The sequence below is a fragment of the Leptopilina boulardi genome, unplaced genomic scaffold (assembly GCF_019393585.1).
Source record: "Leptopilina boulardi isolate dan_hultmark-lab unplaced genomic scaffold, ZJU_Lbou_2.1 LbouV2_372, whole genome shotgun sequence".
In the NCBI taxonomy this organism is placed as follows: domain Eukaryota; kingdom Metazoa; phylum Arthropoda; class Insecta; order Hymenoptera; family Figitidae; genus Leptopilina; species Leptopilina boulardi.
In genome coordinates, this window is record NW_026137943.1 from 933,744 (window position 1) to 2,042,225 (window position 1,108,482).

The 1,108,482-nt window shown below is 28.5% G+C and overlaps 45 protein-coding genes, 5 long non-coding RNA genes and 6 other non-coding genes across 84 annotated transcripts in view; 31 read left to right on the forward strand and 25 right to left on the reverse strand.

Annotated features, from left to right (window-relative positions):
• LOC127287744 (furin-like protease 1) overlaps positions 1–2,655 on the reverse strand; it is a 6,122-nt gene extending 3,467 nt beyond the window's left edge. The window contains exons 1-2 of one of the 2 annotated variants that reach the window (XM_051314839.1): positions 2,529–2,655; positions 753–856 (exon numbers count right to left, since the gene is read on the reverse strand). The gene's annotated coding sequence lies outside the window, so the exon portion shown is untranslated. Of the gene's footprint in view, positions 1–752; positions 857–2,377; positions 2,506–2,528 lie in introns of those variants that run through there. The other variant, XM_051314840.1, reaches the window with a different exon arrangement.
• Positions 2,656–4,565: 1,910 nt separating this feature from the next.
• On the reverse strand, positions 4,566–6,401 carry LOC127287750 (uncharacterized). Of its 2 annotated transcripts, XR_007843920.1 has the most exons (4): positions 6,139–6,401; positions 5,977–6,057; positions 5,338–5,624; positions 4,566–5,030 (listed from the first exon to the last, which is right to left on the reverse strand). It is a non-coding gene; the product is annotated as an uncharacterized LOC127287750 (long non-coding RNA). The 2 variants fall into 2 exon arrangements; XR_007843919.1 differs by lacking the exon at positions 4,566–5,030 and having other exon boundaries at positions 5,039–5,624.
• Positions 6,402–6,490: 89 nt separating this feature from the next.
• On the reverse strand, positions 6,491–13,730 carry LOC127287748 (uncharacterized). Of its 2 annotated transcripts, none has more exons than XM_051314845.1 (4): positions 13,070–13,730; positions 8,323–8,416; positions 8,078–8,226; positions 6,491–6,624 (listed from the first exon to the last, which is right to left on the reverse strand). In XM_051314845.1, the coding sequence occupies exons 2-4, from the start codon at positions 8,393–8,395 to the stop codon at positions 6,517–6,519; spliced, it is 330 nt and encodes a 109-aa protein (XP_051170802.1). In that variant the 5' UTR covers positions 8,396–8,416; positions 13,070–13,730; the 3' UTR covers positions 6,491–6,516. The 2 variants fall into 2 exon arrangements, with proteins under 2 accessions (XP_051170802.1, XP_051170800.1); XM_051314843.1 differs by having other exon boundaries at positions 8,078–8,250.
• On the forward strand, positions 8,683–12,586 carry LOC127287639 (uncharacterized). Its single transcript, XM_051314677.1, has 4 exons — positions 8,683–9,484; positions 9,544–10,274; positions 10,754–11,528; positions 11,609–12,586. The coding sequence occupies exons 1-4, from the start codon at positions 8,704–8,706 to the stop codon at positions 12,343–12,345; spliced, it is 3,024 nt and encodes a 1,007-aa protein (XP_051170634.1). The 5' UTR covers positions 8,683–8,703; the 3' UTR covers positions 12,346–12,586.
• Positions 13,731–21,936: 8,206 nt separating the features above from the next.
• On the forward strand, positions 21,937–31,869 carry LOC127287749 (uncharacterized). Its single transcript, XR_007843918.1, has 3 exons — positions 21,937–21,981; positions 28,911–29,084; positions 29,222–31,869. It is a non-coding gene; the product is annotated as an uncharacterized LOC127287749 (long non-coding RNA).
• Positions 31,870–40,987: 9,118 nt separating this feature from the next.
• LOC127287754 (uncharacterized) lies at positions 40,988–135,403 on the forward strand. The gene is made up of 28 exons (XM_051314848.1): positions 40,988–41,380; positions 70,810–70,961; positions 71,870–71,943; positions 73,113–73,178; positions 82,024–82,110; positions 82,806–88,103; positions 95,162–95,209; positions 98,833–99,035; positions 99,331–99,520; positions 100,269–100,367; positions 100,647–100,786; positions 101,066–101,138; positions 101,383–101,418; positions 102,459–102,600; positions 102,772–102,877; positions 104,420–104,452; positions 105,130–105,228; positions 107,092–107,138; positions 107,217–107,395; positions 108,309–112,916; positions 113,261–113,323; positions 128,248–128,452; positions 130,485–130,743; positions 130,878–130,989; positions 131,132–131,254; positions 131,362–131,516; positions 132,820–132,899; positions 132,980–135,403. The coding sequence occupies exons 1-28, from the start codon at positions 41,285–41,287 to the stop codon at positions 133,146–133,148; spliced, it is 12,942 nt and encodes a 4,313-aa protein (XP_051170805.1). The 5' UTR covers positions 40,988–41,284; the 3' UTR covers positions 133,149–135,403.
• LOC127287753 (uncharacterized) lies at positions 49,402–50,178 on the reverse strand. Its single transcript, XM_051314847.1, has 2 exons — positions 49,904–50,178; positions 49,402–49,814 (listed from the first exon to the last, which is right to left on the reverse strand). Exons 1-2 carry the CDS (start codon positions 50,036–50,038, stop codon positions 49,437–49,439), a joined length of 513 nt encoding a protein of 170 aa, XP_051170804.1. The 5' UTR covers positions 50,039–50,178; the 3' UTR covers positions 49,402–49,436.
• Trnac-gca (transfer RNA cysteine (anticodon GCA)) lies at positions 50,421–50,492 on the forward strand. The gene has a single exon. It is a non-coding gene; the product is annotated as a tRNA-Cys (tRNA).
• Positions 50,743–50,814, forward strand: Trnac-gca (transfer RNA cysteine (anticodon GCA)). The gene has a single exon. It is a non-coding gene; the product is annotated as a tRNA-Cys (tRNA).
• LOC127287752 (A disintegrin and metalloproteinase with thrombospondin motifs 3-like) lies at positions 135,066–141,243 on the reverse strand. The gene is made up of 15 exons (XM_051314846.1): positions 140,410–141,243; positions 140,158–140,345; positions 139,907–140,031; positions 139,743–139,835; positions 139,420–139,655; positions 139,135–139,287; positions 137,941–138,057; positions 137,735–137,867; positions 137,510–137,673; positions 137,114–137,414; positions 136,879–137,011; positions 136,524–136,789; positions 136,152–136,414; positions 135,831–136,086; positions 135,066–135,749 (listed from the first exon to the last, which is right to left on the reverse strand). The coding sequence occupies exons 1-15, from the start codon at positions 140,958–140,960 to the stop codon at positions 135,489–135,491; spliced, it is 3,240 nt and encodes a 1,079-aa protein (XP_051170803.1). The 5' UTR covers positions 140,961–141,243; the 3' UTR covers positions 135,066–135,488.
• A 504-nt stretch (positions 141,244–141,747) lies between these two features.
• Positions 141,748–145,542, reverse strand: LOC127287640 (uncharacterized). Its single transcript, XM_051314678.1, has 3 exons — positions 145,484–145,542; positions 144,276–144,732; positions 141,748–142,947 (listed from the first exon to the last, which is right to left on the reverse strand). The coding sequence occupies exons 1-3, from the start codon at positions 145,540–145,542 to the stop codon at positions 141,748–141,750; spliced, it is 1,716 nt and encodes a 571-aa protein (XP_051170635.1).
• A 52-nt stretch (positions 145,543–145,594) lies between these two features.
• Positions 145,595–147,540, forward strand: LOC127287755 (cytochrome P450 9e2-like). The gene has a single exon (XM_051314849.1). The coding sequence runs from the start codon at positions 145,728–145,730 to the stop codon at positions 147,276–147,278; it is 1,551 nt and encodes a 516-aa protein (XP_051170806.1). The 5' UTR covers positions 145,595–145,727; the 3' UTR covers positions 147,279–147,540.
• Positions 147,541–147,682: 142 nt separating this feature from the next.
• On the forward strand, positions 147,683–149,554 carry LOC127287756 (cytochrome P450 9e2-like). Its single transcript, XM_051314850.1, has one exon. The coding sequence runs from the start codon at positions 147,960–147,962 to the stop codon at positions 149,475–149,477; it is 1,518 nt and encodes a 505-aa protein (XP_051170807.1). The 5' UTR covers positions 147,683–147,959; the 3' UTR covers positions 149,478–149,554.
• A 903-nt stretch (positions 149,555–150,457) lies between these two features.
• Positions 150,458–152,167, forward strand: LOC127287689 (cytochrome P450 9e2-like). The gene has a single exon (XM_051314752.1). The coding sequence runs from the start codon at positions 150,560–150,562 to the stop codon at positions 152,084–152,086; it is 1,527 nt and encodes a 508-aa protein (XP_051170709.1). The 5' UTR covers positions 150,458–150,559; the 3' UTR covers positions 152,087–152,167.
• A 1,445-nt stretch (positions 152,168–153,612) lies between these two features.
• Positions 153,613–155,385, forward strand: LOC127287707 (cytochrome P450 9e2-like). Its single transcript, XM_051314784.1, has one exon. The coding sequence runs from the start codon at positions 153,664–153,666 to the stop codon at positions 155,182–155,184; it is 1,521 nt and encodes a 506-aa protein (XP_051170741.1). The 5' UTR covers positions 153,613–153,663; the 3' UTR covers positions 155,185–155,385.
• Positions 155,386–155,444: 59 nt separating this feature from the next.
• On the reverse strand, positions 155,445–159,923 carry LOC127287708 (odorant receptor 47a-like). The gene is made up of 9 exons (XM_051314785.1): positions 159,541–159,923; positions 157,226–157,345; positions 156,967–157,087; positions 156,569–156,836; positions 156,372–156,485; positions 156,172–156,262; positions 155,936–156,072; positions 155,711–155,843; positions 155,445–155,573 (listed from the first exon to the last, which is right to left on the reverse strand). Exons 1-9 carry the CDS (start codon positions 159,685–159,687, stop codon positions 155,520–155,522), a joined length of 1,185 nt encoding a protein of 394 aa, XP_051170742.1. The 5' UTR covers positions 159,688–159,923; the 3' UTR covers positions 155,445–155,519.
• Positions 159,924–160,439: 516 nt separating this feature from the next.
• LOC127287710 (cytochrome P450 9e2-like) lies at positions 160,440–162,415 on the forward strand. The gene has a single exon (XM_051314793.1). It carries the CDS (start codon positions 160,846–160,848, stop codon positions 162,382–162,384), a length of 1,539 nt encoding a protein of 512 aa, XP_051170750.1. The 5' UTR covers positions 160,440–160,845; the 3' UTR covers positions 162,385–162,415.
• A 443-nt stretch (positions 162,416–162,858) lies between these two features.
• On the forward strand, positions 162,859–350,127 carry LOC127287709 (mannosyl-oligosaccharide alpha-1,2-mannosidase IA). 7 transcript variants are annotated; one of them, XM_051314787.1, is made up of 11 exons: positions 291,849–292,006; positions 293,655–294,143; positions 318,132–318,297; positions 318,876–319,318; positions 329,211–329,426; positions 340,600–340,779; positions 343,638–343,851; positions 346,280–346,504; positions 346,591–346,805; positions 347,081–347,275; positions 347,603–350,127. In XM_051314787.1, the coding sequence occupies exons 4-11, from the start codon at positions 318,944–318,946 to the stop codon at positions 347,723–347,725; spliced, it is 1,743 nt and encodes a 580-aa protein (XP_051170744.1). In that variant the 5' UTR covers positions 291,849–292,006; positions 293,655–294,143; positions 318,132–318,297; positions 318,876–318,943; the 3' UTR covers positions 347,726–350,127. The 7 variants fall into 7 exon arrangements, with proteins under 7 accessions (XP_051170743.1, XP_051170744.1, XP_051170746.1 ...); XM_051314789.1 differs by having other exon boundaries at positions 291,851–292,048; positions 293,799–294,143; XM_051314788.1 differs by having other exon boundaries at positions 291,851–292,006; positions 293,799–294,143.
• On the reverse strand, positions 213,164–213,830 carry LOC127287712 (uncharacterized). The gene is made up of 2 exons (XR_007843911.1): positions 213,537–213,830; positions 213,164–213,353 (listed from the first exon to the last, which is right to left on the reverse strand). It is a non-coding gene; the product is annotated as an uncharacterized LOC127287712 (long non-coding RNA).
• LOC127287711 (uncharacterized) lies at positions 220,484–221,398 on the forward strand. Its single transcript, XM_051314794.1, has 2 exons — positions 220,484–221,142; positions 221,210–221,398. The coding sequence occupies exons 1-2, from the start codon at positions 220,714–220,716 to the stop codon at positions 221,255–221,257; spliced, it is 477 nt and encodes a 158-aa protein (XP_051170751.1). The 5' UTR covers positions 220,484–220,713; the 3' UTR covers positions 221,258–221,398.
• Positions 350,128–350,770: 643 nt separating the features above from the next.
• LOC127287716 (xaa-Pro aminopeptidase 1-like) lies at positions 350,771–382,463 on the forward strand. The gene is made up of 12 exons (XM_051314798.1): positions 350,771–351,357; positions 373,484–373,701; positions 374,660–374,839; positions 375,543–375,657; positions 375,948–376,326; positions 376,630–376,750; positions 378,990–379,350; positions 379,434–379,667; positions 379,752–379,918; positions 379,983–380,078; positions 381,721–381,949; positions 382,149–382,463. The coding sequence occupies exons 1-12, from the start codon at positions 351,312–351,314 to the stop codon at positions 382,172–382,174; spliced, it is 2,172 nt and encodes a 723-aa protein (XP_051170755.1). The 5' UTR covers positions 350,771–351,311; the 3' UTR covers positions 382,175–382,463.
• LOC127287721 (uncharacterized) lies at positions 365,408–643,183 on the forward strand. 2 transcript variants are annotated; one of them, XM_051314806.1, is made up of 6 exons: positions 365,408–365,689; positions 365,863–366,356; positions 366,581–366,776; positions 366,849–367,023; positions 367,139–367,319; positions 643,170–643,183. In XM_051314806.1, the coding sequence occupies exons 2-5, from the start codon at positions 365,890–365,892 to the stop codon at positions 367,303–367,305; spliced, it is 1,005 nt and encodes a 334-aa protein (XP_051170763.1). In that variant the 5' UTR covers positions 365,408–365,689; positions 365,863–365,889; the 3' UTR covers positions 367,306–367,319; positions 643,170–643,183. The 2 variants fall into 2 exon arrangements, with proteins under 2 accessions (XP_051170763.1, XP_051170762.1); XM_051314805.1 differs by lacking the exon at positions 643,170–643,183 and having other exon boundaries at positions 367,139–367,403.
• Positions 367,138–371,051, reverse strand: LOC127287718 (juvenile hormone esterase-like). The gene is made up of 10 exons (XM_051314802.1): positions 370,825–371,051; positions 370,007–370,295; positions 369,759–369,944; positions 369,468–369,667; positions 369,101–369,269; positions 368,539–368,705; positions 368,310–368,454; positions 368,100–368,235; positions 367,838–368,022; positions 367,138–367,295 (listed from the first exon to the last, which is right to left on the reverse strand). Exons 1-9 carry the CDS (start codon positions 371,017–371,019, stop codon positions 367,839–367,841), a joined length of 1,671 nt encoding a protein of 556 aa, XP_051170759.1. The 5' UTR covers positions 371,020–371,051; the 3' UTR covers positions 367,138–367,295; position 367,838.
• On the forward strand, positions 373,337–373,409 carry Trnaa-agc (transfer RNA alanine (anticodon AGC)). The gene has a single exon. It is a non-coding gene; the product is annotated as a tRNA-Ala (tRNA).
• On the forward strand, positions 375,178–375,397 carry LOC127287805 (small nucleolar RNA U3). The gene has a single exon (XR_007843936.1). It is a non-coding gene; the product is annotated as a small nucleolar RNA U3 (small nucleolar RNA).
• On the forward strand, positions 396,715–523,724 carry LOC127287715 (protein O-mannosyl-transferase TMTC2). Its single transcript, XM_051314797.1, has 10 exons — positions 396,715–397,936; positions 444,929–445,169; positions 447,382–447,678; positions 453,555–454,461; positions 462,493–462,607; positions 486,001–486,086; positions 497,193–497,437; positions 511,828–511,968; positions 514,283–514,367; positions 523,104–523,724. The coding sequence occupies exons 1-10, from the start codon at positions 397,851–397,853 to the stop codon at positions 523,433–523,435; spliced, it is 2,535 nt and encodes an 844-aa protein (XP_051170754.1). The 5' UTR covers positions 396,715–397,850; the 3' UTR covers positions 523,436–523,724.
• On the reverse strand, positions 555,239–597,019 carry LOC127287719 (UDP-glycosyltransferase UGT5-like). The gene is made up of 3 exons (XM_051314803.1): positions 595,435–597,019; positions 573,823–574,042; positions 555,239–555,992 (listed from the first exon to the last, which is right to left on the reverse strand). Exons 1-3 carry the CDS (start codon positions 596,540–596,542, stop codon positions 555,668–555,670), a joined length of 1,653 nt encoding a protein of 550 aa, XP_051170760.1. The 5' UTR covers positions 596,543–597,019; the 3' UTR covers positions 555,239–555,667.
• LOC127287720 (uncharacterized) lies at positions 608,804–611,658 on the reverse strand. Its single transcript, XM_051314804.1, has 3 exons — positions 611,362–611,658; positions 609,801–610,659; positions 608,804–609,392 (listed from the first exon to the last, which is right to left on the reverse strand). The coding sequence occupies exons 1-3, from the start codon at positions 611,567–611,569 to the stop codon at positions 609,338–609,340; spliced, it is 1,122 nt and encodes a 373-aa protein (XP_051170761.1). The 5' UTR covers positions 611,570–611,658; the 3' UTR covers positions 608,804–609,337.
• LOC127287717 (phosphatidylinositol-3-phosphatase SAC1) lies at positions 620,048–623,444 on the reverse strand. Of its 2 annotated transcripts, XM_051314801.1 has the most exons (9): positions 623,384–623,402; positions 623,074–623,116; positions 622,704–622,795; positions 622,295–622,635; positions 622,104–622,215; positions 621,282–621,625; positions 620,830–621,207; positions 620,572–620,739; positions 620,048–620,492 (listed from the first exon to the last, which is right to left on the reverse strand). In XM_051314801.1, exons 2-9 carry the CDS (start codon positions 623,109–623,111, stop codon positions 620,214–620,216), a joined length of 1,752 nt encoding a protein of 583 aa, XP_051170758.1. In that variant the 5' UTR covers positions 623,112–623,116; positions 623,384–623,402; the 3' UTR covers positions 620,048–620,213. The 2 variants fall into 2 exon arrangements, with proteins under 2 accessions (XP_051170758.1, XP_051170756.1); XM_051314799.1 differs by having other exon boundaries at positions 623,074–623,444.
• On the reverse strand, positions 624,282–724,734 carry LOC127287713 (zinc finger protein 423 homolog). Of its 2 annotated transcripts, XM_051314795.1 has the most exons (9): positions 724,314–724,734; positions 714,263–714,340; positions 713,232–713,297; positions 665,828–665,899; positions 632,752–632,990; positions 631,490–631,632; positions 626,141–628,841; positions 625,849–626,073; positions 624,282–625,765 (listed from the first exon to the last, which is right to left on the reverse strand). In XM_051314795.1, the coding sequence occupies exons 1-9, from the start codon at positions 724,351–724,353 to the stop codon at positions 625,415–625,417; spliced, it is 3,915 nt and encodes a 1,304-aa protein (XP_051170752.1). In that variant the 5' UTR covers positions 724,354–724,734; the 3' UTR covers positions 624,282–625,414. The 2 variants fall into 2 exon arrangements, with proteins under 2 accessions (XP_051170752.1, XP_051170753.1); XM_051314796.1 differs by lacking the exons at positions 665,828–665,899; positions 713,232–713,297; positions 714,263–714,340; positions 724,314–724,734 and adding an exon at positions 637,194–637,691.
• Positions 665,477–665,548, reverse strand: Trnad-guc (transfer RNA aspartic acid (anticodon GUC)). The gene has a single exon. It is a non-coding gene; the product is annotated as a tRNA-Asp (tRNA).
• On the forward strand, positions 674,059–688,003 carry LOC127287722 (uncharacterized). 3 transcript variants are annotated; one of them, XR_007843913.1, is made up of 4 exons: positions 674,059–674,436; positions 682,239–682,391; positions 686,369–686,521; positions 687,744–688,003. It is a non-coding gene; the product is annotated as an uncharacterized LOC127287722 (long non-coding RNA). The 3 variants fall into 3 exon arrangements; XR_007843914.1 differs by lacking the exon at positions 686,369–686,521; XR_007843912.1 differs by lacking the exon at positions 687,744–688,003 and having other exon boundaries at positions 686,369–686,628.
• A 980-nt stretch (positions 724,735–725,714) lies between the features above and the next one.
• LOC127287681 (YEATS domain-containing protein 2) lies at positions 725,715–730,184 on the forward strand. The gene is made up of 10 exons (XM_051314741.1): positions 725,715–725,867; positions 726,658–726,772; positions 726,850–727,564; positions 727,629–727,774; positions 727,850–728,687; positions 728,780–728,957; positions 729,048–729,354; positions 729,442–729,623; positions 729,702–729,778; positions 729,895–730,184. The coding sequence occupies exons 2-10, from the start codon at positions 726,673–726,675 to the stop codon at positions 730,004–730,006; spliced, it is 2,655 nt and encodes an 884-aa protein (XP_051170698.1). The 5' UTR covers positions 725,715–725,867; positions 726,658–726,672; the 3' UTR covers positions 730,007–730,184.
• A 135-nt stretch (positions 730,185–730,319) lies between these two features.
• On the reverse strand, positions 730,320–733,298 carry LOC127287682 (angiotensin-converting enzyme-like). Its single transcript, XM_051314742.1, has 11 exons — positions 732,995–733,298; positions 732,540–732,810; positions 732,304–732,423; positions 732,103–732,215; positions 731,821–732,009; positions 731,494–731,752; positions 731,309–731,417; positions 731,128–731,242; positions 730,819–731,056; positions 730,571–730,717; positions 730,320–730,495 (listed from the first exon to the last, which is right to left on the reverse strand). Exons 1-11 carry the CDS (start codon positions 733,083–733,085, stop codon positions 730,330–730,332), a joined length of 1,818 nt encoding a protein of 605 aa, XP_051170699.1. The 5' UTR covers positions 733,086–733,298; the 3' UTR covers positions 730,320–730,329.
• Positions 733,299–734,622: 1,324 nt separating this feature from the next.
• On the forward strand, positions 734,623–744,957 carry LOC127287641 (uncharacterized). The gene is made up of 8 exons (XM_051314679.1): positions 734,623–734,874; positions 735,055–735,245; positions 735,346–735,533; positions 735,615–736,732; positions 739,793–742,489; positions 742,572–744,168; positions 744,257–744,608; positions 744,937–744,957. Exons 1-8 carry the CDS (start codon positions 734,718–734,720, stop codon positions 744,955–744,957), a joined length of 6,321 nt encoding a protein of 2,106 aa, XP_051170636.1. The 5' UTR covers positions 734,623–734,717.
• A 1,420-nt stretch (positions 744,958–746,377) lies between these two features.
• On the forward strand, positions 746,378–747,536 carry LOC127287706 (uncharacterized; the record flags this gene model as incomplete). Its single annotated transcript, XM_051314783.1, has 2 exons — positions 746,378–747,264; positions 747,403–747,536. Coding segments are annotated over exons 1-2 (819 nt in total), but the record flags the coding sequence as incomplete, so codon positions are not given.
• A 113-nt stretch (positions 747,537–747,649) lies between these two features.
• LOC127287800 (uncharacterized) lies at positions 747,650–751,603 on the forward strand. The gene is made up of 11 exons (XM_051314932.1): positions 747,650–748,125; positions 748,302–748,436; positions 748,521–748,658; positions 748,754–748,929; positions 749,016–749,166; positions 749,261–749,434; positions 749,675–749,814; positions 750,009–750,155; positions 750,367–750,453; positions 750,545–750,656; positions 750,923–751,603. Exons 1-11 carry the CDS (start codon positions 747,789–747,791, stop codon positions 750,982–750,984), a joined length of 1,659 nt encoding a protein of 552 aa, XP_051170889.1. The 5' UTR covers positions 747,650–747,788; the 3' UTR covers positions 750,985–751,603.
• Positions 751,604–752,178: 575 nt separating this feature from the next.
• Positions 752,179–753,049, reverse strand: LOC127287801 (cytochrome c oxidase subunit 7C, mitochondrial-like). The gene is made up of 3 exons (XM_051314933.1): positions 752,855–753,049; positions 752,418–752,542; positions 752,179–752,323 (listed from the first exon to the last, which is right to left on the reverse strand). Exons 1-2 carry the CDS (start codon positions 752,942–752,944, stop codon positions 752,426–752,428), a joined length of 207 nt encoding a protein of 68 aa, XP_051170890.1. The 5' UTR covers positions 752,945–753,049; the 3' UTR covers positions 752,179–752,323; positions 752,418–752,425.
• A 6,813-nt stretch (positions 753,050–759,862) lies between these two features.
• LOC127287680 (uncharacterized) lies at positions 759,863–830,938 on the reverse strand. Its single transcript, XR_007843905.1, has 3 exons — positions 830,456–830,938; positions 769,757–769,794; positions 759,863–760,232 (listed from the first exon to the last, which is right to left on the reverse strand). It is a non-coding gene; the product is annotated as an uncharacterized LOC127287680 (long non-coding RNA).
• A 12,677-nt stretch (positions 830,939–843,615) lies between these two features.
• Positions 843,616–912,995, reverse strand: LOC127287683 (collagen alpha-1(I) chain-like). 2 transcript variants are annotated; one of them, XM_051314744.1, is made up of 4 exons: positions 912,921–912,995; positions 873,235–873,273; positions 850,063–850,103; positions 843,616–846,017 (listed from the first exon to the last, which is right to left on the reverse strand). In XM_051314744.1, the coding sequence occupies exons 1-4, from the start codon at positions 912,954–912,956 to the stop codon at positions 844,826–844,828; spliced, it is 1,308 nt and encodes a 435-aa protein (XP_051170701.1). In that variant the 5' UTR covers positions 912,957–912,995; the 3' UTR covers positions 843,616–844,825. The 2 variants fall into 2 exon arrangements, with proteins under 2 accessions (XP_051170701.1, XP_051170700.1); XM_051314743.1 differs by lacking the exons at positions 873,235–873,273; positions 912,921–912,995 and adding an exon at positions 851,104–851,273 and having other exon boundaries at positions 843,619–846,017.
• On the forward strand, positions 896,310–901,681 carry LOC127287685 (uncharacterized). 2 transcript variants are annotated; one of them, XM_051314745.1, is made up of 5 exons: positions 896,310–896,643; positions 898,450–898,573; positions 899,088–899,238; positions 899,803–900,019; positions 900,984–901,681. In XM_051314745.1, the coding sequence occupies exons 1-5, from the start codon at positions 896,405–896,407 to the stop codon at positions 901,108–901,110; spliced, it is 858 nt and encodes a 285-aa protein (XP_051170702.1). In that variant the 5' UTR covers positions 896,310–896,404; the 3' UTR covers positions 901,111–901,681. The 2 variants fall into 2 exon arrangements, with proteins under 2 accessions (XP_051170702.1, XP_051170703.1); XM_051314746.1 differs by lacking the exon at positions 896,310–896,643 and adding an exon at positions 896,860–897,077.
• Positions 912,996–921,007: 8,012 nt separating the features above from the next.
• On the forward strand, positions 921,008–922,115 carry LOC127287696 (uncharacterized). Of its 2 annotated transcripts, none has more exons than XM_051314758.1 (5): positions 921,008–921,148; positions 921,292–921,452; positions 921,594–921,612; positions 921,708–921,862; positions 921,946–922,115. In XM_051314758.1, the coding sequence occupies exons 1-5, from the start codon at positions 921,091–921,093 to the stop codon at positions 921,952–921,954; spliced, it is 402 nt and encodes a 133-aa protein (XP_051170715.1). In that variant the 5' UTR covers positions 921,008–921,090; the 3' UTR covers positions 921,955–922,115. The 2 variants fall into 2 exon arrangements, with proteins under 2 accessions (XP_051170715.1, XP_051170718.1); XM_051314761.1 differs by having other exon boundaries at positions 921,711–921,862.
• Positions 922,116–968,847: 46,732 nt separating this feature from the next.
• On the forward strand, positions 968,848–970,903 carry LOC127287671 (probable transcriptional regulatory protein Gura_1416). Its single transcript, XM_051314729.1, has 4 exons — positions 968,848–969,126; positions 969,775–970,021; positions 970,271–970,430; positions 970,608–970,903. The coding sequence occupies exons 1-4, from the start codon at positions 968,949–968,951 to the stop codon at positions 970,806–970,808; spliced, it is 786 nt and encodes a 261-aa protein (XP_051170686.1). The 5' UTR covers positions 968,848–968,948; the 3' UTR covers positions 970,809–970,903.
• Positions 970,904–971,066: 163 nt separating this feature from the next.
• On the reverse strand, positions 971,067–975,676 carry LOC127287657 (putative histone-lysine N-methyltransferase 1). The gene is made up of 4 exons (XM_051314712.1): positions 975,399–975,676; positions 974,500–974,622; positions 973,467–973,653; positions 971,067–973,106 (listed from the first exon to the last, which is right to left on the reverse strand). Exons 1-4 carry the CDS (start codon positions 975,469–975,471, stop codon positions 971,300–971,302), a joined length of 2,190 nt encoding a protein of 729 aa, XP_051170669.1. The 5' UTR covers positions 975,472–975,676; the 3' UTR covers positions 971,067–971,299.
• Positions 975,677–976,223: 547 nt separating this feature from the next.
• On the forward strand, positions 976,224–978,796 carry LOC127287668 (spermidine synthase). Of its 4 annotated transcripts, XM_051314725.1 has the most exons (7): positions 976,224–976,396; positions 976,886–977,044; positions 977,196–977,354; positions 977,445–977,586; positions 977,799–978,045; positions 978,187–978,416; positions 978,558–978,796. In XM_051314725.1, the coding sequence occupies exons 3-7, from the start codon at positions 977,224–977,226 to the stop codon at positions 978,738–978,740; spliced, it is 933 nt and encodes a 310-aa protein (XP_051170682.1). In that variant the 5' UTR covers positions 976,224–976,396; positions 976,886–977,044; positions 977,196–977,223; the 3' UTR covers positions 978,741–978,796. The 4 variants fall into 4 exon arrangements, with proteins under 4 accessions (XP_051170682.1, XP_051170681.1, XP_051170684.1 ...); XM_051314724.1 differs by lacking the exon at positions 976,886–977,044 and having other exon boundaries at positions 976,228–976,396; XM_051314726.1 differs by lacking the exon at positions 976,886–977,044 and having other exon boundaries at positions 976,242–976,396; positions 977,466–977,586.
• Positions 978,321–1,022,699, reverse strand: LOC127287650 (talin-1). 5 transcript variants are annotated; one of them, XM_051314693.1, is made up of 16 exons: positions 1,022,551–1,022,699; positions 1,012,095–1,012,200; positions 997,173–997,362; positions 996,677–997,078; positions 996,232–996,502; positions 995,645–996,148; positions 994,867–994,964; positions 992,777–992,865; positions 991,263–991,721; positions 991,153–991,188; positions 987,046–990,768; positions 985,996–986,742; positions 983,024–983,662; positions 982,124–982,776; positions 981,038–982,054; positions 978,321–978,455 (listed from the first exon to the last, which is right to left on the reverse strand). In XM_051314693.1, exons 3-16 carry the CDS (start codon positions 997,309–997,311, stop codon positions 978,452–978,454), a joined length of 8,781 nt encoding a protein of 2,926 aa, XP_051170650.1. In that variant the 5' UTR covers positions 997,312–997,362; positions 1,012,095–1,012,200; positions 1,022,551–1,022,699; the 3' UTR covers positions 978,321–978,451. The 5 variants fall into 5 exon arrangements, with proteins under 5 accessions (XP_051170650.1, XP_051170649.1, XP_051170651.1 ...); XM_051314692.1 differs by lacking the exon at positions 978,321–978,455 and having other exon boundaries at positions 978,943–982,054; XM_051314694.1 differs by lacking the exons at positions 978,321–978,455; positions 991,153–991,188 and having other exon boundaries at positions 978,943–982,054.
• A 4,042-nt stretch (positions 1,022,700–1,026,741) lies between these two features.
• LOC127287663 (uncharacterized) lies at positions 1,026,742–1,029,328 on the reverse strand. The gene is made up of 2 exons (XM_051314720.1): positions 1,029,214–1,029,328; positions 1,026,742–1,029,009 (listed from the first exon to the last, which is right to left on the reverse strand). The coding sequence occupies exon 2, from the start codon at positions 1,029,001–1,029,003 to the stop codon at positions 1,027,534–1,027,536; it is 1,470 nt and encodes a 489-aa protein (XP_051170677.1). The 5' UTR covers positions 1,029,004–1,029,009; positions 1,029,214–1,029,328; the 3' UTR covers positions 1,026,742–1,027,533.
• Positions 1,029,329–1,029,551: 223 nt separating this feature from the next.
• On the reverse strand, positions 1,029,552–1,031,414 carry LOC127287662 (putative leucine-rich repeat-containing protein DDB_G0290503). The gene is made up of 2 exons (XM_051314719.1): positions 1,031,290–1,031,414; positions 1,029,552–1,031,195 (listed from the first exon to the last, which is right to left on the reverse strand). The coding sequence occupies exon 2, from the start codon at positions 1,031,124–1,031,126 to the stop codon at positions 1,029,645–1,029,647; it is 1,482 nt and encodes a 493-aa protein (XP_051170676.1). The 5' UTR covers positions 1,031,127–1,031,195; positions 1,031,290–1,031,414; the 3' UTR covers positions 1,029,552–1,029,644.
• A 352-nt stretch (positions 1,031,415–1,031,766) lies between these two features.
• On the forward strand, positions 1,031,767–1,033,672 carry LOC127287660 (uncharacterized). The gene is made up of 2 exons (XM_051314716.1): positions 1,031,767–1,031,940; positions 1,032,001–1,033,672. Exon 2 carries the CDS (start codon positions 1,032,023–1,032,025, stop codon positions 1,033,553–1,033,555), a length of 1,533 nt encoding a protein of 510 aa, XP_051170673.1. The 5' UTR covers positions 1,031,767–1,031,940; positions 1,032,001–1,032,022; the 3' UTR covers positions 1,033,556–1,033,672.
• A 12,197-nt stretch (positions 1,033,673–1,045,869) lies between these two features.
• Trnad-guc (transfer RNA aspartic acid (anticodon GUC)) lies at positions 1,045,870–1,045,941 on the forward strand. Its single transcript has one exon. It is a non-coding gene; the product is annotated as a tRNA-Asp (tRNA).
• An 8,923-nt stretch (positions 1,045,942–1,054,864) lies between these two features.
• LOC127287661 (protein ERGIC-53) lies at positions 1,054,865–1,059,408 on the reverse strand. 2 transcript variants are annotated; one of them, XR_007843901.1, is made up of 11 exons: positions 1,059,202–1,059,408; positions 1,058,253–1,058,309; positions 1,057,872–1,058,142; positions 1,057,675–1,057,774; positions 1,057,489–1,057,600; positions 1,057,241–1,057,412; positions 1,056,988–1,057,178; positions 1,056,288–1,056,493; positions 1,056,021–1,056,214; positions 1,055,848–1,055,937; positions 1,054,865–1,055,704 (listed from the first exon to the last, which is right to left on the reverse strand). XR_007843901.1 is itself a non-coding variant. In XM_051314717.1 (10 exons), exons 1-10 carry the CDS (start codon positions 1,059,368–1,059,370, stop codon positions 1,055,901–1,055,903), a joined length of 1,509 nt encoding a protein of 502 aa, XP_051170674.1. In that variant the 5' UTR covers positions 1,059,371–1,059,408; the 3' UTR covers positions 1,054,865–1,055,900. The 2 variants fall into 2 exon arrangements, 1 of the variants encoding a protein (XP_051170674.1); XM_051314717.1 differs by having other exon boundaries at positions 1,054,865–1,055,937.
• A 532-nt stretch (positions 1,059,409–1,059,940) lies between these two features.
• On the forward strand, positions 1,059,941–1,062,458 carry LOC127287672 (vesicle transport through interaction with t-SNAREs homolog 1A). Its single transcript, XM_051314731.1, has 4 exons — positions 1,059,941–1,060,399; positions 1,060,537–1,060,595; positions 1,060,879–1,061,226; positions 1,061,334–1,062,458. Exons 1-4 carry the CDS (start codon positions 1,060,306–1,060,308, stop codon positions 1,061,484–1,061,486), a joined length of 654 nt encoding a protein of 217 aa, XP_051170688.1. The 5' UTR covers positions 1,059,941–1,060,305; the 3' UTR covers positions 1,061,487–1,062,458.
• LOC127287658 (long-chain-fatty-acid--CoA ligase 5) lies at positions 1,061,982–1,075,609 on the reverse strand. Of its 3 annotated transcripts, none has more exons than XM_051314714.1 (9): positions 1,075,401–1,075,609; positions 1,073,448–1,073,596; positions 1,070,000–1,070,123; positions 1,067,929–1,068,265; positions 1,067,317–1,067,785; positions 1,065,882–1,066,172; positions 1,063,435–1,063,656; positions 1,062,832–1,063,149; positions 1,061,982–1,062,761 (listed from the first exon to the last, which is right to left on the reverse strand). In XM_051314714.1, coding segments are annotated over exons 1-9 (2,049 nt in total). In that variant the 5' UTR covers positions 1,075,402–1,075,609; the 3' UTR covers positions 1,061,982–1,062,623. The 3 variants fall into 3 exon arrangements, with proteins under 3 accessions (XP_051170671.1, XP_051170670.1, XP_051170672.1); XM_051314713.1 differs by having other exon boundaries at positions 1,075,265–1,075,609; XM_051314715.1 differs by lacking the exons at positions 1,073,448–1,073,596; positions 1,075,401–1,075,609 and adding an exon at positions 1,070,916–1,071,224.
• A 1,806-nt stretch (positions 1,075,610–1,077,415) lies between these two features.
• LOC127287667 (bone morphogenetic protein 10-like) lies at positions 1,077,416–1,079,535 on the forward strand. Its single transcript, XM_051314723.1, has one exon. The coding sequence runs from the start codon at positions 1,078,391–1,078,393 to the stop codon at positions 1,079,462–1,079,464; it is 1,074 nt and encodes a 357-aa protein (XP_051170680.1). The 5' UTR covers positions 1,077,416–1,078,390; the 3' UTR covers positions 1,079,465–1,079,535.
• A 373-nt stretch (positions 1,079,536–1,079,908) lies between these two features.
• On the reverse strand, positions 1,079,909–1,085,737 carry LOC127287655 (microsomal triacylglycerol transfer protein). Its single transcript, XM_051314708.1, has 5 exons — positions 1,085,559–1,085,737; positions 1,084,778–1,084,801; positions 1,083,226–1,083,419; positions 1,081,904–1,082,554; positions 1,079,909–1,081,775 (listed from the first exon to the last, which is right to left on the reverse strand). Exons 1-5 carry the CDS (start codon positions 1,085,623–1,085,625, stop codon positions 1,080,033–1,080,035), a joined length of 2,679 nt encoding a protein of 892 aa, XP_051170665.1. The 5' UTR covers positions 1,085,626–1,085,737; the 3' UTR covers positions 1,079,909–1,080,032.
• A 1,677-nt stretch (positions 1,085,738–1,087,414) lies between these two features.
• Positions 1,087,415–1,101,689, forward strand: LOC127287653 (chromosome transmission fidelity protein 18 homolog). 2 transcript variants are annotated; one of them, XM_051314703.1, is made up of 11 exons: positions 1,087,417–1,087,635; positions 1,088,017–1,088,415; positions 1,088,498–1,088,633; positions 1,088,709–1,088,904; positions 1,088,967–1,089,397; positions 1,089,478–1,089,720; positions 1,089,839–1,090,179; positions 1,090,262–1,090,503; positions 1,095,734–1,095,996; positions 1,096,463–1,096,736; positions 1,101,256–1,101,689. In XM_051314703.1, the coding sequence occupies exons 1-11, from the start codon at positions 1,087,548–1,087,550 to the stop codon at positions 1,101,454–1,101,456; spliced, it is 2,814 nt and encodes a 937-aa protein (XP_051170660.1). In that variant the 5' UTR covers positions 1,087,417–1,087,547; the 3' UTR covers positions 1,101,457–1,101,689. The 2 variants fall into 2 exon arrangements, with proteins under 2 accessions (XP_051170661.1, XP_051170660.1); XM_051314704.1 differs by lacking the exon at positions 1,101,256–1,101,689 and having other exon boundaries at positions 1,087,415–1,087,635; positions 1,096,476–1,096,662.
• The last annotated feature ends 6,793 nt before the right edge of the window (positions 1,101,690–1,108,482 follow it).

Here is a 1,108,482-nt window from a genome sequence, read left to right on the forward strand (position 1 = left end):
TTTCATTATTGTTTATCATGTAAATTAAATTTTTTGTTTAATGTCGAAAATTGTCGGTACATGTAGCGCGAGTACTAATTTCTAATCAATAATTTTTTACTAAAAATTTAAAAAAATTTCTATTCCGTTAATAGATATCAGTAATTTTTAGCAATATTTTTAACTTAAGACATTGTCCAGAAATATTGAAGGAAAGATCTAAAATTTATGGCACGTTATAAGTAGAATTAGAGCTTAAATTTAAAACCAAAAATATTAAAAAATATTAAAGGGTTTCTAAGATATTAATAAAAATGTTCAAGCATCTTTCATTTCAAAATCATCACAAAAAGACGCTTGGACATTTTTAGTAATATCTCAGACACCCTTTATTTTTTTTTTTTTAACTTTTTTGGTCTCAAATTAAAGCTCTAATTCTACTGAAAAAGTGCGATAAATTTTAAATTTTTCCTTCAATATTTCTGTACAATATCTTAACTTAAGAATATAACATAAAAATTCAGTTAATTAATTACTTTTACAAACTTATAATAATCTTTTTAAAGAGTTAAAACACACATTCATTAATATGTCTTTAGATGTGAAATTTACAATGATTATCGTTTAAGCTCTATATCTTATCTTTTAATTTATTTATCATGATTCAAAGACATGTTGTTGTTTTTTTAGCCGACAATTTCCGGATGTGATGTACAAAAATATGATACTTAAATTATATGTTGTAAAACAATATTAAAAAATTGTTTAGTTACCTATTTGTATGATGAGCAACAAAAAAAAAAAAGAATTTTTGTCACAATTTTTTATGGATCATTGGATGAGAAATGTTGATTGCCAAATTTAGAATGTAGAGAATCTGCAAAAATAAAAAAAAAAATAAGAGAAATTTTTTTTTAGATTTGTTGCAAAATATTGTACAAAACTTATTTAATTTTGAGCCAACTATTAGTTTAAGACAACTAACGACATCTACAAATGGTGCCTACAATTATAGAAAGGAATAATTTTTTTTCAATTCTAGTGGCGCTGCATGTCATGGACCAACAGTAATTTAAGTTTTTTCATTTTATATATAAATTTTTCAAATATTGCTATGCCATTTTGCGAATATAAAATGAGAAAAATTATCTAAAAAGACTGGAGAATATCGATTACAAAAAAAAAGATATTAATCTTAAAAACGACGTGTATTAATAAATGAAAATATGAGGATCATTACGGCACCCCTATTTTTTTTTTTTGCACCCTAGGGGAAACGCCCAACTTGCATCCCCTAAAATTCTGTAATCAATTGACTATCTTCCTTTCTTTCCTTACATTGCATTTCGCTACACAAAAAGAAAAAATATTCTAAATATCAACTTCTTTGTCCCATTGTTTAAGATCAAAATTGTATTTTTTTTTTGAAACATTTTTAAAATAAACATGAATTATAATTTTAAATCAAAATCAAAACTAAGTTCTCAAAAAATTTGTTTTAACTTTTAAAATATTTTAAAATCAGAATTAAAAAAAAAATTTCAATCAAATAGATTTTTAGCAAAATGGGACACGTGTTTTTTATTAATCAGAAAAAAAATTAAATCAATAACAAAATGCGTGTTATTTTTAAGGTTGGCGATATTCGTCGATTCAATATTTACTCAGGTGCAAAGTACCACAAAAGAAATTCGTTCACATACGTCAATGAATTTATCGTGATACGTGTCAATGTTTTTCAATTAAAAAAAAAGAGTAGAAAAAAAATTTTAATTAATTATCGACATTTTATGATTTCTAAATTTTGAGTTTTAAATAAATTTAAGAAAATGAAAATTATGTTTTTTTTCTAATAAATAGAAAAAATACAATTTTTTTTCTTTGCTATTATTTTTTTTACGTCATCTCCTTTGTAAAGTAGGGGGGGTCCAGTTTGAGCGTCCTTCATGTTATTGCATGCTTCCCTTCAATTTATCGCAAGTTATTAAATTTTATTACAATACACATAAATTGACGTATATAATTTAAAAAAAAATTATATATATTTTTTTTTTCATAATAAAAAAATAAACAAAAAATTGTTTTATATTTTTACATATAAAAAAATGGAAAAAATAAGAAAAAAAAGATTAATTATTTCAAATATGACCTCACTTTCCCGCGTATCTAAATTACAGTGTAACATTATCACTTTAGTGTGTAATTCCATCACACCATGTTAAATATTTTATTAACATTGTTGTAAAATTTTTTTTAGAAATTTAAAAAAAGAATTATTTTTTTGTATTATAAACTTAAGGTTGTGTATAATAAGAATTACTGTTTTTTTTTTTTGAAAAAGAAATTCTGAATCATTTCTAAATCTGTCAAATCTTAATGTATAGTCAATACCTACTACCTTTGTGAAGTTTTAAAGAAAATAATAAGTTTTTGGTTTTATCCTCTTTTTTTAAAAAAAAATACACATATACACACACACATAACGCTGTATTGGTAGCACAATTATAAAAAAAAAAATTTTTTAAACTTTTTTTCACTAGTTTATTTACCGTTATTTGTTATAAATGATAATGCGTTGCCTTGGTATATAGTCACACGGTGGCTATCCGTGGACACGACGCCGAGACGATGAGACTAAAGCCACGAGATTGTGTTTAACCTATACATATCTGTATATATATATATATATACATACTATTCTGTTGTCAGAATCTTTTGTCGGGAAGTACGTACAGAGAGAAAGAGCTACAACGACTTCACGAGGAATGGCGCTAGTGAGTCACAAGAAAAAAAAAATTGGTAACAAGAATAAAAAATTGTATTTTTTATTTTTTAAAAAAACAAAACTCTTGGGATTATAAAACAGAAAAATTAATTTCATGGAATAAAGAAAATACTGAAAATAGTTAAATTTATATTATGTATAAATATTTTATATTTATATATTATATTACTAAACTTAGAAAGCAATATTGGCAACATTGTAACAATATTTGCAAAAATGACAACATTGAGCCAATGTTATTGACAACATTGCCTTAATGTTGCCTCTATTTTCTTTACAATAATGTTTCTTGCTGCAAATTCAGGTTGTAACCAGTAACTCATGGTCGATAAAGAAGAGAGGGACAATATCGCTTATGATAATAAAATATCCACTAAAAAAAGTATCACTTACACAAAAAAAATATCACTTTTACAAAAAAAAGCAAAAATTTACATTTACACGAAGTAAATCCCATGAATTTGTCATTCTACATGTTATCTCTCTTTTGTGCTTCGTTGGACTTATCCATTTAATTAAACATTTTATATCTTTCCTAGCAGAAAAGAGATATTTCTAACACCAAAAATAAACGAAAGATTTTAATTTAAACTTTTAATTACTTAATTATTATTAACAGTTAATAAACATTTAACCAAAAAAAGTATTCAAAAATGCAAATGTTTGCGGATATCATTTGTGATGGTGTGTATTTGGATCAAAATGAAAAAAAAAAAAGAAATATAATCCAACATTTTATACATAAAGGATACTATATTATCCTATAGAGATTCTCAGACAACCATTTATATAGCTTATAGGTCCGAAATGCAGGTTGGTTGCTGAAAGGAAAGTCAACCAATAATCCTCTGTGACTTATGACTCTCCATTATGGACATGGTAGAATTCTGTCTCCCAGTTTCGTGATATACGATCCAATAGCAAAAGAGGAGCTCTTTGCATTTTTTTTTTTTCACTTGCTGCCTTTTTTGACATTCTATCAACGGTCTTTCATTACTCCTTATATATGTTACAATTTTCAAAAAAAAAAAGTATCATACCAATAATTATTGATCTGATTACAGATTGAGGGACAAGTGAAATAATAGATTAAAAATTTTCCTTTGAAATAAAATTAGCGATGATAAAATGAAAGGGAATGAATCTCAATATATTATATTATTCCATAATACTATGGAGCTTGTTATTATATAATTCTATTATAATACTGTAATCAGAAGAGAGGACAAATGTTTATGACTGAAATTCAAAATGGCAATAGAATTCAATATTCCAGAGACCGCATATGACAATTCATTTTCCTGCAATTAGATCTATTATATTAGTTAACGGTAAATATGAACAGCAAATACGTAATTTTAATTATCGCACAGCCTAATAGCAAATGAAAATTCATTCGTTCTCGAATTATTTCATTTTATTTCTATTTTTCAGTAACAATTTCAATTTTCCTTTTTAACGTTAACCTAAATTTTGAGGTTATGTTCATGATAACGTACTTCTGTTACCGATGTGAAGTTGGCAGCACCATAACGATCCTACTTAGAATTTGTGACCGTACCCTAAGAAAAATTAATTGTGCTGCTAACTTCACATTGATGCTGCTTCTTCTTCCATATTGGCATTGAGTATATGTAAAATTAATATTGAAGAACACTTCTCGCAATTAAGATTTTTTAATCTCCCAGATGGAGCTGCAAAATTGTAAACTTTGAATTATTTTTATTCAAAACAAATTTAAAATTTAAAAATTCTAAATCCCTTTTCGAAAAAATTTTTCTTTATGAATTTTAATATTGGCACTTTATTATTTTAAAATTTTATATAAAAAAAAAAAGAAAAGAAAAATAATTTAATCCAAGTTGATATTATACAGTGAAATAATGCATATATAAAAATGCAAATTGGTCTTGTTTCATTTTGAGCGCTTCAGAAAATCCTTTTATCCTGTTTTATATACATATAGTTTCTATTTCGTTGATTACTCGACAAATTAAACTTCGTTACTAATTAAAACCCAGTGGGGCAAATTTATAAGTTTCTTCGGGACATTAGCATCGACCAGAGAAAATAAACCCACGTCGATGAATATTAAACCTCCTGAGAAATACATTTATATATTCCACCGACTATATTGCCTCTGATTTCTTTCACCAATTTTATTCACTGTCTCGCAGAATACATATTGCATTGATAATTGCCTTAATAATTAATTCAAGAAATTTCCTTCATTATTATCATTCATATATACTAATTGAGTCATATTCTGCAAATTGAATAAATATATATATATAAAATATGAATAGCCCCTAATGAGAGGACGTCATTTTCATTACTGTTATTTATGATAAACAATTTCACATATATGCATAATACTAATAATTAAAATAAATTGACAAATTATTAATATTTTCAAAAAATTTTGCAAAATTAACAATAGTCCTTTGTTTTCATTGAATTTAAATTTTTAAGTATAGAAAAATGATGCAAAAAGAAAAAAAATGTTTTCGATCAGTCTTTGAATGGAATGCGATGATATTCGTTTAGGAGAGTGTGAAATTGGCACTATATACGGTAAATTAATGAGAGTATCAATCAATGTCAAAAGCAGCAGACGAGTTTGGTCCTTCTGTGTCCTAAAGGTTTTGTTCCAAGGCGCCGTATGCTCGCGAGTAATTAGGAATAATTCCCATTGCCCATATATATATTGTTTTGTTATATATAAATCTCAAATACTTTTTTTTTATTCAAATCAATCATTTGAATCGAACACTTATTGATTTTTTTTTACTTCTTCTTTCTTCAGCGTCATCATTTTTTGTTTTTCTTTTTATTTGCCATGTAAAAATATTCATATTTTCTATATATTTATAAAAAATTAGTAATTTTATTATTGTCAAAAAATTGTTAATAAAATTAAATATAAAAATGTAATAGCAAAATTGTTTTTTTTTTTGGAAAAAAATTGTTTTTTTTTCAAATTATTTGAACAGTGCTGCCTCTTACGATATGTAGTACGAAACATTGGTAACTTTTTTCACAACTGAGTCGGTAAAATATTTTTCCTCTTTTCTAATTACAATCTTTTTTCAAAAAAATTTTCAATTCATTCGCAATACATTTTTATAATTAATTCTATTTTTTATGTGTAATATTTATTATTTTGAACTTTGTTTATTATTTTACATTAAAATATTTAGAAATATTAATACCTGTCAATAAATATTTTTTCAAACAAAATTTTTCAATTTTTTTTTTTTTAAATTAACTTTCCGACGTTTTTGATCCTTCGCCTATATGTATATTAAAATAAATGAAATTATAATCAAATAGAATTATGAAAAGACAATTTTTTTTTTTTTTTTTTGTCAAACCTTGGCCAATTTGAATAATTTTGTCTTGATCAATAACCTCGGACAATTTGAATATTTCGTTATCGTGAGAAATTTCTATTAATTGATGTGTTACTGGTAGACGAATAAAAATGAAGAAAATGACATTTGCCATTAAATAAAATACGGCAAGACTGGCAAAGTGTAAAAAATTCATAATTTTTTGTCTAATTTTAAACTTGAATAATTTATTTAAAAAGTAGCCATTATAATAAATAAAGCTTTTTTTTATTTATTTACATTTTTTTTTTCAATTATGAAGTTGTCTACTTTATAATTCGGATCTTTTTTCTTTTTTTTTCAATTAAAAATTATTAAAAATTTGAAAATAATAAATTTTTTATTTAAAAAATACAATTATTAAATAATTTCTAATTCATTAATTTTCTTATATAATTCAATTAAATTTTTAACTGACTGTTGAAGTGGTTTTTTGGTGATGTGAAATAAAATATTTCCCACGGTGTACTGGAAATAAAAGGGTATAAATATTTAAAAAAATTAATTATTTATTTAAATATATATTTAATATTATCATTCTGTTATGAAAATATTTTTTAAAAAAATTGTTAATTTATGTTTTGATATATTTTACTAAAATGAATGATTGGAAAATAAATTTCTTTTCTAATATATAATTGCTGAAGAAAAAAGGAAAAGATTATAAAATTATAAACGATGGCGCAAGTATAAAATGACGTGTGGCACGCGACAAAAGATTCGTTCACAAAACAGATATCAGAAGACAGCTGTCCTTATAAAGCTTGCATTGAATTTTAACGGGACAAGGGATCTTTGTCGGGGTCATTGGAGCTAGAAAAAAGTTACAGTAATCAATGAATTTGACAATTCTTCAGTTGGCTTAGGAGGGAAAAAGGTAAGACGAGAGAAAGAAAAAAAAGAAGGCAAAGAAAAAGACAATGCTTCTTTCTTTTAAGAATAAGAGTTTAAAAGAAAAGAAGAGTTGATATTTAACTTTTCATTACAAAAATGTCACGTGAGATTAATTTTCACTTCACTTTCACTATAATTTCACTTCATTTTCTCTTCATTTTCACTTCATTTTTACTATACTTTCACTAGAACTGGAAGTGAAAGAATCAGTGAAGTGAAGGTGAAGTGAAGGTGAAGTGAAGGTGAAGTGAAGGTGAAGTGAAGGTGAAGTGAAGGTGAAGTGAAGGTATAGAATAGCACTCCAGGTGATTAATAAATAAAAATTAATTATGTTTCTTTTTTAAATTTTAAGGTTAATTAATTATACAAAATATACAATTAACTATATGTGAAAAAATTTTTTTTATAAATGTTTAATAAATATTTTATAAATACTAAAAAAAAAAAGTTTTTTAAAAAAATTCTTTGTCCTCTGAATGATTTGCATTGAAGTGATATTTTCCCGCCAAAAAAAATGAACCAGGTGAGACTTGTCTGAAGACCCAAATCATCTTGGGGTATTACGCAAGAAGGATTTTCCATGGGGCTTGCGAACATCTTTTGTTAAATCAGCGAAGGGCACGTGCGACTATAAGAATGGATTCTGATCCTCCTTTTCTGGTATAAGCTCAGAGTTGTAAAGATCTGAAAGTTGTGAGAGGGGTCCCCAGAGTTAAGGGAAATAGTTGAGATAATAGGATATACTTCTTCTACTTCTACGTCTACCCCTCAGAAAAAGACTGTTGAGAAGGAGGGGGGGGGGGTGAATAGGACTTTCCCAGTCTTCGCGAATTGCAAGTAAAAGATCGTGAAGCAAATATCTATCTCCTCTCACGAGGGAGTAGTAACTCAGAATGCTCATCTAGTGATCTGTCTTGGTTCAATGAACCTGAATTTCAGCTGCTCTAATAATTTCTCACCTTTTTTTTCAATTTTCGAAAAATTTTAAATAACTTTTTTTTTTAATAAACTTTTAAAAAATACTCACTTGAAATAGAGCAGTGGTTTTATTACAAAAGATACTTGTTTCAAAAATAAGATGATTTTCTTCTTTCTTCAAACGAATCTCTATTCGATATTTAAGAAAATTATCTGTCGATTCAATTGCAAAATACTTTGGTGGTTTATAATTTGTCACTGTAAAAAAAATTCTCTTTTCACCTAAACAATGTAAAAATAAATTATTATTTTAAAAAATGCTAGTTGCACTTCAAAATGAACCAAAATTCGAACCTAAAATTGGTATTCTTATCAAAGCAGTGAAAAATTTTCCAGGCGATAAAATTCTGGCATCTGCCTCGTTCATTCTCCATAACCAAGGACACAACTGAAATAATATATAATTATAATTAGAATTTGTTTTTCCATTGCATTACTTTTTGATAATCTTTTGTAATTTTTTGATTTTATATAAATGAACATTATAAAATAGGATAACATTAGTATATTATTTCCATTTCTCAATTTGCATTCACTTGTTTATGAATGAAGAATCTTATATACCATTATTTCATTTGGTAAATAAGATATACGATATCGCTTTCTTTATTTCTTTGACAATAAACGTAAAGTTGTTTACAAATATCTTCAGTTTGCATTATACATTTATTGAGAATGGAATATATATTCACATTAATTGTTCTATTATTATTTTTATTATTTTTTATTTCATTATATATTTTTCTAACATGGAATTTGAATTTTTGGCGAAAACAAAAAATACCAACAGCCACAGGACAAATACCACTATTTGGACATATGTGGTCGGTTTTTTTATTGAAACAAAGTTTTCCAAGTCTCTGTGAGAATTTATATAAAACACATATGAATTCAAGTATTGTTGGATTTTTTCAATTTCAAACACCATCATTAATTGTACGTGAACCAGAACTTGTGAAAGATATTCTTGTTGGTAATTTTGCAAATTTTCATGATAATTTAATTAAACTTGATGAAAAATTAGATCCATCAATGTGTGAATCACCATTTTTTGCTAAAGGCAATGTTTGGAAACGTAAACGAACAATTATGACAAATGGTTTTTCAAATCGAAAATTAAAATTACTTTTTACATTAGCTAAACAAGTGGCATATAAACTTAATGTTTATTTGAATAATATGCTCGGCGAAAAGAATTTTGTGGAAATTGAATTATTACATTTTTGGACAAAATATACTGGTGAATTTGTGACAAATGTTGGTTTTGGTGTTGAGGGTCATTGTTTTGATGATAATTTAATAAATTTTCAAAACACCGTTGAATCAATGTTTGATTTTTCCAAATTTGGCAGAGAACGTGAAATGATTCTTTTCTTTATGCCTCGATTGGCGAGAATTTTAGGAATTTCACGTGTACCAAAAAAAGTGGAGGATTTCCTACAAAAACTTGTGGAAGGTAAAATTTTATTTTTGCAAAAATTTATTGATATAAAAATTTTTGATTTATATTTTCAGATGTGATTAAAAGCAGAGAACATGAGAATATAATTCGCAATGATTTCCTACAAATGATGATAGACTATCAAAAAAGTCATAATCCGAATAATTTAGATGAGAAATCCTTGTTGGTGATAATGGAAAGTTTCTTTCTTGATGCCTATGAATCAGCAAGTATTGCATTGAGTTTTATTTGCTTTCAATTGGCAAATCATCCTGAAATTCAAGAGAAAGTTCGTCAAGAAGTTAATACAATTGTTAGAAAGTACAATGGACAATTAGATTATGATGCTCTTAAGGAATTAATTTACATGGAACAAGTATTTTATGAAACATTTAGAATTGATCCAGTTATACCGGTATTCACGAAAATTTGTACCAAACGTTGTCAATTACGTGGAAGTGATGGTCTCGTTTGTCAAGTTGAAACCGGAAATATTGCAGTAATTTCTTCATATGGATTAAATACAGATCCAAAATATTGGCAAAATCCGGAAAAATTTGATCCCGAACGTTTTAATGTGGAACAAATATCAGAACGTTCAAAATATATATTTTTGCCATTTGGTGAAGGACCGAGAATTTGTGTTGGTAGAAAAATGGCAATGATTGAATTGAAAGTAGCAATGGTTCAAATTTTAATGAATTATTCTTTACAATTATCGAAAAAAAATATTCTTCCCATTAAAAGAGACACTAGTTTTAGTACCTATCCCAAAAGTGGTTTGTGGATTAAAGTGAAATTATTATGACATTAAATACATTTATTTTTTTACCAATTAAAAGTATTCTAAATAATCGAATATTTTTAAAAAATTATTTTCTTTAGAAAAAAATAATTCATGGTGGCAGCGGTGGGATTTTTTTTTCTAACAATGCATTGTAATATTAAAAAATCTCCTTTTCTTGAAAATCAAAATTTGTATTTTTAAAATATAATAAATGTCATCAACTTTTGTCGCTTTGTTTATTAACTGAAATGAGTGTAAAACAATTTTAAAAGTTGCAATTTGATTATTGAATCTTCATATCTATTTTTAAATATAAATAAGAAAAGATAAAAACTGATTTACAATATTAAGGAAAGTAGTCTGACTATAATTGCCTTTGATAATTCAATCCAAATAAAGTTCAATGTTTTTTAAATGATAACGTAATCAGAGATTGTTAAAAGCAACAAGCATATTTTTTTAGTGTTCATTCGAACTTTCAGCAAAGTATATAAATATATAATATGGCAATAATTTACATTCTCCTCTGTTTAACGGTTTTTTTAATTTATTTATATTTTCATTTAATATGGATATATGACTATTGGAGAATAAAGAAAATACCATGTGTCCCGGGAATAATTCCAGGATTGGGTCACATGTGGTCTGTATTGACATTGAGAGAAAGTTTTCCTACATTATGCGAGAGAATCTATCAGAGCTATCATAATTACAGTATGATTGGATTTTATCAATTTAAAACACCGACATTACTTCTTCGCGATCCTGAACTCGCAAAATCTGTACTTGTCACTAATTTTTCTAGTTTTGGTGAAAATCAAATTTTACTTGATTCTAATTTAGATCCATCAATGAGTCAAAATCCATTTTTTGCGACTAAGGAGAATTGGAAGAAAGTACGATCAGTTTTGACAACAGGATTTTCAAGTAGTAAATTAAAATGTCTATTTTTGTCAACACGTGAAGTTTCTTATAAATTGAAAAATTATTTACAAACTATTTTTGTTGATGATAAAAATAGGGATGTTGAATTAGTGGAATTTTGGAATAGATACACGGGAGAATTTGTTGCACATGTTGGTTTTGGAATGGAGGGACATTGTTTTGATAGTGATGATAATTTTGAAAGTGTAATATCAAATATGTTTGGTTCTTCAATTTTATCAAGAACTAAAGAAATGTTATCATTCTACTCGCCGAGTTTGGCGAAATTATTGAGAATTCGCCGTGTACCAAAACATTTGGAATTATTTTTCCGTAATAGCATAAATGGTATTGAATTTTAATATTTTTTTTTTTTATTATCATCAAAAAAAAATTTTATTTCTATTTCTATATAATATTTCTTTCAGATGTCATAAAGGCGAGAGAAACCACCAACGAGTACTACAACGACTTTTTGCAAATGATGATAGATTATCAAAAAACCCACAGCAATAAATCATTAGACGAAAAAAATTTATTGATCTACATGGAGAGCTTTTTATTAGATGCTTACGAGTCAGCAAGTATTAGTTTGAGTTATATGTGTCTTCAATTAGCCGTTTATCCTGAAATTCAAGAAAAAGTGCGTCAGGAAATACGAAAAGCTCTTGAAAAATTTAACGGTGAATTATGTTACGAAGTCCTTGGGGAATTGAATTACTTGGAAAAGGTTTTGTACGAGTCGATAAGAATAAACGCTACAATACCATTGTTGTCGAAAGCTTGTACAAAAGAATGTGAACTTATTGGAAAAGATGGATTGTCTTGTAAAATTAATCCCGGTGTTATAACATTGATATCACTTTATGGATTACATATGGATTCCAAATATTGGACAAATCCAGAAAAATTTGATCCCGAACGATTTAATGAGAATGAAAAAGAGAAGAGATCAAAATTTGTATTTTTACCATTTGGTGAAGGTCCACGAATGTGTGTTGGAAGGAGAATGGCAATGATTGAAATAAAATTAGCATTGATTCAATTATTGATTAATTGTAATTTGGAAATTTCGTCAAAAACTGAACTTCCGATAAAACGAGACTTGCATTTTTCGACTACTCCTAAATGTGGACTTTGGGTTCGTTTAAAATCTCTACCCTGATTATAATTATATTCCTATTATTGCAATTGTTATACTAATTTTATTAATTACTATCAGGGAATGTAAATTATATATTCAAAGTGATTTTTACCTTTTCTAAAATGTGAACGTGACGGAAAAAATTAAAAAATTGTTTCACTTCAGCATTTGCCTCTATTTTTTGACTGACAATAAATTTTCGTGGATCAACTTCAATTCTTTGTAGAAAATATACCAGATAATAGATCAAAACAAAAGATATTATCAGGGCTCTTATTAACATTTATCCTACAACAATTAATTGTTTAATAAAAATCGGAAGTTATAATATATTTTTATAATTTATAATTATATTAATTATTTAATATAGTTCTACTATATTCTAAAGTTGTAAATAATGTGTTATGTTACGATAACGATTATGGTAAATGTATATTACCGATGATACAACGAAATTACAATATTACAAACAATCTCTCCATCACCCTGGGGAAATAAAGTGAGGCAAACCACGTTTCTTCGATCAGCTCTCGTGTTTGAACAAAACTAAATCTCAACATCAGTATTCTCTAGACCGTGAACCAATAAAAACAATTCACCAGAACTAATGTGATCCTACGAATGTGGATTACAAATTCTTAATAACATCCTTTTTGAACATCCAAACATTTATAGCGTTAATTTTCATTACAACAATATAGAATTAAATTTTCCCGTGAATATAATAAATAAAAACCAAGTTTACCCGTTTAGAGGCACGAGAATTGGAATACTGCGGAGAATCGATACATTTGAATCCATAAAAGTGTTCATTGAGTAAATTACAGTATTAACGTTATTAGCGAAAATAATACAGTTTGTAAATTTAAAAAAAATAAGTTTCGTTTAAATTCTTGATATTTATACCAGTAGCAAAAAAAAAGTTATTTTTGGAAAATATTTAATTCCCTTAATAGAAGTTAATGGGTGGTTGTTATAACGATAAAACGTGTGCAACATTATGGGGGTGGTTATGAAGCGAATCCGCGATAGGGGCATGAGAAATATACGGAAGTAACAGTTTACCGCGATTGGTCATTGGAGCGGTCACGAGGGCAGCATATGTTTTGCATGGGGGTTCATTTTGTCCTCATTAGCATCTGTTGGTCACGTGTCGAATCATTGCAACCTTTTATAGACCCCCCCTGGGTTTGTCGATCTGGGAAATGATTTTTCCACTCTTAATATTTAAAAGTCACCCCCCTGCGGGTATCTTTACACATCCCTTAAATATATATACGTGTGAACACACATTTTTATACACTTAAATACACGACAGCCCCTATGTAAGCCTATATATATATATATATGTTTAATAAGGTAATTATAATTTTAAATACTTTTCTTAGAGACCGATAACATTTACTGATTTTAATATTTAAAAGAGTTTTTTAATAGCAATGTTGGATATTAATTAATAAATAATTGCAAAAAAATGTATAGGGAGACTTATCAAAAGGGTCAAATATATCTGAAAACCTAATTATTGTTTTTGTATTATTCATCATTAATATTAAACAAACCTTTCTTATGAAAATCGTTTCACTTTTTCTTATATCATCTTTCGTTTTAATAACAAAGTGACCGAAATTACGTTTTCGTTGATATTTATTATTCATCATTAATATAAAACAAACCTTTTTTGAAAGCAGCTTCACTTTTTTATCCAATCGTGCCCAAAGTCATCTGAAACAAAAAGATATATTTTTAGTTACTAGCTTTAATTTCAGTACATAAATAATTATTTTGTATATACTAATAAAGGGGTACTACAGTTATTTTTATACCCCTTTCCTTTTGATTATGTCAAATCTCTGACGTAATATTCATAAATCTACGTATAATCGAAAGTAATGTCAGTCAACATCACCAGGGGAATTCCATGTCATGGGAAAACCCGGGTATAGAATCCAGAGAGGAAGCATAAACCGGATATGACTGTGTTATGTCATGAATAATGCAACAAATTTCAAATTCGCCTTTTGTATTCGTGTCATTTATATTCACAAACTGATAACATTCGAAGGAAGGATTTAAAAAAAATAATAATCCAAATTATATAACCGATTCATTTTTACCTTTGGGAGAACTTCACACTTCTTCATTTTACATGAAGCAAACAAAAAAATATTTTTTCTTTCACTTCAATTACTTAAAGTTTAGAAAAATTATTTCTTTGATAGTATATATAGAAAGATAGAAAAAATAATAAAGGGATATTTTTAGACAAAGAGGATGAATTGGGTCTTGGTACACTAATGGAAAAGGGTGGAATCAGAGCTCTCACCTGGCTTTAAACTTGGATCGAATTTAATGCGATCTGCCAAGTAAGGAGATCAAGTTAAAAACCGTTAATATATAATTTTATGTTTACTTCATTTTCATAACAAAATACTTTCTCATATAGTATGAGAATGTTAAATTATACAATTCTTCAAGAAAAATGTATACAATTTATTTTTTATTAAATTAAATCATAATCCACTGTTCTGAACCGTTATATTGTCAAAGTCAAATTAGACTCGCAGACACGTAAAGGTCCTTCGACAATATACCTAAGATCGGTCTCTAAGGCCACTTCCACATTGGATTGATCTGTTTACATTAATACTAAACTAACACGTCATTGACAAATATTTGCATAAGAAGACTATAGTATCCTGAATTATTTGATTTTAATAAAATTAATAAATGAAAATTTAATTTTTTAACCCTAAATTGAAAAACTACTTTTTAGAATACAATATAATAGGTGCATCAATCAAGAAACATTGTTACAGATTGTGCGCCCCGGCAGAAAATTTTTTTCCTAAAGTTAGAAAATAGGGTATATATATATGTATTTTGAAAAAAAATAATAAAAGAAATCCTAGAAAAATAGGGTTAGTGACGATGAAAATGATAGATAGAATTTCAGGTTACGAGGCGGTTAGCTCATTCTTTAAGCAGGGTAAACCTCACCCTTTGTTATGTGCTGCTATTTAAAGGATGGGGAGGGGGAGAGAGAGCGAGGAGTGGCAGGTACCTGACATCCCGATGGAGAATTATTATGGTGCTCTCAGGGGTGATGAGGGGAGGAAACAAGGCAAATGAAACAGACAAAGAGGGTCGATGCACTTGTTCGTCGGAACACTAATTTCCTATGCTTTCAGAGGTTCTCATGAATTAAGATAAAAAAAAGTGTTCTTATTTTAACAAAATAATCATGAGTTTATAGAAATCAAATTCTAGTGAAAGTTAAAAAATTTTATTTATTCAAAAAATCCCGATAAAAATCAAAATTTTGTCATTTGCATAATAAATTAATTTCACTGAAAATTGTTTTTTTTCGTGGGAAAAGGGAAAAAAGACTATGTAAGGGAGAGGGATGTAATAGTTTTTTAAAAATATTTTTTGTATATTTTTTTTTCTTTTAAATAAATGATTTATGGAGAATGAGAATTTTTTTGTCACCCCAACAGGTTTATAAAAAAAGAGTTTGAGAACCATTATTATTTGTAACGTTAAATATATCATAAAAGTAGGATAGCCCTCCAAGATTTTAAACTTCCTTTTCCTTTTTTTTACCTTTCTTGTGATGCCCACATGCAATTAAAGAGAAAAATACACAGCACAGTTTACCGGAGGGAAAACAAATGCTTGTAATCTACTTTTATGTGGTTTCTGAACTATTTTTGTACACCTGCATATACATACGATGTTCAGTATAATTAATGTAGTTTTATTCTCTCTGTTCTCGTTGCTTAAATTTTTTCATACAACTTTTCCTTTCTAATGAATTGAAATTAAAAAAAAAATTATTAAATATTTTTTAAAAGCATTTTTTTAATGTGACCTAATTATTGTTTTGTATTATTCATTATTAATGTTAAACAAACTTTTCTTTTGAATATCGTTTCACTTTTTCTTATATCCACTTTCGTTTCAAGTGGACAAAATTAGTTTTTTGTTGATATTTATTATTCATCGTTAATATAAAACAAACCTTTATTGGAAGCAGCTTCACTTTTTTATTCTCCTTCGTGTCCAAAATCATCTGAAACAAAAAGATACTATTATTATTGTTTACCAATATTTTTTTCAGTAATAAATTTTAATAAATGCATGGAAAATAAATTGATTTTATTATTATTATTATTAAACGTGCACGAGAAATATAATAATTCATTGCTGAAATTCTTGTGAAAATTGTGAATGACTTTGACGTATTATTTTTGAGTACGCTAGAGTAAATTTATAACTAACTATTAATCATAAACATATATAAAGCAGTTGATGGAGCTTTATAAAGCATTAAATAACATGATATGACAACTTTGTAATAAATCTAATTGTAAATTTACAGTTAACAAACATAATTAACAGACATGTAACATTGACTAATTGCTTACTTTTCAGGAAAATTTAAACTAATTTTAACTGTATGTCGCTGGTTTGGTTGGTAATAATTTTCGAAATATGTAAAAAGTGGTTTTAATTGATATCTATAGGAATAATTTTTTTCGGAGTTAAATAATTTTTACTCTTTTCTTTTCCTTAATTAAAATTTCATTGGATTTAAAACATAAATAAAATAGACTTCTCGTTTTAAGGTTATAAAACGAGATAGTAACAGCGCCATCACCATGAACTAAAATAATAGCGCCAAAATTTAAAAAAAAATTATTCTGACTAATAATAATAAACAAGCATTTTTTGTAAAATAAACTTTTGTATAGTCTTCATACATAATACATGATTTGTGAAATTTTTGCACAATTTTGAACACAGGTAACGAGATTTTGTACGCCGGGTGTAAAAAACCAGCGCGTGAGAACGCGGGCAGATGCGTTTTCTACGTATGAAAATCTACGTAAGTCAAACGTGCGCAAGAGGGTGTGTGCAAGTTGAATAAAAGCAGAGTACAGGGCCAAGGGTCGAATCAAGGGTGAGGGCCGGTGCGGTGGGTCCCCAACTTAACGATCGTCGGACCCCTCCTTCACCTATAAGAAAATTGCATCACGAGTATAAGTATAAGTCGATGCCAAACAAAGAACGAAACATGAGCTCTTTCAGGGACTTTCTATGTATGTATATATATATATATTTGTACACCCCAAGTACGAATCTTTGCAAAAACATTTTTTTTACCTATATACTATACGAAATAAAAAATCATTGAAAACTCCTCGAAATGCTATTTTATTTTAAAGGAAGTTTCACAATGGGAACTTTTAGGTTATGTTGACACGTTGGTGAAATAGTACTTCGTGAGCAACAAGTATTTTTTGAAAACTTGAAAAGACAATTATTATTAATGTAAAATTTTTGAAATATTATCTAATACAATGTTAGCTTATATGTTTCCATAATTATTTGAAGAGGACAATATAAGAAAAAAAGTATATATATACAATTTTTCGGTTTGTTTATCAAAAACTAAATTGGGTATAAAAGATTTATGGAAAAATTAAGTTAAGAAATTATGATATCGTAAAAATGAAAAGGGGGTTTTGATTTTGGGATTTATAGAAAATGGGAACAGTTGCAGGTGGGATATAAAGCTTTTCATTCGATGCGTGGGAAACAGAGAGCTAGAAATTCCGACACGTTACGCTCTTCCCTTACTCTCCCTTTTCATCCCCCTTTTACCCTCAAAATAGAGTCAACCCGGAACTCTATAGTATACATTAAGTTTTGCATAAACACAGAGTAGTTTATACATGCTTAGAGTCTCTTTACTTAAGTACACATTACGTCTAAAATACGACAAAATTTTCACAAGGACATATATTATCTTATGATGTAAAATTCAGCTTCTAAGACCTATTTACAAACTATAGTTAATAATTTTAATAAAAAACTAATTTTTATAAAATAAATTTAGAAATTGCTTTTATTTTAATTATTTTCGCACACAATTCTTGGATTATATAAATAATTATCATTCGCTTTATTTTCAAACTCCACCCGCATGATGGTCCCTGAGCTCTAAGTTTCTATACTTATCCAGTCGTTATTTTGTTTTGAGTGATTCATACCAATTCATAGCCTATCAAAAAATCAATTAAGTACATTAAAACGCCACGTGACGCCATCATCACTAATTTTTATCGTAAATTATCTACCCTTATTTTTTTTTTGATGCATTTTTATAAATTGTGTAGAAAAAAAAATTTTCTATTCTTAAATTTGCAAACGGTTTCTATTTCTTAGTACAAATGTGCTTTAATCCTGTTTCAGCTGCGAAGTAAAACAGTTGCTGAGAAGCGAGAGAAAAAGGCCAAGCAAAACTACGTCTTTATGCAACTATATAGAACTGGTTTTGTTTGCCAATATGATGCAACCCTCGAAATCGAACGTTAAAACCATATATAGACGTGAATCTTCTTTTTGATGTAAAGTGAAATAAATTTTTATTTCAGTATATTTTCTTACTAGTGAGAAAATAAATTTTTTTTTTAGTTGACAAAAAAATTTGCCAAAGCTTTTTTTAAAGAAAGTTAAACGCATTTTAAAAAGAGACAAATTGGTGACAGCGGTGGGATTTCATTATTTTTATAAATACAAATAATTTTAATTTACTTTTTAATTAAATATTATCACACAAAAAAATGGCCATTATGCATCTCTTTTTAAAGTTTTCTATAACTCGTAAACAATCGTAAATTATTCTGTTTATAAATATTAAATTTTCAAAGTTTCTATTATATGGGATAGTAAATATACATACCTGTTAAGGAGAAGCATTAATTTTTACGATTATAAGAAAGTGTATTACACTCTCGTTTGAACTCAAAAGGTGAGATTTTTCATTTTTATCACCATTAAATGTCTTACCACAAGAACAGGACATTTTTATGAAGGGCAATAAAAGAAGAATACGCATATACATATATATATATAATATGCACCCTACTGTAAATCTTTTCTTTTGTGTGTTCTAAGATTTAAGCTAAGGCGTAACCGTACATCAAAACCGTTAGTATCAATGGTTCCTTAAAACTTCTATAAAGATGGGTGAAAAGAATTTGATTTTTATTAGTTAAACTCCACTAAAGATTCACTAAACCATTGGATGAAAATTTTTCCAAATTTCTGTTTTCCAGCAACAGGTGGATTGTATTTAAAATTTGTAATCTTTAGTAAAATTAAATTTTTTTAAAAAATTGTTTCTTTTTTTTCTAAATCATTTTGGTTTATTTACGTCAGCTGTCAAGATTCAGCAAAAGATTTTTCAAACCTTCTAAAGAAATGATATGACAGAATAATGCACTTTTGTTCTAACAAAGGATACAATTCTTGAGCCATATAGGGTCACTATATATATATATTCCCGGATGCTTTTCTGTAAATACATGCGTATATTCCAGCAGCCCTTGGATTTTTCCAAAGCACCTTTCAAATCCTCTGACAATGTACAAGGATTTCAAGTGTCAACGATTTCAGGGGTGAAAAATTCCAAAAGTAGAGCAGATTTTTGCCAATGAAATGTCACAAATAGTGGAGATAAATTGCAAAACGTTTATTAACGGTTTTCAATAGAATTTCTTTTTTATAACTACTTTCAAATATGTTTTTCATATTTATATGAAAAATTTTATAATTTTTTTTTTTTTTTGACAAGGAAAATTAGTTACAAAATTTTATTAAAGTAATGAAAAATAAAACGAATGGAATATTTCTTTTTTGATCATGCAAGCAAATAAAAATTAAAAAAAGGGGAAATAAAGTGGAACTAACGGTAAGAATGAAACTGGTCCCTTCGATGCAGATTTCAAGGACGAGATGATTCGGTTAGTGAGCACGTGTCTTGAGATGGGTGACGTAAACACAAAGATTGCATGAGGTTTCAAATATATCTATATATATCAACACGGGAACAAACAAAAAATGGTCCATGAGAAATGCTTAACGGCTGCTGGAGTGAGTCTTGCGAAACAGGATCTGACCACTGAAGGGTATGGAGAATATATTCCAAATAGAATAATAAAACAAAACAAAAAAAAGCAATAGGCCCCACGGCATGTTTCTACGTCGTTAAAATGGAAATTTTCGCAGCAGTTTTGTTATTATATTGAGAACCAGAATTTCAATTTTATTAAAGAACGTTAAAATTAAACATCTATTTGATATTATTCAACAATCTTTAATTATTCAATTTTTAAGTTTTTCTGATCTTTCAAAGATCTAATTATTGTTTTGTATTATTCATCATTAATATTAAACAAACCTTTCTTATGAAAATCGTTTCAATTTTTCTTATATTCTCTTTCGTTTCAATAACAAAGTGAACGAAATTAGTTTTTCGTTGATATTTATTATTCATCATTAATATAAAACAAACCTTTTTTTGGAGGCAGCTTCACTTTTTTATCCTCAATCGTGTCCAAAGTCATCTGAAACAAAAAGATACTATTATTATTGTTCACCAATATTTTTTTCAATAATTAATTAATTTATTCCAAAATCAACGCTTGAAAATTTTTAAAAAATTTAAATTTGTTACTTCACAGAAGAGCAGAATTAATTTTAAAAGCTCAAGATAAAAAATGATTAAAATCGGTATCATCAGAAGTTTGATTTCTCACTTAATAATAGACGTACTTAAAATATTAAAAACTGTCATTTTAATCGAAGAGTCAATTGTTGATGAAAATTGATGAAGCCATAAAAAATTTCGATCTATCGTATATATATATGTAAGAAAAGGGAAAAAAAGCGCGTGTCCTCACAGCATGTGTGCGCAATATATCTGCCCTCTTATAAGGAACCTTATATAATAATAATAATATCCTTTTACAGTCTACAAGGACACGTGCTTTCAAGTGTATATAACTACATACAGAAGAGTCCTCAGCCACGCGCAAATGGTTTCCGAAGATCGTAACGACTGTCGTTCTGCATAAAATATCAATATAAATAAAAAAAAAATTTTTTTTTGATCAACGAGAATGAAAAGGAAGAAAAGGACGGCACCTGGATAAAATTCCCATGGATGATACCAGGGGATGAAAAATCCGTTTCGAGTTGTACTATCACATAACAATAGACAATCATATATAGATATAGAAAAGACAGGAAGATATGAACCAACAGGTAAAGGGGGAGAGGGAAAGACGCAAAAATTGGACAAAATCTTTTGCCCTATTTTGCACCCCCCCCCCTTCCCTTAAACTAAAACAGGATTCTATTTTTTCATTGGTAGAGGAGAATCCTCCCTTTAGCACATAACGTACCTTCAATCTCGTTCTTCACCATCTTCTATTGTAAATAATATTTTCCCAGGGCCTCCTGTTGCTCAAGGGGTCCTAAAATTATGTTAGGGTCCCCCCTTCTCAGTATATAAGGGCTTCACCCTTTGCACTCCGGCACAGTTCACTCCTCGATCGTCGTCGAACGAACATCCATACAACAGGCGATCCAGGCCGGCTGGTCCGGCCTGGTGGATCTGTTGTTTACCATCTGAGGAAAATAAAAACAACAAAGTTCTATTTTTCGCCGACAATTTTTCAATTTATCATCAAAAAAAAATTTTTTCGCGACATTTCAAGTAGTGTTTATCTAATCGGAAGTGCTCCAATTCTTTTCTGTCGCAGATCGAGGCAATCCAAATCATCATCATACAATGAGAAACCGGTGAGTTCAATTTCGGCTTTTTTCTTGGAAACAAAAAAAAAAAATAAATTCCCGGTTTTGGTGCTTCGATAGACTACTCAAAAGAAAAAAAAATACGTTTCAATATTTCTTTTTTGCGGCGATAACACCTTTAACCGCGAAATTTTGTCTCGAGTGTCTCAATCCGATCCTGCAATTCACATTTTTTGAAACTCAGAATTTCCAATTTTTTTGTGCATACAATTTAAAAAAAAAATTTATACAATAACAAATTCATTTTCGAGTCATAAAAAAAACAACAAATTCCGTTTTTAAAGAGGAAAATCAAAAAAAAATTGTTCTTCAAATACAAAATTACTCATTGAAATAGAAATTCATTTTCCAAACTCAAAAAAAATAATATTCCATAAATAAAAAATATTCAAAATCGAAAATAAATTTTCAGAATGAAATTACAAATTCACCTGAGTCTCAAACTGAAAATATAAAATTATTTTTTCAAAAAATAAAAAAAATTATTCCAACATTCAAAAATGTAAGAAAAAAAAATTAATATAGCAAAAATTGTCGAATAAAAAGGATTTTCTGTTTCGAATAATATTCTGGGTCCGATTTTTGAATCACGAATTTTGGCAGTTCCGTGTAAAAATATTTCGATCTTTACATTTTCTCTTCGGAAATCAAATAAAAAAGAACAAAAAAAAAATGATTTTTGAGCCGATTTTGTAATGGTCCTTTTTAAAAATCTAAATTCGTGTATAAAAAATAATTCTTCTATACTTTTCAATAACAATAATTATTTATTGACAGATTATTGCGAAAAGTATGATTGTTATTATTGACAGAAATTTATATTGTTATTGACAGTTATCAAAGTATTTGACGCAATGTTATTGACAGATAAAAAAAAAAATAAAAAATTGAATATTTTTGAAATACGAATTTTCTTGGCATTAAAAATTTTTTATTCAAAATATAAAAAAGGAATAAAAAAAAAATTCTCGTATTTACCTTCAAGGGGTTTAAAAACGATTTGATATGCAGATTTTTGAAATGAATCATTTTAAAAAAATCGGTCTGGCATCTGACACAAAAAAAAAATTCAAGATCGAAATTTTCATCAAAACACGAAAATAATTAAAGTTAGCTCAAAGCAAAAAATCTGAATCTGTCATTTTTGTTGAAAAAAAGAAAAAATAAAATAAATATCACTTGAGGCAAAAAGTCGTAGTCGAAGACGCTAAACATGGAAACAAATTTATAATCTCTAGGCACTACTCTATCCAGGCACTAAGACCCATTCGAAATTCTAAAAAAAATAATCAAAATTTTTTTTTTGGAAATTTCATTATCATTCTGTTCTATTAGAACTAAATTTGAACATTAACTAATTAATTAGTTTAAAATTCTTAACTAATTAATTAATTTTGTTGGAAAAAAAAAATTCGATTCTATTAGAACCAAATTTTAATTTCAAAATTAAATTTTCTTTTTACAAAAAAAAAAACTTTTCTTACAAACTCAAATATATCTGTAAAATAATTTCGTTACAAATTGAAGTGCTTTTTTTAAAACAAATGTCAAAATTATATTTCGATATAGATTCAAAATTAAATTTCGAAATAAATCAAAATTATGGTTCGAAATTTAATCCGGAAAAAATTTAATTATTAATTACACTCAAATATTGAAAATTTTATTTTGAACTAAAAACAAAATTATATATTTTGAACTAATTTTGAAAAATTAAGATTTAAAATAAAATATTACATTTCCTAGAAGGAAATCAAAATTTATAGTTTCAAATTGAAATCAAAATTAAGTTTCAATATTAAAAACAAAATTTTGTAGTTTCAAATTAAAATCAAAAATCCACTTTTTAATCGAAATAGCAAAATTAATGCTTCAAATTGCAACGAAAAAAATTATTGATTACAAAAATAAATGCCAACAAATTTAATTGTAGATAGAATTAAAATTGTGTTTGAAATTAATTTTACAAAGTAGTTACAAATTGCAATGAAAAATGTAGTTACAAAATAGAAACCAAAAATGTAGTTACAAAATAGAAATAAAACTGTGTAGTTACAAATCGATACCAAAATTGTAGTTACAATTATTTGAAATCAAAATGTAGTTACAAAATAGAAACAAAAATGTAGTTATACAAATATAATTAAATACTGTAGTTACCAGTCATGTGACAAAACGAGTGAAAAATATGTAGTTACAAATTGAGTAAAATATTAGTTACACTGAGTTACACCTTGCACAAAAAGAAATTATTTATTAACCAAAAAAAAAAAAATGTTTTTTGTGAATGCACTGCATCTTTTATTTTGTTGTGTTACAAAATTCCCAAAAATGAAATTCAATTTATAGCAAAAATCAAAATTTCTTTCCATACATTATTTTTCGAAAAAAGAAATCTTATTTTGAAATGGAATAAAAAAAAATCTTACAATTAAATAATTAAATTAAACAAAAAATTTATTAACATCAAAATTTGAAATTTAATCAACAATTTTTGATACTATGTGAATTTCTTTTTTGTGGCAAATATATATTTTTTCCGATGCATTGAATGTTCTCAGAATTTTTTCTTCGATTCACATAAAATTAAACAAGACTGATTGAAGTACAAATCAAAAGTTATGAAATAAAAAAAATATATATATATAATTATTTGAAACTGATATATTTAGTAATAATAATTCTTAGATTAGTATCTGTGTTGATATTTTCATATTACACAAAAAAAAGACAAAATTATATATAGAAATGCATAAGAACTGATCATAGCACAATTCATTTTTTTACAAAAAAAAATACTGTAGCACTGAAAATTCAAAATTTCCACAAAAAAAACACTGACTTTGAATTTTTATTCCAAGTAAAAATTTACAAGTCAAAAAGAGCCGTTTGCAATGAAAAAAATAACAACACTGAAAAATTCAAAATTTTTGATCAATTCTGCATGTTTGTTTGAGACTGAAAATTAGTTGTTAGTGAAAGAATTCCAAAAAAAAAACGTGGAAAAAAAAGTTTTTATAAATAAAAAATCACCAACTAAATACATTAATAATTATTATTATGTATAACAAAAATAAAAATATATATTTTTTAAAAATTCCAAATTATTGACAATATATTTCCGATCAAGAGAAAAAAAAATTTCATCTTTGGAATTCTTTCAATTTAAAGTTTGGCTCTTTTTTTAATTTCCTTTTCTACATTTTTTAGTTATTTTTTCTATCATTTTTGCTACACTTGTTCGAGAAAAAAAAAAAAGATGAGAACATATTGGTTTTACGTCAACCACACCAGAGTTTGTCCTTTAACCCCCCACCCCGGAAATAAAATATTGCCATATCTGCCAATCAAATATTTCCAATTGTCAGATTTCATCCGAAAATTATACCGAAAGCTTATTCTCAAAGCAATTTCACAATTTGAAGATTTACATTTACAGTAAAAAATTTTTATTAAATACTGTCAAAAAAAAAACAGAAGTAATTTTCATTCAAATTGTAAAATTTTTTTTAATTTTCATAGATATGATTTTTGTTATGATGAAAAAAAAAACGAAAATTATAAATTCTACCGGAAATCCTGAAATTAATTTTCAGCTTTAGGAAGAGCAGATATATTTAATGGTTTTTAATTTTTTTTTTTTGAAATCACGATGGAATTAAAAGGTTCTAGTCACTTCCGCTTTTATCAAGAGTATAACAAGTGCATTTTCAATGAGGAACCGCTTATACCGGAAGTACCCAAACCCCTCAATTTTTATTCACATGAAAACTGGGTGGCAATTTATGCACCCCTCGTTGACTCTCACCCCCCTCCCCCTCTCCAAACATACAACACCAACCTGTCAAATTTCACGAAGCAACAAGTCTGAAAATTGCATTCAGGATATACCACAAATTTTTTTATTCATAAATTTTCTTTAAAAAAAGAAACACAAAATTTTTTAACTCGAAATTTTAAAATTTATTTTATCGATTTTCTTTTTTATCAAAAATATTTTACTTAATTTTCTGTAAAAATTGGATTATATTTTTTTTTCGTTACAAAATTGAGAAAAAATTTAAGAAAATAGAATTTTTTTGTGAGAAAATTATATGAATTAGAAAATTTGTATTAAAAAATACAAAATTTATAATATAAAAAAGTGAAAATAAATATTTAAAAAAAAACTAATAATTTACAAAAGGGAAATATACATTTTAAAATCAGACAAAGAAACATTGAAAAAATATATAAATAAAATATTTCAAAAAAAAGGAGATTTAAAAATTTGTGGTTTTTGAAATTATATATCAAAATTTGAACATTTTCCTGACAAAATTCAAAACTTTATTTCCAAAAATAAAAATTGCAATATATATTTTTTTCTGACATATTTATAACAATATTCATAAAAGAAATATGATCTGGTTACAAAATTTCATCTTGGATATACTTTATTATTATAATGTAGGATTCAAAGATTAAAAATGCAAAACCATTAATTTCGAAGAATTTAAAAATTAATAGAAAAATTTCATTTTGGTATTTTAAACACACAAACAAAAGTTTTGCATAAAAATTTAATATTTTCAAATCTGTATTAATCATAGAAAAAATTATTCTTCGAATTCTACATTTTTTAAAAATTTGCATTAGAGTCAATATTTTTCTTTTTTTATCAAAAAACTAAACATGCAACAAAATATTGAAATTGTAACAAAATTAAAAATTATTTTCAAAAAAGACAAGGAAATATTTTCAACAGTTTTTACTCAAAAATTTTAAAAATAGTGCAAAAAAATATTGTTTCGCAAAAATTGATATCAAATTATTTTTTTTTGTTACAGGACAGTAAATTTTTATTAAAACCACAATTTTTTATTTATTCAGTAACTTCATCATAACATTCAAAAACATAAAAAACAAAAAAAAATAGAAAAAATCACAAAAAAATAGTAAAAATTTTTTATTTTCTGGTAACAAAAAAAATTCTTTTCGAATTGAATTTTAGGAATTTTTCAAAAACAATAATTTACAGTACATTACAGAATAATACCGAGCGATGCAATAGCAATAATTTTTTAAAATATCTGAAAAATTTTTTCCAAAATTTTAAAATATCAGTAAAAATTAGACAAATTATAAAAACCGAAATTTCAAATCAATAGAGAAAAAATTTCAAATGAAATAAGATATTTAAAATTTTGTATTTATAAAAAATAAAGTTTTCAAAAATGAAATTTAAAACAAACTGTAATGAACAAAATTGCCAATGAGAAATAAATTCAAATCTAAATTCCAAAATAAACAAAAGGGTAAAACCAGTTTTCTTTCTAAAAATTCGTCAAAACTTCTGCAACAATTATTATGAAATAATAAAAATCCAAGTTTCCAAAAAGCCCCAAAATTCAAAAATTAAAAACAATTGGGAAATTATAATTGGTAAAGCAAAATATAAAATACAATTAATAATCACGGAATACAATAGATTGATAAAAATTTATTTCAACAATTATAAAATTCAAAAACCTTAAAATTCAAAATTCCATTCATTGCTAATAATGAGCAAATAAAAGATTAATTTTTAAAAGAAAAAAAAAATTACATAACACACTTACACACACAAAGATATCCTCCGCAAAGAATTTCATCCTTGACCATTTATTTGAACCGTATAATTCCATGTTCAAAATTCCTAAAATTTTGAGAATCAGTTTTTATCTTCTGGAAAATTTTACTTCAGCTATTTTTACGGTCAAAATTGGGTTTAAAATTTTTTAAATACATACACGAACATACATATCGTTATCTAAAGATCTTTTCTCTACTCGTATACCTGCTCTCGAAACCAGTCAAAAGGCTTTCACTGGTACACCTTACTAGATCTAACCTGCAGATTCAAAAAAAAAAAAAAAATAGAACCTGCATAAATAGACGACAACCACAAAAGAATCACGAAAACTGCAAATAGAAGCAAAAATTCACAATAAAAACAAAATTAAGAAGATGCAAAAATCCTTTAGACCTTTTGTAATAGAAAATACATAGAAGAAAAAAAATTAATAATTTCCATAAATTTCTTCATCAAAAGAAAATTTTCAAATTAATGCTTCAAATTGTAACACAAGTTGTCATATATCAGATCATAAAATTCCAACCAGTTCCAAAGAAGTCCAAATATTTAATTATCTTTTATTTTTTTCAAATTCTAAAATCGTCTCTGAGAACATAAAATCATCATTTAAATGAATTCTAAGATAAAGTTCTCTCTTACTTTTTCCATATTCAAAATTAAAAAAAAAAAAAAACCAAAAATAAATCCTTCAATCGCAATCCAACTGAAAATCGTTTATTAATAGAATGAAATTACATTAAAATATATTCAGAGAAACCCACTTGAATTAAATTGAAATTGCATATATGCAAAGTCAGCAAAAAGCTATAACGATCAAAAGGACCGGAAGTACAAAGCCACGCCACAAAAAGAACCTGACTCTCATTGTAACAAAGGCCCACGAGAAGGTATATAACCGGGTGACCATTTGAGACCTCGGAAATTTGAAGAAACGACAAAGAAACCCTCACCCCTGCGGGAGTCTTTTTCTTAGAGTTTCGACCCCTCATGATTTCCCCCCCCCCTTTTTTTCTTTTCTTTCATGTGCAGAGCCAAGTAATTCAATGATTCATAAGCACCCTAGTTGCACAACACAATACCAGTTTTATAAACCGTATGACGTTCGCTCATGTTGTTTCTCTTATGTTCTTTCTCTTTTCTCTAAATTTTTTTTCTCTTCAAGATTTTTTTTCAAAACTATATATATATAGAAAAGTTAGTTTCTCACACCTTCATGTATGCACTTCCGTTAGAATTATTCTTCCCCCCCTACTTTATTCTGTGTTAGTATGCTTCGTAGCTGACGCTCACACCCTTCTAGGTTCTTGGCATTTGGACAACCCACATCCTCAGACTCCAATGGACCATGGAAAGGAGCGTCGAATTAGGGGGGAGTCATCATCCAAATGAAGAAACATCAGTCAAACAATAAACTGGAACCAACGAGTGCAGCAGCTGACTTGCAGATCTCAAATATCACAAGATTTCTAAAATCGTAAGCATCAAAATTCAAAACTTATTTTTGCCAAAATTCTAATCCATTAAAAACAAAAAACTATATTTTTATTTTCCCAATCACAATCAGCAAAAATGGAATCAGCATCTTTTCAAAATATGTAATTCTTTTAACAGAAAACGAAATAGAAAACCTCAAGGAAGGCGTCTTCTCTTCTGGCAGTACGAAACAATTGAAGATTTTTCTCAACCAGAACATTTCAACTCACGAAGAAGAAAGCATCCCCATACAGATATATATTAATGACACAAGGAGGCAGACCATAAATCCAGTACCCATTCAAAAAGAAAAAATCATCGTCAACGACAAAAGAAGACAATGCCAAATCAACGGAGGAAGAAAAATCTTTGCCAATTTCAAGAATACTCTCTTCATGGACACAAAAAGAAAATGTTTACTCAACAATCATTAATCTCTGCACTCGTGACCAAACAAAAAAAAAAAAAAATAGAAAAATCCATTCTGGCAGGACCAAAAAATAATTTTATTAAAAAGAGGACTTTAAATTCAAAAAACAAAAACGGCTCAGTTTCAAAAACCAATTCTCCACCAGTTCATCGTTCCTTGGCAAAAATACAAATAATTTTAATTACCATCCTCGAAAGAATCCGCAAGGAATCAGCAAAATCCAAATCAATTTTCCAAATGGTAAATTATTTTTCCAAATACATTTTCCAAAAGCAGCTTCACAACAAAAAAAAGTAAAGGGGATCGATCACTTAGCCTTGCAGAATGTCTTCGCTTTCGGAACGCCAGGTTAACGCAGAAACGATTCGTCGTGAAAAGCGAATCTTCGAAGCAGCACAAAGTGAAGAAAAAAAAAAAAAAAACGCAGCTTTTCTTAATTTACAGTCGAAAGCCTCTTTTCGTTTCCTAAGCCACATCATCAGTACAGAAATATTTTTTGCTACGAGTGACAAAACTCTGTTCAAGCAAAGTTGGTCTGCCAGCCAATCTCCTGCGAGTCAGAAACAATTTTCTCTTGTCATCGTTTAAAAAAGAAAAAAAGGGAAAATCAAAAACAAAACCAAAAGTCAACGAAGAGTCCCTGGCACGTCGAATTGTTCCCCAAAAAATAGAAAATAGAATCTCAATCAAGAAGAATCAAAACAAATTTCCGAGTTTCTTCAATCATTACCAGCTTCGTTCAAACATTCCCATCCGATTTTAAATCCAACGATCAAAGTGAAATAGAAGCTTTCAGAATAAGGAAACTTTCAACTCGGAAACTCAAAAAATCCATTGACCCAGAAGATTTATTTTTTTTTGCAGCGAATTATCAGTCTTTTTTTTCCAAAAAATTTGAATCACATCACCAGCGTCCGAAAGCGAACACGATTCCAAATTTCCTACACTTCGATCCAAGTCTGACAAGCCAATGAAGCAACGAAAACAGAAATCAACAAAGACATCAACTCAATAAATACAATAAACCTCAAAGGAGAATTCATTCAGTTTTACATTCTGGTCTCACATCAATATTTTGATTTGCAGTATTTACTTTCGAAGAGAATTTATATACAAAATCAAATATACATCACAGCCGTTGTCATTATTGCAAAATCAATTTCTCATCGTCTAACAAATTTTTTTTGGAAAATGGAAACCTGAGATTTAATTGTCAATACAGATGCAGCATCATTCTTGAAAATAGAAATCAAAATCAAATCTTGGAAATATAAAGCAAACACAATTATGGAAATATAAAGCAACCTCAAAATTGGATGCACAAAACAATTTTACAAATCAGTAACAAATCTCGTTACCACTAATTCATTTTAATTTACAAATCAAATTTTGATTTACAAGTATATTGACATCTTCAGTTTATAAATTATCATTTTTTGATACACAAATACAATTATCGTCTTCTGTTTATCAATTAATTGACCGCATCTTCGGTTGACATCATCAGTTATCATCTTTGGTTCATCAAATCAGTCTTTGGTTCAACAAATCAAGTTTTTAGTTCAGCAAACAAAATCCGTGTTTAGTTCATCAATCAAAATCAAGTCTTTGGTTCAACAAATTAAAATCAGTTTTTGGTTCAACAAATCAAGTCTTTAGTTCAGCAGACAAAATCCATTATCAGTTCACCCATCAAAATCCGTCTTTAGTTCATCAATCAAAATCCGTCTTTAGTTCATCAATCAAAATCCGTCTTCAGTTCACCAAATCAAAATCCGTCTTTAGTTCATCAAATCAAAATCCGCCTTTGGTTCACCAAATCAAAATCCGTCTTTCGTTCACCAATTCAAATCCGTCTTTGGTTCATCAATCAAAATCCGCTTTTGGTTCACTAATCAAAAATCATCTTCAATTCAGCAAATTGATCTTCGATTAATATACTGTATTCAGTATTTCATCATGAATTCAAAAGGCAATAAATCTGGTTCTTGTGGAATTCAACAGAATTAAACTAAAACTTGAATCTTTAGATACACTTTGAGCACAAGAAAAAAGAAAAATCCGAGGAACGGATTCTGGCAACAATAAAAAAATATAAAAAAAACAAAAAAAAAAATATATCGGCACCTGATGTCGACCACGTGGGCATTCTTATGTTTATTCATCAAGGGACCTTTCTCTCATCGAGGACAGCCGCCGTCGTGGGATTACACCGTCGCCACACATCAAAAAACAAAAAAAAGTAATATTTTCTGTTTCACTTATTCATTTATTATTTTTTTTTCAATCATTACACAGCCAATTGAATATTTCATCCAATCATTTCAATTTTTATTTGGCATTATTGTCAAATTCACTCAGCTTGGAACTAAAATAGATATATTTTTTAAAAAAAATTAAAAATTTGTTACATTTTTATCAAAATTTCTATTTTGAAACAAATTTTTATAATTTGAAAATTATTGTTCGTATTTGAAATATATTGTTTTTGTCAAAATATTGTTTATATTTGTAAAAATATTTTTCAAAAAAACTATTTTTACAAATCTAAATTGTTATATTTAATGAAAAAACAAAAAAAAAAAAAGAGTACAAAATTCGAAAAATTATTAATAAAAATTTATAAACATTTTTAAAATTATAAATAATTATGTTTAGTTATAATTATAAATATTATACATTATTATTTTTTTTTTGTATACATTTTAATTTTAATTACACTTAAAAATATTTTAATTTAAAATAAAAATGTTTATAAATTTGAAAAGAAGAAAAAACAAATTTCTATTTTTGTTCCTTGCTGTACAATAGAGGACTTGTAACGAGAAAGCCGTATATAAACTTGTCACTAATTTTTTTTTTTTTTTTTCAATTCTACGGTTTTTTAGTGAATAATTTCATTTTCACAAAAGACAATAGTAATAATTTTTCTTTTCCTTTCACTTGTAATCTCAAAATTTTCGACGATACGGCAGTCACGATCAAGGCCCTCGTTTTTTTTTTTTAATTTTGAAAATTTTAAGAACAGCAAAAAAAAAATATATATATACGGCTGTTTAGAATTAACGTTATTTTTAAGTAAGTTTATTTAATTTTCGTTACTTTTTTCTTTTTCGTTTTTTTTTTACATTTATTTCCCGAGAGAAGTAAATTATGCAAAAAATCAAAAGAAAATTTTTCTTAAAAAAAAAAGAATAGCTTTCAAAATAAAATTTTGTATAATTTGATTCTCTCGATATTTATTCGACAAAAATTATGCAGTTATTGACACATGAAAAATCAAAATGACAGAAATATTTTCCTTTTCGTGAATAATATAAAGTTATCGTGAAATAAATATAGACCATTGCAAATATTGATTTTGACGTGAAAAGAAATTTAAAAAAAAAAAAAAAATAAAAGCTTACTGTCAATAACTGTAGAAATTTAACTCGATATTATATTTTCTTTTTATTTTCAAAGAAACATTGTCGATCACTTTTGATAAAAATCATTAACGTATTTCCACCCTTTTGATCTGCAAAAAAGAACCGCAACATTAAAAAAAAGAAAATTAAAAAATAATTCCGCTTTGTCTTATATATATATTTTTTTTTTCAAAATAAATTGCAAACAGTGAATTTTAATATTTCGAATACAAAACAAAAGTACGTTCAATAATTTCAATATGTGATTGACAATGTTTTTAATTTTATTTTTTTCTTTCGGTTATTTGAGTTTTTATAATTTATTTTTTTTACCCCATAACAATTTGAAAAAAAAATTACAAAAAAAAAGAGAAATTAGAAACAAAAATGAAAAAGAATTCTGAATTAAAAAAAAAATTCTGAATTTTTTTGTAGAATAAAAATTCTACAAAAGTACGTAACAAAAAAAAAAAAAAGAAGAAAACAAAAATTTTTCTCCATTGAAAAATTACTAACAAACTGTTACGAAATTTAATTGTTAATGTTTTTTTTGGAACTTATTTTAAAAGAAATCATTGTTATATAGTTGTATAGAAAAAATATTTGTGCGCGCGGCTTTCAAAAAAAAAAGAATCGGATCAAATAGATTTCTTAAAATTGTGAATTAAAATCAAAAAAAAAATTTGTTTACAATTTTAAGAAATGCTCCGTTTTTTGAAAATCGTGCGCTTTCTGGAACTTTTTGAACGATATTCACACACATCTGCTTCAAAAATTCCTCGATCGCAATCAGGTCGTTTATTTCTTATTTTTTTTCAATTATTTTTTTTTTTTTACTTTTTGAGTTTTAAATATTTTATTTATTTATTTTCCGAAATCCATATACGCGTCGTCGCAGTTGTAAAATGGCTTGTTTTTCCCCCCTCCTCATTTTTCGAGAATCATATAACAATTGAGACGCAAAAATTTTTCTTATTGAAAAATTTGTTGAAAAATTTTGCAAAAAAGCAACTTTAACATTTTTTTTTTAATATTTTCGAAATTGAAAATTTTATAATTTAAAAAAAAAATTCAGAAATGATTTTAAATTAAAAGAACTTTTTTTTTCAAGAAAATTTTCAGAACAAAAAGAATTTGAATTTTTCCTTCACAGTCTAAAAATCAATTCTGAATGAGAATTAATTTGCTGCGGGCAGCGAATTTCTTTTTTTTTCAACAAAAGTTGATTTTCAATAAGAAAAATAAAAAAAAATTTGTCGAACTTGATTGAAAATTATTGTCGCTATTCAATTGAATTACGAAGAACAAACGACTTCGTTAAGATGCTTCTCGTTTTACTTTTATAAATTTTATATCGGTTTAAGTTGTTTTTTTTTTAATTTTTTTTTTTTTATTTATTTATTTTTATCTGATGCTGTCGTTGAGACAATAAGTGCGGATGAACATTACCCCGGTGAAATAAAAAAAAAAAAAAATAGAACTTAGGCTCGTTCCAAATGGTCGAGGAGACATTGGACAAAAAAAAAAGTAAATTAGATTAGTTAAGTAATAAGGTTTTTTTCTCGCGTTTTTCTGTCGCTTTTTACCAGTAGAATTAGATTTTCATCTATAAAAAAAAATACAATTATAGGATTAGGGTTTTTTTTTTGTATTCCTCGTTTTTCTCGTAACTTTTGTGTGTGTGTTAGTTTTAGAATTAGTGTAGGCTGAGAAACATTTTTTTTCGATTTTATTCAGTTTTCAATTCGTTTCAATTTCGAATCTTTTGTATTCGAATAAAAATCCATTGTTTTCCAATTTCAATATTTGCATTTTTATTTTTTTTTTTATATATTTGTCGTTTAGATTCGTTTAGAATTCAGAGATTAGGTTTAATTCGTGTTTTCCCCTATGTAGAATTTTGGAATAAGATTATTAATTAGAGAAATTACATATATAGTTAGATTAGGGATATAGGTTTAGAGCAATTGTGGAAAGTATTCGTGTTTGCAAAAAGTTTAAATTTCTTTTTAAACTTTTATTCATTTTTTTTTGTTTTTTAATAAAATACAATAAAATTACAAAAAAAGAATAATAATTTAAGTTTTAGTTTTGAAATCTTCTTTCCAAAATTGAAGTTTATGTTTTTTTTTGTTTGAATTCGATTTTTTTTTTTATTTACTTTTTTTAGTTCCTAATTTTTTTTTTAGTTCTATTCTTAGTTGTTTTACTTTTTATTTAATTGGTTTATTTTTTTTTAATTTTCTCGAATTGGTTTAAAATTCAAAATTTTTTATCAATTTTTCTTTTTGATATTAGTTTCGATAAATTATGTCAGTTTTTTTGATTGTTTCGAATTTTTTTTTTGTTTTTTATTTCTGTTCGTGTAAAATTTGTTTTCCACTTGTGTTAAAGTTTTGTTCAGGTTTTTAAAAATACCTTCCGTTTATTTTTCAATTGTTCAGATTTTTCAATGTTCCTGTTGGTGTTTTAGATTTTTTTTTTAAATATTTGTTCGTTAAAATTTCGTTCAGGTTTCATTTTTCTTTGATTTTTCAAAATATGTTTTCCGTTTTTTTTCCCCCACTGTTTTAGTATAATTGTTTTTTGATTCCAGTTTTTAGAAAATTTGTTCACATTCAAAAATCTAAATGTTCGAAAATTTAGAATAAAATTTTTCAAATATTTAGATCTTTGAATTTTCCATTTCTTTGAGTTTTTTTTTAAATTTTTTCTGTTTTGTTCAATTTTTGGTGAATTTGTTATCAATTTGTTGAAAGTTTGTTCAGGTTTTTTTTTTCAAAAATTCTTTTTGTTTTTTAATTACATTCCTTTTCGTTCTTTTCTTTTTATAATTTCGTTTAGGTTTTTTTTTTTGCTTACATTTCAGTTAAATATTTTGAAAACTGACATTTTTTAATTGTTTTTTTTTTTTTTGCCTGAAATGTTAAAATTCGTTTTTTTTAATGGGATCAGTTTTTTTTTTGTTACAGTTGTTAAGTTTTTTAGTTTTGTGGTTGTTGTAACAATTTATTGACGTTCAGTTACCGAAATTTTTTGTTTGTTTCCAAATATTTTTTCATTCGTTTTTTCAGGTGCTTGCGTTTTTCTATTCGGTTTGGCGTTCTTTGTTTAACTGAATTGTTATCTTTTAAGTTTTTTTCTTCTTCAAAAAAAAGCCCTAAATTTTTGGGCGTTAAATTACGCTTACTGTTTTTCTCTACAGTTTTATTTTGTGTTATTCGTTAGACAATTTTGAAAAAAAAAAATTATAATATTGTTTAGTGTTTTCTTTTTTATCGTTCCTATTTTTGTTAACTCGTTCCTGGCAGTGTTGAGTTATTTTTTGTTTTGCACTGCAAATTTAAAAACAGTTCACGTTAAGCATTGTTATTGTTAACCACACAGTTACGTTTGCATCTGATTCACTTAAAAAAAAGAAAAAATTAAAAAAAAAATAGTTGAAGTTATTCGTTAAAACGAATTTTACCCCTATTACATTTTTTTTGATTTTGGACATTACTTTTTGAAATCTATTACGTTTTATTACGTTTTATTGCGTTCTATTACGTTTTAGAATCATTTATTAAAGTTATATATTTGGAAAATAAATGCAATAACACTTGTTCAATACATATTTTGCCAAAAATGTTAAATATTTTTTCTATTTGTTATAAATTGGGTTAAAAAAAAAAATTTTGGTATAAAATGTGCAGGCATTTGAAGAAGTGTTATTTGCTTTATAATACAGAAAGTTAGTTGACCTATTAACACGAATCTCATGTTATTGTTTGGATTCACTTTAGAATTAAATTTAAACTGTTTCTCAAACTTTGATATTATTGTAATTCTACGTTTATTTTTATTATTATTATTATTATTATCAGAAGTTACATTGTTAAGTGCGAAATTAAGTTTACAAAACTGTTATTAAAAAAAAAAAACAAAAGTTGTTAAAAAATTTGTTAAAATAATGCTTGAGCAAATCATATCAAAAAAAAAAGAAAAAAAAAAGAAAGAATAATAATATGGTGCTATTTTGTTTATCATTTTCAAGAAATGATACAAGTACTGTTATTCTTTTTGTTTTTAAAAAATTGCATGTTACCGCTTAAACCCCCCATTCCTTTTTTCCACTTCTGATCCATAATTCTCTTAAATTGTTATAGCAACGACTGTTTTTTGTTTAGTTGCTTCCTTACCATTCTTACCTCGTGAACCCAAAAAGTTTGTTAAATATTTTTTTTATCAACGATCCCAACATTTTTTATTATTTAATTTTTGTACAATATTTCTTTACTATTTCTTTTTATTTTTTTTTAACAAAACTTAATTTGTAAATTGTTATTCTTTTATTGTATTTGTATAATTTAACTGAAAATTTATTTTCCACATAAAAGTTGAAATTTAATTCTGAAATAATTTTTTATGCCCAATTAAGTTGTATTTTTTTAAATTCTCGATAAAGTTATTTTAACTATTTCTTTTTATGTATGAAAATAAAATTTCAGATAGATGTAATTATAGCATTAGAAACTTGGATTAATTTTTTTTTAAGCTTCATTTATTTATATAATAATTATCAATAATAGTTTATCATTTTTTTTTATGAAATTTGGTTTCACCAATTGTGCCTTAGAAATAAAATATGTGATTTACGATATACTTTCCACAATGGCAGTAAAATAGGCCTAAAGTAGATTTTTTAGAATGTATAAGGATATATATCGACAATAAAATGTTCGAAAAAACATGCTATTTTACAAGTGTCACGTGTGCGTAGTTTTGTATGCTTTTTGAAATAAAAAAAAAAGTAAACAAATTGATGTTTTATTGACAAATTCCTTTCCTATATTTATATTTTAAAAAATTGCAAAAATTTCTTATAAATTTTTGAAAAATCAAGAATGTCTTAAAAGTTTACAATTAGATGAGAATTTGATATTTCTGGAACTTTGCCAAAATAAATTAGAATCTACATAAAAATTATATTGTTCACTAAAAAAGGTATTACAAAGAAAGGGATTAATATTTGTTATCATCGAATGGTAAGTTAGATATGAAAATTGTAATAAATGAATTTAATTGACAGTCGGTAAATGAAAACCAACAGTTGATAAATGATTTATCGACTGTTGGTAAATTGATTTTTTTTTGTTACCAACAGTCGATAAGTAATCTATGTATCAACTGACAATAAAATAGTAAAATTTTCAACAAATTACTGCTAGATGCCAATATCTGTTTATTTACAAACGCATGCGCCGGTATTGAGTGTTATAACACATCTTGATAGAGAGCAAAACAAGCTTCCAAGTGGTATAAGAAGACGCTAACACCTTTTTGTTCTTTTGTGTTATTTTAAATGACAATAAATTAGTGCCTAAAGTTACGTAATCAATAAAAATTAATTATCATTATGATCGCTTAAATTAATGACAATTCTTTAGCTAATTCTACACATGTTTTTTTACACGTGTTAAATATCGAATTTTTTTTTTTCAAAACCGCAATGGAGGACACTTGGGAAGCAAATTACGAAATTTCTATGGAAACGCCAGGTCAGTTTCAAAAATTCAATTTGAATATTGAAACTGCACGTTGGATGCTCTGTAAAATGAAAATTGCTGTATTTTTTTATATTATATAAAAGGAATTAGTATTTTGTTTTATTTCTTGTAGTTGCCAAATTTTCTCTAAATTTTATATTTTGAATTATTATTTAAGTAATTAAAAATTGCCTTTAATTTTTTTTTTTACTAGTAGACTATAATGAAAATTTCAGAAAGATTCAATTTGAATTGAAAATTGTCTCTCTAACAAGGCTGTCGATTCATTATATTCTCTTGCATTCAAAAGGTGAGCACGGTGTTCTCTATGCTTATCAAATCCACCCTCGAAGGGTTCGATGAACACCGCATGACTACCAAATCCATTTCATTATCCTGAGCTGCACTCCACAGATAATTCTCAATGCGATACTTACTGCTTCACTAGAGCCATTGTTTTTGATATGCGGCTTTGAATAAGTAACATTTGGATCTATATAGACATCAGAAATAATAGTCATTGGCAATATTAGGTTACTGCTAATTAGGATTTGTATTATTTGTAAAGCTAGAAGATCAAAATCTTTTGAAAAGACTTGTTTGCATCAATGAGTTTTGTTGAAGTCTAATTTTGTACTGAATTATAATTTTTCGGTTCGTTTTTTTTAACAAATTAAAAAGTTTAGGATCCAAGGAGATCAATTTTGATATTGTATTTTTAATCCTTATGTTCTGCAATGACAAACGGTGATGATAAAGTAGTTTACATTAATGATCCCGATTAGTTCGCAATCATTCAGAATAAAATTATAAATCGGTGATCAGTACGAAATTATCATTCGATTAAAAAACTTAATGTGATTCCAAAATGATTCGGAATTTGTATACGAATAGGTAATCTGCAAACAGTACTAAATCTTAGATTTCAGCTTATTGTTGACAATCATTTTTGGATTGTTATTTTGTACAACAATCTGGATCCAATTGGTTCAAAAATCCAAAACAGAAATGAGTCTGATATACTAAATTTTGTAAATCCAGAATCCGCAATTGTTCCACATTAACGGAACTGTGGTTTTGGAACTAATTCCGTATTTCTTTTGGATATAACTGCGGTGTAATTCCAGATTCACTTTACTAAAATTAGGATTATTGCTAATCATTTTTGGATTGTTCTTTTGTACAACAATCTGAACCCAATTGGTTCAAAAATTTAAAACAGAAATGAGTCTTGAATATTAAATTTTGTAAATCCAGAATCCGCAATTGTTCCACATTAACGGAACTGTGGTTTTGGAACTAATTCCGGATTCACTAAAATCGGATTTCTTTTGGATATAACTGTGGTGTAATTCGAGATTCACTTTACTAAAATTAGGATTATTGCTAATCATTTTTGGATTGTTCTTTTGTACAACAAACTGGACCCAATTGGTTCAAAAATCCAAAACAGAAATGAGTCTTGAATATTAAATTTTGTAAATCCAGAATCCGCAATTGTTCCACATTAACGGAACTGTGGTTTTGGAACTAATTCCGGATTTCTGTTGGATATAACTGCGGTGTAATTCCAGATTCACTTTACTAAAATTAGGATTATTGCTAATCATTTTTGGATTGTTATTTTGTACAACAATCTGGATCCAATTGGTTCAAAAATCCAAAACAGAAATGAGTCTGAAATACTAAATTTTGTAAATCCAGAATCCGCAATTGTTCCACATTAACGGAACTATGATTTTGGAACTAATTCCGAATTCACTAAAATCGGATTTCTTTTGGACGTAACTGGTCTAATTCCGAATTTACTATACTCAAATCCGGATTATTGCGAATCATTTTTGTATTTTTCTTTTGTACAACAATCTGGTTCCAATTGGTTGAAAAATCCGAATCAAAAATGATAGTATGGAATACTAATTATTGTAAATCCAGAATCCTCATTTGTTCCACATCATCCGAACTGCAGATTTGAAACTAATTCCTGCTTTATTTTGAACAAAACTGCTCTAATTCCAGATTTACTTAAATCAGATTTATTTTGAACTAATTCCGAATTCACTTTACTAAAATGCAGATTTACTTCGGATATAATTGGACTAATTTTGAATGCTAAAAAACCTGACCATAAACCAGATTGTTTTGGACCAATTAATTTAATGATGATATCAATTATAATTATCATTCTTCTAAAAATTCTTCTAAAAAAATGTAATCAAAAAAATAATCTGAGGTAAATATTAGAATCTTTGGAATGTAAAAAATTGTTACAACGTCATCAACCATTCAATGTGCTTACTACAATACTACTACTACTACTACTACTACTACTCACAACCTTCTTATTCTTTCAGGAGGTGCGGAAGTGAATGCAACGTAAAGCAGGAGACGTATCGTATTTGTGTTCAGCGAGTGTTGAGTTCACGAGACTTGCGTATATAATATCAGCTGATCACATTGCTGGGGGTTGCCGGTGTCGATGGATCGAAGGGGGTTGGTGAGGGGGGAAGCTTATATTGATGCGGGGTGTAGGGGGGGAGGCGTGACAGACTATCGCTGCGGGGGCGGCGGGGGATTTTTGAAGTCTAGTGTGGCGCGAGCCGCTGCAGTGTTCGGTCCTTGTGTTGTGATCATCGTTTAATGGTGCGGTGACGCATTTTCTTCATCTTCATTATCATCATTATCATCTTCTTTCTTTTTTTATTTTTAATCACTACACTGTGTTTCAGTCATAATATTAGAAATATATAGGGCTTGTGACGAATTTGTGTGGCAGTGTGCTAAGTGTAAAAAAAAAGAAAAAAGAAGAAGGGGTTTGGAGATCAAGGGCCAGAGAATGAGCGCCAGAGAAGTTACCCTACTCGGCGGCTCCCCTTGGGGCTTCCGCATGCATGGCGGTCATGACCTGCATCAACCCCTTCGTATCTCCAGGGTGAGTGGATGCTTCATATTCTTTTTTCCTCTCTTTTATTTTTTTACTCTTCTATATGAATTTCTTTCTGACAAATTTATTTTTAGATGAAAAATTGTTCTCTCTCTTTATCTACATGTTTTAAATTTTGTTTACCATTTAATGAAATATTAATAAATCTGTTAAGATTTTTTTTTACCTGTTTTGTTTAGTATTAAATAAAAGTAGTGCGAATTTTGATTAGAGACATTTAAAATTCCCGCCACTATTTGATTGGTGGCATATACCGCGCATGCGTAGTTGGAGAGAATTTTTGGCGCTCGAATACATAACCTTAAATTCTTTCCTTAAATAAAGTATGAATATATTTATTTTCTAAAAAAAGAAATGCTACTATACTTTCCCATGAATTAAGGTTAACTTCTGTTTTCATTTTTTTTTTATTCCAATTGAAACAATTAGATAATTGAATTAAATGAATTCAGTACAAATGGGGCGAGTCTGATTGAATTAAGTGTGCTCTTTAGATATTAGTGTGTAAAATTCGTAGAACTGTTAATGAATTAGAAAAATGAAGATAAAATTTTTTTTGTATTCAATAAAAATCGACTATTTTTAGGAAATCGAGCATTAAATTCAAGAATATATAGAGTGTTGTATATAACGGGTTGAACAAAACGTGACTGGCTTTTAAGTTTTCGAATAAGATTATAAAACGGTGCGCAAGTGTGATAAAACGTCATTGCAGCCTTGGGGGACTTGAAAACTACGATAATCCAAACGTATTATTTATTATCGTATATATATAGCATCCTAAAATATGTGGCTTTTCCCCCCTCTTTTGCTATATGTTGAAGTTTAATTTGCATAACGAGTATACATGCAATCTTCTTCAAGAGGAAAAACAAAACAATCCGCAAATTAACAGCCTCCAGACTATAATGTTATTTATTTATAAATATTACAATAATAAAAACATTCTTCTGAGGTTTGAAAAAAACAATATATTTAAAAAATAAGAATTTATTGAAAAAAGTCTAAAAGGATATATTCTAGATTTTAGAATACTATTAAAGAATAAATATCGTATTGAGAAGTTAGAATTTTGCAGAATTTTTTTTTTTTTTTTTTTTTTACTGCTCAGACAGTCTGACCTATGTCGTTTATCATTTCTGATTCTCTCTCAGCCTTCTAACTGAAATAAACAAAATTCCGCATGTCTATTTTGATGGTGAAAAGCATAAATATAATGTTGTGCAATAGCGGGCCAAAAATTTGCATATTTTTATTTTTTTGCTTTGAAATCTGTTGAAACATGTTTATTGTGACATCTCTATTGCATATATATATAATAATAATGAAATAATTATGTTAATTCTGCAAAAATTTATTTTTTACTGCACTTGCATTTTATAACAATGAAAAAAAACCTTTCTTCTTTTGAAATTATATATTTGTTCTATTTGAAAATGCGCGCGGTTTGCAAATTACTCTCATTGGCTTATAAGAGTGAGTGTTCTGCGCAAACGCAGAAAAGAAACAAAGTTGTCTGCTAATTTGTCATTTCTTCAGTGTTATTGGATTCCTTTAATTCCATTAATTCATTAAATTAACTATAAATGAATATTATTATCCCAACATAATTATATTTCTATGAATTGTTTTTTGTCATAATGAAAGCACAATCCTTTTCTTTCATATATAAAAATGTGAAGACTTTTTTTCGCACTTCGTTTCTCTTTTTGAGAATTGCAAAGACCTTTTTCTTCAGTATAAATATATATATATGTTCTCGATGGAAAGTGCACTTTCCTGCTTACTGAAGTACAGTGGTGGCATTCAAATGATAAACTGTGAAAGAGCATCATTGTACCTTAATAAAACTTAGCAAAAAAAGAAAAGAAAACATAAAAATAAGAGCGGAAAAACATTTTATAATATCAATATTTAAAATCTATTATTTCAGTGAAGAAATATATATATATATTTTTGTAATTTAAAATTCATACATGTTTTTAGAGATAAATCGTATGTTAAAATTTGTCGTCTTGATTACTTAAAACTCGTGGGAGTTTATATAAAAAAAAATATCGTTGAAAAACTCAGTTAAACTGAAAATCGGAGATTTTTCGTTTAGAAATGTATTTTACGATTGGAAATAAAAGCAGAATTGAAATCGATCAATATATATATATATATAAGGTCTTATACGTTTCTGAGAGTCTGCATTTACTGGCAGCTGCAGAAAAGAGCCTCTCATTTCACGTTTTGAACTAAAGAAGAAGTAGTCTAAAAAGAGTTCACTCGCAGCTTTTTTTTTGAAAAAGAAAACGAAGATATTTGTCGGTGCAAAAAAAAGTGTTTCCAATTTACTTGCGGCTTTTCTTTTGAATTATAAATTTTACTTATAAAAAACAACATTTTGATTATTTTTGACCATGAGAATATTTATATTTTCATAAACTGATAATAATATTTCCTATACATAAAAAAAAGAAGATACTTGTTTGCTCTACTAAACCGAACTTGATAGTTTAATTTAAGTGTAAAGAGTGATAATTTTCTTATAATATATATATATTTTTTCTTATCACATTGAAATATATCAGCAAAGAAATTATTTAATACGTTTGATTGGATGTAAAATTGAAGATATTGAGTAATTACTTATATTAGTTTATTGATAACTATGTTTTATCTATTTTATATTTTTATTTTCTTTCAACAATACTATTTTCATAAAAAATTTATCTTATTTATTGCTTTAGTTGATATCAAATGTAAATGAAAAAACTACTTTGGAAAAAAAAAAATTATAAATTTTTTTGTGGACTTATAACGCGAGATAATTTTATTTATAAAAATTATTTTATGAAACAAAGAGATACAATAAAAGTACCTATAAATAATTCTCCCTTGTAGCGATAAATTACGATATGTTAAAAAAAGAAGTTTAAATTATAATTAATAATTATTATTATTATTACTTTTATTATTTTTTCATCGAATTATCTGAATTTTTCTCAATTTACATTTTGACGTAATTATAAGCTTTTCAGGTTATACTGTTCTTACATTATCGCTTTATTGATAATATATAATTAATTATGAATAATTAACATCAAACGATTTTTATACATATATTGACATTTTATATTTTAATGAATGTTTCAATATTTCATCGACTAGCAATGACATATTATTAAGTTATTAATGTTTTTTGCTTTTAAAATACATTATATCTAATTAAAATTTATTTAATACTCAGCGCGAGTTCGACAGATGAATTTTTTAATAGTGAAATTGACTATATTTTTAACAAATTTACAGAATATTTGGAAAATTTATATGTTTATTTTATTACAAATGAAATATTCAATAACCAAATTTTATGCAATTCTTTTATAAAAATGTTTAAATTAATTTGATGATAATAATAACAAAATAATTATATAATTTAAACTTCTTTTTTTAATATATCGTAATTTATCACCACAGGGGAGAATTATTTACAGGTACTTTTATTGTATCTCTGTTTCATAAAATAATTTTTATAAATAAAATTATCTCGCGTTATAAGTCCACAAGAAAATTTATAATTTTTTTTTTTTTTTTTGATTAATAAATTAGATGTAAAAAGGTTTTTAGAATAATGAAGAAATTTTTAAAAAATAGTCTCAATAAATGTTAGTGAAACACTGAAATTATATACAGTTAAAAATCTGATATTTAAAAGTAATGCAGTTCATATTTCCGTAATTTGATAAATGTCTTGAGTAATAAATTAACTCGCCCTCTAAAAGCGGAAATTAAATGGTTAATTAACTCTTATTTGTTAAAAAAAAACCGAAAGAACATAATGGATTTTAAATTAATTTTACAGTTTTTTTTTTCTAAAAAAAATAAATTGTAAATTATAAAATTGAATAGAATTATTTAAAAAATTATTAAAAATTATTAAAAATTATTAAAAATTACTAAAAATAAAAAAGTTATTAAAAATTATTATTTAAATTTATTATAATAAAAAATTAATTTAATCAGTTTTTACGTAATATATTGAAAAAAAATTTAGCGATTCTATTCAATTCAAAACCTGTTTTAAATTTTTTTTAAAAAAAAAACGAAAATGCGCTTTAAAGATATATTAATTCAGATCTTGATGAGCAATTATAACGAGTAGGTCACGTTGATTAGTGAACTTGAACTAAACGAACGAGTTTTAATAATACACAACATCTGTTATACTGCGAGAGCGAAAGTTTCAATTATTCCATGAATAATATTTTGAATATTGTAATGTTTTTTCTTTTTTTTTTTTAAATAATAAATTTAAAACACAATTTCTTTTTGGAAATGTTTTTTTTTTAAATATTTACAAAATTCATGATGATATTGGAATTATATTATTTTTTGCAAGTGAAATAAAATTAATAATTAAATATTTATATTGAAATAAAATGAATTTTAGTTTATTTTAGATTATTAATTTTAGTAGTCAAACAATGTCAACAAATAACTATGTATTCCATTGACATAACCGCGTGCTATGCTGTGAGAATCATGATACAGTTCGGAATTTGCGAGATTTGGACCTTTCGATGTGTCTGCGAAGCAAATATGCAATCTATGTCTGCTGGCAAATACGACGAATATATATATATAACTCACCGACCAGTAGCTTCAATTACAGTTTAGAATTTATAAACCTACTGAATATTATTATAACAAATAATATTTTTAAAAATTATTTTACGATTACAATTAAATGTGACGATGACAATATTAAATGCAGAACAGAATGCTTCAATTTATAAAGAAAAAGTAAATTTTACTCTCTAGGGATAAAAAAATCATTTTTCTTCCTAGGGTTATAAACAGTTATTTTATTCCTTCGGGTTAAAAGTTGTCATTTTACTCCCTAGGTTTAAAAACAACTCACATTACGCCCTTGGATTAAATGGGGCCATTTTACATACTAGTAGTATAAGAAATGGTTATTTCAAATATATATTCGAAATGAAGTAAATTTTAGTCTTTTATAAAATAAAAAAAATTCATCGTTTTATCTACTTCGATGTTTTAAAGTTATAGTATATGAAATAATTCGCTGATTTTAATATCTGATAATGAAAAATAAGCAAGTAAACAAGTTTCAAGACTTCCTTTAAAATTACATAATCTGCGATTTTAATGAACGTTACCGCGCTAAAAGTCACGTGGCATTTATTCATATATATATATAAATAAGGTGCTCACGCGTAAGATGCACCTGTTAAGTCACTTAAAATACGAATATAAATATTATGAGTTTTTACACGTTATACGTTTACTTATGTATAATTGAAATAAACATTTAGTTCTACCTGTGAGAAAATGCATACACATATATGAAAGAACAATATTCTTCTGACATTGACTTTACATATATATTTCAAGGTCACGTATGTACTTAAAGAATAAAATTATTCTTTTGCATCGCATGTGATGTCATTAAACAATTAACTCCTCATATGGATCTTTTTCTATTTTATTATTAAATTATTTTTTTTTAAATAATTGTAAAATTTATTTATTTATTTAAAATAATAATAATAATAATTTTAGAAAAAAATGCTGAAGGATTTTTTTTTATGTTGTCTTAAAATGAATATTTGGAATTCGATCTATTCTTCTCTTGGATTCTTTTCTTTGAAATACAGTTATTTTCTAAAAAGAAATCCTCGAAAGGTGATTTTTATTTACCTGCTTTTTTTATGGCTTTTGAAAGAAATTTGTGATTTATTCATTTAATAGAAATTTGAAAAAATAACTAATTTAATTTGTTATTATTATTATAAACAACTTCTTTATTGAGAATAGATTTTTTTTTTTTTTAAGAAAACACACTTATTGTACTTGAAATAGAAACTTTAATTTATTAAAATTAAATTCTATTGCATATATTGATATTTAATTTAATTTTAAATATCGTATTAAAAAAGAATTTATAAAAAAAATATTTATAATAAATTTTACAATAAATATATAAAAATTAATATAAAAAAGAACCTTAACTGTGAGAAAAGTAACCTGCGCCACCTAGGAACAATTAATCGAAGTCGAAACAAATTGCGCAGTCGTTTATGCGCACAACGCGGTAATATTTAAAAATTACAAATGAAAAAATATCTTATTAAAAAAAAACAAATAATTTTGAATTTAAATTCTCCGCGCACAACATACTAATAGAAATATAGAAAAGATCACCTGACAATTGATAACAATGTAAAATTAATTTCATGGTCATTCGAGTGACTGAAAAAAAACACAATTATTGTAACGTATTTCTCATATAGTGAGAAAAAAAAATTAAATTCGAATGTAAAATTTTCTTTAGCTTATTTGACCCCAATCACCTCGTATTTTAAACAGCTGCTACATCTATGTCTAGCGATGATGACGATGTATGTAATATGAAAATCCACGAAAATAGACACGTGTTTTCACTGCAATTTAACATAGAAAATTTAGTTTAATTTAATAAATAATTTATTGTAATAATTATTTTTCAATGAAAATATGAAAGTAAATATAACTTTTTTTTTTTAAAGTGAAACAATTTTTGTTTATAAATTATGAAAACTTATTAAATAGTAATACATTTTTCTGCAGATGACACAGTACATTGGCTGACAGCCGAGTGTCAAACCTAAAATTACTGTCGTATGCATTATTTCTCTCTTTCTCTCTTGTCAGTAATTACTTGTTTTGACAAGTTAAACACATGGATTCTTACTCATAAAGTGAGTTTCTAAATGAATACATATTTGAAATGCAGAAAATATATTTTTTCAAAAAATTATTTTTGAAACTAAAGAATAATATTTCAAAATGATACATATTTATTAAAACATTATTTTAAAATGATGAAAAAAATAACTATTTCATTTTAATTGCAAAAGTAGATAAAGCAAAAAAAAAGAATCATGCCTGTGAGAAAAGAAACTTGCGCCACCTAGGAACAGTCAATCGAAGTCGAAACACACTGCGCAGAATTTTATGCGCACAGCGCGGTAATATTTAAAAATTACAAATAAAAAAAATCAGTGCATCTCTCTTTAATAATTCCAACAATAGAAATTTGATTCATTAAAAGTTTATAATTCTTTTTTCCTCCTCTTCTTTGAAACATACCTTAAAACTTTCATTCTATGATTTAATTAATTAAAAAAATCTTCATTATCGAAGATTCTTCTCGACGCTATTAAAAAAATTTCTTCGATAATAAAATTCAACTGATAACTTTATTATCCAATTTAATTAAAACTATTCCCTTGAATTTAATTATAATTGACTCTCCTCATTTAAATGGTACTTGATTCGCGGAAATTGGAAAGGAAATTACAATCTAGACTTAATTTGATTTTGAAAAGAAAATGAGGAATTATAATATATTCATGAACATTATTAATTTTAACAAATCAATTATTATTATTATAAAAGCGTTTATTAGTTTTTAATATTAAATAATTTAAAATTAGTAAAATCATTACCATTGTAATTAAAATTAAAAAAATTAAGGTTTTGTAAATGTTTGTTTAGATTTCATATAAAAATTATTGTTCAGATAATTTTTTCCAAAGAAGAATAATTTCATTAACAATGAAACGAAGCTAACAAGTGATGAAATTAAAAAAAGAATGTCGAAGTAATAAAATTCTCATTTGTGTTGTGTCATGAATCTACATTTGTTAGTCAAAATTTCTAGATCATGAATTAGCATAATTTACACTTGAATTGCGATTTATGATAATTTGAATATATTTTGATATGTGTTATAGTCTATTCACTCTTATTACAACAATTTTCATCAAAAAAAAAAAAAAAAAAATTATTTTTTTTTATCACAGAAAGAAAAATTAATTTCTATATTCACTAATTAGTACATAATTTATTGAAATTATTATATAACATAATTAATTCTCATGTTCTAAACTCATAGGTATATATTTAAAAAAAAAAAACAAAATTATAATTTAAATAGACAAATTTTTTTTTTTTAATCGAAGACAAAATAATTACAAAAAAAATTTATTTATAATTGTAAATTTTTAGCATTACATAAAGATGTTTCACGTGAAATTGGATACATTAATGAAAATTGTGAGTCTTTATAATCCGGATTTTGATACAAATCACAAAGTGAATATGATTTTGAAAATGATTGAGATTTTTCTTTATTATCAATTTGAAATAGATTTTTTTTCAAATTACAACATTCAGATTTTGAATGTGAATTTTTGGGAATTTTAAATTTTAAAACATTTGCTTTTAATGAAAGTGGTATTTCAGAATTTGTTTTTAAATCTTCAATTTTCAATTCTTGTGCTTTCTCGAAACATGATAAAAAATAATGTCCACGTTTTTGTTTCATTATTCCAAATTCAACACATCTTTTAAGTGCATCAACTATCTTAATAATAGATATAATTACAAAAATTAATTAATTAAAAATTTCAGTTATTGCATTCAAAAACTTTTAATTACTATAAAAATATTTACCATTTTTTTCGTTGTTTTTTGAGGACTAGATTTTGTAATGAAAGCAAATATTTTTCTTAATGTAGGTTTATCAGTTTTTTGTAAAATTTTCAACGCTGTCATAACGAGAATTACAACATTTATCCGACGATTCATTTTGTAAATATTATTTTTTTATTACATATTTTTGTGAATAATTCTTTAATTTTTTTTCATTCTAATAAGATTTCACTGACATTTCTAATTAAAGAGAGGAGAGAAAAAAAATGAACAATCGATAATTATCGATTTTGACGTGTGAACATAACTACAGAATTATTTAATGTCATAAAAATATAAATAATTTAATAAAATCGATAACGAATAATAAAAAAAATTAACAGACTTTTAAAATCATTTAGTAACTTCAAGTGTTGATGATAAGAAGAAACACATGTTCACCGCATTTAATGTCATAAGAATCGTTATCAATTTCCGGAGTTAATTATATTGTTAAAAAGAATATTTTTCATTTGTAAAATGTAATAGAATTACATGTGGGGATATAGCTCAGTGGTAGAGCATTCGACTGCAGATCGAGAGGTCCCTGGTTCAAACCCGGGTGTCCCCTAAATTTTTTCTTTTTTACTCTAAACACTAAATTTTTTGTTTAAAAATTTTGCTAGAGAATACTGCAAAAATAATTTCTAACTACAAAAGATCGTAAAATTTGCATTTGTTTGAAATTTCCTTAATTGTAATCATTAAATTTTTTCCTTGTATCTTTCCTTATCAGTACATTATGTTTATCTTCATTTTTTCAGGTAATTATTAACATTTTTTGATCGTTTTAAAAAATAAAATATCTTTTCTCAACATGTGGGGATATAGCTCAGTGGTAGAGCATTCGACTGCAGATCGAGAGGTCCCTGGTTCAAACCCGGGTGTCCCCTAACATTTTTTTTCATATGAATATTTTTTTTTTCATTATTTAAAACGGGTATTTTTAAATAAAATTCAAAATAATGAAAATGATTATTTAAAAAATAACTTTAAAAAATGTTTCATTTGTGCTACATTTTGTTGCCCAAGGCACTATAAGAAGGATATTAAATTATGTTAATTTGATACTGAGTGCACATTTATTACTTTTTTACGACGCATAGTTTTGCCAGAAAAAGCGCCAAGGTAATAATAGTTACTTTTTTTTATCTCATTCCTCGATTGTGCGTCACGTAAATGTTTTTTTTTTTTATTATTTCTCTGTGGATTCGCAAGTTACTAACAATATTAATTAATTAATAGTTATTAATAATTAGTTAATTCTATTGTTCATTGACTGGAAAACTTGAATATTTTCAAGATTTTAAATCTAATCCTTCCAGTTGGTTAAACGTCAAGAACCAACTATTTTCATTAACATTTACTGTGGTATCCTTGTAATCGTGAAATTGTGCGGTTTTAGACGAAACTTGACGTTACTTCGTGTGCAAAATGCCATTGTTAGCAAAACTCTATATTATTGATCCGAATTATATATGTATAAATATTCGTCATAGAGAGATGAGAAAATTTAATTATTTTAATATTTATTTATTTATTAATAATATAAAAAAAATTAAAAATCAAAAAATCAAGTTCAAAAAATTTCGGTATTTTAATATTAATCTTATTTTATTTATTTTTATACACTTAAGTCCGAAACCAATTGCAGAAAATTTGCTAAACTGCAACACATAATTTTTTATAATTAACGAGGATATTTCTAAAAAAACATTATCAATTTTGATAATAATCTTGTTATTTTACTTAGTTTCATTCACGTAAGTCCGAAACCAATTGCAGAAAATTTGCAAAACTGCCACCCATAATTCTTTTTATCGAAAGTATCTCAAAAAAGGAAAATCAATTTTAATATTAATCTTGTTATTTTATTTATTTTTACTCACTTAAGTCCGAAACCAATTGCAGAAAATTTGCCAAACTACAACATATAATTTTTTTATTTAACGAGGATTTTTCTAAAAATAGATAATCAATTTTGATAATAATCTTGTTATTTTATTTAGTTTCATTCACGTAAGTCCGAAACCAATTGCAGAAAATTTGCAAATCTGCCACACATAATTTTTTTATTTAAAGAGAATTTTTTTAAATATAGATAATCTATTTTAATATTAATCTTGTAACTTTATTAATTTTTATTCACTTAAGTCCGAAACCAATTGCAGAAAATTTGCAAAATTGCCACCTATAATTCTTTTTAACAAAAGTTTCTCAAAAAATGATAATCAATTATAATATTAATCTTGTTATTTTATTTAGTTTCATTCACGTAAGTCCGAAACCAATTGCAGAAAATTTGCAAAACAGTCATACATAATTTTTTTTATTTAACAAACCTTTTTCTTAATATAGATACAATTGTTTGTTTATAAATTTTCTTGTGTATCATTTTTCAATTTTCTCTTTATTTGCATTTCGTTTGTAACAGTGGTTCTCTTTTTTTTCAATTATTTTTACATCTCTGAAACTATTCGTCGTCTACTGCCTTTCATTGCAGAAATCAATCGCTGTAAGCCACATCAATATTTGCTTTGAAACTTGAATCGTTGAATCTCTCGCAAGCTCTCTGAAGGCGATTGAAAAAATATTTTTCTTTTTCGCCTTTCTTCTCTTACTCAAGAGTTTATTATTTATATATAAATACATGTACAAGAAAATAAGCAATAAAAAAATTCCTCTTTTTTCTCAGTTCGTTTCAAAATATACTCGCTTACATTTTATATATTTTAGTGAGATGAGTGGTGATATAAAAATATTGAAAAAGTAAATAAAAAGAAATTATTAAATATTCGCATAATATTGAAAAGATATTAAATTTAATTAATTATTAAATTTTTTTAACGATTTCAAAAAGTTATTAGTAAATTTTACGCCTGTAAAAGGACGACACTCTCAACAATACTGTACAGCAGGTCCACTATAGCCAGGCATCGTTGGCAATTGTCCAACTTGAGCGTAGCGAAAAAAAAAGAGTAACATATAAACAAACAATAAATTGTAGAAAATTCATAAAAGTTTTTGTGGTTTTAAACTAGACGATAAATTGCTATATATATAAGATGTATATTATTATTTTCAAAATGTGCCATATTTCTTATATAATATTTCCAATAAAAATTTTTATAACAAAAAAAATTTGTTCATTGTACTAAAAATTTTATTTTAATAACATTTTTTTAAAATTTATTGTAGAAACTATTAATATAATTATGATTTAATTTTATTGTTCATTATCAAAACCATTTTAAAAAAGTTAAAAATCATTTTTCCAATAAATGTAAAATTATCGCGTTAAATCGATAAGATCAAGATTAGCGCGAATCTGACAAATCTTCTAATCAAAAATATCTTTTTGTATAACAAAGTCAAAGTAAATGTAAAAATCATGTTTCTTTAAAATATATCTCAATAAAGAATATCATTTTTTTATAAATCATTACAGATAATTATATAGAATTATAGTTCATAAATTTATTTCAATAACATTTATTTTATTTACTTTATTTATTTTATTTATTTTATTTATTTTTTTATTATTGAAAATTTCTATAGATCTTTTATATTATGCTAAAAACTTGTTGTGTTAAATTGAAAAGAAGCTATATTTATGTTAATTGAAGAAGAATCTCTATAATATTTTACGCGCATTCATGTCTCCAAAGCGAGTCATTGGTCATTTAGTAAAGTGACTTAGTCATTGGGAGGCTGCATTCCCCTTTGCATTAGCCCCTTACCACATATACGCCCGCATAACATAGAGCATATGTTGCCTTTCTTATCCATGCGTTACTTGTATTTACTTAAAACGACCGCCCATCATGACTGTCTCCTTAATTCACAGTGCCCTTTGCATAAAAAAATATTTTTAAAATATTTAAATCAAAAGAAAAATTATTAAACAAGTAAAAATTTGTAAAACACGATAATTTTGTTTCCAAATGCTTAAAATATTATTAATACCACAGTTGATAAGTAGAAAAGATACATTACCGACTGATGGCCCAGTAGATTTCTAATGTACCGTCAGTCGGTAATTGTTCCTTAATGGTAAATTTATCCCATGGTTTGGAACGCATTACTACTTTATTGACCAAAGACAAAACTTTATTGACTACTTTACCGACAAGTGGTCGGTAATAAAGATTTGTACAACACCATCGGTCGATAATTTATGATAAATTACCGACCAATGATGTGGTACAAATCTTCATATTGAGTATTACTGCTTTATTGTACTATTACTACTTTCTACTTGTCATAAATTACCGACAGTGGCAATTTTATTCACAGTTGGTAATAGAGATTTCTCTCATACCATCAGTAGATAATTTTCAAATTTTTTTTTTGTATATATTTTCAAGAAAATGATAATTTCTTCATTAGGAATAAAAAATTTTATACTTATTAAAGTGTAAATTGTATATTCGCTATGTTTGCAATTAATTTTTTATCGTAAATGAAATTAAAGTACTTTTATCTAAAACATCTAAATTGTGACAAATTGCCCTTGACTCAGAATTGCTATCAGTGACAAGACGGACCACTCTCTATTTTCATGATACTGTATAGCGAAAGAGAAAGAGAAAGAGAAAGAAAGAAAGAGAGAGAGAGAGGGGTTAGAGAATAGATTGTATAGAACTTATTCCAACCTCACCTCCATACGCTCCTGAGGGTCCCATATGCCTTACCGTCGTCGTTTGCTTGGGCCAGTGGTAATGTTTTCCTCATTCGATACGAGTCTTTCAAACTTTTCGATTCAATCTCCGCGCGCAATTCTTTATTGATTTTTCTCACATAAAATTACATAAATTTCTCAATAATTGAATGTGAGACAAGTGTTTATCAATAAAACATTATTATTAATATTCTGTGACGGTTAAAACTGTGTGTGTGTGTTTTTTTTTAAATAAATTATTTGCAAGTAGTGACAATCGTTCTGTCAATGTGACATTTAGTTTGATTTTCTATTATCTAAGAGACAATGATATTTTCTCATTGGATAATTGCAACATTGTTAAATCATTATTTATTTGATCTTAATTTTTCCCGGCAAAAATTTTATTAGAAAATTTTTTTTATAATTTTTTTTTTTAATATATGTTTTTGATAATTTTAGAACAATGGGTCAATTTTGGCTTGATATACTATAAGGGGTAATATTGTCCTAATATTAGGAAACAAAACCAAATATTATGAGGGAATATTAAGACATTGCCCTAATATTGCTTGAATAAACTGTGGTGCAATTTTTTTCCAAAAAATTGTCCTGGGGTAAATATTGTCCAAATATTATTTAATTCAATATAATTTCAAATAGTGCAAGTGAAAAACAAATTTAACTAATATAAAAGTCATTGAGAAAAATTAAGTTGCTATTGGAGAGAAGAAAAAGGATTTTTTTTTTTTTGATCTGTAAAGTTGATATTGACTTTGTTGAAGCGGCTTTAATCAAGAAGTCTATCCTTCAGTGGCAGCATCCGTCTCGAAGATGGTTCACATGAGTTACGCTCAGTGGGCGTGCTTGCCCAGCACGTATCGCAACAAGGTTTGTTATATATATATATAGTATATATCCACGACTTTGACATAACTTCCGGTATAATCGCGTGTTTTGTCGGCACGGCAACTTTAAGATCTTCTCGTTTCATCCAATAACCACTTATAAAATTTTGTTTTTATTACACTATTTTTCAAAATTGTTCTATACAATGCTCCATGTTAGAAATGTTGAGAAAATGCTTCCAGACATTGTCTGAATAAAAATTCTCATTTTCGAATGCAAAATCAAAATCGCTCATATCATTGCTGTATATATTCCTGCAATTTTTGAAATTAATTCCTAATCAAATTATACCTAATTATAAAATTTTTCGCCAAATGTTGGTTTTTTTTAAAAAAAAATCTCTTGTATTTTAAAATTTTTTTCAAACTAAAATATTCCAAACTAAGGTAAATGGCTGTAAATACTTTAATGACTTTATTCTTGGAAGCGAGGAAAGCAAACTGGCTCAGGTGTTTTCCTATATTATATATATATATAATACGCAACAACTTCCTGAAGATTCTCTTCCTGCTGTGAATTTCTTGTGGTCTGAGATTTTTTTTCACAATCTACCTACATTTTTTAAAAATCTTATTTTTTGTTTAAAATCACCTTTCTTTTACTATTTTAACTTTGAATCAGTTTGTTTTATTACGACATTGAAAATAAAGATTGAAAAAAAGGAGATGTTTCAAATTCATATTTTTCAGTGTCATTTTACAAGGATAGAGATATATATTACTAAGATATGAGTTTCGTTTTACGAATTGATCGAGATTGTTATTTGAGATATTAATGTATATTATTCCCTGCGTAAAAATGAAAGTATGACATATGGCAAAGTATATAACAATAAAAATTTTGTCTCAGCTTTTTTCAAAAGTGTATATAAAATTTTTTTTGCATATTATTATAATTCACAGTTGGAATTAACGATCCTATTTTGAAAACACAGTTAAAAGCACCCCTGTAAACTTACACTTCGAGACGCACTGTTTTCTATTCTATGGCACTTCACTTTCATGTGTATATGTGCAATGTATATATATATAGTTGAATACAAGGCATTTCCATTACACAATTTGTTGAGGCGTCATAAATGAAGCAGACCACGGCACACAAGGTTTCAAGTGAACGTGGTCTGTACAGGTCGAGAGAGTTCAAGTCAGAGTGTTCAGAAGACTTCCACTTCAAGTGTATTAGATATATACAAAGAACCTTTTTGCTGAATTAAACTGTCTGCTTGTTCAACAAGAATAGTCTTCTTACTTCAAATATACTCTAAATACCATATAACACTAATCTAAATGAAAAATGAGTCAAGGTTGGATAATTAAGTCAGTTTATGTTTACAGAATAATTCGGCAGAACAATCTTTACAGATGGGGCAGCAATTAAGAGGTTATGTTTAACCCTTGGCATTTGCCTTAAATAATTTAAAATCCTAATCTGTATTTGAAAAGTAGAATTTTAAGATTATTTTTGACCTACTTAATTATACTTTTTTTTTTTTACTTTTTATCTTAAATCTTTTTGATGCAGCAGCAAGGGGAGAACTGAAACTGTTCTAACTGTCTGCCCTAAGCCCTTAAAATTTCTTATAATGCGCGGTCCATATCGAAAATCTTAAAGCCGATTTGTTGTACAATGTAATATCGATCTGATAAATCTAGACCGCTCCTATATATATAGTGGCTTTAAAACCGCGCCCACATTGAATTATTATGAATTAAGCACTGCACTGCACTCCTCACGCTTGACCCATTATATGAACTTCACATGAAATGCACGACTTCGAGGAATTCTTTCCCTGTTATAAATTTAATTGAAAATCCTCCTATTTAAGGATTAAAAATAGTTTTTTTTTAAAATTTAACTTATATCACTCACCAAAAAAAAAAAAACTTTAAAATATTTTGTTTATATTATATATTTTCTTGCTATTATTTAATGTTCACAAAATACTATTATTATCAAACATTATGCAAATCTTTCCCCCTTAACGATTTTTCTTGTCTACTTTTTTTTTTTTATCGCAAAATCGCTTATATTTTTCATTTCAACAACTCGCGCATTAAAAATTCCTCACTTAATGCAATAATGACCGATAGCAAAAGGGAAAGCAATGTGTTTCAATGGTGGAAACATTTTTCCGTTCTTTGGCATTATTATCGGAGCTCGTAAATTCTCAAAAGAGATCATAAGCGTCTCGATATTACCCGCGCAACGGGTAAATACCTTTCTCACACTCTTGTGTGTTAATAACGTTGGTATTTTATTAGCTCTATATGTACGATTCTATTTCATAAGTTTCCTATATACCGTGATATATATATATACATACAAGACAGTATTATCACAAGCATGATATTTTTGCGAGCCACAAACAAGAGAAGAAAATCCGGATTAAGAATTTCTTATAACAATTTTTTTTCTTTCCTATTCAACGATAAAATTCTGTTATAAAAGATGAAATTAGTTTTGTTTTATTTTGTCATAGGAAATAAATTCTTTTGACTCTTATATTGTAGAAAATTATATAACAAAAAAATGTGTGACACAATAGGAAAATTATAGTCATTTCTGTGCATGCTATAGGTATAAAAATAAATTTGATAAAAATTTCAGTTAAAGAATATGTTTGAAAAATTGATTTTTAATTATTTATACAGAATTAACATAACATAAAATAATAATTGTTCCAGATTCCCGGGTTAAGACTTTGGTGGTATTCCAGAGCGATAATCCCGAAAATTTAATTTTTCGAAAATTTTTCCAAAATATATTCGTGTGCAGCTCAGCATCCGCTGGACCAATCAAAAAGTGCGCTGTACATTTCTTGTTCGAGACTTTTTGCTCAATTTTTTGGTGGTATTCCGGAGCGATTATATCACGAATTTAATTGTTCGAAAATTTTTCCAAAATATTTTTTGAGTGTAGCTCAGCATCCGCTGGACCAATCAAAAAGTGCGCCATACATTTTTTGTTCGAAACTTTTTGACTATTTTTTTGGTGGTATTCCCGAACAATTATCTCGCAAATTTAAATTTTCGAAAATTTTTCCAAAATATTTTTCAGTGTAGATCAGCATCCGCTGGACCAATCAAAAAGTGCGCCATATATTTTTTGTTCGGAACTTTTTGACTATTTTTTTGGCGGTATTCTTGAACAATTATCTCGCAAATTTAAATTTTCGAAAATTATTCCAAATTTGTTTTCTAGTGTAGCGCAGCATCCGCTGGACCAATCAAAAAGTGCGCCATACATTTTTTGTTCAGAACTTTCTTCTAATCACTATGGTGGTATTCCGGAACGATTATCTCGAAAATTTAATTTTTCGAAAATTTTTCATAAATTTATTTGAATGTAGCTCAGCATCCGCTGGACCAATCAAAAAGTGCGCCATACATTTTTTGTTCGAAACTTTTTCCCTATTTTATTGGCGGTATTCCGGAACGATTATCTCGCAAATATAATTTTTCTAAATTTTTTCCAAATTTGTTTTTTAGTATAGCTCAGCATCCGATGGACCAATCAAAAAGTGCGCCATACATTTTTTGTTCGCTACTTTTTGCTAAAGATTTTGTCGGTATTCCCGAACGATTATCTCGAAAATTTAATTTTTCGAAAATTTTTCATAAATTTATTTGAATGTTGCTCAGCATCCGCTGGACCAATCAAAAAGTGCGCCATACATTTTTTGTTCGAGACTCCCGGGTTAAGACTTTGGCGGTATTCCCGATCAATTTTCTCGCAAATTTAATTTTTCGAATTTTTTTAAAAAATATATCTGAGTGTAGCTCAGCATCCGCTGGACCAATCAAAAAGTGCGCCATACATTTTTTGTTCGAGACTCCCGGGTTAAGACTTTGGCGGTATTCCCGACCAATTATCTCGCAAATTTAATTTTTCGACATTTTTTAAAAAATTTATCTGAGTGTAGCTCAGCATCCGCTAAACCAATCAAAAAGTGCGCCATACATTTTTTGTTCGAAACTTTTTGACTATTTTTTTGGTGGTATTCCCGAACAATTATCTCGCAAATTTAAATTTTCGAAAATTTTTCCAAAATATTTTTCAGTGTAGATCAGCATCCGCTAGACCAATCAAAAAGTGCGCCATACATTTTTTGTTCGAAACTTTTTAACTATTTTTTTGGCGGTATTCTTGAACAATTATCTCGCAAATTTAAATTTTCGAAAATTATTCCAAATTTGTTTTCTAGTGTAGCTCAGCATCCGCTGGACCAATCAAAAAGTGCGCTATACATTTTTTGTTCAGAACTTTTTGACTATTTTTTTGGTGGTATTCCGGAGCGATTATCTCACGAATTTAATATTTTGAAAATTTTTTCCCAGTTTTAGTGAGTGTAGCTCAGCATCCGCTGGACCAATCAAAAAGTGCGCCATACATTTTTTGTTCGAGACTTTTTGCTCAATTTTTTGGCATTATTCCCGAGTCATTATCTGGCAAATTTTTTTTTTCAAAAATTTTTTCCCAGTTTTAGTGAGTGTAGCTCAGCATCCGCTGGACCAATCAAAAAGTGCGCCATACATTTTTTGTTCGAGACTTTTTGCTCAATTTTTTGGCATTATTCCCGAGTCATTATATGGCAAATTTTTTTTTTTCGAAAATTTTTTCCCAGTTTTAGTGAGTGTAGCTCAGCATCCGCTGGACCAATCAAAAAGTACGCCATACATTTTTTGTTCGAAACTTTTTGCTCAATTTTTTGGCATTATTCCCGAGTCCTTATCTGGCAAATTTTTTTTTTCAAAAATTTTTTCCCAGTTTTAGTGAGTGTAGCTCAGCATCCGCTGGACCAATCAAAAAGTGCGCCATACATTTTTTGTTCGAGACTTTTTGCTCAATTTTTTGGCATTATTCCCGAGTCATTATCTGGCAAATTTTTTTTTTCGAAAATTTTTTCCCAGTTTTAGTGAGTGTAGCTCAGCATCCGCTGGACCAATCAAAAAGTGCGCTATACATTTTTTGTTCGGAACTTTTTGACTATTTTTTTGGTGGTATTCCGGAGCGATTATCTCACGAATTTAATATTTTGAAAATTTTTTCCCAGTTTTAGTGAGTGTAGCTCAGCATCCGCTGGACCAATCAAAAAGTGCGCTATACATTTTTTGTTCGAGACTTTTTGCTCAATTTTTTCGTGGTATTCCGGAGCGATTATCTCGCAAATTTTTTTTTTCGAAAATTTTTTCCCAGTTTTAGTGAGTGTAGCTCAGCATCCGCTGGACCAATCAAAAAGTGCGCCATACATTTTTTATTCGAGACTTTTTGCTCAATTTTTTGGCATTATTCCCGAGTCGTTATCTGGCAAATTTTTTTTTTTGAAAATTTTTTCCCAGTTTTAGTGAGTGTAGCTCAGCATCCGCTGGACCAATCAAAAAGTGCGCCATACATTTTTTGTTCGAGACTTTTTGATCAATTTTTTCGTGGTATTCCGGAGCGATTATCTCGCAAATTTTTTTTTTCGAAAATTTTTTCCCAGTTTTAGTGAGTGTAGCTCAGCATCCGCTGGACCAATCAAAAAGTGCGCTATACATTTTTTGTTCGGAACTTTTTGACTATTTTTTTGGTGGTATTCCGGAGCGATTATCTCACGAATTTAATATTTTGAAATTTTTTTCCCAGTTTTAGTGAGTGTAGCTCAGCATCCGCTGGACTAATCAAAAAGTTTGTGTTTGTTTGTATCTTTGTGGCTTAGTATATTTGTCTATTTTATTTTTTTTAAATAAATAGAAGAATTATTTTATTCATAGTCTGTTATATATAAGTGATGACTAGAAATTGTGGGTCAAGATCTAATTACGTGTAATGCTACTGTAGAGGGCCTGTGTAGAATACATTAACATAAAATGCATGAACAACGGAATTTGTATTCCACTGGTTGAATGAATGATGAGACTGCCAAAGAATGTCGGTATTGGAGAATGAACAATAAAAAATAAAAAGCGTATAATACGTCTTCTTGTAAAAGGAGTCTTGCGAGTTGTCAATGTATCTATTCTATCAATACATGTAATGCCTGTAAGGTTCTCTGTCACGAGTGGTACGTTTGGAATTAGAATGGCGATAATGTAACGTAACGGTCTCTTTAAAGGAGTTTACTCTCTGACCAGCACGTCTCGTTTTAGAAAGCATTGAACCATGACCGTCTCTCTCTCTTTTTCTCTCATATACAAAACAACCTCTTATGTTTAAATAAATTTTCTTTGTAACTAAAGAAGCTTTTTATCTCTTTTTTGTAGAAAGAATAAGAATGGAACGTTTTTTCATACTTAAGTCCAGTGTTTAAAAAATTTTAAATACAGTTTCAATTTAGTTTCAAAAATTTTTTCGGCATATTAGAACCAGCATTTTGAATTTTATAATTCTCATCATATTTGGATTTAGTGATTTTAAATGCCTCTGGATTATAGTTAATTTCAATATAATAAAACTAATTTCCTTTATTCCTTTTAAAATTATTCTAAGTAATGAAAATTTCTAGTGTAAACAATATTTCAAAAGATCTTTTTGAAAGCTTCAAGAGATTGTTATATAGATATGAAACATTTTACAAAGTCAACGAAGGGAAGATGATGTTGAATATTCTGACTATTCATACTTGGAATCCCTTTCATTCAGTGCGGAAAGATTTTCCTAAATGGAAAACGCGCGTACATATATACAATTCATCAAAAAAAAAGAAAAAAAAATTTTTTCATGAAACAAACGTGAATCTGCTGAGAGATGTTTTGCACATTTTCAAGTTAGACAGACATACAAACACACATATATATTCGTGATTCTAATATTGTCCTAGGCTTCCTGCAATGGCTTCGCGGCAAAGAGAAGTTTAAATCGTCTCCCAGTGAACCGGCTGTCTCGGTGCCAACGACAGCGTAAAATTCTTCACGGTTCCTCCATCTCTCGAATTTTCCTTGATCTATGTTCTATGCCCAAATCTCATTTGACGTGAAAATATAACGTGGTTGGAATATTGAACGAAGGAAATTGCCACTTTCCTGTCTCTCTTCTTTCACACAAAAAAAAAAAAAATTTCCCGGTGATTTTCCAGATTACAAACGTGTGCGACATGGACAACCTCATCTCCTGTAAAAATGTCTTCTAGACAAGATTAATCGACGCACTTCCGGTGAGTTGAAGTTGCGGCTTTCAATCTTTTTTTTTTCTCCTTTATTTTTTCATTTCTCCATTATTTGACATTTTCATTATGTAAATGCAGAATATTTGCAAAATTATAATTTTAAAAAATTTGCAAAAAAAAAAAATTTTTTTTTTTGGAACAAATAGATGGCAAATGGCAATTTAGAAATGTGAGACGTAATGGACTGAGGAGAGAAGCGACAAGATTGGCTAAAGGCGATGTGTTATTTTTAAATACGTATAGAAGAAGACTCGTCTTTTGCGTACGCGCGCGTTCTCTCAACATTTTGCGAAGTTCACGGCGATTGAAAAGAAATCTCTAACGTAAAAATATATAATACAAAATTTTACATATCAAAAGAATCTATTCTTTAACAAATTATATAGAAAATATTTTCTTTTTTCTGTGAGGAAAAAAAAGATATAATATTTTTGAATTTTTTTAAAAAGACCGCCATTTTGAATCCGCCATTTTGAATTTTGAAAAATTGACAAAGAATTCGTGGTGGACGGAAAAAAAAAGATCTTAGATTTTGAAATTTATATAGTAAGAGAGATGGAGTTCTTTAAAAATTGATTGAATTGGAGAAATAAAATTGAAATAAACAATGTCATGAATAATTTTTCGAGATTGGTCGTAACGCACGTGCGTATGCAATGGGGGTGTTGCATAGTGGCCTTTTACTGACAAATAAATCACTACTGTCTTCCTGCAATGGAAATGATAAGAGTGGAGCATTAGAAGACTATAGAGAAACGTTCAAAACAGGTTTTCAGTTACAAAGTTATTTACTTCCAGTTTTGTTATAATAAAGAGAAAAAAAAGAGAGAGAGAGAATCTATATAAGTTTTTAAAAATACAACAAATATTTAAAAATAATGAATTCAATTTGCAAAAGAAGAAAAATTAAAAATATTTAATTTTACACTCCTTTCTTGCAAGGAAAATAGTTTCACTTCTTTGTCATTATTTTTTACAAATATTTATACCCACAAAAATTTTTAATTAATAATATATAATTTGAATAAACATAATTTTAAAAATAAAAAAAAAAATTAAATTATTAATAATTATTTTTAGCGAAAGTTTTAAAAATTTTATTACGGGCAGTGATTTAGTAAATATAAAAATTTATGTAAAAAAGGTGCGCCAGAAATTAAACGTTTTTTTCATCTATTTCGGTAAAAAATAAACTTAAAATTTTTTTTCCAATTATCCACATTCCATATACCAAATTACTATGACTGTCTGCTTTTTTCTATAACTTTTTTTTTTCTTTATTTATTTAGTTTAAAAAAAAAAAATTCCTTATATAGAGAAAGTGCGTCTAATAATAATTATTTTATAGTTATGCCAGCAAGATATTTGTGAAAGATTACAATAAATAGAAAGTCTATATATAGAGGTAGTATACATCATTTTTTGTGTAAAAAAAAAAATGAATGTACGTTACTTTTACGACAGCTGTGTATAATTATAAAATAACAATATATATTTTTTTTTATTATTTATATAACATATATACAATATATAATTAACTTCCTCGTATCTTTTGAGTAATTTATGAAAATATTAAAAATATTAAAAACTTTTTATAAAGTCGTTTTTTTTTTGAAAAACAATCATTTAATCAAAATTTATTTACATATTATTTTATTGCAAGCTTTGAAATATACGTGTCATATTAGAAATTTGATATTCTCTTTTAATTTTTAATCTAAAATTTGATAAATTAGTGGGCGTATTTGCATTAAGTATATCGAACATTCGTTTTATTTTCAAAGTAATCCGTGAAATGTTGAACAGTGAACAGTGTAAAAAGTTTCCGTCTACTAAAAAAAATTTAAATAATTTCATTCACATTTAAAAATAATAATTTTATATGTGCTATTAATATTGATGATTTTCTTTAATTTACAATTTCGTTTTTTTTTTTAAATAATTTTTCGAAAAAATAAAATAAATTTTACAAATCGCGAGGGAAAAACTGTCAAAAAAAGTTATATCAAGTAAATTAATTTTGTTATAGTCCATAATTAATTACATATATAAAAAAAAACTTTGAATAAATTTTTATCCAAAGTCAAAAATGGATAAAATTTTATTAATTTTCTGACTAAATATCACGTAATTTTTTTTTTAAATTAATGTGTTGAGAGATTATAGCGCAATACAATTTGTGTTTATGGCCTTAGTTTGTCTCCTATTCTGGTCCACTTGGCTCTTCATTGTTGAATGCCATTGTTAAAGTGAAATAACACTGCAGTTTCTCTCCTCTCTTCTCTCATTCACTTCCAGACATGACTTAAATCCTCTGGAACTTTGCCAAAAAATAAAATGAAACCAATTTGCAAATTGAAAAAAATATTCTTCACAAATCGAAATCATCGATTTTCTATTTGTGACTGAAAAAAAAAAATTTTCGTATTTTTTTAAGTCCCAATAAATATAATTAGAAATTTATACACAGTTGCATTTGGTGAGAAAAACGAAATTGTTTAACTGTGGCTTTTTCTGGTTCTAATTTTCGCCACGGCGCTAGTAGTAGCAGTGATTTAATAAATTTTGAGCATACCTTTTTTTCTAATTGTCATTAAAGTAAAAGAAAAATATAAATTTATTTATACAATGTTTTGAAGTTAAGAAAAATGTTTTTCCATTCTTTGATAATATCAGTATCTCGATTAAGCCCAATGATTTACATGTGACCTTTGGCAAACAACGATAAAATTTATCCATTACAATTTAGATTCAGTACTTTAATTAAACTTAAATTGCTTAATACTAAACTAATCAATAAAGCTATTCATTTAATTGTAGCTATAAACTTTAAGATTCTTTTTTTTATAATAAATAAATTCAGTGTTTATAATTAATTAATTCTATTTTTATAATTTCTATTTTATAATTTCATTTTTTACCAGTTAAAATGTATGCATTAGGTAAATTAAACATTTTTCCTATACTTTTAGTTAAAAAAAAAGAAACTTGATTGTTTTACTCGAAGTCTGTTAATTACAGGTGCCTTACGTTGACAAACCTAAGTTAAAAGGAACAAGTGAATTTTGTATGCATAATGCATTGCACGTGATGAACCTTCCATCCTTTTACCACCCTTTTCCATTTTACAGTCTTTCTTGGAAATACCTTCTCAGTTTCCTGTCACTCGCAAGAATTCTCTTTAGGAATATGAAAATTAAATTTTTTGTTTTTTGATTCTCATATTATTTTTATTTTTTGTATAAGATAATTTTTGAAATTTTATTTTATTCTAATAGTTAAATGAAAATTAGAGAATAAAAAGAAAAAAGGGGTGAGATTCTTCTCACGTAGTTTGGACCCAGCCGGATACGAGGAGAATGCTTCATTGTATGTGTATAAAAAGAAAAAAAAATCTCTACATGACCTGAATTATAAAAAATAGTCGAAAACTTTCTGTTTCTAGTCAATAAAATTGTTTTAAAATTTCCTTTCAAGTTTTCGTATAACTCGAGAGAAATTGTTTGAGTCAACTTAAGGAGAAAAATAAACAACAGTCTTTTCTTCTTTTTTTTTGCATAATACAAGTTTTTAAGTATTTACACCTGGAAAACATTGTTTCAATAATTGAGAATAATGCCAAGATAAAAATTTAAAAGGAATTTTCTTTTTTTATTCTCTTTAAAAAAAAAATCAAAACTTTATTAAAATTATTATTTAATTTCATTTGTGAAAATCATAAATTTCCTCTCCTCTTTTAATCATTATTTATTAAATTATTGATCGAGTTGTAATTTAAAATTCCTGTTTGAATTATTGTGATATTTTATTTACCTCAAAATTTTAAAAGGTTTAAATTTCCCTTTTATCTGATTGAAAAAAAAAAATTCTGCAAATATTTGTCAAATAGAGAGGAAAATATTTCCCAGGATAACAATTTTTTTCAATAAATGTCTATTTTTCATTTATTTCAACTCTGGTTAAAATACGGATTTATTATTCAATAAAATTTGAAATTGTTTTGATTTTTATCGTTAGTGAAATTTTCTTTTAAATTAAAAAGCGTCAATATTAAAAAGCATCAATGTAGATTTAAATATCTCATCGGTATTTTTTTATGATTCTAAAAAAAATTGAATTAAAAATATTTTTTAAACAAGAGATTTTTTCTAAATAAAGAATTAATATTTTCATCCTTTTATCCTGTTTGTTAAATATTTCACGGATGAATAAATTTTAATTTTCCGTTATGTATATATGTATACATATATATATAAATATATATGTTAACTGTTATATCTGGAAGTGTAAAAAATGCGATTTTTCTACACACGAGTAATTTCCTCAAACGTTTTTTCTGTTCAAAGAAGCATTTTAAAAAAAGTAATATAACATGGCATATTTAAAAGTTTTCTCTTTATTCGATAATGTCTTCTTTTATTTTGTTAATGTATTGTAAAAAAAGTAGTTACATTTTTTTTTCATATATAGTTTCTAAGGATATGGGAGTGTCATTATCCTCTGGCTATTTACAGATTTTTTTTATTTATACACACACATGAATTACTGTGATCTATCTCTGTAATTTCTCAGCTTTAATTTCAAAGACTAAAAAAAAAATCTGAAAATTTTGATGAACGAGAAAAGAAACTAAAAATTTGAGGTTGCAAAAAACTTTACTTTATAATACACTAAAGTTAAAATACTTTCATATTGCGAAGTTTTTGTTTTCCAGAACTCGCTATTTTTTATTAGTATACTAAAAGTTTTTATGAGTTTTTATAAATTTTAAAAGTCCATTACAAATAAAATCAGAAATACATTTTTTTACTATATTTATTACTCTATATTTTACTTAAGCCAGAAATCGATTGCAGAAAATTTGCAAAACTGCCACACATAATTTTTTTTATTTAACGAAATGTTTTTAAAAATGTTCCTCAATTTTAATATTAATCTTGTTATTTGATTTATTTTTATTCACTTAAGTCCGAAACCAATTGCAGAAAATTTGCAAAACTGCCACACATCATTTTTTTTATTTAAAGAACATTTTTCTAAATATATATCATCAATTCTAATATTAATCTTGTTATTTTATTTAGTTTTATTCACATAAGTCCGAAACCAATTCCAGAAAATTTGCAAAACTGGCACACATAATTTTTTTTATTTAAAGAACATTTTTCTAAATATATATAATCAATTCTAATATTAATTTTGTTATTTCATTTAGTTTTATTCACATAAGTCCGAAACCAATTCCAGAAAATTTTCAAAACTCCCACCCATAATTCTTTTTATTTAAAGAACATTTTTCTAAATATAGATAACCAATTCTAATATTAATCTTGTTATTTTAACTATTTTTATTCACTTAAGTCCGAAACTAATTCCAGAAAATTTGCAAAACTGCCACACATAATTTTTTCTATTTAACGAAAAACTTTTTCAACAAAGATAATCAATTTTAATATTAATCTAGTTAGTTTATTTATTTTTATTCACTTAAGTCCGAAACCAATTGCAGAAAGTTTGCAAAACTGCCATACATAATTTTTTTTATTTAAAGAACATTTAACTAAAGATGAGGATCAATTTTAATATTAATCTGGTTAGTTTAATTATTTTTATTCACTTAAGTCCGAAACAAATTCCAGAAAATTTTTAAAACTGACACACATAATGTTTTCTATTTAACACAAATATTTTTAAAAATGTTCATCAATTTTAATATTAATCTTGTTATTGTATTTATTTTTTTATTACAATTTCTCTATCATCTATAATTGAGTACTTATTTTATACCTGGTTATTCTGTAAAATAAATTTTAAAAAAAGTATTTTAAATTTAGAAACACTAAAAAACCGTGACATTTTTCGCTATTTAGAGTCTTTATTTATAGATGTATCAATGTCAATAAATAAGGGAGAATGCACCCCGTGGGTTTTTTTTTGTAGGTTGCAAGAAAAATGAATAACAGGTCGCTGAAGAAGGTCAGGCCAAAAAGACTTGCGTGTTTTATCCGTGGTATATAAGCGCCATATAGTGATGTGGTTGCACACCCCACAGTCTCGTGTCATCCAAGAAACAGAAAACCGCCAGTTTTCGTTTTCCTCTTCTACATTGAACAACGTCGTCTAAATTTTTTTTTCGTTTCGCCTCATGAAAGCGTGTAATTAAAATTCAACTTACGTCTGATAACGTTGACCTTACCTAAGTTTTGAGTGACTTTTTTTCAAAATAAAAAACTTATTATTTTATCGACATTCCTTTACTGGAGTTAAAATTATTTATCCAACAGAATGGATTAGGTTTGATGATGAGGATTTAGGATTATGAATGACGATCAGAATTGATGATCAGGATTGTGGATTTAGAATTAGGATTGAGGATTAGGATTCTGAATTTGAATTAGGATTGACAATCAGGATTGCTTATTAGGATTTAAAATAAAGATTAAGGCTTATGTTTTTAAAGTGAGGATTTAAGATCAAGTGTTTTTAAAATTGTGCCAATATAAAAAAAATTCGTTAATTTTTAAACTCTATTTTTTAAATCTCTTTTTTCAGTATTGTTATCATTTATTTGACGTTTACATTTTACTTCCTATAAAAAGACCAATATCAAAAACATTATTTGAATTCAGTAAAATTTCATGTAAAATAAAACTAAATTCTTTATTTTAAATCACTGACATTGTTGGCATTTTAATTCATTTCAATCATTGGAAAATTTAAATAAATCAAACTAATGTAAAATTGTGTTACACAATTACAAAGCAAGTGAAATTCAAAATAAATTGGAATTCTTTATTAATTATTTATTTGGTTAAATATTTAAATTTTTTAAATTTATTTCGTCATGCAAAAAAGTGAAGAAAAAAAATTTATCTTGAATATATATTTTTTTCTTTTATCAAATAAATTCTATTTTTGTGTTGAAACACTATTAGTAAGGTATATAAATTTTAAAGCAGAAAATTGTCGAGAGAGACATTTAGCGGTCTTTTGAAAATAGAATATTGGCTATCTATGAAATATCGACTCTATTCTCTATCCTTGACCATTCTGCATTTTTAAAAATTTAATGCTTTTCAAATATTCAATAATTCTATAGGAAAAAAAAATCATTTTCCATTAGACGTCAGATAAATATTTAATTAAATTATTAATTTAAATTTTACAGAATCAATTACTTTTTACTTATAGTAATTGGATAGTTTTCATAAAAAGAAAGAAATCAGAATTATCGAAATTTGAGGATAATTTCAAAGATGATGAAATTTTAAAAATAGACAATTTATTAGAAAAAAGAAAAAGTATTTAAAAAATATTTTAAGAGTTTCGCAATTATATATATATACTTATATATATGTAACATTAATTCAGAACAAAAGAGCATTGAAGAAGAAGAAGAAAAAGCGGCACGTCGTTTGTTCTCTCTCTTTCTTTTTTTTCCGCGAGTACTCTTTCAATTCTACGAACGGGAAAGAGCGCATCTGCATAGGACAGAGACTTTTTTTTGCGAGCGTGATCAGTATGCTGAAATTCTGCTCTCCCGCTCAACGAAGGCGCAATGCCATGGTGAGAATTTAAGCGTCGAATTAGTGGTTGGTTCACAGCGCTTCTCGTCTAGAAAAGAGCTTTCACTGTGAACCCGAGGCTCGAAAAGTTCGACGAGCCGCGCTAAACTGTGATAAATTTCCTGCAGGCAGGCCACCCGCTCTACACTGTCGTATACCGGTTCAACATTTCGTCCAACTAGAATTGTTTTTTTTTTTTTTTTTTTTTGTTTTACAATGCAATAAGTAGATAAAATATTTATTACCATAAAATTAATGTAGAACAATTCAAATATGAATTTTTAAATTAGAAAAAAAATCCTAGCATATTTAATCTTGAAACTAATAAAAAATTACCCTTAGTGCTTTTTTCGGTCTGTTAGACCGTTCTGAATTTAAATTATGTAATGACAACTCTCGTATTTATATTTTTTTTACTATTATTTTATTTATAAATAATTAATAAATTAATTAATACTTAATTTACATTTACTTAATTTTAAATCCTATTGAAAGTCCCCCTGGGATAATTGCCCTAAACTAAAAGCAGTCTTATATTATATATTTGTGAGGATTTTTTCCACTTTTTGTATAATGGGCTTAATGGAACGGTAAATATTTGTGATTACAGGTGAATCCAGGAAGTAAAGCTGCTCAACAAGGTGTGAGAGAGGGTGATTTGATTAGCAGTATCAACGGAAAAAATACACGTGAACTCACAAATAGTGAATCTCACGCTCTTTTACGAAATGCTGGCGATCATTTAAAACTTGGATTAAATCAGTAAGTTAAAAAGTATAATTATTTTTCTTCATAAATAAATATATTTATTTATGTGACGAGCAGTGAAGAAAGGTGTCAAAAAATTTTCAAAATTTAAATCTTGTCGATTAGCTGGCAAACAGCTTAATTTCTCTATTCTCTAATTTGCAATAAAAAATCGGTATTTGTAAAAAAAAGAATGATTTTATACTTAGGCGATCCTTTTTCGTGTGGGATAAAATACGATTGTTTTGGTGAAATACTTTAAGATTGTAAAAAATACTTTTTTGAAAAAAAAAACTAGTCAGGCAATTTTGTTCCGTGTAGCTCGGGCGCTCACTGTTTGCATTCGATTGCACATAAATCTCAAAACCATACAGTGGAAGCGATTGGAATTTCTTTCTGGAGAGAATCGATGGACTACGGAAATAAATATGTATATCGGTGTATATTTTAGAGAGGAGTAAATTTTACAATTTGTGAGATTAACAAGGCATTATTTAAATACACTCTCTCTATATATATATATTTAAACGCAATGGTTAACATAATAGTGATAATATACAATGAAACTTTAGCACCCACCGTTGCGCTAATTGTCACCGGAAATACGATTGTGACGTCACGTGAGAGAGGGTGCGCCTCACATACCTGTATATTCGTTATTCGTATTTTCCGGAGCAGATCAATTGTCCTTGGTTTTTTTTTCTTTTTTTTTTTTGAACGAAAGTCTATATACACTCACATGTATACGTATATAACTATTCGTAACGGTTCAGTAGACTTCATCGGTTTTAGATGTCCGTAACAAATTGTATGTGCATGCAGCAATATATTGTTTTCACTTCTAAAAGAATTAATTTTTTTTTAATATAAATAAAAAATGTTACTTTTTTAATATTTGAAAATGATTTTTTTAATTGTTTCAGGGAAAACGGTTCACCGAAAAGAAGAATTTATAAAAGTAGTCTTCAGGAAAGCAGTTCTAATGAAACTTTAAAAAGTAAATACAATTTTATTTAAATCTGATGTTTAAATTATTAAATTAGTATTAAAACGTTACTATAATTTGAAAATTTTATAATTACTTTATATTACTATTGAAAGTATTAATGAATTTATTAAATTCTTTATCTATAAATCTAATTAAAAATATTTCATTTTTTTTAGAAACCACAAAACAATCAATTTAATCACTTAAGTCCGAAACCAATTCCAGAAAATTTGCAAAACTTCCACCCATAATTCTTTTTATTTAAAGAACATTTTTCTAAATATAGATAACCAATTCTAATATTAATCTTGTTATTTGATTTATTTTTATTCACTTAAGTCCGAAACCAATTCCAGAAAATTTGCGAAACTGCCACCCATAATTTCTTTTAAAGAATGTTTTTCAAAAAAAGTAATCATTTTTAATATTAATCTTGTTATTTGATTTATTTTTATTCACTTAAGTCCGAAACCAATTCCAGAAAATTTGCGAAACTGCCACCCATAATTTCTTTTAAAGAATGTTTTTCAAAAAAAGTAATCATTTTGAATATTAATCTTGTTATTTGATTTATTTTTATTCACTTAAGTCCGAAACCAATTCCAGAAAATTTGCGAAACTGCCACCCATAATTTCTTTTAAAGAATGTTTTTCAAAAAAAAATAATCATTTTTAATATTAATCTTGTTATTTGATTTATTTTTATTCACTGAAGTCCGAAACCAATTCCAGAAAATTTGCATAACTGCCACACATTTTTTTTTATTTAACGAGGATTTTTCTAAAAACAGATAATCAATTTTGATAATAATCTTGTTATTTTATTTAGTTTCATTCACGTAAGTCCGAAACCAATTGCAGAAAATTTGCAAAACTGCCACCCATAATTCTTTTTAACGAAAGTTTCTCAAAAAAAAAATCAATTTTAATATTAATTTTGTTATTTTATTTATTTTTATTCACTTAAGTCCGAAACCAATTCCAGAAAATTTGAAAAACTGCCATATAATTTTTTTTACAATTTTATTTAAATCTGATGTTTAAATTATTAATTTAGTATTAAAACGTTACTATAATTTAAAATTTTCATAATTACTTTATAACACTATTGAAAGTATTTATGAATTTATTAAATTCTTTATCTATAAATCTAATTAAAAATATTTCATTTTTTTTAGAAACCACAAAAACAATCAAATTAAACACGCGTATAATCACAGACGAACCGACAAAAAACGGAGTTGGTGAGTTGTTTAATATATTTATTTAAAATTTATATAATGGATTTAGAATAGAAACTGAAATGTTGGTCTGGAATTTAGAACTAGAATTTAGGATTGAGGATTTAGATCGAGATTGAGGATTAGTATTGGGACTGATGATCAAGATTGACGATCAAAATTAAGGAATTAGGATTAAGGATATAGGATATAGAATTAAGGATATAGGATTTAGGATATAGTACTAAGGATTAAGGATACTGGATTAGGATTGACGATCAAAATTAAGGATATTAATAATGATGTAGGATTAAGGATATAGGATTGGCGATTAGGATTGATGATTATTAACTTGAGGATTAGGATTTCTGATTTAATATCTCAAGTGTTCTTAAAACACATTGTTTTAAGCACCTATATATAAATAGGCGCTTAAAAATTTTCAAGTGAAGAAAAAAAAACGATTGTTGTTTTAATTGGATAGATATATAATGTCTAAATGGCTATTCAATTAAACATGGAATTAAGCTTTCACTTGATTTTGATAAAAGACCCTATATATACGTCGTTTAACTCGACTGTCAAACTCACCCACGCTTGAAATCACAAAGTGCACATAGTGCTGTACAGTAGTGGTTATCTCACTAATCTCTTTCTCCCTCTCGCACATTATTTTTCCTTCCTTCCCCCTTTTTTTTCTTATACCAAATACTTTTATACCACCACTCTCTTGAAGTTCTTGATCCATGCATATCAAAATAGTCCCATTTTATACCAATCAAGGGCTAATATTTGTCGAAGACAAACCCAACTAAAATTTAATTTCCTCTCCTTCATGAAATTGCCTTGACTTCATGCCTTGCTGATTATGCACTTAACGAACACTGTCTTTATTTAATGACATCTCTCTATCTTGTACAATATATTATATTTTATGTATATATATATATATATAAAGTTCATCAACAAGATTACATTCAAGTAGACTGCTTTGACGTTTAGTTGACAAAGGCTATAATCTTTTAGTTCCCAAATCCATGTCACGTATGTATTAATCCCTCAGACATAATCTGAGTTGGTTATATGCGTAATCTCAAAATCAAAACGAAAAATCTCTCTATGCACAAAGGAATTTCATTAACAATAAAAGTTACTATGATATAGAAAAAAAGGGAAATCTCAAATTTATTGCCTTGTTTGTTGGAACAAATTTGATTGCATTCACTGTAATTGAAGAGATAAAAATATAATTCTCCAAAAAGGGATATATAATTTAGGATGAGGAATAATTATTTAAGATTAATGAATATGATTTTATAACTAGGAATTAGAATTTTTAGGATGTAAAATTCAGGATTCTAGATTACAATTCGAATGTAACATAATTTAGTAATTTGGTTTATAATTTAGTATTTTGAATTCAGATTGCAGAAATTAGGATTTAGCCATGGATTAAAAATTAAAAATTAGGAATTAAAATTCACTATTTTGGAATATAAAATTAAGATTATGTATTACATTTTAGATGCAGTATACAATTCTGAATAGTTACTAAATTTAAAATCTAAAAAATTAGCTTTAAAATCTTTTTTAAAAAAAAACGTAATTTCTCTTCAGTAACAATGTAAAGTGTGAATTGGCGACAATGATGAAAATGAATTTCACTTCCTATTATACTTTATATACAGCCTCTATTGTTGACTTTCAAGTTCGAATATATTATGTAGTAATATTTTTTTCAAAAATTTTAATTCAACAAGGCCAAGATTTATCCCCTCCTTAATTTTTTTTTTAAACAAAGAAGCAAACCATAGCAATGTCCCTCGTACTTTCACGCATACATGCACCTGCTGATTACACCCACGTGTTTGCTCGAGACGGGCGCACCCTCCACTTAAGCGCCCTACGCGCCTACCAACGACAAGAACCGATTCACGTCTTCCTCTTTTTCTATTGTCGAAGCAATATTCAACTTTAGTTGTCAGTGTTCACTTTCTCGAGCGTCATCGCGTATATAAACGAGTCATCAGAAAAATTTTTCAATATGTATTTATACTTATTATATTCCTCGCGAAACAAATTATCTCCAAGGCATATGACACCTACTTTTTCTTCTTCCTCTTCATCTTCGTTATCATGATGATGACGATCATCTTCTTCTTCTTCGCTCCGGAGAACATTACATATAATAGACCTTGATCAAATTCATTCATCCGAATCTTTTATTAATTGACGCAAAAAGAATGACTCAAAAAAGTTCAAAAATTCTTATCAGTGTCAAAGTTTGTTTACTAAAAAAAATTTCACAACTTTGTGCTCATATAATGTGAAAAATTTTTAAATTCATCAAAAAAAAAATACTGCCACTGGAAAAAAAATGAAATTTCTCAATTGTTCACGTTGTTTTACTTCAATTGACGAGGCTAGTTCAACGTCACGTCGTCATCATCAACCTGAAATGTTTAATCCACTGATAATGACAAAACGACCTTTGGTAAAAATTGAAAATCCATCGAAAACATCGTCGTCACGTTTTCCAACAATTTTAAAAGTTCTCAGCTCACCATGGCGACGACAAAAGAAATTAAGACCAAAAATTCGTCACGAGACACGGCATAGAATGAAAAAACGTGATTTAATTAAGGAACAAAGAACAATTATTGATGATGATGATGATAATGATGATAGAAATATTAATTCATTAAATTATTTACAAATAAATAAGAGAACATTGAATTCCAACGATGAGGAGAATTTCAAGAATTTACATAAAGTGAAGCATGTTGATTTGGAAAAGGAATATAATGAACAATTTGAGGCATTGAAATTCCTAATTGATCCACCGGATTGTTTCAAGAATCCCGAGAGTCGTCAGAATTTTGAAAATAAATTAAATACACTTGATTTTAGACGAATGAATACAGTGGCAATTGCGTCTGATGATGATAATGATAATTGTCATAAAAAAATGATTTACTATTTTACAAAAAAGAAAATTGAAGAGGAAAATTATTCATCAAAATTGAATAAATATGTTCACGATCATTTGCAAATTGAACAAACAATGATTAATATTTTAAATCGTGAACCAATTTTAAAGAAGGATAAAGGAAATTACAGTAGAGATGGTTCACCTGCTAGTAGAAAGACTGTTAGATTCAAAGATGATGATAATGAGGAATTAGACGAGAATAATATCAAAGAGAATTGGGAGAAAAAAAAAATTTTTGAAAGGAATGATAAAAAATGTGATTTAGAATTAGTGGAAAATTTTGAATTTAATGGTGAATGTTTAATAGAGACGATAGTAAAAAATGGTGATAATGCAAAAGTGTTTATAGAAGAGGAATTAAAAAATCAACAGGAAAATATTTTGAAAATTGAGCCAATTTATGATGAGTCATTAGTACATGATTTTAATGTACTTTTGGAAATCATCGAGGTGACGGATTCAAATTTTCCTCTCGATAATAATGATTTACTAGAGAAAATCGATCTCGAGGAGGAATTTGGAGAGATTTCGGATGTCAATAAAATTGATGGTATATATATTATAGATTTTATTTTACTTTTTTAGAGAATTAAAGGTTAAAGATTAAATTAGCATAAAATGCAATGTTATGTTAAATTAATGTTGAAGGTCAGTTTAGGCGTAAAGGTTAAAGTTATATTTTCGCCAAAATGGATAAGGGCGGTTCTGAAGGTGAATCTAAAATTCTAAAGTTTGTCCTACAACCTTTGAATTCTACAACCTTAAAGTTTGTTTTACGTTTCTAATGTTTATATTCTAACTTTAACGTTTCTTTTATAATCTTAAAATCACACACGTTTTTTTTTTTTGAGGATGATGGAAGTAAACGCTTAACGTGAAATTGAACTTCCGTTTATAGACTTGTCAATTTTACATAACCAGCATCCTCTATAAGGAATAATTTTACTCCGGAAATAAGAATCCTCTACCCCACAAGCCAAGCGGCTTGACCGGAAATTATTCCTTTATCGGTTGAGCTGTCCCGTTCTCGTATATAGAAAGTCCTGAGAGATATCATTGTCTTCATATTATATCAGACCAAAAAAATTTATTTCAGACTATAAAAATTATGGAAATTCAATATTTTTAATCGACGAATTCCTGGATATACATTAAAAGCTCTCATCCTTCTATTCACATTTATAAATGTGATTTATTTTTATGAAAATTTTAATGCACATATATATATTGTTCGAAAATTTTCGAGAATTATCAATTTTATCGTGTTCATGTATATATATATATGTCCGCGAGAGCATCAAGTGATACCGGGCATTGTCGTGTTTTGTTGAATTAATGTCACATTAACGGCAACGTTTACTAGTGCGTTTGTATATATATATATATATATATATATATATATATATATATATATATATGCAATGGGTCACGTTGATGTATATATGTATAGATAGCATCGATTTCAAATCAGTTGGTTAGACCGGCATCAAATCCTGCAAATGTGTTGGAAACATCAACATAAGCATGTACATGACACATGTTAATGTATTGCATGGGCGCGGTGTCATGGGCCGTTGGGGGCCGTGCCCATGTTTCCGCAAGTCTCATCTTCTATCCTTCATGTTTTACATTTATATCCTTCACCTCACACGACCTCCATTTCATAAGCCCATCCCGAATTTCAACGATTGTAACCTCTCCCTTCCCAACCCCTTTAATTCCTTCTCGATTTTAACTCCGTTTATAAATGTAAATGTTTCACTACAAATATATAAATTTTAATTCGTTACATTTCTTTGACTCTAATTCATTGAAAATATCCTTCATATTTAGAATTAAAAAAATTTAGAATTTTCATGAAGTTGGATTTGAATTAGAATTTATGATTCAGAACCCGAATTCTGGATTTGGAATTTTAATATGCAATTAGGATTTATGATTCAGAACTATAATTCATGAATTGGAATTTTAATACATTATTAGGATTTATGATTCAGAACCCAAATTTTAAATTTGGAATTTTAATACGGAATTAGGATTTATGATTCAGAACCAGAATTCAGGATTTGGAATTTTAATTTAGTATTACAATTAGGATTTATGATTCAGAACTATAATTCATGGATTGGAATTTTAATACAATATTAGGATTTATGATTCAGAACCCGAATTCTGGATTTGCAATTTTAATACGGAATTAGGATTTATGATTCAGAACCAGAATTCAGGATTTGGAATTTTAATGTAGTATTAGAATTAGGATTTGTGATTCAGAACCCGAATTCAGGATTTGGAATTTTAATACAGTATTAGAATTAAGATTTATAATTCTGTAACAGAATTTACGATTTGAAATTTTAATACAGTATTAGAATTAGGATTTGTGATTTAGAACCAGAATTCAAGATTTGAAATTTTAATACATTATTAGGATTTATGATTCAGAACCCGAATTCAGGATTTGGAATTTTAATTCATGATTTAGAATTTTAATACGGATTTACGATTTATAATTCAAAACCAAAATTCAAGATCTGAAATTTACACTTACATTTGAGAATTATAATTCAGGATATTTATTTTAGTGTTTGGAATTAGCGTTTAGAATTAAAATTCAGAATAATAATTTTGAATAAGGATTTTGTTGTTACGCTCAAGATTAAGAATTAGAAATAAGGATTTTGTTTTTAAGACTAGAATTATGGATTTTAGAATGATTTTTAGGATTTAAGAGTAGAATTTACGATTTAAAATAAAGAATTTAGTAATTTGAATTTAGGATTCAGGATTTATGATTTAACTTTAGATTTAGGATTAAAAATTCACGAATAAGATTTAAGTTAAAGGATTATAATTAAAAATAAGAATTAAGAATAATTAATACAGAATTTTTATTGACGATTTATAATTAGGATTTAGTTTTATGATCGAGGATTAAAATTTCTGAATTAGTATTAGGATTCAGGATTAGAATTAGGATTACAATTCTAATTAGAAATTTAATTTCTAATTAATTTAATAATAATAATAGAATTTACGGTTTAAAATATAGAATTTAGGATATAGAATTTATGATTTACGTTCAGGATTAAATATTTTGTATCTTTATTATTATTTTTTTTTTTTTTCATATAAAATTTAGATTTTATTTGTGTAAAATTTAGCTTTAGTCATATAATTCAGCTCAATAAACGAAATTTATAGTCCTATTTTCAATCTTTCAATGTGTTGCTGTAGATATTACGCAAGTTTTTATTAGTTTTTCCCGGAAAGTTTATATCGTCAGTTAAAAGCCTCTTAAATACGTCACTTTCTTCCCATAGTGCTCACAATCAGTAAAGTTGTATCTTTTCAGGCTTGCACCCCTTGCATGGTCTCGAGTGTGCAGAACCTAATTAAAGAGACACTCACCCTGAAAGTGTACTTTCTACATTCTTGAAAATAATCTCACTTTGAAAACCTATTTTATGTGATATGACAAAATTTATTATTTTTTCGACTTGAAAGTTTTCGATTCATTATTATTATTATTATTATTATTATTATTATTATTAATATTATTATTATTATTATTATTATTATTATTATACATTGAAGCATTATTATTTGTTACACACGTGATACATGCGATTACAAATCGTGACATAATAAAAAAAAATATTTAAGTAGCTATAATACATTTGTATAGATGCCAGATAGGGTATATAGTCAGAATTAAGTTATACTGTCATTTTATATGTGTTTTCGGAAGGAAGTTCACCTCGGAAGTGGTTCTATGCATGAATCCCAAATAAGAGGGGAATGAATATTTTCATTTATTTTAAAAATATATTGTACAAGGTTACTAAAATGTATACATAAGTTAATGTACATAAATTAAGGAAAGGAAAATACATATTTAATTAAAAATGCAATAGAATTTAGAATTACAATTAAGAATTAGGATTTTTCATTATTTGATTTAAGATTTAATACTAGAGTTCAGGATTACTGATTAGGATTAAGAATTAGAACATTGGATTAGGATTTAGGATTAGGAAATTGGATTAAGATTTAGAATAAGAACAAAAATTTATAATTCTTCATTAGGATTTAGTATTAAAATTTTGGTTCAAGAATTAGGATTATTATTTAGGATTAATGATTTGGATTTAGGATTACAACATTGGATTAAACTTTTGGTTTAGAAAAAGAATTTAGGATTAAGTGTTCAAATTTTGGTTTAAGATTTAGGACTAATATTCAGGATTACTGATTAGAAGTAAGGATTAGAACATTGGATTAGGATTTAGGATTAGGAAATTAGATTAAGATTTAGGTTAAGAACAAAAATTTATGATTCTTCATTAGGATTTAGTATTAAAATTTTGGTTCAAGAATTAGAATTATTATTTAGGATTAATGATTTGGATTTAGGATTACAACATTGGATTAAACTTTTGGTTTAGAAAAAGAATTTAGGATTAAGTGTTCAAATTTTGGTTTAAGATTTAGGACTAATATTCAGGATTACTGATTAGAAGTAAGGATTAGAACATTGGATTAGGATTTAGGATTAGATTAAGATTTAGATTAAGAACAAAAATTTATGATTCTTCATTAGGATTCAGTATTAAAATTTTGGTTCAAGAATTAGGATTATTATTTAGGATTAATGATTTGGATTTAGGATTACAACATTGGATTAAACTTTTGGTTTAGAAAAAGAATTTAGGATTAAGTGTTAAAATTTTGGTTTAAGATTTAGGACTAATATTCAGGATCACTGATTAGAATTAAGGATTAGAACATTGGATTAAGATTAAAATTAAATAGAATTTAGGATTAAATAATTTTTATTGTTTTTCATTGAGTTCATATACAGGGAAATATATATTGATAAACATAAAAATAAACTTTAATAGACTATGCATATGTAGAAGAACTTTTTCACACATGAAAGCTTGTATGCATAATAGCATTCATGTTACACATATTGTCGTAATAAAAAAAAACAACAACACATGCAGGTAGACAGGGAATAAATTGTGTGCTTGTATTTTTCATGTGGGTGGGGTACGATCGTACATTGGGTGTCTAAGTTTGATCACATATTCAGTGAGTACTGACGATTCAAGCATCCTGCATGCATGCCATGTTGACACTAACCGGCTCTTGTTTTTGGCTTCGTGTGCCAAAAAGTGTTCGAACTCTCAATTTTATCTCGTGTTGTTTTTTATTTTCAAAATAAGTCTCAAGTTTCTTTTTTTTTTATCAAATCATTAAAATTTTTACAATAAATTTTGTGAAAGTGAAATTTTTTATTTTTTTCAAATTGATAACAGATTAAACAGACGATAATTGTGAAAATACACATAGAGATTAATTGTTAAATCTGAGGATATTCAAAATTAAATGGTATTTCCGTTGAATATATTTATAAATATATTTCATTTTTCGTTTTAAATAAAATTTTTAAATTCTATTTATATGGAATTTTCTTTTTAAAAATTAAAATAAATTTATTTAATTCTTCATGCAAAAAAAAATTTATATTATCTATTTTTGATTTTTATTAATTTTCTTTTTTTAAAATAATAATTATTTCATGTGAAAAAGAAAAATTAATAAATGTAAAATTGTAAAGTACTATACTTATTCCTTCAATATCCGGTTTTTATAATTCAGTGATTATACTTGTTAAAATAAAAATATATCATTTTAATGATAATATTATTTCCACTGCGGATAGAATATTAAAAATCCGTTAATTAATTCCGTAAAAATAAAATAGTTCTTTTTTTTAATTAAATACTGTAATAGATTTTTATAGTTATAATTGAAATTTATTTAAAATTGAAAGAGGTATTATAAATTTTTTTTTTATTATTGTTTTAGATGACACAAATATCGATAAAAATCACGTTAATCAAAACGGAGGATTAAAATCTTCGTCACCTGATCAGCCAAGTAATACTCCAAAAAGTGAGTAGTTGAATTTTAATTAATATGTCACAGCCCAATTTCCTGGAATGCTAAATTGGAACACGCTTCTTGCATGATTAGATTATTATTATTATATTATTATTATTATTATTATTATTATTAATATTAGTTTCATTAATTATTATTAATTATATATAATTATTAGTATTAATTTCATCATATTTCTATTTTCATTTTTTTTCTTCTCGGATTAATTATTTTTGATAATTATAATTGCAAATTTTTTATACTAGTTTGTAAAATTTTAGCGTTCGGAAATGTAAATTTTTTTTTTTTCTTTACCGACACAGTTGTTTTGTGACTATCTCGAGGTGCAATATTGAAAAGCACGAGGGAGCTATTAGTATTAGAATAGTTAAGTCAGTTTCTTTGAGATTAGTATAAACATCGTCCATCGAGTCAGAGAAGCTCTTGAAATGCACGAAAATTAAATACAAAAGTCGTGCTGTGTAAATTTCATTCTTATAAATACAATTCTCAAAAAAAAAAAGAATCGTTCTTATTAAAGTGAATTTTACATATTTTTCTTCCATTTTTATTTCATTCCTTTTTTTCGTGTGGGATTTTCTAAAAATAGTGTCTTTTTTAAATTAAATAACAGCAAAAAAAAATAAAATAAAAGAATTATAGTTTCGTAAATAAATGTATTTAAGAATTTATTCATCTTTTTCAAGAGTCATCGATAATAATAATTGGAAATCAAAATTTGGATTATTTCACCGATACTGAAGTTAATAATAATAATAATAATTTGAGAATGCCTTGCGGCTCGCGCAACAGAAGGAACCGTCGAAATCGAAATCGGAAACGATTTCAACGACCCCTGTCACCGCCGGAAGAATGTTCAACAAGAGAGGACAACAATGATCATTCATCCATAACGGAAGAATCAAACGATGAAAATAATGAAACAACTGATAATTTGGATTTAGCTGAGGCAAATATTAATGGAAATGCAATTAAAGTAACAACTGAGAATCTCAATGGACTTCCATGTCAGGATAATATGTCAATAACAAGATGGAGACCAAGAAGAAATAGATTTAAACTTGAAAAGAAAATTCTTGATACTGAAACAAAAATATGTGAAATAACAACAATCACTAATTTACCAATGGAAGCAAAATTAGATCATATACCCGGTGTGGGAATATTGGAATTGGGAAAAAATGATGATTTAACAACAATGATGACTGTATCAGAGCCATTAGAACAAATGAAACCACTTTCGAATAGTGTGACGAACAAGGTCGAGACCCTTGGCGAACGACAATTTGATCTTGCAATTTTGGCAGACAAGAAGAACAGCCTCGAAATCCAAGAGGTAAGCGACAGTGACATCGAAATTGATAATAGTAGACATGCCATTGTTGTTGAAGCTGAATCTGATGTTGAGCGAGATCTTCTTTCTGAACGCTCAACATCCGAGGAGTCCAGTTTTGAGAAACGTGAAAACGAAGAAGAAATTGAAGCCAACATGTCGAGGGAAGATGAGAAAAAATTGAGGAATTTCCTCGAGGGACTGCAATTACCTTCTTCTTCTTCTTCTTCTATGCAAAATTTAATCAAAGATGACAAATGGGATGTGGGAACGCAAAAGAAGGTTAAAAAAAGACCTGCTTTGGAATCTTATCCTTCACAAACTCAGGAAATGAATAAACTTTTTATTATTCAAGAAGAAGGGGAAAAATTATCTGATGACGAACAAAGTATCCGAGACTTTATTAATGAGGAAATTGGCAAGTACCGACGAAATGATCAAACAAAAAGGCGAAAATTGGAGGAAGAGATCTATTCCGAAGATGCCAAGGCTTCTAAAAATTGTTTACAAATTTCTTCTGATAGTTTAGAAGATTTAGATAATTGTAAAAATGATGTTTCAAGAGGTGCTGAAAATCCTAATGAAAACGCTTTAGAAGATTTAGCAGACGTCAAAGAAGAAGATCCTATTGATGCTGTTCCAGAAGAATTAATAAATTCCAATAAAAATATTCCAAAAGAAGCAGATATCGCTAAAGATGCAGAAAACTATGAAGAAGATACAAACAATTCTATACCTGCTGTAATTTCTAAAGAGAATTCAAAAATTTTTAAAACAGATGAAGAAGATTCTAAAGAACATGATTACAAACAAGCTGCAGAAACTTCCATACCTGATGGTATGGAAGAAGGAACATCAATTTCTAAAGAAAGTGATAAAAACATTAAATCAGAGGAACAAATTCCAAAACAAGAAACAATTGACAATAATTTTCATAGAGAAAAATATTTTCTAAATTTATCGAAAGAAAATAATTTTCCTCATTGGCAATGGAGACAGCAAAATATTAACGATCCAAAATATCATCGACCTGTGCAAATTTTTACATCCCTAATTCAAGACAACATTGTTAATGATATGTATGGATCAAAACGTCCTCCAACACCTCCAAAACGTACCGTAAGTTTTGGCTCCGAACCAGAAAGACCACCAACACCATCAGAAATTGATTATCCTTTTAATATAACAGAAATTCCTTCATTTAGACATTGTAAATTCAAATCATCATCTCCAATTCAAAGAAAACAAAATTTCTCCCATCAATTTTCTCCTGAATCATATGATTTTTATGAATTTCACTATCCCGATCTTATTAGTTATCTAGATTTAATTAATTCTTCAACAAATAGAGAAAATTTTCACGCTAAACAATGTTATTTGGAAGAAAATAATATTTCAAAACCAAAGGAAAAATCAAATTTGTATTTTTTATCACAACAAGAATCATTAATTGATCATCATGAACGTGTTCTTGATGCTTATAAATCAACAAATTTTTCCGAACAAAAAACATTGGATTTTGTTAGAACACTATTAACTGTCTTATCAAATCATGAGACATCAAGACAAGACGTGCAGGAAGTACTTTTGAATTTTGATTTAAAACAACTTCCATCCAACATTCGCGAAATTGTTGACGATTTAATGGCGCCAAGTCTTAGTGATTCTATCGAAAGTGATAGTGTCATGGATTTATGTAACGATGGTAAATTTGGCAGTGATTCGAGCCTTGAAATAGCTCACGATGTGACGACGCTTGAAAAATTCTCCGAATTATCCAAATGGACCACGCCCTGTCCTAACAACGTCAATGTAAAATCAAGTGAGCCAGAACATACTTCTTCCATTAAGAAAGACAGTGAAGATTGTGACGTTAAAAGTTATTCTTTGCATGAGGATCAGTGCCAAACTCTGGATCTTAACGAAAAGTCAGTTTTACACGAGATAGAAGGAGCCATTGATTCGTCGAGTAAAATTTTCGAACGTTCCGTAACGTTCAATGATAAATTGACTGAGAATTCTAATAGCAGTCTCGAGGTCACAATTCAAGAGGAACAGATCAAAGAAATTTGCAATACAGAAGTGCCAGACATTCATTCCGGAAGTTTGAGTCCTGATCAAGATTCTACAAGTAGTTCTGCCACACCAAGTACTGCAAAATATAATCCAAAAAGATCATCTCTTGATATTGATGACATTGAAGCTGAAGAAGAAAAGAAGGAAGAAAAAAAATCACCTCAACCAAAGAGGAAGCTTACACTTTTAAAAACATCGGCAGAAATTATTGAATCTGAATCACCACAACCAATTCCTTATTCACCAATTGAGGATTTGTATTTTGTGCCTATAAATGAAAAATATGATGCATATCGACCAGATTTACTCAAAAATTTATGTATCAAAAAAATTTTATCAATGCCCTATGGTTTGCAAATCATAAATGAAATTACACTTCCTAAGTTTAATATTTTTAAAAATCTAAATAACATTCACGAACATCTTGAGGAGTTAAATTTGCAAAATAAAATTGAAATTACAAAAATGCAAAAGCCAATGACATGGATGGGAGTTCCAACGAGTGAAAATCCAAATGTGTTAATTTGTCTTTCACCATCACAACAAGAATCAGAAATTCGTAAAGATGCTGACAAATTATTGGATCTTCATACCAAATTTATTAACAGACGAAGTTATTGGGACTGTCAACCACAAAAATTGACACCTATGAATTACAAAATAGATCTAACACCAAGAAAATTAGAGTCATCAATTAATTGTAAAATTCATGAAGATTCAGGTGCAAATAGATTATTAAATATTATTAAAGAAAATCCAGTATCCCGACCTAAGTTATCAAATTCTCAAGATCGTTTGAGGGTTACACGATTGAGTGATTGGTTGAACCTTGCGAGGCGTGATGCTGCTCATATCTCTCAATGGACGCCAACATGTGCGTCTGGTGTACTATTAATAGAAAACACAACGTCTACAACCAGTCAACACAATTCTGATAAGATGTTTAATACGATGCCATCGATCAGTTGCAGTACGCAAAACAAAGTGGGCGGATCATTGAAAATTAATTTAAATAATGAAAAAATTGATAAACAATCAAACATAACATTAAATGATACTAATATTGAAAATGATATTGGTAAACGATTATGCGAAACTAGCCATTACGTTAATAGTGCTCTAATAATAAAATCACCTGAGACATCATCTCGTAGTGTAACACCACTACCCAAAAGTCCAATATCAATGAATAGTGCAATAATTGATAAATCATCGAATCTAAAACATGATACTAAAAGAACTAATAATTCTAAAATAAATTACAATTGTGATGAGTCTCAAAAAATTAAAAATCCAATTACTGTTGATAGATCTTGTATAGATACAACTAGCATTTTTGATAAATCACCACCAAGAGGACATTTAGAGTGTAGAAAATATCAAAATTTAGAAAATGTAAAAATAATCTCCGCTACGGAAATAATGGAAAATTTAAAACAATTACAAGCGAGTATGAAGGAACAGCTACAGGGTCGTAAGAGATATTCTCTTCCTCAGGAATATTTTGACAAACAATTGAGATATATTGAATTATTGGAAAGTGAACTTTGTAATGTGCTTTTGAGTGAGGAGGAGGACACAAATGTTGAGAAAGTTAATAATGATGGTTGTGATAAAATTTTTGATAGTGAAAATAATGAACATTATCAAAATGATAAAGATGATAGAAACTTTGTACAGAAAACTACAAACCTTGTTGTTGTGGAAAAAAATACAAACCAAACAGACATGGATAAGAGCAATATAAACGACAAAATTCCTGAGGATGGTAACGATCTACCTGATGATTCTACCATTAAAATCAATCAAAATCAAACTATCAATAACGAAGAAAATAAAATAAGTGATGGTATAACTGACAAGGAATCTTGGCACACAAATCATTCAAATGAATCGAAGGCAGTAGTAAATGAATCATTAAGCAAAATGTCAAACGAAGATCATAAGGAAACTATAATTGTGGAGCATACAATGTCAACTGATAAAACAATTATTGAACAAGTGGAAACTAATGAAACTATAATGAAAAATATTCAAATTAATACTAAATCAAATAATGAAAATCATCAAATTGTTTCAAATAATATTGAAGAAGAAATTTGCAATGAAAATATTGAGATACAAAAATACAAAGAACAATTAAAATCAATAGCATCTGCAGTACCAACAAATGGTGAGGTTTTTCGTAAACAAATGTATGACGAATATTTACATAAAGTCCTTGAGAGAGAAGAGAGAAAACATCATAAAGTTATAAAGATAAGCTCCCATCAAGATATTGAGACAATAGATAAGAATGAAGAGGGGAACAATATGAGTTTAGTTGAAAAAGAATTTATAGCAAAAGCAAAGAATAGAATGAATAAATTTGGAATTAATCTTGATGATAGTGATTCAGATGAATTTTGTAGTGGTGATGGTGATAATTTTAGTGAAAGGGAGGAAGATTTAATGAAGGCCAAATGTCTCGTTGATGGAAGGGAGGTCAAGGACGCCAAAAGTCTTCCAAAACATTTACAGGAGTTCCTGCAGCTGTCCAGCAAAATTTCTGAGGAGAAGGAAAAGGAAGACGACGGTGAGTCGTGTAAAAGGATTGATGTGTCGTTTTCAATTTGTTGGCATTAAAACCTCCTGTCCAATTTTTCACCTGGCCTTTTTAAAAAAAAAAAAAAAAAAAACGCTGATTAATGAGATGAACGCTTAGTGATGACGTTTTTACTTTTGGATTACTGTTTCTAACAGTGTTACTAACAAAGCAACATTTTTCCACTTTTTTATGATATTTAAGAGAATAATTTTTTTTTAACAAAAAATTTAGATTTTGAGAAAAATGGAAAGATAAATAAAATCTTTTTGTTTTTGATGGGCGATGTTTTCTCATTAGTTTTAAGAAATTGCCAATTTTTATCAGGTTTTTAAAATTGAAATGCAAATTTGGGTCTTAGGATGTTAGTTTCTAAAAAATAGAAGACAAACAATTATTTGATTTCATCAATCTCGTTTTTTTTGTAGTGCAATTAAAGTTAAATGGATTTAGTGCGATAGAAATTAATTTATAATCTGTAATTCCGTGTTGTGATCTAATTTAATGTAATTAAAATGATAAAAAAGAATTTGTATGGTTTTTTTATTGTGGATGTTTTTTTTTTCTCTCTGTCTTTTTTGCCTTTGATACATATAAATTCATTTATATAAATAATTAGGGAGCATTCAGAAAATTTAATGAAACGTGACTCTCGTGGCTTGTTTTCTATGGACATGTTCCATTTGTAAAAGAAATGGAGAGCGACGTACCATAATAATAAATTATGTCATGTTACGTCACTTGTCCGTCAAACACACCTCGATCCACTAGTCCCGCTCTTGAATTACAGGGAGAATCGTACACATATTATAATAGATAGAAAAAACATTGTTTTCTCATCAACCATTTTCTTTTCTCTCACTTTTTTTTCAATTTCATCCCTTTTTTTTTAATTAATAAAATTAAAACAATTTTTATTTCAATTTTGACAAAAAATTATATTAATGGAAATAAGATTTCAAAAATCAGAATTTTTTTTGAACTAGTTTAAAATTTATTCTAAATTGTAATATGTAAAATATAAGTCGACATAATGGAAATATTGGTCGAAAAGGAAAAAATTTTTATAAACTCTATTTTTGACTTCGTTTTTTTATTTAAACTTCAAGGAGAAATATTGAACACATACAGAGTGTTGTTTCAAGAATTTAGAGTAGAACATTTGCATGAAATTAGGATAAAGGAAATATTACATATTCTATATGTAGAGATGAATTATATATTTTCCATATATATATATAATTGAAAAATATTTTTTTTTTATATTAATTTAAAATTTAGAATTAAAAATTTTAAATATATTTAATAAATAAAGCGTACTGTCTAGAATTTTGAATTTCGAAATGACAATTTAAGCTCCTAAGTGAAATGTTAATGGGTTATAATAGTGGTCATTAAAAACTAAATATACACATAATGTTGAAAGGTATCGTTGAAATTACCGAGAAATTGAAAATAGATGAAAATATGAGGAATATTAATTTTTTTTTCTTCCTCTTTTGAAAAATAATTTTAAAATGCTGAGAAAAATTAAAAGGATTGTTTTTTTTTTTGCGAATTACATTTTAAAAAATAGTCATTTTATTTTTTTGTGGAAAATTTTCCTGATGAGTCAGGGATTTGTTATTATTATTATTATTATTTCAAACTGGACGATACGATGCATAGCGAGAGTGTGAGTTTCAAGCGCGCGTATAGTTTATGAGCTTGCGCCTAAAATCACGAAGTGCGCGACCCAAGTCGAATAGCTCTGTGTGTGATTCACGAACAGTACAAAAACTATATTTAGGTCTCTTTGGGGAAAAATAGGCCACACTAGCTTAACGTCATCGAATCCCAGTTTATACTGCAGGAACCATCTATTTCAGCTATTTCCGACCATTGCAAAAGTTTAAAGTCGTAATCGTTCAACAAATTGACTGAATTTAAAATTTATGATATCGATTCATATTTTACTAATATATATATATATAGTCCTGATTTCTATATTCTTTTTGAATGATTTTTTTTAAATATAAAAAATTTGCAATTTTCAAAATTTTTATTTAAATAAAAGTAATTTTTTTTTTTTATTTGCACTTTGGCATGCTTTTTTTAGTTAAAGGAATTGACATTCGTCGAGGACGGAAACATAAATCAAACGATCTCCTGAGCGAGATTGATTCTGCTTTAAATATTGGAAAAGGATTTTTGCTTGGTGAAGGTGCGTTTTAGTTTACACAATTAGCTTCATTCAATCACTATTTATCTATATCGTATTGGACACTTTAAAATTAGTTTGATTTCATTTCCTGGTGTTCACTAGAGCTTGATAATATATATATATATATAGAAAGATAATTACCAGAGGTTTAACAGGTTTGTATTTTTATGCACGACAATCGTGAATGTTAATCTATATATTATTTATATAACTATTTTCTTTAATTCTATATCTGTACAAATATTGTACTATTTTAATATGAAAAAAAGTAAAATTTTAAAATTAGTTAGGAAAAAATTGATTTCAAAAAACCTTATTGCAGTTGAAAATGAGTCACATTGAAAGTGGCGCCACCTACGAGGCACAATTTTGTTGCACTTCAAAATGAGTAGCGTATACGTTATTCATTTTGAACTGAGGTATATATTATTGTATTTCTCTTTTTTCATTTAATGGACTTTCATCTCTGAATATTTTTAATGTGGAACGTAATCCTCTTTATTTGAAAGGATTTTACACTTCAAATGAGTTTTTTTTTTTTTAAAAAAGGGAGAATTTTCGGTAAAAATAAATCTGTAAATTATTTTTAGAAATGTTTAATAATTGAAAGTTAGATTTTTAGATAGTTTTTGGATAATATAAAGGGATGTTAAAACAATTGAAGTAGATTATCGGGTATTTAAGAGGTGACCAGATATATGTGTATGTATGTTCAATGGAGAACATGGCGCGTTGTAACCCTAACGTTACTTGGACTATAAACAACGGTTGTAAACTGGCGCCACGTAACCTCTGCCTCTGATAACGTTCTACGACTCGGAAGCATATTATCTCTCATGCACAGGCACTACAGAATGTTTTACAATGCATAACTTAATGTTAACACGAATCCCTTGCGCACGTCAAACTTGTTTACAATTGTGAGAATATAGATGAGAAAAATTATTTAAATTATTTTTAATTTTTACTCGTACGAATTCTAATTTTTCACTATATAGAATAAAATTATAAAATTTTTTAGAAATTTTTTTTCCCCATTTTCTTTTGGTATAAAATACACAAAGTTCGTTTTTGTATAATTTGTCTAAAACATTTATTTCATCAAATCATATTTTAGGGATCTTTCTTTCTCCCATCAATCATGAGAGTCTTCGTTTTATTTTTAAATAAGACTAAATATAATAAAGAAATTTCCCCCGACGAAATTTTTTTTTTTTTTTTACAATAATAGTCGTTCTTAATTTTGTGTCCTTCATGCTCTGATTATTTAAATTGCCACGGGAAGAAGTTTAAAGTATCATATTTCGATTTATATATATAGTAAAATATAGTGTACATATTGAGTCTTCCTCGATGTTAACGTAGGTGTGTCGTTACATGAATTATTTCAAGGTTAAGGTTCTCATTTACTATGCGGACGTGATTTAACGACATTGTTTTGTTACGAGCGAAAATTATTATATTTTATTTGTTAATTTTCTATTTAAGAATTAGATAATAAGTTTTAAGGCATAGAATTTTTTAATTTTATAATAAAAAGACAAGAAGAAGTGTAGAGTGAATTTATTTTCGTAAATATTTTTTTATTTTTAAGATGGTAAATTAATTTTTAGAGTTTAAAAATTATGTATATATACATTGAAAAATAAATTTGAAAAACGAAAGTAAAGTATATTCCATTTTTAGTCAATTTAAGTTCTCTCGTGAATTGATTCAATTTTGGTTTGAAGAAAAATCTCGTTTAAAAATCTACTCGTCCAGCGAAGTGCGAATTCAATAACGGACTCGATTTCTCAACTTTGTATATATATATATATACTCTAACTCTGTCCAGTTTCTCTCTCTATAGTTGTAGTAACACCTGTAACTTCTCACGCTGATTTTTTTACCATTATTTCTTTTTATCCGCTTCCAAAGTAATTTTTTTGCAAATATACAAGAGTCTCACCAAGTGTTTTTCTGTAAAAAGAATTTAAAAATTACTTTAATCCATATTAGTTTATCTAGAACTTGTTTCTTTTGAAAATTAATGATGAAAAAGTAAAAAAAAAATTAAATTGATATCTGTTTTTCAACAACACGTGGTTTTGCGTCTATAATTTTTGAACTAGGAAGCTAAAATTTGGTATAGTTATGTATTTTCAACAGAAAATAGGATAAAAAATATTTCGAACAATATTGGAATTGATATCAATAGTGTTTTTAGTCAAAAACAGAAAATTTTTGAGAAAAATCAGTTTTGCGTTCATATTTTTTGACTTAAGAAGTTAAAATTTAGTATGGTGATGTATTTTAATTAGAAAATAAAATAAAAAATATTTCAAACAATATTAAAATAGATTTCAATAGTCTTTTTAGTCAAAAATGTAAAAATTTTTTACTAAAATTAGTTTTACATTCACAATTTCTGTCCTAGAACGCTAAAATTTGGTACAGTAATGTATTTTTACCAGTAAAAAAATTTTAAAATATTTCATACCAAATTGGAATCGAATTCAATTGTATTTTTGATCAATATCGGCAAATTTTTTACTAAAATTAGTTTTACTTTTAAAGTTCTAAACCTAGGATGTTAAAAATTAATATAGTGATGTATTTTGATCAGAAAATATGATAAAAAATATTTCAAACAATATTGAAATTGATTTCAATAGTGTTTTTAGTCAAAAACAGAAAATTTTTGACAAAAATCAGTTTTGCGTTCACATTTTTTGACTTAAAAAGTTGAAATTTAGTATGGTGATGTATTTTAATCAGAAAATAAAATAAAAAATATTTCAAACAATATTGAAATAGATTTCAATAGTCTTTTTAGTCAAAAACACAAAATATTTGAGAAAAATCAGTTTTGCGTCCACATTTTTTGACTTTAATAGTTAAAATTTGGTACAGTATTGTATTTTCTCCAATAAATAAGTTGCAAAATATAACAAACAATTTTGGAATTAATTTGAATAATATTTTTAATAAAAAACTCAAAATTTTTCACTAAAATTAATTTCACGTCTACAGTTTATAACCTAAGAAGCTAAAATTTGCTACAATTATGTATTTTCACAAGAAAATAAGATAAAAATTATTTCAAACAATATTGCAATTAATTTTAATAGTGTTGTTATTCAAAAACACAAAATTTTTAGACAAAAAATAGTTTTCACGTCTCTATAATTTTTTATCTAGAATGTATTTTCTCAAACAAAAATATATATTTTTTTTTTTATGAATATAGTAATCATAAAATTTCGTTAATTTGTCAAAAAGGTTATTATTTCTTATTTGTTTTATTTGAGAGAAAGTGAGAAAATAAATCTTCTTTGAATCCCTCTCATTTTGAAATAAACAGAAGATGACATAGTCCATTTATGAGTTGTGTTTGTGTCGCGCGCGTACTATTCCTGCCGGCATAGAATAAAGTTGACGTTGCCCTGGTCTTCTCTCCCTTTACGTCGACGTAAACGCAAACGGAGACGGCGTCTTGCTGCTTTTTGGCGTCGCGACGCCTCAGTTCAACACCGTCGTTCGTTGCGTATATATTGCTCGAAACTGTTTTGATGTTCTAATTTTAAGTTTTTTTTTTTGATAGCAAACAAAAAAGAAAAGAAAATTTGAAAACTAAAAAATTATCAAATTTATAAAAAAGAAACAATAACATATAAAATAGAGTGAAAGTTATGGTGGAAAAAAGTGAGTGTGATTTCCAGGGATTATTTTCTGATTATCTCTCAATGAGATTGAAAACTCCTTCGTCCAACAGGTTGCGCAAAGAAAATCTTTTGTTGACGAAGAAGTGACACTTGTTTTTATTTATTTTTTTTAAATATCTTTTGTTGATTTTTTCTAAATTTAAGAAGAATTTAAAAAAAAATTGAATTTAAATTAAAAATTTTCCAAATTAAAAAAAAGGGCACGTTTTGTCAAAAGCTGAGGAAATTGATTAGAATTGTTTTTCTATTACGTAAGCGGTTCATATTACCGTTTCGTAAACCACGAAACGACTGTTGAATTCACAGCAGGAAGTATCGCATTTGCTATTTTCGTGAACACCTTCACATTTTCCGTATCTGATTGCGAAATATTTTTTATTTCCTAAATTCTATTTACTATTAATTCCTAATTGGTGATTAATTATTTTATGTCTTTGGAAAATATAATGGTTTCATTCATTTTTCAAATAATGATGATTTAAGTTAAAAAATCTTTTCTTTGAACGAATGAAGAAAGACATAATAATCACTACATACATTTGTTTTTAAAAAAAAAGCGAAAAAAAAATGAAAAACGTTATCAAAATAATTTATTGTAGACGACGGAGTGTTTGTCTTCTAACCTTCGTCTACTTGTCTTTCTTATTTTTTCGCTCTCGTCTTATTATTTTCCTTGTCACCCCAAGAGTCTCTAGACTCTCATCACTCGTGCTTCTATATTAATGAACCGCAAAGACTGTCTCCTTCAATGTAGAAATTCTTTGAGACTTGTTTCCAGTTGCTGTCGTTAAAAGTCCATAAACTTCTTCGTTCATCACGATACTCATTTCAACGCTCTAAGAAGATCTAATTCACCAGAAAAAAAATTCACAAAACTTTTTCACGAGTAACTGACAATTTTTTTTTTTATTAAAATTTTAATAACAAAAAATTCCTTTTTTTTGGTATAATTTAAAATAATTATTATTCAATAAATTTATTATATTTACGGGATAAAAAATTTTTTTTTTCTCTCATTATAATTGAGATTCAATTTAAGACAATATTTTTTGTTAGAGGAAAAAATAAAAAATTTTTATAGGATTCTTTTTTTACTTATGAGAATTAAAAGGTTTTTTTGTTTTTGTTTGATGCTTTTTCAGAAAGTGTCATGTTTGCACCGACGTTCAAAGCTTCATCTGCGAAGCCAGGTAAATCGTGTGTGAAGATTCATTGCTTCTTTTTTTTTCTTGTTTGTGTCGCTTTTACGAAAAAAAAAAAAATCAGTTCACGTCGAATGAAAAATATCGTCAGAATGAGAGAAATATTTTGCTACTTTTTTTTCAAACAATTAAATTAAATATAAAACAATTTTTTTTTAATTTCTAATTTCTTTGGAAAATTAATACAAACATTAAAAATAATTTAAATATTAAAAATTTTATTTCAAAAAAATTATTGGATTAAAGGGAAAATTTTTATAGTTGTCACAGAAGTAGACGGAAAGTAATTAAAAAATTATAGATTTAAATACATTCAGATAGTGTATCTGAAAATAATGTCTGGACAAAAAAATCATTCCTGTTAATTGAATTATTTCTCTCATTAAAATATATATATATATATATCTTTGAGAAAGTGTGTAATACTAATCAAAAATTTAAATCAAAAAGTGCTCAGCATGACTGTCAGGAAGATTGAGCTTTCTGTGAACTAATTTTATCGTTCAAACATTGAATTGGATTTATTTTTTTTTTTTGCTGCAACATTAGAAATTGATTAATTATTTTTTTTTAAACTTTTTTTTTAAACTGCTAAAAAAAATACTGTTAAATATTTTATAAGAATCTAATTAGTTTTTTTTTCACGATTCTCTAAATTATTTATATAGTAAAACTCCTATTGTCTAAGGTCATTTTGAGACTAAACGAATTGCAATTATATGCAAAATATTCTAAATTTACACGTATCTTGAAACGGGACACTCTTGATTTCCTGTTGTCGCTAGGGACACGTGTAGCGGATACTATAAATCCGACTACAAACTAATCTCAAAAGACAAGATAATTTACGCGAAACTGTATATATATATATTTACTTATTTTACGTTTTTGTAGTAAAAAAAAAAAAATTGCATTTTATGTACAAAACTTCTTTTTTCACTCTCGACATCATATTTCATCAAAAAAAAAACATTGTAAAAAAAAAAAAATATTTACATCAAAAAATTGAGATATTTGTACATAAAATTGTATCAAAAGTTTTTAGACAATTAATTTAGTTCTAATAAAATGTGAAGGTTTTATTCAAAAATTTATTATCTTAAATGAAGTTCAGTTTATTTATTTAGCTCGTCCTCGTTTCTTTATGGTCGACTTTTAATGCGTTATAATCATTTGAAGAAACATTTTTAAATTTTTTCAAATACTCTCGCCCCCTTAAAAAAAGCAATTAATAACTTTTCTCATTTCTATTTGAATTGTGACATTCTAAGGTTGAAATTTGTTTTCTCGTGTCTAAATTTTTTTTTTTTTTTTTTTAAAGAAACAAAAATATAATAAAAAAGTTGATTTGATTTCGATATTACATTTTTGACATTAATTTCCGAATTGATCTATTTTTAAAACTCCTATTGAAACAAAAATTTAGTAGTAAAATACAAAATTCGAATTATTTTTTTTTGTACAAAAAATAAATTATAATTACTGCTAAACTTTTAAAGGATCTCGGAAGTGAGATCAGTGTGTCAACATATCGTGAAATTTATATAGATATGACAAATCGGGTGGATTTGAAATGGTCGAGGGAATGAAGAAGAAGTAGAAGAAGAAGAAGAGTTCTTTATGTAATATACGCCTTCGCATAATCCAAGATTAGCAACGCCCTCTCATTTGAAATGGATGTTTTGGCCCTCGCTTTATAAATTCACGTCTTCCTTGTGTCTGCTTTTATCATAACAGTGCAAAGACCCTAATTATATTACTATATTGCCATCGTTAAAAGGAACTATTTCGTGTTGTTTCAACACCCTTGCCAAGTGTCCAAAAATTTCGTAATATACTAATTTATGTCGATTTTTTTTTATATTTTGTTACAGTTACTTAATTAAATGTTTAAACAATGTTTTTTTGTTTTTATTGCATGTTGCATCACAATTTTTTGTAAGATAAAAATAAACAATTTCACAATCAACAATATCATCTATATTGTCTGTACAGCTAGTGCGAGTATTGTTGAAAAAAAAAACCCAAAACTGTCTTTAAAGTGAAATAATTTAGTCAAATTAGAAAATTGAAATTTAAAATATAAACCATTAGAAAGTTTATAAAATTTTGCATCTAATAGAAATTTAATTATCCTTAGCAACGGTTGCCATGAAAACGGTTGCTATGGAAACGATTGTCATGGAAACGGTTGCTATGGTCACGGTTGTTGTGGTCACGGTTGCTATGGAAATGGTTGCTATGGTCACGGTTGCTATGGTTACAGTTGCTATGGTTACGGTTACTATGGAAACGGTTGCTATGGAAATGGTTGCTATGGTTACAGTTGCTATGGTTACGGTTACTATGGAAACGCTTGGTATGGAAACGGTTGCTATGGTCACGGTTGTTATGGTCACGGTTGCTATGGAAATGGTTGCTATGGTTACGGTTACTATGGAAACGGTTGCTATGGTCACGGTTGTTGTGGTCACGGTTGCTATGGTTACAGTTGCTATGGTTACGGTTACTATGGAAACGGTTGCTATGGAAATGGTTGCTATGGAAATGGTTGCTATGGTTACGGTTACTATGGAAACGGTTGCTATGGTCACGGTTGCTATGGTTACAGTTGCTATGGTTACGGTTACTATGGAAACGGTTGCTATGGTCACGGTTGCTATGGAAATGGTTGCTATGGAAATGGTTACTATGGAAACGGTTGCTATGGTCACGGTTGCTATGGTTACGGTTACTATGGAAACGGTTGCTATGGTCACGGTTGTTGTGGTCACGGTTGCTATGGTTACAGTTGCTATGGTTACGGTTACTATGGAAACGGTTGCTATGGAAATGGTTGCTATGGAAATGGTTGCTATGGTTACGGTTACTATGGAAACGGTTGCTATGGTCACGGTTGCTATGGTTACAGTTGCTATGGTTACGGTTACTATGGAAACGGTTGCTATGGTCACGGTTGCTATGGAAATGGTTGCTATGGAAACGGTTGCTATGGAAATGGTTACTATGGAAACGGTTGCTATGGTCACGGTTGCTATGGTTACGGTTACTATGGAAACGGTTGCTATGGTCACGGTTGCTATGGAAATGGTTGCTATGGTTACGGTTACTATGGAAACGGTTGCTATGGAAATGGTTACTATGGAAACGGTTGCAATGGTCACGGTTGTTGTGGTCACGGTTGCTATGGTTACGGTTACTATGGAAATGGTTGCTATGGTCACGGTTGCTATGGTTACAGTTGCTATGGTTACGGTTACTATGGAAACGGTTGCTATGGTAACTGTTTTCATGGAAACCGTACGAGTGTACGATGGACGGACGGACGGACTGACGGACTGACGTCAAAGCGAAATTAACTAAACTTTCTAATGTTTATTTTTAATTATTTTCCAACTAAATTATCATGATTTAAAAACAGATTTTACTTTTTAGTAGTGCTCGCATTAACTGCATCACTTATCGATGATTGTATAAAAAATATTAATATATATAGCAATATATAATATTTTTTATATAAAGAAAAATTCATCCTGTTGTATAAACTGTTGTTAATTTTACAAAAAAAAAAAAATAATAATAATAATAATGTTCTGTAATTTAATTAAAAGGTGTTTGGTCGCCGGGAAGTGAACCTCCACCGCCGCCAAAACAACCAAGTCCAGATCGAAATAAAGACGAAAAGGACTCATCAATATCAGTTGTTTGGACACCATCAAGTGCTGGACCAAGTCCTGTTCCTGAACGAAAGGAATTCCGTTCAGTTCCATTCGAAAGTCCTGTTTTGGGGAGAAAAAATCAATCCATAAAACAGGTAGAAATAAAATTTGAATAGAAAATTTATTATAATTATCTTTTTTTTACAATTAAAAATCATTAAAATTAATTTTTTTATAATTAAAAATGATATAATTTTTAATATAAATACGAAAATAAATTTATATGACAATATATATATTTTGGTAAATATTTTCCTTTTAGAAACATAAATATTTATAAGCAAAATAAGTAAAAAAAATAGAAAGTTATTTCTTAAAATTTACGTATTTTGTTATAAGGAAATATACTTGTTATATATATATATATAAATAATATTATGAATATGACAGGAAGAAACGCCTCCACCTTGGGAAAGTGAGGCACAAAGAAAAGAAGCATCAAACGCTCTTTCACAAAATATCACATCTCGTATCGTCAACTCTCACTCAGCTCCATCTCAAGGGTTGAACACACTTGCCGGTGCACCTCGTTTACCTCGGGCGCAAAATCCTACAATCACGCTTCTACAGAAAGCCAGAGGTTTGTATTTAAATTTTAAAATAGCTTAAATCTCTCACTGTCGAGCTTTAACGTAAAATTTTCTTTGGGAAAAATTTAAAAAAAAACCCCTCTTTTAACATTTTAGATGATGTGAAAAATGTGAATAAAAAAATAATTTTTTTCAAATCAGTTAACCATTTTAATAAATTTTAATTAATAGAAAACAAAATAAACAGAAAATCAACTAATCAATAATTTACAGAATAATTAAAATCCTTTGCTGAATTTAAAATGAAAAATTTATAATCTTTTTCCTCTATTCCATTACTTTTAATTACCAAATAATTGTAATAATCGTTTTGTTATGATTATTTCAATCCAATATTATTATTGTATATTATTATTTATCATTTTTTGATAAATTTAAAAATTGATTCTGACAAAAAAGTTTGTAAAATTTATAATTTAATATTTCTTTAAAATTTTTATTTGCAAATTCCGTCAAATTTACATGATTAATAATTTGTAATGTTACATTACAAATTTTTAACAATTTTTTTATTAAACTTTTTTGGGAAATTTCTACTAATTCATTTCATCAAGTTTGCTTTGACATTTTCAGCAAATTCATAATAAAAGTTTACTGCAACTTTATCCAGACAGTTTACAGTAAATTTAATGTTAAAGTTTTCAGCAAGTTTACCATATAAATTTTGCAGTAAAATTACTATGCAAATTTTCAGTAATTTTGGTTAAATTTTACATTAATAATTTATATAACTTGTAGAGGGACAGTTGCCAAAAGGAGCTGCGTATCTAGACGAGTGCCAGACATTACCACGAATCAAGAACGAGGAAGAGCCACTAATTAGTCCCAGTGAAATCAGTAAGTATTAATAATTACAAAATTTAAAATTAATTTTTTTTAAAATTAATTTCTATTTTTAATGTAATTAAAGCATTATTATATAACTTTTTTTTTTTTTGCTCGACAAATTTAACTCATATTTAAACCTACCATCGTTATATTTAAAATATAAAAAAAAAATCGGCTCTTGCACTAACGGAGCAAAATCATCGAAATTCGCGAGTGTTATTTTTTTTTTTTTTTTTTGCTTTACAAAAATTGCAAAGACATTGTCGCAACTTATCAGCATTTGCACAGTTTATACATTAAAGAAAGAGTACGACAGCGAACCGGAAATGAATGTTAATACAAGAAAGAAGATGGCCGATTCGAGTCCTCGAAAATTCGACGGTATTGGTCCAACTACAAGAGAAGGAGTTCCTCTTGTTTTGAGATCCGTAAGATATATATTTTTTCTTTTAATTATTAACCATTAGAATTTTATCAAAAATTAGATTTTAAATAAACTTCAAATAATTTTAATATTATTAAAATTTTTTTAAATAATTACAATTCGAATTTATAACAAATTGAAACCGGATCATAAGTCCAAATAGTTTTGCTTTTCGCCGTAGCGCTAGTAGTCACAACTGAATCCCTTAAATCAAGATTATTGTTATTTATTAATTAATTTGAAAATTAAAATATTTTTTTTTATAAATTAATTTTTCTTTCAGGAAGTTAAAGAAGACAATCAAGCAAAATGGTACAAAAGAATGTACGATTCCTTGCATCGTGCCGAGAAAGATGGTCAGTCATTCTTTATAAGCCGGGAATATATATTTTTTTTTTATTAAATTCTTCTTTAAGAATGTTAATTTTAAAAAAATTATTTTTTAAAATTTTTTAATTCATTTTTGAAATTTATTAAATTTTACAGACAATTTATATATAAAAAAAAATGAAAATAATTAAATGTAAAAAATCGAATTATATTAAAATAATAATTAAGTTAAATAATCCGTAAAAAAGAATGAAAAATTTTCACTTTCAGACGACTACGTAACGATTCGCTACAAACCACGACGAGGTGAATATCTTCTTCAAGCCAGTGCAGCTTAATAAAATTCATTAAAAAAAATATATATATACTATACGCGGCTCATTAATGTACTTAACCGGCTAAATTATTGCTGAGCTCTCAACTCTCATTTTGTAACGGGCATATCTAATAATTGCCTCTTTCGACTTGATTATTTATTTATTCATTAATATATATATTTATTGATTCGCCTAATTCGTGATTACACACGATTGTAGCCTCTAAGCTGTTTAATAAATCGCTGCTGTTCACGTTAAAAAAAAAAAAATTCTGCTCTATCAATTCATATTGCCTACATTCAAAAAAATGTTTTCTTTAACTTAAAACAAAAAAAAAAAAATTCCAATTTTTTCTTTTGAAAAAAAAAATAATAAAATTTCAGAAATTTATTATTAAAAATTATTTATTTTTTTAAAAATATGTGAATAAAATTAATTCACTAATCTTTTGGGAAAAATAATTTAATTTAAAGAAAAATATTTTTCTGAATGAATTTTGGTTTGAATTTTCTGTTCTTTTTTTTTTAGACGTATATATGTATAATTATTTTGTATAACAAATAAATTGTGTGTGCAAATAACAAATAAATGATGTTCTAAATAATAATTGTGTTTGTTGTGTGATTTTAATTTTTGCATTTGCTAAACACTAATAATAAATATTTTTAAAAAAATTTCCACAAACGGTTTTTGGATAACCAATTCAAATTTAATGTTTAAAAAAAACTTGCTAACATTTTATCATAAAAAATCATTAATTTGTTTGAATTTATTATTAAAATTTTTAAAGTTTAATGCAATATTATTTTTTTATTTGAAATATTTTTTTCAAATTTTCTAATAAATTATTTACTCACGGTACTATTAATTAATAATTAATAAATATAATAATTTTCTATTAAAGTTAAAAAAAAAAAATACCTTTTAGTATGAAAATGAATTTATCGAAAAATTGTGTAATATTTTCTTGTTTAAAAAAAATTTTTCATTAAAAAAAAAAATGTAATTAAAAATATTTTTTTTTTCCAGGTACAAGATACGGTGGTAGCTCAAGTGGTTATTTGAGTGAACCTGAACCACGTGGCTATTCCGAAAGATCTTCCACATATGATAATCGTCGACGAGTGCGCAATAAGGAAAATGAATTCACCACCTCAACAATGCCAAAAAAGTTAGTCAAAATATAAATTTATTATATCCTTAAAAAAGAAAAGAAAAATATTTAAAACTGAACAAATTTTCGTTAATAAAAATATTTTTTTTTTCAAATTTAAGATTCTTTTTTAATTAAAAATTTTAACTAAAGAAATAAATGTATTTGAAATGTGGTTTATTTAACTAGGAGCGCAGCTCTAAAGTGCGAAACAGACATTTATAAAAATCAGCCTGGTCGCATTGAGGATTACGTACCTGGAAAATCATCAATTGCAGAAAAGGAAACTAAAGAGGTAATTTTTGTCAGAAACAAAAAACTAATAACAAAAAAAAAATAAACCCTAAATCTATAAATCTAAATGAAAATTAATTGAAAATTCTTAAAATACACTGGAACCTCTATTATGTAGACAGTCAGTAGTAAGACATAGTCTGACCCTCTCATTTTATCATAAGAACTTCACAGAGTCCAATAATTGAGGTTCCAGTGTAATAATAATAAGTAGTAATTGAATTACACTGGAACCTCTGTTATGTAGACAGTCACTAGTAAGACATAGACTGACCCTCTCATTTTATCATTAGAACTTCACAGAGTCCAATAATCGGGGTTCTAGTGTAATAATAATAATAAGTAGTAATTGAATTACACTGAAACCTCTATTATGTAGACAGTCAGTAGTAAGACGTAGACTGACCCTCTCATTTTATCATTAGAACTTCACAGAGTCCAATAATTGAGGTTCCAGTGTAATAATAATAAGTAGTAATTGTCAAAAAAAAAAAAAAAAAATTGATAAAATCTTAAAATGAAGAAAAAAATCAATCTAAATTCTCTGAACTGGAAATAATTAAGAAAAATTGTAGCAAGAATATATTTCCTATATCGAAGAATTCATCGAAAATATTCACTAGAATTTGCTAATATTACTAATCGGATTAGAGACTCTATGCTTCGTATATCTATATATATTTCCTGAAAATTTGCACAATTATGAACGTAACGCGAATAAGGCGCTAATTAACGCATCGCTCGCATTTGTAATAATGCTCGTAATGTTCAAACTTTGAATCCCTAATGGTATAAAAGCCACATACGAGAATGATATCAGAATCGAACATGATCGTTTGAAATGGCTTTGCTTTTAGCCAACGATATTTACTTGGACAAAAAGGAAGGTAACAATGCAATGACACCTCTTCAAATATATATATATCTAATAAAAAAAAAATTCACTGTTGGGCCCCTTCAGTTTATGTGGCGAATTATTATTTTTTTTTTATATATTTCCTTCGACTGTAAAAATGGAAAAAATGAATAATAATAATAACAAAAAAAATATTTTTGATTAAATAAATATAAAAAATTTTAATTTCAATTTTTACAGTCGACTTAACAGTAGAAAAAAATTGAATGTTGAGAAATAATTTTTTTTTTTGCTTTCATAAAGAAAAGAATTTTTAAATTTTTCCACAAATTATATTTTTATAAATCTCCATCGCTCACGTAATTCGATGTATTTTATATATATATATATATATCAAAAGCTTCATATAAGAAATGTCTCACCTGTTATTATTATTTTTTTATATTTATTTAATTAAGCTTTCGTAGAAATGCTTGTAGATTTTTTTTCTATTCTATCACAAGTACGTCACTTTTTTAAATGTTTTATTAAAAATTTTTTAAAATAATTATATTTTCATATTTAAAAAGGTGGCGTTTGTAGTCAATTTAATAACCATCTAATTTCTTAATTTTTGATGTACACGTATACAAAAGTCCTCAGTTTAACCGCCTAGTATAATGCAGTGTTTAATTCTATTTTTTCTAGTGGTGGGACGAGGTCATGGACATATTTGACGGGGTAGGCCATTTTTTATGAATAATTAAAAAAAAAAAAAAATTAGATAAGACACCTCTTCTCAGTACACTTTTTTTCTAACTTTTTAACTTTGTGATGCACCAAAAATATTTATTCTTTGTAACTTTTTATTTTAAAATTATTTATTTAGAAATGCCTATAAAACAGGTGTTGAGACAATTGGGGGTTTAACAATTAACATTTTCAATTGTCAATAATTGAATGCATTTCTGTGGACAAAAAGTTGAGAACACTGCGCGCGCAGCATTCCCCCTCTCCTTGCACAGGGTTCTCAACTTCATGGTTAAAGGTCGTTCATTCACAAAACTTTTACTTTCAATTATTGAAAATCAATATTCTACTAATTTCTCCTACTAATTGGCTTATAAAAATCTTCGCTATTGTCTAAATAATGAGCACCATCACAATTTTCTGAATACTTTTCTTCATCGTCTGTGGTAAATAAAAAATTGTTGTAACCTCCTATTATTTTTTTTTCTTATTCAGCAGCGTGTTTTTTTTTTTTAATTTCCCATACAATATTGTTCAATATAAGTAGTAAATGTAATCAAAATATTGAATTTTTGATCCAATGTTGATCGATGTGTGTCTTGGTTATTTGTGTCTTGTGTCTGCACTACTTCCTGATGATTACAACGATATATGATGCTGGAGAACAGTGGTTGGATGAGAATGGACTTCCAAATGGTCAACAACAATTGGAGAAAACTGCAACACGATCATTGAGTCTGTCTTATCGTTCGGCGGACAATTATAATGTAAGACTACCAAATATCAACTCGTGCACAAAAACAACTGAAATCGGTCACGGATTTCGTGCTCGTGAATTAAAACGCGAAAATGGATTTCGTCCTCGTTTTAATGATTTTGATAATCTTGATCCACATCCAAAATTTGATAAAATCAAGTCAAATATTGCTCGTATTCAGACTAAGACAATATTTTCGGATCAAAAAATGTTTGGCTCACTTGGTAGTTTGGGACTTGAAATTGGTAACAAATTTAACACACGAAACGAGACATTAAAGGCATTAAAGACTAATGATGTTGATAAATGTAAAAGAAATATTGTAAATAGTGTCGATGACTGTTCTGATCGTATAATACGACCATTGGATCAACCAGAGTCAAAGCACGTGGGCATAATGGAGTCAAAGTCTAAGAGCTTTGTACTTCCGGATCGTTTTACCCCAAGATCGGTATCGCAAAACGGAAGTTTATCAAGGGTCGAGGATCGGTCACTGAAATTGACGAGTCCTCGCCATCATCATCATCATCATCACCAACGCACTTCACCTTGTACTTCTTCTTCCAGCACCAATCATAACACGCTATTTACACCATCACCACCTTCTTCAACTTCTCTGATGTCACCTTTACGGGTTAGAACCTGGCACCTCCAAATTGTAGATTGCACGGTCTCGTTGTTGTTACTTTTTCATCATCTACACAAATATTTGTTTCCAACAACAACTTACAAAATAATTTTACATTTAATTAAAAATTGTATTTTGCTATTTTCAATTTTTTGGATTTTGTTTTATCTATTAAATTGGACGATTAGTGGCGCTAAAAAAAAATTCCCAAATGGAATTACAACTTTAAGACACTTTTTTCCAAACACTTTTATAAAATACTTTTTTTGTTTCGAAGAATCATAATCGATTCAAATAATTTTTAGTTCCTCCTCTACGATATAAACTTCTACTCTATCAGAAGTCTAAAATCGCTTCGTGGTTACGTCACGTGTCTTTCTCCTAACCTAACCTGAATCACTTGCGCGCATGCGCTTTAGCCTCTGCTGTCGATAGGCGCGAAATTTGATTTCACATTCGCAATGATTAATAAAATGGTACAAAATCCAACTAATTGAATAGTTTAAAATATTTTTTCAACGTATTAAATGACACATTTTGTGTTAATCACTGTAGCAAAATTTTTTTTACATGTAACAATTAGCGAAAATGAAAACATTTAATTCTTTACAATACACATTTTTTTTATAGAGTAGGAGTAATATTTTTTTTATCATTAATATTTTACTCTATTAATTCTAAAGCAAAGTGTTATTACATTTAGAGATGTTTTTTAAGCTGTTGTATTAATTGAATTATATGTAAAAATAAAAATATACACTTTGTTTTATAGATTATCCTAATTAATTTTATTATAATTACAGTAAAAAAAAATTTTTTTTTTAAATCTTTATTAGTGCTCATTATTAATTTCCTATTTCAATATTGAATATTTCAAAAACCATTTTGGCCAAATTCCACAATAAATTTGCTCGCTACATTAATCAAATTCTCAGCTTATCTTCTTCAGTGCACAGCATGCTGTTCACATAACACGTCAATCGCTTTTCGAATCCTAAATGAATCCTCTTCTATATTAATACGCTAAAATTTTCGAATTCGCTTTTCGAATAAGGAAAAAGTGTTTAAAATAATTATATATTATATGAAAATAAAGAATATTTAGCCATTTTCGTTTACACAAGTGCATAATAAACGCCCCTTGTAAGCATGTCTTATTTGTAAAAATAGTTCTTTAAAAAAAAATCTCTATATATAAAAAATTCTTTTACTCCCACAAGCTTAATATTCTATTTCATTTTTCAGCCATTCGATCAACGAAATTGCCAATCGTCAAGACCGTACATGTCCCAGTAAGTAAAAATTAAATTTTTTTAAAGTTAAAAAGAAATTTGCAAAAAGAAAAAAAATGTTTCTTCCTTTTTTTTCAGCGCATTAAAAGAATCTGGTTACGAAAGTGACTCAACGTTAATATTTCGTCGAAGAGAGGACGTTAATTCTTTGAGTCCTTTGAGTCCCTTGGAACAAAGGTTAGCGTACAAAACAGTACAAAAAGGTGGAGACGTGCCTCTTCATGGTTTTCGAAAACCTGCACCGGAACGCCCTAAAGGTAAGCCTCAAATTAAATTTTCAACTAAATGCTTTTTTATTTGGGTACACTTTGAAATTTTATTTTTCAAATATTTAATATTCTTTTATTTTTATCACAAATCACAAGAAGAATTTTTTTTTTTGGTACAATTATTTCTGCGGAATAATTTTACTAATCAGGCATGTTCGAAATTGATTAATAAAATAAAAGGGAAAGATATTTATAGCTGCGACCTGACTAGCATGTAAAAATATATTTATTTCACGAAAAAAATTAGATAGAAAGCTTTTTAAGCATTTTTGACGGTATTGCAGAAATTACAATTTAAATTGTAAATTTCTTTATTTTATTTAGACAAAATTAGAAATTAGTCTAATTGTGCATGTTATTTTCAGTATTGCATCAAATATTATTGCTTTGGAATATTTTATAAAAAAAAATCATAAAAATCTTCATCTGGTTTATGAACATTTCAGAAGAAAAAGCATAAACTAAATATTTATCCACTAAAATTAATTTTAGTAGTTAACGCTGAAATATTGTTTTTCTAATTATTTATTAATTATTGCAATTTAAAAAATTTACTATCATTTATTTACTGCACAAAAGCTTTTTTGGTTCATTGTAAAATAAAGAATTTTTTTGGGAACGCCTTAACATAATTACACTCGTCACTGTCTTCAAAACGTCTGTCGATATTGGTACGCAAATTTTCAATTTTTCTTTGCCGATTTTTTCTCTTTTTTCTCACACACCTCGTGCACAATGAAGAGGATCTTACCAAAAAAAAAAAAAAAAAAAGAAAAAAAAAATAATAATGGCACGCTGAATTTTCAAAGTGATCTCTCACGGCTTGAAATTTGGTAAAAGGGAAATTTTCCAAGAAATTCATCGCGATTAATAGCCAAACATCATAAACCTCTGTCCACAGACGACTCTGAGATCGAGTATTTCCCTATTTCGCCAACTTTGACGCGGATTCGAGTTCATCGAAAAAATCCCACATTCCTGCTTTCAAAATCGTCTATGACATTTGCTCGATACAAAAGGACAACTCCTTCTATGGCGACTAACTCTATAAAAAAATCTATTTCTGAAATTCATTTTTCGGATAGAAAACAACCAATAAGATTATCCTCACTACAGGGAAAGCCTGCCTCAAGAGTGACATCTCCAATTCGACCTCCATCACCGCCAAGAAGACAGTCCTCAAAAAATAATCAAACACTTCAATTTTATTCAAAATTCACCACATCTCAAACATCAAAACGACACGAGCAGTGCTTTGCCGGCGATAAAGTTTCCAGCATCAGAGTTTTACGCGAGAGACTCAATTCCAATTTGGAGAACCATAGAAAAGATCGTGAAGAGGCACATAAAATTCGTTCAATTAGAGCCACTTCTGCCAGTCCTTGTTCACGTGCAAGAATCACTTCTCCTGATTCACAAAAAAAATCCGAAACTTCCTTCTCACGAAGTCTTGATAGACTACGTCCTCGTGAGCCACAGGAGAGAATTTTTCTACCCAGAAAAATTTGTCAAAATTCAAAGAATTCTAAGACTACAATTTGTCATCATAACGGTACAAAAAATTTAAGCCCCGTGAAAAAGGACATTCGACGAACTAAAAAAGAGCAAGACGAATCCTGTAAAAGACTCAGTAGATCAACTGCCGATTTATCTGAATTCAAAAAACCCCTAATGAAAAAAGATTGTTTCAAAGATAGTTCAACAGAAATACAAAGAAGCCAAAGAATTTCCCGGGGACGAGATTTTGCAATACAGAAATATTGCTCCCAAGACGGGAAAAGAGATATTTCACGAGATTCAAAAGAAATTCCAAAACAAAGTCAAATTAATTCAAAGTATCAATCCATTAAGAACAGATGCAAACATTTGAAGGATAATTCCAAAGATATCAAAGAAAGTCGCAAACCTGGAATTATATCCAAAACAACAGTGACAAATTCTACTAAACCAAAATCCAAAGTCTCCATTTCATCAAAAATTTTACAAAAGTCCCAAGAAAGTCTCCAAATAACGCCAGCATCATCTCCCCTAGCAATTCGTAGAACCCTATCAGAATCACCAAAACTAAAATTGACAAGAGATTCTTCTCCATCCTCGTCAATTTCAAAAATCACATCCAGTGATAATTTGCGAAGGAAAAAATTTCGCGATAAAACTCAAACAATCCAAAACTCATCAAAACCCCTCACTTTGCTTATAAATCCCGAGGAATCAAAAACAATGAAACAGCAAAAGACATCAAAGAAGGAATTACTAAAATCAAGAACTAAAAAATCAAGAAAAAGCAGTTCAGATGAGGAAATTCCCACCTTAACTGTTGATCAGATAAAAAAGCATCAGGAGGCAACAAGATCTGATACATTCTTCCAAAGTCTTTTTCTTCGCGATTTATCGCCAACTCCATCGCAAACAAGTACCTTGAGACGAACAGCCGTACAGGAAAAGGCGCGTATCTTCCAAGAACTTCAAACAGAAAATTTCAAATCCGAACCCTCACTCAGATCATTAAATATTTACTTGTCCAATAAACGACCAGTCTCCAATTCAAGATTCAAAAATTGGGAACGCGAAAGTCTATCATCCAGATGTTCGAGTCCCCGTGGTGGTGTTTTTTGGTCTGGTCGTTCCATTTTCCAAAAAGTCAGCAAATTCGACAGTTTATTAGGTTCAGAGGAATTTGGATCTTCAGCCTCCTTACGTGGTAGAAGTCCCGATTTAATGCGAGACACAAAGGAGAGAAGTTTGAGTGAACCGCCTTTGAGAACATTACCAGAACACATTTCCCATTCCCGTTCGCCTTCACCATCTCCATCGCCCTCTTCTCGAAGAATTCGAAATTTAAAACAAGATTCTGAAATTTCTAAAAAAATTAGAACCCGAAGTGCAAGTGATGTAGAAGAATGTCATCATAAGAAAACTGTATTTGGTTCAAATTTCTCATTGACTAGAAGTAGCAGTTCTCTAAACACACTTCCAACTGATCGTGAAGATTATCAGCAATACATTCTTGAGATGCTGCACTGTAGAAAAAAATCTAGTCGCTATAAGGATTTACACGATTTTTACTCCAGTTTAGAGAAAATGGGAGAATTAGAGAAAACAACATCAACTGGTGATCTTAGACCTAGAATGAAGAACGAAGAGATAATTGATTACGATCGATGGAAGGAGGTGCGTTCCAAAGAGAAAGCACATCAGGAATTAAAGGTACTTTACAAAAAATTGTGTAACGTACAAAAGGAAAAAGATTTCCTCTACAGTACTAAAGATGTCGATAGATACAAATGGAGAGGTGACTCAGGTCTCCGATTAAAGGAAAGATCAGTCGAAAATATTCGTGAACAATTTAAAAAATTGGCTAATGAAGAAAGTGAACTGGAAGCATCCAGACAGAGGGAGATTGCGTCCAAGAAAGATGTTTACAAACCCCTTTGGCGAGGAAATTCTGTCGTGAATGTAGCAAATACAATGGTGAAAAAAGCTACCGATAAAGTAGATACCGACAAGTCTAATGTCTCTTGTACCCTACAGAAAAGTCTCGGTGGAAGTAAAAAATTTTGGAGTAGCCTTTCAGTCGAACAAGTTAATACCCTAAAGAATCAATTGAATGAAATTTATGGCAGTGATAATCCTAAAAGTAAATCCCAAATCAAGAGTACTACTCCTAAGGAGAAATTAAATCCAATGGAACAAAATTACGAAATTGTTGTTCCTCCCGAGGAAGTGGAACAAAAAGATAAAAAGCTTCATGTAAGATGTCATTCGATGATTGTCGATAAGGAAGAGGCAACTTTTCCAAAAAAAAGAAGCGACTCCATAAGTCGTGTTCGAAGTCTCGAAAGATCTCAGTCAGATCGTGTTACGCCTTCCTCATTAACTGAGATTGAGAAAAAGAAACTTTCCCTCACCTTAAGTAAAGAGGTATTAAATAAGGTTCAAAAAAGATCAATCAGTCCAAAAGAGACCCGAGGAGCAATAGCAGTAGCTCAGTTAAAAAAATCCCAACCAAAGGAAAATTATCTCCTTGTTTTGACACCTAATAATACAAATTCCGATAGTATTCAAAGAGTGGAAAACGTCATTGATGAATGGTCCAAAAAACCACCAATACTTGCAATGTCATTGTCTGATTCTTTGAAAGTACTTCCATCGGCTAGTGAATTTGACAGTGCAACTGAAAGTTCCGCGTCATCAGTAAGAACAGTTGTTCAAAAAATTGAATCCGAACATGTGCCAAGAAAAGTAGAATTTTTTGAGAATATCAAACCAAAACTTTCATCATCGCAAAGTTTTGCCGATTTAAAAGAACTCTTTGGCGAAGTTGAATCTGCCAGATATAAAACTCATATCGATGAAATACAATCACGGTCAACATCACCACGACATGGGGTGATCACTATCAAAGGAAGAAGTCCATCCGCTTCGCCGGACAGTAGCACGCGACAATTGCACGCTTGTTTAAGAGACCGTGAATACGAAAGACCACGCAGTGTCAGTCCATATCGTGCTGGCACATCAACCACATCATCGTGCAGTATCGAGAGTCTTTGGTATAGAAGCACATCACCTGATCCAGAGAAATATTGGCGTACCTATTTAAAACTCGTGCGAAACGGTTCAGTGCGTAGGCTTCGTGATAAATTTGAAAGTCTTGAGGATCTACGTGAGGGTCGTGCCAAATTAATATTCACAAAACGCTATCAAAGTGATCCTGAATTAGCACGCAATCTATTGAAAAAAGTCACTATTAAACCACAAGAAATTCCTGATGTTGCTTGGCTAAGACGAAAATATGAATTACCAATTAGAGGAAGAGTTAGACGACGTGGATATTCACCACCAATTCCACGTGTTCCACTAAGACTCGAGGATTTATCAATGCCTCACATTAATGTTATCAGTAAAATGGCCGAACTAAAGGATTCGTCAAACATTGTCACTAGTAATTCCATTGCTCGTAAGGAGGAGACAAGGGAATTAAAGGCAAAACGTCCCGTTGGTAGGGTAAGGGAAAAATTTGAAAAATTTGATAAGACCTCATTGTTAGGTGAGATGTTCACTTCAACGCCCAGTGTTCATGAATTAAGAGACATTGCACCCTATTTAGCCGGTAGGTGGGTGGCTCACAAGTATCCCAGTCGACGGGATAATGCAAGATCATTGTCATCGCCTCCTGATCTTGAATCTAATGAACGATCTCATTCAACTAAGGAAGTTGGAGCATTGTCAGACGCAAGTTCCATTACACCACCAAGAAGAAGGAGAAGAATTGAAAAACCAAGAGCCACTTCCTCATCACCAGTGAGACCAAGAACGCCTGTTTCAATTTTAAAACATCCTCCTCACGATGATATTTTTGCTAATCAACCATTTGATCCAAGTAAACATAGACCAAGGTACAGATATCAGCCACCACCACCGCCACCATCGCCAACATTTCGACGTGATTCACGACCATGGTGGCCACCATTACCAACATATACTGCAAGACCTACAGTTACATTTGAAGGTCCGGCTTTTTTGTAAAGTAGACGCTTATTTTTTTTCATTTTGTTTATAATAATCATGATTAAATAAAAAAAAATTTTTGTGGAGAGTGTGTCAGGAAGATTGGGGGTAATTGTATAATATAGAAAATGATGTTTAAAAGAGATTGTTTTAATTGAAAATGAAAAAAAAAAATGATTCGAATTTAAAAAAATATATCTATATATAAAAAGCAACGCCAATATCGATAGAAGGTATGAAGAGTTGCGCCACGGAAGGAAGTTGGATTCAAGTTTAAAGCTTCGATTCCAGCGATTTGTGCTAGAAAAGCTACTTATTATTTTCGTTTTTTTCGCTCATCCATAGAGTACTCGATCGCACCACCACCACCACCGCCTAAAGCCCAGCACTACAGAAGCGATTTTCAAGGTAATATCATTTTATTTCAAAAAATTTTGTTTTATTTATTCGGTGTTCATTGTTGTTTTCATTATTTTTATGCTCATGATAATTGTTCCCGTCCAAAAATTATAACCAAGCACTGGCAGGGCTCATATCGGGGAGCCACAAAGTTAAATAAAATCAAAATGCTATCGTCACATAAATTAAACATTAAAATTGTGTATGCCAAAATTTTCTGAATGCTATTTTAATTTTGATTATGTCTATATGTTTTGCTATAAGAATAGCGCATGTTAGAATATTTTATGTATGTAAATACTATTTTACTTAAATTTGGATTACTACTTACGACACAGGAATTACGACTGAGGAATTCCAACTTACGACTTAGGAATTTCAACTTACGACTTAGGAATTACGGCATAAGACTTACGACTGTGGAATTCCAAATTACGACTTAGGAATTACGACTTGCGACATAGGAATAATGACTTACGACATAGGAATTACGACATAGGAATTACGACATAAGAATTACGACTGAGGAATTCCAAATTACGACTTAGGAATTATGACTTACGACATAGGAATTACGACTGAGGAATTTCAACTTACGACTTAGGAATTACGGCATAAGAATTACGACTGAGGAATTCCAAATTACGACTTGCGACATAGGAATAATAACTTACGACATAATAATTCCAACTTAAGACTTAGGAATGGCAACATAAGAATTACGACTGAGGAATTCCAAATTACGACTCAGGAACTACAACTGAGGAATAGGAATAAAGACTTACGACTTTGGAATTACGACATAAAAATTCCAACTTAAGACTTAGGAATGGCAACATAAGATTTACGACTGAGGAATTCCAAATTACGACTTAGGATTTTTGACTTACGACAATAGAAATTCCAATTTACGACTCAGGAATTATGACATAAGAATTCCAACTTGACTTAGGAATAGCAACATAAGAATTATGCCTGAGGAATTCCAAATTACGACTTACGACATAGGAATAATGACTTACGACTGAGAAATTTTAACTTACGACTTAGGAATTACGACTTACGCCTCAGGATTTACGACATAATAATTACGACATAGGAATGACAACTCACGACTAAGAAATGTCATCTTACGACTGAGGAATTATGCCTTAGTTAGGAATAAGGAACAAGATTTTCTATTTACCATAGAAATAAGTTGCATCAGTGAAAATTAACCATTTTTTTTTTGAAACTCCTCGTTTCGTGCCTTGTGCAATTTATAAAACGATCATCCACTTCATGTCTTGTATAATAACATATATTCAATTGCAAAAAAGGGGAATCATATTTTTTTTTCTTTTGTATGTTTGTATGATAATAATAGACCTCCAAGCAGTATACTTGAGCTATAATCGTCATCTCCGGCATGTTTCTGTGCACGTAAATGTATTATAAAAAAAAAGTAATACTTTATTAACAAATAAAAAGGTCAAGCAGCTTCTTTCCATCAATCAATTTTTATCAGAATGATTTTTTCTGATTCATTGAATCGATAAATAATTCACTGAATCATTGCCCAAATGTCAAAGAGAGTGATGAGCGAGGTTAATCGATAAAATTTAATTTATAAACTATCATTTTTGAAAAGTTAATTTTTTAACTTTATTTTCTGTTTTATTTTATTATATTTTTTTTAACTGAAAAATTATTTTTTGAAAATTATTTTTCATTATTATGAGGAAATTTTTATATTTACATTAATTTATAAAAAATGACACAAATCGTGAGTCATTTGGAAGAAATAAATGTGATCTCACCTTAAATAAATTGAAGGAAGAAGAGATAAATCAAAAAGATAACCAATTAAAGAACATTAAAGTCTCTGTTATTTCAAATGCTATATTATGTATTATCCATAATATAATTTTATTTTTTAATTATTTACAAATGTTTCTATTTGTATTAAATTATAATTACATTTTAAATATAAATATATTAATAATACATTAATTTAAAAGAAAATTTTTTTTCTTTATATTTAAGTTTTTAATTGTTTTACGCAATATTTCCGTCATAAACAAAATGAAATTAATGACAATAATAGAGTCTTATATATTTGAGACCCTTTTCGTCTCACCGGAAGTTAGAACAAGGCGATCATTCAAGGCTGAAGATTAAACCGCTGCTTAACATAATTAACCTCTGTTTAAATCGACGTGACCTTTTATAAATGGTCCTTCTACATGAAAAAAAAATTTATATAGAATTGCGATTATCTTCGATAAAAAATCTACTCGCAAAATAAATATATATTTTATTTCTTTTTTTTTTTTTTTTTCTTTAAATATGTCAAGATTTTTCGCAATTTAAATCGGAATGCATTCTCATATAGAATGACGAAATCTGATCGTTTTTAGTTTCAATGATTACGATTAAAAAATATCTGAAACAGCACAAAAAAAAAGTTTTAAGAAACATAAAAATAACTTATAATTTAGAGAAATATTTTATTTTACAGGAATTTTTATTAATTTATTTTTTTCATCTCTTTTGAAAATAAAGTGTTAAATAGAATAAAAATTAATAGTAAAGAAAACACAATTTTTAAAATCTAGGTTTTGTTTAAAAAAAAAGAAAGTTTCGCTATTTACGAAATCACTCGCGCTATCTAATCAAAAATGATAAGGTGTTTGATGTCAATATAGAGTGGAATTTAAACAAACAGATCTTTAGAAAATTGTCTTTAGTCAAATAAACGAAGAACCTTGACAAAAAAAATAGATACCAGATGTTTTAAAATTAATTTTACGTAATTACGATTTGAGTGATTTTTTATCTAAAATTAAAATTAAATCAAAAATTTTTTTATTTGTAACGTAATAGCATTCATTTATTGTTCACTGTTTTCAAGGGTAAAGGAATATTTTGAAGTATTTTTTAGTACTCTGATGTTCTCTGATGTTCTCTTATGTACTCTTATGTACTCTCAAGTACTCTGGAGTTTTCTAATGTACTCTGATGTACTTTTATGTATTCTAATGTACTCCGATGTATTTTATTGTTTTCTGACGTATTATAAAGTATTCTGATGTTTTCTGATGTACTCTAAAGTACTCTTATGTACTCTTATGTACTCTTATGTACTCTTATGTACTCTTATGTACTCTGATGTATTCTGAAGTACTCTGATGTACTCCTATGTACTCCTATGTACTCCTATGTACTTTTATGTATTCTAATATACTCTGATGTATTCTACTGTTTTCGGACGTATTATAAAGTATTCTGATGTTTTCTGATGTACACTGAAGTACTCTAAAGTACTCTGAGGTACTCCTTTGTATTCTAATGTACCCTGATGTACTCTAATGTTTTCTGGCGTATTATGAAGTACTCTGATGTTTTCTGACGTTCTCTGATGTACTATGACATAATGTGTTGTTTTCTATGATGTTCGCTGATGTACCCTGATGTATTATAAAATACTCGGATGTTTTCTGATGTTCCCTGAAGTACTTCAATATTATCTCATGTTCTCTGATGTACTCTAATGTACTCTGAAGTACTCTGATGTACTCTATTGTACTGTAAAGTACTCTGATGTTCTCTAATGTTTTATGATGTACTCTATTGTACTCTAAAGTACTCTGATGTTCTCTAATGTTTTATGATGTACTATGAAGTACTCTGGTGTTTTATGATATTCTCTGAAGTACTTCAATATTATCTCATGTTCTCTGATGTACTCTAATGTACTCTGATGTACTCTGAAGTACTCTGATGTACTCTATTGTACTCTAAAGTACTCTGATGTACTCTATTGTACTCTAATGTTATCTGAAGTTTTCTGATGTTCTCTAATATATTTTTAAGTATTCTAAATATTTTTATTACGATTTTTAAATATTTTTAAAGTACCTTAATGCGCTTTTATTATTCGATAAATAATAAAGATATTTAAAGAATTCTATAGACAAAAAAAAATTGAAGTTTAATTAATACCTATTGCCCCCATTTAAAAAGCGATAAGCGTTATACTTTGTCAAAGATATAGTATGAGTCTCACTTGTTTTACTGGTGTTTGTATATATATATAGTTTATTATATTGAGTGGTTTCTTTTAAGCACGTGATGGTACTTGGTTAGGGAATTATTACCACTGCAATAAAACGAAGTCGATTGGAGGAAGTCTACACTCTAGACAGTTAACAATCATATGCGGACAATCTCTTTCTCTCTTTCTCTTTCTTGGTCGTGCATCGCCGAATAAATTCGAACCGGTGGGAAAATAAGCGCGCTCCTCCTTCAAAACGTAAAGTGCATTTAAAACTGCAGTAATGCAGACGAGTCTTGCGTTGTAACTTCAAACTGTCAGACGCCACCGTCGCGCCACATTTCAATGTCTCAAACGCACCTTCTATTTCTACTTGTCAATTCAAGTCCTTGAAGATTTTCTTTTATATTTTTGTTTTATTTTTTTAAATTAAATTTTTTTTATTATTTTCAATATTTTTCCTTCTATTTAAATTTTTTTTTTTTTATTTTTTTTAATGAAACAACAATATTGAAGAACACAAGGATTAAGTGAAGTTTTATGTGACATCCGGTATCGTTTTGAAATTGTGATAATAATTTCATTGAGGATTCGAAAAAAATTAAAGTGAAAATTATAAGTGATTTAGTAAGTTACTTGGTGTTAATTGAAAAATTCCAAGTACCTGAGAAATTTGGTGGTTTTTTTGTTTCAAAATTAAAAGAAAATATTTCGATGGAATGAAAAAAAAAAAAAAAATTATGTGATGACGAGGTATTAGGGGCAAAATCGTTGGATCTTATCACGAGTGATGTCATGAGCACGTGATGAAAAAAAAAACCTCGCAGTTCAATCATATTGTTCTTAATACCATTAATTCAATGATTTATTCATAAACATTTCAATGTAAAATTGAATATAGGATTTTCCAATTCATATGCCAATTTCCATTAGAAAAAAAATGACAATTTTTATTATTAACAATAAATTTAGTAATTTATCAAATTAGTTTGGAATTAAAAAAAAAATATATTACTTTCATTTACCTTAGAATTTATTTATATTAATATAATATTTAATTTCTCAAGGATAATGATAATTTCTATAGAAATTTTTTTTTTCACGAGAGATATGAAACTTGAATGAAAGAGAGTGCATTATGAATAATTTTCGCTGGCAAACGGGATTGTTAATTAATTAGAATATTTTTTATTCGGTCAATAGTGAAATCTACTTTCGTTGAAAAATCGAGCCGTTACTTTTGCACTGCGGGTATTGTAGAAATTTACGCTCCACATTGCTCGGGAGACACTAATTAGAATAGAATTACGCACTTGACAGGTGTGAGAGTGCAAGTAACATAATTCACACAAAAAAAAAAAAAAAAAAAACATTTGCAAGTCTATAATCGCGTATTACCTTAAAAACAATAATAACAAAATTAATATTCCGCTAATTACAAAGTTGATACGCCATAAAACAACAAGAATCATAATAAATTATAGTAATAATAAATGTCAAATTATTGCGATAACTCTTAAAAAAAAAAAAATTCTATTAATTATTAATAATACTTTTTTTTTAATAATAATTTTTGAAACTAATTAGAAAGATTATTATTAATGTATTTTATTTAATTAAAAAATATTTCTCACCAAGCGTGAAAAACTTAACGTAATATATAGAAACTTTCATAAATGTAAAAGTATAATCAGAAAAGAATAAAAAAGTAAAAAAATACAATTAAAAGACAATATTAATAATAATAATAATAATAATAATAATAATAATAATAATAATAATAATAATAATAATAATAATAATAAATAATTAGGTAATAATTATGAAATAGATGAGTATTTAAAAAATAGTTATAAATGAAAAAGAAATATTTTTTTATTTTTACTGATAAATTAAATTGATTTAATTTGAGGATAATTTTCAAGGAATTTTTTGATGTCGTTGGTTTGCCATGAAAATTGCATACTTTGATCGAAGGACGTAAGCTCATCCGTTTCCTTGCCAAATAGTTTCGACCTCGGCCTACCTCTACAAAATCTCAACATATATTCACGCAATAATGTTTTAAATTTGTTCAAACTTATTATAGTTTTGAAATTAGGTACATGCTAGTGTTATAACCACAAATTTGAGAGATTTTGAAGAGAAAAAAAAGACGATGAAAAGTTACAAATTCAATTTTTATAATGAACTTCCAAAAAATATCCCAAAAATAAATATTACTGTATTTCATAAAAACTATATTTTTTTATATATATTATTCTATCGTACTGTAGAGAAATCTCATGTAGTCTGGTGTACTCGGATGTACTCTGAAGTACTTTGATGTATTTTGATGTACTCTGATGTATCCTGATGTACTATGAAGTACTCTGGTATACTTTGAAGTATTCTGATGTATTCGGATGTTCTCCATTGTATTTTGAAGTACTCTGGTATTTTCTGATATAGTATAAGGTATTCTTATGTATTCTGATGTTGTCTGATGTACCCTGATGTACTATGAAGTACTCTGATGTTTACTAATGTAATCTAATGTTTTCTGATGTACTATGAAGTAATCTGATGTTTATTAATGTACTTTAATGTTTTCTGATGTACTTTGAAGTACTCTAATATATTCTGAAGTTCTCTATTGTACTATGAAGTACTCTGATGTATTCTGATGTTGTCTGATGTACCCTGATGTACTATGAAGTACTCTGATGTTTATTAATGTACTTTAATGTTTTCTGATGTACTATGAAGTACTCTGGTGTTTTCTGATGTTCTTCATTGTTCCCTAAAGTATTATGTTGTACTTTTATGTATATTCTAATATACTCTGACGTATTATAATGTTTTCTGATGTACTTTGAAGTACTCTAATGTATTCTGAAGTTCTCTATTGTACTATGAAGTACTCTCATATATATGCTGATGTTGTCTGATGTACCCTGATGTACTATGAAGTACTCTGATGCTTACTAATGTTCTCTAATGTTTTCTGATGTACTATGAAGTACTCTGATGTTTACTAATGTACTTTAATGTTTTCTGATGTACTATGAAGTACTCTGGTGTTTTCTGATGTTCTTCATTGTTCCCTAAAGTATTATGTTGTACTTTTATGTATATTCTAATATACTCTGACGTATTATAATGTTTTCTGATGTACTTTGAAGTACTCTAATGTATTCTGAAGTTCTCTATTGTACTATGAAGTACTCTCATATATATGCTGATGTTGTCTGATGTACCCTGATGTACTATGAAGTACTCTGATGCTTACTAATGTTCTCTAATGTTTTCTGATGTACTATGAAGTACTCTGATGTTTACTAATGTACTATAATGTTTTCTAATGTACTATGAAGTACTCTGATGTTTACTAATGTACTATAATGTTTTCTAATGTACTATGAAGTACTCTGGTGCTTTCTGATGTTCTCCATTGAACCCTAAAGTATTATGTTGTACTTTTATGTATATTCTAATATACTCTGACGTATTATAATGTTTTCTGATGTACTTTGAAGTACTCTAATGTATTCTGAAGTTCTCTATTGTACTATGAAGTACTCTCATATATATGCTGATGTTGTCTGATGTACCCTGATGTACTATGAAGTACTCTGATGCTTACTAATGTTCTCTAATGTTTTCTGATGTACTATGAAGTACTCTGATGTTTACTAATGTACTATAATGTTTTCTAATGTACTATGAAGTACTCTGATGTTTACTAATGTACTATAATGTTTTCTAATGTACTATGAAGTACTCTGGTGCTTTCTGATGTTCTCCATTGAACCCTAAAGTATTATATTGTACTTTTATGTATATTCTAATATACTCTGACGTATTGTAATGTTTTCTGATGTACCACGAAGTACTCCGATGTTTTATAATGATATCTGATGTACTAGGATATGATCTGAATACTTTTAAATGTGTTTGAAAATATTTTAAATACTTTTCAGGATTTATGAGTATTTAATAATACTTTAAATACTTAGAAATACTTACTTTAAAGTATTTTAAAGTACTTCAATAATAATAATAATAATAATAATAATAATAATAATAATAAAAATAATAATAATAGGAATAATAATAGGTAATAAATAGTATGCAAGAAATATATGAAATAAAGCAAAAGAGATTTAAAAATCAAAGAAATAATAATGGTAGGCAATGATAAGGTAGTAAATAATGAGTAGATAAATATTGAACATGGAAAAATCCTATTATATAGGATAGGGTCGTGAACGCAATTAAATTGGAAATTCGCGAGACTTGTTGCTCTCTTCCGGCAGGTCTGTCTCTCTCTCTCTCTCTCTCGCACTATATATATGTATATATTTTATATATATCGGAATCTCGAGATTAAGGGATCTGACAAGGCTGGTGAGCGTGACTTGGATGAGAACCTCGATTCCCTGTTGAATGAGTTGGCGAAGCAATTCCGACCGTAAGGTAAACTAGCGTGGCGATCTTCTTGGGGGCAGGGGCATTGTCTCTGGCCCGAGGCCCTGGGCCTCTCCACGATCCCAAGAAACTTATACCAGTGTTGTTTCAACTACCGAATAGAGACGATCTCTTTGCTGAAATCGTTTATTTTAAACCACAACAAAAAGAAATTAAATCTAACCGCGATTCAAAAACCACGAAAATTATTTTTTTTTTTTTTAAACCTCATCAATGTTTACATCTCTCAAATTAACTTTCCTTCTATAATTTTTTTTAAAAAAACTAAATTGTCCTTAAAATTAATTATCGGAATTAAATAAAAAAAACAAAGTTATTTTCTAATTAAATTAAATCAAATAGAATATCAAAATTTAAAAAAAAAAGTGAAACTTAGTGAAAAATGGAAATTGTCATACGAATGTTTATAGGATCTATTATTATTTTGACGTCGAATGTGATGAAAGTGGAAATAGAAAATAAAATTGAAGTGAAGTGAATTTTGCCATGAGAAGTGTTTTGGTATCACCGTCGCGTATGCCGGAAAGACTATTTCCGTTGGTTGAAGACTTGGAACATAGTGTTCAGTGGAATGATCTCACGAAAAATATTGATCATTTAGAGCAAAATAATCATCAACGTCGAGTTAAAAAAAATCGCGAATACGATAATCTTGAAAGGCATACAGTTCGTCGACGATCAATGCCCGAAGTACAAAAAGCAAATCTCGTTTATGTTCATCGTCCTCAAAAATTGGAGGATATTGCAATGACAAAATCATCAACTGACTCAATGAATTCCCTAACAAATGTCAATCGATTCACCTGGAAACCAAGAACAGAATTTGAGAGATCATATTTTGGTGATGAGGTCCTAGAAGAATCATCTTGTCAAAATCGTTATTCTTATGAAAATTCAAATTCTTCTAATTATCGATCCAATGATCAATTTTACGCCAAAGAAATTTGTCTTAAAGATAATTGTCAATTTTGTTTAACCAGTGATTGTCCAATTTGTTTGGAAAAAAATTGTCAAATTTGCCTCCAAGGAAGTTCACAATTTAATCCAAGAAAAAATGATAAAAGTCATTCAAATGATCATTATCAATTTAAAAATATTGACAATAGTTATTTAAATGATTATCAGAATAATGAAAAAAATCAATTTCCCTTGATAAGTGGTCAGGAGTTTTATTTAAAAGATGATGATAATTTTTTGAGAGATCATCAATTTTGTCCTAAAGAAAATCATCAATTTAATTCAAAAGAAAATCATTTACAAGACAAGTTTCATTTAAAAGAAAATAAACAAAATTATCCAAAAAATCATCAATTTGAATCAAATGAGTGTTATCAAATTTATACACAACAATCTTTAAAAAATCATCAATTTTCTAAAGAAAATCATCAATTTCCCAATGAAAATGAAGAATTTTATTCCAAGGATCTTTATTTAAATGATCAAAATCATCAACAAAAAAATGAACCAAACTATCAAAATTTTCCCATCAATAATTTGAAGGATCATAAAAATGATGACAATCCAAATCAAAGAAAATTCAAATCACAAAATCAATTAAAATCAAATTTTCAAAATGACATAAAATCCGATTACAAAATTAAATCCAGTGAAATGAAAGCTGAATTGAAAAATCATGAAATGATTGAATCGGAAAATCAAAATCCAGCCATAGTACAAAGTCAAAATAATGAAATTGCACAGGAAAAACAGTTGGAATCGAAAAAAAAGACATCATCATCTTTTCTTAGAACAACGGAACGTTTTCAAAATTTAAAAAATGACAAGTCCAATTTAAGCGGTAGTCGTGAAAGATTACAAGAGATATTTGAATACAATCGATATTTACGACGACAATTTTTCGCCGATACACCCGTGAGTAATTTGAGCCAAAGAAGAAATACCATTTCGGAGAAATTTATCAGTCCCATAAGATCGAAACATTTGGGAATGGGATTTGGCAGCACTGAAACACTCACAAGTCAAAGTAATCAATCAGCTGACAGCAGTATAAATGGCCGAAAATCACGTGCCGATTTTAGTAATACTCCAGAATCTGTTGATGATGAAAACATTAGCATTCTCAGGGAAAATGAAATTCAATTCAAAAGTTATAAAACTGAAAAAATTGATGACGAAATCAAAGGAAGAATTGGTATCAGCAGTGAAGAAAGAAGTGGTACCAAAGTAATAGGAAGTGGTACCAGTAGTGAAGAAATAAGTGGTACCAAAGTAGTAGGAAGTGGTACCAGTAGTGAAGAAAGAAGTGGTACGAAAGTAGTAGGATGTGGTACCAGTACTGAAGAAAGAAGTGGTACCGAAGTACGAGAAAAAGGTTCAGGAATCGAAGAAAAAAGTGGCACCAAAGTAGTAGGAAGTGGTACCAGTAGTGAAGAAATAAGTGGTACCAAATTTGAATCGGAAAATTGTACCAGAACAGAAAGAAAAAGTGGTACCAGAACTGAAGAAAGAAGTGGTACCGAAGTACGAGAAAGAGGATCAGGAATTGAAGAAAAAAGTGGTACCAAAGTAGTAGGAAGTGGTACCAGAATGGAAGAAATAACTGGTACCAAATTTGAATCAGGAAATTGTACCAGAACGAAAAGAAGAAGTGGTACCAGAACTGAAGAAATAAGTGGTACCAGAATGGAAGAAATAAGTGGTACCAAACATGAATCAGAAAATGGTACCAGAACGGAAAGAAGAAGTGGTACCAGAACTGAAGAAAGAAATGGTACCAAAATTAAAGAAAAAAATGGTACTAAAATAAAAACAGAAAATAGTACCAAAATGGAAGAGAATCCTTCTATTATAAATGATACTGAAATAAAGAGATCCTTGCCAAAAATTTATTTCGGAATGGAAAAAATAAGAGATAAATTTTCTGAATGTTCACCAATTGAGAGAAGTGAATCATTTGATATTCTTTTTGATTATCAAAATCGAGAGAAAAAATTAAATTCCCTAACACCAATTATCTCCAATTATCGTGATGATAAATTGAAAAATGAAAAAACATCCTCCAATTGTTTATCCACTAAATTTCATCAATCACTTCCAAATCTTCCGGTTCTACAACAATTGAATTCAATAGCACGAGTTTCAGTGAATGGCTCCACTTATAATGTTACGACAAAAAATGAATCCTCCAATTTCATGGTGAATAGAAATAATAATTTTTCCACAAACGCTTATACATACAAACCACTACCATGCAATGAAGATAATGTCGATGATTCAAAATTTTTTGCCACCTATGTCAATATTTCTGATTCGTCTGATAAAGAATCAAAATGTTCAACGCCATCGTCAATTAGAAAACGAAAAAAAAATGTTCCACCACCACTTGATTTGTCGAAAGTCAATGAACGTTACGATCAACAAAATTTTGTGCCAACTTACACTGTTGATGTGACAAGAGTTTCTCATGGTGTACTAAAAAATGTTACCAATGAAAAAACGAAATCAAATGAAAGTGAAAATCAAAAATTTACAATTTCCAATATAAATAAAAATGAGAATTTCAATCAAGATGAAAGTAGAAAGAATAATTTAGAGATGAAAAATTTGTTGGAGAGTAGTAGAACATCTTTTGTGAATAGAAAAAATGATATTCCTTTAAATTGTTCAAGATCGTCGTCATTTTTGTCAAATTGTGAGAATATCAATAAGAATACAACATATGAAGGGAGAAATTTAAATAAATCGTGTTGTGATTTAACAAATACAAATGATCTTTTATCACCACAATTGGTGAATAATTTTAAAAATTCCCTAGCCGATTTATCGCGTTGTGCTACATTGCCAAGTGTTTTTCATCAAAATCAAAAATATGAAAAAAATGATACTAATAGTGATAGTTTACATCAATGGGATAAGATTAATAAACATTCATCAACAAGTGGAAATGTACATACATCCCTTTATGGACCAATTCCATACAGTCAATACTGTGATAAAATGAAAATGAGTAATTTATCATAATTTTTCTTTATCTTATTATGCTTTTTTTAACCGGGGTAAGTTGGCGCATTAAAATTTTTTTTTCTAATTTTGTTAATGAATTTTGATTTTATTAGAAAAAAAACACACATTTTATAATGAATATTAATTTTCAAAAATTGTATTTATGAGAGAATTTCATTTTACTATTTTAAAAAATTTCAAAAAAAAAAAATGCGCCAACTTACCCCGAAATATACAGTTTTTTTAAAAATTAAAATAACGATACATGTAAAAAAAAATTTAATAGGAAGCACGTGTCTTTTTCATCTCGTGTAGTGAATGCATTGTCATCACGTGAGAGTCAATGACATGAATCTTATTGTTTATATACTGTGAGTGCATATAGAGAGAATCGGGATGAGTACAATTCGTGTCATGAAAGTCACTGAGCATGCGCATTAAACACAGACTTTCAACTCATAATGTTGGTCAAACCTGCATGTTATGTCGCATTGTAATATCATATCAGTTGCAAAATCTCGCCGGTTAATGACACATGTGTTTTTCAATTTATTTACAAAAAAAAAAATTATTTTTTGTATTTTTTGAAATTTAATTTCAAAATTACTTTGTTGTTTTAGTTTTATATTAAAAGTTAACATTTATCAATTATATTTAAAGAATAGAAAAATTAATTTTAAAACTATAAAATATAGACGAATATAGTCGGTATTAAATGGATTAGAATGAGAACCACTGCTCTTGATCCGCTTCATCCTAATATCGCGCGATAATTAAAAAAAAAAAAAAAAAATTCGTTGATACGTGATTTTATCTGACAACTTTTGTTCTTCCTGATTGGAATATTGTGAGTTAAAATATATTTATTATTTTTTAATACCGAGTTTTTAATTTTTTTTGAATATTTTATAATTTAGAAAAAATAGGATAGAAAAGGAAAAAATAATTTTTTTCAAGAAAAATATGATTTTAAGAAAACGATAAAAAATATTAATTATGAGATTTTTATAAATAATTTTACATGTAAGCTGCCTCATTCATTATGCAATATTCATTTGAGTCACGACTTGTACAATTTCATCGCCTTCATAGTGTTACAGAGAAAGATGATGCATTACGGAAATTATGAATTAAAATATCCAGACAGTGCTTAGACACAACTTTTGTTTCATTCAAGTTGAGAAACAGGTCAAAATTATATAAAAATTGTAATATTCAACAAATTTTATAAAATTATTATTTATATTTTATTTAATTAAAATTATTTTCATATTATTTTGAACTTAATTCTTTTGTTAAATTAATGGAATACAAAATCAATAAATTTAATGCAATGTTTCAGTCTCAAGCCTTAGAAGTAAACTGAACTAGTATTATGTGGGTCATTTTAAGTCTACATCCTGCTTCCATTTAAATTGTTCTTTTTTAAAAAATTTATTATTGGAAATCAAAAATTGATTCAATATTTTGTTAATATTTTTAAAAAAAATTTTTACATAATATATACAATTTATAAAATTAGTTAATGAAACTTCATATATTTAATTCCTCAAAAAAATTTCAATATTAACGTAAATATAGTGTCACTTTCATTCATTGAAATTTGCCAATTGTTCTTAATTAGAGTTCATAATTGCAATAGAAATGTTAAATATAAACGAGGGACCAGGAGATAAAGTATGTGAAATTCTCGTTGCTTTCATTCTCTTCATTTGTATAATTTTCCCGACAATTCTGTTTCTTGAATCAAAAATCGCGTGATTTTTTTTCCCGCACTCGAGAAACTGACGATTTAATAGAATTTATAATTACGATAACTGAAGCGAAAGTTTTTGAATAGAAAAACATTGTTTTGAATTTGAAACAATAGAAAATTAAAAACATTAAATAAACAAATAAAATTTAAATTTTTTAAAAATATCTTTATAATTAAATATGGAAAAGTTGTATTGATAATCATATAATTTCCACCAGTCAAATGAGACGCCAGGGCGGAACTTGGGAGCAAAGAAACAACTGCAGTAGTTAACATACTTTATGTCGAGCACCGGAAGTTGAGCCAGGCATGATTGAACGCTTCGATAGTCTCGTTTTTTTTTTCTTTTAGAAACCCGACATATTTCGACATTCGCATATATACTTCCGTTCTCTGGGACTTCTTTTTTAATATGAGAGAATATTATCAGTTCAGATTTCACAAAATTAATAAACGGAAATAAATTCCCTCTACTAGGAAAGAGAAAAATTATTTCCCTTTGTTTTCGGATATATAGTAGTAGGAAATTGTTAATTCTCATTCCGACAATATTAGCCCAGTATTGAACCAAAACTTTCCAAAAATAGTTGAATATTTCTTTTTTTTCTAATTTAAATATTAAAAAATTAATTAAAACATTAATTAAATTACACATAAATTATTTTCATTGCAAATAAAAATTATAATTTGTTATTTTTTTAACCACAGAATCACCGAGGAGATATGTGGAAGGAGAGGTGACAATTCACTATCGATCTCCAGTTCGTACAGAAACTAAAGAGATCCTGAGCGAGGAGGAGCTGGCTCGTAGAAGTGCGGAAAATATGCGCCGAGTGTATCAGGAGGAAAGACGTCGGAAATATCTTCAGGAACTTCACGACATTGATTCACGTCGTCATACAGACAATTTTATGTAAGAAATCATTTTTTTCAATTCAAAAAAGATAGCTTTCAAATATCATAAAAAGTAATGGACAAAATTGAATAATTTTGATAAAATATTGTCAGCCAAGATTCACCAAATATTGAACTAAACTAATTCTAATCTTGTTATTTTATTGTTTTTATTCACTTAAGTCCGAAACCAATTGCAGAAAATTTGCAAATGCGCCACAAAAAATTTTTTTTATTTAACCAAAATTTTTCTAAAAAAGATAATCAATTTTCATATTAATCTTCTTTTTTTATTTATTTTTATTCACATAAGTCCGAAACCAATTACAGAAAATTTGCCAAACTGCCACACATAATTTTTTTTATTTAATGAAAATTTGTCTAAAAAACGCTAATCAATTTTCCTATTAATCTTGTTATTTTATTTATTTTTATTTACTTAAGTCCGAAACCAATTGCAGAAAATATGCAACATGCCACACATAACTATTTTATTTAACGAAAATTTTTCTAAAAAAAGATAATCAAATTTCATATTAATCTTGTTATTTTATTTATTTTTATTCACTTAAGTCCGAAACCAATTGCAGAAAATTTGCAAATGTGCCACACAAAATTTTTTTTATTTAACGAAAATTTTTCTAAAAAAAGATATTCAGTTTTAATATTAATCTTGTTATTTTATTTATTTTTATTCCCTTAAGTCCGAAACCAATTGCAGAAAATTTGCAACATGCCACACAATTATTTTATTTAACGAAAATTTTTCTAAAAAAAGATAATCAATTTTGATATTAATCTTCTTTTTTTATTTATTTTTATTCACATAAGTCCGAAACCACTTGCAGAAAATTTGCAAATGTGCCACACAAAATTTTTTTTATTTAACGAAAATTTTTCTAAAAAAAAGATATTCAGTTTTAATATTAATCTTGTTATTTTATTTATTTTTATTCCCTTAAGTCCGAAACCAATTGCAGAAAATTTGCAACATGCCACACAATTATTTTATTTAACGAAAATTTTTCTAAAAAAAGATAATCAATTTTCATATTAATCTTCTTTTTTTATTTATTTTTATTCACATAAGTCCGAAACCAATTACAGAAAATTTGCCAATCTGCCACACATAATTTTTTTTATTTAACGTAAATTTGTCTAAAAAACGATAATCAAATTTCATATTAATCTTGTTATTTTATTTATTTTTATTCACTTAAGTCCAAAACCAATTGCAGAAAATTTGCAACATGCCACACGTAACTATTTTATTTAACGAAAATTTTTCTAAAAAAAGATAATCAATTTTAATATTTATCTTGTTATTTGATTTATTTTTTCACACGTTGAAAAAATTAATTTATTGAAAATAAACTTCACACGATTGAAAATTAAATATTACAAAGTTAATAATATACGTTCTACTCGAATGCAACGGAATTCACGCATACTGCTAAATATAAAAAAGAATAGCTATAATTCAGGGTCACGCAAAGTTTCTTGTTACGCGCGATACACATCGACAAATTTTAAATAATGAAAGGAACGCTAAGTCTAGTCCCGTTTAAAATGGTAAAATAAAGAACAATGTTAACCATCCATAATAAGAAGTATAACTTTAAAAAAAATATAGTCTTTTTAACTTCAGTGTCATTAAATTTTTAAAAGTGTTTCTATTTCATTTTAATTATGGTTTATTTAAGTTATATTTTTTTGTATACCGAAAATAATAAATTTCCTGATTTGAAGAATCAATAGTTACAATTTATTTATGTTCAATGAAAAGAAAAGTTAAATTGTTTTTCTATTTATTAATTTGATAATTAGTATTTTTAATTTAAAAATTTATACTTTAGTACAGATTTGTAAAATAATTTTTTTTTTTGAAATCATTATAATTTGATAATTTATGATTTGATTTTCCTTTACAGTGTCGGGTTTTGTTTGAAGTTTTCTTTGTGGTTTTTTTATGACGATCCTGTAAAGTTGGCAATTATTTTTTCTGTAATATAAATTTTATGGCGTTACATTTTTTTTGTTGAAAATTTCAGACCTTCTCAGAAGTCCCCGATATCACTGAACAGATACGATGATTTTCTTGACGACCTTAGCTACAGAAGCAGATCCCAGGAGCAAACACCGGAACCACGATTGGTGGCAAGGGCTCTTTACAATTTTATTGGCCAATCTCCACGAGAGTTGACTTTCCGTAGAGGAGATCTTATTTTTGTCAGACGTCAAGTAGATAAAAATTGGTATGAGGGAGAGCACAATGCAATGCTCGGACTTTTTCCATTCAATTACGTTGAGGTAATAAAAAAGACAGACATTCTAAAAATTATAATTTAACGAAAATAATATTTCTTTACAAAAGTTTTTTTTTGAAAAAATTGATTCTAAATTAAAACAAATTAATTATCAAATAAATTACATTTTAATTGTAGATCCTTCCATTTGATGGAATTAGGACAACGCCAAAGAAACCCTACGAAGGACAGGCACGAGCCAAATTCAATTTTATCGCTCAGACTAATCTGGAATTATCGTTGGCAAAAGGTGCAGCAATTAATAAATTCATTATATGATCAAATTTAATTTAAATTCCAATATTATATGAAAATTTAATAGTTAGACCTTTTTTTATTTACTCTATAATTTTAATATCAAGAATATGAAAATAAAATCGTATAATTTACAGGAGAATTAGTGGTTTTAACGAGAAGAGTTGATGAAAATTGGTACGAAGGACGTATTGGAAATAGAAAAGGAATTTTTCCTATTTCTTATGTTGATGTTATCATCGAGCCAGGACACAGGCCAGGTAAAATTAATTTTTCGTAAAATATCTTATAAAATTTATTGAATTTTAGAAAAATATTTTGCACTGTATTCTAAAAACGTTTCAGCATATTTTTTTCTAAATTACAGAAACACCTGTTCAAAGTAAACCTATTGCATCGCCAGCAGCTCATAGTTTATTATCGAATGGTACATCGAGCGGAAAAATGAGCATGGGTCCTCATCATTATACACCTTCAATACCAATTAATACCAATTCTTCCCAACCACATTATAATTCACTTGTAAGTTTTTTAATTTCTAATAGATTAATTCAACATTAAGTATTGAATAACATAAAAACAAATGTTGACTAAAGCAACAAAACAAAAAAAAGGAAACTGGGCTACAATATTGTTGATTTTAAGACCTACTCCTCTGCTACCTTCGTTATGGCTATTTTTCGCCTTATCACTATATACTTTTCTCTACATAAGAAGCAGCTTAGGCTTCTACTGCAGTTTGCAAACTTAAGATCGACTTCACCACATTTAAAGCATAAAGTCGATTTGTCTGTTACCTGAAAAACTTTTCCTATGTGGCCGTATGCCAAGCAGCGGTGGCATCGAACGAGCATCATCCAGGTTGCGGATCTCCAGTGAGACCTGTCGATCCTCCTTCCCCATTAGTCCTCTCCGGACTTGTTATTTTATTTATTTTTATTCACTTAAGTCCGAAACCAATTGCAGAAAATTTGCAAAACTGCGACACAAAATTTTCATTTTTGACGAAAATTTTTCTAAACAAAGATAATCAATTTTCATAATAATCTTGTTATTTTATTTATTTTTATTCACTTAAGTCCGATACCAATTGCAGAAAATTTGCCAAACTGACACACATAATTTTTTTTATTTAACGAAAATTTGTCTAAAAAACGATAATCAATTTTAATATTAATCTTGTTATTTTAGTTATTTTTATTTACTTAAGTCCGAAACTAATTGCAGAAAATTTGCAAAACTGCCCCTCCGCATAGCATGTAGTGCCACCAAGGTTGCTATCTCCATTATCCGCTGTGGCGTGCTTTGTCTTCGCCTCACTGACAAGATCCTGAAGAGTCGTAAGTCCGTACTTAATGGTCATGTTGATATTCTTCTGGACTTTACAAACTTTACCATTTTAGCGATCTCCTCTTCGATCCTCTGAAGACATTTAGCTTTTTCCTACCTTAGCTTTAAATACTTCTTGCGTTCTTCTTAAATTGTCTCCTTGTATAGGTTAGATAGAATCTAACTGCTTCCTCTACTGACACTAAAAACGCTGAAAGCTCTACCTTTTCTAATTCCAAGTCTTTCCAAACGGACTTGGAGAACCTTAAGAAACTGAGTGGCTCCATGGTCCTAATTATGAAGTTAGAAATGAAAAGTTTTTTACTGTTCCTCTTTTTTACACATTATCATGACAGGACTTGTTTTAGTCTCTCTTTGCATAGCTGATCCAATTTCTTTGAACTTACAATTTATGTAACCTTGTTGCGGAAGGATAGAATAAAGGCCTTTTTTAATTTATTTATCGTTTCGATTTATCAGTAATATTTTTTTTCAGCCACGATTGGGTGGAGGTAAATTACATGTTGCGCCTGTCAATGAAACATTACACATCGACACTCATTCAGAACCAATGGCGTAAGTTCAAAATTTCATCAGAAAAAACTAGCAACATTTTTTTCACTCCCTCGAGTTTACATTAAATTTTTTCATTTCAGATACCGAGCGTTATACAACTATAGACCGCAAAATGAAGATGAATTGGAACTAAAAGAAGGAGATACTGTTTATGTGATGGAAAAATGTGACGATGGCTGGTACGTGGGTTCTAGTCAGCGTACCGGATACTTTGGAACATTTCCCGGAAACTACGTGGAGAGATTGTGAGGACGGCTAAAATCTCGAGATCTCGAACGAGCCAAAAGATCGTAAGGAAGAGCTCGCTAAAACGTCGAACTATCTTTCTCAAAATGTATCTAATTGAAAAATAACAAATCCAAGAATTTTTTTTAAATACATTTAAAAAAAAGACACTTTTTTGAAACGTTTTTAAAAAAAATGTTTTTAAGAAAGTTTTTTTTTGAAAGAATAAAGATTAAGACATCTTTTGAAATCTTTTTTTTATAGCTATATGGAGAAGCTATTTGCATATTTTTTAAAAATACACCAGTCTTCCTGCGATCATTGTCACGTCAATCGCGACCAGATCAATTCGTTAAATTGACAAATGTTTTTTGTCTTTCTGACGTATCATCTACCAAATATAAATTTTAAGGTAACATGTAAGTAGTGTACATTAACGTTTATTAATTTATTATTGTTATATCAATTTTGCAATTGTACATCCACAATATATACTACTTTCCTCGCAAAAAGGGCCTACCAAAAAAAAAAAAAAATTAATAATAATTCCAGAGCGCATTAATAAACTATTTATCCAATTTTTTATTTATTTTTTATTTAATCTGAGAAATTTTTATGACTTCCATTCAAGAGAATTTTTTTGTCACCTGTAACGTGTACAAATTACACGCTTTTTAAAATTTTTTAAAAATGATTTCAAGATTAAACTTCTTGTGGTATGTTGCTTAATAAATAGCATATTTCGTTGAAGTGAAATCTTAATTATATAGTTACCGAAATAATTTTAGAAATAAATAAAATAATGCACCATCAATTTTATTATTGAGCCTTCTGAAATTCATATTTTTGTAAACATTATTTATACCTAGTATTTAAAAAAAAATTACGAACGATTTAAGACCTAAGGTCTGCGAATTATATACATATTACAATAACTAATTTAATATTTATACATAAAAAATCTTATTAATTATATTAAAAAAAATCGGATTAACTATATAATATAAAACATTTATTATATATAAAAAGAAAGCAATTATATAGAAAACATTTATTATAAAAATAAATATTATTTAAAACATCTATTACATATATAAAAAAAAAACATTTATTATAAAAACTATTATATAAAATACATTTAATATACAGAAAACATTTATTATATATAAAACAATTTATTATGTATAAAAAAATATTATTATTATTATGTAAAAATAATTATTGTGTATAAAAATTGATTGCATAGTTTAAATGAAATGTAACCACATTTTTTTATGACGAAAAAAAAACCACTATTTCTTGAGATATTTTATTTTATTATTAAAATACTTTCTCAAGATAATAATTTAAAATTCAGATCGATTTTTTGATTTTAATCTACAAACAATTATTTAATTAAATAAATGCAAAGATTTAGTGCTGTTAAAAATTTAAATAATTTTAAAAATAATTTCAAATTCACCGTGTTTTAAAATAATGGCGTCAATATGGACGCAGTTCAAAAATGAGACAATACTAAAAATAAATGCTAGATATTTATCGTTAAAACTGTTATTGCAGCTAGAATAAAAATTGTTAGTCAAATGGCTATTCTTAAAATGAAGGGCATTAAAATCTCTATAATGAAACCAGCACATCTTTTAAGAATTTTTTAAATTCACATTTTTTCTAGTCAGCAATTCTTCTGACTGGCTTTACACTATTTATATCCACTTTTTCCAACAACGTATATGTATATTGAAAATAAAACATAATGCCATTATAAATCCACATATCCATCCTGATATCAATAAAAATATTTCCTGGTAAAAAAGAAGAAAAAAAAACAATAAAATAAAAATTTTTTTCTCTTTTGTCAGGTTTAACTAAGCGCTCTGTTAAAAAAGAAATAATTGCGTGTGGCCTATTAATCATATGGCGAGGAAGAAACGAATGATAAAAATTCTATTATAACTATAAGCGACTGTTTTTAGATTATAAGAAACGAAAAAAAATCGCTGGCAAGTTAAATTTTTGTGAATAATCGTCGCCTTGTTCGGCCAATTTGTTTTTCTTTTTATGCTATTTTTTTAAACGTAGGAAAACTTGTATGATCGAATGGCCATAGATTTACAGTCTGAAAGTTTTGGTTTTTATTTTCTATTGTCCTGAATCTTTGTGTTGCATTAGTTTTGCATAAATATTGTTTTTTTTCTGTTTCTTTATTTTAGCACTAACGATGTCAGTATGCATTGTACACTTCGAGTAAAAATAAAACCTATAGTCTACTATGTTCTCAATATGTTTTTTTTTTTTTAAATTAACCATAACTCTATTTTTTTATTTTTCTCTTATAATTTTTGGTATAGAAATTTTCAGGATTTTTTAATTCTTTTTACAAGAGTGACAGCATTTTCGTCGAAAAACTGGAATTTGGCAGTAACGTTTAAGATTTTTTAGAGTACAATATTGACTCTTGTCTTTCTGACAATAATTTGCACAATTTGGATTTCTTTTACTTGCTCCTCTGCACAATCGCATTTTGTCAGGTAAATATGTACCATTGCAAGAGGCAAACGATTCACCTTCAAGTGGAACACAACGTGCAATTTGCGATTGTATTCCAATTCCGCAACTTTGTGAACACTGCAGATAAAAAAAAAAAAAATTTCCCAGTAAAACTGAAAGTTTAAAACATTTTTTTAATTTCAAAAATTATTTTCCTACCGAAGACCATTCTGAGTATACCCATTGTCCTGCACAAGGAATTCTATTACATTCTCTTTCTGTAATTGGCTCCTTTTGCATTTGGCATTTATCAGGAGAGACCATAGTTTTATAAACGAGACGCTCATTGTCCATCGTCATGTGACTATCTGTAAATGAAGAATGTACACAAAATAATTGTCTCTGTTGATAACCGTTGTTTCCACAAGTTTTTGTACAACCTTCCCAAGAGCCTTCCAACCATTTAAATTCACAACTGTAAATTAAAAATATAATTATAAAAATGCCTAGTGCTTGTGAATTTAGTTATTAAATTCCCACCTAAATGAATTGCATTTCTCAACGTCTGCCAATGGTTTCAAAGTAAGATGACATTTTTTTTTATGAACAATTTTTCCTGTTTCCATATCCTTACATGCTAATGTTTTATGACGATATCCACCACCGCAAGTAACAGAACAAGAACTCCAACCTCCTAATAACCAATTATATTTATTTTCTTTTCTCTGATTCCGATTCACGACATAGCGAAACAATGCGAATATAAATACTCCTTTTCTTACATCCAAATCTGATAGAGATAACTGTTGTAATTTTTTTTTTTTTTTTCAAAAGAAGATAACAAAAAATTATGATTCATTTTCAGTTCAGTCGAATTAATATAATAATTTTAAGTTAAATTAATTCACTTACGGATACAACAATATCTTTAAGAAGAGGACCTCTAGCCCACATTGTGTAAGTTTCATTAATTCTTTGAGGACGAAATGCTGCTCCTTCTACAATGACAATTTTACCCTTGCCTTGTGAATCGAAATATTTGATATCATTTTTTTGCTTTCGTCCATCTTTAATTGTTATAATTACACTATTATTTTGAATGTACATTAATCCCGAAATACTAACATCGACTCTGATATTGTATGATGATGATGGAATGACGCCTAATCGTACAGAAGCTAAATGTAACAAACAATAAAAATTTTCATCTAATTTTGCGACCTAGTTTCACGAATTCGTAATCTAAGTGAATTTTTAATCTACTTACGTCTACGCAATTTTCGCTGAAATTTTTTGACAACATTCTCGCATGTTGAATTGTCCCCATCGCAAACCCCACACGAGTCTTTTATTTTTTCAGAATTTAAAACTTTGTCACATCCCATTGGGTAACACTTCCCCTAAAATTTAATATAAGTATTAATTTGTTAATACAGTATTATATTTTTCATTTATATTTATTGCAAATGAAAATATTTCTTACTAAATTGAAAAAAACTTACTTTAACACAAATATCACTATTTTCATATGAGCATGGAGTTCCATCCTTAAGATTCTTGTTGCTAATATATAAATTTCCACTTTCTTTACTTCTGCAAATCAATTGACATTTTAATTCCTCTTTTTCGGATACATAAGGAAGCCATGTATTGTAGAGAATTAATAAACTTTTCTCCATGTCAATTAGACTTGAAAGTTGAGAACACTGTTGTGATCTTAAATCAACCATTGTTGGACAATCATTCTGTTGACAAATTCTAAATTCTTGACTTTTCTCTTTGCAATTATTCTCCATGGATGTTCTAAATTTTACAGATAAAACTTATTGTTGTTAATTTACTTTGATAAGAAAACTTTTTTTCCAACTTTTTCAAACTTAATTAATTTAGTAACTTACTTATATTCGCTACATTTTCTTGTTCTTATTTGTATTCCAATTCCACAGGTTGTTGAACATTTATCCCAATTGCTCCAATTATTTAAAGATTCATTTTTTTCATGTTCTAGTGGACTTAAATTAAATTTCATATCAATAGACTCACAAAATCCATTTATACACCACTGAAAAGGTAGTTTAATTACTAATTCTTAAATCTTAAATATTGGTTATATAAAATTTTACCTTATTTTCACCACACTCTGTTCCATCTAAAGGTGGTCCCTTTTTAGTTTTACAAATTTTTGATATATTCGGTTTGCCGCACCACAAATAGGAACAGGGTTCTAGTAAATCAATGCTGCGACATAATTGATAACTGTAAGAATTTTTTTTTTTGGTAATTCACAATTAAGAGATGAGTATGTAAATAATTTATGTCTTTAGATTACCCTTCACCAAATTCCATTCTACACTGTTCATCCATTGTAAAAGTAAATAAGGTAGTTTCTTTAATTTGTGTTGTACTTTCTCCTTCTGTGGGTTGATTCAACAGGCACGACCATTGTCTAGAATAGTTTTTTATTTACGAATTTTTTAATACTAAATAAATAAAATTTCCCCGCCGATAGATGTTTACCAACAAGAATCATGTAAATTCTTGGTAGAACTTGTCGTGGTGGTGGGACTTTTCACTAAAGGACATCCAAAAAACAAAATGTAATATAAGGAGATATGGAAAGCAAACGTTTAAGTAAAGACATTTACGGTGCAGGGGAGGGATACCCTAGTGTCGACGCTGCTAGAAGTGAGCAAGTTTGCTTCCCAGCGGAAGAAGAAATTTCCTTCCGTCTAATCCAAGCAACGAGACAATCGAAGAAGAACGCAAGTGTTTTAAGGCAGGAGGAAGCTGAATGTCTTCAGAGGATCAAAGAGGAGATCGCTAAGATGGTAAAGTTAGCAAAGTCCAGAAGAATGTCAACATGACTATTACGTACGGACTTACGACTCTTCAGGATCTTGTCATTGAGGCGAAGACAAAGCCCGCCGCAGCTGATAATGGAGATATCAACCTTGGCGCTGCTACAGGCTATGAGGAGGGGCAGATTTGCAAATTTTCTGCAATTGGTTTCGGACTTAAGTGAATAAAAAAACAACATTAATATGAAAAATGATTATCTTTTTTCGAAAAATTTTAGTTAAATAAATAAATTTTGTGTGGCACATTTGCAAATTTTCTGCAATTGGTTTCGGACTTAAGTGAATAAAAAAATATAACAAGATTAATATTAAATTTGATTATCTTTTTTTAGAAAAATTTTCGTTAAAGAAAGAAATCATTTGTGGCAGTTTTGCAAATTTTCTTCAATTGGTTTCGGAATTAAGTTAAAAACAAATAAATAAAAAAAGAAGATTAATATTAAATTTGATTATCTTTATTCAGAAAAATGTTCGTTAATTAAAAAAAATTATGTGTGGCAGTTTGGCAAATTTTCTGCAATTGGTTTCGGACTTAAGTGAATAACCAACCCAGAAGAGGCGGACAAGCCGGAGAAATTGACACGCATAATAAATGTGAGAGAAAATAAATATCACAATTTATAGCATTATTTCTATGTAAGTTTAGAATTGATATTGATACTTACTGAGCCTTTCGATGAAATTCGTTTCTTGAACATGATGACCAGTGAAATCGACGAAATGTTGCTGCTACCATTGGTGCCATGACACTACCATAAATTGCCTCTTCTCCACAAGTATTTCCAGAATCAATATCACCATCATGTGATAATCCAAGACTTATGACAAGAGAAAAAAGAAATACAAAAGTTGGTGCAATACATTTTTACAAACTTTTATCAAATCTCTGTCTGCAGAAAGTCTGATGGTTCAATAATAATATGTGATTTTCATAATTGTTTTAAACTTACATATGAGCAATTTCGTGTGCAATTATAAAAGCACTACTTAAGCCCTCATCACGATTAAGAGCACATGATCTAGAAGGATCACAAACTCCAGAAACTGGAGCATATCCAGATGGTCCTCCAATATCTAATCTCGTCAGCCATACAGCAACATCGTGTGATTCTTCAGTAGTGGATAACAATTTTTGATGCCACTTGTTGACATTTTCTAATGATTTTCTAGCATTTCCTGGAGAAATCTTGAAAATTTTATACAAAAATGTTTCTCATCAATTTAAAAATTCAATTTTGTGTTTTTCATTTGTAATTAAAAATAAAATTCATACCATATTGTCATTTTTACTCGTATATAGCATTACTTTTGCAATAACGAGTTTCATATTTGAGTTTAATGATGGATCACTGTAAATTGCACTGACCTATTCGAGTTTAAATTATTATTAATAAAATTAACAAAAAATAAATGACAAAAATTATTATCATTACTTACAATATTTACAAGTGCAAGAATATAATGTTGCATTCGAGTACCATGAAACTCAACTACTGAATGATCTGCAGCGATTCCAATTTCCAACCATCGTGGATAGACGTTATCATAAACAATTTTTCTTTCTAAACAAATTATTTAAATAACAATCCATAATTTGTTTTTTGTCATTTTACTATATGGGGAAAATAAGGAAACATAATTGGATTTTTGAGAAAAAAAGATTTAATTAAATGTTTTAAATAACCTACTTGGAAGTTTAGCCCATTTCCAAGTTTTATCGAAAAAATATGCAACTTCCTGTAAATTTGGCTCTTTTTCCAAGGTTTCCTGATTTTCAGCATCAATCAAAACTTTTCCACTTTCTATTTCAAAAGTATCACCAGTTAAATTGTAAAATTTTTCTAAATTTTCTTTTCTCTCATCCCTCTTTATTCTCCTAATTAAAAAAATAAAAGTTTTTGTAATTTTTATTTTATTAATTGAATAATAAATATTCATACCTAAATTCTTTCTTTTTATTTGTTTGTAATAATAAATTATTATCATTCTTTATCGATTTCCAATTAATATTTTTATCCTCAAAAAGAAGATGTTTTCCATTTTTTATTGGTTGTAGAAAAAAATAACGATTTTCAATTATCATTAAACCATAAAATTCTTTTTGACATATTGTCAATATAACTAGAGAATTATTTTCTTCATTATCAATGATTCCACGAACCGCTTGACAATTCAATGGAAATTTGGATTTTTCATTTTTAATCTCCTCTAAATGAATCCAATCAATATCAAAATATGATGGAATAATTAATGCACTGTTTAATTTTGTTTTTAATGTCCAATTACTTAGTGATATAAATATTGAATTCTCATCAATATCAAATAGAGATCTTCTTCTACGAATTTCTTCTCGCGATATTACAGTGGGATAAACAATTTCTTGAAAATTTGACTCTAAGAAATCTGATTGACTTCCTGTGTTTAGTATCAAGAATATCATAATCAAAAAGAAATTAATCATTTTTGTTGATTCCTCTATAAAAAAAAACATTTAAAAGCAAGTATTTTACTTTTTTTTGTTGTAAATAATGAAATTACATTTTCAAGTTTAAAAAATTGTAAATTTCATTAAAACACTTTTGAGAATCACTTGTGACACTAAAGTTAAATTATGAAACATTTTTTTGTAATTAAGATTTATTTTTGATAAAGATAATAATTTTTTTTTGTAAAATTCTTATGGTATTTGAAAAATTTACACTGTCGCGTGTATAAATGAACAAAATTAACAATTATCATTCAATTAGAGTGAAACTGCAGTCGACTGAATGTCCTCGCCGCAACTGGCAGCCACATGGAGAAATTATTTCGTTCGTAGAATATAATACGTGAGCTTCATATAATGTTTGAAATATATATATATATATATGTATATCTTTATACAAACGAATGTGAGTGAGTGGAAGATGGAATTATGTCCTCTTGGCACGCACGAGATTCTAATAATGACCGCTTTATGCCATCAGACTTGTGGATACTTGAAGGCGCTTTACTGTTCTGTATTTTCCACAAAAGGGTCATCTGGACAAGCTTACACATATATATCTGCTGGGGTCTTTCTTTATCTTAAAATAAATTTATAGCATACCAATATGCCATAATCAAAATTTCTACTGTATTTATTTTCTTTTTCATAAAAGCAAGACAAAAAAAATATATATTAAAATTTACAGTCTAGTAATTTTTATTTTGATAATTAATTTTATAACAAAATCTGAAAAATTTTTTATTGTTTAGTTATTTCTCTATTTTTCACACACGTAACAATTAAATGACAATTAATTACATATCAATTGTTTACGTGAACATTTATTAACAATAATTTCACCTAAAAATGCAATCAATGAAATAATCCATCCAGGTATCATAATAATATACAATAATTTATATTTAATTTCATATTTTTTCTTTTTTTTAAATGGTCCCTTATATGTTGCAAAACGTTCAACAAAAAAATTTAATATTCCACTTTCGGCAAATTTTCTATATACTTTAGCCATTTCAAATATATAATCATTACCCTCACGAACTTTTGCAAATTGATTAAGACTTATTTGATCTTTTTCAATGACATTAACATATTGATGAATATTTGGATGTGATAACAATACAAATTTATTTATTTCAACAGCTGAATTATTTAATAAACCAGTTGTAAATAAATTTGGAAAAAATTCATTATAAAGATATTCATCGCTTATATTTGTACAATAATTACACAATTTTCTATGTGCATTTTTATATTCTGGACATGCATAATCTCTTATTTCTTTGTCACATAAAATTTTTAAATCAGATTTCATTAAATCATCAATTGTAAATATTTCTTGAAATGTTCCTGGTGTTGATAAATTTTCTGTTATTGATGCAAGATATGCTTGAAAAAAAACAAACGATGGCAATAGAAAGAAAAATAAAAAACATTTTAACCATCTTATATCTAAAAATTCACCAACCGTTACACCTAAAAATATACCATAGATATCGAAAATAATTTTCATTGATTCCGATTGACGTACAGTAAAACAAATAATTCCAATAAATAGAAAAATAACAAATATAAAAATCCAAGTTGTTCGATCAATTGGATTGAGAAGTTCATTTAAATGAAAAACATTATCACCACGTGGAATGATAAATACTTTTTGTACGAGTCCAATGGAAAATATATATTTATCATAAGACGGTGGTACACGTGGAACTAAATTTAAAACAACATTTAAATTATGTCTTTCAAAATGTTCACTAATCTCGGCACCATTTACTTTCCAAACATATATTGGCTTAAAATTCATTATTCTTCCTAATTCCTTGAGAAGATTGCCAGCTACACCACCAGGATTAGGTCCTTTATTTTCGACGTATGGTAAAAAATGTGGCTGTATCATAAATGTGATATTACATCCGCCAAAATTTTTTATCGGTGGATATAAAGAAGGCTGATAAAGAATTACTGTTCCATTTTCACATCTTCCCCACTGAAAAATAATAAAAATAATAATCAGATCACGAATTGATGAAAAAAGGTCATAAATCTAGGTCACGAAATCAAGGAAATAGGTCATTAATCTAGATCAGGAATTCTCAGAGTTAGGTCGCGAATCTAGATCACTATTTCGAGAAAATAGGTTGCGAAATTAAATCACGAATTGATCATGAATCTAGGTCACGAATTGGTGAAAATAGATCATGATTGTAGATCACGAATTCTAGGAAATGGTCATGTATCTAGATCACGAATTAATGATAGTGGGTCATGGATGTAGGTCACGAATTCTCAGAATTAGGTCGCGAATCCAGATCACTATTTCAAGAAAATAGGTTGCTAAATTAAATCACGAATTGATGATAATAGGTCATGAAAATAGATCACGAATTCTTAGAATTAGGTCGCGAATCTAGATCACTAATTCTCGGAAATAGGCCATGATTCTTGATCACGAATTCTCGGAATTAGCCGGCAAATCTAGGTCACTAATTCGCGAAACTAGGTTGCGAAATTAGATCACGAATTCGTAAAATAGGTCATTAATCAAGAACACGAATTCACTAAACTAGGTCTCGAATCTATATCACTATTTCGCTAATCTAGGACATGAATATAGGTCACGAATTCTCAGAATTAAGTCATGAATCTAAGTCACGAATTCTCAGAATTAGGTCACGAATTTAAATCACGAATTGATCAAAAAGGCCATGAATCTAGATCACGAATTCTTGGAATTAGGGCGCTAATCTAGGTCACTAATACGCGAAATTAGATCACAAATTCGCGAAAACAGATAATGAATCTAGATCACGAATTCTCTGAAATAGGTCATTAATCAAGAACACGAATTCACTAAACTAGGTCTCGAATCTATATCACTATTTCGCTAAACTAGGACATGAATATAGGTCACGAATTCTCAGAATTGGGTCACGAATCTAAATCACGAATTGATCAAAAAGGCCATGAATCTAGATCACGAATTCTCGGAATTAGGGCGCTAATCTAGGTCACTAATTCGCGAAAACAGATAATGAATCTAGATCACGAATTGATGATAATAGGTCATGAATCTAGGTCACGAATTCTCTGAAATAGGTCATGAATCTAGATCATGAATTCGCTAAACTAGGTCACAAATCCAGATCACGAATTCTTGGAAATAGGCCATGAATCTTGATCACGAATTCTTGGAAATAGATCATGATTGTAGATCACGAATTCTCGGAAACTAAGAAGCAAATCTAGATCAGAAATTCGTGAAAATAGATTATATTAATAAATAGTGATAAAACACAAAATAATTGAAAAATATACCTCAATTAATTTACCAATTGTACATGTGCCAGGCGAAACATAAGGTGACGCTCCAAGAACAATTGTCCTATTAAGTTTCTCCATAAAAACGATAAATCGAACATTCATTGAATAGCCTCTCGTCCAAACTTTATCAACAACACCTTGAAGAATTCTCGCTCCATCAGTGTGAAAGAATACATTAATAACACATTTATGATAATGAACACGATTATATAAAAAATACAATGATGATTGTAATTCCTTTTTATTTGCAACTTCGACAAGGCAAAAATTTTCAAATGGAAAATGATCATGTTTCATATCAGTGATTCGTGACAATAATGATGGTACACGTCCTTGAATTGGTACTTTAGAATTTTTAAATGGATATTCCGCGGAATCATCAAAGTCACTTGAATAAATTTGTGTTCGTCGATTTTTATGGGGATATTTGCCAATTATTTTTGTCGAGCAACTGCGAATTTCATTTTCAATTAAATGTTTTGATCTAACATGTTCAATGAATGTTTGTAAATGTGCATTTGCAGAAAAAATTTTTATAAAAATCAATAAAAGAAACAGGAGATTTATCATGATTTTCATAGTTGTAAATGTTCTTTTAGACTGCTAAAAAAAAAAAAATTTGTTTTTCTGAAGACGATAATATTGATTAATCTTTTCTTGAATGTAAATGACAAGCAACATTTTCTTTTTAATAATTCAATCTAAGAAATTGAAGAGGACTTTCCACTTTCTTTGATGAATTAGAAGAAATTGAATTTAAATATTTGGTCATTTATTTTAGGAAATAATTTTATTTCAATTGATTGAAAATAATTGGTAAACATGATTGATGTGAAAAAAAAATTAATCAATGAGAAAGGAAAAAAAAAATTGTAATAAATTATTTATTCATCAGATTATCATAAAAAAAAATGATGACATTGATTAAACTTCACAGATAATTTAAATAATTACTATTTTATATCTATTGCTTTTCAAATTTTTTTCTTTAAAAAAAAAAATTAATAAACTCAGCGAAAATGAAGTGAAGTGGAAGAAAAATGTAGTTGTGTTATCGAATAAAAAGTAAACAATTACTAGCCAATTAATTAAGTAATGTTCATAAATAAATTTTCCCTCTTTTTTTTTAATTTCTGTTAAGTTGAGAACGGAGTCAATTTTTTTTTCATAAATCCGTGTGTATATTACTTAATTGCCTATACCTTTTTTCCATATTTATTTTTACAAATCGACATTGATTGATTACTAATCTTTCTTGCATCTTATATAAGAAAATGATAAAATTTATTCTTCACGTATAAGAATTATGCTAGTCATGCAAAGTGTGAGTAAACTATGGCAATCACGTAATGTACTTGTGTGTCTCAGTCGCAGTAAAGCTATCCGGTTGTTCTCATACATGCGCTTAACAGAAAAAATTATCTTCTAAATAAGAAAAAAAAAAAAATGTTTATCACATCGTGGACATATGTTTTGGCAACAATAATCGGTGCATTTGCAATTTATTTTCTACAAATATTAAAAAGACATAAATATTTTGAAAATCATGGAATTCCATATAAATCACCAGTGCCAATATTTGGTAATATGTTGCCAATAATATTTCGTCAAAAAAATATGGGTACAGTAATTCGTGAATTATATAATAAATATCCAAATAAAAAATATTTTGGATTTTATGATTTTATGAATCCTGTGATTGTATTACGTGATATGGAATTAATAAAATCAGTGGCTGTAAAGAATTTTGATAGTTTTCCTGATCATCGAACATTTGTTAAAGAAACATGGGATCCATTATTTGGTAGAAATTTATTTTCATTAAAAGGTGAAAAATGGCATGATGTACGTTCATTATTGAGTCCTGCATTTACATCAAGTAAAATGAAAATAATGTTTAAACTTATTTCACAATGTGCATCGGATTTTACTGAAATTCTTGCTAACGATATTGAGGGTAATAAAATGAGAGAAATGAAAGAGGCATTTACAAGATATACAAATGATGTGATTGCAACGTGTGCATTTGGTATTAGCGTTAATACAATGAAGGATCCAAATAATGATTTTTATGTATTAGGTAAAGAAGCAACAAATTTGGAGAAATTAACGATAAAATTTTTTTTCATGAGAGAATTCCCTTATATTATGAGATTACTTAATATTAAATTGGTGGCACCACGTATTGAGAAATTTTTCACAAATATTATTAAATCAACAATTAATATACGCGATACAAAGGGAATAACACGACCCGATATGTTGCAATTAATGATGGATGCAAGAGGAAAAGGAAATAAAGTTGATCTCACAGCTGAAGAAATGACTGCTCAAGCTTTTATTTTCTTCTTTGGTGGATTTGATTCAACATCAACAAATATGTCATTTGCAGCGCATGAAATTGCAATTAATTCTGATGTTCAAAAAAAATTACAAAATGAAATTGATTGTGTTTTACGTGATACAAATGGTGATCCAACATATGATGCAATTAATGGAATGGAATATTTAGATGCTGTTGTTAATGAAACACTTAGGAAATATCCACTTGTTCCATCATTGGATAGAGTTTGTTCGCGAAAATTTGAACTTCCACCAAATGAAATTGGTGGTAAGCCATTTATCATTGAACCAGGAATGACAGTTTGGATACCAGCTGTTGCTTATCATTATGATTCACAATATTATGAGGAGCCAGAGAAATTTAATCCTAATCGATTTTTGGGTAATGATGCTGCAGCAAGTATCAAATCAACGACATTTTTATCATTTGGCTTAGGTCCAAGACAATGTATTGGAAATAGATTTGCTTTATTGGAAACGAAGACAATGTTGTTTCATCTTTTAGCGAGATGTAATTTGAAGATATGTCCTAAAACCAACGTTCCTATGAAATTAAGCAAAAAAACCTTTGGTTTTAGTGCTGACGGTGGTTATTGGATGCAACTCGAAAAAAGGGATAATAAATTCTTGAGCAATGGAATTGGGAAAAATTAGAATTTCTGATTTTAATTTATGAACTGAACTGTAAAAAAAAAGGATAGTAATTTTTAATTATTATGATAAAAGAAATTTTCGTTAATAAGAAATTTTTAATCTGTAACTTTGAGCATTTTTGATATCGATATTTAGAAATAAGTTTTATAAATAATAACAAATAATAATCATTGATAATGAGTATAAAAAATGTTTTATATTTTTTTCCTTAAGTTTGCATCGTTTTTTAAAATAAAAAAAAATATCTTTATCTTCAAACTGACATGTTTTGTAATAATTATTATCTGTTACACAACCCATTATAATCAGTTTTATTTTACTCTAATAACTTATAAACAAACATGCAAATATTTTTGCAGAAATTTTTTTTTTTTTTAGTTCTGAAAATGCAAATAAAAAAAGAAAAATACATAATTATATAGAGTTACCAAGCAGACAATTATAAATAGATCAGATGAGAAAATAATAACTGAACTTCATATTCAAAGTCATGCTTACGTGTGCAAAAATATATGGTTGACACTTTCTTCCTTATGTGTGGCCATTAAAATGTTTTCTTTACCTATGACCATGACCATGCTCTTCTAAATCAAATTTCAGTCTTAGAAAATCACTTCACAAGTGCGGTCCTTGATATATTGCGAAACACGCACTCTACGCGATTTTAATAAAAAAACAATCATGATTTTCAATATTTTGATGATAATTATCATCATATGTTTATTAATTATTCTTGGAATAAAATTTTTGAAAATTGTCAAATGTCATAAATTTTTTAAATTACATGGAATTCCCCATCAATCACCGTTACCAATTTTTGGCAATATATTACCAGTTTTATTACGTCAAATAAATGTAAGCGATTTAATTAAAAATTTATACAACAAATATCCAAATACAAAATACTTTGGACTTTATGATTTTGCTAATCCAGGAATTGTAATTCGTGATATTGAATTAATAAAATCAATTGGTATCAAGAATTTTGAAAATTTCACCGATCACGGTATGTTTGGTGAGGAGCCATGTGATCCATTATTTGGTAGAAATTTATTTTTATTAAAAGGCAAAAAATGGCATGATATTAGATGTTTATTGAGTCCTGCATTTACATCAAATAAATTGAAATTAATGTTTAAATTAATTTCACAATGTGCAATTAATTTTACTGAAATTTTAACAAATGAAACAAATGAATTAAAAGAAATGAAAGAGACATTTGATAAATATACAAATGATGTTATTCTTAATTGTGCATTTGGAATTAATATCAATACAATGAAAGATCCAAATAATGATTTTTATTTATTGGGTAAAAAAGCAACAAATATGGAAAAATTGACAATTAAAATATTTTTAATGAGAGAATTTCCATATCTTATGAATTTATTTAATATCAATTTAGTTGATCCTTGTGTTTATAAATTTTTTAAAAATATCATTATGTCAACAATTAAAAAAAGAGAAATTATGGGTATAATAAAAAATGATATGTTACAATTAATAATGAATGATAGAGGAAAATTAAATTTAACAGAGGATGAAAAAATTGCACAAGGATTTGTATTTTATTTTGGTGGTTTTGATGCAACATCAACAATTATTTCATGTGCTTCTCATGAACTTGCAGTTAATGTGAATATTCAAAGGAAATTACAAGAAAAAATTGATTTAATTTTATGTGAATTTAATGGTGATCCAACGTATGATGCAATTAGTGAATTTGAATATTTGGATGCTATTGTTAATGAAACATTAAGGAAATATCCAATTCTCCCTGTTTTGGATAGGGTTTGTACTAAGGAATTTGAATTTCCACCAACAACATCAGATGCTAAACCATTTTTGGTACAACCTGGTATGACAATATGGATTCCAGTTATTGGCTATCATTATGATCCAATTTATTATGAGGAGCCAGAAAAATTTAATCCTGAACGATTTTTAAAAAATGGAACAGCAAATATTAAATCAATGACATTTTTGTCATTTGGTATTGGACCAAGACAATGTATTGGCAGTAGATTTGCATTGTTAAAAATTAAAATTATGTTATTTCATTTATTGTCAAAATATAATTTGAAAGTATGTTCAAAAACAAATGTTCCTTTAAAGTCAAGTAAAAAAACATTGGGATTTTTTGCTGATAATGGTTATTGGATGGAGTTGGAAAGAAGAAAAAAAAAATTTCTTCTGTAATTGAATTTATAAATAAAGCTATGTTTTTTTTTTGAGACTGAAATTTGTGTATTATAAATAAACAATAATTGAACTTATTTACATGATTTTTTCCTTTTTCTATTTCCTTAACTCTTTATCCCATTTGATTAATAAAAATCATTTTTTAATTTTTTACTCATGTATATAGGATTTGTCTATTTATTTGATCTGAGAATTTTCAGTTAAATCCTCATTTATCATTATAAATCCTTTTATAAAATGTCGACAATGACAAGGAAAAATTGTAATTTTCTAAATTGTTAAAGAAATTAGATTCGTCACATCAAAATGTATTTTTTTTTCTTCAACTGACATTTCAGCGAAAGTTGTAATAAATTTTACTCTCCAATTATGATGAAAAAAAATAATAATAGCAAAAATAGATAGAGAAAATAAGTAAAGTAAATCGTAATGAATTTTAATTATCAATAATTTAGCATAATAATTCTGTAATTTAAAAATTATACACAGAATAGCCAACGTTATATCTGAATTATTGTTTATCTTTTTATATATATTATGAGAATGTGTTATTATATTTCTTATGAGAGAATTTTAAGTGATCAATTAAATATTAATAAATAGAAAAAAACTATCGTTTTATTAAAAGATTGCTTTACTAATATGATCCATACTCTGTTGTTGATAAAAATTTAGAATAATTTTTCCAAGATAAATTAATTTTTTCTTTCGTTAGATTACTTTTCTTTGGCCTTGAATATCGCAGTTAAAAATAGTTAAAAGAAATAAAATTAAAAATCCTTGTTCAAACTATTTTTCACAATGATGTGAAAAAAAATGTACGCAACAAAAATCTTTAATATTAAATCTACAATATTCGATTTAAAATTCATTGAAGTGCGTTGGAATATATATATATATATTACTAATACCAACTGAACATTGAGAGAATGTATTCACACATTTATAAGCGTCAGAATAATTACTCATCACTTAAACTTTATTTATTGCATTCAGAACAAAATCTCTCGTCAGTGTTGCAAAATTGTGGTTACTATCAAGTACTTTTATCATCACTCCTCTAAGAAACCAAGAACATAATGATTTCGAATGTTATTTTAATTCTTTTGTCAATAATAATAGTGAAATTAGTGAGTGATATTTTTAAAATAATCAAAAAACAAACTTATTTTAAAACAAATGGTATACCACACGATGCGGCAATACCTATTTTTGGTAATATGTTATCAGTAATAACACGTAAAAAGAATATTGGTGATATTGTTAAAAAATTATATAACACACATAAAAATGCAAAATACTTTGGATTTTATGATTTTACAAATCCAGTTATTGTAATACGTGATATTGAATTAGTGAAATCAATAGCTGTTAAAAATTTTGAAAGTTTTCCCGATCATGGATTACTTGGACCCGAACCACGTGATCAATTATTTGCAAGAAATTTATTTAATTTAAAAGGTGAACGATGGCACGATGTTAGAACATTATTAAGTCCTGCATTTACATCAAGTAAAATGAAAATACTATATAAACTTATTTCCGATAGTACTATTAATTTTGTTGAATGTTTATTACAAGATGAGAAAGGTAATAAAATGAGAGAAATGAAAGAGGTATTTACACGATGTACTAATGATGTAATAGCAACATGTGCTTTTGGAATAAATATTAATACAATGGAGAATCCTAAAAATGATTTTTATCTATTAGGTAAAGAAGCAACAAATTTTGAATCAATGACATTGAAAATTTTTCTAATGCGTGAATTTCCATTGATTGCAAAAATTTTTAATGCTAAATTATTAAGAACTGAGGTTAATAATTTTTTTAATGAAACCATTAGAACAACAATTAAAATGCGTGATACAATGGGAACAACACGACCTGATATGTTACAACTTTTAATGGATACTAGAGGTAAAGATAAAAAAGTTGATCTTACACCTGAAGAAATAACAGCACAAGCTTTTGTATTTTATTTTGCTGGTTTTGATACAATATCAACAACCATGTCATTTGTTGCATATGAACTTGCAATTAATCCTGATGTACAATTACGATTACAAGATGAAATTGATACAGTTTTACGTGATTCAAATGGTGAACCATCATTTGAGACAATTAAAGGAATGGAATATTTAGATGCAGTACTTAATGAAACAATGAGAAAATATCCAGTTTTTGCCGCATTGGATAGAGTATGCTCGAGGGAATTTAATTTACCGCCAGCTGTACCGGATGCTAAATCAATTGTCGTGAAACCTGGTATGGTGATTTGGATTCCCGTTATTGGTTATCATTATGATCCATTATATTATGAGGAGCCGGAGAAATTTAATCCTGATCGTTTTTTAAAAAATGGCACCGCCAGCAATAAGGCAACAACATTTATGTCATTTGGTATTGGTCCAAGACAATGTATTGGAAATAGATTTGCATTAATGGAAATAAAGACAGTATTCTTTCATTTATTGGCTAGATGTAACATTAGAGTTTGTTCAAAAACAAATGTACCATTGGAATTAAGTAAAAAATCAATTGGATTTGCTGCTAAAGATGGTTATTGGGTGAAATTAGAGAAAAGGGATAAAAATTTTTTGTAATAACAAATAAATTTCTTTAACGTTATTGATGATGTAACTTTTAGAAAATACGAATTATAAATAAATTATTCTGAATAGTAATTATCTTAATTTGAACGTAATTCTTTCCTTTAATATAAAAGGACATTTTAAATACGCACGAGTGTAAAATAAATATTAATGAGCTTCATATAAACTTGTAATTCTGGTTTTTAAATTTTTTGTCGAGTTTTTTTTTGCAGATGAAAATCTGTGTAACCTTTCGTTTGAAAAGTTAATTTTTGTCAATTTGATAAAAATTCATAATAAAAAAATTAATATTATAATTATAAGTTAAAAATATTTATAATAATTTTAATTCAATTATATTCGAGCTTATATTATCTAAATTTTACTAGAAAATTTTTCTAAATTAGAGGAATTATTACTATAATTGTTCTCTCAATTAACGATTATTATCTTAATTCTCTTTATCTTATTTTAAAAGATAATTATTTTTTTTGAAAAAACAATAAAATTATTTTCATTGTTTATGATAGTAAATGATAAATAATAAATTAATCAATAATTCAGATTTTCACATTCGTTGTTCATAGATTATCTCAACCCATATATATGTTTAAAAAAATATATATATATTTTTTTACAGCATGTCAGTACACTCAATGATTATGTAACATTTAATCAAACATCATATCATTCAAGTCACATCTCTCTCTATTTCAACAGTACAAATTTTAAATAAAGAACTTACCATCATGCTCTTAAATATTATTTCATTTTTTTTTGTCATTATAATTTTGAATTATATTCTAACCCTCATAACAAAAGGATATCCCTAGGATATCCATAGGATATCCATATCAATGGTCGATATCCATAGGATATCCCTAGGATATCTGTGGGATATTATCAATATATCCCAAGATATCTTGTGTTATTAGGGAAAATTAATAAAAAGACAAACATTTTTATTGGATGAAATTGAAAATGAGAAAAACAACATTTTCTTTAAAGAAATAATTTTTAATCATAAAAAAAAAATTACATATTTCACAAAGAAAATTAATTTTCAGATTATATTTTTTATTGTATCATATTATTTGCAATAATGCAAATTGACAATAATCATTCAATATTAATGCTTATAGAGTGCAAATATTTATTGTAGCTTTAAAAAATTTTCCGTTCCTTTTTTATTCTGCGTTTATCTGCAAGTAAAATTTTTTAACAGTGTGATTTTGTTCTTCAATTATATATAAATATTGGTAATTACCAATTCACACAATTTAGCTGCACTAATTTCTCATCCTACGGATATTATCGATTCAATTTATTCAATTCAACTCCTACATTCTCCCACGTGCAAAAATAAACATATATATTTATATTGTTGATGATAGTGTAAGAAATTTTAGATCTCTGGATGACTATCAAGTAAAGTGAATCAATTTTGATAAATTAACGACGCAGTAGCAAAGTTAATAAAATTCTTCTATATGATGCACTCGAAAGCAGTCAAGGTTAAACAGTTTAAATAAAACAGGTATTCTACATCAGGTAATAATCAGTCACTAATGAAACGTTGATACTTCAACATGTTTTTAAACTTATGGACATTAATTTTCACCACTTTTGCTGGTGTTTTGGCATTATATTTTTATTATTCATTGAAAAAGTTAAATATTTTTCAAAATCATGGAATACCATATAAATCGCCGATGCCAATTTTTGGTAATCAAACACCGGTTATATTTCGAAAAATTTATATGGGTCATTTAATTGAAAAATTATACAATGAAAATTCAAAGGCAAAATATTTTGGATTATTTGATTTTATGAATCCAGTGATTGTGCTTCGTGATATGGAATTAATAAAAACTGTGACAGTGAAGAATTTTGAAAATTTTCCAAATCATAAAATATTTTTCGATGAATCATGGGAACCATTGTTTAGTAAAAATTTATTTGCCCTACAAAATGAGAAATGGCATAATGTTAGAACATTATTGAGTCCCGCATTTACATCAAGTAAAATGAAAATAATGTATAAATTAATTTCCGAATGTGCTATTAATTTTGCCGAATTTTTATCAAATGATAAAAAAGCAAGGGAAATGATTGAAATGAAAAGTGCATTTACACGTTATACTAATGATGTTATTGCAACATGCGCATTTGGAATAAGTGTTGATTCAATGAAAAATCCAAATAATGAATTTTATTTAATGGGTAAAGAAGCAACGGATCCAGTTAAAGTTGCATTAAAATTTTTTTTCTTACGTAGCTTTCCGATTATAATGAAATTCTTTAATATCCGATTAATAAGTAACGCAATTGATCGTTTCTTTACGGAAATTATTAGATCGACAATTAAAACAAGAGATAATAATGGTATAACACGACCTGATATGTTGCAATTAATGATGGATTCAAGGGGTAAAGAAGGAAATAAAATTGATCTTACACCAGAGGAAATGACTGCTCAGGCATTTATTTTCTTTTTTGCTGGTTTTGATCCAGTTTCAACAAATATGTCATTTGCTGCTCATGAACTTGCAGTTAATCCTAATATTCAATCTCGATTACAAGAGGAAATTGATTCAGTTTTACGTGCAACAAACGGTGAACCAACATATGAGGCAATTAATGGAATGGAATATTTGGATGCTGTTTTAAATGAAACATTAAGAAAACATCCAATTGTACCATTTCTTGATAGAGTTTGTAATAAACGTTTTGAATTACCAGCAACATTACCTGATGCCAAACCAATAACAATGGAACCTGGTATGACTATTTGGATTCCAGTTAGTGCAATTCATTCAAATCCAGATTATTACGATGAACCGGAAAAATTTAATCCCGATAGATTTTTATCAAATGGCACTGCCAACAATAAATCAATGACATTTTTAACTTTTGGTATTGGTCCACGACAATGTATTGGAAATAGATTTGCAATTTTAGAAACAAAAGTAGTCTTATTTCATTTATTGGCGAAATGTAATTTCAAAGTTTGTTCAAAAACAAATGAACCATTAATATTAAGTAAAAAAACATTCGCTCGTAATTCCGAGGGTGGTTTTTGGATGAAAATAGAGAAAAGAAATAAATAAATTTTATTATTATCGTAGAAAGGGGTTATTTCGCACATTGCGGGTAAATTTACTCATCAAATTGTCTGCTTTAAATTATCTTTAAACTAAATTTTGATACTATTATTTTTAAATTAAAATTATTTTTATGAAAATCATATATATATATGTAATAAAAGAAAATATATAGCATCTGAATAAATCTTTGGAGTATTTAATAAAGTTGATTTTAATTTTTTATTAAGATAATAAGGATACAGTGTAATTTGTGAGGAGTAAAGGGCAAATGTATATTTTCAATGGTGACGACATCAATATTTCCCATCTGTTCTATATTTTTCCAAAAATTATTTCAATTAATATTGACGAGAATTTAGAACATTTAAATAAGAAAACATTGTTTTCATCATCTGAAATCAAGGAAGAAAAAAAATTTTTTAAATTTAATTTTTCACTATTTTTTGTATAAATTACATAAGTCACTATAAAGGAAATATTATTGCAATAATTTGCGTATATACTTTTTATAATAAATAATATCACTTACCGAAGCATAAAAATCAAATGATAAGACAAAAGTTTTACCAATATTTATATTAGATTCTTTCATTGCTCCCATCATCATAACAAAAATCATTTTTTTTACTTTTAATGACTCACTATACCAATCCGTTTCATACCTCAAATAATAATTCATAGCATATTTAATAATCTCTTCTTTTATTTTGATTATTAATATTCTAAATTATATATGATTTTTGTTTTGTCTTACATATAATTTATTAAAGAAGAACTTTGACTTTTTACTACTTGTCCACAATAGCAGTTAAAAAACATATGTGTAAGTTGACCAATTATTGTCAGTCCCCCTCTAATTAAAATCACTTTGTTTGACTTATTAAGGATAATCTGCAAATGATTTTTATCAAGTTATTTAAAAATGTATTAACAAGTAAGATCATTTAAAAAAAAAAAAAATGAAAAAAATTAGTAGATACAAATCTTTACCAAGGAGCCAAACAATGTTATCAGTGCTCCTAAAATTAAATATGTAACAAATAAAAATGATGAAAAACAATTATTAATGTTACCGATGAATCTATAAAGGTAAGAAGAAAAATTTGATTAATTTCCAAGATAAATGAAAATTTAAATAAATAATTTATTAAAATGAATCATTTTTAAAATTCAAAATAACAAATACAAACATAAGTATTCGATGATATTTTTTTACACAACGAGAAACATTTTTTAACACTTCTACTTCACTCTTTACACGTTCGCCAGTTTTTTGATTGACAGTAAAGTGTTTTAAATCAAATCTGAAATATGTAAAAAAAAAAAAAACATTATTTGACATAAAAAACTTAAATTTTTTAAACATTTGCTTTTAAACATATTTTACCTCAAAATCTTAATCATTGCACAAGCATGTGTAGCTGCAATGTAAATTATCACATCAACACATATAACAGGCTCAATACTAAAATAACCACCAATAGTTATATGTGCCGATGTTAATACATAATGTTCAGTACTATTAAAAAAATAATAATCAAAATCAATTGAATATCTATTTGGTCCAGATTTATGTGATGGCATTATAGCTTTAAATAACAATTTTTGAAACCATGCTTCACTCATGTAAATTATCAAAATAGATGTTGTATAGACTGTAAATAATTAAATGATCCAGCGAAATTTCATAATTAGATAAAACTATTATATCTATTGAAATTAAATTCATACAAATAAAATCTCTCTCTTTAAATTGTTAATAAAGTTAATATAATTTTTACTTACTTAGATAACAAGTAGTTACTATTCTTAATATTTTTCCATATTTCATCAAGATTTCTTTGTGATTCGTATTTTTCTTTGCATTTTCATAATCTTCGAATATAATTAAATAAAGCCCTTCTAACTGATATTAAAATAAATTTACATAAAATTATTATGAATACTATATCCTTAGTTTGCAAATTTTATAATTTTCATTTGTCAGTGAAGTATATGGAATTTAGGCTTCCGTTGTACAACTTTTTTTATTATATATATTTACCTGTTTCATATGTACACTTTGATTTACATATGTTGCCCATATTAAAAGAGTAAGAGCAAAAAAGGCAAGATTTTCAATAGCAACATTAAAATCATCCAAATTTCTAAAAAAGTTTAATACCTGTTGTGTAATATAAACAAAATATTTATCATTAATTTTTCAAAAATATATATCAAATATATATATATATTTTTTTTAATTTACTTGCAGAGTATAATCTATTAAAAATTTTTAATTTGATTTTCATACAGTATTTGTTGCTAGATGTTATATGGTTATAAAGACTCAAATCATGGCGCATGACACGCAAACTTCTCAGGTATGTGAAAAGCACAATTTTGAATATTTTTTAAAAAAACCTTTTGGAAAATGTTCAGAATAACATAGACTCTGTCTGTTATGTGCGGAAAATTCAAAATTTTTTTCGTTTAAAACGTTTTTCAAACAATGTTAAGGTCACAAATCATGGCGCATGACACGCAAACTTCTCAGGTATGTGAAAAACACAATTTTGAATATTTTTTAAAAAAACCTTTTGGAAAATGTTCAGAGAAACATAGACTATGTCTGTTATGTGCGAAAAATTCAAAATTTTGCGTTTTAAACGTTTTTTAAACAATGCCTACATATAAGCAATTCGTGTATTTTTCCTTACTTGTGACAACCAACTTAAACATTGTTTAAAAAACGTTTTAAACGCAAAATTTTGAATTTTTCGCACATAACAGACAGAGTCTGTGTTATTCTGAATATTTTCCAAAAGGTTTTTTTAAAAAATATTCAAAATTGTGCTTTTCACATACCTGAGAAGTTTGCGTGTCATGCGCCATAATTTGTGACCTTAACATTGTTTAAAAAACGTTTTAAACGCAAAATTTTGAATTTTCCGCACATAACAGACAGAGTCTATGTTATTCTGAACATTTTCCAAAAGGTTTTTTTAAAAAATATTCAAAATTGTGCTTTTCACATACCTGAGAAGTTTGCGTGTCATGCGCCATGATTTGTGACGTCACGAAGGTTCAAATGCTCTTAATTAAAAATATCATTGTAATGTAATTTACTAGTAAAAATTGTGTACACTTGACTACAACTACAAATATTATCATTATTACCTTAGTATTACACATTTTACAAGCATTACATACTACTACCAAAATATTACTGTATTACAAAAGTATTACACATATATTACTGAGTATTAACCTTTATTACAAAAAATATTACACGTCAATTATAGCATTTTCTTATACGTAGAACTTTTCAATAAAATTAAAATAAGAAATAGAGAAATAAATAATTAAATATTCTTAAATATTAGGGTAAGTGCATCAATTACGGCGCGTTCATAAAAAATAACTATTATTACTATTACATTTAATATAACTGTTGCAAAATGATTTTAATATTTTTTTTTGATACAATTACTAATGAAGATGAACATTTAAACAATTATTAATTAAATTATTTGAGATCAAATTTTTTCCCTCGCCGTAATTGAAACATTTTTAATATTTCCATTAAAATTTAAATTCCATCCTCTAATTTCGGCGGGCAAATTATCTTCAAAATACACGTAATTTTTGTCATCGAAACTGATACAAACACGCCGCAATAAAAAATTACAGTATTAAATTTAATTTCTCATATTTGTTTAAAACTTTTACTTATATTAAAATTTTTTGGTTTGATTTTCTTTAAATTTTTTCAGATATTACAACATAATACCACAATATTACAAGTATTATACAGTATTACATGATATTACACAATAATACTTATTATTACAAGACATTACAAAATATTACAGGTATTACCGAGTATTTTTTTTTTTTTAGTCTCATTTTTTTTCTCAACGGTTTCTTACACAAAATTGTGTGGGGAATTCAGAAAATTTAATTTTCCTTAGGACGTCAAGAATACTATTTTTTAATAACATTTTATAAATAAATAATATAAAAATCTATTAAATATGAAATTTTTTCAAAATAAAAATTATATTTAGAAACTACATTTTAAGACGAGAAAAACCCTTTTTGGTTTTTAATTGGTGAACAGGAACTCGAGAAAAAATTTTTTTAAAATAAGACTGCAAAAAATTTCAATTGTTTATAACTTTAACAAAAAATTTTTTTTTGACCTAAAAATTTCAGGGACTTATTTTTATCATGTAAGGAGTCAAAAGAAATGATTTTTGATTAAAAAAAAAAATTTCTGAATTTTAGGTGATCCGTTTGAGAAATTCTGACCCATATATAAAACTTTTTTGTTAAAATTTATTTAAGTATAGTTTCTTCTTCTTTATTTCTACATACAATAGGCGTTGTCCAACAAAAATGAGAGATGCCCAAAACGATTAAATGAATTTTTAATATTCTGTTTGGTACAAATGGCCAAAATCCACATGATATAAGTATATATTTCATTAACTTAATATAAGATAGATATAATTTAGAATACATTATATTAACAAAAATTAAAAAGAAATCTCTTTCTTAACAAGAGAAAATATAATTACTGCACACTGAGAATATGTGAATAAATTTATTTCATGAAATTAATAAATATTTTTCTTGTAAACCAATATATTTATTAAACACAAAAAAAGTTGATAGTTTTAAAAGTTTATATTGATAAATAAATTTTTCATACGGAACAATAAATTGTAATTTACATAATTTACCTATGTGAATTCTACATGTGCAACTGAAAAAAAAATATATTAAACTTCAATTTTTTAATATGCTATATCTCATAAAAAGTTTTATTTAATTTTCTATTCTAATATAATATTCCCTTGGACATGATATAACAACTATTTCCCTATCATTACTTCTATATTAACTTTTACAATTCTATGAATATAATACCAAAAAAAAAAAAAATATGGCAAATATCTGGAATATAATTTTAATATTGAAAATGATTTTTATTCAAGAATATATTTTCTGAATAATAAATAATAAAAGTGTAATTGTAAATCAATATAATTTAAATATAACAGATTGAGGGTAACTCTCCGTTTTTCACATTTTTGTCAATAAAATATAAAAGAAGTATTACAGTGACGTTGTGTTTGTGTGTTTAATTCTAATGATTCTTTTAACATTTTAAAAGTGAAATCAAGGAAAATAAATCATTAATATCTCAGTTATCTTTATATCAATATTTTCTTTTTTTTTTCATTAATTGATTAAAGAGCATCATTATTGAACAATAAAAATTGATAACAAATTTAAATACATTTATAAAAAAATTAATTATAATTGCACAATAAGACGCAATTAGAGGAAATACTTTATTATATATATTAAACAAAAGAAGAAAAAAAATGTAATATCAAAATTTCTTGTAGAATTTCCTAAATGAAAATCAAATTGCACAACTTGGGTAAAAATTGATAAACAGCTTGGAGTTTCTTACAAAAATTAGTAATGAATGTATTGTTTCTTTTTTTTTTTTAATAATGATTGCATCAGTAGGAGATATAAATACATGTATTTAAACTCAAAAAGATTCAGTTTAATGTCAACAGTTGTCATATTTAAAGCTATATTTTTTAAAAAATATATATTTAAAATTTTTTATTTTCGAGAAACAAGAATAAACATTTTAAAACAATGATTATCAACATTCTAACTGTGATTTTAACAATTTTCATTGGATGTTTTGTCATTTATATTTTCTTCAATTATAAAAAATTAAATTACCTTAAAATTCATGGAATTCCACATGTCACACCATTACCAATTTTGGGTAATTTAGCATCAATTGTATTTCGTCAAAAGCACACTGGTGAATTTCAATTAAAATTATATAATAAATTTTCAAATTCAAAATATTTTGGATATTATGATTTTCAAACGCCAGTAATTGTATTACGTGACATTGAATTAATAAAATCAATTGGAGTGAAAAATTTTGAAAGTTTTCAAGATCATCGTTTATTTTTTGATGATTCATCCGATCCAATGTTTAGTAGAAATTTATTTGCTCTAAAAGGACAAAAGTGGCATGACGTGAGAATTTTATTGAGTCCAGCATTTACATCAAATAAAATGAAAATAATGTTTAAACTTATATCTGAATGTGCAATAAATTTTGCCGAATTTCTTTCAAATGATGAAAAAAAAAATAATAAAATACGTGATATTAAAGATTGTTTTACACGTTATACTAATGATGTTATTGCAACATGTGCATTTGGAATTAATGTTGATTCAATGAAAAATCCAAAAAATGAATTTTATTTAATGGGCATTGATGTAACGGATCCAGTGAAAATGTCTATAAAATTTATTTTTTTACGAATGTTCCCAAAGTTATTGAAATTTTTTAATATTAGATTTATTAGTATGAAAATTGAAAAATTCTTCACTAATGTTATTAGTACAACAATTAATATGCGTGATAAGAATGAAATAAGTCGACCCGATATGTTACAACTTATGATGGATTCAAGAGGTGAGAGTAATAAAATACAACTTACATCTGTGGAAATGACTGCACAAGCATTTGTATTTTTTTTCGGTGGTTTTGATACAATATCAACACATGTTTCATTTGTTGCTTATGAACTTGCATTAAATTCAAAAATTCAAATGAAATTACAAGAGGAAATTAATTTTGTTTTACAAATAACAAATAATAATCCTTCATATGAGGCAATTAATGGAATGGAGTATTTAGATGCAGTGATAAGTGAATGTTTGAGAAAATATCCAATTGTACCATTTGTTGATAGAGTTTGTAATAAACAATTTGAACTTCCACCAAATCAACCGGATTCAAAACCATTTATAATTGAACCAGGAATGTCTATTATGATTCCAATTTATGCAATTCAACATGATTTGTCTTATTATGAGGAACCGGAGAAATTTAATCCTGATAGATTTTTAAATACTGGCAACGCTAGTAATAAATCAGCAACATTTTTGGCATTTGGTCTTGGACCAAGACAATGTATTGGAAATAGATTTGCTGTTTTGGAAACAAAAATTGTGTTATTTCATTTATTGGCTAGATGTAATTTAAAAGTTTGTAAAAAGACCAATGTACCATTAAAATTGAGTAAAAAAACATTTACACTAACAGCCGTTGGTGGTTATTGGTTGGAAATTGAAAAACGAAATGTAAAATGTAATTCAAGAAAATAAAAAAATACATTATGGAAATTATTATTATAAATATTTTCATTATTTATTTATTATCCTCCTATCAATTTAGTTTTTATTTTAAATCTAATATTATAAATGCTTTTAGAGCTCTCTGTATACATTCTCTTTGGATTTTTTATTCTATATGATGATTCTGTCTGATTTTGTGCTAAGGTTGACTGAGGTCATGTGGCGCGTCTTAAATTGCGTTCCCCTCTTAACGATTTTAGCGCGATCTATGAAGAAAATGTTGTACCGTCATCAATTCAATGCTTCTAACTGAAGATAAAGAAGAAATTGAAAGTCGCTGCTAGGTTACAATCTCCCAACAGTGATGACTACTGATGAATTAGTTGATTTCAACTTTCTACTATATTCACTGTTCATTTCTCTTTTAGGTTTTCAATAAACTCCAGATTTGGCGCTAACTGTTTTTTTGTCATATTTTTCAATTAGTCTAGTAGGTGTCGCTTCAGTGTCACAGATTTTTGTAATGGCGTGTATCGGCTCGTGAAAGAAGAGAAACAACATTGTTGTTTTTCAAAATAAAAAAAAACAAACAAACAAACAAAACAAAATCTTGTTGCATGTCAATAGATTGTACAAGTTTTTTAATGTATTAAAAATAATGACGATTACGACAACGGGAATTTTACCATCGTATCAACGTATTGTGAATGGTGTTCCAGGACAGCTGTTTTTGCGACGATCCTTTCGTCCTCGGGAAAAATATTTAATACTTCTTGTATTTTTGACGTTTGGTGTCGTTTGTTTTGGTGCATTTTTCTTTCTTCCTGATTTTCGAAATGGCACTGGCGGTGCAGCTGTCAATAGTGTTTATCGCGTTTATCAACATATGCAAAAAGCGGGTCCAGAACTTTTAATACCGGCTCCTCCTCATTCAAAAGATTCCCATGTCCCAGGTTATGGTGGACATCGTAATGATTTAGATAATTATCATGATTTTAAAGGACAGGACATTCATATTATTGAAGATAAACAAAAATTACAAGTATGTTGAAATATCATTATTGATCTGAATTTATTTAATTTAGCTGACATATACATATATAGTGTCAAATATTTTTGTTTTGAATTTGACTAAATCCATGATGGATTCCTTTATCTTTTCTTGAATCCTTTTTTTTATTAGTTTGTCCTAATTTAAGTTCTTTTATGTTTAAATCTTAAAATTAATGTATGAAAAAAGAATATCAAATGTTGTTTTCTAGTATTTACTAGAAATACACATTTAGTGTATGGAATTTGCTCGAGATTTTGCTAAGACGTAACGGAACATAGCTTTCTCCTTTCGTCTTTCACTTTTTCTATATATATGTATATATACAAAGTTAACTTGCATTTGTCGATAGAAAAAAAAAATGTAGAATTTCTTTAAAAAATTTCAATTAGAATGAAAAATTGTTTTCTATTGTTTTAGGCAAAAATTGACGAAGAAAATCAACAACAGAAAACGTTGGAGAAACCCGATGTTGGTATAGATTTACTAGTGCATACAGGTAGTGCGGTTACGAATTTTTTTAATCAAGTGAATGAGGATAACATTGAAACTGTGCCTCCAGCACCAGCTGAAAAATATCCTGTTGTCGTTGGAGGTGAGGATAAGGATCCTGTCGCAAGGGAGAGAAGAAACAAAGTTAAAGAGGTACTTTAAACTATTTTTTACGTCTTAAAAACCTTTATTTATCCAAAAGATGTACTTTCACTATTTCTAAAATAGATAATTTGAATATCCATTTTTTAGAATCCTTTAGGATTTTTTTCCTTATAAAAAATAGCTGACAATGTTTTATTACAAAAGCGATATATATATATATATATATATACATTTAGGACGTTCACCTTTACGTAAAGATGTGGGATAATACTTATTTCTTTGCCCTTTCAACATCCTTTTGAAGTGGGGATAAAGAAAAGTTCATCAGCAGTAAATGTGAAACAATTATGAGAATTTGTTTAACCGTTCTTTCAATTAAATTAATTTTCTTTTTATTAATTAGTTTCGACAAATTTTTAAAGCAAAAATTTGCCGAAACTGAAACATTTACAAAATATAAAGTATATTCAAAATTCAAATATTAATTAATAATCGTTCAATAATTTTTGAAAATTTATTTGAAAATTATAATTCTATTGATGCAGTTATTTTGATTAGCAAACTGAAAGTGGGTTTATTGTCAAAATTTGTCCATTCGAATGTACATTTCGGGATTTAAATGGATTTGCAGTCTATGATAATCTTTTGTATCTAAACTGTGAAATCAGAAATTTGGAAATTCATTGCTGATGCCCATATATATATATAGAATCATAACACCACATTTTCATCATTTCGTTCATGTAGAATAATTCCTATTTGAGAATGGCTTTATATATAGAACTGATAACGACAATCAAACAGTACGAACATTTCAATTCTATATATATATATATATAGAATTACACAATAAAGGTTCAGAATTATTAAAATTAGCAAACTGAAATGTTACCACAAATTTATTTGAAGTACAATTAGGAAAAACTTATTTAAATATATTTATTTATTAAGAGTTAAATTTACATTTTGCCTGAATGTAAATTGTTACTCTTCTTTTATGAAAGTACAAAAGCGCCTTTCATGATAAATAATCAAGTATATGTATATGCGTGCATGTGAGTAGTTATACTATTAGAATGCTATTTAGTATTAGCATAAGATCCAGTTGCAATTAAAGTACATGTACGTTATATATCTTCGTTTGAAATACTGCCAAGAGAATAGTTCCAGTATAACGGAACTTTTGAAAATTTTACCATAACCTATTTTAACAGCAATTTTACAAAGTTTAAAATTAAAAAAAAGCACAGACTTCATCAAAATTTGAGAATACTTCCTACTATGATATGAAATTTTAACTCCCTGTTAACTTATTCCCACTCTATAGCGTCAATGAACGTAATTCCCATAGTTCTCACTAGGCTTACAAATTGACGCTTTTTGATTACAATCACTATATAGTTAAATCAAAAATTTTTATAAAATATTTCGATTTTTTATTGTAATAGTAAAAAAAATAATCTATAGAATTTCATTCAAATAAAATTATTGTAATTTATGAATATTTACATAAATCACATACAATGATTAATTTTAATTGTTGAGAAGACACGGGTGAAAATTGGAATCGTTAAATGCAAATGCAATGGGTTTCTGGTGGCCAGGTGGATTTAAATATTTTGGTAGTGTTCGTGTTTTCTACATAGATACATGTATATATATATGTGAAGAGCAATTTTCATATTAATTTAAAGTAGCCATTGAGAAAAACATTTTTTATAATGATATATAGTGATGACATGGTACTCTAAAAAAAACCTCTCGTTTCAACACGAAATCTTCACTCTTTTCCAAAATTATATATTTTTTTTTATAATAACATCTCTTTAATCCATATTTAATTTGTTAAATTTCAATATTTTTGAAAAAAATGTTACAAAAATTTGAAAAATAACGAATCACTGCACCTATTTTAAGGAATATTTCAAGGGAATTTAATTTACATTTTAGTTATATTAGATCTTATGCATAATGCAGAGTTCTTTTATATAGATATATAAATTGCGTGGGTAACACGAACGAGAATTGCTCGGAAGGTAAGAAATTTTATTTTATTTTTTTTTTGCTATTTCGAGCTATAAATTCTTTATTTTACTAGAATACATTCTCGAGTCGAATAAGAATCGGCCTATGAATAGGTGATAAATCGTATACCTATTCATGAATCAAAGTTTCGTGAGCGAGGTTTCTTACTTTTCCCTGAATTGCCGCCTTACCGACTGATGGCTAAAAACTCACTGAAATCACGTAGTAGTGCAGTAACTGTAATCTAGAATTCTCGTGAAGTCGACTCCAGTGGGAATCGAGATATTTCAGATCTCACGTTTCCTTTTATTTAACGTCAATAAAATAAAAGTGTATCAAGAAAATATAATTTACATTGTAATAATAGATAATATTCGTAAAATTAATTATTCAATGACAAATTTTTCAAGTTTTAGAATTATCATGGATAAGAAAGAGAATATTGATTTTTATTGATAAGGTTACAAGTTTATTTAGATAAATATTTAGAGTTATAAAATTGATCTTTGAGAGAGTGTATCATGAAGCAACCAGTCTTGAAAATAAAGGAAGTCAGCATTCCACTGCAACAAGGAAGGTAAAAGTTACTACAACTTTTACAATAAATACTTTTGTGATTTACCCTCAGTAAATTTGATATTTTTTTGGTAATTCAATTTAAAATAAATGGAAATAAAAATTTTAGTTTTTTTTTAAGAATCAATAAAAACAGTTTGATTTTTAATACGATCGAGTGTTGTTCAAGGAAAAAGTTAATTTTCACAAGATTTATATAATTATTAATTATTCTCTTATAATTTTAATTGAAAAAAATAATATTTTTATTTACACAATCGAATTATGTCCTTAAATATGGGAAGGAATGGCTGGTACCAGATATTGCTTATGAGCTCGCAGGAAGGTTGACGGGCTTTGATGATGACCACAGGTTCGGAGATCAATTGACCGTGACAAAAACCCAAACAATATAATTCTTCCAAAAAAGGAAGAATTGATAATTTCCAAATATTATGTCATAATCAAAGCCTTAAATACTTTGATGAGTATTCTTCTTGATGTAGAAACTTTTAACATTTGGCACAGAGATTCTTCTAAGTTCAACTTGAGTATAAAATTAGTCAAACTAACAGTACTTTTACAAAATTTCGTATATGAAGTTGACGTGCTGGTACCAAAATCTGAACTGAACTCTCCTGGCATATGTGGTCCTTTTTACACAACGATTTTAATAAATGTACAAAAAACGGTCTGACAGATTTTATTTTTTGAATTTGAAGAAAAATTTGTTACAAAATTAGACTATACTGTCGTGACTGTATTATTGATTTTAAATAAAACAAAGTTAAGAAAAAATAGAGCTTTGTTACAAAAAATGTAGTTGCGAGATTTAACAAGAATTACGGTGACGTAACATTATTTTCTTCATCTTAAATTAGCAAATTTAGTGTTTTGCCCAAAATGAGTTTTCTTTCTTCTATTCTCTTTTATACGTGAAACGAAATACCTTTTCTATAATCGAAAAGTCGTTTGATCCTATTATTCAAGAATTGATTAAGTAGAAATTCGTGACTAGAACCTATAAACAGAAATTGTTGAGAATTTTTTCATTTCATCAATTTTGCGCCAATTTTCGTATATTTTATAATAATAATAGTTCTTGTTAGAAATTCGTATTTTAATATTCATTATTACTTCGTTCAGAAATATGAAGGGTAGAAACTGCACTGATTTTTAGCCGTTTTGTGGAAATTTTTTTTTCAAAGGGATAAAATTATTTAAATGAAATACAATAATGATATTATGTTGTACATATTTTTAGCTGTCTCTTATAATTTTTTTTGAAGCATTTTTATTAAAATTATTCCAAATTAGCAGCTATTAATCTTAGAGCTACGCTGTTTATGATTGATTAATATTATTATATTATATATATATATTTTATTTATATTATCTGAGTTTATGATTGCTGTGCAGTGTGGAGTCCACAAAGATTATTTCTTGTATAAAGAAGAAAAACTATATAGGAACAACTTTTTTTTTCTTAGAAAAGAATATTGTACTGAGTTTGGAATATATTCTCCAAGAAAGGGGATCAAATTAAAAATGTGTGTGTGTGTGTATTTAGTTGATCTTTTCGGTAGCGAAATACCAATGATACGTTTTGAGCAAAAGTCGTTCTTCAACGTCGTCGAGAGAACGTGAAATCACTCTTGAATCACAGGAATATAAGAAATTACAAGATGCTTAACTCGTGGTAAAGGCTAATGGCAGATATTCGGCATCAGCCATAAAGAGTGAAAGAGAGATAGAGTGGACTAAGTGCTGCTCTGAATCACACACTACTGCGACTGGATCGATTGACGAACGAGAATGGACCAACAACAACAGGCTAATACACAAGCAAACTACTGGACATTCCTACACGATTCGATTTCTACCTTCTCCCAGAACCGCGTTTTGCTCATAAGGACTCCTAAAAGCCATGAAACAATTTTTATCGCTTAATCTTTCTTTCGTTATTTATTATACTTGTATCGAAAAAAAACATATAATTGTAAAGAGGCAAACTTTTCTGGTTGGTTGAAATATATAAATTGATTTTTTTTTATTTCAAAATTCTTTCTAGAAATTCCAAAAATTCTGCATACAAAATTAAGAATTATGACAAAACAAGTCTTTTGGTTGTTATTCTTCTGTCATGTAGTATTTTCCCAATGAATTTGTCAAGAATTTTTTTTTTTCAAGTATTTGTTCCGAAGAATTGATGAATACATTTGTTATATATCACTTCTCGTGACAGTGTTTACCATATATACATAGTTGATTTAACGTTGACTATGAATAGAAGTGTTTGCAAATGTCATTATGACAAATGATCGTTCAGAAATATTGTACAACGTTTGTCTAAAAATCCACCATATAACTTTCCAAACGAAGAGTCGTCAGGTTTCTTCATCATCACTTTGCTTGTATATTCTCTCCTGGGAGTTTGGCAGCAGGCAATAAATAATTTTTCTTTTCAATTAACCAATTTTTATATTTCTATTATATAACTATTTCAAAATTTTAATTTACAAAAAAAGGAATTTTTTTTCACACAGTATTTGATGGAAAAAATATTCATCATATATAATAACGATAAAAGTATACTACAAAAGTGGGGAAAAAAAATTCAAACGAATGAAAGAGGAGAAACATTTTCTTTGAGCGCGTTCAGTATATACTCTTTTGCCCTTTTCTTTCTGCTCTTGAGGTTCGTTCCCTTGAGCTGTTCTGAGGATCCTTCTTGTTGAAAGATCCTTTTGTTTTCTCCCAAGCGGATTTTGTGGCAAAACAAGGATTATTATGCTCTTGTTGCTATAATTACCAGTTACTTGGCCACCGCTTTTTCAAACCATTCTTGTCCCGGTACTATATATAGAATGAAAAAAGTACCCTGTACTCTTTTGCGCAGACGTTAATGATCTGGAAAGACGGAAGAGAATTTAATTTCACATTAGAAGACTAATGATGATCTAATTTTGAATTTCTATTTAATTTAAATACTACCAATAATATTCTGCTAGAGTAATTAAATTTTTATTTAATTATCAACCAAATACACTTGTTGATTTGAAATTCATGCTTGGAATTTGCAGAGGTTTCGAGTGCTTGAGAGAGAGAGAGAGAGAGAGAGAGAGAGTAATGAGAGGCTTGTTTTGACATTTAAGTAAAATCAGTTGACGAGTCAAAGACCTCCATGCGGGTTGTTCCTTTGGGTCTGAATGTATATACCATGCGTGAAGAGAGCACAAGGAACTTGTTAACTCAAGAACTTGTCCTTGTTGTCGAGAGTATGTACCAAGAGTCTTGACGCATTCTAGAGGTAGCTACGAATCTTAGAGACATTCATTATCATCTATATCTAACCATCTTTGCATCATCTACTCAACCAAGAATTAGATTAGTTACCCTTTACGTGTTAATCGTTAAAAACAATTCATTACATTTAGTACTTGAGTGATACTTGTTGCTCTAGATGCCTGTGTACCCTAACGAATCTAACATTCACTGATACAAGCATTAATGATTTGAATTTATTAAGTTGTTATACATGCCATGAATAAATGAATAGACAAAAATTAATTTTTTTCTGAGTTCAACAAAATTGTCATCCACTCATGAAGAAAAATGATTTAGCTGTAGCGGCAAATATGCATTAGCTGGTTGTGCGTCTAAAGGCATGAACATTTAAGCGTGGCATAGTTTTGTTAAAGGCAGTGATATATTATAATAAGTAAATATTAATTATTATTCAAAAATGTTGAATGAAGAACTAGTGCAGCTTCTCCGAAAATGTATTCATATTATTTCTTGAAATATCTATAAATTAACGAAGGAATATAAAAAGTGATCGATTTTATTGGAGAAATTGCTATTGGATTTTTTTGTTTTGATAAACTATCAATATCGTTAATTAGCTTTCCTCGAGTTGTGGTTTCGAGTTAACGATCCATCTGCTATGGTTTCAGCTCGCGGTTATACATACTATTGATAAATACTTAGTGAAGGGTGTTGGTTTGTCGATGAATGTGGTTGTGGAGATGATAGAGAGAAAGAGAGAAGAGGTGAACGAAAGAGATAGAATTGTAGCGCCAGTATTGGATGAGTGAACACTGAGAGACAATGAAGGGATGCCACATTAATATTCGAGGCATGTGATTTTTGACTCCTCTCTTTTTACCGTTCGTCAAACTGTTTCTCTCTTTCTTTTCTATTCTTTACCTTTTGTCTTTTTCTTTCTTTCCAATGTGATATCCATCCTTGTTCAACTGTCATTGACACACCATATTGCTCTCTTGCTTTTACTTCTATATAGGGGTTTTGTGGTGCTCGCGGCGGCGTCGTGTGCCAGATTGCGATCGCAACAGCTCCGTTAATTACTAAAAACCTCACCACACCACCCTATTCTCTTAATGCCACCATCTTCCTTGACTTCTTGTTGGTTTACTTCGCGCTGTGTTCCTTCTGGACGTGTTCCATGTCAAGGACCGTCCTCGGCCATTCAGTAATCGTCTTCGACCTCGAATTTTTCTTTGTCGAAAATACTCTTTTTTTTCTTGAAAAGAGACGTAAATTGAATTGGGATGTATTGTAGTGGTAAATTGCTTTTCAAGGATTTATATTTTCAAAATAATATTATGTAATTTTAATGCAATAATAAAAAAATTAGATGCGCAGATAAAAATTAGGTACTTATGATTTTAATTATCTTTTACTAGTTAATTTTTTTTATCACCTCATTTGGGTTTCTTTCCATCTAATTTGGATTTTTGATAAAGCAGCGGTATTTCGTTGAATAATAGAACATTCCAAGTAGTGTGCGCAGGGCATATAATATAAGTTCTCTGTCGGTAGGAAGGTATCCGACAAATGTAACGCCTGCCAAAAAACATAGTTTAACGTTTTTACAATAGGGCTAACTTGCGAGTACAGCTGTGCTTGGGATTCTTGCGTGCCATTCTGTTTGAGTAGCCTCCACCCACTGATAGTCATTTTACCACATCGACATCGCGCGGAAGGCAGGTGAAGGAAGGATCTTTTTAAAGAAAAGAAGCTGATAAAACAGAAAGCAGAAAAGTGCGACGGGATGTGCAAGAAGTGCAACAATGCGAAAGAACAAGGCTTGGGCCTCGGTTTCTCGAGCCCGACACAGTATACAGATAATTATCTTAGTTCCAAGTTTAATAGACGCCCGGTATTTCGGATTGGTCCCTAATGACGGCGTTTACTGAATTTATATCATTCGAGAGGCCGGCGAAGAAGCCTCAAATTGCCTCCATGTGGAATTATCTACGCCTGTCCTCTACCCTTACCTGGATTCGTTTCGCCGTTTGTCTGGACCCTTGATGTATGTTCAATTATCGGTGCAAGGACACGTGTGTGTGCTTGATGCCTTTTGCTCCTGATACACCAAGAGAGAAAGAGAGAGAGAAAGAGAGATGAAGAAAGAAAGAGAAGAAGACGAGATCTATCGGATCCAGTGCGTGTGTGACAATGTTGCAGCGACGAGATGAGAACCAGAAAGAGACATTTGTTACTTTCAAACTGTTCGCGAAAAAGACACTCAACTTGGATAAGACTCCAGTTAATATATTGAGTGGATATCCCTCGGTATGGGAGTTTCAACTTCACGTGTGAGAACAAGATCAATCTGAAAAAACACATCCTTTTAAATTAGTCCTATTTATTTTAAAAAAGGTTATTTTTATTTACACAATCGAATTATGTTCTTAAATCCAAAAAAGGAAGAATTGATAATTTCTAAATATTATGTCAAAGTCAAACCCTTGAATACTTTGATGAGTTCTTCTTGATGTAGAAACTTTTAACACTTGACACAGAGATTCTTCTAAGTTCAACTTGAGTATAAAATTGGACATAGTAACAGAACTTCTAAAAAATTTCGTATATGAAGTTAACGTGCTGTTACCTAAATCTGAACTGAACTCTCTTGGCATATGTGGTCCTTTTATACAGAATTTTCACAAAGTGAAAAAATACATGATATGACAGATACCCACATAACAATACGTGCAGAATTCAATTTTTGTCATTTAATTGAACTGTTTTTATAAAAACATGAATCAATATTTAAAACTGAAAGAAAGATCGATGGTTTATAGATAACCGTTGTCATCTAAAGTTGAAGAGTTAAATTTCTCAGTCAGCAATCCGATACAACCGCTGCACATTGCTTGTGGAAAGGAGAATAGCTAAGGAATGCAAAACAGATATTTGAAATTCCACTGCTGCACCTACCCTATACTTGATATGATACCGAGAAAATATAAAAGGCTACAAGTAAATGTCAAATTATTGTTTAGAAAGACAAAACATTAATATAATCCAATATTTCTTTTTACATTTCATCTATCCACAAATAATGCAATTTGTCTTCTGCAATGTTTAATTCTTAGGAAAAGCTCCCTTATTATTTTTTCTAGTGGGTAAAAATATTTTTATTCATTTCTTTATGCTTTCATTTATACAAAAGTTTAGTACACGTTAAAATGTTGATACATACTATCAACGGATAGAGGAGATTAAAAATTGTAAATTTCATTCCAAAGAGAGCAGGAAATAAGTATTATATACATTGTGCGACAATAATTCATGACAATTGCAAGTGAACGTGGTGAGAATTCAGTGAACAGATAATCGACGGTGCTAAATGTCGGTCCATAAAAGAAGGAAATAAATACCTGTTTCGTTTGAATTGCCTTCTCGAGTTTCTTTAAAAAATCATATTCTCATTTTTTTCAAATTAAATCCCTTGTAATGGATAATTAGACTGGGCGTCAAATTTAGAAAATAATGGAAAACAAATGAAAACCAGAGTAAATTTTACATGGAACTGTTTACTGCAACTGTACAATTTAAAAAATATAAAATTCTATTCAAGCACTTTATTTTTTGTGGAAAAAATAATTGTTTCTAAGAAATCGAAAGGTAAACAATGATGCAAAAAAAGTAGCCTGAGGTAAAGCAATTTCAATTATCTTCTCGACAGACTTTCAAGCTAGAATCTTCAGCGTGGATTTTTGCAAACGTCTCGAGTCTGGGTTTGTTGGATGTTTGCAAATAGAGTTTCTAACAGAAAGGTTTCTTTGGCAAATGGCTACTACCCTTTCGCTGTCCAGACTCTGCGGTATTACCTGTAAAAACGTATATACGTTTACGAGTATCTACCCACAAGTAGACGTGCAGTATAAATGTCGAAGCCAACCACCCTGGAGATGTTCCTTTCGACGAATCCTTTCAACAACCGCAAATATGGCTTTGAGGTTTATGCTAGAACCATCAAAATCTTACAAATAATTCAAACGAGTAACATACAAGAGACCTTAATATAGAGATCGAAAACTAGAAATGTTTTATGAATGAATTCTAAATTTTAGAAAAGTAAAACAAAAATCCCAATTGTTATATCACTTTTGCTGATAAAAAAAACTTCATTTTGTCCTTCTTTCGCTTCTCAAAGGATTTTTATAATTGATTCTGTTTCTCTTGTAGTGTTGTTATTTCGTGGGACTTTTTTTTCATTGTCAGAATTTAACCCTAACGTATGTAGTTTTGCAGCTTTAGTTGTTTAATAGTTTTTTTTCTTGTCAATTCCACTTTATATCCTCAGTTGGAAATTTTTACGTTCAATACTTGTCATTCGAATTTCAGTCACGTTCGGTGAACCAGTTTCACGCGTTGACTATAATCGAATCCAAAGGACGCTGAACTTCACTGGGTATTGTCCTTGGTGCTCGCTTATTGGACAAGAACAAATAGCGGAAAACTCATCATCTCTAACCATTCGCGTGCGCAATAAAAGAAACCAAACAAAATAAACAATATCATCTTTTCCCATTCACAATGTCTTATTTTCTTATATATTTGCTATTCTCTCTCTCTATGACTTTCTATTTTTCATATTCTTCTGCATTTGACTTTTGTCAGGCATCAAAAACACATGCAAAAGCTAAAGGAACAACAATAAGTTACAATTCGGGATTCAATTTGTTTAAACGTGTTCATTTATCGTCGTATATGTAACAAGATTTTTAAAATACTGTTTCGAAAATTGCTAAAAAATAAATTCAAATTAATTCTTAATTAAATTTATTATCTAAATTCATTTTTTCAGGTGAGAATGTAATTATTAATTATACGTTGATTGTGATTGAAGATTAATTTAATATTCTCATTTTACTATTTTATAATTAACTTGCTATTAAATTTATGTTAAATTAATTGTTATAAAATATTCATATATCACATTGAGTCAATTAACATAAATCTTTTATGAAAGTTAATTAATTATGAAAAGATAATAAAATTTTTTTATGATACTTTGACAGCACCGATAATTGAATAGTTATTAAGTTGAAGTTCTGTTTATATTTTTCGTAAAATCAGGTTAATGAAAATTTAATTCATTCAAATAAAAGATTATTTTCTTTTCTAAAAAGGAAATTAATTTTAAATAAAGTACGTGTTTTTATGTTTTCTGTAATATAATTGTATCGGGGTTTTAAAATTTCTAGTATCCCAGAAGCAGTTGTATGAATGTCTCTACTTAAGAAGTGCTTCCTGCATCATAAAGAGTCTCGTTCTAACTCTGAAAGGAACTTATAATGAAAGACAGTTCTCCTTTGTCTAGCTTGTCTTTTTATTTCAGAATAATTTTAGATAATGAAACTTGCTGCAATCAACATGTTATCCCTACTTCTCCATTAAGTTTAATTGCCCTTAATTATTCACCGGATGATCATTATTTTTATATACAATCCTTCATGTCATGTTCTATTTACAATTTGCACATTCCTTAACAATTGTAGTATTCAAATTTTAGTTAATTAGGAAATTGAACGTCTTTAAATTTAATTCCAGATGATATTATGATTATCTAATATATATTAAGACTTTGCATCTTTGATTAATTATTTGCAATTCGGGATTCAACCTGTTTAAACGTGTTCATTTGTTGTCAAAGAAAAAAATTATTTCAAAAATTGAAATCTGTTTAAAAAACAATTTTAGAAATTCAATGTAATTTCTAATTATTGTCTGGTTCTTTTGTCTTGGCGAAAAAGGAATTGGAAATTTCGATTTCTAACAGAGAGTCTATTTACATAAGAAAACACTGATTAATTCTTGATTGTGCAAGCTTCACTTTGCACATTTCAATTTTCGGTGAGAATCACCATAGAACACACGTCTACTTATCACAAGTGAGGAAAGCATCAAAGGGGGTTACTAACCCTATTCAAGTTTATAGTGCGCGACCAAGTTTGTACAGTTATCGATCACTTGGAAGTTAACTGCCTTGGCACTTAGACTAACGATTGACCGGAAGTGGAGAAAGGAAAGGGTCCATAACTCTGTATATATGAAGGTCTGACAATAAACATGCAAATGGAAAATTTCAAGCTGATTTCATGGAACACAAGATATAAATTATATGTATGATCGCGGAATAGGTATGCTGTAGCTCAGTACCGATTTAATATCAGAGAACCTTCTGCATCTAATGTTTTCCCATTCGAATGAAATGATCGTCAGTAACGATTTTCTTTATTGAAATTCATTTCTGTTGCCAAAGTTTTCTGGATTTTAAATTCCATTTGTCATTATACTCTTATTCGTTTTATTATTTACTGTCTGGATTTTTAATATTTCTTTTCAAAAATTGAAAATTATATTCTTCTATACATTTCAATTCTCCTGATAGCATCCGATGATTTATCATCTATTCGATGTGTATTCCCTTTGCGTCTTCAAATGTGTCTTCTGTCGTTTTTCAACATTTGCATCATTCCTGCTTCCATAAGTTTTCAGGTAAATTATGATAAATCTATTGACCAAAAGCGCCTTGTACCGATATGTCTTACAATAATTGAAGAGAAAATAGAAAATATTAAGAGATGGAGAAATAACATTTTCTCTATTCTTCATTCTGTTAATTATGGAATTATGTATTTTGAAATTTAATTCCAGTTGAAATTACAATTATATAATATATGTTTTAACACATTTATTATAGATTGATTATTTGAAATTCGAGATTCAACTTGTTTAAACGTGTTCAGTTGGTGTGAAAAAAATTGATTATAATTATACACATTTATTATAAATTCATCATTTGTAATTCAGGATTCGATCTGTTTAAACGTGTTAATTTGTATAAAAACAATTTTTCTACATTATTTTCAAATGAAAATAATAATAAGATAGCATTAAAAACTTATTGTTTTACATAAAAATTAGTAATTGCAAAATGCTAAATAAAAACTGTAAATTACCTTTTATCTTTTACGTGCTCTGCGGTTTTTCACTAAAAGCTGTTTAAGCGCACTTGAACGTAAATCAGAGTCGCAAAAAAGTGTATATTTTATTTTAAAATTCAAATTACGTTTTCAGCCTTACAAATTTTTACGGACGTTAACCTGTTTTTTTTAATTACATTCACTTAAAATTTTAAGTAAATTCCTTGCGCTTAATTATTCTTCATTATCAAGTGGCTCTTTTATATTTTACAAAAAATAAAAGCAATGCTAAAGTTTGTTCGCTCTCTATTTTTGTTTTGTTAATTTTTATTATTCCTATATATACAATAAAATGAATTTCCTGTCGAGGAAAATTCAGTTGAAATGTGTAAAAAAAAATTGGTAGGCTCAATAATTTGAACAAAGCAGTGTTAATTCTTTTTTTTCTCGACAATACGATGAAACGATCGACAAAAGCTTTACTCGGTGATAAAAATGGTGTTTCATGTGGCGGGTGGAAATGAAAATTTATGACAAAATCGTGTAACAGTTGCGTCGCCAAAGGCTCACACTGAGCTTATACCATTGTTTACCTTTTTTGCCACAGAACCTTGTTAAGCCCATTAAAGTTACGCAAGCCTTTTCCCAGTACAAATGCAGCAAGTCCATGAATTAATCAAATCCCTGTCATTGCATTGTGGTCGGCTTTGAAGGTTTTGATATTATTGTGTGATACAATTTTCACACATACATTACATGTAGGAGTATAGAAATTTGATTTTAATTAATTTATTTTTTTCTTTCTTTGATGTTTAATTATTATATTTGAAAAATAGTTTTATGATTTAGGTGAAAAAAGAATTTACATCCAATAAACATTTCTAGTAGGAATAAATTTAAATAGTTCGTTGCTTATTTGAAAGATAAAAATAAATATGTTTTTTTTTAAATATTATCATTGAGGTAGTATTCAGAAACATTGTGCTTAATTGGCTCATGTGAGGAGATTGCGCTTTTTTATGTATAGGTATAGTTTTCCTGTGAACTCGAATGAACTCGATCGATTCGCAAAGTCTGCATCGATAAGTCTATTTGCCATTGACGTTAAAGCGCTCATCGTTAACTCCTAGTCTCTGTCCCTCGTTAACGTGTGCCAACGCTTTGGTGCTTAGTTACGTAATTAAGCAAGTAGCTTTTCATTCTGATATGTAGCTTTAAGTATAGCTAATCTTTAATCTTCCGCGGATTTTGATTATTTTATTTTGTGAATTAACACACTTGTGATTACTTTCTAAATAAAGGAAAACAATGATGATAAACAAAACAAAATCTTTATTTATACGAGAAACATTTATTCAGTCTTTGCATGATAAAATTCACCTTCCAAATTGCTGAATTGATAATTTTTTAAACAGCAAGTAAATTAATAAATGGCTTAAGGATTTTCTCAAAAAATAACCTGGCGTAATTAACGAATGTAAATAGATAAAAAAAATCTCAAAAAAGTTTTATAGCTGATTTTTTCTATCAATTAACTTTAAATAAATACCGAGAAATAAATATGGTATTTTATTTTCTTGTCAATGATTTGATTCCATAGCATTCTGTCATAACTTGTATACATGTTGTAATTAGACTAACAATAGAGGGTCTTCCCTTCGTTGTATTACAAACTCTGCTTTTGGTCAGTTATGCAATTATTATAACTCAAGGGAGTGGAAAGCTTTACTATGATTGAATCTCGGTTCACTTCGTCACACTCTATACATCATACATGGTCAACTCCTCTAATTCTTTCCCAGTAGACTTGTTTGTTATTTTACAAGAGTTTGTCAACGAATAAATTACTACTAATTCTTTAGAAATATGATAAATTTAGATAGATGAACTTAATCAATCCTTCATTTTCTTCTCGATCACTTCTTTCTTTTCTAAATCAAAAATGTAAAATCTATTTTATTAAAAATGAACTATCAATTTTTGTTAAAATAAAACGGTTAGGAGATACTGCAGCTTAAAGGATGAAACATGTTCCCGTCAATTTAGAAACTTGCAAAATCGGTCTACTTTCTCAGACGTCATTTATATTAAGCTTCTTTAATGAATTGAAAGTCTAATGACTATAACGCCCTAATGCTAAAGTGAATAAAAATAAAAAATAAAGAAAATATCAGCTCCACTTTTTTAATGCTCAATTGAACATTTTCATAAATTGCATTCTTTTGTAAAAAGCAGTTTTCTATTATTAAGTGCCTTCGAAGTTATATGTTCAATCAACATCTCTTTTTAAATCGTCTATTAATGATTCAGCACTTCATCATTTGATTTGAATCCAATGAAATTAAACGTCGTCGAGAGTTTTATTTGTAATGCATAAAGGAAAGATATTTTCATTTTCCACCTGTTTCCGTTCTCATAAAAAAGTTCTCATAAAAAAAAATTGCTGAACCGCATAATTGTCTTCGTTCGCGCCAACTTCCGAGCTTTTATTCCACTGTGGAAAATTTAGCATGAAGGGACCATTTTTCGTGTCAGTCCCTCGACACTTTTCCGGTTTAACTAGTACCTATTTCGACAACTCTGCGCCGATTCGAGCACACGGGAATATATTTTTTTTACTCTACCATACACATCCAAATATACATTTTATACCTTTGTATCGAAGTGAAAAACATAGCTTGTATTTTCACAATTTTTTATGCAATAAACTATTTGTGTGGATTATTTTAGTATACAGAGAACGTAACTCAATTTTTCTTTTTTTTTTAAATGTCACCGGCGAATACAATTTGAATTGAACATTTTTTTTGTATATTTTGATTGAATACTACTTTTATTGGTGGTAAAATAAAATTCGATTGTTTTGTAATTTTTTAAAAAAAATTTTAGTGTCGTGAATTATTTTTGTAATTTTCTATTTGATTGAAATGAATGTTTTACGAATTACATAGAGTGAATATGATTAATATTTTGGATAGATTTCTAATGCGCAGGTTTGTCGCGCATGAAATTGAACATCCAATAATAAGTAGGCATCCCTTCCACTGTGGAGATCTATACTTAAGGAGCTTCATTCGATGGAGCTGAGCATTTTCATTTAAGTCGCGTAGAAATAAGTTTAATATTTTTTAAACATTAAATTTTACATTAATTTTTTTTCTACATATATAAAAAAAATTTCTTTCTATAGAAAATAAATTCTTTCTTTGCTGTTCGTTGGTGGTTAGGGAGATATATTTTTGACGAATATATCATTGGCAAAACTTGAAAAAGATAAGTGTGAAAGGAGGAGATATGCGAGTGATGGTGGGTGGTATGAGGAAAAAGAGCGTTGAATAAAAGAGTCTATCGCCCTCAGGATTATCCTGAGATTTCATAGGATTACAGACGGGTGTAAGATCAGCTATTGAGTCATACGCTCGTTTAGTTCTTTCACGGCAGTCTTACCTTATCCATAACCTTAAAGAGAGGTAGATAATACTTCTTTTACAGAGTGCTTGTATAAGCTTCTGAATACGTTACTCGCCTCATCATTCGTACGTTCTTACATACAAAGAAAGATATCACGTATGAAATAACCTTATATTTCATTTCTCTTTTAGACTTTTTTTTAAATCGAGCAATATCTTAACGATACTCATACCACCCTCAGAAACTCACTGGTATACACTTACAAAGAATTCTCAGCTCTTTATTGCTTCTTTCTGCATTAAATACAAAAAATACTGACAGTTGAAAAAATCTTCCTTGAATTCTTTTATAATTAGAAAAAGAAACTCTTGTTAATAATAAATAATAATTGAAAAGGGTTTTCTCAAAAAATAACCTGGCGTAATCAAACATCATTAAATAATTATAATTGATATACAAATTACATTCTGTGAAATAATTATTAATAAGACAATAGATATGATCACTTAGGTAAATTCTTGTTAATAAATAATAATACCTAATTGAATAGGGTTTTGTCATAAAACAACCTGGCGTAATCAAGCATAATTAAATTATTATACTAATTATTACAAATAAAATTCTATGCAATAACTATTAGAAAATAGATGTGATCACTTAGGTAAACTATTCTTAATAATTAATAATAATTGAATAAGGTTTTATCAAAAAATAACCTGGCGTAATCATTAAAATTATCAAAGAACATATCGATTATCAAATGTTCTGTGCAGTAATTATCAATCAGGATGAATATAAAATTAATTTTAGATAAAATTTCAACTAAAAGTAAAAAAGATCGAAATTCTTAACACTTATATGAATTATTATATCGAAGAAACTTGGTTTTAAAACTTTTCCAATTGTAGCTTGAGAAGAATCGCTTCTCATCCCCTTTATACTCGCGAAAGAGATTCGATGATCATCCTCGCATCTTGAAATGTCTTGAGGGTGTGGGTTTTCGTACATTTCCTCAGAATTTAATATCGCTTCTCTCTCACTGAGGAAACTTTTGGATTTGCGGTGGTTATAAGAGAGCTCGCAATTTGCGACACGAGGATAGATAAATACGCGCAGCCTCCGCACGATGCAATTGCAATTATCTTTTGTATCTTTGTGTTTGTATATATATATATATATCAATGATATTGTTAATATCGCAATATGTATATAGTTGAAACAAAAGAAAATGAAAAGAAAACAAAATAATATTTGAAAGAAATATTGCATTTCTCTGTACATAATTTTTTATATACAATAAAGAGAAAATAATATTTATCTGTACGTTTATAGATATATGTTTCTCAAGATCGTAAATTTAATAGAATCTCAATCTCTTTTGCCAACCGCAGACCACACTAAACATTATTGGATCTTAAGAAATATTGAGTATTATTTAAAATATTAGTGAAATTACTTTTTTGTAGAATATTACAATAAATAAATTTATTAAATGAAATAGAAAAAAAAATTTTTTTTTGTTTAAAAGATAAATTTTCCCAGTGTATTCTTTTAGATCATTGTCACCCTTCTGGTTTTAGTCATGGCTTTGGATAAAAGATGCTTCGCACTTTCATTTTATAGGACACTTAATTTCCACTTGGGAAGTCAACTCTCATTACTTGTCGTTACTTCATCGACTTAAGAACAAAATTAATATTAATGCCTTTCAGGGCTCATTAATTCGAGAACAGAAGTTCAATCTTTGAAGTCTTTGATATTGGAAAATTTTTTTTGTCGATAATATTGTAGATTTTTAAAAATGTGTTAAGAAACAAAAAATAAATTGTCTCTCTTTTGATATTTGCAAAACTAAATTAACTACATGAAGGCAAATGTTTTCCTATGCGTACAATAATATTTTTAAATCAATAATTGATGCAATAAAAAAAAGGAATGAAATTGTAAATTTTTTTACAACCAAATAAAAAAATTGAGAGAGTAGTAAAAATAAAATTGAAGAAATGAAATGTGCAAATATTTCGTTTAATAAATTGAGAGAAAAAAAATAGTAAAAAATATGATACTGTTTGGGAAACACATACAATCATTGGACATTAATAATAATATAAAACGATAGTTTTTTCATGGATGTCTATGTGAAAAGTGCGACCATCGTTTCCGATGACGTAGCAAGTGTGAACGGGGCAGGTAATCATAATAAACATGTCTGCTTCTCGAACGACAATAATAAATTCAACGTCTGTAAATGCAAACGTGAACGGACTGCTCGCTCTAAATCACAGAAACGATGCATCACTCGACTGGCACACGGCGTCTCTATCGGCGTCTCTTGCAAACTATATAAATGCAATTTTCCAAGCAAATGGGATGCCTCTGTGTTTATTTGTTGACGGAAACGTATTTTCAATTTTGATATTTTGTTTACTCACAAAAAAATTTTTTTTTTTCATCTGTACATGAAATTTAAAGTTTTTTAAACTGTAACATAATATTCAGAAAGAAGAGAAACTTCAGAGTGTTTTAAATGAACATTAAGAGAATATGACAGAGTAGAAATAAAAAAAAATACAAGTATTACAAAAGGTTTTCAGGTATCTTTATTCATCTTTCATTTTAAACGCAGTGGGCATATTCTATACGATCAGTGAGATTTGCATGACGCTGCTCCAAAATCAGGAGATGAAACATCTGCCAACGAATTTAACATTTCACATGCTGACACTAAATGATATTTCTTGTCTCTCACTTTTATGTTTCACGTGTTACAACATATATGTGATTTTGGTTTTCAGTGTCATATTATTTATAATCTTGACAAGTATTTAAATAATCTGTGAAAAAAAAATATTCCCTTATCATTGGGGAGAATTTTTTTTTGGTGTATTTCGAAATAGAATTAAAAGCAAAAAGAGCTTTTGTCCAAATCAAGAGTCGATGAACTTAATATTAAATAATAAAAAAGGGTTTTCTTAAAAAATAACCTGGCGTAATCATTGAATAATTATTATAGAACATCAAATGTTCTGCGAAGTAATTATTATTAAAAATTAATTGAAAGAGAAAAATTGAATATATTTTGAGATGACTATTTTCACGTTGTGTGATAGATGTGACTGTCAGACAAAATACGTGACCACCAAGGTGGCCAAAGTGAAGGAACAACAACTTTGCTGGCCCTCTCGTGATGTGGCTTTGACATAGAGGTGCAGTCACGTAGCTTGACCCACCGCTTCATGTATATCATTCTGATGCGAATTTATGCTAATTAATTACCATGGTCCCCTCGTTATTTTAAAAATGGCGACTAATCTTATTACATCCCTTTTTCTACCACCATCAAAATCTTAACTTTAAAAGATTTTGTCATCTACTTGATGTCTTACATATATATATTAAAAGCGGATTAAAGATTCTTTTATTTTAAAGCTAAAACAAGATTACTTCATTTTTAAATGAAGTTCACCTAAAGAATTAATTTTTTAAGAAGAAGACGAAAGATTGATTATTTATTAACGACAATTTCAAAATGTGGAGAATGCCTCTTGAATCATTTGCGGATATATTGTAGATTATATTCTCGCATATATCCTTCAAAATGTATACATGTGACATATTCCCATATATATGTATCTTGCATGATAAATAAATGTTAGTATAAGTGTCAGTCTGTTTGCTTATAGTCGACATACAGAATAGTATAGGGACTTGAGCAGAGATTCCCTCCAGGTCGAGAGCTTCCCTTTAGATGGATTCTGGAGTCGAATCAGCGGCAACTTTGCTTGCATAGAGCAACTCAGAATCTCATCATTCTGTGGTAGTTTTCCTTCCGAGATGGTATATGACTCAAGTACCATCTTAATAAAATATATATTCCAAATTCATTTTCAGAAATGTAATACCATACATCTGTCAAATATATTTATACTAAATTCATATAGTGCTATTATTAATGTATATTTCTTTAAAAAATATACTAAAAATTCAACAAAATTAGGACATTGTTATATTAATATTAAAATTAGATATAACAAAAATTAAATACTAAATCACGTGTATCTAATCTTAATATGTGTAGACAATATAAATTATAAACACGATGAAAGGTTACTAAAGCTAATGTAAGAAAGTCACTTTACATGCATCACATTAAGTCTGATAACTATCAACGTTATCTGAACGTGATCTGTTACAGTCGTATACGCTGTTGAATAATTTAAAATACATTATTTATTTTTAAATTTAATTTCAAGAATTTAACAACATTTTAATTAATAATTGAAAAGGGTTTTCTCAAAAAATAACCTGGCGTAATCAAGCATCATAGAATAATTATTAAAAATTACATTCTTAGAAATAATTATTAAAAAAACAATAGATTTGATCACTTAGGTAAATTTATAAAAAAAAATAATACCTAATTGAATAGGGTTTTCTCATAAAACAACCTGGCGTAATCAAGCATCATTGAATAATTATACTAATTATTACAAATAACATTCTGTGCAATAACTATTAGAAAATAGATGTGATCACTTAGGTAAACTATTCTTAATAATTAATAATAATTGAATAAGGTTTTATCAAAAAATAACCTGGCGTAATTAAGCATAATAAATTTGAATAAAAATTATTAAACAGAGAATCAGATATCTTTTGGCAAATATTAAATATTCCGTTGAGTAATTTAAAATAGAACAAAAAAAACATTTTTCTTGCAACAAATTAGCCCTTTAAAAATGTTATAAGTTTAATTGAAATTTAATTTAAAACTTTTCCTAATAACAAAAGTGAGAGAGAGAGACTGATTTCAATTAAAGTTTTCTGTTAGCACAAGTTTTGAAGAAACTCTCGAATGTTTAACGGAAGTCGCATTTATATTAAACGTTATTCATCGCAGGTGGGTGCCAAGCACAGCGGGACATTTTTTTTTCGCGTGAACGATAAATTAAAAAGGAATACAAGGTAGCCAAATTCGATTTATAGTTAGCAATAAATATTACCCGGGAGACTCATTTCAATTACTCGACACGATGAATGTCGCTTTGGGGGCAAACTGACCCTTTGTTTGCAACCCACGAGTGTCATAATTTCATATTAATAAATGCATAACCATATTAATGATCAATTAATGTAAAAAGAAATTTTTTCACAATTTAATTTAATTTTTTTCTTTATTGAAATAAATATATTTATTTTACATACGGGAAATTTATCTAAAATTATTTTAATGATAAAAAATAAATTATAACATTAAATTTTAATTTATATTATTTTTTTGACTTAATAAATCAAAATAAGTTTTCTTGCAAATTAATATTTTTTCGTTAGATAAATTTCAAATGAACAACAAAAAAAACTTGTAAAAAAATGTAATAGAATATTTTTGAATGAAGCAGAATATTGTCTTTTAAAGCTCTTTATATCCTCGATAGCACCGGTTCGGATGCTATGAAATGTAAATATATCCTCTGAGCAATTTCACGTGTAGAAATTCAAAAGGGAGTCTGAATTGTCACAGATTTTCTATGGACCACTGGGAAAAGTCGTGCTCGAAAAACGTGTTTTATTTTCGCGAACTGATGAATTGTGAAAATTATACACATATATATATTTTTTGATTTACTGTCTCATTGATTTCGTTTTTTTTTTACTATTTTACATTTTGAAAATTTATTTTCCTATTTTTAAATCTAAATATAATTAAGACTATTATAAATTATGGTAAAAAATATTAATTTACGTTTTATTTTATTTGCTAAATGTCTTTTTCTGATTGGATTGCTATTACATGTTTAGATTTAAACTCTACAAAGTAATCATTACATCATAATAAGTAATTAACATGGCTTCAAATGGTCGAGTTAATTAATTTAGCACTAATTTCATATTGTATTTTGATCTTTTGTTTTCGATTCAATCAATAGAAACCATGGCGATAATAAATTATAAACTAGTTAATTGTTATTTTTCTGTATTTCCATTTTAGGATTTTAATAAATTTTATATTACCATATGCGTATAATAAAGCTAATGAGAAAATTATCTAAATTTTCAATTAAATGACGATGAGTGTTCAGGGCAATCATAAATTTCATTATTACCATGTGATCCGCGTATGACGTACGATATTACACCCAAGAACGAATTAAGCTTCACACGCGGTTAGAATTTTGAATCATGAATCTCACCTCCCATGTGACTGGATTATGGATAATTTTCAATTTCCCATGATATTGAATTGCAATAAAAGATGATGAAATTTCATTATTATTTCTTTTTATATTTTAATAATAAATTTAATTTTTCATCGAAATATTCATATGCAAAAATTTTGGGTTTTGGTGTAATAATAAGAAAATAAGATTAATGTTCACGAAATCAAATTAAAAGTATCCTTCATCACAAAATGGACCGGGCAATTATCCTCGACAGTGAATACATCACTTTTCGAAGTTTCTTTGTAACTTTAGAATTTTTTTTTTTATTTTGCCCAACCACGTATTCGTTGAACGATTTACGAGATCTGGATTCGTCGGGAGTATCTCGTTTTGAGAGAACTCGTGGGTATAGAAAGTTCCCCTCTCCTTTCTTGAGAGGGCGATAGTGAGCGACTGTGGGGTGAAAGAAAAAGAGAGTCGGGGTAAAGAGGTAGAGAGAGAGAGAAGGGGGTTGAATAGGAGAGAAATCCGCGATTCGATATAGGGTTCAATTATTCCGGTTCCTTTCTCTCGGGTCCAAGAGCGAGCGAAATAACAATGCAACGTAAGATAAACACACGATAAACGTTCCCATTGGAACGAAATGAAACTGCAGCAGCACTGGCCGGCTTCGCACAAAGCTCGTCGGTATCCGTTTAATATCAATCGAAACTCTCTCTTTCTCTTCACCCTCTTCATTCCTTCTTTTACCCCTCTCTTTCCAAACAACAATCTTCCTCTCAGTGGCGTATCTATCGCCAAAGTCCCGATGCCGTAGTTTTCATTAGTTGGCTCTCTCATTCTGACTCTGGACCAGGGCCAGATTTTGAACAAGAGATATAGACAATGTATTTCAGACTTTATAGAAGAAGTCATGCTAGAGGGTTAAAATTTTATCGCCATCCATGCCGTTTGTCCCTTTTGTACAAAGTCATCGCTTGTTTTTGTCGATTATGATTGATAGCAATTGATGCAGCCAAGCTGCCAGTTGTCTCTTAGATATACAAAGTTGTCACTTGTCTTTATCCTTAAGTTGACAGAAAAACGATGGTCTCTAAACATTGTATATGAAGGACAACTGAAGTACTTAGTTCATAATTAACTTAGTTAATAAAAAATAATACCTAATTGAAAAGGGTTTTCTCATAAAACAACCTGGCGTAATCAAGCATCATTGAATAATTATACTATAATTATTACAAATAACATTCTGTGCAATAACTATCAGAAAATAGATGTGATCACTTAGGTAAACTATTCTTAATAATTAATAATAATTGAATAAGGTTTTCTCAAAAAATAACCTGGCGTAATAAATTTGAATACAAATTATTAAACAGAAGTTCAGATATCCTTTGGTAAATATTAAATATTCGGTTCAGTAATTTAAAATAGTACCAATTTATACTATTACTATAATCAGATGATAATAAAAATAATGAAATTAGACTAAAGTTCTGGAATCTTATGTTACTCTAAAGGGAATTTATTTTGTTTCTATATGTGGCATGTACAATCAAAGTTTAACTATTCATTGTTACATTGATTGAATAACGATATTTCAACAATTTGAGGTAACAAACACATCAAAGGCTGATAGACTAGATGTGCTGTTCAGTTTGTTTCATTACTAAAATTTCTCTTTGTCAGCTTTTGTATATATGGTTTCTAGATAAATTGCTTCCTTTCTGTGGGGTATAAAAGCTTATTTATTCATTGGAAATAAAGTATTTCTTTAAAAAAAAACATTTTGTAAATTATTTTATTAAATCATTCGATATTCTTATAATATTGCTTTTGTAAATTACTGTCACAGGTTGTTTTTAATATTTAACTATTTTCAGAAAAAGTTTTCTTATTCTTAAATGTCATCCATATGACAGACAACTCTATGAGAATACGAAGATTTTCCATATAAATAGAATTCTATCTACATTTCTCAGATACTTCGACAAATGCCAATTCGGCACTCAACTTTGGACCAAAAGCAAAATGCGGTGGAAGCTTTTAAACTGTTAGAAGAAACAATAGACGACTTCCCCGGAGAGTTTCCCAAAACTACTTCAGTGAATAAGACGAAACTTGTTTCAAAGATTTTTAACTTACTTTCCATTCATTCTTTGATTTTTTTTAGTGGTAAAATGTGTACCATATTTGGAAGAAGTAAAAATATATTTCTTTATAAATCCCTTGAGAAATACAGGACAATTTTTAGATTGCTTGAAAAAATATAAAACAGAATCACTATATTTTTATATACAGTACTTGTATACCTATAGGTCACAATCACTTTTTTTTATTGAACTCAATATTTTATTCCAATTTTTTTTATTTATCTGATGTACTTTTTTTTACAACTGGATTATTATTGTGCGCTTTTTTAGTTATTTTAAGAGACAATAACATTTTCATACACATATTAGGAGTGACAATTTGGTGATTCAGTGATTATAAAAGAGAGTTGTTTGATTTTTATATTTAATCGAAATGAAAGGAAGTAGAAAAATTTGCTCAGACCAAGGAAATTAGGAATATCCATCTTCTTTTGGACATTGGACGAAGGCGATATAGATTTTTCGCGCCCCGTTTCTCCTCTTCTTCCAATCTTACTTCTATCTTCCATGCATTAGCTCGAAGTGAAGGTTACTATCAATCTTAGTCTACAAAGTATTCTAAGGTAAATCGAACTAGGACCATTTCCAATAGTTCCTCATTCTGCCAAAAAAAATTGCAAAAATTTAAATCCAATTCTTTGTAATATTTGAAGAGAAAAAAAAATTATTCACACCTTAGTGGATTATTGTTCAATAGAGGTCATGCCTTTCACTAAATCATGCGTGTTTTTTTATGTAATTTATTCCTTTATGAAGGGAATCCTCAATTGATTGTTCATTGAGTTATGAAGTGGAGGTTTGCAATTTCTGATTTAATGAGGAGTGAGTAGATGAAATAATTCAATTATGCACAAAATTCACTTAATTTTCACACTTTATTTTGAAACACAAATGTAGTATACAATGAACAAAAATGGCGTGACCACGCTGTGGTCAAGCACAACAGTTTAATTGTTTTGAGAGTTGCCAAAAAGTTATTTTAATAAAATTGAGAACACCGAAAAGGAGAAGAATGAGCTAGTAATGAGATGTACCGTGATAAATGTTTGAGTTTATTGTTTTTGAGATTAATGCTAGTTTACTGCAAAATGCCGGTGAGAACGACTTTTCCGGTTGATTGCTATGAGAATACTAAAGTGCGTGCACTATTATTGGTGTTGAGATTAACGCGGCATTTTCTAGACAATTTCTATTTACATTCATAATATTTTCACAAAATTTACAAGTAGTATTTTTTTTATTTACTTTTAAAACATAAAGTTCTGGTTAATAAAATTTTTATAGCCAAACTATATTGAGGATATATATTTTTATTGATTGTATAAAAGTTAGATGGTTTTGAATAGATGAGTATAATACACACACATTCGCAGATAGGTAAACATATTTGCATTTGAGCGAGGATAGAAACGTGTCAGCAGTCGTTAAAAGGAAAGAGGATAGCCATAGTGTTACCTGGAAAGTGATGTATAGCGCTTTCGTCCACTCGAGCATGCTCACGCCTGTCTCTCCAATGTCAGATTATAACAACATTCAGAGACTTCTTCCTCTACTTCTTTACATCTGCTTTCTTTCTATTGCTCTCTTCATTTCGTTTTCTTACCTCTTTTTTTAACCTCTTCAAAATCGTATTTACTTTTGCCATGCAAAACGAGTTATTCGTTCATACAATCGTAAAATACATTACACATATCTACAGATTGTCTTTAAATAAAAAAAAAGTAATAAAAAAAAACATTTGCCACATCACCGTGACCAAATAATTATTATTAAAAATGAAAATATTACAATTTGATGTTACATTTTTTTAAAATTGATTTTGAAAAATTAGAATAGAAGAATATTTTCTAGCTGACATAAAAGAATGTTGATATGTAATCCCATAATAACTTTTCAAGAGTTGAAGTATTTTTTTTTGAGAATTGTACAAACTGAAGTTATGACAGATCTTTTGTAAGAATCCTTTTATAGATAAAACTGTCGTCGCGGTAAAACTCCAAAGAGTATTTGAGGAAGCTCAAAATTTATGTCGCTAGAGATCTTATAAAGATATGTAGGCAAAGAAAAACTTTATTTTGTTTTTAAAAAAGGAAAAAAAAAATATTATTTTTATTGCACTCCATGATTGTGTTAGCTACTTTATTTGATCGTATAAAGAGTTACAATTTCGATTAGGGATTCAACAATAATGATCATCAGAAATAGAAGATGGAATTAATTTTTTTTTCTTTTAAATTATGTTTGTTTCAAATTTTTTGATATTCTTAGATAACAATTAGTGTTCAAGAGGCGATGTGCAAGATTAGAAAAGCACATTTAAACTTTAATCGTTTCGTTCCATTAAACATATTGCATTCTGGTTCAACAAAAGCTTCTAACTATATAAGATAATGCAACAGCTACTGCCGAGAGTAGCTTTTAAATTAAAATTCTTATTTCTTATCACATTCATATAAAAATAAAAAAAAATATTTTTTATTGTGATTGCTGGAGAAAGAAGTTATGCCAATAAAAACATCTATACTGTTATAATTAATATAGTTAAAAAATTAGTTAATACAAAAAAAGAATGTACTATTATATTTTTGTTAATTTAATTTTTATCACTTTAAATAAGAATCGTTTAACAATGTGACTTTTCTTTTTGTTTCAGGTTAGTATTTGAAAATAAGTCCCTGATACACGTGAGTTTATTGCAAGTTCTTATCTTAATTAATTGGAACCAATGGAAAATTTATTTATTTTCCCTGTGTATATATACAAGTTCTTATATATAATTATGCAATGCTCATCATAATTTTAAAGAGGCAGGATATCTTCTATGAAGTAAAGCAAAGTTCTCCTCGTTAGAAAGGTCGAGTTTGTTCGTTATATGAAATGCTCGTAAAATCGCAAAAAAAAAGACTTATGATTCTCCCGAGGATATTCGTGCAACCTAATTATAGTCTCGTGTTTGTTGCACATATATGTACACTTTTCTCACATTACTTATATCATTTTTTTTCATTCTTAATAGTATACAATTTTTTTTTAATTATTTCTTTGATTATAATTCATTAACAATAATATTATTACCACAATGTATGAATATTGTAAAGAATGTTTTATTTTTGTATTTTCAATTTTACAATATGTGAAAAAATATTAGATGAGATTTTAAGGTATATAAAAGAGCTAGGCAAAATACCATGAATATAGAGTGCAATCCGTGGAGACCTTGTGTTTTAGAATAAAATATGAATTAATCTGTGAGAGCCAAGAAAGTATTCGTTGGGAATGCCAGGCATGAAGAAATACTCTGATTAACTTCCGGTGTGCTTTATATAAACAGAGTGTAGGAGTCTCTTTTGGAATTTTACAAAAATACTACACTATTTTAAAAAAATATAAGTTAAATAATTTTTTTGACAGTATTAAAAGATAAAAATTTGACATCAACTTTTTCAGGCAAATCATTTTAGTAGCTTGAACTTAGCTTCTGATTAAAATTGAGTTGAAAGAGAGCGGGAATTGTGTTTGAATGTAGAAGATCTTTATCGAAAAAGAGGTTAGATGGGGTCCGTTGTACCTGGCCTATCGACTTACCAACGGTATGACTCCTATGGACAATAATTCTCGTTCAACTTATTTCTTTTCTTCAGAAATTTGCAAATTGATTCGTGACTCTCACTGTATATCGTCGTTCAAACATTCGTTCAACATAGTCATCGTACTACAACACTAACTCTAACTTTAAGTTAAAGTGTTCGATTTCCGTTGGTCAAAATAGGAGACCACGGACCCTCGACTTATGACAGAACCTTTCCAATCCCTAGGGACTATGCAGGTTCCTGCCAAAGTTGTTATGCCGCAAGTCACACGTCGACAGTTTTAAAGAAATCTGATCACTTTTGGATTAGCTTCTTTTCCAATGTCTTGCTCTAAGCGATGTGAGCTTTTAACCACTGCTACGAGTCCAACATTCAATTACAATTTACTCAAAGACTATAAACAATCTGTAAAAAGTGATAAGGACTTTTTGCCTCGTTTTTTTTTGTTGAGAAGAATAACTTGGTTTGATTTAAATCAGAATACCCTGTATATTAAGAGAAAGATTCAAGCAAAGAGTTTATGGGGAGCGTTACATTTCTCTATTAGAGTCGACGGGTGCGACCAGAACTTAGATCCTCAAGAGACAAACTGCAGGAATTAAGATTAACACAGGCCATGGGGAGGACCTCCTTCATCATTGTCGGCATTAGGGAAGAAAGATCGTTCCTTGAAAATCCCAGCGAATCGCACTTTAAAGAAAATCATCACTTAAATCGTCCACTCATTCTCTTCTCAATGATTAAGAAAAATCACGTCTATTCTCTTTTCTTTTACTCCCTCTCTTGAGCCAGAATCGGACGCTTATCCTTTTCATCTAAATCTCATGACATTAGTTTGACTTTTATCATTTTAAATTCTTTCAAATATAGTTCAAATTTTTTTTTCTTTTTCCACGAAGTGGAGTTTAGAAAAAAAGAAATTATCTTCAATTATTGGTTAGCCTAATTGAAAAAATAAAAACTTATTTTTTTCTCAACAACTGATAATTAGATATAACCACGAGTTTTTTTTTCTGTTCTCCCCAACAAGCACGCAATACTTCTTTCTGAAACCAATTGGCAAACTGGAGGGCGTGAGTTTAAAGAATTTATTGGAACTTGGTTAAAATCGTTTTATTGTATCCAAGAATTGAGTTTCCCTTCTTCAGAAACTTATTGTATTCTTGGATTTCGTATAATATGTATATATATATATAAACTCATATCTTTCAAATAATCATTGATCAGTAAAGGGAAAATATTTTTTTAATATAAAAAAGAAATCCATAAAGTACAAAAAATAAATTGAAAATTCATTAAATTAAAAAGTGGAATGAAAAGTGAATTTTTTAATAAGTTGTGAGACTTTCATTTCTGCTATCGTGAAATATTACTTTTTCCACTTTTTACGACAACTGTGACAGTTTGATTTAAAATATAAAGTTGAAAGTTAAGTTTGTCTGAAATGTCATTCCTTTCCAACGTGAATTAATAAATTGACATTTTAGAAAAAAAATCTTATGACAGATTTTCTTGTGAAAATATTAAATTCCATGTCAATTTTAATTAATTAATTTAGTAATTTGTGATTCTATTTCAGTAAAAAAAATTTTTATTTTTTTATTTGTATGTTTTTAACCAATTTTTTTAAAACTAAATTTATTTTTTTTTCTTTACTAGAAATTTCAATAAATGATTAACTTTGACGATGAAAAGTCGTGTGCATGGTTTCTGAAATGAGTGGAATCGGGTCTCTCTGTAGCTCAATTGGTAAATCATCGTACTGGCAATAAGAAGGTTCTTGGATCATAATCTGTACGAGTTTCGTACATGGAATTTCAATGTAATATTTTTAAAATATTTTTATTTTTCAATATTTTTATATAGGACAACAATTTACCAAAGTATCAAACCAATCCTAGAATTTCTAATTTTTAACAACAACGTTTGAGGAATAATCCCCCATATACAAGGGGCCTTTATCGACGTCAACAAAATATCCGGGAGGTCGATATATACTATATGTTGTACTGTTCGTGAAAGCCTCTGTCAATTGATTAATTACATCTCGAGACAATTAATTAATTTTCAATAAGCTCTAGCGAATTCTATTCACAATGAACTATGTCTAGGGGTGAAAATAATGATAACGCTCTGTTATTATCTTTTACAAATCCATAAATTACTTCATCATCCATTTCATATTTTTTTAAACAAAATTTGTCAATTTTTATAATTTATTATCTATTTTTACAAATTCTTTATCTTTTTTAAAAAAAAACGATTTGGTTTTTTTAAAATTAATCTTCCACTTTGTAAGAATTTAAAAAAAAATTTCCAGCTATTATAAAAAGCAGCGTTATTTTTCTCTCTGAGTGAATTACATTTTTTTCTGTAACACATTTGTTATATACATTACTGATGTCAAGAATGTTACATTTTTACGACAAAATTGCATTTTTAGTGAAAATTAATGTTCGTCTTTCAACGTAAAAGTAGTTTTAGTAATATTTGATAAAATTTTAATGTCTTAAATTTTTAAATGAATTATTTAACTATCAATTTCGATATAACAAATAAAAAAATTAATTACTGTAAAATATAAATTAATATCGTTTTATTAAAATGTATACAACACGAATGGGTTTTAATATTTATAATGGTATAAAACTTCAAATGGAAAATGTTTTACGTCCAAAAGGACTCTTCATAATATTAGAATATGTTATTTTTGAATCTTGTGAAATAATTTCAAAATAATATCATGACAACGAACTGCAATATCGATAATGAAAACTAAAGATCCATCAAATTATGTTGTTTTTATATAAACAAGAAAATGTAATTAATTTCTAAACTGTAATCTAAATTTTATTTTCTTTCTTGTTTTAAATTTTATAATAAAGTTACAATTATGCAAGAAATGACATTACGTGATTTGGAAGGAACATTAAAAAAATATGCATATTTTGTAATATAAAAGAAGGAAAATTCAAGGGATTCGTTTTCTTCGCCATAAGGCAAACATTCTTTGAGATTTTATGAAATATACACAGACTTGTGGGAAGTCGGATTATCTAGCATTAATAATGCAATGTTTTGATGTATCCCGACTCTCTCAATGTTTGCTCAGTCAACTTTTTCGTCTTCTTCTTCTTCTTCTGTAACATTATTTATTCTCTTCTTTTTCTGCAAGGCTTTTCACCTTTTCATTGTTCAACTTTTTTTTTTTAGAGTACATATTTTATTATTTTTAAAAAATGTATTTTTAATTCACAAATAAACTTTTCTAGTTCCTTATGAAGAAAAACAAAAAAATATTCTCACAAAAGAATTTTGATAAATATATTTTTAGAAAAAAATTTGTTAGTAATAATGTTTCTTGCATTTTTTAAAAAGTGAACAAATGTAGTTTGTGGATATTTTTAGAGTCTAATATAATTTTGATTACGCCAGGTTATTTTTTGACAAAACCCTTAAATTATTTATTATTGACTCTCTGACTGTGATGAATATTCTTTCTATAATTTAAATTTGACTAAGAGGACTAACTCAAAATGGAGTACATGTTTTATTCTTTTAAAAAAATGTATTTGTAATTCACAAATAAATTTTTCTAGTTCTTTATGAAGAAAAACAAAAAAAAATTCTCATGAAAGAATTTTGTTAAATATATTTTTAGAAAAAAATTTGTTTTAGAGTAGAATATAATTTTGATTACGCCAGGTTATTTTTTGAGAAAACCCTTAAATTATTTTTTGTTGACAAGAATCTATTGACTCTCTGACTGTGGTGAATATTCTTTCTATAATTTAAATTTGACTAAGAGGAACACCACCAAATGAAGATGTTAATAGGTCAGAAGACAAGCAATGAATGAGAATGATTGGTCACAGCTCGCACTGTTTATACTGTAGCGATAGGGCGGCGTCTACCCCCTCTCTCCTCTAGCATTAGCCAATAAGCGCACGTCTCGAGAACTCTTATACCCCCACCTAATATTCCCAAGCGTAAATATTGTTAAATTGAATAAAGTTTCAAACTAATATAAGTTATTATGAAATTTATTTTCTCCTTCTATTAAAAAAAATATAAAGTGTCAAAATAAATCTCTTTACATAACGTTATCTATTTTCATGTTTGGAATAAATTATAAACATTTCGACATTAAAGTATCGTTCTGTTAATAATCGGTCAATTTTATATGTCGATCATGGCACAAAGGTTGTTAAGATGACTTTAATAGGTGTAGGATAATATATTAGAGACTAAAGTCTATATGGTCACATGACCTTTTACGAGTTTCTGCTTAGTTTCGAGCGCCAAACGTGAAAGTCATTACTACTCTATGTAACCAAAGTGCCATAGAACAATTTCTCTTGAGAAAATTACACACTCCCGGTCCACACACCTCTTGTATTTAACGAAAATTACTTTCAGGGTCACGACACTGACAATTAACTATATTATAACTGTGAAACTCTAGATTCCGATCCTCGTACATATTTCACCTTGATCATCTAGTTGCCTTTGACCCTCCCTTTCATTGCATACAAAAAAGGCAAAATTAAGTATAAATTATATAAAAGAATAAAAAATTATTTTTACATGAAATTTCCATTTGTTTTCTGGTCTATAAAATGAAAAACATTCTTTTTTTGGGGGGAGAAAAATATATAATTCGGTTTACGATGTGTCATGACAGATGTTTACGATTTTCATTGATGTTCACTGGGGACTATAAAATAATTAAGGTTAGAAACAGTCACGCGAGATATATTTTTTTTCCCTCTCATTTGGTCACATTTACGAGACTTTTACGAGTATTCTCTGAAAATGCGCTACCGCGATGCAAGAATTGAGCTTCGTGTCTGTAATTGTCAATCAACTTTCCAAGACGTGTAATGCAGTGTAAGAGTTCAGTAACTGAGGTTAATCGTAAGCAATTACTTTGATGCCTTTCAACTAACTTGGCTCATTACTTACACGTTAATTTAACTAAAATGGATCAATGAAAAGGCGAGAATATTAGAACTCGACAAATAAAAATATATAATTTTTGAAAAATAAATTTTATCTACTAGATTTAAAAACCAAACTAATTTCTAACATTTTTAATAATTATTTTTTATTTAAATAGTTAATTAGATTGTGTCCCTTTAAAAGTATTTAATTTTTTTTTAAATTCTTTGATTTAAAAAATCATTTCGGTGACTATATAATAAAGTGTACGGAAGAAAAGTAAATAACTAAAGAGAAATATATAAATGAAGCTTTACATATGCTAACTCACTTATAATACATACAAATATTCTTTTATATGTGTGACAAGCTTCCCCATGTCGTTTTACATGATGCAATTCATGATGCAAAAATAAAGCTGATAAAGAAACAAAACATATATGTATAATAACATAAGAAATGTGCAATAACATTTGGAATTAAACCGCGACTTAATATCTTGTTTTTAAAAATATCTCTTTTTTCCATTTCTTCTATTATTTACATGAGCTTATCATGAAGTTGAAAAAAAATTAAATAATCCTTTTTTCAATAATAATTATTGACAAAAAATAGTGTAATTATTTTTAAAGTTATACAATAAATATTTATTTATCAAAAAAAAATCGTGACAAAATTTAAAAAAGATACTAAATTTTTTTCATGGTATGCCAAATTATTCGTTCTGCATCACGTACTTGTACTGTCACAAAAACGTCTCACTATAAAGCAATGGTAAAGTTCTGCACCTGGAATGGTATAGGGTTATTCAATTTGAACTACGTTTCACGAGGCAGGAAACGAGAAGTCACGTGACATTACGACTAAGTAGATAAATTTTTCTTTCTTTTTTTCACACTAAAAAAAATCACGTCCATTTTTCGTTTTTTTTTCTCTGTTAATTTAAACTTATTCGAAATTTATATTTTTCTCAGTAAATTATTAACAGATGAAAAATAAATTGGTGATATGACCGTAAAGGTTAATACGCTACTCATTTTTAAGTGCAAGAAAAATGTGCCTCGTAGATGGCGCCACGTTCAATGTCGTTTAGTATTGGCTCATTTTGAACTGGTAAAAAAAATGAGTCCAAATTTTCACAATGAAGTATTTTGAAAAATTTTTAATGTACAAATATTTAATGTACAGTCTTTATTAGATATATATATATGAAGACTTACCGAATATTCTGAGTTATAATTTTTATTTTTCACATTATACATTATCGATGAGATCAACGCCCCGCTTCGTTCGCGGTCTACCTTGATATCAGATAAACTCTCTCAGACATTCAACTCGAAATTTCTTTCCTCGAATTCTTTGGATACGCAAAGGGTGGCTGATCTTTAAAATGTTGCCAATAAAAAATTACTTTTATTTAAAAAAAAAAACAAATACATAATATCATTTATCACTCGCTGTTGTGCGATTTCTCTCATTCTTAATATTGGAATTTTGTTTTAAATTCGAGCAAGGAAATTAATATGATAAAATAAAAATAATGCCATATGCAGTAAAATAATAATATTTCAATTATTATTAATTCTAATATTGACAAAATTTATGTTAACAATAAATTATTATTGAAATGAAATTAAAAATTAATTTTAATAAAGTTTAAATTTTTTAATTCACTCTAGTGATATGGAATAATTTGGGAAAATGCAAAACTTTCCCTTTATGTATTCCTTCGAATAAGGGGAAAATAGGTTAAGCTGGATCAGAGTTTTAATTGAACCCTCAATTTGAATAGTATTTCGGCCTCTACATATAACAAGTAATCCGACTTAGCAGGCTTTCATTTGTTTCTGTGATTCGTGATCTTTCTCCCATTTTCATTCATTTATTTTCATAAATTTCTTATTAAATTTTCACGTTAGAAGAATATATTTGAAAAAAAGTGTTAATTATAATTTTTTTTCATTGATTCCTTTTAATTTTGGATTTTATTTATTTAATTCCATAAAATAATTTTTTTTAACTTTGCTAATTTAAGTTTTAATTCAAATTATTTAATTTTAGCAAAAGTTGATACGAGTGAAATTTTACTGATTTAAATTTAAACTGAAGACAGTTTAAAAGATTTTTTTTTTTTTTTATTTTTTTCTTTTAGATGTGGTAAAGAAGATAGAAACCCATTTCCCCCCAGTCACTCAATCTTAAACTTATCTAAAGTAAGTTTAGAATCGGGAAACTGTATCTTGCAGTTTAAAAAAAAGTATGCAGAAGAAAAAAAAAATTCCTCTCTACAAAAGAGAGTCAATGACGGAATTTTAAATGAATTCTTATTATAAAATGTAGTTATTAGTTTTTCTCTATTTAATATTTTTTTAAAAATTTATCAAAGTATGACTATTATTGTTTTTCACTATTTTATAACTGTCATGTATTATTCATGATCGATAAAGTGATAGATCATAATTTTCACATTTTCTTACTGTCATTCAAACAACTCTTTTCGTTATTATCTAGTTTAGGAAGCAGAAACTTGTAAAACAAGTTTGTAAGGTTAATCGCATTCGATAAACTTCGACAGAATCTTTTATATATAGCTCTATATAAGAACAAACTTTGTTAAAGTTAAACCGCAATCTTGAAAATATCACTCGTTTTTTTTTCTCTTTCTCTCTCAATTATTTATCAACAGAAAATATTTTTTACCCGCAAATAAAAAATTTTTTTTTAAAATTAGGTATGCAAATAATTATTTTCTATTAATAATAATAAAATTAGTTTAGTTTTCTTGAAAAAAAAATAAATATCAAAAGAAAAGTTAAAATCTTTTTACTTTTTAATTATTTTTCAACTTTTAAATCGTTGTAAAATTTTAATTAACTAAATATGAGTTTTTTTTATTTTTGTATGGCTGCTTTCGAATAATTTATAAAAAAAAGAGTAAGATAGCTTTATGAAGACCGGATGATGATAAAAGCACTTAATTGCTGAGAATTTTTGTAAAAGAAAAGAAAGTATATTTAATTTGAAACCTTGTTCAGAAAAAAATATCTCTATTCATCGATCATATATAAAAGACGATGCAATCAGACCATGAGGTATATTACTTTCCTGATCCCCATGCTCTTTTCTCAAACCATAGGTAAATTTTTTATTTTTTTTTTTTATTTTCCGATCATGTACACATACACAAAAGTATAAGCTTCACTAAAATTTTGTAAAAAAGAAGAAAAAAAACTGAATATTTGAGAGATGCATTAAATCCCATATGTATATCTATATAGAGGCTCATAATATACACCATAATGACGATAATGTTATGCGAGCTAATTGGCGGGTTTTGTTACCAAATTTCATTAAAAATAAAACAAAAAATTTTTATTTTCACCCAAACTCAAGTATTTTTGAAAGTGTTTTATCGAAGGAATTTTATTATTATTATTATTGTAAATAATTATTTATATTTAAAATTTTTTCTTTTTAATATTTTTATTATTTACTAGGAATTAAACTGAGGTAAAGAAGAAATTTTGTTTTTGGAATTTTTAAAAGTATGTAGACAACTAAACTTTTGAATTCTTATATTTTGAGTTTCGATATAAATAACGATTTAATGTTTACCGCATTTGAGAATTTCCTATACTTGACACAAGTCCAGTTGAAATATTGGCGCTCCATTTTTAAGGAATTTTGCATTAATTTAGTTTAAGTTAGTTTTAAGTTGGCAGGCTTTGTCGAATTTCCGGTATGACAGGTTCCAATATTCAAGTATCGCGGATTTGATATTGGAAAAGTCACTTAAGTACTATTAGTAATTCAGAATTCTGGGAGAAGTAAGGTAGGGAAATCTTTTTGATTGGTTTAAATTAAAAAAAATCGTTGTGTCATCTAGTGTCAATTTTAGTGTTAATTAAGAATTTAGTTTTTAAACTCACTCTCTTGCCATCCAACTCTCATCGAGTCAACATGTTTAGTTTTCAATAGTTTTTCGATCATGTGTTTCGAGTACAATTTTGTGGTTACAGTCATACTAATAAAATATAAATTATTTCTAATTAAATATTATTAAATTTAACAACAATAAGTTCGGTTTATTTCAAATTAATTGCAACAACTCGTTTTTTCACCATGGGTCCAATCATCAATTCAGAGCATAACTGTAAGTCATTTTTTTTATAATTGTTTGTAAGAATCTTTTCATCATTATTGTTAATAGAATAATGTTAATAATGTCAAAAGAAAGATTAAAGATGTCATAAAGAAAATTATTAATGTCAATAGTCGCACAGTAACGTTTTGCTTATTTTGTTATTTGATTTTTCTAAGATTTAAAGTAACATAAATTAAGTTTCAGAATCGAGTCACTTTGCATTAAAGTTTGAATCCAATTTCGTCCAAGTTTAGTAATTTTGATAATTAGAATTATTTGTCGTTTGTTATAATAAAATTTAGAAATCAAGTTTAAGAGTAATTTTAAGAGTCAAAAAAATACGTTACAATATATATATATATATATAAATTCGTAGAATGAGAAATATCAACATGGAAAGGGGAAATTGTATAAATACATTAGAGGTGAAAATAATGTATGCTCTCGCATTGTTTGTTGTCGCCTTGGCGTGACGCCGAAGGCTATTACACGTACCAAACATCAAATACTACCTACGGTTGTGTAAGTGAATACAAACACACATAGAAAATTGTGACAATTGGACCCACAATTCGCAAATGGGACGGGAAAAAAAATTATTTTTTTGTACTTGCACATAAAACCTGAACTAGAAACTATTTTTATTTATTATTTATTACAAAAACACAATAAAAAAATAACGTTATTTAGACTGAAAATCACTCATAATTAAAAAAAATAAACAACATGTTGGCTGACAAACGTCAACACTTTAAGGCGTTGTCCGCCATCTTGAAACGCAATCACCTGTTTTCTTTCTACTCATGCGCAGGACACATCCGAAGTGGGACATTTAAATTTCTATCCCATGGGATATTAAAAAAAAAGAATTCTCCGCTATTTTGATTTTTGTATATCTGTCTAGATTATGTATTTATAATCCATCACTTAGTTTAAGGAACATTTTATCAAAAGCACACTGAATATATACATAATGTGATTTAAAGTTGATAAAAAAGCTCAACTCTTTCCTTGAAAGTCACTCATACACAGTTTCCTGCTCTCATGCTAAAGTACCATGGCAATTTATCTCTTCCGTTCTATAATGCGAGGATGCGTGCACACATATCTTGAGTCCGATATCGTTATAGCTTTTACCTTATTGCATAGTCGGGCCAAGTTATGCCCATCAAGAATTCTCATGTAATCGTAATTCTTAGCCACCTTACCGGTAGCCTTATTATTTATAACACTTTGAATCTTGTCTGCGAAACATGACAATATCTATATAAAATGGTGGTTGGATTTCTTAACGTTATTTAATGTTTTCTGTGTTTATAATATATATAAACTGGTTTTATATTGCTCTTTTTTTTTTTTTTTGTTCATTCAATATGAAATCAATTTTATTTTTCGATCAACTTTTAATTCAATATTACTGCAAAAAAATACATTTGACTGAAATTAGTAACACATCGGAGACAAAAAAATATTTTTTTTTGTTGCGAATAATACAAATTTTTAAAACACTAAATTTTGGAAAAAACTTATTTTTATTTTTACATGTTTATTTCCATGCTACATGGTTGCCAGTAAATCGTTTTATCCAAACGTTGTGAATTTATTTAAGTTCTCCCTCCTCTGTATAACAAGTGAGTTTCTGTTGGGGGACCCATTTTTCTGAAACTATTCCAACTGCAACCCATTAAGAACACACAAAAGACGTTAAGATACGATGCAATGCAACTTTTGTCTTTTATAGAAGACACAAGTCTCTTAAATTTTAAGTCCACAATTTTAATTCGTTTACTTTTTTTTTTTAATTTAATACTATTTTTTTTAAATTATCATTTCCACAAAATGACAACAAAGATAAATAATTAAATGTCAATTCAAAAATGATTTTAATGAATATTAAATTAGAAAAAAGAAGCGAATGTTTTCAAATTAGACGTTACTTAAAAAAAAAAAAAAATTAGAAGGTAATGACAAAGCGGAAGAAAAATTATGTGCATTTTTAATCATTTGAATAACAATGCGAGCAGTTTGTCTGTCAAAGGATTGCAAATCAGAGTCTTTAATAGTGTCAGCGACGACAAGGCGACGAAAGAGGTCATTATATGTTACACTTGTGCATGCATCAATCTCAAATATTCATTCTTTATAAAATAGAAAATATCAACCTCTAATTTTTTTTTCTGATAAAAGTTTATAAAATTCTTATAAAGATCCTCTTTAGAGAAAAAAAAGTTCTAAAATAAAATTCAAAATAATATAAATATAGAAATCGCTCTAGAGATAATTAAAATAATCCTTTAGAGCAAAATTGTGTAGATTTTTTTTGAAATAAAAAAAAACATATTTTAAATAAGCGCGCCTTTGCCTACCAATGAGAATGTTACAGTAGAGCAAGCGCAGTTGCGTCTGGTAATGGTCATTGGCTCGAGAACCATCCCCTCTCCAATTGCTGCGCTGTGATTGGTTACTTTCAATTACAATTTACTATAAACAATCAGTAAAAAGTGATAAGGACTTTTTTTCTTATTTTTTGAGAATAAATATGTATATATATATATTTATGTTAAAGAATTTGCTTTTATGTTACTTGTCCAAAAGTCTCAATGCATATTCATATAGTGTTTGAAAACTTTTTGATTCAAATCGAATTTGTTGAAAATTTCAACGTGGTAGGTTTTGTGTATACATATATATATGTATGGTGTCATCATATATAGACTATATGCTACACTTCGATGTTAATGGTGCGGATATGGTAATGTATAGCTATCGTTATTGTTACTTTATTGCTCGTAAATCTTGTCTGTTGTGCAACATCTGAGCATGCGAATACGATCAAAATACACGTTTCTCTTGCTAAAGATGAGACTATACCATTTCATTTCACACACGTCGAAGGCGTCTTCTCTCAAAAGGATGTTTGGTCCTTTAAAAAAAAACCATGGGAAAATTATTTATATCTTTATGCAATATTGACTTCGGTGCTGTAAATTTACAACAAAATATATTCATGGAAATAGTTTTTGAATAAGTCAACTTTAATAGAGATGCTTTTATAAATTTTTTTGACCTGATTTACCCTTTTCTCAATTCAATAAAAATTAAATAAAATTGTCTTCAACACAATTTTAAAATATTTAATTTTTTGAAAATTATAACTATTCTTTTGTAAGTTAATTGAAATGATTGTGAAATTATATTTATACCTGCGCTTTGTTTACATTGAAGTACAAAGGGTAATTTGTAAGACGGAAGAGTCAATAAACATTGGCGCCTTAAAAATCACAGACATAATTCAAACAGTTGCAATTCGTGTATTGACCTGTTAAGACGTGCTTAGTGCCTATATTTCTAATTTTCAAAAATACTTCGCGAGTGACTTATTTAATTCTTGAACGAAAAATTATTTAGAAATTATTAAACTTATTTTTATCGTTTAATTTTTTTCGGTAGTGTTCAAAAATTTTTAAATCGCGGTAAAGTATTTTTTGTTTTTAATTCTAAAATTTCGGAAGTGTTCAAAATTTAAATCGTGTGTGTTTACAGCAAATTTTATCGTCCGAAATGAAGCATCATCATTTATCTAAAGGTTAGAGATATTTATATTTTTTTTTTTGTAAATAATAATATATTTAGAAAAAAAATTTTTTTTTTTGATAAAAGTAAACTACATTATGGAAAATAAAATTTTTTTTTATCTTCCCAAAGAGAGAATCAAATTGAGCAATAAACTTACAATTCTATTGAAATTGTTTCACATTCAAGACAATTTCGTGTTTCAATTTCTTGTTATTCGAGTTACGATTTTCTCAAGTGTAAAATCAGATAGAAATGAATTGATTTTAAAGTTACTTTAAAACTTTTATTTATATTTTAATTAAAATGTTTTTTTTTCTGAAATATTTATATATATTTTTTTTTTTTGACTAAATTCTATATTTTATTTAATAAAATTTTTGTAAGTGAATCAAATTTCAGAAGTAAATTAAAATATACGTGAATTTGATTTTATTATATATTTTTTTTTATCCCGCATTTTATAATTTTCATAAAACTACACTCACAAGTTTTAAAAGTAATTATCTGGTTTTAATTTAAAAACTTCTCGTCTAACTTGAAACTTCAATTTACCTCACAGAAAGATATTTTATTTCAATCCTTCTTGAGAGAAATAAACTGACTTCTAGGTTAATTTTCAGAATGAATCCACCTTCTCGTCTCTCCTGTGCAATATTCAAGCAAACGAATATCTGCTGCTCGAATATTTCATCCTTCTCTCTCTCTCCCTCTTTCGAAAAGTTTAAATAAACAGTCACTATTAAACGTGGACTTCAACCTCATCTTTTTCATATTCATTTTTCATGAAAGAATTTTTCTTTTTACATATAAATTAAAACTTTTTTTTATCCATTCCATTGATTTTTTGTTTTAAATTAAATATTGACAAAAAGTTGTAATATTGAAAAACTAATGATGATAAATATTGCTGTATTAGTGTGGGTGAGTTTAAAATATACGGTACAAATTGTCAAGTCTTGTAAATAAAAAAAAAAAAACAAATCTTGTAATGTAAATGCAATACAAATTGGACCTTACTTCTTATTATTCATTGAAGAGAGACATTTGTTAGTTTATCTGACGTTGTGGTCTCTCTTTTCTTTTCTCTCTCTTTTCTTTCTCTCATTCCTTCTTCTTTCAATAATATTTTCTTCTTCCTTTTGTTGATTTCATCAGCCTGCCAAGTGCATCCTTACCAGAAGCGTGTACGTGATCCGTAAGAAAATAAAAACAGAAATAATAGTCCAAACTTAATAGCACGTCAATCTTTAGCTCTATAACGTTGGTCAACACCTTTTGCCATAGGCGAAAAAAAAACAAAAATTCAGTTTATTTTTTTATTACTTCTACTTCTAATGAAAAATAGTTATTGATTTAAAAAGAAAAAAATAACTAAAAGAAATTGATTATTATTTTACTCTCCATATAGAAAATATTTCATATTTTTAATAATTTAAAAGAATTCATTAATTTTTACAAGACCATTAATTAAATGAATAAATTCGCATTTATCGACTAAGAATATTGCATTTTTTTTCAAAGAAATATAATTTAATTAAGCGCTATATATTGAGTGTTGAAATATTTTTTTAAATAGAAATTTTAAAAGCGTAAAATGGCACTGCATGTGTGTAAAGGATTGAATGAATTTTTAAATAAAAAAAAAAATTCATTCGTTTGATTTCCGTTTTATGAAAGAAACAGAAAATCCATCGTATAGCGTATATAACAATAGATTCTTAATTAAACTTTGCAAGCTCGATTTTTCATTTGTTTCAATTTTCTTTTGTTTTGTTAACCAAAATTTACAAATTCTTATTTTACACAATTTAGTTTTTCTTCTAAGAAAAAATTGTTTATGTTAGAAATTTATTGATTTTTATTTAACATTACATAAATACTCTATTAAATATTAATTTCAATTAAAAGAAAAAGGAGACAATATGGGGGAAGTTTTTTTTTTATTTAGCTAATTGAAACCTAAATTTTTTTGAATGTTTTCCTTGTGGAAAAAATGATATTTCACTTGTTCCGCTTGAAGTGTTAAAATATAATGAGGGAAAAGGGTAAAAAAAACTGTTGAAGCGGTAAAAATTGTAACTTTCTGCGTCAGACATTTTAAGACATTCGTTTACTACTGTCATCAGTCTTATCGCTCGTTAGAGATATCAAAAATCTTTTTTCTCTATATATGTGTATATGTACTAAACGTTTTTTTTTCTTTTTTTGTTCTTTTTATCATGAAATGTAAAAATGAATCTGTCATATTATATTTCACCTTTATTTTAACGTTATACCTTTTAAAGGAGCCATTAAAGAATATCTTATCGCACATATACATCGTTTTATTGACGTCGTTTCAAAAAAAAAAAAAAAAAGTATTTTTCAACTATATATGATTTTTTGCAATATTTTTTTTTTCACCTTAAAATACTTACAAAAGAGAGAATCAAAATTGTAGATCGATAAAAATTTTGTATAGTATAGTAAACGATATTTTCTTGTAACAATATGAACTCTTTTTATATTTTTGATGTAAACGAATGAGTCGAAACATTAATCAAGCAGTGATTAACGACTCTCGCTATCTTTTGAAAAGCGAATGGGACGAATTCTTAAGAGAGTAAAAGGTCCAATTAAGTGATTCTCATGATCAACTCCTTCCTACCCCATAGAATCTCTTTTCATTTCGAATACTGTTTTTTAAAAATACTCTTTTAAGTTAACGATATTCTTCGATGTGGGTCCAATCACGAATATTTTATCTCAATAATTTTCACATTTAAATTTGAGAGCGAATCTTCAAAACAAAACATAAAATTGAAGAAAAGTGACTGTGAAGTTACACCGAAAAAACGGTATTCTAGTTTTAAGATTATTATTTTCTTAAAAAAATATTCTTAAAAATATTCTTAAAATATTCTAGTTTTAAGAATGTTATATTCTTACATAAATATTCTTAAGCAGATTCTAACTTTAAGAATATTTTCTATGTACTAAATCTTCTTCTTCTTAAAACAAGAATATGCGCTAGAATTGACGTGCTGCTAGCTTGTTCGCGTCGCCATTGACTAACGAGTCGTCGTGCGCGTCAGATTGTTTTTTTTTTTTTGACAATCATAGTGAAAAAAAATATTATTGCGTTTCTTAATCTTATCTACGTAATTTAAGTTTTTGTGATCCCAAATTGAAAAAAAATGTTCGACATTGTCTTTAAGTATTAAAATTGTGTTCTTTTTTGAAAACTTTAATAAAAGTAATATTTTTAAAATAAAAATGCTGTACTTTTTCTTTATTTGAAATTATGTATATTTTGGTTTAAAATTAAGTATTTACTATTCTTAAATTAAGTTTATAGTATTCTTAAAACTGCTAAAAGTATATTTCTTGATACAAGAAGAAAATATACTTATTTTAAGATTATATTCTAAAAAAGTGATTCTAAGAAAATATTCTTAATATAAGATTTTATTCTTAATTTAAGAATATATTCGTGGCGCCTATTTAAGTCTCGCATATTCTTAAAATAAGTTGAAAATTCTTAAAATTAGAATATCGTTATAATTTTGTGATTGTGATTGTGAAGGAAAATAATTCAAATTGAAAATGAAGAAAAAAGACTATGAAGATAAATAGTTACGAAGTATGAAGAAAAGTACAAATTCTTCGAATATGAACTTTGATGAAAGTGATGTGAAAATGAAAACATTTTATCACATCTTCGTCACATATTGACTCGCGTCTTGGTAGGCCTTTTGGTGTAGTAAGCGGCCACCAGAAGCAATATTAAAGAGCAAAACCAGAGGGAGAGGTTTATATTTATTGCCATTTAACGACGTCATTAGCCAGTTGAAAAACCAAATGGACACTTTTACTCAGAATTCGTCCCCTCCCTCTTTCTTCTTCTTCTTCTTCTTTTCCTCCTTCTCAACGAGTCTAGAAAAAAATTGCAATATTGATTGTGTGTATAGTCCTTTGCAATTGCTTCAGGCTCCTTTTGAATTGATGTTACAAGGAATATAAAGAAGACTCTCAAATAAAATTCTCTTCTTTATCAAAGTTAAATCTGTTGAAACGTCATCAGTTTTAAGGTGCTCGTTAAAAAGTTTTGATAATGAAAAAAATAATCAATTTTTAACATATTGTCTCTCACATCACTATGACTAATGAATAATTATTATTCATAATAAATATTTTATATAATTCTTAAATCATTTTCAGTATAGTTAATTTTATAATTTCTTAATTAAAATTTGTGTACAAATTGGTTTCTCAATTTTTGGTTTTTTTTTCATATTTTCGTTATAAAATTTGTTTTTTTTTTTATGCGATTTTGACACCTTGGCAAGTGTCTTGTGACATGAAACATTATAAAACTCTTGCCGCCGTGATATTGTGGCATTTTTCACTATATAGTAACATAAAAATGAAGATTTACAGCGTTGGTTCTTATGGGGTGGGAAAGGGAGGGAGATTCAGTGCGTGTATGTTTTTCGCGTGCGCTGAGAACGAAGAGGGAAATATTTTTGCCGAAAAAGAAAGTATTAAAAAAAGAAAAAGAGAAATACAAAAAATGTCCCACAAGTTCATGAGAAAGATTGACCATAAAATTGAAACCAACGTTGGCAATGATTCGCGACCTTTCGGCAAACGCGCCTCTTTGCAAAGTGTGTGTGTGTTCTGTCGTTACTTAGAATCTCATTTTTCTTCACGACGTGTAATCAAATGGCCATGACAAAAAAAAAAACATAAAAGACAAAGAACAAAAAATTTGTTACTTTATGCAAAATTACTTTTCGTTTTCGCACTTCAAGTATTTTCTGTTTTTTAAATTTATTGATATTCTCTTTTCACATGAAATACAAAATTAAATTTTTACACACACTTTATTTCAATTAATTATTATCATAAATATTTTATTTAAACGTCGCACTTTAATTATTAAATTAAATTTTTTTTTCCACACTCTATTAATTATACACTATATCAAATTTTTTCGTATATATATATATATAATTTCAAAAAAAATAATATAATTATTTTACTGTGTTAAAAGTAAATACTTTTAAAATTACAGTACTATTTACTTTTTACCATAATTAACATTTACTGATCCAGATAAGTCAACTTTAGGTATCATATTGGCAATAATTTTTGGAAAACCTTTTTCATCCACTTTCAATGCACCTTGTATTCCATAGTTTACTAAAAAATAGAATAATTATTTTTATGAAAAAAATAATTATCTAAATTGTTTACAATATACGCCAGTTATATATTTTCATAAAATTTTAATTAAATACAATTTTTATAAAATTTAAAAAAAAAAATATAAAAATAAAAAAAAATTCTAAATTATATATATATATATATTACCATCAGCGTAAACGTTGAAGAAAAGAAAAATGACAAATCCAAAAAATATCAAAACAATTTTCATGTTGTTTTCCATACTGAGAACTTATTTCAACTGACTTAAAATATGAAAAACAAAACGATTTATATTTTTATTTTCAATTACAATTGTTACTAAATTGACAGGAAAATTATATATATACAGAAATGAATATAGAACGTCTAAATCACAATTTATATAACTTAACTATTTCCTTTCTTTTGATTTTTCTTATACAACAGAATAAGTTTCAAGGAGATGATAAAAAAAAAGTAGGAAAAAAAAAAAAAATAAAGTTGTTCACCTAAACAAAAGAAAATATATGACTGACTTTCAGAAGCCAATAAAAATGAACGCGAATTTCTTGAGGGTTAAAATTGAAAGACAAGATTTTATGGTCTATAACTTGTTTCGCAATAAGAAACAAAGTTTAGATTTTATAATAAATATTTTATAAACTCTTAATCTTCATTTTATTGTCTAACTTTTTATAGTTTGGAATTTTTTTTTTTTCTAAAGAAAAAGAAAAATAATATTTTTTATTAATAATAAAAATATTTTTTATATAATTTAAAATAAAATAAATCTTAATTAATCAGATTTAATATTATTGTAAAAAAAAAAATTTTTGGTTAATTAAGCAAATTTTTGATAAAATCATTAGAAGAGATTTTTGGTATTACCTTTATATATATACTATATTTTTAGAGTCTTTTATATAGAGCTTTTGAAATTGACGACAATTTGAAAAGAAATTAGAAGTCATCAGACTGAAAGTCTGCCTAGTTAGCAGAAATAGTTTCCGGTGAAAAAGGGTAATTGAGTATTTATAAAGCCATCCCATTTGTCAGCCTCGGCGACTTTGGAAATATTACTTTTATAAAAGCTTTCGGATACGATGAACCGAATGAATGAATTCGCGGCACACTTTCCTTGCTTTTATCTTTATAACCTTTTCCTTCAACCTATTTCTCTCTCTCTCTCTCTCTCTCTCTCTCTCTCTCTCTCTCTCTCTCTCTCTTTTATTATAATAAAAGTTCTTCCTTATCATTGAAAGCTGTATTTTTATTCAAATTAATATTCAACTATAAAATGACAAATTTAATAAGAGATCTAATATTTTATTATTTAATTAATATTCATTAAAATTCTTCTGTAATTAATTTATATTATTATATATTCTTTTTAAAGTAATTTCTATTAAATTAATTATAAAATTAGTCATAAAATTAATTATATCTTATTTCTCCTAGAAAAAAATCTAGACTTATTCTTGTAGTTCAAAATGAACCAAACGACATAGAATGTGGCGCCATCTACGAGGCACATTTTTCTTTCACTTCAAAAAAAATAGCGTTACTTATTTTGATCTCAGATTTTTTTTTCTGTGTAAATAATTTAAAAACGGAAGTTAACAATTAAAAATTTTTATTTTTCAAAACTATTTTTTTACTCAAAAATACAGTGTATAGAAATAAAATTCAATTTTCATATAGGAGAAACGAAAAAAAAAAAAAAACGCAAAAGTCAAGAACGTCTGTAGACATAAATCTTAGCTTACTATATACCTATATAGCCAATGACGTTCTTGGATATTGGAGAATCGCTCGTAAAAGCGAATTGCAATCAGTATAGGCGATAAAAAAAGTAAATAAAAAAAAATGTATCTTTTTTTCATTATTTTTAAAGTAAACAATCAATATTTCTTTTTTTTATAGAAATAATTTTATAACAAAAAAAAAATGATTCTTCAAAAAATTAGCTTTCATATCATGTGAATGTTGAGAAATAAAATTCAAAAATGTAACTTTGTACAGAAAGTCGTCAAAAAATATTTTTTTATGACTTGGATGCGCGCACAGTAACTTATGTCTTTCTTCTTTTATAAATTTTTTTTCTTTTTCCTCGTGCCTCTGACGTTTACAACACACGTGTCACGTATATATATATATATATATATATATATATATATATATATATATATATATATATAAATATGAGAAGGAAAATATTGGTTATGAATTTTTTACATTTTTTTTTTTTAAATGTTCTATTTCCAGTTGTCACGTGCAATATCCGTATACGATGAAACAATGTTCAATCAAAGCATTCCATATATTTTTTTTTCCACGATATTCGTTATCTTTCGTCTACCGCAAATCGACAAAAATTTCATATCAAAATAATATTTAGATATATATATATACATATATCTGTTAGAAATAAATCAGAAAAAAAAATTATCAACATATGTTGGTTGGAATTGGTAAATTTATATTTAATTCAAAAATATAATTTCTTAAACTGTCTTTTAATTTCGAGTTTTGTAAATAAAAAATTTTTTGTAAGATTTTTTTTCTTGTTTTAAAATTTTTTTTTTCGTACAGCACCCCGTCGTGTTGACACACAAGTTTTGGTCCTGCTTTTTTGGCCCACAGTGCGGCTATATGAGATTCACTATAGGTCCCAAATCGACGCGTAAAATATTATTACCAATAAAAACCTTCATTATTATTTATGACCATTGGGAAATGCGCGCGAGCATATATATGTATATATATAATATATGAAATATGTAATATCGTATGCCTTTGAATATCGCGATCCTGCACTTAATATTATCGTCTCTGTGCGATCACGCTCGACTCTCAGAATGTCGCATTAATTATTTCCTTCATTTGTAGTTGGTATCTACAAACTATTCTGAAAAATGTGATACCTCTTACGTGCTCCAAAAAAAAAAATGATACAATTTTTTATATTTAAATTAATGAAAAAAAAATTTTTAAATAATATTTGCTCAGTTATTAAATTAATGAGTAAATCGTTTCTCTTTGAAAAATATATATATATATTTTTTTTAATATTTCCAATTTTATTTATAAACGAATTTTATTTTCATTCAAAAAATAATTTAATAATATTTTTTAACGAATTTGAAAATTTATAACGAAAACGATAGACAATGTAATAAAACTTGTGTAAAATGAGATTTAAATGATATTTATTTCAGTTTCCATTTGTTAATTAATTACTTTTACATTTTTAGTATTAATTATTTTTTACCAAGGCCGACGTTTGCTCCCCCCTGTAAATTAACTGTAGGTATTATTTTGGAGAGAAGTTTAGGTAAACCATTACCATCAACATGTAGTCCACCCTGAATGCCACCCCCTACTGAAAATAACATATATTATTATTATTATCATAATTTTGTCAAAAAAAACTTTTAAATATTCAGACAGTAAATTTTTTAAATCAATAAAAAAAAACGGAATTTAATAAAAATTGGAAAAAAAAAGTTTTATTAAATTTTTCATTTGAAACAGAAAATTTGTGAAATTTATTAGTTTTAATTACCATTAGCGTAAACACTAATCACAAGAAAAGTAAATAAAAAATACACCAAAAATATCTTCATTATGTTGAACTTTAAATGACGATGATTTTTTTTCAACTGACTTGAAAAAAATACAACGATTTAGATATTTATTTTATTTTATTTGAAAAAACACGTACAATTTGTTGATTGGTCGTTGCGCTATTTTACCAGAAAATTATTGTATACGATTAGAAAATGTCCCAACTCAGAATATTTTTATCATTCCCCTTCTTTTAATATTGATTTTTCCTACGACGTAATAAGTTTCATATATATATATATATATATATATATATGAGAGATGATAAAGAACAAAAAATAAAATTCTTCAACTAAACAAAAGAAAATATTTATGACTTAAAATTAAAAGCCAATAAAATGAACGTTAATTTTCTAGAAGGCTATAAAATTGAAAAACCATATAACATGATAAAAAAAAAGGAAAAACTTATTTTGCTTAAAAAATATTTTTTATAATAATAAAATAATATAAAAAATAACATATAGTTAATTAATTTAAAAAAGTCAAAATTATTTAAATTCTCCACGTTTACTATATCGATAAATTAATTAATTTTCCTAGTACTATATGACTATTAACCGCATAGACAACAAAATCAAGCAACAAAGGACTGACCAAATAATATATATACATATATATATTATAAAACAAATCGATCTGATTGTTAGTGAAGTTATAATACATGTTGGTTTCCTTGTGAAATATTTCGAATCCAATCATTCAGACTACTGATGAACCAACGTGTAATTAAAATTTTTTAAAAATTGCCTTGTAACCATGATTTGTATTTTTTTATTTTTTATACATATGTATTAACATTTTGCCTCTTCATGTGAAAATTAGTATTTTCGACCAAAAAAAAAAATTTTTAATAATAATTAAAAATTTTTTTTTAAATTTAAACAACGTTACCATAGCAACAGGTTCCATGACAACAGGTACCATAGAAACCGTTTCCATGACAACAGTTACCTTAGCAACTGTTTCCATGACAACAGTTATCGTAGCAACCGTTTCCATGACAACAGTTATCATAGAAACCGTTTCCATGACAACAGTTACCTTAGCAACCGTTTCCATGACAACCCTTACCTTAGCAACCGTTTCCATGACAACAGTTTCCATCACAACAGTTTCCATAGCAACCGTTTCCTTGACAACATTTTTCATAGTAACCGTTTCCTTGACAACAGTTTCCATATCAACCGTTTCCATGACAACAGTTTCCATGACAACAGTTATCTTAGCAACCGTTTCCATGACAACAGTTACCATAGAAACCGTTTCCATGACAACAGGTACCATAGAAACCGTTTCCATGACAACAGTTACCTTAGCAACTGTTTCCATGACAACAGTTATCGTAGCAACCGTTTCCATGACAACAGTTATCATAGAAACCGTTTCCATGACAACAGTTACCTTAGCAACCGTTTCCATGACAACCCTTACCTTAGCAACCGTTTCCATGACAACAGTTTCCATCACAACAGTTTCCATAGCAACCGTTTCCTTGACAACATTTTTCATAGTAACCGTTTCCTTGACAACAGTTTCCATAGCAACCGTTTCCATGACAACAGTTTCCATGACAACAGTTATCTTAGCAACCGTTTCCATGACAACAGTTACCATAGAAACCGTTTCCATGACAACAGGTACCATAGAAACCGTTTCCATGACAACAGTTACCTTAGCAACCGTTTCCATTACAACAGTTTTCATAGTAACCGTTTCCATAGCAACCGTTACTAAATCAACCGTTTCCTTGAGAACAGTTTTCATAGTAACCGTTTCCATGACTACCGTTTTCATAACAACAGTTACCATAGCAACCGTTACTATAATCGTTTTTTCCTTAGCAACGGTAATATTAATATTTGTCACGAAACCCTGCGATGGAGGCGCCATGCGCCTGCTTCTCTCATATTTTTTACTTTTACCATTTATATTTTTTTTCTAAAGGTCAAAAATTACATAATAACAAAACTACAAAAAAATACAATCGAAAAATCGTATTTTTTTTTTTGAATTCTTTTGAAATTATTAAGAGCATTTGAACCTTCGTGACGTCACAAATCATGGCGCATGACATGCAAACTTCTCAGGTATGTGAAAAGCACAATTTTGAATATTTTTTAAAAAAACCTTTTGGAAAATGTTCAGAATAACATAGACTCTGTCTGTTATGTGCGGAAAATTCAAAATTTTGCGTTTAAAACGTTTTTTAAACAATGTTAAGGTCACAAATCATGGCGCATGACACGCAAACTTCTCAGGTATGTGAAAAACACAATTTTGAATATTTTTTAAAAAAACCTTTTGGAAAATGTTTAGAGAAACATAGACTATGTCTGTTATGTGCGAAAAATTCAAAATTTTGCGTATAAAACGTTTTTTAAACAATGTTTAAGTTGGTTGTCACAAGTAAGGAAAAATACACGAACTGCTTATATGTAGGCATTGTTTAAAAAACGTTTTAAACGCAAAATTTTGAATTTTTCGCACATAACAGACATAGTCTATGTTTCTCTAAACATTTTCCAAAAGGTTTTTTTAAAAAATATTCAAAATTGTGTTTTTCACATACCTGAGAAGTTTGCGTGTCATGCGCCATGATTTGTGACCTTAACATTGTTTAAAAAACGTTTTAAACGCAAAATTTTGAATTTTCCGCACATAACAGACAGAGTCTATGTTATTCTGAACATTTTCCAAAAGGTTTTTTTAAAAAATATTCAAAATTGTGCTTTTCACATACCTGAGAAGTTTGCATGTCATGCGCCATGATTTGTGACGTCACGAAGGTTCAAATGCTCTTAAAAAAAAAAAAATTGCAACATAAAAATTTACAATCATTTATTTAGTTTTATATACGATTGTTGTGGTTGTAAGCTGATGCGAATGTTGGTTTACCGCGAGATTTAAGCAGGAAACCATCACTGAGTCCAAAGTTTAGACCTTTATTATATATACATACAAACTGAAAAGCTAAATTTATTGACTGGTGAGACCGATAAATTGTTTCATGGTCGATGGCAGGGTGCAGTGGCAGACGTTATTGAGCCATTAAATTGTGATTACCCGCTCCGTTATTGGGTGCAGTGACACGCAGATTGTTCATATTATATATATATATAGATATGTCCTTCTACTTTTCTCAATATTCTTCTATTTCTTTTATATTTCGTTTAATATCGAAGAATTGAAAATAAAATTTTATTTCTATATTAAAAATTGAAAATATTTTACGATTATGTTTTTCTTTCAATTGGAATTTTGTCCGAATTCGGACAAAATTAGCAGTCTATCAAATACTTCTGTCTTGTGGAATTTTTGTAAAAAAATATTTTATTGGATAAATTTCTGTTGAATTTCTACCAGTTAAGACTGGTAATTGCAGACTAAATATATATATATATATAATATGTTGAATGTATTACGGACTCTGTTTCATATTCAACGATTAAGTGTGATGTACGAGTTTTGAATGTCGTAGCATATCAAATAGGCAAATTTGTATGGGATCGTCGATAAATTTCGAATAATTAACTAACTGAGCACACGCGAGACGAAGGGTATCGTGTGTACGTGAATCATTTAATGCTTTTGGAATATAAATCGTTTATTTCACTATATGTGTGTATACATTTCAATTGTACATTACAAATACACATATTGCACCGGGGGAAAATTGATACACTCGTATATTATTTTGGAAATAACATTTCATCATCTTTTTCAATAGCAAACAATTTATTTTATCATCATATCAAATCTAGAATATTTTTACTGTATTCTCCTTTTTTTTTTTTTTTTTGTAAATTATAGATTCTTGTGTTAATTATGGGAAATTTTTTTTTTTATTTTTTTTTTGAAATGTAAAGTTCTTTTCTTGTAGAAAAATTTGAAAATGTAATGAGAGAAGTTTAGTATAAGGTTATTGTAATCAATCATTTGGAGTGATATTTTTTCCTTAATAAGTTGGTTAGTTGAAAGGGTTATCTTGAATGACTGGTTCTGAGAATGTATTCCTCTCTTGAAATAGTGGAATGAAGGAAGGCAGTTGCCACCCAAGTTGCAGAATTCTTCACAGATTGTTTCTTTTAGCCCTCCTTGCTCAAATATCAAGAGACTCAACCCCCTTTTATAAACAACTACTTCTTAAACTGTCCGCGATGCAAGACACACAGCAAATTACTACAAACTGAGAAGGACATGATTTCTTTTTAATTATACAGATATAAACTTTATCAAATTTTTTTTTTCCCAATTTTTGTAAAAATTAGTTATTTTATACTGATGATTTTTCTAGTTTTATTTTTATTTACATTTATATTTACCAAAAAAAAAAAAAAAATTAAAACTACTACTTTTTTTTTGTTTTCAGGTAAGTTGTCCTCAGATGGAATTTTCAAATGTTCTATACAAATCTCCATGGTGAAGAAAGGTAAAATTTTTCATTTTATATTGTAAATGGCAATTGAATTTAATTAAAAATAATTTATATTTTAATTAATAATTAATTTTGAAGTCTAGAATACAGTATTTTAAGAATGAAACTAATACCCCGGTGTCAGCCATTTTATTTCATGGTTTCATACAGTTCGTATTCCGAACAGCGGAACGGCGCGCGAAAATTTGAAATTCGAAACTGCGAAAAGTTTACCATATCTTAGTTTTTTTTTTTTTTACCAAAAAAGTGTTTCATTTTTAAACCGAAGAAACATTATTTTAAAAAATGTGCAATTTAGTTTAATAAAAAAAAAAAAATCGCACTTGTATATGAAACTACGTTCAAAAATAAGAGGTATAAGAGAAAAAAGTTAAAAGACCTTCCGGTTTGGTATGTTTGCTGTACATCAAAGTGAATGTAGTAATGGGATTAGGAAGTTTACCGGAGAACCTGTTTACTCAGTTGATTCCCTGATTTTTATTGACTTGTCAATTGCAGAAATAAGAATTTCATGAATTTTCTTTTAACCATTTTTCTTGTCTATATATCAGAATATTGTTGAAAATTGATAAAACCTTTTTTATGTATTGAAATCTATATCTTCATTTTCAATATATATGGTGAATATTTTTCTCTCTCTTTTTGAAGTTAGTACTTTTTTTTTCTTAATTTATTATTGAGAAGAATAATTCTTGAATGCATTCAGTATTGTTTCTTTGAAATATAAATATTTTTTTTTGTTTTTTTTTTTTTTTTTTTTGAAAGCAGGTTGAGCAAGTTAGTAATTGCGTAATTATCGAAAGGTAGTTTTCAAGTAATTATCGCTTCTTTAATTACACCTCGTTCATAAAAAAAAACCCTGTAGATCAGCGCTTAAGTTAATTCTAAAAAGTTTGGAGTTTCTGTTTCAGTATTTTTGTTTTATCATTTGTAAACAATTATTTTATTATCGGGTTAATTTTTTCTATACACTTTTTTTTTCTCTTACAATTTAAAAAAAGAAATTTATTTTTATCTTGCTCTCTTAGAGAATTCAGATTTTTTTTTTTTGCTGAAATTCAAAAAATTCTTTATTTCGAAATTATTTTTGTATTTTTTTTTTCCTTCTGTTTAGTCTAGTATAATTGTGTTTATTTTTGTTTTATTATGCATAGATAGGTAGGTAAACAAGGTTTTTTGATTAAGTATTTTTAAAACTTTATCATTGCAAACATTGCCAAGTTGACAAAATCAATCACTCGAGACATTGTTGAACGTTATTCAAACGAAATTTATAACGTTAAGTAACTTGATAAATTACAAAGTAAAATTAAAAATGCAAATTAACTTTTTAATTAAACTAATTATTCACCAATGTAATATAATAATTTGTAACTGTTTTATTTTTTTTTCTAATATTATAAATTTTTTGTCTCTTCGTAGTTGTATAATTTTTATTAACTGTTTACGTAACATCAAATTAATTGAGTAAATTAAATAAAAAGATTTATTTATACACACAATCGAAACTTTTCCAAGAAACTGTTTACAATTTCCCAGAAAGTAAACAATTTACTTTATAAACATTTAAAAAAAATAAAATAAAAAAGAATAAAAGTGGAAAAGTTTACTATTTACTAAAATTATTTTCAATGTCTATATATATATTCATTTTTAAATTATTATTTTATGGACAAGTTTTTTTTTCTCTTTTATGTGTAAATAATTCAGTAGATTAGTTTTCTATTAAAAAAAATTGTTGAAGCATTTTTATTTTCAATTATATTGAATGATGCACCTTTTCATTTTTTAAATAAAAAAAAAAAATTGTATTCTAAATTATCGTGCACAGTGTATTTTTTCTCATTTTTAACGTAAAAATTTTTTTTTATCCCATTTACATACAACTGAATACATATATATTATTATGCAATGGAACATTAACTAATTGTCGGTCTTTTTCCTGACCATATATTTTTTTATAGATATGCAAAGCAGTAGTAGTAAACTTCTACCGGCAATTACATCTGCATAAAAAAAAAACTCTTTAAAGAAAATAGCTGATTTTCGAAATTTTTTCATTTCTAATTTATTTTCCATTAATAATTTAAAAATAGTATTTTTCGGGAAAAATATTTTAAATATTTTTTTTTTTAAATAAAATTTCAAAATAAAGTGTAAAATAATTTTTGTCTACAAAAAAAGTTACATATTTAGAAAATGTATTTATAAATAAATTAAAGTTCAATGTTATTTGCACTGTGAAATAGTACGAGAACCTGTTTTTTCAATATGACTAACACGTTACTGGTGGAATTACGTCAATGATAATAAATGTCTCGAGAGATACTGATGAAGCATCAACAGAAGCTTTGGGAGTATTTAGATTGAAATATTGTTTAACGATCTGGCAGAGCGTGAGCTTTTTGTTTCCTCATGATGATGATAATAATACTTAAGTTATCGCATAAGCCTTCGTTTGCTCAGTTGAACTTCAGTTGTCTGTCGATTGTGAATCATTGACCATCATTTTTTTTTTTTTTTTTATTTTTTACTCCACAAAAAGTGTTTATTAATTAAATTATGAATCAATTGTTTTACAAATCAAATAAATGTCAAATTTTTTTCAAAAAGTGATAATGAAAAACTTTTCAATAAAATATTTGAGAAAAATAGAAAATATCCAATAAACGAAATAATGAGGAATAGTAGTGAAAAAGAAATAGTTGAAAATGTTTCTGCAATGCAGGAAATTGATCAGCTTATGGGAGGTGAAGTGAATTTAATTACATCGAAGGAGGAATTTAAATATGAATTGAGACAATGGATTACGGCATTTGGTGCAATTGTTGGAGCAATTTTAGCAGGTGTAACAGGAGGATTTAGTGCAATTTTAATACCACAACTTGAATTTAATTCAAGTTTTACAGATACAAATTTTTTTAGAGAAAATTTTAATGATATTAAAATTGAAACAATAAGTCAAAAATCATGGCTAGGTTTCTCAGGTGCACTTCTATTGGCACCTGGTTGTTGGTTATCAGGATTAATGTTGGAGAAATTAGGTCGTAGAATGACCCATTTGGTGATAACACCATTTTATTTTCTCTCCTGGCTAACAATAACTGTGAGTTCGAGTTTTGAAATTTTAATAATTGGTCGTTTATGCAGTGGTTTATTTATGGGATTTTTAGCGCCTGCATGTCCAGTTTATATTGCCGAGACAACAAATCCACGATTAAGAGGAATTCTTTTAGGATGTATTAGTGTTGCAGCATCAATTGGTAATTTATTGGCACACGCTACAGGAACATGGTTACATTGGAGGATTGCAAGTTTATTGTGTGGTTCACTTAATATAATTTGTTTTATCATTTGTTTTCTATCGCCTGAAAGTCCCACATGGTTTTTAAAGAGAGGACAAATTGAAAATGGATTAATTGCTTGGAAATATTTACGTGGATTAAATTGTTTTAAAGAATTTGAATCATTAAAAATTGCTCATAAACCAAAAATAATGAGAAATAAATTTAATTGGCGGGAAATTATAATTTCAAAATCATTTTTAAAACCATTTATTATTGTTTGTTTGGTATTTTTTACAGCACAGTGCAGTGGTGTTAATGCAATTACATTTTATAGTGTTGATATATTTAAACAAGTGGCTGATCCAAAGGGTGCTTTTATGTGGACATTGTTGATAGATGTTGTGAAAATTTTAATATCATGTTTAACATGTTGGCTAATTAAAAGAGTTTCTAATAGAGGATTAGCATTAGTTTCAGGTTCAGGAACGGCATTTGTACTTTTTTTACTTGTTATTGTACAATATTATGATTATGGTAATCCATGGACATCAGTGATTTTATTGATTTTTTATAATATTACATCATTTATTGGTTTGATACCATTGTCATGGATGTTGTGTGGAGAATTATTTCCCATGGCCTATAGAGGTTTGGCTTCGGGTTTAACTACTGGATTTGGATTTTTGTGTTTATTTATTGTTGTATTGTTAGCGCCATACATGTTTGAGTATTTGTTGTCATATGGAACTTTCTTTATTTACGGTTGTATTGCAGCTATTGGAACGTCAATGTTGTTTTTTTATTTGCCTGAGACTAGAGGAAAAACACTTTTGGAAATTGAGCTCACGTTTGACAAAACCAAGAGTTTAAAAAATGGTTACAAATCAAATTCTGTAGTTTAATGAATTTTTTGTAATTTTACTTGTAATTCATTCTGTGATAAAGAAACTAGAATCAGTTTGTTACGGATAATAAAATCCAAAGTAGTTAAAAAAATTATGATAAAAATGATTACTTATTGTCCAGTATTTGCGTATATGCACTGATTAGAATAGATTAATTATTAAGAAATAAAATGTAATTTTTATTTTAAATTAAAAATTCATCTTTATTAATTGGCTGTAATTTTTTTTGTACGTTATTTTAGAAACCACATTTAATTGTATAAAGAATTTGACAGTTTTTTTAAATGAATAATGATAAAAATGTAAATTAAATGGTTCGAGACATTTCTTATTTAAATATTACATTTGTACTGAAATGATGAAAGTATTTGTATGTAAATGAGCAACTTGTAGAATATTAATATCAATTGACATTAACATTGATACAACTTTAACAAAGCTGAATATTTTATATATTCAATTTTAGGAGTGATAAATAAGAAAACTAAAAGAAAATTCATATATAATTTTTTAAAGAAAAAAATAAATGGAATTTTGTAATGTGAAATGTCAACATGTCGATGTTAATTTGATAGGACATATCGATAGTATAATTTACAGTGATGATAAGAGAAGAGTCGCAGTCCAATTTCCCGAGGAGAAACGTGCTTGAACTGCATATAATCTTCATGAATGCATAATGATCCGTATGAACTGTAGCATTGGGATCTCTCTATCTCTATTCCCTTTCTTATCGCACTATCGTCAAATGATTTTAAAGGTCCTATGGGAATATCGAATGGAATAAAAAAAAAAATACTATTCTTCACACGGGGTGCTATTTTATCCTTCACCTCTTCTATTTGATCTTTTGCCATTAATGTTAACGGCTTAATGTGCAACCGAGCGGGAACACGATTGAACTTCCATTCGACTGTTTCCAGTCATCGGACACACGGCTAAAGAAGCCATTCAGTACAGCTCGAAAATCCGCAATCGTTCAATTCCATCGAAGATGAAAAAAAATAATTTCACTATTGCAATTATCTTTTAATACTAATTAGAATCGTTGAAATTGTTTGCATTTATGTTTTTGTCAAAATTTATTTAAATATTCAAATTATATAATTTGATTAAAGATCAATTGATTACTAATTGCAAATTAAAAAAGAAGAACGATAAATAAAATATCCTTAAAAAGGATGTTAAGATGTTTAGCTATAAGGATTTAGACTGGATTCAAAGACACTTTGTGTATAAGAATATAGCTGTAGCTTTAGGTGTTTTCTCACGATATTTTACGAGTGACCCTCTATCATTGCTATTGCAGTTTACTTTTACCTCTTCTTTTTTTCTACACTTTCCCCTCACTTAAACACTTGAGAAAAGAAACAAATTTCTATTTTTTTTTATTACTGCACTTATTGTCATTAAATTAACCCTTAACGTTTTTTTGAAAAAAGCAGCAGCTATGATTTCTTTTTCCTTTAAAAATTCTATAATTTTTATCAAAAGAGAAAATTGCTTTTTGTCTTTTGATGCGTATTTTATTTTCACGTTCTAAATTCCAGGATGAAAATAGAGATTGGAATAGGTTTGCGAATCTAGATGGGTTAAAATGTAGAAGGAGAATAGAATTTTCCTTGTCTAGAGTGGGAGATGAATAAGGATGCGTGCAAGGGATGAGGTGATGTCGGATACTTATGCCCGGGAACGGGAAATTACCGTGGCGTGCTTCTAGTTGAATATCAATGCTCCCGGAAGTGTAGGAGAGTAGTTCTCTCTCTCTCTCTCTCTCTAGGAATAGTAGTAATCCCTTGGGGTAATCGGCCTTCCAATTGCCCCAAGGACTACCTTGAAGCTTCACAAACAACCCTTCCTTCGGTTAGTCTCACAAATCCTTTACTTACTCATCACCTCATCTTGTGTCTTAACTTGAACGAAGAAAATCTCCGTTAAAACCTCTTTGCCATCAATTAAACGACAAATTTCAAAGGGAAACCAAAGATTAACATTTCTTTACATTAGAAAATAGTTGTTTTAAATTTTTAGACTCCTCTTTTTTCTGCTAAGAAGAAAATTTCTTTCAACAAAAGAAAATATTATGATACCAAACAAAAAAGTTAATTTTTCCTAGAATGAATTAATGAGAAGTATACAAAAATGAAAAGACGCTGGAGTTATTAAAAAAAGTGTTCTAGATTAAAAGTAGTAAAAGCTGCAAAAAAAAGACGTGATAACATATTCGAACGATAAAAAAAATAATAAATTCCATTTGTTTATCTTGTGTAAATAATCTTATTCTGTTTATAATGCAAAGTCACGTTGAATGCAGATTGAAGCCGTCTATTATTTTTGATTATTCAAGGGCATTGGACCGTACAAGAGAAAGAGAGAACACGAGTTTGGTCGCTATCTTGATGACTGATAATCAGATTTTAACGAAGTCGACCTCAAATGGAAGTAAAATAGATACGCGTGCCGCTGAACTATCCTACTGTATATAGTCAATGGGTGTAAAGTCCATTGGTGCACGTACACAATACGCGGGAGCTTGTCGCGCGACGAGAAGGAACTCTCTGAACTTACGGTAGCTAACCGGCACGTAGAGCACAACTTGACTCCTTGTGTTCGTGTATATTCGTTTTCCGACTACCAATAAGGATTGGTATCACAATAATTCTTTAGATGTATCTTCGTATTGTCACGTCACCGTAACGATTTATTATATTTTACTTGATCAATACTACATTTTCAAAAAAAAAAAAAAAAAACGCTGTCACTAAAAACAATTTTTAACTTCGTTAATATTAATAATATAATAAAACAAAAGTAAGGACAGGACAATCCCACCGCTGTCACCAAAAACAATTTTTATTCCTTTAATACTAATAATATAATAGAAGAAAAGTAAAAAAAAAGAGCAATCCCACCGCTGCCACCAAAAGCAAATTTTTTCTCCGTTGATGCTAATAATATTATAAAAGAAAGGTAAAAAATGATAAATCACACCGCTGTCGCCAAAAGCAACTTTTTTCTCCTTTAATATTAATAATACAATAGGACAGAACTAAAAATACGTACCAATTGCAGAAAATTTGCAAAACTGCTACACATATTTAAAAAAATTTATTTTTATTCACTTAAGTCCGAAACCAATTGCAGAAACTTTGCAAACCTGCCACACATAATAAAAAAAAATTTATTTTTATTCACTTAAGTCCGAAACCAATTGCAGAAAATTTTCAAAACTGCTACATATAATTTTTTTTATTTAACAAAAATTTTTCTAAAAAATGATAATCAATTCATCTATTTTGAAACGTTATTTAATTGATTCTATAATTGCTATCTCCATTCGTAAATTGAATTCTTTCTCTATTAATATTTAGTAATATTTAAATAAATTAATCGTTTTTGATCATTCAATTTTCTTTGATTCTACAGTATGTAATATAAATTATCTTATCTGAAGTTAATAACCCAGCCTCCTACCATTGTAGTCAGTTATAAATCCAATCAATATTTGACGATAAGTAAACATATACGCGATAGAGGCATTTTTCTCTCTCAAGACTGAATTTACACGTACGATGCTGATTTTGCGAAATGAAGATCGCGATAAAGCACAGCGAAAAGTTCTCAGGACCCTTTTTTCTCGAAACATATAGGAACGCATCATGTATATATGTGTGTATACTACGACGAGAGTAAGAGATAAGCTTTCCTTTTTTCTGATATACTACGCTTGATATGAACTTCAATATTTAATCTCTGCACATGTTTCGCTCGTAAACTAAAATGTTGGAAGAAAAAGATCCAATCGCCTCAAGCCTGATGCCTGTCTGCAAATTGGGATTGAAATCCGTAATAGGGAAGTTCCCTTACTCCCATCGCCTCTTTCTCCTTTGAATTGTAGAACTATATGTTAAAGGGGGGAAATATTAAATTTTTTTCGTGGAAAAGAATTTTTTTTTACAATTAATTATATGTGAGAAAGTTTTTGTAATATTTTACTCTAATAGGGTAAATTAAGTTTTATCTTAATTTTCTTATAGTTATTAGATTGTAGTCATTAGAACAAACAAACAGTTGTAATCCCCTTGGCCGGAGGATATGTACAATAAATGGTAAGTTGGATTTCATGTTCATATAGAATACATGAAATGTATAGTGTTTCTTGGTCCATGAGGTACGTACGACAGTTTATGTGACTTTAGTATAGACCAGGAGATAATCTAAATATTGTTCATGTAGTAAAGGAGACAAAGAGAATAGGTAAATTAACTGTATAATTTTAGTAATTCCAGAATTAGAGGATAAATGTCGAATACAAGAAAGAGGAAATTTTTTCAATTTGAAAAAAGGTTCTAAAATTGATGATAAAATTTAAAAAATAATTAAAATTGCAAAAACCCAAAAAAAAAACAAAATCCTGGAACTCGAATTATTTGATCTCGCACGTTATCACGTCTCAACTACCACGGGGTTATAAGGTCCTATCGTTTTATTGGCATTCCATGAATTTCAGAAGCACAAGACCTCTTGTGCATTTGATTATAACTGGCATCTCTCGGCATTATTTTTAAATAAAAAATTCCAAAAATGCTGATTTAAACATTTTTCTTTTTTTTTCAACCAACAGAGAACGATAGTGAATAGAGAGAAAGATGTCTAATAAGGAAAAAGATTCTGAAACACCAAACTGACCATTAGGAGCCATTGCGAGTCGATTCTTGTTTCACGCCTGAATTATCTTCACCTGCAATCAACATGATGATGAGCACTTCTTATCTAATAATTGAATACCAAGCTCATACTTTCTTATTATTATAAAAAAAAACATCAAAGTATATTGGCACCTCCATTTCAGAAATTTTTCAACCAATTTTATTTTATCATATATGAAAAGTATTTTTATTTTCTCAACAAAAAAAAATCAAAGAATATTAATTGATTTAGAATATAAATCGATAAAAAAAAAACTTTTTAACCCTAAAAAAAGAATATTTAAAACTAAAATAAAATGATGGTAATAAAGATAAAGCTAAATACAGTAGAAGGAATTATTATGCGCAAACTTTCTAGATGAATCAAAATGAAAATAAAATTCTCCCACCCCACCAAAAAAAGTGTTGCAAAAATGCATACAGAATGTTCAAAGTAAAATAAATAGAGTTGATCGGGACCGTCAAAAGAACAACTCGATTTTTTAGATTACACCACCACTACCATCCTCCCTCCTCCTCCTCATCCTACCGCACTTCTCGTCGTCCCTTCATCTTATCCACCTTCTCAACACTGGTGGAATGAACCACGAAAAAGTGCCCGAAGCAGGCAACGATGCGCAATTAGATGCTGCAATGAGATAGCCCTGCCATTAATAGCCACCGCGTCGCCGCAAAATTATAGTAATCGTTCGGAGTAGAGTCATAACCGAGCCGTTGTGGCTTACAGCATGGCTGCTGCAGTAATGTATCCTACGCGAAGCTTACATTGTTTCCGTAGGGCGCTGTAAACTGGATAAACCACCTCTACAACTCACAGCTCGATCTAAAATTCTTCGATTGATGAGGATAATCAATATTATGTTTTTTTTTGCAAATTCAAGGGACATTTTCTGAGGACATAAATTAATAAATTCACATATATGTTTTCATTTTATAAAGGAAGACAAATCTATGGACTTAGAGCAGGTCAATTGAATTATGAAACAATATTTTATCATCAGTGAATAAGCATCAAATTAAAGATTCTTAATTTCTGACACTGGAACTTTAATTCTTGACTAAGGCATTAGTTCTTACTCTATAAGTAAGCTAAAGAGACATTAAAAGCTAAATACTGCCCTCGTAGTCGTTTACTAGGCCCTAAACCATTAGCTAAAATCCCTAAAGCCTAATTCCTTAATCCCCAAAAGACTCCTAATCCTTAATCATTAACTACTTCCCAATTAATAAGTTTCTAATCTCTAAATAAGGTCTGAGTCTTTGATCCACAGCACTACTTTCGTAGCCTTTAATATCTAGACACTAGACTATTAATTAATATCCCTAAACCCTAATTCTTTAATCCCCAAAAGACTCCTAATCCTTAATATTTAACCAAACTTCGATTCCTAAGTTCTTCTTCCGATTTTAATGTCTAAATAAGTCTTGAATCTTTGATCTAGAGTACTACTTTCCTAGTCCTCAATATCTAGGCACTAAACCATTAATTAAAATCCCTAATTTTAAGTCCTTAATCCCTAAAAGACTTCTAATCCTTAATCATTAACTAAACTCCGATTAATAAGTCTATCTTATTTATCTTATTATCTAAACTCCGACTGAATAAAGTCTGAGCCTTTGATCCAGAGCACTACCTTCGTAGTCTTCAATATCTGGTCACTAAAAATTTATTTAAAATCCCTAAACCTTAATTCCAAAAGTACTCCTAATTCGTAATCTTTAACTAAACTTCGATTACTTAGTTCTTAATCTTTAAATAAGTCCTGAGGCTTGAATCGTTGATCCAGAGCACTATTTTCCTAGTCCTTAATATATATTTAAGCATTAAATCCATAGTTCTAAAGATGTAAACACCAATTAATTAATTCCCAACTAATTCCTTAGACTGATTTATCGGATTGTTGTCTGCAGTATTAACTAGAGTTTTTTTTCAACTTTTGAAATCTGTTGTTTGCTACAAATATTTCTTAGCCAATTTATTTCACTTGACTGTAGTTTTATAGACCAGTTATTTCCAGTGAGACTTTGAAATTTGAATTTTACATTTGTAATTCAAAAAAAATACAACTAGAGTGTAATCGTGCACGAAAGGAAAGAGGCTGAATGTTGGAAGACAGGAATATTGCGCTCAGATCTCCTGCCTACGCCATACATAATTCACACGTAAACTAGAGTTTAATCCAGCTTTGGTATATATATATAAGAGAGGAGAAGAGAGGCACTGACCAGCTGAAGTTATGAGTCTCTGTTCGTTCGCCGATGTGCATTGCGGGTAACTTGCGCGAGTCGCAGATTAGTTACTTCTCTTTGAATAGATCCCTGGTTAGTCTCCCTGAAAAGCGAATGTATATAAAAGGGGAAAAGGCAAAATTACACTCTCTGTCTCTTCATATAGTGACCGAATTTTTATCTACAAACGCTGGGCAAAACTTGACATTTGTTTGTGAATTCCTGTTTTTTTTCTACAAATAAAGTATACAATTTTGATAATGAAAAATTAGAATTGTAATGTATATAATTTTCTTTGTTTTCTTTCTGATCTATTTTAAGCGGTATTATTTTATATACTTTTAATATAGAATTCATGTGTTTCACTAGAGAATAACTTTATTGAAAACATCGATAAAATCTGTGGTTCTGGTTGTGTTTTCCAATTTCCGTTTTCTGGAAAACAAACGATAGAACAATTTTTTTTTTACTGTAAAATATTCGATATCGTTTTAACATAATTATGTAAATTTAGTTAATAAAAACCACTTGTTTGAACTCATTTGTTTCTCAGAATCGAATTTATAAAATAAAAATAAATACCGGAATATATAATTAATCCCCGGTCTGAGAGCTTATAAATGCGCTTTTTAGAACGCTTGAAATGCGCAATGTATTTGCATTCCGTCATGAAATTGGTTTATATATGGGGAAAAGTAGAAATTTCGATATCCATTTCGTTTCCATTTGAAAGAATGAGTTTTAGAAAAAAAATGAGTCGCTACCTCACGAGTAAGCAAGTCGTCTATAGATGAAACGATGTTATTTTTTTTTTTTTTTTTTTGTGGAATACATGCAAAAGTCAGAGAAAAGAATTCAAATCTCGAAGTTGTGTCTCATTCCAATGAATCGACGGATAGAGAAAGACGTAAGATTAGAGGGAGGTTCTAAGCCAACTGTTTTCGAAACAGTATAGAAATAGTGGGTCGTGCTCTATAATCGAATGTAAATGTTACGTAAAGCCAAAGCACCTTACCACGACAAAACCGTAAGTTACCGTCTCGCTAAGGATTTTCTGATCTTCAAATTTATGAGGCTGCTGCGCTCTCTTTCAAGTTTTTTTCCTATATTCACTCGCTTGCACATATATTGCTTAAATAAAACTATTTGATTGAGGGAAATCACTCGCTGACAAAAAAAAAAGATCCGAAGTCATTCAATTATTTAAAAAAAAACTTTAAATATTCCAATTCTGAGATAATTAGAATTTTAAAATTATCCCTTTTCCATAATCTTGTTTATCAAAATTCTCTATGTTAGTAAAAGTAAAGCCGATGCTCAAACGACGACGACGACGCCTCATCCGAAAAGGCGGAAAATAAACATTGAAAATTTCTTTGGTCTTTACAAATATTTACCAAACATGTGAAAGGAGTACTTGTATGAATATGTGTTACAATTTTATCTTACAGAAATAGAACGAAGCAGATGTAAATTTTTAAAGTAAAAATATAAGGAAATTGACCAAACATCTTTGGAACAATTTTTCCAACTGCGAATTTAAAAAATAAATTGGAATAAGAAATATAAAATAAAAAAAAAAAAACTTTTCTTTACTTTTGTCTTTAGGACAAATATAGTTAATGTGTTCCTTAAAGCACAGCAGAACTGTTGTCTTACTTAACTCGAAGTAAAGTTTGCACCTGTGTTATCCAAGTGCGAGCACAACTTAAACAAAACTATAGATACGCATATAATTTCCGCCAGGAGAGTATATCCATATCATAAAAGTGAATAGTTATATTCGCAGACGGAATTTTCCTTCTACCGTTTTCTCAAGGGACAAACCAGTTTCTAAATAATTTTACCCGTTTTCTGAAAGTTAATCTAAAATAACTTTTTATTTATATAAGAGAATTGGAGTTACCTGTTCGAAGATGCATTTTTCTACGTTGACATTAATAATATAATAGTACAAAAGTGAAAAAAGAGCAATCCCACCGCTGTCACCAAAAGCAAATTTTATCACCGTTTATACTAATAACATATTAGAATAAAAGTAAGAATATAATAATCCCAACGCTGTCACCAAAAGAAAATTTTTTCTTCGTTGATATTACACGTTTTCTAAAAGTTCATCTAAAATAACTCTTTATTTATAGAGTTTACCTGTTCAAAGATGAATTTTGAATCGACAAGAAATAGAACGAGACTGATTGTAAAAAATATCCCAAGAGGGTTGGATATATGAAAACTTATTTCCAAAGATCTTGGAAAAAAAAGGAAGGGATGATAGTTCCGGTAAGATTGGAAACGATTTTAAGATACATGGTAGTTCATGCATCTACATAGGTAATCTTGCAATAACTGATGATATGTCCTCTGTACACGGAAGTTGGTCCTATATCAGCAGGTAATATAGTCAAAAGCGATAAATCTTGATTTATGATAAGTTTCATTGCAATGAAATAGAAGCGTGGATCCACCTTCTCAAGTTCGCATATGTTTTAAACTAACTTTATGTACACACCATGAAGATAAGAAAAGAAGGAATGCGGCAGATTTTACAATATACGAAAGAGGACATCCTTAGTTTATTCAATTTCTCCCCCCAGTTTTTTTTTTTTATTAAATATTTCTTATCCATTACTGCAAAACGCTTTCTGTTGAAAGCTTTTTTCCATTTTTTAAACATAGTGGCGAAAAATGGTACTACTGAACGCTTTCTCCACTTGAAGATTTCAAGTTTTTGTAATTTGGAAACAATTATCTAGAACGATAGGAAGAAATAATTTCCGAATATTGGAAGAGTGAACTAAAACGAAAATGTGTGTGAAAATGAAAGAAACGCATTTTGGCAAAATTGGAAACACATTAAAAATTTGAGGTTAGGAGAACAAAATAAAATTCGAAGCTTTTTGTGATACATTAATATGTAAAATGCCATCGATAATTGGATGAACTTTGAAAATGAAAAAATATTTTTGTATTGTTTATCGCGGGGATTCATTAACATGGTTATATATATGTAGTTGCAAAAAAGTCTGTTCACGTACAGGTCACGACTAAGATCAGTCGTGCGCTTCCTGTGGTAGGTATTTTTATCCACCGCTATATATATATATATATATACATATACGCCTTCTTTAGCCGCGTAAGAGTGTGTGTCCTTCGTGAAAGATCCTTGTCCCTTGATATTGAGAGGGTCCGCGACCCGGGCGCCTATTTGTTATTGTAATCCGCATCACTATGGATGAGACACGGATAATATGGAATCTCAGGATTTACCAGGCGAAATACTCAAGGAGGTAAAAACAAACCGCTCATTCAAACTTTTGTATAAATTTTTTTTTTCATTTGCTAGCGTCTCACACGAAGAAGAATTTTTTTTTTCTTATCAAAATTTAAAAATATTGGTGCCAAATGCAAGTAACACTAGTCAAAAGAAGAAAAATAGCGTTTGATCAAGACAAGTTTTCTCTCTAGTTTTTTAAAAGTCGTACCTTTCAAAGAAAGTATAAAACCTTTGAACATATCCAATTAAAGGTTCTCTTTTTAATGTATATAGTATATGCATCTGGTTTTGAATTTTGCCATTTATATATATATAAATTTTACATTACCTTTTGAATGAAACATGCGAACATAAATGCTTTTGGCAAGGCAACCAGAAACTTTTAATTGATATAGCACAAAAATCATTAATATAGAAAACACTTCAAACAGTTTGACAATCTTTTATTTTTTTTGGCAAAATAAAGCAGAAAAAAAGAATTCTAATTAAAATTAACATACATTGAAAAAAAAGAAAGTTTTCTTCTTTTTAATGAAAATGTTTCATTTTCGTATTTAATCTTTTTCCTACTGACTCTCTTACTTTATGAATATATATCATATCTCTTGGTTTATGTCAGCTTTCATCTCCTTATCATTCTCCTTCTTGAAATGGAGTACACTTTAGATTAGGTATAATAACGAATTCATGCAAAGACGTCATAAGTTTCAACGAACTCGTCACGCAGAGAAGATTTACCTTACTACCGTCACGACCACCACGTTTGTCAAAAGATAAACTTTTTTCTTTTTGCAAAAAGATTCCTCCCTTTTTTTCAAAAATAAATAAAAAAAAATATAAACTTTAAATATAAAAAAAAATTAATTTCGACTTTTTATTACAGTTAAAAATGTGTTGGTACTGCTGGGAAAAGTGAAATTGATTTTACAAACTTTTGATTTATGCAAGACGATCGTTTTGAGAAAAAATTATGTGCCCATAAAGGTAGTGATGCTCAGCAGCAAGTGCAAACGTTATCATATGTAACTGGTATCAGAGTATCGTTGTTTATGTTATATCCTAGTAGATTTTACCCACTAGCTTCCAATATATACATGAAGTAAGCCTATAAGTATCGGATATCGAAACTCAAGTCAACGACACAGCCTCCAATCTCAAGGGAGACGTTGTTTACCATCAAGAATTGAAACATGTATATCCAATTGCTTCTACACTTTTAATATTTATATATCCCACGAAGAAAATAATCCTCCGATTTCAATTTAAAAAAATATTTTTATGACCTCATTTTTCTAAAATGATTGCTCTTTGAAAAGAATTATAAAAGTTTTTCACAATTTTGTATTAAAAAAAAAGAAAAGAAAAAAAATCTTCATGAAAGTATTAGACTACGTTTAGTTGAAAATTACTGAAATCAAATTTAATTTACAACATCTATCTCGAGAAAGGTTAGTGGACGACATAATTTCATATTCACCAAAGCAAATTTTGCATCACACAATAATTTCATCTCTCACGCAAAAGATTACCGGAACAGAGACGTTAATGGCTCGTACAGCAAATCCAATTGTGTGCAAGCTTAATAATCGAGGACAAGTCTCCCATGCTAAAGGAAAAAGGGATAGGTGAAATGCGAAGCGAGAATCGTGAGATTTTCATCCTCTGTATAATATATGAGTATATATAGATGACACGTTGAATATAAAAGGGATTTTCTTTTTTAACAAAAAATGAAGAACGAAGTAATTTAAAGCTTTTGAAAATTGTAAAATTTTTATCGTATTTTGAAATGTTCTTCAACAATGTAAAAATGCAGTCCTGTCCTTCTCACCCCCCCCCATTCCCAACTCACCCCTAAGGAAAGTCTACCAAGTTAACCGCTACTTCACTCAGGATAATATTATTACTCGCTCTTTTATTTTCGCCGGATTAATTAACGTTGGAAACACCGCGTCGCTAGCGTAATTTAATTCTCTATTTTAATTACACTGATGATGATGATAATAATAATGATGATGAGAAAAATTTAGACAAAATTTTTGTTTACTGAAAGATTTTTTTATTATTTTATTTATTTTTATTCACTTAAGTCCGAAACCAATTGCAGTAACTTTGCAAAACTGCCACACATAATAAAAAAAATTAATTTTATTTCTTTTAAGTCCGAAACCAATTGCAGGAAATTTTCAAATCTGCAACAAATAATTTTTTTTATTAAACGAAAATTTTTCTAAATGAAAATAATCAATTTTAATATTAACCTTGTTATTTTATTTATTTTTATTCACTTAAGTCCGAAACCAATTGCAGAAAATTTGCAAAACTGCCACACATAATAAAAAAAAATTATTATTTTTCACTTAAGTCCGAAACCAATTGCAGAAAATTTGCAAAACTGCCACACATAATAAAAAAATTATTTTTATTTCTTTTAAGTCCGAAACCAATTGCAGGAAATTTTCAAATCTGCAACACATAATTTTTTTTATTTAACGAAAATTTTTCTAAATGAAGATAATCAATTTTAATATTAATCTTGTTATTTTATTTATTTTTATTCACTTAAGTCCGAAACCAATTGCAGAAAATTTGCAAAACTGACACACATAATAAAAAAATTTATTTTTATTCACTTAAGTCCGAAACCAATTGCAGAAAATTTGGAAAACTGCAAAACATCCTTAAAAAACAATTTTTTTTTAAATTTCAATTTCACTTGTAGAAAGAGGTGAAACTTCTCTAAATGAACAGGTACGATTTTCGGGTTAAGTTTTCTCGTTTCAGGGGGTGCTAAGGAACCACCGGGTAACAATGATTTTTCTTGGCATCGTAGGCGAACTTTTTTTCCCTTCCAGACACCTGTGTACAAAAATCCCACCGCTGCCACCAATGAGAAATTTTTCTTCTTTGATATTAATAATATAATAGAACAAACTTAAAAAAAAGAGAAATCCCACCGTTGCCATCAACAAATGGTTACATTAGTGACCAATAGAGCATGTTTAGTCTCGAGTCGTTTGTTATTATTATCGTGTTCAATCTGCTAATTGATTTATTCCATTAAACGAGGATAATGACCAACCGCAAGATTTACAGTCCAATGACTTTATCGTTCATTTATCGAGCTTTCCGTAGCATGCGCCTATATTCATTGGGAGAAAATCTTCCCAAATATCTCATTTGAATCAGGATATATGAATGTTTCAAGTTATTTGATGAGAAATTCTTGTCTAATGAAAATAAAATAAACTTATTAAAATAATATCTACTTTCACTATACTAAAAGAAAAACAAAAAAATCATTATTATGACAATGAGAATTTTTCTTCAATATTCATACAATGATTGGAAAAATTTTAACTTTATGAAAATAAAATTCAATAATTTATTCATATTTAATGAGTTCAATTTTGTTAGTAAATGTAAATTTAAAATTTTATTCTATCTTTTTCTTATGGGTATTTTTTCTTTACGTCGCTTAGCGATGATGAAGAAGAGAAAACTTTTTAAAAAATTCCATTATTACCTCCAACATGACAATTTCATATAATTATAGAGTAGATAGTAATAATATTATAAGATAATAATAATAATAATAATATTATCTTATAGTATATTATATGATAATTAAATTATTTTCCAGTGATGGTACATTATTTTTTTTAAACTGAGAAATTTTTTTTTTTTTTTTAAGGGAATATTCTGACAAATAGTGGCAAGAGAGAAAGAGAGAGGACAAATTATGAGAGGCGGTATTACAAAAAGAACTGTTTGATTGTGCATCTTTGATATAAGAAGATAGGTGGAGTAAACCTTGCGGCTCTTAATAAGCCTCCCTATTAATAGCGCAAAGTTCTTGTCGCACCCACTCACTTTTGTAAGATACTCCAACCCTCTTCTTTTTTCCACTTCATCAAGACTGGGTCGTTGAAGAAAGAAAAAAAATAATTTTTTTTTCTTATTCATCTTATATGGTTTATCTCTCTTCTCACTCTCTCTAGCCTTGCAGCAATAAAGAGGACTTTAACTTTTGAAATCATCGTCGTTGTGATTCTTGAGCAATAATGTATATCTTCCCCCCCCCTCTCTCTCTTTCCTTCTCATGGGTATAATATAATGTATGTTATTCTCTGCAATTGAATCTTAATAGCAATTGTGTCAAAGTTATTACTTGAAAAGTGAATTTCCCTAAGGTGAGCTTCCTTTCTGCCAAGATCTCGGGTTCATTGAAAAGTTTTTGAAATAATTTCTAAAGTAAACTAAGCAACGTTTTAAACTACCTTTAATACACTCTTTTGAAAATTTTAGAGAGTAAAAAAAATTGTCCCAAAAAAAAAATATGTTCTATAAATATTAAAAGTCTGTAAGTCTATAAATTGAAATTTTTATTTTAAATGAAATTAAAAAAAAAAAATTTAATCATAAAATTCTCCTTATGAAATAAATATGATTTATTAATGTAACACGCTGAAATAGTCACAGAATCTCATGCCATTAAATCAAACATTACAAACAGAATAATTAATTCAATTGGTGATTCTAATAATGATGATATGACGTCAATATAACGAATCATTGGAACATGACTGACGTATTAAAGTCATACGTGACATTTCAAACATATTAATTGACAGAAAAAAAGAAACGTTTTCTTTACTAAGATGGACTTTATATTCTATTCAAAAAAAATTATAATTCCAGAAATTTTGAAATTAACTTAGCATTTTTAATTTAAAAAAAAAATCTCTTTTGATATAAATAATTTGGAGAATTAATTTTGCAGTTATTTTCGGTTTCTTTTTTTTTGTGGACACATTTTCTTTTTTGAAACTGTTTTATTAAATAGAAAAAAAGGAATAATTTTTTTTTTTGCGTTTCCTTTGGAAAAGAAACCGACACCGGAATAGTAACCCAATGAAAGGAGGAAGAATAGTTGGTCCAAGAGAGAGACAAAACAGGGAAATAATTCATAGTCCGGATCAGGAGAACTTCTAGTTGAGCAGAGAGAGAGAGAGAGAGACTCCTAACTGTGCATACAATTTAAATTATTATCACTCCCGACTGCTTTTATTCAGACTGTAAAAACTGTCTTTTCGTTTTTGAGATAAAGAAAATGGCACGTTTCTCATTGTTTAAAATTTTCATCACTTATTTTCCAAAATAGTCCGCAGACCGTTACCATAGCAACCGTTACCATGTCAACCGTTTCCATAGCAACCGTTTTCATAGAAACCATTTCTATAGCAACCATTTCCAGAGAAATCGTTACCATAAAATCCGTTACCCTGGTTGTAAACGTAACATACCGAAACATATGGAAGTTAAAACTTAACTAAAGAAATAATTTCTTTTAATTCTAATAAAAAAAAAAAAAAAATCTCCATCAAATCACTAATAATTATATTGATAATATAAAATTTAATTTTTACTTGAACTTTGATGTTCAATCTTCCTACGTGCCGTATAAGATAAGATAAGATATGATCATCCTACTCAAACATAACCGAAGCAGTTAGCAACTGCATAAACACGATACGACCTATCCTAATGTGTATTTACTATTCCCAGTAGAGTCAACTTCATAGTGAAGGTTAAAACACATTCCTCATGCACAACACTCATGAACGCATATTATATATATTATATTATAACCACTCAGAGTACGACACGAGAAATGGTCGAATTAACAACCGATATAAATGTAATATGACTCGAGTGTAAATGTAATCGCAGTTGGTAAATACGTCATCTGCCAGATTTAAATAACCCCCGCACAGTACAAAATTATGACGACAAAATCCCATGAGACATTCACTCGTGCTGTAATCTTGAAATTTGCCTTTATGATGAAAATGAATTTTTCATTATTCAAATCATATTTATAAAAGAAAAAAATATATTCAAAATTACAAATTTTATTTCCACAAAGTAAATACTAAAAAAATAAATTCAAAAAAAAAAATTGTAAATTAACAATAAATACCTAATTATAAAAGTAGGAATTATAAAATAATAATAAAAATAATAATAATCCCCCCATAGCACGTAAGCTTGCAGCAAGCTCGCCGCGCAATATTGCCAACCTTGCACGGCAAACTTGCCGCAAGCTTACTGCAAGCTTCAAATGTCCCACCTGACCCAAGCTTGCATGGTAAGCTTACTGAAAGATTGCACAATAAGATTATTGCAAGATTGCTCAGTAAGCTTGCAGGGTAAGCTTGTAGCAAGGTTGGTGCAATGTTGCCAAATAACCTTGCTTGGAACCTAAAAAATTTTTTTAAAAAAATATTTTTTAAGGTTTAATTCAAGGTTATTTGGCAAACTTGCACCAACCTTGCCACAAGCTTACCCTGCAAGCTTACTGAGAAATCTTGCGATAATCTTCTTGTACAATCTTGCAGCAATCTTACACTGCAATCTTTCGGTAAGCGTACCATGCAAATTTGGGTCAGGAGGAACATTTGAAGCTTGCGGCAAGTTTGCCGTGCAAGGTTGGCAATATTGCACGGCAAGCTTGCTGCAAGGTTACGTGCCATCTGGGTAATTATAATAATTATTATTATTATATAAATAATTAATTATAATTGCAGTGAAATATAATTTTTAATTCACAATTTTTTTTATTTAAAAATATGTTTATTGTCCTTTCGATTTTTTTTTTTTTTTTTTTTTTTTTATTTAGAAAAAATAATTTCATAGATAAAAAAAAAGTTGGTTCATTGATTTTAAGGTCGCGCGAGCAACGAATATATCCAAAATATTTAAAACTCGTTTTCACTGATATTTTTCGATAAATATTTCAATAGAAATTTCTGTCAGTGAACGATTCGAGGCGAATGAAACGAGAACGTCAATCAACGTATAACGTGGATTATCCAATTCGTTATTGATAAACTCGAGTGATTTCTCTTTCTAGTTGTTATGTTTTTTTTTTTGGCCAAAGAAAAAAGTTTCGTTTTATTTTTGCGGTTATATTATATAATATATGTTATTTTTATATGTATTATATTATTATTTTTGAATAAATTATTTATATTGTATTAATATAATAAAATTATATTCTATTTGTTGCCATAATTATATTTTTTAAAACAATTTTTTTCTTTTTGAAGAATATTTATTTTCTTAATTGTTTGTTAATGTTAATTCTTTTATTTTTTTTTCTTAATTTATGAAAATAATTCACTGTTATACTTGTTTCAAAGAGGGGAATTTCAATTTACACCATGTGACTAGAGCCACTGTAGTTTGGATAATTTTCCTAATGGGAACATTACTCTGACAACGTTCATTACTTCGATAATGAACATTTGGTAACGTTGACTTTGCGTATACGCACGATTGCTTTGTCATGCCCTTAATAAATGTATGTGTGACATATTATAGAAAGTGCTTTTAATTTAGATATATATATATATGTTAAAATACTTATTTTAAGAGGAAAAAATTTCTATTCATTTCTTTAGTTTATAAAAAATATTTTCCTCTGAAAAATAAGAATATTTTTTAAGTAATTTTAATAAAAAATAAATTTAATGAAAAATTTCAAAAAACAATAGCATAAAATTATTATAAATTAAAAAAAAGAAAATTACGTTCTCGACATTGAATACATTTTATTCACATGAAAATAGGATTTGGGTTGAAATAGGTGGGGGAAAAAAAAATCGATTTACCTTTAACTTTATAAACTGGATACCGCACAAAGGAGGGGAAAAAAAATTCGTTGAGAAATGCATCAGCAGGGTTAAAGTTAGAGGAGAAATGCGAGAAAAGAGTAAGAAATTCGCACACAATCGGATCGTTCATACATATTTATGAAGATTTATCGTATGCACGTGAAGTCCATCCTTGCTTTTTTTTTCTCTCTGGCGTTTTGCCATACCATCACCTGTTCCACCCCATCGAATTTTTTTTTCTCTCTCTCTCTTTCACCATTGCCAGAGACCATAAATACATAAATGGTAACGTTTCAAGTTTCGTTACGAAGAAAAAAAAAAATGAAAAAGTTATTGAAAGTGAAAGTGGAAGTGGAATTGTGAAATTGGAATGATGGAAATGAAAATGAAATTATATAATCGACCCCCAGAAAGTAAAAAATATTTATAAAAATGTTTTTTTTTTTGTATTTACAAAATTCTCGCTTTATTCTTTATATATTTATTCTGCCTTTGGGCATTTTATATTTATATATTTTTTTATATATTTGTATTTACAAAAAAAAAACGTTTATGCGTGCATCTCTCTCTCTCTCTCTCTTCCTCTCTCAAGTCACGCGATTCACCGCGGCTCTTTAAGATAAACAAACTCAAACATTCGTCCTCAATCGCGTGACTTTCAGTTACTCAAAAAAAAAAAAAAAAGAAAATACACCTGACGTGTTACAAGTATAATTTTCGATGGCGATGATTTTAAATGAATTTTACTCTACAATTTTCGTTAGTAAATGAGGCACTTTAGATAATGATTATATGAGTTTATAAGTTGGCATTAAATTTCGAGTTTTGTCCATTTTGGCAAAATTATTGTGCAAATAACTTTTTCGGGGCAATTAAATACAAAGAAAGAGTTATAATTTTTCATTTATATACGAAAACGAAAATTCTCGTAAGAATATTAAAATACAAAAGGTAAAGTAGTAAAAATATTGCCTGACTAAAATGGTACTTTTCTACTAATACCAAAAATAAGACTTTGACTAAAATTAGTTTTTACTACTAATACAAAAAAAATTTAGGCGTTTGTCTGACTAAAATAATTTTTTACTACTAATACAAAAAAAATTAGGAGTTTGTCTGACTAAACCAATCTTTTACTACTAATACAAAAAAATATTAGTTTGTCTGACTAAAACAATCTTTTACTACTAATACAAAAAAAATTAGGAGTTTGTCTGACTAAACCAATCTTTTACTACTAATACAAAAAAAATTAGTTTGGCTGACTAAAACAATCTTTTACTACTAATACAAAAAAATTATTAGTTTGTCTGACTAAAACAATCTTTTACTACTAATACCAAAAAAATTATTAGTTTGTCTGACTAAAACAATCTTTTACTACTAATACCAAAAAAATTATTAGTTTGTCTGACTAAAACAATCTTTTACTACTAATACAAAAAATTATTAGTTTGGCTGACTAAAATAATCTTTTACTACTAATACAAAAAAAATTAGTTTGGCTGACTAAAATAATCTTTTACTACTAATACAAAAAATTTAGTAGTTTGTCTGACTAAAAACTGACTTTACTACTAGTAAAAAAACAGTTTTCTTTTTTTTTTAATACTATTTACCAAGTTACTAAAAATCGATGATCAAAGTTTGCTTCTTTCTCTCTCTTTTTCTCATTCTCATGAAATCGATGTCGCGTGACTCAACAACTGGAACGAAGTGGCAGTTAGATGACCGTAACGAAATTGCATCTGAAGGTTGATGTTTCTTTTGCAAGAAGGTGTTGAATACATCTCCAAATCAATTACCCTCCAAAAAAAACATCTCCCTTCTTTTTTACTTTTTTTATTTCTTTTTCCCTCCTTATTGAAGATAAACGAAAAAAAAGAAAATCATTTTTTGTTGGTGACAGCTTTTATAAAACTAAAAAATATTTAGAAATAAAAAAAATTTGTTTTTTAAAATTATTTTATCATTAACATTTATTGATAGATCAATGGCAGTTTTGATTTTAGATTACTAAAAATCCCTTGGCAATCGACTTAATTAAGTTTAATATATATATATATATATACTATATGTATACTATTTCGCGTCGACTACGAATGCTTCATATAATGCTTTCCAGTGTCTCCCATAATTAATTCATTCGCGTATATGTCAAAGTCTGTTATGAGAATCCCGTGTGACCACGACATGAACAGAATTCGATCAAAATTTCCCTGTTGGTTGACAAACGCCGTTAGACGAGGAAGTACGCGAAGTTAACCAGCATTATTTCCTGTGACCTGTGTATTTAGTTTCCGCCACTTCCGGTTCACCTTGCATATATATATTCTAAATTGAATTACAAACAAAAAAAAAAATTTAATTTTGAAAAAAAAAATTTATACATGGAAAAAAAAATAGAAAATTAGATTATTTTTCTAAAATTATATTTTAAAATAAATGTTTATGTAGAAAGAGGAAGGAAAAAAGTTTTTTTTTTTTTTTTTTACAATGAAAAGCTACTTTATTATGTAAATAAAGTCAATAAAAAGCTTTTTTTTTTAACTGTGACACTTAAATACTGTAACTTAGTGCATAAATTGTCATCTCGTGGATATTGGACCATATTTATTCATGCATTAACTTTTGCGTGTCTTTGTCTTGGATTTTATTCATATACTTTTCCCAATCATGAATTCGCGTCAAGGAATCTCTTTCTACTGGTGGTGGGACTTTTTTTTTTTTTTTTGCCTTCTACAATTTTTACGCTTCTTGGCACTTCATTTGAATTAAGATCCGGCTCAGTGTCAGCGATACGAACGTTCAAGTTTCTTTTCTTCTCGCAGACTTTCGATATATATATATATATATATATATTCCCTTCTTTCTTATTATTATCATTCTTTATTTAAAGACCTAAATGAGAAAGTAAGAGACTTTTCTAATATATATATGCTCATTGAGAAAAAAAATCCTGAATTGCTTTTGTTGTATTTTTCTCTCTCAAAAGATAACACTTTTTTTTATTATTAACTTAAAAAAAAATTTGCAAAAAAAACTTAAATTTTAATGATTTTCAAAAGAAAAAAGTAAATGACATTTTTTTTTGTTAATTGTAAACACCTTTTTCGAGGGATAATTGAAGAAAATTAATAATAATGAGATTTTTTTTATAAAGTTTTCTAGTTTTTTCCAAAACAGTGGAAAATTAAAACGTTAATTTCACGCGCTCTCACTGAGAAAATTGGTTTTTTTTTTTATACGCCTTCATCTAATTCCAGATAATCGGGGGAGGTTTTTTTTTTTTAAAGCTGTGCCATAGAGATGAATAGCGAAAAAATTTCTGAGTTTCAGAGAGAATGAATGGTGAATATATAAAAAATGTGAATGTTGAAAATTTTCGGCGTAGCGGAAAAGCAGAAAAAAAAGGAATATATATGTTGGATAAAACGCTGAGAAAGTAAATTTTCAACACTAAGTGCCATCGAGGTTAAGGGCTTTTTTTTTTTGCCTGGCCATTTTTTATTTGAAAACAAAATAATTTATCAAGTATAGACTAAAAAATGAGGGGAAAAAAAAAAATAATTTTTTTTTCACTTATAATTTAAAAAAAAATCTCATATGTCTGATCGAAAATAACTGTTTCTACTTATTCTGAAAAAAATAACAAAAAAATTCCAAGTCTGACTAAAACTGCCTTTTACTACTAATAGTTGAAAACTTTTCTTCTTCTAAATTAATTTATATTTAGCCTATTAAACATGGCTTAGAAATTTAGTGTGTGTGTGTGTTATCGTGTCAAAACGCACATTCTAAAGAGACTTATGACAATGTATGACAAGGCTAAGCAATTTAATCGCACCTGGAAACAGGCTTTTGTTAATATATATCAACCCATCAAAATGTCAAATCCATAAAATTTTGATGAGCCTTAATAAAGGATTATACTATCAAATCAGTATTTATCAATAAAAAATTTTTAAATATTTTTCTTTAAATTTTTTTTTCTGTTACATTTGAAATGTGTAAAAAAATTGAAGCGATCATTAAAATTAATTTCGTTTATAAAAATATTCTAAAAATTCGTATTTCTACACAGTTTTTTTTTTTAATTTTTGTAATTTCATCTCTCGAAGAATTTCAATTAAATATTATTTTCAATTAGGTATTTCAAAAATAAATTCAGAGAATTCTTTTTTAGTCTTTTTAACAGTGATAAATTTCTTTATTATATTTTTGCTTCAACAATAGTGTGATATTATTCAATTTTTTGAAATAATAATAATAATATTAGAGATGGGATATAACACCTGAAGATTTACAGTGTTTTGAATCTTTTAAAATTGACACGAGACTGACGTTGAAATGACCTTTTTGGCCAAAAGAAGAAGAAGAAGAAGAAGATATACCTCTTTGGAATATAAATCAGACTTGGAAATCCGAGATGGAGCATCGAGAGCAATAATGTAACCGTGTCGTTATTTCTGAGCTGAAGTTCACTACTCCAGCTCTCGAGGTTCAACTAAGTTGAAGCGTGTCCTAGAGTTCGTGAATGGCGGTGAAATACCCCGCGGGAGATTATCTCGCGATCCGAGTCTCTATTATGATTCAACTGACAAGCTATTTGTAGTTACTAGTTACCCAAAGGAAGAAGGAAAAGAGGTGGAAAATAAGAAAAATAAAAAAAAAACTGAAAAATAATTTGAAAATTCTATGTCTGACTAAAAATTACATGGACTACTGATAGAAACCATAAAAATGTTATGTCTGACTAAAAATGACTTTGACTACTGATATCTAAAGCAAAGTTTTACTACTAAAAAATAAATTTAAAAAACCCAAAATACCATGTCTGACTATACCTTATTTTTATCACTTATAAAAATTACAAAACCCAGAAAAAAATTATTTGTCTGACCAAAGCTGCTTTTTATCACTAAAAAAATTACAAAAAACATGGAAAACTTATTGAAAACTATTGAAAAAAAAACAATAAAAATATATTTTTTTCTTTATAGAAATAACTTTTTCAACCAATATCAAAATTGACAAAAAACATTTATATAAATTTAAGACTAGTTATGAAAAATATGCCATTTGAAAAAAAAAAAAATTCTTTAAATCATATACCATTCCACAATCAATCAATGTCACTTCAGTGTTCGATCAACATATAGGTGGCTTTGACGTGAAACTTGTCGCGTGAAAGTGAGTCATAAATATCAAATGATCTAGTCCATCTCTTATATCCAATATATATTTACAATCTTTCTTCATCTTCCAATCTCACATATATTGCAAATTAATTAAAATTTCTTTCACAAGAAAATAACTACATTTATTTTTTCATTTTTTTTTTAAATAAAAAAAGATATTGTGACATTTCTTTTTCTTTTTCTTTAGCGTTCTAATTCCTTTTTGGGGACTTGATTTTCCCCTTTTTGCAAAAATACATTTAACACAGAGGACCACTAATTTGCTCCCGACATTTTTATTTAAATACTTTTGTTTTTATTTTTCATTTTTTTTTTTTTTTTTTTTTTTTTTTTTTGGTACGCCTGTTTAATGCCAGAAAGGATTTGTGACCATCGCGTGATATATCACGATATTCACCTTCGGTCCAAGTGTGTCGCCTGCTGAGCACACGAGAAAAGGACCCGGCGCTGAACTTTGAAGGTTAACGGTGCCCTTACAATATGACCGATGAGATTGGTCCGGTTCTTGATATTTCCCGCCGCCACCACCGCCCAACCCCCTCCTCCCTCTAATTTTTATTCCTCTTTTTCTTTGGACCTCCCAAATTCTTTTTCTTTAAGATACTTGTTTCATTTTTTACCTATTCTTATTATTAGGTAAAACAAAAATTTTACCTTTTTCTCAATTCTTTTTTTTTTGCTGCAAAAAAAAGTATCTTTTTTTTATTATTATATTAATTTAATTATTATAATAATAAATAGAAACTAGAGTGAAAAAAAATAAATTTAAAAAAAGTATACAAGTTTAGCATTTTGATTTATTCAAATGACCTTGAATGCCCTTGAAATGACCTTGGTTTGACATAGAATGTCCTTCAAATGACCTTGATTTGACCTTCCTTGACCTTCATTGTCATTTAAAAAAAATTGACTTGACCTTAAATGCCCTTGAAATTACCTCGATTTGACCTTGAATACCCTTTAAATTACCTTCAATGTCCTTGGTGACCTTCTTTGTCCTCCATTCTCCTTTAACTAAAATTGACTTGACCTTAAATGCCCTTGAAATTACCTCGGTTTGACCTTTAATACCCTTTAAATTACCTTCAATGTCCTTGGTGACCTTCCTTGTCCTTTACATGACCTTGACTTGACCTTGAATACCCTTTAAATTGCCTTGAATGTCCTTGGTGACCTTCCTTGTCCTCCATTCTCCTTTAAATAAAATTGACTTGACCTTAAATGCCCTTGAAATTACCTCGGTTTGACCTTTAATACCCTTTAAATTACCTTCAATGTCCTTGGTGACCTTCCTTGTCCTTTACATGACCTTGACTTGACCTTGAATACCCTTTAAATTGCCTTGAATGTCCTTGGTGACCTTCCTTGACCTTCATTGTCCTATAAATGACCTTGACTTGACCTTGAATACCCTTTAAATTGCCTTATATGTCCTTGGTGACCTTTCTTGACCTTCATTGTCCTTTAAATGACCTTGACTTGACCTTGAATACCCTTTAAATTATCTTGAATGTCCTTGGTGACCTACCTTGTCCTTTAAATGACCTTGACTTGACCTTGAATACCCTTTAAATTGTCTTGAATGTCCTTGGTGACCTTCCTTGACCTTCATTGTCCTATAAATGACCTTGACTTGACCTTGAATATCCTTTAAATTGCCTTGAATGTCCTTGGTGACCTTCCTTGACCTTCATTGTCCTATAAATGACCTTGACTTGACCTTGAATATCCTTTAAATTGCCTTGAATGTCCTTGGTGACCTTTCTTGACCTTCATTGTCCTTTAAATGACCTTGACTTGACCTTGAATACTCTTTAAATTGCCTTGATTGTCCTTGGTGACCTTCCTTGACCTTCATTGTCCTTTAAATGACATTGACTTGACCTTGAATACCCTTTAAATTATCTTGAATGTCCTTGGTTTGACCTAAAATTACCTTGATTTCACCTCAAATTCCCTTGAAATGACCTTGAAGTGACCTTGAAAGTCCAATACTCGACTTAAGCAATCTATTCGTCAAACTTACATAATAAATTACATTTTAAGTCAGACTTAACATTTTTAAGAATTTTTTTATTTTTAAATAGAGGGAAATAAATTTTTTTTTTTTTTTGAAATTGGAAAACCTTTTTTTGCAGTGTAGGGGTGGGGACAATATTAGTATTTTATCAATGAATATAAAGTATACTTTTTGTGTGTGATAAAAGATTTTCTTTTGAAAAGCGTCATTTCTTATATATATATAAGAAAGAATCGACCCTCGATAAGACAATATAAAAATGCTTTTCAGAAATTTTCGCAACCTACGCCGATGAAGAGAATCTGTCGTTTCTGTTGAGTGACTGACAAGATGGTCCCTTCTTTTCCTTCTTCACAGCAAGTTTTCGTATCTTCTGTCCTCCTCAGTCTCTTTCTCTCTGGTCACGGAGAACTTATATATATATAGTCTTAAAGAGCGCGGTGTACCCGCGCAACGACTTGTTCTTTTTTTTTTTGTGGAACTTGTCTTCATCCTTTCTTCAGTTTGCCACTCAATATGCTGGCTGACTTACTTATTTAGGGCCGACTATAAAAGAACAATGATGTCGTACTTTGTCAGTGACTGGGGTCACTTAATTGAGTCGAATTTCAGAACAGACATGAATCTGTCTTGCTTTTATATTGTAAATACATAAATACTAGTGGCTTATTTCACCTAAATTTTGAGGTTATGTTTGTTTCATTGTTAAGAAAATTTAAGATTTTTGTTTGTCGGGCATAGTCATGCGGTAAATATCAAATCACAGTAAGCTAGTTTCTCAAAATTATTACAAAGACTTTCTGTTGTGGTTCTTCATTTTCTTTCATTACTTTGAGAAAATTACAAAGCTTTTTTGTGTAAAAACAATTTTCTCCATTTACTTTGTTAGATTTAATAAGCAAAATAATAATTATTCAAAAGGCATAAATATTTTTTTTTGGTAAAAAAAGAAGTTATTATACAAATTTTTATTTTTATTTATTATTTAATATCATAATGTTACTATTTAAAATCTAAATTAGTCACTTTTGACTAATTTTCCTAATTGAATTACTTATTTTTAATAGTTACAGTCAATTTTATTTAGACATAGTATTAATTTCTTGCAAATTTAATGTCAGTAGTAATAGTTATGTATAGTCAGACGAAACACACATTCGAGTTGACCTTTATTTGACATTGAAATGACCTTGTCTTGACCTTTATTTGACCTTGAATGTCTTTAAACTGACCTTGAAATGACCTAATTTGACCTTGAAGTGACCTTAAATTGACCTTGAAATGACCTAATTTGACCTTGAATTGACCTTAAATTGACCTTTATTTGACCTTCATTGTCCTTGAAATAAACTTGACTTGACCTTGAATGTTCTTGAAATGACCTTGACTTGACCTTTATATGACCCTGAATGTCTTTAAATTGACCTTAAATTGACTTTAAAATAACCTTGATTTGACCTTCATTGTCCTTAAAATAACCTTGACTTGACCTTGAATGTTCTTGAAATGACCTTGGTAATGATGACCTTGAATGTCATTGACTTAACTTGAGCAAACTTTTTTCTGAAATAACATAAGTAAATTTTTATATTTTGCAGTTTTATTATTATTATTTATTTTATATTTAGTAGTGATAGTCAATTTTAGTCAAACATAGTACTAATCTGTTTATAATTTTGAATTAAGTAGTAAAAGTCTCTTTTAGTCAGACATAATAATTTAGTTAGTGAATAAATTGGTACTTTGCTACTAACAATTAGTCAGCCCCAATTTTTTTTAAATTAATTTATTAAATATTAATATTAAAATATTAATAAATATTTCCAAACAAAAATTTTTAATTTAAAAAAAGAAAAATTATTCAAGCAAATGGTTTTTTGGGTAAATTTTTTTCCCTTTTAAAAAAAGGAAATTAAATTTTATCTTGAATTTTATAAGCCAAAAAAGAGGAGTAGTTAATATATGTTGCAACTGTGAAAAGTCGAGGATTTTCATTTTTTTTTTTTTTTTTTTTTGTGGGGGGAAAGTAGTCAGGGAATCAAAGTTGAAGTGTTTGCACTAAGACTTATATAGTATGCTCGCGTGAATGACTCTCGCCTTCTTCCTTTTTTTTTCTTTTCATCTTCCATCAGCATTTTTTTTTTTTTTTCTTCATCCGCCTGAAATGTCGCGACGAGCCATTGACATTAAAATTCTATATTACTTGCATTTCTCTCATTTCACTGATAATCGCACATATATCGTGAATATATTGCAAATATTTACACCAGTTTTCTTTTTAACGAGAAATAAATGAAAAAAATATTTTTAAGGCGCTTAATTAAACGAAGATTTTTAAAAACATTTATGTGGACAAAAAGTACTGTTTTTACTGATATATATATATATATAAAAATTAAGGAATAAGAAATTTTCCTGTCTGACCAAAAATTACTTTTTCTACTAATACAAAGAAATTACATAAAAAAAAATTATAAAACATGAAAACTTTGACTGTATAGAAAATTAGAAATAAAAAGAGTGACATGAGATAAAAATTTAGTTTATTAGAATTGCAGTAAAATTTTATTAGAATAAAAGAAGAAGAGGCTTAAAATTTTTTTTTTGATAGATAAATATAGAATTAGAAAATTAATCAGGCATCGTGATTTTGAATGCAAAATGAGCAAATGCTGAAATGAGCTATAACGGAACAAAAGGTTGCAACTGAATTTCCTGGTAAACAGTAATAAGAGGTTACACTGTGTTTATGTGTGTGAGAGAGAGGGAGATGAGTCGTGGCTCCTGTCGTATATCCGTGACAATACCCATAGTGGCTATTTAATTACCTGATCGTGTACAAACAATATCTACCCTCTCAAAATTCATCAATCTCACGTCGTCGATTGTTAATGAAAATTTTCAATTATTATTTATAATATAATATTCAATTGATTTTATATCTAATATGTATTAAATAAATAAAATAAATCTTCAAATTTTTTTTAATTTTTTTGTATTGATAGTAAGTTTATTTGTATTTGTATTTAGTTTTGTCAGACTTGAAAGTTTTTATAAATTTTTTTTAAGTAGTAATAGTTGTTTTTTGTCAGACATGATATATTTAAGAAATGTTTTATTTCTTTATAAGTAGCACAAATCATTTGAGACTTAAATTATTTTTTATTTAACATCAGTAGTAAATGTCATTTATAATCAGACAATTTAAAAAAAAATTTAATTTTTGCATAAGTAGAAAATGATATTTTTTGTCAGACATGACAGTTTTAAGATTTTTTTTATTTCAGTATCAGTAGAAAAAGTATTTATTGGTGAGACACGCTATTGACAATTTATAGCATATTTTATACAGATTTCGAAAAATTTTATATATTTAGAAGAAATAACATGCACATGAATAAAATTAAGTATATATATATATATATATATATATATATATACATATGTTTCTATGCAAAATGAACAATGAATTCATGAAGGCATAGTACAACTATACACTACACGACAAAACAAACCACAATAGAATATCAAATTCAATGGCTTCTCTCGTTTCCTCTTGTTCGTTGGGTCGTCTCGTCGTCGTCGTCGTCGTCGTCCTCGGATTTGGTAGTTCTATGCATCCCTTCGAACTTTGAAATTGAGAATTGTAAAAATCTTCATCCGTACATATAAAAAATTTTCAAGAATTATTGTTAAAATTTTTCTTTCCTTCATTAAAAAGAAGTATTAAAAAGCATTGAAAATTTTGATATTTATTTTGATACTTTAATAATACAAAGTATAATTTTTTTTTTATATATAAATTATGAATTTCATTCTCATCAATAAAGTTATAGATTCAAGAACTTACAAGCTTATGGAACGTATATAGAAAATAAAAAGAACTCTAGCAACGTGCTCTCAGCTTCCTGTACCGGATTTTGTTGAGATTCTTGTCTAATGGCATGAGTATAGAAAAGAAGCTCTTTGCCTTCTTTTTATTCAATTCTCTCCTTCTCTCTCTCTCTCTCTCTCTCTCTCTCTCTCTCTCTGCGAATCACGAAATATTTTAACGATATTTCTCTCTCGACCAGCATATATCATGTATTAATACAGATCTCTTGTGTTTGCACTGATCTAGGCATTAAATATTAATTTACTTTTTTCTCCATTTGTAATTTTCTGTTATTGAAAATCAATTAAAAATTTTCAATTCATTAAAAAAAAAAAAAAAAAAAAAAAAAAAAAAAAAAAAAAAAAAAAATTATAGGGATGACAAAACTATAATGATGTTTAGTCTGACTATACATTATTATTACTACTGACATAAAATTTGTAAGAATTCGGAAGTCTGACTAAAACTTACCTTTAACTACTGATTGCAAAAATTTCATTCATTCATTTTGAAAGTATGACTGTAAGCTGACTTTTACTACTGACTTTGTGTCAAAGTAAGGTAATTTCATGCAAGGTCAATGTCATTCAAGGTTATTTGAAGGTCAAGTCAAGGGCATTCAAGGTCATTTAAAGGTCAAGTCAAGGTCATTCATGGTCATTTGAAGGTCAGGTCAAGGACATTCAAGGTCATTTGAAGGTCAAGTCAAGGGCATTCAAGGTCATTTGTAGGTCAAGTCAAGGACAGTCAAGGTCATTTAATGTTAAGTGAAGGTCAAGATGGTTACTGATGTCAAAAACCTTAAGGAAAATGTCTGACTCAAACTTAGTTTTTCTACTGTTACTAAAAAAAAAAAAAATTACAAAATCCTTAAAAATTAATTTAGAAAAATTCAAATTTTTTTTGTATTTGCAATTTTCTTTATTATTCAAACAATTTGAATTCAATAAAAACAAAGAAAAAAAGATTCTTTCTACCTTTCTACAAAGTTTTGAATGTTAAACAATTATATTTTTATAATTATCATTAAATGATATAAAAAAAACAAAGATTTGGAAAAACAAAATTGAAAACAAATTCATTGTTAAATTTTTGTATATTGTGGTTAATTTTTTTTATTCACAAAAGGGGGTTATATTAAGAGAGATAGATAGAGGGAAAAAAAGAAAGTTAGAGAGAGAGAGAGAGATAGAGAAAGAAAGAGAGATGAAGCAAATCTGTTGGCTTTAATATTGTCATGCAAATTTTTTGGTATGTTTCAATGAGGACAGGCGCGCATAAGAAAGAAACGCTCACATTTCTCTCTTGATATTCATTTTAATGCTAATATAACGTTACGAATTCTATTCATTTGAATATATATATATACTCCTCCTTCTTTTCTTTTTTTAAATATTGTTTTTATAATAAAAATTTCCATAAATAATAGAATAGCTGTTTTCTTTTTTGTTACCTGTAATTTTTGTCGAAAATTTGTTTTTTTTTGTAGCGAAGTTGAAAGAATGTTTTTTTTTTTTTTAAATTATACTACATATTAGAATTAGAAAAAAATATTACAAGGATAGTGGAATTTCCCCTTTTTTTGTATGAAGATTTCGCAAAAAAAAATGGAGTAAAAAACAAAATTTTTCAATAAACACGCGTGTAATATATAAAGACTTTAGAATTCTTTTTAAAAACGAGTTTTAACAATGTTTTAAGACATTAAATTTTTTTTTTCTTTCTCTCTCTTGGGCAAAGAATGTATGATAGCAAAAAAAAAACAAATCATTCTTTTTTTTTTCCTTCTCAATGAACCTTGAAGAGATTAAGCGTTGTTTGCTTTTAATGTGGGCTTTAAATCCAAATGCTGGTCAGAAGTCGTAATTTAATGAAATAGAGTTTGGCGCCGACTATCGCCTCCAATGGGTGACATCGAGAATCCTGTCCCAAGCCGTCTCTGTATCGTGTTCGTTGTGTGTTTCACATTTCTTGTCTTGTGTCACGAACCGGTTGCCAACAGTCAACCTGGTGAACTAAGAAGGATGGGGGGGGCAAAGAGAGAGAGGGGGGGGAGAATGAGGGAAACTTAGAGAAAGGACCAAAGTAACATTGGTTGGTCCTGATGACTGTCAGATCGCCATGCAAATTCTTTGATCATGCTCGAAAGAAATTGCGGTACCTCAAAGGATGAACAGCAACGGAGTGAGAGAGAAAGAGAGAGAGAGTAATCCGGTTTCAATCATGATCCAAAGTCGAAGCTTGAAAACGATTCACATGGACTACTGTGACGAGTCACAAAGATAATTCTTTGACGTTCTTTCTCCAATTGGGACAGAGAGAGAGAGAGAGAGAGAGAGAGAGAGAGAGAAAGAGAGGGGGGGCAAAGGGGGAAAGGGACACTATAACCCAGGATCGAATTACCCCTTATTAGAGTCGCTCCCGTTCTTCAAATGAGGACTTTGATCAAACTTCGGATATAGATTGTTTGTCTAGAAAACACCGCCTTTTGAATGAAATAGCTAGATAAATTATTGCATTAAATTACCATTTCTTTTTTGCTGTCATTTTCAATTCTATGTTTATGTCACATCAAGTATAATTATTTAAATCAAAAGAATCGATAAATGTTTATCATAAAAAAAAATCACCAGCCATGAAAAATACTACCGGTTACATATATAAAAACGATATATGTAATTTTTATTTTTATCACTTTTCTCTTTTCTCATTTTATTTTTTGATCAACGGCTTATATAATGTGTGCAATCTTTCACAAAAATTTATTACAATTTTTTGCTTTATTTTAACATAATTTTACACTGTAAACTAAATTGTTGTGATACATTTTTTTTTCGTCAAATAATAATAATTTCAAAAAGGTAAGTTAAATTTTGTCAGTAGTAAAAGTCGATTACAGTCAGACATCAATTTAACATCTTGTATTTTTTGTATCAGTAGTAAAAGACAGTTCTAGTCATACCATGTATCTTGTATTTTTTTAATTAGTAGTAAATGTCACTTCAAAAATAATGAAAAATTGAATATTAGTAGTAAAAATAATGTTTAGTCAGACATATAATTTTTAAGATTTTCCTTATTTTTATATCAGTAGTATAAGTTAGCTATTAGAATTGACTTTTAATTTTGTGAATATTTTGTCTCAGTAGTAAAAATAATTTATAGTCAGACCATAACAATTTTTGATTGGTCCAGCGGATGCTGAGCTACACTAGAAAACAAATTTGGAAAAAATTGACAAAAATTAAATTTGTAAGATAAGCGTTCCAGAATACCGCCAATAAAATAGGGAAAAAGTTTCGAACAAAAAATGTAAGGCGCACTTTTAGATTGGTCCAGCGGATGCTGAGCTAAACTCAAAAATATTTTGGAAAAATTTTCGAAAAATTAAATTCACGACATAATTGTTCGGGAATATCGCCAAAGTAGTTAGAAGAAAGTTCTGAACAAAAAATGTATGGCGCACTTTTTGATTGGTCCAGCGGATGCTGAGCTAAACTCAAAAATATTTTGGAAAAATTTTCGAAAAATGAAATTTGCGAGATAATCGATCGGGAATACCGCCAAAGTCTTTAGCAAAAAGTAGCGAACAAAAAATGTATGGCGCACTTTTTGATTGGTCCAGCGGATGCTGAGCTACACTAAAAAACAAATTTGGAAAAAATTGACAAAAATTAAATTTGTAAGATAAGCGTTCTAGAATACCGCCAATAAAATAGGGAAAAAGTTTCGAACAAAAAATATATGGCGCACTTTTAGATTGGTCCAGCGGATGCTGAGCTAAACTCAAAAATATTTTGGTAAAATTTTCGAAAAATTAAATTCACGACATAATTGTTCGGGAATACCGCCAAAGTAGTTAGAAGAAAGTTCTGAACCAAAAATGTATGGCGCACTTTTTGATTGGTCCAGCGGATGCTGAGCTAAACTCAAAAATATTTTGGTAAAATTTTCGAAAAATGAAATTTGCGAGATAATCGATCGGGAATACCGCCAAAGTCTTTAGCAAAAAGTAGCGAACAAAAAATGTATGGCGCACTTTTTGATTGGTCCAGCGGATGCTGAGCTACACTAAAAAACAAATTTGGAAAAATTGACAAAAATTAAATTTGTAAGATAAGCGTTCTAGAATACCGCCAATAAAATAGGGAAAAAGTTTCGAACAAAAAATGTATGGCGCACTTTTAGATTGGTCCAGCGGATGCTGAGCTAAACTCAAAAATATTTTGGAAAAATTTTCGAAAAATGAAATTTGCGAGATAATCGATCGGGAATACCGCCAAAGTCTTTAGCAAAAAGTAGCGAACAAAAAATGTATGGCGCACTTTTTGATTGGTCCAGCGGATGCTGAGCTACACTAAAAAACAAATTTGGAAAAAATCGACAAAAATTAAATTTGTAAGATAAGCGTTCCAGAATACCGCCAATAAAATAGGGAAAAAGTTTCGAACAAAAAATGTATGGCGCACTTTTAGATTGGTCCAGCGGATGCTGAGCTAAACTCAAAAATATTTTGGGAAAATTTTCGAAAAATTAAATTCACGACATAATTGTTCGGGAATACCGCCAAAGTAGTTAGAAGAAAGTTCTGAACCAAAAATGTATGGCGCACTTTTTGATTGGTCCAGCGGATGCTGAGCTAAACTCAAAAATATTTTGGTAAAATTTTCGAAAAATTAAATTCACGACATAATTGTTCGGGAATACCGCCAAAGTAGTTAGAAGAAAGTTCTGAACCAAAAATGTATGGCGCACTTTTTGATTGGTCCAGCGGATGCTGAGCTAAACTCAAAAATATTTTGGGAAAATTTTCGAAAAATTAAATTCACGACATAATTGTTCGGGAATACCGCCAAAGTAGTTAGAAGAAAGTTCTGAACCAAAAATGTATGGCGCACTTTTTGATTGGTCCAGCGGATGCTGAGCTAAACTCAAAAATATTTTGGAAAAATTTTCGAAAAATGAAATTTGCGAGATAATCGATCGAGAATACCGCCAAAGTCTTTAGAAGAAAGTTCTGATCAAAAAATGTATGGCGCACTTTTTGATTGGTCCAGCGGATGCTGAGCTAAACTCAAAAATATTTTGGGAAAATTTTCGAAAAATTAAATTCACGACATAATTGTTTGGGAATACCGCCAAAGTAGTTAGAAGAAAGTTCTGAACACAAAATGTATGGCGCACTTTTAGATTGGTCCAGCGGATGCTGAGCTAAACTCAAAAATATTTTGGAAAAATTTTCGAAAAATTAAATTCACGACATAATTTTTCGGGAATACCGCCAAAGTAGTTAGAAGAAAGTTCTGAACAAAAAATGTATGGCGCACTTTTTGATTGGTCCAGCGGATGCTGAGCTAAACTCAAAAATATTTTCGAAAAATTTTCGAAAAATGAAATTTGCGAGATAATCGATCGGGAATACCGCCAAAGTCTTTAGCAAAAAGTAGCGAACAAAAAATGTATGGCGCACTTTTTGATTGGTCCAGCGGATGCTGATTTAAACTAGAAAACAAATTTGGAAAAAATTGACAAAACTTAAATTTGCAAGATAAGCGTTCCAGAATACCGCCAATAAAATAGGGAAAAAGTTTCGAACAAAAAATGTATGGCGCACTTTTTAATTGGTCCAGCGGATGCTGAGCTACACTCAAATAAATTTATGAAAAATTTTCGAAAAATTAAATTTTTGAGAGTCTTGTATTTTTCTAATTAGTAGTAAATGCCACTTCAAAAATAATGAAAAATTGAATATTAGTAGTAACAATAATGTTTAGTCAGACATATAATTTATAAGATTTTCTTTTTTTATATCGGTAGCATAAGTTAGCTATTAGAACTGACTTTAAATTTCGTGTGTATTTTGTCTCAGTAGTAAAACTGTTTTGTAATTTCTATATTCAGTAGTGTAGGTAAATTTTAGTCAAACTTTTATATTTTTCTAGTAAGTATTACTAATTTCTAAGTAGTAATAGTAAGTTATTGTCAGACAAACATAAATTGAAAGTTTTATAACTACTATAATCAGTAGTAAAAGACAGTTGTAGTCAGACGTATTTTTTTCCAATTGTAACATAAGTAGAAGAAGACATTTTTAAATAGACTTTAGAATTCTTGCGTTATAAGTAGTACAAGTCAGTTTTAGTCAGACATGACATTTTTAATGATTTTCTAAATTTTTATTAGTGATTGAAGACATTTTTAGTCAGACAGAACATTTTCACAGTTTTTTGTTAATGTATTGATGTAATCTCTCTCTCTCTCACTCTCTCTCTCTCTGTACATATATATATATAAATCTTATATCTTATATGGAGTCGCTTGTTCATTAAAAACGGGCACAGGAATGCAATTGGTGAGTCGACACCACGAAAGAAGTCACCAGGTGGCTTACTAACTGTTGATCATCACGAATCTCAATCCAATTAAGCTGCCATGAACGTGTGTCATATTGCCATCATCGTGAAATAAAATCAAATAAAATCGCTTAACATTTTGCGATGAAACAATTTCGACATCTCGTTCACTGATAAATCATGTAATGATTAAATGTAAGATTTAGAATATTTCAAAAATTTCATCATTTTAAACCAAAATTAAAATAACCAATACAAATAGAAATTAAAAAATACAAATAAAATAAAATTATTTTAATTTTTATCATATTTTGTTTTTAATGAAGAATTGTATTTTATTTCGAAAATTAATAATGTGTGAAACATTTTGGTATATATATATATATATATATATATATATATATATATATATATAGTTAAGGTAAATATAAACACAAGCAGAGGGAAAATCATTGATGAGATTGCAACATTAAGACATTTATGATGTATATATATATATATATGTAGGTGTGTGTGTTCTACTCTGACGGGAATGCCTTCAGGTTGATATGTTCCAAAACCTTCAGGAATATATATATATATATATATATATATATATATATATATATATATATACGTGTATATTCGCTGAGAATTTACGTCCTGCATGACCTGTGATGCGTGAACTTGCCAGCTTTTGCTTGTTTGCCTTAGATCTATTAAAGAGGAACTACTCTAAACTGGTTAAAGATCATCAATAACGTGTAACATTCTTAAAGTCAGATTACAATTTACCTAAACTACTGATTATAGAAATTACTAAACTAAAATGTTGTGTAGTCTAACTATAAATTTCTATTACTACTGCTACAGGAAAAACAAAATATTATTTTAACACCAGGAATGGTGTTAAAATAACACGCAACAAATTTTACCCTAAATCTGGTTTAAATCTTATGGGTTTTAACATTGGAGAAAAATTACCCGCAATAAAAATAACACTAGCTTTTTTTCTGTGTGAAAGAATAATTACAAAGGGTTAAAATAGTTTGACTATAACTGACCTCTACTACTGATTATAGGAAATACAAAATTTTAACTTTATATCTGTCTGACAATAAATTACTATTACTACTTAAGGAAATATTACGAAAAATATAAAAGTCTGACTAAAATTTACCTACACTACTAAATATATATAAAATACAAAACTATATTTGGTATTTAGTCTGACTATACAGGACTATTACTACTGACATTAAATTTGCAAAAATTCGAAAGTCCGACTAAAACTCACCTTTACTACTGATTGAAAAATTCCATACGGCGACAAAAAATTGTCATGGTCTGACTATAAATTATTTTTACTACTGAGACAAAATATTCACAAAATTAAAAGTCAATTCTAATAGCTAACTTATACTACTGATATAAAAAAAAGGAAAATCTTAAAAATTATATGTCTGACTAAACTTAATTTTTACTACTAATATTCAATTTTTCATTATTTTTGAAGCGGCATTTACTACTAATTAGAAAAATACAAGACACATGGTATGACTAGAACTGTCTTTTACTACTGATACAAAAAATACAAGATGTTAAATTGATGTCTGACTGTAATCGACTTTTACTACTGACAAAATTTAACATACCTTTTTGAAATTATTATTATTTGACCAAAAAAAAAATGTATCACAACAATTTAGTTTACAGTGTAAAATTATGTTAAAATAAAGCAAAAAATTGTAAATAAATTTTTGTGAAAGATTGCACACATTATAAGCCGTTGATCAAAAAAATAAAAAGAGAAAAGAGATAAAAATAAAAATTACATATATCGTTTTTATATATGTAACCGGTAGTAATATCGGAAGATGTATTGTCACATTAGATACGCTACTTCGAGCGATTACAACAACGATAAACACATAGTATGTTCCATGGTTGGTGATAACTCACCGCGACGATTTAACGTGAAGATAAATTCCAATGGACACGCATCGTCACCATCAAAAGCACAGGTTAATAGAGATTGTTCGAACAATGGATATACTTTTGTAGAATAAGAAAAAATTTCTATATATATTGTAAAGATGAAGAAAAATCTTACGTTTTTGTATTTTTCTTTCGAGAAAGAGAGAGAGAGAGAGAGAGTGTTCCGGATACAGGATATTCTACTTTGTTTCACGTAGTTGTTGAACCTTAATGGGTTTTTTTTTCAAGAATGATTTGCTTTTTTCCCTTTCAAAAAAATAGACAAAAAATTGTAATAGAAAAAAATTTTTTCTCTTAACAATAATTAAAGAATAAGTTTGTTTCTTTTGTTAATTAAACGAGAGGAAAAAAGTAAAAAAATAAATAAATTTATTTATCATGTCTGACCAAACGTTGACTATTCTACTGTGAAAAAATACAATCACAGCGCAAAGTTTACTGTGAAAAAAAAAATTCGCTGCTACAGTAAACTATATATGTTCGAAAAAAAAAATAATTCAGATTTTGTAAAATGTACAAAATCTTTTTTTTTTATCATTGTAGATTAATTGCAAATAAATTATGCAACTTTCATAAAATCGGCATAATTAACATTTATAATAAATAAATAATTTCGTACAAAGTTTCGATGGATCGATATTCTCGGAATTGGTGCCATTTGCTGTATAGTGAGCAAATATATATATATATATATATATATAGTTTCAGAATCTTACTTCATGTGATATATATATATATATATAACCATACAACATTGCGAGGCATGAGAGGCACTCAACATACTGTCAGCTAAATGGAATGGTAAGCTTCATCTTTGCACCACAAAGGGGATGAAACGCCACAGGAGAGCGCAGGAGATATTTGAGAAGGGATGATGATAGTAGTAGGAAGGAAAAGGGGGGGGGGAGATGGAGAGAAATAGGGGGATGACCTTTACTTGATCGTCTCAGCAGAATTGTCTTCCTGTATACATATATATATAGTACTCTGGTGAACCGAGTCAATTAAACTCATTCATAAAACATTATCCACTCGATAACGTATTCCCAGTATTGATATCTTTAATAAATTAAATTAACAATAAAAATCATAAATATTTACAATAAAAATTTTAATAAAAATAATGTTCAATCATTTATTATAATCACCCATTTAACTTACAAATTTTCTTTACAACCTTAAAAAGTTTATTTTACAACCTTAAAAAATAGTTTACAACTTTTAAGAAAGGTTTACAACCTTAACGAAAGGTTTACAATTTTCAAGAAAGATTTACTACCTTAAAAAATAGTTTACAACCTTAAAAAATAGTTTACAACCTTAAAAAATAGTTTACAACCTTAAAAAATAGTTTACAACCTTAAAGAATTGTTTGCAATTTAAAGGTTACTCTAAAATTAAAAATATGTCTTACAACCTTGAAGGTTATTTGAAACCATGTAGTTTATTTTACAACCTTAAAAAATAGTTTACAACTTTTAAGAAAGGTTTACAACCTTAACGAAAGGTTTACAATTTTCAAGATAGATTTACTACCTTAAAAAATAGTTTACAACCTTAAAAAATAGTTTACAACCTTAAAGAATTGTTTGCAATTTAAAGGTTACTCTAAAATTAAAAATATGTCTTACAACCTTGAAGGTTATTTGAAACCATGTAGTTTATTTTACAACCTTAAAAAATAGTTTACAACTTTTAAGAAAGGTTTACAACCTTAACGAAAGGTTTATAATTTTCAAGAAAGATTTACTACCTTAAAAAATAGAGTACAACCTTAAAGAATTGTTTGCAATTTAAAGGTTATATTCTAAAATTAAAAATTTGTCTTACAACCTTGAAGGTTATTTGAAACCATGTAGTTTATTTTACAACCTTAAAAAATAGTTTACAACTTTTAAGAAAGGTTTACAACCTTAACAAAAGGTTAACAATTTTCAAAAATTATTTACTACCTTAAAAAATAGTTTACAACCTTAAAGAATTGTTTGCAATTTGAAGGTTATATTCTAAAATTAAAAATTTGTCTTACAACCTTGAAGGTTATTTAAAACTACGTAGTTTATTTTACAATTTTAAAAAATAGTTTACAACCTAATGGTTATTCTAAAAGTTTGAATTTTTTCTTACAACCTTGAAATTTATTTTGCAAATCATATTTTATTTTGCATCTTCAAGGTTTTTTCTTTCTATAATCTTAATGTTTGTTTTACATTTCTAAAGTTTTGTTTATAACCTTTTTTGGTTTACAACCTTAAAGGATTATTTTTTTTAATCAATATTTTTGTAATTAGTTTTTTCATTTTTGTTTCAGGTAAGAGTGAAGTTCGTTTAAAATTACACCAATATGGTAAGAATTTTGTAATTTTATATACATTTAATAATCGATGATTAAATTTCTTTTTAGTTTTGAATGTAAATTATTTTCCTCCATAAATAATTTTGTTTTACTTCAAATGTTTTAAATAACATTCTTTAGCTGAAAATTTCTTATATTGATTTTCTTTTATTTCTAAAAATATTTTCCAACACTCAACTCTTATTTAGAAGACACAAATTGTTATAAAACTCCTAGTATGATCAATAAATGGTATAACGAATAGACGACATAAAGAACGTAATTTCTTGCTCACACCCACATTCTAATAATTCAAAAGGGAATAAAAAAAAGTATCATTCAATGGAAATTATTTTATTTCTCATTATAATTTTGGGGGGGAAAAAATTTATTATTTCTATAATAAAAAAAATTATAAAAACATATTTTGTCTATATAGTTTCTTAAAAAAAAGAAAAAATTTTTAAAAATTACCAAGGATTTATTTTTACATTCATAAATGTATACAATTTGCGTATCTGTCAGATATATATTTTCTTGAATCATAAAAGTTTCCATTTTTTTTTTTTTTTTTAGAGAAAAATAATTTTCTCCAAAGGCTCTATTATACGGGATAAAATGCTTGTGGCATAGTTGCACATATGAATTACCCTTATTTTATGAGGGATCGTAGGTGAACATGATTTTAAATTTACATCATTTACAAGAAAATATGAACGCTTTATGAAACTGTCACTGTCGACTTATTTATTCAGTTCATAAATAATAAAATTGGATTATATCAATGACGCCAGGGCTTCTGATATATACTTTGTTTTCGCCTCTGACATTTATGATGATATTTATTATTCGAAATTCGATCATTATGAAAATTTATAGGTCACGCATATATTTATCACTCACGTAATTTTTTTAACTTTTTTCTTTTTTATAACAAGACAGTAGATTCAAAAGTAAAAATATTAATATATATAAAAAAATATACTTGTATGAAAAAATATTATATAATTTTAATTCAATATGTTGTAGTAGATTTTTTATTAAATTTGCAATTTGTCACATAATTATTAATAAAATTAATTGGGTAATAATATAGTCGATCAAGTTTCATCTAAAAAGTAGATGTAAATTTCGAAACGCTAATTACTCAGAAGCAGAGAGTAGATGAATTAGTAGGTATATACTGAGAGAAGTAGAGGGCAAAAGAAATTTCTAAAGGATCAACTAGTACGAGAGCTATTTTACGAATCGCGTGTGATCAAGCTTTTACGCTAATTAGTGTCTAACTCAAAGGGAAAACATAAAGTGAATAATTTAAAAATGCGTTAGGAATATAAGTATAACAAAATATTTTTGTATGAAACATATTTTTGGTGATTTGGTTCTGTAAATTCACTTTCACTTTGTATTAATTTTACATCACTTTCCTTATTTTTCTTCATATATGAAATATAATATTATAATTAATTATACCAAAAGTATGACCAATATTATTTTTCAAGTAAAATATATTTTATGTGTATATTGAACCCGGAACTTTAGTGATGGATTCCTTTTCCTTTTACTCTTTTTTTTTTGAAAGAAAGATACTTAACAACACAATAGACTCCTTTGTCCGGACTAATAACTCACAACATATATCGATATGTCTGCACGTTATTGAAAGTTATAAATTTTAAAACCCATCAAATGAAAAATAGAGGATATAAAAATAGCACAAAACAAATTTAATTGTTATGTAATCGAAAAATTAAAAATTGGATAATAAGAAATTAATAATATAAAAATAATCATAATAATAGTAATAATAATAAGAATAATAATAATAATAATAATAATAATAAATCGTATCTCTATGGTACCATTCATACAAAAATTCAATAAAAAAAAATGATCGATCTCACTGTTGCGAAAATAAAGTTACCTTGAAATGAAAGAAGTGAAGTAAAATACCAATATATATATATATATATATATATATATAATATATAAGGTAGACTCTTTCTCAAGCGGAATTTTCCGTTTTGGCCTTAGCAATTTTTACTGGCTCGTCGGTTTTCAAGATTAATTCGTCAATTACGAATGAATCGAAGTTGAAGAAGAAAAAAAAATGGATGGTTAAACGTCGAAAGTGCGATCGATCGCTGAAGACGAATGTACCTCTCCCATTGTCTGCTACATATATATACATATATATATATAGTCATTCATCGTGAGTGTATTTTTCACATGTTTTTCTTTGACCGCACAAAATGCCCTTCTATATCTTCTTAATTCATTCTCCAAAATCATTCAATATATTCCTTGTCGATTTTAATGTACAACGATGAGAGTACAAATCTGGTTCTCCACCTTTGATATCTGAATTATTCATGATGAAATAAACATATACTCACTTTTCAAAACAAAAAAAAAAAAAAGAAACGTGAAAATAAATTTTTATTATCTCCATTAAAATAATTACTTTTGCTAATATTTAATTATTCAAATGTATTTGTTTTTTTTTATAAAATAAGAATCTAATTATTTTTTTTTCTTTTTTTGAAAGTTTCATGATTTTTATGATAGAAAATATTTTTTAGTTTTGTATTAAAGCTATTGTTGTGAAAACTATTGGAAAACTCGTTAAGGATTTGCTTCTTGGAAAATAACAATAGTTTATGTGCTTTATAACCTTAGAAGTTTCGTTGTGCAATGATCTATAAGTTTCTTTTTTTCTCCGTACATCTATACACAGAGTATATACATATAATCCGTTAAGCATCATCATCATTTTTTTTTATAATCAGACTAGAGGGGTTCTTTATGAAAGTATTACGAGCATCAGTTTTATGAAGCTCTTAGCTTCGACTGCCATTAATGTCTCTCTTTCCTTAATGTACATTGTGTAACAAAGTGCGCACACTTTCAAACACCTTGCCTATATACTTCAGTGGCTTATTATATTCACCTGAATATTGATATTTGAAATTTATTTTCTTTCACAATTTCGTTGTAAAAATACTTTATTCAGAAGAAATTAGTGAAAATTTTTCTAATCTAATGTAGGATCAAATTAGGTTCAATGTAGGGTCAAGGCAGGTTCAATGTTGGGTCAGAATAGGCCCAATGTACACAATATACATTTTTCTAAAAAAAGATAATCAATTTTAATATTAATCTTGTTATTTTATATATTTATTCAATTAAGTCCGAAACCAATTGCAGAAACTTTGCAAAACTGCCATCCATATTTTTTTTTAAAAAATAATGAATTTTAATATTAATCTTGTTATTTGATTTATTTTTATTCGCTTAAGTCCGAAACCAATTCCAGAAAATTTGCAAATCTGCCACCCATATTTTTTTTTATTTAACGAACATTTTTCCAAAAAAAATAATTATTTTTATATTAAACTTTTTATTTTATTTAGTTTTATTTACTTAAGTCCGAAACCAATTTCAGAAAATTTGTAAAACTGACACATAATATTTTTTATTTAACGAAAATTTTTCTAAAAATGATTATCAATTTTAATATTAATCTTGTTATTTGATTTACTTTTATTCGCTTAAGTCCGAAACCAATTTCAGAAACTTTGCATAACTGCTAGAAGGGAGGGGTTAAATTTTTGGAAAAATTTAAACAGTGAATTTTTATTTTTTTTGGAAAGTTAAAAATGTGTATTTTCACTACAAAAAATATTGAGATGTCCTTTTCTGTTATTTTCGAGATATTAATTAATAAATTATTAAATGTTGATAATTTAATATTTATGTATTGAATATTTATTAATAAAATTTTTTTATTATTATTTTTTTATGTTTTTTCTTATTTGTATTTTTTATTTTAATTATCATGTATTTGAACTACACAATAGTACCATTAATGAAATCAATTTTGTTGTATAGCGCATAATTATTAGGATTATTAATTTTCGTGTTGAAAAGTACATTAATAGTATTGCTTGTTAATTATAATGAGAGAACCTGTTTAATGGTTATTAATTTATGTTATATAATATATAATAATTTTCAAATTTTAAGCATAGCCTCAGAAATAAATTGTATTTAAAACATTAACAAGAATTACCAATAAATTATATATTGTAAATATTGATAATTTTAAAATATATAAATAAATAATATTTCACACTTTGCATTAAAAAAAGTTAAAAAGGAAATAGATTTTTATTAATTTAAAAAAAGATACTTTGGAATTATGTAGTGTTGCATAATTTATGCTAACATAATAATTGAGTAATATTATTTCTCTAATTAACATCGTAAATTTACACGTCAGACTTTAAACCATATAAGCTTCGATACATATCAGAAGAATACTGGCTGCCAACATTGTAGTAGATGAAATAAAGTGGAGAATAAGCGAATAGAGATAAGAAAAAGAGATTGCGAATGATATTAAAGGAGAAAGAAATATATGTGAAAGAGAGGGTAAAATTTTCACATGTAGTTTCTCCTTCTCTCTTTCTTAACATTTATTTATGTTTCCTCTCCAGCCCACCAACGAATAGAAATGAGAATATGCGCTTATCTTTTATTATATGTTTAATAGATTGATCACGTATTTATAGTAGATCTAGTTTATTAAACACAGATGTCTTTCAGATTAGAATATTTTACAGTGTTACAACCTAGATTACTTAATATTTTTCGAAAGTTTAACAAAGAAGAAAAATTCATCTTGCATTAATAATGACTACAATAAAAATATAAAAATCATCAAAAGAAACGTTAGATAATAAAATTGGAATCAAAAATAAGAGAAAGAAAAAAGAAATGCCATTTACCAATTCTTCCCTTGGGGTTTATAAACGCCCAACTCTACTTACGGTGATAAGAAGCTGCTGCAAAGAGTAACGCCTCCTTCGAGGAATCTCGTATTGCTTGAAGCTTATTATGAACCAGTTGTCGAATGCGATATATATGTAAAGGACAATGCTGTTGAGAAAAATATCAAAAACTGCATTTATGACAATTCAATTCACTGAAATTTTGTACATCGAAAAAGAAAAAAAAATTTTCAAACGATTTTTCCTCTCAACGTTAAATTATACCATTTTCCTTTTTGGTAATACAATACGTTTCTGGAAATATTTACGAGAAAAATATTGAAGTAAAGCTTGACAAGGAAATCGAAGATATAACCTAATAACGGCGATATAATAACAAAATGATTCGAAAGATAAAATACATATATATATATATATAAAGTTAGCTACCGGGTAATTTCATTGGATCTCATTTATCAAGACTAAACCAATCATTTTGTTTGATGTGTTTAGTGATATACACTCTTGTAAATATATATTGTGCCATTTTATCTCTATCTAATGTTTAAATACGTTTTGAGATATTATCATAAATGATACGTCTATATGTTACCTCGAGTGAAGTAAAAGAATTTCCTCTCCATTTGAGATGATTGATATATTAGTGAGAACTTTAAAAAAAACTTTTTCCTCTCAATATATGAGTTTTTTTTTATTATTTTATTGATATTTTTTTTATAAAAGTTTCTAATTTAAAAAAATTGAATTTTCAACTTGTGCAAAATTATGTTTGATACAGACAATGAATTATTTATTTTAATATATATATATATATATACATATTATTTTATAACTATTACAAATACCTATTATTTATTTACTTTATCAATTTTAATATTAATCTTGTTATTTGATTTATTTTTATTCACTTAAGTCCGAAACCAATTGCAGAAAATTTGCAAAACTGCCACCAATAATTCTTTTTAACGAAAATTTCTCAAAAAGAAATCAATTTTAATATTAATCTTGTTATTTGATTTAATTTTATTCACTTAAGTCCGAAACCAATTGCAGAAAATTTGCAAAACTGCCACACATAATTTTTTAACGAATGTTTCTCAAAAAAATAATTAATTTTAATTTTAATCTTGTCATTTGATTTATTTTTATTCACTTAAGTCCGAAACCAATTGCAGAAAATTTGCAAACGCCACTTATTTTGAATTCAGATTTTTTTCTATGATGTTACAAAACGCATTTGAAAATGAATATGTTGAAAAAAAAGTTGAAAAGGCATGTTTTTTTATTTTTATGTTTTGATGCCATTTAATGTCGGGTTCCTTTTTTTCACAGTTTTTAATGAATAATGCCCTTTGCATATAACGTTTGACGTTTGCGTTTCATCCCAGACGTAGTGGTAATTTATTTGGTGGAGTAAAACCGGAAGCCTGAACTCACTGACTGGGCTTGCTCGACTAGATGAGTGAGGCATGCGAAATTGGTGTGCAAAACGGAATAAATCATGCTTACGTCCATGGCAGCTGCGCGAATTTGTTCGTCACTCTATATATACAAATCCATCGTGTGGGAGTCATGATTTTTCTTTTCTGTTTTTTTTTCTTCACAAACAAACGTCTCATTATCTGACTACGATAAAGGTTGTCTTTTTTAGAAATTATTAAAAAATATATATATGAGAGAAGCATAACCGTTGCTAAGGAAAATAAATCCTTAGCGGACGGACAGGCGCTTTTTGTTTGCTGCTAGATTTATTTTTTTGCTATAGGTTACAGAGGTAATATATGTTTAAAAATTTTTTTTTTAATTTGCCAATAGTTGGAGAAATTGGAAAAATTTGATATTATACCTTTTTAAAAGTGGAAACAAACGAGGTGAGATGCAAGAATCGTGATGGTATTAATCTTTTTCTCCAATATCAATATGTTATCGAAACCTCTCAGGGATCGCTGAGAACGAACGTACTGCCCACATATATATAGTATTATCGGATATCGCTTCGAGATTAGTTTGCGGTCATCGAACAAACTAGCACCATGTTCAGAAATACGACATCAATTTGTAAATATTATAGCCTCACATTTTAGCTATATGCTTTCAATAAAAACCGATAATATTCATGCAAAATTATTCACCTTATTTGTATCATATTTTTTTTCTAACATAAAAAAAATATCTAATTTACATATAAAATTTTTTATTTTATTTACAAAATAATTTAATTGGTTTTTTTTTGTGTAAAAATTTTTTTTTCTAAATAGTTGTAAACTAAAAATTGACAATATTTTTGTATGAGGAAAAAAAGCAATTACTAAAATTGAACAGAACATTGCACAGTGGAAAATAAAATTGATGACGATTTTCCGTTGCAAAGCACTCAATAGGTATATATATATATATCTGAACTTTCGTTCTCTCTTGGTCCATTTAACCTCTTCGACATATGTTCACAGTTTTCTCATCTTTTATCCCCTTGAGGCTAAAGCCATACACTATCTTGTTCCTGAATTGCTATCCTGGCTATATTCTTCTTCTCTTTTTTTCATTTAGTTTTTTGACATCACATAAAATGTATTGAAACTCTCTCTCATATATATGAAAATGTCAATTTCACCAAAAGTTTGCAAAAATTAAAAAAAAATTCTATTTCTGTATGAAGACAAATGAAATTTTATTAATTCACAAAAATTGTTTTCCAAAAATTGTTATTGTAAATTTTTAAATGTATTTATTTGAATTTTTTGTGAATAAATTTGTATTATAATAAGCAAAAGATGTTTCTCGATAGCGAGAGAGAAACGTTCGCCACCTATGAGTCGGCGGTCGAAGTTAAATATGACGCGCAGATGTCTATGCGCACAGCGCGGCAATATTTGAAAATGATTTCATTTCAAACTCACCTAGAATTAATTGAATAATTAATAATTGAATAATTAAATAATTACGGATTTTAATAATAAATAATAAACAAAATTCGCGTAGAAAATATTGATGACAACTAAAAAAATCAACGAATTTTAATTATAAAACGAGAATATGGATAAGTATTTAAAAATTTATTAATTGATAAGAAAAGATTCCTCTTTTTTTCTGGAGTAAATTAAATTTTAATTGAGTTTAAAAATGAACATGACATGGATACACAGATAGAGAGACATTTCCTGAAAGTTGTATTTTCTGCTTTTAATATCTAAAAATAAAAAAAATGATTTTTTCTCTGAAATATATTTTAAATATAAATTTAACATGACTTATACAAAGATAGCAAGACACCTTTGTGGATTACCTTTGCTTTTAACATCTTCACATATAAAACGGGTTAATTTCTCGGAAGGGTTTTCTTTTTTATGTCGACACGCGATCTCTTTTTCCTCACCTTAGTCAAAAAAAAAAGTTGAATTTGCATAATACAAAGTCTTTACACCCTTTAATTATCTACATTATCTTTCAAGCAATACTATTTTTTTCTTAATTTAACTTCACATAGTTGAAAAATTAAAAAAAATTTTAAATTAATTAATTTTAGTTTCATATATATTTTATGTATTGTTGATAAATCGATAATGTCATTGATTTTGTATTGTCTTTCAAATAACTTGAATTGGTTTTTAATTCCATGTCTTTTATTAATTGCTGTTATTTGATATAAATTATTGTTGGAAATTTTTTTTTTCTACTTTTTAACGCGGATAAAATTAGTTGGGGTTCCAAAAAAATTTCAAAAAAGCAAATATCGATTTTGGATTTAAAAAAGTAAATAACCATTTGATGTCTTAAGACGCAAGGACCACCATTGGATGTGAAGATACTCAAAGTCCCCTGACACCCATAGAAAGCACTCTCTGGCTCTATATGGCCTATTTGTGAGATGGCATCGAGGTAACCAACGTCGGAGAATTTATTCCCCATTGCTTCTTTTCTTTCTCACCACACATATATACACTTTTTCTATACTTTCATCGAATTTCCACTTTTCTTTTTTTTTTAAACCATGAAAAATTCCTTGAAATCAATATATTTTTTTTTTCAACTGAAAAAACAGGGAAAATTCATTTTTATTTTTTCTCAAAAATAGTTTTTAGTATAAAATTGATTTTGAATTTTAGATATCTGATTTTTTTTGCTGAAAATGAATTTCTTAGTTTGCTATTGTAAAATTTACAAAATTAATTTTTTAAAAGCAAAAAATGTCTTTTTTCTGTATATATTATCTTATCTTCTCTCTCCCTTTCTGCTTTATGTTACAAAAAAACGTATAATTAAAATAACAAGTAATTGTGAATGCAATGAAAAAAAATGAAATTCGTCCTCTTATCAGCGTTCTATACTGTTCGGATGAAACGAACTCTGTGCTCACTGCTACTCGAGGCAAATATAGAGTTACGTATTGCAAAATCCTGTCACCTGGATAACTAATGTTTTCAAGAAGACAACCCTGTTATCTTTTGAGTTATGTTGAATAATTTTTTAAAAATCGAAAAAAAATTCTGTTTTTTTTTTAATTCTCTTATCTTATGTATTTCATTGATTCTTATTATTTTCTTTTGGGAGAAATTCAAGTTTTTTTTGTAAATTGATTTTAAACTTTGTAACAGAATTTTTTTTACGTGTGAACCTTTTAGGTTAAAGAAAAAAATTGACAAGATGTAACCCCAAAGTTACTTGAACTAGAAATTGACTTTCGAAAGTCGTGACTTTTTAGAAAACAAGGTTTAAAGTGTCAATCTTATTTGCATTCAGTACTTCACTTTTATCTCGTGTAAAATTTAGAATAAAATATCTGTAGTATTTTTATTTCTCTCGCTTCACTTTATACTCACCTAAAAATCAAACTGCTTTTCTTGAAATACACGTCAGTTTGGCATTTGAAACAATGTTGGATTATTATTTTGAAAAAAATTTCCAATATTCAGCAACGTTATCAGTTGTCTTTTTTTGTTGTTGAAGTTATCAGTTATTTTTATGCTTTTGCTATAGAACACTGTTCAAATCTTCGATTTGAATTGTTTTTTTTGTCAAGATGTAGGAAAGTTGTCAGTTGTCATTTTCGTAAAAAAAACAGTTATCAGTTGTCATTTTTGTCTTTTCTGTACTTTATCCTTTGTCATCAAAAAATATACCCATTGCGTTTGTAATAATGCAGAATAGTTATCAGTTGTAATTTTCGTAAAAACTGCTTCTCAAAAGAAATAAAGACGACATTTTTTTTTTTTTTTTTTTTGATGGCATTAAATACAAATCATTTGCGAATTCTAAAGTCGTTGTTGGGTCAGTCGTGGAATGCAAGAAACTATTAGAGAAGTGAAATACCATATATAGGGAGGATGAAAGGAAGGAAGTGAGAGTGAAAGATGAAAAGGGAGAGGAACATATATAGAAATGGAAGGAACAGCTCGCCTGGTATTCGAAGCGTGTCTGATTGTCTCCTTTCCACACAGCCTCCCTTTGCCAAGGCCAGTTCTCACGGCAAAGATTATACAAGCTGAAGAGAAGGTCGTCTTACAAACAATCAACAACCTACAAAACTACATTCACAAACCAACATCACTTCAGTCTTTATAGACTCCCAGACATTAACCAGACTTCTCTTTTCTAATTATAAAACTAAATCCTCTTTATTTTATCCTAATGAGAGGGGGAGGGGGGCAAAAAAATTGTCTACACGAAGTTAAAAAAATATTAAGATTTTTCTTATAAAACAAATTTTTTTTTTAAAAAAAAAGTTAGATTTTTCTATTTGATCGAAATCAATATTGAATGTTATTTTTTTTCTTCTCTTCAGTACAAAATTTATTAATGCCCCTTTTATAAATTACAACTTTATATAACTTTAAAAGCTTTTTTTTTGAACAAAAATTACTTCCACAATCTACATTTTTCAGTATATATATCATATTAAAATGCTTTTAAAGAGAATGAGTACATTCCAAGATAAAAAAAAAATTATTTTTTTTTATCTCTATAAATTTTTATCTCGCATTAAAAGAGCAATTTAGCAGCACATATATTATATTTTTGCGAACGTTTTAAAGAGATGCTTTTGTCATCTTTATACGATTTTTTGGCGGTATATAAATACTTTATCGACGCAATAAAGCAAAAATCCTTGAAGATTCTTTCTCTCTCTCTCTCTCTCTCTCTCTTGTTTATTATTAATTACCACGCAAAGTGGTAAGAGAGTCGTGAGCGGGTACAGTATGGCAAAAAGAGAAAAAAAAATAAAGAAAAAGAAAGATAAAGTCAATGTCTTTCTGGCTTGCATAATTAGTTGGGTAAAGGGTTACGAAGAGAGTTAACGTTTCGATGGAGTGGAGAAGGGGTGAGGTGGGACAGTAGGGGGGTTTTGTTGAAGGAGAACCAAGATCATTAAGGATTTATTTACAACTCTTACAATGCATCGACGATCTCGCTTGCGATACTGGTCGGTCTTTTATTGTCGCACTTCTCCTTTGTCTCACTTCCTTCTACTTGTGATACTTTTTAAAACATTAATTAGCCATTCGAAGAACAAATACAATTCGTTATCTTTTCATGTCCTCAAAAACTTTTTGATCCTTGACCCTCTTCTGTTTTATTCAATTTTATTTTCTTCATTTGTCTTTGCAAATAATTAAAGGAAGCAAAAAAAAAAATTTACTTATTACCCAACACAAAGAAAGGATATTTATATTTTCCGTCCCTTTGGATAAGAAGGGACATCTCTGGAATATGCAAATTTCAGTCCCATTGAATAAGTTTCTGTCCCGTTGATTATCTTCCAAAGCATCTTAATTTCCGTCCCTTGAAATATTAAAGATATTATAGTTACCGTCAAATTTTATGTCCCGTGTGATATTCCAATTTTCCGTCCCTGTGATATCATGGAACATCTTTGGAGTATGAAAATTTCAGTCCCATGGGATATCACTGGAATATCCAAATATCCTATCTGTGGGATATTCCAAGTTTCCGTCCGGTGGAATATTTTACTGACATCTCTTGGATATCCCATTTTCCGTCCCGTGGAATATCCACAAATTATCCCACGCTGCTTGGATTGGGATTAAGAAAATTATTATTATTATCATTATTATTAGTATTATTATTATTATAATTGAATTTTTTTTTCGATTAGTATAAAAGGGAGAGATGGGATAATTTTAAGTAAAAGTAGACGTAAATATATAAAAGGAAGGTTGAAAGGCTGATATATGCAATATGTTTATCCAGCTAACATACCCTTTTTAAGTGAACAGGTGGCAAATATGGGTCAGGTGTGTGTGTGTATGTGGGGTGCTTTAAGAAACAGGGACTGAGTGTCAGAAAATAGTTTATAACCTCGATAAAATATTTATGATAAAATTGTTGCTGGAGTAAAATGTCACCATGTTGCCATATTTTAATATTAAATATTTTTTTAAAAAATTTTTGCACAATTTGAAATTTTTCAAATGTTTCAAATCCAAATATTGAATTATATATATTCAATTATATACATTTACAAATTTTAATAAAAATTATATGTAAAAATAAAGATTTAATTTTTTATATTGAAAAAAAGTAGAGTTTTTTTTTCTTTATTTGAAAAAAAAAAAAAATGTTAAAAAATATTTGGAAAAAATTTAAATTGGAATATTTTTCAGTGAACTGACAATTTTCTCACACTTTTGAAAAAATTCTTTGTGTGTTATATTCTAACGTTGGCTGTTACTTCGCGACTATATATGTATATATATATGAAACATCACATTCTTCATACATAAGATGCTTTAATACAAAATTCTCGAGACTGCATTCATCTTTGCTATATTCACATACACTTACACAAGTTTTTTTTTTTAACTTGAAAATGTAAAGTCCAAAATGAACTTTCTTATTCAATTTTTGCAAAGCTGTCAACGTGAAAAAAAGGATATTTATTTCTTTTTTATGTGACTATCATAAATGTCTGAAAGTGTTTTTTTTTTTTAACTTTCTTTTATCCAACTTTTGTTTGAGAAAAAATTATTTAAAAAAAAATTTATTTCAATTTTGCGAAATTCAAGAAGAAAATTAATTGAAGGCAAATTATTAATGGAGAAATATAACTATAGCTACTAGAGAATATATATGTTTGGGTATATATATATATATATATATATATATAGAAGTAGAGAAAAGATTAAAATTTATGACATATATATAAATGACAATTATATTTATACAATTTGACTGTAATCCTGAAATAGTGGATCAAATTTCTGAATACAATCCTTGTATAACATTTTCTTAACTTCCTTATGTACATATAATCCTTATATATTGCATTTGTATATTGAATTAAGAACTCCAAAGTCCACATCCTGGTGATAGAACATTAATTTAACGTTTGAAAATCGGAACTGAATAGTAAATTTTGTATAGAGCGTGCGATGACGTCGAAGCTAAACTTTCTAATGTCAAAAAAGGAAACTTTAAAATTGAATATTGGTTACATTAAACACAGGAAAGTTATCAGTTGTCTCTTTTGTACAAAGTCATCACTTGTTTTTACGCTCAAAAAAAAAAAAAAATATTTATTTTATTTAAAACATGCAGGAAAGTTGTCAGTTGTCATTTTTTTTTTGCAACGTTATCAATTGTCTTTTTGTACAATATTATTAGTTGTCTTTATGCTTATACCTTATTGGTGTGTTATCTTATACCTTATTTTTGTGCTTTGCGATAAAAATATGTTTGTTTCTAAAATGTTTTTTGTATAAATAATTGTGGAAAATTGTTTAGTACCACTTAATTGTGATGTGTTTAATTACTTAAGTTTGCCAGGTGTATATATATACTAAATTTTGCTATATATACGTTGTACAAGAAGTAGCTTAAATGAATTATCATGATTCAAAACCATTATATTACTCGCTCTTATCCAACCTCCACTCGATTTCTCATTTCCTCTGACCATTTTGCGCGTAAACTATTTGCTTGGCCCTCAAAATTACTACATAAGCATTATACTTGCACACATCACATATTACACACATTTATGGTTCAACTGACTTAAACTTGAAAGTACTACCTTGCTTTGCAAATTGCCATAGTAAGTGCGGCTATTCCTAAAATAATCCTCCTAACCGAATATAAATATATAAATTCATTTGTATTAAAAAAAAAAAGAAAATCATTTCTTAAAAGATATTTCAATAATTAGTTTCTTCCCTTTGTGTAAATTTTTGAAATAATAATTTTTAATTATTTAGAATTTTTGAATTGTATATTTTTGAAGCAAGAGGAAAAATTTGTTTGGAACATAATTACAATTATAATGAAATCAGACGACATTTATAATTACTTTTAATTTGCGCGCTTAAAAAAAATAAATAAATCGTTTTTACATTTTATATATATATATATATATATAGCATTTAACAAAAATTTAATTAAATTCTGTTCTACTTTTAAAACTTTTAATTTAAACGATCCTCGATAGCAAGTGTGCTAATTATAAGTTTCATTTAAAAGCTTTTATTTTTGAAGGTTCATTATTTTTTTGTCTCTTTTTTTTTTAAATTTTTTGTAAATACACGAGAATTTTATTTTCAACACAAAAGATTTGGAAATAAATTTAGATAAACAGTTTTTTTTTAACTTTAAAATAATTTAAAAACTATTTTAAAATAGTTTTAAAATAAAATATCGAAATAATAATTCCTATATGAAAATGTAAAAACGGGAATTATATAGTTATATATAATTTATATTATATATAGTTTTGATTGGAATGAGAAATATGCCTATACATATCCATCGGTTTTTCATCTAATAAATACCTTATTCCAACATCAGTTGATCAATTAATTTCCATATTACTCTTCTGTATACATAGCTTCAAATTTACGTTAAAGTGTATAAATTATTCACGTTCATCCAATTAATGACGTGTTTACCTGTCAAAATTCCATATTTAAAATACAAATTACTATTAAAAATTAAATTTTATTTTAATTAAATATAGAATTTTTTAAATAAAGTAAAAAAAATATTTTCTCTATTTAAAAAAGAAAAGATTCTTAATTAATTCTTAATTTAAAAAATGAACATAATTCTGTGAATTTAATTATAAAATTTAATTATTGTTCTTGAATGAAAATAGAAAAAAAAATAGTTGATTGAGATTGAACAGTAAATTTGTGACTTATGGGGATTTCTCTCCCCGGCCATTTTGACCTTTAATGAAGCAATATATGAGCAGTACGTGTGAATCAAGCATAAGTTAAGAGATATCTACCGTGTTCGTTATTGGAATTGCAATCAAACACATCCTCTAAATCTGTTTCATATTCTGAGGATCAAGGAACTAAATCGCAATGATGCAAAATAGTTCAACCAAATATATATACATATATATGTAATATATATCCAATTTATCTGCTTTATGAATATAAAATAATTTCCAGATTGTTGGAAAATAAATATAAAATTTATTTTAATTTCAAAATTAAATTTTAAATTAATTCGAAATAAACAAAATTAATTACAAGTACAAATAAAAACCTTTAAAAAAAATTATGTCATGACAAAAATAAAATAATGACAATATAGAAGTAGAAAAAAAGAAAAAATTTTTCCGAATCATTAACTAAATTGGAATGACTATTATAATTAATACACTGGGTGAGCGTAAGAAAAACATTTTTTTTTTTTTTGCGAGAAAAATATACCACTCGTAATTGGATGTTGTGTCGTGGTGATAAAAAATAGCAGTTTCGTTTTACAGGCAATTAATTTGATCTCGGATGAAATGCATTTTACTATCAATGCAGAGCATTGTTTAAAAAGTAAATTTAATACTATAAACGTTGTACGCTTAAAATGCGTCAAAAATTATTTTAACATCATTCTTTTTTTTCCTCGATAATTTAGTTAATAAAATTTATCTTTTATTAATTTTTTATTACTTTTTTTTAATTTTAAAAATTAATTTCAATTCTTTTTTAATAAGAATCAAAATTGCAAAATAATTTCATTAATAATAATAATAATAATAAGAAATTGAAAAATTGCCTTCATTAAATAATTAAATTTGTTTTTTTGTCGTATTATTCAAAAAAAAAAAAAATTTCTTTTCTATACTTACTCTTACTACTCCTACTTACGATTTAGTTTTCAAAAAAACACCCTTTTCTATACTTACTTTTATTACTCCTACTTACGATTTAGTTTTCAAAAAAACACCCTTTTCTAATACTTACTTTTATTACTCCTACTTACGATTTAGTTTTCAAAAAAACACCCTTTTCTAATACTTACTTTTATTACTCCTACTTACGATTTAGTTTTCAAAAAAACACCCTTTTCTAATACTTACTTTTATTACTCCTACTTACGATTTAGTTTTCAAAAAAACACCCTTTTCTAATACTTACTTTTATTACTCCTACTTACGATTTAGTTTTCAAAAAAACACTCTTTTCTAATACTTACTTTTATTACTCCTACTTACGATTTAGTTTTCAAAAAAACACCCTTTTCTAATACTTACTTTTATTACTCCTACTTACGATTTAGTTTTCAAAAAAACACCCTTTTCTAATACTTACTTTTATTACTTCTACTTACGATTTAGTTTTCAAAAAAAAAAAAACCCTTTTCTATACTTACTTTTACTACTGCTACTTACGATTTAGTTTTCAAAAAAACACCCTTTGCTTTACTCCTACTTACGATTTAGTTTTCTAATAACTAATTTATTAATCTTTTGCCTGCTGCATCTGAAAAAGAAAAATATTTAAAATTAGTTTTACTTTAACATTATTAAAACCTACCTTAAAACGTTGACTCTTCTGCTGCATCCAGTTAAAAATAGATTAATAATTTGAACACTTTTACGATTTAGTTTTCTAATAACTAATTTATTATTAATAATAATAATAGTAATAATAATAATAATAATAATAAGAAATTAAACTAATTATAAAAATTTATAAGACAAGTGCAATTTCAATGCCTGAGAAGATGTAATATAATCATTCTGTTGTCAATAAGAATAAGTAAGTTATGTATATACTAAGATCGTTAAGGGTTTCTTTAAATATATTGCAAGGCAACGCATCTGAAAATAAAGGGTAAACAATATTTATGACCACGAACTTCGATTTCAGTTATGTCATTAATTTATTACAGTTGTATTCCTCTCGTGAAGCTTTACGTTAAATAAAAATACTCTTTTTCTCATTTTGAATTTGATTCTCAAGCATTGAGAATATTGTATAGAATATTGTATAGATCTATTTATGATCCATTTCAAATTTTATGAGAAATTTGTTTTATTGGATGAGATGAACTTTTATATTTCTATTTAAGAAAAAAAAACTCCAAACTATATAAAAACGTTGAAATAGAAATTTTTCACTTTAAAATTAATTATATTTTTTATTTTATTCTTATAAATTAATAAATGTCAGTTGAATTTTAATTTAATTAAAAAAAAAATTGCGGTCATTTTTTTCGTACATTTCGAATTTTATTGTAAATATTAATATTTAAGAATTTCTAAATACGGAATAAATAATGTATTGAAAAGGTTGAAATGTATTTTTAAATTATTGAGTGTACATGATTTTTTAATTTTTTAGAGAGATATATGTTATAAAAAATGACCTCGTGGAAAATTAATCACTATTTGACATTACTATTTATCGACAGCTTGACTGATTTTCTTGATATTGAATTGCGTTCATAAATCGTCACAAACTATAAAAGGATTGCACTCAAAATTAATGGAATAGTAGGCTTGTGTGTTATACGAGGAGAGAATCTGATGCGCGGACATGCAAATTGCATTAATGCCTGCGTAAACATCCGTTAAATTGCTTTACCATCAATATTGGACAAGCACTATCTCTATATATATAAACTTGTAAATTCAAAAATTGACTGAAAATAATTTATTTTCTCAATTTTGAATAAAAGAAAAAAAATGTTTTTTTTAATCACAAAAAAAGGGGAAAGAAAATGTGATACCAAAAGAAACAAGAGAAGGACTCTCGTCGAAGTGACGATTTTTCTTTTTTACTTTTGACTTGTAGGTTAGGTATCACTCGCAGACGACAATTTGGTTCAGGGAAGTATCAAAGCGATAAAGGGCCCGGAGTTACCAAATATAATAAAACTTTATCTAATTAATTAAAATAACGATGATTCTTCTTGTCTTATCTCTATTAAAGACGTATTATTGGTGAATTTATCCGGAACATTAATTGTGGGTCTTGATTAACGATTTATAGTTCAAATTGTCGTTTAGAATAGCAGACGACAAAAGGCGGGAAAATTTAAATCTCGTAATTTGAAATTTTCAGTATTTTTCTCGGCAAAATTTTTATGTTATCTCAACAAGTTCAAAAATTCGAAAGAATTTTTGAAAATAAAATTTTGGTATAATAGAAGACGCCCACATGTAAGAAGAGAGTGAAAAAGAGAATTGTCATGTGATCGTTAAATCTTCTTGGTACAGGATCCAGACTCTTCTCGCCTGTTTTGGGATCGCCGGCCTCTGTTGATCTCCGATTATCACATTCCTTTATATACATATATATATATATATATATACATTCATACATACATACAAACACATTTATATATATGTACCCTTCATTCGAAAACCGTTACAAGAGGAACTCGCTGATAATCGTCGATATAAGAAACAAATGGAACCAGCTTTAAAAAATATCACCATCATTAAATTTTGCAATGTTCATATTCTGATTCGTTTTCACTTAAAATTTAAATGCCCGAATATTTTTAATTTGTTCTATTCCTTTACAAAAAAAAAGTGGAAGGAAAAACTCTTAATTGATGATAGCTTTAAATTAAATATTTGATATTTGAAAAAAAAAACGATTGTAAAGAGTGATAATTTAAATTTGCAAAAAAATTGCCTCTGACTTAGTAAATTACACGGAGGGTGTGAAAAAAGCCCCAAGGGAAAAAATGGAACAGAAAAAAATACCACGTATAAAATGAACGAGGGATGAAAAGAAATGAAGAGTAAAAAGTGGAATTGTTATATATATATATAGAGAGAGAGAGAGAATGGGAAGTTGATATAGGTATAGATTACAGAATTGAGTGAGATGAAGTGAAAACTGAGAATAGAGAAGAGATTCAAAAGAGAAGGATGGTAAAACGAAGAGCAGCAACAAGTGGGTGGCAGTTGGTTCTAGTTTCTCGTTGCAGCAGCCACTGAGAAAACGTTCGAAGGAAGTAAAGAGAGAGAGAGAGTAGGTTGCAGGATCTTTGAACTCCTCGACGGAAGTGACTACTAACGGTAAATCCCATCGTTCACTCTGACGACTCTTGGGTCACGTAAAGTCCGAACTTTAAACCCAATTTTTTTCCAAATTGTATTCAATTTTGTTTCCATCGAGTTATTTTATCCATACTTCATTCTTTATCTTAATTTTCATTTAATTATTTTTAATTTACTTATTTTGGCCACTTTAAATTATTTTCAATAACAAAAATTGCAAAGAACTATAATTACAATGTATATAAAAGTTGGAAGATGACAAAAGTTTTTTTTAATATTAAAAAAAAGAGAGAGAGAAAAGAAACTCGTCTTTTCGGAATGTCTTCGTTAAACCGCACCTCGTATCCGGAGCTTATCCGTTGAAATGATCTGCCTCTCTGGATTCTGGTCGAATGCCGAAATGTAACAGAAGAAAGAAAGAAGGCAGATGTCCCGCTCGTTTCAAACTCGCGGTACCCTAATTGCGGTTCTCATGATACTCCGAACTGCGTATTGCAGAGTCATTGAATTCCTTTGCCAAAGGGACACACGATCGTTGTCGGATATTACTTGCCAACAAATATATATATATTATATATACATTTTCAAAATGATTTCTGCGAGAATGATTTTCGATTGTAATAAATGATAAAATTTCTTAATAACGTTTAAAAATTAACATGACGAATCAGTTTCTTATCGTATTTATGATAATTGATTTTTGGGATATCCAACTTTCCGTCTCTAGAACATATTTTCCGTCCCTTCGGATATTAAAATTTCCTCCCCTTGGTATATTGAAGGAATATTTCCAGGATATTAAAATTTCCGTCCCGTGAAATATTCCAAGGATATACTCACGGTAATTTGAAGCTAAGGGTCGTTGCTTTTGTATAAAAGTTGAGAAATTATCGAGTTTTCATCATCATCCTCGAGTTATTGCAGTTCAGTTTTTTTTTTATTTTGTCGATAATAGGTCCAGATTTAGTGAAGGTAGTGTGGGTTATAAATCGACGGGAAGTTCCAAAGAACGATTAAAGGCTTGAAAAAGTTAAAGGAGTGTAGGTAAAATTGAACTGCGCGAAGTTTGAGAGGAGGCTCTTCACACTATTTATCGGCAAGCAGCTCTATTTCTCGGTGTATATTGGACTCGAACAATATATATATAGATGAAGTTAGTTGACCGGTTAATCTCAAAGTTCTAATTGAATTAGGAACTGCTGAATGCTCGACCGCAATTCAACCTCAGTATCCGCGGTATTATATATCTACTCATCGTGATTATATTGTTTTTCTCCATTTCTCTCATATTGACAAAATTTACACGTCAATAATTAAACAAAATGTACATTATATGTGCAATTCAGTAGATTGAAAGAATTTAATATACATAACAAAAAGAATGAGATATGTTTTTAAGGAGAGAATAAAAGACATAATATATATTTGTCCCAATTTTATTTCCTAAAGTGACTTTTATCTATAACAATATTTACCAACAGATAATTTATGAAATTTTTCTATCTTGTAAACAAGAAATTTATAAAGAGAAGTTAAGAATAATAAAATAGAAAACTTTTCCTTTGAAGTGAATAAGAGATCAGTCTTTATGGAAAGATAAAAACTTCTTTTGATGCTGCATCTCTCTAGTTGGGATGGGAATTTATTCTCGTTTGCATTAGAAATTACTTTGCTTTTCAGAGAAAACTACAAGTGTTTCTTGGTGCAAAAGGACTGCACCTGGTGCACGACTGCCTTTAATTACTCAATTAACCCATTCAGTTGCGCTTAACGTCCCAAGTAAAGGAGTGGTCTTTATCAATTCAAGTGTAATTATACTAGAGCAGAGGTGAGAATAGCAAATGCAAATTTAACACAAAACGCCTCCCTCTGTTTACCAAAACTATTTAGAAAATTGCAATTTATTAAAATTTTACAAAAAAAAAAACAACTATTTTATATTCAACAACTTTAAAATGTTATTTGCTTCTGTAAATAGAAAGAATTCGATTATATTTCCAATATAAATAAATCCAATATTAATAGAAAATAAATTTAATTAAGTTTCATAAATCAAAGTAAATATTAACGCGGAAAAATATATATCTGAGGAAAAAAAACAAAACCTGTCACGGATGATTGAAGCGATATAATTAAAATTAAATTAAAAAACAGAAAAGCTTGTATGCAAGAAAATATCAATGTTATCACGATACCGATAAATTATAAATCCGTATATATATATAAATTTTGTTGTGGTTTTGCGCGCAGACATTATGAGAAATTTGTTGCATGAATACACAAAGGAGTCTACTGCTGTTACCCTAGAATTCATGATTACACGATATTGGGAATGTTCCTTCGAAACGTTTCTCCAGAGCATCCCATTTCGAGAAATGCATCGTGGCACAGGGAGAGAGAGAGAGAATCTCATTAAACCTTCATATGACTTTGAACCCCTTGCCTCCCCCCCTCATCTCTTCCGTCCGCTTTTCCTATCTTGTTTCCATCCAGATCCTTTTATCCCTCAACCTTCTGCAAACAGTTCTATACGATTCTAGTTGCCATTCCAGACAATAGATTCTGACCATTGTGATATCGTTATACTAGGAATTCGGCGAAAAACATTTCTCAGCAAAAACAAACGTGAAAAAAAGTTTAAAAAAAATAGAATTTAAATATTTGTTTATTATTATAAATGCTTTAAATATTGTTCCACAAATATTTGCTTTCTAATTGAAGGCCATGACGATCCTTATGGAATTAATGAATATTTTACGTGTCTAAAATTTGGTTTCCTGAAACCGCTTAGTTATTAATAATTAAAAATTTCCTAACGGAATTGATTAATAATTTTCATATCGGAATTCTTTTTAAAATTACCGCTTTTAAAAAAATGAAATGAAATAAAACGTAAATGCATATGCGATTATAAGGATAATATTGTAGTTGTCAGGCATAGAATGAGCATCAATAATCTCTCTAGAGTCAAGAATAACAAGAGGAGAATATAACGCGGTAAATTTTAGTATAGTCGAAGAGAAACACAAAAGAGGCCCGGCTGACAATTGTCACATTCTTCTTTCGAGTTCGACCACGGTGGTTCGGTAAGGATTGCTACCACGAATAACATTCGAATGCCCTTATTGTCGCATATATATATATATATATATATATATATAGCAGCCAAGAGAATTCCTTCCCTCTAGCTTCTTCAAGACCATCTTTCCCCTCTGCATGTCCATTGTGATTCGCCTTGGGGACCATTGTAGTTTTTTCGCGAAACTTCACCTTCACAGTAGCATAGCTTTGTAAAACAAGTTACATGTATTAAAAACACCTTTAGAACATTTCAAAAGCACTCATATAAGCCTATTCATAAATTATATAAATATATTCATAATTTCTAACCGATATTTACATTCCCTGTAAATGAGATTCATTTCCAAAACATACAATACATTATATGAATAATATATTACTTTGATTCTCTTTTCAGTAGTTTTCTTCCTTTTTCTTCGAGGGAATAATTAAATTCATGTATTGTATTTTCATTACATAAATTAAAAAAAAATGTACTAGCTACTTTAAATAAATTTACAATTCTACATATAAAATATTGTTACATTTTAAAATAAAATATTTCTATATTTGAAATTTGATAAAACAGTAATATGACAGGGAATATTGTCCGGAGATTAATTGCAGTACATCATTCGAGTGTCATATAAAGTTATTGAATTGGAGGAAATAATTGGCTGTAAGTGACGATTTGAGTCACCTTCCAATGTTGCAATCAATTTTCTCGGATCCTGTGGGAAATCGAGAGGAAGCGATTCATATAAGAGAGGACCGTTGAGTAACGGTCCATCGAATATTGGTATAGAGATCCTTCTCTCTCTCTCTCTCTGTGTGTGTGCTCTAGTTTATAGCTAAAATCCCGAAAGGCGGACAATGAGGTTCATCAATCAATGAAACTCTCGGAGAGAGGAAGATTTGCCAATTCGCTAATTATTGATATAATCCGGACTTTGATCATCATTCTCGAGATTATAAATTATACCAATTTGGCAATTGAAAAAATTGCGTTCATTACAATAATTAAATTAGTTTTTTTTTGTATTACTCAAAAAAAAAATCCTTTTCTATACTTACTCTTACTACTCCTACTTACGATTTAGTTTTCAAAAAAACACCCTTTTCTATACTTACTTTTATTACTCCTACTTACGATTTAGTTTTCAAAAAAACAACCCTTTTCTATACTTACTTTTATTACTCCTACTTACGATTTAGTTTTTAAAAAAATAACCCATACTTACTTTTACTACTCCTACTTACGATTTAGTTTTCAAAAAAAACAACCCTTTTCTATACTTACTTTTATTACTCCTACTTACGATTTAGTTTTCAAAAAAACACCCTTTTCTATACTTACTTTTATTACTCCTACTTACGATTTAGTTTTCAAAAAAAACAACCCTTTTCTATATTTACTTTTATTACTCCTACTTACGATTTAGTTTTCAAAAAAAAACAACCCTTTTCTATACTTACTTTTACTACTCCTACTTACGATTTAGTTTTCAAAAAAACAACCCTTTACTATACTTACTCTTACAACTCCTACTTACGATTTAGTTTTCTAATACCTAATTTATTAATCTTTTGCCTGCTGCATCTGAAAAAGAAAAATATTTAAAATTAGTTTTACTTTAACATTATTAAAACCTACCTTACATCGATGATTTTTCTGCTGCATCCTGTTAAAAATAGACCAAGAATTTGAACACGTTTACGATTTAGTTTTCTAATAAACAATTTATTTGATCGCTGATTCTTCTGCTGCATCAGAAAAAGAAAAATATTTAAAAATAGTTTTATACTTATTAGCATTATTGAAAGCAACCTACCTTGACTCTTCTGCAGCATACGAAACAAAGGCAATTCATTAGAAATACGTTTACGATTTAGTTAAAAAAAAAACAATTTTACTCTGTTAATTTCTCCTCAGCTGCATCTGAAACAAAAAGGAAATATTAAAGATTATACAATTTCACTCTGTTATATTATTACAAACCTGTCTTAAATCGTCGATTATTCTGCTGCATCCAATTAAAAATAGTCTAAAAATTAAAACACTTTTACGATTTAGTTTTCTAATAACCAATTTATTGATCGCTGATTCTCCTACTGCATCTGAAACAGAAAAAAAGTTGTGTAGTTTCTGTTGATGACAATTTACAATTGATATGTGTTTCATATTTTTCTATACTTTTCACTTCTCCTATATAATTGTAATTTTTGCAAAAAAAAAAACTTTAAAATTTTTTTACCTTAGTATTACAAATTTAAAGCTAATTGTCTTTTCCTGACTTCTCCTTTCTCTTATGTATATAGAAATCGAAATCTGCGAAGCGGAAATCGTCTATTATAAGAAGCTGGGGATTAGTGGTTTTGTCGGCTTCTTTAAAAGATCTCCGATTCTAAGTTTACTTTTGAGAGCTTTCGTCATTCATTACGTCTCCGCCGTTCATTCGGAAGTTAATCTTCGGTGTAAACAATTTCACATCAAAGATCGACCTTAACTTTACGGGACACTGCTAATTCAAACTGCGACGAACCAAAAAAAAAGAAAAAAAAAATACACAGCAGTTGGAATTAATGAAAGGAAGGATGAGAAGTGAAGTAGAGGAAAAGAGGAACTTTACAATTTTGCGATTGGTAGTTCTAGCCACTTCGATCGAGTTCTATAGTGTTCCTTTCGTGGTGTGCTAATTTCCGGTCTTGCCATCGTATCGTTTTTTATACTCTAGAGACGACACTCTCAAGAATGTACAATAAAAAAAAAAAAATCTCAATTTTCCTGTTACTAATAAAACCTTCTTGAAAATGAGACTATTTTTCAAATAGAAAATATGTCTATAAATTTTAAATAAGAAAAAGATTATTTTTCTATATTTCTCAAGTCATGGAATATTTTATTTATTACAGTATATTGATTATAGTTTTATCGTTAATCTTTAGCAAACCAAAAAAAAAGATGTTATCATAAACTAAAAATAGTTTGCTCATCAAGCGAGCAGTGTCAATCGTGTATTCGTTAATTTTGCCTTATCCGTTTTTAATGATTAATTTACTAGAAATTCACATTATAAAAATACACATTGGATGTCGATTATCTTGTAAATAGATACTTGTATACTTTCTGAATTGACTTTTAATATTTAAATTTTCTCATGATGTTATTTTGAGTATATGTAAAAAAAAAAGAATATCATTGTAAAATGTCATTTAATTATTATGGGTATTTTTCATTCTTAAGGATGATTTATGAGGTGGACTTTATGTTTTGAAAAAAAAATTCGTCATTAGGGAATGAAGTTGGACTGCTGAGTTCGGCAAACTGTAATTCAGTAGCGTGATGTCATGACTCAGCAATGGTCTCAGCATTCACTGTATTCGTATATCCATGTCCTGAGTTAACATTGATACACGCAATATTCTATAATATCTTTTAAAATCGATCTTATATCACATTCTCAGATTGGTTGATTTTGTACACTTAAAAAAAAAATTTTTTGGAAATTATTTCACGCGGATATTTAAAAAAAAAAATTGTAATGTAACTTATAGGTTATGTTTCCATTTGAAATTACAATCTTTGGGTAGTTAATAAATAAATAATCATAATAATGACAATTTGTTTCTAAATAAAATGTTAATTAGAAATTTTGCTTTATGTTACAGGTAAGAATCAATGGCTTGGTAAAAATGGATCTTTACACAAATAATAAGTATTATGTAAAATATTCTTACTTTTTATAATATAAGACTGAATAATATTTCAGTAGTGACTGAAACTAGTTAACATAGAATCACATTTCAGTGATAAAATCCAACGACACTAGCGCTGCAAAGTGAAACTAATTGAACTTAAAAAATAATTGCGCGCGATTTTTAAATTTTCAATTTTCTGATAAAAAAAAAAACGTTGATTATTTCTTTTCAAAAATTATTGCAATGAAAAATCGAAAATAAATTTTATCGTAAAATTATAAAATGACGTAAAATATTTTGTCAACATTTGTAAAATAATTATTTTCCTTGATGTTATCAAATGTTAAAGGGTCATCATACAATGAAAAAACAATTTTTATTATTGTTTATTAAAATTTATATTTATAATTCCTTTAATTTATTTCTTGTTATAATTGTTTTAAAATGACTTTTTGAATATTTAACAAATTCTCCAATATCATGGAACAATTTCTATATATTATATTGTTTTACGAGAAAGGAGATCAGTTATCGTTTGACACCAATCGATAAATAGAGTTAATCATTTGCAAAGTCCTTGTAGGAATTTTAACGAGAAGATAATTTAATGGACGAGTTAGGAAACTTAACCTAAAGTGGGACATATCTATACTGTATATTAAAACGTCGATAACTTTCAAAGTTATATCTATATCGGAAGTATAAAAGTATATGTATATATATATATACTTGAAAAGCACGTGTAAACACTTGTCGTTCTTTTTTTATAGTTGTATCATGAACTATATTTACACGTTTTGGTAAATAACCCCTTTGACCTAGAAGAACGTGACGTGAATAATTTTTTATTCTACAGCCACATTAAAATCAAAATTACTGAATTGTATTAAATATAATTTTTTATTTACAATTCGAAAAATTAATTAGAAGATAAGAAAAAGTATTTTTTTAATTAAAATTTTGTTTATTTTATTATGATATTCAAATTTTCTAAAATTGGGTTTCAATTGCATTAAGATTTTCCATATAAAATTGAAGTTGCTGAAAAGGGTGATTTTGGAGTTTCCCAGTCGCTGTAGAAATGGAGCAAAAAGAGGATGAGACAGGTGCAACATTGAGTAGAAAATACGCCCACTTGCATCTGCTCTCAGGTCTCTCTTGTCATGAGACGCTGTACATATATACATTTATACTTAGCAAGGATTGCAAATTAAAGCTCCGTTCATAGAATCGTAAGGAATAAGACGAGGAAAGCTTGTTGGTTTCGAGATTTAATTTTTCAATTTTCGCTATACGAGCTTCCTTCTTCGTATCGTATATATATATGTGTTAAAATTGCCAAACGATATAGAATTTGTAACTTCTATTCATGACTTCTTTCGAATTTCATCTTGTGAAAATAGGAAAAGAAAATTTCTTTAAACTTTTAAAAAATTTTATTTTTTATTTAAAATATAATTTTGTAATTTTATGAAATTATTCTCCTAGGTTACTTGAATTTCGAAATAAATAGTTACCAAAATTGTTGTGAGACACAAATAATCAACGCGCATCATTAGAGCGCAACTGATCCTTGCGCTTAGCCAATAGAAAGCGGACATCCCCACTTCTAGCTAGTCGCAAGTATTTAAGCAGCTTCACTGAACTCCTCGTGTCATTCGAAGTGGTGGCATCACGCCAAAAAAAAGTTCCCTTTATATTTAATTACAGAAATCATTCTCTCTTTAAGTTTACTAACAGGCAATGTAAAAAAATAATTTCAATTCGTATTAAAAATGTCTATTAATTAAATATTGAATGAAATTTTATATTAAAAAAGATATATAAAAAAAAATTTTTTAAAGAAAAAAATCAGAGTCATTTTTTTTTGCCTTTTTTTGGAGTCTGCTCTTCGATGAAGATATAATCCCGATCGCGTGCTGGTAGTTATCAGATTAAAGTTCGGCAGGGCAAATTGTAGTTAACTAGATTCTGATGAACCTCATACGGAGTGAGACGTGTACGTTGAACCGAAGTTTGCTGTGCTATTAGGAACCTATACTCGACTAAATTCGATATAGACCCAACAGGTTTTGGCTCACTATAGTTTACAGCATGAAGCCAGCAGGTGTTTTAAACTCACCAATTGTTCAATAATTGCCCCCCCCCCTTCCTTCCAAAAAACAGAAAACCAAATGCATCGTAAAGAAAATTTTTTTTAGAATTAATTATCCTACAAAAAAAATTCATGAAAATAATTACAACAAGGGAAAAAACTAATTCCACTAAGTTTATGTATATTATGAAATCTAATTTGAAAATTAGTAATTTTTCGTTAATTTATTATTGAAAAATTATTATATAACAGAAATTGAAAGTCTCACAGGATTGCTGGGGAGAAATTTGTGATTGGATTATTTGTAATTGAGTCTTGTCAAGTATTGATGGAAAAGCTCATTTCCGCTAGTTGTATAATATTGTACACTGTAATTATATATATATATATATATATATATATGGAAGACAGAAAGATTGGACATGTTTGTCCACATTGCTAATGCTCTCCCCCAGCTTCGATTCGCAATATACAAAAGCATGAATACAAATGCAAATTTGATCATCTATCCAAACAAAACATTACATCAGTTTGGCTGCAATTAAACTCGTATTCTTGTTTCAACTAAGCCGATAAAAATATCGATTCGACACTTCAATTGCAGGACCTATTGGGCAGTGAGAGTAATTTAATTGAAGGGAAATAGAAAATACAACGAATGTCTTTCAGTAACATGAAAATACACATTTAATTGATCTGTGTAATATTTTATTTACAAATGATATAATTATCAATTTATCTTTTGAATATTTATACATATATATTTCGCCTTGACAATGAAGATTGTATATTACTTAATAAAGATGTTGTTTCTAAAGAATATATATAAGAGAGATAATCAGCATCTAACATATAGTTGAAGGCCTTGACTTTGTCTTTTTTCTCTCTGGTATTTTGATTTCAAGTTATGATGCAGAGAGAAACACGTAACAATCGTATATACGCAACGCAAAGACTAATTAGATGAATATAATTATATATATTATTTTGATAATATGTTGTTTTAAAATTAGTTGTGAATATTTCTAATTATATATTATTAAATTCAAAGGAAACTTGCATGATTTTATTCTCTGTTTTTAGAATGTTTATTTTTCTCAATGTTCTTATATGACCTTATTGAGTTTCAAGGCTTTCGGATTGTAATTTAAAATATAATGTAAAAAAAAATCTATGTTCTTGAATTTTGAGGTTATGTTGGAAACTATTCTCACGCCGTGAAAAGACGTGACTTTAGCCAAATGTCTATTTTCACGCCGTGACTTTAGACGATTATCTATTTTCACGCCGTAAACAGACGTGAATTTAACAAAATGTCCTTTTTTGCGCCGTGACTTTAGACGATTGTCTATTTTCACGAAAATATACCTTTTTTTTTGTTTTTTAAAGTTTCTCCTTATTTTTTTCACGAGAAAAAGAAAATAAATTTCACCCATCGAAAAATAAATTCATCAGTTTACTAATTTCTCTCTCACTTTTCATAGTCCCCTCAATTTATATAAATGAGCATAAATTACAAAATTCATTTTGAATAGCACGAGTGTAAAACTGTTTTGCATTGATAATTTCGCAATGATTCGGTTTATTCGGTTCAATAGATGTTGATTATCGTCCTTCATTTTCAAAAGGCTGTGTGTGTGTTGTATAATAATACAACCACAAGCTGTCAATTAGATGATTCAATTTTGTATTTCGTTATAATGCAAAATGACGATAAATTAACTGACATTTATAATTATTTTTCATTTAACTGATTTGTAAATACTATAGTCATATTTTATAATCTAATGTAGAGAAAAATTTCTACAAATTCTGTTAAAAAATTATTTATTGTAGAAAATTATATCAAAAAAAATTTTTTTTTTTTTTTTCTTTCCTCATGTTAAGAAAATAATTTCATCCGCCTCGATCAAAAGTCGAGGACCGAATGACGTAGAGCGCAGCTTCACGTGGCATTAAAGCTAAACTTCGTTGGTAGTCGGAATTGTTCGGCTCGAGTCGAACTCTTAAAACGAGTGAGCTCCATACAGACAACTCCGATGACGAAAATATTCACCCGTCTCCAGTAGTGTAGTGTTCGGTTGTTCGCCAGAGAGGAAGGTTTGTGTTTTTCACAGTTTTTTTTTTAAATTTCAAAAAAAAGAAAGAAAAAAAAGAAAAACCGACCTCTCAATGTGACCGATTAAAATAAAAAAATTTTTTTCTATTAATTTTCTGTGTGAAGTGAGTTTGTGTGCAAAATTTCAAAAAAATCTTATTTTAAGTGTTAGTGTAATATTCCCCTTCTGTAAATGAGGGTTAGGGGTTTCCGTGTTTTTAAAAATCTCAACTCTCTCTCTCTCTCTTTCTAATAAGAAAATTAACAATTTTTTTCTATACTACTAATTACATAGGTTTAAAAAGTTCATTCAATAAAAAACGATTTATTAAAATTGAGATTAAAAATAGAATTAATTGTGCAACGCAATTTTTTCATAAAAAATTTCTGAATATAAAGATGAAAAAAAAATTTTTTAATGTAGAAATTATTTCACTATCTCGAAAAATTCTTCAGATAAAATATTTACAAAGAATGAAATAAAGAAGATAAAATAGATAACTAAAATTACTCATTAAACATTTGATTTTTAAATAATTTAAATTTATTTTGAGAAAAAAAAATTAGAAATAGAAAAGTGAAAGCAAAAAAAAATCTTTGAAACTGAGTTTATTGAAAAAGTCCTTTGAAAAGGAAGGTATAATTCAAAATAAGGTTGAAAAAGAGAAGGAGAGTGAGCAGGTATATATCGGAACACGTGTCCCTATGCCACCACTAATAGACCGAGTGGCATCTTATCAAACAAGTGCATTTTGCACGTACGAGACGAAAGATCGGACGTTGCTTGTTTAGCTCTCTTCTTTTAAAAACGAATAAAAAAAAAAAAAATACTTATTCAGGAAGAGAATCACGTGCAGTCCGCGTCATTTCGTTGGAATTCCTTGACTAGTCAACTTGGAAATAAAAAGAAAAAAAAAATTGAGCCACGTACATCTGGAACCTCTTTTTCCGTTGATTTTAGGATAAAAACCGGTTTCTCAATGCGCCAACAAAAATAGGCTTTGTACTTTAAAAAAAAGAATTAGAATTATATGTCTAAAAAAATTCTTATTTGATTAAACATTTAAATACAAATGTGTAATTCAAAAGTATTTTTAAAGATAAATTTTTACGAAAGATTTTTTTTTTAAATCCTATTTCAATAATAACGTTATTAGAAACATTATTAGTAACTCACGCGCTCTAAAGAAAGGGACCTTAAAAGCAAATGAATTTTAGAGGTTAGGTTAAAAATTCCATAACCTATAATTTTTTGCTTCTAAGTTACCTTTCTTCAGTGCGCGTCACTTAAATATGTAATTAATAAATTAAAGTAGTTAATAAAATAATATTCATTCATAAAAGTTTTTACCATTAGGGTATTTTTTTTCCAACACCTTATGGTGATATTTGTGTTTAAAGTCCTATATAAACTTTAACATAAAACGGACATTCCTGCCACAAAGTTCGATTCTTAAAATCTTTTTTTCACATTCACGTTTTGCTTCACGTGAAAAGAAATGAGAGTCGTAAAAACTTTTTTTTTTTTACTAAAAAGAAGTAAGAAAAGAACTTGTAACGAATTAATGGAAATGGAAGTTACTTTATATTTATTTTGAAGAAAAAATATTTCTACAAATTTAGGAAATTTTTTAAAAAAGAGTGATTTTTAAGCAAATAGAAACAAAAAGGAAATAGAAAAAAGAAAAAATGTAAATCAGGCACACAAATTTTAGAAACGTGTGGCAGGGGTGTTCGTAAATTGCAAAGGCTACAATTAAATGTCTACTTTAGTATCCTGAAGGCGTAGGGGTGTCGCAAAGACGTTCGGGACTAAATAAGAAAGAGAGAGAGAGAGAGAGAGAGAGAGAGAGAGAGAGAGAGAGAGAGAGAGAGAAAAAAGAAGGTACAGAAAAATAAAATAAATAAAAACTAAAGAGAAAATACAAGAGATCCGACACCAAACTCGTTGGGGCAAAAGCGACCAGGACTCTCGAGACACAGGTATTCCAGTGTCGCCTGTATACATGCATACATTATTATTGTTATAAGTCCCGGCAGCAGGTGCAACGTGGAAACCTCATACCCTCTTTTCAAAAGTTGAACCAATTTTGACTTGCCCACCCGCATAGTTAGTCGATATATATATATATATATATACATACTTTAATGTGCTGTGATAAAAATTCTGTGATATTGTGCGTGCAATAATTTTTTATTTTCCCAGGCCTAAAAAAAAATAAAGGACATTGTTTCTCTTTCTCTCTACAAGACAACAAAAAGGTATGTACAAATTCTTTAATCTTTAAAAAAAACAAAACCAGTGGAAGTTATAATTATAAAAAAATTTTATCAAATAATCCAAAAAAATTTTATATTTTGAAAACATAAATATAAAAAGAAATAAAATGTACAAATTTTTTGTCAATGAAAATTTTTCTTGATCGTAAAAATTTCTTTTTTGATGTATTTCCCCACGTCAAGTTGACTGTGTCAGAATACCCAGACATTCAAAAAAAAAAAAAAAATAAAATAAAAGAAAAGTTTTACGTCGACGTTATCATTCGAACCCAGAATGTGCAAGTTTTGCAGAAAAACGGAAGCAGAAAGCGGTAATAATTCTTTTTCAATTTTTGCGCATGTGTGGAACCTTCTTCTAAACCGCCAGTATATATAGATATTTCTTATCATATTATATGACCTGTCGTTATTTGTTACATCTAGGTGAATTCTCACTCTGTATCAGTTTTGACTTCCTAATGCGATTTTGTATATGCACATTATACATATAGAAACGTCAAAGTTATATAGAAGCTTGTTAACAAGTTACTTCCAACTAGCTCTTCACAAAATACTTTACTATACTATTACACTATATACATATATATATAAAGTTCAAACTTCACTTGTAACAGTAACGTGTAATTATATACCAAGAACTTTGGAAAATTTTTTAAATAAAATTTTAAGAATTAAATTTTTTTTGAAAATTTAATATGAAAAAAAAAAACAAAAATTATTGGTTTAAATACAGAAATTATTAGTTCAAATACAAAAATTATTGGTTGAAATAGAGAAACTATTTGTTCAAATACAAAAGTTATTAGTTCAAAAAACAGAATTTATTGGTTTAAATACAAAAAAATTGGTTGACATACAAAATTTATTAGTCCGAATACAGAAATTATTTATTCAAATACAAAAGTTATTGGTACAAATACAGAATTTATTGATTTAAATACAGAAATTATTGATTTAACTACAGAAATTATTGGTACCAATACCAAAAAATATTGGTTGATTGAAAATGTTGGTTCAAATACAGAAATTATTGGTTTAAATACAAAAAAATTGATTGAAATACAGAAACTATTGGTTTAAATACAAAACCTATTCTTTCAAATATAGAAGTTGTTAGTTTAAATACAGAAATTATAGGTTTAAATACAGAAGTTATTAGTTCAAATACAACAAAATTGGTTGAAATACAGAATTTATTGGTCCGAATACAGAAATTATGGATTCAACTACAGAAGTTATTGGTCCGAATACAAAAATTATTGATTCAAATACAAAAGTTATTGGTAGAAATACAGAATTTATTATTTTAAATACAGAAATTATTGGTATCAATACAAAAAAAAATTTGGTTGATTGAAAATGTTGGTTCAAATACAGAAATTATTGGTTTAAATACAAAAAAATTGATTGAAATACAGAAACTATTGATTCAAATACAGTACCTATTTTTTCAAATACAGAAGTTATTAGTTCAAATACAGAAATTGTTGGTTCAGATACAGAAACCATTTGTTCAAATACAGAAATTGTTGGTTCAAATACAGAAACCATTTGTTTAAATACAGAAGTTATTGGTTTAAATACAAAAAAATTGGTTGAAAGACAGAATTTATTAGTCCGAATACAGAAATTATTGCTTCAAATACAAAAGTTATTGGTACAAATACAAAATTTATTGGTTTAAATACAGAAACTATTGGTTCAAATACAAAAAATATTGGTTCAAATACAGAACCTATTCTTTCAAATACAGAACCTAATCTTTCAAATACAGAAGTTATTGGTTCAAATACAGAAACCATTTGTTTAAATACAGAAGTTATTGGTTTAAATACAAAAAAATTGGTTGAAATACAGAATTTATTAGTCCGAATACAGAAATTATTGCTTCAAATGCAAAAGTTATTGGTACAACTACAGAATTTATTGGTTTAAATACAGAAACTATTGGTTCAAATACAAAAAATATTGGTTCAAATACAGAACCTATTCTTTCAAATACAGAACCTAATCTTTCAAATACAGAAGTTATTGGTTCAAATATAGAATTTATTGGTCCGATTACAAAAATTTTTTTTGATTCAAATACAAAAAGTATTTGTTCAATTTGAGATGTTATTGGTTTAAATACAGAATTTATTTGAGCTAAGTAAATATTTATTTCATAATAGTCAAGTAACCAATTATTTGAATCAAATAAACTTTTTTATTTTTACAGTTCTTTAGACAGGGTTATTAGTTTTTTTTTATTAGAAGCACTTGATCTGTTTTCTGTCTTCATAAATATTCTAATTTTCTTAATAAATTCCTCTTACCTTTAAGTATTCATTTTAAAAATTGAAGAAATTTTATTACAAAAATCTAAATCTTAAAAACTATTTGAGTCATAAAATTGGTTCTTGTGGTACATTCTCTAATGTCTATTTTATATTTTTACAAATGCTCGTAATAATGAAAAAGGTTAAGAGTTTACATTATACGAAAGCTTTTAAAAGTATGCGTACATTGAAAAAGTTATCCAAGTCTGATAGACGGACATACAGTGAGAGAAAGAGAGATAGAGAAAGATTATACAAAAGAGAGATAAAAATAGAAAGTAAAAGAATGGAAAAGGTAAAAAAAAAAAAAAGTAAAGAGAAGACTCCCCAAAAATTCAAATGTGCTCGTTCATGTTATTGCAAAGTCTGTTTTATTCCACATTCACGTGTAAGTCCAGATGCATGCATAATTTAGAAACAATAAAAATTTCTCCAATCGTGAAAGCCCAGAGAATCTTGGTACCAGATGTTTCATGAATTTTATGAGTTTTTTTTTTTTTTTTTATTAAGACAGTAACACTCTCTCTATAGTTAAACACTTTTGGTCAGATTTCATTTCAAGGATTTTTTTCTCAAAAGTTAGTTTTTCTCTTTACGTTTAATTTTTTTTTCCAAAAAATAAAGATATTATTTTTAGGAAGCTGTTTTTGGACTAATGGGATTTTTAGAGTGTTAATAAAAAAACGAAAGAGTGTAATTGTCATATATTGACGAAAAAAAATGGTATTCCATCATAAAAATATAGATGCGGTGAAATTCATATCTCGGGTTTCATGAACATATACGTGATGTACTTAAATTCCATAGTGAGAGGAGGCGAATCGCCATTCATGACATGTAGATGTACGTGTATAGTGTCCAAGAGGTGCAAAGGTGGATCGTAAATAGATAAAGCTTTTACTTGACCGCACTTTATTGTTCTCTTAATAGTCAATCTTTCTATAATATTGACATTTACTGACATTTCACTTATTCGTTGGGTTTTTGTTTTCTTTCTCCTTCGAACGAATATGAAAAATATTGAATTCAGCTTTAGTTTTGTAATTTTTTCTATTTATATTCGTGTTATTGAATTTTCAATCTGGAAAAACTATCCAAGGCATGAGCCTTGGAGAGGGGTTCTCCAATCAGAGCGCATGCCTCCCTTCCCTGGTGGGACTCCGCCAACCACTGCGCTTCTCTCTTCTCCCCTCCCTTTCTTTCACAATCGTATATAAGGCGTCGGTGTCCCCGAGCGCAACGCAGTTCACTGTCAAGCGTCACACTGTCAACATTGTCGTAGCGGAAAAAAATTTTCTCTTCAAAATCCCATTGTTTTTATATTTCTACCAATAGCTATTTAAAGAAAGCTTTCATCAGCGTTATTTCTATTTTTTTTTTACAAAACTTTCTTTATAACTTTTTTTTAAGAACAGAATAAAGTTTGAAACCTAAGATACATAAATTGGCTACTTAGATATCTGGTAGGCTATAAAAGGAAAATGGTTAGAATGAGGGTGGGAGAAGAAATCGTGGTTTTTTTCAAGGTAGAAAAAGTCTGAGCTACCTGAGAACTTTTCCAATCATACCATCACTGAACTCTCTTTCGTTGGAAACTGTAAGAACGTAATGAAAGATCAGGAAAGAAACTCTAGACACGAAAGTTTTCTCAGGTTGCAGTGAAATCTTTTTTTTTCAACTTCCTTTTTTTCTCACCCGCCCCCCCCCCCACCCCTTTCCTGCCCAACTGAAAATCTCTGGACAGCGAGGGAAGTTTATTCAATTTATGTAATTGGACGAACAAGACAAAAATCTGACGGTACTACCTTTTGGTCAAGTTAAAATGAATTAGTACGAACTGCTTTCTTATGTAAGACAAAAGAGAAAACTGTCTTATTTAATTAGACATCTTCTTTCTTAGGTAAAATTTATTCTTTTTGTTTAAGAATTGGAATTTTAATTTAATTTTGATATTAGAAGTAAATGAATTTTTTTAAATTTATTTTCGAATATAAGGGCATAAATATCTATATGTAGTACAATCTGTCCTCTAGTTTGTACGGTTGAAATGGACGGGAAGTTGTATGTTGTGTGTATTCTAGCGAACTGCATTTGCAAGTTGCAACTAACCCGTCAACCAGCTCAGTTCAAGTTCATTGTTGCGAGTACTGATTAGAGCAGAGCTTTATTGTTCATCGTGTTACAAGCAGGTGACTCGTTCTCCTTCCATCTCTCTCACTCTCATTGTTATCTTTGAGTCAAGAGGATAAATCTACGTTTCGCTTCGGATTCCCTCTTACATATTATTGCTAAGAAAATAATCTTCCAAATATCACAAGTTTTCCTTTTAAGTGTTAATTGCAACAAAAATTATTTTTTACGATCACCTAAAATTTTCCCAACATTATAATTTAATGTCATACAATAAATAACATAGAAAATATTAAAAATACAACTTCCACTGGGTTTTGAAAAAAAAACAATTAAATGTAAGATATATTATTTCATCTCCTTCATCTATTGTCATTATTGATATCGCAATTATAATATAAAACAATTATTAATTTTTGTATTTGTAAAAATTGTTCACTTTCTTACAGCGGAAATAATTCTTAATTCTTAATATATAAATTAATTCTAATTCAAAACTCTTTTTGAATTAAATTCAAAATTATTCAATTGAAAATACTTTTTTTTTAAATTAACTTTTTTTTTTAATTTATAACAGATATCTCTTTTTTTTGGTCTCTTTTTATTTATTTGAAATAAAACTGTACAACGGGACTTAAATTTTTTAGAGCGTAAAATACTAAAGCGGATGTTTTTATTCTTATTATTTTAATGGAAATTATACTGGATTTCCGGGAGAAGTTCAAAAATATTTTAATATTTTCTACTTTAGATGTAACTTTTAATGAAAATTTACAATATTAATATATAAATTATATATTATAAATTCTTTCCCAATTATAATTAAATTATCACTAAATTTTAATTTCATTCAAGATTCAAATTTTATTAAATTTTGATAAGAAAATAAAAATTAAATTTTTTTTTTTTTTATAATTTCTCTATTATTTTGACAATTTTATTGTGTGAAATAATAAACAATGAGGAATGTCAAAATTATTCAAGTGTGAAATGCTAAGCGGATGTTTTTAAATCTTAACGATTTCAACGGGAATTCTCTGTCAGTGTCAGAGTTCATGCGAAATAGTATCAGATACGTCACGACAAAGAGAGAGAGAGAACATTTAAAGCTAATCTAATTCGGTCATTGTCGCGGTTGAGAAACTTGTCTCGTTTCAAATGAACCTAACGGAAACTTTTAACTTTTCTGTCCCACACTTTCAGACTATTTAAATATTCAGAGGAATTTATATAATGTGTCCTTAATTTCTTTAATTTTCAGTCAGTGACTCAACTAATTAATTAATAAATATTCATATTAGAAATAAACTTTACTTAAGTCATGAAAACATTTTTTTTTTAAATATTTAAAAATTAAACTACTATTTTTTTTTAACTGTTAAAAATTAGGAAGTGAATATTTGAAAAATTTATTACTATAGAAATGATTAATTTATAGTATGAATTTTTTTTTTCACACATAATCTTAAAATTGTCCAAAATTTTATGTCAGAATATTAAATCAAGAGAAATTTGTTGAAATAATGTTGGAGTTTATTTTTTATGGGCATTTTTAGAGATAAATGTCATCTTATCTGCGTATAGAACGAAGCTTGATGGAATTTGCAGAAGATATGCGAAGGATCGTAAAATCCTATGGTATAAAGCTCGCTCTTTGTGTGATAAATTAAGTTCTCACTTTATCTAAGACAAATGTAACGTTCACACTAACATTTTTCTTCGTTCTTCGAACTTTTTCTTCTTCCTTTTTTTTATGAACCTTTCAATTGTACGTTTAGTGGAATTATGTTGGACAGTCGTTTTTTTTAAAATTAGGATAAACAATACAAGATAGTAAAAAAAAATTGATTATAAAATGTGAATTCAGAATCAAAGTGGAATTATATTTTGGTTATCTTTTGACATGAGGAGGTTGAGAACACTGCGCGCGCAGCACGGGAGTAGTGGGGATAACGCGCGAACACCAATTACACTGCGTGAATTCTTCCCCACTCCTCGTGAGCTCAGTGTTCTCAACTTCATCATCAAAACACTTCAAAATATCTTAACTAATGAATAAAAACATGGAATTTTTTTTTATTTAAATAAATTTTATTTTAATAGTATTTAAATATTTTATTTAATTTAATATTAATTAAAATAAGATTTTTAAAATAAGATTTAAAAAAAAAAATTTTTTTTAAATTAATTTAAAAATTGCATATACTGGAAAATATCTTAAATAAAAGTAAGACATTATAAAATTAAATGAGTGATAAATTACTATTTATCGATAAGTAAAATAATTTATGAGTTGTTTAAATTTATTTTAACGATATGTTAAATAGAAAAACTCGAATAAGGAAGAAGATGGAAGTGTGACGTTTTGTTAGAGATTATATACGAATTGTTTTGTTTGCATGTAGATTTATGCTAATAAAGAAGCCGGGTCTCTCTTTCTCTTGAGAAGTATATGTACGAAATTAATAGACGCATCGCGCCCAGCTGAGGCTTAAAATGACGTTAATGGACGCTTTTGCTCGTAAAATTGTGGTCTACTGGCTAATGCTGATATTCTAAGGCCAAGTCGTTTGTAACTTTAAAGTAAAACATAAACGTAACCCGTTTACTGCCAACACAATTTCAATCATTCATATTTAATATTCACCAAAAAAATTTTTCATTTAAAAATATTTTTTTTTATTTCTCTAATAGAATTAGATTTTTTTTTTTTGCCACAAAGAGATTATTTGATTTTAATGTTTTATAGTTGAAGAAAAGTAAAGAAGAATAAAATTCGAGAATAAAGAAGCAAAAAAAAAGAGTAAAGCTCTCGAAAATGATAAAGTTTGTAGGTGAGGGTGGGAAAAGGGTAGATTGCAAGTAATGGTTTGGTAGAGAGTAGCAAAGGCGTTTGGTATTATGAATATACATGCCTTGAAACGCGAAAGGTGTCTACCTCCCTATAGCACGTTATGTACTTTTACTCTCAGGAAGTAGCAGCCATAAGGGTATTAGCATTTTACTGGCAAACTGTTTCAACGTTAAAGGATCCAACCAAGTTTCATAGGGGAGGGAGGGAGAGTGTTAAAAAGAAACTGTTTCTCTTTATAAAAGTTGTGTTTGATTCCACTATCATCAAACAAAAATTTTATTTCTAACAAAAATTAATTCGTTAATAATATTCTTCTCGTATTAATTTTTTATTATAATGCAATTTTATCAGAATATATATATTTCCGTTTAATAAATAGTTGTTAACTGTAAGAGCTTCCAAATGGAAATGATTTCTGTGCGTAGCGTTCTGTATTTATAGGTACATCAACAGTCGGAGGCGATTGGCTCAACTCGACGAAGGGTGGGGAGAATTGCTCCCACCTAGCGCTGAGCCAATCACGCACGACTCGTTCAGTCGTATAAATATACGGTGCACGAAATTAGGGGACGGCATATCGATTGGAGAACTCTTACTGTTAAGATGTACTTTAAAATATTTAAATAACAAGACTTATTAAATTCTAAAACAATTTTTGAAATTATCAGCAATATTTTTTTAAATTATCATTCTGAATTAATTGATTGAAAATTACGTTTATTGAGGTAACGAGAAAAATATTATTCAAAGATTTAGCTTTGATGAAATATTTGGATGAGAGCATCTGATTCTGTATTTGTATTTTAAACGCAAGCCAGGTCGTTTGGATCCAGTTTTCTAGATCGCTATTTTGGTATACGAATTGGTTCTCTTTGTTCAACTGTTCTACCACATGTGTGTATATAAATTCTATTATTATTATTATATTATTGCGTAATGACGCGTTACTTGTTCCAATTAATGGTATTCTGGGAAATTTTCTTTCTTCATATATTACAATGTTACCATACCTATTAATATCTTCAGCTTAATTTCATAGACTTTATTTGCGTCAATTATCTTGTGATATTTTCATGTTCTAACAATTACGGAACAAAAATTCAATAAATAATTTGACTTTTATTAATTTATCGATAATTACTTTATTTGTAAGACTTTCTTGAATGACTATAAAGTTTGTTATATAGAAATTTATTTCCATCGAATTAAGGTGTTTTAGATTTTGAGTTTATTAATTGACATTAAAAACTTTTAATTTGAAATTAAAATTATTATGAACAATTAAAAATTAATTAAAATATATCATTGTTAAGGGAATTTAAATTGAGAATTTTCCAAAAAAAGTAAAATTTTGTTTTTATTTATTGGCATTGCAATTTATTTACTTAAATTTCCTATCTAGAAAAGAGAGAAAGATTCTGTTCTAATTTCATGGCTCGCGACTATCGAGGTTGATAAGCCAAAGGAGAAGGGTATATTCGGTTTTCCTAATCTGTCGTTGACATCGATTGGCTTTACCAAGATAGTCAATGCGCGAGAAAACTCCTCTTGACTGTTGCGGTTCCAAGAGAGTTCCAAACAATCAATATTTAAAATATAAAAAAATATATAATCGAATAATTTACACAAATAGTTTTGTTCTTTAAATTTTTTCTGCATATCAAAATTGATAAAAAAAAAAAAAAAAAATTAATAAACTTTATAGTGATCATTATTATTCGTTTTATTAAAGTCTGAATATATAAATTTTCTCCTTCTTTTCAGTAAAGCAATTTCGTTCGGCTTATAACAGAAACAGTATCATAATTTTCCTTCTTTCTTTTTTCACAAAGGAAGAGAAAAGAGGAAAAAGAAAAAAAAATTAAATCACTCGCGGTGGTTTGAAGCAAAAGTAAAACTCATTCAGGAAATAAATTAATTTAGCTTCTTGCTCGCGAAACCGATTTACAAACGTTTATTAAAAATTAACTTATATATATATATGTTCTTTGAGATATTTCACTATAACGTCGTTTTAAAATATAATTTTGTTCTTATTGTTTCTTTTTTAAACTTGATTGTTTCTTCTTCTTCTTCTTCTTTTTTTTTGTCTTTTCTTTGAATTTCTCTCCTTATATAAAATATTCATTTAAATTAATATTAAAAATTGTAATTCTCGTGAAAAAAAAAAAAAATTGTTTCAGAAAAAGTTGAACGATTTTTAAATCCATAATTTTCTTATAATTTATTTCCTTGACTAAATTCAAGTTCAATATTCGTCCTTCGCTTCCTCCCCACATTGTGTCTAGTCTTTGAATTTCTTGCCAACCTTCTAGGTCAAGATCCTCAGGTATTATTTCTCATTTGGTGTCCTTTCACTCTCCAGCAGCTGATTGTGGCCGCACAGAAAGAACTTGGTATTTAAAAAAAAAAAAACCGGTTTCTTGGTACCGTCGCAACTAATAATTTCTGAGGCGACAAACTTTTCTTATTCTTTGTTTCGTCGGACTAAAAAATTACTAATAATTATCGTTAAATAAATTTCACCTATGATTCCGTAGAATTTTGAAACTCATCATTTAGTAAAATATCCTTTTTTAAAAACAGTGAAGAAAGAAGTAAGAATAAAAAAAAAAGAAGTAAAACACATTTTAATTTTGTTTTCGAAAGATCCCATACACTAATTGCCCGGATTTAAAGTATCGTTAATTAATTTAAAACTCTGTCCTTATAATCAAACACAACATTCACGACTGATTTAATTTTAAGAACAACCGGAACTCCATAAATGAAAAATAAATTCAAAGACTCGTATAAATGTTGAAAAGAGATTTTTGTTTTTACTCTTTCTTCTTTGAGAGGTTAAAAAAAAAATTTACAATTTCTCACTTCTTTACTTTCATGAGTTTGCTACTGCGGTTTTTCTTCTTTTTGGGTCTTTAATTTTCTTCCTTTTTTTGAAAGAGTACTTTTCCTTTTGTATTTTCAATGATTTCTATATATTCATTTGCGGCTTTTAACACTTTCTCACGGAAATATATATATATATATATATATCTCCCTTTAAATTTAATATGTATATAATATATTTAAAAGAATTCAGAATGAAATTCTCCTCTCTAAATGGAGTTCATTGAAGCAACAACTTTCATGGTTTTATTTATCCCAAGAGTTCCGTTATCGTCTGATTTAAAAGAAGTGATGAATATTCCAAAAGCCACGCTGACACAGTAGAAATGGTCTTTGAAAAAAATTAATTTAAAAAGTAAAATAGTGACTCTCTGATGCTTTTTTGCAAATTGAATATTTATAAAGTTGTGTTTTATTGGATTTTAATTGTTATTTTGTTAGAATTCGAAATTTCCATCAGCCAAGGATTTCTAGTTGAAAAAAGAAATATTGTCTGATATATATATATATTTGTAGAATTAGGTGCTTGGTTGGTTAAAATCACGTGCAGCCTGAATATATACTCAAGCTTTGTGTTTCATTACACCTCCTGTTAAGGATTCTCGTTAGTGCTCTCACCTCAATGTATGCTGCCTCTAAGCTTAGTCTCTCTCTCTCTCTCTCTCTCTCTCTCTCTCTCTCTCTCTCTCTCTCTCTCTCTCTCTCTCTCTCTCTCTCTCTCTCTCACTCTCTCCAGCCTCACTCTATGGAAGCTTATATCTAAATTAAATCAAATTTACTCAGATTCTCAAACATTTCTCCAATTGTTACGAGAGATTTCAATTATGATCTTCAATTAATTTTATATTTTATTCAAAATTGCTATTGAAAATCTCGTATCTCTTTCTCTTTCTCTTATTATGATATAAAATTAATTTTTTTCTGTATTAATTATTCAGATTCAAAAAGGAATATATAAATAACTTTTTTAAAAAAAAATATTACAACGTTCCTGAAGGTATATTTAAAAATTCAATTTTGAATTATAAATATCAACAACAAATTGTATCTCAAAGGAGATCTTTCGTAGAAAATATATTCATTTTTCTTTTTTATATTTGTTAAAAAATTTCATATTCTTGAAAAATTATATAAAAATTTCTTCTCGATCGGGAATAGATTTATTTTGCGCACTTTTTAACTTTTTACGAGCATTTGTTTCGAAGAAAAATTCAATGATCCAAGTGGGAGTTGGTATTTTTTTCAAACTGCAATTTTTTTTTTTTTTTTTTTTTCCCTCTCATTCGAATGTTCCAACATATATCACACGAGAAATTATATAGAGTATATACTATTTTTTGTCGTAAAAAAAAAAAATTACATATATCTTGAAAGAAAATTATTGGTATAAAAAAAGTATATAATATTATTGCTCTTACGATAACGAAAAATCGGTATCCTCACTATAAATCAATGTCAGTAATGGAAAATTTTTATCGCAACTAAATTTTTAATGATTCTTATAAAAAAAAGCAACTACCAAAAATGGCATTAAAAAAAAAAATATCGTTTTTACGTGAAAAACAGTTACTTTTTATTACTTAAACAACAGAAAATCCTATTTCAACTTTGTGATAAAATAATAATAATAATAATACAGCAAATAAAATTTCCAATAATATTTAAATTGGTAATAAAAAAAATTATTTTTCTGAACATTTTAAAAAATAAAGTATATCATTAAAAAAAAAAAAAGTGTTCTATTATTTTTTTGAAAAATAATAATTTACAACGTTTCAGAAATATAATTAGTCGTCACGATAAAATTGAATGTCAGGATATTGAAAGTGTTCTTTGTGGTCTCAATATACACAAAAGAGTTCTCTTCGCGTTCGCGTTATTTGCTCTTTCGATTCATTTCCAATGTCTACCCAATTTCCACGGGGTATTGGATATCTCGTTTGAATGCCTCTCTGGGTCGAGAGGCTGTGCTTTATTTTCAACAGTAAAAAGCAAAATGGAAATATATCCCCCAAATATAGTAGTTTCATATACGCGGAGCAAAACTTTAGATTCAACTTTGATTATCTTCATTGGTCCATAATGCATATCTGAATTTTTTCCTTTTACTCGAATTTTAAATAAAAAAAAAATTTATATATTATGAATTATAAAAAGAAATCCACAAATATAATTATATTGTTGGAAATGGAGAGGGAAAGTCAGATAGTGGGAAATGTAAGAGGGAAGTTGTTTTTCGAACCATTGCAGCAGGTGTGAGGGTTGATTGGCAGCGGGTAGGATAAGTGAAGTTTGTTGAAAGTTCAGCGACGCGGTAGAAACTCTCATATTTCGTGACATACCCCTAGGGAACGAAACGACCGTTCCACCATAGGTTATAGTAACTTTTCTCGGAAAACTGAGAGCTTTTAAAGGCGCGCGCGGACCAAAGTTGGTAGCTTACCTCGTTTTTAAGTTGGCTTCCTCTCTTGTTACCTTCAATGGGTGGCAAATTTAGCGAGTTAAGCCAATAATTTTTTTTTTTTTTCTTCAAATTCTTGCTTCTTATTAGCTTTCTTTGTTTGTTGCTTTAGTAGAGTAATAAATATGATAAATTGTGGTCTTTTATATAGCGAATGAATGAAAATTTTCAAAGTTAGTAAATAATATATGAGATTCTGAAAAAAATTGCCTCAGAACTGAACGAGTTACCGTCATAGAAATCTACCTTACCGACTGATGGTAAAACAGTTTTATATAAAAAATTACCGACGCAGAAATCTACTTTACTGACTGATGGTAAAACAGTTTTGAAAAAGTTGATAAAATTACCAAAAAATCTTTACCATCAGTCGGTAAGGTAGATTTTAAGAATTAAAACTTAATGTAATACAATGAAACCCACGTATATCGAACCCGCATAATTCGTAATAGTTATTCGAGAATGCATATTCTCTTGTTCAAGATCGAATTTCTCTATTCTATAATCCAAGTTTTCTCCGCTCTCTTGAGAGATAAGAGAAGTCCATGATAACGAGAATCTGATCCTTTGCCAATCACTGCGCTAAAGTTTCTAACTGACTCGTAATTAGTGATCATCAAGGTTTATGCAATCGTTAATAAAATTGTTTTCTTTTGATATATTTTTATATTTTGAGGAAAAAAAAAATTCAAAAATTTATTATTAGGAAATCATTAGCATTTTATTTAAAAAGATTATTATTTTATTATTTTTTTATTATTTTATTTTATTATTTTTTTTTATTATTTTTTATTTACAGATTATTATTTTTTTGTTTATAAATTTGAAAAATATATTACTTTAATTGTACTTCGTTTTAAGTTACAAAAAAAAAAAATTTAGCTCGTATATAAAACAGACTTTAAAACAGTATTTTTGTTTTTTTATTGTATAAAATACAGATACACGTGATTGAATTTAAATATTATACAGAAATAACAAAAAAATATAAGCAAAAACGTTTGACGGATATAAAATTTATGATATAGATCTAATTTAAAAGGTTTGAGTGATGAATATGGACCAAGTACTAATGGAAACGACTCATCTCCAATTCATGTTGAATGTTTTAAACATCTCACAAATTTTAACTGGAAATTGCTTTAAATTAAATTTACCTTTAACGATAAAAAAAGTATTGTTTAATTTTTCTTTATAGTTAACAATTTTTTGTTTGCTACTTTATTAGATAAGATAAGATTACAAATTTATAATATAAAGTTGACAATATTTTTACAAAGAAAAAAAAAAAATTTTTTTTCCTGTACATAAGAATTTCAGACAGTAATAAAAAGTATGGAATCGGTCTTTATAAAAATGCAATCGATCATACTTGTTTTTGATGCTTCCGGCCATTATCAAGATTTTGGTGCATATTAACGTCAAAATGCAGTGATTGATGTTTGGCAATAATAATTTTTTTGGTAAAATAAAGAGGAACAAAAAAAAACTAAATCAATAGGCCTTAAGGGTATATAGATTATGACGTCATTTACTGATCGTGCCGTTAAAAAATTTTCAGAAATTTGTTTAATAAGAAATAATTTTTGCCTTTTTAAAATTATATATTTTTTTCTTTGTTTTGAAATTAAAATTCGTGGTAAATTATATTCCACATGTTCTTTATCTTATGATTATTTAAGTTAATCATGTTTATACAATTGAACATTTTATGTATAAATTATTTCTGTACGTTAAATTAATTATTATTATTATTAAATAATAAAATACAATTTTTTAAATAAATGGAATTTTAGAAACAAAATATATTTATATATATATATAGTTTCTTTTCTATCTATTTGAGAAGCCACAAAGTTGAACTTATTGATCTTTGTGGAACATAAAGAAAAACTTTTTCCTGATTTATGAGAAAGCTCTTACAATAACTCCTGTGGGTGGATCACGTCTGTTTGCAACACGCGTTTGGTTATATGTACACGAGGTCGCTCTCTAAAAATATTCCAAGAGAAGAGCGCAAAGCTCATACAAAAAAAAAAGAGAACAAGAGAGATTATAGGCTTTACGAACATATACATATATGTGTGTGTGTGCAATAAGTTAATAAGTAATACTAGAAAATTGCTGTCCTTGAATGTACTGTCATTTTAATCAAACAGAAACAGTTTGCCACTTTTATAGACTCCCTTCTACATTTAACTAAATGGGATTATCAAATGCTTACAACTGATTATTTCCTATCGCGTGACATACTTTTAATATTCAGCTGATAATTTTAATAGTATATTATTGTGTAACGATATGAACAATTTTTCTGTTTACATAATTTTTAGAATTCTATTTACATTTTTTTTTTTTTAAATAAATTTTTGAATATTTGTTTCTAAACTTTTTTTTTTTTACTTAATCGAATTATTTATTTTACAATAGCTGTGTAATGAAAAAGTGATAGAATTATTTGAAAATGTTTTACGTCTGATTAGCAGTGTCAATTTAGACTGTCTCCTCGTTAGTATACTTAACTGACTGCAACAAGGATTCTCATTAGTTGTGAGTGGTATCATTAATCTTCATTCTCAATGTCCAGCTGTAAACCTGATTCTTTTTTTTTTAAAGCTATAATTTTTTGAATTATATAATTTTAACGACAAAGCTTTAAAAAGAAAAGTAATAATTTAATTTCAAACTTGATTAAATAGATTTTTAGAAGATAAAATTTTTTTTTTTACAAAATTGTAGTCTTTTCAATAGGTAGTTTTTATCTTGAGTTAAAATCGCATATCCATTGTTTTGTGTGTAATAATTCAAAAGAAGGCTTTCTTGAACTTTGTTCGAGTCATGTATGTATAAGAAAGAAGCTGTGCGCGCGCGAGCAAGAGAGAGTAAATTGATGGACGAGCGAGTCTTACATTGACGAGATAAAACTAGGTAGAGTTACGAGCGTCGCCATGTCGTAAATTCATACGATTTTTCTCATACCTCCCTCCCCCGTCTACATGTTCTGTAACGACGAATGGACATTTTCTCTTTGACGTGACTTGACCCGACCTAGGTCAGTTCGAGCATCATGGGGTTTTAGATACCGTGAGGAAATCGTGATGTTACCAAGTTTTACGAACTCACTTTTTCTCTTCTTTTTTTGCTGGAAAAAAAAATTTAGAATTTTTAAATTATATACAAATAAAATTACTAATTTTAAGGCTTTTTTTTTAAAAAAAAAAAAAAAAAAAGTAGATATACAGTTAAATGATGTTAGTCCGATGAGCGAAAGCAGTGAACTGATCACTGAGCGTCAGGGTGATTCTTTATATACTCCGGGTAACTTAGAGTGGGGGCGTTCTGCGCTCCAATTGGTCGGTTACGTTTCTTGGCAGCGTGCGCAGCGCGTCAGTGGGAGCAGAGTGGGGATAGAGGCCCCACTTCTAGGAAACCTACTTTTTCAACTCGGAAGCAGTCGCTTAATTCTTTTTATTTCCAATTAATTTTTTTGTTTTCTGTTTTTCCAAAAGTACAAAGATTGTTACAATAATTTTATTATCTTAAGAAAAGGCGGAATTTAAAAAAAAGAAAGTTAATTGCGCCTTGTTTGACTTGATTAGGTGACCTACCTATCTTGAGTCCATAGGGTAAATGTCAGATCCTCGTTAATAAATTAAATTACGAAATTAAGGATGCACTCACTCTCTCTCTCTCCTTGGAAGCTGTATGCTGACACAAGAATATTGATTTAATCCGGTACTGATTTCCACACCTCTTCCTTGCTGTTTAACGGCGCCTACACACCTATATTGAATGAACAAATTGAGTTAGTGTCCCACCTGATTAAGCCTTCGGTGTAACTGATTGAATTTCAGTATCGCAAGTGCGCTATACTCTCATTTCCAAATTGATTTCAAGACGTATTCATTGCACCTGGCAAAAAAAAAAAAATCATTCAAGTATATGGGGAATTTTTTTTAGTAAATATTTTATACGTATTGATAGGATTTATTAGGATTTCAATAATAATTTAGATGAGAGAGAGGTCATAAAACTATGTAAACCAACAGGTTGGATGACCTCTTTAATTTATACACGTACGTATATAAACTCTAGGTTGAATGGGAACTGTGCCAAATCTAAATTAGTCGAGTAGTCTTCCGAATTTAGTTAGTATCACATTTTGAAAATCACTTTAGGAAAATTGAAAAGATTTCTATATTTTTCTAAACTGTAATTTATTAAAAGATTTTTAAAAAAATTTAATTCTATTTAAAAATAGAATTTCTGCATGTGAATTTTGCATCTTTTTTTTTTCCTCTTTTTATCAAATAAAAATAGTGACCCGCTTTTAATGAAGATTTGCCTTTTCCTATCGAGAGAAACCGTACCTAAGACATATGGAAGAAGCCATCTAAGCATTTTTCTAGAAAAGAAAAGCTCGAGGCATTGCCTGCAAATGACTCGACATGACTTGTCCACCACTACTTTTCTTTTCTTATAATGAAAAAAAAAATCCTTTAAAATATCATTTATAATTCAGATATAATTTTTGTAAAAAGATAATTATACTAAAAATTAATAATGAAACTTAATTTCCTTGATGATAGTCATTTGTAACTGTTTTCAATTTTTTTTTTATGTAAAAATTCTGAAAACAAACGTTTCTTTTTTGTACTAATTATATCAGTATTCTGTAATTAATTGATGGTACTTTTGCATTTAATTTAACGATATCTTTTTGAACAGTTATTTATTCTTTCCCCCCCTTAAAGACACATATATAATGATTCACATTGTACGCATGTAATTAATATTACACAATTGAACTACATGGATTTAAATAATTATATACATGTATGTGCGCGCATACATTTTAATTACACGCCATTAGTAATATTTATTCCGATCGTTTATGATTATGTAAAGACTAATAAAGAACCTGTTTTATAATTTACATTCCTTAACAATGAAAAATTAATTACAATTTCTAAACGGTATTTACAAAAAGAAAGAATTATTATTGTCAATTAATAATTTTGAATGAAACAGTAAGAAATATTTTTACCTTCATTTGCAAATATAGAGAATTTACACTTTTCGATACACTTTTTTGAAAAAAAATTAACAAGTTTGAAAAATAGAATTTTTTGTTTTTGAAATACTATTCAACTTTTTTTTTTTACGGTTTTGTTGGAAAATAACAATTGAAGTTAAATGTAGCTTTGGGAAATGACTTGGGATTTATATATATAGAAATAACTGTAAATTTTGAGTTTCGTTCTCTTAATTATAGCCAAAGGAAACATTGTGAAATGAAAGTAAATTTGGTTGTCGTTGTAAAGGACCTCAAAACGTATATATATATATTGTAAGTTCAACTTTTTGTGAGTTTGGTTTCTGTGTATAGTCAAGGAAGTCTCTCTGAAAACTTTGAGCATTAGTTTTCCCGCTGACTCTCACATTTCACTCGTTTTTTTTTTTTTTTCTCTACACGTAGAACAACTTCCTTCTGGTTTTGAATTCTACGACTAATTTGCCAACTCATTACCTCCTGATGTATTTGATTCAAAATTATTTCAACAAAAACAATATTGTATAATTTTTTTTTTCCATAATTAGGAAAAAATTGCAACATAATATTTAGGAAGGTTTTTTTTTGAGAATTAAAAGTGAATCAGCTTTTTAGATAATTAGTCTGAAAATGAGAATTATTTTAATAAAAAATGAAAAAGAAAGAAAGAAAAAATGGGATTGGGCAAAAAAAAATAAAACCCTAAGGAAGATTCTAGAGACAATGTTAATCCCATGGTATCTAGTATTTATCACAAGCTGTCCAAAATAAAGTCGTAGTTTTATATATCCATAGCACTCGTTTCTCTTTCTTGAAAGCAGGAGTAATGCATAACACCTGGGATTTAAGATTCGTATAACTTTTCTTCAAACAACGCAATGTACTTAAAATCAAAGTCAATTTCCAAAGTTCTCAAAAGTTGAGAACAAAAGTCAATTTTAAAATTGAATTCTTTCCTAATGCAATAAGAGATATATAATTAATTGCCAATTATTGTTGACAATTTGAAAAAAAGAAAAATAAAGTATATCAGTTGCCGATCGTGAAGTTGATTTCAAGTATCAATAAAAGTAACGAGTTGTCGTTTAAAAGAAAAAAAAAAAAAAAAAAAAAAACTAAGACCCTCGTTTTCCTGAGATTTTGTTATTTGTTTCCTCCTCTACTCATCGTGACGCACTATATATATATACAGTAAAATTATTGGAAGAGTGACGCGCACCCGGGATCATCGAATCAAGAAATGTTGAGTGGATGGACATATCAATTATTTGCCGTCCTGCAAGACTGCCCCTCACCTCCATATTTGACTCGAGTTGAGAGTTCTCGAAATAAAAAGAGTGAATTTTGTTCCCTCATTCATTTTTTTTTTTTTTTTATTATTATTCAAAAGCTTGTAATTCAATAATAAAACAAATAACGACAGAGACATGTTCAAATGAATAAGGAATGAAGACACTGCAAAAAAAAAAAAACTTCCCGTCCAATCACATCAATGCCAAATTAGTCCAATATTTAATTTACGTTCAAAAAATAGTTTTTAATTACATAAAAATCATAAATAAAATTTTATATCTCTATTGAAAATTATATAAAATCCTTAAAATATTTTTGATTTATTCTGATAGTGATTACATTTTGCAATTTGATACTTGATGTTTTGACAATATAATCGTTATCTATATTAGAGATAGTGTGGTCAATCTAGTTATTTATGAGGATTACATCGAAATCTTTAGGGGGGGAGGGGGTTTGCTAACTGCCACTTGAATTGGACCATGAGACTTCACACTAAGTCCATTGGATATTCCACGATTGTGCAATCAGTGTGAAATCTAGTGGGGCGTCAACATAGACATCCTAATAGGATTTCACTTGAGGCGTAACACAACAGATCCATCTGTGTACAATCCACAATGGGTTACGGCTGTTATATATATATATATATATACATACACACATGCATTTTAGTTGAAACTCCAGAGAATAATTAACCATAGTGTCTTCTAGATTTCTGATTCCCTCTATTAGTAAAGATCATTCCCAAAAGCATACACATGCTGTGATGTTTCAATTTTTAGATTTGATTTGTTAAATTCTGAATAAGAGAGAAAGAGAGATCCTTGATGAACAGTCCTTGTAATAGATTTATTTAATTCTCAGAAAAAGTGGATTATTGTACGAATGGATTTATTTTTTCGTTCAGAAAATTGAGTAGTGGGGAAGAGATAATGTCGAGTGGCTGAAGGTAAAGTGGAGGGGATGCCTGAGCGCCTAGTGGGGTAGAGCTAACGTTGAGTGGCTGTTGGTAGAGTGGAGGGGATGCTTGAGCGCCTAGTGGGGTAGAGCTAACGTTGAGTGGCTGTTGGTAGAGTGGAGGGGATGCCTGGGCACCTAGTGGGGTAGAGCTAGCGTTGAGTGGCTGTTGGTAGAGTGGAGGGGATGCCTGAGCGCCTAGTGGGGCAGAGCTAACGTTGAGTGGCTGTTGGTAGAGTGGAGGGGATGCCTGGGCACCTAGTGGGGTAGAGTTAACGTTGAGTGGCTGTTGGTAGAGTGGAGGGGATGCCTGAGCGCCTAGTGGGGTAGAGCTAACGTTGAGTGGCTGTTGGTAGAGTGGAGGGGATGCCTGAGCGCCTAGTGGGGTAGAGCTAGCGTTCAGTGGCTGTTGGTAGAGTGGAGGGGATGCCTGAGCGCCTAGTGGGGTAGAGCTGGCGTTCAGTGGCTGTTGGTAGAGTGGAGGGGATGCCTGAGCGCCTAGTGGGGTAGAGCTAACGTTGAGTGGCTGTTGGTAGAGTGGAGGGGATGCCTGAGCGCCTAGTAGAGGAAGGCTGACGTTGAATGGCTGAAGTTAGAGTGGAGGGGATACAGCGCGGCATCGCCGAATAGGAGCGAAGTTAACTGGAAAGGGATAAGCGCCCACTGGCTACCAGTAAAGTGGAGGGGATGTAGCGTCACACAGTGGCAAAAAAAACTAACACAATAGAAAATAAAATACAAAAAAAAAATGTCAATATTACAGCTTTTAGCGACACAGCTAATAACTAAAAACTTTCCCTTCTCTCCCACCGACCTTTTTATACTGTTTCTTTAAAATATCACCGCCTCTTTGAAATTCAACATTGAGATTCGTTGACCTTTAAAGATCAATGTTCCCAAAGAAGCGGTTTGGAAGTTATTTTTACCATCTTCTACTCCTCGAAAGAAATATTCAACAATTCTAATTTCAAATAGCTATATAATTTTGAAGATTCATGATTGTAGGAGGGGAGAAATTAAAGAAGTCAAAACAAGGTCTTTAGTAATCCGAGACATTCTTAAAGGTCAGACTATTATTTACTGCCGATATTAAATCGGTATCAGATTTTCTTTTGTCATAAATGTCATTTAAAAAAAAGAAACATTTCTAATTAATAGTATATTTTTAATTAACAATGTTTTTATTTTTTTGGGGGGGGAGAGGGGGTTTCTGTGGGGTTAAACATCATCTCGCCTGAGGCTGAAGCGTGACGTGTTTATGCAGCGGTCCACTCGTAAACTTTTGCAATATTTTCTTTCTCGTTCTTTTTTTTTTTTTTTTTTTTACTCTCCGCCTCCTGGACGAGTTCATGCATCTCGCCCCCGTTCACGAGCTTCTTCGTCGGCACGAAAGGATCCTGGACCGCCCGTTGGTCTGATGTTCCTCTTTCCCGCGAGCGGCTTCTCGTCTCCTTCATCTTCTTTTGACTTTTGCGTCCTTCCTGACTCCCTTTCTACCTTGTTCTCTAGGGCGCGTCGAACTCAACCGATTCGCCGCCAGATATGATTTTACAATCGACTCATGCCAGTCGAAACTGTAGAGAGGGGGGGGGGCAACCAAGAGAGATGACGAAGGAGTCGACGATATCTTTTTCTTTTTTTTACCTCTGTACCTTCTTGCTCGATTTCTAATCTTGAAGGCTTGTTGGAGAACCGGAAGTTCACAAAGGTCAAACTCACGTTTTATCCCTTTTTTTTAAAAAACTATTTTTATAATAAAAATTCTCGGATGCTTTCTTTAAAAATTTATTTTTTCATATATTTAATTTCTTTAGGAAACCTCCTCGTTATGAAGGAGAAAAAAAAATTAATGAAGATGTATATTCAGATTTTTTTTAATTACAAGAAACTTTTCTAATATATAAAGTAAAGATGTCTTAACAACAAATTTTAACGAGATCATCAAAAAAAAAAAATTTTCTTTTTTCTTATTCACACTTTTCAAAAGATTTTTTTTCATAACGAACCCTTTTGTTAGTTGATATATTCATGAATGTTAATGTCAATTTCATTCGATTCTTTTTGATATAAAAAATAAATTCAAAATTGCTCTCTAGAGAAGTTCATAAATGTTTTTCTTAATTATCTGTCACTCCAATGACTGAATAGAATATATGTGTCGTAAAAATTGTTTTGATTGGAGAATATGTATCGTTACTGTTTTTAATTAAACTCTTCTCTTGTTTTTATCCTCGTATTTTTTTTTTTTTAATTATTGACTTTTATTATTATATTCCTCTTTTCTGTTTTGTTTCGATTATAAAAAGAATCGTCAATTTCTAATGAGATTCTCAATTGGAGTTTGAATTGTCAAAGGAAAAATATTTATGAAATGGGAAATATTAAATTTTGAAAAAAAGTATAAATATAATAAATATATTCGTACAATATTTAATAAATTATACGCAAATAATGAAGGTAAAAATTCTTTTATTTCTATACTAGAAAAAGAAGAATATTTTTTTATTGTTTCTAACAGGTATGATGGAAAACTGTAAATTAGCTGAGGTATTTTACCGGAACGTAAACATATGCAGCGTATGCAGATTTTTGAATTATATTTCTCAAGTTTTATAAGGATGAGCTGAGTTTTAGTCACAGTATATATACATTCTCAAGGATTTTTGCAGGTGTAACGCCTTTGGCAAATTAAATATAAAATTGATATAATTCGACACGAGTGGTTAAAATACAAGCAAAAAAAAATTAATCTTTTTGTCCGAAAGGTATTTTGAAATATTTTTGTTTTTTTAAATAATATAGAAACAAAATAGTTTGAGAATTATAGTAAATATAAAGTGGAGGGGATAAATCGAGGTCACGTGTAAAGAGTAGAGGGAGTACAGAAGCGATGATTGGCTATCGGTAATGTGGAGGGGGTTATCGTAGCGCTTATTGGCTGACGGTAACCATGGAGAGGGATACAATGACGCTGAATAGGATATCGACTAACATTAAGGGAAAAATCAAATCAATTTTTAAAATTATAGCAAAAATTAATAGAAATAAATATTTTTAATAATTTTTGTTTGGTTTTTAAACGAGCAAAAAAAAATTTACAAGAACAAGTTTATCTTCTTTCCCCCTCTTCCAATATCGAACAATTGGGAGACAAGTTAAAGAGCTTGTCCTTGCGATTTAGAGTCTCTTTCTCTCTACTCGAATCATTGATTACGAGAGTAAGAGCCCGATGAACCGGAAGTCGTTGAACTCAGAGAAATGGCGATGCTGTGTGGCGGTATGTCGTTAATTCCTGCACTCGTTCTCTTGTAATTGAACGCGCTCCGAATCGCGTTCCTTTTTTTTTTCTCTCTCTCTCTCTTTCTCTCTCTCTCTCTCTCGACTGAAACTTGATTCCACATCCTTGGTCACGAAGAACGATTTGCACGCGCATATCGTCCATTAGTTAACTCCCGTCTTTAATCGACGCAGATAGCGGGCTTCAAATAAGAGAAGAAGGTAAAGAAAGAGAGAGAAATCGATTCATTAAACGTTGGTGGCTTCAAGTTCTTGCAGCAATTGCATAAATTAATTTTAACGAATTATTCCCACATTTTGTGGGGATTTTTTTCTTTATATAAAATATATCTTTAGAATTGAGTCAAAATTTTAAACAAAATATAAACCATTTTAATTTAAAATAAATTTTTATTAATATGAATTAAATACAATTAAATTTTTATTATAAATAGAATTTTTTTTATATAAAAAACGATGTGAGTCATTTTTTTTTGATAGATTCTAAGTACCCACACTAAAAATTTACATAGTCCTTGAGAATAATTTATAGATGGTTATATAAATAATCCGTTATTGATGGATTATTCAACAATGAAAAAATCATAACCGTATAGAATTTATTTCTTGGAGAAAATTTTTTACAAAAAAATTGCGATATCATACAAAAGATGAAGGAGACTGCATATTTAAAAAAATTGAAGTTTATTAATAATTTACTTTTTTTAATTTACAGAAAAAAAAATTTTCTAACAAAGAAGAATAGTGAAATATAATTCTGTATGAAGAAAAAAGGCAAAAGTAACTTGAGGACTATTGTCAGGTGTTGTTGAATCATTTTGGATTTAATATCTCTACATCTCATATCATTCTGGCCTGGAATAACAACAGGTGGTTGACAAGTAAGTTACTTCTGGGGATTATTTTTACTTAAATTGTCTTGGGACTCTGCATAAAATTTTAAAATAATTCATATCTAACTTTCAAATTGTCGAAAGTTATGCAAAAAATTATATTTGAGAATTTTTTAATTTCTTTTTGAAAGAAAAAAAAAGTTGAACAAAAAAAAAGAATTTTATACATGTTTTGGATGTAAATTAAAATATTTGTCTTTTATTTGTATTATATTAAATAAATTTTTTTTTAAATTATTCAGTCCCAGGATTTTTAGGCAATCCCTATGATAAGTATTCGAGATGTCTTTTTTGACTAAATCCAGTCGATGATGAATTTAAAATAGTCTCAAGTTTTGTCAGACTTTTAGCGGACTAATTTTTGCAAAAAAAGTAGTTCCCTAAAATTCTGCAGATTCTATAGAAAAAAATCTCTTAATTTTTTTAAATGATCGATTTAAAATTTTCATTTCCCTCTGAATTAAGTCAAAATTTACCTCGACGATCGTTTATTACGATCACAATATCCATAGAGAGTGACTACGATGAAGAGACACAATACCAAATGGTTTATTGCTTTAATATAGCGGCGTCAATACGAGCGGAACATCAGAGAATCTCGACTTCCGACAGTGGAGCAAATACCTGACCAAGAATGAGATTGTTGCAGAGAGTGGCCATCACTGGTCTATTGTCAGTGATGCTGATCCTTCTCTTGACGGGTGCATTCATTTCTCGTTATGATCTAAGTGGTATTGTTGATCGTGGCATTGGTCCTCAGGAGCATGCTGAACAATTAAATTCTGCATGGCTTCAGGAAAATGTCATTTCAGATCAATATAATGAAAGAGGCGATGGCAAAGGATATAATTTAAATCCAAATGTTGTCGTTAATGTAAGACACAGACATCATGTAGAACCATCGGCGGTTGGTCCACCACCAATTACACATCCAGGAAAATATCCAATTCGTCCACCAAATCCTCCATTAGACGATGTTACATATCAACGAAGAGAAAAAGTTAAAGAGGTAAGTTAATGTTTGAAAATTATTTAAGTTCAGTATAGTTTATTTTATAGGTTAATTGAAAACACGAAAATAAGTGACTAGGGTGAAGAAAGGTAAAAAAAAAAAAGTGAAGAAAGATGCGACAGTTGCGAGGAGATCAATGAATGGCTGAAGGTAAAGTAGTGGGGACAATTCCGAGAAAGGTGGAGGGGATTCTGCATAAAAATAAACTGGAGGGAGATGCTTTGGTAACTTGGAGGGGATACGACGCAGATAAATGGTTAATAGAAACTTGGAGGGGAGACGGAATCAATGAGTGGTCAGAAACAACGTAGCGGGGAGATTAGTCCTCGGAATTATGATTAAAGAATATCGAATAAAAAAAAACAAATAATAAATCATTAGAGATTTGTAATTAAATCCATAATTTTTTTTTATAAATATTACACTATAAATCAAACAAAATTGTGTTTATAAAATAAATTCCCCCCCCCTTTTTTTAGTATTGAATTGAAAAAAAGTTTAGAAATAAAATTTGACTTAATTTTCACTAGTGCCTAAATATCAATAGCATTCGATATAGAGTAAACGGAAATGAAAGAGAGTCGTAAGGGGAAATCGATAAATCCCTTTGTCCGCCGAGACCCCGGTAGTCGATATTCGCACTCGGATTGGCGGCTTTTGAGCGGAAAGGGCATTTAGAAAGAGCGAGGGAGAAAAAAAAATGATCCAATAAAATCGGAATAATTTAAAAGATATGGGAGAAAGTGAAAAAAAAATAATTAAACTAAAATTCAATTTGAAAATTGTATTTTGATTTTCTATTGAAATTTTTAAAGGAAATTTCTTTTTTTAAATAAAAAAATAATAATCCATCAATAAGTATATCGTTGCAATTGAATTTTCACTATAGTAAAGGTGAAATTAATCCTATTTTTCACTGGAAAACAAGCAAATAAAATATGAACTGAAATGCAAATATCTCTTGGCTATATACATATATAAAGTGGAAACTAAACGAAGAACGAATTTGTATAGGTTTTAAAAAAGACATGTTTGATTGAAAATTCGTTTTTTAAAAATTTAATTCACATTAAACAAGATAAAATTTCATTTTACTATTTATGAATATTTCTCCACATTTGTAGATTAATTCTATTTAAAAAAAAACATAAATTTTTTTGATTCGCAAATATATTTTTTTTTTTCACCGACAAATCTTATCTAACGTTTGTATCTATGTCTAACAACTGCTTTTATACACTTTTAAATTGTAGTCTGCTTTTAAGATGGAGTACTCAAAGAGAGAGAAAGAGAGCTTATCTTAATGGCAGTGGTCATTTACACGCAACTAAAGAACATCCACACATTTACTGATTTAAAATGCAGTTTTTCTGAAAAAATTTATCTTCTCTCTGCACAATTTTTACATTTAAAAATATTTTCTTATTGATTGCCAAAAAAAAAAAGTAGAGGAAAAATTATTAAGAAGTTGTTAAAAAAAAATAGATATTATTTTTTAATCTCAAATTAAATATATTTGATTTTCACATTTGATCGTTCAAAGAAAGCTCACTTGGAATTAAGTAAATGTTCAAGATGAAATGAGAACGTTGCAAGATATACTTCCATTTCCAAAGACGTTAATGTAATTGACTCGTTATCGCTGAAATCTTTTTACGTATCAGCACAACCCACTTTTTTTTTTTTAGGGAGTTTTAATGCTCTTCTCTTACTTCTAAATTGATTATCAATCACGAAATGCAGTCTATATACGAAAGAGAACATTTTTTTTCCTCTCTCTCTCTCTCTACCTTATAGGATCATCCAATCAAAAAGCATTACCTTTAATTATTCTAAAGTGGGCAACATTTTTTTATAACATAAATAAATCCCTCTCAAGATAATTATTATAACACACGGAAAGAAGAAAGAATTTTTATCCCTTAATCGGTATAAAAATTAACTGTAACAAATTTTATCAATGGCGCCACTGTCTATGTGAATTAGCATTGGTGGCGCCATCTACGAGGCACAATTTTGTTGCACTTCAAAAAAAAGAAGCGTATTACTTTTTCTTTAAATTAAAATGGAAAATTAATTTTATAAAATTAGGTTCCCCATTGGCTGAAATGTGTGTGTGTGAATTGAGGGTGACTGAATAATAATATTCTAAGGGGGAGGGGGGAAAGTGCAGAGGGTTCATCCTGCTTTTCATCGTTGTATATTATGTACAAGAAGTGAGGAGGGAAGGGGGGGGGGTGTCGACTGTCGGTGGCTCCACTTAGCGAAGATTAATTCACACTATTAGCTCTCAAGTTGAGTACAATACGACGGGTTTCTGCCTCACAATAATAAACAAAGCCGTAATTATGGCGAGACTCCGCCTGTAAAGCAGCCGGATGACGTGTGGATGGACTGCAATGGATTGTGTTTGGCGGCTTCTGCTTTACCATTTAAACCTAGTATATAGCACCATACGGTACCTATATATATATATATATTTGTGCAAGTGCTCGTTGCAGGTGTGTGACTCTCAGGCCTCTCAAGACGGTACGGAACGTTGGTCCGGATGTTGTACCACTCTTAAGCGTCTTCTACTCACTCCACATTGTTGTTCATTTGTTCCCAGGGTGTTATCGTTCTCACGCTCGCGCGTGTCACTAAATTCGCTAGAACTCACTTTTTCTCTCTCTATCTCTCCCTCTTTTGTGAAAGTGTATTTACTCATATTGTTTAAACAATTGAACGATTTTGTCATTTCACTTGTTCCATTTATAAGATTTATTTCGAAATATAAAAAAAAAGTGATTCGATATCCATTTTATACAGTTTTTAAACTTCCTAAAACCAAAAATGTAGATAAAAAAGAAATGACAACTTTCTGTGAGAAGGAGAAGTTTTAATTTTTTTTTTCCAATGTCAAATTCCATTTTGTTTTGGTCTAGTTGGTTTCGATTTTTTTTTAATCTACTTTCCATTTTGTGGTATTTCAGAGGTAGGAAATGTAATTTTGCTTTCTATGAGTAGGTGGTGTTTGAATCCTTTTTTTTTTGTTTGTTAAATTATATCTTCTATTTATATTTGTCTTGATCTAGTTGGTTTTGATTTTTATTCAATTTATTATCAATATTTTTGTATTTTGCGGTTATAAATAAAAACGTTGTATTCTGTGAGTAGGTAGAGTTTCAATTTTTCATCATTTGTTTAATTTTATTTTCCAAATTTGGTCTTGGTTTAGTCGGTTTTGATATATTTTCAATCTATTATTAATATTTTTGTATTTCGCGGTTACAATATGAAACATTGCTTTCTGTGAGTAGGTAGAGTTTCAATTTTTCATCATTTGTTTAATTTTATTTTCCAAATTTAGTCTTGGTTTAGTCGCTTTTGATATATTTTCAATCTAGTATTAATATTTTTGTATTTCGTGGTTACAATTTGAAACATTGCTTTCTGTGAATAGATGAAGTTTCAATTTTTAATCATTTGTTTAATTTTATTTTCCAAATTTGGTCTTGGTTTAGTCGGTTTTGATATATTTTCAATCTATTATTAATATTTTTGTGTTTTGCGGTTAAAATTTGAAACATTGCTTTCTGTGAATAGGTGGAGTTTCAATTTTTAATCATTTGTTTAATTTTATTTTCCAAATTTGGTCTTGGTTTAGTCGGTTTTGATATATTTTCAATCTATTATTAATATTTTTGTATTTCGCGGTTACAATTTGAAAAAATTGCTTTCTGTGAATAGGTGGAGTTTCAATTTTTTTCTTCAGTTGCTAAATTTTATCCTCTATTTTGTCTTTATCTAATCGGTTTTGATTTATTTTCAATCTACTCGACATTTTATTCTGTATTTCAGGGTTAAAAATCAAAACAATGCCTTCTGTAAGTAGGTAGAGTTTCAATCTTTCATTATTTATTTAATTTTTTTCGTCTGTTTCGTCTTGGTCAAGTTCATTTTGATTTAGTTTAAATTTACTTTCAATATTGTTGTCTTTCAGAGCTACAAATGAAAACAATGCTTTCTGTGAGAAGGTGCAGTTTCAGTAATTCATTATTTGTCAAATTTAACCTCCACCTTGTCATAATTAAATTAGTTAATTATTTTTCCAATCTTCTCGACATTTTCTTTATATTTTAGGCCTACGAATTGAAACTTTGCTTTCTGTGAGTGGGAGAAGTTTAAAGCTTTCTTTATTTATTAAATATAATCTCTATTTTCTCTTCATCTAGTCGGTTTTGATTTATTTAAATCTACTCTCATTTTTTTTTTGTATTTCAGAGCTAGGAATCAAAACTTTGCCTTCTGTATGTGAGAAGGAGATGTTTGAATTTTTCATTTATTTGATAAATTTAATCTTCATTTGTATAAAAAAGAAATCGAATCTAGCTAAACTAGGTTAAATACGAGAAAATTAAAGAATGATTTAAACTCCACCTTCTCACCGAGAACAAGGTTTTGAATTATTTAATCGACAGGAGAAAAATTGAATAATTTTAATTTTTTATTTTATTTTCCATAGATATATATCTCAATGATTTCTTAAACTTTTTTTTTTTTTGGAGTGCATCATTTATTATTTTATGATTTTACGTTTTTCCACGTACCTTTAAACTACATTATCCTGTCTTTTTCATTCAATATTTCATAATCTACGACTTTTATCTTTTTTCCCCTCCTGGATTCTATATATGCTTGGTTCTTTACAAAAATCCCCTTTTCCCCATATATATATATATACATACTAGGTCATTAATTTTACACTTCTTTTTCTTTTCTGTATATATATATTACTACTTCATATGGTACTTTTTTGCTATTCTATTTTTTCATCAATAAATTTTCTTTTTATTTACATAAAATTCAATACTTTTAAAATAATTGATTTTAATAGTATTTTTTTCAAAATTGTAAGTAAATAATAATTAATGATGAAAAAGAAATGTACTTATATAATTACAAGAATAAGTAATGGTGTGTGTAAAAAATAATACACGAGCATTCGCGTAATGAAAAAGTAAAAATGGGGAGAGAAAAAAATTGAGTTAAACCTGTATTGTATATATATATAGTTGGCTAATGGTTTAATCCTAACATGATTTTTAATGAAATTAGTATAGCAATGTGTGTGGATCAGAGGTTGCTTTTGTCGGTAGTTCTTCGAATTAACTGCAATTACAAAGATAATGGTGAAGGGGTTGGATCGTCATGCGACAGCTGCTGACTCTGAAAAACCCCTTGCACTTTTCTTAACCACACTCTTTCAGGGTCTACTTTTTTTTTTATTTTTAATCGAAAATCCTTAGACTCCAATTATTGGAAAGACGTGATAGAATTTTAGTTTCTCCTTTTTCACCTTCTTCTAAAATACAATTAAATTTCTAAGAATTTTTTCCCTTAGCAACCGTTGCTAAGGATTTTTTTTTCCTTAGCAACGGTTGCTAAGAATTTCTTTTCCTCAGCAACCGTTGCTAAGGGTTTTTATTCCTTAGCAATGGTTGCTGAGGATTTTTGTTTTTTTTTTTTTGATTGTCAAAAGACTTTTAGCGGAGTACCGAATATGAAGATGCAAATGTTGGAATATGACTTTATTTTTTTTTTATAGAGAGTTTTTATTTTTTTTTACGAGAATAAAGAGCGATACATTGAGGGGACAAAAGGTCGGTCTTCTTCACTTCCTTCGACTCATGGTGCCACCGACAGTATTATATTGCCCCTAAATTATGCCAGCGTAAAAAAACAAAATGAAAAAAAAAAAAAAAAATGATGAAGCGACATAGTAGTTTGTGCAGCAGCAAATGGCTCGAAAAATCAAAAAAAAAAAAAAAAAAGAACGGATATGTCTCCGTCTACTATAGAGAAGATATAACTTTTTCTCGGAAAGACTTTTTTTTATCTCTTGGGGAATAAACAAAAAACAAAATTTACATAACAAATTTACTTTTTCTCTAAATTAAATTTTTATTTACTAAAAAATATATAAAATATTTATTTCTAAAAAATTTAAATTATAAATATTTATTTTTTAATTGATATTTATATGAGGGGCTGATAGTAAAAATGGTTTAAAATAACATTGGGAGCAAAAGTGGGATAAGTGACTTGGGAGCAAAAACGGGTTAAAATGATTCGTGTAATTTATTGATAAATTCATTATATTAACGATTAAAAAATATTAACAATAGGAAAAAATGCATATTTTATTATAATTAATATTTTTTAATCGATAATATAATGAATTTATCAATAAATTACACGAATCATTTTAACCCGTTTTTGCTCCCAAGTCACTTATCCCACTTTTGCTCCCAATGTTTTTTTAAACCATTTTTACTATCAGCCCCTCATATATATATTAGAAAATAAATGTTTATAATTAAAATTTTTTATATATAAAAAAATCCAAATACTTATAATTATTTGGTATATCAGTGAAAGAAAAAAAAATTTTTTTTAAATTTGTTGGAAAGATCAAAAGAAATTTTTAGAATCAAATGAATACTCAAGAGTGCATAAGAGCGTTAATCTCATTATTCCCAAGCGAATGGCGAAAAGGCCTGCAAGAAGGGGCAACAATTTTACTGTCAATTTTTCTTGGCCACTAGGCGGAAAATTACATTTAGTCTTTTTTTTTCATGAAAAAAAAAAAAAGAAAAAACTTGATTATATATATAGATATAGTATGTGATCCTAGATTCAAAACGAGTCTAAAGAGTCCTTCAGTGGACGCCCTCCTGAGATCAGCAATAGAGCATTCAGGCAAAAGGATGTCCTTATTTCAGCCAGAGGCTCAATTACAGTATATCCACTCGTTAACTATACGATCTCATTAAATCCTCAAGTCCTTTTCTTATCTTATTCCAAAAAAAAAAAAAAAAAAAAAAATATTCCCTCTCTCAAAAAGAAAAAAAAAATACATTATCATTTTTTTTTTCACTTTTTTTATTTGTCAAGTATATTTTTAATGTTTAATAAAATAAAAAATGTTGAAAAATGTATATATTGCAAGGATGGAAAATATTTTTATCACAATTTTTTTTTCATATGTAAAAAAATATGTTTCGATACAAATTAAATTTTTATAAATTAAATTCAGAGATAAAATTAAATATCTGATTGAGCGAAGAAATAAAATATTGAAGTATTTAGAGAGAAATGCTAAAATTATTTTTTAATATATTTGAAATAAAATACGATAAAATTAAATTTTACTATAAAAATAAACTAAAGAATTTTTTGATCAAATTAATTTTTAAATTGAAAATACGGAAATTGAATTTAAGTTATATAGAAGTATAAAACTGATTCTCTCAAATAGGCGTTAAAAAAAAGTGTGAAATAAAAACAATAAAGATAATAAAAAATTTGAAATTATTGATAGAATTTTTTTTTCACTTATTTTTCACATCACGGAAAGTTAGTTTACGTCTCACGTGAAAGGGCAATTATCGTAAACCCTTCGTAGAACGAAGGGACGATTATCCGATCTGCAGAGGATCATACTTCACAAGCGACATTGTGCAACATCCAACATGAAATTAAATGAAATGATACTTTATGTGGCTTATAGAGAAAGAGAGAGAGAGAGAAAGAAAGAGTGACTTTGATGTGAAAAAGCTCGACCCCCGGCTAACAACCGGCTGATGTGACTTTATAGTTTATATGGCAAGCAAGAGGAAGAAACGCGCGCGACGATTTCAATGTGGTTTTCTTTTTCATTTATGTTTCCTTCTTCTTCTTCTTTTTCTTCTTTTTTTTTTCTTCATTTTCTTTTTCATTGCCGTATGTCAAAGACATGTATGTGTGATGCGGTGGTTCTTGAGTTTGTTGAAAAGTGCCGGGTAAGAAAATGATGCGAGAGAGAGAGAGAGAGAGAGAGGAGACGATTCAAGTACATAACTGACTCGATTTTTTGCCACATTCCAAACCCCCCTACTTGGGAAAACTCGTTGCACTGGAGCCACCAAGCTACCAAGTCTTTCCTTTCATTACTCTCGAAACCTGTCGAGAGGCAAAAAAATAAAGTTACAGGTGCAAAACGATTTTTTTTTCACTCCATTTCCAATGACTTTAAGTAGTACCTTCACATTCCGATTAGTTCTTCAAATTGATTGGCTTACAGTAAAAATGACAATTAACTTTTTAAATACAATTTTTAATATACAAATAATTAATCTCAGAAATATTTACGTTGTTCCAGGAATGAAAATATGTCCCTAAAAATAAAATCCATAAGTAATATCTCAGAAATATCTACGTTATCCCAGAAATGTCAGTTTGTTCCTAAAAAAAATCCATAAGTAATATCTCAGAAATATCTACGTTGTCCCAGAAATGCAAATTTGTCCCTAAAAAATCCATCGTAAGATAAATAATATCTCAGAAATATCTACATTATCCCAGGAATGTCAGTTTGTTCCTAAAAAAATCCATAAGTAATATCTCAGAAATATCTACGTTATCCCAGGAATGTCAGTTTGTTCTTAAAAAATCCATAAGTAATATCTCAGAAATATCTACGTTGTCCCAGAAGTGCAAATTTGTCCCTAAAAAAATCCATAAGTAATATCTCAGAAATATCTACGTTATCCCAGGAATGTCAGTTTGTTCCTAAAAAACCCATAAGTAATATCTCAGAAATATCTACGTTGTCCCAGAGATGCAAATTTGTCCCTAAAATATCCATCGTAGGATAAATAATATCTCAGAAATATCTACGTTATCCCAACAATTTCTGTTTGTCCCTAAAAAATTCATCGTAGGATAAATAATACCCTAGGAATATTTACGTTGTCCCAGGAATATCCCGGTTGTCCCATAGATGTATTTTGAAATTTTTCCAGAATGTCATTTTGTCCCAAAGATATTACACAATGATGTCTAGGAATTATTATGCGGAATGCGATGTTAATTCAATGACATTAAATGAAGATCTATAATATTAAAGGAACATTCACGTTGTCCCATAGATATTCCGCGAATATGTTGAAGAAGTGGAGGATGTATTTGTTGTCCAAGGAATATCTAAAAACAAATTTTTTTAAGTATCCCAAGTTGCCTTAAGGGAATTACATGAAGATGTAGAATATCTAAGGAATATTCTGTTTTTGTTGTAGAGATGCCGGAAAATATCTCAGGAATATCTGAGGAATATTCGTCTTGTCCCAGGTATGCCAAAAAGCTTCTCTGGAATATCAGATTGTCCGAAGGATATTACGTGAAAATGAATAATACCTGCTTTGTTATGGCAGGTTGTCCCAAGGATATTCCATGAATATGTAGAATAATTTAGAAATATCCAGGTTGTCCCACATTCCCCATTGAATTTAGATATCTAAATAATATTCCATGAATGTCTATGATATTTCAGGAATATTTTAACTATCTGAAAAAATTATATAAATATCTAAAAAAAAATTAAGTACGATATAAACTTGTCTCAGAGACGTTGAAGATATTCCAGTGTTGTATCTGCTGTCCCAGAAATATCTCACCATTTCTTAATAGTATCTTTTTGTTATCCACTTGAAATTATTTATTAATTATATTATATCATCGAATAATTTTTATTGTTTCGATTTTGAAAAAAAAAATTAACAATTTATTTATTATAAAAAATAATAATGTTTCGACTCGAAAAGAGTTATGACGCATTTTTTTTTTATCAGAAGAGTTTGTACACATCCAGTTAGCATAATTTACTTACTGCACTGGGTGGGTGTTTTTTTTACATTGTCTATCTAAAATATATATATACATTTGTGTTTTGAATCGAATGCGCGTGGAGATTTATGTTTGGACCGCTTGTAAGCTCTGCAGGTGTCAAACACGTTTATTTGTAGCAAAATGTTCGATCTACTAATGTTTTGCTTATTTTCTACATGTGTTTTTTTTTTATTGTCCACAGATGATGAAATATGGTTGGGATAACTACAAAAGGTATGCCTGGGGCAAAAATGAACTCAGTCCAGTCACCAAGAAGGGACATAGTCCAAGCATTTTTTCAAAAGCATCAATGGGTGCAACAATTGTCGATGGTTTGGATACACTTTACATTATGGGACTTCATGAAGAGTATAAAGAAGGACATAATTGGATTCGTGATCATTTGAATTTCGATGTTGTGAGTATTTTATTTTTATTAATATACTTTGTGAAATTGTATTGAAAAATTATAAAACGAAAAAAACCGTTTTTTGAAAAATATTGTGATATAATTTGAGAGTTACTGGAATTTTTTTTTGTTTATTGTTAATTTATATATTTTTTTGCATATTTGATTGCTATAGTATAAAGGTATAAAGAAGTATTTTTAGTTTGGTTTCTTCTCAATTGCGTATTCAATGTTACACGACTTAATATAGAATCCTTACAAAAATTCATTCTCTCGAATCCCCCTTTCGTCGTCATTGTAAGTTATCCTTTAGATTTCTAAATATCAAAGGCACCTTCTCGCTTCGCCTGCTGGCGAACTAAAATATTTTTCATCTATCCTTTCATTCCCCCCCCCCTCCTATTATATATATATATATGCTTGAAATAAAACCATTTCTGAAAGATAAAAGAGATCCACAAGAGGATGAAAGTACTAAATCGTGAGATACTTGTCAAAATGTAGTCTTTCATTTTTAACAACGTTTTCCACCTTGAAGAAAGAAATTTTAGAATTTATTACAAAAGTAGAAAACTTTTTTTTGTTTTTCATTGCGCGCAGTATTCAACAAAACATGAATACAACAATATTAGATTATTTTCCAAAAAAAAAAAAACAGTTTTTTTATATACTTTCAAAATTGAATTAAGAAGACATGGTCAATGTGCTTTGAAAGCTTTTCAAAAGCTTCTTTGGTACATTTACGAGAAAATTATTTTCCCTCGTGTTAAGAAAACACTCACGTCACCACTAAATTTATCTTTGGGCGTGTCTTTTCCCTTTGAGCATCAAGATTTCTTTTCATCTCTCAATATTTTCCAACAAAACATCATAAACATACATAACAAAATTGTTATTTCCTTCAAGTGATATTTTAACTGCCCATACAGTATATATAAAAGTTGATGTTTCGTTTTCCATTAAAAAAAAAAAAAACTCGCTTTTTATATTAACTGCAAGAAAAATATTCTCACGATTTAATGTAGTTTCGTTTATATATACGTTTTCTTCTCCTTTAAAAAGAAAACAGTTTTCTTTTACCTCTTTTAAAGAAGCTATACACACGGAGAAAAAAAAGTTAGCTGATATAGCTAACACTATTATAATGAATTTATTATTATTATTATCATTTAGTTTCTCATTTTGGGGAAAAATGATGATATAAAAAATTATCGACATAGAAATCTACATTATCGACTGATGATAAAACAGGAAAAATGAAAATATAAAAAATTACTGATATAGAAATCTACATTACGGACTGATGGTAGAACAAATTTCAAAATTAAAAAATTCTTTCTCTTTACCATCAGTCGGTAATGTAGATTTCTATGTTGGTAATTTTTATATTTTCATTTTCCTATTTATTCATTACTCTTGTTGCTTTTGAGACGTACTTTTTTAGTCCACCAGGTTTTTCGGAGAAGCTGCACTAGTTCTTCATTCAATATTTTTAAATAATAATTAATATTTACTGGCGTCACGCCACCTAATTTTTCTCCATAAAGAAAAAAAACCTAATACATAAGATGGAAAAAATTATTAAATATTAAAATTCACCAAATTAGATTTGTCAATTACTGACCAATTTATCATTTAAAGTGATATAAATGGAATTTATTCCATGAGAATGGAAAATAGGGAATTAATTCTTTAATTAAGTTAATAATTTAATTATTCACATGGGATATAGGATTTGTATGTAAATTGTGTTTATGGAAAGGTTCGCATAGTGAAAATTGTAATATTTCTTGGAATGTGTGAGTAATAATGGTGGTCCTCTTTCTGTGTCCTCGGTTAGTATATAGCAGTAGTGCAGTTTGGAGAGCACTGAGATGAAACTTGGTTGGTTTATCCCAACTTGGTAACACTTCAGTACCTATGGCATTAAGGCGGATTTCTAAGTGGATAACTTCGCGTATTAGCCTTGTACGGTGGTAATAGTGGCCGCCCTCTTGTGTCTCACTTGCGACCTGCTTTCTCTTGCGGTCTTATATTATTCATTCGAGAAATATTGAGAGAATAACAATGAGAGAGTGAGCGAGAGAGAGAGACCAAAACCCTTCAGCTACATTAATTAAGTCTCTTCGATAATTTTGCATATTAATCAAATTTTACAGAAATTTTCATTTTTAAAAATAGATTAATTATATTAATTACCAAATAATTATATTTTATAATTATAATGATCATAATTTTTATTTTTTACAAGAATTTGATTATGAGAGAGAAATATGAATTCAAATTTCGCGCTTTTTAGCAGACGATAAAGCGCCTGCGCGCAAGAGTTTCAAGTTAGGTTAGAAGACGCGACGCGACGCCATTTAACCTCATTTTTGAATTAAGCAAATTATTTAGTAACACTAATTAAATATTCTTGTTCATTAGGAGAAAAATTAACTTTTCTTTTGTCACTGAACTTTTTGGTTGTGATTTAAATATTGTAAATCAGTTCCGATTATTGCGTTGGATCGATTTTGATACGCCTACTTGAAGCGCGATTTATTGGAGCGATCGGAACAGGTTGAAGTCAAAAGTTAAGGTTGGGATGCAAAGTTAGGGATGGGGCTGGCTTTTCAGAGGATCGGTGGGGAAAGACGAAAGGAAAAGGGAGTTCCGAGATGTACGAAGCAATCAGTTATGCCATGCAGAGCCTCGCCTAACAATCTACACCGCGATAGCTCAGTCCGAAGAGTCGCATATATCACGATCCTGATCTCCATACAGAAGCAGCATATATACACCACTCCAAACTCACACACAACGACGCAATTTCACATCCGCAACCTCTGAACCCAAAACTTACTATCACTATACTAATCTATAAATGAATCCCTTCAAATGTATGTTTTTCTATTTTCTTTTTTTGAATCATTTTTCCTCCTTTCTTTTATATTTTTCAGTGAAACGAAATTACATCAATTTTTAAATTCTACCGAAACTCATTTTTTTTGTGATTGGCTCATTTTGAACTGCCACAAAAATGAATTCAGGTTTTTAGCTGTAAAAAAATATTAGGTTATGTTTAGTGATAGTTTTGTACATATTTCTATTATTCATAAATCTTTTGTTTCATAAAATATATTTCAAATCTTTTTTTGTTTGGGGCATATATATATATTTTTTTTCAAAATATGCCAAGTTATTGTTCACTGGTAAAATAATCATTCAGGAAATTTGAGTGGGAATTTGTGATATTGAGACAGATTATATATATATGGGGGGGAGAATTGCTTTTGCGGAAATGTTCTCCAAGTATTTACTGATAATAAGCTCATCACCCTAATATAATCATGAAACTTTGTAGTGACCATGAAACAGTTGGTTGTGTGATATTGATCTACCTATTATATTGGATTATACTCAATATATACATATAGACGATGAATTTCAATAGAATTTGATTTCGATGATTAATTTGTTTATCGATTTGCTTAATATTAAATTGAGTAGGCAAATAATCGAATTAGATGTATAAATAATAATATCGTATTACATTATCCACAAAGTTCTGAATTTCAACTTTATTGACACAATTCTTGAGGAGCAGGTGGTGCAATGAAAATTTCAATTTTCAATTCTTTCTATTGTTGTTTGCAATAAAAAATTTATTATTTCGACAATATTCTTGTATTATTTTTAAATTAGATGAAAAATTTTTGAAATTTTTCTTGATTTGTTACATGGTTTTAGGATGTTATGAGATTTTTATCCAAGTAGCCACTTCAGCATTGTGTTGTCTCTGCGCTTATCTGAAGCACACAAAAGGTAATGTCTCTATTTCTAGCATTCGCATGCCTGAAACTGGAAACATTATCGTATACATATAGTTTCACAGGTGTCTATTCAACGCCGTTGAATGTTGATTTTATCAGATTAAAATCTGTGGGAACCTGACGTCGTCGTAATATCAGATTAAAGCATTTCTTTTTTATAATCTTGAATTACTTTATTTAAATACACTAGAACTCTACTTTATCGAAAAAATTTTTTAATGTATACATAATATTTTGTAATTCTGTTAAAAAAAAAAATGTTTTAAAGGAAAAATTTATTAATGTATTAAATGATAAAATATTCATCATCACCATATATAGAGAATTTTAAAAATTCCTTTCTAGAAGTGGAATAACAAAATGTTTAAAATTGACTTGGATGTTGTTGGCTATAAAATTGATTAGATTTCCTTTCCGGTCACTTGTTTTTCATCTTTAATCTTAAAAAGGCAATATATATAACGGTGATGGCAAATTTTTTTTCAGACAAGTTTCTTTCTGAGAAGATTTTCTGATGTCTATAACAATTTCAGTTAACGACATCGATAAAGGAGAAATAAAAATACCTCTATCACAGAGGCTGTTAATTATTATTTTCTTCTTTTTGTTTAATTACACAATTGAGTTGAATAACTTAATTATATATACATATATATAATTTGCATAATAATTCATTTGTATATTGAAAATTTTATATTTTATAAAATTAGAATTGAATTATTTTTGAATATCAATATTGGCTAAAATTAAAATTAGAAACTGAAATAACTTTAATGAATAGTGAATATAAATTCTTTATCGTATTTTATAGTTTCAAATTTCTTAGCTCATTTTCCAAGTACCTGTGACCGTATCTCATGAGTAGCATTAAACTTAAAGTAAACTGTAATAACTTAGTTAGGATAGCATTTCTCGGATCCTACAGTACGTACCTTCTTTAACTTTTTTATTATGACTTTTCTTCTTTTAAACAAAAAAAAAGAAATTCCAATTTACGTTACTTTTATCAGTGAAATTATCATACTCTTTCCCATAAAATTTAGTTTCAGTTTCAATAATTAGTTAAAATTTCAATAGCAAGAAATTTGCAAAACTGCCATACATAATTTTTTTTATTTAACGAAAATTTTTCTAAAAAAAGATAATCAATTTTAATATTAATCTTGTTAATTTATTTATTTTTATTCACTTAAGTCCGAAACCAATTGCAGAAAATTTGCAAAACTGCCACACATAATTTTTTTTATTTAACAAAATTTTTTCTAATAACACAATCAATTTTAATATTAATCTCGTTATTTTATTAATTTTTATTTACTTAAGTCCGAAACCAATTTCAGTAAAATTGAAAAACTGCCACACAATTTATTTTATTTAATGAACATTTTTCTGAAAACATAATCAAATTTAATATTAATCTTGTTATTTTATTCATTTTTGTTCATTTAAGTCCGAAACCAATTGCAGAAAATTTGCAAAACTGCCATACATAATTTTTTTTATTTTACGAAAATTTTTCTAAACATAGATACTCAATTTTAATATTAACCTTGTTATTTTATTAATTTTTATTCACTTAAGTCCGAAACCAATTCCAGAAAATTTGCAAAACTGCCACCCATAATTTTTTTAACGAAGGTTTTTTAAAAAAGTAATAATCAATTTTAATATTAATCTTGTTAATTTATTTATTTTTATTCACTCAAGTCCGAAACCAATTTCAGAAAATTTGCTAAACTGCCACACATAATTTTTTTTATTTAACAAAAATTTTTCTAATAACACAATCAATTTTAATATTAACCTCGTTATTTTATTAATTTTTATTTACTTAAGTCCGAAACCAATTTCAGTAAAATTGAAAAACTGCCACACAATTTATTTTATTTAATGAACATTTTTCTGAAAAAATAATCAAATTTAATATTAATCTTGTTATTTTATTCATTTTTGTTCATTTAAGTCCGAAACCAATTGCAGAAAATTTGCAAAACTGCCATACATAATTTTTTTTATTTTACGAAAATTTTTCTAAACATAGATACTCAATTTTAATATTAACCTTGTTATTTTATTAATTTTTATTCACTTAAGTCCGAAACCAATTCCAGAAAATTTACAAAACTGCCACCCATAATTTTTTTAACGAAGGTTTTTTAAAAAAGTAATAATCAATTTTAATATTAATCTTGTTAATTTATTTATTTTTATTCACTTAAGTCCGAAACCAATTTCAGAAAATTTGCTAAACTGCCACACATAATTTATTTTATTTAATGAACATTTTTCTGAAAAAATAATCGAATTTAATATTAATCTTGTTATTTTATTTATTTTTGTTCGTTTAAGTCCGAAACCAATTACAGAAAATTTGCAAAACTGACATACATAATTTTTTTTATTTTACGAAAATTTTTCTAAACATAGATACTCAATTTTAATATTAATCTTGTTATTTTATTAATTTTTATTCACTTAAGTCCGAAACCAATTCCAGAAAATTTGCAGAACTGCCACCCATAATTTTTTTTATTTACCGAAAAGTTTTCTAAAAAACGATAATCAATTTTAATATTAATCTTGTTTTTTCTTGTCAAATATTAAAAATAGAATTCGCGAGGAAACGGAATTTTAAATTTTTGTACTTCCATCTTAAGGCGTATAAATATCAAGCCACAAATTGAGAGAATACGAGTTGTACAATTTTAGGAATTAGGTCGTCTATTTTTGGGTTTCGATTTGATACGTCAAATATCACTTCAGTGTACAATGTGAATATTATACACTTTATACCATGCCAAACGCACTTTTATCCTTCATGCCAAATATTCTTAATCAATGAAGAAAGAAGGTGCCTTTTTGAAATTTGGGAAAATTTTTTAAAAAATTAATTGATGATGAAAAACATTCATCAATAAGACTAGATGGTTTTCGTTCATCTCTCAATAGATATATAATTCGTAAAAGAAAAAGTGATAATTTCAAAGATAGGAAAAGGCGTGAAGGGGAAAAAAGGGAAATGATACGAATTCTCAGTTATTGCAACTCATTCCTATCTTCTCTAAGGGTCTTCGAATAGTTGCTCTCTCATTCCACATTTCTCTTCGTTTACAGCACGCCATTATTGCACCCTTGTTATTACCTTTTGATGTAATTTCACCCTCTTGAATTCTGTTCCTTGTAATCTGTACTAGTATGGTTCACCTTTAAACCCAACGATAGAAACTATTTTCAAGCACTTCTATTTACGAATCTGCTATATTTCTAATAGCTATCCCATCGTTTAGATCCATCTTCTTCTCACCAAAATCTATTTGGATTTCTTCAATTTTTGTTGTGTTGACCCATTTTTTTAAAAATAGAAATGCAATTAAATTTCTTTTATAATTTTTAATTAAATTATAATAAAAATTTTCGAAACGTTTATTAAAAGATGAAAATCATAATGTAATTTTCAATATAGAAAATAGCGGGTTAAACTTGTATGGATTATTCGTCACATAACGGAAGTAGAAAAAGTATGAGAATAAAAATAAAAAAAAAAGTATATTTATGATCCCTTAAACATCAATGTGTCTAGCAGGTGTTGGAACTTGACAGAAATTAACGACCGCATAAAATAGAGATTGACCCTTCTAAAATATGACTAACTCCATTTAGGTTAATTCTTTTACTCGTGGGTTCCAACTTTGTCCTGGCACCCTGATGTTGTCAGAAAATAAACTCGTAAAGCGCCAAACGGTTTATGGCCTTTATGTAACTTCTGATAAATAATCGCTTCAGCAACTGTCCGATATTTAACACAGACATACACCTGTTTTTTCAAACCATTGTCGGTAAAACTAATTACAAAAAAGAGTACTTTTAAATTATATTTATTTTTTATAAATACGTCACAGTGAGGTGAAAATGATTTAATAATGAAAATTGTTTAAATAATTTTTAAAGGAAGACAAGACAAAAAAAAACAACGAAACCAAGAAGCGGAAGAGATGTAGAATTCGGTTGAAATTATCTTCACTACCGTTATACCGGATGTGAAACACAACCGGATATGTCGAGGTGGAAGAAGTTTTCATGAGAATAGCATGCATTAATTATAACCACTATTTAGAAAATCAAAATTTATAACAAAGGTTTATTATTTTTTGTTAGAACATTTTTTATAACGTTTTAATAAAACTGGGGACCAACCTTTAAGTTTAGTGTCTCTCTCCCAACTTAATCTGAATCTTACACGCGCAAGCGTTTTATCGTCTGCTAAAAAGCGTCAAATTTGAATTCATATTTCGATAATTTAATTTTATTACGATAATGAAAACTAAGTGTCTAATGTCACAAATTGTTTTAAATATATTGTTACTTATTTTAGATAAAACTTTGAGGCATATTTGAAAGAAAAAAATGGGATTATTATTAAAAATATAATTAAGACTAGAAAGCAAGGAATCGATGATGAGGGTGAACATTGTTAGTGAACATGTCAATTTGTCTGCTCGTTGTCGTCAGATGACGGAAGTCGTTTGCTTAAGATGCTTTTATCAGCGTACATATATAGATATATATGAATGTAGAATGTGGAGATGAGCTTTTGTTCAGGTAACAATCTTCCGCAACTTGTTTTAACTCCCAAGACAACCCTTTCAACAACAGCCATGGTTGTGCAGAGAGATGCCTCTGGGAATTTCTCATGGTGTTCCTATCGCTGTATCCATCGTAAACGTCAATTAGCTGAACAATACTCTGTCATTAGTACCATGTATAAGCGTGATATTAACACTATATGCTACTCAGCACTGCTCCATTACACCGATTACCCTGACTGATATGCCTGACCAACTCAATTAGCCTTCTATTAAGAAAAGATTTTCTCTTTTCATAAATATTCAATTTCTATTAATTTCTTTGCGTTAATTAAATTTAAAAAATTTCGATTTCTTTTTAATAGAAATTTCATTACTATTAGTATTTTTTTTGTATTATTTTTTTAAATTTAATTTATAAATTAAAATGAATTAAAAATTTTTTTAAATAATTTTGAATTACCGATTTTTTTTAAAAAGGTAACAAATATTAAATTTTTTTTTACATATAGAACAGAACTAGAAATGATGTAACGATTTTGATAACCGGAGTTAATTAAGTTCTTCCGGATAAATAAATTGAGAGGCGGAACTGTGACTGAGAGATTGCAATTAAATTTTTCTTGCATTAAGGTATTTTAATTAAGCATTTTTCTTGTGGCAATTTTTCAATGGATATTTACAGAAAAGAAGGAAATGTTAATAAAAATGTGAAATGTATTTTTTTAATAACTATGGAGGAAAGAAAAAAATTACCACCTTTTTTTGTAACAAAAATTGAAAACGAATTTTAAATATATATTTAAAAAAATATATATATTTGCAGAAGAGAAAATAGAGGGACAATTTTTTCATTATAACCTCAAAAATTTCAATTTTGCCAAAAAAAATATCTAACATCAGCAATAGTTCTCAAAAATAATAATTTGTTTTCATTAACCATGATATTTTTCTCAATAACGCAAAAATAAAGAAAATAAATTTTTATTATTATTATTATTACTATCGACAAATATTAATATAATATTATATTAATATCATATTTTATTAATATTTGTCGATAGTAATAATAATAATAATAATAATAATAATAATAATAATAATAACGTTTAAAAGACGAAAGGCATATGAACTATGAATAATAAAAATAAATTTTTGATTGTAAATTATTAATTAAATTTTACTATTAATTTTATCACTGACGCTATCATCGTTTTCTATATAATTCACAGTCTCGATACTCCACGACATCGTAAAAGTTAAATTTAAATAAGATTATAAATAATCCAAATAATGTAATTAAGAATATTCTTCACTATATATAATTTTATTTCAATATAAATCGAGTTTAAAACAACTTTTCGCCAGTCGCAAAGAAAGTAAAGACACCGGTGATAACGAGGGAAACTTGCCTAACCTGACCTTTATTGCGCGCGGGCGAACAAAATCGACGGTAGCGCTACGGCGCGAAAACTGTTTGAATTTGAATAATTAAACGATAAAAAAAATAAAAACTCACTCTAAATAAATCTTTCTTTATCGCTTTACTTTTTTTAAAATATTTTTTCTACTTAATTTAAAATCCGTGTGATTTGTAAAAATGTCACGTCACACAGTGAACTTTAATAATTTTACAATTTACTAAAAAAAAAAGAGAAATACTTTTTTTTCTCCTGAAATTACAAGAACGAATGTAATTAAGTAAAAAGTCAAGTGAGAGGACATAAAAGCGTGATTCTCACATTCTTAGTGGAGGGGCTGGAAAATAAAGCAAGTGAACGTGCCTAAAGAGGTAGAGATAAACATCGGCGGAATGCAAAAGAGGAAATAACGTAAAGACAAGGACAGCAAGAGCAAAAAAAGAAAAGAGCGATGAAAAAAAGAAGCACCGAATGTTTGCACGGTTGTAATTACTATGAGCTTATATACTTTTACGCAAAGTGCAAAGCCATTATATAGCGTTAACAGCAACTTTACTGTGTCACCTCGTAGGAATTTTTTTTTTTTTTTTTTTTTTTAATTGACCTCAAGTGAAAGGATTAGAGGTACCTAAGGTCTAATATTAAAACCATTTTTTTTTCTCTCTCACTTTAATCTCATTTGTAAATTAACGGATAATGAAAATTCTATTTTTGCAATAGCAATTCTAGTGAATATGAGGGAATTTACATTTTTTAATTGAAAATTTTAATTATTTACTATTGAAATGAAATTTTTTTTTTTAAATTGTATTTGAAACTGTTACTATAAAAAAAAGGGAAATTTAATATTTTTATTAAATAATAAAGAAATTTGTTCTAATTTCTATATTTTGAAATAAAAATTTTTAATTTAAAATTTCTTTTCTTTATTGTATCAATTTAAAAAAAATGTTTTGAATGGGAATTTCAGGACACTTTTATATACCTTTATTTCCTCATATTTGTCAGTGGGGACACCCCTGTGTTTCTCACACAGTGGAATCCGTGTTACTCCACGGGGAGTCTCATATTTTCGAAGGACCAGTTCATAGTTTATCGTCGTTGTAACATTAAATTTTATCCTTTTCTTACTATATCACCGATAAATTTTTTGTGCTGAGAAAAAAAAAAGAAGAGAATCTAAATATACTCCTTTAAATACCTTAAATCAAAAGAAAATTAAAAAATAATGTCTATATCAACGAACAAATTTTTTAAAAAAATGTTTTTTTTTCTTGACATAAAATTCTTTTTCGGGACCTAAAAAAAAATTAATGGTGTAAATTATATTACAATTATGAATTTTATGATTTTTTTATTCCAGGATTCGGAGGTTTCGCTGTTTGAGACAAATATTCGTTTCATGGGAAGTCTCTTGACGTGCTATGCACTTACAGGAGATCCAATGTTTCGAAATAAATCACTTGAGCTTGGAATTCGAATGTTACCTGCTTTCAACACGGAAACAGGAATTCCTTATTCTCTCATAAACCTTCGTACAGGGGTAAGTTTAAAAGTTTTACGCAGCTTTTTCAAAAAAAAAAAAAAAAAAAAAATGATGATGATGATGAAAGTGAGAAAATCTTATCCACTCGTGAAACAAGAACCATAAACCATTTCTTTATATATATATATATATTTACGAAAAAAAGTGATAAACTTACTCTTGTCACATTTTCTCATTTCGCACAAATCTCTTTTGTCTCTTCTTTTGAAAGAAAAAGCTTCATTTTGTAACTGTTTTGCATAAGAATTGGTTCTGCTTCTTTTGAAATTTTATACACTCCATTTCCTTATCGTTCGACACAACTTTTTCTTTATAACAAAAAAAAAGGCTAATATAATGAGATCATTTTTCGTCATTACAGAAAGTGTCTCAAATAACTTTTTTTTAGAAAAATTTACCTTGAGTAAAAGCATAAATTTTTTGAGAAAATTGGTAATTTTTCTAGTAGAGAGATTGACAAAATTACAAAAGTTGAAAAAATACATTTGAAGGTAGAATTCTAAAATTGTCTTTTCTAGATTTTAATCAACCGCAGGACTAACCACCACTCGTGGTGGTAGTATTTTTAGTTATTTGCTCTATTCTATTTTTTTTTTTACTTTTCGTCTCTTCCGCTTTGGCCACTAGTTTTAACGAACACAACGATTTCGTGTACGAAAACCTCTTTTACTCAATTTCTGTGTTCTCTTTCTGCGTGGAATACACTACATATATATAGAAAGAGGACAAAAAATTTTTTTTTTTTTTTTTTTTGACGACAGGGAAACGCTTGTACAACTCCCAGGGTCGTTCGACGAAAATTAAAGCCATTTCGTTTAGTCACGTTTTCAAAGAGAAATTACTCGTCATGATTAATATGCAAATTCTTAATTGAGGAAATAATAAGGCTTCAAAGAAATGAATGTGCACATAAAAAATTTGCATTAAAAAATTTTTTGTTTCTTTTTTATTATTATTATTTTACAAAATTTCAATTTAGGGGATTTAATAAAGGGAGTGAGATTTAATATATTAATTTTTAATTTATGTATTTTGAAAAATTATATTATGAAAATGTTGTCTGACTATAAGTGACTTGTACTACTGCTAACAGAAATTAAATAAAATAACAAGATTAATATTAAAATAGATTATCTATTTTTAGAAAAATTTTGGTTAAATAAACAAAATTATTTGTAGCAGTTTTGCAAATTTTCTGAAATTGGTTTCGGACTTAAGTGAACAAAAATAAATAAAATAACAAGATTAATATTAAAATTCATTACTTTTTTTTAGAAAAATGTTCGTTAAATAAAAAAAATGTGGGTGGCAAATTTGCAAATTTCCTGGAATTGGTTTCGGACTTAAGTGAATAAAAATAAATCAAATAACAAGATTATTATTAAAATTGATTATTACTTTTTTTTAAAAAACTTTCTTTAAAAAAAATTATGGGTGGCAGTTTTGCAAATTTTCTGGAACTGGTTTCGGACTTAAATGAACAAAAATAAATAAAATAACAAGATTAATATTAAAATTCATTACTTTTTTTTAGAAAAATGTTCGTTAAATAAAAAAAATGTGGGTGGCAAATTTGCAAATTTCCTGGAATTGGTTTCGGACTTAAGTGAATAAAAATAAATCAATTAACAAGATTATTATTAAAATTGATTATTATTTTTTTTTAAAAACTTTCTTTAAAAAAAATTATGGGTGTCAGTTTTGCAAATTTTCTGGAACTGGTTTCGAACTTAAATGAACAAAAATAAATAAAATAACAAGATTAATATTAAAATTCATTATTTTTTTTTAGAAAAATGTTCGTTAAATAAAAAAAATGTGGGTGGCAAATTTGCAAATTTCCTGGAATTGGTTTCGGACTTAAGCGAATAAAAATTTATAAAATAACAAGATTAAAAGAATTTCACAAGTTTGTCTGACTAAATCCAACTTTTACTACTTATGTTAAATTTAAAAAAAATCGAACTCGCTTGTGATTCTAAATTTCAAAAATGTATCTGTCTGACTATAACTGACTTGTACTACTTCTCAGTAAGCTTTTAATAAAAAATAGTTGCCACTATTATTTAAATCATAATGCAAAAAATTTTACAAATGCAAAAAAAACAATAGACAGAGCAGAAAATTTGTTAAAAGCACAATGTTTTTTTTTATTCCATACTAAATTAAAATATTTACGTTAATTACAATTATTTGAAAATATTTTACCTCTTTTAATATTTTTATAATGGAATATTAAGCGCAAAATGTTATAATAGAAGTACTTTTAAATCTTGAGTTCTTTTTTTTTATAGATTTGTAAATAAATAAAAAAACAAGAAATGTCGGGTAAAATGCAGCATATATAATATATATAAAGCAGCTTTTGTTAGATAGAAATTTCCTCGTAAAGTAAAGGAAAGAGCAATGGAGCATAATTTTGAAAACATACCACGTATTTGCACCTGTGTACCTTACTTTAGTGCTCTTAATGTTGTAGTGAGCTTTTAAAGCCCAACGAAAAGCTTTATTATAATCGTATATTACGAATTGTCGTTTTGAGAGAGAGAGAGAGAGGGGGGGGAGAGAGAGAGAGAGAGAGAGAGAGAGAGAGAGAAGTGCCTTAATTAAAGGACTACATATACCTCAGTCTTTTTATTCTTATTTTAAGATTACTTTGTCTTATCTAAAGTCAGAAAATAGAAATTTTTTTGTCATCTTTAGTGAATTTTTTTTTTTTAGACAAATTTTAATAAAAATTTAAAAAATTTTCTATAATAAGAGTGAAAAAAGGAATAAAAAAAAGATTTTTCATTGAAATCGCTATTTTTTAAAATATAATTTTCAAAATTAACAATTATATTTTTATTTTGCAGGCCAGCAAAAACTATGCATGGGCCAGCAGTGGTTGTAGTATTTTATCCGAAATCGGAACAATGCATCTTGAATTTTCCTATCTCAGTGATATCACTGGAAATTCAACATTCAGAGATAAGGTGCAAAAAGTGAGAACCGTTTTAAAAAATATGGAAAAGCCCAAAGGTCTCTATCCCAACTATATTCATCCTAAAACTGGAAAATGGGGTCAACGTAAGTATCAACAAAAATATAAATTTTTTTTTTTCCAACAAAAATCTCATTAACAGATATATTTTTTCAAATTTTTTTTTCTATTATTCTCTTGTCAACAGAGATTTATGTCTAAAATATTTTACACGAAATTAAAATTTTTAAATTATTCTAATTTCTCATTTTCTGGAGAAGAAAATTTTTTTTTTGTGCTATAATTATTTAAAAAGTCACAATAAATCAATCAACATGTTTGAGGGGGGAAAAAAAAATCACTACCGGGTGGTCTTTAAATTGAAAAACTCGAGAAATGAGAGAAAAAAAAGAAATTATACAATTTTGCTTGAAAAGTTTTTTGGCCTTGGCAAAGCAATAACGGATGGCGTTGAATTATAGTAATAAGGGTTTTGTGACCGGAAAAAGGCGAGGTGTAACGCAAGAAGCGCTCTCGGCTATATTCCACAACTTTGAAAAAAAAAAAATAAATAATTTTCCATGTATAAAATATTCTGCGTAATTTTATTAAATTTATTAATTATCAATAAGGCAATTTTTAAAAACAAATAAAATTTATTTTTATTATTTTTTAATATTTAAAAATTTTTTTTTTTTTAATTTCATCAAAATAGACAAATTCTATCATAGTAAAAAGTAAATGGCGTATAAATTTTTCGGTAAACAAAAGAAAAAATAAAAAGATAAGAAAAAATATCTGTGAAATATAATAATATTGATAGTGATATTTTTTTTATATTGTAAAAGTTCTAAAAGGAAAAATTCTTTTCAATCTGAAGGTGATTTCTTGAACTCTAGATGTTTTTTTTTGTGCAAAGAGTAAAAAAAGAGAGTGAACGATATTATATTGAAAGAAATTCTGTACAGTAAATAAAGGTTACATTTTTCTGAAACCGCAATATTTATCCATCATCCGCTGACAAAGTTTTTAATAAAGTTTTCAACTTTACGTGATATTGGTACTTGAGTCGACATGAAATTGAATATATATATATATATATATATATCTTCCTCTTTCTTTCTGCATCTTACCTGGCAAACTTCCAATTTCACCAGCATTTTTCGCGTCTGAACAATGGAATTTAATTTAAATTCTTCGCGTTGTACACATTTTGTTAAAATATTCAGCGAGTAATATTGAAAACGCAGTTTTTTGCGTTTGCGGAGGATAATAAATACGTCAACTTCAAAAGGAGAAAGCCCTTCATATATAATTTTGAAAATTTAATATTCACAAAAAAGAGACAATTTTTTATTTATTACACAGAAGATTTTTTAAATAAATTAATAAATAAATAAAATTTTATAGAAATTTTAAATAAATTTTAAAAATTATTTTAAAAAATCCATATTTTTTGATGAAAAATTTTTCAGTAAATAAAATAAAATTTAAATAAAATTATCTGTAATTTATCATTTTATTCGTGATTTATGAATAAGCTAAAATTATAATTTTATAATTAGTATGGAGAGACTATTGCTGATTGCAATTCAGTTAATCATGGAATTCATTAATATTGCCAATAATTGCATGAAAATATTGTACACACATGTACTCTCTGTATAAAGTAAATGGGGGGTTTTTTTTTTTTTTATTTAGTGATAAAATTTAAGCTCTAAATAAAAATGTGGGAAGCAATTATATAATTTGTGATAATTTTAGGGGTTACTTTAATATTATATAATTAATTACACTAAACATGAATGAATTAAATAAATATTGATAGTATATTATTTTTAGTTTTGATTTTTTTTATCAGTTATTCCTAATCCATTTTTTTTATTGATGATTTTCTGACTGTTACTGATGTTGATGAAAAAAATTTACAAGTGTTACGATTTAGTTTTCATTAAAAAACCTTTTTTTGGCGTCAAAATTGTAGTTTTGATTATGGATATCCAAAAGATGGCGCACCTATTACCAATAATCAATAAATACTGTTTGGTCTTCAAAATACTAATTTTCCCAATGATCCTTCTGCTGTATCTGAAAAATAAAAGAAAAAGATTATGCATATCTTTTCGGATATCTGTAAAAAAATAGAAAAAGAATTTCATGAGTACAAGTGAAAATTATACAATTTTTGATTCATTTGTGATAATTTAGGTCAAATGAAGTTAAAAAAGGGGGGAAAAAAGTATTCAAAGGAATACAAAAGAGTAAGAATCTTGTTATATATGTATATAAAGGAACCACGACGTTCTTATTTATTCGGTAGCTGAATAAATTAGCAGTAACAGTTCGCCTCTGTAATCGCTCTGAAATTTATCGTTGAGTCAGGTCACGGTAGTGGAAGGTCAATTTTTTTTTCTTCCCTTTTCAGACCCATAATTTACTCACTCCTATATGTCACTTCAATTCTGTTTTCTTTTATTTACACTTTGATATTGATTTTTTTTTTTAAATAGATTTATAATTAAATTTTTTTTTCAGAACACATGTCATTGGGAGCCTTAGGAGACAGTTTTTATGAATATCTTCTAAAAGCATACATTCAATCGGGAAAAACCGATGTTGAAGCTAAAGAAATGTATGAAAAAGCAATGGATGCAATTGAAGAGCACATGGTTCTTAAATCCCCAGGTGGATTGACTTATGTTTCTGATATGAAATTCGATCGAGTGGATAGAAAAATGGGTCATCTTGCTTGTTTTGCTGGTAATTAGAAAAAAAAATTCCTTTTTTTTTATACCAATATAGAATAAAAAAATATCAAAATTAATGGAAATAAAAATTAATTTCAGGTGGAATGTTTGCATTGGGTGCAAAAACACAGGATCAATTTACAAAAAGTAAGAGAATAAGACATATGGAAATTGCCGAAGGATTGACGCATACATGTCATGAATCGTATGATCGTACACCGACAAAATTAGGTCCTGAAACTTTTCATTTTATCGAAGGCAATGAAGCAAGAAGTTTGAAGAGTGGAGAAAAATATTATATTTTACGACCCGAGGTAAATTTAAAAAAAGAAACTAAAAAAACAATTATAAACCTGTTGCATCTAATTAATAATAAAAAAAGAAACCATCTTTTAATTGCAAAATTACTTTGTCACCTTTTCTTCACCCATTCAGTCTATTATTAGTTTTTTTTATCATCTTTAGCTTCAAACTTTAATTAGTTCGTTTTAAAGTAAAAAAAAAAATTCTTAACTTCAAGTGCAATTAATGTACGAAGATTATTAATTTTCTTTTTTAATGAGTATTTTTTTGATCTCTTTCTTTATAGACGTTTGAATCGTACTTTATACTGTGGCGTTTGACAAAGGATCAGAAATATAGAGAATGGGGATGGGAAGCTGTTCAAGCACTGGAAAAACATTGTCGTGTCCCTGGAGGATTCACGGGACTTCAAAACGTTTACACGGTGGATTCACCGAAGGACGACGTCCAGCAAAGTTATTTTTTTGCAGAAACCCTCAAGGTATATTGGAAAATAATAAATTAGAAAGAAAAACCTTTTTAATAAAACATAAAATTTTTTTAAAATTAAATTTTTTTTAAATTTTTTTTAATTACCACCAGTTATTATAAAAGTAAATAATCGCCGCTAGGTGAAAAATTATTCGATAACTAAACTGAAATTAAGGTTAGAGTACCGCCATAACAGTTACGGAACCAGGGCCGTAGTTTGAATTTTCTCTGGGGTACTTTTGTACCCCTGTCTAGAATTTGAATTAAATAATTATTTACAATTAGTAAATTAATTTACAATTTCATTATAATATTCCTCTTTATTTTTTGTTTGCAGTACCTCTATTTACTCTTCAGCGATGATTCCTTAATAAGTCTGGACGATTGGGTTTTTAATTCTGAAGCTCACATTATTCCCATCAAAGGAAATCCTTATTATCGTGCGCATTCTTCTTTATAAATAAAAAAAAAAATAGATGCATCACAATAGTAACAATTGCAATTTTGATATGAACTAATGAAAAAAAAAAAAAAAATGAAAATCTTCAGAATTATTCTTTGACTTTTATTCCATCAATTCAAAGATGGAATTATGCAAAAGAAAACACTCATTTATCTCAAATTAGATAAACGAGTTCTTGACTGGAGTTATTAGTCAATCAAGAGAAACGACCTATAATAGACAAACAAATGCCAGATGTTATAATTTCTCTTGTAGAATAATTATACAAAAAAAAAAAAAAAAAAAGTAACTACTTTATTAAAGTAGCAAAAAAAGGTCGATATTTAAGTCTGCATTGTAAATAGCGAGAAAGTGAAAAAAAAATATTGTAAGTGTGTGAGTGTTTTATTGTTCCCAAAATTCCATTTTGTCATTAATGAATTTATTTGTAAAAATTTGTTTTATGTGTAGATGTTTGTTTTTGTATTTTTTCGTTAATGTTTTTTTCGTGACTATAAATTGACGAGCTATCATTCTATAAATAGTTATTTAGGTAGTCGATGATAATTACTGCATTTGTTAACAAAAAAAAAAATAATCATCGTCTTCCTTCATTATTTTATTCTTTAGAATTAAGTTTTAACTATTATTTTACACATGCACATTTCATAAATATATTTTTCTTCCAAAAAATAAAATTAAAGCTACAAACGACTGCCTAGAAGCTAATAATATTTAGTCAATTCCTATGATCGCTTCGTCTATATTAAAATAAAACATTTTGTTTAAAGTTTTGTCATCTAGTGTAATATGTAAAAATGCGAGTTTTTCTTGTATAACAAAACTGTGAGTCATTTTCTTTTTTTTTTGTTGTTGTAATAATGTAGCACATAATAATCAGTGAAAAGTATGTCATGCGAATAGAATTGTATATATATATTGAAAGATTTAAAGAAAGTCATATTCTATATGCGATTTAGCGAAAAAAAAAAAAATGTAAGCCTGACATATATTTCAGGCAAAAGGAAAAAAATAAAACCCAATTGAGAAATGCGTCAAGTTGAAATGACATTATATATCAAATTTCTTCGCTGTTGCATAAAATTTTTCAATTTCTTTTTTCTTCGTACAAAATATTATACATTTGAAATTTTGTAATTTTACACTTTTAAAACAAAATTTGAAATTTCCAGCAATGTTTGGAATTATTTTTTCATTTTTAATTTCCATTTAACGCATTTCTCTTCCAGTTAATGAAAAAAAAATTTTTTTTTTTCTCTTTCTAAGACTGGAAGATGAGAGAAGTGAGAGATATATAATTAAATTGCACATAATTTGTTTATTTTTACGCACGTGTACTATTTCAAAGAAATGTTATCAGATAATTTTGATAACCAATCATATAATAGTAACGGAAAAAAAAACAAATTAACAGCGACTTAGGGCCTGTGAATTACTTAATATATAATTACGAATTTTGTTATGAGTGTTGAAAAAAAAATATATGCCAAGGAGAATATTTACAAAAATTGAAACACTTTTTTTTTAATCATCAAATTATTGGTATTTGTTGTTCTTTGCAAAAATATTTACAAGTAGAATTTTTTTCAAAAATTTATAATGCACTCGAGAATTATGCAAAACGACTGGTTCATTAATTAACGCATCACTTTTGAGCATAAAGTAAATGTAAGATTTTTTTTTTTTAGTCATATTCCCAGAAAAAAAACCGGAGTAAATTAACAATTTTTGTAAACTGTTAAATATAACTTATGAATACAATTACTATACCATTTAGATTGTGTCTATGCGATAATATAATGAAAGCGACAGGAAAAAAAAAAGTAACGATAACATTTATGAATGAGGTGATGATTATTTTAATTTTTTTTTCTAGACAACTTATACATACTCCTGTGAATAGATATTTAATAATTTATTGTTAACTAAAGTATTTTATTTTTCACAATTATAAGTAAAACGGGATTATGGGTATGAACGTAATACGTAAATTTCACGCGTTTCTTTCTATTAAAAAAAAAAAAAAATAAATTGAATGAAAATGTACAATAAACAACTTGAATAAACATTAAATATATAATTTTTCAATTAAAATAGCAATATATATATGTATGATTAATGAAAAATTTAAAAGCGATGTTTATTCAAGTTTGTTTTTTTAACAATCACATTTTATACACGTTTTTGATTTGAGAAAAAAAAAAGGTTTGGAATAAAAAATTTTATTAAAAGAAAAAATAAATTTGACTCTAAAAATTATACCATAAAATAAATTGTGCGACGAATAATTTCAATATTGTAAATATGAATATATGCGGTAGCAATAATTGGGTTACTTTAATATTATGTGATTAATTACACTATCATGAATGAATTAAATAAATATTGATAATATATTATCTTTAGTTGCATTTTTTTTATCAGTTATTCCTAATCCATTTTTTTTAAGATTTTCTGACTGTTACTGATGTTGATGAAAAAAATTTACAAGTGTTACGATTTAGTTTTCATTAAAAAACGTTTTTTTGACATCAAAATTGTAATTTTGATTATGGATATCCAAAAGATGGCGCACCTATAGTTGCCAATAATCCGTAAATACTGATTGGTCTTCAAAATACTAATTTTCCCAATGATCCTTCTGCTGCATCTGAAAAATAAAAGAAGAAGATTATACATTGTTTGAATATCTGTAAAAAAAATAGGAAAAAAATTTTATGTGTAGAAGTGAAAATTATGCAATTCTTGATCCTCTCTTGACTTTTCGTGTATATGATTCTTTCATATGTGAAAGATATTTATGCGGTTAGTGGATGTTCAAAAATATCATACATTTGACTTTATAGAAGGGGAAGAATATATATTCTTCGCCCAATGTGGAGGTGGAGATGAACCCCAGTTAAAAGAGTAAGTGTCTGTGAAGATGAGACTCGTGGGACACATATATATATATCTATGTAGAGAATTGAAGAGGGACGACGCCTGAATTTGTGACTGTGGTGAACGCAGAAAGTTGTGAATGTCTATATACTTTAATACAAGAGTGTCAGACACTAGGCCAATAGACCAGATATGTCCGATCTCGCGAAGCGCTCATAACGCTCTTCTTCTTTACCTCGCGTACACTTTTCTTCAATGATTGTGATAACTGAAAAAGAAAAAAATTAATTTAAAAAAATTTTTTTGAACCTTTTTTTTTTTAGAGTTTTCAAACTTTTTAATCGAAAATTTTAATATTAAAACAAATTTTAAAAAAATAATGGAAATTAAATGAAATTTTATTTATAAAAAATTATTGAAAATGATTCATGAAATTTTAAATTGAAATCTTCCTGTTCTTCAATTCTTGGTAGATTGTGTATATAAGTGAAAAGTGATCGTCTAAAAATATAAGGGTGATTCGTGTTTATGAAAGTTTGATTTTTTAGAAAAAAAAAAAAAAAAAAAATTTGTGCTCCCTTCCATGGATGTGAAAAGTTAAACTGATATTTGTGGATGTCAATTTTAACCTTCATCTCTTTTTCCTTATTTTTTAATTTCTGTATTTTAACAAGTGCAAGAAATCAAGGACAAACGAAAAAATATGAAGGGAACTGCAATTCAATTAATTATAGCAATTTGTCTAATTGGTGAGTGTGACCAAAACAAAAAAAAAAATGTTTTAAACCATTAAATTTAATTATACAAAGGTTCTTTGGGATTAATTTTTTTCATAAAAAATTTCCTTTATTTTTCTTATTCGAGAAATTAATCTTGAGTGTTGATAAAAAAATTTTTAAATGATTTTTTTTATTTAATTTTATAAAAAGAGTGGGAAAATTTTTTTTTTTTTTTATTTAAACGAGATGTGAATAATAGTTATTACCTTGTTAAGTTCAATGTCACATCCTTCGCTATATGTCATGGACAATCTCCCCTTTTTATTATTTTTATTGTAGTCATAAAAACAACGTCATTAATATTTCCACAATTAATAACGTTCTCATTCTTTTAAATATATAGAAAAGAAACACTAATTTAAATTCACAAAAATTATTTATCTCGCAAACAATTTTTATAATAAAATAAAAGAATTTCTATTTCCATATGTAGTAAAGAATTTTAAATATTAAAATTCGTTTTTGAAAAAAAAATTTGGTATTGATTCTCGATTGTTTTTACTTTTTTTTTTCTTTTCTTTATATATGTGCTCTGGAATTTTTAGAAGATTAATTATATACAACATACATCAAAATCTGTCAGAAGTATGTGATTAACTTTTGGAAAATGTTAATTACAATTTTTTTTTGTAGAGAAATTTTTTTTAAAGTTTTCTTAAAATAGTTTCAATATTTTACATATCTGCTAAGACAGAGGTTAATTATTTCTTTTGGAATAATGGAACAAAAAATAAATACTAAATTTTCATTAGTATTTATAATTTTTTTTTTATACTAATAGCTTTATAATAAGGAAAACTTTCGTTTTGTTAAATTTTTTGATGAGGGTTTACAACATTTTGATTGGTAGGAAGGAAGTTGTGTTGAAATCAGTTTATTTACACATCGCGCTTTAACGCATAGTTCATTCACTTGTCAGATGTGTATTGGTTTTTGTTTTTTTAATTTCCACATTACTACAAACATTAGTCAAATAAATTTTCAACATTCTTAATGCATTTTTATTATCTCTTTTAATCTTTACTCGAATTTTAATAGTCATTAATAAATTAAAATAATTTTATTATTAAAATTTCTAAAACTATATATAATATATATGTATATATATAAGTCAAAAAGTGTCAGGAAATATCTTTGTTGACGATACATTTTGTTCCACATACAATTACTCGCGGTTTCTAAATTTACCCCAACCTTCGAAAGAACGCGTTATACTTTCTCCAAAATAAAAAATTCCTCATTTTATTGAAATATTTATTATAAACAGCATTTTTTAACTCAGAATAAAAAATTTTTTATAAGAGAATTTTTTTAAATATAATATTTCTATGTTTTTTTGATTTTTCAATTGTTAATTCTAGTAAGTGGGAGTATATAGATAAAATTATTGTTACGATTTAGTTTTCTAATATAATACTTTGCCTTTTTTCCTAAAGGACATTAAATCGGTGATTTTTCTGCTACTGCATCTGAAAAAAGAGAAAAAAAACTATTTTATTAAAAAATTAAAACAATTTCCCAAAATTGTAACTAAAAAAAAATCAAAAAGTGTGTTATTTTTTTTTTAAAATACAGTATAATCTATTCTCGGAAATATATTTCTAGTGTCCACTTGTTTATTTAAATCTTGTAAAGTTCCAAGAGAACTGGTCACAAAATATTTCAGATTCGTCTCACATATGTCCACTAGAAATCGAGTGAATCGACTATACAATTATTTTCAGCCTACACTTTAAAATTATATAGTCTAATTTAATTTTGGAAAAAAAATATAGTATTATAATTGATACAAAAATTTTTATTAGATATATTATATTCTTTAGAATAAAATAAGTTCTATTATAAATCAATAAAGGTCTTAAAATGTTAATTTTTATTAATCCATTAGAAACAAGAACACACATTAAAAAAGTAAATGGAATTTTATACATTAATTTCTTTCTTTTATAAAAAAAGCATTTATTTTTCAAATATGTAAATAATGAAAGAATTTCACAATTACGAATCATTTATCTTAAAAAAAGAAGAAAAAAAAACAGGTTTGTCTTCTGGTATTAAACTCGGAAGATGGAATTAATTATATATATTAGAAACGAGAATTTTTATTTAAATTATCCTCCAGAAAACCAGTTAATGAATTGTCTTGTCATTGAAATAAGTTGGTACACTTTTTTTTTTAATCTAGATTACGAAATAAAACACTTTTTCTGCGCCTGTTGCATATAGAGAGTAAATCGCGAAATCAAAAATAAAAAACTATTTTGTTAAACTTATAATAAAATATAATAAAAAAATTATTTCTTTGAAAATAATAAATTTTAAAATTAACCTTGAAATTGAAACTATTTATATCCATGTTTATACAAAAGTAGAAAAAAAAATTTTAGTCACAAATATACTACATGAGATATATATTATTACACCGGAGCATCGACCGCAGCTTTGCTTAAACTGAACTTCCTGGTTTCTAAATGGAACGACGACATTCAGTGAAACAAGCTCAATAAATTAAATAGTTACATTTTCGAACATCCATAAGATGAATCATTAATGCATTACAATGAAATTTTGAATAATAATTTTATGTTTATATTTACGACTGTAATATAATTGAAATGTGTCGTGCATTAAATTAAATTTCTAGTCGATTTCTCACCCATCAGTTTAATAAAAGTTGATACAATTTTATTATATATACTTTTTATTTTTTGAGGTTATGTTACGATTTGATTTTCTAGTTTATAACCCCCTGGTTGTATCATTCAACGTTGATAAAAATATAACAAACAACAACATACTTTTCTACTTTATATATATATCTAAACATAGATCTTTCTGTCATGGAAAAAGAGATAATAAATATTTCTAAGTGCATTTACGATTTGGTTTTCTAATAAATTATTTTCTCATGTTGCATCCAAGTTAAAAATAACACAGAGATATGTATTTTGTCTACAATTTTTTTCGAAAATTAAATTATATTTTTTTAAATAATTTACATAACCTCACTTTTCTGTGATTATTTTTTTTTCAAAACAAAATTATTAAAAATAAAAAAAATTAGTTTGCAAATTAGTCTTTTTCTCTTGTAGAAATAATTCTTACATTCGTCAAACGTGACTGTATAGATTAAATGTATAAAATATCAACAAAAATATATGTTTTCCTAATTAAATATAACATTCATATTATATATACCTCCCATGTGAACAGAGAAGTTTCAATGCTAAGTGTTGGTATATACACATATGGAATAACCACCTGTTGAGTTAGTATGAAACTGTTTTCCTATGCTCCTCAACTATTCTGTTATCTTGTGAGAAAGGGGCGCCGAGAAACCAAACGAAACAAGTGTAGGCTGAGTTATAATGACTCTCTCTCTTTCTTCAAAACAAAAACCAATCGTCAACGTGATGGAATAATTTTTATTTCTTTTTTAATTATTTAAACTTTCTACAAATTTTTTGTTTCTCTTTCTCTCCCTCTCTCTCTCTCCCTCTGTATTTTTATTTTTAATAAATATTAATAACTATTAAATAACAAATATAAATGTAAAATTTATTATCATATAAAAACAGTTCCGTCAACAATTTTTATTAAAAGATTTTAAATTATTTTTACAGAATTTTTCTATTAACAATTGACATCTTTTTCAAATTGACAATCAAAATAATTTGATGATTGTATATCAATGAAGAGATTTTTTTTTGATGAAAATTAATTAGGAACAATTAGAAAAGTATTTGTAATTCTTGAAAAAAAAATACTTGTGATGGAAATAAAGAAATTGTGATAGATCAGTTTCAAATGTATGGATTTTGTATATATATATATAGCTCTTCTATGCGGAGTGTACATGGTCAATACATTCTCATTCAGTAGACAGGTTGGCATACCTACGGAGGCTGAACAGGTATGTTTAGAGCTTAGTTCAAGCGAATATACCTCTTCGTATCTTCTGTTCTCCGGCTATTTCTAAACTTAAGTTTACCAACAAACGACGGATAACTAAAGATGGTTCTAGGTCTATTTTCCTCTAATCCGTTACCTAATCTCTAGCTTAGTTGTATTTGGTGTATATATGTTCAGGACCTGATGCCATTCCCTCCATTATTTCACCCTAACTATATACATATATATATATATATGTATATATATTGTATTTGTGTGTTGGTATAGAAAATGTTGTCTGTGATGCTTGCGGGATCTTCATCCACACTCTCTTCCTATATACCTTGTACTCTTCATTGTGAAGTTGCAGCACAGTAAAGGCTTCTTTTTTTTCTATATGCCATTTTTATTTATAAAAAAATATCACTTGTATAATTATTATTTTCACAGAAAAAAAAATTTCACACAATTTATTATTTAATACAGTAAACTGTATAGGAAGATTTTTATCCTCATTTTATTAATATAAAAATAAATCAAATAGAAAATGAAAACAAATGATTAATGTCATCTTTCAAATTTCATATAGATATATATAACTAGATTTAAAATTATCATAATAAAGAAACTGAAAATAGATTTTCAAATTGAGAAATTGAAAATATAAATTGATGCTTCTAATTCATTGCAGATATTTTATAAAGGGGTTTAACATTCAAAATTAGTTTGGCAGTTGCTATAAAATAAATTTCATATTTAAACCATTTGGAGTATAATTTATTCAATAAGTATTATATATACATAGCTATGGTTAAATTATAATAAAACTAAAGTTCTATAGTACTATGAGAACTTTCTGAAATCCTGGTTCCTCTCTTGATTCAGGTTCTCATCACCATTGTCTCGAAGCGGTCAAGCGTCCGCAATTCTCGGACATAGAGAATAAAGGGTTTTAAGTTAAATTGAAAATAATTTTTTCCTAATTAAATAATTACAAATACATACTAAAATAGTAGTTCTAAATAGAGCATGATTTTAAGACTTTTTTTTTTCCTAAAACGGAAGATTCGGATTTGTTAATTCAGAAAGGAATTGTTTTTTATTTAGAAAAAGTGTATCGAAATATTTCCTTTCCTGTACACCTGAATAAAAAATTACTATCTAAATTAAATAATATGATAAATATCTCAGACGTAAATCTGAAAATCTGTAAATTATCCCTATTAAAGAAACATATTTTGCAATTTCATTTTTTTTAAAAAGAGAAAGAAGAGTATATCTGAGTACATAAGCACTCTAGAATGAACAAAGAACATTTCACGCTCATCTTGATAGTACATGCTTTATTAGGGTTGCATGACATGCATCACTTCTGTACGAGAGTTGATTCTCGTACTATCCTTTTTCGAACTATCGGTTATCTCTTTTAAAATTGGTATTCCTTCTCTCTCTCTCTATATATATATATACAGAGATAGCAAGCGAGAACGTTTGCGAGTGAAAGCGATAATGGGTGTTAAATTCTGAAACATTGAACAAAGAAAAAACGTGCAAGACATCAGGAAAGAATGAACAACAAGGGGTGGCACATTTAGCCAACTGTATAGGCATGGATCGTTCATTGTTGATTCACACAATATTCTTGAATAAATTTCATTAGCACTTTATTCATTATTTCCCTCCTTCATTTTTTGGGAGAAAAAAAAATTATATTTAATTACAAATAATAATTCAAATAATTGCAAAAATAGTCATTTTCAGATATAAAAAAGTATTTTCAGTTTCTCTAATTAAAATACCGAAAGTAAATCTTATTAAACAAAAAAACCATCAGATGTTAGACAAGATTTCACATTAAAAAAAAAGAATATTTTATTTTAGATTGTGTTTTAATTTTCGATGTTAAATTTTAAATATTCTATTCAGAAAATGGGACTTGCCCAAAATGGAGTTAAAGGAAAGAGACATATTTGAAGAACATGTTACCCCGATAATCTTCGTCAGTTTAGCAGTGCGTGAGGCAACATAGGCCTATCCCCTCTCAATGCATGTATTTCTACCACATATCTATATATGGTGACTGTATATACATATATATATATAGTGAATACAACACACCATTTCGTGGTGCATTCATCCTCGCTGCAAGTGCATCACAGGTGAACTCCTCCACTTATGCACCCAGTGTTCTCGGGCCCTTAGTTCACCACCTGCGGGGGCTGCTTCCTTGATAAAACCACGCACTGCCCCTTAGGCCCTTTGTCCTCGAGGTCGAGGTCAAGGGTTCAATCAACTCAATTATTTAACATCTCAAAAAATTTCAAACGAAAGGAACAAAAAAAAATCACCCCATTTTTAAACCAAAAATAAATATTCAGTTTTTTAATCTAATTTTTCCCTTTTATTAAAATCATTTTATAAAACAAATCCTAAAGTGAAAATTTAGAAAAAAAAAATTGTTTTAATAATTAAATATAAGAAAATTGACTTAAAATGAAAATAAAAAATAAGAGAAAATTGATTAAAGATATTGGCATGTACAAGTAACTCCCACGCCTCGACCTCCTGAGTTGAATGTGACCCTGATAATAATTCTCGTTCTCTATTGTTCACCCCAATTAGAATCCTTAACCATATAAGTCCCCCTCTTTTTCTCGCATAAGGCCCTGATACGCAATTCTGTCACTTATCCAATATAAACAAAAAAAAAAATTTTTTTTCTACTTACCCCCTAGACTGTTAATTTTTTTTTCCCTCAACTTTAAAAACCCTTAATAATAATGGAACTATAAACAGAAAATATAAAAATCAAACACAATATTAAGAATTTAATTCTCATTTTGTTTTTGAAAATTTTATAAACAAATTCTTTAAAAAAAAGTAAAATTAAAGAAAAAAAAAATTTTCAAATGAGAAAATATTTAAATATTATTTAAAAGTATAAGAGAATTTAGCTAGTTTCGATTAGACAATGTTATTGGACTCGTCTTTTTTTTTAAACTTGTCGCGCCAGGTATCAGGTAAACATATTGCAACTGGATTTAGTTACAGGCAAGTGTAAAGCAATATTTCTAACATTTCTGTTTTCCTGAATAATACGCTCGAACTCCTGTTGACGTCTTTCGTCATCTACAATATTGGAATTGCAAGCCGTTATTTACGCCCCCCTTTTATTTATATATTTACAATTTTACATTTTTTTCCAAATTAGATAGTGTAATTAATCATAAAACTGAATTAAAAATATATAATCGTTAAAAAAGTAAAAAAAAAAACCAACATTAGTTTTTTTCCTAATTTGAGTATACATTTATTCATATTTTTTTTTAATAGATAAAAATATCAATTTTAAATTTATATTTGCCAAACAATTAAAATAATTATAATTAGATAATGATCGATCTAAAATAATTATATGTTACTTAATGGATTAGATGAATAAAAAAAAAAAATGTTGAAAGTTTATAAATGATAAACTTAAGTTGATTTATATCCAACGTTAGATTTCTGTACTCCTAATAGATTTGTGCCTAGTATGTTCTAACCCTTCCTGTCTTATGACAAAGTAATCATCAATTACGTAATTTGATGTAGAAAAAGAGACACCTGCAAAGTTGATGTTACTCTAATATCAAGCAAATCTATTTCAGCGACCTCCTTACTACTGTATTTACTGCCTTTATCACAGATAACACATTCTCGTTTCAATTTACAGCTATATGCGCATATTTTCTTTAGCATATATATATGCTATTATGCTGCTCATAGCGTGAAAATCGTGGTAGTATAGTGTAACATTTCAGAAAGTTTCACCATTTTAGAGGTAGATATAAAAAATAAAAAAAAGATTCTACATAAAAATTGTACGGTTGTAACATTATTATATACGATTGAGTTTTCTACAAGAACTGCATTGAAACGCCTCACCCGATATGGACCAAACCTGAGAAGCGTTGAAATTTACCTTCATATCTTGTGGCCTAGATCGGATAAGGCGTTTTATGCCAATTTTAGGGATGACAAATTTACCCGCAATTTGAGCCATAGCAAAACTTATGATTCTAATGATGTATAAGTGGGAGTAGATCAAATTATTGTTACGATTTGGTTTTCATTAAAAAAACTTGCCTTTTTTCCTAAAGGACATTGAATCGGTGATTTTTCTACTACTGCATCTGAAAAAAAACGTGTATTAAAAAATTAAAAACCGTGTATATTTCAATAAAAAAAAAACGATACCGTGTACCATATTCTGGTATATAGAACTTTTCTACATTCACTACCCGCGCATAGGGTGGTCCGCAACGGTCGATGACTATATCATACTATAGTGTTTCGTATATATGTCAGAGGGGGGTGAGATGTACACGAGATTGTGCCACCTCGGTGACTACCCCCCTTAACACACCAGAGGGGTTGAAAACAAACGCCAGCGTTATCGTGTTTTCCTGGTACCAAACCGCCCTTGTTTTCCAATAAATACAAAGTGTTCGCAATTTCATTGGTCGAATCAGTACAAAGAGAAAGCTGACACATTTTGAGATATTTGGATCTAAGAGCGCACCCGCAGTCTTCGATATCTACCTTCATAGAATCGGAAGTTGAATATATATATTGAATATTGATTCGACCTTCTGCTTCCCGATGTATCCCTACTTCATTTCCGGTCGAGTTTCCACTCATCGAATTATTTATCTTCCTCGTTTATCATTTATATTTCTTTAAGAATTTTTAAAATAGATTTTAATATTTCTATTATAAATAAAGATAAAAAGAAGTTTAAAATCCATTATTTCTAGATAACATTCAAAATTGGGGTTTAATTTTTTGTAAAACTGTATAAAAAATATATTTTAGTTACTTCTATATATATATTTCTGGAAAATATTTTTTTTTATGCTCTGGTATTCCTCCAGGGTTTGTTGAATATTCACTGGGAGTGAAACCTCTAGCAGCGTATGACGCCCGGCTCCAAGAACCAATCGGGAATTCCTATTCTCGATTGTCGAAGTATTACCATTTATTGGTTATCGAGAGTCAATATATTTTTTATTATATCCCCTTTTTAAACTCAACCCATATTTCTGAAAAGAATATTTATACATATATACCAGTTCACTTCTGCGGAAGCTGTAAAAAGTCTGAAATTTCAAATTATATATAGATAAAGCAAAGATAAATTTTGTCTAGAAAAAAAAAATATTGTTAATTTTTTAATGATTATAGACACTTGGAGACTATAAAAGAATATTTTATTAAAATTTCTTTAAAAATTAATGATCCTATTAGGATAATTGAAGATTATATAATAATTTTTTCTCAGTGAAGAAAAGAAATATTTGGCAAAAAAAAAAAAAAATTATTAATACATTTCAAGTTAATTACCTTAGTTGTAATTCTGGGTTCCTAATCAGGAGGTTGAACGATGAAGACCTCCTTGTTTCCAATAATTTTCTCCAACCCCCAATAACTGCCGTTGTTGACGTAGTGTGTGTGTGTGTGTGTATGCGGTATAGAAAATCCATTTCTGCCATCATCCCTCCTACTATTTCGCTCATCGATCCTCGTATTCGAAGGGTGTTTAGAGGGTTGGTGGTGGTGGTGGTGTTTTATCATTGAAAAAGCTCCACGAACCGATGAATTCCTATCACGATGGCGGGCATCCGCGACGCTTCGGTACTCGGAAGAAGTCGAAAAAAACATCGTTGGCATCTTTTTCCGGGTAGGACTTTCCGACTCGTTTCGCCTGGAGACAAGGTAGTTGCACTTGGAACACCCCGCCACAAGGCCACTTAAGCAGGCGCGCGTCTCACTCTGAACAGGGTCGCATGGTGATAGAGAGGGTGCAAAAAGCAAAAGCCGGTCGCACACAACTCATACCACACAACCAAAGGGGTTGGCATTTATATTTCTCTTTTTTTTTATTGGATTTTTATATATTTTTTTTTCTTCTATTTGAATTGCCAACCCCAATGTATATATGTGTGGTTCGATATGCAATGTGTGTCCCGAGGGGTTATATTTGTATTTGTTATGTTGGTGTAGTCCGCATGTTTGAGAATCCCTCGGGACAATATATATACATATAAAAGCGATATCGATTTGTAGGCAAATTGGAATTATATTTAAAAAAATATTTATTTTTGTATAAATATTTTTTAATGGAAGAATAATCTATTGGAATTTTTAGATTATAATCTACATTATTATATATATATGCAAATATCACTGATTCTTAATTATAAATTGTTAGGTTGGGAAGACAAAATTAGCACTACTTAATTTGAGGTTAGGTTTGCGAGTTATAATATCGATTAATCGATTTATCAGCTATTGGAATTCTTATTGGGCAAGCGCAATAAGATTATATTTTAAAAGAATTTTTTTTATGCTATAATACAGAAATTTATTAACTATTTATAAAAATGAATAAATTTTCTATTAATTATAAAATATTAAATTTAATTATATTAAAATTTTGAAGAAGCCTTAAAGAATAAAGTTTCAAAAACACATTCAACTACCCTTGTTTTACCCTCTTGTTTTCGTGCTCTCCGGTTGTTTCACCCTGGTTGCCAATATCCATTCCGCAACCATCGTTCTCATTCACTGATGGCGCGTTATTCAAATAAATATATATTTATATTTATATATCAATTTTAATATTAATCTTGTTATTTTATTTATTATTTTTATTTACTGAAGTCCGAAACCAATTGCAGAAAATTTGCAAAACTTCCATCCATGATTCTTTTTAAAGAAAGTTTTTCAAAAAAAAGTAATAATCAATTTTAATATTAATCTTGTTATTTGATTTATTTCTATTCACTGAAGTCCGAAACCAATTCCAGAAAATTTGCAAAACTGCCACCCATAATTTTTGTTGACGAAAGTTTCTCAAAAAAAAATAATCAATTTTAGGTAATATTAATCTTGTTATTTTATTTATTTTTTTCACTTAAATCCGAAACCAATTGCAGAAAATTTGCAAACTGACACACATAATTGTTTTTTTTAACGAACGTTTTTTGAATAAAGATAATCAATTTTAATATTTATCTTGTTTTTTTATTTTCATTCATCTAAGTCCGAAACCAATTGCAGAAAACTTGCAAATCTGATACATAATTTTTTTTATTTAACGAAAATTTTTTTAAAAAATGATCATTAATTTTAATTTTAATCTTGTTATTTGATTTATTTTTATTCACTTAAGTCCGAAACCAATTTCAGATAAATTGCAAAACTGCCACACAATTTATTTTATTTAATGAACATTTTTCTGAAAAGATAATCAAATTTAACATTCATCTTATTATTTTATTTATGTTTATTCACTTAAGTCCGAAACCAATTGCAGAAAATTTGCAAAACTGCCACTCATAATTTTTTTTAACGAAAGTTTCTCAAAAAAAAATCAATTTTAATATTAATCTTATTATTTGATTTATTTTTATTCACTGAAGTCCGAAACCAATTCCAGAAAATAGATTTAAAAGTGTATAAATACATATTTCAAAAAAAGCAAGTTGTATAGTATAGAAACCACCCTGTTTTGCTTTTAAAATTATGTTCTCCTGTTGAGAAAAACCTCGAACCAACCCAAATCAAGGCTGCACCAATGCCAAAAAATATCCTTGCTTTAATCGATCAAAATTTCGAATGTCATATTTTTTTCCCCTACATATAAAGAATATTTATATACATTTATATGCATTTTTACAATTATGTCATATACATAATAACATTATATTATTAACATACATAACTTTCATTTATATCATTATCCTATATTATTTATCTTTTATAAATTTTTTTTTGATCGCTATTTAATATATTATATTGTAATTAAATGAATTTTATTTTAGACATACATATTAACTTTGTACATATTAAAACAAAGTGTAATATTTTTCGTTAAGAGACGATTTTCTCAAAGATAAGTACAATTTATATAAATTCTTTATATTGTAATCTTTTTTTATAATAATTATTGTTAATTTATCACATCACAAAGTCAGGTAAACTATGGACCATATTCTATATACTATATATAGATATATATATATAAATATATATATATATAAAACAAGGGACCAACTTCTTCGGTATGAAGCCCTGATAACAAGATGCTGAAATCATCTCTTAGTTAGTGAGATGGCCAGAAAATGATACTAATGATTGACAAATATTTAAATATAAATCATGTATAAAAAGCGTATGTTATCTATTTTTTATCCATTTTATCTTCTTATCACTTTTTCTCCATCTTGAAGATCTTTTAACTATCGACTCTTATATTCATATATATAAATATAAATATATATATATATATATATATATATTTATATAGATATAGATATATATATACATATGACATATATATATTTGTATATATATATAAAATATTTCTCTGCAAGAATTAGGAGAGTATGTATTAATATATATATACTGGCTGAATCGTAATATATATATATATATATATATATATATATATATAAATACAAATAATATAAATACAAGTGCTAGAGAGGTAAAAATCAACTTTGAAATATAATAAATAATATGAAATAATATAGTATTATACAATATAATTTAATAAAATATAATTTAATATAATAATGTTAAAAAAACAAACGCTGTATTGAATAATATTTGTAGCATCTGCCAACTAATGATTTGAAATGTTCCTCTCGCTTAGAACGACTACCTCTTAATTTATATGATTCTCTGTTCTTCTTGAGACGTAAAAGTGACTGACGAAGTGAGCGTAACAAGAATAATAGATACCTATATACATATATATATATATATATATATACGAATGTCGTTACAGTTTTATTATTTTTTTTTTTGTAATCTTTATTAATTATAAAATTACTTTTTATAAATTCAGAAATTGATATTTTTTTACAATTTAAAAAAAAATTAGTCTTAATAAAGGGAGTTATAATTTTTTTTTTGGGAATATTTATCAAAGTATGATCAACAATTGACCATTTTCACTATAAATCTTCATTTACACTATGATAAAGTTACTAGTTTCACTCTTTGTTATTCTGGAATCCTGTTCATCTCGGGACTATAAAGCAAGTGGTGAACCAATATTTGGACGCAGCAAATGGCGAACGAGGAAGGAGTGTGTGAGAGAAAGCGAAAGTGAATAACACATATGTACGTCTCTCTAAAAATATCATTATATACTTACAATATAATATTTTCTAATTACAATAAATAAACAAATTTTTTTAAGAAACGGTTGATTTTTTCAAAATTTTCGTTTTTTAAATATTCATTTATTTGACATTGTTTAAATAAACAATATTTAATGAAAATAATCATTTTTAAATTGAAAGTATTTAAAAAATAATCTGTAAAAAAAAAATCAATTTCTGTCTATATAATATATGTAATTTTAATAAATTCTGAATATTGAAAATGTATAACTAATTATATTGCTATATAGTATAAATCTTTTTGAATTTTCTAGGTCAATATTTCTGTCTCGGGGAATTTGGACCATTGCCAAATTTCTCTGGTCTACCCGCGAGGAGTGAAGTAGCGATTTACTTTCTAGACTTTTATGACTGTCATAAAAGACAAAATCTTGACAATTTGCTTTTTAACTGTATAAAATACTTAAATAGTGTAATTCTATTTCTAAATGTAATGATCATTGACAATGTTTAAATAATCATTTTAAGATTTATAAAGAAATTATAAAAAAAAACCTTTTTTAGAAAAGTAAAGAATATAATTTTAAATCCGTTTTGTAATAAATAAAAAAAATTACTAAATTATATTAATAATTATTATTTTATAATTATTGGTAACATTTTTTAAAACTAGAACTTCGATTGGTTCAATAGCTGTTTTATCTGTAGTTGACGGTTACGTTCTTCATATAACTGCCACCAGAGGTTGCCACCTCATGGTAAAGCTATGTCCAACTGACGCTAAATGCACATTACAATTTTACCATCTCGTTTTCTTTCTCGAGATTTTAATATTTCTAATAAATTACATGATTGTTAATTACATTTAAACATTGAAACATACATAATTATTAATTTCGAATTACATTTCATTGATAAAAAATTAGATAATAAGACTCTGTAGAGACATATAATATCTAACTACCCAACCCTGCTAGCACCTGGTAATACCAGATGAACAACAAGTAATAACTTTCCCCGCTTTTTTCATGTATTTTCAACATTTTATTTTAAACAAATTTTTCATTTTCAACAAATTGACAATTTTGAATCTATACACACTCGATATCGACGGATAAATTTGTTTTCATTTTGTAATGAAGTGTGTGTGACATAAATTTCTTTGTGGCGGTAAATAATCGTGAATTTAAGGTTAGGTTCGTCAACAAATTTATTACGTTGCATTTCACTTTTTGGTAAGTAAAACAAATTTTCTATTAATTTATTATTATTTTTTTTTTGTATCATTTTTGAAATTTTATTATACCACTATTTTTATATTATACTTATAATGTATATATTATATTAGTATCAACGATAATTAAAATTTGCGTACAAAGAAACTATTTAATAATAATTAATTTTCTAGAATTATTATTTTAAAAAATAAAGCAAAATGAGAAATCACAAAACAGAGCGAATAGCACGTAAACCAATTCATTGTTTATCAATGCGACAAAGACGAAGAATACGACAGGAAGTGAAACTGATTCAAGAATCTGCTACTGTTGAAAATAAAAGAAATCAAAGTGGAAATTCAATTACACAAGGAGAAAATAATATTTCTGTAAATTCACCAAATATCATTTATGTTCAAAGTGAACAACGTGTACCTCAATTTGTACAACAATCAACAAATTCATTTTCAACAATTCAAGATAATGTTGATCCTCTACTAACAGTGTCAACAATTTCTGATAATTTGGTATTACCAATTACTTTTCTTCCTGGTCCTTCTGGTTATGAAGCATCCAATGAAAATGGATTGTCTTCCACACTTAAAATAGAACCATTCACAGAAAATAATCAACAAACTTCATTTAATCATCAAGATAATAATTCTGATATTCTATTAGAATTAAGGTAATAATAGTTTACCTTTTTTTTTTCTTTGATCAAATTTATTTCTTTATACTTATAATAACACAGAAAATTAAAAGGCATTAAAATAAGCTTATTATTTTCATCCAATTTTGCTTATTTTAATCCATTTTGATATTAAAATAAGCAAAAATTGGATTAAAATAATAAGCGTTGCAGCTTATTTTAATGACTTTTAATTTTCTGTGAATTAATCAATTGTTTAGGAAATTGAATGCAAAATTGGACACCTATAATAATAATTTTCGTGAAATTAATTCTCGCCTTGAAACAATTGAAATGCATTTGAAACAAGAAAAAAATAAAGGACAAGCACCACCAAAACCAAGTATTATTCCCATGCAAACAGTTAAGGAAGTTATAGAATTTGACAAAGCAAGCGATGATGTTTACAATGGATTAGTAAGTTTAAAAAATGGAATTGTATTTCTTTAGACAAAAAATATAAATTTAATGTTTAAATATAAATTCTAGGTCCGTTATTTAAAATACATTGGAGGTTTTACGCTACGAGAAGCATTAAATCTTTGCATGAAGGAAGTTTTAACAAATGATGTTGCCAATAATTTTACATGGCATGGAAAAGATACTGGTCATGCACAAGTTGGAGTTGCATTATACAGTAGACAAATAACAAATGCATTTTATGGTAAATTGAATGTTAATCATTTTTTCATTTAAAATAATTTAAAAATACAAAGTAAAGAAATATATTAAATATAAAAATTGTTTTGCTAAATGTTTGAAAATTTTAATTATTGTAGAAGCAGTTTCACAGAGTCAGCATTTTGAACAACCCACGAGAGCAATGTTCGCATCACAAATGCGAGAAGTTCTTCGTATCGCAAAACAGCGACTCCGAAATTCCCTTCGCAAACAACAAGTACAACAAAACTTCGATGGTGATAGAGATGACGATCCCTGGGAATAAGAAATCTTTATAAAAAAAAAGAACACTTGTAAAATATTTGTAAATATTTTATGATAAAAGAAACAAGAAATTTAAGTTTATATTTATAAAAAAAGAAATGTTAAGTAATATTTGAAACAGTTTTTTGTAACAAATTGTTTAAATTTCAATTTTTGACAATAACCGTTAAAATAATTCACTTTTTTTCGATATTTTTAAAAACCAAAGATATATATATTTATTTAGACTTCGAACAAATATTTTCATTTCATTAAGATAATTTCTTTCTCTCCTTTTTCTCTTTATTAATATTAAAAAAAAAAATACGATATTCATTTTGTAAAATGGCGCTTATAAATAAGTATTATAAATAACGTTTATAATAAATTTTTGACTTTATTTTTCATCTATACGATATTATGTGAATAAATATCTTTTTTTTCAAAAAAAACTAATGGCATTTATTAAATTAAAAACAAAAGATAATAATTAATTTTATTTGTTCATAAAAATAAATATCAATATTTAGTGAAATTTTAATAAAATAATCTACTTTATTGAAATAGCTTTGCATGTTCTCCTAATATGTCTCTGTAAATATTGACCCAAAAACTCAGACGGTCTTTGTAAAGACCTTTCTCCATTTTCAGAGGCAAATTGATATTCATGTAATTTCCTTCGGGACCTGTGGGCTCCCATTTTACTATAATATCATCGTCCAATTTGTTTGTAGGATTTCTAAACAAGAAATAATAATTAATGTGAATTTTAAATGAATTTTTTTAATTTGAATTTTTTTAAACAAAATATTTTACCTATTTTTAGCAAAATTTGTCCAAAGTTTAGTGAATGTTTTTGTCATTTTCTCAGCAGGTGAATTTGGTTCTGGTTTATTATTAAAATATTTTGAATGAAATTCAAAAGCTAATTCGTCACCATGTGAGACACCAGCTGGAAATAAAATTATTTTCTTAAATAGAAAAATTATCAGTAATTTAATTAAAAATTTTTTTTTTAACTCTTACGTTCTTCTATTTTAAATAAATTTTTAACAAAACCAGCTGATGTATTATATGTAAATAAATATTCATAAATTGGTTGCTTATTTTTTGTTCCCATCATTTTTATCGTAAATCCAATTCCATAGGTGAAATAAATATCACTTGTTAACTAAAATTGTTTATAACAAATTTAGATCGCAACTTGTTTAAAAAATTAATTTTGTTACATTAAATTTTTTCTCTCTATATATACCTTAACAAATTCCGCAACACTGCTTGAAGTAAAGGCTTTTCCATCAAAATAAAATTTTCTTATTGCTTCTGAAATTTCTTTAAGTTTTCCATCGTCTGTTATATTAAGACTATCTGGTACAAATAATTCCAAATGTTTGTTAATTTCATTTGCTTTTGGTAGCATTTCTAAATTGAAAGAAAATATTTTTATTGTATTATTATAATTACAATTTTTTATAAATTCCAAGTAACCTGAATATGGCTTTAGTAGCTCTTCAAAATCAGGTCAAAAAAAGCATCGGATTCAGTTGAAATATGTTATTTCTGGCTTCTTTAGGGTCTTCATATTGCTTCCGCCATTTTGAATTTTGAAAAATCGACAACAAATTCGTAATCAGTGACTCCAAAAAACCCAAGTTTCAACAAAACCCAATAATGTTCTTTGATTATATGGTAAAATTGTGTTTTTTGATAGCAATGTAAAAATAGTTTACAGTTTATTAAAAAAAAAAAAAAAAAAAAAAATTTCCCAATATTATTATATAATTGTGAAAAAAAAAGTAAATTGCCGATTTTAAGACCTTTTGTCATAAAAAGCATTTCATCTGAAGTCATTCCAATAATTAAGGGTACATCAGCAAAGCTACCGGATTTCATCATCTCCCATGGATCGTTTGGCAAAAATATTTCCTGGCCCGCTTGTGGCTCGACTACAGGCACAAATGCACTCATTCGACCATTCAATAAATTCTGAAAATTCAATAAAAGTGATTGTCAATTCACTGACATGTAAATATATATATAGAAAATAAATCAATAAAGCAGAATGTGAGAAAAAATGTCGAAAAAATGAATTAAAATAATTCTCCATTTTTTTCCAAAAAAAAAAAAAAGTTATAATATTCGAAAAAATTAATAAGGGGAGAATTCATTAAAAATTTTTTTAACCATCTTTTTATTTATTTCCGTTGTTGCATCGACAATTTGTTGTGCTGAAAATTCCGTTAATTTTTTAACAAGCTCCGCTGAATCATTCGTCTTTATTCCCAAATATTCGCCCAATTTAAAAGACATTTCCATTCCATTGTGACTAATTGCATAATCACCTAATGCTGTTCCACTTTGCATAATTGCATTCTTAAATAATCCTAGAAAGTAATAAAATTTTGTAATTTTTTCATACACTTTTTTGTCAATAAATATAAAATTTTTTTTAAATATTATTCTTTAATTTTAAACCTTTAGACATTGGAGAAAGAAGATGATAATGAACTGATGATGATCCAACACTAATACCAGCAATTGTAACTCTATTTGGACAACCACCAAAATTTTTAATATTCTCTTTAACCCATCGAAGTGCCATAACTTGATCCTTTAAACCAACATTTCCAGGAGCGTTCACGTCATTTGTACTCAAAAAACCTAAATATTTTTTATTTATTTTTTTTATTATTATATATATATATTTTTTTTTCAATATTTACCAAGTGCACCAAGTCTGTAGTTCATTGTGACAAGAATGACATCGTCATCAATGAGAAAATCTGGACCAAAGAGATCATCATCTCCTGAGCCAGAATTGAATGCACCACGATGAAAAAATACAATAACGGCTCTTCGTGCATTTTTATCAATAGTCGGTGTATAGACATTGAGAAAAAGGCAATCCTCATCACCAAATAATCCCTCTCGAATATGACAATAAAAGACACATGTCGAACCATGTTTCGTTGCATCTAAAACTCCTTGCCAAGGTTCCGGTGGCTCAGGTGCCTATAATAATAACTTATTTTATCTAAATAAAAATTTTTGCTATCAATTTTTTTACATAGCGCAAAAAATTGCAGTAGATAGTAAAATTTTATTTTAATTTTTTTTATTATTATATATTTTATAATTTTTTATTTTTATATTTGAGCAAATTTATTTTACATATCAATGTTTAAATTAGTTATATTATTATATATTATTATATTATTATCATTAAAAATTATATTAACAATATTTTTTTTAAATAAATGGTTTAAGAAAATCATGAGCAGAATATTGCACAGCCTATTTATAGCTTCATTCCTGGTATATATAGTCACTTTTCCGCATTAAATGTTAATGACACTTTCTCTTTCCGTTCTTGTATTGACACCAACTGCTGGAACCCTGTTACAATCTATTCTTGAAAAAAATTCTACTTCCAAGTTTCTGTATTATATATAGTAACAAAAATATAGTAACAAACTTATTTTTTAATTTCAAAAAATTTTTTTTTTTATTTTAGAAATAAAATTAAATATTTTAAACTCACTCTAAATTTATTGGATCCAACATTGGGTTGTGCATATGGAATTCCTTTAAAACTAAAATAAGGTTTACCATTTGTTATTGTTGTTGCTTTTAATCCTTTCAATTTACCTTGACGAATATCAAGAGTAATTTCATCATCGGCACTTGTTGAAATAATTAAATATAAGCAGAAAACAAAAAATTTGTAAATCCACATTTTTTAGAAAAAAAAAAAATGCGATTACAAAATTGAGCGCAAGCTTTTATATATAGTCTTCGGGATTCATTAAGTGTTGGTTGATAATCAAATTTTACAGTTGTACACATTATGTAACAACACTATATTAGTATTTATCATGCAATCCTTTGATTTTTCAATATTTTGCAATTTTCTTTTTGTCAATTTGAAATTTACTGGAAAATATAACTAAAAGTAAAATTTACTTTTCTATTCTAAAAAATGTTTCCTTGAATCAAAAAAGTATTTCCTTGAATTAAAGAAGTATTTCCTTGATATATATATATATATCAAAGAAATACTTGTTTGATTCAAAGAAACGTTTTTCTGACATTGGGATATAATAGATTTTATTAGAGGCAAAAAATTCGAAATTTTATTTTCAATCTTAGCTTAATTGCACTTTTCCTTCTCTGCATATATTTGCAAATTGTTTCACAAACATTTTAAATAATGGAGATTTAATATCCGCGCTAAGTTTCTAAAGTTAAGTCACGTTTCCTGATATTATCTATGCAATATTTTGTCGGATTTACGTTTTATAGTCATTCCCTTGCTACTTTAGTGAAATGAGAATAAGTATATATATATAATATTCATTATTTTAGAAAATGGGCATTTATATTTAAGCGTTAAGAACATAAAAATTATTTCAATAATTATTATTTATTACTGAAATAATTTATTTTTAGATATATAATATTGTTATATATAAAAAAATCTAATTGTCCGAAACCAATGCCAGAAAATTTGCAAAACTACCACCCATAATTATTTTTAACGTAAGTTTTTAAAAAAAAAATAATCAATTTTAATATTGATCTTATTATTTGATTTAATTTTATTCACTGAAGTCCGAAACCAATTCCAGAAAATATGCAAAACTGCCACCCATAATTTTTGTTGACGAAAGTTTCTCAAAAAAAAATAATCAATTTTAATATTAATCTTGTTATTTTATTTATTTTTATTCACTGAAGTCCGAAACCAATTCCAGAAAATTTGCAAACTGACACACATAATTGTTTTTTTTAACGAACATTTTTTGAATAAAGATAATCAATTTTAATATTTATCTTGTTTTTTTATTTTCATTCACGTAAGTCCGAAACCAATTGCAGAAAATTTGCAAAACTGCCACCCATAATTGATTTTTAACGAAAGTTTTTCAAAAAAAAAATCAATTTTAATATTAATCTTGTTGTTTGGTTTATTTTTATTCACTTAAGTCCGAAACCAATTCCAGAAAATTTGCAAAACTACCACCCATAATTATTTTTAACGAAAGTTTTTTTAAAAAAAAATTACTGAAATAATTTATTTTTAGATATATAATATTGTCATATATATAAAAAAGTCTAATTGCAGAAAATGATATGTACGTTCATATTTTGATTAGCTTCAATTTTTATTTTCATTGTTAACATATTTTGTATATAGAGAACATCAATCATTAATTTTCGTTACATACAAATAATTCTTTTGTTCCATGTAATTATAGAGTATAGGAAGTCGTGGCTCATTCATAACTGATGTTTCATAACATTTTAAAAAGGTCACTAATGTATTAGACATCAATAAAAATGTTTATAAAAATATTTTTCAATTTTTTTTTTACATTCAATTTATTTATAGTATTTTTATTCATTAAAAAAAATTTTGAATGAAAACAATTTTATTTAAAAATACGGTTATAATTGAGGATATTGAGGATATATTTCCTTTCTACCTTATCGACAGAGAGAATAATTAAGTATAATATAAAGCTACTGCGAGACATGTTCACCTGATCCATTCTTATTCAGGGAAATACGCGGGACCGATATTATTTATTGTCTGGAATTGTCTCGATCAATTTTGAACACGACTTTTACTTTTAAAATGAACTTGGTTTATAAAAGTGGCATATATAACTTCCACTTGAAATATAGTAACCTGTTACACGAGCACCACTCAGAACACCCTTTGCTTTCCCTTGGGACATTGTCGGGACCATTTTTAAGAACCAATAATAGTTCTTTTATAAAAATACTATTTTTTCTTTTTCATTTTTTGTCTGCTTTTCTTTATAAAAATCTCCAATTTTCTTTCATTTACCCTATAATTAATCTTTATTTTAAAAAATTAAATCACGTTCCTCAAAAAAAAGTATATTTGCAAGAAGACAAATAGCAAAAAAAAAGAAATGATAATTATATCTTAAAATAATGTAATTTAAAGAAAAAATTAAATAAAAAAAAAAATAGAAAATATTTGATCGAAAAAAATAGGTTATTTAATGAAGGTTAAGAAACAGGGGGGCGTAGCTCAGATGGTAGAGCGCTCGCTTAGCATGCGAGAGGTACCGGGATCGATACCCGGCGCCTCCAAAATTTATTTTTTTTTTAATTATTTAATAATTTCAGAAGTAAGGTTTACAATTATTTGATGTTTTTTTTTGCAGATTTAACAATTGGCCAAGGTGTACAAAATACTCACATTAATTATAAAGGCTTTGTTAGATTATTTTGCCCGGCTGACAAATATTTGGAGGAACAACCAAAAAATCGTGTTGACACATCAATGAGATTAACTCTTTTAAGAGCTGAAATGAGTCGAATAACAACCATTGAGGGTCCTCCTCTTGATGCCTATATAGTGACTTCTGATGATGAACATCAGGTATTTTGAATTTTTAAATGTAAAAAAAAAAATAATACAAAAATGCGATATTAGTACCGTATCTCTTAATTTTTATAAAATTATTTTTTATAAGCTATATTGAATTTAAAATCTATTCTCAATTTTCAGAGTGGAAGATATATAGCGAATTTTAGAGAAACTATTATAGAAAAAATACAGGTATTATCAAAAAAAATAAGAAGTGGAATATTTAATAAATAATAGTAAATTTTTTAATTTGTTTGGATAAATTTTATGATTTAAGTAAATAGTAATTTTTATTAATGCATATTTCTAAAATCAGTTTTGCATTTTTTGTGCAATTTTTCCATTTATGAGCGCATTTCTTTTTAAAATGTGAATATGTATACAACTACAAAATACATACATTAACTTGTGTGATTAAACATGTTTGCATGTTGTGTTTTTGAACCTATAAAATTGTTAAATTACAACCATGATACCACAAAACATTACCAGTTTCCAGAATTATAAGCGAATGTGTTATGCGGTGAAATGTTCCCTAAAATTTGCATATTAACGTGTTTTAGGAATATTTATTACACTTCTAACATCAGCAACTGTTATCATTAGAAATATTCAACTACTTTTCAGTAAACTTTCAAATAATAATTTAATTTTACTGCACGATAAAAAATTAAATTTTCAATTATTATTATCGTTAAATTATTTTTTATATTTATTTAAATTATATTAAACACAAGATTATAAATAAAAAATTAAATTTCACATTATATAAAACATTTCATGAAATAATTTATCTGTTTTTATATTAATATTATAAATTTAATTCATGCAGAACATTATCTTTGATTAACTGATGTGTAAAATAATTTATTCATAGAATTAAATGCATTCATAGAATGATTATATATATATATATATATAATACAGAGAGAGATAATTAATTCAACACAAATTAATTTCTGTTTAATAGAGTGAAACTGTTCACGAACACGACAGAAGGAGAGAATACATCACAGGATTTCAGGGAAGTTCAGGAGATGCACTCGTTACGATGAATAAGGCAATTCTTTGGACTGATGGAAGATATCATCTTCAGGCAGATGAACAACTCGATTGTAAATGGACAATAATGAAAGAAGGACGCGAGGATGTATGTTTTATTTGTTAAATTAAATTATTTTTTATAATTTTCTATAAAATTTTATTCATATTCAATTATTTCAAAATGGAAATGTAGATCTCTAATGTATCAATTGAAAAGTTACTCTAGAGTTAGTAGTAAGTATTGTATCCACTTAGCGCCTGAACGTCTTGTGTCATTTTCTCAATTTCACTCCATCCTTTTTCTCCTGACTTAACCGACAGTCAATCGGATTTGTATGGAGAAGAAGCTTCAAGTGCCAACCGCCAGGGGGACTAATGAAATTTCTCCCCCAAGCGAGTTGACATATGAAATATTTATAAGGCGTGACGAGACACGGTAAAGACAAGATCATACTTCACAGGATCATTTCTGTAGTATATCTTCACGTCCTCTCTACCCAAAAGTGGAGTCGATGCAGCCACGATGATGAGCAGTAGCTCTTCTCTCTGAGCGTGAGAGGCTGCTGGCAAGATCGATTTTTTTTCGATCTTTCCAGTACTCGAGGATCGTTCGCCATTTGCAGTTTGTGCAAATGGTAATGGGAGTTTGGGCGTTCTGAGTGGTCTCTTATATTTAACAAAAAAAAAAAAAAATTCTCCATTTAATTTAAATTTTAATATTAATAATCTATTATGTTTTGCACTAATGGAAAAAACATTTTCGATCAACATAAATTAAGGATATAATTAAAATAATAAATTTGTTGTAGGTTCCTACAATAACTCAATGGTTAATAAATGAATTTAATGGTCGCAGAGCGAGGGTTGGAGCTGATCCAAAACTTATACCCGCGTTCAGGTGGAAACTTTGGGAAAAACAATTTGGTAATAAAAGTTTTCTACTATATACCACGCAAACGAAAACACTTCTTTTCTTTAGATTTATTTGAGACTACAACGAAGCAATTTTCTTCTATTTTCTCCTCAACTAATTTTCTCTATAAAATTGCTCATGTGGGAAAATGTTTTTTTTTTTTTTTTGGAAAAATAGGAAAGAAATTACCAAAATACAATAGCAAAACTTTTCTATCTAGTTGAAATCCTTTTTTTCATTTCATTATTCAATAGGTCACAACTATTATTAAATTATTTAAAAAGAATTTTATTTTAAATAGTGAACACATCAATGAGTTTGGTGCCAGTTCGTGAGAATTTAATTGACAATATTTGGAAAGTTGGGAGAAAATCCTATAGTGATTTGGCGGCATTTGTTCTTGATGATAAATATTCGGGTAAACCATGGCAGGAGAAAATAAAACAAGTGAGATTAGAAATGGAATTATCATCAGCCGATGCATTAATAATTACAGCCTTAGATGAAATTGCATGGCTTTTTAATATTCGTGGTTATGATTTGCCATATACACCTGTCCTTAGGGCATATACAATTATTACCTATGGGGCAATTCATCTTTATACACCGCGCAACAAGCTGAAACGAAGTACAGAAACTCATCTCAAAATGGATGCATGTTACCATGCAGACTGCGTCAAGTAAGTGTAATTATTACTGACGTGAAACAATTGTTATATTAAATTATAAACATGTCCTATATATATATACATGACAAGTGTCGCATCGTATATGACTCAAATTATTTCTCATGTCTTTTGGGACAGTGTGTCGAATATAATCAATATTCAAGACGGAGAATTATTAGTTCATTAAAATAAAAATAGAGTATAGATAGAAATTTTCTCTTTTATTACAAAATATATACGAAAAAAGTTCCATTTATACAAATTTATAAATTTTTTTCACAAGATATAATTTTCATTATTAAAAATTAAATTCAGATGGCATAATTACACATCATTCTGGTATGATATTTCAACAATGTCTCAAGCCTGGAATATTGTTTGGCTTCCCGCTCCTTGTGGATTTGTTCAAGGGACTTCTGCAGAAATTTTATTTTCCGTAAGTAGATAGTAAATAACAATTAAAAAAAATAATCTCTTATTATATTAAAATATTTAATTTGTCGTCCTCGAGACGTCACTTGGTTATTTTATTTATTTTTATTCACTTAAGTCCGAAACCAATTCCAGAAAATTTGCAAAACTGCCACCTATAATTTTGTTTAACGAAAGTTTTTCAAAAAAAAATAATCAATTTTAATATTAATCTTGTTATTTGATTTATTTTTATTTACTTAAGTCCGAAACCAATTCCAGAAAATTTGCAAAACTGCCACCTATAATTTTGTTTAACGAAAGTTTTTCAAAAAAAAATAATCAATTTTAATATTAATCTTGTTATTTGATTTATTTTTATTCACTTAAGTCCGAAAACAATTGCAGAAAATTTGCAAAACTGCCATCCATAATTCTTTTTAACGAAATTTATTCAAAAAAAAAATCAATTTTCAATTTCAATTTCATTTATTAACGGGACATGCCCTTTCGTACAATTTTAATATTAATCTTGTTGTTTGGTTTATTTTTATTCACTTAAGTCCGAAACCAATTCCAGAAAATTTGCCAGACTGCCACCCATAATTATTTTTAACGAAAGTTTAAAAAAAAAATAATCAATTTTCATATTAATCTTGTTATTTGATTTAATTTTATTCACTGAAGTCCGAAACCAATTCCAGAAAATTTGCAAAACTGCCACCCATAATTTCTTTTAACAAAAGTTTCTCAAAAAAATAATCAATTTTAATATTAATCTTGTTATTTTATTTATTTTTATTCACTTAAGTCCGAAACCAATTCCAGAAAATTTGCAAAACTGCCACCCATAATTTCTTTTAACGAAAGTTTTAAAAAAAAAATAATCAATTTTAATATTAATCTTGTTATTTGATTTATTTTTATTTACTTAAGTCCGAAACCAATTGCAGAAAATTTGCTAAACTGCCACCCATAATTCTTTTTAACGAAAGTTTTTCAAAAAAAAAAAAATCAATTTTAATATTAATCTTGTTGTTTGGTTTGTTTTTATTCATTTAAGTCAGAAACCAATTGCAGAAAATTTGCAAAACTGCTACGCATTGAAAATAAAATTATTTTTACATTGTTGAATTTTATGTAATTTGTTATATCAGTTGAAGAACTTGCTGTATAAAATAAAATTAATTAATGAAAATGATAAATAAATTATATTTACAATTATATATAGTTAGATAAATGTATATGTTTGTTATACCTATTGTATAGTTTGTTGATTCTCAAATAGGAGTAAATTTCTAATACAAATACAAGATGAAATTTGCTAAGTGCATTAATCTAAAGTTTCTATAAGCTTGTATTTATTTACGGTGTAATTTACACACTTGCTCTATTCCTGTGAAATGCAATCTCAGACAGGATGCTTTCTTAGACATGTTTACTATATTCTAACCCAGGATTCCGTCTGCTATGTCGGTAACTTTGATATGCAGTGATTCTTAATTTCATTCTCATATTTTTTTTCTAAATTTTAAATATTAAAATAGTCTTATTAAAAAGAAAATCCATTTTTAAAATTAAAAATATTTTTACAGTAAAAAAAGTTGATTTTCTAAGAGAAAAAAAAAAAGATTAAAAGATCAGATATATACTATGTGTATGCGATAATCCTAGGTTTTAGTTGCACCCTCGTTGAGATGTTTGCCTGTCCCTTAGGAGCTCGATGAGACCGCGTGACGAGCTGACACGCCCCAATCGACATGAAGAGAGCAATGATAACCCTTTCTAATGTCAATTTTTCTTCACCCCATAAGCTCACGATCAATATATAAGTTTAATGAATTTCAAGAGCAGACGCTGAAAAATAATTGTCCCCCAAGACAAGAATACTGCATCTTGTATATATTGCCAAGTCGTAAAATACCTCTAGACTTTCATATTTTCCGTAGCCTGGGGACGCCTTGGCGCCCGCGGCATCAAGTGAATATAAACTTTTTTTTTTGCTTGCTTTTAAATATCATGGAAACAAATTGATATTAATTTTATTTTTGTTCTTAAAAACTTTTGACGCTCAAGGGCTGAGAATTTTTATTTTGGTAACGGTTGTCATGGAAACGGTTGCTATAGTAACTGTTACCATGGCAACCATACGAGTGTACGAAGGAAGGACAGACGGACGCCAAAGCAAAAATATAAGTCTTTTTTGCCTGAGCCTAAAAATTAGATTTTGAAAATAATTGTCTATTGTTTTTTTTTGTTCAAAGATTCCAAAGGAGAAACACATGATAAAACCATCGCCAGTGATTCATCTTCGAGCAGAAAAAAATGAAATTGAAGCAATTGGTATGAGAAATTCTCATATTCGCGATGCAATTGCAATGTGTGATTTTATGTCGTACATTGAAGAACAAATGGATTACGACACAGATGGATGGGATGAGAAACAAGTTGTTAGGGCAATTGATGAATTTCGTCTTGAACAAAATTTAAGTCGTGGTTTGTCATTTCCCACAATTGTTGGATATGGACCAAATGGTGCATTACCACATTATGAACCATCAAATATATGTCGTAAAATTGGTACTGATTCAACACTTGTTATTGATTCTGGTGGACAATATGATGGTAAAAAATATCATTTTCTTTCCCTAAATTTTGTATTCATGAAAAATAATTATTTTTTTTTTAAATTATATTGTTTCGATTAGATGGAACGACTGATGTAACACGAACAATGCATTTTGGAATTCCATCTTCTGAACAAAAAGATGCATACACAAGAGTTTTAATTGGAAATATACAATTATCGTCATTAATATTTCCCGATGATCTTCGAACAGATCAAATTGATGTTCTTGCGCGTGAAGCACTTTGGAAAAAAGGAGAAGATTATATGCATGGCAGTAGTCATGGAATAGGACATTTTCTCTCGGTTCATGAATGTAAGGAATTAAATTTTAAAAATAAATTTCTTTGTAAATAAAATTATTGTTGATATATATATATGTAGAAAATAATTTTTACAGCTCCAATTAGTATATCATATCTAGGAGGAAGTGCAAATCCATCAGAATGTAATAATATTCGTTTAAAACCAGGATATTTTTTATCAATTGAACCTGGTTATTATAAAGATTTTGATTTTGGTGTTCGATTGGAAAATATTGTTGAAGTTGTTTTAGCTGATAAACCAGTAAGTATTGTTTATAAAATATTTTTGAATAGAAAATATTTCATTAATTTAAATATAATTTCAGAAACAATGGGGTAAAAATTTCTTTAAATTCCGAGAAGTTACTCTCGTTCCATATGAACCGAAATTAATAAACGTTGAAATGTTGACTTTAGCTCATGTAAGTTATATGTAAAGTAGTGTAATACGTTTAGTAAATACAGTTTCAATTAGCGTCCGATAGAGGGCTAGTGAAATCTCTCTCACAGTTGACAAATAAAAAGTATATATAAAGCGTTTTGAGTATAGTCTTTATATTTATTAACCTTCGCTTGACAAGATGCCCACCCAGGGTGGGCCAGACAAATTGAAATTGCCATATCTTCTAAAGTTTTGCCTTAATTGAATCGCAATTTTAAGTCACTGAACAAAATCTTAAGAACTTTCAAAAAATGTAAAAACAAATTTTAAAAAAAAATTTCTTCTTGATTATTTATAACTTTTATCAATGTATGTACGGATATAACCGGGATGATTCAGATATTTTTTTAATTCTATTTTACAAAAAGACTTGAAATCATGCAGACTTTTCACTATGAGTGTTTTATGATGTCAAATAATAGATATAAAAAATATTATATTGCATTTTTCATTTGTTTAAACAATTTATTGTTATTATTTATTAACTTTCTTTGTTCTGTACCTAGAAAGATGCAGTTTTTTTCTAATTTTGCAATTTATCAAGCGGAATATAATAAAAGATAGATTTGATGTAAAATTATTAATTCAACAATTGTTTAAACAATTATTGTTATTATTTACTAACTTTTTTTGTTCTGCTCCTAGAAAGATGCAGTTTTTTTCTAATTTTGCAATTTATCAAGCCGAATATAATAAAAGATAGATTAGAAGTAAAATTATTAATTCAACAATTGTTTAAACAAATAAAGTTAATAAATAACAACAATAAATTGTTTAAACAATCGTTTGAATACTAAATTCATATAAAATCTTCATGTTTATTATGTTGAGCTTGTTAAGTTGCAAAATTAGAAAAAAATTGCAACTTTCTTGGAACATTATAAAGAAAGTTAATAAATAGCAACAATTATTTGTTTAAACAATTGGTTAAATAGTAAATTCATATAAAATCTTTGTGTTATTATGTTGTGCTTGTTAAGTTGCAAAATTAGAAAAAAATTGCAATTTTCTAGCAATATTATGAAGAATGTTAATAAATAGCAACAATTATTTGTTTAAACAATTTATAATAATAGTTGTTGCAGATTGAATTATATATTTTATTTTATTTATAACCTTTGAATTAATAACTACGAAGAAAAGGTAACAAATTTATAAAATTCTTCTACTGTCATATGTATATTTGAAAAAGTTATAAATTATTAATAATAAATTGTTTAAACAAATAAAAAATCAACAAAACATTAATAAAATATATTATTTGGTAACATATAACAATTTTGGAAAAAAACTGAATGATTCTAAGTTTTTATTGCAATATACAAAGAAGAAAACATTTGGCCCACCCTGGGTGGGATCTTGTCAACCGTGTATATAAAAAGTATCCAGTCCGGCGAAGGTTAAAATACAAAAACATTTTTTAATTATATCCTTTTTTTTAAGTATATAATTTAAATTCTAAATTTTTTAAAAGTATTTTTTGTATAATTTATATAGTATATAATTTTTTTTTTTTTAATTAAGAAAATTTCTATAATTATTATTTATATTTTAAAGTAGATAATAAGATTCTTTTTTTTATATTTTAAAATACGCGTAATTGAAGAAATATTTTTTTTAAGCGTCGGTGGTTGAATCAGTACAATCGACGAATTCGAGAGGAAATTGGACGTGAATTGAAGCTTCATTTGAAAGTGAGAGCCTTTAATTGGCTGGAAAAAAAAACTCGAGTCATTCCAGAACGAGGTCCTGTCAATATGGATTTTTTCCTTGCGTCCCATTCTAACTCATTAATTCGTGAAAACACATATCAAATACTCTTTAGTATTTTTATACTTCATTATTTATTTAGTAAGTGTATTAATTTATATTATTACTAATGTTTTTTATTACATATATTTATTATTATTATTATTGATATTATTATTATTATTATTATTATTATTATTATTATTATTATTATTATTATTATTATTATTATTATTATTATTATTATTATTATTATTATTATTACTATTAATTATAATTAACACATGTTTTACTCTTGTAGGATCAATATTTTTCAACAGCAGATAACAATTATCTATATTTTAGTTGATAATTTTTCAAAAAGAAAATTATAATTATTTATATATATATGTAGTAGAAAATTCTTTCGGCTGTTGTAGTTATTAAAAACAAATAGTCGCTTAAGAATTGTCACGTCGGCTTTTTTAATTTTTATAATTTGTAGTATTATATATATATATATAGTTTGTAAAAATATTTAAAAAACAATTTATTATTCTATTTAAGATTTATTTAAGTTTATTATAAATAATTTGTTTTTTTTATCTAAGAGGTAAAAAAAATAGACTGCGCAAGAATTTTGAATTATAATTGTTTATTATTTAAGACAAATTGTGGGTAAAAATGTGTTAATTTTAAGTAGGAAATTTATAAAAAAAAAAAAAAAAATTAATAAATTTACATTTATTTTGAATTTAATTCCGAATATTTTTTTTTTATTAACATTACTTTCATTCTTTTTTAAATAAAAAAAAAATTTAATTTTCTTTTTAAATATTTTTTGCACGTTTTTTTTTTTATTTCCAATTTTTATGTCGTGTAAAACATTTTCTCTCTAAAAATAAATAAAAATAAAAAACAATTTCGCTTGTGGTTTTAATTGAACATTCCATTAATTTTGAATTTGCAAAAAAAAAAAAAAAAAACATCTTTATTGTCAAACCAGTGATTAAAATGGGCAGAGACCATGCTTTTAGAAAAGGCATTAAAAAAACTCTCTTGTTTATCAATCAATATTACGAGCGTATTGGAAAAAATATGTAATAAAATTTTTTTGTTGAAAATAATACAAAATACCTGTAACTAGAATTTCAAAAAAAAGAAGTAAAATGAAAAAAAAAAGTTTATAAAAAATTAAAGTTTGTCATTTAAAATTTTTTATTAGTTTAACAATAAAAAATAGAGAAAGAAAAAAAATGCTTTTACGCATACATGATGTTTTGAAATGTATTTTTGAATTTTCAGTGGCGTCAACTTTTTTTTGATGTGTTGTATATGTAGGATATAAAAATTGTGAATAATAAATAAAAATTGACTATAGAAATGAAATTTTTTTTTTTTTTTTTTGATATTAAGAATATAATTCATGACAGAGTGTGAGTTCGCTTTTGAAATTGTTTGAAGCGCCAAGGGATTTGTGGGTTTGGGTAATGTGGTTTTCACTTCGACCACTATCTACTGGCGCTTTTGTGAGGAATAAGTGAAGCGATTTATGTGTACCCGGTCGGTAAGCGGTTTATTGATTAAATTCAAATTCCATTAATTTCTTGGACCGAAACCATTAACGTGCAATTTCTGTTTACTAATTATTTTCCCTGACTAATTGGCTTCCTAATTAAATTACCGATCAAGTGGATTCTTAATTCACTCAATTCTAATTATTATTTATAAATCGATGAATCTTTGCTTTTAAATATTATATATATATAACATAATTATTACAAATACTAAAAAATATTTCATTTTTATTCCCCCCTTATTACTATTTTTATTTAAAAAAAAAATATAAAAATTTATTTTATTCAAAATGTGTTTTTCTTTAAGAAAAAAATCACAATATCTGGTGTTCAAATTTACAAGTATTATTTTTCTGATAAATTTTTTTTTTGTTTTCTATAAAAGAAAAAGTATATCGGATTCACTTTATACTTTAATATAGTCCATATTCCATAAAAGTGTGTATATATATATATAGCATCGTATCGTTCTCATGCTCTACCTTTCAGTGCCATAGAAGGCTTTTTTCAAAAACACATTGTTTTCCTGTGTACGAACCTTATCTTTCGTCGTTTTCGAACCAACCGAGATCCATATACAATGCATTGTTGAAACGCCTAGATAGATTGGAAATTCAGGGCTGGCTCCACATTTTTTTTTATAAAGTTTAATTTTTTTTTTTTTGGACTCGCAAAACACTTTATTTTTTGTTTTTAAATACGTAATATTCATTTTTCACTGTTTTATAATAATAATTATTTTTCATTTATATATATGTTCTATTCAAATGAAAATAAAATATTAAATGTTTTACTTGAATTTTAAAAATCGCGCCAAATGTAGAGAGAGAGGTTGAGAGAGTCTACAAGCGGATGAAAATAGGAACTAAAGAACATCAGTATAGCGTCGAGCGCCTTCAAGCGGATGAAAATATGAACTAAGCTGTAGCAGTATATTTCTATGTGAGTATTTTAATTATAAATAAAATATTAATTGTAAAAGCATGTATCAATATTTTTTATTAATGTATTTGTTTTATTAAACAACTAATTTTTCATTATAACCTCAAAAGCAGTAAAGTAAATTTAAAATTTCACCGAATTTTTGAAATTCACTTTGTAATTAACCTAAAAAATTCACAACGATTATTTTATTTCAATAAAATGAATTGTTTTTTTTTTTTGTCGAGAAAAGTAAATACGTCCCTGTGTGAAAAGCGTCTTGCATCCCAATGAAGAAAGATTTGTGCCATCGATAGTCTCTGGTAAACGAGGGTATAGCTGTATAAAATCGTCTTTATCTCACCACGTTGGCAGGGGAGTATAATATACATTTTTCTTCGGTTTACAGTGATTGTCACATTAACGAGAAAGTGAAGAAAGCAGTAACTGCACATATGGGGGGTCGGTTATAAAAAAAAAAAAACCTCTTTTATGGAAAAATGGTCCTATCTTCGTTATCTCGACTCGTCGAAGCGCTTATGTATTCATATTTCAAAACTCACGAGACATGGACCATTGTGCTATGGGTTATATATATATATATATATTATATGCAGAATGCTTCGTCTCTCGTCGAACGGTTGTGCGGCACGACCACCACCTTCTGAATTAGTAATAGCTCGGTGAGTGCGTACCAACAGAAATGTAATTTGCTACATGTATAGGCTTTTCGTTCTGATAATAGATTAGCTGTTCATAGTACCCCAAATCATGACCAAATACGTTTCGATTGGTGCCATTCAGCCATTGGTCTAACCATTTATGTGGTTACTCACTAAATTGAATTGATTGTCATTGGGAGATTTAATCATTCGCCACAACAATGAATTATCCTTTACAATGAATATTAATAAAAAAAAAAATAGTAATTTTTTTTTTTTATAGCTGGAAGAAAAATATAAATTTCTATTTAATAGATCAATTTAATAGTATCAAATACTGATATTAAAGGTGTCAGATAAGTTACACACAGTTTCCGTATGAGGGCAAGTGGTTGAAAGTTCCGGTAGACGTGTATAAGCTGCTTCCGTTTTGGTCAAAATAGTATAACGACGATCGTTGATATATATATATATATACGTGATTGCAACGGCTGGGAAATATTTCACGGGCCAATGGCTACGAATCTCTTATACGCGCGGGTACGCTTGATTCCAGTGTGGGCAAAACGTAAAATTATTCCATCGCCTTGCCAAATAGGCGATCTAAATGCGCTCAACCGACCAGAAGTGGTAATACGTTACCGGTTATTGCCAGTGGCAGCATCTTGGCGCGCGTCTTGATATCCGCCAAACGATCCTGAGGGTTTGTCGAAATAATTGCCCTACGTAATATAATGTGCAGAGCGTGTTAGATCAATTGTGACGATATAAATTGTAACGTCAGTAAAACGCGACCATTAACTGAACTAAGACAAGACGAGACACAAGGAACATTAAACACAATATAACATTTTGCGTCTACATTTTCTATTATCTATGCCCGTCACGTGAGAGTCGATCGTGCATCGAGAGACTTAACCCTTTCCATATACTCATGTGTATGTATATGCAAAATCCATGATCTACTTATAACGTTATATCTTTGTAAATATTACATATACTCTGGTACTTTGCCTTGTAGAATTTCCCCTTAAGAGCATACATTACTCTTTGATGTATATGAATACATTTCACCATTTCCATTTCTAAAATGATAATCGCAATGAAATTTTCATTATTAATATACTTCTCTATTTTGATAAATATGTAGTTTCTTTTTTCACAAGTTGTTTAAAATAAAAAAATTTTTTTTACAAATAATTTTTAAATATTCTTCTTTTTTTCAGATGCAGTTGGTTGTTTTTTAAGAAAACTAAATCGTAAGCACGAGAAAAATTATCAAACCCTAAATTATAGTTAGAATGACAAAGTCCAGCAATTTTTTTTTTCGATTTATTTAGAAGCAAAATAAAAGTAAACTATATATGTCCAACCCAATCAGAAGAGAAGAGTACTTGCTCGTTGATTGAGTAGTTGATCAATGGCATTTGTGAACGCACTAGTTGAGCTTCTAACGGGACATTGGTCTTGTGACGCTCGACATCAGTCCCGACCCATTCCCACTCAATATATATATATATATATATTGAGGATGAAATTCCAGTAGTCCAGCTCAGTCCTTAGTCATGACCTCTTCCTAGATTGAGCATTCCACAATTGGGAGAATTATTGAAGTTGAGGTCGGTATTTTATCTGGGATAGGAAAGATGAATATATATGCTAAGGTTCTGGTCGCCAGTATTTCGAGATACATGGGGACATTTCGAAGAGACACGTTACGATTTATCCCCTTCAGTATAAAATATTCAGTTTGACTTGCATTTCACAAATAAATTCGATTTACGAATTTTTCAATTGCCAAAAGAGACTCATGATTACAAAATCAGCAAATAAAAATATATCTCATTCTATTGCAATAGTGCAGCCCCCCACCTCTTTTTCCATTTTTCTAAATTTTATTTTCATTGAAAAATTATTTTTCATTTATTGATTATACAGGGATCATTATATTCTAAATTTATATAGGAGAATAAACCTTTTGTGCAGATCAGGTTTCAATTAGCAGTATATGTGTAAAACAAAATAATTAGAATTTATATACCCCTTTTTGTCGACATTTATTATACGCTAATTTTTCGATCATTAACTAATTGAATTAAATATTATTTTTAAGAATTCATTGGAAATTTCACATTTGTAATTTAATATCTCATCTGCTGTTTGAAATTCCTCTTTTTTTTGTGTTGGTTGAAAAAAACGACGTACATTGTAGAATTAGGTCCCCAGTCATAAAATGGCTCAATTACTTCGAGGTACTTATTCTTTAAAAGAAGAAATAGATGTTATTTCAATCCACTATTAGATTACAAGTTTTATTTGTAAAGGATGGTTATCTTTCTCCTCTTCAAGCAGAATTACCAGTATAAAAGTCAGTCGCAGTAAACATATCTCTTCCTTCTTATACATATGACATTCATTGTTGCAAACATTGACTTATTATAAAAACTACGAAAAAAATTCAATTTACATTTCTTTTCATGAAAAATTTGCAACCAATTTTAAACTACAATGAAATAATAAATATAGTATCTCTTTCTTAGTTTAAAATACAAAAAATTTTTTTAGCAATTTTAAAAAATAATTTTTAATAAATACAAATTGTCTGTCAAAAATTTTTTTTTTCTGCTTATTCTTTAATTTAAGGGGAATACTTTCGTGGCAAAGTTTGAAACTTTAAATGACTTAATACAAGTATCGATAAACTTGCAGTCGTAATACTTGCAATATCCAACGGCAGCTGGAAAACAGTAATTACCGTTTCCTTCTCTCTCTCTTTTTTTTTTTGTTTCTTTTTCCTTACACGGAAGACTAATATACCGGCAAAACTTGAACTCCCGAACTTCTCAACTCGTACTTGAAAACCTCCTGTGTAAGTAAGAAATTATATTTCGTTCACTCTCGGGTTTCTGTTTGTTTTACTTGCCTAACTTAGACTGTTCTCTTTTTTTTTTTTTTTAATCATTTTTCTTTTGGATAATTGACAGAAAGTATACGATAATGTTACGACGGGGAATATAATTCGATTCATAATGAAAAAAAAAAATAATATAAAAATAAAAAAAAAGGTACAAAAAATATAATTGATGAAAGCGATACCATGATAATATAACACTTTTTTATATCTGTACATTTTTAGATTAAAAAAAAAAGTTCTTTGAAAAACATAACTTTTTGGTTCTGCTTTTGTAAATTTACTTTTTATACAAACGGATAAGATAAAATAGAGTGAGTGAGATAAAATATTTCTGAAATGTAATATTTAATGTGAATATATAAAATTTTTGATGTTCTTTGATATATAAAATCTTCACTGAGCAATATTTATTATTTAAAACATATATACAATTTTTATTTCTCTATAAAAATACATTATTAATTAAAAACTTGTAGAATAATAAAATTATATTTCCTCGATACAAATTTTAATTGATGATTTAATTCATTATATTTTATAATAATAATCGAAAATGATAAGAGGCACTTGATGTTTCAGAGGGAGATTATGAGAAATATATGCGATTATTGATAATAATTTGCAATGTACAAGTGAAAATTAATTTATTAATAATTCTCAATATAATTTATTGTTATAAGTTTTTGGTTTAAAGTGTGAAAAACAATGATGTCTATAACATACCCTTAAATCAAATTGTCACGTTTTTCTGGTGCAATAAATTTTTTTTTCTCCTCTACTGTCATATATATATATATAAAATGGAAGTGTCACTACAGACTCATAGGTAATCGAACAATAATTTCATCAAGTGGTAGGTGTGACGTAAGAAACGATTTCAGAGACGGAGAAATTTTTCGCTTCAGCTGCGCTTTATGGCGCAAAAGACAAGAGGAAAGTAAAGAGAGTAAACGTGACGCTAGGTGACGCCTCTTGGTAACGTAGTTGGGTGATCGAGAGGGTCGAATAAGGGATAGAAAATCTAACGTACGCTACACACGTAGATTGTACGTGACGAGTCCTCAATCGAGCAGTTTGCACCCTTCCTTCCTCCCTCACCGAGAGCAAAGCAACGCGACGTCGACGACTCTACGCTCACACTGGAAATATACCTTTTTCCCCCACCACCTATTCTGTGAGGCAGTCATTTTCCCCTTTCTTCTTCTTCTTCTTCTTCTTCTTCTTCTTCTATATTTGTTTCACACAACCTTGGAAAATATACCAAGTTTGATATTACACCTTTCCTCTATACACGAAACAAGAGCTAGCCGCACATCTGCGACTAAGTATATTCAAAAAGTTAACAGTGTAGAATGCTAGTTTCTTATTTCTGTTCAAGGAGCCACGCTACCGAAAAGCTCTTATCTTACCCGCTTTTATATTCCACTCGCATTGTCTTTTCACTGGTGCCTTCACAACGTGAAATTAGGTCTGAAATTACGGAAAACTTTATATATATATATATATACTGTCTTATCGAATTCACATTGGCGCAATTGTGAGCTAAAAAGAATTTCTAACACTTTCAAGTTTGCTTTCAAAACCTTCCGAGAAATTTTTTTTTAACTTAAAGTCTGAGTATAGTAATTTTGTTAAGCACTTTTTCTTTAATCCAACAAAAAAAAATTTTATTTAACTGATTGAACACAAATTTTTTGCTTTAGAAGAATTTTATTATCGATGAGGAACATCATCAAAATCTTAACAGAGCAAGAATTATCATTACAATCAGGAGTTGAAATATGAACAGTTCCTGCCCATAATTAGGGACACAGCAGTGATCCTTTTTCATACATCTTACTTCTAAATTTTAAAGAAAAGTCATAAATACTTTTTATCCAAAATCTTTTTACAAAAATCGTCTTTACATTTCTTGTTGCAGTGGAATGCTGACATTCTTTATTATCAAGACTTGCTTCAGGATACTCTCTTTCAAAGATCAATTTTATAACTCTAAATATTTACCTAAATAAACTTGTAAATCAAAAATCTTCCAAAGAAAGTTCATTTTTACAGAACTTTATGCAGAATCGGTTTAAGTAAAAACAGTGAAGAAATAAATTTTGCAAAAAGCAAACTTACGATACTTTGGTTAAAAGAACAAAAATTATTATTGTCTCTTACAAAAAGTAAATTAATCGACGAATATAAGATAAGAACCAATACCAGTATTTAAAAATCTTTTTTCCAAACCATAAAATTAAATCTCTATAATAAAAAATTTCTATTTACTAATATAATAAACCTGTTAACTATCCTCATTATTAGAATTATATATTTTTTTTTAAATGCAGTAATAATCTTAATATTTTATTAAAAGCAGTATATAGTAGAAGCAGCAGAAGCAAAAGAGAGAAAATTAGAAAGCTTTTTCTTGTGTTTTTTTTTTAAAATAAAATAGCAGTAACGAAATTATTATTATTTTTTCTTTTTTTTTTTTGTTGAGAAGCAGACTCTCCCTAGTAAATTAGCTATTAAGTGTGGGAAGCAGACTGTGTTGGGTGGGGAAAAAGGGGGTTTTTGAGGGAGTTCAACAAGTCAAGGATCGCCCTCCAGGTATAAAATGTGCGTTCTCTTTTCTCGATGTTCACTATATATATATATATATACCATCAGTTTTCCTTCAACACACTTATGGCTCTTCGAAGTCCTTCAAAGATTAAAGGCATACTCATAAAGTCGTTGAGAAACTCAAAAATCTTCTATTCATGCAAAAATTGCATACAATGCACTTCTCGACCCCAACTTTTTTTTTTTCTACCGAAAAAAAAGTCGAAACACATTCGCCTTTTAATTTAGTGTATTTTTCCAAACCCTTAGAAAGAACAAAAGAAAAAAACCGTTTACTGTTGAATTGTATCTCTTAAATTATTATTAATGTACATAAAATAACAATCCCCTTTTATTTGATTAATCACGTCTATCATGATTGGTTCATTGCACACAAGAGGAAAAAAAAAAAAACATTATTTGCGAATAAATTTTTTCTCGCAATTGGTTCCAGCCATCATGGAGTGGGGGGTGTATGTTGAAGCAAAGGTGAATTTTAATTTTTGTGGGAATTTTTTTTTTTTTTTCAAATTTTCACATGTGAAATGACTGACAATGAGAATAGATTTCATTTGAACAAAAATGAACATTTCCTCACGTCTTCAAATATCTTTTTCAATACGACGTTCAAATCACGTACTATCATAAAAGAACCGAGAATCGTTTAGATATTTGAATGGATTAAATAGTGCGTTACTGGATTTTTTTTTCTTTTTTTTTTTTTTTTTGAAAATGGACCAATTGGCAAAGGAAATAATGCCTGCTGGTTCCCAAAAACTACATGATTTACACTTTAAGGAGAGCGTGTATTTAAATTTTTTTTATGAATTCTCAATATTTGCAATACTGCAGTAGAGAAGAGAGATTAAATTTATTTTGAATGCAGTAAAACGACATTTAGAAGAGAAATATATATTTATATATATATATAAAATAATGGTATTCTCATAGAAGGTTAACAAGAGGTGGAAAGGGTGGTGGGAGGGGGGGGGGGGTGGAAAACCACAGAACCTCTGTGCAAACCACCATTACTACCACTTTGACTCGATTAGGTTTTCCCTTCAGCAATCTATATACAAAATGAAAGCCAATGTTCTGCACCAATTGTGAAATTATCATTTTTCTAATATAAAAAACAATATAATATCGAAATTAAATTTTCTACTATCATTCATATTTGATTTTTGCATTTGAAATCGAATTTCAATTTCGTTTATATTCAATATCAATAAATTACTGTTTACTGTGAAATTTTTTTGGAAACTTTTTAGTTTTGTAGTTTTTTTCACCTTTTAAACATGAAAAAAAAAATTTGAAGGTCAAATCAAGGTCATTCAAGGTCAAATCAAGGACATTCAAGGTCAAGCAAGGTCATTCAAGGTTATTTGAAGGTCAAATCAAGGACAATCAAGGTCATTTTAAGGTCAAGTTAAGGTAAATCAAGGTTATTTAAAGGTCAAGGTCATTAATAAGTCAACTCAAGGACATTCAAGGTCATTTTAAGGTCATTTTAAGATCAAGTCAAGGTAAATCAAGGTTATTTGAAGGTCAAGGTCATTAATAAGTAAACTCAAGGACATTCAAGGTTATTTGAAGGTCAAATCAAGGACAATCAAGGTCATTTTAAGGTCAAGTTAAGGTAAATCAAGGTTATTTAAAGGTCAAGGTCATTAATAAGTCAACTCAAGGACATTCAAGGTCATTTTAAGGTCATTTTAAGATCAATTCAAGGTAAATCAAGGTTATTTGAAGGTCAAGGTCATTAATAAGTAAACTCAAGGACAATCAAGGTTATTTGAAGGTCAAATCAAGGACAATCAAGGTCATTTTAAGGTCAAGTTAAGGTAAATCAAGGTTATTCGAAGGTCAAGGTCATTAATAAGTCAACTCAAGGACATTCAAGGTCATTTTAAGGTCATTTTAAAATCAAGTCAAGGTAAATCAAGGTTATTTGAAGGTCAAGGTCATTAATAAGTAAACTCAAGGACAATCAAGGTTATTTAAAGGTCAAATCAAGGACAATCAAGGTCATTTTAAGGTCAAGTTAAGGTAAATCAAGGTTATTCGAAGGTCAAGGTCATTAATAAGTCAACTCAAGGACATTCAAGGTCATTTTAAGGTCATTTTAAAATCAAGTCAAGGTAAATCAAGGTTATTTGAAGGTCAAGGTCATTAATAAGTAAACTCAAGGACATTCAAGGTCATTTTAAGGTCAAGTCAAGGACATTCAAGGTTATTTAAATGTCAAGTCAAGGACAATCAAGGTGATTAGAAAGTCAAATCAAGCTTATTCAAGGTCATTATAAGGTCAGGTGAATGTCATTCTAGGTTATTTGAAGGTCAAGGTCATTTATATGTTAACTCAAGGACATTCAAGGTCATTTTAAGGGCACATCAAGGACACTTGTTTTTTCAAGCGGATAAATGTTCACTGGAAGCATATTTTTTTTATTTCTAGTCCTGAAATACAAAAAAAATGAAGAGTGGATAGAGAAAAAGAAAATCAAATCTGATTAGGCCAGGACATGTTGAAGGTTAAAATTTTTTTTAGTTTTGTTATTTTTTGCTCGAAAATTGATTACTATTATTTATGTATGTTGTATATATATATATATACAAAAGAGAAATTTATATATCATTAACAAAATGGTATTAGGTGTTATTAACTTCTAATTAAAAAAAGCCTTTTAATGACCATCTCTCTAGGGGAAGATAAAGTTGAGGTTCATGGCGCAATTCCAATGAACTAGGGGTACCAAGGGTGATAAGAGTGTAGTATGATAGTTTCTGATGCTCGTTTAATAATAATGATATATAGCCGAGGCCTCGGTTAAGAGAGAAGCGAAGCTTGTGTATAGTCCTAACAGTTTCTCAAGGGAAATCTTCAAGAAAATTAGTGGCCAAGTGGGACGTAGTTTGGAAAGAAATGAAAGCAACCATATATATATATATATATGTGTGTGTATGTGCCGAGAGATAAGAAAAGAATTATCTAATTATTAATAATACGTAAGAAAAGTACACGTATAAGACTTCGATAGATGAAATTTTTTTTTCAAAGAAGATTATTTTATAAAAATCCATAAAAGAATTAGGTTACATGTTACTCACGATAAAAAGCCTTTAAAAGTATATAAAATATTCAGTATTAAGAAGAAAAAAAAATTATTTTTTTTTTCACAATATTAAATGTAAATTTTTAAATATATTACATAATATTCTTTTTTTATAATCCTTTTTTTAATATTATTAAATTAAATTTATATTTATGTTAATTTTATAAAAATGTTTTTTTTTTATATTAAACTTGATTATTATTATTTTTTTTTTAAATTTTCATATCATATTATGAATTATATGAATGTTTTATCATAATAGTGGAGAAAATTTATCATTATTAATTATTAAAATTTAATTATATAATTAGACTTAATATGTACATTATATATCTATTATTCATTTAGTTTATTACGTGTATTTAATTACTTTAATTCAATCTAACAATATATATATATATGTATATGATTTAATTCTTGCGGACAATGAATTATATGCCGAGTATGATGTATTCGTAATATTAATTATTTAGAGGATTATTTTTAAATTATTAAATGGATAATAATGTAATAAGCTTATTCAAAATTTTTTCGATTTATTACATATCAAATTAAGACAATCTTGTTTTTAAATTTCTTTCATACTAAATATTGGAGATATTTTATTATTTATACGTTACATTCATATCTGATTTTGTCAATATTTATAAAAATTTTTTATTTCAGTAGTGAAAGTCAATATAAGTTAGAAATGTTTTCTATTTCTAGTAGTATGAGTCAATTTTGGTCAGGCTGTACTTTTTTACTTTTTTCTTTCTGAAATCAGTGGTATAGGGCGGTTTAAGTCAAACGAAACAGTTAAAAATTTGTCTAATGTTTAAAATAAGTAGTAAAAGTGTATTTTAGTCAGAAGTTTGAAAAATTTGTATCTATTACAAGTAGTATGAGGCAATTTTAGTCAGACTGAGTTTTATTTAAAATTGTGTAATTTTAGTATTAGTAGTTAATGTCGTTTTTAGTCAGACAAAATTTTCAGTTTTAGTAGATAAAGACTGATTTAGTCAGACAGAAGAGTAAAATTTTTCAGTAGTATAAGTCTGTTTCAGTCAGACGATATTTATTCTAAATTATTTTCTGTTTCAGTAGTATAAGACAAGTTTACTCAGACAAAACATTGTTGAATTCGTGCATATTTTGGTTTAGTAGTAAAAGACAGTTTTATTCAGACCAAGCATGGTTCAATTAATACATTTATTAGTATAAGTAGTTAAATACGGATATGGTCAGACAAAAGAGTTGACATTCGTTCAAGTAGCATAAGTTTATTGCAGTTAGACAAGATTTAATTTTTTTACCCTATAAGTAGTATAAGTTAATTTTAGTCAGACCAAAAAATGTTAAATTACAATTTTTTGGTATCAGTAGCAAAAAACAGTTTCAGTCAGACAAAACTATTGAATTCATCTACTTTTTGTATCAGTAGTAAAATACGGTTTTAGTCAGACAAAACTTTATTGAATTGATCTACTTTTTGTGTCAGTAGTAAAATACGGTTTTAGTCAGACAACACTACGATAAATTTTTTTAATTTCTCCTCTAGTAGTAAAAGTCAGTTTCTGTCAGACACAATTTGTTGAATTTGTCTATTTTTAGTGTCAGTAGTAAAGTACCGTTTTAGTCAGACAAAAATACTCCTACTTCATTTTATTTCTGCTTCAGTAGTTAAAGACATTTTTAGTCAGACCAAACATAAGTTTTGTTTATTTTTAAGCGTCAGTAGTACACGACAGTTACAGTCAGACAAAACTTTGTTGAGTTCTTCTAATTCGGATTCAGTAGTAAAAGTTTGCTTTTAGTCAGACAAAAATAATGAAAAATTTCTATATTTTAACAAATAGTATAAATCATTTTTAGTCAAAGATTTTGTTATTGTTTAGTTTTTCGTTGTTGACATTACTAAAAGATAAATCACGTAAGTAAAAAAAAAGTTATCTTAATTCTGAAAAATATCATTATTATAGAAAAAAGGTTACATTTTTGATGACGATGGTTAAATAAAGGAGAAATTGAAAAAAAATATAATTCTTTACATAAGGATTTCATTATATAGTAGAGGTTCTCAAACAATGGAGTGTTTACCAGCGGCTTTGATCCGTCGGACGGTTTACTCTACAAATAAAGTCATTGCGATCAAAAAAAAAAAAATTAACTTTTCAATTTATTTAATTTTCTTATTCAATATAATGTATCTGATTTGGTTATTTTTTATTCTTTTTCGCAAATTTTTCAAAGTCAGATTTTTAAATTTGAATTTTTTTTTTTAAAATTTAATTATATTTGAAAAAAATTATTGGAATTGATAATATAATTTATTGAAATTTAAAAAAAATGAAGTTTCAATAACAATTTTTTTTTGTTTATTTTGCAGGAATATATTTACAATGTTAAAAAGTGGATTTACATTTTTTTTTTTTGGAATATAGTTGCTGTAAAAGATGAAAATTAGAATTTTTTTTTTTTGACCCATGAAAATGTAAAATATATTGGATTATATATCATGTCCCTACTATTTTCAACCACAGGGCTTTCAAGGCAAGCTTTTAATATCGCTTAAATCCAGTGGTACAGTGTATAGCTGAAGGCGTTGTTTGACATGGTCGGCAAAGCAGAAAACCGCAAAAGATCCACGAGCCTCAGGGCAATGCTTCTCTATTTTATTAAGAGCCCTGCAGACAGAAAGAGAGAGAGAGAGAGAGAGAGAGAGAGACATTTTTCTTGCCTGAATTCTCAGGGGTTCACCAATCGAGTATCATCTACTTCTATAAACGAAAAACGAAAAAGAGAAAAAAAAGAGAGAGAGAGAGAGAGAGAGAGTACTCTCGTGACAGTGGTCGCGGTCGTGGTCGCGGTCGCGAAACGGGCAACCCTTTTTTTTAACTATATAGTCTCGTTCAGAGAGTAGAAACTTGACTGCGCGTTAGGAAAAAAAAAGTAGTGGGGAGAAATGGAACTATGGTGACATAGGAAAAGAAAAGTGGGGAGAGCTATATTTGAGAGTGGGGAGGAAGAGAGAGATTCCGAGAAGGAATACAGGAGAGAGCTTTTACGCATGCGCTTCACCGATCGATGTCCGTTTTCACTGGTGTTGTATGTATAAAGCTCTCTCCACTCATCGTTCCAACGTTAGTTTAGCGAATGCATCTGGAAGATGCACCGTGTTGCGATAGGCACATTTTTTGCGCCTATCGTCTATTATTCGTCGTTGACCGGCGTCAACATTTCTTCAGATTCTCGTTTCTCGCGCCATAGGCGCCGCTTCCAACACTTATTTGCACTTTTTCTTTTTTCCTCACAAATCGCCTTACACATGATTAAAGCACCCGATAGGAACTAATTTTTACAATAAAAAAAATTATCCATGGAAATTTATTTTTCTTTTATCCGTGTTTAGTGAGTGCAACTGGATTTGATAATATACAATCAATTTTTCTTGTAGTTTATAGTGTGAACAATTTGTTTGTTTTTTTTTTTGAAATAAACATTTTTTCATGATTCGATATAAACGCAATAGAAAGAGAAGATAGAGGAAGATTTGCAAAAAAATTTCAAATATCTTTTTTAAATAACAAATTGAAAAATAATTTTTTGAAAAAATATTTTTTCAAATAAAAACACCATATCTTTAAAATTTTCAAAAAAAATTAAAAATTTTTTTTTTTTGTAATTATTTTGATTCTCATAAATTATCTATGATATTCGCAAAAAAATTTATCATGATTTTAAGAATCTAAAAGGAAAATAATCTTGATGGGAAAAGGCCATAAAAAGTGATTAAGAGACTATTAGGATATGGTCACAATACATATAGGGAGTTATATATGATAAATATCAAACGAGGGGTTCTCTAAATCCAAATCAACAAAAAAAAAAAAATTTGTGATTTACGAACATAGAGAAAATAAAAACGTGATTAAAATTTTGGAAATTTTTTTTTGTGTAGATAATATAAAAATAATATTATAAAAAATTAAATTCATATTCATCGGTAATTTATTATTAATCAAAGGGGATAAAATTGGGAAATTAAAACTGGAAGGCCAATATCAAAAACATTTTAAAATAAATGATGAAAAAATTTTCTTATTCCCAGTGGAGAAATTAAGTGATTTTTGTATTTTTTTGAAAGTGGTGATTAGCAAAATCGCAAAACCGTGTTGGTGTCGTAACCGAACGAGAAAGCCCGTAAGATCCGCGAAGGTTGTGCAACAAGTTAGGAGAGGGTTGCCTCCACCATCGCGATGTGATATGGATATCCTAGCAGTAGCCTGCGCTCTTGTAGCGACGGCCCTGTACTTCAACACCCTCTACGCAGGATTCGTTTACGACGATCGGTGAGTATCTCTTTCTCACACACACACACACACACTCATTTATGAAATAGACGATGATGACTCTCACTCACTTGAATATAAAAAAAAAAAAGAAAAAAAAAACCACCTCTCAAAATACTACTCACTCATTCTCAAGTACTACTAAACATTGAAATATATAAGCTTTTTCCAGAGATAGATAGAGAGAGAGAAAAGAGAGAGAGAGATAAAGTAAAGCTTGATATTTTATTACCGCTGGCATTTGCAGTTCATAAATTTTACCGAAAAGAGAGAGAAAGAGAGCGAGAGAGGTGAAAATTACATTCGACTTTACCATTGTCAAAAATATAAAAAAAGATTTTTAATCGTATAAAACAAGATTAAAATTAACAAACAGCAAATTAGTAGTAAAAGTCTATTTTAGTCAGACTTAACAAATATTGAAATTAAAAGTTTTTAACTAAATTCAACATTGTGTATCAAAATTACATTGCACTTTTGAAAGTCTTTTTCTTTCTCTATCAGTAGTATAAGCCAATTTTAGTCAGACCGAACTTTATTCAAATTGTGTAATATTTAGTATTAGTAGTTAATGTAGTTTTTAGTCAGACAAATTTTTTTAGTTTCAGTAGATAAAGACTGATTTAGTCAAACAGAAGAGTAAATTTTCTTTTCAGTAGTATAAGTCTGTTGCAGTCAGACAGTATTTTTTCATTCTTTTAAGTTTCAGTAGTAGAAGACAATTTTACTAAGACCAAACATTGTTAAATTCGTGCATATATAGGTTCAGTAGTAGAAAACAGTTTTAGTCCAAGAATTGTTCAATTCATTTATTTTTTAGTCTAAGTAGTTTAAAACGTATTTGGCCAGCCAAAAGAGATAAAATTATTTTAAGTAGTAGAAGCATGTTCCAGTCAGACAATATTATTATTTCTTTCTCTATCAGTAGTATAAGCCAATTTTTGTCAGACCGAACTTTATTCAAATTGTGAAATATTTAGTATTAGTAGTTAATGTCGTTTTTAGTCAGACAAAATTTTTAGTTTCATTATATATACTGAAACAGACAGAAGAGTAAAAATTCTTTTCAGTAGTATAAGCCTGTTGCAGTCAGACAGTATTTTTTCATTCTTTTCAGTTTCAGTAGTAGAAGACAATTTTACTAAGACCAAACATTGTTAAATTCGTGCATATATAGTTTCAGTAGTAGAAGAAAGTTTTAGTCAGACCAAGAATAGTTCAATTCATTCATTTTTTAGTCTAAGTAATTTAAAACGGATTTGATAAGACAAAAGAGATAAAATTGTTTTAAGTAGTAGAAGCATGTTCCAGTCAGACAATATTATTTTTCCTTTCTGTATCAGTGGAAGAATGCAATTTTATTAAGACGAAATTGAATTCGTGTTATTTTAGTGTCAGTAGTTAAATACGATTATAGTCAGACAAAATAGCTTAACATTTAAGTAGTAGAAAAAGTATTTTAAGGAAAATTATTTTTTAAATTGCTTATCTTGTATTAGTATTAGTATATATATATATATATATATATATATATATATATATATATATATATATATATATAATCAAGACTGGCTTCTGCTATTGATTGATGTGTTTGTGACAATGCTACTAGGATCATTAGCGATATCTCAATTTCCATAATTATCTTGTATTCGCTCTAATGATGCAATAATCGTAATATTATAGTCATTACAAAAGCCAATACAAGAATCATTGTAATCGTGTAATTGCACTTTAAACTTTATATATAATTTACAAATTATATTATAATAAAACTAGTCATTTTAATGATAGCTAAACTATTTTAATGATACCACAACAAATGTAATATGTTACTAAAACATCATTTTAATGATACCAGAGCAAATGTAATGATACAAGAATATCATTTTAATGATTCCATAAGAATGGTAATGATAATTTTCCCTTGAATATCATTGTAATGATTCGATAATCATTGTAATGATTCCATAATCATTGTAATGATACAAATCATTGGAAATAATACCAGAATCATAACACCAAAATCATTGAAAATGATACCGCACAATATTGTAATGAATTCTAAATAATATTCCACAATGACAGTATATAATCGTAATGATACATATATCACATATATATTGTAGACTGTAATAATACACCGCAACACTAGGAATGACAAAAAAAAATTTATTATAATGATACCACAATTATTAGTATCTAGCGCATGATAATGACACCACAGAAATTGTAATATCACTACAACTATCCTTTGTGCGTGATACCACATTTATGATGCCTACTAAAACTGTTGCAAATGATACCATGCATATTTTAATATGATACCAAAATATTATTATAATCTAATTTTAATAACATCATTTTACATTTTTAATTGCATACAATTAATTTCACTGAATTTTTGATATAACAATTATTATAGAGGGGGAAAAAAAAGAGTAAATGATGGTAAATTTATAATTAGTAATAACATCGATTTGAGTTAGATGAAAAAATTTTTATTTCTATATTTTGATAAGTAGAAGTCATTTTTAGTCAGACAATACTTTGTGAATACTCCCTTTTTGCATTAGTAGTATAAGTCATTTTTACTCAGACAATACTTTGTTAATTTTTTTTGCATTAGTAGAATAAATCATTTTTAGTCAGACAATACTTTGTGAATTATCCCTTTTTGCATTAGTAGTATAAGTAATTTTAAGTCAGACAATACATTTTTCCTTCTGCATTAGTAGTATAAGTCATTTTTAGTCTGACACAACACTTTTATAATTGTTTTCCTATATATTTAAGTAGTAAAAATCGTTATTAGTCAGACAATACTTTGTGAATTCTCCCTTTTTGCATTAGTAGTATAAGTCATTTTTACTCAGACAATACTTTGTTAATTTTTTTTTGCATTAGTAGTATAAATCATTTTTAGTCTGACAACAATTTGTGAATTCTTCTTTTTTGCATTAGTAGTATAAGTAATTTTAAGTCAGACAATACATTTTTCTATCTGCATTAGTAGTATAAGTAATTTTAAATCAGACAATACATTTTTCCTTCTGCATTAGTAGTATAAGTCACTTTTAGTCTGACACAACACTTTTATAATTCTTTTTCCCTTCTATTTAAATAGTAAAAATCGTTATTAGTCAGACAAAACTTAATTATCGTCTAATTTTAGTTTCAATAGTGAAAAAAAATAAAATTACAAAACAGTTTTTTTTTGGCAATTTTTTTTTAAATAAGTAGTAAAAGAATGTTTCAGTCAGACGTTTGAAAGTAAAATCAATCTCTCTGTATGTATATTATCGTATATTTACGGTAATTCCTCGGTTTTCCAATGAAGATTTCCATTAATTTTGATGATCCAAAGTTCTCGAAATCGTAGATTTAATTAGCTTCTAAGATTGTGGTTTGAAGCTTGTATATATATCGTGAGAGATGCTTTATCACTATAGTATATAACTAACTTAATCTGGAATGAGATACTAGTGAAACCATTATATCAAATTGATACTTGAATAGATCAGAAATCCACTTGTTAGTGAATGTTATTGATCCGACACATTCTGTAAGCGGCTAATCAGAAATTGAACGTGTGTCTGTGTCCATTCATTACAGAGTATATATATATATATATACAATATATAAATCGTTTAGACAATTATTTGGTAATATTGATAATTTTTAGTTAAATATAAATTTAAAAAAATTATATCTAAATTACAATGTAAGTAGAAAAAGTCACTTTTATTCAGACAAAACAGTGAAAATTTTGTTTAAGTAGTAATAGTATATAAATCGTTTAGACAATTATTTGGTAATATTGATAATTTTTAGTTAAATATAAATTAAAGAAATTTATATCTAAATTACAATGTAAGTAGAAAAAGTCACTTTTATTCAGACAAAACAGTGAAAATTTTGTTTAAGTAGTAGAAGTGTGTTGCAGTAAGACAAGACTCATTTTTCTTTCCTTATCAGTAGAATAGGAAAATTTTAGTCAGACAATACTTTTTATATTCTTTTTCCAATTAGTAGTGTAGTCCAATTTTAGTCAGACAAACTATTTTTATTGCCAGTAGAAAAATATATTTTTAGTCAGACCAAACATTGTTGAATTTGTGCATTCATAGATTCAGTAGTGAAAGACAGTTTTAGTCAGACAAAATTTTATTAAATTCAGCTCGTTTTTGTTGTCAGTAGTAAAATACGGTTTTAGTCAGACAAAAAAATTTTTTTTTTCCTTTTTATTACAATATAAGTAGTAAAACAAAGTTCCAGACATCCAAAACAAAAAAAAAATAGTATAAATTTCATAAAAAATTAATCGTTTTATAATAATTTTCAATTAATTTTCAACTTGACAAACTTTTTTCAAATAAATTTGGTTTTGCAGTAGCGTAAAAAATAAATTACCTTTTTCTCCGTGTTATATTTTTTGAAAAAAAAACATTTTTCGTATTTCCTTCCTATATATATATATATATATATATATATATATGCAATGCAGTATTGAATTGGTGGCATGTAATCGAGATAACCTTATATACCTGGGGATCCTTTCCTTGCAGGATGTGTTCGTGATAAGCACTCTTGATCCAGGGGCTCTTGAATTCTATGATCCTGAATCCTATAATTGAGAATTCCGTAATCTCTCGTGCCTATGTCGTTCAAATTTCAGTCCCGTTTCATGCAACACGTGACCCTGAGTGTGAAGCGAGTATAACTAAAGTAAAATCGATTCAATGTACTCGATATTATTAAACCTAGGGTAAAAGCTCGTTAAGTACAACTTCTAAGCATCCAATAGCTGACTCACTTTAACAGCAGGAAATTAAAGTGTGCAATATGGTGGAAATAATCATTAGCAAAATTTAGCGGTTAACATTCAATTAAAAATTATCGTTTATATTTCCGTTATTTCAAGAATGAATTAGACAAAAAAATTTAATATTTATAGAAAAAAAAATAAATTAAAAACATAAAAAAATATTTCTATTAATTAAAATTAATAAAAAAAATTTATTGAAATTTATTTTTAATGAATAATAAATAATAATTATCATAAAAAAATATTACAATTCAATAATAATAATTATAAATAATATATAATATAGTTAATAAATCATCAAAATTTTCATATATATATATATACATGTTCATATAATATAAAGTTTTGTCGCAAATCAGAGAATTGTAAAACTTTTCCAACCTCTGAATTCAGTGGAAATTTTGTCGCAATTATATAATTCACATTGGAAATTACATCATGTGAACTTTGGCTGTTGGTTGTGTCAAACAGAAAATTCAGCTGGTAATCATAAATCGTCTGGGGGCAAGGGGTTGATTAAATGTGTTGAAAAAAAAACAATTCAGTTGGGGAGGGGGAAATGGCGAATAATGACAAAGTGGCTGCTTTTCATATATTTCACGTTTAACGAACTGTGCTCGTAATCCCTCATCTCAACTTTCTTTTTTTTTTTACCCCAACTATATGAGAATGCTTATTTAACCTGTTTTTTGAAGCGCCAGAGAACGCCATATGGCACGCCAAGAAAACATCTTGCCAGTAAACTTATTACTTTAAAAAAAAAAGTCTTTTTATTTTATATCGATTATCTTTCATATTTTGAAAAATATTTCTTCAATTAGTTGGATAAAAACAAAAATTTCTTCCTTTTTTTTAATCAAATTTTTTAATAGCAATAGTTTATTATTATATTATTATTTATTTTCACAATTTTTAGCAAATTAAAATCTACATTAAAAAACGATAAAAGAAAAAGAAAAAAAAAAATTAAAAATAAAAATCGTTTCAATTTCACTTTTTTCTGCAAAAAAAAAAAGAAAATTTTAGCATCGCAAAATTTTTATACCATTAAGTCATAGTTAGGAGTTGTGTGTGAGATAATCTTAACTTGAATGGAAAAGTACGTGCCTTCCATTTTCCCGGAATTTTCGCTATATCATGGTGTTTATAATCCATTTATTTCGTGACAAGCTTGAACGTTCCATCGCCCACTCACTCTTAATGAAGACGTCTTTCTATTTCCTTGTCTCTTTTTTGTGTCTTGAAAAACATACACTTCTTTTTTTTTTTTTTGTCACAATTTTTCCCTCATTCTCTCTGTTCTTGCATCAAAAAAAAAAAAAACAAAAAATTTTTTTTCCTTTTTTGTCTCACAATTTATCATCCAAAACTTTCGTCGCGCGTTTCATCGAGAATGACCTTTTCTCTCTTGACCCTTTGCATGGGTAGAGCTTCTACCACTATGCAAATGTTTGTCGAGCGTTAGAGGATAAAAATAATAAGGTTGCTTCCTGCCTCCACCTCCTTCTCTCTTTCGTTCCTCTTTTCCTCTGTTTGTCATCCTCCTCTTTATCTCTCATTTTCTCTTTTCCTCTCGCCTATGAATTTATCGTTATGATGCAAAGAGGTGGGAATTTTTGCTATACGCCATTTTCTCATTGCGTGTTTTTATGGTAAATATACAAAAAATTTTATATATATATATATATATATATACTAGAGGGGCTATTATAATTTGATCTCAATTTTGAGGTTATGTTCGTTTCTTGATTAAGGAGAAGAATTTGAAGTTATATTTGTCGGACATAGCCTCAAACCCAAAAGTCCGTTGACCTATATCCTTAAATTTTGAGGTTATGTTTGACCTATGATCTTGAATTTTGAGGTTATGTTTGAACTAAGGCCTTGAATCATGGAAACCTATGGCGTAGAATTTTGAGGTTATGTACGTTTTAACCTATGATTTTGACATAAGACCTTGATTTTTAAGGTTATGTTCGTTTTAACGTACATTTTTGACATAAGACCTTGATTTTTAAGGTTATGTTCGTTTTAACGTACATTTTTGACATAAGACCTTGATTTTTAAGGTTATGTTCGTTTTAACGTACATTTTTGCCATAAGACCTTGATTTTTAAGGTTATGTTCGTTTTAACCTGTTTTTGACATAGTTATTACAATCCTGGAGACAGCGGCGAAATCTTTTTATATAATATATAGGTATATAATATATATACATATATTAAAATACTTTCGAACCTATTTCTCTCTCTCTCTCTCCCTCTCTCTCGTTTTGACTGATATTTTGTAGAAATGAGTTTTCCTTTTTTTTCCCCGTGACGAAATTGGAAAGCAAGATTTTCAGTCATGGTGTAAATCTAAGAAAATTTTTTCCACCTTTCCCTTGCACGTCACTGAAAATTTACATTTGAATAGTGTCGCAAAATCAAAGGATTGAAGCGGCTACAATCAGAAAAATATGTTGAAAATTCAAAAGTCTAATGATATGAAATTTACATGTAACGTGAAAAGACTTCATATATACATATATATATATATAGAAAACAATTTTTAAGTAATTTTTTACACATGTAAAAAAAATTTATTAAATTCAAATAAATGTATTTACTTGTATTAAATATAAATATTTACTTGGATCAAATAATTTTTAATTTAAATTAAATATACTCTAATTGAACCAATAATTACCGTTTTTTTTTTGTTTCTTTTTAATTCCAAGTATAAAGTATATATAAAGAAAAAAAAATTGAACTCAATAAGTTTTTATTATACAATCATTATTGAACGCATAAATTAAGCTATATTTATAGAAAAAAAAATTTTGCCATGGAAAGAACAAAAATTTAAGAAAATTATATATATATATTAGTGAATAATCAATATCGAGTTAGAGAAATAAGGACAAAAGAAATACTATTTTTTTTCTTAAATCCTAATTTATCTTATATGAAGATCCCTCTTACCAGAAGTTAAGAAGTTTTGTTATAATAGATTTTGTAACTCTTCTGGAAAGGCTGGTGGTTTTCATCATCAATATCCCTTTTGCCTTTACGTGATTTCAAGCAGCGAAGCTTTCAAGCTGGCATTTGACATGAGTTTCAGAGCAATGGACATATATATATATATATAGTATATAAAATATATATATATAGGTATAGGGTGGAAATTGATGTGAAGTGAGAGAGAGATCGAAAGGGAGAGTGATTTGGTAAAGGAAGCGAACGGATAGGGGGAATTCTCTGCTCGATGACGAAGACCAGACTATATATATATATATATAGATATATATATGAGGTGGTGTGGGAATCGTTAATAACGACCGGAACCAATTAAGGCCAGCACGACAGGCTTGTGCAGCCTTACATTATCAACTACAGACGTTCACGGACACTAACCCATAATACATCTATAAATGCCTGAAAACATACTTGACGAAACATGATGAGAATTATTTCATTCTCGTGCTTCTAATTTGCACGGAATGACTCTCTCTCTCTCTCTCTAATTCTCTTTACACTTATCCTTCAACAACCCTTACATTAAATTGATTTCAAACAAAAATGACTTTTAAATTCTTCTCTGTTTCGATTTTTTAATATTTCGCTTTTTTTAAAAATAATTTCCCAAAAAAATTGTTTTCTTTCTCAATTTTTATTTAGAATACAATGAAAATACAATAAACGGTATTTTAAAACATGGCAAGTAGTAAAGAAAAGTTATAGTCAGACGAAACTTTTCAAAATCGTGTTTCTTAGCCAATTGTTTTAGACAGACGAAAGTGTTCTTTTTTCATTTTGAGTAGTATAAGACAGTTTTAGCCAGACAAAATTATTCTCAATTTTCTTACTAGTAGTAAAAAATAGTTAATGTCAGACAAAGGTTAATTTTTTAAAAATTATTTTATCAGTAGTAAATGGTAGTTTTAGTCAGACAAAAGTGTTCTTTTTTCATTTTGAGTAGCATAAGACAGTTTTAGTCAGACAAAATTATTCTCAATTTTCTTACTAGTAGTAAGAGATAGTTAATGTCAAAGGTATTTTTTTAAAAATTATTTTATCAGTAGTAAATGGTAGTTTTAGTCGGACCAAAGTGTTCATTTTTTCATTTTGAGTAGTATAAGACAGTTTTAGTCAGACAAAATTATTCTCAATTTTCTTACTAGTAGTAAAAAATAGTTAATGTCAGACAAAGGTATTTTGTTAAAAAATTATTTTATCAGTAGTAAATGGTAGTTTTAGTCAGACAAAAGAGTTCTTTTTTTCATTTTGAGTAGTATAAGACAGTTTTAGTCAGACAAAATTATTCTCAATTTTCTTACTAGTAGTAAAAGATAGTTAATGTCAGACAAAAGTATTTTGTTAAAAAATTATTTTATCAGTAGTAAATGGTAGTTTTAGTCAGACAAAAGTGTTCTTTTTTCATTTTGAGTAGTATAAGACAGTTTTAGTCAGACAAAACTATTCTCAATTTTCTTACTAGTAGTAAAAGATAGTTAATGTCAAAGGTATTTTTTTAAAAATTATTTTATCAGTAGTAAATGGTAGTTTTAGTCAGACAAAAGTTCTTTTTTCATTTTGAGTAGTATAAGACAGTTTTAGTCAGACAAAACTATTCTCAATTTTCTTACTAGTAGTAAAAGATAGTTAATGTCAAAGGTATTTTTAAAAAAATTACTTTATCAGTAGTAAATAGTAGTTTTAGTCCGACAAAAGTATATTTAATTTTTCATCAGTAGTAAAAGGTAGTTTTAGTCAGACAAGACTATTCTTTTTAAAAGTCGTAAAAAGTAATTTAAGTCAAACAGAATTACATAGTAAGAGGTAGTTTTAAATAAATACAGTAAAAAGTATAAATTTTTTTTTTCGTTAATTTCCCCCAAAAAAATAGTGTAACAAAATTGTTTCAATGTAAATAATATATATATATTAGACAGGAATTGTTGAGTGAATGGAAACTATACAAATTCTCTGATCAGTTTAGAAGGACAGGGTTTTGCATTATTCTCAATAGAGATGTAGATATTCGTTACACAGAGAGATGTATAATGCACGTAGATCTTCCTTCTCTTCGTGATCGTTTGAAACAGTTCTCTCTCTCTCTCTCTCTCTCTCTCTCCATTTTCGCTTATTCCACTCTCGAATAGGATCGAATGTCGGCAAAGCACCACCACCACCACGTGAATATATTCACTAGTTAATGGAATGCAAATGCCACGAGGTTCGAGAATTTGGGTCTCGTTCGAATTGCACATATCGATCAATTTTGATACTCTATACTTCAAGTTCACCCTTTGCATAGTATCAACACTTTTTGATCGAAAGCGAGGAAATTGGAACGCCTTAAAGGAGAACTATCTATATACACTTGTGTGTGTATACATATATATATATATATATGTCTATCAAGCAAATCCCTGTCAGAAATTCAAACATCCATTTCATATATTTAGATTTTAGTTTTCAATATTTTAAAATTACTTTTATCAAAATAATTTTTTTTTTCCTCGCAAAAATTAATGAATAAATATTATGAAATTTTTACAATAAAATAAAAATCAAGTAGAAAATTACATTTTTAGTCAGACTAAATTAAAATTTAAAAATAGATGTAAACATATGTTAAAATTTAAAAAAAAAATTTTTACAAATACATTTATATATACATTTATTTTGCAAAAAACTTTTTAGAAAAAAAAACATCTTTTTTAATGAATATTTAAATTTTCCACTAAAAAAAAATAAAGTAAATAATAATCCTCTGTAGATTTTACACATAGGGTGAGAATATTTATGTATAGTTCAAGATCCAATTTACGTTTTAGAATTTTTTGCACTTTATTCAGAAAATGCAAATCATTCTAAGTATTTTCATGAAAATGTCAAAAACACTGACATTCAGTAATTATAAATATCCAAAGAGATATATATATATAAAATTCTAAGCAAATTTTTTTTTGCCAACTATTGAAATATTTTTTATCTAACAAATAATATTGTATCGATTTTTTCTTTCTTTTTAAAATGTAATCTGGATCCTATTTTTCTAGTCGTTAAAAAAAATTCAATTCGTTTAAGAGATTCATTTTCCAACACCCAGGTTATGACAGCCGAGAAAATTGCATGTTTTCTTCTCTTTTATTTGAATCTCTATTATAAAAACGCTTGGAAAAATATTTAACACAAGTGACACGATTCTATTAAATGTTAATTTTTTTCCACTTTTTTTTTTTTTTTAATGGTTTATTTCCAAAACCTGTATGAAAATAAAATCTCTCATATTCAGTTATTTTTTAATCAATGACAGATTTTTTAATCAATTTTATAGGAGGAAAAAATATTTTTCTTTTGAACGACAATTTTTTTGGTTCAAATTCAGAAAATTAATTAAAAAATTTCTATTTGTCAATACAGTGGCGGTTAGAAAAACTTTATTTAATCAAAAACGAGATTTTTTTTCGATAATAAAAATATGGTATTTGAAATTTTATTTTCTTTAGTTTAAATGACATATTTATTTTAAAAAAAAATATATATAAAAAAAAGTTGAGGATGCAGGAGAGAAGCGACAACAAAAAAAAAAAAAAAAAAAATTTTTGAACTTTACGCTCAGCACGTTTTCATCGGTTAGAGAGGCGTCAGGTCGAAATATTTGCAATTTAGATGATCTGACTTTACAAACAGAATGCTTCCTCGTTGCCACACCGGATATCGCTTTAATTTGCCCCTGTCATTGTAGTGGCCAACTTTAACTTTTACCGGATATGCAACTAATTCTTCAGTTGACAAGAAAATAAGACTCTTCAATTATTATCAGATATATTCTAAAAGAAAAGGAAAAAAAAAAAAATTTCAAACTTTGTTAATAAACCAGACAAGACTTTTAAATTACATACACTTCGAGGGGCAAAAAAAAAAAAAATAATAAAAGAAGCATCAAAATATGCAGTGGATAAAATTTCTTTTTACATGGAAATGAAACTAAATTTACAATTCCAAGTTTCTTTACAAGTATATTCTTATTTTCATATTTCAATATTCAAAAAGAAAAAAAATTATTTCCTATTTTTAAAAAATAAATTGTATTTTTTTTTATCATTTCTATAATATTAATCTAATTTTTTTTTTTAATTTAACCATAATTTTTTAAATTTTATTTTCGATTTTTTTTTTTCAATTTCATATTTGCTTAGTAGATGTCATGTTATATTAACATTTTTCTGTCATTTGTATATATCTTGCAAATAAAACATCCATTTGTGTGTGTATAAATCTGAAGAATATTTGAACTTGAAGATTGCCTTCCGTGGAAAACGATTTTCTTGACATCAGTGAAAAATGTAACTTTCAGATATAGCAAAGAATCCATCAGTATAGTGAAGAAGATATCGAGCTGGGCAAAAATAAATGTTTAACATTAAGGTGTAAAAATTGATGTGAATGTTAGAATAATTTTTTTTTATCACTAGTGTAAAGAATTTTAATCTGCTATGAAAAAATTACAAATTTTTTAATTTATAGCAAATTAGAGACAATTTTTACTTTCACTTCATTTACACGACAAATCACTTTATTTTCACATCACTTTCACCTCAGTTTCACATCACTTTCTCACGATTTTCATTTTCAAAAAAAATTGATGTAAAAACAATGTAAAAATGAAGTGAAAGTGATGTGAAAGTGAAAATGAAGTATATAAATGAATTACAAATTATGTGAAAATGAAGTGAAAGTGATTTTAAAGTAAAGGAAAGTGAATATGAAGTGAAAATGAAGTGAAAGTAATTGAAACGAAGTGAGAATGTAGTGAAAATAAAGTGAAACTGAAATGAAGCGAAAATGAAGTGAAAGTGATGTGAAAGTGATGTGAAAGTGAAATGAAGTGAAAATGAAGTGAAAATAAAGGGAAAATGAATTGAAAATGAAGTGAAAGGGATGTGAAAATGATGTGAAAGTGAAATGAAGTGAAAATGAAGGGAAAATGAATTGAAAATGAAGTAAAAGTGATATGAAAATGAAGTGAAAGTGATATGAAAATGATGTGAAAGTGAAATGAAGTATATATGAATTACAAATTATGTGAAAATGAAGTGAAAGTGATTTTAAAGTCAAGGAAAGTGAATATAAAGTGAAAATGAAGTGAAAGTGGTGTGAAAGTAATTGAAACGAAGTGAGAATGTAGTGAAAGTAATGTGAAAGTGAAATGAAGCGAAAATGAAGTGAAAATGTATTGAAAATGAAGTGAAAGTGATGTGAAAATGATGTGAAAATGATGTGAAAGTGAAATGAAGTGAAAATGAAGTGAAAGTGATGTGAAAATTAATTGAAAATGAAGTGAAAGTGATGTGAAAATGATGTGAAAGTGAAATGAAGTGAAAATGAAGTGAAAGTGATGTGAAAATTATTTGAAAATGAAGTGAAAGTGATGTGAAAATGATGTGAAAGTGAAATGAAGTGAAAATGAAGGGAAAGTGACGCGAACCTACAGAATTAAACCACTGAATAAATTTAGAACCTCAAATATAAAAAATTCAACTTTCTATAAAATCTGATAAGAATTCATTTAACACTGATAAAATTGTCTATTGTATTTTCATATATGGTACATTAATTATGACTTCAATTTGGTTTGGCGCAATTTTCGCTGGTTCTGTTAAGGTCGTAAGGTTGTAATCGAAAGGAAGAGATGTGGCAAGGAAACCAGACACGAATTAGACGACTAATAGGTGGAATCGCGCGTAACACCCTCTCGCCAAGATATTGCTGAGAAGATGGTGAGATTATACGTTATCGTAGAAACTTTACTCAGGGTCTGAGATTTACACGAGAATAAGACCTCGAGATGTTATGTCTTATGTCCTCCCTCTCTCTTTCTCTCTCTCCCTCCAAAAAGGTAGGTAGGAAATTCATGATTTAAATTAGAAACGATATTTTCACCTAATAGGAACATTTTCTCTCTCTCTCTCTCTCTCTCTCTCTCTCTTTGATATTATTCTTCACGAGCAAAATGGTCTCGTTAAATATATACCTAACGAAGTTAATATTTGAATTTTTTCTCACATTTTAATATATATTTAAAATTCATAATTGCCAAAGACTAGTAATTATATACATATTAGAGACCATTTTTAATTATAAATAAATGAAATAATTTTAATAAAATTTAAATTTATTGTCAAATCATAAAATATAATCTCTAGGGGGTTTATATTCAAAAGATGAAAATTTGAACGTTAACTAGAAATTTCATTAAGCGAAATTCTTGTTTGAATCCTTCATATGTTTCCGTTTCTCGTACAACCGGAAAATGTATTGCAGTATATCAGATAATTCCATTGCCGAGCACCATATATATAGTATATTCTCTGAATGTAAAATTTACTTAATATCCTGATTAATGTCAGTATACACGTTTCCAATAAAACGAAATCCATTTCACGTATAACAATTTTATAATTAAAAAAAAAAAAAAAAAAAAAAAAAATCAGGTGACTTGAAAACACGAACGTGCATTTTAATGAATGACTTTTAATTAAAAGCATTTTGGCTAAATGAATATGTGCTCTTCAAGTTATTAACGCTCAAATGGACTACAATTTTGTTTGATTTCTTCGCCAAATTGAAATGCTTTTTCATTGTGTATTTATTTATTCATTCATATATTATTATTTAATCGTTAATATTTCTTGTGTAATGTTTCATATTGTATATATGAAATTATTTACACATTATATCTTTTCATTGAGAAAAAGAAAATAATTAAAAAAATTATTTAGAAAAAAAAATTTTTTTTTTTCTTGCTGTAAAATATAATTTTATTTTAAAAAAATAAAAAGAATTTTCTTTTTGAATATATGGAGGGAACACAATGGGCTAATATTGAAGTAAATTTTCGAACTCTAAAATTTTGCATATATACACTATGGTAATTTATAAGTACTACTTGAAAATATCGTTGAAATGAAATTAGTTTGAACAAAGTACAATTCTCCAATATTCGCCTCACCAAAAAGTTTTAATCTAGATGTACCCAGTGAATTTTGGAGTTCTACTTTCGCGGTTTGGGACCGTATAAGGACGACACTCGTCCAACGTTTCAGGTAAAGCCAATTAGCGTCTCGTTAGAGTTGCAAATAACTACGAGGCGGTAACTCTCCCCTTCGCCCCCACCTTCCCCCTCCCCCTCTTCACCTCAGTCTTGTAATGCAACGGTGTGTGCTCCCGGCGAGAGTACCAACGCTGCTCGCCTATATAACTGACTGGGGCACGCGAGGCATATTTCACCCTCTAATGGTCGACTTAGCATAATGTATGCCCTGGGCAAATCCTCCGGCCCCTGTTTCTCCAACCTACTCCCAAAACCCGTATAACTTATATCTATACCCCCTAACCTCTTTTTTTTTTTTTTTACTACACCTAACTTAAATTAATACTCACTTGGAAAGATTCCACGGTAAGTGCCCCCTGGAGGTTCTATCGGAATTTCGCCGGAACTTCGAAAGTAATTCCGTCGGAATTCCATCGGAGTTCCAAAGGATTTCCGATGAGATTCCGACGGAATTAGTACTCTAAAAATTTTGACAAAAAATTAATCGGAATTCAGGCGGAATTCTATAGGAAATTCTTTGGATGTCCAATGGAATTCCGACGGAATTACGTTGGAGGTTCCGGCGGAATCCCATCGGAAATTCTTTGGAACTCCAATGGAATTCCGACGGAATTACGTTGGAGGTTCCGGCAGAATCCCATCGGAAATTCTTTGGAAATCTGATGGAATTCCGACGGAATTACGTTGGAGGTTCCGGCGGAATCCCATCGGAAATTCTTTGGAATTCCGACGGAATAACGTTGGAAGTTCCGGCGGAATTCTGATCCATGGCCATTTTAAAAAATCCACAATGGCGGACTTGTACGTCCATTCACGAGCAAAAAAAATATTGTATTTATTTGCTAAATAAATGTGAAATTGATAACAAAAAAAAAACTTTAGTATGGCAGAAAACATTCTTTTTGATGCGTGTTCTATATAGTCTTAAATGATATAGTCTTAAATGATATTTAAAAAAAATTTTAAATATCAAAATGTCGGACATTTTTTAAAATTCATTGAATTCGCCTCAAAACTTGTTACTCGGGGGTTTTCGAGGTTACTGATTATGAATTTGGAGTCAGTTTAAAAAATTTTTAATGTCCGATCCAATATGGCAGAAATTTTTAGCAAAATTTATCATTTCTTTTAAATAAATTTGTTAACAATTTTAGTATTTTTTCGAAAAATATCATTTTCTACGTCTTTTGTTTTCCACCAGACACTATTTTAGAGATAGAAATCACCCTTGAAATTTTTTATTAGTGATTTTATTTACTTTTTAATTTATTTTTGTTTTATTGTGACAATATTGAAAAAAAACGAAAGTAAAAGATTAGCATTTTTTTCTGTAATAAAATATTTATAATGAAACTTTTCAAGTATGAAAACTTATTCTACAATGTTTAAAGAATATTAAAAACTTTTTTATGTCGATCTAATGAGACTTTACTATATATAATTTTGTTCCAATATAAATTGAGTTTAACAATAATACTTTTTCGGTAGTCGCAAAAAAAGTAAAGAAAGCTGACGACAACGAGGGAAACTGGCCTAACCTGACTTTCCTTGCGCGCGGGCGAACAAAATCGACGCTAGCGCTACGGCGGGAAAACTGTTTAAATTTGAATAATTACACAAACTCATTCTAAATATATCTTTCTTTGTAGAATTATTTTTTAATATTTTCTCTACTTAATTTTAAATCGTTGGGACTTGTCAAATTATATTATATTTAATAATAATAATTCTTTCTCTTTGTAATTTTTTAAAATTATCTTTCTATTAATTTTCAATTTATAAACATATGTGTGATGCAAAAAAATATTACATTTATTTTTTTTTTATTTTCCCTTTTATTTATTTTATTATTTTTTTTTTTTGAAAAAAAAAGAGCACAAAGTAAAATTCGTGTTAATAACTGTGTGTGAATTCCATCTAACAAAATGCCATTCCCTTCTCTATTTCAGATTTGTCGAGTTTTGAAAATTAAAAAATACATGAAACAAGAGTGGATTTTTTTTTCCATTAATGGCATCTGTATGACTGTTCATAGCTCGTTTTTAACGCAGTGTGTATCCAATGGAAAAATATACTTCCTGTGATATTTTCAAAGCATATAACTAAAAACTAGAAATGTTCGCGTTCCTTTTTTTTCCACAAGTCTCGAGATAAATTGATTTGAAAGGGATTTTTTTTGTCACTTTTTTTTCGCTAGCAAAAAAAAAAAAAAAAATTTATAATTTTATTCTTTTTAATTCCTCTTTATTTTTTTTTTAAAACTAAAATTTTCAAAAAATTGTCCTATTTTTAAAGTTTTTTTTGTAGAATTATTAAAGAGAAAAATTCTATTCTGCTTTAATATTAATATATTTTTTCTAATTGTTAATATGTTTCTGAATTTGTTTTTGTAAAATAGTTTCATAATTTAATTTTATTTGTAGCATATAATTAAGGAATATTAAAATAAATATAATTATACATATATACTTCAAAGTTACTTTATGTGCTATTTAAATTTATTTAATAATTTTTCATATTCTACTGCTATAATGATAATAATAATAATAATAATTATATCAGATAAATTAAATCCTTTTAAACGAAAATTGAAGCAATAAAATTTTGATTAATTCCTAAACTATGTCACACAAAAATAAAGTTATAATTATTATTTTTAAATTTCATGAATAAAATCAACATTATAATTTAATATTCGAATTATAAAAATTTTACTAGACAATTTCAAAGTTAAAGAAAACTTCTTTTTATATCATTCATCATTTCACGAAGTTTTAAACTTTTTTTTTTAGTTTTATTACTTTTTTTTAAATATAGTAAAATTATATTAATTGAAATAATTTTTCTTATATTTGTTTTGATAAAAAAAAAAATTTATAAAAGCATTGAATTTAAAAAAAAATTATAAATTTATTTTTTCTCCCCTGGTATAAACAGAAGCTTTTTTTTTTTTTGGTAAACAGCATCAATTGGAAATCCGCACGAATTGTGAAAATGTCAAATGGAATTTGATATGTTAGTTGAAAATTTTCCGCGGCGTGATTACGGCCTTCACGCTTGAAAAAATTAACGTTTTACCCATGGACATACATATACATATATATATATATATATATTACGATAGATACGCAGAAAGTGGAAAAATGTGTTTTACCCGGAAATAACTGCTGTTACCGAATTGTAACTGAAGTGACAATTTTTTTTTTATTTTTTCAACTGTCATGTGTTTGATAATAATTTCACAAAGTTGTCATTTTGTATTATATATGTTACTTTTTTTTCGAGATCCGATTCTCGAATTGATATTTGTTAATGAAATTACCTATTATAGAGAGAGAGAGAGGGGGGGGAGGTGTTTAATCATAATTAACAGGGGATAAATATTCATTAATGTCTCCTATCTCCCAGTTTCATTTACTGATATCTCGTAAATTGAAGTTAACGATTTCAAAAAAATAAAATATATATTTTCACGATAATTGAAATACATTGTTTTGACAATTTTTGTTTTTTTTTTTGACACATTTTTTTTCCATTTTTGACAAAAATATCTAATAAAACATTATAAATATCGATAATAATTTTTGTTTTATAAAATGAAAATTTATAAATATGGGAGAAAAAAAAATGTAGAACATTTTAACTAATAATTGTCAAAAAAAATTTTTTAAGTGGTTTCACTTACTGTTCAATATTTCTATTTTTATTATAATTATTTTCATAAAATAATTTCATAATTTTCATAAAATAATTTCATAATTTTCACATATATGTGTTATAAAAATAAAGTGAATTTGTTAATTAAAAGTATTTCATTTATTTTAAAATTCCTATTGCAGAAAAAAAACATCAAAGGAAAAAATGATTAGCATTTTTTGTTTTAATTTTTTATTCAAATCAATAAATACTTTTTTTTTAAAAAAAAGAAAAAGGTATTTCAAAAAAGAGTGTTTATTGAATAAAAATTTATTGAAATTTTTTTTATAATGAAAAAAATATTAAAGGTCTTAATTAGTAGAATTATTTTTTCATTTCTTTGAAAAATGTTATATTAATGCTCTTGAAGTGTTTATGTAAAATTGAGGTCGAAATGAAAGATACGGGGGGTTTTTTTTTTTAGAAAAGTATTTATCGGTTTCAAATCTTCCCTTTTTTTTGTAATTGGTCTTGTGTTCGTGACATTTACCATCTGATTAAGTTTCAGTTTTATATATATATATATATTTGATCACACATACATATAATGATCACTATCTCCCCTCGACAAAAATTTGAAGTCACAATTGGCAGTACTTTTTTATTTGATATTTATGAAAATGACTGATAATTAACATTTGTAAATACATATACCAATATGGATAAAAATTCTCCAAAACAGAAATATTTTAACGATATTATCTTTTAAAAATTATAATTTCTGTTATAATTTAAAAAAATAAACAAGGATTACAATCTCTTGTTATAGTTATTATTTTACTAGAAACAAATTTTAAAATTATTTCCTTTTTTTTGGTGTAATGTTAAAAAGAAAAATTTTCTGACATATTAAAACAAAAAAAAAACAAAAAAAAAAGTGTAAATGTGCGAAAAAGTTGAAAATTCTCATAAAATTTCCAATTTGAATATTGAACAGTTTGAAAAATGGTTCGAGGTTCAATTTTTTCCCCCAATTTTCTATCATACATCTTTATATTCCAACGATTCGCCCCCGTTTTCTCATCACAATTCCAACCAGTAACTTGAAAAATTGATATCGCACGCCGCACATGCAGCGGTCGCATTGACGAAAAACAATTTTCACTGGACTTGTGTTTCCGCCTTTTCGTCGCCGTTTGGTAGAAAGGAAAAAAAAAATAATAAAAAAAAAAAAACAAAAAAAAGAAAATCTGTTCAGAACGATGCGAATACCGTGAATCCTGAAGTCCGTTTCATTTCGTTGAGAACAATATGCCATGAAAGAGAGATAGACACACAGAGAGAGAGAGAGAGAGAGAGAGAAACGACATTCGATGCATCGATCAGTGCGACAATGGAATGTCCATGTAAAGCGTAAATGTTCGCACAGTGGAATGGGGGAAAACAGCAGTATATGTCTGTTGGTACAAACATTCAACTAGGATCGATTGAAACGTCGACTTACTCGAGATACCCTTCCGTATCACTGATTCAATGTAGACACAACGACTAGGACTGCTACTGCTGCTGGACTCTCCCTTACTGATCTTTCAACAGATCAAGTCAACCTGAATCAGTTTACTTCTAACCCTTTGAACCAACATTTTTCTCTCAACTAGTTTCAACAATTTTGTTTTTTTTTTTGAAAAAAATATTTCAATAAAGAAAAAAATTCTTTTCATACAATTTTGTAATTTTTTTTTCTTTGAATTCATCTATTCATTTGTTTTTGTCAAATAAAAATATGGAAAAAGAATTTATGCAAAGTTCTGTCTGACTGTAAATGTTTTATACTACTTAGATTTGAAAAAAAAAAATTTGTCTGACTAAAAATGGTTTTTACTACTTGTTATTGATGGAAAAATAATGTTCTGTCTGACTGTAACTGTTTTATACTACTTAGATTTGAAAAAAAAATTTGTCTGACTAAAAATGGGGTTTACTACTTGTTATTGATGGAAAAATAATGTTCTGTCTGACTGTAACTGTTTTATACTACTTAGATTTGAAAAAAAAGTTGTCTGACTAAAAATGGGTTTTACTACTTGTTATTGATGGAAAAATAATGTTCTGTCTGACTGTAACTGTTTTATACTACTTAGATTTGAAAAAAAAATTGTCTGACTAAAAATGGGGTTTACTACTTGTTATTGATAGAAAAATAATGTATAGAACGTTCTGTCTGACTGTAACTGTTTAATACTACTAAAATCCTTTATGTCTGACTTTAATGGACGTTTAATACTAATTATAAACCTATAAATACAAGTTAAGTCAGACTAAAATATATTTTTACTACTTAATCAATGATTAGATCGAAATTCATTTTTTTTTGTCTGACTAAATTTTTCCTCTACTACTGATGAAGAAAGAAGCATTTAGTCTGACTAAAACATATTTTTACTACTTGGCCAGTGATTAGATTGAAATTCAATTTTATTTGTCCGACTAAAATTTTTCCTCTACTACTGATGAAGAAAGAAGCATTTATAAATCCCACTTGGAATGATTCCCCGGAAAGTGCCCTCTGGAGGTTCTATCAGAATTCCGCCGGAACTTTCAACGGAATTCCATCGGAATTCCATCGGAGTTCCAAAGAATTTCCGATGGAATTCGAAAGGGAGTTCCGACGGAATTCTGACGGAATTAGGACTCTAAAAATTTTTGAAAAAAAAATTAATCGGAATTCCGTCAGAATTTCTTCGGAATTCTATCGGAAAATCTTTGGAACTTGGATGGAATCCCGACGGAATTACGTTGGATGTTCCGCCGGAATTCTGATAGAACCTCCAAGGGGCACTTTCCGGGGAATCTTTCCAAGTGGGATAGTTTTTGTCTAACTCAGATTGTCTTTTACTACTAATTTTTTACTAACAACTATACCTGTTTTTTAACTACTAATTTTTAAAATGTAAAAAAATTAAGTGTCTCTCAAAATAACTTTCACTGAATTCAAATTAAAATTTAAAAATTATTATTATCATTTTATAATTTTTATTATTATTATTATTATTATTATTATTATTATTATTATTATTATTATTATTATTATTATTATTATTCTCATTATTCTCATTTGGTAAGCATTACAATATCCATTCATTTTTGTTAATAATAACTTTTTTTTTTTTAATTTTTCTTGGTAGGTGAAGAAAAAAGAATTTCCTTTTTTTTAGGTTGTATCGTTGTATGTAGTGCTTACTTAGAAAGTTTGTATTTCAATAGTATATACATATATACGTATAGAGAGTACTCGTATATACCCGTTTTTCTCGTTGGCCCAGATTAAAGGTAGTTTTATGCGAGGGGCGGTGTAGCGTTATTAATCTTCGGAAAAGCCATCCGAAGGAGTCACGAGGGAAAAGGAGAGAGAGAGAGAGAGAGAGAGACGTATGCGTGAAAAACAAGAGAGAAAGAAGGTGGAAAACTAGTATAGAGAGTGAAAAAGAGGCAAATATATATATATGTATATATAGTGAGAAATAACAGTAGTGGCGAAAAGAGACCGACGAGAGCAACTCCCGTTGTCACGTCGTCGCTCCAATTTTTCTGTTTACGGATGCTGCGCAAAATAATGAATCCCGTCGTATACGCTTCGATAAATTCTGTAAGAACTCCATCCAACTAGTTTTACCTCTTGTCTCACGAATAGGTGCATCAATGTACAAAATATAGTGTAATTTTTTTTTTTTTTTTTTTGAAACCATAGATAAATGCGATCCCACCAGACGAATGTCTTTATTTACGATTGGGGAGCCGTAAATTCCTCCCCTCCATCTTGGGAAGATAAATATATATATATATATGCGCCCTCACTTGAGAATCAAGAAAAACGTCCGACTTTTTTTTTCCCCTCCACTATTGTGCTCTTCATTTTGTATTATTACAAGTTTTTCCTTATCTCTCCTTTTTTTTTTCATTTTCAAGCAAGAAATAAAATTTTCTTGTCTTCCTGTTTATTGTTCTGACTCTTGGAGACTTAAAAGATCTCAAAAAAAAAAAAAAAAATTATAACAAAAGAGCAAATTGCAATTTAAAAAAAGGTTGTCTTTAAAACTGTCATTTTTTTTATACTTGTATATTAAAAAATATACTGTATTTATAATTTTATGTTACAGTTTTGTATTCTTCAATTTGAAAAATTTCTGAAAAAAAAAATTATTATCCTGACTCTACGCTTTTATGTTCATCAATCAAGCTCTTAGTTTTTCTGCTGGCTAAGGGGGAAAAAAAAGCGTTCTCTTTCTATTAAACGAGTTTACCATGTGTTTCAATATAATAGCGGTTTATCTTTAGACGAAGATTTTTCTCGAGAGAGGGAATGAAAAAAAAAAAAAAATTCGTGCCAGTACTAATAGATTGTCGTACGTTCAATTTATTTTGAACACACTTTACTATTTTACGGAGTTTGCGCATTAGTGCGCGTTCTAAATCAGCCAATCAGAGTACATTATAAAGCGCGCGCTTTTTTAAACATCAATTTTCATTCAATCAACAAACAAAATAAAATTGAAATTTTCGTGTTTACTTTTAGAAATAATTTATTTTTCTTTCTTATTTAATTATAACAGTGTAATATTAATTTTTAAGAAAAAATAATGCACACCATTCGATGCAGTATTCCAATGAGTGAAAAAAAAAGTAGAACCAAAATAATAGGTGGCTGGGAAAAGAGAATGATAAAATTTTATACACCTTCCCTAGTGATTCAGCGGGAGTATTATTGTCCTTCCAGGCAGAACACCATTTCTCAGAGACAAAAGTATATATAACCATGTATATTTTTAACTAATGTCTTTCTTTTGAACCCAAAAGTGCCGTATACAAAAGCCGGTCTCTATGGTTTTAACGCTGGTCTTTTTTTTTTTTTTTTTTTTTTTCTTTTTTGAGGCATAACCTCTTTCTATGTTGTATAACGCATCACGAGATACAGTCTATGCATATATTCAACTCTATTGCGGTTGATATACGTGCGGTTCTGTACAACGAAATAGTGTCGCTAGCGCAGCTGCTTTTGCCGTTTGTGAGAAAAAAAAAAAAAAGGAAAAATGGCGCATTTTCCTGACGTGTCCGCATGGTACGAGATTCCGGCTAGTCAAGCCGATGACGAATTTTCTCCCTTTCGTTTCCTTTTTCTTGTGTAGAAGATTTCCATACGATTTTTGTAAAACGTGAAGCGCTCAACGCCAAGAGAGAAAAAGAAAGAGAGAGAAAGGCAGCTTACGAAGCACTAGAAACTTTTAAATCTCCCTTGAACGGGGATCGTACTTCACTTCGCTTAATCCTTTCACCGCGAACGTTTAAAAGTTTCCTTCATTTTTTTTTTTTTTTATTTATTTATTTTTCATACTGCAATAGTAATCCCCCTGCAATCTGATGCATTCCACGCTTGTTACTATACTATACAACACTTTCAGAAACAATTGGAATTTAATCTGTCATTTCCGTTTTCAAATATTCTAATTTAGTTATTTTCTTTATTTTCATTACAATGTTTAAAAAAAAAATGTTCTTCAATAAATTGCATTCACAAGAGGTAAAATTGTCTCAAATGTGATGCATTATACAGTTGGAAATAGTGTGAGGAAGACTTTTCCTCTCAAAGTGTGTATAGATATATATCCTCTTTGTTCAAAATGAATTGCTATACTTCCGTAACTTTAGTCTCTCTAAACAGTAGCAAAGAGATCTTTAAGGTTTCAAACTTACTCTCGAAAAGCATCTCAATGTTTTTGAAAGAATGTACGAATGACACCTTTGGGAGTCATTGAGTTTCTCAAAGAAAGAAACTCACGTATATCGATTGGTCTTGCGAAATACTTGAACTATTTTAGTTGCTCACAGTTCAATGTTCATTTGCTACATTTTCTTATACGTAAGAAAATCATTTATATTATTTAATTTAATAAAACATTTAATAATTATTTGCTTTAATTTTAGAAGGTTTAAAACGTTTCTATGAATTGCAGTTCTAAAAAAAATAAAAAAATTTCACATTTAACCCACGCTGCTGGGCATTATTTTAAGAAATAAAAATTGTTACTATTTTTTTTGTTACTTATTGTCAACTAAAGTTGATAAATATCGTATTCCGATCGTTTCCTACCACCCTACATTTTTTTCTACAATCGATTTACTAAAAAAAACACAAAAATTTCACATTTACCCCCACGCTGCTGGGCATTAATTTTTGCAATAAAAATTGTTACTATTTTTTTTGTTACTCATTGTCAACTAAAGTTAATATATATCGTATTCCGATCGTTTCCTACCACCCTACATTTTTTTCTACACTCGATTTTCTAAAAAAAAGCAAAAAATTTCACATTTACCCCACGCTGCTGGGCATTAATTTTTGCAATAAAAATTGTCACTATTTTTTTTGTTACTTATTGTCAACTAAAGTTGATAAATATCGTATTCCGATCGTTTCCTACCCCCCTAAATTTTTTTCTACACTCGATTTTCTAAAAAAAACACAAAAATTTCACATTTACCCCACGCTGCTGGGCATTAATTTTTGCAATAAAAATTGTTACTATTTTTTTTGTTACTTATTGTCAACTAAAGTTGATAAATATCGTATTCTGATCGTTTCCTACCACCCTAATTTTTTTTCTACACTCGATTTTCTAAAAAAAGCAAAAAATTTCACATTTACCCCACGCTGCTGGGCATTATTTTAAGCAATAAAAATTGTTACTATTTTTTTTGTTACTTATTGTCAACCAAAGTTGATAAATATCGTATTCCGATCGTTTCCTACCCCCCTACATTTTTTTCTACACTCGATTTTCTAAAAAAAATCAAAAATTTCACATTTACCCCACGCTGCTGGGCATTAATTTTTGCAATAAAAATTGTTACTATTTTTTTTGTTACTTGTTGTCAACTAAAGTTGATAAATATCGTATTCCGATCGTTTCCTACCACCCTAATTTTTTTGCTACATTCGATTTTCTAAAAAAAAGCAAAAAAGTTCACATTTACCCCACGCTGCTGGGCATTATTTTAAACAATAAAAATTGTTACTATTTTTTTTGTTACTTATTGTCAACTAAAGTTGATAAATATCGTATTCTGATCGTTTCCTACCACCCTAATTTTTTTTCTACACTCGATTTTCTAAAAAAAAAGCAAAAAATTTCACATTTACCCCACGCTGCTGGGCATTATTTTAAGCAATAAAAATTGTTAATTGCCTTTAGGACACCTTTTTACGTGTTTTTTTTTCGAAGTTTTATAGACGTCTTTGAAACGTATTCTTAAATGACTTGTAGAATTTTTTAGATATGTCTTTTATGTGATTTCTAGAAGTTTTTAGGACGTCCACGTTCATATCTTCTGGATGTCTTTTTGGACTTCTGTTTAGATGTATTGAAAAGTCTTCTAGTGGTCCTTTTAAAAGTGTTTTGATCGTCATTTTAAATGACTTCTTGAAAGTATTTAAGAGGATGATTTTCGGTGATTCTTAGAATTCTTTAGGACTTTTTTCAAGTTCCTAATTAAAAAAAAATGATTACCTACATTAAAATTTTGATTGTGGCCCTCTCAATAGTTTCTGTTTATAAAACATTTTAAAATAGATCATCTTTATTTTATTTTCTCTATTTTAAAGTCAGTTTTTCATCTTCTCTTTATAGAAATTATCTGTCTTTGCAGTTTTTCTTCAATTTCGATTTATGTTTGACATTTGAAATTACAAGGATATTTGAGTGTCTCCGCATTGAGCGTTTCTCTCTTTAGTCTTTATGGAATGGTGGGTGACATTTGGGTTGAAGTTTCGTTTGCAAAAGGCGAATACCTCTATTTCCTTCGAATTTGCTCGAGGCAGAAAAAGAAAATGGTGGAAAAGAAATCGTTCTATCGTGATCGTAAGTCGAGAGTAGAGAAAGAGAGTGAGGTCGATGCAAACTGGGACAGATTGGTGGTGAAAGAGTCAGAACTCTTGACAGTGGTGCAGTGACGATATATACATATATATATATATATGTCTCTACTATTTTTCGATTTGGTTCTATACTATTTTTCTCTGCTTTTACTCTTTTCTATATACAGAGTTGTCGTCGTCTCTTCCTTTTCAGACGTTCGCAAAAATCTTTAAGGTATAATACCAGAAGGAAACGAGATCTGATTTTAGATCTTTATCTTAAGCGACCAAAGGAAATATTTCTCTCTCTCTCTTTCTTCTTTCCTCGGGGGTTTTTACACACACACATATATATATATATATATATAGTATTTTTCAATCTTTTAAAAAAACCTATGACAGAAACTAATAAGATCTACGTATGTTTAAAGGCAATGGTATAAACATGATAACGTCAAAGCGACGTTTGGTACAAATAAGTATTCGACATATTCTCTTTTTTTAAAAAAAAATATTATCAAAAGATGTTTTCGAATTGCATTTTTATTTTTAAAAATATTTTTCAAGTACACGTAAAAACAGTTTTTTTTTTCTTTTTAATCTCCAAGCTTTTCGTATCGTACTCGAAACTGTTTTATAAAAAATATAAAATAAAAATTACAAAATAATGTAAAAGATATATTGGAAATGAAAAATAAAAAAATATTCTTGATGTTGTAAAACTTTTATAGTAAAATTTTTACTTATTAAATTATTAGGAAAATTCTACTTTTCATGATTGTGGTTATTGTTTTTAATATAGAGAAGAGAAATTTTTTTTGTTCATCTGTTTTTTTTTTTTTTTAATTACGAGTCACATTCTGTTTTCACATCACTAAAAGTCGGAAATAATGAAGTCAATTTAATTAATTTCATTGCACAAATCCCACGATTATAAACTGCTTTCTCTGATGTACTAACTTTTGTCGTAATAATGAATTTAAATGTTAAAATATTACACAATTTTCCATGATAAATAAATTTGAAGTAAATTATTATTTTTAATAATATTATATAAAATTGCGTTCATTTTGTTATAAAAGTTTGTTTTTGTTTTTCATTTTCAAAGAAATAAATCTAATTCACATTATATTATATAAAATTATTTAACATATGTAATTAATTAATATCTTTTAATTATTTATAATTTTCTTGTTATTAGATTTTCTAATTAAAATATTTGTGAAAAAATCGTTGCCTTTTTGTTTTTTTTGTTTTCCTAAAACAAATTTTGCATTTGTTGTGTTTATTTCTGTCAACATTACTTTTCAATAGAGAAACGACGACTCTGACCACCACTACTGTGTTAATTAAAATAGAGTAAACAAAAAAAGGATTGTATTGTTTCTTTTTGTCTACAATTCGTCAGCTAAAATGTATTCCATTGAAAAAAATATTTTTCAAACATAAAAAACAAAAAAATGAAGAAAATCAATTAAAGCTATGTTTATGTGTTTATTAAAGTTGATAATATTCTCTAATATTTTTTTGTACTTTAATCTAAAAATAACTATTCTTAATAAATATAAAATTCCCAATGGATTAATAGTTCAATTCATACAAATAAAGAAATTTATATATGTAATTTACATATATAGATATTTGAAAAAAAAAAAAAAAATTTCGTTTGTTGAATTATTTCACACGGTAATATTGAGATTGAATTTTTATCTCCTGGCAAATTGTGACAGGGCTTTTAAAAAGAAATAATTACTTTACTGCTATTCGAAGAAAGAAAAAGTTTCCATTATAGAATTCTTATTCTAGAATTGAATATTTTTCATCGTTGAAGAAGATTGTTTGCCTCAACTACTTTAAATTGAACCAAGTTTTCCTCGTAACTTTCTCAAGGGCCTAAGTTCGAGTAGCTCAAATGCTTAAATCTAGAAAACTGATAAATTGGAAAGTTAACAAATTGAAGATTTTTCACAATTTCCCCCTTCCCCCAACGTTTTAATGCGATCGACTTTTACAAAAAAAAAAAAATGTTATTTTAATTTAAATTTTTATAATTATTTTTGAATTTATAAGTAATTTTTGTTTTCAAATTTTGCATGACCTGGGACAAGCAAATAGATGATAAATTATTAATATCGATATTAGTGTATAGAATATATATATATATATATATATATAGTTGTATAAAATTGATAAATCATAAACAATGATTCATGTGTCAAAGTGATAACTAAAGAAAAGAAGATAGTGTACAAACTTTTAGGCGACTTGGTTCATATATAGTATATGGACGCTAATATTGGTATTCGATAAGAAAACGTCGCCGTTATACACTCACTTTTTCATAGTTACGCAAAATACCGATAAGCCGGTAAAAGTTTGAACGTAAATTTCCGTAGATTAAATCGAGCGCGTCTCTGGTTACGCGCTTAAATACATGCTTTTATTCTCTAGAACTGAATATAGTTGTTTAGATTAAAAAAAAATAAAAAATCTTCATAATAAATTAAATTTAGTTTACATTATAATTTTATTCTAGCAAAACTTTTTCACTTATTGTAAAAATTATTATTTTTCAGAAACATCAATTCATAAATTTTTTTTAATCTATTTATATTTTACTTGACATGATTTAAATTTACAAAAAAACTAATATTTATAAAAACAAAATTTCTTGTGAATTTACTAATTTTACCAAAAAAACCGTTTGCTTTTATTTATTATGTTGGTAATTGTATTTTATTATTTTCTGATTAAATTGATAAAGAGGATGAATTTAAATTAATTTCCCGCGTTTGAGTAAGTAGTGTAGTGAGTCCACCATTAGATCGTCGCAAATATTGTGAATAAACCTTTATTGTAAATGCGCCATGATGATTTTCCCGCGCAGCTGACGCGCCTGCGCAATAGTTTCGAATTAGGTTAGGAGAGACGCGACTAGCTTCTTGTGCTATAATAAATCAACAAACTGTTTTTGTTTTTTATAATGCATTGTCATCAATTCTATAAAGATTATAAATTTTATAGAAATTATAAATCTGACATTTTATAAGAGAAAAATAGTATAAGAAAGCAAATTTTCAGGTTATGTACATAAAAGTTGACAAAAATGAAAATTGTTTTTAAAGTACTGGTTCTACAAAAAAAAAAAAATTTGCCACAAAGTTTTAAATTTCTTTCTTCCATGACTATGTATATTTACTTTTGTAGAGAAATTATAACTTTTTCGAAAAGTGTCGACTGATATTTGCCTCCAATCATGATGATTCAGTAACAAAAAAATAGTGGGAAAAGTGCTAGGTTGACGTCGTTTTTTTGCGGGAGGGGGTAAACACAGTAGGTGGTACATATATATATATAGTGGCAAGGAAGAATGGTGTGCGCCAGAGACGTTGGAGCACTGATACCCGTGAATCGAGGGAGCAGAAAAAAGGGGAGAGTTACGCGGGAAGAGGAGCTTTGGTATCGATTACGTAGAGTTTCCACGCGGGAGAAGAGAGAGAGAGAGAGAGAGAGAGAGGGACGTAAAGTACGGTTTACAATTGAGAGCTACGCGAAGTGCTCGGGGTGAAAATAACACCCCATAACAGCATAATGGACTTAGCGTTTCTCTAACCTAACCCAAACCTAAACTAACCTTCTGAACCACCAGTGGCGTTAACAGTGTGAATAGAATTGGACTATGGGGAAATCCTCAATGCGGTGTAGAATAGGCTGCAGTAGCCCTCATGCTGCAGTTTCCCTGTTTGCCCCAATGCCTCGCTCTGCTGTTATATGTTGATTGTAAAGCATACTTAACTCGAAAACGCAACTGCGGACAACGATTTCGCATTTAGCTCGACAGTCCCTTGGGGCATTATCCATAATAACACAGAGAGACAGAGAGAGAGAGAGAGAAATCATTACTTTTCGATAAATTGATGAAAATTTCAAAATTTCCAATTCTAAATTAGATAACGACACTGATAGTACAATAAATCTACTGATACTAATAAACTGTTCATTCAAATAGTTATTGGTACAGAAGTTTTGTGGTGTTGGACACTCAATAGAAAAACACAATTATTATATTTAAGTAATTATTTAAACTTTATTTTAATAAACGAATTATATTATAAATGAAAACCGGCGTAGCGATTTGAAAAAGATCACAGAAGTAATAGTAGTAAGATCACAGCGACGTATATGTATAATCAAAACAGTGCCGCCTAGTGGCGCTCTAATTGAACTAACTACAAATAAAGGCGGGCGTATATCTAATTTCTAACACAATCCATTATTTTATTATCAAATAAATATTTAATTCTATTTATATTCAAATTTGTCAAAGTAGTTCTTCAACACAGTTCATCAAATATCAATTCCACTTATTAGTTGAAAAAAAAAAAAAAAATGTCAAAACTTTGTACGGATAATACATACGTGACGGATTATACGTGGATTAAAGGAGGAAAAAAAAACGGCTAAAAGCTAAACTTAAAGAACTCTGACAGCTTTGCGTCCCATATCAACTTCAGGTGAAAGAAGCTAGAGAAAAGTTAATCGTCTTAGAAAGAGCAAAAATAAATCTCTTCGCGTATGTCTTAATGGATAGATTCAAAACTTTGTGAAAATCTTTACAAAAATAATTTTACATTTATATTTTTTACACTAGAAAAAAAATTATAAAAATTAAAAATTATAAAAAATTATAAATAATAATTGAAAATATATTTTAATTTCTCTATAGAAATTTTTTTTGAAACAGTCTAAAAATATACAAAAAAATGAAATAACTGACAAATTTCTATTTAATTTTTTTTTTGAATGTCACGTGTATTAAATTTCATTGGGGGAGGGTTTGATTTGAAATACTAATGAGGATTCAACCCTTCTAATTTATCGTTACCCTTCTACGATACCATTTAAATCCTTTTCATAAATATGCCCTTCATCGATTTTACTTCATTCTCGTTGACTCATTTAATTTCAATGTAGCTTAATTTTAAAAGAAAATTTTTAAATTAAAAATTTTAATATAATTTAAATATCATTTTTAAAATGATTTTTTAAAATTATTTTTAAAATTATCTTTTCCTTAATTGTTGACAATTGTATAAACTTCAATAATAAATATCAATGAATTATATGAGAGTCGACTCCTTAACTACGTTAGCGCGTCGAAGCGCATTCTGTTGCCAATTTACTTAACAAGTTTACCTTTGAGTAATGCAGCACTCGGTCCAATCGAAGGCAAAGGCATACCGGAACTTGAGGTGCATTCGCTCAGTGTTAATTCCGCAATGTTAGTGGGGAAAGTACCACGAGAATTGAGAGTGTTAATTAAGTCGGTGAAAGCTTCTGATTCTGTTTGTTCATGTTCTTTTGATACTTGCAAAAGAGAGAGAGAGAGAGAGAGAGAGAGAGGGATAGCAGAGAATGAATTTGAGTCGTGCATGTAATATTCAACAAGTTGTAATTCCACAAATTATACACGAGACTCTTCTTAATTATAAAACTTTTTTTTTTTCTTCATCATTTTTCTTTTTACTTGATTTAAAATTTATATATTACACCTTTGATACGTTTCAAAAATATTTATTTATTATAATTTCTTATTTTTGAAAGTAAATTTATTAATATCATTGAAAGTATGAATTTGAATTTAAATTAATTTCCCGCCTTTGAGTAGCAGACGATGAAGCGCCTGCGCGATAGTTTCGGATTAGGTTGGGTTCAGTCACAAATGGTTATCAGAGTAGCAATCATCCATTGTCAGTTGAAACGTGAAAGAGTAAAGAAGTCAATTCATAGTAAACGATTAAAACCAGTGACCTGTGGTAAATCAACACAGGTGCACCAAAAACACTTGGTATATTGTGTTCACGGAGAGTAATCCAGTTTGAAGATCGAAAATTAGGAAATATAACAACATTGAATCTTCGAAATATATACACTGAGAAAAGAAAAGCACGGAATCTGAAATGGAGAAGTTCAGCATCTGTACACCAAGTTCAGAGCAGCAGCAGCGTCACTGTGTGATGGATGCCGTACTAAAATGTGAAACGGATGTTGTGCTTGGCTTGAGTACAGATACTGTACTTCACCGAGGACGAATGCTTAATTAAATTAATCGTTCAATAGACTCAAGCATATAGTCAATATAATTAATTATTAATATTATTATTCCATTATATTATTATTATTATTATTCTTTCATTGTTATTATTATTATATTTTTTTTATTCTATTGTCATTATTATTTTTTTTATTTATTACTGCATTAGTTTTGAGGTTATGATTTTTATAAATAATATGTATATTTTTTATTTACTTTATTCATACATTTTAAAATTTCTTATAAAAAATTGAACCTATATTTTTGAAAAATAAATAATTAATAATAATAATCTTTACGATAATGACAGTTTAATTCAAAAAAAATTTTTCTTTTTAATAATAATTAAAACCGTTTAATTTTATAATTTATTTATTTTTATTCATTGAATTATTTTTATTATTAACTTTTTATTGATTATTATTTATTATTGCATTCTTTTAGATTAGGAAAATGCTTAACTCGTCAAAAAAAGTTTGAAAGCAATGAAAATATCTCTGGTTTGAGAAAACTCTAGGAAGGTTAGAAGCTATTTGATAAGAAATAGTGGAAATTCAGAAGCCCTCAACTTGTGAAAAATGGAGAAAGGGATAGCACTTGAAGGCAACACAGCCAAGTCGAAAGTTGATCCTTAGGAGTGAGAACCGCATCACAGACGACGGGGGTTTCGAATAAATACTCTGCGAAATCGTCCGGAAAACTCGTTCCATTCCCCTCCTCTAGAACGAATTCGTTTTACTCGAGTCGAATCTCACTCGCGAATCACTTTTACTTTGAGCTTGGCTTACCGATCCACCGTTTTTCTCGTCCCCTTTTTCTAACACGCTTCCCAGTTCTTTTCACCACCCTCGACTCTTTTTTTTTTCTTTTTTATTTTATTGTCTCGAAAAACGAGTCACTGCCATAGGGGAACGATGAAATTGTCCACAACTCGAGATAACGAGAACCAAATTACACGAAAATCTCATTTTGTTTCTGCGTTGAATGGAAAATGGATTATGAAATGTATAAACGAACAAGCATATTTATGAAATTATCATAAATTGAAGTTTTTTCAAACATTTTTTTTTTAAAGAAAAAATACGAATTTTATTGTAAAAACTTTTCATTAGCTTTTGAAAAAAAGAACAATTGTAAATTTTTAATTCACCTTAGTGAAATATTTTTTTTTTTTTTTTTTGTTGGAAAAAATAAATATTTTGTTCAGATTGCAGTTTTTTTTTTTTTTTATTATATTTCACGAAATTGAATTTTTATGTTTATATACTGGCTTAAAAAAAAACTTATTATTACGATCTGTGTGTGATGATGAGAAAGAATTTTATGAGCTTTTTTAGTTGAGAAGAAAAGCAGGTCGAAAAAGTAAAATCCCCCAAAGGGTCTATGATAAAAAAAAAAAAAAAAAAGAAAAAACGCTAGGAAATTGGAAAAGAAAACAGTAGAAATAAAATACAGGATTCGAGAGAGGGATTCTGGATAGAAAAAAAAAATGCTTACTGAAGCAACAAAGTGTTAATGCACTCAAAACATCTAAAGAAACCGGAGAAAAAGATTCCAAGTTAAAAAAACTTTCCTCTATTTTTGCACCTTTAGAGAAACTGATACTTGCAAAATTAATTAACGACATTTACATTTTATAATTATATACTCTCTTTTCTTTTTTTATTTTCAGATTTTTTACTTGAGGTTTTTTACTGTCAACAAATTTTAATAAAAATAAAAATTTAAATATATGTTTATAAAATTTTTCTGTATTTCAATTTCATTTCATTATGTAAATATTAAGTGTGTATTTATGTTTTTTTGAAATATAACAATAAAAATAAATTTCAATATAAAATATATACTTTTTCATTTTATTGAAGTGATGATGAATATTCTGAAATTTATTTTCCATCACAATTTTATGTATCAAAGTAAAGCAAACGATAAAAACAATTTTATTCAATCTAATATTGATAATCAATCAAAAATATTTTCACATTTAAATTGATTTTATTTTTTGTAGATAAAGAGGACAGATCTTTTAAAATTTATTCTAAATTGTCATTGTATTTTTATTTAACAACAAAAATAAAAAAAAAATTACTTTTTTATCAAACATTACTTTCACTTTTATTTTCACTTTTACATTCGCTTTCACGTCACTTTCACTTTCATTGAATGTAAAGTGAAATTACATTTACAGAATAGCAATTTTGCTCAACTTAAAATATTTATTTAATATTGTACTTTGCTTGTTGACCGTAAAAATTTTAACAAATTCTACTTGTTCCCAATGTACAAGAGATAAAATAGAATAACTTTTTAATTGCAAATTACAAAATTTAAACATCTCATTTACTAGGGAAATTGTATCTGTTTCAAAATTTTCAAGTTTTAGATAAAAATTAAACATCTCCTATAAAAAATAAAATTATTTTCTATTTTTCAAATTAGTGTTTAAAAGTCTGTTTTTTTAAAAGTTTCCTTATTCTCAACACTGGAATAAATTACAATTATTATAAAAATTATATTATTCAAAAACTGTTATAAAATTTTTTTTAAATAACATAGAGACAAACTTTATCTCATACATAATTATAAACTTTGTTATATTAAAAAAAAAAAAAAAGAAAAAAAAAACCCCCGAGCACTAAAATTATCTCCGCACGAGGTAATAATTTATCGAAAGTGATAGGAGCCAATTACCACATCGATTAACACCTCATAATCACGTTTCTGCTAAAAGTCTCAATTTCCCATATTAAATGAAGTTTGCCGATGAAACTTGGCTCTTGAGAGTTGGGAAATTTCGAGAAAAGTTTTCTCGCCCCCCCCCACCCACCCCCACTCTTCTTATAGCTAGAGAAAAGTTTGATGGCACATGTTTTGAGTGGTTGGTTCGTGAAGTAATTTTTTTTTTCTCCCCGAGGCAATAACAGTAAACCCTTAAAATAAAGCTTTTCACGACACACCTTTGAGCATGATAAACTGAGCTACACTTCCATTGAGAATTTATATATATATATATAGTCAAAGACAATTTATCTTTTTTTTTTTCCTGAAGGCAGTCAAGTATATCGACACGAGTATCGGTTTCTACGTTTTTATGGTCACGTTTGTGCTTTAAGGAAATATAAAAAAATATATACAGAAAAAGGATTGTATATATATGTGTGTGTGTGTACAAATGGGAAGGAGACATCGAGAGGAAGTGATTTTCGTTCCATTTCCCGTTGACATGCTCGCTCAAGTGTTTCTCTAGCTTCGATACATCAGCCATTTAAAGATGAGATATGACAAAGTATATATATATATATTTTTTTTGAAGGGTTCGCGTCGAGAGAGTCGACGATATTCAACACATCAACGATGACGATTATATCGATGTACACACAGCAACAAGGGCCTGGATGTGCTCTTTGCTTTATATTACTTTGAGAAAATTTCTCTCGGGTCTCTGGTTTGATCGTTAAAAAGCGGAAGCAGCAAGCGTCCTCTCGCTCTAACTTTTAACGAGACCGCGCGCGCTCACTGGAATTTCTTTCCTTCGATATGGTTCCCGTTGAAAATCAACTCTTTCTCTCTCTCTCTCTCTCCCTCTCTCTCTCTATATATATATATATTTATATATATAAGCGTTGGATAAAAAAAAACAAACTTTGTAATGAACAAGAGAAGTCCTATTTGATGTGTATCTAACCGATAAAATGTGAGAATTTTTTTTTTTCTGTTTTATCAGAAAATAAAATCGAAAATAAAATCGTTACCATAACAACCGTTACAATGACAATTATTACTATATAGTAACCGTTTCCATGACAATCAATTTCATTTTTGTCTTTCAGTAGAAAAAAAAAATCCTTTTTAATCAGACAAAGAAATTGTTTTAAATTCTGATTTTGGTAACAGTATAGTAAAAGATAATTATAATCGGACAACATAGGCAAACACAAAGCAAACGAATATTATATTATTAATTTGTAACAGAATGTTTTAATCAAAATTTTTTTTCTCCCGCAAAATTTTTAATTCTGTATTAATATAACAATTTTAATTAAAAATTGATTAAATATTTTACTCTCTACTGTGAAGAAAAAAAAAGTTAATTCACGCTTAAAATTTTTAAAACAAATAATTTAAAATATTATGAATTTATTTAACATAATTAAATAAATTTTAAAAATAATTTGAAAAAAATTTTTTCATTCTTTTCCTAATTAAGTAAATATAAATATTCAAAATACATTTTTCTATTTATAAAAAAAAAATACTACAATTGCAAAGAAAAAAAATTGTTTGCAATTGTCATTTTGACGAAACCACAATAATAATAATAATAAAAGAGCGTGCAGTGACGATAGTGCTTTTCTGTTTGTGGCTATGAATAAAGGATGCTTTTGAATCGAAACGCATCAGTAGTTTCTACTTTCGAGCAGTCAATGCATTGATTACTTTTATCATGTGGTTTTGAACGTGAGTGTTATTTAGGAAAGGCGACAAATACAGTGCGTCATACCCGCGACAATGTTGAAACAAATCATCCCATACCATTTTCGAGAAAGAGAGAGAGAGAAAGAGAGAGAGAGAGGGGTTCAATGATTGATTTTAACGAGAATATTTGACAATGGTGCAGTGCGGATTTTGTACAGCCAGGAAATAATGATCGTCCATTGGAACAAATAAGGACAAAGGGGGCAGAGAAAAACGTGATCTGTCCAACGTTTATATATATATATATATATACATGTGTTTAAATATTACTCGATTTATTTAGTAGCTACAACCAAATATCGACATTTTCTTCCTTGTTATTTTAAATTTTATTCCAATATATCGATTATAAACGAGAATGTGAATAAACGAATGTACGCACATTTTTGTGTTAACGATTTAAAACTGTACATAAAATTGAAATAAACTCTTGTAAATACAAAAAAAAAACAAGTTTTATGAGGAAGATGGGAAAATTTCTCTGCATTTGTTAAATTTTAGCTGAGTTTCACTTCACTTCACTTCACTTCACTTCACTTCACTTCACTTCACTTCACTTCACTTCACTTCACTTCACTTCACTTCACTTCACTTCACTTCACTTCAGCGTCACTTCAGCGTCACTTCAGCGTCACTTCACTTTACTTTTGCGTCACTTTAGCGTAACTTCAATTCACTTCACTTTTGCATCACTTTATCGTCACTTCACTTCACTTTACTTTAGCGTCACTTTAGCGTCACTTTCGCGACACTTCACTTCACTTCACTTTAGAGTCACTTCACTTCACTTTAGCGTCACTTCACTTTACTTTTGCGTCACTTTAGAGTCAATTCACTTCACTTTAGCGTAACTTCAATTCACTTCACTTTTGCGTCACTTTAGCTTCACTTTAGCGTAACTTCAATTCACTTCACTTTTGCGTCACTTCACTTCACTTTAGCTTCACTTTAGCGTAACTTCAATTCACTTCACTTTTGCGTCACTTTAGCGTCACTTTAGCGTCACTTCACTTCACTTCACTTTCGCGACACTAAAAGTTGACATTTAAAAATGAAAAAAAAATTAATTTTCAATTTTAAATAATTCTTTTACGAAAAATCCTCATTTATTTTGAAAGCTAAACTTTCATTAAGGGGATAACAATTAGTAATTCGTCAAGTATCACAAATAATTTCAAATGAAAGCTTTTAAAAAATGGAACGTTGTTGTTAACGAAACCACAATCGGGAATTCTGATTATTATCATTCATTATGTCCCTATCTGCTCTCAAAATGTGGTTTAGTCAAATCGTACCTCATTTTCATTGAATGCCGCTTGGGGCAAAATCGGTTGCAATGTGTGACGTGAAATAATGGATATTCCATTGTTCAAAACGAACTGGAAACTAGTAAAGCTAACTCTTGGCTTTTATTATATATAAGCAAAATCCCGCATTTATAAGCCACTTAGTCTCTTCAAACTATGCTGTCCATGCTTTATAAAAGCATATTATATACAAGAAAACTCTTTTTTCATTTCTCTTTATATTTAAGAAAAAAAAAAAAAAGAAAATTCCTTTCAAGTTCGAATCAAAGAATAAATATTACTCTTACTGTTTGAAAGTTAAGATCGATTGTATATTCTTGATTTGATTTAAATTTTTTATCAAGTTCGTTCAAAAGAAATTCTTTAGAAAAGTTTCACGGGAAATTAATTTAGAAATTATTGAAGCGAATTGTCTTTTTCCTTATTATAGAAGAATATTGACTTTAAATTTAATATATATATGAATTATAATTTTTAAAAAATCTTACTTTTGGAAAATTATTGTAGAAAATATTTTTCATAATTTAATTAACATCTTTAGTTAACATTTTGATAATAATATTTTCAAAAGAAAAAAAAATGGCTTCATATATATTTCAATTCGAGAGGAATAACAAATCATGTTTCCAAAGTAAATAAGTATTTTTCGGGGAAAAAGGTAATTTTTCACGTAACTCTACGTATTTCCAATTAATTTTACGAGAAACATGTTCCTTTTAATCAAACAAATCTTTGTTTTCCCATAGGGTCAGAATTACATTCCTTCCATTCATATGATTTTTTTTTTTTTTTTTTTTTGATTAACTTTTATTCTCACTGGAAGTAAACATACGTTTAATTGACTTAGCCTTTTGTCATTAAATTTGAGGGTTTTAGTTTAAAAACCTTTGTTTTTTTTTTTTTTGAATTTTATTCACAATTTTTCCAAGTGTAAATTATTTCACACTTGCATAATTTTTTTTTTTTTGTATTTTAAACAAAAATAAATATTTATTTGACTCTTTTATAACAAATATATTTTTTTCCTACGTGTTATAAATTTTTTTTTTTTATTATAACTTGAAATTTGCGTTAAATAAAAAAAAAATGTTCATTTTATTAAATATATAAATTCGGTGGTAAATTGGATTTTTGTTTTAATTTTTATTTTATTGAAAAATATAGTACGTTTTAAATTAAAGTCATGTAAATCGAATTCGTTTACCTTTTTTTCTTTTTTCATTTATCACAGCAATTTTATAAAATCAAATTGGTTTTAGCACTTAACCTTTGTGCGTATTTGTATTTTACTCATGTATACATTTTTTTTGTTTTTTTATCTAAAAAAAATAAAACCAATCACAATGAAATCATGTATAATACTTTGTTGCACATGAACTTTACATTTAAAATTTAAACTCATTCCATTTTACTTGTAGATTTTTTAAATGTTTATATTTATATGAAAATAAATTTTTTTTATTTTTGTTAAATCTATAGAATTAAATTCAAAACAAATGTGTTTATAAAAAAAAAATATTTGTTTTTTCTTTTCAACATAAATTTGTTATAATAGAATAAAAATAAAAATATTTAAAAATTAATTAATTATTAACTATATTGTATTTTATTTATATAATGATATATAAATTTATTATAAAAATGTATTATTTATTATATATAACGTACATTATAATACCATAATGTACAAAGTGCGGTAGCTCGAAAGGAACCCAACTACTAAAGTGAATCCCTTGTGTTTTTCGCTTCAGGACATTTGACATTATTGCCAGCGACAGCGAAAATCACTTACTTTATCTTGCCATAGGTTATATACTAACTTTTTAAGAGCAACGATTGTGAAGTGTGTGTTAAAAATCAATAAATTTTTAGTAGCCTCAGAAATGGCAAAATACAAAATATTTGTTGTTTATAAAAAAAAAAAATTCAATTATTTATGCCATAAATATAAAAAAAAATATATTTCCTTTTTTAAATGAAAACGTGATTTTTTTTAAATATCTGTTTAAACGAACACAAATTACTTTTATTTATAACTTTTTTTCTAATTTAACATAAAAAAAGTACCAATTGACGATTATTTACAAAAAAAAAATGTTTATAATAATGCTATAAAAAAAAGAAGAAAAAAAATTGATAAAGAAATTTTTAATGTTTGACGAGCAACAAAAAGCTTAAATTACACATAAAATATAAGTACCACTTAGTTGTTCAATAGAAAATTTTATTACCATTGGAATTTTAGAATTATTACTTTTTTTTACGTTTATTTCCAATAACAGTTTTGAATAAAAAAAAACAAGCAATAACAAAAAAAAAAAATGAATTAAAATTTATTTTTTTGTATCTCTAGTGGAATTTTATTTTTCTCTGAAAAAAGGGTTTGGAAATTTTTTTTTATTATTTTTAATAAATAAATCATATTTCAAAAATTAATAATTTTTTTTTTGGAATATATTCCTTTTTTTGAGGGAGAGAAAAAAATTAGCGTTGGCGTGGAAATGACATAAAGGAAGGTACTAGAGGATGGTACTAGTGATGGAACTCGATCTCGTCTATCCATCTCGAAACTCGGCTTCCCAAAACGCAATCACACGATCGGGTAACTTCCCAATCTCGAGTTAACGGCGAGTGCCTCTCAACCTTCTGCCTTCTTTACTATAGAAGAACTCCTTTTACCTCACCTTCTAACCTTCTCTCTACCTATATCATCCACCTTCCAATTTTCCCTTTGCCCTTCTACCACACGAACTTGGAAACTCTTGGAGAACCTCTACTGGTCGAATTTCACATTTCAGTCGAATCTGGTTACACACGAACACAGGTATAGCCAGCAGCACTTTGATTCTTCGCTAGATCGCATTTAAATAATGGCTAAGTTGGTCAAAGTTGGCCAAGTTTAGCGGGAGAGAGAGAGAGAGAGCAGCCTCTAGCAATCCCAAGGCACTACTCAAAGTGCTTGCAACTTCTTGTGGACAGAGGGTGTATTCGGAATTCGAAATATTAGAATGTCTGCTTTAAAAAAAAATTTTTTTACTGACAGAAAGGAAAGAAATGTAAAAAGAAGTTTAAAAAAAATCATATTTACCATATATAGAAAAAATATTCCATTTCTATGTGAAATTGCAAATTATATGAGAATTAATAAAGAAATATTGTGTAAATAGAATAAGCCGTAGCGTATCTATGGGACGCTGTAGGAGAGAAAAGGATAGTGTCTAACTCCTCCGCCTGTCCTTTTCTAACTGCACCACTGCGCAAGCGTCTAATTTCACAAACAAAAATTGCGCGCGCTTTTTAAATTCCACGGTGCGCCAGAAGGAGGTTTAAATAAAAATGAATTGGCACTTAAAAATTCTTTTTGATTATGGTTCTAAGATGAATAAAAAACATTTTTCAATAGGTTTTAAAATCAGCTTACGTGCCCAATTTAAAACAAATTGAGTTTTAAACATTTAAAACTAGTATTTTATGAGGAACCAGAATTTATTTAATGTATACTTATATGCGTATAGATAATAGATGTTTTAGATTTGGGTTCATATAAATTTATTAACAATGAAGTTATTTTCTTGTTTCGTTTTTATATTTATGCATTAAGAGTGTCGAACGATATCTAAAATTTTTTGGCAAGAAGAGAGCTTTAATTATTGCTCTGAATGTGAAATAGTATTGATTTTAAAATACTTTTTTCTCGAAACACGAACACTTTTAACAAAATCAGCCAAAATGCTCATCTTATAAATTTCCTAAATCCAAAAGACTGTACGAATCCATAGAAAAACATGATTGCAAAACAAAAAGTAGAAAAGTAATCTAATAACAGCTGCGACTTTGTGCGCCCTGCATGCTGCTGCCATCTGACGGCGGCAGGAGGTAATGTACCTGTCATTATATTACTTTTCGTTTTGCAATCGTGTTTTTGTATGGATTCGTATAGAACATTTAAAATTATTTATTTCCAATAATTATTTGATTTATTAGCTCTTGATTATTAATTTTTTAAAATTCTTCTACTTATTTAAATTGATGGTTTTATAAAAAAAAAAAAAACCGGTTTTTTGAAAATTCGACTGCATTTCGAATAATTATGGAGCAAATTAATCATCTATGGAGCTTAATATCTGGTAGAGTTGTAATTCGTTGATTTGTTCGGAAAGAAACGCGGCTGCTAGTTCTCGGAAGTTGCTGAGAAATGAAAAAGGACGAAAGTTACCAAAGAAGGAGAGGGGGTAGAAAGGGAAATACGTTTATTAAGGTCGCAGGATTTGAGGGTGGTATGGTACAACCGGTTAGAGGAAACGGAGTTAGTGGAGTGGTGATGGTAGTAGAGACAGAAAGAAATATGTTTATCGTCTCGGGTTAAAGAAATGCCATGAAGAAAGGTACAGTAAGGTGTATATATATATATATGCGAAAAGGAAAAACGCAAAAAAAAGTAACCAGGGTCGTAAAAACGATAAACGTTTGCCACACGTGAATTGAGAAAGTTGTGCAACAACTGACTATGTTGATGTTTATGAAAAGATATAATAATAAGTTTAAATCAATGGCAAAAAATATTTTTCTCTCCTGTTAATATTTAAATACATTTATAAAGAACAATAAGAAAAATTCATAAATATACAATAATTAAAGAAAAAAAATTAAAATAATTTTTGAAAATAATTTAAATTACATTTTAATTTTCAAATTTTCATTTTTAAACAATTTATAATTCTTCATTTAACTTTTCTCATTATATTAATCATTGATAATTTTATTAACAATTGAAAACAATTATATATACATTTATTAGGAAAATAAATCAAGTAAAAGTTTTGAATACATTTCGAACTTTCCAATAGAGAATTGTCTGAAGTTGTTCAATAATCGGAAATTTGTTCTAAAATGGAATATAATATATCTAGAATTGTGAATTGTTCTATAAATTTTGTAGAAATTATAAAATAATTTTTTGTTATTTAAAAATAAATAAAGAAAAATTTTTTTATTGCATAATTTTGGAAAATTTTGTTGAAAAATCTAATTTTATTTTTAACAAGGAAAATATAAAGTTTTGTTTTTAATGAATCGATAAAGTTACTTAATTTCATAAATGTTAAATATTTTACTAAAATATGATAATATTAAATTAAATGTAAACTTTGGTTTGCAATAGTAAACAAGTGAATTAATGTTTATTTTGTACAACTAACCAAAATGTAAATTTTATTCATGTTTAAAATATTACTGAAAGCAATCAGTATAGACATTATAATTAAATGAATTTGTACTTAATATTTGATTATATTCATATTTCATTAGTTTATTAAATTATTAATATTAATTTTTTAAATTTTATACATAATTTTAAATTAAAATTTTACTTCATATGCAATAGTTTATAATAATTTATGATTATTTGAAAATTTACTGAGAAATAATAATAAAAAAAAATTGTAGGTTATTTAAAAATGATCCGTTTTCTGAAAATAAATTTCAATTTCGAGGTAAAGCAGTAAAATTTCATACTGATATCAATATTATATGCAAGTAGTGAAATAAAATCTCATGCAGAAAAAGCAATAACTTTTTTTTTTTTTTTTTCTTTTTTTTTTAATTTCACCATCCATGGTATATAATTTTTTTACAACTCTAACTTTGATATCTGAGCTTTGAAGTGTCTAATAAAAAAAATTACGATTCTTCTGTTTAAGGTTTTTTTTTTTTCGCATATAGGGCTATACACACTGCCAAGAAGTTTTATATCCAAAACATCATTTGCTTTCAGAGCCTATGTTTCAACGATAAAAACCGCGCTTTATTATTCAGCTCGACTATATAACGTCTAGCTTGTGACTATTCATCAAGTCTTGAATTGCTGCCCATTTATCTAGATAAAATAAAATGAGCTTGAAATTGACCTTCCAGATCAATATAATCTGTCTCTATCGTTATTTTAGGGAAAAAATATTTTATACTTAGAGGGGTGAACACGTAATTTCTAAATATCAGATCGCATTTAGTATTATTTTTTTTTTATTTCCTTCATTACATTTACATCCATCATAAAATTTAGATTTTATATATATATTTTTTTTTTTTCAATCTATGACCTGAATAAAAAGTAATTTATGTTATTTTTTAATCTTTAATCATTGACTATTATTTATTTTAAGTCAAAAATACTTTTCTCAAATCATACTAACTGGAAATTAACCGGAAAATATGTGAAAAATATTTTTTTTTTGATAGAATGTTTTCCTGGAAGAGGAAAAAATTTAAAAAAAACTAATTTCAACCCTAATAACACAAAATATCTTGGGATATATTGATAATATCCCACAGATATCCTAGGGATGTCCTATGGATATCAAAAGGATCTCTTAAGGATATCCAAAAAATCGTCGGTTTGGATATCTTTTGGATATTCCATGGATATCTGAGGATATCCACAGGATATCTTCTGGATATCTCTATAGACTCTCTATAGACATAGATATCGTCAGGATATCCCACAGATATCATCAGGATATCCCATAGATATCGTCAGGATATCCCACAGATATTTTCCGGATATTCTCAGTATATCTTCTGGATGTCAAGAATATATTCTCAGGATACTGTTTTTAAAGTCATTATGAGATTAATACGAGTGAGAATATTCTGTGAATTAAATTTTATATAAATAAAATAAAATGCAACTTGTTTTTTGAGAAAGTTGTTTAATTTGACAAATTATTAACTAATTTTTTTCTCATTCGTGATTCATTCCTGTATTCATATGCTTAATATTGTCAGAAAATAAATTGTCTTTAAACAATATAAATTCTTCCCCGCAAATAACGAATAACTATTAATATTAATTATACATTAAGTGCATGAGTTTATTTAAAAACTTTGAAAAATGCGTTTCAAATCTTCATTTAAAATAAATTAGAAGCTCATAAGATTTTTGTTTTTATTATATTAATTTATTATTCATTATATTAGCTTAACAATTTTAACCTTTAAAAATATATGTTGAGATATTAAATATTCCGTGAATATCCTAAGAATATCCCACAGACATCCTGAGGATATCCTGAGGTTATCCCATGGAAATCCTGCGATATAATATCCAATAGATATTTTGTGGATGTCTTAGGTATATCCTGTGGATATCCTATGGATGTCCTGTTGATGTCCCACAGACCGGCGGTTTGGATATCCTAGGGATATCCTATGAATATCCCAAGATATCCTGGGGACCATTCTAGGATATCGACCATTGATATGGATATCCTATGGATATCCTAGGGATATCCTTTTGTTATGAGGGAATAATTTCTTTCTCATTTATTTTATTGCCTACAATTTTTTTAAAGTAGAAAATACTTTTCCAAAATCATACTAACAGGAAAATAAGTGAAAAATAATTTTTTTTTGTATAGAACGTTTTCCTGGAAGAGGAAAAAAAAATTAAAAAATTAACTTTAAATAGAATATCTATCAATTTATTCAATAATTTGAAATTTGAAATATTTTAAAAATATGAGAAATCATGTATTGAATGAAATTTTCATTAAAAAGTTTATTATTATTATTAATATCTCGGAAGATATAATCTCCCAAGGAGAAGCTTCACTCTTATTGATATTGCTATAAACCTAAGATAAAATTAAATGACTTTGAGTTTCAGTGCGTGGGATTAGCGCTTTTCTTAAACCCACTTCTATCCTTTGACACTAAAGGAGTTTCATAACATTTATATTACTAATCTTCATATATAAAGTAAAGTATCTTTTTTCATATATATATATATATATAATCCCAGCAACACAATTTCCGTCAAATGTCTTTGCCTTCTTTTTTATATATTATACCGAAACATGACTTTAGTTGAATCATAAAAAATTTTTTTATACATTTTCATTTCTCAAATATTACTCAATTTAAAAATAATAACCAATAATACTTTTTTTATATATATTCGATATATAAAACAAAAAGTTCTTTAATTAAGATATTTAATTTAATAATCTTATTAAAAAAATGCGATGCTAGAAAATTTGTAACCTATTTTAAAAGTATTTATAACATTTATTGAAGCACAGTTGACATATTCAATAGCTATCTATAATTGAAGATAATTTTTTTTTTATGAATAAATTCTCGTAAAAGCAAGGTTTATTATGCGGTGAAGGTTTTTTTTTTTTTTTTATTGATTATCAATTAGCTGTCATTTATTAGTGAATATATCTTGTCAGGTGCATATGGATGAGATAGAGATACTTGATTGAGTTTGATATGAGGTCAAAAGCTCTTGATTTTATGTTGGAATATCAAGCTCAGATCACATTTTGTGCTTTACTGTAAAGTTTTGTGAAATACTATATCAGAACGTGACGTATAACATGATATTGCAAGTAGATAGGGGGAAAAGCTTTGGTCAGCCAACCGCTTGAAGCGATACGCTTGATGCTCAAATTCTGGATGAATATGGTTTTGTGATCACCCTACATAGCGTTTTAATCAAAATGAAACGACACTAATTTCATTCTGATAATATGCAAAAAAAAATAATAAATAATCCATAAATACTTTATTAACAATAAAAAATAAATAAATAAACAAAAAATATTAACAAAAAAATTTTTTTTTTTCTTGTTTCAGGAGAGCCATTTTGACAAATCCAGATCTAAAACCAACGACAGAATGGTATAAACTATTGGAGAATGATTTTTGGGGGACTCCTCTTAATGAAAAGGGTTCACATGGTAGCTATAGACCATTTTGTGTTGCTACATTCAGAATCAATTATCTTCTCGGTGGCCTTGAACCCCAAGGTTATCATCTCGTGAATATTATTCTTCATGCAGTTTGTACAGCTCTCGTTGTTCGAATAGCAAGAAAGGTATAAATCATTAATTCTTTTTATCGTTGAATAAAAAAAAAAAAATTATTATCCCACAATCAATATTCAAGTGATACATGAAATATTCTCTGTTAAATCAGTTTAACAAAAGTTATTTAAAAAAAAAGAATTATTAATTTTTTTATGATTGAAATACGAAAAATAAAATTTAATTTTCACTTTTAAAAGTTTGTTAAAAAAAAATCTCCGTTTCTCCTATTAATTATTACAAAAGTTAATTATAATATTTATTTTGTTTTGTGGCTAATAAGCCAATACAAAGAGGTTATCGCAGTATTAGTATTAAATTTAAATAACAAAATTATATAGTTACATATGTAGTTAAGCTATTTTTTTTTCTAGAACGGTTTTCATGAATAAGTACAATTTTTCGACAGAGTTGATTTTTGGAAATTCCAATGTGTTTAAAAAGTCTGTTTTTAAATTAAAAATTCATTAAAAAAGTGAATTATTTAATGTTCATTCATAAATGTATTGCATTTAAATATAAAATTTAATAAATAATTCATTGTCTCATTATTTTATTTCTTTTTTGAAATTCTTTTTTGCAAAAATTCAATTTAATTATCGAACGTGCGGTAAGAAGAAAAGTAATTAATTTTCCTTTCGATCATTATGATTGTGAATTGCTTTCACAGCAATTGTTTGCCCCACATTGATCTTTAGCAACTATGCATTATTCACCAGTGTTCCAATATTAGAGAAAATTTAAAAGAAATAAATATTTTTCGAAGCATTCGAATAAAAATAGAGGAGAAAAATGAAAATACAAAGAATGATAATATAAATCATATATCCAGGAATTGAAAAAGAAATAAAAATATATAAAAGATTTCAATATATATATATATATATATACATACAACTAAGGAAAAAAGCCCTTATAAATTTTAAAGCTATACAAGTAAAATCCCCTAATGTTTTTTATATTGGCTGAAAATATTTTCACATTTGTGATGAATGAAATGGCACTTTTGAATTTTTCTTTTGTTGACATTTGCAAGAATGTGTGAGGGTCAAGAAATATTCAATATCACTTGCCTTTTTCTTCCCTTTGTGAGGGGTTTTTTCTTTTTTTTTTCATCTCTATGTCAGAGATAAAGTTTCTTGAAATAAAAATGATTTTTTTTCCCGTTATATAATATACATGACGTCTATGTGAAATCTAAACACAATAATCTTTGTTCAAATACTTTATCTTAACGTAAAAGATCGATGTTGAATGTAAAAGTCGTTTTATATACATCGTTAATCAAAATAGCACTACTATGGAAGCGATGAAATTGAAAGTATAACTTATGGGCAACAGACCTTGTAAATTCTCACCACTGATGTGTCTTTTTTTTCTTGGGGAATAAAAAATTATCCAAACCCCACCAGGGTTTTCCAAAGGGAAAGTTATGAAATTAATTTTTTGCCACCATGTGCTTCCCGTTACGTGCAAACAGTTCTGAGAGATGATGTTTATAAGGCGAAAGGGAGTTTTTATTCGAGCGTCACATATGGCGACATTCCTTGTTCTACAAAAGGGTATTGGATACTTTATGGTCAAGATATTACAAATTTCCCTTTCTGATAATATTTATTCCAAGATTCACCAATGAATGATTTTTTCCATAAATGGATTTGTAACTTTTTTTTGGAATTGAAATTCTTTTTTATATTCCTGTTCTGTTTCATAAAAAAAAATAAAATAAACGCTATCGAAGTAGTGATGTAATAAAAGTATGCAAAAAAAAAAATTTTGTACATCTATATTTTATTTAAATTCTCTAAATGGCTTTCGTCACAAAACTTCTGTAGGATTTTTTTTTTTTTATGAAGAGATTACAACACTGCGCGAATCGTTTTATCAGGCAACGCATGCTGGGTATATAACTTTGTTCGATCCTTTTAGTGATTACTATTCTAGCGCCCTAGGGTGCAATCTGGCTTCACAAAGTAGAAATTTACTGCTTTCGATTGCAAGTAAATGGAATTTTCCTTTAAAGTACACGTCGAATATGTAGATCAATTTACATGTAAACACCTTTGACGGACCTAAAAATATTATCCTATAAATGTTTCTTTTTGTCAAAGTGTTCCGTTAGGGAAATTTTGTTTTTAAATTCAAAATGTATATTAATAAAAAAAAAAATTCTTTTAACCTCTAAGATTAAATTTGTTAATTATCACCCACTAATATTTACAGATACTACCGGGGCATACATTGGCTCAAGCAATAGCTGGTTTACTTTTTGCTGTACATCCAATACACACTGAAGCTGTTGCCGGTATTGTTGGTCGAGCTGATCTTTTGGCCTGTCTCTTTACTCAGACTGCATTTCTTGCATACACAGCGCATTGCGATCAAACACGATCGCTTTTACCACTGTTGTTCACCTTGATCTCAGCAGTCTTAGCTACTTTGGCTAAAGAAACAGGAATATCATCATTGGCTCTCTGTCTCCTGTGGGAATTCTGTCACAGCGAACCAAATATTCGCAAGGTAAGATGTGATTAAATCCAAGGGACTAAACACACGTATACATATAATTTAATTAAACTCTAAAATCGCCAAATGCTTAATGTTTAGAATTATAATGGAAAAGAAATAAATTTGAAAAATAATTAAAATATTAACAAACTTAATTATTTATTGTGATATTTCTCAAAACTGATACAATCAGAGTTAAATTAGGTTAATTTGAATTTATCGCGCTAAATGTAACCTATCGCGGAAGATGTGTCTGTTCCGGAGGTTACCTTGATTCTGTTAAAAAATAGACATCGTAGGTACATTGTAGTTCGTGAAAATTTGGCAACATTGTATTTAAATTATTTAAGAAATCTGGCAACTATGGATTTTTAGAAAAGAGGAAGATTAGGTAAATTTGTTTTCATTAGGTTTGGTAATGGAAATAATGCAGGCAAAAGGATCGAAGCTTGACGTCATAAAGTAATAAACTTGGGACGGTAGGATTAGGCACATCTGCTAAATCATAAAATCTTCAAAAAACGTGACAAAATGCAAGTATATAGAAGTACCAAAAACCTGAAAATATTTGACAAAATTGTCGAGACCAAAAAATACTATCTGGTTTTAACATCTCTACATCGATACCTAGTCGTAAAATATTTTATTTACAAAAGAATTTCAATATTTCTCAAATTTTTGTCACCGAAAAAAATCAAATAAATTTCAAGCAGATTTCTCTTTTACATTGAAATTTTTTGTTACTCCATAACACTTAATTCCTCAAATGCTACATCATTAAGGAAACTATTCATGAAAAAAAATATTATATTACGAAATTAATAAGAATTTTTATTACTTCAATAGTAAAGACGCATTATTTATTCAATAATTTTGTAATTATTAAATAAATTACCATGTGAAAATAATTTTAAACACCTGAATCAAAACTAAAAATTTTGAAATTGGATTTAGCTAATTAAATCCCTTAAGCACTTGATGTATAAAAACTTATTCAATCAAAATTAAATTATAACAATTATTTTGAATTTTAAGATAAAATTATTTTATAATTTTAGAAAATCCTTTAATATTAAATATAATGAATTTTAAAATTATATTAAACCTCTAAATATTATATAGTTTGTCAATTCTATTCACTGTTCTTTACCCACTACAAAGGGTCATCTATCATCTCCCTATAATATATCATTCTGCATAGAGACCACAACAAGGACAATAGTTCCTAAAGTGATCTCTATATTCCATCTAAACTACCGTTTCCAAACAGCTACTAAATCTACTATAACAAATTGTATTTAATTAAACTAAAAACTGACAACAGAATTACAAATAGTTTACTTTACAAATTATAGAACTGTCAAATGCAAATCACAAAAAAATTCTGTAAAATAAAATAACTACTGACTCTTGATATAAACAAAAGTTGTTACAAAAAGTGGTAAAATGGCTTTTCATTTTTTTTTTGAAAAACAGTTAAAATACACGAATAAAAGTAAATTCTTTTGGCAAATAAATTATTATTTTCAAATAAAAAGGAGGAAACCACAAAATATTTAAGCTAATTAATGTATTAACCTGAACAAAGCTCTCTTAGTGACAAATGTGAACAAAGTTTGCCTGTAAAGGGTCTTAGATTGCTTTGACAGATTTCAAATCCATTGAAATTCGCAATTCATGAAGCATGACATCCTTTCGCAAGAGCATCAAAGGAAGATTTAATAGCATTAACGTATTAAGGCTATATATGCAAATGATCATGTGATTAATTATTCCTAGTAAAATTACTCAATAGTAATAATCACTGTCAATAAGGTACATATGAATTTATCAGTCATAAAATGGTAATAGTGTAATTATGTATAGTAATTTAATGTTTAGGTTGAAATCTTTAAACTTCTTTAATTTTAGATATTTCATTTGCTGTTGATAAATCTTCCTTTATCTTCAAACTACAAATGTTAAATTCCAAAAACTTTCTTTTTTTTGAAGCACTAGATCTATTTTGGTTTTTGACTTCAATTTTTTTTGGTAATAAAATAAAAGTGGCTCACGGTTGGTTGCTCATTGCCATTATCTTTCTCGCTCCTCTCTACCCAACGATTTGTTCCACCTTATTAGATAGACACGCGAGTTATAAATTCAACGGTCTGAGATTCGAAAATTTCTCTCAAGCCAAATGTATGACTCTACTTAGATGTGATGGTGACGTTGGAAATAAGGCATGGGTAACAGCAAAAAGAAAATAGATGAAGAAGTTTTGAGTAAGACTGAGGATAACTAACTCACTACTGCGCACGGTTGGGATCTTTCGAGAAGGTGTTGGGAAATGCGAACGACCCTTGGCATCCCTCCAACCCACGGCAAGGAGGCGACATGCATCACGCGAAGCGTCTGCTGCAACCAGCGCATCCGGATGCAAGCAGCACACGATGTGTGAGGATGAGAGAGGCAAAGAGAACTTGGTATGAGGTTAAGGAGTTAGGGGAATCCAGCAGTGTATCAGCTCCCTGTCTCTACCAGCACGTTACTAGGGCTGCACGTGGCGCAGAAACGGCGTCGTCTTATCAGCAAACCCAAAAGAGGCCTCCGCCTCTCATTCCCTCTACTCTTTAGATTTATCTCTCTTTTCTTTTCCGGGAAAAAATTCTTTACGATTTTTCCTTTCTTGATAGTGTTTTATTGTACGTCGAGAGGATATTCTCCATTTCTGTTTTTTCAATTTTCCAAATACATACATGTCCAATGCTACAAGGATCCGAATTGACAAAAAAAATGTATCGCGATAAACGGTCAGAAGTATTTATGTTTGTGGGCAATATTTCAGAAACAATTGTCATAGAAAGTTGCCAGTTGTCCCTTTCGCAGAAAGTCATCAGTTGTCTTTAATTATTATTGTCAGCAATTATTAACTGCATCAGAGTTGTCACTTGTCTTTTATACATTGAGAGTTGTCATTTGTCTCTTACATTCAAAATTGTCACTTGTCCATTACATTGAGAGTTGTCAGTTGTTCTTCGTATTCAGAGTTGTCATTTTTCCTTTATATTGAGAGTTGTCACTTGTCCGTTACATTGAGAATTGTTACTTGACCTTCATATCCAGAGTTATCAACAAGTGTTTTTCTGATAAAGTTTATAAAAAATAATGACTTTGCAAGAAAAAGACGAGTGACAACTTTCGGACAGTCGAATTGTTTGGAAATATTACCCATAAAGATCAGTGCTTATGGCTATTTATCGCGATACACTTTTTTTGTCGATTCGGATCCTTGTAAGCACAGCATTGTCACGGGTTTGTATCTAAGATCAAATGGCCCTTATGTGACAAAACTCTTTTTTTTTAATTTTCCAAACACATGCACGTCAATTCTTTAAAATTTGGTTTCAATCATTTAGACTGAATCCAAAGAAAGTTTCCAAAAGTTAAAAATTAAAAACTATATTTAAAAACTATCAATTCCAACGTTGTTAATGCAGCAGACGTCTGGACAGATTTCCAAAAGAAATGGAATTTTTATAAGTAATTTAACTAAATGTCAGTAATTCCCAAAGCATATAATTCCATGAACAAGATTGTTAGAAAGTAATAAAAATATATTGAATGTGTACATTACAGAAACGAAAAAGCATTGTTAAAATGAAAAGATCATCGTAAAGATAAAGGTAGTGATATAAAGAAAAAGCATCTAAAACATTTATACGAAGAAAACGAGGGAGTAAATCTAATGGAAGACGAAATGAGAAAAGGGAATTCAATTTTGAGGTTAAAATTGTGATAGAACATTGAAAGATCTATAAAAGAATAGGGCAGTTGCAATAGACTTAATAGAAAACGAAGATAAAATCAAATTATATACAAAGAATCAGCAGATATTAGTCAATTTTAACTCTATCAAATACGTTCATCAAATAGTTAGAAAAGAAAATCTCTTATTTTAATAATTGATAACATTTACAAATTTAATTATTATTACTTTTATTATTTTCAACAATCTATAGAAATGAATTATACAAACTTCAAAGAGTATAAAGTATAAAGCGACCATCATATAAAAATGAATAAAGATAAAGCTAAAGTTATGGTGTGTATGAAAGAAGAGCAGAAAAGAGGCGCTTATGTATTAAAGATAAGTAACGGAAAAGATAAAAGTTAATGTTTATTGCCATCATATTAAAATAACAAAAGATGACCGTTCAAAAGTAGACATTTGAAGAATGTGCATGCAAAAAAAAAGAAAGCTTTTGTTTCTGAATGCATAGAAATTAACTTTGAACATAAATTTTCAAATGGAAAAGAATCTGCTAAAAACTTATGTATGTATAGAACGTTGTATTTTATACGGATGTGAGACAAAAACAATGCGACTAAAAAGAGAATAAAAGACAAATAATTATGCACTTTAAAAAGAAAAAAAAATTCAAAAACAAACAAAAGTAAAAAAAACAAAAGCTTTTATATTATAATTAACTAAATAATAACTATTTTTATGAATTAAAAAATACAATAGTAATAGAAATAATTCTTATTTTCTAATTATAAAATTATTATAATCTCCATTTTTATAATTAATTAAATTTTTTACAATCATTTAGAAAGAAGTGTTTATATTATGCTTGGGTCACATTGAGAGCCATTGTCTGGTCTACGTGCACATGATAGATGATAGAAAGATGATGGATGACCCTTTGTTGTAAGCGAAGAACAGAATTTACAAGAAAGTAGAACAAAAGTAAATCTTTATAATTAAATTTAAATATTTTTTAAACAAAACTGCTTTTTAGTCAAAAAAAAAAAGAACTTTTACAGAATATTATCACTTTCACAATTCTGTTTACTGTAATATTTAATAGAACAAACTTGAAAGCGTTCTAAGTCAGGCATATACCACAGAAAGAATTTGAAAGTAGAAATTTTGAACGAGAAGAAAATTCAGAATAAAAAGTATTAATTTAAATAATTTAATACTGTCATTGACATTAAAAATACAGTTTTTTTTTGTTAAAGAAATTTTTTGTAAATTTTAGACATATAAATGGCCACAAGGGAATGTATTGATTTTCACTGTATCTACATAGCTATGGCAAAGGCCAAATAACTAAAGTCATTTAGCAAACTATTCAAGTCCAAAAGCTAAGCACTTAATTGCTCTAAACAACAAATTATTGTTAGCCAACTCCCAAGTTATATTCATAACTTTTATAGGAGTTTGAATTTATTTTCTTTTAAAACAAAACATAAGAGCTTTTGATAATTTATAAAAATTTGAATAAACGAAAACAAAGATTAAACTTTTTTTTTTTTTTTACTTTCTGAAGGAAAAATATTATTCAACACCTCTTCTACTTTGTCAAGTAATTTCATTAAACTCCCAAGAATTAGCGCAGCAAACTATAAACGTTGAATGATAGTGTAACGTTCTAAGGAAGTCGACTCATCAAAATGAAGTTTGAAGTAGGTTGTAAACTGAGTTTTCAGCAAACCAGTGATTTTGAGAAGCAACCTTCCTGAATGTTCACCGGATACGATAAGAGAGTAACCAGGAAAATCTAATCCAGCTTAGTATGTTTTGAGAAAATTCACTTTAAACTTTATAGTATATGTAACGTTCAGTTTACTGCGTATAACTGCATTGTCAAGTAAACTTACATGGAGCCACGAATTTGCATAGTCATGCATGTGTCCAAAACAATAGATTTCTATTACAATAGGTTTATTTTAGTGATATCCATTCTGATATTAATAAGGTTTAGGGAATATAAATATAAGGTGAAAGAATAAATAAAGAAAAACAAATTTGAAAGATTTAGTTATGATGATAATTTTTAATATAAATGTAATTGTTGTGTATCCTAACTAACGAGATACTATTTTTGTAAAATTTTCAGATTTCAACAAATGGCTATGGAAAATGGAGAAGTTCGACAATCCTCGCAGGAAGTCTGGCAATGCTGACCCTTGGCAGGCTTAGGATCAGTGGTGGTAGAGTTCCTGAATTTGCAAGTGCTGACAATCCAGTAGCTCGACATCCCTCGAGATTAACACGAGGTCTCACATTTCTCTATCTACCAGCAGCAAGTGTTAGAATGCTTCTCTGTCCCAGTACGCTAAGTTTCGATTGGTCCATGGATGCTGTGCCAAGAATAACCAACTTCAAAGATTCACGAAATCTTGAATCTGTATGCCTTTATGCTGCCCTAGGCACTGCAACATTATGGGCTGTTCGTCGTGTTCGTTTGTCCAGAGGAAGAGCCAGATCAAGGTCACGAACAACATTCGAATTGTCTTCCTATTCAATGTCTACCTCGTCTTGGCCAACAACACCAAAATGTCCTGTTTGTGCTGGCAGAAAAACAGGAGCTTGTCACACAGATGGATGTAGAGCCGCTAATAATAATAATGGTCCAGTTAACGATTGCTATTGTCCTAAAAAGAAATCATCATTATCATCATCATCATCATCAGGGTGTACATATTCATCTCTACTTGTTATCCTCGGTTTTCTAGTGCTTCCTTTTCTCCCAGCTAGTAATCTCTTCTTTTATGTGGGATTTGTGATAGCTGAGAGAATTCTTTATCTTCCGAGTATTGGGGCATGTTTGACAATTGGAGCTGCAATTTCTGGAACTTATGGTGTAGCAAAAAAATCGGGTTGTAAAAAGGTGGCCAAAGGAATTTTAGTGTTGACAATGTTATTATTAGGCCTAATGTCAGCAAGAACAATTCTTCGAAATACTGATTGGTATGATGAGGAGAGTCTTTATAGATCTGCATTGCGTGTCAATCCACCAAAAGGTAAGAAAAATTTATTTTAGAACAAAAAAAAATCGCATTTAATTAATAAAACAGTTTACTTTAATTTTTTTAATATTTTTTAATACATTTTGCTTTTTAATGTTATGATGATGGTACACTTTATTTAATAGCAATTTCTTTTCTTGACTTTTAATCCTATTTATTGTTACTCTCCAATTGCGCTTTCATGTTGTTTTATTTTTCCTTCCCGTTGTCCACACAAACAACTTGACCCTTATCTTATTTCACCATCATCCTCCTCTTTTGTTCTCCTTTTATTTCATCCCCATTGCATTCTTTTGATTTTATTGGGTTTTTTTTATCCCTAAACATACTTTGTTTCTTATTATTATTGTTTCGTTTTGATATTATTTTTCCTGATCATTTAAAATTTTTTTCTTCCTTCTTATCAAATTTTCTAGATTTTTAAAAATTTAACAAATTTTCCGTATCTTTTCCTTACAAATGCAGTATCTCAATTGAAAATTATTTTTCATTTTAATTTGTACAAGAAACGTCTGCTCAGAATGGTTCTGCATTTTCTCTAAGTGTAACCCTTCTTGTTTACTCCTGTACAAGAAATCTCGTTTAATTACGAGAAAATGAATTATGTATGATTCGACCCTAAGATGATTTGCATAGTATTGAAAACAACACTCGGTCACCAGAGTGTTAGCTAAATTGCTCGAATAACGAATACATTTAGTCGACATCGCTCTTGTGTTTGAAGGGAGTATAAATCTTTTTTTTACCTAAAACATATTCTTCTCGCTAATTAAAATAGATTAATTTTCTTTCTTCTTGAGTGTATTTAACTTATGTAATTAATTATTTCTTTTTAAAGTCTAGTATATAATTCATCCTTTTTATTTAATATACATTTTTTTCGATTAATGGAAAAAGTTACTGTAGTGTGTTAAAAAAAATATACCTACAGCTACAACCTTCATGCAGAAGATTCCGATTATGCCATATTTTACGAGCCATGCTGTGTAAATTTTTATTTTACGACTCAATAGGTGTGCGTTTTTTATGACCACATAATTTACTAAATAAAGAAAAAGTATTAAAATTAATGCCCTATTATTGAAGGACAACCATAAAGTTTTTCTCATAAAAAGAGTCAGTTAGACGTGCTAATATGAATTTCCGTGAAAAGCAGATAATATATATATATATATAATGTGCAATTGCCGCTTGTATTTATTGATCGCATATAGGATGATTTCAATTTTTTATAATGTCACAATTATTTTGATATGTGGATTAAATTTTATTATTATTTTTGATATGTTTACTAAAATTACAAAAGTTACTTATTTATTAAGACCAAGCTTTGTTTTTGTTAAACATAAATTATTATATTATTCATTTTTATAATAGATTATTTATACTGATGATAGAATGAAATAAAAAATAATTTAAAAACTTTATTCTTCTGATTAAATGTTCTTCAACGGTAAGCCTATTATTTCGTCTCACTGATTGAGAGGATAAAAAGATCACGTTTTTGTTTCTTTTGCTTTATGCAAAGATTGACCGAAACGAATGGTCTTCTTCTATTTCCAAAGTCAATATATAGTCACTGTTAGCACACTGATATTTATTTTAGCGTAACCTTATTCCCGACCTGTTCGTTGAAAATTTAGATCCTTTCATGCAGAAGTCATAGAATCAAAAAAAAGAAAAAAAAAGTTTGAAAAAAATATGAATACAAAAACAAATGAATAGAAGGAAATTAGAATGAAATTTATAAACTTATAACTAAATTAACTTTTATTAAATTATATTAACTTGGAAAAATTTCTCTTAATGGAAGTTGAATATACAATTGAAAGTTAAAATTTAATTAGATGTCAATGAGTTTCTGAAAGTTGTTTAAAATTCCAAAGCAGCGTTTTATAAGTAAGGATAAATTCTAATGATACTGAGGATAATTCATGCTGTATTTAAGAACGACATAATTTTCGTAAAAGTAATCAGATCTCTTTAATAATTCTTAAAAAAAACATTAAGTAGAAGAGAGTTGTCACATAAGGGCCATTTGGTCTTAGACACCGACCCGTGACAATGCTGTGCTTACAAGGATCCGAATCGACAAAAAAAGTGTATCGCGATAACTGGTCAAAAGCGTTGACCTTTATGGACAATGTTTCCAAACAATTCGTCTGTCTGAAAGTTGTCACTTTTTCTTAAAGTCATCATTTATTTCTATTTATTATTGTCAACAATGATAAACTGCATCACAGTTGTTAATTGTCCTTTGGATACAAAGTTGTCACTTGTCTCTCTGCTTTAACAGAAAAATACTTGTTGACAACTCTCAATATGGTAGACAAATGACAACTCTCAATATAAAGGTCAAATGACGTTTTAGTGCGCATTGCTTTTCTACGATAATTGAACATTATCACTTGTCATTTAATTGTGTGTAGACTTTTCTGTACGTAGTGCTTTTATTTACCAGAGTTGTCACTTGTGTTTTGGAAGTGTTCATATTTTCAAAGTTCCTAGTGAACAAAATCGAATTTTCATGAGTTGTCAGTTGTCTTTTGGAGATGAATAAAACTTGTTCAAGACTTTTTAGTGCGCACTGCTTTTTTTCGATAATTGAACATTATCACTTGTCATTTAATTGTGTGTAGACTTTTTGGTGCGCAGTGCTTTCATTTACTTACCAGAGTTGTCACTTGTCTTTTGGAAGTGTATGTATTTTCAAAGCTTATTGTGAATAAACTCAAATTTTTATAAATTGTCTGTTGTCTTTTGGAGGTGAAGAAAACTTGTCAAAGACTTTTTAGTGCGCATTGCTTTTCTTCGATTACTGAACGTCAGCACTTGTCATTTACTTGCCTGCAGACTTTTCTGTGCGTACTGTTTTTAGTTACCAGAGTTGTCACTTATCTTTTAAAATGGGTTCGTATTTTCAAAGTTCATAGTGAATAAAATTGTAATATGATAGACAAGTAACAACTCTTAATATAAAGGACAAGTGACAACTTTCTATTAGTCGATTTTTTTGGAAACATTGTCCATAAAGATCAATGCTTTTGACCAGTTATCGCGATACACTTTTTTTGTCGATTCGGATCCTTGTAAGCACAGCATTGTCACGGGTCGGTGTCTAAGAGCAAATGGCCCTTATGTGACAACTATCTTCTACTTAATTGAATTAATTAATGACTGTATTCAAAAATGTCTAATGTATGATAAACAGTCGTTATTTAGATAACTATTATTAATTGTCATTCCCTTAATTTTTTGTTCTTGATAGAAAGTACTTAATTAAGAAATTCCGACATAAGAACGTCTCAAGTGATTTTGTTCTCAAGTTTTTATCGGAGTGTGCGTGCAGACTTTCAATCAGGCACATGCAATCGCCTCTAGTAAAATGTCCAATAATGCTTTTTCTTCTGACAAGTGAACTAGCACACACAGAATGAAAAAGAAAGGAACTCGTATTTTTTCCCTGAAGGTGTGCTTCCATGTGTAAGAAATGACGTGAAACGTGAATTCATTTCCAGAATGATGAAGGAGCTGATTGTAATGAAATGACACACGCGATTTCAGTTGGCTCACATGTTTAAAATAGTGACGACAAACGCGACATATAGACTGCGGTTTTTTTTTTGCCTTTGCTTCTATCGCGTGACCACCTCATCTCACCCTACTCTTGCAGTGGATTCTCATATCGCGAGAAGAAGATTAAAAACCGAGTGAAATCGACCTCCAACAGTGCTGGCGGCGAAGTACGTTGTACTTTTTCATTCGTTGGATGATATCTCGAGATTATTCGGTAGTCCAAAGGCGACCTCAAAAGTACATAGCGATACGTTTTTCCCAACGGGCTTTTTCAGTCTACTGTACGCTATTCGATTATTAAAGAATCGTTGATCACATATTCCATTGTTGGCACTGTTCATCAAAAAAAAAAAAAAAGAAAATTACTCCAGCCATATCAAAATTATATGAGGGTTGAAAAAGAAGAGAATGAATATCCTTGATATTCAGAGACGGTTTCATCAAACATTTCCCTCGAAATTACGTTTCCTTTTCTCCATGGCAAACATTTTCTGTAAAACAGTTTTATTTTCTTTTCAAATGGAAAATTTGTTCACTTTCTTCAATGTCGTTTCCAATTAATTGAACTGAATTTGTCATAAAAGTAGCAACGACACTAAAAAACGCGAAGCACGTTTTCTAGAAGACCCTTTAAGTGGAATTAAAAAAAAGTAATGTGCAATAGCTTGGGTGTAATAAATTATTCTTAAACACCAATTTCATGTGTTTTGTTCCCTCAGTCACGTATGAGATTAATGAAATCATTACTTTCATTTCAAAGAATTAAGGAAAATGGCTGCAGTTATTTTTAACGATTGATCATTCGTGTTTTTTTTTGAATTCATAAAACATTAAATTAACTTCAAAACATTTATGTAAAAAAAATACAATGTTCTATTAATGGAAATTAATTATTTAGTAGGAAATTTTCTAAATATAACACTATATATTATTATTCTCAATGACACGTAATATTATCCGTTGGAATCGTTTTAAACGGTTTGCAAATCGCATGCTAGATGGGATTATAGTGAACGAAGGTAGGGGATTTGTTCGATGGAGTTTCATGTGAAAATCTCCCAAGCAGATGGGGGGGATAGTGTGTGAGTGTGTATGTGTTGGTCGATAAAATATTGTCTGTTATATGGCAATGCGAGATTTCCCATAGAGTCCATGGCTCATACCATATGATAGCTGGATTTGGAATGGTCAGTGTTCCCAAAGGGGGAGGAGGGGGGGGGGTTTGTCGTATTTACGAGCGATAAACGCTTTCCTGCTTCGCGTTCGCGGTAGATCCGTTCTGATACGATTGGATTGGTTCAGCCGCCATAACGGAAACGGAACTCAGTTCGGGAGGATCCTGCGAGGATTCATACTACCTCCCTCTTCATCTCTTCCACCTCCCATTTCCCTGACTAACTGCCAAGTTTGATTATAAACGATCAATCACACATTATTACATTTCCTATTCAATTTATCCCTCTTTTCAATATATAAGTTAGATACCTTTTCCTCTTGCCAAAAGATCCATTATTAATTAAAATTGAAGTCGTACATTTTATTTTTACAAACGGAAATCCAAAGGAAACTAATGTCTACTGGGAAATATGTGCTCAATTTTTAAAATTGTGGATATAATTTATTGACAGAAAAAATTAAATAATATCACAATTTTAAAACAAAGAAAAAAAAATTTTTTTTTTCTATTTTAAAGTTAACAGCTCTTTTTGTTTGGCAAATGGGAGGAATCGTAAAAAAAATGATTTATGTGAGTGGCCGATTTTGGTAAGGGAAGATTTTCAAATTTCGAGCGCAGTTTGAAAATAAAATTTTAGTATCTATAAAAATGTCAACGTCTTGAGGACAAGGAAAGCTTTCAAGATGCAATTCTTTTAACTCAAAAATCATTTAAAGTTTCCTCTTCAAAACTTGGGTGCTTTGGAATAAAAGCTTTCAAACTTGGATCTTTCTAATACTTTGAAAACTTCATTTTGCAGAAATGTACAATCTTGAATTCGAAATCCTATAAATTTCTCTCTAATGAAAAGAATTTTTTTTTTTTTGTCTTTTATATGTAAAATTTAATAAACTATAATAGAATGTAACATTTCAAAAGTAATATTAAACAAAAGCTGTAATAAAACGAAAAAAAAAGTGAATTAAAAAATTTTATATCTTTATATAAACGTTAAATGTGATTAAAGTAAAATATTTTATGTATTTTCTTTTTATGAATGGATTTTGATATCATATATGAAATGTATGGAGCATATAAAATATTTTTTTTGGGAAGATTGTTAAATTTTAATCAGATAAAAATTCATTGAAAAGGAAGCGTTTAACTTTTATTATTTAAAAAAATATATATATATAATTCGATTTAGAAAAACTCTTTCGATAAAAAAGTCTGTCGGCCGTGTGTGTATTTTTGAGATACGATAGAAAAGTTGGTTTTGTACGACACGCCGGACTTGTATTACTTTATATCGACTGGAAAACGGATTGAAAGGTAGTAACCACCCTTTCGCAATTTATTTGATAATTTCACTCTCGAACGAGTAACATCTGAGCAGGGAAATATTAGGTTGGAGAAAATGTTTTTCTTTGTTCAAATATATATATATATCTATAAAGAAAGAAAGAGGAAAAAACTGTTTTTTTTTAACCACTGGAACCTCATTTAAGTTTACTGATTTTCTTTTGCCTCTCTATTACACATTTTTATTCGATTAACTTCTTTAATTTCGATTTCATCCGCTTTTCCCTTTTTGTTTTTTTTTATCGTTTAAAATTTCATTCAATTTAACTTTAGGTATTATACTCATTAAAATGTAATTTTTGATAAAAATTCTTTCATTATTGATATATGTTTTAATTAATGATTTTTTATTAAATTATTATTGAAACAAATTAAATTAACAAATTAACAAAGTTTATAGTCAATTTAATTATAGAACATTAGAAAATGCTTTTCCTTGTTGAGAATAATTAAAACTTTTTGTATCAACTTTGCATCTATTTTCGGCAAATTACAACTTGGAACTACTTTTCTAAGTTAGAAATGGAAACTAAGTAGTTAAGAACTTTAAACATTATTAATGACACATACATTCATGTATACGTTTATTAATCAAAATTTTTTTTTTTTATACCACAAAATTTATGATAGATGTCATATATATATATATAACTTTGCTGAATTCAATGTTGAAAAGCGAAAAACAATCACAGAGGGAATTGCAAATAAATCTGAAAAATTTATTAATTAAAAAGAGAAAAGCAGTTCGTCTCTTTATAAAAAAAAATGCGTCTAGGCTACTATTTAATTTGCATTTTCCAATATTATTTGCCAGGCTGCTTGTCACGAGGTTCTGTTATCCTTAATTGGAATGCTATTTTGAGCTCTTACTTTGAATAAAGTAAATTCCATTTTAAAGAGGAATTTTTGTTTTTTAATTCACGAATAATTAACCGTCAAAGGAAGAATCCTTTTTTGTACATTATTCATAATTATTCAAAACTATTCATAATTATTGAAGCGATAAATGAGCTTTTAATTAGTCGAGCGTTCTTAATTATGTGGACCTCTGAATTGCATATATATATATATATATATATATATATTTTTAGGTTTCGAAAAAAAATCCGCAACAATTTTTGCATATTTTTTAATAAAACATTTTACAAAAAAAGAAATTATAGTTTTTAATAAAAGAATTTTATTTTCCTTTAAATTGAGTTTCATAACTAATTTCTGACTGACGTTCTATATGCCAATATTTTTTTAATAGTAAATTTAATAAAAATTATTGGAATTTGATATATAAATTTATATAAATATTGGTTTGCATTGTTCAATTCTCTTCTTCTAAAGGTTTTTTTTTTTTCATTTTAACACTCAATGAATCGATATTTTAGTTATGAAACAATGTTTATTCTTTTTATTTTACTTTTAAATAAATAGAATAATTTTCAAATAAAATTCATGGTTTTTTAAAATACCTGCCATTTATTTAGCTAAGGTAAAAAAAGAAAATGAGTCGATGAAAAATTTTTTTATTTCAAAAAAAGAACATTGCGCTCCTTGTGACTATTTAGGAATTTTGTACTCGTACCACGTAGCATGAATTTCAAGAATAGTTGGGCCTGTACCAATCCTTTTATATACGCGTATAATTGGTTTCGTTGAATGTGATCAATTTTTTCTAAAGAAAATTTTTTTGCTTTTCAAAAAACAGTTCGAAAAAATTTATTTTTGAATATTTTAAAAAAATGAAGATTTTTTTTTTTATTAAAAAGAGCAACAGAGTTAAAAATTAAGAAAGGAGGAAGAGAAAATTAAAGTGAAATTAATTCTTTAGATATGAAAAACGGCCTTGTGATTCATAATTTTTAATAGTTAGTTTCAATTAGTTTTAATTAGTCATAAAGTGAAGTGAGAAATGAAAAATTATTTCTTTTCTTTTTCAGCTTATGGAAATTTAGGAAGTGTCCTCAGTGCACAAGGACGAGTTGCAGAAGCTGAAGAAGCTTTTGTGCAAGCTCTTCGACATCGACCAAATATGGCGGATGTTCACTATAATCTGTAAGTAACAGTTTCCCTTTTTTTTTTACTTAAGGCACTACTTTATCCGCCATATGGCGAAGCTTTCCGTTGGAGAGTATCGACTTGAAATTCCAAATGATGGCACTTAGAAATCGAACTTTTCAACTTTTCATGTAATTGAATTTTCATGAGGGTTCACAGATTCCAATAAAAAATCTTTATCATATCAAGAAATCGTTTCCGCTTATAAAGCATCATTTTTGAAATTCAATATATATAGTATATAGGATTTTATGATGAAGAAAATCAAAAATATTTTAAAATTTAATTTTTTTTGGGTTTTTTTAATATTTTAATTATAATTTATATCAAAAGAATATTCTTATCCTTTTAATTTTCACTACAGATTTATTTTTATACTATGAAAATTAAAAATGTTTATAAACAAGAAATTTAAATTTATAAGATGTAAATTTATGAAAGTACACCTAGAATTTTATCGCACAGATGAAATATTGAATAAAGTTACAGCATGTAAGGTAGTGTGTTTAAGCTTTTGCAGTGTGCACATGGGTTCTTGTAAAGTATGATACTCATGGCTTATGAGACTCGTGACATTTACGACTTGCGTGTCTCTTGATGAAGCCTATAAACCGTATCTAGGCTTCCTATGAAGAAGCTTAAACGTAATCCAGTCTCTTTGAGCTTCAGCTGGATATATACAATAAAACGAAAACATTGTCTTAGCTGAACAAAGTCACTATTAACCTCTTGCTTTGTCAAAAAAAAAAAAACTTAAGAATAAAAATAAAAGCAACTCAATTTTTTCAGTAATATTTTACAATCATTATCTCTTTTAAATTTCAAAATTTTTTGCAACTAAAACTATTTTTAAAAATAAATTTAATCACCCAAAAAAAGAAACTGTTTACTTTAAGTCTTTCAAGAATTTGCTTTATTTGACCCCCAAAAAAAAAGAAAATAAATAACGCAGCATATAATAAATTAGGTCATATTTGCTGACTGTTGCATAAACTTCCCATCAAAACCAGACGATTCATGTTAAATTTGAGGCAAATCGCCGACAGCAATTTACGTCCCCTGTAGTGGACACAAGAATCCTCAAACCCATGACGTATCTTTTGGTTGGTCATAAACGAGCTTGCGGCCGCAAGCTTGGCTATAAAGCGCATTTCACAAAGTGACAGCTGTGTGAAAATTAGTTTCCACCACGATAGCTGGGACACAAGAAGGGTGTAAAATACTAAAACAAATAGAGAATGAAAAAAGATAAATAGAATGACAAGAATTGTAAAACAAATGCCATACTAGGTAATCATACTATAGGTATGATATGGTAACCTTTTTTTTTTGCAGGCATAAGAATATTGCCTATATTGTATAAACAATGTACGCTTGAATGTGAAATGAGAAAGGAAAAAAAAACGATCTCACCAATGGCAAATAGCCACTTTTTCCTTTGAAACAATTGAAAAAAAAACTAGGGCAATTTACTGTGAAATAATTATTACAAATTTCTTACTCATTTTCTCAGAATTATTGTAATTTTCTGGAAATTTATCAGTTTACGTATTTTTTTTCTAGAGTTAAAAAGCCACTGGCTATGGTTTTATTTTAAATTCTTGTACTTTATTAAAATCAATATATGTATATTTTAAAAAATAGTTGCCAAAAAGAATATAAATTTTTTTAAAAAAGACCTAAAAGTTTAAAATTATAGAGTACTGCTAAAGTGAACCTATTTTTTTTTTAATTAGAGTAATTATAACACTTTCCTACTTGAAAATAAAAGGCAATTAAAATAAACATAAAGATAGCATGCTCGTAATAATTAAATAACACATTCAAAAAGTAAATATTCTTAACACTATTAACCTATTATTTACCAGTGGAAAAATGTTCTTCAACTTTTGGCTTATATAAGTCAATTTCATAGTTCTTAAAAAGTTCTACAACTGTGGCACGCGATAGACTCATTTTCGAAAGTTGTGTACTATAAGTGTATATATGTATATGTGTGTGTGTCTGTCTGTCTATTTGTATCAGTAACAAAGCGTGAGAACAATTCTCGTTCCTATGCTATTGCATCTCACTTTTACACAAGGAACATTGTAGTTAGGAAAAAAGAAAAAAAAGCTTTATAACTTCCTCATTTCTTTATGCTTTCTTATTACTCACAATTTCTTTTTATTCTTGACTTCTTTAAAGTTTATCGTTTAAAAAATTTATTCTCTACTAAAAAAAAATTTATGCTATTTACTCTGTAAATATTTATAAAAATAATAATAATAATAATTTAACAAATATGTTACTTTTTTTAATTTAGTTACAGAGACGTGATACTGTATAGTGTTTAATTAAAAAAATCCGATGATTTATTTCAAAGCCGTTTTTTTATGTGACTTGATTTTAGAGGACATTTGCGACGTAAATATTGATACAGTTCTTGCAGGTGATATTTTTCATAGACACATAAAATTCACAATTACAGTAAACATTCGTTTTATATCTTCCTGGAGTTCAATATTCTATCAATATTTAATTCGTTCACACTTTTTTTCTTCTTTTACTGAGAAATTTTTGTTTTAAAATAAATATATCTATCTAGATTAAAAGAAAAATAAATATTACATTACTTAAAGTAATTAATCATTTGAATGGGTTTAATATAAATATAAACAATATATGGTTTTATATATTCAACGATAGACTTTGAAAGAAACGTCTGTTAAAATGTTTACATTAATAGGAATCGTAATAAAAATCATAATGAAATTATATATATTCAAACGCCCAAGGCGCGTGTCACATAAGGGCCATTTGGTCTTTGACACCAACCCGTGACAATGCTGTGCTTACAAGGATCCGAATCGACAAAAAAAGTGTATCGCGATAAATGGTCAAAAGCATTGATCTTTGTGGACAATGTTTCCAAAGAATTTGTCTGATGGAAAGTTGTCACTTTTACGTTACATTGAGAGTTGTTTATCATTTTACAATTTTATTCACTATAAACTTCGAAAATATGAATACTTCCAAAAGACAAGTGACAACTCTGGTAAGTAAATGAAAGCACTACGCACAGAAAAGTCTAAGACCAAATGGCCCTTATGTGACAACTCTCAATATAAAAGACAAGTGACAACTCTCAATGTAAAAGACAAGTAACAACTCTCAATGTAACGGACAAGTGACAACTCACAATGTGAAGGACAAATGGCAACTCTACAAGCGATGATTTTGTACGAAAGAGTTAGGTGACCACTTTCTATAACCGACGAAGTTTTAGTCAATATTTTTTTTTAGTCAATAGTTTTTTTATGAGTTGTCAGTTGTCTTTTAGAGGTGAATAAAAATTGTCAAAGACTTTTTAGTGCGCATTGCTTTCCTTCGATAATTGAACGTTATGACTTGTCATTTAATTGTGTGTAGAACTTCCCAAAATCCTCCGAGCGTAATGCTTTTATTTACATACCAAAGTTGTCAGTTGTCTTCTTAGAAGTGACAGTAAGTTCTTCCAAATTCTTAGTGTATTACACTATCAATTCTTGTCTCTACAGATAAAAAAAATTTTGCATAATGCTTTAATTATATTATCACTTTAGTCTACTATATATATATTAATAATTAATCAAATTATTTTATAGTCTATGTCTTGTTCTTGTTAAGTTGACAAGAGATAGTGTAGTAAACAACATAGGACTATTCTAAGCTTGTTAGACGCCTAACTAGATAAACGATCCCTGACGCATTCCTCTAAAACTCTGCGAGCAACTGAAAGTTATGGGGTGAAGGTAACTTCCTTGTATTATGCAATTACAGTATTGAACTTAATTGATTAGAAACATTTAAACAGTGTTTGAAGAAAATTGAAAATTACTGAAATTAATTATCTATGATGATAATTATAATTTATAAATTAATTAATTTTGATATTGTCTTATATAAACTACTATGATTTTAAGTTCTGGAAATAATGAACTTAAATGATGCATACTATAATAAAATAATATGCAACATTTTATAAATGATTTATATGAATTTTATTAAATGCCAAAAAGCAAATCCTATATAAAGATATGCTTCAATAGCGAGAGAAAATCCATAAATCAATTGAAAGAAACAGTTTATCTCATAAGATATGAGAGGACAATAAATTTTTCCTTTCAGACAATAAATCTGTAAATATATATATATATATATATATTTTTTACTCAAGTGAGGGGGGAACGAAATCCATCATTTATAAAATTATGTTATTACACATTTGGAGATGTAATTTTTAAAACGAATGAATAAATCATATTTTTATTCTTAAACATTTTATAATTTTAATTCAAAAAAAAAAAAATTATTTCAAAAAATTTTGGATTCACATTTTGTTGGAATTAAGGGACAAATGAAAATATACACTTGTTTGAATTTCTTTTTAATAAAACCTGAAAACGGTTCTGCTCTAAATCGCACTTTTGAAAAAGATCCCTTTTATATATGAAAAGTAAAAAAAAAGTTTAAAAAATCGAAATCCCATCTACTATTCTTCCTATCTTCATCTCCATCCACTTTTTTTTTACCACCTCCAACCTACTCGACCTGGAAGTTAATACCACCGTCAGATAAAAAAGTCCACTCACTAACAAAAACCGCGACCGCAGTTATCTCTAAACGGATTGTCACGTCGGGAAGTTTATTGGAATTTATGAGGGGAATTTTTGTGCCTTGCATGCGATACAGCAATGAATCAACCTAATCCTTGCCCTGGATGCAGAGAAGGCAATTTTGTCATGCTGTTGGAAAGCCTGCTCCACTCTCTCCCCTTGCTTCGAAATGTCGGGTTGCTTTTCAAAAACCCTATCGAGAAAAGAAAAATGAATTCGTCTCAATTTCAAAAAAAAAAAAAAATTCAATATATATATATACATTACGTCCCCTTCAATCTGTCACAAGTTATGGAAATTTTCAATTCAATCCAGCTTGGTAAATATTTACAAGAATACAATCTAATTGTATGTTTTGGATATCAAGAGGGTGATTTTCTAACTTTTTAATTATATTATATAAAAATGTTACGAATCTAGTGGATTCCATTGGCTCCTATTGGAGTCATCAAATAAATCTTTCTTTGTAGATATTTTTAAAAATCTCAAATTATAGTCAAAGAGAAAGTAAACTTCATAATATAAAGGTATAATCTACTTTTAGTCAGATTAATCAACATTTTGTGGAAGATTCAAAACTTGTCTAAACTTAATTCCAAAACTTCCTAAGGAAGACAGTCAACATTTATTACGTAACATGATATAGTAGTTGAGATCTAAAGGCGCAGTTTAACCAAAGACTAAGTTGGTCAAAACCCTGCAGGACTTATGACAGGGAAACCTGATGGTGAAACTAGAAGACGACAGGTTCCCATAACCGATATGATAGGGGAAGATGAAAACCAATAGGAAAGTGGATGAGAGAGGACTGAGGGGAGGATTGACTAGGTCCTCTCTCTCTCCTTCTCTCTTTGCCCTCAAGGGAGTCTACGCCAGCATCCAACGGTTGAAGCCGCGAAGTCGATAAGCCGACCGTGCTGGGAACCTGCGATAAGCCTTCTCCCTTCACTCCCCACATCGTCCTGCCATCTCCATCCCTCTTCTCACTGGATGTACGCAGCCACTATCTACATGGCCACTCGTGGGTCGAGGAGTCCTGTGTACTGTCCCGGAAGTGAAACGAGGTCGACTCTTGGCAGTACTCGTCCTCCCAAGCCGATTGCAAAATTAAATTAAATTAAGCAGAGGGACCAAGGAGATTCTTCCTATCTGTGACCTACCGTCTTAATCTCCGTTTATTTCTTTCATGTGCGCCTTCACGAAGAGGGAAAGCAAAAAAAAGAACCCCTGTCAAGCTTGGTAAACAGCATTACCCTTGGTTAAACAACTTTCCTTCTTTAACGCTGGATTTAGAAATCATTGTTTTAGTAAAAAAGTTATGAACAGTAGATTGTTAATGATCAAAATTTTTGGAAGCGAAGTTTTCCTTATCCCAATTTCTGTCGTCACTTTTTACTTATTAATCCAAGGACGCATATTCGATTAATAATAACAAAATTTTAAATTAATACAATTTAATCTAATTACTACCATCGATATCCATCACCAATGGGAAAAATCAACCGAAATCAACAGAATAACAAATACAAATATTTAACACTGTAGGGCAAAATAAGATCAATACAAAACAATCTAAATATCAAACACTGAAGGGCAGAATCACACCACAATGTGACAAATTGAAATATTTGAAGGACAGAATGTGGTAAATATTTAAATAAAGTCCGTTACTTACAAAGTGTCCACATGGTCGAACTGCAACTGAACTAAAAATGAATAAAAATTGAAATTGAATCAAAAAGTACAATATTGAAAACTTGCATTTTATGCCCTCAGGTACAAAAACGTACAAACAGCCAATAAAAGAATGAACAATGGCAAATTATAGACAAGAAAAATACTTTGCAAAACACAAACAAAAAATCTAAAACCTCCATTTTTATATTAATTTTGAAAAAAAAAATATTTAGTATTTGTTTTTGAATCAAATATATAATCAAGCTATTCTTGAACTCCTAAAGCTTAATATGCGGCATGGCTTGAAATGTCAGGAATTTCGTAAAGGTCCTAGAACAACATAAACCCTTGTCAGTTAGACGTACACATATTATACTGTCTAATGAGTAAAGTTTTCATGTGGTTGGTGTTCACTTGAACCTGATTTAAATGTTTTCTTAAAATTTATTTATTCTAATAAAGTGGATTATAATTTTTCTAAAAATCACTAAAAAAAAAGGATTTGAAATAATAAGTTTCAAAAATTGTAGAATATTGCTGATATATTGAAAAATTAGTAGTAAACGGTTCATAGCTACTAAATCTTTGGGGACAAATATATATATACATTTACTCTCAATGTAAAAGACAATTGACAACTCTCAATGTAAAGGACAAATGCCAACTCTACAAGCGATGATTTTGTACAAAAGAGTTAGGTGACTACTTTCTATAACCAACGAAGTTTTCGTCAATATTGTCCACAAAGATCAATGCTTTTGACCAGTTATCGCGATACACTTTTTTTGTCGATTCGGATCCTTGTAAGCACAGCATTGTCACGGGTCGGTGTCTAAGACTAAATGGCCCTTATGTGACAATTCAATAAATTAATTAACGACTGATTTCGTGCGCAGTGCTTTCATTTATATTGCAGAGTTACCTCTTGTCTTTTAAAGAATTGTTTTTTTTAATGAGTTGTCAGTTGTCTTTTAGAGGTGAATAAAATTTGCCAAAGACTTTTTAGTGCGCATTGCTTTTCTTCGATAATTGAACGTTATGACTTGTCATTTAATCCTTCCAAATTCTTAGTGTATTACACTATCAATGTGGTTGGTGTTCACTTGAACCTGATTTAAATGATTTTTTTTTTCTTAAAATTTATTTATTCTCATAAAGTGGATTATAATTTTCCTAAAAATCACTAAAAAAAAAGCATTTGAAATAATAAGTTTCAAAAATTGTAGAATACTGCTGATATATTGAAAAATTGGTAGTAAACGGTTCATAGCTACTAAATCTTTGGGGACAAATATATATATTTATTTTTCTGACGCTAGAGTATCCTTCTTTTTTTTCTCTCATAAAAATCTTCGAAAAAGTGTTAGGGCTTGACAAATATTGCATTTATAGGGGTATAAAAATTTTGATCTTGCAATTAGATTTTTATAACATTATACCTAATACGTGAGAGACTTTTACATTTAATTTCAACAATTTATGTTTAACATATACTTATATAATTATTAAAGAAGCTTATAATAACCTAGTTTTCTATTTATTTTAAATTTTTAAAATAATTTCAAAGGATTCAATGAATGATATAAATTTTAATGTAGAGAATCTTTCTTTATGTCTAAGATTTTTTCATATATGGTATTGAAGTGAAAAAAAATCTTTTTTTCTCTTTGAGTGCTTGAAATTTGAAAGCATCCTTTTCAAATTTTACATTCATACATTTCGTCTTGTTTCATATATATATGATTCGAAATTATATTTCAGGAAAATGTCATATGTAAATATTAATTCACTTATGCGTTATAATTTGTAAACAATTTTCCTATATTATTAAAAAAAAGAATCAAAATAATTCAAATAAATTGCAGCAATTTCAAACAGATTAATATAAAATTACATTTTCGTGTGTGGAAGAAATAGGTTACAGAGTTGTTCTACTTTTGATCGACTGTCGATTATCGACCAAATTCAAAGTTAGTTACTATTATACAACCATTGCATCTATTATTATCCATCTATATATTTGGCCCAATTGTAAAGTCATTTTACTTTTAATGACAAGTTGATTCAGACATGTTGAATAAATTTTGAATAAAAAGCATGGAATTAAGAATTTATGAGATATTAAAAAATTTTAAGTTCTCAACTAATTTTGGAATATTTATAATGAATTATTAAATGAATTATATAAAATATTCGTAAGTTGAACTTATTTAATTAAAGAAGAATACAATTCTAAAAATGGTATATCAGACAGAAAGATCATATTGTTAAAAAATATTTAGAAATTAATTAATATTATTATTCTTTATTAATCTTCTTCTTTCGAGAAAGTGTTAATAATGGAAATATATAGCTTTCACGTCGTGAAAAATATGTTTAGATATGAAATTTTGGTATTTTTATTTAAAGAATATTTTATGTTATTCTTACTTTAAACCAACTTGACAGAAATTCACCTCATAAGTAAATATGTCTTGCACATCTTTGTCGGATCGTATGTTTGCAAAACGTGAGTGCTTTAAGGATATTCCGAGGTACTATGTCGGTCATAATCCCTTGATATGGTCTTGCTTATAGCTTGAATTCACATACCAACATGCATGTACATTACTATATATATGTGACAGGCGAACCGGACTACGTACATGAATGCGTTAGAACAGATTGTATACACGCGAGGACATCGAATTCCCAGACCTATATGTGACTATGTAATGTTCATACTAGCACATGTGCTGAACCATCCAAGGTGGACAGGAGGATTTATCTCTTACAACAATCGTGCTTCCAGCAATTCCAAATGTTTTCGTTTGCGCAGAACTTGTTTTAACTATAGTGTCTGTGAGCTCGTTTCTATTTTCCTTTTCATTCACCGCAGGGTTTAAATATTTTTTTAACGAGAAACTTCCGAGACTAATTAGCAAGCCACGAATACATACATATATATATAGGTGAATTGAAAGAACAGCAAAGCCGGAAACCAATGTTTTATTTCAGAGACTGTCCATTTTAATCATACTTTTACGGATAAATTTACTTTCAAAGCAAAAACAAAAAAAGCTCGAATTTTTGAAATAATAGTCACAATAACATATAGCCTCGTTTTTATATTTACCTTACATTTTTGAATAATGACAAAATTTTTTCTAAAAAAAAAAAGAACTCCATCCTCTATTTTCATTTATTCTTATTGTCGGTTTTAATCGTTTTTCTTCCTTCCCTTTTCTTTTGTTAACTTTTTTTTTTCTAACTTGTGCAAGTTTGAAAATTAAAGTAGCTTAATTTAAGATCTTAAGAGGAAACGTATATTACGATATAAAAGTTCATAAAAGGAAACTTTATTTCATAGTAACCAGCTTTTTTGCACAACTTGGTACTAAAGCAATATTGAGTTTCTTTGCATAATAGATTAAAGAGAATATTTTATTATCATGAAAATGTATTTTCAAATTTTCATTTTTAAATAAACGATTTAAATAAAAATATTGCTGGCTATTATTTCACACTATTTATTAAATTTTGAATATTAGGAGCATGTATATCTTGAATTGGACTTTATTTAAAAAAAAAAAATTAGTAATATTACAACCATCATAGTATAATAATAAAGGCAATTTGAAATTGTGGAACGATAAAATTTTTTCATTCCAATTCCCAAGAGTAAGGAAGGTGTGTCTTAATGACTAGAAACGCCTCCCAATATCGTGTAATCCACTTTTGTCGGATGCTTCCTGCACTAAATTAGAGGACGAGAGGCCTCGGTGAAAATTTCATCACTCCATCCGCCTTTCATCAACACCAGAACATCGAGACGGCTAGTTTATACCTCTAAAGGAATTGAAAATCAAATCTTTTTTTTTTTTCCTCGAACCTTAATGAAGTAATTCTATAACTACCAAGGCATGTAATATCCTAGACGTAGAAGTAAGAAAAATCGTTTTTAATCATGAAATTAGATGATCGTTGAAAGATGTATTCATTTTGTACGTTATGACAAATTCTCCTCAACTTTCTTTCAAGTACATTTTCTGTTTGCCAAAACCATGTCCTTGTTCTATTCCCTTTTTCAGAATCAACTATCCGAAACTGAGTAAAGATTTATATTCCAGAACAGTCTCTTGGCAATGTTATTTTTTTTTCCCTACTCGAGATTTTGGTTTATGTCGCATGACCAAGATGGATACGAAGAGAAATGGATTCTACTCAAAAGAACGGTTTGCTTATAAAAAAAAAAAAAAAACTTTCCTTTTTGGCTTTGAAGTAACCAGCATCATAGAAATACCATTTGGATTTTCTTGTGTGTATCTTCTTACACTTTCGGAAACCGCGACAGTGACCCTCTTAAAATGGCCGCACCCCGTACAATATAATGCTTTCAGCATCAAATTGTGTTGGTCCATTTTCCTTCTGTGTGTGTACACGAGATGGGAGGACAGTAAACCCAGCACAGACTCGTTGTCGAATCGAATACGAGGAACACATTTCGCTTTCGCTTCTTGTAAATTTGCGAGGAGAGATGCCAAAAGGGCACCCTTTGGCATCCGCTTAACGTTCGCCGCCCAAACTTTTGGCTTTCAGAGTCGACAAACGCGACCGCCCACCCGTTTCATCGAGCTCGTCTCTCTCTCTCTCTCTCTCTTTCTCTGAACGTTTTGCAAAGGGAGTATAAGGTAAGTCTTCTGGCGTTCCAGTCGGCTTCCGTTTTCGCCTCTAGAGAGTGTAGTCAACTCTGGATAAAGAGGATAGAGGAAGGGGTGCACAAAAGTCCTTTAGAGTCTTCTTCTCCATGCCCTTTCGTCCTCATCTCTCTCTCTAAGCTTTGCTTCGTTAGAGCGAATCCGCATAATCGAGTAGCTTCCACCGTTCAAGTAGCTTATCCTCAATCAGGTTCGTGTGACTAGCATAATTAGAATTTTAATCCTCTCCTATGGAAAAGGTAACAAGCCCTCACTATTCAGTGAACAATTGAAGGCTTTGGAAATTAAAACTTTCGATTGCATTTCAAGGATTTTGCATGAAAAGAAATCTTATCTTGAAATTTTTGCAAAAGAAATTACTATAAAGCAATTACTCTTTAATCAAATCTAAATAAAAAAATTCCCCAAGAAGAAAATTATGATGCCGAAAAATTCTATTTCAAAATTTTGTTTGCTCCTTCATTTATTTATTTTTTTTTGTTTCTAATTAAATTCAAAAGGCTTTTGTAACAGTTTCAAAGTAAACTTTTTCAAGATTAAAAGCGCTCTCAAGTATGAAAAGCACTAACAGGGTCAAAAAGCAGCTCGTTCTTTTTATTTTTTAGGACCAATTGCAAACCGCTTTTAAGAAAACTGAAACCCTTTTTCGCTCGGTTAAGAGATTGTTCTTGGTGAGAATTTCGATTAGTAAGCTTAACTTCAACTTTCAAGAAGGTGGTTAACCACATGGAAAAAATGTTGATGTCGCCGACATTACTTCCGCTTGTAACTGCAAACTTCTGCTTGTAACAGTCTTTGAGTTTCCCCTGGGCTTTCGAAAACTTCTTGTTAAGACAGTTCGAGTATAACAAACGCACGATATTTTGTGTGAGTGACTTCTCCTATATACCATTTTGCTTTTAGATTGCTCTGTTTTCATTCAAAACTTGTTTTTGTGGTTCCAATCTTTCTCTCTTAAATCAAATTATAAAAGAAAACTTTTTTTTTTTATCATAAAACAATTATCTAATATTGTTAATTAAAAATCAGAAATTATTCCTTTTTTATTTGTTATTTCAAAATCATCAAGAATTTTCAGAAAAACTAAACTGTAAATTTAATAGCTTTTATTCGAGCTATGTAATAAACTATTTATTATTTTGTTGTTCTATTTATGTGAATGCAATTCTCATTGATTTTACTGAATATGCACAACCACAGTGTTCATTAAACCAGAATAGTTTAGATGCGTCATGAAACAAACGTACCCTTATGTTTGATGAACCGTTTTTAATTACCCATAAACAAACAATTTCGGTTTAAATCCATTTTAATACTATAACAGAGATTTGCAACAATGGATGATAATGATGATAATTTATATGATTAATAAATCCTGCAAATAGAATATAGGTCAACGTAGTAAAAATTTTTATTTCTGATAATTTAAATTGCAATGATAAAATAATTTTTTTTTTTTTTCCAATTTTTGCAAACGAAACAACGAGACACTTTTAAATCCCTTTTCGAAGAGAATGAAATCCTTTCAAACGTCATACGCCAGAGTGAATCAATCTCCCAGCATTTGAGACGATTTCTTCTGTTGATTCGCTTTTTGAGCTTTACAACATATATACGTTATCCAGATTTGGATGAAAAGTCTAGCAGTCCCTGACTAAAAATCTAGGTTCTATATCCTTTTTCTCTCGGAGTCGACTATTCCTCGTCTTGAAAAATTCGAGTGTAACAAATAGGAAAGTTCCGCATTACGAGAGGTACAAATGTGGATAGAGAGAAAGAGAGAGAGAGAGAGAGAAAGGCACGTGCACAATATGTCGTAGAGAAAACGAGATTCGATGTGCGTGTGCATACTATGTATGAGATTCCACCATGTCTACATATAGTACCGTTGATTCTATGTGGACCTAGAGAGTTAGAGCACTACCGTCGCCTTTTCCTGCCCAGGAATGGCCTCTGGTGCAAGAGTGGCTTCACGTTTGCCAACTAATTAATTCATGGAGTCGGTTTACCGAGACGCTTGAGATCCCTTTCAAGATAAGGGAGATAACCCCTGGCGCCTACACGAAATTTCAATCCCTCACTCTCTCTCTCTCTCTTACTCTCTCTCCAGTGTGAAGTCATTTCGTCCGGTCATTCCGCCTCGGGTATATCCGCCCTCTTTCCCAACCCTTTATAGGCGCACTCAATCTTCTACCCCCGGGGCCTGGCTCCGGGTTTCGCTTTGAATGCCCTGGAAATTTGTCCAAGTAATAACTTCTTCGTTCTTGCCTTTTTCAAACCAAGAAAAAGAAGAAACACTCGAAAGCTTTCTTTCAAAAGAAAAAGTGAAATACATTTTAAAGAACTATAGACAGCCTTCAAAAAGTTTAGATTTCTTTCCTGGTGAAGCAAAAACTATATATATATTTTCTCTTATTTGCTATCCAAGAAACTCTCCTATCAAAAATAAAACATCGATTTCGTTACTAATTTATTAAAAACTTTTTGACAGATCAGACAAGTAAAGTTTTTTTATTTTTCAAAACTTTAATCTTTTTTTCAACAGCAGGAGAAATTATCAAATTAATGATTAAAAGAACCGTTAATTTGAATTAAGACATTTTTCGTATTGTAGCTATTTTATTATAATAATTCTTAAATCGTGAATTTTTTTTTTTTATTTTTCTTAACGCTAAAAACGATCAGTTACATGAATTCAAAAACTTCTCTCGTAAATTACAAATTACGGCTCGTTTCATTTTTTTTTTTTTGCAAACTTATAGAAAAGTTTTGCATTATATGGCGAAAAACTAATGAAAGTGAAAATTCCCAAACTCTTTAATTGCTTTAAAAGAACAAAGTTCACAGAAAAGTTAGTGAGCGACAGTCAACCTAGAAGTTTAATTACAAAGTCGTACAAGTTTTTTAATTACGAAATTGTATGTTAAACACGTCGATTTATTTCACAGTAACCACTTTTAAATTCAAAATAAATTATCAAAAATAAATGAAATTATAATGTTTAAATTATATAAATGTTAATTTTCCAAAAATTCAACATAAATTTATTATTTTACAATTTCTAGCCATAAAGGAATATTAAAGAGAATTATGTCGACTTACCGGACTTTGCAATTTGTTGTCGTAATACTACTCTACGAATTCTCCTCTTACCTTGGAAATACGGTTTGTTCTTGAAAAAAAAAAAATATCATCTCGACGACACAATTTGTAGTTGTCGCTAAAGCTACGATAAAACTTGTACTTTTGTAAGACCAAAATTACTTTGCCTCGTGATCACAATTCTAACCTTACCAAAATTCCTCGCGCGCATGCGTTTCATCGTCTGCTAGTCAAAGGCGCGAAATTAATTTTAATTTAAATTCACATTCTTTACAATATTAAATAAACTTAAAGTCAATAATTTAAAATTGACAAAAAGAATTATATTTTTGAAACTCGTCAGTAATAATTTCAAATATATTAGTAAATTTTTAACTCTGCGTTATTTTAGAATTTACTCTAGATAATTTTTTTTTTTTTTTTAATCTTTTTACAAATCCACTCCATCAGAAGCGAATCATTCTCTTCTCTCTCTCTCCATTTATTCCATTTCAACCATAAAGCTATAAAATATTAAAAACCTCTTTTAAAAAAATATTCAATATTCTCTTCCTGGGAAAATGTTTATCCACAAAAGTCGTTATCGAATCACATGAGTGACTGGCTTTACCACAAAGTGGAAAAAGCGTAAACGTGACTTTTTTCGTGAAACGCGAGCACGCGCTTCTGATCGTGCCGGATCAATTGGTAAGACCAATTCGGTGACCGTGTTCCGGTAACATCTGATTCGTTGAAGCAAACTTACGAAAGTCTGTATAGTCTAAAAGCTGCCAGTAGTAATGTCGCATGCAGGTCATGCTCTTCCAGCATTCTCGAAGGGATCCTATGTCCCATTCTTAACCACCCCTCCCACACCTCAAACCCCTTATCCATAAACTCACTTTCTCATACCATTTCCTAGACATTGTGGGACGCCCACTCCTTCTACCATATAGTTTCAACTAAATTCACACACGTTGCCAGTGTCGGTGTTACCACAACCGCTACTGTTGTATATTCTATATAGAAGGTGCGGGAGATCTTGAGAGTGAGAAAGAGGTACTCTATTACGTAACTTGAATGTTCGAATAAGTTTTTTTTTTAATCTTAAAAATTAATCACAAAGAAATTATTTAGAAAATAAAAAATTGGTATTTAATAACCTGGCGCAATTAAACTCTTTTGTAAAATTTATAATTATGTGTGTCATTTATTTTGTCGTGCAAGCAAAAGTCAACTTTAAAAGAAGAAAATGCTTAAAATCATTTTTCTTTCTGAAAGTAAAAATGAGTACACTAAGAGTGTAAGTGAGTTGCATTTTTATGTTTTTGAATTATTTAAATAAAAATACAACTATTTTTTCCCAACTGTAGATGGTTCTAGTGTAAAGAAACGATTACACGGTATTAGAATTTAAATTCACAAATCTTGATAATAAAATTATACTTTAGGAAAAAGAGAAATATAATTAGTGATTAATATTATTGCCACATGAAAGAAAAGAGAGGGAAAGCAAAAAAAAAAGGCAAGGTGAGAGAATGAGCCATATGCAGATGAAACGGGGTAGTGTTATGAGAGAGAGACAGAGAAAGAAAAGCTCTATCGCATGCATTATTGAGCGGCTGTGCTTCTAGCGCATAGACAGGGGAACCAAAGATACATGCCGTGCACACACGATTTAGAGGACAAAAGGGAATTATAATCGTATTTCAGCTTAAGTCACGTGGTTGTATCAACCGACATACTAGACCAGCGCATCAATCAGATGAGTCTCCCCCGCGGCAAAGTGCTACTCGTCCAATCAGCAGTAAGTGTCATTAATGTAGCTTCAGTCACATCATTGGAACAGCTATTATCAAATATTTATTTTCCCAACCCACTTTGAAAGATTACTCTGGAAGAATTCCCTAGAGATTCCAGTCGGAATTCCGATAATTTTAGTTAGAATTCCTTTTTGCTAAATTATTAGCCTCAAAAAACAATTCCTATACGCATGTTATCATTATGAAAGAAAGTATACTGGAAAAATTTGCTCTTAAAAAGTAGTCTCTTAGGCTTTCTTTTTGCTGGCACATACTATTTTTTCTCGAGTTGTTATTTTTTTCCTGGTTTCATTCATCCACTTCTCTTAATTTTTCACTCTCATTGCTCATGGTCGACGTCTGCAGTAGCTTCCGAGACGCGTCGCTCTGTATCAGCTATTTCCTTTTCGCTCTCTCTCTCTCTCTCTCTCTCTCTCTCGCCTCGAGTTTTAACTCATTGGGATGAGAGACGAGACATTCGTGAGGTGAATAATCCCATTGGTCTCTGGCAAGAAGTACTTGAAGCCTTTTCAGTTGATGCATTTTCAAAAGAGATAACAATGAATGGAGGCTCATCGTCTCCAATGAAACTTTTACTAACTGAATATAATACTGACTGTCGTTTGAATATATTCTGAAAAGAAAACTCTAATATGAGCTATACACTTTGCTTAACACGCTTTCATCATTTAGTTTTCTGAAAAAAAGGCCTTCATTTAATTATAAATTCATGCTCTTTTCTGCAAAAGGCTTATTCATGCAAAAGTCTATTAAGAAAAATGGTACAACTTGATCATTATTTTATTAGTCTTTTTCTTTTAGGATATTATAGTTAATTATTTTCCAAGTTTTCTAACATTTGAGAAAAATTAAAATTCCTTTAAATTTTTAATAAAAAAATATTAAAATTTTTGTCTAATATACTTTTTTGTATATTACAAAAAAAAAATATCAAAATATTACTTTAAGAATTATAAATGATGTTTTCTTAATATTCATTAAAACTTGATAAAAACGTAACTCTTCAAACTTGAAGAATTGTTTTGAAATTCTTGTATTCTAGGAGAATACAGAAGAAGTTTATTATTTCTACATATATACTATACTTTATCCTGTAGATATTCAAATAATCGAATCTCGGCGAACATTCCAGGAAAATTCCATGGATAATATTAACTTCATTATATTACAAAAGGTCCAACAAAATATTATCTATATATATACATAAATTCCGTTAAAAAAAAAATGAATTCCAATTTTTAATTTTCTTTTTTTATTCAAGAAAAAACTTTAATCATATAAAAGAAATATAATATTTTTCTTTCATGGATAAGATTTCTTTATTATCACGTTGTCAGAATATGAAGAATGACACTGTAACTGCATATAATCTATCATCAATCATAAAGGACGGTTAATTTAAGAAATTTAACTAACCCGCGTAAAAATAATAAATGTTAGTTATGTTTACAACTTTTTACATTTGTCTTAACTAAACTTAAATGAAAAAATTTAATATATTAATTCATTTTGATAAAAACAAATAGATCAGAAAGCATTCTGATAGAAAAATAATGTTAGTAAAAGGAGGTTAATGATCGTTTCCATTTATTCGTAAATGGACCTTTGGATAACGAATATCTGTCCATTAGTAGCATTTTGTTCGCTTTTTCTATCTTTTTTTTTTAATTAAAGACATCGATTGGAAATACTGCATGATTTTTCAATAATTGTTGATTTCATTTCATTAATTAAATTTAAGCATAGACGTCAATGATTTACTGATGCAATCTTCCAGAAAGTGATTTGCTTTATCAATACCTGTCCAGACAAAATAATTACTAATTGCAGTCGATCGACATTAACTTCCCATTTTCTTTTCAAAAAGAAAAGAAATAAAAAAAAAATTGGTATTTAATAACCTGGCGCAATCAAGCTCTTTCATAAAATTTCTAACATATCTAAAGTGTCATTAATTCTGATGTTGTGTGTAATTTTATAAAATCAAAATTTAAAAGAAAAATAAAGGGCTAAAATTATTGTTTAATCCAAGAAATAAATTTCAACTGGAACGTGAACAGATTTCCAACATTATTTTTCCCTTTCCCAAGTCTTTTTAGCATCCCCCTTTAATAAATTCACTGCTGTTTTTCAATTACTCCTAACTGCGTAAAATCGTTCCAGTTAAAAGTTTTGGAATATACCGTGAGCTGTTTTTCTCGTTTATCAAGGCCACAACAAAGGAAAAATGTTTGAAATATTAAGACACTTGAGGAGCAGTAGGAGGAGATGAAAAAGAAGAAGAAAAGGGTTCGAGTGTAAGGTAATCGAGAAAACGGCAAGGGAAAGTCTGCAAATGACCTCCTCTAAAGAAAAGTAGAAGAAAAGCGTCGCAAAGTACGTTGAAGTAATATAAAAGTTTTATATTTAATTCACTTTTTTGGGGGCGACCACTCTTTTCTTGGTGCCGGAGGTGAAAAAAGCGATACAGGAATAAATCAGAGAAAGAAAGAAAGAGAGAGAAAGAGAGAGAGCTTTTCTTCCCTCCGAATGAGAAAATCTCCCAGAGGACGATTTACTTTGTAAACGACGACCCGCTAAACTCGAAGGCGCCCCCAATACGACTTGATGTCTGAAAACTTGGCCGCCGCGCCATAAACGACGAAAACAAGTCAAGAGAGGACGAATCTCAATAGTATAAATGTAAGCAATGATGTTAACTGTTTGAAAACAAGTGATGTTGCTAGCTTCATTCGATTGACGGAAATCGGATGTGTGACCGCTCTAGTGACGAAGCGTCAAATCGCATGTTGCTCCGTTTCGCAACAGTGGGCAGACGTAATTGATCGACTCAATCGCTATAGCAAATTAAATTAATGGGAAATTCTCATTGTGAATTGGTTTACTAATTGAAAATTCATTTCAGAGATTAGATAAATTATTTGCACAAACCATTAAAATTATAATTGTTTCATCATTTTGAATTATTGAGGATAAAAAAAAAACAATTATTCCTCCCAAATATTGATTTTTAATTTAGTCATGAAAAATTAGAAAATATTTTTCGTTATCAAAAAGAAAAATATCGAATATGATATTCTTTTTAAAAACAAAAACAGCCCTTTTTTTGATAGTTTACTATTTTTTTCTTCTCATTAAAATTTTTTTTGTATGTGTAAAAAAAATCAAAGATATTTGATAGTGTTTTTTTCGTTATATTTTTTCTCATTCAATTTCGAATGAAGCATGAGATAATAATTTCCAAAATACATGTAACATATTTGAAAATTTATTTTGAACCTTTTTTCGAAAAAAAAAAATTTTAGAATTGTGTATTATTTGCTGTGAGAATAATCAATATTTCTTCTTCAACCTCTAATGAAGATATTAAAAAGTCTTTAAGGCTTAATTGAGGATATTGTGTTGCATGTGCGCAGTATGTAATTTTCATGCAAATCCACGTAATAGAGTTTGTTGAGTTTGAAAATAATAGTAAAATATAATGTCTAATTAGAATTGAAGTAATTAACGTTGATTGTTTCATAAATCAAAAAGAAACTAATATTAAATTTCAATTTATTATACCAAAGAGTGATTCACTGTTATTTTTTTTTAACCATGATACTATTTTTGAAACACATAATTTTCAAATGTAAAGAATTTTATTAAACAAAAAAAATAACACTCTTTTTTTGGGGGGAGAATAACAGATGAATGAAGTAGCACATTAAAATAAATCCATAGCCCTCTGAAATAAATCTCTTTTTTTTTGGTTGTAAGGGCTCGAGCGTGAGACCTAATACAAAATGTTCTAAGCTTTCATTCTCATAAAACTTACAGTTCAATTTATGTACGTATAAGAATATTTATGGCCATGCACTTCAAAAATTGAGTTTAACATACGAAAATGCAAATTTAAAAAGTCATTCAAATCAAATATCAACTAGTTCTTCATTCGACATTTTTGAATAATAATTAATATTTACTTACTAATATATCACTGTAAAACTCTTCTACGATTAACTGTCCATCTCATTTTGGATATAAATAATTTTTGTAATATTAATAATTTATAATAATTTGAAAAACAATTTTTTTTCTTTGGTCTATTGCATATATTGAGAAAGAGAATATTAAAAATCTTTTAAATTTAAGCAAGTGCCTTGTGAACATTCTTTTAAAACGATTTCGTGACTTAACTCTCAGTTCTCTTGTTCCTAGCATATTTCAAAATTATCTTGAAGAATGCAAGCTATTCTGGGAAAACTAGTCTGGTTTAGAAAGCCTTTATCGATTCTCCAATATTGCGGTGCAGATATGCTATCGCCAATAGTCAGTATTGGTACGAATCTGGCTTCATAACGGACTTTTTGAGTGTAACAGACTGTTACGCAACAGTTCATTCGGTTCGGTTCAATATATATATATAGATTGCAATTATATAAAATCTCCAAAAAAATACGACCGTGGATAAAATTTAATATCCACAACAGTAGAGTTCAAAAAAAAACTTTTATTCATAAACTAGTAGTTAAAACCTTTTTTTTTGAACAGTTGTCATTCGTTTGCACTTTTAATTCAATTTCAGTTATAATTAAGGTTCAATAAAAATATTTTTTAAAAAATCCCAATAAAATTGTTTCTTACAAGGAAGAGAAAATTTTTTTATTTTATTTGAAATGTAGATTGGATTTTACTTTTTAACATTAACAGAAAGCTGTATTATGCAAAGTTGGAACAACTTCGATTCTAAATAGAAGCCCTTTTAGTTGGGTTTATTCAGGGAAATAGGAAACAGGGCACAATTGGTATTTATCTGCGCTTATCGGCTGCAGCAATGCTAACAGCATTTGCTAGTAGTGGGTGGGAGGAACCATGAAGTAGAGAGCCATATGGGATTTGGTCAAGAGTTGGAGTGAGGCTTCATTAATCCTCCCCTTTAGTGACTCTCCTCTATTTTGAGATACAGATGGACATACATTAATTGATTGATCGTACGATTAATTCCAATTGACATAACCTGTCATCCTTGCGTTTTAATCATCGCGTAATATCATAATTTGCTTTCTATGGATATTAGGTGATTTTACTCTCAGGAAATTCTCATTTAATTCTATATATACAATTGTGTAACAATTTATTAGTAATAAAATTCTTTTTTGAAATAAAAAAATATTTTTTCACAACATTTTTTGAGACGAACGTTTACTTCGATATTCCTATTTTATATGTTTGTAGTTTGGTAAAGCGATAAATTTTTCTTCGGTGGCTCTTAAAATATTTGTTTGATTTCGCGCGAATCAAAATTCGTAGGGAATTGAATGGATATTTGAAATTTATGAATTGGAAAAACGCATTTGTTACGCATTGGTTTTGTCCCTTGTTTACAACAACAACAACCAATCTCAAGTTTCAACTTTATGTCTCTCTCTCTTTCTCAAATTCAATTCACTTCCCTTAAAAGTCTTACATAACGTGATAAACTACCATCTTATGCGAAGTGAGATTATGTACTCCGTTTTTCGAAATATATATAACCAGCATGCATATATTTAGGTTTTGCCATGCTTTTATGCGCGTAAAATATATTACATTTATAAGCACTGTGTATATGAGCTTCGCTAGACTTAACCTAACCGCACACCTGTGCTGATCCCATGAGAACGCCACTAAGCCCTGCGCACCTTTTGCTATACCAGTTTCTGAATTAATTTTCGGCCCTGGACAAAACTCATTTTTCTCCCTTAGAAATTTCACGCCGCTTTTCATAAACAGGAACATTTATAATCTTTTCAAATTATACTATACATTTTTTCTTTTTATATTTTTGTGAAACATGTATAAAATTAAAAAATTTTTCTCTGTCTGCATTTGCATTTATTTAATTGTACTAATGAATATTAATTAATAAAATGAATTAGTTTACTCACTTCTCACCAGTGGCGCTGTAATCGTCATGCTCTAGAGTTTTTTAACTATCTGCGCAGGGTCATGTCACTCTTGGTTTAATGGTGGTTCTGTCACAATATACATCCTAAAATAAAAAAAACAGGGTTTTGTCAAAAAATAACCTGGCGTAATAAAAAATAGTTAATATAAAATAAAAATCACGACTAATCTGTCTGATAAAAAACAGGGTTTTGTCAAAAAATAACCTGGCGTAATCACTAATAATCTGTCTGATAAAAAAACAAGGTTTTATCAAAAAATAACCTGGCGTAATATGAAATTATTAATATAAAATAAAAATCAGACTAATTAAATCTATCCTAATTTTGTATTATTAAAATTATCCTAATAACATATTTTATCAGAGAAGGTAAAATCTCTTGTGCTTTGCTTTTGATCATTGAACCCAAAATTCTTGCATCACTTAATTCAGAATTCCACCCTCAAAGTTATTGCAATAATCCTCGTTTTCATATAAATCCGAGTATATATCCCTAAATTGATCAATTTTCTAAATTTTATTCAACTCGGTCATAAAAATGAGTTACATTTCTTGATTACTTGCCTAATAAAGATTAATATGACTTCATTCGAGACAGACTGACGTTGTTTGATTGATGAAAGTAATCCATTGATTAAAGTACACAATATTTTTAAGCATCGTTTTCTCCCTTTTTTTGTTGTTTTTGCCATTTTTTTTTTACTATTGACACCTTCTCGCTTAGTATAATTCATGACGAACTTTTTTTGCACAGCGGAGTTCTAATATTACACCTTCTGGCAAAAGAACTCTGCAAAAAAGTTTTAAAAAAATCGAGTTTGCAATCAGCCCTCTCTCTCTCTCTCTCCTTTTACCATATTCACCAAGCTAGACATTATGTCGATAACAGCTCCGTTGCACCTCGAGTGTCGATAACTTTACCTTTCTGCTTGGCTGGATCATACTATTTAAAAAACACTTGATCTTGAGTTAAAATTACCTTTACATATATGTTCGAGATTTGTAAAAATAAATTTTCAAACAACTTTCTACAAAAGCAAGGAGTTTATAAATTAATTAAATAAAGTTATCAACATCTGCAAGATTAATATTTTTAATGAAGAAATTTAATATTGCAGAATAAATAAAAATTTACAATTAATAATAGAAGATATCTTCAGATTATAATAAAATTGCTTTTAAAATAGTATCTCAAAGTAATGATTTAGTCCTTATTAATTTCATTAAGAGATTTGAATTTCTCCCTAAAAAAAAAAATGGGGAATAATAAATAGAGATTTATTTTCATAAGTCAATAATATCCATAAGCTCATAATATTCTCTCGGAAATATTTTAGATTCATAATTTAAATTATGAATTTAATTATATTCACGGGTTTAGTGCGGTAACAAAAGGATCTTGATCTTTTTACAAGTGAAAAATTCCAGTTCAATTTGCCGTGAAAATTTGCTTCAGGGTTTTAAAATAAAGACTCGTAGATTAATTTCCTGACTGCATTTCCCGGAGGAAATTAATTTCATTATTTTCTTTTTGTTCTTGTTTCAGGGGGATATTACAACAAGGCAGACGGAACTACGAAGAGGCCATTCTCAGCTACCAGAGAGCGATTCACTTTCGGCCTTCTTTAGCCCGTAAGTAACTACCTGCTGCGACGTAGACGATAGGTACAAATCACTGGGGTTTAGAACCTTATGGCGGAGAGTTAAAAAATGAAAAATCGACTGACAAACTTCTAGAATTTTTACTAGATGAATATTCGTAAACAAAATGTGAATAAAAAAAATTATTCAAGAAATAACAAAAATTTTATTTACATTAATTATTTTTAAAAATGATAATAATTAGAGAAACTTTTTTTTAATTTCACATTATTATAAAATAGTTGAAAATAATTTGAAGATGTTTTTTTTTCTTTTGATATAGAAAATATAAAAATAACAACTCTTTTGTATGTGGAAAAATACATTTTAAATGATGGAGGTTTACCTATCGTAGAATAAAAAGGCGCAAAGTCAAGTAATTCGAGAATCAGCGATTTTTTCAAATACTCAGTTCCATTTCGATTCTGCTGAATAGTCATTTTCAACCACTCTTTGATCAGAAAAAAAAAATTCTTCAATATGTGCAGCATTTAAAGCTGTAAAATCTGTAGATAATTAGATTTTTGAATCAATTAATTATTTATAATCAATTAATGTAAATTTCTCTTTGAATTGACATGATTTTTCGATGAATAGGAATAAAAAAAACTTTTATCACTTACTAAACCGTTATCAACAATTGTTTGTTCAGCAATTTTTGTAAAATCTTTAGTCTCAGAAAAAAGGGAATGTAAACAAAAATTTTTGACGTTCTATTTTGCGTCCATGTACTGTAGAAAATTGTCAATTTTCCTTTTGTAGTTCAAAGGATAAAAATCTACTTTTTACTACTTTCCTTTGAAACGTCAAACAACAAAATCCACTTTTCAGTGACTCTTTTCACCTGATTCTCTTTAAGTGTCTCGCCTAAGCTTTTTGCAATATGATCGATCAGTGAATAGTGTTTGGTTCAGTGAACACTTTTAAAAGGGCAGCTTCCCTTGAAGGCGATATCGTTGATAATAAAAGGAGCCTTGGCACCCAGCTAGCTGATCGATGTGACTTTCAATAGGTAGGAAAAGGTATTAGGGGAAAATTAGGAAAGACGAAGATAGAATGGTTTGTGGAGCTGCTCTAGATGAAGAGAGTGTTTGGAGGATGAAGAGAAGGGAGAGAAAGGGTGGCGCAGTTCAAGCTTGACACAGCATGTACGTTATTGCTGACGAGCTCAAGTTAAAGGGGGGCCTTCGCCTTGAGCATCCTACAACCGGAAAGGGATGTGAACAGAAACTCACGGAGTTACATTTCTGTGGGTAGATGTTTGATGGAGGCATCACTGAGTTCCGTAACTAAATATGTCGCATTCCTTTGTGAAATGTTATTCCATCCTACAGTATAGTGAACAATTGGTAAAGCACTCAACATCACGCTAAACACTACATTCATTCAAAGTGACATTTATTCGATCTATTCTATACAAATTACGAAAATACTTTGCAATCCAATTTATATATTTTACGTTCTTAATTATCACTCACCTTCAAATGTCACAATTTTTTTTCTTTCTTTGCAAAAAAGGGGATAATTCTTCTGCTATTCACGAAAGTTTAACTCAAAAATTTTGGTCCCCTCGAAGCTCGGATGCTGTTGGTCCTATCAAAAAGTTCCTCATACGTTATTTAAAAACACTATTTTAAATTAAAATTTTTCTCTATTAATTATTAATATTAATAGAATAAAGTTTATAACCAGACGAATGATATTTTAGCAGTCTAGGCGAGGAAACAAATTTATAGTTTGATGTTACTTATCTGATCTGCTAATTGAAACATCAAATTTACAGACGAATGCATAGACGCTACTCGAACTCGACTGTAACACATCTCATAATTTAATACGGCTCCATTCATATTCCACTCGAGATATCCTCCCATGTTTCGATCAAATTGCATTTTGATATGTTTAACAAGATAGAAATTCTCTTAATCTAATTATCTGTTTGCGTACCTACAGTTTCAATAATTTGCATTTACTATTAACTATAAATTATCAGTCAATTATTTATGTCACATTAAAAACTTTGACTTTCAGCATTTAGCACATTTTTCAAATAATTAATCACTTAATTATTATTATTCATTATTATTTTTCTTTTAATCATTTTAGACTTTTAAGTAAAACGTTCTTTTGTATATAATAAGGTGGTACCTGGGGTAATAAAAAATTATTATTATAAAATAAAAATCACGACTAATTTGTCTGATATTAAAACAAGGTTTTGTCAAAAAATAACCTGGCGTAATAAAAAATTCTTAATAGAAGATAAAAATCACGACTAATTTGTCTGATAATAAAACAGGGTTTTGTCAAAAAATAACCTGGGGTAATAAAAAATTATTATTATAAAATAAAAATCACGACTAATTTGTCTGATATTAAAACAAGGTTTTTTCAAAAAATAACCTGGCGTAATAAAAAATTCTTAATAGAAAATAAAAATCACGACTAATCTGTCTGATGAAAAAACAGGGTTTTTCCATCTCCCATGTTTCGTTCAAATTGCATTTTGATATGTTTAACAAGATAGAAATTCTCTTAATCTAATTATCTGTTTGCGTATCTACAGTTTCAACTACATTTACATGTCAACAAAGTAATTTTATTCATTACTTTAATTTTAATTTTAAAATTCAATATTATTTTTCTTTAAATCATTTGAGACTTTTAAGTAAAACGTTCTTTTGTATATAATAAGATGGTAAAGTGTTTATACGAATTTTTAAATTAATTTCATTTTGAAATTGTATTAAGCACTAAAGTATAAATACTTTTCCTTCAAAACTTTGTATAATAAAGATTTAAATTTTTAGTATTGCTTAAAGAATTTTATAGGATAAAAATGAATGGAACATCTAGGAGATTTTACACTTTTATTGCAAAGTACGTTTTAATCTTCGCGTGAACCAGCTCACGATAAGCACAGCATTTCCCTTCGCCCCACAAACCTTTTCTCTCTTTTTGCTCCCTTTCTAAATCCAGCTTTCTCAGCGTGACTTTGAGAAAAGACAAATAAAAGGAAACAAGACGTCATAAGCTCTGCCAGGATTAAACAAAATTCAAACTTTATGAAAATGTAATATTACAATAAAAAAAATTTAATTACAAGAAAATTTTTAATTTAAAATTGATATTTTTAGTCATACTTATTTTATGTGTTTTCTATTTATTTTAGAGTATCATTTTAAAGATAATTCTATTTTTGGGCGTGTCTTCTTTTCACAACACCTACTTTTGGGCGTTTCTTATTTTAGACACACCTACTTTAAGACATGCTTTGTTTTTAGCAACGCCTATTTTGAGATGTTTCTTCTCTCAGTAATACATACTTTAGGGCGTGTCTTTTTAGCAACACCTACTTCGGTGTATTTTGTTTTTAGCCACGCCTCTTTTAGGGCGTTTCTTCTCAGCCACACCTCAGGGCGTGTTTTATTTTTAGCAACGCCTGTTTTGGGGTGTTTCTTTCTCAGACATACCTACTTTAAGGCGTGGCTTTTTAATAATACCTACTTTGAGGTGTTCCTTTTCTTAGCCACGCCTATTTTAGGGCGTATTTTGTTTTTGGGAACGCCTATTTTGGAATGCTTCTTCTCTCAGCTACACCTACTTAGGACGTGACTTATTTTTCCCATTACTACTTTACAGTGTCTTCTTAGTGATGCTCCCATTTTAAAGCTTTTACTTATTAATGTCTTTAAGTAATTTCCAATAAATTTTCAATAAAAGAAGTTTAAAAACAAACATATATATTTTTGATTAAAAAAAAATTCTATTTTTATTAAATAATAATTCTCATTTTTATATTTATTTAGTCATAACATAATATCTCTAATTTAGTGACATTACTTCAACCCTATAGCCATATTAATAACAATGTACATTGCTTTAAAATCTAAAATCGATATTGAAGTTATTTTTTTACTTTTTAGCCTCTCTGTTAGTGACCGATACGTTAAAATTCAAGCGTCTCTTTTCCTCTCTCAACATGTACACACACATACCATTCTCTATACAACAAATATCAGGACTATCACCTCCAATCGATGTGACTCGTTCCTCGCGCCTATATCCCAACATGTATCCGGATTTTTCGAAAGCTACAGGGTGACCAAAAAATATAAATTAAAAAAAAAAGAAGAGGCTACGACAGTGAAATCCAGGAATTCGCTTGGGTAGCGAACGTGATCTCATTTTAAAACACAAGTCGCCCCCTTTAATCTAGTTTTATTGCTGGGTTGTAAAAAAGTTTCCTCTCCTACAAAGCAAGTAAAGAGTTTTGTGCATGATGGTTTCTAGAGTGAAATAGGAAAAAAGTTTCGTTCAAGAATGGCAAGGGATTGAATTGAAATTAGGGTGATCTCCTGCGTATCGATATTCGATGCTCCCCTCCCTTTCCCAACTATCTGCTTTCGAAACTGCTGCAATTCTGGTTTTCCAACTCTCCCGGTTGGAATATCTTGTGCAATGAGAAGAAGCTGATGGAATTTTTATGGAAATTTTTCTTCTTGAAAATTCATTTTAAAAAATTATTACACGTCCTTTTTATCACTTTCAGTGTTGATTGAATGTCGAGTTTTTGACTCGATTTATTTTACTATGCTGATATTTTAATCAACTTCTTTTATTTTTTTCTCTTAAAAAAATTATTCACATATGTTCTTTTCAAAAAAAAATAATATTTGTAAATTAAAGTTGAATATTAACAATGAAATTATTAAAAAAAAACATGTGATTTTTTTATGGAACACCGTGTGTGACTCGCTTTGGATAGATATATTCTAAAAAATATAGTACTGGCGGGAACGATTTGGCGCGAATGTGGTGCCTGGCGACCATCCGCAAATTGATGGCCGATCGAGCCACTAATTACTCGAACTGGGCATCTTTTAAAAGCTGGACGCGCTAATTTACGAAAACGCGAGAGAGCGGAAGAGCCAACCACCGTAAAACACACTGATAAACAGTTTTATTACCTATACGTACGCGATACTCGTTTAGGTGCATAAGATAGACATTTTAGATTTATTGCTCTTTCAGTAATGAAGGCCAAACAAAGTAATCCAATGTGTATACAATTTTTTTTTAAAAAAAATTAAACAACTTTAGAATGAAAAATATCATTTTTATTTAGATTTGTGGTGTGAGCAAATTTTTTGCCAACTCAGAAACACTCAGAAAAGAAATTACTATAGTTTATTTTGAATGCGCCAGGTTATTAAATACCAAATTTTTTAAACAAATTATTAATTATTATTACTAGCTAAAAATTTATCCAAGTGTGAAAAAAAAATTGCTTATTGCTACATTTTTACTTTCATTTTAAAATATTAAAGAAATGGAAATTTAAAAATAAAATTATCTCAATATTAATATTAAAATAAAAATTTGACAAGTAATCTAATATTTTCGAATGTGTCTAAAAAGTTTGAAATATATTTTTCAAAGGATAGAATAAATAATGAGCATATATGTCAATAAAAATTTTTCCAGCGCTCTTTTCATGTTTGAATATTATCATAAATTCCACTTCACCAGAGATAGAACGCGCTCAGGTATATCTTTAATATTGTTTATTCTCAGTAGGAAGAGAGCAATCCAAAGAGTTTCACAGAGGTAATGTGCATTTTACAAAGTACATAAACAGAGGAAACATGTGATATTGCGATCCATCACTGGGGAAATACTATAGGGTGCTTTCTATTCTACACAGAGTAGGAACACCTTCAACCATATTCAACTTGTTTTATACTTTCTCACCCCCCTTCCCCCTTCACTCCCACCGCCCATCCCTCCCTCACCAACTCTTGAAAAGAACTGATTCAGAATGCACATTGTGAAGTTATAAATTTTTAGTACTAAAAACACTGGAATATAAAAGTGTTTCTAAAAATGCAATATACATCATAGACCACTTAGAAAATATTACCATTTTATGCCCTTGAATTTAACAATTTCTTCTTAAATTTGTATTTTCATTTTAAGCATTTTATCTTCAAAGAAAAATATTTTTCATTGTTATGAACTTTTCATAAAAATTTAAGGAGCTTTTTTTAGATGTTTGTAAATTTTTATAATTAATTGTACTCTTTTTTCGTATATACAAAGGGGTTTTTTCTTTTATTTTTTATAATTACTTTGGTATAAATGTCATCTTTTTTACTAAAGAGAGAATTGTTTTAATTTCATGTACTTTTGTTTTAACATTTATGCTTTTTTGTGCACAACATAATTATAAGATCCATATACTTAAAGGTAAATATTGAACCGAGAACTTTTATTCACGAAAGGAAGATTAAGTTAGTAGGTCAAGTATTCAGCTCTTTTGCATTCCATTGTAAATGAACCTACATTTGTGTGTGGATAATAGGGTAGTTTTGCACAAAATTCAAATTATTATTTACACTAATCAAAAATAAATTACAAGGATATAATTGTTGCTTGATGAACTTTTGGATGGTTGTTTCTTTAGCGAGGGATCAACGTCCCTTAGAGAGAAAAAGAGAGGGAGAGAGAGAGAGAAAGATTTAATGCTCTGAAATGGATGCTGAACTAAAATAAAACTAACCTTAATGTGCTCTGGCTTAGTTTCGAGGAGACTTGACTCAAATGCAGGCCAAATATAATTAAAGTGCGATTCTCCATTTTGCATAAAGTTGCACTTCGTTGGCCCCAATGAGGTGCGCGAATATTCTCTACAAAATTCACTTACAGAGGCTAAAATAACGCAGAAGTTAAATTGGCGCATCCATATTTACACGAAATTAAAATATTTAGATAAACGAAAATTAATTTGTTTAAAACATTTTAAATGGGAGATAAAAATTATGAAACAGTATTTATTTTGAATCAATTAGAAAATTCTTGAGTGTGAAAAATTGGAATGTCAATGTTGGCAAATAAGAATTTTTATTACCATTATAGAATATTAAAGAATTGTGAATTTAAAAATGAAAATTATCTCAATAAAATATTAAGATAATAAATTCACAAGTTCTCGAATATTTTCGAATCATTAAAGTTTATTTCAAATGCGCCAGGTTATTAAATACCAATTTTTTAAAACAATTCATTAATTATTGTTAGTAGATAAAAATGTTTTCAAGTGTAAAAACAAAAAAAAATTTTCGTTGCTCTTTTATTACCATTATAGAATATTAAAGAATTGTGAATTTAAAAATAAACTTATCTCAATAAAATATTAAGATAATAAATTCACAAGTTCTCGAATATTTTCGAATCATTAAAGTTTATTTCAAATGCGCCAGGTTATTAAATACCAATTTTTTAAAACAATTAATTAATTATTGTTAGTAGATAAAAATGTTTTCAAGTGTAAAAACAAAAAAAAATTTTCGTTGCTCTTTTACCATTCTAGAATGTTAAAGAATTGTGAATTTAAAAATAAAATTATCTCAATAAATATTATGATAAAAAATTGACAAGTTCTCGAATATTTTCGAATCATTGAAGTTTATTTCAAATGCGCCAGGTTATTAAATACCAATTTTTTATAACGGTTTATTCATTAATATTACTAGATAAAAATTTATTTAAGTGTAAAAACAAAACAATTTCTGTTACTTACAAAATGTCCAAAACGTACCCCAGCATGGTCCAACTAGAACTAAATAAAAAACGAATTATAATTGAAAACATACTAAAATATTATTGTCTAAAAAAAGAAATATTATTAAATAGTAAAATATGCAAGATTAGTGAGAGCATTTTCAATTTCTTTTTCATTTTTATGAATTCCACATCTTTACATTGAATAGTCCTCGAAAACCATCATTTCACAAAAGAGAACTTTATGAACCTTTCCACCCAAAACTCGTCATTTGCTACTGCCATTGAAAACTTTCCTAGCTATTCACGCAGGCACTCCTCTGGTTTCATCATCCTCGTATTAAAGCTGAATTCTATATATATATATATATATATATAAAGAGAGAAAGAACATGCGTCGATATATTTCAAAGTATTCATCTATATATACGTATATATAAATTCAACACCAAAAACACTCTCTTCATATACCATCGTTCTCTCCTTTTATATTTTATCCGTAAATAAAGGCGGATCTTTCCATAATCCTTTCGATTCTTGGCTTCGATCCCCTCAAGAACACTTGTAAAAACCCAAAACCCCTCTCACTTCCCTCCAATTCAAGTCTTTGCGTCTGACATTGAAATATATTGTCGTTCTTAACGCCTCGCATTATTTGAGTCGAGTAAAAGAGAGAAAGAGTCAGGTGGTCCTATTTATACCAAATGCGGAAGAAAGATGAGTAGCTGGAAACTGCTGTTTCATCTCTGACTTCGCCAACTTGGCAAGACCACGATTCTGTTTGCTTCCTAATTACGAAACTGCGAGAGGAAAAGGAGAGAGTGGGTGAGGGTGGTTTTAAAGAAGAAAGAGGAAAGACGGGCGTGGAAAACAAAAGGCAAAATTCAAGAAGTAAAGAGAAGAAAGAGAGACAAGGTAGGAGTAAAGGTAGAAGAAGAAGAAGAAGAAAATTTTGGAGTAAAAGTCGTGGAGGAACACTAAAAGGATAGGAAAACAGAGTGAGCCTCAGAAAATTAAGATTCCATTCTGAAGCCCGGTTGTGTGATTTGCAATTTTCTGGTTAACCTGACCCCCCATGCGCTGAAACCCCTTGCCAAGTATACAGTAAAGAGCAACGTCATTTCTCTCCCTAACTCTGACTAACAAAGTTAGAAAATCTCCTTTCCATATTAATTCCAAATTCTCGTTACCATTTTACAGTTTTTAAAAACCAATAATTTTGTCACTACAGTTTCACATTAGGTTATACTTCCATTATTTATAATAAGTCATAACAGAAGTTGCATACAAAAGATCGCATAACAAAAAAATGATTTTACAAATTTTTAAATTAATTTAGAGTATAATATTTAATAATTAACAACTTGGAAGTACATGGGACAGTTTAGATAAAGTTTTTACATAAATTTTTAACGTTGATACTTATATACCTTCACCTATTTTATTTTAATACTTTGACGTTGTACACGCTCAAACGTTTTAAAACGTAAAGCAACTCTTTGTGAATGACAAAAAAGAAATTATAAAAAACAGCTTTGTAAATGAGAAAATAAATTCAAAAACAATTTCACAATTTACAGGTCAGTAGAGTATTGCAAATTTTATATTGGACAACAAAAAAAGGGATAAATTAACTAATTTTTCGCTTCGAGAAAATTAACGATTTCAGATAATGAATTAATTTTACTAAAGGTTTATTATAAAATTAATATTAATAATCCAAGTAACACAGTTGTTGGAAAATACTTGATTGTCTTTTATACTATAAACAATATTATCTGCAATTTCTAGCTATAAAGAAATATTTCCAATCATCTTGGGTATTGTGATTAAAAATTTTACATTAGAGTTGAATTATATATCGACTTACCGGACTTTGTATTGCGCATCTACGAATTCTTCTCACGTCTCGAAAAAAAAGAATGTCATCTTGATGATACAATTTGTAGTTTCACGTTGCCATTAGCAAGTCGGTTACGTCGCGTCTCTCTTCTAATATCTTTGTGCGCAGGCGCTGCATCGTCTGCAACTATAAGGCGCGAAATTAATTTAAATTTGAATTTATATTCCCAACGATATTATAATAAAGCAAATTTAATTTGTAAGTATTTTTTTTTATAGTTAATAGTAACTATAACAAATAATCCGATATAAGCTTCTTACTCTTCCTATACCCAATTGCAAGCACGATCATATTATATTTAGACACTAATTGGATTTTGTATTAAAAATCGTTTTACATTGTAAATAAGCTTATTATTGTTAATATCATATTAATTAGCTTTGTTAGTTAGTTACTTATAATTTCTGTTTCAATTTGCCTTTCCAGCAAATAAAATGAGGTTGTGCTACTAATGGATTTTGTTCGCGTTTGATCAATTGTTGAACCTCTAAATAAGCTTTAACTGCTTAAATGAAATTAATATACTCTATTGTATTATTTAATTCAATCAATAATATTTTTTAATCAGAGTGAATATTTATAATAATTCAAAAAAAAAAAGATTAAATCGAAATAATTCTCCCTTGACTGATTGTTATTTCAAAGTTTTTCACATGAAAATCATATAAGTTATAGGAATATCGAATTCTCAACATATATACATAGACAAATCACAACAAATGATTATTTAGCATTGATGGAATTTTTGTGACGCGTTTCTGAATCCAGTTATAGATTGAGAGAAATGGTCGAGTTACTTTTTGATCGATGGTCACGTTTCATTTTTATACCCCCCCCACCCTTTCCCCTTCCTCATCCGCTTTGCTTTCTGACTGAATAGCGAACAATAAATTATTGTGAATGTCAGACTCGAGCACAAGCAATATCCATGATGAAACGTAGTGCTACTTTACTGACTTGGAAAAATATTTATAAAAGATGATCGCCATGTCACTTGATGGCTTTTCCTGTGCAAAAACGATTTATAAACAAGTTTTCTGTAAAGAAAATCTTTAAAGAAAAATGTTTTATATATTTTCATATATATATAAGCATTGAATTTTTTATATAATATAAAGGGAAAGAAATAAAATTTTTCATTCAATTATAGTTACAAAATAAAAAGTTGGAATTTGTATTCATCAACATTTCATTGCTGTGTGAAATATAGTCTAAAATATATATATATATAGCTACTCTCTCGGACTAAATTCGCGTTCTCGAATGAATGCAGGAAATTTGAGAAACTTCCAACCAGTAGTATGAATGTTCATTACATTTAGTGGTCCAAGTGGATATTTTAATTTGACTAATAGAAACATTTTAATAATTATTTATTTGAAATATGGTTTTATTGATGTTTCATAAATTTTATATTAGTGAGAAAATATAATTGAGAAAATTGTATTTAAATTATTAACAAGAGTGAAAGAGAAAAATAATTTTTGAATAAATATAACATTTTGGGGAAAATAATATTATGAGGTTTATAAATATTTTTGCTCTATATATATAACTGTTTTGTATTTACTTTGATGTATTTCCTTGAAAATGGGTATAAAAAATTAATCTTTGACCTTTAACATTTTCAGAGGCTTATGTGAATCTTGGAGCAGCTTTAGCTTCAGTTGGTCGTGGAACGGAAGCAGCTGCGGTTTTGCGCGCTGGCGCTTCTTTGGACGGATCCGGTCTAAAAGACAGAAGGGCTCACGAAGCTGCCAGAGTACAAGCATTGTTGCAACTTGGAGCCCTCTATGCGGATCAAGGGAGATTACAGAGAGCCTTATCTGCATACAGAGAAGCACTACATGCACTTCCGGATCATTATCCTCCTCAGGTGAGAAAAATAGACCGTATTTTACACTACAGTCATATACAACAAACTGTTGTCTTTTTTTAAAATTATTTTTATACATTTGCTATAATCAAATTTCTCCATATAAATATTTGTCATATTTTAATATATTAAGAATTAAATTTGAAAAATTTCCTATGTCAACAACTTTATTAACTATCAGATAAAATTCATTTTAATGATCATGGCATAAAAATAAAGACATATAAATATTTTATTAATATGAATTTGAATATTCTTTTCAAACCGCACATATATATATATTTGATGTGCCCTTGTTGGAATTATGATTATTAGAAAAGACATTGTTTTCCATTGGAATTACATGCGTAAGATACATTTTTCAGTTGAAATTTATAACCTAAGTTATATTCTTGAGCATTTCGAATTTTATTCCACGAATAATAGTTCGGGTTATTCGTTTCAAGATGATAATAAAGTTTGATTTTAATATCAGACACTCGTGGCATTTCTGGAGCAAAGCCATATCCCACAAGAGATAGCAGAGAAGAGGTGCTGGGGATTCTAAATTAATTTTATTCACACGAAGCGATATTACTATAAATTATTATGAAGAGAATGGCAAAATGACTCTCTAAATAAATGATTTCCTAACAATATATCAATTTTTACATTAAGAATTTATTATTCAAATTATTTCACACTTTGGAATAAAAATTACCATATATGTGGTTTTTTTTTTTAAAGAAAAGAAGAATTTGGAAAATTTGTTTTTAGTTTTAAAACAAGAAATGAAAATAAATAAGGAATTTTTTTTTCCTCAAAATACCAAATTATTTGAAAAGCTGGGTTGTCAGTTGTCTCCTTTGGAACCGAGTAGTCACTTGTCCTGTATATTACAAAATTATTACTTTTTGTATTTTGCAAGTATAAATATTCAAGTCATTGTTGCCATAGAAAGTTTTCCACAAAATTATAGAAAGTTGTCACATAAGGGCCATTTGGTCTTAGACACCGACCCGTGACAATGCTGTGCTTACAAGGATCCGAATCGACAAAAAAAGTGTATCGCGACAACTGGTCATAAGCATTGATCATTATGGGCAATATCTCCAAAGAATTCCTCTGTCAGAGAAAGTTGTTATTTGTCTTGTACAAAGTCATCACTTGTCTTTATGTATTTATATTAATAATAGAGCAAGAGTTGTCACTTGTCCTTCATATTTAGAGTTGTCACTTGTCTTTATGTATTCAGATAATGAATTTCCTAACAATATATCAATGTTATACTAAGAATTTATTATTTAAATTATTTTGCAGTTCAGTATAAAAATAACCGTGTGCAGTTTTTTTTTTTTTTTTTAAGAGGAATCAGAAAAATTATTTTCAGTTTTAAAACGAGAAATGAAAATAAATAGAGAAGATTTTTTTTCCAGATTAGTAACTTAAGCTTTAATGAAAGAAAAATTATTCTTGAGAAGGAGAAACAAATTAGAAATGGAATTAAAAGATTGAAAATTCTTTTTTATTTTTCTTGTATAGGGTTGTATATCATCTCTTTGAATGTGAAATGCTATAAAATTATCGTGTCTTGTTGCATTTAGTAATTTATTCAATTTGTCTGGTTCATTAAGAAACGCTGATGTTAAATCAACGTTGATGTCAAGCTTTCTTCAGCTGTTTCAATTTGGTCCTTGATGAAACATGAACTCTGTCATCGTAATTATTATATAAGAATTTAGGCAACTTTGTCCATTTTTTTTAAAAATACTAAAAAGATTTCTAATTAATTTAATTGAATTTTCAGGTAATGATCAAGTTTATCTTAAATGTAAATTTTTTTTTTCTTTATATTGAAAGTATTTTCGTCTTTTATATTAAACATCTCTACTTCGTTAATCATGATGTCAATCGATGACACAAATAAAGAAAATAGCAGTGGCTATGAATCATTAATGACTTATCGGTCTAGTTATTTCTAAATAATTCTTGAATGAAATCGTTTATGTTTTATCAACTTCAAATGCTTCTACTGTAAAGTTGTGAAAAAAGGCCACAAGATAATTTAAATCGATTTTCATTCGGGTCGATTTGTTTTCTATTTTTAAGCAGTTTTTTTTTTCTTGGTGTATAAAAGATTGGAAGATGGTCTTGAAGAGGCAAAATGTGGGTGGAGAGTTTTCATTCGTTTTTCTTTTGTTCCATTTTTCTTGAAACAAGTTTGCGACAAGCGCCCAACTACAACGCGTACATAACTGCTGTATAAGGTTTCGAGAGAACGCGTTCCTATAGAAGGGAAAAGTTTGCATTTTTACGAGGTTTTCCCTCTTCTAGTCGTCGTGTGCCTCTCTCGTTTTCCTTCGCGTCCGCCGTCTCCCTCGAATTCCTGCGTGACAATTTATACGAAAAGTGTTTTTTTTTTATTCTTTTTTCATTCCCTTGATCAATTTTACTCCAACTTCGGTTTCTGTAATTTTTTTCTAGATTCTCTTTTTTTTAAAACCACAACTTCCTTAAATATTTTAGTCATTTATATCTTTTTTTTTAAACTATTAATATGAAATTTTTATTTTCAAGAGGTTTAATCCTCGTGAAATTTCTTTTTGCAGTTATTTTATATTTCTCTTCTTTATTATTTTTTTTTTTCCAAGGCACTATTTTTATTCTTCCATTTTAAAGCTTTATATTCACAAAACTGTATTATGCAAGTCTCCACACATAAAAACTAATACAAATTTTACGAACCCACTAGAAATTCCATTAAATTTAAATTTTCTGAACGATTTCAAGTGTGATGGATTTCTCTGTAGTAAAAGTGCATCGTATACGAAAATACAACCGAGCTGTGGAGACATCAAAGGCTATAAGAAGTAAAATCTAAATTTTACTGAGGAAGCAGAAAACGTTATATCGTTTCCTGAATTCTTCTTTGAGTGCACTTGAAGATTGAAATATTGTGGAGAGGGAAACGAGAAATTGCTGAGAGAGAAAGGGTACACAAAAATTTAATTCCTATTTTATAGGATATCTTTCTTAATCCCTTCCATTCTACCCTCTCATTTCTTTCTTTTCTTCTTCTCTTTGCAACATTCCAATTCATTGTAAAGGAAGAAACCTTATTTTCATTTTGAAAAAATTGGTTTCATACTTTTGTTTTAGAAAAATATACTTTAAGTAAAATTAGCGGAGAATATGTAAATAATAATCATTTTAAGAATGATAAAGTTAAGAAAAATAGTTAAAGACTTTTTATATTAAAAATGAAAAAGAAATTTAATTATTTATTTTATAATTTAGTTATAAAATACTCTGTATAAGTATTTTCTTTGAACAGCTTTTTGATTACGTATTCAATTAACGAAGATAACATTTCTTCATTAACATCAACAGCGAAACAAATTCTTGATTTAATTCTCATCTTAGTTTGCAGTCGATTGACTTGGGTGAGATTGAGTTTCAATTTCCCGAGGCAGTTTCTCTCGATGTGGATTTTTCAGGGCAGGTCAAAACTTAGGTAATCCTAGCAGGAAGGGCAACACTAATAGGTATAGTTGTTGAGAGAGATTGGGTTAAGGAAAGTTGCAAGGGATTTAATCCAAGTAGATTTATACTCAGGTCACATCGCGAATAAATCTTAACATTTCGCTTACAATAATACGAAGGGGAGTTGTCCATATTAAAAGCGTTGTACTATATACTCTTTTGTGAAGAGAGAAAGAGAAGGAACCCCCTATCACAAGACGACATAGTCTAGAGAGAGAGAGAGAGAGAGAGAGAGAGAGAGGGAACATGGAATCGTAACTTTAAATTGGCTATCGAACGCTACATACCTACTTCCTCGTGGTCTACGTATAGAGAGTATCGAGGAAAATGACCCCCGAGTGCTATCCTTTCTCCAGGAGTTATTACTCCTTCGGAGACTACGGGAATTTCGCAAACTTCGCCTGCATTGTTGTAACGAGCTATAATATCTGTTCGAACTTTACCCCGCTCAACTATCGAATGTTAAGTTTTCGATCTTAGATCTAGTTTAGACCTATTCCATATCAATTCAAAATGTTCTTCGAGTATTGGTGCTCATTAATTTAAAGTACCAATTTTCCTTCCCAACTTATAATATGTTACACATCAATTTACATAGAGCACCCAAACTTTTTTTCATCAAATTAATATCTAATATTTAGCTAAGTCTCCAAAATTATCAATCACATACTCTCTAATTAGTAAACTAGGGTATGTAATAATTTGTTTGAATAAGTAATATATAGGAACTGATATTTGCAAACACTAATTGGCCGAACTTGAGTAATTTCTCTAAAAAACTTTGTCCCCTAATACTTCCATAATTTATACTAATATCTACAGCTTCCTATTAACTTTCCTCTAAACTATCTATTTACATAAGTACCAAACTGTTTAAACGACAACATGATAGGAATTTATTATTAAAATTAATTTGATTGTTGAAAATTTTTGAAAAATCCGTCATAAGTAGAAATTTTTTTTTAAAGTACCCTTTAATTTGTAATACAATATTCTAATTTTGTATCTACATCCCAACACTTCCTGTTTTCAAACCCTCTCAATTAGAGTTTAAGTTTAAACGCTTTGAAATTGCAAGTGTCAAATTTCGATAGCCTTCAAATTACATCTGTCTAAGTTTGATTGCTTTTCAACTTCAAACTATCGAATGTATCAAGCTTTTATCTGAATGTATTTAATTCACATATATTTATGAAAATCACCTTAGTTATAATTGCAACATTAAATCTTTTAAAATATAAACATTTTCAAAATATTCTATTATCAATTCAAGTTTGTTTATTAGATTTTCTCGATATATAGGGATATAAAATTTTTATTGATATATGCACCTTTAAAAAGTTTATATAGGAAAAGTATAATGAAGAGAAGAGAGAAAACTCAAAAATGAAGTTCTAAAGAGTGCAAAGAGCAAAGACCTTTAGAAATCTTCGATGATTTAAAAAAAAAAACTTAGAAGATTAGATGAACTTTATAAGATTCCACAAAGTCCGAGAAGATTCCATGAAATCCAAACGATTTTAGGTAACCGACCCTATACCCATTATACGTAACTCAACCCGTCCCAAAAGTTTTGTCTGCTTACATACTGTTACCTTCAACACGGACTCTAACTGCGGTACTAAAACCACCTTCACATCTTTCTCTTTTATCCACTACTCAGACAATTTTCCAAAACTTTATTCTTTCACTGAGACATGTGTAGTAGGCCTTATGCTGCCATTCAAAACTTAAGAAAAGAACTTTTTTTAAATTCGCCAAAGTTTTTATGGTCGATGAAAATATTCATTTTCTTGTTTTTTAACTGAAAAAACTTTGTTATTTTTTTATATATTGCCTACTAAACATAAATATCATTAAAATGATGCATTCTTAGGTATTTAAATCCAGATACATATAAAGCCAAAATTATTTCAGAGCAGAGTTGTCAGTTGTCTCCTTTGGAACTGAGTTGTCACTTGTCCTGTATATTACAAAATTATTACTTTTTGTATTTTGCAAGAATAAACATTCAAGTCATTGTTGCAACAGAAAGTTTTCCACAAAATTATAGAAAGTTGTCACATAAGGGCCATTTGGTCTTAGACACCGACCCGTGACAATGCTGTGCTTACAAGGATCCGAATCGACCAAAAAAGTGTATCGCGACAACTGGTCATAAGCATTGATCATTATGGACAATATCTCCAAATAATTCCTCTGTCACAGAAAGTTGTCATTTGTTTTTATGTATTTTTATTAATTAGAGTTGTCACTTGTCCTTCATATTCAGAGTTGTCACTTGTCTTTCATATTGAGAGTTATCAGTTGTCCTTCTTATTGAGAATTGTCATTTTTCCTTTACATTGAAAGTTGTCACTTGTCTTTCATATTGAGAGTTGTCATTTGTCCTTTACATTGAGAGTTGTCACTTGTCTCTTAAATTGAGAGTTGTCACTTGTCTTTCATAATGAGAGTTGTCAACAAGTGTTTTTCTAGTAAAGTATAAAGACGAAAAAAAACTTTGTTTCCAAAGCACAAGTGACAACTTTCTCTGACAGAGGAATTCTTTGGAGATATTGCCCATAATGATCAATGCTTATGACCAGTTATCGCGATACACTTTTTTTGTCGATTCGGATCCTTGTAAGCACAGCATTGTCACGGGTCTTAGACCAAATGGCCCTTATGTGACTTGTCTTTTTCGTACAAAATTATCACTTGTCTTTAAGAATCATGATAAAAAAAATATCTAAATACAAAGACCGCAACAATGTTTGCAGGAAAAAAATATTATCAAATTTGTAATGAAATATTTTTTCAAGCAGCTCGCTCAAAAGTGAAAAAGGAACATTTTTCTTATTCCTTCCATGGTCTGTCGCTTCGACTCACTTCGGGGGGTTAAAGAGCCGGACGTGACGCCGGTGCTACTTACCACCGATTGTTCTCGTTTAATTACTCCTTACCTTTCCCTTAAACTTCTTTTCTCGTGCCAACATCAGTTGGCCAAATGCCAACAACAAAAAAGACCTGGATCATAATAGTTTGCTCTCGTTCAATAAGAACATAACGAGATGACAATTTATAATTACAATGCGTTGTGCAAAAATAATAAAAGATACGAGGCAATAAAAGAAAAACAATAATATAAATATATAAAATTTTAGTATAACTAACTTTATATGATAAGTAGAAATGCGCCTCGAATATAATCCATTAGTTTATAACACCTATCCTTTTTATTAAAGTTATAGCTAGATCGTTTAGGGCTATAAAGTCAACAACAATATTTTACGACATAATATTAAAATGAAAATACATAGCTATTTAACTATTTTATCATTCTGATATATAGTCACGATATTTTACTTGACAATCAAAATTCTCCTCTATGTTAGCATTATTTTTTTAATTATCTAAATTATCTGTAATTAAAAATTTTGTATTCTCTCACATTTTTTTTTCTACAAATCATATCCACATGAAAAAGTTTAAAACTATAATCCGCTTGAAATGGTTGTTTTACATGAATGGATTAAAAAAATATATTTTCGGCATTTAATGAAAAAATGTCGATACAGAATTTTAAATACTCTGGCTATTGTTAAAGCTGAATAATACAAGTTTTTCATTCTACTATTATTTTTCAAGCTGAAATAAAATTGTTGACAAAAGAATTTTTATTTATTTCAGATTAATAATTCAATGTTTGTGATATTTTGTAACATTTTCATGTAAATTATCAAAAACATTTCTGCCATAAAATTTACAAACATATAAAAAAAAAATAATGATACAATTTTTGTTTATGTATTGTGCTATCATTTTTCAAAAAAGCAATATTTTAAAGTAAAAAGAAATTAGTCTCTTTTTAATCAAGATAATACAAAGATAAAGCAATAAAGATAGGAAGACTTTTGACCCTAAATGTCTAATAAAAAATACTACTTTTATCTGTAGTTGAAGATATTCTAACAAGATTAAAACTTTTATCCCAAAAACCTGAATATTTATTCATTCATAAAACGTATTGCAATAAATTTTAGACAAATTTTTCCAAAAACATTAAACTACATACATTAAAATCTTTAATTTATAAATAATATTTCCTATATAATATTATTCAAATATTTACTTCATTTGGAAATTGATATTCGTAAAAATTTATAAAAAAAAAAAGTTACTTTAAATGGTAACTACGAGAAATTTAGTCAATATTTAATAATCGATTTAGAACTGGAACAAACATAAAATGTAAGTTTTAAATAGAATCTATTTTTAAGTTATGAAATTTGAATCTTTATTGAAATAGGATGTGTCAATTTTTATTAAACTTTTATTTTTAAGTAATTATTGTTTAATAATAAAATTAAAAATATTTTTGATTTATTTTTAATGAATTGGTAAGCATATTAATTTTTTTTTTAAATGTGTATTAAATTAGGAAATATAGAACCATTTTTGTCATAAAGTGGACAGCGAAAATACTGGTTATAACTATTTTTGTTCGTTTATTTTACAAAAAAAAAAAACTAAATACTATTTTGTACATTGCCGCCGGAAATTGTCTGTCCTCTTACACCGTGAGCTATTAAAAATCATACTCGTATTTAAATTGAGAGAGCTCTGTAAAAACTGAAAATAGAGGCTTTATTTTCATTGCATTGGTAAAGCTTATTATAAAATTATAACTCAAGGGATATATATATTTTTTTTATTCAGAAATTCCTCAAATAGAAATAAGGATGATTAATTAGTGATTATATACTAATTTTTTTTGAGAGAAAATATTTATTAAAGGAGATTTTTTTTTAGATATGTGTTGTTCAAATTGATATTTTTTATTTAATGTTTTTGTACTCGACATTTTACAAAATCTAGAAAAATTATAGTGTTTTTTCAAGCGTTTGATAATTCAAGTCTTCGGAAAGGGCAAATAACGAGGCTTCAACCTCAATATAGATTGCAGCTGGTAAATGAACAGATAAGGCAGTAAACCAAAACTGATGGTTGACTGGCCACATTGCAAGTTATTGATGTAGGTCCGGAGTCTGAATGCCTTGATGAAAATACAAAGTTTCGAAACTTTGTCTAATAATGTAAATCCCATGATGATTAATACTCCAAAGGCAGAGGCGATGAGTAGAAAGTGTATCTTCAAATTTTAATGAAGAATGATTAAAGATAAAATTAGAGATTTAGACTTGAAAGTAAGGCAATTATTTTTTCAAAATTTTATGATATATGTAGCTTATTAAAAATAATGTGATAAATTTTTCAAAAATCATGAATCAATGAAAAAATAACAAATATCCAATTTTGTATCGTATTTGGTAGACAGATGAACCGCACATTTTCTAACGTTTCATTTTCTGTTATCGTAATTGCCTGAGCCCCTTCTTTTTTTTCTCCCTTCGTTTTGCACACAAGAGTAACGAGATGTCTCCACTGTTCGATGGAAAAGCAGGAAAATTGTGTTCTCGCGCGACGAGGGTCTAATCGCCACGACGATATCTTTCGTGAGTTTACGAGGCGCTCCATCGAATCGAGAAACTCTCTGCTGGTTGGGGTAAAACATCGCCGCCAAGATTAGAACCGAGTTTCCAATGTTTTATCACGATGGTCACTGCCTGCGGGGCAACAGCTAGTGCGAGAAATATATATAGATATCTACATATACAAGTATATAGCCTTCTATAAAAGTAAATCACAAAAATATGAACCCTCGGGATACCTACTTAAACTACCAAGTCATATATAAGAAAAAACTCCTGATGACATTTGCGAAAAAAAAAACTAACGACAAGTTAGTTATTACAAATAAATTCTCATTGGAATTAACTTTTTAGGAGTCAAAAAAAAAAAAAATTCCTTCACTGAAAATTTATTTTTCCAAAAAGAGGAAAATCCTTTCTCGCTTTCTGAATTTAGATCGCTATCCAATTTCAATCCACTTTGGTTGGCAATCGAATACGAGTAATTATTTAAATAACTGTCTCGCTTCTTCTCTTCAATAGAATTCCTCCTCTTCATGATATTGAACGAAAATCAAAATCACCAAAACTACACGTATATATTCTTTAAAAAAAAAAAAAAAAACTCCCATCTACTTTAAGGATCTTTTAAGCAGATTTATTCAAAGGGGGATTCTTGATTTCATTCCAGATACAGATCCATTTGGAAGATTGCTTTCCAATATATATATGTGTCCCATCTTCTCTCATAGAGAGTTGCATCTTTCTCTGAATTCGAAAATGCGTTTTGTGGTAAATGTTCCACTATCCAGTATAGTATGGCTTAAAGTGGAAGATAATTGGAGAACCATGCGGCACATTCTAGGACAGACGATCGCTTCTCTCTGTTCCGTGGTCACTATACTCTCCAACTCTCAAGTTTCTCAGGAAAGAGGTTTTTAGGGAGGAGGAAATAGAAGAGAGAGAGAGAGAGGGGGAGGGGGCATTGAACAAGAGAATCAGTGACAGAGAAAGACAGAGATGATAGAGAACTGAAGGGGTTGGAATCAAGTGATGGGTTGCATGAGTACAGGAGGAGAAAGAGGTTTTGAAGCAGGGAAACAGAAGGAGATTCGAGAATCTATCGATCCTAAGCCACAGGCTCCGTTGGTTGCCAGTGAGCTTATACTCTGGCGACTTATTGCAACGACTAGTTGCCGAGTCGTGTAACACTCTCGAAAACTAGTTCGAGTGAATAATGGTCCGGAACAATGCGAAACCTCTGAAAATCGCGAGCCTAAGCTTCATGAAAAGCCGTCTTTGATAGTTTCCAGAATTCTCCTTGAGACTTCTTTTCCCTTCTTCTTTTTTTTTTTTTTTACTCTTTGGTGCGGTTCCCATTGAGAATCAAGAAATCCTACAATGCCCACCAAAAATGACTCTTCAATTATGATATTCAAAATGGAATATTCTATTTTATTGCACAGAAAATAGAAATCCCACTTGTAAAAATTTTCTTTCCCTAGAAATTCCCTCTTTTGGAAGTTAATATTATAGAATTTTTTCCTGTAATAAATAACAAATTAGCCTTTCCGTAAACCACAAAAATTCCAATAATAATTTTTGAAATTCAACGGAAATTATTTTTTTATATATTGAAAATATTTAAACGAACTAAAAGTCGAATGGAATTTAATGAATTTTTTTTTATTATATATTCCAAAGAACGTATAATTAAAGTTTTTACAAAATTTTCTTGTTTTTAATTAAATGTTTATTAAATTTTTCAAACTGTATATAATATCGCAAACTTTAGAATAATTTTTTAAAAATTAGGTCTCCATAATTATATTAGAATTTAAAAAAGTAACTTTACAACTTTTAAAAAATGTTATAATTAAACGAAAAATTTTTATTATAATTGTTGGAAATATAAAGTGAGTGAATTTCTTCTTTTGTTCGAATCTTTTAAGAATATTATTCCAAAGATTACTAGGTCAGTACTAATGACTCTATTAAGTTGAACTGTTGTAGAAAGACCACTTCTGGACCTGATGGATAAATTTTTTTCGCAGTTTTTTTTTTTTTTTTTTTGTTCTTATATATTTACCACAAATGTCAAAGCCAGCAATTCTGTTGAGTATAGTTGGATGGGATGTGAATCCAAGAAGCTACAGAAAGAACCAAACTTAACGGGAAACAAGATAGAAACTTGTACTTTTTTTTTTTTTTTTTTTTCGTTTTCCGGAAATTGACTCATCTATCATTCATTGTTTATAAAGCTTTCTCCTCCATGTAACTTGTAGTTCTGAGATTCTATTTTCAATATTTTATGAAAGCTTCGAATTCAATTTCCAACTTTCTTGTATATAGTTTAAAATTTATATGTACTTTGTACATTGTTACGTAATTTTCGTATCGTTATATTTCTTTTAGCTGTCAAAGTCATTTCAAAACTTTATACGTATATATATATTTTTTAAATATTTATATTGATGTAAAATTTAAAAAAAAAATTTCTAAACTGAAATTTAAATGACTAAACTCATCAGCGGTACGTGACGTAGATTTAAATCTACCGCTTTTGCATAGATGTCACTAACGTCAGAGCTTCTTCAGATGAAAGTGGAGCCCATTTTCCTTGGAAAACTAGATCTCAGCTGGAATTATTCATTCTTGAAGATTAAGCAAATCCAATATAAAGGCATATTACACTTTGAATTTATCAACCTAACCGCATTTTCCCCTTTTTTTAACTCATGGAACTTTAGAAGGGAGATCCATTCTAGGAATTTTTAAATTTCAATGACATTTTAAGGTCTTAGGATTTTTCATAAAGTAACGCATTTTCCACCATTCGAAGTTCTTCACTAGTAATGCGTATGCAAACTTTTTTTTTTTTTTTTTTTTTGCAAAAAGTGTTTCACTGCGAAATGTCTACTGCACCATTAGAAAAAAATCTCCATGCTTTCGGAGCCTCTTGACAAACACTTCTCATCGACATCCGTTCTCATCACTCTCTTTTCTAGCTCCTTTAGAAAAACCCCTTGCCCATCATGCAGAGTCTCTTGTGAATAAATGCTTTTCCAATTCTTTTCTATTCTCTTTCTTCTTGGATGCATTCATTTTTTTTCTGTATCTTCTTCTCTCTCATCTTGTCGTACTCACGTTCTTCTTTCTCAAATATATATATATATATATTTTTTTTTTCGTGTGCATCCTTTTTCATTCCCTCATCGGTTTTGCTTTGCGACTTTCCCCCTCCCCCATTTTCGCTGTCGTCAAGACTGAACAGAATCGTAAAACTTTCAGGTTACTGTTCACACTGTTTCTGTACGAAGTTGGTCGTTACTAAACTTGCCGCGTGACGAGATGAGAATTTCTTTTCGATGGCCTCGAGCTTTTCCTTTATACGAGGTTTCCTAGTTGAGATTTCCGGTGGCCATTAGCGCTCTAAGAGAGGTTGCGAAATTAGAAAAGTCTCTAACTTCATTTTCTTTAGTACACTGTTAAAAAGAGCTACAAACTTTCTTTTTTTTCTAGTGCTTGACAATTTTTCAATTTGAATTCCCCACGAGTCGTCTACACAAAACAATATATATAAATTTTAGGTAACATTTTGAAATGGTATTGCCTTCTAAACATAAATATCTTTAAAATGATCCATTCTTAGGTATTTAAATCCAGATACATATAAAGCCAAAATTATTTGAGAGCCGAGTTGTCAGTTGTCTCCGTTGGAACTGAGTTGTCACTTGTCCTGTATATTACAAAATTATTACTTTTTGTATTTTGCAAGAATAAACAATCAAGTCATTGTTGCAACAGAAAGTTTTCCACAAAATTATAGAAAGTTGTCACAATAAGGGCCATTTGGTCTTAGACACCGACCCGTGACAATGCTGTGCTTACAAGGATCCGAATCGACAAAAAAAGTGTATCGCGACAACTGGTCATAAGCATTTATCATTATGGGCAATATCTAAGAGAGGTTGCGAAATTAGAAAAGTCTCTAACTTCATTTTCTTTAGTACACTGTTAAAAAGAGCTACAAACTTTCTTTTTTTTCTAGTGTTTGACAATTTTTCAATTTGAATTCCCCACGAGTCGTCTACACAAAACAATATATATAAATTTTAGGTAACACTTTGAAATGGTATTTCAATCAGTAATATAAAAATTTCATTAATTTCAAACAGATTTAAAACAAGGAACATAGGGAAAAAATTTATAGTTTGACATAAGAGTGCAAAAAAAAATGGTAAAACTGAATTTTCTTCGGGGACATTTCCTCAAATAGACCCCATATAGTTCCTCTCCTGAGAGAATCCAGGAACCAATTATATCTTCTCGGGCTTTGAGTGTACATACTCGTTGGATGTCTAAATTGCGGTTGACTTGAGATTGTATGCAACGAACGTTTCACTCTAACGTATAATTGTGGAATACCACCGAATTTTCCCTAATGTAAAAGTGGACTATAGGAACAAATGTGAGAGTATAAGTAAAATGTAACGAGAAAAAAAAAAGTATGAGAGAAAGTTGAGGGCAAATCTCTTTTTTTCGTTATTCAAATTCAAATAGTCATACTCAACGGACGCATCAGTAAAGTGTTGAAATGTTTTTCTTTATAGTTCAAAAATGACAATAGCTCCAATTATCTCTAAATTATTCATCTGTATATTAAAAAGCCGGGAATTTATATCAAAAAAAAATTCTTATCAGAATATTGTAATTTAACATTAAATATAATTTTCCCTTACCTTAAGAAAATTAAATTAAAGATTTAATTTTAATACATCTCTTTCACTTTTTGTATTATAAATATTTTTAATTAAATTGCATTTTAAATATTTAAATTCCACATATTCATATAAACTCTTATGTCTGACTATAACATTACATTTTCAGTTCAGTGGGGAAATTTCACTTAAAACATAATTGGACTAATTTCCTTCCTGTACAATTCCACAATTATTATTCTCGCAGGAGAGAATACATATATATTTCAGAATATGAATATTGATCTTATTCTCCATGCAATTTTATTTTAATTATATTTTTATGTAATCCCGTGTAATAGTTAATTTTCCTTTTTTTTTTTTTTATTTAATTCATAACTAATTAATGAATCATTCAAAAATATTCTAAATTACTTTTGTGCTTTCTGAAATCAAATAACAATGTGGCGAATAAAATGCAGTAATTATTACTTACAAAATGTTATATTAACTAGAATAAAAAAAAAAAATTTCAAATTTTGTATTTTTTAGTAATTCCTGTTTTTGCAATTAGATGAACGGATTTTAATTAAATAATCCCTTAATGAATAATTATCTATATATGTTTCTTGTAAAGCCGCAAATGCATTTGTTTAGCTTGTTAACACGTTTGAAATACATTAACTTAAAAGCAACAACTGAATTTATGTTTTAGAGCGTTTACAATTTACTAGGAGAGACGTTATCTCGACTACAACAGTACGCAGAGGCTGAGAAGTGGTTTCAGGCAAGTTTAGCCAGTCAACCAGACCACGTGCCTGCCCACATCACTTATGGGAAATTGTTAGCGCGAAACGTAAGTTTGACCAGACGTATATATATATATAAATGCATGAGACCCCTTTTATACGTCATTGTTGAAACGTATTTTTTTTTTACCCTTCTTTATTTTAACCTTTCTTCTTTCCCTCTATCTTTCTTCTTATCGACAATTCACTCTTCTACTTGAAAAATCCCCCTTTCCTTTTTTTTTCTCCCTCCCCCGTAGTCTTATCTCTTTTTCAACCCCCATTCCTTGAACGTGGTCTTCGACAACTTTGCAGCTCTCTCTCAGGTAGGAAATGAAATTTCTTTAGAGCTCCTTTCTTTTCAAGGCACACGATGAAAGTAGAGAAAAATGTACTTCCTCATGGCGAGATTATTTTTAGAATTAAAGTCAATTCTTGTCTCGCAATTTAATTCTAAATAAAAAAGAAAAAAAAAATGGGAGAGAGAAGGGGGAATTCAAGCTTCTGAGAAAACATTCTGACGTGACTCACTCAAAGGTTAGGGTGCTTTGTAACAATAACGAGTTACGATTTGTACAATGGTACTTGTGCAGAAAATGGAATTACTTCTTTTTATTAACTCTGCATTCTTTTCGGTTTAACAAAAGAAATCTAATTTCATAATAAAAAACACAAATTGCTTTTGCAAAAATTTTCAATTGTTTGCCTATTGCATTATTCCATTTGTGTTTTATTTTCAGTATCTAAAATTCAATAAAAATAATTGAAACTAAAAATAATATGTAATGATGAAATAATAACTATAAAAATTTTAATTAAATATAAACACCTTTGACACGTCTCACAAATATTTATTTATTTTTCATTAAATTTTATTAATATCATTGAGAGTATGAATTTGAATTTAAATTAATTTCCCGCCATTGAGTAGCAGACGATGAAGCGCCTGCGCGATAGTTTTTTAAATTTTCTGTCGCACTCACTCTCATGCGTTGCCATGGTAACCTGCAGGCAGCCAAAAAGGTGTGAGAGTGCCTTTAGTCACAAATGGTTATCAAGTAGCAATCAGCCAGCGACAGTTGAAACGTGAAAGAGTAAAGAAGTCAATTCATAGTAAAGGTGCTTATATACCTCAAATTTCGATCAGATGAACTTTATTTCTGGACCGTGAAAATGCGTGAAAATTCATTTTCACGGTGGGTATTTTTGAATTGTTTTAAACAAAAAATGTTTTTTTAAGAAATATAATATTAAATAATTGTTTTAATATGTAAGAACACTTTAAAATAGTGATAGAAAGATGATTTGATTGAAAAATTTAGCAAATTTTGTTTTAAAACGTTTCTGCTACAAGAAAGTGTAAAATGACGATGTTTGTGAAATGGTTTGTACAGTGTACATGTGTACATGTTTCTTTCAGTTATTCGAAACAATTAGTAGAATTTAAATTTATTTGATAAACATTTCAACTTACCGATTTATTTTCAGCACTCATTATTTATTACAAGTTAAAAAGAACCGACATAACATAAACAAAACTCTGAGAGACACTCACAAGGAAGAAGCACTGTACAAACCATTTCACAAACATCGTCATTTTACACTTTCTTGTAGCAGAAAACGTTTTAAAGCAAAATTTGCTAAATTTTTTAATAAAATCATCTCTCTATCACTATTTTATAGTGTTCTTACATATTAAAACAATTATTTAATATTATATTTCTTAAAAAAAACATTTTTTGTATAAAACAATTCAAAAATACCCACCGTGAAAATGACTTTTCACGCATTTTCACGGTCCAGAAATAATGTTCATCCGATCGAAATTTGAGGTATAAAAGCACCTTAAACGATTAAAACTGTCATTTAATAATAAAGAATATTTGACACAAAGTAACGACCAATCTATTAAAAACTTTTGAGTAATTTTATAGGGTAATTTAATAATTATTAATTTAGTTTTAGGTACATTTAGATTGGGAAAAATTAATAAAAATAAATGTGTGTTTAACAGATCAGAAATTCACATTATCATGGTTTGATAAAAAAATTATTTTATCTCTATAGCGGGAATTTTTCTTTTTTGAAAAAATGTAATTAATATTTACAATGCAATATTAATTTACAATATCAATAGTATATTTTCATAATTTGCAATTATATTATTATATTAATCTTCTTTATTTAAAAAAAAAAAAAACAGTTTCTTTGTTATAAACCCTCTCTGTCTCTCTATCTATAAATTCAACATTTCCCAATCCATTAGGAACAATAGCCTTCAAGGATTGTTTGTGATTTTATGTAAATCTGTTCTGACTAAGCTCACACTGTTAACAATTGGCTTGTTCAACGATCTAATCACGCTTGATGTTTGCTTTACAGTCCAGTCGTGTTTTGGAAGCTGAGAGGTGGTTTCTGCGCGCCAGGAGATTAGCTCCCGAAGACCCAAGCGTACATTATCATTATGGTAAGAACAACAGTTGCACATCAACAACATATGCCATGTTAGGAAATTAATTAACTTTCATCACTATACAAATTAATATTTTGTTTCTTAATCAAATTATAATTTACATTGTAAATTTTTATTTTTAAATTCTACTTATTTTTTTATTAACCTATTATTTCTATACATGAGGATATTAGATCCATTTGTGAAACATTTATATTATAACATTAAATTTTCACTTATTTCCACATCAATGGTTATTTTTAGTTCAATTAAAATTCAATTAATTAATCTCTTTATTTATTAAGCTATTTTCCATACAATTTTGCAATCGGAAAAATAATTATGTCTGGATATATTAAAATTGGCCTAAAGCAATTTCATATAATTGATCCATAAATTTCGGTTCAATTACTTTTTTCGATGTTTGCGAGTTGCTGCGATAATAGGAACTTTGAACATTAGAAATATTGTAGTTGCCGTGAATCATTTCTCCATTTTTTTTATTCAATTATTAATTTTAAATTGTGATGTAACTGACATTGTAAAAAAATGAGACTGTTTACTAATTAGTATATTGAAATTTTATGTGCACATATAAGTTAAATGTTTCCATACGATTCAAAATCGATTAAATATAATTCAACTTCGTTAAACAGTAAATAGTATTAATGAAATATTAGTCCATAAACAATAAAATATGTCCTTTTTCGCTTATTTGTTTAAATAATTACATAATTTTGAAAAATTAATTTTGTGTATTTTCGTTGAAACATTTTATTTGATATTCGAAACTGGCAATGAGTTCTAATAGAGCTTTAATCTGTGAAATTTATTACATAAAATATAAATTAATGTGTATGCATTTCGAAAACTGAATAACAACAATATTTGCCAAATGTTAATTAACAATTTTATTCTTCAAAAGAAAATGATCATAAATATTATCAATGATGATAATTTTCCGGATAATTATTATTTTGTTATTTTATTTTATAATTATGAAATATAGAATGATATTAATATTGATTTTTAACACATAGAGAATTCTATTACCAAGGGAAAACTAAATATATTTTTAAATAATGCGAGAGATATTTAAATTTTTTTGTAACCAATGTGAATATCCAATTTAAAGATATTTGTCTCTAGAGACACTTTGGGCAAAATAGGAACAAAATATTACAATATAAATTAAAATTCTTTTTTATTATTTTTCTAAATCTTTTTATAATTTAGATATAATATTTTTAATTAAATTCTCGTATTAAATTAAATTCGTTTTACATAAAATATATTTCAAAATGTTTATTTTAACGAGGATATTATGTGACAAAATGCGATTACTAATAAACATTGAGTCTTCAATACTGATGGCACTCTGTTGTCTCTCATGGGACGAATCAATTAATATGAGCTTATACAGTAATGAATTTTAGGCACTAATGGCTATATACCTATTAATATAATAGGGTACAGATACCAATTGGCTATATCATGGGATTAACCTAATGGTATTCTTAGCAAAATTGTACATTATCAAAATGATGCTCCCTTGAGATTCGATCAAAATTTTGTAAATTCTTTTCCGTCAATTTGACTTTTTTTTATCCCCCCCTAGCAGATTGCATGAACACAAGGTTAAGATTGAAATTTGGTCTCAAACATATAAAAAATGATCAAATATATAATTAAATGATTAAAACAATAAGATTTATATTTTCTTTATTATATTATTCTTCGACATAATCATTCCAGCATAGCACAAAAGTCTTAACTCGGAAGTTGTTTACAAAAAATATATAACGCACTTTTTGATAGGTCCAACGGATGCTGAGCTGCACTCAAAAACATTTTAGAAAAATTTTTGCAAAATTAAAATTGCGACATAATCGATCCGAAATACCACAAAAAAAACAGTCCAAAAGTTTCGAACAAAAAATGTATGGCGCACTTTTTGATTAATCCAGCGGATGCTGAGCTACACTCACTAAAACTGGGAAAAAATTTTTGAAAAAAAAAATTTGCCAGATAATGACTTGGGAATAATGCCAAAAAATTAAGCAAAAAGTCTCGAACAAAAAATGTATGGCGCACTTTTTGATTGGTCCAGCGGATGCTGAGCTACACTCACTAAAACTGAGAAAAAATTTTCGAAAAAAAAATTTGCCAGATAATGACTCGGGAATAATGCCAAAAAATTGAGCAAAAAGTCTCGAACAAAAAATGTATGGCGCACTTTTTGATTGGTCCAGCGGATGCTGAGCTACACTCACTAAAACTGGGAAAAAATTTTCAAAAAAAAAAATTTGCCAGATAATGACTCGGGAATAATGCCAAAAAATTGAGCAAAAAGTCTCGAACAAAAAATGTATGGCGCACTTTTTGATTGGTCCAGCGGATGCTGAGCTACACTCACTAAAACTGGGAAAAAATTTTCGAAAAAAAAAATTTGCCAGATAATGACTTGGGAATACCACCAATAAAATAGGGAAAAAGTTTCGAACCAAAAATGTATGTCGCACTTTTTGATTGGTCCAGCGGATGCTGAGCTACAGTAAAAAACAAATTGGGAAAATTTTCGAAAAATTAAATTCACGACATAATTGTTCGGGAATACCGCCAAAGTAGTTAGAAGAAAGTTCTGAACAAAAAATGTATGGCGCACTTTTTGAGTGGTCCAGCGGATGCTGAGCTACACTAGAAAACAAATTTGGAAAAAATTTAGAAAAATTAAATTTGCGAGATAATCGCTCCGGAATACCACCAATAAAATAGGGAAAAAGTTTCGAACAAAAAATGTATGGCGCACTTTTTGATTGGTCCAGCGGATGCTGAGCTACACTGAAAAATATTTTGGAAAAATTTTCGAAAAATTAAATTCACGACATAATTGTTCGGGAATACCGCCAAAGTAGTTAGAAGAAAGTTCTGAACAAAAAATGTATGGCGCACTTTTTGAGTGGTCCAGCGGATGCTGAGCTACACTCAAAAATATTTTGGAAAAATTTTCGAAAAATTAAATTTGCGAGATAATCGATCGGGAATACCGCCAAAGTCTTTAGCAAAAAGTAGCGAACAAAAAATGTATGGCGCACTTTTTGATTGGTCCAACGGATGCTGAGCTGCACTCAAAAACATTTTAGAAAAATTTTTGCAAAATTAAAATTGCGACATAATCGATCCGAAATACCACAAAAAAAACAGTCCAAAAGTTTCGAACAAAAAATGTATGGCGCACTTTTTGATTGGTCCAGCGGATGCTGAGCTACACTCACTAAAACTGGGAAAAAATTTTCGAAAAAAAAAATTTGCCAGATAATGACTTGGGAATAATGCCAAAAAATTAAGCAAAAAGTCTCGAACAAAAAATGTATGGCGCACTTTTTGATTGGTCCAGCGGATGCTGAGCTACACTCACTAAAACTGGGAAAAAATTTTCGAAAAAAAAAATTTGCCAGATAATGACTTGGGAATACCACCAATAAAATAGGGAAAAAGTTTCGAACCAAAAATGTATGGCGCACTTTTTGATTGGTCCAGCGGATGCTGAGCTACAGTAAAAAACAAATTGGGAAAATTTTCGAAAAATTTAATTCACGACATAATTGTTCGGGAATACCGCCAAAGTAGTTAGAAGAAAGTTCTGAACAAAAAATGTATGGCGTACTTTTTGAGTGGTCCAGCGGATGCTGAGCTACACTAGAAAAGAAATTTGGAAAAAATTTAGAAAAATTAAATTTGCGAGATAATCGCTCCGGAATACCACCAATAAAATAGGGAAAAAGTTTCGAACAAAAAATGTATGGCGCACTTTTTGATTGGTCCAGCGGATGCTGAGCTACACTGAAAAATATTTTGGAAAAATTTTCGAAAAATTAAATTCACGACATAATTGTTCGGGAATACCGCCAAAGTAGTTAGAAGAAAGTTCTGAACAAAAAATGTATGGCGCACTTTTTGAGTGGTCCAGCGGATGCTGAGCTACACTCAAAAATATTTTGGAAAAATTTTCGAAAAATTAAATTTGCGAGATAATCGATCGGGAATACCGCCAAAGTCTTTAGCAAAAAGTAGCGAACAAAAAATGTATGGCGCACTTTTTGATTGGTCCAGCGGATGCTGAGCTACACTAGAAAACAAATTTGGAAAAAATTTAGAAAAATTAAATTTGCGAGATAATCGCTCCGGAATACCACCAATAAAATAGGGAAAAAGTTTCGAACCAAAAATGTATGGCGCACTTTTTGATTGGTCCAGCGGATGCTGAGCTACAGTGAAAAACAAATTTGGAAAAAATTACAAAAAATTAAATTTGCCAGATTATCGGTCAGGAATAATGCCAAAAAATTGAGCAAAAAGTCTCGAACAAAAAATGTATGGCGCACTTTTTGATAGGTCCAGCGGATGCTGAGCTACACTCACTAAAACTGGGAAAAAATTTTCGAAAAAAAAAATTTGCCAGATAATGACTTGGGAATAATGCCAAAAAATTAAGCAAAAAGTCTCGAACAAAAAATGTATGGCGCACTTTTTGATTGGTCCAGCGGATGCTGAGCTACACTCACTAAAACTGAGAAAAAATTTTCGAAAAAAAAATTTGCCAGATAATGACTCGGGAATAATGCCAAAAAATTGAGCAAAAAGTCTCGAACAAAAAATGTATGGCGCACTTTTTGATTGGTCCAGCGGATGCTGAGCTACACTCACTAAAACAGGGAAAAAATTTTCGAAAAAAAAAATTTGCCAGATAATGACTCGGGAATAATGCCAAAAAATTGAGCAAAAAGTCTCGAACAAAAAATGTATGGCGCACTTTTTGATTGGTCCAGCGGATGCTTAGCTACACTCACTAAAACTGGGAAAAAATTTTCGAAAAAAAAAATTTGCCAGATAATGACTCGGGAATAATGCCAAAAAATTGAGCAAAAAGTCTCGAACAAAAAATGTATGGCGCACTTTTTGATTGGTCCAGCGGATGCTGAGCTACACTCACTAAAACTAGGAAAAAATTTTCGAAAAAAAAAATTTGCGAGATAATCGCTCCCGAATACCGCCAATGTCTTTAGCAAAAAGTAGCGAACAAAAAATGTATGGCGCACTTTTTGATTGGTCCAGCGGATGCTGAGCTACACTAGAAAACAAATTTGGAAAAAATTTAGAAAAATTAAATTTGCGAGATAATCGCTCCGGAATACAACCAATAAAATAGGGAAAAAGTTTCGAACAAAAAATGTATGGCGCACTTTTTGATTGGTCCAGCGGATGCTGAGCTACACTGAAAAATATTTTGGAAAAATTTTCGAAAAATTAAATTCACGACATAAATGTTCGGGAATACCGCCAAAGTAGTTAGAAGAAAGTTCTGAACAAAAAATGTATGGCGCACTTTTTGATTGGTCCAGCGGATGCTGAGCTACACTCACTAAAACAGGGAAAAAATTTTCGAAAAAAAAAATTTGCCAGATAATGACTCGGGAATAATGCCAAAAAATTGAGCAAAAAGTCTCGAACAAAAAATGTATGGCGCACTTTTTGATTGGTCCAGCGGATGCTGAGCTACACTCACTAAAACTGGGAAAAAATTTTCGAAAAAAAAAATTTGCCAGATAATGACTTGGGAATACCACCAATAAAATAGGGAAAAAGTTTCGAACAAAAAATGTATGGCGCACTTTTTGATTGGTCCAGCGGATGCTGAGCTACAGTAAAAAACAAATTGGGAAAATTTTCGAAAAATTAAATTCACGACATAATTGTTCGGGAATACCGCCAAAGTAGTTAGAAGAAAGTTCTGAACAAAAAATGTATGGCGCACTTTTTGAGTGGTCCAGCGGATGCTGAGCTACACTAGAAAAGAAATTTGGAAAAAATTTAGAAAAATTAAATTTGCGAGATAATCGCTCCGGAATACCACCAATAAAATAGGGAAAAAGTTTCGAACAAAAAATGTATGGCGCACTTTTTGATTGGTCCAGCGGATGCTGAGCTACACTCACTAAAACTAGGAAAAAATTTTCGAAAAAAAAAATTTGCGAGATAATCGCTCCCGAATACCGCCAATGTCTTTAGCAAAAAGTAGCGAACAAAAAATGTATGGCGCACTTTTTGATTGGTCCAGCGGATGCTGAGCTACACTAGAAAACAAATTTGGAAAAAATTTAGAAAAATTAAATTTGCGAGATAATCGCTCCGGAATACAACCAATAAAATAGGGAAAAAGTTTCGAACAAAAAATGTATGGCGCACTTTTTGATTGGTCCAGCGGATGCTGAGCTACACTGAAAAATATTTTGGAAAAATTTTCGAAAAATTAAATTCACGACATAATTGTTCGGGAATACCGCCAAAGTAGTTAGAAGAAAGTTCTGAACAAAAAATGTATGGCGCACTTTTTGAGTGGTCCAGCGAATGCTGAGCTACACTCAAAAATATTTTGGAAAAATTTTCGAAAAATTAAATTTGCGAGATAATCGATCGGGAATACCGCCAAAGTCTTTAGCAAAAAGTAGCGAACAAAAAATGTATGGCGCACTTTTTGATTGGTCCAGCGGATGCTGAGCTACACTAGAAAACAAATTTGGAAAAAATTTAGAAAAATTAAATTTGCGAGATAATCGCTCCGGAATACCACCAATAAAATAGGGAAAAAGTTTCGAACCAAAAATGTATGGCGCACTTTTTGATTGGTCCAGCGGATGCTGAGCTACAGTGAAAAACAAATTTGGAAAAAATTACAAAAAATTAAATTTGCCAGATTATCGGTCAGGAATAATGCCAAAAAATTGAGCAAAAAGTCTCGAACAAAAAATGTATGGCGCACTTTTTGATTGGTCCAGCGGATGCTGAGCTACACTCACTAAAACTGGGAAAAAATTTTCGAAAAAAAAAATTTGCCAGATAATGACTTGGGAATAATGCCAAAAAATTGAGCAAAAAGTCTCGAACAAAAAATGTATGGCGCACTTTTTGATTGGTCCAGCGGATGCTGAGCTACACTCACTAAAACTGGGGAAAAATTTTCGAAAAAAAAAATTTGCGAGATAATCGCTCCGGAATACCACTAATGAAATAGGGAAAAAGTTTCGAACAAAAAATGTATGGCGCACTTTTTGAGTGGTCCAGCGAATGCTGAGCTACACTCAAAAATATTTTGGAAAAATTTTCGAAAAATTAAATTTGCGAGATAATCGATCGGGAATACCGCCAAAGTCTTTAGCAAAAAGTAGCGAACAAAAAATGTATGGCGCACTTTTTGATTGGTCCAGCGGATGCTGAGCTACACTAGAAAACAAATTTGGAAAAAATTTAGAAAAATTAAATTTGCGAGATAATCGCTCCGGAATACCACCAATAAAATAGGGAAAAAGTTTCGAACCAAAAATGTATGGCGCACTTTTTGATTGGTCCAGCGGATGCTGAGCTACAGTGAAAAACAAATTTGGAAAAAATTACAAAAAATTAAATTTGCCAGATTATCGGTCAGGAATAATGCCAAAAAATTGAGCAAAAAGTCTCGAACAAAAAATGTATGGCGCACTTTTTGATTGGTCCAGCGGATGCTGAGCTACACTCACTAAAACTGGGAAAAAATTTTCGAAAAAAAAAATTTGCCAGATAATGACTTGGGAATAATGCCAAAAAATTGAGCAAAAAGTCTCGAACAAAAAATGTATGGCGCACTTTTTGATTGGTCCAGCGGATGCTGAGCTACACTCACTAAAACTGGGGAAAAATTTTCGAAAAAAAAAATTTGCGAGATAATCGCTCCGGAATACCACTAATGAAATAGGGAAAAAGTTTCGAACAAAAAATGTATGGCGCACTTTTTGATTGGTCCAGCGGATGCTGAGCTACACTCAAAAATATTTTGGAAAAATTTTCGAAAAATTAAATTCACGACATAATTGTTCGGGAATACCGCCAAAGTAGTTAGAAGAAAGTTCTGAACAAAAAATGTATGGCGCACTTTTTGAGTGGTCCAGCGGATGCTGAGCTACACTCAAAAATATTTTGAAAAAATTTTCGAAAAATTAAATTTGCGAGATAATCGATCGGGAATACCGCCAAAGTCTTTAGCAAAAAGTAGCGAACAAAAAATGTATGGCGCACTTTTTGATTGGTCCAGCGGATGTTGAGCTACACTAGAAAACAAATTTGGAAAAAATTTAGAAAAATTAAATTTGCGAGATAATCGCCCCGGAATACCACCAAAAAATTCAGCAAAAAGTCTCGAACATGAATGTATGCCGCACTTTTTGATAAAAAATAGTGGTGAAAATAAATAATATTTTGTTTTATTCAATATTTTTGATTGAATTATTAATTTTTCGATAAAATATTAGATTTTTTGTTTAATATTTCAGTTTAGCAATTAAAAGATTTTCTTTGATAAAAACATTACTGGAAAAATATAAGGAAAGAATAAAAAGCGTGCTGTTACCTACCTCCTTAAAAACGCGACTATATTGATTTTATCGACAAATGTTTTTAATAAACTGTTATAGATTGAAATTAATAAAAACATTAAATTTTAGTAATTATTTAACAATAATCATCATAAAAAAGATGAATTTTATTGTTTTAATCATTGTACTATATATTTCATCATTTTTTTTATATATTTGAGACAAAATTTGAGACTCAACCTTGTGTTCCAGGAATGCTCCGCCTATTTCGTATATCATTAGCATAATACAATCCGTTATGTGCCATAAGTGTTTGTTTCTTCTGATATCTTTTTTTCTTTTAAAGGTATTTTCCTAACGTCACAAGGACGTTTGGCGGAAGCTGCAGAGGAACAATTAAGAGCTGCCATGTTATCAAAATCAGATTACGATATGGCAGTTGCGGCAGCGTCGGCACTACGTCGTGTTGATCGTCGTGAGGAGGCGGAAATTTGGTATAGACACGCAATGGGTCTTAGGCCAAATGAAGCGCGAAGTCATACAAATCTTGGTGCCATGTTACATTTAAATGGCAAATATAAACAAGCCGAAGCAGCATATAGAGAGGCCTTAAGATTACAACCAGGCGACGCAACGACAATGACCAATCTTCACAAATTAGCAACACTACTTGCGTGACCCAAAAATAGTCGAAAATTTCGACATTCTCAACGTTCACCTCGACTCGACGTTCGACCTCCTTTATTTCACTTTGAGATGAACAAAGATGACATGGAGATTCGATGACAATGAAATAATGCTTTTCATTTCTTCATCAGGGATCGATAATCGTTTGTCTTCTGATAAACAAAAAACCAAAATGGAAAATTCATTCGCGGGAATGGCTCAACGTCAATGATCGATGAACGCCATCCGTTGTATGAAAAATGTAAAGAATAAAGCTTCATTTATTTTTCTCTAAATAAAATCTGATTTTCTTATTTACAAATCTATCCTATTTCCTTTACTAAACAGGTAAATAAACATTCAATGAAGAGGATATTAATTTCTTTTTTATTTTCACAAATTTAAATTGAAAGAAAAAAAATTTTATTTAAAAAAATTAAATGATAAAAAAAAATTAATTTAAAATTGTTTTTCATGATATGTAACAACGTTGAAATACAAAATACTGACACGTGTTAATTATAAAAATTTTCATTTTACAAGTACGCTCCTTTGATGATGCTTAATCTCGTTTCAAAGGATTTTCCACGCCAAGTACTAATTAAAATCCTTTATTATATTTTTGGTTCTTCATTTCTCCATCAGTGAAAATATTTTTTTAAAGTTGGTAATTCATTATGATTTTCGAGGAGAACTCGAGCTTTGAATGCAAACACTGACAATTTAAAAAAAAAAAGATGAATCTAATTGAAGGCGTGAAAAATTGGTAATGAATATGCATAGGCTGAGGTGGAAATCATCTTAATTGGATTGATTCGCTTGAGATTATCTCGAAGCACGATTCGCAGTATCAGCGTTGATACTCAACGCCACACCATCTATACATATAACTTGCTACTCGACCGTTCTATCCAACACGAAGAGCTGCTCCATTAATATCGAATCTATTTGCACGAAGGTACCGACTGGAATATTTAAGTTTGCACTTTAAATCACGCTTTCTCTCTCTCTCTCTCTCTCCGTGGGAGAGAACCCCATTCGCGGACCACCTGTCGCTCGCGACACTCTCTGGGCAAACACTCTCTGGCTTTAACCTTTGTTCCCTAAGTTACTCACCTTTATACACCATTCATTATATGTATAAATCCTTTGAGCGAAAGATTTTACGATACAGAGTCTTTCTATTTCAAATGAAAAAAGAAGAAGAAGAGAAGTCAGAAAAATCCAGAGGTGTCGTAATGCAATTAGTGAGGAAAAGAAATTCATTTACGAGGAAGCAGGATTTAAAATTAACAAATTGAAAAGAGTTTTTTTTTATCAAAGAGAACTATATAATAAGGAAAGAGAGCAAAAAAAAGGTGGAATTGTAGAGATTACGGTTTTTGTACAAGTTTATATAGATAAAGATTGAAAAAAAATCTCCTTTTCCAAGTACGAAAACTTTTTTTTCCAAGTTCGAGGAGTTTTTTTTCTTATTGTTGTAAAGCGAGAGAGAATAAAAAAAAAGTTGAACCAGTATGAAACAATTCTAACAATTTAGTTTAGAAGTTACATTCTGAAATATTCTAAATAAATTATTTATTTAATGTGAGAAGTGGAAAATCTGCATAAACCTTGGTTATGGCTCTTGATCTGGCAAACCTACTAAAAACCACATCTTTTGGTTGAACAAATTCTGATCTTAGAAAAATGCCATCAGCCATTAAACCTCGTCCCTAGAATCTCGCATATCTTTAACAATATTTTTTATTAAATGTAGCTGATGACTCAGATTACTTTTACGATAATTAAAAAAATTAGTTAGGAAAAACATCAATAATAAAATATTTTATTAAATTTAGCTGATGACTCGAATTATTTTTGCGAGAATTCAGATAATCAGTTAGGAAAAACATCAATAATAAATATTTTCAATGACTCGGATTACTTTTCTGAGAATTCAGATAATTAGTTTGGAAAAACATCAATAATAAATATTTTTGATGACTCGGATTACTTTTCTGAGAATTCCGATAATCAGTTAGGAAAAACACCAATAATAAATATTTTTGATTACTCGGATTACTTTTCCGAGAATTCAGATAATCAGTTAGGAAAAACACCAATAATAAATATTTTTAATGACTCGGATTACTTTTACGATAATTCGGATAATTAGGAAAAACATCAATAATAAATATTTTTTACAAAATGCATCTGATGACTCGGATTACTTTTCCGATAATTAATATTATGAGTTAGGAAAAACATCAATAATAATATTTTTTATTAAATGTAGCGAACTTACTCAGACAATAACAGTTGCAAGTATAAACACATGCCATCGTCCTTTACCATTACCATTTGGAAGATCACAGTTGAACCGATCGGCTTTTGGGAAGCATTCTCAATTTTCCGGTTAGGGCGGAAGTTCAACATTTGACCAGCAGGAGCGCCATTCTGGACTATCGGAGCTTCTTCCTAATTTCTACAGCCTGTCCGCTTCATCTAGGTCGATGACTACAACTGCGTTTATTATACCTCTTAAATCTTATTTTAAACCAAACTTTATTTTTTATTTTACAAATTTTATTTTGTAAAAGAAAAGGAATTTTGATATAAAAAATTCTATCTCAAACGCGAGAGTATCTAATTTAGATTCTTCTTGTAAACTTAAAGTAAATCATTTTACTCTCTAAAAAGTGCTCATCTTATTCGAATAAAAATAACATGCAGATAGGTATGTTTAAATTCCAAGGAAATTTGCAAAAAAAAGAAACCTTAAAAAAGAGAGAGAAACTTGAAAATTCTATATAAAATACCTCAAACTCCCTTGAGATTTCAAAAGGTACTTTAAGAGACCCATAAAGTCACTGAAATTGTTTCCAAGACTTCTTGGTTAACCAAATTCGCCAGTGATCTCATTCAACTTTTTTTTTGGAGTTTTATCAAGTTCTTCTAAAGTCACAAGATCTGTTATTTTTAACAATTATGTAATAAAAAAATCGTTATTATGATTTAATTTTTCTTATTTAAATTAAATTAATTTTTGTATATCCTATATTTTATTATCATATCAATCACGACATATTTTAATTTATAAGAACCTTATTGTATTTAATTTATTACAATTAAATATTTCTTTAATTATTGTCGCGTATCTTGATTCTAGTCTTGATTCTACCCTACCATTAAAAATGAAATGTCCAAGAGACTGCGTCAAATCAAAAGGAAATTAACTCTTGCTACGATAATTACAAATAAAGTGCTCAGAGTCGTTATAACGAAAAGACAAAAGTTAATTATACGAACGTCAGCTTCTTCCGACTGGCGCGACTCTTAAATCTGTAGGAAAAAGAGAAAGAGATAGCGGTAACAATTTCGTTCAAAGGACGTCGTTCTACCACGATTTCCTATCTTGATGAAGAAGAACTCCATATTCTATTACAAAAACCTCAAGACTAAAGAAATGTTCCAAAAGAGGGAGAAAATAAAATAATAAAAAAAAAGCAAAGTTGAGTGGATTTTAGAGTTGGGGAGATGGTTTAAAATAAAAAAAAGAAAAAGACCTTAGATGGAGAATTTGCAGAAAGTAGCAAACTCCAACCACGCGTTGAAATTTCACCGTTGACGGGATGATAATTAAACTGGGTTCGCTAATTAAAACGCCTGAGCAAACCGGGTGGTGAGAAGCGCCTTTTCGTCATAAATTATGTCGGCGGCGGATATCCGCACGCGCGCAAAACGAATCGACTACGCGGCCTTGTACAAACATGAATCACTTTATTGCCTCTGAATCGTATAACGACTGGTTCGTACAAGCAAAATACAGTAGAGGCGGGGGGAAAAACACTAGATGAAAGCACCTGGCCGGCTATCATTGTATATAAATCTTTCGCGTGAAATTTAGCGCCGTTGCGACATTTTAATCGGTGTCTTTCAACTTGACGTGTTGAATTAAATTTTGTGAGCTGTAAATTCTCGTCAAAGGATTCCTAAAATGCTTCAGGGATAGAGCTTTTCACAAAAAAAAAAAAAAAAAAAAAAACAAGAAATCTGTCAGGGGTGATTTATCATTCTAATGAATCTCATCAATTTTTGTTTGGTTTAATATCTCGCTCAGTATATATTGGATCCTGGAATTTCGCCTGATAAATGAATCTTTGCAGTTCCAAATTTTTCACTTGAAAAATATTTTATTATTTACTCTAAAAGAATGATTAATTAGTTTTTTTTTATTATTATATACATTTTTTATTCATTCCCACACAACAAAAACAAATATCCCTGGGAGAACTTTAGTCTGAAAAAAAATTTAATTTTTTTTTCGTATTTAATATAATAGGGAAAAAAAAATCCTTCATCCGTTTTTGCAAAGTACGAAGCAAAATACAAAACTAACAGAGCTTTTGAATATTTAAATCAGTCTTTAGATCTCAAGTGAAACTTTTCAGAAACTGACGCCCACATAATAGTATGCAGGTTGCCGGAATTTAGTGTTCTCTGAATACTTCCTTCGAAATCTGAAAAGGAATGATAGTAGAATACAATGGATTCGAGACAATAGTAGAATAGAATATAATAGGCACTGATAGAAATTCTATCGGTTATTACATCCAACTTTACTAGTAGCTGCAATTTCTGAGGTTTAAAATAGGAGCAAGTCGTATTATACACATTTTGGCCCGAGTACAGATTACATTTCGTTGGGATTTTATGCCGTTGGTAGGTGGTGCCAAAATTACCTTTACAACCAACTAGAACATTATACACAATCTCCATTGGTCGATTCATATCTTCTAACATTAATAAATATATTTATAAAAACATTTATTATTTTACAATAAAGAAACGCCATTGAATTTAATTATTAGTTAATTAATTTTCCAAAAAGCAGATTTTACTGAAATAATAAATATACAATGATCTTTTTTGATAATTCAGATAATCTGTTAGGAAAAACATCAATAATAACATTTTTTTATAAATGGTCTGCCCAAAAAAGATTGAAACAATTTCTTGAAGTTATTTATTCTTGGATAATTGTGAAGGTATAAATTTCTCTGCATTTCATTTGTTTTAATATATTCTATGAATTAGTCGCTGTTTATACCCTTGAGAACTCAAGTTATATAATAGCACAAAAACAAAAACAGTCGTACGTTTTGTATTCTAATTATTTTAGCACCAGGTATGAACTTTCTTGTAGCTTTATTGCTACATTGCAGTAAATATAACACTCGGTTCATTTCGCTCTTGTGCTTCGATAAAAAACAATTTAACATTGGTCAATTATTAAAAAAAAATTTTGGAATAAAAATAAAAATTTTAATTTATATACTTTTGTATATATTGTAATTAAACTTTCTATCAGTTACTCGGCTCAATAGCCATGGCCAATTGTTATTTACGCGTAATTTCACTTCCCTCGAATTAACTCGTAATAGTACATTTAGTTTGATTCGTGAAATCGTTGTAATTATTGTTACTATCGATCCAATGGTTCTTTCTTCAAAATTCGTGTAATTACCTATATAATTAAACTTCCACGCATTAAATTTGAATATACCATTTTGTTTATTAAAATCATTTTCAAATAAATGTACGTCATCAATTTATAATTAAATCTTCTCTCCATTCGCATTACACAGCTTGGAAATTAAAATTTAATTAATATAATTTAATTTTAGAAACATTAATATTCTAGACGCGCAATATTATAAATAGTAAAAAAAATCTCTTGAATAAAATATAGGAACAGTAACTTTATTTTGTGAATATTATAATTTATGCTAAAATTCATGTCAATTAAAATGATCAATGGTATAAAATTTTCTCACGTAAAGCCATAAATCCAAATATTCCATTGATGAAAATGACCTACAGAGGGGTCGACTCCCCTAACGAATAAATGCTTTCACGCATACAATGAAGACACCCAAAGTTTCGCCTCCCTTATTGATAAAAATTTCACAATCATTTAATGCTTCCTGATTCCATTCTATCTATTGAGATAAATATTTTTCTCTCTTGTCATTCTTGATTAAAAAATTATAATTTAAAATTAGAAAATAGTGTTAATTTTTAGTTTTTTTTTTTAATATTCAAAACCTAATATTAAATATCGAATACGAGGAGAAGGAGGGATAACGACAATATGTCACAGTTTCTGATTTCCCGTTGGAGTTCCAAAGGGAAAACATAATGACGTCCCTTTATACGTTTATCATCATTACCAAGTTGCTCGCTAAAATGTGGCTCATGAAAATAAATCGAGATCTGTCCTCGCGTTGAGCAAGCTCCACCTCGTGGGATACAGGGGCTCCGGATGCAAAGTCGTTACGCTCGTTCTCGGTGACCGTCCTCGGTGTTATTAACGCGAAATTACAAAGTTGCAGCATGACGACATTCAACCCTTTCCCCTTACATTTCACCCTTCTCCCTATGCCACTGGTTACCACCACCCACTTATCCCACCTCTCACTGAGCTCGAATGTTGCTTGTACCGCGGTCGATATACCTTCTCGAAATTCCTGTCACGCACAGGTTACCCCCCTTTCTCTCTCTCTCTCTCTCTCTCACCCTACAAGTCCACGGGAAGTCGATTTCACTGCGATCATTTTCACAGTAGTCAGCTTCAGGAGTTGATCTAACAATAACTATATATTATGAAGAGATAAAAATAAGAAATGTATTTTGTATTTATAAGTAGGTGTGGGGTCATTGATGTAATTAAATTTCATTAATACTGTCACGTTCTCGTAAGGAATAATTTAATTAATGTTTACTAGAAATATAATCAATTAAATTTTTATAATTAATGTTAATAGCTGATGACTCGGATTACTTTTCTGCTAATTCATATAATCAGTTAGGAAAAACACCAATAATAAATATTTTTGATGACTGGGATTACTCTTCCAAGAATTCAGATAATCAGTTAGGAAGAACAGCAATAATAAATATTTTTGATGACTCGGATTACTTTTCCGAGAATTCATATAATCAGTTAGGAAAAACACCAATAATAAATATTTTTGATTACTCGGATTACTTTTCCGAGAATTCAGATAATCAGTTAGGAAAAACACCAATAATAAATATTTTTGATGACTCGGATTACCTTTCCGTTAATTCAGATAATCAGTTAGGAAAAACATCAATAATAAATATTTTTTACAAAATGCATCTGATGACTTGGATTACTTTTCCAATAATTAAGATTATGATTTAGGAAAAACATCAATAATAAATATTTTTTACATAATGCATCTGATGACTTGGATTACTTTTCCGATAATTTAGATTATGAGTTAGGAAGAACATCAATAATAATATATTTTATTAAATATAGCTGATGACTCGGATTACTTTTTCGATAATTTAGATAATTAATTAGGAAAAACATCAATAATAAATATTTTTTACAAAATGCATCTGATGACTGGGATTACTTTTCCGATAATTCAGATATAATCAGTTTTCTACAGATATCAGAAGAAGTCCTTTAGCCTTGCTCATATATCATCACGAAGCTGTTCTTCTCATCATTACTGGTTGAAATTCATAAAAATACCTGACATAAGTAATTAATTAATGTTCTCTGTCCAAAGCCTTCAGTTTTTTTTAAAAATAAATCAATGATTTAATTATAAAAATAATTTAAATTTGTCTCCCAACTGGATGTAGCAATAAATTGAAAAAGAAATTAAGGTCGACAAAGGCCGAGGACACATTAAATAATCGTAGAACCACTTTTGTGATTTAATTATATAATTACATTTTAAAGAGATAATGAGAACCACAGGTGTAAGCTTTCAAGGCATCTGAATAGTGGAATATACAAAAAGCACTCATTATTTACATAAAAGTAGATTTACAAGGCTTTCAAATTAAATATATAATTAAATTCGATTTTTTAAGTTCTACATACAAAGATAATGTATATCTTTAAAAAAAAATACTAAATTTTTCAAGCATTTATATTTTTTACAACTTCTTTAAAAATCCCCCTTTAATAATTTTGTAAAAATTTATTTGGAATTCTAAAAGCAAAACGTACTGACGAAAGCACATTTTCAGGCTTTTAACAGTTTGTATAAGTTACAATTTACTGTTTTCTCAATATAGCTAGAATATAGCCCCGAGATCCACGAAACAGAACGAGTCTTAAACTTAAGGAGCAGACTCTAGTGCTCCTACCTTTTATAGCCTTATACTTTGCTAAGTGAATCGTAACTGTATTGGTCTTTATAAAAAAAATCCACGTTCCTGAACATAACAATGTCTTTCATTTATAGTCACAATCAAGATATAAATGTAAAATTTAACATTCGATAGACTGGTCAATTCATTTAATGTAAAGCGATAAAGAATTCTATTAGAATTTTTTTGAATTAATATTTTTCAAAAACAATATTAACAGAGCTACTAACAACGAAGAATATTCCAAAAAATTTTAGTTCTCGGACAAAAAACAATTTTAATTTATTTCTATAATATGATAATTATTTTTAAAAATTTTAGTAAAGATTGACAAAAAAAGAATACATAACATTCAAAATGAATGATATATCACACCATTGAATAGAAAAGTATAATTCAAAATACTTTTTTTTTTTGCTGAAATTTAACCAACGTGAAATTGACAAGCTGCATGTAATGCGAATCCTGAAACTGATTCGGCAGACGATGATAGGACAGATAATAATTGGTTTGGCGCCGGATGAAGCGAGAATCACTCAAACGTCATATACTAGAACCCGAAACATCGACTTCCGTCAAGTTTCACATCTCGCTTCCCTCGTTTTATCAAATTTAATTGCAATGATGACGTCACTACGTACCCATTCACTATTTCAAAAAAAAAACTCTTCTAAATTATTTTTTTTCTTATACAAAATTTAGGTATTCCTATTTTTTTTATTTAATTTTAATAAGTTTAGAAAAAATTTTAACTACATTAAAGAAGAAGTGAATAAACGTAATTTTGTTTTTGAAAAAAAAAATTTAATTTAACTAATTCAACTTTCTAAATTTTTTACATGAGTTGTGCTTTCTTTATAAACTTTACTTTTCAGTTTGAATATATAGTTTGGAGTGTATTTCAATAGGCCGATGAAAATTTTCTTTGACTATTCATCCAATATAATTTCTTCGTTTTTTTTTCCGTCGCGTGTTTCGAAAAGCAGCAAAAGTCTCGATGAACTTTTACTTATTTATGGGTGGGCGAGATGTGAAAGTTCGTGGATTAAATATTAACCAGAAAAGACTTCCATGGTTAGGAGAGAAACAAATTGCAGATAGAAACGTGCTTGGCAGACAAGTCAAGAAATTTAATAATGCACACTACAAGTCTCGTATTTTTTCTTATTTAGTTTTATAATTCTCTTCCCTTTAAAGGATAATTTTTTTTGCTAAATTACACATAGAGGGAAAAAAATGGTAAATTAAAGATATTTTAACCTTCGCCGGACTGGATACTTTTTATATACACGGTTGACAAGATCCCACCCAGGGTGGGCCAAATCTTTTTTTCTTTGTATATTGCAATAAAAACTTAGAATCATTCAGTTTTTTTCCAAAATTGTTATATGTTACCAAATAATATATTTTATTAATGTTTTGTTGATTTTTTATTTGTTTAAACAATTTATTATTAATAATTTATAACTTTTTCAAATATACATACGACAGTAGAAGAATTTTATAAATTTGTTACCTTTTCTTCGTAGTTATTAATTCAAAGGTTATAAATAAAATAAAATATATAATTCAATTTGCAACAACTATTATTATAAATTGTTTAAACAAATAATTGTTGCTATTTATTAACATTCATCATAATATTCCTAGAAAATTGCAATTTTTTTCTAATTTTGCAACTTATCAAGCACAACATAATAAACATGAAGATTTTATATGAATTTACTATTTAACCAATTGTTTAAACAAATAATTGTTGCTATTTATTAACTTCCTTTATAATGTTCCAATAAAGTTGCAATTTTTTTCTAATTTTGCAACTTAACAAGTTCAATATAATAAACATGAAGATTTTATATGAATTTAGTATTCAAACGATTGTTTAAACAATTTATTGTTGTTATTTATTAACTTTCTTGTAGTGTACCTAGAAAGATGCAGTTTTTTCCTAATTTTGCAATTTATCAAACCGAATATAATATAGCCAGACAGATTTGACAAAAATTTACTAATTTAACAATTGTTTAAACAATTGTTGAATTTACAATTTTACATCAAATCTATCTTTTATCATATTCGGCTTGATGAGTTGCAAAACTAGAAAAAAACGGCAACTTTCCAGGTGCCGTACAAAAAAAGTTAGTAAATAACAACAATAAATTGTTTAAACAATTGTTGAGTTAATAATTTTACATCAAATCTATCTTTTAGTATATTCCGCTTGATAAATTGCAAAATTAGAAAAAAACTGCATCTTTCTAGGTGCAGAACAAAAAAAGTTAATAAATAACAACAATAAATTGTTTAAACAATTGTTGAATTAATAATTTTACATCAAATCTATCTTTTATTATATTCCGTTTGATAAATTGCAAAATTAGAAAAAAACTGCATCTTTCTAGATGCAGAACAAAGAAAGTTAATAAATAATAACAATAAATTGTTTAAACAAATGAAAAATGCAATATAATATTTTTTATATCTATTATTTGACATCATAAAACACTCACAGTGAAAAGTCTGCATGATTTCAAGTTTTTTTGTAAAATAGAATTAAAAAAATATCTGAATCATCCCGGTTATCTCCGTACATACATTGATAAAAGTTATAAATAATCAAGAAGAAATTTTTTTAAAAAATTTTTTTTTACATTTTTTGAAAGTTCTTAAGATTTTGTTCAGTGACTTAAAATCGCGATTCAATTAAGGCAAAACTTTAGAAGATATGGCAATTTCAATTTGTCTGGCCCACCCTGGGTGGGCATCTTGTCAAGCGAAGGTTAACTGAAAAATTAGATTATTTCAACAAGAAAGAGAATTTTTTAAATTGAAAATCATATAAATTATTTTATGGTTACTTAATTAAAAAAGATTTTTTTTTTATCTCTTTGAGTACCTTTCTTTTAGATTCCTATAGTTTTACGTAACAATTTAAACCAAAACCAGTCAAACAGAAAGAATGATTATGATTATCCCGTAACCAGCTTGAAACTCAGGAAAGAAGAAGAAAAATTTCTTGGGATGATCATATTGTTGAATCTTAGGTCATCCGAAGGTGTCCACATTTTAAAGGGATGAAAAATGCTGATCTAAACAATCTTCACTTCTCCGCTAATTCAGATAATCAGTTAGGAAAAACAACAATAATAAATATTTTTTATTAAATATATCTGATGACTCGGATTACTTTTCAGATTAATTCATATAATCAATTAGGAAAAACATCAATAATAAAATCTTTTTTATTAAATATATCTGATGACTCCGATTACCTTTCCGCTAATTAAGATAAACAGTTAGGAAAAACATCAATAATAATAATTTTTATTAAATATAGCTATGGTGACTCTGCTTTAGGTATAAATAATCTGATCATAAGTTTGCAGACTGTAAGAAAAAAATATATTTTTTTTTCACACAATATCTTTTAATTAATTCAAATATTCATTATTTTTACCTTTCGTCATTATATATTTATTTTATTATAAAATAAAAAGCAAATTGTTTATTTGTCAAATAAATTTTTTTTCTTTCAAAAATAAAATTAATAGAGAGCGTTCTACAGAAATTTAATAATGAATTTTAATATATCAAGTTCATAGGTCTCTTTTATGAACTCTAAAGGCAGAAATATATTTGTCTTTGGCAGAATGAAGAGAATGAGACTCAAGTGTCAAAGGGACTTGTAATGCGGCTTTTTATGATCTATTACCTCACGAATTCTAATTAGAATTATATTGCAAACTTTATGAAGCGCAAATATTGAAATAAATATTTCCAAGAGTTCGCGTTATTCAAAAATAAATAAAGTTAACTTATTTTTCATAAGTTAATAAATTATTTAATATAAAAATTCATGCACTTCGATCAATAATGAATAATTAAATTGTAATTTAAAAATTAATTTTAAATAATAAATTGTACAGTTCAATTAATTATTTTATAACATTGTTCCTTGTGTTAATTGAATTAAGTAATAATAGATGTTATTAATATAAAACAAAGAAGAAAAAGTTATAAACCTCTCTCTCTTTCTCTTGCGGAAAACTATTTAATGAAATGAATTTTACATCAGAAAGAGTCGATTAGTTTCATTAAACTCGAACCAGATGGTAATAAATTAAAGAAAAATCGATAAGCTAAATTTTTTTCCTTTTGTATTTCAGTCTGCTATTAGAAATTTATCGGAGTTCCATTTTAAATTTCGTTCTCCGCAAAAACCTTGCATTAAACACTTTTCTCTTGGGGGGAATTTTATTAAAATCTCCATTTGCAAAATTGATTCATCTAGTATAATTATATTAAATAGCTTTTAATATATCTCTTGATATTTTACAGGCATCGAACATATATATTTTAGGCTTGAGGAATTTTCGCAAATTGAGGTCGAGTAATTCGACACATTCGTGGCTCGTAGGCGTCTGACGAGCTTGAGAAATTATTGGATCTTAGTATCGCGTTCCAAGGATGTTAATTATTTTCTGTGAACGTTAATCGGTGCCACGAGGTTACTGAAGGTTTGGATCAAGTCGTACATAGCAATATCATCCGCAATGGTCTCGTGGGACAATTCTCTCTCTCTATATATATATATATGTGTGAGAGAAGGCAAGTGTCGGGCAAAAAGGAAGGAAGACGTGCGGGATTCTGTGGATAGCATCGGTTAATTCGAAGAGGAGCTCGACTATTTTCTTGAAACGTGACCACACACTGCTCCATCGCATTTCTGCCTCTAACGAGCCGGCAACCCGTTTTACTCACCATTTTCAACTCTCTCCCTCGAAACATGGTTAGTTCCCGGTGAATTTCTTCCTCTATTCCTAAAAACACCGGCAAAGAAGACAAGTATAGAAATATTTCTTCGTGAAAAATATCGAGATTTGATAAAAAAATAAAATCGAAATAAGGGAAATGTAAAACCTCTTGAAATATTTATATATTACCAAAACAAAAACAGAATGGAAATTCAAAAGAATGAGATTTTATTTCAAAGGTACAAAAAAAATAGAAGAACAATGAAAGGGAACGAGAAAGAGAGAGAGAGACAAGAAGAGAGAAAAATTAAAGATACAAACGAGAATAAAAAAAGAGGGAAATTCAGTAAGGGAGGAAGAAAAAAGCAGGAAACTAGAGGCTCTTTTGGTCTTGGAGTTCGGATGGTAACTCGATTTGTCGCCCGTCTTGAGCCAGATGGATCGGAAGTAGAAACGTACGCTAACCGCATTTCAAGTAGTTTCCCTTAGTCCAAGCAACATGAATGTAACAGCGAATCACATGTGTTGCTACTCGACTGAGCCTATGAACATTGGAAGAACTACAAATGAGCTTTCTAATACAGATAGACACAGAATTGAGAAACAGTAAAGACCAATGTCTTCTCTCTCTCTCGATATTTTCAATTGAAAATTTTTCTTTGATAGAAAATCCTCCTTTTTTCGAGTATAAAAATCAACAAATTATGTTGGCGTCTTAATGTTGTCGAAGAGAGACTTGATAAATCTGAGGCAAATGGTTCTACAAATATTGATTCTAATTCAGTAACTAATGTCTGTATAAATGAACTTGTTGATCGAAATGAAAGAAAGAACAATCTTGTTTTATTTAATCTTCCAGAATTTGACACTTCGTCAAATAATAGTTGTTCTTTGAAATCTGTGGTTACGACTAAATTAAAAAAATTCATTCAAACAGATGATCTTGAAAATATTCGCACATTTAGAATTGGTTCTAATGCGCAGGTTTCTCGTAAGCCTCGCCCTGTTAAGATTGTATGTGAGACGGAAGAGAAGGCACAAGTAATTCTAAAAAAATTTGTAAGTGTCAAAAGAGACTCAACACGTTCAAGGGAGTTGGAAGATCTTTGGATGTCGAATGACAGGACGGTTATGCAGAGGGAGGAGATTAAGAGAGTGAGGGAGGAACTAGAGACCCGTCGATTAGACGGAGAAATGAATGTGTCAATGGTCTACCGGCGTGGAATCCCTACCATAATTAAAATCCCACCTAGAAATCGCACATCCACTCTTACTGTTCAAATAGATGCGTGTAAGGAGAATCTGTAGTGATTTCCCCACTTGGTGCCCAAGGTTGTGTCCGTTCCTAGAGAAACTTATTTTATTTCTATCTATGAAAGTGATTTAAGGAAATACATACAGAACTAAATGTAGACATTGTGATTTAGAGAAAATCAGTATTATTGAAAAATAACAATTATTTTTGAAATTAATTGATATAATGGTAAAGCAGATTGAATTTATCAAAAATTAATCTTCTTCTTTGATAATAATGTAATTTCATTTATGTTATTCTTTACTGTATAAACTTATACTGAACTTTAACCATTATAGCGCCTACCTAGATTTAGTTAATATTTTATATTGTTACTTACGTAACTATTAGAATTTAGGAGTACTTTTGTACGAAAGGGCATGTCCCGTTAATAAATGAAATTGAAACAATATAATGTAACGTTTAACATTTATTGAAACAGATTTGAAAAAAAAATAAAAACCTTTGAATACATATCACATAGAAAACACTGTTAGATCATTCGACACTAGATATCAGTGATATGTCGAATTTCAACGCTTTTTAGTATCCTTTTAGCTAAAAGGTGCTTTACGATAGATCAAATCTCAAATGTAAACTCTGATACTCTTTTAAATGACAACAAATTGTTTAGCTTAAAAAACTGTTCCATTTTCTTTGTTACATTGATACCGAATAATTTGTTTGAAGAATCAGGTTTTGTACCAGATACTCTTGCTTGTCGTGAATTAGGAATTTTTTCGGGGAAATATCTTAAACTATGGGGTCAAGAATACATTACATTGCTCTACCTGTATTCAATGATAAACTCCTCAACTGAATACAGAAGTGAAACCTAATAATTATGATACTTTAGATGATTTAAAGTCTGCACAGTATGTTAAAAAAAACAATTAGCAAAGTCAGCTGATACACAATTTAAATGTTGAAAAATATTCCTATTGTAAATGACTTTTTTTTTATTACAAAATAATACAGTTAGAAAAAGTTTTTAAAAAAAGAGTGTTATAAATCATGTTACTTTACACTTGGAAAGCTTAACATACTCCTCCCATTTGAAATATATCTTCGAGCATCATCTGGGACCTGATTCCTTTTTACCCTTCAGATATTCTCTCACCTCATCCCGCGATATCTCATCTTTCTTTCTACACTTCGTAACCACATTCCATCCTTTTTTTTAAACTTTTTCTCTTTCCCTACTAAAGCTACCTTTGGTCTCATGTTTCTATCCTTACAGGGGTTTACTTGAGAGATTGGAATAAACTTGAAATAATGAAGACACATTATATCATATTCTCAGTTTCTGTTCGTAGTACGAGTAAAAGATATTATTACTTCTAATCAAAAATATAAAATGATTTGTGTGATATTAAAAAAGAATATTTAAAAAAAAAGAAATTATTTTTTTTAATAAATTATTGCATGATCCTTTTTTTAAAGTGTGAAGTAACAAACAAAAATTGACTAGTTTTACATGCGTGAACAGTAAATAGTTCATCAAGGTTTTACAAAAAAAAATAAATTGCTGCATACCCGCACAAAGCATATTCAATTAAAATTGCTTATTTATGGATCAACCGTAACTGAGCTTCCTACGTGCGGGTTGCAAGCGCGAATAATAAATTACACCTATCCGTTTATGATTATAATAACCGAGCATGTGACGCCACATAAATATCCATAAGATCATAATTATAAATTTATTTTTAATTGAAAATTTTGTAAAGAAAAAAAAATATAATACACACTAATGAGTCTAATATTTTGTTTTTAAAAATTTAGATAAATTATAAGGCCTACCAATGCCATGAAAGAAACATCGAATCTTTTATCGATAGTCGGTAATGTCAAATTCCACAATTTTTATCAAAAAAAAACCTATTTGATACAAAAATATAAATTTTAGATATAAAAAAATTATTTTAAATTTTCCTCTTATAACAAAAATATCTTTTCAAGAAAATGTAATCTCATTATATTATCACAAAACTGCTTGGCTAACAAAAGAATATATCTTCTTAGAAAATTTTTTACTTTCTCTATTATATTTAACAAAGAAAACCTTTGGGAAAAAAAAAACTGCCAGTTATGACTGCAAAGACACCATTAAGACCATCTCAATCCGCATAGGACTTGTTTATGGGATTTACATGAATACACGTAGATATTTCTAGTAACGTTGAGAGGGGTGAATTCAAGAGGGACAATAGAAGGGATCTGGGAAGGATTCAATGTTGAATCCTCTTAAACCCGAGCTTTCTTTCTCGTACCGAGTCATTGTATCCGGGGAAATTTTCATATCATCTTTCCCTTACAATCTACATTGGGTGACCACTAAGAGGATCGAGCTACAGGCATCATTATGCATTATACAATCTTCCTTTGCGTATACTCTATCCTTGTTGCAAGTTTCGAATAGCTGATTTCGTTGGTATCCAATTATACAGTCAGGATGGTATAGAGTTGCCATGTTGGATTGGGTGCAGGTCGTGCGGGGTGATATCGCAACAGAGAGAGAGAGAGAGTGTCAGAGGTACCATTAGCGGGTTGTGTTTTGCGCCCAGGTTACGATCAACGGCGAGGCTTGTGGGTTGTACCGCCTCCCTATTGTTACGCGGCATGCATATTTAACACCACGCTTCCCATCCCCATCTATTGCCCTTCAATTCCCACCTTTCAATCCTAGGGATGCTGATGCCATGAGAGTAGGGAAAAAGAGGAATTCTCGACTGCCTGGATCAAAAAAAAAAAGGTACAACAAAAAAATACTGTCAAGAGGACAGAGATAAATGCAATCAAAAAAAGGAAATTAAAAAGATCAGATGGTTTGATATAAAAATAAATATCACTTTTTATTATTTTGGAAAAAAGATTTTAATCTAGGAAGCATCAAGTTGATGAATTAAACAGACTGTAAAGTAAACAATTTTCAAGTTTGGATCTTAAAAAAATTCGGAAATCCGCCTTTCCCTGTTAATTCCCATGATTGGGGACATCAGCAATATGACATGATGAGTGACTGTAAAAAAAGAAAGTACCTGCAGGATAATTCCAACGTTAAATTCATTTCTGGTTCCGATCGTCAAGCTTGAAGGAAATGGCCTGAAGGAAAACACCGCTTTGAACGTACCATCGATTATTGTGAACGAAGTTAAAGAATCTTTGAACCACAGATTTTGGGAACGGTAGAACTTAGGTCCAGAAAATATAGAACTCTTGTAAAGTTCAAAAGAACAAAATGGAATTGTTTCCTTGTACTAAAAAAAATTTCCTATCTTCTATTTTACACACATATATATAATTGAATTAGTGAATACATAATTTCAGTGTTAAGAGGCAGAAATGCGGAAGGTAACAATGAAGTGAGGAATCTTGAATGAAGATATCACAATTCCTGAGCCAACGCATTTGATGTAGGTTTTGATGAAAATGAGTAAAGTAACTAAAACATAGACGGTGAGGAAGAACAGAGACTGGGAAAATACACATAGGTATACATATCACAGTGGAGTGTCATCAACATAACTCTTTGGAGATGAGGTGCATGATGTTGTCGGTTGATGGGGTTGGATCGTGTATGATGAAAAGGAAGGAGGATAGTGGGTAGTAAATTCACCTACTCCATAGCAACTGCACTAATACTAGGTATGCAACGTTGAAAATGCTGTGCTAGCTGGGCGATCTAAGTGCGATAGGCTAGATAGCTATGGCGGAAAGAGGATAGATATAGAGGAGATGAAGTAAGATTATCTCTTGCGTCGCGCGCGAGCAAATATTGGTTCTCATTCGTGAAGATTATACAGTGATTGCGTACCAACGTGTTTCACTGCAATGTGGGAATATCAAGAAATCTGATATCATTCCGGTAACTTAACGTTATATTATAATCAGGTAGTTTCATCCTCTCTCTTTCTTCTCCTCAAAACCCCCTTTATTCTCATTATTCACAAATCAGTACAGAAAGTGTGATCACTTCTATATCCTTCATCGTTATCGACACTGCCATCTTATCCGCGTGATAACTCCCATCTAATACCCAGACGCTATGTAGTCGCACGAAATCTACATCGAGGAATATTAAGATCTTCGATTTTGCCACTGGCAAAGATTGGAAATGTGAGAACTTGCAACTTTGTTGCAAAAAGGAACGAGATTTATATATCGGTTTTACGCGAATATGAAAAGAAAATATATGAGGAAATTTTTTTTTTTTCAAATTTTCAAGATTTGAATGAAAATTATTATGGAATTATTGAATTCAATGAAATTAAAGCCTTTTTCTGTTGGTGACTACACCGAAAACTTGTAATTGAAAATAATGATAATTAAAAATAATCAAACTAGATGTTTATAAAGAAATACACAAATGTTTAGTGAGAGAATGAATGTAAATTTCAAGAGAATTGTAAATTCAAAGAGAAGTGTAAATTTAAATAAACGTCGAAAGAAGAGGAGAGAGAGAGAAAAAGAGAAGGGGTAATGTATCTTTGGGGCTCTAGTTCGAAACGCGACACAAGGTTCGAAACGTTATTCCAAGTATCTATATGCGTCCTATAAATTCCTCTCCACACGATATTGGTTTCCGTAATACGTGTCCTGGATGGTGTGCATACCATATACCCTCTACCACCCTCTCATCCCAACCTCTTGCTCTAAATTTCCTTTCGTGAGTATCTTTTCTCTTTTCTTTCTTCTCTTTCTTCTACAGTATCGACTGGGTTACATCCACTTACCGACCCGTCTCTCGGACCACGAATCTGGATCAGCACGTTCTTGTCTTTCCTGATTTCGATCGCATTTTCTCTCAACGCCCACGAACAGATTGCATTTCTCCCACTGGCACGACCACGCTGTTTCCTTTATTTGTTTTTTCTTGTTTCTTCTTTTTTCGATAAACCTTCAACAAAATTGATAAAGAACTCCTTTGATTTAGATCAAAAAATACAAAAAATCCCGAAAAACAAAAAAAAAAGTTGAATTAACATAATTTCTCCACAATTTTAATTAAACAATTCCCAATTGTTAATGTCTAAAAATGTAATTTTCACTGCATCATTATAGCTTAATTAGTAAAATTAATTGTAAACTGTTAAAAAAATAAATATTTTTAAACACTGAAGATCTAATAATTGTTCATTCCAATTATTTTAATTTATAATTATTTATTTTAAAGTAAAAGTATGATTACCTTCAGTTCTGTAAAATCTCCAGTGTAACATTAAAAAAAAAGAAATAGGCAGGGGCTGCTTTTACTCTGCAGTAAAATGTTGCGCGTTATCATAATCGTTAAATTCACGTACGCCATTACGCAATGTCAGTAGAAGAAAAATTTTCCATTATAAATTAAACAGAAAAGTAAAATTAATTAAAAATTCATGAAAAAAAATTTGGACCAGTCATTGCAAATGTAAATCAGAATCACAAATTTTCAGGAATTAATAAAAATTGTTTTATTCGTAAATAGGAGGACCAGTTGGGAAAAACATCAATAATAAATATTTTTTATTTAATGTATCTGATGATTCGGATTACTTTTCTGCTAATTCAGATAATCACATAGGAAAAACATCAATAATAAATATTTCTGATGACTCGGATTACTTTTCTGCTAATTCAGATAATCAGTTAGGAAAAACATCAATAATAAAATATTTTTTATTAAATGCAGCTGATGACTCGGATTACTATTCCGTTAATTCAGATAATCAGTTAGGAAAAACATCAATAATAATATATTTTATTAAATGTATCTGATGACTCGGATTACTTTTCTGCTAATTCAGATAATCAGTTAGGAAAAACATCAATAATAATATATTTTATTAAATGTATCTGATGACCTGGATTGTTTTTCCGATAATGCAGATAACTAGTTAGGAAAAACATCAATAATAATATATTTTATTAAATGTAGCTGATGACTCGGATTAATTTTCCGATAATTTAGATAATCAGTTAGGAAAAACATCAATAATAAATATTTTTTACAAAATGCATCTAATGACTCGGATTACTATTCCGTTAATTCAGATAATCAGTTAGGAAAAACATCAATAATAATATATTTTATTAAATGTATCTGATGACTCGGATTACTTTTCTGCTAATTCAGCTAACCAGTTAGGAAAAACATCAATAATAATATATTTTATTAAATGTATCTGATGACCTGGATTGTTTTTCCGATAATGCAGATAACTAGTTAGGAAAAACATCAATAATAAATATTTTTTTAAATATATCTAATCTCGGATTACTTTTCCAATAATGCAGATAATCAGAATCACAATTTCTCAGGAATAAATAAAAATTGTTCTGTTCGTAAATACAAGGAATTTTTTTTTATTATTTCTAAGGATGCTCTTCTTTTATATACAGAAAAGGCTTCGTTTTGAAATATATTACAAGAATGATTTTTTTCGGTTCTCTGGTTGTGAGAAAACTTTAGAATGCTCAGATTAAGCTTCTTGTGTTAATTAGGGCATCTCCTTTTGAATTCGTCGGGCTGCTATCAACATATATATATATGCGAAAATCAAATACTCCTTTGGGAACGTCACAAGAGACCGTCTTTTGTTCTTGCGCGATATGTAATTAAACTTTAGAATAAAGACAAAGTCATTGTTCGGACGAGGTATACCATTTCTGTGTTTAAAACCAAGTTATATGAAAAAGAATTATTCTTAATAAAGCTCATGAAATCGCGACTCTTTTAAAAAGCATGAAATACAATTTTTTTTCCATTATAATTTATAATTGAAATTTGAATACTGTTTAATAAATTATAAAATAATTTTAAAAAGATAGAATCATTTTATTTGAAAATCTATTGTAATTAATTTCATTGCTTTAAAAATTTTATACGCAACTGATATTAAAATTATAGGTTATTAAACAAAAAAATTATATAATTGCAAATAAAAAGAGAGTGAAAGAGAAAATGAAAAATCACGTTTTCTTATCTTTCTTTAACTTAAACAACAAAGCAATTTTCTCTCATATTTTCTTTTTTTTTTTTTTGCTAATCGCTCGCTGATGAAAGTTTCCATTATCTTCGTGAGTTGATCAAGAAACAACAACGTCTGTGGGCTAAAGCTTATTAGTTCGTCGAGCGTCGACGATCCCGGCATCAGATTACCCTTGATTCATTTCATTCTTCTCTTGTTTTCGCATTCCATTGTTCTTGGCCAACGTTCGTTTTTGGAACGTGAATTGCTCATACGGTTCGGCTGAAATTTGTTATCCACAGATTGTGCTACGACCCTTTAAGGACAAAATAATTGAGCACTAGGTCGATGGATTTGTAAAAAAAAAAAATGAGTCTCTCATGTAAACAAACTACAAATAAAACCTTTTACTCTTTTCAATGTATATACAGTTGAAAAAATATTTAACAATAGATGTTTTTTTTCTCAAAATAAAATCATTTCACCGAACGATTTAAATTTGCTAAATAAATTGAAGAGACAAACAAAAGAACAGATTTTAATTTAATTTTCAATTACTTAAACTTGAATTTCTGATTCTAGTTTCAATGTAACCAGTGCTATTGGATGTTCTGAAACTTTCACGAAAATGAAGCTTCAGTAACTCATTTACTTCCGAAATCAGACGTGTGTTATCTCAGCTTTGTGTATTGCAAACTCGTCACCATTTCTATTTGAACAATCAAACGATGTTTCTCTTGATTAATCAATTGATTTATCCAATAAGAAATGAAAGTCTAATTCTAAAATCATTCAATTCTATTGTAATTATCCTTCTAATTTATAATGATTTTATGTTTAGAAAATAACCTTGACTTGACCTCCAAATGACTTTGAATGTCCTTGACTTGATCTTCAAATGACCTTGAACGTCCTTGACTTGAGCTTGAATATCCTTGACTAAACTTGGCTAAAGATTTGGTTCATATTATACTAGATTTTGCCCATAGTTTCTTTTTCACGCTGTAATTAGAATTAGTTTTGAAATGATTATAACTAATTTAACAATTGTTTACAAGTAAAAGTAATTTTTTTAAATTTTAGCAAAAGAACAACAAACTAAGATAGAAGTTACAAAAAAGAATTTAAATATTGAAAAGATAAGCATGTTTAAGGTATCACGTGTACCATAATTATGCCAAACCATTGGATCAAGATTAAGCTTTGTAGTGTTAATATATTCCACGTACTTTTGTCTTCATGCATACCAAGTGCAGTTTTCATTCATTAAGTTGTTTTAGGGTCTTTCCAAAACTAGAGAGTGTGTGATGTTAAGTAGGTTTCGGACTGAACAACTAGACGACTTTTAAAAGAATAATAAGGAAAAAAAATAGTTAATTTTTTTTACATTAAACAATTTTAGAAATATCAAAATTTTTAATTAATTGCAATCATTAATTACTTGAGATTGATAATTAGTTGTTTATTCATCGAAATTGTCGGATCCGTCAAGTAGTCTGTAAATACTTTAGAACTAATTAGCACCATAGGTAACTAAAGTAAATCAAATAGAGGGAGAGCCGTACTTTCTCTATCGCAATTATATTTTTCCGATTAGATTAAAAAAAAGACGAAATATAAAATAAAGTTTAGTATTAAAAAAAAACAATCTTTAAATTATCTTGTAATTTTACAATAAACTATACATTTTTCATAGAAAATACATCGCAAACTATTCGAGGTTCTTATTTCGCAATCAGCGATTCATTAGCAAGAGCGCTCGTACATTTGGACGGGTTGTGCCTCAAAGCATCGCTAACGAGCTAATTATCGCTATGCCATCTCTCTCTCTCTCTCTTCTCTCCTCTTTGCCGTCTTCACTCATCCCCTCCTCTGTCTTTCTCACCCACAACCCAACAATTTTAACTGAGGTTTCTCTTTGTATTCAACACCTGTTTAAAAATTGTATTGCAAACTTTATTTGACTGTTATTTCAATAAAAAAAGTGTATATTCTCTTTTTTCCTACAAGCAATCTTAAAAAAATAGATGATAACTAATTAATAAAAGTCTAATTTTTATGAAAAATTAACTGTTATTATTTTTTTAATCATTAACGAACTTGGCAAATAATTTTTGTTGATAATCAGAAAATACACCAACAATAATAACTAGGCTAGCCGATAACCTCTCCGATAGTTTAGATAATCAATTAGGAGAAACAATAATAATAATTTTCATGAAATAAGTTTTCTTTTCGATAATTTTTTAAAATAATTAGTTAGGAAAAACACCAATAATAAAATTTTTTTTTTGTTTTTTACGTCGATAATTCACTCTTGGCAGTCGATAACAATTTGTATTGTTTCCGCTCGAGGCGCTTCCTTCACAAAACTAGTCAACTTTGGTTTCATTCTCTAAAATAATAATTAATTCTGGAAATAAATAAAGAAGTCTACAGAGTATTCCAAGTAGTTGGACTACATTTTCTAAAATTTTTGACTAATTGTTTAGAATTTAACAAATTTTTTTTAAATATTTGGCTAATACCAAGCTCTGGTGTATTGAGCACAACTGTAATGGCTGAACTCAAACTTGGCTGAGAATATACGTGCAATAAGAGAATCTTGTCCCATGAACGTCGTTTTCCCGTCTTTTCGTCTATCTCAGTTTGATTCTCTTTCTCACTTTCTCGGAGTTCTTGTATCTCTGCTATGCACCAACTCTCACTTCTATTCTCTCTCTCTCTCTCTCTTGCTCTCTTTCTCTCAGTTTCTCTGCACTCCTAACCAAACTTGAATCCAATTTTCCACATCACATCCCGCAAAAGTTACTTCACTGAGCTTCCCGGGGTCCAGGGGGTGAAAAGCGCCAGAAGCTTCAAGATCCAAGAAGGTTGAAGCATTTTTATCTTCATCCCACACCGGGTAAAACAATTTTGAAACATATTGCAGAGAAAACTGACATCACGTCCTTTTTCTTATAGAATGTAGAATAACACATTCGCACTCTTCTTTTTTTTCACCCAAAAAAGAGAAAGAAAGAAAATCTCAATTGAACATTTTTATGAAATTTTCAAAAACAAAAGTTTTTTTTTAATTTCACAGTAGTAGTAAAAAGAAATACCATCTAATTTATTATTAATTTTTTTGAATTAAAATTTTTTAAATGAAATTTACTGAATAATAAAAATCTTGCATTTAGTATAAAAATGAACAATTTTTTTTCTAATTTTTAATTAAGAAAAATATGTTGAATAAATTAGCTCTTATGGTTTAGAATAATTTATGGTTTTCCCATTCTTTGAGAGGAAAAAAAATTCCAGTGAACATGGAAATGCACTATGTAGGTTTTTTTTTCTCTCCTTTATTGTGGGGTGTTTCTCGAATTATCTTTATATGTAAAAACATTGCCTCCTTTAATTAAGAAGCATTGTCATAAGAAAATTATGTTTTATGCGCGTAAAAAAAGTTGTTAATAGTCATTGTGTAAAAATTTTGTTAAGCCATTCTTTAGCAGTAAAATTTTTTTTATGCTATTCAGTTGATGAAAAAAATTATGTTTATTAAATAATTAATTTATAATATTGTTTTATTTAAATTAAAGAAAATTCAAAGTTTCAGGAACATTTCAACAATTTCATTGAGATGTATATAATAAAGTACATGTTTGGGAATGGAACGATCTTCTGAGAAATTGGGGAAGTTATTAGTATAACACACGAGGGATGCATTAGGGCAGGCCTCATTGACCCTTGTTGTACGCATGGGTAACCTAACAATTTCCCTCTGATCGTTCATTTTGTCATTCTTGAGAGATAACCCAGTGAATGGTGTGAGGGTGCTAAATAAAGAAGTGATGATCAAGAGAAAGATACGGAAATGGAAAACAATTTGTTTTAATGACTTAAAATTTAAAAAAGCATTATTTTTTTACTTAAATGTAATGAATATTAATGACAAATATTAAAAATTTATATTTAAATATAATCAGTAAGGAAAAACATCAATAATAAATATTTTTTATTAAATGTATCGATGACTCGGATTACTTTTCAGATAATAATCAATTAGGAAAAACATCAATAATAAATATTTTTGATGACTCGGATTACTTTTCCGCTAATTCAGATTATGATTTAGGAAAAACATCAATAATAAAATATTTTTTATTAAATGTAGCTGATGACTCGGATTACTTTTTTGCTAATTTAGATAATCAGTTAGGAAAAACATCAATAATAAATATTTTTTACAAAATGCATCTGATGACTCGGATTACTTTTCCGATAATTCAGATTATGAGTTAGGAAAAACATCAATAATAAAATATTTTTTATTAAATGCAGCTGCTTAGAGATGCACGATGACCCTCTGTACATTATATTTCTACACAAATATATATGTATATAATTTTAAAATCTCACATATTTTGCGCATTTACCATCAAAGTCCCGGCAGAGCAATTATTATAAAGAGGACGATTTCAGTCTGACAATATGAACATAAAACACTAGGATCCCATTATAACGAAAAAAGAATTTAAGGGTAAAGAGAAATAAAATTGACTGTTTCAGTTAAGCAATGCGTGAGAAAGAGACATAAATAAAAAAGAAATGAAATCACAGCAAGAGATTTACTTCCATTTAGTCAAAATTATTACCAGTTGATTCACTTTTAGTTGAAAATCCGATGGACGAGAGAATTAAGGGTGAAGCAAAAAAAAAAAAAATACTTTGGGTACATTTTTTTGATGTTCATAAAAAAAATTGTTTTATAAAAAACTCTTTTTCATTGAAAAAAAATTAATAGCATACTTATGAATTTATATCCTTTTATATGGGGATAAAACTTTTATCTCGAAAATAAAAAAAATTGTAATTTATTTGCATATAAAAGAAAATCAAAATTAACAAGTTCTTGCAGAACGTAATTATTCTTTAATCTTTAAACTCGAGTTAAAAAAAAAATTTTGTTCGTAATAACGCTAATGTCTAAGAAGATAATAAATAGATTCAAATAACAGAATAGACTTTTCTTTACTGTTAACTGAAAATAGAGAGAAACAAAAGCCTTCTCTCTTCTTCTCCTTTTTGACCCCTGAGGCAATATCGGAATGGCAAATATTTAAAGAGTTATTTCAACTCTTGGTTACTTGATGCGCTGGGTAGTCAGAATTGTCAAATGGTTGAACGACAAATATATAAAGAAGAAGAATAACAAATAAAAAGAGACATAAAACTTTCTTTAAATATTCAATAATTAATACTTTAAAGTTCATTTTACATTTTAGTATAATTAAGTGGCTTGAAATGAAATTAATTGAAAATGAAATTTACGAAAAATAAAATTCCATCTTCTAAACGAAAGTTTAATAGCATGATACATGCTCTTTAAGATTGCCTCAAGCGCTGCTTTCAAGTCTCTGAGTAATGACACTTCTTTTATAAACAACAAGAAAATTGGGTAACAAATTGTTTTTAGTGGAAAATTGTCACGTTGCTTTAAAACACTGTCAATATTTTTATTAGCCTTTATCACAACACTATTTATGTCAATCAAATGTAATTTTTTTTTTTTTAATAATTCAAAAATTGTTTTTAATATTATTTTTTGAATATTAAAAATATAAAAAGAAAATAAAAAGTAAGTAGAAAAGAATTTTATTATGTCGACAGTGTATAACTTTATGAAGGAAAGAAGACAATTTTCTTGAAAGTCACTTGAAAGAAGATAACTTTCATTTTCTCTTACTTTTTTTTTCTTTCTTTCTCTTTTTCACGAAATAAATTTGAATAGACATAAAATTTGATTTGGATCAAGGATATGGAGCGATAGAAGGTTTTTGAAAAGAGTCCTTTTGAAGAGTGAAGTAAAAGAGATGAGATGAGAGAGAAAGAGAGAGAGAGAGAGAGTGAGTGAGAAAGAAAGAGAAGGTTTTTCCAATAAGGCTCTCGTAAATAACAAGAGCTTTTTATGGGGGTTGTCATCCTCGATTTCGAAGCGAGACGTCCAGTGATCCGAATCCAACGATCCTTTACCTCCGGAATCACCTGTTGCCCTTTCGCTAATCCTCTTTTCCCTCGACCTTTCACTTCACCTCCTTCACACAAAATACGTTAATATTCTATGTTAAATAATCCTGTCGATATTAATTATATGGTCACACCAGAGAAATGGATAAAGAGACAAAGAGGAAGATAAAGCGAGAACCAAATTCATTTTGAATTCAGTTTGTAACCTCCATATACCACTAACCAGCACCTGTTGCCCTAAATAAGAGCAAGTACGTTGCATTTGCTTCAAATGCTTCTACTTATTTTAATATTAAATGCATATTCCACTTTTAAACATAAAATTATACTTACACCATGCATTTTGTATTTCAATTGTCATTTATATAGTTTAAAATTCTATTTTCATACGAGATTCATGTGAATATGCAAATTGAATTCAATTTTTTTTTTCACACATATCGATTGTGTGAAATTTGAAAAATTTATATTTATTGCAAAAGAAATTGTTTTCTAATGCTACAATTGAGGAAAAACATTCGAGAAGTGAGGTTAACAAATCATCTCCCCACTTTTCAATATTGCGCGCGCAGCGTACAGTGATTGGCCGCCCCACTTCTTTATGCTGCGCGCGCAATTCCACTCAAAACTTTAGAATCGTTTTTTTCATTATTAAACTAATAATAATAATAATCGAAACCAATAATATTTTTTGTATTTAAAAAGTATATTTACAGGACAATTTTAAAACGATACAAAACATAAAAGAATTTCAAAAGACAATAAAGTTATAAATAATCGAATTTCATAAGTGTTCTTATTGCATGCCAACAAGATAAAACTGATTTCCGAATGATGGATAAAGCCAGGCGCATTTGCGATTCAATCAATGAAATCAAAGCGAACGGGAAATGATGCAGGCCATTGCTAAAACCTCTATTCTCGTTTTCCTCTGCTATCCTACAACCATCGAGTTTCCAACCCCTAAAGGCCATCTCTTTTCGTGGACATTGTGCCAATATGTATAGATATGTGTATATATATATATATATACATATACACACATAGAAAATGGACACATACCTATTGAAGAGCGCATACTCGATTCCCTCGTACATTTAGGCAGATTGTCAGTGAATCGCCTTGCATGTAATCCCTTTGAGTATTTCACGCGTTCGAAGCTCACATCGTTAGCTGGATATGTACCGAAAATGTAACAAAATAGTTTTTCATTGAAAATGCCAAAAAAAAATACTTTACTATTGTCTAAAATAACAGACAAATTCAAAGAGATTTTCAAATTTTTTTTTTTTTTCATATCTGAACAATAATACAATTTTTTCTCTTTTCGACTAATTGACTGACTTTTATTGTATATTTTATTGATACGAAAAAAAGGTGTTTATACAAAAAAAATAGTTGAGTCAACTTTTGCATATTAATTTTAAATTATAATCTTTTCGGTAATCACTTATGAAAAATAGTAGATATGAGATGAGCAAAGTAAAATCTTATCTATGAATAATTTTTAATTCTATAAGTTGAGAACATTGCATGCGATTGATGTTCAGGAGAGGGGGATGACCAATTAGGCGTCGAGTCTCACTTTAAAAATGCGCGCGCATGTGGGAAAAAAAAGTAGGGCAACCAATCATTGGCCATCTACATTTATCGTCAACAACAAAACAGTGTTTCTCAATCTTTATTTTTACTCATTTCGTTTAATGTAATAATATAATTTGAAAAATAAATAAATCTTAAAATTATAATAATATTTCAAGAAATTTTTCAGTGATTTCTTTTCAAACAAGTAAATTATTCATTTGCAATTTAAAAAAAAAAAAAAAAAAGTAAAACGATAAATGGAAATGAAACACGAAATGGAGAATAACCAGTTGAAACGTATAAAGATTTCTTTTGATCTAAAGAGTGTTCCTTATTACAATTGCACAAGTAACTTAATAACTGGGAAATCTTTGAATTCATTTTTCATCAAAGCGAAACTGCCCCCTTCAACTTTACTAGTAATTATTTTTCAGGTAAATAAATTGCACTTTATATAAATGAAATGCAAATGGAACTTCCAAAGGATGAGATAAACCAAGCTTTTTTTTCCTTTTTTTTTTGCATCATTTATAAAAGAAACTGCAAAAAAAAAAAAAAATTATAAAGATGCTATTTTTTGAACAAAATTTGAACCTCATCTATTTTTATCTACTAATTTGATTCAGTCGAATTTTCACCGTTGGCGCATTTTGCATTACTGTGTTATCTAACTTTGTTGGTACGGGGTGACCTCCTTTTCTCTTCTGCGCGTCAGGATAAGATAATGTTACCCCTCTTTCTCGCAGGAAGTTCAGACGAAGCGCGCGAAATTCAATTTCATCAAAGCCCTGGGTCCGAGAACTTCCTGATTATCCTGCACACTCGTTATCATCAAAGAGTTTTCCCAATTTTTCTCAATTTCCTCGTCCTAATCCACGAATTACTATATATATATATATAACTGATCCTTTTTTCTACGATTTCACTTTTTTTTTCCAACGCCCTTTATTCTTGTGCGATATCTTTTATTCCTATGGAGGAAAAGTTCAAAAAACCAAAATCGTATTAGTTCTACTTAAAATTTAAATGAAAGTTGAAGCTTCCTTTTTTTCATCCAAGTGGAACGATTCTTTGCCGCTTAAAACGTGAGGGTAAAATTTTAAATTGTACAATTTACATGAATGTCCCTTTTTCAGGAGAATTCGACGAAGATGAGTAGAAAAAAAAGGAAAAAAAAATTTAATGCACTGGAAAACGAGAAAAGATTCGCTGTAAATTACAGTTAATATATTGCGAAATCTAAAAATGATTTTTAATGAGAAAATTATAATAAAAAAACTTCACTTTTCTTTAATTTTCTTTTGATTTCACTTTCACTTCACTTCACTTCACTTCACTTCACTTCACTTCACTTCACTTCACTTCACTTCACTTCACTTCACTTCACTTCACTTCACTTCACTTCACTTCACTTCACTTCACTTCACTTCACTTCACTTCACTTCACTTCAATTCACTTCACTTCACTTCACGAGAAGTGAATATCAAAAAAATTGAAAGTGGAAATGAAAGTGAAAGTGAAAGTGAAAATGAAAGTGAAAATGAAAGTGAAAATGAAAGTGTAAATGAAAGTGTAAGTTAATTTAACTATGAAATAATAATAAAGAAATTACATTAAAAAATCTAAAATTTTAACAAGCATTAAAAGTAATATGCTTCACGATTGAAAACATTCGCAAGTAATTTTCGTCACATCGACTTTATCCAGTGCTACACGTTCTTTGGAGAAGTTTAACCCATTAAAGTCCATAATACCAAGAGAGTAAAACTTTTCAATCAATATCCAGAAGAGCACTTACCTAATAGCAGTCGGAGAAACATATACTTTTCCTTAATCACATAGATTATCTACTTGTTCAGTTGTATATATATATATAAAGATAAAAGACAGCTTTGACGGATTAAATAAACACTTCACTACAATTTTTTGAATTGTTGTCGCACAAATATTTTAATTTGCCTTTTATTTTTCAAATTAGTAAATTTTTATTATCTTCATAAACAATTAATATTATTATTTCTCTTTTAATTATAAATTTTAACTACGCTTAATGAAAAAAAAAAATATCAATAAACTTTTTAAAAACATTAAATATAATTTGTATCCAATTAAAAAAATTTATATTACTAATGTATATATCTGATATAAATGAATTACACTTTCCAATGAGTTTATAACAAGTTTTATTTAATTAGAGATTAAAATTATTTATTTATATAGAAGAATTAAATTTTTAATTTTTCCTTTATTTTTCCATTATCGTTTATGTACATTTATGATATAAATTTAAATTTCTATTTCTGTAAATGAATATTTTAATAATTTCTCAAATCTGACAGTAAATCAATATAATAATAAAAAACTAATTATATATTTATTATAAAATTTCATTATATGTAAATATTTTTTTATATTATTAATTTTTATTTATTATTATTTCTATTTTTTTATTCTTATTCGAGAAATTAAAAAAAAAAAAAAAACTTTATAAAAAGCACGTTGATAGATCTAAAAAAAAAAATTTGAAATATTTTTTCAGTGGGTAAAAAATTTAAGTAAAATGTAACAAAGTTATTTTAATAAAAAAAAAAAAAAAAGATAAAAATGTGCGCACAGCATATATAGTGAAATATAACATTTTTTTTAAAGCACATATATCTCTCTGCGTAGACGTTACAATAAATCGACAAAATTTCATTACTTTATCTACAAAACATTCTCCAGATATTGTATATATATATATATAGTTAGAAACAAGAAAAACACATGGTACCCACATCTGGACAAAAATGCGCTCAACATTTTATTTTTCGTATGCTATCTTAAAGAATTTATTTTTGTTTTTTTTTTTTTGTTTTCAAAATTACAGTAAGAAAAATGTGTAAACCACATTGTGTTGTCTTTTCTTTTTTAATTGATTTTTAAAGAAAATTGTAACCAATTTGAAAATAAATTTCAACGAAATATACTTTTTTCAATAAAAATTCCATACCTTTTCAATTTCACTATAGAAATTTTGTTAATAATAATAATAAAAATAATAATAATAATAATAATAATAATAATAATAGTGAGAATAATAATAATAATAGATAATTGAACTCTATTGCTATACCAAATGTGAAATATTGATCAAACCTAGGTCATTAGTATTGAGTCAATATTATTGAAAGCTTGGCTTGTCATCTCCAAAGCAATAATCAACCTGCCAATATTGGCCCAATATATAGCTATAGAATTGGTATTTATTATCTAAACATTTTGAACGGATTTCCACTCTTAACATTTGCTTTATAACTTATTTATTTGTAGAAAAAAAAAAATTTATTTTTAACCAAATATATTTAATAAATACAATTTACTTAACTCTGTAATTAATAATAATTAATAATCAAATATTTGGAAAAAAAAGTAATAATGAAAAAAAAAATTATTTACTTCTTTTGAAGGAAAAGGGGGACAATTTTATTCATTCTTTCTTTTTTCCTTTTGTTTTCCATTGGTGTGGATGGGGTGAATCGTTTTGCTGGATTTTCGGGAACAGCACAAAAACAAGAGGAATTTCATTAAACGATAAGTGACATAGAAAGCGGTCAAGAGAACGACAGCGAGGAACAGAAAAACGTCGAGAAGGTAATATTGGTACCATGGTAAATCCGCCCCTTCACTTCGAAGATAACGACGTCCGTTTCCCCTAGCGATGAATTCCGACCACCAGACTGCTGTTTCCAAGGGACTTGCTGGTCTGTCTCTGTAAGCCCTGGACAGTGCCCGGGCATTCTCTTGATAACTGTAATAAAAGTCAAATCGATAATTTCATGTTGTTGTCTTTTTTTTTTCTATTTTTATTTACGATCTTTCGAGACATGTTATCCCATTCACTTTTCTAATACAATAAATTTTTCATCTATAACTTAGAAGAAAAAGAAAAGAAAAGTAGACGAAAGAAACATTTTTTAAATTCAATGATAGTTTTAAAAAGAGGTCAAATAAAATTATTATAAATTAAAATATTAATTAATTAAACTTATTGTAAAATATGTAATGATAGTTAGAAATCTGCTGTTAAATATTTATACTAAATATTATCGTGCGTCGATAAACATGTTACCGACCGCGGAGCGTACGAACGTAGTACCCGATTTCGCCGCGCGAGGCGCATCGCTGAGCTCTCTCGCATACGCTCAGCCCACCGATCGGCTATATAAGCTGCCCTTCCACTAAAGACCGTCACTCTCGTGCTACACGGAGTCGAGGTGGGTCTTACCCCAAGGAGCCTTCCTTCAGGAGTTTTACTTCGAACAAGTATCGTAGAGAGTTTTACCAACAGTAAATCGGTTTTTGTAATATAGTATAAAATAACGTAACGTAAAGTAAATAAAATGTATAGTAACGTAACGAAAATGTACAGTAACGCAATATTGTAATCTCCGTTAATTTCAACTATTGTAAATAAATAATTTTTTTTTTGTAATTAACCCTGTTAATATTTTTTATATTTTAAATCAAACGAACCCTGGTTCAGCGAGCTAAATATTGATTCCTTAATTACAAACATTACAAATAAAAGAAATAAATTCAGTGGCCTTGTGTTTTGTAATACAAATTTTTTTTTTCTGACTAAAGTATAAGAACTTGTTAAATAAACTTTCGACTAATACATTTTAAAGATTTATCAGTATATAGGTGTGTAAAGTTCAAAGGTTAATTCTATTTCAAGAAAATAAGTTCAGTTAGAGCTTTTTCCTTTTGAAGGAAAAAGAATTCTCGTGCCTTTTCGTCTGGCCTTTTCTTTGCTTTTAACGGAATACGAATTTAATGTTCCTTTCTACAAGTTGAACAAGAAAGAATCAGGAAGTCGATAGCTTTTTAAGAGAAGTGTACATTGGTAGTCAACGAATATAAAAAAGTTTATCTCAATAAAAAAAAAAAAGAATCCTAATATGATTTACATTTTAATAAAATTATAAAAATTCCCTTTCTCCTCTATTTTCAATATTTGACTTCGACGAAAGTGGAAATGGAAGTGAATGTGAAATAGTCAAAAGAGAAATTACATAATCGAGAATCTTTAATTGAAATTATTTCTCGTTAAATTTTCCAACTCTAATAATCACGTACAATTCGTGACAATCATTGAAATGTCCCTTGATCAAAAGCAGTTGAATTTAAACGGAATCATAAAGACCCTACAACTTGTCTATTATCCTGCACAATTAGATCCTCTTTGACAATCGGATCGCACGAATTTCTAAAGGAAATTGTTCGTCCACAGCAATAGCATTGAGGCGTAAGCCGCTTTTTCTCTTCAAGATACATAAAAGAAGAAACGAAAACGAAGAAAAAAGTATCTTCTTCTTTTCTGAATTTCTCAAGATGGAAACGAATACCTTGGCAACGTCCAACGATGCATAAAAATCTGCTACGTTGTCCGCAGCGCCAACTCTAAATTATCACGATAGCAAAAGAGGAAAGCGAAGAGAGTATAAGAGAGGACAGAAAAATAGTTCGATAAATAGGATAGATAAGAGAGGGAAGCGAACAAGAGCAAGAAAAAGAAAGAGAGAGAGAGAGAGAGATAGGTAAATTGGTTTTTTACATTCAGAGCTGGGTTACATAAGAACGATAAATTACAAATGCATGACGCTTCCCCTGACGAGAAAAGTTAATATTCAGACTGAAGATTACTTTGCGATCCAATGAAAATGCGCAGATGGCTATTTGAAAATCTCGCGAGGGTCTTGACAAGTTTTTTCTTGCTTTTATGGTTTAATTTGTAATTTGCTACTTATGAACGTCGCTAAGAAAGTAATGATCCAAATAAACTTTCCCATTTTCTTTTCGTCAAAAAAAAAAGAAGTAAAAATTAATATTGATTACAAAGCATTAAAAAAATGAATCAATTTTGATGAAAATGTTCAAATCATTTTAAATAAGCGCGCTTTTTCTCGCCAATGAGAAAATTATCGTGACGCAAGCGCAGTTGCGTTTAGGCAATTTTGATTGCGTGCGCAACACATAAGAAGAGGGGATGAACCAATCAGAATGCGTTACCCTAACTTTCCACTGTGCACACAAAAAGAGTGCGTTTCATAGAACACATTCTAAAATAAACGAAAATATTTCAATATTTACCAATTGTAAATTTTTATTTTTAAGGTCGATTTACGTTAAAGAGATCAGCTTGAGAATAAAATGTCTATATTTCAGTAAATTGAAATGTCGCAAACAATATAGTTGAACATGTCGTTTACATATTTCACATTTATATATATATAACACAAGTGTGATATTCTCGCAGTAGAATAAATCTGGTCTAGTCAGGCGAGGTGATAGGAATACAGAAAAACAATATCACATCGTTCGAACGTATTTTCTTTGGCTACACAAAACTCGTTCTACTTCCTGCTGTGAAATCCCCTTTTCTGAATGCTCGTTCTTGTTGCATTTACACCCAATGTTCAAAAATTTATCCAAAAAGTAAAGTTTTTGGTAAAAAATTATTATTATTAAATATTGCATGAAATTCTCATATATGTGAGAAAATATAACAATTATCCGATTGTCATTTCAATTATCATGTGGTTCAATTTTTAAATTAATATTCTTTTGTTTAAAACGCGTAGAAAATGTAGAGAGAGAGAATTCAAACAGTGCTTAGCGCGCTTGAACGGTGAAACTTTGAAAAGTGGTTCATAATCCCATTACGCATGCATGGTTGGTTACTGTCGCCTTGTCATTTCCCAAAGGTCGTCGACGATGTAATTTCCTTTTCCCTTTGTGTGCAATTTATAGAAGTGTCTCTTACAATCTTGTTAACGTTCTTTTATCCAGACCTATTATAATCACAACCTGGATTGATTTTTAATGCAACTGTTGGAGTACCACTTTTGCAGAAGCTGTCAACAGACACTGCAGGAGATTTTAGTTTTATAAAAAAAAAAAAAAATTACAAAGAAAACTAATTACATTAAAGAGTTAACATTCAAAGCATTACCTTTTAAATCTTCTTTCTCGATTCTCAAAAATAAAAGTAATTCAGTGTTGAGACACAGAAAAGATTTAGCAAATCTTTTTCTCACGAATCGAAAAAAAAAAAAATTCGAAAGGCACGTGCGCAATATCGATATCCTGCGAGTCATTTTCGAATTGTATTTGGTGAAAGTGGGAGGAGGAAGAAGCTTTGCTTGGGGCTATTGCGAATTGCAATTCCATCGATAAGCAGTAATCGTCAAATCGAAATGGTATGCGCGCCAAACCCCGGGCGCGTTTATTGACGTTGCCAGGCTATTTAATGTCACGTAATTTGACGCTTTATGTGGAGTAATAGAGAAAAATAAGAGAAGTTCTATTTGTATACTAAAAAAAATGTTGAGGAAGGAAATTGAGTACTTATTGTATTTGCAAATAGGAGAAATACAGAAAAGAGAGAGAGTGAGAGAGAGAACGTTGTAAATGTGAGAAATACGGAATCCCAGTATCGATTAAGGGGTACGTCAAATGGATTATCGCCTTAACACTTGCACGAAAGTGATTTGTTGCAAAGGATTAAGTTCACTTCGAATTGCGAACGAGTTGCTCGTTCCCTAGTTATATAATCACTTTTTACTAATTTAACGCCTAGAGTCTCTTTGCACTCAATTCAAGTTATTATCGAGATATATTTTATTAGTGCAAAGAGTTTATTCTTCTTCTACTAATCTAAATATTATTTTAGTGTCACTACCCTGAAAATGTAAATTAATTCTCAAAGATTTAAAAAAAATGAAGATTTGTTACACTCTGTATTCAATTTTTTAAATCTTTTTTTGCGCCAGGTATTTTATAAAATTTCTGTTTAATTTTATGTACTGATTGTGTGACGGCAACCAGTTTTCTGATACAGTCGCACCTGTGTCGTATTTCCCCCACTCCAAACAACAGTAAAAATTATTTTAATTTTATGATTCAAATTTTTTAAACCTTTTTTTGCGCCAGGTATTTTATAAAATTTCTTTTTAATTTTATGTACTGCCTGTGTGACGGCAGTCAGCTTTCTGAGAGAGAAAATGTAAATCTAAATTAATTCTCAAAGATTTCAAAAAAAAAAAAAAATGAAGATTTGTTACACTCTGTCAGGGTCAGCGAAAATTTAACCATTTTTGGTAGTCTCGCGCACTATGCAAACACATTCGTAGCATTATGCATATAGCATTTAACGAGAGAGCATTTGTCTTCGTTGGACAATGTAGGTACGAAACAACCTCGCGCCACTCACCGACAAACCCGAAGTACACAATTTACCAATTGGTACTCTCCATTATTCGTGTTTACAGGTGCTGCCCGCGAATCAACATACTCGCCGTTATTTGCTCCGGTCAAATTCGCTCGAAACCCGCAGTAACTTTAAATTATATATATATATATATATATATATATATATATCGATTTTACTCGTTCGATCCCACTCAATACTGATGTATATCAAGTAAATTCAAAACCAGATCAAACAATTACCGTGTAACCAATTTTTTTTTATGTTTCACACACATCATTTTCCATTCATTCATAAATTTTATCCTTTCATTCTATAATTCACATATATTTGTTTTGTTTCGAATATAGTTTATGATATAACAAATTTGATATACTTATATATCCATGGAATTGAAAAATTTATCAAGTTTATATTTCGATGTAAAAAAAATTTTTTTTTTTTTAGCAAAATTGTGAAATGCAATTGTCAAGAGAGGATAGAAATGTTGAGATGAGGAGGAGGTGGAAATTGCAAATTTATGAAGTTTTCGGTAGAAGATGAGAATGCCTTCTAGAAAGGATATCTCGCATGAGCTTCTGCCTCGAAAGTCTAATTGCGGACATTTAGATTCCCATGAGACTTTGGCGGGAATCCCTACCCAAAACTTAGTGGCGAATCTGTGGTTTGTTCCAAAATGTTTCTCAGATTTGTCTCCTTCTCTCTCTCTCTCTCTCATTCCTTCGTAACTTTAACTTTTGAGTTTAAATGAGTTTTGATGTAACATTGATGGAGAAATTCAATTTAAAAACTCTTGAAACAAACTTTCAAAGTATTTTAACATTTAAAGAAAAAATTAAAAACCCGAATATATAAAATATTACAATTATTCGATAAAAAAATATTTTCTATTTGTATATTAATATCGACAATTAAAATTATTATCAATATTTTATAATGTTCATTTCAATCAGAAAATAATGTTTTTTATTTAAATGAATATAATCTGTTAATTGATTTGGTTTTATATAGGAGAGAAAGAGAGTGATCAATGAAAAACGATTTGAAATTATCAAGAGTGAGAGGAGAAATGATTGAGAAAAAAAGAAGAGAGAGAGAGAACATGTTGAAAAGAAAGAACAGAGGAATAATTTCTATGAACGTTAAAGTGATCTCGTTTTCTTCGGTTTTCATTCTATCTCGCGCGCGCGTTTTCTGTGAGAATACCGCAGCGTCGATGGCAAGGAAAATCCAATTGCTTTTCAAACGATATACGTCATTGTAACTCGATAAGTTGCTGCCAGTAATAGCAAAAATAAAAAAAAAAAAGTTATAAGAGAATATCAATACACATCTCAAAATCCTTATCACGAAAATGTTGGGTCATAAGATCAAAAGCTTGACCAAACATGCAATAGAATTTTTCTCTTCAAATAATATAGTGTAACCCTTTACTATAAATTTTTATATCGAACATAAAAGAAATATTTCCTTTCATTTAATAATATATTATACGCATGTGGTGATTTTTTTTAAAAAACACTTTTTTGAAGAGAAAAAAAATGCAATATAATATAATTAACTCAAAAAACAATTGTTATTAAAATTAATTTTAAAATTGTTTTAATTTTATGATTCAAATTTTTTAAACCTTTTTTTGCGACAGGTATTTTAAAAAATTTCTTTTTTTAATCTGCTTTCCGCTAATATTATTTTTAAATATTCAATTTTTTAAATCTTCTTTTGCGCCATGTATTTTATAAAATTTCTGTTTAATTTTATGTACCGCATGTGTGACGGCATCCAGTTTTCTGATACATGCGCACCTGTGTCGTATTTTCCCCACTCCAAACAACAGTAAAAATTAGTTTAAAATTTTTTTAATTTTATGATTCAAAGTTTTCTAGTGTAGCTCAGCATCCGCTGGACAATCAAAAAGTGCGCCATACATTTTTTGTTCGAGACTTTTTGCTCAATTTTTTGGCATTATTCCCGAGTCATTATCTGGCAAATTTTTTTTTTCGAAAATTTTTTCCCAGTTTTAGTGAGTGTAGCTCAGCATCCGCTGGACCAATCAAAAAGTGCGCCATACATTTTTTGTTCGAGACTTTTTGCTCAATTTTTTGGCATTATTCCCGAGTCATTATCTGACAAATTTTTTTTTTCGAAAATTTTTTCCCAGTTTTAGTGAGTGCGTAGCTCAGCATCCGCTGGACCAAACAAAAAGTGCGCCGTACATTTTTTGTTCAAAACTTTTTCCTTATTTTATTGGCTGTATTCCCGAACGATTATCTCGCAAATTTAAATTTTCGAAAATTTTTCCAAAATATTTTTGAGTGTAGCTCAGCATCCGCTGGACCAATTAAAAAGTGCGCCATACATTTTTTGTTCGAAACTTTTTCCCTATTTTTATGGTGGTATTCCGGAACAGTTATCTCGCAAATTAAATTTTTCGAAAATTTTTCCAAAATGTTTTTTAGTGTAGCTCAGTATCCGCTGGACCAATCAAAAAGTGCGCCAGACATTTTTTGTTCAAGACTCCCGGGTTAAGAATTTGGCGGTATTCCCGATCAATTATCTCGCAAATTTAATTTTTCAAAATTTTTTAAGAAATTTATCAGAGTGTAGCTCAGCATCCGCTGGACCAATCAAAAAGTGCGCCATACATTTTTTGTTCGAGACTCCCGGGTTAAGACTTTGGCGGTATTCCCGATCAATTATCTCGCAAATTTAATTTTTCGAAATTTTTTAAAAAATATATCTGAGTGTAGCTCAGCATCCGCTGGACCAATCAAAAAGTGCGCCATACATTTTTTGTTCGAGACTCCCGGGTTAAGACTTTGGCGGTATTCCCGATCAATTATCTCGCAAATTTAATTTTTCGAAATTTTTTAAAAAATTTATCTGAGTGTAGCTCAGCATCCGCTGGACCAATCAAAAAGTGCGCCATACATTTTTTGTTCGAGACTCCCGGGTTAAGACTTTGGCGGTATTCCCGATCAATTATCTCGCAAATTTAATTTTTCGAAATTTTTTAAAAAATTCATCTGAGTGTAGCTCAGCATCCGCTGGACCAATCAAAAAGTGCGCCATACATTTTTTGTTCGAGACTCCCGGGTTAAGACTTTGGCGGTATTCCCGATCAATTATCTCGCAAATTTAATTTTTCAAAATTTTTTAAGAAATTTATCAGAGTGTAGCTCAGCATCCGCTGGACCAACCAAAAAGTGCGCCATACCTTTTTTTTTCGAAACTTTTTCCCTATTTTGATAGTGGTATTCCGGAACGATTATCTCGCAAATTTAATTTTTCTAAATTTTTTCCAAATTTGTTTTCTAGTGTAGCTCAGCATCCGCTGGACCAATCAAAAAGTGCGCCATACATTTTTTGTTCGCTACTATTTGCTAAAGACTTTGTCGGTATTCCCGAACGATTATCTCGCAAATTTTAATTTTCGACCATTTTTCCAAAATATTTTTGAGTGTAGCTCAGCATCCGCTGGACCAATCTAAAAGTGCGCCATACATTTTTTGTTCGGAACTTTTTGACTATTTTTTTGGCGGTATTCCCGAACGATTATCTGTAAAATTTAATTTTTCGAAAATTTTTCCAAATTTGTTTTCTAGTGTAGCTCAGCATCCGGTGGACCAATCAAAAAGTGCGCCATACATTTTTTGTTCTAGACTCCCGGGTTAAGAATTTGGCGGTATTCTTGATCAATTATCTCGCAAATTTAATTTTTCAAAATTTTTTAAGAAATTTATCAGAGTGTAGCTCAGCATCCGCTGGACCAATCAAAAAGTGCGCCATACATTTTTTGTTCGAGACTCCCGGGTTAAGACTTTGGCGGTATTCCCGATCAATTATCTCGCAAATTTAATTTTTCGAAATTTTTTAAAAAATTTATCTGAGTGTAGCTCAGCATCCGCTGGACCAAACAAAAAGTGCTCCATACATTTTTTGTTCGAAACTTTTTCCCTATTTTGATAGTGGTATTCCTGAAAGATTATCTCGCAAATTTAATTTTTCTAAATTTTTTCCAAATTTGTTTTCTAGTGTAGCTCAGCATCCGCTGGACCAATCAAAAAGTGCGCCATACATTTTTTGTTCGCTACTATTTGCTAAAGACTTTGTCGGTATTCCCGAACGATTATCTCGCAAATTTTAATTTTCGAACATTTTTCCAAAATATTTTTGAGTGTAGCTCAGCATCCGCTGGACCAATCTAAAAGTGCGCCATACATTTTTTGTTCGCTACTATTTGCTAAAGGCTTTGCCGGTATTCCCGAACGATTATCTCGCAAATTTAAATTTTCGAAAATTTTTCCAAAATATTTTTGAGTGTAGCTCAGCATCCGCTGGACCAATTAAAAAGTGCGCCATACATTTTTTGTTCGCTACTATTTGCTAAAGACTTTGCCGGTATTCCCGAACGATTATCTCGCAAATTTAAATTTTTGAAAATTTTTCCAAAATATTTTTGAGTGTAGCTCAGCATCCGCTGGACCAATTAAAAAGTGCGCCATACATTTTTTGTTTGAAACCTTTTCTCTATTTTTATGGTGGTATTCCGGAACAGTTATCTCGCAAATTTACTTTTTCGAAAATTTTTCCAAAATGTTATTTATTGTAGCTCAGCATCCGCTTGACCAATCTAAAAGTGCGCCATACATTTTTTGTTCGAAACTTTTTCTCTATTTTTATGGTGGTATTCCGGAACAGTTATCTCGCAAATTTAATTTTTCGAAAATTTTTCCAAAATGTTTTTTAGTGTAGCTCAGCATCCGCTGGACCAATCTAAAAGTGCGCCATACATTTTTTGTTCGGAACTTTTTGACTATTTTTTTGGCGGTATTCCCGAACGATTATCTGTAAAATTTAATTTTTCGAAAATTTTTCCAAATTTGTTTTCTAGTGTAGCTCAGCATCCGGTGGACCAATCAAAAAGTGCGCCATACATTTTTTGTTCTAGACTCCCGGGTTAAGAATTTGGCGGTATTCTTGATCAATTATCTCGCAAATTTAATTTTTCAAAATTTTTTAAGAAATTTATCAGAGTGTAGCTCAGCATCCGCTGGACCAATCAAAAAGTGCGCCATACATTTTTTGTTCGAGACTCCCGGGTTAAGACTTTGGCGGTATTCCCGATCAATTATCTCGCAAATTTAATTTTTCGAAATTTTTTAAAAAATTTATCTGAGTGTAGCTCAGCATCCGCTGGACCAAACAAAAAGTGCTCCATACATTTTTTGTTCGAAACTTTTTCCCTATTTTGATAGTGGTATTCCGGAACGATTATCTCGCAAATTTAATTTTTCTAAATTTTTTCCAAATTTGTTTTCTAGTGTAGCTCAGCATCCGCTGGACCAATCAAAAAGTGCGCCATACATTTTTTGTTCGCTACTATTTGCTAAAGACTTTGGCGGTATTCCCGATCAATTATCTCGCAAATTTAATTTTTCGAAATTTTTTAAAAAATTTATCTGAGTGTAGCTCAGCATCCGCTGGACCAAACAAAAAGTGCTCCATACATTTTTTGTTCGAAACTTTTTCCCTATTTTGATAGTGGTATTCCGGAACGATTATCTCGCAAATTTAATTTTTCTAAATTTTTTCCAAATTTGTTTTCTAGTGTAGCTCAGCATCCGCTGGACCAATCAAAAAGTGCGCCATACATTTTTTGTTCGCTACTATTTGCTAAAGACTTTGTCGGTATTCCCGAACGATTATCTCGCAAATTTTAATTTTCGAACATTTTTCCAAAATATTTTTGAGTGTAGCTCAGCATCCGCTGGACCAATCTAAAAGTGTGCCATACATTTTTTGTTCGGAACTTTTTGACTATTTTTTTGGCGGTATTCCCGAACGATTATCTGGAAAATTTAATTTTTTGATAATTTTTCCAAATTTGTTTTCTAGTGTAGCTCAGCATCCGCTGGACCAATCAAAAAGTGCGCCATACATTTTTTGTTCGCTACTATTTGCTAAAGACTTTGCCGGTATTCCCAAACGATTATCTCGCAAATTTAAATTTTCGAAAATTTGTCCAAAATATTTTTGAGTGTAGCTCAGCATCCGCTGGACCAATTAAAAAGTGCGCCATACATTTTTTGTTCGAAACTTTTTCTCTATTTTTATGGTGGTATTCCGGAACAGTTATCTCGCAAATTTAATTTTTCGAAAATTTTTTCAAAATGTTATTTATTGTAGCTCAGCATCCGCTGGACCAATCTAAAAGTGCGCCATACATTTTTTTTTCGAAACTTTTTCCCTATTTTTATGGTGGTATTCCGGAACAGTTATCTCGCAAATTTAATTTTTCGAAAATTTTTCCAAAATGTTTTTTAGTGTAGCTCAGCATCCGCTGGACCAATCTAAAAGTGCGCCATACATTTTTTGTTCGGAACTTTTTGACTATTTTTTTGGCGGTATTCCCGAACGATTATCTGTAAAATTTAATTTTTCGAAAATTTTTCCAAATTTGTTTTCTAGTGTAGCTCAGCATCCGCTGGACCAATCAAAAAGTGCGCCATACATTTTTTGTTCGCTACTTGTTTCTTATTTTATTGGCGGTATTCCAGAACGATTATCTCGCAAATTTAAATTTTTGAAAATTTTTCCAAATTTTACCTTTTTTTTGCGCCAGGTGTTTTATAAAATTTCTGTTTTTTAATGTGCTTTCCTCTATTATTATTTTTAAATATTCAATTTTTTAAACCTTTTTTTGCGCTAGGTATTTTATAAAATTTCTTTTTAATTTTATGTACTGCTTGTGTGACGGCAGTTAGTTTTCTGAGAGTTGCGCCTGCGTCGTATTTTCCCCTACTCCATGTCTAGTGAGTATATATAAGAACTCTTGCAAGTAAGTCGAGCAGTTTGCCACTGAACTTCTTCTCACACAGAAAAAACTGGGTGTTGTTTTGACATTAAATTCGGTGTTAAAAATGTATGCAACAAATTTTATCCTGTTGGTATCATTTTGACACCAAAATTGGAGAAATTTCAATTTTACCTACTCTAAATGAAAAAATTTTCGCTTATTTAAGAGAAAATCAAATGTTTAATCTGAATTCAGGTTGCAATAATTTTATGGTTAGAACTGTTGTTGAATGCAATTAAATATCTAAAAAAGCGTTTATTTTACAACATTTATGTTTTTTTAATAAATTATTTTCAATATTCAGCATAATATCATAATACTGATATAGAATTATATAAAAAAAACATTCCTGGAAAACTTTAAAAATTTTAATTGAAAATCTAATTTCTAATAACTGTCAAAATAAATGTACGTAATTACTTCAAGATAAATTTTTACGAAAATTGGTGAGAACTTTAAAAATTCTGCAGTATGTAAGTTTAATGATTTTATTTACAATAAGAAACTATTAATCGTTTCTTTAAAATTGTTTTTAATTTTTTTCTTTGAGATATGTACATTTGAGGGGCTGATAGTAAAAATGGTTTAAAATAACATTGGGAGCAAAAGTGGGATAAGTGACTTGGGAGCAAAAACGGGTTAAAATGATTCGTGTAATTTATTGATAAATTCATTATATTATCGATTAAAAAATATTAACAATAGGAAAAAATGCATATTTTATTATAATTAATATTTTTTAATCGATAATATAATGAATTTATCAATAAATTACACGAATCATTTTAACCCGTTTTTGCTCCCAAGTCACTTATCCCACTTTTGCTCCCAATGTTATTTTAAACCATTTTTACTATCAGCCCCTCATTTATATATAAGATATTTGTACCAGAACAAATCCTCGTTATGTAAAAATTTTACATATGAATATATTATATTGTAATAATATATTTTAATAATACTTAGGTATGTATTATATATTCAAATTTTTACAAGAGTTATAAATAATTTTAATATTAAACATTATTTGTTTATAAAAATTCAAAAATAATTAATCACTAAACAATTTTCATAAGGTTATAAAAAATATCAAATTCAATTAAATAGAAGAGTAAGCAGAAAAAATTTTGTTTATTACTTAAATATTTATTATAAATATTGTTTACAAATATAAATATTGGTGAATATTTTAAATATTATTTTTAAACTTTCGTCGATATATCGAAAAATATTTTTGCATTTAAACGAAAACGTCGATATATAGAAAATTATTTTTGCATTTAAATTTTTTATTACGAAACTTTTATATAATTTTTAAATTTTTGTGGTTGGAAAGGTTAATGTTTGAAGTTGACGTTTTATATAAAAATTTGTAATGTTTGTTTATGTCAATTATAATTATACCAAACAAAGGTAAAATACAAAATTTACCCTTATATAAATTACCCTCCAAAAAAATTAGCTGCAACAAAAATAACACCATGTTTTCTCTGTGCAGTACTGAATTGACAAATTAAAATATTTCCCTTAACTTTCTTGGCTCAAGTAAAATTATTATTTATACTGCACTATTATATTCTAACAAATGAAATAAATTCAATTAATTATTATCTCTTAGTTAATTAAAAAAAAATTATCAATTTTTTTTTCTAAATGAAAAATAAATTATCAAATATAGCATTTGCTGTAAAACTTTGTAAATTCAACCACTGTTTACTTGGAAAGTTAAATTTCGATTTAATTACTTATTTTAATTTGATATATACAAAGTTCAACAAACACTTCTCTCTATCTCGACATGTGCAATTCCCCCCCTAGACTTTACCATGCCAAAGTTTTAAACACAAATGGAATTTCCAATTAGTGTAATTAGCCTAATTTAATTATTAAGCAGTCATGTTATAAAAAATGCGTCAAAGGGTTAATTCTAACTTGTGATTCGAAGAAGAAGAAGAAGTGTGCCAAGGGATGAGGGAAAGTTTGCAAATCGAAACTTGGCGAAGACTATTCGAGAAGAGCAAACTTGGCTTCTAGTATATACCTTTTGTCTTGAAATTCATTCTCCTGTATGTATATATATATATATATATATATATATTATATATATAGCGTGGTTGTAGGTTACTTTTCAAACAAATAGGAAAAAATAAAAAAAAAAGAAAGGATGAAGTAGGTGAAGAAAAAAAGACATTAAGAACGAAAGAGGGTTGAAGTGCAGGGTTATCGCGTTTGACCACGATGGACCTAACCCAAGCGATTTCAAGACATTAGTCGACTGAACCTTTTCTCCAAACTACCCCTTACTTGCTTCGCTCTAGTGACCTCTGAATCCCTCCCCTTTTCTTCCCTTCTATTCTGCCATTCCCTTAACTTTACTTCTCATTTCTCTTTCTTCGATCGTCGAGAATCGTAATTCCATCCCTCTTTTCACCTCCCTCCCCCCTTGATCCTTTAGTTTTGTACGTGAGAGCAGGTGCTCTAAAGTACAAGGCGGAAAAAAAACCAAAAACAAAAAAAAAAGTGGTCCTAGTCAGAATAGGGACTATAAGGGAAAAAAAGCACAAAAAAAAGAAATGGACTGCCACGGGTGCGAAGCCGCCTTCGAGTCGACGGCGGAACGAGAGTTTCGCGGAACACATTTTGCCTCTCGAATAAATTGGAGAGAAACGTGAAAGGGGGTAACGGGGAGGGGGGGGGGTTAAAAAGGAGAAAGGGGTTTTTTTTTGCAAGGCGTAAGGACGAGAACAACAGAGCAATAAAGAAAAGGGGTGTCGGGTAACCCCACGACGAGAGGCACTACGTTATTCCTAGCCCGTAACCAAAGAACCTTGTTTCGCTCACGCTTGTATTGTACGAGCTCTTTTTCATGTAAAATGTCAAGTACGAGAATTTTTAAGGTGTAGAATAATAAAATCTTCTTTAATAAGAAATCTCTCTCTCTTTCTCCTTGAAAAGACTTAAGATCTTACAGGATTATTCTAAATCTTAAGAAAGAAGGAAATGTTGCAATATTTTTTTTTACTACTAAAATTCAAAATAAAATTTTCTTTTAGCAAATTATGTTATAAATTTTTAAAGTAATTTAATTTCATTATTTAATAAAGTTAAAGTGCATTAAATAAAATTAGTGAGAATTAATACTAAATCCTTGAATTGAAAATAAATTTTTTGTTAATAAATCTTTCTATACATCATTATTTTAATTAAAACCAGTCTTTATTGTGTCGACTAGAAGGAAAAATTTATAAAACATTTCTCATCACAAAAGTTTTTACAAGCACACAAGGAATTTTTTAAAAAAAAGATAAATTTCATAAATTCTTTAACATTTCATTTAAACTATAAAAACAATTTTTCATATTTTAAATAGAGGTATTAGAAATTTGTTTTAATGTTACTAAAAGTGTTTTAAATAACATTGGCCAATTTCATTTTTTTTATTCAACAATTAAATGAAAAAAAAAAAATAAGGACAATTTAAAATAAAATAAAATTACACATAAAAAAACAAAAGAAATTTACCGGATTCCTAGAAATTAGAGGACGTTATGTGAGATTTTATGGAAGTGAACATTTAAAAGTTTACAACTGATCATAAAGGTTACAAATGATTCCAACACATTGCAAAGGATTGTAAACGTTATATTAAAAGAGTTTCAGAGAATAACGATTATTTGCTAGGCGGAGAGAAAAAAATCATCTCAATAATTATATAAATTATTAACAAATATATAAATATTCTTATAAAAATGATAATTTGGAACAATTATTTTACCTAAGTTTTTTTTTTTTATTAAAAAAATATATATTTATTTTAAGGTAAATTTTCACATTTTAGTTAATTTCTTTTTTTTTTTTGTTTTAATTTAGATAAAAAGTTAAAAAGCGGAGAAACATGAGTGGATTACACGGATAACTAAGTTCATTTTCGAGGAAACTAATCCGGTTAATTAAAAATATTTTCTATCCAAGGACTTTCATAAAAGTTTCAAACAATAACTAGTACAATTAATTTTCATAATTTTAAATTAATAAACAAAATGAATATAAATGAAAGTTTTTTAAAAGACAACTTTTATTAATAAATACGAAGACTATAAAAATTGTAAAAAGTACAAGTATGATTTAAATATTCGTATTATAAAAATATAAAAAAAATTTGTCTGACTAAAACCTTATTTTACTACTAAAACTTCGAAATTAAATTCCCTAATTGTCTTCTGTCTGACTTAAACTGATTTTGACTACTGATTCTCATGGAAGATTTGTCTGACTAAACTTTCTTTTACTACTGACACTAAGGAATTAAACTATTGTGTTATGTCTGACTTTTAACTTCTATCACTAAAAACATTCTAAGAATTCGATATGTCTGACTTTAATTGACTTTTACTACTTACAATTAAGAAATTGGTTAATAAAAATAATATTCATCAATTATTGAAAAACTAAAATTATAAAAATTAAAGATATTGTTATTTTTTTTAAGAATATATATATATATAAAAAAATAAATGAATTCTATACGACTTTTCACATTATTCTCACAGTATATGGTGTGTAAATGATAAACGGTGATAACCGTTACTTCGCCAAGTAATTGGCATTCAGTTGGCAATAAATAATTGTCATTGAAGCGAAGCGCATCAAACTCCGAGTGAAACTTTGAAACCTGGTGCCATCGTGAAATTTCCCAGGTGGCCATCTCGTGGCATGAGAATACCAAAACCCGTTCCCTCCCCCTCAACCATTCCCCCTCTCTTTTACCTCAGAAAACCAGAACTGAAGATCGAAAGGGTGATATGATACGAACACGTACGTGTACATTGCGTTTACGCCATCCCATGTGCCCAAAGCGTGCTTCGAATTCACATAATGCATAAAAAAAAAGGTGAACCCTCCATTTGAAAGAAGATACGAGCGTAAAAGAAAAAAAAAATAAAAAAAGATAAAAGTATCAAGAGCTTGATGTTACTACTGAATCAAAAGGGAAACCTATAAAATATGCACTAAGAAAAAAAGTTTATCAAAACACAAAAAAAAAATGCATTTCTTTGCCAAGAAAAATTTTTTCCTCTTACATTATCTTAATTATATCACAATTTACAGAATCAATAATTTTAATTAAAATTACATTAAATTAAAATCTTAATTAAAATTTTCTTATTCAATTTTTAAAAATTTTTTCATTTTTATTACTATTATTTTTAGATACATATTGTCTCGTAATTTCCAGAGAGAGAGAGGGATATAAGAAGAAAAGTATTTTTTTCGATCATTAATCATTTCAATTACACTAGTTTTCTTAGGAAAGAGAGATAGGAGGAATTTGTGACAGTTATATGCAAAAGTGGATTGAACCAACTAATATAAATCTAAATAAAATTAGAATACAAATGAAATTGTGAGAGGAAACGAGATGTGCGAGATTTAGAAAATGAATGTGCACGGCAAGAATAAATAATACAAGGAAAAATTCTCTATACACGAGATGAGACTACACTGGTGGGAATGAGAGATTTCTAAAATATGAAAAATAAAGTGACAAAGGCTAAATTAAATTGAAATATGCAAAAAAATATTACATGTTTATATACATATAGGTATATAAATTTCTAGCACAAATCTTCTCTTATAACCTTATATATAATTCATATATTAAATTTAATAAAAAAAAAACAAAAATTCTACTCTGAAAAGTTTTTTTAAAAAAATTTTTTTCACAAATTCCCAGAAGGATAAGAAAATTGTCTAAAAGTCATGTTATAAAACAAAATGTAAATTATTAATTAGATGAGTGAGAAATAAGAGAGAAGAAAAAAGGAAATATAAATATAAATAATAGAAGAAAAAAATTGTAATAAACTTTTTTTTTTAATTGTAATTAAATTATTTCGCTATTTTTATTTTTAAGTATTCCATTTTTTAAACCTTTTTTGCGCCAGGTATTTTATAAAATTTCTTTTTTTTTTAATCTGCTATTATTATTTTTAAATATTCAATTTTTTAAACCTTTTTTTGCGCCAGGTATTTTATAAAATTTCCGTTAATTTTATGTACTGCCTCTGTGACGGCAGTCAGCTTTCTGAGAGTCGCGCCTGCGTCGTATCCCCACTCTTCCGTATTTCCCCCACCCTTCGACTAGCAAGTATATATAGACACGCTTACCACTAAATCAAGCAGTTTGACATTAAACTTTTTCTCACTACTGAGTTATCTAATTGAAAATTTCGCTGAACTTTTTTTGTTCATGTCAAATTATTATTTAAAAAAATTAAATAAATTATTATTATTAAAAAAATTAAATAAATAATAGGAGAGAAAATCTTTAATCAACATTTTTTTTTAATTGTAATTAATTTTTTTTTTAATTTAAATTAATTAATTGTAATATAGAGAGTATTGGGTTATATATATGTGATCATTATGTATAACATTTTGCTGAGAATTTCTGAGAATATGATGGAATGAACCCCCTTAGTATCATGTATATGAAAGTGGAATTACCTAGTATCGTTGAACACTTTATCAAGAGCACTCTTGAGGGTTATCTCGTCAAGCTCATCGTATCTCACGATAACTGCAGCACCCCTTGCAGCAGCCACTGCTGCATTATGAAACTGATCTCCATACATTGGAACTATAACCATTGGTAAACCAACATAAACACCTTCCGTTAAACCCAAAAGTCCTCCATGACTCAGATATGCCTTCACGTTTGGATGATCTGAAACAAAAATAAAAACAAGATGAAAATACATCATAATTAATTAAAATTTGCAAACTCTCATTTTAATTGGATGCCAAAAGTAATTAAAGTCAGATTCTCTTCACTCGAGTAATTAAGAACTGTTTCTAATATACTATATATATATATATAAATATAATTATTTTTATTATTACCAATTTTAAAAAATTATAAACAAGATTTTTAATGTCACAGCGGAATTAACAGCACACCGGAAGAAAAAAAATATTTAAATAAGTCAAAAAAGAAAATAAATGTCAAAAGATAAAATTGTAAAAAAAACAAGCACAAAATAAATAATTGAAAATAAATTAAGAATGTTTTGTCGGTCTTCAGCTAATTGGAAATTTTTACGCATTTGAAAAATAGTCTTGTTACTTAAACTTTAATACTTTCATTAATTGTCATGGCTTATCCCGCAAAGCGAGATAGAATTTCTCATTAGTAATCATGATTCATTTGAAAGAACTCAAGAGCAAATAAATTAATCTCTGTCATTATGCATCATTTAATAAAAAAAAAAAATAATCTTTATACAATTATAATCTATTAATTTTTCAAAAAAAAATTTCTTTAACATTTTTCGAATTTGCAAAAAAAAAAATAAAACCCAATTCGTAGAGAATTTTTTCTAGCCAACGATTACCATTTTACCTTAACGAGCCCGAGAGGTACTTTTATACGTTAGCTTAATCCTTTAAGAGGGACGAAAGAAAATCCCGTATCTTTAAAAGCCCCCATAATCCATTTACAGAATTTAACAGTGTGAATAGTCATATCGACTTGAATTTTTATATTTTCATAAAAATGGGTATAATAATTTTAGAAATATTTACTATTTTCAAATTTTACATCCGTATATTTTTCCCGCTTTTATTTTCTCTTAAGATTAAATGCAACCCTCTTTTTCATGCCTATGAGAAATTTTCTTCCTTTCCAAAATTTTTCACCGCTTTCAAGAAATTTTTCCCACAAAATTACAACTCAAAATTGTAGTGAAATCTTTACTAAATCTATTAAAATTTTTCATAATTCCCAATTTCGATGAATACTGCCGTTTATAGCTGGCGCTTATTCTTCAATTGTATAATCTTTAATTTCCAATTAAATTTTACCTACGATTCTTAAATTTGTTAATGTCGCTTTATTTAGTTGTAACTAACAAATTTTATTCCTGAAATTGTATATTTTCCTTAATTTTTCACATTTTCTTACAATTTAATAGAAATAATAACCAAATTAATCCCGAGCTATTGGATGAGAATCCAGGCTCAAAATTGATTCATTAAATTTTAATAATAATAATAATAATGGAAATTTTTCAAAAATTTCTAATTATTAATATTATTTATAATTTATTTATGTTACATTACGTAACATAAAAGTAATTTTGTGAATGAAAAAAAAGAAGAAAAAAGTAATAAAGAGAAAATAAATAAAATATCTTTTTTATTTGATAATTTTATGTGTGATAATAAAATTACTTTTCAAAATCCTGACGTGCGTTTTCTCCCCCAATCAAAATGAACACATGAGGAGATATAATAAAATTTAAGCTTTATATATTATTATATATAGGAGATAGAGAGATGAAGCCAAATTTTGCGTCAGTGTTCAACCCCTAAGGAGTGGATATACATTGATGAAGGATGAAACTAACGAAATCATGCAACCACGTTTTCACTTCATCACCCTTACCCAGTCCCGTAACTTCTCTCGAAACCACCAGCCCCTATTCTAATGTCAAATTCCATTATCGAGCAGACACAATCACCTCATTGCTGATCTCCGGCCACTGTATTTCTCTGTTATCTATTCCCTCCCCAAAAAAAAAACGAATTTTGCATAAATCAAATAAAAAAATTTCCAAATTTCCGGGTTTTTATTTTATGAATACATAAATTTTTTTTTTCCACTTTTCAAACTTTAAAACTGATTTATACTACCGACAACAAAAAATTTTTAATCTACAGTTAAAGAAATTTAATAAATACACAAATGGAAAAATTCACTAACAAAAGAACAAAATTTCAAAAAATACGAAAACTTCATTTATCGCGTAATATTCATGTCGTGCCTCTTTTTCCCCAAGTACAAAGAATAAGTATATGAATAAAAAGAAGAAGAAGAAGAAGAACACTAGAAGAAAAAGGGGCATCGACTTTTCCTCTAAAAAGCGAATCTTTTCTCAACTTCCTTATATTCTGAAAAAAAAAGTTTCCCAATGTCATCCATTCGATGATGAAAAAAAAAATTCTACAAAATTTTCACCAACTATAATCAATAATAATTGACTAAAATCACATTCCAAGTCAGGGAAATATTTTTTCCTAAAACACAATACAAACTAAATTAAATAGATTTTAAAAATGATATAGAAATACATTTCTCGCAAAAAAAATAAATCATTATTTCATTGTAAATTGGATCCTCGAATATCCACAATTCTACAAAATTTATTGAGAAAGTAATTTCGTGTTGACAAGATTGAACATGAACAAGCTGGTAATTGGCCAATTCTATCAAAGCATTCTATCTCGAAGTATTCTCGAACACAATTGGCCAATTACCTGTCTGTGACATCCTTGAAACGGTTACGCTGCTCTCGACAGCATTGACTTCACAAGAAAGATCCGTAATTGACAGATAAATTAACAAAAAAAAATAATAATAATAATAATTTTAATTCAACCCTATTATTATTTATGATCAATTATTCATTTGTTCTAAACTAAACCTAATTTATCAACAATTAACTAAATCATTTTAATTTTTAGGTTATAAATACAATACCAACCTTGTAACATAAAACTATTAGATAATGGCGGTAAATTTAAATCATATTTTAAACTCTGGTAAAAAAAAAGGGGATCCTGTTTTTTTTTTAAATTTTAATCTGTATTCTTACAATAATATAGCAAATTAGTCTTGAATTGAATGTGAAATAACAAACATGATTAAATGGCTAAATTCTCAAATGCATTATATTATTTCAAGTTAGAATTTCCAGTGAAGCTTACAATGCTTTCCTTCTTCCTGTAAGACATTGACTTGAAACTGCCAACTTCTCTTTAGAGTTGCTAACTCCTGTTTAAGCTTACAACAATTATTTCCATATTGTAAAGAGAGGTTCTATGGAACCAGCAACTTAAACACGCTGTTGAACAAGTAACCAATTGCTGTTTTTTAAGTTTACTTATATATATATATATATATTTATATTTTCTTATGAAAGAAAAGAAAAAAAAAGTTTCTCTCCTTTCTTTGTTACTTTACTTATTTATTTTATCCTACTATTTTTTATAATAATATTTTCTAACAGACTAAAACTAACTCAGAAGATGAAAGTTTTTTTTTTTTGAAACGAAATTTTTCTTCTCATGCACTGAAAAAATTTCTTTTTATTTCTTCAATATCAAATATATTTATGCATAAAGTTTATTCTATCTACTAAGAAGCAATCTCATGTAAATTAATTTAATTAATTATGTCCACATCAATCAACTTACAAAATTGAAATCTAATTACATTAGAGAAGATATAGCGTTTGTTGGAAAATTGAATTAATGTCTAAATTGTAATTATCATTATTACCACGGTTTGTAAATTATTAATCATATAAAAGACCGATTGCGAGAGAGTGTTTACTTTCATTGCTCCTTAATAAAAAAAAATTAATTTTTTATAAATATTAAATCAAAATCGGTCCACAAAAATAGTTTGTTTATTCCATGTGATTGTGACTTTTGAGAGGAAAAAGTTTAATAAAACATTTGATCAAAACTTTTCTTTGAGAATGTGTGTTACAATTTCTAATTATCCATCTGCGTATACAGCCCATTTTAAAAGAAACCAAAGGAATGGCTTTCTCTGAAAACTTCTTCAAGCAGCAAGTAATTATCATATTTTTCCAACTGCCGTTAAAAACACCTGGTTTTCTCAAGTAAACTTTGCACTTAAATGAAAACGTTCAAAAAAAAACCCCCGAAAAAGAAATGTCGTAAACGTATATAATTTGACCACTTGATATATATTCCAAGAAGATAAAAGTGGATTTTTCCCTTTTTTTTCAAGGATTCTTTATTTCATCATGAAGGTTTCCAAAGAGAGAGAGAGAAAGAGGACATTTGAAAATTTCTCGAGAAGCTCTTGCATCTTAGAAGTTGTGCATAATGACGCCCGAAAGCGACAACCAGCTGGTGGAGCTATAGTAATAAGTGAGAGAGAGAGAGAGACTGGTTCTTGAGGAGCTGGGCGATGCGATGCAATAAGTTGAGCTTCACAGCAGGGTCGTAGGGAAGTAAGATAATAAAATTAAAACGATCGATCTTAGCTCCCGGCTATACCTGAAGGAGCTAGACGTTGCAGGTACTAGAGTATCCAAAGTGCAAAACTAGGATGAGACATTATCGCTTTGCAGCACTTTAGTCGCGCGACGACGCACGTAACCCACTATACTGTGTGATGCCGTGCTCGAGTGATAACTACAGTTCACTGATGATGGAACGTGCTTTCGAGCTGGATTGTAAGTATTACGATTCTAAGACTCACTTCATACAACAAACAAACTTTAATAAATTCTACATGACGTTGATTTAAAAATGTTATTTTAAATTTGTATCTCCAATTACAGAATTGCGCTTATCGTCGTGCTCAAGACCGACTGGGATGCCTGGGTCCTTAAGGACTATAACTCCCGATCTTAAAATAAGCATATCTACCGCCTAACGAAAGAACTACCGACATGTTGAAACGGCGACGATTTGGCAAGCCGCCTTGCTACCGATATCTCCAACTACAATTTTTTAATATTCCAATACTAATTAGTATTTTTCTAGTTACATATTCAGGTGCTTCAGTTCGAATGGAATGAACGACTGCACCTAGCGCCGCTTCTTATATATCATGTGAGCGTCGCCATGGTGGGGGAAGATTGTCCACGATTGGCCGTACGAGACAGCATGCGCAGTTCAATGCGCAACTAACCAATTTTTGCCTAATAAAATTTGATCTAACCTTTATATAGTTTCATCATAAAAGTAATTCGAAATATACCGTAAACTAAAAATTATTCATTAAAATAAAATTTCTCTTCCTCTTCATTCTCATCATTTTTTTTTTTTCCACCGAATATTTTCAATACAAATATAACAGAAACAATCGGGAACTTTTCATCCATTTGAAAATTTAGAACTTCAAATGGCCTGTAAAATTGACTAAAAATCTAATCAAGGAATATTGATTTTCAGTAAATTTAAGCTAAAATAACTGCCTTGCACGGTAACAAATTTGTAACTCAATCAGCTATAAATTCTACACAGCATTTTACCAAAAAGTAATATTCCACTATATATATATATATTTATATAAAAAAAATTGAAATTATTCACTCGAAATAATGTAATAAAAAATGAAATAATATTAATTTCTAAATATATTATTTGAATTGATAAATCCAATTTAATTAGAATTTAGTTTGTTTAAATATATAATTTCTCGTTTAATTTTCATTATAAGAAAATTAAGATTGCGTGCATGTTGAGTTCATTTTAATTAGTTTAAGGTTGAATTTGATTTTCTTTAAAAGATCATTAATTGATTAAATTTAAACTATCTTTTGTTTTACAGTTCTGTCGAGCGTTTGCAACTCGTGATATTGATTTTGTTTTAAATAAAACAAATCAATTTTCTTGCATTTTTAAATAATAAAATTAACTTTTCTTTTATAAATACATAAATGTTTCTTTGTAATTTTTACGACCTATTTTAATATTTTTCTATTTTCTGGTTTTCGACTATTATACAAAGAATGAATCAAAATCCAACGATTCAAATCATAGAGATGAGTCTGCAAAGTATAGTTTCAAGAAACTATGTGTTTCATCAATCGATTTATATATATATATATATATATATATATATATATAGGGAAATGATGACAATACCAGCAATCTTTATTCTGAATCGACGAAGCGCTTGGTCATGGTTCAAGAAATCTTTTATTCGTCGAAAAAAATTGTAATACGCCTTGTTCATGGATTTGGAAGACTATACATATTATAGATACATTCAACTCATATTCAAAATCCTCTTTTATTCATAAACAACTTACAGCAAAAAAAAAAAAAAACTTATTTCTCTATAATACATTTTATTGTAAAACACCAACACATATAGATTCATTCTTCCTACATGTAAAATATTTGAAATATATGTATTTTTCTTCAACTAAGAAGATTACAAGCTAGAATGGATGTTGCCATTTATGTATATGTACATATATAGAGCTTTTTCGATATATCTTACTTTATGAATAAGACTCCCAAGAAATATGGAAATAAGTCTCTTTAAGTTGATATTTCCATTCGATAACATTCCATAAAAATTTCGTTATGATTTGTGTATTTCAATTTTCTTTTTAGAAAAAAAGAAGAAAAAATCTTTTGCAATTCAATTAAAATAGAATTTTCGTGCTCCTTTCACAACTTATTTTAAACCCTTACGCTTACGCTTTCCCTCTAAAATACAATATAGAGCAATATTCTTAAGTAACGTAAATGAACAAAAATCACGTACTGCAATAAAATCCGGTTTTATCCGAATTTAACGATTTCCATTTTGATTTTAATAAATCTATTTAAAAAAAAGCAAATTGTAATTTTTGAAATGTGTAAAAATTCGATAAAAAATTACTTATTTTTTTTATATATTGACGGGGGGGTTTTTTTTTTTTAAGAACAAATGCGCAAAAAAGAAATATTATCGAAATGACAAATCTACAGAAAGTATGATGTAAAAAGGCAATTCGTGAAAATCAAGAGCTAAAGCACCAGTTGAAAACCTGAGTCAAAGTTTAAAAGTTTCCTATGGGCCATAAAGTTTGCGTCATAAGTCTTAACAACCCTACACACATTGGACACATCGGGTTAAGTTCACATTAAACAAGACTGAAGAGAAAAGAGGCGAGCACTAATGGGGTTGAAAATAGCGAGACCAAACTTGTATATATTAAACGAATATGTTTACATTAAAGAAAGAGAGCAGTTTAATTTTTTTTTCTTTTAACATATGCAACTAATTAGAGTTTGCGTTTAATATTCTTCATTATCAACATTTATATGTGAGAAATAGAATACATTTTTTATAATTATTAAAAAATATTTATTTTTTATTATCTATTTCCCATTTATTAATTTTAAATTAATTTTCCAATCTTTTAAAAAATTCGCGCGTTTTTTAAATTACTCTCATTGGCTGATGAGAGAGAATTTACTGCGCAAACGCAGCTGTAAAAATTTTCTGCTATGTCACTTCTAATTTTTTGATTGTGTATTTTTTTGTAACACATTATTATATTTCGTGGGTTTCTATTAGCATTGTATTATATATATATATGTATAAATTTTATCATGTTACACCTAATTAATTAAGCCAGCTTACATTCAATTTTCTATATGAACTAATAACTAATGCCTCCCGTTTATACAATAGTGTTACATCAAATCTAGTTTCAAATTAATTATTCTTGGCTTTGGACCAAAACAATTTTGGATGATATACATATATATATATATAAAGGTATATAATACAGTTCTGGTATTAACTATGCGCGTTCGTTAGTGATACCTTGTTGGAATAATCATCATTCTATCAAATTAGTTAGTGGTTTTCTCCCTTGTTTGTTATTTCATGTTTAAATAACAGTTTTTGATTTTTTCAAACCAATGTTTTTTTTTGGTACTTGTATTTTTTCGATTTTGTAACTGGAAAATTGTCTATATGGACAAGATGAATGTGAAAAAAAAAAAATAATGTTACATCTTACGAAAAGGATATTTTTTTTTAATAAGAAATCCGAAAATAGAATGTAAATGTTAAAAAGCATTTTTTTTTTTCAATTACCAAATTTTTTTTTTCTTTTTTTTAATTAAATCCAAATATTGGCAAAATTAGAATGAAATTTTTCCTTCTAATTTTATTCATAGTATGAAAAAATTTTAATTTTAACGCAAAGTTTAAACCGTGTGTGTGTCAAAGTTTCAGTGAAATTCCATTGAAATGGCACACATTTTTGGAATACAGTTGAAACTTCAAAAGAAATTCTTTTGAGAGATTTAGAAAATTTTTATAAAAATTTGCAAAGTAGAGGAATAAAATTGGAAAAAACTATAAAACGAAAATAATTTCCATTTTTTTATTTATATTTAGAAGAAAAAAAATTTTTTTTTTTAAATATTTATTTCGCATCAATATTCTTTAAAATAATTTTAATTTTACAAAAAAAAAAATAAATCCAAATATTAAAGATGAATTTTTTTTTACTATGCCTTTAGTATGATTTTATAATTAACCCAGTGAGAGTGACGGGCTTTTTTTTTATTAATCGGTAAGGCACTCTCGATAATTACACTGCGAGCGTCTCATTTATTTTTATCTCCCTTTCCCATTATCAAAACGTCTACCGTGCAGCGTGCACATAATTTCAGCATATAGATACCTATTCTGCGGAAAACAGATGTTCAGAGATACGCGAAGCAGACTAATTTTTCCGGGACATACCAACTCTTTTCGTTTTACCTAATGAAACGGCAGGATCAATATTTCCCGTCTTTTTTTTTTATTGCGAATCTCGTTACAAAAAAAAATATAAAAAAAAATACCTCGCATATAGTCACGCACAATTGAGCTCTGATTTTTTTTTAATTTAAAAATAAAATATAATCATCTAATGTATTATGCAATAAAAATGTTAATTTAAATTTACAAAAAAAAAAATTAATTTCATAAAAATTTTATTATATTTAATCAAAATTAATTGCACAAGATTAGAATTTTAGATAATTTTATGTGATATTTAGGGTTGTTTTTTCTGCTGTTTTGCACGCTAACTTTCCTGTGTTTTGCATTGTGATTACAAAATGAAAACAGTGCAAAGTGATTTTAAAAATTACTGTTAAATAATAATAACATGATTACAGAATCATGAAATTATAAAATGACTGTATAAACAAAATTTGTAAAATTACACTTATTTATAAAATAGTAAAAATAGAATGGAATTTTATAAGAAAACCTGGCGCATAAAAAGGTTTAATTATACTTATCTGGAAAAATATTATCATTTATTAATATTTCAAAAATTGTTTTTTTTTCATATATTAGTAATTAATTTTTTGTTCTAAAAAGTAGTAATTAAAATATAACAAAAATAGAGAGTTTTCACTTGGTTTAATTGAAATTATTAAAATCGAAATATTGAAATTTGATTTGTGTTTTTTTGTGTTCACTTTTTACATTTTTGATTACAAATTTTCAAAAATCAAATTGGAAGCATGCTTTCGTATTTTAAACAACAATCTAATCTAATATTCTATTATCAACTCGCGATTTGTTACCGCGGCATGTATATACAATAACGTATGACGGTTTGCCTACGCACATATAGGTAGTTGGGGGAACCCCCTGTAGCGTGCGACGACCCCTACTGTGCAAAAGCCCAGGCAACCCGTCATACTGTCACGTCTATCGCCTGCAATCTGCTTCGGGTATTTTCATGCTTTTGTATTATTTTCCACATGTACACAATTTACTTAATCCTATTGTAATTGCCACGATGATTTTCATTTGAATTTTCCCCCAGTTTCTATATTTATGTGTCTCAAATTAAAATTATTATAATCAAATTAAGGGACATTTCGTATTAAATAAATTTTTATACTTTTAAATTGAATTTACAAAAATTATTATTTATTTAAATAAAAATTATTTTTAACTTTATTAATTTTCAATATGGTCTAATTTTCATCAAAAAAAAATATTTCAAATTAATGATAAATGAAAAAAAAAATTCTATTTTATAAATTAGAAACAATTTTTTGTTGTAGGGAATTTTTAATTTTGAAAAAAAAAGAAATTAAATTCAAAATTATTTTCAAAATGAGTTTAAAAAAATAGAAGATGAAAAAAAAATTAATGGGATCGTAAATGAAGGAGTGAAAAAAATAAGAAATAAGTAACTGAAAAAAAGAGAAAAAAAAAATACTTGAAGAAGAAAAAGGAAGTGAGGGGAAACGGTCACTCAGATCGCAATTGCAGGTGCAGAGAACTGGGGAACCTAGCGGTCGATAACGAGGGCAGCTGATAACGCGACGACGCGACAATCTACGACAGAGATGCTGCCTGCCCAGCGAACAACATAAATCGCTTTAGCTAAAGGGATATAGTCACACAATCACTTTAAACTCAAATCCAACTTTTTTTTTTTGTTTTTTTTTTCTATCTGTAAATCAGTTAAAACTTTTTTTTTTCCATCTTTTGATAAAAGTACATTTTATTATTCTTCTTTTTTTATTAACAATATAATTTTTTTTTTTCCTTAAAAAAAATGTTAATAAATTTTTTCACATTTTTGGACAAAATATTCTTAATGAATATTTCTCGAGAAAATTGTAATTAAATATTTTAATATTCACTAAATTGTGAAAGAAAAAAAAAACTCGAAAGTAATTGTCTCTCGCAAATGGTATTTAATTTTAATAAAAAATGTGACAATTATTTCAAATTGATTTTTATAAATGAAAAAAAAATTAATTAAAAATTTAAACGCAACATGAATTGCTATAGAGTGAAAAATCATATGTATATATTGAAAAGTGGAAATAAACTCTCTAGTTATTAAATTTTGATGACTGATGAAATATGTGTGACATTTGAGAGATTTCTTTTTCATTACTATATTATCGTTATTATATTAACTTTCATTTAAAAAAAAAAAGTGGAAATATTAATTTAAAAGTGTTTTATTATGCAGAGTAAAAAGTGTTTGATTAACTATTTAATATTTTTAAATATTACAAAATTTTTTATTAAAAAAAAATTTTTCTATTTAGAATTTAAAAAAAAAAAAGTATTAATAAAAAATTATTTCTTATGTAAAATTAAATAATTTTTCTTTTTTGTAAATTATAAACAACTTTTTGTTAAAAATGTAATTGCATTGTAATTTTTTAAACAGAGAATTTCAAATTTGAGGACAAGTAATAAGTAATTATTTCAATGACATGCACAGACTATAATGACACTTGACGATGACAGTATGGTTTACCGCCTCTGACATTCGTGCTGGGTTGGCTACTATAACACGGACCCTTTCTGATGAACTTTGACCATATAAACTCACGTGATCTCGAGTGTAAGAGACGCTCATGCGTCATCTATTTAATTCCTTGATACTAACAGGTAAAGTGTATATATATATATATATATATATATATATATATATATATATATAAAAAAATTTTATCCCCGATTTGTCAATAACCCGTTGAGTTTCACTCCTCTATATACGAACGTTTCATAAAATATAATTTATCATCATTGGATATTTGATCCTTGAAGAGAAAATACAAAATCCATATGGTTTGTTTTCCTTCTATTTTTTTATACTCTTTTTTTCATATAAAAAATTATGTTACAGTTTTCAATTTAAAATAAATAGACGAAATTTATTTCGATTTAAAAATTTTGAGAATAGAGTGAAAAAAAATGTATTTTATTCAAATAATCGGTTAATTGAAAAATTGAATCACAAAACCGTATGAAAGTCATTAAATTAAATATTCCATTTCTTAAATCTTTTTTGCGCCAGGTATTTTATAAAATTTCTTTTTTTTAAATCTGCTATTATTATTTTTAAATATTCAATTTTTTAAACCATTTCTTGCGCCAGGTATTTTAAAAAATTTCTATTTAATTTTATGTACTGCCTGTGTGACGGCAACCAGCTTTCTGAGAGTCGCGCCTGCGTCGTATTCCCTCTCTCCCAACTCTTCCGTATTTCCCCCACTCTTCAACTGGCAAGTATATATAGGGACGCTTGCCAGTGAATCGAGCAGTTTGCCACTAAACTTCTTCTCACTATTGAGTTATCTAATTCAAAATCTCGCTTAACTTTTTTTGTTCATGTAAAATTATTATTTAAAAAAATTAAATAAATTATTATTATTAAAAAAAATTAAATCAATTATTATTTATATAAAAATAAATAATAGAAGAGAAAAATTTTAATCAACATTTTTTTTTTAATTGTAATTTAAAATTTATTTCAATTTAAAAATTTGGAGATTACAGTGAAAAAAAAATTTATTTGATTCAAATAATCGGTTAATTGTAAAATTGAATCACAAAACCGCATGAAAATCATTGAATTGTAAACAAGAATTTATATTACTGATTTAAATTAGAAAAAAGTTAATTAAAATAAAAAAAAATATCAAAAAATAAAAAAGGAATTTTTTAAGAAAACCTGGCGCACAAAAAGGTTAAATAAATTGAATCACAAAATCGTATATGAAAATTATTTTTAAAAAAATAAAAACAATTTTTTACTACTGTTTTAAAATTTGAAAAAAAATTTAATTACAATTAAAAAAAAGATTGTAATTTGGTTTTTTTTAAAACAAAGGTAAGAATAATGTTTAACAAATTTCTACGTGACAATTTAGTCCCATTGGCATTTACCACAAAATACTGTGAGACGATAGCTTGTTACTGTTTTATTGCTCAAATTTATATATGTATAAACAACTGGTTATCGTATACATTTGAAAGTTTTGTTAAACGTATAAACAACTAATTGTGCCTCATTGGCACATATAATAGTAAAACAGAAATGTCAGTAATTAGCATCGTTTTAGCAATTCAAGTTTCATTTAAACAAGTACTAAAACATATATATATATATACATATATTTGCGTTTGTATAGACGCGCTCGAGCACATATATAAAACCGGGACACGTGAAGCTTCCTCAAAATGCACCAAGAGCTATACTCTCTGATTTATGATTCTGTAGAAGTGGTGAGAGATTTTATATTTTACCCAGGCATCTTTTTTTGTGGCTCTCAACATATGTTTCATATATATATATATATATATATGTATATTGTACAATAGAATTGTATTTTATTTCTAAAAATATTTATGTTTTTATATGTATATGTTTGAAACAAAAAATATTGAACTTTTACATAGCGTTGTTTTAATAAAGTTCCTAGATTTTTTTTAAGAACCGTTATTTTTTATGTTTATTGCCGTTTCAAAGGATGATATTTATATATATTTTTTTTTTATAAAAAATACGCATTTGGTTGGAACGCAAATTATACTATATGAATCGATATATATCGATCGTGCAGAAAATCGAATAACATAACCTCTAAATTTTCTCTACTTGAACATATACTTTAAAAACAGAAATAAATCTTTTTTTTTACTACTTTTTTCTCTATTGGCAATATGTTATCATTATGCAATCTAAATTTTTTATAAATTGTTTCTATTATTAAATGTATATGAAATTATTTAAATTCAAGTAGATTATATATTTTTCATATATATTTGTACTATAAAGAAATAAATGAGAGAATTTTTTTTAAATCGATTAAATTCTTATTTTTTTAAAATCTTTTTCTCTCTTTTTAACTTTTTAAGTAAATTGCAAAAATCCCTTACATTTAATTTTTCCTGCTTGAAATCAACTTTTCAATTTATCCTATATATTCGTAACATGAATATCGACGAATCGTAATTTTCTTCTTAAAGAGAAAAGGACAATTTTGTTAATAATTCATGAATTCGCCTAGCTCGTTAGCAAGTTTATTGAATTAATTAATACAATGTCCATCCAACTCAGATGAAATTCAACAGTTTTGGGAAATTGTCATTTGTTTCTGACCATTTGCAACACTTCTCTTTATATGTATAATTATATGTATATATATACATATATATATACAGAGAGAGAGAGAGAAGACGAGGAGAAATAGTTGAAATTATTTGTTTGTTAGAAAACTGGCACAATCGAATCGATTCTGAGATATAGTCTATATAATGAACGAGAGAAAGTTACAACTAACATCATGCAAACAACCTTTTGCACGATCCAATGTTAGACACGAAAGCAATGAATGCCATAGATAGGAATAATGATTCCCTTTTATTCACATCGATATGATGGAGAGAGAGAGAGAGAGAAAAAAAAGAGAGAGTTTTAAAAGAAATTTATTTATTTAAACAATTAATTGTTTTCTCAAGACAATGATAATTATCTTTTAAATGCTAAATACTTAATACATACAGAATTTTTTTAATAATATTAAGTTTCGTGGCTGTTATATTAACTTTAATTGCAAACCGTTACCAAAGAATCCGTTGCCATAGTAACTATTGCTATGGAAACCGTTTCCATGGTAACTGTAGCTATGGAAACCGTTGCTATAGTAACCGTTGCTAGGGAAACCGTTGCCATAGTAACTGTTGCTATGGAAACCGTTGCTATAGTAACCGTTGCTATGGAAACCGTTTCCATGGTAACTGTTGCTATGGAAACCGTTGCTATAGTAACCGTCGCTAGGGAAACCGTTGCCATAGTAACTGCTGCTATGGAAACAGTTGCCATGGAAACCGTTGCTATGGAAACCGTTGCCATGGTAACTGTTGCTATGGAAACCGTTGCTATAGTAACCGTTGCTAGGGAAACCGTTGCCATAGTAACTGTTGCTATGGAAACCGTTGCTATAGTAACCGTTGCTATGGAAACCGTTTCCATGGTAACTGTTGCTATGGAAACCGTTGCTATAGTAACCGTTGCTAGGGAAACCGTTGCCATAGTAACTGTTGCTATGGAAACCGTTGCTATAGTAACCGTTGCTATGGAAACCGTTTCCATGGTAACTGTTGCTATGGAAACCGTTGCTATAGTAACCGTCGCTAGGGAAACCGTTGCTATAGTAACCGTCGCTAGGGAAACCGTTGCCATAGTAACTGCTGCTATGGAAACAGTTGCCATGGAAACCGTTGCTATGGAAACCGTTGCCATGGTAACAGAAAGATCAGTGTAGAAAAAAAAAATTCTAAATATATAAAATCCTCATTTCATAGTTTTGAGAAAAAAATTAGGTACTGGTAAAGTGAATTCGAAAACAAAAGAATATTACGTGAGTCACTTAATCTACATATATGTATATATATATATATATATATATATATACACATATGGAAAAGTAACAAACTATATATATATATATATATATACGTCGTGAAATCTTAGATGGAAGTGTGCTTTTTCATAATTTAGTATCTAGACTAAAGCACCTAATTCCACTGACAATTTAAGCTTACTTTCTCTAAAGCTACTGTTCTAATTTTGTAAATGCATCTCCCTTCGGGCAAAATATATTCTCTCTATATACAGTGAACAATTTGTAATTAATCAATTTAATATCCACAAAGAAAAAGCTTTCATTTTACTATATAACAATAATTACAAAATTATAATTCAATGCCACTAATGGAGCTTGTATCACTAATTAAACAATGACTTTACAATTTTTAAATAAAGAGAAAAAATTTTTTTTTTTTAATTAATAAATAATTTGTAATTTAAAAAAAAAATTGTAAAAATAAAATTTACATTCTCTTTAAATAAAAATTTTATTTGTGAGAAATTTTTTATTTGAAATAAAAGAAATTATTTTTGCTTCAATAAAATAACATTAATGTATTTTAATTTAAAATTATAATTGATTAGAATAAAAAATTTCTCTTGCTACAAATATATATATATATAATTAATTCTAAAATAATATTATTCACTGTGTATAAATATAATATTATTTATATTATTCATACATGCTTGATAATAATTAGAAACATAAACTGGATTTTAATTATTGTTAGAGCTCTCAGTTGAAAACTGTACATAAAACATTTATTGAATTAGTGTCTTTATGCACGAAAGTTTAAATCTGCTTTTTGAAAAAAAAGTTTTTAAATTCTAATTAGTTCAACAAAAAAAAAATGCATGTAAATTAAATATAAAATAAGATAAAAGGAATTTATTAAATCTTTTTGTCAAATTTAATCAATGAAAATTGATATTTTTTTTTTTGTAATAAAAATAAAAATTTTAATAAATGAATAAAATAATTAAAGCATTAAGGCAAAGTTAATAGAATAGAAAATAGGATATAAATAAATTTAATTTAGTATAATAAAATTATAAACAGTTTTTAAAAACATAATTTCTATTGCCTTAGGTTTATTTTGCAAAGTTTGGTTTTTGCTTTATTCTCTCTCACACTCTTTTTCTCTTTTGTTGAGAGGGAAAAACGATATACAAGGAAAAAGAAAATTATCTACTTTGGAAAAGTTTTATTCGATACTGAAATTAGTAAAATTGATTCTAAAGTTACGCTTCTTGAGCCAAGTTCGTTGCATTCTTGAATAGAATTAGTCTCGAAGTTTTCATAATCTGCTTATATTAAGAGGACTTAAAGTGCGGCTTTTTCTCTCTGACTGCTTTACAATTCCAGACATGGACAGTTGAAAGTAATTAAGATCAAAGACTATATATATACTTATAAGGCAAGAGTTTAACTTAATTAAGAAATAAATATAATAATCGAGTACAATAAAAAAAAAAACTTTAAAATTTTTCTACAGAAAAAAATTACTTCTTTTTATTATCATCTGTTGTAAAAACTTTTCCTCAATGTTAGGTTAAGAAGCATAAGTGAGGAAGTGCGCGCGCAACATCAATAATGCTCTGTCCACAATGTAAAGCAGACGCCATATTAATTGATTTATTAAATGTGAAAAGGAAAAAAACAAAATTGTTTCAAAAAATTGAATTTACAAAATCAGAATCAATATATAATTAATTAAAATTATATGATTTTGAAACAGAGGATTATCCTCTTGAATTACATTGATTATAACTGCGAAAGCAAATAATGAATAGCAAACTATGCAAATTTGAACGCAATCTTTGCGCGTTTATTTTATAAATAGACGAAATGCATACTATAGAGGAATTTAAACCAATATTGTGATTGCGACAAGTCAGTCATGCTTTACATTTATAAACACGTGAACCACGTAAATTTATGCTTCATATACATGTATGACAAGCATATAAAGTGTCAATGTTAAGCTAATAAAACAAGCGGAGGCCTATTAAGAACGAAATCGTTATGTTTATGAGAATCATTTATACAACAGGAGGTTTAAAAATATTTTTGAAAATTCAAAAATTTTGAAACTTTTATCTAATAATTGAACCTACATCTACATTTGAAACTTCTTTGATCTTACATGTACTCTAAAGTCTCATTATGTGTTCCAATTTAATACAAGAATTTTTTGTTTTTTTTATTCTTCTCTGTTAATTTATGACAAAATGTGTTCAATATTTCAAAATTTTTTTTATTCCAAGAATTAAAATATTAGACAAAAAAATTTTATGAGAACACATTTTTGTCCTTGTTTGCTTTTTTTGTTATATTGTATATTCTAGATCTGACACAATGATATATGATGCAATATTAAATTTGAATAATTATTTTAAATTAGGTCTTTAAAAAATTTTTTTTTTTATATATAAATTTCTTCATCATATAATATATCATTCTGTCTAGTGTAATCATCTAAAAATTTGAAAATATTTAATACTTTTTTTGTCTAATTACCATGACATTTATTAAATTTCTGTTCATCTTTACGATATATTTTGTATTTTTCTCATTCAGTGTTGCCGAAATGAAATTATATACAAAGCAATCGGAGGCCAGTGGTAATTTGAAAATTTAATAAAATTATAATTTTTTTTTCTTGTAGTTATTAATTATTTTCTTTATTTTCATATTTTTAATTATTATTCAAATATGTTTATTCTATAGTTATAATAAGAAATCTTTTAAAAATGTGTAAAGTGAGAAAAATATTATTAATTTTTTTGAACTATTTGCAGAATTTTGTGATAATGGATATAAAATTTATAACGAAGATTTTTGTATAGAAAAAATATTTCAACAAATGCATATACCTGAAGAATGTTTCTTTCAATGTATCTAAGTATATTGTTTATTTGATAATAAAAACTAATATTTTTTAGTTCTATTTGAAATGTTAAAATTTTTTTTTGTGATTTCAATTTAATTATTAAAAATTAGATTTTTAAATTAATTTTCCTAATAAAATATATATTTGAATTATTTTATAAATACTCACTGAATACATCAAATTGTGGAAGCCATTTTTTAATCATTACATTCGTAGGCAACTCGGGATGTTCATTACCTTCCCATTTCCAAAGAATTTTCCTTGGTATTCCACTAAAAACTTTGATTAAAGCTTTCAACTTTTTTTCCGGTAATGTCGAAGTCTTAATCATTGATCCCCAACTAAAAATAAGAACACCCTCTGTGGCGTTATCTAAAAAGTTTTTTAAATCCTCCGGCAATGGTTTAACATCTTTAATATGTATTCCACCAACTTCAATGACATTTGGATTATATGGTCTTGCACCAAAAAGTGTATAATGTGTATTAACTAACATTGCCGATGTTTTTTTAGCAATATCAGTTAATTGTGGTGTATCATCACCAAATGTTTCTTTAACCATTTTATATGTATCTTTTCGTGATATTAAATTATAATTAAATTTTGCAAACATTAAAAATAATGTATTATATGTTCTTTGAAAAAATGTCATACGCTGAGAATAAAACATAAATGATGTTGGTATAAAACTTGGATTATCAGGATTTCCAAAACGTTCATTTGACCATGGTACAATTTCATGTGAAGTTAATGCCATAAATGGGGCTTTAAATTTGTGCACAAATCCAAGAAAGCAATCAGTATTAAATAATTCTGTAATAATTAAATCAAATTTTGAATTTGATTGAATTAACTGTTGCACAGCGGGTACCTTTAGTGCAATTTGACAATGATGTAGTGCCCAATCATGAAGCCGAATTACATCATTCACTTCACTCAAGATGGAATAATCAATTTCTGAGAGGTCAATCACTTCTGTCCATACTTGACCAGAAAGATCAATATCATTGTAATTTTTAAATGGAATATTTTTTGGAAAATATGACACAACTGTTATATTATGTCCTCTATTTGCAAGTTCATCTAAAAGTGGTGAAAATACTTGAAAATGACTTCTTCCCGGATGATGAAATACAGCAAGTATTTGAAGTTTTTCTTTAGAATTTGTTGTAAATTTATTTGTATTTTCACTAATTTTTTCCAATTTTTTTATTGCTTTTACAAATAGAAAAATATTAATTACTAATATTAATTCAATTAAAATCAAAGTGAATTTAATTTTACCCATTCTTGAACTAAAAAAGAAAGTGAAGTAAAGGAGAAATTTTGTTTCACTTTTATTACAATACTCTCGCCTTATTATAGATTGTAATTCATGGAAATAATGATAATTTAAGTTGAAAAAAAAAAGTTTTGTTTTATCTATGTTTTCATTATTCGTATCTGATACTTAAAATTCTTTATCTGTGTAAACAAGTATCAAACGATTAACCAAATGTGTCAAAAACAAATTTTTGAATAATTGTGGATCTTTATTTCATTTTTTATTCCAAAATTAGAACACTTTTTTATTATAAAATACAAACACTTATTAACAGAATGTTATAAATTAATATAAAAATAAACAGAAGTTTGCTAATATAGAATGTGTTTAAAAAAGTAGAATTTTATCTTTTAATTATAGCGGTTTTTTTTTGCTAATTACATATAGATATACATTTTTTTTTCACTTTATATAAAATGTTGGAAAAAAAATTACAATAAAATACTCGCTACTTAACTATTGTTCAAATAAATATTTCTTTCTAGCAAATACCATTTAATTAACTTAAATAACAATTATTTGGTTCAAGGAAAATATTTATCTGATAATAGTCAATTTATATTTAAATGAAATAAATTTTTTTTTTTCCTTCTGTAAAATCAACATTTCGTTTTTTAATTTAAATCAGTAATATAAAATTGTTTTCATTTCATACGGTTTTGTGATTCAATTTTTTTTAAACCCTTTTTTTGCGCCAGGTTTTCTTAAAAAATTCCATTTTATTTTTAAGGTCAAATTAATAATAGTAAATTAACATATTTGAAGTAAATAAATTTTTTTCATTGCAATTTATTTCTAATCATTTAGGCCTGCTGATATAAAACAAAGGGTTGGATTACAACCCAGTTGATGCATTCCTTCTATTCTCAGCACGCGAGTACGAATCAAATTCTCTTCCTGTCTTTCTCTATCCCTCTCTCTCTCTCACACACACACCTTGAAATAAGACACATTCCGAGTTACATAACTTGAACTCTAGCCAACTCTGTGGTCTCTGGTCTAGTTTACACCGTGCACTTGCATCGTGGACTAAATTGATCATGAACTAAATTGGTTTGGAATATTTGATATAGTTCCAGTTTACATTATCTCAAGTGTTTTGGTTTATAACGCGTGAAATTGATTTATGTTTAAAGTTTTTGGAAATTCATATCCAACATAATTCATAATTGATGTTCCGAATAAAATAGAGCTGACCAGTAGGTACATACACACACAGAGAGAGTTAATAACGCAGCATAAATTGAAAGATAATAAAGTTTTAATTAAAAAATTTTAAATATCAATTTTTGAATTTGGTCAAACAAAAAAAAATGTATATATATATTTTTTTTAAATTAACTAAATTAGTGGACGTTTGCTAAGAAACAATAAAGATAAGAATTATCGGCATGTAAATAGAAAAACTCGATCAAGATAACGACCTCCTTGTCAAATTTATAGATAAAAATTTAAAATGACAAATATTATTTTCTCATTTATAATTTGAAAAACAATTTTCTAGAAGTATACAATACAAAAACTGATTTTTCCATAATGACTCGACACAAAAGTCATAAAATTAAAAAATAATATTGCAATTTATAAACAGATTTTTTTTTCCCCCTGTAATTAATTCAAAAATTTTTTAAATGTAATCGAAAAAAAGTGAAATAAAACATTGATAGTTTAAATTAAAAATAATTCATTTTTAAATTTACATTATTTATAAATGGTAATTATGTTAATATAATTGGTAACAAATATATATATATATATATATATATATTGAAATTGAAATGAAACTAGAGGTGAATTGTAGAGATAGCATCTTCATTATCTCAATTATTGATTAATGCAAACATAAAGTGTACGTGCTTCATGCATTATATAATTAAATGAATATTTTATCAGTAGGCTAATTGAAGAGTCAACTGATGATAATGAAATTATCTCCTTTTAGTGAGTGAAGAAATAATTTTTTTTTTTGTTTCCAATTTGCAGATAACAACTATTAACTCCACTTAATTGATCATGTGTTATATTTTATCAGCATTATTATTAATTAATTTAAAATACAAAAGTCACTAAATAAATAATTAAAAAACAAAATTAAAAATTACTTGTCTAATTTTTTTGTAAATAATAATAATATCAAATTACTCACTCATGACGTCATATTGAGGCAACCACTTTGTAATCATAACATTCTTCGGTTTCTCAGGAAGTTGATCAGTTTCCCATTTCCAGATCACTTTCCTCGGTATATTGCTAAGCACCTGAAGAATTGCCATTAGTTTCTCTTTTGGTAATGTAGATGCCCTGACCATTGATCCCCAACTAAACAAAAGTGCACCTTCATTTGCATCGTCGAGAAATCTTTTGATATCCTCAGGCAATGATTTTGCTTTTCCAATATGAATACCGCCAATTTCCACAACATTTGGAGCAGTGGGTTTTGATCCATGTAGAGAATAATGTGTATTATGTAAATAGCCTGACGTCTGCCTGGCAATTTCATTCAATGACGGAATATTAACACCAAATGCATCGTTAACAATTTTTTGCGTTGACCATTGATATGCAGTGTTGTAAATTAATTTTGCAACATTTGTAAAAATAGTATTAATAACACGTTCTTGAAAATTCATTTTCGATGATAAACCCAAAAATGTACTTGATATATAACTTGGATTATCGGGACTACCCATTCGATCATAACCCCATGGCATTATTTGATGTGATGTTAATGCAATAAATGGCGTTGAAAATTTATAAACAAATCCTAAAAAGCAATCACTATTAAAGTTTTCCGTTAAAATTAAATCAAATTTTTCATTATTTGAATGAATTAATTTTTGTACATCAGGTAAATTAAGTGTTGCTTCACAATGTTGTAAACCCCATTCACGAAGTTTAAATAATTCCAAAAAATGATTTAAAAATGAATAATTAATCATATTTAAATCGACAACATTTAACCAAACATTCACTGAACCAATTAAACTTATATCCTTATAATTTGACAAATATTCAACACTTGTATCATTAATATTTCGTGGAAAAAATGATACCACTGTTATATCGTGACCTCTTTTTGCCAATTCTTCCAATAATGGTTTAAATACATCAAAATGACTTTTACCTGGATGATGAAAAACACCCAAAATTCGTAATTTTTTCTTACTAAATGATTTAAAATTTTCTGACGATTTTGTACAACTAATGAAAATCACTAGTATCACGAGAAACATCCATATATGCTTTGTGATCATTTTTAATAAAAAAATTTTGACAAAAGAAAACAAATTTTTAATATACTTTTAAATTCACAGCACTGACACTGAATTTTTTATAACACTGAAGTTTTTTTTAGCTACCTCAATATCCTCTTAATTAATACACAATTGAACATAATGCAACACTGAGAGTAGACTAAATAGTAATGGGAAAAAATTTTTATAAATTGATATTAGAGCTAGTGATGATTTGCTTCTATGACGTGTGAGTCTTAGAACATAATGACTGTCCAGTTTTTAAAAATTCTTTATCTAGATGATATATAGAAAAGACTGGGAAGTCAATATAACTTTCGTAATACATCTACTCCCCACACACACGTTAGAGACACTTGAACTAACAAATGGCTGTTGAGGTTGGAAGTTTAAAATCAGATTGTCATTGTATTGAATAAGAGCCCATTGGACGCAAATACTTAGTTGAGGGTATATATGCACCGTTCGACCCAATTTTATTTATTATTTCACTTCCGCAATGAGACCTTCTCAAATAACGTACACACAGTCGTCTCACATATTCTCTGAGATCAAGTTTTATAAAAGGCGAATTATTGTAATTATGCGAGCACTCTGTAATATAAGATTTGTGCACAGCTTTGAGGTTTTAATAAGTTTCTTATTTCAAATATATATATATATATATATATATATATATATATTTTTAGAAATAAAATACAATGTTAAAATAATGACAATTATTTCCGAAGAAATGTGAGAAAAATTATAAAAATAGAAAAGTTGGAATCATTTCAAATTTCAGGAATCTGCGATGTTATTTCTGTATGACCGTGTTACTTGACCCTGCGAGATACAAAGTCAAGTTGATAAATTCTTTTTTTTTGCAGTAGATTGAGATAAAGATAATATTTATATCGAAATAGTTTTAATTTCAGAGAAATAATAAAATTTAATAACATATGAAAAGATAATTAATTTTTGAAAAATTATATATAGTATATATTACAGTGAAATTTTGCTTAAGCTTAATTTTTGCTTAATTAATTTCAAAAATTGTGATAATTATCATCCAGGGAAATTTATGAAGATTTATAATAATTTAAATAAGGAAGAAAGAGAGGAAATGACCAAGCGCAGTTACAAAATACTTAGATACACACACTTTCTCAATTAACAATGATTGTACTTGCTTTAGAATTAAACGCTGTTCTAAAATTTATTACAAATCTGATATAAACCAAAACAATTAAGATATTAAAGTCAATAGTAATAATTCAAAAAAATTATTTTCTGAATTAATTTAATTATTATTGGATTTAATACAGTGGTTTTGAATTAAAATAATTATTAAATTACCAATTAATTATTATTGAATTAAGTCAAAGACTTTGTTCGAAAGGGACAAGTAACAACTTTCTATTACAATAGCAAACTATTAGAGACATAATCATTATTCCGACAAGTATAAACACAAGTAACAACTATCAATGTAAAGGACAAGTGACAACTTTCAATGTTAAGGACAAGTAACAACTCTCAATGTAAAGAACAAGTGACAATTATCTGGTACTTGAGATTAATAATTGCAATTACATTAATTCGATGATTTCATGAAATTAATTCGATTGTGTAATTATAATTCGACAATGTAATTAAATTAACTCGTTAATGTGATAATGAAATAACATAATTTCCAAAAGAAAGTTAAATTAACATTTCTGTAATTAAATAAAACTGTTTATGTAATTAAATAAAATCGTTAAAGTAATTAATTTAATTTGTTAAAGGAGTTCTATATTACGTTAGAATTTATTAAATTAATCCATTCATGCAATTAATTTAATTCGTTCCGGAAGTATATAATTAAATGAATTGATTATAATAATTAAACAATTAATTAGTGCAGGAAATTAATTTAATTTGTTTAAGAAGGTAAATTAATTTGTTTGTGTAATGAAATTAATTCGTCCACGCAATTAATTGAATTTGTTCTCGAAGATACATTAGTTTGTTTTGTATAAATAAATTAATTTAGCAATTTAATTAAATAATTTCGATTATGCTATTAAATTAGTTCGATTAGTTCATGAAATTAATTCGATTCTCTAATTATATTTCGACAATTAAATGAATTCGTTAAAATAATTGAACAATTAATTAGTTCAAGTAATTAAATTAATTAATTTAAGAAGTTGAATTAATTCGTTTATATAAGGAAATTAATTCGTTCATGCAATTAATTAAATTTGTTCCTGAAGTTACATTAGTTTGTTTGTATAATTGAATTAATTTGGTAATTTAATTAAATCAATTCAATTATGTAATTAAATTATTAGGTATAGGTATATGAATTAATTAGGCTATGTAATTAAATGAATTCATTAAAATGTTCACGCAAATTAATTCGATTCTGTAATTATATTTCGACAATTAAATAAATTTGTTAAAATAATTTAACAATTAATTAGTTCAAGTAATTAATTTAATTTAATTAATAAATTAAATTAATTCGTTTATATAATGAAATTAATTCGTTCATGCAATTAATTAAATTTGTTCCCGAAGTTACATTAGTTTGTTTTGTGTAATTAAATTAATTGTATACACTTTAATTATATCAATTCGATTATGTAATTCAATTATTTCGTTTATGAATATAAATTAGTATGCTTTTGTAATTAAATGAATACAGTAAAATAGTTAAATAATTAATTCTTTCAAATAATTAATTTAATTTGTTTAATAAGTTAATTTAATTTGTTAGTGTAATTAAATTAATTAATTTGTCAAATGTTAATAATTACTTACATAATTAAATTAATTTGTTAATATTGATAGTCACAATTGTTTTATGAAATTCCACCTAATTAGAATTCATTTATTAAAAATAATTGAATATTTAATTAAAAATTATTAAAAATTTTTTCATTTGAAAGCAAAATTTTTTTTCAAGAACAAGTATAACTATTAGAAAGAAATAAAGAACTGCTTTTCTTTAAATACTGAATACCGAAAACTTTTACGTCATAAATTTCCAAATTGCATCCCATGGAAGAAAGTTGAGAGCACTGCGACCAGGTTGCGCCCTCGTTATTTAAAATTTAAGTGGAATTTAAATTTCCACTTAGGCAAGGTCTGTGGTTTACGATTGGTCAATTTTAAATTTATGGTTCATTTGACTTTTCAGTCTCTCTCTCTCTCTCTCCCTCTCTTTATTTCCCCCTTATTCTTTATCTTTTTCGTTTCAAAATTAGTCCATCGAAGAAGAAACTTTATACGTACTCCTCAAAATAATGTTCTCCTGATATTGGAAAGTCAATCTTTTTTACTTAGAAAATAATGATTACGATATTGTCATTTTTCAATAGCTAAATAAATAATTTAAATATTCTATTTATTAATTCACAAACATAATGAATAATTTTATTATTTCAATTAATTAAATTCAATGATATGATTTAAAAATTTATCATCAAGTATTTTTTTTTTAAATTTATTTGCATAAAATTCTTTTAAGAAAGTATATTTTCTATACTTAAAATAAATGACGTGCACAAAATAAATAATATGTGAAAATCCCAATCATTTTTTACTCGTACGCTATATCATCTATCTTTCTATCTATTTTTTTTTTACATCCACAGTCTATATAGATAACCTCTGGATCACTAGCGCATCAATAAAATTACATCTGTCAAATATACGAGAAAAAAGGGTTGATTTTTCAATTTCTCATGCAGAATGAAAATTTCCTTCTCTATATAAATGTATTAAATGAGAAATGGTGTTAGAAAATAACTTTTCTTTCAACATTCACTATGGATACGAATATGGTGACTTCAGATGCGGGAATGATGAAGAAACCGTCTTTTAGTTTTCTTGCTATACATATATATATATATATATATTCTATATGTATGTACAGGGGGATAGAGAAAATGAAAAAAGTCAAGGAGGATAGTCTTTTCTACAAGGGAAAAATGGGACTTGGACGTAAAACGTTGAGAGGCAGAAATGAGGGAAAAGTCCTGCAATTTCCCAAGGATCAACAGACTCCGGCTTATTTATTTTTATGAGGGAAAAGATGTCTAGTAAAAAAAAAAATTTTTTTTGCTAGATGTTGAAACCAACAGTGCCTTCTGTGGAAATAATACTTTAGCCCTTATTCCATAGGAGGGCGAGAAGAACTTCAGAGAACGACAATCGTCAGTAGTAGGTGATCCTGGAGAATCGAAACCACCCACCCCTCAAATGTTATTAGCCATCTCAACTACTCCCTCCATTTTACCACCAAGTCTCCCTCATCCCATTTCCAACATTTTTATGGTCTTTTTTTCTTCTTTTTTTTTTTTTTGTTGATCCTTTCTACCTTTATTCTGTCCACTAACCTCTCATCCCTGTCAGTAATTTGTGGACGATCTTCTTCACCTGCAATCTCATGAATTAAAGAATACACTCTTTATCTATATATATAAATCCCCCTTTCATTCCCTTCCTTTTTCTCTCAGTTTATTGAGAACACAATTACTTTTGATTCGATTATTCGTGCTCTGAATATAATTCACAAAAAAAAAAAAATCTAAATGGAAATTTATTTCATTTATTAAAAGAGTATCTAATTTAGTTTTAATCAGTGCGGGATAAATAAATCAAAATTCAAGGAAATATTGGAAAATTAATTTAATTTTCTTACTTACAAAGTTAATTTTTAAATATATTTAATAACTATTCTTATATTTAATTTTTCTATAGTTTTATGAAAATGAAAGAGTTTATTAAACTCTGGAGGATAAATAGAAGTTTTGTTATTTTTTCAAAAAGTGTAAATTAATTGTTTCTTTTTGAAAACTTTTTTTTTTCTACTTTTTATAGGATTATATACATATTGAAAGTAAAATCATTGTGGTTTTAACTTCTTTTTTCCTTCTACACAATTACCAACGACAATAATTAATGAGCATATGTCAAGCTTACGTGACTATAACCATACTAGCCTCGATACATATCTAATTACATATAGGTTGACATTACAAAGTGAACTCAGAGTGAACCTATCGTTGAATATTTTTGTATTTATTTCGTTGTCGTTATTTTTCCCAACCGAATATATTACTGTTTTATGAACCGTCGAGATTAGAAAACTACTTGTTATAATGCATCATACATATATTTTTTTTTTCTCATTTGCATGTCCGATAATGCAATTCATTGTACAAGAAATTGGTAGCAAAAGTTATGTATAAATTTTTTTTATATTATATATATATATATATATATATATATATATATATATATATATATATATGTATTCTAAATGAAAGAGTTTTAATTAGAGATTTCCTGATTAAAAAAGCTTTGTCAAGATAAAAATATGACACTATGAGAATTGACCGTTAACTGAAACGCGAGCAAATTTGAAGCGGCTTGGAAAAATTGTCTTGCTAACTGAACGAAAGCATTAATTAGAATTATCTTATTTATACTATAATTATATTTATAATTTATATCTATATTTATAAATTGTATTATATAATATTTATGTTTTCTTGAGATTTAATCAAATTTTATTTGATTATTATTATTTAATACAAGTATTAACTTTGAATGTAAAGGACAAGTTACAACATTGAACATTAGTTTCTTTTGTATAATTAAATTAATTTGGCAATTTAATTAAATCATTTCGATTATGTAATTAAATTAGTTCGATTATTTCTTGAAATTAATTAGATTCTGTAATTATATTTCGACAATTAAATTAATTCGTTAATATAATTAAACAATTAATTAGTTCAAGAAATTATTTTAATTTAATTTAATTAAGAAGTTCAATTAATTTGTTTATGTAATGAAATTAATTTGTTCATGCAATTAACTAACTTATTAAATTAATCAATTCATTCAATTTAAGTACTTTCCGAAGTGACATTAGTTTGTTAAATTATCGTTTCTGTAATTAAATAAAATTGTTTATTTAATTAAATAAAATCGTTAAAGTAATTAATTTAATTTGTTAAAGGAGTTCTATATCACGTTAGAATTTGTTAAATTAATCCATTCATGCAATTAATTTAATTCGTACCGGAAGTATATAATTAAATGAATTGATTATAATAATTGAACAATTAATTAGTGCAGGAAATTAATTTAATTTGTTTAAGAAGGTAAATTAATTTGTTTGTGTAATGAAATTAATTCGTCCACGCAATTAATTAAATTTGTTCTCGAAGATACATTAGTTTGTTTTGTATAAATAAATTAATTTAGCAATTTAATTAAATAATTTCGATTATGCAATTAAATTAGTTCGATTAGTTCATGAAATTAATTCGATTCTCTAATTATATTTCGACAATTAAATGAATTCGTTAAAATAATTGAACAAATAATTAGTTCAAGTAATTAAATTAATTAATTTAAGAAGTTGAATTAATTCGTTTATATAAGGAAATTAATTCGTTCATGCAATTAATTAATATTGTTCCCGAAGTTACATTAGTTTGTTTGTATAAGTTAATTAATTTGGTAATTTAATGAAATTAATTCAATTATGTAATTAAATTATTAGGTATAGGTATATAAATTAATTAGGCTACGTAATTAAATGAATTGATTAAAATAATTGAACAATTAATTAGTTCAGGAAATTAATTTAATTTGATTAAGAAGGTAAATTAATTTGTTTATGTAATGAAATTAATTCGTCCACGCAATTAATTAAATTTGTTCTCGAAGATACATTAGTTTGTTTTGTATAATTAAATTAATTTATCAATTTAATTAAATAATTTCGATTATGCAATTAAATTAGTTCGATTAGTTCATGAAATTAATTCAATTCTCTAATTATAATTCGACAATTAAATGAATTTGTTAAAATAATTGAATAATTAATTAATTCAAGTAATAAATTTAATTAAGAAATTAAATTAATTCTTTTATGTAAGAAATTAATTTGTTTATGCAATTAACTTATTAAATTAATTTATTCATACAATTAATTTAATTCCTTTCCGAAGTGATAGTAATTTGTTTGTAAAATTGAATTAATTTGTTAATTTAATTAAATCAATTCAATAAATTATATTATATATAATATTTTCTTGGGAATTAATCAAATTTTTCTCATACTGGGAAAAACATATTACCGTTGGGAAATTATATTTGTAATTGTGAAAAAAGTCTAAATGACCTAGTATGTCAATTCTTGGAATTATTTTTAAAAAAATTGATAGAAGAGGAAATTAAAAATTGTTTCTAAAAAATACCTTTGATATTTTCTAATTTAAAAAATAATTATAAATTGACGAAAGATGGTATATAAAGCATCCACTTTTCTACCACTTGAAAATATGTTTGACCTTTTAAAAAAAGGCAACAACAACAACAATACAAGAGCATCGAAATCCATCTGTGCGGAGACAATTCCCCTCCAGTTACATTAATAAAAAAACATGCCATAAAACACGGACACATAAGCTTTTTATACCGAACCATAAAAATCCAACAGACTCGCCGCATTTTCTGCTTTTATACTTCACAAGCCCATAAAAGTTGCAACCTCTCTCTCTCTCCCTCTCTCTCTTTTGAATGCGAATAATGTCAGATTATACCGCAAAACCACTTTTTTTTTTTGCAAAACTTAAAATCGTTGCATTGAAGATTTAAAAATTTTTGAAATTGTTAAAGTGACAAAAAAATGTACACATTTTCCACTCTCGATAGAATTTTCATAATATTCTGACAGAGAAAAAAAAATACACGAAAATTTTGATATACGATAACAAAAATCTGTATCGATATAGTGGATTGTTTTGAAAATTGTTTAGAAATAATTTAATAAATTGTGTATAGAAAATTTATGATAGTTTTCAAAGTTTTTCCCATCGAAAAGAACGTGAACTTTAAAGGCAAACTACTTGAAAAATATAAAAATCAGTGAAAAGCAAAGGTAAAAATATAGATTTGTGGACATCACAAAAGGTTCATTCATGAGTAGTGGGTTCGTTGGTATGATGTAAGAGGGTTTTTGGGGGAGAGGTTTGCAAAGCAGAGAAGCATGAGAGAGAGAGAGAGAGAGATGTATGACTCTCAGGGGAAATTTAGGTGCGATCTCCATGTATCACCAAACCTTCCGTAAGTAGGTATATACCTTCTTGCGGATACATACGAATTTTTTTTTCTTTTTTGAATAAAAAGACCTGTTCTCTATCAGATTCCAGTGGTTTGCTTTTCACAGTCCTCACTATTCTCACCTTTCTCAAATTTGTATACACAGATCCTCCAACAGAGAGAGAGAGAGAGAGAGAGAAGGAGAAATACCATTCACAATATATAAGCGTAGAATTTTATTCTTGTAAAGAATGAGAAATGAGTTGCCCCAGTGAAGGAAAACCAATACATGTGTATATACTAAAAATCAAAGTACAAAATGCATATGCAATTTATGAACATTTCAAATCAGATATGAACTTTCAAGTAGTAAATTTTAGGAAAATAAAACAGAAAAAGGCAAAAAAAAAAAAATTATTTAAAAAACTTCAAGTGTCTGACTAAAACCGATATTTACTACTGTATATATAAGGAAATAAGAATTTAAAAAACTTTGACTAAATCTTCATAGTTTACTATACTAATTTAAAAAATTGCATAAAAAAATTACAAATTAATAAACTTAATATAATTTTTTCTTCAGAAAAAAATTACTGAAATTAATTGATTCTTTTTATTCTGAGCATATACTAATTTTTTAATAAAAAAAAAAAATCCCTTTTAAAATTTTTTTTTTCCCCTCTAAAACGAAAACGTTTAACGAGAAGCAATTTAAAAATTGTATTAAAACATGATTGGCAGTTTGTATTAAAATCGATTAAATCACTCTAACGATGTATATATATATATATATATAGTTTGTGTCAGTATGTAATTTGCGATTAATTACAAAGTTCACTGTAAAATTATATTCATCCTTAATAACGCTATGCATGTGTAATATATAAAATAGAAAATTTTAATATTCCATAATTTCAATTAAAAAAATATTAGCAAAATTAAACCAATTTTGAAAATTGAAAGCAATTTAAAAAAAAAAAAACAATATTTCCAACAAAAATGTGAATATATTTCTTTCTGTATACGTCAATCAAAAAAAGCAATTTTTATTTTTCAATTGGATTACATATTGCATGATACTGATAAATTGAATTTAATTTTACAGGCCAATAACAAGACGTTTGGCATATATATATATATATATATATATATAGAAAATTAGTTTTGAAGCTTAGAAACATTAATGTCATATACTGTCAGAGTGCACAATTGTGTGTCAAGTTTACGTGTGATAGTTAAACTATACAAAAGAGTGAGGCAAGTTATTACTTGTCAACCATAAAGTAATATACCTCAGAAGCCAAGGAATATTACATGTCGGAAATTCGGAATGAGAATGAGGGTTCGTATATATGCAAGTTAGAACGAGGGTTGATCCAAAGGCGATGGACAGCTCAATTTATCTTCCTAATACCACGGGATAAAAAAATATTAAGCATCGCAGGTCTCAGTAAACATGACTTTCAAAATGATGATATTTTACTGAAAAAAAAAAAAATGAAGGAAAAGGGAAAAATATTGTCAGACATTTTTTTACAATACTATAAAAAAAAAATTGTTAACTATTTTTAAGAATATTTATTAGGCATTATGTCTTAAATTGTCTTACTGAAATAGAAATTAGAAGAATTCTGTTATGTCTGACTGTTATTGATTTTTACTACTAGTAACTAATTGCAAAGTTTATGTCTAACTGAAACTATATTTTACTACTTATAATCAAAATTTTCAGCTTTCTGTCTGACTAATACTACTTTTTACTACTTATAATCAAAATTTTCAGCTTTCCGTCTGACTAAATCCGATTCTTACTACTGATAACTTTATCAAACTGGAAAATTGTCTGACAAAAAATTACTTTTATAATTAGGCAAGGTAGGTAATAATTAGGTACTGTACAAAATTTAGTCTGACTAAACTGAGGTATGACTACTTAAAAAAATTTATAAAACTGGAAAAATGTTTTGTCTGACTATAATTGTGTTTTACTACTGAGAATTAAAAAATTATAACAATTCAAAGCATCGTGCCTGACCAAAACTGACTTTTACTACTGATATTTGCAAATTATAACAATTCAAAGCTTTCTGTCTGACCAAAACTGATTTTAACTACTAATAAAATATTTAACATTACTCTACATTATTTTTTTTATTACTATCCACCAAGGAGTATGTACTAAAAAAAAAAACTCCAAATAAATTAATATGTTTTTTTTTCTTTGAGGATTAATACATGCACAGTAATAAAAATTTATATAGTTACACTTTTTTCTTTTTTTTTTTTACAAAAGCAATAACAATATTGGTTCTGGTTCACAAGCTATTTTTGAAATTAATGAAGCTATAAACTGATCAGATATTAACAAAAGAGTTTGCTCATGCAAGCGAAGTAATTACTTTTTTTTCCATCTAGAGGTGTGTTGGAAGAAGAAGAAGAAGCGAAAAAAAATGAAAAAAAAAAAAAAAAAAAGGAAAATAGGAAAAGATTCCATGGCTGGCTTGAAACCGTAATAAAATCGATGCCCCGGATTTGCTCCGGTTTGTAATTGAATCAAATTAATCACGACCCCCTCCCCCCCTCCATCGTCTCCCCCCCTACAATTTTCGCTACCATCTCCTATTAATGGCAGAAACCCGCTGTTCCGGGTTTCGTTGAAACTTTATATATATATATATATATATATATATATATGCTGCAATTACGTTTAGCCGTTTATCAAAGAGTCAAATGCTGAAGAAAACGTTATTTCCGTTTAGCAAGCAGCTATATTAACACCTTTTTTAAAAAAAAATATATGTATATATATACATATATATATTTTTTTTATTCTTTTTTATTTTTATTTTTTATAAATTATTTTACTATTATTGTTCAATAATTATTGTTGATATAATAAAATTTTGTGATTAATTTTTTTTAATAATATTAAAAAAAAAATTTTAAATAAATAAGGAAACAATTTTTATTATTGTGGTGTATATAAACATTTTTTTTCTTTTTGTATATTTGGAAACAGTCGGGTTTAATCTTTTATAGCGACTTTATCTTGTACTTACTATTATTCCTTGACTGAACGTTGGAAAAGAGGAAGTAGCAGGTGGTTCCATTTCGTAACTAAAATGTTCACAGTCGATCACCTGCGGCCTTTTTTTTCGGTGGTGAAGGGGGATATGTAATTTTTTTAAAAGCTTCTTTCGAAACTCATTCTTCTCAATGGCAAATTTCTTTTCTAATATTTGAATTTTTTTTTCTTTTTCGTATAATAGTAGAGAAGAAAAAAATAGTATATATATACACATTTCATGGAATGATTATTCTTATTTTAATTTTATTTGTACTATAATTAATTTTATATCAATTTTGAAAAAAAAAAAAATCTGAATTCATTTTTGTTGCAGTTCAAAATCAAATCGACATAGAAAGTGGCGCCACCTACGAGGCACAATTTTTTATGTACTTTAAAATGAGTCAAATAACATAGAATATGTGGCGCCACCTATGAGGCAAAATTTTTTATGTACTTTAAAATGAGTCAAGTAACATAGAATATGTGGCGCCACCTACGAGGCACAATTTTTAATGCGTTTCAATTTGTGTTTAATTAAGAAATATTTTCAATAAATATTGAGAAAAAATAAATAAATTAAAAAGAAAATAGAAATAAATTGAAATAAAAATATAATGTGATTGAGAAATTTTAATTAATTGCAGATAATTTTGTTAAATGTTTTCGAAAGTAAATTATATTAACTTTGATTATATATATATATATATATAAGTTTTCCTTTGCGCACAACTGCGAGTAAATTAATTCTATGTATACGAGAAAGGTGACCGTCTAAAGTTGCAAGCACGTACACAAGGTTCATTTAATTTCAGAGTGAAGAAGACGACAGCATTTGCTCGACAGTTACGATGTTGATACGGTTAAGAGTAAACGACGTATGCAAATTGGAAGTCTTAAATAACAATTCAAAAATTTCGAAAGTCACTCAAAAAAAAAAAAAAATGCATTTTAATAACAAAAAATTAATTTCTTAAAAAAAAATAATTTTTAAATATTTTCCCAAAAAAAATTTAATTAATTTTTTGAAAAATTATTCCTTACTGGAAATAAAAAAAATTGTATTTTTGAAAATAATGAAAAATTCGAAAAAACTCTTCAATTTAAGTGAAGTATATTTATATTATACGAACAAGTCATATTTTATTTCATCCATTAAAATTTTGCAGTAAATGCAAGGTCCATTTTCAATTTCCGAAATATATCCGGTAGAATTACGATCCATTTTGAGAGTAATGTTCAATCAAAGCCACCGAATTGGCATCGCAATCATTGCCATAATTGCTTATACTCCAAAAGGACTGTGAAACTGGGAGAATATCACTCGAATGCTGTTGGCTGCTTTTATTATTATCATCCACATTCATCATTTATATCTGAGTAACTTCTTTTTTCTTTTTCTTCTTCTTCTTCTTCTTTTTCAAAAGTCCAAAATAGTTCTTCTATTATTCTATGTGAGTTGAATGAAGACGGGGAAAATCTTGAGAAAGTTTCACTCTTCCATGAAACATGAATATAACAAAAGTGATAATCCTTTTTTTTTTTTTTTTTTTTCTTCTTCGTACTCTTGAAAATCTTCTCCCGAGGCGTAATATGCATTTCATCAACTCTCGCGCAACATTCTTTAACTTTTCTTATCTTGTCGTGTTGCACGTGTTCGCCAACATTGTAAAATAAGTCTTCAATTGCCTGTAAATTGGTTTTTTTCAAGAATTTTAGACAAAAGTTAGAAAAAGTCAACAAATTTTTATACAGTGAAACCCATGTATATCGAATTTCAAGGAACATGATCATTAGGGTAAAAATTTTTAAAAACTAAAAATATAAAAAAATACCGACATAGAAATCTATCTTACCGACTGATGGTAAAACAGATTGAAAATATAAAAAATTACCGACACAGAAATCTACTTTACCGACTGATGGGTCCGATATACGTGGGTTTCACTGTATTTAAAGAAGGTAAACATAATCTCAAAACTGAGAAATTGTTAGAAAAAAATAATTTCTCAGTTTTTAGATTATGTTATAGAAAAATAAATTTTTTAGTATTTTCTAATAAATTTTTTAAATTATAATTTTTCGCTAATAATTTACCTTTTATTGTTAATGAGTAACTCGATAAAAAATACAATAATTGAAATTGTAAATCCCACAGCTAGAATGATAATTAATGAAAGTTCTAAAACATTTTCTTCATTTCCAAAAGAATTGCCAATAATTTCTCTCCTTCCAAGTGTAACATTTAAATAGTCATTCAACCATTTATAATATAAACCACTTTGTATTATTTTTCCCATATGACGTTCAAATTCAAAAATATATGGTGAATTTAATTCACAAATTATAAATCCAGTATCTTGTGCAATAACTTCATCAATTATTTTCACTGTTGGTAAACCATTTTTATCTAAATCTTTCCATAATTGTAATTGTGCATTTGTATCGAGCATTAAACATGCAATATTTTTATTTTTTCTTAATTCCAATATACAATCAATTTCACTTGTATAATTTTTTGATCTATCAATTAATTTTTTCATTATTTCATTGTCAGTATTATTTGAATAATAATCAATACCAGGAAATACATATGGTATTAAAGTTGATTCTTTTAAATCTTTAAGTGTATTTATTAAATCATCATTCTCTTTATTAACACTTGTCGATGTTAATATTGAATGCAATGATGATGAAAATTGCCAAAAACCAAACAATATTGTTATTAAAATTATTCTATCTGTTAATTTATTCACATCATATGGTACAGAAATTCCCAATAATAATTCTAAATAATGTAAAAATTGTAAAAATCTTTTGTCAAATTTTAAAAACCAAAGTATCAGCCAAATAAAAATGACAAATCCACAACTTAAAATTACCATGAAAATTGATGTTTGAAATGTTATTTCAAGGGATTCTTCTTTTTTTAAAATTGGTACAACAAATTTATAACCTGAAAGTAACATTGTATTTGCATTATTTGTAAAATAAAATGTTTCACCTGAATAGAAATATATAAAAATTTCACATTCATTAAAGGCAAGACATTCCATAAGAATTTTATTTGACAATTTTAATAATTTAAAATTCATTAAAGTTGAAAATGTTTCAAGTGTACGTAAATGATGATTAATTGCATTATTTTCATTAATAAAAACATTTTCTTGATAATTATCAATGTCAGTTCCATTAAACGATCCAGAAACTGCTTTCATTTCATAACCATTTAAATCTTTTAATTTTAATGGAAAAATTTTCTCTCCTTTTGTATAATTATTAAATGTATATATCCCAGTGAATTTATTGTAATAATTTATTAATATATTTCGTTGATAATTGTCAATTGATAATAATCCTTTTGATTTATTTAATTTTTGAAATTGTAAAATTGTTAAATCAAACAATAACATTTCCCATGCTCTTTTAAGTAAAAATTTACGTTCATCAATATAATTACTTAATAAAATCATAAGACATCTAGGATAGGTATAACTTAAAGTTATTTGTTTTATATAATTAAATATGTTATCCGTATCATATTTATTGGTAAATTCAAAGATAATGATAAAAAGTGTAGTTTGATAAAGACTTCTTGAAGTAATTGTTGATTGAAATAATTTCTTTTTAGAATCTATTATATAGTTAATCACTTTACTTGGTGTGTCCTTTAAGGCAATTGGCGTTATTTCATTTAGAATTTCAATACTCTTTTCTTTTCCATCATGCATTATTATTGTCTGATATGGTTCAAATTCATTTTCCCTTATTTGTTTAATAATATCATCTAATAACACTGATTCTTGTGAAGATATTTGAAAAAATAGAAAAATAAAAAGATGAATTGTTGATAATTCTACTATCATTTTAGTACAATTTTTTTTTTAGTTATTTACAATTTATTTAATTGTTAGAAATTAACATTTTTTTTACCACTAGAACAACATCACGTACCAAGCACAGTTAAAAAGTGACTGATTCTTTATACTAATTCGATAAAATCTAGTTGAGTCATTTCCCCATTCTAGAAATTATTTCATAAACGTTGAACAGAACCCTTACAAGTTCATAAGGTTAATGCAATTATATTAAAATAATGGTCTTTTTTTAATACTCATTAAAATAGTTTCAATCAATTGATTTTCTTGTAATTTTCATAAAAATTGTTTTTTTGAATTATTCATTATAGAGAAAATTACTTATCAATAAATTATTAACTAACTAGGAAAATTAAACACGCGCAAGCGCGCGAACTTAACCGTTCCTTTGTTTGTTGTTGTTACTAATTAAACCTAAATTGCAATAGAATAAGAAAAATCAATTTTATTCGATTTTTTTTGATAGAATGTTTTCCTGGAAAATGAAAAAATTCGAAAAAAATTCAAATAAAATTAATCAGCATGTCTCTATTTTTTTTTACCTTAACACAACACGTAATAACCTTCAAAAAAACCTACCAATTGAACCTAAATTGCAGTAGACTAAGAATAATCAATTTTATTCCATTTTTTTGAATAGAATGTTTTCCTGGAAAATGAAAAAATTCGAAAAAAATTCGAATAAAATTAATCAGCATGTCTCTATTTTTTTTACCTTAACACAACACGTAATAACCTTCAAAAAAACCTACCAATTGAACCTAAATTGCAGTAGACTAAGAATAATCAATTTTATTCCATTTTTTGAAATAGAATGTTTTCCTGGAAAATGCAAAAATTCGAAAAAAATTCAAATAAAATTAATCAGCATGTCTCTATTTTTTTTTACCTTAACACAACACGTAATAACCTTTAGAAAAACCTACCAATTGAACCTAAATTGCAGTAGACTAAGAATAATCAATTTTATTCCATTTTTTTGAGTAGAATGTTTTCCTGGAAAATGAAAAAATTCGAAAAAAATTCAAATAAAATTAATCAGCATGTCTCTATATTTTTTTTTACCTTAAAACAACACGTAATAACCTTCAATAAAACCTACCAATTGAACCTAAATTGCAGTAGACTAAGAATAATCAATTTTATTCCATTTTTTGAAATAGAATGCTTTCCTGGAAAATGAAAAAATTCGAAAAAAATTCAAATAAAATTAATCAGCATGTCTCTATTTTTTTTTACCTTAACACAACACGTAATAACCTTCAAAAAAACCTACCAATTGAACCTAAATTGCAGTAGACTAAGAATAATCAATTTTATTCCATTTTTTTGAATAGAATGTTTTCCTGGAAAATGAAAAAATTCGAAAAAAATTCGAATAAAATTAATCAGCATGTCTCTATTTTTTTTACCTTAACACAACACGTAATAACCTTCAAAAAAACCTACCAATTGAACCTAAATTGCAGTAGACTAAGAATAATCAATTTTATTCCATTTTTTGAAATAGAATGTTTTCCTGGAAAATGCAAAAATTCGAAAAAAATTCAAATAAAATTAATCAGCATGTCTCTATTTTTTTTTACCTTAACACAACACGTAATAACCTTTAGAAAAACCTACCAATTGAACCTAAATTGCAGTAGACTAAGAATAATCAATTTTATTCCATTTTTTTGAGTAGAATGTTTTCCTGGAAAATGAAAAAATTCGAAAAAAATTCAAATAAAATTAATCAGCATGTCTCTATATTTTTTTTTACCTTAAAACAACACGTAATAACCTTCAATAAAACCTACCAATTGAACCTAAATTGCAGTAGACTAAGAATAATCAATTTTATTCCATTTTTTGAAATAGAATGCTTTCCTGGAAAATGAAAAAATTCGAAAAAAATTCAAATAAAATTAATCAGCATGTCTCTATTTTTTTTTACCTTAACACAACACGTAATAACCTTCAAAAAAACCTACCAATTGAACCTAAATTGCAGTAGACTAAGAATAATCAATTTTATTCCATTTTTTTGAATAGAATGTTTTCCTGGAAAATGAAAAAATTCGAAAAAAATTCGAATAAAATTAATCAGCATGTCTCTATTTTTTTTACCTTAACACAACACGTAATAACCTTCAAAAAAACCTACCAATTGAACCTAAATTGCAGTAGACTAAGAATAATCAATTTTATTCCATTTTTTGAAATAGAATGTTTTCCTGGAAAATGCAAAAATTCGAAAAAAATTCAAATAAAATTAATCAGCATGTCTCTATTTTTTTTTACCTTAACACAACACGTAATAACCTTTAGAAAAACCTACCAATTGAACCTAAATTGCAGTAGACTAAGAATAATCAATTTTATTCCATTTTTTTGAGTAGAATGTTTTCCTGGAAAATGAAAAAATTCGAAAAAAATTCAAATAAAATTAATCAGCATGTCTCTATATTTTTTTTTACCTTAAAACAACACGTAATAACCTTCAATAAAACCTACCAATTGAACCTAAATTGCAGTAGACTAAGAATAATCAATTTTATTCCATTTTTTGAAATAGAATGCTTTCCTGGAAAATGAAAAAATTCGAAAAAAATTCAAATAAAATTAATCAGCATGTCTCTATTTTTTTTTACCTTAACACAACACGTAATAACCTTCAAAAAAACCTACCAATTAAACCTAAATTGCAGTAGACTAAGAATAATCAATTTTATTTCATTTTTTTGAATAGAATGTTTTCCTGGAAAATGAAAAAATTCCATACATATTCAAATAAAATTAATCAGCATGACTCTATTTTTTTTTTACCTTAACACAACACGTAATAACCTTCAAAAAAAAACATACCAATTGAACCTAAATTGCAGTAGACTAAGAATAATCAATTTTATTCCATTTTTTGAAATAGAATGTTTTCCTGGAAAATGAAAAAATTCAAAAAAAAAATCAAATAAAATTAAACAGCATGTCTCTATTTTTTTTTACCTTAAAACAACACGTAATAACCTTCAAAAAAACCTACCAATTGAACCTAAATTGCAGTAGACTAAGAATAATCAATTTTATTTCATTTTTTTGAATAGAATGTTTTCCTGGAAAATGAAAAAATTCCATACATATTCAAAAATAATTAATCAGCATGTCTCTATTATTTTTTTACCTTATAACAACACGTAATAACCTTCAAAAAAACCTACCAATTGAACCTAAATTGCAGTAGACTAAGAATAATCAATTTTATTTCATTTTTTTGAATAGAATGTTTTCCTGGAAAATGAAAAAATTCCATACATATTCAAAAATAATTAATCAGCATGTCTCTATTATTTTTTTACCTTATAACAACACGTAATAACCTTCAAAAAAACCTACCAATTGAACCTAAATTGCAGTAGACTAAGAATAATCAATTTTATTTCATTTTTTTGAATAGAATGTTTTCCTGGAAAATGAAAAAATTCCATACATATTCAAAAATAATTAATCAGCATGTCTCTATTATTTTTTTACCTTATAACAACACGTAATAACCTTCAAAAAAACCTACCAATTGAACCTAAATTGCAGTAGACTAAGAATAATCAATTTTATTTCATTTTTTTGAATAGAATGTTTTCCTGGAAAATGAAAAAATTCCATACATATTCAAAAATAATTAATCAGCATGTCTCTATTATTTTTTTACCTTATAACAACACGTAATAACCTTCAAAAAAACCTACCAATTGAACCTAAATTGCAGTAGACTAAGAATAATCAATTTTATTTCATTTTTTTGAATAGAATGTTTTCCTGGAAAATGAAAAAATTCGAAAAAAATTCAAATAAAGTTAATCAGCATGTCTCTATTATTTTTTTACCTTAAAAAAACACATAATAACCTTCAAAAAAACCTACCAATTGAACCTAAATTGCAGTAGACTAAGAATAATCAATTTTATTTCATTTTTTTGAATAGAATGTTTTCCTGGAAAATGAAAAAATTCTATACATATTCAAAAAAAATTAATCAGCATGTCTCTATTATTTTTTTACCTTAAAACAACACGTAATAACCTTCAAAAAAACCTAATAATTGAACCTAAATTGCAGTAGACTAAGAATAATCAATTTTATTCCATTTTTTTGAATACAATGTTTTCCTGGAAAATGAAAAAATTCGAAAAAAATTCAAATAAAATTAATCAGCATGTCTCTATTATTTTTTTACTTTAAAACAACACGTAATAACCTTCAAAAAAAACCTACCAATTGAACCTAAATTGCAGTAGACTAAGAATAATCAATTTTATTCCATTTTTTTGAGTAGAATGTTTTCCTGGAAAATGAAAAAATTCTATACATATTCAAAAAAAATTAATCAGCATGTCTCTTTTTTTTTTTACCTTAAAACAACACGTAATAACCTTCAAAAAAACCTAACAATTGAACCTAAATTGCAGTAAACTAAGAATAATCAATTTTATTCCATTTTTTTGTATAGAATGTTTTCCTGGAAAATGAAAAAAATCCTTACAAATTCAAAAAAAATTAATCAGCATGTCTCTATTTTTTTTTACCTTAACACAACACGTAATAACCTTCAAAAAAACCTACCAATTAAACCTAAATTGCAGTAGACTAAGAATAATCAATTTTATTTCATTTTTTTGAATAGAATGTTTTTCTGGAAAATGAAAAAATTCCATACATATTCAAATAAAATTAATCAGCATGTCTCTATTTTTTTTTACCTTAACACAACACGTAATAACCTTCAAAAAAAACATACCAATTGAACCTAAATTGCAGTAGACTAAGAATAATCAATTTTATTCCATTTTTTGAAATAGAATGTTTTCCTGGAAAATGAAAAAATTCAAAAAAAAAATCAAATAAAATTAAACAGCATGTCTCTATTTTTTTTTACCTTAAAACAACACGTAATAACCTTCAAAAAAACCTACCAATTGAACCTAAATTGCAGTAGACTAAGAATAATCAATTTTATTTCATTTTTTTGAATAGAATGTTTTCCTGGAAAATGAAAAAATTCCATACATATTCAAAAATAATTAATCAGCATGTCTCTATTATTTTTTTACCTTATAACAACACGTAATAACCTTCAAAAAAACCTACCAATTGAACCTAAATTGCAGTAGACTAAGAATAATCAATTTTATTTCATTTTTTTGAATAGAATGTTTTCCTGGAAAATGAAAAAATTCGAAAAAAATTCAAATAAAATTAATCAGCATGTCTCTATTATTTTTTTACTTTAAAACAACACGTAATAACCTTCAAAAAAAACCTACCAATTGAACCTAAATTGCAGTAGACTAAGAATAATCAATTTTATTCCATTTTTTTGAGTAGAATGTTTTCCTGGAAAATGAAAAAATTCTATACATATTCAAAAAAAATTAATCAGCATGTCTCTTTTTTTTTTTTACCTTAAAACAACACGTAATAACCTTCAAAAAAACCTAACAATTGAACCTAAATTGCAGTAAACTAAGAATAATCAATTTTATTCCATTTTTTTGTATAGAATGTTTTCCTGGAAAATGAAAAAAATCCTTACAAATTCAAAAAAAATTAATCAGCATGTCTCTATTTTTTTTACCTTAACACAACACGTAATAACCTTCAAAAAAACCTACCAATTGAACCTAAATTGCAGTAGACTAAGAATAATCAATTTTATTTCATTTTTTTGAATAGAATGTTTTCCTGGAAAATGAAAAAATTCTATACATATTCAAAAAAAATTAATCAGCATGTCTCTATTATTTTTTTACCTTAAAACAACACGTAATAACCTTCAAAAAAACCTAATAATTGAACCTAAATTGCAGTAGACTAAGAATAATCAATTTTATTCCATTTTTTTGAATAGAATGTTTTCCTGGAAAATGAAAAAATTCGAAAAAAATTAAAATAAAATTAATCAGCATGTCTCTTTTAGTTTTTTACCTTAAAACAACACGTAATAACCTTCAAAAAAACCTACCAATTGAACCTAAATTGCAGTAGACTAAGAATAATCAATTTTATTCCATTTTTTTGAATAGAATGTTTTCCTGGAAAATGAAAAAATTCGAAAAAAATTAAAATAAAATTAATCAGCATGTCTCTTTTAGTTTTTTACCTTAAAACAACACGTAATAACCTTCAAAAAAACCTACCAATTGAACCTAAATTGCAGTAGACTAAGAATAATCAATTTTATTTCATTTTTTTGAATAGAATGTTTTCCTGGAAAATGAAAAAATTCTATACATATTCAAAAAAAATTAATCAGCATGTCTCTATTATTTTTTTACCTTAAAACAACACGTAATAACCTTTAAAAAAACCTAATAATTGAACCTAAATTGCAGTAGACTAAGAATAATCAATTTTATTCCATTTTTTTGTATAGAATTTTTTCCTGGAAAATGAAAAAAATCCTTACAAATTCAAAAAAAATTAATCAGCATGTCTCTATTATTTTTTTACCTTAAAACAAAACGTAATAACCTTCAAAAAAACCTACCAATTGAACCTAAATTGCAGTAGACTAAGAATAATCAATTTTATTCCATTTTTTTGAATAGAATGTTTTCCTGGAAAATGAAAAAATTCGAAAAAAATTAAAATAAAATTAATCAGCATGTCTCTTTTAGTTTTTTACTTTAAAACAACACGTAATAACCTTCAAAAAAACCTACCAATTGAACCTAAATTGCAGTAGACTAAGAATAATCAATTTTATTTCATTTTTTTGAATAGAATGTTTTCCTGGAAAATGAAAAAATTCTATACATATTCAAAAAAAATTAATCAGCATGTCTCTATTATTTTTTTACCTTAAAACAACACGTAATAACCTTTAAAAAAACCTAATAATTGAACCTAAATTGCAGTAGACTAAGAATAATCAATTTTATTCCATTTTTTTGTATAGAATTTTTTCCTGGAAAATGAAAAAAATCCTTACAAATTCAAAAAAAATTAATCAGCATGTCTCTATTATTTTTTTACCTTAAAACAAAACGTAATAACCTTCAAAAAAACCTACCAATTGAACCTAAATTGCAGTAGACTAAGAATAATCAATTTTATTTCATTTTTTTGAATAGAATGTTTTCCTGGAAAATGAAAAAATTCTATACATATTCAAAAAAAATTAATCAGCATGTCTCTATTATTTTTTTACCTTAAAACAACACGTAATAACCTTTAAAAAAACCTAATAATTGAACCTAAATTGCAGTAGACTAAGAATAATCAATTTTATTCCATTTTTTTGTATAGAATTTTTTCCTGGAAAATGAAAAAAATCCTTACAAATTCAAAAAAAATTAATCAGCATGTCTCTATTATTTTTTTACCTTAAAACAAAACGTAATAACCTTCAAAAAAACCTACCAATTGAACCTAAATTGCAGTAGACTAAGAATAATCAATTTTATTCCATTTTTTTGAATAGAATGTTTTCCTGGAAAATGAAAAAATTCGAAAAAAATTAAAATAAAATTAATCAGCATGTCTCTTTTAGTTTTTTACTTTAAAACAACACGTAATAACCTTCAAAAAAACCTACCAATTGAACCTAAATTGCAGTAGACTAAGAATAATCAATTTTATTTCATTTTTTTGAATAGAATGTTTTCCTGGAAAATGAAAAAATTCTATACATATTCAAAAAAAATTAATCAGCATGTCTCTATTATTTTTTTACCTTAAAACAACACGTAATAACCTTTAAAAAAACCTAATAATTGAACCTAAATTGCAGTAGACTAAGAATAATCAATTTTATTCCATTTTTTTGTATAGAATTTTTTCCTGGAAAATGAAAAAAATCCTTACAAATTCAAAAAAAATTAATCAGCATGTCTCTATTATTTTTTTACCTTAAAACAAAACGTAATAACCTTCAAAAAAACCTACCAATTGAACCTAAATTGCAGTAGACTAAGAATAATCAATTTTATTTCATTTTTTTGAATAGAATGTTTTCCTGGAAAATGAAAAAATTCTATACATATTCAAAAAAAATTAATCAGCATGTCTCTATTATTTTTTTACCTTTTGTACCTTTAAAATACCTTCAAAAAAACCTACCAATTGAACCTAAATTGCAGTAGACTAAGAATAATCAATTTTATTTCATTTTTTTGAATAGAATGTTTTCCTGGAAAATGAAAAAAATCCTTACAAATTCAAAAAAAATTAATCAGCATGTCTAATTATAAATTTTTGAAAATTTAAAAGCAAAATATAAAAAATTCAAGGACAAAAATTAAAATTCTAGGACTTTTAAGGACATTTTTTCAAATTCCAGGTCATTTCCACGACTTCCAGGACTAGTAGACAGCCTGTACACAATCTAATGGTTAGTAATAAAATATTTCATCATTTTTTTTTGTATTTATTTATTACATTTTCCTCCATTAAATAAATTAGATAATTGAAAAAAATATTCCAATAATAAAATTTCTTAATATATTTAACCTATTTATTTATATTTTTTTTGTTTTTAATTAAAAAAAAAGAGAAAAAGTACAATTTCATGACACATAAATTACAACATACCATATTTATATATACTTTTCCATTAACAATTTGAACGTAACGGAAATTTTTTTCTCCAAACAAAATACTAAATAAGTCTTGGCTTATCGACATATTGTTTGCCATGATGAACAATTGTTGCAAATGTTCCAGCGACCATACCACCCCAAAATAACATATAAAGTAAAACTTCAGTTGTATATCTTGATGGTAGAATAATATGTGCAACTAACATTGCCGACGCCACTAATAATACAAGTGGGAATGTTGCGTAACGCCAATTTCTTTCAGATTCAAGTGGACATTTTCTCGATGAACATTCATCGTCCTGAATTACATAACGTCCCAAAAAGAGTTCAATCGAATCCTTAAAAGAATGTGAAATATTTTAATTTTTGTTCTCCTTTTTTTAAAATTTTAATAAATTCATTAATTTTATCACCTACTTGTCGATAACCATCAGCAAAATTATTTTTATAATATCTTGTCATTGAATTTATACCATCTTTAATTGCCCCAAGTTTTGTACGTTTTCCCGTACGTGTAAAATCTGTTTTCAATGCACTTGTACCAGAATATTCTATACTTATTATATCCGCATTATCGGCCCATACCTGAAATTAATAAGATTTGTTTATTTTTTTCCCCCACTTTAACAAAAGTGGAATTGTTCTGGCAACTATTTAATAATTATAAAATTATACTTGTTTAAACATATTTTCCAATTGTGGATGTTCCTCAACGCTTCTCAGGACTTTTAATTTACATAATGCATCTGAAAGTACTCTTTTTGCCAACATACTTTGAACAACATTTGTACGATCCAAACAATCAATGCAATTTGTACGAAAAACGCCATCCTGCACTGAGAGTAATGCACTATTTCTTGTTAATAAAAAATAACCAATTTGTTCACGATCATGAGCCAAACGATCCATTAATATTGTCAATCGATCCCAACGCATTTTTCTACATTCCGCATGAAAATCAAATGATTCAAGTCGTACATTTTGATTTCCTATTCGATTAACAATATCACGATATGCCCTCTCTAATTCACCCTCTGCTCCATTGTGATCGATCTGTTCAAAAAAAAAAGAAAATTATCATTTCCAAATTATTCGACTTGGTAAATGAAAAAGAAAAAAAAAATTACCAAATTAACTAAAATCTGTTTTCCATAATGAAATATCTGTGCTTCAAAATGTCTTGTACATGCTGTTTGATGATCTTCATGTGGAATTAATTGTGGTTTTGGTTTGTACTTGAGATTTGGTGCTTGTTGCCAAAATAATGGAATTGATCCACGAGTTTGTACAAAGGAACTTCGATCACCGTTCACTTCAATTAATTGCTCTGTTTCAACGTAATTTGAAACATTACCATTTCCATCTATACCACGTGAAAATAATCTCGTACCAGCACGTTGAATACTCCGTCGTGAAACAATTCCCCAATTAAATGCAATGCCATTTATCACAATTGTGTTCAATGAAACAACTGTTTTTTTTTCATGTTAAGGTTTTCTTTCCGTTTTTTCAAAAAAAAATAGTCAAAATAAACAAAGAATTCTCCCATCAGTCCTTAATTTGTAATGTCTGTACACACATTTTACTAACCAAAACGCATGTTTCTTATTTTTTTTGATGATCAGATGTAATATAAAAAAATTATTTTTATTAATATTTAAATAGTTTTTTTCGAAATTTAAAGTCGACGCTCAAGAAGTTAAATTATTTTTTATTGAAAAGAATTTGATTCAACTATTTCAAAGAATTAAAAACTGGGGACAAAATCTGTTTTACTATTCGTCGGTAATGTAGATTTCACGTTTTTCGAGGCAAGATAAAGCAATATTTTTCACAAATTGAAAACTATTTCACGAATAGTTAATATTTCCCTCCGAGAGTTAAATATATACAATTTTTTCCGTAAAGAAATTAAAATGACAATTTTTTTTTTTTTCATTAAAGGATACAGCCATGAATAATTGGCAAGCAAAATTTATGCTGCTCTGGCCTCGATGTTAATTCTTGTAACATATATGCATTCCACACAAATCGAGGATCAGCTCTATCGTAAAGTGGCATCTAAAATAAAGAAAAAAAAAGAAAAATATTAATAATTAATTTAATTAATTTTGTTAATTGTAGAAAAAGAAAAATTTACTTGTAAAAATTCTGGATTCGTATTATGTAATCTTTGCATTGTATGACTGAGATCATATGTATAACTAAAATAAAAATGTGGTGTATTTAATACATTTCTAATCATTTCTAAATATGTGGCATTATTTTGCTTTTGTCGTTCATTTAAATGAAGTAACGATCTTGCATAGGGTATAATTTCAGTTGAAATTATTTTGAAAATTTGTTGTCCCGCTATTGTACCAATAGTTTCTGCGCTTGTTATTACAATTAAATAACGTGATGCTAATAGCCTTATTGTACCCACGATACCCCATATTTTTCGTCTACTCGCCGTTTGGGGAATTTGACTCGCAGTACCAGCTGAAAATTAAAAATTTTTTTTTAATTAATTTTTTTTTAAAAACTTAAATTTTTTTAATGATATTTACCCTGTGTGTAAATTTGTTGACTAACTCTATCAACTACAAGTAATACTTTTGTTCCTACTGGTTCTATGTAAAATTTTTCAGGAGTCGCGTACCTAGAAATAAAAAAAAAAAAACAAAAAATTTCTAAAATTAGAATATAAAAATTAATACAAGAAATTAATTAATTATTAATTATATCTTTTTTAGAAGTAATTAACAAATGAATAGATTCATTGATAATTCTAACACAATTAATAATTATTCCATTTATTAAAAATAAAAAACAATGATTCAATTATAATATTTTTCAAATAAAAAAAAATTAATTTAAAATTAAACATGACATTCAAAAAATTTGCATATAGAAATTATATATAAAATATATACTTACAAGTACAAATCATCGTAAACATCAGTATTTATCGTCATTTTTGCTGATTGTAATGTTAAAGTTGAAATTATTAATTACAGAGATATTTATTAAAAGATTGAAGAACAATTTTACGTAGGTAGCACAGATAAAAATTTTATAGATTAATTTACATATATATATATATAGAAAATCTAACACTTTTTTGATAACTAAATTATAATAAAAAAAAAAAAAAATTGTCAACTGGTGTAAATTGCCATTGTAAAATTATTATTAAATTTTAAAAAAATTGAAAATTTATATAAAAGAAATTAAATAATATACACACACAGACAGCATTTAAAATCAACTGACGATGAAAACTGTCATACGTGAATCTGACATTTTGATGACGTAATATTAATGTTAGGTTAGAACGCGAGTAACGACATCTGTAATAGAAAAATCACTAGAGAAACATTTATTTTTAGGAATAGTATTTATTAATTAGAATTTTTTAATATTATTTTATAGTAGCTTTTCAATTATTTATCACGAATTTTTTTTTTTACTTATTGAATAAATATAGTTTAAAATATTTTCAATTATCATTGAAATAACAAGGTAAAAGAACCGTTGGGGATAATGTATCAACTGACATGAATTTAACTTCAGTTGGTAACGTTCTCGTATCAAGCTAGAAGTGTATCTATCGGTATAGTAGTTTTGTTTTGACTTTAACTGTCATTTAATACTTTTATTCCACAGTGCGAAGGTTGACGAAGGTAAGCAATAATTATATCATATTATTACTTATTATTGTCATGAAATAGTATATTTTCAAGGAAGATAGAAAATAAAAATGTATATAATTTAATTCTTTTGATTTCAGGTGCAATGGAAAGATTATTTTTATCTACGCCAATTAAGTAACTTGAATTTAGAAAACCAAATCGTAATATTATCAAAAAGTATTCATTTTCCTTTCTATCATATGAAAATCCGCATCAACTTATTTAAGGCCTAAGCAGAATAGATTCTTGAACGGGAACGCAATCGTAAACGGAAACGTAAGAATGAGTAAGAGAAGGATAGTGAATATTTTTATTCTTCTCTCACCCATTTTTACGTTTCCGTTCACGATTGCGTTCCCCAGTTCAAGAATCTATTCTGCTTAGGCCTTTACTGGTATTGGGAATATCAAAAATGAAATATGATTCTTACTTGAAACAATAAATATAGACATGTAATTTAAAACAATAATTTATTATATTTCGTAAATAACTATCTTATAACGATGTATAATTTTAATTATAATGGACAGGTTATTGCATCTTTATTTAAATACCGCGTTACAGTTTTTTTTTAACATTTTTATCTATAGCTTAATATCAACATTGTTGAGCGATATACTAAATAATACAGTTTTGACTCTGGATGAGCATTTTTTTTTTTTCACTAATTGAAACTTTTTATAAAAGATTTCCTTCCTTTTTTTGACAAAAATAGAAATTTTACTTTTTTTTTGAAAAATAATTGACGCTAAAAATCGCTAAGATGTATATAAATCGTTAAACTTAACGCTGATTAAAAAAATGTTAAAGATAGTTTACAAAATATATGTCAAGTTAATTAGAATTAAATAAACCGTAATTTTTAAACTAAAAAATTAACCAAAAATAACTGTAATATAAAAATAAGAATAATTATAATAATTACAATAATAATTGTATTAATTGTTAATAGTAATAGTATAAAATAATAGTAATAGTAATAGTAATAATCATTAAAATTAATAATAATGATGATAATTATTATTGTATAGAAATTTAATAATAAACATTATAAATATTATAAACCATAACCTTCTATTGAACAATTGCATAATACTTTCATAAAACAAAGCCTTAAATTTACGTTGAATTAACTTTTTTTTTAATTTAAAATTTAAAAAACAGTATATGTACAAAAAAACATTGATCATTTCGATCAGAGATAAAAATTTCATTTTAAAAAAATTTTACAATACATTTTACATAAATACAAAATGTTAATTATTGGTAAAAGTTGCATTAAAAACATTTTTTTTTTTTTATGAAACTTTCCAAATGTTTGAGCTCAATTTTTTATATATGAAAATTTGTAATTATTGATTACAATTTTTCATATATATTGATATTTTTTATATTTGTTTATAGGAAGACAGAATATGTACAATTGAATTATTTTTACAAATTCTCATCTGAACTTGACAAATCAAAATTAATTTTTTTTTTTTTTTTAAATTATAGGGATTATTTTCTTATTAAAATTTGCTAAAATTATATGTTATATATACAAATAATTAGGAATATTAAATTAAATTTAGGAAAAAAAATTTTTACGACTCAGAATCATTGATCTGTTCAGTATAAACTTTGTCAGAATGAATATTTTCCATATTAATAGTATTTGTTTCTTGATTTTCATATTTTTCATTAACATCAACAGTGATTTCATCATTTTCATTGATTTGATGAATTTCCTCTTTTACTGTTATTTTCTCGTGAATTTCTTTATCGTGTTCTTGAATACCATTCTCAATTTTTTTTACATCTTTTGGTGATGGAACACGCGCAGAATGAAAAACACCCACATGCTGATCAAGTTCGGCTCGAAAGAAAAATTTTAATTCACAATTGTTACAGTCGTATGGACGAGCTCCCAATCCATGTTGTTGGAGCATATGATTCTGTAAAGAAGATAATTCAATTAGAAGAATTGGAATTAGAATTTTTAGGTATAGAATTTAGTTTATTTTAATTTTGAAATTACCTGAAGTCCAATGGGTGCTGTAAATAATGACTGACAAATATAGCAACTTAATGCAGTACATCCGGCAAAAGTATGCTCTATTAGATGACTTTGCAATTGTAGTGGACTATTGGCATCAAATAAACAAAGATGACAACGTAATGCTTCCAATGATTCTTTTCCCGATGATTCGAGATGTTCTTTCTTTACATGTTCCTGAATTTTAGCTTCCGTTGGAAAAGACACCTGTAATTATTTCGTATTTGTAATGTCGTTAAATTGTAAATTAATTATATAGATTAGTAATAAATACCTGGCATTGTATACACGTGTATGTACCCAAGGGTTTATGTTCTTCAATTCGATGTTTTTCAGCTTCATCTGAATCTTCAAATTTGATATTACATTCTTCACATCTCATTACATCGTTTGTACCAACATCAGATGTTTTTTCTTCAATTTTGTAATTTCCATTCCATTTTTCCCTAGAAGCATTTTCCCATTGTGTCTCCTTTAACCATAATTCGCTTTTTGATCTTGGATGTCCGTAGTTTAATATTGGAAGACCTTGTGAATGCCTCATGTAACATGCTTTACAAACAAATAGAAGAGAATTAGCTGAATTAGTTGAATGATTTGATGGTAAACTAACAAATTCCTCGGCATTAAATTCCCTGAGACAAAGACAACAATTGTGAGTTGATGATTTATTGTGTTTTGGACTTGGACTTTCGGAATTTTGGGATCCTGAATTTGATCTTAAATGATGCCTGGCGTGTAGTCTCACTTCAAGATCACTAATTAATGTTTGTCTACATACAACGCAAGGTGCCGGCAAATGTGGAAGTGTACTATCCAATCTCTGTTGTGGATCAACATTCTCCAAACTGTGTCTTTGAACATGTTCAAAAAATTGTGATTCCGAATGTAATGTACCACGACAAACAATGCAGATATCACTTAATTGTATTTTACAATGTTTCTGAAGTTTATGTTCAGCGAGTGTTGCACCTGATGGACAGACTTCATCACAAATATTACATTTATGACGACCACCATGCTCATTGGTTGCATGCTGTATTCTAGTATGTGATTCTAATTCACTACGCGAACGACAAACTTCACCGCAATAGGCACAAGTCATACTTAATGATGACATTGATTTTCCCTGAACTTTAGATGGTGTATGAGCTAATTTTTTGTGTGCTTGAAGTTCGGCATCATTTGTAAATTCACCACGTTCACAAAGTTCACATTGTTGAACAGTTCCATAATTTGGTCTCTTATTGTTGTCACGTTGATTTAGTGAATTATTATTACTCGACGCTGGTGAACGACCACGTTTTGTTCTTTGTTCTCTATTTGTCTCGGAATTAACATCCTCCTGTGATCTCGATGGACGATGAATTCGACCATTTTCCCTTGTATGATTGGAATGATGAACCTGTGCAATATGACGATCGAGAAGAAATTCAACGGCAAAACCCTCACGACATATAGGACATCTGTATAAATTTGTCGAATGACTTGCCATATGAAGTTGAAGATCTAAATCTGAATTACAACAAATTCCACAAAAAACACATCTATTTGTGATACCTGGAGTTGAGGCAGGACTTCGTGGTAATGGACTTTCATTAACATGGGACGGAGGTGCGTGTACTGTTCTTACATGATTTGCCATTTCGGCTTCACTTCTGAAGAAATTCATATTTTCCACTGGTGCATTGCCAGGGGAATTTTCGTTGTTTATTGAACAAACATTACAGCGATAGATACGACACTCTTGACTATGTTTAACGGCAAAATGAACTTGTATAGCTACACGAGAATCAAAAGTATCTCTACAAAGTGCACAACGATATAAATGATGTGCGTGTGAATCGAGTAAATGCCGTTGAAGAAGATCAGGATGGGGGTATAATTTTTTACAAGCATTACAAGCATATTCCTTAGTGACTTGTCCTAAAAAGTGTTTTGTCAAATGCACCATCATTTCTTCTCTATCTGAAAAATTGGCCTCACATTTTGGACATTGATTACGTGGTGTTTCATTTTTTTGATCTGCTTTAAGATGTCTCGCTAAATGTTCTCTAAATGATTCAAAATCTTTTAATGCTGCTCCACATTGTCCACATAAAAGTGTTCCGGCTGAATAATTTTCATTCGGTTTCAAATTTTTATTTGTTAAATCGGCGGGTTCAAAATCTTTGGCAATTTTTGCTCTTGTTTGTTTGATATCGTAAGATCCATTTAATTTTGGATCACCATATTCACGTGCCTCAGATAATCTTCTATCTTCACAATGATGAAGTACATAGTGCTCAGCGTATGCTGCTGCTGATGAACATGGAATTCCACATAGTGGACAAATCATCAATGATCCTAATCCATCGACACGATGAATTGATATTAAATGTTCTCGTAATAAATTAGGTGATGCGAATTTCATTGTACATTGACCGCAAGTGAGTGATGATTCATATAAATCTTTCTCCTGTAGGGAATTTCTATCATCGGGAAATTTTTTTGCATAAAATATAACTTCTCTATTTCTGTCAATTTTTTGATGATTTGATAATTCGGCAGTTTGACCTGGTGATGGCATTAGATTTTCTCCACTTAAAATTGCTTGATGCATTGTATGAACATGAAGTTGAAGTTGTTGCATACTGGTGAAGGAATCACGTGTACAATACATGCATGTTAATTTCAAAGGTGATAAAATTGGTGTTGTTGAGGCACTTGCCTGTGATTTTATTGATTTATGATTAAGTGTTAAATTTAAATTCGGTGATGGTGAATTTGGAATTGGAGGTGATGCTGTACTATGGGATGATACACTTCGACGACCAAAATCCATTTCTAATTTTGATCCTTGGGTATTTTGATGTCTTTTATGTGATTGCATGTGAGATGTTAGAGCAGCTGCTGTATTATATCCTCGGGAACATGATGTACATTGAAATGGCTTCTGTGTGTCATGGGTTTTCATGTGAATTTTCAAATGATCACTGAAACAAGAGAATTTTTTTTTTTAATATTTCATAGTTTTTTTTTTGTATAATATTTAATAAATTCTAAGACACAGTAGAATATATTTAATGGAATGAATGTCTGAGTGATCGATAAATATTTTAACGATTCAGTGCAAAAATAAAGTCCGTAAGACGAAGACCAGTATAAATAAATCACTGAAATGAAGATGGACAGATATTTTTGCCTTGCACTTTTTATTTGAATAATTCAATTTATTCGGCGAGCATTACTGGACTGAGGAGATTTAAAGCTTTAATGGATTTGGGTTATTTTAGTTGGTTTATTTAAATTCCAATCAATAAAGTGTTTTGTAATATTTTCAGTTTAGTAGTTAAAAATTTTTTTTTTGTTAGAATTCTAGTCTTTAGATAGAAAAACTGATCTTTCTCATGCTTTAAATATCATTAACGTCACGTTTTTGACCTATGGTTCGATGCTGAGATCGTTCGTTCTTTTTTTTAAGAAAACGACGCCATTGGAAAAAAGTATACTGGACGAAAAATGGACCCAGAAATAAAGGGATGGAGAGAAAAAGAGAGTGCTTCATTGCGCGTGGGAGGGTTCGAAACAAAAGCCCTAGATGGAAGGGTGGTACGTCGTGGGAAACGAATTCGTTCCCTTTTCAACATATCAACACTGGGTGGAGTTACAACTTCCTATTTGCTTGCTCCAATTTCCTCTTCTTCCTCCGTTAAAAAAAATATATTTATATCTTTAGTGAAGAAAAAAGAATAGTTTTGATGATTTTTATTTTATTCTCCATTTTTTTTAAAATCAAGTTTTGATGAAAAAATAAATACAGTTCGACGAGGAAAGATTTACTTCGAGATTTAAAGATGTGCGTGAGCTGAAGAAAATTTATTTCCTCCATTAGTGTACTTAGGGGAAACAAGAGGAAATAGAGGGGAAAAAAAAGTAAAATGGTAGCCAATTTTGATTCAATGGTTTTTTCTAGAATTATATTTCAAGTGCAAAAAGATTGAAATTAGTTTACCATTGAAATAATTTAAAGATGTATAATGGATAGAGGGTGACAGAGGAGGTTTAAGATGCACGTTATTCGTTCATCGATCTTCCAACATTCTTGACGTGCCACACGTCTTTTGTGTATGTAGGTGAGTGACCTGAACCAATCAGAGAAAAAGGGGGTACCAAAAAGAAAGAAAGATAAAAAAAAAGTTGAACAAGAAGAGAAGCTAAAGAAGATTTCTTCTTCTTCTTCTTCTTTTGTTGGGTCACCCAAGCCGACTTCCATTGGTGGAATAGACGTGGCGTAAAGATCACAAGATATGCGATTTGTAATAGTGGATGACAGGTGGAGCGCATCTCTTTCTCGTTTGGTCAAGATTAAAGACCTTATCCGATAATCAGTTGTTATTTCAATGTGAATTGCACCAGATATCTCCAATGAATCAACCAATGTCATTTATATTTCAATATGAAGGAGGATTCGAATAATTTCAATGAAGAAATCAACTCTACAGGTCATTGATGCCGTTAATTATTGCTGATCAATCTAAATCTTGATTTATATATAAGATATCACTGAATCAGAATTCTTGGGGAAACTAAGAGTTTTGTCAAAAAATAACCTGGCGTGTAAATGTAAAATTAAAAAAAATAACAAGATCAAAGTATTAGAATTCTTGGGGAATCTAAAGGTTTTCTCAAAAAATAACCTGGCGTAATTGTAAATAAAAAAATTTTTAAAAATAACAAAATCAAGCATCAGAATGCTTGGGAAATCTAAAGGTTTTGTCAAAAAATAACCTGGCGTAATTGTAAATAAAAAAATTATTTAAAAAAAAATATAAATGCAGTACTATCAAATATTCTGTATTAAGTAATTATATTGAGTTTCAATGCTATTTGAAAATTTCAAAACTAAAGAATTGTTTTCAGTATAAAGAAATAAAGGATTTCCTTTATATGATCAGAGTGATTAATACATCACAGGTTGTGTTTCAGAATCAGTTGCGACTTTCAAGGCTCGTGCGTATGGACTTGGAACTGAATGATTCTAAGGCCCATGGGGTTGACAAATGACTAATGATCACAAGGCGACTGTGGGACTCTGGACATTAGTCAAGCTTACTCATATATATACATATAAGAACCAATGGTTTCTTCTATATCTCCCTTTCATCCTGTGTCTCAATTCTAGATTCTACAACATATATATATATTCATATGCGTGGTGTCGAGTAAACTCGTTTTTTTCAAGCATGAGGTATTGAAATGCTAAGCTGAGAAGGCGTTGGGTGCATTTTATAACTACAGTTATAAGTGTTATACCTTCGAAAAAGTAAATAGGTTACAAATTAAACATTAGTCAAATGTCTCTCGCTGCTCTTCATCTTTTTTTACGGTTCCGTTCACGCAGAGAACCGAAACGGAACCCTTATATTTAAATTCAAATAATCGTAAACGGAACCCTAGGTAAGCGAGTGTAACTCGTACTTAACCAATTTTTTTTATTTATTGATTAAATTCTATTAATTTACTTTTTGAATTTAATGATTCGAAGATTTTGGTCCTTTTTACAAATTGTAAAGGGTTTTGTCAAAAAATAACCTGGCGTAATAAATGAAGGAAAAAAATAAGAAAATTCTTATGCTCTTACCTTCTGGAAAATGCGGCCTCACAGTGCGAGCATCGATATCTCCTGTCGCCAGTGTGCAATTTAACATGACGATCACGACTTCGTTTGTGTTTAAATAATCTTGCGCACCAACTGCATCTGTATGGCATCTGATCACCATGACTCTGCAAAAAAAAAAAGAATTCCCAAAAATTTAATAATTAAGGATAATTTCTATTTCATTGAAATCCCACATTGACGCATTTAAAATGATCATTATATATATATGTGTCTGGAAATGTCGGACTTTTAAGTGATTACGCGACTACTATAAAGTAACATATATTTAATGACTTGGTTATTACTACACGACGATAAATCTTCTTCAAAATGTATAACACATTCGAAATTATACATAATTATACCACTTTATGATACATATTAGTGATGCTTCATAATTTTGTATAAACAAAGACATATTAGGCAAAATGATTTCTTGCTGTTTAGATGAATGTATTTAAAAATTCGAAATGAAATATAGTTATTTAAAAAATCAACAAAAGCTAACTTAAAAATATTGTGCGGCTTTTCAGTGTCACCCATCCAGATTGCTGATATGATATGGACCCATATGGTCGGAGCCTTTGTCCTCGACCACCGTGAGGACGTAAAACAGAAGTGGAGTTCAAAGTCAAGACGACAAAGTTACACCGAAGCACGTAGATCGGTAAGAAAGACATATACACTTGACCAGCAGCGGCTCTCTTTGTGAATAAGGATTATGGAATATGAAAACTTTTTTTTTTTTTTTTTGCAATACATGGAAATAGTCGAAAAAATATTTTACATTAAAATTCATTTGATGGAAATTCGTTTCGTTGGGAAATAATCATCGGAATTGAATAATAAAGTAAAATGTAGAAATTAAAAATTTCTAGTTAGACCTCGCATTGTTTTTAATTGTCCAGTTCTTGGTTTTTGAAAACAGGAATTTCTTGATACTTTGAGGGCAGCGCGTGGCCCCGAAAGAATTTTTTTTCCCCTACTCTGTTTTGCATGCTAAAAGGATTAGTTGCGCTTCCGCGTCGAGTTTAGGTCATCATTGGGTCAAAATCTGTAGCATCCTATATATATATATATGTATCGCATAACAGGTTGTGTCGCAACAACTTGTCCACCAGTTTTCTCCAGGTGCGTTAGATTTAACCTCACTCGTTGCGAGTGGAAAATAATATGATCATCAGAATATATAATTTACAAAAAAAGGGAAATTTTTTTTTTTTTCTAAAAAATAGAAAATTTACCTGTTCGTGTTTCTTGAGATAACTCAATCGTGGAAACATTCGATCACAAAATTGACAAGGATATGGTGCAGCTGGATTATTACCATCGACAGTTTGACTAATATCAGCTTCGACTTCCGGTTCAGAGGGGAAACTCGTGGAAGTTGGTGTCGCGCAAGAAGATGGCGTTTCTTCTCCTTTACGTGATGTTGGCCTTCCTTCTTCACTATGCCAAGACGAACTTCCAGTTCCAAGGGCCTCTGAAAAAAAATAAGTTTCCAAAATGTAAAAAAGAAAAAAAATTCTTATTTTTCTCTTAATATAAAATTTATTTTTTCCTAGTGTTGTTGGATTCTTATTTCAAAGAAGTTTTGATACATAAAAAGTATTAGTATCAATGAGATCAAGGTATTAAAATTCTTGGGGAATCTAAAGGTTTTTTCAAAAAATAATCTGGCGTAATTTTAAATAAATAATTATTAAAAAACAGATAATAAGATCAAGTATCAGAATGCTTGGGGAAACTAAGGGTTTTGTCAAAAAATAACCTGGCGTATAAATGAAAAATTAAAAAAAATAACAAGATCAACGTATTAGAATTCTTGAGGTATCTAAAGGTTTTGTTAAAAAATAACCTGGCGTATAAATAAAATATTTTAAAAAAATAACAAGATCAAGGTATTAGAATTCTTAGAGAATCTAAAGGTTTTGTCAAAAAATAACCTGGCGTAATTATGTAAATAAAAAAATTCATTATAAATATATATTTATTTTTTCATCGTTGTAGGATTCTTCTTTCAAATAATAATAAGTTTTGATACATAAAAAATATCAGTTAATTTTTTGCATGAAAAAAAAGGACATATTTATGTTACATAAGATTTGCAATTTTAAGATAATAAATTTAGAATATTTTATGCCTTAAGGTTAAATAGATTTTTGAAACAAGTTTATAAAAAAAAACTGACGCAAGAGAAATCCAGTTTTTCTTCAAAGTATAATTGACCTTATGAACTCAAAAAGAGAATACATATATGTATATATAGTTACTATAGCCTACCTCACCTTGCCCGTTATATCTTTATTGTTTTTGTAACGAGTGCATGGTGAAACTTGTACCATTAAACCAAGGATTTGTCATATGTAAGATGCTATATAGTATATATACTCTCGTCAAAAATAATTTTACAAAATATTATTCATTATTCATGATATATTTGACATTATAAAATCATAAACATTTTGGATTTTTAATAAAAAATATAATATTAAGATAATAAAAAATTCAAATCATCAATAATATATTAGTAATAATAACAATAATAATAGTAATAATAATAATAATAATAATAATAATAATAATAATAATAATAATGATAATAATTCATCGCTGATTAAGGAGACGAATTGCGCTTGAAATTACAATACTCGGAGCAGGAAGTTCTCGTTAGAATTAAATGTTCCATTATCAAAGAATTTTTAAGATCTAATGACATCTCTCAAGTGAAGATGTTATATATGTATAGCGTTCTGGGAAATACCGGATGTGAAACACACGTGGTTATATTGTACTTGAGGGCGAGTGAAATAGAATATATCGTTGCGCATCTCTTTCAAACATCAGTGGAAATGATTCGGCTAGTTGGTTATTTCCTCATTTGTTATAGCAACGAGTAAAAGACACCCACGAGTCAATTTAAGAGATTTTACGGAATCTTGTTCATATATATATATATACTAATATATATAAACGCATTTCACGACCACATATATCCGTTTATAAGCCACCCAAACCCGCAACGCAATGATCTACGACGAGGATCTTCAATGGGTCGCATCCTCCACCCACATTCATGTTTCACATTGTAAAAAATTAAATTTTTATATGTTTAATGTAATTTATTGTAAATTTTGTATTATAAACAAAAAGCAAACAGTTTGATTTCACTGTTTAGTATAGAATTTGTTCAATTTTTTGAATTTTTTAGCTTTAACCTGTATAATATTGGATTAACTTTAAAAGGATAAAATAAATATTAACTTTGCAACTATATATTAGACCTAGGTTATAACTATTTTGATTCTGAGTTAAACATTCATTGAAATTATTGCATTGAACACATTTTAAATCAATTTAAATTATTTTTAACCTACTTTGAACCTGCTTTGAACCTTCATTTAACATACGTTAAACCTACTTTGAACCTTTATTTAACATACGTTAAACCTACTTTGAACCTTCATTTAACATACGCGTTAAACCTACTTTGAACCTTCATTGAACATCAATTGAACCTACTTTGAACATACTTTGAACCTTCATTGAAACTTCATTGAACCTACATTTATACTACTTAGAACATACATTTGACCTGCTTTGAACCTACATTGAACCTAAATTAAACCTTCATTGGAGCTAAATTTTTACTGCTTTGAACCTACATTGAACCTAGATCAAACCTTCATTGGGCCAACATTTATACTACTTTGAACCTGCTTTGAATCTACTTTGAACCTTCTTTGGACCTACATTGAACCTACTTTGGGTATACATTTGGTGTACATTTAAGCTACTTTGAATCTACTTTTGGTCTACATTAAATCTACATTAAGCTTAGATAAAACTTTTTAAATTTTTTTTTTTACTTAATATGCATGTCAATTTATTTATTTTATCGAATAAAATAAATATTATATTGTATATATATATATACAAAAATGTTAGCTAATGAGCTGATTGGAAATTCTAACATTTGTTCACCCGTTTCGAATGCCACTGAATGAATCATTTCAAGTGGACCAAATTCGAAGAAGGGAGTCTCCGCGACCTATAATAAATATAAATACAGCTGTGGGCTATACGTGAAATTTAATTCCCTTCATTTAATTAAATACAAAATTAAATTTTCAAAATTGAAATTTAATAATTCTTTAATGCCTAATAAAAATTCGGCTTAATAGCAATTCTACTAAGTGAAAAATTATGCATGCGATTGGTACATATTTTTTTCTAAATGAAAGTTTTTGCTAGAGAAAAATTATCATTAATTAAAAATTCAGCTTAATAGAAATTCTGCTCAATGACAAAATATGCCTAGTAATAATTTTGCTCAATTAAAATTCAGCTTAATAGAAATTCTGCTCAATGACAAAATATGCCTAGTAATAATTTTGCTCAATTAAAATTCTGCTTAATAGGAATTCTATACTCAATGAAAATTATGCCTAATAAAAATTTAGCTCAATGAAAATTCGACTTAATGGGAAATTGGCCTAATATGAATTCTATACTCAATGAAAATTATGCCTAGTAAAAATTTATCTCAATGAAAATTCGGCTTAATAGCAAAATGGGTCAATGAAAAATTATGCCTAGTAAAAATTCTGCTCAATAAAAAATTGGCTTAATAGGAATTTTTGTTAAGTAAAATTCGGCCTAATAAGAATTCTATTAATAAAAATTCCTCTTAATAAGAATTCAGTAAAATGAAAATTCTGCTAAATGAAAACTCAACTTCATAAAAAAAATTTCTAAAAGAAAATTCGGCTTAATATGAATTCTATCAATGAAAATTCTTCTAAATAAAAATCCAACTTAATAAGAATTCTGTTAAATGAAAATACTATATATGCTAAATAAAAAGTTTTTCTATAGATAAAAATATAGTCTCATAAAAATTTGATTGCTTTGGAATTAAATGTATATATGTATATATGCAAAAAAAGGAATATTTGGAGCTATTGTAGAAAAAAAAGAATAGGAAAAAAGTATAAATAATGGAAGAAAGAGAGAAAGAGAGAGAGAGAGAAAGAAGCAAAAGAGAGATTGATGAGGCATGAAGAAGGAGTGCAAAGATCAGTATTCTCATTGTGGTTCGGATTTATTTAGCAACTGATTCTATCCAATCAAGGGGGAGATGTGTCATCGTGGCGAGAATAGGCGCACTTAACACACACTCTATGGCAATGCGCTTTTCTCGCGACCTGCCGATGCAAAGTCGCGACAAGAGATTGTGTTGTCACCTCATCCAATCTGCTATTTATAGTATATATATAATATACTTTTGAAATGCTTATTAATAGGGTTGATTTAACAACTTTGTTAATTGCGTTATACTTAAATCATAATAAAGCGAATTTTTTTAATTGATTACAATAATTAAATAATAATAATAATAATAAATAGCAGCTTACTGTTTTTTTTCAAATCTTTCAATAATTTTAATTTCAATGAAAAAATAAATTTTGAAATTTAAATATAAATGAAAATTAATTTGACTAATTTATTATTTTATCAATTTTTTCAGAATTAGGAAAATTGATATATATGCTATTAAAAATTGACTACTGGTCAATTACTGGTAAGTGCAGAGGGCACCTTTTGACAATTTTTGATAGTGTATATTTTTAAATTAATTTTGTATTTAGTAATTAAATTTCCTGTTTTTTTTTTGGAAACAAACCTTTTTCTTTAATGTTGCACTTATCGTCTCTAGATGGTGATTGTGGATCTTTGTGTGCTTGAATTTTTCCAATTAAAAGTTCCAATCTTGAACTATTTCCTTTGAATAGCATTTTAACACTAATTTCTCTTTTTTTTTGTTATCACAAAAATTAATTTCAATGTTTGTTTTTAATCGCACTCACTTTGTATTTTCTTTTCTTATCAGTTACAAATGATAATTGTCGAAAAAATAATTGTCAACATTATTTATGAATGTTTAAATATATATATTTGAATTTAAGGTGTAAATTAAAATTCACTAATTATTAAATTTTTTTTTAAATGATATATTGTTTAACACAAATGATAGAAAAATTTTAATTTAAATAGAAAAATATTTTTAAAAAATTGATTTAAAAAAAAAAAAAAAATCAGAAATGAAGTTTTGATGATGTGTTACGGAATGAAACGTGGGATGAACTGAGTAAGTTTTGTGGAGATACACACTCTAAAGCGTGCTGGTCTATAGGATAAACTAAAAGGGGGCCCCAAGTATAACCTATTATTGCAGTTGGTGAGTCCTCAAGAGTTGAGGTTCTTACATGCTAAAAGAGAAGGGACCTTTTGTGGAAAGGAAAAAGATAGGGAGTCCCTTGAGAAACAAGGCACCTCATTGGATGGTAGGCGTTTCTTGAATACACCCACTTTCTACACTCTTGCACCTATTAAACAATTCATCTACCTATGTATATGTATATATCTAATTCCTAGCTCTTGTGCTTGTTATCCTTATCCTTTTAGTATATACAATTTGACTCAACTGTACTGCTTCTTTCATTTTTTTTTTTTTTTATTCTTTTTCTTGGTTCCGTTCCCGGAAACAGTCTCTCTTCTTTCTCAAGGTCAACGACCACAAAACACGGAAGTTTCTAAGTGTCTTAATATTCCAAATGTGGATCGCGAAATTAAGGAAAATTGTAAAAGAAAAATTAATTTGAAAATCTACTATCTTTTTTGAATCAATGAGATTTTACTGAAAAAATACTTGGAATTTAGGAACTAAATATTACTTGAGTAAAATTTCCCCTGTGATATTTCACTGAAAAAATTTAATTCTTTCATTGAACCTGCAAATCTGTTTTACCAATTAATGATAATGTAGATTTGACTGTTTTACCAATTAATGATAATGTAGATTTGACTGTTTTACCAATTAATGATAATGCAGATTTGACTGTTTTACCGATTAATGATAATGCAGATTTGACTATTTAAATCAGTAATAATTCCTCTGATTTTCAGTGAAATGTAACTGAATTTCAGTGGTAATTTTTTTTACTAAATTTTGTTAATTTCATCAGTGAAATCTCACTGATTCAAATTTTAGAGATTCCCTTTCTTTTTTCTATAATTCTAAAAACTCTTGACATTATTTAGAATTTTGGTAAAAGTTTCTTATTATGATGAAATTTAAATAGGAATTTTTTCACCTAATGGATTTTTGAAGAAAATATATATGTATATATACATAATTTATATAAAGTTACCTTATTGAAAGATATATATTATATACCATTATGTTTTTTCTATGAATTTTGAAAATTACATCAGTCATTAAATTTCAAAAATTAACAAATTGTTAAATGGTCATTAGTTATCTATTAATCAATTCGAAAGTTGTCTGAAGACACAAAAACAATAAATATCCCCCCAAAAAAGTAATTAAATTTTTATTGAAAATTATATTACTTTAAATTACAGCAATTATAGTTCAAAAAAAAAAATGAATTTAGCTAAAAGGAATAAAAAATTTTTTTATAAAATGTTACAAAAAATAAAAATTATATATATATATAGTTATAAAATAATAATTATCAAATAAATTTTAATTTTGCACATTAAAAAAATATGTGACATTTCACCCCAATTTTTTTCTTTTTTACCTATGTGAAGTCGAGTGGAATGGATTCTCACACACGGTTGGAGCTCAGTGGCACCTTAAAGGGGGTCAGGCGGGGGGACCTTGACGCCTTTTAATGCGACTTGCACCCCCTGCAGCCTATTTGCCCCCCCATATGGGTATATATTTTTAAAAAAATCTCTTCAAACCATTTATGTATATATAAATACACCGAGAAAGCCCACCCATTGATATTTATGTCTCATTAGGATATATGTAAAAAAAAAAAAAAATTTTAAGTGACATAAATATAATAAAATTTTACTTCGAAAATGAAAAATAATTATATAATAAAAAAAAATTAAAAATTATATATAACAAATTTAAATCACTAGAATAATTTTAAGGATTTTGATTTTTTAAACAGAAATAGATTGTTGGTCTTTTAGGGTTCGTTAAGGTGGTGGGCAAGATATATATATATAACAATCCAGTAAACCAAAAGGGTGCACCACTCTAAGTGGTTTGCCGGACTTCCGGTCTGGACATTTCCCGTTGTTCTCAAGCAAGTTCCGTTCTTAAGGAAAATTTATGTTTTCTTAGACGGAAGTTCCCTTGGTCTTAAAACACAAATAGAATTTTCAATTGAAATTCAAATTTCCCGCCATTTTGAAATTTTGTTAACGCTATTACTCAAATAATAATATACACGTTAGTTTAAATTATATAAAACAGAAACTAAAATTTGTTCGGAACTAAGGTCCCTTTAATCATGGAGCGTCACATAAATAAATATAGTAACAAATAAAATGAAAAATTTAATTAATTTTTTCCAAACTGTAATTTAGAAAACGTTCTTCCATAATAAAGAAATTTATATAATTTCTTTTTCTTTTCTCCAAAATCTTAAAAAATGACTGTTAGAATTATAAAGTTGCGTTCCAAATAGTGTAAGGAAGAAAAAAAAATACCACTCTCTTTGTATCAATAAACTACTTTTTTGTGAATTTATAATTTTTTTTCTTCACGGGGCAAAATATATACATATTTATATATATATATATATAGCTCACTCTTTATCGAATCAATTGCTCGTAAAGCAACGAGGCATGATACGCTAAAGAAACTTGCTCTCTTCAGTTCTGCTACTACTTCAGATACACAATACTACCGCACCATCAGAAGCGATCGAGGGATCATTGCGAACAATAGAAAACCGAAATTTGTTCCGCGCCTTCTTTTCAAGAACAAATTGCTGTGGGTCTTGATGAGAGCGTCTCAATCTAATAAATTTATCCAACAACTTCATTATAATTATATAAACTACTTTTATTATTTACTTTTATTATTTACTTTTTCTAAATTATTCATTTAGAAATTAATTTATTATTATAATTTTTTTTTTATTATTTCGTATTAATTTTCTTTTTCTATTCTTTTATTATTTAACTATTTACTATTTAAATATTTAACTATTTACTATTTAAATATTTAAATTTTTACTATTTTTAAAAAATTTTCTACTAAAAAGTTAACAGAAAATAAATTTTTTTTCAATAAAATTTATTTAAAAAGTCGTTCAAAAAAAAAACCATCGAAAATTCTTTGATTTTTTTTACTCATTTTAGAATGACGTGGCATTTTTTTTTTTTTCAAAGAAAAATTGGTAGCGTGGCTAATATACTATAATTCACACTAAAAAGGAGAGCATTGAGTATAATATATATATATATATATATATATTGTTTAAGAACTGAATTGACTTTCTTTCGAGTCGGTATAAACGCAAAGATTTTGATCTCTTACAGTAGCTGCCTTGGGATAAAAGGAGGTTTCAATGGATCTTTATTTATATATATATATATATAGATAGTATATTGGTTCCCAATACACTGACCATAAAGACACCTGCCCCGCAAATCAAGGTCCCTCTCTTTCTTTCTATTTCATCGATTTTTCAATTTCCTGTTTTTACACCCGCGATTTAAATTATCGCGTGAAAAGGTATCTTTATATAGATCAATGAAAATTATTATTTGTTCATTGTTATAAAGCTTCAAATATAATATAATTAAATATATAAATTCACCCAAAAAAAAAAAAAAAAATTTTTTCTCTTTTATTGTATTCATTTTCACGCATATAAAAATCTATATTCTACTGTCATTGTTTTTTTTTTTTTTAATTATTGAAAATTCGTGACTGTTCTTTATATATATATATATATATATAGATATACAAAAAGGGAGGAAATTTTAGAAAAATTAAGAAAATTAGAAAGTTATTGAGAATTAAGGGATTTTTTTTATATTCGTGATGTGTGGTCAAAATTTATCTTTTCTTTATAAGTGGGATTATTTAAATTAATTAAATGGTATTTGCTTCAAATACAAAAAATTATTGATCGAAATAAAATTTAATTAATTCAAATCAAAATTATTTGTCTCAAGTAAATATTTATTTGACAACAATCAAGTAATCGATTATTTAAATTAAATAAATTTTTTTCAGTTTAATAATTATTAATATAACACTAATAATAACAATAATAACAATAATAACAATAATAACGATAATAACAATAATCACGATACTAACAAAAATAACAAAAGTAACAATAATAACAATAACAATAATAACAAAAATAACAAAAATAACAAAAATAACAAAAATAACAAAAATAACAAAAATAACAATAATAACAAAAATAACAATAATAACAATAATAACAATAATCACGATAATAACAAAAATAACAATAATAACAAAAATAACAAAAATAACAAAAGTAACAATAATAACGATAATAACGATAATAACAATAACAATAATAACGATAATAACAAAAATAACAAAAATAACAAAAATAACAAAAATAACAATAATAACAATAATAACAATAATAATAATAATAATAATAATAATAATAATAATAATAACAATAATAACAATAATAACAATAATAACAATAATAACAATAATAACGATAATAACAATAATAATAACAATAACGATAATAACGATAATAATAATAATAATAATACATAAATGCATATTAACATAATTGCCATTTAGGTGACTTAAGTAGCTTCTAATCATTTTAGATGTTTTTAAGCGACAACATTGTTTTACAATCGACTTTTAAACTTTAGCACCTAATGAAATTTTAACCGCTCTGTCATTTCAATGCAAAAGAGATGAAATTATCTGATAAAAATGTCTGTTCGGATTTTTATCAAGAATCAATTATATATATATATATCTTTATACTTTCGTTGGATTATTATTATTATTGTACATTTAGTCTTTAGCAGTTGTAATATATAGTATTGAAATATAAATAAATATTACAACGAAAAAATAAAAAAATAAACCAGATTTTTTTTACGGGAAAAAAAAATAATCGGTATAAACGTATTAGGATGAAAAAAAAATTATATAATTCAGAGGATATGAAATTGAGACTAAATAATCTATATATATGGCAAATTTACAAGTGATTTAAAATTAAAGACTTTTGTTTTATTTTTATTTTCCTGTACGACGTGATTTTTGTGATTACGGTACTTTATCGATGGACAGGTTAATTTATTTTTTGTGTGTTTCTTTTTCTTTTTTTTGGTTTAAAAAGCGCGCGGCACCCTCTCTCTTTTTGGACGAGGGAAAAATATATCGGCCCTTTTGCTGCTGTTTAGGTTTTTTGTTGATAAACCAGAGAAAGAGCCGAGTGGCTTCAGAATTTGCGGTAGCTGTGTTTGGACCAACCGCACAGGTCAGACAGGTGAACCTTAATTCGTTGAGAGGGTATATCAAAGTAGCCCGACTACACACCTCTGATCATCCAGTTTTCTCAATATTGAACCTCCCCCATCTCCTCTTTGTTAAAATCAATCCCATTTGTTTCGGATCCATTTATATATATATATATATATATATATATACATATAGTTGTTAAATTTCAGACATTTTAAAATGCTTCGCTTAACACCTTCAAAAAAATTATTTTCATCCTTTATAATGATTTCTGATTATTATCTGTCTGCAAATCATGTGAATTAAAAAAAAACCCCCCGTTTTTATAACCGCAACTAGAATAGCCAAAAAAAAAGGCTCAAAAATTACTCAAGTTTTTGTATATATATGAATTAAATAAAAATTATTAGAAAAATTTTTCTGATTAAAATTTCTAGAAATTGGAAAAAATTTATTTGCTGTTTAATTAATTAGTTTACTACCATGGTAACGATTGCTATACGGTAACTGTTACCATGGTTACCATAACGACGGATGGACGGACGGATATCAAAACGAATTTTTGCTTAAAAAAAAAATTTTTAATCTTAAAAATTTCGATATAACTTAGATATATTTTAAGAAATTTTTTTAAGGACTTTTTCTATCTCTTTTTTTAAGTATTTTTTTTCCTTCACAATGTGTTTCTTTAAAATTAAATTGTTAAAAAGATTTAGTTTTTCGTTAGAATTTTTTTTTCTGTTTTTTTTTGTCCAACATTAATTGCGTCTACTATAATATCATCTTCTGAACGATTGTGAAATTTCATTTTGTAACATTTGATTTTAATTTAAAGAAACTTTATATATATATACAAAGGGGTTGAGACAGTGTTTGGCACGTGCCTTTCCGTTACGCTTGGTTTCAAGATCTGAGAAAACAGCGCACCTGTCTTTATATTATATATATACACAATATCATCCAGTCCTTTTTTTTTAAAAAAAAATCCTTTCGATTCTATACTGGTGTTGGAAAATTAATTTTTTTTTCCTCCGAATAAATTTTCTATTTACTTTCATGTAAAAAAAAATTGATAATTTTACTTTTATTTATTTATATAATATTTTTTTGATAAAATTAACTTTTTTAATATCAACAGAAAATACAAATTATACTTGTTCGCTTAAGATGCACCTGTTGATCTTATTATTTGAAGCAGTTGAAGCAAAACGAGTGGAAATGATTTCAAATTAAAAGAACCGCAAAGTTTACAGAAAAATTCAGTTGATTTATTTAAAAAAGAAAATCAAAATTAGTAAATAGGGTTCGGATTTGACTTCTATATTTTCTTTCTCTCTTCTTTTTTTAATAAATATTTTTATGTATGTTTTTGAAAAAAATATAATTTTTTTTTGTAATACCAAAAATAGAATATATTTTACTATTCAAAAATGAATATAGAAAGAAAATATTATATTTCCGTATATATAGCAGTTCGTATCTCTCCCCTTATTTGAAAATTAAGTTTCAAGGTGTCACAAGAAAGTGTATTTAGAACCTTATACTAAATACTGTAATTAAAAGAACATTAGCTTGGGTGCGGTTAGAATTAACTTAAAAAGAACATACAATATATAACGTTAAGTTAATGGTACTTTTACGGTGTAGATTTTATGTCCCAGAAAATATAACCTAGTCATTCTTCAGACACACAGCAAATATATATATAGTAATTATTACAAAATTTCGAATATTTTTCAGATCTAATCTCAGAACCCCTTTTGGCTTTCTCGATTAGCAAATTAAAATTGACAAACATACATTTTATTAATTACGTTCAAAATTATTATTTTTTTTTCTTAATTTTAAATAAATTAGAAAAATTTTCAATAATAAAGAAAAGAGTTATTGTCAAATAACTAGGGAGGAAAAAAATATTTTTCTGAAATACATAAAAAAAACCTGAGCGAAAACTACTTATTTTAAAGTGCAACAAAAATGTGTCAAGTAGGTGGCGCCACGTCGTTTAAAACTGCAAATAAAAATATGCCTCGTAGATGGCGCCACGTTCTATTCCGTTTAGCATTGGCTCATTTTCAACTGTAACAAAAAATGAGTTTTTTCCCCATTTTTTTGTAGTTAAAAAAAATTAAATTGAATATTATATATATATATAATTCAAAACATATATGTGAATTCGATTATTATAAATGCGCGCTTTTTATAGAAATTATAAAAAAAAATAAAAGGGGGAAAAAAAATTATCAAGGTGATCAGGGTCAAAAATTAAATACATGATCGGGTTTTGTTTGCGATAGGTGCCTATATACACAATGAAGAAATAAAGGTATGCAGTGGGTGCATGACACATGGGTTGTACCTAAATCTCAGATTACGATCTCCCTTTGGGAATCGTGCCAAGATTAAAGAGGCAAGTCCCCCTTGGCTCGAGGCAAAAGATTGAGATGTCACATATGTATAACGACCACTTCAAAAAAAAAAAATATATATATATATATAAATACTGTTTTTTTAACTTCTCAATAATATTTTACGTTATTTTACAATAATAATGTTAATTAAATAAAATTTTATAATAAGGTCTAATTTTTTTTTTTTATATAGATACTTATGCTCCAATTTTTGTGGAATAAAATGGAAGAGCGTGACTGATATGATTATGTTCAGAGCTAGGAGAAATGGTATTGATGATGATGTTCGATGATGGTTGATCAATGATGAACCGTGAGATTTGCAGGTGCCAATGTAACGGACTATATATATATATATAGTTTGTGTTCCTTCAACGAAGTTTATAATTCTCGTGTCCGGGAACCAAACGAATGAAATAGGCCTGAACGAGTAGAATCTCATCATCACGTTTTCCTTGGGAGCAAAGCGAATTCTTTCAACGATGAGTCAAGCGAACCAAGTGACAAAACAAAAGATGCAAGAAAACCGCTATAAAGAATAACACGCAAATCGACTGTGGGAAAATGTTTCACTGTCTAATTTTGCATTTAGATCAATGATCCGATTCAATTTTTTTTTTGCTATTTCGTCTCTACGTTTGTTTGTTATGGAAAAAAATATAATTAATTAATTTTATTCAATTCAATATTCAATTTGTTATTGGTTTCGACATTTTGTTACATTGTACCCAATGTCCTGATTCCAATGTCATAATTCCAATGTTTCATTAAGCTGTCCTTATTCCATTGTCCTAATTCCATTGTCTCAATTCCAATGTTCTAATTCTAGTATTTCTTATTCCAATGTCCTAGTTCTAATGTCCATATTGATATTCCAATGCCTTAATTCCTATGTCCTTATTCCAATGACCAATTCTAGTGTCCTAATTTCAATTTTTTAATGTCAGTGTTCTCATTCCATTGTCCTTATTCCAATGTGTTAATTTCAATATTATAATTCTAGTATCTTTATTTCAATGTCCTTAATCCAATGTCCTAATTCTAATGTTCTAATTCAAGTGTCCTTATTCCAATGCCCATATAATACTGTCCTAATTCTAGTGTCCTTATTCCAATGTTTTACTTTAGTGTCCTTATTCCAATGTTCTAATTCTAATGTCCTAATTCTACTGTCTTAACTCTATAGTTCCCTTATTCCAATGTCCCATTTCTAGTATTCTTATTCCAATGGCCATATTGATATTCCAATGCCTTAATTCCAATGTCCTCATTTCAATATCCAAATTCTAGTGTCCTTATTCCAATGATTTGATTTAGTGTCCTTATTCCAATGTTCTAATTCCAATATCCTAATTCTTACTGCCTTAACTCTAGTGCACTTATTCTAATTTTTTAATTTAGTGTCCTTATCCCAATGTCCTGATTCTAATGTCTTAGTTCTAGTGTCCTAATTTAAATTTTTTAATGTCAGTGTTCTCATTCCATCGTCCATATTCCAATGTCTTGATTTCAATATCATAATTCTAGTGTCCTTATTCCAATGCCTTTATTCCAATGTGCTTATTCTATTGTCCTAATTCTAGTGTCCTTATTCCAAAGCCTTTATTCCAATGTGCTTATTCTATTGTCCTAATTCTAGTGTCCTTATTCCAAAGCCTTTATTCCAATGTCCTAATTCTACTGCCTTAACTCTAGTGCCGTTATTCCAATGTCTCATTCTAGTGTCTTTATTCCAATATCCTAATTCTAGTATCGTTATTCCAATGTTTTAATTTTGTGTCCTTATTCTAGTGTCCTAATTCTAGAGTCCTTATTCCAATGTTCTAATTCCAATGTCCTAATTCTACTGCCTTAATTCTAGTGCCGTTATTCCAATGTCTTATTCTAGTGTCCTTATTCCAATGTTCTAATTCTACTGCCTTAATTCTATAGTTCCCTTATTCCAATGTCCCATTTCTAGTATTCTTATTCCAATGTCCATATTGATGTTCCAATACCTTTATTCCAATATCCTAATTCTAGTGTCCTTATTCCAATGTTTTAATTTAGTGTCCTTATTCTAGTGTCCTAATTCCAGTGTCCTAATTCTACTGCCTTAAGACTAGTGCCCTTATTCCGATGTTTTAATTTAGTGTCCTAATTCTTCTGCCTTAACACTAGTGTCCTTATTCCTATGTTTTAATTTAGTGTCCTTATTCCAATGTTCTAATTCCAATGTCCTAATTCTACAGCCTTAACACTAGTGCCCTTATTCCTTTTTTTTTAATTTAGTGTCCTTATTCCAATGTCCTAATTCTACTGCCTTAACACTAGTGTCCTTATTGCAATATTTTAATTTCACTTGTTTATTTTTAGTGTCCTTATTCCAATGTTTTAAATTAGTGTCCTTCTTCTAATATTCTAATTCGAATGCCTTAATTCCAATTGTCCTAATTTTCATTCCAAAAGGCATTCCCCAATTTTTATCTCCAAGTTGATATGAAAAAAATTTCATTTAAAAATTACAAAAAACAAGAACTTGAAAACTATAGGTAATTATAAAATTTGAAAACTATTATTTCTTTTTCTGAAAATAAAAGATATAATTATTCTTGTTTCTTTAATGTTGATATTGCGCCAGTGATTTTTGATATTATATATATACGAAAGACAGGGGACATATTTGAGGTTTATCGCAATTCCCATTCGTCGTCGTTGTCGTAGTCATCATCAATGAATCGGATCTTGAGTTGAATTTAACCAAAGAGAGGGTCGTCATAGGTCGTCGTCGTCGTCGTCGTCGTCGTCACCGGAGGGTATGAGATTGGAAGGTGTACGAGATGCGCCTGAAGCGACGCATATCATCTTAAAGTTTAATTGAGTCTTGGTCTCCTGAGATTCAGCTTGGAGCCAATATCTTACTCGTAGGATCCGCCCTATTGGTGCGGACCCCAAGGGAATCGTATTGGAGCGGGGCCTCCTTCTGGACTCTCTTCCTCTTTTCCTTACCTTGTCATCACTCCTCTCTTTCTCTCTCTCAACATATATCGACCATCACATTTTCTTTGCCATTGGAAACTAGCCGACAACTCTTCTCTCAAGAGCATTCAACTATGACTGCGAGAATTTCCACTCGAGTGTTCTATAATTTTGCAAAATTATATTAATATCAAATCAAATGCTGTTGTTTTAGGGGGGAAAAAAAAATTTATTTTTAAATATAATAATTCCATTTTTTTTTTTTAATATAACGAGAAAAAGACAGGTATTTTTTTTTTTTTTAGGGAAAAAAAAATTAAGTTATATAGCAATGACGATTGTTGGACACGTTTTTGGTCCCATACTTTGTTTTATGCCCTCCAACGATATCGAGTTTCGTGCGCACCACCTATATATGATTTATAAAAGGAGAGACAGAGAGGGACCTCATGGGTCGACCAGGATATTCATTCTATATATATTAAATACGTGTCTAAAGGGTTTTTCTTTCATCAATTTTTAAAATCCTTTCTTTTTTCCATTTGAGAAAGAGAAAACCAAATTTTTGTAATCAATCGTTTTTATATAAATTCTAAATTTTTTTCTTTTCAATTGATAAAAATTCCTAAACTATAATCAGAAATATATTTTTTAATAAGAAAAAACTTGGACTCATTTTTGTTTCACTTGCGATAAATGAATAACGACATAGAAAGTGGCGCCACCTACGAGGCACACGCATTTTTGTTGCACTTCAAAATGTATACTAATTTTTCATTTTGAGTATAAATAAAATATTTTTTTAAATATACAAATATTTTTAAAAATATAAAATTTGTTATATTATTTTTAAAAAAACTGTTTGTGTTAAAGACAAACAAAAGATGAAGTCCTGTAATAAAATAAGAGATCCGGATACGTTATATATATATATATATACGTTTATTGAAGGGAGAAAGAGAGATTCCACCAACACACGCGTTTAGGGTACGAAGAAAGGGCGGATTCTGATTTTTGTCTTCAAGCACCAGGGTCCATTGTACACCTAAAAGACATTCGATATGTCCCTCGTAAACAACTGACGTTTCAAACGGAGACGAAATGGAGCGTTACGCGATAAGGACGATTGGCAGCATTGAGGCCACATTATTATATGATCCTTAACCACCCTTCATTTAGAAACTTTAGAACATCCGCCGGAATCATCGATTTCTCGCGACTTTCATTTATACCATACTTTAATTATTATTATTTTTTGTTACTACTATTATTATTATTATTATTATTATTATTATTATTATTTTAATAATAAAAATAGATTTTATGAAAAATTACATTCCAGTTGAAAATATAATCTAACGGTGAAGAATTCGAGACCAGACGGAATTAACAAATATATATATACAACAAGAAGAGAAATGAGGATTGAGGGTGGTTCCGGTCTCAGGGGATAAACTTGTAATTCATCGCAAAAGGCTCTTCGAACGTTTGCTCCTCTCATCAAGCCTTTTCTCAAAATTCTCTTTTAGTATAAAACAAGATAAGATTCACTCTAAGGGTCTTGGGTCTTTTGACCTTGAATCATTTTTAAAGTTAGAAATTTAATATTTTATTTTTTTAATTAAATATACACCTGATTAAATAATTTTCTTAGTGAAAAAAAATTCCCAACTTTTACAAGGAATCGAACCCTTAGTTGGGAATTAGCAATCATGAACGCTAACCACTAGACAACAAACAAATATGGAATATTTGTTCGTTTTTTCCCCATCAGCGCAAAAAATCATTATCATTAAGTAATTCTTTTTAAATAAATATAATTGCAAAAAAAAAAACTGCAATAACAAGAACAATAAAAGTTTAAATTACTGCGGTTAAGATATATTAATTTATCTTTCTATATTCAGATATCATGGCGCAAGTACCGCGAAAGAAGAGTCGAATTCGTGTGCATTTGCTTTCAGTATATTTTAGTCCCTTATATAAAAATTTATTATTTGTATAGAGAAGGTGAACTCACAAAGTCCTACGGGGGCGGTTTATTGTAGGGACACCCATTGTATTCAATTCAATAACCCTTGACAAGATGATTGGAATATCTGGTTACACGCGTTTTGCAGGTGAATTCTTTACGAAGGGTTAAAATGTCGAAAAAACATCTTTTATAGATCAACTAAGCGCGGGAGTTGAAATTCAATGATCAATTTTTTGTTCATATAATATTCCCTCTTCTTTGGATATAAAAAAAATCTCATTGAATTTATTTATTTCTTCTTGCTAATTTGATTATTTCTAATCATTAGAATAAATATGAAAAAAAGAATTACAATAAATATGAATATAATAAAAGCTAAAAAAATTTTTTTTTTTTTAGCAATTGTTTAGAATGAATTTTTCTCAAAATGAAAGATGATTTACAAGCCATCGTGCGAGAAAGGAAATAAATGCAAACGTAGGAACTTTAGCATTAAGAAGAAAATATATATATATATATATAAAGTCGCAAAGATAAACATATACCGAGGGAATTTGTGAAGTCTTTCGAGTTTGCAATGTTCGCGGAAAAGGTGCTTACGATGAGAAAACACAAGCCACGAGTATACATATGTGTGTATATATATATATTCAAAAAACTATAATCCCAAGGGTGGTACTTGTCCCCTGATAAATCCTCTGATAGAACACAAACAAATTTACATTTTTGTAAAATACTATTCCTTTTTGAAAACTTACATTTCTATTATTAGGAAATTTACTCGAATTGTAAAATATATTTTTCTAGATCGGATTTTTATTTACTTCACTTTATTAACTTTATTCTCGTATTATTTTATTTATTATTTATTATTTAATAATAATTTTCTTCTTTAAATACTTGTTTTATTTTAATTTTTTTTTTAAATTTACCGCCATTATTAACAGTTTTTCTTGTTACATGGTTGGTAACTGTGCTTGTCCATTTTTATGTTTCCTAACCTAAAAATTCTATTTTCATTTTAGCTATAAACTAATTTTTTATTTTTATTTTTTGGAATAATTTTTTCCTAATAAAATGGAATATGCAATTTTTTTTTTTTTTTATCAAGAACACGTGCTTTCATGTCGATTATTGACGTGCGACGTGTCATTTTGCTTTTGGATTTGTTAGATATAGTTTTGAATGCGTTGGTACACCATCAGTGAAGGGGGTATAATGCATTGAATTAGACGCAAATGCACCCTGGACACCAATTATTGGACCAGTTTCCTATGCTCTTGCTCCATCTGTCCCTCGAGAACAGCACCGACTCCCGGATATCCTGGATACGGGAATGCTGCCCAGATCCCCGGACCACATAGCATCAACCTACACTGTTCTCTTAAAAAAAAAAAAGAAAAAAAAATTGCATTACACACATTCTACAGCATCAAAAATTGTGACAAAAATATAACATAACCTAAAAATTTATCAATACCAAAAGTCCTTAATTTTTCCTCACGATTGCAAAAATATATCAAAAAAGGCTAGTAAATCATTTCCCCCCCAAAAAAAACTGTCAAAATGATATAAAGTCATTTTAAATTGTAAATATTTGACCTGATTTTAATCTACTGACTTTTCAAGGATTTCTGTCAACTTGTTGCAATTATTTAAATATATTCTAAAGAAGAAGATCAAGATATAAAAAATTTATGTATACAAAATAAAAGAACATTTTGTTTTGATTTTGGTTATTATGTTGCTGTCTATTCAAAAATTTATTTAACAATTTAACCTATACTTTAATCCTAAATTGAACCAAATTTAAATCTATATTGAACCTTTATTGAACCTATTTGAACCTACATTGATCCTCCATTGAACCAAGTTTGAACTTATATTCGCCATTCATTAAACCTACATTGAGCCAACTTGAATCCAGTTTGAGCTCACATTAAACCTTCGTTACACCCAACATAAATCTACTTTGCGCCTGCAGTAAACCTGATTTGATCCTAAATTAAACCTATGTTAAACCTAATTTCAACCTTCGTTGAACACACCATGAAATTATTTTGAACCTACGATTACCCTATTTTGATTTTAAGTTGAACCTTTATTAAACCTTTATTGAACCTATATTCAACCTACTTAAAACCTTTGTTGAATCCACTGTGAATCTGTTTTGAGCCTAAAATAAACCTACTATGATCCTAAATTGAAACAAATTTGTACTTATACTAAACCTATATTGAGCCTACTTTAAGCCTACTTTAAGCCTACTTTAAACCTTCATTGAACCGGCCGCCATAACTCTACTTTTATTCTACAATAAACCTTCTTTGATCCTAAATTGAATATGAACTTATATTGAACCTTCGTTTAGAACAATAACCCTACTTTAATCCTAAATTGAACCCTTATTAAACCTGTATTAAAACTATATTGAACCTAAATTGAACCTATATTAAAACTATATTGAACCTAATAAAAATCTTCGTTGAACAGCTTCATCATCATATTCTTTACTCCACCATGAATTTATTTTGAGCCTACAGTAAACCTACTTTGATCCTAAATTAAACCTAATTTCAACCTTCGTTCAACACACCATGAAACTATTTTGAACCTACAATAACCCTATTTTGATTTTAAGTTGAACCTTTATTAAACCTTTATTGAACCTATATTCAACCTACTTAAAACCTTTGTTGAATGCACTGTGAATCTGTTTTGAGCCTAAAATAAACCTACTATGATCCTAAATTGAAACAAATTTGAACTTTTACTAAACCTATATTGAACCTACTTTAAGCCTACTTTAAACCTTCATTGAACCGGCCGCCATAACTCTACTTTCATTCTACAATAAACCTTCTTTGATCCTAAATTGAATATGAACTTATATTGAACCTGCTCTAAACCTTCGTTGAACCTACTATAAATCTTTTTTGAACCTACAATAACCCTACTTTGATCCTAAATTGAACCCTTATTAAACCCATATTAAACCTATATTAAACCTTTATTGAACCTAAATTGAACCTACTTAAAATCTTCGTTGAACAGCTTCTTCATCATCTTCTTCATTCCACCATATGAATTTATTTTGAGCCTACAGTAAACCTACTTTGATCCTGAATTGAATCAAATTTGAACCTAAATTGAACCTGCATTAAACCTATATTGAACCTATATTTAACCCATATTTAACCTAAATTGAACACAATTTTGGACCTACAATGAACCTACTTTGAACTTTTATTTTACCTATTCTGACTCTGCTGCGGTGTATCACAGACGGACTGACAGACGTAAATGTAAAAAATAATTAAAATTTTCAAAAAGGTAACACCTCTTAATTCACTACAATATATAACCAAAAAGTTATATATATATATTTATATGTGATTTTGTCGGTGTGTTTAAAGGTTTTGCAATAGAGTATCGTAAAGTAGAAGCAGTGTGGTGGAATTCAAGGACCACATTCTCTCCCGCAATATAGCGAGAAGCGATATGAGTCCCAAGAGAATGGTCGCGGTTGGAAATTTCGCACGCGCGAAACTCTGCCTTTAATTTAAATCGGTTCCCATAGATCTTTCCTTGCCATTATCGTTGGTATGCGTGTTTTCGAGTATATATACAATTCTATACATCACTTTTAGTGTACTTAGGTAGCGGTATATGGATTTTTAGATTCGATATATATGAGAGTGAGAGAGAGAGAGAAAGAATATACAATACACGTGTGTATATGTGAGAGAATGTTTTTTTTTTTCCTCGTTTTATACTGGAAAGGGCCACACTCGGAGAAGCGCTGCAGGAGCAGTTAACAGCTGAGTTTTTCCAACATGGACCCCATGGGTGAACGCCATGGCACCCTGAGGTCTCGTTTCGGCCTATGCTTTATATGTAACCGACCACCCCTATTGCCTTTTGCCTTCGTCTACAATTTCTACAATACTATCAAGCAGAATATAGCCGCGTGTTGAGAAACTTTATAACAAATCGCACCACATATAGACAAATATATGTTTCTCAAAATATTATAATTGAAAAAAAAAATTATATCATTTATTTATGTTTTATTGATAGTAAAACAAATTTTAAGGTTGTAAACTATCTTTCAATGAGGTTGTAAAACGAACTTGAAAGTTTTAGAATAAACTTCAATCATGAGAAACAAATAATTAATGTTGTAGAATAACGTAAAACTTACTTTAAGGTTGTAGAATAACATTGAAGGATGTAAAACATATTTAAAGATTGTAAAAAAAAACTTTGAAAGATGTAAAAACAACTTTAAGGTTGTAAAATAAATTTCCATAAGGTTGCATTACTAAACTGAAAGTTGTAGAACAAACTTTTAACATGTAAAACAAACTTTAAGGTTATATAATATTTTTAAAAGAAGTAAAACAAATGTTAAGGTGGTAAAATTACTTTCAAATTGATTATAAATCAACATTATACATAATTGAATAAATATGAATAAATATGTAAAATAACATTGGTAATGGTAAAACAAATTTTAAGGTTGTAGAATAACCTTGAAAGATGTAAAACCAACTTTAAGGTTGTAGAATAACATTGAAGGATGTAAAACATACTTTAAGTTTGTAAAATAACTTTCCATAAGGTGGTTAAATCAACTTGAAAGTTCTAGAACAAACTTTTACCATGTAAAACAAACTTTAAGGTTGTAAAATATTTTTGAAAGAAGTAAAACATATTTGTAGGTTGTAAAATATTTGTTAAATAATTAAAAAAAATTTCAAGGTTGTAAAATAACGTTAGTGAAGGTAAAACAAACTTTAAGTTTATAAAATAACTTTTCATAAAGTTGTAAAATCAAAAAAAAAATGTTTTAAAAGCAAACTTTTACCATGTAAAACAAACTTTAAGGTTGTAGAATAACCTTGAAAGATGTAAAACCACCTTTAAGGTTGTAGAATAACATTGAAGGATGTAAAACATACTTTAAGTTTGTAAAATAACTTTCCATAAGGTGGTAAAACCAACTTAAAAGTTCTAGAACAAACTTTTACCATGTAAAACATACTTTAAGGTTGTAAAATATTTTTGAAAGAAGTAAAACATATTTTTAGGTTGTAAAATAACTTTGATAGTAGTTTTATCAAATTTTAATGTTGTAAAGCAAATTTTTGAATAGCATTGAGAAAATTTTTTTAAAGTTGTAAAACCAATCTAAAGGTTTTAGAACAAATTTTTGTAATGTAAACCTTTAATTAGACTAACATTTCAATGTCATAATATTTATTTTACAAAATGCTGCTCCTATCTATAAATTGTAGAAATTTAATAATTACCACAATATCAGGTATACATAATGAATAATAATAAAAATCTAAGTCCGGAAATAATTACATCACCCACGCGGAAATAGTAAAATGGTTTTACAAGATCGTTGGTATATTTTTATATCTTCCCACGCATCATACAAATTTGATAATATTTCAAGGTTAATTTAAAAATATTTGCAGAAAAAAAATTTTTTTTTTTTTGAATCACAATACAAATTCCTCTTTAGAAATTTTGGAATTTTCTATTTATAGAAAAGAAAATATATAAATGTTAAAAACTATGACTGGTAAATGTCAAAAATTAAAAAAAAAAACAAAGGGAAGAAGGAACTCTATTTTGTGGATGGCAAAAAGCCAAGGGGAGTAACAATTGGAAAACCACGCGCTCTCTTGTGAGAGAAGCATTGACGGGGTTAGTGGAGGGTTGAGGAGGAGGAGGAAGCGGAGGGTTTGGGTTAAAAGAGACGCGAAAGTGCTGTTCGAGGATTCCTATTTCCCATGATCCCCCGACTGCCATACGAGCCACACAATACTCCGTCTTTCTCTCTGCACTGCGGTAATCATAATTACACCTACGGGTGTCTTCTTATCACAGAACCGATCCCACGACGTTACACCAATACCATATATATATATATATACTTTTGAGAAAGTCTTCGATATCATGGTATAGAGTGACCTCTTGCATTGTCATTAAAACTTTTTCACCTTTGTATAATGAAAAGTGCAAAAAATAAAAATGATTCCTCTTTATTCGATTTTAAAAAGAGAAATTAATTTTTTCCATTTGCTAAAAAATTACTTTATTATTATTTTTTCATTGAGAAATGTTGATTACTATTTTGAATACTCTTTTGAAATATATTTTAGAAAATTCAAGAATTTTCTGTGATATATTGAAAGATTCTGGAATTTAATTCTCTAAATTCTAAATTTTCTGAAATGGTAAAAAAAGTTTATTTTTTCTAAATTTTTTACGAATTATTCAAATTTTTGAAGTTTGAATACCAAAATGGATTAAAATAAGCAAAATTGGATTAAAATAATAAGCGTTGCAGCTTATTTTAATGACTTTTAATTTTCTGTGATATATTGAAAGATTCTGAAATTTAATTCTCTAAATTCTAAATTTTCTAAAATGGAAAAAAAAGTTTTAAATTTTTAAAGTTTAAATAAAATTGATAAAGGGTGAATTCTTCAATATATGTATATATATATACTTTAAATAGGTATGTTTGGCGAATGTGTGAAACACGTGAATGGCAATAATACACCACAACACGTGGCGTGTGCTCTCCCACGTGGTCGGCAACAGCCGCAGGCAAATCTGGTTACTTCGGTTTTTGTTTCTCTCTCTCTCTCTCTCTTTCTCCCTTTTCTTCTCTATACTATATAGAAGACACTGGGGGCCTTTCAACTATATTATATGAGGGCCTCTTTCCTTTTGCAACTTCGTTTCTTCATCTCTACTCCTTATTTCAAATTGCCTTCACCCTTTAATTTTTTTTTACCACTTTTCTCTCTTTCGTTTTTTTCTTATTTAATTTCAATCATTGTTTTTTTCAACGCTTATCCATCATTTTCGCTCTCGATTACAATCCAGAACGTTGAGCTTCGATTATAATTAAAAAAAGAAAAAAAAAATTAAGCCTTTCTATAATTATTTCTATGCCATATATACATTTATTGTAAATTGAAAAAATTGTACATATATTTTTCTTAATATAATTAATTTCGAGAATTATTATTAAAAAAGAATTGTTTTCTTGAACTCGTTTTTTATTCCCCATAATTCTGTATTTGTGCTTTACGAGCGAATAATTACGTTGAGCTATATATATATATATATTATGGTAATTTTACCACCCTAGTTACATTTTATATATCTCATTATTTTACTTAGTCAACGCATTAAAAAAAAGTAGAAAAAATTATCATATAATTTTAATTATTATTATTTAAATTAAATAATAACTTTTAAATAATTTATTATTATTAAATATATTTCTTTTTTTCATTTATTTTTATAATTATATTATAAATAGTTGAAAAAATTACGAATATAAAAAAAAAATGTCATCGACACTTTTTGAATGTGCACGAATTCAATTAAACGTTAAGAGTCTTCCTGTGGTTGACGCGTGGGTGATACAGCAATATAAGTGGTAATTGTACTTATAGATATTATTGTTATGTCGACTTGTCTCATATGTTGTGCAAGAACAAGTTACATAGAAATTTTGAGGTTTCAATTTTTTTCGGTGGCAGATTACCACGGTCGCATCTTATTGCACTCGAAACCGCAAATAGAGAGAATTCTGTAATTAAATGCGTGAGAGAGATATATATGCTTAAAAATATATTTCTCTTTTACAAAAGATATATACATTAAGTTTCCTATATGTAAATTAATTTACAGCATTTCTAATTCATTAATATTCAACGTTATTATTATACATTTTAAAATATAATAAAAATATAATATATATTATAATAGAGTCCGTTTTCACCGTGTGGATAAAAATCATAAGATTAGACATTCTGCGCAGACGCAGTATTTATCTACTGGTTTTATGCGCAGAAGCAAACATTCTGCGCAGACGCATATGGCATTAACCTCTCGGAAGATTAAATTTATCCCGCATGGTTAAAACGAACTTATAATTTTAATAAAATTTCTTCTTGATATGATATATAAATTTTTTTTTATTTAATCGAATTGAGAAAATTTTACAGGTACGTTATATAATACAATTTAAATGTTTTGTAAAGCAATGAAAAAAAAAAACTTCCATTATATAGCGAATTACCATGAAACATTTTAAAGTACTTTTTTTTTTTTTTGCTTTCTGGTAACGTTTCGTGAGGATTTGTCGAGAGTTTTTCATAAGTAGAATCCAAAACGAGAGAGAGAGAACGGCGGCATCGCGAAAGGATTTTGCTTTTTTGAAAGAAGGTGTAGGTCGGCAGATTTTATCACATAGAACATTCCTACGTGCGTTTACGTCTGCCTCTTTTAGATTCTCCCTCCTTATAAAACTCATTGTATTTATATATATAGTTCAAGTTTTACTTATATATATATATACAATTTTATACATTACAAATTTTATTTACTTAAAATACATTTTTGGAATCATAATTTGTAACCTGTATCAATAAACAATATAGAACACCCTTTTTTTATAAATTACGGTTTTTCAAAAATTACAAAAATAAATTACGTTTTATATTTCTTCACTGTTTTATTTTTTTCGAAGAATTGAGTAATTTTGAAAATATATAAAGTTGAGAGAGAGAGAGGATCGAAAAGAGAGCTAAGGGCATAATGCGACTTCCCATAAACGTAAATAGACGATCACGTGTGGCCTGGCGAACTATAACAGACACCCAAGTGTGTCGGAAAACGTAATAATCCGGTTGGGTCAGTATAATGATGATTACCGAGCTCTCAGCTTCACTAGGATTAATTTAATGGGTCTCTTTCTCTCTCATCCTATGTACGTTGCCTGCTTACAGAGTATATATATATATATTTGTGACCGCATAGTTATCTGGAGGCCTAAATTAAGTACACACGAAATTGAGTAAATCGTGGCGCTCGGTTTAAACGGCTTAAATATGAGCGCCATGCTTTCACTCATCGAAGATAGTGTATTATATAATTACTTTATATAGAACATCGTTTTAAAGCCCATTCTCTGTACCAATAATTATAATAGTCTCCTTCCTCCTAATACTCCCCTTCCTTCGTCCCTCTATACTACTAATATTATTTTATAAATAATTATATTTATAGTATTAATAAATTGAAATAAATTTCCAAACGATAATCTTAATTGAAAATAATTTAACTGCTTTTTTAATTTTTGGAAAACTTTCTTTAGTACTGGGAGTTGATTATGTAATTTGATTTGATATTTATTTTTTGATTGCAATACTTTAAATTGCTAGCAAAAAATAAATTTGAATGCGAGGTTAAATTGAAATAAAAAATTAAATTTTAATTTAACGTCGAAGTTAAATAAAAACAATGAATTTATTGAATTAAATTTGACATTGAAAAATGAATTTGATTTTGACGTCAAATCAAATTACATAATTGACACCCTGTGCGTTAGAGAGTATACAGAGTTTCTAATATACGAAATCGTATCGTAGAGAGCGCTTGATGATTGGCCGGCGCAGCGAAGTGGGGGCAGTCGCGGTGGGGCAAGTATTAACGCTATTGGTCAGCCGCGCAAAGTGAACGTCATCATAGTTTATTTCTTCAATCAGTCACTCGCTAAATTTGAAAAATTGTACAATTTTGTAAATCATAATAGTAATTTTACTACTACTACTACTACTACTACTACTACTACTACTACTATACTAAAAATAATAATAATTAATATTATTATTATAATTAAAAAATAATAATTTTTGTAGTATTTATTTAATTTTTTCTTTTTTTTTTTGCTCACGCCGAGATCACCTGTTTTTGGAGAGAGTGATGAAACGAATGGAGGAGATACGACCCGGGATAGTTGCAAGCCATAAAGTATGATTCCTTGCGGAAAAGTTTGCGCATCGTAAGAATTTCTTCTTCAGAGCCTTTTGCTTGGGAAAGTTTCTCTTCTATGTCTCTGGGGTGCTGTGAGAAGAGCGCCCCGAGTACAACACATACAACTATAGAGAAGCTTTTGCAACCTCCACTTTTATTTACACATATACATGCGTATATCAAACACAAATACATTTCTTTATATGTATATATATATATATATATGCCTTTAGAAACAATTCCTTTCGATTTTTTTTACTCTAATCGAAATTAAATTTAATCGACAGAATACAGTTTTGCAAGAAGAAAAAAAAATTGATACAAATTTTTTTTTAATATTTTTATAAAAATAATCCAATTTTGCTTATTTTAATCTATTTTGGAATTAAAATAAGCAAAATTGGATTAAAATAATAAGCGTTGCAGCTTATTTTAATTTTCTGTGTTATAAATAATAAAAAAAAATAATTAATAAACAATTATTTAAAAATAATTAAGGCCAGGTCCAAGTGAGGCAGCGCCATCTACATTAAAACTATAATTTTGGAAAATTTTCAACAGCCTTTTCTCGAAAACAAGAAGGTAAAATGCGTTTTTCTTTATGGATAATTGATTATTAGCAAGAAATACACCAGCTAAAACTTTTTTTGGGTTAAAATGATGGAAAAAAAATTTCATGTCGATAAATTAAATATGAGCAGTTTTTTCACAAAAACTGTAACACTACTTTCTCGGAATTAACAATCAAGAATATAATTTCCATTTGGAAAATTAATAAACGTTAAACAATACATCAGCTAAGATTCACCAATCACGAAAATAACAAAAAAAATTTTTATTACATATTTAACATATGGACACTGTTTTACCGATTGTGACAGACAGTTTTTGTGACAAAAGTGCTCATATTTAATTTATTGACATGAAATTTTTTTTTCATTATTTTAACTCAAAAAAAGTTTTAGCTGGTGTATTTCTTGCCAATAATCAATTATCCATAAAGAAAAAAGCATTTTATCTTCTTGTTTTCAAGAAAAGGCTGTTGGAAATTTTCAAAAATTTCAGTTTCATTGTAGATGGCGCTGCCTCACTTGGACCTTTTCTTGTACACCTAACAGACGGATGATATTTTTTAGCTTAATTTTTTTTTCTCTAACACCTATGGGGTTAATTTTCAGTTTTGTGGAATAGTAAATGGGGAATTTTGTTGTTTTTTTTTTTTAGATTAAAATAGAAGGAGAGAATATAAGTGATTCCGCAGTGGGCGCGTAAATGTGCGTAAGGCCCTTGTGCGATAAAACTCCCTGGAGAAATAACCACGTTGCATGTAATGTACGCTAAGGTATTGTAAGGGAACGAAAGACGGGTAAGAGTGCGGGGTGAGGGGGTGGTGTATTCACCCTCAACGTCTACTTCGCAGGTGTGAAATACCCCGTGTCCGCATCTATTTATTATTTTATTAGCAGCGCATCTGGGGCCAAATAACAGAGGCGCATATATATAGTGTGTATATATATAAAAAAAAAAATAAACTTTAAAAGAAAATACAATGTAATTTCCACCTGAGAAAATGCATTTAAGTATCTTTAACATTATATGGAAATAATTAAAAAAAAAAAACATATCTACACAAATTTTTTTAAATTACTTTTTTGAAAAAGTTAATTTATTTTTGAAATTTAATTTGTAAATTTAAATAAAAATAAAAAAAATTTTTATTTTTTAAAGTTTGTTTTTTTAATTAATTTCATATTGAAATTTACTATATGAAAAAAAAAATTTTTCTTCGAGGCCACAAAACTATTTTAGGGTCTATCTAAAGAATCGAATGGTGAATGTTGGTACTGAATAGTAACTCCATCCTTCGGAGGAAGTCTCAACTTCTTACATAAAAGTAATTTTAAAAAAATGAGATAAAATTTTATTCAAGATTTTGTTTTTTAATTTCCGTATATATGGGAGGAAAAACTTTTTTTTTTATTAATTTTTCTTTTTTTCTAATTTCATTAAAAATTTTAATAAAAATTTTATTATATTTATTATTTATTTTTGTTATATTTGGAAAATGTTTAATTAATGTTTAGTAGGAGGAAAAATAAATTTATGCGAATTTATAGTAAAAATAGAATATTTCAATGAAAATTGATTTTCATTTTTTTTTTTTTTTTTTTTTTTTTTTTTTTTTTTTAATGAACGAGATTAAGGGAATTTGTCCAGATAGTGACGGTTTATGAAATAATGAGTAAGTTAAACTCATCCAACGACGTTTGGCGGACATTTAAAGTGCTCGTCCATGTCGACGTCCGTCCACGTTAATTACCGTCGACTCACAGACGCGAATGAACTGTGCTCTAGAATTTAAAATTCAATTTCTATATATAATAATAAATATTATATAAACGACGAAACGAGAAACAGATATTAATCGGTATTTTTTTAATTTACCAAAAATCTATAGTTTCATTGTATTTAAAAAAATGTACACTCAGAAAAAAGATATGTACCATTTTTTTTATATTTAACCAATTTTTTGGTTAGTTCAAATAAAATTTGCGTTTAATTCAAATAAATATTTATTTTGATTTAAATAACTGTTTGGTTTATTTTAATAAATTTTTTGAACAAAGAAAAAATTTGATTGAGCTAAATAAACGTTTGGTTTATGTAACCAAATGTTTGATTAACTTTATATCAATGCATTTATTTTGTTGATTTAACCAAAATTTGATTCAAACGAATTTTTTTCTGAGTGTATTATTGAAAAATTGTAATAAAGCATTTTTTTTTAATTTTAGAAGCAAGAAAGAAAAAAATGTTTTTTTGTCCCTTTTCAAAAGAGATAAACATCTGAATTTTTGGGGGTTAAATTAAGAAAAGGGGTCTCTCTCTCTCTTTTTTTTGGACGAGAGAAAAAGGTATCTTCGAACTGAAAGAAAGGAGACATTGACTATTCGCAGGAGATCTGTAATGTGAAGCGTTTAAAGTTGCAATGGGTCCCTTGGGTTAAATGGCAAGCTAAGAGGATCAAGTATATATCTGACTGACTAGAAATCTAAAACATGCGCGACAAAACTGAAATATTGTCATGTATTGAAATTTTGAAAAGCAGAAAAAAATAGGAATTTTTTCGAATACCTACCAGGCAAAAAAAATCTTCATCTGAAACAGCGATAGAATTTCTTTGGAACAGCGATATTATTTCTCTAGAATAGCGAAAACTTTCCCTGTGTTTTAGTAAAACATATCGCATGATCGTGAAGATTTTTTTGCGTGTATAATAATTATAAGTACCTATAATTTAATTTATTTTTCATATAAAGAAGGCATAAGCAAAATTCAGCAATTAGTAAAAAAAAAAATTAACTAATTAGTAGTAAAAAAAGTAACTAATTTTCAGTGGGAAAATATAACTGAAGACTTTCATAATGACTTTCACTTTGACTTTAATTTTCACTTTCAATTTTATTTTCACTTTTTTCAAAATTTTAATTTTTTTTTAACATTTTTTATTTTTTTAATATTTAAAAATTTGATTTTTTTTACATAAAATACTTAAATAAAAGACGTAAAATAAAATATTGTAAAAATCGTTTCTAAAATGTATATATATATATATATATATATATATATATATCTTTAACGCAATTTCGTGAGTGTGGCAATGTAATTCATGGCGAAATCTAAGCCTCGAGGATTCAGGGTGCTTGGGCAGATATCTGAGCCAAAGTACTATTTCACTCTGGAGATCTTGAAGGGTTAATTAAGTGTTTGTTCACCCGACAAGCACAGACTGCAAACCTAAGTACAAGCAAACACTTTAGAATTTAGCTGTATCTCTCTCTCTCTCTCTCTCTCTCTCTCTCTCTCTCTCTCCCTCTCTCTTTTAAGTCTTGATTTCTCCAAATATACCCGTAACTTTTTTGTTAAGAATCTTATTATTATTGACTATTTTAAGTATTTATTTAGTATCTATTATTAAAAAAATATTTATTAAAATAAAATATTAAAATAAAATTTAATAAAAAAAAAACTTTTTTTAAAAACTGAAATTAGTTCTGAAACACATATATTTGGTATACATTTTCCAAACGATGAGGTTAGAAAACGAGAAAATTTCCGGCAGATTTGAACTCTATATGGATCTCTGAATGAGATAGTTGGGATGATAGGGGATGAAGGGGGAGGGTTAGTGGGGGGAGGGGTGAATAGTGGAGTGGGTGAAAGCCATAGGGGTGAACACTAAGCCCGTTGGTGGACATAGAGGACGGAAGCTGGCACTAAAGGGACACATTTATGCCTTCCCTGGAGTATGTTAGCTAGCTACCTATATATCCTCTAACCGGGAAATTCCACCCCCTCACCCCTTTTACCCTCTTTCAACCCTTCCGCCCCCCTCTCTCTCTCTCTATCTTTCTCTCTCTATTTGTCTTTCTCTCTCCCTTTATCACTTTTTCTCTCCTAACCATGAAACTGTCTCTCTCATTTTCAACCCCTCATTCTCTTCACCTAAGTTCAAATCCCAGAGAGCAACCCTTGCAATGCCTGTGGACAGTGGTCAACTTCAGACGCCCTCAAACCATGTAAACTTCTTTATTATCCTGGACTTTGACATCCATTAGGTCGTAATCGTGAATATATATATATATATATATATATCCATATAAAGTGAGTGTCGAATTATTTGAACCAGAGCAAAAGTTTTGTCAATTATACACAGTTGAAATGATACATGTTTATATGTGGAAAAATTGTCAGGGGACAGTGAAAATTTATGATGAAAAAAAGTAATCTCATATTTAGAGGAAAAATCCTCTTCTAATATCCTATCAATTTTTTCCTCTTAAAACAAAAGTATTCCACTTGATTGTAGAATGTTTTTATTCTTTGGTGACTAATATATAATAAAACAAAACAATTTTTTTTCGAGGTTCTGATGTCAAAAACATTTGAATTAAAGTTAAATAAACAAATCTATATTAATTAATGTAAGTAATTAACTATAAATCATTAATTATTATATTTAATATTTAATTAAAGTTATTTAATTTAGTGCATGATAATAGCTTTTCCTTATCAGTTTATAACCATAATTGTCAAATTATATGCGAGAGGAAAATTCTCTCAAGTGAAGGCTATTACTGTTAATACAATAATTATAAGAGGAAAATATGCATCAAATTAAGAGGAATTCGCTAGAATCAAAATTATACTTTTTTTAGGGTGATGTAAGACAAAAATAATAATTGCCGAGAAAAATTTTTCATTACAATATTATTTTTCGTAATAATTTTCTATTACATCTAAAGAAAAGATATATAATATCTTAAAAGCATATATAAATATATTTATATTTGTTTTAAATAAATTTTTATTTATTTTAAATAATTTTTTTATTTGCTATATTTTGTTATTAACAAAAGTAGAGAAAAAATTGAAAAAAAAAAAAAATTCTCTCCAGCGGGGAATCGAACCCCGGTCTCCCGCGTGACAGGCGGGGATACTGACCACTATACTACTGAAGATAGAGGCACTGTAGACCTAAACTCAAAATGGCGTGAGCGATGATGACGTCATAGAGGTAAGATTTTTTTTTTATTCATTTATTTATTATTTAACGAATTAAGAGGGAAAAAATTTAGTTTTTTTTGAAATGTTAAATATATTCGTATGTGACATATTATAAATTATGTTTCCAAGAATTGGGAATTTTTTTCTGAGAAATTTTTTTGAAAAAGCCTAAAAAATTTTTTGGGGAAAATTTCTCCTTACACATCACTTAGAATTGATGTATGTCTACTTACCACTATCGAGGCTATTTTGGTTTTCCAAATCTGGTTCTTGAATCAATGAACGTCTTCCATTGTGTAGAAAATCTGAAATGTGAAAAAAATGATATATTTAGCAATAGTTGAAGTCAATTTTAGCCAAATTTTTATATTTAATGTCTATTATTTAGTATAATTAGTAGTAAAAATTATTTTCAGTCAGACATAATTTTTTTACTAGTATAGATATAGAGCATTACAGATAAAGATAAACTCCTGAAATTTAGTAAAATTATAGTAGTATAAACCATTTTTAGTCAGACATAAATTTTGTTGCAAGTAGTTTAAGTCAAATTATAGGCAGCCAATTTTTTTCTACATTAAATGTCTGTTATTTAGTAATTAGTGGTAAAATTCATTTTCAGTCAGACATAAATTTGTTACCAGTAGTTAAAGTCCGTTTAGGCCAGACAATTTTATTTATATAGTATACCTGTTCTTTAGTTAATTGTAGTAGAAACCATTTTTAGTAAGATATAAATTTGTTACTAGTAGGTAAGGTCGTTTTTAGTCAGACATAAATTTTGTTGCCAAATTATAGTCAGCCAATTTTTTTCTACATTAAATGTCTGTTATTTAGTAATTAGTGGTAAAATTTATTTTCAGTTAGACATAAATTTGTTACCAGTAGTTAAAGTCCGTTTAGGCCAGACAATTATATTTATATAGTATGCCTGTTCTTTAGTTAATAGTAGTACCATTTTTAGTAAGATTTAAATTTGTTACTAGTAGGTAAGGTCGTTTTTAGTCAGACACAAATTTTGTTGCCAGTAGTTTAAGTCAAATTATAGTCAGCCAATTTTTTTTTACATTAAATGTCTGTTATTTAGTAATTAGTGGTAAAATTCATTTTCAGTTAGACATAAATTTGTTACCAGTAGTTAAAGTCCGTTTAGGCCAGACAATTTTATTTATATAGTATGCCTGTTCTTTAGTTAATAGTAGTAGAAACCATTTTTAGTAAGATATAAATTTGTTACTAGTAGGTAAGGTCGTTTTTAGTCAGACATAAATTTAATCCTAGTAGGTAAGGTCAGTTTTAGTCAGTCAAATTTGTTAAATTTCTATTATTTAGTAATTAGTAGTAAAAACTATTTTCAGTCAAAAATTTGTAACTTTTTTTTATCAGTAGCTAAAGCCAGGTTTATCCAGACAAAAATATTATATCACTTAGTAATTAGTAGTAAAAACCGTATTTTGTCAGACTAATAATTTTGTACCCAATAGTTAAAGTAACTTTCAATCACACTATGCTATTATTTCAAATTAATTTTTAAAAAGTCTTTAAAATATAAAATGCATATCTATTTATTTATTCTCCTTTTTCGGGAAACAGAAAACAAAAAATTTTAATCGAAATTTGATACGAGATTCTGAATCAATTGGACACTATCCAAACGAGACGGTGTTTATAACGGAAGCTGTGTGTGTGTGGTTCATAGAATGTACATCATATGCACAACGTTGGTTGGTATTTGGAAAGGACTGTTGGATAAGGGGTTGAAGGGGTATGAGGGGTGGGTAGGGGGTGTATAGCAATGAGGTGAAGGGGAATGGGAAAAGAGGATCCCAGTGGGGCCATACTCTGACTATATTGGCTCCCATAGCCTGTTTCTGCACATTGGGGACCACGTTGTTGTTGTTGTTGTTGTTGTTGTTGCCCGAGAGTAACCCGCGTGCTATCCAACGTTTTCTGAATAGCGAGAGATGCTTTGTATTGTACAAACCCAGTTGCTTGTTTATCTCGCATAATTGGATGCAATGTAAGCCAAAGGCATTTTGTCTTAAACATTTCAAAAGCTTCCAAAAATATATATTTTCTTTTTTATTGTCTCATTTCTCCTTCTTCTCTCTCTATATATATATACCCCTGCGCAGTATCCCCCCTAAATCATGAATTTTTGAGGTTATGTTCGTATTTTAACTGACATAACCAGTTACATTCACAAACAGTAACGGTTACATAGACTTGCGGCTATACTCACGTCATTAATCAGTGTGTGACCATTTTCACTACCTTCAATTTTGAGGTTATGTTCCTTTTAACTTAGGTTTTTCACATAAATTTTGTTATGTTCGTCCTTAACCTGTTTTTTTGCTATATGACTATGATTTTTAAAGTTATGTTTCTGTTTTTTAAAATAATACCAAAAAAGTAGCATTTTGGTTTCCAATTTTGCGAGCAAAAAAAAAGTGTGCACAAACAACTTTTCACCATCGAACGGGTAAAAAGAAAAGTTAAGTTTGAATGAGAGGGGAATGATTCTTTAAAAACTCCGTTTTTCCAGTGTTGAATTATGAATTTTCCGAGTTTGATGGTATGTATATATATAGTATGGGTCACACTGTTGGGAACCGGTTCGGTTTTGTATTAGCATGTAACTCCTGTAGGAGTTAAAGTTGCGATGGCTTGTGGGTGGTTGGTAGGTGGTAGCAGGGAGGAGGGTAATTACCTCCTTGGGGAATTTCCTTCCTCTCTCACTCTCTTTTGCTTCTCTATGTTGCTATATAGAGTGTAAGCCCCAGCACGGGTACCGAGGCTTCCCATTGCTCCCAGTGGTCCCCATGGGGGAATTCTGCCAGTGGTTATTCGCGCCACGCGGTGGTTCTCATTTTCTCAAAATTAGATTTTACACATTGTCACTGACGTGCGGTATCGACATCATCAACTCATCCTTTATATATACAAATAATTTTATTTCAAACATTCGAATCGTTTTTGTTTTTCTTCAAAAACAATTCGATTTTTTGTGTTTTGAGAGTGAAAAAGATAAAATATTTTATAAAAAAAAGGTTCTTCTTTTGAAAATAGGAGAATTTTTTTTTAAATTCGATCGATATTGTAGATACAGTAAAAACTAATTTTCTAGGATAAAAGTGAAAAATATATTATTTAAACTAATTTTTATAAAGATTTTTTTCTTTTCTATTTTGAAATGGAATATGTGAAAAGGAATCAAGAGTCGAGGCCAAGAGAAATAAGAAGCCATTTTTTTCCCTGAGAAAAGAAATTAAAGTTGTCCCTTGGGTGAATATAGTCGTCGTTGTGCGCTCGTCTTTTCTGTTAGGGTGGGCAGTAGCAACTTCGCGAGGTCAAAAGGTTCTCCAATACACCCAAACTCGACAGGATTGAGCTTGGTTAGTAGCCTTAGCCTATTGCTATTGTTTGTGTTATTCCCTTGAGATTGGCCATGCCCTTAACAGTGCGCGCTGGTGACACTATCCCAAGACATCTAACGAAATACTTTTTTTTTCTTTCTTTTATTCTATTTTTCATGTGAATTCTTGCCCCCTTACTATTCTTTGAGTCAATTAAAGTCCCTTCTTTCTTTTTTGATTTAAAAAAAAAACAATTTTTATCTGACTAAAAATAATTCTAACTACTTGTATCCGTATTAACGAAATTCAGAAACGTTGTGTCTGACTAAAACAGGATTTTACTACTTGTTTCTAAATTGCAAGAATTTAGAGAGTCGTTCTAGTTGAAAGTGGATTTAACTACTGAAATGCAGTGTCTGACTAAACATAGTTTTTACTACTTACTACTTTTTACTACCTCTAGATTTAAAAAAAAAGTAGAAAATCTGGCTGACTGTGCTCTACTGTAACTACTTGTATCAAAATTAACGAAATTCTGAAACGTTATGTCTGACTAAAACATGATTTTACTACTTATTTCTAATTAGAAAAAAGCAGGAAATCTGTCTGACTTTTTAGTACTTTAACTACTTTTATAAAAATTAACGAAATTCAGAAACATCCATGACTGACTAAACACACTTTTTACTACTTATTTCTAAATTACAAAAATACATAAAAAAAACTGTCTGACTCTGCTCCACTGTAACTACTGATTACGATCTTAAAAAGCAGTATAAATTCAATGTCTGACTAAATATAATTTTTACTACTTATTTCTTAATCGAAAAAATGTAAACAAGTTCCTCTTGACAAAATGAAAGCTAAAAAAAAAAATTAATTTTCCTTTTTGGCAGAAGCTTATATGTTCGAAAACAACAACTTTTCTAACGTAAAGGGTTTGGAGCCCCTTTTGCCTTTTGCGATGGCAAACGTTACATTTGTATAATAATTCTGACTCAACGGGCACGCTAATTCCTCCAGTTAACTGGCCCTGTGGGAGCTTAAAGCCTTGCATTGCTATGGTAACGACACAGGTGTGCGCATCCCTTTATAGTTTACTCGTGTGGCAATTTCGCGAGATGACCCTTGATCATATACTGGGCACACATATGTTTCATCATTCATGAACAAAAATTTCATCAACTATTATTAAAAAAAAAAATAAAATAAAAAAATTGTCTTATACGTGATGTTTATAGGTTTTTACCAAAAATTCTTTTTAATTTGATAAAATTAAAGGAAAATATATTTTCCATGATCTTGAAATAAGATCACTGAGAGATGGCCTTAGGTCTTATGATGAAGTCTTTATCTACTAAAGTTGGCAACTTTTGATCGGTTAAAGTAATGATATCTGACAGGGGGTGAGAGAGAGAGAAAGAAACTCTTTAAGTTATTAGTTTCCATCAAGTTATCACAGTTTCATAACTTTTTGAAAAATAAAATCATGAGTTGGCAAAAACATGATTCTTTCAAAAAGTTAGTTATATTTTATCATTGAATGTTATTTTCAACAATTTATTGGAATGAAGAACGTTTTTATTATACATATATTTCTGGTTTAAAATTCACTTTTAGTATTACTGATACAGTATATTGAGTAATAAATACAATGTCTGACTAAACGCGGATTTTACTACTTATTTCTAAGATTAAAGGAAGTAATAAATGGTTTGTCTGATTAAAACTGATTATTACTACTGATTTCACACTTGCTGACATTTTGATAAGAAATGTCTGACTATAACTGTCTTTTACTACTGATATAAGACTTTTAACATTTTAGTGAAATTTTTTTTATTCGAAACTAATTTTACAATTGCTATCTTAATGAAATTAATTTGTCTGACTAAAAGTGAGTACTAATGATTAAAAAATAAAAAATAACTAAAAAGCAGTTATGTTTGACTAAATTTTACTTTAACTACTGATTTTAAAATTTCTAGAAATTTAGACAAGATATGTCTGACTAAAAACTGGTTTACACTACTGATTTATAAAACAAAAGAATCTAGAAAAAGTTCAGAGTGACTAAAACTCACTTGTACTACTGATTTATGTATTGCAGAGAAGGCATGTCTGACTGAAAACTGGTTTGTACCACTGATTTATAAAACAAAAGATTATATCAAAGTTCTGCCTGACTAAAACTGACCCTCACTATTGATTTCTAAATTAAACAAAAAACAAAAAATTTCTCTCTAACCAAATTTTATTTAAAATTAATACTGACTGTAAATAGTTACAACACTGAAAATTTTAAATCAAAAATAAATTCTCTTTTAAAAATTTATTTAAAAGTATTTTATGTACATTTGAATTGTTCGTGTACGTATATACAAATATATATATATATATATATATATATATATATATATATATATATATATATATATATATATATATATATATATGTGTGTGTGAATAAAGAAGAATAAACATTCGTCTATGCATATATGTACATTTATATTTGTGTGCATATACATTCCCTTGGAAGTTTGGTCAAAGATGTAAAAGGTCTTTTTTTGGTGTTAGAGTGTAACGAAAAAAGGTAGAGAGAGAGAGAGAGAGGGGGGGGGGAGGGAGAGAGAGACAGATAAAGAAAGAGAGGGAGATAAAATGAGACACGAACGAGAGGATGAAGAAGAGAGTAAAAGGGGGACCTGGAGTCGATCCCAAGGGATGCGTAGCGCAGTGCTCGAGGCATCTCGTCACCTGGGGCACCCTTATATCGTCAAGTACAGTCACAAGGAAACATATCCTAAAAGTCAGGGCCATTTTCTCTCGTTCTTCTTTTAAAAGAACACCTGACTTTTTTTTTATTTTTTTATCTCCTTTTTTTAAATATATATAATAATAATAACAATTATAATCAAAACAACAATAACCATAATAATAAAAATAATAATAATAATAATAATAATAATAGTAATAATAATAATAATAATAGTAATAATAATAATAGTAATAATAATAATAATAATAATAATACTAATAATAATAATAATAATCATAATCATAATCACAATCATAATCATCAGAATATATCATAATAGTATTTAAAAATCAATTCTTTTATTTGTCTGACTGAAGCTTGGTTTTTTCTACTACCTATAAAAGTATGCAGAAAGTTCTGTCTGACTAATGGATACTTAAACTACTGACATTCAAAGCTAAAGGCATTTATTGAAGGTATGTCTGACTAGTAAGGGTATTTACTACTGAATTCTAAATGGCAAATGTATGCAGAAAAGTTATGTCTGACTAAAAACTGACTTTCACTACACTGATACGAAATTCAAAAAAAAAATTGCATCGTCTGACTGAAGCCAACTTTTACCACTGAAATGAAATTCCAAAAAAAAATTTAATTAATCTGACTAAAATTTACATTTACTACTGAATTGCTAAACCTTTTTATTCAGTCTGACTATTAATGTTACAAGAAGTAAAAAAACAAAACTCCAGTCTGACTAAAAATAATCTTATACTAATGATTCAATGATCTAATGACACCAGAAGAATAGAATGTTAAAAAATACTGATTGCAAAATTAAAGAAATGTTATTCTTTAAAAAAAAAAAATAGAAAATTTAATATATTGATTATATATCTAATGTATATTTTCGAATAATTTTCCAACGCTGATGGGTGCTGTACTGGGAATAAGGAGTAAAAGAGAGAGAGAAATAGCAATGAAGAAAGAGGGTAAAGCGAAAGGGAGGTTTTGATACACGTGGGAGGTAGGAGGATTTCTAGGGGGTGGTAAGAGGGGGGAGGAGGTAGAGTTGGGATGTGAGAGAGTGAGGCCAGATCCCATGGGACTCAGTGCTCTCCTCTGGCGCAACCAGCACTCGGGATCACGAGAGAGGAGGAAAATGGAGGTAGGAGGAGAGAACTAATCAGCTTGGCGCATGCGCATTGGGTTACTTTTTCATCCCTTGGGAATCCCCTGGCATTTGGTCTCTCTCTCTCTTTCTCTCTCTCACTCTCTTGCCTCTCATACCGTTCGCGAGTCCCACAAAGTGAGCGGTTTTCCCTCTTTCACTTGTATATATATATACATATATATGTATATATATATGGAAGGGGTTTTCTGTCCCACTTGCTTTTACGAATCGGTTCCTTCGCGTCGCGCACCATTCAACTACTATGCTCCTTTGCTCTCGCTCTCTACAATAAGACCTTTGCAGTTTCCCAATGGGGAATGAGGATCCCTCGTCGTTTCCGGCCATACCTGCCAGATCTTTCGATACCAGGGCACCAACATTCTCCTCGTGCCAGATTCACGAGAAGCGATGTTCGCTGCAGCCTCGTTTATACACCCTCCACTCCACCCCACCACCTCCCTCTTCATCCCAAGTCAAATTTCATATGGGAGTTTTAGGATCGAGTTTATATACATTGCATATATCGGTGTACGATATAGTATCTCTTGTGCGGTACGTGGTTTGATAAAAAAAAGCGGGAAATTATGATCATGAAAAAAAAACAAAAGAAAAAAATTAAGGTTACTACTTGATCCAGATTTAGAGATCTCATTTAAAAACAGTCTGACTAAAACTGGACTTTACTACTACTGCTAATAATAATAATAATAATAATAATACTTTTTATGGGTATTAATATGGGTCTTCCTCTACTCGTATTTGGCTGTCAACCTTTTTCTACACTTTTAGGTGTATTTTGTGCAAGAAATTGCAATAAAATAGTGTGCCTAAGAAAAATTGAATGTTTTTGAACATTTTTTTTTGACGAAAATCGCTTTAATGGTCATAAAAATGGTGTTCCTCTACTCGGATCCTTCTGTCAATTTTTTTCTACACTTTTAGGTGTATTTTGTGCAAGAAATTGCAATAAAATAGTGTGCCTAAGAAAAATTGAATTTTTTTGAAAATTTTTTTTTGGCGAAAATCGCTTCAGTGGTCACAAAAATGGTGTTCCTCTACTCGGATCGGGCTGTCAATTTTTTTCTACACTTTTAGGTGTATTTTGTGCAAGAAATTGCAATAAAATAGTGTGCCTAAGAAAAACTAAATTTTTTTGAAAAATTTTTTTTGGCGAAAATCGCTTCAATGGTCATAAAAATGGTGTTCCTCTACTCGGATCGGGCTGTCAATTTTTTTCTACACTTTTAGGTGTATTTTGTGCAAGAAATTGCAATAAAATAGTGTGCCTAAGAAAAATTGAATGTTTTTGAAAATTTTTTTTTGACGAAAATCGCTTTAATGGTCATAAAAATGGTGTTCCTCTACTCGGATCCTTCTGTCAATTTTTTTTTACACTTTTAGGTGTATTTTGTGCAAGAAATTGCAATAAAATAGTGTGCCTAAGAAAAATTGAATTTTTTTGACAATTTTTTTTTGGCGAAAATCGCTTCAATGGTCATAAAAATGGTGTTCCTCTACTCGGATCGGGCTGTCAATTTTTTTCTACACTTTTAGGTGTATTTTGTGCAAGAAATTGCAATAAAATAGTCTGCCTAAGAAAAATTGAATGTTTTTGAACATTTTTTTTTGACGAAAATCGCTTTAATGGTCATAAAAATGGTGTTCCTCTACTCGGATCCTTCTGTCAATTTTTTTCTACACTTTTAGGTGTATTTTGTGCAAGAAATTGCAATAAAATAGTGTGCCTAAGAAAAATTGAATGTTTTTGAAAATTTTTTTTTGACGAAAATCGTTTTAATGGTCATAAAAATGGTGTTCCTCTACTCGGATCGGGCTGTCAATTTTTTTCTACACTTTTAGGTGTATTTTGTGCAAGAAATTGCAATAAAATAGTGTGCCTAAGAAAAATTGAATGTTTTTGAAAATTTTTTTTTGACGAAAATCGCTTTAATGGTCATAAAAATGGTGTTCCTCTACTCGGATCGGGCTGTCAATTTTTTTCTACACTTTTAGGTGTATTTTGTGCAAGAAATTGCAATAAAATAGTGTGCCTAAGAAAAATTGAATGTTTTTGAAAATTTTTTTTTGACGTAAATCGCTTTAATGGTCATAAAAATGGTGTTCCTCTACTCGGATCGGGCTGTCAATTTTTTTCTACACTTTTAGGTGTATTTTGTGCAAGAAATTGCAATAAAATAGTGTGCCTAAGAAAAATTGAATGTTTTTGAAAATTTTTTTTTGACGAAAATCGCTTTAATGGTCATAAAAATGGTGTTCCTCTACTCGGATCGGGCTGTCAATTTTTTTCTACACTTTTAGGTGTATTTTGTGCAAGAAATTGCAATAAAATAGTGTGCCTAAGAAAAATTGAATGTTTTTGAAAATTTTTTTTTGACGAAAATCGCTTTAATGGTCATAAAAATGGTGTTCCTCTACTCGGATCGGGCTGTCAATTTTTTTCTACACTTTTAGGTGTATTTTGTGCAAGAAATTGCAATAAAATAGTGTGCCTAAGAAAAATTGAATGTTTTTGAAAATTTTTTTTTGACGTAAATCGCTTTAATGGTCATAAAAATGGTGTTCCTCTACTCGGATCGGGCTGTCAATTTTTTTCTACACTTTTAGGTGTATTTTGTGCAAGAAATTGCAATAAAATAGTGTGCCTAAGAAAAATTGAATGTTTTTGAAAATTTTTTTTTGACGAAAATCGCTTTAATGGTCATAAAAATGGTGTTCCTCTACTCGGATCGGGCTGTCAATTTTTTTCTACACTTTTAGGTGTATTTTGTGCAAGAAATTGCAATAAAATAGTGTGCCTAAGAAAAATTGAATGTTTTTGAAAAATTTTTTTTGACGAAAATCGCTTTAATGGTCATAAAAATGGTGTTCCTCTACTCGGATCCTTCTGTCAATTTTTTTCTACACTTTTAGGTGTATTTTGTGCAAGAAATTGCAATAAAATAGTGTGCCTAAGAAAAATTGAATGTTTTTGAAAAATTTTTTTTGACGAAAATCGCTTTAATGGTCATAAAAATGGTGTTCCTCTACTCGGATCCTTCTGTCAATTTTTTTCTACACTTTTAGGTGTATTTTGTGCAAGAAATTGCAATAAAATAGTGTGCCTAAGAAAAATTGAATGTTTTTGAAAATTTTTTTTTGACGAAAATCGCTTTAATGGTCATAAAAATGGTGTTCCTCTACTCGGATCCTTCTGTCAATTTTTTTCTACACTTTTAGGTGTATTTTGTGCAAGAAATTGCAATAAAATAGTGTGCCTAAGAAAAATTGAATGTTTTTGAAAATTTTTTTTTGACGAAAATCGCGTTTTTGGTCATAAAAAAGGTCTTCCTCTACTCGGATCGGGCTGTCAATTTTTTTCTACACTTTTAGGTGTATTTTGTGCAAGAAATTGCAATAAAATAGTGTGCCTAAGAAAAATTGAATGTTTTTGAAAATTTTTTTTTGACGAAAATCGCTTTAATGGTCATAAAAATGGTGTTCCTCTACTCGGATCCTTCTGTCAATTTTTTTCTACACTTTTAGGTGTATTTTGTGCAAGAAATTGCAATAAAATAGTGTGCCTAAGAAAAATTGAATTTTTTTGAAAATTTTTTTTTGACGAAAATCGCTTTAATGGTCATAAAAATGGTGTTCCTCTACTCGGATAGGGCTGTCAATTTTTTTCTACACTTTTAGGTGTATTTTGTGCAAGAAATTGCAATAAAATAGTGTGCCTAAGAAAAATTGAATGTTTTTGAAAAATTTTTTTTGACGAAAATCGCTTTAATGGTCATAAAAATGGTGTTCCTCTACTCGGATCCTTCTGTCAATTTTTTTCTACACTTTTAGGTGTATTTTGTGCAAGAAATTGCAATAAAATAGTGTGCCTAAGAAAAATTGAATGTTTTTGAAAATTTTTTTTTGACGAAAATCACTTCAATGGTCATAAAAATGGTGTTCCTCTACTCGGATCGGGCTGTCAATTTTTTTCTACACTTTTAGGTGTATTTTGTGCAAGAAATTGCAATAAAATAGTGTGCCTAAGAAAAATTGAATGTTTTTGAAAATTTTTTTTTGACGTAAATCGCTTTAATGGTCATAAAAATGGTGTTCCTCTACTCGGATCGGGCTGTCAATTTTTTTCTACACTTTTAGGTGTATTTTGTGCAAGAAATTGCAATAAAATAGTGTGCCTAAGAAAAATTGAATGTTTTTGAAAATTTTTTTTTGACGAAAATCGCGTTTTTGGTCATAAAATAGGTCTTCCTCTACTCGGATCGGGCTGTCAATTTTTTTCTACACTTTTAGGTGTATTTTGTGCAAGAAATTGCAATAAAATAGTGTGCCTAAGAAAAATTGAATTTTTTTGAAAATTTTTTTTTGGCGAAATACGCTTTAATGGTCATAAAAATGGTGTTCCTCTACTCGGATCGGGCTATCAATTTTTTTCTACACTTTTACGTGTATTTTCTGCAAGAAATTGCAATAAAATAGTGTGCCTAAGAAAAATTGAATGTTTTTGAAAATTTTTTTTTGACGAAAATCGCGTTTTTGGTCATAAAAAAGGTCTTCCTCTACTCGGATCCTTCTGTCAATTTTTTTCTACACTTTTAGGTGTATTTTGTGCAAGAAATTGCAATAAAATAGTGTGCCTAAGAAAAATTGAAGGTTTTTGAAAATTTTTTTTTGACGAAAATCGCTTTAATGGTCATAAAAATGGTGTTCCTCTACTCGCATCCTTCTGTCAATTTTTTTCTACACTTTTAGGTGTATTTTGTGCAAGAAATTGCAATAAAATAGTGTGCCTAAGAAAAATTGAATTTTTTTGAAAATTTTTTTTTGACGAAAATCGCTTTAATGGTCATAAAAATGGTGTTCCTCTACTCGGATCGGGCTGTCAATTTTTTTCTACACTTTTAGGTGTATTTTGTGCAAGAAATTGCAATAAAATAGTGTGCCTAAGAAAAATTGAATGTTTTTGAAAAATTTTTTTTGACGAAAATCGCTTTAATGGTCATAAAAATGGTGTTCCTCTACTCGGATCCTTCTGTCAATTTTTTTCTACACTTTTAGGTGTATTTTGTGCAAGAAATTGCAATAAAATAGTGTGCCTAAGAAAAATTGAATGTTTTTGAAAATTTTTTTTTGACGAAAATCACTTCAATGGTCATAAAAATGGTGTTCCTCTACTCGGATCGGGCTGTCAATTTTTTTCTACACTTTTAGGTGTATTTTGTGCAAGAAATTGCAATAAAATAGTGTGCCTAAGAAAAATTGAATGTTTTTGAAAATTTTTTTTTGACGTAAATCGCTTTAATGGTCATAAAAATGGTGTTCCTCTACTCGGATCGGGCTGTCAATTTTTTTCTACACTTTTAGGTGTATTTTGTGCAAGAAATTGCAATAAAATAGTGTGCCTAAGAAAAATTGAATGTTTTTGAAAATTTTTTTTTGACGAAAATCGCGTTTTTGGTCATAAAAAAGGTCTTCCTCTACTCGGATCGGGCTGTCAATTTTTTTCTACACTTTTAGGTGTATTTTGTGCAAGAAATTGCAATAAAATAGTGTGCCTAAGAAAAATTGAATGTTTTTGAAAATTTTTTTTTGACGAAAATCGCTTTAATGGTCATAAAAATGGTGTTCCTCTACTCGGATCCTTCTGTCAATTTTTTTCTACACTTTTAGGTGTATTTTGTGCAAGAAATTGCAATAAAATAGTGTGCCTAAGAAAAATTGAATGTTTTTGAAAATTTTTTTTGACGAAAATCGCTTTAATGGTCATAAAAATGGTGTTCCTCTACTCGGATCCTTCTGTCAATTTTTTTCTACACTTTTAGGTGTATTTTGTGCAAGAAATTGCAATAAAATAGTGTGCCTAAGAAAAATTGAATGTTTTTGAAAATTTTTTTTTGACGAAAATCACTTCAATGGTCATAAAAATGGTGTTCCTCTACTCGGATCGGGCTGTCAATTTTTTTCTACACTTTTAGGTGTATTTTGTGCAAGAAATTGCAATAAAATAGTGTGCCTAAGAAAAATTGAATGTTTTTGAAAATTTTTTTTTGACGTAAATCGCTTTAATGGTCATAAAAATGGTGTTCCTCTACTCGGATCGGGCTGTCAATTTTTTTCTACACTTTTAGGTGTATTTTGTGCAAGAAATTGCAATAAAATAGTGTGCCTAAGAAAAATTGAATGTTTTTGAAAATTTTTTTTTGACGAAAATCGCTTTAATGGTCATAAAAATGGTGTTCCTCTACTCGGATCGGGCTGTCAATTTTTTTCTACACTTTTAGGTGTATTTTGTGCAAGAAATTGCAATAAAATAGTGTGCCTAAGAAAAATTGAATGTTTTTGAAAAATTTTTTTTGACGAAAATCGCTTTAATGGTCATAAAAATGGTGTTCCTCTACTCGGATCCTTCTGTCAATTTTTTTCTACACTTTTAGGTGTATTTTGTGCAAGAAATTGCAATAAAATAGTGTGCCTAAGAAAAATTGAATGTTTTTGAAAAATTTTTTTTGACGAAAATCGCTTTAATGGTCATAAAAATGGTGTTCCTCTACTCGGATCCTTCTGTCAATTTTTTTCTACACTTTTAGGTGTATTTTGTGCAAGAAATTGCAATAAAATAGTGTGCCTAAGAAAAATTGAATGTTTTTGAAAATTTTTTTTTGACGAAAATCGCTTTAATGGTCATAAAAATGGTGTTCCTCTACTCGGATCCTTCTGTCAATTTTTTTCTACACTTTTAGGTGTATTTTGTGCAAGAAATTGCAATAAAATAGTGTGCCTAAGAAAAATTGAATGTTTTTGAAAATTTTTTTTTGACGAAAATCGCGTTTTTGGTCATAAAAAAGGTCTTCCTCTACTCGGATCGGGCTGTCAATTTTTTTCTACACTTTTAGGTGTATTTTGTGCAAGAAATTGCAATAAAATAGTGTGCCTAAGAAAAATTGAATGTTTTTGAAAATTTTTTTTTGACGAAAATCGCTTTAATGGTCATAAAAATGGTGTTCCTCTACTCGGATCCTTCTGTCAATTTTTTTCTACACTTTTAGGTGTATTTTGTGCAAGAAATTGCAATAAAATAGTGTGCCTAAGAAAAATTGAATTTTTTTGAAAATTTTTTTTTGACGAAAATCGCTTTAATGGTCATAAAAATGGTGTTCCTCTACTCGGATAGGGCTGTCAATTTTTTTCTACACTTTTAGGTGTATTTTGTGCAAGAAATTGCAATAAAATAGTGTGCCTAAGAAAAATTGAATGTTTTTGAAAAATTTTTTTTGACGAAAATCGCTTTAATGGTCATAAAAATGGTGTTCCTCTACTCGGATCCTTCTGTCAATTTTTTTCTACACTTTTAGGTGTATTTTGTGCAAGAAATTGCAATAAAATAGTGTGCCTAAGAAAAATTGAATGTTTTTGAAAATTTTTTTTTGACGAAAATCACTTCAATGGTCATAAAAATGGTGTTCCTCTACTCGGATCGGGCTGTCAATTTTTTTCTACACTTTTAGGTGTATTTTGTGCAAGAAATTGCAATAAAATAGTGTGCCTAAGAAAAATTGAATGTTTTTGAAAATTTTTTTTTGACGTAAATCGCTTTAATGGTCATAAAAATGGTGTTCCTCTACTCGGATCGGGCTGTCAATTTTTTTCTACACTTTTAGGTGTATTTTGTGCAAGAAATTGCAATAAAATAGTGTGCCTAAGAAAAATTGAATGTTTTTGAAAATTTTTTTTTGACGAAAATCGCGTTTTTGGTCATAAAATAGGTCTTCCTCTACTCGGATCGGGCTGTCAATTTTTTTCTACACTTTTAGGTGTATTTTGTGCAAGAAATTGCAATAAAATAGTGTGCCTAAGAAAAATTGAATTTTTTTGAAAATTTTTTTTTGGCGAAATACGCTTTAATGGTCATAAAAATGGTGTTCCTCTACTCGGATCGGGCTGTCAATTTTTTTCTACACTTTTACGTGTATTTTCTGCAAGAAATTGCAATAAAATAGTGTGCCTAAGAAAAATTGAATGTTTTTGAAAATTTTTTTTTGACGAAAATCGCGTTTTTGGTCATAAAAAAGGTCTTCCTCTACTCGGATCGGGCTGTCAATTTTTTTCTACACTTTTAGGTGTATTTTGTGCAAGAAATTGCAATAAAATAGTGTGCCTAAGAAAAATTGAATGTTTTTGAAAATTTTTTTTTGACGAAAATCGCTTTAATGGTCATAAAAATGGTGTTCCTCTACTCGGATCCTTCTGTCAATTTTTTTCTACACTTTTAGGTGTATTTTGTGCAAGAAATTGCAATAAAATAGTGTGCCTAAGAAAAATTGAATTTTTTTGAAAATTTTTTTTTGACGAAAATCGCTTTAATGGTCATAAAAATGGTGTTCCTCTACTCGGATCGGGCTGTCAATTTTTTTCTACACTTTTAGGTGTATTTTGTGCAAGAAATTGCAATAAAATAGTGTGCCTAAGAAAAATTGAATGTTTTTGAAAATTTTTTTTTGACGAAAATCGCTTTAATGGTCATAAAAATGGTGTTCCTCTACTCGGATCCTTCTGTCAATTTTTTTCTACACTTTTAGGTGTATTTTGTGCAAGAAATTGCAATAAAATAGTGTGCCTAAGAAAAATTGAATGTTTTTGAAAATTTTTTTTTGACGAAAATCGCTTTAATGGTCATAAAAATGGTGTTCCTCTACTCGGATCGGGCTGTCAATTTTTTTCTACACTTTTAGGTGTATTTTGTGCAAGAAATTGCAATAAAATAGTGTGCCTAAGAAAAATTGAATGTTTTTGAAAATTTTTTTTTGACGTAAATCGCTTTAATGGTCATAAAAATGGTGTTCCTCTACTCGGATCGGGCTGTCAATTTTTTTCTACACTTTTAGGTGTATTTTGTGCAAGAAATTGCAATAAAATAGTGTGCCTAAGAAAAATTGAATGTTTTTGAAAATTTTTTTTTGACGAAAATCGCGTTTTTGGTCATAAAAATGGTGTTCCTCTACTCGGATCGGGCTGTCAATTTTTTTCTACACTTTTAGGTGTATTTTGTGCAAGAAATTGCAATAAAATAGTGTGCCTAAGAAAAATTGAATGTTTTTGAAAATTTTTTTTTGACGAAAATCGCTTTAATGGTCATAAAAATGGTGTTCCTCTACTCGGATCCTTCTGTCAATTTTTTTCTACACTTTTAGGTGTATTTTGTGCAAGAAATTGCAATAAAATAGTGTGCCTAAGAAAAATTGAATGTTTTTGAAAATTTTTTTTTGACGAAAATCGCTTTAATGGTCATAAAAATGGTGTTCCTCTACTCGGATCCTTCTGTCAATTTTTTTCTACACTTTTAGGTGTATTTTGTGCAAGAAATTGCAATAAAATAGTGTGCCTAAGAAAAATTGAATGTTTTTGAAAATTTTTTTTTGACGAAAATCGCTTCAATGGTCATAAAAATGGTGTTCCTCTACTCGGATCGGGCTGTCAATTTTTTTCTACACTTTTAGGTGTATTTTGTGCAAGAAATTGCAATAAAATAGTGTGCCTAAGAAAAATTGAATGTTTTTGAAAATTTTTTTTTGACGTAAATCGCTTTAATGGTCATAAAAATGGTGTTCCTCTACTCGGATCGGGCTGTCAATTTTTTTCTACACTTTTAGGTGTATTTTGTGCAAGAAATTGCAATAAAATAGTGTGCCTAAGAAAAATTGAATGTTTTTGAAAATTTTTTTTTGACGAAAATCGCTTTAATGGTCATAAAAATGGTGTTCCTCTACTCGGATCGGGCTGTCAATTTTTTTCTACACTTTTAGGTGTATTTTGTGCAAGAAATTGCAATAAAATAGTGTGCCTAAGAAAAATTGAATGTTTTTGAAAAATTTTTTTTGACGAAAATCGCTTTAATGGTCATAAAAATGGTGTTCCTCTACTCGGATCCTTCTGTCAATTTTTTTCTACACTTTTAGGTGTATTTTGTGCAAGAAATTGCAATAAAATAGTGTGCCTAAGAAAAATTGAATGTTTTTGAAAAATTTTTTTTGACGAAAATCGCTTTAATGGTCATAAAAATGGTGTTCCTCTACTCGGATCCTTCTGTCAATTTTTTTCTACACTTTTAGGTGTATTTTGTGCAAGAAATTGCAATAAAATAGTGTGCCTAAGAAAAATTGAATGTTTTTGAAAATTTTTTTTTGACGAAAATCGCTTTAATGGTCATAAAAATGGTGTTCCTCTACTCGGATCCTTCTGTCAATTTTTTTCTACACTTTTAGGTGTATTTTGTGCAAGAAATTGCAATAAAATAGTGTGCCTAAGAAAAATTGAATGTTTTTGAAAATTTTTTTTTGACGAAAATCGCGTTTTTGGTCATAAAAAAGGTCTTCCTCTACTCGGATCGGGCTGTCAATTTTTTTCTACACTTTTAGGTGTATTTTGTGCAAGAAATTGCAATAAAATAGTGTGCCTAAGAAAAATTGAATGTTTTTGAAAATTTTTTTTTGACGAAAATCGCTTTAATGGTCATAAAAATGGTGTTCCTCTACTCGGATCCTTCTGTCAATTTTTTTCTACACTTTTAGGTGTATTTTGTGCAAGAAATTGCAATAAAATAGTGTGCCTAAGAAAAATTGAATTTTTTTGAAAATTTTTTTTTGACGAAAATCGCTTTAATGGTCATAAAAATGGTGTTCCTCTACTCGGATAGGGCTGTCAATTTTTTTCTACACTTTTAGGTGTATTTTGTGCAAGAAATTGCAATAAAATAGTGTGCCTAAGAAAAATTGAATGTTTTTGAAAAATTTTTTTTGACGAAAATCGCTTTAATGGTCATAAAAATGGTGTTCCTCTACTCGGATCCTTCTGTCAATTTTTTTCTACACTTTTAGGTGTATTTTGTGCAAGAAATTGCAATAAAATAGTGTGCCTAAGAAAAATTGAATGTTTTTGAAAATTTTTTTTTGACGAAAATCACTTCAATGGTCATAAAAATGGTGTTCCTCTACTCGGATCGGGCTGTCAATTTTTTTCTACACTTTTAGGTGTATTTTGTGCAAGAAATTGCAATAAAATAGTGTGCCTAAGAAAAATTGAATGTTTTTGAAAATTTTTTTTTGACGTAAATCGCTTTAATGGTCATAAAAATGGTGTTCCTCTACTCGGATCGGGCTGTCAATTTTTTTCTACACTTTTAGGTGTATTTTGTGCAAGAAATTGCAATAAAATAGTGTGCCTAAGAAAAATTGAATGTTTTTGAAAATTTTTTTTTGACGAAAATCGCGTTTTTGGTCATAAAATAGGTCTTCCTCTACTCGGATCGGGCTGTCAATTTTTTTCTACACTTTTAGGTGTATTTTGTGCAAGAAATTGCAATAAAATAGTGTGCCTAAGAAAAATTGAATTTTTTTGAAAATTTTTTTTTGGCGAAATACGCTTTAATGGTCATAAAAATGGTGTTCCTCTACTCGGATCGGGCTGTCAATTTTTTTCTACACTTTTACGTGTATTTTCTGCAAGAAATTGCAATAAAATAGTGTGCCTAAGAAAAATTGAATGTTTTTGAAAATTTTTTTTTGACGAAAATCGCGTTTTTGGTCATAAAAAAGGTCTTCCTCTACTCGGATCGGGCTGTCAATTTTTTTCTACACTTTTAGGTGTATTTTGTGCAAGAAATTGCAATAAAATAGTGTGCCTAAGAAAAATTGAATGTTTTTGAAAATTTTTTTTTGACGAAAATCGCTTTAATGGTCATAAAAATGGTGTTCCTCTACTCGGATCCTTCTGTCAATTTTTTTCTACACTTTTAGGTGTATTTTGTGCAAGAAATTGCAATAAAATAGTGTGCCTAAGAAAAATTGAATGTTTTTGAAAATTTTTTTTTGACGAAAATCGCTTTAATGGTCATAAAAATGGTGTTCCTCTACTCGGATCCTTCTGTCAATTTTTTTCTACACTTTTAGGTGTATTTTGTGCAAGAAATTGCAATAAAATAGTGTGCCTAAGAAAAATTGAATTTTTTTGAAAATTTTTTTTTGACGAAAATCGCTTTAATGGTCATAAAAATGGTGTTCCTCTACTCGGATAGGGCTGTCAATTTTTTTCTACACTTTTAGGTGTATTTTGTGCAAGAAATTGCAATAAAATAGTGTGCCTAAGAAAAATTGAATGTTTTTGAAAATTTTTTTTTGACGAAAATCGCGTTAATGGTCATAAAAATGGTGTTCCACTACTCGGATCGGGCTGTCAATTTTTTTCTACACTTTTAGGTGTATTTTGTGCAAGAAATTGCAATAAAATAGTGTGCCTAAGAAAAATTGAATGTTTTTGAAAATTTTTTTTTGACGAAAATCGCTTTAATGGTCATAAAAATGGTGTTCCTCTACTCGGATCCTTCTGTCAATTTTTTTCTACACTTTTAGGTGTATTTTGTGCAAGAAATTGCAATAAAATAGTGTGCCTAAGAAAAATTGAATGTTTTTGAAAATTTTTTTTTGACGAAAATCGCTTTAATGGTCATAAAAATGGTGTTCCTCTACTCGGATCGGGCTGTCAATTTTTTTCTACACTTTTAGGTGTATTTTGTGCAAGAAATTGCAATAAAATAGTGTGCCTAAGAAAAATTGAATGTTTTTGAAAAATTTTTTTTGACGAAAATCGCTTTAATGGTCATAAAAATGGTGTTCCTCTACTCGGATCCTTCTGTCAATTTTTTTCTACACTTTTAGGTGTATTTTGTGCAAGAAATTGCAATAAAATAGTGTGCCTAAGAAAAATTGAATGTTTTTGAAAATTTTTTTTTGACGAAAATCGCTTTAATGGTCATAAAAATGGTGTTCCTCTACTCGGATCCTTCTGTCAATTTTTTTCTACACTTTTAGGTGTATTTTGTGCAAGAAATTGCAATAAAATAGTGTGCCTAAGAAAAATTGAATGTTTTTGAAAATTTTTTTTTGACGAAAATCGCTTTAATGGTCATAAAAATGGTGTTCCTCTACTCGGATCCTTCTGTCAATTTTTTTCTACACTTTTAGGTGTATTTTGTGCAAGAAATTGCAATAAAATAGTGTGCCTAAGAAAAATTGAATGTTTTTGAAAATTTTTTTTTGACGAAAATCGCTTTAATGGTCATAAAAATGGTGTTCCTCTACTCGGATCCTTCTGTCAATTTTTTTCTACACTTTTAGGTGTATTTTGTGCAAGAAATTGCAATAAAATAGTGTGCCTAAGAAAAATTGAATGTTTTTGAAAATTTTTTTTTGACGAAAATCGCTTTAATGGTCATAAAAATGGTGTTCCTCTACTCGGATCGGGCTGTCAATTTTTTTCTACACTTTTAGGTGTATTTTGTGCAAGAAATTGCAATAAAATAGTGTGCCTAAGAAAAATTGAATGTTTTTGAAAATTTTTTTTGACGAAAATCGCTTTAATGGTCATAAAAATGGTGTTCCTCTACTCGGATCCTTCTGTCAATTTTTTTCTACACTTTTAGGTGTATTTTGTGCAAGAAATTGCAATAAAATAGTGTGCCTAAGAAAAATTGAATGTTTTTGAAAATTTTTTTTTGACGAAAATCGCTTCAATGGTCATAAAAATGGTGTTCCTCTACTCGGATCGGGCTGTCAATTTTTTTCTACACTTTTAGGTGTATTTTGTGCAAGAAATTGCAATAAAATAGTGTGCCTAAGAAAAATTGAATGTTTTTGAAAATTTTTTTTTGACGAAAATCGCTTTAATGGTCATAAAAATGGTGTTCCTCTACTCGGATCGGGCTGTCAATTTTTTTCTACACTTTTAGGTGTATTTTGTGCAAGAAATTGCAATAAAATAGTGTGCCTAAGAAAAATTGAATGTTTTTGAAAATTTTTTTTTGACGAAAATCGCTTTAATGGTCATAAAAATGGTGTTCCTCTACTCGGATCGGGCTGTCAATTTTTTTCTACACTTTTAGGTGTATTTTGTGCAAGAAATTGCAATAAAATAGTGTGCCTAAGAAAAATTGAATGTTTTTGAAAATTTTTTTTTGACGAAAATCGCTTTAATGGTCATAAAAATGGTGTTCCTCTACTCGGATCCTTCTGTCAATTTTTTTCTACACTTTTAGGTGTATTTTGTGCAAGAAATTGCAATAAAATAGTGTGCCTAAGAAAAATTGAATGTTTTTGAAAATTTTTTTTGACGAAAATCGCTTTAATGGTCATAAAAATGGTGTTCCTCTACTCGGATCCTTCTGTCAATTTTTTTCTACACTTTTAGGTGTATTTTGTGCAAGAAATTGCAATAAAATAGTGTGCCTAAGAAAAATTGAATGTTTTTGAAAATTTTTTTTTGACGAAAATCGCTTTAATGGTCATAAAAATGGTGTTCCTCTACTCGGATCCTTCTGTCAATTTTTTTCTACACTTTTAGGTGTATTTTGTGCAAGAAATTGCAATAAAATAGTGTGCCTAAGAAAAATTGAATGTTTTTGAAAATTTTTTTTTGACGAAAATCGCTTTTTGGTCATAAAAATGGTGTTCCTCTACTCGGATCGGGCTGTCAATTTTTTTCTACACTTTTAGGTGTATTTTGTGCAAGAAATTGCAATAAAATAGTGTGCCTAAGAAAAATTGAATTTTTTTGAAAATTTTTTTTTGACGAAAATCGCTTTAATGGTCATAAAAATGGTGTTCCTCTACTCGGATCGGGCTGTCAATTTTTTTCTACACTTTTAGGTGTATTTTGTGCAAGAAATTGCAATAAAATAGTGTGCCTAAGAAAAATTGAATGTTTTTGAAAAATTTTTTTTGACGAAAATCGCTTTAATGGTCATAAAAATGGTGTTCCTCTACTCGGATCCTTCTGTCAATTTTTTTCTACACTTTTAGGTGTATTTTGTGCAAGAAATTGCAATAAAATAGTGTGCCTAAGAAAAATTGAATGTTTTTGAAAATTTTTTTTTGACGAAAATCGCTTCAATGGTCATAAAAATGGTGTTCCTCTACTCGGATCGGGCTGTCAATTTTTTTCTACACTTTTAGGTGTATTTTGTGCAAGAAATTGCAATAAAATAGTGTGCCTAAGAAAAATTGAATGTTTTTGAAAATTTTTTTTTGACGAAAATCGCTTTAATGGTCATAAAAATGGTGTTCCTCTACTCGGATCGGGCTGTCAATTTTTTTCTACACTTTTAGGTGTATTTTGTGCAAGAAATTGCAATAAAATAGTGTGCCTAAGAAAAATTGAATGTTTTTGAAAATTTTTTTTTGACGAAAATCGCTTTTTGGTCATAAAAATGGTGTTCCTCTACTCGGATCGGGCTGTCAATTTTTTTCTACACTTTTAGGTGTATTTTGTGCAAGAAATTGCAATAAAATAGTGTGCCTAAGAAAAATTGAATTTTTTTGAAAATTTTTTTTTGACGAAATCGCTTTAATGGTCATAAAAATGGTGTTCCTCTACTCGGATCGGGCTGTCAATTTTTTTCTACACTTTTAGGTGTATTTTGTGCAAGAAATTGCAATAAAATAGTGTGCCTAAGAAAAATTGAATGTTTTTGAAAATTTTTTTTTGACGAAAATCGCTTTTTGGTCATAAAAATGGTGTTCCTCTACTCGGATCGGGCTGTCAATTTTTTTCTACACTTTTAGGTGTATTTTGTGCAAGAAATTGCAATAAAATAGTGTGCCTAAGAAAAATTGAATGTTTTTGAAAATTTTTTTTTGACGAAAATCGCTTTAATGGTCATAAAAATGGTGTTCCTCTACTCGGATCCTTCTGTCAATTTTTTTCTACACTTTTAGGTGTATTTTGTGCAAGAAATTGCAATAAAATAGTGTGCCTAAGAAAAATTGAATTTTTTTGAAAATTTTTTTTTGACGAAAATCGCTTTAATGGTCATAAAAATGGTGTTCCTCTACTCGGATCGGGCTGTCAATTTTTTTCTACACTTTTAGGTGTATTTTGTGCAAGAAATTGCAATAAAATAGTGTGCCTAAGAAAAATTGAATGTTTTTGAAAATTTTTTTTGACGAAAATCGCTTTAATGGTCATAAAAATGGTGTTCCTCTACTCGGATCCTTCTGTCAATTTTTTTCTACACTTTTAGGTGTATTTTGTGCAAGAAATTGCAATAAAATAGTGTGCCTAAGAAAAATTGAATGTTTTTGAAAATTTTTTTTTGACGAAAATCGCTTCAATGGTCATAAAAATGGTGTTCCTCTACTCGGATCGGGCTGTCAATTTTTTTCTACACTTTTAGGTGTATTTTGTGCAAGAAATTGCAATAAAATAGTGTGCCTAAGAAAAATTGAATGTTTTTGAAAATTTTTTTTTGACGAAAATCGCTTTAATGGTCATAAAAATGGTGTTCCTCTACTCGGATCGGGCTGTCAATTTTTTTCTACACTTTTAGGTGTATTTTGTGCAAGAAATTGCAATAAAATAGTGTGCCTAAGAAAAATTGAATGTTTTTGAAAATTTTTTTTTGACGAAAATCGCTTTTTGGTCATAAAAATGGTGTTCCTCTACTCGGATCGGGCTGTCAATTTTTTTCTACACTTTTAGGTGTATTTTGTGCAAGAAATTGCAATAAAATAGTGTGCCTAAGAAAAATTGAATTTTTTTGAAAATTTTTTTTTGACGAAAATCGCTTTAATGGTCATAAAAATGGTGTTCCTCTACTCGGATCGGGCTGTCAATTTTTTTCTACACTTTTAGGTGTATTTTGTGCAAGAAATTGCAATAAAATAGTGTGCCTAAGAAAAATTGAATGTTTTTGAAAATTTTTTTTTGACGAAAATCGCTTTTTGGTCATAAAAATGGTGTTCCTCTACTCGGATCGGGCTGTCAATTTTTTTCTACACTTTTAGGTGTATTTTGTGCAAGAAATTGCAATAAAATAGTGTGCCTAAGAAAAATTGAATGTTTTTGAAAATTTTTTTTTGACGAAAATCGCTTTAATGGTCATAAAAATGGTGTTCCTCTACTCGGATCCTTCTGTCAATTTTTTTCTACACTTTTAGGTGTATTTTGTGCAAGAAATTGCAATAAAATAGTGTGCCTAAGAAAAATTGAATGTTTTTGAAAATTTTTTTTTGACGAAAATCGCTTTAATGGTCATAAAAATGGTGTTCCTCTACTCGGATCCTTCTGTCAATTTTTTTCTACACTTTTAGGTGTATTTTGTGCAAGAAATTGCAATAAAATAGTGTGCCTAAGAAAAATTGAATTTTTTTGAAAATTTTTTTTTGACGAAAATCGCTTTAATGGTCATAAAAATGGTGTTCCTCTACTCGGATCGGGCTGTCAATTTTTTTCTACACTTTTAGGTGTATTTTGTGCAAGAAATTGCAATAAAATAGTGTGCCTAAGAAAAATTGAATGTTTTTGAAAAATTTTTTTTGACGAAAATCGCTTTAATGGTCATAAAAATGGTGTTCCTCTACTCGGATCCTTCTGTCAATTTTTTTCTACACTTTTAGGTGTATTTTGTGCAAGAAATTGCAATAAAATAGTGTGCCTAAGAAAAATTGAATGTTTTTGAAAATTTTTTTTTGACGAAAATCACTTCAATGGTCATAAAAATGGTGTTCCTCTACTCGGATCGGGCTGTCAATTTTTTTCTACACTTTTAGGTGTATTTTGTGCAAGAAATTGCAATAAAATAGTGTGCCTAAGAAAAATTGAATGTTTTTGAAAATTTTTTTTTGACGTAAATCGCTTTAATGGTCATAAAAATGGTGTTCCTCTACTCGGATCGGGCTGTCAATTTTTTTCTACACTTTTAGGTGTATTTTGTGCAAGAAATTGCAATAAAATAGTGTGCCTAAGAAAAATTGAATGTTTTTGAAAATTTTTTTTTGACGAAAATCGCGTTTTTGGTCATAAAATAGGTCTTCCTCTACTCGGATCGGGCTGTCAATTTTTTTCTACACTTTTAGGTGTATTTTGTGCAAGAAATTGCAATAAAATAGTGTGCCTAAGAAAAATTGAATTTTTTTGAAAATTTTTTTTTGGCGAAATACGCTTTAATGGTCATAAAAATGGTGTTCCTCTACTCGGATCGGGCTATCAATTTTTTTCTACACTTTTACGTGTATTTTCTGCAAGAAATTGCAATAAAATAGTGTGCCTAAGAAAAATTGAATGTTTTTGAAAATTTTTTTTTGACGAAAATCGCGTTTTTGGTCATAAAAAAGGTCTTCCTCTACTCGGATCGGGCTGTCAATTTTTTTCTACACTTTTAGGTGTATTTTGTGCAAGAAATTGCAATAAAATAGTGTGCCTAAGAAAAATTGAATGTTTTTGAAAATTTTTTTTTGACGAAAATCGCTTTAATGGTCATAAAAATGGTGTTCCTCTACTCGGATCCTTCTGTCAATTTTTTTCTACACTTTTAGGTGTATTTTGTGCAAGAAATTGCAATAAAATAGTGTGCCTAAGAAAAATTGAATGTTTTTGAAAAATTTTTTTTGACGAAAATCGCTTTAATGGTCATAAAAATGGTGTTCCTCTACTCGGATCCTTCTGTCAATTTTTTTCTACACTTTTAGGTGTATTTTGTGCAAGAAATTGCAATAAAATAGTGTGCCTAAGAAAAATTGAATGTTTTTGAAAATTTTTTTTTGACGAAAATCGCTTCAATGGTCATAAAAATGGTGTTCCTCTACTCGGATCGGGCTGTCAATTTTTTTCTACACTTTTAGGTGTATTTTGTGCAAGAAATTGCAATAAAATAGTGTGCCTAAGAAAAATTGAATGTTTTTGAAAATTTTTTTTTGACGAAAATCGCTTTAATGGTCATAAAAATGGTGTTCCTCTACTCGGATCGGGCTGTCAATTTTTTTCTACACTTTTAGGTGTATTTTGTGCAAGAAATTGCAATAAAATAGTGTGCCTAAGAAAAATTGAATGTTTTTGAAAATTTTTTTTTGACGAAAATCGCTTTAATGGTCATAAAAATGGTGTTCCTCTACTCGGATCGGGCTGTCAATTTTTTTCTACACTTTTAGGTGTATTTTGTGCAAGAAATTGCAATAAAATAGTGTGCCTAAGAAAAATTGAATGTTTTTGAAAAATTTTTTTTGACGAAAATCGCTTTAATGGTCATAAAAATGGTGTTCCTCTACTCGGATCCTTCTGTCAATTTTTTTCTACACTTTTAGGTGTATTTTGTGCAAGAAATTGCAATAAAATAGTGTGCCTAAGAAAAATTGAATTTTTTTGAAAATTTTTTTTTGACGAAAATCGCTTTAATGGTCATAAAAATGGTGTTCCTCTACTCGGATCGGGCTGTCAATTTTTTTCTACACTTTTAGGTGTATTTTGTGCAAGAAATTGCAATAAAATAGTGTGCCTAAGAAAAATTGAATGTTTTTGAAAATTTTTTTTTGACGAAAATCGCTTTAATGGTCATAAAAATGGTGTTCCTCTACTCGGATCCTTCTGTCAATTTTTTTCTACACTTTTAGGTGTATTTTGTGCAAGAAATTGCAATAAAATAGTGTGCCTAAGAAAAATTGAATGTTTTTGAAAATTTTTTTTTGACGAAAATCGCTTTAATGGTCATAAAAATGGTGTTCCTCTACTCGGATCGGGCTGTCAATTTTTTTCTACACTTTTAGGTGTATTTTGTGCAAGAAATTGCAATAAAATAGTGTGCCTAAGAAAAATTGAATTTTTTTGAAAATTTTTTTTTGACGAAAATCGCTTTAATGGTCATAAAAATGGTGTTCCTCTACTCGGATAGGGCTGTCAATTTTTTTCTACACTTTTAGGTGTATTTTGTGCAAGAAATTGCAATAAAATAGTGTGCCTAAGAAAAATTGAATGTTTTTGAAAAATTTTTTTTGACGAAAATCGCTTTAATGGTCATAAAAATGGTGTTCCTCTACTCGGATCCTTCTGTCAATTTTTTTCTACACTTTTAGGTGTATTTTGTGCAAGAAATTGCAATAAAATAGTGTGCCTAAGAAAAATTGAATGTTTTTGAAAATTTTTTTTTGACGAAAATCACTTCAATGGTCATAAAAATGGTGTTCCTCTACTCGGATCGGGCTGTCAATTTTTTTCTACACTTTTAGGTGTATTTTGTGCAAGAAATTGCAATAAAATAGTGTGCCTAAGAAAAATTGAATGTTTTTGAAAATTTTTTTTTGACGTAAATCGCTTTAATGGTCATAAAAATGGTGTTCCTCTACTCGGATCGGGCTGTCAATTTTTTTCTACACTTTTAGGTGTATTTTGTGCAAGAAATTGCAATAAAATAGTGTGCCTAAGAAAAATTGAATGTTTTTGAAAATTTTTTTTTGACGAAAATCGCGTTTTTGGTCATAAAATAGGTCTTCCTCTACTCGGATCGGGCTGTCAATTTTTTTCTACACTTTTAGGTGTATTTTGTGCAAGAAATTGCAATAAAATAGTGTGCCTAAGAAAAATTGAATTTTTTTGAAAATTTTTTTTTGGCGAAATACGCTTTAATGGTCATAAAAATGGTGTTCCTCTACTCGGATCGGGCTGTCAATTTTTTTCTACACTTTTACGTGTATTTTCTGCAAGAAATTGCAATAAAATAGTGTGCCTAAGAAAAATTGAATGTTTTTGAAAATTTTTTTTTGACGAAAATCGCGTTTTTGGTCATAAAAAAGGTCTTCCTCTACTCGGATCGGGCTGTCAATTTTTTTCTACACTTTTAGGTGTATTTTGTGCAAGAAATTGCAATAAAATAGTGTGCCTAAGAAAAATTGAATGTTTTTGAAAATTTTTTTTTGACGAAAATCGCTTTAATGGTCATAAAAATGGTGTTCCTCTACTCGGATCCTTCTGTCAATTTTTTTCTACACTTTTAGGTGTATTTTGTGCAAGAAATTGCAATAAAATAGTGTGCCTAAGAAAAATTGAATGTTTTTGAAAAATTTTTTTTGACGAAAATCGCTTTAATGGTCATAAAAATGGTGTTCCTCTACTCGGATCCTTCTGTCAATTTTTTTCTACACTTTTAGGTGTATTTTGTGCAAGAAATTGCAATAAAATAGTGTGCCTAAGAAAAATTGAATGTTTTTGAAAATTTTTTTTTGACGAAAATCACTTCAATGGTCATAAAAATGGTGTTCCTCTACTCGGATCGGGCTGTCAATTTTTTTCTACACTTTTAGGTGTATTTTGTGCAAGAAATTGCAATAAAATAGTGTGCCTAAGAAAAATTGAATGTTTTTGAAAATTTTTTTTTGACGTAAATCGCTTTAATGGTCATAAAAATGGTGTTCCTCTACTCGGATCGGGCTGTCAATTTTTTTCTACACTTTTAGGTGTATTTTGTGCAAGAAATTGCAATAAAATAGTGTGCCTAAGAAAAATTGAATGTTTTTGAAAATTTTTTTTTGACGAAAATCGCTTTAATGGTCATAAAAATGGTGTTCCTCTACTCGGATCGGGCTGTCAATTTTTTTCTACACTTTTAGGTGTATTTTGTGCAAGAAATTGCAATAAAATAGTGTGCCTAAGAAAAATTGAATGTTTTTGAAAAATTTTTTTTGACGAAAATCGCTTTAATGGTCATAAAAATGGTGTTCCTCTACTCGGATCCTTCTGTCAATTTTTTTCTACACTTTTAGGTGTATTTTGTGCAAGAAATTGCAATAAAATAGTGTGCCTAAGAAAAATTGAATGTTTTTGAAAAATTTTTTTTGACGAAAATCGCTTTAATGGTCATAAAAATGGTGTTCCTCTACTCGGATCCTTCTGTCAATTTTTTTCTACACTTTTAGGTGTATTTTGTGCAAGAAATTGCAATAAAATAGTGTGCCTAAGAAAAATTGAATGTTTTTGAAAATTTTTTTTTGACGAAAATCGCTTTAATGGTCATAAAAATGGTGTTCCTCTACTCGGATCCTTCTGTCAATTTTTTTCTACACTTTTAGGTGTATTTTGTGCAAGAAATTGCAATAAAATAGTGTGCCTAAGAAAAATTGAATGTTTTTGAAAATTTTTTTTTGACGAAAATCGCGTTTTTGGTCATAAAAAAGGTCTTCCTCTACTCGGATCGGGCTGTCAATTTTTTTCTACACTTTTAGGTGTATTTTGTGCAAGAAATTGCAATAAAATAGTGTGCCTAAGAAAAATTGAATGTTTTTGAAAATTTTTTTTTGACGAAAATCGCTTTAATGGTCATAAAAATGGTGTTCCTCTACTCGGATCCTTCTGTCAATTTTTTTCTACACTTTTAGGTGTATTTTGTGCAAGAAATTGCAATAAAATAGTGTGCCTAAGAAAAATTGAATTTTTTTGAAAATTTTTTTTTGACGAAAATCGCTTTAATGGTCATAAAAATGGTGTTCCTCTACTCGGATAGGGCTGTCAATTTTTTTCTACACTTTTAGGTGTATTTTGTGCAAGAAATTGCAATAAAATAGTGTGCCTAAGAAAAATTGAATGTTTTTGAAAAATTTTTTTTGACGAAAATCGCTTTAATGGTCATAAAAATGGTGTTCCTCTACTCGGATCCTTCTGTCAATTTTTTTCTACACTTTTAGGTGTATTTTGTGCAAGAAATTGCAATAAAATAGTGTGCCTAAGAAAAATTGAATGTTTTTGAAAATTTTTTTTTGACGAAAATCACTTCAATGGTCATAAAAATGGTGTTCCTCTACTCGGATCGGGCTGTCAATTTTTTTCTACACTTTTAGGTGTATTTTGTGCAAGAAATTGCAATAAAATAGTGTGCCTAAGAAAAATTGAATGTTTTTGAAAATTTTTTTTTGACGTAAATCGCTTTAATGGTCATAAAAATGGTGTTCCTCTACTCGGATCGGGCTGTCAATTTTTTTCTACACTTTTAGGTGTATTTTGTGCAAGAAATTGCAATAAAATAGTGTGCCTAAGAAAAATTGAATGTTTTTGAAAATTTTTTTTTGACGAAAATCGCGTTTTTGGTCATAAAATAGGTCTTCCTCTACTCGGATCGGGCTGTCAATTTTTTTCTACACTTTTAGGTGTATTTTGTGCAAGAAATTGCAATAAAATAGTGTGCCTAAGAAAAATTGAATTTTTTTGAAAATTTTTTTTTGGCGAAATACGCTTTAATGGTCATAAAAATGGTGTTCCTCTACTCGGATCGGGCTATCAATTTTTTTCTACACTTTTACGTGTATTTTCTGCAAGAAATTGCAATAAAATAGTGTGCCTAAGAAAAATTGAATGTTTTTGAAAATTTTTTTTTGACGAAAATCGCGTTTTTGGTCATAAAAAAGGTCTTCCTCTACTCGGATCGGGCTGTCAATTTTTTTCTACACTTTTAGGTGTATTTTGTGCAAGAAATTGCAATAAAATAGTGTGCCTAAGAAAAATTGAATGTTTTTGAAAATTTTTTTTTGACGAAAATCGCTTTAATGGTCATAAAAATGGTGTTCCTCTACTCGGATCCTTCTGTCAATTTTTTTCTACACTTTTAGGTGTATTTTGTGCAAGAAATTGCAATAAAATAGTGTGCCTAAGAAAAATTGAATGTTTTTGAAAATTTTTTTTTGACGAAAATCGCTTTAATGGTCATAAAAATGGTGTTCCTCTACTCGGATAGGGCTGTCAATTTTTTTCTACACTTTTAGGTGTATTTTGTGCAAGAAATTGCAATAAAATAGTGTGCCTAAGAAAAATTGAATGTTTTTGAAAATTTTTTTTTGACGAAAATCGCTTTAATGGTCATAAAAATGGTGTTCCTCTACTCGGATCGGGCTGTCAATTTTTTTCTACACTTTTAGGTGTATTTTGTGCAAGAAATTGCAATAAAATAGTGTGCCTAAGAAAAATTGAATGTTTTTGAAAATTTTTTTTTGACGAAAATCGCTTTAATGGTCATAAAAATGGTGTTCCTCTACTCGGATCCTTCTGTCAATTTTTTTCTACACTTTTAGGTGTATTTTGTGCAAGAAATTGCAATAAAATAGTGTGCCTAAGAAAAATTGAATGTTTTTGAAAATTTTTTTTTGACGAAAATCGCTTTAATGGTCATAAAAATGGTGTTCCTCTACTCGGATCGGGCTGTCAATTTTTTTCTACACTTTTAGGTGTATTTTGTGCAAGAAATTGCAATAAAATAGTGTGCCTAAGAAAAATTGAATGTTTTTGAAAATTTTTTTTTGACGAAAATCGCTTTAATGGTCATAAAAATGGTGTTCCTCTACTCGGATCGGGCTGTCAATTTTTTTCTACACTTTTAGGTGTATTTTGTGCAAGAAATTGCAATAAAATAGTGTGCCTAAGAAAAATTGAATGTTTTTGAAAATTTTTTTTTGACGAAAATCGCTTTAATGGTCATAAAAATGGTGTTCCTCTACTCGGATCGGGCTGTCAATTTTTTTCTACACTTTTAGGTGTATTTTGTGCAAGAAATTGCAATAAAATAGTGTGCCTAAGAAAAATTGAATGTTTTTGAAAATTTTTTTTTGACGAAAATCACTTCAATGGTCATAAAAATGGTGTTCCTCTACTCGGATCGGGCTGTCAATTTTTTTCTACACTTTTAGGTGTATTTTGTGCAAGAAATTGCAATAAAATAGTGTGCCTAAGAAAAATTGAATGTTTTTGAAAATTTTTTTTTGACGTAAATCGCTTTAATGGTCATAAAAATGGTGTTCCTCTACTCGGATCGGGCTGTCAATTTTTTTCTACACTTTTAGGTGTATTTTGTGCAAGAAATTGCAATAAAATAGTGTGCCTAAGAAAAATTGAATGTTTTTGAAAATTTTTTTTTGACGAAAATCGCGTTTTTGGTCATAAAATAGGTCTTCCTCTACTCGGATCGGGCTGTCAATTTTTTTCTACACTTTTAGGTGTATTTTGTGCAAGAAATTGCAATAAAATAGTGTGCCTAAGAAAAATTGAATTTTTTTGAAAATTTTTTTTTGGCGAAATACGCTTTAATGGTCATAAAAATGGTGTTCCTCTACTCGGATCGGGCTGTCAATTTTTTTCTACACTTTTACGTGTATTTTCTGCAAGAAATTGCAATAAAATAGTGTGCCTAAGAAAAATTGAATGTTTTTGAAAATTTTTTTTTGACGAAAATCGCGTTTTTGGTCATAAAAAAGGTCTTCCTCTACTCGGATCGGGCTGTCAATTTTTTTCTACACTTTTAGGTGTATTTTGTGCAAGAAATTGCAATAAAATAGTGTGCCTAAGAAAAATTGAATGTTTTTGAAAATTTTTTTTTGACGAAAATCGCTTTAATGGTCATAAAAATGGTGTTCCTCTACTCGGATCCTTCTGTCAATTTTTTTCTACACTTTTAGGTGTATTTTGTGCAAGAAATTGCAATAAAATAGTGTGCCTAAGAAAAATTGAATGTTTTTGAAAATTTTTTTTTGACGAAAATCGCTTTAATGGTCATAAAAATGGTGTTCCTCTACTCGGATCCTTCTGTCAATTTTTTTCTACACTTTTAGGTGTATTTTGTGCAAGAAATTGCAATAAAATAGTGTGCCTAAGAAAAATTGAATTTTTTTGAAAATTTTTTTTTGACGAAAATCGCTTTAATGGTCATAAAAATGGTGTTCCTCTACTCGGATCGGGCTGTCAATTTTTTTCTACACTTTTAGGTGTATTTTGTGCAAGAAATTGCAATAAAATAGTGTGCCTAAGAAAAATTGAATGTTTTTGAAAAATTTTTTTTGACGAAAATCGCTTTAATGGTCATAAAAATGGTGTTCCTCTACTCGGATCCTTCTGTCAATTTTTTTCTACACTTTTAGGTGTATTTTGTGCAAGAAATTGCAATAAAATAGTGTGCCTAAGAAAAATTGAATGTTTTTGAAAATTTTTTTTTGACGAAAATCACTTCAATGGTCATAAAAATGGTGTTCCTCTACTCGGATCGGGCTGTCAATTTTTTTCTACACTTTTAGGTGTATTTTGTGCAAGAAATTGCAATAAAATAGTGTGCCTAAGAAAAATTGAATGTTTTTGAAAATTTTTTTTTGACGTAAATCGCTTTAATGGTCATAAAAATGGTGTTCCTCTACTCGGATCGGGCTGTCAATTTTTTTCTACACTTTTAGGTGTATTTTGTGCAAGAAATTGCAATAAAATAGTGTGCCTAAGAAAAATTGAATGTTTTTGAAAATTTTTTTTTGACGAAAATCGCGTTTTTGGTCATAAAATAGGTCTTCCTCTACTCGGATCGGGCTGTCAATTTTTTTCTACACTTTTAGGTGTATTTTGTGCAAGAAATTGCAATAAAATAGTGTGCCTAAGAAAAATTGAATTTTTTTGAAAATTTTTTTTTGGCGAAATACGCTTTAATGGTCATAAAAATGGTGTTCCTCTACTCGGATCGGGCTATCAATTTTTTTCTACACTTTTACGTGTATTTTCTGCAAGAAATTGCAATAAAATAGTGTGCCTAAGAAAAATTGAATGTTTTTGAAAATTTTTTTTTGACGAAAATCGCGTTTTTGGTCATAAAAAAGGTCTTCCTCTACTCGGATCGGGCTGTCAATTTTTTTCTACACTTTTAGGTGTATTTTGTGCAAGAAATTGCAATAAAATAGTGTGCCTAAGAAAAATTGAATGTTTTTGAAAATTTTTTTTTGACGAAAATCGCTTTAATGGTCATAAAAATGGTGTTCCTCTACTCGGATCCTTCTGTCAATTTTTTTCTACACTTTTAGGTGTATTTTGTGCAAGAAATTGCAATAAAATAGTGTGCCTAAGAAAAATTGAATGTTTTTGAAAATTTTTTTTGACGAAAATCGCTTTAATGGTCATAAAAATGGTGTTCCTCTACTCGGATCCTTCTGTCAATTTTTTTCTACACTTTTAGGTGTATTTTGTGCAAGAAATTGCAATAAAATAGTGTGCCTAAGAAAAATTGAATGTTTTTGAAAATTTTTTTTTGACGAAAATCACTTCAATGGTCATAAAAATGGTGTTCCTCTACTCGGATCGGGCTGTCAATTTTTTTCTACACTTTTAGGTGTATTTTGTGCAAGAAATTGCAATAAAATAGTGTGCCTAAGAAAAATTGAATGTTTTTGAAAATTTTTTTTTGACGTAAATCGCTTTAATGGTCATAAAAATGGTGTTCCTCTACTCGGATCGGGCTGTCAATTTTTTTCTACACTTTTAGGTGTATTTTGTGCAAGAAATTGCAATAAAATAGTGTGCCTAAGAAAAATTGAATGTTTTTGAAAATTTTTTTTTGACGAAAATCGCTTTAATGGTCATAAAAATGGTGTTCCTCTACTCGGATCGGGCTGTCAATTTTTTTCTACACTTTTAGGTGTATTTTGTGCAAGAAATTGCAATAAAATAGTGTGCCTAAGAAAAATTGAATGTTTTTGAAAAATTTTTTTTGACGAAAATCGCTTTAATGGTCATAAAAATGGTGTTCCTCTACTCGGATCCTTCTGTCAATTTTTTTCTACACTTTTAGGTGTATTTTGTGCAAGAAATTGCAATAAAATAGTGTGCCTAAGAAAAATTGAATGTTTTTGAAAATTTTTTTTGACGAAAATCGCTTTAATGGTCATAAAAATGGTGTTCCTCTACTCGGATCCTTCTGTCAATTTTTTTCTACACTTTTAGGTGTATTTTGTGCAAGAAATTGCAATAAAATAGTGTGCCTAAGAAAAATTGAATGTTTTTGAAAATTTTTTTTTGACGAAAATCGCTTTAATGGTCATAAAAATGGTGTTCCTCTACTCGGATCCTTCTGTCAATTTTTTTCTACACTTTTAGGTGTATTTTGTGCAAGAAATTGCAATAAAATAGTGTGCCTAAGAAAAATTGAATGTTTTTGAAAATTTTTTTTTGACGAAAATCGCGTTTTTGGTCATAAAAAAGGTCTTCCTCTACTCGGATCGGGCTGTCAATTTTTTTCTACACTTTTAGGTGTATTTTGTGCAAGAAATTGCAATAAAATAGTGTGCCTAAGAAAAATTGAATGTTTTTGAAAATTTTTTTTTGACGAAAATCACTTCAATGGTCATAAAAATGGTGTTCCTCTACTCGGATCGGGCTGTCAATTTTTTTCTACACTTTTAGGTGTATTTTGTGCAAGAAATTGCAATAAAATAGTGTGCCTAAGAAAAATTGAATGTTTTTGAAAATTTTTTTTTGACGTAAATCGCTTTAATGGTCATAAAAATGGTGTTCCTCTACTCGGATCGGGCTGTCAATTTTTTTCTACACTTTTAGGTGTATTTTGTGCAAGAAATTGCAATAAAATAGTGTGCCTAAGAAAAATTGAATGTTTTTGAAAATTTTTTTTTGACGAAAATCGCGTTTTTGGTCATAAAATAGGTCTTCCTCTACTCGGATCGGGCTGTCAATTTTTTTCTACACTTTTAGGTGTATTTTGTGCAAGAAATTGCAATAAAATAGTGTGCCTAAGAAAAATTGAATTTTTTTGAAAATTTTTTTTTGGCGAAATACGCTTTAATGGTCATAAAAATGGTGTTCCTCTACTCGGATCGGGCTATCAATTTTTTTCTACACTTTTACGTGTATTTTCTGCAAGAAATTGCAATAAAATAGTGTGCCTAAGAAAAATTGAATGTTTTTGAAAATTTTTTTTTGACGAAAATCGCGTTTTTGGTCATAAAAAAGGTCTTCCTCTACTCGGATCGGGCTGTCAATTTTTTTCTACACTTTTAGGTGTATTTTGTGCAAGAAATTGCAATAAAATAGTGTGCCTAAGAAAAATTGAATGTTTTTGAAAATTTTTTTTTGACGAAAATCGCTTTAATGGTCATAAAAATGGTGTTCCTCTACTCGGATCCTTCTGTCAATTTTTTTCTACACTTTTAGGTGTATTTTGTGCAAGAAATTGCAATAAAATAGTGTGCCTAAGAAAAATTGAATTTTTTTGAAAATTTTTTTTTGACGAAAATCGCTTTAATGGTCATAAAAATGGTGTTCCTCTACTCGGATAGGGCTGTCAATTTTTTTCTACACTTTTAGGTGTATTTTGTGCAAGAAATTGCAATAAAATAGTGTGCCTAAGAAAAATTGAATGTTTTTGAAAAATTTTTTTTGACGAAAATCGCTTTAATGGTCATAAAAATGGTGTTCCTCTACTCGGATCCTTCTGTCAATTTTTTTCTACACTTTTAGGTGTATTTTGTGCAAGAAATTGCAATAAAATAGTGTGCCTAAGAAAAATTGAATGTTTTTGAAAATTTTTTTTTGACGAAAATCACTTCAATGGTCATAAAAATGGTGTTCCTCTACTCGGATCGGGCTGTCAATTTTTTTCTACACTTTTAGGTGTATTTTGTGCAAGAAATTGCAATAAAATAGTGTGCCTAAGAAAAATTGAATGTTTTTGAAAATTTTTTTTTGACGAAAATCGCGTTTTTGGTTATAAAATAGGTCTTCCTCTACTCGGATCGGGCTGTCAATTTTTTTCTACACTTTTAGGTGTATTTTGTGCAAGAAATTGCAATAAAATAGTGTGCCTAAGAAAAATTGAATTTTTTTGAAAATTTTTTTTTGGCGAAATACGCTTTAATGGTCATAAAAATGGTGTTCCTCTACTCGGATCGGGCTATCAATTTTTTTCTACACTTTTACGTGTATTTTCTGCAAGAAATTGCAATAAAATAGTGTGCCTAAGAAAAATTGAATGTTTTTGAAAATTTTTTTTTGACGAAAATCGCGTTTTTGGTCATAAAAAAGGTCTTCCTCTACTCGGATCGGGCTGTCAATTTTTTTCTACACTTTTAGGTGTATTTTGTGCAAGAAATTGCAATAAAATAGTGTGCCTAAGAAAAATTGAATGTTTTTGAAAATTTTTTTTTGACGAAAATCGCTTTAATGGTCATAAAAATGGTGTTCCTCTACTCGGATCCTTCTGTCAATTTTTTTCTACACTTTTAGGTGTATTTTGTGCAAGAAATTGCAATAAAATAGTGTGCCTAAGAAAAATTGAATGTTTTTGAAAAATTTTTTTTGACGAAAATCGCTTTAATGGTCATAAAAATGGTGTTCCTCTACTCGGATCCTTCTGTCAATTTTTTTCTACACTTTTAGGTGTATTTTGTGCAAGAAATTGCAATAAAATAGTGTGCCTAAGAAAAATTGAATGTTTTTGAAAATTTTTTTTTGACGAAAATCACTTCAATGGTCATAAAAATGGTGTTCCTCTACTCGGATCGGGCTGTCAATTTTTTTCTACACTTTTAGGTGTATTTTGTGCAAGAAATTGCAATAAAATAGTGTGCCTAAGAAAAATTGAATGTTTTTGAAAAATTTTTTTTGACGAAAATCGCCTTAATGGTCATAAAAATGGTGTTCCTCTACTCGGATCCTTCTGTCAATTTTTTTCTACACTTTTAGGTGTATTTTGTGCAAGAAATTGCAATAAAATAGTGTGCCTAAGAAAAATTGAATGTTTTTGAAAATTTTTTTTTGACGAAAATCGCTTTAATGGTCATAAAAATGGTGTTCCTCTACTCGGATCCTTCTGTCAATTTTTTTCTACACTTTTAGGTGTATTTTGTGCAAGAAATTGCAATAAAATAGTGTGCCTAAGAAAAATTGAATGTTTTTGAAAATTTTTTTTTGAAGAAAATCGCGTTTTTGGTCATAAAAAAGGTCTTCCTCTACTCGGATCGGGCTGTCAATTTTTTTCTACACTTTTAGGTGTATTTTGTGCAAGAAATTGCAATAAAATAGTGTGCCTAAGAAAAATTGAATGTTTTTGAAAATTTTTTTTTGACGAAAATCGCTTTAATGGTCATAAAAATGGTGTTCCTCTACTCGGATCCTTCTGTCAATTTTTTTCTACACTTTTAGGTGTATTTTGTGCAAGAAATTGCAATAAAATAGTGTGCCTAAGAAAAATTGAATTTTTTTGAAAATTTTTTTTTGACGAAAATCGCTTTAATGGTCATAAAAATGGTGTTCCTCTACTCGGATAGGGCTGTCAATTTTTTTCTACACTTTTAGGTGTATTTTGTGCAAGAAATTGCAATAAAATAGTGTGCCTAAGAAAAATTGAATGTTTTTGAAAAATTTTTTTTGACGAAAATCGCTTTAATGGTCATAAAAATGGTGTTCCTCTACTCGGATCCTTCTGTCAATTTTTTTCTACACTTTTAGGTGTATTTTGTGCAAGAAATTGCAATAAAATAGTGTGCCTAAGAAAAATTGAATGTTTTTGAAAATTTTTTTTTGACGAAAATCACTTCAATGGTCATAAAAATGGTGTTCCTCTACTCGGATCGGGCTGTCAATTTTTTTCTACACTTTTAGGTGTATTTTGTGCAAGAAATTGCAATAAAATAGTGTGCCTAAGAAAAATTGAATGTTTTTGAAAAATTTTTTTTGACGAAAATCGCTTTAATGGTCATAAAAATGGTGTTCCTCTACTCGGATCCTTCTGTCAATTTTTTTCTACACTTTTAGGTGTATTTTGTGCAAGAAATTGCAATAAAATAGTGTGCCTAAGAAAAATTGAATGTTTTTGAAAATTTTTTTTTGACGAAAATCGCTTTAATGGTCATAAAAATGGTGTTCCTCTACTCGGATCCTTCTGTCAATTTTTTTCTACACTTTTAGGTGTATTTTGTGCAAGAAATTGCAATAAAATAGTGTGCCTAAGAAAAATTGAATGTTTTTGAAAATTTTTTTTTGACGAAAATCGCGTTTTTGGTCATAAAAAAGGTCTTCCTCTACTCGGATCGGGCTGTCAATTTTTTTCTACACTTTTAGGTGTATTTTGTGCAAGAAATTGCAATAAAATAGTGTGCCTAAGAAAAATTGAATGTTTTTGAAAATTTTTTTTTGACGAAAATCGCTTTAATGGTCATAAAAATGGTGTTCCTCTACTCGGATCCTTCTGTCAATTTTTTTCTACACTTTTAGGTGTATTTTGTGCAAGAAATTGCAATAAAATAGTGTGCCTAAGAAAAATTGAATTTTTTTGAAAATTTTTTTTTGACGAAAATCGCTTTAATGGTCATAAAAATGGTGTTCCTCTACTCGGATAGGGCTGTCAATTTTTTTCTACACTTTTAGGTGTATTTTGTGCAAGAAATTGCAATAAAATAGTGTGCCTAAGAAAAATTGAATGTTTTTGAAAAATTTTTTTTGACGAAAATCGCTTTAATGGTCATAAAAATGGTGTTCCTCTACTCGGATCCTTCTGTCAATTTTTTTCTACACTTTTAGGTGTATTTTGTGCAAGAAATTGCAATAAAATAGTGTGCCTAAGAAAAATTGAATGTTTTTGAAAATTTTTTTTTGACGAAAATCACTTCAATGGTCATAAAAATGGTGTTCCTCTACTCGGATCGGGCTGTCAATTTTTTTCTACACTTTTAGGTGTATTTTGTGCAAGAAATTGCAATAAAATAGTGTGCCTAAGAAAAATTGAATGTTTTTGAAAATTTTTTTTTGACGTAAATCGCTTTAATGGTCATAAAAATGGTGTTCCTCTACTCGGATCGGGCTGTCAATTTTTTTCTACACTTTTAGGTGTATTTTGTGCAAGAAATTGCAATAAAATAGTGTGCCTAAGAAAAATTGAATGTTTTTGAAAATTTTTTTTTGACGAAAATCGCGTTTTTGGTCATAAAAAAGGTCTTCCTCTACTCGGATCGGGCTGTCAATTTTTTTCTACACTTTTAGGTGTATTTTGTGCAAGAAATTGCAATAAAATAGTGTGCCTAAGAAAAATTGAATGTTTTTGAAAATTTTTTTTTGACGAAAATCGCTTTAATGGTCATAAAAATGGTGTTCCTCTACTCGGATCCTTCTGTCAATTTTTTTCTACATTTTTAGGTGTATTTTGTGCAAGAAATTGCAATAAAATAGTGTGCCTAAGAAAAATTGAATTTTTTTGAAAATTTTTTTTTGACGAAAATCGCTTTAATGGTCATAAAAATGGTGTTCCTCTACTCGGATAGGGCTGTCAATTTTTTTCTACACTTTTAGGTGTATTTTGTGCAAGAAATTGCAATAAAATAGTGTGCCTAAGAAAAATTGAATGTTTTTGAAAAATTTTTTTTGACGAAAATCGCTTTAATGGTCATAAAAATGGTGTTCCTCTACTCGGATCCTTCTGTCAATTTTTTTCTACACTTTTAGGTGTATTTTGTGCAAGAAATTGCAATAAAATAGTGTGCCTAAGAAAAATTGAATGTTTTTGAAAATTTTTTTTTGACGAAAATCACTTCAATGGTCATAAAAATGGTGTTCCTCTACTCGGATCGGGCTGTCAATTTTTTTCTACACTTTTAGGTGTATTTTGTGCAAGAAATTGCAATAAAATAGTGTGCCTAAGAAAAATTGAATGTTTTTGAAAATTTTTTTTTGACGAAAATCGCGTTTTTGGTTATAAAATAGGTCTTCCTCTACTCGGATCGGGCTGTCAATTTTTTTCTACACTTTTAGGTGTATTTTGTGCAAGAAATTGCAATAAAATAGTGTGCCTAAGAAAAATTGAATTTTTTTGAAAATTTTTTTTTGGCGAAATACGCTTTAATGGTCATAAAAATGGTGTTCCTCTACTCGGATCGGGCTATCAATTTTTTTCTACACTTTTACGTGTATTTTCTGCAAGAAATTGCAATAAAATAGTGTGCCTAAGAAAAATTGAATGTTTTTGAAAATTTTTTTTTGACGAAAATCGCGTTTTTGGTCATAAAAAAGGTCTTCCTCTACTCGGATCGGGCTGTCAATTTTTTTCTACACTTTTAGGTGTATTTTGTGCAAGAAATTGCAATAAAATAGTGTGCCTAAGAAAAATTGAATGTTTTTGAAAATTTTTTTTTGACGAAAATCGCTTTAATGGTCATAAAAATGGTGTTCCTCTACTCGGATCCTTCTGTCAATTTTTTTCTACACTTTTAGGTGTATTTTGTGCAAGAAATTGCAATAAAATAGTGTGCCTAAGAAAAATTGAATGTTTTTGAAAAATTTTTTTTGACGAAAATCGCTTTAATGGTCATAAAAATGGTGTTCCTCTACTCGGATCCTTCTGTCAATTTTTTTCTACACTTTTAGGTGTATTTTGTGCAAGAAATTGCAATAAAATAGTGTGCCTAAGAAAAATTGAATGTTTTTGAAAATTTTTTTTTGACGAAAATCACTTCAATGGTCATAAAAATGGTGTTCCTCTACTCGGATCGGGCTGTCAATTTTTTTCTACACTTTTAGGTGTATTTTGTGCAAGAAATTGCAATAAAATAGTGTGCCTAAGAAAAATTGAATGTTTTTGAAAATTTTTTTTTGACGTAAATCGCTTTAATGGTCATAAAAATGGTGTTCCTCTACTCGGATCGGGCTGTCAATTTTTTTCTACACTTTTAGGTGTATTTTGTGCAAGAAATTGCAATAAAATAGTGTGCCTAAGAAAAATTGAATGTTTTTGAAAATTTTTTTTTGACGAAAATCGCTTTAATGGTCATAAAAATGGTGTTCCTCTACTCGGATCGGGCTGTCAATTTTTTTCTACACTTTTAGGTGTATTTTGTGCAAGAAATTGCAATAAAATAGTGTGCCTAAGAAAAATTGAATGTTTTTGAAAAATTTTTTTTGACGAAAATCGCTTTAATGGTCATAAAAATGGTGTTCCTCTACTCGGATCCTTCTGTCAATTTTTTTCTACACTTTTAGGTGTATTTTGTGCAAGAAATTGCAATAAAATAGTGTGCCTAAGAAAAATTGAATGTTTTTGAAAATTTTTTTTTGACGAAAATCGCTTTAATGGTCATAAAAATGGTGTTCCTCTACTCGGATCCTTCTGTCAATTTTTTTCTACACTTTTAGGTGTATTTTGTGCAAGAAATTGCAATAAAATAGTGTGCCTAAGAAAAATTGAATTTTTTTGAAAATTTTTTTTTGACGAAAATCGCTTTAATGGTCATAAAAATGGTGTTCCTCTACTCGGATAGGGCTGTCAATTTTTTTCTACACTTTTAGGTGTATTTTGTGCAAGAAATTGCAATAAAATAGTGTGCCTAAGAAAAATTGAATGTTTTTGAAAAATTTTTTTTGACGAAAATCGCTTTAATGGTCATAAAAATGGTGTTCCTCTACTCGGATCCTTCTGTCAATTTTTTTCTACACTTTTAGGTGTATTTTGTGCAAGAAATTGCAATAAAATAGTGTGCCTAAGAAAAATTGAATGTTTTTGAAAATTTTTTTTTGACGAAAATCACTTCAATGGTCATAAAAATGGTGTTCCTCTACTCGGATCGGGCTGTCAATTTTTTTCTACACTTTTAGGTGTATTTTGTGCAAGAAATTGCAATAAAATAGTGTGCCTAAGAAAAATTGAATGTTTTTGAAAATTTTTTTTTGACGTAAATCGCTTTAATGGTCATAAAAATGGTGTTCCTCTACTCGGATCGGGCTGTCAATTTTTTTCTACACTTTTAGGTGTATTTTGTGCAAGAAATTGCAATAAAATAGTGTGCCTAAGAAAAATTGAATGTTTTTGAAAATTTTTTTTTGACGAAAATCGCGTTTTTGGTCATAAAATAGGTCTTCCTCTACTCGGATCGGGCTGTCAATTTTTTTCTACACTTTTAGGTGTATTTTGTGCAAGAAATTGCAATAAAATAGTGTGCCTAAGAAAAATTGAATTTTTTTGAAAATTTTTTTTTGGCGAAATACGCTTTAATGGTCATAAAAATGGTGTTCCTCTACTCGGATCGGGCTATCAATTTTTTTCTACACTTTTACGTGTATTTTCTGCAAGAAATTGCAATAAAATAGTGTGCCTAAGAAAAATTGAATGTTTTTGAAAATTTTTTTTTGACGAAAATCGCGTTTTTGGTCATAAAAAAGGTCTTCCTCTACTCGGATCGGGCTGTCAATTTTTTTCTACACTTTTAGGTGTATTTTGTGCAAGAAATTGCAATAAAATAGTGTGCCTAAGAAAAATTGAATGTTTTTGAAAATTTTTTTTTGACGAAAATCGCTTTAATGGTCATAAAAATGGTGTTCCTCTACTCGGATCCTTCTGTCAATTTTTTTCTACACTTTTAGGTGTATTTTGTGCAAGAAATTGCAATAAAATAGTGTGCCTAAGAAAAATTGAAGGTTTTTGAAAATTTTTTTTTGACGAAAATCGCTTTAATGGTCATAAAAATGGTGTTCCTCTACTCGGATCCTTCTGTCAATTTTTTTCTACACTTTTAGGTGTATTTTGTGCAAGAAATTGCAATAAAATAGTGTGCCTAAGAAAAATTGAATTTTTTTGAAAATTTTTTTTTGACGAAAATCGCTTTAATGGTCATAAAAATGGTGTTCCTCTACTCGGATAGGGCTGTCAATTTTTTTCTACACTTTTAGGTGTATTTTGTGCAAGAAATTGCAATAAAATAGTGTGCCTAAGAAAAATTGAATGTTTTTGAAAATTTTTTTTTGACGAAAATCGCGTTAATGGTCATAAAAATGGTGTTCCACTACTCGGATCGGGCTGTCAATTTTTTTCTACACTTTTAGGTGTATTTTGTGCAAGAAATTGCAATAAAATAGTGTGCCTAAGAAAAATTGAATGTTTTTGAAAATTTTTTTTTGACGAAAATCACTTTAATGGTCATAAAAATGGTGTTCCTCTACTCGGATCCTTCTGTCAATTTTTTTCTACACTTTTAGGTGTATTTTGTGCAAGAAATTGCAATAAAATAGTGTGCCTAAGAAAAATTGAATGTTTTTGAAAATTTTTTTTTGACGAAAATCGCTTTAATGGTCATAAAAATGGTGTTCCTCTACTCGGATCGGGCTGTCAATTTTTTTCTACACTTTTAGGTGTATTTTGTGCAAGAAATTGCAATAAAATAGTGTGCCTAAGAAAAATTGAATGTTTTTGAAAATTTTTTTTTGACGAAAATCGCATTAATGGTCATAAAAATGGTGTTCCTCTACTCGGATCGGGCTGTCAATTTTTTTCTACACTTTTAGGTGTATTTTGTGCAAGAAATTGCAATAAAATAGTGTGCCTAAGAAAAATTGAATGTTTTTGAAAATTTTTTTTTGACGAAAATCGCTTTAATGGTCATAAAAATGGTGTTCCTCTACTCGGATCGGGCTGTCATTTTTTTTCTACACTTTTAGGTGTATTTTGTGCAAGAATTTGCAATAAAATAGTGTGCCTAAGAAAAATTGAATTTTTTTGAAAATTTTTTTTTGACGAAAATCGCTTTAATGGTCATAAAAATGGTGTTCCTCTACTCGGATAGGGCTGTCAATTTTTTTCTACACTTTTAGGTGTATTTTGTGCAAGAATTTGCAATAAAATAGTGTGCCTAAGAAAAATTGAATGTTTTTGAAAATTTTTTTTTGGCGAAAATCGCTTTAATGGTCATAAAAATGGTGTTCCTCTACTCGGATCCTTCTGTCAATTTTTTTCTACACTTTTAGGTGTATTTTGTGCAAGAAATTGCAATAAAATAGTGTGCCTAAGAAAAATTGAAGGTTTTTGAAAATTTTTTTTTGGCGAAAATCGCTTTAATGGTCATAAAAATGGTGTTCCTCTACTCGGATCGGGCTGTCAATTTTTTTCTACACTTTTAGGTGTATTTTGTGCAAGAATTTGAAATAAAATCGTCTGCCTAAGAAAAAATGGTTTTTTTTGGAAACTTTTTTTCATTAAATTATAATTTTTCTCTTTTTGTTTGTGAAAAAATTTTCAAATATTTTATTAAATATTTATTATTTTCTTTTTGTAATTGAAAATTGTCTAATTCAAAATAGTCCGCGACAATAAATGTAATTGCGTGTGTGGTTATCAAGTAATTGATTAATACAATATTGACCCATTTAGAAAACACGCGGGCTTATCGATTCGACTAAATTAACCACCAGTGCGAAAACCCATTTAATCGAATTCTCTGAAAATGTTACCAATCATTTTCTATACTCCTCTAATAATTTTTACAAAAATAGTTTTTCAAAAAATTTGTTTCAAATTATATTTAATTCAAATAATCCGGTTACTTAATTATTGTCAAATAAATAATCAAATGATTTCTGAATTTAAATAATTGAATTAAATAAACTTTATTTGAACCAATAATTTTTTTTATTTGAAATCAATACCATTTATTTGACTCAAATAATAATTATTTGATATACAATTAAATATTTATTTGATACAAATAAATATTTATTTAATACAAAAAAATATTTATTTGATAATAATCAAGTAAACGATTATTTGAATCAAATAAATTTTTTTTTTCAGTTTTTCATAATCATATTTTTTTAAAATTTAAGTTTCCTTTTTTTGTGAACGTATAAAAATGTGTGATTGTTTGAAAATATTTTTTTATTCAAGCTGATGGTGAAAAATGTAATTTAAAAAAACCAAATATAGATTATATATATATATATGGTGTGAGAAGAAAAAAATGTCACATATTCTCCTGTTACAGATTATATAATTGAGTAACATTCACGTGTCGAGACAATGTCTCTCTTGCGTATTTTCTGTGTACATCGGGAGCAGTTAAAAATGTGAATACGTTCAATTCAACACGTTCACTGAAAATGAAGCCTCGTTTTTATTATAACCAATCAGTTGTATGATGTTAGAAACACATATGACTATTTTTTTTAACAAATAATACAATATTCAAAAAAAAAGAATATTATTTTTTCATTTTTATTTATTTAAAAAAATTTATTTTTTGCCACATGTAATATAATTTCATTCGATGGGAGAAAAAATATATTTTTCGTTTTTTATGTGTGTATACACAATACCTAAATACAAGTATATATATATATATATATAATACCGACGTAATAATAGAAGAAGTCCGATATTTTCAGGTAAGCAGATAGAACAAGCTCCCGAGGGAATAAAAAGTCTCCTTTGGGATTTAGTCTCGTCCGAGCTCTTCCAAGCTGGTTTTACCTTTCGAGTATAAAGCGAGTAAGTACACTCGGAGGAAACTTGCAATAATAATTGACCACGTCAAAGCGGAAAATGTTTCTCGATCGAAATTATATTTTTTTTTCTTTTTATTTCTCAAAAAGAACTATATTTTTAATTTATTTTTTTCCCATTTTTTTGAATAATTATTTTATTCTTATTTATTTATTATTATTTTACAAATTATATATATATATATTAAAATGTGAATTTAATTATAAAGAAAAATTTCCTCTATTTACGAGCTAAAGAAAAATATTTTCAAGAGAGGTCAAAATAACACGAGAATCAATTATTCGATGCACAGCAAAACTTTCCTTTTAACGGTTTAAACTTTCCAACATAATATAACAACATGTGCGCTAAGTCCTTTGATAATGTAGAACTATATATGACGTATTAAATATCAACAAATGATAAATAAACATATTCTGATTAGATTAAAAAAGAAATTCCTCCCTAGTAATTAAAATTCAAAAAAATTTATAATTTTTCAAAAATCTAGACATTTTTTATTTGCTTTTCCTTAATTTTTCAAATATAAATAAAATTGAAAAAAATATATTTAAAATTACATCTTGTTACGAGAACAATTATAATTCTTATTATTATTATTATTATTATTATTTTTATTAGAGTCCAATAGTGTATACGTTAACTATATGGCCGTATCGTTTTCAAAATCCCTTGGGGCAAAGAGGGGCATCGCATATTCATATACGATCTATGTTGGGATTGCATTTCTTGAACAAGTTTAAACAATGACACGCCTCAATGCATTGTTTCAGGGTACAACGCACGAAGTCTTATTGTCTCCAGAGAATAGATGACAGAAAAAAAAACAAACAAATTCACAAGGGATACAACTCAATTTTTGACAAACATTTGTATTTGTAATTATTATCTTTCGTTAAAACGATTTTAATTTTTTTTTTTTGCATTTTTCAATATCTGGTCTGACCAAAAAAATTTTTACTACTGGAAATAGTTGTTACTATATATGCTTATTGTTTAAATCACTCTCTAGTCGGACTAAAAATAATATTAACTATATACTGATATACTGATTTTTGTTGTACGATAATAAATTGACTGTTACTACTTGTATTAATGTTACAAGAACTGAGAAAATTTTGGTCTGACTAAAAATGAGATTAACTACTGATTAGAAATTAAAAGAATTGCGCTGTCTAAGTGAAACAAATTTTTACTACTGAAAGGAAATTAAAAAAATTTCTCAGTCTGACTAAAAATGACTTTTACCACTGAAACGGTAATTAAAAATATTTATTAGTCTGACTAAAATTGACTTTTACTACTGTCACAAAATTGTTAAATTTTTTTAATTCAGTCTGACTATTAATTGGCTATTACTACTGATACTAATGTTAAAATAAATGAAAAAAATTCTGTCTGATTGCAAATAGACTTTCACTACTGATACCGTTTCCATGACAAACGTTACCATAGCTTCTCTCATATTTTTTACCTTTCGAATGACGACTGAAGGCTCTTTGCAATTCTTCCTCTTCTTCCTCCTCATCGTCATCTTCATCTGTAAAAAAAAAGCATAATTTATTTATCAAAACCAAAATAGTTATTAGTAACTAAAAATAAATTAATTTACTTGAAACAATTACAAATTTAAATGAATGTTGTAAAAACTTTTTGATGTCTTAAACCACTTTAACCAAAAGTTGTTAAATGACAAAAGACACTAGTTTATTTTTAAGAGAAAATTGTTATAAATTGTTAGGGTGACATTTATCATTTACTTATTAGCATTTGCAAACACACTGTGGATTATCAAGGGAGATTTACATTCGGGTGCAAATGAACGTGTGCCTATTTGCTTTTGTATACATATATATATATATATAGTTGTGTAGTTTGACATTCTCTCTTCTCTCACCTATAAACACTATATATACTCGAGGAATAATATTACGTATAATATGAATGTAATACGGAATATATAATGTAATATTCTCTCATACAACAACAGTTTACACGTCCGAATGAAAACAAGGGGGTATATATATGAAGGAATAAGTTAAAAGGGACGTCATCATTTAATGTATCCCATACAAAAACAGTTATATGTATAAATATAGTTACAAATATAACCGCAAAGTGTAGTTATTTAGCCGGAACTTGACGCCAGTATAGAAACACCTTCAATGTGTTAGACATGTTGGTATCGACAAACTCTATATGTCCTTTTGCGAGTCCTTTATATATTATGTTCTACACGTATATTGTATCTGTATATATATATATATATATATATATATATATATATATATATATATATATATATATATGTATATATTCAAAAGGCAAAGTTTAACAATAATCTTAGGAGAATCCACTATATTTATCGTTTCAATATTGACAACTATTGTCATCCAACAAAACATTTCTAAAAGTTAAGAGATTGTAATTAAAATTTTCTATTTTCCTACTATTTAATCGAAATTGCAATTTAAAAAAATCCCTTATTTTTCTAATAAAAATTACCTTTCACTATCGTTTCTTCATCTTGTTCTGAATTTTCAAGGACACTTGGTTCAGGACCTTCTGCCCACTCTTCATCTCCTGGAAAAAAAACGAACAATTTTTTTTTTCTTTAACGAAAATTATATCTAAAAATTTACTATTTTATAAATTTTTATTTGAAATTTTTATTCGATAAAATTTAGTGGAAAAAATATACAAAATTCAATATTTAAAAAAAAAATAAATTATATATATGTGTAGGTTATGTGACAGATGGCAATGAGTTAGAGAATTTTTGGAAAGAGAAATGTTTATCAAACTATGCAAAACAGTGAATGGCAGATGTGACCGTTTTATTACGGGAGACCGCAAAATTAAACAAAACAAAACAAAAAAAAAACTGCTACTGACAGTGACCGTTTGTTATTTGCGTTTATAGTATAAAATCATGTATACGTGAAACTTGCCACTTTAGCAATTAACTACGTTGGGAAAAGAGAAAGAGAGAGAAAGGAGAAATTTGGCTATATAGAAATTTATTTAACAAATAAAACAGGTTTTTATTTATTTCCTAGTTTGTTCTAAACCACGCCTATTGTTTCCAAATTTGTCCTCAATTACGCCCATTGTTTCCTATTTATTCTAAACCACGCCTTTTTAGGTCCTAATTTGATAAAAACCACGCCTACTGTTTCTTAATTTGTCCTAAACTACGCCAACTGCTACTTAAATTATCCCAAACCACGCCTATTGTTTTTAATTTGACCTAAACCACGCCTACTGTTTCTTAATTTGTCCTAAACTACGCCCATTATTTTCTTACTGATCCTATACTACGACTAATGTTTCCTAATTTGACCTAAACCACGCCTATTATTTCTTAAATTGTCCAAAACCACGCCTATTATTCCTGAATTTATCCTAAACCACTCCTACCGCTTCTTAAATTGTCCCAAACCACGCCTATTGTTTCTTAATTTGTCCTAAACCACGCCTACTGTTTCTTAATTTGTCCTAAACTACGCCCATTGTTTTCTTATTGGTCCTATACTACGACTAATTTTTCCTAATTTGACCTAAACCACGCCTATTATTTCTTAAATTGGCCAAAACCACGCCTATTATTTACTATTTATCCTAAACAAACAATTGTAAAAAATATATTTTTCACTGTCAGAAACAGATTACAGTGAATGTGGAATAAATTTTAAATAAAGCAACAAGAGATCGAGAGGGAAAGAGAGAGAAAGAGGGGGGGAAACGATCCTTGATAATTAGCTTGACAACAAGGAGGAATTAGAAACGAAGCATGTTGCTCGCAGGTGAAAGACAGAAACCACGCTAATAATAATCAAGATTGTCCTGAACTGAACAATCAGCATGACTTCGTTATAATCTAAAGGTATTTGGTTGAGCGCACATTTAGATGTCAGACAATGAGGAATGGATGCGCATTACAAACGCAAAGGGTAATGGAAGGCTTAAACAGAGCCTTTAAATATTCTAGAAGACAGGAATCAAAGTGCCACTTCTACTCTATACTATATATCCATTGAACTTTGAAACACCACTACCTTCTCTCCCCCACCCCAACAAACTGCGGTCTGCCAGACTCCTCTTTGTCAACCATTCATAAGCTTTGCATTGCCCCCCACCCCCACATTTCTCTCATCTCAAATGAAGAACCTATTTCAATCTCATCGATCATCCAACTTCCGTTACGAAACCCCAAACACGAGTTTCAGAATAGCAAATATCCGACCTTCCTCAATATTGCACTGTCTAAAAAAAATTACATTTATAAAATTTTTTTTTTACTTTTTTTAGAAAATTCTTCAATAGACATAAATATTTTTGTAATTCATCATTCTTTGATCATTTTTTAATAATTTTTTGAATAAATTAGAAAACTAAAGAACGTTGATTTGGCCAAGTTAGGACGAAGGAAGTGTGGTTTAGGACAAATTGGAAAGAATAAGCGTGATTTGCGACAAAATTAGGAAACAATGGGCGTAGTTTAGGACAAATTAAAAAATAATAGGCGAGGTTTTAGTCAAATTAAAAAACAGTAGGCCTGGTTTAGGACAAAATAGTAGACAATAGGCGTGGTTTTGGTCAAACTAGTACAAATGAGGCGTGGTTTAGCACAAAATAGTAAACAATAGGCGTGGTTTTGGTCAAACTAGGACGAATGATGAGTGGCTTAGAAAAAAATAATGAAAAAGTAGGTGTGGTTTTGGTTAAATTAGGACAAAAGAGGCGTGGTTTAGGACAAAATAGTAAAAAATAGGCGTGGTTTTAGTCAAACTAGGACGAATGAGGCGTGGTTTAGGACAAAATAGTAACCAATAAGTGTGGTTTTGGTCAAACTAGGACGAATGATGAGTGGCTTAGGAAAAAATAATGAAAAGTAGGTGTGGTTTTGGTTAAATTAGGACAAAGGAGGCGTAGTTTATGGCAAATTAAGAAATAGTAGGCGTGGTTTAGGACAAATTAAAAAACAATATGCGTGGTTTTGGTAAAATTAGGATAATAGAGACGTACTAGAGAACAAATAAGTAAACAGTAGGCGTAATTTGGAACAAATAGAAAAAAATAGGAGTAACTTAGGACAAATTAAGAATCTATAGGCGTGGTTTTCGGTCAAATCAGAACAAAGGGGGCGTGGTTTAGGAAACAATAAGCCATGCACTGTATGGGATTCAATTATTCAGTCAGATTTTCGAAGCTGAATATTTATTTTCTTCTTTTTTGTGCTTACTTTATTTATAAGAATCATCTTATCTTAATAAGACTAAAAACTATGTTTTTTGAGTGCTATATGAAGAGGAAAAAGAAAATGGAAAATCCGAGGTTGAAGATATATATATATATATATATATATATATATATATATAGAAGCTTCTCGCGTTCTCTCTGTTATCTTCAGGTTCTGGGAGACTCCAGTTTGAGGTGGAAAGCCGAAGGGAAGGATGATCCCAGGGGAGTCTGAGTCCGCGTCAGAGCTACCCTGGGTTCAATCCCAATGGACCAACACGGGCTTCTCCTCCACCTATACTGCTTCCAATGGCTGCTTGCCTGTCTCCCTGTCACTGGTCCAAGACATACGACGGTGTACACCAGATAGCGAGTCTCTATGTACCCGAGATAACCTGGAGGGGTTGCTTTATTCCGCATATCGATTAATGACACAAAACTCGAAACGAATCTCAGATGCGTGTTTCTATTCCTTTCGACTAAAGCTAAGAACGTTTCTCTCACAATTCTCCCGAGATTTATTCCCACCATTCTTCTTCTTCTTCTTCTTCTTTTTCTTCAAAAGTCAAAAACTTTTATTATTCCCATTCTTTTCCTTATTTTTTTTTTTCATATAATAGAAAGTAATTTAAATTGAAAAATATCTAATAGAAATATTTAATAGTAAAATAGAAAAAAAAATTGGTTCGGAAAAATACAATGAGAGATTAGAAAGAAGCGATATTAAGCTTAAACCTTGTGAATTAATACCAAAAAAAAATACAAGGTGCACTTTTCAAATTTCAAGCACTACAAGAGTCACTACTGAAAAATTTATATTCACCTGACAACCAAGTTCTTCTAAAGAAAGTTTCCTTATCCCCCAAAGGAGAATGTTGAATCTATCTTTTAATTCTTTAGCAAGCTAAAGGGGTGCAGTTTACCCCCAGTGGAAAATTTTCCTCTCAACTTTTGAAATATTTGTTATTATATATTTTAAAAGAGAGAAAAATTTATTGGTTTTTTCCAAAAAAAAAAAAAATATGAAAACACATTTTCGTTTATTTTCAAATTTTTTTATAATGGAAGGAAAATAATCTGATCTTTTGAAAAGAAAAAAATATATATATATATATTGAATTTCAATATGCAGTTAACGTTTTTGATGCATACATCCATTTAGTGGAATAAGGAAACTTAAAAGTTGGTTTGCTGAGATTGCAATACCTATTTTCTTAAGCTTATGTCACTTCTTATATATATATGTTAACACTTAGCCTTTCCATGAATGTTCATCTAGAATATAGGTACATTGGAAGAGGTATCTTATAGTTCTCAACCATCGTAAGTTTTAACCCCCTTCCCCTCTTTTTCAACCCTTCTCGTTATTACCTCCTCTCTCTCTATCTCTTTCTCTCTCCCACCCATGACAATATTTGCCATTACTCCTTTCTTACATATACGTAACAACCATCCAAGGAAACCACGTGTAACAAACATGTATACATATAAGACCTCAAGACTAGCTCGATATGATATAGCCAATCCCCTTACCTTTATAGTTATTACCTTATACCCAGCATGCCACCATTCTCGGTGAACTTAGCTTACCTTCAAATTGTTTACCGTATTTACGGCAGATTGAATTTTCTTCCTCGTTCGCGGTAATGCATACAAAACATTCTATAAACGGACAATTTTGATTTAGAGTTTTTTTTTTTTAAATAAATTCTAAAAAATTAAGCAAACAGAAAAAGTCAAATTTGGTTTCATTCATTTTATTTTCTATTTCCTATTTATATTGTTTCATTTGAAGAAAAAAAAATAATCTTTCTATTATGTGTACGTGATATAGAAAATGTTGCGAATCTCTCTCTCTCTCTCTCTCCCTCTCTTTCACAATATCCCAATGTTATCTCAATAGGAGCAAATATTTGCAGCAGCTGTAGAAACATAAGTTTACTTTTCCTCTATATTCGTTATGTGTGACAAAAAAAAAAAAAAAATATTTCTGCAAAGCTTACAAAAAATAAAATCTCAGAAATATAATACTTATATATAATTAAAAATATATATATATATATAACGAAAAATATAAAAGTTATAAGAATCCAAGGCGAAAACAAGCTGTTGTTTTAATAATACAACTGAGAGACAGAAACAGAGAGAAAATGACACGCGTTGTAATTACCCGAATCGTTGGAAAATCATAAAAAATAAAACAAAACAAAAAAAATTTTTTTTTTTTTTTTAAAGCTAAGAATATAATCCAACGTGGCACACAGCAGTATTAAAGTGATTATAACCACCAGTTGGGCTTAGTGCTGTCACTGCAAAAACTAATAACAGCTTAAATTTTAGAGGACCTACGATTACAGTATTAAGAGACTACGATAAGTTGAAATTTTCCTCCCCATTATATTCTCCTCTTCATTATTAAAAAAAAAAGAAGCTAAAATTCTCATTTTAAATGCAAAAACTCCCTATTTTATTATCACTTTCTATTTTCAAACAATAAAGCTAACAGTAATTTTTTGTTTTCTATAAGCCATACCCTTATTTTCGCCATTTTTTAAATCCCAAATGAAAAACGTTTATTTCTTTTTAATTCTTTACTTACTGTCCATTCATTTATCTAACAAATCTCAAACTACGCCTATTGTTTCCTAAATTATCTTAAACCACACTTCCTGTGTCCTAATTTGACCAAAACCACACTCATTATTTTGCTAATTTGTCTTAAACCACGCCTAATGTTTCTTTACTTGTCCTAAACTACGCTTACTGTTTACTATTTTGTCCTAAAAAATGCCTCCTAGGTTCTAATTTAACCGAAACCACCCCTATTTTTTATTAATTTGCCCCAAAGCACGCCTACTTTTTATTAGTTTGTCCAAAACCACGCCTACTTTTTATTAGTTTGTCATAAACTACGCCCACTGTTTGCTATTTTGTCCTAAACCACGCCTACTTCTTACTATTTTGTCCTAAACCACGCCTGTTTTTTATTAGCTTATTCTAAACTACGCCTACTGTTTAACATTTTGTCCTAAACCATGCCTACATTTTACTACTTTGTCCTAAACTACGCCTACTGTTAAATATTTTGTCCTCAACCACGCCTACTTTTTATTAGTTTGTCCTAAACCACACCTATTTTTTATTAATTTCCCCCAAACCACGCCTACTTTTTATTAGTTTGTCCAAAACCACGCCTACTTTCTATTAGTTTGTCCTAAAATACGCCTACTGTTTACTATTGTGTCCTAAACCACGCCTACTTCTTCCTACTTTGACCAAAACAACACCTACTTTTTCTTAATTTGTCATAAACTACGCCCACTGTTTGCTATTTTGTCCTAAACCACGCCTAAATTTTACTATTTCGTCCTAAACTACGCCTACTTTTTATTAGCTTATTCTAAACTACGCCTACTGTTTAACATTTTGTCCTAAACCACGCCTACATTTTACTTTTTTGTCCTAAACTACGCCTACTGTTAAATATTTTGTCCTCAACCACGCCTACTTTTTATTAGTTTGTCCTAAACCACGCCTACTTTTTCTTAATTTGTCCTAAACTACGCCTATTTTTTATTAGTTTGTCATAAACTGCGCCCACTGTTTGCTATTTTGTCCTAAACTACGCCTACTTTTTATTAGCTTATTCTAAACTACGCCTACTGTTTATCATTTTGTCCTTAACCACGCCTACTTTTTACTAGCTTATCCTTAACTACGCCTACTTCTTACTATTTTGTCCTAAACCACGCCTATTTTTTCTTATTTTTCTTGAACCACCCTTATTCTTTTCTATATTTCTTAAACCACGCCTCCTTCGTCCTAATTTTAACAAAGCCACGTTCTTTTCTTTTCTAATTTTGTTCTATAGTTTTCAAAAGTATTAGTGATAGATTACCTAAAAAGAAGTTTTGAAGAATAAACAATATTTTTATCTATTTGAGAATTTCTTTAAAAAAAAAAAATGTAAACAAAAAATTTGTAAAAATGTAAATTTTTTTAGACTACGAATCTCGATAACATTGGTTAATTATTACGTGGACGTAAATTAATTCCAAGCTAATAATTATGCATTTATGCTATACGCACAAATTACAATCACAGCTTTGCGAACCGGCATAATGTGCTTGATTTAGGTCATCGCGCCCTTGTCTGATTAATATGGATATCTACATATTTGTGTACTACATCAGAATTTAATTAATTACATAATTACATTCAATCATTTTAATTTGAAACCATCAATCAATTTTGTATATATTTATATATGTATTTTTTTGTTGATAAAATTTTTTTTTCAATTTAATATTAATATGAAAATATTTTTTTTTTATATAATATATTTATAGACATCGTTAAATATTTTTTTTCTATATCTTATAAGTAGTTTATTTAAATTAGTATATTAATAGAGAAATTCATCATATTGGAGACAATAATGCAAATTGTATACATGCATGCGAGGATTTAGATAATGTTTCGCTGTTCAGGTAAATAAATTAAAGTTTCCATTAACATCGTCAACTAGATGGCCAAATGGGAGAGAGGGAGAATTACGAATGTGATATGTTGAGTTTGAACTAAACTATCTATTGGTCCAATAGATGGGATTGGAACACATGAATCGAGAGAGAACTGTATATATATGTAGGGAGATTGTGATTTGAATCTATTAATATAGGTACGGCTCCGCAGCGGTTCATTATCGTGCATTAATTAGCGAACCCTATATCACGAAACGTTATGCATCCACAGTTTGGCTTTACACTCATGCATTCTCTCTCTCTCTCTCTCTCTCCCTATTTCAGTACAACTAACCACGAGCCCATAGCCAATGGTCAACATTCAAAGTTTAGTCCCGTCTGGATCTCTATTTTTCGCCTATCTACACAAATTACGATGGAAATTCGATTACGATCGAATTTGGATGTACAAACAATGTCCCAATGGCCTATTCGAACTGGGTGCGCGTCATAATGTTCCCACGTTGATATAAACATTGCGCAAAATGGAAACAACAAAAGTCTACATAGTATTGTTTTCATAAAAAAAAGAATTTATCAGTTTTTAATTTAAAAAAAAATACTTTTAATTAATCATTTTCCAGTTATACGAGAAACAATTGAAACTGTTTTTTTTATTAGAAAAAGAAAAAAAGAATTAACGCGTTAAAATGAGAAAGCGCTAATATACTCCGTCTTATTCCATGCGCTTTGCGCATGCGTTCCTTTTCTGAGAATAAAACCACGCGCATGCTTATTGACTACCGTTATCTGGTGGGGGATGCGCACAACAATTGCGCGTACCTACTTGTGCTTTCTTAATTCTAATCAAATTTTTTTTCAACAGAAAGCAACTATAATGAAAGAAAAATTGAATTTTAGTTTTTTTTTTGTGAATACTTATTTCAAATTTTAACCGACTGTAATTACGCAACGACAAATTATAATTATATCTAGTTTACACCAGTGTCGAATTCTCTCTCTCTCTCTCTCTCTCTCTCTGCAACTATGGTGCAAACATAGTTTCCAATTTCTACTGAAATACGGACACTGAGCTTTATTAACAAAGTATATGTGTTTAATATGACGCTGGCGAACTGTCATGATAGAGATGGAGAATCAAATTGAGGTGAGCAAGAGAGAGGGAGAGAGAGAGAACAGTGTCACAGTATGAGACAGAACGAGAAGGAATACAGTAGTCAATGGAGTAAGAGAAATACAGAAACAGAGAGAAGGAGCAAAGAGAGTGAGAGAGAGAGAGAGAGAAAGGGAGGATAGAGTGCTCACAAGAGTGAGAGAGAGAGGTAGTGCGACCAGAATTGGATAGGATAGGAGAACTGGTGATTACAGAGGCCGGGGATTCCCCTGGGAGAAGAGCTAGTCCCTCGGGCTTCCACCTAATTCCATCCTGGCTGACTACCGACTCTCTCTCTCTCTCTCTCTCACACCAATTCTACTGTATGTCTGCCTATGCTTTCAACCTCACCATTCCCCCCCCCCATACTGCCTCTAACCCCCAAAACCCATTCTCTTCTATCCGCAACGCCACAACCCGTCACTAACCCCCCCCTCCTCCCCCCACCTCTTTTACTACCCCACCAGCAATGAAATGCTCTCCACGTGCCTACGCGCAATAGAAACATAAACTCAGGAACCTTAATCTCATTCAAATTGATCGCTTTAAATGTCAACCTTATATTGAACTAATCTTGCATTCTATTTAATGATCCCTAAAACGAAATATTTTCAAAAAATTAATATGAAATTTTCTTAAAAAAAATTTGAATTTTAATCTTTTTAAGAATTCTACAAGATGTTTATTTTTAAATTTTAATTAACTGTAATTATTTTTTATTAGTAATTAATAAAAAATTATTATTATTATTTATGTTAATGTTTGTTAATTAAAAATAGTGGAGGGAATTTATTTTTTCTATTCTCTACTAGGTGGTAATGCAGATATTCATTTTATCAACGCATATATAGATAAGTGTGTAAAGAAAAAACTATCTATGTACATACGTTGGTAAAATAAATATCTTCGGTAAAATTGTTAAAGATTTAAAAAAAAATAATAACCGCTCAATTATTAAAACTAATGAAAATTTGTATTCTTGAATTTATTGTAGTTTTAAGTAAAAAATGATAAAAGATAAAAAAAAAATTTTTTTAACCACTTTCTATAATTCAAAACAATTTGTTATATATATATATATATATATATATATATATTTTACTAATTAGACAATTGCATGCAATGCATGTCAAGAATCATTTAAATTTGTTTATTATCTTAAACGTTCACCAATTTAGTAACTCTTTTAAATTAATTAACAGATTTTTGAATTTAATTCCGTTTAAATTAATTATAATACTATTCTTTTATTATATATTATTTTTAATTATTTTAAATCTGCAACAAGGACTAAAAATTACAGCCGTAATTGACTTTTTGTGATAAATGACTAAAGAAAAATTATAAATACCATTTACTATTAAATATTCGGTAAATATTTTAACAATAATAATTTTCTAATTCAATATTCAAAAGATAGAATATTTATAAAATATTTATATTAAGGAAATAATTATATTTATTTTAATATATAATGAGACAAAAAAGGGTATATTGTAAGTTTAAAAGGATAATATTTTCAAAAATTATTTTATATGAATAAAAACAAAAAAATAAATCATATACACAATACAAAAATATTCTTGTAAATTTAAAAACAAAATGAATAATTTAAAAAAAAAATACATGCAAAGAAAAAAATTTCTTAATTTAAAATTTTTGATAAAACAAAACATACTTTTGAGAGATCGTGGCTTGGCCTGTTTTCTTCTGGACATAGCACCATGAAATTATCACCTTTTTTTAAAAAATTAATTATAATAAATTAAGAAACAAAAAACAGAACTTGGTCCACGATATTTAGCACGCACGACACAATAAAAATGAAATCACATTTTTTATTTTAGAAATAAAAGTAAATAAATTGAAAAAATTAATTTTAATTTACAGTGATAGTCCAAACCACGTGGTATTTTTTTTTGTTGGTTTTTTTTTTTAAAATTTGTTAAACGTATCACGCGACGATAGAACCGAAAATTTTTGCGACAAGCGCGTTCGAAAGACACGCGACAAGTGCTTAACTATGATTATTTCCTTTGACTTCGGGGTAATCGGACGCATGCGGAGGACCTTCTGTTTTGTGTAGCGCAAGCGTTCGCAGCCTCAGATAAACCTGATCTACCTTTATATTCGTATAAAATCATCAAAATCACACTGCCCCCCCCTCTCCCCTCCCCCAACCCTTAATCTCATTATATTGACTATAAATAAATAAATAAATTAATAAAAGACAATTATTGACTTTTCTTATAAGTGAAATTATTTTTTTGATCCCTCTCTTTTTATATATAGGAGATTTAAAATTTACAATAAATTTTTTTGTATTTGTTTTAAAACACGATACAAAATTTGTAAAATTATAAAAAATTACTATTATATTATTATATATTATCAAAGCAAATAATAATATTATGAATCACTTTTGAAATTCAAACAATGACTTTTGATAGTATATAATAACAAAAACATGAGACGACAACTAAACCGCAGCATATAGAAGAAAAGACAAAAGGAGAAACAAAAGACAAGAAAATTTAAACTCAACCCTAAAGTAAATCCTAAATTTTATCTCGAAAATAATTTCACGTCACAAAATTCAAAAAAAAAGAAACTTCCTCTTCTTGTAACTTTTTCTTCTTTCATTTCTTTTCCTCAAAATTGTTCATTCGCTAGTTCTTTTTAAACAAATACCGCAATTTAACTGAAATACTTACTAATTATTACTAATTACTAAATATTACTTATTACTAATTATTACTAATTACTAATTACTAATTACTAATTACTAATTACTAATTACTAATTACTATTTACTAATTACTAATTACTAATTACTAATTACTAATTGCTAATTAATACTAATTACTAATTATTAATAATTAATAATAATAAACGAAGAATTAATATTTAAATAAATATTTAATATAAATATATTTTAAAAAATAAATAAAAAATTATATGAAAATAAATAAAATAAAAAAATTTACTAAAGTTAAATTTCAAATTTCGCGCATTATTACTCTACAACGTTGCTCTGTTGATTTTTATTTCTTAATATTGGCAACATTGTGTAATGGCGTTATGGCACCGGGAAGAGATATTGATCGAATGTTAAATTTTCAATCAATTTTTCTATTAACTCCAAATTGTTTATTAAGTTTAAAAGTGTTTTTACATTATAAATTATATTTATACAACAGTATAAAAAAATTTTCATCAAAGTTTCTTCCAGGTAAATAGCAAAAAAAAAAAAGAAAAAAAAATTGTATAGTAAATCATCACGCCCAAACCGCATGTTCTCTTGTGATATTGACAGATCTGTCAAATTGTTTATTTTTTCAAACATTCACACAATTCATGTTCATTATAATACAAAAATTATTGTTTTTCAAAATCAAATTATTAATTGTATTTAATTTTGTATAACATTGTTTTTAATAAAATAATTTAATTGAAATAATTCTTTTAATTTCTATATTTCATATTCTAACCTCAAAATTACTCCAAAATGAAAAAATTGTATATATATATGTGTGTAAAATGAAAAATTAATGTACAAAAATTTATGATCAATAAAATTTATTATTAATTGTATTTTTGTATTTTATTACTTTTATTTACTAAGAAATAATTTAAAATTTATAGAAATAATTAGATTTAACATAACCTCTTTGAAGTTTGTTTTAAAATTTCTATACAGAAAAGAATTTTTATATTTACTATATAAAAACTACAATTAATAATAATAATTAATTTTTTTTAATACAATGTAAAAAGTATGGAAACATATACCTCATCAAAGTGTATAAATTTATCAAAAAGAAGTAAAATATTTTAGTGTAAATAAATTATATTTATATTAAAATATAATAACAATGTTACATTCTGTATGTAAAAATATAGAAAATTTACAATTTTTCATAAATAATTGTCTGAAGAGGTCCATTCTAGATGGACGAAAAATTTTTTACATAATAAAATTACTAAAATAAATATAATAGAAAAATAATTTTTTTTTAAAGGAATTCAGCGGATAAATGAATACTTCAAAAGACACATTGGATGATGATCAAGATCCAGAATATGAAAGTTCATTGCCGAATGATGAAACAAAACAAAAAGCTTTTGAGGAAAGTGGTAAGTAAGAAAAGAAAAATGAGATCTATTCTTCAATTTAAATTTTAAATAATTGTTTCCTTTTTTTGAATATTTAGCACGGGCAACAACAGCAAAAAAAATAATTGACATTGTTGAAAAAGAATTCTCCAATGAAATTGATGAAAAAGAAAAGGAAGTTCTACAAATACAAAATCGTCTTGATGAAGCATTGAGAATTTTACATCTTTTACGTTATGCAGTTGTAACTGATTTTTATAATCGTAAACAATGTCAAGCATTGCATTTTAATGATACAAAACAAACAAGAATTCATCCAGCGGTGAAAAAACTTTTAGGCAAATCACCAGCAGTGAAAAAAAGTCAATTTATTGATATTACATCAATACCATCGACATCAACGGATCCACGTTTTCTTATTCCTGAATTAATTCCATCGACATCAAAATTAATAACAGACGATATTGTAAATTTAGAAAATAATTTACAAGAAAAAATAAATTCAAAACGATTAAATTCTGAATTAATTTTAAATGAAACGCCAAAAAAAATACCCCGCTATGTACCACCAAAATTATCAATACCAGAAACATCAGGTCCATCTAGAGGTCATAGAAATAAAATTCGTAAACGAATTATCGTTGGTAATATTTCTAAATGGATTCCACCTGAATGGAGGGAAGATAAAACTAGTCACAAATGGACTGTTTATGTAAGAGGCAGTAAAGAAGAAGCTGATATTGGAAATTTTGTTAGTAAAGTTCGTTTTCTACTTGATCCAAGTTATCGACCCAATGATGTTGTGGAAATTACGTGAGTTTTGAAAAATTCACATTTCAAAAAAAAAAAGAGAGAAATTAACATTTTTTATTTTTAGATCGTCGCCATTTCATTTATCAAGACGTGGTTGGGGCGAATTTCCCCTTAGAGTTCAATTACATTTTAAAAATACTTTAAACAAACCAATTGACATTATTCATCCCCTGAAACTTGATCGCACATTCACTGGTCTTCAAACTTTAGGTAAAAACAATTTTTTTAATCCCAAATTCAAGTTTAAAATTTTTTAATAAAAAAAATTTTTTTTTTAAAAAACAGGTTCAGAAACACTAGTTGATATTTGGCTTCAAACTAATGAACCACGTTCATTGGCCACATTAAATGAGACTGAAAATTATAAATCAGATACAGAATTAATTAACGGTGGGGAAAATATTGAAAATGCATTGAATCAAGAAGCAAATTTAACAATAAAACACGAATCTCCAAAAGATCAATTTTCATTAAAATTCTCTCATCTAATTGATCATGATTATTGTAAATATAACACGACAGATGATGATGATAATAATAAAATAATTAAAAATAGATCATTTAATTCTAATGAGAAAATTCTTCTCAATGGTCAAACATGTAATTCATCAACAATTTTAATGAAAAATAATATTGAAAATTTAGCAAATACTTTAAAAGATAAATCGGAAATAATGGAACCATTAGAAATTTCCATACCCAATGCATTTGAATCAATAAATAATAAAAAGCAAATTTTAATACTCAAAAATAATGACATTGTACCTGTGAATATTGATCAAAAATCAAAAATTTTAATTGATCCCATGACTATAAAGAAGAAAATAAATAATTTTAATAATAAATCTGATGATGGAAAATGTAAAATAAATGAAAAAACAAAATTAATTAAAATAAATCCTGTTAATAGTATTTTATTAACGGGTAATTATAGTGAACCAGCATTAAGAATTGTTGATCCAATAACAAATGTTATTGAAACACAAATAATACGAAGTTTTGATTTGCGAATTGGTTCAAAATCAGATGTTAATTTACAAAATAATACAAAAACAATAATAAAACCAAAAGTAATTTTGGGAAAATTCAAAATGAATAAGGAAATTTACGATGGAATAATGAGGTGAACTTTGTTTTTTTTTTATCAAAACCAAAATTGAGAATTTTTTTATGAAAAAAAAAAACTAATATCTAAATATTATTTTATTTTAATAGATCAATTGATGATGTACGATTGACAGATACTTTAAGTATTCTTCAATTTATAATTCATCGTTTGCCTCTTGTAAGTGAAAAAGTATCGGATCCAGAATATAGAAGATTGTATCCATTTACTTGTAAAAGTAGAGAAGAATTTTTAAGTTACAATATTGGAAAACAAAGAGCGTTGGAGGTAAATTCTTTTTTTTTTACTAACACTTTTTTCGATTAAAAATTCGAGACTTACTTTTACTTTCTAATTTTTTTTTTTTTTCAATTAAAGTGGCAACGAGCAAAAACAGTGAGAATGTTTTTAAAACGAAAAGTATCAACAGAAGAATTATGGAGTATTAAGGAAATTATTATTTGGGCTAGAAGACACGCTTATACTCCAATGTCATTGATTTTTAATTCCGAAAAAGCTTTAGTTGATAAAACAAATTTGAATTCTGATATAAATACTTTCTCCACCTACACAAAATCAATTGATCTTCATAAATGGCTTTCTGAGACAAATAAAAGTAATGAGGAAAATAATTGCGACGAATCGGATGAAGAAATTGACATTATTTCAGAAACAAAGCCAAGTGGTATGGAAAAAAATATACCTTCTTTTTTTGCTAATTATGAAAAATTAAATATTTATTATTAATTAAAAAAAAAAAAATTCATTGCAGATAATTCAAAAATTGAAAACGATGAAATATCATCGGATGCTGTGATTTTGGAAATGCCATCCGAATCAGAATCACTTTTTATTTATGTTAACGAAACTGCCCAAAATATAGGAATTAAATTAACGGACGAGGAAATTATTCCAGGTGTTCGACATTATTCTGGAAGTCGTATGATTATGCGGGTAAATATTTAGAAATTTTTTTTTTTCTTACTTTCATTAGAATTAAATTTTACTTAAAATTAATGATTTTTTTTTCAGGCAGTTGAATGTTTTGTGGATAATCTCGTTAGATTGTCCCACGCAACAGCGTTAGATAGATTAGAAAATAAAAATAGGTTTGTATATTTATTTTTAATTACTTTGTATTTACATTTTTTTTTCTACTATTTCTAAAAAAAAAAAAAAAAAATCCGATTTTTTTTTAGAAACAAAAATATTTTTTTTTTTACAGCTACGTGGATACGTTAAATTTGGAAGATGTGAGACAAGCACTTTTTAAACGTGAAGAATTTGATCTGTTTACAAATGCAGGATTGGGAAATATGTCGATTGATGAGGAATAAAAAACACAATTTACGATAAAAATCGATTTTAAACAAGAAAAAGAGAAATTTTAAATTACTTCTTTGTTTTAAAAAATATTGTAATAATTTTCTTTTTTGTGTTTGTATAATTTATTTGATCGATAGAAATGAGGTAAAAATAATAATCGATATATTTAATTTTAATGTTCGCTCTTCCAGATATTTAGTTTTTTTTTTTTTATATATATATAACTATTATTCGCTTTTTGTATCAATTTTTTGTACATAAATTCGTCAATTGAATATATTTTTTACTCTAGTAAAACAAAATGACTTTTTTTTGGAAAAATTGAAAGAAACGTTTAATCCCATCCAACTGGAATATTGTGACGATCAATTTGCATTTGTAGCCATTCACTTAGTGGTTGAAAATAATTTAAAAGAAATTTTGTTTCATAATTTGTCGATTCTGTTGTGAGATAAAGAGCGTCTTTCCAATTTACACTGCTTCCCAATTGCATTAAAGATCTTTAAAGGAGAAAGAAAAAGAAAATTGTTAAACCATCAATTTTTGATTAATTGAAAATAAAATTTTCTTTTTACCTTAAAATTTTTCCAGCCTCTTGCGAACCATAAATATCGCATTGATGAAGTGGAATTTGTAAATTTGAATTCTCAATTTTACCCGTGACTGAAGCTCGGCAAATAGTTTCAAAAAATTGAAATTGCAAAATAGTCGATAGAAAATACCTAAAATTTAAATAGTTATTTTAAAATTAATTTCATTTATTTAGAAATAATTTTTTTTTTTCAAAATTAATTTAATTTCGTATATTAATTTGAAGAAAAACCTGATTGTGGGAACATTTTCTGTTATATGAAACAAAGCAGCTGGATCGAAATAAATTTCCGATCGACGAGACGGTGGTTTGATTCCCATAAATTTTTTGTACAATTTCCACCATGAACGATTGTAATTCGATGGTTTTATTTTACCGGAATAAACTTGCCATCTCCAAAAATCCATTATTAAACTATGAATCATTACAGGAAGTTTAAAAAGTGCTTGCTTTAACAAAATTGGAATATCTGCAAAATAAAATTGCAATTCAGGTGGAAAAAAAAAAAAAAAAAAGAAAATGAATTTGCTTAAGTATTACTATCAACAAGTAGGAAATCTTTGACAAGTCCAAGTCTTTGTAAATTTTGAGGTGCCATAAGACCAAGTAAAATTGTATCGCCAATTGCTTCATGAAATGCAGAATTTGGTGAATTCTGAAAAATCAATTATTATTAATTTGAAAAAAAAAATTGTTTTTTTAAATTTTTTTTGAGAATTACCCTAAAAATTGTTGGTTGATCTTTGTAAGCCATGTAATATTGTATGTGACCAATTTCGTGAATAATCATTTCAAAGTCCTCGATATTAATTTTTAAACACGCAAGAATTCTAAAATTTATTAAATTAATTTTCCCTCTTTTTTCGGAAATTAAAAATTTTTAAATAATAATAATTATATCAATACCGAAAATCATTATCAATATACATATTTACAGCTGTAGCGTGACAATTTATGGTTTCATTTTTCCTTTCAAATATTGAATTTTTCCAAAATTTTTCCGATAATTTTGAAAAACCTAATGACAAATAAAAATCCTCAGCTTTTTTCACCATTTCATGAATATTATAATTTTTCCTCAACATTTCATGAGTTATATTTAAAATTTGATCATTTTCCAAAACAAGTTTTATTAATGGACTCCAATTTTGAGACCATGAATTGCCTGAAAAAAAAAAATAAATTTTCAAATGAATTTCATTAGAAAATAATTTTTTTTTTTTTTTTTCATACCAAGTAAGTGGGAAAAAATTGATTGCTTTGGATGAAGAATTTCTGGATAAATTTGAACAAGTTTGTAACGAACAAAAGCATGAAGAAGTTTGTATAATGGACGAATTTCATTGTATAATTTGAAAATTAATTTCTTCAAATCAGGAATTTCAAATTCCTCTCTCAAATATTCACCAAAATCCTCATAATCTGTAACAAAATTAAATTAATTATTCAAAATTATTATTATTATTATTATTTTTATTATTATCAATTATTTAATAATTAAATAATTAATTTTACTATTGTTTCTTGCTCCTAAATTTTGAAGAATCACTGATTCTGTGAAGATATTTTTTAAGTGACTCATTTTATTTTGCCATTCTTCCCACATCCAACGTAACTCTGTTTCGTTTCTAAACAAAATTTATTTATTTTGCTAACTACTAATAATAATTTTTCTATAAAAAAAGAAAATTATTAATTAAAAAGAATTTTAATTACCTGATAGAAGACATAAATTTCTCCAAATCAGGCTCCGCATAAAAACATTGATTTTCATTTTTGCAAATTTTTGTTGTACTATAAGTCAATGATAATTTTTTTTCAACTTCTGACAATTTCCTAAGAAAAATTTTAATATCAATTTTTTTTTCTCTATGTAAAGAGAAAACTGTTTTTTTTTTGTAATTAAATTTTTTTTGAAATTCTAATTAGGAATAATTTATTTAAGTATATACTTGGATATATTTGGTGTATATATTGGTCCTTTGCAAAGAAGATGAATCATTCTATTGTGATATATTTCTGTTAAATTTTGAAATTTTCTACACCATTTTATTTTCCACTTGTTATTTAAATCAATAATTATTGAATTTATTTTTTCCATTTCAAATGATGATTTTATTGTCATATTCCATTTTACATTTGCTTCTATTCTTCGTAAATAAAGTAATTCGTCATTCATTTCATTCATCAATGTTGATGATAATTCTTCATTATAATTCTCATCTAAAATTTTTGAATTTACTTTACGTAAATAAATTTTAGTTAAAAAAAAAAAAAAAAAAAAACAACTAATAATAAAATAAAAATAAAATAATTTTCACAATTTAATTATTTTTAGAAATTTTATTATTTTATCAATGTTTTTAAATTATTTTAACTACAAATTTTTTAAATTGATGAATTTTACCTTGCATACAAGATGATTTTTCAATAGGAATTCGCACTTGATTTGTAATTATTGCCCGATGTGACAATAACAAAATTAGCAAAATAATCATTTTTGAATATGTATTAAAAATTGGATTTTTTAAATTTTGAAATAAAAAATTTGTTTTTATAACATCGTTGATTATTGATATTAATTTTTTATTATTGTATTTAATGTTATTTTATTTATTATTATTATTATTAACAATTATTTAACATAATAGAATTCCATACATGTTTTTATATTTCTTCACTGATTATTTTTTGGGGGAAAAAAAAATTTTAAACTCCCGTTTTTTTTGTTTTTATAAATAATGAAGATTCGAAATTGAATACTCTCGAAAGTCACAGAAAGAAATTGAGACCGAGACAATTCCTTTTATCTTGGAGAATTCGTTTTCAGGATTTTGCGCGATGCGTCCTTTAATTCGAAGTGGGAAACTGAAGAACAGTCATGTTAATTATTTTATTATCTCTACAAATCCTCAAGTTTGTCTTCAATTTATTTTTTTTCTTTATTATTTTCCTTATCGTTTTTGTATTTTATAAAAAGATAAAAGAAAAATCAATGCAATTATAATTGGAAAATAATTTTTTTTTTTTCCCAATTATACTAATATTCAGATGAATATTATGAATTTGATTAATAAAAATTGGAAAAAAAAATTTTTTTCTATAAAAAGAAAAAATTATTTTTATTTTTAGAGTGAACACCTGAACGCATGACTGTATTTTAATTATATATATATATGTTCACCGGAGACACAGGTACATTGGAAATAGCTCAGCGTGGATCACGCTAAATTGAAAATAAGGACTTCTACTTTTATTGCATCATTCGATCAGAATAACAAACACAGAGATCTCTTTCTCTCTCTCTCTAAAAAAAAAAACAACTCCCACGGAATAATTTCTCTATCTCTATAAAATTAAATATATTTATTTTTTAAAATTAAAAAAATTATTTTGGTACAGATGAATTTGAAAAAAAAAATATTTAATTTTTTTAATATATAATTTATATTTTTTTTTTCTTGTTAAAAAATTGTGTTACGTTTTCTTAATTTTCAAAATTGCTACAAGAATTCGATAATTTTAGAAGGTGGAAGTAATTATCGTGAAACCAAAATTGAAACTAATTTGCATTAGTGAATTGAGCAAGTTTGCCAAGCATTTGTTTGAGAAAACTGATGCCTAATGAACCTGTGCTCTCGTTTAACAGGTTGTAATGCCATAAACACGATTCCATGCGTGCTTTGAATAACTAATGAATTCTCGCTTGGTTTATTTATCAATTCAATCCGAACGTGACTGAACTTCACTATTTTAGATTCACCTCTGTTAGTTTTCGATTAGTTTCTTACATTATTATAAACTACTAATTATCTAAAAAGAAAAAGCTTTTAATTACATTTTTTTCACTTTCAATTATTTCATTTTTTTTTAAATTAAAAAAACAAATAAAATAATTAAAAAATTTTTAAAAATTAAAAATTAATTTTTTCCTTTTTAAATAACAACAATAGTTTAATGTAATTGTAAATTGAAATTGTCATTTGTTTTCAAATTTTCGAATTTTCAAACTGTCACATTTTTAATAGTGCAAGTTAACCACATTTATATATTATCAATTTTTTATCAATTTCTTTGAATACATTTTTAATTTGACGTGTATTTTCTCGATGTTTACGAAATGACGAGATATGCAAGGAATATTATTATTATTATTTATAATCATAATTACAAGCAATGGATCAGAAAATTTTCATCATCAAATTCATCGGAGAGAATTGGAAAATATTTTTCCATTGGCAAAAAATCGAAATATTTCACAAATGTCAGACACTCAAAATGATACAAGTAATTTTTATAAAATTAGAGAAAATGGTTTTTTAATTATTCAAAAATTACAAATTAAATATAATTTTAAATAAAATAAATTGTTATTTTTTTTCAACTGAATAATTAATTTTTTTAATAAATAAATTTATTTTCTTTAACATTGAAAAAAAATAATTTTTTGTTGGATAAATAATTTAGAATTAGAAGAAAATTTAATTCAAGGTGTAATGAAAAAATATCCAATTTCCAATGTGAAATTTTTGAAGAAAAGATTTATAAAGAAAAAAAATCGCAAACAACAAGAAAAAAAGACAAAAATAAAAGAAAGGAAAAAGGAAAATTTGAAAAAACATTCTAAAAAGAGAAAAGGAAATAAGAAAAATGTTAAAGTATGCAAAAAAAAATGCCAACTCGATGAATTTAATTTAAAATTTTTTTTTCTCTAAATTGTAAAAAATTAATTTTAAAAAAAATTGCCATTTTTTCCAGAAGGGAATTTTTTTTTCCAAAAACAAAAATAAACGAATTAATGAATCAACGAAAGGGAAATTTAAAAGATTAACTCAGCCATTTAATGCAGTTATCGATTATTTAAAAAATAATCACTATTCAAAAATATCTGAAAATTTCAATAAGAACAAAAATTATTATCATCAAAAGGGGAAAAAAAGACAAAGGTAAAATTTTATCCTTTTACAATTTTCAAAAATTCATTTTAATTTAAACTTCTTTTAATTAGTAAATAAAAATTATTTTAGATTCAAAAATCAGAGAAAAAGAAGTACAAAGAATTTGAGAAGAAAAAAAAGTATTTCCTCTCAACGTGCCTGTGAAGTTGAATGTCAAGATAGAAATTTTAATTCAGAGACATGTAATTGTCATAATGAAAAACCAATCGATTTTGAGAATCAATTGAAAATTTTAAATAAAGGTGGCGAAAAAGTGGAAACTAATAATGAAAAATCGGGATTTTTAAATGGAATTCAACAATTTTTAAAATCCAAAGAAACAACATTAAATTCTTATCAATGTACAAATTTAACAACAATCACCGATAAATCATTTATTTCAATTAACAATAATAATATTGTTACAAAAAATAATATTAATAAAAACATTGAAATTACTCATGAAAATAATTTTCAAACAACCAGTGAAACTATTTTTGAAATTACCAGAGATATTAATAAAGTTACAAATGAAGCTATTACTGAAGATAATGGTAAAATTTTATTGGAAACTACAATTAATGAATCCTTCGTTGAAGCTACTGAAAAAAATTCTATTGAATTCCCTACTGAAGATATTAATTATACCACTGAAGCTATTACTGAAGCTATTACTGAATCTATTACTGAAGCTAATACTGAAGCTAATACTGAAGCTAATACTGAAGCTAATACTGAAGCTAATACTGAAGCTAATACTGAAGCTATTAGTGAAGTTACTAGTGAAGCTACTAGTGAAGCTAATATTGAATTCACAACTGAATCTGATAGTGAATCTAATATTCCAACTGCTAATGAAATTAATAAAGAAATTAAATGTAAATTATTTACTGAAGAAATATTCCCTCAAACAGATGAAAATATCAATGAAGCTACTAGTGATTCTATTATCGTAACTAATAATTTCCCTCCTTGTGAATCGACTATGAAAATTGAAAATGAAATTAATCAATTATCTAGATTTAAAAATAAAGAAAAATTTTTTAATTGTGATAATAATATGAAAAATTTTAATATAAATGAAGATGAAAATTCTTTTCGTCAAATTGAATCTTCAACTTTAGTGACAACAGAAGAAAATAATCCTTGTTTCACTACACCAATTTTCTATTTTTCCAATCAATTGTGTAATAATAATAATAACAATAATAATAATAATGTTGATGAAAATAATAACAATAATAATAATAATGTTGATGAAAATAATAACAATAATAATAAAAATAGTAACAATAATAATAATAATGAAGAGTGGAATAATTTTTCATCGAATAATAGAAAATATAAAAAACCAATTGCCATGTTTTCATTTATATTTAAAACCAATAAAATGAAAAAACCAAAGAGTTTTAGATTCAATGTAAAATACTAAAATGACGAAAAATGTAGTGAGTTTTTTTTTAATAAACTATTTTTTGATACATTTTTTTTTTTTAAATTAGAATTAAATAATTTTTTTATTTATAATAATTTTATTTTAATTTCTTTTCAGATATATAAAACAATTAGAAAATAATGAAATCCAGTCTATTTGTAACAGTTGAGTAAATAATATTTGTCGAAATATTATTCCTTTTTTGTAAAAGTGTAGAATTTTGTAATATTATTTTTTAAATAAAAATAAAATTTTTTAAAAAAAAGGATAAAATTTTTATTTATCAATTTTAACATTTTTAAATTTAATATATATATAAATATTGTAAATAGCAATAATTTTCATATTTTAAAACAATTATTAAAATGATTTTTCAAAAATTACAATAATTAAATAATTTTTTAATAATTATTATTATTATATTAAATTTACAATTTTTAAACAATTTAGAAAAAATAAAAAATGTAAATTCAAAAAAAATAAAAAAACAAAAGACAAATGACCGTGTTAGTGTATCTGTCAAAATATTGGCAAAGAAAAGAAATTCTATTTTTTATATTTTTCAACAATATTTAAATGGTGTCGTGAAAAATGTCAATGAAAAGGAGTTTTTGAAATATACTTTTTGATTTTAATGCATTTTTTTTTACCTGAAAATTACTATAACCTGCTTTTTTTAATTTGAAAGCAAAAACAAAAATTTCGCAAAAATATATATTTTTATATTTACAAATATATTAAATAATAAACAGAAAAAGAAGTTTTATGTAAGAATATCAACGTCCTTTAATATGATGACTGAAAATTGTTTTTCAAGCAAATGCGATATCACGTAATTTACAGGTATTTGATAAAAAAAAAACCTCTTTTTTTTGGTTATAAAAAAAATAATCCTTTACAATATTTTAATTATTACAATTTACAAATTTCTTCTTCACTTCTCTTTATTTAATTATTATATTTTTTTTAATTGTAAATTATTATTTTTTTTTTCAGCGTGTTTTATATTATAATGTATTTGGCAAGAGGACTCAGCAATGATTTGTTCTTAAATCAGAATCAATATTCTCAAATATCATTCAATTTATTGGAAAAAGCAAAAAATCAGAAAATTTTATCAAACAATGAATATTCTGTGAAAAATAATTTCCGTAATTTTAAAAATAATTCTATTTTACAAAACAATTCGAAATGTTATAAACTAATGGAGGATGATATTATTTTTTTTAAAACACGAAATATTTTGTCGGAAAAAATATTTCTTAATGATAATACACATCGTGAATTATACAAAAATCTCTCCTATCTTGAAAAGAAGAAATTTAAAAGAAAAGAAAAATTAACAAACATAAAAAATATTGAAACTAAAAGAAAGAGAAATGCAAATTTTCGAAGAAAACGTAAAATTAACAATGCAAATTTACAACAAATGCATGGAAAATTAAGTAAAAATAATTTTAAGAAAAATACAAAAAATTTCACAAAATCAAATAATAATAATAATAAAATTAATAACAATAATCCATTGAATTTTCAACAATTTTTAATACCACAAGGAGGACAATTTTTATCCTTGCCTTGGTTAAATAATTATCCATCAAATTTCAATGGACCTAATTCTTTAGTAAAAAATATTCCATTAATACAAATTCCATTGGATCAAATTCAAAATACTACTCAAATCACTAATAAAAAAATAAATTCAAAAAAACAAGTGAAAAATTTAAATCAATTAAAAAATAATTCAAATCACAAGAAAAATTTCGTACAATTAAAAACAAATTTAAATCAGTTGAAAAATAAAAATTTCAAACAAAAAAATAATTCGTTACATTTAAAAAATATTAATTCAAGAAAAATAAAGGAAAATCATTTAAAAGAGAGAAAAAATAATATTAAACAAAAAAATTCTGTTAATTATAAAAAAAAATCACCAAGGGACAGTAATGTTGAAAAAATTATTTACAATAAAGAAAAATCATTGTCCTCTATTATTGAACCATTGACTAATCAATTGGGAAAATTGGTTTCGACGATAATGAAATTAAATGAAAATTTAAGTCAAAAAAATAAAGAATTCAAAAAAAATAGACAAGAATTATCAAGAAAAAAACGTGGTCTATTAAAAATTGAACCATCTAATATGACTTTTCGATATTTAAAAAATTTGGAATCTCTTTTTGGTCAAAAAATATCGGATGATTATTTTAAAGAGAGAGAAACGAAAAAAATATTTAAAATAAATAAAGAAGAAGAAGAACAAGAAAATAATCAACGAGTGAAACGTTCTTACTTGAAAAAAAGAAGAAAACATCAAAATTCCCTAAGGAGAAATTCAGATGATTCAAAATTAAAAATTTCGCATCATTCTAAAAAGAAGAAAAATGGTAAAATAAAAAATAAAACAAAATTTATCAAAAATGTTGGTAAAAAACGTTCAAAGAAGGAAAAACATGTTAAAACATATAAAAACAAGAAAAGAAATAAAATACTTTCATCAGTAAAAAAAGTCAAACAACCAAAATATAGAAGATTGGGAAGAACACTTAAATCTCTTTCTAATTTTAGAAAAACAGATAATCATCCTAAACATTGTCATCAAAAATTGAAGTATGTTTTCAAAACTAATTAAAATAGAAATTATAATACAATTTATTTTTCTTTCTTAAAAAAAAAACGTTTTTTTTTTTACAGATTTAAAAACATCTCTACATCAGAAATGAATTCTTTAGTTCCAAAAAAATACATTTTTAAAGGTTTTTATTTTTATTAATATTTTCATTAAATTTTTAAACAGATTTTTTTTTTATTAAAATCCCTAATATATTCACAGGGAAAGTAAAGAGAAATAAAAGAGAAGATTCTTCAACTGAAGAGTATGATTATGAAAAATATATCGATGAAAGTTTACTAACAACTGAAATGTATCCAGATTATGATGAAGAAGAGGAGAATGTTTCTGATAATGAAGTTTTTCACGATTATTTGGATGGTGAAGATGATAATAATTCATCGTCAACCACCGAGAAAATAACATTAACTAGTGAAGAAATTGTAAAAGCTCTTACAACAGCTGAAAGAAAAACTGAAGCTAAAACAACAATTGAAGGTAAGACTTCAAAAAATGCTGACCTTACAACTAAAACAATGACTTCGATTAAAGCTAATACGGAATCAATTATAATTACACCTAAAATAACAACTGAAACTAAAACTACAAATAATGTTAAAACAACAATTGAAGCTTCAACTCCAAAAACTTCAACAATTGAATCTATATCATCTAATGAAGCTAATAGTACAACTGAAGTGAGAACTTCAACTGAAATTGCAATCACAATTAAAGCTAAGTCTTCTACTGAAGTTAAAATTACAACTGAATCTATAACTTCAACTGGTACTAAAACCACAAATGATGGTAAGGCATCTAGTGAAGCTAATGTCATAATTGAAGCTGAAACTACGACTGTACCTACAATTAAACCCGTATCTTCTACCGAAGCTAAAAGTACAACAGTTAAATCCACAAGTGAGACTAAATCCATATCTGAGGGTACTGAAGAAACTAATGAATCTACTAAGGCAACTACTGAAGTTACTTCCTCTGAAGCTAAAAGTACAACTGTTAAATCGACAACACAATCCATATCTAAAGATATTGAAGAAACTAATGCATCTACTGAGACAACTGTTAAAGTTAGTTCCTCTGAAATAACAACTGCATCTGATATAACCGAATCTAATACAATTGATTCTGGAATAACAATTGAAACTAAAACTACAAGTGCTGCTAAAACATCAACTGAAGCTAAAACTACAACTGAAGCTATGGATTCGATTGAAACCAAAACCACAAATGATGTTAAGACTGAAATTACCAACGCAATTGAATCTATGTCTTCTACCGAAGCTAAAAGTACAACAGTTAAATCCACAAGTGAAGCTAAATCCATAACTGAAGGTACTGAAAAAACTAATGAATCTGCTGAGACAACCACTGAAGTTACTTCCTCGGAAATAACAACTACATCAGAATCTTCTACAACTGAAGCTACTAATTTAGAATCATTAAAAACAGTTACTATTTCAGAAACGACGTTTGAAGGTAAAGATAATACTACCGTAATAATGATAATAAGTCCCGTACCTACTGAATTTACTCTACCTGCTAGTGATACAACTACTGAAGAAAGAACAATTATCACAACTCTGATAACATCAAATACTACTTCTTTTTTTGAAACCTCTCCTATTGTTTCTGAAGAAAACACAATACAATCTACTTATTTGGATCAAAATTCGAAAGAAACAACAGAGCAATCTAATTTTACTTCTGAAATGGAGACTACAATTTCAACAGAAAAAACATCAGTTACTAGTTATAAATCAATAGAATCAGAAATTTTACAATCAGCAACAACTGAAGAAATTACATCAAGTACTGAGCAAAAAACATCGTTAATCATAGAAGAAAATTTGTCATCAAATTTATTATCAAGTACTGACGAAATTATTAATACTAAGGAAATTTCAACTACCGAAGAAATATCAAATACTAAAGAAATTTTAAGTTCTAAAAAAATATCAAATACTAAAGGAATATATGAAGAAATCGCGAGTACTGAAATAAATACTGTAGGTACTTCGAGTACTGAAAATATGTCAAATAGTAAAGAAACTCCAATTATTGAAGAAATATCAAGTACCTTGGAGATTTCAAATACTGAAGAAACACTAACTACTAAAGAAATTTTGAGTAGTGAAAAAATAGTCAATTCTAAACCTAGTTCCAGTACTGAGGAAAATGTGAATTCTAAAGGAACCATAGGTAGCGAAGAAATATCTACTACAGAAACTCAAATTCTTGGAGAATTGTCAAGTCCTAAAGAAATACTCAGCACTGAAGAGTTATTGAATACTAATGAAATTTCAATTACTGAAGAAATAACAACAACTATAAAAAAATCAACTACTAATGAAATATTAGGTACTGAAGAAATAGCAAGTACTCAAGAACACTCAAGTTCGAAACAAACTTCTAATATCGAAGAAATGTCAAGTACCTTAAGTATTTCAAATACTGAAGAAATATTAACTGTAGCACCTCTGGAAGAAGCAACAAAATTTGAAAAACCACAAGAATCATCAACTTTCAAATCTGAAGAATTACTAAAATCTAGTACTTTTTCAGGCAATGAAATCATTGAAAATACATCTTCTGAAATTTCACTGAGTTCCGAAATATCGACATCAAATTCTGAAGCTGAAAATACCAAACAATTGGAAATTTCCACATCATCAACATCAATGAGTCAAACTACAGAAATCACTTCAACTTCATTTGAAGAGTCAACAAAATCTTCCAATGTTGAAGAAATCAGTCAATCTGAAACAACGATTTCTAATACAGCTTCATTATCTTCATTAACATCCGATAAAACATCTCAAGAAGAGAGTACGTCTGAAATTCCAAGAAAATTAGAATCAACTTCTTTGGAAGATGTCACTACAACTGTAAAAGAAATTAAAGGTATTTGCATACTATATTAATATAAAAAAAAAAGAAGAAAAAAAACTAATTAGAAACTAATTCAGATGAATACTTATTTCAGCGACAACTCATGGATCCACAGTTGAAGAAATAACTGAAGGTTCAACTGACAATGAAACAGAAGATGTCGAAGAAGTTTTCGACGAATCTATTGATAAAACTACGGAGAATAATGATGATGATGAAGAAGAAGAGCTTGAAGATAATTTTGAAGGAGGAGGTTCTGGTTCAGGTGATGATTTCAGTGATTATGAAGAAACTTCTTCAGTGGCAACAACCGAAGCAGGAACGAAAGAAACTGAAACAACAAAAAAAGAAGAAAAAACAACTGCAAATGAAGTTATGAAAGAAAAAACAACAGTAGAGGAAGTCACAGGAGGAGTATCAACGAAGACAACTGAAGAAAGCACTTTAAATGAAGATGAAGAGGAAAATGAGCCAACAGTGAAAAAAACTAGTGAAGAACCAAGTAAAGGAAGTACTAATGAAGATGAAGAAGAAAATGAGTCAAATGAGAAAGAAACTAATGAAGAATCAAGTGAAGAAAGTACTAATGCAGATGAAGAAAATGAGCCAAATGAGAAAGAAACTAGTAAAGAACCAAATGAAGATGAAGAAGAAAATGAACCAACAGAGAAAGAAACTAGTGAAGAACCAAATGAAAATGAAGAAGAAAATCAACCAACAGAGAAAGAAACTAGTGAAGAACCAAATGAAGATGAAGAAGAAAATCAACCAACAGAGAAAGAAACTAGTGAAGAACCAAATGAAGATGAAAAAGAAAATGAGCCAATAGAAAAAGAAACCAGTGAAGAAAGTACTAATGAAGATGAAGAAGAAAATCAGCCAACAGAAAAAGAAACTAGTGAAGAACCAAGTGAAGGGAGCGCCAACGAAGATGAAGAAAGAACTGAAAGTGATAAAGAAACTACTGAAGATGATATTAAAGAAGAAATATCAACAACAGAAACGGAAACAAAAGAAGAAACCACTTCTAAAAATAGTTCCCAAGAAGAAACAACACAAGAAATTACATCTTCAATTAAACCTAAATGTTCTCCAAATTCAAAAAAGATAGCTGAAGAAAAAGCTAAAACACCAAAAAATACAGAAGAAGAAATAACAGAATGTACAACAAAAGAAGACAAAACAACAACTTCTTCTTCTTCTTCTTCTAAAAAATGTCCTCCAAAATCAAAGAAATTGACAAAAAAGATTACCACTGAAAAATCAACAACAATAGAAGAATCATCATCTTCTGAATCTGAATGCTTTCCAGAATCAATTTTTTCTTTTGACATTACTACTTCAAAAACTATTTTCGAAAAATCAAACACCACACCTGAATCAAAATCAACTTCAAAATATTCACCTCTTGTAAAACCTAAAATTTCTTCAGAAATGAAAGTAACATCAAGTGTTATTGCAACAAAAGTAACTTCTGATTCAAAACAAATGTCAACTTCTTCTAAAATTGGTGAAGAAAGAGTAACTAAATCGACGTCTGCTCCGAAAATAGAATCATCATCATCATCATCTGTTACTAAAACTCCTGAGATTATAGTTATCATTGAAGAATCAACAGAAAAAAAATACCAAACACCTTCAACGATAGATCAGGAAACTTCAATTTTAACTGAATTCACTCCTGAATTTAGGTAATAGAATGCCTATTACCATTTTTTTTTTAATTTGCTAAATTTCTAATGACATTAATTTTTTTTAAAAATATTTTTCTCTTTTCAGAACCTCAACATTTGAAGAAGAGTCTACTGATTTTTCTCAAAATATCCAAAAAGAAGAATTTGAAACTCAATTGAAGAAAAATGAAGAAGAATTAAATGATAAAAATAAAGAGTTAAATGCTATGGAAAATATAATAAGGGATAATAAAAAGAAATTAAAATTGGAGGACGAAGAAGAAATAGAAATTGAGGGAATAAAAAAACTAGATGAGATAAGAAGAAAACAAAAAGAATTAGAAAAGAAACAATCGGAGCTACATAAAAGAATAAAAGAAATAGAGAACGAAATGATGAAGAAAACTGCAAAAGAAGAAATAAATCTACAAATTTTAACAACTATTTCTTCTAATTCAGTAGAAAATAATAATGAAGATAATTTTACTTACAAAGAAGATAAAAATAATAAAAAAGAAGAAAACGATAATATAGAAAATAAAAAACAAATTAGTGAAAATAATGATAAAAAATGTCTTAAAACTTCAACAGAAAAAATTTGCTTAAACATTCTAAATAATCTTAAATCTGAAGAAATTGATCCAAATAAAAAAATAATCTTCTTTCCAATTATTCAAAATTCATCTAAACGAAATGCAAAAAGATTAGCGAGAAAATTAATGACCTTAAACGAAAATTCATCAATGAATGTGAATTTAAATTTATTTAAAAATAAATCAAATTTAGGAATGCATAAAAGAAGATTAATTTTAAAGAAGAAAAATAATAATAAAGACTCTAATTTTAATAGAGAAAGAATAAAAAGATTTTCTTTAAAGAAATTTTGGAATTGTTTAAAGCAATCGGATACAACAACAATAACAACAGAGTCAACAGATTTTGAAGAAAAATTTGATGGTAAAATAACATGGAAAAATGAAGCTATAACCACTGATAATTTTCTTTTTACTCCTGAATATTCTATTGAGAAAAATAATTTCAATAAAATATTTCCCATTGACACAACAAGAAAGAGTGAAATTGAGATTAACAAAAATATTTCTTCAATTTTTTCTAATGAATTGATGAATTCTAAAAATAATTCAAACATTGAAGAAAATGAAGAAGAAAATTGTAATGAATGCTATGAAAATTATGAAGAAGAATGTACAGAAGAGAATAATAATGATAATATTGAAGCTAATACGAAGATGGAAAACATTAAAGAAGATAAAAAAGAAAAAAAATTAAAAGAAAACATGAAAGAAGAAAAAGAAGAAAATATAAATGTGGGAAAATATAGGAATGAAGATATTAAACAAAATGAGAAAGAAGATATGGAAAAATGTACAGAAGAACCAGTAAATGAAGAAGAATATGAGAAAATAGGAAAATTTACAAAAGAAGATAATGATGAAGAAATAAATAAAAATAATGAAACATATACAAAAAAGGATAAAGAAGATGTGATAGAATTTACAAAAGAAGATGAGCAAGATATTACAAAATATAATAAAAATATGCTGACTAAAGAAAATGAAGATAAAAATAATTGTAAGAAAGAAGAAATTGAAATCACCAATATTGAAGAAAAAAATGAAAATACGGAAAACAATGAGGAACACAAAGAAGACAATAAAAATGAAGAAAAAGAATATAATAATGAAGATAAATGTAAAGAAGAAATAAACAAAGATAAGCAGAAACAAAAGAAGCAAAAAAATAAAAAAAAATTGAAAATAGAAAAAACTTCTTCTAATGTAACCTGCGAACTTCCCATGATAATTTTAAAAGGAAATAAAGAAATTTTAAAGAAATTAAAAAATAATTTAAAATTTTCCGATGAAGATAAGAGAATAAATTTAACAACACCAATGACAAGTTACACGAGTACTTTACCACTATCAACAACTTCAATTATTGTTAAACAAAACAAAAATTATGATAATTGTGATGAAGAAATAATACCATCTTTAAAAGAAGATAAAAATCAAAATAATTCATTCATTCATAAAGCATCTTCAACAACTTCAAATATGAAAAATAATAAATCACACAAATCAAAGAAATTTAAAATACCATTAAAATCAGTGAAGAAAAATTTTAAAATAAAAAATAATCATAAGAAAAAAAAGAAAATTCATAAAAAAATGGAAAAACAATTTCAAAATGAAGAAAAAACATTAATTAATAAAGTTGATCATCTTTTAAAAGAGGTAGACGATCTAAAAAAAGATATTTTAAAAAATGAAGAAAAATTCAAAAAAAGTCAAAAGAATTATCTACACAAAAAGAATTCAAGATCAAAACGAAAATTAAACGAAGAAGAAAGAAAAGAAGAAAATAATTTTGAATATAATTTTTTTCCATTAAATAATTTTGTTTCAAATATGAAAAATTCATTGAAGAAACGAAATTTAGAAAATGTTGAAAAAATCATTGTCTATAGGGACAGGGAAAAATTAAAAAAAGACACAAAATTTGAATCAAATCGAGATAAAAATACTATTAATTCTAATTTATATTTAAATTCAAATTATTCAAAAATTTCACTAAGTGACGAAACACTGGAAAAAATTGTTTCTCTTGTTGCCAACAAGGCAATGAAGTCAATAAATAATTCTCACTTGGCTTCGAAAGATTTAACTATTATCGTAAAAGTCATTCAACCAATTTCACATGAAAAACAATTTGAAGAATTTAAATCTCAATTTCAATTTGATTTATCTGAAATCGTTAAAAAAGCTAAAGCCAATTATTTTGAAAAGCGAGAAAATTTTCCATTAAATGAAATTAAAATAAAAAAATATCCATCAGAAAGGGAAAATTTTCATAAATCATTTGAATATAAAAATGAAAGAAAAATGAATCTTCCTGAAAAACCAATTTCAAAAAGAAAATTTTGGCATGAAAAAATGAAAAAAGATGAAAATAATAAAATATTTTCCCAAATAAAAAAAGAAATTTTAAATGAATTAAAAATGAAACTCGAAGCAAATGAGAAATTTAATTTTATTGATAAAAGAAGAAAGAAAAGTGGGAAAAATTTTTTAAAAAAGAAAAGAATGATTCAAGGTAATAAATTCAATTTTCCGGGTAAATGAAAACAATTAAAAAAAAGTTAATTTTTTTAAAAAAATAAAACAAAATTAATACAAAAAATATTTTTTCTCTTTTATTTTTTCTTTAAATAAAATATTTTTCTTTTTCTAGAATTTGCTGATAAATTGAAATCTCCTAAAAATTTGCAATCAATAAAGAAAAAAAATTCAAAATCAAAAAGAAAGGCAAAAATTAAGAAAATTGAAAATAATAAAAAATTAGATTACAATTTTAAAAATATTCCAAAATTTTCAACAGGACGACATTTATTTAATTATCGAAAAAATGAGAATTCAATTAAGAAATTAAAAAATTCTAAAAAGAAAGAAGAAAAAAATTCAAAAACTGATAAAAAATTAAAATTTACAAGGCGAATTAAAAAATCTCCATTTGAGATAAAAGGAGAAAAATTAAATTATCAAAATAATCAATCACAAACAATTTTACCATTTGACAATGGTAAAATTCGAATAAAATATATTTTTCATGATGAAAAAATGGAATTAAATAAAAAAAATCGTGACATTAGAGAGAATAAAAATAATATTAAAGAAATTAATGAAAATTGCGATAATTGTATATGCAATATAAATCAAGTAATATTGTATTTATCAAATATAATGAGAAATCGAAGTGATATACTTGATAAAATTGAAAATTATAAATGTCATTTATTTATTGATATTGGTAATGAAATTTTTTTGACTGATAATAGTCAAATTGATGTTATTCAGGGACACATTAGACGAAATTTAGATGAATCACATGGATTAAAATATATTGATTCAGAAAATGTTGAGGATACATTGAAACAAGGAATTATGTCAAACAATGGTATTTTTTTTTCTAATTTGTACTTGTTTTTCAATTATAATTAAAAAAAAATTAATTTTATTTACATTTATTTTTATTTAATTATAATTAATAAAAAAAAACTGTTATTCTTCTTATGTAAAGAATTATTTTTTAAAAATAATTTATATAATTATTTACTTTTCTTGTTTTTTTAGATTATGAAATATTTTCACTTCCGGGTTATAATTTAAATATGCCATGTAATCATGAGGGAGAGGATTTTTTATGGATGATGAGTATAAGTAAACCAAATTATACTTGGACTAGAGAAGATAATTTTCCAATTACAGGTATATTTGTAAAAAAAAAATTTGGTTTTAGTTACTATTTTTCGTTTCAGAATTTGGATTTTTATACATATATAATTTTTTAAGGTGTTGTGAGAAAAAATGGAAATCTTGAATTGTTCGATATCGATACAAAAGATTCGGGAAATTATTTCTGTTATGTTACTTACATTGATCCTGAAAATGAAGAAATAATTAGAAATATTTATAAACACAATCTTCAGGGTATTTGTTAATTTTAAAAATTAAATCAATTATTATTTTGGGAATAATAAATTTATTTATTTTAATTTAAAAATATTGAATAAATTTTTTTTTAGTCGTAACATTGCCAAGATATGCTCTACGCGGTGGAAATCAATACAAATTGAATATTTGTGACGATGATGAAATTGAAGATATTACAAAGTATTTACCAAAAAAACTCAATGAAATTCTCTGTAAAAATGATATTTGTGAAACTTATATTTTTCCACCCCAGTGTCATCGTAAGCGAGTGAGTTTAAAAAAAAAAAAAAAATTTTTTTTTATTTTTTACGAATATTTTATGATCGTAAATTTTTTTTCCCTTTTTTCTCCAAGATCGCCATAAACATTCTCGTCGTTCCTTCGAACATTGCAAAGTTGGTGCCAGTTGGTCTCAATCTTTGTGGGATTCGTTGTCGCAAAGCATTTCAGGATAAAATTACATTTTTATTAAGCAAAAATATTCGGGCAATTCTTCGACGATCGAGTTAGTTGAATTTTATTTATTTTCAAAAAAAAAAATATTTTTTTTCAATGATCCTTCAATTTTGACTCTATAAAAATATTTAAACTATATACAGTTGTTTTTAGGCTTCCACATCATCGTGAAACATTGGTGCCAATTGATTTATCAATTAATAAACGTCGATGTAAAAGATGTCGTAGTAAAAAAAATAATAATTTCAAAAATATTGCTAACGTTGGTCTTCTCATTGGTTGTCCTGCTGGTTTCAATTTTAAAAATACTCACTGTCGTAAGCAAAAAAAAAAAAATAATAATTTAACATTAAAAAATAAAATTATTTTCCATTTTTTTCCCTAATTTGTATTTTTTTAAAAAAAAAATAAAATTCGCAAAACAAAAAATAATATTTTTAATGAAATGATAAAAAACAAAATTTAATTGAAAATTTTTGCGATTTTACTGAAAAAAGCAATATGTATGTGCAAAGGAAGTGTAGCGTATAAGAAAATCTCGTTTTCTTCATTTTTAGTTCCGTGCCTCGCTGGTTTTTATAGCGAGGATGGATCATCGCATTGCAAAAAATGTCCTCTGGGAACTCATCAACCAAATACCGGAGCTAGGACCTGTCAAGCTTGCACTAATCCCTTCGTAGAAGGATGTCATGAAATGGTACACCAAAGATAAAATTTATTTTTCAAAAAATTTATTGATTTTATCAAATTTCAAATTATTATTAACATAAATACTTTTTTTTTTGTATTTTGCTGTTTTTTTTCTATCAAAAAAAAAAATAATAATTGTTGAATTTTATAAATTATTATAAGTTTTTTCAAAAAAAAAAAAATATTTTTTATTTATTGCAGATTTTAAATTTATCAACAATCATTATTATTCTAGTAATTATTTTTATAATTGTCATTATTTGCTCAATTGTTTTGTGCTCGTTTACAAGACGTTCAAATAAACGAAAAATAAAAGAATATTCACGTTACCCTGAAATTGAAATCAAGGTATTTTAATTAAAACAATTATAATAAATTAAATATTTAATTTTAAATAATAATAATAATAATAATACCTAATAATAATAATAATAATAATAATAATAATAATAAGAGTTAAACATTTTAATAAATAATATAAATTTAACTAAAAATAATTTTTAGATACAATTTTTAACTGTTTTTATTTTATGAATATTTTTTTTATTCTCTTTAATAGGAGAATTCAGATAAAAAACCATTGTTGAAATTGAAAAAGAAACGTACTCCAAATAGTAATCGTGAAATAAATATAAATCGTCTCGAGGTAAGATTTTTATGAAATTTTTTTTGATTATTGTATTAAAATTTATAATATTTAAAAAAAAATTATTCTTTAATTATTAATATTATTTCAGATTAAAAAGAAAAATGTTAAAGATCATTTTGATAGAAAAGCAGATAAAAATGGCTACGTACTTGTCTCACGTGTTGATTCTTATAATTCTCATCAATGTGATTATGAAAATCGTAAGTTTTTTTTTTTTTTTATTTTTTCATTACTATATAATTAATCAAAAATATTAAGAGAATTAAATATTTAATTGTCACTTGAATTTTATTAAATTTTAGGAAATATAAATTAGTTTTTCATAAGATTTAATTAAAAAAAAAAGTGAATTTCTTTTAATTTACAATTTTTTTTTTAATTAATTTTTATTTAATCCCATTTTTGAAATGTAAGACGGAAAATTGATGTGAATGCCATTTAAAGCAAAGTTTAAATTAATTTTCAGGTTCGCCAAAGAAGTTGTCCCGTTTTAAACCTCCCGTTCCTGAACCAGATTTTGATAGATGATTATCACAAATAATAAGAGAGAAGAGAGAGAGAGATTACGAAAGCATTAAAGTTTTAGAAGACAATTAAAGCAGAATCAGATTACACGACCCGGCAATTTGTACACTAACTTTAGTTTTGGATTTTGTTTTTTTTTTTAAATATATATATAAGTCCAATGAATATACGTACCGTAATATACAATAGTTAATTTTAAGATTAATTTTATAGTACATTAATTATTGTATATATCGACTCGATATTCGTTCGAGGTAATTGTCATAATAAAAAGAAAAATGTTTTATTAAAAAATTAATTTTTATTTACTTTCGATTAATAACAAAAAAAAAGATAAATTTTTTTCAAATTAATTAATTAATTTCAAATTAATAATTTAATATAGTATTCTAATTTTTAAACTAAAAAAATGTCAAATATAAAGCTCTGTTGTTTTTTTTCCATCATCGTCAGGAATAAATTTATAAATTTCTTTATTTTTAATTTTCTCTGATGTATTTTCAGCAATGTGATTCAATTTTTTCACTTGAAAATGAATCATAAAAAAGGGAATATAAAATGCACTGCAGAAAAAGAGAATGAATTTAAACGTGAGTTGATTTTTTTTAAAGATGTTAAACGGTAAATTCTGAAAATTAAAAAGAATTTTTTTTTTTGTTAATTTTACATGAGATTTTTGGTACATTAATTAATTAAATTTTTTATTTTAATTTAAAATATTGATTATAGTGAATAAAAAAAAAAATTAACGAAAATTTTTGTTACCAATTTGCAAAAAACAAATAGACTTACAGAACCAACGTTTCGACAACCACGAGGAAAATCAGTGGGTTTTGTAACCATTTTTCTAACAACTTGATGAGTAATATGACGAAACATTTTAATTTTTAATTAACAATTATCTTTTCACACTTTATTTATACTCCTTTTTTTCGCCAGAGGTTAATTTCAATTATTTGACAACAAATCGAAAAAACAACTTCAAGTCAATGAATTTTTTGTTTTTTTAATTAAAATTTTGTAGATATATTCATTTCTTTGCTCGATTTGAAAAATTCTTAAATTTTAAATTATTTATTAATAAACTTTTTGTTAAAAAAGCATATTGTCAATAATTAAGGCCATGTACTATTTATAATATTGAAAAAATTAAATTAATTTTGGAGTATTTAAAAAAAAAAAAAATTACAAATCATATTAATTTTCTATAACTGTTTTTAACATTTAATTTATTAATGAGTTTATTCTTACAAAGTAATATAATATACAGAAAAATGATCTAACGAGATCATAGTAGATGTAAACTATTTCTTTTTTTTTTGCAGTACGATGTAATAATAATCTGAAAAAAAAATGAAAAGATGTTTTATTTCAAAAATTTGGTCATTTTTCAAAATTAAACCATTTTATTCGTAAAATTTTTTTATTCTACTTACTATATCACTTAAGCCTTAAGCATTTGATGTCTGACTGCAAAGAATGGAATGGCAAAACCACTACTGAAGAATATCATGAATTTTATTGTCAAAGCAGTTTTGTTCTCAATGCTGAATGGAAGATTCTAAAATTAAAAAAAAAATAAACATTTCAAAAAACATTTTTCTAAAAATAAAATCAATAATTCGTAGTAACGTGTAAGTATGTCCTTAAACATAACCTCACTTTTGAAAAATTATTTAATTTCCCCCAAAATATTTGATTCAATTATTATCAAACAGAAAATAATAAGTTAAAAAAAAATCCGATTTAAGGATAAATATTTTTGATAATATTTTAAATTTTGTTCGAAAATTATAGAAAAGAAAAACAAAAGATAATCGCCATTTAAATCTATATGATGTTACGTAAAAGGAACATTTTTTTTTTTACTCACTTTTCCAGGAATTCCATCATCTGGACTTGATCTTCGAGCTGCGGTGGTGGTGAATCGTCTCACACTTTGACGAGTAATTTGCCCGAACATTTTTAATTACTTTAATTTTATGAAAATTCTGAATTAATTCTTAAACGTTATATCTCTATCGTTGAAGAAGTACAGTATTTCTGATACACCAATAGTCAGTAGCAGTAAAGAAGTGAACTAAAACTCAATCGATCGGTCGGTAAGTAGAAATTTATTTATATATATATATTTTTTTTTCTATATAATATAATAATTATTATCGTTATTTATGAGAAGTATTACTAAATTTGAAAAATAAAAAAAAAATTTTTAATGAATTATACATTTTAGAGTACTTATCGACCGATATTATGGAAGTTTCCGATTTTAACGATAGATGGCGAGTCATAAGTTTTCTTTCTGCTAGAAAGGTGACAGTTGATATCCCATATATAGTCAGAGTAAGAAGGTCAGTGATTTTTTTCTCAAAAAGGGAAGATTAATTATTTTTATTAAAATAGGCATGTGTTTTTTTACATTTGCCAGATTAGGTATAAAAAGTAATTTTCGAAAACCTCAAAAGACATTATAAAATTGTATTTATACGGATTATAATCTTAATATTGCAATATTTTTAACTAATCAACTGCAATATTTCTTATACTGACTGATTACAATTCCTAATTAATTCTATAATAATGAATACAAAATCAATTTAATTCCACACAAAATGAAATTCTTTGAATTATTTCATTCTAAAACATTGAGCAAATAACATTCCATGACATTGATTTAATTGTTTAAAATCTGAACTATTCAAGTAAAGAAAAAAAAAAAGTCTAATGAAAATCAAAAGAAAGTGAAAGAATTTTAATATATAGTAATTCTTGAAAATTCATTTAAATTAAAATTTAAAATATGTTATCAGTAGTAAAAATCAGTTTCAGTCAGACACGTTATTCTTCTATTCCAAATGCAATTTTAATTCATTTTTTGTGATTTCAATTAACACCTTTTTTTGTTGAAATATTTATAGGGGTGCAAGTGATTCATTTCTTTGATAAATTTAATCATTAGATCAAAGATAAATTTATCAGAAACTAAATCACCTGGCCCTTAAAAAATATAATTTAAAGTGTTAACAAAAAAATTACCGATATTTTTAACTATATATGAACATTTATTAAATTTACTTTGGAAATTTCTTTATTTAAATATCTAAATAAATAAAAAAAAAAAAAAAAATGAATTTATGTTACGTGATTTTTTTCCACACTTCAAGGTCCATTATATATATGTCCTGATTCTAAATTTATATATTCTATTATGTTGCGAAATGTGCAACGATTTCCGAGTGGCAATATAGGCGCCAATTTTGCATGACAATAAAAATGACACATTCATTTTTATAAAGTAAATTCATTCTAATATAATTCAGACTGAGATAAATTACAAACGAATTCACATTTATTATAATAATCATCGGGGATTTAAAAAAAAAATTTATATATATAGTGTGAAGCAAGTTCAATATAAAGAATGGCCCATTTCAGGGCGTGTATCTTAATTACAATCATTTTCATGAATACTGCGCTTCCTCGTATTAAGTCATCAAATGAATTTGCTTGCTCATCGCGGAAACAGTCATTCTTTTCATTATATTTATTTTTTATTATTCTTTTGCGATAATTAAGAAAGATTATAAAACATATAAGAATTGTAGCTTGTTTAACATTTTTATTAACGTACATTTACGATCATTTTTATTAATATATATATATAGGTTAGTTACAATTATTATTAGGTTAGGTCATAGTATATAGGTTAGGTTATAGGTAATTATTATAGGTTTGAGGTTAGGTTAGGAATAAAATTACATTCACTTATATGGTAGTTAATAGATTATAATTTACATTAGATGATAATTTTTTTAAAATTATTGTACTGTAACAGACAGACTGACAGACAGACATAATTTTTGCCAATGTTATATGAATTAATAACTTGACACTATTGGCGGCATTTTTGTCAAAAATAGCAAAAATACTCTTTGAGTTGTTTTTCAAGATAATTCGAGGATTAGGCAACACTTTTTATTTATGTCTACGATTTATTGGAGTTCTTTTTATTTTTTTGTAAACGGCAACCGTTTCAAGAGCAAATGAACCTGATTTGTCGGAGTTACTTGGCGAACTACCGCTTTTGCGATTCTTTTGTTGCCAGATTTATATGCTCCCATGTCTCGAGACTTGATTTGCTTTTATTTTCTTCTTTAAACGTATAAATAGTATTTGTTTTTTTTCGTTTATAAAATTATATTTTTAAATAGCAAGATAAGATTATAATTTTAAATTTAGAATATATATATATTTTATAAGCTAAAAAAAAGTAATTCAAAATGCTATATCACACACTCTTCGGTGTAAATGAAAGAATAATAAATTGGAAAATAGATCTATTGTCTATTCTAGAAAAAACGGGAAAATATTTTCTAACATTTTCTATTAAAATTTAATCCTCTTTGTGTATTTTCACTTAAAAATTTCGAAACATAATTTTTTTTTTTGCTTCTAAGGTCCTCTTTTTTTTGCGAGCGTCAGTTTTATTGATTCTATATCACTGAAATTTCAAAAATTTGTTTAATTGATTCAAATAAATGTAATGTTCATTTTAAGGTTGCGCATCTAAAGATTGCAAGTTTTTCTTTCCTCTCATCGAATTGCAAGATGTTCACTCACAAATGTAATTGAAAAGCTTTTACGGCGAGGTTTCAAATTTCCTCTGTTACTAATCGAATCACCCTCTTAAAAAAAAGAAAAGAAAAAAAAAATGAGAAAGAGAGACGAAAGTCGTGTAAAAGATGCTGCATCCGCTGGACCTATCATTTATCTCCGTATATCCAGAGGTTTCATCGCGATGAGAGACAGAGATTTAGTAGACACGGAACAATAGAGTAAACGTAAAATCATTATTTATTAATTTTCAAAAACAAAAAAAAAATATTATCAAAAAATTAAAAATTTGATATTATAGTAATTAATTATTGAAAAAAGATGTATTAATGATTAAAAAAATTCTTTTTTTTAAAGAGAAAATCTCACGTAGAGTATTTGAATTGTTAGATTTTTTTTTGTCGCGCGCAATTCTTCAGATGGAGAGACCTTAAATGAGCAAAAAGAAAAAAAAAAGAAAAGAAATAGGATCACAAACAAGTAAGTTAAGGGTGGCAAAAAGAGTGAAGGGACGAAGAAAGTATAAAGAGAGGGAAGAAGGGGCGAGGGGTGATGGAAAAAAGAGGGGTAATTTGCTCCCGCGACGCGAAAGCAAATTCTAAGGAGCTTTTAAAATTAAAAATTCGTCGCGACGCCAGAGACGCCGGAAATGCAGCTTCCACATCGCGTTCTCATTTCGTTTCGTTCCTTTTACTGGTGCTTTTCTCTACCGTTTTCAACCCCCTCTTTTTTTTCTCTCATTCTCTCACTGTTTTTTTTTCCTCTTTCATTCTTTTTTTTTTTTTTTTGTCCTTTTCCCTTTCTCACTCTATCAATTTCCCTTTTTCACAATTTATTTCGTCTCTCTCTCTCTATCTCTCTTTCTTGTTCAATGTTTCTGGTTATTTTGTCGCCCCCTCCCCCATTTTCGCATAGAGTTCGACCCCACCCCACCCCCCCTCCTCACCCATCGCCAACCCATTTAACCAGCAACCAGCAAAATATTCATACGCAAAACTTGTCCCATATTTATTCATAAGCCGAGCTTTTGATGACAGTACACACCGCGTGTATATCGAGCCTACGTCCGCAATTTATTTCTCGTGCGGACGGTGCTTAAAATTCACGCGACTACTTCCCTTTTTATCTACTTCATGCATCTTTGCTCCGACAGCAATTTTCATTTTTCTTCTGGCGTGTCGTCCTTTTCAACTCTTGAACGACATTGCACTTCATTGCGCACGCGCGCACTCACCTTTTTTTGTCTGCAAAAAAAAAAAAAAAAAATTTTGTTTACTGCGTTATTCTTCAGTATAAAATAAAATTGAAAACAAATTAATAAAAACGAATTAAAACAGAAAGCCCGTTTTCATCGTGTGGGTAAATTTAATTTTCCGAAAGGTTAAAGGCAGTAGATATATTCTCCTTTTGCGCAGAAGCAAACATTCTGCGCAAACGCAGAATATATCTACTGTCTTTCTGCGTCTGCGCAGAATGTTTGCTTCTGCGCAAACGCAAAATACATCTACTGCCTTTAACATCTCGGAAAATTAAATTTCATCCACACGGTTGAAAATTATTATATTTATTTAATTTTTAAAAATATCTCATTTCTACAATACTTATTGGGCGAAAAAAAAATCAAATTTATAAAAACCATTAAATTCGTTGACAGTGTATATTGAGAATTAAAATGACAAAAAAAAAAGTACAAAAGCCATTGTTATGCCTTCTTGAAAATGAATCCGTGACACACTTTTATTTTGCGTTTGAATAATATGCGGCAAGACTGAAAAATTTTTTTTATACTTTCTAACTCCAGAATTGTGAGAAATATGAAAGAAAAATTTTCTCGTATATGTAAAAATAACATGACATAAAAATAAAGATTTGTAAATCGCATTAAAAGAACCAGCAAAAAAAGGAACAAATTTTTTTTTTTTCAATTATAAATTAATATTTAATAAATTAAATTTTTCTGTACAGAGATAAAATTCTCCTTTTCATATAGAAAATAAATTCAAAATGAAGAAAGTAGAAAAATTAAAAATTTTTATTGTTGCAAATTAAAATAAAAACAAACTGTAATTTCAGAAGTATGTATGTAACTAAGTAAACGAAATTTTCTCAGTGTATTGTACGTGTTGTGTCTATTCAAGTCTTGAGGGGATTAAGTCTCAGTGGAAATAGTAAACCAGATGGTGTAAGTAACAAAATGTACTTTACGTAATGATCTGTCATGTTAAAACAAAACTACTACGCAATTCTTATAAATATATATATATATATATATATATATATATATATATATATATATAATTAACTACAAATTTTCTATCGCATTAAAGAGAGTGAAAAAAAATACACCTTCTTGCAACGTGTGTCAATAAACTGACAATGATGACAGAAAGTCGTTACAATTTTCCAATTTATGCTGATCGGGTCACAAGTTAAATGAACTTCCCACGAGTTCTATTTCCTAGTCATGACAATGCTCCATATTTACTTTAACTTTTATTATTATGACATTATTCCTGCATAATTCAATTTCAAACTCATCGCATATTATTATTTTGCAAACTCGATTCTTGTGAAAGGTTTACTATATCTATATATCATAATAATATTTTCTTGACGTTGACCGCAGTAATGGGATAAAAATAAAAGAAATTTTTTTTTATTTCTAATATACAGTATTATTATTATGATTATTATAACTATAACAGATTATTAAAAAATGATAAAAATTGTTTTTTAAAAAAATGTGAAAAACAAATTTTTTATCCAAAAAGTTTTGATATTTTGTACAACTGTATAATATGACCTTTTTGCATTTATTTTTTTTTTCTGCTGATATTGTTGAACTCAACGCACTCACACACCTGAAACTTTGCTCACCTTTTTCATCTCAATATACCGAGAGCTCTGAGGCTAGGTAAAAAGCAAATTTCAGGCGTAAGAGGATAGTTGAGAAAAATGATGATGATCTTCTTTTTCTTCTTTCTTCCTGGTTGACAAAAAAAAAAAAAATTCTTAAAACTCCTTCCGCGTGTATAATGATACAAGTTGGCAACACTGGTCGAGTGGCGGGCTTTTTAAAAACAAGTTCTTAATTTTCAAAAAAAAATGTAACCGAACAAATTGTAATTAAAAAAAAGAAAAAATGAGAATTGAAAAAAAATATTAAAAGAATTATTGAGAAAATGGAGTGAATGCCTTTTTATGTTGAATATCAATTGGACTAATGAAAATTTTTCCTCCACCTCCCAAGAACCGATTACTCACGCGATTTCACTGACTTTCAAGAATTTGCTGATAAAGCCACTGAGATACTTACTCGATTTGAAACTTTTTCTCAGCATTTTTTTTTTTTTTTTAATTCCCTCCTCCTCTGTTCTTTCTTTGCCTTCTTCTTTCTTTTTTTTTTACCTCTTTCATCGCTAGACGAAAGTAAAGAAGGTTCTAAAAGTTAAGGAGAAAAAGGGGGACTTTAAAGGGAAAAGTCAATAGAGTCGCACGAGCTTTCGGTTCCGGAGAATGGCCAATTGTCTTTTCTTCGACAAGAATCAGCGCCCATTAGGAGGATTGTGTGAAACAAAAAGGCGAGCCCAGGGAATCGTCCGTTGGACGATTGGTATAAATGCGGGAATATCGACTGGAATGAAATTTACCGGAAACGTGAAGCTCAACCATTTATTGATCATCAATAAAATCCATTTTTATTTTTTAGGCAATTAAATATTTGAATATTATTATTATTATTTTTTTAAGAAATTTTAGTAAAAAAATCAATTACAAAATAATTAAATAATCTTTTCTTTGAAAGAAAGGAATATTATTCTTACGATGAGTTGAAATATCGCAAACACACCTGAAACTTTGCTCACCCACTTTAATTGTACGGGCAGAGCAACGAGTCAGGCCCGTCTGCAAAATTTTGAATTATTTTCACACCATCTGGAATTGTGAAGACAATTTTCTGTATATATTTTTCTTGACAATTGGATTTCTGCTCCTTTTTTTTTTTAAACCTGCGGACAAACAAAAAACAAATATTTAGTAAAAATTATGAAAAATTATGTCAAAATGAAAGATGGATTTTGAATTAGTAAAAATTTGAACTAATTTGAATTAGTGACTCATTTTTTATTTAATTATCATAAAATAGCAATTATAATTAATTTAAAAAAAAAATTAATATTTGAAATTTTTCTACTTTTAATATATAATAATTTGCTAATATACACACACATTCGTGAAATTATTTATATATATATACCATTTCTTTAAAGTAGCCTGTATTAGAGTTATCTTATCGCGCATGAAAGAAACCAGAAACATTTCAGAAAAGGAGATGAACTCTTTAAAAGTACTCGAACGTCTGTTGAATCTCTTTCGTACTTACGTTTAATATGGCAAAAGTTATAATTAGAGTGATGAAGAAGAAAAAAAAAATATATATATATATAATATTCATTTTTAAATGATTATTATCATCATGATGATGGAGAATGTCAATTATTATAATTTACATTATATTAACACACAAATAAACTATTACTAATGTAAAAATATTCCATATTACATATTTTACGCTACTCACGCGTTTATGGAAATTACGACAATTAATTTTATGAATCATTTTCCACTCGTTTCACCTGTAATATAAAAATTGTTTTTATCATTATTTTTCTTCTATTTTTTTTCCTTTTATTATAAATGCACCGTATTTCGTAATTTTTGTTAATATTTTTTTTTTTTTATTATTAACTTTTATCTTTCTTCATCGTTATCTATACTTCTTCATCGGTTTTTTAATCTTTCTTCATCGTTTTCTTTCTTTCTTTCTTCACTTTTTTTCTAAATATTTTTCTCTGATATTTTCATATTTATTTTGACTACTTGTCTCTCTTCTTGTTTCTTTTTTCAAATTTTTTTATCTTTCTTCATTGTTTTCTATATTTCTTCATCGTTTTCTTTCTTTCTTTCTTCACTTTATTTTCAAAATATTTTCCTCTAATATTTTTATACATTTTCTTGGCTAGTTATTGTTTTTATTCATTCTTTCCTATAATAATTTTTTTTCGTCTTTTTTATAAATACCTATTAATAATTATTAACATTAATACTATTATAATTTAGAAATTCTAATTCAGTTTTAAATTGTTAAAATTGTTTTTTTTTAAAAAAAAAACCGATAGAAACAGAGTAACGTGTTTTCTCAATAGGGATAAGTGACTCCTTATAATCCACATTTACTTTTCAGGGTCACGTTTTAACCTATCCTTTTACCGCACGGCTTGCAAAATATGTGCCCATATAAAAATATGCAAGAGTGTATATAAAAAAAAAAAAAGGAGAAAGGAAGTAAGAAAGAGAAGAAACAGTTCTCGAGGATTAGATTTCATTTCTAGTGAGTGTGTGTACATATACAATACGAGTGTATATATGACAAGAGTTTCTCAACTCCAATTAGAAGGTCACCACTAAAACGTCCGGTCTAACGATAAGTGTGTACGAGTATTTTAAAGCACCCACTGGATTGAAAACTATATATATATAATGCTTTTGACGAAATTCGCGCAGAGTCAGAGACTAGCTTCCGCATCCGGATTATCTCCTCGAGTCAAACAATGGTCTTGACGCCACGAAACGGAATATCCTCCGACGAGATTCGAGGGGTGACTGCAATCGTTCCTCTCGTTGCGATTCACGTCTGCCAGTAATTCTCCAAGCCGATTACGATGCTTTATGGCACATACGAGTAACACACATATATATATATACAAGAATCCTACATTGTTCGCCTTTTTTCTCACCTTAAAAAAAAAATCCGAAAAGGATTCTCTCTTCCCACCCTGCCTTAGAAAAGATGGATGATTTCTTTCCATTTCGTGTATATACTATTGTTGTCACTTTCTTTTTCTTTTGAAAAATAGTAATTTCTTTTGTGAAGATAAAAATCAAGTAGCGATTTCACAAAAAAAAATATCTTAATTTTGATATAATTTTGAAAATAAGAGGAATTTCCCTTTATTTTTAAATCATATATATATATGAATGAGTAATAAAGAAAAGACTATTTTCACGTGTGACTTTAGCCAAATGTCTATTTTCACGCCGTGAACAAACGTGGAGTGACCTATATGAAGAAAGCGGGGAAATCTTTTTATAATATAGATATAGATATTATTTTATATTATTATTTTGTTATAAAATTGATGAATTGAACAAAAAGAATTAAATTTCTTTTAATAAGAGGCGATATATTTATATAATTTATAAGAGATGCATTAATTCACCCGTTATTGCGCGGCAATTTTTATATTACATAATTTACATATTTTTCATTTTAAAGCTCGCGGATACACGGTTTACTAGATATAGTATATATATATATATATAAACACCAACCCACGAGAATTATTATTCAAGTCTCTGCGGCCCAATTCGCCTCTGCACTGGACACCAAGTAGATATCCATTTTTTACACAACGTTCCTGAGAGAAGTAGCGATATTTACTATCCGTTTATTTTTTTTTATTTTGTTTTTTTATTTTAATGCCCCTTCATAAATTTTGTCACACTTTATTTCAGAGACAAAAAAAATTCTCTATTTTTTTAAAATTAATTTTCGTATACAAATTAAATATTCACCTTTTTTATTTGGGATTTTATTATTTATATAGTGACGCGCCTATAGAAAAGGTTAGAGGTAAAAAATGTATTAGGTTATATTCAGTGATTTTCTTTATCATAATTTCGAATTGTTATATAGACGAAAGAAAAATTTGTTGCAATAAACCAGAATTGTTTTGTATTAACAATCCAATTGTCTCAATCCTTTTTCTCCTTTAGTTTCTAATTGAAATTTTATAAAGAATACATTTTTTTCCACCAAGGTTTAGAAATTATTGCTTTAAACACACACCCTTTTTTTGTAAGAGATTAAGTTGAGGAAAATGTAAATTTTCCATCTTTTTAAGATAGGAATATATATACAATATATTTAGAGAAAGAGAATGTTCTCTTTAAGTAAGCGGCAATAAATCTGAAAAGATTCAAAGCATTGTTCTCTCGCGATCTAATATCCTTCGATTATTCATTCAACAGGTCATTCACTCGTTACTCCATATCCTTATTCGTTTTCAGCACACAAATTGAACTCGATGGAAATTTTCTTTCACTATATACGATCTTGGTAAATCGATCATTGTTGATGTTGTTTCGAGAAAGAATATATATATAACCCTGATTCAGAAGAGGTCATTTCTTGCCGTTAAGGAAGAGGATAGGGACCAAACTAGTAACTGGAAATCGTAGGACGTAGTGCACGATCTGCACGTGGCGATACTAAAAGGTAGTAGAGTAGAGAGAGAGAGAGAAATGTATACAGAGGAGGGAGGAGTGAGAGAAAAAGAATCAGGGAAAGAGGGGAAGAGAAAGAATGAAGAGAGAGAGAGAGAAAGAGAGAAAAGGAGAGAGAGAAGGTAAGGAAGATGAAAAGAGAGAGGGTAAAAAAGAGAGATAGAAGGTTGTTCGGAGGAGAGAAAAAGAGAGAGAGAGAGGAAGAGGAAAATAAGAAGGGATGCAGAGGGCAAAGTTGGTCTTCAGAAGGAGAGTGTATAGTTAAACCTTAGATGTCAGTGACCGGAGCATGACCCCAAAGATCATTGCACCACTACCGCCTTCAACTTGCTCTTCTCTTCTATACGTCCATCCGTTCTTTGCATTCGTTTGTACCTTGTCCGTAACCCCATCTTTTTAAACCTTCCCTTCCACCTACAAGACTCGTTTCTTCTCTTCCTGTTTCTTTTTTTCACATTTTTTATTTTTCTTCATCGTCGTATTTTTTTTCTTCACTTTGTTTTCTAATACTTTTATATTTTTACAGGTTTTTTTTTTTGGCTAGTTGTCTCCCTTTCTGTTTCTTTTTTTCACATTTTTTATCTTTCTTCATCGTTTTCTATATTTCTTCATCGTTTTTCTTTCTTTCTTCTCTTTATTTTCAAAATATTTTCCTCTAATATTTTTATACGTTTTCTTGGCTAGTTGTTTTTATTCATTTTTTCCTATATATAATCATTTTTATTCTTATTTTTCATACTTTTTTTTCATCTTCTTTATAAATTTTTCGTCTTTTTTATAAATACCATTTTTTTCATCTTTTTTTTTTTTTTTTGCCCTCAGTTTTCTTCTTCCACTTTTCTCCGCAGTTTCTATTACTCCTCTTGTTGTTGTTCCTCTTGTTCTTGGGGCTTTTGTTCGGAACTGCTGTGTAGTCACCTCGAGATGCTCTCGAGACCCAGGGACGGAGTCATGAACTTCCTTTCAATTCAACGAGCTTTCTAGGCCAATCGCGAGTCATTTCAAGAAGTTGGTAATTTATGAAAGCCTGAGGAAAATGAATTTCATGAAAATCATAAATCGTTAAAATGCATCTCCTAGCTTTTGACTACGCACGTGTTTGTTTAGTCTTTATTTTTTAACTATAAAAACCCATTCTATTTTGAGTATAATTTTTTCAGTTTAGATAATTTATATTATTTTTTAAATATAAATAATTTTTTGTGAAAAGTTGATAAATGAATTTTAAAATAGTTATTTAGAAAGAGAATTAAAAATTTAAATCACTGTTTGTCGGCTCGAGATGGAAATTTGAAAATTAGAGTAGTTTAGATATATATATATATACAATAACGGACCCTTGGGTATAATTTATTTCCTTAGTTTCTAAACTGAAGTACATGTCCTTTATAGTTGGAGAAAACTTGTTAATACTACCCAAGTAGAAATATCCGTAGCTCGCCGTAATTAAACACCGGCATGGTACTGATCCAATACTGGCTGTCGGTATTGACTTTCAGTACTGGCAGTGTACTGACTAATACACCGAATCAGTACTATGTCGGAGGTAAAAAAATATTAAAACCAGTACTGGCAGTACACTGTCATTCACACCGAATCAGTACTATGTCGGTGATAAAAAACATTAAATGAAAAAGTCTTCAAATTATTTCAATAGGTAGAAAACGATGATTTTTTATTTTAAAAAATGTATATTAATTTCTTTCGAATACTTTCCCTCAAAATTTTGGATGTAATTGTAATGTATTATTATATACCTATATAAAATATATTTATGTTTTTTTAGTTATTTTAGTACTCATTGAAATATGTGCATTAAGTTATTTATCATGCATACAATAACAATAAGTTGAGAATTTTTTTCTAATAGTTTTAAAAATAAAGCAAATGTAATTTTTTCACTGTAATTCTTAAATATTATTAATAATTAAATATTAAATTTAAAAAATTTTTCACCATTCATATTTTACAGTCGTCTTTTATTAACTTATTTTTAATTATGTAATTGATCAATCATTTTTGTCTGTTTTAATATTATTTACGGTAAAAATAATTTATTAAAAATATTTAACTGAAATTGATATCCAGTTTTATTTCATTAAATCTTTGTAAAAATTGAAAAAATTTTGTGAGTTTAAAAAATTTAAGAATAAATTCATTTTATTTTCGTGATCAATAGGTAATACAAACTTTGAAATCAAAACTTTTGTATTAGGTGAACTACTTCAAGTCAGCACTTCAAGCCAGCGCGGCTGTGCGGTATGCGTATCTGACTTGCGTTCTAAGGGTTTAGGGTTCGATCCCCCATGCGTGCGAGATTTTTCGTTCTTAGTTTTAAGTGTTATAAGTACAATATTTGTTCATGTGTAATATCAATTATTAAATAATTATTAAATTAAGTATAAGTGCAAAGTAAAAAAAATTAAATATTATGAATTTAAAAAAATAAAAAAATTTACAACACAAATTATTTTTTGTAAAATAATTTATTAAAAATAAAATAATTTAATTAATATAAATGATAATTATTATTTTAATTATTTATTGTTAATAATATTTTATATATTCTAAATAACATTAACTATTATTGGCTTCACATTACCTGTTCGTGGTAAAAATGGGAGTAATAAGCTAATAAGGATGAAATTTGCATTGGAAAGCGTGTTTTAGCATTTTGTAAAAAAGTGAGATTTTAAGTCCGGATGAGTACTTTGCCAGTATTATGCCAGTATTATTCTAGTACTACGTTAGTACTGGTGAGCGGGACAAAATCAGTACTGGACAGCGTTACCAGCCAGGGTTGGTCCACTACTGGCCCAGTACGGCAGTCAGTACCGTTATACTGACTGGCAGTGTTGGGTCAGTACTATGCCAGTGGCACATTTCTACTTGGGTAATTTACAATTTTCTCTCATTTAGTTTTTTCTCGTTTTTATTTTCTTTTTTTTCTCTTTTTGCATTTTTTATTTTTTAACTGCTTTATTTTAATAAACACGTAACACTTAATGTTTATGTCTTTTTGAAGAACTTTTAATAACAAAATTTCGGTTTAGTTAAAACATCAAATATTGGTATTGTTAAAATTATTTTCGGTATAATAACGAAAGTCATTTTAGCTCATCTTCTCATACACACACACATATATATATATAAAACGCTCGAAAAGTCGTAGAACATTTTATGATCTTATTCATATAATGGGCAAAGAGCCAGAATTTCGCACATCTGCTTCGAATATCATTTTTCATCGAACATATATATATATATATATATATATATATAACATTATACAGTCATGTTTATAAACAGAGAATTATAGTTTCTCAATAAAAGATTATAAAAGGTTAAAAAGGGAAGTCGTCAAGAATGAAAGACGAAAAGAACAGTCGTGAACTATATAAGATTACGTCATGAGGGACTCAATTTAAATGCTCAGCATTGTTGAAATTGGTTCACTTCTAACCTTTGACCTCGCAACTTGTCTCTTCCTTGTACTTTTTTTTTTTTGCTGCTCCATTTTAGTTTCACCGGGACACATAATGGCGAAATATTTATTTTTTTCTAAGGGACAAAGAGAGAGAAAGAAACTACATATATATATGTTATAAGAATAAGACTCTGACAAGCGAAGAAAGAATGAAAAACGAGATAAAAAAGAAAGGACAGGAAAGAGACACGTGAAAAAATTACTGATGTCGTGTTTACTACCTTCTTATTACAACAGGGAATAATAGAGTGTGGTCCTGAATTTTTTATGTCTATTTTGGAAATTTCATGCAGGAATTTAATTACAAAAAATAACAAAATCACTTTAAAACAAAATCAAAAAAAAAAAAAAAAGAATACAAAAATAACAACAAAAAAAAAAAGAAAGTAAATCTTGAGAATTTCTTTAGATGAGAAAACTCTGGGAGATAAAAAAAAAAAATAATAATGAAATCTTTTTCCTTTGTTATATTACACTTGAAGAACTCTCAAATGTTCTTCTCCTACTTCAAAAAGCTTTTACAAGCTTCAAGAAATTGTAAAATATACATTATTCAAAATCTTTCATTTGTGGTAAGTTTTAAGTCTCTTAACCTAGTTTTTATGAAAAATTTTTGCAAAGCCAAAAGGATTTGCAAAAAAAAAAAAAAAACAGGAGGAGGAAGAATAGAAAAGTTCGAGATATTTCTTGAGCGTATATGATGGATATATATATATATATATATATATATATATATACGATATACATAACGTTATATGAGATTCTAAAATTCTTTTGAATATTGCACAAGAATCCAAATTGCCATGAAAGTATCTATAAAAATTTTACTTTCCTTTAAAAACATCCCATAACGTTTTCTTATACGAATCTTCAAATGATATACCTTTTTTTCATTTATTAATATAGAATTTTGATAAGAAATATCTATTTATTAAATAATAATTTTATTAGTATAGATAAAGCGTTTTAATTACAGATTCCTGTTACCGACACATGTCGGTAACAGAAATCTGTGATTTATTAAACAAAATAAAGAAATTCAGATTTTTCTTTAATAAAATTTTTTCAGAAACAAAAGGAATGAAAAAAAATTTGTTTTTGTTAATTATAATTGGCAGTATGATGATAGTAGTTGGAAGGGGTCGTTAACCTTTTGATAAGGATCGCTTGTCTCTGAAATTAGTGGATTTTGGAAACGGGAGTATAATCAGGATGAACTCGTGCTTGCCAGTGTAGCGTCGCGTTTACTGATTTCTGTTTGTATATCCTGTTCACGTAGAAAGGAAGAAGCGCTGGTATATAGTGGATCTTAAGGTCACGCGAAGAGGAAGTGAAGTGGGCGCTTCTTACGCAATATAACGACACACACACACAACATTCTATATAACTCGGCAACGAAACACACACACACACACACAAAAGTTCTCATAAAATATACGTCACGATATATAAGAAACAATAAACCCCGATCACATGAAATTGACGTATAAAGATCTTTCCCGATTAAATTTTTCTTCCGAAAGCTGTCGCGTGATCGTAAAAATACCAACGTTGAACTTAATATTCTTTTATCGACGGATGGAAACTACTTATACTTCTATAAAATTCAATTTTTTTTTTACATTTGTTTCATTTTTCAATGTTTTTATTTTTAAATACTTTTTTTTATGATTATAAAAAAAATTAATATACAATTTGTAAAAGAAGGTGTTTTATATATATATATATATAGTGTTGATGACATTTAAAAAAAGGGAAAAAAAATGAAAGGGATCATAAATAGCAATTTAATGTCGCTCATTACTCTCTTAAGAAGAGCATTAGCATAATAATACTCAAGACGCACGGGGGTATATGATATAACACTTTTACTCGAAAATTCCATTTACTTTGAAAACATCAAGTCGCCATTGTGTTTTCCCTTTTACATTTCTAAGTGAAGTGGCAGACTTTGCGGAAACTTCGCTTTATAACAGAGAGGAGACGTAAAAACGATCCCCGAAGGGTTAAACATGAAGCAAAAGCAAGGCTTTTGCGTCGACAAGTGAATTTCGAAATGATATCTCTTTTCCCCTTGTATACAATGCTCACTTTTCGTCTTATTCCGTAGATCGTGTCCTGTCACAATAAACTTCTTTGCAACAATTTTATGCTGTTTGCATCAGGTTTTATGCTCTATATATATATATATATATATATATATCAGCGTGGATGACGTAGAAATACAAAAACCCTTTTCCCAGAAACGTGCATCTTGTACAAAAACGAAAAACAAGTCTCAAGCACGTCTATTTCTCATTTTACCCCTTTAAAACAAAAAAAAATATATATATAGAATAAACGTTCTTCTTTATTTTATTTCTCTTCCGGTTTCATTGCACAGCATCTTCTATGAATAGAAATCTCCATTCCACGATCGAATTAAGCAAATATGATTTTTTTTTTATTATTTATGCAGTAAAAAAAAATTTTATTTTCTTTTAAAATTTCGGAAATGAAAAGGCCTAGATACGGTTTGTAAAGATATATATATATATATATATATATATATTTTCAAAGATCCCAACTAGTTTCGAACATTATAGTTCCTCTTCAGGGGATAAATAATAGTTTGAGTTTTTTAAACAAACATTGTCCTTTAGTTGGACAGGTTATAAGAAGATTTCAAGAAGGATAATAAAAATTTTCATTAGAAATCTGAAAAAGGATGAAAAATGAAATTAAGATATTTTAAGGTTATGTTTTAAGGTTGATTAGTTTTAGGAGTAAGAAAATTTTCTTACCTCTTGAGAAATAAAATATTAATTTCAAAATTAATTTTTCCTTTTTTTGGAAAAAATTTTTTTATAAATTATTATCAAATAATTAGTTATATATATATAAATTTTGTGGAAGCACATTTTTCGATGGAAATGTGCTTCTCTTGAAGCACTTTATTTTCTTTTGTCCGAAATTGCAAATGACCGAAGAAATAATCGACAGAAAGATTTGAGCGCGATTTTTAAAATCAACGAATCACAATAATTTATATAATTGGAGATTGATTTTAAAAAATTTTTAAATTTTTTAAATAAAATTCTTTTTTTTGTGTATGAATATTTAATTTAGAAAAATGTATAATTAATTTTAAAATATAAATCAAAGTGACTTATTTTTTTTAGAATATTCTCATTTTGAGGAAGAATAGAAATGGTATATATTACGAAACTTTGGAGAATGTTTTTAATGGTAATCGATAAATTTAACTAATTTTAGCATTTCTTCAAACTTCCTGTTAAACTTTAATAAGAGACATCAATTTTATTTCTGGAATAAAATTTTTCTTACCATTTTGTATATATTCTGTATGAAGAAATTGAAACCATCTGAAACAGAAAAAAATTTCTTTAATTCTATTTTTATAATTTTCTCATCGTATATTTAAAAAAAAAAATTAAAAATTTTTTAGTACCACTGAATATTGTGTTCTGAAAAATTCTAATTTAAGAATATGATTTGAATCTTTTGTTAATTACTTTTTCAATCAAATTATTTTAATCTAATATCAAAATAACATTATCAAATAAAATAAAGAAAAAAATAAAACGTAAATATTAATTTATTCATAAGCAAAGAGGGAAAATATTCCATTAGTGAATTGTTTATAAGTCGTTTGACGTTGAGTGTAATCGGCTTTGAAATCAGATGACTTCCAATCGGCTTATGAGTGTATTTTTAAATATTAATAAATATAATACACTGCCATGAGGCACAAGCTGTGGCAGCACACTTCATACAGCAAAAAAAAAAGCGAGAGAAAGAGAGATGGTTAAGATTATACCACTTTTTTTTTTTTTTTTTTTTTATTCTTTGCTTTTTAAATTAGGCACTGTAGGAGAAAAGAGAGTGAATGCGTGTATCTATTTGAAATATCTGAAAGGGATAATTTTCTTATAATATTATCAGTGTATTGTTGAAAGCGACTAGTTTATTGTGTTGCTTCCGGAACTTTTGAATATTATTCATTTATTCAATTTTACGCATTGCGAACATGGGGTTGAAAAGAATTCATTTCAATTATGATAATCTTGATAAACTTTTCAGATAACGCAAGATTTTTTTATTTTTTGTAAATAAAAAATTGTTACAATATTCTCTCTCTATATATACCCATATATATAGCTACAATATTCTGGCAATATTGCAAAAATATTACCTGAGGGCGGACATAATTAATATTGCCTGAATATTTCCGTGCAATTTTGGAAAAAATATTATATTCAAATTAGGAATTTAAAAACAAACAAACAAAAAAATTAAATTGTTTTTGTCGGTTAAAAATATGGTGTTCGGATGTTTTATATATATAATATATTTGGAAAATTTATGCTCATTAGAATTTAAAAATTTCATACGTGCATGAAACGGAGTGTAAGAGCTTTTGCAGTGTTCTATTTATAAATTTATGATCTCTGCAAGTGCCATGGAGGTGAACCGTGAATTGTACCGGATTCAGGGGAACTTTGCTGCACATGAGATATATACGAATATGTATGCTTATATATATATATATATATATATATATACATAAAGCCTCGAAATTCTCTTTTGCCATGAGCATCGTCAAAAGCCTCCTTTTCCGTTTCATTCGCGTATATATATATATATAAATGCGAATCATATATATGCCGGTACACTGGAACTTGCTAACATAATACTCGGATAAGCAGGATAAACTATTTGTACAGTAACGCTTTTGGCGTGCAAAATATCCCTCATGCTTTGAATATTGAATAACGCGTATTTCGCTTACACAAAATCCCACAGTTGATTAAAGGATAGTACATATTTATTTAATCATGAGGTCAAGTATGGCGTTAAAAAAAAATTCTTTATTTTCATTATAAATATTTTAGTTATTTAAAGAAAATGTTTCTTTAATAAAAAAAGAATATATAAAAACTAAAAGAATTGTTACAAGGAAAATTGAATTAATATAGAAAAAAAAATTTTGTTTATTATTTGCAAATTTTTTTCTTCCCATAGTTTTTCGAATCTAAAAATCTAAAAACTGAAACGAGAATATACAAAATGCATTATAATTCGATGAATTTGACGAGGCCCATGAACTCAGGTGAATTCTTTGTTTTAAATCAAAGTAGACCAAGCCTACTTCCGCTTAAAAGGAGGAGAAAAAAAAAACCATCATTCCTGTGGTGTATACCACCTTCGCATTAACGAAAAAAAAAAAAAAAAGTCGAGTGTCATTGAAATAATGGCTTTAGCAGCTGATTTAATGTTATACACTGTGACGGGCAATACTTTAACGATTGCGCAACACATTTTTTTTCTTCCTCGTTTCTTCTTTCTTTCTTTTTTTCTTTTTTTTTTCATTGTTTCAACGCAACGGTACAATCATATTCTTTGTTCTCTCTAAAACATATGTATGTTTGTCGCGCGACGACGTCAATCTCAACTTTTGACTCACTCTCTCTCTCTCTCTCTCTCTTTTTGTATGTATGCATTCATTTCTTTTGGTCACGCAATGTCCCCATGGACTTTAATTAAAGGGGAATGGAACGCCAAGGAAAATATTGCTTCAGCTGTGTGTGTATATATATGTGAATCAAATTTCCTACAGTGAATTGACCAAATATCATTGGCTGATGGAAAAAGAAAACAATATTCTCCGACAAAAAGTCATTTCACATTTTTTTAATTTTAATTTATTGCAATCATATAATTTAAAAAAATAGAAAAACAAATTGATAGTTAAAACTAAAGTTTTTAAACAATTTATAATACTTTTTCAAAATTATTAAATTTTTCTCTATAATAATTTAATAAATTTATTATCTATTTTTCAATGCGGTGGTAATTTAAAAAAATAATTTCATTTATTTGAATTGAAATATTTAAGGCACATAATTTTCATTTTTGACATTTTAATGGGAAAAAAAAACCTTCTCTAATCACGTTTTTTTTTTGCAAATATAATGAAATTCGTGCAGTTGTAATAAAAAATTAATGGTTGGTAAATGTAAACAGTTGAAAACAACTCGGGAGAAGTGAATTTCTACGTGTGTGCTCGCGTATATACATATATATATATATATATAGTATAGTGACCCTTGTGTCGCGGGAAATTGGACAGCAATTAGATTTTAGCTCTCCCTGTCACGTTTGTCCCATCCCTTTTTCAATTTTTCTTCTTTCTTTTCTTTTCTCTCCTTCTTTTTTTTTCCTCTTATCCCCTTCTATCTTCATTATACGTGTACTCTCACACACACTCACACACATATATATATATATATATATATATACATTAAAACTCAATAGTGCATTTACTCGTTTTCTCGATCCGAAGTTTCGAGTTGGTCCTTCATATTCCTTTTTTTTTCTCTCTCTTTCTCTCTTTCTATTACTTTTTAGCCCCATAATATTGTAAATCTTTCCATCCAATATTTTTAACTCGACAAAATCTCGTCCATTTAGAAATATCAATTTTCCATTAAATAAATTTTTACTTTTAGTCGGATTTAAAAATAGTTTTTAGTCATTTGAAATATATATTTCTTTTTTTCTAATTTGAATAAAAATGAAGTTTAGAAAGAATAAAATTTTTATTTTTTCATAGGTAAATATATATATAAGAAAAGTATAAGACTTTTTTTGTTGTTGTTGCGATATTCATATTTGAAAAGTATAACAAGAACTTTTAAGAACTATAGGTATAATAATTTTAATATCTCATAAAACTTATTTTATGTGTGTATTTTCTTTAACAGACAGGAAATACTTAATAATTCTTTATATAAAGTTGTTGCTACAATTTCTCACCTTGAAATAATTTTTTTCTCTTTAAATTTTAATAGTAAAAATTGAGGTGTATTTTTAAAATTGTTAAAAAAATTTTTTTAAATACTTTTTTATTGAATACAATATGAGGGTTCAATGATAAAAAAAAGGTATAAATAATAAATTTAAAATTCTAAATTTAAAATTCAAAAATCTTATTTACTGACAGACAAACGAGTTACATCCTCTCTTTTTTTCAAGAAAGGTAATTCATTTATTTTTCATTATTTTTCTCCCTTGGCCTTTGTAATAGTTTGAAATCTTTAAAAAAAATTTTTTGCACAACACTATAGTTGTTATACAGTATATATATATATATATATATATATATATATATATATATATATATATATATATAATCTGGAATGGAATCTGTACGATGGTAATCTTGGCGTGTAACTTGGAGACGGAGCAGCAATAAATTAGATTAAAAGCTACACGACAAACGCAGATATACGCCCTCATGACACACGCTATAACTGTGCAGGTAAATCATGGGAAAATCATAATTTACGTGCCTCGAATTGCTTCCTAAAAGAAACTCCTCCGAATTTGTACCTCTCACGTACGCGCAGCATACAATTTTGTATCAGTGCAAAAAGGTCATATATACTTTTTAAATCATCAACCGCGAAATTGAAATTTTATGCTCTCTGTAATCTTATATATATATATTTAAAAAATACTACATCAAAAAATATATATTTTTTGAAACTACACATAATTATTACGGAATGACCAAAAAAAAACCAAAAAATGCTTACAATTTCTAAATAAATCAAGGGATCGTTATGAAATTAGGTAATTATATTCTTTGCTACGATTCACACCCTTTAGAGGCGAAAAATACAAATTCAGGAAGAAAAAGTGTACCATTATTACGGAATGACCCAAAAAAAAAAAATCCCAAAAAACGCTTATAGTTTCTAAACCATCTAACGGATTGTTATGAAACTTTGTAATTACGTTCTTTGTTATGAATGACACTATTTAAGGGCGAAAAATACAAATTTAGGGAAAAAAAGCGTAAAATTGTTGCGGAATGACCCCAAAAAAATCCAAAAAACGCTTATAGTTTCTAAACAAATTAACGGATCGTTATGAAATTTGGTAATCACGTTCTTTGCTATAAATGACACTATTTAAGGGCAAAAATACAAATTTAGGAAGAAAAAAAAATTGTTACGGAATAACCCCCAAAAAAAATTCAAAAAATGCTTATAGTTTCTAAACAAATTAACGGATCTTTATAAAATTTGATAATTACGTTCTTTGCTATGAATAACACTATACTTAAGGGCCAAAAATACAAATTTAGGAAGAAAAAAAAAATTGTTACGGAATAACCCCAAAAAAAATTCAAAAAAACGCTTATTACTTCTAAACAAATAAACGGATCGTTATGAAACTTGATAATTACGTTCTTTTCTGTGAATCACATCCTTTAAAGTCTAAAAAATACAAATTTATGAAGAAAAAAAAAATGTAGAAAGTGCATTTTCTTTAATTGTAAGATCAATGTTTCTTTAAACTATTTAAAAATAATAATTTTTTATCCAATTATTTATTCAATTATGTTTGTTTAAAATTTTATTTATTTATGTAATATTGTGTACAATGAATGTCCATTTTCATTATTGGCTTTTATATCCCACTACTATATATATGAAACATATAACACTAGCCTGAGAAAAGAGTAGAAAAAAAAAAAAAACCACGAAAAAGTTATTATCATTCTCGCCAAAGTGCACTATCAAAGAAGTTAGTGTGTCGTTTCACGAAAATAATGCCTGCAAGTATACAAAACCTCGCGTATTCAAAGTTACAACATTATACATACATATATATATACTTTATATGTGAGCAGATTTTAGAAAAGTTCAGTGACCTAGAAATATGTGAGTCTTTTAAAAATAGATATTTTTTTCTCGTTCTCTTTTTTTTTTATATAAAGTCAACTTCTTTCCAAGTATAGTGAAAAATTGTAAGAAAAATAGTTTTTATCTCTAAAATAATTTTATCTTATAAATTTTTTCTTTTAAAAATTATTTTATATTTATTTATTTATTTTTTTCTTTTTGACGTTCGTGATTTAAAACAAAAATTGTATAATAAAAGGATTCACTCGTATATTTGTGAAAGGGAATAAAAGTAGACAATGGAATACTTGTTCAAATATATAGAAGGGGTTGTGAAGAAGAAATTACATTTTCACCTTCCAGTGACTTTTTATCATATATATACATAGGGGAGAGATGTGCGTCGACGCTTCACGTGCTCTCAACTTTAATGAACTTCTCTCGTATGAATGAAATTTATCTCCCCCTTAATTAACGTTTCGCATTGACTGGCTAATTTGAATATTAATATACTGTCAGTGCAGATGAGAAAAATCTGTTACAATTTTTATATTATACTTTATTTCATCTGACTTGAGTGAAGAGGAAGAAATAGTGAAAACAGACGACAGACAAAAAGAAGAAGGATGATATAACATTAGAGAAAAAAAAATAGTAAGAAAAACAGAAAAAAAAGAATCAAAACAAAAAATTGAATTTCAGTGTAAAAAAGAAAAAAAAATAGAAGAAAATCCTAAAAAGTAGGAATAAAAAAAAATAAAATATAATTGCAGAAACAGGTAATTCAAAAAAGAAATTGGAATTCAGTGAAGAAGCCAATAAAAGAAGAAATAGATAAAGAGGATATAAAAGAAATAAGAAAAAGAAAAAAGCTTTTTAAAAAAAAAAAATAAATAGAAAATAGGGAAAAAATAGAAAAAACGAGAAAAGACAAAAAGGAGAAAAAAATATAATGGAAAAAAAATGTTAAATAAAAAAATAAATGAAAAAAGAAACAAATTAAGCATAAAAATTATAACAATAATTATAATAATCTCTTCAAAATCAAAGAGGTAGAAAAAATAAATTTCTATATATAAAAATAGAAAAAGAGATAGAGAAAAAAATTAGAAAAGAAAAATGAGATTATTTATTTTTTCACATTAAATAAATATTTTAGTTAACGAAAAAAAAAATTGATAAAAATTCAAATTATTATTTTTATTAAAAAAAAAATACGCAGATAATTTAGAAAAATTGATTGGCAAAGAAAAAATTTTTTGAAAGTGAACGAAATAAAAAAAAAAAAAAAAAAAGTAAAGATAAAAGTAGAAAAAAGAGAAAGAATCAAAAAATAAAAAAGCAAACAAGAAGAAAAAAGAAAGAAGTATTGGAAGAGAGAGAAAGAGAGTAGTGGTAACCCTTGGTCGGGGCTTCCGTGCTAATAAGTTTTCTCTTGGTCGAATGAAACCCAGCTGTCTCTTTGTTCCGTCTCTCGTCGACCCGGGGTCGACGGTCCTTCTCTTTTTCCCTCTTCTTCTTTTTTTTTATCCTTCACTTGTTTTTTTTCTTTTTTTTTTTTTGGTAAGACAAGACTGTAACTTTTCTCACTCTCCAAAAACAAAATGGTTCCATGTAACTCACTTTTCAGTATAATATTGATCGATAAATGTCTAATAAAATTTCATGAAAATAAAAAGAATCCTTTCGAAGAATGAAAAATTGAGAAATTTTTTTTGAATTTCTAAATAAAGAGGTAATTATTAATTTAACAAAATAAATTAAATAAACAAAAGAAACATATTTTTTTTTCCTTTAAAAAACGAAAAAAAAATTTTTTTAGGGGATCAGCTTTAAAATTTAAAAAAAAGAGTCATAAATTATTTTCATGATAAAAATATATCGATCATATATAAATAATGTTTAAATATACAGCTATATAGAGTGATAAACGATAAAGGCAATAAATTGCCAAAATTCCCTTTATTTGATACAGGAAATTAGTTTCAAGGTCAAATTTGATATGTGTTGCTTTTTTGTATAAATATATCGAATTTAAAACGAGTTACATATATATATATATATAGGCACTCGAATCGAAATGTTAAATAAATCTCACAATATCGAGCGCCGGATGCATGTAGTTCTATTCAGGAAACATGCTATTTGTTAGTTGCATAAAAATGGAAATTTTTTTTTTTTCCATCAAATATTACTTTATACATTGTACCCAATTTAGAGAACAGTTGACTAACTTTCAATACTGCAATTTTCGCAATTTTCCTATGTGAATGAAAAAAAAAAATCATTTAATTTTTGTTGAAACAACAATGATTGCAAACTAATACAAATTGTGTATAATTTACAAAATGTAGAAAAAATTGTGTATAATTAATTTTTTTAATTTTTAAAGTTTAAAGTTCGTCAGTGTGTGGTTTTAGGTGTATATATAAGTGGGACGCGAGTAAGTTTTCCCCTTTGGGTCATCACTGAGAATTATTTTAATTGTAACCAAGTCTCGAGGACTTTCTTCATTTTGAAATCCAATTTTCTGCCGACTAAGTTTACATAGCATCGCGTTACAGATCTAGCGCACGTATAACAACTTCTACTGTATATATATATATGCAGAAATATCAAATCAGAAATACCACACCAACCATCTTACGGACCAGATTGCAGATAAACTTTTAGGGCTCATTTTGACAATTTTTTTTTTTTTTTTTTTTTTCATTTTCCACGAAATGAGTCGTTTTAAGACTCATTTTAAAAATCTCTTTTCCCTTTTTTTTATCACCTCGTAATTTCCAGTTGAGTTACAACGTTACCGCAGTTAGAAAGGTATTTTCATTTCATTAAAACTGACGATTTTGGATTTTTCTATCTTGAAGGGACTTTTTTTTTTATCGTTTTTGCTTTAAACGAAGCAGACACGTATCAAATTTTAAAAGTTATGTGATATGTAAAATTGCCGCTTTAAAGGTGTAAAAAGAAAAAAAATTGCTTCTGCTAAAGTATAACTTATGTTTTTTTTTTTAATGAAATAATTCAGTTTTATTGAAAGGCAATTTGGTTATCTCTAATAATTTATTTCTTAAAAAAAACATAAGGGACAAGAAATTCTACGCTATATGAATCACAAAAATTAAAAAAATTATTTTATATTTCTTTTTTCCATTTTTGAAAAATAAGTGTGAAAAATTATTTTTCGAGAAGAAATTGAGATTTCGCTCTAAATAGAATGAAACATGGTAAACAGTATTAAAAAGCAACGCTTGGGGGAACACGTTAGTTTCATATAGAGAGAGAGAGAGAGGATTTGTGGGCGAGTCGTTTGCAAAACCAGAGGATAATTCGAGTGTGGGTGGAGGAAAGGGAAAATTTTGCTTTTGATTATATACAACCATATCAGCGTAATACAAAATGTACGTAGGAAGACATTCTCAGCAATATAAGCAAAAAAAAAAAGAAAAAGAAAGAAGGGGAGGCCCTTAGGAAAGAAAAGCGATGAAACTGAGAATGGTTTGAAGCTATCTCTCCATTTTTTTTTTTTTTTTTTTTTTTGTGAAACAAGGATGGAAAAGACGCTTTTGGCATATATCGCGGCGTATATTCGCGAGAAGAACAAAGAGAAAATGAAAAAGTAGTAAATAAAATAACAATGCACCTGGGGTAAGCTTCTTATATGGTTCAGGATTTTTCTCGATGGCATTGTTGTTACAAGGAATTTTATGGCTCGCGTACAACATCTATGTTCTTGGCGACGTTTTATATCTTTGATACTAAAGTGACTGGATGAATACGGTTACTGCTTGCATTCATACAACCCCCTACCCTTCCCCCTCCCTCCCCCCTTCAACATTTTTCTTTTATATCTTCTTTATGCGAACAGTAAAACTTAAATTATAAGATTTAATAGTGTCAACGAAAGAGCACGCAATTTATCGTCAATACAAGTCATGTCAACATGTTTTTTACTGTCTTTTAGTATTTACAAATCTTACGCACTTTGTTTTTAGTAAACTGATATAGAAAGCGTAGTGTTATACCAAAGGAAGTTTTTTTTAATATAGTTTTAAAAATCTAGTATTTGATAGAATTTTATTTGGTCGAAAATAAGGAATAGAAGACTTTTGGGATTGAATGAGAATCACTGTTATTGCGCGGGAGTAGGCCAACTGAGATTTATATATGTATGGTAACAAACTAGTGAACTAATGTGTGAGCGAGTACGAATCTATTTATTTACTTTGGTACTTGTACTACATGTCCACCTATACGATTTCTTTCCATGTTTTACTCTAACCGACGAAGCATGAACGACAATTAAAACTCTGGCATTTAAAAACGATCACATTCTGTTACCACTAAATCTTTACTTCCTTCGATATATACTTTCATTTAAAAAAAATTTTTTTTTTCGAAAATTCTAAACAAGAATTCATAAGAAAATCTGAATACAGTAAAATTAAGAAATAAATTATTGGAATTTTTCCTGCAAGTGTATAATTTTGACACAATTTCAAAGTGAAATTCAATATTTCCAAAATTAGATTTAAGGTGGATTTTACTCACCAGTGGATACGTGATTTGGTGATGTATATAGCGTGAGCGCATTGCGTCCAATGTCAGATGTGGTTTTGAAACAGATTGATAGAAATGGACAGACGGACGTTTATTCGATGTGAATCTTTGAATTATTAGGTGCATGGAATCAAAATCCTCCGCCCCAGTGGACTATTCGTCTCTCTTGGAGAGAGAGAGAGAGAGAGAGAGAGAGGGAGGCGCAACGTCCAAAAGCGGAAGGTATAGGAAATTCCACTTGGTGACTTGGGAATCTCGAAATTTCATCGTTCAAATGTGAACACATCATGACGCCGCGATGCTTCTAATGGATTTCCGTCTAGAATCACGAACATTGCGACTGACCGCCACACTATATATACATATATACATAAACCATTGCTCTCAACCGAGAATATTCATTGGATTACTTCGTTATCTACATCCACGCCACTCTCAGGACTATTTGTGTCCGCACAAGAGACTCCTGATGAACGGTCTATATATATATATATATTTCCATGTCAATATTATTATTTATATGTCCTAATTTCATTCTAATGAAGTACATATAATGAAAATAGATTATATTTTTAGTTTTAAAATCTGAAAGAAAATTCAATAACCTGATTTTTTCCGCAAGTGAACTAGAAAATCGAATATCACATATTGATTATAGAGCGAGGAAACTGATGTAACTTTAAGAGTATAAAAAGATGATAAAAAATTTCAACTCACATGGAGAGAATTGTTAATTTAGTGAGAGAAAATTATATTCCATGTATAAAAACAAATAGTACAGTACGCACTTATTTCTTCAGTGAAACAACAAGTGAATTGCATTATATTTAAATTGAACAATTTCAATACAGAAATATATTGAAAAAATTCTTATATTTATAGTGATAATTAAAGATTTCTATTACCGACATTTACCGACACTTGAAAAAAGTCATTTCTTTCAAGTGTCGATAAATGTCGGTAACAGGAATCTTCAATTAGGAAATTTGTTTTATTCCACGAAATTCATGTTTTGACAAAGAGAGAGAGCGAGAAATATAAATATTTTTAAGAAACAAAAATTCAAGAGTAATAAAATAGTTTCAAAAAATATTTATCCTGTGGAAAATTCACTTCTTGAAAAATATGAAAGGAGGGTTACGGGAGTGGAAAAGTAAGTAACGCGTATAAAAGGCGAAGGAAAGGAGACGGAAAAGGAGAGGAAAAACGTTTGAGGGCGATGGTCCGGCAAGTGGATTTCGAAACCGAAGAAATCGAGTAAGGTGCAAGGAGGAAAATGTTCGAGCTCAAGGGAAATTTAGAAATGGAATCCACCAGTTACGATAGCACTGAAGAAAAAAAAAGGAATGAAAAAGGAGAAAAGAGAGAGAGAGAGAGAGAGAGTGAGTGAGGAAAAAAAACCAAAAGATGCAGGAGCACGTTCGACTGCAAAGTGTCATTATGTCTTCATTGTCGCTATTGAAATTGAAGAGAGTCGCAGGCACTACAATTTTGTTCAATTCTCGCGCTTCACGTCCAAAGAACGCGACTTCCGATTTTCAAATCACTGCCATTTTCCCGTTTTCATTATGCGACAAGCGAAATTCATGATTAAGCGATGATTAAAAAAAAAAAAAATCCTCTATCATTCAAAACGTGAAAAATTATTCCATTTACTTTTATAATTGGTTTGTTATAAAGGTTAGAAAATAAATTTTTTTTTTCCCTGTACTATTTAAATCAGTATTCTCGGTGGACAATTGAAATTCGTTGTTCTGAGATGAAAAAAAGAAAATTGCTTTAGTGAATCGATAGTTAATTCACGTCGAAATTAGAAAAGGTATATACCCTTATTCCAAAGCTGCACTCGGAGAGTAGATAACGCTTCGATTTGGTATTATTCTCTATAGTAAACCGCGCTGTCTCCATCTCGGAACTCCTTGAGACCCAGCCCTTAATCTTTCTCTTGCTCTCACGAGTACGAGACACAAGCTCGAATCGGAAGCATTCCTTCTCATTTCCTTCCTCTTACTATAGGAGAACCAATTACCGTAAAGAACTTGACAAGTTCTCGAAGCTTTATTTTGCTGATGAAAAACCATTGTCTTTTGCATAGAATCTTAATTATTTTTTTTTTTTTTTATGAAAAGGATGTCGATCAAACAATATAACTTTTCGTTTATCCAAGAGGGGAAAAAAAAAAAGTTGGTTATGGAAGAAGAGGAAGGAAGGAAGCAAGGGATGATTGAAGATTGGATGGGGGAAGGAAAACGGTGTGCTACATACCGGAAGTCGAAGATGAAACACGGTCGTGCATGTTCCTTCTTGCAAGGTGGAAGCCGAGATGGATGCTTTACGAGAACTTGTCAACTGTGGTTTATGGGAAACCGAGAGCACGCTAAATTGCACCAACTTCGCCCGAATAGCTCATCGATCTACGCGTACACCGGGAACGGACCGTGACGGACGACGTTCATTTTGGAAAACCACGGGCAAGTCGTTTTACGACGGTCCTCGGTACAATGGATCACACAACGGATATAAAGGATGAAAGTGGGGGGAGAAATAGATGCGCGAAAAGGTAGAATGTTTCCTTCTCTCAACTTTGTTCAGTTTCTCATACCAACTTCGATTTCCAACTTCTAGTTTTCAGGCCGAGTTCCGAATACCAACAACTATACACAGCTCGACAAAGTGGAAATCGCCTCAGGACATATTAGATGTGTCCAATGTCTACTTTCACATGCACTTCTCGAAAACTATATATATATATATATTAAACGAGAGTTAAATTAAAAGCTAAAATTTATCATTTGACAAAAGATCTAGTTTCTTTTCTGATTAATTGCTTTGAAATGTTTCTTTTTCATAGAAAAGACTTTAGAAACATTTATTAGTAAAACTATTTGAATTTCAAAGTTTCATTTTCGTTTGGAATTTGAATTAGCAATTCTCAAGCTGTACTAACGACCTTCAAAACCAAGTTTGGTAGGTAAACTTTCTCGAATCTGCAATTTCAATGACAAGGTAAAACCAGAAGAGAAGGAGAGAGAGAGACTACGTCAAAAAGTGAGACCGTAGTGGGTACTAGGGGAGTCGGATTGCACGATCGAATGATCCAATTAGTGATGAATTCTGGTCTCAAGTGTAAGGTCTAACGAGCACTAATCCGATGCTATAAGTCTCATCATTCTTTTTATTTAGAAAATCATAATTTTTTTCTAGAATTTTTCAACAGTTGGCAACGATTTCTAAAGACAATTTAATTGTTTTTGTCCAATGCCATTGACCTTTGAAATTCGAATGTCGTCACCTTGAAAGCGATCTGATTCGCCTTTGACATAATTGCTGTTTTAAAAAGAAGGGTCGGTCGTTCACATTTTGTTGCCCAGATTCTTTTTCAGCACCGCTGACTCTGGAGTTGAAACTAATACCAATACCAGGGAAGAACCACTGGGGAGAGTTTGATGTGATACGGATAGTGAAGGAGAATGAGTTGGTGTTGGGTTTATGTATATAGAAAAAAAAAAAGGTAGACTTGCTCATCTGTGATAGTGTCGACCGAAGGGAAACTGCGCGAACGAGAAAGAGAGAACCGTGAAGGCTACAAAAGTTGGTATAGTATAGGATGAGGTCTAGGAAGTTGTTCGTGTTTGTGTCCAATGTTCTCTCTCCTATACAACAATGGAATCACCGCACTAGTCCTACCAAACCAGCTCGAGACTTTGTCCAATAAAAAGCCTCGATTCCCACGAGCCTGGCTGCGACTACGATGAAAACCTCTCAGCAGTTCGACCACCACGGAATTAGAACCACTATGATAAGTCCCACACGAGAAATTTTTAAATTTGACTTTACTCACTTCAAAAACTAGTTTAAAAAAAAAATTTTTTTTTCTCTAAATCCATTAATTAGAAAATAAAAAAACATTTTTTCTTTGTTCCTGGCGTGAAAATGTATTATTAATATTTGACATAGATTTATTGACTAATATAAATATTCCATTGCCACAAGAAAAACCTATTGTTATACACACTTGACAGACCGTCTGTGTCAAACAATAGACTTCACGGTTCTTATGCCGCACCTGTTTCCTCATTCACACCTGCGCTTCCGCTAAAGTTTATTTTACAGTCATTTTGATAAACATCACAAAACTCCCAAGTGCGGTTTTTTGAACCTGATTCTAAAATCTCCAGAAAAATCAACAATTGTGTATATATATATATAATATCTTTCCTTATAAGTCAAAAGAATCATAAACAATTTCTATGCAACTAAATGACATTTGTGTGAATAAAAAAGAAATATCTCTCGTTGCGCAATAATGGAAGAATGAAAAAAATAAACATCGTAATTAAAAACAATTAACTTTTGTATAATATTGGCTATGCGAGAGGTTTCCGGGAAATGTTATAATAATAGTGACAAAACAAAATTTTAATTCTGAGAGTAAAAAAAAAAAATCTTCATTTTCTTTTGAAATGAAAATTTAGTTTGTAAACTGATTTCCATTACAGAAGAAATTATGTTTCAAGTGACAAAATTGACTATTAAGAAATTTAAATATAACAAAGTTGTTTTATCGCTTAATGAATTATTTAAATTTTAAATTGAGTGTACGTAATTTAAGTCACGCATTTAAGGCACGTTTATTAACAAACGATGAATCATTCTTTGTGTGTGTGTGTGTATGTATGTATGTAATAAGCATTGCTCAGTTTTACACACCGAATGCAAAATCGATGCTCAACCTGACAAGACATTGATTAACCCATAAATTAAAGTACATGGCCGTGAAAAAGTAAGCGTGAGATCGCGTTCAATAATGCGCGACCGTAATTAGAAAACTAGGAAATGATGGGGTAATTTTAGTATACTTGTATTTAAATAGAATGCAAATCTAATGCTAATACGATATATCAAGTCCAATTCATTTCTTTCAAGCCTGAGAAAATTAATTATTGTCTCGTTTAATTCTAATTGTCATTAAATCTACATTTTACAAGGATTTTCTTTCAAAACAATTATCATGAAATTCTAAAAACGGAATTTTGAAATTTTTCCTTCTTTCTTCATTGTTGAACAAAAGTTGACCTGGATACAAAGTGTAATTTATTTTCAAGTGTCGCTAAGCAATAAAAAAAAAAAAAAAAAAAAGTGTCATTAGCAGCCACGTCCTGGAGCAGAGCGATTACGCGAGTTGGAACATGAAAAGAAGAACCCCGTCATTTCCGTTTGTAACAAGGAAAGTCGAACTCGACCATCTAGTGTTTCTCAACGGACAGCTCTCTTCTTTGGGGGAAGAGGGGGGGGAGGGGGCTTTGAAAGACAACGAGTATATGTATAAAGTAGTGGTTTCGTCGACAACGACTCTCGGAGATTTTCTCTCTCTCTCTCTTTCACTTCAGAAAAACAAACGTCCTAATCGCACTCCCGGGACTTGTTTCGCGGCCTGGGGATGGAAATATACGTTTTGGAGAACAGTTTCGAGAAAGAGAAAAGAAGAGAAACGACCTCAAAGAAATAGGGATCCTGGGGGAAAAAGATTCTTCCAGAAGACTATTGAAATACGACACTCTACCATCGAGAAATTTATGAATTGCCCCGATTTACGAAGCGGAGAAATCCTTGTTAAGTTTCTTCCTCGATAAGTCATTATATAAAAAAAAAAAAAAAATATCCCTTAGCTCACTGTGAAAAATGTATTTTCTTTCCGTTCAATTCAAAATTTACAACTATTGAAAATTCTCCACTATAGTGGAGTTCAGAGACAATTTTTAAGAAAACGAGTTTTCGATATATTTAACAATTTTTTTTTTTTTTAATAGAAAAAATATGGAAAACAATTAAATAAAATTTTAATTATAAAACGCTAAATAACCTTCGTCTATATATGCAAAATGCATATGACCAATCGTAGCCTCAAACAATGGATTCTGTTATGAGAGTCGTGGGTGTTGGTTGGTAACGATGACGCAATTAACGATGTCCCTGTGAAACGGTAACCAGTAATGGCGCAATAAAGCTCAGAAATGCGAAATCCAACATGTTATGTACATTATGCATCATTAAGACCATGTGCTACACAGGCTATACCAGTGACGTCACAAGCATACACACTGTGTTAATCTTTTTATATTCCATTAATTTACACTGAAAAACAATTATTCAAGTCTAGTAATATTATTTAGAAACAAAAAGGATATATTCAAATTGTGAAATGTAAAAAAATGGGAAAATACGTAAATTGACTAAATTGTGACGAGACTTTTTTTAAATAAAAAATATAAAAATTATTCTTTCTCTATATGGAAATGGAAAATTGATACATAAAACTACAGAATGACACCTAATAATAGAAACAAATATAATTATAATAAAATGAAAACTACTTTCACAAATTTTGAAAGTCCTACCCCTCAAATAAAGTGTCATTCTGTATTTTGTATTTAAAAAAAGACTGCCACAAATTAATAAATTTACGTATTTTCCCGTTTGTTTACATTTCACAATTTGGACCTAAAAAAAAAAACGAAGAAAAAACTACAATTTCGATACTTTTTTGAAAAAAGCATATATGCATTTAGTGGAAAATAAAAAAAATATGTTCTACACGACTAAAGTGGAATTTTACATCGTAATCGCAAAAAGAGGGAAAAAAAATATATAAAAGAAGATATATATTCGAGATATATAAAGGAAGAGCCGTGAAAAATGGTTAGAGACGTCAAATATCTGACGCTGAAAGCGCATATAGGTTCTTCACTACGAGGATATGGTGTATATAAACTTCCCTCCCATGCCCCCTATTTTTGTGATGACAGTAGTCGTTGAAAGTCGACGAAACCACAAACTCATGCGATTTGATAGCCGCACGTAACGGATGGTCATGTGATTCTGCCGGAAATACATTAGAAGCGGAAGTTACCCGTCAACTTTCTTTTACCCCCATCAAAAAGCTGGCTTTAGCTATATATATATACCCACCCTTAACCGCTTCTAGGCTTAGTCCTTAATCTTTTTTTTTTTACATTTTCTTTTTTTTCTGACTTTAATCTCGATATATTCTTATCCTACCAATTTCAGAGTGATTGCTTGTCCGCTATCATGTCAAATGATCGATCAATATATAGAGGTAAAAGCGTAACTGAAGAAAACCACACCTGAAGCGAGAAAGAGAGAAGAATTCTTGTACAGAAAGAATAGAGAGGGTTCTTGTACTTTTTTTTTCCAGAGTCAACAAAAATTTCCCCAAGCTTCTTTAGCAAAAAGAAAAAAAAACGATTTATCGTGTATACCACTTTTATGAATATTTTACGAAATTGAATAGATTTGAAATTTTTAGAATCACAATTATAGAAATTTGTCGGTTCAATGTATAGATTAAAGTGGTTTTTGAGGTGCCTCTGAATTTTATTTTTTTGCTGCAACTCTCATTTTTCTTTATAACAATTTATCGATTTATAAATTGCCATTGAGCAACTTGAGACTTTTTCGACGAGACATAGTTCGAAACAAAAGTGATTTTTAAAAAATACATTTTCTTTCACTTTTTAATCTTTACAGAGAGTTTAATGGCACTACTTTTGCTTTATAAAAACAATATATTAAAGAAAAGCCATTAGAACTTTAAAAAATCTAAAAATAATTTTAAAAAAAGCAACAAAATAATAGCCACTGAAGAAATATGATATAAATTTTTGTTGCAACTATAGTAAAATTTGTTGAATATATAATTTTTATCCCTATTTGAGAATAAAAATTATCCTTTTTTTTTCTTTATGGAATCAAATAAAATTACTGAATTTTTTTTTTGATTTATTTAAATAATCCCGCCAATACGGTTGTTTGAATTTCCCACCCTTTTTTGTGGCGGGAGATACAAAAAAAAAATCTACATTTTACCTACATTATCGGGGAAAACATTGTAATTGTATTTTTTTTTTTTAAACCAAATTAATGTAAATATATATATAAGTATTTATTAAAGTGGAAATCTTTAAATGAAACACAAGAAATTACAAACTGCAATTGAGGCACATGTTGTTTTGTATGTCTAGCGTTCACGAAGCCAATTTCCTAAAACCATGAAATTCTAACCTCCAACTTTGACTTCACCGTCCTTTAGTGTTGCATAAACTTTATTAATTAAACTTGTAACTTGAAAACTGTTCTATTAATCTATACAATTGAGTAAACTTTCCAAGTTGACAAAATTCAACCATTAAAGGGATGTGAGTATATATTTTGATTTTAATATCAAGTTTATTTATCAAAAAAAAAAAGAAAAAAAAATTGGCAAAAGAGAAAACCAAAATGGAATAGGAACATTTCTAACGGGTTGTAAAGATCTTGAAGCACGATTAACTCGTCCAAGTACAGTGACTTCAGTTAGGAATCTCATGAAATGGAATAGGATGGAGGGGAAAGAGAGGGAGAGAGAGAGAATAGCGGCGGCAGAGGGGAGGGCAAAAAGCACCCGCGGTGAAAACGAAACGGTAACACACATTATATCAGACAGGTATGTGTCTCGAGGGTCGCTAATATCCTCGAGGAAACGAGGTCGAAATTTCTTACGAGTCCGTGAGCTCCGTATCACGTGGGACATTATCCAACCTACGAACTGGAACTTTACTCTTAATAACTCGTAACATAAATAGCGTATAAGGGAGAGGGCGAAAAGTAGGTGCCACACATATAAGAGTTTTGAGTAAAATTTACGGATCTTGGAAAATGAGTCGCATTCTAAAAAAAAATTTTTTTTGAACAAATGAGAAAAATAGGTTTTTATATTTTTTTGAAAAAGGAAATTTCAAATTTTACTTCTATTATAATTTTGTGAGAATTAATCGTATATTATTATTTAGCATTCAACAGAGAAAGAGAGAGAGAGAGAGAATTGTCTATTCATTGTCAAATTCGTATGCAACGAATTGATTGAAACAAGCAGCGACTATAATTAATGTTAAATCCCTTTTAAAATTCCCACCACTGGAAATGCATTCGCGTTTCTGTATACCGCAATAGAATGGCTTTAAATCCTCATATTCAATGACTAAATATTTCAATAAAATTTTGTAATCAGTAACCAAATAATTTTTTTTAAAATTAATTTAAAGGTGCTGACCGTATCATAACCTCAAATGGTTTTTTAACGCAAAAAAAAACCGAAAGTATTTAAAACAAAAATCAGACTCGATTTTAGAGAAAGCACAATGTAAAGATAATCGTCGCCAACAAATATAAAGTTTGCGAGGCCATCTTTGTGTTCAACTGAGGATTTGTTTGAGAGAACAGAACGGTACACTTATATAGCAAAGGTAAAAAAAAAAAAAAACTGAAAGGATGGCATTTGAAACGGGACAGAAAACATGAGAAAAAAGAAAATAAAAATGAACTGCAGGCGATACGAAAGGATCATCTCAAAAATAGAACTTCTCGTGAAGAAAATCGACTCATATAAGATACAATCGATTTATTTTCCTTTTTTTTTAAAATCCTGTATGGGAAAAATTGTGTTAAAATCATAAAATTATATATTTTTTTTTAAACACAATTTTATATAATTTTTTTTTTTTTAAAGAAAAGATTAAAAAAAATTGAGTATGATTTTTTCCAAAATGGAGGAGGCAAAAAAAGAAAAATGATAAAAATTTTGATGAAAGGAAAGGAAAAAAAAAAGTGTAGTTGAGAACCTTTATATATTGGGATTTCGTTGGCATGATAGTGCAGATGTTGACAGAGTAACCCTATAATATAAAATGTTTATCCAAGGCAAAGTCAATTTCCTTCGAACCAGCTACGTGTTGGGGGATTGGTTCTGAACATTTCTGAGTCAACAAGGAGACCCTCTTTACCTTCAAAATACGACGCTTCCATTGTCGAAATGGAATTATAAAACGACTGCGAATAATAGAAAACGGAAAAATTTGCTCAATTTTTCTATTGTCTTTTTAAATATTACAATGACAATTCTTTTTAAAAATGATAATTTAGTTTTGAAAATTACTTACAGTTACGTAACGTTACGTTATTGCAATGTTATGATATGACTCACCTGAAACATAAAATAGAAAAAAATTGTTAATTAAATAGAAGAAATTAGAATAATTATATACTTGAAATGACAAAAGTCTCTTTAATTCAGTGACTATATTTAAAACGATAACTCATTATTGACTTATTTTTCTTAATGCAGAAATTCAAAAAGCCTTTCTCTGCTTATCATATTCGCTGAGTTGGGGAAAAACGTTTGGCCGCAAATTCATTGATTACAAACTTTTCCAATAATTAAAATAACCCCTCTTGAGTCTACGCGCAAGAGCAATTGAAAAAGAAGAAGTTTTGCTTGTTTTTCAAATTAATATACGTATATACTAAATTCAAGAGACTTCATTAAATTTCCCAATATCGAGTTTATTATTCTTGTCCCCCCTCCCCTTTTTTTCCATTACATAATTGAATGTTTAATTTATGAGACAAATATTTGAGATTTAATTTTTTTTTTAACAATCCCACCGCTGTCACCTTTAATCAGCAAATGTCACTTCTATGGATAGATTTCATAAGACATTTATAAAATTAATAAAAATATTTTTCATTTAAAATTATTTCTCTTAAATAATTTTTTGAACAAAAAAAAAAAAAAAATACCAAGAATCGTGTCTATATAATCCAGCAGCTGGATTTTATGTAGTCGTAAGCGGCTAAAAATACGCTTTTCTAGGCTTTAGTTCGCTGAAAGCATAAGTTTATCAATATCCCAAACTTAACCGAGGAACTCATTCGAGCACAAGACTTTTAGAAGCGAAATAAAAGAAAGAAGAAAAAAGAAATAATAATGCAGTGTGTATGCACACGTGAGAAAAAAAAGAAGGAAGAGAGTTGAACGAAGGCAAAAAAAAGGGAAAGAAGAAAAAAAAAAAAAAAGAGTGGGTGGTTTAGTGAGTGTGGAGCAAGACATCGTCGTATTTGTCGAGTACTTTTGCTTGGAGTATTGACCCCAAAGTACTCCTGCCTTTAAGGATCCTTTCCTCTCGAGTACTTTAACACCCAACGCGAATTGAAACTCCACAGCTACGTCATTACGTTTATTGTTTTAAACTGTAAGGGGCAAATTGCTCTCTCAAACATTTTTCTTTTCTTCGACAAAAGTAGATGTCGTTTACTTCAGTTCTTGTTTCTAATGGAAATAAGACACTACATTTCTGCAAAGAATGGCAAACCTTTCAAAATGATTTTTCCAACAAAGTGGTTTTAGCTTCGTTGACATTGTTAGTGCATTTATTAGATTTCTTCAAAATGGAGAGGAAAAATAATGTTTTTGTTTTCAATTATATGAAATTTAGATTAAACCCACATTAAATTTTTCTGTAAAAGAAATTTCTTTTTTTTTGTTTCACATTTTTGAAAAATTTGACATTTATTGAAATAAGAATTTACAATCGAGTAAGAGGAAATGTTACGTTTTCTTGACCTTTTCGTCTCGGTAGTTTTTCTCCGTTACTAGATTTACGTTTTTATATATATAGTTCAAATATTCGATTTGTTCGACGTTTTTTTGGTTTTGTATTTTTTTTTTCTTTTATTTTGTTCAAATAACGTTCGATACACAAGTGAAGTATGAAACTCCTATGATTGAGTACACTGTAAGAAAGAGAAGGAAGGAGAAAGAGAGACGAAAAGAGATAGATGACTTTCTGTGGAAACAACTGACAGGAGCAGAAGAAAATGGAGGGAGTTGAGTTGCTTTGGAAAAATTGCTTTCGATGGGGATTGAATACAAGTCAGGGAAAAGTTCAATTTCTCCGATTGCGGAATTATTTTTTTCTTTTTTTCTATTGTTGAAGAATTCATAATTGGGTTTACATAGATTCTTCTCTGTTCAATTTTTTTTTTTAGTTTTTATATCGTACATAAAAATCTGAATTAATATTAAAATATAATTTTTCTTAATTTTAGAAAAAAAATAGTAAAATCAGAAAATTAGAAGAGAGGTTATGGTCGCAGTCTTAAATATATATTGAACGCGGTAGGGAAAGCTCTTCACATTCCGATTTAGATTACATATACGAGTGTGAGACCAAGTTTTATTGTTATCGAGACGTACGATTTTTGAAAGAGAGAAAGAAGAAATCTGCAATAAAGTTTTATATCTTTTCTTGGGTGAGAATTGTCTCTGTAAGGATCAGTCATATCCCGCCGGGTCAAAAGCCCAATTACTTTAGACCGTAAAATTACATTCCAATCGGTGGATTTCACCCCTTGGCACTCGTTTCTTTCATACTTTTTCTCTTTTTTTTTATTTTTACTTTCTTACCCTCTCCCAAAGGACGAATATGCTACTTAAATTCTGTGTTTATTCGATATACGAACGACTCACACGATTTTGTGAAAGAAAAGTTTTTTTTTTTTTTTTTTTGCAAAAGAATGAGTCTGATTTCAAAGAATGAGGATTTAGGACGAGGAAGTTTTTTTTTTTAACCTCCAGATTGAATTCGAAGTGAGCGACGGAGGATTCCCCCGTAATTACAGGAGCGATTAACCTTAACCCTTTTATAATCTCATTTTCTTCTCTGTCACTGGCTCACGCCTCGAGCTAATGAAAAATGGTTAAGCAAATTCAATAAACCAGTCATGATGGAAAATTTTATTATTATATTATCAAATTAACACATTCTTGATTAATTAACTGCGAAATTTTTAATTTTTATTTTTCAAAATTAAAAAAAAAAAAAAAAGTATATTTTACAAATCGTAATTTTAGGAAAATGTCTTATATAATTAAAATCTCATTGAAGAGGAAGTAATTCCCAATGAAAATTCATTTAATGGCCCGTAATTATTTAGCAAATGAAAAGTTTTGGTAATAAATTAGAAAAGCACTCAAAAGCCCTGATAGAGCCCCATCGTTTTCCACTGTGCACGTAGCGAGCAATTCTTCACAAGCTTAGTAGAGGATTGCACTGCAAGCAGAGGGTGAAAGATACAACTCCAGTTTTAATTAAACGACAACCGAGTTCCAAAAAACAAATAACCATGCTGTGTGTTTTCGAAAATTGGTTTAACCGTGAATTTTCCCGCTTCTCCTATACACTTTTTATCGACTTTTCAAATATTAAAAACATATTTCATAAAAAGTATTTAAAAAAAAAAAAAAAACGGTAAAAGAATTATTTAAAAAGTAAATTATAACCAAAAAATTAATTAAAAGAAACTTATAGGAAAAAGTATAAAGGTAAAAAAAAAAAAAAATGTATTGAAATAAATCTGTAAAAATTTGTTCGTTCGACGAAAACTTGCCAAGCCAATAAAAATCACTAAATTGAAACTAGAGGTGAGTTCGATTTCATGCAACGCGCAGCAATAAAATAGTGCAGCCTTTTCGAATTTTCCACAGATTAACTTGGCACGCTTTGCAGTTGCGCGATTCAAACTCGTTCACTGGGGAATTTCGTTTGGCGAATTAGAATTCTCGACAAGTTTCAGAACGCAAGGGTAACTCACTCTCTTTCTATATATATCTCTCTCTCTTTCCACCTGCGTGTTGAGGGTTAATACGTGCATGGCAAATTCAACTGTGTGAAATGCACAAAATAAGTTCGCACTAGTGCACTCTGTAATGGGAAACGATTTAAAGCAGACACATATATATATATATATATACCCTAAAGGCTACTACAAAAAATATATTTAAAAAACGGATATTTGCATAAAAAGATAAAAGAATTTCGAAAAACAATGAAAAGAACTAAATAATTTGATAGAAAAAAGAAAAAAAAAAAAAAAAAAACCTAAAAGGACATTCGAAAAATAACTAAAATTAAAAAAAATCCAATTTTTAAAAGGGAAAAATAATCCTTTTATCAGGTTTCAAGTTTAAAAAAAATCCCCTTATTTTTTTAAATGTAATTATTTGTAAGATTTGAATCAATTTTAAGCCATGGAAATACTTTAAAGAAATTCCCCTCGCTGTGTATATATATAAAAACAAAATAGAAGGAGGATCCGAGGATAAAAAAAAAAACAAAGTTGTGATTTCTTGCGGTCCCGGTGAAATATTCGACGTAGGTGGCGAAACCCATCGTTCGTTGAACGGGAAAGAAGAGACGGATGAGTACTTTCAAGGAGAGAGAGAGAGAGAAAAAAAAACAGTGAGACAAGGTGCACAGTCATAAAAAATGACCCACCCTTCAAGTCCATCCCTTTCCACTCATGAAAATTTCCATATCTACTCGTCCATCGCAATAAGAGGAGAGTACCGAAAAGCGTTCCGGTCTGTAACAGGGTCGACTTTATATATAAACTGAATTTCTTTCTAAAAAAAAAAGGAAATAACTGCAACATATTTCAAATAATTCTAAAATTGACAGCATTTTTCAAATGGACTATCAACAGCTGGTCACTTGAGGTGGAAAAAAATGGTTTTAAAAAATCATATTTTAACTCTTATACGTATAGTACATATTACCCCGTATCTTTTATCACATGTAAAATTTCACCCCATGATTAACATTCAATAACTATAAATCGATGTATTACAATTGTAAAACTCATGTATATGACAATTTACCCCATCTGTTTGTAATGTTACCTTAAGAAACTAAGATTTTGGGGTAAATTGACACATTTAGAATATAAAAATAAAAAACAAAAGTTAATATAAATGCAATTAACCAATAAGAATGTGGAAAAAAAAGATTTTCAATTTTAAAACAGTGAAATAAATTTGTTTTTCAAATGCAATTATAATATATGGTGTGAGAGTGAGTGAAATCGATGGTAATTTTAAAAAGGAAAATGAGGTTGCATTTGAAGGATGTAATTATACATTGGGTTTATATAAAATACCATCATTAACTTGGCAATGTAGAGGCGTCTGTGACTTTAGATGGCATTCTAATCACCCCGTTTAATCATCCCGATGGACTCGTATATGCGGTGAATCGATTAATTCAAAGGAGTATATATACTTACTCCCACTGACGACTCGACACCTACTACCCTTTTACACCTACTCTGAGGATTCGTTACGTATATATATATATATATGAATGATCAATTTCACACTATGAAACATACAGGAAGCGAGTGGTAATTCTCGACTATTCAGAGAAAGGGGTTAAGGAGGGGGGTGGGACGCAATGAAACGAAATTGATATAATCGTCGGGGCTCATCTTCTAACTGAACTTGAAATTAGTCTCACTAAGAAAACGCACTGTTAGCCAACTAATTACACCAATCAATTCAAATTTCTTTCATTTACCATTTTAACCCCCCTTTTTCATATTAATTCACACTATTTCTCAATTTTATATAAATTTTATTACATAAATATTATATTAAAATATACCTTAGATGAATCATCCCTAGTGTTTTATTTATCCCAAAATTGTTTAAATCACCCCGTTAATGTCGAATTTACCCCGGATAAATCAATTTTCAACTTTTATTTCCATTGCTATATACAATTTTAATAGATTTTCTTGGATATTACATTTTTGCTTTAAAAAATAAACTTTTTCTACCATTTTTTTTTTCTTTTTTTTTTAATTATAAATTCTTTCTTTAACTCTTATATAAAAGAAAGATCATTTAAAATTGAATAAAGAAAAATATGTTCAAAGTAAAATTCAATTTTATATTATGTCGAGTGTATATATGTTTTGGAATTGTTCACAAAATTCCGTGTGCCATATATAGTTTCTTTTAATATCCATCGTGTTTTTGGCCCCATTTACCTTGAACGTCGCAACCCTGAGGTTCTAATTTTATATCGTGACTGAGTCGACGAGTGCAAATGGCGTGCGGAATTTTAGTCATAAATTATGTGGTAAAAAAAAAAATAAAACAAAACCATATAAATAACAAATGGAAAAAAAAGAACCATAAAACGTGCTCACCTTCTAATAAATAGCAGAAAATTAGTAATACGTAATAATTCTTGTTACTCGTAATATATAATTTTATGAAGATATATATATATATATATATATATATATATTTATAATTATTTGTGTCGGGAGTTTTCCCACAAGTTAGTAAACATTTTTAATTAAAATAGAACGCGCCACTCTTTTTATAAATAAAAATAGAATCGTAAAGTTATACATTTTTTTCCCCCATAAAAACAAAAGTTTTATCGATAATTTTAAATGAAATTTAGTTTGCAAAATCTATTTTTTTTTGTATTTATCATCGTTTTCATTATATTAGAACAAAAATGTAATTTTTTTTCTAAATTGACCAATTTACCCCAGTATGGTGTCGAATTTACCCCGGACAAGTCGAATGTTAAAAAGAATTGATCATATAAAATATAATACGAATCATAATTCATTTTTTATTCAAAACATGCGTATAATTTAATTTAATTATTGTAATTAAATTAGAAATTAATTAATTTATTTTATATTTAAAATCAAATAGAAAGAAATGAAGAAAAATTGATAGAATATAAAAAATTAATTAAAAATAAAAATTTCATTAATGGGAAGTATACATAAAAATGATATTTTTGTTGTCATTAACAATTGACTGGAATCGGAAGTAAAATTCTTGTTTGTTAGGGTGCCTAATGGAAGTCCCATAAATACCTCGTTAGTTGTGATTTTTTCATGCTACAACGCTCACTGACGGCTTATGTTGGAAAACGAGATTAGAGGCTGCCATCCGAATCGGATTACATCCCTTTGTCGTGTTTCTATGTAACGCTTACAACGCTACTAGATTTAATTGGACAAATCTTTTAAACAACCAAAGTCACAATATTATATTTTGAATTATTTAAAAACTATTTTTCAAACCCCTCAATTGTCTATTCATTATATTCACTTTTTTTTTAAAAAAAAAAATCTCTTTTTAAGCGGTATTTTAAAAATTTTTTCATTTTCAAACAATTTAATATAAAAAAAATAAAATAATTTTTAAACGTAACTAAATAACAGATCAAATTTGAATACGAGAGAAAAATTTGACATTCGTTAAAAATTGTTTGTAATCTGAGTATCAATTTTATTTCTCTCGAATATAAAAATATATATATATGAAAAATGTTACAATAGAAGAGATATTTTTTTTTTGTGTTATTATAACAATACGAAGAGAAATATAGTTTTTAGTTAAAATAATCTTTTTCAAGTTTTATTTGCCTTTGTTTTTTATTTTTTTTTATTTTATTACTAACCCTTTAACGCTTCAGTTAGTTTTAATAAAAAAAAAGTGATTTTAAAAAATTTCAAAGTATAATTTTGTTAAAAATATGGAATAAAATCATTTATTTTGGTATTATTTTTCAACAAACGAAGGAGTAAAATGGTAAATTTAATACTATAGGGTTAAATAGGACACTCCAGGGGTAAATTTGACATTACTGGGTAAATTAAAACATAATATGGATATGAAGTTAAATAACTTTCGACAATAAAAACATAAATTTAAAATTATTGGGGTAAAGTGAACACAACTGGGGTAAAATTGTCAATAAACTGGGATAAATTAAATATATTTTTTTTTCTTACAACTTTGCATAACTTTTTTTTTTTTTTTTGCAAATTAAATTCCGAAACAATATCTACATGAGTGTTTATTTTTTATCGCAATAAGAAACAATTATAATGTTCTAGGCTGCGACCTGAAAAGTGCGAGCCTCCAATTCTCGCAACTGGTGGGCAGGGAAAAATTAACATTCACTTAGGATCAGTCGACGGCTTAATGACAAAGTTGTAACTACCGTGCAAGCGCATTATTATACTTCATGATCGGCACTTAGGTCCACGTGAGTGGCACTTGCCTCTAGGCATCACGTCACGCTAATGAGGGTGAGAATAAAAGTTGTGCTTCAAAGGCAAAACTCTCATTTACATTCTTAAATCGATATATACACGCATATATATATATATATATATATATATATATATATATATATATATATATATATATATATATATATATATATATGTGTGTGTGTGTGTGTGTGTGTGTGTGTGTATATAAATACAGTGAAGAAAAGTGAACTTAAATGTTTTCATTTCGATTTTTTCAAGATGAAGATTAAAAACATATTCGTTGTGTGGGAGTATATCAACAACTCTCAAAGACGAAATGCATGAAAGTGTTGCATGTGAAACGTCAATGATTTGAATAATTTGCCCGCTATAAATATAATTAGAAAATAAGCGGTTGTAAAAGAAGGGGAAAAAAGGGCATTTATAAAGAAATTCTAAGATTATTAGTTGTACTACTTGCGTTTCACTGTGATAAAAATTCAGTTTTGTAAAGAAAATTTTTTTTCTTTTTCTCAATTATTTTTGTTTTATTTTTCGTCTTCGAGTGAATTTTACTATTTTTTGTTTTTATACTAACTTATTACACAATTTTTCAAATAATTTAATAGAATTGTTGTAAATTTGACAATTCAATTAATGATTTGTTGGAAAATATTTGTAAAATAGAAAATTCTCAATTCAAGAGTTAATTTAACATTGGGGTAAATTTGACAATTCCGTGTAATATTTTTTTTTCGTACTAAATAAAAATGGTGTTTTTTTTTTTAAAAAACTATTTGTGAAATAGTAAAATTTCCCAGAATGCAAAGAATGGTTTTTTTTTTTGGTGGCAAAAAAGGAAAAATTTTACTCGTAGAGTTTTGTAATATTCGATCGCATGACACGACCGTCCCTCACAACAAAAGGATATTCAGGATATCCTTGGGACGTCCTGGGGATATCGATTTGTTTTCGGCGGTTTGGATATCCCTGGGATATCTTAGAGATGTCCATGGATATCCAGAGGATATCTTAGGGATATCCGAATCGCCAAAAGCAAATGGATATCCCCAGGACGTCCCAGGGATATCCTGAATATCCTTGTGTTGTGAGGGGTGCAGTTGCAATTTATCAAAGTGTAATACAGAGTCTCTCTATCAGTCATCCTTCACCGCTATGAATTACCATGAATCACGTGTGAAACGCAAGTCAGGTCTACACATTGATCGTCGACATTTCACACATGTTGGATAGTAACACGCTGATGCGAGAGAATTTTTGCCAAATATTCCTGTCGGTTTTGCTTGACCAAAAAAAGTAAAACAGCGGTCAGTCGACAGAAAAAGAACGCGAGTATGATGTATAACGGGTAAAGAGAGAGAGAGAGAGAGAGAGAGAGAGAAAAAAAACATGGTCTACGGAAATAAAAACGTATATATAATAATCAAATGTCAGTGTAGGATAATATTTTGAAAAGCTAATACACATCTGCTTGATCCAATCACGATTAGTCTAATCGACTATGAACATCAGCACGCAATATATATTCACTTTCATGTGGTCAATATTACGTTCGCCTCAATCTAATATCCGATTACCCCCAACAACAATATTCTATCAATGCTGCATGTTCCATTTCTATTTTGTCGATTGTTCATATCTGAAATTCGATATTTGCCTCTGCTGAATTTTGACAATACAGCCTTAAATCCTTCTTTAAAATGCATTAAAAATGATACACAGCTATTAATAACATTTTAAATAATTAACAAAATTATTAAAAAAAAGTGTTAAAAAAAACAATTAAATTACATTTTTTTCCATATTCTACACTAACGGGGTAAATTTAACGTTAATTTAGAAACAAATATGGTTTTTCCATTTATAAAAACTAATTAATTTTTTATCATATATATATATAAAATAAAAAGTTATTTATTTTTGAATAATTTATAAGTTATAATGACAATTTTCCGTTTTATAATTATAAAATAAATTTAAATTTAAATTGCAACAGACGCTTATTAGAGTCAATAAAATGAGAAATATTTCAAATAGAAAAGTAATATCTTGCGGTGTATTTTATGACCAAACATATGCACAAGTACTCAATCATGCATCAACTGTCAATGAAACTCGTAATTCTCAGTGTTCTATATTCGACTAGTTGGAAAAGACATTTTTTCTTTTTTAGATCCCACATAATTTAGAAAGACAATTTTCAATCATATTATTACTGGAATCAATAAAAAAAAAATTGCATTACCACAATCAATAACATACCAAACATAATTTGTAACGAAAAAAAAAAAACAACTTATTTTAAATATATAAAATCAATGACATTTCATTAGGGACATTTGACACAACTATGGGGTGAAATTAAACATATTAAGGAACAAATATAACCTCAAAATTTACGGCAGGTTATATACTGTAGATTAGTATAATATTATCCATTACTGGGGTAAGTACGACATTACCAGTAAATTTTGGTACTCCTGGGGTAAATTCGACACTATCGAGGTAAATTTGATACTCCTGGGGTAGATTCAACACTACTAGGTTAAATTTAATACTCCTGGAGTTAATTCAAACATTACCAGGGTATACTATTAGGTGAATTTTTTTTCCCTATCAATAAAATTGGTTCACGATTCTTTTCTCATTATAAAAATTAAATTTAAACCAAGGAACATAATTCAATAGGGTGAGAAAAAAAAATTACTGCAATTCTATTTGTGCAGAATAAGCGTTGGAGACGATTTTGTGGTACAAATACAGGGATGATGTTGACACCTCATTGCTTTCACAGGGCTTCGTGGGAACGAATTTCCTAACACCCTGTGTGTGGATGGGAGAGATCCAATCCCTATATATACGAGTACATATACCATAGATTTTCCAGGATTTCGTAACTCTGATGCAATTCCTGTGCATCCCAGGGCACGTAACATGGACAGTGTGTGTTTGCACATGTATCAACCTGCATTACACATTTATATATATATATATATACATATAAGTACTTTTGTGTTAGTTTTACCATCCATATGGTAATATGTTTCACTGTATGCATTGCTAACGATCTGACCATACGTTTATTTATGTGCATTGTCCACATTTTTTATGGCTATGCGTGCATAATGCGTACAATCTATATTGTAAATGTTTCATTAGTGCGTGCACTCATCCAAATTTGTGTAAATGCATAGATGAACATTATACATATAATATTCCCAACTATTTAGAGATCTAGTAAAATATTTTAATTAACACATTTATCATTCCGTATATGAATTTTATTACGCTTGGGGTAAGTTGGTAGTCATTTTTTGAAAAGAGTTCATGTAAACTAGAAAAAAATTTGTCTTTTTACCCCTTTTGAGGGGTAAAAAAAGTTGTTGTTTCACCCCTTTCAATAGTCAATTTTTTTAAAAATATTTATATAAAATATATAACAATGTGTTTATATTGATATATAATAGATACAAATATGTTTATATTTATACAAGGTAGATAAAAATATATTTATATATTAAAGTGTGTGTGTGTGTGTGAAAATATATTAGAAGTACTTGTAGAAATGTGTACTCAACTATAACGTTAAAACACAGTTCCTGAAAAACACGCACGTGGATATAAATAAACTTTTTATGACGTCAGTGGATTATAGGGCGTAGTCTTTCTCTTTTCCTCACTAAAGAGATGAAGTGGAACACGATGAAATTATGAGAGCTTCGCAGTCAAGTCATGCTTCTGATGAAAGAGTAGAAGGAAGTTAGAGAGCAACAAAGATGGAAAATGAATGGAGTGTGCATTACACGAAGAGTAACAGACGGTACGAGTTTCAAAAAGAAAAAGAGAAAACAATAAAAAAAAAAAAAAAAAAGAAAGAAAGCAAAGAAATAAAAAAAAAAGGAATAGGGAATTAATTCTTATAATCATAACTATATATAATAAAGATGAAAAATACAAAATTACTGCAGTTAATTTGAATTTGCACTGAACTAAATTTAACACTACTGGGGTAAATTTGACAATTAATTTTACGAAATTAAACGCAATATTGGAGCAAAATTTGTCACTATCGGGGTAAATTGTCACTACCGAGGGAAATTTAGCACTATCGGGGAAAATTCGACACTACTGGGGTAAATTTGGTACTATAATGATAAATTTGACAGTAGCAAAAAATTTCCTCCTTTTACTAATAAGATTAAATAATTTGTTTAAAAAAGAAAAAGAATATAAATACTTGGAAATGACTATAAATATTAAAAAAAAAAATAACACACATAGAAGATGGAAGGAACAATATAAGTTAGAATTGCGGCAAATACAAAAAAAAAAAAAAAAAAAATTGAATATAATAAAAAAAGAAGAATGAGACTAGAATAAGGAAGGAGAAGTAGAAATGAATTGACATAAAGGTAGATAAAGCAATTTATTATGTCTTGACATGAAGTCCCGTAAGAATGATACTAAAAGAGAAGCAACTGAACTCCTCCAAGTGAGCGAAAGTCTCTTCCCATCTATATATTTTATACTCTTTCTTTGTCTATATATACTCTTTTATATTTACAGTAACTACAATTTTACTTTAACTTACGAGAATTTTATGCTTCAAACAAACAATTGAATTATAATGTCAGTTATGTCACTTGCAATATATATCTAATTTTCTGTCTTTACAAAAATAATAACAATAATAATAACAATAATAAAAAAATCAGATAGTCATATATCAGTTTAAAAATACTCGATAATAATAATAATAACAATTATTATTATTATTATTATTATTAATACATCGAGATAATACGTAATTTTCAATATCGTGATATTCAATATATAATGTATGCAAATTTGCACAATGTATGCATGAAGAATTACTTATATATACACGCCGGAGAGCTAAATCCCCCATTGAATATAGTTTTTAGTATAATATATAATATATTTTTATCACCAAATATGTATATATAACCTATACTCATAAAAATTGTATTATCATTAAAAGATAAATTTTAGATTGTAAATAAAATAGACAATTTTAATAGTTAACAAAATTTTAATAAATATGATCGCAATTATATATGTAAATATTTGATTATTATAAATATATAACTTCTATATATATATATATAAGTATCACTTTACCCCGATTTTGAGTAACAATTCATCCTGAAATTCCGCCAACTTACCGAGATTTTTTTTTTTAGAAAAATCAAACGCCAATATTTTTATATTAAAATATTTTTCTCTCTATTTAGAAATAAGAATTTTTCTTGATTAATCACGATGGTGATAGAAAATGGGAATTTGAGAGAAAAAGAAAGAATGAGAGAGAGAGAGAGAGAAAGAGAGGAAGAAAAAAAAGAAAGAAAGAAAATGAGGTTGAGATTCGAATGAAAAATGTCTCGTTGAAATATTTGCATCGACATGGTGTAAGTCGCGTGTGCATATCCCGCGTGCTTCGAAAATTTTCATTCCCAGGTACTCCACACTGTCATTCAATTGAATTTTAATGACAAGTCGTTAGCTCGACGTTTGTCTCCAACTGCAGTTATAAATTCCTCTCTCTCTCTCTCTCTCTTTCTCTTTCTCTCATGAAAAATTGGCGCGAAAATCTCACACTGTCAACAAATAGAAAATACTTCCGATAAAATGAAAATGAAAAAATATTCAAATCGCTCGAATGGAATTTTTAATTCTACTTTTTTTTAAAAAAAAAATATTACTGAACATATTAATGTTGCCTTCATTTGTAAATTATTTCTGTCAATTTACCCCAATTGTGACCCAATTACCCCGTGTCAAATTGTTTTTATACTCTTAATATAAAAATAAAAAGTAAATACTGAAATAATGATACATTCAATATGACTTTCTTTTTTTAATTTTCTAAATCAAGAAAAAAAAAGTCCAATTTCATTCACGTCAATATTAATATTTACACGTCAGAATTCACATAAAATTGAAATCGATTTAAGTGAATTAAAAAGGAATCTCATGTATTTTGAATAATTCAATAAGCATTGCATCGTGGTTATATCATATATATATATATGTACGCATGACATGCAACACAAAGCAAAATGCAATTCACTTGCACGTGGATATATTTATTTTCTATATAGAGAGAAAATTCTCATCTTCTAAAATATAAGAAATACAAAAAATATACAGAAAAAATTGTTTCAATATAAAAAATACATATATATATATTTCAAATATGAAAAAAATTTTGTGAAAATTATTTAAATTGAGATAATAATTATTATACATTGTAAGAGATATTCATATATATGTAATGACTAATGTTTGAATTATTGTAATCATGTAATAGAAATCCGAATGATTGGTATGGCATATATATATATATTTATATATATATGAATCTCCTCGGAATTAAATCTTACACGATTGATTAGTTATTGGCACAATCGCATTCTCGTTTATAAACGAGGTTATGCATAGAATTATAGATCGAGTAATGTAAAAGCAAAATTTAATCTCAAATTGTAATTAAGAGATTATGTCATTTATTTACGATTATGCGGCAATATTATTAACAAAATAATATATTATTTTTATTATAAAAATAATAAACTAAAATCTAGTGTCAATTTACCCTCGACTATGAACTATTTTACCCCATATGGAACGAAACTATTCGTAAAACAATACACAGACCGGGATATACCCGATTGTCAATTTACCCCGAGACTTTATACCATTTTACCCCATATGGAACGAAACTAATTCATAAGGGGTAAAATGATACACAGCCCGGGGTAAATTGACACTAGATTTTAGTTTTTTACTTTCATGAGAATAGAGAGAAAAAAAAAAGAATTATTTTGTTAATAATATTATTGCAGAATTTATGAAATTTAAATTCAATGAATTAAAAATAAATATATGCGGGTAATTTTAAACGAAGGTTATCGAAACGCTTATTATGATGATGAGGATAAATATATATGACTTGAGAAGTATGACGAATCTAATTTTTGATTAAATGAGTCTTTAATCATTGGATAATGAATGGAGAGAGAGAGAGAGTGAGAGAGAGAGAGAGAGAGTGGGGTATATCTGCCGATGAATGATAAGCCAACAAGTATTTATGGTGTTCCATACTGGGAACGATTAATTGTCGCAGTCTGACTTAATCGCCAAAATTGTGGGTTGAAGCTGTAGGTGGACTGGTTAAAGCTGGTGTAATAAATTTTCGCATCGACTCCCTATGGCGGGCGCTTGTGCATTCAAATTGAAGGAACGAGTGTCCCTCATTGTCTCCTTGAATGCAACATTGAGACTTGATACACTCCATGCTATTAATCGCTATTGCTATCTGATTATCCCAAAGATTAATTGACCCTCGTCATTCAGCTTGAATCTTATTCATTGCCGTATATTGGTATATAAATTGTTAATATCATTTACCTTCGGATAACTTTTTTTAATTAAATATTTTTTAAATTATAATTTCTATTTCTAAATATTTAATATGGGCACTGCGATCAAAGAAATAAAAAAATTTTCAAGGTTTGCACACAACGCCTACTGGTAGATTATACAATTTTTTTTTTTTTTAAATTTAACACATAAAGAAAAAGAAGATATACGTGGGAGTGGATGACACGAGGTATCACCTATACATTTTCCAAGGTTAATGAGGGTGTGGTTGTGTTAAAAGCCTCGTGTCCGTTCCCATTGTAGTTATCGTCCTTATGACAGGAAACCAGAAACCAGAACTTAATCTAATCTGTGAGGAGGGAGCGGCCCTTGTTACTTTTTGGCGGACAAGGATAAACGGCTCTTTGTTACTTCCGTCGTCTTTTGCTCGAACACACATTCAGCTGCGCGCACGTTCGTTTATAATTTGCACAAGAAACATTCTTCAAACAAAAAAATAAATTTCAAGTTCACCGGAAAATGACAAAAATTGTTTTACATAATGATTGTAAAAAGTTTTTGAGCCCATTTTTCACCATGTGGATAAATTTATTCCTCCGAGTAGGTTAGATATATTCTGCGTCTGCGCAGAAACAAACATTTTGCGCAGACGCAGAATATATTTAACCTCTCGGAAGATTAAATTTATTCACACGGTGAAAAACGGGCTCAAAATCACTAATGATTTAGGTATTTTAATAGAATTTAAAAAAAGAATTTTTAAAAGGAGAGTTATAATTATGTATTTTGATGGACAAATAATGGTCAGTGAGTCGTTGCAGTCCACTTTTTTTTTGTGAATTAGATTTAATTTCAACTCCTCCTTTAAGTGCTTTTATAATTTTTATTCTATCTTATTTTGTTTGGCACACGCAACCCGGATAGTCGGCCCTTCCGGTTCCCGTAATGCCGCAGGCACAACGGCCCGTGTTTTCAAGAGGCACCTGTCCCCAACAGGTGACGGCCTACGGGGCCGGTTGGCACGTGCTACGAAACGACTCTTTCCACTTTTGACCGTGAACCATTTCTTTCTCTCTCTTTCTCTTTCTCTCTTATTAAGCGAACGAGAATAAAGAAAGAAACGAAAAATGAACCCAATATAGTGACTTGTGGACCATATAGTAACGCTCACAAGCTGCTATACTCAATTTTCGATTCCGCCGTGTCTTACGTACTAAACGAGAGTCCACTTTTTCTTTTTATTAAAACATATTTCCTTTTGATGTAGCTACAAAAAAATTTTTATCACGTTTTCAAATCACATTTTTTAAAATTCAATTTAAGAACAAAAAATTTATAACTTATTTTTCTAATAAAATGAAATAAAAAATTAGCTTCCCTTTTTTTTTGTGCGAATAAAACATTGTTTTTATGATTACATCAGAAAGTTGATATATATTTAGAAACAACCAGAAGGCAAGTTTTGTTCGCAAACTTAAGATATTATCTTCTAAGGAACATAATGGCAGATAAGATAAGTCGAGATGTGGTTTTGTGTGTATTTTATGCGGGTGCTTGTGGACAAGAGCAAGAAACCTGATGTAACTCTACTCGAGTGCCGAAGGATAATATATATATATATATAAAGGGAAAGAATCAATCGCAATAACTCGTTTGAGCGCAGCCAGTTACTTTTTTAGAAAATGCAAGGGGAGAAAAATGTACACAAGAAATTTACAATAGATTCGATTTTCATAGATTTAAATTTTTTTTCGAAAATAAATAAATTTAAGTAAAAATTTTAACTAATTTTGAATTAGTGACTCATTTTTTTTTTGAGATAGTAAGAGCCCGTTTTCACCCGTGTGGTTTAAATTTAATCTTCCGAGTGGTTAAAGGCAATCTGCGTCTGCGCAAAAGCTGTACACTTTTTGCGCAGACCCAAACTGGATTTATTACTCGGAAGATTAAATTTAAACCACACGGGTGAAAACGGGCTCTTACTATCTCAAAAAAAAAAAAAATTTTTAACTAATTCAAAATTAGTTAAAATTTTTATTTAAATTTAAAGAATAGGTGAAAAAAATATCAATTTCTATTTTAAAATTTTCCTAATAATATTTATTAATTGATAATCACGGAAAGAAAAAATAAAAAGTATAAATAATCGAATTTTGTAAAATGTGAATAGTATTGGGAAAATTTGTACACTTCTGTCATGTATTAGTAACAGTGTGACATTTCAATAATGTCATACGTAAATCATTTAAAATCTGCGCATGGCACATATTTCGATCGAATTTTCCGTCTCCCAGCGCACCGAAAGTCGGGCCAGGAGCATATGTGTCAGCTCCGGGAATCGAGTTGATTCAGCATCGCAGAGAGAGAGAGAGAGAGAGAAAGGATTTATTAAATCCGATTTCAACCTATTTTGTTGGCAATGTGATTTCCATTATTATCTCGTTATATTTTCGCAAATTCAACAGGACACAATATATATATATATATACCCAATTCACGAATATCCAAGGTCTCTGTGTTAATTAAAAACTGACCGACATTTATATTATTATTAATTTATGACAATTTCATCTACTCATAACGCTAAATACAATTTACAAAATGAATTCACTATTTCAATTTTTTTTTCGTCAGCAGTTATAAAATGATTTATTCTTCTTTTTTATAAATAATATTATTAATTATTATTTATAACAATATTTTTGATGTTATATAAAAATAATTCTGGAAAATATCAAAAAGAAATTAACAATCTCATTATAACTGTATACTTATTTTCCAATGGGGAATAAATCTTTGAAAGCAGTGAATCGAGAGGTTTGACTATATATATTAGGATACATTTATACAGTTTGGAAGCCTTGACGATTTCGAATCAAAAACTTGGACAATTGAAGTGAACTGGAGTAGTTTGTGAAACTCCACTAAAAGCAAGTTTGCCTCGAGATCGGCAACATTGAGCTTCGAGAGAAACGTTCTCCTTGTTAGCGCCCTCTGCGAAAGTTGTGAGTCGAAACTTGAAACAGTTTTAGAAGTATTGTTTGATGACTCCACTTCCTATATATGTGTATATATGTATATCCCTCTCGAGGTGTAATTTCAAACCGAATAGCTTTTATATTCTCATATATATATAAATATATATATATATATATGTCATTTCCCGGATTCACACATACATACTTGACATTACGAGAAATGTTCGTGCACAACTCTCGGGGACCGATAATTAGAGTCACGTTAATTGCACCTTTAACCACTTTATGTCATACCGTCATTGGATTGACAGCTGCCTGGAAAATACGCTCTTTCCAAATTTATCGCTCGTCATATTCCATCTCGAAAATTTGTTGAGAATATATATATATATATATATATATATATATAAATACATATATATGTGCATCAATCAACTGAATGAATTTCAAATTGCTTTTCTGTGATTTAATTGCTCTCTGTATATATTTGAAAGTGTTTGCATATATATTTATATCTAATTTGATTTGAAAAACCGCCATGTTGTATCAACCATTTTGAATTTTTGATAACCTAGTGTTAATCCAACGAACAAAAAACTGTAAGTTTGAAAGTGAATTCGATAAATTTTAATTTTTACTATCAAATTTAACCCAATTAAAAGCAAACAGTAAATCACTAATTTAAATTAGTTAAAATTTTTACTAATTCAAATTTAGAGAGTACTTAGTTGGACTAACTTTTTCAATAATAGTTAATTTCTCAGCAAAAGGTATCAGTAAAAAAAAAATCTATTCATAACCTGATAAATTGTTGCTCTATTGAGTTAGCTATATGAGAAGGGAATTGAAAAAATCAGAGAATGTGGTTCAAAGATGAAGAGAAAAAAAAGTTAACCTGAGGTCGAAACTCAACCCTTTCTTGACTCGTTGTTAGACTTTTTTTTTTTCTTCTTTTCTTATTTTGCTGTTTGAAGCTGATGCCAGGCGGCTATTTATGTATAGTATACAGCGTGTTGCAATTTTTCCTTTCAGATGCAAGCACACGCAAAACCGCAGAGTATGAATCACGTGTACCAATATATTACGCAACTCGTTCAGAAATTGTGGTAGAAGGAAAAGAGGGGTGAGGTAAGAGTGGGTGGGGGGGGGGGTTGGTGGCTCGCGTTATATGAAACTAGGAAAAGAATCGGAATTCACAGAAGCAGCCTGTTTTTTTTTTCTTTTATTCTATTTTTCAATGATTCATGTCGTCTATTCAAGTTATTTTATTTCTTTCTTTCAAGTTTGAAGAATCGACTTTTTATGACTGAATGGAAATATTTCTGCGAGAGACTTAAAATGAGCGTTTGACTTTTCCAGCTTTTTACCTTGTATAGATTTCACATAATGGTTCATATATAATTTTCCTATATATATATATATATAAATTTATAACGTCTTGTGCTATCAAAAAACTTTTATATCAAAGAAAAAAAAAACCTCGTTGAAAGTTTATTTAAAACCATTCTATATTTGCGAGAGAGAGAGAGAGAAAAGTAACTAAGAAACGAAAAAAAAAAAATTCTATATTGTCGAACTTTCATTGTTTGTGGGATTTAAATAAAGCTCAATTTTCGGTGAAATACCCGCTTCATTATAATCGATGCTTTTAATGGTCAGATTTGGTATTTTGTTACTCAAAGTTTTCCAACTAAAATGCTTCAAAGTTCGACTCTTCAACGGCAGTGTAAACTTTAACCCCTTCATGGGGAAACCTTTAAACTTTGTAGAATTTAACATACCCGCCCCCCTCACTCTCCCTCCTCATACTATTGTTAAAGCAGATCATTCCAAAAAGGTGCAAATATTAACGTGTTCATCACAAATTGTTTTTAGAAAATTTTTTGCTAATGTTCTATTTTTAATTAACAGTACTTTAAAATTCTATCAAGTAAAAATTGAGGAATTTCACACCTATAAAAAGAAGCGTTAATAAAATAAGATCGAAAATAAAAAGATGTGAAAAAGAATGGTTTCTTTCTTTGAAGAAATTATTAGCCTCGTTTTGTGATAATTAGGTGGTGGAAGTGAAACGATATAGAAAGAGAGAGAGAGAGAGAATCTGTCTGTATGTCTGTCTGTCCTTTAGCGATATAATAGTGGCTCTGTTTCAACAGTATGGTTCCTCGTTACATTCGCGCTGAGCTCAGAGTCAGTGAATCGCTTTAGTTAACGTTAGTATTAACGTAACAGTGTCGATAGATATCGAGTTAGTCACGATCATCTTGTCCAATGGCGTAGCATTTACTTTGTCTCATATATACATGTATACTCTAAAGTCGAAATATCCAAGACCTACTTCTTAATTCAAGAGAAATATCAAGAAAATTTTCATTTTAATTAACAGCCTTATCGTTAAATGAGTAATAATAATAATTCATATTATTATACTTTAGATTATAAACGGTAAATGTAAAGAATAATAATTTAAAAACTTGAATTATAAATTAATAATATAATTGTCAATTAATTAATTATTATTCGAAAATTAACAGAAATTAAAATAAATATCCTATGGAAATAGAGGCATTTGAGAACACTGCACGCGTCACATGCTTGGAGTGGGGGTATTACTCAACCATTGGTTCTTGTCCTACTTAACAAGGTGCGCGCGCAGTGTTCTCAACTTCGACTTCAAAGAACAATTTAATGTTATTTTTAGAGTTTCGCTTTTTTATCAATTTGGTTTTACTATTTCAGTTATTTAACCATAAAAACAAAAAATAATTTAATAAAAAACAAAAATTGTAAATGTTTTGCAAATTATTTTGCGAATCACAAAAGAAATTCGAAGGTATAGTAAGAGAAGTGAAAAGATAGCTACTTAAGGCGAAAAATCCCCGAGACGTTTTATCTTGATTCGACAGACAAGGGAAGATTTTTTTGGAAGAAGTTTCCGAGACAAAAGATGCAGATCAGAGGATGCATCTTTTGTGTTTTCTATCATCTGGAAAGTACTCGAAAGCATCGCGTTATTCAAAACTTTTAGAGCGAAAACAAATTTTCCGTTCTTGATCGAAATATCTTATTCATTACTTTAATTATATATTTCATTGTGAGAAACTTTTTACATTGAACAAAAGAATTATTATATCAAAAAAAAAAATTAATTTAGAATTTGTTTTTTAAAAATCTGTCCATACGCCACTGATCGTTTCTCAAGTCTCGAATGATAGAAAAAAAAAAAAAGAAATCCTAAAGTAGATCTAGAATCGAATGGAAAGAAGCATCGTAGGCTTTCAACTATCATAAATATTCACCATAATAGTGATCCTGAATACGAAGGATCACATGTGCCAAGTGTAAGCTTTTACTGAAGCACTCATGCAATTCCAATGATCTGTCTGCTCGGGAGCAAAGATCTAGAGCAGTTCGAAACGACGATTTGCGTGACTTTAGCAGAATTGACTTCATATAGTAAACACACATTGTACTCTTCATATTTTCTTCTCTCTTATATTTTAGAAAAGCTCTTAGGCAAAATATTTTCTACTTTGTCGATTATTTTTTTTTTTTTTTAAGAAAATAAATTTCCAAAAATAAAATTCGATTTTATTTAAAAATTTTTTTTCGTGTCTAAAAATTTAATCTATATTGAAGGGAATATAGTAGAAAAGAGAGTGATATTTTTACTACACTAGACAAAAATGATTTTTCTCTATTTCTTTTCCTTCTCGAGGTTGCGTCGTCGCTAGTCCCTTGAGAAAAAAAAGTGTGAAGGATTTCAATCTGAATTTCTCGTCTGGCTTTTCCAACGCGTCCTCTTCTTTTCGTAATTCCCCGTCCATCACGATGTAGAGATCTTTTTTCTTTTCTCTTGTGCACTCTTCGTTTGTTTTTGTGTACATATCATTAGCACCAACCTGTCACCTATATCTGCTCTAACTTTTCTGTCCCAGGTAACAAAGTTTCTTTGTTTTTCTATTCACTACTTCCTCTATATATAGATAAAACACGCTCTTCATTAACGTATATCCAATAATTCATTTTCGTTGCAATTTTTTTTTAATAAATTCATTTTTCTAAATTCAATTTGATTAGAAATTTTACCATCAATGTTGTGTTTTAGTTTATTTCCCCACTAATTAATTAATCAAGAGTTTTGGGTTATCTTTGCAACCACAGAACTGCGAAAACGTTGAGAGAACTTGCCAATTGACATGATTGTCAATAAATTCGAAGTAATGAGAGTTGTCTTTTGAATGTTAAGTTTCTCAACGTCAACAAGTTTGTGCAAAGATTTCCAAACTTTGATGCTTTTCGGTTTGGATTCATTTAAAACTTGCTTTCAACTTTGTGTTTTTGAACCCTTTTGAGATTAGAAGATTTTTAAACTTTAAAACGAGAATTTTTGATTTTATCATTTTTATTAAGAAAAATTTTTCTTGTTTTATTATAAAATTATATAATATATAATTAAGTCGTGTTAATGTTTCAAAAATCAAGGATATGTATATTATACACGGAGAGCCACTTGGATCATGACTAGACCGTCTCACGCATACTTTCTCTTCCTATCAATGTTAACAATGCAGATAATTCAAATTGTCTCATGTCAGTTTCAACTTGCCGTCGACAGAACAATTACTGTGGAACGCTAAGGCGCATAAGCAATGTAGCCAGAATCCTATGAAGAACGTTGTTTGCCTTTCATGTCACAAAAGTGCCATCCTTGATCATTAATTCTCATATTAAAGGGATTAAAACAATTCTTGGTGTAATTTAGTAATTATTTATTGTTTTAATGCTTTTTACTTTTAAATTTTATACTCTCTAAATCTGAATTAGTGAAAATGTTTACTAATTTGAATTAGTGACTCACTTTTTGCTTCTAAATTAGTTAAATTTTACTAATTGTTAGTAAAATTTTACTAATTCAGAAGCAAAAAGTGAGTCACTAATTCAAATTAGTAAACATTTTTACTAATTCAGATTTAGAGAGTAAATTGTGACAATTTACCCCAATGCAAGGACAATTATGGGGTAAATTGGTATTTCTACTACTTTAGCTAAAAATCAATTTAGTTTATTTTTAAATAAAAGATGCAAAAATAAAGGATAGATAAATGAAAAAAAAAACTATGAAAAACTCGACGCTATCGTTCCATTAGTAATAGCCCTCGACGTCTCGACACCTTTTAACGCTCGCAGTGTTCCCGAGCATTGCAACTCTCGGCCAGAAAACCCATAGACGAAAAATAAAGCGAGGAACTTCGCTCGGCAAACTTTCATAATGTCTCGCTTCGAGCGGAACTGTGTCCGCACCACTTTTTGGAGGAGGGCTGATGACTTTATATATACCTTTCGAGTCTTAACGAGCCGACAACTATTTACTTCATTTTACATCCTTTAAAACGACAAGAATTTCTAAAAATCTATTCCCCCCTCCCCCTTTTAATGTTTGATTGCTCATTACTGGTCGAATTAACTAACATGAATTTTCAATTTTATCTAAGGAAATATACTATTTCAGTGAAAAAAAAAAAAATCAATTTCTTTTGTGTCGGGAGATTTTTCTTCTTTCTTCACTGACAAAATTGGCAATCCTTTATGGTCGTACAACGTGGTTGAATTCTTACATATACGTATAGGGATTTTTTTTTAAAATTTTTCATTTATTTATTTTTCTTGTGGTAGCAGTAATCGTTGAAATGAACGTGGGTGTAGACACTCGTGTCAGTAAAGAATAGTAGGAGGTTGTATAAGCGCGAGTCAAAGGTACCGTACGAGTGCATCAAAAGAGCGAGAAATATAAGTTTGATGCTACGTGAAGAGTTATACCCGCACCTCAGGCTAAATTAACTGTACGTTCTACTGTCTGACCATAAAAGCGTTTACTACTGCGGTCGCGCTTGAGATTTAAAACAGCTTAGCTAAATTCACATGCGAGGAGAATTAAAGCAGAACTATATACTCGGCATAAGGGGTGACTCTCTGTTTACCGACCTTTGATATCATTTAATTCAATTAAACTTCATTTCGACTTATCTTTCTGTATTTTTTTTTTTTTTGCTCCGCCAACTTGAAAAAAAGAGAATAAATCTCATGAAAAAATATTTCTATGTAAAATGCTAACTTCCATAATGAATTATTCAACTTTCAAATGAAAAGTTTTAAATGAAATTGTTATTTTTGAAAATAAAAATTTTAATTGGGAAAAAAAATTGGTATTCAATTAAAATTAGTACACTTTGGAGAGGGGGGGGGGGAATTTGAAAATCTTTCGTGATATTTAAATTAATTAATATTTTAACTAATTTAGATTTAGAGAGTAAGTGAATGATAAAAAATCATTGAAGAAAACAGAAAAGAAATTAAAAACAAAAAATTTATACAGAAAGATAAATAAATAAAAAAAAAAATTCCCGATTGACCTCAATATTTTCAATAGGTATTTTTCTTTCCGTCTCGCAGGTGAGTCTTGTTAAAACGAATAACCTCATTACTCGTTTCCTTTGCTGGCTGACTCCTGGGGGATCGATCGTAAGCGAAGGATATTGTGAAAGCTTTGGGATACGACTTTTTTGTAGATATGAAAAAAAAAAAATTTATGAAGCGAATAAGATTTCTTAAAATTTATGATCTAGATGCGAATTTTTCATTTTTTTTTTTTATCAAAAATTTCTTTTTATTCTTTATTCTAATCCATTATTATTAGTATTGGGTTGAAATTTTTAATATATTTTAGGAAAGCTCTCTTGAATCGTATAGAATTTTATAATTTATTCAATATTCTAAAATTTGTTACAAACAACCTCAAGCTTTTCTGTTTTTGAACACAAAATATTTAATAACAGTTGAATCTAAATAAATTAAAAACTTAATATAAGAAAGAATTGTAATTTCCATTTAGGGATGCAATAAAAATTTTTATTTAAATTAATAGCACTTTTTAAATTTCAATCAGTGAGATTTCAGTGATAAAATAGTTTTGGAATTTAGCAACTGAATCATTTTAGTAAAATTTCCACTGAAATTCAATTATATTTCAATCAAAAATTAGTATAGAATTCTTTACTGATTGAAACAGTCAAATCTGTTTTACCGATTAATGATAATGCAGATTAGACTGTTTAAATCAGAAATAATTCTACAGATTTTCAGTGTAATGTGACTAAATTACAATGGAAATTTTAACTGAAATGATTCAGTTGCTAAATTCTAATGATTTTATCAGTGAAATCTCACTGATTCAAATTTGGAAATTAAACTAATGATACTAAAGTACAATTTAATTTAAGATTATAAGCATCTGAATTTCAATAAAAATTTCCTTTTTGTCCAAAAAAAAATATTCACTTTCTAAATTTAGGTTACTAATAGTATTTTAAATTGAATCTTTATGAAATTTTTTTATGTCCCTTGAATAAATCATGGAACCATAGTGTGGACATTGTACTTCCGGTCAAATAGAGACACACGCAGAAGGAACAACGAGTTCTCAACTGTCGACGATATATATATATATACATACATACACGAAAAGAGCAAGGCGTCCGACAAGATATCCCAGGCGTAACCAGGGGCAACCCGGTAAAAGCATTTAGGTTCGCCAAGTCGGTTCGTAACGTGGTTAGGGGGTCATCAACGCGAAGGCGCCGAGATAACGTGAACTACGTGGCAGAGGAAAAGGGAGAAGAAAATCAACGAAAGAGAGTGAGGCCTTAAAGGAAAACAGGGAAGAAAATGGATTGGCAAAAGGAAGACACGAGATATATAGAAGAGAAGAAACCAGAGACGGAAATGCCATCCGAGGGTCTCGTTTAATAACAATTACTGATCATAACATTTTCCCCAAGTGGAAAACATCTTAAGTCATCAAACGGAATTTTTATCGGGTTTAATAGAAGCGAAAATTTTAATGCTTTTGAGAAGATTTCGTTAGAACGGTAGCTAATTTCGTTAAAAGCAAAAAAAAATCTAATTTTCAAACAACTATAAAAAGAATATTAAATCAACAATTGTAAATTAAAAAAAGAACACGTTTTTTTCAAGAGGTCATTTTTTATCCCAATATGAGTGTACCCCCACATCGTTTTCGAAAAAAAAAAAAAAAAAAAAAAAAAAAAAAAAAAAAAAAAAAAAAAACCAGTTGATAAAAAAGGAAAGAATACGTAAAACTCAGATGATGATAATAGAGGTTAAAGCGCGTATATGGCAAAGACGAAGTTCAACTGGAAAATAAGTGGTGGGATAAAGTGGAATGAGACAAGGAAAAAAGAAAGACGGGGGGTGAATACGGAATGGAGGGGGGGGGGAAGAGAAGAAAAAGGCGCTTGAGAAGAGAGAAGTCGCGATGAAGGTTTTACTGCCACGTTTATGCCCGGCGGTTCTCGCAATTTCGGTATCTGAATTGAAGAGCCGTATCTAAACGAGACCGGATGAATCTCTCTCTCTCTCTCTCTTCTTTCTTCTTCTTCTTCGTAGCCATTCGAGACTTTACTTCGGCATCATGCTCAGTTCCCAATGGTACAAAATCGGGTAGAATGGACGGAGGAGGGAAAAAAAAGGAGCGACACATAAACGAAAGAAGAAGAAGAAAAATACTCCCACTGCGAAATGGCCGAGTTTCTTCTTTTTCTCTTTCTTCATCATTTTGCGTTTTCTTCCGCTTCAAGATCAGTGGACGGGCATTTCAACAACGCTCTCTTGGGAATGAGTAATAGAACGAAAAGTATGTCGAAGAATGGTTGCGAGCGTCATGATGCCGTGAAATTTCTTGACGAGGACAAATTCTTAGCACATGGCGTGCGGTTCCTCTTGAGTATTTTCATTTCTCTCTCTTTCTCTCTCTCTTTCTCGTTTCGAATAGTTGCTGTTTTAGGAGATGAGGAATTTTCATTATTTAGAGAGATGGTTTCGTCGCTTTTTGAATATAACCATCTCGTCAGAAATTTCTCTCTATTTTCTTTTTATATATCCTTTTCAAAAAAAAAAAAATTCCAAAACATAAATTCATTTTATTTTACTGAAATTTTTTTAAAAATTGAATTTAATAGAAGACGAATTAGAAAAAAGGATTCACATGTAGTTTCTTCAGTCTGTAGTTTGTAAATACGCGAGTTTCCAGAAGACCATCGATCTCCCTCGCCCTTATAGCAAAGCTCCCAACAACGTCAGCTCTGTATATATATTCTATATACCCACCTTCCGACGTGTATCACGATCCCGTATCCGATATAATCCCACTTTCCTTTAGATTCCCTATAGGATGTAATGCCGTCACAAGGAAAGGCAGTAATTTGCAGAGTGAAATTTTCCCACGCTCAAGGCGTACCTACACACTGTATACAACCTTAATCTAATTACGAGTTTGAGCTTGACGCTCTAAGACCTGCCCGCTTGACGTTTGAGATCAATTGCTGTTATGGAGTTTCACTTGATTTCGTTCGAACTCGCCGCGCGATCGCTTTTCTAACTATATATATAGAAACGAAGCTACACACTCTCTGACAAATCTTATTAGCGAACCAATGATTTCCGCCTCCACTTTATATATATATATATATATATGACGTCTATAATGATCATTAAAAACAATTTTTTCTGAAAAAAAAAAAACAAAAAGCCAAGAGAAAATAAAAATTAATTTTACAAATATTTCAAAAATAAATTGCAAAAAATAATTAAATAACAATATGCGAAAAAAAATTAAAGACATAAAATCTTTTTGTCCTGTGAACAATATCTGTCTCTCTTAAAAGATGAGATTGCATTGAATTTTATTTTTGCTGAAAATTTTTCTTTTTTTTTTTTTTTTTTTTTGAAAAAAAAAATTAAACCTTCCTTTCCCCCCTTGCCACACATCTCTTTAATAATGTCGTGAAGCTAAGCTCTCCTTTTGAACGTCACGTAATATCCACACGCTTCGTTTTTTATGAACCTCATTCACTAAGAGGTTTCATAACTTTTATTATACATATTAAATTATTGTTATAAAAATTTTTTTTTTTTCTCATTGTTGTCTTCATTATTACAATGATAATTATTATACTTTTCCATGTTATTCACATTTTAGATTTTTATTATTTTTATAATTATTATTGTTAGTATCATTATTATTATTATTATTATTATTATTATTACACGAAAAAAAACCAATGGTTGCCACAGCCATACCTTTGGTTGTCTCAACCATATTATATTGAAAAATACGTCCCAACCATACCTCCGGTTGCTCCAGCCATATTAAATAGCTAGCTTTAAATTGTTAGCACAACTAGAATATATGGCTGTGGGAACCATATATTTGTAAAACATACAAATGCTAATATGGATGTGACAACCATTTTTAATTGATGCTTCGACCATTATTTAGTGTACCATATTAATATTGTTGAAGCAACCATTTTATATGGTTACAATTTATGTTTATTTTATTTGTTTAATATTATCAATAAGGTTATTTTTGACCAACAATATTTTTATGGTTAGGACAACGATACCTTTTCTTTCCGTGTATTCTCATTTTAACAAATAAAAGCTAAATTAAAAACTAAAGAAAATTCAATGGTATTTAAAAATACTAATCAAATCTCTAAATTTGAATCAGTGATTTACTTTTTGTTTTTGAATTAGGTAAATTTTTACTAATTTGATAGTAAAAAAAAAAATTTTTTTTTTCCTATTAATTAGTTAAAATTTTTAATAATTCATATTTAGAGAGTAAAGAAAATTTTATACACGGAGAAAAATGGAAAAACGAATAAAGTAACTTTTACTATACTTTAAAAGTAAAATCTAAACTATCCTCAGTTTCAGCGCATTTCTGGCAATTTTTACTCCAGAAATAGTAAAATTTACTATTTCCAAAATAATTTTTACTATTTTCGGAGTAAATTTTACTATTTCTTGAGTAAAAATTGCCAGAAATGCGCAGAAACTGCGGACAGTTCAGGTTTTACTTTTAAAGTATAGTAAAAGTTACTTTATTCGTTTTTACATTTTTCTTCGTGTAAAAAACTATCCAAATAATAATTTAACTTCTTTTTACGAATTTTCAAAATTCGATGATACTTTTGCAAATTAGATACATTTTTTAAACCCATGCATGTTTAGCTTACCTTTTTGAATTCCAAAAACAGTAGTAGTAAAACAAAGAAAACTCACCTGAAACAAAAGAGAAAATCAAACGTTTTATTAAAAATATAAATAAAAATATATATAAAATATTATGTATAAAATAATATATATATATATAAAATAAAAAATATATATAAAATATAGTATATATAGTTGTAAAAATAAAAATTTCTGAATCGTGAAAAAATTTGAGTTATTTCTGATACAATCAATTTCTTATCTTCTTTTGTTAGAACAATTTTCCTTCGACAAATATATATAGTGGAAGCTCACCAAAGTCAACAAATTTAAGTTATAATTCCTGGTTAAAAGTGATGTCATTTTCACATCATTTCAAATGTGATAGAATTATATGAAGGTTTTTATCAATTGACTTTTCTGACACAACGACGTTAATTCAAACTGCTTTATAGATTCCCTTCCTACACACTAAATATTGTCAATAAAAATAGTAAATTACAATTATTTTCAGTTTAAGTTTGTTGGTGAAAGAAAAATTCAAAATCTTGAAAATTTAAGTTTATAAATATTAATAATAATAATAATAATTATTATTATAGTAGTATATAACAATTATTATTATTATTATATACTATTATATATGAATATAAATATGTAACAATAATAAAAATGGAATAAAAAAAAATAACGGTTTTCCCATACATAAATATTGTGATTTGTTGCTTGCCTCAAAGTTCTCTGGACAGTTTACAAAAGCAAACAGAATTAAAATTCTAAGCTGATGATCCGATAAAGTATAGGTTTAGAGAGTGTTTAGAGTGTGATATGACTATATGTATAACAAATTCTAAACTTAAACATGCTTTAGACGTTGAGAGTTTAGGGCATTGATCGACATTATATGTATAGAGAAGTGAAGTCTATAACCTCACACAGAGAGTATATACAAGATCAAATTTACTCTTAGTGAATTAGTCTCATGACGCTAATGTTAACAAAATTAATGTTTATGTCAAAGTAATTTCAAACTTTAATGAGAAAAGGTTACATAATTAATTTTGATAGTAATAACCTTCAACTTCAGGTTATGTAAATTAAATCCTGTTTTTTCAGTGAAAAAAAAAACACAGAATTAATTTTCACTATAATTTTATATTTAAATTTATAATTATTAAAATTTTTAGATTCTATTTAAAAATTAAATAGAATTTTGCGGATTTAGTACAAAGTTAATAATCAAATAGAAACTGTTAAGCCGAATTGTATCGCATGCCATGTATGTCATGATATAATCTGTCCAATTTTCATTCAATAATTTGACAGGCTTGTCCATTTTGGATCAGCATGGGAGTCGCTTGAGGAATGGTCAATTCAATTTACACGTCTTGTCAAACGAAGCTGATCCTGGAAAGCTGGTGTTAGCCAATTTCCAGGGTGAAATGCGCATTTACTATTCAACGAGGAAACGTAGGCGTTGCATCCTGCCAAGAATGAATAATTAACGAAAATACACGTCCGATCTATATACCACAAGGGAAAATCCTCAAACATGCATGTATATAAACCAGACCCCTGAGGCATATAGTATCAATTTTTCAAAACAAAATCACTCGCTCTTGTTTACAAAAGTATCTCTGGTATTTTCATCTAATGCTTTTGTTTTCCCAAGAATTATTCAGATTTTAAAAAAATTTTATTTTTATTTTTAATGATGTATGTATTTTAAATGTTAATTGCACAGGAAGCTTTTAGCATTTTTTTGTTTGTTGAGAGAGAGAGAGTGCTTTTAGCAAGAACGGAAATGATTGATTATCTACTTTGGAATCTCTTGCAATCTATCTTTCAAGAGGTCCGTAAATATTTTTGCGTCAATGAGACGTAAAGGAAGTAAATCGTCATTTTATTACACACTTGACAGCTCTCTGTTATGGTTTTACGGTATGCGCGAACTGTAAAACTATTTCCGATGTGCATGGAATATAAATGCCCATATCTTTTGACTTTTATCCCAAATAATTGATTGTCTTATGAAAGAAAAATAAAAGGAGCGTCTCTTGAGAAAATTCCCTAATAAATATGCACTCAAAGAAACAGTAAAGTCACATTGGACGCGATAAATGTCAAATATGCTTAAAAAAAGAAAGGAAAAAAAAATCCCTAGATAAATGTAACCAGAGAACTAAAATTTCTATTCCCATTACAACTTTAACCATTCTAGTTCCATAATTTTACTTTCATTTCCATTTTCATTATTCCACTTTCGTGAAAATGGAAGTGAAATGATTCAAGTGGTAGGGTGAAAGTGTTACTGTTGCAATGTTAAAAGCCAAAAACAAGATAAATGATAAACTGAATGAAATATCTTGATTGCGTAACCAATGGATTTGGGAGTGCTTTAATTTTCGAAAATAGGTTTAATAGTATTGAATTTGAGAGTGAGTGAAATACGACGTATATATGAAACTCGCGTCGTCGCTCACGTATTATTGAGAGCAAATGCAAAATCGTGGTGTGTATATGTATATATATATACAGACTTAGTCATATACCTATTATCGGCCCTATTGAATTCATAATGAATGGCTATGTATACCAGGCAACTGAAAATACACTGATTGAATAGGAGAATCAAAGTGCATCAAGGGCTTAATTTAAATAAAGAGACTCTACACAGTGTGCCGTCGAACCGATCTCAATCGTTGCCACATCATTTCTAAAATGCAATATTACCCACAATCACCGTTATTAAGAAGCATACACTGTAATTTCTCAATTCATGTCACAAATTATCCACTCTATATACTTGATACGCAATTATTAAAAAGTAGTTCAAAATAAATTAAAAAACGCCCATCCCATACAAAATTAGTTATTTTAACAAATTTTATTTCTTCTATTATTCAAAAATATTAATTTCTTCATTTACTGAAAGTTTCTAAATTCTTTCTATAGACTCTCTATATATACTTCTTTTTCTAAATACTTTTAATAACACTTTAAATTTCTTTTTACGCCTTTTCTAAATGAAATTTTTTTTTTTTTGGCAAGAGCGGAAAAATTCGATTATATTTCATTTATCGACAATGGAGGAATCAGGGGGGGAGGGCCGTGTTTGCCTATCAGCTTCCGATCATGATAAAACCGGACACGATAGATTATGATGCACTTTGGTTCTGAACTCTCGTATTAACCTGTCCGCATTAGTGAACCTAATTATACAATTAATTTTCCTCATTACAACGTATACTGTTACCTTCTACTTAATATCTGTGTGCACTATTACACGATCTAAATTATTACCTGCGGGGGATATAACATGTTGCGCAAAGCAATTTACTATGATTACGCAGATTACTCATGATTACTTATTTCTGAATTTCCAAGCTTATTTTATTGTTGATTATGTTTACCATCGCAGGCGCCATGAGCGGTTTCGCCTGTTAACATGTATAACTTGGCAATTTCCCCCATAAGGCTCGTTCGTTGAATATACATTTTCCTAATTGTCTTTTACGTTCTTATATATACACGATTTTTTTTTTCTTTTTTATTCTATAAACAAAACCCTAATCCATCGCTCGAGATGGGATGAATTTTTAGAATTCTTCCACACGCAAGATATACATCTAATCTTAAAATCATTATCTATCGCGTTTTTCCACTTTTATCTAATCGTTTACTAGAAACGCTTTTCAGTTTCCTATTTGTTTCTTTTTTTTCTGCAAAAAAACTTACATCAAGCTAGTAGACAATAAGCGAAAAACAAATTTCTAATCAATGGAAGAAAATTATTTTCAATCAGATATATATATATATATATATATATTAATAAACGCAAGGAAAAAGTAATTTTTAAATCTTCTAACACGATTGTTAATATATAGAGATAACGCAAATCTGGAAACAAATTTGTTTCTATACTTTGTTATTGTAATTTTGAATTTTTAGACGTGCAAAAAAATTTGTTGCAGCAACAAATCATTACCGTAACAGACCACATTGATGTCATAACAAATCAGATTTGTAATAACAGATTTAGTTCTATATTAACAATTTGATTGTCACTGCAACAATCCTTGTTCCCCGCTGATTATTGTTTAATATTAGACTATAATTAATGCTAAATGAATTTCACACTAAATACAATTAATTTTATATCTGCGTCACGATTGTAAAATAGATAACGATCGCGATTACATGAAATATGTATTATGAAGAGGCAAACGAGGGGAGGGGGGAAGCAATTGGAATGTTTTGATATATTCAAGTGTAATATCGTATTTTGCAATTCTCCCAATGAGAATTGATATTCAACTCGTGTTACACTCGGAACAATATAAACAATAGAACGGCAAAGAGGGAGGGGGGGGGGGGGTTTATATACCAACTGATTGAGAAGGAAATATATTGTCTCCGTTAGTTTATGAAGCATTTCGAGTGTATATAATATGTTAAGTCATCGACACCAACTTGAGATTCACAGCTCCCCAAGGCAACAAACACACCCACACATATTGTAAACTAATTGACTCGTGCTCACAACTTCCCAAACCCAATGTAAACCACCGTGATTCAAAGTCAATTAACACCTATATCTAGGCTCGAAGGATTCACGACTGACCTTTTCTCTATCCATTTTGAATTATTAACCATATACACGCCAAATGAATATCAATTTCAACAAATACTATAATTCAATCATTTTTTTTTTTTCATATTCTATATTTTATTTAATAAAAATATATAAAAATTTAATAAAACATTAAAATCGATGTCTTTCTCTCTGAACAGATGTTTAATATGAGTTAGAGTTACATAAAAGAACAGTCAGTCAGATAAACGAAAATGATAAACAGTAAAAAATTTTAATAATAAAATATCAAATTGAAATTTAATATGAAGGCAAACATTAAAGGTGCAAAGGGGAAAAAAATTCAATAAAGAAGTGTAAACAAAAATTAACAATGTTTTCTTTGGATTAGGAAAAAGGTTTTAGAACTGAGATTGACGTACAAATAGCAGGAGCCATAAAAAGCTTGGAAAGTGTGTAAACTTAGATGAATTGGTGGTTATATACAAATGACAGGCATAGCGTTTAACACTTCGCAGGTATATATATATATATATATATATATATATATATATATATATATGTAGACAACGATCATTCACCAACAATTTGTTCCGAAGTGCAATTTGTCTGACCACATACCATATTTTTCTACTTTGCCCATATATATATACACACACTCATGTTACGCTTGGCGAGACACTATAAACAGTAATTTAAATATATTCTTATTATTTGTCATCATTATAATTTTTTTTAGAAAATAAATAATATATATATATATATATTTCTTTTTCAAAAACATTTTTTTCAATTTTAATATATGTGACCTAATTTTTTTATTATAATTGACATGGAATTCACATTACAAATTCTAATTTTGAAACTTTTGCTAAAGCTTATTTTTGAATGCATCTAAAATTCGGCAGAATTCCAATTTGAATGCGTTTATATTTCCTTGTTCCAATTTCAAAGCTTTGAACTTCAAAGTGCATTTATAAATTCAAGGGAAGAGAGTTTAAATTGTTGATTTACATATGCGGCACGTCTTTCGTCCAAAAAGATTTCATCTTTTTTTTCAATTCATAAAAGACATGTGTCATATCATTTTAATAAATAGTACAAAAATACCTAAACTCGGTCAAATAGACCAGAATTTAAAAATTTTTAATCTAAATTTTTTTTGTAAAGAAAATGTTCTATATATATTTAATGCTTATCAATTATATCTCTATATATAAAACGCAAACATATATATGAAAAATTGAAAAACAATTGTGTTGATTATACATAAATTTAAAGTCAATAAAAAAACAGTGCTATTTATCTTTAAAGCTATTTTTTGTTTATTACGGTTGTAATTTAAAAATTAAAAAACAAAATGAAAAACTATGTTAAAATGACGGGATTATAGAGAAAATAATAATTAAAACTATTTCCCACATTAAATCATGAGTTGTGTTTTGCGAGGTGGAAGAAATTAAAGAGCTTTCATTCGGGACAAACATTTCCATATCTCCTCTTACGCCTTTCTCTCTCGGCTCTTTTCATCCCACCGAAAACACAAGCGCAACTGATTTCAAACTATTACGAAGTATATAGAGTGTCGGTTTCTCTGTTTGTATTGTTCTAGCAAAACGGCAGTAAAAGAGCGTCAGTGGAGCGCGTCACGCAATATACAAGTTTAAATGCGTGTGAATTCATCTGTAATACGAACACCATAATTTTGTAAAGCATTTACAAACATCTAGACAATTTCTATGTTCACAGTGGCATGCGCCTTATACTAGACACAAAAAAAAAATTAAAATATTACGTCACAAACCTTTGCCTCATTAGATGCCCCCCCCCAAAAAAAAAAATTGAAAACTAAAAATTAATTAATTTTTACCATACTCATAAAAAATGTTTAGTAATTTATACAAGTATTTTCATTTACTATTAAGATTACTCTTCTTTTATTTAATTTTTATTTTTCTGTGATAAAAATTTTTTTCTTCCTCTATAAGAAGCAGTTGGCTACCATTGCAGATTTTAAGATAAATATTTTACAAGATTTAAGTGATTGTCGTCTTTTTTACTCTTTCAAAGAATTCAGCTTCAAAGAGTAGTTTAAATTCCAACTATATATATATGTGAAACTTGTAAGCTTTCCAATTTACATATGCTGCAAATTTAACAGTATTTCTCACTGCAAAAAAAAAAAAAAAAAAAAAAAACTCAAAACTTGAACAAATTCAAATGTAGATTTCAAATTTAAATTCTTTTACATTTTTAAAACATTTGAATGCTGCTATTACATTTTTCAATTCGCCTCTTTCTCCAAGAAGAAATTAAATTATTATTATTTTTTTTTTTTTTGAGATCAATTGTACAAATGTTTTCATAAATCAAAAGTTTTTTCTAATATTCTTTCTAGGCATTAAATATGCTTTTTTTTGACAGAAAAGAAGAAAATTTTTCACTGCGATTTTGTCTCACGTTCGAGATTAAAACAAGGGATATTAATTGCGTTCATTATCGGAAACTCGGTAGAAATTCGAGGAGAATTATTTATCAGTCTAAAAGTTCAATTGATCCGTATTTTCATATTCCTTTTACGATCTGGCAGTTTTTTTTTTGAAGGAGGATGATCCCCCTTCCATACCATTCTACTGTCATAAAAACTTAATCCTCTGAGATATTGATTATGTGCACTTTATTGTAAGGAAGCTCGAGTCTATTAGCTGTGAGCTTCAATTTGATTTCTTCAAGTTCATTGTTCCCTTTAATGTCTCGGTTTAATGATTCGGAAACAGAGTATCTGAATCAACAATATTCTCCGGTAATTTTCATATTTCACTCATCATTAAACATTAATATTCGGAATAATAAAAATTTTGACCCCCCCCCTCCCCTTATTTGAAGAAAAAGTTTATTAAAAAAATTTGTCAACAGATTTCTTTTTTTAAAGTATAAAAAATACATTAAGAGGATGATTAAAAAAAAAAAAAATACAAATTCAAAATAATTTTGAAAATTCTTTTTTGAAATATGTATTCTTTTCAAATATACATTATTTGATTTATGAGTTTAAAAAAACTTCAATCGCGGATCTGATTTCTTGTCCCTGTGTTATCTGATTCTATCAATCTCCGTGAATTCTGCGGTAGTCGACAAAATTGGAAACTCAATCCGATTAGTTTCATGGAGCAATTGGAAATTTTTTTTTTTTTTATGCGAGGCTTTTTATAACGATTCTCGATTAAAAATGTACGCACATTTTTTAAAAATAATAATAATAATTTCTCATAAGAGTTTTCTGTATTTTTTTTTTAATTTAATTTTTACAAAAAAAATTTTAATGGAAAATTATTAATTATTAAAAGGAGAAATTAAGGGAAAATAAATTTAAAATGAAAGAAATTAAAATTCGTGAGAATATATATATATATAAAGATTCACGAATTGAGATATATATATATATAAACCTTGGGCACTTTTCGAGTCGCGAAGCATAAAAATCGACTTGAATGGAGTCGTGGCAGGATCGTGAGAGTAATTACAAAGAGGGGACGTGAAAAATCGAGTTTTCCCGCCTTCAAGGTGAATAAAAACAGTCGACGCTAATGTCTTTTTAATGTCACTGAATCAACACGAGCGTAACGTGTGCACTATTTGTTTCAATTCCTATACCACTATATATATATATATATATATATATATATATATATATATATAATTCTCCCGGTTAAAGTCATATCGATGCTAAAAACTGGCTATCGCATTTCTCGCCAATTCAGCGAGTTACAAAGTTGACGTCACCAGGCCTCACATAATTCAATTCAATTCGCTTAATTTTGCGAAAATTGCCAATCTTCCCAGTAACGTCTTCGTCCGTTATCCCCTCCCCTTCATACTAGACCTACTTTTCAGTTCCACCTACTGTTCCTCCTATTTTCCCAGAATTGACGTAAATTAAAACTCTCCCCTTCGAGAACATTAAAAAAAAACTTCTTCATTTTTTTTTTTTTTTAAAAACTTCCGGTTATTAAAAAAAAATTTGTTGAAAAAAAAATTATTTCCAAAAAAAAAAAAAGAAGATATTGAAGAATTATAAAGAAGTTAAATTGTTAATTGAGGAGAAAAAAGGTGGAGGGAGGAACAATAACTATGAAGTTGATTTTATCTTTGTTAGAAAAACAAATAAGAAACGTGTTACTTAAAAAATAGAAAAAGAACAAGAAATATAATTGAAGGGGTAAATGAAAATGACATTTAATTAACTCGTGAGACACGAAAAATAATTTTCAAGTTGATGTAAGGCGTGGCATATACACTCAACCCATTATTACGTGAACCACGAACACTAATACGACTTCACTCGCATGTCATAATTTTCGGAGATGAAAGTGAATGGAGGTAATATGGGAGTATTAAGTTATTTTTCATTCGACGACCCTTTCATAAAATGTTTGTGTGGCTTAAAAATAGTTTTGAACATACAAAAATTAATCGCAGATATATCGTTTCCTCTCTTTAATGAGAAAATTTTGAAAATCAATTTTTTAAAAATCCCCCCCCCAAAAAAAAAAATGACTAAATTTACTGGTCAACAGAGAAAAAATTAAATAATAATTTTCAAAAAACTTACTTACTTTTTACTTACTTACTTACTTTTACATTTAAAATAATCGTTATTTCTTTTTTATTCAATTGAAATTTATTTCTACAGGTAAATAATAAACATTCAGTATTGAAAAAGATAGAGGGAGTTTCTGGAATAAATCTTTTGATAAAAAAAAAAAAAAAAAAAAAAAAAAAAGAAGTCTTCTGTACCCTCTAAGAGAGTTGAAGTAAAGGCAATTTCTTATTCAAGGGTTTCGCCCGATGGGTTTTCACACGCGAAATACTCGTTTCCAGAAAGCCATTCGCTGGTGCCCCGTTAACTTAGAATCACTAGTGACTTCCGAACACAATAAAATGTGAACTCGGAGGAAAAAAAAAATATATATATATATATATAAAAAGAATGAGAATAAGATTATTATTTCTGAAACAAAACCGAAGGTAAACAATGAAAAACTGAATGGCTTAGTTCCGAGAATGACGAGTTGTTCCTTTAGAAAATACTTTAAATTTAAGAAATTATTAACGGCTCGAAAAACTCATTTCTCATTCAATTGGATAGTGTTGAAGAAAAAAGATTTCTTTCTTTTTTTTTTTTTTTTTAGAAAATGTGGGTGAAAAAAGGAAATAATTTAAAAATTACGGTAAAATGTAATTGAAAAAAGACAAATTAAATAATATAAATACTATGTGAAATAAGAACTAGAAATTTTGACATTGTCCAAAAATGTTGACATATTTCTAAATAATATTTTTATTTTCGTTTGAGAACAATGACTTTCGAAACTTTCTAACATTGAATTACAATTGTCTATAAATACAAAATCCTTCTATTCGACATTTATTCTATCAAAGTTACAAAATCCTTTAGAATAATGAAACAGAAGAATAGTATCAAAATTTAAAATTCGAAACAAATTACATCTCTAATATTAAATAATTTTCATTTTGAAAAATATTCTATAGTTAGAAATTTTAGTTTAATTGAAATTTTATTGAAGATTTTAATTAATAGTTTTAGATTTTTCATTTAATATATATATATATATATATATATATAAGAAGAAATGAGTAAGGAGACGTGGAAAAATAAGTCAATAAAAAAGAAAGAAAGAAAAAGGTCATAAAAACAATGGAATGAACTATTTAAGATTTTGAGACCCCCTTCAAAAAGTCAATGACATTTAATTAGACTCTCGAGAACTTTTTCGCGAAGCACAGACATTTCTTTAACTTTTTTTTTTTCGACGTATAAATTAAAATCTCCAGATATCATTTGAAAAAGGTCGTATTTCAAAGGTAATTAAAACACTATCTCAGAATTGATAATCAACTCTACTTTCTTTATATATTTGAAATTTAGTTAAAATTTACTAATAAAATAATTAAAAGTAAATTTTAATAAATTACTTTAATATATTCAATTAAAAAATTTTCTCTAATTAATGTCAAAATTAGCACATCGTACTTTTTCATCACTTAATTAATTTCATTAATTAATACATCAATTTGATTTTGACTGGAATTATAATTGAGATTAATAATTTGAAATTATTATTATAATCAATGATTTATTAGAAAAATTATTATTATCAGTTATAACTAATTATTAAAAGCAAATATTGATAATATCAATGAAAATTAATAATATTAAAGTTAATAATATAAAAATCACTAAAGTTACAAAAAATAGTAAAAAATTACAATATAAAAATAATTTAAAAAAAAAAAAAAAACTTTAAAAATTTACTATTAAACATCAATAGAGTACTATAATAACTGAACAAAAAAAATTTCTTTGATTCAATTAAACGGTTTCTTGATATCTTGACTCAAATAATAAATAAATATTTATTTTATTTAATAAAACTAATCGATTTGAATCAAACAAATTTTTTCAGTATAGTAATAAGTACCAAACATGTAAGAAATGTGAAATGAAAAAAAAATTTCTAAACGTATTTTTCTTGTCTAATATATGTATGAATAGATAGGGATTTATTTACCGAAATTCGAAAACGAACGCATCAATTTGGTTCGTGTAGCGGAACCGCGGAATATTTAATGACTTTCGTAAATTGAGTCTCTCGTTCATTGCAGCCCGCGGTGTTGGGCTTTCAGGGGAAAAAGCTCGCCTGCGGCGAACCGTGAAGTACTCGAATTTCGAATCCTGTATATATACTAAAATACATATATACGTATATATATATATAGACATATACATATACCCATACATACATGTATCTCAAGATATATTAAAAATTTAATCTAAACATTAATGCCACTATCGTTATAGTTTTTTGGTCCATTACATGAATTACAATACACGGTATCGTTTTTCACAATCGCGACTCACCTGATGTCTAAGTATTTCTCCGGCAGCATCTTCCACAGAGACTCATCTGAAGCGACAGGTCTCCCACGCGGCAACCCGGATTGCACAACTTTCTCGTTCCTCTCTTTCTTCTTCGATCTTCATTGGCAAAAAAAAAAAAGAAAAGAAATTGACGCAAAATTTATTATTCACGAAAAAACACTTTTTCTTTTTTCGTTCTCTTTATCCAGAAGCGAGGAGGGGAGAACGAAAAAAAAACACCAATCCCGGAAGTAGGCTTTGTCCTTTTTCTATATGTAACACTTTTTTTTGCCTAGGATTACTCACTTGTAACATTTTTTTTTTCAATTCCTTTTTCTAAATTTAATGTTTTGGGAAAAATTTTTTTTTCTCTTAAAATTTTGAGTATGTTGAAAAAAAAATTTTTTTTTTTTTTTTTTTTGTTCCCTATCGTATTCGCGAGGAGCGCGAGAGCCATTCCAGGACTCGGAAGATCTCCTTAGGATGGCAGTTTAAATGCAACTATGCTTCTTTGGGTTTGGGTTGAGCGCGCAGAGCCCGAGTCGGGGGCGTTCGGTCCACTTCGTTTGTATTCGGATCTCGTCGATATGCCCATAGACACACTGTGTGTGTGTGTGTGTGTATGTTCATATATATATGTCTATGGATATGCCGTGCCATGCCTGTGCTATGCTATACTCTACCCGGCGACGACGACGACGACGATGATGCTAGAAAGGGAATTGGAGGGGGGAGGAGGTCGAAGAATCGTGGGTGGGGGGGTTACTGGTCGCGGTGGGTGAGGTGGCGGGGGTGGCATTAGGACACGGGATTCGAGAGGAGAAGGGCGCGTAGACGCGTGACAGAGACGGTCATATGGCGCCCAAGTCGGAATGGGGGATTCTCCTACGCGCTCACGTAACTGGTGTCTCATAAATACGCACATGCGCTTATATCACACACAACATTCCCAAGACCTATAATCACCACAGTGCAAAAAAGATCCTTTTTTTATTGGTGTGAAATTTCGGAATGTTAAACAGTATGTCTTAATTAAGACATCGACTTTAATTTTCAACCTTTTTACTCTCTTAGTAAAAATTTTAACTTACTGATTCACTTTTTGCTTTTTACTAAAAAGCAAAAAAAAAAAAAAAATTTTATTAAGAGAGGACATATTTTTTAAGTATTTAATTATTTTTTTTTATATATATGAAACAAGATCAAAATAACTTAAAATGGGGATGGAAAATTTTGAAAATTACTGTGTATTGCCTTGATGTGTTTTCATTATAGTTATGAACTGTGAGTATATAAAGCGAGGCGCTATGGTATGTAGAGTAGCGCTGCTCACATTTCACAAACCATGCAAAATGAAGTCAATGCCGGTCATAACTCTATATAGTACTTAAACGATTGTAACTCAGCTCTTTGCAAACGATAAAGCAGTTTAGTTAGAAGTTATCAAAAGCAATCAAATTAAAGACTATTGCGTGACGAACTATTTACCTTACATATATAAAGTTTGTCTATATATATATGTATATATTAAAAGCTCGTAAAAGGGACCTTGAAAAAAATTTTAGGTTATGTTTTGTGATAATGTTAATTTTTAATCAAAATAAGTTACTTTTCATCTAATTGAGATTTGAACAGTGATTTGTATTAGTTCTATTTTCATTTTTTTTTAAGAAACATAACCTAAAATTACGGTTCAAAATGAGTGACATACACTTTAAAATGATTAGCGTACGTTACTCATTTTGAGAAAGAAAAAACGAAAATACTGAATAAACTCTTTAAAATAAATGAAATTTCATTTTAAATAACGATATTTAATGTCATTTTAAATTAAATATATATATATATACCCATTGGGAAAAAAAGTGCGCGTCTCACAGCTTAAGATCATTAGCATTTTCGATCTGATTAACATCAGTATGCTAAGAATTCCAATACTACATCCTGAATAATGCCCGTAACTGTCAGTCATCTGATTAAGATTATGCTACACGCGCAACCAAGAGCGAACATCTTGTACTCTGTACACGAGTATAATAATCAATCGTGACAATAGAGTATCGCGAGTGGCACCGAATACAATAATATTCATCTCAGAGGGGATCAGCATTCGCTTTGTGAATTACAACATGTTTATTACCTCGCATAAGATAGAAATTCAATTTCATAAGCGTTTATCTAAAATAATAAATCCCATACACAAATGTTATATATTAATGCAAAATTTTTATATTTAATTTTACTTTTCTAATGCCAAATATAAATTGAGCAACTACTAATACAAAAACTAGTTAGTATTTTCAAATAATCTAGTTCTAATATATATCAATATAGTAGTTTCGACATGCTCTAATAAATTGTCATTAATTTTGTGATGAGAATATAATTTAGTACACGCGCGGATATATCCGGTAAATTCTCTCATTGATTGATTTATGTTCAATTTATTGATGTTGTTGACCAATTGTTATAGTTTAAAAATTTTATGTATAAAAAACAATTTCTATGTAAAAAATTTACTAATTTTAATTTTTAAATATTTTAAGAAAATTTATTATTTTAGTAATGGAAAATAAAGGGGAAAAAAAAAAATGAACATTAGTTTTGCTGCAAAACATGTCACGCATTTCCGAATGTCTTATATGTGCCTTGCGTGTCAACAAATCGTTTCCTGCTGGGACTCAAGCACCAAATTATGTTTGCAAATTCTGATGAAATGCGTATTATTCTTTGGCATAACATTTCGAACCATGAAATTGTTAAATTTCGTTTAATAGCGCATATCAGAAATTTCTTTATATTAAAAATTTTAACTCTTCTGTAATTTTTAATGAAAAATCGACCTTGATATGAAATTTTAATATCGATCAATATATTGTATATTTGAACTTGCAAAGTACGGTGTGGAATTTGAGGGCTTTGCATAGTAATCACATTGCTTCCCTGGTTCTATTAAATATTATCTAGAGACTTGTTTGAAGATCAAAATTCAGCAGCGTGGCCGCTTTTCATAAAAGAGAAGGAAAGGAGAGAGAGAGGGAGAGAGAGAAGGCAGAACAGCAATTTTGAGTTGTTTTACTGCAGTTTCGGTTTACGATATGGTGAACTGCGCGCAGACCAAGCAAACTCAACGTGGTCTCAACTCTTGATCAAACGCGGCTCTGCGGTTCCCTCTATAAACTAAAACCGTTTAGTCGAACCAACCAATATTCAGCTAAACATTTCCGATTCGATCGCATGAAATCTGATATGATTTTCACTAGAGACCAAGTGGAATCTGATTCCGCATATATGTCCTTTACAATCTGCGGACCTTTGGTCATTAGAATTTGATAGTGGTTTCCGATAAAATCAGACGTACAATTTGAATTAGAATATATATACACACAGTTTCATTTAAACTGCGCGTGAATTTTAATTAAACCTTTAGAATTAAAAAAAATTAAAAATAAATGCCTGAAAAAAAATTAATTTTTCTGTTTTGTATTATGTTTTTAGATTAAGAAAATTGTAGAATCAAAATCTTACATCTTTTTCAGAAAAATGATTTTGCAATTTTTTTTTTTTTTTGAGCAATGTTAACGTCGAGGATTAGCGGGACCGATTAGCACAGGAAGAGACGAGGGGAGATTAACTCGTAAGAGTAGGCAAAGCGAGCATATATAGAGGAGCATTTTCGGGGAAGTGAAACTGGGATTCCTGCGATGTTTCCTCTACTTCCTTCTGTAGAGATACTATATGCGGTAACAGGGCTGAGAAGAGGCGACGAAAGAGGAGAGATTATACGAGCTCACTCGTTCCAATTTAAACTATATCTTCACTTTATGGGTCACAAAGCTCCAACATAAACGCAAAATCGTGAGAGATATTTGATTATTGTCACTTCTTCAGATTCGATATTTTATTATTGAAAAATCTTTTTCTTTTAGACTTTAATTCTAGAAATCCGTTAACTATAATAACAATTTGATTCGATGACCTTTAGGTATATCTTTTGAAGAATAGGTTGTAAAATCAATTTTATGTCATTTTTGTGAAAGACTCCGCAAGAATCTAGTTTCATGAGGGATACTTTATGAAAATGGGATTATAAAATCCCACTGTCGATTATTTTATCTTTTTTAATTTTACATTTCTTGACTAAATTCCCCCCCCCCCCCAATAAATTAAACTTAATTTTTGATTAGTCTTTTTTAATTATAGTCTTAAAAATAATAGGTAAAAAGTTGACATAATCGGGACACAAGGGAATGGGAAATTTCTCGATATTGTTGCTTGAAGAAAGAAAACTCAAAAGGTAGATAAAACTGAGAAACCTTCAAGTTTTCATCATAAAGCTGAGAATTCTTAGGAGAGAGAGAGAGAGAGAGAGAGAAGCATTCAGTATTCAGCACCTTGCAACATGATAATAATCCAGATTCATCTGACGCGCAAGAAGGATTTGGTATGGGACGTAAACTAGGAGATTGCGACGGCACAAAACTCCTTTGCTGACAATGAAAGGAAACGAGTTATATTTCACAAGAAGTGGGACAAGGCAGATATCCTAGTCGAGACAGAAAGCCGTTACGCCTAAGAGAGCCGCTCGCGCTGTTATATATATATAAGCGACACGAGACATTGTGGCACGTGACCGTTACCGTCACGCGTTGCCCTCAACGAAACGCATATAAAAGGAAGCCAATCGATGATGATATCCAATCCCTCTTTCCAAAGCCTTAAAAGGGGAGGGTGAACATAAAGAATTTTATCGCACACCCACCAGTGCGCCATGATAAGACTCCCATCAATTGGCCTGGCCTCTTTTTCCGCACTCTTACTGTATTACCAACCTTGCAGAGATAAGCAAGGATCGGGCCAATGGATAAACGGATGACCCACAGAAAACACTCAACACTTTTTACGATGTCCCTTTCTTCTTTATTCAATTACTTAGACCTTCTGATAAAAATTTATTCTCCCCTAATGAAAACTTTTGATCTCAGTTATATAAAAAAAAAAAAAAAAACAATATAATTTTTTCAAAAATTACAAAAAAAAGTTTCGAATTGAGCAACGAAAAAAAACCTTCACTTTTGAATCTGAGTATATAACATTGTTTCCGTTTTTCAGACCTAGCAGACCGAGAGTGCCTTTGTCTCTTCTTATCCGGAAGGCAGACAACGAATCGGTCGATAAAGTAGAACTGAAGAAATGCGAGAAAGATGCTTTTTTCTCCTAAAGTCTGAACGACACAAGGCCACTGACAGATCTCGCATTTCCACGAATTCAGCCTTTTGGCTTTTTGGACTTCGCAAGCTGTCTTGTGTGCGGTTTAAGGACAGCGCAGAGTCAAGAACCTCTCTTCACGTGCCTCTCAAATCCCTTCACAAAGAATTCTCTCTCTCTCTTTCTCTCTCTCTCTTTCTTTACCTACCCCTTTCTTTTTTTTCTTTCTATCATCTTTTTTCTCTCCTTGTTTCTTTACTTCTCTCTTTATTCTTCAATTGTTTTCCTTCGTTTTGCTCTTTTTTTTCCTTTCACTTATTTTTCGTTTTACAAATATTTTCGCCTACTTTTTTTTTTATTCAAATTCATTTTTACATTCTCATAATAAATGAAGAAGTATTTATTTTGTAATTATTTTATTATAATAATTTAAGGTCAACAATTTTTTTTATCAGATTAAGATGTTAATAATTTTTTTTTTTTAAAGTATGTTTAACGATTCGCGGTTTCAATTAAACTCGGTTAGAGAGTGATCATGCGGAATGTGCACTCATATATGTATGTATATCCCCGGGTCAGAGTGACCGTCTCTTCGAGGGAGGCCCAATTAAAAGCCTTAGGCAGATACAGTGAACCGCAACGAAGCTTGGTCAGACGGCCGCACGCAGTCGATAGAACAATAGATCGATTTAGAGCTCTAATGTAATTAGGAGAGTTGTGTCCACTGTGAATGCTTTGGCTTTAATTAGCATTCATTTACAACACGAATTTCATAGCGTTGCCTTATCATTTAATATATACATATAGCAGACAGTAAAATTTCATATAAAATTAAGTAATTTAATTACAGACATGCATTACGACTGATTAAAATATTTTATCTCCCTAAAGAATACAGGGAGCAAAACCTATGATCATGTGCGGTCAAAACGTAAAAAGATTCCTTTTTTTAAAAAGGAAATTACTTTGATAATACAATGATACTGCTCTGAATTTTATAAATTCATCTTTTGGGTTACAAAAACGAATTTATGACAATATGAAATTTAAATTTTAATAGAAAAAACAAAAAATTATAAAACATGGACCATAAATTATATACAAAATTAATCTCCCAGTATTTATTGTTTATTAAATTTGAATAAAGCCGTCAGTATTTTTTTTTTGTTCTCGTTACTTTGAGCGATAAAAGTTTATCATTTTCATTTAATGTTTGACGAATTTAATTATTTGCATTTTATTTATCTCTAAAAATGTTTGCAAAATGTAACGATTATATGATTGGTTACAAATTTTTATTCCCTTTGATTCGTGAACCGTCTGCTTTTTTTATTTAATAAAAAAGCAAAAAATAAATTTTTCTCTCTAAATCTAAATTAGTAAAAAAAATTTTAACTAACTTGAATTAGTGACTCATTTTGCTTCCTCATGGAGGAAGCTTTGTAGTCCTTTCGTTTATAAAACTTTTCAAAGTGGCGGAAACAAATTTTTTTCTTTATAGAAACATGTTATATGAGATCCTGATCAATTGTCCGGATGTATGTGTGTGTGTGTGTGTGGATCCCTTTTTTGTTTAGAAGATAACTTTAACAGGTTTTAATGGATTTAGATAAAATTTGGTAGGCTCATTTATCATATTAATATCTCAAATCTGACTAAAAGATTTTGAAAAATACCCCAAAAAAAAATTTTTATCGTCTTTTTTCCAAAATTTTTTTTTTTTAATCGAAAAAATTTTTAAATAGAAAAATTTAAGGTTATATATAATAAAATCGTATTCCTTACGTCAAAACGAATCGATCGATATATATAAAGTATACATTTGAGGTAAATTTAAAGAATTAATGAAAGTTAAAAAATCAAAAATTCACATTTTGGCTATAAAATTTTGTGATTTTTTAAATTGAAGTTTATATATGAAATAATTGTATTCCTTACGTCAAGACGAATCGATCGATACATATAAAGTATACATTTGAGGTAAATTTAAAGAATTAAAAAGAAAGAAGTTAAAAATCAAAAATTCACATTTTGGCAATAAAATTTTGCTTTCTCCACGAGGAAGTAAATTTTTTTGCTGATCGTAAAGAGGAAGCAAAATGTTCATGTAATGAACATCTGAATTTACAACTTGTTTTGCTTTTGAATTAGTAAAATTTAACTAATAGTTTACAGAGAGTTCAAAAAAAAAATTTAATTGGAACGTATATTAAATTTCTAATTATAATCAACATCAATTGTCAATTGTTCCTGTAAAAAAAGATTCAATTTCAAAAACACAGATTTTCGTTACATTTCACTTTAATTTCTCCTACTCGTGCCTTGAGAGAGTTTCACAGTTTTCCTAAAAGTATCAAATTAAGACCAAAAATTGCATCAAATCTTTGCAACGTTTTGATGCACATAAGTTATATCAAAAAGAGATCGTTTTGTGTATCATTTTGAGAAATGATACACGAAACGGTCTCATTTTTTGATGCAAAAAATTTAATCAATTTATATCAATCATGGCCGAATTGAATCGACTCAAAATTAAACGAATTTTTTTCAGATATTTTGGTAATAGTACAATTGCGGAGACCATTTCACTATTTAATTTGAAAATGAAAATAACAGAAAATCAAAGACAATGTGCAATTCGATAATTAAAAAGTGACAGCTTATAAACATAACCTAAAATGCATGAGAAAAAATTTGTCGATAAAATCAATATAGCCGAGCTTTTTAGAAAGTAGATGGCAGCACTCATCAATTTTCTTTCTTTAAATTTTTTCTGAATCGTTTTTATAAAAAGCAAAACTGCCATCTACCTTCTAAAAAGCTCGGCTATATTGATTTTATCGACAAATTTTTTCTCATGCATTTTCGGTAATGCTTATAAGCTGTCACTTTTTAATTATCGAATTGCACATTGTCTTTGATTTTCTGTTATTTTCATTTTCAAATTAAATAGTGAAATAGTCTCCGCAATTACACTATTAAGAAAATAACTGAAAATAAATTGTTTATTTTTCAGTCGATTCATTTCGGCCATGATTAATAAAAGTTGATTAAATTTTTTGCATCAAAAAATGAGACCGCTTCGTTTATCATTTCTAAAAATGATTTACAAAACGCTCTCATTTTGATATAACTTATGTGCATCAAAACGTTGCAATAGAAAAAGATACAACCAAGTTTACTGTGTTGGCGAATCTCCAAACACTTTCTCGACACTGATTCCGGCCCTCCTCGACTATAGATACCGCACAGTAGTGTTTGAAAACTTGAAAACTTTGGAAAATTATGGACCTGTTATTTAATTTCTCAAATTGTTCCTGTCAAGCTATTACATTTAAGAAAATTGGAGTTTTGAAATTCAAATTACTCACACAAGAATCTGTATATAAAATCTATGTTTTAAATTGCTACAGGTAAATGATTTTTTTCTTCAACCAATAACAATTTTACAGAGAAAAAAAAATGATGAGCTTATTATATAATTCTTACTAAAAAAAAATAATTCACATTTGCTACTGAAACATCGAAAAGTATATACCAAGTAACAAAATTGAAGAGTCATTTAAATTCATTTTTCGCATTTTATGTATATTTTATGGAGAGAGTATAAAATGAAAGAAACTTATCCAATTAAAATGCAAAATACAGAAAGGTGTCAGATGCAAGTAACCTCTCTTCTCACTTTATATGCAAGGTAAACAGAAATCGTCTCGCAAACTCATTTTCAAGACATCGAATAATTACAAGTTAATTTTCATGATCGATATAAGAAACAGAATTAATTTTTCTGTGACAGTAACAAAAATTCTAAATACATATAACATGTAGCTTTTTTCACTATACATATCTCAAAGATGTATTGAAGTTACCTAATTATTTACTCCAAAAAATAAATTATTCACGAAGAAGAACACGTGGTCCACTGATGACTAATACATTCCCCAACTATAAGAAGTTTTATTGTGAAAATTTTGGATAAAGCAGTTTGAATGTCAAATTTAATATACGAACATACTTAAAATGACAAAAAAAAAAAAAAAAAAAAAAAAAAAAAAAAAAAAAAAAAAAAAAAAAAAAAAAAAAAAAAAAAAAAAATGAAATTTAAAAAAAAGATGTTTATCGTGATGTTTCTTTTTTTGGGTTCAATGCGCGCACATGGATATTCCTCGAGATAAATCTTGCCAGTTTCATTCTCTCTTTTCTAACTGAACTATATCCCTGGGGAAAGTTTCCACTTTAAGCCTTTCAGGTGAAAAGTTTCCAATGGTGCATTGCTAAAGAGGACAAAGAGGTGGTTGAATAGGGCCGCAAAATGGGGGAAAGGGAAAAGCAAGAGAGAAAGAGAGAGAGGGTGACTCGCGGGAGAATCTCAAATCGATGCAAATTCGAGTCGATCCAATGTGTCGGACGACCCCGTTAAATGTAGAAGGAAACTCTGTTATGGAAGCGAAGGCTAGTGCTTCTGCTGCTTGCTTTTCCCCATTGAAATTCATAAAACGTCGTCGTGCTTACGTTACGTCGCGAGGTAATAAAAGTACCTTCGGCTACACTTTGATTCTCTATATACCCCCCTCCTTGTGTGTGTGTGTGTTTTTTTTCCCCATTTTCTAGTCTCCACTTTTTATTCCCACATATTCTCGCCCTCCTTACTGTTTTTTCATCCCGATAACCGCGACCACCTCTTCTCATGAAAAAGACGTTTCGTTGCTGACGATTCGGAAACTCAATAGCCATTTCAACTGTGGACAAAACGGCAAATGTTCCACTATAAAAATTGAGGATTTCTCATGCTATTTTCGATTCGCTGGCGAATCTGTATAAATAAAAATATGGGTCATTGAACGTCAAACTTTAAATCCAAGGAATAGAATGTTAGTGCGGAACAATTTTCTTTCCGCCCAAAAGATAAAAAAAAATCGGACAAGTGCGAGTTACACTCGCACTGAAATCGAGAGTTCCGAACTCGAAGCGAACTTATTTGGTATAAAAATAAATGTTTAAAAAATATGTGTTGTATGTTAAATAAATTATGTGATACAAAAAGGAACAATTTTTTAAAAAAATTGTTCCTCCTTTGGTATAAAAACAAAAACAAAATTTAAATATATGTTGTATTTCAAATAATATAAGTGATGCGAAGAGGAACAATTTTTTAAAAAAATTTAAGAAAATTTTTCCTCCTTTGGTATAAAAACAAAAAAAAAATTTAAATATGTGTTGTATTTCAAATAATATAAGTGTCAGTCAGGTTGGTGGCGCCACTGTCTATGTCGTTTAGCATTGACTTATTTTGAACTGCAGCAAAAATAAGACTAAGTTTTTTCTGTGTTTTTAAGGTTACTCTGGAGGTTATTAGTGTCACTTATTACTGATATTATATTTGTAATTTGTGACATAAAAGAGTTAATAAAAAAATAATTTAAGCTTTTACAAAATTCTCCATAGGAACCAAATGAAAATTATAATTCATCCCACCAAGATTGGCCTATTCACGTGAAGTACGTTCTTATCGAAAAAAATTGTAATGTTAAAATTACAAGAGGAAAAAGAGTAAAAAAAATATCCAAAGGGAAAAAAAATTAAAAGGATAGAGCCAACGGTTCATTTGAGCGTGAATTCTGAATTTTGTCTGTTAGAATGTAAATGAAGTATGAGACGTCACAATTCGTCTCACAAAACGCTCACAGCGCCACGCAAGCAATAATGCATAGGCGTCGCAAGTGGGCAATAATCCTAATACTAATGTCATTGTATTCGATAATTCATAGTAAATTTATGATTATTGAAACATTTTAATACAAAAAAAGTAACAACATACTAAGTCTTACGTATAAAAAAAGTAAAACATAAATTGACATTTATTTTTAAAATATTAATAGTGTTAAATTTAAGGTTATTATCCGCGACGATTTTAAACCAAAAATTTAACATTTATGCATAAATAATAACAATTAAATTGCTTTGACCAAAAATTTTATTTTTCCTACTCATTTTCACATTAAATATGAACAAATTTATGCAATAAAAGTATAAAAAAAGTTCTATGATATAAATTAATTTTCATAAAAACTATGGTGGCGCGATGATTTTGAACTAAAAATTGAACATTTATGCATAAATAATAACAATTAAATTGCTTCGACCAAAAAATTTTATTTTTTCTACTTATTTGTACATTAAGTAAGAACAAATTTATCCAATAAAAAATACGAAAAAGTTCTAGGATATCAATTATTTTTAATAAAAAATTTAGCGTCGCGACGATTTTGAAATAAAAATTGAATAGGGTCAGTTGGGGTAAATGGGGAGAAAATCGCTGTTTTTCACAAATTACGTAAGTTTCTTCCTTTAAAACAAAATGTTTGCGGGTTTATTTTTCTTAAGTTGTTATTTTCATTCCCAGGATTAATTTTATGCATCAGAAAAAATTTAGATAAACTTTAAACGCATGAAACTGATTGTCTCCATTTACCCCAAAATTTAGAAAATTTCATAAAATTTGTGGTAAATGGGGACAGCTTGTTATTATTAACCAAATTAACAAAAATCAAAAATTCAAGTAAATTTCTATTATAGGAGTCATAAGGAATAAGAAAAAAATTTGGTATGATTTTTTGTTTGTTTTCTGTGAAATGCGAGACAAAATACTGAAACAGTTTGATATTGATTTTCAAGTTTTTATACATTGAGCGATCAAGATAAAAGCTCGGCAATACTCAAAACCTCTTGCAGGTGATCTGAGGTTAAAATATTGACGTTAAACTTCATTTTAAAACTGTAAATTAAGCTCCTAAACCTTTTGTCACCATTTACCCCAACTGACCCTAATTGTTATTATTTATGCATAAAATTAATCCTAGGAATGTAAATAACAACTTAAAAAAATAAACCTGAAAATATTACCTGTTAAAGGAAGAAACATACGTAATTTGTGAAAAATAGGGATTTTATCCCCATTTACCCCAACTGACCCTAATTAATTTTTATTTCAAAATCATCGCGTCACTATAGTTATTATATGAGCCGAAAGTTCTGAACGTTTATATGAACGAAATATTTTTTTCAATCTATAAATCATTAAAAATTATGATGACCATGTAAAATAAAACAGTAAATTAAACAATTATGAAATTAATAACTTCTTTTTAGATATTTTAAACAATATTTTGTAATAAAATTCGTACTTAAAGAAGTAGCAAAACAAATTTCGTTCATATGAACGTTAAAAACTTTTGGCTCTTGTTTTTATAAAAATTAATTTACAAAATTTTTTATTATTTAACGTAAAAATTACTAGAAAAAATAAAATTTTTTGTTAAAATTATGTAAGTGTTATTAATTATGCATAAATGTTAAATTTGAATTTTACTATCGTTACGTATAATAAACATAAATATAATCCCCTTACTAATTTAAAAATAAATGTAATAATTTATGTTTTCATTGTTTATACGTTAGAGTTGGTATATTGTTAGCTTTTATGTGTTAAAATGTTTAAATAATCATATATTTAATATTATTTATCCAATATAATAACATTAGTGTTTGAATTATTGCTCGCTTGCGACGCCTATGCAATATTTCTTGCGTGGCGCTGCGAGCGTTTTGTGAGACGAATTGTGACGTTTCATACTTCAGCTACATTAAATATTAATACTTTCTGTACGAAAATACTATCGGTCATGCGCCACTAAATGACGAGACAGCTAGTATACATAGTATATATATATATATATCAATCTATTAAATTGAATTTGTTTATTTAATAATATTGCACATTTGCTAGACTACTCTCAAAAAAAAATTCCATGCTGTACATTGATTTTCCAAAAATTTAATGTTTTGTTGTTCATAGAATACACAGTTATTTTAATTAAAATTTATTTATTATATCACAAGAAAACCTTAAGAACAATTAAAAATAAAATAAACCCAAAAACTATAAATCCTATAAACAAGAGAGAAATATAAAAATATTTAAAATACTCATAACATATAATAATGTAATAAAATAATCAGTAAAATCATATTACATAGAATATGGCCATATCTCTATCTAATACAATCCGAGGAGGGATTTACTGGTTAAAGAAGTGTACACTTGATCACTTATTTCAAAAAATACTTATAACCTATACAAAAGTAATAATAATAAAGATCAATAAAACATATAATAATGTGATAAAAAAATTAGTAAAATCATAATACATAGAATATGGCCATATCTCTATCTAATCTAATTCGAGGAGGGATTTACTGGTTGAAGAAGTGTACACTTGATCACTTATTAGACTATAATATTACACGTATTTTACTTATCAACATGAAGTAGTATAAGGAGCACCCACTCTATAAGCCGTTTTTGAAAATTCTTCCCCAGCCTTTCCAGATTTAATAGAAGCATTTACATATCCCCGATACTAACAACCCTAGCGGAAAAGCGAGGAATTACAGGTAACGTGGTACATTTTTATGTAAGTGTTTGTTATATATCTGTCAGTTGGCGTTTTTTTTTTTTTTTTTTTTTTTTTTTTTTTTTTTTTATTAAATGTGTTTGATGCGAGTTAATTTTGTGTAATTATAAATAAAAAAGTGAAAAATGAGCCTGCTAAATTGATCAATGAATCAGCATTAACACAGGCAACTTTACTTGATACAAATTATTTTTTATGTATTTGAATGTTAACAAAATACTTGCTGAACTTGTCATTATATTTTGTTTGTTTACATGTAAATATAACCTAAAAATAAAAAAAAATTAAGAAATTTCGTTTGAAATATATACGGCTACAATGAAAAAAAATTAATTATATTTTTATTATTTTTATATAATTTACAACAAATTATTGCAATTCCTTTATTATTTCATTATGAAAAATAATTGAAAACAAATATTTTAAAAATCTAAATTATATATTCGTATATAAATAAGCAAAAACTTACCAATTTTTAAATATATTTTCAAAAAATTTAGGTTTTATTTAAAATTTTTGTGTGTAACTTTTTTCTTTCTTTTCAAGTCAAGTCAAATAGTTTTATTGAGATCAAAAATTTGTACACTTTTTCTAAAATTATTATATATCTTTACACTGTTTACTATTGAGAACAGCTGTCACTAGGCGTAGCCATATTTTGTAAACTTCTAAGTACACCGCTTTTCCGCTAGAAGAGTTTGTGATATGTACTGGATCCATTATTATCAGTTACCACAACAATTTTATGAAATGAACCAGGAGCATCATTGTTTATAGAATCATCTTTACAAGGTTCATCAGATTGAGGCATGTCAACTAATAAATCAAATCTATATTGATCCTCAGGTCCAACAGTTTGCAAAGTTTCATCACATGCATTAACATTTTTCTCTCTAGGAGGATCTGTTGCAACAGGACATTGACGAATTTCATTAGGTACCTCATTATTACCATTAAGTCCTTTCTCTCCAGCAGGTCCTGGTGGTCCAGGAGGTCCTGGTGGTCCAGCAAGTCCTGGTGCTCCACGAGGTCCCTCATCTCCAGTTAGTCCAGGAACTCCGTTTTCACCATCAGCTCCGTCTTTACCATCAGCTCCGTCTTCACCATTATCTCCTTTCATTCCAGTAGGTCCTGCATTACCATTAGGTCCTTTCTCTCCAGGAGGTCCTTGTTGTCCAACAGCTCCATTTCGTCCAGGAAGTCCTGCTTTACCATCAGCTCCTGCTTCACCATTAGCTCCTTTCTTTCCAGTAGGTCCTGGTGGTCCAGCAAGTCCTGGTGCTCCACGAGGTCCCTCATCTCCAGTTAGTCCAGGAACTCCGTTTTCACCTTTAGCTCCTACTTCACCATTAGCTCCTTTCTTTCCAGTAGGTCCTGCATTACCATTAGCTCCTTTCTCTCCAGGAGGTCCTGCATTACCATTAGCTCCTTTCTCTCCAGGAGGTCCTGCATTACCATTAGCTCCTTTCTCTCCAGGAAGTCCTGCTTCACCTTTAGCTCCTACTTCACCATTAGCTCCTTTCTTTCCAGTAGGTCCTGCATTACCATTAGGTCCTTTCTGTCCTGGTGGTCCAGCAAGTCCTGGTGGTCCAGCAAGTCCTGGTGGTCCAGCAAGTCTTTGTAATCCAGCAAGTATTGCTTTATCATCAGCTCCTGGTGGTCCAGGAGGTCCTGCATTACCATCAGCTCCTTTCTCTCCAGTAGGTCCTACTGGTCCAAGAGGTCCTGGTGGTCCAGGAAGTCCTGGTGGTCCAGGAAGTCCTGGTGGTCCAGGAGGTCCTGCTTTACCAGCAGCTCCTGGTGGTCCAGGAGGTCCTGGACTAGCCTCACAACTGTCCATCGAAGAACTGTCAGAACAACAGTCAGAGCTGCTTCTCTCACTAGAATTACATGTTTATAATAAGACATTATTCAATAAAAAAGATTCCAAATTTTTTAGGAAAAGCCCTCCCCACATAATTATTCAAAACAACAACCATTTAGGTTATCATTTGAATCAACGAGTACTAACGCAATCCCTAGTAGAAATTTGTCATGGCACTATTAGAATTAGTCAAGTTACAGGACAGTTTTTCTCGTGCCGGATGATTCTAGCTAAACTTGCAAATTACTGTAGGGTGGCTGACCAACACTCTTGGAAATAATTCAAGTTAAACTTGATATTTCCACGACTTAAACCTATCCAGTTTTTTTAATGGCACTGTCCAGTGCTGCTCGAAATTATATTCCTATATCCTTATCATGGCGGTGGCGCTACAATAAGTCTAGTAACTGGACAGTTGTGCTAGGATTTTGTGTATTAAAATTTCGCTTGCTTGGTGTAAAAAAATTACAACTTGTTTATAAAAATTAATTCTTTAATAAATTAATAATAATTATATTAATATTCCTTTCTTAAAAAAGACAGTGCATACAAAACACATGAAAATGTATCGAAATATCTCGGTGATCGAAAAAATTAAATGTAAGAAAAAATGAACTTTGCTTTCAAGAGCATATAAATCAATATTCATTTTATGAAAATCAGCGTAAATTATTCTTCCACATATATATTTTTTGCATAACTTACTTAATTGCAATAAAAATACACTTGCAAAGCATTATTTGTTGTAAATATTTGCAGCTGTCATGAATCAGAAACGAACATAACCTACATTTAGTTGAAATCACCTGATTGGCCCAAGACAAAATAGCGCGCCCTTTTTAAAAATAATGAAATTTATTAAATTATAATAAAATAATATTGTAATAAATTAAATTATTATGAAAATAATATTTCCTTGAATAAAAAAGTGTTTTTAGTTTAAAAAAAATTATTAAACGATTATTATTATTTTCAGACAAATTTTACATAGTAGATTATTATTTTTCTGTTTGAGTATATGATAATAATATAATAATAATAATATTATATTATATTATATCAATAATTATTAATTTATTAAAATTATTTCGTTTCTAAAATTTTACATATAATTTTTGAGGATAATAAATAAAAAAAATTAGTAATTAGTTTTTTTTATAATTGTCTAATGTTTAAATTAAATTATAAATAAATCATTTAAAATCAAATAAACATCTAAAATGTTTATTTGCCTAGAAAATAATAAAAATATGCACAAATACGTAATATTATTAGATAGAGTGACACACGTCAAGCATTTATTGTAATATCACTGATCAGAACGGCCGAGTTGCGTAAAGCGTGCGTTTCTTTCGTTCCCGCCCAGCGGACCCGTGTTCGCTCCCCGGTAACCCCAAGATTTTTTCGTCGAAACTGCGAGAAGTGTTTTAAGGTTCATGTTATTATATTCATATTAATATAATAATTATAATTGTTTCAGTGTTGTTATAGTTCAGCCAAGATGTGGATGTGTTGCTTCAATAGTTTTATTTATGTATTTTTTTTAAATCCATTTTAATTGTGAATGAAAAATTACATATTTATAACGAACTACTATATTTAGTGCATTATATTTTTATATAATCATTTTTGTTGATAATTGGAATTTTTTTAATTACATAAAATAAACGTGTTTACTATACATTAAATCTTATTATTAAATGAATTTCGAAATATTTAAATGAATTAATTTGATAAGTTTTTTAAAAGTCCTATTGAGAAATATAATTATCAAGTTGTGCTGGATAATAACTTGATGAAAAAAGCGTGACATGACATTCGAGTTTTTAGCGAGCTGGCTAGTAAAGTAACTAGACAAATTTACAGTCGTCTTTTATTAACTTATTTTTAATTATGTAATTCATCAATCATTTTTGTCTGTTTTAATATTATTTACGGTAAAAATAATTTATTAAAAATATTTAACTGAAATTGATATCCAGTTTTATTTCATTAAATCTTTGTAAAAATTGAAAAAATTTTATGAGTTTAAAAAATTTAAGAATAAATTCATTTTATTTTCGTGATCAATAGATAATACAAACTTTGAAATCAAAACTTTTGTATTAGGTGAACTACTTCAAGTCAGCACATCAAGCCAGCGCGGCTGTGCGGTATGCGTATCTGACTTGCGTTCTAAGGGTTTAGGGTTCGATCCCCCATGCGTGCGAGATTTTTCGTTCTTAGTTTTAAGTGTTATAAGTACAATATTTGTTCATGTGTAATATCAATTATTAAATAATTATTAAATTAAGTATAAGTGCAAAGTAAAAAAAATTAAATATTATGAATTTAAAACAATAAAAAAATTTACAACACAAATTATTTTTTGTAAAATAATTTATTAAAAATAAAATAATTTAATTAATATAAATGATAATTATTATTTTAATTATTTATTGTTAATAATATTTTATATATTCTAAATAACATTAACTATTATTGGCTTCACATAACCTGTTCGTGGTAAAAATGGGAGTAATAAGCTAATAAGGATGAAATTTGCATTGGAAAGCGTGTTTTAGCATTTTGTAAAAAAGTGAGATTTTAAGTCCGGATGAGTACTATGCCAGTATTATTCTAGTACTACGTTAGTACTGGTGAGCGGGACAAAATCAGTACTGGACAGCGTTACCAGCCAGGGTTGGTCCACTACTGGCCCAGTACGGCAGTCAGTACCGTTATACTGACTGGCAGTGTTGGGTCAGTACTATGCCAGTGGCACATTTCTACTTGGGATTCCTTTATTATAGCTAGGACAAATTTCTACTAGGGATGCTTTAATGGGTTAGTCGCAGTCAGATGATCGAAAAATGCATTTTTTTTGGGAATTTTTCTCTAAAAATTTGTCCATTACAAAGTTCACACTTTTATTACAATTTTATTACAGAATATAAATAATTAAAAGAAACACAGCTATTTCGCTGGAAGATGATCTTTGGAAAGGTTTTTGGGGTGACCACAACCGTTTCTCAACGGGTTATATAAAATAAAAAATTCAAGATTATATATTTTTAGTTTACTAGTTCCTACGCTATTTGATTGTAGCTTTTTTAAAAAATATTTATTTTTAATAAAATATCTATGATCAAGCAGCGAGTTTTGATATATTAAAGAAGCCTGCACAATATAAAATAATTCGGTCAAGCTAAGCGGTTCTCGACAAATCATGGTCACTGCTTTCAAATACATAATTCCGAGAAAAACGCGTTTAAAGTTTTAACTTTAATGTAAATGATCATTGCGCAGCTCGACAAAAATGTACTGAATACACTATTATTTGGTGGAAGTTTTTGAAAATTTAAAAAATGGTAACTAATTAAACAGTCTAGAAAAATATTATTGTTTCAAATATTACCAAAGTAGCACGTAATATTATAGTAATATTAACTAATATTACCATTAAGAAATTTTTATACTCAATCGTTCTGAATCGTGTTCTAATTGATTTTTTCTAGAAGGGTTCTTAAAATTATAACTGCGACTAACCCCTTAAAAACGATTTATAAAAGATGATATTAAAATAAAATTGAAAATTTCAATTTTCTCAAGTACTTATCAGATTTCTTTATGAACAAATACATAATGGTAAATAAAATTTTTCTCAATTTTTATTTTCAAAAAAATAAAATTTCTTTATCTAAACTAAAGCAAAAAAATTTTAGAACAGACCTAAAGAAAATATGTAATTTGTTAAACACTAATATTTTTTAATCTTTTTTTTATTTTTCAAAACAACACATTTTTTGTTTGTTAATATTCACTTTACTTATAAAAAGCAAACATTTTAATTTAAAAACTAAAAAAAAATTTTCAACAAAAAGTTTTATCAGGCCCACTTTAAAACATTTTACAAAATCTCAATAATTCCTCAGGAATGTATTAAAAAAATAAATAGAAATGTTTAAAAATGAAAGCAATCCTATAAAATTTAGATTATTCTTTTTTACTTCTAACTAAAAAAAAACTTTGCCTTATAAATTTCACAAAAAAAAATTATTTAATTTAAAAAGTTTAATTACCTATGTGGTGAACGTTTGAATAACAATTTTGAATATAGCTCCTAAAAATAAAAAACAATGTACAATTAATATTAAGATTGAAAATTAATTTTTTTGAATGAATTAATGATAATTAAAATTTTGAATTTTAAATATAAGATACATTATCTGATTTAAAATGTTTGCAAAATAATATTTAAAATATTAAAAGTGTAAACGAAATACCAAAGAAAATTGACAAATTCAGACAATTGTTAACCTTGGTTTACTGCAATTCAACAAATCTTACACAAACTTACTTTATATTGCAGCTGTGCAATATTGTGTTCATTAATAATTTATATTTGATTTTAATTAAAAACATAATTATGTAAATATAGTTTAAAATCTACCAAGTAATAAATATATTTTTACATTAAATCAACTAGAAAATATGATTTAAACAAATTTAAATATTTTCAACTGTATAGCAATACTAAAATAAGGTTGAATTATATATGTATAATATATTTGTTTAAAAAATATCGTATAAAAATATACAAAAGTATTTAATCTGAACAATTATTTTATTGGTGCAAATTTAATTAATTTATAATTTCAAAATATAAAAAATATATCAGATAGCATACATTTACCTACATTAAAAATACAATCGTCAAAAAACACTCAAATTATAATAACTATCTAAAACTTTATGAAATTTTTGAAAAAATACCATAAAAAATACTTAATATTAACAAATTATTAAATAAACTATTGATTACCATTTTTTAATCCCTCTTCAAGAACTAGTTCAGAGCAGAAATTATTTTGATTGATTTTTGACAATTTTATAAGAAAATTATTATTGCTTTATGGTGTTTTTACTGTTAGTTTCGTGGGTTTTTAAGCAACTTTTAAATATTTTCCAATTTAAAAAAAAAATCATATACAGGTATATTTTTTCACTTTGCGATAACTTTGGAGAAATCAAAGGAATACATTTTTGACCATACTAGAATATATTTATACTACGATAAAAAGTTTATTCGAAAATGAAATGAAAATTAATAAAAAACTTACATTTTTCAATAAAGATTTGATGGTCTCTGCATCAGAAGATATCAAAGTAATGAGCAGAATGCCAAACAAAATGGAAAATATTTGAAAATTATTCATGTTGTTTGTTATACAATGTCTTGTACTAAGATGATATTTGTCGTGTTTGCTTTCGGTTTATGTACGAAAATCCTTCTTTGTTCTTCAAAAAATTGATAATAACTTTTTAAATAATTTATTTTATTCTACAAATTCGAAACATCGTGACATTAAAAAAATTGATTAGGCACACATTATTTCAATTATGACTTATGAATTTATATGATAAGCATGTACACGAATATAATTATTCTTTAATTTTGTACATTTTTAATTCGTTACCCAGTATAGAGAAAGGAATTTTGATTAAATAACGTCAATATACAAATTGACTCATAATTTCCATGGATATGTAAATTAAGAATTTCTTATCAATATATATTACAAAAAGGTCAATAAAATATTTGAGCCCAACGATTCAAAATAAAATGATAGATTGTTTAAACAATCAAATGTTAATTCATAAAATTAAGGCAAGCTCTTTTTTTCTTGCATATCTGATACAACTCAAAAATATAAAAAAAAAGAATCAATTGAGTTTAGTACTTAGGTATGTTAAAATCCCAAGAAAAGAAACTGAAAAAGCATTTGATTTTGAAATTAACGAAATTTTTCTCGTTTGGGACAGACTATTATTCCATAGGCATCAGTAATTAGCGAATAACATTTTTATTGTTCTCTTTGTTATAATATCAAGAATGACCTACATTATTGGAATGTTTGATAACACATTTTTTAAATAAAGTAAACTAAACAAAAAAGAATCACGCAAGACGAATGCCAATGTGTTTAAAAATTTCGTATAATGAAAACATTGATTAATATTATCATCATCAATAAATGTGATTTATATTACAGAAAAGAAAAAAGTATCATTTATAAAATTTAATTATAAAATTTAATTAAAAAATTTATTTAAAAAATATTTTTAAGTATTCAATAGATGGAAAAATAAAAATTATTATTCTCATTGATATGTAGTAATTTTCATAAGATAAAAGTAGTAAGTAGGCAACTTTGACAAATAAAAGAATGCACATGTGGAAGACGTGTATTCTTCTATATTCCCAAATTCAATCAGTAATTTATCTTATTGCCTAGTTATTAAGCTAATTGACTAATGAGTCTTCGGCAAATACAAAATTGATGAATATCCTATAGCAGACTCTATAACTATAGTTAATTGATTATGAACATTAGAAATAGTATATATTGACGAAAATACAACACTGGAGAAAAATTGTATTGAATCAAGAAAACCCATTTAGTTATCTGTATTTGATTCAATATTTTCTTGATCGAAGAATATTTTACTAGCTTGAAGTGAATGAAAATTAGTTGATCAAATACGGACAAGTAAATGATTTTCTAGAATCAATGATACTTTTCACTGAATAGCCGAATTTAAGCACCGATCTACAAGCAGACTTTTTAAACATTAATTTGTTTCGTATAATATTGGAAATGAATATTAGTATTTTGTTATTCACTCCAAGCGAATGTTGAGAATTTAACAAGCTCTATTCAATTATTAATTGGGGAATATTATTAATTAATTATATTAATTAATATGTGGGAATATTTAACCCGTTCAGGACCAGTGTTGCTTTCCTTGTAAAAAATACTAATCTTTAATAAACTTTTATGAAATTTACAATAGGTATAATAAGATTTGGTAGAACGTATTTGATTCATTATTAAGTGATACTAAATTTTATTAAATCCTGTATAAAGTTTATAAAACTTTATTAAAGATTAGTATTTCTTATATAGAAATTTCACTTTTTACAATATTTTCCACGACTTGAAAATACTTTTACAAAATTTTAAAATGCTTTTATAAAATTTGATATTTATTTTCTTTCCGTGTAGAAGATATAAAAGTATAAAAAACAGAAAGCCAAGCAATATGGAAAATATCTAAAACTTATTCCAAATTCAGAACATTGTGACATTTCAATTTTCATTATCAACTTATATAATGATAAACATGTATAAATAATTACTTACTATATTTAATTTTTTACATTTTCAATGGATTACTCTTTAAACGGAAAAGCAGTTTGATTAGAAGAAGTCTTATAATTTCCATGAATATGTATGTGAGAATTTCATGTCAATAATAATTATAATAATCATATATAATAATTCATATTACTCACGTCATCGTTACGTAATTATAAGTAAATAAACACAAATAATAAAATAATTTGAATTATATGCTTTAAACTAAATAAAAAGAATAAATACAAAAATAGTAACTTAATCAAGATTTAAAATTTTTATAATTAAAATAATTAATTATAATTAAAAATTTGACGATAAAATTGGTGAAGACAGTCATGTTGTTTTAAAACGAAAAAATGCCATTGACGATTTCTGGTATGTATGTTATAGCTGCAAGGCAGTTTCTATAACCACACTGAGAGAAATGAATGGTTGGAGCTACTACTTTTTTATTAGTAAAGGAGGTATTTATTCCCCTGCCTATTTAGTTAGTAAAATTCAGTAATGTTTTTAGTGAATTTTAATATTTTTGATGTCAAGCGCAACTATTTAGAATTGGTAAACAGAAAATAATAACCACACCTACAAAAATAGTTCCATGCAAAAGTTTAACTAACAGAGTAGTCGGGTTTACCATTTTTTTAGTAAACGCGGTTTGCAGTTGTTAGAAATTCGGTTGGCAACACTCATGCTCGTAAAGCAATGTCGTGAGAAAACATGATCATTAATTTTTGTTTATCTTCTTATATATTTTTTACAATTATATTATTTTTATATAGATTATTTAATTGAGTGTTAAAAAAGTGCGTGGATTTTAAATGTAAATGACAATTTAACAAAGAAACCTAACCTACAAAATTTATTTATTATTATTCGCATCATACAAAAAATATGTTTAATATAAGATTTATATCTTACTTGGTACAGCAAGAAAGTTATATTAAACTTATAATAAACATATTTTTTTGAATGTGAATAATATTAAATAAATATTTACGGCTGTATTTTATTATATCGAATTACCTATTTGATTAGTAAGGTTAATTAAGTAAATGTTATCTGTTACAATATTTATTAGTAGTTGGTACTAACTAGAATAAGTTCCCCTTACTAATAAAATGGTAACGGCAACTATTTAACTTTTTACTATTATAAATGGTATCCCTGACTATCGAATTAGCAGCAGTATAGCCTCAACTACTTTGTTCTCTCAGTGCATTGTCAAAATAATCGTTGCTACTGTTAAGTTTTAAATTAAAATTAAAATGCAATTCTAGATTCCATTAGTTTACACCTTATTGCAAGAAATAACAGAATTTATTGTTATAATTTTCTAAAAGTTTTCAATATTTGACTTGACTTATATACATTTTCATTTCTAGAATAAAATATATATATATGAAAAAAAAAAAAAAAATTGTAACTTAATCAACATTTAAAATTTTTGTAATTATAATAATTAATTATAATTAAAAATTTGACAATAAAGTTAATTAACGACAATAATTTAATAATAATGTTATTTCGAAAGTGTTAAAAATTTTTTAGCAATGTTCAACAATACACAGAATAATATTTATAGTTTTGTATAATTAAATTCTAAACCAAATGCATAATTACTAATTATTAAAATTTAATAAATTTAATATTTTTGAATGACCTTAATCTAAATACTCAAAATGTTTATAATCTCGTTAAATTATGCAATTAATTTTTAAAGAGTGGAACAGGTACAATGAGGTAAGAAAATCTTGTGAAATAAAATAAACGCAAATATAAATCATTTCGCTACGTTATATTATATATTTTGTAATTGTCTGTTGTAAAAAAGTTATTATGAATGCAACATAAGCATTTGTTCATCTTATTAATAAATGTTATTGCACAAAATTTTAATTCTTTTTTTTTAAATTTCTTTTAAAGAGACATTTATATAAATAAAAAATCGGACAAATGCGATAAAAAAAATAAAATTAAAAAAAAAATAAAATTAAAAAATAAAATTAAAAAAAAAATATAAAATATAAATAAACAAAATAATAAATATTAAAAAAATAAAATGAAATTATTTTAATATAAATAATAAAATTTACATTAAAAAAAATTTTTTGTCAAAAAATACATTTTTCAAAATTTTAACAATTGTAAAAAAGAATCTTGCGGATATATTAGAAAATCCATGTGTCAGAATTTAGGTATTAACGACTGCAATAAACATACAAAATTTCAGGACAAACAGTCAAAATGTTTCTGAGATATTTGTCGTGGAAAATATTGTAAAAAGTGAAATTTCTATATAAGAAATACTAATCTTTAATAAAGTTTTATAAACTTTATACAGGATTTAATAAAATTTAGTATCACTTAATAATGAATCAAATACGTTCTATCAAATCTTATTACACCTATTGTAAATTTCATAAAAGTTTATTAAAGATTAGTATTTTTTACAAGGAAAGCAACACTGGTCCTGAACGGGTTAAATATTCCCACATATTAATTAATATAATTAATTAATAATATTCCCCAATTAATAATTGAATAGAGCTTGTTAAATTCTCAACATTCGCTTGGAGTGAATAACAAAATACTAATATTCATTTCCAATATTATACGAAACAAATTAATGTTTAAAAAGTCTGCTTGTAGATCGGTGCTTAAATTCGGCTATTCAGTGAAAAGTATCATTGATTCTAGAAAATCATTTACTTGTCCGTATTTGATCAACTAATTTTCATTCACTTCAAGCTAGTAAAATATTCTTCGATCAAGAAAATATTGAATCAAATACAGATAACTAAATGGGTTTTCTTGATTCAATACAATTTTTCTCCAGTGTTGTATTTTCGTCAATATATACTATTTCTAATGTTCATAATCAATTTACAATTTACATATTCATGGAAATATTTTCCATTTAGTTTGGCATTCTGCTCATTACTTTAATATCTTCTGAAGCAGAGACCATCAAATCTTTATTGAAAAATGTAAGTTTTTTATTAATTTTCATTTCATTTCCGAATAAACTTTTTATCGTAGTATAAATATATTCTAGTATGGTCAAAAATGTATTCCTTTGATTTCTCCAAAGTTATCCCAAAGTGAAAAAATATACCTGTATATGATTTTTTTTTTAAATTGGAAAATATTTAAAAGTTGCTTAAAAACCCACGAAACTAACAGTAAAAACACCATAAAGCAATAATAATTTTCTTATAAAATTGTCAAAAATAAATCAAATTATTTCTGCTTTGAACTAGTTCTTGAAGAGGGATTAAAAAATGGTAATCAATAGTTTATTTAATAATTTGTTAATATTATGTATTTTTATGGTGGTTTTTCAAAAATTTCATAAAGTTTTAGATAGTTATTATAATTTGAGTGTTTTTTGACGATTGTATTTTTAATGTAGGTAAATGTATGCTATATGATATATTTTTTATATTTTCTCTCTGATTCATGACAGCTGCAAATATTTACAACAAATAATGCTTTGCAAGTGTATTTTTATTGCAATTGAGTAAGTTATGCAAAAAATATATATGTGGAACAATAATTTACGCTGATTTTCATAAAATGAATATTGATTTATATGCTCTTGAAAGCAAAGTTTATTTTTTCTTACATTTAATTTTTTCGACCACCGAGATATTTCGATACATTTTCATGTGTTTTGTATGCACTGTCTTTTTTAAGAAAGGAATATTAATATAATTATTATTAATTTATTAAATAATTAATTTTTATAAACAAGTTGTAATTTTTTTACACCAAGCAAGCGAAATTTCAATACACAAAATCCTAGCACAACTGTCCAGTTATTAGACTTATTGTAGTGCCACCGCCATGATAAGGATATAGGAATATAATTTCGAGCAGCACTGGACAGTGCCATTAAAAAAACTGGATAGCTTTGAGTCGTAGAAATATCAAGTTTAACTTGAATTATTTCCAAGAGTGTTGGTCAGCCACCCTACAGTAATTTGCAAATTTAGCTAGAATCATCCGGCACAAAGAAAAACTGTCCTATAACTTGACGAATTCTAATAGTGCCATGACAAATTTCTACTAGGGATTGCGTTAGTACTCGTTGATTCAAATGATAACCTAAATGGTTGTTGTTTTGAATAATTATGTGGGGAGAGCTTTTCCTAAAAAATTTGGAATCTTTTTTATTGAATAATGTCTTATTATAAACATGTAATTCTAGTGAGAGAAGCAGCTCTGACTGTTGTTCTGACAGTTCTTCGATGGACAGTTCTGAGGCTAGTTGGGATTGTTGTTCGGAACTTGTGTGTAAGAAGGAAGAATCGATGAAGTTACATGTTGATGCAAATGCAAAATGCAAAACCGAAAATAATGAGAGTGAAAGAAACAGGGATATATCACTATCCCTTTCACTCTCATTATTTTCAGTTTTTCATTTTGCATTTACATCAACATGTAACTTCACCCTTATTCAAGTGCGTACACTCTTCTTGTAATAATCGAGTAATAATGTGTTATTAAATTAGGAAATTCAATTTAATAGATTGATGAGAAGGTTAATTTAGCCTAAATAAATGTTTAATATTAAATAGTCATATTATTATTTTCATTTTATAATCATTATTTTAATAATTATCAATATAATTGTTTTAGGGATATTAAGTTTGTAAAATACGTCAAGAGTAGTTGAAGATGGGTGAGGGGGTAAAAAGTTGGAGAGGAAAAGTGTCTTGAATCGAACGTTAATTTGGCGTCTTCTCATTCGTTCACTCTTTTTCAGAATCATAGTGATCCATCGTCGGTGGATGAAGTGCATTAAAATAAATTAATTTTCATGAGATTTTCTTAAACTGAATGGCCGTTACGGGGCTTAAAATAATAATTCAACAAGCCGCGCGTAGGAGACATTTGCATTTTGACGGCGACATATATACCCAACAGCTATATATTCAGGAGGCTCGCAGATTTTTTTAAAAAACGGAGGGAAAAATTTTTCCACTCGAAATATCTAATTCAAAATTCATTTTTGTTTCTTTTGACTTGTAAAAATATAAATTCATTATCTAATATTACTTCGATTTTATGAAATCAAAAACGGATTAAATTAAACTAATTTTAAATTTTGTAAATATTTAAATAGATATGATAAGAAAAATTAAGACGAATAGAAAATGTGCACACTACATAAATGATCAGCTTGGATTTTCAATTTTACTTTGACCTGAAATCTATTTTTACGTTTACAAAAATAATTCCTTTACTAGGTTAATTGAATTACAGTTTTATTTATCAGGTAAAAGTTTTATTCTTGAAATTTTTTTTAGATCTTTTTAAAGATTCGATTATATTTTATATATTTGAATTTTTAGAAAAGTCTTTGGCTTTATATAATCGACTTGTCGACTATCAACGATACAAGATATTAAGGCCATTTCTTCCTATTATATTCCCATAGTTCTCTTTACCTTTTATCAAATCCGCCCTCCTCCCGACCCCAACCCTTCTCCTCTATCCCGGGCCATCTTCTTAGCCATCTAACGTTTCTTAAGTCTCGTGAACCTAAAGGAGCGCTTTCCAAGAGCTGCAAACTGGAAATCTATACGTAGACTTATACGGAAACTTTACGGGACGATAATAGACAGATTTATGAGACGGCTTATCGATTCTTCCAAGTAAATCCAATTTTCGAGCTCGACACCCGGAAGAGAAGAGGATTCCCAAACGAAAGAGAACGAGGACGCCAAACGGAAGAAAGGAACAAGAACTCCAACTACGATTAGAATGGTGGAAAAAAAAGAAAGCTCTTTCTACCCCTAAAAAGACATTTGTAAATTTTGTTCAAGAACATCAATTTTTTCTTTTTCTTTTTAGAGAAACTGGGGCAATTACAAAATTATCCAATATTCGATTTAATTTTATTAAAAGCTTTTTCCAAATAATTTACAATTATTCAAAGTTATTATACTGTTCTATTTTATTATTTTAATATTAATTTTTTAAATACTTTACAATATATTTTATAGAAACTTAATGACATTTATTATACAAGATTTAATTCAATTTGTTATTGAAAATTTTCATAAAGCTCAAATGCACATTTTCAAAATATATTCGATTTAGAATATATATATATTCAAGGCCTTTGTGCCTTAATTTCCATTATGTTATATTATCATCAGCGAGGCAGTCAGCTTGATGTGATTTATCTCTAATATTAATTAGAATAAATTAATAATTCAACGTAAATTACTTGTGTATTATAAATTTTACAAGCAAAAAATTAATAAATAATAATTATTGTACTTCAAATAGAAAAATATTATTTCTTTTTTTTTGCAAAAAAGAGTTTTATAAACGGTATAAAATTAAATATAGAAGAATATTGATTATCTAAATTATTATGAGAGATAATTTTGTTTACTCTAAGAAAATAGACAGAAATTAGAAAAAGAAATGAGGGATAATATGTCAACAATTCTAGAATAAGACGATCACTCTTATTTCTTATTATAGGGAGTGTCTCTACATTTTACCCTTCGCAAGCGCCACTCCCCGATTAATCCAAAGAACGATCCTACTTTCATTTTCCTTTATTTCCTGTTTCCGGTTTTGCAATTCCCCTTTAACAATATATATATATACATACATAGAGCAAGAAATTTCTTCATTTTCGGTTTATCGCCTCACAATTTTCTGACTTTTAACATCAGTAATGTGTCTAACCTGATTTCATGTTGAAAATAATTTTCAAAACCAACAGAGTGGGAGTGGCTAACAATTCGAGACGAGATAAGAGAGAACCTTTTAGTAGCTTTGATACCAGTGGATAAGAATGGCTTGTGATTAATCTCCGTCTTTTCAACGTGCATTCTAAAATAGGAAATTCTGAGTCTGAGTTTCTTTTTTGCATTTTATTCCGATGGAAATGTTTCGTGTATCGCGTTTCAAATTTCATTTAAAAGTACTTGCATTTTGTCATTTCAAATCTAGTACCAACAGTGATATCGTGTTTAACGCGTAATTTAATTCGCATGTTTTTTCATTTTTTTTTTTTTTAAGTTTATACTATCATCCAAGAGTTTTGTATGAGATTTAATAATACTTTTTCCAGAGACTTGTCAAATTTTAGATATTTTTGAATCGGAGAGAAAACATTTTCTAATTCAACTTCCTGTTTCTATAAATTGTTACGTTTTAATAATTCATTTACCACAAACAAACAAGTTAATTACATCGGGTTCTGATGGAAAAGTATGCAACCCGTTGTGCACGCCAACGGAAGCTTCCTTGTAATTAGCATACACATTTTACAGAAAAAAAAAACCAAGAGAAAGAAAGCCTTTTGAGTAGAGAAAATGTAAACTGATTTCGATTGTTAGCGAGAGATAAAAAAAAAGTGAAGAATGTAATATAAAAGATGAGAAAATAAAAAAAAAAAAGAAAGAAGCATAAGATTTCCTTCGTTTGTACGATGCATATCTTGGGGTCAAACGAATGAAATGTTTACCGTCGATGAAGCCCTTTCTTGAGGCACGAACCTTAAGGAAGAAGTTACGTTTTCCTGGAAAAAGACCTTTGGCCAAGCCGAGGAGGAAAGACAGAAAGTCGATTAAAATTCAACTCGCGCTCTCCTGTTTATGAAGGAACCGTTGCGTTGCGAGTCGCTTTTACGCACGTCATTCCGTATGCAAGGCAGTGTTATCCGTTGGTTTGACAAACGAACCGGCATAAATAATTGACTACAGCACGCTCGCAAATCAATCTAGTCCAATAAATTCCTTATATTCACGATTCTGATGTAGTTACACAATTAATACCTAAATATATACTTTTATACTATTATTTATTTTATATAGACATTTTATACATAGAAAAATTTTTTTTTCTGCAATCTTTAATTAGAATTATTTTCGAGTTTCCAATTTATGTTCTGTCGGTAAAGTAGAAACAGGCGCGAAATTTGAAATACAATTTTTATTACTAGGGAAAATTCGAAATAACTATAAGGAAATAATAAAAATTGTTGATTTATAATTTTACCTAGTAGTAAAAATTCTTTCTTAAATTTCGCGCTATCTACTTTATCGACAGAACATAGAATGGAAACTCGAAAATAATTCTACTATACAATGTTAATTAATTAAAAAAATGGAAAAAAAAAATTTCCCGGCTATAAAATGTCTGAAATAACAATTGTATCAAATTTCTACTAACCGCAAATTTCATAACTGAAAAACAATTGCAAAATGAAAACTTCATGTCTGGAAATTCGATATTTGTCAAATTGAAAAAAAAAATACTCACAGAGAGAAAAGTTGAAGTCGTCGCCAATGACAACCTCATAATTAGAACTATTTTTCAGTTGAGATAAAGTCTCGAGTTTCGTTGCTTTCACACCTTGCGACTGCCGCATTTACACATAGGAAAAATGCCTCGTAAAGTGTCATAGAAAAGCTAGTCTTTTCACAAATACACATACAAGATATGTGTATATGTTTATAGTCGCGCATTTCTATTTTATTTGCAGGGTTGACAACCGTTGCTTTGAGAACTTGACCGAGTTGAGCGGTAATGTGACATTCGCGAGTGAAAATGTACCGTAAGGGATTTTCTGTGAAACTAACTTCATGGACCGGGTACCGTTGAAAGTTAACTTTTGTGTTGCACGATAAGACCTCTACGATGAGAGGAAGAGCAGATGTTTCTAATTGTCGCAACGTTGTTACAGTTCCTGGATTTTGTAGCTCTTGACCTATCAAAGGCACTCTCACAAGCAATCTGCAAAATTTTAACTATTTCAAGTGAAATTTACTTTATTTCCATTTACATAAATAATAAATTATTTAAAAAATTGTAATTCACAAATTAAAATTGTATATTATTGAATCTTTTTTTTCGAATATTTGATCAGTATTTTTATATTTCGCAAACGATAAGAATCTGTGACACGAGCGAATTTCGTTTCACTGCGAATCAAACCGAATTGCACTATTTTTTTTTTTTTTTTTTTTTTTTTTTTTTACTTTTGGTGAAAAATATTGTCAAATTGGGAGAAGCATTTTTTTCCTTCTTTTTTTTTAAATTGAAAACGGAAATGGAAACAAGAAACGTGCTTTCAAACTGGATCGGATGCATAGGCTTTGACGCGGTTGGAGAGAAACGTGAATATGCCAGCCCTCTGGCTAAAATTGCAGCAAACACGTGATTCCATCCGGCCACGTAAAATGCTGCATGCTACAAAAGTTCATTTAAAGCCTGAAGTTCAAGAGAATAAACAAAATTAACGTGTTTGGAAATTTTCCTTTAACAAAGAAATAACCCGAACGAATCAAAATTTTATTTTCCTATACTAAATATATGTATAATATTTATAATAGAACGAAAATCATAAATTGAGATGAAAAATGAAAGTGGAAAAAATTTTTTTTTTTTTTTCTAAAACACCGCACACTTCCGGGAATGAGGATATAAGCTGAATGGAAAAAATGAGAACTCAAAGTACGGAATCAGTTATCGATCAATATCAAGCGCCTTTCAGTGAGATGAAGATTGATGTACAAAAGATTTATCTTGACTCTTTCTACTTTACTTCCATCACGAACATCACGATCCACCTCAGAAATATCGTAGGAAAACAAATTTCTTTTATGTTCTGAAATATAACATCCTTTACATTTTCTTTAACAATTATAAAAATGAGTCTATATAAACCATTGGATGAGAAATTTTAGAAAAGAACACATTTTAAACTAATCAGTTTTCAAAGCTATGTTTATTGACAGTTTTACCTTTAAAAGTTTCTTATAAAAATCTTTTAACATAACATATAATTTTTAGCTTCTAATAGGTCCCTTTCTTCGCGACGTGTCACAAATAATTTTAAAATTGAAGTCAAATTTCAAGGAAATTACATAAAATGAATTTTCAAAGAGTGATTCAGCGAATTTGACTAACTGAAAATAGAAAAAATGGCAAGAGTGACTTTAAACAATATAAGACTATATGCACCGAGAGTGGTAAAACCTACAGCTCATAAAGCCAAGCTTTGAGTGTCTAATAAAAATTGTAAATTTCACAGGCATTCAGCGAAATTATTCTTCGCTGGTTTCGCAAACCGTTTTACATTCGAAACTTCCCTCTTGTTCGTTACTCGAGCGATCTGCAGCATCCGTGCATCGCGGTCGAGTCGTAAATACGTTTTACCGCTGCCATGAGAGCAGCGGATGTTACTGCACTATGCTCGTTTTCCTTCGGGTCCACGAGGGCCACCAGAAAGGGACACCGGAGACAGCTTTCAGTTGACTGAGAGGAAACTTTTACCCCCTAAACTCGGTACTACGATTTAACTAACCGATGAAGCCAACCAACCTAGGCATTTCAATGTTCCCCCGGTCTCTATCTGCTTTAATCGAAACCGTTCCAGAACAATTCTCTCCTCAATGTGGAACAATTTCAAAAGAAAAACAATTTCAATAAAACTAAATTTAATTTTCGCGGTACAAAAATCCTTAAATCCATACCTTTAGGTTATGATAGTTATCAACAAAATTAATGCTGTTAAATGAAAAATGTTACTTATTTCGAGAATTTGTTGATTACACCTGATGCAAATATTACGTGATGTCAATGAATATAAAATAAACTAAATTCTAAAACTAGGGGATAAAAAAAAATGCAAAGTCACGTATAGATGAAAGGAGGGACACACACACACACATAGCAAGGGGGGAGGGGGGTGGAAGAGGGGAGTTTTGCAATTTATCTCACAGCGCCCAGAGCGGTTCGTAGCGTCGGTCGGGCAATCAGTGCGAATCCCAGAAGTCTCTGGCGAATCATGGTTTCTGCCCTCGTATGCGTTTAATCCACGCTTTTCAATGTATATGTTCACACGAATATACATCTAAACGTTTCATTTGTGCGCGTATACGGGTTTGCTGTCACGTAATTTCTCTCTCTCTCTCTCTCTCTCTCTTGCTCTTTCTCTTGCTCCTTTTGCTACATAATCCCACCTCCTCCCAACTCATTCCACTTTACACGTCTACTGCCTCTCTCTTTCTCTCTCTCTCTCTCTCCCTTTCTACCCGGACGTAACGCATCTGCACTCATCCAAGTGTACACCACGCGGAAAATGATGTAAACACCCATAGTCGAATCTCATACTCGTGGAAATTCGTTTCCACTCGTGTATTTTCGTGTAAGAACTCTTAATCATCACAGAGAAGCAATTTATTTTAAATTTTAATCTAAATATTTGTAACCTCGATAAGTCCAAGGAAGAGTATCCAGATTTGACTGTAATTGAATTTTCACCTTTTCCTATTATCCAAAAGTTTATCTAATATCAAGTTGTTATCTGATTGATTGTACATCTTCTTATCTGTTGGATATCAACTTGACAATCTCGTAATAAAAGCGATGGCGAAACTTTGGAAAGTTTAATTTGGCTTTAATTGCCCGCAACTATCAGAAGATACAGCGCACTTGAGAAAGAGAATGAGAGATGAGATAACAAGAGAGCGGATTCTTGATACCGTTTGCATCAAAATCGATTATTTTAACAAGAAGTTTGGATGGCGATTACATATATAGACATGTCTCATTTATTTCTAGGACCATATAGTCATTAAAGTCTTAAGAGAAGGAGGCCGAGATTTAGTCCCAAACACATCCGCCTTCAAAGTTCTTAGATGGAAACCAAGTATCGATCTTCCTTTACATCGATGCCAAAGTTCATCCGGGAATTTAATCAGCCGTTTTCAAGTAAATTATTACGCAATCCGCTATTCCGTTATAGTGAAACCTCATACACCCTCCCCCCCTTACCCTTTGAGTTTGAAGCTTCTGAATTTCACCCCCGCGACCGCAAGCACCAACGGCACTGAGAGAAGTGGCTTTTCCTTTCCGTGAGAGTTGCGCTTGTTCTCGTTGCGCGAGTAGAAAGGGTTGATCGTTTACAGGCGCCCGTCCGATTCTAAATATTTACAAGACCGGCGCCAGGAGAGTATTCTCCACTTCGAAAAGACCACTGTACATTTCAGACTGAATTTCACTCGATGGCTTTTATAACCTAGAAACGATTTTCGAAAACATTTCCAACAATTTCGAAATACTCCTCCTATAATCTTTAAACATTATTTTTAAAATCCCATATAAAAGATATTACATGTGAGATTTTCATTCAAATTTTTTTTCAAAATCTTTATGAAATATAAGAAAATTCGTTGTTTTTTTATTTCTTTATTTGATGAAAATTATGGATGTTATGATTTTTTCAAAATTTAACGTTCTTCAGAAGCCGAATACTTTTGAAATGCGTTTTTCTTTGTTCTATTAACAGATAAAAAATAATCTACACATATGAAATTTGTTCGATTTTTCTTCAATATTTTCGAAAAGGAGTAAAAAAAATAACGTAACTACAACGAAAGAATTTAAAAAATGGAAATTAAATTTAAAGAGTAATTTCGATTCTGAGAAAAGTAAATTTAATTTCCATTTTTTAGATTCTTCCATTGTAGTTACGTTATTTGTAACTAAATTTTTAAAATATTGAAAAAAATAGGACAAACATATATATTATTATTTTTTATTTTTTAATAGGACAAAGAAAAACGCATTTCAAAAGTATTCGGCTTCTAAAGAATGTTAAACTTAAAAAAATAACAACTTCCATAATTCTCATCAAATAAAGAAATTAAAAAAAACAACGTATTATCTTATATTACATAAAAATTTCGAAACAAAATGTTTGAATGAAAATCTTACATGAAATGCCCCATAATTAAAATTCGTTTAGATAAATATTTTTTTAACTAAAAATAAGATTTTTACATCAAAGAGAATTGTGAATTTCTTGAGATAACTATGTTTTATTAAAATATTTTTTTTTCTACAAGAAAATTTTTAATTATTCCACATTAATAGATGAAAACAGCTTTCTTTTTTTTAAAAAGAAGATAAGCTGACATGCAACAGAGGTATAAGAATAAAATTTAAACTTTTAATTTCCAGTTTTCATAAAAGATTTTTCTTTTAATTAAATTGTACTTTTTCATTTTTAGTGCTACAAATAAAATATATTATTGAATTATAATTTTCCTCCCATATTATAATTAGAATGTCAATATAAAATATATTATTGATAATAAACATTTCAATGCCTTTATTACAAGTTAGATGTTTGTTTATTCGTTTAAATTAATTATTTCGGCTATTCATTTAGCCATCATCAGGTAATTTTTTTTTTAAATTTTAAAAATTTATACGAACATAAGTTTGACTAATGCATAAACAGATAGCGTACAAGATCATATAAAATTTTTTAAAACAAACAAAAAAATTTTAATGTGATCTTGTACGCTATCTGTTTATGCATTAGTCAAACTTATGTTCGTATAAATTTTTAAAATTTCTAAAAAAATTATCTGATCATGGCTAAATTAATAGCCAAAACAATTAATTTAAACGAATAAATAAAAATCTAACTGTAGTAAAGGTCTTGAAATGTTTATTATCAAAATTAAAAAAAAAGTTAAAAAAAAAAAAATTGAAATATTATTTTTGACACATTCGTTTCATAATTTCATTTGGACAATGTATTAAAATTGTAGAATTTAATATAACTCGATAGAACCAAATGAAAAATGTGACAAATTCAAAATTAACCGCAAATTTGTATAATGTGGATACAATAGCGAGTTAGTTAGCCACAAAACTTGATATACACTGACAGTGGTTCTCAAAAGGGTTCTCTCTCCTTCTGTCTCTGTCCCTCTCTCATAAATCGTTAACTAATTGAACTAGGGCGCGTGACATCAGTCGCGACGCCCTTGTCGGTGTGTACACGTGACTTTACATCCTTCCGTTCGGATGTACCAGCTCGTCCTTGTGTGTACGAATGAACGACGAGGAGATAAACTCTATCGCGCACGCTAACGTATACCCTATATGCTATGTATTCACCACCATTTAATTCGATTTGCGAAATTTCTACTATATTCCCGTAGAGAAACGATTATAGCTAGGTCAGATAGTTATCTGCGATGACGACATAAATTTCGTTGGGCAAGTGACGTCGATTGCTCTAACATATTGATGCTAAAATTTTCATTAATCCCTTTAGCTGCGCTCGTGTGTCCCATTAATAAATTTCATTACATTAATTCCACATGTTCCTAAATAGATATGGACAATTATGTAATGTTACTTATTTTAATTCAATATTCGTTTATTTTACCAAGTACAAAGTTACTTTTTTAATTAATTAAAGAAAAATACGAAATTTAATTTTTAAGTACTAATAAATTTTCTTATGAAAAAAAGACTCCAGTTTTGATAATGAAAAGATTGAAAACTCTACGCGCGCAGCTAATGACAGTCGGTAGCACCAATCAGTGTGCTCTTCTCCCACTCCTGGAGTAGTGTTCTCAACTTAGGCTCCGCAAGACACATTTGAAAACAGTTCCTTAAAATCTAATAAATTCGTTATTGTTTTTCTATACCACAATGATCAGGTTAAAAATTGTTTTCAATTTGATAAAATGAATTTTTTTAATTATGGGCCATGTTTCGAGCATGTTTGATGCATTCACGTAATGACGGTAAGAATTCCAAATGGTCCGACTCAATGTCGCACCTGGCGTAGACTGGCATTAATTAATCCAGCTTGCCGTATGGTAGCAACAGCGCAAAAGCAGCTTAACTGCGTTCATGCACTTGGCATAATCCGTGAGACGAAGGGAAGTCGGGCTTTAGTTTCAAGAAGTTTGCTTATGTTAGTCCGTTCGGTGCCTTGAAATAGCTCCCATAAACATTCAACCGATAACTCCTTGGTATGTACTGGGTGGGCTTAAATTCAACACGAAGAATTTTTTTTTACATACACTTTCCAAACTTGAAGATTGAAAAATTCTTATAATCTAACATATATATTTTAAAATATATTAAACCAAGAAATTGAAATTTTTCGAAAAAATTATGTATGATTAGTCTAAGAAAGAATATTTGCTTCTAATAATAAACTTCAACTATTTAGAAGGGAAAAAAAATACTCAAATTTTTTTTTTCCACAGTAAGCTTTGCTATTTTACGGCAATAAAAAGGCGAAACTAGCAAGATTTATGAAATTTCCCTATAGATCACACTTTAAAATAAATCCCTGACTTTTCTCTGGATTGCACGTTTTCCAGACGCGTAGCAACCATGAATTACGCAATTCACGTAATTCCCCTATCATATTCATACAGGTGAAGTAGACTGGAATTTTTTTTTTTTGCAATAACCTCAAAATCCACCTCTGATACGATCCACAGTTTGCGTAAGTAGACATTCACGTTACTTCGCATTAATCCTATTGTGGCGTTTTCAGATCCCACCAAACCCGTGAGTGTCCGTCACGTGTTCACATAGATAGATGAAATGAGAAACGCAGAGAGAGAAAGAGAGAGAGAGAGAGGGGGGGGAGTTTGTGATTGACGAATGAAAAAGGATCACAAAATCTGCACTCATTCAACATGACAGAGACGGAGCAACGAAAAGAATGTACGAGGGGAGAGGGGTAAACATCGATTTATTGAACATTGTCGAACTGGTCCTACCATTACATAGAATGTATTTCATCAAACGAAATACAAATTTTTTTTCAACAAAAAAAAGCTAAACGATGCTATGTTTTTTTTCGACAATTTTTTTTTTAAACTAATGAAGCTATTAGAATTTTATTAAGGACATAAATTACTTAAGGAATGAAAGAACAAATTTTCATGAAATTTGCTTTCCAATTCACCTTAATTATTTCATCAATTTTAAATAATTTTCAATGAAAAAAAAAAAACTGATAATGTTAAATATAAAAATATCACAAAATATTTTCCCTTAACCCAAAAATATATTACTATAAAATTGCAAGTTGATCATTGAATGATTAAATTAGTAAAATAATTTTTAAAACATTATTCTTTAATTATCGAAAAAAAATTGTGAGTTTCTAACTATAGACGAGCAGGAGTTTTAATTGAAAAAAAAAACTTTAATTCGACTCATTTTAACATCATGGAAATATAAATGATTAATGAAATGCACAGAATGAATAAAAATATGAAAAGCAGAATTTTTTTTAAAGAAAAAATTATTAATTAATTGATAGAATTTTTAGGACGCTGAATTTTCATTTGTTCAAAATTACAAATGGCCGAGTAAAAAATCGATAGAAAAATTTCGGCGCAAATTTTAAAACTGATCAATCACGATTTTCTTGATAATTTCTAATTGGTCAATATTAAAAATTGCGCCAAAATCTTTCTATTAATTGTTTACTAGGCCCCCATTTGTAATTTCGGACAAATGAATAATCGGCGTCTTAAAATTTCTATCAATTAAAAATTCGGACAAATTAAAATTCAGTGAATTGGAATTTTTGTCAATTTAAAAATTTGAAAGAATTCTCATTCGATGGAATGGAAATTCTTTTAAATTAAAATTCACTTTTCGCATCTCTCAAATAAAAAATCAATTTAAATTAATATTACAAAGATATTAGTAATTTAGGTAATATTATTTAAAATTAAAATTATTTTAATTAAGCAATAGTATCTATATTATCTTAATTAAATAATATTATTTAGATATATATTAATCATTGGCTTTTGCAGCCATTCATTTACAATATACCGTTGAATCTAAATTTACGAATTGGATGCACGAAATCATAAGTTACTCGGTACATTTTGTACCCAATTTGGTAAATTATCATGCAAGCAATTCGCAAAGTGTTATTTCAATAGAAATTTGTATAATTTTGCATCTTGACGAGAGAGTGGCGCGTCGCGGTAAGACAGAGGAACGCCAGTGGGGCTTTTAGGAGATGCGTTCCATTTCGTCCAGACATATTCGAGAGTGTATACATATATATATATATATATCAGACGAATATCTACAATTCTCTAGTATTGTATATACGAGAAATGGGAATAACGAAAAGGTGAGTTTCTGCGGGCCCGGGTGCACAGAGCATATTGAAAATCGATTAGAATATCTACGTTTACTAAATAAATATATATGTATTCGCAATTCTACGTGTTGGTAATACATATATACATGCTTATATTCATATAGTTTGCCGCATCGGCAGCCGGATATAATGCGAACCATGAGACGCGCCTCTACGGGAAATGTACATACTCTTCAGTTTGGAATTAATATTAAAATGCCAGTCAGTTACTGTGACGATATCTATATAAATATATTAACAACAAAAATTCAACAATACACGTTAAATGAATCGATCTTCATAGATTTATTCATTCAAATTATTTTCCATTAATTTCATCATCAATTATTCACTTTTCTTTTGATTTAAACAATAATGCTTTAATTAATCTAAATGACAAACATCAAAATTCATATATATATATATATATGAATTAATTGAATATTTTGAAAAACTGATGCAATATTTATTTTAAGATTGTGTTACAAGAATATTTGTACTTGAAGTGTTTGAAAAAATTCATCGTCTATTTGAAGCGTGAAGATTTAAGCGCCACTCATATTTGGGCCCTTATTATGTGTGAATCCTCATGTAATACAGACCATGAGGTATATATTTTTGAGAGAAGACCCTCTCAACCGAGTGAGTCGCGTATATGCAGAACGCTATGTGTGGACATAAAGGGCAACAAGAGGTGAGGGGTTTGAGTTAAGGGAAATGGGAGCTTTAGGGAGTCGAGGTTAACGGACCATGTACGAGAGAGGGCTCTCCTGGTACATTGATCCTGATACCTTCAACCCTCTTCTTCTTCTCCTTCGTATTAAACCCACTCCTCTTAGAAGATTCCCTCATACATATATCTAATATTATGTTAGTAATTAAACCCTTTTCTATCAAGAAATTTCACTATTTTTATTTAAAAAAAAAAAAAAAAGTTTGCCTACGAAATTTACATTATGCTCTAAATGAAGGAAGTCAAAGTTGCTCGAATTTCGAGAATCCACGATCTTTGTTCGAATTAGTTATTCCCCTATCTTCAATTTCATGGTTTGCGAGAATTCTAAAGCCTAAAGAAGGCATGAATGATAATGAAAACCACACATAAATAGCGCCAATTATAAGTTTTTCAGTTTGGGAGTTGAAGCGCGAAAGAAGTGGAAGTAAAGTACGCGCTAGTTACTAACCTGTATATATATATATATATATATGAAGAATAAAAAGGCAATGGCAGAAGTGAGCAATAAAACAGTAGGCCATTGGACACACACAAAAGTGAAACGAAACGAGAATAAAATTGAAATAAAGGGAAGCAAGATTGTTAAAAAGTTTTTCCTCAAATTGTCTATCTACATGCATTTGAAAGTACCATTTCTTTTCTCCATTACGACTTTTTTAACAAAGCTTCAACAAAATATTTTATTTTAAAACAATATTAAAAAAAAAAAAAATTTGAAATCGAACCAAAATTAAACCACGTGATCTATTTTGTAATATGTCATAAAACAATTTACAAGTTTTCGATAATATTAATATTTAGATGAAATAATTTTAAACGAAATTTGTATTATTTTCGTTGATAAAGTTCGAGGAACAATAATGAATTCTGAGTAAATCGAAAATGGCTCAACGTTATATTATGGCAAGCGAGACAATGAGGCCATCGAAGATAGTTATATGACATTTAGGAGTTGACATTAAACCAACCCCCCCATGTAACAGAACGTTGACTGCACCCGTTCCGACATTTTGCTAATGCCAAGAATGCCGACCCTAAGAGCACTTTTTACGAGAGATTCAACAGTTTCACGCTCAGAGACCTCGTATTTTCTACTCCCGGACTTCAGTAAAGCGCATAAATGTATATCATTGCGAATATAAACCGAATCCAGTACAAAAAAAAAAAGGTCTTTCAGCCTATAAACATTTTTATTTACAAAGTGGTTATCCCAAATAAGATACTAAAAATCGTACTATTATTATTTTTTCCTTTTTTACATATAAAATTCCAAAATTTAAAAAATAATATAATATTAGACACTCTGATGTAAGGAATGTCAATAAAAAACAGGAATATTTTAAAAGAGAAAATAGTACTGTAAGAATAAATCGTTATTGAGTATAAAGATGCTTTCGCTGAAAAGCTTTATATTCCTATGCTTTTGAGAAATTGGTAGCCCAGGAGCTTTAAACCCTTAAGGGTTTTAAGGGAACTCGAAATTGAGTACACTTAACTGAAGGAAAGAAAAGAAGGGAGTGCTTAAAAAGAGGGCTTTGAGACAATGGAATTCCTGCTCGTCGCAGCAGCGACAAAGACGAACGGAAAAAAAGAATCTTTACGTTAGGCAGTAGACTTTTAATAAGGAAGAAGACTCTGGACGACGGTCTCTTCGTCAAGGTATAAACGACGGCAATCAAGGACCGAGCCTTCAGGATGCGGCGCATGTATCTTGAGAAGAGAACTTAGGAGAGAGAGAGAGAAAGAGAGAGAGAGAGAGGTCCTTTAGCAGCTTCTTCAGGTTTAATACGATCCCAGGAACATCCCCCGGGGACTTTCATTAGGGGAATTTACAGGAGGCGCTTCTAGCTTCAACCGGATCCACCTTCTACGACCCCCAGTCCACTAAATCACTCCAGTAAACGGCTTGGAATTTATTGCTCGCACTTTGCTCACGCGTGCCACAGGTATAAAAGGTAAAATTGACACCGTTAACCGAGTGCTCTTTTTACTCTATTTTTTTTTCTCCTCACAGATTGCCATCACTTATTTTCATTCTTTCACGAACAGAATATTATCCCTATGATCCTAGCTTTACTGAATTTTTAATGTCCCAACCATGTCGCAAACAAGTTATGAAAAATGAAGCCTTAAAAAAGATCAGTCTATCAGAATTAAAGCTTATAAACCAATTTCGCTAAAGATTTTATTAAACAAAAAAAAAAAAAAAACTAACCTTATTCTCAGAAATATAATTTTAAGTTATACATATTATAAAACGCGAATAAAGTTATTAAAAACTTTAATGATAATTATTTTTGCAGTTATATTTAAAAAATTATTATAATATATTACTCACCGGTTGTTGCATATGTTGGGGGGGATGGTCCTTCTCCACCTGAAAAAAAAACATTTTTATTTATTACAAAGTATCAAGAGAATTTTTTTAACTTGCTGTAAACCATTTAAAAACTCCCAATAATAGATGACTAAAAAAAAATTAGTATTTTGTAATCATTAAAATGATTAAGCCAACACCCTTTCCTATCAGTTGGCATGAAATGTGTTTATCTTTGTCTCTCGCACACTTTCCCAGGTATAGAGAGAAGTAAACAGCCTTCGTCACGTTAAGGTCCGTTTGCCAGTGCCACTAATCGATATAGCCCATTCGCTTTAGTTACGAGGCTCAAGCAAACGAACTTATTCGACCCTGCAAAATATTATTACGCGCCCCAATGAATTCGATCAGTTTCCGACATTGCATAAACCGTCAACCGCAGGAAAGTGCGAGTGAAATGGATATAGTTCAATTGAAAAGAGAAACAATCGTCAGTGAAAAGAGAGAGAGAGACAGAGGGGAGGGATTTGAAGGGAAAATTATTGGATGGTTCGAAACTATACACTGGGTAAATACAATAATGTGGGTGGGGGAGGGGGGTGGATAAATAAATCACTATGGGAAGAGTAAATATTTATGCAAGTATCTCAGTATAATAAGAAATTAATAATACGCTTATGTCGGCATTTCATTATTTAGTAATTAAAAAAAAAAAATTATTAATGAAATATTACGGTCGCCATCGCGATTCGTTTACGTTTGGTCCTATACTTTAAGTGCACATTTCCTCTCAAAGAAATTATTAATACATTTACATTCGCATGCATTTGACAAGTGAATTTTAATTACAAAATTTCAATAAATCATGTTTTTTAAAACATTGTATATTGGAAAAAACAAAATATTTATAAACAAAAAAAAAAAGTCTTAATATTTCAAAAATGAGAAAAAATTGCACAATTTCAATATTAATGCTCATAAATAACTCGCCAAGAATAATCTTGCAAAAATAATTGGAATCAAGTGATTTCGAAAGAAGCACACGCACAACAACGTTGATGAATGTTTTGAAATGGATGCAACGAGAACGAAATTAAATTTCTGTGAAAATTGCAGTTGTACGTTTAACATGCATATAAATCAAGCGGTTGCTTTCTAGTTCATACGTTATAGGAAACTTTTTGGAAGTTTGTGATAATTCCTATTGTTTTTCGAAAAAGACACTCCAATTAATTATTTTCCCAATTTAAAAGATACGAATTTTACCAGAAAAATCTTAACACGGAAATTGTGAACAAAAAAAAAAATGGCGCACTTTTTTGATTGTAGCACCAGATTTTGAGCTAAACTAAAATAAATTTTTTTGCAGTTTAATTTTGAGATGATTGATCACTTGTAAAAAAAATTTTGTTGAAATTATTTCCAGACACGCGTGAACTTTCACAGCAAGTGTTTGGTTTAGACTATATAGCAGAAGCCTTAACATTGCACTTGGGTTTAAGAATCTAATCAAAAAAAGTCGTATGGCTTCGTACATATGTATGAAACCTAACCTAATCGTAATTTCTTAAATAAATATTTCAATATAATTTTCAATTTACTTTTGTTTTTACAATTTTTATTGTACAAAACTTATTCTTTAAGAAATATATCCAAAAACTTTGAAAGAGTTTCCGTCTCTTTTGATATATATAAAGTTTTCTTTGTATATCCCAAGTGTTGGTAGGCTCTTTTGAGTTTCGGCTGGGCACTCTCTTGAAGTTCGGTTAGTCACCCCAGTAAAGCTATTCGGTGGTGCGTTAGTGGTGGCTGCCATAATTTAGCTGGGGAGTTTAATAAGGCATGCCGTACTTCAGCTCGGCAACGGGAAAGTGTCAATATGTCTAAGCCGTTGAGTGATATACATCCGGTCTCTCTTCGGAAAATAGAAGAACCACACACGACGAGCAGCACGACTATTTTCGAAGCGCTCGAAAAACATTCATCAAGCATCGACAACACAAAACAATCACCACACTTTTCAATCAACCACGTATTTTAATTTCTTCTATACACTTATCATTTTTTTTTTTTTTTTTTTTTGCACATCAGAACTATTTTACAAAAATTGTTTAAATGGACAATTTTTTTATAGGCGATTTAATTTAAAAATATTTTCGAAAAATAGACTATTGGGAAATTTTGCAATTTTTTCACGTAATACCTTGGGGAACAACCGACATTAAAGAAAGAACAAGAGTTGTGATAATCGATCGAATTGGCGTTGGAAGAAAACATGGTAGTTGCTTGAAATTCATCGGCAGCATCGACTCGGTGTGCTGCGGGTATCATAAATAAACCTGATGCCGGAAACACGAACATGCGAGCCATACGATAAATATACAACACCCGGTAATGCTTCTAGGCCTCGATTCGTTGTTCAAAAAGCACAGCTGAGCTTTTCTAGTTGCGTTTATGATGCGTGTGTTTGAAAATTAATACCACCTTTCGTCTTTTACGTTACATTCCAAAATATGTGTCATTGTTTGCCTTTGTAGAATCAATCCAATTAGTAAATAGAGAAATTATTTTAAATACAAGCAAAATCTAGTTTATATTGTATAAACAATTTTTAAGTTTTTAAATCATTCATTAAATGTTTTGAAAAAAAAAAAATTAAATCAACGAATTGAAAATTGTGGACTTTAAAATCGTAAATTCTTTTCTTATTTTTTTTTTTTATCTCGCATCTTTTCTCAGCTCTCTTTAATGGATTTTGAAAATATTACGAGCATATATTTCCTCTATAGTGAAAACGTGCGAGTTATGCATTCTTTGAAATAAATATCCATTTTCGAGTATAACATCACTTACGTCGAATTGTCGTATTTCAGAATAGCGTCTAGGAAACTAGGATTCTAGTTTAGCATAGTTGCACGCACACACGTATATATATATTCAGAGATGTAACTGGTTTGTGTGCAGTTTCACCAAGTTACGAGGACATAACCCACCTATAGCTTTCATCCTACACCACCATTTCCAGTACCCCATGAATGTTACGGGCCACCATAAAGCATATCGCTATTTCGCTAAAGGGCGTCTGGGGTACGTAACACCAGACCTCCCACCCTTTCGACCGCGCCCGATGATAATGCACAATAGAATTGTTCGGTTGACGGGGGAGTGAAGAGAGAGAGAAAATAGGGAGAGGCTAAAAAGGCAGATTAAAATGGCTAATGGCAATGAAACAGGTCGCGGACACCAACCACTCGCTTTACAACATCCCCAGCTCTTAATGTCGTCGCGTACATTAAATTCATTTATATTAGGGATGGTTACAAGTGTGTATATATATATATATAGAGGTGTTATGCACTAGAATGAATTTGGTGACAATGAGCTTCATGCGATATACTCTCAATTTTAACGAGTTCATATTTACCATTTCGCTTCTATCATCGTTTAACTCCCTTTCATTTCGGGCAAACTTAATTATCAGTCGTTAAACTATTCTCTTTTAGATTGATTTTTTTTTTCAAAAACAATTCAATGGGCTTTTGACAGGAATTGACGTGAAAAGCATTCTAATAAAAGTTTTATGCAAAATTTACGGAGCAATTTATGGGAGAATCGTTTAAAAAGCTGAGGGCAAGATTATTTTTTTAAATGCTATTATAAAACAATGATGTGTGTCCTGTATTGAAAGAAAATCAAATTTTCTTATTGAAGCGAATAAAAAATATTAATTTTTTACTAGCAAACAAATGCATACACTGAGAAAAATGTTTAGTCAGAGCAACCTAAATTTGGTTGGGCCAACAACAACATTTTGTTGGTATTTAAGCAAACAAACTATTTGTTTGTGTCAACCAAAAAATTTGGTTGAGTGTTTTTTGTTGGCATAAAAAAAAGTTTGGTTAGCTCAACCAAATTTTTTTTTGTTAGGTTAACAAAAATGTTTGGTTAATCAAACAGTTTTTTTTTTGTAAAATTAAAAATTTTATTCTACCTTATTTCTTTTCTTTTTATTTCATTATTTATTTATTATCAATTTAACATTGAATTTATATTTATCCAATTGAAATATTTGTGGACTTTGAAAAATCTTATCTCCGCCTGGGATCGAACCTGTTTTAAAACTGAAGGTTGGGAGTACTGACCATTGGACTACCCATCCTTGTGAAAGATTTAAACTAACTGTTCTCTTAAGCTATGAGCTGAGAGCGAATCAAATTATTTGGTTGTCGCAACCAAATTTTGGTTAGGACAACAAACGATCATTTGGTTTTTTAGACCAAACTATTTTGTTGTCGTAACCAAATTATAGTTAGAATTTAAAAATGTTCAACCAAATAATTTTGTTGGCCTAACCAAATGTTTGGTTGAGATAACTCTACGACTTTGTTTCAGTCAACCAAAATTTGGTTTCAAGAACCAAAATTGCCTAATCAAACTATTTTTTTGCAAACACTAAATTTTTTTTCTCAGTGTATATTTATAAAAAAAAAAAAAAAAATGTCTAACCTCAGCCTGCAACTGATGTATCACATATTTCATAAGATAAGATCTGACAAAAACACACGATTTAAACAAATTTTCTAACACTCCCGAATTTACGTTTAAATTTAAAACAAAATAATTTTTCTAAAATTTAAGCGATCGCGATTTTAAGAATTTCGAACACTCCCGAAATACAAAAAAAAAACTTTGATAAAATGACAAAAAAAAAAGTTTAACATTTTTTCGTTCGCGAATTAAAAGGGTCGAGCACTCACGAATTTATTCACTTGAAATTTTGCTTTTATACAAAATTTACACTCACGTTGACCACGTCCGAACAGGTCAATACACGAATTGTAACTGATTGAATTATCTTTGGGATTTTATGACCTTCAGCTTCAGGCAACCATTACACTTCAATACAAAACAAATAGCTCGGGACGCAGGTATAAAGACATTTTCAAAATCGCTTTTGATATACATTTAAAATAATATTGAAATTATAATTTTTAAATTGAAAAATTGTAAAATAATTTTTAAATTTAAATACTATTTCACTTAAAAAAAATTCTATTTTATTTATAACTATTTTTAAAAATGTTCAAAAACAGAAAAAAAAATTTTTTTTCAAAAAGCTTATTATCAGTATAAAAAAATTCTCTTTTTAAAAAAATTAATGACATTTTTTATTTACAGTGCTTTAATAAAAACAAATTGTATTTTAAAAGTGTCCCATATACTTTACCAGTCGTACGCAAAATCTCTTTTTAAATTTCTTTTCAAAAGATTTTTTTAAAAGAAAATTAATTTTTAATGCAAATATTTCAAGTTTCGAGTTTATTTTCCAGTTATTTAACTATTTTATTCTACTAGAAATAAATTTTTCTTTTTTTTATGAATAATTCATTTTTAATATGTAAAATACAGAAAATAAATTGTATAAAAAAGATAATTCTCAATAAATGCAATGAATGTTTGTAGGCAAAAATGAATATGAGAACGTTACATATCACGTATTCTGTGCCATTTGACGAGAGAGAGAGAGTTCATCGACGCGAAAATTACACAAATTATACGATCATGGAAGAAAAATCTGCCGCACCGCAGCTGCCGAGTCACCTGTTCAAACAGCCATCATCTACTCCAGATCTCTAAGTTTAACACGCCAGGTGATTACGCATTGTACTTCCCACATTAATATATATATATATATATATTACTCAACGCCATGAATCTTATCTTTTCAAAGAAATATTATCCTTATTTAAATAGTCTGTTACTATACAGTAATAAAAAAAAACGCTATTTTTCCTATTGGAAAAAATTCACAGAAAAAATATTTGAATTATAGCAACCCAAATATTCTCTTTTGAATCAGTGAGATTTCTCTGATAAAATAGTTGGAATTTAACAACTAAATCACTTTAGTAAGATTTCCACTGGAAATCAGTAGAATTATTACTGATTTAAACAGTCGAATCTGCATTATCAATAATCGATAAAGCAGTCAAATCTGTATTATCATTAATCGGTAAAACAGTTTTACAGATTCAATCAGAAAAAAATTCTACTAATTTTCAGTGAAATATGACTGAATTTCAGTGGAAATTTTAATGAAATAATTCAGTTGATAAATTCCAACTATTTCATCAGTGAATTCTTACTGATTTAAATATTAAGAGAGTAGAATTAGAACATTCATAAAAAAAATACCGTATACTATTTTTATATATTTATTTGCATTTTCAAATGAAATGACTTTTTTTTTCTATTACACTAAATGTTTGATCGTCAGAGGCGAAAAACCCACATCGCATTTCGCACGTGATCAGTTTGCTGAAATGTGCATTGATTATGGTTATGGTATGAATTTGGAAACAGGTGGCGATTATTGCGTGTCAGTGATTCTCATATTTGATTTTCAATTCCCAGTAAAATTAAGCATTTTTTATAATTGTAAATAAATTACATAAAAAATGTTATTTTTAAAAACAAATGCAATATTATTATTCTAGTGGGGCATTTTTTCTTTTACAAAAAAAATTGTATAATTAAGAAATAACATAGGGAATAATTTTATATTAAATGTGTTTATAGAAAAAAAAAAAAAAAAAACATTTAACTGGAATAGGTTAAATGCTGGTGATGAAAATCTAGTCTCGTTGAGATCCGAGGAGTAGAATACGTTATTATCAGCTGGCGGCACGTGCCAGGGCCACGTGCGGGAGCAGATGGTTCAGCCACGTTACACCTTGCAACCCTGTATCCACGCTTGGTTGCTAATAGTAGTTTCGTGAGCTGCGGGTGTCTCAAAAATAACCGCCGACAAAAAAAAAAAGATGAACAAGAAAAAAAACAAAAGTGAACTGACTTTCATAAATGAAAATAAGGCCAACATCATTTTCCGTTTCATTTACTCGAGACGAAAAGTAAACACATTACAATTCATCATTCAGCTTTCAGTAACATGATGCCTTGCTAACCTCAATATTAGTAACGTTGGATTTTAAAATAAAAATTCAAGATATTATATTTCTAAGGATTTAAACTTTAATTTAAAAAAAAAAAAAAAATGTTCTGATATTATTAAATATTTGTCTACAAATCTGAATTAGTTTTTATTTATTATTTACTTTTTTTTGTTAGGAAACTGTAAGCCGTTTTAAATTAGCCATTAAGTTGGAAAGAAATAGCTTACAAGCGATTAAAAAGTTTGAATGAAGAGATTTGAAAAATTAATGAAAGGTGTAAAAGTAGTTTGATAGGTACGCTACTGGGGCAAAACTAGATAGAAGATAGTACAACTTTTTCCTTACACCCTGTCTTTCTCTCTCTCTCTCTCTCTCTCTCTCTTATGACTTAGGTCGTCGTATCGTTTGGACACCCTCTGCATCGCTGCGAACCTAGAGATTAAACTCGATATTGAATTTTTTCTTCAAGAAACTTCGCTCCACGTAATACTTGCTTTAATCCGAAAACCCTTCACTGAACACACATATCGATCATAAAAATTCATAAGATTTTTGTCAAACTACTTTTTAAAGACAACCAAAAAAAAAAAAAAAAAAAATGTATCACTGGCTTCCTAAAAATTTAATAGTTATTTAAATTTCTTTCATTTCTTCACTATTACTAATAAAAAATATTAAAATTTTTTTCTCAAAAAAAAAAAAAAAAAAAAAAAGAAACTACTAATTACAAAAAAATTTTTTTTTTAGTTGAAAAAGGTAATTTTCGTTTTTATTCACTTGAGTAAAATCTGAGGATTTTCGGAATTTAAAGGTCGTCGTTGGGTCAAGTTGGGTCAACGTGCGGTTTCATTTACGAAATGCACAAGACTCGTTGCTCGTCCAACACACCTGGACGCTGTAAACGTCGTTATAAACGCTGGCGTAACGAAGATTTGTAGTCTTCTTAATCGTACGCAGTTTTTTTACGTTTCACAGGTATAAACGTCGTTCTTAAACGTCACCTGCGCAAATTTCTACACTCTATAATGGAAACCTTTCTCCTAAATTGGAATTTAAACGACCTTACTTCAAACTATAAAAGAAAATTAAAGCATTCACTTTTCTAATTTCTTCTAAAATTAAAAAAAAAAAAAAAAAAAAAAAAAAAAATGCTAATTTGTTTATAATAAAAGAAGATTTTCACTGAAAAATAATGATTGAAAATCAAATTTGTTTTGCCGACTAATAATAATTTCAATCAGTAATAATTCAACTGATTTTAAAGAAATTTACGAGTGTAATAATAATATTCTGTTAAGACAACGAAAATTTATCAAATTTTCTTTTTATTTGAAAAAGATGTTTTGTAATTTCGCCAGATTTTAAATATTGACTGGATTTTTGTATCAAGGGAAAGGTGATATTTCAAAAAGTAAAAACGTGAAAATAAAAACTGTATATTGCTCGACTGAAAAATGAACTACGTCCATAATACGCTTGGTGATTCTACAAGATTTCTGGCAATAAAGCAGATAAAGATAGAGGGAGAAAGAGAGAGAAAAATGAAAAAAGAAGAAATAGAAGAACAAGAAGAATTTCGTAAAATGATCTAGAATGCAGCCAATTTTTAAAGTAGCTTGTAAGTAGCGTCTAGAAGACGCCATGGTTTGCGTCCAAAAGGTCAATTTCCTTTATTTGCCAACTGTGCGTTTGACATAATGTAAAAAAAAGGAAAGAAACGAAGAGCAAATGATGTCGAAAAGTTAATGTTCTAAGAAACGAGAAGGATAGTAATGCCGGGATAAGGGGGGGGGGAGACACGCCAGCTTGCGTGAGTTTGCATTATAATTAAACGAGGCAGTGTGTGCTTCATAGACTTAATTAAATTCACTTGATTAATTAGGTTATATTTGTCAGACATTTTCATCGATTTACGCTCCTCTATTGGCAACACTATCCATCGTCACAAAAGACTAATAGCTTTTTAGCACTTTTAAGTGAATGCCTTAGGAAAATAAAACTTAAAAATCAAAAATCATATTAAGATTTTAAAATTCATTGTATTTTAACAAAATGTTCTTTTCTTCACTGCATATAAATTCCCAAAAAAGGAAATTCTCTATACGAAGTGAAGAAAGATCATTAAAATCAATGGATCTTTTTGATTCAGATTTTCCAACTTAAAAAAAAAAAAAAAAAAAAAAAAACAAACATTTCCCTAAAGGAAATAATCGAAACTTATTTTTTCAGGAAATGACTTTCGTTACGGGAAGGTAACTAATATTTGGGAGATATGATAGCGTGTTGGCGCACCCTTACCCCAAATGAATATTGACTTCTTAGTGATTATACATATAGCTTGAGCCCTTCACAACTCGACCACAGTTAGAAACCAAATTCATGTGACTTCAAGTCTGTTGGGGTTTCCTTACGTTTTGCTACATAGTGAAAAAAATTTTTAAAAAATTCTACGAAAATTATTCTGTAGATAATAAACTAAATTCATATGCAGAAGAAAGAAAAATTTCGTTTTTACTTTCAATTTTTCTTTCTCCACCGATTGTCATTTAAAATTTTGATAATGAAACGAATTTTTCATTGTATATGCTTGAAGAAAGGTTTTGTTACATATATATATATATATATCGACCATCGCGTGTTTACATGTCGTTTATATTATCAGTAGACGTTTTAAAAGGTCTAATTGAAATTTCAGATGGAATCATTTTTCAAGTGTTTTTCTCAGTCATTTTATTATTCTCTGGAAATACTGACGTTTCTTTTATTTTGTTTATATAGGTCACTCTTTCTATTGCACAAGTTTTAATACAGAAAATTATATAAGCGGTAAATTAATGTTGACGTTATTAAATTTCCACTGCTTTATATATATATATATAATTACTCTGTTAATTAGTATATAAGTGAAATAAATTTGTGTACACAAATTAATAATAATGTAATTATTTGCATAAATTGCTAAATATTTGCTTAACTGTATGCTTACTATATATTTGAATACTATTTAACAATTTTCTTTTATTTAATCATATATTTATGATAAAATATTTATCACGAAATAAAATACAAAAAAAAATTTTTTTTTTTAAATTTCATGAATGAAGCTGTAAGATAGAATTCAAGTGAAACGAGGGACAGACTTAACGTTGACACGTATCACTGAATAACTGTATATAATAGACATTCTCAAATTGTATATAAGAAACTGAGGATCTTTTTAAGAATCGATTACTATTATTATTCTAAAATCAATAAGATTTTAAAATCGATAGAAAATGCTTCATTGCTTTTAAAAATTAAATATTTTATTTCTTAATTTCGGCAATTTATCAAACTCAGGACGCATCTTCTCTCTAAAAAAAAGTCATTCATCCCGTAGAAAAGGAGCCTTTCAAAAGAATTTATCGAATACCTACTATAAGTCGAGCGACAGTCTCACTCCAAGTTTTCCTGGATAGAAGTTAATGGACGAGATAAGGCGAAGGATTTCAAGTCTACCAAAGGATGATCCGCTGAAAAACCTGGAAGTAAGTGAATCGAAGGAACGAAAACTACGTTTTACGTACGATATAAGTCTAATGTAGAGTTAGGGGAGTGATTGAGAGTTGGAGAGAAAAAAAAGAGAGGGTTCTCCGAAGGTGGACAGGCGGTAAACGAAGCGGTGGATATGGCAATAAACAATTACTTAAGGCACTGTTACACACGGCGCACCCACGCATTAGCCAAAGTAAAGGCCGCACCCATCTGAGCTTGGGTTGGGCTCGAAACTCCATTTGCAAATATACAGAATGTATAAGTACGTATGTACCTACATGCACTTTTTTTTTTCTCTCGCCAATGCACGTGAAAAGATAACCATCAAGCGGGGGAACTGACGTGCGCGCCAAAGTACCAGTTTACTCGACTAATAATAACGATAATATCCGTATAATGTTTTTTTCATCTCTCGATTTTCACCCCGATAAAAGTAATATTACTTAAACACAAATGAGCAAAGCTAGGGTTTTTCTTTTGTTAAATTTAGTCATTTCAAGATTTTATTTTTTCCACCTTCAATTAACCAAATACTGTCAATACTTGAACGAATATTTTTAATATTTAAAAAAAAAAAATGACCATATAATGTCAAAAATGGAAACGACGTCCGATGGTCACATTCGAGTTTTAAAGTAAATTCAAAGAAAACTCGTAACTTTTCCAAAGGCCGATATAAAAGTTTTGCAATATTTTTTACACTTCCCATTCTGCATGCAAAATGAATCGAAAACTTGCAGGTTGTGTGGAGCGGAAAAACTTTCTGTCCCTCAGTTGTCAAAAAAACTTACGTTTTTGTAATTCCTAACAGTAAGAAAGAAAGAAAGATATACTTTGAAAGTCAATGGCTTCAATATAAAATTCAATAGATGAAAAAAAAAAAAATTTTAAATTATAATAACCGAAAAAATAATTAGAAGAATAATAATTTAGAATGTAACTTTTTTTTATGTTGAATCAGCAACATTTATAACAATACCGTTTATAATAGCAATCAGCGACTGGTGAAAGACCAGCATTAGTCGTCATCATTTTGAGTGATATGACTCAATGAAACAGTGTCTAACGAAGAAAAAACCCTTAAAAAACTCCCTTTGGCTCGTTTTCCCTCTTCTAGAACTGAAAGACTCCCTTTAAACGAACAAAGACGGATCGTTAGAAGAACGGTCGTGCATGGTGCATACACCTACAAATACCTTTAGGAAGCGAGTGTCGACACCCTCTTTCCACTTTGTGTTGCTCCTCCTCAAAACTCTGTCACCCTTCACCTTCTCTCTCTCTCTTTCTCTCTCTTCCTGTCTAATAAAACGTGTTTCTACCTCTCAACATCGAAGTCACTTCTACTTCGCTACCTTCTGCAGCAGCTCTATAATATATCTTATTAATATGTGCCTTCAACGTCGAGTCCTGAGAGAGAGCTAAAGTAGTTACGAGTATAGTGGCACAGATGCAATTGTAGCTATCAGTCGAGAAACCAACTTCTTCCAACAAGCAGAGAACCCTCAGCCTTAGAAAAGTAGTATCAACGTGATACTGTGAGGTGGTAGTTTTCCACCCGGAAAACAATTTAAATTTGCATAATCCGACAATCTCGCCAAGATTCTTTTCATGTTGAAAAATATCAACAACAAAAATACAAAATAAAGAAACACATTTGAAAATTTATTCTGATTTAACAATTCTCAATCCAAAATCATAAGCTCAAAATAACCAAATTTTAAAACAAATCTTTTCATAACTTTATAATCGAAGCATAATATATACTTAAATTTGAATTTTTAATAAGGTGCAAGAAAATAACATAAAGAATTCCATAACATTTTTTATGCTTCAACTAATTTAAACGGGCGTATGAATTCTCTTAAACAAAAACTAATTATTTCTAATAAAATTTTTTTTTTTGAAATGAAAATTCTAATAATTGATTTTTATGTGCTAATCATGCGCCTCAATTAAAATTTTAATTATTACATGTGTAATATGTGTGTATATATAAAACTTCCGTGGTTACGTAATGCAAAGAGCATTAGTAAAAAGAAAGAAAAAGATCACCGAGACGTGACCAGCGGAAGCTCAGCACGACGATACATTTCCGTTCGACTGGCTGAACCACTTCGGTCAACTTTACTCGATGGAGAATAATGCAATGGGCGAGGACCAGTTACACGGTACATGGTCACGAGGATGACCCGATGTTGGGCTGCTGGTCTTAAGGGAGTGCCAGGAAACGCGATGTCATTAAACAGCGTAACTTCAAGCGTCGTTCGCCTCAAGGATAATTGCTCGAAAAAATTCTGCGACTATTTTTCCCCTCTAGAGAGGTATCCTCTTTTTCTCTTTCATATATATATATAGTAAAACTCTAAAAGCGAAACTTCTTTTCCGTGACCAACATATACGTGGAAATACCATTTCCATGAACTTTCAGAGTATCCATTTGGCTTTTCCCATAAATATTTACTATCACGAGATCCCAATGGGAAATTGCCTATATATACCTCAGGATTAGATAATTATTTAGACTCAAAACTGAATCGATAATAATGGCTAATATAGTAAAATGGAATAATTGTTTTCAATTTTCGAGTTTCTTTAGTTATAAAAATAAATTTAAATAGATCTTAATGAAATATAAATAAAAAGAAAGAAATGTCAGTGAGTCGCACTGGGAAATGCAAAATGAATTTTGTGAAGTGCACTCGGGAAACGAAATTATGAGAAATTTAAGCAGCTTCATTTAGAGTATACTTAAAAATGCTTTTGATTTTATCACTTTAATACTATATGTCACAGTAAAAAAAAAGAGAATTTTGCATTTCAAATAAGTTCTGCTCCAATTTTTAGACTTTTTTTTAGAAGTGCAAGTAGTAAATCCCTCCATCGATCAGACCAGTCTCAGTAGATTAAGTGACAAAGGAACGTAACGGTCAGACACTATGGAAACAGAAAGAAACAAGTGTTTCCTTCCACCGACAATTTTCTCTCCGACTTTTGTAGAAAAATACTCCTTTGTTCTATTTTCTTTTTCTATCTTTCTTTCTTTCTTTCTTTCTTTTTTATTCACTTGACAAATTCACTGTTGATACAAAAATTAATCACTCATTTAGAGTTTGTAAATAAATTTTAATTTACCTACAATCATTAATTTTCATTCTTTCAATTCTTTAAATATTTCTTTTTTAAGGATAAATTTATTCTGAATGATCAAGAATCAATCACTAATTAAATATGTAAAAAAAAAAATTCAAGTAAACACTGAATTGATCTAGTAAAATCAAAAAAGTAAGAAAGATCTAACTGCTCTAGACTTAATCCTAAGAAGTATAATCGATGGTATTTAAATTGATGCGATAAGGTCCTTCAGGCGTGCAAATCGAGCGGTAAACTCGACCTGAAATTTAGATACGAAAACTGGAGTCTTAAAGTATACAATTGACGTCCCGTCGATTCAGCTAAAACATTTTCCTGACAAATTGAATCTTTCCAATTATTCCTAACGGTAAAAAGTACATTTCAATTTATTTTCCAAATCCCTTTAGAGAAAATTTTATTTATCTTTTTTTCTCAGCATTCGCTTATTTTAAAATTAATATTAACTCGTAAATAATATTGATTAATTAAAAATAAATTTTTTTTTAAAACTATTCATTTCGAAACTTTTAATCGTTTTTCATCATCTGACCTTTTCTATTTTTCAATAATATAAGATTTAGAATTCCCTATTAATCAAATTTAAAGGATTCTCGATAAATTGAAGAGTTTTATTAAAGTTAAATTGAGTTTTTCTCATAATTCACCTTCGATATGAGTTACTCATGGCCTCTTTGCTTGAATTCTCTTAATCCAAATTTCTAATTAGACACTTCAATTCGTAAACGCCTTGGCTCGTAATCGTGCGACATTAGCTTGAATTCTGGTCGTCTTGCCTAGCAGAAATCGTATGCTGCGATGCCGTCATCCGTGGCGTCGCATTACTACCGACACCAATCTGTATGTTAATCCGACTACCGGTTTTGGGCGGTCTGTCTCTTTCACCCCCCCCCCCCCGCCTCCCACCCTTCTCTTCCCTTTGCACTCTCCTATTCATCCACTACCACCCCACATTCATACCCCCCAGGATTTGAACCCTCCACGAGAATTCTCCAAGCGAGAGCACTGACAGTTCTACTTTGTTAACAAGTATCTATTCGATTTTCATCGAAATTAAATTTTTTCCATTTTCCTTTTTTTTTTTTTTTGACAAATTTATCTTCGTTGAAAAAAATCTCGAATTCGATTTTTACCGACAGTTACCATTTACTTTACAGTAAATTAAATTTCATTTATCTCTCTTGGTCGCAAAAAAAAAAAAAAAAAAAAAAAAATTGTGAAATCATTAATGGACCATATTTAAATTTTTCACTGTGATTAGATATTTGACATTTCGAAATACATGTAACTTGTAGCTCTTCTGGTCCACTGATGACTACATTATATATTTTTAATTCAACAAATTAAGAAGAAAAATTCCCCTACACACCTTTAAAGTAAAATCAATTTTTGGATGAATATGAGGGGAAAATAGCTGGAAATTTTCACAAAGAATGAAAAACGAACTCCTATGCAATTGACCTGATATATATGTTCATTTTCTCCAACATTGGAGGATTTTCTTCCGTATTTTATAACTCGGGAATTGGAATCGAAAAAAAAGGAAGGAAAAGCCAGACTCTAGCTGTTGTGAAATTTGATACTAGAGCTATCGATTTAATTCCATGTCACGAACTTCATTAATGAATGGTTTCAATTTCAATTTTTTTTTTTTTTTTTAAAGAACGAATAAAGTGGGTAAATTTATTTTTAGTCAAACTGAAGCCATAATTTTTATTTTGTTCTTTTCTTATTTAAATGCCATTCAAAAAAAAAAGGAAGAAAAAATCAAGATGAATGATCATATCGTTTATAACGAGTTGACAGTGACAGTAGATTTTTTTTTCTCTCTCTGGTTATTGAACTGAGTCATCGTTATACACTCGAAAGCGAGAATTAAACGATAAATCATTTTTTTTTCCTTACGACAGAGCATAAAGCCATTATGAACCAAACTCTGACCCTTGAAACTTGATTCGATTCTCTAGTGTTCTTTATTTACACTATACTATATGAAGTCGAACACTTAAACTTGTTATATAAGGTCTAGGAAGATCGTTTAACTGCTTGTGAAGCATTAAGCAAAAAACATTTATGTGTATTATGGAGTGTACATGCATTTGAAATGCGAAAGGGGTGTTTTCATATTGAACGATCGTTTAGTGACGCTTCCACGAGCACTGGGGCTGGGTCAAGTCAATATTTAAGTTAATACGCCTCGCATTTATCGGACCAACGCCGCGTGGCTCGATTTTCCCTTCAATGACATTATAACGTTCACCGAGGTTGAAAATGTTGAAAATTTCCGGTTAATATTCCCCACGAACATCGATATATCAAAGAAAATACTTTTTGCGTATTGTATCTTTTAATATTTAAATTTAGAAACAACACAATTTTTTTAAATTTCACTTCAATTAATGTAATTTAAAATAATTTTTAATTATTAAAATTTTGCAATAATTTTCTGTTGTGACTAAAAAAAGTATTCTTAATGCATATTCTTGCTGTGAAAAAACAAGCTTGGTGAGCAGCAAGAAGAAAGGATTAGTGAGATTGTTAATAGAATAGAAATAGTGAAAATTGTTATTCCAGTACACCCGCCAATCCTGTGGCTTTGCATAAATAGGCCATTTAAATGCATAAGGAGCAAATCTAAGTCTTAAGAAATTTCGTGAACTTAAAATTCTCTTACTTTACGCATCTCTGACACTAATAAGAGTTTCTTTACAAGTTTATTTTAAAAATCACAGTTTGATTAAAACAATCGGAAATCTTTCTAAACTATTTATATATATATATCACAATGAAAACGATTTACTCTCTAAATCTGAATAAGTACTAATAACTAATTCAAATTCAGAGAATACAAAAAAATATGTTTTCCAGACGTGAATTTAATTTAGAAAAAACACTTTTTATGAGAAGGTATATAATAAAAATTGATTTGATGGATTTTTATTTACAAATTATGACCAATGAAAGGAAATAATAGTACGGGAAGAATTTCGAAGTAACAATTTATGTAAGGGTTTGATTGTGTTTTTAAAGTCTCTACGCGAAAAGGAAATGGATATTGAATTCTCATGGGGAAATAGTATTGTGAATTTAAAATTTTCAAGTGTAGACGTAAGCCAATTTTACTGACAATCGGCAAAAATCTCTTGAGATCGTCGACAGTTTCCAACAAAAGCTTTTATTCTTTCTTTTTTCCAAAAAAAAAAAAGAGAAAGACAACTCTTTATTTATTTAAAATTGATCTGGAAATAAGATCAAGGGATAAATCAGAACAGTTAAAAGTCACTGGGGTAATTTAACACTGAGGTCAGAAATATTCTCAATGGATAAACTAAAAGAAACTTAAAATTTTGTAAAATTATTTCAAAGGATATATTTTATGATAAATCTTACAGATAATAAAAGACTAAAACAATTTTTGATTGTTAAATAACATGAAAATGTCTCAATAAAACGAGAAATTGCATCGCTAAAGGAATATTAATGCTCACTGTAGTAAAATGAGAATTTTAGAAAATCATCCCTATCTCTCTACCTTGATATCTAGTGTGATATTTGCAAAGGAATCAGTATTATCTAACACAAGATAGACATTTCATTACATCATTGGATCTTATCTGTACAACTATAGATAAAGAAGTTTTTCTCTTCGCATTTATCAGGTGGAGACTATAAAAACGAGAGACTTTTGGCTCGAAGCCAATTAAGGCAGAGTCTGGATATAGAGTATATATCGAAGACGACAAAAGCAAGAAGAAGCAAGTATTCCTAATGTAAGGAAATATCAACCAAACACCCAGATATTAAAGGAAAAATCCACTGAATACTCAAATACAAATTGTTTTTTTAGATGATATAAATAAATATAGTCAAATATAAACAATTCTCTTGTCTCAAAATCAATTTAGATGAACTAGATCCAAGAATCCAATCAGATAAATAGCTTCAAACTATATCATAGACTAAAAAAAAAATATTTTTCCCTTGAAATAAAGTTCACAATGAATTTAAGGGAAAAGGACAATTTTTTTCATGTCTTTTATACGACAGTCAAATAAGAGAGTGAAGAAAATGAAAAAAAAAAAAAAAAATAGTAGTATTGAGAATGAAGCAATTTTAAAAGAAGAGACGCCTCCAGCTTGTGCTGGCTATTTTAGCTCTTGTGTGTTCTATTCGATGTTGTACCGTCTCTATTGATCGAAGTTCAGAGAGGCATAGAGTTACAGACCACTGGCGTCAACCCTGCCGTGCCCTCCCTCTTCACTGTGCACATCTCTCGCTCTCTTTCTCTATATCTATATCTATCTCTCTCTTTCCCTAACAATATTCTTCATTTTCCATCTCTTTCTCTCTATTGGCCCTACACTATCCGAATTCCATTTCCGTCCAATTACAATTCATCCCCATTTCAACGCAACAGTCACGTGTTCATTTGCAGAACGCGCGAAAACAATTTTTCCTCCGCACTGTTATGATCCAATACAATTATTATCTTATAGAAGAAACAATACTTGTTTGAATTATAAAAGAAAAAAACAAAAATCTCCCAACGACGTGGCTGAAAATCTTTCTAATATTCATATTTATCTACATGGAGAAAAATGGAAAAACGAATAAAATAACTTTTACTATTTTAAATATATAGTAAAACCTAAACTGTTCGGAGTTTTTGCGCATTTCTGATAATTTTTACTCCGAAAATAGTAAAATCTACTGCTGAAATAGTAAATTTTACTATTTCTAAAGTAAAAATTGAAAGAAATGCGCAGAAACTCGAGACAGTTTCGGTTTTACTTTTACAGTGTATAAAGTAAAAATTACTTTATTCGTTTTTCCATTTTTCTCCGTGTCCGGAACGTTAGGACGTGCCAATTTGAAAACAAAAATCTTTAAATTTGTCCGGTAATTCTTAGAATTACAAAAAGAAAATGTATTTCTTTAATTGTTTATGGAATTAGCTCTTTAAACTTAGAATCAATATTCCAAATTTAAATCAGTATTTCGTAGGAATTTAATCACAATCACTTTAGTAACATTTTCATTAAAATTTAGTAACATTTAACTGGGAAATCATTTGATTTATTACTGATTTAAACAGTCAAATCTACATTACCATTAATAGGTAAAACAGATTTAAAGGATTAATCAGTAAAGAATCTTAATAATTTTCAGTTAAATACAAAAACTGAATTTCAATGGGAATCTTCAGTTGCTAAATTATTTCTTCAGTGAAATCTCTCTGATTCAAATTTAGAGAATACCTTAAAAAAATGGTTACAAAATCGATTCTGAATAATTGATTTAGTAAATGATCATTAAAATTCCAAATCTAAACATTTATTCTAGATATTATTTTGCTGTTAGAATTTCAAAATTAAATTTAGTATTATGTTATAATATTGAAAATTAATTTAAAATTATCTATAACATTGATATTAATTGGATGTAAAGATATGTGTTAAGCTTCTAACTTTTTTTTTTTTTTTTTTTTGCATAAGTGCGTATATGATTTCCAGACGGAAGACGATGGGAGTGGTACAAGTAATTGGATGAAGGAACCAGTAATTGCGTCGTTATGTAATTAGCCAGTTCGTTCAATATAGTACGGCTTAATTCTACCAATTCGGTTTTAAACGTTGTTTGCCTTTATAATGTGGATTTCTCAACAAATTTGATATCCGCCTTCAAAAGAAAAAAAAAATACTATTAGAAGCATTTTCTTCGTTGCACTCTCTGCTAGTCTTTTATATCTTTAACAATACACTATTTCAATGAAATTGTAAATTAATATAATTATATCATAAATTAATACTAAAATTTTAATTTTATAAAAATTTTTAGTATTCTAATTTTATTTTACTTTATTTTCATATACAATTTACTTTTACAGAATAGTTATTTTAAAATTTTTAAAATAATAAATTTTATATATTATTTAAACCGTCAATATCATATTTGATTTATGTCTTTTATTTTACGTTAAAATCATAAATTCTAGAGAAAAAGCTTTTTGATAGCCTTTTTCTTGGAAAATAAGAGACTTTAGTCCTGCGGGGGTTGAGTTTTAAAAAATTCATTTCTCAACGAGTGCTCTGTTGACTGACATTCATAACCAACTGGTTATTTGAAAGAAAAAGAAAATTATTCCTTTATATAAGGGGGATAATTTGAATGCTATTCTAATAAGATATCAAACACTTTAAATACATAATGACATAAGAAAACATAATTTCTATTTGATTGATATAGAAAAAAAAATGAAATTTTATTTAGTTGAATAAATGAAAGTATTTTCATAATAAAGTAGCTAAAAAATTCCGACTTTTAAATTCAGCAAAAAGTGATGCAATATTTTTTTGAAAAATGACAGCTTCAAAAATTCAGCAACGACCTTTTCTATCTCACTTTATAATAATTTTTCAATATTTGAAGAAACATTTATATTTTATAAAGTAAATAATAAATATTAAATATTGTAAATAAAAACTAAATAAAAAAAAAATTTGTTTAAATACTACAATAAATATTAATTGAAAATTACATAATAGAAAATGTGAGGAAAACTCTATAGGAGATGATGTCACTAGTTGAAAGCGTTGGATCGATGTCTGAATCACGTGTTCGACGTTAAACCGTGTCTCTGATTCGCGAACTCGCCTAGCAACAGTGAATTATTATACTATATATAGATAGATAAAATTTGAAAAAGTTTTTTTTTTTTTAAACACTAGCACTTCACTTTTGCTCTTTTCTCGCTCGCAAAAACATATTTCAGAGTAATTTTCCATATTCAACCATTGTTCGAAATGTATCCTTCATTTTCAATTTTTTTCAAAAAACATTCTATAATTCGTCAATGAAAAATATTGTCTTTTATAAAATAATAATTAAAATATAAAAAGGGAAAAATTTTATTTAAAAATTAGAAAAACGTTTCAGAAAATAAAAATGAATTGATATTTAAATAATTTATTTATCGAATTAAAAAAGCAATTGGTAAAGCAACAAATACGACAAGAATTACGTTGTTATTTTTTTAATTGCTTGATTTATTGGAAAGAAATAAAAAAAAAATAATAATAAATTAACCGTAATTATCTGACATATTAAGATCCTTTGTGTTTTTTGCCTCAATGTCAAATTGCATTGGCCATGACACCAAAAGAGGAAACCTATTATCGAACCCTCGTATAATTTGTTATCTATTGAGTATCGTTTTTCACCCAATCCATCCAATTGAGAGCCTACACGACTGTTAATTGTACAGAACGTCGGGGGAAAGAAAAAAAAAAAAAAAAAAATTAAAACTCGTTTGATTGAACGCCAACGCTTTTGACTTTAAAGTGCAATACAATCGACTTTTAGTAAGTATCAAAATTCCATATAATATGAATTTCCAACGTAAGAAAGATCGTTGCGTTCTTATCGTATTACGCTTTAGTAAGCAATGTTCCAACATGGTGGGGAGAAAAAAGAGTGGGGGGAAGGTAAAGTACAATTTAACTGTTACGTTTCTAGCTACTCGTTACTTTTACGCTTTATCGAGTTGAGCTTTTATTATCGAATGTTTATCGCTCACTGTAAATTTCTATGGGCATTTAATGAAAGACGATCTTTTGGATTAAAAGGGAATTGAATTTCATTGAAACACAAATGGTAAATAAAAGAACGAGTGCCACTTTCAGCTACACTAGTTGTTCAAATTAACATTTTTTTTTTTTTTTTTTGTGCACGAAACAAAAATTCCCCATTTCACATAAATATTATTTTATTCAACATTTATCAGTTTACTATTAATTTCAATTTATCTAATTGAATTGTAATTATTGAAGAATTAGATAAATTACAATTGAAAGAGATAAATTTTCTACTCTAAAAATCGAATTCATTTATTCCCTTAAAGAATCAACAATAAAATGAATTAGAACTTAACAGTTTAAAAAAAAAAAAAAAATTGAGATTAAATGCTTCAATAAAATTAAGCTAATTACCGCCATTAAGTTAATTACAGTTTCCATTGTAGAATAAAAATAATAGAACTGAAGATTTACATATTTGAGATACCTTCAACAGTTAGTCAAAGATTTATTCCCAAGAGCAAATTTCCTGAGGCAACAGTAATTTTGACTTTATAACTTTCTGGAATGTTTTCCCAGTTTCATAAAGTGATCATCTAATTATTAAAATAGTTTCTTACACTTTACTAATTTATCTACTTGAAAATTATGTTAATACTTTAATGTTATTGTTATAAAGCTTAACTTTTGCCTAAAGACATAGAATTACAAAATAATCAAATTATATTTGCAAAAAATTATAATTTTTCTTGTACTATTTTTAAATCAATTTTTTCTTTTATCAAAAAAATTTTTATTTAAAAAAAAAAAAAAAAATGTTAGTGAATTTAAACACAACTTGTGAATTAAATGTGTTATTTTGAATTTATGTACAATTTCTATTTGAATTCCACTCAAAGATATTCAGTATTGAAATTGTAAACGAGGTGCAAGTTAAATTCGCCGAAATGCATTTGTCACGCTCAAAGGCCCGCGTGTGGAGTTAAATCGCAGAAGGCAATCGTTTGTCAAAGGTATTTCCATTCCAAATTTAACGCCAGTATCCAAGCAACGATCAGTCAGCAAAAAAAAAAATTTTTTTATTGTCATTAATAGCAAATCTAAATTAAAATTTTTTATCCTTTAAACACTTGTTTAATGTCATGAGTTAAAAATCCAATAAACCGCAAACATTTTTAGTAAACACAAGGGAAAAAAGAATAAAATAAAAATAATAAAAAAGAAAATATTTAGAAATAAAAAATTTGAAAAAAAAAAATTATTCCAATAAATTTTGTCCATTACTATTTTTCATTATTTGATTAATATTCGAAAAGACTAATTGTTGCAAACAGGAAATATCTAAAAGATACAACACAAAGTGGCGAATTTAACTTGCAGTTGAAATTAAATCTCGACCTTTTCATTTTGAAGGCGTTTCTACTTCAAAAGAAACCAAATGGAAGATTAAAATTGTACTCCATAACAATTATAATTGAAAAGTAATGAAATTATTTTTGTTCCCATAAATTTTAATTTCGATTATGCATATATAAAAATCGATACAATAACTATAATAGAAAAAACCTGGACGCATTTTTTTTGCAGTTCAAAACGACAAGAACGCCACCTACTTGACACATTTTTGTTGCACTTGAAAATAAGTAACGTGAACGTTACTCATTTTAAGTTTTTTTTGTGATGTCTAAGTCGAAAGCAGAATATCGATAATCGAACAATAAAGTTCTATTTCACACTACATTATCGACAGTTGGTAAAAAAAAAAAAAATTGACAATAAGTGTTGAAAACTTTTTTTTCTAAGAGAGAGTTTTTAAAAGAAATTTCAAGATTTTAATTAAAGGTCAAATATGTTGGCTGAATGGTATAAAAGGATCGGAGAGCATCGATCACGCGATCAGTGTAGCACGACGACAAATGAGCGTCGCACGATCCAATAATCGTGCCATATTAACTGGGGCCCATCCCAAGTGTATAAAAGATGTCCCAATTGGAATCGAACCTCAGTGTATCATACGAAAAGGACATGTCAACGTCGAAGAGCAGTTCTTTATTGAGACTCAATCAAGAGGGCCGTGGGGCCAACGATTGGCAGGACCACGACACAGACTCAGAGATCAGCGAGAACGAGTTTTTGACGAAAGGTGCTTTTCTACTAACGCCCAGCCACGATCTCAGCATGGAGAAGGCGGCGACCATTTGCGAGAAAATGAACTTCCGGTGAGAGAATTTCTACGCGGTAGTGCGGAATGTGAACCAACCTCGTCAACCCTTTCCATTTTCTCCACCTCTTGTCATCCTATATATATATATATATATATATATATATATACTCATCCCTTTAACCGAGCGTTCTTCTTTCTCCCAAATATCTTTCTCTTACTCTCCTTTCTCTCTCTCTCTCTACAGACGCCCTTCACGAACCACTATCACACCGGAGTTCTAGGAATTTTATATTCTTTTCCTCTGTCACGTTCAACCCTTTTTCTCTCAGTCTTTCTTTCTCTTTATTTCTATCTCTCTGCCTTCGTGCATAAGTGGTCCCACTTTCTTGGAAGATCGTTTCCCGAGGTCGCTACCTCTATGTATACCTCAGACATAAGGCTCAGGAATACAAGGGTGAAGATAAGGGCTTCGAGATTGCAGTTCCTTTGGTAAAATTCTTTCTTTTCTACGACATATATATATATATATATATATATATATATATATATATATAATATATATTTTTTCTACCTCAAAAATCGATGAGATGAGAAAAGATTAACGAAAGAAAACTTTTTTCAACACAATTATTGTTTCAATCAATATATTAAAAAAAAAAAATAACCTAAAATTAAAAATCCTTGCTCATTATCACTAATTGCAACAATCATATATATGTTATTGAATATTAATAACATCAAATTTCACAATTCAATTGACAAAGAAGAGTAAATAATAATTAATAAAACTTTATTTGATATCATTATTTGAACTCTTCACCTAACTGAAATTCGTACTTTATTGGTTATTATAATTGTTTGTATGATTTCATTAAAACCAGAATCGTTAATTTCAATGATAAATAAAACGCGGTAACAGTTTACAGTGACATTCTCGCTATAAAAAAATCGAGGGGTTTTTTTTTTTTTTTTCTTCGTTAATTAGAAAACAAAATTACAAGTTTAAATTTTACCGAAAAATTTTAACAATCCTCGTTATTAAACTTTCATATTGATTCACATTTTGAAATGTGCGCCTCTCAAATTATTACAAAATCCGTTCAACTGTCTGAAACAGTTACAATTAATTCCAAAGTTAGTGGTTAAGATTATGTATTCAATTCGGGAAACAGTAAACAGTACTGAGATGAAATTCCCAATTACAAAGCCATACTTCCGCCAAAGAAATATAGCAAATAATAATAATAATCAAGAGAATATGAGAAATTGTCAGTAGTTTTCTAGAATAAAAAAAAAAAGCTTTCAATATACTAGAAAATAATTTAATAAAATTCTAACATTTCTGCAAAAGAAATAATTAATAATGGACGAAAATTTGAGTTTCTAATGTCTCGTTATAAAGTGCCATTAAGGGGTCAACGAATGAAATTCCTTCAAGTATTAATTTTAAATTACCCAACGTTTTTAAGGGTGTCGTTAAAATTCTTGAGATATCTATCTCACTTTGAGGAGTTTTCAAGGATTATTCGACTTCTCATGATGCAGTCATTAAATGGTTCGTAAACCACATTCGGTTCACCCATTCACTCAAAATGTTCATTATGCAAAGTAAATTTGTTTTTTTAAAATGTTTTTTTAAATTACTTTTTTAAATTATTTTTTAAATTGTTTTAAAAAGAAAAAAGAAGACACAATAAATTAAGAAGATAATTACACAAAATTGTAAACACAATTAATAAATTACAAAATAGTATGGTAAAAACACACGAGAATAAGGTATAGAAAGCAATGTGAAAAGTCGAAAAAAAAACTTTTTGAAACGAAAAACGAAGAATTTAACGATAAATGTTGACTTTTATAGTGGCGCTTTTTCCCTCACGAAAACGGCTACAGGAATTTTATTCAAGTTTAGTAACATCGACGATTATCAGGCGGTTTACAAGAAAGGTTTTCACAAGGTCACTGGAGCTCGATTTTACAAAAAAGTAAGTTTTCTACCAAAAAGAAAAATAAACTCAAGATTAATGGAGAAAGTGATAAAATTTCATTTTACTAAAAATGATATTTTATTTTCAAATTTTTTTTTTTTTTGAAATAAAAGAAAACTAGTAAATGAAATTTTTTTCGAAAACTAAATATTTCAATAGATATTTAAATAATGTGAAACGATAAAATAAAAATTGTGATTACAAAATTGTATTAAATAAATATTATTCTGAGGCATTTCAAAATTTGTCTACGATTCATAACACTTTTTTTTTATCTCAACATAAAACCATAATTCATTTAAAACTACTAATAGTAAATCTAATTTTTAAAAAAAATATATATAAAAAAAAAAATAAATTATTCATCCAAAACTTTTTTGTAAAAATATTCGAGTGACTATTTTTCTCTATGATTTCTTATATTTTAAAGAAATATCTGTCAATATAAATTTAAACGAATGATTTCCGAGTGGGAATAAGCTGTAGGAAATAATTTTGTCTGGTTCCTTAGGTTGCCATACCGTGCAGACCGGCGAAGACGTTTACGGTCTACGTGCTGGATGTACCCGAGGAAGTACCGGAAGACGACATCAGGCACGCCCTGTACAAGTATCGATCTATCGTCGAAGTAACGAGACTGCCTCTGCACACCGGAACTGTGCGTGAGTAGACACTTCAAGGTAGATCGAGCACGAAGTAAAATGTGCATCTCCTGTCCATTACGATTATTATCATTTCAAGGCAATGTCTAACTGTTCCAAAAATACACCCACAATTTTCATTCACCTAATTTACCCTCAGTGATGTGGAAAAATATCCCAAAAAAAAAACAATTAGTCGGAAAACATTTTATAATATATTTAAAAAAAAAAATTTTATTCAAAAATTGAAATTACAGAATTTAGTTTTTTTTTAAAAGTGTTTTAACTCTAAGGTAAATTATCGTTTTAAGATTTGTAACAAGTTTTAAGCGAATCCGATAAATTTAAATGAATTATCCGCTATTTTAAATATCTAACTTTAGATTCACAAATAGTGATCGAAAAAAAAACACCAAGTAACAAATTTCAATCGAATGCGATAAAATATCCGCCATATTGGATCACATATAATTCAGACTCTAAAGGGTTAAAACATTTTCGATCAACTAAATTGAATTTTTCTTTTTTTTTTAAAAAAAAAAGAACTTTAAATTCTGTAATAAGAATCATTGCAATTTATTGTAGTGAAGGCCATTAATGACAAATTGAGAGGCGATGCCCTAAATTTCAACGAGCCAGCCACTATTTACACAGGACCACCGGTAATAAGAGTTACCCTAGCTAGTGTGGAGGAGACCTCGTTGTTACTGAGCCGGGGTTTGGATTTTTATGGGGCCACATATTTCCCAACTGAAACACCCCATCCTGCGGCTCACACCCTCGCCAAATATAAAAACAACAGGTAGGAAACGAATTCTTTTCAGTGTATACTCGTGAGAAATTTTTCCTCATAACATAATTACAATATTCAACATTTAATAATTCATTTGGAATTTTTCATTTAAATTCTTGAAATATTTTTAAACACAATTTCTTTAAAGCTATAAAACCACTAAAAAAAAAAACACACAACGAAGGAAAATTTTGCTTAAATTAAACTAAAATTGTCAGCAATATTGAATAAAATTTAATATTCAGTTCATAAGTGACATTTTTTTTTTTTTTGTATCAACAGGAAGGTAAGATGTGTTTTGAAGTAAAAGTTAACGCGTAAATCAGGTCTTGTTCAGTGGAAAGTGCCATTTTGTGAAATATGCTACTTTATAAATCGTTTGGGGAAAAGTTTGCCATTGGAAAAAGAATTCTAAAAGGGAATGTTGATAGGCCTTAGAACGCAGAGTAAGTAGCGGGAAGATATCGTCCCTGGCATCGAAACGAGCACCGTAAACTGATTTTACGAGCGTAACTAAACCGAGCATGCGAGTCGTTACCAGTGTAGGTACTTAAGAGAAGATAGCTGGCATAGTCAACTAGTAACTTAAATTGTACCGTAAAGTCTTTGATCGTGATATACTTCCAGCTGAATCCGCGCCGAACAATCGAATTCTGCCCCGCAGTATATATTGTTGCCGACCAATGAAAATGATACTTAATTTCCTTCGAAACAATATAAGAGAGAAAGTATAGCTTGACAAACTTTTGATGCAGTCAATTAAAGTCTACTACAAAACAAGAAAATAGAAAAGAAATAATCTGTTCAATTCAAATAGATAAGAAAATTAGAATGAATATTCACATTTTTTTTTTTTTAGTTTTTGAATATTCAAATAATTTTAAAGATGATAATTACAAAATTTTATGAAAAAAATTTACAGGAAGAATATAAAAAAAAAAAAAAATTATGATTTGTTATCATTATATTGCAGATGGGCGGAACTAGCATCGCTTGGAGCTGGACAACGTGTAAGAGATCTACTTCCGGTTTTCGACAACGCGGGGTTTAATAAACTAGGAGCACCTGCGAGCCGCATCATAAAACCTCAAAGAAACTGACGTTTCCTTTTTAAGGGCAACTGAGCATGACGACCGTCCATTATCTTTAACAAATTAACTACGAAAAAATCTTAAATTTTTTTTTATGTCTCAAGAATAAAAAAAAAGGAAAATTAATTTTATGGGCTTAAAACTTAATTTATAAAAAGAAGCCCGTAAATAAATTTCAAAAATAATGACACTAAAAAAAAAAAAAAAAAAATTTTGCCATACTAATTTTCAAGAATTTCTAACTGACGAATGCTTGGGTTTGGAAAATTATCAACGAGATTCTATTATATTTATGATAATAATGTAAATGAAATAAAATGCTACGAATTTTGTAAATTAATATTTTAAGTATATTAATTATAACTTGCTGGTAAACACCACAGAAAAACTAGTCACAATGTAAAGTCTGCAGTTACGTAATTTATAGCCAATATTTTAATTGAACGATTAATAATGGAGTCAATGTGGCAGGAGTAATCTACTAATGAATTGTAAAATTATATTCAACTACTTCATATCTGCATAATTTTAATTGTACGACTCTCAAAAGCCTGTATTTAATACATTCAAAATTGCCGCATTTTCGCTTTTAAATTTCATTAATAACCTATTATCCAATTACCAAATTGATCCAAAGAAAAATGTGTGCCATTTTAAGTTTATTGAAATTTTTTATAAAATTCTTCAATCAAAAAAAAAAAAAAAAAATAATAATAATCTCTTTAAGTTAGAAGTGCAATTAAATTACACCGAAAGAAAAACGAAAGAAGTTGATTATCTAATTTCTGTAATGAGATTTTTCGGCTTCATTCCAAAAGAAGAGGAACAAAATTTTGCTAATCCAAAGTTAACAGTAGTGGGATAAATACTCACTTTCATGAGTTTTTGAATGAAGAAACCCCTTTCTTTACACGAAGACTCTAGAGAGTCGTTGTTATATACAGTTGGAAAGAAAAATCCAAGTAGCCAGAAGGCTACTGTGAAATTTCATGACGCAGTAACGATAAGTGTAAGTATGCGAAAGCATCGTTAGTACTATTGCCGGGCACAAGCAATAATCGTAGTCGCACCAATGTAATCCACTAGGGGGCTGCTAACTACTAATTGCTGCCCACGATAATTCTAACGAAATTCGAAACATGGATTTTTTACATTGCAATTTTCTATATTAAAAGATATTTTAATAATTTCTAATAAAACTTTTTAAAAAATTATTTCAATTTTATATCCTATTTCGCGATTTATATAGATAATATTTCATGGCATTATTTCCCATGACTTTATTACCACCAAATTTCATTATTATCGAATCACACAAATTGATCACTTCCATTCTATATTACGCGATTTTATATCCAAATCGGTTTGTACCAATTTTATTGCTGCAGTTTAACAGCCGCTGCGATGGACATTAAAATAATTTTTACTGTGTTCACTTTTTTAGCGGCTAGATTAATATTTTTGTTGAGAAATTTGTTGTCGTTATTTTTTTTTTTTTTTTATTATTTGAAAACAGAATTTTCATTTTGTTGAGTAATAAACTGGAGGGATGAAAGTGAGTAATTTTTTCCTTAATGCTATTCGCGCCCTAAATCTGTAGAATTTATCACACTGCATGCGAAGGATCTTATTCGTCATGATAGCTTTGGCCGCAGGGGTATATAAGCAATTCTTGGAGAATGCGATTACCTTCCGCAGTAACGCCAAGGGATGAAGGCCATAACTGGGGACGACGCAGAAGTAAATGCCTTTGCTGTAAGCAGCAAAGACCGAGAGAAAAGCAGAGATAAAAAGATGATTAATTTTTCACTTCTGTCTCTTTCTTCACTCTTTCCCCCCCTCCCACAACCTCACACTTTTGTCTTTTGATTCAGCTTTCCACTTAAAATTTATTCTTCTAGAAAATGTGTTTGAACTTCTTTCAAGAATATTGTCCTCTTTATATATACATACTACAAATTATGTCATTCAACATTAATTATTCAATAAATGTCAATTAGTAATATTGCCTTTTTGCCGGGGAAAAAAAATATATTTAAAGAAACTAAATCTCGTGTGAAATATTGAATTACTTTTTGTCACCAAAAAATATTGGTGTAACTTATTATTTGGAAATATTGATAAAAAAAAAGAAGAGGAGGAGGAAAAAAAGGATAAATTTCTTCGGATGAAAATGTTCACACGAGCGGCACTGAAAGTTCGACACGCTGATTCACCAACTGCTTGAAATTCCTAAAGTTCTCCAATCTGTTTCAACGAACTTCTGCTTGAAAACCTTCTTGAATTTTGATGCAGTTGATACTTATAGAAGTGCACTGCGATTTGTATAAAGTTAAAAAATCACTTCCGTCCCTCAAAAAGAGAAATATATTGACTAGTGAAGGAAAATGGAATTTTTCAAATCGAAAGAATACGAAAAAAAAAATAATAATAACAAGTAGAAAAGTGAAACTAATGTTTATACAAAGTAGTCGAATTTTGCAAATTAAAGTTTACAAAACAAAAAAAGATCCATTTTACCAATTATGTGACCTAATTTTGTGGAATCCGTGAACTAATTTCATGAATTCCGTAACCTGGTTTCGCGAATTCTGTGACTTAATCTTGCGAATTCCGTTATATAATTTCTCGAATTTCGTGATCTAATTTTGCAAATTCCGCAACCTAGTTTCGCTAATTCCGTGATATAATTTCGCGAATTCCGCGACTTAGTTTTCCCAATTCCGTGAACTAATTTCGCAAATTCCGCGACCTACTTTCGTAGATTCTGTAACCTAATTTCGTGAATTCTGTGATTTAATTTCGCGGATTCCGTGACTTAATCTTGCGAATTCTGTGATATAATTTCGCGTATTCCCCGACCTAGTTCCGCTAATTCCGCGACCTAGTTTGTTGGATTCTGTGACCTAATTTCGCGGATTCTGTGACTTAATTTCGTGAATTCTGTGATTTAATTTCGTGAAAACCGTGACCTAGTTTCGCGGATTCTGTGACTTAATATTGCGAATTTCGTGATCTAATTTTGCAAATTCCGCAACCTAGTTTCGCTAATTCTGTGATATAATTTCGCGACTTAGTTTTCCCAATTCCGTGAACTAATTTCGCAAATTCCGCGACCTAGTTTCGTGGATTCTGTAACCTAATTTCGTGAATTCTGTGATTTAATTTCGCGGATTCCGTGACTTAATCTTGCGAATTCTGTGATATAATTTCGCGAATTCCCCGACCTACTTCCGCTAATTCCGCGACCTAGTTTGTTGGATTCTGTGACCTAATTTCATCAATTCCGTGACCTAATTTCGCGGATTCTGTGACTTAATTTCGTGAATTCTGTGATTTAATTTCGCGAATTCCGCGACTTAGTTTTTCCAATTCCGTGATCTGATTTCGCGAATTCCGATTCGTGACAAGATTGCCTGATCAGTGCAACATTTTTCCATCAAACATTATTCAAAAAAAAAAAAAAAAAAAAAAAAAATTTCAATTAAGAAGTGAAAATCGATTTTAATCAAACATCAATTTGTGTCGTGATTTTTCATCTCTGAAAATTCTATAGTATAAAAAGTTGCAGCTTGCATTTTGTGAATTCACGAACAATTTCTCACGTTCCTGCGATCAGAATAAGAAACGAGGAAGAATATTTCCCTTATCGAAGTGGTGGAAAAAGGAAGAAAGAAGCTTGTCGAAATATATCTGAGAATCTCAATGGTTTAAGGGGGAGGGATAGAAGGCGAGATGGTGCCGATTAAAAATGTATATGGAGCGTGTGCTAAGCAGCAGGCACTTCTGAGTTCTTCAGGTCTGTATTCTGTATTGGTGAGAAAGAGGGGAGCGGATAGGAGGGGGTAAAACTCCAAGCAAGAAGAGTAAAGCTCGATGTGCCGAGGGCTTTGGGATGGGAACTTGAAAGGCAGGCCTGAATATTCTGAGAATGCCTGGTAAGCGCCTCTGAAGCACCATCCCTTCGGAGCTTGCGTTCCTAATCGCACTAGTGTCATCTATATTATTAGGTAGCTAGTACACGAGTAAGCATAATGTATGTAAATTCCTTTTCCACATGTTTCATTATTACTAACCTAAGAGAATCACAATACAAAAGGAAATTCTAAAGCACAAATAATAGCATTATATTTATTTTATTTTGACTATTCTATTTTTAATAGCATTCATCTGAAACACTTTAAAAATATTTTATTGAAAATGGAAATAATTCTCTTTTTTTCAATTATTCCGAAATTGGAGAATTGTTTTTCTCATGAAAGAAAAGAAATAGACTACAGTGAAAAATTGAAAAATGAATATATGGAGGTTTCATAATGAATTAATGGGATTTAGTATTCCTTTTAGTGAATGAGACACGGTTTGTATATAATCGTATACAACTACATTAGATAAATGGATTATGTGAAGTAATCTCATTAGCACGACACGGAGGAGAAGAAGAGAATGCAGGAAAGGTTCCAAACGCGACTTTGCAATTACCTCGATACCAGACTTAGAAATTTCCAGACAATACCTATGTTCTATGTCCCTTTGTTTACAAAATCTGATAAGCCTTGCCCGAAAATCCTACAGCTTTCAAAGCAAACTCGCGAATCCTGTGCCCTATAACTACTTCACTACCATTATAGTTACATCTTAATTCACCAAAGTGGCTTTAGATGATTTATTTCTCATAATAGGTTTCAAGGTCAAAGACTGTTAATAGATTTAAAAATTTCATATTAGTGTAAGGGAATGTAGTTATAAGTGGACCACTCTGCAAAATACTTTTTAATGAAAATGCCCACCTATTATAATAAACATTTTTATTCACAGATTTATTTTACATTAAAAAACTAGGAAATGATCCACTCATGACTACATTCACCTACTAAACAAACGATAAATTTTTAGCGCTAATTGTTTAATCCTTAATGTAAATAAAAGTTAAATAAATTTTTTGCTGTTGTTTTTTTCTTTCATTGGTGGGTATTGTCATTCGAAATGCTTTTGAAATTTATTTCAAAGAGGAAAAAAGGCGAGTGGTTTGCATTTTTATTCAGTGTAATATATCAGCTTTAGTAGTAATAGAGTTTGTCGTTTGTAAAGTAGAATGTTTGCTTTTGAAGTGTCATTTAGTGGGGGTTCGGTAAACAGAAAAGAATAATGAAAACTCGGTCAGAAGTCGGGTCGTTGAGAGGAAAAACCGAGGGCGAGAGAGAGAGACAGAGAGAAAAAAAAAGAGATAAAGAGAGTTGAGTTTCTCAGTTGTATATTTATTTAATTAGTCAAGTAGTGTTGGACACGCAGAGTTGAGAGATATTACAGATAGATTGCGCGCAGTACCCCCCGCGGACTCGCTAATTAAACTCTGTACGAACTCTAGGAAGTCGAGTAGATGACGTAAATGTCGTTGGACAAACTCTTCGTCATGAAATTCATCCTCGAAAACTACCACTCACTGTTTTCTTCTTTTAATTCTATTTTCTTTATTAAGTCCTCATTAAGTGCTTCAGAAAAAAATGAATTAAAATTTTTTTTTTAAAGCCTATTATTAAAACAAAGCTCTATTTTCACTCTATTGATTTCAGATACCTATCAAAAAAGACTTTTTTTAGTTTCAATTTCAGTTTAAAGAAAAAAAAAAAAAAAGTAAAAGCTCCAATTCATTCAGTCTTTTTAGTTCGTGAACAAATTGAATTCAAAGATAGAAACAAATTTCTCAACTCTAGAGGATAAAGTTGTTTTCGCCGCTGGTTAAACGCCATCAGCAAAACAAGCTCGCTAAAGCTCTCTCTTTCTCTCTCCTCCTATATATAATCTTATACGGTTTCTCCCATTTTTCGTGACAAGAGTTTTTAAAAATGAATGGAAAAGTAATTTATAGTTATCAGGCGAAAAAACGAGACACATTGAGAATCATGATCGCTTTTCAATGGAATTGTTAACATAGAAAAACAAAATCACATATTTTTAAACGAATACAATTGCTTTTTATTTAGAACAAATATTTTCCTTTCAATAAAAAAAAAAAAAAATTATTTTTTTACATTTTAAAATAACTATTCAATAGTTTAATGTGGAAATGTAAAAAATATCAATTAAAATACTATAATATAGAATGAAATATAAATTTGACTATATAGAATCATTTCAAAGAGTTATTTTAAGCGATAAAGCGTCAGTGACAAATCAGCTTTTCTCTTTATAGTGCTTTGAAATCCCTCATAAAAGGAATTCGCAACAATCGCGAGACTGCAACAAGTTCTAAATCCTTGAAAATCCGTCCATTTCGCGAGTCGTATTTGACTATAAGCTGAAGCAGACTTCAAAAGTTTCTTGATTCTTTTTGTATAAACGTCTAAGATTTGACATTTTTCATCTAATTCTTTACATCAAAGAAAATTTATTTTGAACTATTTTTTATTGAAAATTTTGAAATTAATAGTTTTTGGTAAGACATTTATCAGACTGAGTAATTCATAACTAAATTGAAATTCGTTAGTTAATTCTGATAGTAATCCACGACTTTTTCGTTCTATTTAAAAAGAAAAGAAAAAAAAAATAATAATTTAATCATGACTTTGACACTGAAGCATGAAGTTAGACGAAAGGGAACCGCACAAGAGATGACGCCGGAGGTTCACGTCGACGGATGAATATTAAAGTGTGAGATGTCCGGTAAATTAATTGCGTTACCGTCAGGATATTTTCTCGTCGAGGTTGTCTTTTACGGACCTGCCAAGGTGACTACTACTGCGCCTCTACTCCTCTGAATATTCATCAATCTCGCTTTACCCCCTTAACCAAGAGCATTCATTTCGTGGGGGATCTTGTGAGCAACTGAAAAACTGACGTATGTAGGTCGAGCGTCTTGAAATTTTCAATAAATTCCTCCTTATTATTCATTACACAAATTTTCTAAGAAAGCAGTTTTTGATAAAATAGAAAATTATTAAAAACGTTTTATAAAAATATATATATTTTTTTTTATTATTTGAAAGTAATTAGGAAGAAAATTTAACCAAATGATTATTTCCCTTTTGGCACTGAGAATGTATATATATTGAAGGAGGATATTCGAATAATATCCGAACAGCAAGAGTAGGTCGCAAAATGCATTTCCTAGGAAACTCGCAACAGGCTGAATTAAAGGGCATGGCGTCGGTTGCGAATGCAATGAAAAAGGGGAACCGGATACTTTGGCAGAAGTTTCGTGAAAAATGTGAGAAATTCTTTCGTTCTACGACCCGAAAAACATTTTGCTTCCGGTTTTTGAACTTCCTCTTTCTCTTTACCGCTTTCTGTTTCCTACGTAAATGAACTGTTTTTCGTCACATCACTAAATTATGAATTTTAAAAATAATTTCTAATTCCCTTTTTTATAATATATATATATCCAAATATAGAGTATATAAAATTCTAGGATTTATAGAAATTTTATTATGAATATGATTCTTAACAACTATTTGAATTATTATTGAAACGTAAATAATTAATATCATCATAGAGTCAACATACAGGACTGTGAAACTAATGTATAGTTTGATCTGTGCCCAGATATAACCTAATGATCGAATACTATACAAGAACATCTCTAGCTGCTAGTTACTCTCTGTTAACAGGTGTGCTATACTCTAAGACGACTACCGGATAATTAATTGTCCACGAACACATAAACCTCAATTTACCAGCATCTGTGACCGTAATGTGCAGGGCTTTCAACTGACATTGATGCATTTACGTAATGCCAGTGACAGACGCAAAAGTTCGCAAATAACAACAAAATTGATCCTATTATAAAAGTGAGAAAAGTACTTTTTACTAAAAAAAAAAAAATAGTCCAAGAAATAAATGATAAAGAAATTAGTGTGTTAGTTTTAAAATTTTTTTTCCTTTTTCAGGAAAATATTCTATCAAAAAAAATTATGTTTTACTTATTTTTAGGTTAGTTTCCAATTAGTTTTCACTTAGTATGATTTGAGAAAAGTATTTTTTACTAAAAAAAAAAATAGTCAAAGAAATAAATGATAAGGAAATTATTGAGTTAGTTTAAAATTTTTTTTTCCTTTTCCAGGAAAACATTTAATCAAAAAAAAAATTATTTTGCACTTATTTCTACGTTAGTTTCCAATTAGTTTTCTGTTAGTATGATTTGAGAAAAGTATTTTTTATTAAAAAAATGTAATCAATAAAATAAATGATAAAGAAATTATTGAGTTAGTTTTAAAATTTTTTTTCCTTTTCCAGGAAAACATTCTATCAAAAAAATTATTTTTTTACTTATTTCTTCGTTAGTTTCCAGTTAGTATGATTTGAGAAAAGTATTTTTTTACTAAAAAAAAAAAAATAGTCAAAGAAATAAATGATAATGAAATTACTGAGTTAGTTTTAAAAAATTTTTTCCTTTTCCAGGAAAACATTCTATCAAAAAAAAATTATTTTTAACTTATTTCTACGTTAGTTTTTAGTTAGTTTCTAGTTAGTATGATTTGAGAAAAGTATTTTTTATTAAAAAAATGTAATCAATGAAATAAATGATAAAGAAATTATTGAGTTATTTTTAAAAATTTTTTTCCTTTTCCAGGAATACATTCTATCAAAAAAAAAATTATTTTTCACTTATTTCTACGTTAGTTTCCAGTTAGTATGAGTTGAGAAAAGTACTTTTTACTAAAAAAAAAAAAATATTCCAAGAAATAAATGATAAAGAAATTAGTGTGTTAGTTTTAAAATTTTTTTTCCTTTTTCAGGAAAATATTCTATCAAAAAAAATTATGTTTTACTTATTTTTAGGTTAGTTTCCAATTAGTTTTCTGTTAGTATGATTTAAGAAAAGTATTTTTTATTAAAAAAAATGTAGTCAATAAAATAAATGATAAAGAAATTATTGAGTTAGTTTTAAAAATTTTTTTCCTTTTCCAGGAAAACATTCTATCAAAAAAATTATTTTTTTTACTTATTTCTACGTTAGTTTTTAGTTAGTTTCTAGTTAGTATAAGTTGAGAAAAGTACTTTTTACTAAAAAAAAAAATAGTCAAAGAAATAAATGATAAAGAAATTAGTGTGTTAGTTTTAAATTTTTTTTTTCCTTTTTCAGGAAAATATTCTACAAAAAAAATTATTTTTCACTTATTTCTAAGTTAGTTTCAGTTAGTATGATTTGAGAAAAGTATTTTTTACAAAAAAAAAAAAAAATAGTCAAAGAAATAAATGATAAGGAAATTAGTGTGTTAGTTTAAAAATTTTTTTTCCTTTTTCAGGAAAATATTCTATCAAAAAAAATTATGTTTCACTTATTTTTAGGTTAGTTTTGAGTTAGTTTCCTGTTAGTATGATTTAACAAAAGTATTTTTTATTAAAAAAATGTAATCAATGAGATAAATGATAAAGAAATAATTGAGTTATTTTGAAAATTTTTTTTCCTTTTCCAGGAAAACATTCTATCAAAAAAAAATTATTTTTCACTTATTTCTAAGTTAGTTTCAGTTAGTATGATTTGAGAAAAGTATTTTTTATTAAAAAAAATGTAGTCAATAAAATAAATAAGAATGAAATTATTGAGTTAGTTTTTAAATTTTTTTTCCTTTTCCAGGAAACCATTATTTCAAAAAAAAAAATTATTTTCCACTTATTTCTAAGTTAGTTTCCAGTTAGTATGATGTGAGAAAAGTATTTTTTTTTCTTTTAAAAAATATTAGTCAATCCTATCCTATTATAAAAAGGTGATACCAAAGCGTTGCGCGTTACGAATTTTAGTAAATCTAATAAAATCAATTAGTCGAATGTAGTATTAATATAAAATGTCATATAAGACATCATTATACTACTGTTTTAATAATACATAATAATAATTTAATGACTAAAATACAATACTTAGCGCGGTGAAGCGCGTGATGGTCTAGTATAATTAAATATTGAATATAAGTTCCGTCGTCAAATAAAAACTTCATATGAACATTCATTTTAAAAGTTACATATATACGAAAAAAATAGTTATCAAATTCAAAGGAAAAACTAAAAAATATTTTTGATTAATATCGAACATAAAATAGTTTTGAGAAAGTTTATGGATTCTATCGGAGCAATTTATAAAGATGGAAAATATCGATAGTATATAATTTAGAGTGGATGTAAATTGAGTCAGTTTTTCGACTCGTCGTTAAGTTCACGTATTGCATTACAATTAAGGGCGTTTTTCGTTTCTAGTTTGTTGAATATAATTTTATAATATCAGTTTTCATCTTAAATTTGAACTATATTAACGATTCGAACACACATTATTGAAATTAATTTAAATAGTAGATAAAATAAAATTCGAAACAATACTAATTTAAACTACAATAGAGGAAAATAAATTCGTGAAATGAGAAATGATTACGAACAAATAAATGTAACATTTGGACAGAGGAGGATTTAAGAAATGTGATTTTCACCCTTATTTTATACACGATGTTTCACACTGAAGCTTCGTCGAAGAGATATTGTCGGGGTAAATCATTCTCAGGCCATCGTTAATTCATGACCTTTTTTTTTTTTTTGCTTTTCTTTCAACGAGAAACGAGATAGGAGTCGGTAGGTTCTACCAGGGGTTTTGCCGAGAAGCCAAGGCAACTCGATACTTGCGCCGTCCACCATATTTTTTTAGCCACTGAAACGAAACACTTAAACACGGTGGAAGTGCGCGTTATTACATCTAAGCGATAGATCACGTTAATTGCCGGGTTCCGCAAGAAGCACGTTGCTCGTAACTTATACATGGTGAGACAGAAATACGGTAGCAGCTTACCGGCAACGTTGCGTTGCTGCCCGCGCTTATTTTTCAACGAAGGTACTTATCTGTAGACATTATACGCTTTCAGTTTCCGTTTTTTTTTCTTTTTTTTTTTTATATTTCACCTTTTATATTTTCCGACCTTTTCATTTATCTCGGTATATTCCACAAATTTTTACAGTCAGAAGTTTACGTGTTGTGTTTTGTTAAAACTATTATTTTATTCCTGAGAATTTTTTTTTTTTATCATAATAAATACTTGGGAAAAAGAAATTAAGTTTTATATTTTTAAAAATAATAATGCTACCTTTAAAAAAGAAACCAATTTCATTAATTTTGTAAGAGTGAGTGATGGCTTTTACTAAACGAGTATTCTACATACTTTGACTTTTCTCCCACTCGGAACGCTAATAATGTGATTCCTATGCTCCCCAACGGGCATCCGATTTCACGACTTTTGACGCTAATGATCATTTCATCAAGGATATATATATATATATATATATATATATATATATATAGTAATGTTCAGACCTTCCAATATGTAAAATAATTTAGATTTCACCTCATATAATTTTTTTTTAACGAAAAAATTTTAAAACACTTTTAGTAAAAATTTAATGGAGATCTCTAATATTAACACAATGTGATCTCGTTAAATGAAGCAACAAATTTACTTAAGTGTAAAAAAACAAGGTTGCATATAAATTTACATATTGTTTGGAAAAATGAGGAAAATCGCTATATTTTTTTTTTTTTGCGCTAACTTAAATGAAAGCATTATTGCAAAAAAGTGGAAAAATTGTTCGCAAAAAAATTCGGGTCAGCATCTACTTTCCATGGAGAATCAACTTCTCGTTTAGAAGTAAATTATGAAAAGCAGAAAAAAATTAAAATAAAAAATAATTGCTCTCAACAATTCATATAAAAATTTTCGCGATTAATTAATCTTCAGAATTTTTATAATTCAGCAGATGTAAATTAAATGTGAGATGTATATATATATATATATATATAAAAATTTAGAAACAATATATAATATTTTAATATTTATGTTTCTTACCTTAAAATTATCCGATGTTGATTCATGTTGCCTCATCTCGATTTGTTGATATAGTCACAAACACACGCGATTTAAAATCTTTCGAAAACTCCCGAAATCACCTGTAAACAGAAAAAAAAATTAATTATTAAACGAGAGAAAAAATTACATTTTTTCTTAAAATAAAATATTTATTATTTCAAAAGTTGAAAAAAAAATCCATTAAAAATGCAGAAAATAAACGTTGGTAAGAAAAAAAAATCCGGTACACTTTTTTATTCGCAAGCGTGAACAGAGAAGTAATTTTGTGGTGTTCACTTCATTAAAAAGCAGTTTCTTGCTTGACCGCGTAACTCACATAATTATCGTGGAAACGATATATCACACGGTATTAGCGCCAAAGTTTGAAGGGGTTATCCCGCATATTAATAAATTGTCTGCGCGCTAGCTACGTGATGGTGTGCGAGTGTTGTACACACTTGGAAAATTGAATGGAGGTGGGTTTGCTTGCGGCTGAATTAAGCGGAATTCAACCCCTTTACAAACGTTTCGTAAAACAAGATCCCGAAGGGGAAAACCGAAAGTTACCTTCACGCGGTCCAACCGCTCTACAGACTAATGGAAACAGAATGCGCGCCAATTAACATAATTATTGTTAGAACAAACCCTCGGTGTGCCGCGCTTGTATCTATATTACCAAAACACGATTCTTGGTTTAACCCATGCTCAACCATATATTCTGTTACAATTAACAGTTAAAATTACACCTGAAAATTTTATTCCAAAAATTCCAAAAGATTTTCTCTTTAAAAGATTTTTTAGTTGAATTAATGAAAGATTATTTGATTATCTAAATTTTAAATTAGTGAAATTTCACTGACAAAATGGAATTTAATAACTGAATCACTTCAGTAAAATTTCTACTGAAATTCAGTTATATATTTCACTGAAAATTAGTAGAATTCTATTTTACTGATTGAAACAGTAAAATCTGTTTTACCAATTAATGATAATACAGATATTACTGTTTTACTGTTTAAAACAGTAATAATTCTTCTGATTTTCAGAAGAAATCTTACTAAAGTAATTCAGTTCCTAAATTCCAACAATTTGATCAGTGAAATTTTACTGATTCAAATTTAGAGAGTAAATAAACTTTTAAAACAACATTAAGAAAACGTAATTAGTTTTTGTAATTAAGGTGACATGAAACAGTATTGAAAATCATTTTAAAAAGAATTGATGGAAGAGAGGGAGTGTTGTTCTATAGGGAAGGTGGAAATAGGGGGAGAGTGAAGTAAACAAGCGAAACAGCTATCACGATTGTTGTCGGCGATTTCGCAGAGGGTAGCTATAGGTAGTCATTCCACTCCGCTTGGCACTCGAGGATCGTAAAACAAGGGCCGAGGATGAGGTGATCTGCGTATGGGGGTTAAGCTTTATGACTCTACCCACTTTACATTAAAAGCGCTTTTGTGGTTAATGGATAACTTCTTGTTAACAAAGTCTCGCATAAAGAAAATGAAAAAAATATCATGAAAAAAAGGAGGGGGGGGGAATACAATCCAAATACAATTATAACAAACTTCCTGTATTACCCTTTCTTCTATTTCCGCCAACCAGATCTAATTTCTACTGATAATGAACCAAGACAAATTGAAATGTGTTACGAAATAGAATTATTTGCCTTTCAGTATTTTATCTTTAAGTATTTAAGAATTTATCACAAAAGAAATGTAAGGTTTTAATTTATAAGAATAAAATATTCAATAGAAAATTATAATTTTTTTTTTTCTACTTTTGATTACACTAGAACGTCAATCGAGAACACGTCAGTCGAGAACAGAGCAAGGGAACACTTGAAGGGAAGTGGGGAAGCGGGTAGAATTTAGGTTATGACTGACGCCGAAGTCGTACTTGTGATTTTTAAATTTAAGGTGGATTCAGTGCCCCACTAGTGAAAATCCCCTAGATAGAATTCACATTGTTGCGTAAGGCCCTTCATACGGCCCTGAGTGTTTTTATTTTCGAGCGATAAAAATCGCGTCAATCGAGAACAGCACTGCACATTCGTCTGTTCTCGATTGACGTTTTAGTGTAATTTCAAGTGCTTTTGAAACGATTTTTCACTTTAATTTGATGAATGGAAAGAAATAAATTTATTATAATACAAAACTAAAAGTAAGAAGTGAAATTTTCTTTTTGATATGTAAGAGTAATCGAGTTTTAATGACAAAGACAATTAAGCTCTACTCCGTGAAAAAACATATTTCAAAATAATATTCCTGCTGAATACAACTTGCGAATATTAGAGGTAATAAACCGTTATGAGCACGTAAAAAATGAAGGAGTTTTACGTTAAAAAAGCTTTTTCTGCTTCTTTCGAAAGAGCTGAAACTGAAACACTAAAGTCGAAGTATTATTGAAACTGTTTACAGCGCCGTTTTCAAACATTAGGAATTTAAATTTCATCCAATATTCGCGTTTCTAAAACAAAACACAAAAAAAAAAATTATATAGAAAGCTTTTATAAAATCCGTACTTCGAATTTTATTTATTTCTAAACAACAAAAATGGATAATAAATTTAATATTTCCTTTTAAAAAAAAATTTTTTTTGGTAAAAAACAAAAAATGCATTATAAAGTGTAAATGTAAGATTCCATTGGTTTTATTTGAAAAGGAGAATATAAAGAAGTCTGTCAAAGGATCGAATAAGGAAGTTGATAGAAAAAAAAAAGTTGTTTTGCTTTGGAATGCAAAGATAAATTGAGCACGAGTTGTCTTAATAAAAAGTATCTGGTAACGTGCAGTGAATACCGTTCTTCTTTGTTGTCTGACCAACATTGATTTCTTCTACTCGACTGTCTGACCGAATGCTGTGCTCGCAGTTGAATGCACAAATACGATTTGCTAAGATTTGGCTATTATCAAGAAGACCCAAGTCACCGGAACGTCTGAACCGGAAAAAGATAATTTAAACAAAATATCCTACATTTTCCAAGAAGAAGAAGAAGAAGAAGAAGACCTTTTAAAAATAATTTTTAAAAAATTGTTACAAAAAGTAAAGGGAAAATTTTTCTTTTAGATAAAAAAAAAAAATGTTTCACAACAAATTTCTTCAAATGAAAGGTTTTGTAAAATTTTGAAGAAATTGACAATTTTTTTTTTTTTCATGAAAAATGATAGTTCAAACTTAAACGGGTTGCTCCTCTTTAATTTGAGACACCGCATACTTGTCTTTTGAAGTAGTCTTGTCTGTGGTGGTGTAAGTAATCCGACGAACCCTCGTCCGACCATAGCTCGAGCTCTACTACTTACACTATAGCACTTGTGAGGACAGGTTTCGCTTTAAAAGTTACTTCACTGACTCTCTCTTTTTTTTCTCTTTCTCTCTCATGACGGAATTACAAGGAGAGAATACTATCTTCTAGGTTAGAAACTAACATCAATTTTACTAATGAGAAACCGACACCTTAATAAGGGTACATTTTTCCCCACTTTACGTTGATAAAGATAATTCTATTAGAACTCTATTGAATCAGAATTTAAATTTCCTTTTCTAAATGAAACTTTTTGAGACGTACGATACACATTGTAAAATGTAAATACCAATAGCAGAGAATATAGAATACTAGGAAATAATAAAAAATTCTGAAAATTAACAATTTTTTCAAGAATTGAATTGATATTGTATACAAGATGAAATATATATGTAATATTTTTCCGTATCATATTTTGCCTTTCCTTGACTTTTTCGAAATAGACTGTGTTTCTGTCATATCTTTAGTGAGTCCTTTCTTCTCTGTCTTTCGTGGACGTTCCAAGTGACTCAATTTTTCCTGTTCTTTCGTCCACGTGCACTTCTTGTACTCGACCGTAAGTATAAGTAGAGAAGACTAGAGTTGTGTCAGACAAGTGGCTGCCCGCCAGCTTGGCTGCCTGCAAGCCTCTATAGACGAGACTACTTCCAACGACAAGTACAACACGATGTCTCAAATTAAAGCTGAACCACACAGCTATTTTTTTTTTCAAAAAATTCAATAAAATGAGAACTCTTCATTCACTCTATTGCTATACAATGAAAAATTTTAAAAACTCATTAGTGCATATTGGATTTCATTTACATTCTAAAGTTGTCACTTGTCTTTCCTATGAAACTTTTTTTTTTAAGTCCTGCGTATGTAGTGCTTTCATTTATATTTTACAGTTATCACTTGTCTTTTCGAAGTGATGGTAAGTTTTTCAAAGTCATCAGTGAATTGTACTTTTATTTATATCCAAGATATTTCCAAAATATCAAAAACTCTTGGATATAAATAAAAGTACAATCCACTGAGAACTTTGAAAAACTTACCATCACTTCCAAATGACAATTCTGCAATATAAATGCAAAATCTAAAATGTGGCTAAGGAAAACTATTGGAATAATCACCATAAAAACTATTCTCATTATAATGAAAATATAAAAATCAAAATCGCATTGAATGGAGAAAGAATCTTATCGATATGTCTTTTAAAGGAAAATACAGCTTAACTGATAAAAAATGATAGCAGTGAGTTGAGAGAGTAGGATCGTATTTTCCACGGTCATAATTTTGTCTTATCTTAACGTTTTGGCTTGACATTAACCGTGAGATCACGGCATTTTAACGTAAGGGAATCCAGGCTTGAAGATGATCTGGCTTTCACGTACTTTAAGTAGTTGAAGAAAGGGCATAAACTTCTAGAACGCCGGAAAAAGACGATTCACATTAAATGCGCGGTAACGTCCCGTTGCAGGGAGACATTATTCCGACAGATTCGAACGACTTTTGAACAAGGCTGGAACTCAATTCATTCGGAATTCAAATTATAGCCAGAGCGAAAGCTGCCACCCCCTTCCATTTCAAACCACCTAGCAGTGCTGCTTTCTGGCTTCGTACGGGGATGAACTTCATTCCTTTACGAGCCTCCGCATTGGAATGCGTCTGCGTTCCTATGTTGGTGTACGTCTCCTTTCTATGTGTCTGTAAAGGCTTACATGTCGGCGCATTCGTTTCTGTGCCACCAATGCCCCTATACCCTTTTGCTCAAATATACGTTTCCAGAGAAACCCACCCACGCCCCACGGGGGGGTTGAAATTGCAAATCCACAAAATAATATTTCGAGGTCAGTTTAATAGAAATTTAATAATCCAAAGTTCATGCGAAAACATTATTTCGATTATAATGAGAATACTGCAAATTTTTTTTTTTTTTTTTTTAATATCCAAATTGTAACGATTTTTTTTTTATCGACATTTTCATTCGTTTCCCTCTTTTTGTGAAATATGAGAGAAAAAGGATTGAATGTGCAAACAATTGAAAATAAAGTTACTGCAATCTTTACGCAGAAAATTATTAACGAAAAACAAAGAAACACGAATCACTTCAACCAGAATAAATTCGCATATAAATGCACATGTATACAAGACTGATTTTACAGAGCAGTTAAACGCTTTTCATTTTCTTCTTTTTATTGGGACATTAAGAGTTATGTCCGTCACATTTATGTCTGATTAAAATTTAACTCTCTCAAATGGCGCCCCCTTTTCTGTTATATATACATACATACGGGTTGGTTGCAAAGCCTTATATTATGACTTCTTCTTCAAAACATAAATTCTTTTATAAGATTTGCCTTTATCTTCAATGATATTGAAAAGCATTTTTTTTCAACATAGAAGAAATACCAATAACCAAAGATTAAAAAAGGATGCAACTTCTTTTTTTTTTACAGAAAGACAGAAATCATTGATTTTTGAATAAATAACGCACAATAATAACACCTTAAACTGACTTTTCAATATAAAAATTGCCCGCATTTGATTGACTCTTGTCCAATTAAGAAACTGAATTCAGAGGCGTCAGCTATTGATCGATGACGCTTCGTAACATAAAATGTCACCAATAAATGCCGTGAGTGACGATCATTTGGAAAACCTATCCTAACCTAACCGCACATGTGAAATATTGACGCCGTTGATTTTCAGAAAATAGAGGGCTGAACGAAACCCGCATGAATTTAATCGGTTTATCGATACATTCATCCGCATTTCCCCCATTTTGTTCGTAGTGATAACAGTTTGGCTGGAGAAAAAAGGGAGAGGGTCAACAAAAAAAAAGGGGGGGGGGAAAGAGGTACATGTAAATGCAAATTATATTTCAGAATAAATTTATAAAATTAACCAAATCTTAATGAATATATTATTAAAGTTCCTATCAAAAATTGAGATATGTTAAAATAAAAATATTGAATTATAGCAAAGAATGTTTTATGAAAATGTACAACTTACGCGCTATATATCCAAAAAATTTTAATGAACTAAGTTCACATTAACTCAACTGAAAATGAAAGAACGGTTGAGAGATTTTCATTTTTTCATTTTATTCGACAATTAAAAGTTATGATCGTCACATTTACGTCTGATTAAAATTTAACTCTCGCTAACTGCGCCGCTTTCGAATGAGCGCGGTATTATTTAATCATCAAGGAAATTATCCTTGGCTATTAAATAATATCTTGCTTGCAATACAAAACATATTACACATTAAATTCTTTCACGGTTTACATTTTTAATCATCTCTAATTTTATTTAATTCACAGTTATGAGTTTTAAAATTTTTACTTGTCTACATTTTAGCATATAACATTTTTACTCATAAATCATAAAAGAAGGTCAACATAAACTGTATTATTTTCATTATTCCTATTAATTGTCAAATAAAAAAGAAAACCAGCCAAAATGAAAACTTGTTAAGATAAATAAACATTTTAAACAGGGTTTAAAATAAAAGAAGATTAATTGTTAAAATATTAAAAATGTTGTCTAAGTAGATTAGTATGTTTTCGTTAAAATTGAGTTTCAACTCAAAAGTAGTTTTAATAATTATAAGACACGATTCACGAAATGTAACTAAATTCACATTTACTTCTTGGGAGTAAATCACGTCCGCGAAATAGTGGAAAAAGAATGTTAGCAGGACGCGACAAAACCAAGTCTTCGGTGACATATATTTTCCTTCACTTTGGCGTTGAATTTCGCGTAACTTGAAACTCGATGCACCTCGGCGACGTGCGGAATTTGCGGAAAGCTTCATGCTTTTAAACCCAAAGGGGGTTTTCCTGACACGACTTTTTCGTTTTACTTTTTTCTTTCTTTCTTTCTTTTTTTTTTTTATCAAACCCTCATCTCTTTGCCCCACCACCGCCGTTTTTCACCACACGACTACGACCCAGATACAAATTCACGAGCGTAAAAGTTTTTGCGGTTGCCTTTGTCTTTATACTGCTGTCTTCTCCGTGACTTTCAACAACACAATGACAGGAACTCGATTTACAAGACACAAAGTAAAACACGCGAAAGGAAAATAAAAAAAAAAAAAAAAAAAGATCACAAGAAATGCTCACCAAAGCTGAAGTTTACTGTTTCAAGTGTAAATCAATGCCAGGACCTCTTTCGAGTTCAATTTATTTTTAAAAGTGAAATAGACAAATTTCGAAGATTGCTAAATAATTTGTTTTCATTCTAAAATTTCACTTCAATAAATCTGAGAAAAATATCAATTTTATTTTTACGTCTAGGCAAGTAAAAATTCATTCTGATGTTATATGCTTTAAATTAATTTTATTCTAAATCTAAGGTAGCTAAACTAATTCATCAATAACAATAATAATAATATAATCAGAATTTATTCTTAGAAGAAAAAAATTTTTTTCGTAAAAATGTAAATGGTTTTTAAAATTATTTGCGTCTATACTAAAATTTCATTGTTTCTAATTATAAGTTGCATTTGAATCTATTTTACCTATGAAAAGAAAAAAGTACACAAAGATAACTCATGGAATATATTCACGATACACGTAATATTTTTTATTCAAATTTTAATGTGAATTAAAGAAATATTTTAAAAATTCGTTATCATAGGAATCATTTTTATTCTTATCTTTTCTTAACAATAAAAGTATGAATAAATTTATGATAAGAATGTGTGAAACACATTTTTCTATTAATAAGATAATTTTCCATTGATTCTAGAATTAAAATTTTTGTATTAACAAACAGTGATTATGGATCCATTGAAAAGATTACGTCACTAATTTTTCTATATAAGCTTTGAATTTTTAAAGAATTTTTAACTTTTGGGAAAATTTACTTATTTTTTTTATCATGATGCTGACATCAATAATTTACGTTTCCTTTTTATTCGTCTACAGTGTGGTAGCAGGTAAATTTTATTTATAATTTTTTTAAATTTCTTATTAATTATTATAATTATTATTGTTGTTATATTTGCTTAGTAGAAAATATTTAATTAAAAATCAAATTTAAAATTTATTGAAAGCATATAAATTTTTTTCGTTTATAAAGAAACAGAAATCGACTGTACGTATCGACAATCGGATGGAGTTAAATTGCCTGGAACATGTATAAAACCTGGTAAATGTGCAAAAATATATCCTGAATTAGATGTACTATTCCCTTGTAATGATAACAAATCCCAACAGCAAGGATTATTTTGTTGTCCAAAGGTAAAAACTATTTATATATGTACTCATGTATAATTTTTGTAAGTATTAAACTTCACTAATTAATTAATAATTATTATTTTATGTTCCCATTATTCGTTGGGTGAAATTAATTATCGTCTTTACATGAATATATCAATCAAGTCAATGGAAGAAGTTACAGGTAAATGGCTAAAAAAAATATATTAATATTTTTTTCAAGCAGGCGGATATTTTGTCCAAACTTTAATTAATTTTAATCATTTTTTTTTAAAAAAGCAGAAATCAATTGTCGATATTCACGAAAAGGAAAAACAATCCCAGGAATTTGTGTTCAGTCTAATTTATGTAATATTCCCTCATTAAATAACTTAGTATTGCACGAATGTCATGAGAATGAATCTGAGAGACAAGGATTAATTTGTTGTCCAAAGGTATTAAACTTTATATGTATTATTTTATAATAAAAATAAATTAATTGATTTATATAAATTAATTTCATTTTTATGTATTTCAGGATTCTTGATAAGATTACTATACCATGAGAAGAAGTTTAAACTTTAAAAATCACAAACAAAAAATACTAAATGAAATATTATAAGATAGAAATGAAAATTATAAATATGTACAATTATGCTAATTTTGTAATTATTATATATAAAAAAAAAACAAATTTTTAAAAAATAATTTACATTATTATGTACATAATTAATACCTAAAGATACAAATTTTTTTTGTCTTAAAAATAATTATTCTTTAATGAGTAAGTAAACCTATTTTACTTTTTTTTCCCCCCTCTTCTCTAGAATTTGAAATATTTCGTTTCACATTGAACTGGTTCACATTTTCAAAATCGTTTGTGTTTATTTTATAATTACTTTTATTTATTTTCGGGGTTTTTTTTTTTTTTTTTACTATCGTCGATCAATGCACACACGAACGAAAAACAAATGCCAGGTTCCGACAAATCAGCCGGATATGCCGATTAGCCACGTTTCGAATGTTTCGATTGATTTGCATGGTGCGGTTTTGCGAAACCACGCTAACTCCTGTGAATAAATGAAAACCGACGTGATCGTGCTTTTCCGTACAGCTTGGAATACGAATTCGATGCAAGGCGATTTCACATGAAAAATAAAAACCTAACTTCGTTAGATTTACAGAATAAATCTACATGAATCTGGGGAATTGAAAAATAAAAGTCCATCGATCTGCTACTGTGTCTATGTGTGTGTGTGCCACTAGTTCACATTTTATATAGACAAAAGGCCGAAACACATTTTAACTTCATTCACAACAAACTTGATGAAAAAAAAAAAGTATCGAGAGGAAAAAAAACAGATAACTTTGTGTTCAATACTATTTTTTTACCCAATAGAAGGACCTATCAAAATTAAACATTTTTCACTCAATGGAAAAATGTTTAAAAAAAAGAAAAAAAACCTGGTAAAATTAAAAAATGCATCCAATATTAGTATTTTTTTTAAAAATTAAAGATTTTATACTCTTTTTTTTGAAATATTTGCAGAATCTTTTTTTTTTTTTAAAAAAAACTTTCAGAGTTTCAAAACCTGAAAAACGAAAGAAAAAAAGAAATTAATACTTTTAACAACGTCACTTTATGTGAAAGAAGAAAGGAATGAAAAAAAAAAGTCGAAGAAATCTTCAAGCTTACAGCCACACAAAACCTGTAGTTTCAACGTGGTCATCCTCTTTTTTCTCGGACTTTTATTTATCCCCGAGAAGAGAAAAGTTTCCTTCACGACAACCTCTTGACACGAGAAGTTAATTTCAAACGAGATCCGATGACTGCCTACTACAAAGGAAGAGAGAACGGACCAACCCCTAATCTAAGTCCTCGTCTCTTTTCACGAAACAGGGCGTGAAACGCAACTCATCTCCTATTTCTTTTACTTCATTTCTTTTGACCATTTTTTGTGTTTTGAGTTTAATTTTTTTTTTTTTTCTAAATCTCTTATTCTATTTAGCAGAAATTTCAAATCTAAAAATGAGATTTATTAAAAACAAAACTTTAAAATTAAGTAAAACTATTGTAAAAAATATTTATAAAAACTGAATTTATCAAACTTTAGAATATAAATGACAATTTTGATATTTTTCGTAAAATTTGAACAATTTTGAGAAACTAAATGCGTGTTTGGTGAACTCGAAGGGTTAGTATAATTCAAGAAAAGTAAAGTTTTCGTTCTATTGAGGGCACAGCTTGGCTTCTCGTAATGCGATGGTGAATGCCGCGCAAGGCAGTAATTCAGTAATTTGGTGTGGCTTTAGTACCTAGACTGTATGGCAGCATAAAGTAGACTTTATAGCCACAAGACGCCAGAATCGAATAGCTCCTCCGTCGATTAACTTAATTAGACAATCATCTAATGAATTTCTTTGCAAGAGTCCATTAAGACGCACCAATCTGTGTACCAACGAATGCGCATCATTTCAACCGAAGACGATTAGGTACTTACAATGATTTAGTTACCCACAGCCAATGATCGCTCTCACAAAACATTACAGTAACTTTCATTTCTTTTCCCAATTTTAAGTCTTTAGAAGAAAATACCCAAAAAAAAACAAAGTTGGAAACAGAAAAAATTATAAAAAATAAAACGACAAATAATTTTCAAAGTAAAATAATCAAACATTCAACCATGAATTACACTTGAAGAAAAATTTCAAGAAATAAAAGTAGAAGACATTTTCAACCTCACTTTGTTATTGTCCAACTGTATAGTTGCCTTTAGTTAGATAAATAGTTTCAAGAAAGCAACTTCTTTTGGTTAAATTTTACGACTAACTTTGTTAACTTTTTGTTATAAGAATAATGGACCATTTTCTTTATTAAAGAAACCGAAAAATTATTATTGAACAAAAACAAAAGAAATATCATTAATTTTATACATAAAAAAAAAGTGTGAAAAAAATCTAATGAAAATCTAATTTGCCTAACATGTCTCAAGAGTGTGAACTTTAACCGAACAATTTGGATACAATTAGAAAAGTCAATAAACGACACATTTTACGTTTCATCCAGGCATCCAATCCCAATTCGTGTTCTCATCGATCCAAAGTGACGCAAGTGTTACGTCATAACTCTGGGCAACGGATTCTCGATGAAATTAGCAGAGCAACAGGTAGTCATCCGTTTGTCTTGGCAAACAGACATTTTTTTCCTTCCCCCATTTCAATCACATTTTTTCATAAGTCGAATAGAGGGAAAAAAAAAGTTCCCCAAAAAGTAAAAAAACAAAGGAAAAGTGTGAATTTTAACATTATTTCTAGAATATAGAAAAGATTTCTTGAAACTAAAGGTGAACATTTTCAGAGAACTGCAAAATTGTGATTATGAAAGTCGTCTCGTTTGCAATGTTCGATAACAGGAAGGGTTATATTCTCCCCACACACATCTTGACGTCGAAGCACAACGGCGGATACACTGCACAAGATGGCCGACGCAAGTTGTGAAATGGCGCCTGCGCTCCCTCCGGCGCCCTCCTTTGCAGTGACCCTATTCCTTTTCCTATGATCCTCTAGCCAACCCAGATCTGTTACGGAGCTATTCTCCATCCTCTTGCACATGCATACATTTTAACAATCGCCGACAATCTAAAACGAAACTTCAACATGGATATAGTTGAAATTTCTGATATTTGTGAATGCCACCAAGTTTTGATTAGAAAAATAATAGAAATTTTTTTTTTTTTTCTTTTAAAGAATAATTTTTCTCCTGCGCTGTATTTGCAAATAATTTTTTTTTTCATAAAGAAATTTTTAAATAGAATTTACTGCTAGCCTTTTCCAATTAATGAACGATTTCACATCGATGGATGATATTGAGGAAACACCTGACAAACATTTACTTTACATTAACCATCATTTACTAGTCAGCAAATATAACCAAAAGCGAATGTAATTTAGCTTCAAAAGCTATTGAGCTGTAATAATTTGCTACTATCAAAACAAGTTTTCCAATCTATGTATATCAATTTGTATATCACAAAGTTTCATCACTATTCACGTTTATCCTTTATAACTATTTTTTTTTGCCACCCGAATAAACCATTGTTCTCTAGCGACCATATATCGTCCACTATATATGACAAAATCGACTTTCCTTTTTCGGAACGTAATCAAAGTGCAGAGGCGTAACCATTCTATATCCTCGGCAATGTGAAGCACCGAGTTTTCTCTTGAGCTTCCTCCACCACCCCCTTTAACTTCCCAATCTCTTTTACCCATTTGTTCCGTCATCCCTTAAATTTCGGTAGATACCCACTTGTTGGTATCAGCACACGAGAGCAACAGATGCTCCGATGGCGTTGCGTCTTATTTCGCTTAGAACGTTGAGGGTCGCTGCAAATTCCAGCTTCATTTCGCACGACCAACGAATTCGTTTAGAGTTTCTAAGGCATAGCCACTGAGTAAACGCCCGACAATTACCCACGGATTGCCCTTAATTTGCTTTCCAATTCAGAAGCGCACAGTAGAAGCGGAATTGCTTTTCGACAGACGACTCTCACCTCGTTCTCGACCCCGTGTTTCCCCAACTACCCTACCCGTATTTTCGTTTGCGCTTATCGACAGACTGGACTTTTTTTTCTCTCTTTGAATTTTCATTACTTCCCGTTTAACACAACTTTTTGTTTGCATCGTTTCACTGCAATCGCGACGAGTTGAAAATTATATTTCAAAAAAGCACTACTTCGACGTAAAAAAAATGTTAAAAAAAGCTTCATATTTTTTAACATGAAGCTATTACATTTTTCAAACTGTTTAAAGAATGCACATATAATCTGTTTAAAAAAAAATATATTTTTACATTTAAATTACAAATAACTTATTTTATTTCAATGTATACGATTCTAGTTAAAACACACTCACACTGAATTTCAGACAGTTACTATAGCATAAATTAGACTCGCGTAGGTTAAGCCCAGCCTAACAGTGGACAGCTGGGTACTTACAAATTGTATCCCGGTATAAAGTGTACTTATTTCTGACACTTAAAAAAAAAATAACTTTTGTAAAAAAAAATTGCAATGCTAAAAAAACCGCAAAGTGTAGGAAAATTTTTAGATTTTAAAAATTAAAAATATAGAATAGTTTTTTTTCTACTTCTAGAGTGCTTTAAAATTATTATGTTAAATTAAAACGAAAAAATTTTTTAAATCAAATTTTTTAAATCTCATAAAATTTTTAATTTAATACTTTTAATTTGTCATCCTCATAATTCAACCCTTAAATGTTTCCATAAATATTAAACTACTTATAGGCAAAATATGTTTTATAATGCATATATTGTCTATACATGCTACAAGCTATTATTTATTCCTGTTAAAATATTGACACATATCAGTTGCTAGAGGCTATTAAATGTTGCTGAAACTTGTTATTGTGCGATACTAAAAGTCATTATTGAACATATTCTAAATGGCTAATGAAAGTAGAGAGCTTTGGGTTATGCAGTTATTAATGACTATTAGTAGTGTTGATTTTATTTCAATCAGATTAAAAGTTACGGAAGATAAAAAAAAACTTTCATATTTTTAAATTAATTCAAATTATTTGAAATTTTACTTCAATTTTTACAAAATAAAATAAAATAAGAATTATTATTTATTTTAAATTCAATGAAATAATGATTAATAAAGAAAAATTAATAAACCAATTATTCTAAATTTAAAATATGAATTTTATTATAGATTCGTTTTATTAAAGAAATCTCTAAAAACGTGTCTCTTACATTCTCATTATATATTAATGAGAGATAATCCCATTAAAACTTTCAATCTCAGCTTTTATGCAGCGAACTACCTTATATACCTTCATTGATTTTCTTCAATCTAAAAAGAACTTAATTTAAAATTTTCTTCATATAATTTAGAATATTAGAAGAAGCCTATATTTTTATAATATAATTTCTAAAAGTTAGTTAAAATTATATATTCAATATTCGTGAAACTTCTATTAAACTTATACAGCCGCATATATATATATATATACATAGCATAAAAATTTTAAAGCACCGAAGCTGGAACTCTTAACTATCCTATATCCAACAACTAACTTCAATTTAAGGTGTAAATGTTGTGATAAACATTGCTTTACAGTTTCTCAATAGCTTCCTCATAAACCTCCACCGTTACTACCGGAAATCTGCCTGTAGAATTTTATGACACCCTATTCTATTTTTTTCTAAACCCTTATTCTACCATCTACTGCAGAATATGAAGAAAAATTAAAATACAAACAAAATCTCCATTATTTTATCGTTCAATTGAAAAAAAAAACAACCACTTTTTATTAGTGCTTTTAAAGAAAGCACAATTTTTTTTTTCATTTTATTAAAAATATAAAAACATGAGGCAATATTATAAATTAATTAAGAATTTTTCTATAGTAAAATTTCCTATACAATAATGAAATTATCAATATTATACAATATTTTATATAAAAGGATAATTTTTAATTCATTTTATTCGAAATTTTCTAAAATACAATATTTTCCCTATTGAAAGAAAATTTTTCCTCTTGTCAAGATTCGTTTTTGAAAGCATTGTAGCGTATTTTAAATAAAAGTTGAACACTATAACCTACATAGAGAAAAATTCTTTGAAAGATATTGATGATGCTCTCATGTCATTCATTCGCATCGAATCAACGCCTTAGAGCTTCGCGACGCAAAAGGTGTATGACGCCTGGCTCCTGTGAGTCGGGCGCAAAGCGACTCGTAATTTTAGACTCTCTGAATAAACGATTCAATCGGATTATGGAAGAGGAGTGAGTAAAAGTAGAGGGAGCTTCAAGAGCTGCTGAATCAGGGAGAATGGGATGCTTGTGGGCGGAGGGGGGGGGGGGAGTTAAAACGCCCCAGACGTGAAGTGGGTCAGTAACACTCGCTCTGCGACCGTTTTCTTGTACAGTGTCCTATCACACGTTTTACTCTTCCTATCGCTCTTTTTTTTATCACGTACGTGTTTTATTGTCAAAATAATACTCGACTTTTATATTTTACAATATTTAAGAGGGCAACACTTTATAAAGGACTATATCTTCTAAGAATGATATTTTTTTTTTAAATATTGGTAATAAATACCAAGTAATAATAAATAGTACCAATAAAATAAGTACTTTTATCAGTTTCTACATTTAAATTAATACCTACACCAAGGTGAAAAAAAAGCGAAAAGTTTATATATCTACCATCTAGCGGCGATTATATACACTACATTTTTTTTACAAACTTTAAATTCTACTTTTTAACGTCGTGTACTCTATAAATCTAACTTAATAAAAATTTTAACTAAGAATTAGTGACTCACTTTTTACTTATGAATTAGTTAAATTTTACTAATACAAAAGCAAAAAGTGACTCACTAATTTTTAGTTAAAATTTGTACTTATTCAGATTTAAAGAGTACACGACGTTAAAAAATAGAATTTGAAGTTTGGAAAAACTAAATTTAGAAACTATGTGACTTAACTATAAAAAATTAGAATCTTGTAATATAAAAAAGAAAAATTACATATTTATCAATTTTTTGTATCATTAAATTCATTTGCATTGAATTATGACTCAGTTACTATAAACAATTATCGTAAAAAGAACATTGCGCACGACATTTTTTCCTTATTATCGCGTAAACAACAAATATAAGAAATAAATGCAAAGCTCTATAATGTTCAGTTGCTTATAAAGCATACATTACATAACACTTTTGAACGTTTCTAAATATTTGTTCATAAACTACAAAATGAAGCAAAATAAATTACTTTCGTCTTCATTAATACGTAAGTTGTTTTAATACCCAAAGTTTTAAATATTTAATTATAAATAAAGAATGAAGATTCTTTTTAAAAAAAATTACAAATAATTTAATAATATATAATTTTTTTTTTTTTAGTCATTTTAATATTACTTCCAATTACTTATTCAATCCCCGTGTCAGAAAACGATAAGGTGAGTTGTTCATTAATTCAAAATATATCCATAAATATGAAAATAATTTTTATCCATCTATATTCAGAATTCCAATGGAGAAAGAAAAATAATCACTCGCTGTCTAATTCCATGCGATGTAAGTAGAAAAATCTAATTTTCCGGACATGCGAAAAACAAAACATAGTTCTTTACAAAAAAAAAATCATGTTTTTTTTTATTGTTCAAACATACGTCTAGAGAACTGGAAACGATCCAATTTGTGGAACTGATGGTCGCGATTACACGAGTCCAAAAGAATTAATCTGCTACCAAATGTGTGGAAAAAGTAAGTACGCCAAAAAGAATCATTTTTATCAAATTCATGGAATTTAAACAAAAAAAATTGTTTAATTTTGAAAACAAATTTATTATTTAAATTAAATTTTCAAATTATTTATAAAAAAACTAATAAGAAATAGATAAGAATATCACTTTTTGAATATATTAAAAATTATTACTATAAAATATTGAATTCATAGTTCAAAGACATTAATATAAATTTACATTTTAGATATTCAAGTGGCATATTATGGAAAATGTAAAGACTCATACTCTACAACAGAAATTCTTTAGTTATAAATTATTTCCTTTAATAAATGTTTATTCACCTGAATAAATTTTGAAAAACACAAATATTAATTAAAAAAGTAAATTATTTTTAAAGTGCAAATAAAACTGTTGATAAATTATTTTATCCTTGTCAATAAATTACTAATTTAAATTTTATTAACATTTAGTTATTTATTTGAAAATAGCGTCTTAAAAAGTCGGGAGTCATGCACGAAAGGATTTAAATTACCATTGGAAACTTCCAACAATGCTAGAAAATAACGTCACTACTCTGTAGCTAATAAACTCTAATTTACATCTGTGGCGTATTTGTGCATCCCTTCTCTTGAATTCTGCAAGTACATGGATGTTTACTAGTCTGTGTTTCCAAGTATCACAAGTGGGAACATTACACCCAATCATTAAGAGCGCACATGTATCGCATTCCCTTGCTCTATGGATGATAGCACAATGTGCATCACCAAGTGTTAGGAGTAAACTGTACGGTTTTCCCTTGACATGTATGTGTCAGGATGAGTTGCGTATACATGAGCAAGCGCTCTTCCACGCAGCTTGCACCACAATGTTCTAGTTACGTGAACCTCTATATTACAACTTCACCAATCTGTGTACAACTTGGAGAGTGTAAAGGGCTTTCCCGTGTGAGCACTCACACCATATTATTCTTTCCACAAATATTTTTTCAAAGGAACAAAAAATAAAACATAAAACATCCATTTTTCAAGTATATGACTTAAAATCTTGTTTTTATGACGACCCACAAACAGAAACCATTATTTTTGTATGCGTGCTAAACAAGGTGAGCAGCACGGTCATGCGTGTGGACACCAGAGAGTGAGACTTCGGTCCGCAATCAATACCACAACCTGTTCCTCCTTTAGTGAGGTCTCTCTTGGCATTTTCCGCTTGTGCACGTATCAATACTGTCTCCGTGAATGGGGGAAAAAAACTATTTTATATTTGCATACTACAATAAAATTTTCATTACAATACCAGCCACAAATGTCAATACACTAAAAAAAAAGTTATTTACAAATTATGCTCTTCTTTTTAAAAATTATACTTTCTTTCTAAATTAAATAAATAACCACTAGTAAAAAGGCAGTTAACAAATTATGCTCTTTTTTTAAATCACACCTCCTTTCTAAATTTAAATTAGTTACAGATTTACTTATCATTGTATCAACAAAAAAAAATATTTAAAGTAAACAACTGTATTATTTTCCCTACTAATTAAAACTTGATTTTTAAAAGTTACGTACTTTAGAATCGTTGATAAAATATAAAAAAAATTTAAATTCAGATTAATTTTACGTAAAACGATATATACTGAATGTATTTTTATTTAATAAAAATTGAGATACCGTGTAAGAAAGACAGAAGCGCGAGGTGTCTGTATTGCATGAATTATGACTATACAAATTTAATATCTTTATACATATTTTTTTTAAATCTGTCTCTCTACATTATTATTTAACTTGCAAAAAAAAAAGAAGTGTATCTTTTATTCAAAACAAAATTTTTTTAACAATTGTGACCGAGATTTGTACAATAAAAATTTAATTGCAATATAAATGAACTAAAGTTATGATTTAAAAATAATTTTCCAAAATTTTCTCATCAAATACTGTAATATACTGTAATATACACAGATCAACACCCAGCGCACTTTTTGATTAGTCCAGCGGATGCTTAGTTACACTCAAAAATATTTTGGAAAAATTTTCGTAAAATTAAATTCGCTAGATAATCGTTCGGGAATACCGCCAAAGTAGTTAGAAGAAAGTTCTGAACAAAAAATGTATGGCGCACTTTTTGATTGGTAAAGCGGATGCTGAGCTACACTCAAAAATATTTTGGAAAAATTTTCGAAAAATTAAATTCGCTAGATAATCGTTCGGTAATACCGCCAAAGTAATTAGAAGAAAGTTCTAAACAAAAAATGTATGGCGCACTTTTTGATTGGTCCTGCGGATGCTGAGCTACACTCAAAAATATTTTCGTAAAATTAAATTCGCTAGATAATCGTTCGGGAATACCGCCAAAGTAGTTAGAAGAAAGTTCTGAACAAAAAATGTATGGCGCACTTTTTGATTGGTCCAGCGGATGCTGAGCTACACTCAAAAATATTTTGGAAAAATTTTTGAAAAATTAAATTTGCGAGATAATCGTTCGGGAATACCGCCAAAGTCTTTAGGAAAAAGTAGCGAACAAAAAATGTATGGCGCACTTTTTGATTGGTCCAGCGGATGCTTAGCTACACTCAAAAATATTTTCGAAAAATTTTCGAAAAATTTAATTCGCGAGATAATTATTCGGGAATACCGCCAAAGTAGTTAGAAGAAAGTTCTGAACAAAAAATGTATGGCGCACTTTTATATTGGTCCAGCGGATGCTGAGCTACAGTAAAAAACAAATTTGGAAAAAATTATAAAAAATTAAATTTGCGAGATTATCGGTCGGGAATACCACCAATAAAATAGTCAAAAAGTTCCGAACAAAAAATGTATGGCACACTTTTTGATTGGTCCAGCGGATGCTGAGCTACACTCAGATAAATTTTTTAAAAAATTTTGAAAAATTAAATTTGCGAGATAATTGATCGGGAATACCGCCAAAGTCTTAACCCGGGAGTCTCGAACAAAACATGTATGGCGCACTTTTTGATTGGTCCAGCGGATGCTGAGCTACACTCAAAAATATTTTGGAAAAATTTTCGAAAAATTAAATTCGCTAGATAATCGTTCGGTAATACCGCCAAAGTAATTAGAAGAAAGTTCTAAACAAAAAATGTATGGCGCACTTTCATATTGGTCCAGCAGATGCTGAGCTACACTCAAAAATATTTTGGAAAAATTTTCGAAAAATTAAATTTGCGAGATAATCGATCGGGAATACCACCAATAAAATAGTCAAAAAGTTCCGAACAAAAAATGTATGGCGCACTTTTTGATTGGTCCAGCGGATGCTGAGCTACACTCAGATAAATTTTTTAAAAAATTTTGAAAAATTAAATTTGCGAGATAATTGATCGGGAATACCGCCAAAGTCTTAACCCGGGAGTCTCGAACAAAAAATGTATGGCGCACTTTTTGATTGGTCCAGCGGATGCTGAGCTACACTAGAAAACAAATTTGGAAAAAATTTAGAAAAATTAAATTTGCGAGATAATCGCTCCGGAATACCACCAAAGTAGTTAGAAGAAAGTTCTGAACAAAAAATGTATGGCGCACTTTTTGATTGGTCCAGCGGATGCTGAGCTACATTCACTAAAACTGGGGAAAAATTTTCGAAAAAAAAAATTTGCCAGATAATGACTCGGGAATATTGCCAAAAAATTGAGCAAAAAGTCTCGAACAAAAAATGTATGGCGCACTTTTTGATTGGTCCAGCGGATGCTGAGCTACACTCACTAAAACTGGGAATAAATTTTAGAAAAAAAAATTTGCCAGATAATGACTCGGGATTAATGCCAAAGTCTTTAGCAAAAAGTAGCGAATAAAAAATGTATGGCCCACTTTTTGATTGGTCCAGCGGATGCTGAGCTACACTAGAAAACAAATTTGGAAAAAATTTAGAAAAATTAAATTTGCGAGATAATCGCTCCGGAATACCGCCAAAGTAGTTAGAAGAAAGTTCTGAACAAAAAATGTATGGCGCACTTTTTGATTGGTCCAGCGGATGCTGAGCTACATTCACTAAAACTGGGGAAAAATTTTCGAAAACAAAAATTTGCCAGATAATGACTCGGGAATATTGCCAAAAAATTGAGCAAAAAGTCTCGAACAAAAAATGTATGGCGCACTTTTTGATTGGTCCAGCGGATGCTGAGCTACACTAGAAAACAAATTTGGAAAAAATTTAGAAAAATTAAATTTGCGAGATAATCGCTCCGGAATACCGCCAAAGTAGTTAGAAGAAAGTTCTGAACAAAAAATGTATGGCGCACTTTTTGATTGGTCCAGCGGATGCTGAGCTACATTCACTAAAACTGGGGAAAAATTTTCGAAAAAAAAAATTTGCCAGATAATGACTCGGGAATATTGCCAAAAAATTGAGCAAAAAGTCTCGAACAAAAAATGTATGGCGCACTTTTTGATTGGTCCAGCGGATGCTGAGCTACACTCACTAAAACTGGGAATAACTTTTAGAAAAAAAAAATTTGCCAGATAATGACTCGGGATTAATGCCAAAGTCTTTAGCAAAAAGTAGCGAATAAAAAATGTATGGCCCACTTTTTGATTGGTCCAGCGGATGCTGAGCTACACTAGAAAACAAATTTGGAAAAAATTTAGAAAAATTAAATTTGCGAGATAATCGCTCCGGAATACCGCCAAAGTAGTTAGAAGAAAGTTCTGAACAAAAAATGTATGGCGCATTTTATGATTGGTCCAGCGGATGCTGAGCTACATTCACTAAAACTGGGGAAAAATTTTCGAAAAAAAAAATTTGCCAGATAATGACTCGGGAATATTGCCAAAAAATTGAGCAAAAAGTCTCGAACAAAAAATGTATGGCGCACTTTTTGATTGGTCCAGCGGATGCTGAGCTACACTCACTAAAACTGGGAATAAATTTCAGAAAAAAAAAATTTGCCAGATAATGACTCGGGATTAATGCCAAAGTCTTTAGCAAAAAGTAGCGAATAAAAAATGTATGGCCCACTTTTTGATTGGTCCAGCGGATGCTGAGCTACACTAGAAAACAAATTTGGAAAAAATTTAGAAAAATTAAATTTGCGAGATAATCGCTCCGGAATACCGCCAAAGTAGTTAGAAGAAAGTTCTGAACAAAAAATGTATGGCGCACTTTTTGATTGGTCCAGCGGATGCTGAGCTACATTCACTAAAACTGGGGAAAAATTTTCGAAAAAAAAAATTTGCCAGATAATGACTCGGGAATATTGCCAAAAAATTGAGCAAAAAGTCTCGAACAAAAAATGTATGGCGCACTTTTTGATTGGTCCAGCGGATGCTGAGCTACACTCACTAAAACTGGGAATAAATTTTAGAAAAAAAAATTTGCCAGATAATGACTCGGGATTAATGCCAAAGTCTTTAGCAAAAAGTAGCGAATAAAAAATATATGGCCCACTTTTTGATTGGTCCAGCGGATGCTGAGCTACACTAGAAAACAAATTTGGAAAAAATTTAGAAAAATTAAATTTGCGAGATAATCGCTCCGGAATACTGCCAAAGTAGTTACAAGAAAGTTCTGAACAAAAAATGTATTGCGCACTTTTTGATTGGTCCAGCGGATGCTGAGCTACACTCAAAAATATTTTGGAAAAATTTTCGAAAAATTAAATTTGCGAGATAATCGATCGGGAATACCGCCAAAGTGTTTAGCAAAAAGTAGCGAACAAAAAATCTATGGCGCACTTTTTGATTGGTCCAGCGGATGCTGAGCTACACTAGAAAACAAATTTGGAAAAAATTTAGAAAAATTAAATTTGCGAGATAATCGCTCCGGAATACCGCCAAAGTAGTTAGAAGAAAGTTCTGAACAAAAAATGTATGGCGCACTTTTTGATTGGTCCAGCGGATGCTGAGCTACATTCACTAAAACTGGGGAAAAATTTTCGAAAAAAAAAATTTGCCAGATAATGACTCGGGAATATTGCCAAAAAATTGAGCAAAAAGTCTCGAACAAAAAATGTATGGCGCACTTTTTGATTGGTCCAGCGGATGCTGAGCTACACTCACTAAAACTGGGAATAACTTTTAGAAAAAAAAAATTTGCCAGATAATGACTCGGGATTAATGCCAAAGTCTTTAGCAAAAAGTAGCGAATAAAAAATGTATGGCCCACTTTTTGATTGGTCCAGCGGATGCTGAGTTACACTAGAAAACAAATTTGGAAAAAATTTTGAAAAATTAAATTTGCGAGATAATTGATCGGGAATACCGCCAAAGTCTTAACCCGGGAGTCTCAAACAAAACATGTATGGCGCACTTTTTGATTGGTCCAGCGGATGCTGAGCTACACTAGAAAACAAATTTGGAAAAAATTTAGAAAAATTAAATTTGCGAGATAATCGATCCGGAATACCGCCAAAGTAGTTAGAAGAAAGTTCTGAACAAAAAATGTATGGCGCACTTTTTGATTGGTCCAGCGGATGCTGAGCTACATTCACTAAAACTGGGGAAAAATTTTCGAAAAAAAAAATTTGCCAGATAATGACTCGGGAATATTGCCAAAAAATTGAGCAAAAAGTCTCGAACAAAAAATGTATGGCGCACTTTTTGATTGGTCCAGCGGATGCTGAGCTACACTCACTAAAACTGGGAATAACTTTTAGAAAAAAAAAATTTGCTAGATAATGACTCGGGATTAATGCCAAAGTCTTTAGCAAAAAGTAGCGAATAAAAAATGTATGGCCCACTTTTTGATTGGTCCAGCGGATGCTGAGCTACACTAGAAAACAAATTTGGAAAAAATTTAGAAAAATTAAATTTGCGAGATAATCGCTCCGGAATACCGCCAAAGTAGTTAGAAGAAAGTTCTGAACAAAAAATGTATGGCGCATTTTATGATTGGTCCAGCGGATGCTGAGCTACACTCACTAAAACTGGGAATAACTTTTAGAAAAAAAAAATTTGCCAGATAATGACTCGGGATTAATGCCAAAGTCTTTAGCAAAAAGTAGCGAATAAAAAATGTATGGCGCACTTTTTGATTGGTCCAGCGGATGCTGAGCTACACTCAAAAATATTTTGGAAAAATTTTCGAAAAATTAAATTTGCGAGATAATCGATCGGGAATACCGCCAAAGTGTTTAGCAAAAAGTAGCGAACAAAAAATCTATGGCGCACTTTTTGATTGGTCCAGCGGATGCTGAGCTACACTAGAAAACAAATTTGGAAAAAATTTAGAAAAATTAAATTTGCGAGATAATCGCTCCGGAATACCGCCAAAGTAGTTAGAAGAAAGTTCTGAACAAAAAATGTATGGCGCACTTTTTGATTGGTCCAGCGGATGCTGAGCTACATTCACTAAAACTGGGGAAAAATTTTCGAAAAAAAAAATTTGCCAGATAATGACTCAGGAATATTGCCAAAAAATTGAGCAAAAAGTCTCGAACAAAAAATGTATGGCGCACTTTTTGATTGGTCCAGCGGATGCTGAGCTACACTCACTAAAACTGGGAATAAATTTTAGAAAAAAAAAATTTGCCAGATAATGACTCGGGATTAATGCCAAAGTCTTTAGCAAAAAGTAGCGAATAAAAAATATGTGGCCCACTTTTTGATTGGTCCAGCGGATACTGAGCTACACTAGAAAACAAATTTGGAAAAAATTTAGAAAAATTAAATTTGCGAGATAATCGCTCCGGAATACCGCCAAAGTAGTTAGAAGAAAGTTCTGAACAAAAAATGTATGGCGCATTTTATGATTGGTCCAGCGGATGCTGAGCTACATTCACTAAAACTGGGGAAAAATTTTCGAAAAAAAAAATTTGCCAGATAATGACTCGGGAATATTGCCAAAAAATTGAGCAAAAAGTCTCGAACAAAAAATGTATGGCGCACTTTTTGATTGGTCCAGCGGATGCTGAGCTACACTCACTAAAACTGGGAATAAATTTTAGAAAAAAAAAATTTGCCAGATAATGACTCGGGATTAATGCCAAAGTCTTTAGCAAAAAGTAGCGAATAAAAAATATATGGCCCACTTTTTGATTGGTCCAGCGGATGCTGAGCTACACTAGAAAACAAATTTGGAAAAAATTTAGAAAAATTAAATTTGCGAGATAATCGCTCCGGAATACCGCCAAAGTAGTTACAAGAAAGTTCTGAACAAAAAATGTATTGCGCGTTTTTTGATTGGTCCAGCGGATGCTGAGCTACACTCAAAAATATTTTGGAAAAATTTTCGAAAAATTAAATTTGCGAGATAATCGATCGGGAATACCGCCAAAGTGTTTAGCAAAAAGTAGCGAACAAAAAATCTATGGCGCACTTTTTGATTGGTCCAGCGGATGCTGAGCTACACTAGAAAACAAATTTGGAAAAAATTTAGAAAAATTAAATTTGCGAGATAATCGCTCCGGAATACCACCAATAAAATAGGGAAAAAGTTTTACTTTAAATTGCTTCGGAAAAGTATAGTCTGCTTCTTGATTCTGAAGTAGGCTAAAATTTTGTCGGCCTGTGTTATTATGCAAAAAAAGGGTTCTTTCAATGACATGTGTACGAGTATTTTTTCATTTTCCCAAAAAAAAGGAATCTAAAGAATTCCATAAAAATAATGTATAAGTAATTTTAGTTTTTCAATTTATTTTTAACAAGATAAATATCAAACGAGGAGAGCGGTCGAATATTCAAAAACTCATAAATTTACAAACTCTATAAAATCGCGAGCTTAATTTCTAGACCACGTAGCTATTGCTCATACTTTTTCCCCCGCGTTCGTTGGCTTTTCGAGAGCCATACGGTAGTGTCGAGAGAATGGACTGGCTCGGATCTTGATATATGTCGCCATGGGGAAACATGATGTGTTGTACAATATATAGGTAAAGGGAATCGCTTTTCCACGTTCAACATATCCTCTATACCTACACTTGGATGGTCCTGTATTATCGCACTGTCGATAGAAGCTTATCGAACGATAAGTACAGATTGTCAAATGCGAACCGATTCAACTGTGTTTACCTTAACGAAAATTCCCCTCACTTTACTGACTTTTTAACAGCTTGTTATAAATTCACCTTTGCCAATTTGTCCAATCACAATAGTACTCATGTTTAGAAAAAAATAAATTTAATAAAGAAATACTCCACACGGAGAGAAATAGATGGTAAGAATGTATGATCTTAAGATGGTAAAATGTATATGTTATCCGGTACCATCATTACGCTACTGTCGGTACTATCAAAGATGTTACAAAAAGTATGGTTATGTTACCCACTACAATCAAGATGTTACTCCGTTCAATCTGGATAGTAACTAATAGAATCTAGATAGCTGTCCGTATATGTTAGATCAAATATGGTACCTGGTACTATCTAGATAGTACCCTGGTACCATCAATTTCTCTTCGTGCATTCTTATACAGCTTTAACTTTATTTTATAAATACTGAAAAGAATTCTACCTATAGAACAGGATTTATTTTCAAAAGGAACGAAAAAAGAAGAAATAATAACAATTTAAATTTAATAAATTTTAAAAATATATTACTTTTTCAAAGAGTTTTGTTATTGTCGAAAAGAATTTAGAATATTTTTTTTGATATACCAACAGATGCTAAATGCAAAGCAATAAATTTCATGAAATGTTTAATGAATAAACTCCGATCAAAATACCTCCAACTGAATTTAAAAGCATTTAAAAATTTAGTCAACCGCTATTAGTTCAGCTAGAAATTAAAATATTTCCCCTGCTTCCTAAAATCGAATCCCTAAATACATATATATATTCATTCTTGAAGATTCATTAAGTTATTTTCTGTCTCTTGTAAAAAAAAACATCAGCTTGAATTTCCAACAAAATGCATTTTCTCATTGTATAACACGAGACCTTATCAAATAACAAATTTTTCAATCCTTACGTTGTTAGCTACAGTGAAAATTAATTAACTAGAAAGAAGGGGGATTAAATTTAATTCCTTTTGACAGCTTTTTCCTACTTATCGTTAATATACCCCTCATTCCCAAAGAAGAGTAAAATCGAAAAGGTCTTTGCCGTTGATGGAAATAGGGGGGAAATTCCAAGCAGATTTGTATTACCCTTTGTGAGACACGACTCAAACGGAAAGCACATTCCCAAGGGATGATTTTGCTGCTTATCACCCAGAAAAAAGCGTCATTGGTATGCCCATGTTACACGTTCAATTCTACACCCATAATAAAGAAAATGATAGTGAAGATTAAAGTTGCGTAAACTCGTTAATAAATCTACAAGTAATAAAGTTTCATTCTTTGCCCGGAATTATTTCAATTTTTATTTTTTAATGTATACAATTTTAAAAATTAAGTATACAAAATTTGGCAATATTTAACTTTCCCACAAAAGTAATAATTTAATTATGTATATAAAATCTTTTACCAATATAATTGAACTTCTAACTAATTATAATTAGTTTAAACCAATTAGACTAGTCTCTGATTATATTATATGCCGTTCCTCACATGATGTTATTGATTGATGTTATCGCTTATACTTTGACCGATGATCAGCTTGCAATAGATAGATTGCTGCTTATGCAATTTGATACCGTATATATATAGGTGACGAATAATTTAATATCCACGCTGTTATCATAAAGTAGATCAATAATTTATTAATCAGCATTAAGCCTCTCATTAAAATAAAAAAATAATATATTTTTTCTATTTTAATTTAACGTCAAATGCATTTTGTTGGACTCTTAAACAGCTTCAAAATAAATTTTCAAAAGAGCACCCCTAACTTCAAATACTACCTCCTTAAAGTTGTATAAAAATCTTTTTTGGTGAAAATGGTACTTTGATGTTTACCGACTTATGTTTTTAAATATTTTTTCAAAATTAAATTCAGGGTGGTACTAACTTTTTTGTATGATAATACTAATGTGATATTTAAAATTTTTTCTATAGTAGAAAAACAATTATATTAATAATTATTATATAGAAAATATATATCTCTAACCTTGCTTGCAACTGACGTATCTTCTTTTGACGATAGAAAATATTCTCATGTTGAAAAAACACACGATTTAAAAAATTTCGAACACTCCCGAAAATGAAATTAAAAAAAAACAAAGCACTTTTACTAAATATTTAAACGATTACAATTTCAAGAATTTCGAACACTCCCGGGACAAAAATTTTATTAAACAAAGAAAAACTTTAATACTACAAAATGTTTTCGTTTGCGAATTAAAAAATTGAACACTCCCGAAATTTAATTTTAAAAACAAAAAACTTTTTCTAAAAATTTAAACGATCGTTTATGAATTTAAAAAAATCGAAAACTTCCGAATTTTATTCTATTCAAATCAAGTTGAGCACGTTTAAACAGGTCCAATACACAAATTGCAACTAATTTAATTATCTTTGTGATTTTTCAATAACATTGTTTATGATCATAGGCCTAAGTTATACCCTTTGTACTTTAATGTAAACAAACAGCTCAGGACGCATTTTATATAAATACTTAATTCTAAAATCGTCTCGACACATTAAAAGTACTTTGAAATTATAATTTAAAAATAAATATTATTTTTTGAATTATCTTTAAGATTTTGATAGTATGTAATTTAAAAAAAAAAATGCACTTAATATTGTGGGATTTTAGTCTATTTTCCCGTAAACAAACTAGTGGCAACCCTGTAAATTGTTTTATGCCAAAAATACCTTTCGTTATAAAATCAGTCACGTATTTAAGTCATTTAAATTCAATTCACACTACATATATATAATTTAAAATTGAATGATCACGAGGCAAATTGTAATGAACTGGAATAATTATTTTTCATTCTGAATAACCTTTTTTCTGATCGATTTTTCTCTTTTGTTATTAAAAGCAATGTGTAGAGTGGAAATATATTTCTGAAATGAAGAAAAAAAAAAAATTGAAGAGACTATCAATTTCTCTCTGAACGATAATTTAAATGAATAATTATCCCTGATAAAGGGTCTAAAAGGATTTGCCGTTCCTTCAGCGGGCGTGACAACCTATCGGTAACCGATGCAGGCTCTGGATTTTCTCGGATAATTTACCGACACCCCCTGGAGTCTGTCTCTTTCTCTCTCTCTCTCTCTTTTTTTTCACCCTCTATCTGGGTCTCGGATGAATTAACCTTATTTTTCAATTTATCCCGTCCCGTTCTGGACCGTGGTTGGTCCTTCGTCTTTTATTTTATCGTCGCGCGATCGGCGTTAACAAGAAATCAATAGATTCGCATTGTTATCGCTTACATTATTCTATTTATGGAGATACACGTAGGAAAATGTTATATATATATATATATATATGTACATATATAAAACAATACGTCCTGGCCACGATTCACACACACACATAAAAGTCCTGCTAGTCGAGCGTTATAACGTCAACGAACGATGTAGCACTATGCACCCCGTGGTTTTTCACCACTTTCCAAATGGTAGCCCGCCGTGAGTTGAGTGCCCCTAAATGCAATCTATTTACTCGACAATGCCTACAGGGTATCTCAAAGGAACCACGCGGAAAGTCGGGCTTTCAGCGGGGGCGCATTACCGTTCGCCAAGAGGAACGTGTAACGCCACGTGATAAATTTCCTCTTCGCGTCGCATCAACCCCCGTGACTCAACCATTTCCCCTTACGACGACGACGACGACGACGACTTTTTCACAAATAAAATCATTCCCCTCAAAAGTAAGAAAAATTGTTTGAAAAGCCGCCCGCGAATAAAGAAATAATATAATCAGTTGAATAAAACACTGCTTTTCTTCAATTACATCATCATAAAAACAATTAATTTTCACTTCTCACTAGTATTGTTACGTAATAAGGGGCACATGATTATTCCATAAACATAATTAGTTAAAATTTTCAATTTAAAGAATTTTATCAGATATAATTATATTTTAGCCGAATTTTCATTTTTTGAATTAGCCTTTAATATAAAGAATTTATATTTTTAAATAATTTTTTATTTAACGATATTTTTTAGGCGTCGAACTTTTATCTGGATGAATTTTTATTTCACAAAATTTCTTTATGCAGAATTTTTTATTTAAAAGATTTCTAATTTAACAGAATTTAAATTTAGCATAATTATCATTCAACAGAATTTTAAGTAATACGAATTTTTAAATGTCAAAATATCTAATTCACTGAATCTTAATTTGGCTATGTTTTTATTTCCACGAATTGTTATTTAATACAATTCTTTAAAAAGCCGAATTTTCATTTAACCGAAATTGCAAATGGCCGAACAAACAATCGACAGAAAGATTTTGGGGCCATTTTTAAAATAGACCAATCAAAAATTACAAAATCGTAATTGCGGTAAATTTTGAAAACGACGCCGAAATATTTCGGTCGATTATTTGTTTGGACATTTGCAATTTTGGATAAACAAAAATTCGACGTTTTAAGAATTCTATGAAATAACAATTCGTATACAGATAAAAACTTAGACAAATTAAGATTCGGTGAATTTGGTAACTCCAGCATTCAAAAATTTAAAGCACATAAAATTCTGCTGAATTAAAATTCGTTTAAATTAAAAATTTGTGCAAATTTTGTCAAATGCCAATTTTAAAAAATTAAAACTGTAGCTTTCTTTTTCTAAATATCCACTTTTTCCTAGTGACATAGACCACGAGTGAATTGAAAAATAAGTCTTCAAATTTATATATATGTAAAAATATTTTTTTTGCAAAAGAATATGCGATCAAAATATAATCTTATTAATTTTTTAATTGTTCTTTGTATTGATACATAAATTAATGCACTTAGTTAAATATTTGCTTTCAATTAATAACGAAATTATACTGTATTCAGAATTAACAATGGCACCAAGTGAATTATAAGCTAAGTAATAATTTCGTGGCATGAATTCAAATCGTGTTGCATGCTGCATCGAATATATATATATATATATATATATATATATATATATATATATATATAGCGCACAGACAGATCATAAATTTACACTATCGGAAATATCGAATGTCGAAATGTACCTAATACATTTTTCAAATAAACTTAAATTTTTCCAAAATAAATAAAACATTAAAAAGTATATTTTTTTTATGTTTCTCTTGCAATTAATTATTATATTAAAAAATTTGTTGTTCTTTAACAAAAAAGATAACTAATAAAATTAAAGATAAAAACATTTAAAAATTTTAAATCTTTTAAATTTTTTTAAAAAGTGTTTGGAAAAATTTTGTAGATTCATCTTATGTATAAAGAATTTGTTTTTTAAAGAAAGTAATTTTTAATATTTGAACATTTCCACTTTGGTTTTTCAAATACTGATAGAATATGCTTAAAGCATAAAATAGGAGAGGCACTCGAGTTACTCTTGTTGAAAGTATATAACTAGAAGGACATTCAAAACCAACATTGACCTTTAGAGCAGTGCGCAATGTAACAGAGAGGGTGAACTCGCCCGATAAATTTTGCCCAGCGACGTCTACCGAGTGGCTCGCCTTATATAGCTAACTCACGGTAATCCAGCCTTTAAGTCAATTAACTTCTCTTCGCTTCCAACCGAGCGAGGGATGATTAAGGCGACGTGTAACTTCGCTCTATAAATTCTTGCGATGTATTTGCTCGCTCGTGTTTGCGCGTGCTTCGAAGTAGCGGGGTGAGAGAGGGCCCCCGGCCTGTCCGAAGTATATGGCTTAATCAAGATGCTATCGTCGTCACTTTCAGTGGTAGATCGCGGTATAACCAGCCTCAAACTTTAACACATTGCACGCGATAAGCTTTGCATTATAACACACACCTAAAGGAAATGCAATTTTTTACAGTTACGTTTATCAGACTTTAGCAAGTGCGAAGAGTTGCTCTGCTGATCAACAAGCAACGATAGAGGAACAATGAGGGAAAAAAACGTTGTGCAACTTAACAGGATAAGGATGCTTTGTAAAGTTGGAAAATAGCTTAAACCTGGGTATTACATGAAGAAAATTCATTCGTGAGCTAATTTGTCAGAAACTTCAGTATAAAGCTTCTCTAAACATAAAAGGACAAAAAGAGGACTAATTTTATTTCTACTATTCTAAATTCTCTACTTATTTATTAAAGCTAACATTGTAAAAAAAAGTACTAAAACAGTACCAATTTTAGGTATCAAAATAGAACCAAATGACAATTTAGTATACCTGAAGTCGGTATTAAATTAATACCTTTCTTTTTACAGTGAAGACAATTATTGGATAATTCAAAAAATAACAGGACCTCTATACACTAATAAAAATTGTTCAATGTACAATTTGAAATATAACCTTTGAAAATCAGTCTTGAGTGTCTAAAATTCTTCAAAATAAAAAGCTGTTTTGAGAAGTGAAATAAAGTAAATAACAAAATACGCATACAACTGAGTAGAATATGGCGTAATTTGCAATCAAAGCCCCATGGCCGAGTGTACACCTTTCCAAGCAAATAACAAGTTTCGCGATGTCGAAATGAAAAAGTTGTTCGGATTTTCAGTCTTGAGAAGAAGATGAGGAGGAGAGAAGCGGCGCCATGCCGTCACGACGGGAAAAGAGAAGCTGTGTGAACTAGAGAAAAAGAGAAACTACTTCATGCACACTCTCTCTCTCTCCCTCTCTCTGTAAAGAAAGAAGAAAATGTGAGGTTGAGTGAGAAAGAGTGTAAAGGAGACTGGGGTTGGAGGTAAAAGAGGGAGTGTAAAGGGAGCAAAAGGATGAGGAGAAAGAGGAAGGGTGAACTCAGAAAATTACAGATGAGAGTGCATACTATCGCTCGAGCAAACTCAGGACTCCCCCTGTATAATCCGCAAATTACTAACCTAACCTCGAGCGACTTAAAGACCAACCCCTTGTTTGAGCGGATTCAAAGAAGGAGGTAATACCGTCCAGGCTTTTGGCGAGAATCGGGGGTGCGATGGAGGTTAGGACTGAAGCAGTCAAATAAGAGGAAAAGGAGAAAACTTGAAAGAAGCCAACTTTGATGGTAGTTTAAATAATTCCATCCCCCACCCCCACTTCTCATTCTCTTATGCAACATCTACTTAAAACATTTTTACTAAAAACATTATTATTCCCTCCCACTTCTCATAAATAACAAAAAAAAAAAAATTATATAATTTAAATTACATCTAAAAAAAGACTTTTACTTCTTAATTTTTAGACTAAGTATAACCACTAGAAGAAATGTGAATTCCTATGCGAACAGGGCTTTTTTAATTCCGTCTAATTTAGTCTAGTCCAGAGGGAAAATTCCTCCCCTCCACCTTTTTTTTAAACTTGCTAATTACTGTTAGTGGTTAACGAAAAAAGAAACTAAGTTTAATTAAAATTTACACAAAACTAGCAAATTTATTACCTACTTTTATAAGTTCATTAGTATTTTTGTTATTAAAAAGTATTATTTTTAAGTAAATTATATAAAAATTGAAAATTATTTTAAATGTAAAAATTTTAAAAAATTTCGAATGAAATATATAACTTTTTAAAAACGTAACGATTACTTATACATAAATGAAATAAATGAAAAGTAAAAGCTTTAATTAAAACTCGTATTCTTTAACAAAATTTTATTTTTCTGTAAAGACATAAAAGCTTTCTAATGCTTATTAGAAGTAAACGGTTTCCCTTTATGTGGAAAATCTAGTGCTATGCAAGCTTGCACGTGCAAAGCACATCGAAGTAAGTTTCCATCCAGAAATAATATCCCTCTCATTTTCCACCTTTATATATATATACGAAAACTACTTCACAGAGGTTCCCAAAGTGGGTCGACGTACCTCTCTGGAATATCTCTAACAAGCGCATCCAATTCTTGCACGTTTTGATACTATGCACATATTATATATATATAATAAATGTGTATGTAACCGAACCAGCTTATGCGATAGGTATTATGTCGAGTCTCAAAATATAAAACACTTATTCAAATTTTTGTTTTGTTACCTAAACCACGATTTCCCTTTTTTTTCAACTTTTTTTTATCTCTCCATTATTCATAATAATTTTAACTGTGTTCTTTACATTATTTATTCAGATTCTTATTCCTAAATTAACTAATTATGAAAAATTATTAATAAATTAGTTTGCAAAAAAATTCTAATAAGTATTTCCATACACTTCATATGAATCTGATAAAAGCTCAACATCCAACAATGTCATATACAAAATCAATAAATCCTTATCTCGTACCTTCGTTATTTGAAAAAATTGACAGTGATTTCAATAAATTCACGATTCATTTCGAAAGATGAATTATCAATAATAATTATAATCATTACTATAATTACAATTAAGCATACACACTAATTTAAAAGTATCAATTTGATACCAAAAATATCAAATTGATATAAAAGTTTGTATCAATTTGATATTTTTGGTATCAATTTGATACTTTTAAATTTGTGTGTATAGAACAAAGAAACTGTAATCATAATAATTATATAATAGTAATTATAATGTTCAAAACCCATCCCATTGTCACATGTGTTTTATATTTATCAAATTTCTTTCCATCTATGATAAAGTGGACTATATGGAACTCATTTTTTTAAAGTCTGGGATCGAATCTATGAACGCAACCAAGCGCATCCAATAAAGGTAAAGTTAACGACATATCGTTAACATAATAAACGATGAGAACACACCGTTAAAAAGGGGGCGTACACACGTGCCACGTGATAAAAAGTCTACAAAGAAGTCGTTTCGTTTTTCTGTTCAATAAATAAATGAAAATAATTCATCTCACGAAAGAAATTTTTTTTAAAGGTGTTGAAGTTTTCACACAATTTTGAAAATCATCATCAAAAATAAAATAACAATTAATATTGCATAAAAAAAATGTATACAATATAATGTAAAGAAATTTACATTACATTATTTTTTTAATAAGAAATTAATGATACTTAAACTATTACCAAAAGTCAAGTAACTTACTTGATTGTCTTGTTGCTTATGATCCTCGACATGTCATCATTCTTCAGCTGTAGATCAAATTCCTGAAAATACTTACATACTACGCAATACGATAAATCAATAAAAAAAAAGATATTAAACACCCTAACGCTCGGAACGCGATTTTAAAAAAGTCGAACACTCCCGCAGCTAATCACTTTCAAAACCGACGCGACATGAATATCATGTTTCTTCAGTTGCAGACCATGTTTCTTCTGTTGTAGATTAAAAACTTAAAAAAATTTATTTGCATCGAAAAACATTAAAACAAAATAAAAAAAAAGTAATTTTTTTAAAAAGTCCAAACAAAAGTTTTTTCATAATAAGAGAAAGTAACCAAGATTATAAAATTAACAAAATTGCAATCGTTGCGCAAGAACACAATAAAAAAGAAGTCTGTGTATTAATTAATCATTGAGAAGAAATTTAAGTTGTAAACCATAAAGGGTGTCTGTCCTACAAGTTAAGGACAAACTAAACCATAATTCATTAGTTAAATTTACGAGGTAAATAATTTAGAATTTTCTTTTGTCTAATAAGAAAGCGAGTCTACAGAGGAACTTGATAGTTACAAGAGACTAAATATTTTCTCTACCCATCAGCATTTTCAAAAATTTACGCAACTAAAAAGTTTTACATAATTGGGAACTAACTGATTGAATAAGTATACCTAATCCCGATAACATCATCAAAACTTTCAAGCTATTAAAAGAAAAAAAATGCAACTAATAGGTTATACATAATTTAGGAACTAACTGACTAAATGAATAACTAATACCGATAACATCAAAAAAAATTTCGAGCTATGGAAGGGAATAGAGAATCTTTGATAGCCTTTGAATATCGAAAATTTATCAGTCTTATATATTGACGAGTCTACTGTAGGACTCGACAATTGAAGAGTTGGATCGAAGAACCGACTGTTGGCTCGGGCTGCACACGTTCATAACAGATGCGTATTGTCCGTAGCGTAGAAGCGCGAATTTCTACCCGTCTGATATGAGCGTGTGCGGTCAGGGCGAAGAGTCGGATTTTGGATTCAGCTCCTCAATTATAAGACTGGAAAAAATTTCAGTAAACAGCAGCATATTAAAAAATTTACGCAACTCAAAAGTTTTACATAATTTGGGAACCAACTGACTAATTGAGTGACTAATCCCGATAACATCAAAAAAATTTTCGAGCTGTTAAATAAAAACGCAACTAACAGGTTTTACATAATTTGGGAACTAACTGACTAAATAAGTGACTAATCCCGATAACATCAAAAAAATTTTCGAGGCATTGGAGGGAATAGAGAATTATTGATAGCCTTTGAAATTAGAAAATTTATCAGTCTTATATTTTGACGAGTCTACTGTGGGACACGACAATTGAAGAGTTGAATCGAAGAACCGACTGTTGGCTCGGGCTGCACACGTTCATAACAGATGCGTATTGTCCGTAGCGTAGAAGCGCGAATTTCTACCCGTCTGATATGAGCGTGTGCGGTCAGGGCGAACAGTCGGATTTTGGATTCAGCTCCTCAAGTATAAGACTGGAAAAAATTTCAGTAAACATCAGCATATTCAATTTACGCAACTAACAGGTTTTACATAATTTGGGAACTAACTGACTAAATAAGTGACTAATCACGATAACATAAGAAACACTTTCGAACTGTTAAAAAAACGCAACTAACAGGTATTACATAATTTGGGAACTAACTGACTAAATAAGTGACTAATCCCGATAACATCAAAAAAATTTTCGAGCTGTTAAAAAAAACGCAACTAACAGGTTTTACATAATTTGGGAACTAACTGACTAAATAAGTGACTAACCCCGATAACATGAAAAAAATTTTCGAGCTATTAAAAAAAAAACACAACTAAGAGATTTTACATAATTTGGGAACTAACTGACAAAATGAGTAACTAATCCCGATAACATCAAAAAAATTTTCGAGGCATTGGAGGGAATAGAGAATTTTTGATAGCCTTTGAAATTAGAAAATTTATCAGTCTTATATATTGACGAGTCTACTGTGGGACTCGACAATTGAAGAGTTGGATCGAAGAACTGACTGTTGGCTCGGGCTGCACACGTTCATAACAGATGCGTATTGTCCGTAGCGTAGAAGCGCGAATTTCTACCCGTCTGATATGAGCGTGTGCGGTCAGGGCGAACAGTCGGATTTTGGATTCAGCTCCTCAAGTATAAGACTGGAAAAAATTTCAGTAAACATCAGCATATTCAATTTACGCAACTAACAGGTTTTACATAATTTGGGAACTAACTGACTAAATGAGTAACTAATCCCGATAACATCAAAAAAATTTTCGAGCTGTTAAAAAAAAAACGCAACTAACAGGTTTTACATAATTTGGGAACTAACTGACTAAATAAGTGACTAATCCCGATAACATCAAAAAAATTTTCGAGCTGTTAAAAAAAACGCAACTAATAGGTTTTACATAATTTGGGAACTGACTAAATAAGTGACTAACCCCGATAACATCAAAAAAATTTTCGAGTTTTAAAAAAGGTACGTTAGAATTTTTATAAGCAAATGAGTTTTGAAAATTTTAGAGTCGAATAAGTTATCGAGTCTACAGGAAAATTAATTAAGTAAAAGGTATTAAAAATTTTCTTTACAAATTAGCATATTCAAAGATATTACGCAAGAATGCAATAAAAATAAAGTCATGAAAACGGCCTTTTTTTAGCCGATATGAAGGAAGTAAACCTTTTAAAGTGTCTGTCCATCAAAATAAGGACAAATTTATTTATTATACATACATTTTATATATAAGGTAAATAATTTTAGACTTCTTTTTTAATGTGTAACCGAGTTATCATAATTAGAATAACAAACTTACTAACTAACTTAGTAACTAATCCCGATCGCATCAACAAAATTTTAGAGTTTTTAAAAAAGACGTGACGAGGATAATTGAAATCCGTCCAGTTTTGAAAAATTTAGATTCGTATAAGTTCGCCAATAAGTTAGTTTATCATAAGAGCCAAAGTATTTTCTCTATCGATTAACATATTTAAAAATATTACGTTAGAACACAATAAAAAAAAAGTCTTCATATCAGCCTACTTTTTTAAGGCGTTATTGAATATATAAAACTTGGAGGGTTTATCAAGGTTAGGACAGATTTATCCTTAATTCATGCGTTTTATTTACGGGGCAAATAAACAGTAAATAGTTTAAGACTTTGTTTTTAATGCGTAATCGATTGTTTATAACTAGAGAAACTAACTAAGTAACTAATACCGATCGCATCAACATTAGTTTCGAGGTTTAAAATAAGACGGGACGAGAATATTTAAAAACTAATAAGTTTCGAAAAATTTATAGTCTAACAATTAGATAATTATTAGAGACTAAATATTTTCTCTACCCATTAGCGTATTTAAAAATATTACGTTAGAACACAATGAAAAAAAAGTCTTCATATCAGCCTACTTTTTTAAGGCCTTATTGAATACATATAACTTGGAGGGTTTATCAAGGTAAGGATAGATTTATCCTTAATTCATGCGTTTTATTTACGGGGTTAATAAATATAAAAAAGTTTAAGACTTTGTTTTTAATGCGTAATCGATTGTTTATAACTAGAGAAACTAACTAAGTAACTAATACCGATCGCATCAACATTATTTTCGAGCTTTAAAATAAGACGTGACGAGAATTTTTAAAAACTAATAAGTTTTGAAAAATTTATAGTCTAACAATTTAGGTAATTATTAGAGACTAAATATTTTCTCTACCCATTAGCATATTTAAAAATATTACGTTAGAACACAATGAAAAAAAAGTCTTCATATCAGCCTACTTTTTTAAGGCGTTATTGAATATATAAAACTTGGAGGGTTTATCAAGGTAAGGACAGATTTATCCTTAATTCATGCGTTTTATTTACGGGGTTAATAAATATAAAAAAGTTTAAGACTTTGTTTTTAATGCGTAATCGATTGTTTATAACTAGAGAAACTAACTAAGTAACTAATACCGATCGCATCAACATTATTTTCGAGCTTTAAAATAAGACGTGACGAGAATTTTTAAAAACTAATAAGTTTTGAAAAATTTATAGTCTAACAATTTAGGTAATTATTAGAGACTAAATATTTTCTCTACCCATTAGCATATTTAAAAATATTACGTTAGAACACAATGAAAAAAAAGTCTTCATATCAGCCTACTTTTTTAAGGCGTTATTGAATATATAAAACTTGGAGGGTTTATCAAGGTAAGGACAGATTTATCCTTAATTCATGCGTTTTATTTACGGGGTTAATAAATATAAAAAAGTTTAAGACTTTGTTTTTAATGCGTAATCGATTGTTTATAACTAGAGAAACTAACTAAGTAACTAATACCGATCGCATCAACATTATTTTCGAGCTTTAGAATAAGATGTGACAAGGATATTTAAAAGCCAATGAGTTTTGAAAAAATTTAGAATCGAATAATTTAGATAATTATTAAAGACTAAATATTTTCTCTACTCATTAGCATATTTAAAAATATTACGCAAGAACACAATTAAAAATAAAGTCTTCATATTAGCCTAGTTTTTTAAGGCATTATTGAATATATAAAACTTGGAGGGTTTTTCAAGGTAAGGACAGATTTATCCTTAATTCATGCGTTTTATTTACGGGGTAAATAAATAGTAAATAAATAAATAGTTGAAGACTTTGTTTTTAATGTGCAGTCGATTTTTTCTATTTAGATAAACTAAACAACTTCGAAGGATCGAAAGATATTTTATGCGTATTTTTTCATTTCTAATGACAAGCAATTTTAAGAGTTGGAAATGGTGGTTGAAGTCGATTTTTATTATAATGTGTAAGGGTCATATAGGTAAACCATAGTAGAAACATTAAGAAAATTAAAGATGCAGAATGGCAAAATATGTTGTTATTTGATTATCCGCTGGATACTTACGATCCGTTTTAAATCGATATTTCCGCGTTACGTTTGACGTTCAATAAATACTGTTAATTTTGTACTTCGCAAATGGCACTTGTTTCGTTTTTATTTGTATTTGTGTATTTTGTTTTTTTGTTTATTTGCGATGATACAGCGACGATCAACGCGAAAGATAGTTTTGAAACTTGTGCATCTAGTTTTATTCTTATATTATTTTTCTCGCATCTTTCGAACGTAAACGTTTTAGTATTTAACATATAATATAAAATAAAAAATTTGTCTTTTGAAACGTTATTACTTGTTATTCTTTTGAACCTAGGTCCGACGAGCATTCATGTTTTCGAAATTATTATTCCACAACGATCATTACTATTGGTAAGAGGTAATTAACTAAACGTTACAAATTTTTAGTTTAATGTCTGACGCTTGCGTTCTACGGAACAGATCGTCTTTAAGTCGCGCACCCCTCGCAGCGCACCATGGGTAAGAGGTCTTACCTCAAAATTGGTCTTACTATGAGCCAAATAATGTAAAGGTGGTTTTACCACAATCAAAGAGGTTTTACCTCACGAACAGTTTTACTGCGTAAATTGGTTTTACCACGTACGTTTCGCGCTATACGAATTATCGAAGAATTTTCTTATCGATGTTTATTCTATATTCGATTATCTGCTCGATACTCACGATCCGTTTTAAATCGTTTTCACCGTATTTTTCTTTTTTAGTATTTAAAATAATACAGCGACGATCAACATATATCATTTAAAAAAAAATTTTTTGTATGGTTATTTGTTATTCTTATGTACCCACGACCGATAAGCATCCGTATTTTTCAAATTATTCGTAGAAACATTAGGAACATTAATGATGCAATTAAGGCATGTCAAAATATGGTTCTTATAAGACACCAGTTTTAAAAATTCTTAATCAATAATTGGTTAGGCAATTAGTTTTAAAAATAAAGTTCCACAAGAAATAAATAGTGCCATTAGATTTACGATAAATACAGAATAAGTCTTATTAAATCTATTTTAAAAAATAGTTTTAAAAATACAGATTGTTATAAAAAAATTAACAAACAGTAATATGTTCATAACCTTTAAACCAGTTTTATTCTTGAGCTGTTAAATATATGTGTTTAAAAATGTGTTATAGGTTGAATATAAGACGAGAATATGATTGTTTGAGAAGAATTTTTAAAACTATAATAGTTTAATTAATTATTGTTTTAAAAATTAAAAATCGTATTTAAAGAAAAATAAATTTTCTCACCTTACAAAATCAATTGAATGTAATATGAGAATATTAACTTATTTAAAAACAATTTTTTAATTTTATTAATTAATTATTGTATAAACAATTATTTTTTAAAATATTAAAAAATTCTTTTTAATCAAAATAAATTTTTTTGTCTTGACAAATAAATTAAATATAGGATGAGAATATTATTTTATTTTACAAACAATTAAAATTTTTTTTAACAACAATTCATAAACAATTATTGTTTAAGAAAGTAAAAAATTGTTTTTTAATCAAAATAATTGTTCCCTCTTACAAAAGAAATTCGATGTAAAATGAGAATATTATTTTATTTTAAAATTAATTTTAGTATTTTATTAAACTAAAATTCTTTAAACAATTATTGTTTAAAAATTAAAAAATTGTTATTTAAACAAAAAATTTTTTTTTTCATCTTATAGAATAAATTAAATGTAAGTTAAGAATATTATTTTGTTTTAAAACAGTTTAAAAATGTTTTTAAGTGGTTATTGTTTAAACTATAATTGTTTAAAAATTAAAAAATTGGTTTCAGAAAAAATAAATTGAATATAAAATGAGAATGTTATTTTGGTTTAAATCAAATTTTAAACAATAATTGTTTTAAAAAATTGCGGAAAAAGAAAATAATATTCAGCAATTTTTTTAAACAATTATTGTTTAATATTTGTTTTAAAACAAAATAATATTCTCATCTTATATTTCATTTATTTTGCTTAAAATTCAATTTTTTAAACAATTACTGTTTAACCAATAACTGGTTTAAAAAAATTAGAAACTGTTTTAATACAAGATAATATTATAATCTTACATTCAATTTATTTTGTATGATGAGAAAATTTATTTTGTTCAAGCATCAATTTTTTAAATTTTTGAAAGAATAATTGTTCAAAGAATGTTGTTTAACAAAATATTTAAATTGTTTTTAAAACAATAAAACTGTCATTTTAGATTCAATTTATTTTGTAAGAGGGAAAAATTATTTTAATTATAAGACAATTTTATATTTTTTAAACAACAATTGTTTAAAGAATTGTTGTTTAAAATAATTTTTAATTGTTTGTTAAATAAAATATTATTATCATCTTAGATTTAATTTATTTGTTAAGAAAAAATTTATTGATTAAAAAGAATTTTTTTAATTCTATAAAACATTATTGTCTACACAATAATTGGTTAATAAAATTAAAACATTATTTTTAAATGAGATAATATTTTTATCTTACATACAATTTATTTTCTAGAGTGAGAAAATTTATTTTTTTTTAATACAAATTTTTTTTTCTAAATAATAATTATTCAAATAATTATTGTTTTAAAAAATTGTATTCAAACAAAATAATTTTCTCATCTTACCTTCAACCTACAATACCTTTTCGTAACACATTAAATTAACAGCTCAAGAATTAAACTGGTTTAAAGGTTTTAAAAATATTTTAGTTAACTAATTTTTTTATAACAATTTGTATTATTAATATTATTTTTTAAATAGATTTAATAAGACTTATGTTTTTAAGGTAAATTTAATGCCGCTATTAATTTACTGAGATTTTCTTTTTTAAAACAAATTTCTTAAACAATTATTATTTAAGAAATTTATAATCTGGTGTCTAGTCCTCCCTTTATACAATGGAAGCGCCTCCGTTGTGGTCTTACCGCAGTAGGACATCCCGAAGTAGTCGTACTTCGGGTAAGAGGTGTTACCTGAAAAGTAATCTGCAAACCGAAAAGATGTAAAGGTGGTTTTACCACAATCAAAGAGGTTTTACCTCAGGATTAGTTTTACTGCGTAAAGTGGTTTTACCACGTACGTTTTCTGCGATACGAATACGGAAGTATTTTCTTATCAATGATTATTTTATATTCGACTATTCGCTAGATACTCGCGATCCGTTTTAAATCGTTTCCGTTAGTTTCAATCCCTGTGTATCTAGTTGTATTATTCTTTTTCGCATCATTCGAACGTAAACGTTTTATTATTAAATATATATAATGTAAATAATTCTTTTTCGTATTATTATTTTTTGTTATTCTTTTGAACCCAGAACCGACGCGAATCCGAATTTTTTAAATGACATAATAACCATTGCAACCCTTACACATTATATTAAAATTCGACACTTTCAACATCAATTTTCAACACTAAAATTGCATGTCAATAGACATACGAAAATACGAATCAAATATTTTTCGATTCGCTATAAAAAAAATCCATATTAAAATTCGATCATATCCCGATCGCTTAAAAAAATTTTTCGAGCTTTAGAATGAGACGTGACGAGGATATTTAAAAGCCAATGAGTTTTGAAAAATTTATAGTCTATAACAATTTAGATAATTATTAGAGATTAATTATTTTCTCTACCCATTAGCATATTCAAAAATATTACGTTAGAACACAATAAAAAAAAAGTCTTCATATCAGCCTACTTTTTTAAGGCGTTATTGAATATATAAAACTTGGAGGGTTTATCAAGGTAAGGACAGATTTATCCTTAATTCATGCGTTTTATTTACGGGGTTAATAAATATAAAAAAGTTTAAGACTTTGTTTTTAATGCGTAATCGATTGTTTATAACTAGTGAAAATAACTAAGTAACTAATACCGATCGCATCAATATTATTTTCGAGCTTTAAAATAAGACGGGACGAGAATATTTAAAAACTAATAAGTTTCGAAAAATTTATAGTCTAACAATTAGATAATTATTAGAGACTAAATATTTTCTCTACCCATTAGCATATTTAAAAATATTACGTTAGAACACAATGAAAAAAAAGTCTTCATATCAGCCTACTTTTTTAAGGCCTTATTGAATACATATAACTTGGAGGGTTTATCAAGGTAAGGATAGATTTATCCTTAATTCATGCGTTTTATTTACGGGGTTAATAAATATAAAAAAGTTTAAGACTTTGTTTTTAATGCGTAATCGATTGTTTATAACTAGAGAAAATAACTAAGTAACTAATACCGATCGCATCAACATTATTTTCGAGCTTTAGAATAAGATGTGACAAGGATATTTAAAAGCCAATGAGTTTTGAAAAAATTTAGAATCGAATAATTTAGATAATTATTAGAGACTAAATATTTTCTCTACCCATTAGCATATTTAAAAATATTACGTTAGAACACAATGAAAAAAAAGTCTTCATATCAGCCTACTTTTTTAAGGCCTTATTGAATACATATAACTTGGAGGGTTTATCAAGGTAAGGATAGATTTATCCTTAATTCATGCGTTTTATTTACGGGGTTAATAAATATAAAAAAGTTTAAGACTTTGTTTTTAATGCGTAATCGATTGTTTATAACTAGAGAAAATAACTAAGTAACTAATACCGATCGCATCAACATTATTTTCGAGCTTTAGAATAAGATGTGACAAGGATATTTAAAAGCCAATGAGTTTTGAAAAAATTTAGAATCGAATAATTTAGATAATTATTAGAGACTAAATATTTTCTCTACCCATTAGCATATTTAAAAATATTACGTTAGAACACAATGAAAAAAAAGTCTTCATATCAGCCTACTTTTTTAAGGCCTTATTGAATACATATAACTTGGAGGGTTTATCAAGGTAAGGATAGATTTATCCTTAATTCATGCGTTTTATTTACGGGGTTAATAAATATAAAAAAGTTTAAGACTTTGTTTTTAATGCGTAATCGATTGTTTATAACTAGAGAAAATAACTAAGTAACTAATACCGATCGCATCAACATTATTTTCGAGCTTTAGAATAAGATGTGACAAGGATATTTAAAAGCCAATGAGTTTTGAAAAAATTTAGAATCGAATAATTTAGATAATTATTAGAGACTAAATATTTTCTCTACCCATTAGCATATTTAAAAATATTACGCAAGAACACAATGAAAAAAAAGTCTTCATATCAGCCTACTTTTTTAAGGCGTTATTGAATATATCAAACTTGGAGGGTTTATCAAGGTAAGGACAGATTTATCCTTAATTCATGCGTTTTATTTACGGGGTTAATAAATATAAAAAAGTTTAAGACTTTGTTTTTAATGCGTAATCGATTGTTTATAACTAGAGAAAATAACTAAGTAACTAATACCGATCGCATCAATATTATTTTCGAGCTTTAAAATAAGACGGGACGAGAATATTTAAAAACTAATAAGTTTCGAAAAATTTATAGTCTAACAATTAGATAATTATTAGAGACTAAATATTTTCTCTACCCATTAGCATATTAAAAAATATTACCTTAGAACACAATGAAAAAAAAGTCTTCATATCAGCCTACTTTTTTAAGGCCTTATTGAATACATATAACTTGGAGGGTTTATCAAGGTAAGGATAGATTTATCCTTAATTCATGCGTTTTATTTACGGGGTTAATAAATATAAAAAAGTTTAAGACTTTGTTTTTAATGCGTAATCGATTGTTTATAACTAGAGAAAATAACTAAGTAACTAATACCGATCGCATCAACATTATTTTCGAGCTTTAGAATAAGATGTGACAAGGATATTTAAAAGCCAATGAGTTTTGAAAAAATTTAGAATCGAATAATTTAGATAATTATTAGAGACTAAATATTTTCTCTACCCATTAGCATATTTAAAAATATTACGCAAGAACACAATGAAAAAAAAGTCTTCATATCAGCCTACTTTTTTAAGGCGTTATTGAATATATCAAACTTGGAGGGTTTATCAAGGTAAGGACAGATTGATCCTTAATTCATGCGTTTTATTTACGGGGTTAATAAATATAAAAAAGTTTAAGACTTTGTTTTTAATGCGTAATCGATTGTTTATAACTAGAGAAAATAACTAAGTAACTAATACCGATCGCATCAATATTATTTTCGAGCTTTAGAATAAGATGTGACAAGGATATTTAAAAGCCAATGAGTTTTGAAAAAATTTAGAATCGAATAATTTAGATAATTATTAGAGACTAAATATTTTCTCTACCCATTAGCATATTTAAAAATATTACGTTAGAACACAATGAAAAAAAAGTCTTCATATCAGCCTACTTTTTTAAGGCCTTATTGAATACATATAACTTGGAGGGTTTATCAAGGTAAGGATAGATTTATCCTTAATTCATGCGTTTTATTTACGGGGTTAATAAATATAAAAAAGTTTAAGACTTTGTTTTTAATGCGTAATCGATTGTTTATAACTAGAGAAAATAACTAAGTAACTAATACCGATCGCATCAACATTATTTTCGAGCTTTAGAATAAGATGTGACAAGGATATTTAAAAGCCAATGAGTTTTGAAAAAATTTAGAATCGAATAATTTAGATAATTATTAGAGACTAAATATTTTCTCTACCCATTAGCATATTTAAAAATATTACGCAAGAACACAATGAAAAAAAAGTCTTCATATCAGCCTACTTTTTTAAGGCGTTATTGAATATATCAAACTTGGAGGGTTTATCAAGGTAAGGACAGATTGATCCTTAATTCATGCGTTTTATTTACGGGGTTAATAAATATAAAAAAGTTTAAGACTTTGTTTTTAATGCGTAATCGATTGTTTATAACTAGAGAAAATAACTAAGTAACTAATACCGATCGCATCAATATTATTTTCGAGCTTTAGAATAAGATGTGACAAGGATATTTAAAAGCCAATGAGTTTTGAAAAAATTTAGAATCGAATAATTTAGATAATTATTAGAGACTAAATATTTTCTCTACCCATTAGCATATTTAAAAATATTACGTTAGAACACAATGAAAAAAAAGTCTTCATATGAACCTACTTTTTTAAGGCGTTATTGAATACATATAACTTGGAGGGTTTATCAAGGTAAGAATAGATTTATCCTTAATTCATGCGTTTTATTTACGGGGTTAATAAATATAAAAAAGTTTAAGACTTTATTTTTAATGCGTAATCGATTGTTTATAACTAGAGAAAATAACTAAGTAACTAATACCGATCGCATCAACATTATTTTCGAGCTTTAAAATAAGATGTGACGAGAATTTTTAAAAACTAATAAGTTTTGAAAAATTTATAGTCTAACAATTTAGATAATTATTAAAGACTAAAAATTTTCTCTACCCATTAGTATATTTAAAAATATTGTACAAGAACATAATAAAAAAGAAGTCTTTATAATAACCGATCTTTGAGGAGAAATTTAAGTTGTAAACCATAAAGCGTGTATGTTCAACAAGTTAAGGACAAATTTATCCATTATTCATGAGTTAAATTTACAGGGTAAATGGTTTAGAATTTTATTTTGTCTAATGAAAAAGCGAGTATGCAGTGGGACTTGATAATTATAAGAGACTAAATATTTTCTCTACCCATCATCATTTTCAAAAATTTACGCAACTAACAAGTTTTACATAATTTGGGAACTAACTGACAAAATGAGTAACTAATCCCGATAACATCCAAAAAAAATTTTGAGGCATTGGAGGGAATAGAGAATTTTTGATAGCCTTTTGAAATTAGAAAATTTATCAGTCTAATATTTTGACGAGTCTACTGTGGGACTCGATAATTGAAGAGTTGGATCGAAGAACCGACTGTTGGCTCGGGCTGCACACGTTCATAACAGATGCGTATTGTTCGTAGCGTAGAAGCGCGAATTTCTACCCGTCTGATATGAGCGTGTGCGGTCAGGGCGAACAGTCGGATTTTGGATTCAGCTCCTCAAGTACTAATCCCAATAACATCAAAAAAAATTTCGAGTTTTAAATAAGGTACGTTAAAATTTTTATAAGCAAATGAGTTTTAAAAATTTTACAGTCAAATAAGTTATCGAGTCTACAGGAAAATTAATTAAGTAAAAGGTATTAAAAATTTTCTTTACAGATTAGCATATTCAAAGATATTACGCAAGAATGCAATAAAAATAAAGTCATGAAAACGGCCTTTTTTAAGCCGATATGGAGGGAGTAAACATTTTAAAGTGTCTGTCCAACAAAATAAGGACAAATTTATTTATTATACATACATTTTATATATGGGGTAAATAATTTTAGACTTCTTTTTTAATGTGTAACCGAGTTATCATAATTAGAGTAACTAACTTACTAGTAACTAATCCCGATCGCATAATATTTGGTTAGTTTCCTGCGTTTATTTAAAATTAAAATTTTTATATGCAATTTTGGTTTCTTTGAATAAATATTCCCTGACATTTAAAGATTTTTTATAAAATTATCTGACTTTTCCCATTTTACACGTTTTTTCCATAATTATTTATCATATATCTTCAGTTGTAGATCGAATTCCTGAAAATATTTATTTACTATACGGAAAACGATAAAACATGAAAAGAATAACTTTTAAAACCCTGAAAATTCGTAACGCGATTTTAAAAAATTCGAACACTCCCGGAGGTAATAATTTTTAAAACCGACACGATTCATTAATATAGCCGGATTTCTTCAGTTGAAAATCAATTTCCTGAGAATAATAATTAATTTTGTTTATTATTATTATAACAAATTCAAATGAAAATATTGGTATAATATTTTACATTCATCTTGTTTTCACAAGCATCAAAGCAATAATTGTAAAATCATTATAAAATTATACATTATTTCTGGGACTTAAACTTAGAGGTTAAAAATTTTATAATAAAATTTATTATACGTTTCAAAGAAATGAGGGAAAAATGTATTTTATTTTAGTTCTACTAACTTCTAAAAAACACATTATTTTCATCCAAAATATAGTTAACGATAAGGAAAAATTTCCGATTATATAAAAAAAAAAGAAAAAAGACATTTGTCTTTCTAGGATTTATTTTACTCTTCAGTTTTATATATGTCATTTAACTGTGGAGAAATAATGATGAGAAAAATGTTTCCGACAAATCGATCGATAAAGCGATATGCTGTCAAAGCTTTGGCAGGTTTGCTTCAACAATGCGATATGGCGTGATAATGATTTCGTGTTAGCCACGACCTAAGGACGACCTCGTTAGACATCGATCTATTGTTAGCGTAGGATGGAATCAGTTATGGTTGACTTGATAATATCAGAGTATTTCTAATAATCTTACGCGATATTTTAGAAAATTCTTTTAATTAGTAACACCTACACGTATCTAACAATAAAACCAGAAAAGTACATTGTGTTACAAGGGTGGAAAGTCGGCAATTCTTTACCGAGTGTAATATTTGGCACATTTCGCGTTTATTGTGTATATGGAGGAAAATATTCAGTTATTTTCCACTTCTAATTAAATTATTATTTCCATAAAATGATAATTTGCTTATATATACCAAGGGTGATTAAAAACGTGCGGGAAAACAAATTAAAAAGATTCTGTATTTAATGGCGTAACGAGTTTCATATTGTTTAATTGTCTTAATGAACAAGGAATATTAGCGAGTATTTGTAAACGATGTTGTCCAATGGATATTGATCATTTAAGTGGAACAACACTCGACATTCACGTGTGCGATTGAAAAGCGAACACGTGCAAAAAAGAGAAAGAAAAAGCTCTTTTAAAAATTGAATAATTAAAATACGAGTATTACATAAATGAAATGGTTATTAAAAAAAAATTCTTTAAAATAGCAGAGAAAATATAATTACGTAATACACGTTTTATGAAAATTAACATCAAAATTGCAGTTCCAATATTGATGACAAGTTTTTAAAAATCAGTTTTGTTTTAAAACAAACTCAAATTATTTAAAACACTAAATTATGGACTATTACGTTTCATTAATAGCTTCTAATGAATATTATATAAATTGCATTGAAATGGATTATGTAATTTAAGTTCAATAGAATCATATAATTTCTTTTGTGTCGAATTATGTGCATTATTATACAATTGAAACTGACGTAATATTAATAAAATACAAATATCAAGCAATAGAAATTAAACAAAATTTAGAATTTAAAATGAAGGTAAAAAAAAAAATAAATTCAATAAAAAGATTGGGAAGTTTCATTTCGCAAGTCCCTTTGTTTTAAGTATCAGTTTTGAAATCACCTAAAAGACGCCAACGTAAGTTTTGCATTGCCGCTGTTGAGACGTTAAGTTACCCTTTTAGTTTGCCCGTTAAGTTAGTTTAGTTTAGTGCAAAGTTATGCGCCCGTCAAGCTTTCATCGAATTAACTTCGCGTCTCTTTCAAGTATGCCAAGGCGAAGAAAAGGAAGCTCCGACTTTTCTTGGCTCTAATAAAAGCGCAGAAGAGAAAGAATCAGTCGGAAATAACATCGGACCACTTGAAATAAGACCGTTCGTAACGAATCTTGTAACTTTCATATATTTATAATGAATTCTTAATTTTCAAGTAACTTGTCCCAAAGTATATTCTAAGAATTATAAAAAAAAAATGAGACTTTTTTTCTAAAATAAAAAAGTTTTTCATATTATTGAAAATTATTAAAACCAATGATAAAAGCTTCTGTTGATATGATTAGAACAATGAAACTGACACAATTCTAAATTGAAGTTTTACTATAGTGATAATATAAAGTCAAGACCGGAAGTGCAAAAAGTCGTAAATCCGTGGAGAAGGTGGAATTTCTTTTTAACCAATGGAACATTTTATGGTTAACAAGCAACGGTCCTTTTAATTAGATTTTTACTACTTACTAAATATCGTGACAACATAAGGCAAAGTCGTATAGTTTCGATTTTCTATATGATACAAAAACAATATATCATCAAGTGATGGTTCAATAAATATTAATTTTATCTATCATAAATGTGTGCATTTCAACGATAAATAAAACCTAATTAAAGATCAATATCTTCAATAAACCTCTAAATTAATAAAAACAACATTTTCTCCTTATTCTCAATAGTGCAAATAATTCGATTAATAGAAGATCAAATTGAAATAAGAATCGATTGACATAAAACAGGTCAGGCTGCACTAATATAATATAATGGATTTTAAGAGTGCTTAACCCATTAAAATATCTTATGTATATGTGATATAATCTAAAAATGTATTTCTTTAAAGTAAAAAAAAAAAAATGAATCTTATTCTCAGATGAAATTATTATTATTATCAACAAGATTTTTCCTATAACCCGAGACGCCAATGTTGTCAGGGTAAAGTAATCACCAATAATTAATTTCTGAGTTGGAGTCAATTTTCCGACCCTAAGAGAAATAATAAAGACGTGAAGGCGAATAAAGTAGGAGTAAATAAGACTTCGAAGGTTAATTGAAACGGAATACAGTAGAAATTGCTTCGCTGTAGGCTTGGGAAATAAGAAGAGAGAAAGAAAAAGGAGAGAGAGAGCCTAGAGATGCTTATTTGAGTCATAGTATAGTATAGAGAATTGGAGGAACGGTTTCAAATTGGTTTGTATGTACCTTCGAAGGGTGCCCTTTTTTTTCCAAGGATCGTATCTCTTGGATGGAGCGCAAGTTATTTTGATTTGGCGTGTTTAGATAGAAAGAGGACGCAAAGAGTAAGAAGAGATAGAGAGAATACGACGCTGTACATTGAGAGGCCATAGGCGTCCAGACGGCGTCGTCGTCGGCGCCGGACATGGCGCTAACTAGCACCCCTAGCACACACCCACGCCTTTATTAAACTGCCCGTCTACTTCCAGCGCACGTTTACCATCGTAAAATTGAGCACGATGCACACTCATCCACCAATATAATATAGTCGTATACCTGCTCAATAGAGAACGCAAAGATATATAATAATTCACGTCATGAAAAATCCAGAACAATGAAAACTTAATTATCTTGCAAAAAATAAAAGCAATCAATACTTCAATAAAAAAAAGTCTATTCATTAAAGTTAGCATTTTTTAATATAAACTTAATAACTTTTAACTCAAATTATTAACAAATAATAAGTGTGAAACTTTTTTTAAAAGAATGACGATTGATTTCTTTTTTTTTTTTTTTTCTTTCTTTCTTTTTTTAAAGTGAGGTCAATAACTGCACTTTGGAGTTGCGAAATGAAATAGGGAAGTGCAAAAGGAAAAGAAAGTCTTATCAAATAAAACTGAGCACCCTTCTCTTTTCAGAACGAATTGTGCTTATTCAACTGAAACAAAAAGGAGTAACCGATAACACCCCACTTTCAACTATGTGCTGGTTTGGTAAAGTCGATTCTGAACGAACTTAAAGCGGTTAGTTCTCGCTCTAGAATGAAAGTTCTTCTATTCTAGGACCTTTTGAAAGAAAAGCTTTTCTTTTAACGCTAATATTCTTTTATTTCGTTTTTTCATTTAAAAGATGCTAGTGAATTTAGTTTAACATTGAAATTCGTAATTACTAAAAAAAAAAAGAAAGAAAAAGAAAACTTGTTTTAGTTAATTGGAAAACAGAACATCACAACAGATTCTTTGAGTAATTAAAATTATTTTTCCTTTTTCAAGCAAAAAAACATTTAATTAAAAAGTATTTAAAATGTTTCATTTAATATATATAATTTTTTTCAAAAGATGTAAATGCGAAAATTACATTTTTATTTTATCCCGACAAGAAATTTATGAAATATGATAATTTTAGTAAAATAATATACTTATGAATTTGAAAATTATTAAAAAAAATTTATAATACGAAAAAAAATTTATTTGATTTAAAAAATCAATTACTTGACTATTATGAAATAAATATTTACTTGAAGCAAAAAAATTTTTTATTTGAATTAAATAAAATGATTTGAACCAATAATTTCTGTATTTGCGAAACATATACCATTTAATTGACTTAAAATAATAATTATTTGATACAAATAAGTAGTACAAATAAATTTGATATTATAGTCCAGTAACAGATTATTTGAATCAAATAAATTTTTTTTCAGTGTAGAAGAATAAGGCGCATGATTATTCCATAAAAATAATTAGTTAGAATTTTCATTTTAAAGAATTTTATTAGTTACAATTATTTTTTTGGATGAATTTTCAGTTTTCGAATTAACAAAATTAATTTCAAAACAAATTTTTACTTTATAAAATTTTTAGATACAAAATTTTTATTTAATAGATTTTTTATTTTACAGAATTTCTCTTTACGAAATTTTTTATTTAAAAGAATTCTAATTTAACCAAATTTTCATTTAGCATATAATTTTCATTCAACAAAATTTTAAGTGATTCGAATTTTAAAATGTAAAAATTTTAAATTTACCGAATCTTCATTTGTTCGAATTTTTTTATGCACAAATTCTTATTTCATGTAATTTTTAAAATGACGAATCTTCATTTGTCCGAAATTCCAAAAATGGCCGAATAAACAATCATCAGAAAGATTTTAGTGCGATTTTTAAAATTGACCAATCAAAAATTACAAAATTGTGATTGGTAAATTTTAAAAACAGCGCAAAAAAAATTTCTATCGATTATTTGTTTAGGGCCATTTGCAATTTCGGATAAATGAAAATTCGGCGTTTTAAAAATTCAATCAAATAACAATTCTTACAAATAAAAAATTTGGACAAATTAAAATTCAGTGCGAATTTGAAATTTCTAGCATTAAAAAATTCGAGACACTTAAAATTCTAATGAGAATTTTGCTAAATTAAAATTTGGTTAAATTAGAAATCTTTTAAATAAAAATTTGTTGTAAAGAGAAATTCTGTAAAATAAAAATTCTATCAAATGCAATATTTGTATTTAAAAATTTTGTAAAGTAAAAATTAGTTTTGAAATGAATTTTGTCAAATGCTAATTCGAAGATTCAAAAAAAAAATGATTATATGTAATAGAATTCTTTAAAATAAAAATTGTAACTACCCTGATAGCACGTAAGCTTGCAGTAACCTTGCCGCGCAATATTGACAACCTTGCACGGCAAACTTGCCGCAAGCTTCAAATGTCCCACCTGACCGAAAGCTTGCATGCTTAACTTACCGAAAGATTGCAATGTAAGTTTACCATGCAAGCTTTCGGTCAGGTGGGACATTTGAAGCTTGCGGCAAGTTTGCCGTGCAAGGTTGTCAATATTGCGCGGCAAGCTTTCCGCAAGCTTACCTGCTATCTGGATAATGATTTTTATGAAATAATCATGCGCACCAAAAGAATTAAAAAATTTATTTTTAATATATTACAAATACTACATTTCCCTCTTATTATTATTAAGCAAATGTATTTTTTAAAAACGAAAAAAAAATCTCAACTAAATTAAAGTGTTTCGTCACTTTAAATTAGAAATACGTCTTGTGCCATGTACAAAAAAGTCTTGGCTGCGAATGCAATTGCATTGGCTAGGACAGTAAATAAATCAGACAAAATAGTTGAGTTTGGATTACAAATTCTATTTTGCAAAGTGGGTAGATAGGTGGGTGCACATTGGGTTGGATTAGGGTGGAAGTATAAAGAGGGGGGTGGGGTGGGGTTGAAAAGGGGTGGAACGAGAGAGAGAGAGAGAAGATAATTTATGTTCCGACAGGAGCAAACCCCCCCCCTCCCTCCTCCACCCGACTCTGCCATTACTATACAACTGTTGCTGCTTTCGGGTTCAAGAGAGGGTTGTCGACGGCAAAATTGATTTATACCGATGAGCCGTAAAAATTCCCGGGGATTTAGTTACTGCCCGAGGCACAATTAATATCTCGTTCTTCTCAAAATGAATGCTACGCAAATGTAAAGCAGGAGATAGCTGCAAAAAATACGACCTGATAACACTCAGTTTCCAAATAAGAATACATTCTTGTAAGGGAGATAAAAAAATAAAAAAAAAAAAAAAAAAAATTATGAATATTTATACTAGAAGCAATTAATCAATTTCTAGAATTTCAATGTGAATTTTAAAATTAATCATTGACATGAAAATTTGACAAAAAAATATAAAAACAAAATACAATATCGAGTGAAATTTTACAAAAATTTACAAAATAATTTTCTACTCAAGAAGCATAAAATGAAAATTCCTGAGATCTTTATTGAAATGTTTCACGAAAGGGAATTTTATATATACGAATAGAGAAAATTTCGAATATAAAGCAGATTTAAGTCTTTTTCTTGAGAAAGGAATTTTAAATAACTCTCGAAAGAGTGGCAGAATTTCGCTGCCCAGATTAAGATTTAATTTTCTCGACGATCATCCAGAGACTTATAATGAATTATTTCCAAGTGGACTATTCAATTTTTGGTGAGATCATAAAAATTAATTTTTTTAAAAAGTAGGTCAATTTTAAGATGTAGAACGGAACCATTCTTTTTTTTTATTAAAATTTGTGGCATATATAATAATAATAATAGAGGGAAATGTAGTGCATTTACTTGGTTCCTAGTTTGTACATATATCGGTGACGGAGGCCACAAGCCGTAAAGTAAACAGGGACCCCGCTCGCGATAGAACCTTTCACAATGTGGGCGTACCACAAAGCCACAACCCGCAAATCGTAGCAAAAATCGTAAAGCTGCCATTTTCAGTTGTACCGATCTAAACACCGATTAGAAAACGTCCTAATATTCATATATATATATTTTTCGCGGCAACAATTTTTTTCATAAATTTTCAACTTTTCCCCTATGTAAAAAAAGTTGAAGGGCGCATGAATAATTTTTGTTTTCACTTTAATTTGATTAAAATTTTTTTAAAATGGCAAATAATTCTTTAGTTATAAAAAATGCAAAATTGGGGCAATCAGTCGAATGTATGGTTATAATAAAAATAAAAAATAATATGATTATCAAATGACTTACCAAGAAATAAACAAGTCCTCAACAAAATTCATCTCACTTTTTTTTTCATCCTTACGGGTAAAATAAACTCAACGAATTTTTATCGAAACAATTCTCTGTCATAATTGAACCAAATGGAATGATTATCTGAAAATAAAAATTTATTTTATTATTCATCAATTTTATTAAGAATCATGAAATTTAAATAATCTGTGATTTTTTTAAAAAGATAAAAACTTGGAATTCTTAAATGAGAATGTAATAATAATTTAAATATTCCTAACACTAATTCCATCTAAACAAATTTTAATTAACTTTATACTGATTTCATGGAAGATAATTTATTTAATGAGAAAACATTATTAACAACAATCAAACAATTACCCATCATGGTAAGGACTTTAAATTGCAGCGCCATTGGCAAAAAAAAAAAAGTGAACTAATTTCTCAACGAGTTTTACTCAAATGATAAAAGAAATGAAAGTTGAACATAACCTTAAATTGACGATTTGATTTTAAATTTTGATAATCGAAAGTTAATATAATTTTGTTTTATTAAAAAATGAATAAAATACTAAGACCGTTATTTAGATCAACGAATAATTCGCCTTTTAAAGAATTTATAAGACTGAAGGGCCACAGTAAATGGCAAAATATTAAACATACAAAAGCTAAACAGGATAGTGAAAAGTCCGCAATGATAATGAGATATTTGAGACAAATAAGAGCAGCAATAGCAGGTTTTTATAATTTTTTTTTTTTAATTAATTTCTAATTAATTTTTCAACTGTGTAACTTTAGAACCATGTGATATTATTTTAAACTGTTGCTTTAAGGAGGTTCAACCGATTAACATAACCTCAAACTAAAAAATGGTTTTTAACAACAAATAAAACTATAAATAAAATTAATTTTATTAAATTTTGAAAGATTCAATTGTATAATTTTTAAAATAAATTACTTTGCGCAAAAATTTATTTTTAATTAATAATTATTTCACTTTTTATATATATATATTTTTTTTTATTTAAGTTGGTGAACAATTGTAATTTTTATGCAATTCTTACAAAATAATAGCTCATTTTGCTCTTTGAAAGATTTTCTACAATTCTGTTTATTAAATATTATTAAAAATATTTTGTTTTATAAAAATTGGATAAAAATTAGAATTGTTCACTAACTTATATATTTTTAGTTCTATTAAAAACTACTTTTTAGTTTGAGGTTATGTTAATGGGTTTAAACCTCCTTAAATATTTTTATCTCATAATATCTAGTTTAAAAAGTTATTGCTTATTTGAAAAATATTCTAATTTTCAATATAAAAGGAAAAAATAAAAATAAATTTCTTATATATCTGTAAAAATTAATTTTAATAATTCCTACAGCTAATGGTGAAGCGAATCCAAATAAAAATTTAAAATTATCTTATTGGATAGATGAAGCAAAAAAGAAACAAGTACCAAATGGAACAATTACAGCGTATCTTGAAAAATTTCAACGTACAAAAACAAAAGATCACAATTTTCATATTAGTGTTCAAGGTCCAGATGGATCTTTCTTTATATTTCAATTAGTAACAGATAATTTAGCAACAACTAAAATTACTATTAATCATCACGTCAAGAAATGCATGTATGTTGAAATTATTTATTTTCAAAAATACTTTAAAGCAAAACTTTTGTTTTTATATTTCTATAATTGAACTACTATTATCATTTTAAAAAAAATAAATTATTTTTCATTTTATCCAAGTTATAAAAATCATTAATAATATTGAGAAAAAAATTTTCATAAAAAATATTGACTAAAATATGTTGTTTTTTTTTCTCACTCAAATATAAAAAAAGAAAATTAGTAATTTATAGAAAATTTTATTCACAGGTGTAAATTAACAGATGGATCAATAAATTCAGTATTTAATCAAGAGGGTCATATTTTAATGGAAAAAACTATAGACATCGATGCAGCAACTGATGTCGCAATAGAAGTTGGAGCAGAGGATGTTTCGGAAATTGAACAGGATGATAAAATATATCTCAAGGTATTGAGAAATAATTATTTTTAAAGATGTTGATTTTTTTTTTTTTGAAATAAAAATATTATAGTAATTTTGTTAATTTAAAATCATTTCATAAATATATTTTTAGCTTTTGCATTAAAAATTTAAAAATAATCAATATTTGAAAACAATAAAATAGAAAATAATTTTATTTTTCAGTTTACTTGCAATCCCTTGCACTTAATGGTGGTGAAAAATAATTTACTAAAAAAAGGATTTATTATTAAATCTGCGGAAGAACAATTTGTTCCACATTCATTAGTTGAAATAAGTGATGAAGGCATTGATGTTGTTACTAAACTTATTGATAGGATGAGATCAATGGAAGAATTTGTTCAAGCTTATGATAATATTGCATAAAAAATAGTGCAAATTATTTTTTTGTAAATATATTAGTTTATAAAACTTATAATATAACTTGTTTATTAAATAAACGTAAATTGGTTTAAAAAAAATTTCTTATTTTTCGCCGAAAATTTTCTTAATTATAATTAAAATTCAATTTAAAAAAAAATGCATCATTTTTATTAAATCGAATCCTGGAATAATGAGGAAGAAAGGTGAATTAGTTGACTATAATTAATTCTTATTAGAATTAATTTAACTAATAATGTGTGATTTTACAATATAATAATGTATATATATATTAAATAATCTGCGTAACACACATCAAAACCTATTTACACACATATGTACAATAGTACATAAAAATTATTATTGTTCAAATTTATGCAACAAAAATTAATTACGAAATTCACTTGTCAAATAATAAAGTTCACCCCCTAGTTTCGTAATTAATTTAAAAAAAGAAAAATTTTTATAACAAATTAAAAATGGAATTTAATTGACAATCAATCAACTCCGTATCCTTTAATGTCATTAATATTTGATCCTTTGAAATTGATATTAGTTTTCAAAAACATGGATTTAAAAACACTTTTTGATTTTTTTGAAATTGTTTGTGGACTCTCTATCACTTCATCCGTTAATCGTTGTTTTTTTGACGGTGTAAAATCTTCAGGAATTTTTTCTTCTTCAATTATTATTTGATCTCTCGATCTTTTTTTCTTAGACTTCTTCTCTTGTACTACTTCCTCCACATTCTCCTTTATTTCGACATTTTCCTCAACTAAATCCAAAAAAAATTCACAAGTTTCACTTGATTTTCGCTTTCGCTTCTTTTTCTTCTTCTCCTCGGTATTATCAACATTTTCTTCTTTTTCATTTTCTTTATCGTTCTCTTTATCTTTTTTCTTATTTTTTTTCATCTTGGTCCCACTTGCTTCATTTTCATCAATGACATTTTCAATTATCTCTTGTTTTTTTTTCTTTTTTTTACTTTTCTTTGGTATTTCATCGTCAATAACCTCGATACTTTCTATTGTATCATTTAAAGTTATAATTTCAAGATCACAAATAACATCTTTCTCTTTTATTGTTTTTCTATTTTCACAAATTGCATCTTCTTCATTTTCCTCTGGCGCTTCTTCAATAGTTTCTAAATTTGACATTCGTCGATTTTTCTTTCTTTTTTGTTTACGTGATTTTCTCTCATTCAATTCATTTAATTCATTATCATGAATTTCTTCACTTATTGTCTCAACATTGAGTGCTTCATTAATAAATACCATTCCACCTTCTTCTAAATCATTGGATGATGATTTTTTTTTCTTACGTTTTATTTTATTAGTTTGTATTTCAAATTTATCAAGTTTCGTTTTTCCCTTTTTCTTTTTAATTACATCGGTGTTATATTCAACGCAATCATTAAAAGTTACACGTTTTTTGCCACAATTCTCATCGGATAAATCTAATGCATTATTATCAAGACCACCACCCATTTGAAAACGCGTTACTTCATATTCCGCCCCTTTATGTTCATCAATATCAGGTAAATTTAAATTTAATGCACAATTATCAAAACCCGTTTCAATTATTTCCGCGCTCTTTCGTTGTTTTTTATTCTTTTTTTTCTTCTTCCTACGAGAATCATCAAAAGACAATTCATTATTTTCATTTCTTGTTACTTCAAATTCAGCCCCATTACATGTATTACTCTCGGGAGTATCTAAATTTAATGCCGGATTCACAAAACAATCGGTTGTCACGGAAATTTCAAAATTTTCTAATTTATTTTTTTTCGGCGTATCACATTTATCATCCGTATAATTCAAGTCCAAGCCCTCGTTATCGAATCCACAATTTTTTCGCTTCCTCGAGGGCTTGATAACTTGTGGTGATAAATTTAAATCTAGACAAGGATTCTCAAAAGCGTAATTCGTTGAAATTTTTTCGCTTTGAGAATGATTGCCACATTGATCAGTTTTTATATTATTAAAACCAAAACCAACATACCGTTCACTTTCACTGTCCACATCACCATCATCATCATCATCTCCTTTTCTCTCCACATTATTAAAGTTCTCTTTTTTTATTAACGACATTTTATTATTGAAATATTCGGAAATATTTCCACCTTTTATTGTGAGAACACCGGCAGTATTATCTTGAGTACCAATCGGCTCAGCGTGAAATTCTTCTTCCACTTCTGTTTCCTCATATTTTACCTCCTCGTCAAGTGTTCGTTTTCCAAATATATTTGCCAAATCTTTGGAACTATATTTATTTACGTCTTTTCCTCGAGTGAATTTTTGATAGCTGAAAAAAGAAATAAATTATTTTTTTTTTATAATAATAATAATAGAATCGAAGAAATTTTTCTGATTTAATTATTAATTCAAATTATTGACTTTTAAACTGAAAATCTCTAATTAAATTCACAAATTAATAAAATATTACAATTATTTATTAAGAAAAGTTTATTAAAAATTTGTAAAAATCTGAATGTTAAAAAAATTAAATAATATTATTAAATTAAAGAATACGTATTTGATTATTGATTTTAATTTAATTAATTAATTAATATTCATTCGTAATTTAACAATTTTCAATATTAATTAATTTAAACAATAATAAAGCAATTTGTAATTTATAAATATTTTATTTTTATATTCTTACTGCACTCGAGCTTTGCTTTGCTTCGATTTTTCCTCCAAAGACGTTCCACTTAATGTGATTTCTTTAGTCTCCATTACTTCCGTTTGTTCCATATTTTGATTTTTTTGAAGACTCATTAATAAATCATTGAAACTCTCCTGATGTTGAGTCCATTGTTTATCTTCATCATTTTTATTAAAACCGATGCCTTAAAAAAGAAAAAACAATTTAGAAATCGTCATTTATATTGACAAATAAATTAAATGTTAATTAAATGAAAAATGTATTAATTAAATCAAAAACAAATTTTTCAAAAAAAAAAAAAAACATAATTTATACATATTAGAATAAATAATTTCATAAAAATTAAAAATGTAAGGTTATATTCCAACAAAATAAAATGAATATATTAATTAATTAATTATTATTATTAATTAATTATATTAATTAAACTAAAATGATAAATCGTGAACTCAGTTTGAAAAAAGTTTTTCTAACCTAGAAAATTTTTTCATTCCAATATTAACGGAAAAAAATTCCGTAAAACTCGGAAATTAAAAAAGTGAGGTTACATTCAATAAAAAATAGATAAATAAATTATTAATGAAACTGAAATAATACTAAATAAATAGTGAATATAGTTTGAAAAAAGTTTTTCTAATTTACAAAATTCTTTCAATCCAATATAATTCCAGTTACAAAAAATTTCGTAAAAATTGAAAATGAAAGAAAGTGATATTATATTCAATCAAAAAAAAAATATATATATAAATTAATTAAACTTAAATGATATTAAATAAATTGTAAACTGTTTGAAAAAAGTTTTTCTAACCTAGAAAATTTTTAACAGAAAAAAATTCCGTAAAACTCGAAAATTAAAAAAGTGAGGTTATATTCAATGAAAAAAAAATTTGGGAAATATAAATATAATCTTGAAAACAATTTTATTAATATCAGCTCGTCATTTAATATTATATTTAATATTAGTTCGAAATAAAAGTAAACTTTTTAGAATCAATTAAAAATTCATGGAAATTAAAAATTTTTTACTCACCAGCTTGATCGTCTTTGTATTTCACTCGTACATGTTCAGTCATGCCTTGTTCCTGAGCTCCAAGTCCTTTTCCACTTGACCAGCCCATTTTTTCTAGCATTTTCTGTCCAAATTTATTGGAATCTTTAACAGTAAAGTGAAAAAATGCGACATTGAAAAAAAAATTCACGTTCCAGGAATAGACACAAGCAAAAATAAGGGGAGGGAATATATTTTTCCGCCAAAACTTACAACAATAACGTTTAATTATTTAATGACAATAGAATAAAATAAAAGGTTTCATCAGTGAGAAAACAAAAATGAGAAATAAAAATTAAATTATCAATAATATAATGTAAAAAATAACGAAAAAATAATGTTAACTTACAAAGGCGGGAAAGGAAATATTTTTCCGCCAAAACTTGCAATAACCGCGAATTTTTTGTATGACAATAGAAAAAAATAAAAAGCTTCCTCAGTGAGAAAGCAAAAAACACCAATAAAAAAGAAATGATCAATAATATAATATAAAAATGACGAAAAAATATAGTTTCTCATGATGGCGGGAAAGGGGAAGAGGGGAAATTTTTTTTTCCGACAAAATTTGCAAGAATAACCATGAATTTTTTTATGACAATGGAAAAAAATAAAATGCTTCATCAGTGAGAAAACAAAAAAGAGTAATAAAGACGAAATTATCAACAATGAAATATAGAAAATGAGGAAAGAATATATTCACTTACGAAAGGGGGAGGGAGGGGAATATTTTTTCCGCCAAAACTTGCAATTACAATCTGTTAACTTTTTTTTATGACAATGGAATAAAATACAAAGCTTCCTCAAATGAGAAAGCAAAAAAGAGCAATATTAAATTATCAACAATGCAATATAACAAATGATGAAATAAATATTGTACATACCCTCGCTCCATTGTTTTCCTCGTGGATTCAGCGTCCATTTTTGCTTTCGTCGAGGTTCAGCGAGCATTGCCATTTTTTTCACAAAATTATGATGAAAATAACACCGAAACAGAAACGAAACTTGTAATATCAACTTTCATTTACTTTAATTAATCACAATTACCCATTAATTGAACAAATAAATCACTTTTTATCAAAGAAATGAACAGAAAATCAGGAGAGAACTATACAATTATTGCTACTCGTCGCCATGTCTCAACGGCATATGGCGCGTTGCAAGGGGGAAAGTGAAAAAATCATGTGACCTGCCGGGCATTCTGCGCATGCGTTCACTGCGCGCGCAATTGACTCAAGTTCCGAAAATTTAAATCTTTAAACTAATACCGCGAAATGAATAAAATAATTTTAATTCAAAAAAAAAATTGTTTAAAGAATATTTTTCTTTATTCTATTTTATTTTATGCATGAAATATAATGTCTAATATTTTTAAAAAATAAATGAATATAAATAAAAGATCAGTGGCGCCTCGTGGAGCTTATTTTATGAATTAAGGTTATTGGTCAATAAAAACAAAACGATATAATTTCGGCGTAGTTTGCCGCGAGATAAACATACGTTTTCAATACTGAATTAAAATTCTAAATAAAATTATAATTAAAAAATAATAATTATTATTATTATTCTTATTATTCTAATAATTATTTTTAATTATTTTAATTGTTCTGTGACTATTTTTATTAACTGTTATTATTTTTATTAATAATTATTAATTAATAAAATTATTTTATAGTTTAATTTAAAAAAAAAAAATTATTTTCAGATTATCAAGATCCGCGGAATAATATTATCTTAAACGTCATTATTATCTGAAACTATTCTCCCACTTAAAAGCGAAAAAAAATTCATTTATTCGTCAGTTTTGATTAAACTATCGTTTCGAACGTTTTAAAGTAAAATTACTTCCTAATATATGTGTTTGATAATCAATTTCTGTGACGTATGTATATTTTTTTGTAAATCATTTACGTATTACGTATTCATAGTTCTGATAATTCTGGAGACACGTGTTTTGATAAATAAATATATATATATATACAAAAATCTATCTAAAGAAACAAAAAATTATCACTTAATTCTAGAAATAAAAATTATTTTGAAATTTAAAAATTTTATTACATTATGTAAAATAAAAGAAATTTTTTTAAAAATTCCAAAATATAATTATCTTTCCATATGTTACTTTTAAAATAGAAAAATAATTCAAAATTCTTTAAAAATAATTATAATATTATTAATAATTAATAAATTAATAATAGAATTATAATTATTAAAATTATTGGAAAATTATTTTAAAATATTTTTAATTGAATTAAAAATTATTATTTCACCCGTGTAAAAAATTTTATAAATTAAAAAAATATTTATTTCAAAAAGAAAAAGAAAACAATAATGTGAAAAATTATATTATTCTTGGTGACAAATAAAGAAAGGATGAAGATTCCACATCCCGGAAAAGATAAAACCACAAGTATTAATATTTTGTTGAGATCAAATTGAAATTATATTTTTTTAAAAAAAAATTTCTAAAAGTAACAGATAATTCAACTTTTGCTTAGTAATCATTCTTAAAAAATTAAAATCAAAGGTAAGCAAAAAAAAAAAATTCTTCCAAGAGAAAAAAATATCATTTTACACATTAGATAAAAAGGTTTGAGAATAATATAAATTCAAGGAATTTTTAATGGATAAAATTTTAATATTTATATGAAAAAAAAAAATGTTTTTGCTAATTTTAGTCATGTACTGAAACCAACATCTGGTGAAATGGATATATTGAAACAAGGATGGTTTAGTGAAATAAATGAACTTTGGCCGGGAATTTCACTTTCTTTAGAAGTCAAACAAATTCTTCATCATGAAAGATCTAAATATCAAGACGTTCTAGTTATTGACACGTAATTTTTTTTTTTTTTTTAATCAAAAATTATTTGTAATCAATAATTATGAAAAAAAAAAATTAATTATCATTTTTAATTGAAATATAGTAATTTTGACAATATTTTCAGAAAAGCACACGGTAGAGCATTAATTTTAGATGGAATTATTCAATGTGTCGAAAAAGATGAATTCTCATATCAAGAAATGATTGCTTTTATGCCACTTTGTAGTCATCCAAATCCAAAAAATGTACGAAATATTATATTGATCTGAACTTTTTTCCGATAATTATTAATTTTTTTTTTTTTTTTTAATATTATAAAGAAAAAATTCATCAAAAGAATTGAAAATATTCCAAAAAATTAGAAATCTCAATTTTTTTTTAAAAATATAATTTTTGAAATTTAATTTATATTTTTCTTCCAAATCTAAATTCAATATTGTAAATTATTTTACCAAAGGTTTTAATAATTGGCGGTGGTGATGGTGGAGTTGCACGTGAAGTTGCAAAACATCCAGAAGTTATAAATATTACCCAAGTGGAAATTGATGATATGGTGATAACAGTATCAAAACAATATTTACCATTTATGGGAAAAGGCCTCGAGCATCCAAAACTCACATTACGCGTTGGCGATGGTTTTGAATTTATGAAGCAGCATAAAAATGAATTTGACATCATTATCACCGATAGTTCCGATCCTGTTGGTAAATGAAAAAAAAAAAACTGCGGGAAAAAAAAGATAGAAATTAAAAAATAAATAAAATTATAGACAAAAAAATAATAAAATTAAAAAAATATATTTTTGGAAAAAAAAATTACCGAAATTTTTGCATAATTATTTTTAGGTCCAGCCGAAAGTCTCTTTCATGGATCTTATTTTAATCTTATGAAATCGGCTTTAAAACCAAATGGAATAATTTGCAGTCAAGCTGGTACTGCATGGGCCAATTTAGAATTTGTACAAAGAACATTTCGTTATTGTCAATCAATTTTTCCTGTTTGTTCCTATGGAATTGTCTCGGTTCCAACATATCCCACTGGTCAAATTGGATTCATTTTAGGAAGCTTGAATCCAGTGAGTATCAAAAAAAAAAATTTCGACACTTTTTATCAGCTATAAAATTAAAAAAATTCTATATGTAAATAAAAAAATTGAAAATTTAATTTAATAAAAGTAAATAGAATGAAAAAATTTCAGAATTAATTTTATTTTTAGCAAACAATTTTCAAAAAACCAGAAAAAATATTCACGGATGGAGAATTAGATTCTATGGAAATTCGTTACTATAGCGATGGTGTTCATCGAGCAGCATTTGAATTACCAAGATTTATTGAAAAATCTTTAAGGCCTGAAATTATTATTACCAATACACCATCACCAAATGAACCAAGTCAATGAAATTATATTTTATATTGTATAAACAGATTGCAAATAAAATTAATTTACTATTTAAATGTCAATTTCTTTCAATTCTTCTAAATATAATTCAATAAAAGAATTTTTTATTTAAAAAATTTTTTAAAGTTAATTTTCTTATTTAAGAATATTTAATTTTTAATTTCATTTCAAATTTTCATTATTTCTACAACTACAATATATATAAATTGTTAGAAATATTTTATTATTTTTAAAATGTACAATTTCTTTTTTTTTTTCGTCTCGTGTGTAAGGAAGAACGCCATTATTACAAAGATGGTAATAAAATTATTAATAATAATAATGGATAATAAAGACGGCAGCACAATAGATTTTCGTAACAATCTTTCTCCCATCTACTTCGTTACGATCAAAACGATCAAAAAAATCGTTAGATTTTCAAAAAAAAAAAAAAAAATTACGATTATTGTAAACACAATCACATTCACTTGTTACGCGTTAACAATAGAAATTTTTCAATAATACAATATAATAATAAAATAATAGTAATAATATTATTATTATAATATATTGTAGAATATTAATAATATTTCCATAATATATATATATATATATATCCGTTAGTCTCAAATAAACTTTCATTGACCATGACACGCTTTTTTCCATTTATTTTTTTTTTTAATTTTTCTTTCTTTTTTTTTTTACAAAAACAGAATATATTTTTCAAAAAACGATGGAAAAAGCATTTTTTGGTCGTTTCATTTTCAGTGTAACTTTATTAGTAAAGCATTGATTTTTTGGTGTATATTTTTAAAATAACAATTGATAAAACATTTTTTTTTTTTTTTTTGCTCAAAAAAAATAAAGTTTTCTAAAACTAGAACAAAATTTATGATAAAATTTAGATTTTACATTCTAGTAACATTAGTTTTTTTTAAAAATTTAAAATGCCTATGTGATTGCACTTTTTTTATTTTTCACGAAGGCTAAATAAGTCTCGTTGAAAAAACACAAAAAAACAGAAAAAAAGATAGCAAAAGAAAAAGGCCTAGAGAATAAGAGGGCAATTACGAAATTGACAAGAAAAAAAAAAAAGAATGTTAGTCAAGAAAGCGGAAGTGTTAGTGGAAAATCCGTGGTTTATTTTTTTTTTCAAATTTTTCTCACGGATTTGGAAAATTAATAAAATTAAATGATATGTTGCTTCTCTTGTTAATACGTGTGGCCTTAAATTAAAAATTTAATTTAAAAAGAGAATTTGTAAAATATAAGTAATATTAAAATTAAAATAAAAAAAAAAAAAATACCGACAACTTATTCAAAATTCGTGTTTAAATAAAAAGAATATCTAAATTTTTTAACAACAATTTGAATTTCGAAAATTGTAAATATTTTCGAATTGGAATTTTTTTTTCGAGTTATCTTTGAAAATTTCGTTTAAGTTGTAAGGCTATAATTCGAAAGCACGTTTCGTTTCTAAGGGCACTTATCTAAATTGTAATAATAATAATAATAATAATTAATAATTATCTAAGGCCGCGCGGCTAAGGCTCCATTCACTATTATACCTATATATATATTTATATAATATAATCCTAACGTTAATTACACGGTTAAAAACTAAAAAAATAAAATAATAATCTTGCTAAAAAGCGAACACGAAATCGAAACTATTTACTCTTATTAATTATTAATTAATAATTCAAAAATTCCCTGCTTTTAGTTATTAATAGAATTAATTTCTTAGACAAGGACACAATTAAAATAATTAATCGAAATTCGTTAAATTTATAAATAGAGAATTAAAAATATCGTAAAAAGTGTTTTAAATTATTAATTAAAACAAAATTAAGTCCATGTTCAAGACATCTTGTTTTTTTTTTTAATGAAAATTAATTAATTAATGTAAAAATTAATTTTGTTTTAGTTTATAAATAATAATTTGTAATTTGCTGAATAATTATTTTCATTAGATTAGAAAATAATTTTTTTTTTTTTTTTGGTAAATAGTAGAGAAAAGAAATAATTTTTTCTTTTAACTTGAACATGATCTTAAATTGTAAGTAGATTTTCTTAATATAAGTTAATAACAAAATCCTCTTATTATTTCATAATTTAACCAAGACGATTTTAACACCTTTACAGATCTTTTGTCAAAATAAATTATCCCTTTGTCATTGCTTTCTGAAGATTCATCAGAATTTTCATCGGAAGACAGAATCCTCAGAAAGATTCATCAAAAAAATAATTTCGAATTATCAGAAGACACGAAACGTTTTTGTCTATTGTGCGCTAAACAAAAAAAAAATTAAACCTACTTGTCGTCAAATCGGAAATTCTTCGAACTGGATTCCTGACGAGTGGAGGTAGTCGTCGTGATTGTCTTCTTTTCAGTTATTTTCTCAATCATTGATTGTTTCAACATTTTTTGTTCCAATGTTTCGTTATCGATATTCTTAAATGTCGATAGTTCATTGCCAGTGTTTAAAAATTCATTTTTCTTATCATCGATACTCTCAAAATTCGTTGGTGTTGATGATGAATAAACTTTAGTTGTTATTGTCTCAATTCTACCGCCTGGTATAACTTTACTTTCAACATTTCTAAAACTTTGACTTTGTTGTGGTGTTGATGTGATAAAAGAATTATTATCCATTTTAAATGTACTCATTGGACTTGGTGCTGCAAATCTATCAGAATTTGGAAAATAATTTTGTTGTTGATCACTGAAATTTGTTTGTTCATATGATTTTTGTTCACTTGAATATTTTTCCTCTTCAATAAATTTTTCATATTGATCGTCCTTCATATATTTATGAATATTATTTGGATCGGGTGTATATTTAATGAATTCTTGACCATGAGTATAGGCGGTATAATGTGTTGGTGATTTTGGATATAATGTTGAATTTAATTGAGGACTTGGACTTTGATTTGCAAATAAAGGACTTTTAGGAGTTTGATAAGATGGATAGGGACTATGTGTGGGTGTATAACGTTCAGATGTATCTTGATTAATTTTCCTCTCAATTGAACTATACTGGCATGGTGAATTCTCATGATAATATTTATCATTTATATATCTTTTATTATCGATAAATTGATTGTCGGAATATTTTCGATCCACAGATTCATAAGGATTGTCCGAATTTTGAAAACTGCATTCTTTCATTTTTTTCTCTAAAGTACTTTGTGTTGAATAAACCTTCTCGGGAGAGACGAGATTCTCTCGATCGTTAACTATATGATTTATATGACTATTTGATTGATCTAGAGTATTTGATTGTAGTGTTGAATAATTACTCGGCGAATCGTAGAATTTTGTTTCGTATTTGCTGTAAGAAATTAATTACAAATTAATAATTTATTTTTTTTTTTATTTAATAGAGTATATATATTTGTACCTGTTGTAACTGTCGTAACCGCTTTGATCGGCATCAGTGTCAGTATCGGAAATATCAGTTCGATTTTTGTATTTCGCCTGACGAATTGCTGTGAGTTTACCACGTGCTTCTTCAAGTTCGCGTTCAATTCTAAGTACTTCGGAACGGGCATTAATTTCTTGGGCGATACCACCGACCATACGACGATTGAGAACTAATGAACGTTCCTCTTCTTGTTGAATGGCTTGTTGAGCGGCACGAACGAGATTATCGGTTGCTCGTTTCACAGCATTGCCGGCAGCTTGAAGTCTTTTTGTACTATCGCTATCGGGATCGGCTTTAACTTTACAGGCGACGAGTAAATGTGCAGTACTACTTGCAACTTGTTTTGCACTTGATATAAGTTTTTCCTCGCTACTAATTCCTTGAACGAGAGCATTCGCTGATTCAACAAGACTATGAGTGGCAGCTGCTACTAATCTTGCGGCTGATATTAAACCCTCGGACCATTGACCATCATCGGATGATGTTAATGGTGTTCGTGCAACTTTTCCCGTTGCTATTAATTCACGTTGCGCTGCGCTCGCTGCTTTTATTAATGCCGATGTTGCAGCGGCTATTGATTTTGCAGCCTCAAGTATCATTTCATCGAAATTCATATCCTCATTTGTCTCCTAGAAAAATAGTGAAAAAAAATTATTTTAAAAAAACAAAAATTAAAAGAAGGGAAACATTTTTTTTTTCTCACCACTTTTCTTCAACGATGATAGATAATCCAACCACCGTAATAATATGTTTGATTCCTGGTCGATTATTTTTAAAACAACCAAGAATATCAAACATATCTCACGGTAATTAGAATTTTTTCTTCTTGTAATAAAAAAAAAAAAATAGTAATTAATTTTATGTGTAAAAATTCACCTGAATACTTCTTCTTGGTCGAAGGCTGGCCAATTTTTTTGCAGCTGCATCAATACTCGCTGCAGCACCTAATAATTCATTTTCAGCAATTACTGTTGGATCATCAGGATCAACCCAATCGCTTCCTTTGAGAAGTTCAGCGACAGCTACTAATTCAGTGACACTTTGGGCAATTTTCCTTGATATTGGTGGCAATGTATGTTTTGCATCACTTGGTCTTGATGAAATTTGAAGAATTGCTTGTAATAATTCACGATAATTCATTGCAACATCATGACCAGCGTGTAATGTACGATCACGTAATTCAGCAGTTTCGGCACAATTATATGCGGCACTTTTACATATTGTTAACATATCGCTAATTGCTTTACGTCCCATATTTGCCGCTGCAATAATATCATCTTGCTTACAACTATTTCCAGCGGCAACTGCTTTTGCTGTTGATGTTGTTATACTTTTTGTACAACGTACAAGATCCTCTGGTGTTACATTTGTACGTTGACTTTCTGGTGTACTCAATGCACGTATTTCCTGTGCAATTGCCTCAATTGTCGATTCCAATGCACGTGTTCCTCTTGTATGTTCATCCTCCACGGCTTTTACAGTTTTCAATAGAGACGTGACATTTGTCACCATTACCTGTAAAAAAAAAATGAAAATATTATTAATTTGTATATATTAATTTAAAAAAAAAATATTAATCTTATTCATTAAAATCGTGAGATAGAAAATTAAATTCAAAAGATATGATAAAAGTATAGAAGGAAAATTAGTTAATGATAGTAAAAAAAAAGAATTTGTAGCATTTTTATATTAGTATGAAAAGATTTTCACGAATTTTTTTTTATTAGCACAAGATAAAAACGATACGTACCTAACATTGTGATTTAATTTTTATTGGATACGACAATTTGTAAATTAGTATCAATAATAATACTAATAAAAATTATTGAATAGAAAAAAATTTATTTCTTTTTGATTAAATAGAATTACAAAAATTATTTCTACAATTAAAAAAATAATTGTAAAAATTTTTCTTTTTATAAATTTTAGAAAGGGCACAACCTTCGTTTCAATGGAAGACAAAAGAATAAAAAAAAACGACTATTTCCGCAGAAAAAAATAATTGAAATATAGATTCCTCTAATAAATTATAAAAAAACAGTTTAAGAAAAAGAGGATTCTTTTCCTATTCAAAGAGAGGATAATAAAATGTGACGTTTAAAAGCGAAAGAAACGCGATGGGATGGAATATTTTTTTCTGTTGCTACATGAGCAGTAGAAGATCAGAAGTTCGTTGAGCGGGTTGATTGTTCTCGGAGATGGAGAGAAGTCTAACGAGTTCCTCCTCTTGATCAGAGACGAACCATTCTGATTCTGAGCCGGCGATGTCGCTCGAAGTTATCAGCTGTTGCTGTAGCTGCTGCTCTAAAACCTATTTAAGAGCGTCGAGACCAAAATCGTCAATTTTAGACATAATTTATATATATATCAAAGTCCACCGAGCAAAATTTAATTTAAAAAAAAAAAAAAATTTACGACAATAAATTATTTGCCAGCAAACATGCAAGCAAATATCAGAAACCAATTAAAAAAATTTCAGAGTCCTTCCACGATCATATATTCATTGTGATTGAGATATTTGATTTAAAAATGTTATCAATCATTTGAATATTGAAATCATATTTAAATGATCGTTTTTGACACTGGTTTAAGCAACAAACCTTTGCCTCTACTTTAATTCTTTTAACACAAATCACTACGACACTGTAGTCTGAAATTTATTTATTTTTTGTTTTGATAATTCTTATTTAAATTTTAAATACAATTTTTTAAAGTAAGAATTTCAAATATTTTCGTAATTTTCAGACCACTGGTGTTTAAATATTGCTTGTCACACACATTGCAACTACCTTTGAAAAAATATGATCGAATCAATTAGTTCAAGGTTTAAAAAAAAAAAAAAAACTGACAGGCTATCCAAAAGTTTAGCAATTAGATTTCAAGGTGGACTTTAATAATGTCGATGAATTTTCGATTTTGGTATATTTTCGAAGAACTTTTCTAATCTGCTATCTAATTTTTTGTTTGTCAATTCGCACCGAAAAAGGGAATAATTTTGTAGTGGATTTTCATTATTTAAGAAATTATTTTTTTTTCTTTCTTAAATGTAATTAAAATTAATAAATTTTGGAAATCGTGTGAAATTCCTAATTAATAAATTTTTAAAACAAATAAAAAAAAATTTTTTTTTTTTTAGTAAGACGCAAATTAAAAAAAAATCGGTTAATTATCAAATTAGTCAATCGATAAATTTTGAAATTAAATTAATTTGTCAATTAAAGTCCACCCAAAAAAAAATTCGAGTTAGAAAAGGACGGGTTATAAATTTTTTCTTTTAGAATTCAAATGGAGAATCAAAAAACAATGTTAGTTTTGTACGTCACGAGATCAAAAATGCTGTGCTTTGTTTCTTTTTCACCTATAGGAGATTATTATTAATCGCTGTTAATGGTTTTAGTCACTCGATGGGGGGTTTTTTTTTAAGCTCTGAATATAAACATCAAAATTAGTTAAAATCGATCGAAGAAAATAAGTTCAGCAAAGAAGTTCTAAAAGATAAATTTAGAATGTAAATTGATAAGAAAAATCATGGATATTTTAAAATATGAAACTTATGAAATCTGATATGAATATTTCGAAACACAAATTAGTGATACTAATCTCTTTTCGAATTTATTGAACAAGAGGATTAAAATCAGGGATTATTAAAATTTTCGTTTATATTTTTTTCCTAATGAGAAAATAGTGGATAAAATTTAAAATAAAATCAAAATGCTTTTCTAAATGAAAAAAAAAAGATTCCACTGAACTTGGATTAATGAAGCTCAAAAGCAAGATTTTTTGTTAAATAAAAAGAAAAATGTTAATCACGAGGGGAAAAAAAAAAACGATTTTCCGAATTAACGTACCTTTGCAGAATCCTTGAGATGTGCCATACTTGGATCATTTATAGGTTTTCCGCTTGCAGCTTTTGTAGCGTGAATCAAATCCCCAAGAGCTGACGCAACATCCTTTACTGCATTGATCAACATTACCTGAGCCTCAGGATTATGACTACCAAGACTTGCTGCACCATATTTAACAACTTCAGCAAGTTGTACAATTGTTGAAACGGCATTTTGTGCAGCAACAGCCAATTGTTCCTGTGATGATGCTGCGCCGGCTACCAATGTTTTTGTATCCTCAACAAGTGCTTTTGCTGTTTTTAAAATATTCTCCCGATGATCGGCAAATGTATCGCCTTCATTCTCAGCGTGAAGTGTACCCGCAGTGGCAAACATTATTGTTGTATCGAGATCGCCAATAATTCCCGAAACAGTACTTGCCGCATTTATACATGCTTGTGTACCACGTGATCCAGCTTGTAATGCAGCAAGTACCTGTGATACTTTTTCAGTGACAATTTTACTATCCTCCGACACTTCACGTTGAAAAAATGAATCGCCCGGTGACATTTGACAATTTCCAGCGTCACGTACAATATCGGCACAAGCACGTCCAAGTTCCTGAACACCTGTACGTAATCTTGCTGAAACATCAGCGTTTGATGCTGCAGCTGATGCTCCCGATGTATCGCGCGCTAACTGTGTATATTTGTGTGAAATGTCGACAGCAAGTGGTCCTAATCTTGCCACATCCGTTGTTGACTTGGTTGACTATAAATAAAATTAGAGAAAATTTCATAAGTCAAAAATAAAAGATCAGCTATATGAAGAAATTGGCATTGAACAAACTGGGACTTTTCAGAAAACGTGAGATTAAAAATAAATTCAAAATTAAATTAAATATTAAAAAAAAAATAATTCCGATTCAATTAATATGATTTTAATAAAGAAAATCAAATCGTATTCTTTAAAAGTAAATTAATTTCAAAAAATGCCTTGAAATTTATTTTAAGATGGATGACATTATAAAATTATTGGCAGACTGATATTAATTCAAAAAAAGAAAATACTCACCATTTCTTGAGCCAATCGTGCAATTTCTTTTGCAGCCTCAACCATTCTTGTCTGATAATCAACATACGAATCAACAGTATCAATTGTTGACATTCTATGATCTTCTAAATGAACCATTGCTCTTGTAATTGTATCAATTAATCCAGTAACAATTCCATTTGACGTTGAAATATTTTCCAAAGTATTTTGTAATTCTTGTAATGCATCTTTTGTCGATTCAACAGTCTCATCAACTTCGGCATGAAGATTCAATGCTTTTGGATTACCACCCGATTCCTTGGTGATATAAACCAATTGCAATACAGATTCAGCGACAGTTTTTGTTTGATTTAATAATATCATTTGTTGTTTAGTGTGTACCATATTTGAGGCAGCGCCAATTGCACCCGATATTAATGGTTCACAATAAAGTGCAACCTGATTAATAGAATGTCCAACATTTTCTGCCTCATATTTTGCAGCATTTCTCAATGGTTCTAATTTTTCACGTAATTCACTTGCGCTACTTTCCATTTGATCGGTGAATCCTTGCATTGTATTTTCACGATGTGGTATTAATGATTGTGAAACAGCACGCAATGATGCATCATCAAGTTCGTGTATGCGAATCGATAGTTTCTCAATTGCGGCATCGCATTCCTTTTGTCCAGGTGCTTTATCACGTATTGAGGCAACTAATGATTTTATTGAATCGCTTACATTTTTACTGTGATTTGATAGCAATTGCCATGTGGGTGGTGCTTCTGGTGAAATAGCGAGACTTTTTGCCAATTGAAGCATTGCGCAAAGACCATCGATAATTGATTTACCAGCGTTTGTAATTGGTTCCTGGGCTGCGCGTGCAGCAATTGATATTCGAGCTGGTTGACTGGCGAATTCTGGTGAACTTGCAAATGTACAAAGACTATCAACTGCCTCAAGAAGGGGTTTTGTTGCTTCAGCACAACGTTGACGATTCATTTCCGAACAATCGACATCAAGTGCTTTGATTTCTTTAACAAGACTCGCTGTCGAATTGGCGACATCTTTTGCCGATTGAACGAAATGTCGTTTTGCAACGGGATTACTTGTTTTACTTGAAGCAAGACGACAAGCGTTGCAAAGGGCGCTTGTGTGTTTTGCAATCATTGTAGCGGCTGAAATAATTTGTTGTTGTGTACTTGTTGGATTGCTGAGATTTTGACAACCTGTGTGAATTGCTTGTGCGGCACGAAGAAATTGTGCCTGATCGACGAGACCCGGTTTTCCAGCAACGGATGTTGGATCACTGACACCGGCTAAATAGGCAGCTTGAGCGCCGGCTTCAATTAATCCACAAATTGATGATGATACTCCACGTACAGCAATGCAAAAATGATCGTATTCGGATTTTTTTGCATGATTCGCGACACCAGTCATACCATCACCTAGGCTCATACTTTTTTCCATGACAGTTTCTAGACACTCAAAATAAGAGGCATCGGATATTGGCTCACTGGGATTGTCTAGTAGGGCTCTCATTGCTTGAATATTTCTAATTGCATTATCACATTCGTTTTGACCCGGTGCCGCTGAGGTGCATACATCAACGAGATAATTTATTGAATCGGTGACGGCTCTAGCTGCGGCTTGTAATTGATTTTTAGCATTTGGTGCATTTGGATCGGCAGCGACACATTTGGCGGTAGTGAGAAGTTTACTCGATGTCATTGTGACATTTTTCATTGAGATTATTACTTGTGTTCTTGTTTCGGTTGTTGTTGTGGTTGCCATTTCCATACCGACGTTTAATAAATCTTCAAAGGCTGTGGTGAATTGTTGTGACGATGTGGCAAGTTGTATTGGTGATCGTACAGATGAGACTAGATTTGAAGAAGCGTCATTTAGATTAGCAGCCGCTGTATTGAGATCGTTTTGTAATTGTCCGTAACTTTTGGTTGTTTGTCGATATTCTTGGGTTGTTAGTACCTGGCTTATTTCTTCGATATGTTTGATGGCGAGTTCAACATCACGTTGACCGGGTAGACAGGAGACACATTTGTTTAGAGAATAGGAGACTTCTTTGGCTACTTTGGCGAGATGTGCTTCATTATGGGGATTCTCGGGATTTTTAAGAACTTGACGCGATTCGGTGACAAGTTTTAGGGATTTTTCAATGACATCGTCAGCTGTCATGAGAACCATTTTTTGTGTTTCGGGTTGATTACTTGTGGCTGCGACACCACGTACGGCTGATGTTAGATCTTTGAGGGATGATGCGGTTTCACGTGCGGCGCTACCGGTGTAATTTTCGTTGCCTTGTTTGGCGGCTGAGAGAAGTTGGGCCATAGAGACGCCGACATTTTTTGATGTTGTGCCGAGACGAAGAGCAGTGGATTCGGTTGTTTCGCCTGGTAGTGGTCTTAGGGATGTGGTTTCAACGGCTTTGTAAAATTCGATAAGTTCTTCTTTAAGGGTGATTATGAGTTCTTCGGCGGCGTCGAGTTCGAGACCACCGCACGCTTCTCTGGCTCGTGTTACCGCGGATCTGAGATCACCGAGTGATGTTCCTAATTGTTGAGAGCTGTTGTTTAATTGCATTGCGGATGATTGATCGGTGACAGTTGGAAGTACGGCTCGAGCTGCTTTAACAACTGATGTACCGGGTTGAAGGAATTGTTCCGAGGCATTGATGAGATTTAGTTGGGCTGTTGGATTATCGGGTTGTGCAAGAGTTCCTTTGACGCCTTGAACGAGATTTGGGATGTGTTGGGCCATTAATCGGCATTCGGCGTTTAATTCCTCTTGACTGGCGATATTTGTGTTGTGTTGAGCGGCTCCGGATGACGCGGCCATACATTGTGTTGCAGTTGAAGCGGCTTGTTTAGCGCAACTTTCGAGACGTGTTATCAATTTTCGCCGTAGCGCTGGCGTCGCTGCGGCAGTTGTTGCTACTCGAAGTTCTTCAGCGGCTTGACGAAGTTGATCTTGTTTTCTCGCGTCATGTGGACTGCTTGCGCATTGACGGGCGGCTTCTACCATTCTTGCTGTTGCATCAGCGAGAATTTTTGCAGCTGCCAGTAATCTTTGTTGTTGTTCCGTATCCGTTTGTTTTTCAGCTTCGCCCTTGATGCTTTGTATTAATTGTGCAGTGGCAAGACCCACGACACGTGCTTGACGTACCATTTCACCAGCGTCGCCACTACTGGCGAATAATTTGTCCGTTGCCACGAGAATTTGTTCAACGGCACCTTCTTGAATTGATTCCTTGGCTCTTTCACCGGGAGTCGCCGTTTTAATATGATTCAAAAGATCGTTTAGTGTTCGTGTGACTTCGGCAGCTGCTGTACTCAATTCTTTTAATAATTGCTCATCACCGCATGTTTCATTGCAAACTTGAACAAGATTTTCCACGGCATTTGTCACTTCACGAACGGCGTTTATCAATTGTGATCGACATGCCGGTGAATGTAATGTTGGTGCAACAACTTTAGCGCAAGCGACTAATTGTGACGTTGCAAGAGCGCAACGCGTTGCTGCAGATATTACACGATTTTGTGATGCATCATCATTCTCATCAAAGGTTTTTGCAATTTTCTTCGCTTTAAGTACCAAAGCGGCAGTTGTATTGGCCACGGCTTTTGCCAATGCCAAAAGCATATCCTGTAGTTCGCGATTTGAATCGTCTTCTTCGCCGATAGTCGTGAGAACTTGATGCGATGCTTCTCCGACCCGAGAGGCAGCATTCAGTAAATTTTGCCTTGGCTGAAAAAAAAGAAATATATTATTACTAAAAATTTAAATTCTCATTAATCGAAATAAAATCTCTAATTTAAAAAGAAGGAAAAGTGGACAAGGAAAATAGAATGTTTTTAATTCCGAAAAAGAAATTTTTTTACAGTTTCTTTAATTTTAGAAAAATCTAATTTCTAAAAAGTTTCCGTTTCTAATTTCGAAAAGAAATAGCATTTTTTTAGCAGCATCTAAAAATGACATTAAATCTTAGAACAAAAAAATCAAAATTACCTGGAATTGAATAGTGCGAGACTATCAATCGAGTGCTGTTTGAACAAAAAAAAAAAAAAGGAATCTAACGGCACTATCGATTCTAAAATACAACACCGAACTTGTTAAGAACAACTTGCTTACGTATTGTCCGTAAAGAGTAGAAGTTACATAGAAGGGCTGCGAGAAAGAGAATTTATCGAGATAAAAATTACATTCGCCTGACAAGACTTGAATGTGATTTAAAAATTTACCTCCTTTGTTTCCGGTTCCGTTGCCTTTAGAAGATCAGAAAAGGCCGAACAGAGTTTTCTCGCTGCATCTAAAAGCCGATCACCCGATGGTTCATCTTCCATTAAAGCGGCTATCATTCTCACGCCTTTTGTCATTTCCGGTAAATTTGTGGTGATTGTTGAGATTGCAGCACCAACGGCCGTATGATCAACATGATCAGCAGGACCTGAAGTCAATGTGACAACCTGTGCTGTTGCAGCGTTCATCGCTGCAATTTGTGAGCCAACATTTTGTTTATGAGTGTCAATGGTTCGTTCAATCCATTTGAGGGATGCAACATCAGTTCCCAATTCTGGAAGTTCGGCTCTTGTAATTAATTCAGTTTCTGCAATTTCAATGATTTCATGACCTGCAGTTATGGTCGAGAGTAAGGCACGTTGTGGTTCTGAGAGAACAGTTGTCACCTTGGTTTGTTGCATCTGTTTTTTTTTTTAAATAAAAAATTTATTAGAAATTTTATAAAAAAAAAATAATAATAATAATTGAAGCCGTGCACTAAGAGATACTGCAAAACTGACAAAAAAATTTATGTTTTCATAGTAAAAAATATTGTGAAAAAAAAATCATTTGGTACACAACAAAAAAATTGGCTAATACTCTGAAATTATTCCAAAAAATTTCAAAAAAAATCGAGATTTTCTTTGATATTCGACTTTCAAAAATCATTTTAATCATGAAAAAATAAATTTCTAGAATTATTTTGAAATATTTTTTAGTTGAAAAAATTTAGATTTATGCATCTATTTATATTATTTTTATTTTTATTAATATTATATTAATTCTATATATTTATAATAAATAAATTTTTTAGTATAAATAAAAAGTATTGAAAGTAAAGTTTTAGTTCATTTATTATATAATTGAGGAGTATTTTCAGAGATTAGTTTTTTTTTTTTTTTAATTAAGAAAATAATAATTGATTGTACAAAAAAAGAGATGAAGATATTTTTATTATTGTGTACCTACTCGATGTCCACAATAGAAGGCGCCTAGCATGAAAATAAATAGCAAATTTTGTTAGTCAGCTGACACTTTAATTTCATTATTGAAAAAAAAAAAAATCTGTTTTAAATATTGCAATTCAATAAGAGCGTTTTTTCTAAACTACTTGGATAAGTGGCTCGTGCCAACGAAGAATTCCTCTATTTATCACAAAAAAATCATAATTAAAAACCAATCAACATTTCCGTTCACAATGAAAGTCATTAACTCCCACCCGAGACTTTAAAATAAAAAATTTCTTTTAATAGAACAAATTCCATTATTAGAGAGAAGAATTATATATTAATTAGTTTTTTATTTTAAAAAAATTATTCTTTCGTTTCTTTAAAAATTTTAAAATTAATTCTGATTTTCTCGAGTCGAATATCAGAGAAATTAGGAAATTTTACATTTTTTTTTTTTTAAATGAGAAAATTTATCCGTGAGCACGAGACTTGAAATATTTTTTTTTTTTGGTTTTTAAATTTCTTACCGTTGGTGGAGCATGGGCGACATTCACTTGTCCACTTATGGTTGTATATTGTGCACTTCCCATATGTCCAGTTCCATAAAGTCGTGCCCCTAAAAACGGATCATGCATTCTATCCTATGGATTTTCCGATATTTACAAGTGTCGATCGTCGCGGTCGATTCCTCGTCGAAATTTCTATTTTTTTTTTTTTATATTTTTTTTCTTTGCTTACAACCCACAATCCGGTAGCAAACGATACCTTCTTTTACTCATGATAAAATGTCTTTTCAACTTGAGAGCGTTTGCTCAGCTCTTTTCGTTTCAAAGCTAAAGTAACTTGTGTATGTACAAAAAAATAAGAAAAAAAAAACCGTTACATTTAATGGGCAATTCTCCAAAACTTTCGGATTTGCAGGAGAAACAATTTTATTTTTTTTTTAAATAATATAATTTTATAATTTAGAAACATTTATTGATTTTTTTCTTTATTGAATTTTATGAAAAGAATTAAAAATAGAAATTAGAAAATTAAAATTAAAAAACTTTTATGTAGTGAAATTATTGATTGAAAATTTAAAGAAAAAAAATAATTCAATATTTTTTATTTAATATTCCGAGATTGAAAATAATTAGTAAATCTTAAGATTTGGAAAAATTGCCCTTCTATGTACAAAATAATAGGAGACACAAAGACAACGAGGATTCAATCGTGCATGGATCTTCAAAAAAAAAAAAAATTCAGTGAAGAGAATATTTTTGCGAAATCGAAAGTTGACCTTTGTTCAAAAATCGACGAAAAACTATTTTTCTGAATCTTTCAACATTATTCCAAAAAAAAAAAAATACATTGCATTAATTTATAAAATTATAAAAATTTTACATTTGCAATAAAACTTTTCGGTTTTTTTGACACTTTGTAAGAAATACTATTGTAATTATATTACAAATATAAATATTATAGTAATTTGTACTACAATTTTAAAAACTATTTAAATATTCAAAGTATCCAGCGTGGTTGACAAAAATTTTTCTCATTTAAATATTAATTAAATTTACTAGAAAAAATTTGTTTTCATTATTCAGGTTTAGAATATTTATTGAAATATTTTTTTTTTTTTATAAGAAAACAATTGATAACAATACAAAAATTGTCATTTACATTTTTTTCACATTTTTGATAATTAGACTTTTAAGAAATTTAAAAGCATTTATTTTACTAATTAAAAAATCTATTTAGAAAATTCAATTATTAAATTGAAGACAATTTTAAAAGAAACCAATTAATTATTATTGTATTATTTTTCATTATTTCTATTAGATATTATTGTAATTTTTTAATAATTATTAATTTTATTAATTATTAATTTCTCCTATGTAATACTGTAATGGAATGAACTAAGTACAATTTAATTTACAAAAAAAAAAATGTTAAAATAATTATTTTCTTAGTAAAAGTAAATTAATCTTATTAAAAAAAAATTAATGTTAATTAATATTTCAATAATTATAAAAAACATGAAATATGAAATGAAAATAAAAATTGCTTTTTCGTGGTCAAAAAAAAATTAATTATTCGTTATTCTTTTCAATATCCTTTAAAAATAATTGTTTCATTAAAAATGATCAATGAATTAGTATTTTCAATGATAATAATAAAAAAGAAACTAAAGAACCAAACTTTCAAATGTCTATTCCACGATTTCCACAATTTCCAGGATTTCCAGGACACTAGACACTTTGAATATCTCATAAAAGAATTCTCCTAAAAAGAGAAAGACATGATAAAGTTAAATTTCTATTTAAATTGAAATATTGACAATGTCACAGGAATTATTCCTTTTTTTTAAAGGAAAACTTTTATAATTATTCTTAAAAAACAGAAAAAAAAATACAAATTGTCTCGGATTGAATTCCATTTAATATCAACTAATAAAATTCAATAAAAAGTGTTTTCTGATTTTTAAGAAAGAAGAAAATTAATAAAGAACTTTAATATCTTCTATTGAAGATTCATGACTATTTTAATTAAGAAGCTCTTTTTAGTAAAGAGCAACTTTCAATTTCGCTTTTTCATTTTGAAATAAACAAAATGATTAAATGAACAATCTTACCATCTCCTCCAGCTCTCATCACGGCAGGAATTGCAACTGATACGGCTTCAACGCTTCCTCTTCCAATATTATTTGTCTCGTGCTGAAGAATTGTCGCTCTGTAAAATTAGAATTCAATTATAGAAATTATTTTTTAAAAAAATTGATTTTTATTTTGAGAAAAAAATTCTTATGAATTACAATAACTATTTTTTCTTTAAATATTATTAAATTAATTATTTAATTATCATGAATTAGTAAATTATTATTATTATTATTTCGAAAGTTACAATTTTTTTTTATCAATTTTCGATGCTAAAATATCTAATAAATATTGTCGATCACGTTCCCTGAGAAACTTCTCCATGATATTCACAAAATCTCGACGTGTGTCACGCGGAAACTGATCGAGTGAAGCGTGACGTTAATTACGCAAAAAGACCGTTAATTAGAACCATTATCTTTCTCACAGAGAAATCGAACAATATGTGCGAGAAGATGAAGCATCACTCGATCGATAAAAGCGAATATGAAAATATTTCTTTTATATCCACTCACAAAGAAAGACGATTTTAATTTAAAAAAAAAAAAAAAATGCAATTATTAACGAAATAAAATTGCTGATTTGAAAACAAATTTTTAAATTTTTTTCTTAGTTTTCAATTTTAATTAATTTCACCTCCCCGAAAAAAACTTAGTAATTAAATTTGTTATATTTTAAATTTGTGAATTTAATTAATTGTAAAATTTTTGAAAATTCTAACAAAATTATATAATTTCTAAAAAAATAAATACTAACTTTAAAGGTGAAACACTATCCTCAACCATTGTTGATCCTTCATCGCCTTCAATTCCCAAATGATCTTTATTTTGTTGTTTACGTAAAATAATATCAATATAACCGGCAATAAGTTGTTGAATTTGTTCACCTTCAGTTGTTTGAACACTATAATACTGATCTGAATAATCACCAAAATCAAGTGTAAATGTATTTGGCGATGCACCCCAACGTCGAACAGTCGTTAATGGCCATGTTTTTAAAATTTCCTTTGTTTTTTCATCAAGACGAAGTACAGAATCTTTTGTAACACCAAGTAAACGTGGTGCAAGTTTATTTTTTCCCTTCATTTTTTCTTTAACAAGAAAAAAAGTCACTCCATATGTACTCAATGATCGTGCATTTTTTGTATATAAAACTTTTGCATCCAATTCCGAAAGACCAACATGTTTCTTGTGCTCTGCATAAATTTTCTTCTCAATTCCTTTGTCTTTTATATATGATTGCGGTAACACTTCCTTTAAACTGGGAAAGAAAAAAGAATTAATATTTTATTATTTATTAGAAAAATATTTTTTTAAATTAGAATATTAAAAAAAAAAAATTACTCTAAAAATCCAGATTTATGTTTCTCGGGTCTATAATCTCCAAATTGAACCTGACATTGAATTCCAGCGAAAGCACATGCCTTTTCTTGAGTTATGGGATGAGTTCCATCAAGAATTGCGTCCCTTGCTTGAACATAAAGAAGCGAAAGCTGCACTGGATCACGACTATCAATATTCTGATCAGAGAAGAAAAACTTCCGCCTTAACAAAACCGTCTCCGTTTCATCGACACCCTGTTCCCTTAAAGTTTTGCTTGGATCAATCCAATTCACTGGAAGGAAAAAAGAAATTTTTTTTTAAATATATAATAAACAATTTAAGAGGAAAACATTTTTTTTTTTGGAAAATAAATTTTTTTTTCAATTTTTTTTTTAAATTCTCTAAAAATTCTCTTTAATTTTGAATAATTTGAAAAATCAGTAAAAAAAAAAATAATAATAATTACCCTCGTCGTCCGTTTTGAGTTTTTTTCGTAATTGATCCATTTTTGCGTCCCTCTCACCTTTATCCTCTTTTTTTCTTTTCAAAGTGAGTGTACCAAAATTACTTGGTTTTTGATTTTCCGTCTCCTCATCGGGTAATTCACGAACAAGTGAATATTCATCATGATTTGTGATACCAATTCTTGTGCAAATCACAACCATTAAATTTGCCACTGGTTGACTATCATCAACTGGTATTGTTTTCAATATTCCATCCAACATTCTTACACGAAGCATTCGCATTTTACGACGATATTCAAGAAGATCGCCATTTCTCAACAAATAATATTCAAGACTTCGTCCTGGCTCGAGCCAAACTCCTTTTTTTGCATCCTCATCGCCCAAAAATAATCCATATTCTTTGGCTGAAAGAAAAAAAATTTTGGAATTTTATTTTCAGAAAAAAAATCACATAAACAAAAAAAAAAAAGAAGAATTAATTATAAAATAAAAACTTACGTTCACCCATATTGCTTGCTTCGACTAATTTTTCACGAATAATTCGACAAGCATCATAAATTGATGTACTTGGATCAAATTGCATCATTTTTGTGAGATTTTTCTCCACAATGGAGATTCTTAATGATAAAGTGGCCATTTCAATGGCTAATGGCGATTCCTTGCGTGCAAGAAAACCTCCTTCGCTAGTCTGAAGCAAAAAAAAAAATAAAAATTCTATTACAAAATTTTCAAAAATTAAAATCTAAAAGAAAAATTTTAAAAATCATTCAAAATTAATCAACTTTGTTTTTAACTCTCATCATGTGTTTTGTTAAAATTTTTCTTTCTCTTTTTTTTCGGTTAAAAGTAAGAAATTTAATTAAGGGAAAAAAAAATATGTGACCAGATTGCTTTTAAAAATTAAATTCAAGGCAAGAATAAAAGAAAAAAAATTGAGGAAAATCTTTAAAAAAAAAAAAATTAAGAAAATGGTACTGAGGGATTAAGAATTTCGCACGTGATAATGTGGTGTGAGGAAGCCTTACGGCGTTGACTACTGTCTATATATCGATCTTACAAAGGTATGGAACATTTGCCACATATATACATATATATATATATATATATATATATATAAGTTGCCACATAGAATGCCCACTATAACCGATCCACAGGCGTCGAGAAAGAGAGCATTGCAGTTTGCAGTTATATCGGGCTTAATAAAAATAAATCGCCTTTCTCACAGTCAATTGACTTTATCAGAACATATCCCATGGGAAGGGGGGGAGGAACGATTTCAAAAAAATCACAAAAACCATCTTCAGTATAGCAAAAAATAGATTCTTCTATTTTCACTGAAGAAAACGATTTTTGAAAATTTTTTTTTACTAATTTTATTAGTAATAGAATTTTATTTTCTATTACTAAAAAATTCGTAAATTATAAAATATTTTTATATTATAATTATATTAAAAAAAAAACTTTTTTTATTTTACTGTAAAACGAGAGGTATTAAATTAGGTACTAAACTTTAGGTACTAAATTTGTTTCTATTTTAATACCTAAAATCGGTACTATAGTACCTTCTTTTTACAATGAGTTTTATAAATAATTATTTAATTTTTACATTGTAAAAAAGTTTTTTTTTTTATTTTTTTTCTATATTTCTTCAGTGTATGTGAAAAGTTGATTAAAAGGCTTATGATGAGAGGATTTGAATTCAAGGTGCATTTTATATGCTTTGAATTTTGTGGTTGTAAAGAAGTGGCTAATTAGGCTAATTCTTTGGGGTCATTGACTTATCGCAAAATGGAGGGGATATAAAAACATCAAGGGTTTTTTTTTTTTTTTTTTTTTTTTTTGAATTCAATGAAAATATCTACGCCATTGGGGGGGGGGATTTCTACCCTTATAGAGGAGAGGTTGCCTGGCAACGCTGTGTCTGACTGTGTCAAACTTGAACAGGAATGAAAACCTCTCTCTCTCTCTCTCTCTCTTTCTCTCTACATATAATATAATAGCCGCTCTATGGACCATCTCCCTAATCACCCTTCTTCTTCTTCTTCTTTGCAAACTCTTACTCAATTTTCACACAATCTGAAAACACATGGCCTGCCACAGAGAGACTTTCCGATTAGACACTTTTATATTATCGTCTTAGTTTAAAAAAAAAAAAAAAAAAAATTTTTTTTCTCCTTTTCACAAAAAGAAGAATCACTTTTCAAGAGGGAAAATTAACTTACAATGGAGTTTTAAAAAGTTTTCCTCAAGATAAACTCTTTTTTGTAAGAAAATTAATTAAAGTGCGCATAAAAAGAATGGAATAAAAATTATTAAATAATCACTTTATACGATATAAAAAAAATATTTTTGATTTTAATTCTTGTAGAGGGGAGGGGATGTAAAAAAAATTATTCGGTGGAAAGTTGGAAGAGAGACGATAAAGGGATGAAACAAAGGCTTGACACACTTATTGACGTTACGGTATATATATATAAGGGAAATTGAATCGCTCCTGTTCGTAAATCTACTTCTTTCTTCACTTTAATGGGGCAACCCCATTTCTCATTAATTCAATCTCCCCCCCCCCAGGAAGATGTAACTTAACACTAAGAGAAAAGAGATCTTAATAAAGACTAAGTCATTTTCTAAATTTCCAAGGAGGTGAAAAACAATTAGTAACATCTCTATTAAAAACTTGTATATACTTGTAAATGCAAGTGCGAAAAAAAAGTTTCTCTTTTATAAATTAAAAATATCTCTCTAGAATTAGTAAATTTTTTTAAACTAATTTGGAATTGGTTACTCAATTTTTGCATCTAAATTAATATTTAACTAATTACAGAGAAAAAAAAAATTTGAGCTCAATGTAACGTACGCTACTCTATTTTAAGTGCCAATAAAAATTGTGTCAAGTAGGTGGCGCCACGTTCTAAAACCAACAGATGGCGCTAGTTGCAATTTAGCATTTAGCACTTTCAAACGTTTTTTTTAATTGGATTTTTTTTAAATATATAATAAGATTGATCTAAATATAGACATGACTTTGGAAGACTTTTTTTTTCTAAATATATTAAACCAGCGAAGTTAATGAGGACATTGATTGGATCAGAATATCCACGAAGACGAACAATAATTATATGCATGATATAGGATCAACCCTATAAACAATTAGGGGAGAAAAGGTGCGTGTTCTAATCACATGTCATCAAAGAAAAACAAAACCCCCTAGGGAGTTACATCCCAAAAAGAGAGGGGGGGTCAAAGATTAAATAAACCCTTGTCTCATTTGCAATTTGCCATCAAGATTAGGAAAATTGGATCCACACGTTACCATAAGATAATTGATTATATTGCCCTTCAGCCATTTTAGTTTGTCAATCATTTAGATTGAATTTGAATATTAGTTAAAAATTTGACTGTATTTTCAATTTAAAAATTTTAGAACATAACCTATAATTTTTTTTTGCTTCTAAGGTCCCTTTCTTTAGAGCGCGTCACAATTATTATATGTATTTGTTTCAGATTGAAAATTAAAATTTATTTAAAAATTATTTAATTCAAATAAAAATTATTTGCTTCTTGTATAAATATTTGATAATTTAAGTAACTAATTATTTTTGTATCAAAATACATTTCTTTTTATATTAAAAATACTAAAAGGAAAATTTTTAATAGAAGAAATAATAATAAATCCTTTTCATTAAAAATGGAAATATTCTTGTTTTTAACGTTATCCTCTTGATATGAGATTATTTTCATTTCTTATATATGATGTATGAAAAAAGATACAGAAATTATTTTTTTTTTTGCGTGTATTAAAAATTTCCGTATAGAAATTATAAATCCCTTATAACACATAAGCGATTAAAAGGTGTATACTTTTGTTAAGGTGCTTGATTCTGGTGGAGTGGAATGATAAAGAGACACTATGTCAGCTTTTTTAAGCTCTTGTGTGAAACCAAGACTTATATATATATATATAGGGTAAAAAAGAGCAGTTACTCATCCAGAGATTTTAATGGCACTTTCATCCCTTTTCCGTACTTTTACTTGTGGTAATATATATATTATATTATAGTAGTTGTGATGATATATATAGAAAAAAAGATTTATATACTTTCAATGTATATATACAACATTAAAATTTATCAAGCAACTCTCTGCGTGGCTATTGCTGGTTATATAAAGAATGGTTCAGTGAAGGTACATACCTTGTTACAAAGAACCGGAGTAACTTATTAACTTACTCCCTGAGGACTTTGAGGACTCAATATTACCTTCCATATAGGAATCCAGAGGAATAGAACCAGACCAACCCTCTTTGGGAAAAAGACACACCTTTTTTTGGTTTTATTTTATTGGTTTTTTTTTTTTTTTTGGGTGAAGAAAAGACAATTTTACTCCTCTTAGAGAAACTATATATCTACATGATCGAATGAAAATGTTTTCTAAAATTTTCTTTTCCGTTTTTAAATATTTAAAAAAAATATATATATTTCAAATATGTGACGCGCATTGAAGAAAGGGACCTTAAGCAAAAAAAAAAATTATAGGTTATGTTTTGAAATGAAAATAAATAAAGAGAATCAATTTTCAATAAAAAATTAATAATATTTAAGTCTTTATTGTATTCAAAATATTTAATAAACTGATTTTATTTTTTACATAAATAAAAAGAAACTTTTAATCAAGATTAAACTCGTAAACATAACCTATATAAGGTTTTCTTCTAAGGTCCCTTCCATCAGAGGGCGTCAAATATATTTAAAATTTATTTAAAAAAATTTCTTTTCAATTATTGTTAACGGGGAATTACTGAAACAGTCAGTAAAAAGAATCAAAAAAACTAAATTTACAAAACAATATTTAAAAAAAAAATTTTTTTTTTCAACAACTTTTTTTTTAATTAAAAAACATTCGCTCACAATTTGCATTAAGTTGTGCTATGTATAAATTAAAACTTAAAATGCAAAACTCGAGCCTATGAATTTTTATGAAAAATTTCACAAGCTAAAAGTTTTTTGGAATGCTTTCAATTTGAGCTAGATCAGCAATAAAAAAAAAAAAAAAAAAAAAAAATACATTTCACTAAAAAAAAAAAATATTGAGAATTATTTGTGTTTTCAAAAACTTTTTAGCAAAACTATAAAATTTCTGAAAAATATTAATTGGAAATTTTTTTGATTTTCTTGAATCGTGTAAAACAAAAAAAAACTCAATTATTGAATAATAAATATTGAACGAGTATTATAGTTAATAAAATATAATTGACTTTCCAGGATTGAATTAATTGAAGCCGATTTAATCAAAAAAGTTTGAAAGTCAAATAAGATAAAAGGAGAAAAGAAAACTTTCTCTATATATATATATATGTATGAAGAAGCTTTTGTGAAATTAGAAAAAGTTTTCTTTTTTTCAAAAATCAATCAAAAAAATAATTTTTTTTTTGAAATTAATGCATGCAATATTTTAAATAAAAATTAAAAATTAAATAAAAATAAAAACTAATAAAATTAAATAAAAATAATATTATGAATTTTTACCTGAATAGAAAATTAATGCCACTTTGCATTCAGCAATGCCACCAATTCAAATGTATTTCTAAAGAAATCTAATTTTCTATAGGATTCCATAAAATAAAAAATCTTGCGATACTGCTTATTTTCGCCCTTGCTTATTTTTGGTTCTCGGTGTAAAGTTATAAAAATAATTAACAATTTCCACGAAGTAATTTAAATTTATTTATAAATTCACTTTCTTATCACTATTCTTCATTTGAAGAAATTAATTTCTATCTATCTTTATAAGATTTAAATTATTTTTATATTTATTTACTATATTATTTTCTCAATTTTTTTTTTTTATAATTTTCTTTATTAGACGAAAATATTTTATTTCAGGAAAAATCACTTTTAACGATCCACGATTTAAAAAAAAAAAATATTTACAGTGATAACGAATAAAGAAATTTGAAATTAATGAGGCAACAAGCGTAAACTAATTATTATTAATCTCGATTCGGTAGGCTTAGCATTGTCGACGTTGATAAATCCAAGTCATGCGTGCAACAAACTGGCAATATGCCAGTAAACGTCATGTATGTAAGTAATTTATCGGTAATTTTCAAGCGTATCGGCATCTTCAATTGAACCATTTTAGCACTTTTTTTATTATTATTATTCGCGAACGACGAAACACTGATAATTGTCACGATTTTATTTTTTAAAAAAACAAAAGATAAATATTATATTTTATTTTGATATATTTATGTAGAGAATATGAAAAATAATTTTAATCGATTAAACGGATTTAAAAAAAAAATTGAAGTGATATATATATTTGGGAATGAAGACTACATGCCATCCCAATGACTGACCAGACACTGAATGCTAGGGGTTAAAGCACAAAATGTAACTGAGAGAAATGCAGGGTAGCCACCCCTTATTTCACATATAGAAGAGGGGTTTGCAAGGGGAAATGGTAAAATCGCGTCGGGGTTCGAAGCTTCTGCGCACTAGTGCCCTAGTAACACACCCCCAATGGACCAGGAAAATATTCGAGTCATCTCTCGATTCAAACAAAAGTTTCAATTTTTTCTTTTCATATATTATATATAAAAATTTTATATTCTTTTTACAAAATTTCCCCTCTTTCAATATTTTTCTTTTTTTACTCTAAAAAAAAACGTGAGAAATTATTCCATTCTTTTTTTTTTATATTTAATTATTTATTTACTATTATGTACATTCAATGTAAGTAATATTTTTTTCTGCCTGTCTAGCTTTGGAAAGTTCACGACAGATGGCGGTAAATAATGCAAATGGCGTCCAGCGATCAGCTGATTCGACAATCAGTTCATGACTTTAGAACCCGATTATAAAAAAATCCTTTGGAAAAAATAATTTCAAAATAATATTTTATATATTTTGCAATTGAACAATTACAGTATAATTATTTTTTATAGATTTTGAATAATATAAAAACAAAATCCTCAAAGATCTATTTTTTTTTAACAGAAAAAAAAATCGCTTTGGTAAACTAGTAATCTAAAAATTGACAAACCAAAGTGATTTTAAATCTGTCACTACGTGTATCATTTCACGTAAAGTGAGGTTTCATCCACCCCTCGCATTGCGAACTTGTTTTTTTCGTGGTTTACGGTTTAGACAGCAGAAGAAACTCGATATACTGTTTTGAGGGGTAGATTGATAGCACGATTTGATAATACTGTTTAGAGCAATTTTCTCATAGATCTTGTTGTCAAAAAAAGAAACTCAAAGTGGGGAGCTGAAGAAAAATGGCAAAAGAAGTTTGATTTTAGTAAATTTTGTTATATAATGATATGTATATGTAATCATATGTATATGAAAAAAAAAGATGTGTATGTCACCCTCACGGTGATGAGTTTCATAACGAAACTTCTACAACCCCTATTATGCTATCTGATTTCGACACGTTAAAGAGCCGTTGTTAAGTTCGACCCTCGATAATTGGGATATCTACCGTGGAATTACGACAAACGCTTTTCAAGAACAGAATTAACGAGATTGTATAAATATATATATATACATTCATAAATCGTGCTCAATTAATGCTTGTGAACCACTGACTCGACCTAATTGTCTTTGAATAAGGTGCGTATTGATCAAAATAAATTCTATAGGGTGTAAATGAATATAAAAAGGGTGAGACGATGCCTTTAAATTGAGTATTTCGAAAACAATGTTTCGTAATTTTAAATATCCCCATTATCGTAACATCAAAACGTTAAAATACCTTCCGAAAATTTAATAATTTTTTACATTTTTATTTACTCTTAAAAAAATCTTTTAATGGATTTATTTAAATTTCTTAATTTAATTTATAACCAATTAATAAATATCAACCAAATAATTCGTTTTCTATTTAAGGAAAACAGTTCTTTCAACTACTGTAAAAAAAACATATTTTTTAATTTGAAAAAAAATTTTTCCTTGATTTTAAGAATTGCTTTCTTTTTGTAAAAAAAACATCTTTCTTTAAATCAATGAAATAATTCTTTACTATCATTAATTGTAACAAATTTTCTAATACTTTTAAAGCAAAAGTTGTTCATAGTAAAATTTTGCATCACAATATCAATTAAAAGTTAAATTATACAAAAAAAAAACTAAATTGATAGCAAAATAAATAACTTTTTCTGGAGATCAAAAGAAAAAATTCTATTAAAGAATATTTAAACAAAAATTAATGTACAAAATACTCTCTAAATCTGAATTAGTAAAAATGTTTACTAATTTGAATTAGTGACTCACTTTTTGCTTCTCAATTAGTAAAATTTTACTAATTATTAGTAACTTTTACTAACAATTAATAAAATTTAAGTAATTCTAAAGCAAAAAGTGAGTCACTAATTTAAATTAGTAAACATTTTTACTAATTCAGATTTAAAGAGGACAAATAAAAAGGCAAAAACAACAACAAAAAAAAGACAAAGAATAAATAAAAACCAACTATCGAAAGTGGAAATTAAAGCAACTTACCAAATAGTCGTGAAGCCAAAATTTTCTCATGTTGAATTTCCTCTTTCAATTCTTTGACGATACGGAGAAATCGCGAATTTTTCCCGCCTTTTTTATTTCAAACGCTGTGTCTCTCTTTCTCTCTCTTTCTATATATATATACTACATCACGAGACGACCGGACTTTATGGCGCAATCAAATTCAAAGTGAAACAGCGACGACGCCTTTTTCTTGCGATCACAGGTAAATCGGAATGCCATTGAGATTGAATCGTTTGTTTCCAATTCGAATAGAAAGACCCGAGACTGAAAATATTCAGCCATTCACGGGACAAAGGCACGGAAGTGGATGGATTTTCTCGGGAAAAATCCCCGACAAATACTTCCATCTGAATGAAGAATCTTTGAAAAATTGATTCTACTTCCATTTTTTTTTTTAAAATTAATATAAAATATATCTAATTCTATATCAATTAAAATAGACTTTTATAGGGGAAAATTCTATATATAAATATAACAAAAACTAATAAAGGCCCACAATTTTTATTGTCAAAGATTTTTTTCCACTTGGACGGTAAAAGATAAGGCACGTAGGACTCTTTAACGACAGCTTTTTTTTTTTAGATCGACGAAAATAAATTTAAAAAAAGATTTACAAAAATATAATATTAAAAAAATACAAATAGAACCAAAAAGGAATTATTTTGAAAAATTTTAATACTCTAAAATCTGACGAATGTGAAGGAAATTTTTGAACCAAAAAAATGAAAATAAAATCAAATTTAACTAAAATTAATGGAAAGGAAAAAAAATTTTTATACTGGGATTTTTTGTGTTAGAAGTTAAAAATGAAAAATTTCTCGAATATATACATTTATGTATACAAATGATGATCACGAGGGAAGAAGAGAGGACAAGGATGTTTCGCCAACGGCTGTCGCCAAAGAAGTAACGCGTATGTGTCCTTACGTGTGGCACCCAGGATAACGCCGCGAGATGCGTGCGCATCGTTGCTAAATCGAGGGTAAGAGATCGGGATCTCGATTGGTCGCTGGACCGGCCATAACAATAATAAAGCATCCCTCATCCCCCTTGGAGGGTTAGGAGCAGCCCCCATCGAAAAGAGAGAAAGAGTGAGAGAGAAACATCCCCTGTGTCTCGAAACATAACGCGACATCGAGCCCTTTAGTCGCTTAAGGTGACCCCCCCTCCCCTTTCGACTCATCCTCGAACCCCCTCCAAAAATCTCGTTCTCTCATGAACAACTCCGAAATAAGAGAAAAAGATCCAGAGAGGTGGGAGAGAATACTTCAAAAAAAAAAAATATATATATATAGAGGAACCCCTTCCAATGTTTGTGAGGAACACGAAACTTTGAGGATAAATAATTGAAGAGTCCAGTATCAACGATTTTAGAATGTAAAGAACGGTATGGGTAAAATTAATAATTAGATTGTTTGTAACAATTCACATTGTAAATAATTGTTAGAGGTATAGATTTTTTTGTTGAGAGAAAAAAAACCATTGATATAATTTAACTTATTAAGCAGAAAAAGAAAACATTTCAATTAGAAAGATTAAAAAATTTAAAAATAATTTTTAAAATAGTTAAAATTTGCTATAATAAGTTCCATTTCAATGCAAAGTAAATGTGGAAATATTGAACAAAGCCACTCCCACTGATGGGCAACACCACTCCCCTAATTGGCCTAAGCCACACCCATCTTGGGCAAAGCCACTCCTACTATTATTTGGGTAAACCTCCACTAGCGATGGGCAAAGCCACTCCCCTACTTAGGCTAAAACACACCCATTTTGGGCAAAGCCACACCTACTATTTGACTAAGCCTCTATTACTACTGTGCAACGCCACTCCTCTAATTAGCCTAAGCCACTCCTACTTTGTGGCTAAGCCTCTACTACTGCTGGGCAACACCACTCCTCTAATTAGCCTAAGCCACACCCATATTAGTCAAAGACACTCCCATTGTGGACAAAGCCCCTCCCACTGATGGACAACGCCACTCCCACTATTTGGCTAAGCATCTTATACCGATGAAGAGCGTTACTCTTATCATGGACAAAGCCACTCCTACCATTTGTCTAAACCGTTACTATTTTAGGACAACGCCACTTCCCTAATTCGGCTAAGCCACTCCCACTAATGGGAAACGCCACTCCTTCAATTATCTTAAGCCACACCCATACTGGACAAAGACACTCCCATTGTGGAAAAAGCCCCTTCCAGTGATGGGCAACGCCACTCCCACTATTTGTCTAAACCGTTACTATTTTAGGACAACGCCACTCCCCTAATTCGGCTAAGCCACTCCCATTGTGGGTAAAGCCCCTCCCACTAATGGGAAACGCCACTCCTCCAATTACCCTAAGCCACACCTATATTGGAAAAAGACACTCCCATTGTGGACAAAGCCCCTCCCACTGATGGGCAACGCCACTCCCACTATTTGGCTAAGCATCAACTACTGATGAAGAGCGTTACTTTTAGCATGGACAAAGTCACTCCTACTATTTGTCTAAGCCGTTACTATTTTAGGACAACGCCACTTCCCTCATTCGCCTAAGCCATTCCCATTGTGGACAAAGTCCCTCCCACTGATGGGCAATTATCCTCCAATTATCCTTCCCATATTTTGACAAAGTCATTCACAATTTAGAACTTTTTTGGCATTAAAAATGCTAATTTGGAAAAAAATCCACTTATTTCAGAATCATTAACACATCAAAAGCAAATTAAATTTTATCTTGTTACAGAAATATCTTTAATTTTAATTTAGAAAAAAATGCTCCTTAATTGTAAGATTAAAATTCCTTTTTTTATCTTGATTTATAGTGCGTATGCTTTTGTTTCCTGTAATAGGTATTAAGTTAATGAAAATGAAGGAAATTCGGCACCACTGCGAGTGCGACCCATTTGCGAAGTACTTAGTAACGCTATCCAATCACTGTTATACAGCTAATACAATCAATCAGTGCAGAAATCGATCCATCACCATCCAATGCAATATTTGAAGATGTCGTCACGACCTCGATGTTCCCTTCACACATATATATATAATATGTAATCAACATTAAGGGATTAAATTTAAGTTTACAGCAAAACGATCAAGAAGAAACAAATAGTAATAATAATTCTTTCATTAAAAAGTTTTTAACGTAAAACTATGATATATTATTATAATTTTTTACGAATAATTTCGAAACTATAAAGTTGGACAACTGATAACTTTGAAAAAATTTATCTATCATCAACCCTTATATTATAATATATATATATGTGAAGAGCGCCCTTAAAATGTGAGCGTATCACACTTGAATATGAAAATAACGATCAATTTGGTAACTCAATTTTCCTACAAACCTTTATGATTGCAATGTCAATTCTAATTACTGTTCAACCTAAGGACAATAATTATCGCATTAAAAAAAAAAAAAAAGAGAACACACCTTCATTATCTTTTACATGAAGCAAGCACAAAAAATCATATCTCGCCTATACCCATAATTTTCCAGCAAATGAAACCATTCAACTCAAAGTATCGCTCATAAAACAATTCGAGATATATCCTTACAGGAGAATTTTATGCCTTTTTTTGAAGGGGAAAATGAATAACGAACGATCGTCACATAAACGCATCGAGGTGTACGATAGTCAAGTCAATATATATTCGCATCAAAAAAAAAAGAGGGGGATGATAATGCGAGTTTACCCGAGAGAGAGAAAGAGAGAGTGTTAGCATGATGCTATTGTGATGTTTAAGGACAAATGTGGGAGAGTGTATAACTTTTACAAAAACTCATAGTATGGTTTATAATATATACGGATATAAGGGGAAAAAGAAGGACGACAAAAAAGGTATGGCTTGAAAAACGAAAGACTTATTCCACAGGAGGAAAGAGAAAAGGATGTCAATCTGGAAGCAAGACGTGTAAGAGAATGGACACAGTTGGGGGTCAATTGAGATGTATAGGCAATTTATGCAGCACCACTTTTTTTTAGCCGGAAGTTCGTCGTAACACACACACCGACAGGCATCAATTTTATGAATTGATGCAAAACACTGCGGGAGTGACGAAAGATAGGAGAAAAATGGGGTGGTTTCCTTTTTCGATGGAATTAAGAACTCGGCCAACCGCTGTTTCGATTTCCCCCTAACCCTATTTTCAGAATTCAGGTTCTTTATATATAACATCCCTTGATTTTTCCATCACTCGATTTTCTTTCTTTCTTCAATTTCTCAAATCAAACCTGTTTACTCTCTCTCTCTCTCTATCTCTCTCTCTTTGGTTCTCTCGAAGCGAGCTATCAACCCTTATCGCGGGTGTGTCAATCACTCGCTAGATTCAAACTTATCGCTCGATTAATCGAACTGACAATGACTGTCGATTCGAGTTCGTCGTTGTGTGCTATATAGGTATATATGGGAATGAGGCGAGACGAATCGAGATTCGTCCAAAATTTGAATGAATGACAGAGGGCGGTGGCAGGAATAATTTTTCATGCAAGACTGAAAGTGTTTATTATATCCTTAGAGATAAATAATATTGTTCTCGGTTCATTGGCCATTTGGACAACAAAGAATTTTTTTTTTCAGAGAAATCAAAATTATCATTATGTATAATTTTATAAATATATTTATTATAAGAAGGCATAATCCTTAAGGAATTATTCTAAATCTACATTAACAACAGTTTAGAACTAGGATATATAGTAAAAATTACTTTTGTTTTCTTATCCAATTTCCTCTCTATGTGAATTATTATTGATATACAATTTCTAACAATATTATTGAAGATTTTATAAAAATTCTAGCATATATAACCCTATTGAGTAACATCCGTGATATGTTAAAAATGAAACCGGAAGTAAAGTTACGGATTAGGTTATATATATGGAGTATACTTGTTTGTTATTCCTGTTTCTCTGATATATAGAATTGGCGCCAAACCGTCTGGACTGATCTGATTGGTTGAACGCACAATCTACCCCCACTATTTCATGTTCTATCCTCATGAGATCCTGGGAGGATCCTGTTTCCAGTATTTCGCGAAGAATCGATGTGCTGACATATACTCGATTCTTGGAAAAGTGTGCGTGCAAGAAATTGCAACACGCATTCGGGTACTTGAAGCAATCTAAGAGTTGCGATAAAGGCGCATTTTCTCTAACTTTGAGTTTTATTTTAAAAAAAAGACTTCTCTTTCTTCTATATATGAAAAGTAATAATAATAATTCGGATTCAATGATAAATACTTAGTAGTATAGAATTTTTAATTATATTTGCAAATTAGCAACAAATTTTCCGAGGGCAGAGAATTTTTTTTTTGATAATTAATATCGAAAGTAGCTTTACGAGTTTGAATAACACAATTCGATTAAATTCTCATTCAAATAATCCATTTCTCTCGGCTAGAGAGAGAGGGGACGATTAGATATTCCAATTTCAACCAGAGATTAAACTAAGTTTTAATCCTGGATTTTCAAACCTCTCTCTCTCTCTCTCAATAATGACCCACCAATTAAGATTAAAAATGTTTTCCAATTTCTGTAGACGTTTAATTCTATTGTTTTGTAGTTTGTTAAGAATATGCTTTTAGGAAGAATTTTTACATAAGATATAAAATTTCCACTGTGAAAAAAAGGATTCAGGAGAAAAAATTTTTGATGAACTTGATAGTTTTTAGGTTTTTGGATCAAAAAAAAAAACAAAAACAAAAGGCTATAAATAAAAAATTAATGCCGTACGCTACTCAATTTTAAATGCATGAAAAATGTGCCTCGTAGGTGGCGCCACATGTTCTATGTCGTTTGACTCATTTTGAACTACAACAAAAATGAGTTCAGATTTTTTCTCTCAAAGCAAGGTTTTCATTCCTATGGTAATTTTTTTAAATCTACTATATACTATTATATTAAAATGTTTGTTTTGTCGTCTTCGTGACGTAACTTTTTAAAAATTTTTAAGGGTTTTAGTTTGGATTAAAATTGCACCATTGGAGGGAATTACAAGGCTTTAGTGTTGAAATTGTCGAAACGATATGAAGTCAATAGAGTTTACGTCACACACATATAGAGATATGTGCCCCCCCCCCAGATAATTACCCCACCCCCTCCTCATTCTCCAGAGGAACACAAATCCAAATGTGTGGTTTTGCAGCGTTAAACCATAGTACAGCGACAGATGCCGGTTCATCTGACCATTGTGAAGATGGTTGAGATAAGGCTACAGGGGTAGAGCAATATATATATATGCATAGGAACGTTTAGTCAACGAAGCAATTTTCGATTTTTGACAGTAGTCGCAATGAGAGGGAGGGCTTCATTCACTCTCTGTATCGAAACCATTTGCTGAATTGCATTTGAGATTGTATCTATGTTTTTTTTTTTTATCTCGTCGAATCCAATTTACAAGAATCGCTCATTTGAATCAGGATATATGAATATTCTTAACTAATCCCCCATCAACATCTGAGTCGTGAGTTGTTTTTACTTTTTTTGATAATTCAGGATTAGAAAGCAAAAAATAAAATCCCCTTATTGACAAAATGGAAATATCCTCTAAATGTCAGGCTAGCCACGTTCATCACTGGAATGTCTATTCAAATTTTACAGCTCATATTTGTCGCAATTAAGTATTATATTTTAGGGGTTATGGCCGCGAAGTATTCCATATTGAGGGAGAGTTGCTGCATGCTCGGGGGGTGAAATAAAGATAAATTTCGGGGGAGTTAGGCTTTATGAGAGAGGACATGTACTATATATATATGCGGATGGTAGTTTCATGATGTGTCTGAGTCACTCAGCCCTGATGTCCTTTTACGAGTTAGGATCTCGCTTCAAATATATTACGAATAAACGATTTGAGAACCGGAAATGCGTATATATATCGGACAAGATTCATGTATATATACTCACTTTATAGATACTCCTCTCTCGTCGTCAGTTTGATATAAAAATCCACCCTTCGTTCTTTAAGAAACCTCTCCTCTTCGTTCGTGAATGATCCTTCACTTAATCGTGTCTGCAAAATAAAAAAAAAAAAAAAAAACCAATCAGTCTCAAGTTTAGTATTGACGAAACGTGCTTTTAACGGACATCAGACTCTTGGGAAGAAAAAAAAGGGTGGGGGGGAACAATTCTCAATCGTAAAACATTAATCCTACATATTGGGTCATTTAGAAATGTTTTAAAATACCTGCACAACGTAAAGAATATAATTTCCCTATAAAAAAAAAAATATTTCTTTTATCGTGTCATATATATATATACAATTTATTTAATTTTACAATCTTCCATTTCTTTATGAAAATTATATTCGAGATGCAAATTATAATGTACTTGAGAATATGTCTGAAAACGTATTCAAGTTTTCCTTTTTCCACGTGAAAAATTTTTTAATGAAGAATGATTATATATATATGTGAGTGAAAATAATTTAGATAGTTCTTTTTTTTTAGAACGCAAGTTTTGCCAAGTTGATGTTAAATTCATGAATTTTTCGCATAGCATTCCACATTTTGTATATTATGAGATTATTTTGCAAAGAACTATATATATATATACATTTCGCACCCACAAAGATGCAAATGTCGAGTTTTAAAATACAGCGATAAGAAGTTATCTTGAAAATTGTGATGAGCAATTCATTGTTAAATCAAAAGCAGTGCACTTTTTTAAAAAATAATATATATAGTGAATTTGCAAAGAACTAGAATGAGAGTTGTTATTCTCTGGTATTTTTTTTGGAATTTTATTTAACAATTAAAAATAGGTTTTCCTATAGCTGCTTTAACTTTTTTTTTTTAAATAGAAGCTAATATCATTGGAGTGATAATGAAAAATATAAGATGCTTTTGATATAATCATTATTTAAATTTGTTTGTCACTCTAGTAACTTTTTTACTAACTCTTGTCACTCTAGTAACTTTTTTACTAAGTCTTTGTCACTCCAGTAACTTTTTTTTACTAACTCTTGTCACTACAGTAACTTTTTTTACTGACTCTTGCCACTTCAGTAACTTTTAAGTAACTCTTGTCACTCTAGTAACTTTTTTACTAAGTCTTTGTCACTCTAGTAACTTTTAACTAACTCTTGTCACTCCAGTAACTTTTTTACTAACTCTTGTCACTCTAGTAACTTTTTTACTAAGTCTTTGTCACTCCAGTAACTTTTTTTTACTAACTCTTGTCACTACAGTAACTTTTTTTTACTAACTCTTGTCACTCTAGTAACTTTTAACTAACTCTTGTCACTCTAGTAACTTTTTTATTAACTCTTGCCACTCTAGTAACTTTTAAGTAACTCTTGTCACTCTAGTAACTTTTTTACTAACTCTTGACACTCTAGTAACTTTTTTACCAACCCATGGCTAGAAATGAAGCGATGGCATCAAAAATTTTGGCACAGTCTTTTTTAATTTCATATCGAAAAAGATAAAAATCAACTTTTGCCCAAGAGGAGGTCAAGGCGAAAGGCCTGTTTATATATTTGTATCGATATTTGGGAATTTGATGTATATATATATATAGAGAGGGAAGTAGGCGACTTTGCAGAAATTCGGGATAGGTTAGCGAGTTTGAGGAGGTGAATCGGGAGGGTTGTATATAGTTGAAAAGAGGGTTTGGGGTTGGCGGCGTTATGGCGGACGCCGGGGGTGGCGCCGCGACGCTTTGGCGCCTCCGATGCCGAGACGCTCTACTGATGCTGCGGCTCCATATACATACCTATATATATCTATCTACACCTGAACTTATACACACTGACTTATATATCTAACTCTCTCGATTGGTTTTCTCATTTTGCGTTTCTTTCTCTCTTGCTCTTATTTATTTTGAAATCTTTTGCTTCTTGTCCTCTGTTAGAAAGAATACAGAGGCACAAGAACATACACACACACAGAGAGTAAGAAATGAGCTGGCTTTTGGAATCCTGGATTTTACTCTGGATAGGCGAGGTCACTAGAAGCTTCCTCAAACTCTCTAACTTGGAAAGGTGCAGAGCTGCGGAACGCAAAGATAGCGCATCGATTTAAGCTAAGACGACCTATTACTGCCGGCACCGCATGCTCCAAATGGAGTCTAACACTCTGCTTGCGAATTTCGAAATCTCGTGAGTTTCTATACCATTTCCCCTAAAAGGTCGAGAGGGCGAAAAATCGTTTTTGAGAATGTAAAAAAAGAGACCGGCAGTCGACAGAATATATATATATACTGAACTTGAAAGTGACGCAAAGCAGTATGAAAAATGAATCAGGAAATTCCTGTTCAAACTATCTTTGCGCATATTTTTTTTATTTTCTAAAAAAAAAATTGACGAAAATATTTACATGTTTTTCAAAAAAAATAAATAAAATTGAAAGATTCATTGTCGTTTAGGTAAGAACCTTGAAGATTTAGATGTTATAATGCTAACGTAACTCTTTAAGTGAATCATCGCTAAAATAGAATTATTATTATGCATTCTCTAAAGTTTCAGTGCGAACAAAACCTAATAATTCACTGAGAATTAAATCACTTAAAATTATGACTGAAAATGGCAAAAGTTTATTTTACCATGAGAATGATAAAGTAGAACAAGCGTGTGAAGTGTGTTTTTTTTTTGTAATAATTAACAAGTGCATTAAGCGAATTGAGCAGAGAATAGCTCGGAGAATTTACAATTTTATTTTTGCTGATCTGTTTTCAAAAAATTGCAATATACGCGGAAATTCATTTGAAAAATTGTTTGTATAAATAATTTCGTAAAAAAGAAAAATATTTGTTTAACAAATAAATTGATAATTGTGTGAAAATTAAATATCGTAAACTTGAATTCATAACACACATATTGCTGAGGTCAAATCATTTAGATTACATTTTTATGCAAATGACTCATTCACAATATGGAGATAATTCAGTTCCTGCTTCTTTGTTTTTATTATTATTATTAACTGTAACGTATACTTTATAAGGTAAAAAATTAAATTTTCCATAAAAATGAATTTAAAAAATAATCATACTATTTAGAATGAAGCATTAAATAATTTTTTTTTTTAACGATAAAAATAGATTTATAACAAAAAATTCAATTTTGATATCTTCTTTCCGCATTATGAGAAATTAATCAATGCTCGTCGAGGCGGTTAACAAAACATTAATAATAAAAAAAAAAAAAATGCCGTATACTTAAAATTAATGTATTGATAAAAGTATACTCGATAAATCCCGAAATAGTGTATGAGAATCGAGTAAACGCGTTTTTTTTTCTTTTTTTTTTGTTCGTATTAAAAACGCGAAGCACGTATTGATATCGACATATATGCACTTTGGACAATGTTTTAATAAAAGAGGCGCGACGAGATATAAAAAAAAAAGAAAAAGACGCAAATAATAAGGCAAAAAAAAAAAAAACATAATCGTGTAATAGGCTTGTTACACACGTACTCAACCGAGAATCGTACCGCTCATAAAATATCGTTTCAATCTCATATTCCCCTATTATGATGACCTCATATTTCCCAATTGGTCATTTAATATATTTTCTTATGCAATTATTTTTTTTTTCATTAACAGATTATATAAATAATAATTTTGAAAAAATTTTAACTCTCATATTTGGGTTACATTTCAAATTTTCATTTATATATTGGATTTAATAGGAAGAAAATAATTTTATACAAAAATATTCACCTAAGGGTGAGATCGAACTTTCGTTCTTATATTAAACAATACAGATCGCTTTGCCATAACTGAGCTAATAATTTATCCAAACTTTTTACATTCAATAATTAAAATTTCCCTTACTGATATTAAGAGATATTATTTATTCAGAATAAATTGTTTATTTCAATTATTAGTTATATCCTTAAAAAAAAATCCTAAATATTAAAAATAAAAGAAGGGGAAAAAAGAAATTGATCATAATAGGGCGATATAAGATTCGATAAAAGCCCTTTTTCGAAAACAAACAAAATTGAAAATAAAAATGGCTTCTCGACGAATCAAACGCGATTTTATATATATATATATAGTCATTCCCCTTCGGTTTGAGAAATCTGCTAATAAGTTAGGTAAATATAAAATCATTGTTGTTTTTACACGAGGTGTGTATATGTGTGTGTGTGGGTACATTGAAGTCGTTGTTGCCATTTAGGGGTGGAATTGAGGTGCCATGAGAGAGTATATATAAGGATAATCCATTAGACTAGTTGTAACCCAAAACTGCGCAAACAAGGGTGGTCTTGGATTAAATATATGATGGACGAATGAACCAAGAAAAAAAGAAAGGGAGTTTCAATCTTTTTGAAAGAAGAACAAAAATTTCCAAGAGAGAGAAAGAGAGAGAGGTATTTTAAGACAGGTGTATAATGCCCGGGATATGTAACCAGATATAATACTAATTGAAACATCTTTCAAAAAGTATCATTTTTCCAGTAAGCTATTGACATTTTCAAAATATGAGAAAAAGCTCGTTTGACTTGAAACAAACAATTTAATTAACCTATTTTGACTAAAATTTTATAGGTAATTCAAATAAAATTTTTTTAGAATTGATATGCGATTAAAAAAAAGAGAGATAAATCTTAAAAAGAAATTTTTAACAGCAATTGGAAGATGAAGCTCAATGTACAAAAGAGAACTTTTAATCAAATTTTCAGGGTCCAGATTTAATTTTCTGAGAGTAAACGAAAGTATAGGCAGTAAACTTTCGCCCCAAAAGTGTCGTGGCAAAGATACGATCCAGGTATACCGCAGACGTGTCTCTAAGTGGTCTGATTGAATTGGCTATGGAACATATATATATATATATAAGCAAATGAAAATGGTCTGAGATGGGAGGAAGCCGTCGTCGTTGGAAACTTTCTCGAAAAGAAATTGTCCCCTTATATATATATATATATATTGTGCGAAAAGAACCACAAGATCTGGCTTCGTGTGCAGTTGACACTTTCCACGGCTTTTGTTTCTAGTGAAAAAATGCAACTGGAGAAACAAAAAGAATAGGATTCAGAAAAATATATAGAGACATTTATAAATGGACTTCCTTTCTCGTGTATATATATACACAGAGGAAGAAATATGACTTGATAAAAAGAAATTCACAAATATTTATCCCCTGACCCAGATTAATTTTTTTTCAGAATTAAATCCTCTTTTATTATTTTAAAAAAAGAACAATAAAAGAAATAAGTATTCAAACAACAAATTGTGGAAAATAATTAAGAAAAATGTTTCCGACAATTAGTGACTTAAAATCTGTATTAAATGTCGGCAAAATTTTATCGCGCATATATAGAATGGGGAATAGAAAATGGGGTTGTATGGGCACAAACCCCAAAAGACATATCTGCCTTACCTTCCAAAAAGAGAAAGGGTTAAGCTAGGGGATGTTAATTGTGGTGAAGCCTCGTTCCAAGCACTCAACCTAACGATTCTATAACGAAGGCATTTGTTTCCTTCGTGAGAGAGAAAGAATGATATATACAAAAAGCTGAAAAAGAAGAAGATGACAACAACGAAAAAGAAAGAAGAAAATGTACAAAATGAGGGTTATAGGAGAATAGGAACACTGTTAAGATCTAAGTAGGAGATAAATTGGACGATTGGTTACAAAATTACATGTGATTTTGCCTTTTTGGACATTTTAGCTCGCAGGAGGGTGCCAAGGAGTCTACAGTCTGATAACCAAAATTATATATCCAGAAAATGGTGACTACTGGGTCTCGGACGAGAATAAATTTCTAACGCAACACACATTGAAATGAAAGCGAGACACGAGAGCCAGTTTTAGAACGAAATATATGTGTTGAAATATATATATAAGAAACAGGACAGCATAGTTTTGGCAAAAATTTTCCTTCTTTTTTCACCAAATACTTGAATATTATTATAATGTAAATAAAAAAAATGGTATTGAAAATTATTTATCTTTTGCTTCGAAAAAATAATTTTAAAGAAGGTTCAAAAAAATTATCTGACCTAAAAAGAAGTCAGCAAACTTAATTATATTTACATTAATGTAATTAAAAAAAAAAAAAAAAACGTTACAGTTTATATCTTTTTTCTACGATCTCCTGTTTTTCTCAAACTCGAATGAAGTCAACGAATAGTGAATGGTAATAAGATGAACGCGAAGCACTCGACAAATTAAATAAAGCTGACATCAACAGCACGCACGACGCGACGCTTTTCTGTCATGAAAAATACGATTTCTCATCTAAGTTTTAATAACATTGCGTCGCTTGAATAAAATTCTTTCATGTTTTCATCACGTTTTTTTTTTATTCGCAAAACATTTATGCATATATATAAAAGTTGAAACAATAAAAAGTTTATGATTATCGATTATGTAAACTAAAAATAATTTACTAATAATACTCTGTATATTAAGAATTTACTTCAATTTGAATGAAAGACAAAAGGGGAAATAAAAGGAAATTAAAAGTAAAAACAAAGTATTTTTCATGAGCGCAGCTCGAGGCAAATAATTCACTCTCCCAGAATCTAGAGATTTATATATGGAACTTTTTTAAAGCTCTCAAAAGAAAAATTCTTACACAAAAATTGAGTTGAAAAGTATATATAATCAAAATTTTTTTTTCCATTTTAGGGAAATTAAAAAGGAGAAAGCATTTTTAAATTAAAAATTGATAAGAATTTTAAAATTCTTCGTTTTTAGAATATGAATTTAAAACACGAATATAAATTTAAAACACCAATATAAATAAAGTAATAATTAAAAAAGTAAATTCTATGTGATTGAGACTAAATCTTGTTTTGTAGAAACGTGTTATTTATGCAAAAAGTAATTTATGTTTTAATTCAGTATATAATCTGCGAGCAGAGAAGTACAGTTTTAGTTTTGCATTTAATTTTAGACTATATATATATATACCAATATAAATACAACTCTCGAGAGTATTTTCTCGTGTAATCGTAATAGTATACTTTTTTTTTTTTCTTTAATATTTAGAGATTCTTGAACGGTGAATGAAATTGCCATTGAATATTAATAAATTCAACATTTAGCATAATACGCTCATTCAATACAACCACGGCAATTCAGTTCAGGGACGCATTACAATATTAATATTTCTTCATCAATTCACTGATTTCAATATTATATTATTATTAATTAATATTATTATTTATAATACACTGAGAAAACGAATCGAATTTCTGCTAAAAGGTATAAAATAAAATAACAAAATTAAATTAGTAATTTTATTTTTAAATTAATTTCAAATGTTTTATGTAGTTAATTTTTAATTTCTTCCGAGTTATAGTAAATTAATTAAATGAAAGATAAACTTTTAGCATTAGTTTTTTTTTTTAATTAAAATTTCATAAGTGCTTATAAGTTATCTAATCTTTAAATGATAAACATTGCACTATTTATCATTTTGACAAATTATCAATATTGTAAATATTTGAATGGAAAATAATTTAAGAATGGAAATATTTTGCTATTGTTGTTTTGTAAATATTTGATTAGGTACCTAATTTTAAATGTCATTCAAATCAATTGTTTTTAACTTAAAAATTTTATCATTCCAAGTTTAGTAAATTTAGTAAATCAGTAAATTCTGAGTTTATAAAACCAATTAGAAATTTATTGTATTTAATTTCCAATATAATTTAATATATATCTGAATTAGTAAAAATGTTTACTAATTTAAATTAGTGACTCACTTTTTGCTTTAAAATTAGTTAAAAGTTACTAATAATTAGCAAAATTTTACTAATTGCGAGAAGCAAAAAGTGAGTTATTAATATTGGAATTAGTGAACATTTTTACTAATTCAGATTTAGAGAGTATAGCCGATCCTGTTACGATTTAAAGCGATATGCAAAGTGATGACGAAATCAATTCCTGCATCATCTTTAGAAACAATATTATAAGCAAGGATTCACAAGTGAAATATTATTCAATTTTTTGTTGAAATTAAAAAAAAAAATCTGGTAATTTATTAATCAATTAATAAATTTTTGATTCACTTTCTTCACTGTTAGAAATGTTATAATTTCAATTAGTAATTATTATATCCTCTGATGTAGATTATATTTGTTTAATGGGGAAGCAAAATGCTGATAAAATCAAGAGTTGGTACAACTTTACAGATAGTTTTAGAACTTTATAGAGCGTAAAACATGTAAACAAAGCTGTTTGAGGTTATACACTTGTCGATTTAGTATATCACAATGTGCTCTCATGTCTAATAGATTAAAATCATATATACCCCCAAAAATTTTTGTACAATTATTAATAAAATTTACTTTCTTTTAAAATGAGAAAAATTGAATTTATAAATTTTTCATTTCAACAAGGATCGGTAGTGCTAATTTGATATATTCTCTAAATCTGAATTAGTAAAAAAAGTTTACTAATTTGAATTAGTGACTTACTTTTTGCTTCTGATTTAGTAAAAAGTGAGTCACTAATTTAAATTAGTAAACATTTTTACTAATTCAGATTTAGAGAGTAAAAAAAAGAAAAGAGTGTTAATTGGTTGGCATCTCAAGAATAATAATTCTGGTAAATTTTTTTTTTCTTTTGCTCACAAGAGCGTTAGATTTTACGCACGTACTCTACTATTTAGGAAGACAGCATACACAACAGGAGGATATACTTAAAACACACAGAACACGCGTCGTCTATTTATAAATTTCAACCGGAACTTCACTTTCCGTTTCAACAAGTACATTCACTCCTTTTTTTTTCATTTTTGCAATCACACCTGAAATTTGTCAAATGATGCGTAACACATTTGTTATAATTAATTTCATATAAAACACCGAGTATCATAATACCTATATACCAGAATCGGCTATTACAATAACGTGGGCGTAAGTAGGTTTCACGAAAATAAACACAATTTCATTTTCACAAAATCTTGAAAAACATTAATAGAATCTAATTAAACAATTTCTTTTTTGGTGTTTAAAAAGATTTTCTAGTTTTTATTATGTGATTTTGAGGTTATGTTAATGGTAAAAAAGTAATAACGTTTTTGTTTTTGTTTTTGTTAATTTGGTCATTATGCCAATTGACATGTTTATTATTGTAAGTTCGTCCAATTAACAATATATGACAAAATTTTAGAATCAAAAATTAAAATACAGAAAAATATTTTCGCTGCGAAAAATTGTTATTAAATCAACATTATTTATGCCAAAAGGATGAGAGTTAATAAAATAACAAGAATCTATAATTTTCATACTTTTGGCCTCTGTTGATTTATATCATCAATTTTTCTCAGTGTTACAAAATTAAAATACAATAACAAATTTTTTTTTTGTTTCCCAGACATAAAAATTATGCAAAAAGCTATAAACTTGATTCAAAATTCTGAGTAGATTATACAATTTTCTTTTTGCAAAGTATATAATCTTCAAATTATCATTATGCAAAAAAAACTAGCTAAAAATTATGCATAATTCTTATGTCTTAACATCAATTTTAATAGTATAATATAAAAGGTAATATCACATATTAAATTAAATCGTCCATGATATCTTATCGCATCTTCTTGAAATGAAAAGTCTGCATTTGAGATGATATTAAAATAAAGAACTAACACTTTAATAATCCAATGTCTCTTCTTTTTTTGTTAACACAAATTTTAACACTTAACACAAATTTCCCATAAAGAATCTTTAATTAAAAGAGGTAATCAACTCCGTGGGATGTTTAGCGCGTTTAATTTAAAAGGGTTAAAAAAAAAAAAAAAAAAAAAAAAAGTATTTTACCCTTCTTCTAAAGAGCAGGCGTTCTCTGAACTCTCTTTTTTAACCTCTCTCACACCCCGCCTATTGATTTTCCCGGGACACTATTGTTTTGGTATGTCGCGTGTTTCGTCAACCGGGAAAAAAAAGACGACAAAATTAAACACTGAAGAAAATTATGATGGTTTGAATTTCAAAAAGTCTAACGATAAAATTAAAATAATGATAATAATAATACAAAAATACATGTAGTAAAAATAAAATCACATTTGAAAAATAAGAGAAATTGGAGATAAATTTGCCGGAGAACTGTCAATTTTATACTTGTTATGAATCATCTCTATTTCTGGAGACACCCGTTGCATGAACCCTCACCCCCTTTTGATAAATTTTGAGGTTAGCTTTTCCTGTACTCCCGGCATTTTCTCTCTATTATTTGATTTTCCCAAAAAAAACAACAATTTCTTCATTTAATATTAAATCTACTAAATTGCAAATTAAAAAATTGCAAAATTAAAAACAAAAATGAACGAATGCTGACGTCTACTTGAGACAGTGTAGCACGCCCATCTGGCGGAATATCACAAAAAAATCAATAAGACAGCAAAAATTAACAATATTTTCATTATTCAAATAATTCACAAAAAACACTAGACACTTAACTTACCTTTAAAAATATCCATAGGTACAATGGGAGGTTACTTTTTTCTTCGTTTTAAAACAATTTGTCACTTTGGGTAACAACTACACGTCCAACAACACTTCTGCGACTCCGTCCAAAGTTGGTTCAATTTCGTCGATCCGCTATTCCGTTCCTGTTTGTCAGCTATAATACATCCAGTAAAGTCAACGTAAATAAAAAAAAATTGGGTATTCAAAAACAATGATTGTTTTGATAAATATAATATTGCAAATTATCATTTAATAATTACCTCATTTTAATTTATTATATTATATTTTGTGATTATTGTGAAATTAGTTATGTGAATGCAACAAAAAAAATTAATTTTATTAACTGTATACGTAACAATATCCCCTCATTTTTAGAATTAAAAAAAAAAACAACAATTATTTCACTCTTGGAATGTAATAATATTTTGAATATTTATAAAATATTATTTTAATGTTATAATTATACATTTTTAGTTTTGAGAACTATATTGAGATTTTATCAAATTAAGGCAATTTCATAATTATATAAAATATGATTTTTTTTTTCATTAAAAAAGAAAGAAAAAGTTTTTTTTTTTTTGAATATTTAAAAATTTTCTATTGACCATGGTACATGAGGAGTCATATACTTACCTGGCTCACTACAAATAGCTAATCCAAACAAACAGACTTTTCTCTCTAAAAATAATATTTCCGAGCTTATTTTTTATGGCCCTCATAAGAATTACATCATATCCAAGCCCACAAAAAAAAAAAAAAATTAATTCCACTTTTTTTTCTGCTTTCTTTTCTTCTAACGTAAAAAAAAATGATTTAAAAAAAAAATTTAAATACACCTTCTCTCTAATAGTGTGTATATATATATTTCTTTTTTGCAACTATAATAAATCTTATTTGAATTATCATTTGAATTTTTTCTATGGAATACGTAGAAAATTGATTTTATTTCCTTTTGCAGTAATTTTTCCTTCTTTGACCTGAAAATAAATAAAAGACTCTCATCTTATGGAATGCAGGAGAGTACGTGTCCACTCCAAATTTGGTAATCCAGTCTCTCCAATCGGCGATATAATGTTTTCTCTGGTAACGGGCATTGGGAAATGATGTAAGAGATGTTAATGCATTATCGCGCCGGTTACTTTGTCGAGAATTTAGAATTTCTTTTTTTTTTTTACATTTACTCTCTAAATCTGAATTAGTAAAAATGTTTACTAATTTCAATTAGTGACTCACTTTTTGCTTTAGAATTAGTAAAATTTTACTAATTATTAGTAACTTTTACTAAAAATTAGTAAAATTTAACTAATTCAGAAGCAAAAAGTGAGTCACTAATTCAAATTAGTAAACATTTTTACTAATTCAGATTTAGAGAGTATTTAAGAATTGCACACTTAAAATTTCTTTTTTTTTTAATATTTTCTTTCAATTTCTATTTTTTGAATAACCCCGCTTTTACACTATATTAATACTATATATATATGTAATTTGAAACTAAGGAAGAAACCCTCACAGCATTGGATATTTAAGGATTTTAAGGACATTTACTTCCGGCGGTTTAGACATCCCTAGGATATCCTATAGGGATATCCAAACCTCCGGAAGCAAATGAATATCTCTAGAATATCATAGGGATATCATTAAATATCCGTTGCTGTTAAGAAAAAAAAAATTAAATTGGATATCCTATAGTGATATTCAAACCTCCGGAAGCAAATGAATATCTCTAGAATATCCCAAGGATATCATTAAATATCCGTTGCTATTAAGAAAAGAAACAAAAATTAATAGTAAAAATTGTGAAAGGATAGCAATAAAATTTTAAATCATTTCCTTAAATCGTAGGCGCGACATTCATCACATGTTATATGCACTTGTCCGGGAGTGTGTTGTTAATTTCATTATTACGAAAGTCACTTAAACAACATTTATAAAATCGTTCAAGATTCAATGGGAAATTGAGTAAAGGCGATTAAACGAGTGGGCATCGACTTGCGCCTTACTAAAATGGGACATTTAAAACCCACACACATATAAATATATATATATATATATATATAGAAATCGAGTCTCTTATATATATAGGGTGTGTCGTAAATTTTACTATATATAGCACTACAATATATTAAAATCGTAAAAAAAAACTATTCGGCATAATGTCTTCAATTATCTCAAAAACTCAATTGGAAATTTGCCAGAGAAATTTGTATTTTAATCGGTTTATCGTTTCATTCGCAGACATATGGGAAAAAGTTTGCCGCGCCGGTTTACAATTCAATTCAAACAAGAAACAGATACCTTCGCGGGTATCTCTGTTTTATCGACCAATTACTTTCATCGTTCTGCCTCGAGATGGACTCAGTTTGTCGTAAAAAAAAAAAATTTTTACAATTTATATACCTTAAATTAAAATTAATTTTTTTTTATTACAAATAGAAGAAGATAGTTTTATGTAAAATTTTTTATATATAATTCAAGTAGTATTGATAAAGAATAAAATAATAATAAGCATCCGGATATTCGGGATATTGTATATCCGTTCTACGAATATCCCCTGAATATCCCTTGAATACCACCATGGAATATTCCCGCATGATCTTCCAGGAAAATCAAAATGTCCGCATCATATGGGAATATTCCACAGTGACATTCAGGGTATATTCCAGTGACATTGAGGGTAATATTAAAGGAATATTCCAGTGATATTGAGGGAATATTCCACGGTTATATTGAATTTTTTTTTATTGAAATAATAGAAATATGTTATAAATTGTTATTTGAATAAGGCAGGAGGATTAAAAACAACATTTTTAAAAAAAATTCAATGTAACCTTGGAATATTCCCTCAATATCACTGGAATATTTCCACAATATCACCTGAATATCCCTTTAATGTCACTGGAATATTCCATGAATGTTACCGAGGAATATTCCCTCAATGTCACTGGAATATAACCCTGAATGTCACTATGGAATATTCCCATGATGAGGACATTTTGATTTTCCTGGAAGATTATGGGAATATTCCACGGTGGTATTCAAGGGATATTCAGGGAATGTATATTCCCTGAATATACTAAGTAATAAGTGATATCCAGTCTAAGTGATATCCCTAGCCATTGCCCAAGAAGCACGTAATATAACCTCAATATCAAATTAATATTACATGTAAGATTCGTAATATAACGTTGTAATATTACAGTAATCTTACAGTGATCTTAAAATGTCCGCCTCAAGGTAATATTACCGGTAATGTTACTGTAATATTACGCGCTAATATTAAGGTAATATTACAGTAATATTGCAGTAATATTATACCGTAATATTAAGGTAATATTACAAGAGAATATTACAGTAATATTATGGGAACATTTCTTTACGAAAAAAATCTACCCATCCAGGGAATCGAACCCCGAACTCAAAGCACACGAGTCCAGAGTTTTACCAACAAGCCAAATTGACTTATAATATATTTACGTTTTTTATACTTTATGAATAACTCAAATCAGTCTGTAATATTACTGTAATATTACTGTAATATTACCGTTAATATTACAGTAATATTCCCGGTAATATTACCTTGAGGCGGACATTTTAAGATCACTGTAAGATTACTGTAATATTACAGCGTTATATTACGAATCTCATGTGTAATATTACCTTGATATTGAGGATATATTACGTGCTTCTTGGGTGGTTATCATGAAACATCCGTTACTGTAAGAAAAGTGATATAATTTTTTTTTTTTAAATATAAAATTAAGAAAAATTGTAAATTTATAAATTTTTTATTTTGAAAAAATTGAATTTGCATGGAGTGAATTTGATTTATCTCAATAACAAAAATAAAGAGATATATTGTTCCTTATTTATTTTTTTCCCTCGCAATGGTAATAAATATATATATATATATATATATATATATATATATATATATATATATATATATAAGTCACAAAAGTAACTCCCCATTTCACGACATTTCTCTTTTATTCTCCGACGAATTGTCTCTTTTGTCCTACACTCTCCCGACACTCATCGCGCTATCGTTTCTTCATCCCCAAAAAGAGTCGGCGAAAACTTTTTCCATTAATTTTACGGGAAATGTTATCGCTAGGCATATATTGGATTGATATCTATATATATATTCTTATACATTTGTCTTGGAACAATAAATCGAGATTAGTAATATAGTTAAGAGTCCCTTTAATTAAGAAGAATTAACATTTTTTGAATAAGTGCTCTATTTTTAAAAAAAAAAATTATGATTTTATTTCAAAATTAAATTTTAATTACACTGAGAAAAATGTTTAGTCAGAGCAACCAAAATTTTGTTGGTATTTAAACAACCAAATTATTTGTTTGAGTCAAGCAAAAAATTTGGTTGAGTGTTTTTTGTTGGCATAACAAAAATTTGTTTGATTAGCTCAACCAAATTTTTTTTGTTAGGTCAACAAAAATGTTTGGTTGATCAAACAAAGAGTTTTTTTGTAAAATTAAAAATTTTATTCTACCTTATTTCTTTTCTTTTTATTTTTTTTTATTTATTTATTATCAATTTAACATTGAATTTATATTTATCCAATTGAAATATTTGTGAACTTTGAAAAATCTCATCTCCTCCACCTGTGATCGAACCTCTGTTTTAAAACTGAAGATCGGTTGTCGCAACCAAATTTTGGTTAGGACAACAAACGATCATTTGGTTTTTTAGACCAAACTATTTTGTTGTGTTAACCAAATTATTTTGTTGTCGTAACCGAATTTTGGTTGGAATTTAAAAATGTTCAATCAAATAATTTTGTTGGCCTAACTAAATGTTTGGTTGAAATAACTCTGCGACTTTGTTTCAGCCAACCAAAATTTGGTTACAAGAACCAAAATTGCCTAATCAAACAATTTTGTTGCAAACACTAAATTTTTTTTCTCAGTGTAAGATAACTATTAATTATTATATGGATTTATTATTTCTTTTAGAGAATCAACCAAACAAATCAAGAAAACGCTCCCAAAAACTCTTTTTTTTATTCATTCTCTCAATTAATTCTTGAATTTGTTTATTTAAATCTCCAATTTGTTGTTTATGTTCTTCTCTTTCTTTTCTCATTATTTCATCATGTTTTTGTTGTGTTATTTCACCTAATTTAACCATAGTTGATGATATCGCTTCTTTTACTTTTGATACTGATGACAATAATACACCTTGAAGACTAAATTCCAATTGTTTACTCTCTTCTAAATCCAATAATCTATCAACAAATTCCATTAATTTAATTTTTTCCAATAAATTATGCTCATCAATTTTCTTTTTAATATTAATATCAATTGTTTGAAGAATTTCCAATTTTTTGTAAAAATTATTTTCATTAAGAAGTGCATCATAGAGTTTATTTTGATATACATTTAATTCTTTATTTAAAATTCTTATTTTATCTTCTGTTTCTTTATTATTAGTCAATGCTCCTATGTCATGTACCTTTTTTTGACATATTTGACTAACAATTTTTTCTAAATCAACAAACGCTGACATTGAGAGTAATTTTTCTCTAGCACCATATAGACAAATTTTTGATGAATCTGAAATACTTGGATGCAATTCTTTGAGTGTATTTTTTGATATTGTTGATGAACTTTTAATAACTGGAAATATATTCATATCAATTGTTGATGTAACATCACCAAGTGTTGCTCTTTTAAAGAATGCAATACGATTATTATTTGCTATTAAATAGCGTACAAAATCAATTGAAATTTGTGACAATTCCATAGAACTACTTGTTAAAAATTGATAATTTAATTTTTCATTTATATATTGCATATCAAGTGGAACGTCATCTTGTATATTTGGTACTTTTGTGAAAATTATTGAAATAATTGAAAAATAAGATTTCATTCTATTTCCCAATAAATTTTCAATTGCTTTTAAAACAGTTAAAAATGGTTTTATATTATCGTGTAAAATATCATTAATATCAACAGCTAAAACAATTTTCAATGATTTTACATTTTGCACCAATTGATAGAGATAAAATGCATTGGTAATGTCTTGTATTGCACCTCTATTATCATCAAAACCAGGAGCATCCCAAAGTGCTAAATCGGGTAAATTTTTTGATATCCATTTTGTTGGTATTGTTGTTTTTGATGTTGATCCACTACCTATTTCCGGTCCTATTGATTGTTCATCAACTTTTATTATTGTAATTGGTTGAACTCGAGATAATCGTACAGCTTTTAATTTATTGCCAATTAAATAATTAATTAATGTACTTTTTCCAGCTCTTGTTGCACCAATGCAAATTGCCACATGTTCATTTTTCACTTCCTTACTCATATATTGTGCCGATTCGTGAAGTGCTTTTTCTAATATTTTTAAATCATATTCATTGAATACACATTGATGACTATTGATCATTGAAATCATTAGGCAAATGATTATTATTTTGATCATAATAACCTTAAAAAAATAGAAAAAATTAGTAAAAATTGAAATATTTTATTTTCCAAAGTTCTTAACACTAAACAGTACAAATTTTAAACCCTTAAGTTTAGTTAACGAATTAAAAAATCGTTTGGGGTAGTTTTCTACCCAAATTGTAATTCTACGTATGAGCCATTGTCTAGAATTAATAAATGTATGAATAGAAATATTTTAACTTACCAAAATGTATAACTTTTTTTTTAAATATAAAGTGTCAATATTAACTATATAACATTCGCGATGTAGTTTTCAGAGGCGACTAAAAATAATTCAAATATAAATTCAGGAATAAGCGGTCAAGAGATTATTTTATCAAAAAATAATGATAAAATTCATCATTTCTCAGTATTATTAGATTTATATGCGTCATTATAACAAATTATTTTGTTCCCCTTTTTAGTATATGAGATAAATTCTTGGTAATTCCCTAAAGGCAAAAATAAGAGAACAAGTTAAAATAAATTTATCAATTTAATTAATTTTTTCTAATCTACAAAAGGAATAAAAACTAATTTATTTCTTTATTTATTTAATTCCCTTTATTTTGTATCTTTTTATAAATGATAATGTAATTAAATTTAAGGAAATTATATCTTTGAAAATATTTATATTCAACCAAAAATACGTCTCCAAAAGCTCTTTTTCTTTGGTCTTCTTTCATTTTCTCTTCTTTGTTCCTCAAGTTGTGCATTTAATTTAGCAATTTCCTCCTGTCGCCTTCGTTCTTCCTCCATTCTTCGTATCTCATCTCTTTTTTGTGATATTGAATTTATCTTTGTTTGTGCAGAATTTATGCATTCTTGCACTTTTAACATGGAAGATTTTAGAACCGTTTGAATACCAACGTCCAATTGTATACTCTCCTTTAAGTTCAATAATTTATCGACAAATTCCATTAATTTAAATTTTTCCAATAAATTATGTTCTTCTACTTTTTTAATAATATTATTATCAATTATTTGAAGAATTTGTAATTTTTCTGGAAAACTTTTAGTATAAAATATAGCATTATGTAATTTAGTGTTCAATTCATTTAAATCATTTTTAATTTGTATTATACGATTTTCAGATTCTATTGCATCATTAATTGCATTTAAATCATTTACTTTTCTATCAATAAAAGATTTTACAATATCTTGTAATTCTTGAAATGCCTTTACAGAATACAATGTCTCACGAACTTTAAATAAACATATTTTTGAATGATCAGAAATACTTGGATTTATTGTCATTAGAGAATTTTTTTCAATTCGATTGGAATTTTTAATAACTGTAAATATATTTACATCTATTGCAGATGTAACAAGTCCAATTTGTGGTCTCTTAAATAAAGCAATATGATTATTATTATTTATTAGAAATTGTATAAATTCTTTTGAAATTTGTGATAATTGCATTTCACTATTTGATAAAAATTGATAGGTTAATTTTTCATTTATAAATTGCATATCCAATGGAATGTCATCTTGAATATTTGGTACTTTTGTAAAAATTATTGACATACTTGTAAAATAATTTCTCATTTTATCACCCATTAAAATTTCCACTGATTTTAAAACCGATACAAATGGTTTAATATTATCGTGAAGAATATCATTAATATCGACTATTAAAACTATTTTTAATGATTTTACTTTTTGTAATAATTGATAAATATAAAAAGCATTGGTAATATCTTGCACTGCTCCTCTATTATCATCAAAACCAGGAGCATCCCAAATGGCTAATTCGGGTAATTTTTTTGATATCCATCTTGTTGGTATCGTTGTTTTTGACGTAGATCCAATTCCAATTTCCGGTCCTAAAGATTGACTATCGACTTTTGTTATTGTAATTGGTTGATAATTTGTAACTTTCTCGGCTTTTAATTTATTTTCAATTAAATAATTTATTAATGTACTCTTTCCAGCTCTTGTTGCCCCAATACAAATTACAATATCCTCTTCCTTAACTACACTTGTCATATATTTTGATGATTCATGAAGAGCATTTTCTAAATATTTTAAATCTTGTTGACTAAATTCATCGTTATTGCCATTGACAATAAAAATTAGTCCAAAAATAATTTCAATGGAAATAATTAATCTCGTCATATTTATAATTGATTCTTATTGTATAGGAAAAAAGTAATTGAAACTTTTTGCTGATATTCTTTTGATATTCTGCAAATAATAAATATAATTGATTGAAAAATATTTGCCAAAATATTTGGGGAAATTATCAATTTTTAATGAAATTATCATATAATTAACTTACATATAAATTTCTTTTTTTGTAAAGCTGATATACACATTTGTATTACACTTTTCAAAGAAGACTAAAATAATTCAGTGGTTTGATATATACTTGTTTTTATTCTAAAAAAAAAAAAAAATATGTTCTTCCCCGGCGAATAATAACATCGTCATTTCTTAATTTTTATCAGCATATTTCAGCGAATGATAATAGAAATGGGAAATAAATGAGATAATTTGCTATAGTTTGTCCTCTCATTTATAATTTAAACAGAGAAGTTAAATTTTTACTTTATTCGTATTGTACACTTTGCTCCCTCACAACACAAGGATATTCAGGATATCCCTGGGACGTCCTGGGGATATCCATTTGCTTTTGGCGATTCGGATATCCCTAAGATATCCTCTGGATATCCATGGACATCTCTAAGATATCCCAGGGATATCCAAACCGCCGAAAACAAATCGATATCCCCAGGACGTCCCAAGGATATCCTGAATATCCTTTTGTTGTGAGGGCTACTACTTGACGGAGAAAGATTTGAACTATCTCGAAAATATTTAACTAATTTGAAAATTATTAATTTATCTTTATAAAAAAATAAGAATATTAAGTGGAAATTTTTCTTCTTGTGTCATTTATATATTCTCATATATAAAAAAAATCCTTATGGTAAGTAATTTTTTTTCTATCACAAAGAATGAAAATTTAATTTTCTTTTTATTATTTCAGTTATTAAATTAAAAAATAAATAATGATTGAAAAATTATTATCATTAATTCTATTAATGACAATTAATGTCGAGAGTAAATTGAGAAATTTAAATCCCAATGAAATACAAGAATTAAAAAATGCCATTAATGAGGCTTCGGAAATAATGGAAATTGAGGCAAAAAATGAAAATGTTATTATTTGTATTGGTTCACCAAGATCAGGAAAGAGTACACTAATTAATTATCTAATTGGAAATAAATTAATTGGTGTGAGAGATTTCAAAAATAATGCAATATCAATTGTGAAAGCTGATAATTCACCAGGTCCAGAAATTGGAAGTGGATCAACATCAAAAACAACATTACCAAGTAGATGGTCATCAATTAATTTTCCCGGTCTTAGCCTTTGGGATGCTCCTGGATTTGATGATAATCGAGGACCAATACAAGATATAACAAATGCTATTTATATTTATCAATTATTACAAAAAGTTCAATCATTAAAAATTTTATTGGTCATTGATATTAATGATATACTTCATGACAATATTAAACCATTTTTAACAGTATTAAATGCAGTTGATAATCTATTTAAAGATGAATTAAATTATTATTTTAGAAGTATATCAGTGATTTTTTCAAAAGTTTATACTTTTCATGATGTTCCAATTGATATGGAATTTATCAATGATTTATTGAGGGAAAAAATTTTATCAACAACTAATATGAGTATATCTGAAAATTTAAGAGAATTTGTACGATTTTTAGTTTTAAATAATCAGCATATTGGTTTTTTTAAAAAAGCTAAACTTGGTCCAATAACAAATGAAATTGATATTAATATTTTTCAAGCTATACAAAATTCTAAAAGTACTGAAAAAACAATTTTAACAAAAATAAGTCCAAGTATATCGGATGAATCAATGCTTTATTTATATGAAGCACGTGAATCATTATCATCAACATCATCATTCATTAAATTACAAGAAATTGTTGAACAAACTCTTAATTATCATTCAAATAGAGTACAAATAATTGATAAAAACAATAATGATTCATTAAATAATTTACAAATAATTTACAATGATTTGTATAATATTAAATTAAAAATTCATAAAACTTTTAATGTATCATTAGATTTTCATCAAAAAATTGAAATTCTTCAATCAATTGATCCTGAAATTAAATCACATATTGAGAAAGAAAATTTATTTGAGAAAGCCAAATTTTTGGAAATTATTGATAAACTTTTGAAATTAAAGGAGAGTAATATTTTTGATATTAATCTTCAGTCAATTTTAAATTTATCATTGATAAAATTAAGTGAATCAATGATTTCAATTTCTCTCGAATTGGGCAAAATAACACAAGGAAAATCAGAGGAATTATTGGAAAATGAAAGAATACGACATTATTATGAACGAGAAAAATTAAATACCTATTTGTTGGATATTCAAAAACTTAATGAAGAAAGAAAAAAATATCTTTACGATACGTTTGGAAATTTTTTAAAAATGGCTGTTACAAAAGTTGCCAGCTGGTTTCTCACTAGGGGTGCTTCATCACTTTCTTAATTTATAATTTGATGATTTGGAAATCAATAATCTTTTTTATTTTTTTTTTATGTTATATGTTCTTTTTTTTAAATAACTAGAAATGTTACAATAAATAAATATTATATACTAAAAAAAGGTCATTCGTTTCTTTGGAGTATAAAAAATTATTCATTTGTCAAAATTTACTATTGGAATATATTCTTCATAATATTCAGTTAAATTTGTATTCTTGTTACAAACATCGATATTTGTAACTTGAATATATGTACCAATTCCTTCTAAAACTAAATCTAATTTATTTTGAAAATTTGCAAAATAATTTTTTTCAATACCACCAGTTGATCTACTAATTTTTACACGCCATGTTGCAAATGGACTCACTAAATCATCTCCATTTGCCAATTTTTGCACAGAATCAGATTCACCTTGATAACTTTCATTAAATGTTTTTATCAATGTAATTGGCGAATGTGAAATAAGATACATTTTATTTCCACAAGTATAATAAGAATTACCCTCATGTGTCATTTTCATTTCTAATGAATTTAATAATTCTGTCAATTGTTTTTGTTCATTATTATTTTTTGTTAAAAATTTAATTCTAATTTTTTTAAATTTCACCGCAAAATGAGGAAATTTCCTTGCATCGGGAAATAATAATACTTCATTACCATTCAAAAGATTTGTTATCATATTATAATGTGTTTCATTTTTCCATAAATAAAATTCACCCTGATGTTTATTACCGTATTCTAATTTTTCGTTAAATTTACTATTTTTAACAATAGTCGCTTGTATTGTGTTAATTTTGTTTTTAATTTTATAAACATTTTCAATTATCTTTGCAAACCAATGATGAATTGAATTTAAACTAATGTTTGTCGATATTTCAAAAATTGAAGGTTTATAAATGTCATTCATATATTTATTGGCAAATGGAAAGACAAATTGTTTGAATGAGTTAAAAATTTTTTCATATTGAATTAGAGCGAGATTAATACGAATGATAAAACGTGTCTCAAGTACAGAATTTTCCAGTATTTTGTCCTTTGAATTGAAATTTTGTAATTTAATATTAGTTAATTGTTTTATGTAAGCAGAAAGTTTTTTTTCCTGTTGAAAATTTTGAATTTGATCATAAATACTGATCAATGTGTTTATTGTATCTTCTAAATTTTCAATAATTTGGTTCATATCATTTTCAATATTAAATCCTTTTGTAAATTGTTGAAATATGATTTTTATATTTTTCAATGCTGTTTGTACTTTCCATTTTGAAATATCAAGTTCTACAATTGATTGCACATGTAATGTTTCATTTGAAGGTAAATCTTGATGCATTTTATCAAAAACTGGAATCAATTCATTGTAAATACGATTTTGATATGTTTGTAATTTTTCAATATCATTCTTTACTGAATAAATATTGTCTTTTAATTTTTCCTTTTTTTCTGTATCATTTTCAAGACGTTCAACGGCATCTGTATTTTTTTGCTTCAAATTAAAATAAGCTCTTAGTTTACTAACAATATCAATGACTTTTGTATAGTCTGTTGTATCATCATTTTCTTTCTTCTTCATCAGTGTTTCAATTTTTTTATCCAAATTTTTTATTTCTTTTACTAGAATTGTTCTATTAGCATTCAAATTATTATTTAGATTATCGTTTTGATTTTTTAGAAATTCAATATCGTTTTGTAAAATTTTGTACTCCTCGATTTTTGATTTCTTGATAAATTCCAAAGCTCCCGCAAAACGATTTCCCACTGCAATTGGTATTTTAGTTTGATATCTTTCTTCTAAATATTGTGGAGCAAAAGTTTCGCCTATTTGAATTCCTGTGAATGCTACAATAGCAGCTGCTTGTCCACCAGGAATCAATGCAGAAATACCTACCAAAGCAGATTTTAAAAGTGTAACAATTGTTTGTTGCATCAGATTTTTCTTTAAGGAATCCTTCTTTTCTTGAGATTCATTTCTCATATCAATTGTTTCTCTAATTAGATCGTAGATTTTTCTTTTCATCAATTTATTAATTCTTTTGATTTCATTGTCTAATTGTTCGTCAATGATTATACGTGCTTCACTAATTTTTTTTTCAATATTTTGCTTATAATCTTCACCCAATTGATTAGCTGTATATTGAACAATATTGTCCTTAAGTTTGTCGAGATTTCTTGATACAGATTCGATAAAATTTTCCAAATTTGGTACAAAATATCCAGTTTCAATTAAACGACTAGATCTTGTTAAAGCCGCTGTGTAAGCATAATTCAATGCCACAAAATAATCTTCATTAGAATTTTTACCATGTTTTATGTATTTTTCAATTCTTTTCTGTAAATTCTCATACATTGGTAGTAAATCAATTTTTTTCATTAGATGCAAATATTGTTTCTCCAATCCTTTTAGTTCATCAAGCAATCCAAATGTGTTGTATTTTTCATTAATAACATCATTCTCTAATAAATTTGCATAAAATTTTAAAAGTTCTTCATTCCTCGAATCTAAATAACATCTAGTGTATGTTTTATAATCATTTATAACAAAAGCAATTTCTCTAAATCCTAAGAAATTTATCGGATTTTTTATATTCTGAATATTACTTCCATCTTGACCGAAACTCCCATTATGAATAGCCAACATTATTCTCTCGGCTTTGGTACAATTTTCACAATTGACAAAATCATTAATTTCTGTACTGCATTTTTCTTCTATACTTTCAATTCTAAAATTACCCACACCTCCAGCTCCTCCTAATCCATCGTAACCTATTCCACCTTGTTTTGGCGAATGCTCTTGAAATGTTTTATTCAATTGTACAAGAAATATTTGTCCAGGATTCCCACCAATACCACCTTTACCACCATTACCACCATCGCCACCAAATGAAATTGTCATTAAATCAAAGTAATAACTAAAACAAAATCCTTCAAATAGAGGAATTATTTGCTTTTCCTTTTTCTGAAAAAATACAACTTTATCATAATCATCAATAGTTGGTTGTCTGGTAACCGGTCCATTGCCACCTTTTCCTCCATTCTGTCCATTTCCACCTAAACCTCCGTCGGCTAAAATTTGCAGATTTTCTATGTTAATAATTTCGTTAGCTATTCCAATGAATATTCCACCGGTTCCTCCTGGCAATCCAGGTAAACCGTCTTCTCCATTCAATCCCAATTGACCATCTTCAGCTGATTCCATCTCATAATCCTCACCATAAGCACCTCTCAAATCAATCCACCTTAATCCCGATACAATCCACTTTGGTGCTATTGCCACAACTTGCACCATATCTCCAATTCTAATCAAATCACAATCAACTACCAACTGATTCCTAGCAAATAATTCAATATATCTTGTTTCTCCCTTACATAATTCGATATCTGGAATGTCTTTAAAATTTATAAAATCTCCATGAATCTCCAATTTATATATTTCATTCATTTTCACGCATTCTTTCCTTAAATCCCGATTAAATGAATGATGCTCCAATTTTTTTAATTCCCTCTCCTTTACCTTTGAATTCAATGCTTTAAAACTAACATGTTTCGAAATTTCTTTCACCTTTCTCTTCATATTATTCTCAATATTTTTACTCAAACTTCGTGATGCTGTAACATATCCAATGTTTAATTTTTCATACCATAAAATTGAAGCACCAATTTCATTGTCAATAATTCCCTTCACTGTATTTAATAAAAAACTTGCTTTTAATGTTTTATTCATTGCCATGTAGAAAAAATTTAGTTGATTCATTTTTTTTACAATCAAGGCGAAATAATTTTCCGATACATTAATTTTTAATAAACTAAAAGCAGTTATTAATGCTTTTAAATTGTTGACATTTTTCCCATTATCAAAAATTTCACATGTTTCATCAATTGCTTTATTTAAAATTACATGTGCCTCAGTTAATTGACTAATAAAATTATTCGTTGTATTCTCCTCTAAATTGAAATAATGAATAAAAATACAATCAGCAATTTTCTGAAAAATAACTATTAAATCATTAAATATCATATTTATTGAACAATTAATTTCTTTGGAAAATTTTAATTCTTTGGTAAAATTTAAAAAACCTCTATTATTGTGCGAGAGACTTTTCATGAATAATTTTGTCCATAAATCAATTTCCGATTTATTAATATATTCATTTGTGTAATTTTTAAAAAAATTTTCATAATTATTGTTCATTGATGAAATTAATAGATTAATTGACCGTGAATTATTTAGTATATTCACTTTTAAAGACATGTCCATTTGTTTTTTTAAAAAATATTTTTCATTTAATTCATTTTCCCTTTTATTTAATGGTCGATACAATAAATATCCAATTCGTTTATTTGTTTCGTTTAATGAATAAAGTAAAATATTTTCCTTTATCACTGATAATTTATTAAAATTTTTATTTTCATCATTTTTTAACATAAAATCTGTTAGATGCTCAATGAATTTTTTATTATTTTCCAAATTATTATTTATTAAAATCCATAGAAGATGAAAATTTTCCATTTTAATTTTATCCACTGTTTCCAATTGTTTCATAATTTGTTGAGTTGCGTTTAATTGAATTTTTTCACAATTTTCAGTAAGAAAATTCTGCAAAAAAAAAAATAATAATTTAACGTATTTTTATTATAAAGAAAAATTAATTAAAATAGATATCTTTTACTTACTTTTATATTTTTTTCATCGTCGTAACAATATACAATTGTTATAATTGTAAGAATGATGAAGAAATTCATGATTTTGTCATACAAATATTTAAAAAAAAAGAACAAAATAATTTGTTTAAAAAATTGTATTTGTTTAAAAAATAATAATTTGAAGCAAATTAAATAAAAATTAAGAAAAAAATTAATTTCACTTCACACGTGTTAGTGTTATTTGTTTCTTTTTTCAGATAAACAGCAACTTTTATACAAATCTCACAAAAGACATGAATTTCAAATTAATTCATAAAAGAAAAAAAAAGACACACTTGTTAAAAAAAAAAATTAATATCTTTGAAAATACCGTTTATTTGATTAAGTGACTAACTCAATAATTAATTCCAATATATTATCAATGGATTTGTATACGTTACAATGAAGTATGTAGACACATGTAGTTCTCATTTAATCGAATTAATTGAGATAAAAGATTTTTTTTTCTAAACAAAATAAAAGATTTCATTCTTTCGGAGAAAATTTGTATTACCATCCGACTAAAGAAAATGATTTAAAAAAAAAAAATAATAATAAATTAATATAAGAAAAGAGACGATTCAAATATTTAAATATACTTTTATTATTAATTTGTCATAATAAGAAACTTGACTTTTGGCACGTATATCACCGTCCGACAAAATTCAACTTTTTTTTTTGACCCACAAAAAAATCCAACATTTTTGGAAACTAGGACCCAAAAAAAAATCTATAGTGGTTTTTTGGGTCGCTGATGACGAATCTGATGTTAAATTGTCAAAATTCAAAATGTCGGATATAAAATAAAAAATTAATAACTTTTTAAAAATTTGATCGCCATATTGGATCCGCCATTTTGAATTTTGAAAATCTAACATCAGATTAATAATCAGCGACCCTGAAAACCCCCAGATACCAAGTTTTATAAAATATTAATAACTTTTTAAAAATTTGATCGCCATATTGGATCCGCCATTTTGAATTTTGAAAATCTGACATCAGATTAATAATCAGTGACCCCGAAAACCCCCAGATACTAAGTTTTATAAAATATTAATAACTATTTAAAAGATATCTTGTCACTTTTCATTTAGGGGGGTTGTTTTCACCCCTAAAAACCACAAACGACTTGATCTAGCAAAACAGCCAGATACGTGTTTTTTTTGGGTCCTAGTTTCCGAAAATGTTAAATTTTTTTGTGGGTCAAAAATTGTGTCGGACGGTGTATTATTTTCTGAAAGTCTATTTTTTGATTAAGTTAAAAGTTTAGTTAATTATTTTCATTTTACTGAAAATCTTTTTGTAAAACACGGTATTTTGTGGTAGTTTGTTTTTCATTTTTTACAATTTTTGAAAAATTTTATTATCCAATAAGGGAAAAATAGTTAAAGTGGGGAAAAAATACGTATCTCTCATTGGCCTCTGAAGAGAAATTCAAGCTCAGTTAGTGGTGAGATGAAACTGCCGAATTGACAAGAGGGCGAGTTTTGTTGGAAGTTTTGGCTCCAGACCCCCTGGCGCCGTCGCGACGCTCCCAGCTTTTTGGCAAAACATTCCCCTATACGAAAGTCCCGGCGAACGGGCGTCTAGCTTTTTTTTTTTTATCGCTACCACCGTTTGGAACTGGTTTCCAACCCCAGAACCCATAAAATCTTTTTTTTTTTCTCTCTCTCTTTCTCTAGAACTTTATACTCATCCCCCTCCAATTTCACGTTTCTTCTTCGTGACGCTTCCTCTTTTACGTATATCGTTCAACCACCTTCTCACCTCTTTCATCTCACAAACTTCATATCTCTATCTCTATATTCTAGATTGTGACAAGTCAAGACATTTGCTCTTTTCTTGCGTATTTGTGTTTTGTATTGTTCTCTCTCCACCCTCATAAATCAAAATTTCATTGTTGGCTCGTGAATGAAACATGTATATACAATTTTTTTTTCTCTATCTAAACATTCATTTTATTTTCAGAAGTTGCAAAATTTGTTGGAAAAGAAATTAATTAAATTGCTGATTAATAATTAGTTTTTAATCAAGAGAGTTTAATCGTCATTAAGTTACAATGCACTCTTATCCGCAGTAAGTTCATATATATCATATACATACAATAATTTCTCTTCATCCAGATCCAGACATTCTGATTGGACACTATAGATCAGCTGATAAAGTTGCGCGCGCATAAGTAATGGCCTGAGCAGAAGGGAAACGGAACCGAAAGAATGAGTTAGAGAAGAATATTCATATTGTTTGTCCTTCTCTAACTCATTCTTTTTACTGTTGCAATTTCTACGTTTCTATGGGCGTTTTCGGAGTGTTCTGGAGCATTTTTTTGATTGACTGGATCCAATGGAATTAATAGGTGATTGGACCAAAAAATGCTCTACTGGAATATTTCTGGAGCATCTACCGAAAACGCCTTATTCTGCCTTGGCCTTTAATAACTGGAGCATTCCTTGACAAATGGCAGCAAATATTTGTTTGAAACATTACCAAAAAAATGTGGAACAATTGATTTCGATTTTATATATACACTGAGAATAGTTACAGATTTCGTACTAAACACACGTTCAGATAGTGAACCTAACCTTTCGAGCAACATCGGTTCTAAATTGTATATAGCAGCTGCGCTTTTTGGTGGACAGATCTAAATCGTTTATCGCACAAGTTAGGTCAGAATCTGTATACTCAATTATTGGCTCTGCTGCTGTTCGATTTTAGTACTGCGTCTGCAGATAATTAAGGTACAATATATCTGTCTCTAAAAAAATGCAGATGTATTGCGTTAAATTTCTCTCAGTGTAAAAGTCGCTTGAATAAATGATAAAACTTGTGCGTCTTTAATGTAAGAATAATAAAACAATTTTCTTAGAAAGTCATAATGATGGGAAACAAACCCCAAAAGCATTATGAAAACACTAAGAAATATTCGATTCAATGGAGAGATGTTCCTGCAAGACGAATTGAGTATACCATTATTTTCCATCGTGATGATTTATGAGTATAAGCTGACGTCATCCCTTTTTTTGATATAAAATTCAGGAATAAATTCATTTCACTGAGAGGTTTTGCTCGTTTCAAATTGTGCTATTTTCAATTTTCCTAAAGACCATATAAACAAAATTTTTCTAAAAATGGATTATTGAAGAAAATTCACATCCAAATTTATTTATTAAATAAATCCAGTCTCCAAGGCCAATAACATGATTATCATATAGTACAAAATTGTAATTATTAGTTATTATGGTTTTTAGTTATCATTTAGTTAAATATATCTAAAGTTGTAGTACAATTAGAAAGTGTCACAAATTCTTAATACAAGTATTGTTGTATTTTGTATTGACTATAATTGGATATTGTTTAACAAAACTATTTTAATAAAAGTCCAATTGATAATGTGATTTTATTTAAGAATAAATCATAGAAGCATTAAATCGTGAAGTCATGAGTTTCGGGGGATGAAAGATTTTTTATGGTGATTTCAATGCTTGCCTTGTACGTTGTGCATTCGTACCTTATATATATAAGTCTTTGATGCAGAACGACTTTTAGTACTGCATATCCCTTACAATTTCGTAAAATCATCCTCGACTGCATTTGCTTTTCTCATCCCATTGTATTATGTTTAGGGATGGGGGGGCGTTGAATGTAGATATCCCTATTCTTCCGCAGGGGAACATAATCGTAAACTATATGAGGTAGAAACATCTGAATACAAATTAGGCAAAGGTATTGAATTCCCTTTCATATATTGAAACGAAACTTTAATTTTAACGTCAAAACATTCTAAATATTATAAATATAACAGTAATTATAGTTTTCAAATATTTTTCATTTAATTAAAATTTACTAATAGATTATTTAGAAATTAGAAAAATTGGACTTATGAAAATTTTTTTGACATCTCGCGAGAGATACATCCCTTGGTATCGTGAGACAAGCGGGTTCCGTTATAGACTTCCGGAATCCGGTTCCGGTTGTGATTTTTATTCACATGGGGTGGCAAGCCTTGGAGAAAAGCGATTCAGAACGACGATGATTCTTCAGAATCTGAAAAGTCAGTGAAGCAGAAACGCGGGGGTTGAAAAGGGCCAAAGGGAGAGCATAGAGTGTCGTCACATCCGCCAAAAACGAAAATCATTTGTCAAGGGAGGAAAAAATATTCACTTTCTCTCTTTTCCTTATTTTCTCTCGAATAATGCTGAAGTAGCTCGATATATATGTTGCTAGAAATGACGGAAGTTTGTTATTTGTAAGCCACGTGCAGAAAAAAAAAAATGATAATCAATTTTATTTCTTATATTGATATATATAGATTTATATATTACAAAATGGATTATAATTTATTTATATACAATAATTTCTCTGATCAGTTCGTCAAGTCCAAAAAAGCCATATTACTGAGTTCTGATAAATTTCCACAATATTTTCGTGATAATTTGGAATATCTCTGCAAAAAAAAAAAACAGAGGATATTATTTAAATTAACAGAATTTAAAACTATAGAACATACCTTTTTTGTTATGTTTTATAAAAATTTCTCCAATAAATGCAAAAATTGATAATCCAAATCCAATGATAAGTATTAAGAGCAATATTAAAGACATTGGGACATTTTTGTTTATTGTAACATTTAGTTGTTTATATTTTAATTTATCATCTCGTATCGAATCTTTATACCATTTGTTTATTAAACCCATTTGTTCAAGTTTTCGCATATATCGTTCAAATTCAAAAACCAATGGTGATTTTTCACCAAAATGTGTTCCAGTTTGTAAATTAATTTTAAATCCTTTAAAAATCTTTAAACGTGGATGACCATTCTCATCTAATGTATTTAAAATAGCATTTTTTGCCTTATTTTTTTGCATAAGACACGCGGCTGGTGCATTGTTTAATAAAAAATGTACACACTCTTCGTCATTTGATATAAACATTTTCTTTTTAAACATAGAACTTATTGAATCGTATTTAACTTTTTCGGAATTTAACACAACAAAATCACTGCTAAAATATACTGTTAAATTATCTAAATCTTTTAAAGAGTTCTTTAAATTTTTTGGTTTTGATATAATTTTAATGTCAGTTAATATTGAATGAAATGCCGATGAAAATAGCCAAAATCCAATTACAATTGATAGGAAAAAAATTCTATCAGTTAATTTTACAACATTTATATTCACTGAATTTCCTAATAATAGTCCAATGTAATTTAAAGGTTGAATAATTTTTTTCTCACACTTAAATAATCGAAGAATAATCCAAATGAGAATCACCAATAAACAACTTATTAATCCCATGAAAAATGGTGTTTCCAATTCCAATTGAGAATCGTTTGTTAATCTTTTAATTGGCAATAAAATTCTGTATTTACTTCTTCTTGAATTAAATGCATAAGAACTAAAATGTGACCCATAGGAAAATAATATTGGTAATTCATTAGTAATAACTTCAGCATGTTTGAATATTGAACCAAGTTCCGTTGGATTTTGTAAACTACAAAGTGGAATTAATTTTTTATCAAGAGTAAAATTCATTGCTTTTGAAATGAAATTAATTAAATTTGTCTGTTGACTTGTAGAATTTTTAATATAATTATTATTTAAATCTTGTCTAAATCTCATTGATTGATGATATACGGTTGCTGCTCTTATTTTCAAACCATGTAAATTTTTTAATGAATTTGTAAAAATTGAAAGTCCTTTTTCATATTTTTGACGAATATAAATTTTATTAAATGGATTATAATGATGTATTGTCATATTCCTTTGATTATATGAAGGATTATATTGTGTTAATTTAATTTTCTTTGAATATTTCTTTTTTTGTTTTCTCTTTATTTTTGGATTTTCCACTTCGATAAATGTTAAATGCATAATATGATATGTTTTCCAACTACTTTCATACAAACTTATACGATTTTTACTTTCTTTACCGTTTACCACTATTATAACAAGATATCTTGGTGGAGTGAAATTTGTTTTTGTTTGATCATAGAGAAAATTTAATAATAAATCTTTGTCACCATTATCTTTTAAAATAACTATAAACAATGTTGTTTGATGAAAACTTCTTTGTGGTTTTGGTAATTTATTTATTATTAAATTACGTTGACTTCTAGTAAATGTAATTATTTTTGTTGGACATGTTTTTAATGTTGCTTGAAATAATTCGTCTTGTATATCGGGAAATTGTTCATCCTTATAGTGTGATATAATTATTTCATGTGGATGAAATTCATGTTCTTTTATTTGTTTAATAATATCTTGGAAATTTACTGAATCAGCAGTGATAAAATTTGTCAGAATATAGAAAATGAAAATAAATTGTTTTAATTTACAATTTCTTTGGAACATTTTTTTTTTATACGCACTTTACAGATGTTAAAATAGAACTAAGGGAAATTATTTTTTTTTTCGATTTGACCCCTTTTTAATATTGGTTTTTTTTTTGGATGAGAAGTAAATCACCTGACTAAATACTTATGTTTTGAATAAATACGTCAATAATACTATTACCCAGAGTTTTCTTTTTTGAAGAATATAATTACATCTATACATCAATTTTTTCCAGGGGTTTTGATGTGTTGTCAGAAATGTATTTTCGTTTCCGACATTCTCTTTTTTAATATTTTTTATTTTTTAAATAAAACAAATATTTTTATTCACTGTAATCGAAATGAAAATAAAAATAAAAATTTGGATTTAAATATCAAACTAAAGAAATTTTTAATTAATTTTTATATTGAACAGATGTAAAAATTGCATCTAAAATTAAAAACTGCAAAGATTTGGAGTAATTTAATATTTCTCACTTTCGGGTCCCTGTGAGATTCATTACTTAAATCACCCTATTGTAAAGTTTATTGTATATATGTACGTGGAGTGTATTGAGTGTATAAATACACACACGTACTTGCATCCGTAATCAGTGTAGCAAGACTAATGCACCACGCGACCAAATGTTCAACTTGGATTTAAATGCAAGGGGGGTTGCTAAATAACCCCCTGACTATATGATAGTTAACACCCTTGCTGTGTCGTTTATGGTTCATCCTCCGGGGCTTGTTAAGTAATGTTTTAACTGCCTTGTAACTACGTATATCCTATATATATAGTCACCAATATAACCCAACCCTCATACCCTAACTTGTTATTCTTCTTTTCAACATTCCACTCTCCTGCTCATTTTAATACACGAGTGTTAATTTTATTTCTTCAATAATATTATAACAGGAGTATACGAAATTAGGGTTATGATTTTCATAGACAATCCGCATTCATCCTCGGGGCATCATATTTTACAAATGAAATAGGCACTTGGAGATTAATATTATTAATTTTATGTGTTTCTGTGTTTTTTTAGTTTGGCATATCTATTCTTTTATAATAATTTACGAGATTTGGGGGATTTTTATGATACATACGTAACCTAAAAACTTTGCAGAATTACAACTATTTTTCTTTTGTTTCAGATTAGTTGGCGAATTATCGATAAAAAAAACGGATGGTTTTTCTCAAAACTAAAAAAAGTTTAGAAGCTACATTAGATATCAGTTCCTTAAAAAAAAAAATATTATCGAATATGAGCTTTTAAATGTGACGTCATCACCAGACAGGTCATATTGAGTTTAGGTCTACAGTGCCTCTATCTTCAGTAGTATAGTGGTCAGTATCCCCGCCTGTCACGCGGGAGACCGGGGTTCGATTCCCCGCTGGAGAGAATTTTTTTTTTAATTTTGCAAAATTTTTAAATACAAAACTACTAATCTTTTTTTAAACTTTTTTTCTGTTTCAGATGCAGCAGTATGATGATATAATTAAAAAAAAAATTAGTTGATCGTCAATATTAAAAGTTATTTTTATGAAAATAAATCGTAATCGAATTTTCGTTGAAAAAAAAAAATCTATTGAACGAAATTACAAAAAAGTATTAATAATTTATTTTTTTAATTTTGTAAAATTAACAATTTTTTTAAAATTATTTTTACTATTATAAAAATGCTACAATTTTTCTCTTTTTTTTTGATTTTGGATATAATATTTAATAAAAAAAAATTAGTTAATCGTCAATATTAAAAGGTATTTTTATGAAAATAAATCGTAATCGAATGACAAAATAATCTATTGAATGAAATTACAAAAAAGTATTAATAATTTATTTTTTTAATTTCGTAAAATTAACAATTTTTTAAAAATTATTTTTACTATTATAAAAATGCTAGAATTTTTTTTTTTGATTTTGGATATAATATTTAATAAAAAAAAATTAGTTGATCGTCAATATTAAAAGTTATTTTTATGAAAATAAATCGTAATTGAATTTTCGTTGAAAAAAAAATCTATTGAATGAAATTACAAAATACAGGAAATTCAATCACCCCATTAGCTCACATTTTCGCGAACTATATGTCCAATTTGTAAAATATGGAGTCATGCGCATTAATTTAACCCCCTTTAGTTTGGAGAAATCCCATAAATATTTTGGGAACCACATGAACTGACCACTGAGTCCACACTGTCGACGATTGTATAGATATCGTATATATATATATATATAAAAGAGAATGTATCTATTCTCAACTTGTATTATAGAAAAGGAAGTCAGATTCACATTAAGGATGTAGGAGTTATTTATCTTCGCGAACGTTATACGCCCCTAGGGATTGTGAATATCGACCCCCTTCCTTATATTGTCAATGTAGGGAGACGACAGATTACCACCTAAGTGCTTGAATGACCGGCATAAAGCTTGTCTCTTAAGTGGTCACTTAATTTTTTTATCTTCAAATCTTAATCTATATAAGATTTTCTTAAAATAATTGTTTGTTTTATTTAAAAGAATTAGATATAAATTTTCAAAATTTTCGAAATAATAGGAAATTAATATAAATTATTTTTTAGAGGTTTTTTTTTCTTACATATATATATCAGATTATGATATAAGAATAATGACGCGACAAATACTTTATGTTCACAAAGAATAGCGATTAATAATAATTAAATTCAAATTTCATCTTCTACTCTCAAGTCACCCCTTTCAGTGGAGCAAAAACATCGTTGATCTATGTTCACCCTGAGGATTGTAAATATTCCAAGCATCTTCATCCGCACACTTATTGTTCAATATAAGTGAACTGTGACGATTCGACATTACTGACTTCCTCTCTCTCTCTCTCTGACGACAAGCTTTATTTTTTTTTTGTTTCAAAGCATTGTCACATAAAATATTGTATAACGAATGAAAAACAAATTTTGCAAATCATTCTTATCATCAAATATGAAAAAAAAATTTGCTAATACATGGTATTATTTAAGAGAAAAATATTCTTATTTTTAGAGGTTATAGAAGCATTTTTTCTCTTAAAATGAAATTATTTATATATGAGTAAATTTAGTGAGAGAAAAAATAAATTTTCTACACCACAAGTTAAATCAAAATAAATCCATGACGAAATTTGATTCTCATATAAAAGGAAACAATTTTTCAAAGTAAAATGCACCCCCCCCCCTTGTAAGTATAGATAAAAGTTTCAATTGCCTCATGTCCGCAGAGGCAGAAGGGCGTTTAATCAATTGAATCGATACCCGTTGATTCGATCAACCAAATTACTCGTAGAATTACATTGCCCACATATATATACATGTATATGTGTGTCTGATAATTTAGATTCATTTTTATGTATTAGAGCCGATATATATAAATTTCCTCTGTACATAAAGTATTAAAGTGATCTGTAATTTGGGTGCGCGACGATATACAGAAACGATAAAATATATTTTGATTTGTCATAGTATACCAGAATATTTATGTATAAGTCGCACTATCGATGATTGGATACGCTCCGAATCGTGTATGATGAATGTGCATTGAAACCGATACAATTTGCAATAAACTTGGGGTTGTGAAATCTCCCCCTTTTAACATTTTTCCCATGAATATTATTTTTCAATGGAAATTTAAAAAAAAAAAATTATTATTTATTAAAAAAATTAATAATTTTGAGACAGATAAATAATATATACATATATGACATAAATCCGTCTTGTTATTTTCCCTGTATTTATTTTTTCCTTCAATAACTAAAAAAGCAATCCCTTAAAAAAGTATATATTGTAATTTCCCTCAGACTTTTATAAAACCCCCTGTTTTTACAGTGAAGTGCTGATAATTTTTTTGCTTAAATTGTTATTTCAAAAGAAATCATCCCTTTAAATATTGTTATGACACTTGAAATCCATTTAGTTATAAAAATATAACGTATATATATATATGAATGTCAAAAGAATCATTTATTTTTTTCTATACTCTTTTTTATTTCTAAACATTTTTATTGAGGTATAAAAAAAAAATTAACATTTCAATTTATTTAAGTAAAAGCTAATTTTTTTAAAAAAATATTTTAATATACGATTTCCATTAATTCATAGAAAAGCATCGAACGATCCGCGGGCAATTTTAATAACTCATGAGGCGATATCATAACGCGCGCCCAGTCGTTCTGCATCGCTCGTAAAACACTTTACAACTTTGCTAGTAAAAAAAAAAAAAATAATAATAATAAAAAACTTTTTAACAATCACTTGACTGAAGATCAATAAAATGGCAAAATTTCTATTGGACCAAAATAAACCAATAGAAATTTTCTTACACAATAGGGATGAATTTCGCTGGATTCTGCGCGAATCTAGTGGAAATTCTCATTGGTTGCATTCATGCCAAAGTGGGTTGGATATACATTTCATCAAGATTGTACAAGAAGAATCGCGATGGACGATTCACCAAGTAACACACCCCCCCAAAAAAAAAAAACATTTATGTTGAGACAAAAAAAATAAAATAAAATAAAAATCGTCGAGGCAATAATTTTTGTTTGCCATGGCGGAAAAAGAAAAATCAAAATCGGGCTTTAGATTTGAGTATTTTTCAAAAATTTCACGCAATAAAAGTCCGAACAATATTTTTGTGAAAATAATGTGATTTACTAACATTTTTGTTTTCATAATAATATAGAATAAAGAAAAAGGGAAAAATATTATCCTAAAATATATGAAAATCCACTCTCTTAATTTGAATCAGTGAAATTTCACTGGTGAAATATAGCTAGAAATCGGTTACTGAATCATTTAGTGAAATTTTCACTGAAAATCAGTCATATATCACTGATTTCCAGTGAAAATTTCACTAAATGAATCAGTCAATCTGTATTATCGGTAATGGGTAAAACAGATTGACTGATTCATTTTTATTTATTTGAATTTTTTTCGAATTTTTTCATTTTCCAGGAAAACATTCAATTTCAAAAAATGGAATAAAATTGATTATTCTTAGTCTACTGCAATTTAGGTTCAATTGGTAGGTTTTTTTGAAGGTTATTACGTGTTGTTTTAAGGTAAAAAAAAATAGAGACATGCTGATTAATTTTATTTGAATTTTTTTCGAATTTTTTCATTTTCCAGGAAAACATTCTATTCAAAAAAATTGAATAAAATTGATTATTCTTAGTCTACTGCAAGTTACGTTCAATTAGTAGGTTTTTTTGAAGGTTATTACGTGTTGTTTTAAGGTAAAAAAAAATAGAGATATGCTGATTAATTTTATTTGAATTTTTTTCGAATTTTTTCATTTTCCAGGAAAACATTCTATTTCAAAAAATGGAATAAAATTGATTATTCTTAGTCTACTGCAATTTAGGTTCAATTGGTAGGTTTTTTTGAAGGTTATTACGTGTTGTTTTAAGGTAAAAAAAAATAGAGACATGCTGATTAATTTTATTTGAATTTTTTTCGAATTTTTTCATTTTCCAGGAAAACATTCTATTCAAAAAAATTGAATAAAATTGATTATTCTTAGTCTACTGCAAGTTACGTTCAATTAGTAGGTTTTTTTGAAGGTTATTACGTGTTGTTTTAAGGTAAAAAAAAATAGAGATATGCTGATTAATTTTATTTGAATTTTTTTCGAATTTTTTCATTTTCCAGGAAAACATTCTATTTCAAAAAATGGAATAAAATTGATTATTCTTAGTCTACTGCAATTTAGGTTCAATTGGTAGGTTTTTTTGAAGGTTATTACGTGTTGTTTTAAGGTAAAAAAAAATAGAGACATGCTGATTAATTTTATTTGAATTTTTTTCGAATTTTTTCATTTTCCAGGAAAACATTCTATTCAAAAAAATTGAATAAAATTGATTATTCTTAGTCTACTGCAATTTAGGTTCAATTAGTAGGTTTTTTTGAAGGTTATTACGTGTTGTTTTAAGGTAAAAAAAAATAGAGACATGCTGATTAATTTTATTTGAATTTTTTTCGAATTTTTTCATTTTCCAGGAAAACATTCTATTCAAAAAAATTGAATAAAATTGATTATTCTTAGTCTACTGCAAGTTACGTTCAATTAGTAGGTTTTTTTGAAGGTTATTACGTGTTGTTTTAAGGTAAAAAAAAATAGAGATATGCTGATTAATTTTATTTGAATTTTTTCGAATTTTTTCATTTTCCAGGAAAACATTCTATTCAAAAAAATTGAATAAAATTGATTATTCTTAGTCTACTGCAATTTAGGTTCAATTAGTAGGTTTTTTTGAAGGTTATTACGTGTTGTTTTAAGGTAAAAAAAAATAGAGACATGCTGATTAATTTTATTTGAATTTTTTTCGAATTTTTTCATTTTCCAGGAAAACATTCTATTTCAAAAAATGGAATAAAATTGATTATTCTTAGTCTACTGCAATTTAGGTTTAATTGGTAGGTTTTTTTGAAGGTTATTACGTGTTGTTTTAAGGTAAAAAAAAATAGAGACATGCTGATTAATTTTATTTGAATTTTTTTCGAATTTTTTCATTTTCCAGGAAAACATTCTATTCAAAAAAATTGAATAAAATTGATTATTCTTAGTCTACTGCAATTTAGGTTCAATTAGTAGGTTTTTTTGAAGGTTATTCCGTGTTGTTTTAAGGTAAAAAAAAATAGAGACATGCTGATTAATTTTATTTGAATTTTTTTCGAATTTTTTCATTTTCCAGGAAAACATTCTATTTCAAAAAATGGAATAAAATTGATTATTCTTAGTCTACTGCAATTTAGGTTTAATTGGTAGGTTTTTTTGAAGGTTATTACGTGTTGTTTTAAGGTAAAAAAAAATAGAGACATGCTGATTAATTTTATTTGAATTTTTTTCGAATTTTTTCATTTTCCAGGAAAACATTCAATTTCAAAAAATGGAATAAAATTGATTATTCTTAGTCTACTGCAATTTAGGTTCAATTGGTAGGTTTTTTTGAAGGTTATTACGTGTTGTTTTAAGGTAAAAAAAAATAGAGACATGCTGATTAATTTTATTTGAATTTTTTTCGAATTTTTTCATTTTCCAGGAAAACATTCTATTTCAAAAAATGGAATAAAATTGATTATTCTTAGTCTACTGCAATTTAGGTTTAATTGGTAGGTTTTTTTGAAGGTTATTACGTGTTGTTTTAAGGTAAAAAAAAATAGAGACATGCTGATTAATTTTATTTGAATTTTTTTCGAATTTTTTCATTTTCCAGGAAAACATTCTATTCAAAAAAATTGAATAAAATTGATTATTCTTAGTCTACTGCAATTTAGGTTCAATTAGTAGGTTTTTTTGAAGGTTATTACGTGTTGTTTTAAGGTAAAAAAAATAGAGACATGCTGATTAATTTTATTTGAATTTTTTTCGAATTTTTTCATTTTCCAGGAAAACATTCTATTCAAAAAAATTGAATAAAATTGATTATTCTTAGTCTACTGCAATTTAGGTTCAATTAGTAGGTTTTTTTGAAGGTTATTACGTGTTGTTTTAAGGTAAAAAAAATAGAGACATGCTGATTAATTTTATTTGAATTTTTTTCGAATTTTTTCATTTTCCAGGAAAACATTCTATTCAAAAAAATGGAATAAAATTGATTATTCTTAGTCTACTGCAATTTAGGTTTAATTGGTAGGTTTTTTTGAAGGTTATTACGTGTTGTTTTAAGGTAAAAAAAAATAGAGACATGCTGATTAATTTTATTTGAATTTTTTTCGAATTTTTTCATTTTCCAGGAAAACATTCTATTCAAAAAAATTGAATAAAATTGATTATTCTTAGTCTACTGCAATTTAGGTTCAATTAGTAGGTTTTTTTGAAGGTTATTACGTGTTGTTTTAAGGTAAAAAAAATAGAGACATGCTGATTAATTTTATTTGAATTTTTTTCGAATTTTTTCATTTTCCAGGAAAACATTCTATTCAAAAAAATTGAATAAAATTGATTATTCTTAGTCTACTGCAATTTAGGTTCAATTAGTAGGTTTTTTTGAAGGTTATTACGTGTTGTTTTAAGGTAAAAAAAATAGAGACATGCTGATTAATTTTATTTGAATTTTTTTCGAATTTTTTCATTTTCCAGGAAAACATTCTATTCAAAAAAATGGAATAAAATTGATTATTCTTAGTCTACTGCAATTTAGGTTCAATTGGTAGGTTTTTTTGAAGGTTATTACGTGTTGTTTTAAGGTAAAAAAAAATAGAGACATGCTGATTAATTTTATTTGAATTTTTTAAGAATTTTTTCATTTTCCAGGAAAACATTCTATTCTAAAAAATGGAATAAATTTCATTATTCTTAGTTTATTGCAATTTAGGTTCAATTGGTAGGTTTTTTTGAAGGTAATACGTGTTGATTGAAGGTAAAAAAATAATAGAGACATGCTGATTAATTTTATTTGAATTTTTTAAGAATTTTTGCATTTTCCAGGAAAACATTCTATTCTAAAAAATGGAATAAAATTGATTATTCTTAGTCTACTGCAATTTAGGTTCAATTGGTAGGTTTTTTTGAAGGTTATTACGTGTTGTTTTAAGGTAAAAAAATAATAGAGACATGCTGATTAATTTTTTATGAATTTGTTTTTTCATTTTCGATGATAACATTCTATCTAAAATTTCATTTTTAACAAAATTGTATATTGCAGAAATAATAGCATTTTTGATTTCAATGTTCCCTGTTGAAAATTCCTATGTGAGAACACATATGGGATCCCATCCAGGATCTCTTGTGAGTTCTTATGTGGGTTCCCATACAGGTTCACACATAAGATCCTGTATGAAAAGGTTCCTGGGATGAACTTGCGTGAGATCAAGCGCACGATCTTATGTCTCTGTAAAAGCAATAACACAGGATCCCATGAGGTTTCCTGTGTAGGTTCCTATATGAACAACACGATAAATAGGAACACACATGGGATCTTATCCGAGATCTTGTATGAGTTCTTACATAGGTTCTCACATATAAGAAGATTAATAGCATATATATGAAAGCATTCTATAAAATCTTATTAAGCTGCTATTAATCTTCTTATATGTGAGAACCTATGTAAGAACTCATACAAGATCTCGGATAAGATCCCATGTGTGTTCCTATTTATCGTGTTGTTCATATAGGAACCTACACAGGAAACCTCATGGGATCCTGTGTTATTGCTTTTACAGAGACATAAGATCGTGCGCTTGATCTCACGCAAGTTCATCCCAGGAACCTTTTCATACAGGATCCTATGTGTGAACCTGTACGGGAACCCACATAAGAACTCACAAGAGATCCTGGATGGGATCCCATATGTGTTCTCACATAGGAATTTTCAACAGGGTTGCCAATATTACTGAAATTTTAGGTGCTGTGGGGGTAATTATTAATCATTATTATTATTATTATTATTTATTATTATTGTTAAATATTATTATTATAATTATTATTATAATTATTATTATAATTATTATTATTAACTATTAAATAATAAATATTAATAATTTAGTACACAATTGTGGATCTAATAAATTAAATAAATAAAATTGACAATATTAATGAAAGTGTAACTAATTTAATAAAAGGATTATTAATCTATTCAATGTGCGATGCTTTTCATTCGTATTTTTGGTCCATTTAACGTTGATTATGATGATACATATATACTGGGATAGTCACTCGGAGTCAAGTACTTTGCTTCATAAATCTCAATTTTGACCCTAACTTTACTCTCGACGACTAGAGAGATTCGGTCGGTTAATTTATATTCGATTCAAATCCCTGGAAACAGAAATGCATTCAATAAATTTACAAATCTTCCATTAGTGTTGAATAATTCACATAAAAATTCACTTTTTCAATATACATATATATATATATGAAAACAAAAATAAGAATTTATCTTAGTTTTAACTATTTGAAAAAAAGTATATATTATAAAAATTTAATTTCTATATTATTAATTTCTTTAATTAATTAAGTAATTTTATTGAGTTGAGGATTTTTTAAAACTATTTTTGCGAGGACATTGTATTCATTTTTGTTAAAAATGAACTAATAGACCGTAGCGCCACCTACGAGGTTCATATTTGAATCAAGGTTTTTTTTAATGTATCCATTGGTCCCATCTCTTGTGATCTCTTCCTTTAGGCCATCGAGAGCAATCATTATTCTTTTTCTCTGATCAGGTAAGAAGCGACTTTTTATTCATTTCAATTTTAATAAATAATATTTTATTTAATATAATAATAATCCAATATTGATGAAGAATTTTTGTTTGAACGTTTATCTCTTATATATACAAAAATGGCTGACATGAAGAAAAAAAATCCAACAATTTGATCCAATTAAGTTTATTTCTTATTTAATAATAACTTTTACAGATTTTCTATATAAACTCTTATAAATGCAATGAGGTTGATGGGGAGGGGGGATGATTTGTAAAATTATTGGTTTGTTTACATCTTACGATTTATATATTATAAATCGTTAATATATATATATATAATAAATTCTTTACAAAATACAACGAAGACGCGACACACGCGAGAAAATTTATAATAACATTCTCTCGCTTTTCTTTCTCTCACATGCATGAATCAATGAAGAAACACAAATTTAATTTAACAATTCCTAGTAAATTTATACATTTTTGCAAAATCCTTGAAAAAAAATTTTTTTTTTAATAGCAAACGAATTTTCAAAGATTTGCAAATATTCACGATATGAATAATTACAATATGCATTTTTATATTTTTCTTTTAGTGATAAATATACATATAATGAAGGAAAAATAAAAAAAAAATTCACTCGAGAATTGAAAATTCGAGTATAGGAGTAAAAAAATATAGCGCACTTTTCAAAAAACTCTTATAGTCACACTGATTTCTTGATAGATTGTGTATATATATATAGCAAATATAAAAAGTTATTTTCTTGTGCTCAATATTCTATTTCACTTTTTCTTACCTTATTTTTGTTTTACAATAATGGAATTTTTCACATAATGAAATTCAAATTATCAAAATTATTGCCAACTTTTTTTTTTTTTTTAAAATAAACAGACATCTCTTTTTATTTTTCGTTTTGTTCTAAGTTGATGAATGAGTTGTTCATTAATATTCCAGTTGACTATTGTGGAAGATGAACTCACTTCTTCATGAAATGTGATCTGAGTCTGGAAAATAATGAGCCACTAATTTTCTTTCTTTTCTTTTTTTTTCTCTTTCTTTTTTTTGTTTTTGATTCGTACAAGAGTATAAGATGACAATAATTTTTTAATTATATTATACAAATAAATTCACTTTTTTTTTTTCGTACTTGCATTTGAAACTCTCTCCCTGACTTGAATTTTCCTAATGAATAAATTATCCCTAGTAAAACTTCTTCGCTTGTGCTTCTTTATTGTCTCTAAAAGAGAAAATAAAAATAGAAAAAAAGAAAAATTAAAATAAATGATAAAAAAAAAAATTTCTAAAAAAGAATAAACTTACTTGTATAAACTATATGCTAAAAGAAGAGCCATTTGTATTGAAATAAATAATAAAAACATCGTTGTTGTCAAGCAATTTTGTGTAGGACAACTGCCTGTATCAATTTTAATATTTTGTTTGTCACGTTTTAATTCATTTAGTCCATCGCGCATCTCAGAAATGAGTGAATGATAGTCATAGCCCATTGGTTGGACCTGAAATTAATTTTTTTTTTTTTAAATTATATTTATGGATTACTTTGGGATTTAATTTATTTCAATAATTTACCTGAGCAGTTGGAGCACGCGCTTGATGATTCATAATACCATCAGCCTTTGAATTAATTTCGCTCATAATTGATTTAATTTCGCGAACTGCATTTATAATTAAATTTTGATTATTTAATACAGTATCGACTTCTTGTCTTCGAATTGTGTCTATAAAAGGAGCAGGTTGAACATGTTGTCCAGGTTGTCCACCAGGAGTTTGAACACCTGTAAAACAAGTTGTAAATTCAGATGATCATTGTCATGAACATTTTGCTTCCTCTTTACGATCAGCAAAAAAAAAAAAAAAATTTCCTTCCTCATGGAGAAAGCATTAACATTGATAAATAAGCCTACAGAATTTTTACCAAAATCCATTAAAACACAGAAAATTAAAAGGCATTAAAATAAGCTGCAACGCTTATTATTTTAATCCAATTTTGCTTATTTTAATCCATTTTGGTATTAAAATAAGCAAAATTGGATTAAAATAATAAGCGTTGAAGCTTATTTTAATGCCTTTTAATTTTCTGTGAACCTGTTAAAGTTATCGTGTTCACAAAAAAGGGGTCTACACATAGGTACATCCGAACAATTGATTAGGATCTCATATAACATGTTTCTATATAGAGAAAAATTTGTTTTCGCCATTTTGAAAATTTTTATAAACGAAAGGACTACAAGGCTTCTTGGATTTTATTAGATTAAAAAATAATTTTTACCTCCGTATTGTATTTGCGAAATCAAACTCATTGATCTCTCCTGTATACCAACAATTTCATGTAAAGTTTTTCTAATTTCGCGTATTTGACCTGATGTTTCACTTTGAACAGCGAAAATTTGACGTAATTCTCTTGTAGTCTCTGCCTCGTACCATTCCTCTTCATCTGCTTTTATCTCATCAGGATGCTCTCTAAAACCATTTTTTTTTTTAATAAAAAATTATTTCCCTATTTTTCTATTTTAATAATATACTTTTTATATTCCTCTTTTTGTTGATCCATTTTTTTCTGATACTCCTGATATTCTTGATTTATTTTTGCGCTATCCTCATTTGAAACCTGATGCATTGTTTGTGGCATTTGTCCAGGTGGATGAAGTGACGTTGTTAAAAAATGAAATACATCATGATCATCCGCCAATCCACCTGTAAATAATTTTTTAATTTTTAATTTCTATATTAGAAAAATAGTATAAATTCTCAAAATATATTCTCAATATACCAGTGGCTGCAGAAACACCAAAATATCCAAATTGTGGTAGGAAAATATTTTCTTGCCGAAAACATATTTCATAATCTTGTTCATTATTCGTCATACCATTGTGAAATAGGACCTTAAAAATTAAAATTATTTTAATTTCAAAACAAAAAGTAATAATAATAATTAAAATTATTATAATATATCTACCGTTAAAGTATTTTTGTAATATTCAATCTTTGCTTTTGTTGGGAATGGTTTATTACGAAAATCACGCAAACAACCACCTGTGAGTTGACCAACTCCATCACTGAAAATTAAAAAAAAAAATTAATTTAATAATTAATAATTAATAATTATTAAATTAATAAAATTGAATTGCAGATGAAACTTTTCATCGAACTTACTTGCTGTGATCAAAAGTTTTTGTCCCATCATTTATAACACCCATAATATATGGATTATTATGTTTATTATCATTGTCAAAGGAATCAAAGAAAATACCAAGACCTGTCCATTGATCGGAACTACCAAAAACTGTGCCATTATATTGTCCTTTTGAAGTTGTATACCAAAATGCCAAACCATCAGCTCCAACTCTTCCACGACCAGTTACACGAAATACAAGATCCACTTCCCACCATTCGAAATTTGTCGGTTTTTTCGTCCATATTGCACCTAATTTTTAGAAAATTATGCAATTAGTGGAGAAAAAATTAAAATATATTTTAATACAAAAATTTTTTTGATAAAAAAATCTTTTTACAAAAAGATAAACATATATATACCTTTTTGACTTCTCAATGATGGCGCAACTCTGACGCTGTCTGAACTAGCGATTGCATCTGTAAATAAAATTTAATTTGATTAAAGGTCAAACATATAATAAAAAACAGTATCCATTATCAACACAAAAATTTTTTTTTTTTCAAAAGTATATATATTTAAAAAATGAAAGTTTTTCGATTAATAATAAATTGAAAATTAAATACAATCGATTTATAATGGCGGCAATATATTTCGATTAATCGATATTAATATACAAAATTGCCGCAAAAATAATAATAAATAATAATAACAAAACAATTAGTTTGAATATTTAATTCAGATAATCATTTAATTTAATATAACTGTAGGAAATAGTTTTAGTCAATCAACTTGTGATTATGAAAAAAAGTATACATGACCTCAAAATATTGCCTACGTCAACATAAATTCCTCATATTCTTTATTCAAATACCCCATGTGAAATACAATTTTTTCCATTTATATTATCATTATTTTAATTGTTTTTTTCTTTATTTATGATTATTAATTTTTAAAACAAACATTCTATTATTAAAAGAAAAGAAAAATATTAAAAGAAAAGAGAAATAATAAAAGAAAAAAAATCATCAGTAAAGAAACAGAAAAAAAAAATTCCAATAAAATTATACAAAAAAGAAAATAAAAATTCCAAGTCATTTTAATTTATAAAATAATTTTTTAATTGTCAAAAGCCGGAAAATAACATACGGTACTTTGCGTGAAAGTTCAATCAGTAAAACAGAAATCTAATTTAATAGGTAAAAAAAAAAATAAAATTATAACCGGTAAAGAAAATTAAAGATCTAGAGAAAAGAGTGTTTTAAATTATATAATTTTATATAAATTAAATAATTTATGATTGGTAAAAATTTTTTTTTGGGAAACATATTGAAAAATTATAATATGGTTAAGATTTGTGTTCACACTTACTTCCACCATATTCCCAGAATGGTACACTTCCATCTTTTTGTGCAAGATACGTTGGTTTAAATGAATATTTATATTCAAATCGACGATGTATTTGATCGGCTAAAATTTCAGAAAATACGAAAAATAAGAGAAAAATCACGAACCACCTTACTTCAGCAGCCATCGTCATTTCTATATTCAACACATATACACACTATAAAGTAATATTGTATTTATATATGAAAGCCTTGAAATCCCACGTTGAACTCTAGTGATTGGTTAAAATTTCTTAATCTTACATTTGATAGGTTCAATTTTCGAATGACGTGTCAATATGTCCGCCATTTTTCATAAGGTTATAAAATTTTTCAAAGAAATTTGTTAAATTCATTTTAAATATCTTAGTAATTTTAAGAAAAATTTATTCAATTGTTAAATTGAATCATTAATTTTTAATTAATAACATTTTTTAATAATATTTCTGTCAAAATTAAACTCAACTTTATGTTTATGTATGTTGAATATTAAATTTCGCGCCATTTTCTCTTCCACGTCGATAAGAAATAAAAATATTTCTTCTTTTTAAAAATATATTTTGATTTTTAAAATTATTAATGTTTATTTTAATGAATTTTTCATATTTTTCTATATGAAAATTGTTATTAATTTTAAATAATTGAGAAATTAAGGGAAATATGGAATGTATGTGTGGACTTGGCTTTAGCTTGCCTTTTGAAATTTGTCCAGCCGGTAATTAGGAGCAAAATTCAAGATGGAGGATTGGGTGCAGTTAGTGGACATAACATCTTTGTTCCATAAACATTTCTAAATTGTTTATTTTAAATATCTATGTTTATTCAAATAACATTTATGAAAACGTTTTATGATAAAATCGTTATTTTATTATATAATGTACATGATACGTTTTCATTGTGTCATTTGAGAAAAACAGGTACTTTTTTAAAAAAAGTTTATATTCAATAATGTATTACGTCATATTGAATACAAAATCATTGTGTCAAGTTAATTAAGTGCAATTAAAGTCAGTATTTATAAAAAATAGTGCTAGAAATGTCTAGATTCGTTTGCGTATGAGGTTCAGCTAATAAAAAAAAAAAAATCAAAATGGCGACACTCATTGACAACTACGAGCAACAATACGCGATTTTGACAGCTGACATAACTGCCAAAATTGGTAGAATATCAGTTTTAAATGGCAGTAAGTATTTTTTTTTTATAAACAATAGTGTAAAATAATTTCCTTTACTGAATTCTAGTTTTAAATCTATTTCTTATGATAATTTCCTTCAAAAAATATGTATCAACAGTCAAAAAATTGATAATTGTAATTTTTAGGTGAGAAAAGGCCATTTATTCAAGATGTTGATCGAGAACTTGAAGAAGCACAAGAGCTGGTAAACATTTTTTTTGTAATTTAATTTTTGTACCTAACCTCAAAAATCATTGACTAGTGTCATTTAGAGCAGACGAAAATTTAAAACACATGACTGCCTTATCACCTAAAATTTCAGTCAAATATTACTGTAATTTTAGGTAGAATTTGATAAAATTTTGTAACACTGAAGATAATTAACATTCGTATCGAAAACTATGATTTAGAATAATAGATCATCGAGATATTTTTTTTGTACGAAAGGTAAAGAATTTTTAATTTTGAAAGAATAATGTTTATCGTAGCTTGAGCAAATGGAATTGGAAGTACGTGGTGTCTCAGGCTCAGCAAGAGATCGTCTCCGTGGTAGAGTCGAGAGTCATAGAGCAGAACTCAAAAGATTAACACAAGAATTTGAATTATCAAAGAATCCAAAAAATGAAGTCATCGATTTGGGTATGGAAGAGATATGGGACAATGGAATAACTGAAGAGCAAAGAAAAAGATTACTCGACGCTTCAGAGAGAATAGATCGTACTGGAAGAACTTTACAAAATGGTTATCGAATGGTTCTTGAGACCGAAGAAATTGGTACTCAAGTTTTAAAAGATCTTCACGACCAAAGAGAAACAATTCAAAGAAGCAGAGGAAGGGTAAAATTTATTTTTTTTTGATAAAAATTTTTAGCTTTGAAAAATTCTGTAAAAGAATAATTAATTGTCGAAACATAAATTATATAAAAACAAAAACTTGCTTTCAGTTACGAGATACAGATGCAGAACTTGGACGTGGATCTCGTCTATTGTCTGGAATGATATTCAGGGCTCTTCAACAGAGGCTAATCTTGGCTGGTGTTACACTTGTATTAATATTTGTAGGTTGTTTTGTTATTTATTATAGTTTTAAGAGTTAAATTATTGTGCCTCGACTGATAAATCCAAAAAAAAAAATGGAGTTAACCAAGGATTGAATCCTACCTCCTATTTTGGTGTTCCGCGTTTTAATGTACTCTTGTCTATAAAGTCAAAGTAATTTGCGAAGCAATGCTTCAGCAAAAGTGACTCTTCAATTTATTTATAGAATCACGTCACTACAACTGACAAGACAAACACGTGACACATTATATGTATCATGAACTTGGACATTTGCCATCTACGTCGAGTAAATGGTATTTCTTAAAGTTATTGAATAAGAGGGTTGAAAAACCCTCTAAATTGTCCCCTTTTTTTTAAAGAAATGAGTGGACTGAAAATTTCAAAAGTTAAACTCGTCATTTAATTGACGACTCTAGTCATTTTACATTCCTATTTAGTATTTAAAAAGAAATTTCAACTAATAAATTGTTCCCAATTATCTTAAGTTTCCTGTTAAAAAAATAAACAGTTGGAAAGTAAAAAATTCCCTTAAATCTTGTGGATGTTTTTATTTATTTTTTTTTTTTATTCAACAGTGTCTGTTTTCTTTTCATAAAAAATGTAATCACTTCTCGCGATAAATACATGATCGTTTCACTATTTAATTACGCTAATGCACTTCACTATTTAAAACTACACTTTCAAACGCACTTTTTTAAAATTTTTTTTTGGAGATACATACTTGAGTAAAAAGAGTACTTCTGTGTTTTTTTTTTTTGTACATAACTGACGTGAATGGAAGAAAAAGGAAGGCGAAAAATTAATTGTAAATAAGACGTTGATGGTTATTTGTGAATGTATAATGTAATTTGTAAAAGAAATAAGCAAGCTTATAACAATATCTCGATTTTATTATTATCTATCACGTTATTATCAGAAGCCTTAATGGCATTCTTTTTGTGATCGTCTCACGACGCTATGTACCGATGAGGAAGAAAAAAAAAGATATAATAAAAAGATATATATCAGAAGATGAATATTTTCTTTTCCATGATAAAAAGATGCGAATCGCTTTTTTTTTTAAAAAAAAGGCGACGTGAGAAAATTGGCAAATGTGGCGACATTATTGCTGCATTGGTGCTGTTAAGATTTTATTCAGACAGTATATATATATATATATATTTTGCTCAACCCGGTCAGTCTAGTTGTTGATAAAGATCCTCCAATTGTGGCTTAAAATAAGCTTTCAACTGAGGCCGTTTTGTTTTCAACGTCGGCGTTAAAAGTCCATTTTGCACTGAGAATGGATCTGGATGAAGGTATATGTCTTTGACCTAACAAAAAGGGAATTTATAATTTTTTTAGATATACAATTTTTGTTTTATTGATAAAAAGAAAATTTACCTGCTCGAATGATTTAAGGCCAGCTTCTTTTCCCCACGAGTGCATATCATCGAGAATTAACCTTTTTACTTCAGGATTGGCGCAAAGAACACTAAGTGTGCCTGGTATTTTGTTCTCTAGAGCCCAACATTTAACAACGTCAACATCAGGAACAACAACTGCGACAACACACGACTTGAGCGATTCACCATGAACGAAGACCTGATGAACATATTGGCTTCGAATGTAAATGTTTTCTATTTTTTCTGGAACAATGTATTCACCTTGCGATAATTTAAAGATATGTTTCTTTCTGTCAATTATCTTCAGCGTTCCGTTCTGCAAAAAAAATGTAATCTTTAAAATAAAATAATGAACAAATTCTGATTTCTTTTTTATAACAAATTTTAATCTTTAGTTCTTCCAGTGAAAGGAATTCTTTAAAAACCAAAAAGGTAAGTGAAAATTATTCTTATTTTTTGTGAAAAAAAAATGTTCGGACAAGTAGAAGAAAATGAAAAATTAAATTCTATTGATAGAAAAATAGATGGTAAAATCCACTATTTCATTTCTATCAGTGTAACATTGAATTTAATAATAAATTGCAAAAAGGTAATTAATTACCGGCAACCACATGCCAACGTCACCAGTGTGATGCCAACCCATTTCGTCAATGACTTGTGCCGTTTTCTCCGGATCCTTAAAATATCCCATAAAAACGTTTGTACCCTTAACACAAACTTCCCCTTGATTGTTTATAGCGTAATATTCCATTTCCGGTACGTCAACTAATTTCACACAGCAACAGGCGACCGGTGGTCCAACGTGTTCAGGAACATAATCTCCCTTTTGAAAAAAATTAAAATCAATTACATTTTTAATATAATCTTAACGTAATTAATTCTATTAGCATTTATTTTTTTAAAATAATTTTTGTTTGCATTAAGTCAATAAATTTTTATAGTAAATATAAAAAGAAAGTCAATTTTCCTCGTGAGAGATTTCAATTATCGGATCATTATTTTTATTTGTTAATTATTTCGGAATTCTCCGACGACGTCAGTGACAGTCAAAATTCACGTAATGCGTTTGGCGTCTTAACGATTCGAGAAAGGTGTGACAGTTTATGACCACACGTGCCAAAAAACACGTGGTAATGACGTTTTTATTATCCTAGCCAACGTAAATATCTACGTTTTCTTTAATATCCAGTTGATTTTATTCCCCTTACGATAAAAATAAGAAACCACGTGTATTATTTCATTTATTAGTCAATTATTTAACAAGTAATAAATAAATTCAAAACATTTTTTTTTATTTAAGATTTTTAAACTAAAAAAAACTACACTAAGTGTAATAATTGTTAAAAAATATGAATTAATTTTTATTACGATACTCAATTTAAAAAATTTTAATTTTACATCCAATTAAAATAACAGATAATTTAGAAACAGTAATTTTTTATTCTATGTATAATAAAATTAAGTAATTGAAAAATATGTTTTTCTTAAATAACTAAAAATTTGTCTTACAAAAAGTTAACTCGTGTACTGTACGTATAATTATAAATAAAATTTATTTTTAAACTATGACGAAGTAGTGAAAAATAAAATACAAAAAAATAACATTTGCTTAATATTCTTAAACTTAAAAAATTTTTTCTTAAACTGTTTTTCAATGTACAATATTATTGGATAAAAATTACAATTATTTTTTTCTGTATAAAATTATTATAATCAATGAAATTTGTAGTTTGTTGTTTTTGGATTTGGTTTTTCAAAAGTAAACTTGTAAAATTCAATAATGTTTCATGTATGACTTATTGAAAAGCGATAAATGTAAATAGTATACATATATATCTACACTGAGGATTCTTAAAATAAGGAAGGCTCTCAAGAAATTTATCTACTCTCAAGTTTATTTTCGGTTCGTTTGTTGACCGCAAAATTTTGCAATTGATTCTATGTTCTCAAAGGAACATATTTATTGCTTACGATGTGTAATACATTTGACTTTGATGATAAATTGTGTTTGACTTGTTTCCATCAATCTTAAATACAATTGTTCATTTTTTTTTCAAAATGTATTTTCTTTTAAATTAAAAAATTTACTAATACTTAATAAAATTTATATAAATTTTTTTCTCTTACTTTTATAGATAATTATTTTGAAAAATTAATATTTTTTTATAAATCAGATTAAAAAGTATGTAATAAAAAACAAAGGTAGAAGAGAAAATTATTGTAAATAAATTTATAAGTAATTAAAAAAAAAAAAAAACATTTTCAAGAATAAGTAAAAAAAATGTAACAATATAAAAATCTCGTGGCAAATTAAAAAGGGAAATTGATTTTTTAGTTACTAGAATGCAATCTTTCAACTAGTGGTTTACACGCATGCACCCGTTTTAATGATTTCCCAGAATAGCAAATGATGCCCTATGCCAAATTTACCCGCGAAACCCTGCAACTCGAATTTCTAAACAGGTTTAGAAAATAGAACATTCATTCACATTTTAGATATATGATTATAGTAACCTGATAAATGCTTTTCATTAAATCATTTTAATAATTTTTTTGCCATATAAAATAAAAAATATTTTTTCATAAATATTTGTTTTCATTTTTTTTTATATCTGAAAACACTAATTTCCAAAAGTATTTAAACTAAAAAAAAATAATAAAATCAATAACTGAGTAAATATTTTACAATTATTGAAAATCTTGAAAAAACATATTTATAAATACGTCATCCCAAGGTTTTAAATGATTGTAAAATATTTATTTTACAATATTGCCCACCTATCGATTTTATTTCCCCCTTGTTTATTTATAACTGATTTATTAACGTGTCGAGTTCAAGACAACCATTATTACTCAAATACTCGCGGTCAACTATTTTTGTTTATTATAGAGAACAGAGTAGTAAAATAATAGACACAAGTTTATTCTAATTTCTTTATAACTAGCAAAAAAAAATATTTTTAGAATAAAAAATAAGTTTTTAAAAATAATTATTTTTGAAAAAAATAGAATTCTATTTTTATTTTATTTTTTTTTTGTAATATTTACCTGAATTGTGAGAGTAACAGGAGCGCAGCATTCGGTTTGACCGTAGCCTTCAACTATAAGGCAACCGAGAGCGCATCTTGCGAAAGTTAGAACATTTCCTGCTAATGGTGCTGAGCCAACAACCATGAGTCGTAATCTACCTCCCATTCCTTCTTGAATTTTTTTGAAAATCAACTTATCCCATAAGCTATTGTTTCTTATTATACACTTTTTGATTTCACCCTCTTTTGCCCTCAGGCCCATATTGAAAAGCATTCTCTTTAAACAGGAACTTTGAAGTTCTGCTTGTACCTGAGAAAAGAGAATTAGAATTTTTTCTTTTGTTTTAAGAAAATATTTAATGAAATCTACTGATATTGGAGATAGAAAAAAAAGTTGTTTTAGAAATTAACTAACATTGGTATCAGTAGTAAAATATATTTTTAGTCAGACAGAATTTTAATTCACAATTTTTTTTTGTATCAGTAGTAAAGGTCTGTTTTAGTCAGACATCCATTAATTATTTAAATTTGGTATCAGTAGTTAAGGTCTGTTTTAGTCAGACAAGATCCGTTAATTATTTCAATTTGGTAGCAGTAGTAAAAGTCAGTTTTAGTCAGGCTAATTTCTAATTACATATACAATTTTTTTTATCAGTAGTAACAGATAATTTTAGTCAGACAGAACTTTTAATTTTATTATTTTGTTAATTAGTTTTTAAATTTCTGTATAGCTATAATGGAAAAAAATTTTTAAAAAAACATTTTTGTAAAAGTTTTTTTAAAATTGCATTAAAAAAAAAATGATTAATTTATATAACAGTAGCTTTTTGTTCATGGTTGAAAGATTACAATTCCCATTCAATGTGTGCTTTCAATTTCAAGGCTACCCGGAAAGCAAAACTTCTCTGCCAATTCAACCCACCTGTTTTAAAGTTCTTGCCATGCAACTTCCTGAGAATATGTAAGAATTTGCATCTGTCACTGGCACATCGTTTAGTTATTGCGCAGTATTGACAAGATTTCAACATTTCAAATTATTGTAAATTACATACTCATGGAGACTATTTCTTTTCAAATAATTAAAAAAAAAAATTTTTCATATCTCACGATTAATATTAAATATTAAAAAAATATTTTTCTTAAAGAATTTGATTTAGAATGAAGAAAGGCAGGTCAGGGAACTTGATGTTGTGACGTCAAAAAAAAAAAACACTTTTAAGTGTCGAATCTATTTACGATCGTGACGTCTTAATTCACAAAAAGCTCCAAGAGTTTATTTTTGAAAAAAAAATCTATCGCTAAATAAATCACGTGAAAAACGTTATAAAATATTCGAAAATTCTTTCGAGGACATATCAATAATTTAATTAAGAATTTAAAAAAATTATAATAAAAATTATTGTTATAATTTATTATTAATAATAATAATAATAATTTGATTTATAATTTCTAACCTTGTCGTAAAGACGATTTAATAATCTCGGTACTGCTGGCATAACTGATGGCCGTAATGCTTTCATATCGTCGGAAAGTCTTTTGATATCACCACTATAAAATCCAACAGCACCACCAACCATGTACATACCATTTTCGCAACATCTCTCCAACATATGTGCAAGTGGTAAAAAACTGATCATTGTATCCGTTGCATTTGGTTTATGATCACCTAATTGTAGAATTACAGCACAAACACCAGCCATAACATTTTGATGTGTTAACATTACACCCTTTGGATTACCCGTTGTTCCCGATGTATAACAAATTGTACAAAGATCCAATGGTTTTGGTGGTAATTCAGGATAATTTTTTTGTGAGCCAATTCTTTCGACATCGTCAAACCTCATAACTTCAACGCCACGATTTTTTGCCCTCTGATTTGTCGCAGGCCTCGTTTCTTTTATAACTATTAATTTCCTTAAACATCTGCAAATTTTTGAAACAAAAAGTATTTTCCAAAAATTCTTCATATAGCAGAACGGTTGCATATTGCAACCGTTTTCAATTATATTTGAATCAAATAAATTTTTTTGCTCTATGTTAATATATTGGAGAATGAAAAATTTTACCTTGGAGCTTTATCGAGAAGGAGATTACATTTTTTGTCATCTTCACAAACAACCAAACTAATGTCAGCTTGATTGATAATATATGCGCATGCATCGGGTCCTAATGTATCGTACAGTGGAACAACGACAATTGAATATGAATAACATGCTTGCTCAGTGAGAATCCATTCGGGACAATTTTGACTATAAAGACCAACTAGTGTTTGTGGTCCAGGTGATAATCCACAACAAATGAGACCGGAGCCAAAATTCTTCGCCCTGAGAAGTGTTTCGTTGTAATGAATCCATTGATAGGGCTTGCTAGGGTTCTCTCGCCAACCAAGACATGGTCCATTGTCTATTTAATTTTCATTAGATAGTATAAATTGTAATTTTATTTTATTTTAGAATAATAGTAGAAAAAGAATGTTTTTCATTCAGACAAAGCTGTAAATTTGGTACCAGTAGTAAAAGTCGGTTTCAGTCAAACAAAAATGCACTAATTATTTTAATTTCGTAGCAGTAGTAATAGTCGGGTTTAGTCAGACAATATCCACTAATTATTTGAATTTGAAAACAGTAGTAAAAGTCAATTTTAAGCAGAAAACGTAATAAATTTGTGATTTTGGTTCCTGTAGTAAAGGTCATTTTAAGTCAGACAGCATTATTATTTATAATTTTTGGTTTGGCTTTTGTTATCAGTAGTAAAAGAAAATCTTAGTTTATTGAAATAGAAGTAAATTTTTGTTTCATTAATACAAGTTAATTTTAGTCAGACAAAATTTTAATAAACTGCAATTTTTATGTAATTTTTGTTACAAGTAGTAAAAATCAGTTTCAGTCAGACAATATTTTAAAATTAAATTTAAAATCAGAAGTTATTCTTTAGTTTAAATTTGTGTAATTTTCATATCAGTAGTTTAAGGAGATTTTAGTCAGACAATGTTTAGTAATTATTTAAATATGCTTCCAGTGGTAATATTCGCTTTTAGTCAGACAACGTTATAAAACTTTTTTAATTTAAATATCAGTAGAAAAAGTAAATTTAAGTCAGTCAGCGTAAATAAAAAAATTTTCATAAATTATTATCAGTAGTAATAGTCGCTTTTTGTCAGACAATATTTTTAATTTATGTGATTTTATTAGCAGTAGTAAAGGTCAGTTTAAGTCAGACGACATTATCATTTCAATAGCAATATTTTAGTGATCTCTCGTTAAAAATTCATTAAAAATTTGTTTATACCAGTAGTAAAATTTCGTTTTAGTCAGGCTATAAATTCCTGTGATTTTTGTATCAGTAGTAAATGAGAAAGGAAATAATTCTTTTCTTGTTAAAATCGAAATTTAAAGATAAATAATTTATTTAGCGACATGAATGGCAGGGTTTTTTTTTTTGGGAAAAAAAATTTTCATTCTCTGAAAGTCAATATATCAATTCTTCTTGAGGCAATGTCTAAAAGCTTTTAGTGCCAAGTCAAGAACCAGACACACCATTAAATTGTCCGCGTCTAATCTCTGGTTACATTTCAAGTTTAATATTTTTAGGTGCGTGAGAATGAGAAACAAAGTCAAGTTGATTTTAAAATTAGTTTTTGTGGAATTATCTCCTAAAATCAATATCATGTTGTTTATTAAATTTTTATTTGTCTATAAGTTATTTTTTAAAATAATTTATATAAATAATTCTAATTTTCTGCAATTAATTAACGTAAAGAATTTAAGAGAAATTTAAAAAAAATTAATTTTCCTCTGCCTAAAAAAGGACTAAGTATTTAAACCCTTTCGAAAATTGAATGTTTTTATTATATGTGATGCAACTCGAATGAACTATTTTTGTATGTTCGTAGGAGTAAAGTGTGTTATGAAAAAAAAAAATTCTCAAAGGCCAAACATTTAAATTTATAAAGTTCAAAGACTTTTTCATCATTCTTAAAACATATATTTATTTTAAAAAAAGGGCAAATTCTCTTAAAAAACATAAAATTTGCGAAATTAAAATGTTTTTATGATAAAAGGAATATAATTTCTTTTCTATATTTATTTTTATAATTTATTTTAATAGAAGTTAAAAATTAAAAATTTTTCTACTCACTTGACTCTTTGGCTCCTTTTCGAAAAGCGTCGTATAGAGTTTTTGTGTCTTCATGAATGTAACTGACGAATTTACCTTGCTTGCTATCCTTGTAGAATTTTGAAACCCTAATCAGCTCAGCACCCTGAAAATCGTTGCTCATTTCAAAAACTAATTTTTATTAAAATAAAAAACACTTTTTTTTTGTTTAAATTTTTATCACACATTTTTAAATTCACTCACAAGTTTTATTTCCCCCCCCCCCCAAACAAAATTTGTTTTCAAACCATATTTCACATTAAAAATTAATTTAAACACAAAAACAAATAATTTTTCTACAAAATTAAATAATAAATTTTTTTTCCCCTCTAAATGAATTTAATTTTGAATTTCGAATGTTAAAAAAATAATTAAATTTAAAAATTCCATTTTCTAATGAAAATAAATACAATTGAAGAAGCCCTTAAGATCAATCAATATAAATACGGTCAGTGGTCTTTTTTTTTTGCAAAAATAAAAGAATAGATTGAAAAAATGGTAAAAAAAATTTACGAGGTTCAATTTACAAATAGAGTTTATAAATACAAAATTTGTACATAATCAGGTATTTATAAAAATTTAATTTTCCAGAAATATTTTTAAAAAATGTTTTTAAACGAATTTCCGTGTTTTTTTTTAAATATAAAGTGGAAATTTAATTGGACCCCTGATTAATAATGTTTGTAATTTATTTTCTGTCACGGTTCCAATTTAGCATTTTCCACTTGGTTGAACGAAAAAAATGTTTTTCCTCAATTATTTATAAATTATTAAAAAGATGATGCAAATTTTTTTTTTATTTGCACTATTATTACACTAAACTTCCACTTGCTTGCACTATTAAAACAAAAAAAATTTCATTTTTGAAAAAAATTATTATTATAAATTAATTAAACACCTTAAATGTTTCTGATTGTTCGTTCATGTCAAGGGGAAGGCGTATTGGTTCGTGAAAAAAGCAACCCGGCATCGTGGATGCTTTTTTTTTTTTTTTAAAAAAAACGCACCAAAACGAATTTTTTTTTCACGCACTATTTTTTGTTTTTCCTATTTAATGAAAGCAATGAAAAATTTGGAACTTTCGTTTGTTGTTTCGCACCTTGGGACCAACACTGGTCCACTGGTGGCCTCGCACACCCGCTAATACATGAATTTCTTCGAGAGCTTTGGCTTTGGCTGAGAAATGTTGTCACGAGGTTCAAACTGAGAGACGAAGATAGGAAATGAAAAAGATAGAGAATATAGTGCCAGGAGAGAATGAATAGACACGCGCAAAGCTCATCCTCGAGACGATTCTCAAATTTAAATATAGTTTTTCCCCTGAAGAGAAAGAGATGAGTGTGTGTACAACGCGTCGTCCTCGGGCAAAACACTCGTTGGTAAATGGCCAGATATCTAGTATATAAACATTCGATCGACCGCATCGATCGATGAATCTTTGTTATCTTCTTTAGCCAAGGAATTTTTTTTTTCATTAATTAATTTTTGATAGAAACTGACTTTTTGACTTTTTTTCAATACTAAAAATCATTTTTACAATTTATTCAATTTTTATATATATAAAAAAAATTTATTCTATTCAAATAATCAGTTACTTGACTATTAACAAATAAATATTTATTTGTATGAAACAATTTTTATTTTAAACAAATATACCATTTAATTGGTTCAAATATAATAATTATTTGATACTAGAAAAAAAATATTTGATACAATTAAATATATTTATTTCATATAGAGACAATTTGCACCGTGTGGTCGTGTGGATTTAATCTTCCGAGAGGTTAAAGGCAGTGGATATATTCTGCGTCTGCGCAGAATGTTTGTTTCTGCGCAGACGCAGAATGTATCGACTGCCCTTAACCTCTCGGAAGATTAAATTTATCCACACGCGGTGAAAACGGTCTCATATAATATAGTCAAGGAACCGATTTGAAACAAATAATTTTTTCTCAGTGTATAAAAATTTTAAAAAAACAGTTCCAAAAAATTTTTTTAAATTTATCATAATTGTTATAATATTGCTATAATTTGTTCTAAATAATTATTTTTGTACCATCAACGAGAGTTTACCAAAAACGTCAAAAAAAAATGAAAAAACAAATCATGCTTGAGCAGAAAAAAAAATTAAGCATATTGACATTCACTTTTTAAAAAAAAATGTAAGTGCAATAAAAAAAGAGTTTTGACAAACAATCTATTATCGTAAAAAGTATATATTGTAAAAGAGCCTCTCGTGCTAAAATTAAACTTGTCAAAATAAAAAGCACCGCGATGTTGACTGGAAATAACACACGTGTTTAACTATAAAATCACAGATGTATTATATTTTAGTAAAAATAAAAACAAGAAAAATTTTCAAAAATCTCTTTTACAAACATTACTTTTTAAATACGAAAAAATACCATATAAAAATAAAAAAAAAATCTCCTCTTAAGTGGATGATTTTTTTTTGTTTTGATAAAATATTAAAATAAATTTTTGGGGCGAATGAATTTTCCATAAAATGGAAATTTTTAAATGTAAAAATTTCCAATTTACTTCGTTTGTCCGAATTTTTATTTGTTAAAATTCTTTTTAAAAAAAGACAAATTTCCATTTGTCCGAAATTCCAAATGACCGAATAGACAAAATCGACTCGAATTAAAAAAAAAAAAAATTAACCAATCACAATTTTTTCGATAATTTCTGATTGGTTAATTTTTGAAAATTCGCGCCAAAATCGATTGTCGATCGTTAGCAAAATTTCGGACAAATGGAAATTTAGCATTTTAAAGAATTCCGACGGAAAATTCAAATCACTTGAAATTCGATACATAAAAATTTTGTATTAAATTCCTTTTGAAAACACAGAAAATTATAAGGAATTAAAATAAGCTGCAACGCTTATTTTAATGCTTTTTTAATTTTGTGTGAAAGAAATTCTGTTAAAAATTCCAATTCTTAAAATGAAAAATTTGTATAAAAAATAATTTAATTTATTAAACTTCGAACAATATATTTATTTTTTTTTTGAGAAATTCATGCGCCCTAAAATTCTTTACCAAGCAAATGTGCAGGATATAAAATATAGAAATGCAGTTGGGTTTAAAATAATAAAAGAACCATTTTTATAAAATATTTTCTTTATTTTGTTTAATTATTATAAATTTCCAAAAAAAACAACACTAGGTTTACAAAATGAAATACGGGTTAAACATAAAATGTTGACTTTTTCCTAAGTAATAATAATAATAATAATAATAAAAATAATAATAATAATAATAATAAAAAAAATACAAACTACATAGGTACTTTGGAATGTGTTTTAAAGGAGATTTAAAAAAATAGTTTGAAAAAATTAATAAATCTTTTTAACTACTGTCAATCTGAAGCTGCTACTTGTGTTTTGAAAATGCTCTCAGAATATTTATGAGATGGCTTTGCTCACCGGAAGAAGTCTCGATTGTGAGTCAAGAGGCATCAGCGGTGTTTCCGGAATCGGTCTCGAGACGTAATACGCTGCAACTCCCGTGAGAACAAGAGCACCTGCTGCGCCTCCCAGATAAGGCAAATAGTCTTCAACGTAAGACTGTAACACTGAATTTTCATATTTATTATAAATTTTTTAAATTTTCTAAATGTAAAAATTCATTATTAAAAAAAATGATATTATGTTTTTATTTAATAATTTATGTTTATTAATTTATTATTAATTATTGTTATTATTATTATTATTTATATATTAGTAACGATAATTTTTTATTTAAATTATATTTTTTTTTAAATGATTAGACAAGCGAGACATCTAGAAAATTGCTTTAGAATCATTATATCCAGTTTGATGGCTGTTGAAGTTCTCAGTGTAATAACTTTCGATCGGTAAAGCAGATTGCGACCGATAATTCCACCCTTCCGGAAGGGATGGAAAATTGCAAAGAAAACACAACTTGTACCCTGGTTTCAGTTTATTGGCTATTTCATGGAAAAGAGAAACCTTTTTTTATTTTTATTATTTTTAACTAGAAACAAAAGGGGTAATTTAAAAAGGAAGTTATTTCTAAAAAACAATACTATCCAAATATATTATTTAATAACAATTTTATAATAATTTTCTAAAAAATTTATAATAAATAATTTTTATAATAATATTGTAATAATATTTTTTTAATAATATAATTTTAAAATTAAAATCATTTAAAAATATTTTTTTACAATTCAATTTCTAGAGTTTTTTTTTGAAATTTTTTTTTTTTTTATTATATAAATAATTTCGCATTAAAGAAAAGAACTATTTTTTTTACTATTGGAATTAATTTTAGAAAATTGTAATATAGATTTTTCTCGCCTTCATTATTGATGATATATAACATTTTGTTAAATCGGATAATACTTTTAAATATTTAATTAAAAAACGTATAAGGTCAGCGAGTATCTATTTATAAAATTTTGCCATTATATATATATATATATACATAAATAAAAAATTCATTTTGAATCTCTTTTTTTTCTTAACTTATTAATGAAATCGTGATTGAACAAAAACAGAATTAATTTTTTTTTTTCATACCACTGAAATAAATAAAAGATTTGTTATTGACCCCAAAAGTTACATAAGTTCACTGATTCCATGAAATCGGTTTTTTTTTTGTGTCTATGAAAAAAAAAGCAGAGTATCATTATTTCTAGTATGAAAAAATAAAATAAAGTCATTCCCCTTTTAATCCAATTAAAAATAGGGAGTAATGCTAAACTAACGATATATATATATATATATATATATATATATATATATATATATATATATATATATATATGTACAAGAAATTGCATGACCTACATTGAAAAATGCTTTACAACCAACTCATAATGTTTTTATTTTCATGGAATTCACCCCCTACCCCACCCCTCAATAATTATTACTTACCGCGGAATGTAATTAACCCTCAATAATTATGTCTTGATATAAAATCCATAAACCTCACATTTCTCAATAACCTTCTTCAATTAAAAAGAAAATAAATCCCCTTTCAATTAAAAAAAATAAATTTTTACATTAAATTATTATTATTTGAAAATTTCATTTTTTTTAAAGTGAAATTTTTTTTTTTCTGTTATCAACGTTTGTTGGATCAATAGCCGAAAGATTTAACAGTGAAATTTGAGAGATTTTTGACTTACATTGTATTTGAATAAATTTAAAAATGAAAGCGAGTCAAATAATAATTCAATTGTAATTTAATGTGATTTTGAAAAAATATTACTTACTTGTATAAAGATTGATAAAGCAGAAAAAAATTCTTGTTTCGGGGAAACACCACGAGATTGATATTTGGTATATGTATGTATATATACATATATATATATATATGTATGGAAGTTAAAAAATACAAGAATAACTTACTATAACTTGGGGAAGGATTGAAAAAGAAATAAAAAAAAATATATAAATAAATAAATGAAGGAAGTTTTCGACAAGAAGGTCGAAGGTTCCAAAGGCAAGGATAACACCCGAAGGTGATTTTAGGCACGAGAAGACGTCGGTCAGGGCCACGGCATGACACTCGTCGTGGACTTGTCCGCTCGCTGCAGATGTTTCCTATTCACTACTACTTGTATTCCTGCGGAGCCCTGACGTCACCTTGCGGAGAATCGATGCTGAGCGCCGCCACGGTTTAGTCTTGTCAATTTCAACCCTTAAAATGCTACTACCCTGCCGACGGTTATATTGCAATTCTACACGCAACTCTCTTTTTTTTTTTTTAATTGCATATATTTGAAAACTAAATTTTGCAGAATTTTTCATTTTTCATTTTCTGCCTTTCACCTATCATCACTAAATTATTAGAAAATATATTTAAATTATCTTGAAACATCTGAATTGTCCGAAAATATATCTAAATTATCTGAAAATATCAGAATTATCCGAAAATATTTATAAATTATCTGAGAATATCAGAATTATCCGAAAGTATCCTGAATTATCTGAATTGTCCGAAAATATATCTAAATTATCTCAAAATATCTGAATTATCCGAAAATATGAAGAAATTATCAGAGAATATCCGAATTATCCGAAAGTATCCTGAATTATCTGAATTGTCCGAAAATATATCTAAATTATCTGAAATATCCGAAAATATGTAGAAATTATCTGACAATATCAGAATTATCTGAAAGTATCCTGAATTATCTGAATTGTCCGAAAATATATCTAAATTATCTGAATTGTCCGAAAATATGTGTAAATTATCTGAGAATATCAGAATTATCCAAAAGTATCCTGAATTATCTAAATTGTCCGAAAATATGTAGAAATTATCTGGTAACATCAGAATTATCCGAAAATATGTATAAATTATCTGAGAATATCAGAATTATCCGAAAGTATCCTGAATTGTCTGAATAGTCCGAAAATATATCTAACTTATCTGGAAATATCTGAATTATCCGAAAATATGTAGAAATTATCTGGTAACATCAGAATTATCAGAAAGTATCCTGAATTATCTAAATTATCTCAAAATATCTGAATTATCCGAAAATATGTATAAATTATCTGAGAATATCAGAATTATCCGAAAGTATCCTGAATTATCCGAATTGTCCGAAAATATATCTAAATTATCTGAATTGTCCGAAAATCTATTTAAAGTATTTTAAAACATCTGAAAATGTCCGAAATTATATCTATAAATTATCTAAAAATATCTGAATTATCCGAAAAAATATATATCTAAATTATCTGAATTGTCCGAAAATCTATTAAATTTTAAAGTATTGTAAAATATCTGAAATGTCCGAAAATATATCTAAATTATTTGAAAATATTTGAATTATCCGAAAATATGTCCAAATTATCTTGTAACATCAGAATTATCCGAAAATATGTCGAAATTATCTGGTAACATCAAAATTATCCGAAAATATTCTGAATTATCCAAAAATATGTCTAAATTAACATGAAATCTCAAAAAAATAATCTTTTTTTTCGAAATTATATAAATATCCTATAAATAAATGAAATATTTATTAAATTCATGATTATTGTTTCATAAAGAAACATTTATTTTATAAGGTTTTTTTTTTTAAGATGGTAACGTTACACCTACTAATCTTGAAATTTACCCTTATGTTTCCAGACGGGGTCGTTTAACCCTCCTGAAGGTGTCATTTGTCACGTATATTCTGTTTTACAACGTTGCATGTTACCGAAGCCTCTTAAGACTTATCTGAAAGAGAAATTATTTTTTCTTTTTATTTACTCTTCTCACGAAATTATTGATTTAGAAAATAATATTGACCATTTTTTTATGAAAAAAAAAAAAATTGACAAATCAAAATAAATAAAATTTTCAGCTACCGAATTAGGAGAATTTTTATTTTTTATAAACATTTAATTTACATGGATTTTTATTTTAAAAAAACTTTAATTCTCAGGAATTTTTAATTTAGCATAATTTGTATTCAATTAAAATTTTATGTGATTCGAATTTTTAAATGATAAAAATTCCAAAATTTTTATTTGTACGAATTTTTAATTGATATATATATATATAATTTTTAAGACACAATTTTTTTTATATTTTACATAGAATGTATTTTAAAGCATACAAGTTCGATATAAATTTAAATATATTCTGAAGAATTTGAAGCCAGCATAGGAGATTCGATTCCCATAATCTGATCGCTCAGTCACTGCTATACCACAAATCAATATGCAGTAAACAGACTATTCCACGTTTATGTCCGTTTAGCTAGCATTCATACGAATTCACCTCATATGTCAGTATTCCATGCTGGAAAACTTTTGTCACCACTTCCGGTAACTGTGTAATTCTCATCAACATCAATAAATCATATAACGACCAAATAATGTACTTCAATTTTTTTTTCCAAAAATTCTACCTTTGAATTAGATGATAACTTCAACAAGGGAAAAAAAGTTTTCCTATACAAGTGAAAAAAATTCCACACAAATTAATTGTAAAGCCAAATTCGAAGTATTCCTAAATTTTTTGATTCGAAACAATTTGTTTTTTTTAATTAAAATTATTTAGGATTAAAATAAAATTTGGCTTGTATCCGAAAATATAAACTCACTGGAATATATAAATTATATTTGCCTCCTGGCAATAATTTCTTATCTCTCATGCGAAAAGTCAGACTCAAATATCAAAAAGGTATATATGTATATATATATAAAGAGAAGGGGTTCTCTCGGTCAAGTGGAATTCTGCCGATAAGAGCTTTTCAGCAACAACTTTAGTTTCGCATTTACGATTGGTGGATATATTTGAAGATCCTAAGGAATCATCCTCATCCATCAGAAAATGGCAAAAATGCCTTCAGTTACAAATTGTCTTTCGTATATTCAATTCAAACAAAAAAACTATGTCACTTATTAATGAAATACATTTAACACGAAATTGGTCATTTAAAATTCATTGTTTAACATTAATTATCATTATTTTTAGTTTATTTTGTTTATGGAAAAGTTGTTATTTTTCAATTCCAATATCAAATGTTCTTGCTAAGGCATCAATAAAAGTTGATGTTTCCCTACCAACATCATCAGTTATTATTTCACAAGAATTTTTCAATAGAAGTATAAAAAAAATACCTGATAAAAATCGTCGTAAATTACATAGATCATTGTCAAAATATATGTTGGAACTTTATAATCGTCGTCCTGATGCTGATATTGTACGTGCATTACAGCCACGACATATATCTGGACCATTATTGGAGGGTGAAAGAATTTTAGAATTTTTTATTCCTACCACTAAATCCGGTGAAGCATTAGAGGCTGCTGAATTACTTGGAATTGCTGGTATGATAATTAGAGTGAGATCATTGGACAATGATGTCAATGAAATTCAACGTTGTCGAAGAGATGACACATGGAGGGCATTTGATGTGACAAAATCAGTTTTAATGAGAAATGGAAATATTGTGAGATTATTGGTGAGAGGACAAGTGGAAATAAGATCAGGTGGTGAGGGTCCAATTTTATTATTGAATTATACAAAACCAAAGAAGAGAAAAATAAGATCTGTACTTGATGATGATCAGGATGATCATATTGTTTGGAGTGATGAAGATAACAATAATAGACGACGAAGAAGAAATAGTTGTCGAAGACGTCCATTGTATGTGGATTTTTCATTAATTGCATATGATGAATGGGTTGTTGCACCACCTGGTTATGAGGCATATCAATGTACGGGAAAATGTTTTTTTCCCCTAGCTGATCATCTTAGTCCAACGAAACATGCAATTGTGCAAACATTGGTTCATGGAGCTTTACAGAATAGTGAAAGATTTAATGGAAAACCAGTGAGTAGGGCATGTTGTGTTCCGACAAGATTGGCACCAACAAGTTTACTCTATTTGGACGAAAGTGGAACATTGACGTATCAATATGGATACGAGGATATGGTGGTCGCTGAATGTGGATGCCGTTAGCTTGTAGCAAAAATATTGGTAAAGATAATATTTCTGTAAATTCCTAATAATTAGAATTAGAAAAATTGTGTTTTGATTTTAAGGAAATATTGTATTAATAAATAAAAACACTTTTGCTTCTGGGATCGAAATTACAGTTTTTTTTTTTTTTTATTGGCATTCATTTTGCAATAGAGAGAGTTCGATTTCTTTTAATATATCACAGACTGCTTTGCAAAATTTTTCTAACTTGTTTATTTCAAAAGAAAAGGCAACCTTTGGTTTTAAAATCAGTAGAGATTTTTTTTTTTCTCGAAACAAACATGATCATCAGCTTCAAATTCCTAAGAGTCAGTTTTTAAAGCAGATAACACAAGACGATCCCTGTATATATATATATATATATGAAGAGATTTATAAATAGTCTATAAGTTGCCATTGTCAGTACTCGAGTTACAAAAATACAATCTGAATTTACAAACTCCTGAGTTCAGGATTTACAATATAACATACATATAAAATTTATGTAAAAATTGTCTCTGATAAAATATATTGTTTTTACAAAGGTAACAAGTCATTAATTGATTCACTAACTAAACACATTTGAACACATTTCGTTGTTTTTTCTATTCAAGAGGTAGGATTTTGCTGGTGAGAAAATTCTTGTACGTTTTGTTTTTCTTAATCTATGCCTGCTACCGGGTATTCTTTCGATTTTATAAATATTATGCCTCACTGTTGTTTCCGGTTGGGTTAATCTCATGCACAATGAAACTGGTCCTGAAAAATCAACATCAGTCGCTAGCTCGAGTTTTGGTTCAAGTGTCATGTGAAATTCTGCTCTACTTTGAACAAACATTGATCGAACTTTGGCACCGCCTTGAATTGAAAGTCCCGCGCCCATTTCGACTAAACTTTGTGCATTTCTATTCCAAAGACTCAATTGAATTTGTCCAGCGAGATCAAAACTCATTGCACCGTCAACATTAATTTCGGCAACAAATCCAGATGCCAGGGGAATATATTCAAAGTGTCGATGAAGATTGATTAGCGCTTGAAATGCTGGTGTTCTTTCGGATGCAGTGCCTGACCAGACGTGACCCATTAATTCACCTTGACCGGCGAAAAAGACAAAAGGTCTAATTATGACGCCAAGGACGGATATTTCCATTCCTGCAGTTGCAACTTCATCATCGGATGGCTCTTCTTTTTCATCAACGTCGGATGATACAAATCCACCAAGACCACCGGCATACATACCAAGGGAGAAAATTGTACTTGAATGGGAATCACTTTCCATGATGACATCAACAATTCCTCGTTTTAATAGACCTGAACTGATTTCCTGAACTGTTAATAGTGATCCATTGCTTCCGGTGGATTTAAGAAAGCTTCTTGTGAACGCTGTGCTTAATCCTTTTTGTGCAAGAACATCATAGTTGTAGAATTTGCTCGATTCCCTTTGCATAGCTTGTTTGAGATTTTTTAAAAATTTTTCATCTTTCTCAGCTAATTGTTCGAGACGTTGGCTAAGATATTTACGAACCTCGTAAATTGGATCGCGACTAGTGAGATATTTTACAAGATCCTGAAGCTCATTAATTGTTGGGTCATTTTCAAGAATTAGATTTAAAGCCATTGTTCTTACGGTACTGTCTCTTTTTGGTCCACCAAGTTGATAGAAAATTCTTAAAGCCGCTGATCTAACTTGTTCGGTTATTTTGGGCAATGCACCCAATGCTTGCCAAGCGACTGCACTCGTTAATTTAGTTCCATTTTGAGCAAAATTTAATAATACCGGAATTGTTAATTCACTTTCAAGATTTCGTAATGCTCGCAAAAATTTCAATTGACATTCTTCGCCAGTACAACTTTCTAATCCCAATTCTAAACTAATTCGTACTTTTTCAATAACTGATGATGCACCATGTTGTTTTGCCATAGCGGCAGCAGTTAATGCCAATGTCTCCGAAACTTTGTTATTTTGTATTGTTTCCTCAGATTTTCTTAATACATCTTTAATTATATCGGGATGAGGATTTGGTGATAGTGATAATGACCATAGATATCTTTCCGTTTCGTCGCCAATTTCGTCTTGTTTAAGAATTTTCATTGCTGCTTTATGTGCATCTGGAGTTGATACAGAACCCAAAATATCCAACAATTGTGGTCTTAATTGACGATATTTTGGACTTTTGAGCAATTTCACTAGTTCCTCAGCTGATGCTTCTCTCACTAATGATGTTAGTTTCAAAAATGCTGTCGCTGATTTTATCGTTCCCAGATTTAATGTGTCTAGGGCTTCTCGATTTTCCTGAACGATTTGTTCCACCTGCAAATGGCAAAATTGATTAATTATTCGCTAAATTATTAAATACAGATGAATCAAAGTTTTTACCGACTGTTGACAATGTAGATTTCTACCTTATCAACAATGATATGGACCCATCAAAAACTCACCGTTTGACAACCATTGTCCGGACAATTTGTCATCTCAATTTGTAGATTAATTGGCACATCTCTGAATCCTGGTTCAAGAAGAATAATAGCATTTTTCACACTATCAGTCTCAACAATTTTACCATTAATTTCGTCAATTTGACGAACAATTCTTTCAGACGAGACAAACGATCCAGTCTCGGGTCGACTAATTAATGTCATGGAATGCATTTCTTGTTCTTGTATTATAATTGGAATAAAATTTGCTGACAATTCATAGTTAGATTTTCTTGTGCTTTCAATTTTAACACCAAATGTGGGATTTGAATGGATAATTTTTTGTGGAAAATTATTCTCCTGACAGGAAATTTTTCTTTTTTCCATTGAATTTGGACTCAATGATGTGTAAATAACTTTACAATGACCTGAGGCATCGGTTTCTTCGATTTCACCATCAAATGTTGTATATTGAAAGAGACTCGCTAATCCACGTTTTAAATTTAATGATGAAACACTTTCATTTGGATCTGTGTATAGGCTTTGAATTTTTCCATTTTTCCAAACAACAAGAATTGACTTTGAAGCACTTTCGGCTAATGTTGACGAATGTTGAATAAATCCCTCTGGTTTGGGATTTTTTCGTGATTTTATCCAAAGTTGTGGCGATGTGAGCTGAAAATTATAATTTAAAATTAGTTTAGCCTATTAGAATATTTTATTTTTTTCAAACTTTTTATTAAAATCTACACTTAGAAGGGATCTGATTCTAAAATTAGTATTTAAATTTTATTTCAATTTCGTATGTTCACTTATCGTTTTTTTTTTTTATTAAATAGATGCGAAGATTGAAAACTGATAAGAATATGTTGGACAAATGTTTATGTAGGTAAATTTTTATTAATTTATAAAAGTGCAAAAAATTTTACGAGGATAAATTGAAAACTAAAAATTACTCAAACGGTGAGAATCAGTTTTGAACTGTTGAACCTAATGATTAGATATAGCATTCTGTTTTCAGAGGAAAATATCTAATCTCTTCTTTTTGAATTTCGTTTAAATCGTGGATGAAAATTAAAAATATTTCATTATATTTTCTATCTTCATTTTTTTTGATCATTTGGATTTAATTCAATGTCTGAGGTTTAAATCTGTAAATAGTTCGCTATTAATTTCAATTCAATCTTACAACCAGTTCAATCATTCATTTTCAAAATGTATTTTTTAATTTTTAAATTGTCTTCATCATTAGTTTCAATTTTTATTTATAGATTTAAATTTCTTTTGAAAGATAATTAATTCGTCATCAAAGAAACAAAAAATTTAATTTAAAGAATTGGTACAACCTTAATTTTTAAAATGATGAGGCCTGGATCCTTAGGATCCTGCCAAACTGGAATCACTTCGAGATGATCAGTCACTTGAAAACCAACATCTCCTCCAGGTCTTGGTGGTCCAGCTTCTCTAAAGAGAAGGGTTGTATTTAATTCATACCTGAATCCATGACCAAGATTCCAGCCTCTTGTGGCTCCAGCGACAGCTATAAATAGGAAGCACAAATTCCAACAGGAAATAATCATCATAATTTTCTAATTAAAAAAAAAAAAAAATAAAATAAATTGATGATTGGAAAAAAATAACTTTGAAAAACTACTAAACTAGAAAGAAGAAGAAGAAGATTATTAGACGCGAGTCGCGAGTCGACTGACAACTTCAGACAACTCTATCCGGCTTGCTTCTGCCTCTTTTGTGTGTTTGTATTCCCCAAAGTGATTCAACTATATATACAGATATGAGACCATGATGGAATGTTTTCAATGTGTGGGTGTACAGAGATAGGGGAAAAATTCATTTGTGTGAATGGACGTATTCGGGCACCGTTAATCCATGAACAGAGCTAGCCCATGTTACACGATACAAAAACACTATACGTATGACATAGACCTTGAATATATATATATATATATATATATATATATATATATATATATATTATTGTATTCACTTTTCAAAAATCAGTGGTCATTGACATAAATACCATTCATTTTATAAATCACAGTGATTTATTTTTAATTCTTTTAAATATTTTTTTTTTATTAAAAATATTAAATAAATACTAAAATAATAATTAATAACTTTTGATTCTAATAATTTAATGGAATTTTAATTGAATTCATATTGTTTCTTCAATTTGAAAATTTTAAAAAAACACTGTTTTATATATATATAGAAACTTTTAAAAACATTTTCTGTAAAGTTTAATAACAAAAGGAAAAAATTTCTTTTTCTATACGAGACGAAAAAAAAAAATGTTATCTCAACTTCTTATGGGACAGACTTGAATATAAAGAATAAAATTCAACGAAGCAAAAATTTTTGCTCGCAGAAATAACAGGAAACATATAACGCATTAACTGAAACACGTGCTTTATTTATAATATACTTTTTGTATTGTTTATCAAAGTTATGTAAATTTATATCTCTGAAATGGAAATTATTTTTATTTAATTAAAATACATTATATTAACTTTAAATAAGCTCTTAAATAAATAAATAAATAAATTATATGGAGAAAAAAAAAGAAAAATTAAGATGCAAATATTTTGGAGATTTTACCCATCGGGTAACTGGGAGAAAATATTATATCTATATATATTTGTGAGATAGAAAAGATTCTTTTTGGGGTCCATAAGAATGTTTAGAATCCATAAGATTTGAATCTCATAATCTTTGTACATATATCTCTTTCTTTCGACGAAAATGATAAGATTTCAAAACAAAGAAAGATTATTACAAAAAAAAATTTTAATACAAAAAAAGAAATTAAAATTAAATTTTCAAATTTATTTAATTTTTTCAAAAATTTTGGAAAATTTTGAAAATTCTTTAAATTATTACCTGGAGCCATCTGACAGTATGAACCTGTAAAAATTTATTAAAAATTAAAAATTACTAAACTCAACAAAAACAATTATAATAAATAAATACAGGGTTTAATATAATAAAAAAAAAGTAAATAAGTTATAATAATTCAATATTTTTTTTCTAATTTTCCACAAAAGCGACTGTTATATTTGAATTTTCATTTATATTTTTAGATTTTCTTGAAACTCATTTCATTTTGCATTTATTTCCATAAGGAAATGTTTCATTTTTATTTCGCGATAAACGTTTTTAAGTAACTAAAATTATTAACTTTCAAAAAAAAAAATTTTTTTTTTTACATTTTTTACTTTCAATTATTATTTTAATTAAATTTTATAATTTTAACATATTTTTTTTTTCGAAAAAAAAAATTCTAATTTCAATTGAAAAAAAATTTTTTGTTTCAAATTCTCGAAATATTAAAAAATAATTTCCTTATCGAAAATTTTCTTAAATATTTGAAAATTTTTATGTAAAGAATTTGCAAAAAGAAATGTTTTTTTTTAAAAAAAGTTATAAGAAAACACAAATAGACAATTTGTATTTGAAAGAAAGAAAATTTTATTTGATGAAAAAAACTTTTTGCACTAAAAAATTTATTTTCATATTGTTTTGAAAAATTGCAATTTGATTATGAATGAAGAAAGATGATAAATCTTTTTTTTATAAAAATTTTTATTATTTTGTTTATTATTTATAAAAATAGAAAAAAAAACAGTGGATGAACATTTCCGGTATTGCCGCGGAAACTCACCGAAGAGTATCAGAAGAATGAGGACGTAAATTGTGAATTTGAATAATTTTCTGGCCAAATAGGCCATCTTCCTCGATGACGTCCCTTCGTCACGAGCAACGACCTCCTCTCGCGCTTCCGATCCTGAACTGTCAAGTTTCTATTACGATTATCGTTCTGTCTCGTGTTCTCCAACTCCTTCCCACTTCTGCGAGTAAATATACGAATAATTAGAGACAAGGCAAGCAAGAGCGCGTTATCGGAACCCCGCGTGCTTTTTCCTCTCAGAGATTTGCCCCCCTCCCCACCCCAAAATGATGAAGAAGAAAAAAATAAAATAAAAAATAAAATAAACCACAAACATCGCGGATATCGTGACAAAATCATTCTGACATTCCTATGGCAACCATAATACCGATCAGGTTTCAAGATCTTGCTTTCTGCCACTAGAAAAAAAGAAGAGGCTCACGAAAGGCGGAAGAAGCTAACATTAGATAATTTTTTTTTTTTGTTATGATTGATGAGACGTTCTGTTTGGAAATTGAAACAGGCAAATATTGAAATTTTTTTTTCAATTAATTAATTTTCAGTAAATATATAATATTTTATAATAAAAATTTTATAATTAAAAAAAAATTGTCAATAATTATTATTATTCAAACAAATTTTTTTTTTAAATTATAATTTAAGAATTATTATTTGGTTTGATGATAGGAAATTATATGAGAGTGTGTAAACAATGGATTTTTTTTTATCACACTGCGTTGCATTTTTCTTTCAATAATTAACACTATAATGCAACTTACATTATCATCTTTCACTCCCCTATTTAAAGAGCCTATCATTCAAAAAAGTTTCCTTTTTTTTGTTTTTTCTAAACTACATATAGAATGAAAATTAAATAAATTGTTTTTTAACTATTTCTATTATTTAATTTCAAACATCTTCTATAAAATTATCATATATAAATATATATAAATGTAAAATCATTATCAATTAATGTGACCTTTGACATTCAATTTTATCACATTCAACGTACATTTAGATTATTTTAATTTCTATTTCTTAATAAATGATAAAAATTTTCCAAAATCCGCTATAATTTTTTTTTTTACATACGTTTTCTTCAGTTAATTTTGAAAATTTATATAAAACTTTTTATACTTTTAATAAGATTTATTTTTAAATTAAAAATAACAATTTGTTATTAATTTTTATTAATTATTGTTTATTTAATTTTACAATATTATCGTCAATTATTTATTTACATTCTTATACGATATCGTAAAACATGTTTCGTAGAACATTGAATCAAGTTGAGAGTTATATTTTTCGTACGAGCGGACGTAAATAATTACGTTAATCACATATATAGGGCAATTCTCAACTCGTTGGATTAACATCTTCAAAATGTTATTCCAAAAATAAAACGAGAAATTTTTTTTTTTTCTAAACAACTATATTCTTTTATTTTAATAAAAATTTATTATTAAAACTAATAATACTACGTAATTATATTATTAGATTGCCAAGAATTAATTATATATATGTAAATAAAAAAAAACCGAAAATCTTAATTATTAATTTTAACCATTTATTTTAATAAATTACAGCAATAATTAATTTTCATAAAATTATAAATTAATTAATCTTAATAATCGATTAGTAATTAAAACAAAATAAAATACAGATTCTCGAAATTAGAAGAGAAATTTATTTTTCTATTTTTAAAAGATTCAAAATTTTAATTAATGTGAAATTATATATATTTTAATATAAATCTATTTCATAATTTCCCGCCTTTTAATGCAGAAGATTTCCCGCGCATTAAGGCGGGGGATCACCTAAAGCCCAGTTCATAGACAAAAAAAAATGTTTAGCGGGTTGCTGTCTGCTATTCCTATGCGGCAAATCGATCTGTCAAACTGGTTCAAACAATTTTTTATTTTTTTGTAATATTTACAGTTGTTTTTATTTTTTTTTCGAAAAATATTTTAGACATCTATCAAGATGGACGAATTTCCTGATCCAGATGAAGAATTTGATTTAGCACACGAAGATGATTTTGAATTATTAAGAGAATTAGAAGAATTTGGAGGTTAGTTGTTGTTTTATTTAAAAAAAAAAATAATAATAATAATAATTCATAGTTAAATTATTAATAATTATTTTTCAATGTATTATTAAATAAAAATATTAAATTCTTGAAGAAAAATATCTCATTCATGTGTCTTACAACATAACCTCGAATTTGATGATAAATTTTTGAAAAATTTTATATAAAAACAACCCACACAGTACTTAAATTTTTTATCAATATTCTCAACATTGCCTTAATATTCTAAAATTGCAGAAATAATTTCATTATGGTGACAATAATAAATGAAATTTTATGTGCAGTGGGGGAAATTTTTTAAAAATATTTTTATTCGTTTATTAATTGTAAATTTAAAAATTAATACAAAAATCTTATTTTTAGAACCTCCAGTTAAAAAAATATCAAATAAGCCTTCTGAACAACCAAAGACATTAGTTACATCAACACAAATTCATCATCAACAATCATCAAAAAATGTGTCTGAAATTCAAAAAAACACTTCTAATTTACCAATGGCAAATGGTTTATCTCAAAATAATTCTCAACTTTTCGACTCAATTCCATTTAGTGAATTTACACAAGAAACACAAACGAATCACAAACAGGATTTATCCAAAAAAATAAATAATGTTTCTGACTCTAGAGCTCTTGAGAGTAGATGTCGTAGTGAAATTAAAAAAATGGACAAGAAACAAAAGCGAACAGTTGATGAATTATTAGAAGACGTTAGCGCTCTTCTTAGTGGTGAAAATCTGGAAAATTCCTATTTATTTGAACCAGGTATGTTGGATTCTTATAAAGAAATTTCCAATAGAGAATAAAATCTTATTGTACCTGAATAATGATAAATTTTTTCTTTTAGAACTAATTGAACAAGAAAATAAGAGACCTCGTTGGACCGATTATGAAGAAGTAAGAAAATTAATTTTACAAGAGAGGAAATTATATAACTCTCGTGATACAACTGGATTGTCAAATAATAATCGTCCTGCTCAACGGTAATGTTAATCTAAAAAAAATAATTTTAATAACAATTTTCCAAATGATTTAATAAATTCTCATTATTCTTTTAGTTTGAGTCCTAAGAAAGGTACAATATCAACAACAATTCCACCATGGAATTTTGTAAAAATTACACGAAATAAAGATGGTAAATCTTTATATGTGAAAGTTAAAAAAGATGAAAAACAAAGTGTTTCTAAAACTCGTCTGACATCAAATTTACTTTCCGTTTCTTATAATCAATTGGCAGCTGAAGCATCAGAAATTGTAAGAATTAAATTTTCTATTATATATTTGAATTATTTCTAATATTATTTTTTTTTAAACAGATAGCTAAGAACATCGAACGTGCGAGTCTTCATCAACAAATACAAATTGATGATGAAATTATTGATGATGCATTGTGGGTTGATAAATATAAACCAAAAAAATATATGGAACTACTTTCAGATGAAGATATCAATAGAAGATTTCTTCATTGGTTAAAACTTTGGGATAAAATTGTTTTTAATCGAGAGCCAAAAAAAATTAAAAAACCTATACATCACGATATGAATAAGAAATTTGGTAGAAAAAATTTTAATAATCAAGAAATTGTTGAGGAATTTGATAGTAAAGGTTATCCTTTTTATCGAATTGTTTTACTTAGTGGACCACCAGGTTTGGGAAAAACAACATTAGCCCATATATCAGCAAAACATGCTGGATACAATGTTATTGAAATGAACGCGAGCAATGACAGAGAACCAAGTGCTTTTAGGTAAAAAAAAAATTTTGTTTTTATTGCAAAAGAAAATAGAAGCAAAAAAAGTTTTTTTTTTTTAATCTTTCCTTTTATAGAGAAGCTCTTCTTTCGTCAACACAAATGCAAGCTGTAATTGGTGCTAATCCGCGACCAAATTGTCTTATTTTAGATGAAATTGATGGAGCACCAAGTGCATCAATTGATCTTCTTATTAAATTCATTCAAGGGAAATTAGTGCAAAAAGGAAAGAAAAGCAAGCAGACAATTGAAAAAATGAAACTTGGTTGCCAGCGACCAGTTATATGTATTTGTAATGATTTATACGCTCCTGCATTAAGGTAATTACTATTCTTTTTTTGATAGAAAAATAAAACTCAAAAACTGTTAAATCCCAAAATTAAAATCATTCAGATAAATTCGTTTTTTATAGCATTAGTCTTAATTCTTTTTTTTCAGACAATTGAAAGCAATGGCATTAGTTATTCCCGTTCCAGCAATTGAGCCAAAAAGATTGGCGGATAGATTAATGGAAATATCACGAAAGGAACATTTAAAAGTTGAATATACTCATTTAATTAAATTATCTGAGAGATCAGGTTGCGATATTCGAACATGTCTTGGTGCTTTACAATACATGCGAGGTTCAAATATTAAAGAAAATTTAAGTCTTGGACTTAAAGACACGCGAAAGGGACTTTTTGATTCATGGAAAACTTTACTTCAAGTGCCAAGTACTCAAAAAGGTTTTCTCACACCAAAAGAAAGAATAGGACTCGTTTTAAAAACAGTGACTCAAGGTATATTGAATTAAAAATTTTTTGATACAATTTTTTATTGAGGCATTTAAATTTTCTACTTTTTATGATTGGTGCATTTAAGGTGACAGCGAACGCTTATGTCAAGGAATTTTTCATAATTATCCAATGATTTGTAAGGAAAAATTGGAACCTGTAGCAAGATCTTTAGAGTGGTTTGAATTTTTTGATGAAGTTACAAAAATGATTTCTGCCCGACAAATTTGGACTGTGATGCCATATACAAATTATGCTTTTGTCATTTGGCATTTTGATTTAGCCAATCAACAAAATTCAAAACTCTCATATCCAACGACAGTAAATGAGGTGAGTATTTTCATTAACGGTTAATTAGGAAAATATTTAAATTTTAATTTACTATGTTAGGCTATTAAACCTCATCGATATAATTATTTTCTGAATTATCATGAGCTCCAACCATTGAGTTCTAATGGGATCTAATAGATGTCGCATTGCCGGTAAAGTCAAAAATTATATCTTAATTTAAAATTAAATTTAATTATAAAATAGTTGTTTGAAATTTAAAGTTTTCTTTACAAAAAAAAATTCAAAAATGAAATACAACGAAAGGAATGCACAAAAATCAATTAATTAAATCAAAGTTACAAAGGGAAGACTCGAATAAATTGTTTGTTGGGCGCCAGTCCTTTCTTGGGATAAAAATAAATAAATAATTAAGGGGGCAGAAGAATTAAATTGATTAAATAGATTAAATGAATTTTTCCTTAATCGTTGAATTAGTCTAGAAAATACACAAGGCCACCAGGCAAACTATTTTAGAGACTGTTAAATTCGACAATTAAATCAAAATTATTCTTGATTGTCAAATTAGTCTGAAGAGTAGACACGGTCACCAGGTTTTTACTCAAAGACTGTCAAATTCAATAATCAAGGGAAACTCAAAGCAAAGAAATGATTCAAAATTCAAATTAAATTAGTCTTCCTTTTACTCGGCCTGCCGCAGTCCCAATTCTTGGTAAAATAAAATTTTACCAGAGAATTCCAAGATTAATAAAATCAAAATGGTTGTTGGCAACGAATTTCCAATAGAGATTTCCAAACAATTCCTTGTTCTTATTAAATTAATTTCCTTCTTTATTAATTACATTATATTTCTTTTTTAAAATGATTTATTATATATTTTCTCCAATTATTATATTTAGATTCCAAAATTAAATAAAATTAAATGATAGAAATAAAAAGCGTCTATCTTATACGAAATCACATTAAAGAATGAATAAAGAAGACGTTTTTTGTTTCCTCCTAGGAGATTTTTCGTTGCCAACCAAAAAAAAATGAATATCTAAAAAGAAAAAATAAAAAGATCGGGACAAAAAAATTAATTCGACGATCGGTAAAAAAGTTTTCTCATGAAAACTGATTGGTTCACATTAAAAAGGTGCAAAAATTCAAATTTGATAAAAACAAATCTTCATAAAATTAATTTTGTTTTCTTGAATAAAATAATATTACTTCTTCTTGATTAACGATTTTAATACGTTAATCCGACGAAAGATGGTAAATCATTAATTCTTCTCCAATTTAAATATTAATGAATTCGGAATTAATATTGAAATTTACAAAGATAATGCAACACTCAAGTAAAAATTTTCAAACTTCAAATTGACATAAATCCAAAACATCAAATATATCATATGGGCTTTAGCTAATCCGCAGCAATAGAAGTTTTAAATGGTAATTTAAAAATATAAAAAAGCTTTCCAAAAATCATGTGTTTCGCCAGGAAACGAAGTCAATGATATTCTCAGGGTGATATTTGCATAAAACGTGAAAATACTTGACATCTCTTAATTATCCAATTAATAGGTACATCGGAAGTGAATATTCAAGAATCCAAATTTAATAATAAAATATATCCAAATTTTCGATAATAAACTTCAAAAATATCCAATTATTGTTGACATCAAAATTGAGGTTACGTTGACCAATATCCAATATAATCAATTTTTCTCAAAGTTTTCTTAAATCTTGATATTTTTCTTAATTTCTTGTTTCAGTTGAATGTTGGCTCGAAAATACATAAATAACAAGGGATTACAGATATTAATTCTTAATATTAAATTATTATTAAATAAAATTTTTCCACTTCTCGAATCTATAATGTGATTACGTCTCGTAAATTTTTGATATTGAAATAACTTTTTCGCGAATAATAAACAAAGTGATTTAATATATTGAAAAATAAATAAACCTTTGTGATTTGTAAAATTGTAAATTTCACAACGTCACAATATAAAACAAAACAATTTTTTGCTTGTTTCTAATTTTTAAGAAATTCCACTTTTTTAGACTCGATATAAAACAAAACATTTTTTTGCCTGTTTTTTAATTGTTAAGAAATTCCACTTTTTTAGACTCGATATAAAACAAAACATTTTTTATCTGTTTTTTAATTGTTAAGAAATTCTTCTTTTTTAGACTCGATATAAAACAAAACATTTTTTGCCTGTTTCTAATTTTTAAGAAATTCCACTTTTTTAGACTCGATATAAAACAAAACTTTTTTTTGCCTGTTTTTTAATTGTTAAGAAATTCTTCTTTTTTAGACTCGATATAAATCAAAACATTTTTTCCCTGTTTCTAATTTTACCGCTCCTTTGCTATCTTGTATTCACCAAATGCATACTGATAAATTAGAGTACTTAATGTTATAGTTAGATCCCAAGATTGCTGAAATCTGTGAATTTGATTCTACGACCTACAGACCTTTCTTGCCACACTTTAAATCCATAGATCCATATTTCAGTAATTGTTAGATCCAAATTTTTCAAGATAATTTTGTTCAATGATTTAAACAAAAAAATGATAGATTTAGGGATTTAATAACTATTGGTGTAGAGAAGGATTGGAAAAAAAATGATATAGATTGCTAATGTCATCGTTGAACCTTTTCTCCATTTTCGAGTGACATTATATAAACCTTTATCAGACAACATAAGCGAGAGTGGAGAGGCAGTACGCTAAATAATCATAACTCACAGAGACATTTGTAACCCCAGAGTCTCGCACGTATTTATCGCTGTTGTTGGACGGTTTGTTGCTGCAATAACGGTAATGGGCTTCCTCCCACGCAGTGGAGGCGCATCATCCCCCTTTTCCTCCTCTGGCTAACTTCTGCCAGGCGATTTATCCTTGGGTAATTAGCAAGGGTAATAATTAATGTGGCCGCGCATTGTGCTAATTATCAGTGGGAGAACCTTTTAAGAAATGAAAGAACATTCGAAATAAAACAAAGCCGAGTTGAGTTTAACCGAGAGGAGAGGAGAGGCTCGACTACTGTTTGCGATGCGCTTGCCGTATCACAGATACATACGATTGCACCCAACTAATACTTATGAATACGTACAGGTGGTATGGGAGAATGTATAAACTTGTATATATACATAAAGAGAGAGAGAGAGACGACAGCCAGCGAAGCCAAGCAGCAATCCATCAGGGTGCTTTTGTCGCCCTAATGAGAGCTTGCATTATTCAGCTTAGAGAACTCCCTCCCTTCGTTTCCGCTACGGCACTGCCAACCTCCTCTTTTTCTCAAGCAATTTAAGAGTTGTTTCACTCTTAACGTCCCTTGGACGTCTGATTTCACGAAACACTAAACGCTTTTTCATTAGAGATTTTTCAATGGCCGCTTGGTTACTTGCTCTGCTCTCTTACTCTCTTGCTGTTTCTTCTTTTAGCTCGATTATAATGCAAACCCTTTTTAGATTATATACTCTCAGCAACCTCAAAAATTTCTCCAGTCCGGATTTTTATTAGGGAACCAAAATTGTGAGTATTATTTATCTCCCTTTCAGCAATATTATAATTTATGTACTTAATTGTCTAAGTTTGAAAATTCTATTAATAATTTTCTGATATCAGACCTATTCGTTGAACCAGAGTCTAAGAATTAGACAAACTGAACTTATATTATTTTTGGTTGTTGGACCTCAGGATAACAGCAAGTGCCGGAGTTTGAATTGTTCAAAATTTATTTAATTCTCGCACAAAAAGTAGATTATTAGGTCCCTTAATGTTCATTTTATATATGAATGATATTAAGCAAATATTCAGGCACTCCTCGTTCTTACTTTACGCTGACGACCTCAAGTGTTATAAAGTGATTCATTCGTCTACCTTTCAAAAAGATATTTTGAAGTTACAAAAAGACTTAAAAAGACTCCAAAAATGGTGTGTTAAAAATCATTTAAGTATAAACATTAAAAAGAGTTTTGTTGTAACCTTTTCGAAAGGTAGTGTAAATTTATATTTAAACAACTACACTATTGATGGTCATATTTTGGAGAGAGTAGAGAGGGTGCGTGATTTGGGTGTTGTATTTAATAGTAATTTAGTATTTAATGATCATATTACTGAGACTGTTTCAGAAGCCTCTAAAGTCTTGGGTTTAATAATGAGATGTGCCTCTGTTTTTCATAACATGTTAACCATCAGGACTTTGTACTTGACGCTTGTCAGAACAATTATAGAATATGCATGTATCATTTGGGCACCTTTCTACGTCTTCCATATAATCAGAATTGAACGTGTTCAGAACAAATTTCTTAGATTTGCTGCGAGATTACTCAATATCCCCTTTGACTTGTATACACATGATTACAGGGAACTTAGATTGGTATTAAATATACCATTGTTAAATTCACGGTTCTACTTTGCAGATATGGCTTTTTTGTATAGACTTATGAATGGAGCTATCTTTTGTCCTTCACTTCTCTCTATGATAAATTTATCAGTGCCCAGAATGTTTTCTAGGCGATATACATTGTTTTCGGTGGCATTTCACAGAACTAATTATGGTAATAACTCATTGATTGCTAGACTCAGCAGAGAGGCAAACATGATTTCAAACGACATTAATTTCTTTGATAATAATGTCACACGATTCACATCATCATTACGTAATATCTTGCTAAACGAAAACTAAAATATCTTTTCTTAAGTGGCTACCTAGATTTAGTAAAATATAGTATTGTAATTAATATTAATACAAAGTGACTAATTATCTCTTCTTTTAAACAAAAAATCGTGACATTTCTGATTTATTTTGCCCCTCTTTTAGAATTCAATGAATGAGACTTTAAGAAACTATCAGAGATGAAAAACTGTACAAAAAAAAAACCCCCATTAAATAGCCTCAAGTTTTCGATTTCAAGAGCAAACATCGTTGCTGAAGATGTTATATAAATGGACCTTTCCACTGTGACACTAAACGGCCACTTTCGCGGGAACATATATTACGTTCATACTGTGTAAAGCTCATTTTCCCTGAGATAATTTGTACCTTGATACAAAAAACCTGGGTTTTTGTCATGGAAATGGGTTTCATACAAATTCTTTTCAAACTTTTCTCTTTCTATATATTTTTTTTTTACATCGTGTTGGTATAAGTCGATAAGACTTGGCGAAACGACTTATATTTTCAGTGTATACTCTTTCTCACACATCTTTCTTTTTTTTTTTTTAACAAAAAAATTTTCTTTTACATAAAAAATTTCGTATTTTTTTGTTATTTTAGATGAATCAAAAATTGATGAGAAATAAAACAATTTTAACAATGTCACAAAAATCATGCGGAATCGATAAATTAACATTGACTCTCGATATTGCACCATTGTTACCTGAGCTTTTAACACCGCGCTTGAGATCAGTTTCTGCTCATCTTTATTCGTGGAAGGAAAAAGCAGAGTTGATGCATTTAGTGAACGTCATGTTGGATTATGGACTTACTCTCATTCAAGAGAAGAAACCAGAAGGAGGATTTGAATATAATCTCGAACCGTAAGTTTTTGAAATTTATTTTAACCGGAAATTACCGAGTCATTTATCTTTCAAATTCTTTTATTATTAAAAAAAAAAAAAAAAAAAAAAAAAAAAAAAAAAAAAAAAAAAATATGTATATATATGAAATGAATTTTCTTAAAAGAGTATAAATCCTCTTTTAAAGTAAAATAAATCCTTCTCAAGTTATATAAATCTCTTTGAAAATATAATAATCTTTTTTCGAATAATAAAATCTTTTTGAAATAATATTTCTATATAAAATGATATGAAATAATAAATTTTTTGCTATATAATAATCTATTTCTGATAAAATAAGTATTTTTTTGAAAAAGCTTCAAAAGTTTTTCGTAATGGAAAATTTGGAATATTTATTTCATTACAAAGAAAGTTGATATATTTTTTTGTATTTTTATATTATTTTTAAATTATTTTCATTAGTACTTTAATTATACTATTATTTTAGTGATCTTTTGCAGATTGGCATTTTTCCCGATTGTAAATTTAGACGTGGTCTTTCTTATGCTGTGAAACAAATTGTTATTCAGGAATTAGAAGTTGAACGTGTAAAACGTGCGGCTGCTTTACTTAATACTTCAAGTAATAAACAAGTAGTTGAAAAACAAATGGAAGTGCAAAATTTGGAGACATCTAATGAAAAGGAAGGTGAATCGACAAGTGCAATACCAAATCATATGAAGCAGACACTTGAGTCAGTTGCAGTAAAATCTACTAAAGGGGTAAGATTTTATTGTTTACGATTAAAAAAAATTTATTTAAATTCCAAAGCGAAGCCTTATGACAATAGGAACACGGAATAATGCTTCGTCAATTATTTGTAAGAATTTTAATTCATTGTCATGCAAAATCTTGGCCACAATCAACGGAAGCAATTTTTTTTTTAAAACTTGTGTTTTACAAAAAACAAGAAAAATCGGAGACGAAAGAAGAATTCCAAGATTGTATAGCGCTGGCGCGAAAAAGGTTTCTCAAGCAAGAAGGTGAATTTTAGGGCGAAATAGAGTAAGAGTGGGGCATTCGAAAGGCGGACGAGCCGCTACATCCGCAAAGCTATTATAACCGCTCGAGCGAATCTCTATTAAAACGTGTTTACACTGGCTTAGGGGTTGACTCAAGCAACCCCACCCTAGTACCAGTTCAGCCAACTCCGAACGTCGCGCCACCCCTGTATGCTTGTACCTTCCAGTATATATACATACTGGAGTAATGCCTATCTAATTGTCGCGTGTATGAATAGTGAATCCCAGAGTACTTGGGGCTATGAGAGCCCCGATCCAAGCTAACACAAGGGGAGAGCCATATGAGCTAATCTATATTATGATGGCTCGACCTCCAGGGTGATTCTCCATACTATGCGGCGTCGAGTGATGTATGCGTGTGACTCTTCTTCATATACAACTAAGTGAAATATACATATATATATATATATATATGTCGCTTGTGTAAACCAGGGTGTGTTATTGCCTGATGTTCGTGCGAGGGTTCATCTTCTGAATGTAGTTATCGTACCCGCGTTAACGAAGAAAACGATCCTGAGCTTTGACACTCTTTTTTTCCATTAGTTCGATCAATTTGCTTCTTATTGGGAAATATAATCTAATCAACAAACCAAATGTTTAAGGTTCTTTCGTTGATGAAAATAACAGTTTTTGTTATACTGCTAGATTTCTATAATCTTACTTTTTTATTGGAAATTTTAAGTACTTCACAGTTTTCTTGGGTGTATCAAATTGATACAAGAATTAAGATCAACTCATGCAACGTTTTGATTCGATATAAGGTATCAAATTGATTCAAATATTTGAATCATTTTCAAGAAATGATCCAGAATATGGGATCATTTTTTGATACCTGAATTGGTATCAATCATAATCGACATATATGACATTTGTAAACATACAGGGTTGGGAAACAAGAGCCCAAAATATATTCGTCCAAAGCGAATTTCAATCCTACCCAACTCTGCTTTGGACGAATATATTTTGGGCTTTTGTTTCCCAACCCTGTTTCTTTACAAATGTCATATATGTCGATTATGATATTGTGTAATAGGAAATTATTAATTGCATTAAATGACAACGCATTAGAAATATTTATCAACTGTGCATTACTTAAATTTTGTTCATTTATAATAAATAAATTATTGATAATTATTTGAACTACAAAAATAATTAAAAATTTTCAAGTGTTGTGATTGTGATCTTAACTTAAATCTTATGTGATAAACATTAATAAAGGTTAGTGTATTTCATTTTATTTCGAAATAAATTTTTTATTTATTTAATTCAGGTATCAAAAAATGATCCCATATTCTGGATCATTTCTTGAAAATGATTCAAATATTTGGATCAATTTGATACCTTATATCGAATCAAAACGTTGCATTCCAAAATGATACCATCAAGTTTTCTAATTAGAAAGGTTTCTGTTTTGACTAGTTCAGTCATATAACCTCTTTAATGAGTTAGAGAAGGACAAACAATATGTCTATCCTTCGCTAACTCATTCTTCCGGTTGCGTTTGCGATTCCGGTTACGTTTCTATTCTGCTCAGGCCTTAATGGAATTAGTATGGAGAATAGATTACAGGAGACCAATGTAGTGTATACAAAAATGGGGACAATGAGATTTATATTAAATGAGATATAGGTTAAATGAAATTTAGGTCAAGATAATTTTAGATTATATGAGATTTAGAATATATGTGAGTTTTAGATTAAATGAGAATTATGTGAAGTGAAATTTAGATATATAATAAGATTTACATTAAACTATAGTTTTAGTGTAAATGTAATTTAGCCATGGAGTAGTATAAGGAAACCGAACGATGTACATTGAAAGTGGATCAAATTTTGGTAACCGCTTAGTGTCATGAAAATACGTAATGGAACACAAGCGCTCTCGTGGGAAGTATATGTAAACAGTGGGAAAAATTAGAAGTACGTTGAACATAACCTAAAAAGACATTGCTCGTTATTTTTAAAACTTTTACAATGGCTGACTGTCCAGCTGAGTTTAACACAATCAGTGGCGCTAGTGTTCCATTACGTATTTTCATCACACTAAGCGGTTACCAAAATTTGGTCCACTTTCAATGTACGTCGTTCGGTCTCCTTATACTACTCCATGGATTTAGTTAAAGTGAGTTTTAGATTAAATCAAATATAAGTTAAATGAGATTTAGATTAAATGAAAATAATGTCAAATGTGTTTTAGATCAAATGTGAATTAGATATGTTAGTTTTAGATTCCATGAGAATTATGTCATATGAGATTTGGGGAAAACTCGCATGCATCTCCAACTAAAAGAGTTCGTTTTCACCGTGTGGTAAAATTTAATCCTCCAAGAGGTTAAAGGCAGTAGATATATTCTGCGTCTGCGCAAAATATTTGTATACAGCTTCTGCGCAGACGCAGAATATATCTATACTGCTTTTAACCTGTCGAAGGATTGAATTTATACTCTCTAAATCTGAATTAGTAAAAATATTTACTAATTTGAATTAGTGACTCACTTTTTGCTTCTGAATTAGTTAAATTTTACTAATTGTTAGTAAAAGTTACTAATAATTAGTAAAATTTTACTAATTCAGAAGCAAAAAGTGAGTCACTAATTCAAATTAGTAAACATTTTTACTAATTCAGATTTAGAGAGTACACGACCTCTTAGGAAAGAATAATCAAACAATTGCTCAATGAGTCAAATGTAAACTTAAATTGACATTGTTTTTGCAAATGCAGAGAATTTTTTTAATAAATCAAAGAACTATTTTCAAAAAGGCTAATAAAGAAGAACTGAATTTGTTCTAGATATTTTTCCTGATTAAAATATGTTTTTTTTTTTGGTTTTTGATATTATCTTATTATTATGAAGAAAAAAAAATGAAAAGCTCGCTTTTTGAAAAGGGATGTTCCTTTCGTTTAAAGTAGGTCACTGGTCCTCTTTTATGCAGCTTGTTTACCCGGGTTTGTGTATACAAACCGCCAAACTAAGCAGGTTCTTAGCTTTTGCTTCAGTTAAATGAGCTTAAAGTAGGTCGTTACTGGTTTATTATTTTATCTTTCTTATAAGCTCAAGTAAAATTCTTCTTTGTTCCACTGAAAATGTATTTTATACAAAAAAATTTAAATATTCATTAAAAATAAAATAATAGTAAAAAAAATAATAATAATGATCAATGAAAGAAAATTCAGAGGGGGATTTTAAACAATTGTTCCTGAAAAAAAAAATTCGTTGGTAAAGCGTCGTAAGCTCTGTTAATTTGTTATACGAAGGAAATGGAGAATGGACGAAGCACTTATAGAAAAAGCGGACAATAAGACCGGCAGCTTTCTGTCTTCTCCTTCTTAGATACTTCCGGTTGATGAAAGCGGGCAGTTCCCGTCTGTAGATATAAACGTCCTAATAGTGGCTACATTAGAGGGTCCTTGATAATATATATACGTTCAAGTCGGATATAGATGGCACGTGTCCATATAGACATTGAATCGTTTGTGATCATGGTGTGCGAATCTGGTAAGGAATACAACAGTTAAGTCGAGTGTATATATATTTGGGGGCAAACATAATCGTACGGGCGTCCCATGTGTACAAAAGGGGAATTTATTCAAGTGGATGGTGGTATTTTCGAAGCGTCGGGACGCCGGACGTTGCAATCTGGACGACCCGCCCACCTTTTTTTTTCATTTTATCTCATTTTTTTCAAATTGTCATCATCATTGTCTCTAAAATGATGATAATGCACATCTCTAAACTTGCAAAATCATAATTACAGTAAAAAAAAAAACCAAATTTTTGTTGAGGGGGAAAATTATTAGAAATTTTATTACTATTTATTTTAATGTAGGAGATTTGTTTTTCGTTTTCTTGATATCTGTAGGCATATTATATAATAAATCTTGGACGAAGATACGATTGGAGAATAATAGAGGATAAAAGAGGAAGTGAAGAAAGGGGCACACAAGTGCGCTGTATAGACACACATTTGGAGCCTCAACCGGAGGCGCCATTACGTCCAAGCCATCCTTTGGCCCTTCACTTACCCCTAACGATGTTCCCGACAAATAAAAGTTGATTTTTCCCTCTCGTTCTCATTCCATTACTCTCAAATACCTCCCTCGTTTTTTTTTGTTCACTTTATTTCCTCTCGCAGAAAGTCCTTTCTTTTTTTTTGACAAAAATGATTTCTTTTTAAAAAGCCTAAGTCTCATCAATAAAAATTGCTATTTCTTTTGGCAGAGCTATCGAGACTTCTTTAAACAATTCAAAGACGCAGGTCAAGCAAAAATTGACAAACATGTAAATCCAATGGAATCATCTGTTGAGGAAAATACTCCTATTAGCAAAACTCAACTGTTCAAAAAAGACGTTACATACAAATTCAAAGAAGGATACACCAATGCTGTACGTCGTACAATCAAAATGGAAGATCTTCTATGAGTAAATTTACCATTTATAGGTTTTGTATATATTTGAACTTTTTTTTTTAGTATTTAAAGAATAGATTTTTAATTTACAATACTTTATATTCTTTCTTACTACTTTTTTTTAATACTACTCCTAAAACTAGGAGTTAAGGTTTTTTTTATTCGAATTTTTCACTGCCTTATGTGCCAGAAAAAAAAAATTGGGATGATAAAACTACGAAAGAATAAATATGAATTTTATTTTTACATTATGTATTCATTTTCACTTCCACCTATATATAAGAATAATAAAAAGAAAAAGGGGAATTTTTGTTGGTTTGAGAAATCGAGATTGTGCTTAATGGTTCGCAAAACTTTTACTGCCTCTTTACGTATATAGAATGTTATTGAAAACGCACTGGTGTTATGGAACGTTTCCGGCACGTGCGGAACAAGAGAAAACTCCATACGGGGGAGTGATGACATTAAAATAATGACATGAAATAAGTTGATTTTTAAAAATCTGTATAACAAATCTTCAATGATTTTTTTTTTTTAAAGTCATTGTACATATATTTTTTTTTTTTTGATCCCTTATGTGAATCCTATCACGAAGAGATTATTAATTACCCGTCAGCGGAAGTTGCTCTTGTTCCCAAAAGCGTTTGTTGGGAGGTATAGGCACGTGTGTGTTCTCTATGGGAATACAATACATTGGTTTTGGAGTGAGTTTGCGCTTTATACATTGTATGACATATGGCAGAAGACAAGGACCGAGTTTGCAAATGTGAATGTTGTCTCGCACTGGAATATCCCTAATGGAATTATAAATTTAATACCATTCGGTGGATAGCACCTGAGTCCTGTGGCGCACCACTGTTGTAATCAGCCGTTTGTGATCAACTATCGTGCTTGCAAATGGCCCAAATCGACATTCGAATAATTGTCATGTAATCTGTTCGCAGTCTTTCCATTGTATATATATATTAGTCGTTGAAAGCTATATCCAATCATCAATTCCAATATTGAAACATTTGTAAATTTAGTTATTTCATTAAAACGCACAGCTTTTTAGAAAAGCAAAAAATATACAGAAAATAGAACATAAATGTTGAATGGACAGGTTTTTACAAAACTAAAATTTTGTTCTATATATTGAGACATCTGAGGTGAATGACAATTTTATAATTGTGAATTTTTTTTTCTTTTTTTTAGATACAACGACAACAGCGACATCCATAGGAATGTAAGTAATTTACAAAACGTCTCTCTATTTTGAATATAGCGACAACTTCAGTGGCGACCCTAGCGATTGCTGATGGAACTATTTGCTCATCTAACAAGTTTCATTTCATGTCTCGTGCTCATGCGCAACCTTCTAATGGTTACTGTTTCGCGTCTATAGTTGCGAGCACGTGTTTGCATTATAATTAATTAAAATTAATATTTAAAAAGTGAGTGTAGTTTTAAAGTGATTCAAGTGGAGGAAAAAAATTAGTGAAAGTGTGAAGTGATGATATCTTGATGCCACATCTGTTTTTATTGGTAAGTTGCTTATACTAAACATAACCTAACGTTTTCTATTTTTTAAATTGAAATCAAAAAAACTAAGAATGTCCCCAGTTGTAAACATTAAATAAATGCAAATTAGAACAAAAATGTTCAGAAATAGGTACCTAACCTTAATTGATAAAAATACTATGAGGCTGGCTACACCGAGAGCCAATCAGGAGGGTTGTTAATCCTCTGGCGCACTAAACATTCTGCGCAGACGCAAAATTTAGCCCATTTGTTTAGTGCGCCAGAGGATTAAAAACCCTCCTGATTGGCTCTCGGTGTAGCCAGCCTCTATAATCTTCTATATTTTATCGATAAAACTATTCACATTTGCTTTGAAAAATGATGAATGTTTTTTCTAATAAATTTTTTTTTTTAATTTTTAACCATTAAGTGAAGGGAAATTTTTAGTAGTTATTTTGCCTTGAAAAATGATGAATGTTTTTTCTAATAAATTTTTTTTTTTTAATTTTTAACCATTAAGTGTAGGGAAAATTTTAGTAGTTCACAAATTGGGTCGTCTTCCGCCCCACTACGACTTAAGGCCAGGTCCAAGTGAGGCAGCGCTATTTATATTGAAACTAAAATTTTTGAAAATTTCCAACAGCCTTTTCTTGAAAACAAGAAGATAAAATGTTTTTTCCTTTATGGATAATTGATTATTGGCAAGAAATACACCAGCTGAAACTTTTTTTGAGTTAAAATAATGAAAAAAATTTCTTGTCGATAAATTAAATATGAGCAGTTTTTTCACAAAAACTGTAACAATACTTTCTCGGAATTAACAATTAAGAATACAATTTCCATTTTGAAAATTAATAAATGTTAAAAAATACACCAGCTAAGATTTACCAATCACGAAAATAACAAAAAAAAAGTTTTTTAACATAACATATTTTACTAATTATGACAGCCGTTTGGCAGGTTGTATATTTCACCAGACGTTTCGCGATTTTGCCGAAAGGAGGAGATTGGCGCTGTTGCTTACCACCTGAAATACATAATCTACCAAAGGGCTGTCCAGTAAAACAGTGTCCATATGTTAAATATGTAATAAAATTTTTTGTTGTTATTTTCGTGATTGGTCAATCTTAGCTGGTGTATTGTTTAACGTTTATTAATTTTCCAAATGGAAATTGTATTCTTGATTGTTAATTCCGAGAAAGTACTGTTACAGTTTTTATGAAAAAACTGCTCATATTTAATTTATTGACATAAAATTTTTTTTCATAATTTTAACTCAAAAAAAGTTTTAGCTGGTGTATTTCTTGCTAGTAATCAATTATCCATAAAGAAAAACGCATTTTATCTTTTTGTTTTCGAGAAAAGACTGTTGAAAATTTTCCAAAATTATAGTTTTAATGTAAATGGCGCTGCCTCACTTGGACCTATGGCCTTAAGGGACAATCCGACACTTATCAAATGTTGTGTTCCCAACCACTCGACACTTATCGAGAGATTGTACTGTATTACAAATTTTGTTTAAAAAAAATTTTTTTTTTATTATTTAAACAAAATTGAAAATTTAATTGAAACAAATAACTCATATTGAATCTGTAGCATTATAAAATTATGTCTGCGACAAATGCAAAACGATATAAAATATACAGCAGATTAAAGGGCAGGCAATTTTGAATCGTATATATATAGATATAGGTATATATATGCAGAATTGAATTGAGTATAGAGTTTTAGCCGGAAAAAGAGAGCATGGTCACGACGGCTGGCCTTTTAGCGTTTACCATCACTTCCGCAAAATTTATTAAGTGATTTATTTGATGTTTTGGCCCACCCACTCGTATATATATATAGAGAGAGAGAAAGAGAGAGAGAGTATGTCGGAAATGTTATCGAACCGACACACACCCCTTTTGCGTCCGTTCCATTTTCCAACCCCCTACCATTGAAATGTCTCTCCCCCCTCCACCTATTGAGCCATCCAATATACAAGCCCCTCACTATATATATAGTCAAGCTGCCGCCAATTATTCAGCAAATGTTATAATTGGCGCATTCCATTACGCGTAATGGATCGCACTTAACGGTTACCGGTGTGATTGGGACGATGGGGATGAGGAGGGGGAGAATTGAGTAGTAAGAGGTACTAATAGTGAAGTAGCGGGTAAGCTGAGGTAAAGGGGTGAAACCAATCTCGATAATACTATCCCAGTAAAGGATACGACATCGTGTGTTAATATCGATAAATTGCTACTGGATAATTTCACCTGGAATATTAGATTCCTTTGGCAAATTTTCTCCTCTATAAGTTTTTATATCTCTCTTTTTTTTTAAGTATTAGATTTCAATTATAATCATTTCACGTTGACTGAAAATTAATTTATTAAGAAAATAATTTTTTTTTAACACAAGCGCCGAAAGTACACTATTTCTTACCTGTGTACAGAACGGAAAATATATTTTTTTAGACGAGTTTTTCAAAAATTCAATTTCTTTTTTTGAAAAAAATTCTTGGGTTATCGTTTTGTCAATATTGGCCTTTTTTTCTGTACTTTATTCACTGCGATCAAAGCAATGTCCGATACTGGCGAACGAGTCCAAAACCGTATATATATATATACCTATACACAGAGGCTCTCTAGAGCTAGGAAAACTAAATTAGTGCGCGTGTTTTCGCGCGATCCAATCCGCGGCAAATTTACCAAACCGGAGAGAATCTCATTATTTCCGTCTCTGGTTTTTGGTTCTATTCCGATCTCTCGCTCAACATCTTCTCCAATCTATTTATACTAACACAAATACTCCTATATATGTAGAGTAATGTATTTTTTTTAATTTTTATTTTAAATATTCCTCCAATATTGTGAACCTATCTTCTGCTATATATCATATATAAATCAAAATTGAGAGAAATCTTATTGTTTTTTTTTTTTTTAATAAAACGTATATGTCTAATAGGATTAAATGAAAATTTGACATAGAAAATGTCTTGTGCGCGGTAGAAACAAGAATATTCTCGCAGAATGACAGTGATTAATACTGTGATGTCATCTCGTGTCTTGCAAGCTTTTCTCCTTCATCGTTGAACGAATTTTCAAGTTCCTCCGCCTCTTCATTCCGACAGCTATTCCTTCCTTCTATTATTCTATTCGTTCATGGCGCCCTCCGCGTACGGTAAAAGGTTTTACGAAATTCATTGTCAGGCAATTTGCATTTCAAAGCTGCGCCTCCTGCTCGCGATACGATGATGCAGATCCTTTCTCTCCCTCTCTCTCTCTCACACACACACACTCAACTCTCGCTCAATCCCCACGCAAGCCTTCTTCGGGACTACGAAGAAGATAGAATTAGGAAAAATACGTGGCTACTTTGTGGCGCGACGACTTTCGTTAAAAGGTAATCATTATTTGCCTATAGAAACTTGCGCGCATCAACTTCTTTTGAAGTTAAAAGAAAAAAGTTCTTGTTTTGCAATTTTAATCCTAAATTTTTCTTAAATGCCTCGAGATACATATATAAACATCTTGAAATTGTTTATGAGAAATTTCATCCCTTTTTTTAATTTTTAACGATAATAATTAATTTTAATAATTTTTTTTTTCGCATCGAAAATAGTTTCGTTTTTTTTGCTACGCGAAAAGAAATTTGAAATATAGTTTTCCATCAGTTCTATTGAAAAATAGAAAACTATACATATATATATAAGTGAAATGGCAAATAGTTTTTTTTTTCTTCGATAAATATAAAAAGGTCTTTTCCAATATATAAGCCATTACGAAATCAGCAAATACGACCCTTGCGAATATAACCGAAAAAGCTCGAGAAACAGGATGGAAAAGATCCGCAGTGCGCATTAAAGGATTTTCAAAGATAGTGTACACTGTGAGAAAGAAAGAAAGAAAGAAAGGAGAATTTATCGACGATGTCTCGTCGTCGTAAGAGGATCAAGGGCCGCAATGATTTTCAATTTTCAAATCCACTTTTGCTCTCCTTTCTTTTCTGTTTTTCCCATTGCATTAACTTGTCACCCAGCTACTTGTTTAGCAAAAATAATAGCCGCGCATCGAATGAGAAAATCCATTGAAATTTAATAGATATTGATAGTTATTTTTATTGCGAGAAATTTTCTCTCTTTTATCACATGATTTATAAATATATATATATATATATATATATATATATATGGTATCGAGGGATTTTAATAGTATTGTTAATTGTGTATTTGAAATCAGATTTTAAAAATTGACGGTTGAATTTTTAAATAATTATTGAATTATTATTTTAAATTTGGTAAATCTATATAATAAGGCTTTTGAGATTGCTTACGAATCTAAAAAGTTTTGAAATCACGTTATTGGATGCACGATTTTGGATTTTGAAAATCTGATTTCAAATTCGTAATCATCGACTCTATATAAACCCCTGGATACCAAATTTTATATTTTTTTTAAAAATTTACCGCCATATTGGATCAGCCATTTTTTATTTTAAAAATCTGATTCGTGATCAGCGACTCGAAAAACTCTTTGACATCAAGTTTCATATAAATTCAATAATTTTTTTAAAAAGTTACGCCATATTGGATTCGCCATTTTGGATAACTTCAAATTCGTAATCAGTGATACTAAAAGTTTTAATACTTATTAATAAATTCAATTATGCAAAATTTAATAGCAAATCACAATCGCAACGATTGCATAAAAAAATACAGTCTACAGAATTTTAGTTGAAAAAATCTAATTAAATTTTAATATTTTAGCTAACAAGGAAAATTGACATTAAAGATTTGTGTGTCTAAAACAAAAAATTTAACGTGTCCCGTAACCTTTGGATTCTACTGGACATAAATGCAATTTGAAAGACATCGTTACGAGTCGATCGTCTCGTCCAAAGTGGCCTGGCGCCTGTTTTCTGCTCTCTTTAACCACTCTCAACATCTTATCCTACTCTCAATCTTCATCTTTCTCTGTCTATTCTTTAAAGTACCCCACACCATCCAGTAACGACGATCTCCGCTGGTGGAATGACGGGCGAGAGTGTCGTAAGGTCATGTCGAAATACACGCGGTGGTCCATACAGTAGTGACGGGAGAGAGAAAGAGAGAGAGAGAGAGAGAGAGAGAGAGAGAGAGAGGGAAGAGGGCGAAAGAGAGAGAGGGAGGGAGAAAGAGTGAATTTTACCCAGAGGGTGGGAGATGGAGAGGAATGGGTGGATAAACCATGATGTCGTTGATTAATACGGTTTACCAGTAAGTGTAACGGAGTGTGTAGAACTCGTCTACCTCATCCCTCCTCATCCAACTCGACCGCCGACCTCGACCCTCCTCCCCCCACCCTTTGAATTTCGCCTTATCACCCCTCCACCAAGTCAACACTCGTGGGCCAACCGGAGCCACGTGCCGATCAATGGCGTCTTGTCTCTGGTTGGTCGAGTCAGGACCAACCCCCTTGCGTCGCTCTACAACCCCAGTGAGTTGGGGTTGATCCCCCCCCCCTACATATAAGAGAGAGGGTGAGCTTTTCTTATGAGGAGCATTGATTGCCAA

What these genes read in the sequence shown, in the direction of transcription:
- LOC127287663 (XM_051314720.1), bottom strand. Translation starts at nt 1,029,003, where the DNA reads ATGATCAAAATAATAATCATTTGCCTAATGATTTCAATGATCAATAGT.
- LOC127287653 (XM_051314703.1), top strand. Translation starts at nt 1,087,548, where the DNA reads ATGGACGAATTTCCTGATCCAGATGAAGAATTTGATTTAGCACACGAA. An exon ending in AGAATTAGAAGAATTTGGAG is followed by an intron (nt 1,087,636 to 1,088,016) that starts GTTAGTTGTTGT and finishes TCTTATTTTTAG; the next exon opens with AACCTCCAGTTAAAAAAATA. An exon ending in TTCCTATTTATTTGAACCAG is followed by an intron (nt 1,088,416 to 1,088,497) that starts GTATGTTGGATT and finishes TTTTTCTTTTAG; the next exon opens with AACTAATTGAACAAGAAAAT.
- LOC127287683 (XM_051314743.1), bottom strand. Translation starts at nt 851,199, where the DNA reads ATGAATAATTTTCAAATATTTTCCATTTTGTTTGGCATTCTGCTCATT. An exon ending in TCAAATCTTTATTGAAAAAT is followed by an intron (nt 850,104 to 851,103) that starts GTAAGTTTTTTA and finishes TTTTATTTTTAG; the next exon opens with GAGCTATATTCAAAATTGTT. An exon ending in TTCAAACGTTCACCACATAG is followed by an intron (nt 846,018 to 850,062) that starts GTAATTAAACTT and finishes ATGTAATTCTAG; the next exon opens with TGAGAGAAGCAGCTCTGACT.
- LOC127287753 (XM_051314847.1), bottom strand. Translation starts at nt 50,038, where the DNA reads ATGAATCGTCGGATAAATGTTGTAATTCTCGTTATGACAGCGTTGAAA. An exon ending in AAAAAACAACGAAAAAAATG is followed by an intron (nt 49,815 to 49,903) that starts GTAAATATTTTT and finishes TCTATTATTAAG; the next exon opens with ATAGTTGATGCACTTAAAAG.
- LOC127287720 (XM_051314804.1), bottom strand. Translation starts at nt 611,569, where the DNA reads ATGATAGTAGAATTATCAACAATTCATCTTTTTATTTTTCTATTTTTT. An exon ending in TGCCTTAAAGGACACACCAA is followed by an intron (nt 610,660 to 611,361) that starts GTAAAGTGATTA and finishes TGTTACTTTCAG; the next exon opens with GTTATAAATTTGTTGTACCA. An exon ending in TTACTCATTAACAATAAAAG is followed by an intron (nt 609,393 to 609,800) that starts GTAAATTATTAG and finishes ACCAATTTACAG; the next exon opens with GCAATTGAAGACTTATTTTA.
- LOC127287800 (XM_051314932.1), top strand. Translation starts at nt 747,789, where the DNA reads ATGGAATTAAATAAAAAAAATCGTGACATTAGAGAGAATAAAAATAAT. An exon ending in AGGAATTATGTCAAACAATG is followed by an intron (nt 748,126 to 748,301) that starts GTATTTTTTTTT and finishes TTGTTTTTTTAG; the next exon opens with ATTATGAAATATTTTCACTT. An exon ending in AGATAATTTTCCAATTACAG is followed by an intron (nt 748,437 to 748,520) that starts GTATATTTGTAA and finishes TAATTTTTTAAG; the next exon opens with GTGTTGTGAGAAAAAATGGA.
- LOC127287660 (XM_051314716.1), top strand. Translation starts at nt 1,032,023, where the DNA reads ATGATTGAAAAATTATTATCATTAATTCTATTAATGACAATTAATGTC.
- LOC127287657 (XM_051314712.1), bottom strand. Translation starts at nt 975,471, where the DNA reads ATGGCAATGCTCGCTGAACCTCGACGAAAGCAAAAATGGACGCTGAAT. An exon ending in ATACAAAGACGATCAAGCTG is followed by an intron (nt 973,654 to 974,499) that starts GTGAGTAAAAAA and finishes TTCTTTTTTAAG; the next exon opens with GCATCGGTTTTAATAAAAAT. An exon ending in CAAAGCAAAGCTCGAGTGCA is followed by an intron (nt 973,107 to 973,466) that starts GTAAGAATATAA and finishes TTCTTTTTTCAG; the next exon opens with CTATCAAAAATTCACTCGAG.
- LOC127287639 (XM_051314677.1), top strand. Translation starts at nt 8,704, where the DNA reads ATGGAATATATATTCACATTAATTGTTCTATTATTATTTTTATTATTT. An exon ending in GGATTAAAGTGAAATTATTA is followed by an intron (nt 10,275 to 10,753) that starts TGACATTAAATA and finishes AGTATATAAATA; the next exon opens with TATAATATGGCAATAATTTA. An exon ending in TTTCCGTAATAGCATAAATG is followed by an intron (nt 11,529 to 11,608) that starts GTATTGAATTTT and finishes TATTTCTTTCAG; the next exon opens with ATGTCATAAAGGCGAGAGAA.
- LOC127287754 (XM_051314848.1), top strand. Translation starts at nt 41,285, where the DNA reads ATGAGCGCCAGAGAAGTTACCCTACTCGGCGGCTCCCCTTGGGGCTTC. An exon ending in GCCAAGTAATACTCCAAAAA is followed by an intron (nt 82,111 to 82,805) that starts GTGAGTAGTTGA and finishes ATCTTTTTCAAG; the next exon opens with AGTCATCGATAATAATAATT. An exon ending in AAAATCAATCCATAAAACAG is followed by an intron (nt 99,036 to 99,330) that starts GTAGAAATAAAA and finishes TGAATATGACAG; the next exon opens with GAAGAAACGCCTCCACCTTG.
- LOC127287752 (XM_051314846.1), bottom strand. Translation starts at nt 140,960, where the DNA reads ATGTTTTTTTTTATAGAGGAATCAACAAAAATGATTAATTTCTTTTTG. An exon ending in GAATTTCATCGAAAGGCTCA is followed by an intron (nt 138,058 to 139,134) that starts GTAAGTATCAAT and finishes AAACTATTCTAG; the next exon opens with ACAATGGTCGTGCCTGTTGA. An exon ending in AGAATGGAATTTGGTGAAGG is followed by an intron (nt 137,868 to 137,940) that starts GTAATCTAAAGA and finishes AAATTCTTACAG; the next exon opens with TTATCAATTATGTCGCAGCA.
- LOC127287707 (XM_051314784.1), top strand. Translation starts at nt 153,664, where the DNA reads ATGTTTTTAAACTTATGGACATTAATTTTCACCACTTTTGCTGGTGTT.
- LOC127287662 (XM_051314719.1), bottom strand. Translation starts at nt 1,031,126, where the DNA reads ATGACGAGATTAATTATTTCCATTGAAATTATTTTTGGACTAATTTTT.
- LOC127287717 (XM_051314799.1), bottom strand. Translation starts at nt 623,111, where the DNA reads ATGACGATAAATACTGATGTTTACGATGATTTGTACTT. An exon ending in GTTTACGATGATTTGTACTT is followed by an intron (nt 622,796 to 623,073) that starts GTAAGTATATAT and finishes TTTTATTTCTAG; the next exon opens with GTACGCGACTCCTGAAAAAT. An exon ending in TGGAAAATATGTTTAAACAA is followed by an intron (nt 620,740 to 620,829) that starts GTATAATTTTAT and finishes TATTAATTTCAG; the next exon opens with GTATGGGCCGATAATGCGGA.
- LOC127287667 (XM_051314723.1), top strand. Translation starts at nt 1,078,391, where the DNA reads ATGTCACTTATTAATGAAATACATTTAACACGAAATTGGTCATTTAAA.
- LOC127287801 (XM_051314933.1), bottom strand. Translation starts at nt 752,944, where the DNA reads ATGTTCGGGCAAATTACTCGTCAAAGTGTGAGACGATTCACCACCACC. An exon ending in ATGATGGAATTCCTGGAAAA is followed by an intron (nt 752,543 to 752,854) that starts GTGAGTAAAAAA and finishes TTTTAATTTTAG; the next exon opens with AATCTTCCATTCAGCATTGA.
- LOC127287658 (XM_051314714.1), bottom strand. An exon ending in AAAAGGAGCCAAAGAGTCAA is followed by an intron (nt 1,068,266 to 1,069,999) that starts GTGAGTAGAAAA and finishes AAAATTAAATAG; the next exon opens with ACAATGGACCATGTCTTGGT. An exon ending in CTGTTACTCTCACAATTCAG is followed by an intron (nt 1,063,657 to 1,065,881) that starts GTAAATATTACA and finishes TTTTTTCAAAAG; the next exon opens with GGAGATTATGTTCCTGAACA.
- LOC127287685 (XM_051314745.1), top strand. Translation starts at nt 896,405, where the DNA reads ATGTCCCAATTGGAATCGAACCTCAGTGTATCATACGAAAAGGACATG. An exon ending in GAGCTCGATTTTACAAAAAA is followed by an intron (nt 898,574 to 899,087) that starts GTAAGTTTTCTA and finishes CTGGTTCCTTAG; the next exon opens with GTTGCCATACCGTGCAGACC. An exon ending in GCCAAATATAAAAACAACAG is followed by an intron (nt 900,020 to 900,983) that starts GTAGGAAACGAA and finishes ATTATATTGCAG; the next exon opens with ATGGGCGGAACTAGCATCGC.
- LOC127287748 (XM_051314843.1), bottom strand. Translation starts at nt 8,395, where the DNA reads ATGAACGAGGCAGATGCCAGAATTTTATCGCCTGGAAAATTTTTCACT. An exon ending in GATAAGAATACCAATTTTAG is followed by an intron (nt 8,251 to 8,322) that starts GTTCGAATTTTG and finishes TACATTGTTTAG; the next exon opens with GTGAAAAGAGAATTTTTTTT. An exon ending in AAACCACTGCTCTATTTCAA is followed by an intron (nt 6,625 to 8,077) that starts GTGAGTATTTTT and finishes TTTTATTTCCAG; the next exon opens with TACACCGTGGGAAATATTTT.
- LOC127287655 (XM_051314708.1), bottom strand. Translation starts at nt 1,085,625, where the DNA reads ATGGCCTATTTGGCCAGAAAATTATTCAAATTCACAATTTACGTCCTC. An exon ending in CATTCTTCTGATACTCTTCG is followed by an intron (nt 1,084,802 to 1,085,558) that starts GTGAGTTTCCGC and finishes AAATTTTTACAG; the next exon opens with GTTCATACTGTCAGATGGCT. An exon ending in ATACTGTCAGATGGCTCCAG is followed by an intron (nt 1,083,420 to 1,084,777) that starts GTAATAATTTAA and finishes TCCTATTTATAG; the next exon opens with CTGTCGCTGGAGCCACAAGA.
- LOC127287689 (XM_051314752.1), top strand. Translation starts at nt 150,560, where the DNA reads ATGATTTCGAATGTTATTTTAATTCTTTTGTCAATAATAATAGTGAAA.
- LOC127287755 (XM_051314849.1), top strand. Translation starts at nt 145,728, where the DNA reads ATGTTTATCACATCGTGGACATATGTTTTGGCAACAATAATCGGTGCA.
- LOC127287668 (XM_051314725.1), top strand. Translation starts at nt 977,224, where the DNA reads ATGGATATATTGAAACAAGGATGGTTTAGTGAAATAAATGAACTTTGG. An exon ending in GACGTTCTAGTTATTGACAC is followed by an intron (nt 977,355 to 977,444) that starts GTAATTTTTTTT and finishes ATTGAAATATAG; the next exon opens with TAATTTTGACAATATTTTCA. An exon ending in TTTTAGGAAGCTTGAATCCA is followed by an intron (nt 978,417 to 978,557) that starts GTGAGTATCAAA and finishes TTTTATTTTTAG; the next exon opens with CAAACAATTTTCAAAAAACC.
- LOC127287756 (XM_051314850.1), top strand. Translation starts at nt 147,960, where the DNA reads ATGATTTTCAATATTTTGATGATAATTATCATCATATGTTTATTAATT.
- LOC127287650 (XM_051314693.1), bottom strand. Translation starts at nt 997,311, where the DNA reads ATGGCCACTTTATCATTAAGAATCTCCATTGTGGAGAAAAATCTCACA. An exon ending in CATAAATCTGGATTTTTAGA is followed by an intron (nt 996,149 to 996,231) that starts GTAATTTTTTTT and finishes TTTCTTTCCCAG; the next exon opens with TTTAAAGGAAGTGTTACCGC. An exon ending in GATAGTGTTTCACCTTTAAA is followed by an intron (nt 994,965 to 995,644) that starts GTTAGTATTTAT and finishes CTAATTTTACAG; the next exon opens with AGCGACAATTCTTCAGCACG.
- LOC127287661 (XM_051314717.1), bottom strand. Translation starts at nt 1,059,370, where the DNA reads ATGACGATGGCTGCTGAAGTAAGGTGGTTCGTGATTTTTCTCTTATTT. An exon ending in AAAACTTTTGATCACAGCAA is followed by an intron (nt 1,057,775 to 1,057,871) that starts GTAAGTTCGATG and finishes TTTAATTTTCAG; the next exon opens with TGATGGAGTTGGTCAACTCA. An exon ending in ATTACAAAAATACTTTAACG is followed by an intron (nt 1,057,601 to 1,057,674) that starts GTAGATATATTA and finishes TTAATTTTTAAG; the next exon opens with GTCCTATTTCACAATGGTAT.
- LOC127287710 (XM_051314793.1), top strand. Translation starts at nt 160,846, where the DNA reads ATGATTATCAACATTCTAACTGTGATTTTAACAATTTTCATTGGATGT.
- LOC127287715 (XM_051314797.1), top strand. Translation starts at nt 397,851, where the DNA reads ATGGATATCCTAGCAGTAGCCTGCGCTCTTGTAGCGACGGCCCTGTAC. An exon ending in TTGTTCGAATAGCAAGAAAG is followed by an intron (nt 445,170 to 447,381) that starts GTATAAATCATT and finishes TAATATTTACAG; the next exon opens with ATACTACCGGGGCATACATT. An exon ending in GCGGATGTTCACTATAATCT is followed by an intron (nt 462,608 to 486,000) that starts GTAAGTAACAGT and finishes TTCTTGTTTCAG; the next exon opens with GGGGATATTACAACAAGGCA.
- LOC127287721 (XM_051314806.1), top strand. Translation starts at nt 365,890, where the DNA reads ATGAGAAATCACAAAACAGAGCGAATAGCACGTAAACCAATTCATTGT. An exon ending in GATATTCTATTAGAATTAAG is followed by an intron (nt 366,357 to 366,580) that starts GTAATAATAGTT and finishes TCAATTGTTTAG; the next exon opens with GAAATTGAATGCAAAATTGG. An exon ending in AATAACAAATGCATTTTATG is followed by an intron (nt 367,024 to 367,138) that starts GTAAATTGAATG and finishes TAATTATTGTAG; the next exon opens with AAGCAGTTTCACAGAGTCAG.
- LOC127287713 (XM_051314795.1), bottom strand. Translation starts at nt 724,353, where the DNA reads ATGTCCAGAAGAAAACAGGCCAAGCCACGATCTCTCAAAA. An exon ending in TGAAGAAACGATAGTGAAAG is followed by an intron (nt 713,298 to 714,262) that starts GTAATTTTTATT and finishes TTTTTTTTACAG; the next exon opens with ATGAAGATGACGATGAGGAG. An exon ending in CTTCAGTCGTCATTCGAAAG is followed by an intron (nt 665,900 to 713,231) that starts GTAAAAAATATG and finishes TTCACATTTCAG; the next exon opens with ATTTTCTACACAATGGAAGA.
- LOC127287682 (XM_051314742.1), bottom strand. Translation starts at nt 733,085, where the DNA reads ATGATTATTTTGCTAATTTTGTTATTGTCACATCGGGCAATAATTACA. An exon ending in AAATTTATGTCTTCTATCAG is followed by an intron (nt 732,216 to 732,303) that starts GTAATTAAAATT and finishes AATTTTGTTTAG; the next exon opens with AAACGAAACAGAGTTACGTT. An exon ending in ATCAACCAACAATTTTTAGG is followed by an intron (nt 731,243 to 731,308) that starts GTAATTCTCAAA and finishes TTGATTTTTCAG; the next exon opens with AATTCACCAAATTCTGCATT.
- LOC127287671 (XM_051314729.1), top strand. Translation starts at nt 968,949, where the DNA reads ATGAATAAAATACTAAGACCGTTATTTAGATCAACGAATAATTCGCCT. An exon ending in AATAAGAGCAGCAATAGCAG is followed by an intron (nt 969,127 to 969,774) that starts GTTTTTATAATT and finishes TAATTCCTACAG; the next exon opens with CTAATGGTGAAGCGAATCCA. An exon ending in CATCACGTCAAGAAATGCAT is followed by an intron (nt 970,022 to 970,270) that starts GTATGTTGAAAT and finishes TTTTATTCACAG; the next exon opens with GTGTAAATTAACAGATGGAT.
- LOC127287718 (XM_051314802.1), bottom strand. Translation starts at nt 371,019, where the DNA reads ATGTGGATTTACAAATTTTTTGTTTTCTGCTTATATTTAATTATTTCA. An exon ending in AATGCTTTTTATGACAAAAG is followed by an intron (nt 368,706 to 369,100) that starts GTCTTAAAATCG and finishes CTTTCAATTTAG; the next exon opens with AAATGCTACCAAAAGCAAAT. An exon ending in TTTATTTAAAATAGAAGAAC is followed by an intron (nt 368,236 to 368,309) that starts GTAAGAGTTAAA and finishes TTTTATTTCCAG; the next exon opens with CTGGTGTCTCACATGGTGAC.
- LOC127287716 (XM_051314798.1), top strand. Translation starts at nt 351,312, where the DNA reads ATGAAGGGAACTGCAATTCAATTAATTATAGCAATTTGTCTAATTG. An exon ending in ACTTTGGGAAAAACAATTTG is followed by an intron (nt 375,658 to 375,947) that starts GTAATAAAAGTT and finishes TATTTTAAATAG; the next exon opens with TGAACACATCAATGAGTTTG. An exon ending in TTTTCTCTCGGTTCATGAAT is followed by an intron (nt 379,668 to 379,751) that starts GTAAGGAATTAA and finishes TAATTTTTACAG; the next exon opens with CTCCAATTAGTATATCATAT.
- LOC127287696 (XM_051314758.1), top strand. Translation starts at nt 921,091, where the DNA reads ATGATGCTGACATCAATAATTTACGTTTCCTTTTTATTCGTCTACAGT. An exon ending in CGTCTACAGTGTGGTAGCAG is followed by an intron (nt 921,149 to 921,291) that starts GTAAATTTTATT and finishes TCGTTTATAAAG; the next exon opens with AAACAGAAATCGACTGTACG.
- LOC127287709 (XM_051314786.1), top strand. Translation starts at nt 163,013, where the DNA reads ATGACGATTACGACAACGGGAATTTTACCATCGTATCAACGTATTGTG. An exon ending in AAGATAAACAAAAATTACAA is followed by an intron (nt 163,397 to 163,825) that starts GTATGTTGAAAT and finishes CTATTGTTTTAG; the next exon opens with GCAAAAATTGACGAAGAAAA. An exon ending in ATCATTTGAATTTCGATGTT is followed by an intron (nt 329,427 to 340,599) that starts GTGAGTATTTTA and finishes TTTTTATTCCAG; the next exon opens with GATTCGGAGGTTTCGCTGTT.
- LOC127287640 (XM_051314678.1), bottom strand. Translation starts at nt 145,542, where the DNA reads ATGCAAGAAAGATTAGTAATCAATCAATGTCGATTTGTAAAAATAAAT. An exon ending in AAAATAAATATGGAAAAAAG is followed by an intron (nt 144,733 to 145,483) that starts GTATAGGCAATT and finishes TGAAATTCGCAG; the next exon opens with TTGCTCGACAAAAATAATTG. An exon ending in CAATTGGTAAATTAATTGAG is followed by an intron (nt 142,948 to 144,275) that starts GTATATTTTTCA and finishes ATTATTTTTCAG; the next exon opens with TGGGGAAGATGTGAAAATGG.
- LOC127287708 (XM_051314785.1), bottom strand. Translation starts at nt 159,687, where the DNA reads ATGTATTCTAAATTATATCTATCTTATATTAAGTTAATGAAATATATA. An exon ending in TAACATTGTTTGGCTCCTTG is followed by an intron (nt 156,073 to 156,171) that starts GTAAAGATTTGT and finishes AATCATTTGCAG; the next exon opens with ATTATCCTTAATAAGTCAAA. An exon ending in CATTTGATTTTTATGCTTCG is followed by an intron (nt 155,574 to 155,710) that starts GTAAGTGATATT and finishes CCTTGATTTCAG; the next exon opens with ATGATGAAAACAATGTTTTC.
- LOC127287641 (XM_051314679.1), top strand. Translation starts at nt 734,718, where the DNA reads ATGCAAGGAATATTATTATTATTATTTATAATCATAATTACAAGCAAT. An exon ending in GAATTCACTCCTGAATTTAG is followed by an intron (nt 744,169 to 744,256) that starts GTAATAGAATGC and finishes TTCTCTTTTCAG; the next exon opens with AACCTCAACATTTGAAGAAG. An exon ending in CAACTATTTCTTCTAATTCA is followed by an intron (nt 744,609 to 744,936) that starts GTAGAAAATAAT and finishes AATCAAATTTAG; the next exon opens with GAATGCATAAAAGAAGATTA.
- LOC127287711 (XM_051314794.1), top strand. Translation starts at nt 220,714, where the DNA reads ATGAGGAATAGTAGTGAAAAAGAAATAGTTGAAAATGTTTCTGCAATG. An exon ending in TCTCCTGGCTAACAATAACT is followed by an intron (nt 221,143 to 221,209) that starts GTGAGTTCGAGT and finishes TGGGATTTTTAG; the next exon opens with CGCCTGCATGTCCAGTTTAT.
- LOC127287672 (XM_051314731.1), top strand. Translation starts at nt 1,060,306, where the DNA reads ATGGCGACACTCATTGACAACTACGAGCAACAATACGCGATTTTGACA. An exon ending in AATATCAGTTTTAAATGGCA is followed by an intron (nt 1,060,400 to 1,060,536) that starts GTAAGTATTTTT and finishes TGTAATTTTTAG; the next exon opens with GTGAGAAAAGGCCATTTATT. An exon ending in TTCAAAGAAGCAGAGGAAGG is followed by an intron (nt 1,061,227 to 1,061,333) that starts GTAAAATTTATT and finishes ACTTGCTTTCAG; the next exon opens with TTACGAGATACAGATGCAGA.
- LOC127287719 (XM_051314803.1), bottom strand. Translation starts at nt 596,542, where the DNA reads ATGATCACAAAGCATATATGGATGTTTCTCGTGATACTAGTGATTTTC. An exon ending in GCCTCAATATGACGTCATGA is followed by an intron (nt 574,043 to 595,434) that starts GTGAGTAATTTG and finishes TTTTTGTTTCAG; the next exon opens with ATCATCCAAACGTGAAGGCA. An exon ending in AAAGTGTTCAACGATACTAG is followed by an intron (nt 555,993 to 573,822) that starts GTAATTCCACTT and finishes CTTTTATTACAG; the next exon opens with TTATCAAGAGAATGCCCGGG.
- LOC127287681 (XM_051314741.1), top strand. Translation starts at nt 726,673, where the DNA reads ATGAATACTTCAAAAGACACATTGGATGATGATCAAGATCCAGAATAT. An exon ending in CACTGGTCTTCAAACTTTAG is followed by an intron (nt 727,775 to 727,849) that starts GTAAAAACAATT and finishes TTTAAAAAACAG; the next exon opens with GTTCAGAAACACTAGTTGAT. An exon ending in GAAGTCGTATGATTATGCGG is followed by an intron (nt 729,624 to 729,701) that starts GTAAATATTTAG and finishes TTTTTTTTTCAG; the next exon opens with GCAGTTGAATGTTTTGTGGA.